Below are 1,153,433 nucleotides of genomic sequence, written 5' to 3' on the forward strand. Positions count from 1 at the left end.
TGTTTTTCTGTCATCTCATTTTGCTTATCTTACTGTGTTTGGGGTCTCCTTTTCACAGGCTGCAGGTTCGTAGTTCCCGTTGTTTTTGGTATCTGTCCCCAGTGGCTAAGGTTGGTTCAGTGGGTTGTGTAGGCTTCCTGGTAGAGGGAACTAGTGCCTGAGTTCTGGTGCATGAGGCTGGATCTTGTCTTTCTGGTGGGCACGTCCACGTCTGGTGGTGTATTTTGGGGTGTCTGTGGCCTTATTATGATTTTAGGCAGCCTCTCTGCTAACGGATGGGGCTGTGTTCCTGTCTTGCTAGTTGTTTGGCATAGGGTGTCCAGCACTGTAGCTTGCTGGTCGTTGCATGAAGCTGGGTCTTGATGTTGAGATGGAGATCTCTGAGAGATTTTTGCCGTTTGGTATTACGTGGAGCTGGAAGGTCTCTTGTGGACCAGTGTCCTGAAGTTGGCTCTCCCACCTCAGAAGCATGGCCCTGATGCCTGGCTGGAGCACCAAGAGCCTGTCTTCTTCCCGACTTCTTAATTAGTCAAGCTGCACACTGAACACCTCTCTTTCATTTTTCTTATTTCATGTCTGACTGCGGGAGCAGTTTGCACTCACTGAGGACTCACTCGGGCCTCCTCCTGCCACTTCTTCCTCAACCCTTGCTGACGGCCTCTGGGGAGTTTCCTCTGAATGGCAGTGTCCGCATACACCAGGTGCTAAGGCCTCCGTGGACCGAGGGACCCGCGGAGACTACCACCCTCAGGTCACAGAGCGGGAGAGGTTCGCGCTGCTTCCAGGCCTGGGTCTGGCCAGCATGCAGCCGCGGCGAGGGCTCTGGGGCTCCGTGGGACACAGCCACCAGCCTGTCCCCGGGCCCCCAGCTCACCAGAGGGCCCAGTAGACTGGAGCAGAAGCCTGCACACGCCTCTCGCCATGTTCTCTGCTTCCTGTGCTTTATAGCATGTTCCCACTAGCCATCTATTTTATGCATGGTAGTGTATATATGTCAATCCTAATCTCCCAGTTTGTGCCACACTCCCCTTCCCCCCCGTGTCCACATGTCCATTCTCTACATATATGTCTCTATTCCTGCCCTGCAAATAGGTTTATCTGTACCATTTTTCTAGATTCCATATATATGCATTAATATATGGTATTTGTTTTTCTTTTTCTGGCTTACTTAACTCTGTATGAGAGGTTGTGGAGAAAAAGGAACCCTCTTGCACTGTTGGTGGGAATGTAAATTGATACAGCCACTGTGGAGAACAGTATGGAGGTTCCTTAAAAAACTAAAAATAGAACTACCATATGACTCAGCAATCCCACTGTTGGACATATACCCTGAGAAAACCATTATTCAAAATGACGCATGTACCCCAATGTTCATTGCAGCACTATTTACAATAACCAGGACATTTCTTATTTTCTATATCTGTGAATCTATTTCTGTTTTGTAAATAAGTTCATTTGTATCTTTTTTTTAGATTCCATATATAAGCAATATCATATAATATTTGTCTTTGTCTGACTTACTTCACTTAGTATGATAATATCCGGCTCCATCCTTGTTGCTGCAAATGGCATTATTTCATTCTTTTTTATCGCTGAGTAATATTCCATTGTATATATATACCACATCTTATTTTTCTGTTCACCTATTGATGGACATTTAGGTTGATTCCCTGTTTTTGCTATTGTAAATAGTGCTGCTATGAACATTGGGGTGTATGTGTCTTTTTGAATTATAGTTTTCTCTGGATATATGCCCAGGAGTGGGATTGCTAGATCACATGGAAACTCTATTTTTAGTCTTTTTAAGGAACCTCCATACTGTTTTCCATAGTGGCTGCACCATTTTACATTCCTGCCAATAGTGTAGGAAGGTTCCCTTTTCTCCACACCCTCTCCAGCACTAATTATTTGTAGATTTTTAAGTGATGGCCATTCTGACCAGTGTGAGGTGATACCTCATTGTAGTTTTGATTTGCATTTCTCTAATAATTAGTGATGTTGAGCATCTTTTCTCATGCCTGTTGGTCATCATGTATATCTCCTTTGGAGAAATGTCTATTTAGGTCTTCTGCCCATTTTTTGATTGGGTTGTTTGTTTTTTTGTTATTGAGTTGTATGAGCTGTTCGTATATTTTGGAAATTAAGCTCTTGGCAGTCATATTGTTCGCAAATATTTTCTCCCATTCTGTAGGTTGTCTTTTTGTTTTGTTCATGGTTTTCTTTTCTGTACAAAAGCTTATAAGTATGATTAGTTCCCATTTGTTCATTTTTGCTTTTATTTCTATTTCCTTGGGAGACTGACCTAAGAAAAGGTTGGTACAATTTATGTCAGATAATGTTTCACTTATGTTCTCTTCTAGGAGTTTTATGGTGTCATGTCTTGTATTTAAGTCTTTAGGCCATTTTGAGTTTATTTTTGTGTATGGTGTGAGGGTGTGTTCTACCTTCATTGGTTTACATGCTGCTGTCCTGCTTTCCCAACACCACTTGCTGAATAGACATTTTCTCCATTGTATATTATTGCCTACTTTGTTGAAGATTAATTGACCATAGGTGGGTTGGCTTATTTCTGGGCTCTCTCTTCTGTTGCATTGATCCACATATCTGTTTTTGTACCAATACCATGCTGTTTTGATTACTGTAGGTTTGTGGAATTGTCTGAAGTCTGGGAGGGTTATGCCTCCAGCTTTGTTCTTTTTCCTCTGGATTGCTTTGTCAATTCTGGTGGCAATTCTGGGTCTTTTATGGTTCCATATAAATTTTAGTATTATTTGTTCTAGTTTTGTGAAAAATGTCATGGGAAATTTGATAGGGATTGCATTAAATCTGTAGATTGCTTTGAGGGTATGGTCATTTTAACAATATTAATTCTTCCAATCCAAGAGCATGGAATATATTTCCATTTCTTTGAATCATCTTCAATTTCCTTTATCAATGTTTTATAGTTCTCAGAGTATAAAACTTTCAACTCCTTGGTCAGGTTTAGTCCCAAGTATTTTTTTTTTTTGATGTGATTTTAAAAGGATTTTTTTTTTTTTACTTTCCCTTTCTGATATTTCATTGTTAGTGTAAAGAAATGCAACATATTTCTGTATGTTAATCTTGTATCTTGCTACCTTCCTGAATTGTTTATCAATTCCAGTAGTTTTTGTGTGGATTCTTTAGGGTTTTCTCTATAGAATATTATGTAATCTGCATATAATGACAACTTTACCTCTTCTCTTCCAATGTGGATAACTTTTATTTCTTTTTCCTGTCTGAATGCTGTGACTAGAACTTCCAATACTATGTTGAATAGAAGTGGTGAGAGTGGGCATCCTTGTCTTGTTCCAAATTTTAGTGGGAAGTCTTTCAGCTTTTCACCATTGAGTATTAAGTTGGCTGTGAGTTTGTCATAAATAGCTTTTATTATGTTGAGATATGTTCCTTCTATACCCACTTTGTTAAGAGTTTTTATCATGAATGGTTGTTGAATTCTATCAAATGTTTTTTTCTGAATCTATTGAGATGAGATGGTCACATGATTTTTATACTTCAGTTTATTAATGTGTGTATCACATTAATTGATTTTCAGATATTGAGCCCTCTTTTTATCCCTGGGATAAATCCCACTTGATCACGGTGTATGATCCTTTAAATGTATTGTTGAATTCAGTTTGCTAGTATTTTGTTGAGGATTTTTGAATCTCTGTTAATCAGTGACATTGGCCTGTAATTTTCTTTTTGGTGATATCTGTAATTTTTTGGAATAGTTTGAGAAGGATAGGTGTTAACTCTTCTCTATATGTTTGGTTGTGCAGTCATCTGGTCCTGGATTTCTGTTTGCGGTGAATTTTTTTTTAAATTACAAAATCAGTTTCACTACTAGTAATTGGTCTGTTTAGATTGTCTGTTTCTTCCTGAGTCAGTCTTGGCAAGTTGTATGTTTCTAGTAATATATCCATTTCTTCTAGTTTGTCCAATTTGTTGGCATATAACTTGGTAGTTTTCTCATTGTGTTCTCTATGAGAGATCACATACTAGGCCACAAAACAAGTCTCAACAAATTTAAGAGTATAAAAATTATATCAAGTATTTTTTTCTGACCATAATGGTCAGAAACTAGAAATCAATTACAGGAAGAAAAATGGAAAAAGCACAAACACATGGAGACTAAGCAATATGCTACTCAAAAACAAATGGGTCAACATAGAAATCAAGAGGAAATCAGAAAATACCTCAAGACAAGTGAAAATGGAAATACAACTTGCCAAATCTGTGCGAGGCAGCAAAAGCAGTTCTAATAGGGAAGTTTATATCTGTACAGGCCTTCCTCAAGAAACAAGAATAATCACAAATAGACAACCTAATCTTTCATTTAAAGGAAGTAGAAAAAGAAGAACAAGCAAAGCCCCAAGTCAGCAGAAGGATGGAAATAAAAAGATCAGAGAGGAAATAAACAAAATAGAGGCAAAAAATAGAAAAGATCATTGAAAACAAGAGCTTGCTTTTTTGAAAATATAAACAAAATTGATAAATTCTTAGCCAGGCTCATCAAGAAGAAAAGAGAGAGGACCCAAGTAAACAAAGTAAGAAGTGAAAGAGGAGAAATATGAACCTATGGCTATGATTGGAGTATTTAGTCCATTTAATTATTGATAAGTATGGACTTATTGCCATTTTGTTAACTGTTTTTTGGTTGTTTTTGTAGTTCTTCTTTTGTTCTATTCCTTGTGATTTGATTATTATCTTTAGTGTTAAGTTTGGATTCCTTTTTCTTTTTTTGTATCTATTATAGATTTTTGGTTTGTGGTTACCATGAGATGTATATACAGCAACCTATATTTATACATGATTACTTTAAGTTGCTGGTCTCTTAATTTTTTACTCCCCAATCTCTACAATTACTGTTTTGACATTGTATTTTACATCTTTTTGTTTTGTATATTCCTCACTTGCTTATTGCAGACATGGATGATTTTTACTACTTTTGTCTTTTAACCTTCCTATTAGTTTAATATATGGTTGATTTACTACCTTTATTGTATATTTGCCTTTACCAATGAGCTTTTTCCTTTCATAATTTTCATGTTTTTAGTTATGTCCTTTTCTTTTTCACTTAGAGAAGTCCCTTTAACATTTCTTGTAAAGCTGGTTTTGTGGTGCTGAACTTTTTGGCTTTTGCCTGTCTGTAAAACTTTTGATCTCTCCATCAAATCTGAATGAAAGCCTTGCTGGGTAGAGTATACTTGGTTATAGGTTTTCCCATTTCATCATGTTAAATATATCATGCCACTCCCTTCTGGCTTGCAAAGTTTCTGCTGAAAAGTCATCTGATAGTCTGATGGGAGTTTCCTTGTACATAACTTGTTGCTTTTCTTTTACTGCCTTTAATATTTTCTCTTTATCTTTAATTTTTGCCATCTTAATTATGTGTCTTGATGTTTTCCTTTTAGTTGATCCTGTTTGATACTCTCTGTGCTTCCTGGATCTGGATGTCTATTTTCTTTCTCAGGTTAGAGAAGTTTTCAGCTATTATGTCTTCAAATATGTTCTCTGCTCCTTTCTCTCTTCTGTTTCTGGGACCAAGAGGTCTCTTAAACTGTCCTCATTTCTTTTTATTCTTTTTTCTGTTCATCTTCAGTGATTTCCACTACTCTCTTTTCCAGCTCCCAGATGTATTCCTCCATATCATCTAATTGATATCTAATTATTTATTCCTTCTAGTGTTTTTTTTAAAATTTTTTTTACTGTGCCATGTAGCTTGTGGGATCTTAGTTCCCCAACCAGATATTGAACCTGGACCCTCGGCAGTGAAAGTGTGGAGTCCTAACCATGGAACCACCAGGGAATTCCTCCTTCTAGTGTATTTTAAATTTCAGTTATTATATTCTTTATCTCTGGTCCTTCTTATATTTTTAACTCTTTGTTACAAATTTTTAACGTCTCACACTATTCATCCAATCTTCCCCTGAGTTCTTTGATTATTCTTACAATCATTACTTTAAGCTCTTTATTGGGTAGATTGCCTATCCCCACTTCACTTAGTTCTTCTTTGGGGTTTTATCTTGCTCCTTCACTTGGAACATGTTCCTTTGTCACTTCATTTTGCCTAGTTTGCTGTTTTTATTTCTATGTCTCTGGTAGGGTGGTTATGTTTCCCACTTGCTTGGAGAAGTGGCCTTTTGTAGGAGACATCCTATGCATCCCAGCAGTGCACTCCCCTCTGGTTATCAGAACTATATGCTCTAGGGGTGCCTCCTTTGTGGTCTGCATGTGTACTTCTGTTGTGGTGGGCTGACTACTGTGGGCCATACTGGTAGGTATGGCTGACTCCTGATCTGGTTGGTTGCCAGGCCCTGCCTTGCGTGGTGTTTGCTGGCTGCTCTTTGGTGGGGCGAGGTCATGTTGGCTGGCTATGGAGCCCTGGGGGATCCTGAGGTTATTGCTTGCCCTCTGGGGGGAAGGCTGCATCCTGGGGTAGGTGGTTGTGGGGACAGAGTTCTTGGATCTAGTGTTGGCTTGCTGGTGGATGGGTCCACTTCCTGACATGGGTGGCTGCAGATTCTGGAGTGCCCCAAGGCTGATGCGGGTCCACTGGTGAGTGGGGCTATATCCTGCCATGGCTGGCTGAGGGATCCAAGGTGTCTTGGAGCTTGTGTTGGCCTGTTGGTGGGTGGGTCCAAGACCTGGGCAGTCCCAGGACTGGTGTTGGCTTGATGGTTGACAGGTTGGGGCCCAAGGGGTCCTAAGGCTAGTGCTGGCTCACATGTGGGTGGAGCTGTGTCAGGATTTCTGGCTGCAGGACCCTGGGGGTCCTGAAGCTGTTGTCAGCCTGCTGGTGGATGGGTCCAGATCCTGGGGCCAATGGCTGAGGGGCCCAAGTTGTCCCAGAGTTGGTTTTTGCCTGCTGGTGGGAAGGACTGTGGGTGGTGCAGACCTGCTGGTGGTCAGGGCCTGGCCCAGGGGAGCCTGCAACTAGTGCCTGTTCACTGGTGGGTGAGGCTGATCCTGAGTTTAGGGCTGGTCCCCTGGTGGTTGAAATAGGGTCCTGGGGACTCTGGCTTCAGGGCCCTTGGGGTCCTGAAGTTGGTCTGTCAGACTACTGGTGAGTGGGGTTGGGTCCTAGAGGGTTCTGGGACTGATGCATACCCACTGGTGGGTGGAGCCAGGTCCTGCAGACACTGGCTGCAGGGCCCTGGGGGTCCTGGGGCTAATGCCAGCCCACTCATAGGTCAAGCCAGGTCCTGTGCCCCTGGTGGATAGGGCTACATCCTGGGGCAGCTGTGAGGTCAGGAGGTCTTAAGGTAGCCTGACTGCTGGTGAGTAGGGCTGTGTCCCTAGCCAGCTAGCTGCTTGGCTTGGGGCATCCTAGGATAGGTGTTGACAGGCTTGTTGGTGGGGCCAGTTCTAGGGTTAATAAGATAGAGGGAGGATTCCAAAATGGCACTTGCCAGCACCAGTGTCCTCATGGTAGAATGAGCTTCCTAAAATGACTGCTACCAATGTCTATGAGCTCCAGTTGCTTCCTACCCCTCTGGAAGGCTCTCTAGGATCAGTGGGTAGGTCTGACCCAGGCTCCTTTCAAATTACTTGCTTCTGCCCTGGGTCCTGGAATGTGTGAGATTTTGTGTGTGCCCTTTAAGAATGGTGTCTCTATTTCCCACAGCTCTCATGGCCTTTAAAACCAAATGTTCTGGGGGCTTGTCCTCCACAAAATTTCAAAAGCACTCCTCAAGTCAATATTTTCTATTATTTTATTTAAGAAGCCCCCATAATACAAAACCTACAGCAAGGAAACACAAAATAACCTGGCAGATATTAAAGGTCGCTACGAGGAGAAAGAGTGGATGTTTTAAGTTCAAACCAAGACCTTTATGATGTGTCGGAAAAGCCCCTGGCCTGGAGTCAAGAGATCTCTGTTCTGGCTCCAGCTGTGTGACTTGGGGCAAGTTGCTTAGCTTCTCTGGGTCTCAGGTTCCCACATTGTAACTAGAAGAGGTGGGGCTGGACAGTTCCTGAGATTCTCCTCAGCTCTTGTCCTCAGTGCTTCTCAGATCCAAGAGGAGGCCTGACTGAAAGCATTTGGTCCTGTACTCATGCCTTAACATGGATATCACCTGGACAGCGGATGCCTCCTTCCTGCTGGATTAATTTTTATTTGTGAAAAGTCTATGAAGCAAGGTAAAGCCTTTGATTCACATGAATTCTTTGCAAGAAAAAGCATTTAGCTTGGAGCTTCAGGAAAGGTAAAAACACTGCTAAGCTGGGCAGAGAGGGATTTTCACTCTACTGTGACATTGGTATGTGAAAGGAATCAGCTAATGATTTGCTAGTTGGAGTCAGAATTGACCATCCACTATGCAATAGTGCTAAGTCTGTATAGAAATGTGTGCCACATCCTAGAAATATAGTCTGCAGAAACCATCATGGTGTCTGGCACATGGTAAGTGCTCAGTAAATATTTGATGTTACTTTGAGGATTCTTCTTCCTCAACCTGGTAGAGAAAAGAGCTGTTTCCTATTCTGTCACCATGCAATTTATGTTTGAGTAGTAGGCTTTACTGCTTGCTGCTTCCTTCTGCTCACCAAGAGAGAAATTGTGGAAATAGGTATGCTTGGGATGGGGTGAGGGTGGGTTCAGGGAATTGGGGGTAGAGAATTCATACACAAGGTTCCTTGGAAAATTCAAATTACCATCAATCTGAGAAAGGGAGGGGCTATTACGAGAACCTCTTTAGGAGGTGTAGCAAAGATACCTAGATCAAGCAGTTCCACTGATTTCTCACTTTTTCTCCCCATTTTTTTGCAGTTAACATGAATATACTAATAAAGTGTAGAATAATATAGATATCACCATCACTAGGTATTTTAATAAAACAAAGTTTTATTAAAACAAATTTCATCAGTGTCCCTTTCCCCAATCACCTGTCAATCATGATTATGTAGGGGGAAAGAACCCAATCGCCCATTTGGAAAAAAATCATTTAAAGCATTAACACCTGAGGAATAAACACACTTGATTAGGAAGTTCCAGATATCCCTTCAACTTTACTTTTTAAAAATTTTGGCAAAAAGCATGTAACATAAAATTTAACATCTTAACCATTTTAAAGTGTACAGTTCAGTTATGTTAAGTATATTCACATTTTTGTGTAACAGATCTCTAGAACTTTTTCATCTTGTAAAACTGAAACTATATGTTCCTTCTTCCTTTGAACTCTGAAAAACGCAAGAAAAACATTTTTTGAAGGGGATGCATTAAGAGCACAAGCTATATGGGTTTGATTTTACCCAAGGGATGGAAAGGGAGGAAATTAACTAAATCAGTATTTATTGAGCACCTGCTAGGTGTCAGTCCCTGTTACGCAGCATATCCATGTACTCTACTGTTCTGAGATTCTACACTTGTCATTTTTGTTGATCTTGTTGACATGAAGATGTTATAGGGGCCTGTAAAAGCCTGACTACCTGTGTGATATATAGAATCTGGGATACTTGTCATCTTTTTTTTTTTTTTTTGGAATGAGGTATTTAATGTAAAGAATAATTATTCTTTGCTTTTCATTTATCAATTACTTAAAAATTATATATATATGTATATGTGTGTGTGTGTGTGTATGTATATATAATCACATACACACATATATATAGAGAGAGACTGGGTACCATAAGTTACATTTTCCATTTGCATTACTCTGTCCAGTTCCTTAATACTTTTTTTGAAAGAGTGCAACCCCCCTCCACAATACCCTTCATATGGGCTTAGTTCTAGTGTTCACAAATAAATGAAGAAAATAAACTATAAAGTATTTTGAAAAAAAGTATTTTACTTGGTTAGAAGTGTTATTCCCAGGCAATCAATCTGTGAGAAAGTCTAAAAGCCAGTTGCTTACACAAAAGTTTAAATATTTATTCAGCTTAAGTGTTTAAAGCATTAGAAGAAACTGAACACAATTCAATAAGTAAGAGGTGATGAAATGGATCTGGGAAAGAAAGCAATGATTGAAATCTTGTCTTTTCTACCTTCTCTTTAAGATATGGTATCTTTAAGACCATGTAGCCTGAAATGGTCCAAAGAGTTCATTTCCAATGTGATAAGATAAAATGGGCTCAGCATATCTTGAGATGCAAATGGCTTTGACTTGGCAGTTGTCTAGCTGAAATCATTAAGGATTAGGTCTGAACAAATTCATAAGCCAAAAGCACAGCAAGGAAAACAACTATTGGCTGAATATCCTTAACTAAAGCAGATGCTCCAACAGCAGCAACATAAAATAACGTTTGCCTAGCACTTGCCAGTTTTCTCTAGGGTTCTGACATCAGTTTTGCCCACCAGCCCTGTTCACCAGACCCACTGACAGGAGTCTGGGGTGGGGGTGGGGGTGATGTTTGGGAGACCAGGCTTACTGTCTTAGTATCTTGTGTTGATATTGGCAGAAGTACTGCATTCAAATTCTGGTTGTCTGGCTTTTAACTTATTTATTCCTTGCTCCATTTCAACAAAGCGTTTAGACATAGCATGAGAAACAAATGGTAATCATCAGTTTAAATAATCAATAGGAAAATTTAGACAAAGGTCAAAAGAAGGCAGGACAATAATAGGAAGAAGCTGTAAGAAATTAAACAGAACCTCAATTGAATAGAGCTGGGAAGCCAGAAGGGGGAGCTCTCATACCCTACGACCATAGCAGAGCCCAACAGGAAGAAAAAAGACCTCCTCTTCTTTCCTGGCAAGAGCTCAGCCAAGGAGAGACTGTCACCACCCAGCCAATGGAAAGCCATGGACTGTTTACTAAAACCCTCCCAACTTCCTTTTCCCCTTTATAAAAGAGTTCTCCTTTCCATTTTTGCTGAGGACTTGCATACGGTTTGCGATGGTTGCAGATTCTGAACTGCAATTCTTTGCTGAGCTGGAATAAACCCATTTTTGCTGGAGAAATAATTGACAATTTATTTGTTTTAGGTCAACATTTAAGTGGCCTGTATGGGAATCCAGAGAAGACCCTGGATGACTCCGAGGCTGGTTACTCACTGCTTTTCTTACTGACCCTGGAGTTTGAGGGTAAGTATTTCTCCTGGAACCAACCTCCTGCCCCTTTTGCATTTTGACACCCTCCACATTTATTTTGGGATCTGTTTTAAGGTTTTTGTCCTTTCTGTTAAGGACTTGTTCTGTATGTGAGTAGCTGTTTAGTTCTTAGGCCTTGTTTTGAAATCAGACTGCTCAACTTGTATGGGCTATCCATCAGCCCATTCCTTTGGGAACAGAGGCTGTTTCACTGCAACTGTGCCAGTTTAGCCTTCAGTCCAATTCCCTCTAGAATAAGGGCTGCTCTATTGGAACTGTGCTGAGCAGCTTTCAGCCTGGCTCCTCCAGGAGAGACTGTTTTTTACGAACTGGCTGATATTAAGCCTGCCAGCTATTTGAGCTATTTGAGCTGTTTAAGCTGTTGGAAAATTATTCTCTTAGGCTAGAGAAAAACCTCTGAGGAATGGGATCCATTTATCTAAATATTTTGAGGGTGTCCCTCCACAGAGACCCTGGCTGATTTTATGTTTGAAAACCACGGTTCTTCTAATCATTTCTAACTAAATAGACAGACCTAATCAAAGGAAATTTAGAATATCAATGACCATTATAGGGAATTTTGAAATCCCAAAACTTACTTTTCTTAAAACCAAATTGGGCAGAGGGCTGGGCAAGATGGCGGAAGAGTAAGATGTGGAGATCACTTTCCTTCCCACAGATACATTAGAAATACATCTACACATAGAACTGCTCCTACAGAACACCTACTGAACGCAGGCAGAAGACGCCAGACCTCCCAAAAGGCAAGAAACTCCCCACGTACTTGGGTAGGGCAAAAGAAAAAAGAAATAACAGAGACAAAAGAATAGGGACAGGACCTGCACCAGTGGGAGGGAGCTGTGAAGGAGGAAAAGTTTCCACATACTAGGAAGCCCCTTCGCGGGTGGAGACTGCGGGTGGCAGAAGGGGGAAGCTTCGGAGCCATGGAGGAGAGCGCAGCCACAGGGGTGCAGAGGGCAAAGCGGAGAGATTCCCGCACAGAGGCTCGACGCCGAGCAGCACTCACCAGCCTGAGAGGCTTGTCTGCTCACCTGCTGGGGTGGGCGGGGGCTGGGAGCTGAGGCTAGGGTTACGGTCAGATCGCAGGGAGAGGACTGGGGTTGGCGGCATGAACACAGTCTGAAGGGGTTAGCGTACCACAGCTAGCTGGGAGGGAGTCAGGAAAAAGTCTGCAGCTGCCGAAGAGGCAAGAGACTTTCTCTTGCCTCTTTGTTTCACGGTGCACAAGAAGAGGGGATTCAGAGCACCGCCTAAATGAACTTCAGAGACGGGCACGAGCCGCGGCTATCAGCACGGACCCCAGAGACGGGCAGGAGATGCTAAGGCTGCTGCTGCCGCCACCAAGAAGCCTGTGTGTGAGCACAGGTCACTATCCACACCGCCCCTCCCGGGAGCCTGTGCAGCCCGCCACTGCCAGGCTCCCGTGATCCAGGGACAACTTCCCTGGGAGAATGCACGGTGTGCCTCAGGATGCTGCAACGTCACGCCGGCCTCTGCCACCACAGGCTTGCCCCGCATCCGTACCCTTCCCTCCCCCCCCCCGCCTGAGTGAGCCAGAGCCCGCGAAGCAGCTGCTCCTTTAACCCCGTCCTGTGTGAGTGAAGAACAGACGCCCTCAGGCGACCTAAACACAGAGGCGGGTCCAAATCTAAAGCTGAACCCCGGGAGCTGTGCGAACAAAGAAGAGAAAGGGAAATCTCTCCCAGCAGCATCAGAAGCAGCGGATTAAAGCTCCACAAACAACTGGATGTGCCTGTATCTGTTGAATACCTGAATAGACAACGAATCATCCCAAATTCAGGAGGTGGACTTTGCAAGAAGGATATATTAATTTTTCCCCTTTTCCTTTTTTTGTGAGTGTATATGTGTATGCTTCTGGGTGAGATTTTGTCTGTATAGCTTTGCTTTCACCTTTTGTCCTAGGATTCGGTCTGTCCGTTTTTTTTTTTTTTAACTTAAAAATTTTTTTTCTTACTAAAATTTTTCTTAATAATTTTTTCCTTATTTTTTATTTTAAAAAATTAAAAAATTTTTTTTCTTAATAACTTTTTCGTATTTTTCATTTTAAAAAATTAAAAAATTTTTTTCTTAATAATTTTTCTTAGTTTTTTGTATAAAATATTAATAAATTTATTTTAAAAAATTAGAAAAAACATTTTTTCGTAATACATTTTTGCTTAACAATTTTTTTCTTATTTTTTATTATAATAGCTTTATTTTACTTTATTTTATTTTATTTTATCCTCTTTCTTTCTTTCTTTATATTTTTTCTCCCTTTTATTCTGAGCCATGTGGATGAAAGGCTCTTGGTGCTCCAGCCAGGCATCAGGGCTGTGCTTCTGAGGTGGGAGAGCCAACTTCAGGACACTGGTCCACAAGAGACCTCCCAGGTCCATGTAATACCAAATGGCAAAAATCTCTCAGAGATCTCCATCTCAACATCAAGACCCAACTTCATTCAACGACCAGCAAGCTACAGTGCTGGACACCCTATGCCAAACAACTATCAAGACAGGAACACAGCCCCATCAATTCGCAGAGAGGCTGCCTAAAATCATAATAAGGCCACAGACACGCCAAAATGCACCACCAGACATGGACATGCCCACCAGAAAGACAAGATCCAGCCTCATCCACCAGAACACAGGCACTAGTCCCCTCCACCAGGAAACCTACACAACCCACTGAATTTAGCCACTGAGGACAGATACCAAAAACAACAGGAACTACGAACCTGCAGCCTGTGAAAAGGAGACCCCAAACACAGAAATATAAGCAAAATGAGAAGACAGAAAAACACACAGCAGATGAAGGAGCAGGCTCAAAACACACCAGACCTAAAAAATGAAGAGGAAATAGGCAGTCTACCTGAAAAAGAATTCAGAATAATGATACTAAAGATGATCCAATATCTTGGAAATAGAATAGACAAAATGCAAGAAACATTTAACAAGGACCTATAAGAACTAAAGAGGAACCAAGCAACGATGAAAAACACAATAAATGAAATTAAAAATACTCTAGACGGGATCAATAGCAGAATAACTGAGGCAGAAGAACGGATAAGTGACCTGGAAGATAAAATAGTGGAAATTACTACTGCAGAGCAGAATAAAGAAAAAGAATGAAAAGAGAGACCTCTGGGATAACATTAAATGCACCAACATTTGAATTATAAGGGTCCCAGAAGAAGAAGAGAAAAAGAAAGGGACTGAGAACATAGTTGAAGAGATTATAGTTGAAAACTTCCCTAATATGGGAAAGGAAATAGTTAATGAAGTCCTGGAAGCACAGAGGGTCCCATACAGGATAAATCCAAGGAGAAACACGCCAAGACACATATTAATCAAACTGTCAAAAATTAAATATAAAGAAAACATATTAAAAGCAGCAAGGGAAAAACAACAAATAACACAAGGGATTCATCATAAGGTTAACAGCTGATCTTTCAGCAGAAACTCTGCAAGCCAGAAGGGAGTGGCAGGATATACTTAAAGTGATGAAGGAGAAAAACCTACAGACAAGATTACTCTACCCAGCAAGGATCTCATTCAGATTTGATGGAGAAATTAAAACCTTTACAGACAAGCAAAAGCTGAGAGAGTTCAGCACCACCAAACCAGCTTTACAACAAATGCTAAAGGAACTTCTCTAGGCAAGAAACACAAGAGAAGGAAAACACCTACAATAACAAACCCAAAACATTTAAGAAAATGGGAATAGGAACATATATATCGATAATTATCTTAAATGTAAATGGATTAAATGCTCCCACCAAAAGACACAGACTGGCTGAATGGATACAAAAACAAGACCCATATATATGCTGTCTACAAGAGACCCACTTGAGACCTAGATACACATACAGACCGAAAGTTAGGGGATAGAAAAAGATATTCCATGCAAATGGAAATCAAAAGAAAGCTGGAATAGCAATTCTCATATCAGACAAAATAGACTTTAAAATAAAGATTATTACAAGAGACAAAGAAGGACACTATATAATGATCAAGGGATCGATCCAAGAGGAAGGTATAACAATTGTAAATATCTATGCACCCAACATAGGAGCACCTCAATACATAAGGCAAATACTAACAGCCATAAAAGGGGAAATCGACAGCAACACAATCATAGTAGGGGACTTTAACACCCCACTTTCACCAATAGACAGACCATCCAAAATGAAAATAAATAAGGAAACACAAGATTTAAATGATACCTTAAACAAGATGGACTTAATTGATATTTATAGGACATTCCATCACAAAACAACAAAATACACATTTTTTTCAAGTGCTCATGGAACATTCTCCAAGATTGATCATATCTTGTGTCACAAATCAAGCCTTGGTAAATTTAAGAAAACTGAAATCGTATCAAGTATCTTTTCCGACCACAACGCTATGAGACTTGTTATCAATTACAGGAAAATTACAGTAAAAAATACAAACACATGGCAGCTAAACAATACAGTACTAAATAACCAAGAGATCACTAAATAAATCAAAGAGGAATCAAAAAGTACCTAGAAACAAATGACAATGGAGACACGACGACCCAAAACCTATAGGATGCAGCAAAAGGAGTTCTAAGAGGGAAGTTTATAGCAATACAAGCCTACCTCAAGAAACAGGAAACATCTCGAATAAACAACGTAAACTTGCACCTAAAGCTATTGGAGAAAGAAGAACAAAAAAACCCCAAAGCTAGCAGAAGGAAAGAAATCATAAAGATCAGATCAGAAATAAATGAAAAAGAAATGAAGGAAACAATAGCAAAGATCAATCAAACTAAAAGCTGGTTCTTCGAGAAGATAAACAAAATTGATAAACCATTAGCCAGACTCATCAAGAGAAAAAGGGAGAAGACTCAAATCAATAGAATTAGAAATGACAAAGGAGAAGTAACCACTGACACTGCAGAAATACAAAAGATCATGAGAGATTACTACAAGCAACTCTATGCAAATAAAATGGACAACCTGGAAGAAATGGACAGATCCTTAGAAATGCACAACCTGCCGAGACTGAACCAGGAAGAAATAGAAAATATGAACAGACCAAACACAAGCACTGAAATTGAAACTGTGATTAAAAATCTTCCAACAAACAAAGCCCAGGACCAGATGGCTTCACAGGCGAATTCTATCAAACATTTAGAGAAGAGCTAACACCTATTCTTCTCAAACTCTTCCACAATATTGCAGAGGGAGGAACACTCCCCAACTCATTCTACGAGGCCACCATCACCCTGATACAAAAACTAGACAAAGATGTCACAAAGAAAGAAAACTACAGGCCAATATCACTGATGAACATAGATGCAAAAATCCTCAACAAAATACTAGCAAACAGAATCCAACAGCACATTAAAAGGATCATACACCATGATCAAGTGGGGTTTATCCCAGGAATGCAAGGATACTTCAATATACGCAAATCAATCAACGTGATACATCATATTAACAAATTGAAGGAGAAAAACCATATGATCATCTCAATAGATGCAGAGAAATCTTTCGACAAAATTCAACACCCATTTATGATAAAAGCCCTGCAGAAAGTAGGCATAGAGGGAACTTTCCTCAACATAATAAAGGCCATATATGACAAACCCACAGCCAACATTGTCCTCAATGGTGAAAAACTGAAACCATTTCCACTAAGATCAGGAACAAGACAAGACTGCCCGCTCTCACCACTATTATTCAACATAGTTTTTGAAGTGGTAGCCACAGCAATCAGAGAAGAAAAAGAAATAAAAGGAATCCAAATCGGAAAAGAAGAAGTAAAGCTGTCACTGTTTGCAGATGACATGATACTATACATAGAGAATCCTAAAGATGCTACCAGAAAACTCCTAGAGCTAATCAATGAATTTGGTAAAGTAGCAGGATACAAAATTAATGCACAGAAATCTCTTGCATTTCTATACACTAATGACGAAAAATCTGAAAGTGAAATTAAGAAAACACTCCTGTTTACCATTGCAACAAAAAGAATAAAATATCTAGGAATAAACCTACCTAAGGAGACAAAAGACCTGTATGCAGAAAATTATAAGACACTGATGAAAGAAATTAAAGATGATAAAAATAGATGGAGAGATATACCATGTTCCTGGATTGGAAGAATCAACGTTGTGAAAATGACTCCAGTACCCAAAGCAAACTACAGATTCAATGCAATCCCTATCAAACTACCACTGGCATTTTTCACAGAACTAGAACAAAAACTTTCACAATTTGTATGGAAACACAAAAGACCCCGAATAGCCAAAGCAATCTTGAGAACGAAAAATGGAGCTGGGGGAATCAGGCTCCCTGACTTCAGACTATATTACAAAGCTACAGTAATCAAGACAGTTTGGTACTGGCACAAAAACAGAAACATAGATCAAAGGAACAGGATAGAAAGCCCAGAGATAAACCCAAGCACATATTGTCACCTTATCTTTGATAAAGGAGGCAAGCATATACAGTGGAGAAAAGACAGCCTCTTCAATAAGTGGTGCTGGGAAAACTGGACAGGTACATGTAAAAGTATGAATTTAGAACAATCCCTAACACCATACAAAAAATAAACTCAAAATGGATTAAAGACCTAAATGTAAGGCCATACACTATCAAACTCTTAGAGGAAAACATAGGCAGAACACTCTATGACATAAATCATTGCAAGATCCTTTTTGACCCAACTCCTAGAGAAATGGAAATAAAAACAAAAATAAACAAATGGGACCTAATGAAACGTCAAAGCTTTTGCACAGCAAAGGAAACCATAAAGAAGACCAAAAGACAACCCTCAGAATGGGAGAAAATATTTACAAATGAAGCAACTGACAAAGGATTAATCTCCAAGATTTACAAGCAGCTCAATAACAAAAAGACAAACAACCCAATCCAATAATGGGCAGAAGACCTAAATAGACATTTCTCCAAAGAAGATATACAGATTGCCAACAGACACATGAAAGAATGATCAACATCATTAATCATTAGAGAATTGCAAATCAAAACTACAATGAGATATCATCTCACATTGGTCAGAATGGCCATCATCAAAAAATGTAGAAACAATAAATGCTGGAGAGGGTGTGGAGAAAAGGGAACACTCTTGCACTGTTGGTGGGAATGTAAATTGATACAGCCACTATGGAGAACAGTATGGAGGTTCCTTAAAACACTACAAATAGAACTACCATATGACCCAGCAATCCCACTACTGGACATATACCCTGAGAAAACCATAATTCAAAAAGAGTCATGTACCAAAATGTTCATTGCAGCTCTATTTACAATAGCCAGGACATGGAAGCAACCTAAGTGTCCATCATCGGATGAATGGATAAAGAAGATGTGGCACATATATACAATGGAATATTAGTCAGCCATAAAAAGAAATGAAATGGAGGTATTTGTAGTGAGGTGGATGGAGTTAGAGTCTGTCATACAGAGTGAAGTAAGTCAGAAAGAGAAAAACAAATACAGTATGCTAACACACATATATGGAATCTAAGGGGAAAAAAAGGTCATTAAGAACCTAGTGGCAAGATGGGAATAAAGACACAGACCTACTAGAGAATGGACTTGAGGATATGGGGAGGGGGAGGGGTAAGATGTGATAGGGTGAGAGAGTGGCATGGACATATATACACTACCAAATGTAAAATAGATAGCTAGTGGGAAGCAGCCGCATAGAACAGGGAGATCAACTCGGTGCTTTGTGATCACCTAGAGGGGTGGGATAGGGAGTGTGGGAGGGAGGGAGACACAAGAAGGAAGAGATATGGGAACATATGTATATGTATAACTGATTCACTTTGTTATAAAGCAGAAACTAACACACCATTGTAAAGCAATTATACTCCAATAAAGATGTTAAAAAAAAAACCAAATTGGGCAACTGTAGCTCTAAAATTTCTAAAACTGAATGGAATCCTTATTTCAATTGCTATTTTGAGACTTCCAAACCTTATCAGAAGCCAAATTGCCTTTCTTCCAAATAATATTTTAAGTTTAACTGAGGCAAACAAACAATTAAAGAAAGATAAAATGGCTTCCAAAGCCTCATGTTCTTCCCTGGCTCCTTTGTCTCAGGCTTCACCTCAAGTGCCATCTTGCCTTTTCCCCAGCTCCTTGTGCTCAGGTCATGCCTCCGCTGCCATCTTTCTCTTTCCCTTCTATACTGCCTACACCTTCTCTATACTCTCTGTTCCCCCATATTAATTCTCTCGCTGAACTTCCCTTTTTCTCTGAAACTCTCCTCACTCACTTTTCCTCTGAACCTATCAGAACCTGTCCCTTTAAAATTAAGACTTCTGAGGATCCAGAGGCTAAACCCTTAATTTCTTATATTCCCTGGACTAAAGCTGAACTGAGAGCCATGGTCAAAGATTTTCCCAAAGTAACTGAAGATCCTTACTGATTTGCTGAGGAATTTAATATAGTAATTCAAACTTATTAACCTGGCTTCTCTGACTTATATCAGATAGTTCATGGGCTTGTCAGTGAATGCCAGAGCAAACACTGGATGGAAACTGCTAATTGGGAAAATCCTGAATGGTTTCTACAATTACAGCTGGGAGACTGGGCTTGGGCAGTCACTAGGTGACTTCATCAGGCAATTCTTAGGGCTTTTCCAAAGTTTGTTGCTTGGAACAAAATTCAGACTTGCTCACAAAAATCTGATGAATCTGTTCATGACTATTACAATTGACTTCAGATTGATTTTTTTTTTTAATTCTTGTCTTACTTCAGATGTTGATTCCACCTGAGTAGCTTTTAACTCTATGTTTATTAATGGGTTGAACCAGGACCTCTCCCTTCTAGAAAAGAGGACCAGGATGGAATGGGAAACTATGTCCACTCCAGATTTAGGTAATCTGGTAAGCCAGCTCTCTCACACTCTAGATGAGTAACCTAAAAGGAAGACCGCTAAAATTCTCAATCTTCAACTCCAGGAAATAAAGGCCCCTAAAAAAAAAAAACAAAACCCCCCTAGCTTCTGCTATTATTGAAAAAAGACAAGACATTGGAAAAGAGATTATTCCAACTTTAAGCATGCCAGGCACCTTCAGCTCTCTAACCAGCCTTTACAACGTTCTTCTAATTCTCAGTGATGGGACTACAAGGAACTACAGGGGCTCTTCTTAATCCTCCCTCCTAATTGGCTTGGAGAATCAGTCTCCAGATTGAGGATGAATCTCTTCCAGTTCTAATTAACACTGGAGCCACACTTTCAGCATTATTATAAAGCAGCCCCTGCCTCGGAGTACTAAAATAGTTCAAATAGTGGGGATCTCTAATAAACCTCAAGAGGTTCCTACCTCTGAACCTTTGTTTAGGTCCTTCGAGAGTTATGCAACCCCCTCCCCCCCCCCTTTTTTTAGTTCCTCCACCCCCATCCATTTTGAGAACTTCTTAGAGAAGACTCATACTGGAATTTCTTTCTTCTAAAAGGGGAAAATAATTCTAGAACTTGACAGCAGTCATCAAAGCAACCAATCAGGTGAATTAAATGACTTTGACATCTTTATTTGCTCCATCTCTGGTGGCACCAGAGATGATTCTGGAAACATTGATCATTTGTACTGAATCAGCTACCACCCTTCTTATGGGCAAAATCTCCAACTGACACTGGCAAAATTTACAGCACACCTGCCATCAAGATTCAGATAGATCCCTCAAAACTTCTCAGAATTAATTGATATCATATATGTAAAGAAGTCCTTCAAGGTATAAAGCCCATAAAATGAGATTACAAGGCTCAAAGCCTCATTATCCCTTGTACTAGTCCCTGTAACACCCATTTTGCTGGTGAGAAAACCTAAGGCCTGAGAGTGGTTGTTTGTCCAGGACCTCCAAGCAATAAACAACACTGTTATACCTTGACGACGTGTTGTTCCTAATCCTCATATGCTACTAACACCCATTCATCATAGGAAGAAATTTTTTTTTTTTAGTACATTTTTTAAAAAATTAATTAATTTATTTATATTTATTTTTGACTGTGTTGGGTCTTCACTTCTGTGTGAGGGCTTTCTCTAGTTGTGGCAAGTGGGGGCCACTCTTCATCGCGGTGCGCGGGCCTCTCACTGTCGCGGTCTCTCTTGTTGCGGAGCACAGGCTCCAGACGTGCAGGCTCAGTAGTTGTGGCTCACGGGCCTTGTTGCTCCACGGCATGTGGGATCTTCCCAGACCAGGGCTCGAACCCGTGTCCCCTGCATTGGCAGGCGGATTCTCAACCACTGCGCCACCAGGGAAGCCCGAAAATTTTTTATTGTAATTGATTTATGTGATGCATTCTTTTATTTTTTTAAAATTAATTTTGTAAGTGAAATAGGGAGCATTTTTTTTCTTTTTTTAAAAATTTTATTTATTTATGGCTGTGTTGGGTCTTTGTTTCTGTGCCAGGGCTTTCTCCAACTGTGGCAAGCGGGGGCCACTCTTCATCGCGGTGCATGGGCCTCTCACTGTCGCGGCCTCTCTTGTTGCGGCCTCTCTTGTTGCGGAGCACAGGCTCCAGACTCGCAGGCTCAGTAATTGTGGTTCACGGGCCCAGTTGCTCCGCGGCATGTGGGATCTTCCCAGACCAGGGCTCGAACCCGTGTCCCCCGCATTGGCAGGCAGATTCTCAACCACTGCGCCACCAGGGAAGCCCCTATGTAATGCATTCTTTAGTATTCCAGTTGATGAAGATAGCCTACCTTTGACCTTCAGTTGGGAAGTAAAACAATTCACTTGGATAGTAATGCCTCAGGGTTTTAGTGAGAGTCCTTGTTTCTCGCAAATCCTGAAGGCTGTTCTAGATGATATAATGCTCCCTAGGGGCTCTACTTTGTCACAATATGTGGATGATTGCTTCTTTGCTCTTCTTTTCAAGCCTCTTCATGGGAAGACAGTGTTAAAGCTTTCAGCTTTAAAGAGACCTAAGGTAACCAAGGAAAAATTGCAAATTGCTCGAGCCCAGACTTAACATTTAGGCCATCTGATATCAGAACAAGGGCTACAAGTAGATCCAGATAGACTCCATGGTGTGCTAAGTTTCCCCAAACCCCAAACTAAGCGCCAGCTGTGAGCTCTTCCCAGGCTAGTTGGTTATTGCCAAAATTGGACTCCAAACTTCTGTCTTATGACCAAAACTGTGTATGTTTTAGTAAAGAATAACAGCCCCAACCCAATTTTATGAGAAAAAGCAGACGACATAAACTTTAATGCCTTAAAGGAGAATTTGATATACCCACTCACCCTTGAGCATCACATCTCAATTATCAGATTCCCTTTTTTCCTTTTTGCATATGAAAAGGAAGGGAATGCTCTTGGGGTACACATCCAAAAACATGAGGACCACCTTATACTCATAGGATATTATAGCCAACAACTGGACCCTCTGGCACAGGGATACCCCTCTTGCTTTAGAGCCATTGTTGCCACTACCCTTTTGGTTAAGGCCACTGAGAAAATTGTTGTGGGATCCCCTTTAACAATTTTTGTACATCATGCAGTAGAAACCTCCTGAATTCTCATTACACTCAACATTTCTCAGCCAGCCACCTCACCTTCTATGAAGTCCTTTAATTAACTGTTCTTCACACAACTTTTTCACTTTGTAATAATCTTAACCCTGCTACTTCTCTCCCCTCCTTCCCACTGACAAAGTCCCTCATGACTGCTTAATGCTGATGGATCACCACCTGACTCCTGGTGGTGATCTGCTGGAAATTACTTTGGGTAATGCTGACTTCTCATCATTCACTGATGGTTCTTATTTAAAAGGTGACAATGGCAAATATTGTGCTGGGTATGCTATTGCAACTCTTTTTGATTTGTTGAGACAGCATCTTTTCCTATGGCTACTTCAGCCCAACAGTCTGAATTATATGCTCTTACATGAGTTTACACTTTAGCCAAGGTCAAAATGGCCAATATATATACCGATAATAGATATGCTTTTAGAGTAGCTCATGATTTTGGAATGTTGTGGAAGCAACATGGCTTCCTTACTTCCAGCAGAAATAAAATTAAAAATGGCCCCTATATTCAGAAATTACTGGATACAATATTTTTCACCTGGCACTTTAGCTATTGTTATAATTCTGGGGCATTCTAAACTTGACTCTCTGGAAGCTAAGGGAAATCACCTTGCTGACATTTCTGCAAGAAATGCTACCCTTAAAGGAACCAGCAGCAGCCAGACCTCTGTCATGGTCCAAAAGGATATTTCCCCAAATGATAACTTCTAAAAACTGGCTAGAGAAGCCCAACATTTGGCCTCAGAAAGGGGAAAAAAAGATTGCAAAGTCAATAATTATTGGTTTTATAAAAAGAGAAGCTCTGGTTTGGACCAAATAACTTTCTAGTTCTACCAGAGACTCTAAAATTCCCACTCCTCACCATAGTACATGCATCAAAATATTGGTCTACTGGCAAAATAATAGTATTCATGAAACAATATTGGGGGGTGAAACATTAGCAAGACGGCAAAAAGTGCCCGCCTCACTTGTTCCACTTGTTTGAAATACAACCCAGGGAAGTCTGTTTGTACTGTTCCCATTTTAAACTGTCTAATGGACTATTCAAGGTATGGCAAATGGATTCCATACAACTTTCTCCACCTTATGGATAGAAATATGTTTTAGTCATGGTCGGTATGCTTTCACATTGGACTGACGTCTTCCCTTGCAGGCAGGCTACTGTCTCTTCTGTGACTAATGTCCTTTTGGAAGAGATTATTCCTACCTGAGAACTCCTGTCTAACTTCCTAGTGATGAAGGAACCCACTTTAGTGGTCAGGTACTTCAACTAGTCTGTGCTGTTTGGCTGGTTTTACAACACTTTCACTCAGTCCTCTCTGGTTTAGTCGAATGCACTAAAGGCATTAAGACTCAATTGGCAAAATTTGTAGAGGCCCTTCAAATACCTTGGCTAAAAGCATTGCTTTTGGTCCTTTTACATCTTAGATCCACCCTTTTTAGAACTCATAAACTTTCACCATTTGAGATAGTCATAGGACACCCAATGTACTTGGCTCCTGTATCTTTTGAACCACAACTGATAAAAGGAGAGATAGTTCAATATTGCAAAGGCTTAACTGCTTCTATTAAAAATAATCACGTTTTGGTAGAGCAATCTTTTCACAGTGTATCCTCAGGAGACAAAGACCCTGAACATCACACCTTGCAACATGGAGATTTCATCTATTAGAAAAGACACCTCCAGAAGGACTCTTTTCAACTGGAAAGACCCCCCATCAGGTACTTGTAACCAACTTTTCTGCTGCCAGACTCCAGGAAATAGACTCCTGGATTCACCTGACACACATAAAATAGCACCAAACGCTGACTGGACCTGCACATCATTTAGCGAGTTGAAAGTAAAGATTTCCCCAAATTAAAGCAGATGACATCTGATGAGACAGCTTTCCCAAGATATCCCGACCAGGCCTGTTGGAAGTTTGTCACCAAACCTTTGATGATGACATAACACTTCAGATGATCTCCAATTTCTATGATCTTGATAACATATGGACTTTAGAGAAAAAGTGCCTGAGTTCTTCCTTCTGCCCTTACTTGTTACTGAAATGTGACCTCAATAGGTTTCCAATCTGTGCACTTTCCCTCCTATGTGGGCCAGTACACCTAGGAAAGTTTCTTCCTGGCATTGAGGGACAAAAAGCCACTGACACCAGGAAACCTGACTCCTGATCAGCAATGCTTTCAGAGAAAAATCTTGATCAAAAAGGGGAAATGTAAAAAATTAGTAAACAGAAATATCAGTTAAATAGTCGTGAGACCAGAAGGGGGAGTTCCATACCCTACAATGGTAGCAGAACCCAACAGGAAGAAGAAATACTTCCTCTTCTTTCAAACAAGAACTCAGCACATGAGAGAATATCACAACTCAGTGAATGAAAAGCCATGGACTCTTAGTTTACTATACCCTCCCAACTCTCCCCCCACATAAAAGGGTTCTCTCCATTTTTGCTGGGGACTTGTGTGGCGCACAATGGTTGAAGACCCTGAATTGCAATTCTCTGCTGATTATGAATACACGTATTTTTGCTGGAGAAATAACTGGCAGTCTATTTGTTTTAGGTCAACATAGCTGAGTAAGGGTTCTTGCTGTACATCCTGTGCAGAGCTTTCTGGTTCTAGGGAGTTCATTTAAATCTTCCGATTTCAGTTCTCTCATTTATAAAATGGGGCCCAAACTACTTACCTCAAAGGTAATGAGAATTATGTTAGAAAACACTATACAAATGAACTATTGTTATCATAACAAATATTCCCTTTTTTGTTTTGCAACCCAGCCCAATCATCTTCCATTAGGAACAAGTTAGCTAGACAAAATTTTTAGGCAAGTGGGGAAATTTGCAGCAATGGGCAACTTCCTGACCCTTTTTGAGTTGTGACTTCCCTTTGGGTTATTAGAGAATGATGAGCAGAGCAGAATTTACACTCTTTTGACATACTATACAGAGAAACTGGGGGAAACTTCTGAATATCCAGCTCTTCTCCAGGTATCACTTTTCCAATATTTCTTGAAATTGCTTTATGGAAGTTCTCTACATGTTTCTGTAAGTAAGAAATTTGTGCTTCAGTGGAAAAGTATGTATTGTTTAGAGCATACCCTTTCAGATTATTTAATTCTGATTTTATGGGAGCTTTGAGCCTCTATGGGTTGAATTGTGTGCTCCCCTCTCTGCCCAATGCATATGTTGCAGTCCTAACTCCCAGTAACTCAGAATGTGACCTTGTTTGGAAATAGAGTCATTGTGATTAGTTAAGAAGAGGTCGTACTGGACCTCATCTTGGGTAGGGCCCTGATGCAATATGACTGTTGTCCTTATCAAATGGGTAAATTTGGACAAAGACACACAGGGAGAATGTCATGTGAACATGAAGGCAGAGATCGGGATGATGCATTTCATCCCAAGGAACATCAAAGATTGACAGAAAACCACCAGAAGCCAGTTGAGAGGCATGGAACAGGTTCTCTCAGAGCCCCCAGAGAGAAACAGCCCTGCTGACATGTTGGTCTCCGACTTTCAGCCTCCAGAACTGTGAGACAGTTCTCACAGTTCTAAATTTCTGTTTTTAGCCACCCAGTTTGTGGTACTTTGTTAAGGCAGCCCTAGAAAACGTATCCATCTTTCATGACTTTGAGCCACTTTAAACTCTGTGAGTTATAGATAAGTGATAGCAATGCAAATAATCCTTGTCTATAGACATGCAAATTTTGTCCTGTCCACCTGGAGGCTTAATTGGCTTTCTTCTACTACTGTGAAAGAAGGCAGTTTTTTCCTATTTGCACATTCATTCCAATATTCTTCATCTTTAAATGTGTTGGTTCTTTGGTTTCTCCTCTGAACTGATTATAACATTTTGCTGGTTCCCTTTTTTGATAATGAGTTAAATAAAATCTTTAACACGTGTCTATTTTACACCTGTAGGAGAGTCAAGCTTTTACATTTTTTGGAGGAAATTTATCTTTTAACAGTTCTTTATTATCAAATAGTTCTTCTATGTGTTTAATTTATATACTACTTTATTTAACAATTTTCTCTTTAGTGCTTTTTTTCTTAACATCTTTATTGGAGTATAATTGCTTTACAATGTTGTTTTCGTTTCTGCTGCATAACGAAGTGAATCAGCAATATGTATACATATATCCTCATATCCCCTCCCTCTTACGTCTCCCTCCCATGCTCCCTATCCCACCCCTCTATGTGGTCACAAAGTACCGAGCTAATCTCCCCGTGTGATGCAGCTGCTTCCCACTAGCTATCTATTTTACATTTGGTAGTGTATATATGTCAATGCTACTCTCTCACTTCGTCCCAGCTTACCCTTCCCCCTCCTCGTTTCCTCAAGTCCATTCTCTATGTCTGTGTCTTTATTCCTGTCCTGCCCCTATGTTCATTGGAATATTTTCTTTGGATTCCATATATATGTGTTAGCATACGGCATTTGTTTTTCCCTTTCTGACTTACTTCACTCTGTATGACAGACTCTAGGTCCATCCAACCCACTACAAATAACTCATTTTCGTTTCTTTTTATGGCTGAGTAATATTCCACTGTATATATGTGCCACATCTTCTTCATCGATTCATCTGTTGATGGACACTTAGGTTGCTTCCATGTTCTGGGTATTGTAAATAGAGCTGTAATGAATGAATTTTTTGAATTATGGTTTTCTCAGGGCATATGCCCAGTAGTGGGGTTGCTAGGTAGTATGGCAGTTTTATTTTTAGTTTTAAAAAAGACCTCCATACTGTTCTCCATAGTGGCTATATCAATTTACATTCCCACGAACTGTGCAAGAGGGTTCGCTTTGCTCCACACCCTCTCCAGCATTTATTCTTTGTAGATGTTTTTGATGATGGCCATTCTGACTGGTGTGAGGTGATACCAAATTGTGGATTTGATTTGCATTTCTCTAATGATTAGTGATGTTGAGCATCCTTTCATGTGTTTGTTGGCAATCTGTATATCTTTGGAGAAATGTCTCTTTAGATATTCTGCCCATTTTTGGATTGGGTTGTTTGTTTTTTGATATTGAGCTGCATGAGCTGTTGTATATTATGGAGATTAATCCGTTGTCAGTTGCTTCATTTGCAAATATTTTCTCCAATTCTGAGGGTTGTCTTTCCGTCTTGTTTATGGTTTCCTTTGCTGTGCAAAAGCTTTTAAGTTTCATTAGGTCTCATTTGTTTATTTTGGTTTTTATTTCCATTTCTCTAGGAGGTGGGTCAAAAAGGATCTTGCTGTGATTTATGTCAAAGAGTGTTCTTCCTATTATTTTCCTCTAAGAGTTTTAGAGTGTCTGGCCTTACATTTAGGTCTTTAATCCATTTTGAGTTTATTTTTGTGTATGGTATTAGGGAGTGTTCTAATTTCATACTTTTACATGTACCTGTCCAGTTTTCCCAGCAGCACTTATTGAAGAGGCTGTCTTTTCTCCACTGTATATTCTTGCCTCCTTTATCAAAAATGAGGTGACCATATATGCGTGAGTTTATCTCTGGGCTTTCTATCCTGTTCCATTGATCTATGTTTCTGTTTTTGTGCCAATACCATACGGTCTTGATTACTGTAGCTTTGTAGTATAGTCTGAAGCCTGGGAACCTGTTTCCTCCAGCTCCGTTTTTCTTTCTCAAGATTACTTTGGCTATTCGGAGTCTTTTGTGTTTCCATACAAATTGTGAAATTTTTTGTTCTAGTTCTGTGAAAAATGCCATTGGTAGTTTCATAGGGATTGCATTGAATCTGTAGATTGTTTTGGGTAGCATAGTTATTTTCACAATGTTGATTCTTCCAATCCAAGAACATGGTATATCTCTCCATCTGTTTGTATCATCATTAATTTTTTTTCATCAGTGTCTTATAGTTTTCTGCATACAGGTCTTTTGTCCCCCTAGGTAGGTTTATTCCTAGGTATTTTATTCTTTTTGTTGCAATGGTAAATGGGAGTGTTTCCTTAATTTCTCTTTGAGATTTTTCATCAGTAGTGAATAGGAATACAAGAGATTTCTGTACGTTAATTTAGTATCCTGTTACTTTACCAAATTCATTGATTAGCTCTAGTAGTTTTCTGGTAGCAACTTAAGGATTCTCTATGTATAGTATCATGTCATCTGCAAACAGTGACAGCATTACTTGTTCTTTTCTGATTTGGATTCCTTTTATTTCTTTTTCTTCACTGATTGCTGTGGCTAAAACTTCCAAACCTATGTTGAATAATAGTGGTGAGAGTGGGAAACCTTGTCTTGTTCCTGATCTTAGAAGAAGTGCTTCATGTTTTTCACCATTGAGAACGAGGTTGGCTGTGGGTTTGTCATATATGGCCTTTATTATGTTGGGGTAAGTTCCCTCTATGCCTACTTTCTGGAGAGTTTTCATCATAAGTGGGTGTTGAATTTTTTCAAAAGCTTTTTCTGCATCTACTGCGATTATCATACGGTTTTTATCCTTCAGTTTGTTAATATGGTGTATCACATTGATTGATTTGCGGATACTGAAGAATCCTTGCATTCCTGGGATAAACCCCACTTGATCATGTTGTATGATCCTTTTAATGTGCTGCTGGGTTCTGTTTGCTAGTATTTTGTTGAGGATTTTTGCGTCTTTGTTCATCAGTGATATTGGTCTGTAGTTTTCTTTTTTTGTGAGAGCTTTGTCTGGTTTTGGTGTCAGGGTGATGGTGGCCTCGTAGAATGAGTTTGGGAGTGTTCCTCCCTCTGCTATATTTTGGAAGAGTTTTAGAAGGATAGGTGTTAGCTCTCCTCTAAATGTTTGATAGAATTTGCCATAGAATAGACAGAATTTGATAGAATTCGTGAAGCCATCTGGCCCTGGACTTTTTTTGTTGGAAGATTTTTAATCACAGTTTCATATGCAGTCCTTGTGATTGGTCTCTTAATATTTTCTATTTCTTCCTGGTTTAGGCTTGGAAGGTTGTGCTCTATAAAAATTTGTCCATTTCTTGCAGGTTGTCCATTTTATTGGCATATAGTTGCTTGTAGTAATCTCTCATGATTCTTTGTATTTCTGCAGTGTCAGTTATTCTGACACTGTTATATTCTGTTGATTTGAGTCTTCTCTCTTTTTTTCTTGATAAGTCTGGCTAGTGGTTTATCAATTTTGTTTATCTTCTCAAAGAACCAGCTTTTAGTTTTATTGATCTTTGCTATCATTTCCTTTATTTATTTTTCCTTTATTTCTGATCCGATCTTTACGATTTCTTTCCCTCTGCTAACTTTGGGAGTTTTTTGTTCTTCTTTCTCTAATTGCCTTAGGTGTAAGTTTAGGTTGTTTATTTGAGATTTTTCTTGTTTCCTGAGGTAGGATTGCATTGCTATAAACTTCCCTTTTTGATATGCTTTTGCTGTGTCCCATAGGTTTTGAGTCGTCGTGTTTTCATTGCCATTTGTTTCTAGATATTTTTTGATTTCCTCTTTGATTTCTTCAGTGATCTCTTGGTTATTTAATAGCGTATTGTTTAGCCTCCATGTGTTTGTAATTTTGACAGGTTTTTTTCCTGTAGTTGATACTTTATCTCATAACATTGTGGTGAGTAAAGATACTTGATACGATTTCCATTTTCTTAAATATACCAAGGCTTGATTTGTGACCCAAGATATGATCTATCCTGGAGGATATTCCATGAGCACTTGAGAAGAAAGTGTATTCTGTTGTTTCGGATGGAATGTCCTATAAATATCAATTAAGTCCATCTTGTTTGATGTGTCATTTAAAGCTTGTGTTTCCTTATTTATTTTCATTTTGGATGATCTGTCCATTGGTGAAAGTGGGGTGTTAAAGTTCCCTACTATTATTGTGTTACTGTCGATTTCCCCTTTTATGGCTGTTAGTATTTGCCTTATATATTGAGGTGCTCCTATGTTGGGTTCATAAATATTTACAATTGTTATATCTTCATAGATTGGTGCCTTGATCATTACCTCAGGTCCTGCTTTGTCTCCTGTAATAGTCTTTATTTTAAAGTCTATTTTGTCTGATATGAGAATTGCTACTCCAGCTTTCTTTTGATTTCCATTTGCATGGAATATCTTTTTCCATCCCCTTACTTTCAGTCTGTATGTGTCCCTAGGTCTGAAGTACGTCTCTTGTAGACAGCATATATATGGGTCTTGTTATTGTATCCATTGAGCCAGCAAACATCTTTTGGTTGGAGCATTTAATCCATTTACATTTGAGGTAATTATTGATATGTATGTTCCTATTACCATTTTCTTAATTGTTTTGGGATTGTTTTCTTAGGTCTTTTCTTTCTCTTGTGTTTCTTGCCTAGAGAAGTTCCTTTAGCATTTATTGTAATGCTGGTTTGGTGGTGCTGAATTCTCTTAACTTTTTCTTGTCTGTAAAGGTTTTAATTTCTCTGTCAAATCTGAATGAGATCCTTGCTTGGTAGAGTTATCTTCGTTGTAGATTTTCCCCTTTCATCACTTTACATATGTCCTGCCACTCCCTTCAGGCTTGCAGAGTTTCTGCTGAAAGATCAGCTGTTAACCCTATCGGGATTCCCTTGTATGTTATTTGTTGCTTTTCCCTTGCTGCTTTTAATATTTCTTCTTTGTATTTACTTTTTGATAGTTTGATTAATATGTGTCTTGGTGTGTTTCTCCTTGGATTTATCCTGTATGGGACTCTCTGAGCTTCCTGAACTTGATTGACTATTTCCTTTCCCATGTTAGGGAAGTTTTCAACTATAATATCTTTAAATATTTTTTCAGACCCTTTCTCTTTCTCTTCTTCTTTTGGAACCCCTATAATTCGAATGTTGGTATGTTTAATGTTGTGCAGGATGTCTCTGAGACTGTCCTCAATTCTTTTCATTCTTTTTTCTTTATTCTGCTCTGCAGTAGTTATTTCCACTATTTTATCTTCCAGGTCACTTATCTGTTCTTCTGCCTCAGTTATTGTGCTATTGATTCCTTCTAGAGAATTTTAAATTTCATTTATTGTGCTGTTCATCACTGTTTGTTTGCTCTTTATTTCTTCTAGGTCCTTGTTAAACGTGTTTTATATTTTCTCCATTCTATTTCCAAGATTTTGGATCATCTTTACAATCATTACTCTCAATTCATTTTCAGGTAGACTGACTATTTCCTCTTCACTTGTTTGGTCTGGTAGGTTTTTACCTTTCTCCTTCATCTGCTACGTATTTCTCTGTCTTCTCATTTTGCTTAACTTACTGTGTTTGGGGGTCTCCCTTTCACAGGCTGCAGGTTCGTAGTTCCCATTGTTTTTGGTGTCTGCCTTCAGTGGGTTAGGTTGGTTCAGTGGGTTGTGCAGGCTTCTTCGTGGAAGGGACTTGCACCTGTGTTCTGGTGAGTGGGGCTTGATCTTGTCTTTCTGGTGGGCAGGGCTGCCTCCAGTGATGTGTTTTGTGGTGTCTGTGAACTTAGTATGATTTTAGGCAGCCTCTCTGCTAATGGGTGGGGTTGTGTTCCTATCTTTCTAGTTGTTGGCATGCTGTATCCAGCACTGGAGCATGCTGGTTGTTGAGTGGAGCTGGGTCTTAGCGTTGAGTCAGAGATATCTGGTAGAGCTCTTGCCAATTGATATTACATGGGGCTGGGAGGTCTCTGGTGGTCCAATGTCCTGAACTTGGCTCTTTCACCTCAGAGGCTCAGGCTTGACACCAGGTCAGAGCACCAAGATCCTGTCAGCCACACAGCTCAGAGGAAAAGGGAGAAAAAAAGAAAAGAGAAAAAAAGAAAATTAGAAAAAAATAATTAAAATTAAAAAATTATTAAAATAAAAAAAGTAATTAAAACAAAAAGAGAACAACCAAACCAAGAAACAAAACCACCAATAATAACAAGGGCTAAAAACTATACTGATATAAACATAATAATCATAAATAAGTCAGTCACAAACAGCAAACCCCAATTCTACAGTTGCTCCCATAGGCCAACCTCTCAATTTTGGGTTGATTCGTTTTCTATTCAGGTATTCCACAGATGCAGGGTGCATCAAGTTGATTGTGGGGATTTAATCCACTGCTCCTGAGGCTGCTGGGAGAAATTTCCCTTTCTCTTCTTTGTTCGCACAGCTCCTGGGGTTCAGCTTTGGTTTTGGCCCCACCTCTGCGTGTAGGTTGCCCTCAGTCTTCTGTTCCTGCCTGGACAGGATGAGGTTAAAGCAGCAGCTGATTAGCGGGCTCTGGCTCACTCATGCCAGGGGGAGGGAGGAATATGGTAGTTACAATTGGAATGCTGGGCGTACCTTCAGCGGCAGAGGGCAACGTGATGTTGCAACAGCCTGAGGTGCACTGTGTGTTCTCCTAGGGAACTTGTCCCTGGATTACAGGACCCTGACAGTGGCGGGCTGCAAGGCTCCCAGGGGGTGTGGTGTGGATAGTGACCTGTGCTTGCACACAGGATTCTTGGTGGCTGCAGCAGAAGTGTTAGCTCTTCATACCCGTCTCTGGTGTCCGAGCTGATAGCCGTGGCTTGTGCCTGTCTCTGGAGCTTGTTTAGGTGGTGCTCTGCCTTCTATGGGCAGATGGGGAAGGAATCCCCTCTCCTCATCACCTGAAACAATGGTCTCTTGCCTCTTAGGCAGGTCCAGACATTTTCCTGGGCTCCCTCCCAGCTAGCTGTCATGCACTAGCCCCTTTCAGGCTGTGTTCACACAGCCAACCCCAGTCCTCTCCCTGGGATCTGACCTCCAAACCCCAAGCCTCAGCTCCCAGCCCCCACCTGCCCCGGTGGGTGAACAGACAAGCCTCTCAGGCTGGTGAGTGCTGGTTGGCACCAATCCTCTGTGTGGGAATCTCTCTGCTTTGCCCTCTGCACCCGTGTTGCTGTGCTCTCCTCTGTGGCTCTGAAGCTTCCCCCCGCCCTACCCCTGTCTCTGACAGTGAAGGGGCTTCCTAGGGTGTGGAAACTTTTCCTCCTTCGAAGCTCCCTCCCAGAGGTGCAGGTCCCATCCCTATTCTTTTGTCTCATTTTTTTCTTTTTTCTTTTGCCCTACCCATGTACGTGGGGATTTTCTTGCATTTAGGGTAGTCTGAGGTCTTCTGCCAGCGTTCAGTAGGTGGTCTGTAGGAGCTGTTCCACATGTAGATACATTTTTGTTGTATTTGTTGGAGGATTGTGATCTCCATGTCTTACTCCTCCACCGTTTTGAAGGTCCACCCTCTCTTTAGTCCTTTTGATGGTGACATCCCAATGGGTTAGAGACACATCTATGCCAAATTGAGGAAGGGTCATCTGTGGGACATAATAACTTTTATAAAATACTTGAAAGGCTGTCACTTGAAGGAGGGGCAGAGTCATTCCTTGTTTCCATAAGCAGCTGTCAGTTATAGGGGAACATGTTTTGGCTCCACAGAAAGATGAGCTTGATTATCATCAGAGTTGTCCAAAGACAAAATGGGCTGCCTTGGGAGGCAGTGAGTTTTTGTGGTTGAAGTTGTGCAGGGAGGTTTAGGATGGCCTTTTGGTGGTATGTCATATCAGAGTTTAAGAATAAAGGGTTGGCTGGACGTTGTAGGTCCTTTCTGGTCATAAGAATCAGTAATTCAAAAATATAAAGACTTACATTAATATCTTCTCCCCCACTTCTTTTCTTGCTCTCATCTCTAAACTTCTTTTGCCTTAGTTAAATTGAAAATCTTTCTTCTCTAGTCTTGTTTCCAGCTTCTCGGTGATTGTCATTTTCCCCTTCAATCTTGAGATGGCTCTTTTGCGTAGAGAGTCTGCTTCCTCTTTATTAGCTTATGTTCATCTGGCTGCCCACCAGATGGAGTCAGGAGGGAACATTTAGAGCCTTCATCCTCTGGGCCTGGGCCTGGGGGCTTCTAGTATGCAAATTATGTTTGACAAAGATTTCAAGATGTCATTGGTAAGTGGCTGAGAAACATCGTGGGTGTGGTGTTATTGCCTGACACACTCTGGGTCTGTAGTCTTGCAAAACTCGGAGGGTATAATTAATGTCATACACATACTGTCTAATGTCATCATATATCTGTCAGTGATGGGTCCTCATGGGCGTTTTCTGACTCTTGGTGCTAAGCTTCATGAGTCCCCATCACTGCTTTCCAGGCATGTCATCATTTTGCAGGTTATAATTTGCAAAACAAGAGAGACACCTATTAACATTGAGCCAGTTAAGATTATTCCAGCGACTTCATTATATGCCATGCATCTTACAAGTTTGTAATTATGCAGTTAAAAAAAATTGCCAAAGGCAACCACTTGACATAGATATATAGTTCTAGTCCACAAAAATTATTGATATAATTTTGTTTTGCCTTCTTTTATTAAAAAAATGTAGGTTAAAAAAATCAGTGAGCTTTATCAGTGTACATAGAAATCCCAATGTAGTTGCAGTGCCTGAAGTTTACTGATGTAACATAGGTCGCACCTTGGATCTTAAAAAAGTGTTGATTTGCTGCTCTTGCTGCAATGGAAGTAGAGACCCCTGTTCATTTATTGTTGGGGATCTTTATTCTTCCAGGATGCTGCAACTATAGATTGTGCTGAAGATTAAAAAGGTAATGGTGAGATAGGGATTTGACCAGTGGCAGGCAGCTGGTTCTGAGTCTTCACTGGGGGCAAGCGTGGAACGCTATTACCTAAATCCTGGCCAAATATTACACTGCTGCAGGGCATCAGATCACTAACATGGCATCAAATCAACCAGAAAGACAGTTAACCAGGAAACACGCAGCTAATTTCTTTCAGGAGGAAGAGCTCCTTTCACTTTATTCCCCCTGAGAACCCTCACTAGCTAGGAATCCAAGCCAGTGCCTGCCCAGCAGAGCTCAGTGACCAGTGGGGAGTCTGTTTTATTGAATCTTCAGGGCCAGAGTTCCCTCCTTGCTTCTTTGCTCTAACTCCTTCCTAGGAAACTCATGTCTATCAAGTTCCAGTCCCTGGATATCCACCTTTAATTTTCTTTTTATTTCATCATGTCTCATTACACCTCAGTTACAATTAGAAAAGTTGCTTTGAGGTTTCTTCTCCCAGGAGATGGATATTAAGTCCTTTCATGTGACTTCTGGCTAATCCATCAACTCAAGCAAAATTGCTGGCTAAAAGGGTATTCAAACTTTAAAACCCTTTCTTTTTTAAAATGAATGTTTAACTTCATAAGTCATGTATACGAAAAGGAATCATTTTCACCCCTTATGAAGATCTAAAAATGAAATATTATGTCTCTCTTTTTTCTTTGCAATTTGAGTATATATTTATCCCCTCAAAAGCTGTGATTCTGAAAAGCTCAGGGTAAATGGAATTCTTTTAAACTATGTCTTATTTCACCACTAGTTTCATATCTGAGCTTAGATTTAAGCTTAATTTCTCTCTGGTGGTCATTTAGTGAGAGTCCTAATGATCTGCTCCCAGGTTTCACTGTCAAGTAGTTAATGATCTGCAAACCAACCCTTTAATTTAACTAACTCTTGATATTTTCCATGTAAAAATATTTCAAGGCAAAGAAATGTTCTGTAATGCAACAGATCACACTCAATTTCTATTTGATAAACTCAGATATATGTTTCTTAGATGTTTTTTAATGGAATGTATGAACAACTCGGTGCTAGGAAACCTGGATTTTAGGCTTCACCTTGTGGATAACTTGAAATAAAATCAATATCTGCAGATATTTGACATACATCCTGTTATTCCCTCTCCTTGTCCATGGCAGACGTTGCTAATAGAGCAAGCTAAGATTTCTAGTCAAGCCCAGAGACAGCTTCAGAATTCTTCTCATGGTGGCTCTCTAGGCAGCCCCTGTTAATTGATTAGGGTTACCAGAGATGAAAATTATTTGCCAGTCTAGAGCAAAGCAGTTCTTCCCTTCCAAAATTCTATTGTTGTGTATGATGTGCTATTAATGTCCTTTTTTTTTTGGAAAAATATAAAGTTTATAGAAAAATACCATTTCCTTCCATCTGAAGAACTCTGAATTTCCAAAAGTCAAAGTTCTGATTGGGTCTTCATGGGATGTGCTAGAATATCAGGGTCCTGGGGAGGTGCTGCAGGAAGTCAGGGCTGAATAAGAAAGAGGTTGACACAGTCTGCCAGCAGTCCTACTGGCTCAGGGATCCAGTGTGAGACGCTGTCACCTGCAACATTGGAGATTCTGAAAGGGCCCCATACTTGGTTCCAACCCCTCCCAGCCATAGTCTGTGAGCAGTCCTGCTGGTGGGAGGTACTCCTGTATGAGCCTCAGGAGATTCTGAAATGGCCCTGTAATCAGCTCGAGCCCTTCCAGCCATGGTCAGGGAGCAGTCCAGCCTACTTGGAACCTTGTGAGGGATATGCCCATCTGTGCCTCCAAAGCCAGGCCTGTACCTCAATCATGGCTGTGAGCCCTGAAACAGCCCTGAGATTTGGTTCCAGCCTCTCTCAGCCATGGACCAAGGATAGTCTTGTCCACCCAGGGACCCACCCAGCGACCTGGCAAGATCCCTCCCAGACACCTGGCAGGAGCCATACCTGTCCGTGCACCTGGTAATAGGTGATCTGTCTGAGGACCTAATTGTGGGCCCTGAAGTGGACGCTTGTCCCAGTGCCACCCTACTGAATAGTGTCCTGGAGGCAGTGCCATCCACCCAGGGAACAGACAGGATCCATGCCTACCTGAGCTTCTGGTAACAAGCCTGCCAACTGCAGAACCCCCTGCAAACCCAGTAACAGCCTCATAACTCAGCCCCAGTGCAACATGACTGTGATTCTAGAGGAAATCCAATCAGCCCGGGGAACTGCCAAAACTAGTCTGCAAAGACTGGAAGAGGTGTTTGCTCCTTCAAATACATAGACATCAATGCAAATCTACATAGATCATGAAGAATCAGATAAATATGACATCATCAAAAGAAACTAATAAAACTCCAGAACTGAGAAATATATCCATGCATATATGGTTAACTAATATTTGGTAAGGGAGCCAAGATAATTCAATGGGAAAGATACTCTCTTCAATAAATGATGTTGGGAAAATGGGATATTGACATGCAAAGAATGAAACTGAACCTCTATCCTATAACACTTAAAAAAATTAACTCGAAATGTATGAAAGGCTTAAACATAAGAACTGAAAGTGTAAAACTGCTAAGAAAACATACAGAAAAGCTCCTTGATGTTGATCTTGGCAACAACTTTTGGGCTATAACACCAAAAGTACAAGAAACAAAAGCAAAAATAAACAAGTGGGGCTATATAAAATTTTAAAAACCTTCTGCACAGCAACAGAAACAATCAACAAAATGAAAAGGCAATCTATAGAATAGGAGAAAATATTTGCAAACAATCTATCTCATAATGGGTTAATATCCAAAATAAAGGTGGAGCTCATACAACTCAATAGCAAAAAATCACATACTATGATTAAAACATGGGTAAAGGACCTGAATAGACATTAAAAAAATTAGACATACGAATAGCCAGTAGGTACATGAAAAGATGCTCAACATCACTAATCATCAAGGAATGCAAATCAAAACTACAATGAGACATCACCTCACACAGGTTAGGATAGCTATTATAAAATGACAAGAGACAACAAGTGTTGGCAAAGATGTGAAGAAAAGGGAACCCTTGTGGACTGCTGGTGGGAATGTAAATTGGTGCAGGCACTATGAATAATAATATGGAGTTTCTGCAGAAAATTAAAACTAGAGTTACCATATGATCTGGCAATCCCACTTCTGGGTATATATCTGAAGGAAATGAAATCACTACCTTGAAGAGATATCTGCACTCCCATGTTCATTGCAGCATTATTTACATAGTCAAGGCATGGAAACAACCTAAGTGTCAGTTGATGGGTAAATGGAAAAAGAAAACATAATATACATATATGTGTGCACACATACACATACATACACACAGAGGAATATTATTCAGCCATAAAAAGGAAGGAAATCTGCCATTTGTGACAACATGGATGGACCTTGAGGACATTATGCTAAGTGAAATAAAAGTCAGACAGAGAAAGACAAACACTGTGTGATTCCAATTATACGTGGAATCTAAAAAGCCTGAACTCATAGAAACAGAGAGTAGATTGGTGGTTGCCAGGGGCTGGGGGTGGAGGGGATGGATGTTGATGGTCAAAGGGTACAAAATTCTAGTTATAAGAGAAATAAGTTCTAAGGATGTAATGTACAGCATGGTGACTGTCATTAACATTACTGCATTGTATATTTGAAAGAACTAAGAGATTAGATCTAAATGTTCTCACCACACACTAAAAAGGAAACTATGTGATGTGATGGATGTGTTAACTAATATTGTAATCATTTTGTAATGTATACATATATCAAATCATCCTGTTGTACACCTTAAACTTATACAATGTTATATGTCAAATATATCTCAATAAAGCTGGAAATAAAAGGTAGGGGGGAGACAGAACCCAAGGACACTGACAAAACTACAGTGAATAGCTTAGAGATCCGATACCCAGTGTTAAAATGGCTGTGAAATATTCAAGTTGTTGGAGCAGGTGTTGGAATTCAGAGAGCCTAGTTCAGGGTTTGATAGTGGACATGTAAACAGAAGAAGGCCAGCAATATTTAGGAGGTTAAGGTGCCCATTTTCACATTCCTTCACAGCAAATTTTCAGTTAGTGAACAGGGGCACAGAGCACAGAGAATAATATTTAGCTTCCAGGGGTTGAGGGCTTGCAAATGAAGGGAGTTGTCAGATCTCCCGAGCCAAAGAGGGTGGGCTTGAGTGAGGGTTATGGTTGAGATGGGGAGCTAAAAAGGAAGAGCTGCAATCCCATGTAGATGCAAGAACTCAGGGCTTATCCCTAGCACATTAAGTACCAGGGCCAGGACAGAGATGCTAAACTTGATGTTAAACACTACAGGGAGGGTCTGCAGAATGCTGGGACTGTCACCAACCTTGGTAAGGATCTTACAGCACTCATGTCCCAGGAGTGTGTGCACATAAAACCAAGGATCCACCTGACTTGCAAACATATCCTGCAGTATAGCTAGCTCTCTCAGGGTTAAACTTGATAGAAGTGTCCAGTGTTTGGGATGCAGGGGTCTTCCCCAAGCTATTTCAGAGATGCTGAAGACTGAGGGCATGTAACTCATAAATCTTGTGGGAAAAGTTCTTTGATTGAATTGGGTGGGAGATTGAGTTCAATAGGAAACCTGGGTAGTGGTATTCTTTTCCTAGTTGTCTCTTGATATTCTCAGGGGACTGAGCACAAGCAAAGGTCTCATAATGGATACAGAACTACCCAGAAAACTTAGGCAGTTTGACATGCTCTTTCATAATCATTGCCACTTAACAGAGGAAAATCCTTTCCCCATAATGGCCTGGGTTGGGAAAAGGACTCTTCTTCCTTTTTTGGACCCAATTTGATGTGGCATATTTTGGGTCTGTTTGTAGTCATATCTGCGTCTACTTGGGGATCAGGTTTCACTATCATTGTTCTTAGTGCAGCAAATCTCAATCCTGGCTGAATATTACAGTCACTGGATGAGTTATTAAAAAACAATCCTGTGGTAAGTAATCTCTTATCATCTCTTAAAATTCTATAATTTGATTAATGAGAAGCCCAGGGATATTTTTTTTAATTGAAGTATACTTCAATTGATAAACAGTTGATTTACAATATTATATTAGTTTCAGGTGTACAGCATAGTGATTCAGTATTTTTAAAGATTATACTCCACTAAAAGTTATTATAAGATAATGGATACAATTCCCTGTGAAATAAAATATATCCTTGTTGCCAAACTATTTTACACATAGTAATTTGTATCTTTTAATCTCATATCCTTATCTTGCCTCTCCACCTTCCCTCTCCCCAAAGGTAATCACTAGTTTTCTATATCTGTGGGTCTGTTTCTGTTTTGCTGTATGTATTTGTTTGCTTTATTTTTTAGATTCCACATATAAGGGATGTCATACTGTATTTGTCTTTGTCTGACTGATTTTACTAAGCATAATGTTCTCTAGGTCCATCCATGTTGCTGCAAATGACAGAATTTCATTCTTTTTCATGGTGGACTAATATTCCATTATATATCATGTATAATGTGATATATATATCACATCTTCTTTATCCATTCATCTGTTGATGGACACTTGGGTTACTTCCATATCTTGGCTACTGTGACTAGCACTGCTATGAACATTAGGGTGCATGTATCTTTTCACATTAGTGTTTTCATTTTTTCTGGATATGTACTCAGGAGTAGAATTGCTGGATCATATGGTAGTTCTGTTTTTAGTTTTTTGAGGAACCTCCATACTGTTTTCAAAAGTGGCTGCACCAATTTACTTTCCCACCAGCCATGTAAAGTTTTCCCTTCATCCTCGCCAACATTTGATATTTGTGGTCTTTCTGATGATAGCCATTCTGAGCGCTATAAGGTGATATCTCATTGTTTTTTTTGATTTGCATGTCTCTAAAGATTAGCTCTAAAGACATTGAGCATCTTTTCATGTGCCTGTTAACCATCTGTATGTCTTCTCTGGAAAATATCTTTTCAGGTCTTCTTCCCATTTTTTGATTGTGTTTTTATTTTTTTGATATCGAGTTGTATGAGCTGTTTATATATTTTGAATATTAACTCCTTGTTGATCATATCATTTACAAATATTTTTCTCCCACTCCATAAGTTGTCTTTTGGTCTGTCAATGGTTTCCTTTTCTGTGCAAAAGATTTTAAGTTTAACTAGGTCCCATTTGTTTATTTTTGCTTTTATTTCTTTTGCCTAGGGGACAGATACAAAAAATTATTGCTATGATTTATGTCAAAGAGTGTTCTGCCTATGTTCTTGTCTAGGAGCTTTATGCATTTAGGTCTTTAAACCATTTTGTGTTTATTTTGTATATGGTGTGGGGAAATGTTCTAATCTCACTGTTTTACATGTGGCTGTCTATTTTTCCCAGCACCACTTATTGAAAAGACAGTCTTTTCTCTACTGGATATTCTTGCCTCCTTTGTTGAAGGTTAATTGAACATAAGTATGTGGGTTTATTTCTGGACTCTCTATTTTGTTCCATTGATTTATGTGTCTGTTTTTGTGATAGTACCATGCTGTTTTGATTGCTGTAATTTTGTAGTATAGTCTGAAGTCAGGGCGCATGATACCTCCAGCTTTATTCTTTTTTTCAAGATTGCTTTGGCAGTTAAGAGTCTTTTGTGGTTCCATGTGAATTTTAGGATTATTTGTTCTAGTTCTGTGAAAAATGTCTTGAGTCTTTTGATAGGGATTGCGTTAAGTCTGTAGATTAAGCAATCTATAGCCATTTTAACAATATTCATTCTTCCAATCCAAGAGCATGGGATATCTTTCCATTTCTTTGTATCATCTTCAATTTCCTTCATTAATGTTTTATAGTTTTCAGAGTATAGGTCTTTCACCTCTTTGGTTAAATTTATTACTAGGTATTTTATTCTTTTTTGATGGAACTTTAATAGGGATTTTTTTTAACTTTCTCTTTCTGACTGCTCATTGTTAGTGTAGAGAAAAGCAACAAATTTCTGTATATTAATCTTGTATCCTGAAACTTTGCTAAATTCATTTATTATTTCTAATAGTTTTTTTGGTGGAGGTTTTAGAATTTTCTATATAAAGTATCATGTTATCTGCAAATAGTGACAGTTTTACTTCTTCCCTTTCAATTTGGATGATTTTTATTTCTTTTTCTTATCTGATTGCTGTGGCTAGGACTTCCAATATTATATTAAATAAAGGTGGCAAGAATGGGCATCCTTGCGTTGTTTCTGACTTTTGAGGAAAAGCTTTCAGCTTTTCACCATTGAGTATGATGTTAGCTGCGGGTTTGTCATAAATGGCTTTTATTATGTTGAGATTTATACCCTCTATAGTCACTTTGATGAGAGTTTTTAATCATAAATGGATGTTGAATTTTGTAAAATGCTATTTCTGTGTGGATAGAGATGATCAGGTGATTTTTATCTTTCCTTTTGTTAATGTGGTGTATTGATTGATTAGTGAATATTGAACTATCCTTTCATCCCTAGAATAAATCCAACTTGATCATGGTGTATGATGCTTTTTATATATTGTTGGATTCAGTTTGTTAATATTTTGTTGAGTGTTTTTTGCATCTATATTCATCAAAGATATTGGCTTGTAATTTTCTTTTTTTGTAGTGTTTTTTTCTGGTTTTGGTATCAGGGTAATTGTAGCCTTGCAGAATGAATTCGTGAGTGTCCCATCCTCCAATTTTTTGGAATAGCTTGAGGATAGGTATTAGCTCTGTTTGATATGTTTGGTTGTATTCCTCTGTGAATCTGTCCAGTCCCAGACTTTTGTTTGTTGGGAGTTTTTTTTTATTAAAAATTGAATTTCGCTCTTAGTGATTAGTTTGTTCAAATTGTCTGTTTTGTTCTTTTTTTAAAAACATCTTTATTAGAGTATAATTGCTTTACAATGGTGTGTTAGCTTCTGCCATACAACAAAGTGAACCAGCTATACATATACACACATCCTCATATCTCCTCCCTCTTGCTTCTCCCTCCCACCCTCCTTATCCCACCCCTCTAGGTGGACACAAAGCACCTAGCTGATCTCCCTGTGCTATGTGGCTGCTTCCTACTAACAAATGTAAAATAGATAGCTAATAGGAAGCAGTCTGTTTTGTTCTTGATTCAGTTTTGGCATGTTGTATGTTTCTAGAAACTTGTCCATTTCTTCTAGGTATTTTTAAAAGCTTCCCAGGTAAGTCTAATATGTACTAGGGTTGAGAATCTTGTTGAGAATCTCTGGGTTAGTTACTAGGTTTTGAAAACAGTGGTTAGTTCTGACAAAGACTGGAGTTAATTATAGGCCAAAAAGAAAATATTAAATGGGGCATTGACCCCTGTAGTCTGAGCATCCTAATATGTTGACGGACCCATCTGAAACACAGCCAAACTTACTAGAATAAACAACTTCATTTTATTCTCCCACCAGTAGGCTGAGTGGTGGCAGAAGAGGTTGTGGTACAACCATCCTAGGCCACAGCACAGCGCTGCAGTCTGTTATAATGCATTTCCTGCTACATTTATTCCCTGTCTCCTTGTTCCAAAACAACGTTTAATCACCACCCTCCCTTTTTGACAGTACCTTACTGAAGAAACATTTCCATACCCCAAGTGCACATATCTTAAGTGTACAGCTAGATGAATTTTTACCATGTGACCACCACCCAAGTCAAGATATGGAACATTACCATCACCCCAGAAAGTTCCCTTGTGCCTCTTTCCAGCTGATATCACATCCATAAGTAACCACTCTTATGATGAAAAGTCCACTGACATTTGAATTGGTTGACTTCTATAGGCAAGGTGTTGTTTTCCCTGGCTGCTTCAAGATTTTTTCTTGTTTTTTATAAATTGAAGTATAGTTAATTTAAAATGATGTGTTAAGTTCAAGTGCACAGAAAAGTGATTCAGTTATATGTATATGTGTGTGTGTGTGTATATATATATTCATTCTTTTAAAGATTTTTCCATTATAGGTTATTATTAAGATACTGAGTATAGTTCTCTGTGCTATACAGTAGGTCCTTGTTGTTTACCTATTTTATATATAGTAGTGTGTATATATTAATCTCAAACTCTTAATTTATCTCTCCTCCCACAACACTACTATCCCCTTTGGTAACCATAAGTTATTTTCTATGTTTGTGAGTCTATTTCTGTTTTGTAAATAAGTTCATTTTTATCATTTAAAAAATATTCCATATATAAGTGATATCACATGATATTGTCTTTCTCTGTCTGACTTCACTTAATATGATAAGTCCATCCATGTTGCTGCAAATGGCATTATTTCAGTCTTTTTTGTTATGGTTGAGTAATGTTCCATTGTATATATATACCACATCTTTATCCATTCATCTGTCAGTGGACATTTAGCTGGAGAAAAATAATTTGAAAAGATACATGCACCCCAAAGTTCATAGAAGCACTATTTACAATGGCCAAGACATGGAAGCAACCTAAAGACTTTTTTCATTGTTTTTAGTTTGCAGAAGTTTAATTATAATGTGTCTCAGAGTGTATTTCTTGGAGTTGAACCTATTTGGGATTCATTTAGCTTCTTAAATCTGTAGGCTTATGTCGCTTGAAAAAGCTGGGAAATTTTCAGCCATTAATTCTTTAAGTATTTTTTCAGCCCTGCCTTCTTTCTCTTCTCTTTTTAGGACTCCAGTGCCATCAGGGTTACATCTTCTGTTATAGTCTTATAGACCCTGAGAGTCTGTTCATTTTTTTTTTCAGTCTATTTTATCTCTGTTATTCAGATTGTGTAATTTCCATTGTTCTCTCTTCTTGTTCACTGTTCTTTTCTCTGTCCTCTCTATTCTGCTGCTGGCCATTGACTGAGTTTATGTTTTCATTGTTGTATTCTTGAATACTATATTTTCCATCTGGTCTTTGTAACTTCTATTTCTTTGCTAAGGCTTTCAACTTTTTTCAAGATGTGCATAATTGCTTTTTGATAATTTTTAAATCATAGTTGCATTAAAATTTTTGTCAGATTATTCTAACATTTCTGCCATCTCTCATTGAAATCTATTGATTGATTTTTATTCAGTCATTTTGAGATGTTTCTGGTTCTTGGCATGGTGTGTGATTTTCTGTTGAAACATGGACATTTTCATATTATGTTCTGAGACTCTAGATTTTATTTAAACACTTTAGCTTGCTTTCTTTGATACTGCTCTGGAAGGGGAAGGGGAGTTACCACCTCATAGTGACGGGTGGAGGTATAATATCAAATTCTCTATTTAACCTCTGTTGACACCCAATGCAGGGGAAGCACCTTGTTACTGTTGAGTAGGGATGGTTCCAACTGACACAGTGGTGGAGGAAGGCTCATTACTAGTTGGTAGGGATGAAAGCTCTGGCTGGAAGTATAGGCTTACTGATGTGGGTGGGGTGGGGCTACAGGTTTTTTCTTTTTCTTTTTTTCTTTCTGTTGAATTTGGTTGAAATAGAATTGTTATTTTCTACAAGTTTTCTGTTTTCTGAACAGGCCCATTTCCTGCTCCTTTTGTTAAAGAGGTCAGGTTATTGCTAGGACTTTGGTTGTTTGTACGTGTTGGCATTTTGAGCTGCCAGTTCTTTGGTTCCAAGTCTGGGATACATGAGGCAAAAAGAGAACCCAGGGAACTCACCACTGTGTCATTCCTTAGTTCCTGAGGTTCCTAGCTAGTCTACTTGTTTTCCTTATCTTTCACAATCTTCTATTTGTTTTACATGTAATGTAGAATATTTTTAGATGTACTTAACAGGAAAGTTATGGAAAGTATATGTACTCCATCTTCTTGGAAGTGGAAATTTTATTTTTCTTTAGTTTTTGAAGCATATTTTTGCTGTATACAGAATTCAAATTCACAACTTTTTTCCTTTTAAGCATTTAAAATATGTAATTTCATTGTCCTCTGGCTTCCACTGTTTCCAAAGAGAAGTTGTTCATTGTTGTTATACCCCTGAATGCAATATGTCTTTTTCCTTCTGGCTGTTTTTAAGATTTTCTCTTTATCTGCTCTTCAGCATTTTGACTATGAGATATTAGTTGTAGAATTCTTAGCACATATTTTGCTTAGGGTTTGTAGAGCTTCTTGAATCTTCAGGTGGACAACTTTAATCAATTTTGGAAAATTATTGCTTACTATCTCTTCAAACATTTTGAACATTCAAATAGTTTCTCTTTTCTATCTTTATGGGACTCCAGTTATGTATGATATTGTCTTAGACATCTCTGATGCTTTTTTCTCCCCACGCTCTCATATTATTTTTGTATTCTCTATGCTTTAGCTTGGATGATTTCTATTTGCCTGTCTTTAAGTTCATTAATCTTGTCTTCTGCTGTGTCCAGTCTGTTATGAAGCCCATTCAATGAGTTCTTCAATTCATTTACTTTATTTTTTTAGTTTAGTTATTTTTTGGTTTCTGTTTATCTACGGAAATTCTCCATATTTTCAACCAATTTGTTGATATTTTCCTCTAATTTATTTACCATATGTATAATAGTTATTTTAAAGATATTTTCTCTTTATTCTAACATCTCAGTCATCTGTGAGTCTGCTTGTGTTGATTGCTTTTTCTCCTAGATTATGGGCACATTTTATAAAAGAAAATAATAGAGTCTGATAATATTTTCCCCCAGAAAGCAATCACCCTTTCTTCCATCAGGCAGCTAGGGGAAGGAATGATCTGTTTTATCTACTTGGGACTTGAGCTAGGTTGGGTCTTATTTGTTGTATAATTAGTTTCAGGTCTCCTCTGTTTTAACATAGGTTGACAGTGGGATCAAGTCTCTCCCTCCATCAGAGCTTTGGGATCTAAATACTGTGAGTTCATAAAAGATCTTTCCTGGCTTTCTAGCCCAGACCTTGCTTCTGCACAACTACTTCCTAAGCAAAACTTCCATGTGGGAAATTGGCTGGCATAGAGAACTATCTTAGCATTTGAAGTTCCTCCATATGCTCTATCAGCTCACATGTGGCCATTTGGCTGGTTTTTCCTTACCCCAGCTAAGTCCCTAAATCTCTTGCAAATCTGATCCTTTCCTGCCTTGCTTGACTTGGGTAGATGCCCCCAGAGACAAAAGTGATTGCCAGTTTTACTCATCTACTAAGGGCTTGTTCTTCTCTGGAATTTAATTCATTCAGACTTCTTTGCATTCATGGCTATTTGATGGTTCTAAAGTGTGTTTTCTCATTGTTATGGTAAAAGCAATGGTCTCTTGTAACTTTCTACATCCTACCCAAATTTTTTTTGGGAAAAAACAAGATCAGTGGACATTCTCTTTTCCTTTACAGGCCTCAAGTTGAGTAATAGATTTTTGAAATAAGGCTGTGAGTGAATGGCTCAGAACTCTAAGATACAGACATTCATCGTAAGTGTTTTGGAACACTTTACTTCCTGCTTAAGATGACATTGAATAATAAAGACAAATATCATATGATATTGCTTATATGTGGAATCTAAAAAAAGGGTACAAATGAACTTATTTACAAAACTCTACAGAAGTAGAGTCACAGAGGAAGAAAGCAAACTTATGGTTACCAGGGGATAAGGGGTGGGGAGTGATAAATTGAGAGTTTGGGATTGACATATACACTCTACTATATATAAAATAGATAACTAATAAGAACATACTGTAAAGCACAGGAAACTCTACTCAATACTCTGTAATGGGCTATATGAGAAAATAATCTTTAAAAAAATTGATATAGGTATAGGTATAATGGATTCACTTTGTTGTACAGCAGAAACTAACACAACATTGTAAATCAACTATACTCCATTAAAAATTCAAAAAAAAAACAATCAGAATTTGGCAACAGTGCATTATCAGCTCTCTGTGGGTGTGATCTCTCTCCTTGAACTGTTTGCAGTATTTGCACAGAGCTAAAGAGTACCCTATCCCAGTCCGTTTTATGAGGGGCACATAGAAGGGCAGTCCACCAATAAGCTCTGCTGACATGACCAAGTCACTCCTGCTGCTTCTTCATGTAATCTGCCTGTTGTATAGTCAGGGTGATTTGCAAAGACATCATCCAATTACAGCTTTTCCTTTCTCCTTTTGGGAACTGAGAGTTGATAATTCTAAATTCTGAATACTCTACTGGAGACTTTACAAATTAACAAGTTCACAAAAGAAAGATTGTGGAGCTCACAGGCATCCACTCACTTCCCTGTGGTAATCTGTATAAATTAACTGCTCTTTTGGTGTTCTAGTGAATATTTACCAAGTTCATAGAAGAAAGTACTGTCTCATGGCAAAGAGCCAAGGCTTCATCAAGGGCATCTATATTGTAATTAACTACTATATGGCTATTTACTAGACTTTAAGTTCCTTGAAGGTAGGGATTATACTTGTTTCACTCTTTAAAAAAATTTTTTTAACATCTTTATTGACATATAATTGCTTTATAATGGTCAGTTAGTTTCTGCTTTATAGCAAAGTGAATCAGCTATACATATACATATATCCCCATATTTCCTCCCTCTTGCATCTCCCTCCCATCCTCCCTATCCCACCCCTCTAGGTGGTCACAAAGCACCAAGCTGATCCCCCTGTGCTATGTGGCTGCTTCCCACTAGCTATCTATTTTACATTTGGTAGTATATGTAAGTCCATGCCACTCTCTCACATCGTCCCATCTTACCCTTCCCCTCCCCATGTCCTCAAGTCCATTCTCTACTTCTGCATCTTTGTTCCTGTCCTGCCCCTAGGTTCTTCAGAACCTTTTTTTTTTTTAATTCCATATATATGTGTTAGCATACGGTATTTGTTTTTCTCCTTCTGACTTACTTCACTCTGAATGACAGTCTCTAGGTCCATCCACCTTGCTACAAATAACTCAATTTCGTTACCTTTTATGGCTGAGTAATATTCCATTGTTTATATGTGCCACATCTTTATCAATTCATATGTTGATGGACACTTAGGTTGCTTCCATGTCCTGGCTATTGTATATAGAGTTGCAATGAACATTGTGGTACATGACTTTTTTTGAATTATGGTTTTCTCAGGGTATATGCCCAGTAATGGGATTGCTGGGACGTATGGTAGTTCTATTTTTAGTTTTTTAAGGAACCTCCATACTGTTCTCCATAGTGGCTGTATCAATTTACATTCCCACCAACAGTGCAAGAGTGTTCCCTTTTCTCCACACTTTCTCCAGCATTTATTGTTTGTAGATTTTTTAATGATGGCCATTCTGACTAGTGTGAGGTGATACCACATTGTAGTTTTGATTTGCATTTCTCTAATGATTAGTGATGTTGAGCATTCTTTCATGTGTTTGTTGGCAATCTGTATATCTTCTTTGGAGAAATGTCGATTTAAGTCTTCTGCCCATTTTTGGATTGGGTTGTTTGTTTTTTAGATATCGAGCTGCATGAGCTGCTTGTAAATTTTGGAGATTAATCTTTTGTCAGTTGCTTCATTTGCAAGTATTTTCTCTTATTCTGAGGGTTGCTTTTTTGTCTAGTTTATGTTTTTCTTTGTTGTGCAAAAGCTTTTAAGTTTCATTAGGTCCCATATTTTTATTTTGATTTTATTTCCATTTCTCTAGGAGGTGGGTCAAAAAGGATCTTGCTGTAATTGATATCATAGAATGTTGTTCTTATGTTTTTCTCTAAGAGTTTTAGAGTGTCTGGTCTTACATTTAGGTCTTCAATCCATTTTGAGTTTATTTTTGTGTATGGTGTTAGGGAGTGTTCTAATTTCATTCTTTTACATGTAGGTGTCCAGTTTTCCCAGCACCACATATTGAAGATGCTGTCTTTCCTCCATTGTATATTCTTGTCTCCTTTATCAAAAATCAGGTGACCATATGTGCCTGGGTTTATCTTTGGGTTTTCTATCTTGTTCCATTGATCTATATTTCTGTTTTTGTGTCAGTACCATGCTGTCTTGATTACTGTAGCTTTGTAGTATAGTTTGAAGTCTGGGAGCCTGATTCCTCCAGCTCCATTTTTTTTTCTCACGATTGCTTTGGCTATTCAGGGTCCTTTGTGTTTCCATACAAATTGTGAATTTTTTTGTTCTAGTTCTGTGAAAAATGCCATTGGTAGTTTGCTAGGGATTGCATTGAATCTGTAGATGGCTTTGTGTGGTATAGTCATTTTCATAATGTTAATTCTTCCAATACAAGAACATGGCATATCTCTCCATCTGTTTGTATCATCTTTGATTTCTTTCATTAGTGTCTTATAGTTTCCTGCATACAGGTCTTTTGTCTCCTTAGGTAGGTTTATTCCTAGGTATTTTATTCTTTTTGTTGCAGTGGTAAATGGGAGTGCTTCCTTAATTTCTCCTTCAGAGTTTTCATCATTAGTATATAGGAATGCAAGAGGTTTCTGTGCATTAATTTTGTATCCTAGTACTTTACCAAATTCATTGATTAGCTCTAGTAGTTTTCTGGTAGCATCTTTAGGATTCTCTATGTATAGTATCATGTCATCTGCCAACAGTGACAGCTTTACTCCTTCTTTTCCAATTTGGATTCCTTTTATTTCTTTTTCTTCTCTGATTGCTGTGGCTACAACTTCCAAAAGTATATTGAATAACAGTGGTGAGAGTGGACAACCTTGTCTTTTTCCTTATGCTAGAGGAAATGGTTTCAGTTTTTCAACATTGTGAACAATGTTGGCTGTGGGTTTGTCATATATTGCCTTTATTATGTTGAGGTAAATTCCCTGTATGCCTAGTTTCTGGAGGGGTTTGATCATAAAAAGATGTTGAATTTTGTCAAAAGATTTTTCTGCATGTATCGAGATGATCATATGGTTTTTCTCCTTCAGTTTGTTAATATGTTTTATCACACTGATTGGGGTATATCAAAGAATCCTTACATTCCTGGGATAAACCCCACTTGATCATGGTGTGTGATTGTTTTGTTGTGCTGTTGGATTCTGTTTGCTGGTATTTTGTTGAGGATTTTTGCCTCTGTTCATCAGTGATATTGGCCTGTAGTTTTCTTTTGGTTTTTAATTAATTAATTAATTAATTTATTTATTTTTGGTTGTGTTGGGTCTTCCTTTCTGTGCGAGGCCCTCTCTAGTTGCAGCGAGCGGAGGCCACTCTTCATCGCGGTGCGTGGGCCTGTCACTATCGTGGCCTCTCTTGTTGCAGAGCACAGGCTCCAGACGCGCAGGCTCAGTAGTTGTGGTTCACGGGCACAGTCGCTCTGTGGCATGTGGGATCCTGCCAGACCAGGGCTCGAACCCGTGTCCCCTGCATTGGCAGGCAGATTCTCAACCACTGCACCACCAGGGAAGCCCAGGCCTGTAGTTTTCTTTGTTTGTGACATCTTTGTCTAGTTTTGGTATCAGGGTGGGGGTGGCCTCCTAGAATGAGTTTGGAAGTGTTCCTCCCTCTGTTATATTTTGGAAGCGTTGAGAAGGATAAGTGTTAGCTCTTCCCTAAATGTTTGATAGAATTCGCCTGTGAAGTCATCTGGTCCTGGGCTTTTGTTTGTTGGAAGATTTTTAACCTCAGTCTCAATTTCAGTGCTTGTGATTGGTCTGTTTATACTTTCTATTTCTTCCTGGTTCAGTCTTGGAAGGTTGTGCTTTTCATAGAATTTGTCCATTTCTTCCAGGTTGTCCATTTTATTGGTATATAGTTGCTTGTAATACTCTCCCATGATCCTCTGTATTTCTGTAGTGTCAGTTTTTACTTCTCCTATTCATTTCTAATTTTATTGATTTGAGTCTGCTCCCTTTTTTTCTTGATGTGTCTGGCTAATGGTTTATCAATTGTGTTTATGTCTCAAAGAACCAGCTTTTAGTTTTATTGATCTTTGCTATTGTTTCCTTCATTTTTTCCCCCCACTTATTTCTGATCTGTTCTTTATGATTTCTTTCCTTCTGCTAACTTTGGGGGGTTTTTTGTTCTTCTTTCTCTAACTTCTTTAGGTGTAAGGTTATTTGAGATGTTTCTTGTTTCTTGAGGTATGATTGTATTGCTCTAAACTTCACTCCTAGAGCTGCATTTGCTGCATCCCATAGGTTTTGGGTCGTCATGTTTTTATTGTCTTTTGTTTCTAGGTTTTTTTGATTTCATGTTTGATTTCTTCATTGATCTCTTGGTTATTAAGTAGTGTATTCTTTTTTTTTTTTTAAAGAGCTCCTGACTTATATATTTATTTATTTATTTAATTTTTTTGGCTGTGTTGGGTCTTCGTTTCTATGCAAGGGCTTTCTCTAGTTGTGGCAAGCGGGGGCCACTCTTCATCGCGGTGCGTGGGCCTTTCACTGTCGCGGCCTCTCTTGTTGTGAAGCACAGGCTCCAGACGCGCAGGCTCAGTAGTTGTGGCTCACAGGCTTAGTTGCTCCGTGGCATGTGGGATCTTCCCAGACCAGGGCTTGAACCCGTGTCCCCTGCATTGGCAGGCAGATTCTCAACCACTGCACCACCAGGGAAACCCTAAGTAGTGTATTCTGGCTTACATGCATTTGTATTTTTTACAGATTTTTCCCTGTAATTGATATCTAGTCTCATAGCGTTGTAGTCAGAAAAGATACTCGATATGATTTCAATTTTATTAAATTTACCAAGGCTTGATTTGTGACACAAGATATGATCTATCCTGGAAAATGTTCCATGAACACTTGAGAAGAATGTGTATTCTGTTGTTTTTGGATGGAATGTCCTATAAATATCAATTAAGTCCATCTTGTTTAAAGTATCATTTAAAGCTTGTGTTTCGTTATTTATTTTCATTTTGGATGATCTGTCCATTGGTGAAAGTGGAGTGTTAAAGTTCCCTCCTATTATTGTGTTACTGTCGATTTCCTCTTTTATGGCTGTTAACATTTGCCGTATGTATTGAGGTGCTCCTATGTTGAGTTCATAAATATTTACAGTTGTTATATCTTCTTTTTGGATTGATCCCTTGATCATTACGTAGGGTCCTTCTTTGTCTCTTGTAATAGTTTTTATTTTAAAGTCTATTTTGTCTGATATGGGAATTGCTACTTCAGCTTTCTTTTGATTTCCATTCGCATGGAATATCTTTTTCCATCCCCTCACTTTCAGTCTGTATGTGTCCCTAGGTCTGAAGTGGGTCTCTTTTAGACAGCATATATGGGTCTTGTTTTTGTATCCATTCAGCCAGTCTATGGTTGAAGCATTTAATCCATTTACATTTAAGGTAGTTATCGATATGTATGTTCCTATGACCATTTTCTTAATTGTTTTGGGGTTTTTTTTTTTGTAGGTCTTTTCCTTCTCTTGTGTTTCCTGCCTAGAGAAGTTCCTTTAGCATTTGTTGTAGAGCTGGTTTGGTGGTGCTGAATTCTCATAGCTTTTGCTTGTCTGTAAAGGTTTTAATTTCTCCATCAAATCTGAATGAGATTGTTGCTGGGTAAAACAATCTTGTTTTTTTCACTTTCATCACTTTAAATTTGTCCTGCCACTCCCTTCTGGCTTGCAGAGTTTCTGTTGAAAGATCAACTGTTAACCTTATGAGGATTCCCTTATATGTTATTTGTTGCTTTTCCCTTGCTGCTTTTAATATTTTTTCTTTGTATTTAATTTTTGATAGTTTGATTAATATGTGTCTTGGCATGTTTCTCCTTGGATTTTTCCTGTAATGGACTCTCTGCTCTTCCTGGACTTGATTGACAATTTCTTTTCCCATATAAAGGACGTTTTCAACTATAAGCTCTTCAAATATTTTCTCAGTCCCTTTCTTTTTCTCTTCTTCTTCTGGGACCCCTATAATTCGAATGTTGGTATGTTTGATGTTGTCCCAGAGGTCTCTGAGACTGTTGTCATTCTTTTCATTGTTTTTTCTTTATTTTGCTCTGTAGTAGTTATTTCCACTATTTTATCTTCCAGGTCACTTATCCGTTCTCTGCCTCAGTTATTCTGGTATTGATGCATTCTAGAGAATTTTTAATTGCATTTATTGTGTTGTTCATCATTGTTTGTTTGCTCTTTAGTTCTTCTAGTTCCTTGTTAAACATTTCTTGCATTTTCTCCTTTCCATTTCCAAGGTTTAGGATCATCTTCACTATCATTACTCTGAATTATTTTTAAGGTAGACTGCCTATTTCCTCTTCATTCGTTTGTTCTGTTGGGTTTTCACCTTGCTCCTTCACCTGCTGTGTGTTTCTTTGTCTTCTCATTTTTCTTAACTTACTCATTTTGTGGTCTCCTTTTTGCAGGCTGCAGGTTCGTAGCTCCCATTGTTTTTGGTGTCTGCTCCCAGTGGGTAAGGTTGGTTCAGTGGTTGTGTAGGCTTCCTGGTGGAGCAGACTGTTTCATGTGTTCTGGTGGATGAGGCTGGTTTTTGTCTTTCTGGTAGGCAGGACCACATCCGGTAGTGTGTTTTGGGGTGTCAGTGACCTTATTATGATTTTAGGCAGCGTCTCTGCTAATTGGTGGGGTTGTGTTCCTGTTTTGCTAGTTGTTTGGCATAGGGTGTCCAGCACTGTAGCTTGCTGCTCTTTGAGTGGCGCTGGGTCTTAGCTTTTAATGGAGATCTCTGGGAGAGCTTTCATCTTTTGGTATTGCGTGGAGTCAGGGGGTCTCTGGTGGACCAATGTCCTGCACTCGGCTCTCCCAACACAGAGGCACAGGCCTGACACCTGGATGGAGTATGTAGACCCTCTTAGCCACATAGCTCAGAAGAAAAGGGAGAAAAAAAGAAAGAAAGAAAGAAAAGACAACAAAGTTATTAAAATAAAAAATTAAAAAATTAATTAAAAATAAAAAAATTAAAAAGTAGTAAAAAAAGAAAGAAAGAAAGATGAGAGCATCCAAACCAAAAAACAAATCCACCAATGATAACAAGAGCTAAAAACTATACTAATACAAATAAAACCAAAATGCAAAAAATAGATAGACAGACAGACCCCTAGGGCAAATGGTAAAAGCAAAGCTATACAGACAAAATCACAGAAGGAAGCATACACATACATACTCACAAATAGAGGAAAAGGGTGGAAAAAATCTATCTATACATATATATATAAAGGAAGAGAGCAACCAAATCAATAAACAAATGTACCAATTATAATGAACTCTAAATATTAAACTAAGATAAACGTAAGACCAGAAAGAAATTAGATGCAGATAGCAAACCCCAAGTCTACAGTTGCTCCCAAAGTCCACTGCCTCAATTTTGGGATGATTCATTGTCTATTCAGGTATTCCACAGATGCAGTGTGCATCAAGTTGATTGTGGAGGTTTAATCCACTGCTCCTGAGGCTGCTGGGAGAAATTTCCCTTTCTCTTCTTTGTTCGCACAGCTCCTGGGGTTCAGTTTTGGATTTGGCCCCGCCTCTGCTTGTAGGTCACCTGAGGGCATCTGTTCATCACTCAGACAGGACAGAGTTAAAGTAGCAGCTGATTTGGGGGCTCTGCCTCACTCAGGCCAGGGGGATGGAGGGGTACGGAATTCGGGGCGAGCCAGCAGTGGCAGAGGCCAGCGTGATGTTGCAACAGCCTGAGGCACGCCGTGTGTTCTCCCAGGGAAGTTGTCCCTGCATCACGGGACCCTGGCAGTGGCGGGCTGCCCAGGCTCCCAGGAGGGGAGGTATGGATAGTGCCCTGTCCTTGCACACAGGCTCCTTTGTGGCTGCAGTAGCAGCCTTAGTGTTTCATGCCTGTCTCTTGTGTCTGCATTGATCACCGCGGCTTGCGCCCATCTCTGGAGCTTGTTTAGGAGGTGCTCTGAATCCCCTCTCCTCGCGCACCCTGAAAGAGTGGTCTCCTGCCTCTTAGGCAGGTCTAGACTTTTTTCCAGGCTCCCTCCCGGCTAGCTGTGGTGCACTAGCCCCCTTCAGGCTGTGTTCACGCAGCCAACCCCAGTCCTCTCCCTGGGGTCTGACCTCCGACGCCCGAGCCTCAGCTCCCAGCCCCCACCCATCCCGCCCTGGCAGGTGAGCAGAGAATCCTCTCAGGCTGGTGAGTGCTGGTTGGCACTGATCCTCTCTGCGGGAATCTCTCTGCTTTGCCCTCTTCACCCCTATTGCTGTGCTCTCCTCCGTGGCTCCGAAGCTTCCCCCCGCCACCTCCGTCTCTGCCCATGAAGTGGTTTCCTTGTGTGTAGAAACTTTACCTCCTTCACAACTCCCTCCCAGAGGGGCAAGTCCTGTCCCTATTCTTTTGTCTCTGTTTTTTCTTTTGTCCTACCCAGGTACGTGGGGAGTTTCTTGCCTTTTGGTAAGTCTGAGGTCTTCTGCCAGCATTCAGTAGGTGTTCTATAGGAGTTGTTCCACATGTAGATGTATTTCTGATGTGTTTGTGGGGAGGAAGTTGATCTCCATGTCTTACTCCTCCACCATCTTGAATGTCTTCTGTTTCACTATTATATTCCCTGTGCTTGGCACGGAGTAGGGAATCAGTAAATATTTACTAAGTATGTGAGTTGGCAAGAGACTAACTTTACTGTCCAAGAATAGCAATGCATATGAAAAAGAGGTGTCAACAGTTGAGTATAAGATGCAAAGTTAAAGGCCTAGAATGAGAGGGTAGCTGAAGGAATGGACCCAGATGTTATGTGCCTCACAAACATTCTTGTGAATGGATTTTCTGAGTTGGGAACTTTGAATTTTATGCACAGCCATATTTTTAAAAAGATAAATTAGCCAAGATAATGACTAGCACGTTACAGGAACAGTTTATGTCATTATATGTTTCTAGGAAATTATCCATAGTAACTAGAGAACCAGACATGAACCTGAACTAATTTGGCCAAAAAGCAGGCAAGCTCTAGAAGGACAATGTTGTCCCAGGATAAATCTTGGACACACATTTAATAAAACAGTCTGGATGAGAGCAAAATGGTTAAGTGGAATAAATATGTAAAAGCTTAAATTCCTTCCTAGCTGAACTAAGAATGATATGGCCAAAGAGAGTCATCTTATGATCTTAAGAGAGCTGCTTGCATCAATATCTGTTTGTGGAATTTCTTTGTGGCCTCTTTGCCCTTTTCTAAGCATTGGGGGCACACACACACAGATTGTGGAGAGGAGTACAAGTGATTGAAAAGCTTTCATCTATTCATTTTTCCTTTTTTGTAGTGAAATATTTAATTTATTGTTATTAATTTTCCTGAATTTTGTATATATATGAATTCAATAGAAGAAACTTATTACTGTCTGCAATTCCCTGGCCATTTTTGTTATTTGTCTTATTTCATGATTATTACTGAAAATAATTTTTTTTTGTATATTGGAATGGGGGTGTTAAATAATCTACCTTAGGTATCAAATATGCTAGGTATGCGCCATATCAGGGACAATGGAACTAGTGAACCTCTGCCCAGTGTGTGTAAAAAAGGAGAAAAGGAGGTAAAATTTCCTCTGAAAAGAGATGAAAATCTAGGCAGTTTGGTGGGTCTCATGGAGTTAAGCTTAGTTCATCAAGCTGCAGATTTTACCTTCCTCAGGCAACAACGCATGTATGTGTATACAAATGGTTGAAGACCAATATTATAAAGAGGTGTGCTTTTCAAGATGATGAAGAGCTATGCTGTTTAGATTTAAGGACTTAACACAAAAAGGAAAAATTGGTAAGTGAATGAATGAAGTGATTGAGTAGTCACTGTTAATTCTGGGGACTCTTCAGTGTCCAGGGAGTATCAGGACATGGATCTTTCTGCTCAAGGAGAGATATTTTCAGAGTTCCCCACCAAGGGAACATCCTCCCTGTTATGGACTAAAGTTTATGTTTCCCCCAAATTCATATGTGATGGTATGTGAAAGTAGGTTCTTTGGGAGTTAATTTGATTATGAGGGTGGAGCCCTCGTGAATGGGATTAGTACATTTATAAGAAGAGACATGAGAGGGATGATCTTCCTATCTCCCATGTGAGGACACATCAAAAAGGCTGCCACCTACAAACCCTAACCCTAAAACCTGACCATGCTGGCACCTTGTTGGCAAGATCATGCTTGGACTTCCAGCCCCCAGAACTGTGAGAAAGAAATTTTTGTTGTTTAAGCCACCCAGTCTATGCTATTTGTTGTAACAGCCTGAGTTGACTATGACACTACCCATCACCTGAGTAAGTGAGGGTGATCAAGGGCAAGACCTACATCAGCACAGAATACTTGGGTTGGAGGGACCAAGACCTGCAACATCAAAGACATGGCTATCGCATGGCAGAGGGAGCTGGGGGAAAGAAAAACCTTTTGCAGCTGCCAGTTAATAAAGACCTAATAGAATTGATGTTTGAGATATGTTTTTGCTACTCAAGACATGTCTAAAGAGCAAAAAGGATCTCCACTATTATAGCATATACTTTCCCCCATAAGTATAACTGAAAAATTTAAACGACTCATGAAAATGATTTATTTCTCACTCAGTGAGCTATTTTTACACATGTCTTGAAGCAGTTTTACAAATGGACTTTATTATTTTTATATAGGAGGCATGATGGAGTCCTTCAGATTTTAGATGCTGCTAACTTGACATTTCACCCTCAATGTATCCAGCGTTTTGATTCTCTGGTAAGGACAATTACTTTCTCAGATGTCTTCATTTTTTCTTCATTTGTATCATCAGCACCAGCAGCTGACTTTCTTATGGGAGCAATTTTTCACGCAGAAACAAAACTTTAGTCACTTCATAAAATTTGTGGCATATAAGACAACAAAGTAGAGAATGACTGAATCGTGTTGAGTTGCAGGTTCAGAGATCTGGCTCAGGTAATTCATTAGCTAAGTTGGAGACTTGGTTCAGACCACTGATCCTGCAGAACATACAATTGAAATTTGTGTCTTAAGATGCTGAAAAATAGTACCTGCCATGGACCTTCAGTGACATTCTAGAATGGTCAAAACTGTGAATGCTAAATACAAAAGGCCTTGTAGAGACAGAAGTTTTCTGTACTTAAAAATTGTATATTGAATGGCTGCAAAGGTAGAGGAGAAGTAAGAAGCAGCATTAGCCAAAGCAATCTGAAATAGAAACAAAAGCATTTGGGGCAGATATGAATGCCCTTGAGCACTACTTGACAGTTACTACCTGCTTTGCAGTGTGTAGGAAATGGGATGTGAACCCATTGTATATCCTCTGTCGTTTGTTGTGTATTGACAAGCAGAGTAACCTGGATGGTGTCATCACTATAGAGAAGGAACATGGGAATTCTCAAGAAATGATTTTGTCACCTTCATGAAGTTTCAGGTTAAAGAATCTCTGCAGGTACTTTATGCAGATAACCAAGCTGAGTGAATAAGAAATGATTGTTATAGTTAAGATTCTGATCCTTATAAGGACCAAATATTCTGCTTCAGTGAAGTTTTTTTTTTTTTTTCTTTCCTGTATGGGAGGCCTAGCTATTGCATATCTCCTCCCAATGGCAGGCAGGGTACAAACACTAGACACAGTACTTTCTATTTGCATACTTGTTTGACTTGTTTCAAGAAATTCAAATATCTTGAGGCCTAAAGTTATACACAGTTCAAAGATGATTTACATTACAAGAAATTCCTTTAAAAGTTATTGCTTAAAAAAACCATTTCTCAATATACTTAAGTTCTGGCTTACCAAAAAGTGATTTTGAACACCTTTTTAGTGGTAAACCTTGCATGTCCGGTCCAGCACAGTTTTAGTCGTTGCCCTTCTCTGGCCCCAGATCACAGGCCGGTGCTCCCTTCTACTACATTGTGGTCCATATGGACCTTGGCACTCAATCAGCTCTTTTTTTTAAAAAATAAATTTATTTATTTATTTTTTGGCTGCATTGGGTCTTCGTTGCTGCACGTGGGCTTTCTCTAGTTGCAGCGAGTGGGGGCTACTCTTCCTTGTGGTGCGTGGGCTTCTCATTGCAGTGGCTTCTCTTGTTGTGGAGCACGGGGTCTAGGCACGTGGGCTTCAGTAGTTGTGGCTCACGGGCTCTAGAGCGCAGGCTCAGTAGTTGTGGCGTACAGGCTTAATTTCTCCGCGGCATGTGGGATCTTCCCGGACCAGGGCTTGAACCCATGTCCCCTGCATTGGCAGGCGGATTCTTAACCGCTGCACCACCAGGGAAGCCACTCAATCAGCTCTTGATGACAATGATGCCAGCTTCCTCTTCAGCAACTCTACCTCTGAGTCCAGGGTGACTCAGCACCTTCAATGACTCTCTTCCTGTTCAAGATTGAGACCGCAGGGGCTCTGTAAAAGTTCTCCTCCTCTGTGCCCTGGTGCCTGGAGGACTCCTCTTGGCACTGACTGAGCCTACCTGCTACATCTGGCCTGCATTTGGGTAGAGACCTCTGGCCTCGATTCTGTTGTCTTCTCTGCCTGCTTCCTTAGAACTGATGATTCAGAGGTTCCCTGATTCCGAGTGTTCTGTGTCCTTGACAAGCTTTCTCATTTCCCTTTGTTCTGAGTCTCACCATGTGGATCAGTCTCATCCTCTCACTCACCAGCTTGCTCCTGCAGTCCCAGCCCAAGTCGGGGACCACTTGTCTGGGAGGGAGCTAGATACCCTAAGTGACCTTGCAGATGCTTGTGGGTTCCAATGATGTTGGCAGAAGACCGCTCGTGAGTATGCATGGAGGGCAGTCGTGGAGCAGCTGCTCACTGGAATCCTCCCCAGGAGCTCCGACAAGGCCCCCTGGCAGCACTCCATTCACTCTTACTTCCCAACACAGGCATTGCTGGAAATGTTAAAGTGAGTAAAATTATGCATCAGGAGGACTCTATTCTCATTTCATACACACGTTTGGATATCAGTGGTAATTAAGGATTGGTATGAAGTCAACTCTTCAAATCTTGGGAGAACTACTGAGATTTCAGATCACTTTCTCCCATACTGAGTCGTCATGGGCCTGTGCTGGCTGCCAAGGAATCCTGAGAAAGCAAAGTTCTGAATTCTCCCTTGGGGAGGCGTTAGTCTTAATGTGGAAAATTTCCTAAACCTAAGAAAGCTATTCAAACTGTACTGGGTGCTAGAAATTATGAAAAATATCCTTGGTACTCACTGTTCACACTGTTGATTCTGTTCTGTGCTTCAACAATGTCTTGGAAATGGAGATAATGCCTTTCACCCCTCATTAGTGCTCTCATCATCTTATGTAGATTCATTATTATAATTACAAAAAATTACTAGAAGAAAAAGAGGCTACAAAGAAGTACTACTTTTTAAAAGAGTATTTTTATTTTTGTTAAAAAAGCACACGCCCATAATTTTTAAAAGTCAAGTACTGCTAGAAGTCTTACTTTAAACATGCCCAGCCGTCCCTTGCTTAACAGCTCCTTCCTCTCCCAGGAAGCAATCTCTTTTAACTTTTAATCTTTTTTTCTTCTGATATTTGCCTCCATATTTCTACATAATGTGGATACACTGCTCTGTCTTGATTAATTACCTTTAGACATTATTTATTGCCTTCCTATTATGGGGAGATGAGAATTTTAAATCTCTACTACTACTTTCTCTTCACACTTCCAATATAATTAGCGCACTGTTCAGTATAATCCATATTTACTGTTTTTAAATAGTACAACTTTAATATTGCCAACTTCTGAATAAAGAGTATACTATTTTATTTCCTACTTGAACAAGTTGTTTTTAATAGGTATCTCATTTATTTTGACTTCTTTTTCTTTTTGGAATCTCTGGCTAAATCTTCCCACATCTTCCCATAGTTCTACAAAATTACACTCAATTCAATTTTTTAATCACACATCTGTCAGATAATCTATCAGTTAACATTTTAAACTTCCTTTAACCTCCTAGCAGACTCCTCCTCTTTTCTCAGTCATTACTATTATTTCCCTGGATGGTTTCACATCCTGAACATTCCTTTTGACTTTCTTCTATGTTGAGTCTCCTATTTCCTGAATCCCATGTACTCTTTTATTCTTAGTTAACTCCATCATCTTGGTGGAGCACATTCTCCTGTAGTATTCTGAGAAAAGTAAGCATGAGAGGTAAATTGTAAGAGACTCTGTCTTATTCTACTTTCAAAATTGGTTGATAGTTAAATGTGTATAAAATTTATGTTTGAAACCATTTTACTCGTTTTAAAGTTATTGTTCTACTTTCTTCTAGCTTCCAGTATTGCTGTTAAAAAATCCATTGCCATTCTCATTCCTGACTTTTTGTGTGACTTTCTTCCCCCCATTCTGGAAGCTTCTAAGATCTTTTGAGATCTTCCTTTATCCACGGTGCTGTGAAATTTCACATAGATATGCTTTTATCTATTGTGTTATATACTTGGTGGGCTCTTTTAATCCAAATAGTTCTTTTCTTCAGTCCTAGGAAATTTACTTGTAGTATTTTTTTTAAAAAATTCAACATTTTAATCATTTTTAAGTACACAATTCAGTGCCATTAAATACATTTACAATGTTGTACGTACATCACCACTATCCATTTACAGAACTTTTCATCATCCCAAACAGAAACTCTTCTTATTAAACATTAATTCCCCATTTCTACCCCAAACCCTCCCCCCCGGGCCTCTTTTCTCCTTTCAACCACTACTCGACTTTCTATCTCTATGAATTTGCCTGTTCTAGGTATGTCATATATGTGAAATCATCTAGTATTTGTCCTTTTGTGCCAGTTCACATAGCCTAATATTTTCAAGGTTCTACTTGTAGTATTTCTTTGAAAATTTCTTCCCCACTATTTTTTCTGTTCTCTCTTTTTGGAATTCCTATTAGTCAGATATTAGGCCTCTTGGACTTTAGTTTGTTTGTTTGTTTGTTTTTCTTTTGTTTGTTTGTTTGTTTATACTGCAGGTTCTTATTAGTCATCAATTTTTTACATATCAGTGTATACATGTCAATCCCAATCGCCCAACTCAGCAGACCACCATCCCCACCCCACCGCAGTTTTCCCCCCTTGGTGTCATACTTTTCTACTCTACATCTGTGTCTCAACTTCTGCCCTGTAAACCGGCTCATCTGTACCATTTCTCTAGGTTCCACATACATGCATTAATATACGATATTTGTTTTTCTCTTTCTGACTTACTTCACTCTGTATGACAGTCTCTAGATCCATCCACGTCTCAACAAATGACTCAATTTCGTTCCTTTTTATGGCTGAGTAATATTCCATTGTATATATGTACCACATCTTCCTTATCCATTCGTCTGTCGATGGGCATTTAGGTTGCTTCCATGACCTGCCTATTGTAAATAGTGCTGCATGAACATTGGGGTGCATGTGTCTGGTTGAATTATGGTTTTCTCTGGGTATATGCCCAGTGGTGGGATTGCTGGATAATATGGTAGCTCTATTTTTAGTTTTTTAAGGAACCTCCATACTGTTCTCCATAGTGGCTGTATCAATTTACATTCCCACCAACAGTGCAAGAGAGTTCACTTTTCTCCACACCCTCTCCAGCATTTGTTGTTTGTAGATTTTCTGATGATGCCCATTCTAACTGGTGTGAGGTGATACCTCATTGTAGTTTTGATTTGCATTTCTCTAATGATTAGTGATGTTGAGCAGCTTTCATGTGCTTCTTGGCAATCTGTATGTCTTCTTTGGAGAAATGTCTATTTAGGTCTTCTACCCAGTTTTGGATTGGGTTGTTTGTTTCTTTAATATTGAGCTGCCTGAGCTGCTTATATATTCTGGAGATTAATCCTTTGTACATTAATTCGTTTGCAAATATTTTCTCCCATTCTGAGGGTTGTCTTTTCATCTTTTTATGGTTTCCTTTGCTGTGCAAAAGCTTTTAAGTTTCATTAGGTCCAATCTGTTTATTTTTGTTTTTATTTCCATTACTCTAGGAGGTGGATCCAAAAAAATCTTGCTGTGATTTATGTCAAAGAGTGTTCTTCCTATGTTTTCCTCTAAGAGTTTTATACTGTCCAGTCTTACATTTAAGTCTCAAATCCATTTTGAGTTTATTTTTGTGTATGGTGTTAGGGAGTGTTCTAATTTCATTCTTTTATGTGTAGCTGTCCAGTTTTCCCAGCACCACTTATTGAAGAGACTGTCTTTTCTCCATTGTATATCTTTGCCTCCTTTGTCATAGATTAGTTGACCGTGGCTGCGTGGGTTTATCTCTGGGCTTTCTATCTTGTTCCATTGATCTATGTTTCTGTTTTTGTGCCAGTACCATATTGTCTTGATTACTGTAGCTTTGTAGTATAGTCTGAGCTCAGGGAGTCCGATTCCTCCAGGTCCGTTTGTTTCCCTCAAGACTGCTTTGGCTATTCGGGGTCTTTTGTGTCTCCATACAAATTTTAAGATGATTTGCTCTAGTTCTGTAAATAATGCCATTGGTAATTTGATAGGGATTGCATTGAATCTGTAGATTACTTTGGGTAGTATAGTCATTTTCACAATATTGATTCTTCCAATCCAAGAACATGGTATATCTCTCCATCTGTTGGTATCATCTTTAATTTCTTTCATCAGTGTCTTATAGTTTTCTGCATACAGGTCTTTGTTTCCCTAGGTAGGTTTATTCCTAGGTATTTTATTCCTTTTGTTGCAATGGTAAATGAGAATGTTTCCATAATTTCTCTTTCAGATTTTTCATCATTAGTGTATAGGAATGCAAGAGATTTCTGTGCATTAATTTTGTATCCTGCAACTTTACCAAATGCACTGATTAGCTCTAGTAGTTTTCTGGTGGCATTTTTAGGATTCTCTATGTATAGTATCATGTCATCTGCAAACAGTGACGGTTTTATTTCTTCTTTTCCAATTTGTATTCCTTTTACTTCTTTTTCTTCTCTGATTGCCATGGCTAGGACTTCCAAAATTATGTTGAATAATAGTGGTGAGAGTGGACATCCTTGTCTCATTCCTGATCTTAGAGGAAATGCTTTCACTTTTTCACCATTGAGAGTGATGTTGGCTGTGGGTTTGTCGTATATGGCCTTTATTATGTTGAGTAAGGTTCCCTCTCTGCCCACTTTCTGGAGAGTTTTTATCATAAATGGGTGTTGAATTTTGTCAAAAGCTTTTTCTGCATCTATTGAGATGATCATATGGTTTTTATTCTTCAATTTGTTAATATGGTGTATCACATTGATTGATTTGTGTATATTGAAGAATCCTTGCATCCCTGGGATAAATCCCACTTGATCATGGTGTATGAGCCTTTTAATGAGTTGTTGGATTCTGTTTGCTAGTATTTTGTTGAGGATTTTTGCATCTATATTCATCAGTGATAATATCACGGTATTTTCTGTAATTTCTGTCTGTAATTTTCTTTTTTTGTAGTATCTTTGTCTGGTTTTGGAATCAGGGTGATGGTAGTCTCATAGAATGAGTTTGGGAGTGTTCCTTCATCTGCAATTTTTTGAAAGAGGTTGAGGAGGATGGGTGTTAGCTCTTCTCTAAATGTTTGATAGAATTCACCTGTGAAGACATCTGGTCCTGGACTTTATTTGTTGGAAGATTTTTAATCACAGTTTCAATTTCATTACTTGTGATTGGTCTGTTCATATTTTGTTTTTCTTCCTGGTTCAGTCTTGGAAGGTTATACCTTTCTAAGAATTTGTCCATTTCTTCCAGGTTGTCCATTTTATTGGCATAGAGTTGCTTGTAGTAGTCTCTTAGGATGCTTTGTATTTCTGTAGTGTCTGTTGTAACTTCTCCTTTTTCATTTCTAATTTTATTGATTTGAGTCCTCTCCCTCTTTTTCTTGATGAATCTGGTTAATGGTTTATCAATTTTGTTTATCTTCTCAAAGAACGAGCTTTTAGTTTTATTGATCTTTGCTATTGTTTTCTTTGTTTCTATTTCATTTATTTCTGCTCTGATCTTTATGATTTCTTTCCTTTTGCTATCTTTGGGTTTTGTTTGTTTTTCTTTCTCTAGTTCCTTTAGGTGTAGGGTTAGACTCTTTACTTGAGATTTTTCTTGTTTCTTGAGGTAGGCTTGTATGTCTATAAACTTCCCTCTTAGAATTGCTTTTGCTGCATCCCATAGGTTTTGGATCATCATGTTTTCATTGTCGTTTGTCTCTAGGTATTTTTTGATTCCCTCTTTGATTTATTCTTTGATCTCTTGGTTGTTTAGTAACGTATTGTTTATTGTCTATGTGTTTGTGTTTTTTACGTTTTTTTCCCTTTAATTCATTTCTAATCTCATAGTGTTGTGCTCAGAAAAGATGCTTGATATGATTTCAGTGTTCTTAAATTTACTGAGGCTTGATTTGTGACCCAAGATGTGATCTATACTGGAGCATTTTCCGTGTGCACTTGAGAAGAAAGCATAATCTGCTGTTTTGGGTTGGAATGTCATATAAATATCAATTAAATCTATTTGGTCTATTGTGTCATTTAAAGCTTCTGTTTCCATATTTAATTTCATTTTGGATGATCTGTCCATTGGTGTAAATGAGTTGTTAAAGTCCCCCACTATTATTGTATTACTGTCCATTTCCTCTTTTATAGCTGTTAGCAGTTGCCTTATGTATTGAGGTGCTCCTATGTTGGGTGCATATATATTTATAATTGTTATATCTTCTTCTTGGATTGATCACTTGATCATTATGTAGTGTCCTTCCTTGTCTCTTGTAACATTCTTTATTTTAAAGTCTATTTTGTCTGATATGATAATTGCTACTCCAGCTTTCTTTTGATTTCCATTTGCATGGAATATCTTTTTCCATCCCCTCACTTTCAGTCTGTATGTGTCCCTAGGTCTGAAGTGGGTCTCTTGTATACAGCATATATATGGGTCTTGTTTTTGTATCCATTCAGCAAGCCTGTGTCTTTTGGTTGGAGCATTTACTCCATTCACGTTTAAGGTAATTATCGATACATATGTTCCTATGCCCATATTCTTAATTGTTTTGTGTTTGTTTTTGTAGATCCTTTTCTTCTCTTGTGTTTCTCACTTAGAGAAGTTCCTTTAGCATTTGTTGTAGAGCTGGTTTGGTGGTGCTGAATTCTCTAAGCTTTTGCTTGTCTGTAAAGCTTTTGATTTCTCCGTCAAATCTTGATGAGATCCTTGCCGGGTAGAGTAATCTTGGTTGTAAGTTCTTCCCTTTCATCACTTTAAGTATATCATGCCACTCCCTTCTGGCTTGTAGAGTTTCTGCTGAGAAATCAGCTCTTATCTTTATGGGAGTTCCCTTGTGTGTTATTTGTCATTTTTCCCTTGCTGCTTTCAATATTTTTTCTTTGTCTTTAATTTTTGCCAATTTGATTACTATGTGTCTCAGCGTGTTTCTCCTTGGGTTTATCCTGTATGGGACTCTCTGTGCTTCCTGGACTTGGGTGGCTATTTCCTTTCCCATGTTAGGGAAGTTTTGACTATAATCTCTTCAAATATTTTCTCGAGTCCTATCTCTCTCTCTTCTCCTTCTGGGACCCCTATGATGCGAATGTTGTTGTGTTTAATGTAGTCCCAGATGTCTCTCAGACTGTCTTCATTTCTTTTCATTCTTTTTTCTTTATTCTCTTCCTCAGCAGTGAATTCCACCATTCTGTATTCCATGTCACTTATCCGTTCTTCTGCCTCAGTTATTCTGCTATTGATTCCCTCTAGTGTGTTTTTCATTCAGTTATTGTATTGTTCATCTTTGTTTTTTTTTGTTCTTTAATTCTTCTAGGTCTTTGTTAAACATTTCTTACATCTTCTCGATCTTTGCCTCCATTCTTTTTCTGAGGTCCTGGATCATCTTCACTATCATTATTCTGAATTCTTTTTCTGGAAGTTTGCCTATCTACACTTCCTTTAGTTGGTTTTCTGGGATTTTCTCTTTTTCCTTCATCTGGTACATAGCCCTCTGCCTTTTCATCTTGTCTATTTTTCTGTGAATGTGGTTTCTGTTCCACAGGCTGCAGGATTGTAGTTCTTCTTGCTTCTGTTGTCTTCCCTCTGGTGGATGAGTCTATCTAAGAGGCTTGTGTAAGTTTCCTGATGGAAGGGACTGGTGGTGGGTAGAGCTGACTGTTGCTCTGGTGGGCAGAGCTCAGTAAAACTTTAATCCACTTGACTGTTGATGGGTGGGGCTGGGTTCCCTCCCTGTTGGTTGTTTGGCCTGAGGCAACTCAACATTGGAACCTACCTGGGCTCTTTGGTGGGGCTAATGACAGACTCTGGGAGAGCTCACGCCAAGGAGTACTTCCCAGAACTTCTGCTGCCAGTGTCCTGTCCCCACGGTGAGCCACATCCCCCCACCCCCATCTCAGCAGGAGACCCTCCAGCACTAGCAGGTAGGTCTGGTTCAGTCTCCCCTGTGGTCACTGCTCCTTCCCTTAGGTCCCGATGTGCACACTACTTTGTGTGTGCCCTCCAAGAGTGGAGTCTCTGTTTCCCCCAATCCTGTCGAAGTCCTGCAATCAATTCCCAGTAGACTTCAAAGTCTGATTCTCTAGGAATTCCTCCTTCCGTTGCCAGACCCCCAGGTTGGGAAGACTGATGTGGGGCTCAGAACCTTCACTCCAGTGGGTGGACTTCTGTGTTATAAGTGTTCTCCAGGTTGTGAGTCACCCACCCAGCAGTTATGGGATTTGATTTTACTGTGATTGCGCCCCTCCTACCGTCTCATTGTGGCTTCTCCTTTGTCTTTGGATGTGGGGTATCTTTTTTGATGAGTTCCAGTGTCTTCCTGTTGATGATTGTCCAGCAGCTAGTTGTGATTCTGGTGTTCTCGCAAGAGGGAGTGAGAGCACGTCCTTCTATTCTGCCATCTTGGTTCCTCCTTGGACTTTACTTTTATTATCTTTCTTTTCCTAGTATCCTAGTATCTCCTAATATTTTGTTGAATAATTTTTGAAAACTGGGTATAACATTTAAATTTTAAGAGCTTATTATTCTTCTCTAATTGTTTTCTTTAAGAAGATAGTGGTCTATCTTACTTCATTCTCTGAAGTAGTTAATTATAATTTTCTTGAAATTTTCTCTTGCCTTTTTTCCTATTTTTTTTTCTTTTTCTGATTCCTTTCTTCCTGTTTGTTTTAGCCTCTTTCAAGTTTCCAGCTGCACCTAAATGCCTGGTGTCCATTCATAGTTAAGAGTGAGGCACTAAAAAGGCAATTATTGTGGGACTGGTCCTGTTGACTTATATGCCTTTTATGTAGGGAAATTTGTTGTCCGGGCAGATTGTCCCCAAGTGTCATTATTTGTAGGTTTTTTTTACCTTGAGGTTGTTTATTTTCTTAAGTCTTCTCAAAGAATATAGGACTAAGTAACAGTGTTCTAAAGCTGGAATAAGGAAGAAGGTTGGGGGTTTCACTTTCACAACACAGTGTTCAGTTAATTCTTCTTGATTTGAGTTTGACACCTTGTGCCCTCCATTCTCTGTCCCTGGTGTCCTTGAGAAGGAGCCTGTCTGTTTCTATTCATCCAGAGAATCTATATCCCATCTTCCAGTGGGCTGGGGGAAGGGAGACTTTGCAGCACACAGTCATAGGTCCACACTTGCCTTCTGAGCACTTGATGACTCTAGATTCTTAGCTTTTCTTGAGCTCTTTGGGGTAAATTAGCTCTCTTCTCACTGGTTTCTCCCTTTGAAGACACTTGGGTTTTAGTTTACTCAACCCTACTAAGTTATTTACCACTTCTCTCTCTGCTTTCTGGATTTATCCATTGTGGTTCTGAGTTACAGATATCTCCTAGTTTCATAAAAATGGACTCTGTGTTCCTTTTTCTTGTTCTCCTTGTTTTACAGTGTTTTTCAATAAGAGACTTCCTTTATGAACACAAGGACATTATACGTTACAAGATGAGTGTGTGAGTTACTTAGATTTACCTCCAAAAGGTCCTTAGAACTAAGGTGACCATATAATTTATTGTCTGAACTGGGACACTTCAAAAGTAAGCTGGAAACTATTTACAATAGCCAGGACATGGAAGCAACCTAAGTGTCCATCATCAGATGAATGGATAAAGAAATGTGGCACATATATACAATCAAATATTACTCAGCCTTAAAAAGAAATGAAATTGAGTTATTTGTAGTGAGGTGGATGGACCTAGAGTCTGTCATACAGAGTGAAGTAAGTCAGAAAGAGAAAAACAAATACCGTATGCTAACACATATATATATGGAATCTTAAAAAAAAAAAAAGGTACGAAAGAACCTAGGGGCAGTTCAGGAATAAAGATGCAGATGTAGAGAATGGACTTAAGGACACAGAGAGGGGGAAGGGTAAGCTGGGATGAAGTGAGAGAGAGCATTGACATATATACACTACCAAATGTAAAATAGATAGCTAGTGGGAGGCAGCTGCATAGCATAGGGAGATCAGCTCGGTGCTTTGTGTCCACTTAGAGGGGTGGGATAAAGAGGGTGTGAGGGAGACACAAGAGGGAGGGGATATTGGGATATATGTATACATATAGTTGATTCACTTTGTTGTACAGCAGAAACTAACACAACATTGTAAATCAATTATAATCCAATAAAGATGTTAAATTAAAAAAAGAGAAATGTAATGAAGATTTTAGATTTTTTAAAAAAATGGCTATAGGAAAGATTGTTTTATAATTGTATTATTTTATTCTTTTCTTAAAAGTAAATAAGTAAAAGTTTTTAAATTAAAAAAAAAAAGTAAGCTGGAAGAGGAAAGAGGGTTATATCCTGAGACAACAGGTATAAATTGGGACTGTCCTGGGACAACTGGGACATATGATCACCCTGTGTAGAAGTCAAACTGAAACTTTCTTTTAATCTCTAGAGTACCAACTTCATATATATATATATATTGCAGTGTGCAGTGTCCTTCATCTTGGCTTCTGGCATGAACCCACAAGGACTGAACTAGACACTGAGGTGAAAGACAGACTTTGTGCTGGGCTCAGAATTGCCCCTGTGTTCCTGACTCATCATTCTCTTTCATCCAGACTTGTAAACTTCCCAGGGGACTCCTTAGTGCTTCATGCAAACTGAACTTTGGAAGTTTTTCCCTATCAACCTTCCTCTCATATCCAGAGGTGTTTGAATCATAATGAATACAGCTTAGGGTTTTAAGTCTGGACCTCTGAAAGTGAATGCAGTCATGCCTATACTGTTGCCTTGGGGTCTGCAGGAGAAAAGAGACAGCAACAATTTGAATTCACAAGTCCTCTTAGGAAGTTTATACCAGACAGCAGATACAGGCTGCTGACCTTATCCTGACACATATCATTATCTTGAGACTCTGAAGCACCTCTTCCATGTCTAGCTCCCAGGTCCTTATCACCATCTCTCAATTCAATGTACTTCAGTTTTTTTTTTTTTTATATACCAAACAAACATCCATCAGTGCCTACTGCATGTCAAACATAAACATTGGGTAGGGACTGAAGACATGATGATGAATTCTTGCTATCAGTGTTCTTATAGTCTAGCTGGATAGAGATGTAAGAGGGTCAGTATTTCTGAGAGACCTTCCTTAGAGGTAGCTCCTTTTATAAAGACAGAGGAGGAATGATAAAATACCTCTGGTATGAGCGGAAAATATTGGGAGTGGAGAGAAGAATCAAGGGATGGTAGAAGAATGCAGACAGGTTTGAGGAAAACCTAGTGAAGGAAACTTCTTCCTTATTCTACGTTTCTCAAACCATTCCCTGAGAAAATTATGAGACCCTTAGAGATGCTCAACCTTCACTATGGTGCCTGATAACAATGCGTGGGTTGGGGAGGGGATGTAGATTAGAAAGAGCTGGGAAAGTGTCCATATAGCTGGGCCTAAGACAGTTTTCCAGCTTCTTAGGGTTCATGCCTAATTTCTAGGAAATCAGAGGTTCCTGAGTGCCTCAGTGTAGGGCATGCAAGTACTAGAGGAAGGATGGGTTGAGGAGGCCTGATTTCGGGACAGGGAGGCCATACCCTCAGCTGTGGATGCCATTGGCATGCCCCAAATGAACAGAATTAGTCACACTGTGATGGATGCCAGCACAATACTCAGTGGCCAGACTAGGTCAACCATTCTTAAGAGTGTCACCTTCATCACATTCATGGCTGGAGCAATGCACAAGCTGGAAATAGGAGACAAACCATGACTAGTAAATAGTATGGTAGGTTTTCATTACATGGTGGCCTGGAGCAAAAGCACAGAGGAATGGGCTGAAGAACACAGGATTCATATGAATTGAGGGACTGGATCGGAGAAGTATATGGGTGCAAAATTGAGTTGTTATGGGAGTGAACGTCAGTCTGCAGGATTGTGAACACAAGTACCTCCTCTACTTGCCTGCATTAGTATCCTTGAGGGAAAGCGTTGCTCTCCCTACAAAAGATGTTCTCCCACAAGGCCACACACGGGAGCTTAAAGTAGCAGGCACCTGGCTGGCTGAAGACTTTAAGAAAGAGGTAACAATTTAACCGTGTTTTGATGGGAGGATAGAGATTAGCAAAGTTGGGAGTAGAGGAGAGTGAATTCCAAGCAAGAGAGAAATGCAAGTAAAGGATCAGAGGTGGGAGTGTGAAGAACAGAATGCAGGATATTTGATGGCAGCAGAGGGTACCTGTTGGGGAAGAGACAGATTAGATGGAAGAGGAAGGTAAGGGACAATTAGCAAGTGACTTAAGTTTAGACTGAAGGCACTGGAGAGACATTGAAAGCTTGTATGCAGTAGGATTAGGGAAAGACCACAAAATAAACATGTAAAGATATATGGTCATTACATCATTTTGTTCCCCTCACTCAGGCAATCTTTTATTGTGTGCCCTTGACTTTTATTGGAATCGTCCAATATGACTTATTCTGCATGATTTACCAAAATATAGTTGAAGAACTCCATTTGGTAGTTTCCAAAAGATGTTGATCCATGTGACAAATGTTCCCTGCATTTGTGCCAAAAATTTCTCTGGACATCTATATGTTTTCTAAATTAGGCATCATATGATGTTTTAAAAAAACGTCTTTATTGGTGTATAATTGCTTTACAATGGTGTGTTAGTTTCTGCTGTATAACAAAGTGAAACAGCTATACATATACATATATCTCCATATCTCCTCCCTCTTGCGTCTCCCTCCCACCGTCCCTATCCCACCCTTTTAGATGGTCACAAAGCACCGAAATGATCACCCTGTGCCATGTGGCTGCTTCCCACTAGCTATCTATTTTACATTTAGTAGTGTATATGTGTCCATACCAATCTCTCACTTCATCCCAGCTTACCCTTCCCCCTCCCCATGTTCTGAAGTCCATTCTCTACATCTGCGTCTTTATTCCTATCCTGGCCCTAGGTTCTTAAAAACCATTTTTTTTGTATTTTGTTTTTAGATTCCATATATATGTGTTAGCATACAGTATTCATTCTGTCTTTCTGACTTACTTCACATTGTATGACAGACTCTAGGTCCATGTACCTCACTACAGATAACTCAGTTTCATTTCTTTTTATGGCTGAGTAATATTCCATTGTATATATGTGCCACATCTACTTTATCCATTCATCTGATGATGGACACTTAGGTTGCTTCCATGTGCTTCCTATTGTAAATAGAGCTGCAATGAACATTGTGGTACATGACTCTTTTTGAATTATGGTTTTCTCAGGGTATATGCCCAGTAGTGGGATTGCTGGGTCGTATGGTAGTTTTTTAAGGAACCGCCATACTGTTCTCTATAGTGGTTATATCAATTTACATTCCCACCAACAGTGCAAGAGGGTTCCCTTTTCTCCACACCCTCTCCAACATTTATTGTTTGTAGATTTTTGATGATGGCCGTTCTGACTGCTGTGAGGTGGTACCACATTGTAGTTTTTATTTACATTTCTCTAATGATTAGTGATGTTGAGCATCCTTTCATGTGTTTGTTGGCAATCTGTATATCGTATTTGGAGAAATGTTTATTTAGGTCTTCTGCCCATTTTTGAATTGGGTTGTTTGTTTTTTTGTTATTGAGCTGCATGAGCTGCTTGTAAATCTTGGAGATTAATCCTTTGTCAGTTGCTCCATTTGCAAATATTTTCTCCCATTCTGAGGGTTGTCTTTTGGCCTTGTTTATGGTTTCCTTTGCTGTGCAAAAGCTTTTAAGTTTCATTAGGTCCCATTTGTTTATTTGTGTTTTTATTTCCATTTCTCTAGGAACTGGGTCAAAAAGGATCTTGCTGTGATGTATGTCATAGAGTGTTCTGCCTATGTTTTCCTCTAAGAGTTTGATAGTGTCTGGCCTTACACTTAGGTCTTTAATCCATTTTGAGTTTATTTTTGTGTATGGTGTTAGGGAGTGTTCTAATTTCATACTTTTACATGTATCTGTCCAATTTTCCCAGCACCACTTATTGAAGAGGCTGTCTTTTCTCCACTGTATATGCTTGCCTCCTTTATCAAAGATAAGGTGACCATATGTGCACGAGTTTATCTCTGGGCTTTCAATCCTGTTCCATTGATCTATATTTCTGTTTTTGTGCCAGTACCAAACTGTCTTGATTACTGTAGCTTCATAATATAGTCTGAAGTCAGGGAGCCTGATTCCTCCAGCTCCATTTTTCGTTCTCAAGATTGCTTTGGCTATTCAGGGTCTTTTGTGTTTCCATACAAATTGTGAAATTTTTTGTTCTAGTTTTGTGAAAAATGCCATTGGTAGTTTTGTAGGGATTGCATTGAATCTGTAGATTGCTTTGGGTAATATAGTCATTTTCCCAAGTTGATTCTTCCAATCCAAGAACATGGTATACCTCTCTATCTGTTTGCATCATCATTAATTTTTTTCATCACTGTCTTATAGTTTTCTGCATACAGGTATTTTGTCTCCTTATGTAGGTTCATTCCTAGGTATTTTATTCTTTTTTTGCAATGGTAAATGGGAGTGTTTTCTTAATTTCACTTTCAGATTTTTCATCATTAGTATATAGGAATGCAAGAGACTTCTGTGCATTAATTTTGTATCCTGGTAGAGGAGAGAAGATGGCGGAAGAGTAAGACACAGAGATCACCTTCCTTCCCACAGATACAGTAGAAATACATCTACACGTGGAACTGCTCCTAAAGAACACCCACTGAATACTGGCAGAAAACGTCAGACCTCCCAAAAGACAAGAAACTCCCCCCGTACTTGGGTAGGGCAAAAGAAAAAAGAAATAACAGAGACAAAGAATAGGGATGGGACCTGCACCAGTGGGAGGGAGCCGTGAAGGAGGAAAGATTTCCACGCACTAGGAAGCCCCTTCGTGGGCAGAGACTGTGGGTGACAGAGGGGGGAAGCTTCAGAGCCATGGAGGAGAGCACAGCCACATGGGTACAGAGGGCAAAGCAGAGAGACTCCCGCACAGAGGCTCAGCGCCAAGCAGCACTCACCAGCCCGAGAGGCTTGTCTGCTCACCCGCCAGGGTGGGAGGGGGCTGGGAGCTGAGGCTCGTGCTTTGGTCGGATCGCAGGGAGAGGACTGGGGTTGGCGGCGTGAACACAGCCTGAAGGGGTTAGTGCACCACAGCTGGCTGGGAGGGAGACTGGGAAAAAGTCTGCAGCTGCTGAAAAGGCAAGAGACTTTTTCTTGCCTCTTTGTTTCACGGCGTGCAAGGAGAGGGGATTCAGAGCGCTGCCTAAACGCACTCCAGAGAAGGGCGTGAGCCGTGGCGATCAGTGCGGGCCCCAGAGACGGGCGTGAGACGCTAAGGCTGCTGCTGCCGCCTCCAAAAAGCCTGTGTGCGAGCACAGGTCACTCTCCACACCGCCCCTCCCGGTAGCCTGTGCAGCCCACCACTGCCAGGGTCCTGTAATCTGGGCACAACTTCCCCAGGAGAACGCACTGTGCGCCTCAGGCTGGTGCAACATCACGCTGGTCTCTGCGGCCGCAGGCTCCCCCCACCTCCTCTGTACCCCTCCCTCCCCGTGCCCTGATTGAGCCAGAGCCCCCAAAGCAGCTGCTCCTTTAACCCCGTCCTGTCAGGGCGGGGAACAGACGCCATCAGGCGACCTACATGCAGAGGCGGGTCCACATCCAAAGCTGAACCCCGGGAGCTGTGCGAACAAAGAAGAGAAAGGGAAATCTCTCCCAGCAGCCTCAGAAGCAGCGGATTAAAACTCCACAAACAACTTGATGTGCCTACATCTGTTGAATACCTGAATAGACAACAAATCATCCCAAATTCAGGAGGTGGACTTTGGGATCAGGATATATTAATTTTTCCCCTTTTCCTTTTTTTGTGAGTGTATATGTATATGCTCTTTGGTGAGATTTTGTCTGTATAGCTTTGCTTTATAATAGCTTTATTTTACTTCACTATCTTATATCCTCTTTCTTTCTTTCTTTCTATTTTTTCTCCCTTTTACTCTGAGCCATGTGGACGAAAGACTCTTGGTGCTCCAGCCAGGCATCAGGGCCGTGCCTCTGAGGTGGGAGAGCCAACTTCAGGACACTGGTCCACAAGAGACCTCCCAGCTCCAAGTAATACCAAATGGCAAAAATCTGTCAGAGGTCTCCATCTCAACATCAAGACCCAGCTTCATGCAACGACCAGCAAGCTACAGTGCTGGACACCCTATGCCAAACAACTAGCAAGACAGGAACACAGCCCCATCCATTAGCAGAGAGGCTGCCTAAAATCATAATAAGGCCACAAACACCCCAAAGTACACCACCAGACGTGGACGTGCCCACCAGAAAGACAAGATCCAGCCTCATCCACCAGAACTCAGGCACTAGTTCCCTCCACCAGGAAGCCTACACAACCCACTGAACCAACCTTAGCCACTGGGGACAGATACCAAAAACAACGGGAACTACGAACCTGCAGCCTGTGAAAGGGAGACCCCAAACACAGTAAGATAAGCAAAATGAGACGACAGAAAAACACACAGCAGATGAAGGAGCAGGGTCAAAACACACCAGACCTAACAAATGAAGAGGAAATAGGTAGTCTACCTGAAAAAGAATTCAGAATAATGATAGTAAGGATGATCCAAAATCTTGGAAATAGAATAGACAAAATGCAAGAAACATTTAACAAGGACATAGAAGAACTAAAGAGGAATCAAGCAACGATGAAAAACACAATAAATGAAATTAAAAATACTCTAGATGGGATCAATAGCAGAATAACTGAGACAGAAGAAAGGATAAGTGACCTCGACGATAAAATGGTGGAAATAACTACTGCAGAGCAGGATAAAGAAAAAAGAATGAAAAGAACTGAGGACAGTCTCAGAGACCTCTGGGACAACAGTAAACGCACCAACATTCGAATTATAGGGGTCCCAGAAGAAGAAGAGAAAAAGAAAGGGACTGAGAAAATATTTGAAGAGACAATAGTTGAAAACTTCCCTAATACGGGAAAGGAAATAGTTAATCATGTCCTGGAAGAACAGAGAGTCCCATACAGGATAAACCCAAGGAGAAACACGTCAAGACACATATTAATCAAACTGTCAAAAATTAAATATAAGGAAAACATATTAAAAGCAACAAGGGAAAAACAACAAATAACACACAAGGGAATCCCAATAAGGTTAAGAGCTGATCTTTCAGCAGAAACTCTGCAAGCCAGAAGGGAGTGGCAGGATATACTTAAAGTGATGAAGGAGAAAAACCTACAACCAAGATTACTCTACCCAGCAAGGATCTCATTCAGATTTGATGGAGAAATTAAAACCTTTACAGACAAGCAAAAGCTGAGAGAGTTCAGCATCACCAAACCAGTTTTACAACAAATGCTAAAGGAACTTCTCTAGGCAAGAAACACAAAAGAAGGAAAACACCTACAATAACAAACCCAAAACATTTAAGAAAATGGGAATAGGAACATACATATCGATAATTACCTTGAATGTAAATGGAATAAATGCTCCCACCAAAAGACACAGGCTGGCTGAATGGATACAAAAACAAGACCCATATATATGATGTCTACAAAAGACCCACTTCAGACCTAGAGACACATACAGACTGAAAGTGAGGGGATGGAAAAAGATATTCCATGCAAATGGAAATCAAAAGAAAGCTGGAGTAGCAATTCTCATATCAGACAAAATAGACTTTAAAATAAAGATTATTACAAGAGACACAGAAGGACACTATATATGATCAAGGGATCGATCCAAGAGGAAGGTATAACAATTGTAAATATTTATGCACCCAACATAGGAGCACCTCAATACATAAGGCAAACACTAACAGCCATAAAAGGGGAAATCGACAGCAACACAATCATAGTAGGGGACTTTAACACCCCACTTTCACCAATGGACAGATCATCCAAAATGAAAATAAATAAGGAAACACAAGCTTTAAATGATACATTAAACAAGATGGACTTAATTGATATTTATAGGACATTCCACCCAAAAACAACAGAATACCCATTTTCCCAAGTGCTCATGGAACATTCTCCAGGATAGATCATAACTTGGGTCACAAATCAAGCCTCGGTAAATTTAAGAAAATTGAAGTCGTATCAAGTATCTTTTCCGACCACAACGCTATGAGACTAGGTATCAAGTACAGGAAAAGATGTGTAAAAAATACAAACACATGGAGGCTACACAATACACTACTTAATAACGAAGTGATCACTGAAGAAATCAAAGGGGAAATCCAAAAATACCTAGAAACAAATGACAATGGAGATACGACGACCCAAAACCTATGGGACACAGCCAAAGCAGTGCTAAGAGAGAAGTTTATAGCAATACAAGCCTACCTCAAGAAACAGGAAACATCTCGAAGAAACAACCTAACCTTGCACCTAAAGCAATTAGAGAAAGAAGAACAAAAAAAACCCAGCCAGCAGAAGGAAAGAAATCATAAAGATCAGGTCAGAAATAAATGAAAAAGTAATGAAGGAAACAATAGCAAACATCAATGAAACTAAAAGCTGGTTCTTTGAGAATATAAACAAAATTGATAAACCATTAGCCAGACTCATCAAGAGAAAAACGGAGAAGACTCAAATCAATAGAATTAGAAATGAAAAAGGAGAAGTAACCACTGACACTGCAGAAATACAAAAGATCATGAGAGATTACTACAAGCAACTCTATGCCAATAAAATGGACAACCTGGAAGAAATGGACAGATTCTTAGAAATGCACAAACTGCCAAGACTAAACCAGGAAGAAATAGAAAATATGAACAGACCAATCACAAGCACTGAAATTGAAACTGTGATTAAAAACCTTCCAACAAACAAAAGCCCAGAACCAGATGGCTTCACAGGTGAATTCTATCAAACATTTAGAGAAGAGCTAACACCTATCCTTCTCAAACTCTTCCAAATATTGCAGAGGGAGGAACACTCCCCAACTCATTCTACGAGGCCACCATCACCCTGATACCAAAACCAGACAAAGATGTCACAAAGAAAGAAAACTACAGGCCAATATCACTGATGAACATAGATGCAAAAATCCTCAACAAAATACTAGCAAACAGAATCCAACAGCACGTTAAAAGGATCATACACCATGATCAACTGGGGTTTATCCCAGGAATGCAAGGATTCTTCAATATATGCAAATCAATCAATGTGATACACCATATTAACAAATTGAAGGAGAAAAACCATATGATCATCTCAATAGATGCAGAGAAAGCTTTCAACACAATTCAACACCTATTTATGATAAAAGCCCTGCAGAAAGTAGGCATAGAGGGAACTTTCCTCAACATAATAAAGGCCATATATGACAAACCCACAGCCAACATTGTCCTCAATGGTGAAAAACTGAAAATTTCCACTAAGATCAGGAACAAGACAAGGTTGCCCACTCTCACCACTATTATTCAACATAGTTTTGGAAGTGTTAGCCACAGCAATCAGAGAAGACAAAGAAATAAAAGGAATCCAAATCGGAAAAGAAGAAGTAAAGCTGTCACTGTTTGCAGATGACATGATACTCTCCATAGAGAATCCTAAAGATGCTATCAGAAAACTCCTAGAGCTAATCAATGAATTTGGTAAAGTAGCAGGATACAAAATTAATGCACAGAAATCTCTTGCATTTCTATACAGTAATGACGAAAAATCTGAAACTAAAATTAAGAAAACATTCCCGTTTACCATTGCAAGGAAAAGAATAAAATATCTAGGAATAAACCTACCTAAAGAGACAAAAGACCTGTATGCAGAAAATTATAAGACACTGATGAAAGAAATTAAAGATGATACAAATAGATGGAGAGATATACCATGTTCCTGGATTGGAAGAATCAACATTGTGAAAATGGCTCTACTACCCAAAGCAATCTACAGATTCAATGCAATCCCTATCAAACTACCACTGGCATTTTTCACAGAACTAGAACAAAAACGTTCACAATTTGTATGGAAACACAAAAGACCCCGAATAGCCAAAGCAATCTTGAGAACGAAAAATGGAGCTGGGGGAATCAGGCTCCCTGACTTCAGACTATATTACAAAGCTACAGTAATCAAGACAGTTTGGTACTGGCACAAAAACAGAAATATAGATCAATGGAACAGGATAGAAAGCCCAGACATAAAGCCACACACATATGGTCACCTTATATTTGATAAAGGAGGCAAGCATATACAGTGGAGAAAAGACAGCCTCTTCAATAAGTGGTGCTGGGAAAATTGGACAGATACATGTAAAAGTATGAAATTAGAACACTCCCTAACACCATACACAAAAATAAACTCAAAATGGATTAAAGACCTAAGTGTAAGGCCAGACACTATCAAACTCTTAGAGGAAAACATAGGCAGAACACTCTATGACATACATCACAGCAAGATCCCAGCGAAAGGGAAATAAGAACACAAATAAACAAATGGGACCTAATGAAACTTAAAAGCTTTTGCACAGCAAAGGAAACCATAGACAAGACCAAAAGACAACCCTCAGAATGGGAGAAAATATTTGCAAATGAAGCAACTGAGAAAGGATTAATCTCCAAGATTTACAAGCAGCTCATGCAGCTCAATAACAACAACAAATAAACAACAAACAACCCAATGCAAAAATGGGCCGAAGACCTAAATAGACACTTCTCCAAAGGAGATATATAGATTGCCAACAGACACATGGAAGAATGCTCAACATCATTAATCATTAGAGAATTGCAAATCAAAACTACAATGAGATATCATCTCACACCGGTCAGAATGGCCATCATTACAAAATCTAGAAACAATAAATGCTGGAGACGGTGTTGAGGAAAGGGAACCCTCTTGCACTGTTGGTGGGAATGTAACTCGATACAGCCACTATGGAGAACAGTATGGAGGTTCCTTAAAAAGCTACAAATAGAACTACCATATGACCCAGCAATCCCACTACTGGGCATATACCCTGAGAAAACCATAGTTCAAAAAGAGTCATGTACCAAAATGTTCATTGCAGCTCTATTTACAATAGCCAGGACATGGAAGCAACCTAAATGTCCATCGACAGATGAATGGATAAAGAAGATGTGGCACATATATACAATGGAATATTACTCAGCCATAAAAAGAAATGAAATGGAGGTATTTGTAATGAGGTGGATGGAGTTAGAGTCTGTCATACAGAGTGAAGTAAGTCAGAAAGAGAAAAACAAATACAGTATGCTAACACATATATACGGAATCTAAGGAAAAAAAAAAAGACCATGAAGAACCTAGTGGCAAGACGGGAAAAAAGACACAGACCTACTAGAGAATGGACTTGAGGATATGGGGAGGGGGTGGGGTGAGATGTGACAGGGTGAGAGAGTGTCATGGACATATATACACTACCAAATGTAAAATAGATAGCTAGTGGGAAGCAGCCGCATAGCACAGGGAGATCAGCTCGGTGCTTTGTGACCACCTAGAGGGGTGGGATGGGGAGGGTGGGAGGGAGGGAGATGCAAGAGGGAAGAGATATGGGAACATATTGTATAGGTATAACTGATTCACTTTTTTATAAAGCAGAATCTAACACACCATTTTAAGGCAATTACACTTCAATAAAGATGTTTAAAAAAAATAAATAAAGTCACTTTTACAATAAAAAAAAAATTTTTGTATCCTGCTACTTTACCAAATTCATTGTTTAACTCTAGTAGTTTTCTGGTAGCATCTTTAGGATTCTCTATGTATAGTATCATGTCATCTGCAAACAGTGACAGCTCTACTTCTTCTTTTCCGATTTGGATTCACTTTATTTTTTTATCTTCCCTGATGCTGTGGCTAAAACTTCCAAAGCTATGTTAAATAATAGTGGTGAGAGTGGACAGCGTGTTTTGTTCCTGATCTTAGAGGAAATGGTTTCATTTTTTCACCATTGAGAATGATGTTGGCTGTGTGTTTGTCATATATGGCCTATATTATGTTGAGGTAAGTTCCCTCTATGCTTAGTTATTGGAGGGTTTTTATCTTAAATGGCTGTTGAATTTTGTCGAAAGATTTTTCTGCATCTATTGAGATGATCATACGATTTTTGTCCTACAATTTCTTAATATGGCTTATCACATTTATTGATTTGCTTATATTGAAGAATCCTTGCATTCCTGGGATAAACACCCCTTGATCATGGTGTATGATCTTTTTAATGTGCTGCTGGGTTCTGTTTGCTAGTATTATGTTGAGGATTTTTGCATCTATGTTCATCAGTGATATTGGTCTGTAGTTTTCTTTTTTTGTGACATCTTTGTCTGGTTTTGGTATCAGTATGATGGGGGTCTTGTAGAATGAGTTTGAGAAGGTCCCTCCCTCTGCTATATGTTGGAAGAGTTTGAGAAGGGTAGGTGTTAGCTGTTCTCTAAATGTTTGATAGAATTCGCCTGTGAGACCATCTGGTCCTGGGCTTTTGTTTCTTGGAAGATTTTTAATCACAGTCTCAATTTCAGTGCTTATGATTAGTCTGTTTATATTTTCTATTTCTTCCTGGCTCAGTCTCGGAAGGTTGTGCTTTTCTCAGACTTTATCCACCTCTTTCAGTTTGTCCATTTTTTTTGGCACATAGTTCCTTGTAGTAATCTCTCATTATCCTTTGTACTTCTGCAGTGTCAGTTGTTACTTCTCCTTTTTCATTTCTAATTCTATTGATTTGCATCTTCTCCCTTTTTTTCTTTATGAGTCTGGCTAATGGTTTATCAATTTTGTTTAACTTCTCAAAGAACCAGCTTTTAGTTTTATTGATCTTTGCTATCATTTCCTTCATTTCTTTTTCATTTATTTCTGATCTGATCTTTATGATTTCTTTCCTTCTGATAACTTTAGGGTGTTTTTGTTCTTCTTTCTCTAATTGTCTTATGTGTAAGGTTAGGTTGTTTATTTGAGATGTTCCTTGTTTCTTGAGGTAGGATTGTATTGCTATAAACTTCCCTCTTAGAACTGCTTTTGCTGCATCCCATAGATTTTGGGTCATCGTGTTTTCATTGTCATTTGTTTCTAGGTATTTTTTGATTTCCTCTCTGATTTCTTCAGTGATCTCTTGGTTATTTAATAGTGTATTGTTTAGTCTCCATGTGTTTGTATTTCTTACAGATTTTTCCCTGTAATTGATATCTAGCCTCATAGCATTGTGGTTGGAAAGACAGTTGATATGATTCTAATTTTCTTAAATTTACTGAGGCTTGATTTGTGACCCAAGGTATGATATATCCTGGAGAATGTTCCCTGAACACTTGAGAAGAAAGTGTAATCTGCTGTTGTTGGATGGAATATCCTATAAATATTAAGTTAAGTTCATCTTGTTTAGTGTATCATTTAAAGCTTGTGTTTCCTTATTTACTTTCATTTTGGATGATCTGTCCATTGGTGAATGTGAGGTGTTAAAGTCCCCTAGTATTGTGTTACTGTTGACTTCCCCTTTTATGGCTGCTAGTATTTGCCTTATGTATTGAGGTTCTCCTATGTTTGGTCCATAAATATTTATAATTGTTATATCTTCTTCTTGGATTGATCCTTTGATCATTATGTAGTGTCCTGCTTTGTCTCTTGTAATAGTCTTTATTTTAAAGTCTATTTTGTCTGATATGAGAATTGCTACTCCAGCTTTCTTTTGATTTTCCTTTGCATGGAATATCTTTTTCCATTCCTACACTTTCAGTCTGTATGTGTCCCTAGGTCTGAAGTGGGTCTCTTTTAGACAGCATATGTATGGGTGTTGTTTTTGTATCCATTCAGCCAGCAAATGTCTTTTGGTTGGAGCATTTAATCCATTTACATTTAAGGTAATTATTGATATGTATGTTCCTATTACCATTTTCTTAATTGTTTTGGGTTTGTTATTGTAAGTCTTTCCCTCCTCTTGTGTTTCCTGCCTAGAGTAGTTCCTTTAGCATTTGCTGTAGAGCTAGTATGGGGGTGCTGAATTCTCTTAGCTTTTGCTTTTCTTTAAAGGTTTTTATTTCTCTGTTGAATCTGAATGAGATCCTTGCCAGGTAGAGTAATCTTTGTTGTAGGTTTTTCCCTTTCATCACTTTAAATATGTCCTGCCACTCCCTTCAGGCTTGAAGAGTTTCTGCTGAAAGATCAGCTGTTAACCTTATTGGGATTCCCTTGTATGTTAATTGTTGCTTTTCCCTTTCTGCTTTTAATATTTTTTGTTTGTATTTAATTTTTGATAGTTTGATTAATATGTGTCTTGTCGTTTTTCTCCTTGGATTTTTCCTGTATTGGACTCTCTGCACTTCCTGGTCTTGATTGACTGTTTTCTTATCCATATTAGGGAAGTTTTCAACTATAATCTCTTCAAATAGTTTCTTAGTCCCTTTCTTTTTCTCTTCTTTTTCTGGGACCCCTATAATTCGAATATCGGTGTATGTAATGTTGTCCCAGAAGTCTCTGAGATTGTCCTCAATTCTTTTCATTCTCTTTTCTTTATTCTGCTCTGTGGTAGTTATTTCCACTATTTTATCTTCCAGGTCACTTATCCGTTCTTCTGCTTCAGTTATTCTGCTATTGATTCCTTCTAGAGAATTTTAAATTTCATTTATTGTGTTGTTCATCATTGTTTGTTTGCTCTTTAGTTCTTCTAAGTCCTTGTTAAACGTTTGTTGTGTTTTCTCCATTCTTTTTCCAAGATTTTGGATCATCTTTACTATCATTAGTCTGAATTCTTTTTCAAGTAGACTGCCTATTTCCTCTTCTTTGTTTGGTCCGGTGGGTTTTTACCTTCCTCCTTCATCTGCTGTGTATTTCTCAGTCTTCTCATTTTGCTTAGTTACTGTGTTTTGGGTCTCCTTTTTTGCAGGCTGCAAGTTCGTAGTTCCCGTTGTTTTTGGTGTCTGCTCCCAGTGGGTAAGGTTGATTCAGTGGCTTGTGTAGGTTTCCTGGTGGAGCATTCTGGTGCCTGTGTTCTGGTGAATGAAGCTGGACCTTGTCTTTCTGGTTGGCAGAACAATGTCTGGTGGTGTGTTTTGGGGTTTCTGTGAACGTATTATGCTTTTAGGCAGCCTCTCTGCTAATGGGTGGGGTTGTGTTCCTGTTTTGCTAGTTGTTTGGCATAGAGTGTCCAGCACTGTAACTTGCTGGTCGTTGAGTGGAACTGGGTCTTAGCATTGAGATAGAGATCTCTGGCAGAGCTTTTGCTGTTTGATATTACATGGGGTCAGGAGGTCCCTGGTGGCCCAATGTCCTGAACTCAGCTCTCTGACCTCAGAGGCTCCGGCCTGATAACTGGCCACAGCAGCAAGACTCTTTCAGCCACTTGGCTCTGAAGAAAAGGGACAAATAAGAAAGAAAGAAAGACAGAAAGAAGAAAGAAAGTAAGAAAGTAAGAAAGAAAGAAAGAAAAAGAGAGAAAGAAAGAAAGTAAAATAATGTTATTAAAATAGAAAAAAATTATTAAAAATAAAATATTAAAAAGTCATAAGAAAAAGAAAGAGAGAAAGAAGAGAACAACGAAACCAAAAAACAAATCTACCAATGATAAGAAGCACTAAGAACTATACAAAAAAAAAGAAAGGACAGTCAGAACTCTAGGACAAATGGCAAAAGCAAAGCTATGCAGACAAAATCATACAAAGAAGCATGCTCATACACAGAAAAAGAGAAAAAGGAAAAATATATATATATAGAAAAAAACGGAAGAGAGCAACCACATCAATAAACAAATCTACCAATGATAATAAGCTCTAAATACTAAACTAAGATAAACATAAAACCAGAAACAAATTAGATGCAGAGAGCAAACCCCAAGTCTACAGTTGCTCCCGAAGTCCACGACCTGAATTTTGGGATGATTCGTTGTCTATTCAGATATTCCACAGTTGCCATGATTCAGATATTCCACAGTTGCATGGTACATCAAGTTGACTGTTAAGATTTTATCCACTCCTCGTGAGGCTGCTAGGAGAAATTTCCCTTTCTCTTCTTTGTTCGCACAGCTTCTGGGGTCAGCTTTGGATTTGGCCTTGCCTCTGTGTGTAGGTCACCTGAGGGTGTCTGTTCCCCGCCCAGACAGGTTGGGGTTAAAGGAGAAGCTGATTAGGTGTTTCTGGCTCACTCAGTCTAGGGGGACGGAGTGGTATGGAATGTGGGACAAACCAGGGGTGGCAGAGGCCAGCGTGATGTTGCAACAGACTGAGGCATGCCATTTGTTCTCCCGGGGAAGTTGTCCCTGGATCATGGGACCCAGGCAGTGGCAGGCTGCACAGCCTCCTGGGAGGGGAGGTGTGGATAGCGCCCTGTGCTTGCACACAGGATTCTTGGTGCCTGCAGCACCAGCCTTAGCCTTTCATACCCATTTCTGGTGTCTGCGCTGATAGCTGCAGCTCACACCCATCTCTGGAGCTTGTTTAGGCATTGTTCTGAATCCCCTCTCCTCACGCACCCCAAAACAATGGTCTCTTGACTCTTAGGCAGGTCCAGACTTTTTCCTGGACTCCCTCCCAGCCAGCTGTGGTGCACTAGCCCCCTTCAAGCTGTGTTCACGCAGCCAACCCCAGTCCTCTCCCTGGGGTCTGACCTCCGAAGCCTGAGCCTCAGCTCCCAACCCCCAATCCCACCCCTTGGAGGGTGAGCAGACAAGCCTCTCAGGCTGGTGAGTGCTGGTTGGCACCGATCCTCTGTACAGGAATCTCTCTGCTTTGCCCTCTGCACCCCTGTTGCTGTGCTCTCCTCCATGGCTCCAGAGCTTCCCCCGCCTATCCCCCATCTCCGCCAGTGAAGAGGTTTCCTAGTTTGTAGAAACTTTTCCTCCATCACAGCTCCCTTCCAGAGGGGCAGGTCCTGTCCCTATTCTTTTGTCTCTGTTTTTTCTTTTTTCTTTTGCCCTACCCAGGTACATGGGGTGTTTCTTTGTCTTTTGGGAAATCTGAGGTCTTCTGTCGGCATTCAGTAGGTGTTCTGTAGGAGCTGTTCCACATGTAGATGTAGTTTTGATGTATTTGTGGAGAAGAAGGTGATCTCCAAGTCTTACTACTCTGCCAACTTCAAAGCACCCCCACCATGTGATTTTTGTTTGTTTGTTTATTTATTTCAGTTTGTCTGTCTTCCATGAAGCTCAGAGCCATATGCAAAATTGCTATAATTCCTACTTCTTTCTCTTGTATATTTATATATTTTCTAATTCCAAGTGGTCTCCAACTTTTCTTTTATGTCTCTATTAATTAAGATTAATGCTAGCTGTTTAAAAATACCCCCTGCACCCAAATAATAAGGGGTTAAACTTAGTGGAAATTTCTGTCTTTCTCCCATAAATTTCACACAGGTATTCCTGGTTCCAAATCCTTTCAAACAGGGATTTAGGAACCTTGGATCGTTCTTTCTTGAGACTCTGTCCTCATGTAAGCCTATGGAGTGATCTGAATTCTAGTGGCAGATGAGGACAAAGATGGAGGATTGTATATGATCTAGACCAGGAAATGGTGCACATAATTTGTGTTCATATTCCATTGGATCAAATTACCTCACCAGTGGTAATGGTCAGAACATTAAAAGCCTTCTGATCACCTAATTCCAGTTTAGATTTTTTCTGCGTTAACTTTCTTCTTTCTTTCCAAATGGTCTCTTTCTTCTGCATTTCCTTCATCACTGACCAATGTCTCATCTAGCTTGGTTGGGATTTAGGGATGAAGCTTTGGTCTATGTAGTTTCATTTTGATTCAGCACTGTTTCTTGTAGACACAACAATATCCATTTAGCACTGTTCCTCTGCTTCTACTCATCTGGGGTAAGAGGTTTTTAAAACTCTGGAGTTCCAAGATGGCCAATCCTGGGAACAGTCTTTGGCAGGCTGTGAACTCTGGAGATCTTGTGGATGGCCAGGTCCCTGTTCTGAGCTCATGCTCCCCACTCTCCCTTGCCCTGTCCCTTGGTCTTGCTGCCCTTGCAGCACTCAGGGTTACCTAACTGCCTCCTGATCGGCCATCTGTAGGCACATTTGTTTTCTGGCAAACTTCTTTGCATAAGCGGCTTTGAAGCATGATTTGTGTGACTCATCCAGCTTTCTGATTTTTGAATCACATCCTGAATACTTACTGTCCCTCTTTGGTTCACTATTTTCTGCAAAATTGGAACCTTTTAGTTCCCCCTGTCAATGTACTCTTCTGAGCCTTTTACATAATAAAAAGCTTGGGTTTCAGCATTAATCATTGTGATTAATGTGATTCCACTAATAACCTTTTTCTACTTGGAAAGGCTCCAGTTATGTCTATATTTTGTATTTGGCCTTGAGCCAATTTCTAACCCAGTGATGCAGGTTTTCATTGGTTTTATGATTCCACAGCATGGACATTAACTTTTCCTGTATCCACTTTCTCCTATGGATTTCAGGCAGAGCCAATCCTCTAGACCTTCTGCTGACCCACCCTTGGATAAAATGAGGCTGGCTGCCTGAGGAGGGAAGGTGTATCTCTCTCATACTCTCAGTATGCTCAGACACAAGCCTGTTCAATCATTATTGATGTTTTCCCCAAAGGTGATGTCAAGCCACATTCAGCCTTCATAATTTTTTAGCTTACCATTCACCCTTATAATTAATAATGGAAACCCACCAGAAACTATTTTTCTGAAAGAATGTTCTTCAAGGAGAATATTTAAAGGAAATCTTCAGTATAAAGTCTTGGCAAGCTCTGGACTCCTTTCAGACACAGAAGAGGAATTAGGCTAGCTCTTCAGAGAGGTAATATGATATACGGGACAGAACATGGTCTTCACGGTCAGGATTAGTTGTGTGATCTTAAGAAAATTATTTAACTTCTTTGAGTCTTAATTTCCTCATTTATGAAATGTAACTATGATTATCTATCTTGCAGGAATGGGATGAGGATTAAATTGAATAATGTATCCAAAGTGGCTGGTGGTCCCATTTCCAGTAGTATTGTAATCTAAATAACCTGAAAACCTTCCCACTAGAAAATACCTAGAAATTCTGGATAGAATATAATGAACATGCTTTTAAATGTGTAGAAGGTCAGGGGAATCCTCAGGAGCTAAAAACAGGAAAATTAAGAAGAGGGCTAATGGTCCAGCAGCCTTGGGTAGGTGGGAGTTTATCCTTATGCTAAACAAAGGGTTTGGATTTTCAAGCTCACACAGAGATGGGAGATGAGATCTTGGGCACTTGTGCAGCAGGCAGTTAGAACTAAGAGCACTGGAGAAATCTGGGGTACTTGAAAGGCTATATACTTGGAGAAATGTTTAGATAGAAAAAATTCCACCCGCTGGTAGAGATCCTGTAGTGAAGTTTATCTGTCTCCTCCTGAGTTCTAAACTCCTTGTACAAGTTTGGGGTTCTAAGTTATACTACCTGTATGGTCTAAGCTGAAAAATGAACATACCCCTGGTTCCAGGCAGGTGATAATTTTGGAATGACTATAGAGGTAAATTCAAAACTGCCTCAGAAAGCTGAATGGACACCTAACTCAGGTCACTTGGTATTTCTACAGAGAAAGCCCCACTAGAATTGAGCTCAAAACCAAATTATAAAATGAACAAGGAAACCATCTTCCATATCTAAGTGTCATCAGACAAAACATACAGCAGGATTTGAACCTCAGGAGTTTCTAATCACAGAGCTATTAGCTGAAGACCATGAAATGAGTATACTCAAAAATCATCAAAATTATAATAGAAAGAAGTGAGAATATGTGAAAAGAATGAAAGAGGATAGCCAAAGAGAATTTGTAGAAATGAAAATGCAGTCATTGAAATTAAAACTCAGTGGGCAGGGTAAAGAGTAGATTGGCCATGAGGGTGAGAACATGAGTGAACTCAAATACTTGCAATTAGTGGATGCTCAGAAATTTCTAGTGACCTCTCTTTCAGAATCACTGACGTGTTTACTTTCTTTTCACAGTATATTTGGGAGGTAAGGAGGCATTAGAAATGTCCATGTCCATTTTAAGATCAGCAAATGAAATTGTAAGTCAAGTTTAATGTGTCTCTAGTATGGCTGACCATTGTTGTAGCACCGTTTTGTCTATGGTGGCACTTTCCCCCTTCATCTCCCTTTACTCCTAGCAACAACAGGACTTTGTGGTCTTAAGCTTTCATTCAAGTCTCGCTGCCAGAATGCCATCTCAGGAAAGGACCTTATAAGGTCCTTGTATGTATCTATGTATGTAGAGCAGAGGGTGCTGGAAAATGTTCAGTATTTTGAATCAGAGAACTTGGACTTGTGTAGTGACTCCATCGCTAAGAAGTTCTCTGAAATTGGATTTATATTCCCTTATCTTACACTACAGAGTTATTGACAGGATCAGATAGATCCTGTTGTGATAGTATATTGTATATGGCATAGCAGAATACAAGGTTATGAACTTGCTATTTTTTTAAACATCTTTATTGGAGTATAATTGCTTTACAATGGCGTGTTACTTTCTGCTTTATAACAAAGTGAATCAGTTATACATATACATATGTCCCCATATCTCTTCCCTCTTGCATCTCCCTCCCTCCCACCCTCCCTATCCCACCCCTCTAGGTGGTCACAAAGAACCAAGCTGATCTCCCTGTGCTATGCGGCTGCTTCCCACTAGCTATGTATTTTACGTTTGGTAGTGTATATATGTACATGCCACTCTCTCACTTTGTCCCAGCTTACCCTTCCCCCTCCCTGTATCCTCAAGTCCATTCCCTAGAAGGTCTACATCTTTATACCTGTCTTGTCCCTAGGTTCTTCTGATAATTTTTTTTTCTTAGAGTCCATATATATGTGTTAGCACACGGTATTTGTTTTTCGTTTTCTGACATACTTCACTCTGTATGACAGTCTCTAGGTCCATCCACCTCACTACAAATAACTCAGTTTTGTTCCTCTTTATGGCTGAGTAATATTCCATTGTATATATGTGCCACATCTTCTTTATCCATTCATCTGTTGCTGGACACTTAGGTTGCTTCCATGTCCTGGCTATTGTAAATAGAGCTGCAATGAATATTTTGGTACATGACTCTTTTTGAATTATGGTTTTCAAAGGGTATATGCCCAGTAGTGGGATTGCTGGGTCATATGGTAGTTTTTTAAGGGACCTCCATACTGTTCTCCATAGTGGCTGTATCAAATTACATTCACACCAACAGTGCAAGAGGGTTCCCTTTTCTCTACAACTTCTCCAACATTTATTCTTTGTACATTTTTTGATGATGGCCGTTCTGACTGGTGTTAGGTGATACCACACTGTAGTTTTTATTTGCATTTCTCTAATGATTAGTGACATTGAACATCCTTTCATGTGTTTGTTGGCAGTCTGTACATCGTCTTTGGAGAAATGTCTATTTAGGTCTTCTGCGCATTTTTGAATTGGGTTGTTTGTTTTTTAGATATTGAGCTGCATGAGCTGCTTGTATGCTTTGGAGATTAATCCTTTGTCAGTTGCTTCATTTGCAAATATTTTCTCCCATTCTGAGGGTTGTCTTTTGGTCTTGTTTATGGTTTCCTTTGCTGTGCAAAAGCTTTGAAGTTTCATTAGGTCCCATTTATTTATTTATTTTTTATTTCCATTTCTCTAGGAAGTTGGTCAAAAAGGATACTGCTGAGATTTATATCATAGAGTGTTCTGCCTATGTTTTTTCCTCTAAGAGTTTGATGGAGTCTGACCTTACATTTAGGTATTTAATCTATTTTGAGTTTATTATTGTGTATGGTGTTAGGGAGTGTTCTAATTTCATTCTTTTACATGAAGCTGTCCAGTTTTCCCAGCATGACTTATTAAGAGGCTGTCTTTTCTCCACTGTATATTCTTGCCTCCTTTATCAAAGTTAAGTTGGCCATATGTGCGTGGGTTTACCTCCGGGCTTTCTATCCTGTTCCATTGATCTATATTTCTGTTTTTGTGCCAGTACCAAACTGTCTTGATTACTGTAGCTTTGTAGTATAGTCTGAAGTCAGGGAGCCTGATTCCTCCAATTCCGTTTTTCTTTCTCAAGATTGCTTTGGGTATTCGGGGTCTTCTGTGTTTCTGTACAAATTGTGAGTTTTTTGTTCTAGTTTTGTGAAAAATGCCACTGGTAGTTTGATAGGGATTGCATTGAATCTGTAGATTGCTTTGGGTAATAGAGTCATTTTCACAATGTTGATTCTTCCAATCCAAGAACTTGGTATATCTCTCCATCTATTTGTATCATCTTTAATTTCTTTCATCAGTGTCTTATAATTTTCTGCATACAGATCTTTTGTCTCCTTAGGTAGGTTTATTCCTAGATATTTTATTCTTTTTGTTGCAAAGGTAAATGAGAGTGTTTTCTTAATTTCACTTTCAGATTTTTCATCATTAGTGTATAGAAATGCAAGAGATTTCTGTGCATTAATTTTGTTTCCTGCTACTTTACCAAATTCATTCATTAGCTCTAGTAGTTTCCAGGTAACATCTTTAGGATTCCTTATGTATAGTATCATGTCATCTACAAATAGTGACAGCTTTACTTCTTCTTTTCCAATTTGCATTCTTTTTATTTCTTTTTCTTCTCTGATTGCTGTGGCTAAAACTTCCACAACTATGTTGAATAATAGTGGTGAGAGTGGGCAACCTTATTTTATTCCTAGTCTTAGTTGAAGTGGTTTCAGTTTTTCACCATTGAGGATGATGTTGGCTGTGGTTTTGTCATATATGGCCTTTATTATGTTGAGGAAAGTTCCCTCTATGCCTACTTTCTAGAGGGTTTTTATCATAAATAGGTGTTGAATTTTGTCAAAAACTTTCTCTGCATCTATTGAGATGATCATATGGTTTTTGTCCTTCAATTTGTTAATATGGTGTATCACGTTGATTGATTTGCATATATAGAAGAATCCTTGCATTCCTGGGATAAACCCCACTTGATCATAGTGTATGATCCTTTTAATGTCCTGCTGGATTCTGTTTGCTAGTATTTTGTTAAGGATATTTGCATCTATATTCATAAGTGATATTTGCCTGTAGTGTTCTTCCTTACTGACATCTTTGTCTGGTTTTGGTATCAGAGTGATGGTGGCCTCTTAGAATGAGCTTGGGAGTGTTCCTCCCTCTGCTGTATTTTTGAAGAGTTTGAGAAGGATAGGTGTTAGCTCTTCTCTAAATGTTTGAAAGAATTCGTCTGTGAAGCCATCTGGTCCTGGGCTTTTGTTTGTTGGAAGAGTTTTAATCACAGTTTCAATTTCAGTGCTTGTGATTGGTCTGATCATATTTTCTATTTCTTCCTGGTTCACTCTCAGCAGGTTGTGCATTTCTAAGCATTTGTCCATTTCTTCCAGGTTGTCCATATTATTGGCATATCGTTGCTTGTAGTAATCACTCATGATCCTGTCTATTTCTGCAGTGTCAGTTGTTACTTCTCCTTTTTCATTTCTAATTGTGTTGATTTGAGTCCTCTCCCTTTTTTCTGGATAAGTTTGGCTAATGGTTTATCAATTTTGTTTATCTTCTCAACGAACCAGCTTCTAGTGTTATTGATCTTTGTTATCATTTCCTTCATTTCTTTTTCATTTATTTCTGATCTGATCTTTATGATTTCTTTCCTTTTCATAACTTTGGGGTATTTTTGTTCTTCATTCTCTAATTGCTTTAGGTGTAAGGTTAGGTTGTTTATTTGAGATGTTTCTTAAAGTAGGATTGTATTGCTATAAACTTCCCTCTTAGGACTGCTTTTGCTGCATCCCATAGGTTTTGGTTCATTCTGTTTTCATTGTCATTTGTTTTGAGGTATTTTTTGATTTCCTCTTTGATTTCTTCAGTGATCTCTTGGTTATTAAGTGGTGTATTGTTTAGCATCCATGTGTTTGTATTTCTTACAGATTTTTTCCTTTAATTGATATCTAGTCTCATAGTGTTGTGGTCAGAAAAGGTACTTGATACAATTTCAATTTTCTTAAATTTATGAAGGCTTGATTTGTGACCCAAGTTATGATCTATCCTGTAGAATGTTCCATGAGCACTTGAGAAGAATGTGTATTCTGTTGTTTTTGGATGGAATGTCCTATAAATATCAATTAGTCCATCTTGTTTAATGTATCATTTAAAGCTTGTGTTTCCTTATTTATTTTCATTTTGGATGATCTGTTCATTGGTGAAAGTGGGGTGTTAAAGTCCCCTACTATGATTTTGTTACTGTTGATTTCCCCTTTTATGACTGTTAGTATTTGCCTTATGTATTGAGGTGCTCCTATGTTGGGTGCATAAATATTTACAATTGTTATACCTTCTTCTTGGAATGATCCCCTGATCATTATGTAGTGTCCTTCTTTGTCTCTTGTAATAGTGTTTGTTTTAAAGTCTATTTTGTCTGATATGAGAATGCTCCTCCAGCTTTCTTTTGATTTCCATTTGCATGGAATATCGTTTTCCATCCCCTCACTTTCAGTGTGAATGTGTTGCTAAGTCTGAAGTGGATCTCTTGTACAAAGCGTAAATACAGGTCTTGTTTTTGAATCCATTCAGCTGGTCTATGTCTTTTGGTTGGAGCAATTAATCCATTTACATTTAATGTAATTATCGATATGTGTGTCCCTACTTCCATTTTTTGAGTTGTTTTGGGTTTATTATTGTAGGTGTTTTCCTTCCCTTGTGTTTCCTGCCTGGAGAAGTTCCTTTAGCATTTTTTGTAAAGCTGGTTTGGTGGTGCTGAATTCTCTTAGCTTTTGCTCATCTGTAAAGCTTTTAATTTCTCCATCAAATCTGAATTAGATCCTTGCTGGGTAGAGTAATCTTGGTTGTAGGTTTCTCTCCTTCGTCACTTTAAATATGTCTTGCCACTCCCTTCTGGCTGCAGAATTTCTGGTGAAAATCAGTTGTTAACCTTATGGGGATTCCCTTATGTGTTGTTTGTTGTTTTCCCCTTGCTGCTTTTAATATTTGTTCTTTGTATTTAATTTTGATAGTTTGATTAATATGTGTATTGGTGTGTTTCTCCTTGGATTTATCCTGTATGGGACTCTCTGTGATTCCTGGACTTGATTAACTATTGCCTTTCCCATATTAGAAAAGTTTTCAACTATAATCTCTTCAAATATTTTCTCATTCCCTTTCTTTTGCTCTTCTTCTTTTGGGACCCCTATATTTCGAATGTTGGTGCATTTAATGTTATCCCATAGGTCTCTGAGACTGTCCTCAACTCTTTTCATTCTTTTTTCTTTATTCTGCTCTGCAGTAGTTATTTCCAATATTTTATCTTCCAGGTCACTTATCCCTTCTTCTGCCTCAATTATTCTGCTAGTGATCCGTTCTGGAGAATTTTAAATTTCATTTATTGTGTTTTTCAACATTGTTTGTTTGTTCTTTAGTTCTTCTAGGTCCTTGTTAAACGTTTCTTGTATTTTCTCCATTTTATTTCCAAGATTTTGGATCATCTTTACTATCATTATTCTGAATTCTTTTTCAGGTAGACTGCCTATTTCCTCTTCATTTGTTTGGTCTGGTGGGTTTTTTCCTTGCTCCTTCATCTGCTGTGTGTTTCTCTGTCTACTCATTTTGCTTCACTTACTGTGTTTGGGGTGTCCTTTTTGCAGGCTGCAGGATCATAGTTTCTGTTGTTTTTGGTGTCTGTCCCCAGTGGATAATGTTGGTTCAGTGAGTTGTGTAGGCTTCCTGGTGGAAGGGGGTAGTGCCTGTGTTCTGGTGGATGAGTCTGGATCTTGTACTTCTGGTGGGCTGGCCCACGGCTGGTGGTGTGTTTTGGGGTGTCTGTGGCCTTATTATGATTTTAGGCAGCCTCTGTGCTGATGGATGGGGTTGTGTTCCTGTCTTGCTAGTTTTTGGCATAGGGTGTCCTGCACTGTTGCTTGCTGTTTGTTCAGTGGAGCTGGGTCTTGGTATTGAGATGGAGATCTCTGGATATTTTTGCCATTTGATATTACTTGGAGCTAGGATTTCTCTTGTGGACCAGTGTCCTGATCTAGGCTCTCCCACCTCAGTGGCACAGCCCTGAGTCCTGGCTAGAGCACCAAGAGCCTGTCCTCCACATGGCTCAGAATAAAAGAGAGAAAAGAAGAAAGAAAGAAAGAAGAAGAGAAAATAAAATAAAGTAAAATAAAATAAAATAAATTTAAAATAAAAAATAATTATTAAGAAAAAAAATTTTTAAGTAATAAAAAAAAGGAAAAAAAAGGACAGAGAGAACCTTAGGAAAAATTGTAAAAGCAAAGCTATACAGACAAAATCACACATAGAAACATACACATATACATTCACAAAAAGGGAAAAAGGGGAAAAAAATATATATCATTGCTCCCAAAGTCCACCTTCTCAATTCTGGATGATTTGTTGTCTATTCAGGCATTCCACAGATGCAGGGTACATCAAGTTGACTGTGGAGAGTTAACCCGCTGCTCCTGAAGGTGTGGGGAGAAATTTTACTTTCTCTTCTTTGTTTGCACAGCTCCTGGGGTCAGCTTTGGCTTTGGACCCGCCTCTGCATGTAGGTCGCCTGAGGGCGTCTGTTCTTTGCTCAGACAGGACGGGGTTAAAGGAGCAGCTGATTCGGGGGCTCTGGCTCACTTAGGCCGGGAGGAGGGAGGGGTACGGATACGGGGTGAGCCTGCGGCCGCAGAGGCCAGCATGACATTGCACCAGCCTGAGGCATGCTGTGTGATCTCCCGGGAGGGTTGTCCCTGGATCACGGGACACTGGCAGTGGCGGGCTGTACAGGCTCCCAGGAGAGATGGTGTGGATAGTGACCTGTGCTTGCACACAGGCTTCTCTGTGGCTGCAGCAGCAGCCTTAGCTTCTCATGCCCGTCCTTGGGATCTGCGCTGATAGCCACGGCTCGCGCCCATCTCTGGAACTCATTTAAGCAACACTCTTAATCCACTCTCCTCCCACACCAGGAAACAAAGAGGCAAAAATAAGTCTCTTGTCTCTTTGGCAGCTCCAGACTTTTCCCGGACTCCCTCCCGGCTAGCTGTGGTGCACTACACCCCTTCAGGCTGTGTGTACGTAGCCAACACCAGTCTTCTCCCTGGGATCCGACCACCGAAGCCGAAGCCTGAGCCTCTCCTCCCAGCCCCCGCCCGCCCCAGTGGGTGAGCAGACAAGCCTCTCGGGCTGGTGAGTGCTACTCGGCACCGATCATCTGTGCAGGAATCTCTCCGCTTTGCCCTCCACACCTCTGTTGCTGCGCTCTCCTCCGTGGCTCCGAAGTTCCCCCCTCCACCACCTGCAGTCTCCACCCGCAAAGGGGCTTCCTAGTGTGTGGAAACCTTTCCTCCTTCACAGCTCGCTCCCACTGTTAAGGTCCCATCCCTATTCTTTTGTCTCTGTTTTTTCCTTTTTTTTTTTTCCCTACCCAGGTACTTGGGGAGTTTCTTGCCTTTTGGGAGGTCTGAGGTCTTCTGTCAGGGTTCAGTAAGTGCTCTGTAGGGGTTGTTCAACATGTAGATGTATTTCTGATGTATTTGTGGGGAGGAAAGTGCTCTCTGTGTCTTACTCTTCCGCCATCTTGAGGCTTCTCTCTTATTTCGCTATTATAGATACTCATACTAAAGAATAGCTAGAAGGTTCAGGGGCTATTTACCTCACCTCTTTTGCTTTCAACAGGGAAATCTATAAGTCACATGAACAGGTTGAAGTTCACACATTGGTGGGCAACATGGGAAACACTTTATTGGGCCTTCTTAATAACTCTGAAATCACACCAAATAGGTAATTATCTTCCTTTTTCAATTTCTAGCTCATGTTTTCAATATGTGATTTTGAAGTGTGGGGTGGTATTTTTCTACAAAATGGCTCTATATATCAAAACAATCCTGAAGGGCAAAGTTAAGCTTAGGGAGGACAAGTGTCTGTGTCTTTGCTCCTCCCAGCACAGCTCGGTCCTCATATTTGAGTGTTTTCATATGTTTGTCATCCACTTGTATTACTTGGTCATTGAAGAGTAATGTTCTTATTTTTTGGTATTTTTTTTCTTAGATTGTTGGTATTTTTCTTATTGATTTTTGCCAGCTCTAGTTACATATTAAAGAAATATGCATTGAGATTGGTTCAAGATGGTTGAGTAGAAGGACATGCTGTCACTCCCTCCTGTGAGAACACTGGAATCACAACTAACTACTGAACAATTATCGACAGGATGACACTGGAACTCCCCAAAATAGATACCCCACATGCAAAGACAAAGGAGAAGACAAAATGAGACCGTAGGAGGCACGCAATCACAATAAAATCAAATCCCATAACTGCTGGGTGGGTGACTCACAAACTGGAGAACCACAGAAGTGGTTCTTATACCACAGAAGTCCACCCACTAGAGTGAAGGTTCTGAGCCCCACATCAGGCTTCCCAACCTGGGAAGTCCGGCAACAGGAGGAGGAATTCCTAGAGACTCAGACATTGAAGGCTAGCAACATTTGATTGCAGGACTCTGACAGGACTGGGGGAAACAGAGACTCCACTCTTGGATGGCACACACAAAGTAGTGTGCGCATCAGGACCCAGGGGAAGGAACAGTGACCCCAGGGGAGAATAACCAGAACTACCTGCTAGTGTTGAAGGGTCTGCTGCAGAGGCAGTGGATGGTGTGGCTCACCATGAGGAGAAGGAAACTGGCAGAAGTTCTGGGAAGTACTCTTTGGTGTGAGCCCCTCCAGAGTCAGCCATTAGCCTTAACAAAGAGCCCTGGTAAGTTCCAGTGTTGGGTCACCTCAGACCAAATAACCAACTGGGAGGGAACCCAGCAACACCCATCAACAGTCAAGTGGATTAAAGTTTTACTGAGCTCTGCTCACCAGAGCAACAGTCAGCTCTACCCACCACCAGTTCCTCTCATCAGGAAACTTGCACAAGCCTCTTAGATAGCCTCATCCACCACAGGGCAGACAGCAGAAGAAAGAAGAACTACAATCCTGCAGCCTGTGGAACAAAAACCGCAATCACAGAAAGATAGACAAGATGAAAAGGCAGAGGGTTATGTACCAGATGAAGGAACAAGAGAAAACCCCAGAAAAACTACTAAATGAAGTGGAGATAGGCAACCTTCCAGAAAAAGAATTCAGAATAATGATAGTGAAGATGATCCAGGACCTCAGAAAAAGAATGGAGGCAAAGATCGCGAAGATGCAAGAAATGTTTAACAAAGACCTAGAAGAATTAAAGAACAAACAAACAGAGATGAACAATACAAAAATTGAAATGAAAACTACACTAGAAGGAATCAATAGCAGAATAACTGAGGCAGAAGAACGGATAAGTGACCTGGAATACAGAATGGTGGAATTCACTGCTGAGGAAGAGAAAAAAGAAAAAGAATGAAAAGAAATAAAGACAGCCTAAGAGACCTCTGGGACAACATTAAATGCAACAACATTTGCATTATAAGGGTCCCAGAAGGAGAAGAGACAGAGAAAGGACCCGAGAAAATATTTGAAGAGATTATAGTCAAAAATTTCCCTAACATGGGAAAGGAAATAGCTACCCAAGTCCAGGATGTGCAGAGAGTCCCATACAGGATAAACTCAAGGAGAAACATGTCGAGACACATAGTAATCAAATTGACAAAAATTAAAGACAAAGAAAAATTATTGAAATCAGCAAGGGAAAAATGACAAATAACATACAAGGGAACTCTCATAAGGTTAACAGCTGATTTCTCAGTAGAAACTCTACAAGCCAGAAGGGAGTGGCATGATATACTTAAAGTGATGAAAGGGAAGAACCTACAACCAAGATTACACTACCGGCAAGGATCTCATTCAGATTCCATGGAGAAATCAAAAGCTTTAGAAACAAGCAAAAAGTTAAGAGAATTCAGCACCACCAAACCAGCTCTACAACAAATGCTAAAGGAACTTCTCTAAGTGGAAAACACAAGAGAAGAAAAGGACCTACAAAACCAAACCCATAACAATTAAGAAAATGGTCATAGGAACATATATATCGATAATTACCTTAAACGTCAATGGAGTAAAAGTTCCAACCAAAAGACACAGGCTTGCTGAATGGATACAAAAACAAGACTCATATATATGCTGTCTACAAAAGACCCACTTCAGACCTAGGGACACATACAGACTGAAAGTGAGGGGATGGAAAAAGATATTCCATGCAAATGGAAAACAAAAGAAAGCTGGAGTAGCAATACTCATATCAGATAAAATAGACTTTAAAATAAAGAACAAGAGACAAGGAAGGACACTACATAATGATCAAGGGATCAATCCAAGAAGACGATATAACAATTATAAATATATATGCAACCAATAAAGGAGCACCTCAATACATAAGGCAACTACTAACAGTAACACAATAATATGGGGGACTTTAACACCTCACTTACACCAATGGACAGATCATCCAAACAGAAAATTAATAAGGAAACACAAGCTTTAAATGACACAACAGCCCAGATAGATTTAATTGATATTTATAGGACATTCTATCCAAAAACAGCAGACTACACTTTCTTCTCAAGTGCACACGGAACATTCTCCAGGATAGATCACATCTTGGGTCACAAATCAAGCTTCAGTAAATTTAAGAATATTGAAACCATACCAAACATCTTTTCTGACCACAATGCTATGAGATTAGAAATGAATAACAGGGAAAAAACCGTAAAAAACACAAACACATGGAGGCTAAACAATACGTTACTAAATAACCAAGAGATCACTGAAGAAATCAAAGAGGAAATCAAAAAATACCTAGAGACAAATGACAATGAAAACACCATGATCCAAAACCTATGGGATGCAGGAAAGCAGTTCAAGAGAGAAGTTTATAGCTATACCAGCCTCCGTCAAGAAACAAGAAAAATCTCAAACAATCTAACCTTACACCTAAAGGAACTAGAGAAAGAAGAACAAACAAAACCCGAAGTTAGCATAAGTAAAGAAATCATAAAGATCAGAGCAGAAATAAATGAAATAGAAACAAAGAAAACAAGAGAAAAGATCAATAAAACTAAAAGCTGGTTCTTTGAGAAGATAAACAAAATTGATAAACCATTAGCCAGACTCATCAAGAAAAGGAAGGAGAGGACTGAAATCCATAAAATTAGAAATGAAAAAGGAGAAGTTACAACAGACACCGCAGAAATACAAAGCATCCTGAGAGTACTACAAGCAATTCTATACCAATAAACTGGATAACCTGGAAGAAATGGACAAATTCTTAGAAAGGTATAACCTTCCAAGACTGAACCAGGAAGAAATAGAAAATATGAACAGACCAATCACAAGTCATGAAATTGAAACTGTGATTAAAAATCTTCCAACAAACAAAAGTCCAGGACCAGATGTCTTCACAGGTGAATTCTATCAAACATTTAGAGAAGAGCTAACACCCTTCCTTCTCAAACTCTTCCAAAAAATTGTGGAGGAAGGAACACTCCCAAACTCATTTTATGAGGCCACCATCACCCTGATACCAAAACCAGACAAAGATACTACAAAAAAAGAAATTTATGGACCAATATCACTGATGAATACAGATGCAAAAATCCTCAACAAAATACTAGCAAACAGAATCCAACAGCATATTAAAAGGATCATACACCATGATCAAGTGGGGTTTATCCCAAGAATGCAAGGATTCTTCAAATATATGCAAATCAATCAATGTGATACACCATCTTTACAAATTGAAGGATAAAAACTATATGATCATCTCAATAGATGCAGAAAAAGCTTTTGACAAAATTCAACACCCATTTATGATAAAAAAAACTCTCCAGAAAATGGGCATAGAGGGAACCTACCTCAACATAATAAAGGCCATATATGACAAACCCACAGCAAACATCATTCTCAATGGTGAAAAACTGAGAGCATTTCCTCTAAGATCAGGAATGAGACAAAGATGCCCACTCTCACCACTATTATTCAACATAGTTTTGGAAGTCCTGGCCATAGCAGTCAGAGAAGAAAAAGAAATAAAAGGAATACAAATTGGAAAAGAAGAAGAAAAACTGTCACTATTTGCAGATGATATGATGCTATACATAGAGAATTCTAAAGATGCCACCAGAAAACTACTAGAGCTAATCAATGAATTTGGTAGAGTTGCAAGATACAAAATTAATGCACAGAAATCTCTTGCATTCCTATATAATAATGAGGAAAAATCTGAAAGAGAAATTAAGGAAACACTCCTATTTACCATTGCAACAAAAAGAATAAAATATCTAGGAATAAACCTACCTAAGGAGACAAAAGACCTGTATGCAGAAAATTATAGGACACTGATGAAAGAAATTAAAGATGATACAAATAGATGGAGAGATATACCATGTTCCTGGATTGGAAGAATCAACATTGTGAAAATGACTCTACTATCCAAAGCAATCTACAGATTCAATGCAATCCCTATCAAACTACCACTGGCATTTTTCACAGAACTAGAACAAAAAATTTCACAATTTGTATGGAAACACAAAAGACCCCGAATAGCCAAAGCAATCTTGAGAGTGAAAAATGGAGCTGGGGGAATCAGGCTCCCTGACTTCAGACTATATTACAAAGCCACAGTAATCAAGACAGTTTGGTACTGGCACAAAAACAGAAATATAGATCAATGGAACAGGATAGAAAGCCCAGACATAAACCCACGCACATATGGTCACCTTGTCTTTGATAAAGGAGGCAAGCATATACAGTGGAGAAAAGACAGCCTCTTCAATAAGTGGTGCTGGGAAAATTGGACAGGTACATGTAAAAGTATGAAATTAGAACACTCCCTGACACCATACACAAAAATAAACTCAAAATGGATTAAAGACCTAAGTGTAAGGCCAGACACTATCAAACTCTTAGAGGAAAACATAGGCAGAACACTCTATGACATACATCACAGCAAGATTCTTTTTGACCCAGCTCCCAGAGAAATGGAAATAAGAACACAAATAAACAAATTGGGACCTAATGAAACTTAAAAGCTTTTGCACAGCAAAGGAAACCATAAACAAGACCAAAAGACAACCCTCAGAATGGGAGAAAATATTTGCAAATGAAGCAACTGACAAAGGATTAATCTCCAAGATTTACAAGCAGCTCATGCAGCTCAATAACATAAAAACAAACAACCCAATCCAAAAATGGGCAGAAGACCTAAATAGACATTTCTCCAAAGAAGATATACAGATTGCCAACAGACACATGAAAGAATGCTCAACATCATTAATCACTAGAGAAATGCAAGTCAAAACTACAATGAGGTATCATCTCACACCGGGCAAAATGGCCATCATCAAAAAATCTAGAAACAATAAATGCTCGAGAGGGTGTGGAGGAAAGGGAACACTCTTGCACTGTTGGTGGGAATGTAACTTGATACAGCCACTATGGAGAACAGTATGGAGGTTCCTTAAAAAGCTACAAATAGAACTACCATACGACCCAGCAATCCCACTACTGGGCATATACCCTGAGAAAACCATAGTTCAAATAGAGTCATGTACCAAAATGTTCATTGCAGCTCTATTTACAATAGCCAGGACATGGAAGCAACCTAAGTGTCCATCATCGGATGAATGGATAAAGAAGGTGTGGCACATATATACAATGGAATATTACTCAGCCCTAAAAAGAAATGGAATGGAGGTATTTGTAATGAGGTGGATGGAGTTAGAGTCTGTCATACAGAGTGAAGTAAGTCAGAAAGAGAAAAACAAATACAGTATGCTAACACATATATATGGAATCTAAGGGGAAAAAAAAAAAAGACCATGAAGAACCTAGTGGCAAGACGGGAATAAAGACACAGACCTACTAGAGAAAGGACTTGAGGATATGGGGAGGGGGAGGGGTGAGATGTGACAGGGTGAGAGAGTGTCATGGACATATATACACTACCAAATGTAAAATAGATAGTTAGTGGGAAGCAGCTGCATAGCACAGGGAGATCAACTCAGTGCTTTGTGACCACATAGAGGGGTGAGATGGGGAGGGTGGGAGGGAGGGAGATGCAAGAGGGAAGAGATATGGGAACATATGTATATGTATAACTGATTCACTTTGCTATAAAGCAGAAACTAACACACCATTCTAAAGCAATTATACTTCAATAACGATGTTTAAAAAAAAAAGCTATACAGACAAAATCACACACAGAAGCATACACATACACACTCACAAAAAGAGAAAAAGGGAATATATATATATATATATCGTTGCTCCCAAAGTCCACCTTCTCAATTTGGGATGATTCGTTGTCTTTTCAGGTATTCCAGAGATGCAGGGTACATCAAGTTGATTGTGGAGATTTAATCCACTGCTGCTTAAGCTGCTGGGAGAAATTTCCCTTTCTCTTCTTTATTGGCACAGCTCCCGGGGTTCAGCTTTGGATTTGGACCCGCCTCTGCATGTAGGTCGCCTGAGGGCATCTGTTCTTCGCTCAGACAGGACGGGGTTAAAGGAGCAGCTGATTCGGGGGCTCTGGCTCACTCAGGCCTGGGGGAAGGGAGGGGTACGGAATGCGGGAGGAGCCTGCCATGGCAGAGGCCAGCGTTAGGTTGCACCAGCCTAAGGCATGCCGAGTGTTCCCCGGGGAAGTTGTCCCTGGATCACGGGACCGTGGCAGTTGCGGGCTGCACGGGCTCCCGTGAGGGGGTGGTGTGGACAGTGACCTGTGCTTGCACACAGGCTTCTTGGTAGTGGCAGCAGCAGCTTTAGCATCCCATGCCTGTCTCTGGGGTCCGCGCTGGTAGCCGCAGCTCGTGCCCATCTCTGGAGCTCCTTTAAGTGGCGCTCTTAATCCCCTCTCCTCACGCACCAGGAAATAAAGAGGCAGGAAAAAGTCTCTTGCCTCTTCGGCAGCTCCAAACTTCTTCCCGGACTCCCTCCCGGTTAGCTGAGGCACACTAGCCCCCTTCAGGCTGTGTTCACGCAGCCAACACCAGTGCTATCCCTGGGATCCGACCTCCAAAGCCCAAGCCTCTGCTCCCAGCTCCTGTCCGTCCCAGCGGGTGAGCAGACAAGCCTCTCGAGATGGTGAGTGCTGGTCGGCACCGATCCTCTGTGCAAGAATCTCTCTGCTTTGCCCTCTGCAACCCTGTTGCTGCGCTCTCCTCCGTGGCTACAAAGCTTCCCCACTCCACCACCCGCAGTCTCCGCCCCTAAAGGGGCTTCTAGTGTGTGGAAACGTTTCCTCCTTCACAGCTCCCTCCCACTGGTGCAGGTCCCATCCCTTTCCTTTGGCTCTGTGTTTTCTTTTATCTTGTACCCTACCCAGGTACGTGGGGAGTTTCTTGCCTTTTGGGAGGTCTGAGGTCTTCTGCCAGCTTTCAGTAGGTGTTCTGTAGGAGTTGTTCCACATGTAGATGTATTTCTGATGTATTTGTGGGGAGGAAGGTGATCTCCGCGTCTTACTCTTCCACCATCTTGAAGCTCCTCTGGAACTTTACTAGAGAGGAAACACAAAAAAAGGAAAAGACCTACAATAACAAACCCAAAACAATTAAGAAAATGGTAATAGAGGGGCTTCCCTGGTGGCGCAGTGGTTGAGAATCTGCCTGCTAATGCAGGGGACACGGGTTCGAGCCCTGGTCTGGGAAGAGCCCACATGCCGTGAAACAACTAGGCCTGTGAGCCACAACTACTGAGCCTGAGCATCTGGAGCCTGTGCTCCGCAACAAGAAAGGCCGTGATAGTGAGAAACCCACGCACTGCGATGAAGAGTGGCCCCCACTTGTCACAACTAGAGAAAGCCCTGGCACAGAAACAAAGACCCAACACAGCCATAAATAAATAAATAAATAAAAGAGTAAAAGTGAAGGCTTTAAAAAAAAAAAAGAAAATGGTAATAGAAACATACATATCAGTAATTACCTTACTGTAAATGGATTAAATGTTCCAACCAAAAGACACTGACTGGCTGAATGGATACAAAAACAAGACCCATATATATGTTGTCTACCACCTAGGGACACATACGGACTGAAAGTGAGAGGATGGAAAAAGATATTCCATGCAAATGGAAATCAAAAGAAAGCTGGAGTAGCAATTCTCATATCAGATAAAATAGACTTTAAAATAAAGATTATTACAAGAGACAAAGAAGGACACTATGTAATGATCAAGGAATCAATCCAAGAAGAAGATATAACAATTGTAAATATTTATGAACTCAACATATGAGCACCTCAATGCATAAGGCAAATACTAACAGCCATAAAAGAGGAAATCGACAGTAACACAATAATAGTAGGGAACTTTAACACCCCACTTTCACCAATAGACAGATCATCCAAAATGAAAATAAATAAGGAAACACAAGCTTTAAATGACACATTAAACAAGATGGACTTGATTGATATTTATAGGACATTCCATCCCAAAACATCAGGTTACACTTTCTTCTCAAGTGCTCATGGAACATCCTGCAGGATATCTTGGGTCACAAATCATGCCTCTGTACATTTAAGAAAATTGAAATCTTATCAAGTATCTTTTCTGACTACAACGCTATGAGACTAGATATCAATTACAGGAAAATTACAGTAAAAAATCCAAACACATGGCAGCTAAACAATACACTACTAAATAACCAAGAGAACACTGAAGAAATCAAAGAGGAATCAAAAAATACCTAGAAAAAAATGACAATGAAAACACTACGATCCAAACCTATGGGCTGCTGCAAAAGCAGTTCTAAGAGGTACGTTTATAGCAATACAATCCTACGTCAAGAAAGAAGAAACATCTCAAATAAACAACCTAACCTTACACGTAAAGCAATAGAGAAAGAAGAAGAAAAATACCTCAAGTTAGCAGAACAAAAGAAATTATAAAGATCAGATCAGAAATAAATGAAAGAAATGAAGGAAACAATAACAAAGATCAATAAAACTAAAAGCTGGTTCTTTAAGAAGATAAACAAAATTGATAATCCATTAGCCAGACTCATCAAGAAAAACAGGGAGAAAACTCAAATCAATAGAATTATAAATGAAAAAGGAGAAGTAACAACTGACACTGCAGAAATAGAAAGGATCATGAGAGATTACTACAACAAACTATATGCCAATAAAATGGACCACTTGGAAGAAATGGATAAATTCTTAGAAAAGCACAGCCTTCCGAGACTGAACCAGGAAGAAATAGAAAATATAAACAGACAAATCACAAGCACTGAAATTGAGACTGTGATTAAAAATCTTCCAACAAACAGAAGCCCAGGACCAGATGGCTTCACAGGCGAATTCTATCAAACATTTAGAGAAGAGCTAACACCTATCCTTCTCAAACTCTTCCAAAATATAGCAGAGGGAGGAGCACTCCCAAACTCATTCTCCGAGGCCACCATCAGTCTGATACCAAAACCAGACAAAGATGTCACACACAAAAAAACTACAGACTAATATCACTGATGAACGTAGATGCAAAAATCCTTAGCAAAATACTAGCTAACAGAATCCAACACCACATTAAAAAGGCCATACACCACGATCAAGTGGAATTTATCCCAGGAATGCAAGGATTCTTCAATATATGCAAATCAATCAATGTGATACACCATATTAATAAATTGAAGGATAAAAACCATATGATCATCTCAATAGATGCAGAAAAAACTTTCGACAAAATTCAACAGCCATTTATGAAAAATACCCTCTTGAAAGTAGGCATAGAAGGAACTTACCTCAACATAATAAAGGCCATATATGACAAACCCATAGCCAACATCGTTGTCAATGGTAAAAAACAGAAACCCTTTCCTCTAGGATAAGGAACAAGGTTGTACACTCTCAAAACTATTATTCAACAAAGTTTTGGAAGTTTTAGCCACAGCAAGCAGAGAAGAAAAAGAAATAAAAGGAATCCAAATTGGAAAAGAAGAAGTAAAGCTGCCACTGTTTGCAGATGACGTAATACTATACATAGAGAATCCTAAAACTGCTACCAGGAATCTACTAGAGCTAATCAATGAATTTGGTAAAGTAACAAGATACAAAATTAATGCACAGAAATCTCTTGCATTCTTATACACTAATGATGAAAAATCTGAAAGGGAAATTAATGAAACACTCCCATTTACCATTGCAACAAAAAGAATAAAATACCTAGGAATAAACCTACCTAAGGAAAGAAAAGACCTGTATGCAGAAAACTATTATAAGGCACTGATGAAAAAAATTAAAGATGATACAAACAGATAGAGAGATATACCATGTTATTGGATTGGAAGAATCAACATTGTGAAATTGACTCTACTACCCAAAGCAGTCTACAGATTCAATGCAATCCCTATCAAACTACCAATGGCATTTTTCACAGAACTAGATCAAAAAATTTCCCAATTTTTATGGAAGCACAAAAGACCCATAATAGCTACAGCAATCTTGAGAAAGAAAAAGGCAGCTGGAGGAATCAGGCTCCCTGACTTCATACTATACTATAAAGCTACAGCCATCAAGACATTATGGTATTGGCACAAAAACAGAAATATAGATCAATTTAAAAGGATAAAAATATAAACCCACGCACATATGGTCACCTTATCTTTGATAAAGGAGGCAAGAATTTACAGCGGAGGAAAGACAGCCTCTTCAATAAGTGGTTCTGGGGAAACTGGACAGCTACAGGTAAAAGAATGAAATTAGGACACTTCCTAACATTATACACAAAAATAAACTCAAAATGGTTTGAAGACCTAAATGTAAGGCCAGACACTATAAAAGTCTTAGAGGAAAACATAGGCAGAACACACGATGACATAAATCACAGCAAGATCCTTTTTGACCCACCTTCTAGAGAAATGGAAATAAAAATAAAGGGATGGGACCCAATGAAACTTAAAGGCTTTTGCACAGCAAAGGAAACCATAAACAAGATGAGAAGACAACCCTCAGAATGGGAGAAAATATTTGCAAATGAAACAACTGATAAAGGATTACTCTCCAAAACTATAGAAGCAGCTCATGCAACTCAATATCAAAAAAAAAAAAAACATAAAAAACACCTAATCCAAAAATGGGCAGAAGACCTAAATAGACATTTCTCCAAAGAAGATATATAGATTGCCAACAAACACATGAAAGGATGCTCAACATCACTAATCATTAGAGTAATGCAATTCAAAAGTACAATGTGTTATCACCTGACACCGGTCAGAATGGCCATCATCAAAATATCTACAAACAATAAATGCTGAAGAGGGTGTGGAGAAAAGGAAACCCTCCTTTACTGTTGATGGGGATGTAACTTGATACAGCCACTATGGAGAACAGTATGGAGGTTCCTTAAAAAACTAAAAATAGAACTACCATATGACCCAGCAATCTCACTACTGGGCATATACCCTGAGAAAACCATAATTCAAAAGGAGTCATGTACCACAATGGTAAATGCAGCGCTATTTACAATAACCAGGACATGGAAGCAACCAAAATGTCCATCAACAGATGAATGGATAAGAAGTTGTGACACAAATATACAATAGAATATTACTCAGCCATATAAAGAAACGATACTGTGTTATTTGTGGTGAGGTGGATGGACCTAGAGACTGTCATACATAGTGTGGTAAGTCAGAAAGAGAAAACAAATACCGTATGCTAACACATATATATGGAATCTAAAAAAAAAAAAGGTTCTGAAGAACCTAGGGGCAGGACAGGATTAAAGGCACAGATGTAGAGAATGGACTTGAGGACACGGGGAGAGGGAAGGGTAAGCTGGGACGAAGTGAGAGAGTGGCATGTTCATATACACACTACCAAATGTAAAATTGATAGCTATTGGGAAGCAGCCTCATAGCACAGGGGGATCAACTTGGTGCTTTGTGTCCACCTAGATGGGTGGGATAGGGAAGGTGAGAGGGAGACACAAGAGGGAGGAAATATGGGGATATATGTATAAGTATAGCTGATTCACTTTGTTATACAGCAGAACATAACACACCATTGTAATTATTCTCATAAAGACTTAAAAAAAAAGAATCCCATGATCCATTTCATTTGCATCTTTTTAAGTGTTTGTTTATAGATAATTTCACACTTAACAGAGGAGAAACTAGAAGCTAAGTTTTTCCATATTATTGCTGATTAAAAATGAATCAGACACCAAGAGAAAACAAATCTGAAAGTATAATGATCAAAAAAGACATTCATATTACCATTTAATTGTTCTCCTTCTTCCTCCCCCGCTCCTCTCTTCTTTCTCTTCCCCTTCTCCTATCCCTCCTTCTTCTTCTCCTTCTTCCTCCACCAGGCAGGAAACTCGAACATTATGTGTCCTGGTTCAATGCCAGGCATCTGGCTATCTTAGCAGAGCAGAATTGAACAATTTCTCCTCATGTGTCATTCTTTCTGTGAAAATTATTCTTCATTTTCTCCCATTTCTGTTAAAAGCTCCTCCATCCTCCTAGACACCCATGCTTGACAGCTCTATAATTTTTCTCCCTCACCCTAATCTTTAATTAGTCATCAAACCTTGTATTTGCAGAGTGGGACATGGAGAAAAAGGATCCCAAAGTGGATTTATCTAGTTGCTCTCTGTAATCTCAGTCTCACACACTCTTTGGTCTGACCCTCATTAGCCACTTGCAAGGGAAATATCAATTTGTGTGATGGTGACATTTGAGGATTACATGATTGCTTTGATGTATTAGTTTTGTAAACCAACATCCCAATTAGAGCCAACAGAACACTTTTAATTGGGACACAGAGGTAAAAGGACTTTCTGTTACCATAGTTTCAGAGGCACATATGTGGTCAGCTGCCTAAAGCTAGATTTATTTTCAGATGTAAGATGTTACTGACAGTGAGCTCTGGTGACTAAGGGACATCTGGTGTTCTGGTAGAAATGGAGTGTGATCTTGAAGCTCAACTAAAACCAAGATCTTAGGCAGAGCACATTCTGTAATGTGTAATGGAGTTGCTTTCAATGTCTTTAATTTCATATCCTTAGATTGTAAGTAAATATCTGAAAAGGCAATATTAACCTCTACCTTAATAAGTACTTCACCAATAGACTATTGTTCTGAGTGTCAGAAAAAAGGAAAAGAAAAAAGGCAAGCAGGACTTTGAGGCAAGTTAGTGATTTCAGCAACTGGTTCTGGTTCTGACCTTTGGAGAATCTCATGGAAATGGCCAAGGATATAAAAGGAAGGAAAAACCTTTATTGAACACTAGGAATGCTTATAGCCATATATGTGTGAGAAAACTGTAAACTTTCTGCTAAAGATGGATCAAAACAAGGACTGATTTGACTCATGACTCCTTTTATGCTTAAAACCAGCTTGCCTGGGAGGTGGGTAGGAAAGACTTTATCAGAATTCAGTGACATCCTTTCATTTTGAGGGATGCCAACTGGAGGCAAGGGTGGGCTGTAGGTCATTAGACAGGCATAGCTTGATCCTGCAAGAAGAAGCCCATTAAGCATCCTGTGCCAGTGTGGTACCTACTTACTGACTGCACTTGGCATAGATGTCTCTGTCAGGCAAAACATGGGGGGCACTCCCCAGCCAACTCCTGGTGGCCACTCCAGTATGGCAAAGAAAATTGTAAAAACAGATAAAACTTCTGCTATGGTACTTACAGTTTTAGCTCCTTCCTTCAGTCTGCTAGATTCTTGAATTCTGCAGTAAATCTAAACTTTTATCTGTTCCTCTCATTAGGTTTGAAAGGTGGGTAAAAACTGGGCTATAAAACTCTCTCAAATTCCAAAATAGGGTAATTGCACAGGTCATATTCAATACTGTCACAAGTACAATACTGTATAAAAGTTGAAATAAAACCCCAACCATTTGAAAATTAAAACCAAAGCATAACAAATGAAAAACATTCATCTAAATAGTTCTTAGGTCAAGAAGGATATAAAAAGTACAGTTAGAATCAAATTAGCCAATAATGACATTGAGGATATGAGATACCAAATTTATAGGATATGATTAAAATTGTGCTCAGAGAAAATGCATAGCCTAAATATCTTGCTTTTAAACAAGGAATAAACTGCAAAGAAGTATTTAATAATTAGGAAAAAGGAATTGAAACAAAAATTATAACAAAGCTTAAAAATTTTGTAATATAATAGACAACTTACTAGCAACTCAAATCAAGAATTAGGTGTGACCACTCTGGCGTAGACTCCAGGCTTGCTTGCTTCTCAACACAGCTCCACACTAGGGTGAGGGCTGCCATGGCTGAGGGCAGTGCTCATTTGTGAGGGGTAGAGTCGGCCTGGATCTAGAACAGTGTCTGAATAGGTCAGGGACAGCCATTACTGACACTTACAAAGGCATTGTGTTGGGAGGAGTCTGGAAGCCTGATGGGCTGGGGCCACCACAGTCTGCACCCAGACCTAGGCTGAATGCCTGCTCTAGTTCCTCTTTCTCCAGCACCACTCTGCTCTGGAGTGAGGGTGTCAGGGCTGAGAGGGTGTGCACACACATGTAGAGGGAATGGAATGAGCTTGGACTTGACCCTCAGTTTTTCTGCTCCAGCAACTTGGGACCATCTCTGCCCCCAATAAGGTGATGTTGGCCACTGAGCAGAGGAGAAGCCCTGGCTAACACCTGACTCTGGCTTTAACCTCTCCATCTCCAACCTCACCACCTACAAAATAGATAGACACCAATACGTGATTGGTGATTGCATAAAGACGTGATTCATGCTCATATCAGATCCAGCTCTCCCATCAAAGCCACTGGGCACACACAGACTGTATAGGGATGCTCCCACAATTGACACCCCTTCAAAACCAGAACAGGTAACTGTTTCACCTAATTTCCTAGACACAGAAAAAGTTAAGCAAAATGAGAAGATAGAGGAACTTGTTTCAATTTTAAGAACAAGAAAATACTCCTGAAAAAACTACTAATGGAACAGAAATAAGTAATTTACCAGATAAAGAGTTCAAAGCATTAGTAATAAGAATGCTAATTGAATTAGGGAAAGTAATAGATGAAGACAGTAAGAATTTTATTAATAACAAGGAACTAGAAAATATAAAAAAGAACCAGTCAGAACTGAAGAATACAATAACAGAAATGAAAAACACACTAGAGGGAATTAGCAAGCAGACTAAGTGATACAGAAGAATGTGTAAATGATATGGAAGATAGAATAATGGAAATCACCCAACAAGAACAGCAAAAAAGAAAAACAAATTAAAAAATGGGAACAGTTTAAGGGACCTTATGACAATATAAAGAGTACCAACATTTGCATTATATAGGCGTTCCAGAAGGAGAAGAGAGAGAAAGGGGTTGGAAATCTATTTGATGAAATTATAGCTGAAAAATTCCCAAACCTGAAGAAGGAAAGAGATACCTAGGTATAGGAAGAACAGTGTGTCCCAAATAAGATGAACACAAATCGACAAACACTGAGATATATCATATTTAAAATGACGAAAGTTAAAGATAGAGGGAGAATTATAAAGGCAGCAAGAGAAAAACCAAGAGTCATATACAATGAAACCCTCATAAGGCTATCAGCTGATTTATCTGCAGAAACTTTGCAGGCCAGAAGGGAATGGTATGATATATTTAAGGTGCTGAAAGGGAAAAACCTACAACTCAGGATACTCTACCCAGCAAGATTATCATTTAGAATTGATAGCAAGATAAAGAATTTCTCATATAAGCAAAAACTAAAAGAGTTCATTGATACTAAACCTATCCTAAAAGAAATGTCAAAAGATCTTCTCTATGTGACAAAGAAAAGGCTGCAATAAGAAGTTAGTATCTATAGGAAAGGAAAAAAATCCCACTTACTAATAAAGGCAGATGTATAGTAAAAGTTGTGGATCAACCACTTAAAAACGCTAGTATAAAGATTAAAAGAAAAAACTGTAAAATCAACTGTAACTACAATAAACAGGGAAGGGATAAACATGAAGATGTAAAATATGACATTAAATACACAAAATGTTGGGGAGGGGAGTAAAACATGTAGATAATTTAGAATGTATTTGAACTTAAGTGACTATCAGTTTAAAACAAGTAGATATAACTATAGGTCAACATATATGAACCTCATGGTAACCACAGATCAAAAACCTACAATAGATACAAAAAAAACTAGAGTGAAGGGAACACGAGCATACCAGTAAATAAAATCACAGGGAAGAAACTAAAAGAAGAAAAGAACAGAGAAGAACTGCAAAAACAACCAACAAAATGGCAATAAGTATTAGGTTGGCCAAAAAGTTTGCTCGTGGTTTTCCATAACATCTTACAGAAAAACCCGAATGAACTGTTTGGCCAACCCAATACATATCTATCAATAATCACTTTATCATCAATGGACTAAATGCTCCAATCAAAAGATGTAGAGGGGCTTATTGGATGAAAAAAACAAGACCCTAGATGCTGCATACAAGAGACTAACTTCAGAGCTAAAAACACACACAGACTGAAAGTGAGAAGATGGAAAAAGATATTTCATGCAATTGGAAATGATAAGAAAGTGGGGATAGCAATACTCACATAAGAAAAAATAGACTTTAAAACAAAGGCTATAATGCAAGACAAAGCAGGGCATTATATATGATAGGGGGAACAATACTAGAAGAGGGTATTACACTCGTTAACATATATGCACCTAATAACAGAGCACCTAAATATATAAAGCAAATATGAACAGACATAAAGGGAGAAACTGACAATATTACAAAAATAGTAGGGGACATAAAACCCCACATACATCTTTTTTAGATTCTACATGTTAGCGATATCATATGATATTTCACTTTCTCTGTCTGACTTACTTTACTCAGTATGACTATGTCTAGTTCCATCCATGTTGCTGCAAATGGCATTATTTTGTTCTTTCTTATGGCTGACTAATATTCCATTGTATATATGTATGACAGTTTTATCCATTGCTTTGTTGATGGACATTTAGGTTGCTTCCATGTCTTGGCTATTGTGAATAGTGTTGCAATGAATATTGGGGTGCATGCATCTTTTCGAATTATGGTTTTCTCCAGATATATGCCCAGGGGTGGGATTGCTGGATCATATGATAGCTCTATTTTTAGTTTTTTAAGGAACCTACAAACTCTTCTCCATAGCGGCTCTACAATTTACATTCCCAGAAACAGTGTAGGAAGGTTCCATTTTTTCCACACCCTCCCTCTCCAGCATTTATTGTTTTTAGATTTTTTGATGATAGCCATTCTGACCAGTGTGAAGTGATACCTCATTGTAGTTTTTATTTGCATTTCTGTAATAATTAGTGATGTTGAACATCCTTTCATGTGCTTTTTAATCATCTGTATGTCTTCTTTGGAGAAATGTCTATTTAGGTCTTCTGCCTATTTTTTGATTGTGTTGTTTGTTTTTTTGATATTGAGCTGCATGAGCTGTTTATATATTTTGGAGGTTAATCCTGTGTTGGTTTCTTCATCTGCAAATATTTTCTCCCATTCTGAGGGTTGTCTTTCTGTTTTGTTGATGGTTTCCTTTGCTGTGCAGAAGCTTTTAAGTTTCATTAGGTCCCATTTGTTTATTTTATTATTTTTTTTTAATGTGTTTTTCAATTTTTTTTTTTTTAAAGTTACATTTAGTTGCCTTGGAAATATATTTATTTATTTTATTTTATTTTTGACTGTGTTGGGTCTTCGGTTCGTGCGAGGGCTTTCTCTAGTTGCGGCAAGCGGGGGCCACTCTTCATCGCGGTGCGGGGACCACTCTTCATCGCGGTGCGCGGGCCTTTCACTATCGCGGCCCCTCCCGTTGCGGGGCACAGGCTCCAAACGCGCAGGCTCAGTAGTTGTGGCTCACGGGCCCAGCTGCTCCGTGGCATGTGGGATCTTCCCAGACCAGGGCTCGAACCCGTGTCCCCTGCATTAGCAGGCAGATTCTCAACCACTGCGCCACCAGGGAAGCCCCCATTTGTTTATTTTTGTTTTTATTTTCATTACTATAGGAGGTGGATTGAAAAAGATCTTGCTGTGATTTATGTAAAAGAGTGTTCTGCCTACATTTTCCTCTAATAGTTTTATAGTATCCAGCCTTATATTTAGGTCTTTAATCCATTTTGAGTTTACTTTTGTGTATCGTGTTAGGTAATGTTCTAATTTCATTTGTTTACATGTAGCTGTTCAGTTTTCCCAGCACCACTTACTGAAGAGACTGTCTTTTCTCCATTGTATATCCTTGCCTCCTTTGTCATAGATTAGGGGACCATAGATGTGTGGATTTATGTCTGGGCTTCCTATCCTGTTCCATTGATCTATATTTCTGTTTTTGGGCCAGTACCATACTGCCTTGATTGCTGCAGCTTTGTAGTATAGTCTGAAGTCAGGGAGCCTGATTCCTCCAGTTCCATTTTTCTTTTTCAAGATTGCTTTTGCTATTCGGGGTCTTTTGTGTTTCCATATAAATTGCAATTTTTTTGTTCTAGTTCTGGGAAAAATGCCATTGGTAATTTGATAGGGATTGCACTGAATCTGTAGATTGCTTTGGGTAGTATAGTCATTTTCACAATGTTGATTCTTCCAATCGAAGGACATGGTATATCTCTCCATCTGTTTGTGTCATCTTTGATTTCTTTCATCAGTATCTTATTGTTTTCTGAGTACGGGTCTTTTGCCTCCTTAGGTAGGTTTATTCCTAGGTATTTTATTCTTTGTGTTGTAATGGTAAATGGGATTGTTTCCTTAATTTCTCTCTCAGATTTTTCCTTGTTAGTGTATAGACATGCAAGAGATTTCTGTGCATTAATTTCGTATCGTGAAACTTTACCAAATTCATTGATGAGCTCTAGTAGTTTTCTGGTAGCATCTTTAGGATTTTCTCTGTATAGTATCATGTCATTGCAAACAGTGACAGTTTTACTTCTTTTCCAATTTAGATTCCTTTTATTTCTTTTTCTTCTCTGATTGCCATGGCTTGGACTTCCAAAACTATGTTGAATAATAGTGGTGAGAGTGGGCATCCTTGTCTTTTTCCTGATCTTAGAGGAAACGCTTTCCGTTTTTCACCACTGAGAATGATGTTTGTTGTGGGTTTGTCATATTTGGCCTTTATTATGTTGAGGTAGGTTCCCTCTATGCCCACTTTCTGGAGAGTTTTTATCATAAAAGGGTGTTGAATTTTGTCAAAAGTTTTTTCTGCATCTATTGAGATGATCATATGGGTTTTATTCTTCAGTTTGTTAATATGGTGTATCACACTGATTGATCTGCATATATTGAAGAATCCTTGCATCTCTGTGATAAATTCCACTTGGTCATAGTGTATGATAAGTTTAATGTGTTGTTGTATTTGGTTTACTAATATTTTGTTGAAGATTTTTGCATCTATGTTCATCCGTGAAATTGGTCTGTAATTTTCGTTTTTTGCATTATCTTTGTCTGGTTTTTCTGTATCAAGGTGACGCTGGCCTTGTAGAACAAGTTTGGGAGTGTTCCTCCCTCCGCAATTTTTGTAAGTGTTTGAGAAGGGTTGGTGTTAACTCTTCTCTAAATGTTTGACAGAATTTGCCTGTGAAGCCATCTGGTCCTGGACTTTTGTTTGTTGGAAGACTCTTAATTACAGTTTCAATTTCATTGCTTGTGATTGGTGTGTTCATATTTCTATATCTTCCTGTTTCAGTCCTTGAAAGTTGAACCTTTCAAACAATTTGTCCATTTTCTAGGTTGTCCATTTTATTGGCATATTGTTGCTTGTAGTAGTCTCTTATGATCTTTGTATTTCTGTGGTGTCAGTTCTAACTTCTCCCTTTTCATTTCTAATTGTATTGATTTGAGTGCTCTCCCTTTTTTTCTTGATAAGTCTGGCTAAATGTTTATCAATTTTGTTTATCTTCTCAAAAAACCAGCTTTTAGTTTCATTGATCTTGCTATCATTTTCTTCATTTATTTCTGCTCTGACCTTATGATCTCTTTCTTACTACTAACTTTGAGTTTTGTTTTTCTTCTTTCTCTATTTTCTTTATGTGTAAGGTTCTGTTGTTTATTTGAGGTTTTCCTTGTTTCCTGAGGTAAAATTATATTGTTATAAACTTCCCTCTTAGAACTGCTTTTGCTGCATCCCATAAGTTTTGGATTGTCGTGTTTTCATTGTCATTTATCTCTAGGTATTTTTTGATTTCCTCTTTGATTTCTTCTGTGATTCATTGGTTATTTAGTAACATTGTTTAGCCTCCTTGTGTTTGTGTTGTTTACAGTTATTCTTTTCCTGTAACTGATTTCTAAACTCATAGTGTTGTGGTCAGAAAAGATTTTTGATATGATTTCAATTTTCTTAAATGTACCAAGGCTTTCTTTATGGTCCAAGATGTGATCTATCCTGGAGAATGTTCTATGTGCACTTGAGAAGAAAGTGTATTCTGCTGCTTTCAGATGGACTGTCCTATAAATATCAATTAAGTCTATCTGATCTAATGTGTCATTTAAAGCTTGTGTTTCCTTATTAATATTCTGTTTGGATGATATGTCCATTGGTGTAAATGGGGTGTTAAAGTCCCTCACAATTACTGTGTTACTGTTGATTTCCCCTTTTATTGCTGTTAGTATTTGCCTTATGTATTGAGGTGCTCCTATGTTGGGTGCATATATATTTACAATTGTTACATTTTCTTCTTGGATTGATCCCTTGATCAATATGTAGTGTTCTTCCTTGTCTCTTGTAATAGTCTTTATTTTAAAGTCTATTTTGTTTGACATGATTGTTGCTAATCCAGCTTTCTTTTGATTTCCAGTTGCATGGAATATGTTTTTTCCGTCCCCTTACTTTCAGTCTGTATGTGTCCCTAGGTCTGAAGTGTTTCTCTTGTAGACAGCCTATATATGGGTCTTGTTGTTGTATCCATCCAACCACTCTATGTCTCTTGGTTGGAGCATTTAATCCGTTTACAGTTAAGGTAATTATCAATATGTATGTTCCTCTTGCCATTTTCTTAATTGTTTTTGGTTTGTTTTTGTAGGTCTTTTTTCTACCCTTTCTCTTTGTTCTCTTCTCTTGAGGTTTGATGACCTTTTTAGTGTTTTGTTTAGGTTGCTTTCTCTTTTTTGTGTGTGTACCTATTGTAGTTTTTTGTTTGCATTTCCCATGAGGTTACAATAAAGCAGTCTATATATATACAAGGTTGTTTTAAGTTGCTGGTCTCTTAATTTCAAATGCAACTCCCATTTCCTGCATTTGTACTCTCCTCTACTCATGGTTGCTGTTTTTGATACCGTATTTGTATATGGATCATTTCTTGCTTTTACTGTATGTTTACCTTTACTAGTGAGCTTTCCCATTTGTGATTTTCTTATGTCTAGTTGTGACCTCTTTGTTTCCCTGCCTAGAGAAGTTCCTTTTGCATTTCTTGTAAAGCTGGTTTGGTGATGCTAAATTCTCTTAGCTTTTGTTTGTCTGTAAAACTTTTGATTTCTCTGTCAAATCTGAATGAGAGCTTTGCTGGGTAGAGTATTCTTGGTGGTAGGTTTTTCCTTTTCTTCACTTTAAATATATCATGCCACTCCCTTCTTGCCTGCAGAGTTTCTGCTGAAAAATCAGCTGATAAACTTATGGGGTTTCCCTTGTATGTTATTTGTTGCTTTTCTCTTGTAGTTTTTAATATTTTTTTCTTTGTATTTAATTTTTGTCAGTTTGATTACTATTTGTTTCAGTGTGTTCCTCCTTGGATTTATCCTGTATGGGACTCTGCATTTTCTGGACTTGGGTGACTATTTTCTTTCCTATGTTAAGGAATTTTTTGACTATAATCTCTTCAAATATTTTCTCAGGCCCTTTCTCTTTCTCTTCTTCTTCTGGAACCAACCCCTATAATTCAAATATTGGTGCATTTAATGCCATCCCAGAGGTCTCTGAGAGGGTGCTCATTTCTTTTCATTCTTTTTTCTTTATTCTGTTCCATGGCAGTAATTTCAACAGTCCTGTCTTCCAGCTCACTTATCCATTTTCTGTGTCAGTTATTCTGCAATTGATTCCTTCTAGTGTATTTTTCCTTTCAGTTATTGTATTATTCATCTCTGTTTGTTCTTAGTTCTTCTAGGTCTTCATTAATTATTTCTTGTATCTTCTTGATCTGTGCCTCCATTCTTTTCTGAGATCTTGGATCATCTTTACTATCATTACTCTGAATTCTTTTTCCGGTAGACTGTCTATCTCCTCTTCAGTTAGTTATTTTTGTAGGCTTTTATCTTGTTCCTTCATCTGCAACATATTCTTCTGTCATCTCATTTTGTCTAATTTACTGTGCTTGTGATCTCCTTTCCACAGGCTGTAGGATCATAGTTCCTCTTGCTTCTGGTGTCTGCTCCCTGGTGGCTGAGGTTGTTCCAGATGCTTGTGCCATTATCCCCTTAATAGGGGGTTTGACTGGTGTTGTGGTGACAAAAGCCTGCCCTGAATATTGAGTGGGGCCTCCCCTTTGGTCTCTGGTTGTCACTTCTATGTCACTGGTGGGGTCTGCTCCCTAGTTTTTGGAGTAGAGGCCCCCAGATCTGTTCTTAGCTGTGTTTCTGATCTGTGGTATGAGGTAAGTGGGATTGGAGTACTCCCACTGGGAGAGAAACCACTGAGTATTTCTCTTCTGGAGGTGTTCACCTGTGAAAGTGCTCTGTTGTGTCCCCTTTCACTTGTTGTGCAGTCTCACAAAGTACACTGTTGTTGGCACTGCTCTCAATCCCACCTGAACTGTGGATATGCTGGCAATTGGCCCTGGTGACTCTCAGGCATTGTTTTCACCAGGCCACCAGCACCGATCCACTGAGGTCAGGTCCCAGGACTGCAATAGTCATGCACCTGGACCCGCTGTGGGAGCTATGGAGGAAGCTTGGACTCTGTTCTGGCCCACCTTCTGCATGTACGTGCCCACAAAGCCCACAGCTGCTAAAGCCAGACCTGTCTCAGATGCAGGTGCACTTGTTGTCTGTTCAGTTGTTCCACAGATGCTGAATTTAGGAAGCCATCACTGGAGGTGTAACTCTGCAGTTCGTGCAGCCATGAGGAGAAGATTGCAGCTCTTCTTCCTTAGTCACATGGCCCCTGGACTTCAGCTATTGTTTCAGCCCCACCTCTGTGTGTTTTCCTCCCACTGGAGTCTGCTCTACAGGTTGCCAGAGCACACAAGCCCATCAGGTGCGAGGGGGCTATGGTGGCAATCAGAGTGAGTGGGTTGCCCAGGCAGTACAGTTCCAGGGTGGTGATTTGGACACACAAGCGCATCAGGCAGGATGAGGCTGAGGTGGCAGTTGAGGTGAGTGAGTCATCTACGTTGGAGGGTGCTGGGGAAGTGATTGGAATGTGCGAGCCTGTCAGGTGGTGATTGGGGTGGGTGGGTTGCCCAGGAGAGGGGGAGAGAGGTCATGGTGGGGGCGCAAGAGCTGGCTCTGACAGGAGCCCTCCCTAGTGCCCGTGGAGGCACAGGCCTGTGCATGAGGAGAGAGGCTGCAATGGCGGCCCTGACCTTTGTGCATCACTCAACAATGGTGCTTTGTGGCTATGGCAGTCTGCACTTCCTCCACAAGCATTCCTGGTTGCAGAGTTCCTCACTCCCAGCCCCCCAGGCTGTCTCCTCACATCCAACTGCAGTCCCCTCGCTGGGTCTGCTTTCCAAATCACACATTCCAGCACCCAGCCGCTGTGCACACCAGTGGACACCCGTCTCAGGCTGGGGAGTGCAGGGCTGTGGCACAGGCCATCTGTGTAAGTCTCACTTTGTCCTGGGGTCACAGTTGCTGGGCTCTCCTCTGAGCCTCTGAAGCTCCCCTTCTGTCCCAGCTGATCTCCCCACTGGTGAGGGGGCTTCCCCAGATGTGGGAAGGTCTCCTCACCTTCAGCTCCCTCTCAGGGCACAAGTCCTGTCCTGCTTCCGTTATTCTTCTTTTTCTCTCTTTTTTCTTTCATCCTACTCAGTTATATGGGGATCCTTCTTGTGCTTTTAGTTGTCTGAGGTCTTCTGCTAGTGTTCAACAGGTGCTCTGTGAGAACTGTTCCATTTGTAGATGTATTCTTGATGCATTTGTAGGGAAAGATGAACTCCACATCCTCCTACTCCTCTGCCGTCTTGAGGATCTGCTGATCTTGGAGAGTTCCCCAGATAGGCAGACGGCATTTGGGACTCACCATGGCAACATAGATGCTGGCAGCAGCCATTTTTTAAAAGCTCATCCTACCATAAGGACACTTGTGCTGGAAAGAGCCTTGTGATGACTTTTTAATAGCTTGGACCAAGATTTATTTTCAACGCCTAATAATACCTTCCCTCTATTGCCTCTGCCTCCTTTTTTTTTTTTTTTTAAAGATTCCACATATAAATGAGGTCATGTGGTCATTTATCTTTCTCTGCCTGAGTTATTTCACTTAGCATAATACCCTCAAGGTCCATCCATGTTGTCACAAATGGCAGGATTTCCTTCTTTTTTATGGCTGAATAATATTCCATTATAAGTATGGAAATGGAAAATGTGATATATATCACATTTTCTTTATCCATTTGTCCATTGATGGACACTTAGTTTACTTCCACATCTTGGCTATTGTAAATAATGCTCCCGTGAACATAGGGGTGCATGTATATTTTTGAATTGGTGTTTTTGTTTTCTTCAGGTAATACCCAGAATTGAAATTCCTGGATCATATAGCAGTTCTAGTTTGAATTTTTTGAGTAACCTCCATACTGTTTTCCATAGTGGCTGCACCAATTTACATTCGCACCAACAGTGCACCAGAGTTCCTTTTATTCCTCATCCTCACCAACACTTGTTATGTGTTATCTTTTTGATAATAGCCATTCCGACAGCTGTGAGTCATGGTTTTGACTTGCATTTCCCTGATGATTCGTGCTGTTGAGCACCTTTTCATTTGTCTGTTTGTCATGTGTATTTTTTCTTTGGAAAAATATCTATTCAGATCCTCTGTTCATTTTTAATGAGTTTTTTGTTTGTTTGTTTGTTTGTTTTGCTATTGAGTTGTATGAATTCTTTATCTGTTTTGGCTATTAACCCCTTATCAGACATATGATTTATAAATATTTACTTTCATTCAGTAGTTTGCCTTTTCATGTTGTTGATGATTTCCTCTCCTCACAGAAACTTTTTAGTTTGATGTAGTCCCACTTGTTTATGTTTGCTTTTGGTGTCAAATCCAAAAAAAATCATTGCCAAGACCAATGTCAAGGAACTTACCACCTGTGTTTTCATCCAGTAGTTTTATGTTTCATGTCTTACAGTCAAGTCTTTAATTCATTTTCAGTTAATTTTTTATGTGATGTATGATAGTGGCTGTTTCATTCTTTTGCATGTGGCTATCCAGTATTCCCAGAATCATTTATTAAAGAGACTGTTCTTTCCCCATTGTATATTCTTGGCTCCTTGTTGTAAATTAATTGACCACATTTGTGTGGGTTTATTTCTGGGCACTCTAGTCTGTTCCATTTATCCATGTGTCTGTTTTTATGCCAATATCATACTGTCTTGATTACTACAACTTTGTAGTATAGTTTGAAATCAGGAAGTGTGATGCCTTCAGCTTTGTTCTTTCTCAAGATTGCTTTGGCTATTCCAGGTCTTTTGTGGTTTCATACAAATTTTAGGATTGTCTGTTCTATTTCTGTGAAAAATACCAACGGAATTTTGATAGGGATTGCATTCAATCTGTGGATTTCTTTGGGTAGTATGGCCATTTTAACAATACTAATTTTTCCAATCCATGAGCATGGAATATCTCTCCATTTATTTGTGTCTTCTTCAATTTCTTTCATCAGTGCCTTATAGTTTTCAGTGTGTAGTTCTTCTACTTCCTTGGTCAAATTTATTCCTAGATATTTTATTTTATTGATGCAATTTTAATTGGGATTGTTTTTCCTAATTTATCTTTGAGTCATCTTTACTAATTGTTTGCTGTGTGATCTTTAGCAGGTTTACTCATATGTTCATAACCTGAATTTCCTCATCTTTCAAATGTGATAACAGTACCTACCTAACAGTATTGTTATGAGGATTCATTAAGGATATATATTCATGCACCTATTTCTGTGCTTGAATACATAGTAGGCATTGAGAAAGGACAACCATGCTTCATGGATGCACCTAGTCAGATCCACAAAATTTTGTCATTGCTTGCATGCGGGAGTGTGATTTCCATGAAGGGAGAGGATATTAATCTGTGCTGTCTACCAGGGGAGTGGGAATAAAACATTTCCACAAAGGTTCTGAAAAGTAGTGGTCCTATGTGGAAAGTCCTATTTGCAAAGTAGTGGAGAGGTTATATCAGCAAGATATAACTAGTAAAATGAATCGCAATTTACGGCTCAATGGTTTTTCCCATGTCAAGAAGGCTTTCATTTTTCTCCCTATTAAGTTCCATAACAGGAGAGACTGTGTCTTATTTTTGATTGCTGTTGTCCCCCTATGTGCTAGTATAGTTCTTGGTACATAGAAGGTGCTCAATCAGTATTTATAGAATGGATGAATGGAATGTGGAGAGGATGGGGCTATGAGAAGGGAGAAGTTGGCCTTGAGGCCTCTTAGGAGAAAGACCATACTGTCCAGCTCATAAAACTAGGGAGAAAATGTCTCTTTTGTTGACCTTTTCCCCATCAATTAGAATTCAGGGTTGGAAGCTCAGGGTTGTTGTTGGTGGTGGTGGCACAAGGGGAAGAGAAAGTACACTGCTAAGAAGCCTTTTTTCACTTCCATCTCCAGAGAGGAACCAGTTATCACTAGCGACATCTAAGGGTTCAAAAGTTTGTGTAGGGGTCTTCACAAACTACAGGTCGCAAAGCAGTGCACCACTAGGCTTCAGATCATCACATGATTTGTGTAATTTCAGTTTCATATGAGTAGCTTTAGGATTTCCAGAGGGTTGAATGAGCTATCCCTCAAAGAAACGAGTATTTTCTATTTTTCATGTTTTTCCTTCCCTGCCTTTAGTTAAGTAAGTTGAGTAAGCATTTTACTTCTTTTCAAGCAGTTACTGTAAAAGGATAGATGCTAGGCTTTAGCTCAGCTATTTCAGAACCATCTGGGTTTCAGAGATCCTTTTTAAAAATGTTGTGTTACTGGAAATTGTTGGGAAAACTACCGTGTGCTTTCACTTGCTGGACATGGACAGCCAAGTGAACAGACAGTGCTTTTCTTTGTGGTAATTGTTCACTTATTCCCTTGTTTTCTGTCTATTCCAAATTGCCAGGGGTTAGAGTGGAACAAGCCATTCAAGACACACAATTCATCAATAGTCTCTTAAAAAACAAGGGAAAATAAATTAATATTTATTAATAGTTTATTATGTCAGGTATTTTACATGTAACTTGAAGTCAGAAGATTCTTCCAGCTCTTTTAAGATCTAGATATGATTGATCCAAAATGCTATGCCAGGAAAAAAACCTGTAAAAACACAAACCCATGGAGGCTAAACAATATGCTACTAAATAACCAAGAGGTTACTGAAGCAATCAAAGAGGAAATAAAAAAATACTTAGAATTGCTACTCCAGCTTTCTTTTGATTTCCAGTTGCATGGAATATGTTTTTCCATCCCCTCACTTTCAGTCTGTATGTGTCCCTAGTTCTGAAGTGGGGCTCTTGTAGACAGTATATATACGGGTCTTGTTTTTCTATCCATTCAGCCAGTCTATGTCTTTTGGTTGGAGCATTTAATCCATTTAAATTTAAGATAATTATCGATATGTATGTTCCTATTACCATTTCTTAATTGTTTTGGGTTTGTTATTGTAGGTCTTTTCCTTGTCTTGTGTTTCCTGCCTAAAGAAGTTCCTTTAGCATTTGTTGTAAAGAGGGTTTGGTGGTGCTGAATTCTCTTAGCTTTTGCTCATCTGTAAAGGTTTTAATTTCTCCATCAAATCTGAATGAGATCCTTGCTGGGTAGAGTAATCTTGGTTGTAGGTTTTTCCTACAACCTTCTTTTTTCCTACAACCTTCATCACTTTAAATATATCCTGCCACTCCCTCTGGTTTGGAGAGTTTCTGCTGAAAAATCAGCTATTAACCTTATAGTGATTCCTTTTTATGTTATTTGTTCTTTTTCCCTTGCTGCTTTTAATATTTTTTCTTTGTATTTAACTTTTGATAGTTTGATTAATATGTGTCTTGACGTGTTTCTCCTTGGATTTATCCTTAATGGGACTCTCTGTGCTTCCTGAACTTGATTAAAATTTGCCTTTCCCATATTAGGGAAGTTTTCAACTATAATCACTTGAAATATTTTCTCAGTCCCTTTCTTTCTCTCTTCTTCTTCTGGGACCCCTGTAATTTGAATGTTGGTGCGTTTAATGTTGTCCCAGAGGTCTCTGATACTGTCCTCAATTCTTTTCATTTTTTTTTCTTTATTCTGCTCTGCTGTAGTTATTTCCACCTTTTTATCTTCCAGGTCACTTATCCGTTCTTCTGCCTCAGCTATGCTGCTAGTGATCCCTTCCAGAGAATTTTTAATTTCATTTATTGTGTTGTTCATCACTCTTTGTTTCCTCTTTAGTTCTTCTAGGTCCTTGTTAAATGTTTCTTCTATTTTCTCGCTTGTATTTCCACAATTTTGGATCATCTTTACTATCATTATTCTGAAGTGTTTTTCAGGTAGACTGCTTATTTCCTCTTCATTTGTTTGTTCTGGTGGGTTTTTACCTTGCTCCTTCATCTGCTGTGTGTTTCTCTGTCTTCTTATTTTGCTTAACTTACTGTATTTGGGGTCTCCTTTTCACAGGCTGCAGGTTCGTAGTTCCTGTTGCTTTTGGTGTCTGCCCCCAGTGGCTAAGGTTGGTTCAGTGGGTTGTGTAGGCTTCCTGGTGGAGGGGACTAGTGCCTGTGTTCTGGTGGATGAGGCTGGATCTTGTCTTTCTGGTGAGCAGCACCACGTCTGATGGTGTGTTTTGTGGTGTCTGTGGCCTTATCATGATTTAGGGCATCCTCTCTGCTAATGGGTGGGGTTGTGTTCCTGTCTTGCTAGTTGTTTGGCATAACCTGTCCAGCACTGTAGTTTGTTGTTCGTTGAGTGCAGCTGGGTCTTGGCATTGAGATGGAGATCTCTGAGAGATTTTCGCCATTTGATATTACGTGGAGCTGGGAGGTCTCTTGTGGACCAATGTCCTGAACTTAGCTCTCCCACCACAGAGGCACAGCCCTGACACCTGGCTGGAGCACCAAGAGCCTGTCATCCACACGGCTCAGAATAAAAGGGAGAAAAAAAAAGAAAGAAATAATTAGATAAGATAAAATAAAATAAAGTAAAATAAAATAAAATAATGTTATTAAAATAAAAAATAATTATGAAAAAAATTTTTTTAAGTAATAAGGAAAAGAAAGAACGAAAAAAAGAAGAGAGCAACCATACCAAAAAATAAATCCACCAATCATAACAAGAGCTAAAAACTATCCAAAAAATAAATAAAAAACAACAACAACAACAGAAAAACGGACAGACAGAACCCAGGACAAATTGTAAAAGAAAGCTATGCAGACAAAATCACACACATAAGCATACACATACACACTCAGAAAAAAAGAAAAAGGGAAAAAAATATATATCTTTGCTCCCAAAGTCCACCTCCTCAATTTGGGATCATTTGTTGTCTGTTCAGGTATTCCACAGATGCAGGGTACATCATGTTGAGTGTGGAGATTTAATCCGCTGCTCCTTAAGCTGCTGGGAGAGATTTCCCTTTCTCTTCTTTGTTCGCACAGCTCCTGGGTTCAGCTTTGGATTTGGCTCTGCCTCTGCGTGTAGGTCGCCTGAGGGCATCTGTTCTTCGCTCAGACAGGTCGAGGTTAAAGGAGCAGCTGATTTGGTGGCTCTGGCTCACTCTGGCCGGGGGGCGGGGGGGCAGAGGGGTATGGAATGCGGGGCAAGCCTGCAGGGGCAGAGGCTGGCGTGATGTTGCACTAGCCTGAGGGGTGCTGTGTGTTCTCCCAGGGAAGTTGTCCCTGGTTCACGGGACCCTGGCGGTGGCAGGCTGCACAGGCTCCCGGGAGTGGAGGTGTGGATAGTGACCTGTGCTTGCACACATGATTCTTGGTGGCTGCAGCAGCAGCCTTAGCATCTCATGTCCGTCTCTGGGGTCCGTGCTGATAGCTGTGGCTCACGCCCTTCTCTGGAGCTCCTTTAAGCATCGCTCTTAATCCCCTCTCCTCACGCACCAGGAAACAAAGAGGCAAGAAGAAGTCTCTTGCCTCTTCGGCAGCTCCAGACATTTTCCCAGACTCCCTCCCAACTAGCTGTAGTGCACTAGCCCCCTTCAGGCTGTGTTCACGCAGCCAACCCCAGTCCTCTCCTTGGGATCTGACCTCCAAAACCTGATCATCATCTCCCAGCCCCCACCCGTCCCAGGGGGTGAGCAGACAAGCCTCTCAGGCTGGTGAGTGCTGGTCGGCACCAATCCTCTGTGCAGGAATCTTTCTGTTTTTCCCTCCGCACCCCTGTTTATGTGCTCTCCTCCGTGGCTCCGAAGTTTCCCCCCTCTGCCACCTGCAGTCTCCGCCAACGAAGGGGCTTCCTAGTGTGTGGAAACCTTTCCTCCTTCACAGCTCCCTCCCACTGTTGCAGGTCCTGTCCCTATTCTTTTGTCTCTGTTTTTTCTTTTTTCTTTTGCCCTACCCAGGTACGTGGTGAGTTTCTTGCCTTTTGGGAAGTCTGAGGTCTTCTGCCAGCGTTCAGTAGGTGTTCTGTAGGGGTTGTTCCTCATGTAGATGTATTTCTGATGTATTTGTGGGGAGAAAGGTGATCTCCACGTCTTACTCTTCTGCCATCTTGAAGCTCCTCCCACAGTAAGCTCTTGATAAATGTTAACAATTATTAGGTTTTATTTTATCAATGGTTCAAAGTTTTTCCCCTTCCAAATGACATGTCCCTTGACACCTAAATACAAAAAAATGATCAGAGTGTAGCATTCTAGCTACACTAGAGCTAGAGGTGGGTGGGAAGCTCTGTCAGCCTTTGCCTCCACCATTCCTCTTCTCCAGCCCTTTGGGCAACTCTGAGGAACCCTATGGATTGGAAAAACATCACGTCGAATCACATAATATATACATTTTGTGTATGTGTGTATTTTTGAATTGTTTATGTTGATGAGTTAAAAAACTTTAAAATTAATATATAGTAAGATTGACTTTCTGAGGGTATACACTTCTATGAGTTTTAATACATGTATAGATTTGTGTAACCACTACTATCATGGAAATAAAGAACACTTTCAGCAGTCACCTCTTTATCATCACACCATGCCCGACTCCTAACCCCTGTTAAGCACTGATACACTCTCATCACCACAGTTTTGTCTTTCTGAGAATGTCAGAGAAGTGGAGTCAAAGAATACTCAATCATTGGGACTGGCTTCTTTCATTCAGCATAATGTCTTTGAGGTCCATCCAAGTTGTTGTGTGTAAAAATAGTTCATTTCTTTTTTTTTTTTTTTTGGCTGAGTAATATGCCAGTCTATGGGTACAGTATAGTTTGTTTATCTATTCTCCTGTTAAAGGAAATTTGTATTGTTTCCAGTTTAGTACAATGTCTGGTATATAGTTGGGGTGATCAATAAATGCTAGCTGATTTTAGCTGAAGGCTAAGAATGGGAGGCCCTGTTTCTCTGTACTCCATGGGATTCCTGTATGTATTCTTAAAAAAAAAAACCCTGCACTTTGGTTTTTCATTATAATTATTTTCCTGCTTATAAGTCACTGAATGCAGTGAGTCAAAATTCATTTCCTTTGGGCCTCAATGGATAACTGGGGCATGCAGCCACCTGGTAGCATCTTTTCTTTGTCAGTTCCCCTCTTTCTGGCTGTCTCTCTCCAATTTCAGATTATCCCCCCCCCCCACCGTTATAATCAATGACTTCAGGACTAAATTGTATCATTGATTATAGCTAAAACACACACCTAAGGACTATAGCTTATAGCACTTAACTTTCTCTCCCAGATGTTTCTACTTTATGTTCCTAAGCCTCTCATCAACAGTGTACCCTTTTCCACCCCAGCTGATGCTTTTCAAGTATTTTAGTGACTCTGACTTTATTAGCAACGTCATCACTTCAGTTTCATGCTGTTAAATATTCACCCACACTAATATCAACATCATTAGGATTTGTTTGAGTAATGAAGTCACAAATGCCATTATGTACCAATAACATGCAAAATACATAGGATGTGGAATGAGGGGTGTTATGGACTGAATTGTGTCCCCTCCTCCCAAATTCACATGTCGAAGTCCTAACCCGTAGTACCTTAAAATGTGACTATATTTGGAGATAGGGCCTTTAAAGAGGGAATTAGGTTAAATGAGGTCATAAGGGTGGGGTCCTAATCCAATAGGACTCTTGTCCTTGTAAAAAGAGGAAGAGAGAGACAGCAGGAATGAGTGTGCACAGAGAAAAAGCCATGTGAGGACAAAGTCAAGGAGAGAAGCCTCAGGAGAAACCAACTGTACTGGCACATTGATCTTGGACATCCAGCTTCCAGAACTGTGAGAGAGAAATTTCTGTTGTTTTAGGAGCCCAGTCTGTGGCATTTTGTTGTGGCAGCCCTAGCAAACTAATACAAGGGGCTAGGAAATCTCACCTAGATCTCCAGAGACAGAGAGATCTCACCTGACATCTGGGATATCTTTGGTAAGAGATAATGTCTCAAGGAGGGGTGGCCAAGATGGTGCAATAGGAAGACCCTGAATTTACCTCCTCCCATGGACACACCAAAATTACAACTACTTACAGGGCAACTACCTATGAGAACTATCTGAAGACTACTAGAAAAGATTTTCCACAACTGAAGACATAAGGAATGGTCACAATGAGATGCGCAGGAGGTGTGGACATATGGTATAATTAGAACTCACCCCCTAGGTTGGCAACCTACAAATGAGAGGGCTATCACAATCATAGAGGTCCTCTCCTAGGAGAGAGTGGTCCAAGTCTCACATCAGACTCCTAGGCCCTGAAGTCCTGTACTGGGAATATGAGCCCCCAGAACAACTGGCTTTGAAAATCAGCAGGGCTGATATTTGGGAGAGCTGAAGGGCTATATGAAAGAGATACTCTGCTGTTAAAGGGCATGTAAAAAATCTCACATGCTGAGTCCCAGTGCAGAGGCAGTAGTTTGAAATTATCCAGGGTCAGACCCTGTTGTTGATTTTGGAAAGCCTTCCAGAGAGGCAGGAGGCAACTTGGACTACCCTGGGGATGAAGATGCTTGTGGCAGCCATTTTGGGGTTTGTTCTGTGAAAACACTGGCACTGGCAAGTGCCATTTAAGAATCCTCCCTCTAGCCTAAAACAATGCTGGTTGCTTACCAGACTACCAGTGGGCTGGCACCAGCCCTGAGCCCCCCTGGCTATGCAGACAGCCACCTGGGAGATGACTTCACCCACCAGCAGGCCAGCAGCAGCCCCACACATCCTCCTGCAGCCAACCACACAGGAAGCCTACCCTGTCCTGCCATGGACCAGCAGCTACTGCACAGCCAGGGCCTAGTAGCCAACAAGGCAGGGGGCTGCCCCAACTACCAGCCAGCACACAATAATCGATGTGGCACAACAGAAGGGCACACACAGCTCGTGTAAGGGGCACCCTTAGAGTGTACAGCTTTGGTGATGAGAGGAGAGTGTGCTTCTGGGTCCCACAGGACATTTTCTACATAAGGTCACTTTTCCAAGAATGCAAAATGTAAAAAACCTACCTAACACATAGAAATAAACACAAGAATTGGGCAAAATGAGAAGACAGGGTAATATATTCCAAATGGAGGAATACAACAAAACCTAAGAAAAGGAACTAAATGAAGTGGAGATAAGCAATCTACCTGATGGAGAATTCAATGTAGTGATCTAACAATGCTCAACAAACTTGGGAGAGAATGGATGAACATAGTGAAAACTGTAACAAGAGTTAGAAAATATAAAGAAGAACTAAACGGAGGTGAATGATACAATAAATGTAATAAAAAATACAGTAGGAGGAATCAACAGTAGATAGATGATACAGAGGAATGGATCAGTGATCTGGAAGACAGACTAGTGGAAATCACCTGAGATGAACAGAAAAAAAGAAAAAGAATTTTAAAAACTGAGGATATTTTAATAGACATCTAGGAGAACATCAAGCATACTAATATTTGGATTATAGGGGTCCCAGAAGAAGAGAGAGAGAAAGGACAGAGGACTTATTTGAAGAAATAATAGCTGAAAACTTTCCTAACTTGGGAAATGAAACAGGCTTCCAGGTCCAGGAAGCTCAGAGAGTCCCAAACAAGAACTCAAAGAGGTCCATGCCAAGACATATTATAATTAAAATGGCAAACGTTAAAGAGAAAGAGAGAATCTTTAAAGCAGTAAGAGAAAAGCAACCTGTTACATTCAAGGAAACTCCCATAAGATAACCAGCTGACTTTTCAGCAGAAACTTAGCAGGCCAGAAAGGAATGGCATGATATATTCAAAATAACGAAAGGAAAAAATCCTACAATGAGGAATACTCTACCTGGCAACGTCATCATTCATACTGAAGGAGAGATAAAGAGATTTACAGACAAGCAAAAGCTAAAAGAGTTCAGCATCACTAAACTGGCTTTATAATAACTATTAAAGGGATTTCTCTAAGTGGAAAAGAAAAGGCCATAACTAGAATTATAAACATTATGAAAGATAAAACTTCACTGGTAAAGGAAAATATATAGTAAATACAGTGATAGTAGATTGACCACTTATAAAGCTAATAGGAAGGCTAAAGGACAAAGGTAATAAAATCATCTGTATACACAATAAATTGTTAAGGGATACACAAAACAAAAAGATATAAAATAAGACTTCAAAAACATTAAGCATTGGGGTGGGGAGTAAAAATGCAGGGTTGTTAAAATGTATTTGAAATTTAAGAAATCAACAACTTAAAACAATCATATATTTATTGCTATCTATATCTATATCATCTATATGTATATGTATATCTATTTCTATATATGAAACTCATGGTAACCACAAACCAAAAATCTATAATAGATTTACACACAAAAAGAGAAAGGAATCCAAACATAACACTAAAGATAGTCATCAAATCACAAGAGAAGAGAACAAAAGAAGGAACAAAAAAGAACTATAAAATAACTCCAAATCAATTAACCACATGACAACAAGTACCTACCTATCAATAATTACTTTAAATGCAAATGGACTAAGTGCTCTAATTAAAAGATATAGAGTGGCTGAATGAATAAAAAAAAAGACCCATATATATGTTGCCTAGAAGAGATTCACTTCAGATCTAAAGACATACACAGCTCTGTTTTCATCTCTCTTGGGTAGATACCTGAGAGTGGAATTGCTGGATCATATGGCAAATTTATGTTTAACTTTTTAAGGAATTGCCAAACTATTTCTAAAGTGGCTGTGCTATTTTATGTACCCACCATTGGTGAATTAGGATTCCTGGTTTCCCACATCCTCACCAACATTTATTATTGCCAGTCTTTTTCATTATAACCATTAGTGGGTATGAAACGCTATCTCATAGTGGTTTCAATTTGCATTTCCCTAATGACTAATGATGTTGAGCATTTTATAGCATTTTAAATTTTTTAAAATTAAAGATATCCATTGCAGAAAATTAAAAATATGCAGGAAAAGTCAGAGAAAAAAATCCTTGCATTTCCATAATCTAGATATAACCACTGTTATCATTTAAAGTTTTTTCAAGCCATGTGTGTGTCTTTTTTACAAATTGGAGTCTTACTATCTATATTGTTTTCAAAATTGTTTTTCCCTCCACATTTCGTCACGTCATTAGCTATTACTCTACAACCCAAGTTTCAACCTCTCCATCCTTAATATAATCATTCTTACAAATGAAATATTTTGTGGGATCCCAGTATATAACATGGGAAGCAGAGCTTCTCTGGGTAAAGTGGGTCCTGCCAGATCATGTGGCCCCTTTACTGCTTCTGAAGGCCAGTTTTCAAGTAGCTCTTATGAATTATTTTCAATGGTTGCATCTCATTTTCTACTGTTGAACACTGAGATTACATAGTGGTTAAGAAGATAGGAGCCAGACGCCTGGGGTTTTAATCTCAGCTCTGCCACTTATTAGCAATGTATTCAGTGGTGCCCTTGGCCTTAGTTTCCCTGTTTAGGAGAATAATAATAGTACCCACTGCCATAGGAGAGCTATATGGCACATATAAATAATTACAGTGATTTTTTCTGACTCAGTTTTGAGTTACTTAATTTCATATTTGTATAACATAAAATTTAAAATTAACAGTTTAAAAGATGTTTTAAGTAAGCAACATGCTGACAATCTGCTTCTCTCTACAGGCCACATGAACTGGTCAACAGGATAGTTCAGAGAAAGGAAATCAGTTTACACTCTAATTCTCAATATACAGATATAATATGAGGTCTTGGAAATTTTATCTTTAGTATCATGATAATTTCTGCATTTTTTTTTGTAGAAAAAGGCATTTTTTAGATGATTTGTGAAATAAGAGAGATTATAAATGAAAAGGCATTATGATTAAATTCAGGAAAGACATTCAAAATGGAACTGTAAGTATAATGAAATATTTTGAGAATAATCTGCCCCAGAACACCATAGTGCCATAGTAATGTTTCTTCAAAAATTTTGTTTAAGAAAAGAGTTTCCTACTGAAGAAGAGTTCTAATGCCAACATGTGTGGCTTGGTTTAGATGGAGATAGCTTTTAGAATGTTTGCTTATCACGTTTTACAATATATATTAATATTTAAACCATATGACCATTGAAATTCCTTCCCCTTTATTTTCTGTTGATAATTTTTCAACCAACGGTCTGTTGACTGAACGAATGAATTGCTGTCCTTTATTCAAATCTGCCTGTATGTCCCATAGTAACAATTTATCTGTTATGTCATATTTTTAATATTTATTTATTTATATTTATTTAGCTACGCCGGGTCTTAGTTGTGGCGCACGGGATCTTCGTTGTTGCATGAGAGATCTTTAGTTGTGGCATGCGGGCTCTTAGTTGTGGTATGCAGGATCTAGTTCCGGGATCGAACTGGGCCCCCTACATTGGGAGCACAAAGTCTTAATCATTGGACCACCAGGGAAGTCCCTCATGTCATATTAATTCTGCATGTTTGCTGTATTCCTGGACATTTAAAAATTTTTGGTTAATATTATAAATGGAATATTTTCCCCCCATTATTCCATTACATTTCTAACTGGTTACTATTGGTACTGTTGATATGCAAATACAGCTGAATCACCACAGGACAGGTCTCAGCAATGCCACATTGAGCAGAACCCAAGGGCGATATTCAGAAACATTGAAAAGCAATTAAAATCTTTCCTGAAGGCTCATAAAGTGGTGCAAGGGGAACATCACATCAGATCTATCTTACCCATCATGCCAGCTGTACTTCACTCCCCATTCTCCTTTTCTATTCTGCCTTTACTAGGGTAGGTACAAGTCCTTTTAATGTCACCCAAACTAGTATTTCTAGATTTATTTTAATTGTTTGTCTATCCATTACTCTGATTAGCACCACCCAAGCTGAGACCCTTGGTTGCTTGAGTGACAAAGAATCCTGTATTAGTTATCTATTGCTGTGTGGTAAATTACCCCAAATGTGGCACCTTAACACATTATTTATCTTACATTTTCTGTGGGCCAGGAATCTGGGAGCAGTTTAGTTGGGTGTTTCTGGTTCAGGCTTTCTCAAGAGGCTGCAGTCTAGCTGTTGAATGGGGTTGTGGTCATTTCATCATTCAACTTGGGGGGGAGCAGCTTCCGAGTTCTCATGTGGCTGCTGGCAGGCGTTAGTTCCTTGCCATGTGGGCAGGTCCATAGGCAGAGAGAGAGAGAGAGAGAGATCCCAAGTTGGAAGACAAAGGGAGTGGAATTAAGCCTCATCTCTTGAGAGAAGAGATATCAAAGAATTATGGAATACCTTTAAAACCATCATGAATATTTTGTTATAGAGGGTTGGTAAAGAATGTAAGTTATTATAGTCTATTTTCTCATACTTATCATGAATAGGAAAGTTATTAATTTCTGGGTTTTCATTTTGTAATTAGCCAGCTTGCTAAACACTTTTAGATCAAAAAGTTTTCAGTTAATTCTTTTGGGGTTTCCAGTAGATAACCATGTTTTCTGTTTCCTCTACTATTCATACAGTTTCTTTTCTTCTTTCCCTATCACTGGCTAGAATTATTTGAATAATAATCATAAATAATAAAGATAAATAATGGTGCTGGTAGTGGACATCGTCATTTCATTCCTCACTTTAATGAGGATGTCTTTAGTGCTTCACTGATAAGAATGACTTAGGCTGCTCTTGGTTTATTATGTTAAGGAAGCACCTTTCTTGTGCTAATTTACTAAAAATTTTTAACTCTTCCTGGTTTTTGGAGCTTGGCTTTATTGCAAAATTTTAGGCATTGCATACTCTTGGATTTCCTGAAACTTTAAGTGAAAAATTCCAGGCTTGCAGAATCCTAGCACCTTGCTAGGCCAGAGCCCACATCTAACAGGTAAGGCAGGGAAATTCAGACATTTTGCTTTGAACTTACTGCTCCCAGCTTCCTTTCTGTCTCTGTTCTGCCACTCTCTCTCTCTCTCTCTCTCTTGTTTTTTTAATTGGAATATAATTGCTTTACAATATTGGGTTAGTTTCTGCTGTACAATGAAGTGAATCAGCTATAGGTATACATATATCCCCTCCATCTTGGACCTCCCCTCAACATCCCACTCATCTAGGTCATCACAGAGCACCAAGCTGAGCTCCCTGTGCTATACAGCATGTTCCCACTAGCTATCTATTTTACACATGGTAGTGTATATATGTCAATCCTAATAGCTCAATTCATCCCACCTCCCTTCCTTCCCTGTGTCCACATGTACATTCTCTACATCTGCATTTCTATTCCTGCCCTACAAATAGGTTCATCTGTATGTTTTTCTAGATTCCACATATATGCATTAATATACAATATTTGTTTTTCTCTTTCTGACTTAATTCACTCTGTATGACAGGCTCTATTTCCATCAACATCTCTACAAATGACCCAATTTTGTTCCTTTTTATGGCTGAGTAATATTCCATTGTATATATGTACCACATCTTCTTTACCCATTCATCTGTCAATGGACATTTAGTTTGCTTCCATGTCCTGGCTATTGTAAATAGTGTTGCAATGAACATTGGGGTACACGTGTCCCTTTGAATTATGGTTTTCTCAGAGTAAATGCCCAGTAGTGGGATTGCTGGGTCATATGGTAGTTCTATTTTTAGTTTTTTAAGGAACCTCCATGTTGTTCTCCATAGTGGCTGTATCAATTTACATTCCCACCATAGTTCTGCTCTGATCTTTATGATTTCTTTCCATCTACTAACTTTGTGGGGTTTTTTGTTTTTTGGTTTTTTGTTCTTCTTTCTCTAGTTGTTTTAGGTATAAGTTTAGATTGTTTATTTGAGATTTTTCTTGTTACTTTCAGTGAGATTGAATTGCTATAAACCTCCCTCTTAGAACTGCTTTTGCTATATCCCATAGGTTTTGGCTCATTGTGTTTTCATTGTCATTTTTTTCTATGTAGTTTTTGGTTTCCTCTTTGATTTCTTTGGTGATTTCTTGGTTACTTAGTAGCAAATTGTTTAGCCTCCATGTGTTTGTGATTTTTACAGTTTTTTCCTGTAATTGATTTCTAATCTCATACCATTGTGGTCAGAAAAGATGCTTGATAAAACTTCAATTTTCTTAAATTTACCGAGGCTTGATTTGTGACCCAAGACATGATCTATCCTGGAGAATGTTTTGTGTGCACTTGAGAAGAAAATGTATTCTGCTGCTTTCAGGTGGAATGTCCTATAAATATCAATTAACTGTATCTGGTCTAATGTGTCATTTAAAGCTTGTGTTTCCCTATTAATTTCCTGTCTGGATGATCTGTCCATTGGTGTAAGTGAGATGTTAAAGTCCCCCATTATTACTGTGTTACTGTTGATTTCCCCTTTTATGGCTGTTAGCATTTCCCTTATGTATTGATGTGCTCCTATGTTGGGTGCATAAATATTTATAATTGTTATATCTTCTTCTTGGATTGATCCCTTAATCATTATGTATTGTCCTTCCTTGTCTCTTGTAATAATCTTTGTTTTAAAGTCTATTTTATCTTATATGAGTATTTCTACTCCAGCTTTCTTTTGATTTCCAGTTGCATGGAATATCTTTTTCCATCCCCTCACTTTCAGTCTGTATGTGTCCCTAAGTCTGAAATGGGTCTCTTGTAGGCAGCATATATACAGACCTTGTTTTTGTACCCATTCAGACAGTCTGTGTCTTTTGGTTGGAGCATTTAATTCATTTATATTCAAGGTAATTATCGATATATATATGTTCCTATTACCATTTTTTAATTGTTTTGGGTTTGTTTTTGTGGGTCTTTTTCTTCTCTTTTGTTTTCCACCTAGAGAAGTTCCTTTAGCATTTGTTGTAAAGCTGGTTTGGTGGTGCTGAATTCTCTTAGCTTTTGCTTGTCTGTAGTAAAGCTTTTGATTTCTCTGTCGAATCTGAATGAGATCTTGCTTGGTAGAGTAATCTTGGTTGTAGGTTTTCCCCTTTCATCACTTTAGTTATGTCCTGCCACTCCCTTTTGGCCTGCAGAGTTTCTGCTAAAAAGTCAGCTGATAAACTTATGGGGATTCCCTTGTATTTTATTTGTTGCTTTTCCCTTGCTGCTTTTAATATTTTTTCTTTGAAGTTAATTTTTGTTAGTTTGATTAATATGTTTCTCAGCATGTTTCTCCTTGGGTTTATTCTGTATGGGGCTCTCTGTGCTTCCTGGATGTAGGTGGCTATTTCCTTTCCCATGTTAAGGAAGTTTTTGACTATAAACTCTTCAAATATTTTCTCAGACCCTTTCTGTTTCTCTTCTTCTTCTGGGACCCCTACAGTTTGAATGTTGGTGCATTTAATATCTCAGAGGTCTCTGAGACTGTCTTTTCTTTTCATTCTTTTTTTTTTTTTTTATTCTGCTCCTTGGCAGTTATTTCCACCATTTTATCTTCCAGCTCACTTATTATTTCTTCTGCTTCTGTTATTCTATTATTGATTCCTTCTAGTGTTTTCTTCATTTCAATTATTGTGTTATTCATCACTGTTTGCTCTTTAGTTCTTCTAGGTCCTTGTTAAACATTTATTTTCTCCATCCATGTCTCCATTCTATTTCTGAGGTTTTGGATCATCTTTCCTATCATTACTCTGAATTCTTTTTCAGGTAGGTTGCCTATTTCCTCTTCATTTATTTGGTCTTTTAGGTTTTTACCTTGCTCCTTCGTGTGTGACATATTTTTTGTCATCTCTTTTGTTTTTGAGGGGTGGGGCTGGGTTCCTGTCTTGCTGGTTGTTTGGCCGGAGGCATCCAGGACTGGAGTTTGCAGGCAGTTGGGTGGAGCTGGATCTTGGTGCTAAGATGAGGACCTCTGGGAGAGCTCACACTGATAAATATTCCTGGGGGTCTGAGGTTTTCTGTTGTTAGTCCAGTGGTTTGGACTCAGCACTCCCAGCACAGGAGCTCAGGCCCAACCCCCAGCCTTGGAATCATGACCCCACAAGCTGTGTGGTGTGGCAAAAAAAAAAAAAAAAAAAAGAAGGCAACAAACGAAAAAGAGCAGAACAATAACAGAGAATAAAAAATAAATTAAAATGAGAAAAATAGAAAATATAATAGAAAAAATAAAAATGAATCAACAACAAAGAAAAACAGAATCACAGCAGCAAAAAAGAAAAAAAAAAAAAAGCCAGAAAAGGCCTTGTTGCTGGGGGACAAGGCTTAGGCTTGAGACCTGTGTGGCTGGAGGGGTTCTGGAAGGCAGAAGTTCAGGCTATAGGGACAGAGAACTGCTTTTGTCTCAGTTTATACATGTAGCATCAGATTCACCTATGGCTGTGCTCACTCCTTCTGTCTTTCCCCTGGAGGGAGTTGGGTGTTTCTTGCCAGTGCTGGAGATACCTCATATGATTGGGTGATTTGTGCACCCCCAGGCTAGAATTGTGGTATTTAGGGGATCCATGCAGGTGGCTTTTCCTAGAAATCATTTTCCAGGAGACAGAATAGTGGGAAATGTATCTTCTACAAACTGAGACTTCCTTTACGTAGCCTTCCTGTATCCTACCCACATGAACCATGTTAGCAAGTTCAACTCTTGCCATATGGTGATCTCTTCTTTGCTGACTTAGGGGAAAACTGATTTGCTATAACAAGAGTTGGATAAAAGGACCCTTATGACTGGCCCAATTAAAGAATGATCTTCAGCTTTCCTTCTCATCAGCAACCCCTGGAGGCTTGTTAGAAATGCAGAGTCTCAGACCCCACCTAGACCCAGAATCAGAATCTGCATTTCCACAAGCTCCTCAGGTGATTCCCTTGCACATGAAGGTTTGAGAAGCTCTAGTCTAAGCACCTTAGCTGCACATGAAATCATCTGGAGAGCTTTAATGAAACTCCACAGTGCTCGGGCCACACCCTAGACCAGTGGGTTTCAACCATGCTGATTTTGCCTCTTCCGTTCCCCACATTGGCCAATGTCTGGGGACAGTTTTGATTGTTACAACTGGGTTGTGGGTGCTATTGGCATCTAGTGGGTAGAAGCCAGGGATGCTAATAAACTTCTTCCAGTGCACAGGATAGCCCCTCAAAAAAAATTATTATCCAGTCCAAAATGCCAATAATACCAAAGTTGAGAAATTCTGCCCTGGAATTTCTGAGGGCAGGGTCTAGGCATTACCAATGTTTTCCAGTTTACCTGATTGTTAAGAATCCCCCGGGGTACTTCTTAATCATATAGCTCCCCAGGCCCTTCCATGGATGATTGTCAGGAAGTGGGTCTGGGATAGAGCTGGGATTCACAGTTTTAACAAGTGTCCCAGGTGATTCTTATCATCAGGAAAGTTCGGAAACACTAGCCCACAGTCAGGGAGGGCAGAGATACCAGATCATAGTTTAATTTAGGAAACCTATCCCTAAATATGTGTTGAAGTTGAGTGCAGGATGGAGATATGACTTGGGACCCAGTTATACATTCTCAAGAACCAGGATGGAGGGGAAACCTACACTGCTTCCTACTCAGCATTTGGCCTGTATCCTGTATCCCTATGTGTATGTGATTACCTTGAAATAGATTCAGAGGCATCAGGTACATGACAGAGACAAAAATAATATAGTGTCTAGTATTCACAGTCTTGATCTAAAGCTTTCCTGGAGGATCCTGCAATCATCTGCCTAACTTCTGGCCTTTGTTGTGCTGATTAGGGTAAAGGATGGGGAGATTAGAAGGAGGCTGAAGAGTCCTGGTATGATTTATGAAGAGAGCATAGTAGTGAGTGATATAGTAATGAGCAAGGTAAAGACTTATGTTATTTTTCACTGTATATACTTTTGTGAATTGCAGATTGGAAGTTTTTTTTAATATAACATTGCAAAATGGCCATGAAATGGTCCTGTTATACTCACAATTGAGATGGTTTTGTGACCCAAATCCCAGTCCTCTCATCCTCTCAGCTCAAACCTGCTCCCATGTAGGTGGATGATAGACTGAGCTTACAGATCCAGGAGGCTTAGTCACTCACATTGTAGCCCTGTTTGATGGATAGTGGTTGGGTTGCTAGGAGAAATGGGACATTACAAAGGGGAGGGGAATCAGAGTGAACAGCTGAGACACCTCTACAGATTGTTTACACTTGAGCAGTTCCTAGTTTGAGACCCATGACCTTTCCATTTCTGAGAAACCCTTTATGCATTTGAAGATTAAGGCTGCCATTGAGGTACAGACCCCACCATAACATACTCCAGCTACCTCTGCATACCAGAATCTGGAATACTGGGAGGTGTTGACTCTTAATTGAAAAGAAATACAGAGGTACTGTCCATGGTAGGATCCTGATACCTTGATTTCGTTGCCATCATAGGGGGTTTTTACTTCAATGATTCCCTAGTGTTCAGGTTGAAGTAGAACTGCTAGGGCTTCTACAGCTTAATCTAGATTAGCGAGGGAGATGAATAAAAGACAGCCTTGAAGATGATAATACCTTCTAATACCCAATGAAGCCATTTGGAACATGCCCTTGGCCTGACAATAACAGATGAACGGGTTCCAACATGACCTTTAGGCCCTGAGGCCCCACTGTTTATCTTCAGAACATCCTCAAACGTGTTTTGGACCTGGACTTGACTGAGCCACTGGTCAGAAATATCATGAACTGTTCATGATAGCATAAATCCTGAGAACCTAATTTTCTGTGGTACAGAAGATGAGGTTGTGGACAGATCTATCTAGTCCAGACATGTGTTCAGTACTGCTCAAGGAATTATTTTTCTCAAGTTGGAAGTCCCCTCTCCCCTAATCTGCTTACCTATATTCTCTGAAGTTCATCTCCCATTTCCCCCTAGTCTCTGACCTTATAATGGTCCTCTAGAAAAGGAAGGGATGTTCCAGGAGTTTAAAGCCCTAAGGGGTTTAAATTCCATATCAAACCCAACCCATTGACTGTTAAAACTCATGTCTGTAATTACACTGTGTGGTACCATGGAGATGTAGCACTCAGATCCCCTTCAAGGAAGGACTTGCCTCAGTCTGTCAGCTCCTTCAGCGGCTGCCACTGCAGACAGCCATCTTCCTGAGGCAGGCTATATTTGGCGACTGTGAGAGGTGATCATATAAAGGGATATTAAGCAATCTTGGCCTGACACGGGCACCCCAACAGGAAGAACTTGATACCCACCTGCATTGCAGTTCGGCTTTTTCCTCTGCCCAATACTGCATCTTCCTCCTTTCCTTTTGTAAGTGTTAAACCCTAATAAACAACTTTTGCCCCAGCATCTGCTTCTGGAGAACCCAACCTGTGACAGACCGTGTGGACCACATTGCTACAGGAGGATGTACACCCTTGTGCTTACTTTTTGAGAAAGCTGGTCATGGTTGATGTCCACTTCCCAGTGTGGAGGTAGTAGCTCCTGGCAATCAAGGCTATTTTGTAAGGGAAGATATTTTCTTGCCATGACAGTGTTCAGTGGGAGTGTTCTCTGATTATTGTAGCTGGGCCAGCTAGGGCAAGCCCAGAGGCCCCCTTGGCAAGGTGGGCTTTCTGGAACATTTTCCTAGTGCAGAGATTTCCCAGAATTGAGCAGAGGGTCATCTCTGACCCCTTTCTTTTTTTGGTTCTCTTTCTGCCCTTTGTAATTTTCTTGACCTGTTTCCTGTTTCTTCTTCCTTCTGTAAGGTGTGTGTCATTTCAATTTGCAATTTCAACATGGGATGAGGAATTTTCAAGTAAATCTGGGTGTAGTGGGACACATTGGAATCCAATTAAAGAAATAGAATAGTGAATGATGAAGTGCCTATGAGAAGTTGTTGGGGGTTGCGGTGGGGATTTGTTTGAACGCACAGAATAGCTGAAAATTACCCATGGGAGATAACTCCACACTGAAGGCTTAGAAGGTAAAGCTGAAAATAAAGGAAATAACAGGCGAAAGTCTGTGACCTGCTCGATAGAGAAGATATGAGGATGCAAGGGAAATGTATTTGATTAAAAAGCAGCTTAACCTCAGAAGAAGCCTGAATTGAAAAAAAGCAAAGCAAAACAAAACTATTAAGCTTCCATGAAACTTACCATGAGGCAAATGAGAGAACGTGCAGGTGAAAGTACTTGTTTGTATATTTTCCCTGACGCTCTTATAGGAATTAAATTGAGCTTGACAACACTTCTCAAGACCCTACCCTGTTCTAAGTGCTGTGCTGGGTGCTAGGGATACAGATGTTAATGAGGAAAGCACAGATCTGTTCCCAAGTGCTTGCATGCTAGTGGGAGAGATGCCCCCACTTCCCTGCCCCCAAAGGGGTGAGCTGGGCTGATTTGGGCTGCAGTCTCTCTGATGAACAGGCAGGCCCCTAAGTATCTGGAAGGAGCTGCTGCAGGTCTGAGAGGAGGTTGTGGGTAAGGCTGCTGAAGGTACAGAAGTTAATGTGAAGAAGCAGGACTAAGGCTAAGGTGAGGCAGTGAGGCACACATCTCGAGCACAAAATTTAAAGAGGTGCCAAAAACTCAGTAATTGAGAAAAATAACATTGTAATGCTGTATTTAAAAACATAAAAATCAATGCAAAGGCATGATGAACAAATTATTAAAATTTTTAAATACAGACAGGATCAATATTCCTGATTTGCTCTTTGACCTCAGGCTTTAAGGTGGCTTAGCATGGCACTATTACTGACCCTGTCTTTGTTTAAAATTTTGATATTTTAGTATTTTTTGCATTAATTTAGATTTCTAAAAATATTGCATTAAATATTATTTACCTCGATTACTGAGTTTTTTGGCACCCCCGTTAAAATTTGCATCCAAGGTTAGTCCCGGTCCTGTGGGCAGATAGAAGGTGTTTGCCCATAGGGTGGCCCCATGGACCCATTCTGAGCCTTCTGGAATGAGAAAAGCTACCAGCTTGAGGTGGAAGGCCTGTTTTTAATGGGATCTTGCAGGATTTGGGAAGCAGAGCATCTTCAGGCCCAGTGATACAGTGCAATAGAGCTTTAGGTGAGGGGAATTTCCCCCTCTCTGGAGGGGGCCAGGGTGACTCTGTTTGGTAGAAACTGAAAGGGGACACAACAGCATGTAGACCCTGAGGGGGACAGCTTTGGGGGGGCAACCTCCTTGAAACACAGCCCTTACATAGAGTGTGCAGTTTATCTTTGTAGTTGTAGTTCTTAAAAACGTAGTAGGCACTCAGTGTCCACTGAGTGAAGGACTGAATGCAATTTGTGATATGGACTGAGGTATGGCAGACCTCCTGTTACCCCAGGAGGAGAATTTGAAAAGATATGGCTAGCTACAAAAGCATGATACCCCCAGTCCCTGAAGTACAAAACATACTCTCCCACTTTTTTTGTTTGTTCTGGTAAAATATACATAATATAACATTCATATTTTAACAATTTTTAAGTGTACAGTTCCAGTGACATTAAGTACATTCACATTATTGTGCAACTATCACAACCATCCATCTCCAGAACTTTTTCACCTTGCACAACTAAAACTCTGTACTCCTTAAACAATAGGTCCCCATTCTACTTCCTGTCTCTATGAAATTGACTACTCTAGGCTTCTCCTAATAAGTGGAATTATATGGTGTTTGCCCTTTTGTGCCTGGCTCACTTTACTTAGCACAGTGTCTTCAAAGTTCATCCATGTTGTAGCACATGTCAGAATCTCCTTCCTTTATAAGGCTGAATAATATTCTATTGTATGTACACACCACATTTTGTTTATCCACTCATTCCCTGATGAACATTTTGGTTGCTTCCACCTTTTGGCTATTGTGAATAATGCTGCTTTGAACAAACTCTCCTACTTCAGACTCTTGGAGAAATAAAAAGGAAAGAGGCCCTGTAGGGCTATACCTCTGCTGATTCTTCATTGCAGGCTTGGCCTCCTGGACAGAGTCAGCAACTTCACTTTGTGCCCTTTGAGGACCCATTGTGTTCTAGGTACTTCATTTGGTGTTGCAGACACAAAATCAACCAAGACATGTCCTTCCCCTCCAAGAACTCAGTTTAGTGTGGGGACAGATTCAAGAGCAAATGATTCTGTTTGCATCTAGGTTTGGTAAGAAAAGCAATTGCTTCTGTTAATTATTTTGGTCCTTGAATGAGTGGGTAGCTCCTGTGAGGAGAGACGTTTTCGCTAGAACGGGTATTATAAGAAATGTGGACTGAAAGGAGATTTTGGAGTCTCAATCAATATCCACTTTTGAATTTACAGACCATTCAAGTTAGGTGGGTGCCTCTAGTAATGTGAATAGATAGTTCTACTGTTGTGAGAACTGAGTTTGGCACATCCTACCTGGTTGTTCCTGAGTCAGGGAGACAGGGGCTTGCCTTGGAGGGGACTCTGCCCATTCATCATGCCCCTGTTCTCACTCATAAACAGATACACCTGTATCCTGAAGGGAGACAAGCTTCAGAAAGTCCTTGAAAACAGGAGTTTGCTGGCTGATTTCATGGGACTGCTTCATGGCTGAGGGAAAACCATCTAGCTTATTAAAAGTCATATACCCTCTTTAATGTGGATGATAAAACTATAATTAAAGTGGTGATTAGAAACAGAGTAATAATGACCACTAATAAAGTAGTTTATAGGGATCAATAGCTTTACAAAGAGCAGCCCATCCAGTTGTTGGCAGGCCACTGCAGGCAGCCCCAGAGCATGAGCTCTGGGCAGGGTGAAAGGACTAGGGGAAGAGATTACTGGAATAGACAGATAACATAAAAGGCAATTTATAATGTGTGACTCTGAACAATGAGCTGGGGAAAATGGAAAGCTGTGATGTGATTGGAATTTGTTGTACCTTTGCATTATGAATCAGCTTTACAAGATTACAGGCTATAGGAAAGAATTCGGTTACTTGTGTATAAATGAGTGTTATCTGCATTGTTTTTCTTTTTGTTGTGGTCCATGTGTCTTAGGGTGAAGAGAGACAGGACAAATAAAACCATGTCTGAGAAAGTCTTTGGCAATTGATGCTGTACTAATAATGGTAATAGTGAGAATGGCTAGAGTAATGATAATAACAACAACAACAACAGCAATAATATTATAAGTAATAATGAGCATCTAAGTGCCATCCACTTTTGTATTTCATTTTTAATGCCAATGGCTCACCTGCCAGGTAAATAGTATCAACCTCCCCTTCCTTTACCAAATAAGGTAGATGATGTATACTGAGAAACTGGATTGGAAAGAAAATCCAGGGAAGATTTTCTGGAGGGTGAATTTTTAATTTGGGATCTGAAAGGCTGTGAGAGACTTGGTTAAAATGTGTCCATGTGCTTGAGCACACACACACACACACACACACACAAACACACACACACACACACACACACACACCACTTCAAATTCTGTTCCACAACCTACAAGGCCCTAAAGGATCTGGCCCCTGCCTACTTCACTAGTCTTAATTGTCTCTATTTTGTCCTTATTTTTTTAAATTAATTAATTAATTAATTAATTTATGGCTGTGTTGGGTCTTCGTTTCTGTGCGAGGGCTTTCTCTAGTTGTGGCAAGCGGGGGCCACTCTTCATCGCGGTGCACGGGCTTCTCACTATCGCAGCCTCTCTTGTTGCGGAGCACAGGCTCCAGACGCGCAGGCTCAGTAATTGTGGCTCACGGGCCCAGTTGCTATGCGGCATGTGGGATCTTCCCAGACCAGGGCTTGAACCTGTGTCCCCTGCATTGGCAGGCAGATTCTCAACCGCTGCGCCACCGGGGAAGCCCTATTTTGTCCTTATTTATCCACGGTGACCTTCTCTCTGACCCTCAAATGTGCCAAGTTCTCTCCCACCTTAGTTTATTCATATTGCAATGCCTCCTCTGATATACTCTTTTCTCAAATCTTTTCACAGATCCCTTTCCCATCCTTCAGCTCTTAATCCAAATGTCACCTCTTTGAGGGGACTTTTTCATCAACCCTGGCTAACTCCCTTTTCTAATCAACTATTTACCTTATTACTCTGTGTTCTTTTCTTGATTGCACTTAGCACCTGAGAGTATTTCGTTTATTCATTTTTACTTGTTTGATATTTCCCTTCCTCCACTAAAATATGTACTTTTAAGAGGCTATATTCTAGGTTCTGGAATAATTAACACCTTGCACATAGTAGGGGCTCAGCAAATGTTTGTGGAATGAATGAACAAAGGCTATTTGAAGAGCCTGTTTACCCTATGATGCAATGCAAGATTCCTGTTCACCTCTAACTATTCCCCTTGACTGTCCATGCTTTTCCTGTCCCCACTTTACTCATTGAATATAAATTTCATAAAGAATTGGACCACAACACAGAAAGGCTTGGGAGGAAACACTGCATAACCCGGTGATTTTAAGAGCCCCCAAGTTTTAATTAGCATGGTGCATGGCAATGATGCTAAATGAACTGTAATAGTCTTATCAGGTCAAAATCCAGCTTTGTAGGACAGCCCAAAATAGACGTTGTGCTCTTTTTGTCCTTAGCATGCAATCCACGGAGTCTCCAAAGGTGTATCAAGGTTTAATAGACAAATAGTGTACTTGGTGGAATTGTGCAATGAGAGAGATGCTTGCAAACTCTCTGGGGTGTGGCTTCCAGATATTGAAGTTTCTTTCAGGTTCACTTGGGGCCTGGATAGATGGTTTCAATTAGAATTCAGTTAGCATCAATCAAGGTGAACTCCAGGGGCAGCCAATTCATAAGAAGTGCCCCTGCCCCAGCCTCCTCTCAGCCCCTCTCTCTTTCAGGGTGGTTCTGAAACAAAGCTTTGTGTAGGCACAGTCAGGCGCAGGAAGTGACTCTGTTTTTTTTGGTGGGGGGGGGGGATAGTTTATGTGTTTTAATGAACAAGTCTCATCAGTTAATACACATATATAAGAGAACACAAGCCATGTATGTACATCTTGATGTGTTATTATAAAATGAACATATTCGTGTACCCAGATAAAAGGAAGAGAATATCACAGGACACCTTGTACCCCATATCAGTGCCCCTCGCTCTCCACCACAGGTAGGCATTATTCCTGTCAGCTTGTCTGATATATTATTGAACCTATATGATGAGCACTTAATTTCAGTTATTAAAATTTCAGGTTCACAATTTCCTTTTGACTTTTAAATATAGTCTTCTAGTCCTCTACTGAAATTCTCTATCATATAATGTAAATATTACTATTATTTTTTAACATCTTTATTGGAGTATAATTGCTTTACAATGGTGTGTTAGTTTCTGCTGTATAACAAACTGAATCAGGTATATATATACATATATTCCCGTTTCTCCTCCCTCTTGTGAATCCCTCCCACCCTCCCTATCTCACCCCTCCAGGTGGACACAAAGCAACGAGCTGATCTCCCTGAGCCATGTGGCTGCTTCCCACTATTTTACATTTGGTAGTGTATATATGTCCATGCCACTCTCTCACTTCATCCCAGCTTACCCTTCCTCCTCCCCGTGTCCTCAAGTCCATTCTCTACATCTGCATCTTTATTCCTGTCATACCCCTATGTTCTTCAGAACCATTTTTTTCCCCCTTAGATTCCATATATATGTGTTAGCATATGGTATTTGTTTTTCTTTTTCTGGCTTACTTCACTCCGTATGACAATCTCTAGGTCCATCCATCTGACTGCAAATAACTCAATATTGTTTCTTTTTATGGCTGAGTAATATTCCATTTTATATATGTGCCACGTCTTCTTTATCCATTCATCTGTTGATGGACACTTAGGTTGCTTCCATGGCCTGGCTATTATAAATAGTGCTGCAATGAACAATGTGGTACATGCCTCTTTTTGAATTATGGTTTTCTCAGGGTATATGCCCAGAAGTGGGAGTGCTGAGTCATATGGTAGTTCTATTTTTAGTTTTTTAAGGAACCTCCATACTGTTCTCCATAGTGGCTGTATCAATTTATATTCCCACCAACAGTGCAAGAGGTTCCCTTTTCTCCACATACTCTCCAGCATTTTTAGTTTGTAGATTTTTTAATGATGGCCATTCTGACTGGTATAAGGTGATACCTCATTGTGGTTTTGATTTGCATTTCTCTAATAATTAATGATGTTGAGCATCCTCTCATATGTTTGTTCACAATCTGTACATCTTCTTTGGAGAAATGTCTATTTAGGTCTTCTGCCCAGTTTTGGATTGGGTTGTTTGTTTTTTTGATATTGAGCTGCAAGAGCTGCTTTTATATTTTGGAGATTAATTCTTTGTCAATTGCTTCTTTAGCAAATATTTTCTCCATTCTGGGGGTTGTCTTTTCATATTGTTTATGGTTTCCTTTGTTGTGCAAAAGCTTTTAAGTTTCATGAGGTCCCATTTGTTTATTTTTGTTTTTATTTCCATTTCTCTAGGATGTGGGTCAAAAAGGATCATGCTGTGATCTATATCATAGAGTATTCTGTCTATGTTTTCCTCTAAGAGTTTTATAGTGTCTGACCTTATATTTAGGCCTTTAATAAATTTTGAGTTTATTTTTGTGTATGGTGTTAGGTAGTGTTCTAATTACATTCTTTTACATGAAGCTGTCCAGTTTTCCCAGCACCACTTATTAAAGAGTCTGTCTTTTCTCCATTGTATATTCTTGCCTCCTTTATCAAAGGTATGGTGACCATATGTGTGTGGGTTTATCTCTGGGCTTTCTAGTCTGTTCCACTGATGTATATTTTTGTTTTTGTGCCAGTACTATACTGTCTTGATTACTGTAGCTTAGTAGTATAGTCTGACATCAGGGAGCCTGATTCCTCCAGCTCCATTTTTCTTTCTCAAGATTGCTTTGGCTATTAGGGTTCTTTTGTGTTTCCATACAAATTGTGAAATTTTTTTTCTAGTTCTGTGAAAAATGCCATTGGTAGTTTGATAGGGATTGCATTGAATCTGTAGATTGCTTCAGGTGGTATAGTCATTTTCACAATGTTGATTCTTCTAATCAAAGAACATCTTCATCTGTTTGTATCATCTTTAATTTCTTTCATCAGTGTCTTATAGTTTTCTGCATATAGGTCTTTTGTCCCCCTAGGTAGGTTTATTCCTAGGTATTTTATTCTTTTTGTTGCACTGGTAAATGGAAGTGTTTCTTTAATTTCTCTTCCAGATTTTTCATCATTAGTGTATAGGAATACAAGGGATTTCTGTGCATTAATTTTGTATCATGTTACTTTACCAAATTCATTGATTAGCTCTAGTAGTTTTCTGGTAGCATCTTTAGGATTCTCTATGTATAGTATCATGTCATCTGCAAACAGTGACATATTTGCTTCTTCTTTTCCGATTTGGATTATTTCCTTTTTCTTCTCTGATTGCTGTGGCTAAAACTTCCAAAACTATGTTGAATAATAGTGGTGAGAGTGGGCATCCTTGTCTTGTTCTTGATCTTAGAGGAAGTGGTTTCCATTTTTCACCATTGAGAATGATGTTGGCTATAAGTTTGTCATATATGGCCTTTATTATGTTGAGGTAAGTTCCTTCTATGCCTACTTTCTGGAGGGTTTTTATCATAAATGGGTGTTGAAATATTTTTCTGCATCTATTGAGATGATCATATGGTTTTTATCCTTCATTTTGTTAATATGGTATATCACAGTTATTGATTTGTGTATACTGAAGAATCCTTGCATTCCTGGAATAAACCCCACTTGATCATGGTGTATGATCCTTTTCATGTGCTGTTGGATTCTGTTTCCTAGTATTTTGTTGAGGTTTTTTGCATCTCTGTTCATCAGTGATATTGTTCTGTAGTTTTCTTTTTTTGTGAATCTTTTTCTGGTTTTGTTATCAGGGTGTTGATTGCCTCGTAGAATGAGTTTGGGTGTGTTCTTCCCTCTGCTATATTTTGGAAGAGTTTGAGAAGGATAGGTGTTAGCTCTTCTCTAAATGTTGGATAGAATTCGCCTGTGAAGCCATCTGGTCCTGGACTTTTGTTTGTTGGAAGATTTTTTAATCACAGTCTCAATTTCAGTGCTTGTGATTGATCTGTTTATATTTTGTATTTCTTCCTGGTTCAGTCTCGGAAGGTTTTGCTTTTCTAAGAATTTGTCTGTTACTTCCAGGTTGTCCATTTTATTGGCATATAGTTGCTTGTAGTAATCTCTCATGATCCTTTGTATTGCTGTAGTATCAGTTGTTACTTCTCCTTTTTCATTTCTAATTCTATTGATTTGAGTCTTCTCCCTTTTTTGTTGATGAGTCTGGCTAATATTTTATCAATTTTGTATATCTTCTCAAAGAACCAGCTTTTAGGTTTATTGATCTTTGATATCATTTCCTTCATTTCTTTTTCATTTATTTCTGATCTGATCTTTATGATTTTTTCCTTCTCCTAACTTTGGTTTTTTTTGTTCTTCTTTCTCTAATTGCTTTAGTTGTAAAGTTACGTTTTTTTTTTAGATGTTTCTTGTTTCTTGAGGAAGGATTATATTGCTATAAACTTCCCTCTTAGAACTGTTTTTGCTGCATCCCATAGGTTTTAGGTCATCGTGTTTTCATTGTCACTTGTTTCTAGGTATTTTTTGATTTCCCTTTGATTTCTTCAGTGATCTCTTGGTTATTAAGTAGTGTAGTGTTTAGCCTCCATGTGTTTGTATTTTTACAGATTTTTTCCTGTAATTGATATCTAGTCTCATAGTGTTGTGGTCGGAAAAGATCCTTGATATGAGTTCCATTTGCTTAAATTTACCAATGCTTGATTTGTGACCTAAGATATGATCTATCCTGAAGAATGTTCCATGAGCACTTGAGAAGAAAGTGTATTCTGTTGTGTTTTTTTTAAATCAGTCATCAATTTTATACACATCATTGTATACATGTCAATCACAATTGCCCAATTCAGCACACCACCATCCCCACCCCACCGCAGTTTTCCCCCCTGGTGAATATTCTGTTGTTTTAAGATGGAACGTCCTACAAATATCAATTAACTCCATTTTATTTAATGTATCATTTAATACTTGTGTTTCTTATTTATTTTCATTTTGGATGATCTGTCCTTTGGCGAAAGTGGGTTGTTAAAGTCGCCTACTATGATTGTGTTGCTGTCGATTTCCCCCTTTATGGCTGTTAGTATTTGCCTTATGTATTGAGGTGCTCCTATGATGGGTGCATAAATATTTACAATTGTTATATCTTCTTCTTGGATTGATCCCTTGATCATTATGTAGTGTCCTTCTTTGTCTCTTGTAATAGTCTTTGTTTTAAAGTTTATTTTGTCTGATATGAGAATTGCTACTCCAGCTTTCTTTTGATTTCCATTTGCATGGAATATCCTTTTCCATCCCCTCACTTTCAGTCTGTATGTGTCCCTAGGTCTGAAGTGGGTCTCTTGTAGACAGCGTATATATGGGTCTTGTTTTTGTATCCATTCAGCCAGTCAGTGTCTTTTGGTTGGAGCATTTAATCCATTTACAATAAGGTAATTATTGATATGTATATTCCTATTACCATTTTCTTAATTGTTTTGTGTTTGTTACTGTAGGTCTTTTCCTTTTTTTGTGTTTCCTCCGTAGTAAAGTTCTGGAGGAGCTTCAAGATGGTGGAAGAGTAAGATGTGGAGATCACCTTCCTCCCCACAAATACTTCAGAAATACATCTACATGTGGAGCATATATATGGGTCTTGATTTTGTATCCATTCAGCCAGTGTATGTCTTTTGGTTGGAGCATTTAATCCATTTACATTTAAGGTAGTTATTGATATGTATGTTCCTATTACCATTTTCTTAATTGTTCTGAGTTTCTTATTGTAGGTGTTTTCCTTCTCTTGTGTTTCCTGCCTAGAGAAATTCCTGTAGCCTTTGTTATAAAGCTGGTTTGGTGGTTCTGAATTCTCTTAGCTTTTGCTTGTCTGTAAATATTTTAATTTCTCCATCGAATCTTAATGAGATCCTGCTGAATAAAATAATCTTGGTTGTAGGTTTTTCCCTTTCATCACTTTAAATATGTCCTGCTACTCCCTTATGGCTTGGAGAGTTTCTGCTGAAAGTTCAGCTGTTAACCTTATGGGGAGTCCCTTTTATGTTATTTGTTGCTTTTCCCTTGCTGCTTTTAATATTTTTTCTCTATATTAATTTTTGATAGTTTGATTAATATGTGTCTTGGCGTGTTTCTCCTTGGATTTATCCTGTATGGGACTTTCTGTGCTTCCTGGAGTTGATTATTTCCTTTCCTATATTAGGGAAGTTTCCAACTCTAATCTCTTCATGTGTCATTCATCATTGTTTGTTTGCTCTTTAGTTCTTCTAGGTCCTTGTTAAAAGTTTCTTGTATTTTCTCCATTCTGTTTCCATGATTTTGGATCATCTTTACTATCATTACTCTGAATTCTTTTTCAGGTAGACTGCCTATTTCCTCTTCATTTGTTTGGTCTGGTAGGTTTTTACCTTGCTCCTTCATCTGCTGTGTATTTCTCTGTCTTCTCATTTTGCTTAACTTACTGTGTTTGGGGTCTCCTTTTCACAGGCTGCAGGTTCATAGTTCCCATTGTTTTTGATGTCTGCCCCCAGTAAGTCAGGTTGGTTCAGTGGGCTGTGTAGGCTTCCTGGTGGAGGGGACCAGTGTCTGTGTTCTGGTGGATGAGGCTGGATCTTGTATTTCTGGTGGGCAGAACTGCATCCGGTGGTATGTTTTGGGGTGTCTGTGAAATTATTATGATTTTAGGCAGCTTCTCTGCTAATGGGTGAGGTTGTGCTTCTGTCTTGCTAGTTGTTTGGCATAGCGTGTCCAGAACTATAGCTTGCTAGTTGTTGAGTGGAGCTGAGTCTTAGTGTTGAGATGGAGATCTTTGGGAGAGCTTTCACTGTTTGATATTACATGGGTACAGGAAGTCTCTGGTGGACCAATGTCCTGAACTTGGCTCTCCCACCTCAGAGGCTCAGGCATGACACCCGGCCAGAGCACCAAGACCCTGTCAGCCACTAGGCTGAGAAGAATAAGGAGAAAAAAAAAGAAGGAAAAAAATAAAATAAAGTTATTAAAATGAAAAAGAAAAAATAAATTATTAAAAATAAAAAATTAAAATAGTAATAAAAAAGAAGAAGAAAGAAGAGAGCAACCAAACCAAAAGAACAAATCTACCAATGATAACATGAGCTAAAACCTAAAAAAAAAAAAAAAAAAAGACAGACAGAACTCAAGGACAAATGGAAAAACAAAGCTATACAGACAAAATCACACAAAGAAGTACACACATATACACTCACAAAAAGAGAAAAAGCGGGAAAAATATATATATAGAAAAGGAAGAAAGCAGCCAAATCAATAAACAAATCTACCAATTATAATAAGCTCTAAATACTAAACTAAAATAAACATAAAACTAGAAACAAATTAGATGCAGAAAGCAAACCCCAAGTCTACAGTTGCTCCCGAAGTCCACCACCTCAATTTTGGGATGATTCATTGTCCATTCAGTTATTCCACACATGCAGGGTACATCAAGTTGATCGTGGGTATTTAATCCGTTGTTCCTGAGGCTGCTGGGAGAAATTTCCCTTTCTCTTCTTTGTTTCCATAGCTCCTGGTGTTCAGCTTTGGATTTGGCCCGGCCTCTGCATGTAGGTCACCTGAGGGCATGTTTTGGGAAGTCTAAGGTCTTCTTCCTGCATTTTGTAGGTGTTCTGTAGGAGTTGTTCCACATATAGATGTATTTTTGATATATTTGTGGGGAGGAAGATGATCTCCATGTCTTACTTCTCTGCCATTTTGAAGGTACCCCCAGGAAGTGGCTCTTAATTCAGTTCAATGTGGGGCTAGGAACCCTTAACCATCACATCAATGGCCACTTGTTACCCCTGTGTCTCCTTGGCCACAGCTGTCTGACTCTGCACTGACCCTTTAGGTGGTGGGGCCTGGCCCTGTTCACCCAGTCAGCAGCATGTAAAAGTGCATTTCTAGCACCTTCTCAGCACTCACAGCCAGACTTCTGAGCCACTTGTGGCAACACATCTCATAACAACTTGCTGCCAGTCTTCCTGACTTCTGGCTTGAATATTATCTCATTTCTAGGCTTAATGCGGAAATTGCCTCTCACTCTTTTTGAGAGGCTTCTAGGTTTTTCTTTACTTGATCCTTAATAAGGAACTATAAACGTATTTATGTGTGTGCATCAGTACAGTGTGGTTTTGAGGGGGAAGGCTGATCCGTTTGCTCCAGTGGGGATTTGGGCTCCAGTGGATCATGTTGCCAGGAGGACTATTTACCTGGGGATTTCTTGGACCTCTGGAATGTGAATTTGATGGTTGAATCTTGGGAAACCAAAATGAAGTCTCACCAGAGAGGGGGAAAACTATATTACCCACCCCTGGGGAAGTTCTTGGCATAGGTTAGAATTTCCCCTTGAAGGTGAGTCCCTTCCTGTCTTGAGACATAAATTGATTATTAACAAGGAGAGAGACTTTGGGATGGTGACATTCAAATGTCTTCCAACCCAGCTGAAGATGGAAACTTGTATTGGATTCCTTAGTGAAGAGTGAGGCCACAATGAGGCCCCCTTCTTGGGAATAAAGTCATCTTAATCTTGGTGGAGAGAAGGCTCCCCCTCCTGCATCTCTTTGGGAACATAAGAGTGTTGCGTCAACAAGTTGGGTAGTCAGAGGATTTCCTGGTGTGAGTATCAGCATCAGCAGAACAGAGAGGGGGACCTATAGCACAGGCAGAAGATTTCAGTGGCCAGGAAAGGATGCTATCTGCCCAGAACCTGTTGGACGAAAGGATCTCAGAGATTGTATAGAATGAAGGTTTAAGACCCTACTGGATTGCTTTTTCATTTTTTTTTTTTAATTTACCATGGCTTCTAGAGATTTCTTAAGCAAGTTTGACATCATAATTAATGATGTATGTTTTTACCTTTGCTTTGGATGGGGAATTCTGGGTTGCTACAATACCTGCACAGTTACTTGTGCAAGAAAGACATCAAAAAATAAATACATGTGAAGTGCATCTGATTTAGGTCTGAGCCTTTCCCAATTATTCCCTACTTGAGAAAAGTCTCAACATACCTGGAAGTCCAGAGCTCCCCAAAATGCCATCTATATAACTTGAAAAGATGAATCAGCCCTGTAAAGAGAGGTAGAGAGCAAGGTTTGGCAGTTGAAGAGGAAATGTCAAGCTAGGCAGACTCGAGGGATCCTGTGCACCTAGCAGAGTAATTGTCCAAATTGGAGTCATTGGCTGCCAACTAGGCAGGCCATCAGGTGAGGAGGAACAGCACTTTTGACCTTTGGGGTCTGCAGCCAAGCCCTTTGCCTGAGGCATTGGCAAGCCTAATCTGCTCCACGAACTGAAGCAGGGGAGGGCGCCTGTAGGGACTGTAATTTCTCTATTCAGGATGTGAGTACAGCCTCCAGGGAATCACATGCATGTCCCCCTGCACTACCCTCCCCCGGGAAAATGTGTTTTCCTCTTGAAGTCCTGGAGCAGAAGAGGGCTGACTTACCCCTAGCCCAGTGCCGAGTGCAGTCTTTAGTGAGCACCAATAGTTTCATTTATTTTTCATCACCTCTTATTTAATGAAAGCTTCGTGTGTGGTAAGAGCACCAGCTCAAGTATCAAAGGGACCTGGATTTGAATGCTGGCTCTGCCACATGATAATGGGATGACTTGGGTACAGAGCTCTCTAAGTTTTAGTTTCCTCATCTGTAAATTGTGGAGAAAAAGATGTGAAGGGAAAGTGCGTTGGTTGTAATGGGCAGGGAGGAAGTGGTGTTCCCTTTCTCATCTTAGATATTTTCCTTGTTACCAGAGTTGACTCACACAGTGTGGTGCCGTTTGGCAGGCCTCTGCCTTCTGCTGATAGGTGTTCTGTGCTCCATGTTGTTTTCTGCCTATTCAGGTACCTTCTCTGGCTCCTGGACTCTTCTCTGGAGGTTTCCTGCCCACTGCCCCCCATCAAAGCTGACATATCATATCTTGCATTCTCTCAGGACCTTGGTCAAAACAGGAAATCATCATCCCATGTCTCTTCTTGTTACATTTTCCTATGAGGAGTGAAGACTTAAATCTTTAGGTTAGGTGATCTCCATCTAAGACTCCATTGGCTTGTTGGTGGCTCTGAGCCCACTGATAGTTAGGCAGGATTTGCTGTGAGTCTGGGGCCTATGGCATTCAGAGGCACAGCCTTCCCCTGTGCTCTGCACCATTGCTCACTCTTCATAGCTGTTTCTGTGTTGGTTCCTTGTTCATCTCTAGTGTTACACCCTGGGGCTGCTTTCTGGTTCTGGGTTCCATTCCTCTAAACAGGGGTTCTCATCCCCTTCTGGATCTTGTCAACCTTTCCCATGGAAGTTGTGTTCTATTCCTAACAATTCCTCACCATCAAATGCTTGGTATTCCTAAGGGATTCATTGCCAGGCTCTTGGGTATTGCTGCTGTCTGGTTCCCGCTGCCATGTCCCACACTCTGGGTTGGTCCCTTGCATTGCAGCTCCAGCTCAATCAAGCCTGAGGCCACCACATCCTGCTGAATTGTGGTTTTGCACTGATGGTTTCTCCTTCAGGGGCCAGCTCTAATGCTGAGTCACTTCTTTTAGTTCCAGGCCTTTTCATCTTGCCTCCTCCTCTTGCCCACACATCTGTGGGGCTATGAGCCCAGAATGCTTCATGTTCATGCCTCATGATTAAGTTCACAAACAAATCCTACTAAAGTGTTGACTTAGGATCTACACATACTTTCAAAAGTATATTCCCTTTTACACACACTTTCAAAAGTATTTCAGGCAGCTTTCAATAAACAATACTTAAAATCAGTCTAAAAATTTTTGTAACAAAAACAAAAGCCTGAATCACTAAAGGGGGAGAGTAGTCGTGGGGACTCTAGAATCCTAGGTTAAGTATATTTTCATCCTTGAGCATCAATTTTTCAACTGAGTTTTCTAGCAACCAAAGCAAAAAAGAAAACACAATGAACTGTATGGTTCTCTTTTCTGGTTAATGGTGGCACATTAAGATCCACCTGAATATTACTTAATTTTATATATTTAGATTAATATAGTGAATTGTTTCAGTTAAAATTTCCCATACATTTTAAAGAAACAAATTGGAGGCAAAATTTTTAAACATCAGTATAGATCAATTCAATTCAACCAACATTGATTTATTTTTTAATTAAACAATTACTTTTTAATTAAACAAGCTTACAGAGTACCTAATCTGTTAGTGTGAAACATTATGGCATGTTCTATGGGAGACAGAAAGATACAGAACCTTTCCTTGTAGCTCACAGTGTAGAAGGAGAGATGAGAGACACACCAAAACAAAGTAGAAAGTAATAAGAACTATAAAAGTGGCATGAACCTATGGTGCTGGGAGAGTCCAGAAGAGGGATCAGGGAACCAAAGACTCATGGAGGGATGTGATTGAGAGAGTTAGGGTCTGTGCAAGTAGAGGTAATGGAAAGGACTAGTAGGAGGTCATATGAAGTTGAAGAACAGTGTGACTCAGGGCACTGATGTGAAAATCACAGGTTGTGTTCAGGGAAAACTCAGGGAGTCCATGACTGTTTGACTGGATGCTACCACATCTGCTCTCTCTATATATAATGGGAGAGATCAAGGACCATGAAGGCAGCGTGGTAGGATGGAATATTGAGGGTCTGGAATGCTATGCTTAGAAGTCAGTGAGAGCTAATTATTTTTTTTTTAAGGATTTTTTTTTTTTTTTTTTTTTTTTTTTTTTTTTTGCCTGCGTTTGGTCTTCACTGCTGTGCATGGGCTTTCTCTAGTTGTGGCGAGCAGGGGCTACACTTCTTTGCAGTGCGTATGCTTCTCATTGTTGTGGCTTGTTGCAGAGCACGGGTTCTAGGTGTGCAGGCTTCAATAGTTGTGACATGAAGGCTCAGTAGTTGTGGCTAATGGGCTCTAGACTGCAGACTCAGTAGTTGTGGTGCACGGGCTTAGTTGCTCTGTGACATGTGAGATCTTCCAGGGCCAGGGATTGAACCCATGTCCCCTGCATTAGCAGGTGGATTCTTAACCACCGCACCACCAGGGAAGTCTTGTGAGAGCTAACTAAAATAAGGTAGGTAGCCTAGGACCCATTCTTCCTGAACTTGAGGTTTTACTCTGTAGGCAAGTGGAGCCAATGGAGGTTTTTGAGCCAGAAAGGGATATGTCCAGAATTGGGGTTTAAGCAAATTATTTTGCTATTTGAATGCTAGAAAAATTGGAGCCAAGGAGACTGGGGGCAGGGAGACCAGGTTTGATGCTGTTGCACTAGTTCAGGTAAGAGGTGAAGAGAGAATGAACTGGAGTTGGAGCAGTGAGACACAAGTTCAAATCCTACCTCTACTACTCACCAGCTGGAGGATTTTGAGCAAATCTCTTCTGAGTCTCACTCCTAATGCAAGGGTAAAATTACTGGCCTCACAAGGCTGTTGTGAAGATTAAATGAGAGAATGAATGTGAATTAGTGTGAAGTGCTTCCTGTGGTGCCTGTCCCAGAAGGTCCTAAATAAATTGTCGTACTAAAGCTTATCTCTGCTGCCCAGATGTTCTCCCGAATCCTGGATCATGGTTTGCTGTGGTACTTGCCCAGATGCCCACAACTTACTTACCTCCTTGACCTTTGACTTTCTCTTTTCCCTGTGATGTATTCTGCCTCTTCCTGGTCTACCTGGATCTGCTCTATTGCCTGACTCTATCCTTTGATACATGGATTCATCTTTGCCCTAGATCTGTGCTGTCTTACATGTAGCCACTAGCTACAGGTGGTTACTGAGCACTTGAAATGTGATGTAAATATAAAATACATACTGAATTTCAAAGATTTAGTATTAAAAAAGAGTGTAAAAGATCTCAATAATTTTCTTACATTGATTACATACTGAAATGATAATACTTATTGAGTTAAAATATATTATTAAAACTAATCTTTCTGTTTCTTTTTTTGAAATAGTAGCAATGAAACTAAGTTTACTGATGACTTACTGTGTGCTAGGCACTGTTCTAAGCACGTACTGTGGTTTGAGTTTAATCTTCACAACCATCCCATGAGTTATTATCATTAGCTTTATTTTACAGTTAAGGAAGCTGAGACCAAAGAGTTCAGGATAATCTCTTAATCACTTGTTTTTTTTTACTTCTTAAAATGTAGCTACTAGAAAATTTAAAATTACATGTATGCTTTGTGTTTGTGGCTTACATTATATTTCTATTGGATGGTGCTGCTCTAGACTAGAGTTTGGCAAACTGCTCATTAGCCAAATCTGGTCCTCTGCCTGATTTTGTATAGCCCATGAGCTAAGAATGGGTTTTGAATTTTTAAATCATCGAAAAAAATCAAAAGAAGACTATTTTATGAAAAGTATATGAAATTAAAATTTCAGTGTCCCTAAATAGAGATTTACTGGGATGTAGTCCCATTTATTCTTTTATGTATGGTATATGGCTGCTTTCATGCTACAATGGCAGAGTTGAGTAGTGGCAACAAAAACCCACAAAGCCTAAAATATTTACTATTTGGCCTCTTGCAGAAAAAGCTTGCCAGTCCCTGCTCTAGATTATTCTTATTTTGGACCCTTCCTCTGTCCTGACCACCAGCTCCTGGATCCTATCCAGAATCAGTCTCACTCCTCTCTCTACCTTATCCTGGATTCTAGACTTACCCAAGTGTCTGTCATACTGTGTCTTAGCTCAGTACCTGCAACCTGCTGCCACATATAACCCCAGCCTGAACAGGATGTCATTCCCTCTCAGTCACTTGTAACTGCTACACTAGGCTCACATTGAAGTGATTTGTATGCAATTATTAAGTGAGCCATTCTGCTTTGGGCTTGTGTCTTTGATGTTGCCATGTTGGTGTTTTGCTTCATGCGGGTTGTGATTTGCCATAAAACAAGCACAAAAGGACTGAAAACACCAGCTTCTGAGTCTCACAAATTGCTGCAGAAGACAGACAGACGGCAGTGTTGCCATTGTGATGGGAGCTACCATTTGCTCTCACCAGCTTGGAGGACATCGTTCAGGGAGCAGAACGTGGAGAGTGGAATGAAAACATCTGTTTCCAAGCTTGAATGTGGTGCCTTCAAAAAGAGCACTAGACAGTAACAGCCAACAAGAGGACACAGTCCCAGGAAAAACTTTGCAAACGGTCCCTCCCTCACCAATGTAGACCATCACTACCATAAACCCTAGTTCTTTTTTAAAAAAAAAAAAAATCTATTTATTTATTTATTTTTGGCTGCATTGGGTTTTCGTTGCTGCGTGTGGGATTTCTCTAGTTGTGGGGAGCAGGGGCTACTGTTCGTTGCGGTGCACGGGCTTCTCATTATGGTGGCTTCTCTTGTTGCGGAGCACAGGCTCTTGGCATGTGGGCTTCAGTAGTTGTGGTGCACAGGCTCAGTAGTTGTGGTGCATGGGCTTAGTTGCTCCGCTGCACGTGGGATCTTCCAGGACCAGGGACCTAACCCGTGCCCCCTCCACTGGCAGGAGGATTCTTAACCACTGCGCCACCAGGGAAGTCCCTAAACCCTAATTCTTTAAGAAAACTTTATTATTAATTTTTGCTATAAAATTACGTGGTCATTGCCAAAAAAGAAACCAAGTGAATTGTTAAAAAAAACCCAAAACATAGAACAAGTGAATCCCCCCATAAGACCTATATATGATTTGAACAGGAACGGTGCTAAGACTTGAGTGGCATTTGCAAACAGATCACAATGACTCTCAAATCGTCTCTCTCTCTCTTTTTCAATAACCTAAGGATTCGTTACTTAGTCCTGGCTTTTTTTCCTGGCTTTATTTTTATAGGATAAATTCTTTCTCAGGAGAAAATTTCAGATCCCAATTTAACAAGCCTTCAGGTGGGTCTTTCCCATTAGTACACTTAATTTGCCTGGGATAGTCTGAATCCCAGTGGTAAGCACAAATGAGGTTCAAGATTCTGACAAGCTTGGCTGTGAGCTCTTTGAGGTCAGAAACTGTGCTGTTTTAAATTGGTACACTGATGCCTAGCACAGTGTTGGTTCATATGGAAAGACTCATATATATGTGGATCTCTTTCCCCTTCTTGACCTGGTGACCAAGCCAACAGCCTGAGGTTATCCGCATCCAGCTTTTTTGTACCTTCCTTGTATTCCACCTTCTTTCTCCCTTTGTGTACTTTTTCTTTTTTTTTATTGCATAAGTTTCAGGTGTACAGCATTATAACAACATCTGTATACACTACAAAGCATCACCAGCACAAGTCTAGTGGCCACTCATCACCATACAGTTGACTCCCCTCACCCACTTTGCCCACCCCCACAATCCCCTTCCCATCTGGTAAGTACTTATATGTTCTCTGTATCTATGAGTTTGTTTTTGTTTTATTTTGTTTATTTGGTTTTTTTTTAGATTCCGCATATGAGTGAAAACATACAGTATTTGTCTTTCTCCATCTGACTTATTACACTTAGTATAATACCTTCAAGGTCTTTTCATGTTGTCAGAAATGGCAACATTTCATTATTTTTTTAATGGCTAAGTAGTATTCCAGTGTGTATGTGTGTGTGTGTGTGTGTGTGTGTGTGTGTATCACATCTTCTTTATCCATTCATCCATCGATGGACACCTTTCCATATCTTGGCTATTGTAAATAATGCTGTAATGAACATAGGGGTATATATATATTTTTAAATTAGTCTTTTAATGTTCTCTGGATAAATACACAGAAGTGGAATAGCTGGGTCATATGTTAGTTCTATTTTTAATTCTTTGAGGAATCTCTGTACTGTTTTCCATAGTGGCTGCATCAATGTGCAGCTCCACCATCAGTGTCCGATGGTTCCCTTTTCCCCACATCCTATCCAACATTTGCTTTTTCTTGTCTTTTCAGTAATAGCCATTCTAACAGGTGTGAGGTGACATTCATTGTGGATTTGTTTTGCATTTCCCTAATAATTAGTGATGTTGAACATCTTTTAATGTGCCTGTTGGCCATCTGCATATCTTTGGCAAAATGTCTATTCAGATCCTCTGCCTACTTTTTGTTTTTGTTGTTGTTGTTGAGATGTATGGATTACACATATATTTTGGATATTAACCCCTTATGGATAAATGATTTGCAAATATCTTCTCCCATTCAGTAGGTTGCCTTTTGGTTTTGATGATAGTTTCTTTTGCTGTGCAGACTCTATTTAGTTTGATGTAGTCCCATTTGTTTATTTTTGCTTTTGTTTCCCTTGTCTTTGGAGTCAGATTCACAAAGAAAAAAAGAATCATTAGTCTTATTTCAATGAAGTTACCACCTATGTTTTCTTCTGGGAATTTTATGATTTCAGGTCTTACATTCAAGTTTTTAATCCATTTTGAGTTAATTTTTGTGTAAGGTGTAAAATGTAGTTGTCTAATTTAATTCTTTTGCATGTTGCTGTCAATTAATTTTTCAATTAAATGCTTTTTAGTAAATCTGCAAAAATATGCAACCATCACCACAATCCAGTTTTAGAAGATTTTCATTATCCCCAAAAGATCTCTCCTGCTCCTTCATATGCACTCAACATTTCCACCTCCAGTTCTTGACAACTGTTTATCTACTTTCTGTTCCTATAGATTTGCCTTTATGGGATCTTCTATGTAAAAGGACTCATATAACATGTAATATTTTGCATTAGTTTCTTTCATGAGTTTTTTAGGTTCATTCATGTTGTAACCTGTATTAATGCTTTTTTTTTTCTGAGTGGTAGTTTTTGGTATTGATAGCCCAAGTTTTTTTCTCTATTCACCAGTTGATGCACATTAGGGTTGTTTCTAGTTCTTGGTTATTATAAATAATAACAATAGCAAATAACCCTGGAAAGTTTTAAGCAGGGAAATGAGCAACATAACCTGATTTACATGGAAGAAGATGACCATGGCTATTGTGTCAAGGGTGGAATGATGAGAAGCAGCAGGGGAAGTAGGAGGAACAGTTAAGAAATTGTTTCATTTGCCTAGACAAACATGATAGTGCTCATAACAGAGATAAAGTAGGAGAGGTGGAGAAAAGTGTATGAACTTACGGTACATTTTGGAAGAGAATGAGAAGGAAGTGTTGATGGATTGGATGTAGTGTGAGGAAAGCTTGGTGGGCAAAGAACAAAGATTTTGTTTCCATGTGCTCTTTTTTCTATTTGTTGTTTTTTTAACTTACAAAAAATAAGGGTAAAATTTGTGTTAGAGACGATGAAGTAAAGTCATTTTTAAAATCCCAATTCCTTTCCCCCATGCTTGAGAAAACAACAAAAAGCAAACAAAAGTTGTAAAATGCCTTTTTGATGTAACAAAACAATGGCCGCAACCCTAAACTATGAACTGTCAAGCATGCATGCCTTAAACTGGGCAATCTGGACCAGTATGAGAGGGGATGCTGTGATCCAACACTTTTCCCTCAGATCTGGAGTACTAAACAAATTTCCTTAAAAGTAAGAATCACAGTTTTGACAGACACTTCTTTAATAATTTGATTGGAACCTTGTGGTTTAAGTTTCTTCACATCACACTTAATGTCAGAAGACAGTGGACAAATGTTTACAGAGATCTGAGGGAAAGCATGGATGAGCCCAGAATTTTATACTCAGTGAAGATTTCTTTCAGTTATATATATAATAGAAAAAAGGTCACATACAAACATGGTAAAGCCTGTAAGAACTCAGATCATATAGTCTCCCTCTATTCCTTTTTTAAAAAGTTTAATTATTTTAACTAAAAATAGCATGTGTAACATAACCTCATTCTTATTTATCTATTTACCTATCTATATTCTGTCTTTCTATCTGCCTATCTATCCACCCCTATACCTGTATATATGCATGGTCATTGTTAGAAATGATAGTTACCAAATAACAGTAGTGATTGGATTTGGAGTCATTTTTAAGCTTCTTTCTTTATGCTCCTCTGTACTATTTACCTTTTAAAAATAACTACATTGTTTGCTATTTTTTAAATTAAATAAAATGTAAAATAAGTGTAGCTAAATTGAAACCACAAGAAGGAAAGCCACATGTCGAGTGCAATGACACTGGATGCTGGAAGGAGCCTATGTCCTTGTTGACTTTCTTCAGTACCTGCTCCAGCCCTAGACCATCCTCCCATGGACTTGTTGTTACATGAAAACAATCAGCTCTTTTGGTTTAAACCACTAATATCAGTCTCTTAAATGCAGCATGTTAGGCAACTGCCCAACCCTGAATCTTACATCTTAATTGGCATGCCTAGGCTAACAGGAGGAACCGTTTTAGACAAATATGAGATCACTTAGATCTGCTCCCTTAAACCATATAACTCATGCCCAGCTCCTGGGTAGGATGAACGTGGGGCATCCTTCTAATGGTGGTAAAAATTCTTACTCTTACTTGACCCAACTTTGTAACTTGCTTTATTCTCTGTTCCTAATCTACCTGACCCAAATCTTATGACTTAGTCTCTCTCTCTTTTCCACCCTGTGCTCACAGCTTGGGCTAGACGTTCTCAATAGGAATGATTTTGCCTCTCTCCACCATGGACATTTAGCAATGCCTGGAGACATTTTTGGTTGTCACAACCTGGAGGGACGTTACTGGCTGGCATCTGGAGCAGAGGACAGAGTTGCTGATGAATACCTTCCAGTGCATAGAGCTTCCCCACAATAATAATTATCCAACCCAATACGTCACCAGGGCTGGATTGAGAAGCTCTGCCTTAGACCTAGCAACAATTTTGGTTTAAATCGTTGGCTAGCTCTTAGCTAAAACTCAACTTCTCTCCCCAATAACTCCTCGCCCTGAGGGATCCTATTAAATGTAGCCCTGACCACAGAACTCTACACTGTGTGGTCATTGTTCCTTCTAACCTCAATCTTGGAAAAGGGACTTAAGTAAGAAGGGGTTGTGCCAGAGTGATGTTGTTTTGTTTTCCAAGCAAGCCCAGGGAGAAAGAGGCCAAAACAGAAGCCATTAGGATAAAGCGTAGTGTAGTCCTGTCTAAGTAGTAGAGGTGAAATGGGATCTTGTCTGTGTCAGGTAAAACTAGAGAAAGCCTGTTTCATGGAAGAATTGGAGGTGGGTGAATGTCTGCCAAAGCTGAACAATAAAGAGTAATTGATATAAAGTAGCATGCAAAGAAACCAGTTAGGGTGACTTTATAGGAGGCTAAATTAAACTTCCACATTGCTCAGGCTAAAACATTGCACAGAAAGTAGAAGGTGGGGTGGGGAGGAGAGCCAAGGACACCAAGAGAGCAGAGGTGGCAGATGAGCCAACAGAGGCAAGGGGGCTTTGAAAGCCTTCTCTAGACAGCCTCTAACACTTTTCTAGAGTAACAGAGAATAATCATTGGCTGTCTAGGGCCTAGTTAGCCCATGGTCCAGAGGTAAAGAATCCTGTAGGGTAGCACCTATCTGCCCCTAGACCAGCAGTTCCTAACAAGGCCAAAAGAAATTTCATCTCATCCATCCAGATCTGCTTAGGTAAACTCTCTGATATACTGCAGACTGAGGAATCATTTTTTTGTTAATTGGGCATTTTGGTTAATAAAGAACTTAACATGAGACTATGGAATTGTGGCAAGACTCCTGGGCTTAGAGTCAAAATATGTAGTAGCTCTATTGCTTTCTAGTGAGTCACATCAATTATCCAAGCTTCAGATTTTGAAACTGCTAAATTGGTATCTTACACCTGTCCTGTCCTGTCTGTCAGTGAGGATACAGGGATCAAATGAGGTGACATCTGTAGGAGTGCTTTGAAAATTATATATTGAAATATATGTATTGAAGATGTGATAATATTATCACATACACCAGCCATGAATTGCTAGTTTGAAAGAATTAGAACAAAGTTCACATAAATTTCAAACTACACACAATAAATTTTATTCTCCCTCATAATACAGAGCATTTTTCAGTATCATGGAGAGAAGGTAGTGGCAGAGAGAGTAAATGCAGGAATTCAAAGCCACTGTCCAGCGTTCTGGCCTTTAAAGTGAAAAATCTGGAACTGACCTCCTATTTAGCGAAATACATTAAGATATCTTAGATCATGCAGAATAAGTAAAGGTTCCAGAGGTGAACTTTTTGCACAATAAAAGTGAGAACAGTTGAGTGTTAGAAGGAGGCAAAGAGGGAAGGAAACCCAGATATGAAGAAGCAGTGGGTCTTTGCGGAGATGGGGGCTGGACAACCTGGTGATATGCAACTCCTCACTGCCTCAAATCCTCAAACACCTTTATTACCACCTCCAGTGACTTGAGAGAGCAATTTTCACATTGGGACAGATGGCGGTTGTCACCCGCAGAAAAGAGGTTGAGTTCCAAATCTACATCAGTAAATGGTAAGGAAAAAGAGATGATATAAGCTATGGGAGTGAAATGAGATTTCTCTCTGGAGCCAGAACTCAGAACCCAAAAAAGTGGGGTGACTATAGAGACCATCTTGGGTTTAGCACTGAAAGTCCATATCCCAGAAAACCCTTGGTTCCAGACAAATTGGGTTGATTGGTCACCCTCTAAGTGATACTGGAATGAGGAAATTCAGGGTTTTCTGATATCTTCAGAAGGTCATTGGACTCTCACCAGGCTTGGATAGAGGAATGAACCAATAGAAAAATCTCTAAGGACAGGATCTTGTTCCATATGTGTACTTGAATGTTTAGGTTAATAAAGGCTAATTGACAAAGGAAGTAGAAGAGAGCGCATGTTCTGCTGTTTTCTATGATGTTTATTAATTTTCATTAATGCCAGAATTTCCTGGGCTACTTTTGCTTTGGTTCCTCTTAAAAGAAGAACAGCTCTAATGCTCTTGCATGTAAAATTCAGGGTAAATGAAACAATACAGCTCTGTAAGCACTCATGAAAAAAGTAAAAACAAAACGAAAAGCTGCAAAAAATAGAATAGTACAAAGACCACCAATATACCCTTTTCGAGATTACCTATTATTAACATTTCACCCCATTTGCTTTATAATTCCTATATTCTCTCTCTGTCTCTCTTTCACACACACACACACACACACACACACACATACACACAAAGTTTTTTTCTGAACCACTTGATGCTAGGTTGCATACATCATATCTTTTTACCCCTAAATTCTTTAATGTGTATCTCCTAAGAATATTCTCTTACATATAATTTAACATCAATACAATACTTTTATCTAATCTACAATGCATATTCCAATTTTCTCAATGGACTCAATAATGTCCTTTATAGCAGGGGTTCCCAACCCCCAGTCCATGGACAGGTACCTGTCCATGGCCTGTTAGGAACCAGGCCGCACAGTAGGAGGTGAGTGGCGGATGAGAGAGTGAAGCTTCATCTGCCACTCCCCACCACTCCCCATCACTCACATTACCGCCTGAACCATCCCCCCCCCCGCATTACTCGCATTATTGCCTGAACCATCCCCCCCACCCCATCTGTGGAAAAATTTTCCTCCACGAAACCGGTCCCTGGTGCCAAAAATGTTGGGGACTGCTGCTTTATAGCATTTCCTTTTTCCTTCAGTACAGGAACAAATGTAGGATCAAATATTTCATTTAGTTGTCATGTCTCTTTAGTCTTCTTTAATCTGGAACATTTTGCAGGTTTTCTTTGTCATTTATGACATTTTTGAAGGTACAGTCATGTTTTTGTGTTTAATAGAAAGTTCCTCATTTGGAGGTTTGTCTGATATTTCTTCATGGTTAGATTATGCATCCTGGCTTGAATACTATTTAAGTGATTCTGTGTCCCTCTCAAGGTATCACATCTAGAGGCACCCAATATCCATCTGTCCCTCATTAATGATACTAATTATGACTATCTAGCCAAGGAGTCATCTAGTTTCTATACGATAGAATTCTATTTTTTTCCCCATACACATACATTCTTAATCAATTCTAAATACAGATATTAGCCTCTTAGATGATTTCAGACCTGCACTTCTTTGGACAGGTAGAAGGTGTTGAGACATCTATTTTCACTAAAGGAGAAAGTTTTTATATTTTTATTTTTATGTTCTACTTCATTTCTGGAACCAAACCCCCCTCTGAAGATTGCTTCTTACTTGAGTAAAGAAGTGAGAAATAAAATCAAACCAAAACAGAAACTAAGAATAAAACAACCCACTCTCGTTGATCTGTTTCTTCCACTAGAGGAGATGATTGAGTTTCATGGAGCCAACCATCCTGAGAGCAGAATTCAGTTTGCTGCCTCTTGATGAGAATTTGACTAGAAGATTCTTGGAAAAATGAGAGGAAACTGGGCCAGAATCCCAGTGTTAAAACTACAGAGAAAAAATTAAATTTCTCCTAGTTATGAGTTCATATTACTTGTATCCTGCTGACTCTGATAGGCAGAGTAGCTTTAGAAAAGGTGAATGCAGAGAGCCGGTTTGTTAGTGATGAGTCCAAGCAAGGACAGTGTAGGTCTGATGTGTTTCAAGGGGTAACCTGGACCTCAAAAATGCCTGTCATTGTTCAATATCATGGAATAAGATATAAAACTGTTTTACATGCATCTTTCTCCAATTTGTGACCTTCCTGGTATCTGTTTTTCTGTTGTCAAGTTTCTTCTCTACCTAAAACCTTCACTGTGTAGTGCCTTGTGTCCATCCCTGGCTTTGTTCCCTGGTGTCCTTCAATATTTCTTCCCCTTGGTTTACAGTTTTCATGTGAACTTATCACTGGTAACAAGCCTCCTGTTTGGCATATGCCTAGGTTATTTGATACTTGCTGATTACCCTTATGGAAAGCTCAGTCCAACCCCGTGGAAGGACACCAGATGGAGAGGGGCATGAGCTGACCATGCCAGGAGAACTGCATTAGGTTCTAACCCCTGACCAGTTGCCCATATATAATTCTTCTCTCCCAAGTTGGAGGTGGAAAGGAAGCAGGCCCACTACTTGGTCTCTGCGTGGGATTAGGTAACAAAGAACAAAATTTGTGCCCCTAAAGAGTGAGGAGATCCAGCAGGTCTTAAGTGGGTAGTTAACAAAAGGTCAGTAATCTTGGGCCCAAGGTTCAGAATCAAATGAGGGTCAGAAAATAACAGTAGATGAAAATGCAGAATAACAGGTTGAAATTAGTGAGAAAGATGTTGCTTGGATTAATTCTGGAGTGGGGAATCTTAGACTGAATTTCATTTTTACAAAGTCAAAGTACGTGTTGGCAAGATTGGGCTGGAACAGTGTGCAATATACAACCTATTTGATCCTGCACTGATGGTCTGGTGATCGTCCAGTGAATTTGAGCAGAGAAGTTCTACATCAAAGGAACATGTAAAGTCAGACTCAGTGATGAGATTTAAGAGTTCTGTGACTGTTAAGTATCTTGCCGATTTTAAGATTCCTCACTTAAAAATCTGAAAAGTTGGAAAATTGAGTAAAGCAAATTCTTGAGAGGAGGCAATATTTGTGTGGTTTTCTCAATATGCTGTTGGAGAAAGGACAGTTTGAGATATTGGAGCAGTAACGTGTAACTAAAAACCCACAGGAATTTCCACAATATTCCTTGATCAGAGCTGGGAATTTGATGACCTCAAGTGTTTCGTGGAGCCCAGGTTACTATCAGCTACACTTGTATTATCCCGGTGCCAGGTTGTGCTATATTCATTAGCTTAATTCTCACAATAATCCTATGAAGTAGGTATTATTGTTTCCTTCTTTTTGAAGATAAGGACATAAGAGACACAAAGAAGTTACAAAATTTGCTCAAAGTTATACAACAAATGATCAAGTTGAGAATTAAGCCTAGGGCTCTAAGTCCTATGCTCTGCTGCAGTGCTTTTTAACCTATTTGAGGTAACTGATCCTTTGAGCATCTTATGTAAGATGTGAACGTTCTTTGCAGAAAGTTGTACACCCAAAGTTGTATACCTAAAGCTTCAGGGAGGCTTATGAACATCTGGGAGCCAACTGATGGACCTAAAGTTAAGAATGTCTCCTGAATATATTGAATATATATATTTTAAAAATTTATTTTTAATTTTAAAATTTTTAAAGGAAAATATATTTTAAGTTACCAAAACCTTACTGTGCATAAAAACTGTTTTTTTTTTTCAGTATGTGATCCTGAACTGGATCCTTTATTGTAAAAATATGGTTAAGATGGATATTATTGGAGCAACTGATGTACTTGGAATATGATCTATAGAATAAGCAGTAGTATTATTTGATGTTAAATTCCCTGAATTTGATAACTCTACTGTGGTTATGCAAGTAAATATCTTTGCATACAACCTACTTTCAAATAATTCAAGAAGTATAATGTACATTGAAGTAAAAGAGCAGAAGATATCAGAAATGGCTAATAAATTTAAATGTTCCCAAGGGAGAATAGATTTGAATGAAAATTTAATAAAAGGCATTAAAGAAAGTCAGAAAAACAAACAAAATATTTAAAATTAGATGAAAGAAGTATCCTGGATCCATATAAACTTTTGAGACTCAACAACTTCCTGAGTTCAGTCTGTTGGTATAGAAGTTTTGGAGCAAATTCTGTTCATGCCTTGCTCATATCACTTTGGCACTCATGGTTCCAGTGTGTTCTTTTTAAAAAAAAATATATTTATTTATTTGGCTGTGCTGGGTCTTAGTTGTGGCACGCAGGATCTTCACTGTGGCACGTGTGATCTTTAGTTGTGGCATGTGAACTCTTCGTTGCAGCATGTGGGATCTAGTTCCCTGACTAGGGGTCGAACCCGGGCCCCCTACATTGGGAGTGTGGAGTCTTAGCCACCGGACCACCAAGGAAGTTGCTTCCATTGTGTTCTGATGCAGCCAATACAAGCTCTTAAAACTCTCCACTTGAGGGTTTTCTCAGCCTGCAATTGGAGCAGGTCAGAAGTGCTGAGTGTTTAATGGCCCTGAGAGTACCTATTGGCTAATGAAAGATGAGAATTGGAGGATAAACAGCCCTGCTGTCTCACTCCTTGAGGGGAACACCTCTGAGGTAGATTCTATATCTCCCCTCAGGCTTCCCCAGATGGACGGAACTTTAGATATCCACAGTGGGAGCCTGTTTGATAACACCGCCTTTATTGACTTTTATCACTTCTCTGTCTCATTTTTCCACTTTCCTAACTAGTGCTCTCTAGAACCACATTCCAAGCAGATTACTTGCATTCAAATTCTTGTATCAGTGTCTGTTTCTAGGGCAATCTGGCATCAGACAGATCTATACAAGTATGCTACTGTGATAGTTTTTACACAATAATGGTACACAACAATGGTAGTTTAAGATATTCATCAAATGACAAAATCCAGCTTTGAATGCTTTTGTCATCATATAAAGAAGGCTGGTCTAGCCACTGGAGGATGAGAAACCCTATAAAACAGAATGTAGGCAACTTAGTCAACAGTTGCAATCAACTACCGGCCATGTCAATTGCTATCTGCAACCATCTGGTCCCCAGTCAACCCACCACTTGACCACAAAATCATGAGTGAAAGCAGCTGACATCATAGGGAGTGGAGAGGAGACATCCCAGCTGAGCCCTGCTCAAATTTCCAATCAGCAGAATTCTCTCTGAATCAAGAGGAACTGTACCCAGCATCTTGACCATGTCAGACCTGATACAGATCATGGACTTTAAGCCTGATCTGTGATTAAATAAGACCTTGGGAATCTTGGGAAGGGGTGAGTATATTTCATGTATTTCACATGAATCACTGGGGCCAAAGGGAGGGCCATGGTAGTTTATTAGAATAATGGCCCCCAATGAATCATATCTTCTTGTCTCCTCCCTTTGCAATGTGACCTTTTCCCCCTCTCATCCAGAGATGGAGGCTATTTCCCCATCTCCTGAGTCTGTGCTGGCCTTGTGACTCACTTTTACCAAAAGAATGCTGCAGAAATTACATTTTGGGACTTCTGAGGCCTATCCTTAAGTGATCTTGCAGCTGCCACTGTCATCCTTATGAAATGCATCAGCCATCATGTAAAAGGCCTGATCTAACTACTGGAGAAAGAGAGGCTGTGCAAAGAAGCTGACAGCCCCAGAAGACTTCCAGACATGTGAGCAAGGCTATCTGAACCAGCTAGCCACCAGCCGACCTGCCAATTGACCACAAACACAAGAGTGAGCCTAGCTGACACCACATGCAGCAGAGACAAGCCATTCCAGCTGAGCCCCAACAAACTGCCAGCTCAGAGAATCGCGAGAGGGAAACATAACATTATCCATGCATAGTTCTTAGTCTTGCTGAGTTTCTTTCTCCATTACCTCTTGAGACCAAGCAAGGAAAACAAAAATAGAGTCAACATGATGGTTGTAGACCCTGCCTCAGCCACTGCCAAGATTACATTCTGATCTAGGTCCAAATTCAGCCCTTTCTTTTCCCATAGACCCATGAGGCAGGAACTGGGGGACCTTTGGACTTAGTTACAGCAGAGGGCTACCAGGTCTGTCCAATTTCACCCAGGGGTTAAACCAACTACCAAACTGAAAGACAGATTACACAAATCATCTGCTGCTGTTAAAGAAAAACCCTGAGCAAGACTTAGGATTTTGCATAGATTTGTAAACCTTGGCATTTCCTTGTAAAACGCAAGAGTATAGGTAAGTTAGTCATGGCACTGTTGCTGTTCTTTTTGCTTCTCACATTAACATTCATGTAAAAATTTATCTTAATTGAGAAAATAATACTAATAAAAGAAGTAGGAGGGGGCATACCACAAATAGGCAGAAATGCACCAGTCTTCAAGTAACAGTAATAATTTCAATTTGAGCTATTTTTGCTTTGGGGAAGTTTAAAGAAACATTTTCTCTCTCCTTTTTTTCCCCTCTGTGTTCATCATTAGATGCTTATATTGAAACCTTAGGTTGAAGAGCATGTTTTAGGACAGCTTCCCTTACTTTTCTGAACATTTATCTTCCTTTTGTGGAGTAGCATTATATAACACTGTGAGTAATTAATTTCAGATTTCTTGCCCTTCCCACTCTGTTTTCTTCAATTGTATCTTTCAGATTAGAAAATGCTTGAGAAAAATGTTGATTTCTGATGAGAATAATGTAATTTTTTTTGGTGAAAATCTTTCTTCCATAGAGCAGTCAGTTTGAAGTTTCTTTGGAAACCATCCAACTATTGATCAATCTATGTACATCGTGTAGCTCCTCTAAACTTGGCAGAGTTCCCTAGACCTCAAATATACAAGTTCATCATCTGCTGTTACTAAACTTAAATCAGAGGGAACTTTGCATTGCTAAAAGTCCTCTTGCAAAATGTGTGAACATTTGGATACTCCCAGATGGCTCTCCTGTTTGGTCCAGTCCTTCTGGCTACTTGGTCCCAAGTAAACCTATGGTTAAAGGGGCAGTTTTCTATCCAGGGACTATAATGTACATATAAGGTCACAGGAAATATAAGTGAGCCCCGTATTAGTCTTCCCATACTCTATACCAAACCAATATAGTGGTTAACTGGGAATTTTTTTGCTAATACATCTAACTTCTGTTTCTTTCTTCTTTACTTTCATATATAGTAGGCAAAGGATTATGCATCTATTAGTATTTGCAGAGTCTTTCCGACTCCAAGCTTCTGCTGGTAAACTTTTGTGTTGTCTTTTTGACCCTTTCCCCTTCTTTTACTGCCATTTTCCCCTAATCCAGCTCCTAGCCAACATTTACTTGAGAGAAAAAATAGCAATGGCAGAAGGAGAGGAGCGGGGGGAAGGGAAGAATGCAGGTGTGTTGAGGTGGACAGGGCTTCTCTTACCCCAATTGATTGTTAGAACCTTCTTGGGAACTTTCAAAAAATGTCAGTACATGGGCCTGTGGAACAGTCTGGGAATTGGCATTTATATAAACCTGCCTTGGTGATTCAACTAAACAACCTCCGTTAAGAACTATTACGGTTGAGTTTTTATGAGCAAGAGGCTGGCAAGGAGGAAGGTTCCAGGCTAGCTGTGACTTGTGAGAGAACTGGAAAACAAGATGATTAGGAGAAAGTGAATTTTAAGAAATGTTAGGAAGTAGTACTGTAGATTATAAATTGGATTTTTTTTTTTTTTTTACCCAAAAGGTATATATAGAGATTAGAATTGATTTTGGTTACTGATACATATTTCCTTGAAGACAGCATCATATCATGGTAAGACTTACCCTCTTCTGGTTTCAGCAACCCTCTTTACAGGATTTAAGATATGGGGAACCACAGAGCTCTCCGTGGACAGTTCAGACCATACCCACTCACCCTCCAACACCTCCATAAAGGAGCTCCCTGCCTCATCTCTCGAAACTACCCAATTGACCATATCCCAGAAGAAGGATATAACCAGATATGATTATCCACCTCCCTGTAAGCTGGTGATTTTCAAATTACAGAGTCATAAAATAAATTTAATGGCTTGTGACCAGCATATTGTGTTTTTAATGAAAAATAATAGACAAGAAAATAGAGTGTATGGAAACATATCATTTGTTAAAGTCTTTTTGTTTTACTATATGTATATGAGTGTAGTATTTCTTATATTCTTATGTTTCTTGCATTAGTATTTCTTACAGGAGGTTTTACTTATTGTGAGTTTGGCAAAAATTATTGAGAGCCACTGCTCTAAGTGACCACAGAACACATTGTATCATACCTTTATCTGTGTTTGATCCAGTTACCACAGGACTTTTATGCCTCTCAGGTGATCCTTTATCATCTGGACTCTCATTGCCATATATTCCCCAGTCTGACCCAATATACCACCCCTCCTGACGGCTCAGACCCTTTCACTTTGCCCTTGGGAATTCGTGGGTTGGCCACTAGCAGAATTTCCAGTATTCTCAAACTGTCTTTGGAACAGTTATTCTTCTTGATCTATCTGAAAACTTATCTCCCTTGAGGTCTCTCTCCTACAGCCCCTTATGTGGTGGCTGTTTCTTTTCCTCACTTCCCACCATTGGGTGTGGAGTTGGGGTTGTCCTTTCTGCTCCTCATTATCACTTCCGGATCATTGTTCCTTCCTCATACCTAAAGAAACCAGTTCTTTCCGACCATATCACCCATTACCTTTCCCTGTCACAGCCAACTTCAGTCCTTATGGTTAAACTCATTCATTGATAATTAAAGAACCTGATTTTACATCTTTCCTTCAATCCCTAGTCCTGCCTTCATTCTTGTTTTTGTTTTCTTAACGTCTTTATTGGAGTATAATTGCTTTACAATGTTGTGACAGTTTCTGCTGTATAACAAAATGAATCAGCTATACGTATACATATATCTCCATATCCCCTCCCTCTTGCATCTCCCTGCCACCCTCCCTATCCCACCCCTTTAGGTGATCATAAAGCACCAAGCTGATCTCCCTGTGTTATGCGGCTGCTTCCCACTAGCTATCTATTTTACATTTGGTAATGTATACATGTCAATACCGCTCTCTCACTTCGTCACACCTTACCCTTCCCCCTCCCTGTGTCTTCAAGTCCATTCTCTACATCTGCGTCTTTATTCCTGTCCTGCCCCTAGGTTCATCAGAACCTTTTTTTTTTTTTTTTGATTCTATATATATGTGTTAGCATATGGTATGTGTTTTTCTCTTTCTGACTTACTTCACTCTGTATGACAGACTCTAGGTCCATCCACCTCACTACAAATACCTCAATTTCGTTTCTTTTAATGGCTGAGTAATATTCCATTGTATATGTGTGCCACATCTTCTTTATCCATTCATTTGTCGATGGACACTTAGGTTGCTTCCATTACCTGGCTACTGTAAATAGTGTTGCAATGAACATTGTGGTTCATGACTCTATTTGATTTATGGTTTTCTCAGGGTATATGCCCAATAGTGGGATTACTGGGTTGTATCATAGTTCTATTTTTAGTATTTTTTTAAACATCTTTATTGGAGTATAATTGCTTTACAAAGGTGTGTTAATTTCTGCTGTATAACAAAGTGAATCAGCTACACATACACATACATCCCCATATCTCCTCCCTCTTGCGTCTCCCTCCCACCCTCCTTATCTCACCCCTCTAGGTGGACACAAAGCACTGAGCTAATCTCCCTGTACTATGTGGTTGCTTCCTCCTAGCTATCTATTTTACATTTGGTAGTGTATATATGTCCATGCCACTCTCTCCTTTCATCCCAGCTTACCCTTCCCCCTCCCTGTGTCCTCAAGTCCAGTCTCTATATCTGCGTCTTTATTCCTTTCCTGCCCCTAGTTGCTTCAAAACCATTTCTTTTTTTTTTTTAGATTTTGTTTTAACATTTTTATTAGAGTATAATTGCTTTACAATGGTGTGTCAGTTTCTGCTTTATAACAAAGTGAATCAGTTATACATATACATATGTCCCCATATCTCTTCCCTCTTGCATCTCCATCCCTCCGACCCTCCATATCCCACCCCTCTAGGTCGTCACAAAGCACCGAGCTGATCTCCCTGTGCTATGCGGCTGCTTCCCACTAGCTACCTATTTTACGTTTTGTAGTGTATATATGTCCATGCCACTCTCTCACTTTGTCCCAGCTTACCCTTCCTCCTCCCCGTATCCTAAAGTCCATTCTCCAGTAGGTCTGCATCTTTATTCCTGTCTTGCCCCTGGATTCTTCTGCTCATTTTCTTTTTTTTTTTTTAGATTCCATATATATGTGTTAGCATATGGTATTTCTTTTTCTCTTTCTCTTTCTGACTTACTTCACTCTGTTTGACAGTCTCTAGGCCCATCCACCTCACTACAAATAACTCAGTTTCATTCCTTTTTATGGCTGAGAAATAATCCATTGTATATATGTGCCACATATTCTTTATCCATTCATCTGTTGATGGACACTTAGGTTACTTCCATGTCCTGGTTATTGTAAATAGAACTGCAATGAACATTTTGGTACATGACTCTTTTTGAATTATGGTTTTCTCAGGGTATATGCCCAGTAGTGGGATTGCTGGGTTGTATGGTAGTTTTATTTTTAGTTTTTTAAGGAACCTCCATACTGTCTCCATAGTGGCTGTATCAATTTACATTCCCACCAACAGTGCAAGAGTGTTCCCTTTTCTCCACATCCTCTCCAGCATTTATTGTTTGTAGATTTTTTGATGATGGCCATTCTGACTGGTGTGAGATGATATCTCATTGTAGTTTTGATTTGCATTACTCTAATGATTAATGATGCTGAGCATTCTTCCATGTGTTTGTTGGCTATCTGTATATCTTCTTTAGAGAAATGTCTATTTAGGTCTTCTGCCCATTTTTGGATTGGGCTGTTTTCTTTTTTTTTGATATTGAGCTGCATGAGCTGCTTGTATATTTTGGAGATATACCCTTTATCAGTTGCTTCATTTGCAAATATTTTCTCCCATTCTGATGGTAGTCTTTTCTTCTTGTTTATGGTCTCCTTTGTTGTGCAACAGCTTTTAAATATCATTAGGTCCCATTTGTTTATTTTTGTTTTTATTTCCATTTCTCTAGGAGGTGGGTCAAAAAGGATCTTGCTGTGATTTATGTCATAGAGTGTTTTGCGCATATTTTCCTCTAAGAGTTTGATGGTGTCTGCTCTTACATTTAGGTCTTTATCCAGTTTGAGTTTATTTTTGTGTATGGTGTTAGGAAGTGTTCTAACTTCATTCTTTTACATGTAGCTGTCCAGTTTTCCCAGCACCACTTATTGAAGAGGCTGTCTTTTCTCCACTGTATATTCCTGCCCCCTTTATCAAAGATAAGGTGACCATATGTGTGTGGGCTTATCTCTGGGTTTTCTATCCTGTTCCATTGATCTATATTTCTATTTTTGTGTCAGTACCATACTGTCTTGATTACTGTAGCTTTGTAGTATAGTCTGAAGTCTGGGAGCCTGATTCCTCCAGCTCCGTTTTTCTCTCTAAAGATTGCTTTGGCTATTCGGGGTCTTTTGTGTTTCTGTTCAAATTGTGAAATTTTTTGTTCTAGTTATGTGAAAAATGCCAGTGGTAGTTTGACAGCGATTGCATTGAATCTGTAGATTGCTTTTGGTAGTAGAGTCATTTTCACAATGTTGATTCTTCCAATCCAAGAATATGGTATATATCTCCATCTATTTGTATCACCTTTAATTTCTTTCATCAGTGTCTTATAATTTTCTGCATACAGGTCTTTTGTCCCCTTAGGTAGGTTTATTCCTAGATATTTTATTGTTTTTGTGACAATGGTAAATGGGAGTGTTTCCTTAATTGCACTTTCAGATTTTTCATCATTAGTGTATAAGAATGCAAGAGATTTCTGTGCATTAATTTTGTATCCTGTTACTTTACCAAGTTCACTGATTAGTTCTAGTAATTTTCTGGTAGCATCTTTAGGATTCTCTATGTATAGTATCATGTCAACTGCAAACAGTGACATCTTTACTTCTTCCTTTCAGATTTGGATTCTTTTTATTTCTTTTTCTTCTTTGATTGCTGTGGCTAAAACTTCCAAAACTATGTTGAATAATAGTGGTGAGAGTGGGCAACCTTGTCTTGTTCCTGATCTTAGTGGAAATGGTTTCAGTTTTTCACCATTGATGATGATGTTGACTGTGGGTTTGTCATATATGGCCTTTATTATGTTGAGGAAAGTTCCCTGTATGCCTACTTTTGGGAAGGCTTTTAATCATAAATCGGTGTTGAATTTTGTCGAAAGCTTTCTCTGGATCTATTGAGACGATCATATGGTTTTTCTCCTTCAATTTGTTAATATGTTGTATCACGTTGATTGATTTGGATATATTAAAGAATCCTTGCATTCCTGGAAGAAACCCCACTTGATCATAATGTGTGATCCTTTTAATGTGCTGTTGGCTTCTGTTTGCTAGTATTTTGTTGAGGATTATTGCATCTATGTTCATCAGTGATATTGGCCTGTAGTTTCCTTTCCTTGTGACATCTTTGTCTGGTTTTGGTATCAGAGTGATGGTGGCCTCATAGAATGAGCTTGGGAGAGTTCCTCCCTCTGCTATATTTTGGAAGAATTTGAGAAGCATGGGTGTTATCTCTTCTCTAAATGTTTGATAGAATTTGTCTGTGAAGCCATCTGATCCTGGGCTTTTGTTTGTTGGAAGATTTTTAATCACAGTTTCAATTTCAGTGCTTGTGATTGGTCTGTTCATATTTTCTATTTCTTCCTGGTTCAGTCTCAGAAGGTTGTGCATTTCTAAGAATTTGTCTGTTTCTTTCAGGTTGTCCAATTTATTGGCATATAGTTGCTTGTAGTAATCTCTCATTATCCTTTGTATTTCTGCAGTGTCAGTTGTTACTTCTACTTTTTCATTTCTAATTCTATTGATTTGAGTCATCTCCCTTTTTTTCTTGTTAAGTCTAGCTAATGGTTTATCAATTTTGTTTATCTTTTCAATGAGCCAACTTCTAGTGTTATTGATCTTTGCTCTCATTTCCTTCATTTCTTTTTCATTTATTTCTGATCTGAACTTTATGGTTTCTTTCTTCTACTAACTTTGGGTTTTTTTGTTCTTCATTCTCTAATTGCTTTAGGTGTAAGGTTAGGTTGTTTATTTGAGATGTTTCTTGTTTCTTAAGGTAGGCTTGTATAGCTATAAACTTCACTCTTAGAACTGCTTTTGCTGCATCTCATAGATTTTGGGTTTTTGTGTTTTCATTGTCATTTGTTTCTAGTTATTTTTTGATTTTCTCTTTGATTTCTTCAGTGATGTCTTGGTTATTAAGTAATGTATTGTTTAGCCTCAATGTGTTTGTATTTCTTACAGATTTTTTCCTGTAATTGATATCTAGCCTCATAGAGTTGTGATTGGAAAAGATACTTGATATGATTTCAATTTTCTTAAATTTACGAAGGCTTGATTTGTGACCCAAGAAATGATCTATCCTGGAGAATGTTCCATGAGCACTTGAAAAGAATGCGTATTCTGTTGTTTTGGATGGAGTGTCCTGTAAATATCAATTAAATCCATCTGGTTTAATGTATCATTTAAAGCTTGTGTTTCCTTATTTATTTTCATTTTGGATGATCTGTCCATTGGTGAAAGTGGGGTGTTAAAGTCCCCTACTATGATTGTGTTACTGTCAATTTCCCCTGTTATGGCTGTTAGTATTTGCCTTATGTATTGAGGTGCTCCTATTATGGGTGCATAAATATTTACAATTGTTATGTCTTCTTCTTGGATTGATCTCTTGATCATTATGTAGTGTCCTTCTTTGTCTCTTGTAATAGTCTTTGTTTTAAAGTCTATTTTGTCTGATCTGAGAATTGCTACTCCAGCTTTCTTTTGATTTCCAGTTGCATGGAATATCTTTTTCCATCCCCTCACTTTCAGTCTGTATGTGTCTCTAGGTCTGAAGTGGGTTTCTTGTAGACAGCATATATATGGATTTTGTTTTTGTATCCATTCAGCCAGTCTATGTCTTTTGGTTGGAACATTTAATCCATTTACATTTAAGGTAATTATTGATATGTATGTTCCTATTTCCATTTTCTTAATTGTTTTGGCTTTTTTATTGTAAGCCTTTTCCTTCTCTTGTGTTTCCTGACTAGAGAAGTTCCTTTAGCATTTTTTGTAAAGCTGGTTTGGTGTTGCTGAATTCTCTTAGCTTTTGCTTGTCTGTAAAGCTTTTCACTTCTCTTTCAAATCTGAATGAGATGCTTGCTGGGTAGAGTAATCTTGGTTGTAGGTTTTCTCTTTCATAACTTTAAGTATGTCCTGCCACTCCCTTCTGGCTTGCAGAGTTTCTGCTGAAAGATCAGCTGTTAACCTTATGGGGATTCCCTTATGTGTGATTTGTTGTTTTTCCCTTGCTGCTTTTAATATTTGTTCTTCGTATTTAATTTTTGATAGTTTGATTAATATGTGTCTTGGTGTGTTTCTCCTTGGATTTATCCTGTATGGGACTCTCTGTACTTCCTGGAATTGATTAACTATTTCCTTTCCCATGTTAGGGAAGTTTTCCACTATAAGCTCTACAAATATTTTCTCAGTCCCTTTCTTTTTCTCTTCTTCTTCTGGGACCCCTATAATTCAAATGTTGGTGCATTTAATGTTGTCCCAGAGGTCTCTGAGACTGTCCTCAGTTCTTTTCATTCTTTTTTCTTTATTCTGCTCTGCAGTAGTAATTTCCACTATTTTATCTTCCAGGTCACGTATCCGTTCTTCTGCCTCAGTTATTTTGCTATTGATCCCTTCTAGAGAATTTTTAATTTCATTTATTGAGTTGTTAATCTCTGTTTGCTCTTTAGTTCTTCCAGGTCCTTGTTAAATGTTTCTTGTATTTTCTCCATTCTATTTCCAAGATTTTGGATCATCTTTACTATCATTATTCTGAATTCTTTTTCAGGTAGACTGCCTATTTCCTCTTCATTTGTTAGATCTGGTGGGTTTTTACCTTTTAGTTTTTTAAGGAACCTCCATACTGTTCTCCATAGTGGCTGTATCAATTTATATTCATAACAACAGTGCAAGAGGATTCCCTTTTCTCCACATCCTCTCCAGCATTTATTGTTTGTAGATTTTTTGATGATGGCCATTCTGACCATTGTGAGGTGATACCTCATTGTAGTTTTCATTTGCCTTTATCTAATGATTAGTGATGTTGAGCATCCTTTCATGTGTTTGTTGGCAATCTGTATATCTTCTTTGGAGAAATGTCTGTTTGGGTCTTCTGCCCAATTTTGGATTGGGTTGTTTGTTTTTTTGATATTGAGCTGCATGCGCTGCTTGTATATTTTGGAGATTAATCCTTTGTCAGTTGCTTCATTTGCAAATATTTTCTCCCATTTTGAGGGTTGTCTTTTCGTCTTGTTTGTGGTTTCCTTTGGTGTGCAAAAGCTTTTAAATTTCATTAGTTCCCATTTGTTTTTTTGTTTGTTTGTTTTTATTTCCATTTCTCTAAGAGTTGGGTCAAAAAGGATCTTGCTGTGATTTATGCCATAGAGTGTTCTGCCTATGTTTTCCTCTGAGCTTTATAATGTCTGGCCTTACACTTAGGTCTTTAAACTATTTTGAGTTTATTTCTGTATACTGTGTTAAGGAGTGTTCTAATTTCATTGTTTTACATGTAGCTGTCCAGTTTTCCCAGCACCACTTATTAAAGAGGCTGTCTTTTCTCCATTGTATATTCTTGCCTCCTTTATCAAAGATATGGTGACCATATGTGTGTGGGTTTATCTCTGGGCTTTCTAGTCTGTTCCACTGATGTATATTTTTGTTTTTGTGCCAGTACTATACTGTCTTGATTACTGTAGCTTTGTAGTATAGTCTGAAGTCTGGGAGCCTGATTCCTCCAGCTCTGTTTTTCTCTCTAAAGATTGCTTTGGTTATTCGAGGTCTTTTGTGTTTCTGTTCAAATTGTGAAAGTTTTTGTTCTAGTTATGTGAAAAATGCCAGTGGTAGTTTGATAGGGATTGCATTGAATCAGTAGATTGCCTTGAATAGTATAGTCATTTTTACAATGTTGATTCTTCCAATCTAAGAACATGGTATAACTCTCCTTCTGTTTGTACCATCTTTAATTTCTTTCATCCGTGTCTTATTGTTTTATGCATACAGGTCTTTTTTCTCCCTAAGTTGGTTTATTCCTAGGTATTTCATTCTTTTTGTTGCAGTGGTAAATGGGAGTGTTTCCTTAATTTCTCTTTCAGATTTTTCATCATTAGTGTATAGGAATGCAAGAGATTTCTGTGCATTAATTTTGTATCCTGCTATTTTACCAAATTCATTGATGAGCTTCAGTAGTTTTCTGGTAGCATCTTTAGGATTCTTTATGGAGAGTGTCATGTCATCTACAGACAGTGATAGCTTCAATTCCTCTTTTGTGATTTGGATTTCTTTTACTTCTTTTTCTTCTCTGATTGCTGTGGTTAAAACTTCCAAAACTATGTTGAATAATAGTGGTGATAGTGGGCAACCTTGTCTTGTTTCTCATCTTAGCAGAAATGGTTTCAGTATTTCACCATTAAGGACAATGTTGACTGTGGGTGTTTCATATATGGCCTGTATTATGCTGAGGTTATGTCCTTCTATGCCTACTTTCTGGAGAGTTTTTTTTTTTTATCATAAATGGTGTTGAATTTTGTCAAAAGCTTTTTCTGCATCTATTGAGATGATCATATGGGTTTTATCCTTTAATTTGTTAATATGGTGTATCACATTGATTGGTTTGCTTATATTGAAGAACCTTTGCATTCCTGGGATAAACCTCACTTGATCATGGTGTATGATCCTTTTAATGTGCTGTTGGATTCTGTTTGCTAGTATTTTGTTGATGATTTTTGCATCTATGTTCATCAGTGATATTTTCCTATAGTTTTCTTTTTTTATGACATGTTTGTCTGGTTTTGGTATCAGGGTGATGGTGGGCTCGTAGAATGAGTTTGGGTGTGTTCCTCCCTCTGTTATATTTTGGAAGAGTTTGAGAAAGATAAGTGTTAGCTCTTCTTGAAATGTTTGATAGAATTTGCCTGTGAGGCCATCTGGTCCTGGGCTTTTGTTTGTTGGAAGATTTTAATCACAGTTTCATTATCAGTGTTTGTGGTTGGTCTGTTTATAGTTTCTATTTCTTCCTGGTTCTGTCTTGGAAGGTTGTGCTTTTCTAAGAATTTGTCCATTTCTTCCAGGGTTTCCATTTTATTTGCATATAATTGCTTGTAGTAATCTCTCATTATCCTTTTCATTTCTGCAGTGTCAGTTGTTCCTTCTCCTTTTTCATTTTTAATTATATTGATTTGAGTCTTCTCCCTTTTTTTCTTCATGAGTCTGGCTAATGGTTTTTCAATTTTGTTTATCTGTCAAAGAACCAGCTTTTAGTTTTGTTGATCTTTGCTATTGTTACCTTCATTTCTTCTACATTTATTTCTTGTTTGTTCTTTATGATTTTTTTCCTTCTGCTGACTTTGGGTTTTTTTGGTTCTTCTTTCTCTAATTCTTTTAGTTGCAGAGTTAGTTAGGTTGTTTATCTTAGATGTTTCTCTTTTCTTGAGGTAGGATTGTATTGTTATAAACTTCCATCTTAGAAATGCTTTTGCTGCATCCCATTGGTTTTTGGGTCATCATGTTTTCATTGTCATTTGTTTCTAAGTTTTTTTGATATCCTCTTTGATTTCTTCAGTGATCTCTTGTTTATTTAGTAGTGTATTGTTTAGCTTTCATGTGTTTGTATTCTTTGCAGTTTTTTTTCCTGTAATTGTTATCTAGTCTCATAGTGTTGTGGTCGGAAAAGATACTTGATATGATTTTAATTTTCTTAAATATACTGAGGCTTGATTTGTGACCCAAGATATGATCTTCTTTATTCCTTCATCTGTCGATGGACACTTAGATTGCCTCCTTGTCCTAGCTATTGTAAATAGAGCTGCAATGACCATTGTGGTACATGAGTCTTTTTGAATTATGGTTTTCCCCGTGTATATGCCCAGAGAAATAGTGGGATTTCTGGGTCATATGGTAGTTCCATTTTTATTTTTTTAAGGAACTTCCATACTGTTCTCCATAGTGGGTGTATCAATGTACATTCCCAGCAAGAATGCAAGAGCATTCCCTTTGAGGACACCCCCAAACACACCGCTTTACATGGCCCTGCCCACCAGAAGGACAAGACCCAGCTCCACCCACCAGAATGCAGGCACCAGTCCCTCCCACCAGGAAGCATGCACAAGGCCCTGGACCAACTTCACCCACCAGGGGACAGACACCAGAAACAAAGGAACTACAATTTTGCAGGCTGCGGAAAGGCAACCACAAACATTGTAAGTTAGAGAAAATGAGAGGACAGAGAAATTTGCTCCATGCAGACGAAGGAGAAAGTTAAAAACCTAGAAGAACAACAAAATGAAGTGGAGACAGGCAATGTACCTGACAAATAATTCAGAATGAAGTTAGTAAAGATGATCCAAAATCTTTAAAATGAATGGAGGCACAGGAAGAGAGAAGAAATGTTTAACAAAGAGCTAGAAGATTTAAAGAACAAACAGAGATGAACAACACAATAACTGAAATGAAAAATACACTAGAAGGAATCAGTAGCAGAATAACTGAGACAGAAAAATGAATGAGTGAATTGGATGACAGAGTGGTGGAAAGCACTGCTGCAGAACCGAATGAAGAAAAAAGAATGAAAAGAAATTAGCACAGTCTCATAGACCTCTGGGACAGCATTAAATGCTCCAACATTTGCATTTTAGGGGTCCCAGAAGAAGCAAAAGAGAAAGGGCCTGAGAAAATATTTGAAGAAATTATAGTTGAAAACATTCCTAACATGGGAAAAGAAATAGTCACCCATGTCCAGGAAGCACAGAGAGTCCCACAGAGGATAAACACAAAGAAGAACATGCTGAGACATATGTTAATCAAGCTAACAAAAATTAAATACAAAGAAAAAAATATTAAAAGCAAGAAGGAAAAAGCAACAAATAACATACAAGAGAATCCCCATAAGGTTATCAGCTGATTTTTCAGCAGAAGCTCTGCAGGCCAGAAGGGAGTGACAAGATATATTTAAGGTGATGAAAAGGAAAAAAACTACAACAAAGAATACTCTATCCAGCAAGGCTCTCATTCAGATTTCATGGAGAAATGGAAGGCTTTTTACAAAAAAGCAAAGTCTAAGAGAATTCAGTAACAACAAACCAACTTTGAATCAAATGCTGAAGAAACTTCTCTAGGCTGGAAAAAAGAAAAAAAAAAAGAAAAAAAAGAGGCCACAACTAGAAACAAGAAAGTCACAAATGGGAAAAATCACTGGTAAAGGCAAACATGGAGCAAAAGTAGGAAATCATCCACACACAAATATGATATCAAACCCAGCAAACATTGGAAGAGAGTACAAATGCAGGAAATGGGAACTGCATCTGAGATTAAGAGACCAGCAACTTAAAACAACCTTGTTTTATATATATAGACTGCTATATCAAAACCTCATGGGAAATGCAAATCAAAAAACTACAAAAGATACACACACAAAAAAAGAGAAAGCAACCCAAACACAACACTAAAGATGGGCATCAAACCACAAAAGAGAAAGGGAAGAAAAGACCTACAAAAACAAACCAAAAACGATTAAGAAAATGGCAATAGGAACATACATATTGATAATTACCTTAACTGTAAAAGGATTAAATGCTTCAACCAAAACACATAGACTGGCTGAAGGGATACAAAAACAATACCCATATATGTGCTATGCACACGAGACCCACTTCAGACCTAGGGACACATACAGACTGAAAGTTGGGGCTAGAAAAAGATATTCCATGCAATGGCAAATCAAAAGAAAGCTGGAGTAGCAATACTCATATCAGACAAAACAGACTTTAAAATAAAGACTGTTACAAGAGACCAGAAGGACACTACATAATGATCAAGGGATCAATCCAAGAAGAATATATAAAAATTGTAAATAAATATGCACCCAACATAGGAGCACCTCAATATATAAGGGAAATGCTAACAGCCATAAAAGGGGAAATTGACAGTAACACAATAATAGTGGGAGATTTTAACACCCTACTTACACCAATGGAGAGATCATCCAGACATAAAATTAATAAGGAAATACAAGTCTTAAATGACATATTAGACCAGATAGACTTAATTGATATTCATAGGTCATTCCATCTGAAAGCAGCAGAATATACTTTCTTCTCAAGTGCACATGGAACATTCTCCAGGATAGATCACATCTTGGGCCACAAATCAAGCCTCAGTAAATTTAAGAAAATTGAAATCATCTTTTCTAATCACAAGGCTATGAGATTAGAAATCAATTACAGGAAAAAAAAAACTGTAAAAAACACAAACACATGGAGCCTAAACAATATGTTACTACACAAGCAATGGATCACAGAAGAAACCAAACAGTGAAGCAAAAACTATGTAAAGGCAAATGACAACAAAAACACAATAATGCAAATTCTATGGAACACGGCAAAAGCAGTTCTAAGAGGGAAGTTTATAGGAATACAATCTTACCTCAGGAAACAAGAAAAATATCAAGTAAACAACCTAACCTTACACCTAAAGAAACTAGTGAAAGAAGAACAAAGAAAACCCAAAGTTAGTAGAAATAAAAAAAATCATAAAGATCAGAGCAGAAATAAAATAAATAAATATGAAGAAAAGAATAGCAAAGATCAGGGAAACTAAAAGCTGGTTCTTTGAGAAGATAAACAAAATTGATAAACCCTTAGCCAGACTCATCAAGAAAAAGAGAGAGAGGACTCAAATCAATAAAATCATAGAGGGAACATATGTCAACCTCATAAAGGTCATATATGACGACAGCAACAGTCAGCTTTACCCACCACCAGAACCTCCCATCAAGCCTCTTAGATAGCCTCAACCACCAGAGGGCAGACAGCAGAAGCAAGAAAAACTACAATCCTGCAGCCTGTGGACCAAAAACCACAGTTACAGAAAGATAGAGAAGATGAAAAGGCAGAGGGCTATGTACCAGATGAAGGAACAAGAAAAAACCCCAGAAAAACAACTAAATGAAGTGGAGATAGGCAACCTTCCAGAAAAAGAATTCAGAATAATGATAGTGAAGATGATCCAGGACCTCAGAATAAGAATGGAGGCAAAGATCGAGAAGATGCAAGAAATGATTAACAAAGACCTAGAAGAATTAAAGAACAAACAAACAGAGATGACCAATACAATAACTGAAATGAAAACTACACTAGAAAGAATCAATAGCAGAATAACTGAGGCAGAAGAACGGATAAGTGACCTGGAAGACAGAATGGTGGAATTCACTGCTGCGGAACAGACTAAAGAAAAAAGAATGAAAAGAAATGAAGACAGCCTAAGAGACCTCTGGGACAACATTAAACGCAACAACATTCGCATTATAGGGGTCCCAGAAGTAGAAGAGAGAGAGAAAGGACCCGAGAAAATATTTGAAGAGATTATAGTCGAAAACTTCCCTAACATGGGAAAGGAAATAGCCACCCAAGTCCAGGAAGCGCAGCGAGTCCCATACAGGATAAACCCAAGGAGAAACACGCCGAGACACATAGTAATCAAAGTGGCAAAAAGTAAAGACAAAGAAAAATTATTGAAAGCAGCAAGGGAAAAACGACAAATAACATACAAGGGAACTCCCATAAGGTTAACAGCTGATTTCTCAGCAGACATTCTGCAAGCCAGAAGGGAGTGGCATGATATACTTAAAGTGATGAAAGGGAAGAACCTATAACCAAGATTACTGTACCCGGCAAGGATCTCATTTAGATTTGATGGAGAAATCAAAAGCTTTACAGACAAGCAAAAGCTAAGAGAATTCAAACCAGCACCACCAAACCAGCTCTACAACAAATGCTAAAGGAACTTCTCTAAGTGGGAAACACAAGAGAAGAAAAGAACCTACAAAAACAAACCCAAAACAATTAAGAAAATGGTCATAGGAACATACATATCGATAATTACCTTAAACGTGAATGGATTAAATGCCCCAACCAAAAGACATAGACTGGCTGAATGGATACAAAAACAAGACCCATATATATGCTGTCTACAAGAGACCCACTTTAGACCTAGGGACATATACAGACTGAAAGTGAGGGGATGGAAAAAGATATTCCATGCAAATGGAAATCAAAAGAAAGCTGGAGTAGCTATACTCATATCAGATAAAATAGACTTTAAAATAAAGAATGTTACAAGAGACAAAGAAGGACATTACATAATGATCAAGGGATCAATCCAAGAAGAAGATATAACAATTATAAATATATATGCACCCAACATAGGAGTACCTCAATACATAAGGCAACTGCTAACAGCTATAAAAGAGGAAATCAACAGTAACACAATCATAGTGGGAGACTTTAACACCTCACTTACACCAATGGACAGATCATCCAAAATGAAAATGAATAAGGAAACAGAAGCTTTAAATGACACAATAGACCAGTTAGATTTAATTGATATATATAGGACATTCAATCCAAAAACAGCAGATTACACTTTCTTCTCAAGTGAGCACGGAACATTCTCCAGGATAGATCACATCTTGGGTCACAAATCAAGCCTCAGGAAATTTAAGAAAATTGAAATCATATCAAGCATCTTTTCGGACCACAATGCTATGAGATTAGAAATGAATTACAGGGAAAAAAACGTAAAACAGACAAACACATGGAGGCTAAACAATACGTTACTAAATAACCAAGAGATCACTGAAGAAATCAGAGAGGAAATCAAAAAATACCTAGAGACAAATGACAATGAAAACACGATGACCCAAAACCTATGGGATGCAGCAAAAGCAGTTCTAAGAGGGAAGTTTATAGCTATACAAGCCTATCTCAAGAAACAAGAAAAATCTCAAGTAAACAATCTAATCTTATACCTAAAGAAACTAGAGAAAGAAGAACAAACAAAACCCAAAGTTAGCAGAAGGAAAGAAATCATAAAGATCAGAGCAGAAATAAATGAAATAGAAACAAAGAAAACAATAGCAAAGATCAATAAAACTAAAAGTTGGTTCTTTGAGAAGATAAACAAAATTGATAAGCCATTAGCCAGACTCATCAAGAAAAAGAGGGAGAGGACTCAAATCAATAAAATCAGAAACGAAAAAGGAGAAGTTACAACAGACACTGCAGAAATACAAAGAATCCTAAGAGACTACTACAAGCAACTTTATGCCAATAAAATGGACAACCTGGAAGAAATGGACACATTTTTAGAAAGGTATAACCTTCCAAGACTGAACCAGGAAGAAACAGAAAATATGAACAGACCAATCACAAGTAATGAAATTGAAACTGTGATTAAAAATCTTCCAACAAACAAAAGTCCAGGACCAGATGGCTTCACAGGTGAATTCTATCAAACATTTAGAGAAGAGCTAACACCTATCCTTCTCAAACTCTTCCAAAAAATTGCAGAGGAAGGAACACCCCCAAACTCATTCTATGAGGCCACCATCACCCTGATACCAAAACCAGACAAAGACACTACAAAAAAAGAAAATTATAGACCAATATCACTGATGAATATAGATGCAAAAATCCTCAACAAAATACTAGCAAACAGAATCCAACAACACATTAAAGGATCATACAGCACGATCAAGTGGGATTTATCCCAGTGATGCAAGGATTCTTCAATATACGCAAATCAATCAATGTGATACACCATATTAACAAATTGAAGAAGAAAAACCATATGATCATCTCAATAGATGCAGAAAAAGCTTTTGACAAAATTCAACACCCATTTCTGATAAAAACTCTCCAGAAAGTGGGCATAGAGGGAACCTACCTCAACATAATAAAGGCCATATATGACAAACCCACAGCAAACATCATTCTCAATGGTGAAAAACTGAATGCATTTCCTCTAAGATCAAGAACGAGACAAGGATGTCCACTCTCACCACTATAATTCAACATGATTCTGGAAGTCCTAGCCACGGCAATCAGAGAAGAAAAAGAAATAAAAGGAATACAAATTGGAGAAGAAGAAGTAAAACTGTCACTGTTTGCGGATGACATGATACTATGCATAGAGAATCCTAAAACTGCCACCAGAAAACTGCTAGAGCTAATGAATGAATATGGTAAAGTTGCAGGATACAAAATGAATGCACAGAAATCTCTTGCATTCCTATACACTAATGTTGAAAAATCTGAAAGAGAAATTATGGAAACACTCCCATTTACCATTGCAACAAAAAGAATAAAATACCTAGGAATAAACCTACCTAGGGAGACAAAGACCTGTATGCAGAAAACTATAAGACACTGATGAAAGAAATTAAAGATGATACCAACAGATGGAGAGATATACCATGTTCTTGGATTGGAAGAATCAACATTGTGAAAATGAGTATACTACCCAAAGCAATCTACAGATTCAATGCAATCCCTATCAAATTACCAATGGCATTTTTTACGGAACTAGAAGAAATCATCTTAAAATTTGTATGGAGTCACAAAAGACCACGAATAGCCAAAGCAGTCTTGAGGGAAAAAAATGGAGCTGGAGGAATCAGAGTCCCTGACTTCAGACTATACTACAAAGCTACAGTAATCAAGACAATATGGTACTGGCACAAAAACAGAAACATAGATCAATGGAACAAGATAGAAAGCCCAGAGATTAACCCACACACCTATGGTCAACTAATCTATGACAAAGGAGGCAAAGATATACAATGGAGAAAAGACAGTCTCTTCAATAAGTGGTGCTGGGAAAACTGGACAGCTACATGCAAAAGAATGAAATTAGAATACTCCCTAACACCATACACAAAAATAAACTCAAAATGGATTAGAGACCTAAATATAAGACTGGACAGTATAAAACTCTTAGAGGAAAACATAGGAAGAACACCCTCTGACATAAATCACAGCAAGATCTTTTTTGATCCACCTCCTAGAGTAATGGAAATAAAAACAAAAATAAACAAATGGGACCTAATGAAACTTCAAAGCTTTTGCACAGCAAAGGAAACCATAAACAAGACGAAAAGACAACCCTCAGAATGGGAGAAAATATTTGCAAACGAATCAACGGACAAAGGATTAATCTCCAAAATATATAAACAGCTCATTCAGCTCAATATTAAAGAAACAAACACCCCAATCCAAAAATGGGCAGAAGACCTAAATAGACATTTCTTCAAAGAAGACATACAGACGGCCACGAAGCACATGAAAAGATGCTCAACATCGCTAATTATTAGAGAAATGCAAATCAAAACTACAATGAGGTATCACCTCACTCCTGTTAGAATGGGCATCATCAGAAAATCTACAAACAACAAATGCTGGAGAGGGTGTGGAGAAAAGGGAACCCTCTTGCACTGTTGGTGGGAATGTAAATTGATACAGCCACTATGGAGAACAATATGGAGGTTCCTTAAAAAACTAAAAATAGAATTACCATATGACCGAGCAATCCCACTACTGAGCATATACCCAGAGAAAACCATAATTCAAAAAGACACATGCACCCGAATGTTCATTGCAGCACTATTTACAATAGCCAGGTTAAAAAAAAAAAAAAAAGTCATATATGACAAAACTATAGGAAATATCATTCTCAATGGTGAAAACCTGAAAGCATTTCTTCTAAGATCACAAACAAGACAAGGAAGTGCACTCTCATCACTTTTATTCAACATAGTTTTGGAAGTCCTAGCCATGGCAATCAGAGAAGAAAAAGAAATCAAATGAATCCAAATTGGAAAAGGAGAAGTAAAACTGTCACTGTTTGCAGTTGACTTGATACTATACATAGAAAATCCTAAAGATGCTACCAGAAAACTACTAGAGCTCATCAATGAATTTAGTAATGTCTCAGGATACAAAATTAATACACAGAAATCTCTTACATTCCTATACACTAACAACAAAAGATCAGAAAGAAGTTAAGGAAACAACCCCTTTCACCATCAAACAAATAGAATAAAATACCAAGGAATAAACCTATCTAAAGAGACAAAGTACCTGTACTCAGAAAACTATAAAATACTGATGAAGGAAATCAAAGAGGAATCAAACAGATGGAGAGATACACCATGTTCTTGGATTGGAAGAATCAATATTGTGAAAATGACTATAATACTCAAAGCAATTTACAGATTCAATGCAATCCCTATCAAATTACCAATGGCATTTTTCACAGAATTAGAGCAAAAAAATCTTACAATTTGTATGGACACACAAAAGACCCCAAATAGCCAAAGAAACCTTTGGAAAGAGAACCAGAGCTGGAGGAATCAGGTTTCCTGACTTCAGACTATACTACAAAGCTACAATAATCAAGACAGTATTGCACTGGCACAAAAACAGAAATATAGATCAATGCCACAGGTTAGAAAGCCCAGAGATCACCCCACACACCTCTGGTCACCTAATCTACGACAAAGGGCACAAGAGTATACAATGGAGGAAAGACAGCCTCTTCAAGAAGTGGTGCTGGGAAAACTGGACAGCTACATGTAAAAGAATGAAATTAGAACACTCCCTAACACCATACACAAAAATAAACTCCAAATGGATTAAAGAGCTAAATATATGGCTAGACACTATAAAACTCCTAGAGGAAAACAGACAGAACACCCTTTGACATAAGTTGCAGCAAGATCTTTTTTGACCTACCTCCTAGAGTAATGAAAATAAAAACAAAAATAAAGAAGTCAGACATAATTAAACTTAAAAGCTTCTGTACAGTAAAGAAAACCATAAAGAAAATGAAAGGCAACCCTCAGAATAGCAGAAAGTGTCTGCCAATGAAACGACCAACAAGGGATTAATCTCCAAAATATACAAGCAGCTCAATATCAAAAAAACAAACAGCCCAACCTAAAAATGGGCAGAAGATCTAAATAGACATTTCTTCAAAGAAGACATACAGATGGCCAAAACACACACGAAGAGATGCACAACATCACTTATTATTAGAGAAATTCAAATAAAAATTACAATGAAGTATCACCTCACACCAGTCAGAATGGACATCATCAAAAAATCTACAAACAATAAATGCTGGAGAGGGTGTGGAAAAAAGGGAACCCTCCTACACTGTTGTTGGGAATGTACATTGGTAGAGGCAATATGGAGAGCACTATGGAGGTTCCTTAATAAACTAAAAATAGAGCTACCATATGATCCAGCAATCCCACTCCTGGGCATATATCTGGAGAAAATCATAATTCGAAATGACACATGCACCCCAATATTCATAGCAGCACTATTTACAATAGCCAAGACATGGAAGCAACCAAAATGTCCATTGACAGTGGAATGGATAAAGATGTGGTATATATACAATTGAATATTACTCAGCCATAAAAAAGAACAAAATAATGCCATTTGCAGCAACATGGATGGACCTAGAGATTGTCATATTGATGAAGTAAGTCAGTCAGAGAAAGAGAAATATCATATGATATCGCTTATATGTGGAATCAAATAAAGGCTACAAATGAACTTATTTACAAAACATAGAGTCACAGATGTAGAAAACAAAGTTATGGTTACCAGGGTGTAAGGTGGGGGGGTGAGTGATAAACTGGGAGATTGGGATTGACATATATACACTACTATATCTAAAATAGATTACTAATAAAGACCTACTGTATAGCACAGGGAACTCGTCTCAATACTCTCTAATGGCCTATATGGAAAAGAATCTAAAAAAGAGTGGATATATGTATATGTATAACTGACTCACTTTGCTGTACCCTTAAAACTATCACAACATTGTAAATCAACTATACTCCAATTTAAAAAAAGTTGATTGTATGAGCAAGCAGGAAGAAGCATATAAAAAGTGTTTCAATATGCATCTAAAAACTTATGACATATGTAGGATTAACCAATAAATTTTCAATAGAAAAAAAAAAAGACCTCATCATGGTAACTCAGTTTCAAGCAGTATGCTTCCATACTACTGTCTTATGTAGTTGCAGCTCACTTCCTTGAGTACCTGACTCTAATAATTCTTTCACTCTATCAGGCCCTTCAATTCACTGACCTCAGGAATTTTCACTGTCCACTATTCTTCTTATATCTTCACTTCCCCCCTTACCCAACTTAAATTTCATGGTCCATCATCTCAACCCCTGGAATAAATCCTCACTTTTCTTGCTCCCATTTCCCTTTGTCCTACTCAACCAGAAAAATACCATCCCAGGTTAAATGTCTTCTACACTGTATCTACACCCATGGAGCTGAATACAGCATAAAAAAAAATTATAACTGTATTGGCAGTCCTACTTGAATTTTATGACCATAAATCTCAAGCGGGCCCTCAGTAAACCCTACTGCATTTCACAAGTGAATTCACAGGTTCTAGGGTAACTAGAGCCTTGGTGAGAGAGCCCTCTTTCCAAGTTTGTTCCAGGTTTGGCTACTGCCTCAGCTTAGGGGCTGTAGCTACTCCTTATTTTACCAAGCTCAGGTTCAGCTGCTAGCCACTCGAGAGCCAATAATTGAGAGACAAGTATTGGTAGGAAAGGAAAAGTTGGTTTATTCAGGAGCCCAGCAACCTGGAGAGGTGGCAGACTTATGTCTAATAGCAAATTCCCAACTGTTGATCATGGCGCAAGAGCTTTGAAAGGGGAGTTTCAGGGGTGTATAGGTGGAGGGAGGGTTCTTCGTGCAGAACAGCATGGTGAGCTCCGAAAATCATCTTGAAATTGGTCATGCTGTGGTCTGATCAATGTCATCTTGATTGTTTTAACTACAGTTAATCTTCAGTTCCAGAGTCCATTTGTTCCCATTTCCTTGAGACCAGTTTTTGGAATTGTGCAAGATGGAGAAGTTTATGTCATAGCTACAGTCTTGTCATCATAGAGTTAATTTTTTCCACCTGATGGGAGTTTCAGTATCTGCAAAACAGCTGAAAAGATATGGCTTAGAATATTATCTATAGCCCTTGAGAAGGAACTAAAAGTTCTTGACTTTGCTTAATGGCTGAACTATTATGATTTTTGTCTTGCTTGATTATTTTCTTTTGTTTCTGTATTTTCTCATTTCTCTGATTAAATTTACTCTTTGACTACAGTTTTTCTACTGTAAAGAGGGAGGTGGAAAAAAATATGATCATCTCAATAGATGCAGAAAAACTTTTGACACAGTTCAACACCTATTTATGATAAAAACTCTCCAGAAAGTGGGCAAGGAGGGAACATACCTCAACATAATAAAGGGCATATATGACAAACCTATAGCTAACATCATACTCAACAGTGACAAGCTGAAATCATTTCCTCTAAGATCAAGAACAAGACAAGGATGTCCACTCTCACCACTTTTATTCAACATAATTTTGGAAGTCCTAGCTACGGCAATCAGAGAAAAAAAAAAGAAATAAAAGGAATCCAAATTGGAAAAGAAAAGCTAAAACTGTCACTGTTTGCAGATGACATGATGCTATACATAGAAAACCCTAAAGATGCTATCAGAAAACTCTAGAGCTAATCAATGAATTTGGTAAAGTTGCAGGTTACAACATTAATACACAGAAATCTCTTGCATTTCTATATACTAACAACAAAAAATCAGAAAGAGAAATTCAACAAACAATCCCATTTACCATCGCATCAAAAAGAATAAAATACCTAGTAATAAACCTACTTAAGGAGGCAAAAGATCTGTACTCTGAAAACTATAAGACGCTGACGAAAGAAATCAAAGATGACACAAACAGATGGAAAGATATACCATGTTCTTGGATTGGAAGAATCAATATTGTGAAAATGACTATACTACTCAAAGCAATTTACAGATTCAGTGCAATCCCTATCAAATTGTCAATGGCATTTTTCACAGACCTACAACAAAAAAATCTTACAATTTGTATGGAAACACAAATAGCCAAATAACCAAAGCAATCTTGAGAAAGAAAAACAGAGCTGGAGGAATCATGCCCCCTGACTTCAGACTATACTACAAAGCTATAGTAATCAAGACAGTATGGTACTGGCACAAAAATAGAAATATAGATCAATGGACCAGGATAGAATTAATTAATCTACAACAAAGGAGGCAAGACTATGCAATGGAGGAAAGACAGTCTCTTCAATAAATGGTCCTGGGAAAACTATACAGCTACATGAAAAAAATGAAATTAGAACATTCTTTAACAACATACACAAAATAACCTCAAAATGGATTAAAGACCTAAATGTGAGACTGGATACTATAAAACTCTTAGAGGAAGACATAGGTAGAACAGTCTCTGACATAAATCACAGGAAGATCTTTTTCCATCCATCTCCCAGAATAATGGGTTTAAAAACAAAAATAAACAAATGGGACCTAATTAAACTTAAAAGCCTTTGCACAGCAAAGGAAACCATAAACAAAACGAAAAGAAAATCCATAGAATGGGAGAAAATATTTGCAAATGATGTGACCGACAAGGGATTAGTCTCCAAAATTTACAAACAGCTTATGTGGCTTAATATCATGAAAACAAACAACCCCGTCAAAAAATGGGCAGAAGACCTAAATAGACATTTCTCCAACGAAGACATACAGATGGCCAAGAGGCACATGAAAAGATGTTCAACATCGCTAATTATTAGAGAAATGTAAATCAAAACTACAATGAGCTATCACCTCAAACCAGTCAGAATGGTTATCATCAAAAAATCCACAAACAATAAATGCTAGAGAGGGTGTGGAGAGAAGGGAACCCTCCTACATTGTTGGTGGGAATGTTAATAATTTTTAATATTAAATGTTCCCTATCCTAATTACTGTTATGATTTCCATCTCCTGATTATAACTCAATTGGTTCAGTGGTATTAGCACAAGGTCAGATAAGTAGACCAATAGAATAGAATAAAGGGCCCCCAAATTGACCCATGTCATTTGTGAACACTTGGTTTATGACAATACTGACCTTGCAGAACAGTGGTGAGGAAAATTTATTTTCAATAAAGGGAGCTGCTCTCTGATGACATCTCCTACTACCGTATCTCATTGTACTGTGTTTCAGCATTGCTGGCTTCTCTGGCTTGTTGGAGACAGCAAGCATGCTGGAGCCTCAGAGCTCTGTCTTCCTATCCCTTGCTTGTAGTGTTCTTCTCCTGGATACCTGTATAGTTTCACTTGACTCTATGCTCAAATCTCAATTCCTCAGGGAGACTTTCCCTCTGAAATGTGGGAAATCCAAAATATAATTCCCAGGTATTCTTTAGTCCCTCCCTTCAGTTTATATTTCTATATAGTACTTCATAAGACTAACTTTAAATATTTATTTTTGTTTATAGGTTGTCTCCCTCTTAAAATATAAATCTTTCAGTAGATGCATTTTTTTTTCGTGAACATGAAATGTCTGTTTTTTTTTTTTTTAAATTTCCCTCAGTAATTTCCTTCTTCCTTCCTCACTCCCTCCCTTCCTTCCTTCCTCCCTCCCTTCCTTCCTTTTTCTTTCTCTCTTTCTTCCTTTCTTTCTTTCTTTTTCTCTCTCTTTCTTTTCTTTCTTTCTTTCTTTCTTTCGTTCTTCCTTCCTTCCTTTTTCTTTCTTCCTTCTTTCCTTTCTTTCTTTTTCTTCCTTTCCTTCTTTCTTCCTTCCTTCCTTTCTTTCTTTATTCCTTCCTTTCCTTCTTTCTTTCTTTCTTCCTTTCTTTCTTCCTTCCTTTCTTCCTTCCTTCCTTCCTTCCTTTTTCTTTCTTCCTTCTTTCCTTTCTTTCTTTTTCTTCCTTTCCTTCTTTCTTCCTTCCTTCCTTTCTTTCTTTATTCCTTCCTTTCCTTCTTTCTTTCTTCCTTCCTTCCTTTTTTTCTTTTTCTTCCTTTCTTCCTTCCTTCCTTCCTTCCTTCCTTTCTTTCTTTCTTTCTTTCTTTCTTTCTTCCTTTTCTTTCTTTCTTTCTTATGGAAATATTATTGATTTACAATATTGTGTTAGTTTCAGGTATACAGCAAAGTGATTCAAGTATAGATATCTTTTTCAGATTCTTTTCCATTATATGTCATTACAAGATACTGAATATAGTTCCCTGTGATATGTAGTAAATCTTTATTGTTTATTTATATATGGTAGTGTGTATCTGTTAATCCCATACTCCTAATTTATTCCTCCCTTGCTCCCCCCATCCCCTACTTCCCCTTTGGTAGCCATAAGTTCGTTTTCCATGTCTGCCAGTCTGTTTCTGTTTTGTAAATAAGCTCATTTGTATTATTTTTTAGATTCCACATGTAAGTGATACCATATGGTATTTGTCTTTCTCTGACTTATTTCACTTAGTGTGATAATCTCTAGGTCTATCATCTTGCTGCAAATGGCAATATTTCATTCTTTTTTTATGGCTGAGTAATATTTCATTTATATCCACATCTTCTTTATCCATTCATCTGTTGATGGACACTTAGGTTGCTTTCACATCTTTTCTATTGTAAATAGTGTTGCAGTGAACATTGTGGTACATGACTCTTTTTGAATTATGGTTTTCTCAGGGTATATGCCCAGTAGTGGGATTGCTGGGTCATATAGTAGTTCTATTTTTAGTTTTTTAAGGAACCTCCATACTGTTTTCCAGAGTGGATGCCTCAATTTACATTCCCACCAACAGTGTAGGAGTATTCCCATTTCTCCACACCCTCTCCAGCAGTTATTATTTGTAGACATTTTGATGATGGCCATTCTGACTGATGTGAGGTGATACCTCATTGCATTTTTGATGTGCATTTCTCTAATAATTAGTGATATTGAGCATTGTTTCATGTGCCTATCAGCCATCTGTATGTCTTCTTTGGAGAAATGTCTATTTAGGTCTTCTGCCCATTTTTTGGATTGAGTTGTTTTTTTGTTTTGGAGTTGTATGAGCTCTTTGTATATTTTGGAAATTAAGCCCTTCTCAGTTGCATTGTTTGCAAATATTTTCTCCCATTCTGTAGGTTGTCTTTTCGTTTTGTTGATGATGTCCTTTGTTGTGCAAAATCTTGTAAGTTTGATTAGGTCCCATTTGTTTATTTTTGATTTTATTTCTTTTGCCTTTGGAGACCAATGGAAGAAAATATTACTATGATTTATGTCAGAGAATGCTTTGCCTATATATCTTCTATGAGTTTCATGGTGTCATGGCTTATATTTAAGTCTTTAAGCCATTTTGAGTTTATTTTTTTGTATGGTATAAGGGAGTGTTCTAACTTCATTGATTTACATGCAGCGGCATCAGGAGATACACTTTTTGTTTTGTTTTTTTTAAGATGCTGTATGTCCAGCATTTAGAACAGAGTTTCCAATAAATATTTGTTGAATGAGCAAACAAACAGATGAATAAATGAATGAATGAATGCATATTGACACTGGCCATGTGACCCCTGGGACTTATTTGGATTACATGATTTATTTGGGTTATATGCACATGTTCTGTAAACTGCTGTTTAGCCCACTTTGGGAAGAGTTCTGCTACTTACTGGCATCCTGTCTTAGAGGTTGACTGCCATTCTACTGAAGATTTTAAAATTTGGTGTTGAAAATATAAGTCAGATTATTTCACTTCCATGCTTAAACCTCAAATGACTTCTCATTGAATGTGGAATAAAATTCAAGCTCCTTTTTTTGGCCTACTGAACCTGACACCATCTGTCTGCTTTCTACTTTTCTGATCTCTTCTCTTTGTGCTCTCTTTTTCACTCTTTCACTTGCAGCCACACTTGATTTCATTCTGTTCTTTGAATAATACCCCAGCCCATTCCTTAGAAACTTAAACTTGTTTCCCTCTGCTTAGAAAATTGTCCTCAGATTATCACTTGTTTAATCCTTTGTCATTCAGTACAAATGTGACCTTGCCAGAGAGGTATTTATTTATCTCCTCCTCATCACCATGTTTTATTTTCTGTGTAGTATTTGTCACACCCTAAAAATTATCTTGCTTATTCTTTGTTTACTCTCTGTTTCCCTTCTTCATCAGAACCTTGTTTTATTTTATTTGCTAGTATATTCTTAGTGTCTAGACAAACAGTAGCTGACACTTAATAAGTGCTCAATAAATATTTGCTGAATAAATGAATGTTTCATCAGGAATATCATCTAAGGGGTAAAATGCTAGCCTTAGGTGGGAACACACATCCACTTAGAAATAATGTAAGCACTTTGGGGAACTTTCTGTTTGCAGTAACTTATGATAACTTGACTTTCTTCATGCTCACACATGCTTTTCTACAAAAGCCCTTCTGTATTGAGACACTTTAATTTCTATTTCTGCTTATAAATAAGGTACATTTTGTCAGTTACACTCTTTCTTTGAAGACTGTTTTACTATGAACCATCCTTCTTATGTGAACATTGCTCCACTTTTATGATTGAAGGGAGGCTAATATCTGTCTCTTATCTCCAGAGTCTTTTCACTCTGCTCCTGGTTTATCAGCTTCAGGCAGTCTCTGCTGATGTTAAGAAGAAAAGCATTAATCTTCTTTATTTATTTTATGTATTATTTATGCCTCACCTGCTTCCAAAACCAATTTGAGGCAGCTAACTTCACTTAATTACTTTCTACCCGTGCCCTTTGTAGCTTCCAGACCCTGTAAGTTTTCTCAACAGTGCCACTGGGTCTTTGATTCCTTTTTGAAAAGTATGATGTTGGATGGTTGGATTGGATGATCTCTGGACTCTTTTATAGTTATGACATTTTAAACCATGCTTCACAAAGTAGAGGCAGTTAATGACCATTCATCGAAGAGCACTCCATACTCACTCACTCACTTCTTCCTGGGTAAATATCTTCACTACTTTCAGCTGCACTTCTTAAGGAGACTAAGTTCGAAACATGCTATATATAGATTCTCTATTTCTTTAAAATGTGAATATTTAAGTTGATATATATGGAGCTTATGATACCATTTGTTGAGCACTTACTATGTTCCAGGTACTGCTAGGTATTTTATATAAGTAATTTCAATTAATTTCTGTAAAATTTCTATAAGGTAAATATTAATACCCCTATTTCACAAAAGAGAAGAACTAAGGATCAAAATAGTTAAGTAACTTATGCAAGGTGAGTAACTAATAAAGGGCAATACCAGGATTTGAACCCTGGTTTATCTGGTCCCTCAGTCTGATATTCTGAATCTGGCCTCTGTAGATGTATATTCTCCTATGGGTATAAATCATAGATGGAGAGAAATTCAACCCTGGTATTGGGTTAGGGATGACTAAGGGAAACTGAAACAGCTGTGGACAAAAGCAATGCCTTCTCTTTGCCTTCTCTGCTTCTGGGTTACACATGTTTCTGTGAACGTGTATATATGACATAACTGTTATGGCAGTGATAGGCAAATGAATGGACAGATGGATGGATGGACCAGGGTCTGAAAGGCTGCATGAAGCTTAGGTCAGTCAACAGAGTAGAGGTTGAGGTGAGGAGTTTGATTTCCAGGCAGAAGAAATAGCATGTGTGAATCCCTTAAGACATGGTAAGTAGTTTGGTGAGATCAGAGCGTAGGATCTGTCTGCAGGTTGGATAAGGCCTGAAAATGAGGCTGGAAAGGTCAGCAGAGGCCAGGTTACAAAGAGCCTTTTGTGCTTTGCTAAATAGTTTGGAATGAATCCCATAGGTGATGGAGTATCACTGAAGAACTGAAGAAGACTGATATGATCCGACTTCATTCAGAAAGCCTGTTCATTGCATATTGTCTCTAACTCCTATGAACTGAACAGCTATTGATGGCCAGGTATATCGGAAATGCCCTTTGGGAGAACACCTTGTTTTCTTGGCTGGCAAGGATTCTCACCCTGCTTAACCAGTGCCTGGGTATGGGAGGTGATACATCAAGGACAGAAAATGTCAGAGCCTGAATGGGGGCTTTGTGGGTGGAGCATCTCATAACTCAGCCTTGAAAGGTAGTTTTCTATTGCTCTTGAGATTAGAGGGAAGGCTGCTTTTGCCTCAAAAGTCAAGGCATTCTGTGGGTGAATTTTCTGCTGGAGGTAAATTGGTGCCAATTTGAATTAACCCAATAAACTCTGGAAAACAAAATTAAATTATTGGCTCCCTTTCCCCTAGCAGCTAAAGGGTAGAATACTTTGCCTCATGTTCGGACGCCTGGAGGGAAGAATGGACAGCTTCTGGGGTGAAAGAGAAGTGAACAGAAAGAAGAGATGAGAACCTGGAGGTGGAAGTTTTGTCTGGATTTGCGGTGCTCAGACAGGATTCTAATGCCAAGAACAACACTCGCAGGGCTGTGCTATTAAAATGGAAGTGTAGCTAACATTTGTAAACCGCTTGTCAGTTGAGTAAACATTGTCCAAACACATAGCCTAAGGTAACTTGCACAGTACTCTTCAATTATTGGATACTAGAAAGTGTGGTTAAAAACCCTTAAATTTTTAATTTTATGAGTTGAAAATGTTTAAAAATTATTTAAATTTTATTTTGATTCCACAAACTCAGATTAGAAATTTGAAGATACTGAGTAGCAAAATTGTTGTAAGACTCTTTCCTCAATCTGGCAAAACATGTCAATTCTGTTGTAAAAGCATATGTGGCCAGGAGACTATCAGAACTCTAGTGCACTTTGGAGTCAGACAAACCCAGTCTGACTTCCAGTCCCCAAACTTGAGTGTCCGTGGGTAAGTCACTTCCTTTCTCTAAGCTTTAGTTCCCCATCTTTGAAATGGGGTCAGCACTACTTATCTCATAGGGTTGTTATAAGCATTGAATCAGGGATTATAAAGTGCTCAGTATTTTATATTTGGTACACAGTAAGGACTCAAAGTCAGTCATGGTGATCATTTTGGTGTTTTTGAAACTCAGGCTTCCCAGCACCAGTCCTGCATCATCCTGATTTGCTACCCACACCTCTTTTGAATGCGGCCATCTTTTTACTGCTAACCTTAGTCCATATCTCCATCCTCACCTCTGATAAATATTTCCAGATCTGACACCAACTTGCTTGGCCAGAGTGCTCAACTTTTCCCTTGGTCTCCTGATACTTTAGTTTCAGTTCATCCTTCTACTCTGACATTAGTGCTTGCAGATGTCCTGGTAAGATGCTCCCCGCTTCCATCATTTCCCACCCACCCCCTGCTCTGGCTGGTCCTCAGATCTCGTTCTTTGTAAACTGCCCATGGTAGGCAGAATAATGGTCCCTCCTTCCCCCCAAAAATGTTCATGTTCTGATTTCTGGAAACTGAATAAGTTATGTTACATGGCAAGGGAGAATTAAGGTTGCAAATGGAATTAAGGTTGCTAATCAGCTGACTTTGGATGAAGAGATCATCCTGGAGTATCCCACTAGTGTGGTCAATGTAATCACAACTGTCCATGTAAGGGAAAGAGGAGAGTCAGGCCAGAACGTGTGAGAGAGTTTCAAGAGGCCACTATTTACTTTGAAGATGGAAGGGGCTATAAGCCAGGAAATGCAGGTGGCCTCTAGAAGCTGGAAAAGGCAAGAGAATAGATTCTCCCCTAGGACCCCCAGAAAAAACACAGCTCTGCCAACACCTTGAATTTAGCCATGAGACCACCACTTCTCTAAGATAATAATTTTGTGTTGTTTTGAATACCACCACTGAATTGGTGGTAATTTGTTACAACAGCAGTAGGAAACAAATACTTTGCTTTTCCAGGCAAGTTATGTGCTTTCTGATGGATTGGCCCAGACTTAAAGACAGGAAGACAAGGTAACATGGATTTCAGAATAAGTGTTTCCAAAAAGACTTGGTACATGGCAATTTATGATAAATATCAGTCCAATGATCACCCCAAGTATCCACTCTCATTTTGAAGTGGAGAGAAAAAACTCTTATTACTTTTCATTACTCTCCAACAAATACCTTGGTTAATCTTCTGTATTTTCCTTGCTGCCTTCGTTTGATTTTAACAAGTACTACCTTTTTATCTGACAAAATATTTTTAAATTATTAAAATACTCTCAAGTTATGGAAGCATAGAATGTTAATGGGGGGGTTTAAAACCTTTTATCTCCTTAAATAATGGGCTCCTTTTATCAAATGAAATGTTACGTGACCAGATACTATATAAAACAGATGATGGCAAATTGTTCAGTTAAAATGGATTGCTGATGGGGAGAGGGGAGGATACCCAATGTTCAGCCTTAGTCTCTGTGTCCCCTGAGGCATCTCATGGGAGCCGCAGAGGAACCATTGTTCTAGATTTGAATTTTCCATTTGCAGATGGGAAAACTGTGGCCCAGAGGGGAAGCATAGTCATCTCAAGGGCACATGGTCAGTTAGTACTGAAATGGAAACTAGAACCTGGGCCTCTGGGCCTGGCTCTCAGATTGTGTTCTTTTTACTCTAGTACATTGGTCTAAACCAAATACTTGTTTTGTTTGATTTTTATTTCCTCATTGATAAGCTAAGAGGCACAGGCATTTGTTGGTGAGTGGGTGGAAGAATATTTTTCATCCAGGAATTTCAGGCTCAAACATGTATCAGCTGCCAAAATAATTTCTTCCTTCTGCTTCAACCATTCTACAGGTTAGGACACTGAGGCCCAGAAAGGTTAAGTGATGTACCTCCTATCCATTTTCAGCTCAGCTTTCACTCAGCAAGTATCTTTTTCCATTAGAGGCAATGAGAACTCTCTTCCTTTGTCACAGTAGAGGGACTGCTGCCACCAACCTGAGCATTCTGGTGAAAAAGAGTCAGAGAAATAGGAGGATTTCTCATTGATAGGAACACAAACAGCCAACATTTTGTGCTTGTTGGATTACATTAGAAGAAAGGGTTGCCTTCCATAGAAATTGATCTAAAATAACGAAATCCTTAAGGATTAGTTATTAGGGCCAGTAGTAAGAAGCCAACTTAGAAAACAGTGGAGAAGAGCTCCAAAACCTGAAAGAAGAATCCATCTCAGGCCAGGACTGAGGGTTATCACCAGCCCTTCCTGAGAAGGAAGCTTAGACTCGTATCAAATTAATATCTTCTTCTAGTTCTCTTAATACACATGTACATAGTAAGTAGCTCTTATTCCCAAATGAAATGCCAATCATTCTCACAAATCTGCCCTAGACATTGCTGTGTGTTTTGGGGTTAATGCTCAGCTGGGATACACTCGTATGGCCCACCAACAGGCATCTGTTCTGACTGACCATTGTCAATGTCATAGTTGTCATCAGGTATTTTGAATATTACCCCTGATATAAATGCCAGGTTGAGCCGAGCTAGGTAAGCAGAATCACTTACAGAATTCCTGAGTAAAGTTATTTTGATGTGGGTTTCTGGTAAGTGATGGAGCCAGTGCTCAAAGCCCTTCTTACTGGATTCCATTCCATACACTCTTCAGCATGTTGTGTTTCATTTCAAGTGATGAAAAGCATTTTTCAATGTGATGGATTTCATCTACATTTTATTAGTCTGTTTCTGGAAAAAATATCATTTGTACATCATCCTGCTTGCAGACTTGTCTTTATTATTCCTTTCCCCACCTCACGTGGTGGATCCAGGATTTGATTTTCTCTCGGCTCCTGGCACATTTCTCATCCTCTCTCAGAGCAATTTACCCTCCGTAACAGTCCATCTGTCTCTCCTGCCCCACTTATGAATACTCTGCCTTCTCCAATTTTCCTTATTTCTTTTTTAGTATCATCCACCTCGCCTTCCCTGATCTTTTCCAGCTCCTCAAATGTCCCATTGCTCCTTATCCAGGCTGTTTGATTGGCTAGGATCCTGCAGATTGCCATGACAACATTTCTTTTGTAACTTGCCCTGCCACTCTCTCTTAACTGTCTCATTGACCTTCACTTGTATTTCAGCGGTTTGTGTTTTTCTCTTATTAAAAAGAAAACTACAAACATGAAGCCTGTGGCCATTATTTGAATGTTAGCATTTGAGGTAGGATGTCCCCTGCCATGCCTGTTGGGGTTAGAGGGAGGGAGCATGTGGAGCTTCATTCCACCTCTGAAGCTGGTGGGGGCGCTTCGATGGGTTCATGGTCATTGTTGCTGAATGTCACCAAGGGGAGATGTGTACTTTCTTACATCAGGGTCAGCAAATGTTTTCGGTAAAGAATCAGATAGTACAATTTTAAGTATAGTCTCTGTTGCCACTCCTCAACCTTGCTGGTATAGTGCAAAAGCTGCTAAAGAGAAAACAGAAAGGAACAGGCAGGGCTTTGTTCCAATACAACTTTACAAAAACAGGCAGAGGGCCAGATTTGGTCTAGGGGACCCTAGTTTGTTGACCTTTGTTTTAGAGTAATTTTACCTTCTAGCTTCTGACCTTTCCTTGGGTATTTGTGCATTTGTTGTTTACTGAAAAGAGACTTTTCATACTTATGTTAGCATCCTATCTTGGGACACTCTCAGAGGTCACTTTGCGAGGGAGAAAGTGGCAGGGAAAAGGGAGCTTGGTGCAAGGAGATATCATGTGCCGTTTCTGGCGTTGACAGAGGGATCCTCATTCAGGCTTGCTGGAGGAACTTGGCTTCATTACAGATTGGAGGTAACCTGAGGTGTGTCATTGAAGATTTACCTCTGACTCTCAATATTTTGCTCAGGAGCTGGATGAACTTAGGTAAGTCATTTCATGTCTTTGGATTTCAATGTTCTTATCTGCAAAATGGGGTCGTTGTTGTTACTGTTATTATTATTATTAAATTTAATGTTCTATACTATTTTATTTCACATCTCTGATTACCATTTGACAGCTGGCCCAAGGATTTGTATCTTAAGAGAGTTGTTGTCTTCTCAAATTGCCAGGATAATGTGGTTTATGGATTATAATGAAACAGAAAATTCAAATATAGGGATTATGCTATGTGTTTATTTTTCTCCCAGTCAGTCGTCCAGGCTGATATGATAGTTCATGATGTCAACATGGACTTACAATTCTGCTATCTTTCTGTCTCACTTGTCTCACTTGGCTTTTATCCCCAAAGTCCCTTTATGGTGTCAGTGAAGCCACTGTACCTCCAGCCATCACATTCACATTCCAAGCACCGGATCAGAGGAAAGGGAAATCTGTTCAATAAATTTCCTGGAAACTTCACCAAATAACTTCCATTTATGTGCCATTAGCTACCCCTATCTTCCAGGAAATGCAATGTTTTAGCATGGCATGCTACTGTTCTCAATAATATTAGGATAAAAGGGAAGAATGGATATTAGGAAGGCAAATAGCAGTTTCTGGAACATACAGATTTATATAAAGGTGACAAGTGGATAGCTGCCCCAAACCATACCTGTGGCACAGCATTTCTAGCTCAATTTTGACAGTTTTTCCAACAATGAAACAGATGAGTGTATATAATGGGTAGTGCAATCATATTATGATTCATTTCATTAAGAAGGAATCCTATAAGTGATCTTGTTTTCCTTAGTTTCTCACTATAGACATGAGAATCTTAACTGATCCTGTATTCACATCAGGGGTAATATTAAAAAACAAAAACAAAAACAAAAAATCTAACAGTGGGTCTGTCATCAGTCCTGACCAATTAGAACAGATGCCAGCTGGTAAGACATATAGGCATGTATCAGTTGCTCTAAAGTAATACATGGGAAGCCTTGAGACACAGTAATGCATGAGAAGGATTTGTGAAGAATGATTGGAGTCTCATTCTGGAATAAGAATCATTTACCGTACACACTTGTCCGAAATGAACCAGAAGGATACATAAATGCTCATACTAGTCTATAGCTCCTCCTAAGGAGTGGGCTGGTAATAACTGTCAGTGCTGGCTTAGGATGGATCCTTCTCTCTTAGGTTTTAGGGATCAACTATGTTTCCCAAGTTGGCTTCTAATTACATGCTCTAGTAACTGATCTCCTCTGCTAAAAGAGATATACTTAAGGACTTAGTCATTTTTCATTGATTTCCATGAAAGGTAACCCTTTCCTCTAATGTAATTTAACAAGCACATAATGTTGGTTGTCTGTGTGCCTATCAATGGGAAATCTTCATATTTCTATAATTCTGACCCTTTTTTAACCAGAATGTTCAGATTGGTGGCAATAGTCACCATACTCTTCCAAAGTTTGAAGGTTTTCATAACCTTGAATGGGAAGAAACACTTGCTGGTTGAGATCTGAGCTAAAAGTAGATTAGCCCATTGTGCTGCACTTGTATCATGAGAATTATATGATGTTCTACTTTCTGTGCGATTCCATTAAACAACCCACTCTGCACTTACTCCCAGCAGCGGCAGCTCTGATATTGCTGTCTACTTATGCACAATATCGTGTGGGTGATTTTTCTGAGTTGGACAGGACAGTTATCCAAATAATTATATATATATATTTATTGATATAGTTATTTTATATGTTTATATAATTATACAACTAATATATATATATATATATTCAGCCTTTCCCAGACCACCAAAATAAAAATCTTGTACTTTACTTCTCAATTCTTACTTTTTTTTTTTTTTTTCTGATTGGAGAGTCAGGAAAGCAGAATTTGGCTGGGGAGAGAAAGAGATAATCAGTGTTGGGTCAGGTGTTGGTGGGCCAGGTGTGGCTAGGAGGGAAAAGAATAATAAAAAAAAGTCATTCTGGACTATATATTTGGATTCCATTTACCCTTTTTGAGAAATGTAGGTAATGGTTTTTTATCACTTTCAGTTTTCAGATTGTCTTTTTTGACCATGATCCTCCCTATGAATAAACTGTAAGTAACCTATACAATAAAGATTATATTTTAATAAAAAGTAAACCTTTTTTTTTCTACTAAAGAAGCAATTCATGTTCTTTGAAGAAAAATCACTGAAATGGAGGGCTTGTTTATCAGATATTTAAGAAGTTTCTAATTACAAGTTGCAACTTCCTTGTTTGGGTGGACTAGCAAGCAGAACTTGGAGCAGATTTTTTTTAGGAAACAGTGGCCTTTAAGCTTATACAAGGGGAGATTTAGTGGTTACTTTCCATCCTGGGAAAGAGTGTAAGAGGGCCATTTGCCACCTGAAGAATCTGCTCCTTGGGAATATCTTTTCATATGCTGGGCTGGTGCTTTGGAGAAGGTGGGTCCATTTGCATATCATCCAAGGAGCCATTGGGAGGAAAGAGATCAAGACCCTAGGTGCTTCATTTTGAGGTTCAAAGCTAGTGGACATCCCAGATGTGTTGCAATGGCCCCCAGGGAGATGCACTGATCAGAAAGATGAAGCAGGCCTCCAAAACGTACTCATGACAGACGGGGGTCTAGATAGTGACTGAGCTTAGAACAAAGGCTCTGCTTGGGGATGTGAGTTAAGACCTGGAATTCTGGGTGCCCACCTGTGGAGGTAGTATGGAGAAATGAGATTGTCCTTCCTCAAAGGATGTTCTTGGCTTGGACAAGGATTTGGGCCAGCAAGAGGATCAACAGGAAACTTCAAGCTGAGCCAGCCAAATTTTTAACAGCAGCAGGGGCAGTGAAAACACAGCAGTGCTAGTCAAGTATGTGTCTCCTCTTTTTGACTCGCAGCTGGAAACAGAACTACATAAGCCTAATGATTCCTGGACCATTCAGGAAGGGAGTCAAGCCCAAGAATGAGAAAATGGGAATCCTGCTAATATGGGAAGGCTTACATGATTAACTGAGTATAAAAAAGTACAAATAGACCTTGTTTGTACCCTAAACTGGAAGGGTAGTACATACTCAGTTACATAGAAAATATAAGGCCTAGGTATAAGACGTGACATCATAAAACTCCTAGAAGAGAACCTAGGGAAAACATTTTTAGACATAAATCGTAGCAATATTTTATTAGGTCAGTCTCCCAAGGCAAAAGAAATAAAAGCAAAAATAAACAAATGGGACCTATTCAAACCTACAAGTTTTTGCACAGAAAAGGAAACCATCAACAAAATGAAAAGACAACATACAGAATGAGAGAAAATGTTTGCAGACTGTGCAAACAACAAGGGCTTAATTTCCAAAACATACAAACAGTTCATACAACTCAATATTAAAAAAAATCGGGCTTCCCTGGTGCTGCAGTGGTTAAGAATCCTCCTGCCAATGCAGGGGACACGGGTTTGAGTCCTGGTCTGGGAAGATTCCACATGCCATGGAGCAACTGGGTCCTCACGCCACAACTACTGAGCCCACGCACCACAACTACTGAAACCTGTGTGCCTAGAGCCTGTGCTCTGCAACAAGAGAAGCTACTGCAATGAGAAGCCCGCATACTGCAACGAAGAGCAACCCCTGCTTGCCGCAACTAGAAGACAGCCTGTGCACAGCAATGAAGACCCAACACAGCCAAAAATAAATAAATTAAATAAAATAAATAAAACATTTTAAAAAACCAAAAAATAGAAGACCTAAATAGACATTTCTCCAAAGAAGACATATAGATGGCCAATAGGCACATGAAAAGATGCTCAACATCACTAATTATTAGAGAAATGCACATCAAAACCAGTCAGAATGGCTATCATCAAAGTATCTACAAATAATAAATGTTGGAGAGGGTGTGGAGAAATGGGAACCCTCCTACACTGTTGGTGGGAATATACATTGGTGCTGCCACTATGGAAAACAGTATAAAGATTCCTTAAAAAACTAAAAATAAAGTTGCCATATGATCCAGCAATCCCACTGCTGGGCATATATCTGGAGAAAACTATAATTCAAAAAGATACATGCACCCCAATACATGCTGAATAGCAGCACTATTCACAATAGCCAAGAAACAGAAGCAACCTAAATGTCTATTGACAGATGAATGGATAAAGAATATGTGGTGTATATACACAATGGAATATTACTCGGCCATAAAAAATGAATGAAATAATGCCATTTGCAGTAACATGGATAGGCCTAGAGATTATTTTTTTCGTTTTTTTCTCCATTGCCTGTTCTTGCCTCCTTTGTTGTAGATTAATTGACCATAAGTGTGTGGGTTTATTTCTGGGCTCTCTATTCTGTTTCATTGATAAGTGTGTCTGTTTTTGTGCCACTACTATACTGTTTTGTTTACTGCAGCTTTGTAGTATAGTCTGAAGTCAAAGAGTGTGATTCCTCCAGCTCTGTTCTTTCTCAAGATTGTTTTGGCTATTTGGGGTCTTTTGTGTTTCCATACAATTTTAAAATTATTTGTTTTAGTTCAGTGAAGAATGACATTGGTATTTTGATAGGGATTGCCTTGAATCTATAGATTACCTTGGGTAGTATAGTCATTTTAACAATATTCTCCTAACCCATGAACCCAGTATATCTTTCCATCTGTTTGTGTCATCTTCAATTTCTTTAATCAGTGTCTTACAGTTTTCCGAGTAGAGGTCTTTTACCTCCTTAGGTAGGTTTATTCCTAGATATTTTACTTTTTTTTGATGTGATTATAAATGTGATTGTTTCCTTAATTTATCTTTCTGATAGTTCATTGTTAGTGTATAGATTTCTGTAGATTAATTTTGTATCTTGTAACTCTACCAAATTCAATGACAAACTCTAGTAGTTTTCTGGTGGCATTTTTAGAATTTTCCATGTATAGTATCCTGTCATCTGCAAAGAGTGACAGTTTTACTTCTTCCTTTCCAATTTGGATTCTTTTTATTTCTTTTTCTTGTCTGATTGCTGTGGCTAGGACTTCCAATACTATGTTGAATAAAACCGGCAAGAGTGGGCATCCTTGTTTTGTTCCTGATTTTACAAAAAACACTTTCAGCTTTTCATCATTGAGTATGGTGTTAGCTGGTGGCTTATATATGGCCTTTATTAGGTTGAGGTATGTTCCCTCTATACCCACTTTCTGGAGAGTTTTTGTCATAAAGGGATGTAGAACTTTGTCAAAAGTTTTCTCTGCATCTATTGAGATGATCATACAGTTTTTATTCTTCAATTTGTTAATGTGGTGTATCACATTGATTAATTTGCAGATATTGACCCATTCTTGCATCCCTGGGATAAATCCCACTTGATCATGGTGTATGATCTTTTTAATGTATTGTTGAATTCAGTTTGCTAATATTTTGTTGAGAATTTTTGCATCTATATTCATCAGATATTGACCTGTCATTTTCTTTTATTTTGATATATTTTTCTGGTTTTGGTATCAGGATGACACTGGCTTCATAGAATGAGTTCAGAAGCCTTCCTACCTCTGCAATTTTGGGGAGTATTTTGAGAAGGATAGGTGTTAAACTTTCTCTAAAAATTAGGTAGAATTCACTTGTGAAGCCATCTGGTCCTGGACTTTTGTTTGTTCGGAGTTTTAAAAATTACTGATTAAATTTCATTACTGGTGATTTGTCTGTTCATATTTTCTATTTCTTCCTGGTTCAGTCTTGGGAAATTGTACTTTTCTAGGAATTTGTCCATTTCTTCTAGGTTGTTATAGTTGTTCTTAGTAATCTCTTATGATTCTTTGTATTTCTTTGATGTTGGTTGTAACTTCTCTTTCATTTGTGATTTTATTTATTTGCGCCCTGTCCCTTTTTTCTTGTTAAGTCAGGCTAAATGTTTATCAACTTTGTTTAACTTTTCAGAGAATTAGCTCTTATTTTTATTGATCTTTTCTATTTTGTAGTCTCTATTTCATTTACTTATGCTCTGATCTTTATTACTCCTTTCTTTCTACTAACTTTGGGTTTTGTTTGTTTTTTTCCAGTTTCTTTAGGAGTAAGTTTAGGTGTTTATTTGAATTTTTTGTTTTATGAGGTAAGCTTGTATCACTGTAAACTTCCCTCTTAGAACAGCTTTTGCTGCATCCCATAGATTTTGGATCATTGTACTTTTGTTTTCATTTGTCTTCAGGTATTGTATTTTGATTTCTTTTTTGATTTTTTTTCAGTGATGAATTGCTTGTTTAATAGCATATTGTTTAGCCGCCACATGTTTCTGTTTTTTGCAGTTTTTTCTTGTAGTTCGTATGTACTCTTATAGTGTTGTGTTTGGAAAAGATGCTTGATATGATTTCTATTTTCTTAAATTTACTGAGACTTGTTTTGTGGCCTACCATGTGATCTAAACTGGAAAATGTTCCATGTGCAGTTGAAAAGAGTGTGTTTTCAGTCACTTTTGGATGGAATGCTCTCTATATATCTATTAAGTTTAACTGGTCTAATGTGGTGTTTAAGGCCAGTCTTTCCTTATTGATTTTCTGTCTGGATGATCTATCTATTGAAGTAAATGGGGTGTTAAATTTTCCTGTTATTATTGTGTTACTGTCAATTTCTCCCTTTATGTCTGTTAATATTGGCTTTATATTTAGGTGCTCCTATGTTGGGTGCATATAAATTTACAGTTGTTATAACTTCTTCTTGGATTGATTCCTTGATCATTGTGTAATATCCTTCTTTGTCTCTGTTTTATTTTTTATTTTTTTGTCTCTGTTTTAAAGTCTATTTTGTCTAAGTATTGCTACCCTGGTTTCCTTTTTATTTCCATTTGAATAGAATACCTTTTTCTATTCCTTCACTTTCAGTTTGTGTGTGTCTTTAGATCTAAATTGAGTCTGTTGTAGACAGCATATGTATGGGTCTTGTTTTTGTATCCATTCAGCTATTCTATGTCTTTTGATTGGAGCAGTTAGTCCATTTATATTTAAAATAATTATGGATAGGTATGTTCTTATTGCAATTTTCTTAATTGTTTTTGGTTGTTTTTGTAGTTCTTTTTTTGTTCTTTTCTTCTTTTGTTCTCTTCCCTTGTGATTTGATAACTTTTTTGTGTATCTATTATAGATTTTTGGTTTGTGGTTACCATAACTTTTATATATGGCAATGTCTCTCTATATATCTATGTGATTGTTTTAAATTGCTGATCTCTTAATTTCAAATGCATTTTAACAACCCTGCATTTGTACTCTCCTCCCCTCATGATTACTGTTTCGACATGATATTTTTGCTTTGTGTATCCCTTAACTACTTATTGTGGATATGGATTTACTAGTTTTGTATTTAACCTTCCTACTAGCTTTGTGTGTGGATGATTTACTACCTTCACTGTACATTTGCCTTTACTGATGAGTATTTTCCTTTCATAATTTTCATGTTTCTAGTTGTGACCTTTTCTTTTTCACTTAGAAAAGTCCCTTTAACATTTCTTATATAGCTGGTTTGGTGGTACTGAACTTTTAGTTTTTGCTTGTTTGTAAAACTTTTGATCTCTCAATCAAATCTGAATGAGAGCCTTGCCAGGTAGAGTATTCTTGGTTGTATGGTTTTCCCTTTCATCACATTAAATATATTGTACCACTCCCTTTTGACCTGTAGAGCTTCTGCTGGAAAGTCAGCTGATAGCCTTATGGAAGTTCCCTATATGTAGCTTGTTGCTGTTCCCTTGCTGCTTTTAATGTTCTCTCTGTACCTTTAATTTTTGCCATTTTAATTATTGTGTATCTTCATGTGTTCCTCTTTTGGTTAATCCTATTTGAGACTCTCTGTGCTTCCTAGACTTGGATGTCTATTTGCTTTCCCAAGTTAGAGAAGTTTTCAGTTATTATGTCTTCAAATATGTTCTTTGCCCTTTTCTCTCTCTCTTCTCCTCTGGGACCCCTATAATGTTACTGTGCTTGATGCTGTCCCAGAGATCTCTTAAACTGTCTTTATTTCTTTTTATTCTTTTTTCTTTTTTTCTGTTCAGCATCAGTGATATACACTACTCTGTCTTCCTGCTTGCTGATCTGTTTCTCTGTATCATTTAGTCTACTGTTGATTCCTTCTAGTGTATTTTTCATTTCAGTTATTGTATTCTTCATCCCTATTTAGTTGTTCTTTATATTTTCTAACTTTTAAAATAAACTTCTAACTTCTGGCTCTGTGAATTCAATCTTTTCCTGAGTTCTTTGATCATCTTTATAATTATTACCTTAAACTCATTCTTTGATAGATTGTCTATATCTCCACTTCATTTAGTTCTTCTTCTGGGGTCTTATCTTGTTCCTTCATTTGGAACATGTTCCTCTGTCACTTCCTTTTGCTTCATTTGCTGTTTCTATTTCCATGTGTGGTAGGTTGGTTATGTTTCTTGACCTTGAAGAAGTGGATTTTTGTAGAAGATATCCTATGTGTCCCAACAGTGTGCTTCCCCTCTCATCACCAGAGCTATATGCTTTAGGGCTGCCCCTATGTGGACTCTGTGATCCTTCTGTTGTGGCCGGCTGACTACTGGTTGGCTTGGTTGGCTCCTGGTTTGGTTGGTTGTCAAGCCCTGCTTTGTGTGGAGGCTGCCAGCCACTTTTTGGTGGGGCCAGCTCACAAGGGTACTGGCTGTGGAATCCTGGGGTGCCCCAAGGCTAGTACTGGCTCACTTGTGGGAAGAATCATGTTCCAGGAGACCCTGGGGCTGGTCCCCTCCCACTGGTGGGTGAATCCAGGTTCTAGGGCTTGTTCTGTCCCACTGGCAAGTAGAACAGGGTCTTGGGGTCTGGCTGAAGGGCTCAAGGGTCCCAAAGCTGATGTCAGATGACTTGTGAGTGGGGCAGGTTCCTGACACAGCTGGCTGTGGGGTCTGGCATGTCCTGAAGCTTGTGAGAGTCTGTGTGTGCTCTTAAAGAGTGGAGTTTCTATTTTCCTGAGTCCTCTGGGACTCCTGAAATTGAACCCTGCTGGAATTCAAAGCCAAAAATTCTGGGGATTCATCTTCCCATTGTTGGACCCCTGGGCTGGGGAGCCCGATATGAGGCTCAGATTCCTCATTCCTTGGGGAAAACCTCTTCAGTTGTAATTATTATCCCATTCGTGAGTTGCCCACATGAGGGTATGGGACTTGACTATATCATGACTCTGCTCATCCTGCCTGTCTCATTGTGGTTCCTTCTTTATATCTTTAGTTGTAGAAGATATTTTCTGATCTTTTTCATTGATGGTTGTTCTATAACTACTTGTAATTTTGGTGTACCTGTGAAAGGAGGTGAGCTCAGGGTATTTCTACTCTGCCATCTTGGCCGATATCCAGGAATGAAATTCTTGGAAATAACCACTGACCTTGATGGTGACTACCAAGCTATTCACATTGTCAGTGGTTTCCTGGTAAATAAAAATTCTGAAGAAAACTACAAGAACATCATCAACAAAAACAACAAAACAAATTGTGATACTGTAATTTATAAGAAGAAATATTTCATCTTCATCCTGTTCCTGGTACAGAGCTCTAAAATTTTTGGAATTTCCTTAGTGATAGAGCAGTAATGGTGAATGGAGACCCTTTGTTCATAACAAGCCCCTTTCAGCCACATCCATGATTATGTTAATGAGGTGATTTTTAAAAAGCACCTAAAAATGGGATGTTGATTGCCAGGACAACCAACTACATGATTAGAGGGCTGGAACTTTCAATCCCACACCCTCTAGGGAAGGGAGAAGGGCTGGAGGTTGGGTTAATCACCAATGGCGGGGTCTGGGCAAGATGGGGGGTCTGGGCAAGATGGCGGAAGAGTAAGACGCGGAGATCACCTTTCTTCCCACAGATACATTAGAAATACATCTACATGTGGAACTGCTCCTACAGAACACCCACTGAACGCTGGCAGAAGATGTCAGACCTCCCAAAAGGCAAGAAAATCCCCACGTACTTGGGTAGGGCAAAAGAAAAAAGAAATAACAGAGACAAAAGAATAGGGATGGGACCTGCACCAGTGGGAGGGAGCTGTGAAGGAGGAAAGATTTCCACACACTAGGAAGCCCCTTCACAGGCGGAGACTGTGGGTGGCAGAGGGGGGAAGCTCGGACCCACAGAGGAGAGCACAGCCACAGGGGTGCGGAGGGCAGAGCGGAGAGATTCCCGCACAGAGGAGCACTGCCGACCAGCACTCACCAGCCCGAGAGGCTTGTCTGCTCACCTGCCAGGGCGGGCGGGGGCCGGGAGCTGAGGCTCGGGCTTCGGTCAGATCGCAGGGCGAGGACTGGATTTGGCGGCGTGAACACAGCCTGAAGGGGTTAGCGCACCACAGCTAGCCAGGAGGGAGTCCGGGAAAAAGTCTGCAGCTGCAGAAGAGGCAAGAGACTTTTTCTTGCCTCTTTGTTTTGCGGTGCGCATGGAGAGGGGATTCAGAGTGCCGCCTAAATGAGCTCCAGAGACGGGCGCGAGCCGCGGCTATCAGTGCAGACCCCAGAGACGGGCATGAGATGCTAAGGCTGCTGCTGCCGCCACCAAGAAGCCTGTGTGCGAGCACAGGTCACTATCCACACCGTCCCTCCCGGGAGCCTATGCAGCCCGCCACTGCCAGGCTCCCGTGATCCAGGGACAACTTCCCTGGGAGAACACACGGTGCGCCTCAGGCTGCTGCAATTTCATGCCAGCCTCTGCCGCCACAGGCTTGCCCCTCATCCGTACCCTTCCCTCCCCCATGCCTGAGTGAGCCAGAGCCCCCGAAGCAGCTGCTCCTTTAACCCCGTTCTGTGTGAACAAAGAACAAACGCCCTCAGGCGACCTACATGCAGAGGCCAGTCCAAATCCAAAGCTGAACCCCGAGAGCTGTATGAACAAGAAGAGAAAGGTAAATCTCTCCCAGCAGCCTCAGAAGCAGCGGATTAAAGCTCCACAAACAACTTGATGTACCTGCATCTGTGGAATACCTGAATAGACAATGAATCATCCCAAATTCAAGAGGTGGACTTTGGGAGCAGGATGTATTAATTTTTCCCCTTTTCCTTTTTTTGTGAGTGTATATGTGTATGCTTCAGGGTGAGATTTTGTCTGTATAGCTTTGCTTTCACCATGTGTCCTAGGGTTCGGTCTGTCTGTTATTTTTATTGTGTGTACTTGAAAAATTTTTTTCGTAATAAATGTTTTCTTAATAATTTTTTCCTCATTTTCTATTTTTAAAAATTAAAAATAAAATTTTCATAATAAGTTTTTTCATATCTTTTATTTTAAAAAATTTAAAAAATTCTTAATAAATTGCTTACTTAATATTTTTTTCTTACTTTTTATTATAAAAAAATATAAATTTATTTTAAAAAATAAAAAAAATTTTTTTCTTAATAAATTTTTTCTTAATACTTTTTTTCTTATTTTTTATTATAATAGCTTTATTTTATTTTATCCTTTTTCTTTCTTTCTTTCTATTTTTTCTCCCTTTTATTCTGAGTCGTGTGGATGCAAGGCTCTTGGTGCTCCAGCCAGGCATCAGGGCTGTGCCTCTGAGGTGGGAGAGCCAACTTCAGGATCACTGGTCAACAAGAGACCTCCCAGCTCCATGTAATACCAAATGGTGAAAATCTCTCAGAGATCTCCATCTCAACATCAAGACCCAGCTTCATTCAACGACCAGCAAGCTACAGTGCTGGACACCCTATGCCAAACAATTAGCAAGACAGGAACACAGCCCCATCCATTAGCAGAGAGACTGCCTAAAATCATAATAAGGCCACAGACACCCCAAAACACACCACCAGACATGGACGTACCCACCGGAAAGACAAGATCCAGCCTCATCCACCAGAACACAGGCACTAGTCCCTTCCACCAGAAAGCCTACACAACCCACTGAACCAACTTTAGCCACTGGGGACAGATACCAAAAACAAAGGGAACTACGAAACTGCAGCCTGTGAAAATATAACCCCAAACACAGTAAGAGAAGCAAAATGACAAGAAAGAAAAACACACAGCAGATGAAGGAGCAGGGTCAAAACACACCAGACCTAACAAATAAAGAGGAAATAGGCAGTCTACCTGAAAAAGAATTCAGAATAATGATAGTAAAGATGATCCAAAATCTTGGAAATAGAGTGGACAAAATGCAAGAAACATTTAACAAGGATGTAGAAGAACTAAAGAGGAACCAAGCAACGATGAAAAACACAATAAATGAAATTAAAAATACTCTGGACAGGATCAATAGCAGAATAACTGAAGCAGAAGAACGGATAAGTGACCTAGAAGATAAAATAGTGGAAATTACTACTGCAGAGCAGAATAAAGAAAAAAGAATGAAAAGAGAGACCTCTGGGACAACATTAAATGCACCAACATTTGAATTATAGGGGTCCCAGAAGAAGAAGAGAAAAAGAAAGGGACTGAGAACATAGGTGAAGAGATTATAGTTGAAAAATCCCTAATATGGGAAAGGAAATAGTTAATTAAGTCCTGGAAGCACAGAGAGTCCCATACAGGATAAATCCAAGGAGAAACACACCAAGACACATATTAATCAAACTATCAAAAATTAAATATAAAGAAAACATATTAAAAGCAGCAAGGCAAAAACAACAAATAACACACAAGGGATTCATCATAAGGTTAACAGCTGATCTTTCAGCAGAAACTCTGCAAGCCAGAAGGGAGTGGCAGGATATACTTAAAGTGATGAAGGAGAAAAACCTACAGCCAAGATTACTCTACCCAGCAAGGATCTCATTCAGATTTGATGGAGAAATTAAAATCTTTACAGACAAGCAAAAGCTGAGAGGGTTCAGCACCACCAAACCAGCTTTACAACAAATGCTAAAGGAACTCCTCTAGGCAAGAAACACACGGGAAGGAAAACACCTACAATGACAAACCCAAAACATTTAAGAAAATGGGAATAGGAACATATATATCGATAATTATCTTAAATGTAAATGGATTAAATGCTCCCACAAAAAGACACAGACTGGCTGAATAGATACAAAAACAAGACCCATATATATGCTGTCTACAAGAGACCCACTTCAGACCTAGATACACATACAGACTGAAAGTGAGGGGATAGAAAAAGATATTCCATGCAAATGGAAATCAAAAGAAAGCTGGAATAGCAATTCTCATATCAGACAAAATAGACTTTAAAATAAAGACTATTACAAGAGACAAAGAAGGACACTATATAATGATCAAAGGATCGATCCAAGAAGAAGGTATAACAATTGTAAATATTTATGCATCCAACATAGGAGCACCTCAATACATAAGACAAATACTAACAGCCATAAAAGGGGAAATCGACAGTAACAAAATCATAGTAGGGGACTTTAACACCCCACTTTCACCAATGGACAGATCATCCAAAATGAAAATAAATAAGGAAACACAAGCTTTAAATGATACATTAAACAAGATGGACTTAATTGATATTTATAGGACATTCCACCCAAAAACAACAGAATACACACTTTTCTCAAGTGCTCATGGGACATTCTCCAGGATAGATCATATCTTGGGTCACAAATCAAGCCTTGGTAAATTTAAGAAAATTGAAATCATATCAAGTATGTTTTCCGACCACAACACTATGAGATTAGATATCAATTACAGGAAAAGATCTGTAAAAAATACAAACACATGGAGGCTACACAATACACTACTTAATAACTAAGTGATCACTGAAGAAATCAAAGGGGAAATCAAAAAATACCTAGAAACAAATGACAATGGAGACACGATGACCCAAAACATATGGGATGCAGCAAAAGCAGTTCTAAGAGGGAAGTTGATAGCAATACAAGCCTACATCAAGAAACAGGAAATATCTGAAATAAACAACCTAACCTTGCACCTGAAGCAATTAGAGAAAGAAGAACAAAAAAACCCCAAAGCTAGCAGAAGGAAAGAAATCATAAAAATCAGACCAGAAATAAATGAAAAAGAAATGAAGAAAACAAAAGCAAAGGTCAACAGAATTAAAAGCTGGTTCTTTGAGAAGATAAACAAAATTGATAAACCATTAGCCAGACTCATCAAGAGAAAAAGGGAGAAGACTCAAATCAATAGAATTAGAAATGAAAAAGGAGAAGTAACCACTGACACTGCAGAAATTCAAACGATCATGAGAGATTACTACAAGCAACTCTATGCCAATAAAATGGACAACCTGGAAGAAATGGACAGATTCTTAGAAATGCACAACCTGCCGAGACTGAACCAGGAAGAAATAGAAAATATGAACAGACCAATCACAAGCACTGAAATTGAAACTGTGATTAAAAATCTTCCAACAAACAAAAGCCCAGGACCAGATGGCTTCACAGGCGAATTCTACCAAACATTTAGAGAAGAGCTAACACCTATCCTTCTCAAACTCTTCCACAATATTGCAGAGGGAGGAACACTGCCCAACTCATTCTACGAGGCCACCATCACCCTGATACCAAAACCAGACAAAGATGTCACAAAGAAAGAAAACTACAGGCCAATATCACTGATGAACATAGATGCAAAAATCCTCAACAAAATACTAGCAAACAGAATCCAACAGCATATTAAAAGGATCATTCACCATGATCAAGTAGGGTTTATCCCAGGAATGCAAGAATTCTTCAATATATGCAAATCAATCAACTTGATACATCATATTAACAAACTGAAGGAGAAAAACCATATGATCATCTCAATAGATGCAGAGAAAGCTTTTGACAAAATTCAACACCCATTTATGATAAAAGCCCTACAGAAAGTAGGCATAGAGGGAACTTTCCTCAACATAATAAAGGCCATATATGACAAACCCTCAGCCAACATTGTCCTCAATGGTGAAAAACTGAAACCATTTCCATTAAGATCAGGAAAAAGACAAGGTTGCCCACTCTTACCACTATTATTCAACATAGTTTTGGAAGTTTTAGCCATAGCAATCAGAGAAGAAAAAGAAATAAAAGGAATCCAAATTGGAAAAGAAGAAGTAAAGCAGTCACTGTTTGCAGATGACATGATACTATACATAGAGAATCCTAAAGATGCTACCAGAAATTTGCTGGAGCTAATCAATGAATTTGGTAAAGTAGCAGGATACAAAATTAATGCACAGAAATCTCTTGCATTCCTATACACTAATGATGAAAAATCTGAAAGTGAAATTAAGAAAACACTCCCATTTACCATTGAAACAAAAAGAATAAAATATCTAGGAATAAACCTAATGAGACAAAAGACCTGTATGCAGAAAATTATAAGACACTGATGAAAGAAATCAAAGATGATACAAATAGATGGAGAGATATACCCTGTTCTTGGATTGGAAGAATCAACATTGTGAAAATGACTCTACTACCCAAAGCAATCTACAGATTCAATGCAATCCCTATCAAACTACCACTGGCATTTTTCACAGAACTAGAGAAAAAATTTCACAATTTGTATGGAAACACAAAAGACCTCGAATAGCTAAAGCATTCTTGAGAACGAAAAATGGAGCTGGAGCAATCAGGCTCCTTGACTTCAGACTATATTACAAAGCTACAGTAATCAAGACAGTTTGGTACTGGCACAAAAACAGAAATATAGATCAATGGAACAGGATAGAAAGCCCAGAGATAAACCCACGCACATATGGTCAACTTATCTTTGATAAAGGAGGCAAGTATATACAGTGGAGAAAAGACAGCCTCTTCAATAAGTGGTGCTGGGAAAATTGGACAGCTACATGTAAAAGTATGAAATTAGAACACTCCCTGACACCATACACAAAAATAAACTCAAAATGGATTAAAGACCTAAGTGTAAGGCCAGACACTATCAAACTCTTAGAGGAAAACATAGGCAGAACACTCTATGTCATAAATCACAGCAAGATCCTTTTTGACCCAGCTCCTAGAGAAATGGAAATAAAAACACAAATAAACAAATGGGACCTAATGAAACTTAAAAGCTTTTGCACAGTAAAGGAAACCATAAACAAGACCAAAAGACAACCCTCAGAATGGGAGAAAATATTTGCAAATGAAGCAACTGACAAAGGATTAATCTCCAAGATTTACAAGCAGCTCATGCAGCTCAATAACAAAAAAACAAACAACCCAATCCAAAAATGGGCAGAAGACCTAAACAGACATTTCTCCAAAGAAGATATACAGATAGCCAACAGACACATGAAAGAATGCTCAACATCATTAATCATTAGAGAAATGCAAATCAAAACTACAATGAGATATCATCTCACACTGGTCAGAATGGCCATCATCAAAAAATCTAGAAACAATAAATGCTGGAGAGGGTGTGGAGAAAAGGGAACACTCTTGCACTGTTGGTGGGAATATAAATTGATACAGCCACTATGGAGAACAGTATGGAGGTTCCTTAAAAAACTACAAATAGAACTACCATATGACCCAGCAATCCCACTACTGGGCATATACCCTGAGAAAACCATAATTCAAAAAGTCATGTACCAAAATGTTCATTGCAGCTCTATTTAGAAAAGCCAGGACATGGAAGCAACCTAAGTGTCCATCATCGGATGAAGGGATAAAGAAGATGTGGCACATATATACAATGGAATATTACTCAGCCATAAAAAGAAATGAAATGGAGGTATTTGTAATGAGGTGGATGGAGTTAGAGTCTGTCATACAGAGTGAAGTAAGTTAGAAAGAGAAAAACAAATACAGTATGCTAACACATATATTTGGAATCTAAGGGGAAAAAAATGTTATGAAGAACCTAGTGGCAAGATGGGAATAAAGACACAGACCTACTAAAGAATAGACTTGAGGATATGGGGAGTGGGAGGGGTAAGATGTGACAGGGTGAGAGAGCGGCATGAACATATATACACTACGAAATGTAAAATAGATAGCTAGTGGGAAGCAGCCGCATAGCAGAGGGAGATCAGCTCAGTGCTTTGTGACCACCTAGAGGGGTGGGATAGGGAGTGCGGGAGGGAGGGAGACGCAAGAGGGAAGAGGTATGGGAACATATGTATATGTATAACTGATTCACTTTGTAATAAAGCAGAAACTAACACACCGTTGTAAAGCAATTATACTCCAATAAAGATGTTTAAAAAAAATATATCACCAATGGCCAATGGTTTAATTAATCATGCCTATGTAATGAAGCCTCCATAAAGACCACAGCTGAAGGGTTAGGAGAGTTCCCAAATTGGTGAACACGTGGAGGTGTGGGGAATGTAGTACAACCAGAGAGGGCATGGAAGCTGCCTGCTCCTTCCCACCCTTGCCCTATGCATCTCTTGCATTCGTCTGTTCCTGAGTCATAGCCTTTTGTAATAAACTAGAAATCCAGTAAGTGAACTGCTTTCCTGAGTTCTGTGAGCCCCTCTAAAAAGTTGAACCTGAGGAAAGGTTTGTGGGAACCTCTGATATATAGCTGGTCAGTCAGAAGAATAGCTAACAATCTGGACTTGGGATTAGCCTCTAAAGGGGGGACAGTCTTGTGTGACTGAGCTTTTAACCAGTGGGATCTGATGCTAACTCCAGGTAGATAGTGTCAGAATTGAGTTAAATTGTAGGACACTCAGCTGTTTTCTGAGAACTGCTTGGTATGGGAAAATTCCCCATACATATTGTGACCAGAAGTAAAATATTCTGTGAGTAGAGTGTTGTAGCAGAGTATAGAAAAAGGGTCAAGAGGAGAAACAGTGAGTTTCTTCTTTTCACAAATGAAACATGACTTGTAGTACTTGCCAATATCCATGGTCTAAATATTTTCACCATGGTCAATTTAAAGCACCAACAGTTTAACAACTGACCTGTAAAATCCTTGAATGTTTAAAAATCAGCTCTCTGTGAGCTTGTATGGTTGTCCCAGTACACCACTGGTTCTTGACCTGGAACTTCATCATAGGTGAAAACAAACATTATGAATTCTGATCTAACTTAGGAAATGGCTTGCCTTTGGTTGAGAGCTATTATTAGCCCATTTCTCTCCTATATATCTCCTGTACTTGGATTCAGGAATTCCTTCTTGATAGCACAATAACCTAAGTGGTAATAACCCCATTTCATGGATGAGAAAACTGAAATTCAAAAAGAAGTAACTGTCCAAGATCCTATATAAGACAGTATATATGGTTTCAGTTTCCTTCTAGAAGAAGAGGTCTCCCCCAAAAGGCCAAATGATTCAATGCCTGGGCATCAGACCCCTAGGATCAAATAGGGGAGCTCATGGGAAGATACTGTTGTATAGTAGCTCTCTAGTTAAAAGGAAAAGAGTATGAGGTAGCTGTTTCCACAAAGATTTAATTCTCACAATACTTTTATTGTTTATTAAAACACTAAGTGTAAAGTGGTTTGTTCATTGTAAAGCGGTAAACAAATGCTAGTTACTAACTGTTAATACTGACAGTAATCTCATAATTCGCAGTCTGCAGTCACAGGTAAGATTATCACCAGGTTGGAAATAAGATGCTGAGTGTCTGAGAGGTTCATTCAATCACAGTTGACACTTGAACAACAAGGGTTTGATCTGCATGTGTCCACTTACATGTGTTTTTTTAAAAATAGGAGATGCTACAGTTCTATATCACCTGTGGTTGAACTCGGGGTTGCAGAAGCACAGAAATGGCAGAACCCAACCATGTGTTTGGAGGACTGACTATAAATTACATGTGGATTTTCCACTGCAAGGAGGGTCGTCCCACCCCGCCCCAGTTGTTCTAGGGTCAACTGTACTTTGGGCCTCATAGCCTTTGAAGGGTGATCTGAAGAGACAGGTCTGCAACCAGTGGCTCCTAAAGCCCAGCATATTCTATCACGTTGCTTCTTTGCATGTGTCCTGTCTTCCCTACTGGATTACAATGCCTCTGAGGGGGAGATCCTCCTCTGTCTCTGATGTTTTTGTATCTCACCTTGTCAAAATGAGTTTTGATATCCAGGAGGTAGTTTTTGTCCTACCAAGGTTAGGTAACAGGGTTAGCTAATGCAGTCAACCAACTGATTCTTATGTAAATTCCTTAGTTTTCTACTGGGAGAAATCCAGACACATCTTTTACATCAGAAAAGGCACTTGGAAATGGCTACAAGTAAAAGAATGCTGTGACTTAGTTCTCCACATCCGTGTTACTGAAAAGCAGTCTACGTTCCCATGGAAAGTGGAGCGGAAGCATCATTTTTATTAAGAGGGTGGCACATCCATCAAACCCCTGAGTTGGGAGGTCTGCTTCAGTTCTGTGCTTCGAAGTTATCTGTCTCCCCTCACAGGGTTCATAATCTCCATCCAGAATCACTTGCCTGACCTGCTCACGCTTTGCTTTCCTACCTGGGTCCAGTTGTCTTGATTTCCTGGCTTCCAATGCCAAGGCTTATTTTCTGGCTCATGGTCAATCTTTAACAGCCTGATGAGGAACAGAAGGAAGGCCAGAGTGTAGTGAGAGATGGGGAAGGGTGGTAGGAGGTGAACCTGGAGAGATTCATGGGGGGAGTGTGGTGTATGCAGACTTGCATTTAAAAGATTCCAATGCCAAGGCTTATTTTCTGGCTCATGGTCAATCTTTAACAGCCTGATGGGGAACAGAAGGAAGGCCAGAGTGTAGTGAGAGATGGGGAAGGGTGGTAGGAGGTGAGCCTGGAGAGATTCATGGGGGGAGTGTGGTGTATGCAGACTTGCATTTAAAAGATTTTTCTTGTATGTACATCTGTTTTTGCAACTCTAATTTTAGTTGCTCAGGGATGGAACCAATTCCTGTTCCTTAGAGTGAGCAGCACAGTGAAGACTGAATGTGCATGACTGCGTTCCAATAAAACTTTATTTACAAAAAGAGGCAGCAGGCTGACCTTGGTATGTAAGGGGGGGGGGGTGTCTTGAGTATTAGGCTTAGATCCCCTTGGATTTGACCCCCAGCTCAGACACCAATTGTTTGGCTTTAGACAAGTTAATTAATCCTACCTATCCTGAAGTTGTTCAGCCATAATTAGGATGTCACTTTATTGGAATGATCGTGTGAAAATTAGATGACTGTATATCAAGTGCTCATCCCATATGTGGTAACGACAGCTTCTGTTTTTATTTTAATTACTCTATCTCTAATATGCAAGGAGTCTATGAGTCTAAGAATTCTTCTGGTATTTTTAGTTTAGGTTTTTCAGAGCCATAAGCTGATAGCTCCTAAGATATATTTTCTCTGAGAAACAATAAACACTTTGAGTGGATTCCTTATCTGAACTTATATCATGTGGACAGATAAAGAGTAGCTTTAGGGACAGTGTTCTAAGTGGTTTGGAGAACTTTACTTTCTAAAATGCCCAGCCTGGGCCCCACCCTTTGGCACGTTTTCCCAGGCAGCCTGCACTTCTGTATGCCCTTCCCTCTTGGGCCCTGCCCTGCCCTCAGTAGGCCCACTTAGTCCCTTCCATGCATCACCCTGGCTGGGGATCTTGTCTTAGGTGTTCTTTGCAGAGGCCTCTATCAGAGGACCTCTAGTCTGGCTTTTTGGGCCACAGGAAACACAAACTGTGCAGGCCAGGTGCAGGGCACGTCTATAAGAGTTCAGGTAGCATCATGTTATTCAAGGCAAGGATAGGAACCTGAACCAGGTCTTTTGGGACCTGGGGAATGATGAGGAACTGGTGGCCAAGTTGGGAGGCTATTGTGTAGGGGTTGAGCACATGGCTCTGATGTCAAGCTGCCTGGGTGTGAATCCTGGCTCACCACTTATTAGCTATGAGAGCCTGGAAAAGCAAGTGTTGGTTGCCTAATGTGTTAAATGGAGATTGTAATTGTACCTATGACACAGGACTGCTGTGAGGACTAATTATAGCTATTTCCTTCATCGAAGGTGAAGCTTGATTTCCAGCAACTGCTGCTCCATTCCTTTTCTCTCCAGACTGGCATCCCTTTCATACCCATATGCTTGCACATGATTCCAAATTCTCATCTCAGCCCTGGAGTGTACATGATCGTTTTTCTGAATGAATGTATCTGGTTGGATTTCTGAATTGCTTCTCTTCACTCGGTTGTTATTTCATTCATCCACTGGGTTGTTATTTCATTCATTCCACATTAATTGGACATCTACTCTGTGCCAGGCATTCTGTTTGCTGCCCAGATTACAAATAAGACATGATACTTGCCTCCAAGGAGTTGCTCATCTAGTGGATGATAGACAAGCAAACAATTCCAATGCAGTGCAAAATGTCTGTCATACACATGGAGAAGGGCAGGGGGCTCAGATGAGAAAATCAGGAGGGCTTCTGGGAGGAAGTGATACTTAAAAAATAGTTTTTAATAAGTAGATGAGAGATGGACAAATTGGGGAGGGATATTGGGAGGGGAAAGCATATACCATAGCTTGAAATACACTTGACCCTTGACCAATGCCACACTCTTTTTTTTTTTCTAATTTTTATACATTTATTTATATTTTGGCTGAATTGGGTCTTCGTTGCTGCGTGTGGGCTTTCTCTAGTTGCAGAGAGCGGGGGTTACTCTTCGTTGCAGTGCACAGGCTTCTCATTGTGGTGGCTTCTCTTGATGCAGAGCATGGGCTCTAGGCACACAGGCTTCAGTAGTTGTGGCTCGTGGGCTCAGTAGTTGTGGAACACGAGCTTAGTTGCTCCACAGCATATGGAATCTTCTCGGACCAGGGCTTGAACCCGTGTCCCCTACATTGGCAGGCATATTCTTAACCACTGTGCCACCATGGAAGTCCCAATGCCGCACTCTTGTGCAGTCGAAAATTCACCTATTACTTTACAGTCGGCCCTCCCTAACCGCTGTTCTGAATCCAGGGTTTCTCATCCGTGGATTCAACCAACTGCAGATCATGTAGTAATGCAGTATTTACTAATGAAAAGACTCCGCGTATAAGTGGACCCGCTGCCGTTCAAACCCATGCGTCAACTGTACGGTGATTTGTTCAAAGCCTTACAAGTAATTGTGTAACAGGAGCAGAGGGTGAAGGGGAGAGGATCTGGCATCCTGGGATGGAGAGGGAGGTGGGTCAGATAATGAAAGGCCTCATGGACCAGCTCAGTGGCTTGAACTTCATCTTTATTCCAGGGGCAGTAGGCGACCTTGAAGCGTGTAAGCCGGGAGTGGTGAGTCAGATATGTGTAAGGGATGTGAGGGGCGAGGTGGGTGACATTGTCCCGGGCTGCAGGGAAACCTCTAGTGACTTCCTCAACAAACCAGTTCTGTTACTCTGCAGTCAGAAGCCCAGAGTGTAAAGTGTTGTTGTTTTCCTTTCCTTCCCTTTTTTTGATTCTTTTTTATATTTTGGACAAAACAGTAAGAAGATGTCATTTACACTCTGAAGAGTGTTTTGCCCGGGGCAGAATTGGACGTCAGACCCTACCTGCTGTACAGTGACAGGTTGCTGTATGAAATGCATACTTGGTGTGAATAAGGAATTAACAGTCCCAGCCGTTTCATCGAAAACTCAGAACTTCAGGACTGTGCTCCTTCAGGACGTGTTTTTCCATTTCCCAAGTCCCATTAATTGCTCCCTGCACTGTGCTCTCTCAGCGTTGTGTTCAGTCCTCTGGTTACCACCGCCTGCTTCTGTTGCAAGAGCTGGGAATCTATTTGTCTCACATGTCAGAATCTTAAACCCTCCAGTAGCAGACAGGGGGTCTCATGTAGCCTTGTGATCTCCACTGCACGCTTTAGAGTTGCATGCACAGTAGATGCTTAATTAAGGTTACTGTTTCAAATCTGATTTTTAAAAAAATTCTCCTTTATTTTATAGGTGAGGAATTTGGGAGGAAGGTAGCAAGAGAGGGAGAGAGAGAGGAAGGGAGGTGACATATATCAAGGCTCCTCTGTGGCTGTCACTGGATTCCATCTACTTTGCTCACTGAATCCTCATGACAGGGATAATATCACCCTATTTTTCAGATAAGGAAAATGAGTCTCAGAGAGGCCAAGGAACCCGCCTACATTTGGGAAACAAATTATTGATCCAAATGGGTCTAGAACTCAGGGCTCTTTCTAGAGTACCCCACCACCTCCTGGGCATGACTGCCGTAAAGGTCTGTGTTGCATTGGGTCATTCATTCTAGGGCTCCAGATGTAATTACTTCAGCCTCTGGGGCTTTGATGGAACATAGCTGCTCTCCTCGGTGAGGCCACAGGGTACCTAGACGAGATGGACTCAGCATACACAGTGCAAGTGCTTTTGCCAAAGGAGCATGATGGAGACTTGCATCATGGATGAGTGACCATGGGGCAAAGAGAGGGGGCACCTGCCCTTGGAGACCCATAGCTACAGGAGGAGGCTGACAACTGCAGCTGTGGTCTTCAACTGAGAATCCAGACACTGTAGGCTGGCTGCCCAGGAGAAAGTGCTGTGGGAATAAATACTTCCACCTCACTGTTTTTCCTATCCTCCAGTCTCTTACATGTGACAAGGACACATTGCTGGACCCAAATGGAACTGAGAGAGCCAGTGAGCCTGCTAAGGTGTCCACAAGGTCAGCCTCTTGGGGCACAGAGCAGTGTGGAGAAGGGTGGAGAATGGATTTGAAAGGGGAGAAGGAGACTTGATAGCATCTTGGGGAGTGAGGAACGTCTCTCTTGGGACTTATGTATGCAGAGGGTCTAGGACACTGGTGTCTGAAGTCCTGTCCTTCCACTTTCACTCTTGCACCCCCATCGGGAGGGAAATCTTTGTCATTGTTTTTGTTGGACAGTATCTTTCCCTATGTACTATCTTTCACATTCCTGAATTGGTTTTAGCCTCCCCTTTCCCAAGGGCCATATGGCAGAAAGAAGATGGGTTGCCAAAATAAGAAACAGTTCTGGAATAGTTTTATATACAGATGGTTCCCAACTTACGATGGTTTGACTTAGAATTTTTCAACTTTATGATGGCGCAAAAGCAATGTGCATTCAGGAGAAAGCATACTTGGAATTTTGAATTTTGCTCTTTTCCAGGCTAGTGATATGGGGGCCGATACCCTCTTGTGATGCTGGGCAGGGCAGCAGCCGCAGCTCTCAGTCAGCCACGTGGCCACCAGGGCAAACAACTGATACACTGACAACCATTGTGTACACAGACAACCATTCTGTTTCTCACTTTCAGTACAGTATTCAACAAATTACATGAGATATTCAACACTTTATTATAAAATAGGCTTTGTCTTAGATGATTTTGCCCAACTGTATGCTAACAAGTGTTCTGACCATGGTTAAGGTTGGCTGGGCTAAGCTATGATGTTTGGTAGATTAGGTGTATTAGATGCATTTTCAACTTATGATATTTTCAACCTACAATGGGTTTATTAGGATGTAACCCCATCATAAGCCGAGAAAGAGCTGTATACACTCTCTGTAATGGTATCCCTGTTAAGTGTTTGTGTTCCTGCAGAGACATTGGCTCTCACTGGTACCCCTCCCCTTGTGAGGTGAGTCAAGACTCACTCCCAGGACTTGCACAGGTAGAAGGCTAGGTCAACCTGCTACGGAGTGGGATTCTCACATCCTGCTCAGGAGGCTTAGATTTCTCCCAGGACATGCCCCACTTGGACTAAGAACAGACAAATTTCTCAGGAGCAGGGTGGTCCCTGGCCAGGCTCATGTCACAGGATACTGAGCTGCTGATGTTTCTTAAGGCAACAGGTAGAGTGGGTTAGTACTCCTCTTCTGGTGCCTTCCAGACTGTGTCGGGGGAAGCCACATGTGAATCAAACTGTTTCTATGCTCCTCTGGTCACACAGGAAGACTGTTTCCATTTCCCTTGCAGTTAGAGTGGGGCCGTGTGACTGGGTTCTGGCCAATAGGATGTGGGGAGAAATGAAGTATGGCACTTCCAGACTGGTCTCAGTAAGACGAACCTGGATCCCTGAATTACTCAGTGCTTGAAGGAGAGCTACCAAGGAACGTTGACGTTGGCATTGAACTGTGATGCAAAATCTTTATTAAGTTAAACTCCTGAAATTTGGGGGTTGATTATTATAGCAGCTGGCTTTAATTAACCTCACTAATATGCCTCCCTCCTCTTAGTAATTGGCTAGACACCCCTTCATGTATACCTAGTGATGATGTCCCAAATGTGTGCTTAATATGACCTGAAATGGAGATATTCAGAGAGAAAATATTTACTAGTGTGTGTGTGGAGAGATACCACCTCTCTTTTGGGGTTCCTCTCTTAGGAAAAGATGAAAATGACATCTTTATAGGCATGTTTTTTATATGCTAGGCATTTTCACACATGTTAATTCACTCTATCCTCTCAAAATCATGAGAGTTAGATATTACTTAATATTCACTACCCCTGTTTTGCATAGGAAAACACTGTGGCTCAAAGAAATTAAACAACTCTTATCATTGTGCAACTGGGGAGCCATAATCAGGAAAGAGAGAAGTGACCCTCAGGTAAAACAGCAAAAGGCTTTCAAAATAGCTTATGAAGAAGAACAAGGTGATGTGAAGAAAGGCATCGTCTGCTAATTCAGAGGGGACCAGAGTCAGTGAGCCGTGAGAGTTCAGAAGCTTCACCAACCATCGTGTAGAACATGTGTGTTCTCAGTGAAAAGGAATTTTAAAAAATTAGAAGATGATAGTCTACTGTCTTAGATGAGAAAACTGAAGGCCATAGAGGGGAAGTGCCATACCCAGGTCATCTGGCCAGTAAGATGAGGCACTGGCATCTGAACCCATGCTCAAGGCCCATACTCTTTTTCTCCTACTGATAACCAAGTTGCCTCAGAAAGTGGCCAGTCTCTAATCAGCACTTTCAGAATTGTTCCTGTTCAATTTTCTAAATAGCCCACCATAAGGCCACACTTCAACAATAAGGGAACCAAGTTTGGGGGTTGGGTCTGTACCTCTGGCAGGTGGAGGAGCTGGCACGTGGAGTTCCTAGTTTTGACAAATTTCTTCACCCAAATCAGGACTTACCTTCACATTTCTTCTGCTAATATTTTTCATCATAGATTTAAGAATTATCAATAACAAGCAATGACCTTGAATTTTTTTCAAAAAGAAAAATTGGAGCTTTTTTCAAAAGTTATCTATTTTATAAATTGTGCCCAAGGAGAGCTCAACTAGCTACGTATCTTTCTTAGATCTTAAACACGGGCTGAAGTGTGGGGGTTCTTTTTTGAGGGGGGGTGAAGGGGGGTGAGTAGGGAGTAGTACTAGTTATTTCTTGAGGTTTCTAATGCCCAGGGTCACCAGATTTCTCCTCTTTTCCATCAGATTCTACTATCTTACTCTACTTTCCTCAGTGTCATCAATTTTCCTCAATTCTGGCTTGTCTGGGAGGCTTGGGTTGTTTGCCACTTGAGTGAGGGCTAAGCAGTCTGAATTCCTGGAATAGGACCCGTTCTACTGCTTTCTCCTTGCCAGTGACAAGCTTCCTCTTGAAAAGATTTGTTATCTATTTTTCATCCTCTGCTTCACCTTGGGTATTTGACATATCCTTCATTATTTCCATACATTTGGACACTTCAGGAAGGAGTCTGGGCTCTCTCTGATGCTGGGCCTCTCAATATTATCGGTTTGGATCTTTATCATGCAAACTTCTCTTCTGAATAATTCTGCAGCAAGAGTGCAGAAGATGCCTTCAGTGGCTTAAAAGTTGTTTTAATTCATTAGAGACAAAGCAATTTCTCTGATCTCCAATGACTTCTGTCCATCCCAGGCTGGGAAAGGAAATTGGAAATGGCATGGCTGAGTTGCCCATTCTTGGTTCAAACCGCTGTCAGGCGGGGAGTTCTAGGACACACTTACGGTGGGAGAATAAGCTCGCTTCTGTTTGCCTGAAGGATGGTAACAAGCTGGAGAAAGTGTTGCTGGATGTCTGCAGTACTCTCCCCAGTTCCAGAGTAACCCTGTGTGTGGAGGGATTCTGAAGTTTCAGTGTTAGAGGGAGGAGTATGAAAGAATGTAGTGTTCAGCAGTCTAAGGGATGAGGGTTTGAATCCTGGGTCTGCCACTTACTAAGAGTAGGCTATTGGGCAAGTCTGAGCCTCTGTTTGGCTCACTGTGCTTGGCGACAATATGTATTTTTTATCACAGATGACTGTTGGAGGATTGGATAAGATGATGCTAGAAAAGTGCTTAGTACAATGCCTGGAACATGGGAATTATTTGATGACTAGCAGACATTACTATTCATTATATTTTCCCACCAAACAAGTCATGCCACAAAGTTGGGTTTAAATAAGCCTGTGGTGCACAAGTCAGAGGCTGAATATGTATTCTACACCTCTGTATAATTCGAACTCCTCCATCCAAGCAGGTGCTTCCCTCCCTAGACTTGCCCATCCTGAGATTTGGTTACTTGTTTTTTTTCCAAATTGAACTGAAATTCACATTACATAAAATTAACCATTTAAAACTGTACAATTCAGTGGCATTTAGTATCTTCACAATGTTGTACAACCACCACCTCTATCTACTTCCAAGGACTTTTGATCACCCCCAAGGAATACCATGTACCTGTTAAGCAGTTGCTCCCTATTTCCCCAATCCCCTGCTCACCTCCAATCTGGGTTCTGTCTATGGATTTACTTAATCTGGACATTTCATATAGATGAAATCATATAATATGTAACTTTTTTGTCTAGCTTCTTTCACTTAGCATAATGTATTTGAGGTTCATTCACATTAGCATACAGCAGTACTTCATTCCTTTTTATGAATAATATTCCAATATTCCATTGTATGGATATACCACATTTTCTTTATCCATTCATCCATTGGAGGACAATTTGTCTATATCCACCTTTTGTCTATTGTGAATGGTGCTGCTATGAACATGCACGTATATGTTTGAATTTCTATTTTCAATCCTTTGGGGTATATACTGGTTACTTGTTTTAATTCATCTCTGCTGTGCGTTTCTCACTAGCAGGTTTTCTGTGAGGCACCATGACAGAGAGGTAAGGCATGAGTGCTCTGGTGCCAGGCTTTCCCCTCTGTTACCTACTAGTTGAGCAATATTGTGCAAGGGGATTGACCTCTCTGTATCTGTTTTCCCCTCTGTAAAATGGAATCCATAACAACAGTTTCTACTTTATAGGAGGATTGTGATGATTAAATGGATTGATACACACAGTCTGTGATTTAATGAACATTAACAATCACTGTCACCCTCTCCTTCTAGTACTTCCTTCCTGGAATTTCCTTCTTAATCCCCATTTTAGGGTCTCTCATCTATTTCCCGGAGAGCCAGTGGCTGAAGTTTCTTCTTGGCCAGAGTGGCTGAGCTACTGGGCTCTCCCTTTAACACAGGGAACCTTGGGACTTTGGAGGACCAGGATCTCTGAAACCAGAAGAAGCTTTAGAGGAACTGGGCTCTGAGCCTACTCCTGCCTGACCAATAGAAATCTAAATCTGATGCTGCCTTCTTCCTCCCCTCCATAGAACCACCCCCCCGGATCTGCGCCTCAGAGCCCATGTGACTATCTACTTTCTAGGGGAGGTGCCCTCGCTCAAAGCTGCCGGTCGACTCATGTTTCCCCTTCTTGTCATATTCCTGCTCAAGACTTACAGCAAATCCTTATTGCCTATTACTCTAAGACAATCTGATCTTGGAGAGGCAGCAGTGATTGCTGGTGTGAAGTGAGATCTTAATTACCTGCCCAGGAATTGAACCTGGGTAGCCCAGATGAAAATCAGGAATCCTACCCACCAGACCCCCTGGCTCTTGCCCACAGTGAAATATGCAAAAGGCAAAAACTGTAAAAACAGGTACAAATTTTATTACTAGAGACATAGCACAACAACAAGTGGGAGAGCACACAGAGAAACAGTTTGCTTAGTTAAGATAGAAGCAAGCAGAGATGCACACCCAGAGAGAAAGGGTGTGGGCGTCCTCCCTAATGAGGAGGAGTGTAGTAAAGAGGAGGTTAAATCATTTATATAGGGCAGGTCTTCCGGGTCTTTGTTTACCTTTGGCCAATTATCTGGTTTCTTTTTCCACACCTGACCTGCCCTTGGACACTCCCCAACAGGCGTGCACAACTTTTTTCCAAGATGGATTCCAGCCCAGAGGCCTATGGGATGGCCTTAGCATCACATATTGTGGGGTGGTGCCCCCTCCTTTTTGACCCCCAATGAGCCATTCTGCGCATGTGCAGTGTCTCCCTTGCCCCAAGGATGGGAAATATGTGACCTCTTGATCCTTTACTCAGAGTTTAGTCTCTCTCTGTTCCTGCCATGACTGTTATCTTAAAATGCCCTCAGGAGACAAAGCCTGGGTATTTACCCTGTTTCTGTTGTTACTGCCATTTCAGAGAGCAAACAGAAGGCTAGGTGTAAGTGCCTAACCTGGAGCCCACCTATCTCCTGTCTCAGGAAATGCAAACAGGAGGCTAGTTTTAAGTGCCAGCCTGAAGCCACTGTTTTCTTTCCTTAAACCCATCTATAACCCTATGAAGTAAGAAGCTCTTCTCTATTTTATTTCTGTGTATTTGCTTGCAAAGGAAGTTTCTTTCTTTCCTTTTTTTTAAAATAAACAAGGAATCTTAGACTCAGAGGCATAAGATAATTGCCAGTGTCACCAGTGAGTAAATTGTAGGGCTCAGATTTGAACATGCTAGCCAGGCCCAGGAGTACCTGTTCCTTCTGGTTTGCACACTGCCACCCACTCTGACCTCCTGATCCCAAACCCAGCTGACTTTTCCTTGGTCCATTTTCATCTGATCTGTACTAAGCCAGTGAAGTCTCATTATGCCTTGAGCACCTGCCAGGCTTGTTCTAGCCCCAGATCTTAGCCCCAGCTGTTCTGCTTATCTGGAACACCATCCTGCCTTCCACCTATTCCAATCCTGCCATCTGGCAGGCCCAATTCAAATCCATCTTCTTTCACTAAAAGTCCCCACTGAGCTTTTCAATCAAGCTGTTGTTCTTCATTTTTGAATCTCTTATCGTTCTTAAAGTTGCTGCTGTCAGGGCCTCAGCTAGCATAAGCATTGTCTTTGTGTGAATTACATTAACCCCAAGCTGATGAAGTACAAAAAGATGCCCTCAGTCACTCTCTCAACTGGGCACTTTTCTGCAGTGTGCAAACTGTACAACCACATTCAGCCAACTTACCTATCTGACACCTTCGAAAATAATTGTCTTCTGAGTGTAAAACATTCCTAAGTCACGTAGATAGCAAGAGCTCCATGCTCATTCATTGTCTCCCCCAACTAGATCTGAAGCCTCTTGGGGGCAGGAACCACATCTTATCCTTCAGTTTCCCCCACCATGCTGGGCCCAAGAACCAGCTGTGTAGTTGGTGTCAAGACCTTAGTTCCCAGTCAGTCTAGGGACTTAGAGCAAGTGTTGTCAGCCCTTGACTCTGAAGGGAACCAGCACAACTCTTGTAGGTAAGATCTGACTGACATCCACAGGTGACCTCAAGGCCTCTGTCCCATTCCAGCCACGCTGACCACTTCACCACTTTGGAACACAGCCGGCTTGTTCCTTCAGGCTGCTTCCTCTCTGGAATGCCGATTCCTTCCCTATTCGCCCAGGCACACTTTGTGTTTTGTCAGCTCAAATGCCACTTCCCCAGGGAAGCTTTCTTGCCCAGAAATCTCTATTGGAATCAATTCCTTCCTCCTACAATTCCCTAGGTGGTCTTTTCCTTCTAACCCATCATTCCTGACTCTCGAAAAAGTGTTTTGTAAGAGGCAGCTCAAGTTTTCATCTCTAAAATCTGTTTGCATCAGGGAGGTGTATCCCCCCCAAACACTGGGGCCTCATCTCCTCTTCTAGGTTCTTCGAGGGCAGGGTGGGTACCTGGCACACAGTAGGCCCTCACTCAATGGCTGTTGGATCAACGTCCACCAGCGCCCCTCACTGAGCTCATTTCCCGGCAGTGTATCTTCACCCAGTGCACCAGGAGCATTTGCATCTTTCCTTACCTGACACTTGTGTGACACTTTTCCCAAGTTTTTTCTCAACTCTTCTGTGGTTTTGTTTTCACAACTTTATGATATGAGAAAAGAAATGATTATATTCATTTCACTCATGAGGCACCTTAGTTCAGGAGGCAGACACCTTATCTCATTGTCTGGTGACAGGGGCATGGCTGCCACTCACTAGGGTGTCCTGAGCTCCAGGGACCACTGGGGCACAGTGACAGTTTGGCTGTAGTTTCATCCTCTTAACTCTTGCTTGAAGGTAACCACTCATTATCCTTGGAATTCCCACAGAATGTGAGCCCTGAGGTCAAGAAACCAACTTGCCTATGAGGGTTAAGTATCCTTTTCAACTCTAAATTCTAAGAGCACAGATCACTGGATTTCTCTCATCGACTCTCCACTCTAACATTCTATTTGAGTATCTCTTCCAGTGGCAGGTAGCCTAGAATGTAGACTCTTCATATTTGGAGACGTTTCGCAAATATCTTTGCCAAATATCTGCCCTGTCTGACATTAGATTCACCTGGGAAACTTTTAGAACTGCCAATGCTCGGTAACTTTATAAGTTCCCTCAGGTGACTCTGGTGGGCAGCCAACATTGAGACTGGTTCTCAATGCTGATGGCAGAGTAGAATCACCTGTGGCTTTAAAAAATCTACTGATGGCTTGGACTCATAGTCAAAGACTCTGATTTAATTGGTCTGGGGCTAGGAACCATTTGCAGACCTCCTATACCTTGGATCCACCATAAGGAATAGGACTAAATGACCGAAGTCTCAATGGGTAAGCCCTTCCTTTTTGACACCAGTTAAGAGCTAATGTTGCTCTAGTATCAACTTCTGGCCCTGATACTCACCAACTGTGTGATCTTGGGTAAATATCTTTACATCTCTGATTAACTTCTTTATCTATTGTTAACCAAAATTTAAGAAATGGAGACCTGATTGAAATAAAAAAGGTGTTTATTTGGGTTTTGTTAGGACTACGGACCAGAGACACAGTTTCAAGAAGCACTTGAATTGTGTTCTGACAGACTATAAAATAGGGGAGGCTTATAAAGGCAAAACCCACAAGTTTACAGTTATTTACATGAGTTGTTTTTTAAGAATTATAATTGGACCTGGTGTTTGTTAGGTAAGGATTGGTTGGGGCCTGAAAGAGTTGTATAGTTATAAGGGGAGACCTTGAGACCATAAGGTTGCAGCTGGCTGATGTTCTGAATATGGGGGCGGTGGTGTCCTTGGGTCTGGTACAGTTCAAAGGAAGTTCAAGTTCTCAGTGCTGCAGGGATGTGTCTGAGATGAGACCCTCAGGGGCTGCCTGACTCCATCTTTTTATACCTGAACTGTGACTACTCAATTATAATTTCAATTTGTCATCACTATAAAATAAAGCCAAGAACTACTTGGCAGAACTGCTATAAGCACCAAATAAAATAACGTCTATACAATATACGTAAAAGAACCCAGCATTGTGCCTGGTATATACCTGGTACAAAGAAGGACCTCATAAGTTGAAAAGAATCAAATATTATCCTCTTTCCCATAGGAAAATTCAACAAACTTTTTTGAGTACCTACTATTTGCAAAGCATTGTAATATGATGTCTTTCTCTTTTTTTTCCTGTGCATATGAGGAAGAGCTACAGAGATGAAGGAAGAGATAATCTCTGTGTTCAGGAGATTTCAAATTGGTACGTACAGGCAGGAAAACAAAGAACCGAATGAAGTCTATATATAACATGCATATATTTTTATATTTATCTATATTTCTAATATAGACCCAAATGAAGTAAGTGTTAATTGGAGATAAAATCAATATGCTGTTCAAGCTCAAAGCAAGGAAGAAGTAATTTTCCTTGGGGATATCAGGGGAGCCTGGGGTGGCATTTGAGCTGTGTTTCTTTAAAATTGTGTTGTGTTTCCACAGGTGAGGAAGAACAAGAAAGAGCACTCCAAGCTGAGGGATGACATGACTGATGCTGTGAGGCTGAGACGTGAGTTTGCAGATTCCTGTTGAGAATCCATCAAGGGAGGCTTTGCCTCCTTTGCCAAGGGATTTGAACACCTTTAATCTGAAAAAAGCTGGCGATCATTGGAAGTTTGAGTCTTGGGAGATGTGCTCCATTTGAAGATTTTTGTTCACAGATTCTAGTGATGGGATGGGAATGGGTTGGAAATGTTTGGTCAGGACATGACTCTCCATCTCTTCCTCCCCACCCTGGCCCATGGCCAAGGCCTCAGACACCTTATGAAGAGCAGTTCAGGAAATACCCCTGAGTTCTGCTTCCCAGTCTCCATTCCAGGTATGGCATATAGGTTCTGTCCTCTAGTGATGCGTCTGGAATATGTTTCTCTACAAATTGACTTGGAGCACTGTCGTTTGGATGATTTGCTTAGTTTTGCATTTTGGTCTCTCCCCTGGAAAGTATCTCAGGTCATCCTCCACCCTCTCACCAGTCCAGCCTAAACTTCCTACAACCTCTGTTCAGGGTGGACTCAAATTCCCCTTATCTGAGAGCAAAGTCTGGGTAGTTTTTTCTCTTGGCCCAGGGTCTTTCACTTATCTGGAGATTGGAGGCAGGAGGACCTGCTGGATGGATATTACTATAGTCTGGCCTGAGATGATGAGGGTGGGTCTAGGGCTTGTCATAGGGCTGCTGGGCTGGGGGAGGGAGCACTGCATGGAAGAGACACCATGACGGTAGAACGGACAGGGCTGTAATTTGCCTATGACTTTTAATTATGGACCCAGCTTATCTTTTCAAACTTCTGGTATTCTGACTCACAGCTTATTTTCATTTGTTTATAATAGTCTGAAGTCTTGGAAATGTTACAGTCTGAGTAATCAGGAGGGGTGACCTGGGGTGGGTTTTGGAAGGTTGGCACCAAGCCATTATTTCAAATATTACTGCTTCTTTTATTTTAAAAAGGGAGATTTGTTATTCAGACTCTGGACTTGTTAATCGAAGATTGGGGAAGGATAAGGGGGCTGGGGAGCATTCTAAGACCATCCAAAAAAGTTATTATGCACAGGGGTTGGGATGTGATTCTGAAAAGTGAAGACTTGCTAGCTAACACTTCCTCTAGGTTCCCATGGACCCACCTTACAGGAGAGCCCTCCTCTGAGTAGGTCCTTCAGACAAGGATGTGGTTCCCAACTTTGCTGCATGTTGGAATCATCTGGGGATTTTTATAAAACCCTGACACCATCAGATATTCTGACTTCAGCAGTGTGCAGTACAGCCTGGGCACTGGAATTTTAAAAACATCCCAGAGAGTCTAATGTGTAGCAAAGTTTGGGGGGAGCTAGTGGGAATGAACATTTGATTTACAGTGGTTCTCACATTTGAGTGTGCATCAGAATCACTTGGAGAGCTTGTTCAAACACAGATGGCTGGCCCCAGTCCCAGAGTGACAGTAGGTCTGCGGGGCCATCTAAGAATTTGCATTTGTCTCCAGCTTCCCAGTGATGCCAATAGTCAGGGCCACACTTTGAGAACAATTGGCTTAGAAGAGCTGGGTCTGGCTTTACCGCTTAGAGCTATGTGACCCTGAGCAGTTTCCCCAATCTTTAAGAAGTAGTTTCTGCATTTATAACATAGCAATGGTGATTACCTTATGGGTTGTTGCGTGGGTGAAATAAGATGATATTTGTAAGTTGCTTAGCAACTTGGGCTTGGCCCACAGGAAATGTGTAACCCATGGTGGATTTTATTAATACGTTTTTTTATTAAAATGTATGTAATAAATTAATACATATTTATTAAATACGTATTAATACGTTTCTTTGGCTGGGGTCTTGACAGATCTTTCCTTGTGGTCAATTGTGCTAATTGGTGAATGATGTTAAAGTGAGTTTCTGCTCTTAGAGATCCCGCTTTTAGGCTTTCTGGAACAGAAAAACTAGGATACTCTTGTCAACTATAAGTGCTCTGGGGTCCAGTAGGGTAAGGGCTCCCCCAGAGGTGTTGGCATGCTAATTGATAGTCCTCAAACAGACCCTTCAGCCTGGTGTGGGTGGCTATGGGCCGTGCCTTAGGACTGTGCTCCTGCCCAAACGCCAAGTGACTCTCACATTCCAGACACAAGTGGTGCAGTGAGTTGTTGTTTTTCTGACATCACCATGGAAACCCAACTTCTACTGAGGGAAGTGGGAACAAGGCCCTAAATTGTCTCGGAAACCATGAAATACATCCTTGAGAGGGGAGTTGTGGATCTCCACACTATGACTTCTCTTTTTCTCATACAATTTGCCCAGAACTCTCTTCTGTGTGTATTTACCTCCCTCCCCTATTCTGCTAAGGAGGGAACTGAGTCTCAGCATATATTTTCTTGCAATGTCTAGTTATCCTCCTCAGGGGTAAGGGATGTCCATGTAAGCCTGTGGTTCTAATGGGCAAAACCAGCTGGTGTTCACACACAGCAGAACACAGCAGCACTGCTGCCTGCCCTTCCTGAGCACCATGGACCCAAATTGCAAGAATGTATTTTTGTTCCTTGATGACTTCACCAGGCCAACTGTCAGGGGACTTTTGGTGCTTTTTAAAACTTCTTTATTTTTTAGAGTGGTTATAAATCCAGCTAATCTTTATTACTTCTGTGTGGTTAGAAGACAAAGTGCTCCAATTTCCATTTTATAGTTTAGGAAACCCAGTGAGTGGGAGAAAGGACATTTCAGATGGGCCCAGGAGGTGGGAGGCAGGCTAGTTCACTCTATTTCGAGTTCTCTTTGGCCAGAGTGAAATTCTGCCTGTGGCCAGGGACCCCAAAGGGTGAGAACCTGGTTTCCCTTTGTCTTCCCTGGGCTGAGAACTGAATGAGAGACAGAGTGAGGGAATGATAGAGAGTCTGTGAGAGGTCATTTTATCCAGGTCACTTATGGATAAGGACACTGTTCCAGGGAGGGCAGTTGACTTGCCCAAAGTCACAGAAGATGCTAGTAACAGAACAAAGCCTAGAAACCCAGCCCCTTGTCTTCCTTTCTCATTGGTGCTCTTTCCTTTTTGCCCTGACATACTTTAGGTACTTACCTATGTGCTGCCTGTTGGGCATCTATTGCTATCATTTGGTAAAGGAGGCAAGCATATACAGTGGAGAAAAGACAGCCTCTTCAATAAGTGGTGCTGGGAAAATTGGACAGGTACATGTAAAAGTATGAAATTAGAACACTCCCTGACACCATGCACAAAAATAAACTCCAAATGGATTAAAGACCTAAGTGTAAGGCCAGACACTATCAAACTCTTAGAGGAAAACATAGGCAGAACACTCTATGATTTTTATTTTTTATTGGAGTAAAATTGCTTTACAACATTGTGTTAGTTTCTGCTGTACAATGAAGTGAATCAGCTATATGTATACCTATATTTCCTCCCTTTTTGACCTCCCTCCCACTCCCACCATCCCATCCATCTAGGTCATTGCAGAGCACCGAGCTGAGCTCCTGTTCTATAAGCAGGTTCCCACTAGCTATCTATTTTACACATGGTAGTGTATTTATGTCAAACCTATTCTCCCAATTTGTCCCACCCTCCCCTTCCCTACCATGTCCACATGTTTGTTCTCTATGTCTACGTCTCTATTCCTGCCCTACAAATAGGTTCATCTGTACCATTTTTCTAGATTTCACATATATGCGTTAATATACAATATATTTTTTTCTCTTTCTGACTTACTTCACTCTGTATGACAGACTCTAGGTCCATCCACATCTCTACAAATGACCCAATTGTCTTCCTTTATATGGCTGAGTAATATTCCATTGTATATATGTATCACATCTTCTTTATCCATTCATCTATCATTGGACATTTAGGTTGTTTCCATGTCCTGGCTATTGTAAATAGTGCTGCAAAGAACATTGGGGTACACGTGTCCCTTTGAATTATGGTTTTCACAGGGTATATGCCCAGTAGTGGGATTGCTGGGTCATATGATAGTTCTATTTTTAGTTTTTTAAGGAACCTCCCTACTGTTCTCCATAGTGGCTGTATCAATTTACATTCCCACCAACAGTGCAAGAGGGCTCCCTTTTCTCCACACTCTCTCCGGCATTTATTGTTTGTAGATTTTTTGATGATGGCCATTCCGACTGGTGTGAGGTGATACCTCATTGTAGTTTTGATTTGTATTTCTCTAATAACTAGTGATGTTAAGCATCTTTTCATGTGCCTCTTGGCCATCTGTATGTCTTCTTTGGTGAAATGTCTATTTAGGTCTTCAGCTCATTTTTAAATTGGGTTGTTTCTTTTTTTGATATTCAGCTCCATGAGCTGTTTGTAAATTTTGGAGATTAATCCTTTGTCCGTTGCTTCATTTGCAAATATTTTCTCCCCTTCTGAGGGTTGTCTTTTCATCTTGTTTATGGTTTCCTTTGTTGTACAAAAGCTTTTAAGTTTCACTAGGTCCCATTTGTTTATTTTTATTTTTATTTTTGTTACTCTAGGAGGTGGGTTAAAAAAGATCTTGCTGTGGTTTATGTTGAAGAGTGTTCTTCCTATGTTTTCCTCTAAGGGTTTTATAATGTCCAGTCTTACATTTAGGACTTTAATCCATTTGGAGTTTATTTCTGTGTATGGTGTTAAGTAGTATTCTAATTTCATTCTTTTACATGTAGCTGTCCAGTCTTCCCAGCACCATTTATTGAAGAGGCTGTCTTTTCTGCATTGTATGTTCTTGCCTCCTTTGTTATAAATTAGGTGACCGTATGTGCATGGGTATATCTCTGGACTTTCTAGCTTGTACCATTGATCTATATTTCTGTTTTTGTGCCAGTAGCATACTGTTTTGATTACTGTAGCTTTGTAGCATAGTCTGAAGCCGGGGAGCCTGATTCCTCCAGTTCTGTTTTTCTTTCTCAAGACTGCTTTGGCTATTCAGGGTCTTTTGTGTTTCCATACAAATTGTAAATTTTTTTATTCTGATTCTGTGAAGAATGTAATTGGTAGTTTAATAGGGATTGCATTGAATCTGTAGATTGCTTTGCAGAGTATAATCATTTTCACAATATTGACTCTTCCAATCCAAGAACATGGTATATTTCTCCATCTGTTTATGTCATCTTTGATTTCTTTCATCAGTGTTTTGTAGTTTTCTGACTACAATCTTTTGCCTCCTTAGGCAGGTTTATTTCTAGGTATTTTATTCTTTTTGTTGTGATGGTAAATAAGATTGTTTCCTTAATTTCTTTTTCTGATTTTTTGTTGTTAGTGCATAGGCATGCCAGAGATTTCTGTGTATTAATTTTGTATCCTGCAATCTTACCAAAATCATTGATTAATTCTAGGAGCTTTGTAGTGGCATTTTTAGGATTTTCCATATACAGTATCATGTCACCTGCAAACAGTGACAGTTTTAGTTCTTCTTTTCCAATTTGTATACATTTTATTTCTTTTTCTTCTCTGATTGCTGTGGCTAGGACTTCCAAAACTATGTTGAATAAGAGTGGCGAGAGTGGACATCCTTGTCTTGTTCCTGATCTTAGTCGAAATCTTTTCAGTTTTTCACCATTGAGTATGATGTTTGCTGTGGGTTTGTTGTATATGGCCTTTATTAAGTTGAGGTAGTTTCCCTCTATGCCCACATTCTGGAGAGTTTTTATCATAAATGGGTGTTGAATTTTGTCAAAAGCTTTTTCTGCATCTATTGAGGGGATCATATAGTTTTTATTCCTTAATTTGTTAATATGGTGTATCACACTGATTGATTTTCATATACTGAAGAATCCTTGCATTCCTGGGATAAATCCCAGTTGATTATGGTGTATGATCCTTTTAATGTGCTGTTGGATTCTGTTTGCTAGTATTTTGCTCAGGATTTTTGCATCTATGTTCATCAGTGATATTGGTCTGTAATTTTCTTTTTTGTGATATCTTTGCCTAGTTTTTGTATCAGGGTGATGGTGGCTTATTAGAACGAATTTGGGAGTGTTCCTCTGCAAATTTTGGAAGAGTTTGAGGAGGATAGGTGTTACCTCTTCTCTAAATGTTTGATAGAATTTGCCTGTGAAGCCATCTGGTCCTGGACTTCTGTTTGTTGGAAGATTTTTAATTACAGTTTCTATGTCATTGCTTGTGATAGGTCTGTTTATATTTTCTAATTCTCTCTTGTTCAGTATTGGAAAATTGTGCCTTTCCAAGAATTTGTCCATTTCTTCATGGTTGTCTGTTTTATTGGCATATAGTTGTTTGTAGTAGTCTCTTTTAATCCTTTGTATTTCTGCGGTGTCAGTTGTAACTTCTCCTTTTTCATTTCTAATTTTATTGTTTTGCATCCTCTCCTTTTTTTTCTTGATGAGTCTGGCTAAAGGTTTATCAATTTTGTTTATCTTCTCAAAGAACCAACTTTTAGTTTTATTGATCTTTGCTATTGTTTTCTTCATTTCTATTTCATTTATTTCTGCTCTGATCTTTATGATTTCTTTCCTTCTACTGACCTTGGGTTTTCTTTGTTTGTCTTTCTCTAGTTGCTTTAGGTGTAAGGTTAGATTGTTTATTTGAGATTTTTCTTGTTTCTTGAGGTGAGATTGAATTGCTGTAAACTTCCCTCTTAGAACTGCCTTTGCTGCATCCCATAGGTTTTAGGTTGCTGTGTTTTCATTGTCATTTGTTTCTTTGTATATTTTTATTCCTTCTTTTATTTCTTCAGAGATCTCTTGGCTATTTAGTAGTGCACTGTTTAGCCTCCATGTGTTTGTGTTTTTTACAGTTGTTTCCCTGTAATTGATTTCCAATCTCATAGCATTGTGGTCAAAAAAGATCCTTGTTATGATTTCAATTTTCTTAAATTTTCCTGGACTTGATTTGTGACCCAAGATGTGATCTATCCTGGAGAATGTTCTGTGTGAACTTGAGAAGTGTATTCTGCCACTTTTGGGAGGAATGTCCTATAAATATCAATTAAATCTATCTGGTCTATTGTGTCATTTAAAGCTTGTGTTTCCTTATTTATTTTCTGTCTGGATGATCTGTCCATTGGTGTAAGACAGGTGTTAAAATCCCTCACTATTATTGTGTTACTGTCGATTTCCCCTTTTATGGCAGTTAGCATTTGCCTTATGTATTGAGGCACTCCTCTGTTCAGTGCATAAATATTTATAATTGTTATATCTTCTTCTTGGATTGATCCCTTGATCATTATGTAGTGTCTTTCCTTATCTGTTGTAAAAGGCTTTATTTTAAAGTCTATTTTATCTGATATGAGTATTGCTACTCCAGCTTTCTTTTGGTTTCCATTTGCATGGAAAGCTTTTTCTATCCCTTCACTTTCAGTCTGTATGTGTCTCTAGGTCTGAAGTGGGTCTCTTGTAGACAGCACATATATAGGTCCTGTTTTTGTATCCATTCAGCCAGCCTGTGTCTTTTGTTTAGATCATTTAATCCATTTATATTCAAGGTTATTATTGATATGTATGTTCCTATTACCATTTTCTTAATTGTTTTGGGTTTGTGGGTCTTTTTCTTCTTTGTTTTCCACCTAGAGAAGTTCCTTTAGCATTTGTTGTAAAGGTGGTTTGGTGGTGCTGAATTCTCTTAGTTTATGCTTGTCTGAAAAGCTTTTGATTTCTCTGTTGAATCTGAATGATATCCTTGCTGGGTAGAGTAATCTGGGTTGTAGGTTTTTCCCTTTTATCACTTTAGATATGTCCTGACACTCCATTCTAGTCTGCAGAGTTTCTGCTAAAAAATCAGCTGATAACCTTATGGGGATTCTTTTGTATGTTAATTTTTGCTTTTCCCTTGATATATATTTTTTTAAATATTTTATTTATTTATTTATTTATTTATTTATTTATTTATTTATTTATTTATTTATGGCTGTGTTGGGTCTTCATTTTTGTGCGAGGGCTTCCTCTAGTTGTGGCAAGCGGGGGCCACTCTTCATCACGGTGTGCAGGCCTCTCACTATCATGGCCTCTCTTGTTGCAGAGCACAGGCTCCAGACACACAGGCTCAGTAGTTGTGGCTCACAGTCCTAGTTGCTCCGTGGCATGTGGGATCTTCCCAGACCAGGGTTCAAACCCATGTCCCCTGCATTAGCAGGCAGATTCTCAAACACTGCACCACCAGGGAAGCCTCCCTTGATACTTTTAATATTTTTTCTTTGAATTTAATTTTTGTTAGTTTGATTAGTATGTCTCTTGGTGTGTTTCTCCTAGGGTTTATCCTGTATGGGACTCTCTGCACTTCTTGGACTTGGGTGACTATTTCCTTTCCCATATTAGGGAAGTTTTCCACTATAATCTCTTCAAATATTTCCTCAGACTCTCTCTTTTTCTCTTCTTCTTCTGGGACCCCTATAATTCAAATTTGGTGTGTTTAGTGTTGTCCCAGAGCTTTCTAAGATTGTCTTCAATTCTTTTCATTCTTTTTCCTTTATTATTCTCCTTGGCAGTTATTTCTACCATTTTGTCTTCCAGCTTACTTATTCGTTCTTCTGTCTCATTTATTCTGTTATTGATTCCTTCTAGTGTATTTTTCATTTTAGTTATTGTGTTGTTCATCTCTGTTTGTTCTTTAGTTCTTCTAGATATTTGTTAAACATTTCATTTATTTTCTCAACCCATACCTCCATTCTGTTTCCAAGATTCTGGTTCATCTTTACTATCATTACTCTGAATTCTTTTTCAGGTAGGTTGCCTATTTCCTGTTCCTTTATTTGGTCTTATAGGTTTTTACCTTGCTCCTTCATCTGTGACATATTTTTTGTTGTCTCTTTTTTTTTTTTTTTTGATGCATGGGATTGTATTCCTGTCTTACTGGTTGTTTGGCCTGAGGCTTCCAGCACTGGAGTTTGTAGGCTGTTGGGTAGAGGTGGGTCTTGGTGCTGAGATGAGGACCTCTGAGAGACCTCACTCTGATGAATATTCCCTGAAGTCTGAGGGTCTCTGGTAGCCCAGTGGTTCAGACTCGGAATTCCCACTGCAGGAGCTCTGGCCTGACCCCTGGCTCATGAACCAAGATCTCTCAAGCAGCATGGGGTGGCAGGAAAAAAAGAAAAGAAAAAGAAAAAGAAGGAGCAGAACAATAACAAAGAGTAAAAAACAAAATAAGATTAGAAAACTAGCAGAGATGTTAGAAAGAATAAAAAATAAAAATATAGATGAAACAACAACTGGCAAGTAAAAGAGAACCACAATTGTAAAAAAGAGGGCCTTTTTCAGAGAACTAGAACAAAAAATTTCACAATTTGTGTGGGAACACAAAAGACCCTGAAGAGACAAAGCAATCTTGAGAAAGAAAAACGGAGCTGGAGGAGTGAGGCTTCTGACTTCAGACTATACTACAAAGCTACAGTAATCAAGACAGCATGGTACTGGCACAAAAACAGAAATATAGATCAATGGAACAGGATAGGAAGCTCAGAGATAAACCCACACACATATGGTCCCCTTATCTTTGATAAAGGAGGCAAGAATATACAATGGAGAAAAGACAACCTCTTCAATAAGTGGTGCTGGGAATACTGGACAGCTACATGTAAAAGAATGAAACTAGAACACTCCCTAACACAGTATACAAAAATAAACTCAAAATAGTTTAAAGACCTAAGTGTAAGGCCAGACATTATAAAACTCTTAGAGGAAAACATGGGAAGAACACACTTAGACATAAATCACAGCAAGATCTTTTTTGATCCACCTCCTAGAGTAATGGAAATAAAAACAAAAATAAACAAATGGGACCTAATGAAACTTAAAAGCATTTGCAGAGCAAAGGAAACCATAAACAAGACAAAAAGACAACCCTCAAAATGGGAGAAAATATTTGCAAATGAATCAACGGACAAAGGATTTATCTCCAAAATATATAAATAGCACATGCAGCTCAATATTAAAAAAACAAACAACCCAATCCAAAAATGGGCAGAAGACCTAAATAGACATTTCTCCAAAGAAGACATACCAATGGCCAAGAAGCACATGAAAAGCTGCTCAACATCACTAATTATTAGAGAAATGCAAATCAAAACTACAATGAGGTATCACCTCACACCAGTTAGAATGGGCATCATCAGAAAATCTACAAACAACAAATGCTGGAGAGGGTGTGGAGAAAAGGGAACCCTCTTGCACTGTTGGTGGGAATGTAAATTAATACAACCACTATGGAGAACAGTATGGAGGTTCCTTAAAAAACTAAGACTAGAATTACCATATGACCCAGCAATCCCACTACTGGGCATATACCCAGAGAAAACCATAATTCAAAAAGACACATGCACCCCAATGTTCATTTCAGCACTAATTACAATAGCCAGGTCATGGAGGCAACCTAAATGCCCATCAACAGATGAATGGGTAAAGAAGATGTGGTACATATATACAATGGAATATTACTTAGCCATAAAAAGGAACAAAATTGAGTCATTTGTTGAGACATGGACGGATCTAGAGACTGTCATACAGAGTGAAGTAAGTCAGAAAGAGAAAAACAAATATCGTATATTAACGCATATATGTGGAACCTAGAAAAATGGTACAGATGAACTGGTTTGCAGCGCAGACATTGAGACATAGATGTAGAGAACAAACGTATGGATACCAAGGGGGGAAAGCGGTAGGGGTTGGGGTGGTGGTGTGATGAATTGGGAGATTGGGATTGACATGTATACACTGAAGTGTATAAAATGGATGACTAATAAGAACCTGCTGTATAAAAAATAAATTAAATAACATTCAAAAAAATAAAAAGCTGGAAAAAAAAAAAAGCTGGAAAAAGCCTTGGCTGTGAGGGGCGGGGCTTAGGCAGGGGCGGGGTTTAGGCGGTGGGAGGGAAATATGCATAGGCCCCACAGGGCCAGAAAGGCTCTGGGTGGGGTGTGGGTGTTGGGCTTAGGCTCAGTGCAGCAAGAGTGTCCCAGGAGTGCCTCTGTGCTTGGAGGTCAGAGGACCAGGTCCAGGACTGCAGCAGGCTCACTGGGCCTCAGTGGGCAGGGGAAATTCCCTGCATGTCTCCCCTGATCCTCCGATCCTGGAGGGACCCCCCCCCATCCACCTCTCCTCTACTGCCCCTGCCTCCCTCCTACACCCCTAGGACCAACACTGCGTCGAGTGGGCCTTGGAGGACAGGAGCCCAGCAGGCTTCCTGAGGCCAGGTGGGTGGGGGAAACACCCGCTGTGCCTCTCCTGATTCTCCGGTCCTGGAGGGTCCCCTCCCCCTCTGTCTGCCTCTTCTCTTCCTCCATCCTCCCTCCCTCCCACGCCTCTAGGACCCACGAGGTTGTAGGGGGTCCCAGAGAATGGAGGACCAGGCCCAGGGGCCCAGCAGGCCTCCCGGAACCTGAGTGGGTGGGGGAAACACTAGGTGCGCTCCTCTGATCTTCCAAGCAACCGAGGGTCCCTCCAGACGTGGGAACATTTCCCCACTCTCAGCCACCCTTCAGGGACACTGGTCCTATCTGGCCTCCACTTGTCCTCCCCCCTCACTCCCCCCACGTCCTACCCAGTCACTCGGGGGTTCCTCCTGTCTCCTCCATTTGGTATTAATTTGATGCCCATTTTGTGATTGATGCTAACCCCTCCCTGGAGGGGAAGGTATGGTCTGGTCTAGGAAAACCTCTAATACGTAGGCAATGCACGTGCTCTATAGTCAGTCTTTATAGAACAATCATTGCAGGTATTGTGCTAGCTACTTTAAGTAGCTATATAGCATTTAAGGCTCATAGTTCATGGAAGCAGTTATTAGCATCCCCAATTTACAGATCAGAGAAGTAAAGCAACTTGCCTAGGATCACACAGCAAGCAGGTAAGTTGTACGGTGATGATTTGAAGCCAGGCCTAGTTGACACACTACATCACTGCCTGCCCTTGCAGGCTGAAGAAGATTCTGACCTAGAGAGGAGGCAGCAAGCCATACAAAGAAAGACTGCCACCTGCCCACCCTAAATCTTTGCAGACAGATCTGGTTTTCCGGAAAAATATGATTGCTCAGAAACAGGGTCATATGTCACCATGGTTAAGGTCATCATCTAACTAATTTTGGTGCAAAAAGTGGAAAAAATCCAATTAAGTGTATTGTTTCAAATATGAAATATCTGGCTGTTTGATTTTTTTTTTTTTTTCATCATCAATAAACCTAGCCACTTGCTGAAGTTTTTGACATATTTGTGGATGTTCCTGTTCGCACAGACCCTATATGCCTGTGCTTTCCCACTTTCTGGAGGTGTAACAGAAAGGAAAAATGAAAGTTATTTTTAATTTGGCCACTGAATGAACATCCAAGTCTTCCCTTCCAGCAGCTAAGCCTATATGTTTTCTCAACAGGGTATTAATTACCTGGCTCTGGGAATGACCAGACAGGCTGTTCTGGAGGCTCTGGCTGCCCTGCTGGCCATAATGCAATGGCTTGTGGACACAGCAGGACTCAGAAGCTTCAGCAGGGAGTGCCCTCCTCCTCAATAAACTCAGACACGGTACTGGATAACTTGTTAAACACATTTATTGATTTCTTGACAGTAACCAAATACAGTGAGTGACCATCATAAACAAGAAAAGAAAGGCATTCATTTGTACTTTGTGAGATCTAGCTGCACCTGGAGAGAAAAGACACCCCTTTCCCAAGAATTTACAAGGCAAAGTGCATTCCTTCAAGGGAGCATCACGGGGGTGGGGTGGGGTAGGTGGTGGCAGTTTTGAAATGCAAGAAATCTGTCGCCTACTATCTCAGGCTGAACCTCACCTCATATGAATGATCGAGGCATGGAGTGGAGTTAAAGTTATACTTGCTTAGCAAATGCATTCCCATTGCCACAAACTCAGTAAAAACTGGCTGCAAATGAGCAAAACATGTAGATGAAGGAACAAATGAAAGCAAAGAATGCAGTTGCATGGAGCCAGGGCCTAGCCTGTAAGGAAGGAGAATAGACCAAAGCCAGAAAAATGAAATTAACTTGTTAAACACATTTATTGAGCTGTTAACAATAACCAAACACAATGTATGACCTTTGGAAAATAAGAAACAGCAAATGGATCAATCTGATCTTGGCAAATCCTACTACACATATATGACAAAGAGGGGTAATAATTCCATTTTTTAATAGTCTGTGGTGATATATATATACAATGTGTATCTCTTCAATGTCTGTCCTTTTTACTTTTTAAATTGTTGAGTAAACAGAAGAATCACAATCTAGAAATGTGTCCTTGGCCAACTTTGTCTTGGCTCACCTGTCACCAGCACCCTTAAAGGATCCTAGGACACTATTTGAGATTACTTGATGCAAAGAACAAAGTCCACTTGATGCTGTCAGAGCTGTGTTTTCTCCTCTGTCTCTTTTGGAAGAATTTTGTAATATACAAGGCTGAAAATTCTCATTGGGTAGATTTATTTGTTTCGGAAAACAGTATCAAAATTGTAATCAGGTTAATTGGTTATTTTCTTCTAAGACCTCTTATGAATGAGCCTTTTGTTTCTAAAATTTAACTTCCCATCTTGGGGGTTGTGTGAGTGTGTATGTGTGTAGATATATTTGCATGTGTGCGTATGTGTGTGTGAGTGCTTGTGTGTGTATTTGTGAGTGTGTGTAAGAGATGTATTCCTCTGCCAAGGTTTTGCAGACAATTTTCATGAAGAAAGGGCCAATCCAAAGAGTGAATGAGGCTTGAGGGAGGGAAGGAAAGAGAAGAAAGAAGGGGGACAGTTTAGGTTACATCAATTCATAGTTGTAGCATTTCACTGAGGTGGGATTCTTCTTGGCTTACTTTCCTATTTGAGGAGCCATTCATTTACTAGAAAGAGAGAGAGAAAAAACAAAACAAAACACACAAACAACACAAAACAAGGCATAATTGGATTAATTTACACACAGTTGGGGGGGGCTTATTCCAAAGGGGAAGGGACAGTTTTCTAAATGTCTGCTTACTTGTATGTATCCCAACTACCCTCTCCACTTTCTTATGAACCTCTAAGGCCTGAGTTATCCAATAGAGTTGTCACTAGCTACATGTGGCTAATATAAATCTAAATTAATTAAAACTAAATACAATTAAAAACTTAGTTGCGTTGTCACACTAACCGCACTTCAGATATTCAATAGCCACATGTGGCTAGTAGCTACCCTATTGGACAATGCAGACACAGAACATTTCCATCGTCTCAGAAAGCCGTAGTGGATGGTGCTGCTTTAGACCAGGGGTGGTCAAATGACAGCCTGCAGGTCAAATCCAGCTGTGAACTGCTTTTGTAAATAAAGTTTTATTGGAACACAGCTACAACCATTTATTTACATATTGTCTATGGCTGCTTTCACCCTAAAACATCAGAGTGTGGCAGAGACCCTATGACTCACAAAGCCTATATTTACCATCTGGCCCTTTGCAGAAAAAGTTGGCACTCCAGGTGTGTCCCTATTCCATCTACTTCATGATTGTTGTGAGGAGCACATGAGAGCCTGGATAGGGAAGCTCTTTTGAAACAATAATGTGCTGCCTAAATGTGGGGACTATGGATGTTACCAGGCAGCTTTAGAAGCAGCTACCACCTCTACCCTCCACTTTATCTCTCCAACTTCCTCCACATTTCTTTCTTTAATTTTCTCTCTCAGACACACCCAGAGCCCAGGGGTTAAATGATTTGGCTGGGTTTGTATGGCTTGTTAGTGTCAGAACCATGGCAGCAACTTGGGTGTCCTAACTCCTGGTTGGGGGCATCTCCACGACACTGTTCTTCCTCCACCTTCCTTTCCATGTTGAGAGTTTATGATAATGATCAATAGGTACTTAGTGTGTAGAAGGGAAGAGGGAGGGCTGGGTGTGGACCAGAGGGTTATGGGAGGCAGGAGGCATCTTGAATGTCCCCTCTAGTAGGAATTATAGTCACTTCTAGGGACATAGCACTAGAAAAAGATGCATTCAGACACACACCTCATTGGGTCCCAATGGCCTGGCATCCAGAATTATTTGCTCACCTTCTAGGGGAAAAGGGAGTCTATTGTGTATATAACTAAAAGTGCTAATGCTTCTAGTTGTCCTGTTTTAACACGTAACTTTGGGAAAATCAGCCTCTCTGGGCTCCTCTGTAAAAAGGCAATGAAAATGCTGTCTTGCCTGAGCCAGACGAGATTTAAAGATTTGATCTCTGTCTCTGTTTATGAAATACAGACTTTTACAATAGAAAAGCACCATGTAAATATCACTTATAATTGTGACTCCTCTAATGGGAGATAGTGCCTGGCCTTTCAGAGTAGGTGTGAGCAGGAAGACTGGGCTTGGCCTGTCTCCACTGCCCTCTGAGCCACTGAACCCACCTCTATACTGAAGCTTCTGGGCCCGGTTGTTTGGACAGTCCTTCCCCTGTAAACTGAAGTTGATGTTGGTGCGGATGCAGCGGTTGTTGAGTGGCTGGACGGGCCTGAAGTTGTCACTCATGCTCAGAAAGATCTGAGATGGTTGATTCTGGCTGAGCAAGCGTAAGGAATGCATCTGAGGAGAGAGAAACAGCTGTGAGATCCACCCGTACTCTTAAATGTACCAGGAAAGAAGTAAGACCACGTAGACTGTGGCCAACCCGGGCAGTGCCAGCTGTGTTGGAAAGGGCACCTGAGGCCTCCACAGACCCTGATTCATGGGTTCAGTGAGTATAACCCACTGATGCCTCCATGCTTGGAGGGAGCCTTGCTTCAAGCTCCCTGGCTCCTGTGTGCCTCTGAACAAGTCAGTGATTCCCTTCTGTCCTATGACACACTGTCTGTCAAAGGAGGAAACCCAGCTGGATGTTCTCCAGGGTCTCTTCTTTCTATCACACCTTGGGGTTCAGTAATTCAGGGAATTATTCTCCCACATAGGTATTATTCAAACTACAGTGATTGGTCCAGGAGTCAGAGCTAAACTAAGCTGGATTAATTCAGTTCCTTTTCTGGAATATCAGGATCAGGAGCTGGACTAAAATGTTTGTAGCCATGTTCCACCCAGGACTGTGAAGCTAAAGAAGACTCTCTAGCAGTAGAGGAGAACGAAGCTAGGGTGCAGGAGGGAGCAGGAGAGAACAGAGAGAAAGGGCTTCTGGGGTTCTGATACCAGTGACTTCCTGACATCAATTTCTGATCTTAAATTCCATAAGATGCCCCAGTATCTCATGGATAAATCCTTTTTCTAAGCTGAAGTTAGCTGGAGGGGGTTGCTTGTCACTAAGAGTCCCAGTACATACAGATAGCATCAGGTACTTCAAATTGTTCAAATCGTTGTTGGGTTGTAAATACATATCCTGTAAAGGAGATTGGATTTGCTTTCTTTGCTTATCTTTCCTCTGAGTTTTCATAGACCCTCGCAATCATAGAATAGACTCATGTAATTTACCCTCCTCATTATAAAGAAGAGAATTCACTTCACAGAAGTGGGGCAACAGGCTTAGGAGCTCATAAGGAGCCATTAACAAAGCTGGCCTCAGAGGCCAGATCTCCTGGTTCCCAACCAGTTCTGAGAAATACTAGCCAGCCTAACTAGGAATACTGTGAGATGCTCTAAAAAATCCCACATTCAAATATGTTTATGAAATGCTACATATCATATTGCCTCTTCTTGGAGACTGACATGTATATCATTCTAAAGACCCTGAGAAACCTCCCGGCAATGAAATCGATTTAGCTCTTTTTATTTTATTTTGTCTCTTTTATTTCTACTTTATTTTTTTTTTATTTTTTTTATTTTTTTAACATCTTTATTGGAGTATAATTGCTTTAAAATGTTATGTTAGTTTCTGCTGTATAGTGAATCAGCTATACATATACATATATCCCTATATCTCCTCCCTCTTGCATCTCCCTCCCACTCTCCGTATCCCACTCCTCTAGGTGGTCACAAAGCACCAAGCTGATCTCCCTGTGCTATGCAGCTGCTTCTCACTAGCTATCTATTTTACATTTGGTAGTGTCTATATGTCAATGCTTCGTCCCAGCTTACCCTTCCCCCTCCCCGTGTCCTCAAGTCCATTCTCTACGTCTGAGTCTTTATTCCTGTCCTGCCCCTAGGTTCATCAGAACCATTTTTTTAACATTTAGATTCCATATATATGTGTTAGCATATAATATTTGTTATTCTCTTTCTGACTTACTTCACTCTGTATGACAGTCTCTAGGTCCATCCACCTCATTACAAATAACTCAATTTCATTTCTTTTTACGGCTGAGTAATATTCCATTGTATATATGTGCCACATCTTCTTTATCCATTCATCCGATGATGGACACTTAGGTTGCTTCCATGTCCTGGCTATTGTAAATAGTGCTGCAGTGAATATTGTGGTACATGACTCTTTTTGAATTATGGTTTTCTCAGGGTATATGCCCAGTAGTAGGATTGCTGGGTCATATGGTAGTTCTATTTTTAGTTTTTTAAGGAAGCTCCATAGTGTTCTCCATAGTGACTGTATCAATTTACATTCCCACTAACAGTGCAAGAGGGTTCCCTGATAAAGCTTTTTCAAACATATTTGACCAAACCATCTATTTTGTTCTGCCTTTTGAACACTAGAGTTGTAGAGCACACTTTGGGAACTAACCCTGCTGTCTTTTCTCACTCAGACAGGTAGGGTGCATCTATAATTAGTTCATGCTAAGCCTTTCCAGATGCTGATTCTTTAAACATAAGTGTGATGAGCTGAATTGTGTACCCCCAGATTAAAAAGTTAAAGTCCTAACCCTCAGTACCTCAGAATGTTACCTAATTAGGAAATAGGGTAATTACAGATATAATTAGCTAAGATGAGCTTATTGAGTTGGGCTCTAATCTAATATGACTGATTGGAGTAGGTCGTAACCCCATTTGACTGATGTCCTTATTGTGGGGGGGGGGGGTTGGACAAAGAGACACAGACATTAAGAGAATGCCATATAAAGATGAAGGCAGACTGAGGTGATGCTCCTACAAGCCAAGGAACACCAAAGGTTTGCCAGAAAACCACCAGAAACCAGGGAAGAAGCATGGAACATATTCTTCCTCACTTCCTCAGAAGGAAACACCTCTGCAGACACCTTGATCTTGGACATAGAGCCTCCAGAACTGTGAAGCAATATGTTTCTGTTGTTTAAGTCACCAAATTTGTGGTACTTTGTTAAAGCAGTCCTAGCAAACTAATACAATAGGCACTCCACAAACCCAGCCAGTCTTCACATCATCTTCCCCATTAGCTAAAAGACCACAGAGAAGCTCACCTGCATCCTGGTTATATAGACAGGTTTGTTCATTATTATCCAGCTTGCCGTCTCATAGCAGGGTGGAATAGTCATTGACCCATCATAAGTAATGAAACTAGAGGTCTCTGGATATAGTTCCTCTATATTAAGTCCCTGTAGTAAATATGCATCATCTAGAGAAAAAAAAAAAAGACTTAAGAATTAGGTTTCTTGAGAAAGTGCTGGTGTTGCTGATAAATTTTTTCTTTTCAGATTCCAGAAGATTGTAACTCTCAGGATGGGCTACAGTAACAAACAGTTCCCCAAATCACAATCACCTTAAACAAAGAAGGTCTGTTTCTTGCTCGGATACAAGTCCATTCTAGGTTGGCTGAGAGCTTCCTGCATGTCATTGTTGCCCATACTCTGGGACCCAGACTATCAGAGCAGCTGCTGTCTAGACCCTTGTGAGTCACAATGATAGGAGGAAAAGTAAGCATGGTGGAACATATGTTGGCTCTTAAAACACTGGCACATGTTGGCACATGTCACTTCTGCTCACATTTTGTTAGCCAAAGAAATCATATGGCCAAGGCTGATGTTAGGGATTTAAGGAAGCACATTCCTTCCATAGGATGAGACAATGAATATTGGTGAACAGTAATGTGGTCTACCACAAGGACAATAGGAAGAGCCAAGTCCTTGGTTATGGTCCCTGATACCTGGACCCATAACATTATAGTCACAATGAAGTACACAGTTAAAGCCTTTAGGACCCGTTAAAACATTGCCTGGTCACCATTTTTATTTATTAACATTGCTTAATTAAGAGAACATTAAGAAAATATTTTTAGAAAAGTAAGTCAGACCAAATCCTACCATGAGATTCAACTGTTAAGTTCAACAACTGATTTCATTTTTGTGGCTCTCCTCTCCATAAGGCCCATACAGATAACCCTTTGTCTTACACCTATTCGAGGTATTCATACTCATATATCTTTTATTATTAAATATACTTTTTCAGTTATAAAAGTAACATAAGTACATATAAGACTATATGGAAAAAAGAAAGAGGAAAATAATAACTCTGATCATATAAAGCAATTGCCATTAACATGTTGGTATATTTCATTCTGATTTTTAAATTCAATGCATTGGTTGTATTTTTATAAAATTATAATGTACTGGAGTTTTCAAATATCAATAAATTTCAATGAACTTCTGTCCTCCTCTTCTCATGATCCTTCCTCCTTTCTTTCTGCAGACTCTTTCTCTCTTCTCTTGGCTTCTAAAACACCATACTTGGGATTCCTATTTTTCTGGCCATTCCTTCCAGGATTCTGTTTCTGGATTCTGATTTTCTACCTGCTTCTCTCAGTGTTGGCATTTCCCGAGGATCAGTCCAAGGCTCTTTCTTCCCTCAGTCTATATTCTCATCATAGCCCATCTACATTCATGGCTTCCATTGCTCTCTGTATCCCAGTGATCTCTAATCTATGTCTTCAGGAGTCTTGCACCCACTGGTTTGCCATGAGTGTCCACCACTGTGGCCGGCCCAGGGAGCCTGGAGAACACATGGCAGGGACCCAAAGCCTGGCTGGCAGAGGGATAAGACCCGCTCCTCCAGTCCTCCTAGGTTCACAAACATTTTCCCATCCATGTGTTCAACTCCCAGTGGGAAAGGACTGACTCTTTGGTGGTTGATATAATCTCTCAAATTCAGTATTGTGCATGTATAATGGTAAAAAAGGACTTTCACGTACAGCTGGAACCTCATACTGTCCTAGTAAGATTGGTCAGGCATATAATAACATCTTCATTGACAAGAAACTGAAGATCAGAGAGGCAGAGTGACCTGCCCAAGGTCAGAGTGCTAGATGGTAACTGCAGAGTGGAAAGTGGAATCCAGCTCATCTGACTTCCAAGCCAAAGTCATTCATTCATTCAAAAAATGTTCACTAGGCACCTCTTAGCGCTGGACACTGGGTTAGGCTCTGGGGGTAGAGCAGTGAACAAGAATAGATGCCTGCCCTCGTTCTAGTTGAAGAGACAGATAACAAATTGCAAAAAAATATATAATATGTTGACCCTAATATCAGGGTGGTGATGATAAGTGCATCTTGGCCCAGGCTGTACCTACTTATCCTGAGCATTAACACTGCTAATCCACTTTCCTGGGCAAAAATCCCTTACCTTCCCCATCTCTTCCTCCAGAAATTGCTCACTCAAGTTTCTCTGATAGGAAAGAGCCATCTTTGCCAAGGAAATTTGGATTTCAGAGCTCCTTTTCTTGCCAACTGAGTTAAGGACAAGTCAACTGATCCAGTGATTTAGAACAATGTAAATAAAACCACTGTTAGCCTGCTTCATCCTAAACTGCCCCTCCTGGCCTCTGCCTACCCTTATAGGGTAACTGAACTTCTCCAGGGCTCTGTCCACAAAATGCCCAGGAGAGAGATTGGTCAAGCTGGATTAGGATACCAACACTAGGAGAAAGGGCTTTCTTTCTCTTTCCATTTAAATATTTCTACTTTTCTATCAAAATACCAATGAATCAAGACAGGCCCAAGGAGACATAGTGATTGGAATATGGCTGGGCTGGATCTGTACTCTGACTTGTTCAGTCAGATGGTTCCATGACAGAACTGTGGTGCCCAGAGTATACACAGATGTGATGGTCCTTGGAAGTTAGATCAGGTGTCCACACAACAAGCTTATGTTGAGTAGCCACTGTTTGGCTCTAACTATTTCTTAAGCCCCTAGTATGTGTCAGGCACTAAGCTAGGTATAGGCAAGCAGGACGTAATGTAAGTGAATACAGCAAGAAGCCACAGAGATAGTGATATATATCTGCACTGGGTACATTGAGAGGCTGTCAGTTATGCCTGGGGGTGGGACCGCAGAGGATTAATTGAGGAGCTGACCTGAATTGCATCTTGAACAACAGGAGGTAATCAGTGTGTGGCTGGTAAGGGTGGCTGTCAAGGGCACTGTAGATGGTCACGGTAAAGAAAGCTAAAGACACAGAGCAGCGCATACTCGGGACGGCTAGTGCATAGGTAAGATGCAGGGGAAGGGGTGTTGTGAGGAATAAGGCTGAGGGGGTGGACAGTACAGGCCACACCCAGAAGGTCCTTCTCTGTGCTGTTGGGAGTTAGGGCTTCATCCTGTAGGCAATATGGAGCCACGGAAAGGTTTTAAGCAGAGGAGTAGCATGATCAAATTTGCACTTAATGATCTTTCCTCTGATGGTGGCTTGGCCTGAAGATTAACATACTGAATGAAAAAAGGAAGTATTTGGCACATCTTTATTAAAGGTCAATGTGATTTGTTTAACCAAGCTTGCACTTGGAGCATATTGGGTAATCTAGCATGCTGCTATTATTGTATTCTTTTAAAAACATCTTTATTGGAGTATAATTGTTTTACAATGGTGTGTTAGTTTCTGCTTTATAACAAAGTGAATCAGTTACCCTTCCCCCTTCCCGTATCTTCAAGTCCATTCTCTAGTAGGTCTGTGTCTGCTATTATTATATTTTATTTTATTAGGGGTGGTGGGGAGGAGAGATGGAAGGAGACCGTAGAATGAGGGGCATTCCAGGCATGACTAGAGTAAAGAAAAAGAACATTTATGTTTTTCTGAAACTATAATTAGCCTCTGTGTTTCACCTGTATTTGAGGACAGGGTTGGGGTGTGTGTGTGTGTGTGTGTGTGTGTGTGTGTGTGTGTGTGTGTGTGTGTTCGGGTCAGGGGGAAGGCCAGGAGCAAGAGGGCAAGAGGTTACGTTCATGGATTTAACCCACATAGCAGGGTAAAAACCTGCTTCCAAAACACTCTTGTGCTGATATCCCAGACTCTGCTGCTGTGGTCCTGCCAGGAGATTCCTCTTCACCCATGTCGCCTGTGAGATGTGCAATGGTTGCCACAGAACGTGGCAGCTTCTACCATCCAACAGTCCTCATTCACCACTTTGTTCTTCCCATGAATCTGCTAATATGCATACTTCATCTTTGCCCTTTTAATTTCCTCACACTACGGAACTTGGAAAAATCCCCATGTGAAGAATGTGAACTTTGGTCTCAGACTGGAGTTTCAGTGCTGGCTTTGCTGTTCACCATTTGCATGACCTTGGACATGCAGGTAACAATCTGAGCCTCAGTTTCTCAGTATGCAGATGGTTGGAGTGGACAGTGGACTGAATGGTTGTGTCTCCCTCAAATTCATAGATTGAAATCCTAATCCCCAATGTGATGATATTATGAGGCAGAGTCTTTGGGAGGTGATTAGGTCATGAGGGTGGAGCCCTCATGAATGGGATTAGTGTCTTTTTAAAAACAACCCCAGAGGACTCTCTCACCCTCTTTCTGCTATGTGAAAATCCAACAAGGATTCTGCAACACAGAAGAGGGATTTCACCAGAACCCAATCATGCTGGCACCGTCATCTCAGATTTTCATCCTTCCACAACTATGAGAGGTAAATTCTGTTGTTTATAAGCCACCCAGTATATGCTGCTTTATTATAGCAGGCCGAACTGCCTAAGACAGAGTACTCGCCTCACAGAGTTGTTTGAGGAACAAATGAGATCACACTTTTCAAGTACTTGGCACAGGGCCTGGCCCATGGCAAGTACTCACTAATACTAATGTCCTTGCCCAGCTTCCCTGGGATAACCATTGCTTGGCCTCCCCGAGCCTTCCTGGCTCTCCCCCACTGGGTTAGTGCCTTCCTTTTACACCATATTTACTGAATAAGCTTGCCAATAATTAACTTATCTATTTGAATGCCCCAGTAAACTGTGAGATCCTTTGGGAGAAGGGCTTCCATCTTTTATCTCTGATTCCCTAAGCCCTACCATGGGGTCCATTATATGGTGGTTGCTCATTAAACATTGGTTGCATGAGTGAATGAAATGGTTTCTGCCCAGCAGCTTCACCTGCTGCTGGTTCTGGACAGAAAATAAAGGCGGAAGAGGCAACATCATCTGTCAGATTATGGGAGAAAACCTCTGAGGCTTCAGTCTATACCATTAGCTTAAATACATGCTGCTCACCACTACTCCCAAATATGTCATACCCCAGATCTCAGAATGAGATGGAGACTGTTGCCTGTCTCCATGCAGCGTTACTGTTTCTGCACCAAACACACCTGTGCGTTTACATTGCTGAAACTGTAATGTGTGCATTTAACAAATAACACTTGTCCTCATGACTCACCATTCTGCCTCAAAGGCTACCATTAAATCACTGTTTTATCTTTTAGGGATTGGAATTTGAGAACCACTGACTACCTTTTTATATCCTCTTTTCTCCCCACAGAGACTTGCTTGATGTATTTGGCAGGAAAGAGGCAGTGGGACCCAAGAAAGTTTTCAGCCCTAGTGTCAAGGAACACTGGGGTGTCTTCCATGGCTTACCAGGTCAGGAAGTAATTATTACCCACAGACTACCTTGCCCATGCAGCAGCCAGCAGAAAACCAACAGTTTGTGCATGTCAGTGTTATCCTCTGCTCATGGTAGACAGAAAGGAGCCCAAGAACTAATGTCCTGAAAGATGGATTCTGCTCTCCAAATTCTCAAGGCTCTATTCATTAGTAAGGATGCCAAAGATCTAGAGGTCAGAGTTGTTTATAAACAGAGAGATAAAAATTTGGGGTGAAGCTCAGAGGCCAATAGGCTGATCATGCATGCCTCTGCTTGTTTTAAGGATATTTACTGAAAGGAAGTGATGGCATGAAATAAATTTTCATGGGTAGTTTTATAGAGAGGTTTCCTATCATCTATCTATTTATCTATCTATCTATCTATCTGTCTAACTATCTATCACCTATTTATCTTCTATCTATCATCATCATCATATAGAGGGCAAAGCCCTGGACTTCAAGCAGGAGTCTTAATTCAAGTCTAAGTTCCAACTGTGGCTTTGCCAGTAACTTACTCTTTCTTCATGGATAAGCCATGTACCCTCTTACTTGTGGGCACCAGAATATTCTGGATAATTGCTAAAGTCATCTTTAGGTTAAAAAATAATCTATAGACCCCCAAATATCCTTCAATATAACAAGATTACGTAGATAAATTTTTCTTCTGTAGGTCAAATTTTTGGTATGACAGTGTTGTATTTTTTTCAATGTGTTGGATATACCTCTACATCACAGGAAGACCCCTTGGATAACCAGTAGGTAGAGAATATTTATGCACAGATAATAGCCCTATGTTATTCTTTCAAATGATTGGAGAAGTTAACAGCTGTGCTTTTGATTTTATGACATGCTCTTGCTGAATCTATGCCTTATCTTATACTGAGTTCTTTGTTTTAGACACAACTCCCAAGCTGACTTTTTCTTTCCTTCCTTTCTTTCTTCCTTCCTTCCCTCTTCCCTGCTTCCCTCCCTCCCTGCCTCCCTCCTTCTCTCTCTCTCTCTCTTTCTTTCTTTGAAACACACTGTGATGAAATGCCTAGGATCACATAGCGGGGGAATCTTTCCCTTAATCTGAACTTCGATGGCAGCCTCTGGTAAATGCATCGTGTTAACTTATGTGACATTGATGAGATTTAACATCACCCGGCTTCCTGCTTATGAAGTTCCCATTCAAAGAGAATGATGCCAGTGAGAAAAAGGCACAGCAGTTCCAGAAATCAATACTGGACTAACTTCTGATTAATATGGAGCTCTTTGGCAATTTTCTCATATGGAATGACATTTCCTCTTGTAATCTGAGGCAAATTCAACTGAAATGAAAAAAGCCAATTGCTAAAGAATAAAGTAATATGATTTTTCATTTTATACAAATGAAAAAGAGGGCCTCCGAGAACTGGATTCAACGGAGGTAAGATGTTCCTTTTCCTTGCTGACTATAGTTACTACTTGGATTGCAACATGGGGAGTGGAATGCTGCATTTTGCATTCTGTGAAAACATTTCCAAAGCCATTCATTTGAAATGAAAGCACAAGTTCAATTAAGCATAGAGAAAGTCACCGGGAGTAACATGCTTAAGCTCCCTGGTGATATGTCATCACATTTAACACTGTGTTCCTCTGAGGAGTGAGTGCACAGAACACTTCCCAAGGAACTGAGAAGTATAAGGCAGTTACAAGTTGGTCTATCCTTGCCTACACATTCATGTTTTAGTCAGGGTTGGGGTAGTGGGGGCTAAAGCAAAGTTATAAACAGGCAAGTCTGAAAAAAAATTTTTAAAGGGCTCAAAACATGATGTTTAAAAGCTTTCCTCCAAACACCTTGAGTTGTGTGCCTGTATTTCCTTGTTGGAAATACATATTAAGACAATAACCAGACCCTTTAAAATTTGGAATCTATAATCTTTTGGATTCTTATTGGACTGAAGTTCACCTTTGCATTTATTGTCTATGAAATGAATGGAGGATATGAAACTCAAAGAGAATGAAGCTACTAAAATACTCCACTGTCCTAGGACCCTGGAAGAAAGTATTCATTTATGTGTACTGTTCTAATAACAACTCCCTCTTACCCATTTAAGAAGGTTCTTTGCTCCACTTGAAAATATAAATATTCTTTAAAAAAAAATAATGCTGGCCCCATGAAATCAGGTGGATAATCAAATGATAAGAATGTCACCTTTTATGTAATTGGGGCTCTGTGCCTACTTATTATTTACCACAAGGAAAATGGAGGGATATTGGCATTTTTCCAATACACTACACTAAACAATTAAAATACTTCAAGTAAATTTCGAATATCTCCTCCAGAAAATCCATTTTTCAATGCCATGATTTCAGTCTTGACCCTTAATCTGTTGAAGGCGAATTTAACTTTAATAAAATGGATTTTCTTTAGAAGACTTTCTAAATTCAGCCTGAAATTAATTCAGGCTGGTCTTTTCCATCGTCAGTCTGGGTTAGTGAGAGTGTTTTATAAGATTTGCTCAGACATATGAAATCCAAGCTTTCAAAGAGAGTGGAAGCTCACTAGGCTATTGCCATCCACTGCACGGGTCCCACGCGGGAGCTGGGTTTCATTAGAGTAAACAAGCTCTGTTGTTTGTGTGCCCTGTATTGCATTCACCTTGACTATAACTTTTATTTAGTTTTATAGTGACCTGCCTCCCACCCTCCAGGAAGCTGGATTTGACCACAACATACCTTAGGATAATTTAGAAACACATGTTATTATGCACCTGGTTTATACCAGTCAATATCCAGGTAACTGACCTGTTGCCTTGTTTAATCCTCATCCCAACCCTCTCAATGTCAGTATTAGTATCCTCATTTTATTGATGAGGAAATTATCTCAGAGAGGTTAAGAAACTTGCCAGAATTCACACAGCAAAGAAGTGGTAGAGCAAGGAGCCCAGGTCTGCTTAGTTCTATATCTCTTCACTAGAACACATTGCGTCCCATAAGTATAGTGGCTTTTACCAGAATGTTGGCTTCCAAAATTCCCAGTCCTTTTGGCAAGATTCTCCTTCTTTCCTTCTTTTATGGATTACCTGGCATTGATTTTCTCAACTGGCTCAATAGAATGATTTTGCACAATTCCTTTTTTTCTCCCTAGTCATCTAATGTATGTTCAAATCAAGCAAATGGATTGTGTGCCTACTGGCTGCCATTTTGTAGCGATTTCACCCCATGCTTCCATGCTTACTCCTGCTTCTTTGTACCTCCTGAGCCAGTTGATGAGACAGACATACCAGAGCCTCTTCCAGGGTAGGATTTAAAAGATATCTTTAGAAATGATTTACAATCTTAAGTCATGGGGATCTTTCAAAAGTGAGGATATGTCCGCCTCTCTTCTCTATTTATTCTCTCCCATGATCTCACCCGGTTTAAATGCCATCTGGATCCCAATGACTTCCACATTTATATCTGTAGTTCTGTATCCTGAAATCCAGACTCATATATCCAACTGCCTACTCCACACCTCTTCTTTGACGCCCATCTTGAGTTTAACATATTTGAAATTCTGATTCCCTTCTTACCCATGAATATGCTTCATCCATAATCTTCCCCATCTCAGATGATGGAAAAGTCTTCCTTCCCTTTGCTCAGGCTAAAAACCTTAGTAATACTTGACTCCTCTCTCTCATGTCACACACCCAATCTGTCAGTAAATCTCTTGGCTCTACCTTCAAATTATACCCAATCATTTCTCATCACTTCCCCCAAGTTGGCCTGATCACGATCAACATTGCTGCAATCATCTCCCAACTTTTGTTCATGCCCCTATAGTCTATCCAAGCAAACAGAGCGATCCTTTTGTCAGGAGATCATGTCACTCTCTGCTCAGAGTCTTAGATTGACTTTTCATTACAAATGGCCTCAAAGGGAAAGACTGATGGGGAAGATTGACCCATCTAGTACCAATCTCTATACCTTCTCTGGTTTCTGTATGTGTCCAATAATGGCAGTGCCACTGTGTTCCTTTGAATGACAGTGGTTTCCACTGGTAGTCGCATGCCAAGGGACAGACAGGAGCTGCAGGGGGCTTAGGATGGTGTGAGCCTGAACTTTTAAAGTGCCCACAAGTTCTGTGCATAGTTTATTCCCTTCCAGAGTGGAAACAATTGCAAAAAGCAAAGAGATGGCTCTTCAAACTGAACTAAAGTTGGAATTAAGAGAAGAACATGCCAATAAGCTTCATGTAATGTGAAAGTATCAGCATTACAACTAGTTTTAACAGCTCAGAGCTTAGTTTTCCTTGCTCCTTAGGGAGGAAGACAGTAGGAAAGTAAGAGCATAGAAAAGTCCCCGGGAGGACCTATGATGGAATGCTTGCTCTCCCACTATGGGTGAGTAAATTATTGTTCAGGAAATGTTCACTCCCTCCCAGACCCAACTCCATGGGAGTATTTTGATGAAGGGCTTGGCCATGTGACTTGCTTTGACCAGTGGAAATTGGATAGAAGTGACAGTGTGTGAGTTTCAAGCCTAAGTCTTAAGGAACATCACACATTTCTGACCCCCAGCATAAGAAGTACTTGATCCCAGAAAAATGAGAGGTATGTGGAGCCGAGTTATCCTAACTGACCTGCAGACCTACAGAGCCACTCCAACCAACCCACAGATGCAGTAGTGAGAAATCAATGCCTATCTCTGAATGCTTGTTTACTATGCAGAAGTTGCTGACTAATAGAGCCGCTCACTAGATGTGTGTCCTTGACAAATGGCTTCACTTCTTAGAGCCTTGCTTTCCTCATCTATAAACTGGGATAACAATTGTACCTATTTTGAGGATGGAATTTTGTGAGCACAAGGTAAGGTGCTGCACATGAAGCTCTAGCACAGAGCCTAGAGTGCAGAAAGTGCTTGGTTAGCATCTCTTCCTTGTTCCTGATGCTGAGCACTTTGCAGAGTGGGTACCACATCTGCGTGAGTGTGGCAGACTGAAGCTATGCTAGGGTGTAGTTCTGGGTAGCAGCAGAAGAACGGGCTGGTTGGGAGAGTGGGTAGGGTCCAAGGTCAGTTGTCCCTAGGTAGTGTGTTTGGGTGGCAGCTGTGGGGACCCATTTCTTTCTTGCTTGCTTAAAAGTATAAAAGCAGGGTACTCTGATAGTTTCCCCTGAGCAGGTGGTGTTGTCTTTGTCTCTACCAGAATTCATGGGCCAATGAATAACCTGCTCTTCCTGTAGAGCCTCCGGGGGGACTTCCATGCTTGTGTTTCCTACACACTGGCTGTGTCCTCGTGCATGACTCCTGTTTCAGAAACTCCCCTTCTTGCTGCCTGCTGGTCAACCTTCCAAGGGCTGGCTGCCCTGGGGCGTTCAGCTGGAGGGAAGAGTGCTAGTGCTTTCCTTCTGAGAAAATCAATCCCTTTCAACCACAGTGTCCTGGGCATCACAGTGTCTAGGCCATTCCCACATGTCGGGCCAATAATTATCCCTGCAGTGTTACTTCCTTCAGGTATGTGATAAGTGCTCCTGGGAATACCTCCATTATTCCCCAACAGTGTAAAAGCACAAAATACCTGTGATTAGGGATGTAAAGCGGTTACCTTTCCCCATACTGGGTCTCTTTATCTTGCTTTAGTTCCCTTTGGCCCTGACAGATAGATGAGGGGACAAGAGAAGGGGGCGCTCCTGCTCTCTCTTAGTCCCACTTCTAGGAGCCTATATCTAGGGCATTTCTTCAAATATGCTTCTGCATAAACTCCTTAGCCTGTTCTCAAGATCCTTCAAGATCTGACACCAGACCATCTTTCCTGCCATTCCCTCTGCCCCTGTCAATGCTACCGTAGGGAACCATTCATTTCTCCATTTATTCAGGCCATCATGAATGTTTATTGGATGTGCTGTGGGCACCAGAGGAAGAGCTGATGAAGGCAAAGTTCCTTCTTTTGAACTACTGAGTCCTTTAAATGCTCTCCTTGCTTTTGTATATGCTGCTTGGAATCTCCCTCCCTCCCTCCCTCCCTCCCTCCCTCCCTCCCTCTTTTCTTGCTTTCTTTTCTTACCAAATGTTTACTCGTCTATTCAGTGCTTATTGAATAGCAATTGTTATGTATAACCTTGCCATGAATTTTAGGCAGATTTTCTATGATCCCAAAGAGTTTTGTTCCTATTTTAATACATTGTAATTGTTACACAAATTAAAAAAAAAATTTTTTTTAACATGTATTTATTTATTTGGCTGTGTCGGATCTTAGTTGCGGCATGCAGGATCTTTCATTGTGGTGCTTGGGCTCTTCCTTGTGGCGCTTGGGCTTCTCTCTTGTTGTGGCACGTGGGCTCCAGAGTGCATGGGCTCAGTAGTTGTGGTGCACGGACTCTTTAGTTGTGGCGCACAGGCTCTAGAGTGGCAGGTTCAGTAGTTGTGGTGTGTGGGCTCTCTAGCTGTGGTGCACGGGCCCCAGAGCTCGCAGGCTCAGTAGTTGTGGCACGTGGGCTCTCTAGTTGTGGCACACGGGCCCTAGAGTGTGCGGGCTCAGTAGTTGTGGCGCATGAACTTAGTTGCCCCACAGCATGTGGGGTCTTAGTTCCCACAACCAGGGATTGAACCCACGTCCCCTGCTTTGGAAGGCGAATTCTTAACCACTGGATCACCTGGGAAATCCCCTGCTATACAAATCTTTATGAAACACTATGATATGTCTGTCTCTCTGACTAGAGAGTGAGGGACTCATGGACGGGAAACATGTTCTATTGATCTCTCTATTCCCTGGCACTCAGGACCACTTAATAAATACTTGTAGCAAATATTTAGTGAACAAATGAATGAAGGTCTTTGGTCTTAACTTTGCTGTCCTCTTCAGCTATTGCCAAAGTCTGTCCTTCTCAGTTCCTACAGACCCAATGGGGATGAGTCAGCAGGAACACCTCACTAGAAGTAGATGAAGTTGAAGCTCCCCTCAGCCACAGAACTGCTATTCATCATTGTTTCCAACAAGATCTGTCACCCTGGTTCTCTAGCCCCTATTTGCATCAGAATTGATACCCGTTCATGAGAAAGGCCATCTTCCCATAGCACAAACCCATATGGATGCTTTCATCTTTGCAGCAGCCACATCACTTAATATTAATCAGACCAGAGCTAGGGGGTGGGGCAGGGAGGGAAGTCCCACTAATGATTGACTCTGTAGCTGGCAATCTCTTAGATTGTGTGTTGAGGCTTAATGTGTGATTTCATGGCTTTTCATGGTCTCTAAACTGCAAATTCAAGATTATTTGAAAACATTTTATTTAATTTTTATGCTCTTTTAATCAAAAAAGTTAAAAAACTAATAATCCTTTATGGGAAGTTATAAAAACCATTTGCACACAAGACAGAAATGTCTCCCTTTGCTGAGCAATCTAAGTTTGAACTTAGAGAGGACTCCATAGGGGTACTGATGAGGAAGGGTGGGATGGTTTTGGAGATAATTCTTCCAGGTGATTCTCCAGGTTCATTCATCACCGCCAGCGTCCCCAACTCCAACCTCTTCATATGGAAGTGACTTCATATGGGAACGAGTGCCTGTGGGGAGGGCTGGTGTCTGGCCCATCTTTTTATTCCAGGAGCCTCACTTGGTGCCTGTCATGAGGCAGGTATGCAGGAAATGCTTGCTGAATGGATGAATAATTGAACAAGAGAAGGTTTCTCCATACTCTCCTTCCAGCAGTCTGAGGTGAGATCTGTAAGCATTCACTCTGTCTTTCCACGTCACCATTGGAGGTAGAAGCACCAGTGGCCTCCACCAAGTGAGGACATGCAAAGGGGATGTGGGGTGTTAGAATGTTTGTGTGTTGCTTTTTACATTTGCAAAAATCAGATTCAGAATCCTAGATTTAGAAGGACCTTAGAAATCTGAAGTTCAACTTCTTCACTTAACAAATGAGGAAACAGAGTCAAAGTGAGGAAGTTCCTTGCTTAAGAACAAAATTGGCACATGAATTCCACTTTTCTGGTCACTCCTAATTAGTTAAAATTTTTTTTCCTTGTACTGTTTTCTTTCATTCCCTTGGTGTGTGCTATTTCCCATAACTATCCCCAAATCTTGCAACCTCTGGGATTGCTGTGGAAGACAGTAGCATCCTTTCCCTTCTACTCCCTTCAACTTTGCACTGTTCTCTCTTTTTTGCTTAAGGATTCTGGGGATAAAACACTCTAGAAACCCAAGGAAACTGGACAGAGTTCTCAAGGTCATCGTATCAAACATGGAAATGAAGCAAAATGCCACCCTCCTCCACCTGAAAGGGAGACCCAACGACACAGAGAGGGAGATGTGGTCTCGCTGAGGGCTTCTGGATGTTTTGAAGTTGGATGCAAACCACCTGGTGAATGCTTTTTCAATCACATAATTGGCAAAGCCCCAAATGTGGCCAGCTGACATGGTAGAGTCTGTCAGCTGGCAGAGTCCCCCAGCTCTTTACCAATCCATGGGATAATGATGACCATCATCATAATAATCATTATTGCCTTAGACAGGCGTGGATGACAAAGGCACTCTGGGGGCTTCTGTTTGAAATGAGCTGCTTCTTAGCCAACCTTCACTCTCCAGAGTGACTTTCTACAGAATTAAAGGATCATGAAGCTGAAAGAGGCCCTTGGAGATCATCAGTTCTGCCTTTCCGCCTTCAGACAGGACTAACCTTTATAGAATATTTGCTATATAGGAAATTGAACCAAACTTACTTTTATATGTTATTCTTGTGATAGTATCTCTGTTGAGCATCCGATTAAGAAATGGGTTTGATGAATCAGAAACCTAGGGGAGAAAAGAAAATATTAATAACTGGGCAGTACTATTTCAAGATAAACATTGCCTCCATGCATTTACTTATTCACTCATATTTATTGAGTGCATAGCATGCTATAAACACTATGATGGCTGGAAATTCAGAGATCAAATATATAGAATCTACTTTCCAGAAACCACAGTCTAGAGAAAGAAGACAGGTAAGTAACCTAATGCTTATAATTTAGTGTGAAGAGTGCTATGATAGAGTTACAGGTATGATGATATTAGAGGAAGACCATCCACCTGGGGAATCATAGGCACTAAGGCCTGAGCTAAGTCTTGAAAGATCGGGGGAAGTTAGCAAAGTTCTTTGGTGGTATAGTGTGGAAAAGGAGGAAAGGTGAAGAAAAACATGACATACAGAGGATTGTGCACACACGGACATGGGAGAACTAGTCATGTCCAGTGAAGTATTTCAGTGTAGGTGAAGGTGAGAGTATGGGGGAAGGATGCGAGGTAAGGATAGAGAGGTAGGCAGGCGCTAGGTCATGTCAGGCTTTGAGTGTCATGTTAGGGCATTTAAACTTTATTCTGTAGGGATGGGGAAATATCAGAGGGTTTTAAGTAAGGAGTAGGGAGTGACATATTAGGAAGGGGATAGTTATCCAAGTAGAGAGTGAGAGAAAGAGTACCCAGAGTGGGGCTTCCCTGGTGGCGCAGTGGTTGAGAATCTGCCTGCCAATGCAGGGGACACGGGTTCAAGCCCTGGTCTGGGAAGATCCCACATGCCACGGAGCAACTGGGGCCGTGAGCCACAACTACTGAGCCTGTGCGTCTGGAGCCTGTGCTCCGCAACAAGAGAGGCTGTGATAGTGAGAGGCCCACGCACCGCGATGAAGAGTGGCCCCCGCTCGCCACAACTAGAGAAAGCCCTCGCACAGAAACGAAGACCCAACACAGCCAAAAATAAATAAATAAATTTATAAAAAAAAAAAAAAAAAAAAAAAAGAGTACGCAGAGCAGTGATATCAGGAGATGAAAAAGATCTCTAGGATATAATATGGAATCTTATACCACTGCTCAGTATTACATGAATCAAATATATCATAAGCCATGTCATTCATTCAATCAATCAATCATCCATCAATCTGTCCTTCCATCCATCCAAAAAATATTTACCAAATTCCTATTATGGGTGACACATTTTATTAGATGTTCAGGGATCAGTTCCCATTTTATGCCCATGCTGTTAGGTCTCCAAATTCCTTGTTTGGAGAACAAGCCAAGTTTCCAGGGGCTTAAGCCAGGGAACCACAATTTGGAGACCGTGATGGACCCCCACAAGACTGTGTATACTGTTCTGTTAACAACTCCCTTTTTACTCAGCCTTTTTCTAGGGACCATTGTTCATCCTAGTTATTTTTCTCCTACCTTGCTCAGCTGTGCTCTGTAATTTACACCTCAGCTGCTAATCGGATGTTGTGACACATCAACATTTTAAATCTGATTTATTCTGAGGGTTGGAAAAATTGCAGCAGATGATTATTATTATTAGATAAGCAACAGGTAATTTTTAGTTTGCAGAAAGCACAGACTGTTTATTTTCCCTCCATCTGCCTTTCCTATCCCACGCAGTTTCCTGGGTGTGTTGTTGTGGTGAGACATACACCAAGGGGAGCTTGGTGAGTGACAATGTTCAATGGAGGTAAAATCCCACCCCAAATGGAGAAAAGTCCCAAATTAAACACTACTGATCCCTGGAAGCTTTAGTGCTGAATCCAATTTCTACTTTGACATCCTCTTCAGCTATTTAAAAGATAGCCTGAAGCTGCCTGTTTGTGCTGATGCAGCCCATGAAAGGAGAGACAAATATAGATTGTCATGGCAGGTGAGGAATCTGCCATGTCCCTTAATCGGGTACCTTGGTTTCCTGGTACCCGGTGAGTCTGGGCAGAGCTAACATTGGGATTAGACATTTTTGTGCTGATTAAAAATAATTGAAAAATTTCCAAAGTGCACACAGATGATTTGTGGGCTCTAGCGTGTTGGCCGTGTGGGTGAGAGGATAAAATATGTACTTGGAATAAGTGAGCTTAAGTGGGAAGTTAATGGTGTGTGATTGAGCAGCAATTATAGCCAAATCTCAGTTCCCTGTGGTCATAGGAAGGGTGGGGGATTAGGAGGGGACAGAGATAGGTAAAACCCACAGGTAAACAAATCTCTTGTTTTAACAAACAATTCCAATGCTTTTATGGCTCAGCTTTTGGGCCAGGGTGACATCTTGAGGGCTCAGCTGACCTAGATACGGGGCCTCTCATTTTCTGTTCCTGCCTACCTTGAGGCAGGAACTGGGGAGGGGAGGCAGAAAGATCAGCAGGAGGGGAGGGGTACCAGAGATTTTGTTCACGTCATTTCTAGGTACCAGTGTCCAGCACAAGCCTGGCTCATGCTCAGTCGGTGTTTGGGGATGAGTGAATGACAAGTCACAGCTTGGATAACTCACTGTGGAGCATCTGGGAGTTGATTATGTTGGACAAAGATAGAAGTGCTGTGGCTTATTTTGAGATCTAGCCAGAAAGCCTCAGGTTTGCTCAGGGAAAGAACAGAAGCATCCCTAAGAGCCAAACTGGCCTGAGAAGATGCAGGAGCTAGTCACCATCCTTTCACTGACCTCAGGGTCTGGGGCATAAGTTCCACTCAACAACCCGCAGGGAAGCAGCAGGACCTGCATCAGTAATCTCGGTGGAACGAGTGTTTCTGCAGGAGCTTGTGAAACACACCAGTAGTTTGCAGTTAGGAGGCTGACTTCCTGGTGAATCAATCGCACTGTCAGCTGTAATGTGCCTGCACTTCCAGGATGATATACACTGACTTAGGAGCTTTGAGCAAAGTGAGACAATGTCAGTGGCAGAGGCTGAGGCACTCACCAAAGGTCAGGAGCTGTTGGGCAGCCCATGTTGGCCGTGAGAGTTACTCATGGAAGGCCTGGCATTGGGAAAGCCACAGGGGATGTGAGCCCCTGGACACGCATGGCGCAGTTTTGTGAAATATCTTTAGGCTTCATAACAATAAGCCTGACCCAGGTTGAATGCATCAGTGGCTATCAATATCATAATTGGGGGTGGTTGAGGGATATAGGTATTTACCCCATGTTTGTGGGCATCATGGGGATGTGGGGGAAAAGTTTTTAAATGTTGTTTTCTCTTTTCTCCCTCCCAGCTCTGTGAATAAGGTCATTAGTAAGGTCATTGACTTGCTTTAAAGTCAAGCAAGACTTGGGTTCCATTCCTGTATGGGCTGTTATGAACTACATGAATTAAGATGGAATGCCAAAGATTCTCTGAACCATTTTCCTCATCTGCAAGATAGGGACATGATGCCCATGCCACAGGTTTATTATTAGGGTTAAATGATAAAATATATGTAAAGTACATATCTCAGTGCCTGGCATTCAGGAATCCATTGTTTATTATAACAGGGTCTGTGATGATGCCAAGAGGTATAGAGCAAGGACTGGCAGGATCAGTCTGTACCAGGACCAATTTCCTTTGGGAAGTCACATCAGGTGTTAAGAAGGCACTACAGCCTAAAAATGTACTTCCTGGGACTTCCCTGGTGGTGCAGTGGTTGAGAATCTGCCTGCCAATGCAAGGGACATGGGTTCGAGCCCTGGTCTGGGAAGATCCCACATGCCGCGGAGCAACTAAGCCCGTGTGCCACAACTACTGAGCCTGCGCGTCTGGAGCCTGTGCTCCGCAACAAGATAGGCTACGATAGTGAGAGGCCTGCACACGGTGATGAAGAGTGGCCCGCTCTCGCCGCAACTAGAGAAAGCCCTCACACAGAAATGAAGACCCAACATAGCTATAAATAGATAAATAAATACATAAATTAAATAAATTTATAAAAATGTACTTCCTATCTTTTCCATCAAAAATCCCTGTACTTTTCCATCAAAAACCCCTTCCTATTTTTGCCAATGACAAGCTAGACGAGGTGGGGTTGGTGGCCAGTGGCAGCAATATGTCACTAATGCCTCTGTCCAATGTTCAGCTTTACTGGGGCCACAAAAAGGCCTGACCTAACCCAGGTGAGGGAGAGTAAGTTAGGAGGTGGTGTGGCCAGGCAGGGCAAAGTGCTTGTTGCAAAGCGTGATGCTCTCGAGGAGGGAGGGGAAGTAGTGACTGGGGTTGTCCCTGCACTCATTCTTCTGAGTGATGCCTGGGGTTGGTTGCCCCTGCGCCCATTCTTCTGAGTGATGATGATGCCACCACAAAAGCTCTGTTAAAACTCACTAGTGCCAAATGCTGAATTTCTATTGACCATCATCAGATTCCAAGTTCTGATTGGAGCACTTCCTCTAATGGTCTGGTTAAAACTTCCCAAGGGCCTAGCACAGTAACTGCCAACTTTTAGAACTGCCACCCTTTGCTTTTGTTTTTTTTCCCTTTTGGAAAGACAGTTTCTTTTGTTTTTGTTTTTGTTTTTTTTTTAATTTGCAAACTTGTTTCACTCAACAGCTGTCAAAATGTTAAAGGTAATTATTTTTTAACAAATTAGAATTTGCTTGGTTGAAGGTTTGTTGTTGATGATGACTGTAAGAAGATGTGGAACCTCCCTAGAATGTCATAAAGTCAGCATTGGTGACCTTTGCTTAATTATTCACAAGGATGTTTACAAAGGAGAGGGACAATGGAAGGGAAAGATGATAGAGCAATTGCGGGAAGCTGGAGGGAGCTGTTTAGTGCAGTGCCTGGAGGGAAGAGATATCTCACATTTTCCTTTCATCTCTTTTTTCCAAGGGTTATCTGATGGACAGGTCATTAATCCTGTGGGGTGTCAGTGAGAAACCATCTCCCCTTCTATTGCTTCCTTCATATACTTCCGCATGAGTGGGACCTAAAGCCTGCACCTGGATCCAGCACCCTTTTTCTCTCTAGGACAAAAGCTACCTGAATTCTCAGGCCCCAGTGCTCTGAAATGGAACTCCTTGTTTTCACATCTCACTGAAAAGGGCTTTATTTTTCATGAATCTCATGGAAATAAAAGTCACCCCCTGCAGCTTTTCTTGGGCATAAATATTACCTCTGTTGCTATTTCTAAGATCCAACAGGACCGTAAACTGATATTCTGATTGGGGTGGGAATGGCAAGAAGAGAAGAATGAAGGAATGCAATACACTTACTTTTATAAATATAGAAACTACCACCAATCCGTTTGGACTCTTTGCAGCTTCTGTGACATTGGTATATAACTCATGGTTATAGTGGATGAGCTGCACCTGGCAGGAGGGAAAAACAATAATAAGACCAACAATCTAACATTAAAAGATGTGAGGTATGGCATATCCACCCTACATAAGGGTAAACTGTAAAGTACATTATAGAACAATTGGAAAGTTAATCCTATAATTGAAGAGATTTCAGGGATACGATCTGTGTGTGTGTGTGTGTGCATGTATGAAATACATGCACACACACACACACACACACACACATACAAAAATACCCATACATATTTGCAAATGTTTTCTGGTAACAATCATGCATTTAATAAGCTTGGTGCCCATCTGGCTCTGGCTTCATCCCAGCACATTTTCCCTAAAGTGTGTGTAAAGTGAATTTCCCTTATTAGGAGCAGAACTGCCCTACAGGGTTGGACATGTTTCCAGGCTGCACCAACAGCTGCCATTGACAGCAAATAAATCTTCCTCATGGCCATGGACAAGCAGGGAATTGCTAGGTCCTGAGTCAGCTCAGTGACACTGAGAGGATACTGGCCAGCCTGCAAGATGCAGTTCTCCTGATGGAGAGAGAGCTGATGGCTTAGGCTCCTGATGCACCAGCCTGCCCATGTCACCTGATTGTGCAGGACTTAACTTGCTCTTCATTGAATGAAGATCAGCAATCTGCCTGTTGAGCCCTTGTGCATTCATTTCAGGCTGTGGTTTTAAAATAGTTTTTCTTTTTTTTTTTTTTTTTAACAGTATGGAAGTATAATTTTGTAACAAACTAAAAGAAATTAAAAAAACAAAAGTTCCCCTTCCCCACCTCTTTCTAATCCCAGTCCAAGCAATATGATTATTAAGAGTTTAGTACTTATTCCAGATTTTTTTTTGTGCTTATTAATCACACACACATATACCTGTAGAGTTTAAAAAACACTAAATGGATAAATTCCTAGAAACATACAACCTACCAAGACTGAATCAAGAAGAAATAGACACCTGAACAGACGAGTACAAATAAGGTGATTGAAGTAGTAATCAAAAATCTCTCAACAAAGAAAATCCCTGGACCAGATGGCTTTGTGGATGAATTCCACCAAACATTCAAGGAAGAATTCATACCAATCCTTCTTAAACTCTTCCAAAAAATAGAAAAAGAGAGAACGCTTCTGAACTCATTTTATGAGGCCAGCATCATCCTGATACTAAAGCCAGACAAAGACACTGCAAGAACAGAGAACAAAAAGCCAATTTCCCTAATGTACATAGATGCAAAAATCTTTAATAAAATAATAGCAAACCAAACTCAACAACACGTTAAAAGGATTATACACCATGACCAAGCAGGATTTATTCCTGGGATGCAAGGATTGTTCAACACATACAGATCAATCAGTGTGATATACCACATTAATGTAATAAAAGATAAAAACCACATGACCATCTCAATAGATTCAGAAAAAGCATTTGACAAAATTCACCATCCATTCATGATAAAAAATCTCAAAAAAACAGAAGGAACTTACCTCAATACAATAAAGGCCATATATGAAAAGCCCATAGCTAACATCATAATTAATGGAGAAACACTGAAAATTTCTCCTCTAAGATCCAGTACAAGGCAAGGATGCCCACTCTTGCCACTTCTATTCAACATAGTCTAGGCAAAGCAATTAGACAAGAAGAAATAAAAGACATCCAAATCAGAAAGGAAGAAATAAAATTGCCTCTTTTTGAAGATGAAATGATCATATATGTAGAACACAATAAAGACTCAACCACACAAAAAACTCTTGGCACTGATAAATGAATTCAGTAAAATTGTCGGATACAAATTCAGTATACAAAAATTGGTGGCATTTCTTTACACTAACAATGGACTATCCAAAAAGGAAATTAAAAAAACAATCTCATTTACAGTAGCAACAACAAAAATAAGATACTTAGGAATAAGCTCAACTAAAGAAGTGAACAACTTGCACATTGAAAACTATAAAACACTGATGAAGGAAATTAAAGAAAATAAATGGAAAGACAGACCCATGTTTGTGGGCTGGAATAATTAATATTGTTAAAATGTTCATGCTACTATAAGTGATCTACAGATTTAATCCAATCTCTATCAAAATTCCAAAGGCATCGTTTACATAAATAGGAAAAAACCCCTAAAATTCATGTGGAACCACAAAAGACCCTGAGTAGTCAAAGTAATCTTGAGCAAGAAGAATGAAGCTAGAACAAAGCTAGAGGAATTACATTTCTTGGTTCCAAAATGTATTTCAAAGCTATAGTAATTAAAACAGTATAAATACATATGCATAGACCAATGGAACAGAACAGAGGGCCTTGAAATAAATCCAAACACTTATAGTCAACTGATTTTCGACAAGGGTGCCAAGAACACATAATGGGGAAAGGACAGACTCTTCAATAAATGATGTTGGGAAAATTGGATATCCCATGAAAAAGGATGAAATTGGACCCTTATCTCATACCACATACAGAAGTCAACAAAAATGGATTAAAGACTTATATGTTAGACTTGAAACTATAAAACTACTAGAGGAAAACATAGGAAAAAATTTCTCGACGTTGGTCTTGACAGTGGTTTATTGGTTATGACAGCAAAAAGCACAGGCAAGAAAAGCAAAAACAGACAAGTGGGATTGTACCAAACTAGAAAGCTTCTGCACAGCAAAGGAAACAATCAAAATAGTAAAATGGCAACCTAGAGAATGGGAGAAAATATTCGCAAACAGTGTATCTGATAAGGGTTAATATCCCAAATATCCAAGTAACTCATAACAATTCAATAGCAAAAAAACCCACAAATAACCTGATTAAAAAATGGGCAAGTAATTTGAATTGACATTTCTCAAAAGAAAACATACAAATGACCAATAGGTACTTGAAATAGTGCATAACATCACCAATAATTGGGGAAATGCAAATCAAAACCACAATGAGATATAACCTCACACTTGTTAGAATGGCTATTACAAAAAAGACAAACAATAACAAGTGTTGGTGAAGATGTGGACAAAAGGGAACACTTGTGCACTGTTGGTGGGAATGTAAATTGGTGCAGCCACTATGGAAAACTGGATGGAGGTTTCTCAAAAAATGAAAAATAGAACTATCATAAGATCCAGCAACCCCATTCTGTGTATATGTCCAAAAGAAATGAAATCTGGCTCTTGAAGAGATATCTGCACTCCCATGTTCGCTGTAGCGTTATTCACAATAACTAAGATATGGAAACAACCTGAGTGTCCACTGAGGGATGAATGGATAAGGAAAATGTGATACATACCCCTCCCCACACACTGGAATATTATTCAGCGATAAAAATAACTGAAATCCTGTCATTTGTGACAACATAGATGAACCAGATGAGCCAGAAGGACCTTATGCCAAGTGAAATATGCCAGACACAGAAAGTCAAATACTGTATGAACTCACTTACATGTAGAATCTAAAATAGTCAACTCATAGAAGGAGAGAATAGAATGGTGGTTGTCAGGGGTTGAGCAGGGAGGGAAATGAGATGTTCGTCAAAGGGTACAAAGTTTCACTTATGAAGGTGAATGAGTTCTGGAGCTCTAATGTACAGCATGGTGGTGATAGTTAACAATATTGTATCACACGCTTGAAATTTGCTAAAAGTATAGATCCTAAATGAAATCATTTTTATTTTTTTAACATCTTTATTGGCATATAATTGCTTTACAATGGTGTGCTAGTTTCTGCCCTACAACAAAGTGAATCAGTTATACACACACATACATCCCCACATCTCCTCCCTCCCGTGTCTCCCTCCCACTCTCCCCATCCTACCCCTCTAGGTGGTCACAAAGCACTGAGCTCTTCTCCCTGTGCTATGCGGCTGCTTCCCACTAGCTATCTATTTTACATATGGTAGTATATATAAGTCCATGCCACTCTCTCACTTCGTCCCAGCTTACCCTTCCCCCTCCCATATCCTCAAGTCCATTCTCTACATCTGCATCTTTATTCCTGTCCTGCCCCTAGGTTCTTCATAACCACTTTTTTTTTAGATTCCATATATACATATATATATATGTGTGTGTGTGTGTTAGCATACGGTATTTGTTTTTCTCTTTCTGACTTACTTCACTCTGTATGACAGACTCTAAGTCCATCCACCTCACTACAAATAACTCAATTTAGTTTCTTTTTATGGCTGAGTAATATTCCATTGTATATATGTGTCACATCTTCTTTATGACCCAGCAATCCCACTACTGGGCATATACCCTAAGAAAACCATAATTCGAAAAGAGTCATGTACCACGATGTTCATTGCAGCTCTATTTACAATAGCCAGGACATGGATGCAACCTAGGTGTCCATTGACAGATGAATGGATAAAGAAGATGTGGCACTAAATTAAATCTTATCACACACACCACACACACACACGCACGTATCTATGAAAGGGTGATGGATATGTTATTTAGTTTGATTGTGGTGATCTTTTCACAATGTATACATATATTAAAATATCAAGTTGTATACTTTAAATGTATACAATTTTCATATGTCAAAGATATCGCAATAAAAATAAAAAATGAAAAGTGAAAAAACAATGGAAATGGAATCATTTTATAAGTAACTGTGAACTTGATTTTTAAAAATTTTTTAAAGAAATTAAAAGTAGTCTGTGGCTATCTTTCTAAGTCAATGTGTATGGATCTACCTAAATCTTTCTAATAGCCATAGAATTCTCCATCACATAAATGCCTCATAACATATTTAACCATCCTCTCACTAGTTTTTAGGTTGTTTCCATTTTTTTTTTTTTGTCTCTCGGAAACAATGTCACAGCAAGCCTTGCATTATCTTTCTATAATGGTATTAGCATTTTCCACAAGCTGATTTGAGAATCTAATAAGATGGTGCATGTAAAAGTGATTTATGACTCTGAAAGTATAAAGAGTATTCATTATTCCCAACATCCTATGTTGAAATTAAAAAAGAGGTGTAGTTTTAGAAGCTGAGAAAGTCAATGATCTAAAAAGGGTACTTTTCCTTGATCTTTGAATAAAACATCTCTAACAGAGTGAATTGCAACCTTCACTGTGCATCCAGTTCACCTGGGTGCTTTTAAAATCCATCTATACCTGCCCCCCAAATTCTGATTTGATTCATTTAGGGTGGGAACAAGGCACTGGTGTTTGTTAAAAGCTCTTCAGCTAGAGGGCAGCTGGAGTGGAGAACGAGTGCAACATAATCAATGAGCATCAATATCCCATCACTGTCCACTCAGATGGATGGTCCGTTGAATCTGATAATATCCTGAACATCTTGAATCAGTAGAGCTTCTCATGGAGGGAGCACATGTTATTGCTGCTCTTGAAATATCCTATTTGTTTATTGCTTTTTCACTTCTTGTGAGTTTTGCCAATGGTGGCAGATGGTTATACAGCAGCTACTCTGCCATCAAAAAGGCAACTGCAGGCAGGGGTTAGTGAATCTGCTCTGCCTGTGCAGGACTCAGGCCAGGCAGGCTTACAGGCCTGTGCTCATCAGTCTCCCTCCCTACCTCCCACCCACACAGTCAGGACTTTCTGTAGGTGGAGAACCAGTAGCTATAGGGGGATCTGCCACACCTCCTTTCAGTGTTGAGTAAGCTTCTTAATGAGAATCAAAACACATCCTGCCATCTGCTAAGATCTTCCCACCAGGTGACCTAGAAAACCACCTGGGGATGTGCCAGTTCTTCAAGGCATGCCTTGAAATTTCAGTATATTCTGAGAACTAGGCTTTGGAGAGCAGAGAAGTGGAAGGCAATCAAGTGGAGTGATTCTTCTCTCCAACTTATAAGACTGAAAAAGGTAGGAAGATGTCTCTTGGATGCCCCATAGGGTAGGATTCCGTAGGGGCCAGGGTTGTGGCAAGTATAGGGGTGAGGCTGTGCTCTGCTCTAAGCTCAAGTTAGCACATTTGGAATTTTGATCTGAAGTCTTGCCTCCTCTATGTTCCAAGGTAAGTTGGCTAGGATTCTGAGATCAGGGTGAACCACATGAAATTGACTTTTTGATTTGCAAAAATGGTGATTTTATAGAGTTAACATAATCTTAAAATAAAGCTATTTTGAATACAGCATACCCCCACATGCCCACACATGAATTACACGTTAAAAAGATGACATAGTACTTTCCTACTCAATGTGCAGTGCAGGGACCAGCAACAGCCTCAGGATCTGGGAACTTGTTAGAAAAATGCAGACTCTTGAGCCCTACTCTAGACCTCCTGAATCACAATCTGCATTTTAACAAATTCCCAGTGATTTGAATGAATGTATGTTATTAGTAGTTGAGAAGTACTGGTTTAGCAGATAGTGCTGGCTGGTTAGCAGGGCCCTATTTTGTCTGGCTGTTCACCCTCCCTCTGGTTCACTTCAGCTGAATTTAAGGGTACATACGTTATGTATGTTGGAAGATAGGCTGAGTTCAGATCATAGGAGGCTTACACTAGGAGCCAGGGAGGGGATTAGAACAGGAGATAATAACAGGGAGAGACCAGAGGTAAGGAGGATATAGTTTCAGGTGGTGGTCCTTAAGGTGGAGAATGTTCCATAGGACTTTGTAGTTTATAGGATGTGCATGTGTGTGGTGAGTGGGCACCAAGTGATCCCCCAGGTCTCAGACCAGTCAGGACCACCAGAAGACCCCAGGAGGCAGCTTGGCAATGGCCAGGCTGCTTGTTTCCACCTGTCAGAACACAATTTTGGCATCAAAGGCAAGAGAGACATTCATGCATCAACAACAGGGCTTAATTGTGAAAAAGCACTGCTTCCCTTTCACCTACTTCCCAAGGTCCTTGTCAGTAGCAATTATAATTCCTGAAGCTGTTGATTTTGTTTTTCCTCAGGCAGGCACAGTGGGGCCAATCAAATACACACTAACCACACACACGGTGAATAGGTGTGGGTGGGTCTGGGGGAAGGGGATCTGCTGCTTGTCCTGCTATTAATTTGGGATTGGGGAGCAGCTATGTGCAAATCATATCCTGCTAGGAAGAGAGTATAAGATTGGCAAGTGGGTTCTGAAAGTGATGCCTGTGGATTGCCTTTTGCCATTTATGGGTAATATTTTAAAATCCAAACCCTACAAAGTCAGAATTTTGAATAATTTGGATGAGCACTTCAGCTGTAGTTTGAACACCAACTTTGGAGCTTACTCAAGGTAATCAAAGTGTCTGATGTGACATAGGAGATTTATAACTGAATGCTTGACCTTCTGAGCAAGTGTGTGAGGCAACTAGAACTGCAGGGACAATGTTGAAACTGCTTACAAGAACAAACTCTTTTGGGGCTAATGATGACATTCTAATTAAACACCACTTTTAGCTATTCATTAAAGAGACAACCCAAGGGCTTCTGCTAGCCTAGTTGGAATTACCATGTGAAAGAGCTAAGCCTGGATTATTGGAAATTATTTTATAATCTTGACTTTTTAATTAGTTTAGACAGGTGTCTGAACTTTAGAGAAGCTTTCTGGAAATGCAAGACTGAGAAATGGCTGTCTTAGAGGAAGAAATAAGATATTGTTGGACTTTTCATGATGCTCAGACATGGTACACGCTGTGATCCAGAGCATTTTCTAAATTCTCTGAGATCTGATGTGATTCTTCATTGTGTGGCACTAGCTTTAATCTTGTGTTCTCATCCCAGAACATGCTGTCTCACCTCAGTCCTTTACAAGGACCTGAAATTTGTTCATTCAAACTATTTTTGAGGGTCAACCATGTGCTGAGGCCAGCGGGAGCGAGACTGATAAAATCCTTGTCCTCCTAGAGATAATTTCAGATGGTGGTAAGAGCTTTGAAGGAAACAAAACAAGGTTTTGGCTTGCAAAATGAATGACAGTAGTGGAAATATTGGGGGGTGGCATGCAGGAGTGGGGACAATGTCAGGTAGTGTAGCTAGTGAAGGTCTCTCTACAGAGGTGACATTGGAGCTGAGTTCTGCTGATGAAGAGGAGCCAGGCATGGAAAGACTGGAGGGAGGTGCATTGTTGGCAGAGAGTGCAGCCAATGCAAAGAGTCTGAGGTAGGGATAAATAGCTGACTATGGTTGGGAAGGGTGAAGGTGGCTCAAGATGGGACTAGCTCATACAGGGCTTTGTAAACCATGGTGAGGAGCTTTGATTTTATTCCAATTGCAGCAGGTAGCCATTGGTTTTAAGGAAGAAGTCAATTGATCTCTTGTGCATTGTTTTGTTGGTTTGTTTGTTTTTCTGATGTGCACTTTTGGAAGATTCCTCTGGCCACTGTTGGAGGGCATAGTTGACAGAGGAGGCTTTGTCTACCCTTCTTTACCTTACAGCTCAGCTTTGGCCTCATCTTCTCTAGGACACCTTCCATGAACCACTGACACTGAGCATCAACTGCAGCTCCTCTCTGCTACCATGTGCTTTCATTCAGTGGGCAAGTTCAAAATATTACAACCAGGATGGCATTGGCAGTAGGTAATCAGAACAGATGTAAGCCACTGACAACTGGCATAGTCACATGGGTGCCGAATATCCTGTTGATGTTAGTCATCATCATCATTTATTGATGATCATCACCAACATTTTTTGAGCACTGCTTTGTTCCAGAGACAATGCCAGCAATAACATCATCTCACTTAAATCTCACAAAATTCCATGAGTTAGTGACATTATCTCCATTTAAGTCATGGACCACTGGGCACTGGGCCACTGAGAGATTATTTGCTCAAGAAAGTGGTAGAGTTAGGATTGTACCTAGTTCCTATGACTATAGAGTTCACATTCATGCCCCATGTGATTTTGAAACTGTTTTCTTTATTTTTGTATCTATTTTTGAATAAACATCTCAAGGGCAGGGGTATCCCTGGTGCCTGTCATGGGACATGGCTTAGAGGATATGTTGGCAAGTGTTTGCTGAAAGACTCCCAATTCTGCATCTCATAGAGATGGGACCTTAAAAAAAACCCAGGCTAGCCCACTTTTAAAAATGAAGAAACTAAGATCAGAGAGGAGCTATGTCTTGTCCAAGATTATATAGTCATTTGTTCAACACGGATTTTTTGAACAACTAATAAGTGAGGGAGAGTGATATGAGAGGACGAAGAGGGAAGCAGGACGAGACTGTGGAGAGCCTGGCAGACCAAGCTAGGGTGTCTGGATTCCATTCTAAGGGTGATAGAAAATTATGTTTATGTCCTAGAATTCTCTTAGGACCAAAAGCAAAGCTTTTTCTCTGCCCCATAACTGAAGTGAGGAGCCAGGCAAACATTGGCCTTTGGTGACAAGTAACCCAGCTTTCAAGCTAATCGACAAGTACTTATTTTTACTAAATGAAAAGACCTGCTGCAAGCAGGCTTCCAAGTTGACAGCAAGCTATCCTTGTCATTGGTTAGGCTGGGTGCAGCCTCTGGTGTAAAAGTCTCAGATCGAGTCTGCACTTCTCAGCAGTGAGTTGACTCACCATTGCACGCAGGGCTGTGGCTCACTCATCCCTCAGGCCATGGCAGATCGACCAGCTGTGTTTTCAGACCATGCTGTATACACCTTAGTTCGTCTCAGTGTGATGCTGCATTAGCAGAAGTCCCTTATGAACTCAGGAAAGAGCAGCCTTGTAACGGAGGATCACACACAGCATTTGGAGTGATAACACCACCACTCTGATTACCCATGCTCAAACACCTCAGTGGCTTGCCATTGTTTTTAAGACAAAGACCCAAATCTGAGCACAGGTCTTGTGTGGCTCCTGACTTTTCCATCCATGTCCCTTTGTTGGATGTGCTCTGGCCACAGAGACATTCTTTTTGTCTCCCTTACACACCATGCTTCCTCCTTCCCTAGAGCCTGTGCACATACCATCCCTCTGCTTAGAACACACTTCCCTCCCCTCTGTGCCTGACTCCTGTTTATGAACAAATTTAGTTCTCTACTCAAGGGTCATCTCTTGAGAGAGGTTCCTATAACCCACTCTCTTGGCATCCTGTGCCTTTCCCCTTTGAAACACATATGATAGTTTTATTTAAATATTTATTGTGTGATTGATTAATGTCCATCATTTTCACTGGAACTTAAGCTTCATCCAGGTGAGGACTGTATCTGACTGGTTCTTGTGATGTCCCCATTACCCAGCACACTACCTGGCACATATGAGTAGTAGTAAGTTAGAAATAATTGTTAAATGAATAAAGAAAGCCATGCAGGCTGGCAATAATGCAACCAAATGTAATGTCCCAAGAGACAGGGAAAGCAAGGTGCTTGGCTGAGATGGTAAAGGAACAACCCAGAATCCTAAAGGATATCTCTAATGGGAACCCAGAAACTAAATATCACATTGGGTTATGTGGATTTCAAAGCCTGGCTTTGCCACTGGGTACCCTTGGGCAAGGCAGGCCTCTCATCTAAAACCTGGGATAATGCAGATGGCCAACAAGCACATGAAAAGATGCTCAACATCACTAATCACCAGGGAAATGCAAATCAAAACCACAATGAGATATCACCTCACACCTGTCAGAATGGCTATCATCAAAAAGAACACAAATAACAAATGTTGGCGAGGATGTGAAGAAAAGGGAACCCTCCTACACTCTTGGTGGAAATGTAAATTGGTACAGCCACTGTGGAAAACAGTATGGAGGTTTCTGAAAAAACTAAAAATGGAGTTATCATATGATCCAGCAATTCCACTCCCTGGTATATATCCAAAAAAAAAAAACCAAAGACACTAATTCAAAAAGATACATGCACCCCAATGTTCATAGCAACATTATTTACAATGGCCAAGATATGGAAACAACCTAAGTGTCAATCAACAGATGAATGGATAAAGAAGATATGGTATATATACACAATGGAACACTACTCAGCCATTAAAAATGAATGAAATTCTGCCATTTGCATCAACATGGATGGACTTGGAGAACATTATGCTAAGTGAAATTCATCAGACGGAGAAAGACAAATACTGTATGATATCACTTATATGTGGAGTCTAAAAAGTACAACAAACTAATGAATACAACAAAAAAGAAACAGAGTCACAGATGTAGAGAACAAACTAGTGGCTAGCTACCAGTGGAGAGAGGGAAGGTGGGAGGGGCAACATAAGGAGGGGAAGGGGTGTAAGTGGTACAAACTATTAGGTATAAAATAAACTACAAGCAAGAGGGAAGAGATATGGGAACATATGTATATGTATAACTGATTCACTTTGTTATAAAGCAGAAACTAACACACCATTGTAAAGCAATTATACTCCAATAAAGATGTTTAAAAAAAAAGTTACAAGGATATATTGTACAGCACAGGGAATATAGTCAATATTTTATAATAACTATAAATGGAATATAACCTTTAAAAATTGTGACACTATATTGCACACCTGTAACATATATAATACTATACAGCAACTATACTTCAATAAAAAAAATAAAAAATAAAAACAGGGATAATACTACTAACTACTTCATAGAACTGTGGTGATGATTTTATGACACAGAGTATATAAACCTAGTAAGCACTCAATAATTAGCTACTGTTGTTGTTGTTATACTATAATTATTATATAAGCTATAGATAATAGAGCCTTCAGCTCCTGAAGAAACAGGGTATGTACAGCCCCCTCTTCTGGATTCTCACTTTGAGGTGTTACCTATTCATGACCTGGATCATTTTCCAACATATCTTGTCCCATTTAGACATATATGGAGCAGCTACTATGAGGTGAGAGCTTTTAAAGAGAAATGTATTCCCAGTGACTCATACTATAATTCAAGTAGTGGGAGACTTTTTCTGTAAAGAGTCAGTAAATATGGTCATATTAACTATATGGTCTCCATCACAACCATGAAATCCTGCTTTTATATGAAAGCAGCTGTAGGCAAAATATAAAAGAATGGGCATGACTGGGTTCCAATAAACCTTTATTTACAAAAACAGATGGTAGGCTATAGTTTGCTAACCCTGCTAGTTTAAATTTCAGAGATGAATAAAAAACTTTAGGAGCATACATTTTCCAGAAAGTATTCTTAGAGATAGGAAGAAAATACATATTTAAAGAATCTAAATATTAACCTCTCCCTTCCCTTTAAATGATAATGATTACCATTTCATATTTCTATAGCCCTTTAAACCTTTCAAGGCATATTCAACTCAAGTGAGTTTAATTCTAGTCAGTGAACAAGTCCCAAGCACCCATCCTATGTCAGACCCCAGAAGTCAGAGGTAAATGCTATATATTCCATATCCTTGAGGAGCTCGCCCACGTTATCCCACTTGTTCCTAAAATAGGCAAAGGATATAACGAAGTCACAGAGAGGATAAGCATCTCTTCCGAGGTCACACAAACAGTGATCCTGGTCGACTTTGCTTTCGAGTGTATAACATTTTCTTTCCACAAGAAAGGAAAAGTATTTAGTATTTGAGGGGAGATTACATTTTAGCAGCTGTTGCTGGAACAAAAATTATAAGCTAGAATTTATTTATAAAAAGTCATTAGCAAGTTTTTCTTTCTGTATAAGAGTACACACAGTCTGCAGAGAAGAACACAGTTTGAGATTTACCAACTGCCACATTCTCACCCTTGGTTTGGCAATTACCACTGGTCTGCCTGGTGACCGACGGTTTCCTGTGTTTTAAGACATGGAATGCAATTCTGGCTAAAAATAAAAAAAAAGTGCCTATAGTTTCTTTGACTGAAGACCTCCAAATGTGGTCCAGCTATCACAGCAACCTATAAAACCAGAGTGAAATATGGGGTTTTTTTCCCCCCAGAAGATAGCAAAACTTGGATTTTAAAGCATGATGTTTTTCACAGAGTTGCACAGTTTGCACAAGTGCAGAGTGATATATTTGAGAGCAGGATGATGCTGGAAAAGGCAATGCTTTGGGCCTCCTCAGATACCTCTTCTGTCTAATAACCTCAGGCTAGTGGCTTAGCTCCTCTGTGCCTTAGTTACTTCATCTGTAATATGGGGATGCATCTAAGGATTGTCGTGAGAATGAAACAAGATAATCTACTACACAGCCTTTCAGGAATTAGGCAGAGTATAATCAAACAAGCAAAATAAATGAGGTGACACATACAAAGGACCACACATATAAAAGGCAGTTATCAAGGGACCTCCCTGGTGGTGGTGGTTAAGAATCTGCCTGCCAATTCAGGGGACATGGGTTCGAGCCCTGGTCCGGGAAAACCCCATGTGCCGTGGAGCAACTAAGCCTGTGCACCACAACTACTGAGCCTGCGCTCTAGAGCCCGTGAGCCACAACTACTGAGCCCACGTGCCACAACTACTGAAGCACAAGTGCCTAGAGCCCCTGCTCCACAACGAGAAGCCACCACAATGAGAAGCCTGCTCACTGCAATGAAGAGTAGCCCCCACTCGCCACAACTAGAGAAAGCTCATGTGCAACAACGAAGACCCAAAGCAGCCATAAATAAATAAATTTATATATATATAAAAAGGCAGTTATCAAATGCTCCTTCTTTTTCTTTCCACGATGCAAAGATTAGACATACTTTCCTTCTTATTGGTTTCTGGACTTCAAATTTGTTGTCACAATACAATTTGCACACCAAGGATCTTCTAGAGAGTTTTCACACCCTTCTCACAACCTTCTCAAGAAACATTCAATTAGGATGTTTCCTGATGCTTTTTTCCCCCCAAAATATTCTGAAATAGCTGTTTCTAGAAACCAATCTTTCCTTCTACGATCCTTTTTCTGAAGCAGCCATATCCCTTCCACTTCTCGTAAAAGAAACTGCTGAAAGCCAGAGCAGGATGGACCTCCTGTAATGAGGTCCAGATCATCCCAGAAGAGACCTACAGGGAGTGGTTGTTACCTGCCAGGATCTAAAGGTGGGGTCTGCAGATACTTTTGGAACCTCAGCTGATTTTAATTAAGGCTCTGCCTCAACTGCTTCCTGCAACCCAGACTTCATTGCTCCCATCCTCTTTCTCTGCAGTTGCCTACTTCCCATCTACACTCTCATTACCTTAAACACATCCCAGCAAAGAGCATGAATGAAGATCATTTATTGGCTCTGGAGTCAAACATCCTAGGTTCAAGTTCTGGGTTAGTCTTTTTGAGCCTCAATTTCTTCACATGTAAAAATGTGATTACAATATAACCACTCAAAGACTTGCTGGGATGATTAAATGAGTCAAACATGTAAATGAGCTGACGTGCGTAAATGAGATAAATTAGGCTTTACATGCAATGCCTGGCATATTCTAAGTACTTAATTACTTCAATGAACAAATGCATGTAGGGAAATCCATCATGCTTGATCATTATAATGCAACGTATGTCTAATTAAATACATATATTTTCCTTTTTTTTTCTGAAAATTGATGTACTCAATACTCAATCTTTTCAGGACATCAATAAATAATTCCTACAGGTATCCTGATCGGAGTAACTGGGGTTGAGTTTGAGAGGATACTTGGATGACCTCTTCAGAAGAAAAGGAAAACAAGTCATCTGAGGAATACTGAGACTCCTCTGGGGGCAAAAACAGAGGTTAAATTGGGCAAATTACAGGGGCAGAACCTGTCATTCCAGGGTCTCAGACCAGAGACAAATTTTTCTTAGATTCCAACTCTTTAAGCAAGTAACTCTATCAAGACTTTTATGACATATTGTTCAGTCACATCTGCTTTCTACAGAGGCCATAAACACCTATCATGGAGGAAGAAAAAATTAAATTCTCACAAACCACTCGCCAAATCCGCTATATTCAGTTGGTGTTAATTCAGAAGAGTCACTTTTGATGAGTATTCTCCTAACTGTTGTTATTAATGGAAATAGAAATACAACATCTATTAGATAAAGAGAGGAGGGTTTTCTTTCCTTTTGTAAATCAAGCTTCAGAGCAATTTGGATAAGAAGTTCATAAAACTAGGCTTGATTTTGAACACATTAATTGCATAAAGTGTGATACTTAATAACTAGAAGTACATACTTTCAAAGCCATTAAATATACGTAAACACCATCCAGGATGGATTTATTCTGGGGATGAGGAGCGGAAAGAGCCCTGAACCAGCCATCAAGGGAACTTTGTTTTAAAGGACAGTTAGCCACTCAGTAGCTGGGTGAGTCCCTGCTTCCTTTTAGACCTTGGATCTTTATCTGGAAAACACGGAGTTTTCAAGGATAGGGTTTTGTGATTTTTCTAAAAAAATGAATGCACATTGGTGGGAGGTATAGGCTGTTGCCTTCTGAGTTTCCATCAAAGTCAATTAAATGACATGATTCAGAAACCAAATATTTAAATGAAAGTTTCAGTAGACAGCAGGTTTAAGCCTAGGGTTGCAAATGGAGTGACTACAGGGGCCAGGAAGGTTGCATAGATAAGAGAAGGGGGCTGGGTAGGACTGCGGCCAAGAACATGTGTGCAGGTCAGGAACAGTCCCTGGGCCTCCTAGCTGCCAGTTTGTGACCTCTGGCTTCTCCATTTGATAGTATTTAGGCCAAATCAAGTCAACCCAAAGAAAAGAAAATATCCCAAACCTGAGAATTGACTCTCAAGTCTTCGTTCATTTATTCTTTCAATAAACACTTATTTGTGTCTCGTATACACTTGGCACTATGCTGGGCATGAGATGATAAAAAAAAGGGGAGATCTTAGAGGCAGAAGGAAGCACATGTGCATAGACCCTGTGGCATGTGTAAAAGGTACAGGCTGGAACCCAGAAGTTAAGGGGGGATGATGAAGGTAAGATGACCTAAAAGTAAAAAGTAGGGACCAGACCATACCTAGTCTTGGAGACCCTGGTAAGAATTTTACCTTTATCTTAAAACAATGGAAAGTCATCAAAATTCTAAGATGAAAGGAAACATGTGTGTAGAGGGGTAGGAAATGTGATAAGGTCAGATTTAATTTTGGTGCGAATCACTCAACCAAAGACTATAGAGGGAAGTCTGTAACTATAGAGACTCTTCACTGTAGCACATTTTATCACTGCGGTGTCTGACTCTACCAGGAATCACACTGCCAACTGCCTGCCAGCTTTCCCCTATTCTTGCCCTTCCAGAATCTACCCAGCTTCTCAGTGAGCCGTGCATTCCAAATCCTGGAATCAGATCATCTAAATTCAATAACATACCTCATAAGAAAACAACATATCAATCCAGATTACAGGAAATGGAATACTCTCAAACAGGTTTTGAAAAATCAGGAAAAATATTCAGGAAGATTATGAAAGATGAGTAGTGAGTACAAAACAACTTTTGGCAAATACAGAAAAGTATTAGTTTATCGCAAAAAATAAGATACAGGTTATCCAATTATTACAAAGAAAATGGCAAAAAATACCAAGAAAGCCTCAATACTTGTGTGGAAAAGTACAAAAGCAATAATTCAGGAACTAATTTGAACGATCCAGGGAAGGCCACATTGGTTCTGGCCTATTATTGCAATTTAAAATGAAGCCAAATGCCAGAGGATAATGGGAACCATTTTTTGCATACTTAAATGACATATAGGAGAGAGGGAGCCACAAAGACAGACCACATTGTAGAAGAAGGAGGGGACTCTGATAAATGCTGTTGAATGGGCTTACTGCCAACTTAATATAGTCTTAGAATCCAGCCCTCCTTCTGCTATCCAGGCAGTGTTTTATAATCAGGGAGCAGTGGACAGTTGTGTCTAGACAAGTCTTTACTGTATGTGACTGCCCCATGCATTGCAGGGTCTTTAGAACCTTTGTTACCCCTCCCACTAATTGCTTCTTGTATCCCTCTCCCACAATCATGGTGAAAATCCTAAAATCCTAAAAGTCTCCCATACATTTTCAAACAAACTCTCCAGTACAAACAGCTAGAGTGTGGGGGGGATGGTGGTGGTGGTGGTATGGATTGTTGGTACTGCACAGACTGAGGGTTGTGACTGGGAAAATCAGTTTCCCTATCAAAGTGGAGGTAATGGTGAGGTTCTCATGTTACACATCTGTGCTGTACATCTTCATGAAGGTTGCAGTGTCTCAGGAGTCAAGTGGAAATGACCTTCGGTTGTAATGCCTTTCCTGCTGTATCCATGTGTGGTCTGATTGTCATTCAGATCTTTGCAGGATGCAGCTAGTTCCTTTCTCTCCCAGGGGATTTTGTTTTGTAGAAAGGTCCTTTGATTTTGTTACTGAGGGGTGGGTCTGGGCCAGTTGTGGGTAAAAGGAGACAAAAGAGGGGAAAGCTGAATTACGCTCACTGTATGACAGGGGAGTCCAGATGGTTCCCTTGTCCCAGACTCCCAAAATATACTCTGGGAGGGAAACAGAGACAGCGTTTTGCTGACAGCATTTGGGAACACGCATGAGGGCAGTCTATATTAAGACTTCAACATCCATTCTGAGCATATCTTAGTGTATGTGAGAGCACCAGGGCTTTACTTGGAAACCACTGGGCCTAATCGCTCTGGTGCAGATGGCATTTTTATTCTTTCCCACCTATCCAACATAAGCCAGGCCCAACCGTATTGCCCTTATGATACTGGGTGTAGCTCAATATCATGGTTCCATCTGGGACCTTTGTCATTTGCCAGAGCAAAGGTTCTTTCCAATAAAATTCGGTTAGCCAGAGGGGAAGTTCTTAGTGTCTTGTACAGCCAGAGTCTGAGGTATTCCCAAGAGTGCATGGGGACAGTGAGGTTCACATCCACAGAGAGGTAGCACCCACTCTGCCTGGAGCTGTGCTGGGGCAGGGGGAACAATTCTAAGATGGAGACCTGGTCTTGGATTTGAGCAGCTCTCAGTACAGGGAGGGAGAAAGCCAACTCATATGGAAAGCTTAATAATTTACATCTTCACATCCATTTCCTCAATGGACGAAAACAACAGCCCTGATGTGAATTAGGCCAGGAAGTCTTGAAACCCACTTTGGGACAGGAGAAACTGAGGAACCAAAGTCACTCAGCTGGTAAATGGTAGAGTCTAGCCTTGAATCCAGGTCTCTTATTTTTCCAAACACAAGTCTATTTCCCATCTCTAGGCATTTGTTCAAGCTGCTACTTTTGCCTGGTGTACTTTTCTACTTTTATCCACCCATCCTATCTTGCCTGATCTTCAATTAAAAAAATATTAAAGGAACTACTATATACTGAGAGTTTTCCAAAAGCCAGCAGGGTCCTGAATGCCCTAGCACCATGCTCTCTTTCAATTCTTGTAACAGATAGACCAGCAGGAATTGTCCCCACTTAACAGATGTGGAAACTGAGGTCAGAGAGGTGGAATGACTTGCCTGAAGTCCCCCACCTAGTATAAGGTGGAGCCATGAATCAAACTTGCTCTGTGGCCTTAGGCACAGCCTCTGCTTCCACAGGGTTAGCATGATTGCCCCACCTGCTTAGAGCCTCCCTGATCATGCTGGTCTGCATTCTTTTTTCTTCCCCAAACCTCTGGGACACCAACTCATGCGTGAACCTGGGGAAGTCACCTTCCCTTGTTGAGCCCTGGCTGAGAGACTGAATGATCTCTGAACCTCATTCCACCTCTGCCTTTCTCGGGCTGTATCTGGACTGTTCATTCTACTCTGAAGTTTCCATATGTTTATCTTGTATCCACAATGAGTAATGACAACAACACTTGTGAATATTATTTATTGAGCCTGTAGTTGATCCAGGACTGTGTTAGCTAGTTCACATTCTTTATCTCATTTAATCCTCATAAAAACTTTATGCATGAGAAACTTATCATTGCCTTCAATTTATAGATAAGGAAACCGAGGCATAGGGATGTTAAGTAATGTGTCCAAGTCACACAGCTATTAATGGATAGAACAAGATGCCAAAGACAACATGTTAACTGTCAAGCTATGTGGCCCCCAAATGGATGTAAATGCTTTGGGACTAGGGATGGTCACTCAGACTTGAGGGACTGGCTAAAGAAATGACTCTTATGGAACGAAGGCCTCTGGTACTGGAGTGTTACTTAGTGTCAGCTGTGGAGAAAAAGGCCCAGAGGTCCATTGTTCCAGTGTGCTCCTTCCTCATCCCCCAGCCTCAGCTCCAGCTGCCGGGATCCTGTCTCTAAGGTTGGAGGGAGCAGCTCAGTGTGATCAGCTGTGAGTCTCAGGCTCTGTCTCTCCTGGGTAGAAGCTACTCCAGACACACTGCCAGCCCTTCCTCTGCAAGTTCTGTCTGGGGGCCAGCCTCTTGGCTTTTCCCAACTGCTAATGCTGTCTCCTTCTTCCCACCTCCAAGCCTCCCTGCCCTTGGTTGGCCCTCAAGGTCTCCACAGCCCTATCCCAACTTCTCTAGCCTTCTCTCACCCTCTTCTCTATACCCCCCACCAGCCACATAAGGGGCTGCTGGCTGCTCCCTCCACCTGCCTCATAGTTTCACACAGCTTGGCCTTTGCCCATGCTATTTGTCTCCACCTGGAAAGGTCATTTTCTTAAGCCATCTTTTCTGCCAATTGAAAGCCCCTCTTGCCATCTTCTCCATGCTAGTTTTCTGGATTTCCCTGTCTGAATTTGTACTCTTTCTCTTTTTGAATTCTCACAGTACTAAAATGTAGCTTTTACTCTGCTTTAAATGATAACTTTTGTATGTTTGTAGCAATTCCCTCATAGCCTCTAAGTAATAGAAAGCATTGGAAATCTTATCCTGGCTCTGGCACTAACTCTGTGACTTAGGGCCAGCAAGTTAACCTCTCTGAACTTGAGTTTCTTCATCTTTAAGGTAAGGATGATACTACTTATTTCTTTAGTTGTTCAATTTATTAGCAAAGGATTATATAAACTAATGCACGTAAAACACCCAGCACATGCCAGACATATACCAGGTATTCAAGAATCTTAATTTACCCTTCCCCCAAATACACATATATCTACATACACACACACTACCTCCACCACCACCACCACCACCACAGCCACCATGAAGATGGTTCTAGTGTACAGGGATCATAGCATGTCCAAGCTGTAAGGTTCATTAGCAGTCCATTGTATTAGTCATTGTTTTATATATAAGTAACCAGCACCTGGGTTAAGGGGGTCAGTTGCCCTCAGTTGCCCTAAGTTAGCGCAGTAACATAACTAACATTTATTGGTTTCCTACTATATGCTGGACATTGTACTTGGTGGTTCACAAGCATTATCTTGTTCGATCCTCCCAACGAATCCCCTATGAGGTCAGGTAATAAGATTTCATCATTCCCATTTTATAGAGTTGTGGGAGGAACTAAGGCTTAAAGAAGTTAAGTAGCTTGTCCAATATCTCACTTGGCTAATACACTGAAGAGCTAGAATTTGAACCCCAGAGCCTAATTCCAGAGCCCAGCTCTTAACCAGAAGCCAAAGTAAAACTGGACCCCAGATATCCTGCAGAGATCCTACATTCTTTCCAGAATCCTCTCCAGTGCCTCAGGAAGGGCTGCAGGATTTCAGACGAAGCTCATGTCCCAATTCCTCTGCCAGAGCTATTTGCCCAGCTCTATCCAGTAGACCTGAATTGAACAGAAATTAATTCCACCTGTTTGGATCCCTTGCCCTTCCGTCTCCTCCTTCAATAGCTAAAATAAGTTCCCCCAAGAGTTGGTTGCTTGCTGTGGGGAGTTCCAATAATCTCTGCAGGAGAAGAAGCCTGGAAGGAGAACTCCAACAACTTAGGTTGTTCTGAGGCATGCCCTTAGGCCGGCCTAAGAGACAAGACTCTTAACTCTACCTTGGGCTGACACAAAGCACACACCTCTCTTGCTGGTCATTTTGTGTTGAACATGCTTGGGGTCTTAAGGCCTGTTGCATTGGATGGGTACCAGAAAGGGCCATTCTTTGCTTTCTAGGTCAGCCGATGTAGATTAGGGTAGAGCAGAGATGAGTAAACACAGCCTCCCAGTCCCAGCCCTGGAGCCTCTTATGCCCATTCTCATTTTTTTGGCATATGGAAAGCAGGACCCCTAAAGCCCCAGATGGCAAAGATGCAGGGCTAACCTAAGGCAATCCCACACAGCTGCCCCAACTGGCTGTGGCAAATTGTTGCATCTAGGCAAGGGAGACTTCTGAGCACTCACGGGGAATTTATGCTCCAGGTCTCAGCTTATACTAAACCACGCTCATGGTCCCACCACCTGGACTTCTCTCAGATCTGATCCTCTTGCATCCCCTCTAACAAGGCCATTGTCTACCCAGCACTGCACTGATAAACTTGAGTGCTTAGGGAGACTTGTTTTCCTTATTCCTGGGAGTCCATTAGTCACTAAGTCCTATAGATTTCAGGAATATTTCTAATAGTTCTTTCAACTATCCCCATCCTCTTTATTCCCAGTGCCACTATTTCAGGTCCTTGCCTAATCTTACCCAGATTATTTCATAACTTCCTAACTAGCCTTGTTGCTTCCAACCTTATGTCCCTCCAATCCATTCTCTGCACCTTGGGCATTGTGATGCTCTAAGTCTAAACATTTTACTCCCCTGCTTAGGGAACTCGTCTAGGCTCTTTTGTATCATCTGAAAAGCCCTTCACAACCTCCAACCTTTCACTCTCCCTCTAAACCACATATGCCAGTCATACTAAGCCTATGCAGCTTCCTGGGCAGACCCAAGTGTACATCTGTACCTTTGAAGATGCCTTTCCCTCCACCGGATATGTCCTTCACTCCTGTGTTCATCTGACAAACTCTTACTCATCCTTCAAAACCCTGCCTAGGCTTCATCTTCCAGGTGGGAATGCTCACATGTGCCTCTGTGCCAACTTTATTCCTACAGCATACCTCTACTAAGGCATTTACCGCTCCAAGTTACAATTATTGTTTATAGGAGAAGAATGAGTGTTGCCGGAAAGCAGGACCGTGACTTATAGAAACTTTTCCCCCAGGTTCTAGCACAGCTCCTGTTGCATCACAGGCACTAAATACACTTTGTTGATATTGATGATTTTCTTGAGTTGATCAAGCTGATTCCTCTCACAAAGCACAACCACCACAGGGAAGAAAAATTGTCCTCTTACTTAAGAAAAAAATTACTTGACATGTCTTAGAACTGTGAAACCTTTGAACAAGTATTTTATTCTTTTTTTGCAGTTACTTTTTCTTTTTTATTGTGTGACTATGGTCGGGATTAGTTGCTTGAGTTTTATTCATTTCTAAACTCTGATCATTATCTTGGGGGTTGGGGTGAGATGAAACAACAAACAATACATTGTAGCTTTTTTTATTTCCAGAGACATATAGAGCAGCTTCTGAAGAAGTCTTAATATTGGGAAAGATGCTATTATCTGCATTTTATTAATTAATCCATACATCTACCATTCATTCTTTCTTTTCTATGGCCTTCCTCACAGCAGTGGCACACACTTCTGCTGTTGGTAAATTGGCACAATGAATCTGGTGAGCCCACCTCTATTTCCAGCAGTTAACATTTTATCACACGGCTATGATCTCAGGATTGAAGTCAGTTAAAAAGATTAATACCATTTAATACCACCCAGAAGGAACATGCCAGAAATCTGTTTAAGGTCTTGTTATTAATGCCTTCATATCCTTGTGCATGTATTGTGATAAGCATAACCATCCTTTTTAGCCTACTGCTAATAACTACTTAAAATGATTAAGTTAACTAGTTATTTCCTGTAAGAAAATTTCTCTGTTGTCATTAACATGAAATTAACATGGCTCCCGTTTCATCTTCAGCTTAGCACACAGCCTTTTGCCTCCCAGTTGCCTTAAATAAACAGAGAACCATCTCAAGGAGGTTGCTCCTTCATAAAAGATGAGCTCTGAAGAGGTAAGGAGGTAAGAAATTGTAGCTTTGCAGAGGACACTGCAATGGAGGCAGCTGCTGGGAGGGAATACCTGGCTTCTGCCTGGTAAGCACATCCCCCTGAGCTGCCATGGGGTTTGCAGGAGTATAACTGACATATTTAGCATAATTTTATTATTCTTGTATGGCCTGAGCAATGTGAATGAGATCTATGACTCTTTAAATCTCCCAGTTCTCTGCACCAGTGGTTCTAAAATTTTCTCTCACCTGAACACACGCATGACATTCATGTGATACACACTCCCATGGGAATATGCTGCTTTTGAGAAAGACCCACAGATATCTTGTAGAGACATAAAGCACTATCAGTAATGACTGGTTATTGGGGGTTTCAGCACAATTAAGATTGGTCAGTGCTACTTGAAGTGGAGTCTATGAACATGTGTATACAAGTTTTTGTTTAAGTACCTGTTTTCAATTCTTTTGGATATATACCTAGGAGTAGAATTGCTGAGTCATATGGTAATTTTATGTTTAACCTTTTGAGGAACTGCCAAACTGTTTTCTTACATTTCAAAATTGAGCATTACCTGTCCCAGGCACTGAGTTAAAGAGTTCGCAAGATAGAGCACTTGGACAGTGAACACGTAGAGACCAGAGGGGACCAGAGGTAGTGCAGGCAGATCTCTAGGGTCTTTTCACATGGTGCTTCTCACTTACTCACTCTGAACTGTCTTGTGTGTGGCGCATCCAGCATGGGCATCACCTAGGAGCTTGTTAGAAATGTAGAACTGAGTGCCCCACCCAGACCTACTGCATAAGCATCTCTGGGGGTGAGGCCCAGGAATATGTTTTCAAGAAGCAGTTCAGGTGATTCTGATGATTTCTCAAATTCAAGAAGCTCTGAGATAGACTTCAGGGTAGCTGTACAACCACCTTCTTTCCTCTCACATCAGAATACCTATATACAGCAAAGTGAGTGAGAGAGACACTGCTTTAGGGGTAGATTTGAGTTTGCTCTACTTTATATAAAATACATCATTTGCAAAACTCCTCACTTTGAGCAAATTGTGTGCACCTTGCTTCACTTCAATGACAGTACCAGACCATTCTGGGCAGTTATGCATGGAGAGTCACCTCAGCCCCATGTCATGTCAGTAAGCTCTCAAATGGTCCCTGCAGAAATGATCTAGGATCTTTTTTTTTTTTTTCAGATTTCATTTTATTGAAATATAATTGACATACAATATGCTATTACTTTCAGGTGTACATCATAGTGATTCAGTGTTAATATGTATTAGGAAATAATCACCATGATAAGTCTAATTACCATCTGTCACCATACAAAGTTATTACAGTATTATTGACTATATTCCCTAGGCTATATATTATATCCCAAAAACTTCTTTATTTTATATCTGAAAGTTTGTACTTCTTAATCCCCTTCATCTATTTCACCTGCCCCTTATCCTAACCTCTCCCCACTCTGGTGACCACCAATTTGTGTCCTGTATCTATGAGTCTGTTTCTGTTTTGTTTTGTTTATTCATTTGTTTTGTTTTTTAGATTCCACATGTAAGTAAAAACATACAATATTTGTCTTTCTCTGTCTGACATTTAATTTAACATAATGATTTCTAGGTCCACCCATGTTGTTACAAATGGCACAGTTTCATTCGTTTTTATGATGGAGTGATATTCCATCATATATGTAATACCACATCTTCTTTATCCATTCATTCATTGACGGACACTTAGATTGCTTCCATATCTTGTCTATTGTAAATAATGCCACAATGAACATGGGAGTGCAGATATCTCTTTGAATTAGTGTTTTTGTTTCTTTCAGATAAATACCCAGAAGTGGAATTGCTGGATTGTATGGTAATTATATTCTAAGATCTTCTTAATAATTACTGAGACTGTGCTCTTCCTCAGCACCCAGGCCAAACTGCAAGTATGATGATTAGTCTATGGTGGAGTCCACTGCTTTGGATTAACACTCTGTGACTCCCTGACAGCCAAGGGCAGTCTTGACATGTGATATTTGGTGTTTGTGTTGAGCCTTTCAGGTTTCTGCTGGTCAAGAAATGGCAATGTGGTAGTGTGTTGAAAGACTATGGATTTTGTTGTCAGAAAGACCAGGGTTCAGATCCTGGTTCTGACACTCAAATCTGAATATGTTTCTTAATTCTCTAAGTCTTCAATCCCTTGCCTGAAAAATGGGTTAATAATACCTACTACATGGCATAATATTTGTCCAATAAATATTGGTTATTATTGTTATTAATCCTTGCTGATGGTGCATGTGGGAACTCTCCATGGTGCTTCTGCCCTCCTCTCCTTCTTGTCCCTTTTTAATAATAATAATAAAGAGAAATACATGGAAAGAGGAAGATGATCAAGGTGGGGTAGAGAGAGACACAACTGTCATGGATTCCTAAAGACTGCTTGGACTACTTCAGCCCTCTGGTCTCCTCCTGTTTCTAGATGTTTTGTATCTAAGTGCGCTGTTTTGTGAACTCTTTAACTCAATGCCTGGCACAGGATAAGTGCTCCATAAAAAAATATAAGAAAACAGCTTTGCAGTTCCTCAAAAATGTTAAACATACAATTACCATATAACCCAGCAATTCCACTCTTAGGTATACATCCAAAATAATTAAAGGTGGGTACTCAAACAGAAATCAGTACCTGCATATTTATAGCCACACTGTTCATAATAGACAAAAGTTGTAAACAACCCAATGTCTGTTAACAGAAGAATGCATAAACAAACTGTGGTCTATCCATATCATGGAATATCATTCAGTCATAAAGAGAAATAAAATACTGATACATGCTACAACAGGGATGAACATTGAAAACATTATGTTAAGTGAAAGAAGCTGGCTGTCTGGACACAAAAGGTCATATGGTGTATGATTCCATTTATATGAAATATTCAGAATAGGTAAGTCCACATCAGAAAGCAGATTGGTGGTAGCCAGGAGTTGGGGGGAAGGGAGAATAAGGAGTAAATATTTAGTAAGTACAGGCTTTCCTTTTGGGGTGATGGAAGTGTTTCAAAACTAAATAAATGTGGTGTTTGCACAGCATTGTCAATGTACTAAGAACCATGGAATTGTTCATTTTAATATGGTTATTTTAATATTACTAGAATTGAAAAATATATGTAAAATATATATGTATGTATATTTAAAGAATAAAAAAAGATGACAGGTTGAGACTGCATGATTTATTTAGTTATTACTGAAAAACAACCATTTAAAAAGATCTTGCTTCTGTTGCTTCCTATAACTAAAAATTCCTTGGTTCATGTGGGGAAGTTGGTGAAGGATGAGAGGCTCTCCAGCATGTGCTCATGGCCACAAATTTGACCTTGCTGGTCCAGGATTTCAGGTAAAATCAGGAAGTATGAAAGTTGTTAACAACTCAGCTGCTTCTAAAAGAGGTGAACATCTAAAACAGGGTCAGAGGAATGGTTTAATGCAATGGTTTAATGCAGCCAAGAGAAAAATGTGAAGGAAATCATGTAGGTAAGCCCTTCTGAGAGACAGATCAGGAGCATAAAATTGGCAGTTCTTCTCCATGACACAATTTGGGATGACCTGAAGTCTCCTCCAAATTTCTGCCTCTCTCTTTATCTTAATTAGCAAAGCAAATTCTTAGTCTCCTTCCCTAATGGATTATCCAGAAAATAGAAAACTAAGCTTTTGGGAGAGACTGAAAGTAAAAGAGTGAAGGAAAAGAGAGAAAAGGATGGCTTGAAGACCAAGAGGTATGTGAATCAAGCTTTCCCAATCCATTAATTCATTTACTCTCAAAAACAATTATATTCCTTTCTTCATGTACTGTAAGGAATCAAAGATATATATGACAGACATTTTCTGCCCTCAAAGAGTTTACCATCTGCCGTGGGGAGGTAGTGGGGGGAATGTGGACACAAACAATTATTAAACAAACCATGGCAGTGCATGTAGACTGTATTGTGTACATGAATCACTTGGGAATCTCATTAAAATGCAGATTCTGATTCATTATGTCTGGGGCGGGGTCTGAGATTCTGAATTTCTCAAAGGACTGAGGTGAAATCCATGCTGCTGGTGAGGACACCACTTGGCATGGAGCTAGAATGTCATAAACACAAAAACAAAATGATGATATAAAGCAGGTTTCAGCAAATGATGGCCTGTGAGCCACACATGGCTTGCTGCCTGTTTTTGTATGGCTTATGAACGAAGGATGGTTATACATATTTAAATGGTTGGGAAAAAAAGAAGCATGCTATCTCATGACAACTAAAAATATATATAAAACTCAAATTTTAATGTCATAAGTAATACTTCAGCGGAACATGGACACAACCATTCCTTTACATATTGGCCGTGATTGCTTTCTTACTACAAAGGCAACATTGAGTACTGAATGAATGAAACCATATGGTCTGCAAAACCTAAAATATTTACTCTTTGACCCTTTACACGAAGACTTTGTTTACCCCTGGTATAATATAATAAGGGATTTCAAGAGAGAAGAAGAGACCAGTTCCTGCTGGATTAATCAGGGGAGACCTCAAGAAGGAAGTGCATCTGAGTGGGTAGGATAGTGCATCTGAGTGAGAAGAAGTGCATCTGAGTGGGTAGGGTAGATAGACTAGTAGGTAAGGACCTGAACAGCAGTATTTAGGGAATAAAGAATTCCAGTAGGTACAAAGTCTCGGGAATAGGAAAAGCAGGGGATGTGATTGCAGATCTCAGTGTCAAAAACATGAACAAACCAGACCACTGTCAATGTGAAAGCATCCTTAAAACTTCCCTTTGAATGAGAAAGAGAAATGATCTGACACAATGAAACCCCATTCCCAACTCTGGGAAGATGAAGCCAGCTGGGCAAGTGTATAATGAACTACGTGTGTATCTGTGAGCAACAATGAAGCCCAGGCATAACACTGGAGTGAGAACTTGGGAACCAGTGTTCCTCAAAGTTGGGTAGTGACACTGCCCCCAAGGGAGTGTTTGGGCATGTGTCATCATGTTTTGGGTTGTCACAATAAGTCGGGAATATCTATTGACATTTGCTGTCCAGGGGCTAAAAGGAACTGCAGTGAGACACAGAGGACTGCAATTCTGGGCAACATCAAATGGTTTCTTCTAAATGCCAGTAGCACTCCCATGAACAATTTCAGGCTGGGACTCTGCTGTGGTGTGGAATGGCCATGGATTGAGGAATGAAAAACTGGATGAAGGGAATGCCACCCACTTGGATATTGATGATTATGCTTGGCAGTTAGACTGAAAGTCTTCTGTTTTTTCCCTCAGATTCCAAGGAGAGCCAGAATGCCAGGTAATGCACAAATCCAAAGGCAACTTATGTTTTAGGGGATATTTATAGTGTCCATGAAAGATACGATTTCGGTGGGGATGAAGTTCTATCACTGTCATTTACTGACAATCACTCTTTCAGCCTCAATCTGCACAGTGGCTAGATTGTTGCCTTTAAAATCAGAAAGAGCTGGGTATGATTTCAGCTTTGTCTTCTCCTAGCTGGGTGACCCTTGGCAAGTTATTTAAGTTTTCTTAACCTTAGTTTCCTGACCTGTAAAATGGGTATGGTGAAGGATTGATGTAAAGATTGATTGAGATCTTTGAGGCAGGCTTAGCACAACATTGGGGCCCATAGTGGTGCCCAGCAAATATGTTTCCCTCTCTCTTTGCTTTGATGACCACAAATGGATTGCTTCTGCCAACAGTGTTGCTCTTATAGGCTGGTTGGCAAAATTAGGGGGGAACCAATTTTAGCATGGCAATGATTGTTGTAAGGCAGGGTTTCTTTACCTCAGCACTATTGACAATTTGGGCTGAAAAATTCTTTGTTGTGGGGCTGTACTCTGCATTGGAGGATGTTTAGCAGCATCCTTGGCATCTACCTAGTAGTTGCTAGTAGCATCCCCCAGTCATGACAAGCAAAAGTATCTCTAGACATTGCTAAATGTCCTCTGGGGGACCAAAATTGTGCACGGTTGAGAACCAATGGTTAAGGTGAGTGAAAAATAAGTTATAGCTGTTTTGGATAAAAGGAAAAACATGGATTGCTTTGTTTCTTTGTCGAAGCCAAAATTCTGACCATAATCTCAAAACTCTGTGGCCTGTAAATACCACAACATATCCCATTTTCACTCATTGCCAGCCACTGTCCTTGGTCCTGGGGACAGATAGAAACAAGACATGGCCACTGTACTCTAGGCAAAGACAACCTGCTTTGCAGAGTCCCATCTTGAAAAGAAAGTTCTTGAAACCCTTACCACCAAGCAGCCATTCATTTTCCAGTTAAGGCCTGTCATTAGGTCTCTGGAAAACATTTGGATGGGCAGCTGAACTGATAAGATGGGAGCCTGAGTGGATTTATGCTCCTGTTTAATCTGAAAGCTGGGCCCAGGCCCAGGCTAAATCCTCTGGCAAAATGAAAGTTCCCCTTGCCACTGTGAGTCTGGATTTATCTCAGAGGACATGGTTTGGTGGACAAGACAGATTATGTGGGGTGTATTTATGCAAGTGTAATGTACTCAGAGCTCAAGGCAGAAGGTGGGTTTTATAAATCAGCAGATAAGTAAAATAAATGCATTAGGCTAGATATTCCTGTTCCTTGTATAAGGGTGAAAGGGAATGGTGAAATACAGGTATTCAAGGGAATTATATAAACAGTGGATTCTCCCTAAAACCACCCAACTTCCACCCCCACCCACCCAACCATATTTTCTATGAGAAAGTTCCAGAACTTTGGCACTGGAAGCAGGAGCTTGTCTTCTTAACACCAATAATCAAAAGTAAAGAAATGGAAAAACAGAACAACCCCTTGATGAAGGCATGGAGAAGAAATCCAATGTTTAGAAAGGGCTTCTCTGTGCCAAGTGTTTGATGCATACATCATCTTATTTAATTCACACAAAAATCCTGTGGGCCAATTATTTCCAAACTTCTCTGCTTACAAGAACCATCAATTATGCTTATTACAAATCCAGATTTGAGTCCTGCCCTCAGACCTTCTGAATCTGACTTTCTGGGGAAAAAGGAAAATCTGCATTTTTAACTACCACCTCAGGGGTTTCTAATGATCAAGGGTTTCCAGTGATCAGGCTAGTTTGGAAAGCACTGCAGTAAGCCATAATTTATTATCCCTAGTTATAGACATGGAAACTGGGCTTTGCCTGACCTCTAATTCTAAATCATTTTCATGGATTCATGCTGCTTCCTTAGAAATGACAGGTCCAATTAAGACTCAAAGAAGATGGCCTTAAAATTTGTCACTGTTTTGCATATCAGCTCCTTAGAGCTTTGAGAGCCAGTGTGGTGGAGAGGACAGAACCTGTGACTGGAGTCCAAGGACTTAAGCTCCAGTCCTGCAGTTTATTAGCTCTGTGACCTTGGGTGAGTTACTAAAGTTCTCCTGGTCACAGTTTTTTCATCTGTAAAATGGTGATAAAAAATAATACTTGCTCCAACTGCCTCCAGATTCATTGTGTGGATTGAATGAGATAATGGATGTGAAAGAGTTTTGCAAATGGCAGAGCGGTCTGTAAGGTCTTAACATTACAGAATCCTGATTAGATCAATGCCCAATTATCCACATAACCAGTTCCTGTTTTGTGCAAAGCTTTTGTAAAGATCTGAACTTTCCTTCTTGCCTTTGGATCACTTCCCATTGTGTGGTCAGTGTGAGAAAAAGGAACTCATACTTATTGACAGATTATATGAAGCATGGTTGGTGCTTCCCATCAAAGGCTGTTACTCAACATAGGAAACCCCAGGGTAGCCATTTGCAGCAACATGGATAGGTCTAGAGATTGTCATACTGAGTGAAGTAAGTCAGACAGAGAAAGACAATTATCATATGATATTGCTTGCATGTGGAATCTAAAAACATTGTATAAATGAATTTATCTACAAAACAGAAATAGAGTCACAGATGTAGAAAACAAACCTACGGTTACCAGGGGGTGGGGGGGAGGGATAAACTGGGAGATTGGGACTGACATATACACCCTACTATATATAAAATAGATAATTAATAAGGACCTTCTGTATAGCACAGGGAACTCTACTCAATACTCTGTAATAGCCTATATGGGAAAAGAATCTAAAAAAGAGTGGATATATGTATACGTGCAGCTGATTCACTTTGCTGTACACCTGAAACTAACAGAGCATTGTAAATCAACTATACGCCAATAAAAATTAAAAAAAAAAAAAGAAACCCCAGTGTAAGCCACCCTCCAAAGCCATCTGTGCCTGCTTCTGAAACTCCTGACATTTGAGAGCAAAAGCTCCACTGGATTAATCTGGATAGCTGAATATTAACGAGGCCTCTGCTTTAGTAAGGATAATTGAGTGTTGCCCGCATTCTCTAGTGGCTGAGGCTGTCAGCGCTGAGGCTGTCAGTGAACCTTCAGACACTTAGACTTTTGTCCCCCCTGTTGCAGGAAGAACAATGGCCCCCCAGAGATGTCCATGTCTGATCTCTGGAGTCTGATGTTACCTTACATGGAAAAAGGAACTTTGCAGATGTGATTAAGTTAAATATCTTGAGATGGAGAGATTATCCTGGATTATCTTAGCCAACTCAATTAAATCACAAAGGTCCTTGTAAGTGAAAGAGGGAAGGAGGGAGGGAAATAGAGAAGGAGATGTGATGTTGGGGGCACAAATTGTAGTCATCCAGTGTGAGAAACACTCACCAGGCCACTGCTGGCTTTGAAGACAGATCCTCCCCTAGAGCCTCCAGAGGGAACACAGCCCTATCAATATCTGAATTTTAGCCCAGGGAATCCGTTTGGGACGTCTGACTTCCAGAATGGTAGATAATAAATGCACGTTGTTTAAAGCCACTAAGTTTGTGGTCACGTGTTAGAGTAGCCATAGGAAACAAATGCATGCTCATTCTCAGTGGTTATCAGTGGAGTGCTGTTGGCAAGTTAGTGAAGGCTGGTCCTGAGCCTTGCAGGGCACCTAGCGTACTGCAGGCAGTTAATGCCAGCTTCCCTCCCAAGTCATTGTGACCACCCAAAACATACCCATGCATTCCCAAATGCTCCATGGCAGGGGCTGGCATTGCCTGGGTTGAAAATGACAATGTATATAGCTGAGGCATCTGGGGGAGGAAAGGTGCATGTGGGAGCGGTCTTCAGAAAAGCAGAATTAAAAAAAAAAATACATTTAAAGCTCAACCATCCTCATTAACACTGTTGGTTCACCACTCTGCTGGAGACTCTACTTCATGCCTACGTGCCCCCTGCACATCAGGGCCCACCACCTGGCTGAGAGTAGGTGCTCTATAAGTGTTTGTGAAGAAAATAAATGGGTTATTTGATTATTTCTCAGGCCTCCAAGAAGGATTTACTGTGCCTTAAAATACTAAAAAGTGTAAGCCAAAAATAATGAAATAAAATCTCATTAAAAGGAGCAGAGAAAGAGATGTCCGGGCACCTGGGGTGGGAGGTAGAAAGGATGGGGGGTTGAGGTCCTGCTCCTGAGCACCGTCTTTGGCCCTGAATTCCTGACTGCAAAAGTTAGACAGGCAACAACCACTTAAACTTCCTTTTAGGTCTCACGTGCAGGTCAAAGGCGAATCACAGGGGGTGTCAGGAGTGACACATTGTTTACCAGCTATGGCACCAAATGCTAGAAATGCAAATATATGTTTGATTTCCAGAAACTTTCCTTACAATTAGGAGAGAGATGGTTGGAAAATGCATCCAGCTTGATAAGAGATAGCCAGAGGCGTGCTGATATGAGTGGTTTATTAAATTATTAAGATTTCTGGAGGCTATGGATGCCAGGGAGGATGGCACGAAGAGTCGGAGTTGCAGTCTGTGAATCATTGGGGACACTCTGAGTGTCGGTGCAGGACAGGAGGACAGCCCTGGATGGGGCGGGGTGGGGGATGGCTGGGGTGTCACTGCGTTTTCCAGGCAAAGAGAACGAACCAACCCATGTCCAATGTGTTGCTTCCTGCCTCTGCAAAGCTGCCAGGTACAGCCTCTCTGTGTTATTGATGCTAATGACCCACCTAATGGCCCTGCAAGAAGGATTTTAAATCTGCAAATGACAGCTTTTGCAGGCATCACAAATCACCAAGCCTTGTAATCAAACACAGAGGGGCCCAGATCATTGAAGGATTTGGGATAATGGGTGATAAAATGCAGTTTAATGTGGACAAATGTGGAATAATATGTCTTGGAACAAACAATCAGAAGGAGGAACGGCTGCTAAATGAATTGGTTTGCATTACACTGACCAGGGAATAGAAATGGCCCTGAGCAGCATCCAAAGAGATGACAGAGGGGAAGGCTGGAGAGGCCAATCTCCTTTGCTGGAAAAGAACCTCAGAAAAGTCAAAGGGAGGAGAATGACCAGGTTAATGCCTGCCTTACAGGCACCTGATGCTCCACAAAGACAAATGACAATGGCCTGCCGACTGTTCTATGAGTTAGGTCCTGGCTGCAGCTTCTCAGGCTCCTTTGCCAGCTCCTCTGGTCAACCTACAAACATTGAGGTGCCCCATGCTTTGGGGTACCCCAGGGCTTGGACCTTGGCCTTCTCTTCTCCTGTCTCACTGTCTCTCCAGAGAATCTCAATCAGTTATTTGGCTTTAAGTATCATCTATAATCTGTTGACACTAAGTTAAATCTTCAATTAACCTTGCTCTCAAACTCTAGGTCAGTGGGTCTCAAAGTTTCCTACACAATGGAATCACCTGGGGGATATTTTCAAAAATCCCAACATGCAGACCATACTCTAGACCAATTAGTCAGAATCTCTAAGGGTGGGATTCAGGCATCACTTAACTCTACAGGTGATTCCAATGTACAGGCAAGTTTGAGAACCACTGCTCTTGACTTCTTTACTCAATTGCTTAATTCACTTCTCCACTGGGATATATAATTGGTGTCTTACAGCCTCTTCAATAAGTGGTGCTGGGAAAACTGGACAGCTACATGTAAAAGAATGAAATTAAAACACTCCCTAACACCATACACAAAAATAAACTCAAAATGGATTAAAGACCTAAATGTAAGGCCAGACACTATAAAACTCTTAGAGGAAAACATAGGCAGAACACTCTATGACATAAATCACAGCAAGATCCTTTTTGACCCACCTCCTAGAGAAATGAAAATAAAAACAAAAATAAACAAATGGGACCTAATGAAACTTAAAAGCTTTTGCATAGCAAAGGAAACCTTAAACAAGACAAAAAGACAGCCCTCAGAATGGGAGAAAATATTTGCAAACGAAGCAACTGACAAAGGATTAATCTCCAAAATATATAAGCAGCTCATGCAGCTCAATATCAAAAAAACACAAACAACCCAATCCAAAAATCGGCAGAAGACCTAAATAGACATTTCTCCAAAGAAGACACACGGATTGCCAACAAACACATGAAAGAATGTTCAACATCACTAATCATTAGAGAAATGCAAATCAAAACTACAATGAGGTATCACCTCACACAAGTCAGAATGGCCATCAAAAAATCTACAAACAATAAATGCTGGAGAGGGTGTGGAGAAAAGGGAACACTCTTGCACTGTTGGTGGGAATGTAAATTGATACAGCCACTATGGAGAACAGTATGGAAGTTCCTTAAAAAATTAAAAATAGAACTACCATATGACCCAGCAATCCCACTACTGGGCATATACCCTGAGAAAACCGTAATTCAAAAAGACACATGCATAATAAGAACCTGCTGTATAAAAAAATAAATAAAATAAAATTCAAAAATTCAAAAAAAAAAAAAAAAAAAAAAGACACATGCACCCTAATGTTCATTGCAGCTCTATTTACAATAGCCAGGACATGGAAGCAACCTAAGTGTCCATCGAGAGCTGAATGGATAAGGAAGATTGGCACATATATACAATGGAATATTTCTCAGCCATAAAAGAAACAAAACTGAGTTATTTGTAGTGAGGTGGATGGACCTCGAATCTGTCATACAGAGAGAAGTAAGTCAGAAAGAGAATAACAAATACCGTATGCTAACACATATATATGGAATCTAAAAAAAAAAAAAGGTCATGAAGAACCTAGGGGCAGGATGGGAATAAAGACAGAGACCTACTAGAGAATGGACTGGAGAACATGGGGATGGGGAAGGGTAAACTGGGACAAAGTGAGACAGTGACATGTACATATATACACTACCAAATGTAAAATAGCTAGTGGGAAGCAGCCACATAGCACAGGGAGATCAGCTCGGTGCTTTGTGACCACCTAGAGGGGTGGGATAGGGAGAGTGGGAGGGAGATGCAAGAGGGAGGGTATATGGGGATATATGTATACATATAGCTGATACACTTTGTTATACAGCAGAAACTAACACAACAATGTAAAGCAATTATATCTCAATAAAGATGTTAAAAAAAATTGGTGTCTCAAACTTAACATGACCGAACACAATTATTACCCCCACTCCACACCTGGTCCTCTCCAGTCCTCCCCATCCACTGATTGCTCAAGCCCCAAATCTAAACTTTATTCTTGTTTTTGCTCTTTCTCTGAGTACCTATATCTAAGCCACCAGCAAATTCTTCAACACTAACTCGAAAACAACATCCTCCCACCATCTAGTCTAACCTGGACCATTGCATGTCTGCTTATGTTTGGCTTCTCTCTATTTTCCCTCTGATATCCAAAGTGATCTTAAAATTAAAACCAGACCATGTCATACTCTGCTTAGGAAACTCTGATGGCTTCCATTCCATGTAGAATAAAATCCAAGCTAATTATCCTGACTTTTGAAGCCCTCCATGACCTTTTCTATCCTATCTTTATAACTTCATTTTGTATCCTTCCTCCCTTATCCATCAGGCCTAGACACTCGGACCTCAAACATCAAGCTCATTCCCATCTTTGGAATCTTGCACCAACTGTTTCATCCACATAGAATGTACTTTTCTTGATCTTCACATGGCTCACTTGGTCTCATGGTTTATAGACACTTAGCTCTGTGGCTTATACCAGTGGTTTTCAGACCCTTGTCCAAGGTCTATTTCAATTTTATTGTGAGGATTAAATGTGTAAAAAGTCCTACCTGACCTGGACCTTCCATTCCTCTCTGAGCTTATATTCTATGATATCCTTCCATTGCATACTCCTCTCCAGCTGCATTGACTTCCTGGCTATTCCTCAAATTCATCAGACAGGTGCCCACCTCAGGAACTTTGCACCAGCTCTTCCTTTTGCTCCAACATGTCTCCTTCAGATACCCAGTGTCTCACCACTTCAAGTGTTGGCTTGCATGTTTCCTCCTCCATGAGGTCTGTCTTGACTACACTAATTAGTTCTGTGCTCGCCTCCAGCCACTCCTGAGACAACTTGCTTTTCTTTTTCTCACTGATGTGTCCCTGGCAACTATAAGACAGCCTGGCACATAGTAGTCACACCATAAATATCTACTGAATGAATGAATGAATAAATGAATGAATATATACAGGAATGAAATCATTCATTGACTGCAATAAAGTTAGCTATTATTGTTGTAAACTGGATACCCTCGGTTTTCTTCATCCTGGGATTATGAACAATTTTAATGCCCCAATTTTACTACTTACACCCCTGCACAGTGGCAGGACCTCAACCCCCTCCCCTGCCACTCCGATGTCTTCTGCAGTCATTTATAAGACCGTAAAGGGACCCAGGTGATCAGCCTTCTCCAGCTCCAGGCTTGCGGTGGTATCAGATACTTGAAGTCATGAGGAGCCCTCCATGGGATGCTGCTTCCCTGCCTCCCACCTGACCCAGCAGGCGGCCCTGCCGCTGCTTTCTCATTTCCCTACCAGCACAACAGATGCTGCTACTGCTGGTCCATATTTGTCTCTGACTACTGTTGCTGTGTTCTCCCCAGAATGGGAAAAAACATTCCCCTCCTCTACCCTCTGCTGCCAAGGCTCACCTGGACCCTGAAGTAAAACAGCTTGTGCTCCAAGCCTTTCAAAGTTGCATGACAAAATGGTCCCTTTCAGTTTTTACTTAGGACTTAGGACGAACACCTGACAGACACGAACCTGCTCTCCATTGTCACCTTTCCTTTGGTCTTTGCTCCAAGCTTCCTTGGAACCTTCCTCTTTCTTCAATCAGAGACAGGTGCAGCTGCCAGGGCTCCCAATTCATGTGAGTACCTATCTGCCAGCAGGTGTCTGCTGACCTCTCACCCAACCTTCACTTAGTTTCAGCCAAGACATCTCTCCAGAGCATCAAGAACAAAACTAGTCATCATTAAAAATAAAATTTAAAATAGCCTTATAGAAGAACCCAATGCCTTAATTACTATATGTTGGTAAACCGCTGTCCCCTCTGAAGGTCCAGTTCTGCATGAAAAGGATACTTTCTCATCCCAACAGTTTGCCCATGGTAACAGGATATCACTGATCTTTTTAAAATTTATTTATTTATTTATTTATTTTTGCTGTGTTGGGTCTTCGTTTCTGTGCAAGGGCTTTCTCTAGTTGCGGCGAGCGGGGGCCACTCTTCATCGCGGTGCGCGGGCCTCTCACTATCGCGGCCTCTCTTGTTGCGGAGCACAGGCTCCAGACGCGCAGGCTCAGTAGTTGTGGCTCACGGGCCCAGTTGCTCCGCGGCATGTGGGATCTTCCCAGACCAGGGCTCGAACCCGTGTCCCCTGCATTGACAGGCAGATTCTCAACCACTGCGCCACCAGGGAAGCCCTGATCTTTTTAAAATGACTTCTATTAAATGAAAAATCATCCCCAGCAGATGCGTATACCAGTTTCATCTGCACATGGGAATCAATCTCTTCATTTAGACGTTATTTTGGTGGTATTTATAGGCTGGTGGTTGCAGGGTAAAGAGGGGTGACTATTATCAGTATTAATTACAATCACTTGCGTTTATCTAGTGCTTTATGCTATTTAATGCTTCCACAGCTGTTTCCTCATTTGATTCTTGCAACATCCCTATGAGGCAGCCATTGGAGTTGAGGGCAATGAAACCCAGGAAGGCATGCAATGTACCTCCCTTCCTTCTTTGTCAGGTCTCAGAGCCAGTTTGCATCAAGGCTGTGGCTAGAAACCTGACCTTTGGGTGGTAGGCCTGCAGGCTCCTCCCGCCTAACCAGCAGGGTGTCATTGGGGAAACTGGCAAAGACCCCTGTTCAGGGAGTGCTCTTAGCTGGGTCGCTGTGGTGGTCTCCTAACAGGTCCCCTGCTTCTGTCCTTCCCCTGCTTCCATCTGTTCTCAATGCAGCAGCTAAAGTGAGCATTTTCAGTCCTATTTCAGAATATGTGACTGTAACACTCAAAACCATCCCACAGCTCCCTACTCCACTCTGCGAGAGAGCAGAACTCCTGGCAATGGCCAACAAGGCTCCGCCATGGTCTCGTTTCATGGTCACCTCTGCTTGCTCACACTCCTGCTACGTTGGCCTCTTTGATGTTCTTCAAATGTGGCACACTCCACCTCAAAGCCTCCACTGCATCTGCTTCCTCCGCCTGGCACGCTCGTCCCCCATCTCTGCTTTGCTCACCTCGTGGCTCCAAACTTTGCTCACATCTCCCCTTCTCCATGCTGCCTGCCCCAATTTCTCTAGACCTCCTTTGCCTGCCCACCCACCTCCTTCCTTCCTCATCCTTCTCGGCCTGCTCTATGTATTACTTTCTCTATAGCACTTACCATCTTCCAATATACTACATGTGTTAGTTTTCCCAGGCTGCCATAACAAATTACCACAAACTGGTAGCTTAAAACAACAAAAATTTATCGCAGCAATATATTTTTTTGGATCTGTCTCTTAAAGTAAAGGAAATAAAAGCAAAAATAAACAAATGGGACCTAATTACACTTAAAGCTTTTGCACAGCAAAGGAAACCGTTGACAAAACAAAAAGACAACCTACTGAAAGGGAGAATGTATTTGCAAATGATATGGCCAATAAGGGATTATATCTAACATGTATAAACAGCTTGTACAACTCAACATCAAAAAAACAAACAACTTAATTAAAAAATGGCAGAAGAACTGAGTAGACATTTTTCCAAAGAGGAAATGCATATGGCCAACAGGCACATGAAAAGATGTTCAACATCGTTAATCACCAGGGAAATGCAAATCAAACCACAATGAGATACCACCTCACATGTGTCAGAATGGCTATCATCAGAAAGAGCACAAATAGCAAATGTTGATGAGGATGTGGAGAAAAGGGAACCCTCATACACTGTTGGTGGGAATGTAAATTGGTGCAGCCACTGTGGAAAGCAGTATGGAGGTTTCTCAAAAAACTAAAAATAAAACTACCATATGGCCCAGCAATTCCACTCCTGGGTGTATATCCAAAAAAAAAAAAAAAAAATCCACTAATGGGAAAGGATACACATATCCCAATGTTCATAGCAGCATTATTTACAATTGCCAAGATATGGGAGCAAGCTAAGTGTCCATCAAGAGATGAATGGATAAAGAAAATGTGGTATATATATATACAGTGGAACACTACTCAGCCATGAAAAAGAATGAAATTTTGCCATCTGCAGCGGCATGGATGGACTTGGAGGACATTATACTAAGTGAAATAAGTCAAAGACAAACACTGTATGATATCACTTATATGAGGAGTCTAAAACATACGACAGACTATTGAATATAACAAAAAAGAAGCGGACTCACAGATATAGAGAAAGACTAGTGGTTACCGGTGGGGAGAGGGGAGGGGGAGGGGCAATATAAGGATAGGAGGTTAAGGGGTACAAACTATTAGGTATAAAATAAGCTACCAGAATATATTGTACAACATGGGGAATATAGCCAATTTTTTGTAATAACTATAAATGGAGTATAACCTTTAAAATTTTTGAATCACTATATTGTACACCCATAACCTATATAATATTGTACAGCAACTGTACTTCAATTAAAAAAACACCAAAATTTATTTCTTCACAGATCTGGAGGCTAGAAGTCCAAAATCCAGGTGTTGGCAGGCTGATTCCTTCTGGCGGCTTTGAGGAAGAATCTGTCCCACGCCTCTCTCCTAGCTTCTGGTGGCTGCCAGCAATCTTCGGCATTCCTTGGCTTGTGGCAGCATAATTCCAGTCTCTGCCTCTGTCTTCATGTGGCTGCCTTCTGTTTGTGTGTGTTCAAATTTCCCTCTTCTTATAAGGACACCAGTCATTGGATGAAGGTTCACCCTAATGATATCATCTTAACTTGATTGATTAAATCTGCAAAGATCTTGTTTCTAAATAAGGTCATATTCATAGGTACTGGGGGTTAGAACTTGAACATAACTTTTTGGAATTCAACCTATAATAATAATAATTTAATTTTTTTTTTATGTTTCTTGTTTATTGTCTGTTTCCGTAAGCTCTGTGAAGACTGGGACCTTCATTATGTGCACTGGTTGAATCCTAAGATACTTAACAAATGTCAGCTTCCTTCCCTCAAGTTCTTCATCTTTTAAATATTATTTATATCCCCAAAAGAAATTTTCATAATAACTAATTCTCAGTTATCCACCCATATTTGGGAACTGGCCAAGAAAGGTAATTTCACAGTTATTTTTCTGATGTATTGCCAGAAGAATCCTACTTTGACAAATTGGGCATTCTATCAAAGTTTCTAGCTTATATTCAAATTTCACTTACATAGAGGCGGCCACAGCCTGCTGAAGGCTATATGACAAGAGATAGAGTTTTTAGATGTGTTGTCTCCGTTCAGAACCCCTTCTTTCTGCAGAGCTTGCAGTCACTGTGCTCATCCCCACCTTGCTCACCCCTACCGTGCTCACCACCTGTCCTGCCATAGTTTTGCCCTCAGCTTAGTTCCTCGCTCAGATGACCTTTCTCAGAATTTGCCAACCAGTCTGGTGAATCAGACTCCTATCATCTAAGAGCCCGAAGGGATCCTGGAAATCATTCATTTATTCACTCACCTAGTAATATATTTCTTGAGCACCTACTATGTGCCAGGCGTTATGAGTTTCCCTTTCTATCCCCTTAAAATCTCACAGCACCCTGCAAGGTGGGCATTATGTTCCTTGGCATCATAGAGGGCACAGAGGCAGAGAGAGATTAAGGGAATCACTGTGATGACTCATCTGGTAATTGGTAGATCCAGGTTCAAACCAGGATGCTCAGGTTCTAAACCCTTCGAATGACACTGGCTTGAAACCCAGCTCCTTATCATTCAGCTTGAAGAGAAGAAAAGCAGAAATTACTCAGCCTCTTCTTTTAGATCACTCTCACCCCCTTCTTGGGGGCACACTAAATAGCCTATAAAGAGCTGGTGACACTTAGTTCTAATTCCCAAGTTAGTAAATAATTTTGTTACCAGTTTGGTTTTCTTTACAGGGCACCCTTCCCTCCATGGACACATTTCATTTCCATACAGGTAGAGCAGGTGCCATGTGCCATTGGCTTCACTTGTGCCCGCAGAGTCCCTCTCCATCCTTCTCCACTCTGCCTGGGAAGCCCAATTTGTGTGCTGCACTAATTTGTGCCTCACATGCCCTCTGGCTGTCCTGTGGTTCTGCCAATGGCTTTCCTGGGAGGAAATCAGGTCCTCATGCCCCTGGTTCCTGCCCTGTGAAGTTGTCTTGTCTGGAGGTGTCCCAAAGGTCACTGCCTGTCTCAGAGCTGCCAACCTTACAAGAATCTCTCTCCTTCCAGCTTCTGGTAACTTCTCCCTCCCTTTGTCCCTTTGTGCCTCAGGGTAGTAACAAACAGGGTGTTTTATCCCTAGGTTAGTGTATTATTCCACGAGGCTCCCTCACATTCACGCCTTTATGAATGGCCCTTTTATAATACACTTTCCTAAAATAATCCAATTTTGAGTGTGCCATATGTATCCTATTGGGAATTTATTGTATACAAATTACTGTGTCCATTTGGTAGAAGAGAAGACAGAGGCTTATGTGGAGAAAGTAGCTGACTAGGGGCTGGAATGAAATCTCCAGTTTAGTGCTCTGAGGGCAAAGAAGAATGTCCAATTGGCCTGAGAAAAACCTCTGGTAGGATACCCTGTTTATAGTAGGTGATCAATTAATGTTGGCTGATGACAAATAAGTTTTCTTTATATATTAGTTATAATGATTATGTTCTAAATAACTAAACATAGGAAGTCAGCCTATTTGGAATGTCATTATCATGGAAAGAAAACTGGGAACGTCCCTAGTAGAGCTGAGTTTAAATATTAGCCTATGGTGAGCAAGCCCCTTAGACCCTACAGTCTCACCCTCCTCATCCGTAAAACTGAGACAAGGCTTCATTCTCCAGTACTGTTGCCAGGATTAAATGAAAGGATAATTTTAGCAATAGCCCCTGAGCCATTTTCTGAGCACCCCATGCTTATTGTCGTTCACGATACCATTTCTTCAGCATTCCCTTCACAGTCCTCCCTTAGTGTGGTGTGGGTTGAACGGGAGTAGTGGGGTGGCAAAGAATGAGCTCCTGAGTTAGCACGTAGGAAACTGGGCTTTCTGCCACTGAAAGAGGCAAATCTTCATGGAGACCTAATTAAAGTTTTAAACATTCAATTTGGACAGTTAGCAAGCTAGGCTCCTTTCCAGGAGGAATAAGAAGTCAGTGTAATGACCTAACTGATCCTGGACAGCTTTCTATCTCAAAGAGCTGGAGTGAGTTTATCACTTCTTTCAGGGATCCAGGCTTCCTGGGCACAGTCTTGGGTAAAGAAGGGTGTCCTGAGGGGTCACACTGATGTCATGGTCCAACAGTGGTTGCCATGACTAGAGGACATGCTTTTTGAGAAGGAAAGTCATGAAGTATGGTTCTCACTAAGGGAAAAATGACTTCTCTTTCAACTGTTGCTATGGAAGTTTTTGGAGTGTAGAATAAAGAACATCCTTCTAAAACCATCCATGTATCCTTCCATCCTTCCATTCATCCATCCATCCATCCATTCACCCATCCATCCACCCATCCATCTATGCATCCATTTACCTCTCTGTTAATCCATCCGACATATACTGAGTACTTACTCCTGTCAAACATGGGAGATACAACACTAAATATGGCACGATTAATATTCAGTCAACTAAAACAATGGTTACAAACTCAAGGCTCAAAGTCAGAAGACCTGTGTTTGAGTGTTTATTCTGTGATTTAAGTGGCCATGTGATCTTGGGCAAGTCACTTCTCTGTAGACCAATTTTATCATCCATAAACTAATGTAGCTGGACTAGAGGAATGCTCTCTGAGGTCTCTTCCAGGTCAGACATGGTAAGATTCTATGTTCAGGCAAATTCAGTGTAAAATAAGCTCATCACACAAGTGCAGATACTGCAATAATGTAGTAAGTGGTCTCCTCTGTATACTTAGCCCCTCTAATCTACCTCCAATAATGTAGGCAGAGTGGGCCTTTCCAAAGAAAATCTATCTTGTTTCTCTTTTCATTTGTCCTCTAAGGGTGGATTCTTATTCCTCTTAGGCTAAAGATCAACATACTTAAGGAGGCCTTTGTGGCCTTTTCTAACTCTTCACTTCATTTTACATCAAGCCTTGACTTGCTTTCTTTGCCCCTTAAACTCTTGTTCCTTTTATTACAAGGTCTCTCTCTGAACCACTTGTCTTTTCCCCATCCTTTGCCCAGGGAGAATCACTCATCTTTCAGAGAGCAGCTTACCCACCATTTCTTCAGGGATACTTTCTCTCACCTCCTAGACAAGACCTGGCTCCTTTGTTGTATATACACATAGAACCATGTTTCTTCCCTTTAGAGCACAAACCCTACCCTTATCCTAAGCCTTAACAAAAGGGTCTTTGGTTTAATCTTTGGCTCCCCTACCAGCCTCTCAGTCTCATGAGAGCAGGAACAGTGGTTGGGAGCATGAGTCTGGAAGTCAGACAGGGGTGATTAGAGTCATGGTTCCAGCTTTGGGCAAGTCGCTTTGCTATAAGCCTCAACCTCCTCATCTATGACGACAATGGTATGTTTATCACTGTGTTGTTGGGAAGAGGAAAATGGAGTTATGAAGGCCAAGAACTTAATACAAGGCCTGGCATGTATTCGGTGCTCCATACATGGAAGTTGTTACCAATGAGATCAATTCTCCCTTTGTTGTGATTTTTGCTCACTTACGGGTCCATCTGGTCTGCATTTGATTACATTTGTCAGAAGTGAGTTCCTGTGGGAATTGTACCCCTTCACAGTCACAAAACTTGACTCGTCTCCTCTCTCCATAGCACACCAAGTCCATCAGCTACCAGGGTTGGCTTTCCTTTCAAAATGTACCCAGAATCCAACTGCTTCTCTACCCTTCTGCTGCTAACACTCTCGTCTAAGGTGCTAGTAGCTCTCACCCAGATGATTGCATTGGTCTCCTAACTGGTCTCCCTGCCTCTGCCTTTATCCTCTAGTCTTTTCCTGGTACAATAGTCAGAACAAGCATGCTAAAATCTAAATTGGATCATGCCACTCCTCTGCTGAAAGACTTCTGATGGTCCCCATCACACTTAGAATGAAAGCCAAATCCTGCCCTTCAAAACCTTCCTGATCAGCCTCAGCCAACTTTTCTGATCCTATCCACTCCTCTGACACATAGGTTCCTGCTACAGTGGCCTCTGTGTCACATGCTGGAAGCATTTCCATCTGGAAATCTGCAATCTGGCCTCCCCATCTCCTTTAGGTCTTTGTTCACAGGTCACATTCTCAATAAGGGCTTCCCTGACCACCTTGTTTAATACTGTGATCCCCACCCCACAATGGGCACTTTTCCCTATTATCCATCTCCTATTTTATTTTCCCCACAGCACTTGACATCATTTGATGTACTATACATTTTACATATTTGTCTATTGTTTGTTTTTTCCATTGTGAGTTCCATTATGAAGGAGTTTTTATTCTTTTCCTCCCCCCTGTTGTAGCCACAGTGCATAGATCTTTATAGAAGCAACATGCTAGGTGCTTAATAAATATTTATTGGATGAATGTATGAATGACTGAGTTGTCACCTCAGTTCTTGGGGTATAGATGCCTTTCTGTGCAAACTCAGAAACTGTCCTGGATTTTATGCTTGATGTGAATCAGGCTCCCTGAACCACTTCTTTATAGGGAGACTCTACTACAATTAAGTTACCAAATTCCCTGAGCTTCAGAGTCAATCCCAGATGTTAGATGTCCCTGACACCCAGGTCTAACTTCGGCACTGTGACACATTTTCACAAGAGTGAAGGATGAGTCAGATTTTGATATGGTATAAATATTTGGCTACTTACCTCTTCCTGAAGGTGAATTAGTTCTCTCAGGTCACCAGAAATATCTCTCAGTTCCCTGAAGCAGAAACACACTTACTGATGTACATAAATAGCCAAGACAGAAAGAAGAAGCAGTCTTATGCTCACCGTCTTGGTCACCAGGCATTATGCTTACTGGGCAGAGAAAGAAAATTGATGAACATACGTATTTGTTTCTCATGTTCCTAGCCTTAAATAGAAAAATGGAATCCCTTTTGGAAGACTGGCTGGCCAAATTTGGGGCTGTACCTTCTTTCTGTTTTGGAAAATAGTGGTTTAGTTTTTAAAGGCAAAGTTGAGGCAGCTCTGAGGAAGAAAGTGGTCAATGGTCGTGGTGCTCAGAAGAACTCATCAGGCTTGTTCATGTTGGGACACGTGTTTGTCAAAGGATGAGCACTGGGGAGATTCATGACAAAGGCATTTGCTGGGGTAAGACATTTATAGATATATGGACATCAACCCAGGAAAGATCTGGGAGTGGAGATGAGCAGAAGATGGCACTAAAAGTAGTGAAGGATCCCTGAAGACATGATCACTCCTTGCTGTTTCAGTGATCATAATTGGTCTCCAGTAATTATTTCGATCAGATTCTACTGAAGACAAGTATATTATCTGAGTGGTCCTCTGTGGGGCCTAGATGGGAGGGAGGGGGAACAGGGAGGGAAAGAGAATTCTGATGCCTCCATTGTGGCATGGCACTGGAGTGGGGAGGGCACAGGTGCAGAATGGTAGAGTATTGACTTGTTGGTATGATGGCCATCTGTGACATATGGAAGGAGAGGGCGTTAAAAACATGGAATTTCACAGAACTTCCAATACTGATATGAAACTTGTGATATGTTGTGGTTATATAAATTTGTTGTTGTTAGGAAGACCAAAAAACAGAAAATGATGACTGTCTGTAGAGAAATATTTTCCCCAGGGGTACTGAAAATAGGGGCTCTTATCAGATGAAGTATCAATATGCCATCAAAAACAGTAACTTGGATTCTAAGGACTGAAGCCCATTCATTCACTCACTCATCTACTCATTTATTTATTTATTCATATATCCATTCATTCACTTATTCACTCACCCAACAAATATGTTTTGAGTACCTACTATGTATTAGGCATATGTCTTAATGATATAGAAGTCAACAAGATGAACAAGATCCCTGTTATCTTAGAGTTTGAACTATAGTGGAGAAGACAGATAATAAACTAATACACAAAAAATAGAAGAGAGAACTTTAGACAGTGATGAGTATTATAAAGGTAATAAAGTCAGTGAATGATGCAGAGTTCTGTGGATGAGTGTTCAGGCTACGTTAGATGGGATGGTTAGGGAATGCTTCTTTGGGAAAGGATGTTAGAACTGAGACCTCCCAGGACTGGGTCCTGGGAGGACCCAGTCACATGCAGATCTAAGGGAGCTTTTAAACAATACTGATGATGGACTCCCATCTTCAGAGGTTCTTATTTAATTGAGAAGAAAAACACACTAGACAGAGTAGCATGTGCAAAGGTCCTGAGGTAGAGAAAAGCTCACAGTGTTCCCAAAGCAGAAAGAAGGTGGGTGTGTCTGGAAGGGCGTGACTGAAACTGAGGGAGGAAACAGACAGTTGGAGAAGGAAGCAGGCCAAGGTGAGCCGCTGAGCTTGGCATAGCTCTAGAACTGCACCCCTGGAGTATGCAGGAAAGAAGGGTTCCTGGCTACACATAGAGAAGGGTATTGTCTTAGAGGCAGTCAGGGAGGCAGGGTGAATGGTAGGGAGAAAACCCCACACATTTCACTTCTTCAGTGTCATCACAGAGCAAACTAATCTTAACTGAAGAATTTCTCTGGTGATCAGCTGCCTGTTTTCCTGGGGTGATCAATCTATGAAAAGTTTCCAAATTGTGTTAAAACTGCTGGTTTCTTGCAAATAGTACAGAGAGTACTTTCCAGAGAGAGAAGTTCAGTAATTAAAATGAGTCAGCTCTGAAGAACTGGAGGGCAGTTTGATCTAGTTTAGCAGTCGACATTTTCTTAGCAGAGAAATGCAATATCCATAATACATTATTTTGTGCTGAACAGAAGTCAACCAAAACAGAATTGTCTCAGGAGAGACCAAGGGCAATTTGCCAAAAAATCTTTTGGAAGGCAACAGAAAACCTGGTTTTCAAAAGCTGAAGTTGAGGAGTGGTCTTGGGGCAACATCTCAGGTGCCTGCAGTTTGGAGGCACTCCCCAGAGCTGTTCTGACACACCTCTCCCCTCTGCTTCCTCTGGTGGAACTCTAAAGGGCAGATAAACACAACTCCTGGACTGTCTGAACACCTGGAGTTTAGAAATCTGGCTTCCATCCTCACCACCAACTGAAAGACCCCATCAATGTTGGGCAGCTCTTATCCTAGGGGTTAGGTTTACATTTGTCTAGTGTGTTACTATAGGAGGTGGGAGGTTGGGATGACTTTTTATTTATTTTTCTGAGAAAAGAAGAGGTGTTAAAAGAGAAAATCGCTTTTTCTGGATGCCAAGTGTCCCTGCAAAACATCCCCCACTGAGTTTGCATGAGGAGTGAAATCTGCCAAACCTGAAAATGGCTTGGCTTCAAGTCTAAGTCCCGGGGAGAGGTTGTAAGAATTTCCTCCCCGTGCCTTCTACACAGTCTCTCTTCCTGGGGCTGGCTCTCCAACTTCAAAGGAAGCAGAAATTGGCTCTATTCTGTCCTCCCAAGTTTGTGCTATCATGGGCCAAACAAAATTCTTGTTAGATTATGCCAAAGACTAAACAACATTTTGCTTTTTATCTATTTTTTGCTTCACCGACAATAGTCCAAGAGAGGAAGCCTTCAATTAGAGTAGCAGAAAATACTGATTAGAATCAATCAACACCTCTAGAAGTTTAAACACTTAAGTTAATTAAATGGCTCTGTAAACTTGAAGCTAAACTTGCAAACAGAAATTGCAGTGTATAGAAGGATGCTTAGATTTTTAAAAAACAGATAATTATCCAACAAGCTCAACATCAACCTCACCAAGGCTCTGTGGAAATGATCAGGCAGTGCATCAATTTTCTTCTCTCTTTTTTTTTTTTTAATAAATTTATTTATTTATTCATTTATTTATTTATTTTTGGCTGCATTGTGTATTCGTTGCTGCGCGCAGGATTTCTCTAGTTGTGGCGAGCGGGGGCTACTCTTCGTTGCGGTGCATGGGCTTCTCACTGTGGTGGCTTCTCATTGCAGAGCACGGGCTCTAGGTGCATGGGCTTCAGTAGTTGTGGCGTGTGGGCTCTAGAGTGCAGGCTCAGTAGTTGTGGCGCACAGGCTTAGTTGCTCTGCGGCATGTGGGATCTTCCCGGACCAGGGCTCGAACCCTTGTCCCCTGCACCGGCAGGCGGATTCTTACCACTGCACCACCAGGGAAGCCCAGTGCATCAATTTTCAATGCAGCTCACACTAACATCATTCAAAAGCCAAAACTTGTGACCCCTATCAGTAGATGAGATATTCTCAAAAAGAACTGGTTTAGAGATAGACTTTTGGGAAATTGGCAATGATCATGTGGTTTTTAAATAGTCCTGAACATTATAAGAGACCGTTTCCTTACCCTCAATACAAATGAAACCATGCAAATGCAAATAGATCTTGCTGATTTTGTTTAATTTTAGGAGAAGGCCCAGTCTGAATGAGTGAAAATATCGTATATGGATTCTTTTCAAAGACCCATATTTTCTAACTCTTCAGCTACAAAATGAAGTCAAACTAGTTGCCTTTGGTTGGGTTCCCTTAGAAAAAATCTGAGATGAGGAATCCAGTTCAAGTGCTTTACTGAGGATGTGCTCCCTAGACAAGGGGAGGAAGGAAAGCAGGACAGAGCAGGAGCAAATATCTAAGCGAGGATGGTGACTCAGCTGGAGATTTCTTCACTCTGAGCCTTAGAGAAGTGCTGGAGTGTGGATTACACAACAGAATTGGTCCCACCTGAGGCAGGGAGGTCAGCCTATTATGCCCCTGCCCTGCATACATCAGTCACTGGCTGGGGGCTTCTGCTGGGGATGGGTGGGAGTGTTGGGCATGGTCTCCTGGGCAATAGTAGGTGGCAATTTTCCAGAATAAGGAATAAGGCCAGCTGTCAGGTGTGATCAGACCGTCACAACCACTGGGGGATAGGCTCACAGGCTACCAGATGGGATTTGGGCAGGGGGTCTGCTCTGCTGGACCAAGGGCCTTCCGTCTCACAGAGGTCATTGTGTGATCTTAGGTAAGGGCAGGGCTGAAAGTTAACTTTGATGACAAGCTCATTCTAAAGTGTGAGCTACTCCAGGCTCCAGACACTGTCTTGTTCACCTCTGAACATATGTCACTTAACAAGTGTGTGTTAAGTGAATGGTGAACAGATCACTTATAGTGTCAACTGGAGATGGAGCAGTTTCCATGCCCTTTCCAAACATTTCACAAATACCCATGGGACATAAAATAATAAAACAATAATATACTACTTGAAGTTCAGTCTCATCAGAAGACATGCGTTGCAGCTCTAGTGTAGCTTCTCATTAGTTATGTGGCTTTGGACCTCAGTTGTCCAATCTTTAAAATAGGGAAAATACAACTTCACAGGCCTCTTGTGAGGATTAAGAGAAATGGCACATGGAAATGCTTAGTAATTTGGCTTTTTCTCATAAAACACTTTCCTTTGACAGATTAGCTAGAGTGATGGAGTAGAGACACATAAAGCTAAAGGATTAGAATGCTTTAATAATAAAAAATTACTGTGTAAAGGTAAAGCAATGCTGGAACTGTGCTATAAGTTGATAGGCACCGTGGATTGATATTAATCTATAGAACACTTTTAGGAATGAAGCTACTACATAAAGCTAGGTAGAGACCTAGAGTAAGTGTCTCATTGTTTTATTTCCCAACATAGTTTGCAGCTAAGGCCCTGGACTTCTCTTAACTAGAGAAATGGTGAGTAGCAAGCTGAACATGAGTTTCCCATGTGTTGACACTTGTGGGGTCTCTATGCACAACACTTACTACTCCCTCTCAGACTATCTGGTGTGACATTTTTGGGGTTGCCAAAAACAAACACTCCCTTCCATCGACCAGGAAAGCAAAAGGAAAGCAAGTGGGTTTGTCAGGTTAGGATGTAGTACTGCAGGCACTCTGTGCCCTGGTGCTCCAGCTGTCTCTCTGACCTCTGCAGATTCTCCTTTTCTGCCCTTGCTGGACAGCTGTTCATCGGTCTAGAACAGAAGGCCTTTACAGAGACTCAGCCACACTCTAAGTCAGAGGTTGGATTTTTAATTATTTGGGAACATGAAGGTGTCAGTTGCCCAACTGGCTGACTACAGAGAGTGTTTTCCTAGTTTAGAGTTCCTGAAGAATTGGGAGCTGCTACTCAGAATAACCTCTCTCACATTCATTGAATGGTCTTAACATTATTCTTCTTGTCATTGACTAAGGGACAGGACTAATGGCTGGACTTCAGGTATGGCCAGCAGGAGGAAGGAAACTATAACTAGCCATTTCTTGACTTGGTCATGACCACAGTGAGGAAATAGAGGCCTAACAGGCAATTGAAAAAGGACAATGAGAATCCTGCACTGACTGAACCCATCAAAGATGGGGACAAGGGGGAGCACCTGAAGACAATGGTGATGGTAAGTCATATGAAAAAGTCTGAAAGAATATAGAGTTGCTGAATATGGCTCCTTAGCTATCACTCAAACCTAGAGCCTAGGGCTAGATTCCCTGACCACTAGGCATACTTAGACCAGAGCAAAGAACAGAGTATGGGTAATGAATATTTGTTGTTATCCTGCCCAGAATCTATCTATTCCCCCCTTCTCTTGATAATAGCATCCTCCCTTTCCTTTGGAGAACTGCCCCTATCTCATTCCATATGGCAACTGGGAAAATACCAATCCTGGTCCATGACCTCACAAGTTAGGCCAGATTCAATCTCCTAGGAATTTGAATTATAAGTGGAGTGAAAGATGGATGGGGCATGACTGAAAACAAGAAAATCTGATGGCAGTACTCAAAAAGAGTAAGTCAGATCTGTGGTGCTGACCTTACATTCCTGACATTCTTGTGGCCCTTGATTATCATTTTAGAAAGTTAATTTAATCCTTAAATTAGCTAGAGTGGCTTTCTGATTATTATAACCAAGGAACAACGAGTGTTCCAGTATAGAGGGCGGTGGTGTGCCTAAGGAGAGAAATGCCAGTCTCTCTCTCCCTCTCTCTTCACTCTTTCTGCATATGCATGTAGTTGTGCTGGTGTAAGCACTGATAAATTTCTTACACCTCCACAAAGTTTACTTCAGACTTCTTGTCAGTTTGAAAGGTAAAGTGCTTACGTGCTGCCATCCATTTCTGTCTCAAAGATGTATAGTCCCACAGTGGAATGAGAACATATTTTGCAATCAAAGAAAACTGGGTTTGACTGCCAGTTCCATCATCTGCAATTTGTGTAACCCTCGGCAAGTTACATAACTTATATCCTTTTAATTTCCTCACCTGTGAAATGGGAACAATAACAGCTATCTTCTCACTGAGTGGTGTGAGAGTTAATAAGGCAACGCATATAAAGCACCAAGTATTTTGACTTTCACTAAAACAAATAATTCCCGCTTCCCTCTGGAGCTCTCTGGGAGGTGGGTTGGGATCTTCACCATCATAGTCATAGTTATTTTGCAGTGTTGAATCTTGTCAGGATACTAGATGAGGCCACACTCAGGTGGATGAGCAGTGACTCTCTGTGGTTTCAAACATAGGAGATACGATCGGAAAGGTGATACGTACTCTCACTAAGATAATGCACTTAAATGGTGATGGGAGAAGCTTAGTTAGATGTAAGCAAGAGTGTGCTCAGATGGAGAGAGAAAAGGGAGTCTATAGACAAAAGACATCTGCAGAAAGTAGATTTTTATCTATATCTATGTGGGACAGTTTCAGTTAGTAGCCTGAGAAGAGAGTGGGCAGGGAGGAATGAGAATTCATGGATCCCTTTCTGCTTTGTGATCCTGGTTAAACAGGTGCTCATTATCCAGAGAATGGAAAAGTGACATAGTCTGTCAGCACAAGAGCCGTTCTCTCAAATTTTCACATTTTATAAGAGTTCTAGCTTCTCAGCAATCATAGTTCTTATAGCTTTACATTCTCACATTGTAAGTTTATTGTAGGGAAAAGAACAAAGTAATGGGGTGGGGAAAATTATTTAGGGGGGCAGTTTCCAAGTAATTTCATTCAGAGTTTTGTGTTTTCCTGAATCAATAAATACTATACACAGCAATGTAAAAACAGCCCTGTTTCCTTTCTCCTGCTCCTTACCTGAGGACAGTCCCCTGGGCCACCTCACTCAGGGGTTTTCCCTCTAGATTTGATCCAGCAAATGAGTTTGAGTACCACATGATAGCTCCTTGAATCATTTTCAGAGGAATTTGGTTGGGGTGGGGAGTCCTGGGCCTGGAGGTGACTGGATTAACAAAATATATTAGTGTATTTTGGGAAGAAGAAATGCACCTGGGGTAAGAAACTGCCCCCAAAGAAAGGGTGTCTAAAATGTTCACAGTTCCCTCTTTTGCATCAAAAAAAAGTGACACATATTCAGAGAAAAAAAAAAAACAAAAAGAAAAAAATGCCAAGATGTTATTCCCTTGGGTCCTTTCCCTGTCCCCTCCTCCTTCCCCTCAGCCCTCCAGGATTGAACCCTGGCTGGTGAACATAACAGGGCTGGCCCCTCAGGAGATGTCAGTACCATGGTTTAAGTAATGCCTCACCACTTACTAAATGTATAAAGTTGGGAACTTCATTTTGCCACACTCAGCTGCAATTCCCTCCATATTATTTGTAGAGGAGTTATTTAAGGATATGCTATCTCCCCCACTGAATTTTAGGCCTCAACACATGTTGAACTTAGTATAAAATCCTTTCCCCTATACACCCTTCAACCTTAAGGCTTGCTGCTGAAAAATTGGGTTTGCATTTGACAGAAAGCCCAAGGTTCACCAGGTTCATGGTGGGCCTAGCACTTGACTATCAAGTTTGTGGTCTTTCAAGCTTTGACTATGTAGGCACGGGGATCTTAAGTAGGAGGCAGACATGGAGAAATGAATTATAGTGTTATGAGAGTAATCTATGAAATCTAAGCTGCCATCTTTGGAAATTTACTCAGTGAGGAAGACTTCTGTATCTCCTTTTTTAGCACAGCATTGTAAACTGGAAGCCATGAGCAGTTCCCAGAAAGGTCACACCTTTTCCTCTGATCTCACTCCAGTCCCTTTTTTCCTTCTGAGAGCTCATCTTAGCATACCACACATCAGCATGTATGCAAAACTACATTATGGAGAAGAGGGATTTGATGAATCATAAAATCTCACACGGCACTGGAGAAAGTCCAGGATAAACGGGCTTTGAATAAAGTAAATGCCACCAAAACCCCCATATAAATGATGCATGACATCGCCTGCAAATTGAGGCACAAAGCCGTGAAATTTTAAACTCCCAGATGGCTCCCCCTCTGTTTCTTTTCAGCTTGTCCTCACAAAACTTGTGCAATAGCTGCATCACTCACCACTGAACTTAGATAACACCTATTGCTGAAAACCAGACTGGGGGTTTAAAGGCAAGATCTATGTTGTATTTCTCTCTGTAGTCCCAGAAACTAATAAAGGATTGGAACACAGTAGGTCGCAGTAATTGTTTCTTGCATGTTTCTAAATGGGAAGGAGAGCTGTCTCTGTGTAAGATAGGTTAAGACCCATCAGCAGACATCTATACTTCATGATTTAAGGAGTTAAGTATGTGCAGATAGAGATGAACCTGGATTTTTCCAGCCTTTTAAGGAGGAAATGAGGTGGGTGTTGAGACCAGGTAGACTGGAGTTTGGTTCTCAGCTTTGGAATAGACTAAGTATGTGATCTCTGAGCTCTGGTTTTCCACCACTGAGATGAATGTAATAGTATTAATAGTAACAGTAATAAACAATTACACCTTCACAGCATTACTTCAAAGACTGAGCTAATAATAATGCACCCAGAGTGACCAGAACACAACAGACACTATCTATGCAAATGCTTGTTCGTGCTCCTGCTGCCCCAACTCTTTCAGTGATTTGGCTGGATTCCACTAGTCCAGCTTTTTTCTCCAACATCAAGGCCAATTCCAACCTTGTGGATATGCGACATTTTTTCCTTTACAAGTACCTTTTCAACAGGGCAGATGTGGGTATCCTTTTAATCACGGTCTATTTTGTATGATTTGAAAGTTTAATCGAAAAAATGAGGAAGAGGGATGCATACTCACCATCACAGTTCATGTAAGTAACTCTGCTAAATCTTAGGCTGTGGGATGGCATCAGGCTTTCTGTCTCTCTGCTCACTTACCAAAATTTACAGTGTATATTGATCTTTCATCCATTTTCTTATTTGACACTCACAATAGCCCTGGGAGGAAGTTTGGACTAGGCATTATCACTATTTTCCAGATGAGAAAATGGAATCTCAGAAAGACAGACTTGTAATAAAAGAATCAAAGCATATTAAATCTGGAGGGTGTCTTGGAAGTCATGTGGCACAACCCCTTCAGCTTATGATTGGAAAACAAAGCCTGGATCAGGAAGTGAGTGACTTGCCCTATGCCACACGGTCATTGGTAGATTGAAACCCATCTGTCTTGATCCTTACTTTGGTACATCTCTCTGTTGGTTACAACACTTATGTATCTTTCTTTGTAACAAAGGGCTTATCCCTAACACCACCCGTTTATACCACCGTCTATGAAATATAGGCTCCTCATAAAGTTAGTTTCCCACCTGCTGATACAAAGAGTGAATAGTTGATTGAAAAAATAAAATTAGACCAACAACAGTAACTCAGCTTTATCAATGAACCTTGAAAGATGGTTCCTGGTTCCTACTTAGAAGACTGGGCCAAATGGGAAAGTTGCCCATTGGATAGGTTCATGGAAGAAGAATGCCAGGATGAGTCAAACTTGGGCATGTATTTATTCAGGCTATCCTAGAACATGCCATTGGTTGGAGAATTTGAATTGTGATAAGCAAGATCAGGGTTGTAGCTAAAAATTAGTACCAGATGTCAAGTTCAAAGAGTGAAGCTAGGGATGAAATTGGAGGATGAACCATGAAGGTGATGCCAAGAGGTTCAAGAGCAGGATGGATTTAGGATGAAGAACAATGTTCAGAACCAAGGATGTGAATGGCCACTAAGTGCCATAGGTGCCTAGGATGTGGTGTGGGGACAAGCAGGCTGCCTGGAGTTACCACGCAGGACTGGACATGATGTCCACTGAGAGATCCTTTGGGTGTCGTCTACAGGAAAGACATCATTTTAGGGAAGTAACTAGTCATAATCTCAAAGAATTGCATTTTTTTAAGTCTCTGGGGAAGTTTCTGAAACTCAGTCAGTTCATCTCCCTTTGATGTGAGAAAAGCAGAATCAGACTGAAATCTTTTTCTAACCTACTTGCCATTCATATGGGGTGCTTGCTGACCCTTTTATCTTTGCTGAAATCAAAATCCTTTATGTCTGATGAGTGTGCTAGTATGATGCTATTTGGGCTTCTGTGTAAGGCTGTTGTTCCCCTCTGCTCCCTTCCCCCATCTGTCTTCACATTTCCGAGTACAGATAAAAAGCTTTGTACTCATTAGCTGGGCACCGTTGCAGCCAGCCAGCCATCGTCCTGAGCACCTGCATGAAGAGCCAACAGCCCTGACCTGCTCTGCCCTGATTCCTGGCTCCCAACAGCACCACAGGGCTATGTGGGTCTAGGGCACAGCAGCAGCAGACCCACAGGCCTAGGCGAAAAGTAATCTGGAGTATGAGGCGGCCTGGGAGTTTGGAATTTTGAGGGGGCAGGAGAGGAATGAGGTTTTGGTGGGTAGAATTCAAAAGTGTGAGAGATTTTATAAACAGCCACTTGAAAGGAGAGAAAGAGCTTCCAGTAATGCAGTGTACATTGTCCGTGCAGGGTGGCAGGCATACCCACTCCCACGCATTCTGTAATGATACAATATGAAAACATGTTGTTGTAATCAAGGACATCCCAAGTTAAGAGTTGTGTTCAGATTGTTTGGGCCTGCCCACTTTTTTCTACTTAAGGAAACTGTTTTCCCTATACACATTTAGGAGGGTCTAGTCAGGGGATGCACTTTTAAATGATGTGAACATCCAGAATGAGTTTTTCTTAGTAAACATTGGCCATTGCCAAAAAAAAGTGTAGGATGGGCTAACTTCCCCAGTTTTTTGGATGAAGCAGAAGAGGCCCAACGACCTCTGAATAAAATGACTTTCCCCACTTCTGTATTTGCCTAATGAAATTTCACTCACCCTGAACTTGGGAAACAAAAAACAGTGTGATTTGTTGGGGTGGAGGATTATGGGTAAAATTTTCCTTTTATTTTGTTTTCTCAGAATATTATTATGACATTTGTGCAATGAAGAAAAACAATTACCTGCTCTCTCAATGAACAAAGGTTTGCAATTGAAAATACAATGAGAGAGAGACTATTTCCTTTCCTGATTTGAGAATGAAAGTAAACTGTGCCTATCCCAGATGACCCAGGGAAAATTCCATCTCCTCCATGAAGTTCCTCTCTTAAACATCTCTGTGCCTCTGCAGGACCTGGCACACTGTTGTTAGCCTACTGGTCACTCAGGAAATATCATTGGAGATGAAGGGCATGGTAATAGCTAGTAATAATGACAGCAGTTTCCACTGTGGAGTGTCTACCAGGAGCCTGCACTGACGGAAGCAGCTCTATAGTCATCATCTCTAGTCCCCATGACAAACCAGCAAGGAGGGAGCTATATTCCATTTTACAAATGGTAAGGCTAGACTCGAAGAGTGGAGTCCTTGTCTAAGGCCACAGAGTTCAGCCCTGCTTTGTGTAGACGCCTTGGTAGCTTCTGTGTGGGGCAGGACACATGTTAGGAGCTGGCCGGCATGCTCCTCTCTATTTCCATCTGGACAGGCCAAACATTCATAAGTATGCCAGAGCCCCTTTGAAAATAGCTTTTGAATAACCCACATGAGAAGGGCAGAGTAAATCAGCCTACTTTCTTGGATTTCCCAATGTTCTAGCTTGAACTTTAATAGAATGCATATCTTCCCTCTTTCTAGTTTCACTGTCAGATTTTCCTCTGCATGAGCCACTTCGGAGGGGGAAGTGTGCACTGCTGCCCAGCACATCAACAAGGTGAGGGAGCTTTCCTAGTAACCCTCTCCATGGCAAGGCCAGTAGTAAGCCCTCCTGGGTGTCCCCATGCATCTGTAGCAAGTGGGAGTGGGCATATGGGACATACCCTATAGCCACTTGCTGGCTGATAAGTGAAGGATAATTTTTAGTTTCTCTCTCCTTCCCCAGAATCAAAGAAGCTATGTTTGCTCATTGAGAGGGATCTTTTTTTCTCTTGCAATTTCTCTGTGTTTTCTCTCTATTCATTCTGATGCCTGTCCTCAGGTTTGAGTAGAAGGCAGATGCAGATGGTCAGCTGTATCTGGTTCAGAGCTTGTTCCTGCAGTCTTTGTTCATGTATTTGTTCATTCATTCATTCATTCATTCACTTATTACCTATACAGTGTCCACCTTCTGCTGGGCATCCCGTCTTTTGCTGGAGATAGAGAGATAAAAAAGACAGGGACCTTGGAGGTGGAAAGACCCTCTGGGTGTAAAAAACTGTGATGTGCAATAAGGACATGTTTACAGATCCTGTGGGACCCCGAGGAGATTAAGCCTGTCTGGGAGTGGAAGTGGTGATGCTGACAGGGCAGGGGCACCGAGAGGTCTTCAGAGATGAGGTGGACATCTGAACTGAATCTTGAAGGAGAAGTGAGATTTGACAGGCAGACAAGCAGGGCAAGAGAGTTGAGTGTCCTGGGCAGAGGAACTGTCTATGCAAAAGCCTGGAGATGCAAAGGAACATGTTGCTGGAGAAGTGACCGAAACATTACTCTTTTGTTCTCTGTTTATATAAGTGTGATGCATCCTTTCAGGTCCCACTTTATGTAAGAAGCTGACCTAGACCACCTTAAGGAACACCCGGCCTCCTTTTAAAATAATTCTACAGAATTATTTTTTGAAAATTATTCATCTAATGCCTTGTATTTTTACTTAACTTTTCAACGTATATCTATTTTTTTTTTTTTCCTGACTATACTGGTAGATTTTGGAAAGCACAGAGAATATCCTGTACATATTCTATTGCCCTACTATGACAAGCATAACACAGAGTCCTTAGAATAATATATAATGTGAACTTTGAACAAGCTAGCAAAGGACTTATGAGATTTTCCAGAGATCTGCCCTCATTTGACAGATGAGAGGCACAGAAAGATGAAATGAATTGCCCACATTTATGAAACCATTTGGTGGGATTAGAACCCAGGTCTTCTGGTTCTCAGGCAGTGGTCTGTCTTTTCTGTCAGCTGCTTCCCTAGTTATTGAAGAGCTGGGTGGATGTATGAATGGATGGATGGGTGGATGGATGGATGGATATCATGGTGTGTGATGAGTGTCAACTGCACCCTTGTCTTAATGTTGCCCACCCTTCAGACATTTGCTGAGCCCCTTCACCTTTCCTCCTGGTGCTCCCACATTATTATGGGGGAGGGGAGCTTGCACTTCCAGAGCTGAGATTCCTCATCAATGGACTGTCTTCCACCAGAGCCTTCCAAGGATACCTTTCACAGAGCGGCTGGCTTTTAGAGGTTGAAAGAGGAGGGATGAGGACATAATCTCCTGCTTTCACTTATAGTTCTTCAGAAAGAAAAGTCTTTCCCTTGTGTTTGGCAAGTGTTTTCAGAGTAATAATCGGCTGTGGAGTAGGAGGGATATCCCACACATTCTTAATAAACCCAGATTAATAAGATGTCACCAAGATGATGATTTTTTAAAAAAAATTTTAAATGAAGTTCTCTTGTAGCAGAGTCTCTGAGTTGGAGAATCTTTATGAACAGAGTTGGCTACAGGTCAGTGATGCCCAGTAACGGCTTGATTACATATAGTGGCTTCTAGTGGTCCCAGACTCAGCTGTCACTTTTAGCAGCTATGCCCCAGGAGATGGGCAGTCTGTCCCCCATTTTTAACATAAAATGGAATAATAATGATATCCCCTTACATTTGTAAAGAGCTGTCTGCAAAATACTTCATATTTGGCAAATCACTTTAATTTCTTCATTTATTTTTTTATACTATGATTACTGCGTTGACTGAGGGTCCACCTTAATTACTTATTGAATATTTATCGAGCTCCTAGTACCATTCTAAACATTAGGGGCAAGGAAGTGAAAAAGAAGACAGTGTCCCTGATATTGCAGAACTTGCTTTTTTAAAAAAACTTTTTATTTGGAAATAATTTTGTTCTTTCAGAAGAGTTGTAAAGATATACAGGGAGTTTGCATATACCTTTCATCTGTCTTCCTTTAGTGTTACTTTTATTAAAACTAAGTAATTAACATTGGCACAAAACTATTAACAAAACTAGAGACTGTATTCAGATTCTACCAGTTTTTCTGTTCCTCACCTTTTTCTGTTCCAGGACCAATGCAGTATCCCACATTCATTTAGTTGTCATCTCTCCTCTGTCTCCTCTAATCTGTCATAGTTCTTTAGTCTTTCCTTGTTTTTCATGGTATTTTGTACACTGTTTCTCAGTTTGGGTTTCTCTGATGTTCTATCATGGTTATACTGGGATTATGGATTTTTGGTTGCATATCATAAAGGTAAAGTGCCCTCCTTGTCATGTCTCAGGGGTACCTGATACCCACATGACTTCCCTGCTGATGTTACTCTGGTCACTTGGTTTGGGTTTCTCCTCTGTGAAGTTACTATTTTCCCCTTTCCATTCTCTATTATTTGCAAGCAAGTCACTAAATCCTGCCTCCACTCAAGAGGTGGGGAATTTTAGTGGAGCTTGCTTTTTAATGAAAGGAGATAGGAAACATTCAAACAAATGGGTAAACAAGAAAAACTACTGGTGAGCCATAAACGACGATCTGAGAATTAAACGATGATCTGATGTGACTGTGTGTGACTGGGAAACTGCAGCTGAGATCTGAATAACAGGGAGTCAGACATAAAGAGGACGAGGGAAGGGCATCTGAGGAGAGGGAAGCTTCTAACGCAGTGACAAGGCCGGCATCATCTCCCATATCACTCCTCTCCAATGACTCCGTTTCCATCCAGAGGGAATGCCAAAGCCCTCACACTGGCCCACAAAACCTCCACTATCTGCTCTCATCACCCCCGTTTCTCTGACCTCATGTCTCTTCTACTCTACCCCACTGACCACCTTGATGTTCTTCAAATGCACCAAGCACACTCCATATCCAGGCCTTGGCACTGGCTATTACCTCCAAGGAAATTCTCTTCTCCCCCTTACACTCATGGTCAGCCCCCTCACTTCCTTCAAGGTTTGGCTGAAATGTCACCTTTTTAGTGATGCCTACCTTGACTTTCTTATCAAAAATAGCAGCATGCCCTCACTGCTGGTAACTCCAAGCTGCCGCATTTGTTCTTTTTTTCTGTACTACCTTTAACTTGCAACACACACACGCACACACACACACACCCAAGACACAGTGAGTGAGTAGATGTCCCTGTCACTTGGGACATCAGCACTGGGTTAGAGGGAAGTCTCTTGCATATCATCATGTCTTGGGCACTTTCTTTAGTTAACTGGGCCTGCGTGACAAGCAAATAGACAACTGTGACTGTTTAATTTCCACCTCCTTATTGCTGCTTTTTTGGACAGTTATTACTGCTAGATTTACAAGGTTTACTACAGGTTTACTCTTTCCTTGCTTTAGACACTGCCTACAGTTCAGGCAACAGTGAATTCTGTTGTTCTCGCTTCATTTGCTGGTGACTGAAGAGGCATCTGCATCATGTTCCCCAACAGCCTATGCATGAAAAAGATATTTTGAGGAGAAACTGACACTTTGAGTGGAAGTTTCCAGTATTTCTAAAGGAGATAGAATCCAGGATTTCTAAACTTTCCTTTAGAGTCATCTTTTTGGTCCACTTTTTGCCAACCCAATAAATACCCAACCCCTGCAGCCCTCACTGGAGGCATTCCAGCAGGATAGACAAAGCTGACATGTTAGTAGCTATGCCATGATGGTAGAGAAACGATAACTGGAAAGACCATGAAAGCAGCCTGAAGACTTCAGCTGGCATGTGTTGTACGGTATCATTTCATTTCTGCTAAAAGTCTCACAAATATGTTTTCTCTAATGATGTGGACATTGAGGTAACATTTATTTTCAGAAAACACAAAAGTCAAGTTAACCCACATGGTCAGATAAGGGGAAATAAGTCCTGAATAGACATCTCTCTCAAATGGTCAATGAATCAGGACAGAAGAAGAATCAGTAAGGTATAAGTTGGTACCATTATCATTCCCATTTTACAGGTGAGGAAACTAAGGCAGAGATTGATAAATAACTCCCCCAAGGCTAGTACCAGCAGTAGAGCCAAGAGTCAAGTTCAAGCAATCTAGATGTGCTCATAACCCCATGCCAGTGACTTTAGTGCAGAGAAAAGCAAGCTTTCCTCTGTTTTCCCACTACAGGCAGTGCCTTTTCTTAGCACAGAACTAACTCACCAAGAAGGACTGTAAATGTCTCCTTACTAAAATGGAATCTCCCTGAGGACATGGATTGTGCATTATTCATATTTGAACATAGATGTTGGCAAAATAATTCACACAGTAGAAACTCAAATATGTGTCTATGAGGAATAAATATAATTTATTATACAGAGTTTTTGGATTATTCATTATTTTGGATTAGTCATTCTTCTGTTTCCTTGATGAAGAAGTTATTAGACACACCAGTCAGATTTTGTCAAGTCCTGTGATGCAAGAATATTCTCCTGAGTCAGATTCTCTTTCTGAACTTTTTGGCCATTTATTTCCTAGTATAAATATTTTGTAAATCTGGGCATAAAATCAACAGGGACTTAAGCAAGGTAAAAGGGATTAATGTGTATTTGCAGTGAAGCTAAGGAAGTAGCTAGTTTTTCAAATTTAACCCGATTCCCCAGCTCTTAACACGAGCAAGCTTTCTTTTTCCTTTTGAAAAAGAAATTGAATACATGCCAGTATGGAAAAAAATGCATCTTCAATATTAAAGGTCCACTGTAACTGAACTTTTCATAAAATACTGAATCACTATGCTGCGTACCTGTAACTAACACAACATTGTAAATCAAAATACTTCAATACATTTTTTAAGAGCTACAACTAATTTAAGATCATATGTAAAGAACAATAATGTTACACATTATACTAAGCCAAAAAGAAAATGCGATTAAAAATAAATTCATTGATTTACCAACACAAAAGTGAGCACCAAAATTAAATAAGATAACCTGCAATGTTGATCAAACTCAGCCTCTGCCCAAGAAAGCTGTGTGTTTCTAAACTGTTGGCATTTTTCAGAACATTAATAATGAGAAAACTCCCAATGGGGATATCCTGGACTTCGATGTTCAAACAATTTTTTGAGAACATCCTACATCTGAGACTCAAAAAGTTAAGTCAATGCCAGAGACATAATAAGTTCTTGGGTTGTTGCAGTGCCTTGGAAGGGACAGATACTAGATAATAGTGAAGCAAGAGGTAAGGTTATGTCTCAAAGGCCATTGATTATGTTAGTAATCTTCCTTTTTTTGGGGAGTGAGTCTTATTTTAACTATTCTGTTCCAATTTAGCCCACATGTCTGTCCCCAACTCTGCATTTTTAAAATTCAAGACACTCATCAGCCCACTACAGGAGAAGAAAACAGAGGGAAGGGGCTGAAAACAAACATTCTTGACGTCTACTCTGTGCCAGACACAGTGCTAAGGTTCTTTACCTTGCACTTTCTTGTTCTATCCAAACAACAGCCCTCTGAGGTTGACAGTGTTATTACCATTTTTTCTCATTTAGGAGGAGCCTACATAACTTGTTAAAGGGCACACAATTAGGAGGCAGGGCTGGCATTCCAACGTGTTTGCTTGATGCTAACCCCTAGGCAACTTATTTGAGCCCACTCTGTGGTTTGTGCATTGGCAGAAAGGAAGGAGAGGAAGAGCCACGTTAGCAGTCAGGCAGGCGAGTGACACGGTTGTGATGTGCTCCTGAGGTCCCTGTGATGAATAAGGTTGTTGTGACTCTAAATCTCAAGATGAAAAATTCTTTGAGTGTACATTATGGATTGACTACAGTTATTCTTTCTATTTATAAGTAGTATTCCTATTTGTCTGGGATGCTTGCATCCTATTTCTGCCACACTCGTACTATTCCTTCAAGATCCTGCTCATGTCAGAAAGCTTTGTCCAACCCTCAGATTTGAGTCAAGTGTGTCAACAGCACTTTAGCATGTAGATTTTCTTGGGCTGAACAGAAAAGAACTGTTTGTGTTTCCCACCACAGTAGACATTTTGGGGGATATCTACGTAGCATACAATGCCTACCTTCTCCATATAATTGCTCTCCCCCACCACAGGGGCAGGTCTCCCAAGACCTGTTTATCTACATGACCTCACTCCCATACACATAGCTGATTGGGTCAGAGAGAACTTCAGGTCTAAGTTGGGAAAATCAAATCTCTTCTTCATAGAACTTGAAATTGGGATAAAGAGCCAGCCAGTCCAGGAAAGTCTTGATCCAATGGGACATAAACTTGGGAGCTTAAGGGGGGGCCATTTATGACCTCCATGTGCACAGCGAATCAGAAAAAGGGCAGCTTATGGAGAGAATAAGAATAAAGAAGCCATGCAAAGATAAGAAATTGAGTAGGAGTAGTTCCTGGGTCATGGCCTTGTTTCAGTACTGGATTCCAGTCTCTTCACTGGGTCAGTGACCCTTGGGTCCTATGACATATCCTAGAAGCCTTCCAGTAAATTCTCCTCGTACCTTAACCTAGCTTAAGTGAGTTTCTGTTATTTGTACACCAAAGCACCATACCTAAGATGACCTCCGGAATTTCAACTCTATGTGGACAGCGTCCAGGTTTGTTTATCTGTGCAGCCTTAGGCTAACACTGTTCTTGGCTCAACTCCACAAATCTTTGTCGAATTGTACTTACTGAATACAGCTTTTTTATCTAAGAGATAGAGATAACCCTACCTGATCCTCCCCCAGATTGTCTTATGCTCCAGGAAATTAAATGAATTGAAACCAGGGGATAGTCAATTCCACTAAAAGGACTTGCTGTCGCTTCACCTCATTTCCAGCTGGAGGCAGGTGCAGTGAAAACTGACAAGCACTTGGAAGAGAGAGAACAGCAGGAGAGAGTGACGAGTGAGGCAGGGTATGAAAGGGCCTTGTTTTGTTCTATGTGCTTTGGAATTAAATTATCCTTTAATTACAGGGAAAAAATTACCCTCCAGCTAGTAAAGACAGCCCTAAGAAAATTTAAAAAATGTAAATCAAGCTAAATGAATACTGCAGAAGCAGCTCTAGAGCTTGGTGGGATGGAGTATTTGGATGCCTCTGAGGTTTTAAAAGCAAAGCCTGAAACTAATTTTTGGAGCAGAGCCACTCTCCCTTTTGTTTGATGGCAAAGGAGGCTAAATGCTGACACCAACAGGGATTTACCGAGGAGTTTAGGGTGACAGAATCTTCTTGCTGTTCTGGCTCTCTAAAGACCAGAATTCAAACAAAGCCTAAGTGGATGATGATGACAATTCCTGGGGTTTCTTCTCAGGAGTGCTCAATGTAGAGAAATCACTTAAATTGTAATTAAAATATACAAAACAAATGGTTCAAGGGGAAACACTAGTTTCTAGTAAAATACCTTATTAACCTCAGGAGCATTTAAGCTGGGAAGCAGTTGAATGAGTGATGTGTGACAGAGTGCGTGTCTCTGTGTGTCTGTGTGTCTGTGTGTGTGCTGGTAGCCTTGTGATGGCAGGGGCATGAGTAAGAAGTTCAATTTTTTTTTTTTAAATTTATTTTATTGAAGTATAGTTGGTTTACAATGTTGTTTCCAATGTTTCTTCTGTACAGAAGCGGTTCCGTTATACATACATATACATTCTGTTTCATATTCTCTTCCATTATGATTTATCACAGGATATTGAATATAGTTCCCTGTGCTATACAGTAGGACTTTCTTTTTTTAATTTTTGAATTTTATTTCATTTATTTTATCATACAGCAGGTTCTTATTAGTCATCAATTTTATACACATCAGTGTATACATGTCAGTCCCAATCCCCAATTCATCCCACCATCAACCCACCCCTCCGCCACTTTCCCCCTTTGGTGTCCATACGTTTGTTTTCTACATCTGTGTCTCAATTTCTGCTCTGCAAACCGGTTCATCTGTACCATTTTTCTAGTTTCCACATATATGCGTTAATACACGATCTTTGTTTTTCTCTTGCTGACTTACTTCACTCTGTATGACAGTCTCTACATCCATCAACATCTCAACAAATGATCCAATTTCGTTCTTTTATGGCTGAATAATATTCCATTGTATATACGTACCACATCGTCTTTATCCATTCGTCTGTTGATGGGCATTTAGCTTGCTTCCATGACCTGGCTATTGTAAATAGTGCTGCAGTGAACACTGGGGTGCATGTGTCTTTTTGAATTATGGTTTTCTCTGAGTATATGCCCAGTAGTGGGATTGCTGGGTCACATGGTAATTCTATTTTTAGTTTTTTAAGGAACCTCCATACTGTTCTCCATAGTTGCTGTATCAATTTACATTCCCACCAACAGGGCAAGAGGGTTCCCTTTTCTCCACACTTTCTCCAGCATTTGTCGTTTGTAGATTTTCTGAGGATGCCCATTCTAACCGGTGTGAGGTGATACCTCATTGTAGTTTTGATTTGCATTTCTCTAATAATTAGTGATGTTGAGCAGCTTTTCATGTGCTTCTTGGCCATCTGTACGTCTTCTTTGGAGAAATGTCTATTTAGCTCTTCAGCCCATTTTTGTATTGGGTTGTTTGTTTTTTAATACTGAGCTGCATAAGCTGTTTATATATTTTGGAGATTAATCCTCTGTCCGTTAATTCATTTGCAAATATTGTCTCCCATTCTGAGGGTGGTCTTTTCGTCTTGTTTATGGTTTCCTTTGCTGTGCAAGAGCTTTGAAGTTCCATTAGGTCTCACATGTTTATTTTTGTTTTTATTTTCATTACTCTAGGAGGTGGATCAAAAAAGATCTTGCTGTGATTTATGTCAAAGAGTGTTCTTCCTATGTTTTCCTCTAAGAGTTTTAGAGTGTCGGGCCTTACATTCAGGTCTCTAATCCATTTTGAGTTTATTTTTGTGTATGGTGTTAGGGAGTGTTCTAATTTCATTCTTTAATGTGTAGCTGTCCAGTTTTCCCAGCACCACTTATTGAAGAGACTGTCTTTTCTCCACTGTATATCCTTGCCATCTTTGTCATAGATTAGCTGACGATAGGTGCATGGGTTTATCCCTGGGCTTTCTATCTTGTTTCATAGATCTGTATTTCTGTTTTTGTGCCAGTACCATATTGTCTTGATGACTGTAGCTTTGTAGTATAGTCTGAAGTCAGGGAATCTGATTCCTCCAGCTCTGCTTTTTTCTCTCAAGACTGCTTTGGCTTTTTGGAGTCTTTTGTGTCTCCATACAAATTTTAAGATTTTTGTTCTAGTTCTGTGAAAAATGCCAGTAGTCGTTTGATAGGGATTGCATTGAATCTGTAGATTGCTTTGGGTAGTAGAGTCATTTTCACAATGTTGATGTTTCCAATCCAAGAACATGGTATATCTCTCCATCTATTTGTATCATCTTTAATTTCTTTCATCAGTGTCTTATAATTTTCTGCATACAGGTCTTTGGTCTCCTTAGGTAGGTTTATTCCTAGATATTTTATTCTTTTTGTTGCATTGGTTAATGGGAGTGTTTTCTTAATTTCACTTTCAGATTTTTCATCATTAGTGTATAGGAATGCAAGAGATTTCTGTGCATTAATTTTGTATCCTGCTACTTTACCAAATTCATTGATTAGCTCTAGTAGTTTTCTGGTAGCATCTTTAGGACTCTCTATGTATAGTATCATGTCATCTACAAACAGTGACAGCTTTACTTCTTCTTTTCCGATTTGGATTCCTTTTATTTCTTTTTCTTCTCTGATCACTGTGGCTAAAACTTACAAATCTATGTTGAATAATAGTGGTGAGAGTGGGCAACCTTGTCTTGTTCCTGATCTTAGTGGAAATGGTTTCAGTTTTTCACTTTTGAGGACTATGTTGGTTGTGGGCTTGTCATATATGGCCTTTATTATGTTGCGGAAAGTTCCCTCTATGCCTACTTTCTGGAGGGTTTTTATCATAAATGGGTGTTGAATTTTGTCAAAAGCTTTTTCTGCATCTATTGAGATGATCATATGGTTTTTCTCCTTCAATTTGTTACTATGGTGTATAACACTGATTGATTTGCATATATTGAAGAATGCTTGCATTCCTGGGATAAACCCCACTTGATCATGGTGTATGGTCCTTTTAATGTGCTGTTGGATTCTGTTTGCTAGTATTTTGTTGAGGATTTTTGCATCTATGTTCATCAGTGATATTGGCCTGTAGTTTTCTTTCTTTGTGACATCTTTGTCTGGTTTTGGTATCAGGGTGATGGTGGCCTCGTAGAATGAGTTTCTGAGTGTTCCTCCCCCTGCTATGTTTTGGAAGAGTTTGAGAAGGATAGGGTTAGCTCTTCTCTAAATGTTTGATAGAATTCGCCTGTGAACGGCAGGCGGATTATTAACCACTGCGCCACCAGGGAAGTGCTTGGCAAAGTGATTTAAAACCTCCTGACTAAGCTCATTTTGTCAAATAAGTCCTGTACGATTCATTTTCAAGGCTCAATCCAGAAATTCCTAGTTCAGCAAATAGATCCAAAGCAAGAAAATGTATTCACTCAAGCTACCTCTGAGACTAAGGACTATGGTTCCTCATAGTTTGCAGAGGGAAACAGATGTGTTTATGTACAAACAAATCCACAGATATACAATCTCTTGCTTATCATATTTCAAAGAAGTGAGAGAAAAAATGTATCTGTGCATATGTATGAAACTTCCTGGTTGTTGTCCATCTGAGAGGGGAAGGTGAATAAAGCTACAGTTCTCAGCAGGCCACGGCATGATGCTGTGTCATATTTTACATAGAAATTGTGCCACTTGGAGAAATAGGGTCCTGTCTCACTTTACAGTCAGAAAAAGTTCAGGCTATTCTTAAGGCTGATGCAGAACTGGGAGGGGCTAAAAGATCATTTCAGGTAACAGAGAGGGCACTTATGATGAGAGAGAACAGCATGATCAAGAAGCTACTTAGGGGCATAACTAGAGAAGTGACCTGACTTGTCTAAGATCATTCAGTGCATAGCTGGAGTAAGAGACCTGGGTTCAAATCCTAGCTCTTCCCCATATCAACCAAGTGACTGAAGGCAGGCTCTTTGACCTTTCCAACTTCCTTTCCTCTTTGTAAAATGGTGCTAATGAGTGCTACCTCACAAGAAACTTGTGAGGATTGGGTGCAAAAGGCACTGAGCACAATGCCTAGAACACAGTACATGCTCAGTAAATGAAAGCTGATGGTAGTAATAACATTAGTACATTGTATCTTTATGTTTTATCTGCAAGGATTTTGGACTAGATGAGCTCTAAGGGTTAAGCTGGCTAATAACTGACATGTACAGCACAACTGCTGTACAAGTCAGTTTTATACTATAAGAGCACTATCTCAGAATTGCCTTTTTTTTTTTTTTTTTGCACTGCACATCACTCTATAGTGTGTATAGAACTGGCCTTATTACCCCATATCACAGCTTAAAAGGTTAAGGAAGGCTATGTGACTTGCCTATTTCTGCCCTTACTGAGATCACACAGCTAGTAATTGACAGAGCAGGGTCTTGAAGTCAGATCTGCTAAGTCAAAATGTTGCCCTCTGTCTGGTGGCCCTAGTGTCCGTCTCCTAGGCCAATGTCCTTTCCCATGATGTGTTTGTCTCTGTTTCCCTGCAGCCCTCTTACAGACCAAGGCAATGACTGCTCTTGGAGACTGCTTCTAATAAGCTGGTCCAATGAATAATCATGAGAGCAATCCTAGTCTTGCCCTTTTACTGCTGATATGAAGATAGATTTATAGAGGCTGACTCTGGCTGGTATTTGGGAATGGATAATTACCTTCACTTACTATATCCTAGGCTGCTTTGGCTAAATATTAACTGCCCAGAATTCTGCCCTTTCCAACCAATTCTGAGCATGAGCATGCCACAGGCAACTAAGTGGCATAATTCATTTGAGGTGACCATAAATCTAAGATTTCTGCTAGAAATGATGCAAGGAATTAATGGAACATGAAATCAAGTAAATGGAATTGAGTACAGTAATTAGTTCATATTTTAATTCTCAGGCCTGTTTATTATCCATTAACTGGTAAGCAATTAAGTTGGCACCATTGAAATGATTAGCTTTGTTTCAGCAAAAGTTTATCGATATGTCAGCGCAAATGAATCTGGTGGTTTTAAACGGCTTTATTTTGAATTGCATAGCAGCATATCCATGGAGCGGCTAGACATCTAATGATTTGATTTTGCAATATATTGTTATCTAGATTACTTATATTTAATATTGCTGAGCTGTTCTGGATGGTTATTGGGAAGAGTGTGTGAGAGGACGGATTCAAACTGTAGAAAAGTATGGCTTATATCCTTGGGTTCTTAATGCTATAGTATGATTGCATTTTCCTATTGAGACCAAATGAAGGATCTTTAAGGCATTTCACTTTCTATTTTGGTCTTCCAAACTTTAATTTCCAAACTTCTTGGAATTAGACACTATAAAGGTTCTCACTCAGTGGTGTTTTTGTTGGACACTCAAGATTACTCATGTTTGTGAAATAATCTGCCAATGTCTTTGCCTTTTTGAGGCTGATTGTATAAATGCCCTTGTGATGGGGTTCTGCTCATTAAGGCAGGAAACCTGAATATCAGATTACACCTGCTCTACTGGGCAAGAAAAAACAGATGACCTAAAATTGTCTTTTGAATGTTGGGATTTGATATAATTACAATTTTTATTTAGAAAATATTAAATCCCAAAGTAAGAGTCAGGAAACTTGGGTTCTGGTCCTAATTCTGCCACTGAATCTTGGTGACTCGGGCAGGTCTCTTGCCCTTCCTGGCTCTAATTTTCTCTTTGTATGTAAGTGGGTGGGAAGAAATGACCTCAGTGGGGCCTCTAACACTGATACTTTAGATGGAGGGTTTGTGCAGACTTCTTTCTAATAGCAGGTCTGTATCTTGAAGTGGAGATGTGATCTTTGGAGGAAACTCTACAAAATTTTTTTAATTAAGTTTTTCTTAAAGATCTTACTTTATTATTTATTTCTTTATTATATTTATTTTTGGCTGTGTCTGGTCTTAGTTGCAGCACACGTGATCTTCACTGAGGCATGCAGGATCTTTCGATGCGGCGCGGGCTCTTTGTTGCAGTGTGCGGGCTTCTCTCTAGTTGTGGCCTGCGGGCTCCAGGGTGCGTGGGTTCTGTAGTTGTATCACGTGGGTTTCAGAGCATGTGGGCTCTGTAGTTTGCAGCACGCAGGCTCTCTAGTTGAGGATCGCGAGCCAGTAGTTGTGGTGAGCAAGCTTATTTGCCCGGCGGCATGTGGGATCTTAGTTCCCTGACCAGGGATCGAACCCGCATCCCCTGCATAGTAAAGGGGATTCTTTACCACTGGGCCACCAGGGAAGTCCCGGAAACTCCAGAAATTTTAATGAACATTGACGTGGTCAGATTAGTAGTGAACAAGTCATTTTTTACTTTACATTTTCTTTTCCAATTGACTTTATTACTGTAGCTTTGGAAATGGATAAAAAATGTACCGCTAATCATTTCAATGGTACCAGCTTAACTGTTCACCAGTTGCTGGTTCACAGAAGTGTTAGAAGCAGTACCTATCCTCTAACTGCAGTGTCACTGGTTACTAAATAAAAGAAGATCCCATTCAACACTTGTAGAGTCATAACAGTGATGATTTCTATGATGACAGTTAGGTTCTACTGACCCCTGATCAAGTCCCAGTTAATGACTGTCTTTAATATTGTCTTTGTAAAATCTAGAAACAATAAATGCTGGAGAGAGTGTGGAGAAAAGGGAACACTCTTGCACTGTTGGTGGGAATGTAAATTGATACAGCCACTATGGAGAACAGTATGGAGGTTCCTTAAAAAACTAAAAATAGAACTACCATACGACCCAGCAATCTTACTACTGGGCATATACCCTGAGAAAACCATAATTCAAAAAGAGTCATGTACCAAAATGTCCATTGCAGCTCTATTTACAATAGCCAGGACATGGAAGCAACCTAAGTGTCCATCATCGGATGAAGGGATAAAGAAGATGTGGCACATATATATGATGGAATATTACTCAGCCATAAAAAGAAATGAAATTGATTTATTTGTCATGAGGTGGATGGAGTTAGAGTCTGTCATACAGAATGAAGTAAGTCAGAAAGAGAAAAACAAATACAGTATGCTAACACATATATATGGAATCTAAGGGAAAAAAAAAAAAGGTCATGAAGAACCTAGTGGTAAGACGGGAATAAAGACACAGACCTACTAGATAATGGACTTGAGGATATGGGGAGGGAGAAGGGTAAGCTGTGACAAAGTGAGAGAGTGGCATGGACATATATACACTACCAAACATAAAATAGATAGCTAGTGGGAAGCAGCCGCATAGCACAAGGAGGTCAGCTCGATGCTTTGTGATCACCTAGAGGAGTGGGATAGGGAGGGTGGGAGGGAGGGAGATGCAAGAGGGAAGAGATATGGGAACATATGTATATGTATTACTGATTCACTTTGTTATAAAGCAGAAACTAATACACCATTGTAAAGCAATTATACTCCAATAAAGATGTTAAAAAAAAATATTGTCATTGTAATATAACACCTCCCTCCCTGCTTTAGATGGACACCAAGGGGGGAGATAAAAATCAAGTAAAGGAAGATGGTGGTTGTCATAATGCCACCCTGGCAGGACCAGATCAGAGTTATGATACAGGTTGGGATGGAATCAATGGGATAATGAACTGATCTCAACAATTTGTCTTCAAATGCAATGACTGCTCTCTTAGGCAGCCCCAAAGTGTTCATCTAAAATGGCAATCCAGGAAGCTGCTGACTGGACTGGGCTGTCCTTTCCCAGAAGTAATTATAAAAATGTTCAAAGGGAAAAGTGCCTATCCTTAGATCAGAGTCATCATCTCCTTGATAGTATCATCATAATCTGCTCTACCACTGGGTTTCTGACCTCTGTTTGCTTTACTTCTTAAAGGTCAGTTTGTTCACTCTGGGTGGGACTGGTTCCTGGAATCCAGAGCTTTGGCTTCTAGCATTGGCAAAGACAAGTTCCCTGGTCTGATCCTGGGAGTAATTCCAGGGCTGAAATGAGGAATCTAAATGAATTTTTCTAGCACACCAGTTATCAATTGTTCCATTACTCCTCCCAGGTACACTGAAAATTCACTTACCTTATATTTGTAAATAATTTGACATTAACACTTAGATCTTCTGTTAATAATGCCATTGACTTTATTAGGTTTGTCATTATGACAACAGAATTTAATTTATGATATATTGGGCATAATTTAGACTCTCTGAAAGCTACAGTCTTTTAAATGATATTCATTTACTCATTCAATCTACCAAGTGCCTATCACATGTATGTGATATTAAAAGACACAACCTACTCTGTGGCTGCAGGGAGTTAACAGTCTGTTTGGGAATATGGTGTCTTCCACTAGATTGAAGGCTCCTGAAAGGCAGGCCCTGCAGCCTACAGATCTTTGAATTTCCCCACTGGACTAGGGCCCAGAGTAGGTGAACATTGATTATTTGGGGGTTTATGTATAAACCTTAGCCTATGGTAAGCAATGTTATGTATCAGAAGACCTGAATTAAATCCAGCCTCAATCACTTATTGTCAGGATGGTCTTGGGCCTTAGTTTCCCCAGGTATAAAGGGGACAATATTAAGGGTAACCTCACTGAGCTAGTGTTTAGTGATTAAATCAGAGAATTTATGTCAATGTGCTTTGGAATTCATTCAAAGTAAAAGCCAAAGTCCATACAAAATCCACGCAGAGGTGATGATCTGCAGCAGCTCCCGGCCCTGCTCTTCTCTCTCTGACCTCTCACACTTGATCACTTACACGTGAGCTCCTGGTCTTCCTAGAACACTCAAGCTTTCTCCCACTTCAAAGCTATGGAATTGGTTGTTGCCTCTGCCTAGAATGTCCTTTCCCTAGACATCCCCATGGCAACCTCACAAATGTCATGTTCTCAACAAGGTCTACACTGACCACCATATTTACACTTGTAACTCACTACCTCCACTCCTCATCCTCTGATCCCCCCTACTCTGATCTATTTCTTTTCCTATAGCATTTATCATACTTACCATAGAAATTTACTCATTTATTATGTCTATTATTTATTATTTGTCTATCCCCACTAGACTTAATTACCTTACAGGCAGGATTTTTACCAGTTTAATTCACAGTAGCACATGGTAGGCTCTCAATTAATATTTGTTAACTAAATGAAAGAATGAAAGTAAATCACAAAGCATGTAAACAGTCACTGGGTATTAGCAGTGAGATTCTGTAGCCACCTATGGGTGTGACTGAATAAGTTCTGGATTGCACTGCACAGTAATTGATTCAAGTCTGTGCCTTGTCCCTCCAATGGATATAAAATTCCTCCAAGGTGACACTTAATTGTTCAATCCCTTTCTGTTCTTTACCACATTTAGAATAGGGCTAGGTTAGTACCTCGTCTCAAAGCATACCTCTTTCTCAGAGAAAGCCTAGAACTTCTCTTAGTGGTTACTGTGAAGTAAGTCACTCTTCCTTTCTTCCAGTTTCTAATGGAATTTGATGCTTTGGACAGCCTTTATTAAAACACTTGAATTTAAATGAGGCTATATATAACAATCCCTATATAGTCAATGAATGCAACACACCCAAAATTCCAGGGAAAAAAAGCCTATAAAGTTCCAATTCCTAAAACACCAATAGTAGATTAAGTTATTTATTCAGTGATTGAATGATTAATTCCACAAACATCAATTAAGAAACACCTAATGTATGTTAGGCACTGTGCTAGATGCATGATGTACAAAGATGAATAGCAAAAAATCTCTGTCCTTGAGGGGATTACCAAGATTATTTATTCCTTAATTCAGCAAACATTTATTGACTCTGTTGTCATGTGCCAATGTACTAGGTTCTGAAATACATTAATGATCAAGATAAAATTCCTATCAACAAGAAATGTGGTTCCAGAAGTGAGAGTAAACAGTTATAAAATCTATAGTGATGGGTAATTTAATCGATTGGGGTCAGCAAAATTTTTCTCTAAAAGGCCAGGTAGTAAATATTTTGGCTTTTGCAAGCCACATATGGTCTCTGTTGCATATTCTGCTCTTTAAAAAACAATCCTTTAAAAATGTAAACCATCCTTAGCTCCTTGGCTGAATTTGGCCTACAGTCTACAGTTTGTGGACTTCTGTAGTAAACGAATATACAGGATTCTCTGGAAGTCAAAAGGAGGCAGCAACACTTTACTGGCTGGGAGGAGGGAAGGGGACTTGGAAAGCAAAACAAGGTTGGCTGTGCTGGATATAGGGGGAGGAAAATGGAGCTAGAAATCAGGGTAGAGGGAACAGCTTTCCCATGGCACTTAAGTAACTCTTCTATGTGTATTACTCGTGTATCTGTTATTTTTGAATATCCCAATTCTCATTCCCCCTCAAATCCCCAGTTGTGCCAATGGAGCATCTCTACCAGGAGGTCCCAGCCTCCTGCAAGGTGCTAATTAGATTTCTGGAGTACCTCCTCCCCAAACCATTCAGTGCCTCATGGGGCCCTGGTTCTCAGTCATGTGTTCCTCAGCACTTTCATACCTTTGCACACTTCAGGACGATTTGGTGTTAGTTGCTTATTCCTACAAATTTGTGTTACTTTGGTGAAACTGGTCTCTCAGAGATGCAAATAACTGATTCCTTGAAGAGGACAAGGCCTGCAGTTTCTGTTGTTTAGTCTCAGTTGTTTGCACTGAGATAATTGTTTTCTCTATTCTGATTCAGAGCCACTAAAAATACATATATTCTACATGGGACTTTTATTTCCCCTTTTAATTAAACAAATCTTATCTACATAGCAACAGCTATGGACTTTTTCCTCCCTCAGATGTGTTTGAACAGAATCAAGATTCAAGAGGCTGAGACTTGAAAGGTTCATGTATTTCTACCCAGCCTTCATAGGGAGCAGCAACTGTGTCAGGTCACACAGCTGTTCATCCATCCTCTCCTTAATACAATCCAGAGAGAGTTATTTCATAGTTCCCTTTCCAGAACAATCCTCAAGTATAACCCATATTATGTTGTATTATAAACGTATGTAAGCCTCAGTAGACTGTATGCTTCTCTGGGCAGGACCTGGGTTTTGAGCTCAGCACACAGCAGGAGCACACTAGCTATGTGAAGAGTGGACAAAATAAACAGGAGGATCTGGCCACAGGTATTCCATGAAGTGGCTGGTGCAATTCTCAGTGTACCTCCTTAACCCTTTGAAGTGAAGAACTTAAGGAAGGTTTTCAAAATGAATACTTCCAATTTCCCCAAATAAGAAAGATTCTTCTTATCTAAACTCACTACTGCAACTTAATCCACGGACATGATTCTTTTCAAATATTATCTTTTTCCTGGTTAATGTATTTTTTCTTTTCATTAATACCCGACTTTGTATTGGACATTAATCTAACCACTCAGACACGATTAGCAAGCTAAATGTCTTACTTATTAAAAATGGTTAATTTTCCCATCTTAAAAAAATGGAGACGTTTGAATCTCTGAATATGCTCATTTATCACCAATCCCCGACAATGCATCCAGGAGTTCTTGTGTAGGACATGAATAATTTTTATAAAAACACAGCTGCTGACAGTGTTGTACATCCACACAGCTTTATAAAACAAAGCAAATGATGACCATCAATTACAATAACCTCACTAGACAAGACTGCAATTAATCTACAGCTCTTCAGATAACGACTGCTGCACTGCGCCAAGGAAAATGCTCGGCATTAACTGGCTTATCGTGATCAGCAATAATAGATGGGGCAGATGGCAATGCGATTATTCATTGTCAACACAATAAACAAATGCTTTGCTGCCGAAGTGTTTACCTAGGTCCTCTCAGAGGATAGCTCAAAATAGAGAACAAAGGCAGCTCTGAAAATAGCTCAAACTAAAAATAAACAGTTAATCTATGGATGAAATATACTTACTTAACTGGGGCTAACCCTCAGTAGAAAGCAACTGGAAAGTATTTTCCCTAAGGAAATCATGGGTTGGGTGGAGTTTGGGCATTATAAGGTACAGTAAAGCCCATAGCTCACTTGCTTCTTAGGATGAGTCACTTTTATGAAGTCCTCAAATTCCATTCCATGATAATAATTCCAGTGATGAGAATTCATTGTTTTCAGAGGCAGACTCATTCCATAGATAGATAGCTCTCATTGTTAGAACATATATTTAGCTGACTGCCATCTCTCTGGAATTTTGGACAATTGACCCTATGTTTTCCCCTCATCCCACATAGAAGATGTTAAACTCTTCTTGCTCACTAAAGCCTTTTATTTATTTTTATTAATTAATTAATGAATTAATTTTTATTATTTTTTAAACATCTTTATTGGAGTATAATTGCTTTACAATGTTGTGTTAGTTTCTGCTGTATAACAAAGTGAATCAGTTATATGTATACATATATCCCCATATCCTCTCCCTCCCACCCTCCCTATCCCACTCCTCTGGGTGGTCACAGACCACCACAGAGCTGATCTCGCAGGGCTAAATGCAAGCATACCTTGTTTTGTTGCACTTTCTTGTACTGTGCAGATACTGTGTTCTTTACAAATTAAAGGTTTGCAGCCACCCTGCATTGAGCAAGTCTATTAGTGCCATTTTTCCAATAGCATTTACTCGCTTGTGTCTCTGTGTCATATTTTGGTAATTCTCGCAATATTTCAAACTTTTTCATTATTATTATATTTGTTAAGGTGATCTGTGATCAGTTCTTTGATGTTACTACTGTGACTCACTGAAGACTCAGATGATGGTTAGCATTTTTTAGCAATAAAGTATTTTTAAATTAAGGTATGCACAATGTTTTTTTAGGCATAGTGCTATTGCACACTTACTGTAGTATAGTGTAAACATAACTTTTATATGCACTGGGAAATAAAATTCACGTGACTTGCTTTATTGTGATCTTCGCTTTATTGCAGTGGTCTGGAACCTGCAATATCTTTGAGGTATCTCAAAAATCAATGCCTATCCAACTCTTTCCACATGACATGTTTTGGTGCTTTCAACATTCTGGTTTTTTGCACCTAAACCCACACCAGTTTTTAGACCACTCATACTCAGGGGCTCAGAAAGAAATGTGATATATCTGATGTGGTGTACTCAGGGCAAAGTGTAACTATTTGTGCTGAAGCTGAATGTCAATCTTGCCTTGGAGCAGGGGATGTGTGTGTGGCTGCTCTGCTTGGGAAGCTGTTCTCCAAACACCATTAGTCTAGATAGCACCCCAGCTTTGCCATGTCCAGGGGGCAATTACTTCGGGTACGCCTTTTAAAATTTTTGTGCAGGATGGCTTTGTTGATTAAGTCCTCCTTCTCTAGAAAACTGAGATAATTCAGGCAGAACCTGAGCTGAAATTGACACAGTGGTAACTAACCAAATTCTCTCGCAAAAATTTTTACAAATGCACATTCCTGGACCCCTTCTCTGGAGACTAATTCAGCTTCTTCCGGAGAAGGATTCAAATGTAAATATTTTGGCAATTTTCCTCAGTTAATTCTAATTCGCAACTCTGTTTAAATGCTTTTTTCATTGAGAACACTTAATAATGTACTACTGATGGAGTGCTTCACAAACCTAATATTCATACTCTCCTGGGAGCTTTAAAAATGCAGGTTCTTTGGAGCAGCTGATACTTGTGGTCCGGAGTAGGTCTAGGAAAATTAATACATCAAGATCAAATTGTTATATGTTTCCCTTAAGGGTTTTGGAAGCCCTCATTTACTCCAAAATTGTAGTTTATATACAAGTTACAAAGCACCCTTATTACATATTGAAGAAACAAGCAACTTTAAGAAATTCTACAATGTAAAGATTTTAGCCTGGTAACCATCTATATTTTTTCACTCATTCATTTAATAAATTCATTCACAAATTCATTTTTATTCTGAGACAATATTGTGATAGGCACTGGAATTTAAATTTCAGTAGGGGAGGAAAACAAAGAAATAACAGCAAATAAATGTCAGTCAACAAAGAAAATGAATACAAATCTTAAAATAACGTATTTAAAAAGGAAGAGTTTATCTAATTTTAAATAGTCTCTAATTCAGACTGGCAGTCCCCAGTCATTCTCAGTTCATGAGTTTTTGCCCTGCTTTCATCATATTCCCTGCTATATGTTAGTTCAGGATCTCTAACTCTTCAGAATTTCCCATTACATTCTCATGTCCCTTTGGCAGACATCCCTAATCATTCCTAGCTTTTTTTTCCCCGACAGATTCAGGAAGGAGACTCATATTCCTGCTCAACCCGGTCCTCTATGCAGCCATTATTAATAGACCACAGATGAAATCCACTTGCAGCTTCCCCCATGCACAGTGCCTTGACACACCTTGGTGACTTTGCTGTTCCTTGTTTCCTGCTTTATCTTTGTTGTCTATCAACTATTGAGTACTTCTAGTGATCCTTACATCTTTAATCCCACTTAATTTTCAAAACAACCTGGAGAGGTATATAAACTCAGCCTTAGAAGGATCAAGTAACCATCTCAAGGTCACACAATTACTGTGTATCACAGCAGGGGGTACAAACTCAGATTCTTTGATGCCAAAGCTGATGCTCTTAAACTTGTTCTGCATTGCTTCTCTTCTCAGCCCAGTTCAAAGGGCACCTCCTCTGTGAAACTTCTCCTGCACACTTCAAGGAAAATTTGTCACTTCTTCCTTAGAGATGGCCAAGGTCTTTGTACTTCTCCATTACAGCATGGCATTATACTTTAATGATTTGAATATAGTATTCTTTGAGCTCCTCTGTGGTAGGAACTATATCTTTACATATATATATCTCCGTACCCCTGGTAACTAGCACAGTGCCTAGGTAGGTTCTCAGTTGATGCATTTTGAATGATCATTAAAATCTGGCCACTGGACTCATTCAGCTGTGGATCTCTTTCTCAGTGTGTGGCCTTATTATATTAAAAACAATGCCAGGTTTAATCATGATCTTGATTAAAAATATTAAAAAGACCAAGCCAATAGTGAGATGCATACTTCTGTTATTTGAAAGCCTTCTTGACATCAGTTATTGAGGACTCTTAAACAGAAACCTAGCTACAAGATATTTAGCATATAAGGACACCTGACCTCTAGTTGATAACCACCCTCATGTGTAAGGGAGGTAAAAGAGGTCTAATTAACTACACCCTGCTTATCAAGTGTCATATGTCATAGCACACATGATATTTGTTTAAATTGTAGCTCTTGTCCTATAACTGAAGGTGTGGTTTGGCTCACTGATGTGGCCTGAATTCTGTCTGGGTTGATGGTAGACACAGTGATACTCACCATTAATGGTGGCACATTCTGCAGAAACTCAGACTATGTAGTTCCCTGACATTTATTTCGCTATACGTAGTAGTTTTGTGCAAATAAGACCCATTCTGCCAGAAAGGAGAATTATGGAATCTATGCAAACATATGTGACATATAGGGGGCTGATTGCACAGATAGGTGTAAATGAAGATGTACATGTAAGGTGAGGGTTTAGGGTTGAAGTAATGATCTGGCGATATCTTAGGGCATTAGTCACAAGAGAGCTGCACCAATGTCTCAGGAGGAAATATCAAGTTTCACTGTGGTCTTCCCTGGAAAACACTGGAAGCTCATTATAAACTTCTATGTCAACTTGCAAAAGACAGATGGAGAAAGGAGGCACAGACCTTCTTATTTCATAGATACAAGAGCAGTCTTTCCATCTGTCATCACACCTTGGATATAAATAAGCACCAAAATCTTATTAATTGGCACTTACCCATAGTACTTCAATAACCTCACATACCTCCCCAGAGAAGGCTTGTCCGTTGAGGAGGTGCTCTGACCCTTGGCTATCTTCACTCCCAAAGTGTAGCCGGACCTCCTCCAGCCGGTGACTGTATGTCATGGGCCCTCCTGATACGTTGACCAAGTGCTCCTTGTCCAGGCGCAGGGACACATGTCTTCCAGTGTTGTACATGGTCCCACTGACCTGCAAGGCAATGAGCAACAGGTCAAACAAGGCTCTCCTCCTTCCATTTCTCACAATTTCTCACTCAACCCAGCATGGTGCTTAGAGCAATGCCTTTTGCTTCCTTTTGATAGGAAGACACTAGGCTAATTCCACATGTGGAGTAGGGAGTGACAGCCTCCCCAGAGAGCATTTCTGCCCTACCTGGCATCTATGGTACTTTCTGTGAGTCATAAGCCACATTATCATTTAGGAATCTGAGGTAGGAACTCAAAGGAAACCTCATCAACTGTGACTAATATTTTGCACGTTGCACTTATAAAGAATTAACTTGTCTTCTTACCATAAATATTTGGAATGTAAAGATGCTGTAAAAGTTAAAATCTCAGGTGTGAGAAATTGGAGAAAGCAGTTAGTAAGGATGAGATGCTACAAAGGCCAAAAGAGAGACAAGTAAGCTAAAATGAGTGAATAAGAGCAAACCTTAGGGGGAGACTGAGGCTTATGTTTGTAGTCTCAAGCATTCAGTCTGGTGTGTCTTGGTTTAGGTCCTTCTCTCACCCCTGCAACTAGACACTGCAAAGAGTCAGAGCTCTGATACTTTCTTGCAGTTTGTGGCCTCAATGTTAAGCTAAAGAGATTCATATAAGCTTTCCATTTTACAGACTTCCTATTCCATCTTGCTTCAGCCCCTGCAAGCTGAACCTTACTGCTTGGGGTTTCTTTCCCTTCTTTTCTCTTGAACTTGATGCTCAACTTCATTTTGTTGACTATGACCTTAGCACCTCTCAACACTTGATTCTAGAACACTGATTCCTACCTGTGAGTCTACTGCCTTAGTCTTCTGGGTTGACTTAGCTCTAGGGGCAGATTGAAAACTTAAGGGAGACTTTGAGTGGGTCTGGATGGAATGCTTCTGGGCTATGGATTGCTGAGCTACTTGGATTTTCTACCTGCTTACTCTGACTCCTTTGGGCCTAGCCCTAGGGATTCTTTAAGCTAACGGTCCCCAAAATTTTGGCACCAGGGACCGGTTTCGTGGAAGACAATTTTTCCCACGGACTGGGAGGGTGGAGGTTTCAGGATGATTCAAGTGCATTACATTTATCGTGCAGTTTATTTTTATTATTATTACATTGTAATATATAATGAAATAATTATACAACTCACCATAATGCAGAATCAGTGGGAGTCCTGAGCTTGTTTTCACTTGCCACTCACAGATAGGATTTTGATATGAGTCTGCAAGCAATTGTCTCTGTGCAGTCAAACCTCTCTACTAATGATAATCTCTATTTGCAACCACTCCCCAGAGCTAGCATCACTGTCTCAGTTCCACCTCAGATCATCAGGCGTTAGATTCTCATAAGGAGTGCACAACAAATATCCTTCACATGTGCAGTTCACAGTAGGGTTTGCACTCCTATGAGAATCTAATGCAGTGCTGATCTGACAGGAGGCAGAACTCAGGCGGTAATGTGAGTGATGGGGAGCAGCTGTAAATACAGATGAAGCTTTGTTTGCTCGCCTGCTGCTCCCCTCCTGCTCTGCAGCCTGGTTCCTAACAGGACACAGACCGGTACAGCTCCATGGCCCGGGGGTTGGAGACCCTTGCTTTAAGGGATTCATGTAACTTCTGACAACTTCATTAGATATGGTTTTCATATATTTGCTCTATAACATTAACCTTACCTGCCCCTCCACCTTTCTGGCACTAGACTTGTGAATGATCAGTTAGTTTAGTTCTGTAGATTTCTCACTGTGGCAGAGACAGCAGTGTTTACCAAAATACTCCACTGACTCACTATAGCACCATCTTGCTATAAGATGGAGCCCATGTGCTGATGTTGGCCATGGTCTGTGAGGGGACATGACAAATGTCGTTTACAGGCTGAAACAGTGAAAAGCTTAAGTAAGATTCTCCAGTCTCTTTCTTCCCCTGCTTCATCAATCAAGGGGCAATATGGGAATTTGTAAATGTGATACAGCTACAAGATGGAGCCTGTGTCAGCCTGAGTCGCTGGCAGATTATGTGCAGGTTGCAAAAATGGCTAGAATTCTTCCACTCCTTGTAACTACACTACTTACAATGTGACCTTGTAGCCGGTCCCATCAAGATAGGGCCGTCTGTTTCTCCACCTCTTGAATCTGGACTGGCCTTGTCACTTGCTTTGGCCAATAGCATGTAGTGGATACAACATGCTTATTCTGAGAGTTGGCGTCTAGAGGCCTTGCACGTGTCCTTACTCCTTTTTGGAAACTCGAAACCACCATGCAAACAAGCCTGGGCTAGCCTGCTGGAGGATGACCCAGAGTGAGGAGAACCATCCCAGGAGAAGCCATCCTAGGCTGGCCATTCCATGACTGATCCACCAGTTGACTGTCTTAGTCTGGCCTGCACCAGAAGGATTTCCCACAGACCATAGCTTCCCATATACTGCGGAGCTAAAAATTTGGTTGTTTTCAGTCCCTAAGCTTTGAGATAGTTTGTTATAGAGCAAAAGCTAACTGATATACTCTAAGTCAATCATCTTCTCTGTCATGTGACTCTGGAACTATCAACAGAAACTCTGGACAGTCTTTGTTGAGTAGCTGAACTAGAAAGTCACTTGGGGCTCAGACAGTCAGTCTGCTAATCAGCTGGAAAGTCATACCAGAACGAGAGAAGAAAGCAGCAGATATGCCAAGAGTGACAGAGGAAACCATGCAGAGAGAGAATTGGAGAGAATATCTACTTCACCTTCAGAAACCCTTTGCACCTCTTTGTTCCACTTCCTTCGTGAGGCCTGGGCTGTGCTTTCTCTGATACTTTACATCTTACAAAGGGATTTATTTTTTCTTAAGTTATCTATTTCTTGCAACCAAATGATCCCTATCAAAGACTCTATGCCTGTTCTCCAGTCTCAAATAAATGTATATTTAGTCAGTATGATATAATGAGAGCTTGTCTTCTTTTCTTGTCCCAATTTATGACTTTCTTTGCAGTAAAATGGTAGAGATAGATTTGTGTTTGACACTGCATTCATCTTTAAGCAAAATTTATTATTTCTACTTATTAAGATAATATACAGGTATTATACATGGGCAGGAAGACCCAGAACAGCTCAATGAAATAAAAATCAGCCACAATTCTACAGTAAACCAATAATCACCACTAATATTTTGGTATATAACTCTTCACACTCATAACCGTATATATCTATATTTTAATGAGATCATTTTATATGTGTGATAATAAATGCTTTTCACATACAAGGGTATATGATTTTATATATATATAAATATATTATATATAAAAATTTAATATATCTATATAAATTTATATATTTAATATATTATATGCAACATATGTATAATATATTTAATATATTTGTTACATATTTGTACATTAATATATAAATATATATAGTAAAGATATATTATTTTTAGTCACATGAATATTTCTAGGTTATTAACTGTTCTTTTGCAATATCACTTTGAAATAGTTTCATAATATTCCACTGTAAACATATATGACTTATTATTGAATCTTTACAGCCCTTTCACTTTTTCACTATTGTTAAAAAATATTGCAATGAGATATAGAGAACAAACTAGTGGTTACCAGTGGGGAGAAGGAAGGAGGGAGGAGCAATTTAGGAGTAGTAGAAAAAAAGGGTTAACATGGGATTATATGAAATCATCTTTGTGAAACTTTTGAAAATTGTAAAGCACTACACAATTTAAAGAATCTTTCACTCAATAAAAAAAAAATACTGCAATGAACATCCTTATGGATAAACCTTTTTACTAGTGCAGACATTTCATTAGGCAAACTCTGGGTCAGATGGTGTACACATTATTACAGTGCTTATTATCTATTGTCAAATCCATTTGCTGTGGAGCGTAGATCCCACAGAGCAGGGCTGGATCTCAAATTCTCTTCAAATTGCATTAATTCAACAAGCAACATCCATGGACCCCTATAGTATGCAAGGCTGCATAACAGGAGCTGCTTCAAATTCTTATAGGATATGTGCTCTGTTCCAATGAGCAAGTATATCAGGCTTCCCCGCACTTATAAAATCCTCTCAATGTGTCTGTCTAATGTTCCTAAGAAAATTTTTGCCCATTGAAGCAAGGCAGGGACCATGTCCTATGCTCATCTGCATTTTCCCAGTAATTAACACAATGGCACACAGTAGAGAGAAGAATAAAGGACTCTTGAGTCAAAAGATTCCCAATCTGCCTCTTGGTGACCTTGAGAAGTTCAGTTAATTACTTGAAGCCTCAGTTTTCTTAACTGTAAAATAGAGATAAGACAATTTCCCCTATGAAAATGAGGGATAAAAAACTATAAGGTTTATAGAGAATGAATACGAGAATGATAGAAATAAATCCCTCCTTATCAGTAATTACTTATTGATTCCACTTACATGAAGTCCTAGAGTAGTCAAAATCATAAAGATAGAAAGTAGAATGGTAGTTGCCAGGGGTGGGGTGCAGAGAGGAATGGGAGTTATTGTTTAATGGGCATAGAGTTACAGTTTTGCAGGATGAAAAAAAGTTCTGGAGATGGACGGTGGTTGTACTTAATACTGCTGAAATGTATAAGTAAAAATGGTTAAGATGTGTATTTTACACACATAAAAATTGGAAAAAAAATCCCTCATGAGTTTGTTGTGAGAATTAATACATTTAATGGTCAAACATTTTCATTCTTTTCCTTCATTTACTTTTGACAATGGGTGCCTAGCTGACCTTGTGGGACCTGTGTTGATCTTACCCACTTCCCATAGCCCAGTGGAATATAGTGTTGCTTTCTAAAAGTCACAATGAAGAACTTTTACAGACTTCTGCATTGTGATGATTCACTTATCTCTCATTTTGGATTTTAAAGCTCCAGTTGTGGGAAGCATCCAAGATCATTTTGAAGGCCATGAAGCAAACATGAAACCAGGGTAATCAGGAATAAACCAGTGTGCCTTCTAGTTCTTCCACTCCATACTTCCATACTCCTTCTACTTCTATGGCTCTATCTTCATTCATTCATCTGACTGTGTGCTAGGAGCTGAGGATAGTGTGGTGAGTAAAACCAGGCATGGTCCCTGCCCTCATGGAGCTTACAATCTCCATTATGTAGAAAACAGAGTGGGAGAAGGAAGTTATGGGGAATCCATCTGAAATTCTACCATTTGCGTATGTGTTCTCACAATTAGAGGCAACACACCTATTCCCCCACCCTTCCTCCAGACATTGAAATAACATTAATTTATATTAATCAAAAAAAGCTGTGTAACAAGGGTATGGTTTGTTGCACTTTAATTTAAAAAAAAGGCTTGACAATATTATGTATGATATCTAACAGTACATCTGCACTGAAGTAATTAACACTGCAGCAGTGTCATTTTACCTGTAATGCTAATTATAGTGATTCCAATGAACTACTTTGGTGCACAGCATGTTGGAAAAAGTTGTATTATGTAGACCAGGAAACAGAACTGAATGGAGACGTTGAAGCTGCAGGGGATATCCAGGTTGCCTCTGGCTGCCTCACAGTTCTCCTTTTTGTTTTATTTTAATTCACTACAAAATGAGATGAGAGATACGATGCCCATGTAAGTGAGAAAAGTAAGAGTGGTTTGTGAATGCTCAGTGACTTGTCTAGAATCATACAGCTAGCAAACCCAGGTCTCCTGATTCCAAGTCTAATGATCTTTATTTTTTTTTTCCCACGGAAAACAATTTTGTTCATTGGTTTTTATTTATTTATTATTTTTTTAACATCTTTATTGGAGTATAATTGTTTTACAATGGTGTGTTAGTTTCTGTTTCATAACAAAGTGAATCAGCTATACATATACATATATCCCCATATCTCCTCCCTCTTGCGTCTCCCTCCCACCCTCCCTATCCCACCCCTCTGGGTGGTCACAAAGCACCACCGAGCTGATCTCCCTGTGCGATGTAGCTGTTTCCCACTAGCTATGTATTTTACATTTGGTAGGATATATAAGTCCATGCCACTCTCTCACTTCGTCCCAGCTTACACTTCCCCCTCCCCGTGTCCTCAAGTCCATGCTCTACATCTGCATCTTTATTCCTGTCCTGCACCCCTAGGTTCTTTATAAACATTTTTTTTTTTTTTTTTAGATTCCATATATATTGTTAGCAGATGGTATTTGTTTTTCTCTTTCAGACTTATTTCACTCTGTATGACAGATTCTAGGTCCATCCACCTCACTACAAATAACTCAATTTCATTTCATTTTAATAATATTCCATTATTATTATAATGGAGTAATATTCCATTGTGTATATGTGTCACATCTTCTTTATCCATTCATCTGTCGATGGACACTTAGGTTGTTTCCATGTCTTGGCTATTGTAAATAGAGCTGCAAAGAATATTGTGGTACATGACTCTTTTTGAATTATGGTTTTCTCAGGGTATATGCCCAGTAGTGGGATTGCTGGGTCATATGGTAGTTTTATTTTTAGTTTTTTAAGGAACCTCCATACTGTTCTCCATAGTGGCTCATCAATTTACATTCCCACTAACAGTGCAAGAAGCTTCCCTTTTCTCCACACCTTCTGAAGCAATTATTGTTTGTAGATTTTCTGATGATGGCCATTCTGACAAGTGAGAGGTGATACCTCATTGTAGTTTTGATTTGCATTTCTCAAATGATTAGTGATGTTGAGCATTCTTTCACGTGTTTGTTGGAAATCTGTATATCTTCTTTAAAGAAATGTCTGTCTAGGTCTGCTGCCCATTGTTGGATTGGGTTGTTTGTTTTTTTGATATTGAGTTGTATAAACTGCTTGTAAATTTTGGAGATTAATCCTTTGTCTGTTGCTTCGTTTGCAAATACTTTCTCCCATTCTGAGGGTTGTCTTTCCATCTTGTTTATGGTTTCCTTTGTTGTGCAAAAGCTTTTAATTTTCATTAGGTCCCATTTGTTTATTTTTGTTTTTATTTCCATTTCTCTAGGAGGTGGGTCAAAAAGGATCTTGCTGTGATTTATGTCATAGAGTGTTCTGCCTATGTTTTCCTTTAAGAGTTTTATAGTGTCTGGCTGGCCTTACATTCAGGTCTTTAATCCATTTTCAGTTTATTTTTGTGTATGGTGTTAGGGAGTATTCTAATTTCATTCTTTTACATGTAGCTGTCCAGTTTTCCTAGCACCACTTATTGAAGAGGCTGTCTTTTCTCCAATGTATATGCTTGCCTCCTTTATCAAAGATAAGGTGACCATATGTGCGTGGGTTTATCTCTGGGCTTTCTATCCTGTTCCATTGATCTATATTTTTTTATTTGTGCCAGTACCATACTGTCTTGATTACTGTAGCTTTGTAATATAGTCTGAAGTCAGGGAGCCTGATTCCCTCAGCTCTGTTTTTCTTTCTCAAGATTGCTTTGGCTATTCGGGGTCTTTTGTGTTTCCATACAAATTGTGAGATTTTTGTTCTAGTTCTGTGAAAAATGCCAGTGGTAGTTAGATAGGGATTGCATTGAATCTGTAAATATCTTTGGGTAATAGAGTCATTTTCACAATGTTGATTCTTCCAGTCCAAGAATACAGTATATCTCTCCATCTGTTTGTATCATCTTTAATTTCTTTCATCAGTGTCTTATAGTTTTCTGCATACAGGTCTTTTGTCTCCTTAGGTAGGTTTATTCCTAGGTATTTTATTATTTCTGTTGCAGTGGTAAATGGGAGTGTTTCCTTAATTTCTCCTTCAGATTTTTCATCATTAGCGTATACGAATGCAACAGATTTCTGTGCACTAATTTTGTATCTTGCTACTTTACCAAATTCATTGATTAGCTCTAGTAGTTTTCTGGTAGTATCTTTAGGATTCTCTGTGTGGAGTATCATGTCATCTGCAAACAGTGACAGTTTTAATTCTTCTTCTCCGATTTAAGTTGTTTTATTTCTAATTCTTCTCTGCTTGCTGTGACTAAAACTTCCAAAACTATGTTGAATAATAGTGGTGAGAGTGGGCAACCTTGTCTTGTTCCTGATCTTAGTGGAAATGGTTTCAGTTTTTCACCATTGAGGACGATGTTGGCTGTGGGTTTGTCATATATGGCCTTTATTATGTTGAGGAAAGTTCCCTCTATGCCTACTTTCTGGAGGGTTTTTATCATAAATCGGTGTTGAATTTTGTCAAAAGCTTTTTCTGCATCTATTGACATGATCATATGGTTTTTATCCTTCATTTTGTTAATATGGTTTGTCACGTTGATTGATTTGCATACATTGAAGTATTCTTGCATTCCTGGCATAAACCCTACTTGATCATGGAGTATGATCCTTTTAATGTGCTGTTGGATTCTGTTTGCTAGTATTTTGTTGAGGATTTTTGCATCTATGTTCATCAGTAATATTGGCCTGTAGTTTTCTTTCTTTGTGACATCTTTGTCTGCTTTTGGTATCAGGGTGATGGTGGCCTCGTAGAATGAGTTTTGGAGTGTTCCTCCCTCTGCTATATTTTGGAAGAGTTTGAAAAGGATAGGTGTTAGCTCTTCTCTAAATGTTTGATAGAATTCGCCTGTGAAGCCATCTGGTCCTGGGCTTTTGTTTGTTGGAAGATTTTTAATCACAGTTGCAATTTCAGTACTTGTGATTGGTCTCTTTATATTTTCTATTTCTTCCTGGTTCAGTCTCAGAAGGCTGTGCTTTTCTAAGAAGTTGTCCATTGTATTGGCATATAGCTGCTTGCAGTAATCTCTCATCATCCTTTCTATTTCTGCAGTGTCAGTTGTTCCTTCTCCTTTTTCATTTCTAATTCTATTGATTTGCATCTTCTCCATTTTTTTCTTGATGAGTCTGGCTAATGGTTTATCAGTTTTGTTTATCTTTTCAAAGAACCTGTTTTTAGTTTTATTGATATTTGTTATTGTTTTCTTCATTTCTTTTTCATTTATTTTTGATCTGATCTTTATGATTTCTTTCCTTCTGCTAACTTTGGGTTTTTTTTTGTTCTTCTTTCTCTAATTGCTTTAGGTGTAAGGTTAGGTGTTTTATTTTAGATGTTTCTTGTTTCTTGAGGAAGGATTGTATTGCTATAAACTGCCCTCTTGGAACTGCTATTGCTGCATCTCATAAGTTTTGGGTCGTGTTTTCACTGTCATTTGTTTCTAGGTATTTTCTGATTTCCTGTTTGATTTCTTCACTGATCTCTTGGTTATTAAGTAGTATATTTTTTATGCTCCATGTACTTGGATTTTTTACAGATTTTTTTCCTGTAATTAATATCTAGTCTCATAACGTTGTGGTCAGAAAAGATACTTGATACGATTTCAATTTTCTTAATTTTACCAAGACTTGATTTGTGACCCAAGATATGATCTGTCCTGCAGGATGTTCCATGAGCACCTGAGAAGAAAGTGTATTCTGTTGTTTTTGGATGGAATGTCCTATAAATATCAATTAAGTCCATCTTGTTTAATGTATCATTTAAAGCTTGTGTTTCCTTATTTATTTTTATTTTGGATGATCTGTCCACTGGTGAACGTGGGGTGTTAATGTCCTCTACTATGATTTTGTTACTGTCAATTTCCCCTTTTATGGTTGTTAACATTTGCCTTATGTATTGAGGTGCTCCTATGTTGGGTGCATAAATGTTTACAATTGTTATATGTTCTTCTTGGATTGATCCCTTGATCATTATGTACTATCCTTCTTTGTCTCTTGTAATAGTCTTTATTTTAATGTCTATTTTGTCTGATATGAGAATTGCTACTCCAGCTTTCTTTTGATTTCCATTTGCATGGAATATCTTTTTCCATCCCCTCATTTTCAGTCTGTATGTGTCCCTAGGTCTGAAGTGGGTCTCTTGTAGACAGCATATATATGGGTCTTGTTTTTGTATCCATTCAGCCAGTCTATGTCTTTTGGTTGGAGCATTTAATCCATTTACATTTAAGGTAATTATCAATATATGTGTTCCTCTTACCATTTTCTTGTTTTGGGTTTGTTACTGTAGGTCTTTTCCTTGTCTTGTGTGTCCTGCCTAGAGAAGTTCCTTTAGCATTTGTTGTAAAGCTGGTTTGGTGATGCTGAATTCTCCTAGCTTTTGTTTGTCTGTAAAGGTTTTAACTTCTCCCTCGAATCTGAATGAGATCCTTGCTGGTTAAAATAATCTTGGTTGTAGGTTTTTCCCTTTCATCACTTTAAATATGCCCTGCCACTCCCTTCTGACTAGTCTAACTTTCTTGATGTGAGCAAATGCAAGTATCTTAGCTCATTTCAGATGGAAAATATGTTGGGGATTTTCATTTCTTCTCCAGGCTGTAGGTACAGGGCTTAGACAGTTCCAGAGGCAGCAGGATTCTTTTTCAGGAAAATAGAAAACTGGAAAGGACACTAGGCTGCTGAAGTTCATCCCAGGAGGAGGCCTGGAGAAACCCAAAAGTCAGGAAGTCCCTTGGCTGCCTCATCTGCAGACATTTACACTGGTTTGAGACTGGGTGGAGCTTAATGCATTGAGGGAAGTGGTAACAGATGCTCCAGACAGAAATGCCTGTCAAGATTGTGTGTCAATCAGTATCATCTTGATTACTTGAAACAGTCTAAAAGTAATGTGTTCTTTTGCAAAGCAAAAATTTACCCCCAGTTAATTCATTTTGTAAAATTGGTTGTTCTTATATAGCAGATACAGTGCTTTGTGGCAGCTCATGATTAGCCAGGGCCACTTATTAAGGGACTCATCTCCTCTTTCAGTCTGCTGACACTGCAGCATTAGAGGGAAATAAATTCAGCCAGTGTGCTTTTAAGGAGAATTTTCATTCTTTGAAAATAAGCAACAATCCTGTTTATAACAGTTGGCATCTTGGTTTGAATCCTTAAATGGTGTCAGATATGGTGCTAAATACTGAACATGAACTTAATTAATCTTTACAATTTCTCTGTCACTAAACCTAGTGTGGTACTTAGCCCTGTGCTGTTTGCTTTTTCTTGGATGGGGAGATATGGGGCCAACCCTGCATGGAGTGGAGGCCTCCCACAAGCATACCTGTTCTCCTTGGTCTCTGTGGCTCTTTTGCGTCTTGAGGCAAACATCCCATGAACGAGGGAGCCAGGGCTTGATCCCACATGTCTCTGACTCTAAAGTCTGTACTTTTAACCACTGGGAATTATTAGATTGCACAACCGATTACCTAAAAATGCTTTCTTCAAATATGGGTTGATAGCCTAGTAACCCCCGGTGTGTTTGGAATTACTTATATTAGTCAGGGTTCTCCAGAGAAACAGAATTAATACAATGAGTATATATATGTAGAAAGAGATTTATTTAAGGAATTGGCTCATGTGATTATGGAGGTTGCAAGTCCAAAATCTGTAGGGAGTGCTGGCAAGCTGGAGATCCAGGAAAGAGTTGATACTGTAGTTCAGGTCCTAAGGCCAAATATTGCAGAATTACTTCTTGCTCTGGGGAGGCCATTCTTTTTGTTCTATTCAGACTTTCAACTGACTGAATGAGGCCAACCCATATTATGAAGGGAACTTTGCTTTATTCAAAGCCCACTGACTTAAATGTTTATCTCATACAAAACTACCCTCACAGAAACATCCAAAATAATTTTTGGTCAAATATCCAGGCACCATGGCCCAGACAAGTTAACACATAAAATTAACAATCAAATTTACCTTCAAATCCCATTTGCTTTCTTTACTACATCTTGTTCAAACAGCTCTTAACCAGTTGTGTTGACACCACACTAACAGGTTGGTATATGTAGTTATATAGTATATAGATATATTTTTTTCTATATTATATAATTTAAAAAGTCAGTTATACTAAAATTGTTCTCCAAATATCAATCATATGGAAGGAGAGCCAGTTTGTAATAATGTGTGTCTGATACAAGATAAATACAAGGAGAAACATGCCAAGATACATATTAATCAAACTATCGAAAATTAAACACACACAAAAAATATTAAAAGCAACAAGGGAAAAACAATAAATAACACACAGAAGAATCCCCATAAGGTTAACAGCTAATCTTTCAGCAGAAACTCTGCAAGCCAGAAGGGAGTGGCAGGATATATTTGAAGTGATGAAGGAGAAAAACCTCCAACCAAGATTACTCTACCCAGCAAGGATCTCCTTCAGATTTGATGGAGAAATTAAAACCTTTACAGACAAGCAAAAGCTAAGAGAATTCAGCATCACCAATCCAGCTTTACAACAAATGCTAAAGGAACGTCTCTAGGCAGGACACACAAGAGAAGGAAATGACCCACAGTAAAAAACCAAAAACAATTAAGAAAATGGTAATAGGAACATACATATCGATAATTACCTTAAATGTAATGGATTAAATGCTCCAACCAAAAGACATAGACTGGCTGAGTGGATATAAAAACAAGACCCATATATATGCTGTCTACAAGAGACCCACTTCAGACCTAGGGGCACACACAGACTGAAAGTGAGGGGATGGAAAAAGATATTCCATGCACATGGAAATCAAGAGAAAGCTGGAGTAGCAATTCTCATATCAGACAAAATAGACTTTAAAACAAGGATTTTTACAAGAGACAAAGAAGGACACTACATAATGATCAAGGGATCAATCCAAGAAGAACATATAACAATTGTAGATATTTATGCACCCAACGTAGGAGCACCTCAATCCATAAGGCAAATACTAACAGACATAAAAGGGGAAATCGACAGTAACACAATCTCAGTAGGGGACTTTAACACCCCACGTTCACCAGTGGACAGATAATCCAAAATGAAAACAAATAAGGAAAAACAAACTTTAAATTATATATTAAACAAGATGAACTTAATTGATATTTATAGGACATTCCATCCAAAAACAACAGAATATACTTTCTTCTCAAGTGCTCATGGAACATCCTGCAGGATAGATCATATCTTGGGTCACAAATCAAGCCTTGGTAAAATTAAGAAAATTGAAATTGTATCAAGCGTCTTTTCTGACCACAATGCTTTGAGACTAGATATCAATTACAGGAAAAAATCTGTAAAAAATACAAACACATGGAGGCTACACAATACACTACTTAATAACGAAGTGATCACTGAAGAAATCAAAGGGGAAATCAAAAATAACCTAGAAACAAATGACAATGGAGACACGACAACCCAAAACCTATGGGACGCAGCAAAAGCAGTTCTAAGAGGGAAGTTTATAGCAATAAAATCTTTCCTCAAGAAACAAGAAACATCTAAAATAAAAAACCTAACCTTACAGCTAAAGCAATTAGAGAAAAAAGAACAGAAAAAAACCCAAAGTTAGCAGAAGGAAAGAAATCATAAAGATCAGAGCAGAAATAAATGAAAAAGAAATGAAGGAAACAATAGCAAAGATCAGTAAAACTAACAACTTGTTCTTTGAGACAATAAACAAAATTGATGAACCATTAGCCAGATTCATCAAGAAAAAAAGGGAGAAGACTCAAATCAATAGGCTTAGAAATGAAAACGGAGAAGGAACAACTGACACTGCAGAAATACAAAGAATGATGAGAGATTACTGCAAGCAACTATATGCCAGTACAATGGACAACCTGGAAGAAATGGACAACTTCTTAGAAAAGCACAACCTTCCGAGACTGAACCAGGAAGAAATAGAAAATATACAGAGACCAATCACAAGTACTGAAATTGGAACTGTGATTAAAAATCTTCCAACAAACAAAAGCCCAGGACCAGATGGCTTCACAGGCGAATTCTATTAAACATTTAGAGAAGAGCTAACTCCTATCATTCTCAACCTCTTCCAAAATATAGCAGAGGGAGGAACACACCCAAACTCATTCTACGAGACCACCATCACCCTGATACCAAAACCAGACAAAGATGTCACAAAGAAAGAAAACTACGGGCCAATATCACTGATGAACATAGATGCAAAAATTGTCAACAAAATACTAGCAAACAGAATCCAACAGCACATTAAAACCATCATACACATGATCAAGTGGGGTTTATCCCAAGAATCCAAGCACTCTTCAATATACGCAAATCAGTCAATGTGATACACCATATTAACAAATTGAAGGAGAAAAGCCATATGATCATCTCAATAGAGGCAGAAAAAGCTTTTGACAAAATTCAACACCCATTTATGATAAAAACCCTCCAGAAAGTAGGCCTAGAGGGAAGTTTCCTCAACATAATAAAGGTCATATATGACAAACCCACAGCCAACATCGTCCTCAATGGTGAAAAACTGAAACCATTTCCACTAAGATCAGAAACAAGACAAGGTTGCCCACTCTCACCACTATTATTCAACATAGTTTTGGAAGTTTTAGCCACAGCAATCAGAGAAGAAAAAGAAAAAAAAGGAATCCAAATCGGAAAAGAAGTAAAGCTATCACTGTTTGCAGATGACATGATACTCTCCATAGAGAATCCTAAAGATGCTACCAGAAAACTATTAGAGCTAATCAATGAATTTGGTAAAGTAGCAGGATACTAAATTAATGCACATAAATTTCTTGCATTCCTATACACTAATGATGAAAAATCTGAAAGAGAAAGTAAGAAAGCACTCCCATTTACCATTGCAACAAAAAGAATAAAATATCTAGGAATAAACCTACCTAAGGAGACAAAAGACCTGTATGCAGAAAATTATAAGACACTGAAAAAAGAAATTAAAGATGATACAAATAGATGGAGAGATAAACCATGTTCTTGGATTGGAAGAATCAACATTGTGAAAATGATTCTACTACCCAAAGAAATATACAGATTCAATGCAATCCCTATCTAACTACCACTGGCATTTTTCACAGAACTAGAACAAAAAATCTCACAATTTGTATGGAAACACAAAAGACCCTGAATAGCCAAAGCAATCTTGAGAAAGAAAAATGGAGCTGGAGGAATCAGGCTCTGTGATGTCAGACTATACTACAAAGCTACAGTAATCAAGACAGTATGGTACTGGCACAAAAACAGAAATATAGATCAGTGGAACAGGATAGAAAGCCCAGACATAAACCCAGGCACTTATGGTCACCTTATCTTTGATAAAGGAGGTAAGCATATACAGTGGAGAAAAGACAGCCTCTTCAAGAAGTGGTGCTGGGAAAACTGGACAGCTACATGTAAAAGAATGAAATTAGAACACTCCCTAACACCATACACAAAAATAAACTGAAAATGGATTAAAGACGTGAATGTAAGGCCAGACACTATAAAACTCTTAAAGGAAAACATAGGCAGAACACTCTATGACATAAATCACAGCAAGATCCTTTTTGACCCACCTCCTAGAGAAATGGCCATAAAAACAAAAATAAACAAATGAGACCGAATGAAACTTAAAAGCTTTTGAACAACAAAGGAAACTCTAAACAAGACGAAAAGACAACCCTCAGAATGGGAGAAAATATTTGCAAATGAAACAACGGACAAAGGATTAATCTCCAAAATTTACAAGCAGCTCATGCAGCTCAATGTCAAAAAACAAATAACCCAATCCAAAAATGGGCAGAAGACCTAAATAGACATTTCTCCAAAGACGATATATGGATTGCCAACAAACACATGAAAGAATGCTTAACATCATTAATCATTAGAGAAATGCAAATCAAAAGTACAATGAGGTATCACCTCACACCGGTCAGAATGACCATCATCAAAAAATCTACAAACAATAAATGCGGGAGAGAGTGTGGAGAAAACGGGACCCTCTTGTACTGTTGGTGGGAATGTAAATTGATACTGCTACTATGGAGAACCCTATGGAGGTTCCTTAAAAAACTAAAAGTAGAACTACCATACGACCCAGTAATCCCACTACTGGGCATATACCCTGAGAAAACCATAATTCAAAAAGAGTCATGTACCAAAATGTTCATTGCAGCTCTATTTACAATAGCCAGGACATGGAAGCAACCTAAGTGCCCGTCAACAGATGAAAGGATAAAGAAGATGTGGCATATATATACAATGGAAATTACTCAGCCATAAAAAGAAACGAAATTGAGTTATTTATAGTGAGGTGGATGGACCTAGCGTCTGTCATACAGAGTGAAGTAAGTCAGAAAGAGAAAAACAAATACCGTATGCTAACACGTATATATGGAATTTAAAAAATGGTCATGAAGAACCTAGGGGCAAGATGGGAATAAAGACGCTGACCTACTAGAGAATGGACTTGCAGATACAGGGAGGGAGAAGGGTAAGCTGGGACAAAATGAGAGAGTGGCATGGACATATATACACTTCCAAACATAAAATAGATTGCTAGTGGGAAGCAGCCACATATCATAGGGAGATCAGCTCGGTGCTTTGTGACCACCTAGACGGGTGAGATAGGGATGGTGGGAGGGAGGAAGACGCAAGAGGGAAGAGATATGGGGACTTATGTATATGTATAACTGATTCACTTTGTATAAAGCAGAAACTAACACACCATTGTAAAGCAATTATACTCCAATAAAGTTGTCAAAAAAATAATGTATGTCTGAGCTATAGAACAATTGTAAAGAAACAATTTAACTTTTTTTTTTCCATCAAAAGATATATGCACAACAAGGTAGATTTATCCTTGAGTTTGCACGGGGCATCAGAGGTGATTCTGGCACAAGTCCCTCAGGTTGTCAAACTTCCTGTTACCAGATTGGAAAAAAAAAAAAGAGGAGGGGTAGCTTTTTAAAAAAACTTAACTTTTTAAAAAGACTCAATTCACAAAATAAGCACATTGACAATCTTTTGTTTTAAAGGAGATAGCACTTGTAGGGTTGATGTTTGCTGTGGACAGCTAAGCTTGAGTAAACCTTACCTTCAGAAATTACAAAAGATTCAATAAGTAGTTACTCGTTTGGTGTATTACAAAGCTTATGTGACATTTCCATTTCATTCTCTCTCAAGGCAGTCTGACTGAAATCTCTAAATACTCAGAAATAATTCCCCACAGCTTATACAGAAATGTAACACTACAAATGGAGTATCAGACAGGAAACAGAATTTCAACTGTGTAAAAGAGAGAGACAGCCATCTGACGTGCACAGGGCTACTTGCATTTAGTTGGTTGGGAGATACAGGTTGGAGGGCACCCACAAATTTTGAGGACTTACTATGTGTCAGATGCTGCGTCAATTTATGGATCAGAAAACTAGGTACAGATAGGCTAAAGACTCTACTCAAGGTTATATGAAGAGCAAGCGAGGGCACTAGCACTCAAAAGAAGACTTTATGACCCAAAACTCGTGGTCTTCCCACTGTCTCAGACAACACCTTCAAAGCTACCATAGAGATGCTGCACTCCATTTTTCACTGACTCTGTAAACTTTAGAAATTTGATAATGGTCCCAATTTATTTTTCTATATAGAGCTGGCAGAGGCCCTGCTCACTCCTAACAGAGGAGTGCTGGCACTCTTGCCTTTAGGGTACAGTCTTCTCTAGCAGATTGTCTTTTACTGTAATTTGGGTGAACACATTGGGCTGGTGGCTGTAACCCTAACATCGATGACAGCAACAGGGATTGTGGTGTGTGCTAGGCCTTGCACTTAGTGTCTCCACTTAATCCCTACACTGCCCATGTGAGGAAGGCATTATTATCCATGTTCTACAGAGGAGGAGATGGAGGCTCAAAGGGGTAACATGACTCTAGCTAAAGCCGCGGAGTTAGAAATTGGCAGAGCCAGAATCCAGCCGTGGCCTGTTTGATTCCAAATTCTACAGGTCTTAAAAAAGAATAGGTCAGAAGTTGGCAGAAAGAGTGTTTGGGAAATCATTTAGATTATAAGTAGCTTCTGGGATTGGGGATAAACTCTTAAAGCCCAACTATGGTTCCCCACAGATATGCCAAACTGGGTTTAATTTGTTTCACCAGGCCTGGCCTGAATATCCTTGGAGATTTCTAAGCCCCCAGGTGGCAGGGCAAATCCCAATCCACAACTTGCTGGTTGCTGAGAAATGGATCATACCTGACTATCCTAGTGTTGGGTTAGCAACTGGGTGACCAAGCTCATAATGTTGGCTTAGTGCCTAACGGAATTAGTGAAGAAGGTCCGACAATCATGTCATATAAATTAGGTGTCCTTTCTTGGCAACAGAGGTTTCCTATCATGTGTCTCTAACCGCTCTGCTGAGGTGTGTAATAGGTCTTCTCTGAATGTAATTAATGAGCCTAAGAGATTTAAGAACAACACTTAGTCTGGTTTCCTGCTGAGTAGCTCAAGATGCCAAAGGGCTGATTTGTAAAGGCTGAATTCAAGAAGCCAGTAGGCTGCTTGTTCATATAGGCACTCTGGAGGCATCACTGCAAGGATAAACAATGTGGCAGAAACAACTGGAGTCAAATTATTGGCCTCACTACAGTGTAGCATATACATAAATTGGCAAAATTAGGGTAGAGTGGATTTTAGAGTTAAAAGGACTTTAGAGATAATCAAGCCCAACATTTTACTCAATAAACCTGGAAACTGGGACACAGGGAGTTTGAGAGACTTATCTAAGATTGTACAAGTGGCAGACCCGAGACTAGAAATCAACCAATTAACTCTGTCTCTTGCTCAGTACAGCACATCTCCCCTTCCTCTTATTCTTTTGTTTATCCTTTAAATTACTTAACACGGAGGGTACGCTAACATACTGACTCAGTTAGAAATGCTGGAGCACTAAGGCTGTGGATACACAAATAGAAAAATAGAAAATAGAAAAAAATCAGCCTGACATCTGGACATACCATTTACATGATATCATTCATCTGGATATGGAGCTCCTCTCAGTGCTTGCCCAGATGTTTTGTGCCATGTAGATTTTAGAGCACTGAGTAGAAATGGAGAGGATTAGATGCTAAGAAGGGAGATGGAGACAAAGGATGTGGAGTGTTAGGAGCAGGTATTTTTGCAACGTAGCTTTGAAAGAAAGAGAAGATAAATATTTGGAGCTCGTGGGTTGGAGCAGTTAGACAGGAACTGACTGAGATGTGGGTAAAAAAGAAAATGGAACTGGACCAGAATGATCGGCTTTGAGTTGCCATAGATGAAGTTGCACAAGAGGGTTGAAATACTTTCAAGATCTCACCCACCACTCTTAACCCTTCAGGGAGGATAGATTCTTCCTTAGGAATGCTAAGTTTACTCGTCTCTCTAGCCCATCCATCTGAGTCACTGCTCTTCCTATGTGAAGAGACTAGGATTTTGGAGTCAGTATTGAAAAACCAGATGAAATGATCAAATGTGCTGCTTGTTATTATACTAATCCTATTATTGTTATTAAGATAAAAAATGAACCTATGTGTGGCAATATTGACTCTTCAAATAACAGATGGTATCTTTCAATTCTAACTCTTCAGGGATGCTACGCAGTGCCACTGCAGCAAAGCATCCCTTGAACATGATTGGTGCTGGTGGTAATGACAGGAGGAATTGAGACCGGTGTGAAAGATGTTGCCTGATCTGCAAAGGTGTAGGCTACATAAAGAGAATGTTCTTTATCCTCCATCTCTCTCAAGGGGACCATGGGCAGGTGGCTGGCATTAGGCTGGGCATGTTCTTGCCTCACATAGTTGTTGGCACTGAAGCCCTTCACCGATACCCCAGCATTGCCCACTATCTGACCAGGGAGTGGATGGCAGAGAGAGGTGTCTGGAATGAGTTTTTCCACTATAGCTCTGGTGTGTAGGTTTCCAGGTGTGAGTCCTATATATTAATTGTTTATTGAGCCACTGCTGCCAACCAATGATTTCATTAATTTAATATTATTTTAATAATTTAGTCTTATGAATAAAATTTAAATTTAATAAGTTGCCTTCTGTGTCTTCTTAGGTGCTTTATGAACATTTTAAATTCTTACACGAAATCTGCAAGGTAGGTGTGATCTTCCCATTTTCTGGATGAGGTAACTAACACACAGAGGGTTATGCAACTTGCTCAGTGTCACATAGCTAGTGAGCTAAAGAGTCAGAGTTTGGATGCAGACTGTCTGATTTCAAATCTGGTCTCTTTCTGCTTCACTGTGCTTCTCCTAACCCTCAGCAAGCAGGCCTCCTCTGTATCACTGTGGTTCAGTTTTGGTTTCAGGGTTAGTTCTCCAATTCCCTTAGCTGGACTAGAACTCTGGTTTAAATCTTAGCCTGCTAGATTTGAGTGCTCCAGAGTTCTTGCCAAGCCTTTGAGTGCTCCAGAGTTCTTGCCAAGCCTCTCATTGTTGGTTGTCTGTATCCAACATTTTGGACTCTCTAATGAGTGACCAATTGGATAGAGTAAAGAAAATCAAGGTGGTATTAGCTGATTGACCAGCATTACTGCCCCCATGGAAATATCTGCTTCTCTGTTCCTTTTGTGGGCTGGGAAAACACCTTAGTTACCTGTGCTAGCTCAAATCAAGTATAGGTTGAGTACACTCCTATAAATTTAAATATATTTTTTGGAGGGGTGGGAAATAATATAGGCATGTTCGAATTTACCTTTCCTATTTCCTGCTGTATCCCCGGTACCTGAACAATGCTTGGTTTCTATTTATTGCAAAGAAGTGGACAAGATGATGTTCTGAGCACCATATTTGGATACAGCCCCAGCTCCACCCCCAGACTGACCAGATAGGTCTGAGGTGGGACTCAGGAAATTGCCATCTTCTTCAACCAAGTCTGACATATGCAATGCTGGGGGTGGGTGGGGCACAGTAATACAAAATAATTTTCTTTACCCTTTCCCCATCCTCCATGCTGTAAGTAGTTGCTTCAATAATTATAAAGATGATAGCATAAAAGCTCTTTCTAAACATATATTGACTCACATTCAGGCCACCTTTTATCCTTAAACTGTGAAAATTCAAGGTTAGTCCACCTTAATTAACATACTAAAACTTGTCTTAGAAAAGTTATTTCTAGCTTAATGTCATTTAATTCAATCCCTGATTCACAAGGCTTTAAGCAAATAATTCTCCATCTCCAGTTATTTGGTCTCCAAAGAGGAAATGCCTCCCAAGGGGAGCTTGGTGGACACAATTGCACATAGGCACTAGCAGAGCACACAGATCACCTTCTTAACATTCCCCCATGTGGGTGTCCCGGGTCCCACTGGTCAGGTTAGAATCCTTGGTGCCAGTTTTTCAAAGAAATTAGAAATAGCAAATGTTTGAGAATAAGTCCCGTTGCTCATTCCTCACGTCACTGTATGCAAGTTAATTATTTAACATTTATCTCTCACCGTGTTCTTGTCCCTATGGACTCTTGTTTATCACAAGCTGCTGCCCTCTAGGATATACTCAAATGCTCACAGTGGTCAGCAGGCAACATAAATGAGATAGGCGAGGCATGAGATAACAGGGAGTGATGGAGGCAGTGGGGGCACTGGGGAGCAATGTGTCCTGGTACCTCTGGTAGAGTGTACAAGAAACTGGGGTGATGCTTACCTCTTGGGGAGAAACCAAGAGGAATCAGGAAAAGGAGGGGCGGGGTGGGGGTACAAGACTCATTTTTCATCTTGTGCCATTTGGTATTGTTTGAATTTTAAAAGTAAACAAAATGATTTTTTAAAGTGAAATAAGATACTCTGTGGACAGTCACATCTGATGCTAAACCTTGGCTGTGGTACAATGGTTATGATGTGGGCCCAAGAGCTAGTCTAGAGCAGCTGCCCATAGAAATAGAAAGCAAAGCTACATTTGCAATTTTAAACTTTATAATAGTTAGATGTAAAAAAGTAGGACAGTAAAATTAACATTAAGAACATATTTCATTTAACCCAATACATCCAAAAGGTTACTTCAACATGCAACCTATACAAAAAGTATGAGATGTTTTACATTACTTTTTCATAATAAGTCTTTGAAATTCAGTATGTATTTTGCACTCAAAGCACATACCAATTCAGACTCGACACATTTCAACTACTCAATAGCCACATGTGGTTAGCAGCTACCACATTGGACAATGTAGCCTAATCAGTCTTCTTTCCCAATCTGTTCTCTCTCATACTCCTGTATTAGGGACTGAGCCAACTGGGCAGTTGCTGGAGATGCTAGACTCTGAGGAGCACTAAACACCCAGGAATAAATTAGGAGTATAGTGTCAGTAACTTGTATCTCTTTCCCATCCATGCACACAGCTCCCTACCTGTTCAGGTTTTTCTTTTCTCTTTTCCTCTCCTCTTTTTTTTTTTTTTTTTTTTGTGATTCATATAGTAAATTTTATGGGGCAACCATGCATGAGAGCCTACAAATGACAGTTGCCTAGGTTGGTGTTTAGAATCTACTGACCTTGAAACCCAGTAATGCATGGCCTAGTGCTATTTACTAAGAATGTATAATGTCCTATTATCTAAATTATAAATCTTTTAATATTCTTCCTAAGAAGTTGGTTGAATCTGAAAATCATGAAGTAAGCTGAGAAGATAAATTACATAAAAGTGGGAATGCTTTTGCTCACAGGTGTATTTGTTGAGAGATCATGGAAGAGTTCCCAAGTGCTGCCATTCCACTGCTTCTTCTCCTCCCAGGATTAGACAGCCTCTGTTCCCAACATGAAGGTCATTTATTCTATATTCATCAAAGCTCTTTGTCTTGTCAGTTAACAACTGTGCATTTGAGATTTCATATCATTGCCCAGTTTTCATGTGCTTTGCATTTTTCAGTGACTCTGCAAGTATAATGAGCATTTCCTGTGCCATGGAAGGAAGACTTAGGGTCTTTGGCTGATGAGTAAATATAATTCACAACCGAAATTCAAAGAGGACTCCACCCCTGATGCACTTATTTTATTGGTTTCATCATTGACTACTGTAGCCCCTAACAAGTGAAGGGTGACTGTGAAAAAAGACACCAATTTCAAGAAACAAAATGTGTCCTTTCTAGAAGCATGCAGCCAAGGAAATTACACTTTCTGACTAGAGGTCACATCTAGATCTACTATGACGACGACATCAGCATCACTACCATCTGTCGAGCCTGTGTGTCTGCCACTGTGCTTGCATTAGCAACTTGATCCTGGCTGCTGCCGCAGGAGGCAGATATTTTTATTATCACAATTTTGATGAAGAAACTGAAACTCAGCGAGGGCAAATAGGTTACAGAGCTATGAGTGTCAGAGGTGGTAAATGTGAAAGAGCCCATGTGGACTGCATACTGAGCTGTTACATTGGCTTTGAGGAGGGACAGATGACTTTTGTTCAGGAGTGCCAGAGACGTTTCCTAGAGGAGTTGGCATCTGAAATGGGCTTTGGAGATGAGTAGGATGTGGATGTCCAGAGATACTTAGGATAACGAAGAGCTGAGGATAGGAAAATATAAGAGGTGCAAAGGGGAATGGAAAAAGTGACTAGTCAGTGTTCCTGGAGTGATTGAGACAGGAACAAGGGTGGGGGTGACACAGAGTATCTGTGACCAGGTGTGACAGACTCCCTGCTAGTGCTTTACACAGCTCATCTCCTTTACTTGTTAGCAAAATCTGTGAGGTTCTCTGTGCTACAGATAAGGAAAACTGGGCTCTGAGAGGTTCAGGGATTTGTCGAGGTTGCACAGCCAGCAAGCAAAGGAGGGAGGATTTGAATGCATGTCTGTCCCACTCTTTTCACTATAATGCAAAATTATGTTAGAAAAGCACACTTTTCTTAAAAAATAATTACCTGCTGGCATGCTCTGTCCTACTATGCTGATTCTGTTGATTTGCCACATTTCTGTATCACAGAGAGCCTGGCTCTCGCTCTCCTCTGTAATGCCTATTACCTCTACCACCACCATCACCACCCCTGTCAACCCTCTTCTCCCTCTTCCCCAGTCTTTGACTAATAGGAATAAAATCTAAAAACCAACAACCAATAAAAGCCCAAAAGAAATGGCTAAGTAGCTGACAGCACAAGCTCAAATCTCACTTTAGGGATGAGAAGATAAATACTGCAATAACCAATATCTCAGAAATACATGACTCAATTTTATGCAACTGTTATTCTATTTCATGGCTCTGAAGTGACAGTTACATGAGCCAATTTGGGTCCTTACTGTAGTAAAATGCCTACTGAAGGAAGGCAGTGTGGTGTGTGTGCTGTGGGGGTGGAGATTCTTTGCTACAGATCCTGAAATCAGCTCTCTGGGTATTCAGGATGGGGGAAGCAAATGGTACTTTTCAATTTCATCCGTGACAAAAATAGTGAATGGCTCAAAAGTTATTTGTACACTTGATATCAGGAAAGCATATTCACCAGATGAATTAGAGCACATTAAAGGCAATGCTGTGCTCCTGTTTCCTATAGGCAGAAGACCATCTCAAACCCAGAGAGCCAAAAAGAAATATCATCCAGTTCTTTCCCACATGCCCTCCCTGTCCTGCTTCCATCATCCTACTCCGTTGAAAACCCGTGCATATTTCTATGTAATGAAGTGATCTCAGAACACCTTTCTGTTATGCAACTCCCTACCTCCTTTATAATCAAAGAACCTGAAATATTCATAGTAAAACCTGTTTTTACTAGTTTCTTCCAATTGTTGCCACACACACCCCTCCCCCCCCACACACTCCACAGAAGAACTCTCCTCGTCTTTGTCTCTGACATACAATCATTCAACAATTAAAAAAAAAAAATCCCACCTCCCCAAAGCCTCTATAATCTGTCCCCTTCTCTCTGTCTGCACACTACCTCTTGTTCTGTCCCTTTACTTTATGCTGTCCTCTTCTTTCCACCCCTAGCCACTGCCTAATTTAAGCCCTTATTTTACTGTGTTTCCTCAAATTTCAGATGTCATAGATTTGTAAAATGCACCATGATTTTATGTCCCATCGTGAAAAGAGAAAATACTACATATAAAATGATAAACACCATCATTATAGAAGGCATCCCAAAGAGATGTTAAAACATGAAAAGAAAATGTGCATCTTTAAAATTGATGATACACTCTCAACTAAACTCTTACAATTGTCTCCTAATTGCTCATACAAATTTGTAGTGGCACAGCAGCCCCTACACAGGCCCTGAGCTATGTCTCCTTTTTGTCTGCTTAGAAAGACACTTCTCATCTTTCCAGATCACCTCCTCAAAGTCTTTTGAGACTTTACGTGCATGGTGATGATGCTGTCCTGTCCAGAATTCCTTTGGCATTCTGAACTTTCTCTTGTGTAATAATGCATACACTTTACTTTGTAATTATCTGCCTATGTATTTTCCCCTCCAAGAACTATGAGGAATTTTAGGACAGGCTGCATGTCTTATTCACCTCAATATCCCTCATCCTTGGCACAGGGCAGGTCCTGGGTTAGATACTGCTGAATGCAGCTGAGGACTGCATGATGCTCATAGCTTCTGGGAGCAGTCACTAGAGGGCAGTGTGGAACCATTACGAACCTCTGTTCTACAGGAATCTAGGTTGCAGAGGTTGAAGTAAGCAGGCCTCCTGTGGGCAAACTGGCTGAGAGCCTAGCAGGCTGTAGAGTTCCAAGGGTGCCGCACCATTCTGCAGAATCTACTTTGAGGATGCTTCTTGCATCTCCATATCCCTTGTCAGTCTGCCCACTAGGTGTTTTCGGGAGGCTGCCTCAGCACTTTTCTTTAATAAGAGCCAAACGCTCTTCCCAGCTTTCCATCCAGGGCGGATGGGGGAGGCCATGAAGAGGGAAAGAAATGAATGCCTCCTTAACATCTCCATTCTCATTTCTAATAAAGACAGGCTTGCCGTGAAGGGCCTGCAGTATAATTGCTCCACTTTGAAGAACAACAGGTAGCAGCATCAATATTTGATTTTTAAAAGGCTGTGTGAACACAGTTTTAAATATTAAAGATAAAGGCAAAGACTCAAATCGCCTTTTCATCTCAGTAGTTGAAGGATTTTAAACGAAAAATGGTGCTAATGAGCAGAATAAGACTGTGCCCATCAAATGGTTTCGGGTTGCAATAAAGCAAAATCATTTTGAGGTGGGAGGGGGGAGCAAGGGGTAGGAAGCAATATCTGCACCAGTAAAGTTTTCTGTTCATTATCTCTGTAATGAGAGATATATAATACAACTCTGCCAGAATAACTTTCTTCCAGTTCATCGTGGGCTGTTTAGCTCCCTCAATGAGTGGTCTGGGACAGGATCTGAGGAAACCTCATAAATTAACTACCCAACTTCCTGGCTAATGAGCCCATATGTCAATTTCCAGTGATCAAAATGATGCAATTCAATAAAGCACAGTTCATTTTGTAAAGAGATATACTTTTAATAGGGAGAACTGCAGGGTCATGGTACTCCTGAGATAATTATGGGCCAGAGGAATTAGAGGCGTGGAGCTGTACTTACTGTCTGGAGATACCCCATGGGGTTTGTGTGGCAGACAGTGTCTTTCAGGGACAATAAATTCCTTCATTACATTTCCATTACTGCATTAACGCAGCGATCTCTGATTTACTTGTAACAAGAAGGCTGGTTATTCCCGAAACTTGGCATTTAATGCTAATGAGTGCTTGCAATTCAGGCAGCTGTGTGTGTGTATGTTTTGAGCTCAGGCAATCCAGCAGGAAAGTCAGGAACCTGGGAGGGGTCTGGGAAAGGCTTTGGAGGGCTGAGGTGACTCAGGCCAGGCAGACAAATGGATACCTGGGAAAGTCAGGAGTATATAGTCTGAGAGCCCTGAGATCACACCTGAAAGAAGAAGCTGAGGTTAATACTAGGTAGGTAGTACCAAGTGTGAAATCCAGAATGAAAAGGCAGGGGATCCTTTAGGTAAGGTAAACAGGATTCCGTCAAAAAACAGGAGTGCTGGGCAGCAAAAGGGTACAGGACCAAGGCTTGGAAGCAAAAAATGGTGCTGGGAACTCATGCTGATTTGGGGTTGTCCATGTAGTGTAGGAAGAACTAGGCACTTTGTGGTGATGGGGGTAAGGGCAATCCAGCCCAATGGGTGTCTCATTAAGAGGCTCCACCTTGAGTAGCTCCTTTAAGAGCAAGGACTCCATAGTCAGGCTTGCTTGATTCTATAATCTGCATCCAAGAGCAAAAAGGTACCTATTTGGTTTTAAATATAGAAATAGATGGAATGAATTCCACAAGTCTCTATGCAGGACAGGCATGCAGGATCCTATGCAGGATCCTCTGACATGCTACCCAACCATGCTGGGAAGCCCTGCTTTGGATGGAAAAACCAGGCAGGAAAGATCAGTTCCACTAATATTCTTCAGCTTGACTGCAGTGGAGTGGTTGGGTGACATAGAGGAGAGAGAACAGCTCTTAGAGTCAGGTTCAAGTTCTGACTCCTCTGCTCTTAGCTGGGTGGTGTTGGGCAGGTTGCTCAGCTTCTCTGAGCTGTACTTTCCTTAACTGATATTTAATTTGCTTGGAAATCTATTTCAAAGGAGATGGGAAGATAAATAAATGTCAGTTTGCTTATTTCTGCTTATTTTCTATTTATTTCTCCAAAACCAGAGATAAGAAAAAATAAGTTACAAATAGAATCAGGATTCTTTCCCTTGAAGCAATTCTTATCTATAGAGGAACTTACCTAGGAAAGTAAGGTTGCTGTTACTTCAAATAACTTGGAAGTAAATTGGAGAAAAAAGGATTTTTCCATGAGTCAGAGGACTGAAATATGAATACATTAATCGGGGTGTTTACTTAAGGTGAGAAATGGATTGTGCCAAATTCAACCTTATGCAGACTCTTGCCAGAGGTCCCTGATGGGCAACACTGGCAAAGCCTGTCAACTTTTCCTGTCCTTGAAATGAGGCTTTCCTGGTTGTCCAGAAGTTGCAGGAGGTGCCTTTGACAAAGATTTCCCACTATTAAAAAAAAAAATCTCTTCTTTGGTTTTTGACACTTACCTTGTCTTGGTCTTTGACTAAATTAAACTGATGTGCACTGAACATTTACTATCTACAAGTTCGTTTTGTATGTTCTGTCATTTAATCATTATAATAATTACATGAAGAGGATTTAATTATGCCTGTTTTTAGAGATGAGGAAACTGAGGCTCAGGCAGGTTAAGAACTTAACCACAGGGACAGCTAATAACCAGAGAGGGGAGTTCCATATTCATGCCTTTGGATGGATTCCAAGTCTCACATTCTTTTTCGTATTTCATGTCTCTTCCTCAGTGATTTGTCACAACTAAGAAATTAACATTGATACATCACTACTAACTAAACTATAGATTTTATTTGGATTCCATCAGATTTTCCACTTGTGTCATTTTTCTGTTCCAGGATCCAATCCAGGATACCACACTGCATTTAGTGATTGTCAGTTTTCACCTATTTGTTTCAATTTCATTTGGGAGAAGGTTGGCATAGGGATAAAATTTAAAGGCTAATTTTTTGTATGTTGTACCCACTTGTAAAGATATGCTAGTTTTGTGTTTGTTTGTTTTTGCTTTTGCTTTTGGTAAAAGCAGTTCTTAAAACTTGTTGCAAATGACACTTTCATTTTGGCTCAGAATCTTGGCTCACTTGTAACATGGCTATGAGGTTTTGGGATTGAGATTCAGCTTTCAAAAGCAACTCTCCATCATTGTCTTCTTTCAAGGACAGGAAATTTCAAATCAACTTTGGGCTTTAGTATTCACTGCACCAAACATTCCCGAAGTTTCCATGATTGCCAATAAATAAGACATTCCATCACCTCTAAAGCGTCAAATCTTCTGATGAATTGAATTTCATAAAATATTGCTCTATTGATCTTAGTGCTTAGCTTTCTATTCAAAATTGCTGGCTGGGACTTTTCTGTAAGGAGGATGTTGTGTACTTACACGGGTAGGGACATTTATGAGGTCAGGGTCCCTGATTCTAAATTTCAGTTCCTGGCACTATATCAAATCCAAACTGATCATAGTGACCTTCTCTTCATTGCTGCTGCCTTAACTTTATAGTAAAATTTCATTAATGCTTATAGAAGAATGTGGAGAGGAGCCCTGTGAATCTACATTGTAGCTAGTACATGGCACATAGCGGGTGTGTAATCTGTGCTTCTTTTGTCCCAGAGAAAAATAAAATCAAACTTGTCTCAGAACTCAATTTTGAGAGTTCATCACATTTACAGAAAGGAAATGGCCATTGAGGAAAACTGATGACAGGGCAAGACTGAACAGGAAAAAGCCAAATCACGGTGTTTCTCCCCATACCAGTTTTCCCATGGCTGCTCTCGAAATAGTCTGCAGTTATGTGCAGGTTCTTTTAAATTTTTTTTAAAAAACAAATAAGATGTTCATACTTTTATAATGATAACATGTCTTGAATGCCATCTGTTCTTGCCACTTGTTAAGGCAACTCAATGAGAAAATAATATTTGGATGACTAATATTTAGCTTGTTCATAGTCTTTTTAAATGTGTGGATGGCTTTCTTTGAGATAATATCCCAGGCTCCATGGCAGGCTAGTGGGATGAGAGAGCTGAAGGTAGAGCTTTGCCACCATTAATCAAAGTGCATCCTTCATCCAACATTTCTTAAGGAACTATAATATGTGAGGCAGTGTGCTAGGACTGGAAATGTGAAGTCGAAAGCGAGAGTCTCTGTAGGCTGGTGGGGACTGAGCAGCAAATCTATAATTACTGTACGTACAGGTTGTTAAGCTCCATGACAGAGGTTTGCAAAGGATGCTATTGGAATACAGATCTTCCTCGACTTACAGTGGGGTTACATTCCAATAAACCCCTCATAAGTTGAAAATATTGTTAAGTTGAAATCCATCTAATATACCTTAACCTACTGCACATCATAGCTTAGCCCAGCCTACCTTAAACATGCTCTGAACACTTAAATTAGCCTACAGTTGGGCAAAATCATCTAAGAAAAAGCCTGTTTTATAATAAAGTGTTGAATATCTCATGTAATTTATTGACTACTGTACTGAAAGTGAGAAACAGGATGGTTGTCTGGGTACACAATGGTTGTCAGTGGATAGGGTGTTTACCCTGGTGACCTTGTGGCTGGCCGGGAGCTGTGGCTGCTGGCCCGCCCATCATCACGAGAGGGTGTCGTCCCCCATATCACTAGCCTGGAAAAAAAGCAAAACTCAAAATTCCATGTTTGGTTTCTTCTGAATGCACATCTCTTTTGCACCATCGTAAAGTTGAAAAATCATAAGTTGAACCATCGTAAGTCGGGGACCTTCTGTATATGAAAGAGTGCCTGTGACCCAGTCTGTGTGTGTGTGTCCAAAAGTTTCCCTGAAGGAGATAAAGTCTGATCTGGATCTAGCAGAATTGGTGGATAACAGCTACATGTGAAAGAGGGATGGGTGCAGGCTCAAATGAATCCTGAGTCATCAAGGATGCACATTTAGTCTTTCATCTGTTTTAATCAGACCAGAGAGCAAGAGTATTCGACTTACAGCTAATAAGTTAAACTCTATTTCCTGGGCACTCACTAGTGCATCCTAAGATAGTTGACCAAAAAGAACTGATTGCTCCTCCCCAGACCAGGCGAAGTGGAGATACAAGAGAAGACAACATGGTCCAGTTGTGGCAGCCACAATTTCCCCTCAGGCAACAATCAAGTAATAATGTGAAGCAATGAGTAAAACATGAGGGTCCATTTGTGCTTAAGGAGCAGATCTATTCTATGTTAGTCTGATGTCATGAATTGCTACTTTGTGATATTTTTAAGGTCAATTAATGAAGGATCTTGTACAGGAGGGCTAGACAGGGGATCTTGGAGACTTCCTCCCAAATCTAAAGCTCTATCGCCACTGTTCTCTTAAAGGATTGAGGTTAAACCCTTTTAAAATAGCTCTTGTAGTGTTTTTTTTTTTTTTTTTTTTCCCTAGAGCTATTTGGGAGAACCTGTCTATTTTTAATGCATAGTAATGTGCAGTAGTTGCACATTGTAAAACTGCATTTTTCTCCCCATGAATAAAAAGCTTTGAAGGCATGACTTCCATGTTTTTTCAATCATAGTTACCTGTGGTGAGTAGCCAGTTACCAAGTGTGGCTATAACATCCCAAGTTCTTTCCTATACTATGGAGGGACAAAGAATCCTAAAACAATGAAACAGATAAGATACAAAGCCCCCTAAGAGCTTGGAGGGTCATAAAACCTATGAACATTAATACTAATACTTATGCTAATCTAATACAAATACTAATACAAACGTTAATACTAATACTTGTTAAACTGTATTGAATGCTTCCTGTGTGCCAGGCCTTGCACTGAACACAATATCCTGCTGACTCATCACAGCAATCCTATGAGCTTGTACTAATGTTATCATTACTTTATAGATATGAAAACTGAGTCTTGGAGAGGATCATTGACCTCTCCAAGATCACACAGCTAGAAGGTAACAAAACTAAGTCACCAACCCAGCCTTGTCCAGATGCAAAGCCTTTCCCCTATCATATCATTTCCCAGAAGTAAGTCAACGGTGCTTCCCCAGGCCTTATTTGGCAGTGCCTATTTTCTATAATGGCTGCAGTGAATTTGGGGACCCTCTGACTTTTCATGAAACTCAATAGTCATACCCTTGGAATTCTTTGAAGTTCCAACTCTTCCGCTTTTGTCATGGGCAGCTGTCTCACCATGTCTCAGCCTTGTCACTTACTTTTCCTACATTCAAGAAAGTATCAGCTGGCTCTGGCCCTTTACTGGTTCATTCAGTTAGCCCTGACTGAGCATGCACTGTGTCCAATGTTCTCCTATTTCCTGGGGTGGTGGAGGGAGAAACGGGAGAGGAAACCAGTAAGGTGAGACTTGACCAATACCAGCTGGCTAACATCACTAAGCCTCCTTATCATTTACAGAGCACCCTAGGGTTCCCAGACAGAAAGCTCTGAAGTGGGATCAGGCAGCCCATCTCACAAATGAGGACCAAGCCTCTCACAGAGTTTAAGCAGCTCATTTATGGTCACGCTGCTTGCAGAATCAGGGTTTGGTACCATTTCTTGTGATGCAACACAGAGTGCTCTGCATTGCTGCTACAGTTCTATCACTCCTCTTACTTTTTTTCCTCTTTTTCATTCTCATACACTACTTAACCTCTCTGTGCCTCACTTTGTTCACCTGTAAAATGGGGAGAACAGCAGTAGCTGTTGGTTTGTCATGAAGATTAAGTAAGGTAATACATGTAAAAAATACTTAGAAGAGAGCCTGATATAGTAATTACTTAACAATCATTAGGTACTAGTATTAGTTACTGCTAATGGTTAGTTACTAGTATTACTCTTACTTCTACTACTATGATTCCCACATGAAAAATAGAAAACAATTATAAATAAATCTGCAAATACATGCAAATGAGCATAAGCATTTGCTTATTAAATGAAAGTGTTAAGTGATATGGGGTAAAAAAAGTGATATAAAATAAGGTTTCCCAAACTTTATTGTTTTTGATACACAGCTCTAACAGTTTATGTTTCAGTAATTAAAGCCACAAGGGGTACTAAAATATGGACTAAACCTTTGAGAAATTCACAAATGGGAAAGATGAAGAGGCAGATACATACACAGGTAAGCAGGTTAGAATGAAGCAAGGGCTATAATTGTCATGGGATCAGGGAGGAGGAGGTGAGGGGAAAACAGACAAGAGAAGTAATTTCTTCTTACTGAACCTGCTAACACAATCATGCAATTTAGTTCTAATAACTGTCATGTGAGATAAATGGTATTATCCCTATTTCACAAATGAGGACATTGGGACTCAAAGAAGTTAAACAACTTGGCACAGAATGGAAGGGAATTTTAACACAGAGGTTTTACTCCAAAGCCCATGCTTTTTCTATCTCCCCAACAATAGCATCATAATCTGGGGAGCATCATGGGAGAGCAGCTTGTGATTTCTCCCCTCTCTGAACTCTTAGAGCATGTAGCACACACACATTGCACACACCACACTCACACACAGCATCATTGTGTTATCGGTACACCCGAGTGATCCCTGCAATCAGGCTGTAAGTTCCTTGAAGGCAGGGTCATTGCTATAGTTGCACAGTGCTTAACATACGGCCTTGTACATAGTAAGTACCGGCTGAATAACCTGGGGGAAGGGAGAGATTCCGCGATGTGCAAGACTGGGGAGGCGGCAGTAAAGCCAGAACCCCTTAGAAAGTCCTCAGTGTGTAGAGACCTCTGGAAGCCACATTTAAGCTTCAAGTTGCCACCCTTCAGCATAGGTGATTTGATTAAATCTGGATCTCTTACTGAAGCTGGACTTTTGGATTCTTTTCTCAATAATTTGGGACAAGGACCAGGAGATTTAGTCAGGGCTGGTCTCTTAGATAAAGGGGATGTAAACTCACGAACCGTAGGCTGGTCATTTTCTGCCTGAGAAGCAGAGAGAAGGATGAAGCAGACATTCAGAGAGATGACATCCTCATGCATGGCCTGCTGGAGAAGTCACTAGATTTCTGCAGAGTGATGCATAAGGAAGGAACTCGCTGCGTCTTTGGAGCCAGATTGCTAGGGTACAAAACAGTTTCTGTCTCCTACAATCAGTGTGACTGTGGGAACATTGTGCAACCTTCCCAGGCCTCTGTTTCTGCCTCTACAAAACGAGGATGGTCATACCTCCCTTAGGATACCATGTCACCTGCTTCGGCACAGTGTTGAACACATAATACACCCTCTTTGAATTGCAGCTATCATTTTAAAGTTTTACCTCCATTTTCTGCTACTGGATTTCCCATCTGTATGTTTCTAGCATGTTGGATACCTTTTCTTCCTCATTTAAGAACTCTCAGAGGCCCAATTGCTACTTGCACCATAAAGCAAATCAAAGTCCTCTCAGTTGCCGGTGGAGAGATGGGTCTCTCAGCAGCTTCTGCCTGAGCATATTGATCAGCTACAAGCCAGAGAAAACAAACCTGTCTTTAACAGGTGAAACCCCAGGCCCCAGCACATTTCAAAGCACAGACCTTTTCTTCTATGGAGAAGGGGCTCTGCTTGTTTGTTCTCTCTGATTCTTGGGGCTTCTTATTAATTTGGTACAGGGCTAGGGATATTAATGTCTTCTTGTTGCCAAGAACACTCTCCAGAGACATGAATAATCATGTTGTCATGCCTGTGTGACTTAAAATATAAAAGGTGCAATTTGTGCAAGTTTCAAAGTTACTTTTTTTTAAAGCATCTTTATTGGAGTATAATTGCTTTACAATGGTGTGTTAATTTCTGCTTTATAACAAAGTGAATCAGCTATACATATACATATATCCCCATATCTCCTCCCTCTTGCATCTCCCTCCCACCCTCCTTATCCCAGCCCTGTAGGTGGTCACAAAGCGCCAAGCTGGTCTCCCTGTGCTATGCGGCTGCTTCCAAGTGAAGATATCAGACTGTCAGAATATAAGCAGTAAACTAGATCCTTAGCTGTTACGTCTGAATTTTCAAAGGACTTTAGCACATTTTTAATTGGAGTTTTTCCCCCAGCCTTCAAATCAATCTGTTGGCTATTACTTCATTATGTGGGGTGGCGATATAATGCTGGGTTGGTAGGAGGGGTGGGTGGAAAGCTTGCTTCATTCAAGGCCACCTTCTAGGCTCAAGGCCATGGGCCAGAGTCCTGGTTTCTCAGACAATAAAAAATTTTATTTATTTAATTTTTTAAAGAAAGGTGAGGAAAGGAAGCAGGATGCCAGCTAGCCTAGGTGTGTGTAGTTTCTTAATAACAGCTTATATTTTCTTAGCACTCTCAGAGCACTTACACATACCTCGATTCACTTGACCTTCCCAACAGTGGTGTTTATTCTCATTCTCTTACAGATGTGTAAGCAGATCCCCAGGTCTCAGGGGACCCTTGTTCCCCATGTCTCTCAATTCATGAGGAGGGACTCTTCCCAGAATAACACTTCTGTTCCCTCTGTCATCATCTCACTCTTCCCCAAGAAAGAGAGGGCTGACTTCTCTGATTGGTGAGTTTGAGAGAGAAAAGTGAGCCTGTGAAGCTCAGTGCCTTATACTCTGCTCAGAGCAGCCCACCCACAGAGAGGGTACACTAGCTGGTTCTCTTGGTCATGCTGGGACTTCTGTCATATAGACTTGTCCCTGCTGAGGTCAGACCTATGGGCAATGGGGTGGGCAGTGTTCTCAAATTCACTTTGTAGCACACTTTAGCCGCATCCTCCAACATGTTTTTCATCATTAATAAAGCTGATATTTTAGTCTCCAGTTATCTGACTCCTGAGTTTATCTCTTAATTTAAACCAAGCTGGATGCAAGGGGAGAGTGTATTGGAAATGTTATTTTTTAGTCCACTCCAACACAGATAAGAAAAATCAAATCGAGGACACTGCAATAGTCTAAATATGAGACTAGAAATAGGGATGAATTTCTTGTTGCAATGGAGATGGTTTAGTTATATTAGTTTGGGCTGCTCCCAAAGCAAACTCTGAGATTCCAGTACAGTAATTTGATTGGCAAATATTTGTTTGGAAACACCAGTATAGGAAACAGATATGAGACAGGGAAGGGAAGGAGGTTACCAAATGTGAGTAATCGAGCTACTATTGGTACCTGGAACTTCATCTTGCCAGGATACATGCCTTAAAGCAGCACCGTCTGTTAGAAATTAAATGAGGGCCAAATATGTAATATAAGATTTTATAGTAGTTGCATTAAGAAAAGCAAAATAAAACAAGTAAAATTAGTTTTAAGAATATATATTGTCAAAGATGGTGGAGGAGTACGAGGATGTGGAGTTCATCTCTCCCCACAGACGCATCAAGAATACATCTACAAATGGAACAATTCTCACAGAGCACTGGCTGAACACTAACAGAGGACCTTGGACACCTAAAAGGACAAGAAAGATCCCTGCTTAACTGGGTAGGATGAGGGAAAAAAGAAGGGAAGAAGAAGCGGAGAGGAAGTGGGATGGGAACGGCACCATTTGGCAGTGGGGAGCTGAAAGAGAGGAGAGGTTCCTGCATTTGGGGAAGACCCCTCACCAGCAGAGAGATCAGTTGGGACAAAAAGGGAGCTTCGGGGGCTATCAGAAGAGAGTGCAGCAACCCATCTGTGGCAGGCAGGACAGAGTGAGACCTACACAGATAGATGGTCCATGCCACAGCCCTGCATGCCCCAGCATGAGACGTGTGTCCGCTGGTGCAGATGGGGGCTGGGGGGCTGGAATGTTGGGGGTTTGGAGAGCAAACCTGGGGAGAGGACTGCTCTTGGCTGTGAGGAGACAGCTGAGGGGATGGGAGTGAGGAAATCCGCAACTGAGAATGCCTGTGGAGGAAACCCGGCCTGCCATAGAAGCAAAGTGTTGTTGTTAAGTGATGCGTGGGGGGTGGAGCTGCTATTGCACCCTCTCTCCCCATGTGCCAGCCGCTGCCTCCCGGGGCACTAGGAAGGGCCCCCATCAGGGCCGGCTCTTTTGCACCGCAGCTGCCACCTTCCCCACGCACCTTGTCACTGCTGGGGCTGGCTGTCTCACTCCCATGACCATTGGCTCTCCCGTGAGCCTGTCGCTGTTTGGGCTTTTGCAACCTCAGCCACTGTGCTGCCTCCACGCCCCTTCCTTGCTGGGGTGGACTCATGTGCTCCAGGGCAACCTCAGAAGCAGATCCCTGTGGGTGGCCCACACACAGGGGTGGGGATGAAACCACAGCTGATCCCCAGTGAACATGCAACTAAGGAAGAAAAGCTGAAATCACTCCTTGCAGCTGTGCAAGTCATGAATTGACACCCCTGTGACCGACTTTGTTAACTCCATGCCTACAGAAGATCTGAACAGAAAATGAATGCTCCTGCAACCAAGATGGGTCTAGCTTTAGCAGCTGTAGACTCTGTGGGCACATACACGTGGGAGTTAGGCCAGGCTAGAGTTGAAGTGCCCCCATAACACCAACAGCAGGTCCAGATTCATGATTACTACAATCTTGGGACCTGACTTCAGTGGATATACACTGGTAGCCTCATAAAAACAATGCCTGAGAGTCACCAGGGCCAAATGCTGGCATACCCACAGTTAAGGTGGGGTTGAGAGCAGTGCCAACAACAGTATAATCTGAGAGCCTGCACAAGGGGTGAAAGGTGACACAACACAACACACCCACAGGTGAACATCTCCAGAGGAGGAATATTCAGTGGTTTCCCTCCCAGTGGGAGTGCTCCAATGCCACCTACTTCACACCACAGATCAGAAACACAGCTAAGAAACAGATCTGGGGGCCTCTACTCCAACAACTAGGAAGCAGACCCCACCCCTGACAGGACAGTGACAACCGCTGACAGATGGGGAGGCCCTGCTCAATATCCAGTGAAGGCTCTTGTCCCCACAACATCAGTCACACCTCCTATTAAGGGGATAACGGACAGCATGAACTGAAGAAAGAGGTGGCAGACATCTATACTAAAACAGCCCTCCCCCCCAAAAATATTAAACCCACGCAGTCTACACAGGGATGTTCCCACATAAAAATAGCCCTCCAAGACAGTCTGAGGGTCTGGCATCGGGGGGAATAACCCCCAGAGCATTTAGCCTTGAAGGCCAGCAAGGCTTGAGTGCAGGAGCTCCACAGGGCTGGAGGAAACAGAGACTCCACTCTTGGAGGGTACACACAAGTTCTCACATGCACTGGGACCCAACACAAAGCAGTACCTCCATAGGAACCAGGACTACACTTACCTAGGGGTCTTAGGGGTTCTCCTGGGGAGGTGAAGGTTGACTGTCACTCACTGTGGGGGCAAGGACACTGATAGCAGAAGCCCCAGGGAATATTGATTAGAGTGAACTTTCCCAGAGGTCCACATTTAGGCACCAAGACCCAGCCCCACCTAATAACCTACAGGCTCCAGAGCTGGAAAGCCTCAGGCCAAACAACTACCAAGATAGGAACACAGCCTCACCCATCAGAAGACATGCTGCCTAAAGTTGTACTGAGCTCACAGCCACCTCAAAACACACCCATTGATATGGCCCTGCCCATCAGAGGGACAAGAACCAGCTCCACCCATGAGAGGGCAGATACCAGGCCTTCCCACCGGGAAGCCTACACAAGCCCCTGGACCAACCTCACCCACCAGGAAATACACACTAGAAGCAAGAGGAACTATGACCCTGCAGCCTGTGGAAAGGAGACCACAAACACAGAAAGTTAGACAAAAATGAGTCGACAGAGAAATATATTGCAAATGAGGGAAAAAGATAAAAACCCCACATGAATAACTAAATGAAGAGGAGATAGGCAATCTACCTGAAAAAGAATTCAGAGTAATGATAGTAAAGATGATCCACAATCTCAGAAAAAGAGTGGAGGCACAGATCGTGAAGAAAAAAGAAATGTTTAACAAGGAGCTAGAAGACTTAAAGAACAAACAAATGGAGATGAACAATACAATAACTGAAATGAAAAATACACTAGAGGGAATCAATAGCAGAAAACTGAGACAGAAGAACGAATAAGTGAGTTGGATGACAGAGTGGTGGAAATCACTGCCACAGAAAAGAATAAAGAAAAAACAATGAAAAGAAATGAGGACAGACACAGAGACTTATGGGACAATATTAAACGCACTAACATTCGCATTATATGGGCCCCAGAAGGAGAAGAGAAGGAGAAAGTGCCTGAGAAAATATTTAAAGAGATTATAGCTGAAAAAATTCCCTAACATTCACTCAAGTCCAGGAAGCACAGAGAATCCCATACAGGATGAACACAAGGAGGAACACACTGAGACACATATTGATCAAACTGACAAAAATTAACGGCAAATAAAAAATATTAAAACCAACAAGGGAAAAGCAACAAATAACATACAAGTGAATCCTCATAAAAAAAGACTGCAGGCCAGAAGGGAGTGGCACGATACATTTAAAGTGAAGAACTTACAACCAAGAATAGTCTAAAAGCAAGGCTGTCATTCAGATTTGAAAGAGAACTCAAAAGCTTTACCATCAAGCAAAAGCTAAGAGAATTCAGTACCACCAAACCAGCTTTACAACAAATGCTAAAGGAACTTCTCTAGGCAGAAAAGAGACCAGCAACTTAAAACACCTTGTATATATATAGACAGATAAGTGAAAACCGCATGGGAACAGCAAACCCCAAAATTACAACAGATACACACACACAAAAGAAGCAACCCAAACATAACACTAAAGATGATCATCAAACCACAAGAGAAGAAAACAAAAGAGGAAGGAAAGGAAAAAGACCTACAAAAACAAACTGAAAACAATTAAGAAAATGGTAATAGGAAAATACATATTGATAATTTTCTTAAATGTAAATGGATTAAGTGCTCCAACCAAAAGACATAGACTGACTGAATGGATACAAACAAGACCGATATATATGCTGTCTAGAAGAGATCAACTTCAGACCTAGGGACACATACAGACTGAAAGAGAGGGGATGGAAAAAGATATTCCATGCAAATGGAAATCAAAAGAAATCTGGAGTAGCAATACTCACCTCAGACAAAATAGACTTTAAAATAAAGGCAGTTACAAGAAACAAGGAAGGACACCACATAATGATCAAGGGATCAATCAAAGAAGTAGATATAACAATTGTAAATATATATATACACAACATAAGAGCACCCCAAAATATATGGTAAATCGTAATGGCTGTAAAAGGGGAAATCAACAGCAACACAATAATAATGGGTGACTTTAACACCCCAATTACACCAATGGAGAGATCATCCAGACAGAAAATTAATAAACAGAAGCCTTAAATGACACATTATACTAGATAGACTTAATTGATATTTATAGGACATTCCATCTGAAAGCAGCAGAATACACTTTCTTCTCAAGTGCACATGGAAAATTCTCCAGGATAGGTCACATCTTGGGCCACAAATCGAGCCTTACTAAGTTTAAGAAAATTGAAATCATATCAAGCATCTTTTCTGACCACAGTGCTATGAGATTAGAAACCAGTTAGAGAAAAATAACTGTAAAAAACACAAACGTATGGAGTCTAAACAATATGTTACTGAACAACCATTGCATCACTGAAGGAATTAAAGAGGAAATCAAAAAATACCTAGAGGCAAATGACAATGAAAACACGATGATCCAAAGCCTATGGGACACAGCAAAAGCAGTTCTAAGAGGGAAGTTCACAGCAATGTGATCTTATCTCAGGAAACAAGACAAATCTCAAATAAACAACCTAACCTTACACCAAAAGGAACTAGAGAAAGAAGAACAAATAAAACCTAAAGTTAGTAGAAGGAAAGAAATCATAAAGTTCAGAGGAGAAATAAATGAAATGGAGATGAAGAAAATGATAGCAAAGATCAATGAAACTAAAAGCTGTTTCTTTGAGAAGATAAACAAAGTTGATAAACTTTTAGCCAGACTCATCAAGAAAAAAAGGGAGAGGACTCAAATCAATAAAACTAGAAATGAAAAAGGAGAAATTACAATGGACACCACAGAAATACAAGGGATCATAAGAGACTACTACAAGCAACTACAACACCAATAAAATGGAAAAACTATAAGAAATGGACAAATTATTAGAATGGTACAACCTTCCAAGACTGAACCAGGAAGAAAGAGAAAATGTAAACAGGCCAATCACAAGTACTGAAATTGAAACTGTGATTTAAAACCTTCCAACAAACAAAAGTCCAGGACCAGATGGCTTCACAGGTGAATTCTATCAAACATTTAGAGAAGAGTTAACACCTATCTTTCACAAACTATCCCAAAAATTGCAGAGGAAGGAAACACACCCAAGTTCATTCAATGAGGCCACCATAGCCCTGATACCAAAACCAGACAAAGATATCACAAAAAAAGAAAATTACAAGTCAGTATCACTGATGAACAAAGACACAAAAATCCTCAACAAAATACTAGCAAACCGAATCCAACAATATATTAAAATTATCATACACCATGATCAAGTAGGATTTATCCCAGGGATACAGTATTCTTCAACATACGTAAATCAATCAGTGTGATACACCACATTAACAAACTGAAGAATAAAAACCGTATGACCACCTCAATAGATGCAGAAAAAGATTTTGACAAAATTCAACACTCATTTATGATAAAAACTCTCCAGAAAGTGGGCATAGAGGGAACCTACCTCAACATATTAAAGGCTATATATGACAAACCCACAGCAAACATCATTAACAATGGTGAAAAACTGAAAGCATTTCCTCCAAGATCAGGAACAAGACAAGGATGTCCACTCTCATCACTTTTATTCAACATAGTTTTGGAAGTCCTAGCCACGGCAATCAGAGAGAAAAAGAAATAAAAGGAATCCAAATTGGAAAAGAAGAAGTAAAACTGTCACTGTTTGCAGATGACATGATACTCTACATAGAAAATCCTAAAGATGCCACCAGAAAACTACTAGAGCTCATCAATGAATTTGATAAAGTTGCAGGATACAAAATTAATACACAAAAATCTCTTGCACGTCTATGCACTAACAATGAAAAATCAGAAAGAGAAATCAAGGAAACAATCCTATTTACCATCACATCAAAAAGAATAAAATACCTAGGAATAAACCTATCTAAGGAGGTAAAAGACCTGTACTCAGAAAACTATAAGATACTGATAAAAGAAATCAAGATGATGCAAACAGATGGAGAGATATACCATGTTCCTGGATTGGAAGAATCAACATTGTCAGAATGACTATACTATCCAAAGCAATCTACAGATTCAATGTAATCCCTATCAAATTACCAATGGCATTTTTCACAAAATTAGAACAAAAAATTTTACAATTTATATGGAAACACAAAAGACCCTGAATAGCAAAGGCAATCTTGAGAAACAAAAGCGGAGCTGGAGGAATCAGGCTCCCTGACTTCAGAATATACTACAAAGCTACAGTAATCAAAACAGTATGCTACTGGCACAAAAACAGAAATATAGCTCAATGGAATAGGATAGAAAGTCCAGAGACAAACCCACGCACCTATGGTCACCTAACCTATGACAAAGAGGCCAGAATATACAATGGAGAAAAGAAAGTCTCTTCAATAAGTGGTGCTAGGAAAACTGGACAGCTACATGTAAAAGAATGAAATTAGAACATTCTCTAGCACCATTCAAAAAACTAAACTCCAAATGATTTAAAGGTCTAAATGTAAGACCAGATATTATAAAACTCTTAGAGGAAAACAGGCAGAACACTCTGACATAAATTGCAGCAAGATCTCTTTTGATCCACCTCCTAGGGTTATGAAAATAAAAACAAAAATAAACAAATGGGACCTAATTAAATTTAAAAGCTTATGCACAGCAAAGGAAACCATGAACAAAACGAAAAGAAAACCCTCAAAATGGGAGAAAATATTTACAATTGAAGAAACCGAAAAGGGATTAATCTACAAAATACACAAACAACTCATGCAGCTGTATATCAAAAAAAAAAAAAAACAACCCAATCAAAAAATGAGCAGAAGATCTCAATAGACATTTCTCCAAAGAAGACATACAGATTGCCAAGAGGCATATGAAAAGATGCTCAACATCATTAATTATTAGAGAAATGTAAATCTAAACTACAATGAGGTATATCACCTCACACCAGTCAGAATGGCCATCATCAAAAAATCTACAAACAATAAATGCTGGTGAGGTTGTGGAGAAAAGGGAACCCTCCTACTCTGTTGGTGAGAATGTAAATTGGTACAGCCACTATGGAGAACAGTATGGACGTTACTTAAAAAACAAAAATAGAGCTACCATATGATCCATCAATCCCATTCCTCGGCATATATCCAGAGAAAACCACAATTTGAAAGGATACATGTACCCCACTGTCCATTGCAGCACTATTTACAATAGCCAGGACATGGAAGCAACCTAAGTGTCCATTAATGGAGGAATGGATAAAGAAGATATGGTACATATATACAATGGAATATTACTCAGCCATATAAAATAACAAAATAATGCCATTTGCAGCAACATGGGTAGACCTAGAGATTTTAATACGGAGTGAAGTAAGTCAGAAAAAGACAAATATTATATGATATCACTTATATGTAGAATATAAAGAAATGTTACAAATGAACCTAGTTATAAAATGGAAGTTGAGTCACAGTTGTAGAAAACAAACTTGTGGTTACCAGGGTGGAAATATGTGGGGAGGGTAAATTGAGAGATTGGCACTGACATATACACACTACTATACATAGAATAGATAACTAATAAGAACCTAGTGAATAGCACAGGGAACTCTATTCAATACTTTGTAATGACCTATATGGGAATAGAATCTAAAAAATAGTGGATATATGTGTATGTATAACTCACTTTGCTATACAGCAAAAACTAACACAACATTGCAAATCAACTATACTCTAATAAAGGATTAATTTTAAAATGTATATATATTGTCTAGCCAAATTTATCTCAAGGATTATCATTTAACATGTCAAAATAAAAATTATTAATTAGATATCTTATGTGCCCTTTTAATACTAAGTCTCTGCAATCCAGTGTGCATTTTACACTTACAGCACGTCTCACTTCGAATAAATACTAAATTGTCTGGAAATACTTGATATGTGTTTATATTTCATAAAAGTTATAGTTGAAAAAGTAGATTCATTCTCCTAAATTGTAAACATACTTAGAAGTTTCCCAGTAACTGATTTGAGTGTCAGATTTTACCTGGGTCTCCCTGGGATACATCAACTCTGTGTGTCCTGGACGGTGGCATAAGCCCAGTACAAGACTCACAGGCATCTCTCCCCATACTCCACAGACATCAGAGGAGGACCAGTGGCACAGCCTACAAGTCCTTCAGACCCATTGTTTTCTGGAAGTCAGGCGTGGTTGTCTGGCTTGTGTGCTTGTAGGCAGGTTCAAGGGTATGAATATTGCTTGGGTACCTTGCAGACAGCTTTTTAGGATGGGGCCACTCTAGGTGATACAGACAGTGAGGTCTTACATGATTTCACACTTTGTTAGAAGGTTTTGTTCCATCAGTTTAGATGAGATTGCAGAAAACACACCTTGACCACATAATAATGTCCCTGATAGCTGTAAAATCACATCTAACACTTTTACACAGAGGAAATAATCCAGTACTTAATCATCTGTTCAACTTGAAGTTGTAAAGTGTTGGCATTTTCCCAAGGTCTTGTGCTAAGGAATGGGAGCCCAAGAGTGAGCTCTGTCTGCTTCTGCTCAGGAGGGAGAATCGATAAGCAGACAATCAGGGTAGAATGTGCTAGAAGGTATGATGGAGAGGATCACAGAAATGAGGCTTCTAGCTCCAGCTGTACAGGGAGGAAAATACAGGGAAATTTTCCTGAAGAAAGTGACCTCTGATGAAACTGTTGAGGGAACAAGAGCTCTGAAGCCTCATGTTCTTGGGTCAAAGAGTTGAGGGGGGTCCCTGGGAGTCATGAAATCCCCATTTCCCACCTCCTGCAAGCTGCAGTCATACATCAGTTGGTTGAACTGGGCACCTTTTGATTCACAGCAACATCCAGAGAGAGAGAGAGTTTGTGGCAGGATCTGGAGTTGCAAGGAAACTGAAAACCAATAAGTGGTCAGAGCCAGGGAGGGGCAACGAACAGCAAGGGGTCCAGAAGCAGGTAGGTCACAGACACTGTTTTCCCTTTTCCAAAAATGGGCAAAAGATTAGTGGGCAGTAGTGGTTAGAGTGAGAGCCCTGCTGAGGGTTTGGCATCTCAGGGCTCCTGTCTATATAGCAGCCCCCTTCTCCCCTCTACCCTCCCAGATGGGGTTCTGCCCTGCAGATGAACACTGAAAGCTTTTATTATTTAATCATTCCCCTGGCCCCAGAATGATTCATTACAAATTCTGTGTCCATGAGCTGCATTAATATTGATTAAGAAACAGGTGCTCTCAGATTCAATTAGCAAAACTGCAATTATTCACAGAAGATTACACTGGAAAATAGAGAAAAATATGCAGGTGTGCAAATGAGACCTACCTGAAGGTGCTGCAGAATGGCTTGAAAAATGCCTCCCTGCCCTCAAGCACTTTCATCGCATTACACTTTTCTTTTTGAGTGACAAATGGAGCTGATGATGAGGCCAGCAGAAGTTCAGGTTTGGATTCAGACTCCTAAGTCAGGATTCCCAGACTTGCCTGTTGGCAAGTGAATTTATAGATTCCCCACTCCTGGTGATTCAAGTTCAAGGAGTTCAAGTGTGGGGCTTAGAAATCTGTAGCTTAAAAATAACTCATATGACTTGTCACTAGACAAGTTTGGGGAATGTGCTCCAAGTAAAGGCTGGAGCTGATCATGGCTGTGAAATGTCGTCTGTGGGGATGGATGATGATGGGACATGGGAATGACATTTACCATCCTTTCTGGTTTGGTTTTGCCATAGGTCTATCGAAGGCTGTATCTCTCTGTGGATTCTGAGTGAGCAGTGGTTTAATCCAATAAGCATGAAAACAAGAAGAAGGTATTATGACTTGCCAATTAATTCTCTTTTTTTTTATAAATAAGAGAAAGTAAATAGCTTTGGGAATGTAATCATGGAAACCCAACCTGGATATCTGGTACATTCTTGGCATTCTTGCAAATAAAACCTCCCTTGACAATAACAGACAAGAGTTTGTAATTTAGATGCCCCCCTGGCTCATAGAATTTTTAGGACAAGAAGGACATTGGAGAGAATGGAGTCCAACCCCTTTATAGTTCAGGTGAAGGCATGCTGGCTCAGAGAGATAAGGCAACTGCCCAAGGCCACTCAGGTGATGAAACAAGCGATCCAAAGACAGGAGGAGAGACACCATGTTTCTTGAACCTTGGTTTCTGGCTGCCAGTGAACCCTTCTGGCACAACTACTGCTTCTGAGATACTCTCATGATACGCCTACAGTATGCTAGGGAGCAGGGAAGGAAGGAAGAACTTCAATTCGTTTCAATAAGTATTAAATAAGAACCTAATATATTCAAGGAAATGGGTGGTATGATAGATATAACGATGCATAAAATAAGACTGCTGTCCTTTAGGTCACACTGGCATGTAAATGAACAGCTGAAACATAATGGGACAGTTACAAAGTAGAAGTATATGTAGAACAGTGGTAACTCCAGAGAGGAAGCAACTAACTTCTTGAGAAATCAGAAAGTCTCAGAGGGTTTTGAGTCAGAAGTCAAAGCTCATCATCCTGATGAAAGAAGCAGCACACCTGGCAGAGAAAACATGTGCAAGAGTCTGGAGGAGTGAAAACTCTAGAGCAGGTGTCAGCAAACATTTTCTGTAAAGAGCAAGGAAGTAAAGATGTTAGGCTTTGTGGGTCATAGGTTTTCTGTTGCAACTGTTCTACTCTGTCATAGCATGAGAGCAGCCACAGACAATGTGTAAGAAAATGTGCATGACTGTGATCTAATAAAATTAGGCAGTGAGCCAGATTTGGCCAGTGTGATATAGTTTGCTGAACCCCTGCTCTAAAGTATATAAGTAGTTCAGAATGGTTGGAACATAGATCTGGAGGAGGAAAATATGACAAAAGATGAATCTGGTCAGCTTGGTAAAGACCAGATCAGACAGAGACTTACATGCTTGCATGAGTCACTTATCTTCTCTGAGCCTCAGCTTCCTCATCTGTGAAATGGGAATAAAAGTAACTCCCCAAGAAGGACTGTTGTGGATATTAACTGAGATAAATCTAGCACAATTCCTGGCATTTGGTAGGTACTATAAGATGTTAGCTGCTATTGCTCCACAAATAGGCTACATTTAGAGATGGGAATGAGGAGTTGCCATGGTTTCAGAATTGACTCAATGAGCAAAGTGCCTTGTTTCCACCAGCAGGTTAATAAGGAGAGATGCTGTTTGGCTGTAAGTTGAGAGGGGAAGTCTTCAATGGGATATCTCCCTGGAGGCTCCAGGTCAAATGGCCTCTTATTATCTGACCTTACTTACATTAAACCTAATGAAAGCCACTAATATCCCTTCAACAAATCTACTTTTTGCTTTGTTCATTTCTTCACTGGATGTGAGTGCCTTGAAAGTGGACCATTCATCTCTGTATCCACAGCACGCGGCACCCAGTAGAAATCAATGAATGTTTGATGGAGATGCCCTTGTGTCTGTCATTCCATCTGTGTGCCTTCTTTCTCTTCTCCCCGTTAAGTCCCACTTTTATTCCTATGCCGTGTAGACGTTTGATCTTATAACAATAATGATATGTAACATTTTTTGACTTCTTACTATATGCCAGGCATTATCCTCAACAATTTATGTACATCAATTCTGTATCTTGTGTAATATGAGGTAGATATTATATAACAATATGGTTATATATCAGTGAGGTAGGTATTATTATTACTCTTATTTTGTAGATGAGGAAACTGGGGCTTAGAATACATGCTCCAAATTTTACAGCTACTAAGTGGCAGGACGGGCATTTGAACTAGGCTTGTCTGATTTCAAAGCCTGACATTGTGCACTGGAAAGACACATGGTGTTTGTACACTATCTTCTGATGTTCCAAGTTATTCCTTGTTAAGTCAGTCTCTTTCCCCTACCAGATTGTGCTTCTGAATATTTTTTTCTCTCAATACCCAGTCTAAGGTGGAAAAGTTGACATTTATTAAATGCCTGGAGACTTAACTTGAAAAGCCCTTTGTCCCATGGTCCCTTGGATTGTTCCAAAGGATGCATTACTAACTCATTCTTGGCCTTTGGGAATTACCACTCTTTTGACATATGGCAAGAGTGGAAATATTTTTCTGTTTATATGCTAAGCAGCATTATAACAGCTGCCTGAAAATATAGGTCTGCCCTGCCATCTATCACACAAGCACCCGGATGTCATAATCACAGATGACAAACCAGCTCAGAAGTGCATTCTCTCTGTGGAGCAGGGTTGATACTAAGCATCTTCTTGGAGAAAACACTTTCTCAGTTAAATTGAAATCAAGGCCCATTGGACTGGAATTCTCTTTCTAATAGTGTTGGCTGGTGTCAAATATTGGCCCATTCTTTTCTGATAAGAAAAGACCATGGTTACTTTCTTCATCTCTCCATTCTCCATGGAAACAGGATGCACAATGGACATGGGATGGTTTTCTGACTATCTAAAACCCAAGCCCCCTAAGAGGGAATCTCTCTCTTCTCCAGTGTATATGGTTTGGCAGGAGAGCAATTCTCAGTGCCTGTCTCCCACTCCAGAAGTCTAGGGCTCCTCCGATCCTTGAGATACTCCCTGGTACAGCCAGGAGGTAGGACACTGCATTTCACAATAGTAAATGGTGATTTGGTGGAGGTCAGCTTGTCCTAGCGATGGTAGAATGGTGATGGCAACAGTGATATCTCAGAGTCTTTGATGGCCTCCTGACCAGAGGTGGTTGTTCCAATGTTTGGCATCCCTTGTTCCAAGTCTGCTCCTCTAGCCTCCCCCTAATATCTTTCCAACAAATCTCCTTTTTGCTTAAGACAACCAGAGTTATTTCTATTGCTTGCAACCAAGAATCCTGGGTGACATAGTTCAGAACACACAATTTTATTGACAGTCTCCCAGTCAATAGTTGTCTATAATATTAACCTCTTTTTCCCAGAGCTGCTTCATTAGCTGGTGGGAAACTTTTATTTCCTTCCTTCCCATATTTCAGGGGTGCTGATGAGTAGGAAGATGCTCCCAGAGTAGGAACTTATATGGAAATTCATAGTTATTCAACTGGCCCATTAGAGAAGTATGAAAGCTAGTGTTTTTTGTGCTCACTGCTATATCCCCGAAATGTAGAATAGTATCTTGAACACACTGGGTACTCAATCAATACATATTTGATTGCTTAATGAATTAATTAATTGGTCCCTATTAACAGCTAGATAAAAACTCAGGTATTTTCACATTTAGTCTTTTTTTATTACTGTATGATTCTATTTACATGAAGTTTCAGGACAGGCAACACTAATTTAGATGGTGGTTCTCAACCAGGGGTGAATCCCCACCCCCCACTGAGGAACATTTGGCACTGTCTGAAGACATCTTTGGTTGTCACAACTGGTGGGGTGGTGGTTTGCTACTGGCATCTAGTGGGTAGAGCCCAGGGACACTGCTGAACACCCTATAGTGCACCGGACAGCCCCTGCGACAAAGAATTATCTGGTCCAAAAGGTAATCGTGCCAAGGTGAAGAACCCCTGGTCTACGATAAGAGAAGTCAGAAAAGTGGTTACCTATTGGAGAATACTGACTGCAAGGAGCACAAGGGAACTTTCCAGGATGATGGAAATGTTCTATACCTGTGTTGTCTCAAATAGTAGCTACCAGGCACATGACATTTACTCTTCATAAGCAATACACAAACAAGCTATTATTATCTACATTATACAGATAGAGAGACTGAAACTCAGCAAGGGTAAGTCATTGTCTCAAGATCTCATAGATGATTAACAGAGAAGTTGAAATTCACAGTAAGGGTTACTGAAGTCCATCCAATTCATGCTGTTCCCCTCCTTATCCTGAAGCAGGTAAGGAGAAGATGAGAGGAAAATGAAGTGAAGGACTAAAAAGAAGAGAGAAGAAAAGAGAAGACGATGAAGTGAAGAAAAGACCTGGTAGGTCTCAGAATGAGTCCCCTTACTGGGACAACTGAGAATCTCCTGAGGTATCCTTTCCTGCATGCAAACAGAGGGTGAGGGCAGCTTGTGCTGTGTGCTGATGTTCTCAGTGGGGTTTGCCCCTCCCTGCTAGGAGGGAGTCAGCTTGTGTGGAGGCCCTCAGCCGATGGCACAGTGTTTCTCTGAGCTGTGCCCGAGCAAGACTGAGGAGTTCGCCTGGATCCCTGTCTTCAGAGCCTGTCTCTCAGTTCCTTGAGAGGCTGCTGACTAGAGAGCAGGGGAAGGATCTACAGGACAGGCCTGCCTGGGAGGCTGGTTGCAAGGTGTGATGGCGCAAGGAGAGACTAGCTCTGCCAGGCTGGCAGCACTGTGTCAACAATTACTTGGAGTCCCTTATGTTCCCTTGTCCCTGGCCTTGCCCAGTGGGTTAAGTATCATAATTCGCATTTTTCAGTCTGGGAAGCCAACTGGACAGCTTTCATTGCTCAGGGCCAGATGCCAAGTGCAAACTCTGGAATAACTTTTCTGAGGAGTTGGCCAGACCCCTGGGAGCTGGCAAACCCAGACTGTGTGAATGCTGGGGTGGGTGGCAATGTTACCTTCTCAGCCAGGAAGGAGCACCCCAATCCATCCACCATCCCAGAGCCTGAGACCCCAAGAGAAAGGACTCCATGGTGCCAGAGGCTTGGAAGGTGTAAGAGGAATACGGGAGGCAGTTACGTCTGGTTTTGGGAATTAGAGAGGTTTTCATTTAAAATGTTTGTTTAAAAAGACTCTCATCAATATCTACTATGGAGAATTTCCAGGGAACCCCATTTCTCCTCCTGGAAGCTTTTCCCTGACCACTGTAGTGGGGCTTGATAAAAAATGAGTAGACCCAGGGAGTAGGGGCAAGATGGCGGAAGAGTAAGACGCGGAGATCACCTTCCTTCCCACAGATACAGTAGAAATACATCTACACGTGGAACTGCTCCTACAGAACACCCACTGAACGCTGGCAGAAAAGGTCAGACCTCCCAAAAGGCAAGAAACTCCCCCCGTACTTGGGTAGGGCAAAAGAAAAAAGAAATAACAGAGACAAAAGAATAGGGACGGCACCTGCACCAGTGGGAGGGAGCTGTGAAGGAGGAAAGATTTCCACGCACTAGGAAGCCCCTTCGCGGGCAGAGACTGCGGGTGGCAGAGGGGGGAAGCTTTGGAGCCGCGGAGGAGAGCGCAGCCACATGGGTGCGGAGGGCAAAGCGGAGAGACTCCCGCACAGAGGCTCGGCGCCAACCAGCACTCACTAGCCCAAGAGGCTTGTCTGCTCACCCGCCAGGGCGGGCGGGGGCTGGGAGCTGAGGCTCGGGCTTTGGTGCTAGCCAGGAGGGAGTCCGGGAAAAAAGTCTGCAGCTGCCGAAGAGGCAAGAGACTTTTTCTTGCCTCTTTGTTTCGTGGTGCGCAAGGAGAGGGGATTCAGAGCGCTGCCTAAACGAAATACAGAGACGGGTGCGAGCCGCGGCTATCAGCGCGGATCCCACAGCAACAGGGGCACAGAGGGAAAAATGGAGAGATTCCCGCACAGAGGCTCAGCGCCGAGCAGCGCTCACCAGCCCGAGAGGCTTGTCTGCTCACCCTCTGGGGCGGGCGGGGCTGGGAGCTGAGGCACGGGCTTCGGATCGCAGGGAGAGGACTGGGGTTGGCGGCGTGAACACAGCCTGAAGGGGTTGGCGTGCCGCGGCGAGCCGGGAGGGAGCCGGAGAGGAGGTCTGCAGCCACCAAGGAGGCAAGAGACTTTTTCTTGCCTCTTTGTTTTGCAGCGCGGAAGGAGAGGGGATTCAGAGTGCCGCCTAGACAAACTCCAGAGGCGGGTGCGAGCCATGGCTAACAGCGCGGACCCCAGAGACGGGCGCGAGCCGTGGCCATCAGCGCGGACCCCAGAGACTGGTAGGAAACGCTAAGGCAGCTGCTGCCGCCACCAAGAAGCCTGTGTGTGAGCACAGGTCACTCTCCACACTGCCCCTCCCGGGAGCCGGTGCAGCTCGCCACTGCCAGGCTCCCGTGATCCGGGGACAACTTCCCCGGGAGAACACACACGGCGCGCCTCGGGCTGCTGCAACGTCACAACGCCTCTGACGCCGCAGGCTCGCCCCGCCTCCTCCGTACCGCTCCCTCCCCCGGCCTGAGTGAGCCAGAGCCCCCGAAGCAGCTGCTACTTTAACCCCGTTCTGTCTGGGTGGGGAACGGATGCCCTCAGGCGACGTACATGCAGAGGCGGGTCCAAATCCAAAGCTGAACGCTGGGAGCTGTATGAACAAAGAAGAGAAAGGGAAGTCTCTCCCAGCAGCCTCAGAAGCAGCGGATTAAAGCTCCACAAACAACTTGATGTGCCTACATCTGTTGAATACCTGAATAGAGAACGAATCATCCCAAATTCAAAAGGTGGACTTTAGGAGCAGGATATATTAATTTCCCCTTTTCCTTTTTTTGTGAGTGTATATGTGTATGCTTCTGGGTGAGATTTTGTCTGTATAGCTTTGCTTTCACCATCAGTCCTAGGGTTAGGTCCGTCCATTTTTTTTTTTTTTTTTTACTTAAAAAATTTTTTTTTCCTAATATATGTTTTCTTAATAATTTTTCCCATATTTTCTATTTTTAGAAATTAAAAAAAATTTTAATAAGTTTTTTCATATTTTTTATTTTAAAAAATTTAAATTTTTTTTAATAAATTTTTTTTCTTAATAATTTTTTTCTTATTTTCTACTATAAAAAATTAATAAATCTATTTTTAAAAAATTAAAAAAAATTTTTTCTGAATACATTTACTCTTAATTTTTTTCTTATTATTTATTATAATAGCTTTATTTTATTTTATTTTATCCTCTTTTTTTCTTTCTATTTTTTTCTCCCTTATATTCTGAGCTGTGTGGATGAAAGGCTCTTGGTGCTCCAGCCAGGCATCAGGGCTGTGCCTCTGAGGTGGGAGAGCCAACTTCAGGACACTGGTCCACAAGAGACCTACCAGCTCCACGTAATACCAAACGGCAAAAATCTCTCAGAGATCTCCATCTCAACATCAAGACCCAGCTTCACTCAACGACCAGCAAGCTACAGTGCTGGACACCCTATGCCAAACAACTAGCAAGACAGGAACACAGCCCCATCCATTAGCAGGGAGGCTGTCTAAAATCATAAGGCCACAGACACCCCAAAACACACCACCAGACGTGGATGTGCCCACCAGAAAGACAAGATTCAACCTCATCCACCAGAACACAGGCAATAGTCCTCTCCACCAGGAAGCCTACACAACCCACTGAACCAACCTTACCCACTGGGGACAGATACCAAAAACAACGGGAACTACGAACCTGCAGCCTGTGAAAAGGAGACCCCAAACACAGTAAGATAAGCAAAATGAGACGACAGAAAAACACACAGCAGATGAAGGAGCAGGGTCAAAACACACCAGACCTAACAAATGAAGAGGAAATAGGTAGTCTACCTGAAAAAGAATTCAGAATAATGATAGTAAGGATGATCCAAAATCTTGGAAATAGAATAGACAAAATGCAAGAAACATTTAACAAGGATGTAGAAGAACTAAAGAGGAACCAAGCAACGATGAAAAACACAATAAATGAAATTAAAAATACTCTAGATGGGATCAATAGCAGAATAACTGAGGCAGAAGAAAGGATAAGTGAGCTGGAAGATAAAATGGTGGAAATAACTACTGCAGAGCAGGATAAAGAAAAAAGAATGAAAAGAACTGAGGACAGTCTCAGAGACCTCTGGGACAACATTAAACGCACCAACATTCGAATTATAGGGGTCCCAGAAGAAGAAGAGAAAAAGAAAGGGACTGAGAAAATATTTGAAGAGATTATAGTTGAAAACTTCCCTAATATGGGAAAGGAAATAGTTAATCAAGTCCAGGAAGCACAGAGAGTCCCATACAGGATAAACCCAAGGAGAAACACGCCAAGACACATATTAATCAAACTGTCAAAAATTGAATATAAAGAAAACACATTAAAAGCAGCAAGGGAAAAACAACAAATAACACACAAGGGAATCCCCATAAGGTTAACATCTGATCTTTCAGCAGAAACTCTGCAAGCCAGAAGGGAGTGGCAGGATATACTTAAAGTGATGAAGGAGAAAAACCTACAACCAAGATTACTCTACCCAGCAAGGATCTCATTCAGATGTGATGGAGAAATTAAAACCTTTACAGACAAGCAAAAGCTGAGAGAGTTCAGCACCACCAAACCAGCTTTACAACAAATGCTAAAGGAACTTCTCTAGGCAAGAAACACAAGAGAAGGAAAACACCTACAATAACAAACCCAAAACATTTAAGAAAATGGGAATAGGAACATACATATTGATAATTACCTTGAATGTAAATGGATTAAATGCTCCCACCAAAAGACACAGACTGGCTGAATGGATATAAAAACAAGACCCATATATATGCTGTCTACAAGAGACCCACTTCAGACCTAGAGACACATACAGACTGAAAGTGAGGGGATGGAAAAAGATATTCCATGCAAATGGAAATCAAAAGAAAGCTGGAGTAGCAATTCTCATATCAGACAAAATAGACTTTAAAATAAAGAATATTATAAGAGACAAAGAAGGACACTATATAATGATCAAGGGATCAATCCAAGAGGACGGTATAACAATTGTAAATATTTATGCACCCAACATAGGAGCACCTCAATACATAAGGCAAATACTAACAGCCATAAAAGGGGAAATCGACAGTAACACAATCATAGTAGGGGACTTTAACACCCCACTTTCACCAATGGACAGATCATCCAAAATGAAAATAAATAAGGAAACACAAGCTTTAAATGATACATTAAACAAGATGGACTTAATTGATATTTATAGGACATTCCACCCAAAAACAACAGAATACACATTTTTCTCAAGTGCGCATGGAACATTCTCCAGGAAAGATCATATCTTGGGTCACAAATCAAGCCTTGGTAAATTTAAGAAAATTGAAATCGTATCAAGTATCTTTTCCGACCACAACGCTATGAGACTAGATATCAATTACAGGAAAAGATGTGTAAAAGCTACAAACACATGGAGGCTACACAATACACTACTTAATAACGAAGTGATCATTGAAGAAATCAAAGGGGAAATCAAAAAATACCTAGAAACAAATGACAATGGAGATACGACGACCCAAAACCTATGGGACGCAGCAAAAGCAGTGCTAAGAGGGAAGTTTATAGCAATACAAGCCTACATCAAGAAACAGGAAACATCTCGAATAAACAACCTAACCTTGCACCTAAAGCAATTAGAGAAAGAAGAACAAAAAAACCCCAAAGCTAGCAGAAGGAAAGAAATCATAAAGATCGGGTCAGAAATAAATGAAAAAGAAATGAAGGAAACAATAGCAAAAATCAATAAAACTAAAAGCTGGTTCTTTGAGAAGATAAACCAAATTGATAAACCATTAGCCAGACTCATCAAGAGAAAAACGGAGAAGACTCAAATCAATAGAATTAGAAATGAAAAAGGAGAAGTAACCACTGACAGTGCAGAAATACAAAAGATCATGAGAGATTACTACAAGCAACTCTATGCCAATAAAATGGACAACCTGGAAGAAATGGACAGATTCTTAGAAATGCACAAACTGCCGAGACTGAACCAGGAAGAAATAGAAAATATGAACAGACCAATCACAAGCACTGAAATTGAAACTGTGATTAAAAACCTTCCAACAAACAAAAGCCCAGGACCAGATGGCTTCACAGGTGAATTCTATCAAACATTTAGAGAAGAGCTAACACCTATCCTTCTCAAACTCTTCCAAAATATTGCAGAGGGAGGAACACTCCCAAACTCATTCTACGAGGCCACCATCACCGTGATACCAAAACCAGACAAAGATGTCACAAAGAAAGAAAACTACAGGCCAATATCACTGATGAACATAGATGCAAAAATCCTCAACAAAATACTCGCAAACAGAATCCAACAGCACATTAAAAGGATCATACACCATGATCAAGTGGGGTTTATCCCAGGAATGCAAGGATTCTTCAATATACGCAAATCAATCAATGTGATGCACCATATTAACAAATTGAAGGAGAAAAACCATATGATCATCTCAATAGATGCAGAGAAAGCTTTCGACAAAATTCAACACCCATTTATGATAAAAGCCCTGCAGAAAGTAAGCATAGAGGGAACTTTCCTCAACATAATAAAGGCCATATATGACAAACGCACAGCCAACATTGTCCTCACTGGTGAAAAACTGAAACCATTTCCACTAAGATCAGGAACAAGACAAGGATGCCCAGTCTCACCACTATTATTCAACATAGTTTTGGAAGTGTTAGCCACAGCAATCAGAGAAGACAAAGAAATAAAAGGAATCCAAATCCAAAAAGAAGACGTAAAGCTGTCACTGTTTGCAGATGACATGATACTATACATAGAGAATCCTAAAGATGCTACCAGAAAACTCCTAGAGCTAATCAATGAATTTGGTAAAGTAGCAGGATACAAAATTAATGCACTGAAATCTCTTGCATTTCTATACACTAATGACGAAAAATCTGAAAGTGAAATTAAGAAAACACTCCCGTTTACCATTGCAACAAAAAGAATAAAATATCTAGGAATAAACCTACCTAAGGAGAAAAAAGACATGTATGCAGAAAATTATAAGACACTGATGAAAGAAATTAAAGATGATACAAATAGATGGAAAGATATACCATGTTCCTGGATTGGAAGAATCAACATTGTGAAAATGACTCTACTACCCAAAGCAATCTACAGATTCAATGCAATCCCTATCAAACTACCACTGGCATTTTTCACAGAACTAGAACAAAAAATTTCACAATTTGTATGGAAACACAAAAGACCCCGAATAGCCAAAGCAATCTTGAGAACGAAAAATGGAGCTGGGGGAATCAGGCTCCCTGACTTCAGACTATATTACAAAGCTACAGTAATCAAGACAGTTTGGTACTGGCACAAAAACAGAAATATAGATCAATGGAACAGGATAGAAAGCCCAGAGATAAACCCACGCACATATGGTCACCTTATCTTTGATAAAGGAGGTAAGCATATACATTGGAGAAAAGACAGCCTCTTCAATAAGTGGTGCTGGGAAAATTGGGCAGATACATGTAAAAGTATGAAATTAGAACACTCCCTGACACCATGCACAAAAATAAACTCAAAATGGATTAAAGACCTAAGTGTAAGACCAGACACTATCAAACTCTTAGAGGAAAACATAGGCAGAACACTCTATGACATACATCACAGCAAGATTCTTTTTGACCCAGCTCCCAGAGAAATGGAAATAAGAACACAAATAAACAAATGGGACCTAATGAAACTTAAAAGCTTTTGCACAGCAAAGGAAACCATAAACACGACCAAAAGACAACCATCAGAATGGGAGAAAATATTTGCAAATGAAGCAACTGACAAAGGATTAATCTCCAAGATTTACAAGCAGCTCATGCAGCTCAATAACAAAAAAACGAACAACCCAATCCAAAAATGGGCAGAAGACCTAAATAGACATTTCTCCAAAGAAGATATACAGATGGCCTACAGACACATGAAAGAATGCTCAACATCATTAATCATTAGAGAAATGCAAATCAAAACTACAATGAGATATCATCTCACACCGGTCAGAATGGCCATCATCAAAAAATCTACAAACAATAAATGCTGGAGAGGGTGTGGAGGAAAGGGAACTCTCTTGCACTTTTGGTGGGAATGTAAATTGATGCAGCCACTATGGAGAACAGTATGGAGGTTCCTTAAAAAACTACAAATAGAACTACCATACGATCCAGCAATCCCACTACTGGGCATATACCCTGAGAAAACCATAGTTCAAAAAGAGTCATGTACCAAAATGTTCATTGCAGCTCTATTTACAATAGCCAGGACATGGAAGCAACCTAAATGTCCATCGACAGATGAATGGATAAAGAAGATGTGGCACATATATACAATGGAATATTACTCAGCCATAAAAAGAAATGAAATGGAGGTATTTGTAATGAGGTGGATGGAGTTAGAGTCTGTCATACAGAGTGAAGTAAGTCAGAAAGAGAAAAACAAATACAGTATACTAACACCTATATACGGAATCTAAGGAAAAAAAAAAAAAAAAAAAGGCCATGAAGAACCTAGTGGCAAGACGGGAATAAAGACACAGACCTACTAGAGAATGGACTTGAGGATATGGGGAGGGGGTGGGGTGAGATGTGACAGGGTGAGAGAGTGTCATGGACATATATACACTACCAAATGTAAAATAGATAGCTAGTGGGAAGCAGCCGCATAGCACAGGGAGATCAGCTCGGTGCTTTGTGACCACCTAGAGGGGTGGGATGGGGAGGGTGGGAGGGAGGGAGATGCAAGAGGGAAGAGATATGGGAACATATTGTATATGTATAACTGATTAACTTTGTTATAAAGCAGAAGCTAACACACCATTGTAAGGCAATTATACTTCAATAAAGGCGTTTAAAAAAAAATAATGGGAAATTTATCAAATTAACTTTAATTGCAAAAATACAGAAAAGTTTTAAAAAATGAAAAAAAAAAAAAAAATGAGTAGACCCAGGTTAAAGTCCTGGCTCTGTTGCCGATTATCTGTGTGATTCTGGGCAAGTTACTTTACCTGCTTAAGCCTTAGTATCCTCCTCTGAAAAACTGGGATGAAAAAACCTACCTGGATAGAATATACAACTAAAGAATAACTAAATAAATCTAGTTTCCCCCCCTTTTTTCCCCTTTCCTCTGACATTCAATGAGACTTATAGTATTTGTCAGATAATTTAGTTCTCAATTAGACAGTTTTCTAATAGAAGACATTTACCTTATGGTGCCATTATAATGCTGTATTTATTTGTGATTCACTTTTTTTCTATCAGATTACAGCACACGGCTTAAAGGAACAGGTTCACCATTAGCTTCTTCAATGTGCCACAGACAAACCTTGCATGTATTGATAACTTCTTCTCTGATTCTGCCCTTGCATGAAACACTCCAGTACACATTGCATGGTTTATGGCTCCCTGAGCTTGTAACCCTCTGCCTCTGAGTGTGTGCACACGGTATTGCCCCCTGCTGGGAAACCAGCTGCTCTGCCCTCTCTTGCCTCCCCACCCGCTTCCACCTGGCTAACATTTCCTTGGGGAAGCCTTCCCTGAGCCCAGCTTGTAATGGTGCCCTAAGCCTGTTTCACATGCCGGGCACTCGTACACAGGTAGTATTTACACCCCCCTCCACAGTCTCATTTGTCATTTTCCATTTTAAATGCCCAGAATAGTAGGTGCACCTCACCTTCTACATGTGAATCCTAGCAAATGTCTCTGGTTCTTAGCCTTAGGTGATACTGGAGAGATGGCTCTCCAAAGGATGAAGATTGGTGATTCCTCTAGACATAACTCTTCTCAGTACGAGGCATGAATCTCACCTCCCCATTATCTTCCAGGCCCTTTGGTGGGTCGATAGTTTGCACCAGCATCAGCCAGCCCCATCCTTGCCCTGTTAGGTAAAGCCTGGTCAGTGGCTGACTTCTTAGCTGCCTCCTTTCCTGCTGGCCGTGGGAGGAGACATTGTGCATCACATGCTTGTACAGACCAATTAGTGCGGAACGAGAGCTCATTCTAGGAGGGTGCCTGGGACCCCGGCTCAACGTGCTGCTCCACTGGAGCCCTGGCATCTGAATTCCCTTGTGTGGCTGGGCCCCTGATGACTGTGCCACAGTGACAAAATAAAAGGGAGCTCAGGAAGAACATGACAGTCTAGTGTGTCTGCAGCTGGGCCTAACTCCTGTCTCCGATAGGATGGTGTTCCTGTTGTAACAACTGTCCTCTGAGTTGCAAGTAATAAATCTCTGCCTTAAGTTACAGGTAACTGAGATTGTACCACTTGCATTTGGCAAACCGATAATGATTTGCCCTCTTCCCCTCTCATTTTCCTAGCTCAAGTGAGCATTCTCTCCCCTCTGACTACTTCTCTGCCTTAAACACAATTCCCTTCCTGAATTTACCAAAAATGATTGTAATTTATTTGCTTGCCAGTGTGTCTTCCCTACTAGGCTGTGAAAACCTTTAGAGCAGGGACTCTGTCTATTTGTACTCTGGGAACATAGTGGGCTTAACAAATATGTGTTACCTTAATTGTTTGTCCAGATAAACTTGATCTCAAATTCATCTGTTACTATGAAAAGTTTAGATGAATAGGTGGATCAATTTTAGAGGTTCTACTACTTTTGCATCTTGGTCATATTAACATTTGTTAACAATGCGCTAAATGTCACTTGTAATAATAACCATGGGTATACTGTTTTCCAACACATCACCACTTTCATATATGTTATCTCCACTTTTGGGGCAAAGGACATTATCCAACTCACATGGAAGCAGCATAACATATTGGTCACGAGGACAAGCTATGGCTTGAGGTTTAAGTCCAGGCTCTCTCAGCTATGTAACATGTGTCTTTGGGCAAGTTACTTGACTTCTTATAGCTTTAGTTTCTAAACCTGGAAAATGGAAACCCAGATACATACCTCAAAGAGCTTTAGGAAGAATAAGTGAGATTATGTAAGTACTCAGAATATAGTTTCTCTCTGTACACTGTAATAGTAGGAATATAGTCATCACATACCTAGTAAATAGTAGAGGTAGACTAAGACCTATGTACTCCATTTATGATTTGTCTACTGTATTAGTCTAATGTTGCTAATCGAAGAGTCTGCCATTTTGAATTTCTATTCAAAACCAGTTCATGTGATCAAATGACAATATTACAGTGAATTCTCATATATGTATCTTCATATACAAAGGTGCAACTAATATCTCATCTATATATTTATTTGATTGAAATGTACAGTGCCTGGTACACAGTAGATATTCAACTAATGTTTGTTAAATACAACAACCTGTGGATTCTTAGCTCCTTGTCTTGTATGCTCTAGACTTTCTCACTGACTACACCAGGAGTATATTGACATGACTTGTTGGGCTGCCTGATCCAATCCCACTCTCTCTGGCTCATATTAGGGGAACTGTCCATGATCAAGAACCTAAAGAAATTCTTCCATGGCCCATAAGGAGATGGAGGCCTGTGCCTGGGAATTATCAGCATTGTGGTGTCACCAAATCAGATGACCAGACACAAATGAATTCTTCATGGTTCTATGGTGGAATCAACTCTTCTGGGTTAACTACCTAAGTAAATATTCTCTCTTTACCACTTATTAGGATCCTGCTAGCCTTTGAAGGCATTTTAGTCTTTCCATTTGAGGTATTAATGTACTTCATCTGTGATGCTATGGAACTTTGTTTGAACATCTATTTTATAACCTATTTAATTCTGCTTTGCATGAATATTACTTGAGTATATTTCTCTCTTTTCTACTAGATGGTAAATTCTTGAAAATAAACACTATTCCTCTCTAAACAGAGAAACATCATGCATGATGTGTAAGAGAGAGAAATTAAAGATAAATAAGTAGAACAATACTACATTGTACCTACTCCTATTTTAGGTATTATGCCAGGTACTTAACAGATATTATTAGTAGTTCTCACCTGAGAGACAGATATTACTCCTCCGATTTTACCAAAGAGAAAAGAGGCACAAAGAGGTTAAGCAACTTGCTCTAAGTATTGAGGATGGCAAAGGGTGGAGCTAGAAATAGAGCCCAATTTTTTTATTTCAAAGCCTGGTCTTCCATTTTACCAGCTCCCTTCTAATGCTTTGCACATAATAGAGGCTTAGTAATTGTTGAACCGTGATCTGATAAACCCAATAACAGATAGAGGGTATGCGATCATAGCTAAACATAATCAAATCCCATTTAACGGCTTCGAAGTACTTGAGCAAGGGAGGATGGGTGACAACATATGTTTGTCAGAGTAACTACATTATGAGAAGCCAATTCATTTAAATAGGAAGCAAAGATTGAATTAATGAATGAAGCTTAGTGTAGAAGCTCAGCCTCAGTTGCTGGGTATATGCAAAGCATAGCATTTTGTTAATTATGTTTAAATCAATAGCAAATTGACTGGTAGCTGTTAATTATGTTTTTATGCATCTGGAAAAGAAAAAAAAATAGGAAAATGAGTACCAGGATGAACAGATCCAATGGAGAAGCTGGCCTATATTATGTAGATAAGAGCCATAAATCATGTGTGAGTGAACTTTAGGGATGATCAATGTCTTGCCCAATGCTACTTTTACAATTATAACAATATCTTATGTTTATGCAGCTGTTTGTAGCTTAAACATAATCTCAAACCCCTCATCAATTTTAATCCTCAAAGAACACTATAAGGTATGTGTTATCACCCCCATTTCACAGGTGAGGAAGCAGAGGTTCAGAGGTTCAGGCATCTTGCCCAAGGCTGTCCATAGTTAATGGAAAAGCAACAAAGAGAATGCAGACTTTCAAGGAACTGCTTTTCTTCCAAAAGTTTTGTTGTTCCTAGTGATGTTCATGGAGAGAACTGATTATCCAGTCACTTTATTTCTATCTTATGCTATTCCATCTTCCATCCTTTTTGCATGGCTCATTGCTACCAAGTACCCAGCATGCCTTACATCTGAGTCCACCTGAATTGAAGGAACAGGAAATGATGCTTCATGGTTTAAAATAAATGGGGTAGAGGGGAGAGCAGAGAGAATTCTGGGCCATGAACATCTTACAGAGTCTAGAATTCATGACAAATTCCTATGGATCAGTGATCTTTTGGGGAAAAAAATTCAGAGAAACAAAAACCAAGATGCCTCTTCTGAAAACTATCTGATTGTGGTTTTATGTGATGAGATGGGTCTAAGATTACTTGCCTGCTCCCATTGGTTAGCCACATAACAAATGTATGTTAAAGTCCAGAAGTCATTGCTGGTTGAAAAATGAGGAAAGAATATAGATTGCATCAAAACTGAGTAATGGGCCACGATTGGAACCATATTCTTGATAATCTTTAATTTGGTGCAGATTTATTACAATATTGCCTGGGAGGCCAGGTACCCCACAGAAACCAAGTTTTGCCATGTTGAAACTATTGGCTAAGACAGAAAGGTAAAACAATAGTTTTTGACTAGAGGTTGGATTTAGAGAAATTTACTGTAACTTGGTAATAAACTTGTCTCTTGTACAATGGACAGTGGAAACTGTCCTTTTCTCCTTGCATCTTTTAGACAGATGTTTGGTGTTCCTTGTGTTTTCTTTCCTTACCACCTCATTTATGACCTTTCTTTGTCAACTGTTCATTCAGGGGAGGGCTATCATTTATCTACCTGCTGTGCCTCCATCTGCCCTAGAATGCCTCAGCATGCCCAGATTCTGGACATCCGATGTAATCCGATGGGGATTTGCTTTAAGAGTCCTTTTCTCTTTGTACACAATAAATCAAACAGCAAACGGTGACTGTGGGACCCACCTCTGCAAAATCAACAGATGCTGGTGGTTGGAAGAAAGCTGAGTTGAACTAGGCAGTACAGATTTGCAAATTAAAACACTGCTTTTCTGCCAGGGTTTTTGCTGGGTTTCACAAGGACCAAGGAGAGAAGTTAATTACAGCAGTCACTTTGAATTTCTTGAGTATCACAAGAGGGAAAGGTGTATTTTTAGTTTGTTTCTGCTTCCACTGTTAGCCAAAATGAGTGTGTAAAGAGGGCATTATGCTGCCTGGGCACCTACAAGTATAGACATGATATAGAGCTGGAAGACAAGCTGCTGGATGGACCTTCTCCATTTTACCAATAGAAAACTGAGGTCAGAAAGGTTACATGCTTGGCTCAAGTTCATATAGCTAATTGGTGGCAGAGGTAGAAGTGGAGACTAGGTCTTTTTACCCCTGGGTCAGCAAGTGTCATCCCATTATATTGTATTAATTTTAATTTCTATGAATTGGGCTCTAAGACACCTTCTCTTACTAAGGCAGAGTTCTTTTTTATATACAATTTAAATTCAACTGTATGATATTTAAACATTGATATCAACAAATAAAACCAAATAAGCATTATGTATAATATATATGTTAAATATACATTGTCACAAATTTCTTCATTGTTTCAATCAATATTAATTTAGGACCTTTCTACAAACTCTGGAATAGAGATAGTCAGAGTTTCAATATAAGAAATTTATAATATAACTATTATAAGAATAGAGAGAAAAAGTAGAGAAGGAAGTAGGGAAAGAAAAAAGTAGAGAGTGCAACCCAGGAAATGTATTGATTATAGCAAAATCAAGGATATTTCCACAAATATAAGGCAAGATACTTGAGACTTTTAAAAAATATCCAAAAAATGCTCATTTTAAGTAGGGTTTATGGTGAATCTCAGTTAGCTAGAAGAGAATTATCCAGGACTGTCAATTAATCAGAACTGTGTTGCTAGCTCTGCTTTGGAAGAGAGAGACAAACCACAAAGAATATAGAACATATCAGGCAGAATGGCATCTGGAAAGGACCTGGATTCAGATCCAGATTTTCCAGAAGCCTCAACTTTTCTGCTGTTCAGTTACATCGCTTGTAAAAGGCCAATGCAAGGCTTAACTGTGTGAGTGGGATGATACAATATATGCAGGATACCCAGCCTAGAGGCTGGCACACAGCATCTGCTCAGTAAGTGTTCATGTTCTTCCTCACTTCTAAAACTGAACTTCCAGAGGACTTTCCTGGGTTTGATTCATATTCAGAGTTGTATCTGGCATCAACGTCCTCATGAGACGAAATAGTGAGAACCAACATTCGGAATTATGTGACAAGGCCCCAGGGGAGCTACAACCATCTAATAAAGATTCCATTCTCACTAATGTTTTCCACTTAACAAAAGAGAATATGGAATTACACATTTTAGAAAAACTTTTAGCCATTGAAAAGTCAATCAGAAGATTCAAATAACACAGTGCTACAAGAATTGTGGGTGGCTGAGGTTTTGTTTTATACTAACCTAATAAAGGTGCCTTTGGAAGAAGGACTGTTTCTTGGCATCGGCTTCCTCCAGGAGGTAAAGGACCCGAGTGCCCTTACTAAAAATAGTTCCTCCGGGATTGGACCAGTGCTGACAGAGCTCAGGGCTGATCCTGGGAAGGCACAAAGTGTCCTCTTCAAGGTCTTTACCCACACTCATGGTGGTCAGAGGGCAGCGTTGTGCTGGGCAGTTGTAAGGAAGAACTGGTGAGCATATATGTTAATGCTTCTGAATGTGTCAAATAACCCCTACTTTTCAAAAGCTGGATTTGGAGGGTAGGTGGTGGGGGATCTAAAACACAAGAAAATCATGGGATAAAAAAGTTATAGAAAGAAAACAATCTGAAAAGGCTACAATCTGTATGATTACAAATATATGGTATTCTGAAAATGGCAAAATTTGGAAACAGTAAAAAGATCATGGTTGCCAGGCGTGAAGTAGAGAGAGATGAATAGGCAGAGCACAGAGAATTTTTAGTGTAGTGAAAAAACTTTATGATATTACAATGATAGATACATGTCATTATACATATGTCCAAACTCATAGAATGTACATAAAGAGTAAACCCTAATGAATGTAAACTATGGACTTTGGGTAATAATGATGTGTCAATATTGGTTCACTAACTGTAACAAATATACCACTTTAGTAGGGAATGTTGATAAAGCTATATATATGTAGGGGCAGAGGGTATATGGGAAATCTTGTACCATCCTCTCAATTTTGTTGTGAACCTAAAACTGCTCTAAAAAATAAACTCTTTTGTTTTTGGTAAAGTCCTAGAAGTCAGAGCAATTTATCTAGATACTTTATTTTATAGGATGAGAAACTGCAGTCTGGAAAGGGACAGAGGTAATGGCAGCAGTGGGATCAGAACCTAAGGATGATATTTTTCATCCAGGTTTTTACTGCCATCTCAGAAAACCTGGTTCGTGACCGTCTTTCCTAGAGTAATTCCTAGACAACTAATATGAAGTTGAATGTTACAGAGGGAAGGTATCTCACAGACTTCTTGTTCCAGTTCTATTCTTTTTCAGAGGAGGGCACTGAGGCCCCGGAAGAAAATGGGACTTTCCCAGGATCTCATGGAAATTAGTGAAAGAGCCTGACCAGAGCTTACCTCTCCTATCATGGGCCCAGTGCCATTTTTACTTCAGTATTCAGAGTCTGTGGATAGCCAGTCTTTAAAGAGGACCAACATGCTCCTATGACTCCCAGAAACTGCAAGTTCAAGGGCCATGTCTGAGGACATGCTGGGGCACCATGCAGAGAAACCTATATCCTTTGTGGTAAAGGAGATAAGAAGGAGATTAAGTCAACAAACAAGACAAGGAGAGCTACATCCCCTGGTTTAAATCTTTTTGGGTAATTCAAGTAAAATTCATGAAGCCCAGACCACTTTAGCTTGGGATTAAAGCTAAATTCACAATAGTCATAAAACTGTATTGCTCTGGGCTTTTTCTCTACCTGGAATTGGGTTGCCTCGAGCACTTCAAATCAGGGAAGCCGTCTCCTAATTACAGGGTAACATCTGTTCTTCTGTCCCCTTCTTTTCCAACTCCCCAAAGTTCTGTTTGTTGCCAAGTCCTCTAGCATACGTGCCAAGAGCACTGCTGCTTTCCCTAGTGCCACCAAAGCCTGGGAAGGTCACTGCAAAGCTAACTCCCATAGCTGTCAGAGACATTGGCACTTTTTTCTATAAAACATAGAATAAGGGTCTTTAAAGATGAGGATGGTGACCTTGCTAACAATTATTCAGTCATTACCCTCACCTTTAAAGATATCTTTTTTATTCTTTGCCCCAGAAGCATCCCAGGTATGCTGTTTCCTACCCACAGACCATCTGCCAGCTGTGTCTGCCAGAACAGCTGCCCATCAGCTGGAAGAAGAACCCAGAGAGCTTTTGCAAAGCTCTGGCATCTGGGAGGCAGGCAGACCTGTCACAGACAGTCCCAGCTGTTGGTGGCTGACACAGCAAATTTGGGCATGGAATAGGTACTGAGGGCAGACAGCATGCCTTTGTCTACGCTATGTGAAGTGATGATGTTTATGTGGACTTTCTAGGTGCATGTGCACGCACACACACACACACACACACACAATTATTGACTTGTGGAGTGGTGGTGCTAGAAGTGACCCAAGGATCATTTAATCCAATGATACCTACACTTGACCATGGCTACTGACCATACTAACTACCTGGGGAGCTTTTAGAAATTACAGATTTCTGGACCCCACCGTCTGACCTACTGAATCAGAATATCTAGAGGTAAAGGAAAAAAAAATCTATATTTGAACAAGCTTTCCAAATGATTTGGCCATAGCCAGCTCAGCATGTATCCATGCGTTAGCATTTTGGAGTCATTGATTGTAGTTCAAATACCCTCTCTCCACCACTATAATTTTTATTGAAAAGGATGCAATGGTCTTGGGAAGTGACTTGCGTTGGACCCAGGGCAAAGCCCTGATGGAGATGGGTCAGTGACTTCTTATGTTCTGCTCCTTTCTACAATGTATACTGCCCTGTCCCTTATTTATTTTTAATTAATTAATTAATTTATTTATGGCTGTGTTGGGTCTTTGTTTCTGTGTGAGGGCTCTCTCCAGTTGCAGCAAGTGGGGGCCACTCCTCATCGCGGTGCGCGGCCTCTCTTGTTGCGGAGCACAGGCCCCAGACGCGCAGGCTCAGCAACTGTGGCTCACGGGCCCAGCTGCTCTGCGGCATGTGGGATCTTCCCAGACCAGGGCTCGAACCCTCATCCGCTGCATTGGCAGGCAGACTCTCAACCACCGCGCCACCAGGGAATCCCTGCCCTGTCCCTTATTAATGGCCAAACCTTTCTTCCTATTTTTATCACTTTCACAACACAACATATGTGCACTTAGCTAGGCAACCACATTAATTGATAAAAAAAATATTTAATCTAACCTGACCTCCTTTTGGAAGCTCATCTCTCTACAACATGAGTCCTGTAGGCCAGGGACTGAAAGGCTTTACAGAGACCCTAAGGCTTTAGAGATTAGCCTCTGAAAAATGTATAAATACTGTTGTATACACACATCTGTGCTTGTTTTTTATAAGAGGGTTCATAGCTTTCATCAGATGTTCAAAGGCATCTACCTTATACCTAATGTGGCTAAAACCTTTAGTTTATAATATCCATGATAAGAATTTGTTTGCCTAATGTTTTGAAGGAGATGGCTTAGAACTTAAAAAAAAAAAGAAAAAGGAAAGAAAAGAGAAAAGAAAGTCTACTATAGAAAGCTAGCTTAACCTACTGGTTTTTGCCACATATAGCTGTGCTAAGCATAGTGAAAGTGTTTGATAAAGTGTCAACGTAGAAGACATGATCATAAAAGCTAATGCAACTTAAGAAAAAAAATGCACTTAAGCTGCACTAAGAAAAAAAATTTTAAGTTGGCTTAAAGCTGCACTGTCACTAATGTGAAGCAAAAGTATGGCCAAACCAAAATACCTCAAGGAAAAGGCAGGTGAAGCCAGAGAAGGCTTAAGACATGGACATGAAAGGATAATAAACCTTTTATCAGGGCAGAACTTGGGAGGAATACGAAGCAGTTACTTTTAATTAAAGTTATGCTAAGGAGCTTCAAGATGGCAGAAGAATAAGAAGTGGAGATCACCTTCCTCCCCACAATTATATCAGAAATACATCTACATGTGGAACAACTCCTACAGAACACCTACTGAATGCTGGCAGAAGAACTCAGAGACTGCGGGTGGCAGAGGGGGGAAGCTTCAGAGCCACGGAGAATAACGCAGAAACAGGGGTGCAGAGGGTAAGGTGGAGAGATTCCCGCACAGAGGATTGGTGCCAACCAGCACTCACCAGCCCGAGAGGCTTGTCTGCTCACCCGCCAGAGTGGGCGGGGGCTGGGTGCTGAGGCTCGGACTTCGGAGGTCAGATCCCAGGGAGAGGACTGGGGTTGGCTGCGTGAACACAGCCTGAAGGGGGCTAGTGTGCCACAGCTAGCCGGGATGGAGTCTGGGGAAAAGTCTGGACCCGCCTAAAAGGCAAGGGAACATTGTTTCAGGGTGTATGAGAAGAGGCAATTCAGAGCAATGCCTAAATGAGCTTCAGAGACAGGCGTAACCTGCGGCTATCAGCACGGACCCCAGAGACGGCATGAAACGCTAACGCTGCTGCTGCTGCAGCCACCAAGAATCCTGTGTGCAAGCACAGGTCACTATCCACACCTCCCCTCCTGGGAGCCTTTGCATACCGCTGCTGCCAGGATCCCGTGATCCACGGACAACTTCCGGGGAGAACACACGGCATGCCTCAGGCTGTTGCAACGTCACACCAGCCTCTGCCATGGCAGGCTCGCCCTCATTCTGTACCCCATCCTCGAATCAGCCTGAGTGAGCCAGAGCCCTCTAATCAGCTGCTCCTTTAACCCCGTCCTGTCTGAGCAGGAACAGACACCCTCAGGCGACCTACACGCAGAGGCAGGGCCAAATCCAAAGCTGAACCCCAGGAGCTGTGCGAACAAAGAAGAGAAAGGGAAATATCTCCCAGCAGCCTCAGGAGCAGCGGATTAAATTTCCACAATCAACTTGATGTACCCTGCCTCTGTGGAATACTTGAATAGACAATGGATCATCCCAAATTGAGGAGGTGTACTTTGGGAACAATGATGTATATATTTTTTTCCTTTTTCTCTTTTTGTGAGAGTGTATGTGTATGCTTCAGTGTGTGATTTTGTCTGTATAGCTCTGCTTTTACCATTTGTCTTCGGGTTCTGTCTGTCCATTTTTTTGGGTTTTTTTTAGTATAGTTTTTAGTGCATGTTATCATTGCTGGATTTGTTTTTTGGTTTGGTTGCTCTCTTCTTTCTTTCTTTTTTTTAATTACTTAAATTTTTTTTTATTTTTAATAATTATTTTTTATTTTAATAACTTTAATTTATTTTATTTTATTATTTTCTTTCCTTCTTTCTTTCTTTCTCCCTTTTATTCTGAGCTGTGTGGATGACAGGGTCTTGGTGCTCCGGCCAGGCATCAGGCCTGAGCCTCTAAGGTGGGAGAACCGAGTTCAGGACATTGGTCCACCAGAGACCTCCCAGCTCCATGTGATGGTGAAAATCTCCCAGAGATCTCCATCTCAATGCCAAGACCCAGCTCCACTCAATGACCAGCAAGTTACAGTGCTGGACACCCTACGCCAAACAACTAGCAAGACAGGAACACAACCCCACCCAGTAGCAGAGAGGCTGCCTAAAATCATAAGAAGGTCACAGACACCCCAAAACACACCACCAGATGAGGACCTGCCCATGAGAAATACAATCCAGTGACATCCACCAGAACACAGGCACTAGTCCCCTGCACCAGGAAGCCCACACAACACACTGAACCACCCTTAGCCATGGGGGGCAGACACTAAAGACAATGGGAACTACGAACCTGCAGCCTGCAAAAAGGAGACCACAAACACAAAAGCAAAATGAGAAGACAGAGGAACACACAGCAGATGAAGGAGCAAGGTAAAAACCCACCAAACCAAACAAATGAAGAGGAAATAGGCAGTCTACCTGAAAAAGAATTCAGAATAATGATAGTAACGATGACCCCAAATCTTGGAAATAGAATGGAGAAAATACAAGAAACGTTTAACAAGGACCTAGAAGAACTAAAGAGCAAGCAAACAGTGATGAACAACATAATAAATGAAATTAAAAATTATCTAGAAGTAATCAACAGCAGAATAACTGAGGCAGAAGAACGGATAAGTAAACAGGAAGATAAAATAGTGGAAATAACTATCGCAGAACAGAATAAAGAGAAAAGAATGAAAAGAATTGAGGACAGCCTCAGCGACCTCTGGGACAACATTAAACTTGCCAACATTCAAATTATAGGGATCCCAGAAGAAGAAGAGAAAAAGAAAGGGTCTGAGAAAATATTTGAGGAGATTATATTTGAAAACGTCTCTAATATAGGAAAGAAAATAGTTAATCAAGTCCAGGGAATGCAGACAGTCCCATACAGGATAAATCCAAGGAGAAACATGCCAAATCACATATTAATCAAACTATCAAAAATTAAATGTAAAGAAAAAATACTAAAAGCAGCAAGGGAAAACCAACAATAACATACAAGGGAATCCCCATAAGCTTAACAGCTGATGTTTCAGCAGAAATTCTGCAAGCCAGAAGGGGGAGGCAAGACATATTTAAAGTTATGAAAGCAGAAAACCTACAACCAAGATTACTCTACCCAGCAAGGATCTCATTCAGATTCGAGGGAGAAGTTAAAAACTTTACAGACAAGTAAAAGCTAAGAGAATTCAGCATCACCAAACCAGCTTTACAACAAATGCTAAAGGAACTTCTCTAGGCAGGAAACACAAGACAAGGAAAAGTCCTACAATAACAAACCCAAAACAATTAAGAAACTGGTAATAGGAACATACATATTGATAATTACCTTTGATGTAAATGGATAAAATGCTCCAACCAAAAGACATAGACTGGCTGAATGGATACAAAAACAAGACCTGTATATATGCTGTCTACAAGACACCCACTTCAGACCTAGGGACACATACAGACTGAAAGTGAGGGGATGGAAAAAGATATTCCATGCACATGGAAATCAAAAGAAAGCTGGAGCAACAACTCTCATACCAGACAAAATAGACTTTAAAATAAAGACTGTTACAAGAGACAAAGAAGGACACTACATAATCATCAAGGGATCAATCCAAGAAGAAGATATAACAATTGTAAATATTTATGCACCCAACATAGGAGCAACTCAATACATAAGGCAAATGCTAGTATACATAAAAGGGGAAATCGACAGTAACAAAATCATAGTAGGGGACTTTAACACCCCACTTTCACCAATGAACAGATCATCCAAAATGAAAATCAATAAGGAAACACAAGCTTTAGATAATACATTAAACAAGATGAATGTAATTGAAATTTATAGGAGATTCCATCCAAAAAGAACAGAATACACTTTCTTCTCAAGTGCTCATGGAACGTTCTCCAGGAGAGACCATATCTAGGGTCACAAATCAAGCCTTGGTAAATTTAATAAAATTGAATACATATCAACTATCTTTTCTGACCGCAAAGCTATGAGACTACATATTAATTACCAGAAAAAAAACGTAAAAAATACAAACACATGGAGGCTAAAGAATAGAATAATTAATAACCAAGAGATCACTGAAGAAATCAAAGAGGAAATCAAAAAATACCTAGAAACAAATGACAATGAAAACACGATGACCCAAAACCTATGGGATGCAGCAAAAGCATTTCTAAGAGGGAAGTTTATAGCAATACAATCCTACCTTAAGAAACAAGAAACATCTCAAATAAACAACGTAAACTTAAACCTAAAGCAATTAGAGAAAGAAGAACAAAAAAACCCAAAGAGCAGAAGGAAAGAAATCAAAAAGATCAGAAAAGATATAAATGAAAAATAAATGAAGGAAACAATAGCAAAGATCAATAAAACTAAAAGCTAGTTCTTCGAGAAGATAAACAAAATTGATAAACCATTAGCCAGACTCATCAAGAAAAAAAGGGAGAAGACAAAAATCAATAGAATTAGAAATGAAAAAGGAGAAGTAACAACTGACACTGCAGAAATACCAAGGATGATGAGAGATTATTACAAGCAACTATACACCAATAAAATGGACAACCTGGAAGAAATGGACACATTCTTAGGAAAGCACAGCCTTCTTAGACTGAATCAGGAAGAAACAGAAAGTATAAACAGACCAATCACAAGCACTGAAGTTGAAACTGTGATTAAAAATATTTCAACAAACAAACGCCCAGGACCAGATGGCTTCACAGGCGAATTCTATCAAACATTTGCAGGAGAGCTAACACCTAGCCTCTCAACTCTTCCAAAATATAGCAGTGGGAGGAACACTCCCAAATTCATTCTACGAGGCCACCATCACCCTGATACCAAAACCAGACAAAGATGTCACAAAAAAAAGAAAACTACAGGCCAATATCACTGATGAACATAGATGAAAAAATCCTCAACAAAATACTAGCAAACAGAATCCAACAGAACATTAAAAGGATCATACACCATGATCAAGTGGGGTTTATCCCAGGAATGCAAGGATTCTTCAGTGTACGCAAATCAATCAATGTGATACACCATATTAACAAATTGAAGGAGAAAAGCCATATGATCATCTCAATAGAGGCAGAAAAAGCTTTTGACAAGATTCAACACCGATTCATGATAAAAACCCTCCAGAAAGTAGGCATAGAGGGAAGTTTCCTCAACATAATAAAGGTCATATATGACAAACCCACAGCCAACATTGTCCTCAATGGTGAAAAACTGAAATCATTTCCACTAAGATCAGGAACAAGACAAGGTTGCCCACTCTCACCACTGTTATTCAACATAGTTTTGGAAGTGTTAGCCACAGCAATCAGAGAAGACAAACAAATAAAAGGAATCCAAATTGGGAAAGAAGAAGTAAAACTGTCACTGTTTGCAGATGATATGACACTATACATACAGAATTCTAAAGATGCTACCAGAAAACTACTAGAGCTAATCAATGAATTTGGTAAAGTAGCAGGATAAAAAATTAATGCAAAGAAATCTCCTGCATTCCTATACATTAATGATGAAAAACCTGAAAGAGAAATTAAGGAAACACTCCCATTTACCATTGCAACAGAAAGAATAAAATGCCTAGGAATAAACCTACCTAAGGAGTCAAAAGACCTGTATGCAGAAAAGTATAAGACACTGATGAATGCAATTAAAGATGATACAAACAGATGAAGAGATATACCATGTTCTTGGATTGGAAGAATCAACATTGTGAAAATGACTATACTACCCAATGCAATCTACAGATTCAATGCAATCCCTATCAAACTACCACTGGCATTTTTCACAGAACTAGAACAAGAAATTTAACAATTTGTATGGAGACACAAAAGATCCCAAATAGCCAAAGCAATCTTGAGAAAGAAAAACGGAACTAGAGGAATCAGGCTCCCTGACTTCAGACTATACTACAAAGCTACAGTAATGAAGACAGTATGGTACTGGCACAAAAACAGAAATATTGATCAGTGGTACAGGATAGAAAGCCCAGAGATAAGCTCACACACATATGGTCACCTTATCTTTGATAAAAGAGGCAAGAATATACAATGGACAAAAGACAGCCTCTTCAGTAGTGGTTCTGGGAAAACTGGACAGCTACATATAAAAGAATGAAATGAGAACACTCCCTAACAGCATGCACGAAAAGAAACTCAAAATGGATTAAAGACCTAAATGTAAGGCCAGACACTATCAAATTGTTAGAGCAAAACATAGGCAGAACACTCTATGACATAAATCACAGCAAGATCCTTTTTGACCCACCTCCTAGAGAAATGGAAATAAAAACAAAAATAAACAAATGGGACCTAATGAAACTTAAAAGCTTTTGCACAGCAAAGGAAACCATAAACAAGATGAAAAGACAACCCTCTGAATGGGAGAAAATATTTGCAAAGGAAGCAACTGACAAGGGATTAATCTCCAAAATTTTGAAGCAACTCATGCAGCTCAATATCAGAAAAACAAACAGTCCATTACAAAAATGGTCAGAAGACCTAAATAGACATTTCTCCAATGAAGATATACAGATTGCCAACAAACAGATGAAAGACTGCTCAACATCATTAATCATTAGAGAAATGCAAATCAAAACTACAATGAGATATCACCACACAGCAGTCAGAATGGCCATCATCAAAAAAATCTACGAACAATAAATGCTGGAGAGGGTGTGGAGAAAAGGGAACCCTCTTGCACTGTTGGTGGGAATGTAAATTGATATAGCCACTATGGAGAACAGTATGGAAGTTCCTTAAAAAACTAAAAATAGAACTACCATACGACCCAGCAATCCCAGTACTGGACATATACCTTGAGAAAACCATAATTCAAAAAGAGTTATGCACCACAATGTTCATTGCAGTTCTATTTACAATAGCCAAGACATGGAGGCAACCTAAGTGTCCATCGACAGATGAATGGATAAAGAAGATGTGGCACATATATACAATGGAACATTACTCAGCCATAAAAAGACATGAAATTGAGTTATTTGTAGTGAGGTGGATGGATTAGAGTCTCTCATACAGAGTGAAGTGAAGTAAGTCAGAAAGAGCAAAACAAGTACCATATACTAACACATATATATGGAATCTAAAAAAAGAAAAAGAAAATGGGCATGAAGAACCTAGGGGCAGGACGGGAATAAAGACGCAGACCTACTAGAGAATGGACTTGAGGACACGGGGAGGGGGAAGCGTAAGCTGGGACAAAGTGAAAGAGTGGCATGTACATATATACACTGCCAAATGGAAAACAAATAACTAGTGGGAAACAGCCACATAGCACAGGGAGATCAGCTCGGTGCTCTTTGACCACCTAGAGGGGTGGGATAGGGAGGGTGGGAGGGAGGGAGATGCAAGCAGGAAGAGATATGAGGATATGTGTATATGTATAGCTGATTCACTTTGTTATAAAGCAGAAACCAACACATCATTGTAAAGCAATTATACGCCAATAAAGATGTTTTTTAAAAAAGTTATGCTAGTACACTAATTTGAGTAACCAAGATTCATATTTCCAATTTTATGCCAACTCTGCCCATTGCCAAACATTCTTAATGGCTCCAGGAAGAACATGATGTAGTTACAGGATATGTTTCTCTGAACATCAAGGGAGAGAGTCAAATGCACAAGGTGGAGAAATTGGTGGGAAAAGCAGGAAGCTTTGTCACTCAAGCTCCTAAAGCCTCTTCTGCAAAATGGGCAGTGATGGTTATTTGGCCAAAGGATGTCCACGTGTCTTTCACAGCACAGATTGAACTATATTATTACTCTATGGCATTTTTTCTGCCTTCTCTAATTCAGTATGGTCCCCTGAGGGCAGGAACTGTGTCTTTCATTTTTCTATCCTCAGTACTTAAGATACTGTCTTGTATTAATCATCTGGTCCCATAATAATGCCACCAAACAATCACAAACCCTCAGTGACAGGTAACATTAAACATTTATTTAGCTCATGAGCCTTAGGGGTTCAGACCATCTGAGCTGAATTTGTTCATGTGTCTGTGGTTAGCTACAGCTCTGCCAAATATTCTGGGTTCACTCACATGTCTGGGAGTTACCTGGCTATCGGCTGATCTAGGATAGTCTTGGTTGGGACGATGGGGCAACTCAGCCCTTCACCACATATCTCATCCTTCAGCAGGCTAGCTTGGGTATGATCTCCTAACATCTTATTGGACAAAGCAAGACATATGGCTAAGTTTTGAGTCCAAATGAGAGGGTACTACTAAACTGGTACTACCAAGTACCAAATTAGTTGGCAAAGGGTATGAATACAGAGAGCAGTGAAGAATTGGGGCCACTAATGCAATCAGTCTCCCACATGAGTAGAACATGGTAAAGGCTCAATAAATATTTGTCACAACAAATGAATTGAACGTTCTCCAAAGAAGGTATACAAATGGCCAATAAGCATGGTGAAAAGTTGCTTAACATCATTAGTCATCAGGGAAATGCAAATCAAAACCACAAAGAGATGTTACTTAACACCTACTGTGGCGACTAGTACCAAAAAGTCAGATAATTACAAGTGTTGGCAAGGATATGGAGAAAGTGGAACCCTCATATGTTGTTTGTAGGAATGTAAACTGGCACAGTCACTTTGGAAAACAATCTGGTATTTCCTCGAAAAGTTAAACATCGAGTTGCCTTTTGATCTAGCAATTCCACTTTTAGGTATATACCCAAGAGAAATAAAAACATATGCCCACACAAAAACTCATACACGAATGTTCATAGCATCATTATTGATAAGAGCCAAAGGGTGGAAACAATTCAAATGTCCATCAATTGATGAATAGATAAATAAAATGTAGTATAACCATACAATAGAATAACTTGTCCATAAAAAGGAATTAATCAGTATACATGCTACAACATGGGTGAGCCTTGAAAATATCATGTTTAATGAAAGAAGCCAAACACAAAGGGCCACATAAGATATGATTCCATTTATATGAAATGCCCAGAAGAGGCAAATCTATAGGGCTAAAAAGAAGATTTGTTGTTGTCTAGAGCTGGGTGAAATGGAAGTGATTTCTAATGGGTAAAGGGCTTCTTTATGGGATAATAAAAATGTTCTAAAATTGTGGTGATGTAACACAGCTCTGTGAATATACAAAAAACATTGAATTGTGAACTTTAATTGGGTGAATTGTATGGTATCTCAATAAAGCTTCTACCAGAAAAAATAAATTAAATGAGATAATTCCTATGAAGGTACCGGCATAGTACTTGGCCATGTTAACCATAATTCATGAAATCTGTGATGCTGCAGATTGTAATATGCACCATTATTTTATGTATCACCTAGAAAGAAAAAATACTGCCAAGTTAACTATGACAGATAATCAGTTATAAGGTGTATTCTGATTTCAGAGATGTTCAGTTGTAGAAAAATATGTGTCTTAGAACCAATGAAATATGGTGCACATTGAAGAAATATTTGTAGCATCTGAAATTAAATCTATTCAACAAAAAGACAGATATTTCTTTCTTCCAGATTCAAATTTTATGCTCACACACCTTACCTAGATTAATGTTTTTTGTATATCCAATCTTGACTCCCAGTCTCCATCAGCTTCAAGTGTGACTGGGTGAAGTACCTACCCTCGCTGGTCTAACCTGCCCTGCCATTCCCATTGTAACCCTGTCCTAGGTGTCCCTGGACTGCCTGAGTATCTCTTGTCTCTTTGTAGGGAGGGAGGCCTTATTCAAGCCTGCCTTTGCCTCAGGGACTGGAGGACATTTCTGCCTCCAAAGCCCTTCAGACATCTTTTCTCTCCCCCATGATGGGATGTGACTGGGATAAACAAGGAGAGAACTTTGTTGTGGTGAGAGACACCTGGCTCCCGGTGGCAGCTTCCACTGAGGAGAGAGTGAAAAACTGCAAACTTTTTCACTTTTGGTGGAGTAATGAGCAGTCAGAGCTGTTGACTGACAGACAATGGAATGAATAAAAGTACTACCCATCCATCTTTTGGTTGTCGGTAAATCTGCAGTCCCCCTTGGGAAGTGGGAAGAATTCTTTTCTCCCTTTTGAAATTTACCAGCCTCACTTAGGACAGATAGGAGAATAACTTCATCATAGGCAGGCTCTCCTGCACTTTCTTAACAGCATGAATGTACTTTCTAATTTTCACACAAGAGGAAAAAAACCCCAAGTTCTTCAGTTCTATCTTCCTTATATACAAACCTTGTGTGAACTATAGAATGTTCTTGTGAGGAAAAGAAATTAATAAAAAATAGTGAAGAGAAGCAATCTTTCTCAGAAACAAAATCTTGAGAGAGCAGTGAGTAGCGTTGTGGATGCCATGTCTACTTTATGATAGTTCTCCTGGGGCTGGCATTTTGTTCTGAATGATTCCAGATTTAGGGTATAACTTCACAAAAATCACACTGAGATAAGAAGAAGGCATTGTAGTGCAAGACAATCCATGTTTTATGAAATGTATCTAGCCCAGTGACATCAGGAAACTTTGATCATGGTCTTTGAGATGTATAATTCTCATAACAGTACTTTTACTTGAAATGTGTGAGACTGTCATTCTGAAGTCTGAATTTCAGCCCTACTGAAGACACAGCTCAGAGAACAAGCCCAAAGGACCACAACTGATTAAGCTTCGGGGAAGGATTACAAGGCGTGGTCCACAGAGGATGGATGCCTAATAGTTGGTTATCACAACTCAGAGGTGGCAAATAGCTTTGTTTTTCATCAGGATTCTAAATGATGGGAAGTGGCTGCTTGGCATGCCATGTTGAGAAGGGTTCAGAAGCTGCTTCAGAACTTCAGCTGGAAAACGTGCAGTATTATTGATCACGCCTACCTATGCTTTTAGCGGGGTTGGTCTTATGGTAGGGCCAGTAGGCCTGCTATTTATGCTTCTCATTAGTTTCCCTCAGGGAGGCAGCATCCTAGAAGGGAAACATTTGGAATCAGTCACACATGGGCTCAATCCTGGTTTTGCTTTTTGTCACATGTCAGTGAGGCAAATTATTTAATTTCCCTGAGGCTTCATTTTCTCATTTACAAATGAAGTAATAACAATTGTGATCTCTTATACATTGCTCACTTAGTGCCATGTACTGTTCAAAAGTGCTTTGCATATTTCAACTTATGTGGTCCTCACAAGTGCTTAGCACAATCCACCCCTGGCATTGCAGAAGAAAGATGCTTTCCACTTGGGAAAACACTTCCTCCTCAGTCCAGTGCCTTTGAACTCAGCCTAATGTACTCTGCAGGCTCTGCTTAGAGGGAGGACTTGTACCTGAAACCTTGAAAACCCAGAAGTGCTCCCTACATGCACCAAAGGACATCTGAAGATTAAGTCTAAGTTGAGAGGGGGTTGCTGAGTCTGGATTCAGTCTGAGGGGCAGATGGCTGGGGTATCCATAGAGTGTCCCCACCACCAGTTAATGTGCAGATGATACTGGAAGCTGTGGTGAGGAAACACCCAGCCACCTCCATTCCATGCCCATTAGGACAGGATACCTAGCTGCCTACGCACAATTCTTCAATCTTTGCCTGCTTTCAAGTAACCAAGTTATATCTGCTTCCAGGTTCTGCTGAATCTTCCCATATTTAAGTGCCCTATCCCTTCACCAATAACAATGAAACAGCCATCTTACTGACATTAAATGCAGAGTAGCAGACAGTAAGACTCATAGCCTAACATCTCAGGACCCTGCCAGTCATGCACAGACACCCTTCTGGCTAAAGGATTAACGTGCTACTCCTGGTTTAAATGGGGAATAGGCCTGTCGCAGTACAAGCCAGTTTTTCCCTTACTTTCCCTGACATCTCTTGAAATGGTACCAGAAAATGAACAGTGCTCAAACCTCTGAACTGGTAGGAAACCAAGACAGTCTAGCTGAAAGGGCTGTTCAGGAAGGTGAGTTTGAGGTTTGGCTCTGAGAAGCTGATGAGGTTGGAGAACTCTGTCCAAGGTTTCCTGAAGCAGAAGTAGCCCTGCTCTCCATCCTCCTGAGACTGAGTCTCCCCTCCCTGAGCCTTCACTGTCCCTAAATGGCAGGTGGAACTTGGCAGCTTCCCCTACTACTTCATCCTTCTCTGCCTTCCTGTATTCCAGGGCTTGGCTAGAGACCTCATTTCCTTTTTACTGCCTGTTTCCTCTAAATCCTGATTTCTGTATCTCTCTCTCTCCCAGCTATACGATCTAATCTAACAAAGAAAAATGTATGGAGATTTCAAGTCATGGAAATTTTTTGGTTTATTTCTACTTTTTCTACCTTATCTCTATTTATTTATTGGTGTTGGGGGGAAAATGGTGTGGAGGAATAAGCAAAGAAATACAACATTTTAAGAAAAGCAGAAATCTTTAAGCACCAGATTTACTCAATTTAGGAGCATAAGGCTACCCTACAACTCGGTTTGCTTATTAAGTGGTGATTGGTATATTAAATTTTAAAGTATAATTTAGTCAGACAATAATTACCAGTGAACTAATTAAATTTACTTTTCAATGTTTTTAACTTTCACCAGAAATGGAGTTGTAAGTTACTAAGCTACAACGATTCTAGCATCTTTCCTTTTGTCAGTGAATAAAAAGCAGGCAAAACAACAATAATAAAAGAGATTTTCTTCCCACATTGTATTTTATATGAAACATGCAGTAGTTAAGTGTATAGACCTAGGAGCTAGGCTGTCTGGTTCAAAGCTTGACTTAGACACTGACTGGTTGTGTGATCTTGACCAAGTTACTAAACCTCTATGTGTCTCAGTTTCTTCATACTAATCAGTACCTATCTATCTCATAGAGTTATCATGAGGAACAAATAAATTAATTCTTATAGAAAAATTTAAATGATGCCTGGCATATACTAAGTGCTAAGTCAGTGTTATCTATAATGATTTTTAAACATTCTTACTCTTTCTGAACTTATCTCTTCCAATATCAAGCCTATTCAAAAATACAAATTTATAGAAATGGATCTGCAGAAAAAAGATAATAAGAACCCAAACTCATTGATGATAGCATCTGCCACATAGGATTAGCCAATCATTCTTAATTTGTGACCTATTGCTGTCCATATTTCTGCTTCCAATGTTCTTCTCTTGTCACCTTCATAGATTCTGACAACTGAAATTTTGCAAGTGACTAGCGTTGTTGGTTCATTTCTTAATTTGGATCAGGTAAAGATCTTCTTGTGAACAGTTATAGAAGTCTTGAGAAGACAGAAGCATTAAAATCTAAAATGCTTGAGTTACTTCCACAATAGGCCAGTTTCTTTCATAAGCCTTCAAAATATGGAGGAATGTGAAGTTGGCAGGTGGTGGAAGAAAAAAGAAAGAAAAGACCTTGGCCACCTTGCTCTAGGAGGAACCTTAGGCAGAGTCACAGATTGCATTCCTGGCTGCATTCTTAGTCATGTACTGGGAGGTATCTTTTCAGCATTAGGTGTAAATATGCTGCTTGCTTGGTAATCCACATACCACAATCTGATTGATAAACTGTTAGCATAATCTAATTAACAGATAAAGATGCCCTGGCCCCAGGAAGAGTTCAAGTCCTTTCTGAGTGGCAGACTTGACCCTTGCCAACCTGTTTACCCTCACAAATATCATGGCATTATCGTACCTGAATGGATTTGGTGTATAATTTACCCATCTTCATAGAGGGTAAGATTTAACTCCCTATAAAAAATTGGTTGGATATCACATATCCATAAAGCTTGGATCTACAAAACATAAAAACAGTTTCTTTCTTAACAATGGGTCAGGGTTTCTTACGCTAATATTTTTCTTGAGTAGCAAATGGGCTTTTTTTAGGCAAAATTAATCTGCTTTCGACAGCTGTTATACTTGTTATCATTCGTGAAAAAATTTTCAAGAATAATACAAAATCTTTGCCGCTTTCATTGACCTCTTCTTGGCCTTTAACTTGACCTGGTATGAATTTAAGATGCAGATTCTTAGTTACTGACATAGACAAAATCTGCATCGCAATTCCATTAGGAGACCTAAGGTCAGTGTGCATCCTCTTTTAAGAAATCAGATAATTATATTTAGTAACAAAGGGCTATACTGGGAAACCTCTTCTTCTTAGCTTACATATTTATGACCTTAAATAGCTTTACAATCACCTGCATTCAAACTCCTCAGGCATAGAAATTAGTAGGATTGTCTTCTATGATGTCATACACTAGGAGTTGCTAAAACTGACCTATGGTTTTGCTAAATAACTCTTCACACAGTTGTTTGCTTGACTATCAACTGTTACTAAAAGTTAAAAGCACTATTCGTCACAGACATCCTCCAAAATATAACTGGATTGTTTTCATTAACTTGGTTCAATAGGTCAGTTTGTTGTTAGCTATCCTTCTTGTGTTCCTGCTTCTTAATTTTCAGCCCAAGCGGTCTGTAGTAACATGAACTAACACAAAAGTCTTTTTTTAAGGCAGGGAATTGGGATAAGGAGTACCAAATGGGAATCACATATGCAGGAAAGAAAGGCAGCTACTCTCTTGCTTAGCTCTGGGCGAGTTCTATCCCATCTTGCTTACCCTATGCTCTTTATCTCCCCAGTCCTAGACTCCCGTTTCTGTCTATGGGCCCTCTCCTTTGAAACCTGCCCCTGCAGCCTGTTCAGAGTCAACTTTTGACCTCAGTTTGGACATTTTAGTTTTTTCCTTTTGAAATAAGCCTTTGTTTCTATCTGTACTATCAGTCCTCACCAAGACTTGGCCGAAGTTTCATCTGCACCCTTCTATCTTGGATGGAGCACCAAAGAGAAAAAATAAATTTGCTTTCCTAGGAGAGAATTATCTGCAACAATGCAAAATGAAGTCACACACATCTAATTGAAAATGGAGGGAGAAGAGCCTGAAAACTTTCTAGACCATTTTTACTAATTAAAAATGTATGTTTTTACCTTTCTCCTTCATCTGTGACATATGCTAACACATATATATGGAATCTAAAAAAAAAAAAAAAAAAATAGGACTGATGAACCTAGCTGTAGGGCAAGAATAAAGAGGTAGACATAGAAAATGGACTTGAGGACATGGGGTGGGAGGGCGAAGCTGGGGCGAAGTGAGAGTAGCATTGACATGTATACAGTACCGAATGTAAAATAGTTGGCTGGCGGGAAGCAGCAGCATAGCACAGGGAAATCAGCTCGGTGCTTTGCGATGACTTAGAGGGACGGGATAGAGAAGATGGGAGGGAGGCTCAAGAGGGAGGGCATATGGGGACATGTGTATGCATATGGCTGATTTGCTTTGTTGTGCAACAGAAGCTAACACAGTATTGTGAAGCAATTATGTTCCAATAAAGATCTATTTTAAAAAAATGTATGCACCGTCATTCATGTTTTATATTTTATTATTTAGTCATCTGTCTGATGCTCTATCTCAGTGAATGCAAAACACCCATAGGGTTTCCATAGGTTTACAGATAAGAGCACTTTCTTTAACCTTCTTTTTGCCATAATGTCTTTTTTCCCCTGCTTTATTGAGATATAATTGACATATAACATTGTGCACGTTTAAGGTGTACAACAGAATGATTTTATATATATGTATATTGCAAAATGATCACAATAAGGTTAGTTAACACATCCATCACCTCACATAGTTACAGTTTTGTGTGTGTGGTGGGAACTTTTAAAGTCTACTACTTAACAATTTACAAATGTACAATGTGGTATTGTTAACTATAGTCATTGTGCTGTATATTACATCCCCAGAACTTTTTTGTCTTTTAACTGGAAGTTTGTACCCTCTGACCACCTTCACCCATTTTCCTCACCCCTCACCCCCTGCCCCTGCCAACCACCAATTTGTTCTCTGTTTCTATGAGTTTGGTTTTTTTAGATTCCACATTTAAGTGAGCTTGTACAATATCTGTCTTTCTGCATCTGATTAATTTCACATAGCATAATACGCTCAAGGTTCATGCATTTTGTCATAAACAGCAGTGTTTCCATTTTTTATGGCTGAATAATATTCCACTGTATCTTTATTTCACATTTTCTTTACCCATTCATCTGTTGGTGGACACTTAGGTTGTTTCCATGTCTCGACTGTTGTAAATAATGCTGCACTGAACATAGGAGTGCAGATAACTCTTGAGATAGTGACATAAGGTCTTTAAATCCTCAAATGTAAATTTTCCTACACTGAGGGTGTCAGGAAGGGGAGAGACAGTACATTCCCAGACTTTCCATTCCATATTTCTGGGCTCCTTTACTGAACACCTCTATTTCCTGTGTCTGGGGTCTTTCCACATTGCTTCACAGGATTATGTGACCATCTCACTGGACCTGTGGTCTCAGCAGTCCCTTTCAGCAATGACTGAATGATTCTTACAGACATATATTTCCAGTTCTATATTTGCCATTCTGGGCATAACGTGCCATGTTAGCATACCATGTTCTTTGTGTTTCTGTGCCTTAGCAAGGACTTTCCCTCTATCCTCCACTTTTCCATTCATTTACTTAATAAACATATATTAAGAAGCTACTATGTGCTTAGATGCTGGAGATTCAAAGGTGATCCAGTAAAAGACTTTCTATTAGGGAACTTTTACTATGTGGTGCCAGGACAACAACCAAGTAAGCAATTGAATAAATATGATAATTAGTGTTATGAAAGCAATAAACAGGTTGATAAGACAGAGTAGCAGTTCTCAGTTATGGCTGTACATCAGAATCACCTGGAGAGCTTTAAAAACTTATAGGTGCTTAGGCCTCATCCCCAGAATTTCTAAGAGTGAGGTACCAGTATTTTTTTAAAAGCTCCTCAGGTAATTTTAAAAAACAGTTCTATTGAGGTATAATTTATATCACCCATTGTGAGCATATGGTTTGATGATTTTTAGTAAACTACAAAGTTGTGCAACTATTCCTACAGGTCAGTTTTAGAACATTTCCATCACCTAAAAAATCCCTCCTGCCAGTTTGTAGTAACTCCCCATTCTCACCTGCAGCCTTAGGCAACCCCTGATCTGCTCTCTACAGATTTGCCTTTTCTAGATGTTTCATTTGCCAGATAGTTTTAATGTGCATGTTGGACTGAGAAACACTAAGGCTGAGTAAATGAGAGGAAGGAGCAGCTAAGCTAGATTGGAAGGATGAAAATAAACCATTTATGCAAGGAGTGTGGAGAATAGCTCTCTTGGCAGAGGGAACAGCAGAGGCAAGGCTTATAGGAGTGAAAGAGCTTGTTGTGTCCCAGGAGCAGAAAGGAGGCCGCCTGTGCATAATGAGCAAGGTTGAGAGCAGAGCAGGAGGCAGGATCCAGAACATTCCAGGCTTTGTGGCTTGTTGAGGAGCTTGGGTTTTCCTCTGAGAGCAATGGGACGTCACTGAGGGTTTTATGTAGGAGTGCGACATGTGATTCTCCTTTAAAAGTTTCCTAGCAGCTTTGCAGAGCTGAGATCAGAGAGGGGCCAAAGAGAGAAGCAGAGAGACAGGAGGCTGCATCGACATGGCTGGCTGGCTTCTACTCATCCTTTAAGGTTTGATTAAATGTGACCTACTTTGGGTGGCTTTCTCTTTGGGTGTCCCCACTTTTGTTCCCATAGAGCTCCATTCACATGTCCATTAAAAACCAACTGTAAGGGATTGTTAATAATCTATTTACTTGTATGTCTTCCCTATAGATTATGCATGCCTTTGGTGGATCGTTTGGGGGGAAAACTCACCAAATAAGTAAATTAATGGAAACTATAACAAACAATGATGAGAAAAGCAAAAAGAATTATGTGTTATTTATACTTTTATTTCTAGCACCTGGCACTATGCCTGGTGCAGTAACAGGTGTTCAGGAAATAAATATTTGTTGAATTGAATAGTGCATCTCTTCAAGGGCTGAGACCATGCCTTATGTTTTGAACCCTCTCAGCAAGTAGCATGATTTAGTGCACAAGAGAGGCAATGTATAATTTCAATTGCATAAATGAATCTACCTTGATATTTGACTCCATCAGCACATGGAATATAACATGAGGTAATAATGAAAGTTAGCATTTGTATAACAATGTATAGTTTTCAAAGCACTTTCATTCATTCAGGAAATAGTTGCTCAGTACCGACCAGACCACATACCAGGAACTGTGTTGAGTGTTAGTGGGTGGTACAGGGTTTGACAAGATAGTAAGTGTCTCCCTGCATGGGGCTGTGGTCTTGTTGGAGGAAGCTGAGGATCACAATATCATACAACAGGCTTGAAAGGGGGTGAGTCAAACCTCATTATCCCCATTTTACAGATGAGAAAAACCAAGGCGGATTGAGGTGCATATCTAGGATATGAGCTGAGACTCAAATCTGTGACTTCTGCCTCCAAATTCCTTTGCCGAATAGTGGCTCTTGGAAAGAACTGCTATATTCATGACACTTGGGTGTTTCCCTGTTGAAAGCAATGATTATATCTGTGATGCGGACAATATTGGACTCTCTTGAAACATGAAATTTACAGCTGGAAGGGACCTTGGGGAGCAATTGGTTCAACTACTTTATTTTACAGATAAGGAAACCAAGACCCAGAGAAATGAAATGACTTTCCTTCATGTTACACAGATATTTAGTTAGAAAAGCCATGAAGTCTCAGAGTGAAAAGTCCTAATTCATTTCACTGTTGAGGAAATTTGGATCCAGACATGTGAAGAGATTTGCATAAAATTATAATGAGGAAATAGCAGAGATCCTAAAGGAACCCAGGTCCCTTAACTCTTGGTCTACTGTTCTCACCACTAACTTGCAAAACACCTAAAAGCTTATACCTGTTGTTCACCAAAAGGCACATGAAAATGTCCATAGTGCCTTTAATCATAATGGCCAAAAAGTAGATATAACAAAAATGTCCATCATGGTAGAATGGATATAGTCACATAATGGAATACTATAAAGCAGTGAAAAAGAGTGAGTTACTGCTTCACAAAACAACATCAGAATATCTTAACAGATATAATAACCAGTAAAAGAAGTCAGACCAAAAAAAGAGTCCATACTGGATGATTTTGCTTATGTGAAGTCCAAGCAAAATAGTGATAGAGGTAAAGTTATAATACGGAGCAGCTGGTTGAGATGGGGCATGAAGGAGTCTTCCAGGGTGCTGGACATGTTCTTTGTTTTCATCTGAATGGAGGTAACACAGGTGTAAACATGTATAAAACGTCCTCAAATTGTCCTCTTAAGATCTGTGCATGTTTTTGAATGCAAGTTATATCTCAATAGATTTGATGAATGAAAAAAAAATGAAAGGTTCCAGTTATCATCTCCTGTTCCTCTCACAACAGCTCTGAGATGAAGACCAGGCTTGGGAGTATTAGGCTCAGGGAATTTGGTGACCAGCTCCACAGTCCATGGAACATGCTGCCCAGCCACAGCTCTGCTTAAAAGGCTGTTGGCTTTAAGACTTCAGTCAACAGAGAGAAGTCTTTAAGCTTCCTATAGACTATAAATGTGTTAATTACAATCATCAAGATTTTGTACTGTAATAAATGCTTATCTAATGAGTTTAGATAAGGCAATTTACTCAACTTGCTTGTTATTTCCCAATTAACTCCCGAAATCTTCTTTTTCTGACTTTTCAACCTATAGCAATGGAGCCAATAGACTTTGGATCTAAGGGATTATTTAAAAAAGTATTTCATACAGTTGGATTTACAGCAAAGTGTTCTGGAGGCAATTTCAGATTTACATCTGCATCAGTTTCTTGAACTTATGTTCTTGGTTTGTTTTGTTTTTGACGAAGAATATCCACACAAACACCCACTGCAGCATTATTTATAATGGAAACTAATAGGAAGCAAATAAATGTCCATCAGAATGTGAAATCCAAGAGAACAGGGACCATGTCTATCTTATTCCTAGCTGAATTCTTAGAGCCTAGAACAAATCCTGGAAAATAAAACATTCATGAAATATTTGTTGAATGAATTAATTGACTTTGTGGGAGCACCAAGGAGGGTTCCCAGCCTGGATGGAAATGGGGGTGGATGTCAGGAAGGCTTTCTGTGAGAGGTGGCAGTTGAGATGGGCCTTAAAGGATGGGTAGGTGGTCTGCAGAGTCTGAGTAGGAGTAGGAGGGCTGAGGGAAGCGGAGGAAGACATTACTGAGCATGGGAACAGCACAGGCAAAAGGCATGGTGGAGAAAAACAATGGGAGAGGAGCTGGAAAGTGTGAAGCAGGGTGTGCCTAAAGACGATGCTCAAAATGAGGCAGGGACCAGATTCGAGCAGGACTTGGAAGCCTCCATTTTATTAGGATTCCATTTAAAGGAAATCAGTTTGAGTGTTTTAAGTGGGGATGGGACATGACTGGATCTGTGTTTTAGAAAGTTTGGCAGTATGGAAAGACACATTTGGGTGACACAAGACTGGGGTAAGGATTTCAGCTGGGAAAGGGAAAAGTGGCCCATGACCCCTGGGGGCTGGCCTGAAACTGTCAGCCAGGACTTGGTGTTGAAGATAAACATAAACCCCTTCACAGACCACAGCAGACAAGGCCACTCTGCCTGTGATGGGTCAAGTCAAAACCAAGGTCACTTCATAATCCTATCTGAACACAGACATAAAGCACAAACATTGTCCAAACTCCAAAAATGACCAAACATCCCCCTTCCTTGGTTAGCGTCAGTGGCTGATGCTGCTTTACCAATTACAGTTTTAACCTTGCTTCATTCTTCCAGTATTATAGATAAGATTTACTAAGATATTCAGTTTCAGAATTACCCCCATTTCTTGACAACACACAGTTCAGAGCCATGTCCTATTTCCTTGAACCTTCCTCCAAACACCTAACACAAGCTTCGATCCTATAATAAGTCCTTCCTAGCCCCTCATACTGAGATGCCTCATGATATCCAATGTTATCCGTCCTGCCTCATTGGAAGGAGCAATAAACTAGATTTATTCAGCTGCAGATGTGTTCCTGGTGGCCTTTGGCTGGAAGGCAATGACATAGCTAAAAGTCTGCTACAATTTAGGTGCTAGAGTCCACCTGTACTAGCTTGTGAGAGCCTATTGTTAAATTTTTAGGAATTTTGCAAGCTAGTTGTCAAACACATCATTATTAATAATTAAATTATATAAACTTTGAATTTAATTTAATTATATTGAAACAACAACAATGCATCTTCAAAATTCATTACTTTCTTATTCTTTTATTACATTTTATGATTATCTCTGCTCTGGAGATTATTAGCATCTATTTTATCTGTATGGTGAAAATGGTATAAAATGGCATCTCTTCCTTACTCATTGTTTAATGATATCATATTGTTAGCTCAAGATTTTCCATAGTGGAAGTAGTTACACCATGGAAAATTGACAAACACTAGAAATCAAGGCTTCTCTCCATCTCCAGCTGTTTGGTAGACCAGCACCCCACTGTTAGGCTAATCCACAAATGTTGATGCCTTGCACTGAGGCACTAAGAGCAGGGCAGGGGATCATTGGGTAGATTCAAGAACTATACAGGTGACAAGAGAGCTGAGAGAGAAGGGAATTAATTATCCGAATTTTTCTCCCACCCTCTGGTATGAAAAGTATGACACTTTGAGTTTCCTTTGCTTAAGGCGTCCTATCTTTAGGTATCCAGATATCCTTTCCTGATTCTCTTTATACTGTCCTGGGCCCTGCCTGCTCACAAGCTGATTTCTGGCCTTTGGTTTGAAAGGCAGGGAAAAGCTCAGGCAGTTCTGCTGGCCTCAGAGCACTGGTAGGAGCCATCAGGTTGAGGGGATCCTGCTTAGCCATCTTCCAAGTAACTCATCATAACCTGAGAGAACAAGCACAACTTTGTGTCTTAAATTATTTACTTCAGGGGTGGTTTAGAAATAAGGATGCATAAAATTTATTTACTTTTTAAAATTTTCAATCAGCATTAAAATTTCACTTAGACTAAGTGAGATAATAGAAAAGCACAGAGCAGATAGAAAAGATTAAAAAGAGAGTCATATATAACAGATGAAAAATTATGCCACTGGGGGAGGAACAAGAATGTTGTGCTCTGAAGGAAGGGGCTTCCTCTAATGATAGTCTCTGATAGCAACAGTCAGGAAATTAATGGTTATAAAATACTTTAAAAGCCTAAAGCACTGCATCAGTGCTGAGACGTAATTGTGCCATTGCATCAGGACATGGAGCTTCATTACCCTTGCTCACTGTGGGATTCTCAAATGGGAGGGAGGTTTCAGCTCTGCAGTCTTGGCGTCAATCCACTGGCTTCATCAGGCACTGGCCTGTTCCACACCCAGATCACTCACCTGGACAGCCATGGTGAGGGCCAGAGGTGTGAGGAATACTAGGCTTACACTTACATGTGAAGAGGGAGGGGTCAGTGTGAGTACCACCTCCGGCAGGGAGCCCTTCTAGATAGATCACTAGGCTCTCCTCAGAACCCCAGCAACTCTCTCTCTACCCCTTGAGTCACCCTTGGGCCAATGTTGTTTTGCATTGTCATTTGCATGTTTCACCTTGAGTTCTGGAATCATGCCCTTTGCCTCTGTTGCATCCTCTGCATAGGGTCTATCCACCACAAAGTTGTAGCTTTTAGAGGATTCTCCAAAAAGCTGTGTGCAATTGCATGATGAGTGACAGTTTCTCCTCCAAATAGTGTGTCTCCACTCCCACACTATATCTTGCTGCACCAATCCTGATACCCCATGGATATTCCAATTCTTCCAAGCACTCTGGAAGGCAGGTGTTATTAAAAACTCCCACTTTGTAGATTGGAGAACAAAGGCTCATAAAAGGCCAAGCAAGTAGCTTGCAGAAGAGCTCAAGCCAAGTTCCAACTCAGTTTAGTGCCCTTTCCTCATTATTTCCAAACTGCTGGGTGGCTTTTGCCACTATTTTGACTTCCTACTGCCTTGTTTCCCACTACAGTCAAAATAATAACCATCCAGACAACAAAAGCAACTGACATTGCAGAGTGCTTTCCTCTGCTCAGAGTGTGTCTGTATTGTCATCTTAATTTGTGCTGTGACTCCATTTCTAGCTACACAACCCTGGGCAAGACCTTAACCTCTTAGGGCCTCTGTTACTTCAATTATCACATTCATCAACTCAATGTCTAAGTGAGGCAGGGAAGATTTTATTAGTAGTAAATTATTAATAAGTAAGCATTAATAATGACCCCTTAAACTTTTATAACTCTTCAGAGTTTACAAAGCACTTTCTCAAGTGTTTTCTCATTTTTTCTGCCAATAGCTCTGTATAGTCGGTGAGGTAGACAGTCCTGTCCCATTGTGAAGGTGAAGAAACTGAGGCCTAGAGAGACGCCAGCAGCATTTTATAAAGTATATTTTGGGAGCATATGAATATCTGGAGATATGCTATGGAAAAAGGGCTGAGTGGGTAATACTGTATGCTGTGTCCCTGCTTAGAAAGTTAAAAGTGAAAGGCACATTAAAGGCCCTGGTAAGTCCTGCAGTAAGGAAACTGGGTTGATTTTACTTAAATAGTTTCTAAAACATATATATATATAAGCACAAAAGATAGCTCCATCTCTGAAAACCTATTAATATTTCATGAAACTAGGTTTCTTTGCAGCTCATGATCTGTGGAATTGACCTTTAAGATTATCTGGACTAAACTATTTAATCAAGGTAATGTGACTGGGAGAGCTGATCTTCTATCTGTGAGTCAATACGCAGTGGTGTGGTCATTAGCAGAAACATATTTCAGCCCTCTGTTCATAATAAATTTAACTACCCGTATTGGTCAGTTTCCTGTCTGCTTTGGCCCAGTAGGGTTGGGCAGCCACTCCAGTCACTACTGAGTTTCGCTTGTTGCCAATGAAATGCTGAGTTGCTGGTACCAAGCTAACTTCACATCACTGCATGGCTGGTCCAGACTTAAATATCCAGCAAAAGTACAGGAGTGGGAGTTTGGGAAAAAGTATATTGAGGCTTCTGTGCCCTAGTCTTTCAAGTGTAAAAGGATCACGCATTGTAAACATGACTTCTGGGGTCTCACTGGTTTTTCTTTCCAAGCAGTTCTGAACATTCCAGAGATATACTCCAGATACCAAAGACCAAGGATTAGGTAAGGGGACTAAAACAGTGGTTCTCAACCAGGAGCAATCCACCCCCAGCGCCTCCTGCCAGGGGGTATTTGGAGGTGTTTGGAGACATTTTTAGCTGTCCCCACTAGGGGGTGCTACTGGCATCTAGTGGATAAAGGCCAGAATTGCTGCTAAATATTCTATGATGCACAGGACAGTCCCCACAAGTAATTCAAAATGTCAATAGTGCTGAGCTGGTGAAACCCTGGACTACAGGAAGTGAGATGGTTTGGGCATGTGCCACATTATTGAGGCAGCATAGAGTAGTGGAAAGAGATCTGACCATTTGCCTGAACGCCAGAGTTCAAATCCTGGCTCTGCTAGTGTGAAAGAGCCTTCTAGGGCTCACTGCCATGTAGTTCTCCTCTCCTTCCTGGTATGCAGAGAAAGTTCATACAGCAAGCCCCTCCCTGCCCCTTACCACAGATTGGTAAAGCCTATGCCTTAGTACCTGGTGGTGGATAGAGGTAAAGTGATGTGACCCCTTCTGAGCCTGGCCCCTAGGCCACCCATGACACCTTCCCTTCTGCCACCTGCCAGCAGAGAATCCAGTGGACGATTCTGAGGCCTGATCTAGATATTGGATCAGGGATTCTAAAACTTAGATCCTTGGGTGCCCAAGAGGTCCGAGGATGCTGGAACTTGGGAAAGGAAACACTACCTCTTTTTTTTGCTAACCTCTAATCGAAAGTTAGCATTTTTTCAAGTATGAGTGCAAGCACCAAGCCATTGCAGAGTTAGCAGCACTTGTGACTTCTTCTCTAATAGAAATCAGAGATGTTTTCATATCACATTGCAGTTATTACATCCACATCTCAAAATATCATTTTTGCTCATCACTACTTTTTAATTATAGTAGTTATCAGGGTGGCTGCTGGATCTGTTTAATAATGCACTAATAAAGAAGCACACATATTATTACTATATTACAATTTTTTCTTTTAATTTTAATATTTTGATAACTATTTCAAATTTGATTTTCTATGTAATCCTATGTATTTTGTTATTCATTTACAAACATTACTCAGAGAATGGTCCATAGGCTGTACCAGACTGCTAAAGGGGTTCGTGGCACAAAAAGTTTCAGAGCCCCTGCTCTCTGAATGACTGCATGGATCAGAGTCCTTCTTCCCACCATGGCCCCACCCCACCCTTGGCGGGGGGCCCGCCAACCCACATTGGGCCATACTATGTGCAAGGGAGAAAACTCCCCGGTGTCGAACCACTGAGATTTGAGGGGTGTTTGCGACAGCCACAATGATTAATCCTGCCGAGCCTCTCAAATGCTCTAAGCCTGGCTTCCACACTTGGAAATAATCGCATCTATTCACAGGGTGGCTGGGAGGAGTAAAGGGGAGAACATTTATGCCATGTGCCAAAGATGAAGGGATTATTATGAATTACTAAGTGGAGCTGCTTTTCCCTAAGCCGGGAAAAAGCAAACAATGACCCACCTGTTTTTGTAAATGACATTTTATTGGAATACAGGCCCTTCGCTTGTTTATATATTGTCTGAGGCTGCTTTCATGGCAGAGGTGAGGTTTACAGTTAAGGAAACCGAGTCATAAGAGGTTATGGGAGTGTGAGAAGGGAACTACCATATAATGGACAAGTGCCTTCAATCATCATGTAAGTTCCTTAAAACCCTACTATGAGGAACTCAGGAATTGGATAGTGGGGGGATGGGGGAAATCGCAAGATTTGCCCAAGTTAGTGTGATTAGCAAGTGGCAGAGCTGGGCTTTTAACCCCAAGTGGTTCCATGTCCATACAGTGTATACTGCCCAATACTGCTCTCTGCCATCATTTTCACTACCAGCAACGTCATTATCAAAGACTTTTGTGTGATGTATGTGGTTACTGAGTGACAAAGTCTCTGCCATATGCCAGTCTACAGTGGTCTTTCAAATGATACATGGTGAATTCTCGTTTGTCCTCTGCTGTTGAATTGTGATCAACAATCCTAAGTGATCCTAAGTAAGTTACTTAACATCTCTGTGCCTCAGTTCATTCAACTCTAAAAACAGAAGTATAATTTTTATCCTACCTGATTGGGTAATTTAGAACTCATTGAAAGAAGAAAGGAAGTAAATTAGTTGAGTAGATTTTTCTTTTTTTAGTCTCAGCACTGGAAAAAAGTATTTTTCTTTGAAACTCACAAAACTGACAGCTGCCAAAATTCGCATCTTACTCTTTTCCTTTTTATAAAAATGTATCTTATTAGATTCCATTACTTTGTACATCACAGAATGGTATAATGCCAGAGCTAGAGGGGAGTTTAAGAGATCTTTCTAAGCCAACCCTTCTTTTAGCAGTTGAGGAATCATGGGTCACAGGAGGCAAAGTGATTTGCTTTGGGTGTCCCAGGAACTATGGGCTGAGACTGGAATTCCAGTCTTTGATTCCCAGGGACTGTGTTCTCTGCATTACTGCATTGCCTCCTGAAGGAGGTACATGCTGAGAGTACCCAATTTTGGGGATGACTGTTCAAGCTTAAAAGTCATAATCATCAATTTGTCCCTTTCCTTTGCGGGTAGGTACACAATGCTAAATCTTCCAGCTTTGGCTTGAAGAAGGTCTGGCTTTGAATGTGCCTCTGCCATTGATAAATGAGACCTTGGGCTCACTGCTTCCCTCTTCTGTAGAGTTTTTCTTTCTTTGCCTGTAAAATAGGGATAATAATACAGACAGTACTCGACTTACGATTTTTTGACTTTATGATGTCACAAAAGTGGTATGCATTCAGGAGAAAGCATACTTGGAATTTTGAATTTTGCTCTTTTCCAGGCTAGTGATATGGGGGACAACACTCTCTTGTGATGCTGGGCGGGGCAGCAGCTGCAGCTCCTGGTCAGCCACGCGGTCGTCAGGGCAAACACCTGATATACTGACAACTATTGTGTACCCAGCAACCATCCTATTTCTCACTTTCAGTATAGTATTCAATAAATTACATTAGATATTCAACACTTTATTATAAAATAGGCTGTTTCTTAGATGATTTTGCCCAACTGTAGGCTAATTTAAGTGTTCTGAGCATGTTTAAGGTAGGCTGGGCTAAGCTATGATGTTTGGTAGGTTAGATGTATTAAATGCGTTTTCAACTTATGATACTTTCAACCTACCATGTATTTATCAGGATGTAGCCCCCTTATAAGTTGAAGAAGATCTGTAGTATCTACCTCATAAGGTATTGAGAGATTAAATAAGCTGATATAGATAAAGCATGTATAATAAAGTTCCTGGCATATAGTAAGACTTGATAAATGCTAGCTATATTACAGCTATTGTTTAGCAACCTAAGGTAAGGTTCTCCAAGTGCAATCCACTCATGGGGCAGAAAACAGGCTGTGATGTGTCATCTGGAGATCTATAGAAAGGATGCTAAGAAACAAGGTAAATATTAGTAGCCATGGCTATCTGCCCACTTTTATGATTGAGAAAAGCTGCATTCAAGAAAATCACTGCAAATTTAGGTCTCTTACTTGGTATTACAAAATGGGAGCTTAAATATGTATTTATTTCATGTTTTGATGTCAGCAAGTATGCATACTGAAGTAATCACCCATAAACAACTTAAACTTCCTGAGATAAATCTTTGGTGAGTGTTTTCTCTCCAGCCAAGATTTGGCCCTTGGCATTTGATTTAATCTGCACACAGGTCCCCACAGAGGCAGCCTCGTTCTGGCCACAGAACTGGTCTTCAGCACTTGGTGGCTTCCTTGGATCCAGGGCTACCGCAAATCCTTACTAACTATGAAATGTCTTTAAGCTTACAGCTCTGATAAGATTGATGCCCAGAAACCAGGCTTCTTAGCCATGGACTGAGGTCCCAGGCTCACTAGTTTACACACAACCAAGCTCTCAGTGGAGCACTGGGGGACGGAGAGGGGAGCTGTTTGGGACTAATTAGCCTCATTAAGAAACTCTTGATGAGCAGATGAAACTGAAACGTAGACACCTTCTGAAATCACTTATCAGATTTGCAACCTGAAAATAAAGTAACTTTCCAGTAGTTTCCCAAGGCCTCAAAGTCCCATGTTCATGTTTCCTCCAGGAAGAAGTGGTACAGTGTGGTCTTCCTTCTCAGCTGAGCCTGAGCCTGTAGACTGTAGGGGCTCCTGGTGCCCCTTTGTACTTTCTTTAGATTGAGAACTCTGTCCAATGGAGTTCCCTCCTCTCTCTTCTTTTTTACATTTAGATCCAACCTCCAGAGCTCTGCTCAAATCCTACCCCTTGCCAGAAGTGTGCACTCTTTCTCTTTCTGTCCTTGTTTGACAATTTACCCTGTGCTGAGTTCTCATATGCATCTTCTCATTTAATCGTTATGAGGTCCTTATAAAGTGGTCACTGCCATTATTCCTGTTTTATAGATGAGGCTCAGAGATGTTAAATGACTTTTCCCAAGTCTCACAGCTAGTAAGTGGTACAGCCAGAATTTGAACCCCAAAAGTCTGACGCCAGAACCTGAGACACCCCATGTAACAGTCTTCAACTGTGAATGCTTAAGAATGTCCTCAGTCTGCGTCCACCCCATCCCCACTTCAGTGTGTCCTTGTCTTATGTGTGTGTAATGGACGTCCCCAACTGGCACACAGTAGGCATTCAATAAATATTTGTTTCATGACTCCATGGGTTATAAATTCCTTGAAGATAATCGTCTTGTTTTATACATCTAGGGATCCCACCTCCCCAGCTGGAGTTCCCTGTACAATGTTGAGCTCAAAGTTTGAAGCTATTCCATTCTTCCTGAATACCAGACAAATTCTTTCTCGTATCTAGATGAAATCTCTGACACAGCAATCTAAACTCACTTCCTTTAGTCTGAGCCATATTTGAAAATTTCTACCTATACCCAAATTAATACCAATCCATCTCAACAGAGGAGAAAATCCTGGAGTTGAGAGTCAGAAGACCAAAGTTGGAGTCCCATTCTGTCACCTATTAGGTGTGACCATTGGCAATTGGCTCAAGATTCTTGAGCCTCAATTTTTTTCATCTGTAAAATGTGGATAGTAGCATCTGCCCACCCAGACCACCTCACAGAACTGGTATGAGCATTGGATTAGATGATATACATTGTATCAACTTGTACATCATCTATATTATTCTTACTGACCACCAGCTGGTGGCAGAAGTGTTTCTTTTGGTAGAGTAACTGAATTGTGGTTCATTTTGGATAGCAAAATCAGCAGAAATCTTGAGGATACCTTTCCCAGATCAAACTACTAAGTAGAGGGGCTGTGGTTAATTCCTTCTAAAATTCTTCACTTCTTCAAATATTTATTGTGTGCTTAATGCATGCACGAAGTAGATGCTAAATGCTGGATATTCAGCTGCTAGATACTGGACGTGCAAAACCATATAAGACAGAGCTCCTACCTCTCATGGATCCCACAGTCTAGAAGGAAATAGAGACAGGTGAATCCCCAACCACCATGCAGTAGGTCAAGTGCTATGAAATAAATGGAGAGAAGGAGGGCTCGTGTATCATGACTATCTACTATATCTTGGAATCATCCTTAACTTCTCCACTTCTCATCACCCTCTCTCCTTCCAGCTAGAACTTGTGAAAGTGAAAGTCAGAACATGTCACTTTTCTGCTCAGAATCTTTTGGTGCCTTCTTACCTCACTTGAGTAAAACCTGAAGTTCCAACAACAGGTTCAAGGCTTTGTACAATCTGACTCTGGCTACTCTCTGCTCACTGCTACCCCTCTCTTCCTAGCTCAGCCCACACGTCGGCCTCCTTGCTTTGCCCTAACTCCTCCAAACACATGCCCATCTTAGAGTTTTTACAGATACTTTGACACAAATCTTGGCTTAGAATGTCTTTTTTGCAGATACTCATGTGGCTTGCTCCTCCACTTTCTTCAGCCCTCTGCTCACATCTTGTATTAAAAACTCCATTCTTGACCACCAAATGTAAAAGAGCACCCATACTCTCCCGTTATTGATACCCTCTTACTTAATTTTTCTTTTAAGGACTTAACACCACTGGATATATATCTAATTGTTTAGGTGTTCACTGTCCTCCATTTCATAAAATGGAAGCTCCATGATGGTTGGTTTGGTTCACTGATGTTTTCCTAATATATAAAAGTGTGCCTGGCACATAGTAGGTATTCAATAAATATAAATAGATAGAATGTAAAGGGTGGTGCACAGAGAAGGGGCATCTCACAGGACTTGGTGGGGCAGAGGGAGGAGTCATGAGTCCCTTTTGGAAAAGGTACCACCTGCTCTGAGTTTTGAAGAATTGAAAGGTATTAGCTAGACAGAAAAGGGGGGAAGAGTGTATTCAATGGAGGATCCAAATATTATGCGTAAAGACCCCAAAGAATGAAAAACCATGATGCATTTGGGGAACTTCAAGTGGTTCTAGATGGAAAGAAGGTCAAAATCCTTCTACCACAGTCTAAGGAGGAGATGTAGCCTTACTCCCATCGTCCTCATCTTCTTTTGATCCCTAATAATTCATTAGAGGTTTTATCAACTGAGAGATTCTTAAAATATTCTTTCTGAGACCTGCTCTTTCTAATCTAGGTAGCACTTTATTTTCTTTACTTTTGTTTTGTTTTCCTTGGTTTTTAACAGGCATAAAAAGCCCAGATGAAGAAAACTTTCATTTCTTTCTTTACATGCTGCTTTGCCAGAACCCAAACACCAAAAAATAAATTGGTGAAATGCCAGATAGCCACATCCAGAGTATTGGCAAAGGGCCACTGGGCCAGGCCAGACCAGATCAGCCAACCTGCAGGAAGTCAGGGGGTGGGGCAGGGGGCTCTGGCTCCAACTAAGGGAAATGGCTTTGTTAATGTTTTCTGCCATGGTTGGATGCTGCTCTGGAGAGGAATCATGTTCCCTCTGGTACACCAAGTTACCAAGGAGCTGATTTCCATTTCTGCTCAAGTTTTTACTTCTTCAGCATATCTGGTCTTTCTCCTCTGTTCTCTCTGTAAGGAATAAGGATGAAGCCCAAGTGTGTTTATTATGGAGGGAGAGGAGTGTGAAACTTTTTTCAGATAATTGCATTTTCTGGGCCTCAGTGCCAGAGACCCCCATGCTTCTGGGGCTGAACCAAGTGATGAAGATAGCTGTTAATACTTTAATGCTGTATCTGTACATTTTGTGGTAGAACTGTCTAGAATCCTGGAGTTTCAGCTTCAAAGATGGCAGTATAGGCATGTCCATTGGTCTACCTGCCTTTCCAAACTTATCTTTCCCTACTTGAGTAAGATAAATAATAATCATTTGTTAAGGCATTAAGATGTATTAGACATTACGATGCACATAGAAATAATTACCTCCTTTGCTCTTCTTAGTAAACTTTCTCTAAACTAGTCCCATCTCCTTCTTCTCCCTCTCTGTTGCCATCACTCTTGGTCACCTTACCTTGCTTTGTTTTTCTTCTACGTACTTACCATAACTATGCTACATAATGTTATGTATTTATTTTTATTGACCATTACTCTCCCAACCTAAAATAAAAATGCCATAAGAGCAAACACTTGGTTTTGTTTTTGATAACTGCTGTATCCCCTACCCCTCAAGCACATAATAGGTGCTCAATAAACATTTACTAATAGATAAAGTAACAAATCCATGAGTTAGGTTTTATTACTCTTTTGTTGAGGACGAAACCAACGAAAGGGGGAGTAAACTACCCAAGATAACATACTCACGATAAGGCTGAGAGTAGAGCTGAGCCAGGATTTGATCTCAGGCCAGCTGACTTCAAAGACATCTTTCTTAATACATCTTATCACGCACCCTACATTCTAGCGTGGTTGGTGTTAGGCTGAGGCAAGTGAGGCACTCATCTCTGTACAAAATTTAAGGGGGGACCAAAAAATCCAGTAATCAAAATAAATGTTTTAATGTACTATTTTAAAAAATCAAAACTCTTAATGCCAAAAAATTCATAATGAACAAAACTTCAAAATTATAAACAAAGGAAGAGTATTACTGATTTTTCATTTTGCCTCCGGCTCCAGTGTGGTTCAGTCCAGCACTGATCCATCTTTATGTAAAATGTTGATATTACTCCGACTCCTGCCCTGTCCTCTAGTCATAGTTGTATGTTAAATCTTTTATTCTTCAGGTACTTCTTCCCTCCAGGTCTTTGCTCAAATGCTCTTGGACCTTGGGATATGTGTCTCTTGAACCATTGGCACTTTTGTGTGTTTGACAGATCTCTCTAAACCACAGTGGAATGGTCACATAGCACTGTGTGACATCTCTCTTGCACTGTTGCTTTTTTTGTTTTGACTCCACAAATTCTGGTTCCCTCACCTTGCTAACCAATGGCCACCAGGGAGGGCGGCGTTGGCTTCACTTACCAGCTACTAGTTCAGCTTATCAGAACTACTGCCTATACTGTCATGTTGTTTAATTACTGTATTATTTCGCTGCATTTCCCTTATTATTTTGTGAACATGAGTGGAAAACAGAAAAATGAAAGAGCTGAATCTAGTGAGAGGAAGTGTAAATCTTATAATCTAACCTAATTGAAACAAAAATTGGAGGTCGGTAGGCATGTCAAAAGCAGTGCTTCCTGAGCTTCAATCAGAGGCTTACTGCACTTGCCTGTTGACTTTGTTTCCACATGTAGAAGGAAAGAACAGTATTAAAGGATACATAAAATGTTAAAGATATATTATCAAAGATTGTCTCAAAAGATGAGTTTTAATCAGATTTGATGCTTTTTTTTTTAGTTTTTCTGGGAACATCCTTAAATATCATTATAATTATTAAATTTGTACTCTATGCCAGACACTTTATTTTACATGTATTATCTCATGAAATCCTCCTAGCAACCCTAGGGAGTAAGTGTTAATATTATCGATTTTATCTTTTTTTTTTTTTTTAATCATTATTACAGATGAGGAAGCTGAAGCTCAGAGAAGCTAAGCAATTTGCCCAAGGTCACACAGCTAATGAGTGTCAGAGTCAGGATTTAAACCCAGGTGGTCTGACTCCACAATCCCAGCCTAAAGGACACCAAACCTCTTAAGTAACATGTAGATCTATTGGACTTCATGTATTTTGCACATATTTATTTTGTTCTTAATTCTGTAAGCATTACATATAGAAGCAGTGCCCTGCCCATGGCTTCTCTCACTTTTGCTGGTCCTAATCCTAGCCTTTTCCAAGGCTCAGAAAAAAAGCTACCTTTCCATGTTGCCTTCCCTGACAAACTAGAAGTAGTCTATCCCTCCTAGAACAATCTACAGCACTTTATTTCTCTCAAACTTTATTGTTCTTTTACTCGACACACGTGTGATCTCTCTTAATTTATTGGATTAAGTGAATTTTATCTTTGCATTGTGCGAAACAGCATAGTAATAAGTGCTTGTAGCAGAGGGAACAGAGGAATGGGTATGCCCAGTAGAAATGGCCTCTAGCTCCTGGAAGGTCAGAGGATTCTGCAGATTTTCCATGACATTTCTATACAGTAGTTATAAAGTATAAACTGCCATATAAATATGGAGGAAGTGAAGGGTACTAACTACTGAAAAGTATAGCATTAAGTGATTAATAACATCCTTTCATGGAGATGACCCTTCTGTGAGACCGTCAGCAAGGTGTGTCATGTACATGGTAAAATTTGTATGGGGTTGGTTCCAGGAAATACTACCTTCAATTCCCAACCAGACCTTTGAAGCTCAGATGTGGGGAAGGCGGCTCCATCACATGTAAATTATGGATAATTACTCCTGCTCTTTGTACCTCATGGGGTTGTTGTGACAGCAAATGAAAAATGTAAAAGGGCTTTATAAGCTGTGAAGCAATGAAGAGTCTAGGAGGTGATTATATTTTCCCTGGGTGGATTTAATCTTGCCCAATCCATATTCACACATACTCCAAAGCACTGCTTGTGCTGGATACTCTGCATTATCCCTAGGTCCTGCCTTCACCCTTTTCTACCTATCTCTGTCCTAGGAGGCTGACCCTTATGGTCATTACTGGCTTCCTTTGCTCTCTGGCTTCTGCTTAGATTTGGCCAATGAGGGGCCCTGGCAGGATACTGGGGCAAAGAAGGAGCAAGAGGCCAGGTATTTATTCCATTGTCTATCCCTCACCCCCAGGGTCCCAATAGGGCTGGCTGTGCCCCCTCAACTGAGATCACTGTCTCTCTTAAGGCACCCTTCCCTACCCGGCCCTCTCCTTCATTTGTCACATCCAGTCAAAGGGCAGTGACAGCCAGTGCTGGGCACTGCATTCTCCCTGTAGTGTCTCTACACCCTGCATACACCAAACCCTGCTCAAGTTTTCCTGATTTGTGTTATAGTTTCCTACTGGGGCCCTCATTAATTCACCTGCTCAAGGTCTTACCTTCTTCATGAGACTCTTCTAGCAAAACCAAATCCAGCAGGCAGCTAATCCATCTTGCTCTGAACTCAAAAACTCCCTCTGTTTATATTTTTGCCAAAGTGAACACCGTGGAATGAATATTCGATCTAGTGGATATTAGTAAGTGACATTAAAAATTTTTTTCATGTTCTGGTACCTTTGCGACTCACTGGTTGAACAAACTACATTACCATCAACCCCCTTTTTTTATCTGCAAGACTTTCAACAGCATTTACTTTGCTATTATGCATATTACAGGCCACTAGTAGAGAACACACAAACGCACACACACACACACCAGCTATGTAATTGTAAGAAGCCATCTACTGTGAAATGTATTACTATTTCAGGGATATTAAAATGTGAAAAAGTGTTCTTAGAACAGATGGAATATAAAAGTATGCACACGTTCAATTTTTCTTATTTGAGGATCCCTTTCTGGGTAGAAAAATCTCATCAGAATAGAGTGCTAAGGGACATATTTTGGCAAACCCTGGCCCACGCTTTTTACCAGCCAACAACATATATAACACCTGTGCATTTCATTTATTATTAAATTGTTGTTTCGCCATGAATTGTTAGTCTCCTGCTTGGCAGGTAATCACTGTTAGTCCCATCTCTAGACATAGAGTTAACATCTTAAGAGTGGTTGAGTGGGTTCTGTGGTAGAGGCTGGCTCATTGTTGACCAAGCCCAGTTCTATTTCCTCCTGTGCAGGAAACTAACTGTATTTCTCAGCCTTCCTCACAGTCAGGTGTGGCCTTGTGTGTTCTGCCTAATAGAATGTGATCAGAAATAATACGTGCTGCTTTCAAGCTTGGCCCATAAAACTCTCCCCTTCATGCTCTCTTCTCCCAACTGCTGGTGGGATGTTGACACCCAAGACAAACTTGGAGGTCATGTGTTGAAGATGCAGGCATATCATTAGCCTACATTTCTCAACACATGAATTCCCTCTATGCCCAACCTTCCATTAATGCTGTTTGAATTTTGAGCAAGCAAGAAATACATTTCCTTTGAACAAAGTCACTGAGACTGTGGGCTTTATCTGCTTCATACTGTGGCTAGTGTTGAATAAACTAAAACAACCTCCTTGTGACTAGGGGGTGGCTGGGGTTAGGAGTGTGGCCTGTGGCTAGACATTGCACACAACCTTGGCCTCTGTAAACTCAGGCCATCCCTCCACACCCAGCCATCTCTTCTCTGATGGTCTTCCCCATGTTCCAGCAAGTGCTGGTTGTTCCCTTGCCTACTTTTCCTGATCCTTTGGGCATAATTTTACTAAAACACTTGCAAAGTTGGATTTCATCTCTCTGTGTCCGTGTTTATCTCCCTCATTTGCCACAAGTTCCATGAGATCAGGGACCTCAATGGATTCATGTCCCTGTTCCTAATGCCCCACATAGGGGCTGGCATTGGGTGCATATTTAAAAAGTATTTTACTGAATTAATGAATTACTAAGTCTTTGTATAGTCAAATAACAAATCTTGGGACCTTTCCCATATATTTAGAGTAACTCCAAGTAAATCCCACCATTTGAATAAATATAAATAAAACTGGAGGACCTTCAAGATGGCGGAGGAATAAGACATGGAGATCACCTTACCCCCACAAATACATCAAAAATACATCTACATGTGGAACAACTCCTACAGAACACCTACTGAACGCTGGCAGAAGACCTCAGACTTTCCAAAAGGCAACAAAATCCCCACGTACCTGAGTAGGACAAAAGAAAAAAGAAAAAACAGAGACAAAAGAATAAGGACAGGACCTGCACCTCTGGGAGGGAGCTGTGAAGGAGGAAATGTTTCCATGCACTAGGGAACCCCTTCACTGGTGGAGATGGGGTGTGGGCAGGGGGAAGCTTCAGAGCCACGGAGGAGAGCGCAGCAAAAGGGGTGCAGAGGGCAAAGCAGAGAGATTTCCGCACAGAGGATCGGTGCCAACCAGCACTCACCAGCCCGAGAGGCTTGTCTGCTCACCCGCCGGGGCGGGCGGGGGCTGGGAGCTGAGGCTCGGACTTCGGAGGTCAGACCCCAGGGAAAGCACTGGTGTTGGCTGCGTGAACACAGCCTGAAGGGGGCTAGTGCACCACAGCTAACTGGGATGGAGTCTGGGAAAAAGTCTGGACCCACCTAAGAGGCAAGATATCATTGTTTTGGGGTGTGTGAGAAGAGGAGATTCAGAGCAATGCCTAAACGAGCTTCAGAGACAGGAGTGAGCCATGGCTATCAGCACGGACCCCAGAAACGGCATGAAACGCTAACGCTGCTGCTGCTGCAGCCACCAAGAATCCTGTGTGCAAGTACAGGTCACTATCCACACCACCTCTCCCGGGACCCTGTGCATCCCGCCACTGCCAGGGTCTCATGACCCACGGACAACTTCCCAGGGAGAACACACGGCACACCTCAGGTTGTTGCAACATCACGCTGGCCTCTGCCATCGCAGGCTCGCCCTCATTCTCTACCCCTCCCTCCCCCCGGCCTGAGTGAGCCGGAGCCCCCTTATAAGCAGCTCCATTAACCTCCCCCTATCTGGGCGAAGAACAGACGCCAGAGGGTGACCTATACACAGAGGTAGGGCCAAATCTAAAGCTGAACTCAGGAGCTGTGCAAACAAAGAAGAGAAGGGGAAATTTCTCCATGCAGCCTCAGGAGCAGCGGATTAAATCCCCACAATCAACTTGAGCCGTGTGGCTGACAGGGTCTTGGTGCTCAGCCGGGTGTCAGACCTGAGCCTCTGAGGTGGGAGAGCCAAGTTCAGGACATTGGACCACCAGAGACCTCCTGGCCCCATGTAATATCAATCAGCGAGAGCTCTCCCAGAGATCTCCATCTCAATGCTAAGACCCAGCTCCACCCAATAGCCAGCAAGTTCCAGTGCCTGATGCCCCATGCCAAACAACTACCAATACAGGAACACAAACCCACCCATTAGCAGAGAGGCTGCCTAAAATCATAATAAGTTCAGAGACACCCCAAAACAGACCACCAGGCGCAGTCCTGCCCACCAGAAAGGCAATATACAGCCTCATCCACCAGAACACAGGCACCCGTCCCCTCCACAAGGAAGCCTCCACAACCCACTGAACCAACCCTTCCCATTGGGGGCAGACACCAAAAACAATGGTAACTATGAACCTGCCACCTGGGAAAAGGAGACCTCAAACACAGTAAGTTAAGCAAAATGAGAAGACAGAGAAATACGTAGCAGATGAAGGAGCAAGGTGAAAACCCACCAGACCAAACAAATGAAGAGGAAATATGCAGTCTACCTGAAAAAGAACCCAGAGTAATGATATGAAAGATGATCCAAAATCTTGGAAATAGAATGGAGAAAATACAAGAAACATTTAATAAGGACCTAGAAGAACTAAAGAGCAAACAAATAATGATGAACAACACAATAAGTGAAATTTAAATTCCCTAGAAGGAATCAACAGCAGAATAACTAGGCAGAAGAATGAATAAGTGACCTGGAAGATAAATAGTGGAAATAACTACTGCAGAGCAGAATAAAGAAAAAAGAATGAAAAGGATTGAGGACAGTCTCAGAGACCTCTGGGACAACATTAAACACACCAACTTTTGAATTATCAGGGTCTCGTAAGAAGAAGACAAAAAGAAAGGGACTGAGAAAACATTTGAAGAAATTATAGTTGAAAACTTCCCTAATAGGGGAAAGAAAATAGTCAATCAAGTCCAGGAAGCACAGAGATTCCCATACGGGATAAATCCAAGGAGAAACACACCAAGACACATATTAATTAAACTATCAAAAATTATAAACAAAGGAAAAATATTAAAAGCAGCAAAGGAAAAGCAACAAATAACATGCAAGGGAAAAGGCATAAGGTTAACAGCTGATCTTTCAGCAGAAACTCAGCAAGACAGAAAGGAGTGGCAGAACATATTTAAAGTGATGAAAGGGAAAAACCTACACACAAGATTACTCTACCCAGCAAGGATCTCATTCAGATTTGATGGAGAAATTAAAATCTTTAGGGACAAGCAAAAACTAAGAGAATTAAGCACCACCAAACCAGCTTTATAACAAATGCTAAAGGAACTTCTCTAGGCATGAAACACAAGAGAAGGAAAAGACATACAATAACAAACCCAAAACAATTAAGAAACTGGTAATAGGAACATACATATTGCTAATAACCTTAAATATGAATGGATTAAATGCTCCAACCAAAAGACATAGACTGGCTGAATGAATACAAAAACAAGACCCATATATATGCTGTCTACAAGAGACCCATTTCAGACCTAGGGACACATAGAGACTGAAAGTGAGGGGATGGAAAGAGATATCCCATGCAAATGGAAATCAAAAGAAAGCTGGAGGAGCAATTCTTATATCAGACAAAATAGACTTTAAAATAAAGATTATTACAAGAGACAAAGAAGGACTCTACATAATGATTAAGGGATCAATCCAAGATGAAGATATAACAATTGTAAATATTTATTCACCCAACATAGGAGCACCTCAATACATAAGGCAAATGCTAACATCCATAAAAGGGGAAATTGACAGTAACAACATAATAGTAAAGGACTTTAACACCTTAATTTCACCAATGGACAGATCATCCAAAATGAAAATAAATAAAGACACACAAGCTTTAAATGACACATTAAAGAAGATGGACTTAATTGATATTTATAGGACATTACCTCCAAAAACAACAGAATACACTTTCTTCTCAAGTGCTCATGGAATATTCTCCAGGATAGATCATATCTTGGGTCAGAAATCAAGCCTTGGTAAATTTAAGAAAATTGAAATCATATCAAATATCTTTTCTGACCACAATGCTTTGAGATTAGATATCAATTACAGGAAAAAAAAACTGTAAAAAATACAAATACATAGAGGCTAAACAGTACACTACTAAATAAACAAGAGATAACTGAAGAAACCAAAGATGAAATCAAAAAATACCTAGAAAGAAATGACAATGCAAACACGAAAACCCAAAACCTATGGGATGCAGCAAAAGCAGTTCTAAGAGGGAAGTTTATAGCAATACAATCCTACCTCAAGAAACAAGAAAAATCTCAAATAAACGACCTAACCTTACACCTAAAGCAATTAGAGAAAGAACAAAAAACCCTGCAAAATTAGCAGGAGGAAATAAATCATAAAGATCAGATCAGAAATAAATGAAAAGGAAATGAAGGAAACAATTGCAAAGATCAATAAAACTGAAAACTGGTTCTTTGAGAAGATAAACAAAATTGATAAACCATTAGCCAGACTCATGAAGAAAAACAGGGAAAAGACTCAAATCAACAGAATTAGATATGAAAAAGGAGAACTTACAACTGACACTGCAGAAATACAGAGGATCATGAGAGATTATTACAAGGAACTTTACGCCAATAAAATGTACAACCTGGAAGAAATGGACAAATTCTTAGAAAAGCACACCTTGCAAGACTGAACCAGGAAGAAATAGAAATTATAAACAGACCAATCATAAGCACTGAAATTGAAACTGTAATTAAAAATCTTCGAAAAAACAAAAGCCTAGGACCAGATGGCTTCACAGGAGAATTCTATCAAACATTGAGAGAACAGCTAACACGTATCCTTCTCAAACTCTTCCAAAATATAGCAGAGGGAGGAACACTCCCAAGCTCATTCTACGAGGCCACAATCACCCTGATACCAAAACCAGAAAAAGATGTCACAAAAAAAGAAAACTACAGGCCAATATCACTGAGGAACGTAGATGCAAAAATCCTCAACAAAATACTAGCAAAGAGAATCCAATAGCACATTAAAGGAATCATACACCATGATCAAGTGGGGTTTATCAAGGTATGCAAGGATTCTTCAATATACGCAAATCAATCAATGTGATACACCATATTAACAAATTGAAGGATAAAAGCCATATGATCATCTCAATAGAGGCAGAAAAAGCTTTTGACAAAATTCAACACCGATTTATGATAAAAACCCTCCAGAAAGTAGGCATAGAGAGTACTTACCTCAACATAATAAAGGCCATATATGACAAACCCACAGCCAGCATCATTCTCAATGGTGAAAAACTGAAACCATTTCTACTAAGATCAGGAACAAGACAAGGTTGCCCACTCTCACCACTATTATTCAACATAGTTTTGGAAGTTTTAGCCACAGCAATCAGAGAAGAAAAAGATATAAAATTAATCTAAATTGGAAAAGAAGAAGTTAAAGTGTCACTGTTTGCAGATGACATGATACTCTCCATAGAGAATCCTAAAGATGCTACCAGAAAACTACCATAGCTAATCAATGAATTTGGTAAAGTAGCAGGATACAAAATTAATGCACAGAAATCTCTTGCATTCCTATACACTAATAATGAAAAATCTGAAAGAGAAATTAAGAAAACACTCCCATTTACCATTGCAACAAAAAGAATAAAATAACTAGGAGTAAACCTAAGGAGACAAAAGACCTGTATGCAGAAAACTATAAGACCCTGATGAATGAAATTAAAGATGATACAAACAGATGGAGTGATATACCATATTCTTGGATTGGAAGACTCAACATTGTGAAAATGATTATACTACCCAAAGCAATCTGCAGATTCAATGCAATCCCTATCAAACTACCAATGGCATTTTTCACAGAACTAGAACAAGAAATTTCGCAATTTTTATGGAAACACAAAGGACTCTGAATAGCCAAAGCAATCTTGAGAAAGAAAAACGGAGCTGCAGGAATCAGGTTCCCTAACTTCAGACGATAGTAGAAAGCTACAGCAATCAAGATAGTATGGTACTGGCACAAAAACGGAAATATAGATCAATGGAACAGGATAGAAAACCCAGAGATCAACCCATGCACATATGGTCACCTTATCTTTGATAAAAGAGGCCAGAATATACAATGGAGAAAAGACAGCCTCTTCAATAAGTGGTTCTGGGAAAACTGGACAGCTACATGTAAAAGAATGTAATTGGAACACTCCCTAACATTATACACAAAAATACACTCAAAATGGATTAAAGACCTAAATGTAAGGCCAGACACTATAAAACTCTTAGAGGAAAACTTAGGCAGAACACTCCATGGCATAAATCACAGCAAGATCTTTTTTGACCCAGCTCCCAGAGAAGTGGAAATAAAAACAAAAATAAACAAATGGGACCTAATGAAACTTAAAAGCTTTTGCACAACAAAGGAAACCATAAACAAGACAAAAAGACAACCCTCAGAATGAGACAAAATATTTGCAAACGAAGCAACTGACAAAGAATTAATCTCCAAAATTTACAAGCAGCTCATGCAACTCAATATCAAAAATTCCCAAAAATCTTTTATCTACAGACTTTCCAAAGGGCTCTTTTGTAGGCAAAGATATCTTGGTCATGAAATAAAACAAGATTTTACTGTTAAAATAAGATTTCAAAGACTGTTGGTCATGGTTTAAAGCTGTGGTTTTGGAAATCATCCCCGTGTATGATATTAAATTACTTAATCCTTTTTTTCATTTGTAGTATGTGAGTAGTAATAGTAATACATAGTTGTTACACAGTGTTAATTCTCGTAAAGTACTGAAAATAGTGCATAGCACACAGTAAGTACTCACAAAATGTTAGCTATTTTTATTATTTCTTAAGCCAGGAGTTTTATTTACTAGATTAAATAAGATGTCTAGGTCTCACCTGGATCAGCAAACTATGCTCCATTAGACAGGTCCAGCTCACTGCCTGTGTTTCATAGCCCTAAAAGCTAAGAATAGTTTTTTTTTTACTTTTAAGGTATAAAAAAAAAACCATAGATAAACAAAACAATATATGCATTGGGCCATACGTTTCTGGAAAAGCCTAAAATATTTACTCTCTGGTCCTTCATAGAAAATGTTTGCCAATCCCTGCTTTAGAGTAACAGCTATTTACTTCTGGAAATGACAGTGTTATCTCTTCTTTAAAAGTGTTATGATAGAGTGAAAAGCTCTATGAATATTGGATTCAAACTCCTGACCCTAGGTATATAAGCTTGGACAAATGTTGTAACTTTTCTGAGGCACAGTTTCCTCACTATAATATGCAAAATATAATTTTATCCTTATAATTAGGGGTGGTTGCATGGTCACGCCTAATTCAGGGGACTATTTTAAGAATTAAACATGATAATGTGTGTCTACAAGCCTAGAGCAGGGCCTCACTCAGACTAGGAGTTCAGTGGCTACTATTTTCTTTACTCCTCATATCAGCACTGTTCTATTTGGCCAGGAATCCAGAAATTCTTTTTTTTTTTTTTTTTAAATAACTGACATATGTTACATGGAGCTTTTATTTATTTATTTACTTGTTTATGGCTGTGTTGGGTCTTAGTTTCTGTGTGAGGGCTTTCTCTAGTAGCGGCGAGCGGGGGCCACTCTTCATCGCGGTGCGCGGGCCTCTCACTATCACGGCCTCTCTTGTTGCGGAGCACAGTCTCCAGACACGCAGGCTCAGCAAGTGTGGCTCAGGGGCCCAGCCGCTCCGCGGCATGTGGAATCCTCCCAGACCAGGGCTCGAACCCGTGTCCCCTGCATTGGCAGGCAGATTCTCAACCACTGCGCCACCAGGGAAGCCCCAGAAATTCTTTTTAAACAGCAAAATTGCAGATTCAGAGCACAGTACAGGCCCTGTGCAAATATCAGCCACTGGGGGTGAAAGTGGGGCTGTAAGCAACTGTAGAAGCTCCATGTTAGAGACCCCTGATGTTACAGGACCTAGGAGGGCAACAGGAGTCCCAATTTCATGGCCCAACAAACCCCCTTTTAAGAACTGCTTTGCAGCTCTTCTTGGTTCTTCCTCATTTTCCTGACACACATAATCCTGCTTGAGAGTCTAAGCGATTTTACAGGAATGAAGGTTGTAGGCAGCAGAGATTCGTGTTATTCAAAGACTACATCCCTGTGAATGTCTTCTGAATCCTCTGAAGAGCCCATTACTGCCTTCCTGCAGTTGCCTCCTTTAATTTTTAAAGTGTTTTAAATCTTTACCAAGTTAATAGCTTCAGTGACTGTAAACATGTGTTATATACACGGATTGCTGAACCTCAATTCCTGTTCCCATGAAACTCAAGCACTGTATGCCTGGAGCTGACTGTGAGGGGCTGGGCTGAGACAGGAAAGGAGAGCAGTGAGGTGCCGAGGCCATGTTCAGTGGGAGATCAAAGTGTTCCCCCTGTGACGTATTGCAAAGACAGCTCCACACAAATAAAGACAGCAGCAAGGAGTGACATTTAAATGCTTCATGCTAATACTTAGGACAAGGAGTCACAAGGGACATATATGCAGTTGCAAAGTAGTACAATGTCAGAAGAACTGCAAAGGGAGAGGAAAGGAGAATAGGAACTAGCATTTGTTTAGGTACCTACTATGTGCCAGGCAAGGTGCTAGAGGCCTTCATTACCAGGTTGACATTTCAACTCTCATAGTGGCCCAGTGAGGCAGTTTTAATCATCACTACAGGTTTACTAACCAGGAAGCAGATTTAGAGACAAGTGGCTTGTTCAAGGCCTCATTCAGATAGAACTGGCATCCAGGCTAAGTTGATTTCCAAGCCTTTGTTTATTCCTAGATCAGAAGGTGATTGAGACTCCATTATGAAGTTCAGGAATGAACCCCATAAAAGGGAGAAAGGGTCAGTGTAGACATAAAGAAGTCAAGAGGATACACATAGGCAACTGAAGATGAAGAAAAGGAAGTCCATTAATTCCAGAATGCATGTGATAAATTTCATGCATAATAGAATGGGGATGACTTTATCTCTCTCTCTCTCCACAGTAATCTCTTGCATTCCTATACACTAACAATGAAAGAGCAGAAAGAGAAAACAAGGAAAAAATCCATCCCATTTACCATCACATCAAAAAGAATAATATACATAGGAATAAACCTACCTAAGGAGGTAAAAGACCTGTACTCAGAAAATTATAAGATACTGATAAAAGAAATTAAAGATGACACAAACAGATGGAGAGATGTACCATGTTCTTGGATTGGAAGAATCAACATTGTGAAAATGACTATACTACCCAAAGCAATCTACAGATTCAATCCCTATCAAACTGCCAATGACTTTTTTCACAGATTTAGAACAAAAAAATTTACAATTTGTACAGAAACACAAAAGACCCCAAATAGCCAAAACAATTTTGAGAAAGAAAAATGGAGATGGAGGAATCAGGCTCCCTGACTTCAGACTATACAACAAAGCTACAGTAATCAAAACAGTATGGTACTGGCACAAAAACAGAAACATAGATCACTGGCACAGGTCAGTCCAGAGATAAACCCACACACCTATGGTCACCTAATCTATGACAAAGGAGGCAAGAATACACAATGGAGAGGAGCTTCAAGATGGCAGAAGAGTAAGATGTGGAGATTACCTTCCCTCCACAAATACATCAGAAATACATCTACATGTGGAACAACTCCTACAGAACACCTACTGAACGCTGCCAGATGAACTCAGACCTCCCAAAAGGCAAGAAACTCCCCCACGTACCTGGGTAGGGCAAAAGAAAAAAGATAAAACAGAGACAAAAGAATAGGGATGGGACCTGCACCAGTGGGAGGGAGCTGTGAAGGAGGAAAAAGTTTCCACAAACTAGGAAGCCCCTTCGTGGGTGGAGACTGTGGGTGGCAGAAGGGGGAAGATTGGGAGCCATGGAGGAAAGCTCGGCAACAAGGGTGCGGAGGGCAAAGCAGAGAGATTCCTGCACAGAAGATTGGTGCCAGTCAGCACTCACCAGCCCGAGAGGCTTGTCTGCTCACCCGCCAGGATGGGTGGGGGCTGGGAGCTGAGGCTCGGGCTTTGGAGGTCAGATCTCAAGGAGAAGACTGGGGTTGGCTGCGTGAACACAGCCTGAAGGGGGCTAGTGTGTCACAGCTAGCTGGGAGGGAGTCCGGGAAAAAGTTTGGAGCTGCCGAAGAGGCAAGAGACTTTTTCTAGCCTCTTTGTTTCCTGGTGCGTGAGGAGAGGGGATTAAGAGTGCGGCTTAAAGGAGCTCGTGAGGTGGGTGTGAGCTGCGGCTATTAGCCCGGACCCCAGAGACGGGCATGAGACGCTAAGGCTGCTGCTGCAGCCACCAAGAAGCCTGTGGTGTGCAAACACAGGTCACTATCCACACCTCCCCTCCCAGGAGCCTGTGCAGCCCACCAGTGCCAGGGTCCTGTGATCCGGGGACAACTTCCCCAGGAGAACACACGGTGCACCTCAGGCTGGTGCAACGTTATGCTGGCTTCTGCTGCCACAGGCTCACCCCAAACTCCATACCCCTCCCTCCCGCAGGCTTCAGTGAGCCAGAGCTCCCGAATCAGCTGCTCCTTTAACCCCGTCCTGTCTGAGTGCAGAACAGACGCCCTCAGGCGACCTACACACAGAGGTGGGGCCAAGTCCAAAGCTGAATCCCAGGAGCTGTGTGAACAAAGAAGAGAAAGGGAATTCTCTCCCAGCAGCCTCAGGAGCAGCGGATTAAATCCCCACAATCAACGTGATGTACCCTGCATCTGTGGAATACCTGAATAGAAAACGAATCATCCCAAAATGAGGAGGTGGACTTTGGGAGGAACGATATATTTTTTTCCCCTTTTTCTTTTCTTATGAGTGTGTAGGTGTATGCTTCTGTGTGTGATTATGTCTGTATAGCTTGCTTTTGCCATTTGTCCTAGGGTTCTGTCTGTCCATTTCTTTTTTTGTTTCTTTTTTAAGTATAGCTTTTAGAGCTTGTTATCATTGGTGGATTGGGTTTTTGGTTTGGCTGCTCTCTTCTTTCTTTCTTTCTTTTTTATTTTATTTTATTACTTAAAATTTTTTTTAATAATTATTTTTTATTTTAATAAATTTATTTTATTTTATTTTATCTTCTTCTTTCTTTCTTTCTTTTTTTTTTTTTCTCCCTTTTATTCTGAGCCATGTGAATGACAGGCTCTTGGTGCTCCAGCCAGGCATCAGGGCTGTGCTTCTGAGGTGGGAGAGCCAAGTTCAGGATATTGGTCCACAAGAGACCTCTCAGTTCCACATAATATCAAATGGCAAAAATCTCCCAGAGATCTCCATCTCAACGCCAAGACCCAGCTCCACTGAACAACCAGCAAGCTCCAGTGCTGGACACCCTATGCCAAACAACAAGCAGGACAGGAACACAACCCCACCCATTAGCAGAGAGGCTGCCTAAAAGCATAATAGGGCCACAGACACCCCACTACACACCACCAGACGTGGACCTGCCCACCAGAAAGACAAGATCCAGCCTCATCCACCAGAACACAAGCACTAGTCTCCTGCACCAGGAAGCCTACACAACCCACTGAACCAACCTTAGCCACTGGGGGCAGACACCAAAAACAATGTGAACTATGAACCTGTATCCTGAGAAAAGGAGACCCCAAAGACAGTAACTTAAGGAAAATGAGAAGACAGAGAAACACAGCAGATGAAGGAGCAAGGTAAAAACCCACCAGATCTAACAAATGAAGAGGAAATAGGCAGTCTATCTGAAAAAGAATTCAGAATAATGATAGTAACAATGATCCAAAATCTTGGAAATAGAATGGAGAAAATACAAGAAATGTTTAACAAGGACCTAGAAGAACTAAAGAGCAAACAAACAGTGATGAACAGCACAATAAGTGAAATTAAAAATTATCTAGAAGGAATCAAGAGCAGAATAACTGAGGCAGAAGAACAGATAAGTGACCTAGAAAATAAAATAGTGGAAATAACTACTGCAGAGCAGAATAAAGAAAAAAAAAAATGAAAAGAAATGAGGACAGACTCAGAGACCTCTGGGACAACATTAAACCCACCAGCATTCAAATTATAGGGGTCCCAGAAGAAGAGAAAAAGAAAGGGACTGAGAAAATATTGAAAAGATTATAGTTGAAAATTTCCCTAATATGGGAAAGGAAATAGTTAATCAAGTACAGGAAGCACAGAGAGTCCCATACAGGATAAATCCAAGGAGAAACATGCCAAGACACAGCTAATCAAAATATCAAAAATTAAATATAAAGAAAAAATATTAAAAGCAGCAAGAGAAAAATGACAAATAACATACAAGGGAATCCCCATAAGGTTAACAGCTGGTCTTTCAGCAGAAACTCTCTAAGCCAGAAGGGAGTGGCAGGACATATTTAAAGTGATGAGGGGGAAAAACCTAAACCAAGATTGCTTTACCAAACAAGGATCTCATTCAGATTTGACAGAGAAATTAAAACCTTTACAGACAAGTAAAAGCTAACAGAATTCAGCGCCACCAAACAAGCTTCACAACAAATGCTAAAGGAACTTCTCTAGGCAGGAAACACAAGAGAAGGAAGAGACATACAATAACAAACCCAAGACAATTAAGAAAATGGTAATAGGAACATACATATGGATAACTGCCTTAAATGTAAATGGATTAAATGCTCCAACCAGAAGATATAGACTGGCTGAATGGATACAAAAACAAGACCCATATATATGCTGTCTACAAGAGACCCACTTCAGACCTAGGGACACATACAGACTGAAAGATAGGGGATAGAAAAATATATTCCATGCAAATGGAAATCAAAAGAAAGCTGGAGTAGCAATTCTCATATCAGACTTAATAGACTTTAAAACAAAGATTATTACAAGAGACAAAGAAGGACACTACGTAATGATCAAGGGATCAATCCAAGATGAAGATATAACAATTGTAAATATTTATGCAACCAACATAGGAGCACATCAATACATAAGGCAAATACTAACAGCCATAAAAGGGGAAATCGACATTAACACAATAATAGTAGGGGACTTTAACACCCCACTTCCACCAATGGACAGATCATCCAAAATGAAAATAAATAAGGAAACACAAGCTTTAAATGATACATTAAACAAGATGGACTTAATTGATATTTATAGGACACTCCATCCAAAAACAACAGAATACACTTTCTTCTCAAGTGTTCATGGAACATTCTGCAGGATAGAGCATATTTTGTGTCACAAATCAAGCCTTGGTAAATTTAAGGAAATTGAAATCTTATCAAGTGTCTTTTCTGACCACAACGCTATAAGACTAGATATCAATTGCAGGAAAAAAATCTGTAAAAAATACAAACACATGGAGCCAAACAATACACTACATAATAACCAAGAGATCACTGAAGAAATCAAAGAGGATATCAAAAAATACCTAGAAAGAAATGACAATGAAAACATGACGACCCACAACCTATGGGATGCAGCAAAAGCAGTTGTAAAAGGGAAGTTTATAGCAATACAGTCCTACCTTAAGAAACAAGAAAAATCTCAAATAAACAACCTAACCTTACACTTAAAGCAATTAGAGAAAGAAGAACAAAAAACCCCAAAGTTAGCAGAAGGAAAGAAATCATAAAGGTCAGATCAGAAATAAATGAAAAAAAATGAAGAAAACTATAGCAAAGATCAATAAAACTAAAAGTTGGTTCTTTGAGAAGATAAACAAAATTGATAAAGCATTAGCCAGACTCATGAAGAAAAAAAGGGAGAAGACTCAAATCAATAGAATCAGAAAGGAAAAAGGAGAAGTAACAACTGACACTGCAGAAATACAGAGGATCATGAGAGATAACAACAAGCAACTATATGCCAATAAAATGTGCAACCTAGAAGAAATGGACAAATTCTTAGAAATTTCTGAGACTGAACCAGGAAGAAATAGAAAATATGAACAGACCAATCAAAAGCACTGAAATTGAAACTGCGATTAAAAATCTTCCAAAAAACAAAAGCTCAGGACCAGATGGCTTCATAGACGAATTCTATCAAACATTTAGAGAAGAGCTAACACCTATCCTTCTCAACCTCTTCCAAAATATAGCAGAGGGAGGAACACACCCAAACTCATTCTACAAGGCCACCATCACCCTGATACCAAAACCAGACAAAGATGTCACAAAGAAAGAAAACTCTAGACCAATATCACTGATGAACATAGATGCAAAAATTCTCAACAAAATACTGGCAAACAGAATCGAACAGCACATTAAAAGGATCCTACACCATTCAAGTGGGGTTTATCACAGGAATGCAAGGCTTATCCAATATATGCAAATCAATCAATGTGATACACCATATTAACAAATTGAAGAATAAAAACCATATGATCATCTCAATAGATGCAGACAAAGCTTTTGGCAAAATCAACACCCATTTATGATAAAAACCCTCCAGAAAGTAGGCATAGAGGGAACTTAACTCAACATAATAAAGGCCATATATGACAAACCCACAGCCAACATCATCCTCAATGGTGAAAAAGTGAAACCATTTCCACTAAGATCAGGAGCAAGGCAAGGTTGCTCACTCTCACCACTATTATTCAACATAGTTTTAGAAGTTTTAGCCACAGCAATCAAAGAAGAAAAAGAAATAAAAAGAATCCAAATCTGAAAGGAAGAAGTAAAGATGTCACTGTTTGCAGATGATATGATACTATGCATAGAGAATCCTAAAGATACTACCAGAAAACTACCATAGCTAATCAATGAATTTGGTAAAGTAGCAGGATACAAAATTAATGTACAGAAATCTCTTGCATTCCTATACAGTAATGATGAAAAATCTGAAAGTGAAATTAAGAAAAAACTCCCATTTACCATTGCAACAAAAAGAATGAAATATCTAGGAATAAACCTACCTAAGGAGACAAAAGACCTGTATGTAGAAAATTATAAGACACTGATGAAAGAAATTAAAGATGATACAAATAGATAGAGAGATATACAATGTTCTTGGACTGGAAGAATCAACATTGTGAAAATAACTCTACTACCCAAAGCATTCTACAGATTCAATGCAGGCCCTATCAAACTACCACTGGCATTTTTCACAGAGCTAGAACAAAAAATCTCCCAATTTGTATGGAAAAACCAAAGACCCCAAATAGCCAAAGCAATCTTGAGAAAGAAAAATGGAGTTGGAGGAATCAGGCTCCCTGACTTCAGACTATACTACAAAGCTACTGTAATCAAGACAATATGGTACTGACACAAAAACAGAAATATAGATCAATGGAACAGGATAGAAAGCCCAGAGATAAACCCACGCACATATGGTCACCTTATCTTTGATAAAGGAGGCAAGAATATACAGTGGAGAAAAGACAGCCTCTTCAAGAAGTGGTGCTGGGAAAACTGGACAGCTACATGTAAAAGAATGAAATGATAACACTCCCTAACACCATACACAAAAATAAACTCAAAATGGATTAAAGAGTTAAATGTGAGCCCAGACACTACTAAACTCTTAGAGGAAAAATATGCAGAACACTCTTTGACATAAATCACAACAAGATCCTTTTTGACCCACCTCCTAGGGAAATGGAAATAAAAACAAAAATTAAAAAATGGAACCTAATGAAACTTAAAAGCTTTTGCACAGCAAAGGAAAGCATAAACAAGATGAAAAGACAACCTTCAGAATGGGAGAAAATATTTGCAAAGGAAACAACTGACAAAGGATTAATCTCCAAAATTTACAAGTAGCTCATGCAGCTCAATATCAAAAACACAAACAACCCAGTCCAAAAATGGGCAGAAGACCTAAATAGACATTTCTCCAAAGAAGATATACAGATTGCCAACAAACACATGAAAGAATGCTCAACATCATTAATCATTAGAGAAATGCAAATCAAAACTACAATGTGATATCATCTCACACTGCTCAGAACGGCCATCATCAAAAAAATCTAGAAACAATAAATGCTGGAGAGGGTGTGGAGAAAAGGGAACTCTCTTGCAATGTTGGTGGTAATGTAAATTGATACAGCCACTATGGAGAACAATATGGACATTCTTTAGAAAACTAAAAATAGAACTACCATATGATGCAGCAATCCCACTATTGGGCATATACCCTGAGAATACCATAATTCAAAAAGAGTCAGGTAGCACAATGTTCATTTCAGCTCTCTTTACAATAACCAGGCCATGGAAGTAACCTAAGTGTCCATCAACAGATGAATGGATAAAGAAGATGGGGCACATATATACAATGGAATACTACTCAACCATAAAAAGAAATGAAATTCAGTTATTTGTAGTGAGGTGGATGGACCTAGAGTCTGTCATACAGAGTGAAGCAAGTCAGAAATAGGAAAACAAATACTGTATGCTAACACACATATATGGAATTTAAGAAAAAACATGCTCATGAAGAACCTAGGGGCAAGATGGAATAAAGATGCAGACCTACTAAAGAATGGACTTGAGGATATGGGGTGTGGGAAGAGTAAGCTGGGACAAAGTGAGAGGGTGGCATGGACATATATAAACTGCCAAATGTAAAATAGATAGCTAGTGGGAAGCAGCCGCATAGCACAGGGAGATCAGCTCGGTGCTTTGTGACCACCTAGAGGGGTGGTATAGGGAGGGTGGGAGGGAGGGAGACGCAAGAGAGAAGAGATATGGGCATATATGTATACGTATAACTGATTCACTTTGTTATAAAGCAGAAACTAACACACCATTGTAAAGCAATTATACTCCAATAAAGATGTTAAAAAAAAAAAGAATATACAATGGAGAAGACAGCCTCTTCAATAAGTGGTGCTGGGATAACTGGACAGCTACATGTAAAAGAATGAAATTAGAACACTTCCTAACACCATACACAAAAATAAACTCAAAATGGATTAAAGACCTAAATGTAAGGCTGGACACTATAAAACAGAGGAAAACTTAGGCAGACCACTCTTTGACATAAATCGTAGCAAGATCTTTTTTGATCCATTTCCTAGAGTTATGAAAATAAAAACAAACGGGGCCTAATTAAACTTAAAAGCTTTTGCACAGCGAATGAAACCATCAACAAAACGAAAAGAAAGCCCTCAGAATGGGAGAAAATATTTGCTAATGAAGCAACCAACAAAGGATTAATCTCCAAAATATACAGGCAGCTCATGCAGCTCAATATGAAAAAACAAACAACCCAATCAAAAAATGAGCAGAAGATCTAGATAGACATTTCTCCAAAGAAGACATACAGATTACCAACAAACAGATGAAAGGATGCTCAACATCGCTAATTATTAGAGAAATGCAAATCAAAACTACAGTGAGGTATCTCCTTACACCGGTCAGAATGGCCATCATCAAAAATCTACAAACAATAAATTCTGGAGAGGGTGTGGAGAAAAGGGAACCCTCCTACACTGTTAGTGGGAATGTAAACTGGTACAGCCACTATGGAGAACTGTATGGAGGTTCCTTAAAAAATAAAAATAGAGCTACCATATAATCCAGCAATCCCACTCCTGGGCATGTATCTGGAGAAAACCATAATTTGAAAAGATGCATGCACCCCAGTGTTCATTGTAGCACTATTTACAATAGCCAGGACATGGAAGCAACCTAAGTTTCCATCAACAGAGGAGTGGATAAAGATGTGGTGCAATGGAATATTCATCAGCCATAAAAAAATGTGAAATAATGCAAACTGGATGGACCTAGAGATTGTCGTACTGAGTGGAGTAAGTCAGACAGAGAAAGACAAATATATCGCTTATATGTGGAATCTAAAGAAGGGTACAAATGAACTTATTTACAAAACAGAAATTGAGTCAGAGATGTAGAAAACAAAGTTATGGTTACCAGGGCAGAAAGGGAGAGGAGGGATACATTGGGAGATTGGGATTGACATATACACACTATTATATATGAAATAGCTAGCTAATAAAGACCTACTGTATAGCACAGGGAACTCTACTCAATACTCTGTAATGGCCTATATGGAAAAAGAATCTTAAAAAGAGTGGATATAAGTATATGTATAACTGATTCACTTCGCTGTGCACCTGAAACTAACACAACATTGTAAATCAACTATACTCCAATAAAAATTTAAAAAAATAAAGTGCACCTGATTTACAGAATATTATGCTTTTTATGAAACCATTCCTGAGGTCCATTCCAACCTTACAATTCTATGCTTCTATGCTTTGTAGCTTCTGTTATCCTTATTCATGAAAGGTTTATGATCTGCTGATGCAAATCAGTTGCAACTGTTGAAAACTTTAGGACTTCACCTCATTAAACAGCTTTTGACAGGCTTGAGCAGTCAGGGTTGGGCCCCAGTTATTCCAGGGATAGAAAGCTGACACTTTGCTTCAGTGAGGAGGCCAGGATGCAACCTCTCTGCTTACTTTACACCTGATGGAAAGAAGGAAGGCAAGCAACAGAATATTTGACTGATGCTGGCTTAAGAGATCATGGCATGTGACTGTCTCATTCTAGGGGATATTTGTCTCTTGTGGCTGCCCCATATCCTCTCTATATTTTGGTTGTGTTTTTTATTACAAGTCCTCCCTTGTCAAGGATAGGGACCATAAAACTTGTATTCCCAGACTCCCTTGCAGCTAAAGTACAGGTCTGAGACTTGGCTTCTGCCAATTGACTGTACCCATGTAATACTTGGATTCAAAAGTGGGCAATGTGAGGAGGTAGTCAGGTGTGGGCTATCACTATTTTGGTGATCACTGTGGTGTAGGCTTCTACTTCTTCAGAGCTTCTAGCATTCAGGCATGAGCAGCATTGGGGATGAGGGGCAATGACTATGACAGTGATGTTTTCACTAAAGCTGTTCCCCTGACATGTTTAGACATTATTTTTATCTCTTTAATTTCAAAGCCCAGCTCTCTGGTCCTCCTGCAGAGTCTGTGAGTCAGCTAACATCTTTTAAAAATTATTGTTTTTTAATCGAAGTAGCCACAGTGGATGCTATGATTTTGCAACTTAGAACCCTGACCAGTGCTGTCAAGTGACAAGGAATAGGTGATTCCAGGGTCAGAACAGCAGCTTAAAGTATCATTAAGGATTCAGCCTCTATCCTCCCAAGTTTTGTGTGTTTACTTTTTATCTTAAGATTGGTTCAATGGCTTTCAACATCACATCTTCACACTTTGTTGTTCTTAGTCGAAAATAAATGAATGGGCAGAAAAGAAACTTTCTTTTGTTTCTCAAAAAAAATTTTTTTAAATTAAAGAGGAAATATTTTCTAGAAGCTCTTCCGTGTTTCCTTTTTTTTTTTCATTGACCAGAACTGGGTCATAAGAGCACCACTAATTGCAAAGGGAGCATCTGACCAAAAGAAATGTGATAGCCATTATAAGCTGAGACCAACCATGATTTAGTACCAGGGGCTGGAAAATCCAAATTCTATTATCAAGAAAGAAGGAAGGGAGTGGCTGCTGGATAGGCCACTGATGTCTAACACAATTACATTCCAAGCTTGCTCTCTCCTTGATGAGAACTGGCAAAGGGAATCTGCTCCTTTAAGAGGAAGCTTTACTATCAGATTCTGGTTTCCATTTTCCCCAGGACAACTTGTAGATGCTTCAGAACCTTCTGATGGACCCATTGTCAGAGAGATTTGGGTTTGAGTCATGGCTCTGTCATTTGCCCAGTATGACCTGGGCAGGGACTTTCTCACTTCTCTTTGTTCATCTATAAAATGGAGGCAGAAATAGTGCCGCCTCATCGGTTCTTGTGAAGCTATAGTAACACAAAATTACTTGCACATGATTAACAATAATTTAGAAGGAGGAGGAATACAAATGTGGAATGTTCTGACACATAACCCTACTAGGGAGGGTGGCTTGACAATGCATAACCTGGTGATTTTAGAACAGATAGTTTCATACCAACTACAAGGTGAGATGCTTGCCAAATGTGTGTTTACAAGTGTGTTGTAAGAAAATGTTGCACAGTTATCTCCTTTAATCTTCATACAACCCCTTTTAACAGTCGAGGAATCAGAGGCTTAAAGATGCTCATGATAGACCTGAGGGTACATTTGGTAAGCAGCAGGGACAGAATTAATCACCAGGTCTACCTGGCCTCTTTTCATTTTACCTTGGTACCTGGAAGCTGAGCAGTACGGTCAATAGCAGATTGCTTGATAATCACTGAGGATCAATCTGAAGAACTCAGGAGCATTATGCTGGCTGTAGAATCGTGGCTTGTAGAATAGTGATATCGCTTATATTTTTAAGCTCCAGAGATTGAAGTCAAGGATCAGATTACTAGAGAGAAATTATGAACAACATAAGGAAAAATATGCAGTATGAGCTAAGAAACAGTGGAATGAGTGGTGTTAATGAGAAGTGAGTTTCCTGTCACTAGAGATAATCAAACAGCACTGGTCTCCTGTAGAGATAATCTGCACTTTGGATGGAAGCAAGGAAGTATGAATGAATGATTCTGAGGACCTTTTTAGTTCTGAGATTCAAGATTTTGTGAGAGAAAGGTGCAGGGCAACACCAGTCTCATGAGAGGTTCTGGAATGGGTAGAATTTAACCTTTCAGTAGGATCAAAGTTCAGAGTTGATTAACTTACACAGGAATCCTGGAGTCAAACAGATTTGATTTCTCTGCCCTTTCCTTCACTTCTCTGAGCCTCTGCTGTGAGGTGACGGTAAAGTCCTTTGGGTATCCAGGCTTTTCCCTTGGGCATTAGTAAGAGAGGCTTGTTCTGAAAGGAAAGCAGGCTGACTGTTCTCACTGGCGGATCTCAGTAATGCCTCCACCTGAGATGCCAAGACAAGCCAATGCACCCTATCCTTCTCCTGTCAGCACTCTTTCCTCCAACATGACACAGATTAAGAATTTACTTTTCAATAGTCTTTGATGAGTTTTTAAACATTTACCCTCAAGATTGTGTCTTTCTATCTCTTTTTTGTTCTCTCAACTTCCAGCCAGCTGATCAAAATTCTAGCTAAATTGAAAGACTTTCAAATTGGGCCATTCAGAATTAAGCGAAAAGCACTGAATTTACTAAAGGTCTAGCACTTTTGATTAATCTTGAATTAATACTTTACTAATTTTCAATGCTACCTTTGAAACACAGAGCTGTGTTCTAATCTCAAACCCATTATCTTATTATTTTGAAAGGCAGGACTATCTGCCAGAGAATTAAAAAAAATGCTGAGTAGTAGTCTCTTCTTGGAAGTTAGCCTTGTAAAATCTGCATTGATAGATAGTAGTCCTGAAATATATATATTAGAAGACAACTGTTTTCTAAAAATATCTAATAAGAATCAGCTAGGAGAATTATTATTATACAGAGTAAAATAATATTTTGCCATGTTGACACTAATTTATCTTTGTTATTTATACTAATGATTTTATGGTTTTATTGGTGTGCTACATTGCCGAAACTGTGATTTATAATTTAACTTCCACTGCTAGGTACAGAGAAGCCACTGGAGGCACCCTAATGATGAAAGAATAGCCATGGTAAGACCATGGAAAAGGATACAAAGATGATTTATGTAATTTCTTTTCCTATTTGCAGTTCATTAAATCACTGTCTTCTCACAATGACCAAGTGAAAATTAAAACACTTCAGGGAAGAGCTTGGGGTTCAGCATCATTAGAGGAAGAGAAATGGGTGCCTTGATGAACTTGACTGCAGAAATCTATAAAGCAGAACTTAATCAGCCTCTACATTGATCTTGGATGCTCAGAGGCAGGTTTAAGATTGAGCAAATCTTTTTAATGCATATTCTTTCCCTTTGAAAAGCAGCATGTGATACATGAGAATGATTTAGATTATCTCAGACTTCAGTTTCATAAAGTGAAATGGCACATAGCACTTTCCAGGTTTCATGGAAAAATGGGAAAAGAATAGATACCCTTCATGAAGCTGCCTCCTTCCTTGGATTCTCTGTCCATGTTCCCCAAAAGCATTATACATACAATGGCAATTACTTAGAAGAAAGAGAAATTGTTTGCTGTCCAAATGATCATAATAAAGTTGGGCCACCAGTGTTTCACTTCCTTTTTAACTGCAGGCTCAGAGGGACCAGCAGAATATATGGATCTGGGCTGGCAATAGGATCCTTTTCTCCCATAGTACATGATTTTCCATCCTCGTGGAGACGGACACCTGCTATATAAGGCAGGTGGCAAAGGCACTAAGGCTTTGGTGTCTGACAAGCTTGGACTTGAATCCTTGCTTCTGCAGCTATTATGAGTCCTTGAGAAAGTTACTTAAATTAGTTGAGCTACAGTCAGCTCCTCAACTGCTAAAAGGGGCTGATGAAACTCATCTCTCATATGGTTACAAAGGAATTAAAGGTAGTCATTGATGAGGACTGGAGGTAATGGAAACCATCCCAGTGTGATGCAAAAGCAGATTTTATTGGGGAAATTTACAAGCAGAGGGTCAGCAAGATTAGTTTCCCTTTGTTTCCTCTATGTAGAGAGCCGTCCAGGGGTCCAGCTGGCTGGACACAGTGTGAGGTTGTGCTATGAGAGTGGAACCTACCACCCTACTACTCTATCCTTTTATAGGTAGAGTGTGAGAGGGTTCTCAAAAGAGTGGCAAAAACAATTTGATCTTGCATCCCAGTTGTCCAAGAGGGTTGTAGACAAACATTTTACCACTGGACACCAGCTCCTCAGGAGAGTTGTTTATTCCTGGCATGATATCACCTTCAACTTGTGGGAAGTCTAAACCCCTCCCACTTGAAGAGATGACAGTCAACCACCAAGGGTGACATGTGCTGGAGACAGGAGTGGGGGGAATCTTTGAGGAGAAGGTGGCAAGTTTTGGACTGGAGTTGAAGCTGTGCCTTGGACTATATATTTGAGAAGAGAGGCCACTTTGCCTAGATCCATGTATTTTGCAAGTCAAGATTTACTTTGGGGCTCCTCAAAAGTGGAACCGTGGTCTGCTGACAATACTCTGTATTTCTTAAATATTCTATCTTTCTATGAACTGTTATTCACAATATGCTCTCTGGATTTCCTCCTGGGCCTCACTATGAGCCAGCAGAGACACTAAGAGCAAACTAACATAAGGTAAGATGTAATTAGGTTTATAAGAAAGGCATTTTTATTTTTCAATTCAACAAAATAAACATTTCACATTCTACCTTCTAGGCACGAGGGAATATAGCAATGGGAGGGGGTTAACACCACCAACAATAACTCCAAACAGTTATTGAGTTTTACTGCCTGCAGACAATACTCTAAGTACTTTATGTGTTTTATAAAAAGATATCTAACATATAACACCTGCCTTTGAGTTAGCTGGAGAGTCAGCCACTTAACCAACAGAATGGTCAATGCTAGCACTAAGTTCTATAAGAGTGTAACAGAAAAATGCTATTGGAGCACAAAGAAGGGTGTGAGGAAGGTAAGAGAAGGGACATTTGAAGTAGAAGGGTGAGAAAGAATTAGCCAGATAGGGATGGAAGGAAGAGCATGAACAAAGTCACGATGGTGGTATTGATGATGGTGGTGATCCAAAGCCAAGGAAGAAGAGGGAAAAGAAGAGGATGAGTAGAATGGCAAAAAACAATTAAGTAAGATTTAAGAGACATAAACTCCCAGCCACCATAAACACGTCTCTCAGTGCAGGCTTTCAACCCACATTTTCCACTCATCGACTTGGAAGGGACCGTGAGAAGCAAACATAAATAGGACTACTACAGCCTTTGTTGTCTTCACCAAAAAGAAAAGCATCCTTTCCATAGACTGAAGGTTGGCTCTCTACCTCTCATCTGTTATTCTTGCTGTCCAAGTTAAACACACTGTAAAGGGAAAATGTCGTTACTTCTCCTTGGATCTTTTTTTACTAAGATCCTATAACTCCTTTGTAAATCCAGTGAGATGCTCTATGTAAAAGCACTTTGAAAACAGGCACCAGCAGGCAGCATACAGGCAAAGTCAGTGCTGTAAAGAAGTCAGGGTCCTCCTTTGCAGTCAGCGCTCCCACGGTGGAGGCAGCCATGGCCAAGTAGTCTAAGAGCAGAGGTGAAGTAGCAAAAGGACAGGGCATGTGGCACCTGGGTAACCCAGGTCTTCACACTAGCCTGCAGGGAACCCCCTTAGTATCTTGCCCACATCCATTCCCACTAGCTAGTAAAACGGAGTGGAGAAAAATACATAGGTTCACTCATTCACTTGCAGCATAACATTTGCGGAGTGCCTGTGCCGAGTTCTGTGGACCCCATGGTCAAGGATCTCTCAGTGTATGAGGAAAATGGACATGTGAAAACTAATTGTATTTTATCTGTGCCAAATGTTAATAAACTGTGGTGGTACAGAGAACTGAGATAATTGGTGGGGTGGGGTTTGTCAGAGAGGGATAAGGGTGAGAAAACTCCTCCCCAAAAGTGAACATATGTGAGTATGAAAGAGGGAGGAGCTTGTCTTTTGTTTTAATTCTTATTGGATATACTTAGTTACTTTCACTGCAAGGTTTTACCCAGGAAGTAAAACAGTTAGCAGAGAGTAAAGGGATAATGAAGGAGGGAAGGGGAATATGAGTCTGGGAACTAGGAAGTGAAGTATTGTGTGAACATTTATACTGTCATAAGAAATGGTACATATATACTGGTTTGAGGTCAGATCACACACACACACACACACACACACACACACACACAAATAACTTTGGCAGAAAGGCAGTGAAAGGAGTCAGATTAGTGCTGTGTAAGGTCCAACACTTCAGGAAAATTCTTCAAAGAAGCAGCACTGAAAGAATAGGATTAGCAGGTCTTTGTACAGCTTTCCTTTGCAAACTGAGTTTCTAGAAATTATGTCTCCTCTTTTGGCATTATCATGGCAATTGATAATGGAAGTAGGATTCTCCTCTACCAGTTACAGTAGGGTTGAGGAAGTAGATCTTACATTTCTGATGGTCCACCCCACCCTTTGACAGATGCTATATAAAATTTTATTTAATTCTTATGACACCATATAATGTTGGGTATGAAAAGTTAGAACCATTTCATCAATGGCAGGAAATTGTGGCTTGAAGTTTACAAATTCTTTTTCTAAGGTCATGCAGCTGATATAAGTCAGGCCTCTTTTATCCCAAAGCATATACATATACAATGCTGCCCTGAAAACAGTGAACACCATTCTTCAAAGAAATAGTGTCTTTTATGTGCACATGATCGAATGTGAGAATGTAAGATATTTTTTATATGTCAAGTATATCTATATGAGGATTATTATCATTATTTGTCATTACTTCATTGTCATTGAAAATTTTCCATTGTTTACATCTTCTAAATTTTTTTTTTGAATCTGGTTCATTGGGAGGCTAGATTGTTAGAGTTTCCAACCAGCTAATTATCTAATGCATTATAGAAATGCAATATAACACCTGTGCTTCAGGTTAACATTTCTTCTCTCCTGGTCAAGCACAAAAGAATCAGCATATTTTCAGACTCTGAAATCCTTAAAGTGATATTTATCACCACTGATTTAAAAATTGGAGTGCAAATGTCTTGAAGCATTTTATCTTCTCAATGTATAATTAATTACCTTGTTTAGAACTCTTATGAAGTAGGAGATGCAAGTATTATGATCCTCATCTTACATTCATCCATTAATTCATTCACTTTATAAATATTTATTACCATATTTAAAAAATCTAAGCCCCAAAGAGATAATTGATATACCTCCAAGTCAACAGAAGAAGCTAATGACAGGCTGGAATCAGGGATCCTGGATCTGGGTTCCGAATCTGGGACATTTCTCACTAAACTGTCTTGTCTGAGTATTGGTTCTAGTCTAGGTCTTTTAGATATATATTCATGCTGTCTTAGCTAAGTTATTGTAGGAAAGATCCTGATGGAACTAGTACCTTCTAAATCAACTCCCATTTGCTTCCAAACCCCCAGGGAAGTACAGCTCTTGGAACTGCTGTAGGCTTCAGAAGTCCTGAGAAATACATGCAGTGGCTTGTGTACTAACTCAATTATAGGGGATGGGACTGCTTAATTGCTGTGAGGAGCTGAATACAGTTATTACTCAGAGCGAAAGAGCCTTATTTCTTATTTTATTTGAAGGCTGACAATTATTTTCTGGAATGACTTGATGCATTATCAAAACTTCCATAGGAATTCAATGAGACATTCCACGACAGAGCAAGTGCCCCCACCAGTTACATAGCAAACATCTCTATATACATATGCTGTACTTCCCAACAGTAGATGATTGGAAAATACACAATTCTCCTCAAGGGAGTCTCTCGATTAGCTCTCTAGCACCTTCTGTGACCCTGCTCCTGCCTGTCCCTTCTCCAATTCCCCCATCAAAGACGGAATCACTACTTCCCATCTACCACCATTGTGTCCTTATAGAATTCTATGAATAGTAAAGTTATTTTAATTTAATTTCTTATTTTTTCCCCTATGAAATTGTGTACATACCTCCTAAAGGCAGAGATCTTGTTTTATTAACATTTGTAGCCTTGATGCCTAACACAGTATCCGATACAAAGCAAGTCCTTAAAAATGTTACAGGGAGACACAAGTGTATGAAATCAGGGATTCATAGTCTTTGGTTAATTACATATTCCTTGTTGAGTAAAAGAAGCAAGAAGCAACAGGCTTTGAATATATCCTGTGCTTTCCTATCATGTACAGACTGATGCAAGTAAAAAGGCTCTATCTTTTAGAATAAGTAAGTTAATATGCAAATGACAAAAATCATTAATTTGTTCATTAGATATTAGGTAATTGCTACTTTGGTCCAGGCATGAGCTAATGACTAGGTATAAAAAGTAATAATAGGGGTTCTGGAGGGGCTTATAGGCTCGACTATAATCACGTAATTAAAATAAAGTAAACCAAGAGCATAAATGTAAAGGAAGATTGAAACAGAAAGAAAATTGGAAAACTTCAAAAGAGATACAAAATAGAGCTCTAGCAGAGGAATTCACATGAAAATCCACTCTGGGAATTGGCAACATGGGGCCAGGCAATGAGCAATGGGTTTCTACCATTTAGATGAAGTGTTCCTCAGTGTCAGACACTGTGGTACCTTCCTTGTACAGTATAGCTTATTCCTTACACTAACCCTGGAAAATAAGCACTTGGACTTCTTTTACAGATAAAAACTTGGGATCACGAAGATAAAATAAATAAGGTATAGTGGTTAAGAAGCCATCTTTGGTGTCTGGCAGAACTGGGTTTGAATACTGGATCTAAAACTTAACTGTGTGGCCTTGGAAAAGTCATGTTAATCCTCAGGATTTTTACCTGCAATATAGGGGTCAATGATAGTACCCATCTCACTGATGAGACAGGTAAGGTACTTATTATCACAGTGCTCAATACACAATACATCACCTATTGACTATTCTTTAGTTCAAGACGGTAAGCTAGCAAGGCAGGGTTACATCCAGCCTTCTTTATTCCAAAGCTGATGCTCTTTCATGCTTGCTGTCTGTCTGGGTGACTTGACACACATTCATTAGATGTCTGACATGGGTCAAAAGGCAGAATGCAGTTCTTCTGATCATTTTATTAGGACATTCTGTCCAACTTGAGCTTTGAACCCAATCCCAATCTCTTATTGGGTTTAGAGTTCAAGTTGGGACAAAAATGCCCTTAAAAAATTCCTTGTGGCTATAATGATACAGAGCTTGGAAGGGAGTACAGCTCTTTCTTATGTTGTTGACTTTGGAGAGTAAGTCTAAGCCTGAGGATGAGAAGGATGATTTTAGTTTTCAATATATTGGGTCTGAGATTCCCATGGATTATACAAGTACATAGGAAAGCACAAATGGGAAACACATCATAAAGGCATTGTCAAGAGGAACTGACTACATGAGGGAGAAGGCTAGGAGGTTTTGAGTATGGAGGCAAAATACCAGAACCACAGTCCAAAAATGTGCCCTATTACTACAGATATCTTAAATGAAAGAGATCAACGTTGAAATCAAAGCAGCAGAGGCAGATCTTGTGAGAATAAGCTCACAGTTTATCAGTTGAGAAACAGAAAGCAAAACAGAGCTGAGTCCACTTCACGAGACCCATGTGGTTGCTCAGAAGTAGAGGTGAATTAATATTCTGAAGGGCTATGTGATAGCAGTAGAGACAGAAGGTAATGGCTTTCATTTCCATCAGCCAAATAGTCAGGTTCCTGATTTCCTAGAGAGGACCAGATTCTTGTATGATATGGAACCACTTTTGACCCCCATCAAGAAGGATGTGCTCTCTTGGTTCCTTCCCCTTCTTTTCTTGTAGCAGCGAAAAGTCAAGGCTTCACCCTCCTACCCAAAAGTTGAATCTTCAGTCCATGTGTCACTTATATTTGCCATCATATGTGACTTTAACTGTGTGTATACACTGATAGTTGGATTTTATAGTCCCCTTTGCTGGTCTCATGGCCTCCACACATATCCATGCTATTGTATTACCTCTAACAGCATATTCTCCAATAAACCAATGTTCACAAGAATGCATCTTCTTTGCTGGTAAATATTTTATTGAGTGGTGTCCTTGGTACTATTTCTGATGCAGATCTGACTCTTCTGTAAGGAATTTTCAATGTGAATGTAAGCAGACAAACTCACAAAAGAGACTCAGTAAATAGGATAAATAGCAGGATATATGCACAAGGTTTCATGAGAAAGTGGATGAGGTAATTGTTCATTCCACTCTGAAGTCTGGGCACCTTGGCTAGTTTTTAAAATCTCCATGTAAACATGGACAGAAGTTCCCTCCAAGAGAAGGACACAACATGGGTTGATTTATTATTTTGGCTACATTGGCAGAAAACCTGCACCTGACCAACGTAAATTTAAGGAGATTTATTATCTCACAGTGCAAGACATCTATAGGTGGGGAAGGCTCTAGGCAGGGTACATCAGGGCTCTGATCCTACCTCTCTGTGGTCCTGTCTTCCTTTGTGGATTTTGCTTCATCAGCAGTTCCAGGCATCATATCCAGGCATGCCAATGACTAGAGGAAGAGACAGTACTCTCTCCCCCTTGTGTTTCTTTTTAAGAGCAAGAGAACATTTCCCATGAGTGCCTTCCATGAGTTTCTCATCTAACTAGCCTGAACAAGTTCATGCAGCTGCCTCTAAGCCAGTCACTTGTAAGGGGTATGAGATTACCATGATGGTCTTAGACTATTTGGGTTTTGTCCCCTGAGCAGTCATGTTTTCTGAAAGAGGCCACCTAAACAAAATCAGTATTCCATCAGTGAAGAGGAAGAGGAGGACAGATTTGAAGTGGGCAGCTATTAGAATAGGACAAGGGTAAAGAAGATTGACTGATTCTGGGCAAGGGATTCTGGTTTTGGACAGCTTGACACAATTAGAAAGAAAATCTGGAGATTTAAAGAGCTGGATGTTGTGATCAGCAGCTGCAGAAATATCAAAATATCTCATGTATCCATTAGACACAACTATGATTGAGCACTGTAATGTCAGATAACTCTGCACTTACTCTCAGAATGCATGCAGTGTTAGAGTTGAAATTTACTATGAGCTGTACTATGTGTAACTTTAAAAGGTTGGTAGTTATTAGATTTACCTGTTGGAAACATATCCCTGTAAAAATAAGGCACCGTTGGCACGAAACTCTCTCTAACATATGAACTTACACAAAGAAATATATATATATATATATATATATATATATATATATATATATATATATATATACATATATATGTAATCACTTATTTTTCATGCATATTAAGTAATTTTTGCTTTTAGTAAAAGTCACATCAATACATCAATAAGCAATTAAAGTTTAAGCATTCAGTCTGAGAAGAATAGCAGTACATGGAACTAGCCTGACTCCCTATCTTCAGCTGGCTTTCAGTTTTTACAAACAAGCCTATGAACGAGAAGCAAAAATTTGTTTCTTTTGCAGAAAAATGAGCAGAGTGGAGGTTGCAAATGGGTTATTTCCAGAGGTTGAGCAAGGCTTACACACAGCCTTGTTAAGTTACCTGCGAATGGTTAGTACTGTGATTACATTAATTGCTGAAAATCCATTGTGTATGAACTAAAGTTGGGATTGATGGAGATACTAAAGGGTGCAGCCAAATTCATCCAGAGTTAAGCTAGAGTGAAGGTATAAAAACAGTTACAAGATAAATTAACCATGAGACATCTGCAACAGCCGAGGCAGTCTGTTTCTTGAAGCCAACAAGGGAACTCCAAGCACCTAGCACATTCCAAGTGGGTAGGTGGAGACTGGAGTGGGTTGCTGTGGGAAGGAGCCACTCTCTTAAGGAGAGGTGGCAACTTATGATGGCTGGGCCCCTAACATTTGGCTCAGAAATCTCAAATTGACAGCCCTCTAAACACATAGCCTTTGAATAAACCATTGTACCTAAATGTAAGGCCAGACACCATCAAACTCTTAGAGGAAAACATAGACAGAACACTCTATGACATAAATAACAGCAAGATCCTTTTTGACACACCTCCTAGAGAAATGGAAATAAAAACAAAAATAAACAAATGGGACCTAATGAAACTTAAAAGCTTTTTACAACAAAGGAAACCATAAACAAGATGAAAAGACAACCCTCAGAATGGGAGAAAATATTTGCAAAGGAAGCAACTGACAAAGGATTAATCTCCAAAATTTACAAGCAGCTCATGCAGCTCAATATTAAAAACACAAACAATCTAATCCAAAAATGGGCAGAAGACCTAAATAGACATTTCTCCAAAGAAGATATACAGATTACCAACAGACACATGAAAAAATGTTCAACATCATTAATCATTAGAGAAATGCAAATCAAAACTACAATGAGATATCATCTCACACCAGTCAGAATGGCCATCATCAAAAAATCTATAAACAATAAATGCTAGAGAGAGTATGGAGAAAAGGGAACCCTCTTGCACTGTTGGTGGGAATGTAAATTGATACAGCCACTATGGAGAACAGTATGGAAGTTCCTTAAAAAACTAGAAATAGAACTACCATACGACACAGCAATCCCACTACTGGGCATATACCCTGAGAAAACCATAATTCAAAAAGAGGCATGTACCAAAATATTCGTTGCAGCTCTATTTACAATAGCCAGGACATGAAAGCAAACTAAGTGTCCATCAACAGATGAATGGATAAGGAAGATGTGGCACATATATACAATGGAATATTACTCAGCCATAAAAAGGAATGAAACTGAGGTATTTGTAGTGAGGTGGATGGACCTAGAGACTATCATACAGAGTGAAGTACGTCAGAAAGAGAAAAACAAATACCGTATGCTAGCACATATACATGGAATCTAAAAAAAAAAAAAAAAACAAATGGTCATGAAGAATCTAGGGGCAAGAAGGGATTAAAGATGCAGACCTACTAGAGAATGGACTTGAGGATACGGGGACGGGAAAGGGTAAGCTGGGACAAAGTGAGAGAGTGGCATGGACATATATACACTACTAAATGTAAAATAGATAGCTAGTGGGAAGCAGCCGCATAGCACAGGGAGATCAGCTCGGTGCTTTGTGACCACCTAGAGGGGTGGGATAGGGAGGGTGGAAGGGAGGGAGATGCAAGAGAGAAGAGATATGGGGACATATGTATATGTATAACTGATTCACTTTGTTATAAAGCAGAAAGTAACACACCATTGTAAAGCAATTATACTCCAATAAAGATGTTAAAAAAAAAAACATTATGTGGAAAAAGAAAGGTGCATAGCAGTGTGTACAGTATGGTACACTTTGTGTGTGGGGGAAAAAGAATACAATTTTGTGTGTGTGTGTGTATATATGCATAGACTATTTCTGGAAGAATATTCAAGAAACTGGCATGGTTGTCTTTAGGAGGGGAAACTAGGTAGATGAGAGACTTGTTTGTTCACTAAATACCCTTTTATACCTCTTGAATTCGTACAATGTATCTGTATTATATCTGGAAAAATAAATTTTAAAAAGATTAAAATTTTCAAAAAAATATAAAAATAAACCATTGTATCTGTAAGACAAGACAGACTTTTATTTATTTTGTCACTTTAATTGCCTTTGAACATTGGTTCAAGACTTTGTCTGGAAGGAACTTTCAAAAAACAAATTCCAGACCTCTGCTACAGGGAAGGTTAAACTAGAATCATCTGATGCTGGTTGATTTTTCCTCCCACATGAAGACTCTCTTAGAGCCAAGGCATCATACCATCTTCTGGTTATCTGAAATGATGTAGGCCCATCTTCAGTAAAGAAATTCCTGATGCAATTCAGTCCTACTAACAGTCTCCGGTTATACACACTATCCTTTTCCTACAACAGTATACCAAAGTAATTCCATCTAATGCTATTTATTTTTTACAGTATTGCTTTAAATAAGACTGAAATATCTTAATGATATATTTAGTGGGATAAGGGGTAGACCTGTAGAAAGAAGGAAAAAATGTCAGAGAGTCCTTGTTATCTGGGTTTTCATGATTGGAGCCTTCACTTACAAGGTTTTAGAGAGAAGTATAGTCACAATTGCATGAACATATCCATTACTGAATTGACCACTTATAAAAATCAGTCCCGATTCAAACTCAGTCCCCACTTAAAAGTAGAGCTTTAGTCAATGTCAATATAAGTCTCTCATTGACTCATATACAGTCTTATAAATATGCTTTGTAAATTGATTATAAAGTAAATTAAAAATTTTTCTCCCAAGTGGAAGATTTCATGAAGTTAAAAAAAGTGCTATTTACAATAGCCAGGACATGGAAGCAACCTAAATGTCCATCAACAGATGAATGGATAAAGAAAATGTGGCACATATATACAATGGACTATTAGCCATAAAAAGGAACAAAATTGAGTTATTTGTAATGAGGTGGATGGACCTAGAGTCTGTCATACAGAACGAAGTGAGTCAGAAAGAGAAAAACAAATACCGTATGCTAACGCACATATATGGAATCTAATAAAACGGTACTGATGAACCTAGTGTTAGGGCAGGAATAAAGATGTAGATGTAGAGAATGGACTTGAGGACACGGGGGGGGAAGGGGAAGCTGGGAAAAAGTGAAAGAGTAGCATTGACATATATACACTACCAAATGTAAAATGGATGGGTAGTGGGAAGCTGCTGCATAGCACATGGAGATCAGCTCGATGCTTTGTGATGACCTAGAAGGGTGGGATAGCGAGGGTGGGAGGGAGGCTCAAGAGGGAGGGCATATGGAGATATATGTATACATATAGCTGATTCACTTTGTTGTACAGCAGAAACTAACACAATATTGTAAAGCAATTATACTCCAATAAAGATATATATATATATGTATATATATATATAAAAGTGCTGTTGAAGAATGGCTGGAAACACATGCAGAATGGTGATGTGGCAGAAACATAAGTAAGCATTATTTGAAGAAGAAATCCTCAAACGCAATGATAGCCTATGCATATAGAAGAGAATGTCATGAATAACAAAAGAATTAGAAAATAATGATAAAATCCTTGAATTTTGCAAAAATAACCCTTTTTATGATTATGCTGGGAAAGTCAATCTTAAAGTGAAGGATATGTTGTGAAATCATATGATTTTTTTGGAAAAATTAAACCAAGGGGGAAACAAAAAAGACCATTATTTGTTTTAAGAATTAGTGCAGCTATATTTATAAACTCTTATTTTCAAGTTTAAGTAAAATACATTTATTTTAATAATTTTTCAATATAAAATCCAAAAGATCTTTTTATTCATTTTTTAAAAGAAAATTTGATCCATTTGAATGACCTTTTTCATTCACTTTGAGAATTCACTTTGAATGACCTTTTTAAGAGAATTCACTTTGAATGACCTTTTTCAGGTATGCATTACTGTTAAATAAGATGGTAAATATTCTGTTTTTACTGGGCCACATTACTGCATATGAGACAAGAAAAGCCCAGCATAAAGGGCATCTAGTATAGAAGCATGACTTTGTCCTTGTACTAGTTTTAAAATATGTCCACTATTTTTGGGATACTTCTTTCATTTCAAAAGGCAGAGTCTAATTTCTTTGTTTTTGAGTGTGAGCTGGTTAATGACTTGCTTCTAACAAATAGAATAAAACAGAAGTGATGATGGGTGCACTGGGTTTAATATGTACCCCTCCTCACAAAAGAAAATTCATGTCCACCCAGAACCTCAGAATGTGACTTTATTTGGACATAAAGTCTTTGCAGATATAATCAGTTAAGATGAGGTCATAGTGGATTAGAATAGGCCCTCATTGAATGTCTAGTGTCTTTATAAGAAAACAGACACACAGAGGGAAGATAGCCATGTTAAGATGGAGGAAGACACTGGAATGGTTCATCTCTAAGCCAAGAAATGCCAAGGGTTGCTGGCAGCTAACAGACGCTAAGAAAGGAGAGGCAAGTGAGGATTCCTTCCTAGATCCTTCAGAGATAGCATGATCCTGCTGACACCTTGATTTTGGAATTCTCACCTTCAGAAGTGTGAGAAAATAAGTTTCTATAGCTTTTTTTTTTTTAAGTTTGATCTTATTTATTTATTTATTTTTAAACATCTTTATTGCAGTATAATTGCTTTACAATGCTGTGTTAGTTTCTGCTGTATAACAAAGTGAATCAGCTATATGTATACAAATATCCCCACATCCCCTCCCTCTTGTGTCTCCCTCCCACCCTCCCTATCCCACGCCTCTAGGTGGTCACGAAGCACCGAGCTGATCTCCCTGTGCTATGCAGCTCCTTCCCACTAGCTATCTATTTTACATTGGTAGTGTATATATGTCAATGCTACTCTCTCACGTTGTCCCAGCAGCCACCCAGTTTGTGGCACTTTTCTACAGCAGGTCTAGCATAGGATGGCTTTGGTGACTGCATCATATGTGGCACCGAAGCTTTCTCTTTGTTCACTCTCTTTCTTGGATATCTCACTCCAGGGAAAGTTATCTGCCATGTCATGAAGATACTCAAGCAACCTACAGAGGACCCCCTGTGGTATGGAGCCGAGATCCCCTGCAAATGGCCATATGAGTGAGTTATCTTAACAGTGGGCCTTCCTGCCCCAGGCAATCCTTCACATGACTGCAGCCTCTGCCAGAATCCTGAATGCCCCTCCCTGAGAAAGCTTCAGCCAGAACCCCAGCTAAGAAAATTCCAAATTTCTGACCCACAGAAACTGTGTGATAATAAGTACTCATTGTTTCAAGCCACTGAGCCTTGGCGTAATATTTTATGTAGCAACAAGCAACTAATACCTTTGTTCCCTCAGATCTAATTTTCCCACATCCAAAGTTCCTGAAGGTGCAACTACAATCACAATGCATTTAGAATTGAACAGAGATTTCTCCTCCCAAGGCTATTATAATTTTCCATAACTTCATTTCCACTACTTATTCACCTCCTATTTTCTGACAGATTAGAAAGTGGGCTTCTTTCTACCATAGAACTCTCTCATAAAGCTCTATCATCTCTGAGATGTAAAGATTCTAAATATGGGGACCTTCAAGACGGCAGAGGAGTAAGACATAGAGATCACCTTCCTCCCCAAAAATACATCAAAAATACATCTACATGTGGAACAACTCCTACAGAACATCTACTGAACGCTGGAAGAAGACCTCAGACTTCCCAAAAGGCAAGAAAATCCCTACGCACCTGGGTAGGGCAAAAGAAAAAAGAAAAAACAGAGACAAAAGAATAGGGACAGGACCTGCACCTCTGGGAGGGAGCAGTGAAGGAGGAAAGTTTCCACACACTAGGAAACCCCTTCACTGGAGGAGACAGGGGATGGGCAGGGGTAAGCTACTGAGCCACAGAGGAGAGCACAGCAACAGGGGTGCAGAGGGCAAGGCGGAGAGATTCCCGCACAGAGGATCGGTGCCGACCAGCACTCTCCAGTCCAAGAGGCTGGTCTGTTCACCCTCCAGGGTGGGTGGGCACTGAGAGCTGAGGCTCAAGCTTTGGAAGTGTGATCCCAGGGAGAGGACTGGGGTTGGTTGCGTGAACACAGCCTGAAGGGGGTTAGTGCACCACAGCTAGCCAGGAGGGAGTCCAGGAAAAATTCTGGACCTGCCTGAGAGACAAGAAGGGGTGCGTGAGGAGAGGGGATTCCTTCCCCGTCTGCCCACAGAAGGCAGATCACCGCCTAAACGAGCTCCAGAGATGAGCGTGAGCCGTGGCTATCAGCTCGGACTCCAGAGATGGGCATGAAACGCTAAGAATCCTGTGTGCAAGCACCGGTCACTATCCACACCCACCCGCCCTGGGAGCCTGTGCAGCCCGCCACTGCCAGGGTCCCGTGATGCAGGGACAACTTCCCAGGGAGAACACATGGAATGCCTCAGGCTGTTGCAACGTCACACTGGCCTCTGCTGCTGCAGGCTTGCCCCGCATTCCAATTATAACTACAGTACCCTTCCCTCCACCTTGCATGAGTGAGCAAGAGCCCCCTAATCAAGCTAAACATAAGACCCATATACATGCTGTCTACAAGAGACCCATTTCAGACCTAGGGACACATACAGACTGAAAGTGAGGGGATGGAAAAAGATATTCCATGCAAATGGAAATCAGAAGAAAGCTGGAGTAACAATTCTCATATCAGACAAAATAGACTTTAAAATAAAGACTATTACAAGAGACAAAGAAGGACACTACATAATGATCAAGGGATCAATCCAAGAAGAAGATACAACAATTGTAAATATTTATGCACCCAAAATAGGAGCACCTCAATACATAAGGCAAATGCTAACAGCCATAAAAGGGGAAATTGACAGTAACACAACAATAGTAGGGAACTTTAACACCCCACTTTCACCAGTGGACAGATCATCCAAAATGAAAATAAATAAGGAAACAAAAGCTTTAAGTGACACATTAGACAATATGGACTTAGTTGATATTATAGGACATTCCATCCAAAAACAACAGAATACACTTTCTTCTCGAGTGTTCATGGAACATTCTCCAGAATAGATCATATTTTGGGTCACAAATCAAGCCTTGGTAAATTTAAGAAAAATGAAATCATATCAAGTATCTTTTCCAACCACAATGCTATGAGATTAGATATCAATTACAGGAAAAATAAACAGTAAAAAATACAAACACATGGAGGCTAAACAATACACTACTAAATAACCAAGAGATCACTGAAGAAATCAAAGAGGATATCAAAAAATACCGAGAAACAAATGACAATGAAAACACAATGACCCAAAACTGATGGGATGTAGCAAAAGCAGTTCTAAGAGGGAAGTTTATAGCAATACAATTCTACCTGAAGAAACAAGAAAACTCTCAAATAAACAACCTAACCTTACACCTAAAGCAATTAGAGAAAGAAGAACAAAAAAAACACCCCAAAGTTATCAGAAGGAAAGAAATCATAAAGATCAGATCAGAAATAAATGAAAAAGAAATGACAGAAATGATAGCAAAGATCAATAAAACTAAAAGCTGGTTCTTTGAGAAGATAAACAAAATTGATAAACCATTAGCCAGACTCATCAAGAAGAAAAGGGAGAAGACTCAAATCAACAGAATTAGAAATGAAAAAGGAGAAGTAACAATTGAAACTGCAGAAATACAAAGGCTCATGAGAGATTACTACAAGCAACTATATGCCAATAAAATGGACAACCTGGAAAAAATGGACAAATTCTTAGAAAATGACAACCTCCCGAGACTAAACCAGGAAGATATAGAAAATAAAAACAGACCAATCACAAGCACTGAAACTGAAACTGTGATTAAAAATCATCCAGAAAACAAAAGCCAGGACGAGATGGCTTCATAGGCAAATTCTATCAAACATTTAGAGAAGAGATTACACCTATGCTTCTCAAACTCTTCCAAGATATAGCAGAGGGAGGAACACTCTCAAACTCATTCTGCGAGGCCACCATCACCCTGATACCAAAACCATACAAAGATGTCACAAAAAAAGAAAACTACAGGCAAATATCACGGAGCAACATAGATGCAAAAATCCTCAACAAAATACTAGCAAACAGAATCCAACAGCACATTAAAAGGATCATACACCATGATCAAGTGGGGTTTATCCTAGGAATGCAAGCATTCTTCAATATATGCAAATCAATCAATGTGATACACCATATTAACAAATTGAAGGAGAAAAACCATATGATCATCTCAATAGATGCAGAGAAAGCTTTCAACAAAATTCAACACCCATTTACGATAAAAGCCCTGCAGAAAGTAGGCATAGAGGGAACTTTCCTCAACATAATAAAGGCCATATATGACAAACGCACAGCCAACATTGTCCTCAATGGTGAAAAACTGAAACCATTTCCACTAAGATCAGGAACAAGACAAGGTTGCCCACTCTCACCACTATTATTCAACATAGTTTTGGAAGTGTTAGCCACAGCAATCAGAGAAGAAAAAGAAATAAAAGGAATTCAAATCGGAAAAGAAGAAGTAAAGCTGTGACTGTCTGCAGATGACATGATACTATACATAGAGAATCCTAAAGATGCTACCAGAAAACTCCTAGAGCTAATCAATGAATTTGGTAAAGTAGCAGGATACAAAATTAATGCACAGAAATCTCTTGCATTTCTATACACTAATGATGAAAAATCTGAAAGTGAAATTAAGAAAACACTCCCGTTTACCATTGCAACAAAAAGAATAAAATATCTAGGAATAAATCTACCTAAGGAGACAAAAGACCTGTATGCAGAAAATTATAAGACACTGATGAAAGAAATTAAAGATGATACAAATAGATGGAGAGATATACCATGTTCTTGGATTGGAAGAATCAACATTGTGAAAATGACTCTACTACCCAAAGCAATCTACAGATTCAATGCAATCCCTATCAAACTACCACTGGCATTTTTCACAGAACTAGAACAAAAAATTTCACAATTTGTATGGAAACACAAAAGACCCCGAATAGCCAAAGCAATCTTAAGAACGAAAATTGGAGCTGGGGGAATCACGCTCCCTGACTTCAGACTATATTACAAAGCTATAGTAATCAAGACAGTTTGGTACTGGCACAAAAACAGAAATTTAGATCAATGGAACAGGCTAGAAAGCCCAGAGATAAACCCATGCACATATGGTCACCTTATCTTTGATAAAGGAGGCAAGCATATACAGTGGAGAAAAGACAGCCTCTTCAATAAGTGGTGCTGGGAAAATTGGACAGATACATGTAAAAGTATGAAATTAGAACACTCCCTGACACCATGCACAAAAATAAACTCAAAATGGATTAAAAACCTCAGTGTAAGGCCAGAGACTATCAAACTCTTAGAGGAAAACATAGGCAGAACACTCTATGACATACATCACAGCAAGATTCTTTTTGACCCACCTCCTAGAGAAAGGAAATAAGAACACAAATAAACAAATGGTACCTAATTAAACTTAAAAGCTTTTGTACAGCAAAGGAAACCATAAACAAGACCAAAAGACAACCATCAGAATGGGAGAAAATATTTGCAAATGAAGCAACTGACAAAGGATTAATCTACAAGATTTACAAGCAGCTCATGCAGCTCAATAACAAAAAAAAACAAACAACCCAATCCAAAAATGGGCAGAAGTCCTAAATAGACATTTCTCCAAAGAAGATATACAGATTGCCAACAGACACATGAAAGAATGCTCAACATCATTAATCATTAGAGAAATGCAAATCAGAACTACAATGAGATATCATCTCACACCGGCCAGAATGGCCATCATCAAAATATCTACAAACAATAAATGCTGGAGAGGGTGTGGAGGAAAGGGAACACTCTTGCACTGTTGGTGGGGATGTAAATTGATACAGCCACTATGGAGAACAGTATGGAGGTTCCTTAAAAAACTACAAATAGAACTACCATACGACCCAGCAATCCCACTGCTGGGCATATACCCTGAGAAAACCATAGTTCAAAAAGAGTCATGTATCAAAATGTTCATTGCAGCTCTATTTACAATAGCCAGGACATGGAAGCAACCTAAATGTCCATCGACAGATGTATGGATAAAGAAGATGTGGCCCATATATACAATGGAATATTACTCAGCCATAAAAAGAAATGAAATGGAGGTATTTGTAATGAGGTGGATGGAGTTAGAGTCTGTCATACAGAGTGAAGTAAGTCAGAAAGAGAAAAACAAATACAGTATGCTAACACATATATATGGAATCTAAGGAAAAAAAAAAAAAAGCTCATGAAGAACCTAGTGGCAAAACGGGAATAAAGACACAGACCTACTAGAGAATGGACTTGAGGATATGGGGAGGGGGAGGGGTGAGATGTGACAGGGTGAGAGAGTGTCATGGACATATATACACTACCAAATGTAAAATAGATAGCTAGTGGGAAGCAGCCGCATAGCACAGGGAGATCAGCTCGGTGCTTTGTGACCACCTAGATGGGTGGGATGGGGAGGGTGGGAGGGAGGGAGATGCAAGAGGGAAGAGATATGGGAACATATGTATATGTATAACTGATTCACTTTGTTATAAAGCAGAAACTAACACACCATTGTAAAGCAATTATACTTCAATAAAGATATTTTAAAAAAATAGTATAATAATACCCATCTTATTATCTTTATATGGCTTCATAGGCTATATATTGCACAACTCCACACTCTGTAAACTGCCATGTGAATGGTATCCTCTGGAGCTGTACTACAGAGCAACCCTGCTCCTGGATGGAGGAGGAAGTTGTGAACAGGAGAAAGAAGCCACAAATGGAGCCACACATACCTGAATTCAGATCAGCACTGCCACTCTCAAGCCGTGCAGGCTTGTCTAATTTTCCTCACCTGTAAATAGTAACAGTAGGAGTATGTACCTCATAGGGCTGTTCTGAGGAAGAAATGAATTAATACATGTAAAGCACTTGGAAGGCATGTGGTTACTGCTTGAGAGGTAGTTAATTATTATTTTTTATTATGTTATTTTACCATTTTTTATTCTGTATTAGGCCTATTTTAGGGTCTGTTTTCCTGATGAGACTGGAATCTTATAGAAGGTAAGGCCTGTGTCCACTTATCCTTCTATCATCATTCTCCCAGTGCTGGGCAAGAACAGGGCCCTTGATAAATATTTGTTGCACTACTCTGAACCAGCTGTTGACAGATAGTAAAAGTGAGTCTTTTTCACCATGTCTCATTATGGATTTTCCTCTTCTGCTTCACAGACTGGGAAAATTGAGCCAAATACCTCTTATGTTAGTTAAAAGGTTTAGATTTCCCTAAACATTTTTTCCCCCACCCTTAGTTCTAACTCAAATCCTTTTATTTTGAGAGAAATTAAAAGAGCTTTCTAGCTGGCTGCCAGCCAGAAATCCACACTCAACAAAGGAATTTTTTATGTGTTCTTCTTCTCTGGATCATACGATTAAGTAGAAGAAATGTATAGGCAACCTAGGCTCCCCAGGACCCAGCATAACACAGTCTTTAAATTTTCTGGGGCCAGAGTTAGAGTCAGGGTCAGGCAGCAGTGAGCTTGTCCATGTTTGTAGACAACATAGGGATGGACGGACCCTCAGCCATGACCACAGCCCAGTTCCATTTGAGCAGATTCCAGCTGTGCTGAATTGGAGGGGAGGATATCAGGTTTGTCCATGGTCTGCACACTATTTTGATGAGTGGAGGTGACTGGCTGCCAAAGAAACTTCAGACAAAAAAAAGCACCCTATTGATTTTCTGAATTATAGTTGACCCTTGAACAATTTGGGGGTTAAGGGTGCCAACCCTCTGTGCAGTCGAAAATCCATGGATAACTTATAGTCTGCCCTCCGTATTTGAGAGTCCTCTCTATCCGAGGTTCCACTGTATCTGTAATTCCGCATCCACGGATAGTATTTACTATTGAAAAATCCCCACCTATAAGTGGACCTGTGTAGTTCAAACCTACGTTGTTCAAGGGTCAACTGTATTTAGGAATGTGGGTAACATTTTTTTTAAAGTCTTAAATATGTGCCAATTATAGTATTATTATAGTACTGGCACTTGCTTATATATTATTTAATTTAGTCACCACAGAAACTGGAGTAGTGATAATGAACCTCCAGATTACAGACCCAGAGAGGTTAAGTAACTTGCCCAAAGTCACACAGCTGAAATTCAAATACTGGTTTGAATCTAATTACCATGTGCAGGGGTAAGCATTTGGGCTCTGGAGTCAGAAGGATCTATATTTAAACTCTAGGCCCACTTCTCAAGATGTATGTTGTATTATGGAACCTATTAAAACTTTCTAAGACTCAGTTCCACCACATGTAAAATGAGAATAACAGCTGTATTCATCTTACAGAGATGTACTGAAGGTTAAATGAGATAAGGCATCTGATTTATTTAGATTCATCTGATTCATGTCTGCCACAAAGTAGGTGTTCCATCAAGTTTATTTATTTAGTACTACTTTTTAAAATTTACTACTACTGCATCATGCTCTTTATGTAATTCAGATGTTCCCCATTCCCCTCATTCTTAAGAGAGCAATGCCTTTATGAATTTTTAATTTAGAAAGCCTAATTTACCTCACCTGTTTTATTTAAATTAGAAAGTATCCTATTTAGAAATATGGGGCTTTATCACTTGTCTTTCGAAAAACTGAAAGGAGGTAAGTGGATACTCAATAGAGCTTGAGTCTACTTTACTGCAGGACGTTAGCTTGAATACTAATATATTTTTGTTTAATAAAAAAGATAATATTAAAAAGGTCCTGTTGATCTTTAACTGTATGATAAAACTCATAGAAACAGCTGGCTAGAGCATGGGGCAATGAAATACTGCTGCAACCTCATACTGTAATGCTGGAGGCCACGGTGTTGCTGCCCAGACCCAGGCTTGGCAGGCCTTTCTGCAGGAATCGGGAGGAGCGTTGGGCAGTCAGGGGAGTGGCCGGGAGCCCAGCTGTTGTACGGGAGCCCCACTCCGTGTGCCCGAGTGCTGCTTCTTGGAGTGTCTGTTGCACCAAGTCCTTTCAACAGAGACCCTTTCCCAGGACTCTATCCAGCCCGGGTCACCTCCCGGTGCATTTCCTCCAGCCTGTGCTCCTCTCCACTCTCTGCTCCCAGGCTCCTCCCTCCCATCAGCTCCTTCTGTCCACTTCAGGCCTCCCCAGCTTTGGTGATCTGTTACACAAACATGTTTTCTGACTCAGTCCCTGCACCTACCCTCAGACACACTTCAGATATTTACCCTCCAGTCCTGTGAACTTGACTGTGGAGGAGAGACACTCATCCTGCAGTCTGCTTGCTCAGTGGGACCTTTCTTTCTTTGTCTCTCTAAGGAGGGCACTCTGGCAAACCAACCATCCAGAATGAGAAACCGAGGCCCAGGTTAAATGATTCACAGTGCAGGTGGCAGCAGCTTCACCTCTGCTGTGCATTGATTTTCAGTGAGGTCAGACTGTCTCTGGCCACTCAGGAGACAGGATTAGGACTGGACAGTGGGCAACAATATGAGTTGTGGCTGGAAAACATTCCTGTGAGAGAGAATTAAATGCATTTCCATGCAGTTTTTAAATGGCAGCAGGTAACCTCTTGGCAACCAGTGCCATAGCACTGGTATGTGTGGTTTCTAGGGGCTAGTCTTGTGGGAAGCTCCTGCTTTGCTAGGGAACTTGAATTAACAGAGGGGCAGGCTGAGCACTCACTTCCTAGTGACAGTGGCATCTGAGGAAGGCAAGCTCTGCTCAGGCCATCTTCCCAGGACTGTTGAGAGAGGTTCCCCTCCTGCTCTCTTAGAAGGGGGTACACAGTATAGGGCATCTCAGAGGTTTCTGGGCATATGGCTGAGCTGAAGGCCATTTCTAAGCTTAAGATGATGCCCACAGGGGATATAGCAAACCAGGGAGCGATGTTATCACTGATGACATATTTCAGATCATTTAAAAATCAAAATGGAGAAACTATGATTCGGACATCCAAAATGGAGCCAGGTGGCCATTGTGGATGTGGTTTCAGACACATTCCTGAATCACGGAGAACTTGAATTTTCTGAGCTATAGCAAACTCAAGGACACCACCAGCCATTTTCAAAACAATATCTGCTAGCAGCTGCCAGCTGCAACCTTGTAGTTTCAAAGATCCCTCCCACTTCACAGCTATGTAATCATTTTGAACCCCAACCAATCTTTGCTTAAAAAGCACCCTTATGTCTTGCCAGCTCCAATCCTAATTCTTGACAATTTATGTAACCTTGCAGTTCTTTGCCTTTATAACCCTCTCCCATTTTGTAGTCCGGTGGAACACAGTTCAAGTGTTTCTTGAATCTGTGTCTTCCAGGCTACAGTCCTAACAAACCCCAAATAGATGTCCCTTTATTTCAATCAGGTCTCCATTTCTGAAATTTTAGTTAATATCACTCACATTTACTTACCCCTGGTGTGTGCTGGGGTCAGTGTTCCGAGTGCTTTATACAGCTCATTTCACTTAACCCTCACAACTGCCGATGGGAAGGTGCTATTTTCATCCCCATTTTACAGATGAGGCACAGAAAGATTGAGTAATTTGCACAAGGTCACTTGAGAGTTTGTGTTCCTATGCTGCCCATCTTGCCACCCATTTGGCTATGGGGGAGACTGAGAGCAAAACTCAATAGGAGGAGAAGAGGAAAGAATTTCAGCTTTGTATTAAAACTGCCTTGGGGTGAATATGGCTCTGCATCCTACTGCTTTGTGACTTTGACAAAATTACTTAATATTAGTTTCCTCTTCTAGGAAATAGGGGATAATGCCAGCTTGAAGTCATTATGAGGAGTGGGTAAATTAATTAATGTGACACACAAAGCCCACAGTGCCTGACACACCTGAGCATTCTATATATGTTAGCTCTTATTATTATATGGGAAAGCACTTTATAAAATTTGAACTGTCATATACCTTTAACTCCACAATGGTAAGATTGTAATATGCACCATCGTTTAAGAAAAGATATTGACAATTAAACTATCACACACCATTGACTATAAGAAACATCTCAATTTTAGTGATGCTAAAATGCTAAATATAGTGTAGTATACCTATGTACAAGCAACTTAAAAAGAATCTAGGATCCCTTGCCCCTGCCCATCACTCACAGCAAGGGAGGAAAGCATTGCAAACAAACAAAGACGGAGCAACAGTTTTATGAGTGCAGGGCCCAGACCACAAGGGGACCGACGAGCTGCACACAGGTGCTCATCGGCCAACCCTCTGCTGGTAGGAGGTGCATGAAGACAATTAGGCCAGGCTAGTCTCTTCATTGGTGGAGCCACAGCGTTCAGTAATGGCGAAGTCTGGCTCTACCTCAAAGTAAAAAAAGGTAATGACAAAAAGGGTGATTAATTCCTTAAGTGGATCCTGAAAATAACACAATTTGGATTATGTGAGTAATCCATGAATGGGAAGAGGCCACAGGGTGTAAGAGAGGAAAGAGCAGTGGACTTAGCGCCTGAAGACTCTTGTCCTGGCCTCCGTTTTCCTCCCTAATTTCCTATGGGACTCGGGCTGGTGAGTTTCGCTTTGGACCTCAATTACCTGGCTACCAATGAGGGGCTGAAGAATGAAACAATGAGGTTTTTCAGGCTCTGAACAAGTATGTGTCCTCACCCAATGCAAATGTGAAAGAGTTAGAGTGAAGATGATACTAGGAAACTGGACTTTCCGATGCTTCAAGCATTTCTGACCTGTCCCCTGGACAATCTGGCCCTTTGCTGTCTGAGCTTTCTACCTGAAAAGAAACGAACAAGCCAGAGTAAAAAGTCTTCCTAAAGCAGAGTCAATCCTAATGTATTTGAGATCCGTCTTTCATCCATGAAGTAGCAACGGAAGAGACACTGCATTCCAAACTCCTGTTTTAGTTTGTTTCCCATTGTTAATTCTGGTTATTTAAAGGGCCACCCACAAGAAAACAGATGAGAAAGACATTTCAGCAAAACAACAACAATGACAACTTCTAAATCCCCGAGTGCTGACTATGAGACCACAAGTTGTCCAGAAATGACTAATATAAAAGGACTGATAGTTGTAAAGTAAGTGGCTGCCAAGGAGCATGAAATAATGACAACACACAAATCACAAATAAACTACTGGAAAATTCAGAACAGAGATAGGAGCTACATAAACACTAAACTACAACTCAAATCGATATCTATTTACTTCGTCCACAATTGCGAGGAATGCAAAGGTGAATATGCCACAATTCTTGTGCTGGTGGGTTTCTCACATTCTTGTAGGACAAAGAGAAAGCACCAAGATCCCTTTACTACAAGGCTGTCTGTGCAGAGTGCTGGGGTAGAGGTACAACAAAATGTTACTTGGAGAAATGGAGAACCCTAACTTGAGCTGGAGGCCTTGTGAAAAGATCTGTGGAGGAGTGTAGACAGAGTGGAACAGGTTGATAACATAGTTCAACAGGTGGAGAAAGGGGGAATTGACATTCTAGGTGACTGGGACAGCAGGAGCAAAATCCCTGATTCAGGACAATAATCCAGAGGATGGTGACTCAGTCATGGATTTCATGTTTGTATGTGTGTTGTGAGAGACAGAGAGACAGAGACAAGAGAGAAAGAGAGAGACAGACAGACAGAGAGAGACAGATGGACACACAGAGAAAATGATTGTGTCATATATGCAGTGCAAAGCAATGCATTTGTTTTGAGGAGGGAAGTAACATGACAAAATTAAAAACTATTGTCTTCCAAATGAATCAAAACCACTGCTTTTCTCCACAAAACCATATGCTCCATGATAATAATAATAAGCACTATTTACTGAGCATCTACCATTGTTACTATTTTACAATTGTGATCTCATTTATTCACCACCACAACCATCTTACATATGTATTATTATGCCCATTTTACAGATGAGACCACTGAGGTTCTTAGAAAGGACATAATCTGTCTATCATGGCAGAGCAAGGACTAAAGAAAAGGCTACCAGAGTCTAAAGACTGCTTTTTCCCACCTGCAATATATACCTTTCACCATGTGCTACTGATTTTATCAGACAAAATATGACCTTGTATTTTAACAAAGAGCCTCGGATGAGAAGCACCATCATTAGCATAGCTTTTCAAGGTTCACTCTTAGGAATCCCGAGCACAATACCACAAGGCTCTGGATGGTAAATCGGTCCAGGTAAGGATACTCGCCTAATTTACCCGCCATGATGTGACTGGGTCACACATGACTTCATTTTTTTTTTTTTTTTTCCTATTCCAGCAGCAAACTATTGTTGGGTTTGGGGGAAGTACAACAATCTCACATTCTGTTACCACAGCCATTCTCATGTGAAAGGGCTAAAAATAGAGTCGCCTGTCTTTGTGATCTGAATGTTATTAAAGACAGAGGACAAGACTGGCACACTATTCCGTTTCCATAATATTATGATTTCTGGTCTAGTCTGCAAGAATAAGTATAATAACAATCCTTTTAATTCTGTAATAGTGCCTCCCCTTAGAAAACACTCATTTTTAGCACAGTTAGGTTAAGATTGGATGGGAAACTCAGGACTTTAGCTGGCATCACTCAGTCAGCTGTGAGGCCCACCTTCTGGAATTCAGGGGAAAAGGGCTCAGTAACATCATATTATCCTTTTCTGAATAATCATAACTGTGACCTGCAATTATAGATATATTATTATGTAAATTACAAAACAGAGGAGGAAAGAAACTACTTATCAAAGATCTCTCTGGGAATCTCCTTCACAAATGAAGTCATATAAGTTTCTGGATTATAGGTGGACACCTGGAATCTCAGCTTGTAGTTTTCTTTGGAGGAAGATTAAAAATAAAGAAAACTATATACTCCACTTCAGTGAGCAAGAGAGAAGGGACAAAGACATTAAAAGCAGAAGTGAAATGTGCAGATAAGAGCTTCATTTTATACTGAGAATGCAAGGTGTGATTTACCTGGTACTCTTACTTTGTTTTGCTTTATGCAGGCCATTCCCACTGGGAGGAGACAGAAAATGTGCCCATGCAGCATCAAGGGATCCCCACAGCTCACCCTTTCCACCAATTTTCAGGTTTCCAGCTATAAAACACTCAACTGCTGTGTAATAGCTCCAGTTACAGCTGAAAATGTTAGTCATTTCATCATACACCGTCCAAAAGTGGTATATAAAAGTTGTTTACAAGGGCAAAGCTGTAGTTCTGAAAGCTGACCTTGAGACCTCCTTCTATCTTGCCATATTTTAATTCTTTGAACCTGCAGCAACAGTTATGTTTTTATAACTACTATCACAGGACGCTATTAAAACACTTGGCTCCAATGTGTCTTGGTCCCCACCTCAGCTGTAATGTTGTAAATGTTATGGCCAGCACATTTGTGCAAGCCCAAAGACAGAAACATCATATTGAAATAATTTCTGTGGCTAGTAAGGGGAAGGTGAGGACAGACGTCCAATCTAGACCATGTGATGTAATGATGGGGAGGATGAGTGCTGGAGTCGGAGCAAACTTGAATCTTAGAGCTGCCTTTTAATTCCTGTGTGAATGGGTCCTTTAGCCTCTCAAAGTCTCAGAGTTCCCTTGTGCAAAATGGGAACAGCAGTGGTACCTGACAGGATGTGTTGGGAATTAAATGAGACATGTAAAGCACATAGTAAGTGCCCAGTAAAAGTTAGGTATTAATATTGTTGTTGAACTAATATCATTACCTCTTCGGCATCAGAGCTGGATTTTGGAATCTGTAGCAGATTGAAATTTTATGACCATATCCCCCTGTTATAATCAATTACTTCTTAAAACAACTTTATTGAGACATAAAAATTATATATCTTTAAGGTGAACAACGTGATGTTTTGATATATGTATATGGTGAAAAGATCACCATAATCAAGCTAAATAATTTATCCATCATCTCTACATAGTCATCATTTTGTGTGTATATGTGTGTGTGTTGAGAAAATTCAATTTAAGGCCTCTTAGCAAAGTATACAATATGATACTGTTAGTTAACTATGGTCACCATGCTAGACATTAGTTCCCCTAAATTAATTCATCTGCATAACTGAAACTTTGTACCCTTTGACCAACATCTCCTCATTTCCCCCTCCTCTCTTCCCTCCCTGGACCCTGGCAACAACCATTCTACTCTCTGCTTCTATTGGTTTGACTATCTTAGATTCCACATATAAGTGAGATGATGCAGTACTTGTCTTTCTGTGTCTGGCTTATTTCACTTAGCATAATGCCCTCCAGGTTCATCCTTGTTATCGCAAATGAGAGAATGTCCTTCTTCTTTAAGGTTGAATAATATTCCTCTGTGTGTGTGTGTGTGTGTGTGTGTGTGTGTGACATTTTCTTTATACATTCATCCATCAACACTTAACGTTGTTTCTATGTCTTGGCTATTGCAAATAGTGCTGCAATGAACATGGTAGTGCAGGTATCTCTTCGAGATCCTGTTTTTACTTCCTTGGGATATATACCCAGAAGTGGGATTGCTGGATCAAATGGTAGCTTTATTTTTAATATTTTGAGGGACATCCACTTTCTTAAGAGAACTCAGAGTTAATAACGATGAATTCTAGCTTTCTCTTCCTTCATCGAAGGATCCCAGCCTATGGCAAGATTACATTCCTTCCTGGTCTTGTCTGTGAGTGAGTGAAAGGAGGACCTGGCACATTGTCAGCATCCTGTGCTAGTATGCTAGGACCTCCCCAGTCTTCATATTTGTTATCCTTTTCCCTCATACTGGAATTATTTGGCTTAGAAGGGTGTCTGGTATTATACTCTTGGCTGGGTCTGGAAATAACCTTGGAGGACCCGCCCAACAAGTGAGGCACATGATTCCTTGTGCCACATTTCACAAAGGCCACTGAGAAGCTGAAAATACTAGGCAGGAAAGCTGGGTTCAATTCTTGGCTCTGCTCCCTATTGACATAATCTTGGACAAATTATACAACCTCTCTGAGCTTCGATTTTCTCATCCAAAAAAGGAAATAATGTTATTATGTATTACACAGAGTTTTTTTTTTTTTTTTTTGAAGACTAAAGGACATAACACAAAAGAACATTATAAACTGTAAAGAACTACCTAAATGTTACTTATTACTTTTGTAAGCAGGACCATCATTGTCTGATCAGTTACCTATAATAAGAATTCTCAGGGTTTCTGTGGCTGAAGATTGACTACATAAAAATAAATGTTGTATTTCTTATCAGAAGTCAGAGTAGTAGGGTTGGATGAGGAAAGGGTACAATGGTGAGAGGCAGGAGATTGCTGTACTGGGTCAAGCCAGGCTACACTGCTGTGGAAAGAGAATTGTTCCAGAGAGAGAACAAGGTTCACTTACTTCTGATTTATTAGAATTGGACTTCTTTACATTTTTTTCTTCTTTATACAGACTTATCCCACTTCATCCTTATGCTCTTTCCAAATCCCATTCCTGGAAACCCTTTCTCTTCTGGTCTATTGAGACACTTTGGACTTAGCACTCATCAAACATTAATTTTTAAATAGTATATGTTTTTACGGGATCCAGCACTGACCCCATGAAATTAGTCCTTCCTATTTGAAACCATCCAATTATGGAGGAGAGGTTCAGGCACAGCCAGATTTCCAATTCCACTTCTAGAGGACTCAACAGTCCTAGAGGCCTCATTTGCAGCATTCTCTTTTTTTCTTTCCTTGAAACACCAGTTAAGTTGAGTGGCTGGAAGTGTGACTACAAGCCACGCTTAGGAGAGTGGGCCAAATGTGCAGTATATATTTTGATGCCATGGAGGAGCTGGGCCTGCCATTTCCTGCAGCAGGTCTGCAAGGGTAACCATCTGAGGAAAAGAACGGACTGGTTCAGGAAGGTTGGCTACTGTCCACACTTACTGCTCTGAGAAATAGTCTGGAGGATGGATGCTGTCCCCAATGTTAGCAGTCCCAAATAGTTCTCAGTAACTCTGAACTTGGAGGGCCAGCATGAAGTGGATTTTCTCTACCTCCTAGACTTTTATCCACGTAGCAGAAACACACTATAGACTACTAATGATATATATGCCAATGTCAGCATAGCAGCTATTGATTTCTCTCCTTCATTAAAATATCATTGGAGGGTATTCAGAATATAAACCTCAGCAACAGCCAACCTAATAGCTTGAAATTAGGGGGGGAAAAAGAGACTAATAATGGTATCAAGAGATATTGCACTAAGTACTTGATTTATTCCTCCTCCCCACTACTTGTGAGTTATATTGTGCTGATCTTTTATTAAATCAAGGATAGACACTGTACTTTTTTGAAATTTTAACATAAAACACCTCCCATGCCACATATGTGTGTGTGTAAATACCTTTTAAAGTAGGACAAGTGATTGTGCTGTTTCCTGCAAAGTTGTTATAGAAACCAACACCATTAAATTTGGACATTCAGGAAAACAAAATTGGCAGCTATATCTCTTTCCTGTTTTGCCATATAAAATCAGCAGGAATAAAAGGGAGACTACTGACATTCCTTTTAGCCTGGAGAAGAACGGGCTTGAAAAGAGCAAAGGAGACTTAAGTCTTAAGTCTCTTTATCTTCAGAGCTCTGAAGTAGATGAGGAATAAGGCATGTTTTTAGTGAGGAGAAAAAGAGTCATTTTGCTTAAGATAAACAGGAGTTTTATAAAAGTGAGAATTATACAAAGCCTTAATGCTTGGGGAAAACATGAGTTCCCTGTTAGGTTGGAAGGAGGGAGGTGGGAGGTGATCAGTCAGAGGCAGGCATCTGTTGTGCTAAAGTAGAGAGACTTTGAGCAGCAATGGTACTGATCATTAAGTTCCCTTCAAATCCAATGCTGTTTAATCCACTGACTTTAGAAGTTTACTAAATTCACAGGTTAAAATTGCAAAGGTGGAAAAATAATGAGGATGTGAGAGAGAGAAAAAAAGTTGGGCAGAGGCAAAGCATAAGGTTAGAAAGGCATTATAAAAAGTTACACCTGTGGAAAAATTTCCCCTTTTTCTCCTTGTTATATTTTAAACTTGTTGAATTGGAAAAATGGGAAATAGGTCACAATGTGTGGTTTTCTTTTTTTTTTTTTGAGATCATTTGGGTCAACTTTCTATATACCAAATTTACATGCTGTTGTTTCAAAAGCGACTCTGCATAGCAAAGAGAGAACATAATTAAAAATTCATGGGGAAAAAAGCTGTAATCAATGTAGAGTAAGCCTTTGAAAATTAGCCAATTAATCTGGATTTGCTTTGTTTCTTCATATCGAGGGACTTGATTTACATAAAAGAAGTCTAATGTGAACAACGAACACATACACAGAAAATAAGAGTTGAATAAAAGATTATTTATGTATATTACTAGACACTTCAAAGGCTCATATTGAAAGAGGAATTACTAAAAGCTACATCTGAAAAGAACTCCAGAACGATGGCCTTCTTATAACAAGCAGTAATGGATTCTGCAAGGCCAAAAAGGTTTCAAAACAGAACTGCAAGACTTCTTGCATGGTCCACCATATACAGCAGCTACCCTTTTGCTATTGACACTATTTCTTCTTTAATTTACTCTCACACACAGAGCCAGGATCAATGAGTGGAAAACACACAGAGTTAAATTTAAACTCCTTGAAGAAATTTTCAGATGATCTGATCTGTATAAAGAAAGCATCACCTACCAAGAAAGGCAGTCAAAATTAAGTTGGAGGACTATCTGAATCCAGAATCAAATGGGGAGATCCCTTCTTGCTGAGATTCATAGGATTCTTTGGCAACAATTTCAGTGATCAAGAAAATGTTACAATAGATATTTATGACTTTATTCATTCAAATAAGAGGGATTCTACACAGAACCAGCATTCAACAGGATTCCTTTTTTTTTTTTTTTTTTTTTGCCTCAACCTTAGCACCTTCCCCCACCTCCAAGTGTGCCATTACACTCTAGAGGAGACAGGATACCTTACACTGATTACATTTTTTCAGAGGCTAAGGTGCCCTTTCCAAAGGAAATATAGTGCAGTAATTATATACAAGACTTCTGGATTCAGAAACTGCCTTAGTCGGCTTGGGTTGTCATAACAAAATACCATAGAGTGGGTGGCTTAAGCAATAGAAATTTATTTTCTCACAGTTTTGGAGGCTGGAAGTCCAAGATCAGGGTGGCCATCATGGTTGGGTTCTGATGAGGGCACTTTTCCTATACTCACATGGGCTTTCCTTAACACATGTTCATGGGGAGGGAGAGAGAGGGAGAGAGGGAGAGAGAGGGAGAGAGAAGGAGAGAGGGAGAGAGGAGAGAGAGAGCAAGCTCTCTGGTGTTTCTTCTAATAAGGGCACTAATCCCAACTTGAAGGCTCCACCCTCATGTACTCATCTAACCCTAATTACTTCCCAAATGTCCCATCTCCAAATACTATCATATTGGAGGTTAAGGCTTCAACATAGGGAATTTAGGAGGAACACAAACATTGAGTTTTTAACAGAAACTAAAGTGTGATGCAAAGATATGCCAACTTACTAGTTGTGTGAGTTTGGCCAAATTATATACCTAAGTCTCAGATATTTCACTGGAAAACAGAAACCCCAACAAAATCTTCCTGACAAGGTTGCTGTGGGGATTAAATGAGTAAATATACATAAAGCACTTTCACATAAAAATAGTCCAAGGGATTTTAGTTGCTACTAGTGTTGCTGTTATTATTAGTATTATTATCAGATGATACAGGATGATTGAAAGTTGTCCATTATGTTTCTCTTTTTTTGCCTTGCTTTGTTAATTACTATTTGTGTTTGAATTCAGCTCAAATTTCACTTTGTCCAGAAGGCCACCTCTGATTATCCTCAATAAGTTGGATGGCACCTACCTTGCTCTCCATGACTAAGCTTACATTTGTGAGCAAAGAGTTTTTTCACTGCATTGTGAATATGATTTTTCTTTTCATTACTCTAGCTAGACTCTGAGCTACTTGAGAGACTACCTGGAGTTAAGCCAAACTTCACAGTTAAGGGCACTGTCCTTCACCAGATCATCCTCACTACTTCAGATACCAGTCACAAGTTCAGGGTCCCCTGGGCCACCCTCACTTCTGACTAGCTGACTAGAAACTCAGGGGTCCCTATGGACTCCCTCAGGCTTGATAATTCACTAGAACAAGCCACAGAGTTCAGAAAAGTTCTACACTTATTACTAGAATATAAATCAGAACCAACCAAAGAAGGGACACATAGAGTAAAGTCTGGGAGGGTTCCAAACAAGAAGCTTCCATCATCCTCAGGGATGAATTACCCTCGTGGCACATCACTCTGTGTCGACACACAGAGTGAGCCAACCAGGAAAACTTGCCCCAGCTTTGGTGTCCAGAGTTTTTATTGAAACGTCATTATGCTTCCATTATTGAATAATTGGCTGCATGGTTGAACTCAATTTCCAGCCCTTCTTCCCTCCACAGGTGGAAAGGCGATATGAGGTGTCTCAAACCTTCTAATCACATGGTTGGTTTTTCTGGCCTGGGCCAGCTCCTGTCCTGAGTCACCTTGTTAGCATAAACTATCAGGTATGTGGTCTAAAAGGCCCACTATGAATAACAAAGACACTCTTATCACTCAGGAAATTCCAAGGGATTAGTGGTTATCTCCCCAAAACCAGGGACAAAGGGCAACCAAATTCTTTATTTCACAGGGACAGAGATTATGCACTCTGAGTGCTTAGTAGAGTATATGGTAGGGGATCAGTAAATGTTTGCTGAATAAGTGATAATAAATGATTTACTGAATGAATAAGAGAAGTCAAAACAAGGCCATCATCTTAACAACATAGAAAGAGAGATTTGGCCAATTATCTTTATTTTGGGGTAGATTTATTTCTGGCATATGGAACCCTCACACCCCTTATTCTATTCTCTCCTCTACTTTCTCCTATTTTTACTGAGTTCTTCCCACTAGCATCTAATTTCTTACTACTGTGAAAGAGACTCTAAGTTCCTCTTTAAAACTCTGCTTTTGCCTTTCACACCTTATCAATGGGATTTTACAGTGCTGATTGCTGAGGAAGTGAGATAGAAAACACTGCAAGAAAATCAAATTCCTCTCTCAGCAGCAGAAGCTCCCTGATGCATGAGAGCATTTCAATCCTGGTGTTCATTCCCCTCCACGTTATATTAATGTCACTTCTGTTGCCACTCCATTATTATTATTAGCCAAATCAATAAACAACCTGCAGGCTTGGTGCTTACTGCCTGTCAAATTGAAGCATACAGGTGGAGTTGTTAACACAAACTGATAATTCAGGTGCCAAGGGGCACACTGGCTCCTGAGAGAGGTCTGAGGAGCAGTTTGATTCCACAAACCATTATTGAATGCCTAGTATGTGTCAAATATTGTGCTGTGGGCTGGGGATACCAGTAATAAGAAGGCACAGTTTCTTGCCTTGAGGAACCTAGTGTCTAGGGGACCATGGAGATTAGGAAAGGGCAGAATGTATTTTCCCTCATAGGGCCTTTCTTCCCAATAGAAATTCCTCAGGGTCCCCTATGTCATCTTCTGAGATGTGACTGGCGTATTTAAGATCTCAATTATTCCATTGTACCCCTGCACTTCTCATCTCACCTCCCTGCTTTATTTTTCTCTTTTGCATTCATCACTACCCAATACACTATACAATTTGCCTGTTTGTTTGCTTGCCTCCTCCCACTAGAATGTAAGCTCCATGAAGGTGAGGAGTTTTGTCTTTTTTTACTCAAGGCTGTATCTCCAGTTACTAAATCTATGCCTAGGATGTATTAGGTGTTCAAGAACAAGAATGAATGAATGAATGAATCTACTAAACAATGACTGTTTTTCCAACTGGCAAAGCCTCTTCTTTGCTAATGAAAAATTTTAAAAGGTGTGTTTATGACGAGATCATCCCTTTAAAGTGGGCTGGAGATGTTCCCTAAGCTGCTGGGTATGGAGAGGTGTCCGGGTCACAGAGAGGAGGAAAAGGGAGACCATAAGCACTCAGAGTCAGACACTTTAGCACGTACTTTGTATGTGTTGTATCATTTAACCCTGTGAGATAAGATTCATTCCCCTTATTTCATAGATGAGGAAATGGAGGGTGGTCACAACCTTGCTTGTGGTTCCACACCTTATCAGTGCCAGAACTGAGCTTTAAACACAAGCCTGTATCATAACCTATAAGGAAAAGACTCTGAAAAAGATTATGTGTGTAAATGAATCACTTTGCTGTACACCTGAAACTAATACACATTGTAAATCAACTATACTTCAATTTAAAAATACCATCTTAAAAACAAACAAAAAAACACAAGCCTGTAGACTTCATGTTCCATGTTCTTCCTATCTATGACATTAGGCTATCTACACCAAGTCTTGGTGGACACAAAAAATGAGCAAGATGCAAGGTACTGACAGACTGAGACGGACAAATCTGTGCTTAAAAAACCATGTTGGTCTGTAAGGTTGGGACTGTGCACCCCTTTACACCATTCACAGAAGGCTGGACAGGGCAGATATAAAAACACTGCAGTGAATCAGCTATTGGCTTACCTCAACCCCATGTGGACTGTGCCCCTGGCCAATTACTGCCATGAGAGATCAAAGGAACAAAAGTAGGGAGGAAAAAAAAAAGGCTATTACCAAATAAACAAAAAGCAATGTTTTAAGAATCTCTGTCATGTCCTGCTAGTTACTGACTGCTCCAGTAAGCCCATCTCAACTGTCCTTAATCCAAACTTGACTCCTCTTGGTTAAAGACATCCCGTCTCCAGATCTGAGCCAAGAAAGCCCCAGTGAGGCACTAAGTTAGGCCCCAGTGAGGCACTCCGCTAGCAGGGACAGGGCTCTGAAATTAGTATGCTCTCTCCATGCCTTGCTTATAAAGGTGAACTGCAGTTCATGTAACAGCCTCTCCATGTATCCATCCTCCTTCTCCCTCCTGGAAGCTAGTTTTTACTCCAGTTCTCTCCTGTGTCCTCTTCATCTGGCTTTTCCCCAAGATTGGACCATGTTTCCAGCATATCCCCAGCTACTAGGTTTCTCTGGACCTAGAGCAGAAGCAGAGTCCTTGCTCCTTCTGCACCCTGAACATCATTTGACTGACGCTCAGAATACCCCCTGGACTTTATGATTATCAGCTTCTCCTTTAGAGGAAATGGGAGGACACCCTTTTTGGCTCATTTATTTCTCAACCCCTATCAAACTACCTTCCGAATGGCCAGCCAGAGATCCATGGAACTGATCCCAGGATGTCTTCTAACATAGTCATATGACTTATGATGTCTACTTTTTAAAGCTTAGTAGAAATGTAGCCTCATTTAATCGTTTTTAAATCCCATGAAGAAACACTGAAAATATTTTTAATGCAAGTTAGACAACTATTAGTAGAAAAATTAAAGGGAAAATTTGAAAATAATGGTAAGAAGCATAGTTCCTCAATAGTCCCCTTGATTAAAAAGTTAAAACTCAGAAATACTTGGAATGCACTCGGCTGATGAATCCCCAGCATGAAAAATGACACAATGGTTTATTTCTGTTTGGTTGGCATTAAGAGTGACATATTTCCTGGCTTCCCTGTGCTATTAGAAAAACGGTCTCTAAAATTGAGACTACTGACAATTTTGGTAAGAAACGAGACTACATGTCAGTAGAATATAGGTAACTAGACATTTATAAGGCTGGGCACTGATGCAGAATTGATTAGCAAGTGTAATTGCAGTAAAATGCTCTCTGCTGTTGGGAATGATGACTTGTGGCATACTGAGAGGGGTAAGTATGATTTGCAAGGAAATGAGATTCCCAATATTAAGACTGGGTCTACAAGCACCCAAATTGAATAGAAAATAACCTAACTATTGAATGAGACTATAGAGTGTGATGGTTAAGAGCACGGGCTTTAGAAGGAGACAGATCTGACTTCAAAGATCAGTTTTAACATGTATTCATTTGTTGACATGCAGCAAGTTCCTTAAACTAACTCTCTGTCTCTGTCTCTTCTACAATAAAATGGGAATGCTAATAGTGTTTACTTCTCTAGATGATTGTGAAGATTAAGAGACAATGCAAGTAAAGCAAAGTCTGTGTCTCTCATACTGCAGATGCTCAAAAACCAACCAACCAAACAAACAAACTACCTGTATAGTTCTACTAGTTCACCAGAAACTCCAGTTACTGGAAGACAGTCATCCAGTGGTCCACTGAAGCTAAGTCAGCCTATGGATGAGATGCACTTTTTTGACTGATCAAGTTCAGATTTAGAGGCAACTGGCAAACTGTGGTCCCCCAGGGCAGAATCTGAGATTCTGCCTTGTGAATTCAAGCTGCATGTAGCAGGAAAAATCTTCCCAGAATGGGAAATGTAAAAGTGAAGTGCCAAACGTGCCTAATTATTTCCAACAAATTCTTAAAGTCTTCAGTGCAAATGTTGCGTAAATGTAAATCTAAACAGTTTGATGATGGTTCACAGTTTCTACATTATTCAGTCTTTTAAAAACAGGTAAATCTGAGTTTTCCTTAAACAATTCTATCAAGATTCAAATAAAACAGGTGTAAGATGTGAAAAAAAAGTTATGGAAAGATATTCTACTTTGGATTTCTGTTGTATCTGGGGAAGCATTCATCTTATCCACTGCTCTCTCCCTCTCTCTCTTTTTTAGTAAACATTAATCCACACAGATGGTGAATCATGGTACTCTTGCCTACCAGCTGCAGAGAGGAATTTTTAGTGAAATGGGAATTTAAAGGTTTTTACATAAAGCACTAGGATCTCTTCTACTTTTTCTCATAATGTTCAAATTATTTTTACTGCTGTGGGTTATAGATGCATGATTGTGGCACTGCTCCTGGAAGAAACTGACCTACAACTATTCAGAAAGTTCTTATGGTCTAAAGCAGCTCTCTCCTGCCTCACCCAGTATGAGTGTGCCAAGTCCCCAGGAAAAGCAACTCAGTGGCTAAGATTACAAGATTTAGCCGTGAACTGACCTTATTCCACACTATGAACCATACCCAATCTTTGTTTGGCTTTTGTTGATATGCCTCCTGATCTGCTGACCTGCCTTTTAATAAATCCATCAAGTTTGTGGCCTTGATTTAGCTGCTTCTCTAATTTCCAACTAACAGATTTCTTTTCTTTTTTTTTTCCTGGCCCAACACTGCTCAGCTTAACCACCTGGTACTTTGACATCTCCTGTTTGACCTTAAGACCCTCCCTCACAAACAACTCCCATGAGCAGCTCTGTTGGACACGGCTCAGTGTTTATGTAGTCACTCAACCTCCTCAGTTCTTGCCCAAGAGGGTTAATGCTGGATATTTATGATCATTCTCAAAGAAGTCTTATAGGAAGGAATGCCAAGTTAGCTATGAAGCCTAAGACATTTTATAAAATGCTATATACACATAAATACACAAATACAATATTGAAAGTCAAGATAATGCCTAATCTAAGTTGTGCTAATCACTTTTAATAGGAACACATTACTTTAAAAAAAGACATACACCTCTAAAGATATTCAACATATAGTGACACAGAATGATGTTGATGCTTATAGCAGTTTTTAAACCTAAAATACAAAGGTGAAAAAGTCAAAAAGAAACTCTAATACAAAAGGAAAACTATTGTCTGCTAATTAAGGCTAGAGACAAAAGAATAATGCAATCTTAACCTAAAGAAGTTCATCTCTATTGAAGTTAAATTGTGAAAATTTCAGTCTTGAACATTGAATTCTCATGTGTACCACTTTGATGACCACAAACCATTTCAAATGCACAGGGAGAATCTTTGAGAGCAAAGAGAGGAGATCAGAGGGAACCCACTGTCATGAGAAGACTAATTGCTTCAAGATCAGGAAGCCTGGAATCTGCTCTTGGTCCTGCCGTGAACTCACTTTGTGAAAATTTTGGGCCTCGGTTTCCTGCTGTGTAAGTTTACTTGTGTGGCATTCAGGTCTGATTAATATAAGAGATCATCAGGAAACAATGCAAAACTCACCTGGAACTTAAACAGGAGTCTCTCTTCCAGATCCTTGGTATTATTTCATGTGATGATCATGTAGAAGGCAGGTTTCAGGATCCTGGACAGAGCTATTTTGACTCAGGATGTAGGAAGGAGAAAGGAGCTTATCTGATAGAGTAGAAAAAATCAGGGGATGAGAAAGAGTCTGGATGTCAAATATTTGGGAAACTGGCCTCAACTACCCCAGATGGAGTTTGTCACTGCACTCTTTGGGCTCCCATAGCACTTTAGAGCGATGTCTATGAGAAACCATGTTAACATCCCTGGAAAGATCATAAGCTTCTTAACGCAGAGCTCCTCGAGGTTTAATTCTCACCTGAGCCCTCTCTCTAGAGGTTCCCATATCTAGTAATGTGTAACCACCCACTGGTGATTCTGACATACACTGGTGTTAAGGAGATTTTAAAAATAGAGTACATGTCTTATCAAGTGCCTGGCACCTAGTAGACTGCCAAGAAAGTGTGCTAAAAGAATACATGTGCTGAATAAATTAATGTGTTTCAGAAACTGCAATCCAGCACAAAAACTGGCCTTAATAGGGTAAGTTACACTGGGAATCAGGAAAATTTCCATAGACTGTCACTACACCAAAGATGTTTTTAAATGAAGCCATGTAAGATCATCTGAGGTGACACCATGGTGAGAAGGTTGGAAGGTTACACTACTACAAATAAATATTCTTTGTCCTAGGGTGCAAGATCATTCTCCTTAACCAGATAAAAACTAGGGCACCGAACAGTCAGCTCTACCCACCACCAGAGCCTCCCATCAAGCCTCTTAGATAGCCTCAACCACCAGAGGGCAGACAGCAGAAGCAAGAAAAACTACAATCCTGCAGCCTGTGGAACAAAAACCACATTCACAGAAAGATAGACAAGATGAAAAGGCAGAGGGCTATATACCAGATGAAGGAACAAGAAAAAAACCCAGAAAAACAACTAAATGAAGTGGAGATAGGCAACCTTCCAGAAAAAGAATTCAGAATAATGATAGTGAAGATGATCCAGGACTTCAGAATAAGAATGGAGGCAAAGATCGAGAAGATGCAAGAAATGATTAACAAAGACCTAGAAGAATTAAAGAACAAACAAACAGAGATGACCAATACAATAACTGAAAAGAAAACTACACTAGAAGGAATCAAGAGCAGAATAACTGAGGCAGAAGAACGGATAAGTGACCTGGAAGACAGAATGGTGGAATTCACTGCTGTGGAACAGACTAAAGAAAAAAGAATGAAAAGAAATGAAGACAGCCTAAGAGACCTCTGGGACAACATTAAATGCAACAACATTCGCATTATAGGGGTCCCAGAAGGAGAAGAGAGAGAAAGGACCAGAGAAAGTATGTGAAGAGATTATAGTCGAAAACTTCCCTAACATGGGAAAGGAAATAGCCACCCAAGTCCAGGAAGCACAGAGAGTCCCATACAGGATAAACCCAAGGAGAAACACGCCGAGTCACATAGTAATCAAATTGGCAAAAATTAAAGACAAAGAAAAATTATTGAAAGCAGCAAGGGAAAAATGATAAATAACATACAAGGGAACTCCCATAAGGTTAACAGCTGATTTCTCAGCAGAAACCCTACAAGCCAGAAAGGAGTGGCATGATATACTTAAAGTTATGAAAGGGAAGAACCTACAACCAAGATTACTCTACCCAGCAAGGATCTCATCCAGGTTTGATGGAGAAATCAAAAGCTTTACAGACAAGCAAAAGCTAAGAGAATTCAGCATGACCAAACCAGTTCTACAACAAATGCTAAAGGAACTTCTCTAAGTGGGAAACACAAGAGAAGAAAAGGACCTACAAAAACAAACCCAAAACAATTAAGAAAATGGTCATAGGAACATACATATTGATAATTACCTTAAACGTGAATGGATTAAATGCTCCAACCAAAAGACACAGGCTTGCTGAATGGATACAAAAACAAGACCCATATATATGCTGTCTACAAGAGACCCACTTTAGACCTAGGGACACATACAGACTGAAAGTGAGGGGATGGAAAAATATGTTCCATGCAAATGGAAATCAAAAGAAAACTGGAGTAGCTATACTCATATCAGATAAAATAGACTTTAAAATAAAGAATGTTACAAGAGACAAGGAAGGACACTACATAATGATCAAGGGATCAATCCAAGAAGAAGATATAACAATTATATATGCACCCAACACAGGAGCACATCAATACATAAGGCAACTGTTAACAGCTAAAAAAGAGGAAATCGACAGTAACACAATAATAGTGGGGGACTTTAACACCTCACTTACACCAATGGACAGATCATCCAAAATGAAAATAAATAAGGAAACACAAGCTTTAAATGACACAATAGACCAGATAGATTTAATTGATATTTATAGCACATTCCATCCAAAAACAGTAGATTACACTTTCTTCTCAAGTGCACACGGAACATTCTCCAGGATAGATGACATCTTGGGTCACAAATCAAGCCTCAGTAAATTTAAGAAAATCGAAATCATATCAAGCATCTTTTCTGACCACAACGCTATGAGATTAGAAATGACTTACAGGGAAAAAAACGTAAAAAACACAAACACATGGAGCCTAAACAATACGTTAGTAAATAACCAAGAGATCACTGAAGAAATCAAAGAGGAAATAAAAAAATACCTAGAGACAAATGACAATGAAAACACGACGACCCAAAACCTATGGGATGCAGCAAAAGCAGTTCTAAGAGGGAAGTTTATAGCTATACAAGCCTACCTAAAGAAACAAGAAAAATCTCAAGTAAACAATCTAACCTTACAACTAAAGGAATTAGAGAAAGAAGAACAAACAAAACACAAAGTTAGCAGAAGGAAAGAAATCATAAAGATCAGAGCGGAAATAAATGAAATAGAAACAAAGAAAACAATAGCAAAGAGCAATAAAACTAAAAGCTGGTTCTTTGAGAAGATAAACAAAATTGATAAGCCATTAGCCAGACTCATCAAGAAAAAGATGGAGAGGACTCAAATCAATAAAATCAGAAATGAAAAAGGAGAAGTTACAACAGACACCGCAGAAATACAAAACATCCTAAGAGACTACTACAGGCAACTCTATGCCAATAAAATGGACAAACTGGAAGAAATGGACAAATTCTTACAAAGGTATAACCTGCTAAGACTGAACCAGGAAGAAACATTAAATATGAACAGACCAATCACAAGCACTGAAATTGAAACTGTGATTAAAAATCTTCCAACAAACAAAAGTCCAGGACCAGATGGCTTCACAGGTGAATTCTATCAAACATTTAGAGAAGAGCTAACACCCATCCTTCTCAAACTCTTCCAAAAAATTGCAGAGGAAGGAATACTCCCAAACTCATTCTATGAGGCCACCATCACCCTGATACCAAAACCAGACAAAGATACTACAAAAAAAGAAAATTACAGACCAATATCACTGATGAATATAGATGCTAAAATCCTCAACAAAATACTAGTAAACAGAATCCTACAACACATTAAAAGGATCATACACCACGATCAAGTGGGATTTATCCCAGGGATGCAAGGATTCTTCAATATACGTAAATCAAACAATGTGATACACCATATTAACAAATTGAAGAATAAAAACCATATGATCATCTCAATAGATACAGAAAAAGCTGTTGACAAAATTCAACACCCATTTATGATAAAAACTCTCCAGAAAGTGGGCATAGAGGGAACCTACCTCAACATAAGAAAGGCCATATACAACAAACCCACAGCAAACATCATTCTCAATGGTGAAAAACTGAAAGCATTTCCTCTAAGATCAGGAATGAGACAAGGATGTCCACTCTCCCCACTATTATTCAACATAGTTTTGGAAGTCCTAGTCATGACAATCAGAGAAGAAAAAGAAATAAAAGGAATACAAATTGGAAAACAAGAAGTAAAACTGTCACTGTTTGCAGGTGACATGAGAATCCTAAAACTGCCACCCGAAAACGAGTAGAGCTAATTAATGAATTTGGTAAAGTTGCAGGATACAAAATTAATGCACAGAAAACTCTTGCATTCCTATACACTAATGATGAAAAATCTGAAAGAGAAATTATGGAAACACTCCCATTTACCATTGCAACAAAAAGAATAAAATACCTAGGAATAAACATACCTAGGGAGACAAAAGACCTGTATGCAGAAAACTTTAAGACACTGATGAAAGAAATTAAAGATGATACCAACAGATGGAGAGATATACCATGTTCTTAGATTGGAAGAATCAATATTGTGAAAATGACTATACTTCCCAAAGCAATCTACAGATTCAATGCAATCCCTATCAAATTACCAATGGCATTTTTTACGGAACTAGAACAAATCATCTTAAAATTTGTATGGAGACACAAAAGACCCCGAATAGCCAAAGCAGTCTTGAGGGGAAAAAACGGAGCTGGAGGAATCAGACTCCCTGACTTCAGACTATACTACAAAGCTACAGTAATCAAGACAATATGGTACTGGTACAAAAACAGAAACATAGATCAATGGAACAAGATAGAAAGTCCAGAGATAAACCCACGCACCTATGGTCAAGTAATCTATGACAAAGGAGGCAAAGATATACAATGGAGAAAAGACAGTCTCTTCAATAAGTGGTGCTGGGAAAACTGGACAGCTGCATGTAAAAGAATGAAATTAGAATACTCCCTAACACCATACACAAAAATAAACTCAAAATGGATTAGAGACCTAAATGTAAGACTGGACACTATAAAACTCTTAGAGGAAAACATAGGAAGAACACTCTTTGACATAAATCACAGCAAGATCTTTTTTAATCCACCTCCTAGAGTAATGGAAATAAAAACAAAAATAAACAAGTGGGACCTAATGAAACTTAAAAGCTTTTGCACAGCAAAGGAAACCATAAACAAGACGAAAAGACCATCCTCAGAATGGGAGAAAATATTTGCAAATGAATCAACGGACAAAGGATTAACCTCCAAAATATATAAACAGCTCATTCAGCTCAATATTAAAGAAACAAACAACCCAATCCAAAAATGGGCAGAAGACCTAAATAGACATTTCTCCAAAGAAGACATACAGACAGCCACGAAGCACATGAAAAGATTCTTAACATCACTAATTATTAGAGAAATGAAAATCAAAACTACAATGAGGTATCACCTCACACCAGTTAGAATGGGCATCATCAGAAAATCTACAAACAACAAATGCTGGAGAGGGTGTGGAGAAAAGGGAACCCTCCTGCACTGTTGGTGGGAATGTAAATTGATACAGCCACTATGGAGAACAATATGGAGGTTCCTTAAAAAATGAAAATAGAATTACCATATGACCCAGCAATCCCACTACTGGGCATATACCCAGAGAAAACCATAATTCAAAAAGACACATGCACCCCAATGTTCATTGCAGCACTATTTACAATAGCCAGGTCATGGAAGCAACCTAAATGCCCATCGACAGAAGAATGGAGAAAGAAGTTGTGGTACATATATACAGTGGATTATTACTCAGCCATAAAAAGGAACGAAATTGAGTCATTTGTTGAGAAGTGGATGGATCTAGAGACTGTCATACAGAGTGAAGTAAGTCGGAAAGAGAAAAACAAATATTGTATATTAACGCATGTATGTGGAACCTAGAAAAATGGTACAGATGAACTGGGTTGCAGGGCAGAAGTTGAGACACAGATGTAGAGAACAAACGTATGGACACCAAGGGGGGAAAACTGCGGTGGCGTAGGGATGGGATGTCCTGAATTGCGCGATTGGGATTGACATGTATAGAGTGATGTGTATAAAATTGATGACTGACTAAAAAAAAACAAAAACAAAAACAAAAAAAACTAGGACACCAAAAAGAGAAGGATATAAACCTTGGAGTTTACAAGCGGTTTCCCCACAACTAAGATGGAAGAAGAGGTCAGGTGTTATCCAAAATGAAGCCTCAGACCTTCCTGCCCATATCATTCTTTAATTAGTATTTATTTAGACCATTCCACTGCTGCATGATCTTTTAGGATTCTTTTAAGAATCTGACCTACCGTCACCAAGCTCTGTCTTACACTCTCCCTATAAGGAAGTTGAGAATCAGAAGAAAAGAATCACATCAAATTGAACCCAATGATACAGTTATGGCTAAGTATATTTATACAATTAACAGCCTCTTCAAGGAGATTGTCCTGCTGATCCAGGAATCACCACTAGTTTTTCTTGGGCCATGGCTTTACAGTGCATGCTATGCTATTTTACCTATCATGAAGGGGCTGGCAGTCCACAAATCACCTGAGGGCAGGATCACACTGTGAAGTGACTGAGTAGATGATTTCTGTAAGTTAATGTGCCTTCCTATGGCTGTGCTGTCATTAAAACACTGGGTCAAATCAAGTAAGTCCATCAAGGTGCTATAAAACATGCATGCAAAAAGAATGGATTGTTAAGAATAATAAAACCATCCATAAAAGCTACGAAATAAATCAGTTGTTCTTTCAGGCATGGAAAACCAAACACCACGTACATCCAATGTATTATATATGCTGTAAGCACACATATATTATAGATGAGCACTTATTGATGTACTCGGAGAAGCACAAGGTGATGAAGGTGTTTGCATCATAGAAGAATTTTCTATCAAGGAGACATTGGCACATTGACTGAAACAATGTTTTAGCCTCTGATCAATGGCTTTGCCAAGGACAATCCCTCTGGTGAATACTTCTCATGGAGAATATGCATATCCCTAAAAAGATGATTCACAATATGAAATACAGAAAAACTTACACTTACATCATGAAAAATGTTCTCAAGTAGGTAGCTCTAAGATGTTCTAAAGGGATTCTTTGCTTTCCTCTAAAACCATGTTTTTAATCTCAGATCATGGGGAAAAAAATGTACCCCCAATCTTCGGGCCAAATAACGAACGAGTTAGGAGGTAAACATCTTTCCCTCCTTTCCTCCCATCTTCTTGCCCTCTCTCCCTTCCTTCTACCCTTCCTCCTTCCCTTCCTCCCCACATTAATTTCTTCCCCTCCAGCTCCCTCCCAAATTTTTTTTGGAAGTGCATTTTCATATCAGATGCTCCTCTGCACACTGTATTAGCAATGCCAGCATTCTTAGTGAGCATTTGCTTATGTAAGAAGAGTTGCAGATACAAATGAGCTACCACTCCTACCCTCAGAGAGTTCACCATCTTCTGTCAAAAAATCATGTGTAGGCAGTTAATGATAACGCCAGTAAGAATGAAACGGGTAATTTAAAAGAGAATATAAGCAAAGGAAAGAATGACTAATTCCAACTCTTAAGACTTTTGGAAAGTATGTTGTACAAGATGGCATTTGAATTTTGACTGAGGAATAGAATCTTCATCAGTAGGGGAGTAGGAAAAACATCTCCAGCTAGGAAATAGCGTGTGAAAGACCTGGAGAAGAGAAAGGCAGTGGTTACACTCAGTCTTCTCTATGGAGCACCATGGCATTGCTGGTGTTCACATGAGTCTCTGGAATGGAAATGCTTCCTCCTCCTTCTAGCAAAAAGAATAGGAGCTAGTCCAAAGAGTGACTTGGAACCTTAGTCATAGAGTTTTGTCAGCTTCATTACTTCATTACTTCATTACCTACGTGTGGGGAGGGGACTCCCCCACAAACTGTCTTGAATTCCTAACAATTAAATTTTCTCTCCTTTCTAGTGCTTGTTGTTAACCCAGGGGCCTAAAACCAGGGGAATTCAAGAACAGCACCCCAAATCATTGTTCCCTCAGACACTATCAAGCCCATCCTGCTAGGCTCATGCTAAATTTACTGTGTTTTATTCCTCAGAGGCTTCTTTGCCTCTCCTTTCTATCTGCCTTCTATCAGGACATCTCCAGCATTTAGGTATCTCAGTACATGTCAGAAATCCAAATGTAGAAAAGGGTTTAAGTTTTCTTGCAAGGGTATCTTGAGTCCTGAACAACAAATATTATTTGTGGTGTTATCTGGATCTGGCTCATTCTGGATTTGCAAGAGTCAATTGTTAAATATTCAGGAGTTTTATGAGCTGGTTGATATCATATTGGTACCTTGAAATTGATCAGAATGGGAGTATTGATACCGTGGAAATTGGCAAAGGCCCCAAGATCACGGATCTTATTTTCAGAGAACCAGTTGTTAGATTTTTACCAGTACCATACTGAATATTTGGCTCTTAAGAGTCCCCAGATATTCCACACCAGTTAGCTAAGACCACAAAAATGGCTTTCAGAGGATTATCACCTTATTCCATAAACCAATGGAATGTTAGTGTCCAGGGAAGTTTGTTGGGAGATGGCTATCAACAATCATTCTGATCATAAACCCACTGTCAAGACTGCACATGCTGCAGAGGAAAGAGGAGAAGCATTGAAGAACAGCATCTAAGAATGCTAGCTCTATTCCTTATTGACTATTTGATTTATAGAAGTTTATGTCTCTGTATTTTGTTTCTCTTATCTGAAAAATAAGGGATTTAATACTTATGTAACAGAGTTAAAGATTAAATAAGATGATATTTGAAGGCACTTAGAATAATGTATAGAACAGAGTAAGCACCCAATAAATAACTTTGGTGACAGACTAATGTAAGTTTAAATTCTAGTACTACTACTTCCTGGCTTGTATAATCTTGTTAACGTTATCTAACTTCTCTGGTCTTCTGTTTCTTCATATAAAGAGTAGCATTAAATACTTCACAGGGTGTAGTGAATTGGGTAGTCGGCATTCAGCATCCTTCTGGGCTCCTCAGTATTGCAGAGGCTGGAAAGGTAAAAACTACACTTCCCAGATGCCCTTTCAGCTAGTATTCAGAAGTGAATTACGTTCTACCAATAAGATGCACCTGTGTAGGATTTGGAATGCAGATGCAAGGCAGAAACCAAATGTTCATTTCTGGCTTGTGTTGTTGTTAAGTATGGTTGTGGAGACACTGGGCTTTTCTTCAACAGAGTTCCATTGTTCATGACTGGCTGTGGGGGTTTTGAGAGGCAATTGTGCTGGCTGGAGTGGTCCTCTGGTTCCACTCCTTCTGACTGTGGCAGCAGGAGCAGCTCCCCTCATTTCCACAATGTTGTTCTCGGGATCATTCCTGAAAACCCAGCCTACAGTCCTCCAGTGATGTTTCAAGCTGTGTTAAATAACTTTAAGTGACCAAACAGGTGTTTGTGCTCTGCAACTGAACCTTGACTGATAAACAGAGTTTGGGAAGGATTTTATAGGCACGTAGGACAATGAGTCTAAAAATGTCTGACATGAAACAGGTTCCTAATTAATGTGTGTCCCCTTTTCTTTTCATATTCATCAACACTCCTTTTCCTGTGGAAGAAAAAGACCCAGCTCACCATGGCTTGTAATCAGCATAATTTGTTTTATGACCTTTCTGTGCATACTGTGGGAGAAATGTGTATTCATTCCCTGGAAAGCCAGACCACTGTTCTAAGTCTGTTTTTATATATGTAAATCCTCAAAGGATGCTAAGCAATGTTAAAAGACTGTGGCTTTCATGGACAGAACTATACAGTAGCTGCTGAACTTGGGAGATAAGCCCATTCCTTCTGGAAATTGACAGAAGATGGCATTGCTTGGAAAAGTTTCCCATGGACTCCAAGAGTCAGTTTTGTGTTCATTTATGACCCTAGTCCTAGTGGAGGTAGTGTCCAACCCCAACACTTATTTGTTAATTCCATTTTTAAAATTACCATCGTAGCATCTACTCTGGGAGTAATTATTTTTAAAAAATCCAAAACTCATTTTTCCTTTCTCCGTTCTGTTATTCAAGTCCTTTTCAAGTTATTTCTTAAGCAATAATAATTGTTTCAGCAATTAAAATATCAGGAGGTGAGCAGAGCTGATTAGAATAGCCTCTGACCACAAGCGCCAAAAATATCAAATGAGAGAGAGCTGGATTCTTAAATATGACCTCATTATTAACATGGTGTATTATATTAACCTAGTTCCAAATGTAAAATATGCTGAAAACGCTGATATTAAGCTCTTCCTTGTTTTGTTTATGGCACCTCTGGCAACTGCTCACTATTAGAGCTAAAAGTTGTTAAAAGTATTACAAAACAAAAGCCTGAAAAAATAAAATGTAGATGTGAGTTGAAATAGCACTATAACATGAAACTCAGTGTCTGCTTCTATCATTCCTATAGCTTGTCTACTATACCTAAGGATGTTACATCATGCCCTTGTTGGCACGTCTCCACAGTTCCCCTTGAGCATCCTGTATTAGTGGGGTGAGGGGTACTCAGAGTGAGGAGGGTGGTTTTAATCTGTGTCTGGATTTTAGACAGAGCCATGGTATCATTACACGGGTATACAAGTTACCATGAATGAACTTAACACTTACAACAGTCAACGCAATTGATCAACAAATACTTTTGATCCTAAAAGTCGTTTATGCTCTGCTCATAGCTCACTGTCCTTCCTTGTGTAGACAGCTTTATGTAATAGGGAAGAGTGCTGTACAGATCTGTTTTCTATTCCATACTCCACCACTTCTAGCTTTGTGTCACAGACAAGTCTCTCAGGCCCTCTTCATTGGTCTTTTTCACTTTTTAAAATTTTTTCAACTTAAAAAAATGATTTACATACAATAAAACTCCACTTTTTTGGGGGGGTGTATAGTACAATGAGTTTTAGCACATGTGTGGATTTGTGTAACCACCATTAAAATCAGGATACATAACAATTCCATCATCTCCGATACCTCCCTCATGTAGCCCCTTTGTACTCAAATGCTCCTGCTCTACTCTCTGCCACTTTTTACCCCTGGAAACCATTGTTCTCCATCTCTATAGTCTTGTCTTTTCCATAACATCATATAAATGAAGTACAGTAAGTAACTTTCTGACACTGGTTTCCTTTGCTTAGTGTAATATATTTGAGATTCATCCATGTTGTTGCATGCATCAGCAGTTCATTTCTTTTTATTGCTGAGTAGTATTCCATTGTATGGGTGTAGCACAGTTTGTTCATCCATTTATCCATTGAAGGACATTAGGTTGTTTTCAGTTATTATGGAAAATGCTCTTATAAACACTCATGTACAGCTTTTTGTATGAACATAATTTTTCATTTCTCTAGTGCAGAATTTTTCAACCACCATACTATTAATTATTAAATGGACTTTTAAGTGGGGTAATTATTTGATGTAGGAGGCTGTCCTGTCCATTGCAGATGTTTAGCAGCATTGCTGGATTTACCCATTAGATACCAGTAGTGTCCATTGACCCAGTGTGACAACCAAAACCAAAAACATCTCCTTACATTGTCAAATGCCTCTTGGGGGGCAAAATCACCTCCATTTGAGAAAAAATGCTCTAGGGTAAAAACTCATAAGAGGGATTGCTGTTCAATATAGTAAGTATATGTTTAAAAGAAACTGTTTTTCAAGGTGTCTGTACCATTTTGCATTCCTACCAGGAATGCATAAAAGTTCTAATTGCTCCACATCTTTGTCAGCACTTGGTATTATCAGGTTTCTGAAATTTTAGCCATTCTAATAGTTGGGTTCTTCCTTCATTTTAAAATAAGAGATAACAATGCAATACTGTGGCAGATATTAGTACAGCTCACCAGTTCTGTGACTCTTGTCACTTGAGAAATTTCATTTCCTGTTCCCATTAAGGTGCATTTGACTATGTGAATTGCTTTGGCCAAAAACTGGAAGTGAGGAGGGTCACTTCAGGGTAGCCACACAGAAGAGTTGATGCATTCTTTTCTTTCTTCCCTTTTCTCAGCTTTGGCAACCGGTTACATTCCAAATGGTGAGGACGTCATCAGCCAATGTCTTTGAGTGAGAATGACATGGAAGTGTTCCCTGCCAAACCTCAAGTGGACATGAGGTATTAGCAAGAAACAAACCTTTGTCATTTAAAGCCACTGCTATTTTGAGATTGTTTGCTACCTCATCATATGCAGCCTAGCTTGACTAAAACCAATTCCTATGTGCTTATTATAAGCATTTATGAAATAAATGTGGTTAATGCATTTAAGTACAGTTCTTGCCTCAAAATAAGTGCTCAGTAAATGATTGCTATTATTATAACCATTTACTCTTCCCTGACCATACTACTGCATGGTGATCCTTCTATTTATAAACTCACAGTTTTTATTCTCTGTAGTGTATTAACAGAACTACTTCAGCTCCTTCAAGGTACCCTGAGAATAGGTTGGTGTCAAAGAGTCAGACTGAAGCAAGCATACATCTCATTGGCCACCTGTCCCTCAGGTGTGCTGGTACACCATCCAGGGTTCAGGACACAGCATTACTGTGACACTGAAAATATATTGTTTTAGTATCGAATCATTTTAAAACCCGTCTCCTACATATCATTGTCTGTTGTGAAAGTCTTTAATTAGTCAGTTAAACTTTTCACATTTTCTGTCTACTTGTCCATTTCCCAAGAATGTAGAGAGGTAACAAGGTATAAAAACACAGTGGTTCCCAAAGTTGGTGGTACATGAGAATTGCTTGCAGAAATCTGAAAATTCTGAATCCAAGACTTAATCGCACGGGGATTTCAAAGCCATAGATCCAGGGTAAGGCCTAGGACTTAGTGTAGGTTGAGCTTCTACTTACAATAGCCTTTGATCTGATATCTTCTATAACCCAAACATTTCTTTGATTACCCAACAAGATTGTTGCAAGATTTGAGGACCCTCTGGTTTTACCAGGATTTTAATGCATGATACGGGCCCAATAAATGTTTTTCAAATTTATAAATGTTCATTCACTGACAAACAGGGTGCTCTGCCTGAGTGAGAGTCTCATTAATTCAGGTTTGAACTTCATGCTATGAGGAATATTCTTTTTACAAATATTCTTATGTATAGCTCTGCTTATTTTATCAGGATAAACCACTAGAATTGGAATCATTAGGGATTCCAGTTTTACAAATAGTTGCACAAGCCTTCTAAGTGGTCTCCCTATCTCCATTCTATCCCTCCTCTACTCATCTTCCTTACTGCTGCCAGGACTATCTTTCTAACACATAGATTTTTTCCTCTCCCTCTCCCATTTGACTAAACCTATGAGGGGATCCCTGTTCAAGATGGTGGTACTGAGCACACCTTTACCTCTCCTCAACTTCCTAATATTATTAAAATGAGCAAAGAGATATAAAGCAAAGAATGAAATCAATTAAAGCTCTGGAATATAGGAATGAACAGAAATTTTGAGGAGTTTCTGAATAATAAAGAACAAATAAGACAGGTTTGGCAGGAAATGAAGACTAGAGAACAGAGAGACCTAAAGGAGACCAAAGAAAATCTCTCTGCAGAGAGGAGAGCCAATTGCTCCCAGCAGAATCCTGGAGGCATTCCACATGGACATCAACAAGTATGAGGAGCAGGAATGGAATGCAAAGAATCTCCCGAAATCCATGTTAGAGAGAGGAATTTTTTTTTTTTTGAAGGCAGTAACATAAGTAGAGGAGTGAAATTCACTCCAGCTGGTACTCCTTGAGTGATGGTGTATTGACTATGTCATTTATATTCTGTATTCTGATGCTTTGACATCTGGGTCCTTGTTGATCTGGGGACTCTCTCTCCCAAGGTTAGCCAATTCTTAGATAGTAAACAACTTGCCTGTGAGTATGCTTTTCATATGCAAACCAACTAATCCATAGTCTATACCTCTACCACCTCCTTTATTGGACTCTCACACTCAGGGTCACTATCAATCTGCTCTAATCACACCATGGCCAGGTACCAGACAACTAGGAATAACCCTTATGCTCAAGAACCTGCTGAATTTATTCAAACTACTCAATCTTCAGTCTTACCCTGACTCCTTGGTTCCTTCCCATGGAAACCATAATAAGGGCTCTTGCCCACAGTTCTCTCCTTCCTATCTCCTTCCTGGCAGACCTTGGTGTTCCCCCATATAGCTCCCCATCATGTGGCATGCCCCCTCCCCTTGGGAACTGTGAATAACAAACTATCTTTTCAATGGCATTTATCTCCTTACTGTAGTTTTCTATTAATACACTATATTTTAGACAGAAGACTTTCTTACTGTGGTACTCCTGGTGTTCTGAAATTGACTGCCAACTCCCTACTCAATCTCTGATAGAAAACTCTGCTTAGGGCTTCCCTGGTGGCACAGTGGTTGAGAATCTGCCTGCTAATGCAGGGGACATGGGTTCGAGCCCTGGTCTGGGAAGATCCCACATGCCATGGAGCAACTAGGCCCGTGAGCCACAGCTACTGAGCCTGCGTGTCTGGAGCTTATGCTCTGCAACAAAAGAGGCCGCGATAGTGAGAGGCCTGCACACTGTGATGAAGAGTGGCCCCCGCTTGCCGCAACTAGAGAAAGCCCTTGCACAGAAACGAAGACCCAACACAACCAAAAATAAATAAATAAACAAATAAATAAATAAATAATAAAAATAAAGGAATTCCTTAAAAAAAAAAAAAACCCTGCTTATTGGCATATCCAGTAGGTTTAAGAAATAAAAAATAAATAAGTAGATAAAAGACCTATGTAGAAGCATGATTTTTAAAAAGTTAGATGTGTGCTTCCCTGGTGGTCCAGTTGGTAAGACTCTGTGCTCCCAGTGCAGGGGGCCAGGGTTTGATCCCTGGTCGGGGAGCTAGATCCCGCATGCATGCTGCAACTAAGAGTCCACATGTCACAATTAACAAGCCCACATGCCGCAACTAAGAGCCCGCATGCCACAACTAAAAATCCCGCATGCCGCAACGAAGATCCTGTGTGCCATAGCTATGACCCAGCTCAGCCACAATAAATAAATAAATAAATATTTTTAAAAAAATAAAAAAGTTAGATGTGAAAACATATAGAATGATAAAATAGCAACAATTAATCCTGTGGTATTGGTGCATGAATAGATGAAGAGAGAAACTGAAAGAGAAAGCACAGTACAGACCCATACACATGGAAGAACTTAGTTGCATTTCAAATTAGTGGTGATGCATGATTTATTCAATAAATTGAGTAACTGGAAAATGTTAGATCACTTCATCACAAAACAGACTAAGAATAATTCTGAGATGGGTTATAGGCATAAATGCTAAAAAAAAACTCACAATGATTAAATTAATAGAATTATGTTTTTATAATCTTATGCTAAAGAAGGATTTCCCAAGCAAGGACAAAACCCAGAAACGACAAAGGAAAAGATTTACAGATTCTTAAAAATAGAAGTTTCTGTATGCCAGCTAAAGTCACTAATAACACATTTAAAAAACAAATGATAAAATAGAAAAAATATTTGCAACATGTAAAAAAGAAAAATAGTTAACATTCATAATGTATAACAAACTCATAAAAATCAATATGAGTCTTATCTAATAGAATAAAAGAGCAAAGGATAAGAATAGGCAAGTCACATGAAAATACAAAAGGCAAATAAACATATGAAAAAGTGATGAACCTCACTAGCAATCAGGAAAATGCAAACTCAGTCACAATGAGATAGTATTTTTTACATACCAGAGTGGCAAAAATTTTAAAGACTGATAATATCTGGGTTGGCAAAGCTAAGGGGGAAAAGGAACATTTTATAGTGTTGTGATAGAGAGACAGCTCGGGGAAGAACAATTTGGCAGAATCCATCAAAATTACAAGTCTGTGACTTTTTGGCTCTGTAGTTCCGCTTCTAGAAACATATCCTATTGGGATGCTTGCTCAAGTGCAAAATGTTAGAAGCAATATTGTTTGTAATAGTAAAGAAACAGAAGTATTCTAAAGGCTCATTAATAGGGCCATGGTTGGATACTGTGGAATACTTTCACAGTGGCTGAAGAGAAAGAAAAGACATATATGGTCTGACTTTAAATAGGTACCTATCTTGTATTTTTGGCTAAAAAGAAAAAAAGAAAACCAAAAACAGAATGAAAGAAACTTGCAAAATAATATAACACATACAGTATTATCTATGTTATATATGTGCATATATATTTATATATACAAAGATATCTGTATTTAGACATGTACAATATATATAAGTATAAATAAATTAATTAAAAACTGTTTCATAAGTCATAGTATTGATTAGGAACCAAGATGGCAGAGTAGAAGGACGTGCTCTCACTCCCTCTTGTGAGAACACCAGAATCACAGCTAGCTGCTGGACAATCACCAACAGGAAGACACTGGAACTCACCAAAAAAGATACCCCACATCCAAAGAAAAAGGAAAAGCCACAATGAGACGGTAGGAGGGGCACAATCACAGTAAAATCAAATCCCATATTTGCTGGGTGGGTGACTCACAGACTGGAGAACACTTATACCACAGAAGTCCACCCACTGGAGTGAAGGTTCTGAGCCCCACGTCAGAGTTCCCAACCTGGGAGTCTGGCAATGGGAGGAAGAATTCCTAGAGAATCAGACTTTGAAGGCTAGTGGGATTTGATTGCAGGACTTCGACAAGACTGGAGAAACAGAGACCCCACTCTTGGAGGGCACACACAAAGTGGTGTGTGCATCAGGACCCAAGGGAAGAAGCAGTGACCCCAGGTGAGACTGAACCAGACCTACCTGCTAGTGTTGGAGGGTCTCCTGCAGAGGCGGGTGGTGGCTGTGGCTCACCACGGGGACATGGACACTGGCAGCAGAAGTTCTGGGAAGTACTCTATGGCTTGAGCCCTCCCAGAGTCCACCATTAGCCCCACCAAAGAACCCAGGTAGGCTCCAGTGCTGGGTTGCCTCAGGCCAAACAACCAACAGGGAGGGAACCCAGCCCCACCCATCATCAGTCAAGCAGATTAAAGGTTTACTGAGCTCTGCCCACCAGAGCAACAGTCAGCTCTACCCACCACCAGTACCTCCCATCAGGGAACTTGTACAAGCCTCTTAGATAGCCTCATCCACCAGAGGGCAGACAGCAGAAGCAAGAAGAACTACAATCCTGCAGCATGTGGAACAACAACCACATTCACAGAAAGATAGACAAGATGAAAAAGCAGAGGGCTATGTACCAGATAAAGGAACAAGATAAAATCCCAGAAAAACAACTAAATGAAGTGGAGATAGGCAACCTTCCAGAAAACGAATTCAAGATAATGATAGTGAAGATGATCCAGGACTTCGGAAAAAGAAGGAAGGCAAAGATGGAGAAGATGCAAGAAATATTTAACAAAGACCTAGAAGAATTAAAGAACAAACAAACAGAGACGAACAATACAATAACTGAAATGAAAACTACACTAGAAGGAATCAAAAGCAGAATAACTGAGGCAGAAGAACGGATAAGTGACCTGGAAGACAGAATGGTGGAATTCACTGCTGTGGAACAGAATAAAGAAAAAAGAATGAAAAGAAATGAAGACAGCCTAAGAGACCTCTGGGACAACATTAAATGCAACAACATTCCCATTATAGGGGTCCCAGAAGGAGAAGAGAGAGAGAAAGGGCCCGAGAAAATATTTGAAGAGATTATAGTTGAAAACTTCCCTAACATGGGAAAGGAAATAGCCACCCAAGTCCAGGAAGCACAGAGAGTCCCATACAGTATAAACCCAAGGAGAAACACACCAAGACACATAGTAATCAAAATGGCAAAAACATCATTCTCAGTGGTGAAAAACTGAAAGCATTTCCTCTAAGATCAGGAACAAGACAAGGCTGTCCACTCTCACCACTATTATTCCACATAGTTTTGGAAGTCCTAGCCACGGCAATTAGAGAAGAAAACAAAATAAAAGGAATATAAGTTGGAACAGAAGAAGTAAACTGTCACTATTTGCAGATGACATGATACTATACATAGAGAATCCTAAAGATGACACCAGAAAACTACTAGAGGTAATCAATGAATTTGGTCAAGTTGCAGGATAAAAAATTAATGCACAGAAATCTCTTGCATTCCTATACACTAATGATGAAAAATCTGAAACAGAAATTAAGGAAAAACTCCCATTTACCATTGTAACAAAAGGAATAAAATACCTAGGAATAAACCTACCTAGGGAGACAAAAGACCTGTATGCAGAAAACTATAAGACACTGATGAAAGAAGTTAAAGATGATACCAACAGATGGAGAGATATACCATGTTCCTGGATTGGAAGAATCAACATTGTGAAAATGACTATACTACCCAAAGCAATCTACAGATTCAATGCAATCCCTATCAAACTATCACTGACATTTTTCACAGAACTAGAACAAAAAATCTCCCAATTTGTATGGAAAAACAAAAGACCCTGAATAGCCAAAGCAATCTTGAGAAAGAAAAAAGGAGCTGGAGGAATCAGGCTCCCTGACTTCAGACTATACTACAAAGCTACAGTAATCAAGACAATATGGTACTGGCACAAAAACAGAAATATAGATCAATGGAACAGGATAGAAAGCCCAGAGATAAACCAACACTCATATGGTCATCTTATCTTTGATAAAGGAGGCAAGAATATACAGTGGAGAAAATACAGTCTTTTCAATATGTGGTGCTGGGAAACCTGGACAGCTACATGTAAAAGAATGAAATGAGAACACTCCTTAACACCATACACAAAAATAAACTCAAAGTGGATTAAAGACCTAAATGAAAGACCAGACACTATCAAACTCTTAGAGGAAAACATAGGAAGAACACTCTTTGACATAAATCACAGCAAGATCTTTTTTGATCCACCTCCTAGAGTAATGGAAATAAAAACAAAAATAAACAAATGGGACCTAATGAAACTTCAAAGCTTTTGCACAGCAAAGGAAACCATAAACAAGACGAAAAGACCATCCTCAGAATGGGAGAAAATATTTGCAAATGAATCAACAGACAAAGGATTAATCTCCAAAATATATAAACAGCTCATGTAGCTCGATATTAAAAAAACAAACAACCCAATCCAAAAATGTGCAGACAACCTAAATAGACATTTCTCCAAAGAAGACATACAGATAGCCAAGAAGCACATGAAAAGCTGCTCAACATCACTAATTATTAGAGAAATGAAAATCAAAACTACAATGAGGTATCACCTCACACCAGTTAGAATGGGCATCATCAGAAAATCTACAAACAACAAATGGTGGAGAGGGTGTGGAGAAAAGGGAACCCTCCTGCACTGTTGGTGGGAATGTAAATTGATACAGCCACTATGGAGAACAGTATGGAGGTTCCTTAAAAAACTAAAAATTGAATTACCATATGATTCAGCAATCCCACTACTGGGTATATACCCAGAGAAAACCATAATTCAAAAAGACACATGCACCCCAATGTTCATTGCAGCACTATTTACAATAGCCAGGTCATGGAAGCAACCTAAATGCCCATTGACAGATGAATGGATATAGACGATGTGGTACATATATACCATGGAATATTACTCAGCCATAAAAAGGAACGAAATTGAGTCATTTGTAGAGACGTGGATGGATCTAGAGACTGTCATACAGAGTGAAGTAAGTCAGAAAGAGAAAAACAAATATCGTATGTTAGTGCATATATGTGGAACCTAGAAAAATTGTACAGATGAACCGGTTTGCAGGTCAGAAATTGAGACACAGATGTAGAGAACAAACATATGGACACCAAGGGGGGAAAGCAGTCAGGGGCTGAGGGTGGGGTTGTGATGATTTGGGCGATTGGGATTGACATGTATACACTGATGTGTATAAAATTGATGACTAATAAGGACCTGTTGTATAAAAAAATAAATAAAATTCCAAAATTAAAATAAATAAATAAAAATAAAATAAAATTACACAGAGACAGTGTAACAGAGAGAGAGAATATCTCTATATCCATCTGTATCCATCTCTATAGAGATATAGGTATATAGATATCTATATATCCATTATATATATAGAGAGAGAAGGATATAGATAATACTGAGGTATTTTAAACTTAGTGATTTTTAAAAGGACTTTGAGATCTTTTAGAGATGAGATTATTGGGTTAATATTGATAATAATACCAATAAAAATAGCATTAGCATTTGTACGGGACATTGTTGCTGGATGTTCTGAAGTCATTAGGTCTCATCTCCATTTTAAAGGTAAGAAGCAAATCAGAGAGATTAAGTACCTTGCCCAAAGCACTCACTATGAATGGCAAGGACATTAATAGTGAACTATTAATCTGAACTAAGACTGGCTTTAGTCCACAGCCTGTGGGTCTTCATTACACCACATTCCCTACACCTACTGAGCTTTGGTGCCTCTTGAGTAGACTGGGAGAGAGGAGAGATTACATATACAATTGAACTAAAGTATGGTCAAAGAGCATTGAGGAAAAAAAATGGAAATTTAAATAGATAAAGAATATATTAACTAGGACTATCTACAAAGAAATATTTTAGAGAAGGAAGAATTTAAATTTGTTGGCGGGGTCCCTATGATTACAAATAATTGGTTATGTGATTTTTCTCCATGGCATTACAAGCAATTTGACAGAACACTGTGGCTATGGACATGGCATCATTATTCTCAACCCAAGATAGAAAAGCATCTGTAAAAACTCCTTTGCCACCTTCTGCAGCTTGAAGATGGGAAAGGGGGAAAGGAGCAGAGTATGTTAGCATTTTCTCACAATTGTTTGTAGTCCAAATGAATATATTTAACTGATGTATTAGAAAACTTTGGAACTATTTTATAGGAAGTATTATCTAGAATTATTGCTCTTATCATTCAAAACTCAAATGTTATATTACAGAATTCAATTAAAGCCTGCATTTCTTGGAAAAAATAAAAAATAATAAATTCATAGTATTATATCATCATACCCCTCTTTATTTTTCCCAGCGGATCATTTGAGCCTTAGTACAAGAAAATCCAAGATCTCTCACTTTTGGTTGCCCATCCCCCAAATTGTCCTAAAACCTTAGAGCCTCGTGAATGCCAATTGTGAATAGTGCATGTTTGTGTTGTGTGGTTTTTTTTGTGTCTGTATGTGTGTGTTGGGGGAGGATGCCAATCTAACTTCCAGCCTCAAATGATGCAGCTGAATGTGGCTGACTTTCACAAGATGTGACTGTGAAGACTTGCTTCCCACAGTGGGGTTTACGATGATGGTACTTGGCTATAATGATGTCCCTGACCTAGACATCTATACTTGGTAATCAATGGAGGATGCTCTTCATGTCTTTTGAGCTAACATCAGCTAAGAGTGTGGCTTTCCATGCTCAGCTCTCTAAGCAACTTCCAGGCCCCTGCCAGGAAGAGAGCAGAGTCAAGACTGGAATCTACCAGCTCAGAGACCCAATGTTGCCACCTTTCTTCCATCTCTAGGGAATCCACGAAGGGGTCCAGGCAAGTTTTCCTTTAAAAAACCTCAGAATTCATTATTTATTCTCCTTTCCTGGAATAAAGTGTTAGTTTGGCACTTCTCTTATTAGAAAAGAGAGGTTGTGCTTCCAACAAATGTAATTATGCTGGGGCCCATCTTAGTTAAGGTACTGGTGGAACACTTCATCAGTGGGATAGATTTTATGTGTGTAGTACAGGTCCAGAAGGAATAACATCAAACTATTAACAGTGAGTCATCACCTTGTCATATTTATTCCATAGTTATCTGAATGAACTAAACTTTGGTTTGCTTTTATTTGGGGAAGATCAATGAGCTTGTGTGTATATATATGTGTACACACACATACACATATATATTGCATATATGCAAACTAACTAAAAATAATAAACAAGTTTCTTTCCCTCACCTGGATCATTTCTATCATCTTAAACACATGCTGTTATTCTTCCCAACTTAAAACAAAATCCTCTCTTGATCACTCTTCCCCCTTGAGATATAAGCCTATTTCTCTGCTGTTCTCTACAGCAAAATCAAGACTTGTCAGTATCATTTGCAACTCACATGCCATTTTCTCACAGACACATGCTAGTCATGTTTTTCTTCTTCTACTCATTACTATTGCTCTTGTCAACGTCACTAATGGCCCTTGACCAACCTCAGTATTGTTGATCCAATGGTCAGTTTTAGTATTCATCATACATGACACACATGCAGCTCCTTCCACCTGAGAACACTTTCTTCTCCTGGCTCCCACGATATCATGCTCTTCTACTTTTCATCTCCTTCACAGCAGCTTCAGTTTAGTCTCCTTTGCTGATTTTACCTCAACTCCTCCTCATCTTTTCTTTTTTTTAATATTATTTTTAATTGAGGTATAGTTGATTTACACTGTTTTGTTAATTTCTGCTGTACAGCAATATGATTCAGTTATACATATATTGATATATACATTTTTTTTTTTAAATTTTATTTAGTTATTTATTTATTTTTGACTGTGTTGGGTCTTCGTTTCTGTGCGAGGGCTTTCTCCAGTTGTGGCAAGCGGGGGCCACTCTTCATCGCGGTGCGCGGGCCTCTCACTATCGCGGCCTCTCTTTATACATTCTTTTTTTAAAATAACTCCTCCTCATCTTAATGATGGGTGCCCCAGGGCTTAGTTTGTGAGCTTTATCTCTAGTTTGATTTAATCAGTCATGGCTTTTAATGCCATCTATGTTAAACATACTTCATATTTTACTTTTAGCCTAGCACTCTCCTGAATTCTAGATTCATATACCCTACTGCTTATTCAATATGTCTACTTAGATGTTTGATCAGTATGTCAAACCCAGTATACCCCAAACTGAACTCATATTCTCTCACAAACCTCATCTTGCACTTTTCTGCAAAATGATAAATAACTCCATCTTTTAGACTATTCAAACAGATATCTTGAAGTCATCCTTGACCCCTCTCTTTCACTTACATTCAATATTTAACCCATCTTGTTGACCAACTTTCAAATTATATTCAGAATTTGAGTACTTTTGACCAACTCTTCTGCTACCACCTTGGGTCAAGACACAATAACCCTCCCCTGGATTGTTGCAATAACCTTTTCACTGGCTGCCCTGACTTGGCTTTTGAATCCATTCAGCAATTCTCAATAAAGAGTGATTCTTTTAAACCATAAAATAGATTGTCAGTTTACTTACAATCCTACAGAAGTCCCTCATCTTTCTCAGAGTAAAAGCAAAGTCCTTATAATAGCCTATTAGACCTTACATGACATGGCCTCTGGAATCCCCCTGACATCATTGCCCTTTACTTCTCCTAGTCCCCACTTCTGCCTCTTAGCTTCCTCTAGAACAGGCTGGGCATTTGCTCTTCTCTTAGGACCTCTGCATTTGCTGTTCTCTTTCCCCTGCTTGGAACATTCTCCTTGCAATATCCAAAGGCTTGCAAATTTAACCCACCCAGGTCTTTGACTTGATGTCTTATTCTCAGTAAAGCTTTCTATTACTACACTATTTAAAATAGCACTCCTCCCACCCTCTCAGCATTTCCTATTCCCCTTTCCAGCATTTTCTTCTTTTAGCAATTATTAACATCTATATTAGATTCCTAAGGCTGCTGTAACAAATCACCACAAACTGGGTGACTTAAAACAATAAAAATCTATTGTCTCACAGTTCTTGAGGCCAGAAATCTGAAGTCAAAGTGCTGGCAAGCCTGATTCCTTCCTGTGGCTCTAAGGGAGAATCTGTTCCATGCCTCTTCCTAGCTTGTGGTGGTTGACATGAATACTTGGTGTTCCTTGGCTTACTGATACATCACTTTAATCTCTTCCTTCATCATCACATGACCTTCTTACAAGAACAACAGCCATTGAATTTAGGGCTCACCATAATCTAGTATGACATCATCTTAAGTTGATGACATCTGCAAAGATTATTTCCAAATAAGTTCGCATACACAGGTACCAGGGGTTAAGACTTCAACATATCCTTTTTTGGGAAACAACTTAGCCATGGCACCACCTGACATACAACATATTTTGCTTATTTTGTTTGTTGTCTTTGTCTTCATAAAAGAATGCAAGCTCTAAGACAGCAGAACTTTTTCATCTAATTTTTTTTTTTCCAAGTGTTATCCTCTCAGGGACAAAAATGAGGCCTGACTTGTTGAATGATTGAAATCTCCTTGCTAGCTCCCCATGATGAAGAGGATAAAGGTCCAACCACTGGATATGGCATTCACACTCTTGTACAATCCACCACTCAAATTTTCACTCTTAGCTCTTGTCACCTCTCTCAGTGTCCTTCATTTTTACCAAAGTGAACTCTTGGCTTTGCCTCAAACATATACTTTTTACAGCTCCCCATATTTGCTCTTTCTTTCCCCTCTCTTAAAATACACTTCTTCTCTCCTTTACAACATATATTATTCTGTTAAAATCTTATATACCTTCCTAAGATGACCTCCTTGATACCTGCCCTGAGCCCATATACGGCTAATAGCCTCCTTTCTCTTGGTCCCTCCCAGCTTTTCTAGTTTCCCCATAGAAATCTTATCATCTTATCACATGGATGTATTGGTTTGTTGTCATGACAATCCCAAACATGTTATTAAACTGGGAGACCCTTCAGGAAGGAACCAATGCCTTCCTTTTCTTTCCATCTTTCCTTCACTTCAACCTTCAAAATCCACCCAGTGCTTTGGAGTAATAGTCATGTGCTAAATACCTGTTGACAGAATAAAGAGAGCAAAGCAGATTTGCCATCTTAGGCTTTGAACAGATATAATTTTGGCCACTGGGCCCCAGAACATATGCACTAGAGAGTCAGGCAATGAGTAGGGTGGGAAAGATGAAGTTTCTAAGACTTTGTTAAAAGTCATGATGTGTCCTCCAGGAATGTCCTTAGTCATCAGCAGAGAGTGCAGAGATTAACACAGGAACACTAGAAATAGTGCAGGAGGCCAAAAAAGAGATTATGTCTCTCCAAGCTATCTTACAGCTATGGCCAATCCAGTAGTGAGGGTGGGTAGGAGGATGAATCTTCTCCCAGCCACATGTAACATTTCTAAAGACCCATTCTTTAAAGCCATTTCCAGAGGTGTTTTAAGCATTTTGGGTGAATTTAGCAGTGTGGTCTTAGACAAAGATGGACTGAGTGACTATAAAAGCTACAGCTGCCAACTATAAAAATTTCCTGGAGTAACAATCTCCTCCTACAAATCAACTCAAAAGTGTGATTGGTCTGTCTCATCTTTACACAATGTTCCACAAAGTCAGAACTACTCTGATAGAATCACTTAAGTGCTTTAAAAAAATCTAATTCCTAGATCCCATCTGAGATCCCTTTGAATCAGATCTTTGGGGTAGGGCCCTAGAACCCACATTGTAAATGAGCCCCTGGGAAAATCTGACACATATTAAGGTTTAAGGATTCCTACCTTAAATGAACCTATCTCTAAATCCATTCATATAATCTTTCATGGTCAGCCCTATTATTGACCTTATTCTTGATAGAGAAGAGTGAAAAAAATAGCAAGTCTTTAGATAAAGTTAGGGTTTCTCTAAATACTCCCCTGCTTAGAGGATGGGCATCCAGAAAGAAGCTTGTTATATATTGCTATATAACAAACCATCTCAAAACTCAGCAGCTCAAAATAATGATTTATTATTATCACTCATGGTTCTGTAGATTGCCTGGCCTCAGATGGGAGGCCCTTCCTTGGTCTTTTTCATGTGGTTGTAACCTGGGACTAGAGTCATCCGAAGACTCTCTGGGCTGGATGTTAAGAAGAGTCACTCCCAAGACTAGCAGCTAATATTAGAAGTTGGCTCGGAACTCCGCTGGGCCTGTCAACCAGAACACCTACACATGGCTTCTCCAGGTGGCTTCAGCTTCTTGGACAAAGTAGTTGGGTTCTGAGATGGAAATCCCCAGGAGTGAGCATCAAGAGACCCACGGTGGAAAAGAAAAGAGACCCAGGGGGAGACTGCAAGGATTCTTAGGACTTAGCCTTGAAAGTAATGCAGTACCACTTCTACCGCATTCTGTTGGTCACACTGGGCCAGTCAAGAATCAAATGCACCATCACCTGAGTACAAAAGAGAATGGTTCCTGGGAAGCATGGTGAATTGGGGGGCCAACTTTGGAGACTAGCCGCCACACTTACTTACCTTCTAATTAAACGTCCCTGCTCATAAGAGCATTTTTACCTTTACAAAATTAGTAATGGGTTCACTTACCATTTAACCACAAATTCCAAATGGAAGGTTCACCTACATGTATGAAAATAAAGTTACCATCAAAGATAACAAAACAGATGACCAAACATTGCTTGCTAAGGCTTCTGTGAAAGCTCTTTTAATAGATGGGGGCCTACTAGATACATCCATCCTTTGAGATGGCTTTGATTATAATCCCAATCCCTAGACAGAAAGGCAGTTGGAGTCTCCCAGCTATTAAACAATTCTTGGAGGAGTAAGCTGGCATAGATGAAGCATTTATATTGAGTATTGTGGGCAACTTACTTTCCCTAGTTTCTTCATTTGGAAAAAGGGAGAGAGCAAAACTACATGATTTTTAGTGTCTCTTCACTCCTGACATTCCATTATTGTGCCAGTGGCATAGGGATTTACAGGAAACATCACAGAACTAAAAATTTTAGTTAATTTATGGTTGTTGTAATGTATTTTTCTAAATCATCCATCTCTTTTTTGTCTTTTAGTTCATTCTCGAGAACAGAGCAGGCAGGGTGAGTGGAATTCTAGTTCTCTTGCAATGTGAGGCAGAGTAAAGTGTAGACCATGGAGCCAGCAGATACTGGGTCTGACTCTGGGCTCTGAAATTCATGAGAATAAGGCCTGTTCCTATTTGCTCAACCTCTCTGATCCTTGGCTTTCTCATTTGTAAAAAACACTAAGTCCATAATTTTGTTGGGAGGAATAAATGAGTTGAACTATAAGATTCTACCCCACTTGGCCATTATTGTTTGGATTTTGTCTTTTTAACTTCACTTGAATGGCTTAATGGTTATAGCGTACCTGTAGCTTTCAGTTACCACAAATCTGTTTGGGAAGTAGTCAAAGTATGAATACTACACATAAGTAATAAGTGAGTGAACAGTAATTAAAGGCAAAAAAACCCTATTGGAAAATTTGGACTCAAAACACAATTTCAAATCAATCAAAAATATTTATTGGGTCACTAGCATTTGTAAGGCACTGTGCTAAGCTTCACAGAAAACAAGAATCATATTTGGTCCTTGTATTCAAAGCTTCTTTCAGTCTACTTATCCCAAGATTGTTGAATTTGGAGCTGGGTGACAGTAATGACAGCAGCACAGATCAATCTGCCTGCCAAGGAGAGAAGTGAAAGCTTGTTTCTGCTCAGTGCATAGCAAACAGCTTGGAAAGAGTCCTGTAAACCAAGAACCACAAACAAGGCCATTTCTCCTCTTTCCCAGGTTTTCATAAGTAGGTCAAAAGAGTTTGGAAAGTATGTACATCTGAATAAGAAAACTGTTTCGACTGACAAAGATTCAAACAGTAGGGACAAATAAGAGATACCAATGATTATGTTTGGTATGTAGCACAAAGAGAAATAACCCAAAACAATCACATGTACTACCACCCATCCATTACCACAGAGGACCCACCTGGGCAAGATGCTGTGTGGAGATTGAGGTGGTGTTTGTGTATGTGTGTGCACTAGGCTTTTAGGAGTTCACAAACGGGGAAATGAGACAGATACCTAAATAACTATAATTCAGAGAGAAAGTGATAAGGGTTATAAAAGCTCAAAGTTCTAAGGAATGAGAAATGACACCAATCAGGTACTATGAAAAAAACTTGTTGGAGGAAGAGGTCATCCTTCAGCCTAGCCTTGAAGTGGAGGTGGGAACAGTAAGCAATTTGGTTTAGATGAATAATAGAATTTGGGAACGGAAGAAGTAGAAGAAAGGTTTGTAAAGAAGGTTGAAGCCAGACTCTAGAGAATTTTTAATACTGACTTAAAGAGGTTATATTTTACCCAGTAGGAAATTATATCAGATAAGAACTTTTTTATCTGCAAAAGACAGAGGAACATAACAGACAGTGGTTTGAACGAGAAGGGAGTTTGTTTATCCCATGCAATGAGAAATCAGGGGTCAGGCAGTCCAGAGTCTGTATGGTGGCTCAGTGACGCCATGGGAGACCCAGGCTCTTCCCATTTGCCCCACCCTGTCATTCTCCACACATGGCTTCTGTCCTCATATTTGCCACCTCATGGTCATAATATGGCTGCTCCACCTCTAGCCTCATGTCTGTGCTACAGGCAGGAAGAAGGGTTAAGGATAAAGGGACATGCTGGTCAATCCCCTCCTAAAACTTTCACTTACATCTCACTAGAAATATGTTATGCCATCCATAGCTGTAGGGGAGGCTGAAAATTTTTGAGTATTTTACATTTCCTGCCACTGTGGTAAAGAAAGCTAAGGGAAAAGATACTTATTAGTCCCTTTTGAGTAGCCAGTTCACAGTGACTAACGTACTGATGATTTTTGAGCAGAGGAATAATAGAGTTGAAACTGTACTTCTTGACAATTAATTGGGCTGCAATACATAACTGCACTTGGAGAGAATGGTGGCAAAGAGAAAGAAGAGAACCCTAGGGTGCAGAGAGATTAAGTGATGGATTCATAATAATATATTAGTAAGTGGTGAAGTTGGGACTTGAACCCAGGCTGGTGAATTCTAAGCTCTTCCCACCCATCTCTCAAAGCTGACTCAAAGGATTTGAGCCTCATGATTGGGAGCCTTTAAGGCCCTTAACAGAACTATCTCTCATATAGAGTCAGGTACATAAGCACCCAAGCTAGGAAGTCAATCACTCATTTATTCCTTCAACACTGCTTGAATTATGCCTATTGGTGTTTTATAAACAATCTTGAGATAGAGTGTAATAAAGTATAAAGAATGGGAGTTCAGAGAAAGATGGAGATGGGCTCAAATCCCAGTTATTCCTCTTCCCCGTGGTATGATTTTAGGTTAGTCACATCAATTCTTTGACCTTCTATATCCTTAAATATAAAATGGGAAGGGGAATAACAGTGACACAGATTTGTAAAATAAGATAATGTGGGTATGGAAAACATATAGACAACATGGGTTAGTTGGCTGAACCTGCATTCTCAAATTTCTTCTCCCAGACAATTCCAGCCAGGGTGGTTGTATGTTGTCATTCTGGCCAATCAGACACAAGTGAAGTTGGCTATATCTTTGGGAAGGCTTTTATTTTTCTGATACAGATTCTTTCCTTTCCTCCTTCCTTCTTCCTGATAGTGGGTATGACAGCTGGAGCTGATATAGTCATCCTACCACAATGAGGAAAAGGCCATGAGAATACTAGAGGCTTCATCATGGGTAACAATGAACAAATGGACCAGCACTAGCAGCTGTCAACTCCAAACCTCTCACTACTTGACAAAAATAAACTACTTTTTTGTTCTTTTAGTTTTTTAAGGAACCGCCATACTGTTCTCCATAGTGGCTGTATCAATTTACATTCCCACCAACAGTGCAGGAGGGTTCCCTTTTCTCCACACCCTCTCCAGCATTTATTGTTTCTAGATATTTTGATGATGGCCATTCTGAGCTGTATGAGATGATATCGCATTGTACTTTTGATTTACATTTCTCTAATGATTAATGATGTTGAGCATCCTTACATGTGTTTGTTGGCAATCTGTATATCTTCTTTGGAGAAATGTCTATTTAGGTCTTCTGCCCATTTTTGGATTGGGTCATTTGTTTTTTTGATATTGAGCTGCATGAGCTGCTTGTAAATGTTGGAGATTAATCCTGTGTCAGTTACTTCATTTGCAAATATTTTCTCCCATTCAGAGGGTTGTCTTTTCATCTTGTTTATGGTTTCCTTTGCTGTGCAAAAGCTTTTAAGTTTCATTAGGTCCCATTTGTTTATTTTTGTTTTTATTTCCATTTCTCTAGGAGGTGTGCCAAAAAGGATCTTGCTGTGATTTATGTCATGGAGTGGTCTGCCTATGTATTTCTCTAACAGTTTAGTAGTGTCTGGCCTTACATTTAGGTCTTTAATCCATTTTGAGTTTATTTTTGTGTATGGTGTTAGGGAGTGTTATCATTTCATTCTTTTACATGTAGCTGTCCAGTTTTCCCAGCACCACTTATTGAAGAGGCTCTCTTTTCTCCACTGTATATTCTTGCCTCCTTTATCAAAGATAAGGTGACCATATGTGCGTGGGTTTATCTCTGGGCTTTCTATCCTGTTCCATTAATCTATATTTCTGTTTTTGTGCCAGTACCATACTGTCTTGATTGCTGTAGCTTTGTAGTATAGTCTGACATCAGGGAGCCTGATTCCTCCAGTTCCATTTTTCGTTCTCAAGATTGCTTTGGCTATTTGGAGTCTTTTGTGTTTCCATACAAATTGTGAATTTTTTTTGTTCTAGTTCTGTGAAAAATGCCAGTGGTAGTTTGATAGGGATTGCATTGAATCTGTAGATTGCTTTGGGTAGTATAGTCATTTTCACAATGTTGATTCTTCCAATCCAAGAACATGGTATATCTCTCCATATATTTGTATCACCTTTAATTTCTTTCATCAGTGTCTTATAACTACCATATGACCCAACAATCCCACTACTGGGCATATACCCTGAGAAAACCATAATTCAAAAAGAGTCACGTACCACAATGTCATTGCAGCTCTATTTACAATAGCCAGGACATGGAAGCAACCTAAGTGTCCATCAACAGATGAATGGATAAATATGTGGTACATATATACAATGGAATATTACTCAGCCATAAAAAGAAACGAAATTGAGTTATTTGTAGTGAGGTGGTGGACCTAGAGTCTGTCATACAGAGTGTAGTAAATCAGAAAGAGAAAAAATAAATACTGTATGCTAACACATATATATGGAATCAAAAAAAAAATGGTCATGAAGAACCTAGGGGCAAGATAAGAGTAAAGATGCAGACCTACTAGAGAATGGACTTGAGGACACAGGGAGGGGGAAGGGTAAGCTGGGACAAAATGACAGAGGGTAGTATATATATGGACATATATACACTACCAAACGTAAAATAGATTGTTAGTGAGAAGCAGTCGCATAACACAGGGAGATCAGCTCGGTGCTCTGTGACCAGTTAGAAGGGTGGGATAGGGAGGGTGGGAGGGAGGGAGATGCAAGAGGGAAGAGATATGGGGATATATGTATATGTATAACTGATCCACTTTGTTATAAAGCAGAAAGTAACACACCATTGTAAAGCAATTATACTCCAATAAAAATGGTAAAAAAATGAATAATGCTATTGCATTATTCCAGAAATCATGATGATAAATAAATAAATACATAAGTATAATTTTAAAAAAAGACAAAACTTTTAGTTGGTCAAGTTTTTAAATGATAGATTAAATTTAAATGATCTTTCTCAAAAAAAAAAACAAAGAACAAAAACAAAACAAAAATAAACTACTTTTTTATGATACCATGGTTTCATTTTCTATTACTTTCAGTTAAAAGCCCTTAAATTTGATATAGTATGTAAAAGCACTTTGTGCCTAGTTGACACTTAATAAATTATTATTATTATTGTCACTATTGATATTATTGCTATTGTAAGAGGTAGATAACATCAAGCTACACACTAACTTGCAGATGAAAAGACTATAATAATCAAAATACAGGAGCAAATATGTGAAAAAATGGAAACAAAGTCACCACAAAGGATCAAGAATAACATAAAGCCATTTGATTCTGTAGGGGTGTAAAATGCCTATGCAGATGTCAGGAAAACCTATGCTATAAACCCTAGGCTATAAACCCTAGTTTAGGATTATAGTAAAGTACTCTCTCTGTCAGATGCAGAAATAGAGCACACATGGAGGGTTTGAGGGAGGGAAGTATTTCTACTGGAGAATTCTGAGCAATGGCTAAAAAATTAGTGTTCTGACTCTAGAAGATGGATTCTGTGGCTCTGATTTAAATTTAGTCTTCATGAGCATAGAGAAAAATCAAACTGGCCAAGAGAAACTATGGTTTCCAATAAGGAACTTAGAAATCAGAGAACTCAAGGTCCATGGAAATTAATTCTCTGACCTTCAGAATTCTCTAACCAATTACTGAATGAAATAAATTACTGATCTATAATGAATGTTAAATGCTCAGGTTTGCATGAACCTAAAGTGCAAAATTGAATCCTATGAACAATAGATATCAAGAAGAACAGAAAGTCTATTTAAAAGACAACAACAACAAAAGCTCCAGTGCATAACATAGCCTTATGCATATATATGTTTGTTAAATAAGTTAATGATCAAATAACACAGGGTCATTCAGACAAAATCAGATATTCTATATTTGTGAGGTCAATAGATCAAAATTTCTATCAATCTATTTACCATATTTCAATATCATTTTTATGTATTTGTACATTTTCACAAAGGTTTGTTATAATTTATAAAAACACATACACAGCAATACAATAAACAATTTATAAAAGAATTTTGCAGTTCAAGATAGGTGACCATGTATGTCTCCTGAATCACATCCCGTTAAATGACTCAAATAAAATATGCAAATAAGAACAAAATAATAACATCACTGGAAAAGTATAAGGAGCTTGCCATTGGCAGATCAGACTACTCAGAAATTTCTGAGAGGTATAAGGCAGATGGCAACAGATCACTTACTAAGAATCTTAACAAGCTAAATAATCCACAATAGTCAATGGGGAAAAGAAGGTACCAAGAAAATATGAGTTTTCCCAGCAAAATTCTGGAGGGACCCCAAGATCAGGGAGCAGGAGAAATTTGAGAGATAACTGAATAAAGAGCCCTGAAAGAACTGGACCATTCAAAATGCTAATGCAGCATTTGTTCCCCTGAGTAAAGCTGAAAGAATGGCTCCCTGAATAGGGTAGGGTGAATGAGGGGCTCCCAGAGAGGGCACTAGGGTCCAAAAAGATATAGTGCTGGGCTCCCAAGTAACTTTGGTTACCATGGTGGGTCACTAAAGGGTAAATCCCCACACCTCCTAAAAAAAAAAACTTCCCAGTCACTAGTCCACACCCTTCTGAAAGGAGCCAGGGCTTCTGTCACCAAAATACTTTCCCTGTTGGAGAGACAATGATTTTTCCATGTGATGAGAATGGCAAACTCAAGGCGTCAGCCTGTTCATTTAGATCCAGATTTGTAAGTATGAACAAGTAGCCTAATCACTAATGTTGAATGAAAATTAACAGTCTGAAAGTGATTCATAGGATAAATAAAGACAAATCTGCGAGGAAAAAGAGCTAATGTATAAAACAGAAAAAAACAAACTGTAAAACAAGTAAAATTAGAATCTTTCATAGATAATTGTGTGTCCTCCCAGTTAAAAAAAGATGAATCAGAATTCTTGAAAATTAAAAATATTGCAGAAATAAAATGTATGCCTATCTCTGAGATCTGGAAAAGTAAGGCAAAGAACTCGCTCAGAAAACAAAGTAAAAATCCAAACAGGTGGTCTTTATAAAGAAAGCAAAGAGGGGTTTGTTAGGCAGAATAATGACCCTTAAAAAGATGCCCATATCTAACCCCTAAAAATGGCGAATAAGTTACCTTCCATGACAAATAAACTTTGCAGATGTGATTAAGTTAAGGATCTTGAGATGGGGACACTACCTTGGATTATTCAGGTGGGTTCAATGTAATCACATGGGCCCTTATAAGTGAAAGAGCAAGGAAGGAATATCAAAGCCAGAGAGAGATTTAAAGATGCTGTGCTGCTAACTTTGAGGATAAAGGGAGGGACCACGAACCAAGGAATGCAGGTAGCCTCTAGAAGATGGAGAAGGCAAATGAGTGGCTTCTCCCCTAGAGCCTACAGAATAAATATCATTCTGCTGACACCTTGATCTTTGCCCAGTGAAGCCAATTTCAGACTTCAGACCTCCAGAATAAAATAAGACATTTGTTTTGTTGTAGTTTGTTATAGCAGCAATAGAGAATTAATATACATGGAGAACAGATTCAGCAGACACAATAGCTGTATAGGAAGAATAAAAGAAACACATATGTTTAGTGGGTAGGATGTGACCAAATAAATAATAGAAGAAATGTCTCTGAGCTGAAAAGAGTTTCAGAGAAAAAAGCCAATTGAGTCCTCTATGGCAAAATTATAAAAAATTGGGATCCTCAAGTATAAAGAAAAATCCTATAAGCTTCCAGAGGGAAAAAATATATAAGGTTGGTATAAAGGAACTGTTATCATTCTCATCACTTGGTCCATTATTTATTTGTGCTAAGGATTTTACTTTAACTTTCACCATGCAAGGACCATGTGCCATATGCTTATTATATATATATATGCACGAGGAAGCAGAGCCACACTGAAGTTAAGCAGTCATACAGACAGTAAGTAATAGATATGGAATTAAAACTTAGGTTGCCTATTTCTGAAATCCATGACTTTAATTCCTAGCCTCGAACTTCTCATCTATAATCCAGAAAGCAGGAGAACAATGACCAATGCCTAAAAAGAGCTAAGGGGCCTCCCTGGTGGTGCAGTGGTTGAGAATCCACCTGCCAGTGCAGGGAACACAGGTTCGATCCCTGGTCTGGGAGGATCCCACATGCCACGGAGCAACTAAGCTCGTGCGCCACAACTACTGAACCTGTGCTCTAGAGCCCGTGAGCCACAACTACTGAGCCCACATGCTACAACTACTGAAGCCCACGCACCTAGAGCCCATGCTCTGCAGCAAGAGAAGCCACCGCAATGAGAAGCCCACACACCAATGAAGAGTAGCTCCCGCTTGCTGCAATTAGAGAAGCCCGTGCGCAGCAACGAAGACCCAACACAGCCAAAATAAATAAATTAAATAAATAAATAAATTTTAACAAACAAACAAACAAAAAAGAGCTAAGGAAATACATTTTGAAATTTGAGTCCTATCATTAAAGTATGAAGCAGGGGTGAAATTACATTCTTAGATATATAAAAACTCAGAGATTTTACCATCCACATAGGTTTTCTGAAAACAAAACTTCAAAAAAGATAAAATTTCTGGTTGTACTTCAGCAAAATAAAGCCGAGAAACAGAAATACATAGCATACCAATAAAAAGAGCAATGATATCAGTAAAACTGAGTTAATACTAAGTAATTGTTGAAAATATGACAGTGAAATTTAATAGAATTGTTAAGTAGGTATTCATAAAACAGAAGAGGCACAAAGTGAAAAATTAATGACCTGGAACCAAAATTCAAGATAATGTTAACAGTACATAGGAAGTAGTAAGGAAGAAATAAAGGAATGATGTAAAATACCTGGTTACACAGCTCTTATTTTAAGTAAGGTGGCTGTAGGTACTGCTCCATTTTTATGGAGAAAGGAAAATAATTTCTGTTTGTGAAGAGTTTAAGGATAACCACTAGAAGAACAAAAATATAAGGTGGAACCTTTAAACTACTAAAATGTAAAATGAAAAAATAAGCAAGAAAATACGATAAAGTATGAAAAACATGAAATAACAAACATATCAGACATTATAATGACTGAATATCAGTTGAATTTTTTTACTTAAAGGACTCAGTTGGAGTGGGGGAAACAAATAAACAAAACAATATAATCATATTTGTTTAAAGAGAAAATAAAGCCACAAAAAGTTAAAAATAAAGGAATGGACTAAGATTTATGAGGCCAATGCCAGTACAACAAACACTTGGGAGTTACAGACAAAGTAGAATTCAAGACAAAAAGCATTATATACAAAAAAGAGTATAATTTATATTGATAAAAACATGTGTTCTAATAATATAACACTTGTGAATGTTAATACCCATAACAGTACATTTAAAAATTAAGGACAACAAAAGGAGAATTTTATTTAAAAAACTGGAAGATTTTTTAAATTGAATTCTGTAGTCACAAAAGTAAGGATATAGAGGATTTGAATAACATAGTTAACAGTCTAGAAAGAATGAGAAGGAGAGGAGAGGCAGAGACAAAAAGAAGGAACAGAGGGAAGAGGGAAAAGGGGTGAAAGAAAGAAAGGAAGGGGAAAAAAACCTGGACTGTGTTCCAGACATCCTGAGACTATACACTCTTTTTAGCTGACTATGAAATATTTACAAAAAGTGATCACATACTAGGCCATAAAGAAGCTCTCAATAAATACACAAAATCTCAAGTCCTACAAATTACATTCTCTGACGATGGTGCAAGTGTAACAACGACAACAACAAAAAGAAAGTAAGGGAAAATAAAAATCATTGGACATTTTTTAAGGACTCATATACATAAAATTTTATGTAAAGAGGAAATAAAAATTGACCTTGCAGATTTCTTGGAAATGAGGAAAAATGAGAACTCTTTATATAATGTGAAACATTAAAATCATAAAGACTCTCAATTTTGGTAACAAAAAATTAAACCTTTTATGTAGAAAAACCCATTGATTGCTTAAAAGAAGGAGGAGAAAAACATTTGCAGTCTAGTTAATAAAGGTTTAGCATTCATAACATACAAAGAGAACCTATAAGTTAAGAAGGAAAAAAGCCAATAAACAAATGGCAACTTACCCAGGAAGAAATAGAATTGGCCAGTAAACGTTGCAACAGATGTTCATGCTGGTGATGGGAGAAATGCATGTTGAAACAAGAGATGTTTTTTTGTTTGTTTGTTTTGTTTTCTGGAACATTTTTATTTTCTGGAAGTGAGGGAAAGTCTGTGGCAAGTAGACTTCTGTCCCTTTTGCTATCTTCTTTATCCACTCCTGCACTTAGGGGCTACTGTGACCTTGGCCTTGAGACCTCCTGGGCTTCAGTTCCCTGATGGGAATGCCTACTATAGCCAGCTTTGAACACACAGTAGCCCAGGATCTGGGTGCCGGGGAGAAAGAGTGTCGGCTCCCAGGAGGACTTGGTCCTTGTACTCAGAGATATTTTCATTTGTTCCAAATCCAACAAGAGACAGTTTTTATCCATTAGATTGAAAAAAAAATTATGTCTGCCAATAATCATTTTGGTTAGGATGTGGGGAAACAAACATTCATATATTATTTAGCTGATATTTAGACCGGTTCTTTTTTTTTTGGAGAGAAATTTAGAAGGACTTACCAAAAATTTTAAAACATAGATCTTTTGAAATAGCAAGATTACCTCTAGGAAACTATCATGCAAGGATACTCAATGTATGATTATCTGAAGAGAGAATAATTGAAGATAACTTCAATTCTGACAATAGAATGGCCAGATAAAGTACAGTCCAGCTATACCACTCAATACTAAGCAACTTTTAAAAATAATGCAGATCTTTGTAAAATGCCATGGAAGAACATACTTCTGAGTTAAGAAAAGAGTGCATGTGTATGTGTGCACATACACACATATACACACACATATGTGTGTATGTATATATGTACATATATTATTTACGTATAACTATGTGTTATACATAAATAATATATTTATTATATTACATCTGAAAGGATATACACTGCCAAACTATCAAAAATGACTTTCCCTAGAGAGTGACACCTGGGACTTATTACAACTATTTGTTGTTTTTGTTGTTTTATCTAAATATGTAACATTACTTTTGAAATTCAAAAAAACTAACAAAAATCATTTAATTAAGGTGGAAGCAAGACAAGGTTATAGTAGTAAGAGGACACAATAGCTAGATGAGTTCACATCAGTCCTGGGCTAAGTGGGCTATAAATCCAACGCTGAGCCTCCTAGTGCTCAAAGCAAGAAGGAAAACATAACGAATATAATGGTCACAGAAACCATAACAACCATGCAAAACAGCTGCTATACTCTCGAGAGGTACCATTTCTCCAGGCACTTTGGTCTAACAGAAATTTCTCCTGGGGCTTTATATGAAGCATTGGTGCAAATGACGTCAAAATTCTACCCACGATAAACGCCATGATTAATGTGTAAGGCTGCTTCTGAAACTGACCACAGTCATTCATTAGTTTAGTCCCAAGGAGGAGCAAAGTCTTCCTTCTTTGAGAAAACATTAGTGAGTCCAAGTAAAGTTCTTCAGACAGAAGCATCCATAGAAGTAACATCATTGAAAAAGAAATCACTACCCACATGTACAAAGTGAAGAATAAAGGAATTAATGGTCAGGGGGCAAATCTGTTCCCTTACCAACTCCTTCTTCAAGGATTGAAGCTCTTAAATCAAAGCCATGATCAAAGCTGGATAGAGTATGATGACAACATGGAGATGCAGAGAATGTTTCTAGCTTATTCATACCTACATATAAGTAAATATGAGCAATTCATTTGTTTATGTTAGCATGTGACAAATTTCTTATTTAGCAGAACAAACAGAATGCAATAATTTATTACTTAGAAAAAAATCAGGCCAAAAAATTCCAACAAAAGGACTTCTGTTATCTTAGGATGTCCTGTCCTTAGTCTATTAAAAAGTGGTAAGGGAAAGCATGCTTCATGCCAAAGTGATGTGAAATGTTTACCTTGCCTTGTTTTAGGGTGGGATGTAATTATTACTGTTAATGTCACATTTGTTCCCTTGCTTTCCCAGCATACAAATCAAATTTGCCACTTCATGAAGCATGAAATTGCCTTTTCAATACTAATTCAATAGTAATGTTGAATAAACTGCGAGCAATTACCAACCTAATCAGGAAGTACTGTCTTCCCACCTCCATCACCTTCTAGTCACTAAAAATAGTCCTCTCTGCCCACACCACAGAAGGGGATGACATTGATGTGATGATTACTTCCAAATCCCTGTAGCATTCCAAATGCTATTGGTTGGAAAACCAGTGAAATCCTAATCTCCCCTAGACATTTCCTGCATCCTTGAATGGTTACAGTGTTGTCATCTTTATTATGTAGAACACACATTTACTAAGTCATCCACAGGTAGTAGACATTCTAAAGGAATGTAAAAGAGAGCTTTGTAGCTACTCTCTAGTAAGAGCTTATACTTTTAGCTGTCATAAGATCTTTGGAGAGATCAGAGAACCAAATCACAGAATTATAAAGAATAATAATAACAATAATGAAAATAATAGATGTAATAGTGATAGTAATTTGATATAATTATGGGAATACTAATAGTAAAAATCATAACTACCCTCTAATGAGTGCTTATTACTTTCCATACATTTTGCTAAGTTCTTTATGATTATTATTTATTTTATACTCACAGCCATCCCATGAGGTACAGATGACAAAACTGAGGTTTATAGAAGTTCAGAAATTTCCCCAAGGTCACAAAGCTATTAAGCAGCAAAGTTGATATTTAAACCAAGGTCTGTCTGAGTGTATAGTCCATTCTCTTCCACTCTTCCACACAAGCAAAAAAAGTCACAGAAAACACCAAGCTCATGATATGTAATTTTGTAATAAGTGAAAAATCAGGAGCTAAAATATTGGAAACTCAGGTCCCTGATTACAAATATTTACTTCGACTGCCCTTGCCTACAACCAATGGCAAGTGAGAATGAAAAGAACCCCTACAAATGAATCTAGTTAAAATCAAGCAGCAAAAACTATTCTTTACAAATTGGTTTCCTTTATGGTTAAGAGAGGTATGGGCTTTATGGGTCTCTGATATACAGAAAGAAACTCAACCCATAGTTTCTGCTCCTCATCCAGAATCAAAAAAAAAAAAAACAGAGAGAGAGACACTACTGATTGTTTTTCCTTCAGTGTTTCTGGCTCATGGGGTGGTGTATGTACTCTTCTCTTTCTCAGTCAATCTGGAGTAAAGCTCCTCATATCAGATGTCTCCCCTAGACAGCTCACATATATCTTATACCACCCATGTATATGCTGTATATGCCATATCTGGCTAGATATGTTAAAGAACAATAGAATTATTATTTATACCATACTACAAATCTAAGACAAAGTGAGCGCTAACCTATATGTATCATATAAAGGTATCACTTCCTAGTTATGCTTACGTGAAATAGTTTGTGTTTTGTCAATTCTGAGTCTTATCTATCATCTATCTATGTATCTATCCCTATCTCTCTTAACTCTATTCCTCTCTCTCTCTCTATTTTTTTTAAAGCCACAAATGGATAGTATCAAGTGAAGAGAGGACCTTTTGGCTAATAGATTCACCCTTTGTCTAGGGCCAAATAAAACCAGATAAAAATAGACCTTTGATGTAAAGTTCTCACACTTTTCATAAACTTGGTCTTAAACATCTTTCTACAACCTGGGCTACTCTATCCATCTATCCTAGGACAGATGCCTTCACTCACGTTCTTATGATCAGCCTTATCTCAAGTTTAAGATTTCATACTTGCTACCACTTTCTAGGCTACCATCTCAGTTCCTCTCCTTGATCATAAGTGATGTTCTGTCCCATAAATGTTGCCTCAGGCCACCTAGAGCAAGAGACAGAAAAGGAGAAGGAGAGGGAATGATACTGATGATGATAACAACAGGGGCTAATATTTGTTGAGCATGTTCATGTACCAGACATTGCACTGAGCACTTCACATTGAATATGGTTACAAATCCTCACAATCCTATGAGGGAAGTACTGATATTACCCCTATCATAGACATCAGCAAAAGAAGCTTAGAAAGGTTAAGTAACTTACTCAAGGCCATACAGCTAAAAAGTAGCAAAACTGGGGTCCCATGTGAATCCAGAGTCCATGTGCTTAACTACTTGTATACTACCTCTATGAATACCCTTTCTGCTTTAGTCTGGCCCCCAAAACACCTTATAGGACCCAGGCAGACAGGAACTATCTAGCAGCTCCACATGTACAACGAGGTCCCAGCATAGAGCCAGCTTCTATTTAGTGTTGCTTGGGAATTACGATGACGAGAAGGTAAAGGTCTACTAAAAGGATAAATGCACTAAGCTGCTGACAAATGTCAGCAGACACACTTATGAACATGAGCACCAAGAATTTGGTAGATTCTCATAGGCTTTCTGATATCCCAACTATAATACCCATGTACATTGCTTGCGAGTCCAGTGCAGAAAGGCTAAAGGAGAAAAAGAATTATTAGCACGTTATTTTAAAAAATCTTATGTTCCTTGCATTTGGGGAGGTTTTAACTAATCATGACAAAACAACAGTTAAATGACAACTTAGTATTTTGGACTACTCTATTAGGGAAGGAGTTAGCATCAAGGAACTTATTCCTAACATCCAAAATTCAGAAATATGTTACATGTTCAAGATAAGAGAACATTAAGTAAACTACAGATATCTTAATAATTATGATGATGATGTCATCTTTGATGATAGAAGGAGCCCACATTAATCCTTAGGAATAGATTCACTCTCTCGTTTCATATTCACAATAATCTGAGTTAATCTGAAGCTGAATTATCCAGTCAGTATAAGAAGACATTATTGAGAGTTTATAATAAAGTGAAGAAATGAAAAAAGTAAGATATAAATTTTATCTTTTGCAAGAGAAAAACTACTTATTGAAAAATATTGGAGAGAAATACAGTATAATATTAAAGGTGGTTGATTCTCAAAGATGGGACTGTGTGTGCTTTTTTCTTATTTCTTTTCTTTACTTTTTGATTGTCTCTTATAAGCCCTTGTTACTTTTGCTGTGGAAAAACACAAAACTTTATTTAAAATAAACAAGCAATGTGGACTTTCTTTTCTGGAGATGACTAACTAGGCAATATTTGTTCTCAAAAGGTCTTTTGGGGTCTCCAGGAAACCTAGGTTAGATTTTGGTCTTCATCAGGTAGAAAGGCATTTCCTACTGTTCTTCCTTGGAGGCCCTATTTTATAGTTCACCAAAAGAAGAACATATTTATAGAGTGCTCAGAAATGGAAAGATGCCTCTGGTAAATCATAAAGTGAGGAAATAAGTCACCTCAGGTGTCCATGGTGATTTATTCTTTCATCTTTTTTCACTTGTTCCTCACAAGAGCCTTAAGAGATTAGGACACCAGGCAATATTAATGTCCATGTTACAGAAAATCAGGGACAATGAGAATAGTTACCTGCCAAGACCACACAATGAGCTTGCAAATATGTGACAATGGAATCTGATCTCAACTCTTAATTCAGTGCTCTCTTTAATGACAATAGCTATCTACACAGAGTTCTGATTACTCCTGGCAGGGAAGAAAAGCTTATCAGGCTATGGCTATCTAAAATATTGATGGATGAAGGTTCTGTGTAATGCCCACTCTAAATTCGGCATATTACAACTCTCGGCAAAATCAAAGGAATACCAGTTGTATCATACTCTTTTATTCAGGCATTCATGCAAAACTCATTTATTGCATGCCACGTACTATGAAAGTCCTGGGGATTCAGTGATGGTGGCTTTCAGGCAGCCTATAGTGGGGAAGAAGACAATTAAATCTAAAAGTATAATACAGTGGGAAGAGTGATGTGAAAGAGACATAATGAGGTGTCATAGCCTCTCAGAAGAGGGACATGTTGCTCCTCACTCATCCACTTGTTCATTCAACAAATATTCATCAAGTGCCTTCTTGTTGCCATTCTTTGTGTTGGGCTCTGGGGATATATAATAAAGAACACTTGATCTTTATCTTCAAGGATTATCATCTAATGGAGAAGAGAGAATGAATAAAACAGACATATTAAAACAGATACATTAAAAGAGAAATGTGATAAATGTGGCAAAGGGTAATTAGTGTTGTAAAAGCATATGATCTATACTTTTGGTTCAAAGGAGAGTTTCCTTGCAACCCTCTACTAGAAACTGAGAAATGTTCTATTTCCTCAAAGGCTTGGGCATTCAGAGGATAGTTTTCAGGGGCTGATTGGAAGTAGGCTACTTGATAATGCTTATACCTTTATTATAATAATTTGATAGATTCACTATTAATTATCATACTGCAGGTTTATTCACTCCCTCCCCACCACTGCATATAGTAGATGCTTATCCTCTTGTCCTCAGTGCATGGATGAAGTTTAAAGTTGGACTGTTCCTCTCTTCCAACAAGCCCCAAACACATTCTTAAAGAGAAAATTGCAATTATATCCATATTATTCATAGTAAAGCATTACCTCCTAACATGAAGCATCCTCCACTGGAGGTAACAGATGGCATTAGGATACTTATGTTAGAAGTAATGAAAACCTGATTATACTCCTTCTAATTTTTTACCCTCTTACATGAAGCATGCTATAGTCACCTCATAGAGTATGGTGATGTGTCAAAACTTAATTAGCCAGCAGTTGTACTCCATCTACATTATGTTGGAAAATACGTTTTCAAGAGCAAGAGAAAAGAGTTCAAAATACTCTGGCAGGAAGGGATTTCTTAGAACACAAAGGAGAGAGAATAATGTAATAAGCTATTTTATATTATCAAGGCCTTAATTCTTTCTTGGATAAATAGAAGCAGGAGAAAATTTTTTGGTTCCCTGGATGCAGCAGGGTTGGCATATCTTCTACACAAAAGTGGGAACTCAATGGCCTGACATATATATGTGTACTTATAGGGGAATCAGGAGTTACCATATTTGAAAGAAGTACAGTTCCTGTGTATCTGGAATGCATCATAGGGTAACCAACCATCCTGGTTTGCCTGGGACAGAGAGGGCTTCTGAGAGCAGGAATTTCAGTCCCAGACAAACTGAGATGTTTTCTTCACCTTAAATACATGTAAACTATGGTTATAGAAAAACTTTTAGTGTTTCAAACTTAGAAGTTCAAGTTGGCCAAGTCAGTACTGTTTCCTCTGCTCTCTTCTTTGACCATTGTGGAAGAAGAGGCTAACTATTCATAGAAACATCAAAGATCGTTCTTATTCCTAAAGTGGCTCATTAGTCCAAATCCCCTACTCCTCTCTCACCATCTTTCTTCTCCTCTGGCCCTGCTCCTTGCATCTTAGCTACCATCTTCCCTGCTTCTGGGCTGAGTACAGTCAATTGTTGACTGCAGCGGAGAAGAGTCTCTCAGGCTCATCTATCCTCTGTTCATGAAGCAGGCCCAGAGCTCTTTTTATATTTTCTAGGGATTTTTAACCAGCGGACAGAAAAAAAAATGATATACACTTTCTTTTTTTACCAAAGTATAGTTGATTTACAATATTATATTAGTTTCAGGTTACAACACAGTGATTCAATATTTTTTATAGATTACAAACTGTCAAAGTAATAAAAAAAACCTCAAAAATCTCACAATAAGAATGTACTTTTGGAGTAATGATGGGAGCAGTCAAGATGGCGGAGGAGTGGGAGGACGTGGAATTCATTTCTCCCCACAAACGCATCAAGAATGCATCTACAAATGGAACAATTCTCACAGAGGACCTGCTAAACTCTAACAGAGGACCTCAGACACCTAAAAGGACAAGAAAGATCCCCGCATAAATGGGTAGGATGAAAGAAAGAAGAAGGGAAAAGGAAGAAGAGAGGAAGTGGATGGGACCTGTGCCCCTGGGGGGGAGCTGAAAGAAAGGAGAGGGTCTCACATTCGGGGAAACCCCCTCACCAGTGGCGAGATCAGCTGGGACAGAAGCGGAGCTTCAGGGGCTTGGAGGAGAGCTCAGCAACTGGTCTGTGGCAGGCAGGACAGAGTGAGACTTACACAGCTGGTCTGTGCCACAGCCTTGCACACCCCAGCCTGAGATGGGTGTCCACAAGTGTGCATGGGGACTGGGCGCTGTAACGTGGAGTTTGGATAGCAGACCTGGGGGGGAACTGATGTTGGCTGTGAGGAGACAGCCTGAAGGGACAGGAATGAGGAAATCTGCAACCAGGAATGCTCGTGGAGGAAGTGTGGGCCACCATAGAAGTAAAGCGCCATTGTTGAGTGATGCACAAAGGGCAGGGCCACCACTGCAGCCTCTCTCCTCACGTGCAGGACCCAGGGAGGGCTCACACTGAAGTAGCTTGGGCGTCCCTGGTCATCACCTCCTCTGCTCCCTCCCCACCTGGGCGACCCACTCACCCTGATCACTGTCGTGGCCCCTTCCTGCCTCACAGCCCACTTGCCCTGATCACCACCTTGGCTTCCTCTTGCATGATGGGCTCGCACATACCGATAGCCACCCAGGTATCCTCCCGCCTGTGCAGCCCGCATGCTCTGATTGCTTCCTTTACCTCCTCCCACCTGACGGGCTCATGTGCTCTGGCAGCCTTGGGAGCAGATGGTGGTGGGTGGCCCACATGCAGAGATGGGGCTGAAAAAACAGCTGAGGCTCAGGAGCCACGTGGCTAAGGAAGAAGAGTTGAAGTCTCTCCTCACAGCTGCATGAACCACAGAGTTACACCTCCACTGATGGCTTCCTAAATTCAGCACCTGTGGAACATCTGAAAGGACAGCAAGTACTCCTGCAGCTGAGACAGGTCTGGCTTTAGCAACTGTGGGCTTTGTGAGCATGTACACATGGAAGTTGGGCGAGGTCAGAGTCTGAGCTGCCTCCATAGCTCCCACAATGGGTCCAGGTGCATGACTATTGCAGTCCTGGGACCTGACTTCAGTGGATCTTGCCTGGTGACCTGGTGAAAACAATGCCTGAGAGTCACTAGGGCCAATTGCCAGCATAACCCACAGTTAAGGTGGGGCCGAGAGGAGTACCAACAACAGTGTACTTTGTGAGCCTGCACAACGGACAAAAGGGGACACAACAAGCACATCCACAGGTGAACAACTCCAGAGGAGGAATACTCAGTTGCTTCTCTCCCTGTGGGAGTGCTCCAGTCCCACCTACCTCACATGGCAGATCAGAAGCACAGCTAAGAAACAGATCTGGGGTCCTCTACTGTAACACAAGGTTGCAGACCATGCCCTGACAGGGCAGTGACACCCACAAAGCAAAGGGGAGGCCCTGCTCAATATCCAAGTTAGGCTCTTGTCACCACAACACCAGTCAAACCCCCAATCAAAGGGATAATGGCCAGCATACACTGAGGAAAGAGGTGGCAATCATCCATAATAAAAACAGCCCTCACACCAAAAAATAAATAAATAAACCCATCCAGGCTACACACAGATGTTCCCACATAAAAATAGACCTCCAAGACAGTCTGAGGGTCTGGAATCAGGAGGGAGACCCTCCAGAGCATTTAGCCTTCAAGGCCAGTGGAGCTTGAGTGCAGGAGCTCCACAGAGCTGGGGGAAACAGAGACACCACCTTGGAGGGCTCACACAAGGTCTCACATGCACTGGGATCCAGCACAAAGCAGTAGCTCCATAGGAACCTGGGCTAGACATACCTAGGGGTCTTAGAGGTCCTCCTGGGGAGGCAGGGGTTGGCTGTAGCTCACTGTGGGTTCAAAGGGACAGGTGGCAGAGGTCCCAGGGAATATTAATCAGTTTGAGCTCTCCTGGAGGTCCCCATTTAGCACCAAGACCCGACCCCACCCAACAGCCTGCAGGCTCCATTGCTAGAAAGCCTCAGGCCAAACAACCAGCAGGACAGGAACACAGCCCCACCCATCAGCAGACAAGCTGCCCAAAGTCAGAATAACCTCACAGACAGCCCCAAAACACCACTTGACATGGCCCTGCCCACCAGAGGAACAAGACCAGCTTCACTCACCAGAGGGTAGGCACCAGTCCCTCCCACCAAGAAGATTGCACAAGTCCCTGGACCAACCTCACCCACCAGGGAGTAGACACCTGAAGCAGGAGGAACTATGATCCTGCAGCCTGCAGAAAGGAGACCACAAACACAGTAAGTTAGACAAAATGAGATGACAGAGAAGTATGTTGACATGAAGGAGCAAGATAAAAACCCACAAGAACAACTAAATGAAGAGGAGATAGGCAATCTGCCTGAAAAAGAATTCAGAGTAATGACAGTAAAGATGATTCAAAATCTCAGAAAAAGAATGAAGGCTCAGATTGAGAAGATACAAGAAATGCTTAACAAAGACCTAGAGGAACTAAGGAACAAACAGAGATGAACAATAAAATAACTGAAATGAAAAATACACTAGAAGGAATCAATTGCAGAATAACTGAGGCAGAAGAATGGATAAGTGATCTGGAAGATAGAATGGTGGAAATCATTTCTGGGGAACAGAATAAAGAAAAAAGAAGGAAAAGAAATGAGGACAGTCTCAGAGACCTTAGGGACAACATTAAGTGCAACAACATTTGCATTAAAGGGGTCTCAGAAGAGGAAGAGAAAGAGAAAGGCCCTGAGAAATTATTTGAAGAGATTAGAGTTGAAAACTTACCTAACATGAGATAGGAAATATTCACCCAAGTCCAGGAAGCACAGAGTTCCATACAGGATAAACCGAAGGAGGAATATGCCAAGACATATATTAATCAAACTAACAAAAATTAAATACAAAGAAAAAATATTAAAAGCAAATTGGGAAAAGCAATAAATAACATATAAGGGAATAGCCATAAGGTTATCAGCTGATTTTTTAGCTGAAACTTTGAAGGCCAGAAGGGAGTGGCATAATATATTTCAAGTAATGAAAGGGAAAAACCTACAACCAAGAATACTCTACCCAGCAAAGCTCTCATTCAGATTTCATGGAGAAATCAAAAGATTTACAGACAAGCTAAAGCTAAAAGAATTCAGTACCACCAAATGAGCTTTGAATCAAATGCTAAAGGAACTTCTCTAGGTGGGGAAAAAAGAGGTCACAACTAGAAACAATAAAATCACAAATTGGAAAAACACTGGTAAAAGCAAATATACAGTTTAAGCAGGAAATCATCCATACATGAATATGTTATCAAACCCAGCAACCATGAGGAGAGTAGAGTAGAAATGCAGGAAACGGGAATTGCATTTGAAATTGAGACCAGCAACTTAAAACAACCTTGTATATATTATATATATACATGGCTATATCAAAACATCATGGGAAATGCAAACAACAAACTACAATAGATACTACAAACTACAATAGATACAAAACTACAATAGATACAATAGATACACACACAAAAAAGAAAAAACAACCCAAACACAACACTAAAGATGGTCATCAAATAACAAGAGAAGAGAACAAAAAAGGAAGGGAGGAAACAAGACCTACAAAAACAAACCCAAAACAATTAAGAAAATGACAATAAGAACATACATATCAATAACGACCTTAAATGTAAATGGATTAAATGCTCCAACCAAAAGACATAGACTGTCTGAATGGATACAAAAACAAGACCCACATATATGCTGTCTACAAGAGATCATCTTCAGACTGAGGGACACATACAGACTGAAAGTGAGTGGATGGAGAAAGATATTCCATGAAAAGGGAAATGAAAAGAAAGCTGGAGTAACAACACTCATATCAGACAAAACAGACTTTAAAAGAAAGACTGGTATAAGAGACAAGGAAGGACACTACATAATGATCAAGTGATCAATCCAAGAAGAAGATATAACAATTTTAAACATATATACACCCAACATAGGAGCACCTCAATATATAAGGCAAATGGTAAAAGCCATAAAATGCAAATCAACACTCAAACAATAATAGTGGGGAACTTTAACACTCCATTTACACCAATGGATAGATCATCCAGACAGAAAATTAATAGGGAAACACAAACCTCAAATGACACATTAGACCAGATAACCTAATTGATATTTATAGGACATTCCATCCAAAAACAGCAGAATAAACTTTCTTCTCAAGTGCAAATGTGATATTCTCCAGGAGAGATCACATCTTGCATCACAAATCAAGCCTCAGTAAATTCAGGAAAATTGAAATCCTATCAAGCATCTTTTCTGACCACAATGTTATGAGATTAAAAATAAATTAAGGGAAGAAAAACTGTAAAAAACACAAACACATGGAGTCTAAACAATATGTTACTATACAACCAATGGATCACTGAAGAAACCAAAGAGGAAATCAAAAAATACCTAGAGACAAATGAAAAGAAAACACAATGATCCAAATCCTATGTGACACAGAAAAAGCAGTTCTAAGAGGGAAGTTTATAGCAATACGGTCTTACCTCAGGAAACAAGAAAAATATCAAGTAAATAACCTAACCTTACACCTAAAGAAACTAGCGAAAGAAGAACAAAGAAAACCCAAAGTTAGTAGAAAGAACAAAATCATAAATATAGAGCAGAAATAAATGAAATACAGATAAAAAAAACAATAGCAAAGATTAATTAAAAGAAATTAAAAGCTGGTTCTTTGAGAAGATAAACAAAATTGATAAACCTTTAGCCAGATTCATCACAAAAAAAGGGAGAGGACTGAAATCAATAAAATTAGAAACAAAAAAGGAGAAGTTACAACTGACACTACAGAAATACAAAAGATCCATCAGAAAATCTACAAACAACAAATGCTGGAGAGAGTGTGGAGAAAAGGGAAACCTCTTGCATTGTTGGTGGGAATGTAAATTGATACAGCCACTATGGAGAACAGTATGGAGGTTCCTTAAAAAACTAAAAATAGAATTACCATGTGACCCTGCAATCTCACTACTGGGCATATACCCAAAGAAAACCATAATTCAAAAAGACATATGCAACCCAATGTTCATTGCAGCACTATTTACAATGGTCAGGTCATAGAAGCAACCTAAATGCCCATTGACAGATGAATGGATAAGAAGATGTGGTACATATATACAATGGAATATTACTCAGCTATAAAAAGGAACGAAATTGGGTCATTTTTAGAGACGTGGATGGATCTAGAGACTCATACAGAGTGAAGTCAGAAAGAGAAAAACAAATATCATATATTCACGTATATATGTGGAACCTAGAAAAATGGTACAGATGAACTAGTTTGCAGGACAGAAATAGAGACACAGATATAGAGAACAAACATATGGACACCAAGGGGGAAAATGGTGGGGAGAGTGGTGTGATGGGATGAATTCGGAGATTGGGATTGACATATATGCACTAATATGTATAAAATAGATAACTAATAAGAATGTGCTGTAAAAAAATAAAATAAAATAAAATTTCAAAAATAAGAAAGAAATACAAAGGATAATAAGAGACTACAACAAGCAACTATACAGCAAAAAAATGGACAACCTAGAAGAAATGGACAAATTCTTAGAAAGGTACAACCCTACAAGACCAAACCAGGAAGAAACAGAAAATATGAACAGACCAATCACAAGTACTGAAATTGAAACTGTGATTTAAAAACTTCCAACAAACAAAAGTCCCAGACCAGATGGCTTCACAGGCAAATTCTCTTAAACATTTAGAGAAGAGTTAACACCTAGACTTCTGAAACTCCTCCAAAACATTACAGAGGAAGGAACACCCTCAAGCTCATTCTATGAGGCCACCATCACCCTGATACCAAAACCAGACAAAGATATCACAAAACAGGCCTGTATCACTGATGAACATATATGCAAAAATCCTCAACAAAATGCTAGCAAACCAAATTCAACAACACTTTAAAAGGATCATACACTGTGATCAAAGGGGGAGGGATTCAAGGATTCTTCAATTATGTGCAAATCAATCAATGTGATAGACCATATTAACAAACTGAAGCATAAAAATCACATGATCGTCTCAATAGATGCAGACAGAGATTTTGACAAAATTCAACACCCATTTATGATAAAAAAAAAAAAACACTGCAGTAAGTGGGCATAGAGGGAATCTACCTCAACATAATAAAGGCCATATATTACAAACCCATGGCAAACATCATTCTCAATGGTGAAAAATTGAAAGCATTTCCTCCAAGATCAGGAACAAAACAAGGATGTCCATGATCACCACTTTTATTCAACATAGTTTTGGAAGTCCTATCCACACCAATCAGAGAAGAAAAAGAAATAAAAGAATCCAAATTGGAAAGAAGAAGTAAAACTGTCATTGTTTCCAGATGACATGATACTATACATAGGAAATCTTAAAGATACCACCAGAAAACTACTAGAGCTCATTTACACAGAAAATCTCTTGCATTCCTATACACTAACAATGAAAGATCAGAAAGAGAAATTAAAGAAACAGTCCCATTTACTATTGCATGAAAAAGAATAAAATACCTAGGAATAAATCTACCTAAGGAGACAAAAGACCTGTACTCAGAAAACTACAAGATGCTGATGAAAGAAATCAAAGATGACACAAGCAGATGGAGAGATATGCCATGTTCTTGGATTGGAAGAATCAATATTGTCAAAATGACTATACTACCCAAAGCAATCTACAGATTCAATGCAATCCCTATCAAATTACCACTGGCATTTTTCACAGAATTAGGACAAAAATTTTTACAATTTGTATGGAAACACAAAAGACCCCGAATAGCCAAAGCAATCTTGAGAAAGAAAAATGGAGCTGGAGGAATCATGCTCCCTGACTTCAGACTATACTATAAAGCTACAGTAATCAAAACAGTTTGATATTGGCACAAAAACAGAAATATAGCTCAATGGAACAGGATAGAAAGTCCAGAGGTAAACCCATGAAACTATGGTCACCTAATCTAAGACAAAGTACGCAAGAATATACAATGGAGAAAAGATAGTCTTTTCTGTAAGTGGTTCTGGGAAAACTGTACAGCTACATGTAAAAGAATTAAATTAGAACACTCCTTAACACCATACACAAAAATAAACTTAACATGGATTTAAGACCTAAATGTAAGGCTAGATACCCAGATACTATAAAACTCTTAGAGGAAAACATAGGCAGAACACTCTCTGACATAAATTGCAGCAAGATCTTTTTTGATCCACCTCCTAGAGTAATGAAAATAAAAACAAAAATAAACAAATGGGACCTAATTAAGCTTAAAAGCTTTTGCACAACAAAGGAAACCATCAACAAAACGAAAACACAACCCTCAGAATGGCAGAAAATATTTGCAAATAAAGAAACCAACAAGGGATTAATCTCCAAAATGCACAAACAATTCATGCAGCTCAATATGAAAAAAACAATCAAACAAACAAACCGAATCCAAAAATGGGCAGGATACCTAAATAGACATTTCTCCAAAGAAAACATACGGATAGCCAACAGGCACATGAAAAGATGCTCACCATCACTAATTATTAGAGAAATGCAAATACAATGAGGTAGCATCTCACACCAGTCAGAATGGCCATCATAAAAAAGTGTGCAAATAATAAATGCTGTAGAGGGTGTGGAGAAAAGATAACCCTACTACACTGTTTGTGGGAATGTAAATTGGTACAGTCACTATGGAGAACATTATGGAGGTTCCTTAAAAAACTAAGAATAGAGCTACCACATGATCCAGCAATCCCACTCTTGGGCATATATCCAGAGAAAACTGTAATTTGAAAAGATACATGCACCCCAATGTTCATTGCAACACTATTTACAATAGCCAAGACATGAAAGCAACCTAAATGTTAATCAACAGAAGAATGGATAAAGAAGATGTGGTATGTATATACAATGGAATATTGCTCAGTCCTAAAAAGGAATAAAATAATGCCACTTGCAGCAACATGGATGGGCCTAGAGATTGTCATACTGAATGTAGTAAGTCAGGCTGAGATAGACAAATATCGTGTTATATCACTTATATGTGGAATCTATGAAATGGTGCAAATGAACTTATTTACAAACAGAAATAGAGTCACAGATGTAGAAAAAAGCCATGGTTATCAGGAGGAAAGGGGGGGATAAATTGGGAGATTAAGATTGACACATGCACACTACTATATATAAAATAGATAACTAATAAAGACCTACTGTATAGCACAGGGAACTCTATTCAAAACTCTATAATAACCTATAAGTGAAAAGAATCTAAGAAAGTCTGGAGATATATATACATATATATATATATATAAATGATTCACTTTGCTGTTCATCTGAAACTAACATAACATTGTAAATCAACTATACTCTAATAAAAATTAAAATAAAATAGTAATGAATGTAAAAATAAAATGTACTTTTGGAGCTCTCTAGTATATACCTGAAGCAAGTTCTATCTCAGTTTCCTTATTTACTAAGTGCTTGCCTGACAGTTAATGTCTTCTCTAAGTAACCCCCAACCCCTCTTTGCTTCTACTATTGGCAGGCTTAATGACCAGGTCTCTATCCTAGGCTCCTTCCACTTCTCATGGCTATAGGAGGCAGTGAATGTAATATAAAACACATGGATTTGGAGTTCCCTGCCTGTTCAGAGCTGGTTTCAGATCCTGGTTCTTCCACCTTCTAGTTGAATATGCTTGGATGAATTACTTAATTCTCCTAAACTTCACATTACTCATAGAGATTTAAAAACATTAAAAAGTAATATTTACATATTCCCAATCTTCTAAGAAGACTGTTTTGTTTGCTCCTATGTTCAGCGTGATAGATAATTATGAGAAACAGAAGAATCTCAGCAATCAAAGATGCAAGTTAAGTTCTCTATATTCTCTTCATTAAGGTAAGTAAGGGTTAAAGATTTGCTCTAAGGTTGGAAATAAGAAATTATTCATCAGTCCCCCAGCGATTGCAGTTGACTCTCCCCTGTGGCATTGAGACAACTACAGAATTAGAAAATGGAGCTTAGATATGGAGTTAGAAATATTTGGGTAAACAGTTCACACCAGGTCTCAAGGGGGGATAATTCCTCTCAACCTCTCAGGCTTTTTGTGAGAATTAATTAAGAATGGATTTAAAATCATGGGGCACAGAGTAAGGTCTCAATGACCCTTGGTTTAGTTGGGCAGACTTCATTTTCCTTTTTGGCAAAGGGAATCAAAGGCTTACACAGCTAGAAAGTAGCATTTCTAGCACTCCTTGGCTTCTCTTCTTACTTACCTAGAATCTATGGTCCATCACCACAATCAGTGCATTTCCCATAACTTAATTCCTTTGCTCCTCTTTCCTTTTATCACACTCACGTGGCACACCCTATAGTTAGTTGGAACTAGATCTCTGCCTACCTCGTTCCTGCCCCCAACTCGAATGAATCTGGATAAAAACATACAGCTATATTTTCATTTGTAACCATAACTCTCAGTGTGCCCTCAGCACTCTGTGGAAACCTTGTCATATGCTTTGGTCAATTCACAAATCGCATATTCAGGGGTACCTATTTTATATCTTCTCCTCACCCTCCTCAAATTTCCCATTCCCATTTTCACTTTCAGTTTATACCCTTGATTATTTGACTGATAACATAAAGCAATTAGATATAGAGCTACTTCTTCTTCCCATAACCCTGCATTCTCCCCCAGCTCCATCCACACCCAGACCCTTCTCATCCCTCCAGCTATGGGAGTGAGTTAGCCCTTTACATACTGATGGACAGCACCTCATTTTTCACACTGGATCTCCCCTTCTCTTGCTTAAAGGAGGACTTGAAACCTACAGGTAACTTATCTTTCCTTAACATTACAAGTGAATTGGATTATTCCCATCAACATAAAAATATGTCCTAATTTCTCCTGTCTGAAAAACAAACAAAGCTTCTTTTGATCCTCATTCCTCTCTAGCTGCCCTGCCTTCATATGTATACTTTTTGTACACCCCCAACTGCTGTGAGTACAGCTACTGGGAATCCTCAACTGCCAGAATTGCTTTTAGCTGGTAAGAGCCTCCTGTCCAAGGTCATGCTCCCTTCCCAGGTAGCCCTCAGTCATCCACTGGTTATGTACTGGACTAAAGGTGAGAGCCCCCTCACTTTAGTGGGGGGCCATTCTGAAGGGCCATCCCAGCTTCAGAGCTCACCATGTGGTCACCTTCAGCCTTTGTTGAGACTGCATCACAGGCCACCTTCTCCCCTCTACTCATTCTTTATTCCTTCCTTTCCCACATAAGAGTTAAGCTTGCAATCCCTCTCAAATAAACTTCTTGCACACCAATGTCCATCTCAGAGTCCTTTCTTGGGGAACCTGACCTGCAATACCTCTATTAAAAAGTAAACTCCACCAGTGCTGGAACCTTATCTGTCTGGTTTTCAACTATATGTACAGAGCCTAGAACAGTACCTGGAACAGAGTAGGTGTTCAATAGATAGTTGCCAAATTAATTATAGAGTGGCAGAACTGGTATCAGATCCAGTTCTACAAGATTTTAAAGCCAGTGCTGTCTGCCTCACAGACACTACCTTGAAGGCATTTCCAACTAATAATCTTGAGATCCAGTTCAATTTGAAACACTGCCCTTGCTTCTGCATGCACCTGGTACCAGATGAGACTTACAGGCAGCTAAGCACAGGGATTAATCGGAAGAACTCATCCTCACAAATGTCGAACCTAGAAGAGCTCATGTGTGGCAGTGTAATTACTTAGATGGCATCGACACATCAGAAGGATCCTGGAGAGTCCAGACCCAAGTTCAGCTTGAGAGGTTTCTATCTTAACTTTGAATTTCCCTGGCCTCTGTCACTTAAAGTCAAACAACATCATTTAAACAAATTTTGAGTGTGTAAATAATTTCTCCTTTTCTACTGGTCTGCTAAGTAAACCAATATTAAAGACTAGAATATTTATCATGTTGACAGCTCCTGCCTGCTAGATTAGATTTTGTCAGGAAACTGAATTTTCCTCTGAGAGCATTCAACTCCGCAGCTTCCTATTCTTGACTTCCACTTTAGACAATTTTGGTATTATCTAGCTCTACACCAAAATAAAATGGGAAGTAGCCAATAGAAGTAGTTGAGTATATTGGAAATCTTCATTCCAGACTATTTGAGAAATACAAATTCAGTTACTAAATAAAAAGCCAATTTGGTTAAAGAATGATGCTGTATCTTCCAAACGACTCCTGTCGCATCCACTGGATTAAAACTCACAGAATCACAGCTCATGTTCCAGTGATGTGTTTAGTACCCTTCTTTACCAAATCACTAGGAAAGCTATGTCTTGTGACATCTGTCCAAATGCAGAGAGAATCAAATTCTGATTATGCTAATCTGATATTGATGCAAGGACATTAGTGAAATAGACTAATCTCACTGAATAAAATGCCCTTGGCTTTCATAACCAATTTCTTGACTTGACTTCATCTGGTTCTCTGAAAAAGCCAGAGATACAGCTTCCATTATATTGCAGGGAAGACCATAACTCAAGTGAATGCATGCACAAGCACACACATTTTTTCAGAGCAGCCATGCTGTCTTTTCTACTGTCAGTATAGATGTGTAGCCATTTCCTAGTAACAGGTGAGACAGAAGGTAAAAGATGTACTGAGATAGCTCTTTCCTGGCCTCTGTAAAACAAAACAAGACAAAACTCATTTTCCAGTTAAAGCGACACTGAATAAGACAGGATGCCATCTCTGTTTTGCAAAATTATAGTGAAGGTAGTTCGAGCTTCTCTGGAACTAGAGGTCAGGCCTTCAGAATTAGTTATTATTTATCTCCAGACTGAGTATAGAGCTTCCTATCATGATTTCTGGGATTGAAAACCACACAAAGCAGGTGAAATTTAGAGGTAAACACTACCAGTTTGAAAAGAGGGAAACATTGTGTCCTCTATTCTTTCTATTGAGTTATTTTGAGACATTGGAAGACACTTCAGAAGCATGCAAAATACTAGAAATGAAAAGCAACACCTTTTATTAAGAGCAAATGACAGTGTTGAGATGAGACTGAACATGTCAATTTCCAGTCATCCATTCAAAGGACAAAGAGCCCATTTCAGGGAACCTTCTACAGATGTTCTTTTGATAGTTTTTTATTTAATAGTCAACTGGAGGCTCAGATTTTTATAATTTGATTTCCCAGAAAAAGCATCCTCTTCTCTGAGGAGACTATTCAGTACCTCTGAGATTTACAGAAATCAGTCTTGTGCAATGTGCTCATCTCATTGATGTTAACTGCAGAAGGTAACAAGAGTGGTAAGAAAGATCCCTCTCCTCAACAGCCTGCAGGCCAACTCATAGTCCCCTCCTCTATTTTAACTGCACTGGGTCTTTGAAGCTACTGCACCTTCTTCCACTCTGTATGCAACTGAGAATATTTTCCACTTTAATTTTTGAAATTGTAGACACGTAATAAAATGTTGCACTGTTTTGCTTAATCCATCTGCTCCTGCTTATATCTGTTATGCTTTCTTTTCAATTCCTAGTGACTGAAGCTATTTAAACCAGACCCACCAGTCAGAAGCAGGGTGACAAGAATTAACAGGAGAAAGAAAAGCTCACATCCTTTTGTGGGTTCAGGCTGGAGGGTGGAAAGAAGAGAGGCTTAGGGAGGGGATAGTGTCAGAGGGGAGCCTTAGAGACAATGCACTGAATCCCCTTTGATGTTACCCTTAAGCTCTTTTAGAAAACTTAATCTCCAAAGATTTAGTTTAATTTTGATTATAAACAAAATATCTTTCTACCAATGGTAATTAATAAAATTAGAAAGCAGAAAAACGGACCAGCTGATTTCCCTCTTCTTATAGGTACACTTGCCAGTGCAAAGCTTTATTTTATTATCTGTTTTATTCTTCCTTCTATCTTGCCTCATTCCACAAAAGACTTAACATGGCTTACAGAAATAAATGTATATAACATTACATATAACCAAAGAGTCAAAGCAAGTAAAAAAATTGGAATAGAACAGCAGGATCCAGAAAGGAATTCAGTGGGTTATAAAGTCCCACTAATTTTATTACAGGTGAAAACTTGGCTCTGAAAATCTTGACACTCAAAGGGAAATGAACCATACAGTCACACAATTCTCATGCAGGAAAAAAGCACATCAATTGTACAGAGGAAGCAAGGTTTTTCCTAGCATTTAGTATTAAAGAAATTTCTTACCTAGGGCTTCCTTTAGGAAGACCCAGTGGCACAATGTCCTTTTCAAAATACCAGCAGCAATTTAAGGGTAGATATTTCTGCCGAATTGCTCATAAATTTGAGTTTTGGAAAGCCAAATGGATCTTAAAGACATTTGTGATTAGAACAAGGGGACAAATTTTGGTCTGTAAGTTGTGGTCTTTCAATTTATCACTTTGTTAACTTTGGATTGTTTTATGTGAAATTTTCTCAAATAAAGGCAACCTAGGTAGTGGAGAAAATTTGTTGGAAGCTACAGATGGACATGCAAACACGGCCAATGGAATATGGGTGGAAGTGACTGTGGGCTAGTTTTGCCCCTAAGGCTTATGTGGCATTATATGCTTTACTTGCCCTCCTGAAAACTTTTGATCTCAACCAGAAGGACAGTTTCTAGGTAGTTCCTCCCCCTTCAGCTTGGGCCATAGAACATATCTGACCTTAACTTGAAGCTTCAATGAGGCCTCCTCCAGCAGACCTGAAGACCAATGAGCAAGAAATACATGCTTATGTTTTATATCACCAAGATTTTGTAGTTACTTGTTAAATAGCACTATTGTGGCAATAGCCTGCCAATACCCTGTCTTGACTACTTCACAAAGTTGTTCTGAAGATTAAGTGAGAGAAATGATCAGGGATATTATTTGCATATTCAAATATAATGGGTAAATTATAGGAGCTCTGATGTTTATTCCAATATATGGCATATAGAGTTTTCAGTAGATTTACCTGCTGCTTGGTGGACAATGAAAAGATCCTGGGATAGTTAGGGACCCAGGAAAGTATTGTGAAAAAATTGAAGCAAGTGAATAATAGAGGATGTGATTCATTATGCCTAGCATTACCAGATACATTAGTTGACATCTTATGTGGACCCTGTGTATTGCAACAAGCACTATGTATATCATGCATGAATGGGGGACTGAATTGAGACTGCTGGTTAGAATGATGCAAACCAACAATCCAGAAGGAGCTCAAAAGAATGGGATGAAATAGTAATGAGGTACCAAAAGGAGTTTGGAAACTCAAGTGGAAGTCTGGCTGGTCTACTGCTAAGCACTAATCATTTGATATGATCGATATTACTTTGTTCAATCAGTAAAATTCTGAATTATCTACTTGTCTTTTCCTGGAGGTAACCATAGGAGTTATGATAACAACCACATTTCTGGATATTCTTATTTAGCCTACTTTGGTCATCCTAGACCAAATTAAATACAATAAACATTAATCAAGCACCAACCAAAATTTTCAGTGTGTACTTACTGGGCACCTTCTATGAACCAAATAATATGTGGCCTCAGGGGTAAGCAGGCAGACCACCAGACATGGTTAAATTATATGCCAGATTGTACAATAAATGAGGACTCTACTTCATTAAGACTAAGAAGTATAGATATCACTGATGGGGACTGGGTCATGCCAACTCAAAATATGCCACTTTGACATAAGAATTATTTTAAGCTGAATGCATTTGAGTTCCTGAAATCTCTTATCTGCCAAAAAGCAGAGTCTCCCCAAAGAACTCAATTGTTGTAACTCCGTAGAATCCTAATCTTCTCTTTGTGGCAGCACCACACTCATACAGACCACTGTCACAAACTACCATATCTCCCATCTATTATCCTAAGGGCCCATTTATCCTTCCCAAGGCATTTGCTTTTCCATTAGTGCCCTTTCTCTCCCTCTCTTTCCCCTACTAGGTAAGTTATATAGACTCCAAATTCTAACCACCCCTTTGAGTTACTCAATTCTGGGTACTCCCAAGTGTTAAAAGGCTCCATGCACATGTTAATAAACTTCTGTGTGTTTTTGTCTTGTTAATCTGTCTTCTGTCAATCTAACTTATAAGGCCCTTGCTGGAGAACCTAGGAGGACAGAAGAAAAAAGATATACATTTGTTTCCTCCCTTACATCACAAAGCTTGTAATCTACCATATATTTCACCATGTTATAGGTAGCATCTTTTATCTCTTTGGTGGACTAAAACGTACAGTAACACTGATGGCATAAATAACATTCCCTTTAAATCACGAGCATATTATTACACTGGTAGCCTCTACTGAAATAATTTCCAGGGTCAGCTATTTCTCTGTTAAATTAAAATTAAATTATGGAAACACTATGTAAATACTAGGCACAATAATGGGATGATTCCAATAAACTATGACCCTCACCAAAATTCTTTTTTTTAAAAAATTGAAATACAGTTGATTTATAAAGTTACATTAGATTCATGTTTACAACATATTCCCCGTGCTGTACATTATATCTTTTAATCTTATTTAGTAAAATAAGTAGTTGTTTGGACCTCTTAATCTCCTTCCCCTATCTTTCCCCTCCCCTCTCTCTCTCCCTTCTGGTAACCACAACTTTGTTCTCTATATCTATGAGTCTGTTTCTGTTTTGTTATATTCATTCATTTGTTTTATTTGTTCAGATTCCATATATAAGTGAAAACATATAGTATTTGTCTTTCTCTGTCTGACTTACTTCACTAAGCATAATACACTCCAAGTTCATCCATGTTGTTGCAAATGGCAAAATTTCATTCTTTTTAAGACTGAGATATATATATAAACACCACATCTTCTTTATCTATTCATCTGTTAATGGACACTTAGGCTGCTATTTTGGCTATTGTAAATAATGCTGCTCTGAACATTGGACTGCATATATATCTTTTGAATTAGTGTTTTCATTTATTCAGACATTATACCCAGGAGTGGAATTGTTAAATCACATGGTAGTTCTAGTTTTAATTTTTTGAGGAATCCCATACTGTTTTCCATAGTGACTGTACCAAAACATATTCCTACAACAGTGGATTAGAGTTCCCTTTTCTCCACATCCTAACCAACATTTATTATTTGTATTCTTTTTGTCAATAGCCATTCTGACAGGTGTGAGGTGATATCTCATTGTGGTTTTTATTTGCATTTCCATGATGATTAGTGATGCTGAGCATATTTTCATGTGCCTGTTAGCCATCTGTATGTCTTCTTTGAAAAAAAATTCTATTCAGGTCTTCTGCCTACTTTTTAATTGGGTTGTTTGTTTTCTTTGATATTGAGTTACATGAGATCTTTATTTGGATAAAGACATATCCCTTATCAGACATATCATTTGCAAATATCATCTCCTATTCAGTAGGTTGTCTTTCATTTTGTTGATGGTTTCCTTTACTCTGCAAAGCTTTTAATTACATCCCAATTGTTTATCTTTGCTTTTGCTTCCCTTGCCTGAGGAGACAGATCTAAAAAAAATATTGCTAAGACCTATGTTAAAGAATGTACTGTCTATGTTTTCTTCTAGGAGTTTTATGTTTTCTGGTCGCACATTTAGGTCTTTAATCCATTTTGAGATAATTTTTCTATATGATGTGAGAAAATGTTCTAATTTCATCCTTTTAGCTGTCCTGTTTTCCCAACACCACTTATTGAAAAGACTGTCTTCCCTATTGTATATTTTTGCCTCCTTTGTTGTAGATTAATTGACCATATGTGTGTGGGTTTATTTCTGTGCTCTCTATGTGTCTGTTCCATTGATCTATGTGTCTGTTTTTGTACCAATAACATACTGTTTTAATTATTATAGTTTTGTAGTATGGTCTGAAGGCAGGGAGCATGATACCTCCACTATGTTCTTTTTTTTTTTTAACATCTTTATTGGAGTATAATTGCTTTACAATGGTGTATTAGTTTCTGCTTTATAACAAAGTGAATCAGTTATACATATACATATGTTTCCATATCTCTTCCCTCTTCTGTCTCCCCCCCCTCCCCCCCTCCCTATTCCACCCCTCTAGGTGGTCACAAAGCACCAAGCTGATCTCCCTGTGCTATGTGGCTGCTTCCCACTAGCTATCTATTTTACATTTGGCAGTGTATATATGTCCATGCCACTCTCTCACTTTGTCCCAGCTTAAACTTCCCCCTCCCCATGTCCTCAAGTCCATTCTCTAGTAGGTCTGCGTCTTTACTCGTGTGTTGCCCCTAGGTTCTTCATGACCTTTTTTTTTTTTTTTTTTTTTTAGATTCCATATATATGTGTTAGCATACGGTATTTGTTTTTCTCTTTCTGACTTCATTCTGAATGACAGACTCTAGGTCCATCCACCTCACTACAAATAACTCAATTTCGTTTCTTTTCATGGCTGAGTAATATTCCATTGTATATATGTGCCACATCTTCTTTATCCATTCATCTGTTGATGGACACTTAGGTTGCTTCCATGTCTGGGCTACTGTAAATAGAACTGCAATGAACATTGTGGTACATGACTCTTCTTGAATTATGGTTTTCTCAGGGTATATGCCCAGTAGTGGGATTGCTGAGTCATATGGTAGTTCTATTTCTAGTTTTTTAAGGAACCTCCATACTGTTCTCCATAGTGACTGTATCAATTTACATTCCCACCAACAGTGCAAAAGGGTTCCCTTTTCTCCACACCCTCTCCAGCATTTACTGTTTCTAGATTTTTTGATGATGGCCATTCTGACTGGTGTGAGGTGATACGTCACTTGCGTTTCTCTAATGATTAGTGATGTTGAGCATCCTTCATGTGTTTGTTGGCAATTTGTATATCTTTTTGGAGAAATATCTATTTAGATCTTCTGCCCATTTTTGGATTGGGTTGTTTGTTATTTTGATATTGAGCTGCATCAAATACCATATGCTAACATATATATATATATATATATATATATATGAATCTAAAAAAAAAAGGTTCTGAAGAACCTAAGGGCAGGACAAGAATAAAGATGCAGATGTAGAGAATGGACTTGAGGACACAGGGAGGGGAAAGGGTAAGCTGGGACAAAGTGAGAGAGTGGCATGGACATATATACACTACCAAATGTAAAATAGATAGCTAGTGGGAAGCAGCTGCATAGCACAGGGAGATCAGCTTTGTGACCAACTAGAGGGGTCACAAGGGGTGGGATAGGGAGGGTGGGAGGGAGACCCAAGAGGGAGTAGATATGGGGATATATGTATATGTATAGCTGATTCACTTTGTTATAAAGCAGAAGCTAACACACCATTGTAAAGCAAATAAAGATGTTAAAAAAAAAAAGTGCAATGAGAAGCAAAAAACAAAAAAAGCAAATGTCTTGGGTGAGGCATCCTTTTGTTGGTGACTGAGAAGAGTGCTTCTGATTCCCACCAGTCATTGTCACTCAAATAGCTTGCAGGCAAGTCCCCAGGCTCTTGTTTTAAACTTTTTGTCAGAGGCTCCTATGAAATTGTAAAAATGATGCCATCTTCTGAGAAACTCAAAAAAGGCTGAAGTCGCTTCAAGGTCAGACCATTCAAGCTTGGGGAAAAGTCTTCTATTTGCTTTGGAGAAATACCACTACCAGGATAAGAGTAATAGTACCACGGTTCAGCAGCATTTGTGAGAGCAGTGTAGAGGACTGGTGGGTGACAAGAAGTGACCCCACCTCCACACACATTGCACTCCCAGGCAGCTCATGTCACCCCAGAACATTCAGAAAGGGGGCCTAGGAGGCTGGGGTAAGCTCCCAGCAATGCTTTTGAGTGGGGAAGCTGGGCTAAATAACATTGGAATTGCAAGCCTTTGACTTGATTGTCCTATTCCTGGTGTGATTTGAGAACTGAGGGTCACCTTTGAATTCCTTTCAGTCTTAACACTGTATGTGAAGAAGAATAACCTAAAATTTCCATCCATTATCATCATTATGTCTCTCACCACAGAGAACTTAGGGCAGTCTGAAGAATGAATGGCAGGGATATGTCAGCTTGCTTGTTAAATTATGCATATCATATGAAATGACTGAAAGGACAACTGCCTAGGAGAAACAGAGACAGCATTTACTACGGCCAGTCCTTTGAGGCTCATGACTTTAAAAGTTTTTCTTGATGTGCTCTGAGCCCTGCAGAAGTTGGAAATAAGCCTACCAGGATTTCCACAGTAAAATTCACGTTCTTTAGGGGAATAGTCCAGATGCAGAAACACCAAAGTGTATGCTCAGCAGAAAGTAAGAGACCGCAGAAGAGAGAGAAGACACAGAAAACACTGCCACCTTCTACAGAGAGAAAATATCCATGTTTGTGTCCTAGAAATGAAAACCGTTGATCTTTCCCCTTACTCTATAGCTGCCAAATCTGGTGCAGTGATGACAATAACTATCTTGGGCATTTTATGTGGCACTTTTTGGATAAAGGATGTAGGAAAATTACCCATTCAGAAACAACATTCAATACATGGTTTGCCACCTTGCCAGGGAAGAGAGTGGCAGCCAGATAACAAAGCAGACCTATAGCACCACCTCTAAGGATAAAATATGTATGATGGTAGAAGCAAAACAAATAGGCTGAAGAGATGAATTAACAGGCTGAAAATGGCGAAAACCTGGTGCAGGCTACCACTTTCCCTCATTCTTTCAAATTATGAAAAAGAGAAGGAAACTGGCTGAAGGTCAGTGTTCTTCTGATTCCATGCCCTCTTCTTCCTAAACCCTTGATACAGATGGAAAATATTTCTCCCCTGACTTTATCTTTACTGCAACATTCTGAAAAGGAACACAGTGTTGGAGTCAGACAGCCTAAGGTTGAAACTCAGCTTTTTCTTGTCGTCCCTGTGACTCTAGGTAAATTATTAAACAACTGTACATTTCAGTTTCCTAGTCTGTAAAACTGACCATCTCAAGTTGTTTGGGGAATTAAATAACATAAAATACGTATGTATAAATGGATGTGGTAAGTACTTAATATATTTATTTCCTTTCTCTTTTTCCATCTATTTGTAATTCCAGGATCTGGGGCATGTTTTTTTCACTCATCTTTTTATCATTTCATTCAATAAACATTTATAAAGTGCTTTCTTTGTGCTATATACTTTGCTGCTAACCAGAAGCTGTCAGCCACAGCCATAAAAATTAGTGGGCCAAAGGAACCCAGACTGTAGGTCGAAGGGGGTCACTCTTATTCAAGATCCTGTGCCTCATATCTGTTGATGCTTTAAGCACAAAATCCATGGGGGAAATAAATGCCAGACCACATAGTAATTGGCAAGGACAATATGTTCTTCCAAATAGATTTTGTTGCTCCCACTTGAATCTGGATCAAGGGACTCTGACTGTTGTTAATTCACCCCTGAAAGGTGATTAACACATACACTTTCCCTTTCAGCTATATAGGTCCCAGTCTATGAAAAGGCAAATTAAAGGCCTTACCAAAAGTGTAATTATGAGAATTTGTGTAACATTTGACCTTTTATTCTTCATAATCCTTTTAATTTTATACTTCTAATCACAGACAGTAACAATATGGAACACACAGAATGGTCTGACTATATTAGTGAAGTCACCTATTTATATATTATCTGTGATCACTTACTTTCACCCATTACAGTCTTCTAAGTGAGTAGCTTACAGTTATTAACTTTCAGGAAGCCCCTATATATCATAGCATCATACCATTAAACTTTTTGGAAATTCATCACAAATCAGTATACAGATGACATTGATGTCTTATTGCTATTCATTCCTCCTGGGCCATTTTTAGCAGTTCATTTTTTATATCCCTGCAGTGCTGAAATATGGCTCACTCTAGTATCTGTCCTTTTGGTAATCGCAAAAGGAAAACTTGGCAGTTGTCATATATTACACTCTTGAGAAAAATGCTAGTAATACTTCGAAATGATTGAACAGTGTGGACTCAAAACTGCCTGTCAGGGCTATTTTCTCACTCCTATTTAGATTTTTTTTTTTTTAATCTTACCTTTTGGATTCAGAAACTGTGAAATAACCATTAAAAGGCAATGTACTGAATAAGAATCACTTACTTGGAAAAGCCTACAAGCGTTTCCCTCTTTCTTCCTGTTGAACTTTCCAGCATGCTTCTAACATGGGTTTAAAGTGTTGCATGTAATGCCTGCAATGCTGCTAGAGATATGGTATCACTGACAAGAAGCTGGTGGGGGACTGGGTTTGTGAAATAGCCTAGGACATCCCTCGTTCTGGAATAGTGGTGGCTAAAGCTGGAAAATAAGTTGAGGGCATTGCTTTGTGACTACCAAGGCATAAGCTACACACATATGCCAACCTTACCTCTGCAACGATGTGATTAGGAGGAATATAGCCTTGTAGAAGGCAAGCAAGTAAAGAAGATGTATTAAGAGAGGAATTAGGATGAAGGTAAGGAAAGTCAGAGTCCCACATAATCACTTCTACGCTTCCTCCCCAGTTAGTGGCAATTGTGTTTGTGGAGAGTAGAGTACAGGGCACAGGCAGCTCAGTTTGAATGATGCTTCAGGAGGCCAGAATATGGTCACTGGAATCATTACCAATATGAATATTTGTAACAAATCTGAAACTTTATTTTCAACACTAGTTATAATAGATGCTGTTGTTGATCCACTCCAACTCCCTTTTCTAGGTCAGTGGACAGGTTTTCCAGCTTCTTTGAGTGTTGGTTGCAATCAACTCACCCTCCTCCTAGGAACTGTCCCTGGCCTGTAAGAATAGTGATGTGCTAATAAGTGTTTATCAACCAGCTCTCCAGGAAAAAAGATCCTGGTGTGTAGCATTTCCAGATTTCTGTGGTGTAAACATTCCTACCACAGGGGATTTCAATTACCAACTTGATGTCACTGAGTGCAAATGTGGGAAAAGATGTACAAGACAGGCTCTTGAAAGCCAGCGTGAGTCAGTTCCTCTAGTCCACCACTGTGAAAAGCTGTTTTGCCTGGGGATTCCAGGGAGATTAAACTCAGTTTAGGCTGCCTCCCTAGACCCAGGGATAGGTGGGGGACTGATAGCACTCTGGTGCCATTCATGCTCAAGAGCTCCCTGTGGGATCAGGCTCCAGTTGGATTCTGATTAGATCCATATCTTTGCTGAATTTCTCCCCCTGCCTTGCTTCTCCCATTCCTTTGTAGCTTTCACTTGAGAATACTTCCTCATCAAATCATTTGCACAAGATTCTACCTCAGGCTCTAAACCTGAGCTTGGAGAGCATCAGACTCCAAAAAGGTGATGCAACACTTATTTTGGACTGATAATTTTGCCAAAATCTTATTCTATCAAAGTTTCTCCAGCTCAGAATAAATAATTTAGAAGTCATCAAACACTGAGTTGATTTCTATATTCAAGGCTACTTAACAAATGAGCACTAAGCAGCAACATGCTGTACATAATGTGTATCCCCTTTCTTCATCACAGCACATGGAATGCCTTTTTCTCATATTGAAAAGTTAGTGAAAATAGCTACTTGTCTAAAAATTGAAACAAGAGTAGCTTTCTCTCAATTAAAAATGAATATTTTCTGAATATTTTAGAGAAAAATACAAATTATGAAAAATCTCTGTTTTTTGTGATGTGGTGTGAAGCATATTTGTGTATTAAAGATGGGAGAAAACACTTTCGGGTAGGTGCGATGCTGTTAGTTTGATAGGATTGTATTGAATATGACACACCAAACTGTGTGAGTGTGTATGTGTACACTTATGGGTAAAAATGAGATCATATGTAAATATGGTTTGTGTATAGTCAGAGCATGTGCGTTTCAGGGCTAAGGTCCAGAACTGATTAAATGTCATATTAAATATCACAGCTGATGAAGATCTGAGTAAAAACAGGAAAAGAATCTGTTCAGCACATTAAGTGGGCAATGTTAACGTTAACAAAATGAAACACATTACTAAATAGACACTGGGTTTAGTGTATGACTAAAACAGAAATTAGGCTGAACTAGCTAATCTTTAAAAAAATTTTGTATTTATCTTATTAATAAAAATTGCATATATTTAAGGTGTACACCATGATGATTTGATCTACATATACATAGTGAGATGAATACTATAGTCAACCTAATTAATGTATCCATCTCCTCATATAGTTACCTTTTTTGGTGGTGAGATCACCTGAAATCTACTTCTTTCTTAACAAATTCCCAGTAGCCAATACAGTATTATTAACTTTAGTCATCATGCTTTATTTTAGATCTCTAGATCTTATCCTATACAACTGCAACTTTGGGGCAGGAAGGTGGGGGAAATGGGAAGATGAACTGGCTAATCTTAATATTACCTACAGTTTGGATCTTGCCTTAGTATACTGCATAACAAAGGATCAGAACACCTACAGTCTAAAATGATAAAGATATGAGATACTGGAAAGAAATGGATTGGTGATTTAGTTATTCTTAATCCTTCATACAACATTAATAAGGTTGTAGCTATATGACATTAACTTTTCATAAGAAAAATTAAAAGTCTGATAATTGCTCAGATGTTCAACTGCTTATGGTGTTTAGACTCCCCAAATCATATTTTTGATTCTAGTTTTCCAGTTTTAATCTAATTCTTTTGTTTTAGAAAGACAGGACTTAGAAGAAAATTAGAATTTTCTTAAGTCCTTCAAACAGAATCTACTTCATTTTTTTCCTGAAGTGATAAGGAAATTTATTTTACTTTTATTTTCATACTGAAGGTTTCTAGGCAATGATAACCCTTAAACAGGATTCAAAGTCTCTAAAGTTCATGTAGGGAGAGCTTTGTTGGTTTATCCAGCCAAATGATCAGGCTTACAAGGAGTAGGTTGCCCAATTTTAGAACCTTGTTGGAGAAAACGCACAACTGATACCAGATTTTTAATCTCAAAATTCAGAACTTCTTTGGGTATGTGATTGTTTCTATGTCACCCAGATGCTCTGGCAGTTTTATCTTCTTGATTGTGATGGAGACACTTGTTCTGGAATGCTTGAGAGATAAGGTTAGCTGGGAAGAAGTCTGTAAAAATTAGGTCATTTATTTCCCTTTCTCCTCCTCCCCCATATTTAGATGGATGGCAAGAAAGCTGAGCTGCAAGTAGTGTATGTGAATAAGACGTGTTATTGTCTATTTTTTTTTAAATTTTGTCATTTCTATTTTTTTTAATTTTTATTTATTTATTTATTTATTTATTTATTTATTTATTTATTTATTTATGGCTGTGTTGGGTCTTCATCTCTGTGCGAGGGCCTTCTCCAGCTGTGGCAAGCGGGGGCCACTCCTCATCGCGGTGCGCGGGCCTCTCACTATCGAGTCCTCTCTTGTTGCGGAGCACAGGCTCCAGATGCGCAAGCTCAGTAACTGTGGCTCACCGGCCCAGTTGCTCCGCGGCACGTGGGATCCTCCCAGACCAGGCCTCGAACCCGTGTCTCCTGCATTGGCAGGCAGACTCTCAACCACTGCGCCACCAGGGAAGCCCTACTGTCTATTTTTAAAAGAACAGCTAATTTGTAAAATGCCTGTTAGTTTTATCTGTGGAATCAAATAACCAGAAAACTAGGTGATACCATGTGACAGACACTTAACTCGTGAGATTACTGGAGGAAAATCTTCCTTCTAGAAAATCATCTGCCTATAAATTCATTAAACACCTTCAGTTAATTCTCTCTGTATTCTTTTATAAAAATTGTGTTTGGTTCTCAGATAACTTGATTTTTCTCTCATTTAAGTATTGTCACCAAACTCATACAATTTTCAATCCCTCTAAAATGTATGAAAGGGGAAAGCCTATTCCACTTTGATGCAGAAGACAGAGGGCACATGTTTCTCAGTCATATATACTCAGGACCAGGAGAAAAGAGGGAAGAAAGGAAGGGGAGAACAGAAGTATAGGAAAAAATAAAGGGGAGAAAGGAAATTGGAGAGGATTGGAGAGGGGAGGAAAAGATAAGAGAGTAAGTCAGAGAGATGGAAAAGAGGAGGGAAATGAGAAAGAGAGAGAGAGAGTAAAAGAACAAGAAGCAGGAAAGGAAAGCAGTCTTTTAAAAGAAAATACTCACCAGAGGAGTAAACAATGCGATCTAGATACATTTATAAAAAACTAAAGCCAACATCCAGATGTTTCCTTGGGAGATTTGCCTAATGACTCTGCATTGATTTACTAGGTGATGTCAAGAAGTACACATTACATGAAACTGCCAAGACAGTGAGCAGTAATCTTCAGCCCAGATCTAAGCGAGGCAACAATGCATGAGAATCTGATAAGAACCTGATACCAGCAGCAGAACACCTTTACTCTGAATCTATTTCCCAACTTAGAATATAGCATCGTAGTATTTCTCATTTGGCTTAACTTTCATCACTTTTCAATGTTACGCTCTGAAACCTTCCACTGTCTGCCAAAAGCTCTGCTCTGAGCGTAAACACAATTACCTTGGCCTCATTTTTAAATCGTTAATCAAAGTCCTTTCTTATAGCATTCGTTTTACCCTGAATCCTCCATTCTAGCTACTCAGAGAAAAATATCCTAAAGGAGAAAGAGTGTATTCAAAACTTTGAGGAATAATTTTGAAAGAGGATGAGAAGAGGAGAATGCAAGTTTCCCAAATAAATGCTAGGGCTCTGAAGGGCGTTTTCATTTAAACTAGAGGGTTTACATCTTAGTTAAATCCTCATTTAGGAGTCAGCCTCAAACAAATATATTCCTTGTGTCCCATCTAACCACTATTCATATAGAATCAGAGTTTCTAGATTGGAAGGGGATTCCCTTGTCAAGTCAAAAATCTTATTTTATGCTTGAGCTTGCTCTACAGTCTCAAGTGGCTTCAGTGCCTGCCAGAATGCTTTCTGTGATGGGATTCTCAATGAAACATATGGAGGTCTTTCATTTTTCACACGGCTTGAATTCTTATTTTGAATTGAAGTCTAGTCTAAGTCACTTCCAAACACCTGGGCTAGTTCTCTGTGTCTGAGGCTGCACAGGACAGTTATAATTAGAAGGCACCTGTATTACACTTTAAAATATTTTTCTTTCAGATAGATAAAATTGAACATAGAACATTTGATTTTTCTCATCACCACTTTATTCCTCTTCTTTTGTACTTCACTTTGTATATGTCTTTTCCATTAATTAATCTAACCATCAGTTCTGAAAGATCTGACTGATCCCAGATATTGTCTTCTTAGTGATGGTTATTGCAGGACAATAACCTCACTTATCATGGGCATAGTACCTTATATACTATATAATTAGATTGAACTGCTCTCTTAGCATCTTTCCTGTGCTATTTATTCATACTGAAAACATTATCTATTAACTTCCTCTACTTTTTTCACATGCAGTAATTTTACAACAAAAAATCTAGCTCAGCCTGAATCTGTACAGCTTTTTATAAATATATACCTGGTAGGAAAGCTTTACCTTTATGCTTACTAAATTTCAACCTTTTGGGTTGGGGATACTGGCAAGGTGGTTCTGAATTCTAATTCTGTCATTCAAAGAATTGCAATCACTTCACCTCTCAGCATTTGTTACTGATTCAAATGTGAATATTAATCTCTTTTACCGAGAAACTCAAGTGGGAGTTAAGTGTTTTTTCACTAAGAGCAGCAACATTCCTGATGGTAGCTACTCTGGTCTGAATGTTTGTGTTCCCCCAAATTCGTATGTTGAAATCCTAATCCCCAAATTGTTGTTATTAGAAGGTGGGGCTTTGAGAAGGTGATAAAGGTAGAAGGGTAGAGAACCTCTTGATTGGGACTAGTACCCTTATAAAAGAGGTCCCACAGAGCTTCTTAGCCTCTTCTATCATATGAGTATAAAACAAAAAAGCACCAGCTATGAACCAGGAAGAGAGCCCTCATCAGAATGTGACCATGCTACTGCCTACACCTTGGACTTCCAGCCTCCCAAACTGTGAGAAATAATTTTCCATTCTTTATAAGCTATCCAGTCTGTGGGAGGTTGTTATAGTAGCCCGAATGGACCACGACAGTAGCTAACAATTGTTGAGCATTTTCTTCTTTGCCAGCCACTAGCTTAACTGCATTATAACCTGACTAATAAGTGCATTATTTCATATAATTACTTCTACCACAACCCTATGTAATGAGTACTATTATGATTTCCCTTTTAAAAATGAGGAAACTGAAGTTTAGAGAGGTTAGACCTTTTGTATCTAGGTGGTCAGTGGCAAACCTAAAATTCAAACCAAAGCAGAACATCTGTGGACATCTATGTTCCTTAAATGGAAATTTACTCTATGTTAATACTGCAACTTCCTCTAACTATAACTTTAAAAGATCTTCTCATTCTGGAAGTCTCAATTCTTGTTGGACCTTATTCTCTCTGAAACTGTTTTTCAAGATTATTTTCCCTTTTGTCTTTCTCCTTGGCTATAAGCCCTTTCTCTCACATCTCTTATATGTGATTTAAAAATATTTCTTGCAAAGCCCCCTGTGTAGCCATATCTGCGGTATCTTTAGCTCCTGCCAGTTCCTTTTTTCTTACCATCTTTTGTAATTGTATTATCATAATTTAACTTTTAAGAGCTTCCCAATCCTTAAGAGTTATCTTCCATGAGGCAATGAGATCATATGTATTTCAGCTATGATATTTCAAAATTATGCTTTGTTAGAGCTTAGGATCCAAGTTTGACAGCACTTAGTTTTGTTTTTTTTTTTTAACCTTGGCTACTATATTTTCTAAGATAACACATCCACTTTCTCCCAGAGTTTTACCTTGTTGGTTAGAATTAGATGCAAATAGAGAAACCTTGTATTGCTTCCTTCTGAGAAAAGATATTATCAAATGGAAAGTCGAGAAATTCATCAAACTACAAAATACAGATGCATAAGAATTGCATTCACTTCTTCATTAGCTTTTAAAGATCTGCTCTATACCACAAATATACATAAAGCTGTACATACAATTTCCATACCAGAGCTTCAGTGTAAAAAGACCTATGGTATTTAAAGACAGCTAATGAGTTCCAAATGAGTAGGTATACTTATCTATGAAAGTTTACTATCAGTTATCCGATAAAAATAAGCACCACACCAACATATCTAGATGACAAAATGGATCTATCTTTACATTTTATTCAATCTTCCTCATATGGAGCCAGAATATCTAATATTTAAAAGACCCTCCTACAGATAATATTTTATTCTACCTAATTTTTCATGTTAGTTTATATTCTAGCATCCCCATAAAGCCTGGTTCAAAAAATTCAAGTTCTTAACCCTATTAAAAATTAATGCTCTCCCATTGCCTCTTCCACCCTCTTCTTTCTGGATTCTTGCTGGCATTATTGTTAATTAGGCTGCTTTTTTTTTTTTTATTTTTTTTTTTTAAGTTTTTTTTTTTTTTTTTAATTAGGCTGCTTTTTCAAACAAGATGAGCAGTCTCTTTTGCCAGGAATTGTCCTTTTATGAAGAAGACTTCAAGGAGAAGTAGAGACAATATGGTGGAGTAGAAGAAGTGATCTCACATCCTCTCATGAAAACACCAAAATCAAAACTAACTGCTGAACAACCATCAACAAAAAAGACTGGAACGTACCAAAAAAGATATGCTACATCAAAAGACAAAGAAGCCACAGTGAGAAGGTAAGCCACAGTGAGACGGTAAGAGGGGAGTTTTTGCAACATAATCATGAACTGGAAAATAATTATATCACAGAGGTTCTCCCACAGGAGTGAGAGTTCTGAGCCCCATGTCAGTCTACCCATCCTGAGGGTCTGACATCAGGAGGAGGAGGCTCTAGATCATTTGGCTTTGAAGGCAAGCAGGACTTGAGTGCAGGAGCTGCACAGAACTGAGGGAAAAGAGATTCCACTTTTGGAGGGCACACAGAAGTTTTCACATGCACTGGGACCTAGGGCAAAGCAGTGCTCCATAGGAGCCTGGGCCAGAAATACGTGTGGGTCTTGGAGGTTCTCCTGGTTGGGGGGAGGGGTGGCAGGAGGTGGATGTGGCTCACTGTGGGGGAAGACACTGGTGGCAGACGCCCTAGGAAATATTCATCAGTGTGAGCCTTCCCAGAGTTTGACATTTTGGCACCAAGGCCTAGCCCCAGAAAACAGCCTGCAGGTTCCAGTGGTGAGACACCTCAGGCCAAACAACCAACAGGGAGAAAAGCCAGCCACATCCATCAGGAGAAAGACTGCCTGAAGTCTTCCTGAGTGACCAGATGTCTCTAAACACACCCTTTGACACAGCCCTGCCCACAAGAGTTATCCCTGGTGGATAACTTGGAGTTAGACCCAGCTCCACTCCAACCTCACCCACCTGGGGGCAGATACCAGAAACAGGAAGTACTACAAACCTGCAGCCTGACAAACAGAGACAGAAAGTCAGACAAAATGAGATGGCAGAGAAATATGTTCCACATGAAGGAACAAGATAAAACCCCAGAAGAACAACTAAGTGAAGTAAAGATAGGCAATCTGCCTGGAAAAGAATTCAGAGTAATGATAGTAAAGATGATCCAAGATCTTGGGGAAAAAATGGAGGCCAGCCTGAGAAGATACAAGAAGTATTTAACAAAGAGCTAGAAAATTTAAAGAACAAACAAACAGATGAAAAACACAATAACTGAAATGAAAAATACAGTAGAAGGAATCCATAGCAGACTAAAACATGCAGAAGAATGAATAAGTGAGCTGAAAGACAGATTGGTGGAAATCACTGCTGAGGAACAGAATAAAGAAAAGAATGAAAAGAAATGAGGACAATTTAAGAGACCTCTGGGACAACATTAAATGCATCAACATGTGCATTATAGGGGTTCCAGAAGGAGAATACAGAGAGAAAGAAGCAGAGAAAATATTTGAAGAGATAATAGCCATAAACCTCCCTAACATGGGAAAGGAAACACTCACTCAAGTTCAGGAAGTGCAGAAAGTCCTTTACAGGATAAACCCAAGCAGGAATATGCCAAGACACATATTAATCAAACTGACAAAAATTAAAGACAAAGAGAAAATATTAAAAGCAACAAGGGGAAATCAGCAAGTAACATACAAGGGAATCCCCATATGGTTAACAGCTGATTTTTCAGCAGAAACTCTGCAGGCCAGAAGGGAGGGGAACAATATGTTTAAAGTGATGAAAGGGAAAAACCTACAACCAAGAATACTCTACTCAGCAAGGCTTTCATTCAGATTTGATGGAGAAATCAAAAGCTTTACAGACAAGCAAAAGCTAAGAGAATTCAGCACCACCAAACCAGCTTTACAACAAATGCTAAAGGAGCTTCTCTAGGCGAAAAAAGAAAGACCACAACTAGAAACAAACAAAGAAAAATATGAATGGGAAAGCTCACCAGTAAAGGCAAACATACAGTAAGGGTAGGAAATCATCCACATACAAATATGGTATCAAAACCAGCAATCATGAGAAGAGGAGAGTACAAGTGCAGGATACTGGAAGTGCATTTGAAATTAAGAGACCAGCAACTTAAAACTATATATATATATATAAAATATATATATATATATATATATATATATATATATATAATGTATGTGTGTATATATATATATACGTATATACATATATATACACACACACACACACACATATATATATATATATACAGACTGCTATATCAAAGTGTCATGGGAACTACAAATCAAAAATCTACAATAGATACACACACACACACACACACACACACACACACACACACAAGAAATCCAAACACAACACTAAAGATAGTCACCAAATCACAAGAGAAGAGAACAAAGGAGAAAGGGGGAAAAAAAGACCTACAAAACAAACCCAAAACAATTAACAAAATGGCAATAAGAACATACATATCAATAATTATGTTAAATGTAAATGAATTAAGTGCTCCAACCAAAAGACATAGAACTGGCTGAATGGATACAAAAACAAAACCCGTATATATGCTGTCTACAAGAGACCCACTTCAGATCTAGGGATACATACACACTGAAAGTGAGGTGATGGAAAAAGGCATTTCATGCAAATGGAAATCAAAAGAAAGCTGAAGTAGCAATACTCATATCAGACAAAATTGACTTTAAAATACAGACTGTTACAAGAGACAAAGCTGGACACTACATAATGATCAAGAAATCAATCCAAGAAGAAGATATAACAATCATAAATATATATGTACACAACATAGAAGCACCTCAATATATAAGACAAATGCTAATAGCCATAGAAGGAGAAATTGGCAATGACACAATAATAGTGGGGAACTTTAACCTCCACTTACATCAATGGAAAGATCATCCAGACAAAAAATCAATAAGGAAACACAGGTCTTAAATGGCACAGCAGACCAGATGGACTTAATTGATATTTATAGAGCATTCCATCCAAAAGCAACAGAATACACATTCTTTTTAAATATTTATTTATTTATATATTTATTTGGCTACACAAGGTCTTAGTTGCAGCACACAGCATCTTAATTGCAATACACTGGATTTTTAGTTACAGCATGTGAGCTCTTAACTGTAGCAAGTGAACTCTTAGTTGTGGCATGTGGGATCTACTTCCCTGACCAGGTATTGAACCTGGGCCGCCTGCATTGGGAGCACAGTGTCTTAGCCACTGGACCACCAGAGAAGTCCCAGAATACACATTCTTTTCAAGTGCACATGGAACATTCTCTAGAACAGATCACATGCTGGGCCACTAAGCAAACCTTGATAAATTTAAGAAAATTGAAATAATATCAAGTATCTACTTCAACAACATCACTATGAGATTAGAAATAAACTACAAGAAAAAAACTGTAAAAAACACAAACATGTGGAGAAGAAACAATATGTTACTAAACGACCAATGTATCACTGAAGAAATCTAAGAAGAAATTTTAAAACACCTGGAAAAAAATAAAAATGAATACATGAAGATTCAAAACCTACAGTACTCAGCAAAATCAGTTCTAAGAGGGAAGTTTATAGCAATACAAACTTATCTCAGGAAACAAGAAAAATCTCAAATAGACAACCTAAATGTACACCTAAAGCAACTAGAGAAAGAAGAACAAACAAACCCAAAGTTGGTAGAAGGAAAGAAATCATAAATATCAGAGCAGAAACAAATGAAATAAAGATGAGGAAAACAATAGCAAAGATCAAGGAAACTAAAAGCTGGTTCTTTGAGAAGATAAACAAAGTTGATAAACCTTTAGCCAGACTCATCAAAAAAAAAAAAAAAAAAAGAGAGAGGACTCAAATCAAATCAATAAAATTAGAAATGAAAAAGGAGAAGTTACAACTGATACCACAGAAATACAAAGGATCATAAGAGACTACTACCAGCAATTATATGCCAATATAATGGACAACCTAGAAGAAATGGACAAATTCTTAGAAAGGCATAACCTTCCAAGACTGAACCAGGAAGAAATAGAAAATATGAACAGACCAATCACAAGTACTGAAATTGATACCGTGATTTAAAAATTTCTAACAAAGAAAAGTCCAGGACCAGATGGCTTCGCAGGCAAATTCTATCAACCATTTAGAGAAGAGTCAACACCTATCCTTCTAAAACTCTTCCAAAAAATTGCAGAGGATTAAATGCCCTCAAACCCATTCTGTGAAGCCACCATCACCCTGATACCAAAACCTGACAAAGATACCCACAGAAAAGAAAATTACAGGCCAATATAACTGATGAACATAGACACCACAATTCTCAACAAAATACTAGCAATACGAATTCAACAATACATTAACAGGATCATACACCAAGATCAATTGGGATTTATCCCAGGGATGCAAGAATTTTTCAATATCCTCTAATCAATTAGTGTGATACACCCCATCAACAAATTGAAGAATAAAAAAGATATGGTCAGCTCAATAGATGAGGAAAAGCTTTTGACAAAATTCAACACCCATTTATGATTAAAAGAAAAAACACTCTCCAGAAAGTGGTCATAGAGGGAAGCTACCTCAACGTAATAAATGCCATATATGACAAACCTACAGCTAACATCATACTTAATGGTGAAAAGCTGAAAGCATTTCCTGTAATATCAGGAACAAACAAGGATGTCCACTTTTGCCACTTTTATTCAAGAAATTATTGAAAGTCCTAGCCATGGAAATCAGAGAAGAGAAAGAAATAAAAGGAATCCAAACTGGAAAAGAAGAAGTAAAACTGTCATTGTTTGCAGATGAAATGATACTATACATAGAAAATCCTAAAGATGTTACCAGAAAACTACTGGAGCTCATCAATGAATTTGGTAAATTTGCAGGATACAAACTTAATACACAGAAATCTCTTGCATTCCTATACACTAACAATGAAAGATCAGGAAGAGAAATTAGGGAAACAATCCCATTTACTATCATATCAAAAAGAATAAAAAACCTAGGAATAAACCTACCTAAGGAATCAAAAGACCTGTACTCAGAAAACTTTAAGATGCTGATAAAAAATATCAAAGAAGACACAAACAGATGGAGAAATATACTATGTGCTTGGATTGGAAGAATCAATATTGCCAAAATGATTATACTTTGTGAAGAAATCTACAGATTCAATGCAATCCCTATCAAATTAACAATGGCATTTTTCACAGAAGTAGACAAAAATCTTTAAATTTGTATGGAAACACAGAAGACTTCGAATAGCCAAAGCATACTGAGAAAGAAAAATGGAGCTGGAGGAATCAGGCTCCCTAACTTCAGACTATACTATAAAGCTACAGTAATCAAAACAGTTTGGTACATGTCCTGTGGTGCAGACAAAAAATAAATTTTGATACTCGCACAAAAAATGGCATATACCTCAATGGAACAGGATAGAAAGTCCAGAGATAAAGTCATGCACTCATGGTCACCTAATCTATGACAAAGGAGGCAAGAATATACCATGGAGAAAAGACAGTCTCTTGAATAAGTGGTGCTGGTAAAACTGGATGGCTACATGTAAAAGAATGAAATTTGAGCATCCTCTAACAACATACATGAAAATAAACTCAAAATGGATTAAAGATCTAAATGTAAGATGGTGTTCTATAAAGCTCTTAGGGAAAAAAACAGGCAGAACCTTCTTTGACATAAATGGCAGCAATTTCTTTTGGGATCCAACCTTAAGAGTAATGAAAATTTTTAAAATAAACAAAGTGGATCTAATTAAACTTAAAAGCTTTTGCACAGGAAAGGAAACCATAAACAAAACAAAAAGACAACCCACAGAATGGGAGAAGATATTTACAAACATAGAGACCAACAAGGGATTAATCTTCAAAATATACAAGCAGCTCATGCAGCTCAATATAAAAAAAAAACAACCCAATCCAAAAATGGGCAGATCTAAATAAACACTTCTCCAAAGAAGACATTCAGATAGCCAAGAAGCACATGAAAGGATGCTCAACATCACTAATTATTAGAGAAATGCAAATCAAAACTAAAATGAGGTATCACCTCACACTGGGCAGAACGGCCATTATGAAAAAATCTATAAATAATAAATGCTGGAGAGGGTGTGAAGAAAAGGGAATGCTCCTGTACTTTTGATGGGAATGTAAATTGGTACAGTCACTATGGAGAACAGCATAGAAGTTCTGTAAGAAACTAAGGACAGAGCTACCATATTCTTCAGCAATTCCACTCCTGGACATCAATCCAGAGAAAACCATAATTTGAAAATATACATGCACCCCAATGTTCATTGCAGAACTATTTACAATAGCCAAGATATGGAAGCAACTTAAATGTCCATTGACAGACAACTGGATAAAGAAGATGTTGTATAAATATATACAATGGAATATTGCTCAGCCCTAAAAAGGAACAAAATAATGCCATATGCAGCAACATGGTTGGAACTAGAGATTATTATATTAAGTGAAGTAAGTCAGACAGAGGAAGACAAATATCATGTCACTTATATGTGGAATCTAAAAAAAAAATGGTACAAATGAACTTATTTACAAAACAGAACCAAACTAACAGACTTCAAATACAAACTTATGGTTACCAAAGTGGAAATGTGTGGGGAGGAATAAATTAAGAGTTTGGGATTAACATATACACACTACTATATTATAAAATAGATAACCAACAAGGACCTACTGTGAAGCACAGTGAACTCTACTCAATAATCTCTAATAACCTATATAGGAAAAGAATCTGAGAAAGAATGGGTATATGTATATGTATAACTTAATCACTTTGCTGTACATCTGAAATTAACACAACATTTTAAATCAACTATACCCCAGTACAAAATAAAAATTAGTTTGGGAAAAAATAGTGCCAATATGACTGATTTGACGGTTAATGATTTCACTGCTTCCATATTCCACAATTATGGCTAAATAGTTATTTAATTCAGTAACTCCCATTTAACTTCTTTATATCTATGTTTGCTTTTAAAATTTTTAATAACATTTATTGTTTTCTTTCTAATTTTACAAACAATACATTTTCATTGAAGACAACAAGCGTACACAGAAGCAAAAGGCAAAAACAAATTATCACCTACAATCCCCATGCCCCCCAAAGACAAACATCATTAGCATTTTGATGCATTTCCTCCCAGTGTCTACATACTTTTTTTTTTTTGAATTGAGGTATAATAGACTTACATTATGTTAGTTTCAGGTGTACAACATATTGATTTGATGTTTCAATACAATAAAAAAAGATCACCTTGATATGTCTAGTTACCATCAGTCACCATACAAAGGTATTAAAATATAATTGAATATATTTCCCATGCTATACATTTCATTCTATGATTCATTTATTTAGTAATTGGAATTTTGTACCTTGAATTTCCCTCACCTATTTCACTCATCCCTCCACCAGCTTGTGCTCTGGTCACCAGCAATTTGTTCTCTGTATCTATATTTCTGCTCTGTTTTTTCTAGTTTTTTTTTTTTTGGTTTGGTTGTTCATTTCTTTTGTTTTTAGATTCACATATAAGTGAAATCATCTGGTATATGTCTTTCTCTGTTTGACTTACTTAGCATAATATCCTCTAGGTGCATCAATGTTGTTGCAAATGGCAAGATTTCATTCGTTTTTATGGTTTTCCATTGTACATATAAACTTTTATCTTCCTTATCTGTATATCTATAGATGAACACTTAGGTTGCTTCAATATCATGATTATTGTAAATAATGCTCCAATAAAAAAAAAAAGGTGCTTATATCTTTTCAAATTAGTATTTTTTTTCCTTTGGAAAAATACCCAGAAGTGGAATTGTGGTTTTAATTTGCTTTTCCCTGATGATTAGTGATGTTGAGTATCTTTTCATGTGTCCGTTGGCCACCTGTATGTCTTCTTGGGAAAAATGTCTATTCAGGTCCTCTGACCATTTTTTTAAAAATGGGATTGCTGGTTTTTTTGATGTTGAGTTCTATAAGTTCTTTGTATATTGTGAATATTAACCCTTATCAGATATATCATATGAAAATATCTTCTCCCATTCAGTAGGTGGTCTTTTCATTTTGTTAATAGTTTTCTTCTCTATGCAAAATCTTTTTGGTTTCACATAGTCCCATTTGTTTATTTTTGCTTTTGTTTCCCTTGCCTAAGGAGATATATACAAAAAATATATATATTGCTAAGGCTAATGTCAAAGAGTATATTGCCTACAAACTCTTCTAGGAGTTTTATGCTTTCTGATCTTACACTTAGGTCTTTAATCCATTTTGAGTTTATTTTGTATTTGGTGAGAGAAAGTAGTTTACTTTGATTCTTTTGTATGGAGCTGTCCAGTTTTCCCAATGTCATTTATTGAAGAGGCTGTCTTTATTCCATAGTGTATTCTTGTCTCCTTTGCCATAGATTAATTGACCTTAGGTGCATGGGTTTATTTCTGGGCTATCGATTCTGTCCCATTGATTAATGTGTCTGTTTTTGTGCCAGTACCATACTGTTCTAAATACCATAGCTTTGTAGAATGAGTGGAAATCAGGGAGTGTGAAACCTCCTGCTTTGTTTTTCTTTCTCAAGATTGTTTTGGCTATTTGAGGTCCTTTGTGTTTCCATACAAATTTTAGAATAAATTATTTGTTCTGGTTCTGTGAAAAAAATGTCATTAGTATTTTGATAGAGATTACATTGAATCTGTAGGTTGATTAGGTAAAATAGTCATTATAACAATATTAATTCTTCCAGTCCTTGAATATATCTTTCCATTTGTTCGTATCATCTTCAATTAATGTCTTATAGTGTTCCGAGTGCAGGTCTTTTACCTTCTTGGTTAGATTTATTCTTAGGCATTTTATTTTTTCATGCAATTTTAAATGGGGTTGTTTTCTTAATTTCTCTTTCTGATGCTTTGTTGTTAGTGTATAGAAATGTGACAGATTTTAGTATATTGATCTTATATCTTAGATCTTTACTGAATTCATTTAGTAGTTTTCACATTCTTTGTTGGTGTCTTTAGGGTTGTCTCTATATACTATCATGTCATCTGCAAAGAGTGATGGTTTTACTTCTTCCTTTCCAATTTGGATTCCTTATTTATTTTTCTTCTCTGATTGCTGTGGCTAGAACTTCCAATACTGTGGTGAGAGAAGGCATCCTTGTCTATTTCCTAATCTTACAGAAAATGCTTTCAGCTTTTCACCATTCACTGTGATGTTTAGCTGTGGTCTTGTCATATATGCCCCTTATTATGTTGAGGTATATTCCCTCTATATTCACTTTGTTGAGAGTTTTTGTCATAAACTGTTGTTGAATTTTGTCAAAATCTATTCTTGCATCAATTAAGATGATCATATGACTTTTTATTCTTCATTTTGTTAGTGTAGTGTATCTTGTTGATTAATTTACAGATATTGAAGCATTCTTGCATCCCTGGGATAGAGCCCACTTGATCATGGTGTATGATCCTTTCAATATACTGTTGAATTGGTTTGCTAATAGTTTTTTGAGGAATTTTCCATCAATTTTCAGCAGTGATATTTGATTCTAATTTTCTTTTTTGTGGTGTCTTTGTCTGCTTTTTGTATCAGGGTGATGTTGGCCTCATAGAGTGATTTCAAAGGCCTTCCTTTCTCTTCAATTATTTTCTAATAGTTTGAAAAAGATAGTTGTTAACTCTTCTTTAAATGTTTGAGAGAATTCACCTGTGAAGCCATCCAGTCCTAGACTTTTTTTGTTGGAAGTTGTTTGATTACTGATTCAATTTTATTACTGGTATTTGGTCTGTTCTTATTTTCTATTTCTTCCTAATTCGTCTGGGAGATTGTACATTTCTAGGAATTTATCCATTTTTTTTTCTAGGTTGTCTATTTTATTGGCATATAATTGTTCATAATGTTTTCTTATGAGTCTTTGTATCTCTGTGGTGTCAGTTGTAACTTCTCCCTTTTCCCTTCTGATTTTATTGATTTGGCTCCTCTCTCTTGCTTTCTTGATGAGTCTCGCTAACGTTTATCAGTTTTGTTTATCTTTTCAAAGAACCAGTTCTTAATTTCGTTGCTCTTTTCTATTGTTTTGTTTGTTTGTTTGTTTCTTATAAATTTATTTCTGCTCTGATTTTTATTATTTCTTTCCTTCTACTAACTTTGGGGTTTTTCGTTTTTTTCTAATTCCTTTAGTGTACAGGTGGATTGTTTATTTGAAATTTTTCTTGAGGTAGGCCTGTATCACTACAAACTTCCCTCTTAGACCTGTTTTTGTTGCATCTCATAGATTTTGGACTATGTGCTTCCATTTTCATGTGTCTTCAGGTATTTTTAAAATTTCCTCTGATTTCTTCAGTAACCCATCAGTTATTTAATACCACATTATTTAAACTCCTCATGTTTGTGGTTTTTGCAGTTTTTTCCCTTTTAGTTGATCTGTAGTCTCAAACTCTTTTGGTCAGAAATGATGCTTGATGTGATTTCAAACTTTAATTTTTTGAGATTTGTTTTGTGGCCTAGCATTTGATCTATCCTGGATAATGTTCCATATGCATTTGAAGAGAATGTGTATTATGCTACTTTTAGATGAAATGTTCTGTATATATCTTTTAATACTATTTTGTGTAATGTGTTGTTTAAGGCCAGTGTTACTGATTTTCCATCTGGATGATCTGTCCATTGATGTAAGCAGGGTGTTATAGTCCCCTACTATTATTGAGTTACTGTCAATTTCTCCATTTATGTCTGTTTATATTTGTTTTATGTATTGAGGTGCTCTTATCTATGTTAGGAGCATATATATTTAAAACTGTTATATTTCCTTCATTGATTTATTTTTGATCATTATATAATGTCCTTCTTTGTCTCTTGTTACAGTCTCTGTTATAAACTCTATTCTGTCTGATATAAGTGTCTCCATCCCTGCTTTCTTTTCATTTCCATTTGCATGGAATATCTTTTTCCATCCCTCATTTTCGATCTGTGTGTTTTTAAATCTGAGGTAGGCCTCTTGTAGGCAGCATATATATAGGCCTTGTTTTTTATCCATTTACCCACTATATGTCTTCTGATTGGAACACTTAGTGCATTTACCTTTAAAGTAATTATTGTTAAGTATGCACGCATCACCATTTTGTTAATTGTTCTGGGGTTTTCTTTTGTAGTTCTTTTTTGTTCCTTTCTTCTTTTGATCTCTTCCCTTGTGATTTGATGACTATCTTTAGTACTATGTTTGGATTCCTTTCTCTTTTAGTGTGCATCTGCTATCAATGTATGGAAAAACCTGAATGAATTTTTTGGCCAACCAAATATATAGCAATACATGATTATTTTATGTTCAAGTGTATTTTAACAACCTTGAATTTTTACTCCCCCCCTCCATGTTTAATTTTTTACCTCCTATTTCATACCTTTCTAGTTTGTGTATTCCTTAACTATTTATTGTGGATATAGATAATTTTACTTTTGTCTTTTAACCTTCCTTCTAGCTTTATAAGTGGTTGATCTATTACCTTTACAGTATATTTGCTTTTACCAATGAGATTTTTCCTTTTACAATTTTCATATTTTTAATTGTGACCTTTTCTTTTCCACTTAGATAAGTCCCTTTAACATTTCTTATAAATCCAGTTAGTCATGCTGAACTCTTTTAGTTGTTCTTGTTTCTAAAACTCTTTATGCCTCCTTCAAATCTAAATGATAGCCTTTCTGGGTAGAGTACTCTTGGTTGTAGGTTTTTTTCCTTTCATCACTTTGAATATATTATGCCACTCCCTTCTGGTCTGCAAAGTTTCTGCTGAAAAGTCAGCTGATAGACTTATGGGAGGTCCCTTGTATGTAATTGGTTGCTTTTATCTTGTTGCTTTTAATACTCTATCTTTAATTCTTGCTATTTTAATTACAATGTCTTGGTGTGGCCCTCTTTGGCTTTATCTTCTTTGGGACTCTGTGGTTCTTGGACCTGGATGTTAGTTTCCTTTCCCAGGTTAGGGAAGTTTTTGATTATTGTGTCTTCAAATAATTTATCTGCCCCTTTCTTTCTCTATTCTCTTATGGGACCCTTACATTGTAAATATTAGTGTGCTTGATGTTGTCTCAGAGGTCTCAAACTATCTTCATTTTATAAAATTCTTTTTTTTTCTCTTTTCCGTTATGTTAGGGTGATTCCTACTGCTCTTTTCCAGTTTGCTGATCCATTCCTCTGTATCATTTAATCGACTGTGATTCCTTCTAGTGTATTTTTAAATTTAAATTACTGATTCTTCAGCTCTGTTTGGTACTTTATATTTTCTAATTCTATTTCACTTCTCACTGTGTTCATCCATTCTTCTCCTGGGTTCACTGAGCATCTTGATGATTATTACCTTGAACTCTTTATTGGGCAGATTGCTTATCTTCATTTTGTTAAAAATTTTTTCCTGAGGTTTTGTCTTGTTCCTTCTTTGGTACATATTTCTCTGTCTCCTCATTTTGCCTATTCTCTGTATTTATATCCAGTGTTAGGCAATTTGGTTATATTTCCTGATTTTGGAGAAGTGACCTCACGTAGGAGAGGTCCTATGGAGCCTACCAGCACACTCTCTTCTGGTTACCACAGCTATATGCTCTAGGAGTGCCCCCTATGTTGGCTGCATGGGCCTTTCTGTTGTGGCAGGACCAACTACTGTGGGAATGCTGGTAGGTGAGGCTGCATTCTGCCTGGTTGGCCACCAGGCTCTGCTTCACATGGTGGCTGCTGGCTCACTGGTGGGTTAGGCCAGTTCCCAGTACAGCTGGTTGCATGGATCAGGGTGGGGGGGGTCCCTGGGCTGGTGCTGTCCTTCTGGTGGTCTAAGCCAGGTCCTAGGGCAGCTGGCTGTGGGGTCTGGGATGGTCTTGGCGTGGTGCTGGTCCGCTGGTTGGTGTGTAAGTCCCAGGCACTAATAGGATAGAAAGAAGACTCTAAAATGGTGCTTGCCAGCACCAGTGTCCTTGAGGTAGAACAAGTTCCCAGGCACTGCCACCAGTGTCTGTGTCTCCAAGGTGGGTCCCAATTTCCTTCTGCCTCTCTGAGAAGCTCTCCAAAATCTGCAGGTGGGTCTGATCTGGGATACTTTCAAATTACTGATTCTGCCCTAGGTCCTTTAGCATGTGAGATTTTGTGTGCACCCTTTAAGAGCAGAGTCTCTATTTCCTAAAGCCTTCCAACTCTCTCAATATGTCAGCCTTGCTGACCATCAAAGCCACACATTTTGGGGGCTCATCTTTCTGCTGCAGGACCCCTTAGCTAGGGAGCCTAATGTGGGGCTTGGTCCCCTTCCTCCTTGGGGAGGAACTCTGCATTTGTTATTGTCTTCCCATTTATGGGTTGCCTACACAGGGGTGTGGGTCTTGACTATATTATGTCTCCACCCCTCCTACCCAACTCATTGCAGTTCCTTCTTTATATCTTTAGTTGCGGAAAATATTTCAGCTAGTCTTGAGGTTGTTCTTGTAGATAGTTGCTCTGTAAATGATTGTAATTTTGGTGTGCCCATGGCAAGACGTAAGCTCAGGGTCTTCCTACTCCTCTATCTTGGCCACATTTCTCCCAAAGTAGGATTCTTATATCCATATGCAGTGCAACAATATATGAGTGTTGTTTGAAAGTACACTTATTTTGGATTTTGTCCTATGTGTCAGATATTAACAACTGGATAAAAAGTACTCTTCTTCAAGAAAAAAAAAAAATTGCTTAAAAATTATCATTGTAAATAAGCATCTTAAAAGGTAAAAGAAACCACATTGTTTGTAAAATAAATATCCTTTTTTATATCCAAGACATCATATGTTTTGATTCTCATCTATTATTACCCTTTGTAGTCTTGTGTTCACATTGAATTTCAGCTCTACCTCATGCTAAAACAAATAAACAAACAAACAAACAAAACCTGTAATTCATCATCTGAGCTCTATGCCAAATCAAATATGTTCAAACAAACACAGTAACACAGTGAGGTACTGCAGCAGAGCTGCTTCGTGGGTTTGTAAATAAGGTACATTTAACAATGAGCAGGAATAATGTTCATGGATACAAATGTGACATAAAACACATAATGACTGGGATACATTTAACATGTTGATACCCAGCTGATCTCAGACTTCAAAATGTGGCAGCTTTCCCAAATTCTACAAAACCTCCTAATCTTGCAGAGAGGTTTTTAAACCTTTTAAGTTGGATACACATTTCTTCAAGGAAAAACTAAATTCAGAGCCAGTGATTTGAATCCTTACTTCCAAAATAAATCTCCAATTCATTAAACACCATCTTTTAATAGATTGCAAACATGATTTAGCTATTGTCTATCAAGTTTAGGCATTACATTATCAGTTAGTTTATCCAACTACCATCTATATTTTATATTTTCCACCTTTAACAAATGCAAAGGAAATCATCAAACGGTCCTCAGCTCTTCAAACAGCTGACAACGCAAAGCATGCCAGATATAAATATTTATACCATCAAAAGTAAATGTTTCCAAAATTCCAAACTCCAAAGCATTTGAAAATTGATTTGGATCAGGTACACTTTACTAAATTAAAAATATATTTTTTAAATCACATAACAACAAAAAAACACCAAAAGATAACATAACTTATGAATGATTTTTAACACCAGCTATCTCTCATTCTCTTCTTTCCCAATAAATTTTAGAGAGCTTTCCTGAATTAGTTTTTTTATTTCTTTCACATCAAGATTTTCCTCTAAGATGGTCTGATGGAAAATGAAACTTGTATATTCACTGTTTGTGTTAGCTTGCTACATTTTCCATCCCACTCCCTATGTACTTTTTACCTAATAATGCTTTAAATCCTTGTCATACTCTTAAGAAAAAATTCAGTTCCTTAACATGGCCTCAGGATCTCGCCTCTGCCTTCTTCTTCCATCCTTATCTCCTCACCAACTCCTCTTAGGTCTCTGTGCTTCAGCCTTGCTGGCCATCTTTCAGGTAATTTCTGGAATTCAGGTACCAGCCTTCCTTCTGCTTTGTGTGTGTTTACTTTTTTCATTTCTCAGTTTGCCTAGGATACAGTTATATCCTCCATCACCCTCTCCAAGAGAGAAAGAGTGATTGCATATTCAAAATTGCAATTTGCCCTTTTTATATACTGGTCAGTGAACCTATACATGCTCATGACTTGATTTGAATGATTCAACTTTTTAGAGAGAGGTATATGTAGAACCCAAGTCAAGTTCCTTTTAGGGTTTGTAAAATAAAACTGCAATTGGAACAATAATTAAGGTAGGTTAGTTTTCTATACAATCAGAACAATAAACATCATGAACTTATATAGGACCTTTTTACAAAAGTGCTTCCCAAGTCATATTTAAAACAGCACACAAACACTACTTAGCTAAATAGTCTCAATCACATGCAAGATCCTTTAAAACTTGCCTTGTGACCTGAGTCAAAGTCACTAACAAAATTTTGATGGGTCATTCGATTTTTCAATGTGTGTGTGAAAATTATGTGATAAGAAAAAAATACAATATATCAGAAGGTGAAAAGATTACTTACAAACTTGTGGTAATTAAGGTGAACAGACTGCATAAGGGGAGTAGAAAGCAGAGCCCAAGGAGCCCAACCCCTGGAGAATCAGGCATCAGCAATAGTGAAATTTATCCAAATTTTAACCCCAGTTTCTTGCACACAAATGATTTTCCGTTCCTCTTGAGTTCACAACAGCTAAATCACGTTCAAACACAGTTTTCTGTGTGTGTTTTTTCCACCTTCAACAATCTACTCAACAGTAAGGGTAGCTAAATAGAGATAAACCAGAAAAAAAAAAAACAAAAAAACACAAACACTAGATTCCAGTGATGAGGAAACCCCATGGACATTATGCTCTTCCACAAATTAAGGAGGAGCTCATTATGGGGGAAGGATAGGGAAGAAGGGATGTTGATGTGAGAATCGGGAAGCATAGTTCAGCGTTTCTGTGCAGGAGCTATGATTCTTAGCCAGCAAGCCATAGTAAAATTAATTATTGATTTTCCTATAAATCATCTAAGGTGATTTTTGTTTGTTTTTCCTTCCAGGATGATAAATGTCTGATTTTACTTTTGTTAAAATTTTTTTTTCACTTTGTTGAGGTTAAAAGAAGCCCCAGTAAAGAGGTTTCTGAGAGGAAGAATTTTCCCAGCATGATATGCAGAGGAGGCAATGCTGTTTTCTAACTTTCTTTCATGAGCTACCAAGGGATAGGACTTCAGGCAACATCCAGGGAATACAAAGAAGTAATTAGAAGCATGAGGGTTTGACTAGGGAGAGAGAAAAAGCATGATTTACACATAATTATATTTGCTGGCAATAGGCCTGAGGTCTGTGATATTACTCCTGGGTGGAAAGACAAACTCATCACAGAGATCAAGGTCTGGAAGGCTGGCTTTCAGAATCAGCATCTCTCCCTGTCCTCAACTTCACGATGGAAGCAACATGGCTGCTTACCTTCCTGCCCCCAGTGTTGATGCGAAGGGGCGTCAGAAAGGGGTCGAAGATCATGTGACTAGTCTCTATATTGACTGGCGACTGTCGTTTCCCCACAGAGCAAAGATTCCAAGCTGAGTTCACCAATCCCCAGAAAGAAGGAACTAGAAACAGAAAGAAATTTTAGAATCAGGCTGGGGAAACAATGGAAAAAGAGCTATGGCACACAAGTCATAAAATCAAAGAGAGCCATCCAATGTTTCCCACACATAGAGATCCTTGAGTGTCGTTATGGCAGTTTCCTGGCCTGAATCTTGGTCAATTTCTCTAACTCTTACCTTCATGATGTCTTAAGATCAGATTTTATTTATTTTTGACCCATTGACTCTGTGGTCTCTTTGATGGGTATAGCTAGCATTAATGACTTAATAAGAAGATGGCATAGTCCAGCCACATCATCTTTTCATATTGAGGTACACTAAATATATAACAACTCCTGAGCTGATGCTCTGCTTTTCTGTTTGGCAGGAATGATATGGGAATCAACCTTGTTCTCGATAGAAAGTTTTATAAGCTTTTCAAAGAAGTAGCATTCAACATATATAAGGTATTTATTCTGCTGGTTGCCAAGACCAGACTGAGGTAGTGAATTATTTTATGACCCCCAATCAATGCCAGACAGGAGCTTGGAAAGTTGATTTAATGTACCATCAGCTGAAGAATGCGTTCATTGATAAGCAGAAAAAGATGGCATTGAGTGCTGAGTGCAAATATCCAAAGGGAAATCATCCACTCATTTTCAGTGTCACATTAAATAATCTATTAAAATAAATTTCTGACAATTTCCAGTCCTATTTTCTTCTGTTTAAAAAAGTTAGCAGAGCAGTGGGGTAACGAACCTACTAATTTTACATCAGTGAAGATCAGCGACTGTATCTTCAACATTTTCCTGCCCCCTCAGTATCTTTACTGAGGCTTTAGATCCATGTGTCCTTTATATGCCTCTGAGATTGTATGATCATCATTCAATCATCCATCCACAGCATCCATCAGCAGTCCAATGAGCTCCTATTGCATGTCCAGCATTGGGTTAAGTTGAATTTTGAAGAAGGCAGATGCATGTAAGAACAATTACCACACTGGGGGTGGGGTACATATGAGGTTAAGTCAAGTGTATATGAAACTCTAGATGAGGGGCACCAAAGCCTGCAGCAGTGGAAGTGGAAACAGGGAGTGATTCCTACAGAAGATGAGCCTAACAATAAAGTCACAACACTCTCAAATGTACGTTTCCTCTCAGGAACTCAAATTTAATGCAACCTTTAATTTACAGCAGCCATTATTCCTTCCCATGTCATGGATGGAGAAAACTGAAGCAAGAGAGGAGTATGGCAAATACCTGCCAAAGATACTATGAAAGAGAGAAGTTTTGGGCTGGATGGTATGTCTAGTCCCATCTAAATTCAAAATTCTATAACCCTTTTAATTGTTACAGGCAATTATTGGGCAGAAGTGATAAAAAACAAGTTCCTTAGAGTCTTAGAAGAATGTTTCAACACCAAAATAAAGTGAGCTTCATTGTGAAATATGGCAAATAACCTAATTTGGTTTAACCCCTTGGCAATAAGCCTCTGGTAGATCCACCCCCTTTAATTAAAAAGTTTGAATTGACTTTCCAGCTATAACAGATTTTCAAAATGGCAACAATGGCCAGGGTTACAGAGAGAGAAAGCAAAGGAGGAAGAGGGGAAGGGGAAGTAGATAGAAGAATATGTACATGTGCTTCCTTGGCAATTTCATTTCCCATCATTATTTAAGCTATTTTATCTCTGCAAGTCACTTTATCTTTAGAAGGTACCATGACCTAGCAAAATTATAATATTTAAGGAAGCTCTTGCATTAAAAATGTATTTTAAAAAACATAAACTTCTATCATCTCTAAAACGCTCTTTTAAAATCACTGACTTAATTTTATACTTATTCTTCAATCATTTCAAGTTTATTATAAAAATAAAGCCTCCATCAGTGCATGTTCTTACCTGTGATTTTCAGTGATGCACATAAACATGGCAGATGTGAGGATGCCAGGGATACAGTCATGGCACTGCCACAAATTAGTTGTGTGCCCTTAGATAGTAATTTATTTTTTGGGCCTTGGTTGGTCTCTATGGCCTCTGTTGTAGGCTGAATAATGGCCCCCTCCAAAGATGTCCACATCCTAACCCCAGAACCTGTGCATGTGTTACCTTACATTGTAAAAGTTACTGGACAGAAATTACTAAATTAAGGATCTTGAGATGAGTAGATTATCCTGGATTATCTGGGCCCAACATAATTACAAGTGTCTTTTTAATGAGAGAGGTGTAGAAGGATCACAGACATAGAGAAAAGATTTAAGGATGGAAAGAGAGGTCAGAGAAGACAGAAGATACTGGTTTTGAAGATGGAGGAAGGGGACATGAGCTAAGGAACGCAGGTGGCCTCTACAACCTGGAGTAGGCAAAGCAACAGATTCTTCCCCTAGAGCCTCCAAAAGGAACACCAGCCTGCTGACACTGATTTTAACCCCATGAGACTCATTTCAGACTTCTCACCTCCAGAACTCTAAGATAATAAATTTGTGTTGTTTTAAGTCACTAAGTTGTTATTATTTGTCACAGCCACAATAGGAAACTAATACAGCCCCCTTTATCTTTAAAATCCTGTGAGACAAGAACCTCTTTGACAATCAGGCCATCTGTGATCTCCTGGGGGGCCTTCCCTGGAAGGCAGATTCATAATAAACATAGTAAGAGATGATACATATTGCATTTCATATACTCCCATGAAAATTATTAACAAAAATAATCAAATCCTATAAATGGATTGCCAGACTGCTATTATATGGCAACATGGGTGGGCAGATGCTTCTGTGCTTTACAAATAAACTTCACACCCCAAAAGTACCCCCATAAAAACACAAACAGCAAAAATATTATGTGAACATCTGATTTGCTTTTATTGGGCATGGCATTCTTTATGACAAATAGTTTCAGGGTTTTATATACCCACTTCACTATCGAGGCCTGTGTGTCTGGTTCTAACCACCTGCTTAGACAATTGAGGAATAACTGAGAAACACTCTTCCTTGCTAAGCTGTGACCCTCATTAGCTCCATTCCTGAAGAGGTATCAAAGTTTATTCATCACTGGATTGCTCATTTTAAATCAGCTGTAAGTTAATAGTCTTTCAGAAATAGAAGCCACCTTAGTGGTCATCTAATCTAAATTAATAAACAAAATTAAGGCCATAAAGGCAGATAAAGTCCTCAACCCAAGGCCACACAACCAGGGAGAGGCAGAGAAGGACAGAGTAAGGACTTGTACCCAGGTCTCAAGACTCACAGTGCTCTAAATCCCTTCCACCCCAGCAGGCTTCATACATGAGCAGGTTATTAGAGTCAGAGTTTCAGAGTTAAATTGTTGTTATGGCCATTGTAAGACTTTTGCTACCATTTCTCTTTTGGTAGATCAAGAGTAACATTAATGCTTAGTCTCCAGTTAAAATAAATTTCAAGTGCAAAGGTTTAAATCAAACTGCTTTAAATATCAATCATCCCAAATAAAGTTAGGATTTTTAAAAAGCCATTCAACTATAGCTGGGTAAAAAAAAAGCCTTCAATTCAGGCAAGATAAGATGTGTTTGTGTCTCATCTGCAGGACCTCAAGGAGAGCTAATGGGGATGACTGCCCATGAAGAGCTGGACTAGGCAAGGTTCTAGTCCAGATGAAAGAAGTCAATGCTCTTAGAATCATTGTTATGTGTTGGGACAATAATTAAGGTGCAAATCTAGTCCAGGGACCTTAGGTGCCAAAAGGGACCAGGAATAGGTCTACAAATGTCATGTAATCTAGGTTCTAGGGAAATGCTATAGGAGGAAGGCTGTGGAAACAGAAGCATGGGGTGCCCATACTTATTAGAGCATGGGAGTGAGCCAGTAGACTTTACCTTCAGAGCAAGGCTGGACAAATGAACTAAGGCTTCAAGATTTAGAGTAGGAAACTCTCCCTCTGCATTTGTGCGGAACTCTGTTATCTCCACGATCCTAATACGTAACTATGCTCCATATTTTTGATCCTTCAGGTTTATAAACTCCCCATGTCACCCCTGGGAATGAAATGACTTTGTAGAATGCTATGGCACTGCTTTTATTTCCAAATTTAGAGAATCATTGCTGAATTGTTTTTCTCTTAATTCCTATGGTTGTCCCAATAAATCAAATTTTTAAATTTTCTGTCATTTTTTAAAAAGCATCAGTTATTATGGTTTACTAGCTAATGCGGTGTCTTTTTCTAGCTTGACTGATACAACTTATTGTTGAGAAAAAATGTGAATGTAAATAAAGTAAAATTGAGTGAGAATTACCCTAATTAGTAAACAACTGGTCTGAAATGTTTGAATGGCACCATCTCTAGAATCCTTTTCACACAATCTTTTAATTTACATATAACCTAAAACAGACACCAGACTTGGATATTTTTGCAAATTAATTTTCACAGAGCCTAAACAATGGAACTTAACTGCTGCATCACAGCTATGTGTTATCTTGCCAAAACATTTCCCTGTGGCAATGCTGTCATTGTGACCATAAACCACAAAACCCAATGGTCTCTTGGCTCTGGGTCCAGTGAGCTATGAAAATGCTCAGTGACTGATTTAAGCTACTTAAAACATGAGCCTTGGAAAACGCAAAACCTATCAGTTGCTTATTCAAAAACCAGTGGAACAAAAAGCTCAAGTTTAGTTTATTAACACATGGTAACCCTCAGACAAAACCAAAAAAGCTCCTACTAAAATAAGAAATAGTTTGAGAGAGCAATGAACTAGAGGGATCAAGTTTGATACTGAGTTAAAATTTGTCTCAGTGACATTTGTATCCTATAGAAAATGCTCCAAAATCAGTCTGAGCTTTTAGGCATCCTCCTTGTTCATTTGTCCTGAATTGTCATTTGTCATCTCAGCAGAATTTGCACAGACCATGCTGTTATGGCAAGGAGTTTGACACTTGGAATTAATTTATGCAATTTATGTGACTTGCTAAATCCTATGGAAACAAGACAAACTCAATTAAAAAGTGTTTATTGACAGCCTATTATGTGCCAGACATTAGGCTTGACACTGAGAATTCATGCAGCAAATATTTACTGAGGACCTACTCTATGTGCCAGGCACTGCCATCAGTTCTGGACAATCAGTAATGAATAAAACAGATATGGTTCCTGCTCTCATGGATCTTGCAGTCTAGTAGGGAATATGAGGGATAGTGTTTATCTCCAAGTTTATATACGCATATCTATGTAATTAGAACTATTTGCAAGTATGCTGTAGAAACAATTAAAACAGTAATGAACTATAGAATATAGTATGGATTGGGGAGATAACCTAGGTAGAATGGCCAGGAATAATTCCTCTGTAGATGACATCTAACAAACCCTGGAAGGACCGAGAGGAGTTGCTTCTGAAGAGTGGCAGGGCAGAGGGCATCCAAAGCAGAGGAGAGGAGCAGGTCTTGGCAGAGAAGAGCCTGATGTGTTCAAAGAGTGGAGAGGAAGAAAGTTAACCTGAACTAGATGAGCCAGATGAGAAGAAAAGTGAGATGAGATGAGGTTGGCCAGGAAGACCAGGGACAGGAACTTGCATTTTACTCTAATGTATTAGAAAGCAACTGAGAATTTGGGGCAAGGGAGTACCATGGTCTGATTTATGAATTAAAAGCCTTGGTTGGAATACAGCCAAGAGTGAGCTTGATTACCCTTGGAGTAGTTTGAGTAGGAAAAGAATTGGTTTCTAAGCAACAGTTGGGTTTTTATGAGAATTTAATCCTATTGCTTTGGGTTTGTTTAAATTCTATCTCAAAGGCACAACTAATTGAATGTTTTAAAAACTATTCTCTTCAATATATGTTCCAATAAAATAGCATTTTCCTATGATGCAACTAGTGCATTACAAGTAATCATTTGAAGCAAGGAATATTTTCATGAAGAGATTCAGCTAAGGCAATCTTTTCTAGCTTTCAAGCAATAAACTAAGTCCCCAACTTTTCGGCCAAAGGAAAGCAATTGCAAGTTGGGAAAATGAATACTGGCATAAAACATATTTTCAGTGAATTCAGTCCTTACAAATAAAGGCTTCTGCTTCAATATAGCCATCTCTACTATAGGGTTATAAAGCATATGAATACATTTAAAAGAAGAACTCATATCTTTTCCTTGCTCTTTTCCTCACCAGAGCTGATTTACTGTCCATTTCCCTATTCTCAACTCTAATAAATCTCCACTTTGAGCCATTATTAATTAGCATGTTTGAAATACTCACTGTTGCAGAATTTTTGGCCCCTTTCTGATTTCAAATTTATATCATAGGGGGAACTGGCTTTGAATAACTCTTTTGCTGCAATTCCTCTTCCACTGTTGGAACTCTGATTCATATTACATGGAGGGCTTCTAACTAGGGCTTCCCATTCTCTCACTTGGGAATCTCTAAAGGGTTGGAAATATATTACTTAATACATAATCATTAATTTGTGCATTCACCTAAAAAATTAATGGAATATCTCCTATGAGACAGATTTTTTTTAATGCACAAATTTTTAAAAATGTTCCCACTCTAATGAAGACCTCTAATTGTGGGAAGACAGGCAAGCTAACAAATCATGTTATAATAAAACATGTGTTATAATTAAGGTGTGTGAATATTAAAGTCTAAGTGGAGACAGAGGAGTAAATTGATCCTGACCCTTTCCTCAAGTGATGGCATCAGCCTTCCTAGCAGAGGAGACGTTTGAATTAATCCTGAAAGTACGAATAGAAACTGCAAGCCATACAAGTCTTATAACTAGTTAAAAGACTAAAGTTTTTCTAGAAACTGAGACAAATTATTGCTGGAATTAGAATAACTTTTATGCAGGGAGATTTTAAGCCACTGGGTCTTCTGACTTCCCCAACTTGGAGAGTTTTTATTACATAGGAGGAAGACCATGAGCTACCATATCCTTACCATGCAACCTTGAGCAGGGGGTTAAACTTCTATAGCCTTAGTTTCTGCATCTGTAAAGTGAAGATGATACTTCACAGAGTTGTTGGGAAGGTAAGTGAGAATATGCTTATAAAAGGTCTAGCATAATGTCATTTCTATAACAAGTATTCAATGAATGTTGGAGAAGGAGTCCCGTGAGGGAATGTTGGGGAATGGTGTGGCCACCAGGTCTGTGATCCCACCACCATAACATTCCAGAGATGAAAAGGGTAAAGGCTCCAGGCAGGATGCGGAAGAGAGGAAGGTTTCAGATGCCCACACAACCCAACCTGAATTCAAAGCAGGGAGCAGCCTAGGTCATAGGATTGGTCTCTCAATTTCATACTTTTAATGAACCATGTGAAATTATTTCTTGGATCTATAACTCTCAACGTCTGGATGAATGGAGGGAGTTAGCAGTGATATGGGTCATCCAGGATGGTTTTATCTACAAAGAAAATAATTTTAATTTAGCTTTTGGAAGTTGGTGGATTATTTGTTTATACAGCAGCTTCAGCCTCCTGTTTAGGATTGGTTCTAATATGCTAACTGGCTTGCATCCCTGCAAGCACATCAACAGAAGGTGAAGTGAAAGGAAGGAAGGGGGAGTTTTCATTTGCTGATCAGTCACCATAATCTCTGTGCTAGGAACTTGACATATCTTATCTTGCTTAATCCTCCCCACAATTCTGTGACATAATATTACTGTTACTTTGTAGATGAGAAAAATAAGACTTAAAGAGATTATATGACTTTCCAAGGTCACTTGGCCAGTAAGTAGAGGGACTAGAATTTGAAATCAGTTCTTTTCTCTAAAACAAAGAAATAACAAGACAGACAAAGGAAGTAAAGTAATGCATGTGTGGTAACATGTGAAACAATACACAGGCATATAAAGCAAGAGGTAATCATCTCACCCTCCTTCCTTCCAATGACATCCCTGAGGTAATTGGTGTGAACACTTTATTAGGCATCATTCAACACCTTTCACTATGTGCATACAAACACATTCAAGTACCTATACACATAAGGAAGTTCTATTTATAAAAATAGTTTTTGTTTCAAGTAACAATATACCATGAATGTCCTCTATGTCAATCCTTCATAGAGCTACTCATTCATGTGTAAGGCTACAGAGTTTCCATAGTTTGAATGCACCTTACTTTTCTAAACCATTTCCTAAATGAAAGACATTAAGATTGTTTCCATCTTATTTTACCATGAAAATCAATGCTGCAATAAATAACCTCAAACATATACTTTTTGTACTAGTAGTATTGTTTAGTCAAGGTACGTACATGCTTTATTTTAATAGATGCTGCCAGGTTACTTTAAAAGATACTGGCAGTGTCTATAAATATATTTTTTTAATATATATTTTTTATATATATATATTTTTTCTTAACCATATTTGCTTATTTATTTATTTATTTATTTTTATATTATTGCTGTGTTGGGTCTTCGTTCCTGTGCGAGGGCCTTCTCCAGCTGTGGCAAGCAGGGGCCACTCTTCATCATGGTGCGCGGGCCTCCCACTATCGCGGCCTCTCCCGTTGCGGGGCACAGGCTCCAGACGCGCAGGCTCATTAATTGTGGCTCACGGGCCTAGTTGCTCCGCGGCATGCGGGATCCTCCCAGACCAGGGCTCGAACCCGTGTCCCCTGCATTGGCAGGCAGATTCTCAACCACTGCGCCACCAGGGAAACCCTATAAATATTTATGTTCCTATCAGCTATGTGTGGTATGTCCACTTCCCCATAATCTCCATAGCACTGAATGTTATTTATTTATTTGTTTGTTTATTTACTTATGACAATCTAATAGGAAAGATAGGATTTCACTGATTTAATTTGCATTTCTTAACTACTGCCACAGTTGAGTATCTTCTCATATGCTCATTAGCTATTTGCATTTCTCTTCTGATCCTATTCTTCATGTATTTTTCTCTGGGTTATTTGTGTTTTTCATATGAGTTTTATGTATCATTTGAATTCTAGAAATATTAGCCCTCTGTCACATGCTATAAACATTTTCTCCTAGCCTATTAACTACCTTTTAAGCTCATTTTTGGTATTTGGTTATCTAGGGATTTTTAAATTTTACATGGTTGGATTTATCGATCTTTTTGTGCATAAGGTTTCTCTGTTTTCTCTATTATTTAATATTGCATATCCAACTAGAGTGTATGTATTTTCCTAAATATTAAAAAAATATTTTTACTGTTATAGTTTTTACAATTTTATTTTTAAAATCTATCAGAGATTAATTTGTATATACTTAGACCACAATCTGAGGTCTAAGATTTTCCCAGATATAAACTGAATAATGCCATTATTATTTATTAAATAAACCATCTTTTGTGACCAATTGAGTGTTACTTTTATCACATATTAAGTTTCTATATACATTAGATTTGCTTCCAGTCTTTCTGGATTATTCAACCTATATTTATATTCCTGTGTCAGTGCCATATTGTTTTGAGTATAGTTACCATTTAAGGTCATTTATAAGATCAGGCTTCCTGATCAAAAAGCCTGCTCTCTTTCCCTGCTACCTCTAAAGGACCATACATGCTCCAGGGAAACTTGCTAGGATTAGTGACTCTAGGAACTTAACTGTGTTAAATTCTGAAAAATTCACCAACACGCTATTAGACAACAATTCCCTACAAATTCAAACATCTGGTGAAACACTTAAAATCCTGCAAAACATGTGGATATCTTGAAATACAGTGTCCTTTATCCATATCTGTTTGAGTATGTAAACATCTCCCTCTGTTTGTCACCCTCTAATTCTCACTCTCTCTATATGTGTGCACAAAATTACCATTATACAAATTGCAAAAGTATGCAAATGATGAAAGCCCTGCTGCTCAGATGTATGTGGAGATCAGTCGCCTTTTACAACTTCTCAGTGTTCACATTTGGGTAATCCTAGAGAAATCTCCAGCCGTTCCAGTCTGTCTTGATTTTGGCATGTATTTAAGGCATTTTCTTTACCATTTGCAAAAATAAGGGTTCAGTTATCTTCATACTACATCAGGAAAAATAATCTTTGTGCTATCCCTGAGTCTTGGGGCCCAAACACAATAAAATTGGTCACTAAACAGGGAACAAAAACACACAAATGATCTGTTGGTCTTTTCCCAATTTTGTACTGGGATGGATTGTCCAATAAGCTTGCATTTATTTTCTGTTGAGATGCTAGATTTAGCTTCTTTGACATAGTGACTTCTACCAACACATTTAACTTCTCTTCTTAATTTTCCTATTTGACTTTTGCATCAACATGCTTCCTATTAGCAGGCAATAAAACATGCAGGCATCTCACTAACTGTAGATCTCTATCATCCCCAAAATCTTATCAAAGATCAAATCTGGGTGAATTCTTTGCTTTCAAATGATTCTTGTCCAACCGAGGTACCGCTAGCCTAATCCAGGTTCCCAATGCCATGTACTTTAGTTTTTGCAGCAGTTCCTTAAATTCCCCAACTCCAGGGTAAGTTCCACATTACAAATGATATGAGAGCTGAGCAGACACAGAAGAACCATGACTGGAAAATAGGCTACATCTCTGGTTCACAACAGAATTTAGTGCACAGCAATGGTCAGGATTAGATTACTCAAGATCTGTGTTGTCTTGTAGCCCTAGAGCTCTGATTCAATGCCATCATTACACCCTCAGTTCCCATTCCAATCCTTGGCACACTCAACAACTCAACAACTACTAATCAAATGTATAGATAGATAAATGGATGGATGGATGAGAAGAAACAGGACCATGCTGTCTGCTTTGCGTCTTATTTTCTACCCGGTGCTTGTCATATTAGAGTCCTTCAATACAGTTTGTGGAATGAATGGATGAACATCATGCTGTTTCATTTCCATACCCTCAAAAACACAGTGTGCTCATTCCTACTTCTGGGCTTCTTTTCCCCTGTGCTTCACTGAGGTATAATTGACAAATAAAAATTGTATACATTTAGATTGTACAACATGATTTTTTTAAGGTGTATAATGTGATGATTTGATATACATATACATTGTAAAATGATTACCACAACCAAGTTAATTAACACATCCACATAGTTACCTTTTCTTTTTGAGGTAAGAACCCTTAAGATCTACTTTCTTAGCAAATTTAAAGTATACAATACAGAATTGTTAACTATAATCACCATGCTGTCCATTAGATCCCCAGAATCTATTCATCTTATAAGTGTATGTGTGTGCTCTTTGACTTACATGTTCCCACTCTTCAGATCCTGGCAACCACTCTTCTACTCCCTAGTTCTATGAGTTTGAATTTTTAGATTCCACATTTATCTTCTTTTCTCTCTTGACCTTCCCCTATCAAATCCTATACATCCTACAATTCCTAATTTAAATCCCAATCCCTCCATAAATCATCCTTTACTGGTTAAGTCATCCCTCTGGATTTCTAGAGAAGCTGGTTAGATGCCACATAATTTCATATTTAATTACACATGGTTATATTTTTCAATGTTTTGCAAATTCATTAATATCAAATTCTAAGTAGAAGCAAGCACCTCAAGAGCAGAAACTTGAACATAGCACAACACCTGATTACAGGGCCTAGGCCTATAAAAGATAATTCATGAAGTGATTGTTCAAGATGAAATCTCTCTAAGGAACTTTTAAAAATAATTTTTATTAGAGTATAGTTGATTTACAATGTTGTTTTAGTTCAGGTGTACAGGAAAGTGAATCAGTTATACATATACATATATCCACTCTTTTAGATTCTTTTCTCATATATGTCATTACAGAGTATTGACTAAAGGTCCTTATTAGTTATCTATTTTATATATAGTAGTGTGTATATATCAATACCAATCTCCCAGTTTATCTCTCCCCCACTTGCCCTCCTGGTAACCATAAGTTTGTTTTCTACATCTGTGACTCTATTTCTCTTTCATAAATAAGTTAACTTGCACCATTTTTTTTTTTTAGATTCCACATATAAGTGGTATCATATGATGTTTGTCTTTCTATGTCTGACTTACTTCACTCAGTATGACAATCTCTACGTCTATCCATGTTGCTGTAAATGACATTATTTCATTCTTTTTTATGGCTGAATAATATTCCACTGTATATATGTACCACACATTCTTTATCCATTCCTCTGGCAATGGACATTAAGGTTGCTTCCATGTTTTGGCTATTTTAAATAGTGCTGCAATGAACATTGAGGTGCATTTATCTTTCCAATTATGGTTTTCTCTGGATATATACCCAGGAGTGGGATTGCTGGATCATACGGTAGTTCTATATTTAGTTTTTTAAGGAACCTCCATACTGCTCTCCATAATGGTTGTACCAACTTACATTCCCACCAATGGTATAGGAGGGTTCCCTTTTCTCTGCACCCTCTCCAGCATTGTTTGTAGATTTTTTGATAGTGGCCATTCTGACTAGTGTGAGGTGATACCTAATTGTAGTTTTGATTTGCATTTCTCTAATAATTAGTGATATTGAGCATCTTTTCATGTGCCTCTTGGCTATCTCAATATCTTCTTTGGAGAAATGTCTATTTAGATCATCTGCCCATTTTTTGATTGGGTTTGTGTTTTGATATAGAGCTGCATGAGCTGTTTGTATATTTTGGATATTAATCCCTTCTTGGTCGCTTCATTAGCAAATATTTTCCCCATTCTGTGGGTTGTCTTTTCGTTTTGTCTAAGTTTTCCTTTGTTGTGCATAGCTTTTTTTTTAAATTTTTTTTTAAATTAATTTACTTATTTTTGGCTGTGTTGGGTCTTCGTTTCTATGCGAGGGCTTTCTTTAGTTGCGGCGAGTGGGAGCCACTCTTCATCGCGGTGCACGGGCCTCTCACTATCGCAGCCTCTCTTGTTGTGGAGCACCACTCCAGAGGTGCAGGCTCAGTAGCTGTGGCTCACGGGCCCAGTTGTTCCGCGGCATGTGGGATCCTCCCAGACCAGGGCTCGAACCTGTGTCCCCTGCATTGGCAGGCAGACTCTCAACCACTGCACCACCAGGGAATCCCCTGTTGTGCATAGCTTTTAAGTTTAATTAGGTCCCATTTGTTTATTTTTGTTTTTATTTCCATTACTCAAGTAGGTGGATCAAAAAAGATATTGCTGCAATTTATGTCAGAGAGTGTTCTACCTATGTTTCTCTCTAAGAGTTTTATAGTATCTGGCCTTATATTTAGGTCTTTAATCCATTTTGAGTTTATTTTTGTGTATGGTGTTAGGGAATGTTCTAATTTCACTCTTTTAGATGTAGCTGTCCAGTTTTCCCAGTACCATTTGTTGAGGAGACTATCTTTTCTCCATTGTATAGTCTTGCCTCCTTTGTCATAGATTAATTGACCATAGTGCATGGGTTTACCTCTGGACTTCCTATCCTGTTCCATTGATCTATATTTCTGGTTTTGTGACAGTGCCAAACTGTTTTGATGACTCTAGCTTTGTAGTATAGTCTGAAGTCAGGGAGCCTGATTCCTCTAAGTTTGTTTTTCTTTCTCAGGATGCTTTGGCTATTCAGGGTCTTTTCTGTTTCCATACAAATTTTAAGATTTTTTTTTTGTCTATTTCAGTGATAAATGCCACTGGTAATTTGATAGGTATTGTGTTGAATCTGTAAATTGCTTTGGGTAGTATATTCATTTTGACAATGTTGATTCTTCCAATCCAAGAACACGGTATATTTATCCATCTGTTTGTATCGTCTTTGATGTCTTTCATCAGTATCTTATAGTTTTCTGCATACAGGTCTTTTGCCTCCTTAGGTAGGTTTATACCTAGGTATTTTATTATTTTTGATGCAATGGTAAAATGGATTGTTTATAATTTCTCTTTCTGCTCTTTTGTTTTTAGTGTATAGGAATACAAGAGATCTGTGTGTATTAATTTTGTATCCTGCAACTTTACCAAATTCATTGATGAGCTCTAGTAGTTTTCTGAGAGCATCTTTAGGATTTTCTATGTATAGTATCATGTCATCTGCAAACAGTGAAAGTTTTACTTCTTCTTTTCCAATTTGGATTCCTTTTATTTCTTTTTCTTCTCTGATGGCTGCGGCTAGAACTTCCAAAACATTGTTGAATAAAAGTGGCAAGAGTGGACATCCTTTTCTTATTCCTGATCTTAGAGGAAATGCTTTCAGTTTTTCACCATTGAGAATGATTTTTGCTGTGGGTTTGTGGTGTATGGCCTTTATTATGTTGAGGTAGGTTCCCTCTGTGCCCAATTTCTTGAGAGTTTTTATCATATATGGGTGTTAAATTTTGTCAAAACCTTTTTCTGCATCTATTGATGATCATATGGTTTTTATTCTTCAGTTTGTTAATGTGGTGTATCCCATAGATTGATTTACATATACTGAAGAATCCTTGCATCCCTGGGTTAAATCCCACTGGATCATGGTGTATGATCCATTTAATGTGTTGTTGGATTTGGTTTGCTAGTATTTTGTTGTGTCTACGTTCATCAGTGATATTGACCTGTAATTTTCTTGTTTTGTGGTATCTTTGTCTGGTTTTGGTATCAGGGTGATGGTGGCCTCATAGAATGAGTTTGGGAGTGTTCCTTCCTCTGCAGTTTTTTGGAAGAGTTTCAGAAGGAAAGGTGTTAACTCTTCTCTAAATGTTTAATAGAATTCACCCATGAAGCCATCTGGTCCTGGACTTCTGTTTGTTGGAATTTTTTAAATCACACTTTCAATTTCAGTACTTGTGATTGGCCTGTTTATATTTTATATTTCTTCCTGGTTCAGTCTTGAAAGGTTGTACCTTTCTAAGAATTTGTCCATTTCTTCTTTGTTGTTCATTTTATTGGCATAGAGTTGCTTGTAGTAGTCTTTTATGATCCTCTGTATTTCTGTAGTGTCAGTTGTAACTTCTCCTTTTTCATTTCTAATAATAAAATTAGAAATCAATAAATATTTGAGCCTTTTCCCATTTTTTCCTGATGAGTCTAGCTAAATGTTTATCCATTTTGTTTATCTTCTCCAAGAACCACCTTTTAGTTTCCTTGATCTTTGCTATTGTTTTCTTCATCCCTATTTTATTTATTTCTGCTCTGATCTTTATAATTTCTTTCCTCTTACTAACTTTGGGTTTTGTTTGTTCTTCTTTCTCTAGTTGCATTAGATGTAAGATTAGGTTGTTTATTTGAGATTTTTCTACTAAGGGAATTTTAAAGAAAAGCATTTGTGTTTGAAAAGACACCAGCAATGAAATGGATTTACTGATATTTTGATTCTTCTCACCAGCTGGTTCCCTAACATGCCCAGCCTTATGAAGCCCTTTGCAGTTCCACTAACATGTCTTGCCTACAGTGGTTCCACTGCCTAGAATGCCCTTCCCAATAGCCCATGCAGACAACACTTTCTCATCTTTCAAGATGAAGGTCAAAGAGGCCTCTCTAGGAAGCTTTCCCTATCTGTTACTCCCTCCACTCTCCAGTGTTTTCATGGATCTCACACCCATCTTTGTGCAACTAGGGAATTCTTTTACTCTAATACATCTTGTTGCAATTTTGTACATGTCTGTCTTCCTAATAAATGGAAATTTTTTGAAAACAGACTTCTGTCTCTAAATCACCATTGTTATGCACAGTGCCCAGTATATAATAAATTCATAGGTAATGTTGTTTGAATTTTAAAAAAAGAATAAAAAGTAGTCAAGACTTGATATACACTGGTGGAAGAAGAGACAAAAGGTGAGGGGTAGGAGGACTGCATTTTACTGTACATCTACTTTGTGACAGTCCCAGTATCAGGCATTTACTCAGGATGTGTATTTAATGTCTGATCACTCTCCCCAAATGAAGTGGGAAGATAAGTCCAAACCTATGGATACAGTCTTAACTATCTAGGTTGTTGAGTATGAATACCAGACACGATTAGGGATTGATGATGGCATTCTTATCAATGCAAAAATCCAAATTTGGGTTACCAAAAGGAATAAAGAAAAACGAATGGTTCGAGATGAAAAATCAAAGGAAGAAAGCAGATAAGTGAGGAGACTTGCAGTAGGCAGTAAGAAGAGGAATAAATGAATTTCATGAGTCAGTCAGTGAGGAGACAGAGAAGCATTTTATTCATTTCTATGTCCATGGACATGGTATGCTCTGAACTTTCAAAAGTATAGCCTGGGACAGAAATTTGATCCATTTCTTGTACCAATCATGGAAGGTAGATTGAAGGCTGCATCAAATGATCATATTGGAAAAAGAAGTAAAGTGGTACCACCACAGGAGACCATGACATTGGTCAATATGGCTTTAGAACATAAAATAATGCCTATCCATGCTGGTACTTATGTTTCCATCTTTAAAGACATTTCTCATTTTCACAGAGCATTGTACAAAGATTCAGTTATAATGAATGTAAAAGTGCTTTGTAAACTGTTACACATTCCTAATTTCTTAACTATTCATGTTTAAATTGCAACATGCTTACAATGACCAGCATTTTCTTGGTCAGTAGGGTCTCTGCATTTCAGTACAATTTTGCTCTCCTGGCAGTACAACTCAGGTTCACGTACTAAGTACAAGGAGTAGATCTTTGTTGTAATGCTTGCTCAAACAGATAGCATGAAGGCTGGCCTTTTCCTTTATCATCATTTAAGGCAAAGTGCAGTCCTTAATAAACCATGCTCCAACTTATGGCTTCTCCAGGAGATCCATGGCAACACAGCAAAAGAAATTCATGCTGATCTGAGTGAAGAATTCTTTGAGACTGATCCAGCTTAGAAGGTTCTCTCAAATCAATGGCTTGAGGCATTAAAGTCCAAAATCTTTTGGGAATAATGAGAATATGAATTTTCCTCATTATTGTTGGCAGCTCCCTGGTCTTAGTGGAGAAGAACTCAAAGTGCCCAGAGGAAACACCAGTTCATAGTGACAGGAGATTAAAAGAGCATTTAAGTTTTAAAGGCTCAGATGCCTAGGAAAGTTAGCAAGGACTTTCAGAAATATAATCAGAAATATACAGTCAGAAATATAATCGGCAGTGAATAGATCTTTAAAAGTTTCCTCTGTAAGCAGCCTGAGTCTCAACTCCAGTTCTGGCCATCATTTCCTGCTTTTGTCTATGCATTGGGAAATCAATAAAAATCAGCAAAGCCCTCACTTTTGCAACACTTTAAGGCTTATAAAGCATTTTCTCAGAACACTCAGTTCCACTACTTTTGATATAGCGGTACAGAAGTTCATTAACAATCTGGCAGTTCAACAAAAAAGACCCTGTGCCAAGTCTGGATCACCAAACAGAAGAATGTACACCCCCTTCTCTCAGAAGGAGGCAACTCTACATTTCTTTGATCTCCTGGAAAGCAGGAAGCAAAACCCAAGTCCAGAATTAATCAGAGGTGATGGATTACTGATAGCTATGGACATATACCAATGGAGCCTTAGTGTAATGATGAAGTGTTAATTTCAGGGAATAGCAAGAAGCTATGAGCATAGGAGGCACTCAGTTAATATTGGTTCAGTGAGGAAATAAGGGACTAGCTTAATGTTTGAAAAGAAAAGAATCAGGGAAAGATGGTTAAAGGGTCAAAGGTCTTTATAGGATGCTATAAATGAAGAGTCGGCCTAATGGTTTATTATTAAGTGCTACCTCAATTCTAGGCCCTGTTCCAGTTTAATCCTCACAACAGACTCATAATGTGAATTATCCCAATTTAACAGGTGAGGAAACTGAGGTTCAGGGAGGTTAAGTTTAACAGCCAGTAATAAGTCAGGCCTGGATTCAAAGCCAAGCAACCTGCAACCCTTAAATTCCATGTGATCTCACTCACCTTGATTCTTGATCTTTAAGTAAACACACCAATCAAATGCTGTCAAAAGAGCTGATTAGGGACCTCATACTAAATAAATCTGTGTGGGATTCAGGGATCTGCATTATTAACAAGCAACCCAGGTGCTTCCAATGCAGGTTGCTCATAGACCATAAAAATTGGAAAAAGAAAAAACAGCTGATAAAATTAACATATATTGGGAGAAAGTAGGTCTCACAAATTTACAGCAAGGTGACCTGAATAATGATAGATCAAAGGAGAAAAGCATATCAACCAAAGGGTTGATAAGAAAGAATAAAACAGAGAAAAAAACATCCACATTTTTCTTCCTGCCCTGTCACATGAGAGAGGCACAGAAAGGCGTTTCTTGGTGGGAGTAGCAATATTTCACCAGAACTCACTATAGCCCTCAATGTTATCCACCTTCTTTTGTTCTAATTCCTTGTTCACCAAGCAAACCTCAGATAAACATTCCTAAATGTTCTAATCTCAAAAAAGAAAAATATTGTTTTAGATGGTAAACAGAAAGAGTTCAGCTATCGGGGGCAGTGGTTGGCAGTGGGTTTCCCAATTTCCTCATTATAAAGTAGATTACCATGATGACTTATTCATCATCCTGTGCTATGTTCATGAGAATCAGCAAGTCCCAAGGACTAGATGATCTGTGGACATACCAAGAATATTCTGTTTCTTGATTTGAGAATCTGTGTATCAGACCCTAGGCCATGAAGGTTTGACCAACATGTGGCCTCTGACAGGCACTGCCAGCAACCAGGCCACACCTCCCACTTTACCAGAAGAGAGTCCACACTTATCATTACTTTAGAAACCATAAACTGTATTTAAAAACCAAGAATATTTTGTGAATAAAGATATTCACCTGAACATAACTTATAATAATGAAGCACTGAAAACAATCTAAATATGCAACAATAGTAAGGAAAAGTTTTAATAAATAAGGTGCATCCGCATAAAGAATATTTATGCAGTCATTAACATAAATTTTTATATAGAATATTGTTTCAAATATATAAAGCAATGTGCAATGGTGGGGAAATATAACCAAAATGTGGATAGAAGTTATCTCTGGATAGTGCAATTATAGGCAAATATTAATGTATATGCAACTATGTTCATATGCTCCAAGCTTTCCACAATGAGCAGGTAGTACTTGCAAAATTAAAAAAAAAAAAATTAAAGACTGCTTATTTGGGCCAAATTTTAATCCTCCCAAGAATTTTATTCTGATGAACTGAGATTAATTGTCTTATAACATCTGTTTTCAGTGTGGGAATGATAAAGAAAGACTATCTGCCTCCTTGCACCCACTTTCCAAATTTCTTGGCTGATGATCTGGGCATACCCAGGAATAAAATGCAGGTGATAAGCCTTCCCCTTGTAAGAAAGGAGAGAAACAGTCATACTTAGCAATTGCCAAACAGGAGACATGAGAAGCCTTAATATATGGAGCAAGAATCCTTTCCTTTCATCCCTGCCCTTAGACATGAGAAGTTAATAGGGATTTAGTTAATTGGCTGATTTTTATCCTAATTGGCTAACAAATCTATTCCAATTTCAAGGAAAACCGAAGAGGAGAAAGTAACAACAGGAGGCTTCAGCTGCTAATGGATGTTTAAAAGAGACTGCATTTTATGTTTCAGAAGGTCTGAGGTCCTTAGACTCAGAGCATTAGCTCCCTAGAAAGTGGGCACTCCATCAAGGAAGGGGCAAGTGTCCCTGATGGACACCCCAGGCCTTCCTGCCTCCTTGAAGAAAAACTGAAACTTATGGCACACATTCAATTTTGTTCTAGTACTGATTTCAGCTTAAGCAAATGCAGACTCAATTCTTGACTGGGAATAGAAGATTCAGCAAAGCTGAGGCTCTTGTACTATGTGAGTACCAGGGCCTTCTGAAAGATGCAAGTTAAGCTCATCGCAACTGAATTTGCTCTTTCTTCCCCCACACCAATTAGGTCTACCATTTAACGTAGCATCTCATTTCCTGGACTGTCATCCAAGTCTCAGAATTAAATCACTTTGTGGCGCTAGCCTTCTGCAAAATTTTGAGGTATGCTAAACTGGTTTTCCATATCTTTTCACCTGTCTTTTAAGCCTCATTCTGCCCTGTTCCCTTACCAGGTAGTCTGTTTCCCTTCCTAACTTCCTTTCAGACTACCTCTCCTGCTCCCAGTAACAAGTGTTACATATAGCCTGAACTATAACTCAGCATTTATGATCAGAAACATGCAAACACACTCTTAGGAGGGGTGGCAGAATGCTTGAAAATGGTGCTATATCAGAAATTCAGGTCAGATAAGAACTGTATCCAAACTATCCTAAAATTATGGCAGGAAAAGTAAAAATAATAAAAACAGACAAAGAAGAAAAGAATAAGGAAAGAAAGGCATATGGTAAGAAGAGGTAACATACCATCAACACTGACCTCAAAACCAGCTGACAAAGGCTTCAAGGCTCAGGCCATCCACCACTACAGCAAATGAAAGGACTCCAAGGACAGCAGGCTGAAGAATCCAGAATTTATAAAAAATGAAGAATGAAGTATCTTCTATGTTTTTCCCTTTCCATTGCTTCTGTACATCTTTTTAACCTCCTAAAAATCTAAAATAACCATCCACTGAGAAGTCTCACAATATTCAGTTTCTCCCTGATTCCCTTTGCCTGCATTCATCTAACTGCTTTATTGCCTCTGGTACACTGGGGCCTTGTTAATGTAGCTTTAAAGACACTCCACTCTCGGGAAGTAGCCTCTCTTTGGGGCTTATCTCTCACTGCTCTTCTTCATGCATCTTGGCCTCCATCTGAACAAGAACTCTGTCATTACTTGTGTGTCCTGGGGCTTTCCTCTCTTCATCATACCGTGCTCTTTACCTACTCATTAAAATCATACTCATTCTCTAAGGCTGGACTCAAGTATCTCTTCCTTTGGGAATTTCCCTCAATGCCTCTTTCTGCCTCAGGAAGTGGTACTGTCTTCTTTCTCTGCAATTCTGTTGTATCCAATGTCTCTCCTATACCACTTCTTATAATATCTCATAATAGTGGCAGAAAGTATGGTTTTATGTCCTAATGTTCCTCGTAGCTTATAATATGATAATGGAATATCAATTGATTGATGAATGAATGAGGAATTCTGACCATAAATACTGAGTAAATGCTACCACACCACACTGATGGATCTTTCTCTTATTCTTGCTTACTCCCTTTTGCTCTCATATGCACACATATATATACTCATGCATCTCTGCCAGTGAGAATAGTTCAGATATCTTAATCGAGAAGTAAAAGATTGATAAGCAGAAGGTAAAACAATAAAAAAACCCTTAATGATTAATGCTTCAGTTCTCTCAAATAGAACAGATCTTTATCTACTTAGCCTTTAGAATATAATTATTTATGAATTTCTTTATATTGAATCCACCTTGTTCCACAGAGGGCTTTGGGCACTTTTTACAATGCAAAATCTTGATTTTAGGGTGCATCTTCACATGTCAAAAAATAAGTCAAAGACTTTGTCTAGACTTTCTAAGCCACCTTTTTCTGTGAGGCAGTGAATGACTGGAAGAAGCAGCCCAGATTTCTGCAGAGTGGTAACTGGGAGAACCTCATTAAACCCGATGGAGGTTCACCTGCCTACGGTTTGTAAACAGAGCAAATGTTATCGTCGGTGTAGACATGACCTTGTGGGTTTCTTTGCAAACTATATTAGTGCTGTGCAAATATTCCCACTCAGTTGTAAAGGCACATTATATGCAGGGAAATTATTCTCCCAGAAAAGAGACAGATGTTTAATTCACTTAATATGACACCATAGTCTGAATCCTTAACGTTAGACAGGGGTCCTTTTTCGAGCTAGGGTAAAATTGTATGTGCATATTTTAACAATACAGTACTCTGTAGCATAAAGTAATTACCTCTTTCTAACTAAAAACCTTCTGCACTTTCTTTCAAGCCCCTGTTGGCAATGTCACTTGCAGAGGCCATGGTGCACCTAGCAGAAATTTTAATCAAGAGATGATGCAGAAAGTGTCTGTGATGACATTTTTCAGCCTCTCTGAGAACTTTTAAACATTTTGGTTGCAAATTCCTGCAAAATAACATAGGATGACTTACTTTTAATTGTATAAGAGTCTGTCCCCAGAAGAATATGAAACATGTCTTTTCAAAAGATCCTAGGAAGGCTTAAGAAATTCAAAGAAAATGGTAGGTGGGGTTGAGAGCAAACACACACATCTAGAATTATTCTTGGGGGCTTTGGCACACAAGAAACATATCCATCAGTCTGCTAGTGGTGATCAGGGATAACTGTCCTTCAGAACTTCAAACAGAAGGGGCCCAGGAAACTTAGCTAGACCTGAATTTAGGCACAATGGAATTTTTTTTTTTTTAATTTTATTTATTTATTTTTGGCTGTGTTGGGTCTTCGTTGCTGCGCGCAGGCTTTCTTTAGTTGCAGCGAGCAAGGGCTACTCTTCGTTGCGGTGCGCGGGCTTCTCATTGCAGTGGCTTCTCTCATTGTGGAGCACGGGCTCTAGGTGCGTGGGCTTCAGTAGTTGCGGCACGCGGGCTCAGTAGTTGTGGCTCACGGGCTCTAGAGCACAGGCTCAGTAGTTGTGGCACACGAGCTTAGTTGCTCCGCGGCATGTGGGATCTTCCCGGACCAGGGATCGAACCCGTGTCCCCTGCATTGGCAGGCGGATTCTCAACCACTGCGCCACCGGGGAAGCCCCTGGAATTTCTTTTAATGTAGGGATGGAGCAACAATCCCAATAATGCTGGAACTTAACATGAGACACCCACCCTTGTGAGGTTCTTGCAGTTTCCAGCCTACCCTGCTATACTCTGCCTGTGGTGCTCCTGCTGGGCTTCAATAGCCTCATTTGTGATTTACCAGCTCACTTCTGTAGATACTGCTTATAGGGGGATTTAAAGGGAAACGTGAAGGACCCACTCCTTCTGGTTTGCATCCTGTTCCTTTCAGCATTACCTCAGGGATGGGGCGCCACTCTGGCAGCAGCAGTTGGTTCCACTTTGCAGGTCTCCCTCCCACATTTCTAGAGCCAGCTTCATCACACCCACTTTGAGATACCAACCAGCTGGCAGCACTCCCCAGAGGTCTGGGGTCCCAGTTTGCAGGAATCTCTTATGAGCTCCAAAGCCCTCAACAGCAAGCCCTACTCTGAGACCCCAGTTCGGTGGCCTCCTCCGCTAGGCTTCTAAATTCTCATCCCATCTTTCTCTCTGTTCTCCCAGTCCTGGGCCACTAGCTTATTTCTGTTATTATGACTCCTGTGAAACATCAGGGTTCCTTTTTCCCTTTCCAACTCTCTGATTAAACAATTATTTTATATTAAATTATCTCTGTTGAAATGATTATGTGGTTTGTACTTTCTTAACTGGACCCTAATTGATATTTATTACTTATAATGGAGTTACACAGACTTTTACTATATTGTTGATATTATATTTACATTCTGGAAGGTGTATTCATGTGTTAAAACCATATGGGTAATCTGCATTTGTTAAAAAGAACATTTTTGATCAATATAACCATCCTGAAAGATGTCCATGATACATTGAAGTGATAAAAGAAAATGCTTTTATAATTGGCAGGCATTTGCTCTATAATGAGAGAAAAACAAAGGAAATAATTTAAAAGGATACTGTCATCTCTAAGAGAATACTTTATTATTCCTGTTAAAATGACTCAAAATAACTTTAACATATGTAAGCAGGACAGTATGACATATATTTTTTTGCCCATATTTAGCTGAAATTGCAATAACTATAAAACAACTAAGGTGCAATTTTTGGATGTTTTTGCCACAATTTGAAACCCTAAACGTTTATACAATATGTGTGATTTAAAGGCATACATGCTTCTAAAATTTAACTTTTTGGCTAAATATAGCTAAAACCAACCCACATTAAAGTCCATAGCTGAGAAGAAGAATTAGCAAAAATCTTAATTATAGTCTCATTTACACTTCTATTTACAAGCCCATTCATGAATTAATTTTAACTCTGTGCCTCTGCCTTCAATCAAGCTGTGAGTACCCGTCAGAAAATGACAGTGTTTGAATATTTGCACTTATGTTTAAAATTTCTACATCTTGATTTCTTTGTCAAAATTTCAACTTAGAGCTCTGTGGGTGAGGCTGTAAGGCAGAGGCAATAAGGTTGTCTCTGAATGTGGCCAAGATTCCACATCCAGAGAATGTTCATTTAGTGTGTAAGCCAAAATAGAGCTCGTTATTAAGGTAGTTGACCTTCAACACATGACAAAGCAGGAGGAGAGCATGACGTAGGGAAGCCAAGTGCTGAACAGGAACTTTAGGAGACCTGAGTTCAAGGCCATGTCCTTTAGTGTAACATTGGGCTAATCTTAATCCGTGAAAATGGGCATCGGACTACTAGAACATTGTTGCCCCTTGAAGCTTTTATATAAGCTATTATAATAATAAGTTTATTTACCTGCAACATCTTAAAGCAACTCAGTCTAAGGCAGTGGTTGCCAAAATTTTGGGTAGTGTGGCCCTATCAGTGAAAAAATAAAGTTCAGTATGCAATCCCATTATAAATATTTATTCATAAATTAGATCAATATGCTATTATATTAATTATTACATGTATTGGGTACCTCCTAAGACAGTGGATACTAGCCAACATCTTCTCCCATTCATCTGCAGCCACACCAACCTCCTAAGTGATGCCTGACACTGCCAAACATGTTCTTACCTCATGGTCTCTACACTTGATCCCTCTCCTTCAACTAGCCACTCCATTCACACCTTCCTCTACTTCAGATCTTTGCTCAAATGTCACTTTCTCAGAAGGCCTTTCCTGACCACCCTATTTAAATTTAAAATCCTTCCCTATGCTCTCCTTGCCCTTCTTCTCCCCCTTCTTCTTGCCTTATTACTCTCCAGAACACTTTGCTGTGGGTGCTCTCCATTTACTCTGGGGGTACCTCTTCCCCCTTTTGTACCCTTTTCTGTGCCCTGGGAAGCTGTACTGCATGGACTACATCCACTGGGCTCCTTGCACTCTGGATTCCATTTGAATTTTGCCAGTGGGGGGCACCAGCAGGGACAGGAAGGTGAGGGGAGAGAAGCCTTGGCATTTATCCCCTCAGCATCTATCCCTGCAGGGCCACGGATTGGAAAATGGCTGCTTTCCACTAGCAAGGCCACACCTCCTGTTGGGCGTCCTTCTACATCCACAGCTGTTGGAATAATCTGGGACACTGCCCGCTCCCCTGGGGGAGGTAGCTTCCTACTCTTGGTAGCCCTTGGGGAGTTTCTTCTTAGTTTCTCTTAAATCCTGCCTAGCTTTCTATAAATAGCTCTTGATTAAATGCTCCTCAATTACTTACTTTTGAGTGTGCCAGCTGTTTCTTTCCAGGACCCTGACAACCAATATTTATATTGATAATCTGTTTTCTCTCATTAGAATGCAAAATTCCTGAGGGAAGAGATTTTTTCATCTATTTTTATTGTTGCTGTTCACTGCTACATCCTTGGTCCCCAGATCATAATAGGCATTTAAGTAGTTGCCAAATAAATAGATGAATAATATTTTCCTCCTGGATTCCTATGGTTTGTCTTGCACATTCCATTTTGGAAATCACCAGCTTAAGATTCAAATATATATTCTTCTTTGCCTGATTTGACTAACTATTGGATTAATTTAGCCTAATTCCCATCTAATACAAAGCTCTATTTTTAAATCATAAAAAAAAAATGTAATTTAGTATCAAATCCCCCTGGAAGATCATAATTGCCTCCCACAAGATTCCTGTAATAATGGCCCCAACAGATATTGAGCCAGTCATGGGAAAGACTTTATTAGTTCACCTTTCTGTGGTGTCTCTGAGTTAACAGATTTGTCTTTCTCCCTCCTGATTTCTGCTTTAAGATCTTATCTTTCTTTCTTGCAATAAGGAAGATAAAAACTGCCTAAGGAAGTAAAGACTTGGCTGACCCACTTTATCCCTATTCACAACAGGAGAAAGTCACTCATAATCTTGTCCCCCACTAAACTATTTAATTTGCATAAAATGCTCAATTATTTAATTAACTTACAATGTCTAGGGCTTAGTTGCCTGGATCAGACTTAACAATTGTCTTTAGTAGCAACATCCCTTAGAGCAGGATAGCTAATTAAGCAGAATGAATTTTTTTTTAATCAGAAACTCATATAAATCCCTTTTTGTCCTTTAATGTGAACATTTGGGTGATTACTTCTCACTGAATGGCCTTATGCCTATTAAGGATACCCAGTACATTTGGATAAATCTGATTATTTTCTATATGCTCGAATTTCCTTCTCTGCATTAGTCGATAAATGTATCTGGGTTCCAAGAGTTACTACTGTACTGAACAGAACCCGCAGAGGTTGCTTTGGGAAGGAGAGCATAAATGGCAAGAAACTGCTGAATCCTGCATCTAGGAGGGAACATTTTGTAAACACAATAACTTCCATGTTCATGTGGCTCCAGCTTTAAATGCTGTGCTCATCTCTGACTATATATAGTGGCCTGAGTAAGAGTTTTCTCATGTGGTTGTAAATTTCTCAAGCTGCGGGTCAAAACATTGTGATGTTCAAACAGTCTTGAACTGTTTGAAGAAGAAGAAATTAACTGCCAGTGTTATTAAAATGGAACTCTGCTTTCTATTCCAACCAAAATATATTAGCTTGAACAAACAGTTGCTCACAAAGTAAGATACAATTGTCTTTCACTTGAACTTCAACAACATTTCTCACTGTTAGCAGTGGTCCACCCTAACGGTGTTATTTTAGTTTTCTAGGTTGGCTGTAACAAGTACCACAAAGCACAAACTGGGTAGCTTAAACAACAGAAATTTATTGTCTCACAACTCTGGAGGCTGGAAGTCAAGGTGTCAGCAGGGTTGGATCCTTCTGAGGTGTGAAGGACTATGAACGAGAATCTGTTCCATGTGTCTCTCTCTTAGATTCTACTGGTTTGCTGGAAATCTTTGATGTTCCTTGGATTCCATGCAGCATCCCTATCTCTGCCTTCATCTTCATGCAGCATTCTCCTGGTGTGCATATCTGTGTCCACATTTCTCCCTTTTAGAAGGATGCTAATCATATTGGATTAGAGGAGAGGCGTACCTACTCCAGTATGACCTCATCCTAGCTTAACTAATTATATCTACAATGACCTTATTTCCAAATAAGGTCACAATCTGAGGTACTGGTGTTAAGATTTGAACATGAGGGTTTTTTCTGGGGGTGGTGGGACACAATTCAACCCATAAGAAATGGCAAAAATGTTTAAAAAAATACATTTCAAGAAGATGCTAAGAGACCACTGTATTCAACCCCTTTATTTTTTAGTGAAAAATAGAAAGATAAAGTGATTTGTCCAGGGCTTCCTTGCAGAGTTGGAAACATATACCAAGAACACAGGGCTCTGGCTCTGGTTCTGGTGCTTTCCTAAGCACAAGACACTGCATTCAGTTTTATTCTTCCTGAAACTGAGACTCATCTGCATTTACAGAGGCGGAAGCAGCAGCAGTGACCTATCCAATTTGGAAGACCTGCCCCAAAACTGATCTAGCCCCTCTACATCAGGTTGTGGGTGAGAGTCAGCCACAATGGGCAAATTAAGAAATGGAAAGCGAGGTGTGAGTACTGAAAAATAAACCTGAGTGCCAGACACAGTACCTGACATTTCCTCTACACTCTAAGAAAGTTTGAATTAATAAGCTAAACTAATTCTTTAGTAAAAAGAATTGTTCACATGCATTTAGAGCGTCTATCATGTCAAGTATTTTCAAATCCATTACCTAATTTGTTACCTGCAAACTCTGAGAGACAAGCATTATTTCTATTTGACAGAAAGAGAAAATGTGGTTCAATGGTAACTCATTTTTAAAAAGAAAATAATTATTGGAGTATAGTTGATTTACAATGTTGTGTTAGTTTCAGGTGAACAGCAAAATGAATCAGTTATACATATCCACTCTTTTTAGATTCTTTTCTTATATAGGTCATTACAGAGTAGTGAGTAGAGTTCCCTGTGCTATATAGTAGATCTTTATTAGTTACCCATTTCATGTATAGTAGTGTGTATATGTCAATCCCAGTCTCCCAATCTATCCCCCCACTTTCCCACCTGGTAACCATAAGTTAACTTTTTTACATATGTGACTCTATTTCTGTTTTGTAAATAAGTTAATTTATACCATTTTTTTTAAGATTCCGCATATAATCTGTATCATATATTTGTCTTTCCCTGACTTACTTCACTCAATATAACAAACTCTAGGTCTATCCATGTTGCTGCAAATGGCATTATTTCATTCTTTTTTATGGCTGAGCAATATTCTGTTGTATATATGTACCACATCTTCTTTATCCATTCCTCTGACTATGGACATGTCGATGGATATGTTGCTTCCATGTCCTGACTATTGTAAATATTGCTGCAATGAACATTGGGGTGTATTTATCTTTTTGAATAATAGTTTTCTCTGGATATATGCCCAAGAGTGGGATTGCTGGATCATATGGAAACTAGTTTTAGTTTTTAAAGGAACCTTCATAATATTCTCCATAATAGTTGTACCAATTTACTTTCCCACCAGCAGTGTAGGAGGGTTCCCTTTTCTCCACACCCTCTCCAGCATTTATTGTTTGTAGATTTTTAGATGATGGCAATTCTGACCGGTGTGAGATGATACCTCATTGCAGTTTTGATTTGAATTTCTCTAATAATTAGTGATGTTAAGCATCTTTTAACGTGCCTCTTGGCCACCTGTATGTCTTCTTTGGAGAAATGTCTATTTAGATCTTCAGCCCAATTTTTTGATTGGGTTGTTTGTTTTTTTGAAATTGAGCTGCATGAGCTGTTTGTGTATTTTGGAGATTAATCCATTGTGGGTCGATTTGCTTGCAAATATTTCTCCCATTCTGTGGCTTGTCTTTTTGTTTGTTTATGGTTTCCTTTGCTGTGTAAAAGATTTTAAGTTTAATTAGGTCTCATTTGTTTATGGGACCTAATTTATGGGTCTTTGTTTTCATTACTCTAGGAGATGTGTCAAAAAAATCTTGCTGCAATTTATGTCAGAGAGTATTCTATGCTTTCCTCTAAGAGTTTTATACTGTCTGGCCTTTCATTTAGGTCTTTAATCCATTTTGAGTTTATTTTTGTGAATGGTCTTTGGGAGTGTTCTAATTTTATTCTCTTACATGTAGCTGTCCAGTTTTCCCAACACCACTTGTTGAAGAGACTGTCTTTTCTCCATTGTATATTCTTGCCTTATTTGTCATAGATTGGGTGACCACAGGTGCATGGGTTTATCTCTGGACTTTCTATCCTGTTCCATTGATCTACATATCTGTTTTTGTGCCAGTACCAAACTGTTTTGATGGTTGTAGCTTTGTAGTGTAGTCTGAAGTCAGGGAGCCTGATTTCTTCAGCTTCATTTTTTCATTCTGAAGATTGCTTTGGCTATTCGGGGTCTTTTTGTGTTTCCATACAAATTGTAAATTGTCTTTTTCTAATTCTGTGGAAAATGCCATTGATAATTTGATAGGAATTGCATAGAATCTGTAGATTGCTTTGGGTAGTAGAGTCATTTTGACAATATTGATTCTTCCAATCCAAGAACATAATATATCTCTCCATTTGTCTGTGTCATCTTTGATTTCTTTCATCAGTATCTTATAGTTTTCTGAGTACAGGCCTTTTTTCTCTTTAGGTAAGTTTATTCCTAGGTATTCTATTCTTTTTAATGCAATGGTAAATGGGATTGTCCCTTTAATTTCTCCTTCTGCTCTTTTGTTTTTAGTGTATAGGAATACAAGAGATCTGTGTGTATTAATTTTGTATCCTGCAACTTTAGCAAATTCATTGATGAGCTCTAGTAGTTTTCTGATAGCATCTCTAGAATTTTCTATGTATAGTATCATGTCATCTGCAAAGAGCGATAGTTTTATTTCTTTTCCAATTTGGATTCCTTCTATTTCTTTTTCCTCTCTGATTGCCGTGACTCATGCTTCCAAACTATGATGAATAAAAGTGGCAAGAGTGAACATTCTTGTTCCTGATCTTAGAGGAAATGCTTTCAGTTTTTCACCATTGAGAATGATGTTTGCTTTGGGTTTGTCATATAGGGCCTTTATTATGTTGAGGTAGGTTCCCTCTATGCCCAGTTTCTCAAGAGTTTTTATCATATATGGGTGTTGAATTTTGTCAAAAGCTTTTTCAGTATCTATTGATGATCATATGGTTTTTATTCTTCAATTTTTTTTTTAAATTTTTTTTAACTTATTTATTATTTATTTATTATTTATTTTTGGCTGTGTTGGGTCTTCGTTTCTGTGCGAGGGCTTTCTCTAGTTGTGGCAAGCGGGGGCCACTCTTCATCACGGTGCGCGGGCCTCTCACTATCGCGACCTCTCCTGTTGTGGAGCACAGGCTCCAGACGCGCAGGCTCAGTAGTTGTGGCTCACGGGCCTAGTTGCTCCGCGGCATGTGGGATCTTCCCAGACCAGGGCTCGAACCCGTGTCCCCTGCATTGGCAGGCAGATTCTCAACCACTGCGCCACCAGGGAAGCCCTTATTCTTCAATTTTTAAATCAATCACATAGATTGACTTACATATAATGAAGGATCCTTGCATTCCTGAGCTAAATCCCACTTGATCATGGTGTATGATCCTTTTAATGTGCTGGTGGATTTGGTTTACTAGTACTTTGTTGTGGATTTTTATGTCTATGTTCATCAGTGATATTGACCTGTAATTTTCTTTTTTTCATGGTATCTTTGTCTGGTTTGGGTATCTGAGTGATGGTGGCCTTATAGAATGAGCTTTGGTGTGTTCCTTACTCTGCAATTTTTTGGAAGAGTTTCAGAAGGATAGGCATGAACTCTTCTCTGTATGATTAATGGAATTCACCTGTGAACCCATATGGTCCTGGACTTTTGTTTGTTGGAAGTTTTTAAATCACAGTTTCAATTTCAGTACTTGTGATTGGTCTGTTCATATTTTCTATTTCTTCCTGATTCAGACTTGGAAGGTTGTACTTTTCTAAGAATCTGTCCATTTCTTCTAGGTTGTCCATTTTTTTGGTATATAGTGGATTGTAGTAGTCTCTTATGATCCTTTGTATTTCTGTTGTGTCAGTTGTAACTTCTCCCTTTTCATTTCTAATTTTATTTACTTGAGTCCTCTCCCTTTTTTTCTTGATGATTCTGCCTAAAGGTTTATCAATTTTGTTTATCTTCTCAAAGAACCACCTTTTAGTTTCCTTGATCTTTGCTATTGTTTTCTTCATCTCTTTTTCATTTGTTTCTGCTCAGATCTTTATGATTTATTTCCTTCTACTAACTATGGGTTTTGTTTGTTCTTCTTTCGCTAGTTGCTTTAGTTGTAAGGTTAGGTTGTTTATTTGAGATTTTGTTTCCTGAGGTAAGATTGTATTGCCGTAAACTTCCCTCTTAGAACTGATTTTGCTGCGTCCCATAGGTTTCAAATCATCATGTTTTTATTTTCATTTGTCTCTAAGTATTTTTTTATTTCCTCTTGACTTCTTCAGTGATTCATTGGTTGTTTAGTAACATATTGTTTAGCATCCATGTGTTTGTGTCTTTTACAGTTTTATCCTGTAATTGATTTTTAATCTCATAGCATTGTGGTTGGAAAAATGCTTGATATGATTTCAATTTTCTTAAATTTACCAAGGCTTGATTTGTGGCCCAAGATGTGATCTATCCTGGAGAATATTCCGTGTGCACTTTAGAAGAGAGTGTATTCTGCTGCTTTGAAATGGAATGTTCTATAGATATTAATTAGTCTATAGGGTCTAATGTGTCATTTAGGTCTTGTGATTCCTTATTAATTTTCTGTCTGGATGATCTGTCCATTGGTGTAAGCGGGGTGTTAAAGTCCCCCACTATTATTGTGTTACTGTTGATTTCCCCTTTTATGGCTGCTAGTGTTTGCTTGTATATTGAGGTGTTCCTATGTAGGGTGCATATATATTTACAATTGTTATATCTTCTTGGATTGATCCCTTGATCATTATGTTGTGTCCTTCCTTGTCTCTTATAACAGTTTTTATTTTAAAGTATATTTTTTCTGATATGAATTTTGCTACTCCAGCTTTCTTTTGATTTCCATTTTCATGGAATATCTTTTTCCATCCCCTCACTTTCAGTCTGTATGTATCCCTGGGTCTGAAGTGGGTCTCTTGTAGGCAGCATATATATGGGTCTTGTTTTTGTATCCATTCAGTCAGTCTATGTCTTTTGGTCAGAGAATTTAATCCATTTATGTTTAAGATGATTATTGATATGTATGTTCCTATTGCCATTATCTTAATTACTTAGAGGTTTTTTTCTCTTTTTTTGTAGGTCTTTTTTCTTCCCTTCCTGTTTTCTTCTCTTCTCCTGTGGCTTGATGACCATCTTTAGTGTTGTGTTTGGGTTGCTTTTTCTTTTTTTGTGTGTATATCTACTGCAGCTTTTTGGTTTGCATTTCTCCTGATATTTTGATATAACAGTATATATATAAGGTTATTTTAACTTTCTGGTCTCTTAATTTCAAATGCAATTCCCATTTCCTGCATTTGTACTCTCATCTTCTCATGGTTGCTTGTTTTGATATCATACTTGTGTGTGGATGATTTCCTACTATTACTTTATGCTTATCTTTATCAGAGAACTTCCCATTTGTGGTTTTCTTGTTTCTAGTTGTGGCCTCCCCCCCTCCCCCACACCTAGAGAAGTTCCTTTAGCATTTGTTGTAAGGCTGGTTTGGTGGTGCTGAATTCTCTTAGCTTCTGCTTGTCTGTAAAGCTTTTGATTTCTCTGTCGAATCTGAATGAGAACCTTGCTGGTTAGGGTATTCTTGGTTGTAGGTTTTTCACTTTCATCACTTGAAATATATCGTGCCACCCCCTTCTGGCCTGCAGAGTTTCTACTGAAAAATCAGCTGATAATCTTATGGGGAGTGTGTTATTTGTAACTTTTTCCTTTTTGCTTTTATTATTTGTTCTTTGTATTTAATTTTTGTTAGTTTGATTACTGTGTGTCTCAGTGTGTTCCACCTTGGGTTTATCCTGTATGGGACTCTCTGTGCTTCCTGGAATTGGGTGACTATTTCCTTTTCCGTGTTAGGAAAGTTTATGACTATAATCTCTGCACGTATTTTCTCAGGCTCTTTCTCTTTCTCTTCTTTTTCTGGGACCCTATAATGCGAACGTTGATACCTTTAATGTTGTCTGAAAGGTCTCTGAGACTATCTTCATTTCTTTTCATTCTTTTTTTTTAATTCTTTTCCTTGGAAGTGATTTCTAACATTCTATCTTCCAGGTCACTTATCCGTTCCTCCGCCTCAGTTACAGTAAGTTCCCTACATACGAACGACTTCCATTCCAAGAGTGTGTCCATATGTCCAATTTGTTCATTGGACAAAGTGAATTGAAAAAGTGAATTGGACAAGTCCAGCAACGTTAGCCTAGGTACCTAGCTAATACAATCAACTATATAGTACTGTACTGTAATAGGTTTATAATACTTTTCAAAAAATAATACAGAAAAAAACATGTACAAAAAAATAAAGATTTTTAATCTTATCATACAGTACCTTGAAAAGTACAGTAGTACATTACAACAGCTGGCACACAGGGGTTGGCATCAAGTGAACAGGCAAGAAAAGTCATTGACTAGAGGAGGGAGAGGAGGTGGGAGATGGCAGTGCTGAAGGATCGTCAGCAATAGGAGATGGAGGGCAAGCTGCAATTTCACTCACACCTGACATTGTTGGAATGCATGTTTGCATCTTTGAAAGTTTGAAGCTTGAAGGCTCGTATGTAGGGGACTTACCATATTAGGCTATTGATTCCTCCTTGTGTATTTTTCATTTCAGTTATTGTATTTTTCATCTCTGTTTGTTTGTTCTTTAAATTCTTCTAGGTCCTTGTTTAAAATTTCTTGTATTTCCTCAATCTGAGCCTTCATTCTTTTTCCGAGATTTTGAGTCATCTTTACTAACATTTCTCTGAATTATTTTTCAGGTAGATTGCCTATCTCCTCTTCATTTAGTTGTTCTTGTAGGTTTTTATGTTGCTCCTTCATCTTCAACATATTTCTCGGTTGTCTCATTTTGTCTGAATTTCTGTGTTTGTGGTCTCCTTTCAGCAGGCTGCAGGATCATAATTCCTCTTGCTTAGGGTGTATGTCCTCTGATGGCTGAGGTTGGTCCTGGGGCTTACGTAGGCTTCCTAGTGGAAGGGACTGGTGCCTGCCCTCTGGTGGGTGGAACTTACTCTTCCTTCTGGTGGGAATGCCTGTGTCAAGGGGTGTGTTTTGAGATGGCTGTGAACTCAGGAAGACTTTAAGTACCCTCACTGATGGGTAAGGCTGTGTTATAGTCTTGCTGTTGTTTGGCCTGAGGCTTTCCAGCACGGGATCTTGCAGGTTGTTGGGTGGGGCCAGGTCTTGGTGCCAACATGGGGACCTCTGGGAGAGCTCACTCCGATCAATATTCCCTAGAGCCTCGGCTACCAGTGTCCTTGTCCCCACAATGAGCTACAGTTAACCTGCACCTCCCCAGGAGACCCTCCAAGACCCCTAGGTATGTCTAGCCCAGGTTCCTATGGAGCTACTGCTTTGTGCTGGGTCCCAGTGCATGTGAGACCTTGTGTGCACCCTCCAAGAGTGGAATCTCCATTTCCCCAAGCCCTGTTGAGCTCCTGCACTCAAGCTCCACAGGCCTTCAAGACTAAATGCTCTGGGGGTTCTTCCTCCCATTGCCAGACCCTCAGACTGTCTTGGAAGGTTTTATGTGGGAACACCCCTGTGTAGCCTGAGTGGGTTTAGTATTTTTGATGTGAGGTCTGTTTTTAGTATAGATGTCTGCCATGTCTTTCCTTAGTGTATGCAGCTGTTATCCCCTTTATATGAGGTGTGACTGATATTGTATGACCAGAGCCTGCACTGGATATTTAGCAGGGCCTCCCCTTTGCTCTGTGAGTGTCACTGCCCTGTCAGGGGTGGGGTCTGCTCCCTAGTTGTTGGAGTATAGGTCCCCACATCTGTTTCCTAGCTGTGTTTCTGATCTGTGGTGCAAGGTATGTGGGATTGGAATACTCCTACTAGGAGAGAAGCCACTGAGTATTCCTCCTCTGGAGTTGTTCACCTGTGGGTGTGCCCGTTGTGTAAGCTCTCAGATTACACTGTTGTTAGCATTGCTCTTGACCCCACCTTAACCATGGATATGCCAGCAATTGGACCTGGTGTTTCTCAGGTGTTGTTTTTACCAGGTCACCAGCATAGATCCACTGAAGTCAGGTCATGGGATTGCAGTGATCATGGATCTGGACCTGCTGTGGGCACCATGGGGGCAGCTCAGACTCTGGCCTGACCCTACCCCCACATGTACATTCCCACAAAATCTACAGCTGTTAAAGCTAGGCCCATCTTGGCTGTGAGAGCACTCATTGTCTGTTCAGATGCTCTGTAGGCTCTGAGTTTACAAAGCCAGCATGGGGGTATCAATCCTCAGTGTGCACAGCTGTGAGGAGAGATTTCAACTTTTCTCCCTTAGTTACACAGCCCCTGGGGCTCAGCTGTGGTTTCAGCCCCATCTCTGTGTGTGGGCCACACACAGGGGTCTGCTCCTGAGGCTGCCCTGGAGCACAGAAGTCTGCCCTGGCAAGAAGGGGGCATGGTGGAGGTGACAGCCAGAGGCACGAGAGAGCTGCCCCAGTGGGCACAGGGTGCAGAGGGGGAGGCAGCAGCTGCTGGGGTCGTGGGAATGCCCACCTCAGCAGAGATGGGGTGTGGAGGACGAGGAAGCTGCCACTGAGCTCACAAGAGTGCCTGCCACAGCTGGGATGGGGTGTGGAGGAGGAAGCGGTAGCTTCCAGGGTTGTAAGAGTGCCCACCCCTGTGGGACTCCTTCCTAGTGCCCGGGGAGGCAGGGGACGGCAAGTGGGAAAAGAGGCTGCAGTGGTGGCCCTGTCCTTTGCACATCACTCAACAATGGTGATTCACTTTTATGGCAGTCCAGGTTTCCTCCACGAGCATTCCCAGTTGCAGATTTACTCACTCCTCTTCCTTCAGGTTGTCTCCTCACAGCCCACAGCAGTCCTCTCCCTGGGTCTGCCTTCCAAACACCACATTCCAGCACCCAGCCCCTATGCACACTGGCGGACAGCTGTCTCAGGCTGGGGCATGCAGGGCTGTGGTAAGGACCATCTGTGTAGGTCTCACTCTGTCCTACCTGCCACAGACCGATTGCTGCACTCTCCTATGATAGCCTCTGAAACTTCCCTTCTAACCCAACTGATCTCCCGACTGGTGAGCGGGCTTTCCCTGATACAAGAACCTCTCATCTCCTTCAGCTCCGCCCAGGGGCACAGGTCCCATCACGCTTCCTCTTCTCTTCCTTTTCCATTCTTCTTTCCTTCATCCTACCTGGTTATGCAGGGATCTTTCTTGTCCTTTTAGGTGCCTGAGGCCCTCTGTTAGTGTTCAGAAGGTGTTCTGTGAGAATGGTTCCATTTGTAGATGTATTATTGATGCATTTGTAGGGAGAGATGAACTCCACATCCTACTCCTCCACCATCTTGACTCCGGTAAGTGATTTTTTTTAACTAAAGTATTACAGCCTGACATAAAATTTGTATGTTATTTCACGTTTGAATTCAAATTTGTGTTGTTTTTACTAAATTTTTATTGTTCTGAGCAAAACTAAATTAAAAAATTTTTAAGTTCATAAACTTCTTACCATTTCCCTTCATTTTTTTTTTCTACTTCATTTTTTAAAAAAAACATCTTTATTGGAGTATAATTGCTTTACAATCGTGTGTTAGTTTCTGCTTTATAACAAAGTGAATCAGCTATACATATACATATATCTCCATATCTCCTCCCCCTTGCATCTTCCTCCCATCCTTCCTATCCCACCCCTCTAGGTGGTCACAAAGCACGGGGCTGATCTCCCTGTTCTACTTCTCCCCTGAAATGTAAATTTGGGAAATTTCTCACAGGCCAACCATCTCTCTCTAATAGTTCCTTCAAGTACTTGAGGCAACCACAGCTTTGCACTCAGAAGATGGTCATAAAATATGAGTAAATGATGACAGTCCCTCTTCAGAACTGAGGGAGTCACAGTCACATAAGCTTAGGATCTGAATGAACTTAGAGGCTTTCTAAACAATGCTCTCTGTTTTACAGATAAGGAAGCTAAGACCCTAGGTCCTAGAGCAAGTTAAAAACTCGATACCCTCTCAGTCCAGTGTTCTGATGATTGTACATCTGTCACCATTTCAATAAAAGAATGACTAGCTGGAAGAAAGTCCTATCAGATGGCTTGTTCCCCACTTTCTCTGAAAGTAAGAATGGTCATTAAAGACACACGGGAGAGACTGCAAAAGAGTACAGTATTATGCAACAGTGATATTCAGAATTATTAAATTGGTGGCCCCAGTGCCCTTCACAGGCACAAAGCAGCTCCTCTGTAAGGGAATGAAAAGAGGTCACATGTCACGGGAGAGACTTCTTTCTATAGCGACCATGTCACAGCTCTAGAGGAAAGAACATCAATTCATTCCAGGGAATTTGTGTACAAGACAATGTATGCTTTTTCTCACATTGTCAAGATTCACAAAAGTGATAAGAAGTTTGAGCTCTGTTACTGATGACCTCCCATAGAATATGCTACCTCTCATTTTTAAAAATAGTCTCACTCCTGGGTGGAGTATTTGATGGCCTTCAAAAAGAAATTAACTGCTTTGGCAGAACTCTTGAAAGGAATAAAGAGTGGAAAAGAGAGAGGACAGGAAAAGGCAAAGAAGCTAGTCTCACTGCTCCTGGATCTTTCTGGACCTCAAAGCAGTCATCTCTTTGACCTCAGGGCCTCACCACATCTGAATAGTTTTCTTAATGTCCTCAACTCTTTTCAGCCACTGTCCACACTGCCAAACAGTTTGAGATTTGTCATCACCCATGGAAATCTTTGCTATGTCCACATTGTAAAGTCTACATTCCTCAGCATGGCATACCAGGTCCTTGGAAACCCAGCTTCTGTTAAACCTCATTTCCTGCTTCACTGCTCCAGGTAGCTCATAACTCAACCACACTTGGCCACTAGTCACTCATCATACATGTCACTTGTAGCCACTGCCTTGGGCATACCTTTTCTTCTTTCTTTCATCAATCAAAATTCTCCCCGAGGCTCCAGGCTCAGCTCAGAAGCTCCCTTCTGTGAAAAATCTTCTGATCGGAATGAGCCACTTCTTCACCTGAGCTCTTTCTCTAGGGCTCAGCTCAGAACCTCCTATTTTAAGCTCTGGTTCTTTTGATTAGACTTAAGGACAAGCCATTTGTAAACCAATGCCAGATCTAGTAACTTTTCAAAACTTTTAATTTTGGACTAATTTTAGATTTACAGAAAAGTTGCAGTGATAGTATGGAGAGCTCCCACTTAATACTTTGCAAAATTATGAAATATTTTATAGAACATATAAAGCATGATATTACAAACACCTATCTCACCTCCTGTCTTTACCAAATCTCAGCACTTTGCCATATTGCTTCAGATTTTTCTTAAAAGACATAAAACATTATGGTTATTTTTAAAGTCCTCTGAGTACTTCTCCCTGATCACAATCTCTCTTCTGCCTCAAAATTAATCGCTCTCCTTATTTGGCATTTATGACTGTTTGGCATGCTTTTATATGTTCACTACATATGTATGTATCCCAGAAGTTATATATGATCTCTTTGTATGTTGTTAAACTTTATATATACAGCATCATTCTGTATACATCAATCAATTGTATATGTTTTGCTTTTCACTTAACATGTATTTGTGATTTTGTAGACCTAGTTCATTCATTTAATTTTCTGTATAATATTTTATTATATAAATATGCAACCATTTGTTCTACTCATTGCTAGACATTTCAGTTTCCCTTTTTTTTTCTTTAGTATGGACAAGGAGAAAAGCACACAACAATGTACATCGAGGCACTTATTTTATTAACAAAACCAGGAAATGGACTTTGATTAATCGATAACTGTTAACTTTCCCCCTCTAGAGTGCCATTCAATCCCTGACAGAAGAAAAAAAATTAGAGACATCAAAATAATACTTTTGGCAGTTGTGAGAGGTTTCTTGTTCTTTTTGGTTCAGCAAAAATCCTTTTTTATAAAAAATCAGGAAGGAACCCACCAGTATTTTTTAGGGAAATACATGTATAAATGAGGTCCCTTTAAGCTCTCCCAAGCTCTTCAGAATCTTAAAAATGGAAGTAGGAGATGTTGTTCATATTATTATACAAAATGGTTGAGTTAAGTCCAAAGGGTACCTGGAGTCTTATCTCACTAAATTTGAATTTCCAGTACCCACCATTGGCCCAGATTTAATCTTCCCTTGAAATAATAAACTATTAAAAAAAAAAAAAAACCCAAGGCACACGGTTGTTTTTCCCCAAACAGTTTTAAATATGCCTATATGTAATTCTACAGAAAAGACGGGAGTAGACCAGCTCAAATCTTTTGTTTGCTAATTAAAGCAGAATTCAGATTATATTTCTTAGTAATTTTATACAAATTGGAAAGAAGGTGCGAAATGTTATTACACAGTGCTCAGGCAGGGAAATAGATGCCTTGTATCAACTCAGATTTCTCCCTTGTTCCACTAGGACATTTGCCTTTATCACCTTTTTCTTTCTGCTTATTACAAAAGTATCTAGTCTTATATGCATGGTGGTAGGATTGGAGACATTGGGGTGAAAAAGATAGTGTCTACTCTTAAGAAGATACTAACCACTCCCTGAATATGTGAAAACATAATTTAGAAAGAAAGAGAGAGAGGTGGCATGGTTCTCTGGGGGAGGCAAGAGATTGAAGGAGAGTGCTAAAAAATAGGATAGGAAGTACATTCCGTATAGAGGGAGCATGCAAACGAAGGAATAGTAACAATTGCTGCCTCTAAGGAACTCCTGCAATAGCACATCTACTTGGAATCTAAATCCTGGTTTCCATAGTTTTGTCAATTCCACTACTATACAAACTGTGTTATAGGAGAAATAACACAACTTGGTTCACAAGAAAAAAGACAATATGGAATGTGCCACATATCAGCTATGGTGAACTAGTTTATATTCCCTAAGAATACCATGAATTTTCAAGTCTCTAAGTCTTTGCTTATACCCCTACTTTGGATGACATTCTCTGAGTGCTCCACTTCTCTATGGCCTCATACATCCTTAAAGCTCATTTAAAGCATAACCTCTCTAGGAAACCTCCCTTACTCCCCTCCGGAGGCGTGAATCATCCCTGTGTGTTCTCCCAGAGAAGGCTGCTTCTGCCTCTGTAAGTAAAGCACTCAGCACAGTCTGACAAACAGCCTCATAAATTGTGTGTGCCTCTGTGTCCTCTGCTCTTAAAAGACAGGAATTCGTCTAATTCATCTTTCTAATCCCCTCAGTATATGGGATAGTGCCAACATGTAGTAAGTGTTAAACATGCAGTTCATTAAATGATTTGCATAGCCAAAAAGGAAACTGGTATTGGGAATTAGAGTAATCAACAGATCCCAGTAGTGCCACTGCCTTAAACTTCATGTGGATACAATTCCTTTGAAAATAACTGTGGGGTTGTTATTGTTGTTGTTGTTGATAATTGCCACTAAGTCCCTCAGCTCTACCTAGAAGTCCTAGGTTCAATTCCCTGGGCCAGAAGCCAAGCTGTGTATATCTGAGTGGGTGTATGAGGGTATTCCCCATGGATCTCTTTTACAAATTGTGTTCAAAGTGGGCCATTTCCTGCTAGATTCCTCACCTTTCCTAAGTAGCATATGGTGAAATGTTTATTTTTATTAAAGTAAGTAAATAGTACAAAAGTATATCAAAGAAAGAAAATTTAAAAGGCAAGAAGAAAAACACTAGACATAGAGTTTAAAAGTCTATTATTTGCCCATCAACTTTATGATTTATTATATTTTTTGAAACAACTGTGAATGGTTTTTTCTTAAGTAATGTTTGGGTTTTTGTTTTTTTTTTTTCTATTTTCTCTATAAACTTTATAGGAAAAGAGAAACATACCTTAGCAAGGAAGGCTGAAAATTATTTTAAAACTCAAACATATCAGGCTAATATATTCATAATAAAAAAAAAAAGCAAAACAAATAAACACATGAGCAAAAATAAAACATGAAGAAATAAATGAGAGTACCAATAGAAGGAAAAGTAACATTACTATAGCTTTGTAGTATTGTCTGAAGTCTGGGAGGATTATGCCTCCTGCTTTATTCCTTCTCCTCCGGTTTGCTTCGGCAATTCTGGGTCTTTTATGATTCCATATAAAATTTAGGATTATTTGTTCTAGTTCTGTGAAAAATGTCTTGGGTAATTTGATATGTGTCATATTAAATCTGTAGATTGCTTTGGGTAGTATGGCCATTTTAACAATATTAATTCTTCCAATCCAAGAGCATAGGATATCTTTCCATTTCTTTATCTTTAATTATCTTTAATTTCCTTTATTAACGTTTTATACTTCTCAGAATACAAGTCTTTCATCTCCTTGATTAGGTTTATTCCTAAGTATTTTATATTTTTTGGTGCGATTTTTAAAGTTTTTTTTTTTTTTTTTTTTTTACATTCCCTTTCTGCTAATTCATTGTTAGTGTGAAGAAATGCAACCAAGTTCTGTGTATTAATTTGGTATCCTGCTACCTTGATGAATTCATTTATCAGTTCTAGTAGATTTTTTGTGGAGTCTTTAGGGTTCTCTATATGTAGTGTCATGCCATCTGCATATAATGACAATTTTACCTCTTCCCTTCCAATTTGGATATCTTTTATTTCTTTTTCTTCTCTGATTGCTGTGACTGGGACTTCCAATACTATGTTGAATAGAAGTGGTAAGAGTGGGCATCCTTGTCTTGTTCCAGATTTTCAAGGCTTTCACCTGTTCACCATTTAGTATTATATTGGCTGTGGGTTTGTTGTAAATAGCTTTTATTATGTTGAGCTATGTTCCCTCTATACTCACTTAGGTAAGAGGTTTTCTTTTTATCATGAATGAGTGTTGAATTCTGTCAAATGTTTTTTCTGCATCTATTGAGATGATCATGTGGTTTTGGTCTTTTCTTTTGTTGTTGTGGTGTATCACACTGACTGATTTGGGTATGTTGAACAATCCTTGTGCACAGGAGACTATGTTCAACATCCTGAGATAAACCATAATGGAAAAGAATATTAAAAAGAATGTATATATGTGTATAACTGAGTCACTTTGTTGTATAGCAAAAATTAACAACATTGTAAATCAACTATACTTCAGTAAAAGAAGAAATTAAAAAAGAAGGAAAACTAACATGTAATTTTGTTTGGTACCAGTTCCAGTGACCATAGAGTAAGCATATACTACTCTACATCTCCCACTGATTACTAGTAATAATATAAAAACATGTATCTGAGGACTCAGAAAAGTAAATAATAGCAGATGAATTGGAGAAAGAAATCAAAATTGAAAGTATGGCCAACATGACAATGAGTTTATTGATATTTTCTTTTTCTTTTCTTATCTCTCAGCTTGGATTCTAGGGCACACAAACCCCAGAACTGCACACTAGGTATGGGGAGGAAAAACTCCAAAAGAAACTTATTCTCTATTTTTCTGTCCAGAGGACTGAGAAGGAAGAGTAGGTGGGATGGAGACTGTGGAGGGAAATCCCTTCTTATGTTTTCTTTTTTTTTTCTCATCTGGCTTACTCAGGTGAAGACAAGCCTGGGTCACAGAACAATACATTAGTAAATACAGAAGCTATGTATATACCTAAAACTGAGAGGAATTCTTTCTCTTTGAGGAGAAGAACTAGAAAACTTGGTCCCTGAGGTCCAAAGTGTGTGTGTGTGTTGTGTGTGAAATCATCATTAATTTTCTTCCTCCCTTCTCTTTCATTGATTTGTCCCCAAGGTGAACCAAGTCATAGAAAGTGTGAAATGACATAGGAAACTTAAATCCTGACTTTTAAGTCAGAAGATCTGAGAGAGAAACCCCTGGAGAACTGAGAGAGAAGAGGAGTTATGGAGAAGAAGCTGATAGAGAAAATGAACCGCTAAATCTGTGTACTAAGTCTCAGGCTCACCACTGAATTGCACAGGCATTGAACCTAACCAAAGTAGTAGAGCAAATGTTTCAAGAGTTGAAATATGATGTAAAACAAAGCCCTGGCTGACCACTGGGTGGTGTACTAGTGGAGTAGACAGAAAAGTTCTACAAATGCTTTTAAAATTAAACTGACATATATCTTTCTTAATTAGTGTTTTTACTTCCTTTGGATAAATAACCAAGAGTGCAACTGCTGGATCATACAGTAGTTGTATTTTTAATATTTTGTGGAACCTCCACACTGTTCTCCATAGTGGCTGCAATTTACATTGCCACCAACAGTGCGCAAGTGTTCCTTTTCCTCCACATCCTCTCCAACACTTGTTATTTGCCATCCTTTTTAGCCATTCTGACAAATGTGAGGTGTTATCTCATTGTGGTTTTGATTTGCATTTCCCTGATGATTAGTGATGTTAAGCATCTTTTCATGTGCCTGTTGGCCATTTGTATGTCTTCTTGGGAAAAATTCTATTCAAATCCTCTGCCCATTTTTTTAATTCAGTTTTTTGTTTTTTGAAGTTGAATTGTATGAATTTTTGAGTATCTTGGATATTGGCCCCTTATCAGATATATCATTTACAAATATCTTCTCTCATTCAATAGGCAGGCTTTTCTTTTTTTTTTTTTTTATACTTTCCCTCACTGTGCAAAAGCTTTTTAGTTTGATGTAGTCCCATTAGTTTATTTTTGCTTTTGTTTCCCTTGCCTGAGAAGACATATCCAAAAAATATTAATAAGAACAACGTCAAAGAGCACATTGTCTCTATTTTCTTCTAAAGGTTTTATGGGTTCAGGTCTTATATTCAAGTCTTTAATCCATTTTGAATTTATTTTTGTGTATGGTGTGAGAAATTAGTCCAGCTTGATTCTTGTGTATGTAGCTATCCAGTTTTCCCAACACCATTTATTGAAGAGACTGTCTTTCCCCATTGCTTATTCTTGCCTCCTTTGCCATAGATTAACTCCCCGTATAAGTATGGGTTCATTCTGTTCTGCTCCAGTGATCTATGTCTGTTTTTATGCCAGTACCATACCATTTTGATTTCTGTAGTTTTGCAGTATAGTTTAAAATCAGGGGGTGTACTATTTTCAGCTTTGAGTTTTTTCCTCAAGATTGTTTTGGCTATTTGGAATCTTTTGTGTTTCCATACAAATTTTAAAATTATTTGTTCTAGCTCTGAAAAATGCCATTGGAATTTTGATAGGGATTGCATTGAATCTGTAGTGTGCCTTTGGCAATATGATCATTTTAACCATATCATTTTTTCCGAACCATGACTATGACTTATCTTTTCCATCTGCTTGTGTCATTGCAGCATTATTTACAATAGTCAAGATATGGAAACAACTTAAGTGCCCATCAGTTAATGAATGGATAAAGAAGATCTGGTGTACATATACAGTGGAATCCATAAAAAAATAATGAAATCTTGCCATTTGTGACAACATGGATGGACCTAGAGGGTATTATGCTAAGGGAAAGAAGTCAGACAAAGACAAATACTTTATGATTTCATTTATATGTGGTATCTTAAAAATAAAAACAAATGAACAAATATAACAAAACAGAAACACAGTTATAGATACAGAGAACAAACAGGTGGTTGCTAGAGGGGATGGGTTGGGAAGGGGAAAGAAATAGGTGACGGAGATTAAGAGTTACAAACTTCCAGTTGCAAAATAACTGAGTCATGGGCATGAAATGTACAGTGTGAGGAATGTAGTCAATAAATATCTTTGGTGACATATCATAACTAGACTTATCAAGGTGATCATTTTGAAATGTATAGAAATATCAAATCACTATGTTGTATTACAGGCACTAACAGAGTGTTGTAGGCCAATTATACTTCAAAAACAAACAAAAAAACTCAGAAAAAGAGATCAGATTTGTGGTTAACAGAGGTGAAGTGTGGGTGGAGGTGGAACTGGATAAAGGTAGTCAAAAGATACAAACTTCTAGTTATAAAATAAGTAAGTACTAGGCATGTAATGTACAACATGATAAATATAATTAACACTGCTGTATGTTACCATGAAAGTTGTTAATGGAGTAAATTCTAAGAGTTTTCACCACAAGGAAAAATTTTTTTCTATTTCTTTAATTTTGTAACTATATGAGATGATGGAAGTTCACTAAACATATTGTGATAATCATTTCACAATGTATGTAAGTCAAATCATTATACTGTAGAGAGGGGAGATCAAGAAGGTGGAATAAAATATGTGGAGCTTATCTCCCCTCATGAACACATCAAAAATACATATACATGGGGAACAATCCTCACTGAAAACTAACTGGAAACTGGCAGAAGGACTCCTGAACAACCAAACCTGTAAGAAAGATACACATGTAAATGGGTATGAGGGGAAGAAAAGTGATTGGGTCAGCATCTGTACCTTTGGGAGGTGACTCAGAGAAAAATGGAGATTACACAAGCATCCCCCTCCTCTGAGGTAAAGGTCCTCATGCAGGAAGATGCAGAACAACACACATTTAAAGGGAACAGTGTAAGCTTGACCTTGATTGTCAGTGCTTCTGCTCCAGTAATTTGAAATAAGATTGTACCCATGGCAGTGTGGTAATAGCCAATGAGCGAAGAGAAAGTTCTGCCTCACATTGTGCACCAGCTCTTGTCCCTCCATCCCCAGCCCCATCTCCTTTCAAGGTGACACCTGCCAGCACACCCTGAGAAAAGACGTGACTGGCATCCATATTGAAACCAGCTCTCCCACCAAAGACATCAGACACGTGCAATCTGCATAGGGGCACTTCCACATAAGAACACCCCTTCAAGATCACAACAGGTAAAAGTTTCACCTAAATTCGTAGAGGCAGAGAAAGTTAAGCAAAATGAAACCTGAGAGGAACTACCTTCAATTGAAAGAGGAAGAGAACACACTTGGAAAAAATTGAAACAAAATTAACAATTTACCAGATAAGGAATTCAAAAATTCAGTAATAAAAATGTTAACTGAATTAGGGAAAAATAATTTATCTAATCAGTGAACATTATAAGAAGGAGATAGAAAATATAAAAAATGACCCAATCAGACATGAAGAATTCAATATCTTAAAAAACAAAACAAAACAAAACTCTAGAAGGAATGAATAGTAGACTAAGTGATACATAAGAACACATGTGATCTGGAAGATAGAATAATGGAAATTACCAAATCAGAGCAGCAGAATAAAAAAACCAAAAAAAAAACCCCAACATTTTAAAAAATGAAAGCATTTTAAGGGACCTCTGGGATAATATTAAGTATTCCAACATTTGCATCATAGGGGTTCCAGAAGGAAAAGAGAGAAGGGGACTGAAAATGTATTTGAGGAAATTATGGCTGAAAACTTCCCAAACCTGAAGAAGGAAACAGATATCCAAGTACAGGAAGCACAGAGGGTCCCAAACAAGATGAACCAAAACAGACAAACACCAAGACATATCAAAATTAAAATGGCAAAAGTTAAAGATAAAAAGAGAATTCTAAAGGCTGCAAAAGAAAAACAAAGAGTCATATACAAAGGAATTTCCATAAGCTATCAACTGATTTATCTGCAGAAACTTTGCAGGCCAGAAAGGATGGTCATGATATGTTCAAAGTGCTGAAAGGGGAAAACCTGCAACCTAGGATACTCTACCCAGCAAAAATATCATTTTGAATAGAAGGAGAGATAAAGACCTTTTCAGACAGCAAAGACTAAAAGAATTCATCAACACTAAATCTACCCTAAAAGGAATGTTGAAGGGTCTTTTCTAAATTAAAATGAAGTAAGAGTCTATAAGAAAGGAAAAATCCCTCTAAGAAAGGCAAATATGTAGGACTGAGGATCAACCTACTGTAAGAATTGAGAATGAAACACTTAAATAAGCCAGGATGTAGATGAAAAGACAATACATTGTAAAGCAACTATAACTACAATAAACAATTAAGGGATAAGTATAAAGATGCAAAATATGACATGAAAAACACAAAATGTGGGGGAGGGGAATACAAATGTTGATCTCTTAGAATATGTTTGAACTTAAATGACCATCAGTTTAAAACAAGTAGATAAAGTTATAAGTCAATATATATGAACTCCTTTTTAACCAAAAATCAAAAACCTACAATAGATATACAAATACCAAAAAGAAACTACTAAAGAAAATCATCAAACCACAGGGGAAGAAACCAAAAGGATATTTGAACAGAGAACTACCAAAACAACCAGAAAACAAGAAATAAAATGGCAATAAGTACATATCTAAATGTCAATAAGTTAAATGCTCTCATCAAAACACAGGGTGGCTGATTGCATTTAAAAAAAAAAAAGAAGAACATTTCAATATGCTGCCACAAGAGATCACTTCAGGGCAAAAGACAAACACAGACTGAAAATGAAGAAATGGAAAAAGATATTTCATGCAAATGGAAATGGTAAGAAAGCAGGAGTGGCAATACTCATATCAGACAAAATAGACTTTAAAACAAAGACTATAGCAAAAGACAAAGAGGGCATTATATAATGATAAAGGGACCAATACGTAAGTGGACATTACACTCATTACATATATGCACCCAATGCATAAACACCTAAGTATATGAAACAAATACTAATAGACATAAAGGGATAAACTGACAAACATACAATAATAGTAGAGGAATTTAACACCCTACTTACATCAATGGACAGATCATCTGGACAGAAAATCAATAAAGCAATAGTGGTCTTAAATGATACAATTGACCAGTTGAAGTTAATAGATCTCTACAAAATACTACACCCCTAAACAGCAGAATAAATATTCTTTTCAGGTGCACATGCAACGTTCTATAGTATAGATCACACAGTAGGCCAAAAAATGAGTCACAAGAAAATTAAGAAGATAGAAATTATATCAAGCACTTATACCAACCATAACAGCATGAAACCAAAAATCAACTACAGAAAAAAAATTGTAAAAGAACAAACATGTGGACATTAAACAACATGCTACTAAAAACAAACAATGTCAATGAGGAAATCAAAGAGGAAATCAGAAGACACCTAGAGACAAATTAAAATGGAAACACAACTCTCCATAATCTATGGGATGCAGCAAAAACAATTCTAAGATGGAATTTTGTATTGATACAGGCCTTCCTCAAGAAACAAACAAACAAACAAACAAACTCAAATAAACCTAACCTACCACCTAAACAAATTAGAAAAAGAAGAACAAACAAAGCCCAAAGTTAGCAGAGGGAAGAATATAATTAAGATCATAGAGGAAATAAATAAAATAGAGACCAATAAAACAATAGAAAGGATCAATGAACACAAGAGCTGTTTTTTGAAAAGACAAACAAAACTGACAAACTTTTAGCCAAGCTCACAAAGAAGAAAAAAATTTGAAAATGCAAATAAACAAGATAAGAAATGAAAGAGGAGAAATAACAACCAATGCCACAGAGACAGAAAATATCATAGGACAATACTACAAACAGTCATATGCCAACAAGTTGGAACACCTAGAGGAAATGGACAAATTTCTAGAAAGATACAACCTACAAAGACTGAATCAAGAAGAAAAAGACAATTTGAACAGACCAATCACTAGTAGTGAAATTGAATTTGTAATAAAATAAACTCCTTGCAAACAAACGTCCAGGACCAAATGTCTTCTAGGGAGAATTCTACCAAACATATAAAGAAGAACTGATACCTATCCTTCTCATATTATCCCCCCAAATTGGAGAGGCTAGAACACTCCCAAATTCATTCACAAGTCAACCATTACCCTGATACAAAAATAAGACAAAGACACTACAAAAAGACAAAATTATAGGCCAATATCTTTGATGAGTATAGATACAAAAATCCTCAACAAAATATTAGCATACTGAATCCAACAATATATAAAAAGGATTATACACCATGATCAAGTTGGATTTATTTCAGGGACACAAGAATGGTTCAACATTGACAAATCAATCAATATGATACAGCACATTAACAAAACAAAGAATAAAAATGATATATTCATTTCAATAGACACAGAAAAAGCATTTGACAAAATTCAGCAACCATTCATGACAAAAAATCTCATCAAAGTGTGTATGAAGGGAACATATCTCAACATAATAAAGGCCATTTGTGGTAAACCCATAACTAACATCATACTCAATGGTGACAAGCTGAAATCCTTTCCTCTAAATTGAGGAAAAAGACAAGGATGCCCACTCTCACCACTTCTATTTAACATGTTATTGGAAAACCTAATCACAGCAAACAGACAAGAAAAAGAAATAAAAGGCATCTAAATTGGAAGAGAAGAAGCAAAACTGTTACTATTTGCAGATGACAGATATATATAGAACCCTAAATTCTCCACCCTAAAACTATTAGAACTACTAAATGAATTCAGTAAAGTTGCAGAATACAACATTAATATACAAAAATTTGTTGCTGTTCTATACACTAATAATATCCGAAAGAGAAAGTAAGAAAAGAAAAAAAAAAAAGCTCTTTCAAAATCTCATCAAAAAGAACAAAATACCTAGGAATAAACTTAACCAAGGAGGTGAAAGACCTATACTCTGAAAACTATAAAAGACTGATGAAGGAAGTTGAAGATGATACCAAAAAATGGAAAAATATATTGTGCTCTTGGACTGGAAGAATTAATATTGTTAAAATGCCCATACTACCCAAAGTGATCTTAATATTCATTGCAATCCCTACTAAAACACCCATTACACTTTTCACAGAACTGAAAAAAAAATCCTAAAATTCATATGGAATGACAAAAGATCCTGATTTACCAAAACAATCTTGAGAAAGAAGAACAAAGCTGGAAGTATCATGCTCCCTGTCTTCAGACTATACTACAAATCCATAGTAATCAAAACAGCATGGTACTGGCAGAAAAACAGACCCATAGATCAATGGAACAGAATAAAAAGCCCAGAAATAAACCCACATACATATGGTCAATTAATCTATGGCAAAGGAAGCAAGAATATACAATGGAGAAAAGACAGTCTCTTCAGCAAGTGGTGCTGGGGAAAATGAACAATCACATGTAAAACAATGAGATTATAACATTTCCTCACACCATATATGAAAATAAACTCAAAATTGATTAAAGACCTAAATGTAACACCTGAAACCATAAAGCTCCTAGAAGAGAATATAGGTAGAATACTCTTTGTCACAAATATTGGCAATATTTCTTTGAATCTGTCTCCCAAGGCAAAAAATAAACAAATGGGACCTAATTAAACTTAAAAGCTTTGGCACTGCAAAGGAAACCACTGACAAAATGAGAAGACACCTACAAAGTGGGAGAAAATATTTGAAAATGATATGACTGACAATGGGATTAATATCCAAAATATATAAACAGCTAATACAACTCAGTATCAAAAAACCCAATCAAAAAATGGGCAGAAGTCCTGAATAGATATTTTTCCAAAGAAAACATACAGATGGCTAACAGGCACATGAAAATATGCTCAAAATCACTAACTTTTAGAGAGATGCAAATCAAAACCACGAGATATCACCTCACACCTGTCAGAATGGCTATCATCAAAAAGTCTACAAGTAACAAATGTTGGAGAGAATATGGAGAAAATGTAACTCTTGTACACTGTTGGTGGGAATGTAAGTTGGTGCAGCCACTGTGGAAAACAGTATGGATATTCCTCAAAAAGCTAAAAACATAACTACCATATGATCCAGCAATTCCACTCCTGGGTATATATCTGGAAAAAAAAACCAAAAACACTAAATCAAAAAGATATATACACTTCAATGTTCATAGGAGCACTGTTTACAACAGCCAAGATATTAAAGCAAGCCAGGGACCCATCAGCAGATGAATGGAAAAATAAGATGTGATGTGTGTATATATACAATGGAAAATTACATTAAAAGAATGAAATTATGCCATTTTCAGCAATGTGGATGGCCCTAGAAAATATTATGCTCAGTTAAACAAGTGAGACAAAGATAAATGCTGTATGATATCATTTATACATGGAATCTAAAAAAGAATACAAATGATCATATGTGCAAAACAGAAGCAGACTCACAGATACAGAAAACAAAGGGCAGAGGGATGGGGGAGATTCAAATTAGGAGTATGGTACTAAGAGATACAAACAATTATGTATAAAATAGATAAGCAGCAAGGTTACATTGTATAGCACAAGGAATTATAGCCATTATCTTGTAGTAAATTTTAATGAAATATAACCTTTAAAAATACTGAATAATTATGCTGTACACCTGAAACAAATATAATATTGTAAATAAACATTTCAATAAAAATAAATAATTTAAAAATCATTATACTGTACACCTTAAACTTTAGATTGCTGTTTGTCAATTTTGTCTCAATAAAACTTGAAGAAAAAAAAACCAAACTGAGATAGGAAGCACAGCCTACAGATGGCAGGTTGGGACTTGTGGCAAGAACCATACCAGGTTGACTCCCTGATAAAACAAACAAAAAACAAACACAAACAAAAGGAAAACACTCTCTAGAAGATTTTAACAGGAGTAGATTCATAAACAAAATTCTCAAAATTTTCTAATACAATCCAAAATTACTAGTTGTAAGAAAACCAGGAAAATCTCAATAACTCTCCAGAGAAAATATAATCAATTGATACCAATACATAAGTTGACCCATATGTTGAAATTATTGGACAAAGCTTTGAAAGTAGTTTTTTAACTATGCTCCACTAAGTAAGAGAAAACAAATCTTTTGAAATAAATGGAAAGGAATTGGAAGATACAAAGAAGAATCAAATGGAAATTTTAGAGACAAAAAATGTGAAAACTGAAAAAAACTTTACTGGATAGCAGAGTGGAAGTGGCAGAAAAAAATCACCAAACTTGAAAATAGATCAATAGCAATAATCCTTTCTAAATAAGAAGAGACAAAACTTAGAGAAAAATAAAATACATAAGCAGAGCCTTAGGGCCATGTGGGACAGGTTTTGCATTTGCGTCACTAGACTCCCAGAAGGAGAGAAAAAAGAGATTTGTGAAGAAAATTTATAGCTGAAATCTTCTCAAATTTGGTGAAAGCTATAAATGTGCAGGTTTAAGAGGTTGACAGAACCCCCAAAAGGAAGAAAATAACATAGAGAGATATCAAAATCAAACTGCTGGAATTGCAAGATAAAGAAAAAATCTTAAAAGCAGCAAGCAAAGACCCCAACACCTTATATATAGGAGAACAATTCAAATGACAGCCTATCTCAATGTAAATCATGGAAGTCAGAAGACAGTGTAATAACCTATTTAAAGTGCTGAAAGCAAAGAATTCTTAATTCCGAATTCTATAACCACTGAAAATATCCTTCAGGAAATAAGGTGAAATTAAGACATCCAAATAGCCAAAGCAATATTGAGAACGAAAAATGGAGCTTGAGGAATCAGGCTCCCTGACTTCAGACTATACTACAAAGCTACAGTAATCAAGACAGTTTGGTACTGGCACAAAAACAGAGACATAGATCAATGGAACAGGATAGAAAGCCAAGAGATAAACCCACGCACATATGGTCACCTTATCTTTGATAAAGGAGGCAAGCATATACAGTGGAGAAAAGACAGCCTCTTCAATAAGTGGTGCTGGGAAAACTGGACAGGTACATATAAAAGTATGAAATTAGAACACTCCCTAATACCATACACAAAAATAAACTCAAAATGGATTAAAGATCTAAATGTAAGGCCAGACAGTATCAAACTCTTAGAGGAAAACATAGGCAGAACACTCTATGACATAAATCACAGCAAGATCTTTTTCAACACACCTCCTAGAGAAATGGAAATAAAAACACAAATAAACATATGGGACCTAATGAAACTTAAAAGCTTTTGTACAGCAAAGGAAACCATAAACAAGACCAAAAGACAACCCTCAGAATGGGAGAAATATTTGCAAATGAAGCAACTGACAAAGGATTAATCTCCAAGATTTACAAGCAGCTCATGCAGCTCAATAACAACAACAACAAAAAAAACCCAATCCAAAAATGGGCAGAAGACCTAAATAGACATTTCTCCAAAGAAGATAAACAGATTGCCAACAGACACATGAAAGAATGATCAACATCATTAATCATTAGAGAAATGCAAATCAAAACTACAACGAGGTATCATCTCACACCGGTCAGAATGGCCATCATCAAAAAATCTAGAAACAATAAATGCTGGAGAGGGTGTGGAGAAAAGGGAACACTCTTGCACTGTTGGTGGGAATGTAAATTGATACAGCCACTATGGAGAACAGTATGGAGGTTCCTTAAAAAACTAAAAATAGGACTACCATACGACCCAGCAATCCCACTACTGGGCATATACCGTGAGAAAACCATAATTCAAAAAGAGTCATGTACCAAAATGTTCATTGCAGCTCTATTTACAATAACCAGGACATGGAAGCAACCTAAGTGTCCATCATCGGATGAATGGATAAAGAAGATGTGGCACATATATACAATGGAATATTACTCAGCCATAAAAAGAAATGAAATTGAGTTATTTGTAGTGAGATGGATGGAGTTAGAGTCTGTCATACAGAGTGAAGTAACTCAGAAAGAGAAAAACAAATACAGTATGCTAACACATATATATGGAATCTAAGGGAAAAAAAAAAATGTCATGAGGAACCTAGTGGCAAGACGGGAATAAAGACACAGACCTACTAGAGAATGGACTTGAGGATATGGGGAGGGGGAAGGGTAAGATGTGACAAAAAGAGAGAGTGGAATGGACATATATACACTACCAAACATAAAATAGATAGCTAGTGGGAAGCAACCGCATAGCACAGGGAGATCAGCTCTGTGCTTTGTGACCACCTAAAGGTGTGGGGTGGGGAGGACGGTAGGGAGGGAGATGCAAGAGGGAAGAGATATGGGAACATATGTATATGTAAAACTGATTCACTTTGTTATAAAGCAGAAACTAACACACCAGTGTAAAGCAATTATACTCCAATAAAGATGTTAAAAAAAAAAAAAAAAGACATCCTTGGGTGCAAAAAAAAAAAAAGCTAAAACAAATGGTAAAAATAGTTCTTTAGGCAGAAGAGAAATGATACCAAAGGAATCCTGGAATCCCAGAAGTGAAAGAAGACAACAGAAATGGTAACTATCTGGGTAAATAAAAATAACCTTTTTTTCTCCTCAAGTTCTTTGAAATATGTATGACGGTTGAAGGTAAAAGTCATAACATTGTCTGATGAGGTTTTCAATTTTTTATAGCTGAAACTACAGCAAAAAAGAGGGAGCATAAATGAACACATATGGTTATAATGTTGGCACATTTTTCCTTGTGTATGTAAACTTTGAAAAGATAGGTTATGTATATTTTAATAATTTGGGCAACCACTAAAAAAAGAACTATAAAGAGAGACACAGTCAAAAAATAAATTGATAAATTAAAATTGAATACTAAAAAAATTCAAATAATAAAAAGAAGGTAGAAAAGTGAAAACAAAAGAAAAAAATCAGAGAAAACAAATAGAAATATAATAAAATTATAGGCCTAACCTAAATCTATCCATATCAATAATTATATTAAAGTAAATGTTCTAAGCAAAATGAAAAGACAGAGGATCAGATTTGAAAAAAAAGGTAAGACTCAACTACATGCCATCTACAAAAAAGCCACCTTAAATGTAATTACATAGGTAGATTAGAAGTAGAAAGAAGGAAAAAAGATATACCATGCAAACACTAGTTAAAAGAAAACTGGAGTGGCTATATTAGTATCAGATAAAGTAGACATCAGAACAAGAAGAATTACTGGTGATAAAGAACATAATATAATGATGAAAGGGTCAATTCACCAAGAAGACCCAACAAACTTATATGTGTATGCACCAAACAGACCTTTAAAATGCACAAAGCAAAAACTGAAGCTGGAAGAAACAGACAAATTAAAAATTATAGTTAGATTGCAAAAACTTCTCACAGTAATTAACAGAACAACAAGTAAACACAAAATCAGCAAGGATATAGAAGTTCTGAACAAAACTCAGCTGATTTGACATGTATAAAACATTCAACACAACAGCAGAATATACATTATTTTCAAGTGCACATGGAACATTCTTCAAGATAGACAAATATCTTGGGTCATAAAACAGACCCTAACAAATATTAAGTGATTGAAATAATACACAGTACGTTCTCTGACCATAATGAAATTAAACTAGAAACAAATAACAGAAAAATGTTGGGAAAAAAGCACAAATATTTGAATATTAAACAACACTTCTAGATGATACATTGGTCAAAGAGGGTATCAAGAAACATTTAGAAATATTCTGAACTAAATGAAAATGAAAATACTACATGTGATGGTCAGTTTTACATAGTCAACTTAGCTCGGCTATTGTCCTTATTATTTAATCAAACATGAATCTCAATGTTGCTGTGAGGTAGAAATGATAAAGTCTATAGTCATTTTATTTTAAGCAAGAAAGATAATTAGTTGAAAGGTTAAAATAAAGATATATTAGAACAGTGTCCTTCTAAAGCAGCTTTCCTGAAATGCTGTGAGCATATTGAATGAAAGAATAGATTTGAACCATAAGAAACAGCCCAGTTCTTGTTTGAACTCAACTATATATTTATTCTTCCAACCAAGTGGATATTTATCGAATACCCCCTATCTGCCAGGGGAAAACCCAGTTCTTCCCTACCATGTCTTTATTCCCTGTGTGTCTCCTTTTAGTACTCACATAGACCAGCTAAGCATCCTACAATTTTACTCCAGTATGACATTATCTGTCCTGCCATTCAGTCAGATCTCAGTTAAAGGCTCAGTCCCATAAGACTGCTCCCACCCTACTTCAGATGCCAATTACAGATAGTAGGTCCCCCAGGTTACCTACAACTTCTGTCCAATTTGGCTATAAATTGGAGGTTCTCAAGATTTTCTCTTCAAGTTGATCAATTTTAGAGCAGCACACAGAACTCAGGGAAATACTACCAGCTTATTAGGGGATAAAGTATACAGATGAACAGTCAGACGAAGAGATACATAGGGAAAGGTCTGGGAAGGTCCCAAGCACAGGAACTTCTGTCCTTGTAGATAGGTTCAAAGACAAATATTATAACAAGAGATGCTCCTACTGCCTTTATCAGTTAAGAATTCATATATATATATATATATATATATATATATATATATATATATATATATATATATATGAGCCAGGTACTGTGTTAAGCAATGAATATTAGACCAAAAATTAAAATGAACGAATGAATGAACGAATCCTTAAGGAATTTTTGTGTGGATATTAGACAATGAGTAGGAAATAAGAAGAAAAGTCCATTCCAGGCAGAGGGAAACAATGTAAACATAGAAATGGAAGTAGAACAAGAAAAATTTGCTCTGAGAAACTACACTTTCTGCCCCTTAAATTCTCTGTGCTTCCTTTCCCAGGTCTCTAGCAGTGGGGATTGGATGTACTAACTGCAGTGCGACAGCCAAAACATGGAGTTACACAGTGGGCTGTTGGTAAAGTAATAGACGTACATGGAATAGTTAGCTAGCCCAAGGAGTGGGAAGGGAAGAGATAGAACACACATTTCAGGCCAATGCAGATTTTGTACTCCAAATGAAATTTCTCCAGCATCTTTAATTTAAAAAATACTATGTAAGGCTGGGCAAAAGTTGTCCAATCTCAAGCTACACTGACTGTCTTTACTTCATTTGAATCCCATTAAAGCATGATCTTCTCAAATATCCTTTTATGATATCTAGATAGTCTAATGCTTCAATTTAATTCTATGAGAGTGTGGATTAACAATGAATATGAAAAACTGAGGGGATTTCCCAAAGAAAGTCATTTCCTTGAGGGGGAAAGGAAAAGCCCTCCACAAAGTACAAAAATATTATGGTTTTATTATTTTTGTTATTTGTCCCTCATATGATGAATCAAGAATGGGAGTCTAAAATCTGAATTAAAGGTTACTACAACAGCATTTTTTTAATTAATTAATTAATTTATTTTATTTATTTTTTATTTTTGGCTGTGTTGGGTCTTCATTTCTGTGCGAGGGCTTTCTCTAATTGTGGCGAGCGGGGGTCACTCTTCATCGCAGTGCATGGGCCTCTCACTGTGGTGGCCTCTCTTGTTGCAGAGCACAGGCTCCAGACATGCAGGCTCAGTAGTTGTGCCTCACGGGCCTAGTTGCTCCACGGCATGTGGGATCTTCCTAGACCAGGGCTCGAACCTGTGTCCCCTGCATTGGCAGGCAGATTCTGAACCACTGCGCCACCAGGGAAGCCCAGCAACATTTTTTTTTAATTTTATGCTACATGGCTTTAACAGAGGAAAAGTGATTCTATTTTTTGTAGAGAAAGCACAGATGTATTGCACAGCTCAAATGCTGAATCCTCTTTGGTTTATTCAGAATTATTTGAATTATTAGGTCACATAGGATAAGCATGATAAGCATTAGTCTTTTTGTGATCTAATTCATCAATCTTTCCAAAGTTACTAAGGCAAATTCTATTCTAAATTTTATTCTAAAAGCCTCCATAATTTTGTTTATTTCTGTTTATCAAAAGTCACAAATAAGTTTCATTTTCTCTGCTACTAGATACTTTTAAAAATAAAGTAATACTTGTATTGGAAGGTAAAATATCTACATTCCAGGAATGAAATAAAAGTAGAGAGGAGTCAAGAAGCAACCAGCAATAATAGGTGGATTTGAGGCTGGGAGGAGAAGCTGTAGAGAAAACGGAGAAGAAGTGATGAAAATTTACTTGTCTTCATCATGAACCTGCATGGGAAATATTGCTCTAAACATTCCATATTTGAATAGATGTTATATGGTAATTGGAGTTAATTTGTTAATGGGTGTTATCTGAATATGGATTTCAAAACACACTATAAAATAAGTTCTAGATAAGATTTTTGACTTGTTTGGAAAATTGTCATAAATGATTTACTAAGAACCTAAGAACCTAGAGCTGTTTATCTGCTTAATTTTGGAGAGTCTCAGACCAATAATGACGATATTCTAAAAATGAACCTAGACTATAACACATATATTTACAGGCAACCATGAGCTCACAGTTTCCTATCCACAAATGGCAACATCATGCTTATTATCTACACAAGCTTAGGAATAGAATAAAACATACCATAATTCTACCTACTGAACAATTTCTTCTCTAAGAAGCACAAATACTTATTGAGGTTATGTTTAAATCTGTCCTTGGGCATGACAAATAAAAAATGTAACTGTGTGTGATATGGATCCCTTATTATAGAAGGACCCTTTAGAAAATCTATCATTTTTCTGTCTTTGCTGTAGGAAAAAGCTTAGTCAACATTATTTGGGGATGATCAATCTTGACAGCAACCACAATAGAAAATTAACATTTGCTTATCAGAACTTATGATATTTCAGTTAACATTGGTGTAAGAGTGAAAGTTACCCTTATCTAGCTAACTTTCAGTAGTAGCAGAAACAGAGGATTTTCACAAGATATAAGAACTATTTAAAATATTTATTGGTGTATTTTTGAACTTTCCATTTCTACCACTTGAAACATAATTCACATTTTACATAGTGTCTCATGTTAATTAAAAGTTATCATTTCATATTTATTACAGAATAAATCTACTATAGATCTATTTCATTATCCTAAACTAGTATACTACATATTAAAAATAATTTTAAATGTTTTTCTTAAAAATTGTAAAAAAATATTTTAAATTGAAAATTTTCATTAATTAAAACTTTCAGTTCATATGAATTATTCCCTATTCTACCAAGTAACAGTAACTTTCTACTGATTTCCAGACTATACCTTTGATCAAAGTAGAGAGGTATTAAAAAAAAAGTCTAAGCACATAATCTGTATCAAATACCTTATGGTCTTGGAGGAAGAAAAATAGATTAGCATATGCAATTTTAAAACCAAGTAGAATCAGGAATTATAGAAAATGTGATATGAGAGTTATATAAGAGAAGGATGCTACTTGGGGAACTAGAAAAAGAGAAACGTTTCAGAAGAGATGTGAGATCTACTCTGGGCCCTCTCCCTTTTTTTCTGGTCCTTGAAAAGTTCATATTGAAGACTATACAATTTTTTGGAGACTAACAGAAAAACAATGCTGTGATCATAAATTGTCTTATTCTCTTTATGTTGACTGATATTCATGAATCCTCAATCTTTAACATTAGATTCTATATCTATACTTCTGAATACTCATGATTATAAACGGTGTTCTGAATTAATTTTTATAATAGACTTTGTTGAATATCTAAAATATCTGAAGGACAACAGTAGTGCTATTAATTTAGAGATTAATAAGACAAGGCTCTTGCCTGAGAGGTGGTTAGCATATATTAAAGGAAACAATTTCATGAACAGATATAAATTTAACATGCTGCGATAAGAGAACAAGGTGCTAGGAGAGCAAAAGGAGGATGTTGTTTGAAACTACCATGCATTCCTGAAAACTGTATCTTAAAGCAGGTGATCAAAAAGTAAAGTGTTATTTAGCATGAGGTTTACTCTTTTCACCTCTGAAGGCAACGGAAAAAAAATTAAATGAGGAGCTAAAGGTAAAAAATGATTTGAAAAAAAAAAGAACAACAAGAAAACCCTCACAAAAACAAAACTATATTAAGCAATATTGAAAGAATCAAAACATGATGACAAGTTTAATCTCTTTCACGTGACATCATCTATGGCATGTGATTGTTTAAATCAAGGGACCATCCAAAATGCCATCTAACCAAAAAGTAGGAAAACTGCAAACAAAGTTATGAAGAATCACAGGGAAAGATTCACCTAACCTTTCATTCACCTAACTTCAGGCTGATGTGGCTCAGCACTGCCTGATCAAAAAGTTAGAAAATGCTGCAAAATTGACCTATTGATGAGATAGTATTCTACAGTGTCTAAGTCTAATAAAACATCAGGACTTTCAATTCCTGACATAACAGAGTAATAAATATCAGACTAACTTTCCTGCCATGAACTGGAAACAACTATTTTCAGGCATTAACAATACAGAACACAAGTCTGGGATCCTTGAGAGAAAAAATACACACAAAGTAAGCTCCATATTCACCCTGAATTTCTGTCAGAAGGCACATTCCAAGTCTTGACATATGGAAGTGGAGCCCAAGCAAAGAACAGCACTCTCAACTGGATGAAAGAAAGAGAGATTAGGCTACAGGAGTGATAAAGATGGACTCTTTAGATTAAGGTGGAGGAGAAGAAAGCTCTGTAGATAAATAGTTCCAGAACCTGTCTTGGAGTTGCCTAGACATGCAAAGGGCTAGATTTCATGAAGTCTGGCAGAGAATAACTTCTGAGAAATTGGAGCTCAATAAAGTTTCTGAAGGCTGCGTTATGTGAGGAAACATTGGAGTTCTGGTCATTCAGAGTGGGAAGGTTTCACTAACTTCCCCAAGCATACAGTTAAAATCTTATACAAATCACAAATAAGAATAGGGATACACTAGCCCTAAATTATCCTTTCAATCCATCCTAACAAAGCCCAAAGAGTCTTGACAGCATAAAGCTGATTCTCCAGTAAATTAACTACATTCCAGAAAAAAGTCAATGCACTTTAAAGAAAGACAATAAAATTTATATTCTAAACATGAGGCAACCAACAATGTACAACATACAATAATAATTTACTAGAATATGCAGCTGGGAAATATGACACATAACTAAGAACAAAAATGTCAATAGGAATAGACTCAGACATGAAAATAAGGTTGTAATTAGCTGATAAGGGCTTTAAATATACCTATTATAAATATGTTAATTTTTTTTTAAAGTTTGAGTAAACAGACAAAAAATCTCAACAAAGAATTAGAAACTACAAAGAAGAACTGAATAGAAATTCTAACTACAAATTACAATAGCTGAAACAAAAAAATATTAAAGAGTAGCCTTGGCAGTTATGGAAACTAAAAAAGAAAAGACTATAGGATGAAAGAATCTATATAAACTAAATCTCAAAAAGAAAAATAAGCTTGAAAAAAGGAACAGAGCCTCATTGACCTGTTGAACAATATGAAATGTCTAAATGTATAACTGAAGTGCCACAAGGAGCAGAGGGAGAGACTGGGCAAAAATTATGTTTGGAGAATTAATGGTTAAAATTTTTCATATTGATGAAAAATTTCATATCACAAATGCAATGAGCTGAACAAACCCCCAGTTCAAAAACCACGAATAAAATCAGACATAGGCACCTTATAGTCAAGATAATGAAAATCTACTTTACGATTGTATTGAAGATAAAAAGAAAATCTTAAGAGCAATCAGAAAAGACACAGTACATACAAGGGAAAATGATAAAAAACTATAGCCTACTTCTTATCAGAAATAATGCAAGCAAGAAGACAATGGGACACATTGAAAGTGTTGAAAAAATTCCTGTTAACCTAGATTTCTATATCTAACCAAGTATCTTTAAAATATGAGGGTAAAATAAAGACATTTCCAAAAACCTAAAGTCAAGAGAAATTGAAACAAAAGAGATGTTAAAGATTTTTATATTAAAAAATAATGGAACACAGATCTAGTTGAAAGAATGAAGAGCACAAGAAATGGCAAAATATGTAAGTAAACAGAACTATTTTGGGTTTTTTATTTTTTGATAACTGATATTTTTGAAGATAGACTGCAATAAGTTAAGCATATGTTTTATAATGTCTAGATCAACTAAACAATAACACAAAGAGGCATGGCAAAAAGTCAGTATAGGAGATGAAATAGAATATTGAAAATTATTCAGTTCACCAAAAAGAAGGTAGGAAAGTTGCAACTGAAATAAAAGAGCAGATAGGACAAATAGAAAACAAAACACAATAAAACAAACAAAAAAGAAAACAAATATGAAATAACAAATACAAGAAAATAAACATGGTGTATTTAATCTAAACTTATAATTACACTGAGTGTAAATGGACTAAATTTTACAGTTAGAAGGCAAAGATTGTCTGACTGGATAAAAAAGCAAGAGGAAACTGTTTGCTATTTATAAGAAAACACTTTAAACATAAAAACAAAGATGGTTGAGAGTTAAAAGATGGAGAAAAACATATTGTGCAAACATTAATCATAAAGAAGTAAATGTACTTATATCGATATCTGAAAAGTTAGACTTCAACAAGTAATGTAGTATCAGGGAAAACGAGAAATATTATAATGGTAAAAGTTACAATTCATCAAGAAGACATAAATCTTAAATATTAATCATTTAATGAGAAACCTCTCAAATGTATGAAGCAAAAATTAATTCTCTAAAGGGAGAATTAGACTAGTCCACAGTCATAGTTGGAAACATTAACCAGTCTCTCAATAATTGTTAGAACAAAATTCAGTAAGATATAGAAGATTTTTAAAACACTATAAATATTAAATATGACTTAACTTTTATAAAACTTTACATTCTAAAATATCAAGATACATATTCTTTTCAAGATGGACTATATATTAATTTATAAAACAAGTGTCAATACATTTCAAAAACAAATGGGTGGGGACACAGCCCTACCCTCAGCAAACAGGCTGTCTAAAGACTTCTTGAGCCCATAGTCGCCTCTAGATGTGCCCCTAAATGTGGCCCTGCCCACCAGAGGACCAAGACACAGCTATACCCACCAGGGGGCAGGCACTGGCCTCTTCTGCTAGGATGTCTACACAAACCTCTAGACCAGCCTCACCTACCAGGGGACAGACACCAGAAGCAAGAAAACTACAGTCCCACAGCCTGCAGACCAAGTCAACAAACTCAGGCCATACATTACCCAACATCTAGTTGGTCCCTGGCCCTTGGGTGATGAAAGGAGAGTGCGCTGCTGGGAGGCATAGGACTTCTCCTACAGAGGGTCACTTCTCCAAGGTTGAGAAACATAACCAACCTGCCACATACATAAAAATACAAAGAGCAATTTAGATAAAATACGTTGACTGAGGAATATGTTTCAGATGAAGAAACAAGATAAAACCCCAGAAGAAGAACTAAGTGACATGGAGATAGGCAATCTACCCAAGAAAGTGTTCAGAGTAAAGGTTGTAAAGACGATCAAAGAACTCGGGAGGAGAATGGATGAACAGAGTGAGAAGTTAGACGTTTTTAACAAATAATTAGAAAATATAAGAACAACCAAACAGAATTAAAGAATACAATAACTGAAATGAAAAATACAATAGAAGGAATCAAGAGTAGACTAAGTTAGGCAGAACTGATCAATGAGCTGGAATATAGAGTAGTGGAAATGACTGCTGCTGAACAGAAAAAAGAAAAAAAGAACAAAAAGAAAAGAGGACAGTTTAAGAGAACTCTGGGACAAATTGAGCTCACTATATTCACATTTTAGGGGTCCCAGAAGGAGAAGAGGAAGAGAAAGGGCCTGAGAAAATATTTGAAGAGATAATAGCTGAAAACTTCCCTAACCTGGAGAAGAAAACAGTCACCCAAATTCAGGATACTCAGAGAGTTCCATATAGGATTAACCCACAGAGGAATACACCATGACACATTGTAATCAAAATGACAAAAATTAAAGATAAAGAGAGACTATTAAAAACAACAAATCACATACACAGAAACTCCCATAAGGCTATCAGCTGATTTTTCAGCAGAAACATTGGAGGCCAAAAGGGAGTGGCATGATATACTTAAAGTGATGAAAGAGAAAAATCTACAACCAAAAATATTCTACCCAGCAAGGCTCTCTTTCATATTTGGTGAAGAAATAAAAAGCTTTACAGACAAGCAAAAGCTAAAAGAAATCAGCACGACAAAACCAGCTTTACAACAAATGCTAAAGGAACTTCTCTAGGCAGAAAAAGAAAAGGTCATAATTTAGAAACAAGAAAATTACAAAATGGAAAACTTCACTGGTAAAAGCAAACATGTTGTAAAGGTAGGAAATCATCCACACACAAAGCTAATAGGGAGGTTCAAAGACAAAAGCAGTAAAAATCGTTTATATCCACAATAGGCAGTCAAGGGATATGCAAAACAATTAGATGTAAAATATAAAATCCTAAACAGTAACTGTGAGGGGAGGAGAGTACAAACACAGGGTATCTAAAATGCATTTGAAATAAAGAGACTTAAAAAAAAAAACTAGAAAAGATCAATGAAATGAAAAGTTGGTTCTTTGAAAAGATAAACAAAATTGATAAACATCAAGAAAAAAAAAGAGGGAGAGGGCCGAAATCAATAAAATCATAAATGAAAAGAAAAAGTTACAACCAGCACCACAGAGCTACAAAGGATCATTAGACTACTATGAACAACTATATGCCAATAAAACGGACACCCTAGAAGAAACGGACAAGTTGTACAATTTCCCAAGACTGAACCAGGAAGAAACAGAAAATGTGAACAGACCAATTACCAGTGCTGAAATTGAATCAGTAATTTTAAAACTCCCAACAAGCAAAAGTCCAGGACAAGATGACTCCACATGTGAATTCTATAAACATTTGGAGAAGATTTAACACCTATCCTTCTGAAACTATTCCAAACAATTGCAGAGGAAGGAACATTCCCAAACTCACTCTATGAGGCCACCATCAACCTGATACCAAAACCAGACAAAAATACTACAGAAAAAGAAAATTACAGGCTAATATCACTGATGAACTAGATGCAAAAACCCTCAACAAAAAACTAGCAAACTGACTCCAACAATACATTAAAGAGATTATACATCATGATGAAGGGGGCTCTATCCCAGGGATGCAAGCATTTTCAGTATCAGCAAATCAATCAGTATGACACACCACATTAACAAATTGAAGAATAAAAACCATATGATCATGTCAATAGATGCAGAAAACGCTTTTGATAAAAATCAACATCCATTTATGAAAAAAAAAAAAACCTCTTAAGAAAGAGGGCATACAGGTAAGCTACATCAACATAATAAAGGCCATATATGACAAACCCATATAAAACGTCATACTCAACAGTGAAAAGCTGAAAGCATTTCCTCTAAGATCAGGAACAAGACAAGGATGCCTACTCTCACCACTTTTAGTCAACATCGTTGTGGAAGTCCTAGCCACAGCAATCAGAGAAGAAAAAGAAATAAAAGGAATCCAATTGGAAAAGAAGTAAAACTGTCACTCTTTCCAGGTGACAAGATGCTATAAACAAAAAATCCTAAAGAGACTACCAGAAAAGTACTAGAACTTACCACTGAATTTGGTAAAGTTACTGGATACAAAATTACTATACAGAAATCTGTTCCATTTCTGTACATCAACAATGAAATATCAGAAAGAGAAATTAAGGAAACAATCCCATTTACCATTGCATTAAAAAGTATAAAATACCTAGAAATAAACCTATCTAAGGAGGCAAACGTCCTGTACTCTGAAAACTATAAGATGCTGATGAAACAAATCGAAGTTGACACAGATGAAAAGAGATACTGTGCTCTTGGATTTGAAGATCAATATTGTTAAAATTACTACCCAAGGCAATCTACAGATTCAATACAATCCCTATCAAATTACCAATGGCATTTTTCACAGAACTGGAACAAAACATTTTAAAATTTGTATGGAAACACAAAAGACCCTGAATAGCCAAAACTATCTTGAGAAAGAAAAACGGAGCTGGAGGCATCATGCTCCCTGACTTCAGAATATATTCCAAAGCTAGTCATCAAAACAGTATGGTACTGGCACAAAAGCAGACATATAGATCAATGGAACAGGATAGAAAGCCGAGAAATAAACCCATGCACTTATGATCAATTGATCTATGACAAAGGAGACAAGAATATACAATGGAGAAAAGACAGTCTCTTCAACAAGTGATGCTGGAAAAACTGGACAACTACATGTAAAAGAATGAAATTAAAACATTCTTTAACACCATATACAAAATAAACTCAAAATGGATTAAAGTCTTAAATGTAAGAATGGATACTATAAAACTCCTAGAGGAAAACATAGGCAGAACACTCTTTGCCGTAAATCACAGCAAGATCTTTTTTGACCCACCTCGTAGAGTAATGAAAATGAAAACCAAAATAAAGAAATGAGACCTAATTAAATTTAAAAACTTCTGCACAGTAAAGGAAACCATAAACAAAATGAAAAGACAACCCTCAGAGAAGCAGAAAATATTTGCAAATGAAGTGACCAACAAGGGATTAATCTCCAAAATACACAAGCAGCTCATGCAGCTCAATATCAAAAAATAAAAAACCCAATCAAAAAATGGGCAGAAGATCTAAATAGACGTTTCTCAAAAGAAGACATACAGATGGCCACAGGCACATGAAAAGATGCTCAATATTGCTAATTATTAGAGAAATGCAAATCAAAACTACAATGAGATATCACCTCGCACTAGTCAGAATGGACATCATTAAAAAGTCTACAAATAATAAATGCTGGAGAGGGTGTGGAGAAAAAGGAACCCTCCTACACCGTTGGTGGGAATGTAAATTGCAGCCACTATGGAGAACAGTATGGAGGTTCCTTAAAAAACTAAAAATAGAGCTACCATATGATCCAGTAATCCCACTCCTGGGCATATGTCTAGAGAAAACTCTAATTCGAAAAGAAAATGCACCCCAGTGTTCATAGCAGCACTATTTACAATAGCCAAGACATGGAAGCAACTTAAATGTCCACCAACAGATGAATGGATAAAGGAGATGTGATTGATGTGTGTGTGTGTGCGTGTGTGTGTGTGTGTGCGTGTGTGTATGTGTGTGCGTGTGTATGTGTGTATGTGTATATATATATATATATATAATGGAATATTACTCAAACTTAAAAAAGAATGAAATAATGCCATTTGCAGTAACATGGGTGGGCCTAGAGATTATCATATTACCTGAAGTAAGTCAAACAGATAAAGACAAATATTATATGATATCACTTATATGTGGAATCTAAATTACAATACAAATGAATTTATTTACAAAACAGAAATAGATTCACAAACATAGAAAATAAACATATGGTTACCAAAGAGGAGCGGGGGAGGCGGAAGAGATAAATTAGGAATTTGGGATTAACAAATACACACTACTATATATAAAATAGGTAAACGGCAATGATCTACTGTTTAGTACAGAGAATTATACTCAATATCTTTTAATAATGGAAAAGAATCCGAGAAGTGTATATATATATATATATATATATATATATATTCACTTTTCTGTACACTTGAAACTAACAGAACTTTGTAAATTAACTATACTTCAATGAAAAACAAAAAAGAAAAAAATTTCCCACTCAGGCACAAATGAATACTATCAAATATGTAAGAAATGTATGATATCAATTTTACATTAACTTTTTCAGAAAAATACAAGATATGTGACAATTTTCCAATTTATTTTATTAAGTTAGCATATCTTTGATACCAAATCCAGACAAGGACTTTATAAGGAAAAAATGCAGAACAATACCTCTCATGAATCCATAAACAAAATTACTTAACAAAATATTAGTAAACAAAACACAGTAACACATTTTTTGAAAAGGTTATATGTAATAACCAAGAAATATTTAGTGCAGGAATTCAAGGTTGGTTAAATATACAAAATTCAATTAATGTAATCATCACATTAAAAGTAGAAGAGAAGAAACATATGATCATTTCAATTGCCACAAAAAACTAATTTTACAAAATTCAACGCAATAGTGAAAAACTTCTCAGAAAACTAGGAATAGAAGGGTATGCCTTCAACCAAATAAAATACATCTGCTCAACACTTACAACTAATATCATACTTAATTATGAAATATTAAAACCTTTCCCCATAAGATCTAGAAAGAGACACAGATGTCCATTGGCAGTACTTCTATTTAACGTGTTATTAGAGATCTTAGACAGTGCAATAAAGACAAAGAAATTACAATAAGGATTGTAAAGGAAGAAGTAAAGCCAGCCTTATTTGCAGATGTCATAATTGTGTATATATAAAATCCTAAGAAATCTACAAAGGAAAATCCCTGACAAAATAAAAAGTGAATTTATCAATACCATGGATACAAACCAATATAGAAAAATTAATTGGGTTCCCATATGCCAGCAATAAACATTTAGAAAAAAAGTTTTAATGTCATTTACAGTATTATTAAAAGCATAAAATATTTAGGGTTAAATTTAATGAAAGCTATACAAGAGCTCTATGCTGACCCTTACAACATTGCTAAGAGAAATTGAAGAAGGCCTAAATAAATGGAGAGATATACCATGCTCTGGGGAGAGAAGGCTCAATATTATTAGAAAGTCTTTTCTTCTCAAATAGATCTAAAGATTCAACAATGCATTTCTAACCATATATATGTATTTGTAATAGAAACAAACAAGTTGATTCTAAAATTTATATAGAAATGCAAAGAATCTAGAAAAGAACAATCTTAAGAAAGAACAAATTTAGAGAAATTCAAAACTTAGTATGAAGCCACAGTAATAATGAGGTTTTGACAAAAATATCAACAAATAGATCAATAAAACAGAACTGAGATTCCAAAAATAGACCATACTGTTATGTTCAGTTGATGTTTTGTGCAAAGGTACTAAAGCAGTATAATGGGAAGATAAACTATTTTCAACAAGTAGTACTGATACTACTAGATATCAATGTGGGAAAAAGCAAGTAAACCTCAACTTCTACTTCATACCATAAACAAAAATTAATTTTAGTTGAATCATAAACTAGCTAAAGCTATAAAAATTAAAGAAGAAAATGTGGGAGAATATCTTTCTGAACTTAAAATAGTACACAATAAGCATTAATCATTAAAGAAAAAATAAATTATATTTCATCTAAATAAAAAATTTCTTCTGATCAAAAGGCAGAAAATGAATAGGCAATTAACAGACTGGAAAAATATATTTGCAAAATGTATATTTTGATAAAGAATTTTTGTTCTGACAAACTAAAAAATGAGTTTATCAATATCACAGATAAAACCAATATAGAAAGATCAATTGGGTTCCTATTTAACGGCAATAAGCATTTGAAAAAATAAAAGCAGTTTTGCTGTTTAGAATATCACTGAACATATAAATTATTTAGGGTTAAAGTCAATGAAATATTTAGGAATTCAACCAGAAATTCCATGTCAGTTAAATATACAAAATTCTATTGATGTAATTAAATTAATGTATCCAGGTGGGTACATAACTCATTAGTACAAAACAAACAACCCAATTTTAAAACTTGTGCAAAAGACCTGCAGTCACTTCACAAAAGGTGATATACAAATAGACAATAAGCATATGAAAGTGTTCAACATCACTATGGTGCTATCATAGTGACAAATATCATTAGTCATCAGGGAAAGACAAACAAAAAACACAGTGGGTTACGACTATACATCTGATAGAATAGATAAAATTTTAAACCCTGACAACACCAAATGCCAGTGAGGAGGTAGAATAACTCTAATAACCGTACATTGCTGGTGTAAGAATAAATGTTACAATCACACTGGAAGAAGTTCTGGCAGTTTCCTAAAAAGTTAAATATATACCCACTATTTGATCCAGACTTTTCACTCTTAGGTATTTACCCAAGGAAAATGATAATATATGTTGACATAAAGATTTGTACACAAATGTTGGGAGAACCTATAAACTGTGACATAGTCATACAATGGGATATTGCTCAGGTGTAAAAAGCAAAGAACTATTGATACATGCGACAACATAGATGGATCTCAAAAACATTATAGTCAAACAGAAAAGAGTACCTACTAAATGACTCCATTGCATGAAGTTCTAGAAAACTAGTATATGATGAATCAAATGAATGAATATAACAAAATAGAAATAGGCTCACAGATATAGACAACAAACTAGTGGTTACCAGTGGGGAGAGGGGCAGGGGGAGGAGCAAGATAGAGGTAAGGGATTAACAGGTACAAACTACTATGTATAAAATAAATGATACAAGAATATACTGCACAGCACAGGGCATATAGCCAATATTTTATAACTTCAAATGGTGTATAATGTATAAAAATATTAAACAGTATGTTGTACACCTGCAACTAATATAATATTTTAAATCAACTATATTTTAATTTAAAAATAGCAAAAATAATGGTATCAGAACATCAGTTCTTTCTTGAGGCAGTAATTTATTGGGAAGGTACACAAAGAAACTTTCTGGAGTGATGAAAATGTTCTATACCTTGATGGGGATGTGTTACATATAGGTGTTTACACTCATCACAACTCAATGAACTTTATAGTTGAGGTATATGCATTTTACATTAAGTAGATTGTATCTCAATTGTTTAAAAGGCTACACCTGTGATTAGTAATAGACGCTAGTATTTGCTTCTGCCTGCTCTAGGACAGAATTTAGCTTCTTTCTCTTTTTTTCTGTTGCTGAGATATACATCAAGTGATAATAAAAATAGCAGATTGTGACAATACTGAAATTGGTCTGACCAATTAGGGATATATCTAAGACAAAATAACTCACTTGAATGTTAAGAAGGAATGGGCTGAATTCAGAAAATCAACTGAATTTATCTATCATATCTTTTCCCTAACATATTCCACAGGTAAGCAGAGTATAACATCTAAGATATTAAGAACTTAGTGCATGCTTGGAAAATTGCCATTCAGCTTTACAACCAATTAAACAAATACCAGATGTAGAGCTAGATTCCCAATCATGAAATTTAACTTATAATTCACTGACAGGCTATAAAAATTCCTTTGAGTTTTTCCTCTCTCTTACTTCCAACACTGAACTCTGGTGACTTAGGTGATCATCAAGGAAAAAAATCATGCATAAAGATTACAGGCATTGTGTCTTTCAGTGATTGTTTTTCCTGGTATTTAACCAGTGCATCCATTATGTACTAACCTCACCTGGGTGACATTGAAGGCAGGTAAGTAGGAGATTCTAATCACTGTTATTAACAACATATAGAAGCTGTCCATATATTCAGCTATAGGCTATCAAATGTTATGGAACATTTTGCATCTATGAATTATAGGTGTTCAGGGAAAGAAATTTAATGCACTAATTCATTCCAACTTTCAAGGAAAAAGCATTAAGAAGAGAAAATACTAAAGGAGATTCCAGTTTCATATGTTCAAACTTTGCTTGGACTAATTTGTAACTGCAAAGGCCATTCTAAGCTATGCATACTACTCAAGACTCATTGTGCTCTTTTATCTCTTTTTCCCTACTTGGAATGTTCCCCGTTTCTCTCTTGGTGAAAGTCTTACTCTTCACTCAGGACGGTGCAAATACCACAGCCTCTCCCCAGCAAACTGTCTCACCAACCCTAGGTATTTTAAATCTATTTGCTCACTTCTCTGTCTTTTCTAGAGGATGGGGGAGCTCATTGAGGGAATGTACTTTGAAATATTAATCTTTGTGTCCTTGTGGTCTAGCTTACAGTAGGTGCTAAGTAACTGTTCAATAAAGGACAAAATGAATTTATACAAAGCAGAGATTTTGGAACACCATCACCCCTATAGTTTGATTAGGTGTCAACTTCATGAAAATATTTTCAGGTGCAGATATCCAGCTGTTTTGGATTTTTTTTTTAACCTTGAGTCTTCCTCCAATAATAGTGCTTTTTATTTCAGTCTAATCTAGTTTCACATTTTTGAGTCGATTTTCACTTTCACTATAGGAAATGATATTTATTTTATTCTATTATCTTGATTCCAAACTCTTCTGTGTTTTATATCTGGTCACACTTAATAGAGTATGTCATTTATCCACCACAAAAATAACTCTGTCCAGATTACTCATTGTTTAATATTCCCTGTCAGCTTTCTGGGCATCAGGAAACCTGAGCACTTTTCAAGCTGTATTCGTATACAGGACATTCATAAGAGAGAGTGCTTTCTACCATCATGAATAACTTTTCTTTCTCTCCTAAAAACAAATTGGGGATTAGTGTACACAATCTTTCTCACACCAGGCTTTTTAATCTGTTTGATTGATTTCTTCCACTATGCTGTGCAATATCAAAAATACCATGGAAATCTCAATAAATTATTTGCACTTAGAGTGCCTCTTTGCCTCTCAAATGCAATAATATACTCTATTTAACTTTAAAAATGGATGGCAGGCATTATTTGTCTTCATGGATCCCAGCTCTTCTAGTTTATTGCCAGATGACTGCAGGTGTATTTCACCTTTTATTTGTTTACTTTTTATTGATTTAAAATCTTATGCAAAAGCAAAACAAAACAAGATACTGCCTGTGGCTGTACACCAAACATGAAAAAATACTATAGTCAGATAAAATTTCAGCAAACAAAACTCCAGCAACAAGACGGTCTGGTTACTCAACAATGGAAACAGAAGTCAATGACTATTTGTTATTCACTCGCACCTTCATAATTGAAGATATCTATATCTATTATAAATATCAATTTTTTTAAAAGCTATGCCAACAAATAAAGAACATTTAACAGTAGGGTGCCTTGTCCTTCTGTGAGGTCAAAAGAATGTTTTGGGGGGCAATTTTCAGGGGAGCCTGTGCTGCCATGTTCCCCTGGATTATTGAGCATGTTTGTCACATGGTCCTCTAATCACTGTGATTATATGAGCTTTGTGGTTGGACTATAGTGAAGTATGATTAAGAAAAAGAGAGTACCTGTAGGTGAAGCAAAATATCACCTATGGCCAAAAGAAACTGGACTGATGGGAAAGGCAAAGATGAAATCAATTACACCAAAAGTAGAAACAGCCCATTCTTTATGCCTAGGGCTCAGAAAAGGAAGGGAAGTTTGCCACATGTCAGGGTGAAGAATTTCCTCAGCTGCTTTCGTAGGAGTGCTTTAACTTCTGTTCTCCTTGGCAAATATTCCCAACCTAAAGTTTCTATGTGAGAGTTGACTGTAAATAGTATGACTATCATAGTTCTTGCCTTTCAATTAGTTTTCCCCAAATTATTCCTATTCTGTCACTTCTCAACCTTTAATAGATTCTAGATTCATTAGATGGCTAATTTAATTAAAGCACTGCACTTTTTCACCAAAAAATGAACATCTACCCATCTATAATTCTGTATACAATTTCAGAGAGTAACATGATGGAAAAAAATACACAGGAAAAAAGCAAACAAAAGGAAAGTCAATGTCACAATATGAAAAGCAAACCAAGCTGAATTCAAGGAAAGAAAGCATTCAGCTGAAAAGAGAAGATAATTTCATGGGTAAAATATAAATTGGAACTATGACTGTTCTGAACTTTTATGTACCAAATAATATTGCATTGAAACACCTAAGATAAAATGACAGAATATAGGGAAATTTTAGGGAGAAAGTTGAGGAAATAATTTGGTGAAGGAGAGTTTTATATTTCTTTCTCTGTTTCTGACTGATTAAAAAGGCAAAGCAAAGGAAGGAAATGAAATATCAAAATAACATAATTTTAAAAGATGATCTGTATTTGTATTTGTGTGTGTGTGTATGTAATTCTGTACCCTACAAATACATTCTGTGTACCCATGGAAAATTTGCAAAAGTTTACCATATATTTTTAGACCAAAAACACCTTCAATAAATTATTTTAAATGTAAAAAAAAATAGTTAAAATAGAAACAACAAGCTATTTAGAATTAAATCTCTCTACTAGTTCTTGTGTCAAAAAGAAAATTAAACTTATTAAAGTTTACCTGTAAAATGGCTGAAATATTACATGTTTGACCTATGAAATATACCTTGGGATCCACTTAAAGCTTAGAAAATTAAATTAACAAATCATAACCTAAGAAGATAGGTTATGATTAACTTAAGAATTAAGTTAATTAACTTAAGATTAACTTAAGAATCCATTAAATAAATGTTTATTAAAATCTATGTACCAGACAAAAGCATAAAATAAGAAAATACAAGACAGAAAAACTGCATATTTGAGGACTAAATCTGAGACTATTGTTCAAAGGGAAAAAAATGTAACAGCAACAGTAAAAACACAAAAATGGATGAACTATTCACCAAGCTATTTAAGAAAGGAAAGAAGTAAAGCACAAATACATAAAAATTGAAATTCAAAAGGAAAACAAAAGTCGAGAGGATTTGTAATCAACAGATCTGCCTTACAAGAAATGTTAAAGGAAGTTCTTAGAAGAAGGAAAATGATATAGGTAGAAACTCAGATCTACCTATATAGAGAAAGGAAGAGAATTAGAGAGAAATAAATGAAGGCAAAATAAAATCTTTTATTTTTCTTTATATTAATTACTCTAACAGATAAGAATTTGGTCAAAATAATAATAACAATTAATGTATTCAATGATTACAACTTATGGATAATGAAATGACTGACAGCAGTGTTGTTAATGGACAGAAGGGAGGAATGGGGAATACTCTAAGGTAATTGCACTACCCATGAAGTGGCATAAGTGTTTGTTATTTGAAAGTGGACTTGGATTAGTTATAAATGTGTTTTGCAAAGTCTAGGGCAACCACTAAAAGAGTTTTCAAAAATTAAAAAGCCTGGGTAAAAGACAGAAATCAAGAATTAAGAGTTGTGTTTTAGATGCATTAACTTTGAGAAAGTTTTAAACATGCAAGCCCAGTAAATGGGGAAGATGAAGAGAAATTAGGAAAGAAAATGAAAAGTAGGAATCAGTGTGGTAGAAAAACAAAGAGAAGATGGTTTACAAAATGCCAGTGAAGAAATATTCTCATAAAATGGTAAAAGATATTTTAAAATGCATACAAAATATTAAATATGTATAAAACAGAATGTTAACAGTAGTTGTTTCAATGCAGTGGTTTTGTGGGTGATTTAATTTTGATTTTTTTTTTCTATCTTCCAAAACTGTTCTGCAATAAATATGCAACACCATTGTAATAAGAAATGAGATGATGAAAATTATTTTTGAAATATCAGACCCCTTACTCTTACTCAAGAATATACATATTTAGGTCTAGCTTTGTAGTAGTGTCAGCTACACATATTATAGGGAAACCTGTTGGTAAAAATGTTCTGGAGTAGCACCACCCAATAGAAATACAACGGAAGCTACATATATAATTTTAAGTTTCTAGGTAGGCACATTGAAAAACATTAAAAGGGACAGATGAAATTAGTTTTAATAACATATTTTATTTAACCCATATATCAAAGTATTATTTAAATACATCACCAATATAAAATATAAATGAGCTAGTTTATCTTTTTTCCTTTAGTCTTTGAATCTGGTGTGTATTTCACAATTATACCATATCTCAACTCATTTCAAATGTTCAATAGCCATATGTGAACAGTGGCTACCATATTGGACAGTGTTATTCTAGATCCTTGCTACTCAAAGTATGGTCTACAGAGCAGCAGCATTGACATCACTGAGGAACTTGCAGGAAATGCACAACCTCAGTTCCCACCCTGGACCTACTGAATTAGAATCTACATTTCTAACAAGTTGTCAAATAATGCTGGTCCACAGACCACACACTGAGTAGCAAGACTATATATGTCCAACTCAAACTTCCTCTAGAGTTTCTGCAGTGGTTCCCAAACCTGTTTCTTAACACTATTCTCTTCGTCTTTATCTCTATCGTTTCTCTAAATAGCACTGACTATGTGCTGGTTACTGTGTGCTATACAAGTCCTATCATGCCCATTTTACAGAGGAGAAAACAGAGACACTGAAAATTTATGTAATGTACCCAAGATCACCCAGCCCAAGACACACATTTGTCTGGGTGTCCAAGACTACCTAGTAATTACTGGAGCTGGGATTTGAAACCAAGCAATTTGCCTCCAGAGTCCTGTGCCTTAATCGACAGATTTCTATTTGCATATCTTTCTTTCCCATTTGAGATACTTCAAGGACATACACTATATCCTACCCACCTTTGCTCCATAACACCTATATAATACACTAAATGTTTTGGGAAGGAACAAAGGGAGGACTCATCTGTTCTCCTACTAGGACTGTCCTTCAGGACCAAATGCCTTGGAGTATAATGCCTGACCCGCATTCTATGGATGCTAGTAGACTTATTATTACTGTGTGTCAGGCTCTGGTCAAAACACCTCCTAGGTACCAGTTTTGTCTCTATTGTTTTGCACTAATATTATGCAGATATTTATGAAAGTTATGGATAATATCCAAACCCATTCTTTCTTCTAAAAAAAGTTTCTTCCTGGGAATTACCTCGTGGCCCAGTGGTTAGGACTCTGCGCTTTCATTGCTGAGGGCCCAGGTTCAATCTCTGATTGGGGAACTAAGATCCCTCAAGCTTCATGGCACAGCCAAAAAAAAAAAAAGTTTTCTTCCTAAACATTTAAAAGATAAATTTTATCTAAATGAAAATCTAACAGGTCGGATTTCTGTAAGAGGAAGTTTTGAAAACTAATGAAATGACCATAAAGTAAGGAGATTTAAGGAAGAAAGTGAGACGCTTGGATAGTTCCAAATCCAAACAATCACCTTTTTAATATCTAGGTAATAACTTTTCTTGCACATCCGTTAGTGATCTTTTCAGATTCTCTTGCCTTTTGTTCTAACCTAATCAATCTAATTTCATTTATTTTCTCCTCAGTTAACATCCCTAACCTTTGGAGTGTCCAATTCTTATTCCTTCTTCCTTTGGCACTTTCAACTTTCTGTTTCTCACCTGATCACACTGAAGTAGCTGAAAGGTTCTCAAGGACTTGGAGTCGTGTGTAGGGAAGCATCTTGTGCCTTTTGCTAGATTCTCAAGCTGTCTGCTAACATCTGACTGCTTTTCCAAGGAGGTGTTGTCAAGTCAGAAAAACCACCTGCCTCATAGATGGCCTTAGTTTCTGCCCCTACAAAAGCAGACTCCACAAAGATAGAGAAGAATCTATTTTTATGATAAGATATAGAGATGACTATGGTGTGAATACACTTTCCACCACTTTAAAGCTGTGTTTCCACAGTTACTTTTCTTAACTGTCTAAACTTGGATGAGATATTTAACCACTATGAACCTCAGGTTTCATCTACAATAATGTGGCATTTTTACCTACCTCCTAGGGTGTCTGATATCATTAACTGAGAATAAAATATATGAAAAAATATAGTGTAAATAATACACTGATAAATAATATCACATAATCATTCTCCTGCAATCCTTTTCTTATTTAATGACAGGAGTTCTGAGGCCCCACATTTTTAGACCTTCCAATTGCCAACACAAACATTTCCATGTCATCCTCCTCCAAGATGCATTTGTCCTTCAGATGCAATTCATGTTACATAATATTTGTATGCAATGCTCTACTTTATTTACTTACTAAAACTGTATTGTAAAATCTCTAGGATGGAGTCTGGGTCAGTTTTGTCTTCCTTCTTAGGCATCTATTACAATGCCAGGAATAAATAGGCACTTAATAAAACCCTGTTGTTGATGACAAGTATCACCAATATCTTTGGAAAACTTTCCATGAACCCCTCAGTTTGGTCACTACTCCAGCTCTACCCTCTCATCCTCAGGGTCCTCAATCACAGACCTCCCCTCACTTCCTGTAAATCAAGTATTATTATAAAACACTTCAAACATACAGAGAAGTAAAAGATCTATGTCTCTACCACCCAGATTTCATAAATGTTTACCTTTTGTCATATATTATTCAAGTTCTGTTTTTTTAAGATCCATAAATGTTTCAGATACAGTTGTGAACTTTTCAATCTTATTTCTCTTCCTCCTCTAAGGCAACCACTGTCCTGTTATGTCTATAAGTTTCACTTTAACTTTCTGTAAAAATGGACTTACAATATTTGTCTCACAGGGTTATGAGAATAAAATAAAATAAAATACATAATGTGGTTGACAGTGAGCAAAATGTGCAGTAGTTTGATATATCATCCTCATAATCACCATCATCGTTGTCATCATTATTGTCATTATTACTTTTCTCTGCACATTTATCTGTCTCCTCCAGTAGAGTTATGCTTTTGTGAGATCTGGAACTGTCTTTCAAAACCTTCTATATACCCACATCTTATGCAAGTTCCTGATACATAGTTAGTATACAATATTTGTAAATTAAATAAAATTAAATGAATGCTACAAAAACTGGAATGATGGCCATCCATTCTTTGATTTCAGGCATAGTCTTAAAACACATTAGACTTTGACTTTACCAATTCTCTAAAATAGGAACTTAACTGTAATATGCAGGCTACTATTCATTCATCTTGAAAAATCCATAATAATGATAATCTCTTAATTCTTTCAAGTGGCCCTGATTGTTTGTATCACTTATTCATCTCCAATATCTGGCTCCAGATAATGAGACAAATTTAAGGTTCTTGAGTTCAGAAGCTGAACTAAAAAATGAGCAGGTATTGGATAGATGTGTGCCCAGTATTCTCAATATCTTCTCAAGATAAAAGTAGCTTTTTAGTTTATTATAACCCAACTTTCTGTTTTCTATTCATTTATTGAGATTTACAAACATCAAAAAGCAGAAATTGCCATTTAATATTATTTGCAATAAAATTCTCCTTTGTTTACTTGACACTGAATTCCAACAGTCAAGGAAGTGGCAGCTCTTACTCATTTCCCCCATACACTAATTAAATGGTTTAGTGCAAAGGTCAGCATAATTAAAGAATTAGAAAACAATGAGAAGTGCTCAGGATAATTTGTAATATCAGTGCATTGATGGATTGGGTCCAGATTCCAGAATTTGATTGGCAGGACTTTATTAAGTTTTTGCAGCACTTAGGTAGGCTGGGAGCTCCTTTGTGAGGCTCTTGCACATTAATCCAGGCTCCCTTTCTCATTAATACTGATGAGTGAAGAGAGTTAATTGAATTATGTATGAAACACTGCTGATTAAATAATATTTCACTCCCCACTATAAAATTAGCTCTGCTGGATTAACATCCACAGCTGTCTCTGACACAATGTCATAAGAACCTCTTCTCAAGCATACACTTTGATTCTTTTCCATCTGTTCAACTTATGCAGCACCTCAGTTACCACTGGAACCAACTACTCTTCAACTCTGATATGAGGTCATTTTGGAGAACTGAGAGTTGTTTATTAACATCTGTGTAACTATGAGCAAAAATTCTCCCCAGTGCTCCCAGTATTCTGAGGACATTATTATTTAAATCCACTGTGGAACGTGAAGAAAAATTCTAATAATTTATAATTGTATTCTGCATAAGGTAATAGGAAGAAAATAACTCAGGGTCTTCCAAATCAGCCTGGAAAATTACTTTTTGAGCTGCATTTGTGGTTCTGCCTACATTTTCTACACCTTCCTCTTCTCACAGAATCCCAAAATCTGTTGAGAAAACAAAGTCTCTCCCTGTCAACAAGGTACTCAAGTTTCTTTCCTCTCTCCTGCCTTCACTCTCTTTCTTCTTTAGATTCATCTCTTTTTATTGTGAAATTTACTAGATGCAAGACACTGTAACGGGTGCTGGTATGGAGAGATAGAAAAGCTGCGGTTACTCTTTTAGAGGAGCTCACATTTTAAAAGGCAATAAAATAGATATATAGATATTTAATATCATGTGATCAGTACATAGTAGAGATATGAACAGTGCAGAAAAGGGAGTGACCAATTCTACTTGGAGAAGATGAAAAGGCTTTGAAATTGGAAGTGACAAATGAGGTGAGTCTTGAAAGAAGAGTTGGAATTTTCCAGGTCCTGACTCCATTAGAAAGAAGAAAAAAAGTACAGGGTGAAATGGCATGTAGACCCATCATCCATTGAGGTACTGGAGTAGGGATTAGACTAATAATCCTGGAGTTTTGTTTCTCCCTATGATTTAGATAAGATTTGTTGAATATGATCAGTTCTCCCAGGATGATGGTATATTACTAGGCAACATGGTGTAATGGAAGGAAGAAGGCAAGAGGCCAAATTTGTATGTGACCTTAGTCAAGTTAATTCCATAGTCTGGGCTTTAATTTCTTCAACTCTAATGTAAGGAGTTTGGTCATGACATATCCTACTGAAAGTTTGCAGACATTCTGACTGATAGTGGGGAATGAGGTTGGTCTGTCTCCAGGAGAGGTAGGCTAGAAGGCTAGCTTGGTGAATTTACTAGAGATTCGGGTCTGGCTTCTCACTTTGAAAGTCCACAAACTTCTTTTTATCAGGGCTACAGAGATCTGGACTTGAGTACCTGATTTATATAGACTAAATTTATGAGATTAAAGTCTATAAATCAAGTTCTTAATTTATAATACACGTTCTTGTCAGCCTACCTTGAAATTGATATTTTCTTCTTATAGGGAAAGCCATATTTTAATCAAAGGTTACTTAAGCATGGACTCAAAGCAAAGGGAATTGAATGATTTAAATGTTTATGACACCATGTCCTGAAAGCACATACCTCAATGCATCATGGGCAACTGATTTTTAGTAGCGGACCAGGAACCCCTTTCTAAGGACAGTGTTAAAGTGTCACTGTGAACTTCCAACTCCCAGACTTTCTTTTCCTCTAAACTTTCTTTACTCACCAATTTTTCTTTCCTATAGATGTCAGTAAACATGTACTGTCTACATATATTGATCCCTCGATAAATTTGCCACAATTTTATGGGCCATTCCTTCTCTTAAGATGACTGTCTATTTCTAACGGTCCTTGGCCTGATTTGATAATTCAAGTTGGAGAGGACAATCTTACTTTTCATATAGCTAAGTTCTTAGAAGCTCCTTTTTTCTACTTACCAACCTACATCTTCTAACTCTAGGATTCTAAGACATATAATACATTATCTTCTCATGGTTTGCAAAATATTAGACCTACAGAAGATGCTTGAATGATACTGAATGTGACAACAACCTAGCAATCAACAAATAGGCATAGTTATATAAAAAGAAAAGAAAAAAGCTGATAAGATGTCAAGCTCATGACTGATACACAAAGCTATCTTTCAGGAATAAAACCATGTAATGCATTTTATCGTTCATATCTCAAGTTCATAAAATATTTAATACAAACAAAACAACCAAGAGAAGAGAATAAAATCTAACACTTAGCATTTGGATTATTAGAAAAATGTCATTCTTTAATTAAAATTAATTGCTTTTATGCTGTGCTTTGCTTATTGTAAATAAGTAAAAATATTCAGGAAATAAAATGCCCAAAACACAATTGCTGAATTTTCAGCTACGAATTCTGTTTATGTTTTAGGATTGCTTCAAAAACAAACAGGCAAATAATGCTTTAATCAAATAATTGAAGTTTGATCATTAGGAGATGACACTGTTCAACCATTCAAAAAAAAATTAAACCCTCAGCAGACCAAATAAACATTTTCATTAAAGTTATATTCGATCATTACATTCAGTGACATTCTCTAACTGAAGGAATTGGGTCTAACAAAAAGAGGATGTAAATGGAAAAAAGCAGAGCTGAGGTTAATTCCAAATTTTCTATAGTATCTGAGAAAGTTGTGTGTTCTTTGTGCAAAAGTTCTCTGTCTATCCAGGGATAAGGATGACCCGACTGAGATGGTTGGATTTTCAGAACTAATTTCCTGTATTATTTTTACTTTAAAACCTTTCCCAAGGCTTCCTTTTAGCAATGGAACCGAACTAGGTCAGCTAATATGTTCCCTTACATATTACATTTCTTCTTCCCTTAGGAGTCATCACTTTTCTTCTTGAAATAAATTCACCTAAAGAATCAAAGCCATTTCTCTCAATCAACTTCCCATCATTCTCTATGGAGCCTTCAGAATACACAATTATACTGTCAGAAGTGTGTCACCCATTCACTAAAACACAATTGAAAGCCTAATAATAATAGCAGTTATTATTTATTGAATTCCTCAAATATGTCTTGCCAGCTGTGCTAGGGATTCAGTGATAAATAAAGCATTTTTGCTCTTGAGGAGTTCCCAGTCAACCAAGAGAAGCAAACATGTAAGCAGTTGTTCACTGCAGAGGAAGATATGTGTTATAAGAGCACAGATGAGTAAGAAGCTTTTTCCAACAGGAGTGAGATAAATAACTCTCCCAACTCTTATTCATGGTATCATCATCCACCCTATCTCCAACACGCTGAAGTTATACCCCTCTTCTCTTCCATCCTTTCATATCAAATGGTGATTTCTACTTTGGAAATATCTCTGCAATCTTTTCTCAGTGCTAATGAACTGGGACCTCAGCATCTCTTGCCTGGACAACTACAGTAACATCTTTGCCAATACTGTCTTCCTTCCAAAAATTATTACTATTAATTTTGAACAGCACTGATTCAAAAATTGCCATTGGCTCTGACTTTTCCACAAGATCAAGTTCAATCACTTCAACATGGCCCATGTAACTTTTCACAAGCTGTCCCTCACATACTTCTCCAGCCTCATATCCCACATCATTCTCCAGGCTATACCAAACTTCTCTTGATTCTCTCAGCTTGCCATGTTCTTTCTATTATCTGTAGCTTTGAGCATTCCCTCTTCTCTGCTTGGCATACCTTTCTTCCTGACTCCATCTTCCTGGGAAAACTCTTATCCATAGACCAAAAAAATCATTCCCACTTGGCTTTTCATCACCCAACTTGCAAAAGGATACCAGATAGGCCATTCACCCAACAAATGCAGGCCATGAGGGCACAAACTTGACTTTTAAATAACCACGGAGGACCACACTACAGCCAAGTGCAAAACATTCACATGTGGTAAAAATGTCATCAAGACAGCTGCTATAATGTGCTCAACTATTTTCTGTGGATTTAATACATTTCTCAAAATATCGAACTTACTCACAGCCAACAGGTGCATCCTGGGGTTTCAGAGACTGAATTTTACTCTAAACTCCCTGACTTCCAATCCCTCCATATGGTTAGTTCCTGCTTACCCTTCAAATTCTGGCTCTTATTCAAACTCTTCAAGAAATCTTTCTAGATATCCTTCTCAGGTTGGTCCCTGCTCTCACCTTTCTCATAGAATCTGATTTCTTTCCTTTATAGGGCTTACCCCAATTTATCATTATATATTTATTGTTTATTTACTGTCTTTTTCTGTACAAGTTTGTAAAGTCCATAATGATAGAGAACACCTTTGTTTTATTCATCTATACCCACCCAGCACTAGCCTGGAACAGAATGAGTCTCAACAAGTATGTGTTGAAGGACTACAATTCCATGTTGTATCATGCCAGATGACATAATAGCATAAAAATGTAGATTATATGTCCATCATAGTTATAGTCTGTTTGCTGGAGAAATCAATAAATGATGAAGATCTACACACATCAGGATAGCTAAGTTGTTATCAAGAGTTTTGTCTGTATGAAGGCCCCATGAAAGTCCTCAGAGAAAGAGGGACAAAAGAAATTTGAAATTTGCAATCAAGCTCAGCAAAATTGTTCCTAAACTCCCTCAGAGACAGAAATTCATCCTTTGGTAGAAGAGAGTCAAGCTGCTTAGGCTTTTTCCATAAAAGATGTTTATTTTAGGTGAAGAAAAAATATCTTTAGATGTATCGATACAGGAACAATTAAACAGTATTTGACTCAACCTGGGAGAAACTCTATCATATTTAAAATAGCATTCTCCAAGAAACTCAAAGCACAGGGCAATACTTTCGGGATCCCCGAACAAAATTGACACCACTAAGGAAATATCTCACCTCATTCTTTATGAGAGAAGCACTCAGAGTAACAGAAGGGAGTCAAAATAATCTTTTGTAACAATGTCAACCTCCTATGGCAAACCCAAGGTCACCTTACCAGTGGGAACCACAGGGACAGAAGAACCTGGGGATTATGGTCACCAAATGGGAAACTGGAGAGCGGCATGTTAACTGTACTATCTGCCAAGGTAAAAGATAGGTTACACTGGTCACCCAGCCTGCTGAAGAAAGACAAAGGAGGTATTTGGGAACTCAGTTGTTCCTCTTGATGGGGACCCAGGTCAAAGCCTATATTCTTTACAGAGGCTATGGCTGCCCATGTTTCTTTGTTCATCCACCCAAATGGCTGTATCCTGGAGAACAAGAATTTAAAAAAACATACCATTAGAGAAAATGAAGGAAAAAGAAAAGTAGTAAAATAATTTTGTGCTCAATTACATGGACAGACTGCAGGTGCTATAGAGATGGGAGAAAGAGTATCCAGAAAAGGATGGGATATAAATATTTGTTCTCCTGCATTTCTTCATGGAGCTAGTCAGACAAGGATAAATTTAACTTTACTTTCTTTTAATGACTGTCCCTGGGAATTCCTTACCCCATAACACACCAACCTCATAGAATTACAGAAACTACCCCTTCTTTCTCTGATATATTTCTCTTACTCCCATTTCCCCTTTATCAATTAAAAGAACTGCTCTCAACTCTGAAAATACCACCTTTCACTGTGGGCTCCCCTGGAGCCTGCTTTCTGCACAGTGCATCAATTTATTTATATTTATATGTCCTAATATGTATTTTTCAATTGGCTTCTATTATGCAACACACGATAAGGAAAGAGCCTGGTATTAAAGTCACACTGTGTGGCTTAATTTCACTTCAGGGGCAGGACTCTGGCTTTAATCAGCTTATTTTGGTCACAGAATAGTTCTCGGTAATCATCCAGTAACCAAATGACTCTCTCTTCCCCTTTCCTCTCCTTTCCATATGGAATAGCACATTTCTTCCACTCCACATAAACAGGAGTGAAAGCCAGCTTTTAAACTGGTGTAGTGAAATTGCCACTTGACTCTCCATTATCCCTACTAGTAATGGGAATCAATGGAGTGAATAATCTAAAATAATGGCTGGTTCCAAATCAAACATATTTTTCTTGAGGAATACAATATATAACTTTTTCCCCTAAAAAGAATTATCTTTCTTACTAATTATGTTTTATTGGTCCCCAAGTAGGCATCAAGAAAAAAAGAGATAGCCCTTTTTAGTCTGCCAAGCATTGTTCGGGGTACTTTATAAACATTATCTTGTGCAATCATTCTATGAGGATGGCATTATGACTTCCAGTTTATATAGAAGGAAATTAAGAGTCAGCAGAGCTTTGTGGTAATTCCATCATCAAAGTTGAAAGCTTTGTGGTGGTGAGAGACTAATATGAGTTCAGGTTATCCTCATGAGTTCCAGCCCACCCATTTTGTCCTTGCTTCCCCCTCTTCATAGTCATTTTTCCTTCCTCACTGTTTTAAATATGGACTTCAGGCTCCAGTACCAGATACAGAAGCAGTAGCCTCACATAGACCGTTTAACCAGCCCCCACAATTTCATAAGGTCCAATCCCTATAATAATCCCTTATTCTCTATAGCTCCTACTAGGTCTGCTTCTTTGATTAAATTCTGACTCATACACTGAACAATCCTAGGCAATCATTTCCTCTCTTCAGATCAGTATTACTTAATCAGTAAATAGTCCTTTCTGGCTCTATGGTGAAAGTGAAGGGTGACTCAGAATTGTGCTAAGGGGTTTTCTTTTTGTTCACAGATATCACAAAATAGGTAATTTATATATGAATAATCACAAACTAAATTTAAAAATGATGTGAAGATGAGTCATCATTAGGAATTAGGTCTTGAACTTCATGATGTGGACGATATTTCAAGGGAGTCCTCAAGCTCTGAGCCACCTGTGTGAAGAAGTGTGTGATGACAATGAAGTTTAAGAGCAAGATTTGTGGTTGTTGAGTGTCCTCGTTTTGTGTAGGTTCAGTGAAATAAATCCACACATGTGCCTAACACTTCACTTCTTTCAAGTATTTTTACAGCTAGTATTCACATTTGTCAAAATGCCTATTATAGAGTTGCTATAAGAAACATATTGACAATAGAAATGTAGACCTTGGATGAAGCTAGGCACATAAGAGTGAATAAATGGTAATTATTATTTCTTAAATTTGTATGTTTATTTGACTTTTGCTAGCTCTCTTCACGGATCCTCAGGGTAGTCCTGAAATGCTACTATCACCCACTTTATTTAAGAGGAAATAAGCACAAAGTATATAAATGACTTAATTGAGGTCATATGGCTCCCAAGTGCTCACAAAGACAGTAGCAAGTGATAGAACAAGGACCAATAACCTGATCCACTGAAGTAATGATGATAAAGCTGATATGTATGGAGCATATACGTTGTGTCAGACATTGCCTACACATATTAGCTTATTTAATCCTCATCAAGAAACAAACAAGAAAACCTATAAAGGCACTAATTTTTATTCCTTGTTTACAGATCAGGAAACTGAAACTTAAAGATTAAGAGATGATAAATTACCTACTTTATGTTATACAGCAGGTAAATAGTAAATGGGGACTAAATCTGAACAGTGGGGTGGGGATGGTTTTCCCAGCTTCAGCTTCTTAATAGTGTATCTATATAGTACCTGTCACATAATGATGCTCTAAGGACTGAACAAGATAAGTAAGATGCTTATACCATACCTGACGTGTACTGAGAACTCCTTTTTCATTAGTGATCTCATCCAATAGTCCATACTCAGTCTAAGTGCTGCTGGTTCTTTTATTGCTTATACCAGGGATTAGGAAGCTATGTCCTTTCAACCAAACCCAGTCTGAGGTCTGTTTCTGTATGGCTCATAAGATAAGAATGGTTTTTACAGTTTTAAAGGGTTGCCAAAAAAAAAAAAAAAAAAACACACACAAATAATATGCAACAAGACCTATAAGGCTCACAAACCCTAAAATACTTACTATCCAGTCCTGTACAGAAAAGTTTCCCAAACCATGGTCTTATATCATGCTGCTTCATTGACCTTGATATAAAGAACTAAAAGAGCCAGAAAGGCTACATTGATTTACTCTAAGCAAGGCAGAACTTTGGCCTAAAGACTGAATAGATCTTGGAAGATAGAAGGAAAGTTTGAAAGAGGCAGAAGAAAGCTCTGTTTGGTGTTTTTCAGTGAAGTGAGTAAAAATGAATGAGAAACCAGATGTTCTCTCTGCCACAGCAACATTACTGCTGTCCCACCTTGCTGTAAGCAGTCAGAGAATAAACAACTGTAGAGGAGTGGGTTTTTATAGGGATATTCTACCTGTCATGCTCTAAATTTATTCCCCCACACATAAATAAATAATGAACACGCAATACATCTAAGTTCATTTATTGGTTATTTTCCATGCATAATTTTATTTGATCCTCAAGATCCAGTTATGGGGGAAAGAATCAAGTCCTCCATTTTAGAAATAGGAAACAAAAATAAAAGGAAACTAATATGCATTACGAAACTTTGATGTGTCATGCACTCTCTAGACACTTCCACATTCTCTCATGTGAGCATCACAACTCCACATGTCCTATTGTCATGTATTTAGTTATTGTTATTGTTGTTTTCTAACATATGAGAAAGTTGAGGCTGAGAAGTTTAGGTAACACCTCACAAGTAGCAGGCTCTAAAGGCGGAATTTGAACTCCAAGTCTGGCTACAACCTTAGCCTCTTCCCTATGTAGGAAACAAGCAGGAGATGTAGGATAACCCTGCTTTCAAAAATAAGGAAAGAGAGGTTAGAAAAGGAAGCTTAGGATACCAGATGCTTCCACTTTTCTCTTTAGGTTACATTCTGGAACATTCAACAAACTGACCTCCTCTTCATTCCTGAATATACTCCCTTTAATCTATGGATCGTGGCATAGGCCACTCCCCTTGCAGGGATAGCCTTAACTGCTGTTTACATCTTTCAAGATTCAACTTGAGCATCATCTCCCCCTGGAAGTCTTTTATAAAAACCTGTTTTTTTTTTTTTTTTTTTTTTTTTACTGTGGCAACAATCCTAATCCTTCAAGGATGCTCTCCAGTTTACATGTCAGTCCCATGGTACCTTGTCCTCTCTCTATCAAGCACATACCACACTACATTGAAATAGCCAGTTTAGATATTTCTTTCTCTCACTCTACTGTCACTTCCTTGAAGGCAGGGGCTATATTTTGTTCATTCTGTTTCTCCAAGCTTTAGCATAGTCCCTGACCTACAAGCAATCAGTTGGTACCTATTAAAGGAATGAGTAGATGAAAGCTTTTGTTTTCCTGTTTAGTAATTTTTAGGTTACAGTTTTGGATACCAATTGATGGAAACACACACATGAATGCTCATTAATCTTCCAATGATATTGAAGTAGAAGCTTAAGACATGGATATGGAACCTTGCAACTCAGGTAGAAAATAAAACACCCAGAGTTTACTTATAAGGAAAATGGGTGCATTTAGATGCAATGACTTCCTTTAAGTAAAAGGCAGAGAAAGAGACCTCCTAACTGCCCTGTTGAATTTTATCAACTTTGAACTCTGTGTGTTGGTACTGAGCTAATCAAATTAGCATGCATTCCCACTTCCACGTGCAAGGAATCTTATTTCTAAAGGAATAAACTCTTCCCTCAAAATATTCAGAGTAGTTACTTATAGAAAAAAAAAACACAACACATTAATAAGTTAGCTATCTCTTACCAGGACAACCACTGAAAATAATATGCACATCCCAAGGAGCCACTTCCTAGTTATATTAATAAATCAAAATATCTACTTATGATGACTTATTTGTAGATCTTGATGCTGAAAACTCATTTATCATTTGCAATGCAATTTGCCCGTCTCTACAGATCATAAAAATTCACTGAATTATGCTTCTTCTTATGGTATAATTTAACATCTTGTTTTTCAGCACTAGAATAAATCACCATGATTAATATATAATTTCCATGTGTTATCCCTTAGCCGTCAATTGTAAACAATGAATTTTATATATTCACATGTATTTCAAGAGTTGATGAAACAAATTTTCTCACCTCATAGTTTCTTAAACCAAAAGGTACAAAGAGACACATCTAACCTATTTCAGAGTCAGAACAACAAAACTGCCCAGTTAATAAGAACACCAGCTGTACGTTTCTGGAATAAGTTCAATATCTTGCTGATTCTACCAAAATTGTGATTTATATTCAATACTATGGAAGAGACACATATATGTGTTTTGTTAGAAGTTGACAGTAGAGATTTTTAGTACAACCATTCTGTGCCTTAGACATTAACAAGAGAGTTAAGGCTACTGAAATGAAGTGATTAAAGATCTAGAATAAAGATATGAATTTTGCATTAATCAATATACTCCTACCTTACATTATTTTAACACTATTTCTACAAAGATACCGTGTTTCAATAATTAATAAATATTTTTCCTTAGAGAAAATGAGGCATGGAGAGATTAAGAGAATATCTTAAGAAACAAGAATGAGGTAATGATAAACAGCATTTATTGTCAACCAGTCTAGTTCTTGTTTTACAAAATAACAGATAAATAACATACTTTAATAATGAAAAAATTCCATTTTTAGTATAAAATTATTAAAATACTAACTTATTTTTAATACTGAAGAAATTTGCTAATCGTTCCCAGACATCTCAAAGCCAAGCCAAAAACAAGGCTCTTGTTTTCCTTATTCAAATCTTAAACTAGTCTAAAAAACAAAACAAAACAAAAAAATCCTTAAGATTCTCAAATACTTAAATGCTTTGAACTTCACTGGTATATTAGCAAGTTACTCTAATGTATATAACTAAGAAATTAGGCATTCATAAATATGAATTATGAATATCTCTATAGTATATCTTTTCCCCCATAAAATATAGTAAAGTATAACGTAATAATTTAGTTAACCCTTCAGAACCTTAATGATTCTATAACATATCAATAAAATCACTTATAAAGCCATAAAAATAAATTCTGCTTCAAAAATTAACTCTATACTTCATTATGCTTCTACGTTACAGTCCTAACATTAACTATGAATTTACTGGAATCTTAAAAGAAATTTTTATCTCCATTAGGTATCTACCTCTTGAGAGTTATTCTCTAAGCAGTGAGTAATAGAAAACTTCCAAGGCTCATTGAAATGAAAAGAGTGGGCAATCTACCAAGGCCACTCCTTAGCCAAGTGATTGGTTCCACCACCAGATATACACTGTGTGTTTTCTACCCCATGCCTATTTGGCATTATATTCATCAAACATTATGGCTCTTTAGGGTACTTTGCTAATAGTAAACATGATGAGTGTTCTATCTGGCCTGGGAGAGCTCTATTTCCCTAGTTTGGAGCAACCATCTAAGCCATTTCATGGATGGTCTATTCTTTACCAGACTGTCATGGTCCAGAGTAGCTATACTGGGGGCTAGTGTGGATTTGATCTGCAATGTTAATGTAATGATAAGTTCTTCGAGAATATCCTTTTATAAACTCACAAATTAGTGGTTTCAGAAAACTTTCTCTAAAAATATATTGGTCTCTTGGCTGTATTGACCCATACTAACAAGTCACATGAGAAACAAACAGGGTCTGGAAAATGGTGGTCCATAAAACATGGACATGGAAGGAGAAGAGTGACAAATGAAAAGATAGGAAAGATGAGGGGAAACTGACTTAAGTGTTCAAGGAGAGAAGAGGATGAAAAACAGCCCTTAAGTATAACTTTTTTTAATCTCACTAAGAGCTTCCATGGGTCTTAGAGGTAAAGTCAGATTGCAACTTTCATTATCTGATGTAGACTGAAGTAATGAGATCCAGAGAGAAAAAAGATGCAGAAGGCACATACTCCCAAATCCCTGATGACAGCAAAATGATCAGAGATCCTTTTCTTTATCTCTAGAAGGAAGTAGCACCTGATGTGACTTCTGCCTCCCCCTAAACCTGGAATCCCATATTGATAGAGCTTAAGTGCTACAGCAATAAACCATTAGGTCCCTATGGGAGAAGGGATGAAGTCATGATGTACAACTTTATTTTCTGCCCCCTAGTTCCCAACCAGGTAAACTCAAAAAGGGTATGTGGCACACTTGTACCTAAAATTATGAAATATTGCAATAAAAATATTACAGAAATACAGAGAATAACATAACAATGCCACATCACCCCACACCCAGATTTAATAAATGTTAACATTTGTCATTCTTTCAACAGATCTCTCTTTGTGAAAAAAAAAAAAAACCAAGTTCAGTGGAAGACCCATTTTCATAATTTTTAAGCACACTTTTCCCCTCTCTCACTGGAGAGCTGCTTTATGTCCTTCATGATGACTGTTTTTATATTTTTACTACATATATGCTTATCCATACAACAGAACTTTTTATAGAGTTTTTTGAAGTTTTACATAAGTGTAATCATATAGTGTTTATTCTGCTGTTTGCTTTTTCACATAAGATTTGTTGAGATTTATGTGTTGATATGGGTATATCTAGTTCATTTGTTTTAAGTGTAGTAAAGTACTCCTGCATAAATATATCTTTTCTAAAAATGTCATGGCAATTCTTGGACCCTCTTAGAAATTTGATTAAAATATTATTGAATTAATTCATCTGGGGAGAATTAGCCTCTTTTTTTTTTTTTTTAAACATCTTTATTGAAGTATAATTGCTTCAAAGTGGTGTGTTAGTTTCTGCTTTATAACAAAGTGAATCAGCTACACATATACACACCTTCCCATATCTCCTCCCTCCCGTATCTCCCTCCCTCCCACCCTCCCCATCCCACCCCCCCAGGCAGTCACAAAGCACCGAGCTGATCTCCCTGTGCTATGCGGCTGCTTCCCACTAGCTATCTATTTTACATTTGGTAGTGTATATATGTCCATGACACTCTCTCACCCTGTCACATCTCACCCCTCCCCCTCCCCATATCCTCAAGTCCATTCTTTAGTATGTCTGTGTCTTTATTCCCATCTTGCCACTAGGTTCTTCATGACATTTTTTTTTCCCTTAGATTCCATATATATGTGTTAGCATACTGTATTTGTTTTTCTCTCTCTGACTTACTTCACTCTGTATGACAGACTCTAACTCCATCCACCTCATTACAAATACCTCCAATTCATTTCTTTTTATGGCTGAGTAATATTCCATTGTATATATGTGCCACATCTTCTTTATCCATTCATCCGATGATGGACACTTAGGTTGCTTCCATGTCCTGGCTATTGTAAATAGAGCTGCAATGAACATTTTGGTACATGACTCTTTTTGAATTATGGTTTTCTCAGGGTATATGCCCAGTAGTGGGATTGCTGGGTCGTATGGTAGTCCTATTTTTAGTTTTTTAAGGAACCTCCATACTGTTCTCCATAGTGGCTGTATCAATTTACATTCCCACCAACAGTGCAAGAGTGTTCCCTTTTCTCCACACCCTCTCCAGCATTTATTGTTTCTAGATTTTTTGATGATGGCCATTCTGACCGGTGTGAGATGATACCGCATTGTAGTTTTGATTTGCCTTTCTCTAATGATTAATGATGTTGAGCATTCTTTCATGTGTCTGTTGGCAATCTGTATATCTTCTTTGGAGAAATGTCTATTTAGGTCTTCTGCCCATTTTTGGATTGGGTTGTTCGTTTTTTTGTTATTGAGCTGCATGAGCTGCTTGTAAATCTTGGAGATTAATCCTTTGTCAGCTGCTTCATTTGCCAATATTTTCTCCCATTCTGAGGGTTGTCTTTTGGTCTTGTTTATGGTTTCCTTTGCTGTGCAAAAGCTTTTAAGTTTCATTAGGTCCCATTTGTTTATTTGTGTTTTTATTTCCATTTCTCTAGGAGGTGTGTTGAAAAAGATCTTGCTGTGATTTATGTCATAGAGTGTTCTGCCTATGTTTTTCTCTAAGAGTTTGATAGTGTCTGGCCTTACATTTAGGTCTTTAATCCATTTTGAGTTTATTTTTGTGTATGGTTTTAGGGAGTGTTATCATTTCATTCTTTTACATGTAGCTGTCCAGTTTTCCCAGCACCACTTATTGAAGAGGCTGTCTTTTCTCCACTGTATATTCCTGCCTCCTTTATCAAAGATAACGTGACCATATATGTGGGGGTTTATCGCTGGGCTTTCTATCCTGTTCCATTGATCTATATTTCTGTTTTTGTGCCAGTCCCATACTGTCTTGATTATTGTAGCTTTGTAGTATAGTCTGAAGTCAGGGAGCCTGATTCCTCCAGCTCTGTTTTTCTTTCTCAAGATTGCTTTGGCTATTCAGGGTTTTTTTGTGTTTCCATACAAATTGTGAAATTTCTTGTTCCAGTTCTGTGAAAACTGCCAGTGGTAGTTTGATAGGAATTGCATTGAATCTGTAGATTGCTTTGGGTAGTATAGTCATTTTTCACAATGTTGATCCTTCCAATCCAAGAACATGTTATATCTCTCCATCTATTTGTATCATCTTTAATTTCTTTCATCAGTGTCTTATAATTTTCTGTATGCAGGTCTTTGGTCTCCTTAGGTAGGTTTATTTCTAGATATTTTATTCTTTTTGTTGCAGTGGTAAATGGGAGTGTTTTCTTAATTTCACTTTCAGATGTTTCATTGTTAGTATATAGGAATGCAAGAGATTTCTGTGCATTAATTTTGTATCCTGCTACTTTACCAAATTCATTGATTAGCTCTAGTTGTTTTCTGGTAGCATCTTTAGGATTCTCTATGTATAGTATCATGTCATCTGCAAACAGTGACAGTTTTACTTCTTCTTTTCCAATTTGGATTCCTTTATTTCTCTTTCTTCTCTGATTGCTGGGGCTAAAACTTCCAAAACTATGCTGAATAATAGTGGTGAGAGTGGGCAACCTTGTCTTGTTCCTGATCTTAGAGGAAATGGTTTCAGTTTTTCACCATTGAGGACGATGTTGGCTGTGGGTTTGTCATATATGCCTTTATTATGTTGAGGAAAGTTCCCTCTATGCCTACTTTCTGCAGGGCTTTTATCATAAATGGGTGTTGAATTTTGTCGAAAGCTTTCTCTGCATCTACTGAGATGATCATACGGTTTTTCTCCTTCAATTTGTTAATATGGTGTATCACGTTGATTGATTTGCGTATATTGAAGAAACCTTGCATTCCTGGAATAAACCCCACTTGATCATGGTGTATTATCTTTTTAATGTGCTGTTGGATTCTGTTTGCTGGTATTTTGTTGAGGATTTTTGCATCTATGTTCATCAGTGATATTGGCCTGTAGTTGTCTTTCTTTGTGACATCTTTGGTTTTGGTATCAGGGTGAAAATCAATGTAGGGAATTACAATGAGGGATTTTTATAATGTTGGCCTATTGTCACTTTTCTGGACAAAAATGACTTTAAAAAAACAATACAGTTTATTTTGAATATTATATTAGATTTAATTTGCTAATGTTTAAGATTTTGCACAGTGATTTTACCTGGGAATAGGTTATACTGTCTTTTTTGTTTTTTTCTGATTTTGGTGTCAATATTTATTAACCTCACATAATGAGTTAGGCAGCTTTCCTCATTTTTCTATACTCTGGCACAGTTTGTATTATATGTGCACTATTTATACTCATACATCCATTTATCTCTATATTTCTATGAAAAACAGTTCTATAATGGTTACTGGTGCATTTTTTTCAAGCATGTTTAATTCCTATTTTTATAGAAAATTATCCAGCTCCTAAAATTTTAAGTAACTGATTGAAATAGTATCAAACTTTCTCTTATCTCTCCACTGTACCTATGGTTACATTACTTTTTCATTATTCATACTATTTATTTGTGCAGTCTCTCTTATTTTTTAATCTATCTTGCTTACTTGTGTTGTAGTACAATCTGTCTTATTTATTTTTCAAAGAGCCAGTTCTAGTTCTGTTGATCACCTCATGTTTTTTTCCTATTTCATTGCTGCTTCTTTCCAGAGGATTCCTTTGCAAAATTCTAAAACACTTGAGGAAAGGTAATGCAATGGAAGTCAATAAAATCAATAAAGATGTGAATACACTCACTCCATGTAGAATAAAAATAATAGAGGAAACTAAAAATAAGTTTTAAATGAGAATGTTCTGAATTCTTGACTAACGAAAAATATAAGAAGAACAATTTTTATTTAAAAGATTAAGCCTTAAACAAAAATTACTAGGAAGTTGGAAGTGCAAAAACTGTGTAATGCATGACTGTTTTTTGGAGGTAACAGGGTAGAGAAACTTAATAATTTACATTTTGTGTTTTACATTTTACGTATGTTAAAAATTTACAGCATAACTTTGTCTAAGCCTTTCTAATTTCTCTTTTTATATTTTTTCTGTTTCTGCCATGTGTTTGAAGCAGAAGAGGGGCTCAAAAATATTAACTTACAATGTCATCTCGACTAGAAATCAAGTAGCAGACATTATTTGAAGTTTCACATCTTCCATATCTCCTTCCCACTTAAAGAAATTTTGAAAGACACTCTCAGTCGCAAGAGTCATTAGAATTTGTAATTTGTAACTTACTAAATTAAAAACAAATTAAACTTAAACACAAATGTAGTGGCCTTTGTGAGTATTTTTCTTACTCCTGCTTTTGCATAGCCTTCCCTTCTCTAAACAGAATAGTTGATGCCCCTTTCTGCCTTTGTCCACATGCTTTCACTCATTCCCCCATTTCCCACGTGAACATTAAACATTAAACTGTGGGCTCCTGGAAGACAGGAAGTGCTTCTTATATTTTTTACTGTAGCACCTAGTACAGTTCCTAGGACAGAGTACTCAATGAATGTTTCTTGGATGGATAAGAGTGCTTCCTTTTGCCACTAATATTAGTCTACCTCATCTCTAAAAGTATGAATACTAGACCATAAAGATGCTCCAAGTCTAAATCTTACTCCTTCAAGGATCAGCCACCCTCTATTACAAAGCCTTCCTCTATACTTCCAATTGGAAATAATTTTTTTCCTCTTTTTATTTGTAATGTAGTTTAATATCTCTCTTTTATGGCACATTATTTTCTATGTTATAGGACAGTGATTTATGGAAATAGACTCCTTTTTTTAAAATTAATTAATTAATTTATTTATTTTTGGCTGTGTTGGGTCTTCGTTTCTGTGCCAGGGCTTTCTCTAGTTGCGGCGAGCGGGGGCCACTCTTCATCGCGGTGCGTGGACCTCTCACTATCGCGGCCTCTCCTGTTGTGGAGCACAGGCTCCAGACGCGCAGGCTCAGTAATTGTGGCTCACGGGCCCAGTTGCTCTGCGGCATGCGGGATCTTCCCAGACCAGGGCTCGAACCCGTGTCCCCTGCATTGGCAGGCGGATTCTCAACCACTGCACCACCAGGGAAGCCCTAGACTCCTTTTTATAGGACTGTAAAACTCTCTTATACCAGGATCTAATTTGTGTTTTATACATAGCAAAGCAAATTGTAAATATTTACTGAATAAACAGTTTAAAATATACATTTTAGGACTTCCCTGGTGGTGCAGTCATTAAGAATCTGCCAACCAATGCAGGGGACACAGGTTCAATCCCTGGTCCAGGAAGATCACACATCCTGCGGAGCAACCAAGCCCTTGCATCACAACTACTGAGCCTGCGCTCTGGATCCCGTGTACCACAACTACTGAAGCCCACTTTTAGAGCCCGTGCTCCACAACAAGAGAAGTCACCACAATGGGAAGCCTACGTACCTCATCGAAGAGCAGCCCCCATTCGCCACAGCTAGAGAAAGCACGCACACATCAAGGAAGATCTAACACAACCAAAAATAAATTTATTAAAAAATATATATATAAATTTTAAACATTGAATTTTCCACTTCATTATTTAATCACTATTTTTACCAGGCCTTCATGAAGTTTCCTGAACTATGGTTTTGACATATTATTTGGAGATAAGATATCCTGTGGGTGTTAAATGTTGTTTTCCTTCTCTAATCAACTTCTCAACAGTGGCTTTGTAGCAGGGATGCAAGCAACTTCCTAGCTTTTAGAGGATCTCTAAAACAATGGCCAAATGTAATCTATAAGAACATTTCTCTTCTGAATTTATAATTTTAAGATGTTTAACATTTTGGTTTGAAATATAAGCTTTGAATCATAAACTTTCTTGTCCCTCTAAAATTAAACAAATCATGATAGATTAGTTCGTCATAACAAAAAGCTAAAAATTTCTTAATCAGTTATCTAATCAATATATAAAATATGAGATAGTTTATTAAAGCAAATGAGAAAAAATGTCTACTTTGCAGAAGTACATTTAGATTTTTCCCCTCTTCTTCCCCTTCCCCCTCCTCATCTTCCTTTCTCTTCCCCCTCCTCCCCCTCCTTCCTCTTCTTTTCTTCTTCTCCACCTCCTCTTCTCCTTCCCCCACCCCTCCCCCTCCTCCTACCCATTTCCTCTTCCCCTTCTCTACATATCAAGGGTCTGTAACATGGGATAGCTGGTTTCACACTTTATAATGGAAATGTAGGGAAATACACATGAAACACTACAAGAACTACATATATAGTGACATGACCTAGGAAAAGCTACAGGGGATCAGGATATAGAAAAGGGACTATGGATTTGTGGGGAAGACAGTCTTCAAGGGAACAGAGACCAGAAGTACATGCTGATGGAGAAATGACTTTATAATCACAGAAGAGCAAAGTGGAAATTCAAAAAGTAGTGAGCATTGTTTTCCCAGGTAACTAGCTCCAAGGGTATAGCTGTGAACACAGTTTGTTTCAGTATCATCCATGGCCAAGAAGGCAGAACTGCCTAGGAGGACAGAAGGATTGAAGGCAAGTTCACGTCCAGGGTGAGCCAGGGGGCTGCATCAGGGAGCCTGTACCTGGGGTGAGGAAGAAGCTTGGCCAGGAAGACCTTCCATCTTTCTGCTCCAATATGCCATGAGCTAAGTAACAGTAGCTTGTCATTTATTAAACACAATGCTAAGCAATTTCTCTTATAATTCTTATAAATTCTTACAATTCTGTGGTGATTATTATTTCAATTTTACAGATGAGAAAACTGAGGACAGAGAGGAACTTGCCCTGATTCTCTCAAAATCCTAAATTCTCATAATAACCCTACAAGTTAAGCATTATTAATCTTATTTACAGATGAGACTACTGATATTTGGAGAGACTGAGGAACTTAACAGTGACCACTTAGATAATAAATAAGAGCCAAAATTTAAATATAAGTCCATGAACCCAAAAAGAAAGCACAGAATCATATACATGTGTGTATGACAACTTTGGATACCATATTGCTTCCTATGATACCAGAAGCTCCTAAATGGTAGTGGCTATGGCAGCTGAAATGCTTATTGAGTTCTACTTTGTGCAAAGTCCCAAGTTTTATAGAATTTTAGACATGAAAAAGACTTCAGGTACCTTTTATTCCAAGGTACTTACTTTACACTTATTTTTATTTATTTAATAAGAAAATACTCCAAAAGAAGTGAATTGTTCAAAATTAAACTGTGTTCGATATGTTTAATAATTATTTGTTAAAGGAACAGATGGGAGTCACACACAAAGAAATCTATTCTGTCCTACCAACATGTGTAGTTTCATGATAGCAAGTTTAATGTTTTCTGATTAACAGTCTAATGATTTTTTAATATCAAATGAATTTTCTTTGTAAAACTGGAAGATTGAACAAGGGTAAGCTTGAATATAAAAGAGGAAATGGGAATATGTTAATTACCAAAATAAACTGTTTTAAAGTTAAGTAGCTGTTAGTGCTTTTTCTGCTCTGGATTGATGCTAAAAGGAATTCCTCTGCTGTAGACAGGGAATTAGGGAACCTGGAAAAATCTCAGTGTAATTTGTTTACTGGCTAGGAATGTATATAGACATCAGTGTCATGTGAGAAATTTTAAATTAAATCTTTCACTAAGCATGGTAAGAAGCTGCTAAGCTGAGAAAATGAAAAACTGGGAAAAGCAAATATCTAACAATTCTGTTGAAACACTTATAATCATCCGTACAAAAAACTTCCACAGAAAAGAGAGCACTCACTGAACAAAAAATTATTAAACAAAATGAAATAGTATGAGGAAATGAAACAACATGGGGGAGAGTCAAAAGTCAAAAGCTAAAATAAAAGTGAGATTTTGTGCTGCAAGAACTAGAAATAATATATAATCCTGAGAGAGATAACATATTTACAAAAAAAAAGTGAAGTGAAAGAAGAGATAGAAATCATGTGGGGAAACCATGTGGGGAAAAGAAAACTAGATTTAAAAATAATTGACAATAGACTGAATATATAAGAACAAAATTAAAACTCAGTGGATACACTAAACAGCAAGTATAATTCAGTTGAAGACAGAAGTAGAGAATTAGAAAATAGATTGAAGAAGCCACATAAAATGCAGCACACAGAGAAAATTATAAAAAAATTAAAAAGAGAGATTCAGAGACCTAGAGGATAGAAAGAGATCACCTTCCAAGAAACAATAATTTATTTGGATATATACTAATAGTTTGTTAGTTTTCTCATGCCTTTAATGATAGTATTTTACTAACATTCACTTTTACATTTGCAATGTTGGAGGTACTATACTGATTAAATTTAGATTTTGTTAATTCATGTATGCATGGTATACATTTGACGATAACTCTTAAATGAAATTTAGAATTCTCAAAAACTAGAGGAAGCAAAGATAAATCATGACCAACAAAAATACAATAGAAGGCTGTAGAAGTGTGACCATATATATCAGTAAACATAATAAAAGAAAATAGAATTAAACTGCCATGTTAAAAAAAGAATATAAGATCCCATTTTTTTTATAAAACCAAAGTTATATACTTTAAATTAATGAAATAACAACTCAAATTCATATGAAAGAGTAAAGGACTAAGACAAGTCAAGAAGTATAAGGAATGATGACTCATTATGCCAGATATTGGGACTTATATAAATATAACCTGTAGACAACTAGACCGAGGTGACAGGAAGAAAAGCCCACAATCACATGTTTGTGTATATTGCAAGTTGGAATATGATGGAAATGGCATTAAAGATCAGTATACAGTAAAGGATAGACAACTTAATACATTGTAGGGAATCAACTGGTTGTGGGGAAAATTTGGATTCCTATCTCATACCATATATATAAAATACAAAAATGTGAAAAGCAAAATATAAAACTTAGAGAGAAATATAGAAGAATACTTGTACAGAATAGGGGAAATTAATGAACTAATACAAATTCCACAAGCTATAAAGATGTTTTATGAATGAATAAATGTGACATATTGACCCTTTAAAATCTCTATAAACAAAATGAAGTCTTAGACTGAGAAAAGATATTTGCTGGGCACATAACTGACATGATGTAATATTAGTAACCAGAACCCTTACAAATTCATAAAAAAACACACAAATGATTTGAACTAAAATTCATAGTATACCCAATCATGTGAAAAGATGCTCATTTTCACTAGTAAACCATAGAAATGCATATTTAAACAACAATGACATATCAATTCATATCCATCAGCAAAATTTTTCCATCAATTGGGCAAAAATTTCAAAGAAGAAAGTGGGTGAATAATTGCAGTACATTCATACAATAGAATATTAAAGATCAGATAAAATTAATGAACTACACCTACATCTATAAACATGTATATATTTCAAAAACATAATATGAATTAAAAAGGCAAGTTGCAAAAGGACATGATGCAACGTTTATGAACAGATACATATAACAAGAATAAAAATGATTCATCAACTCTAGTGGAGTGCTTTCCTCTGGTTACAGAGAGAGAGAAAATGGAATTGAGAAATTTTTAGCTGTATAAAGGCATTTTCTGTTTTAAAAAATGTCGCTAAAGACAAATAAGAAAAATGCTTGTTTACTTTTTGCTGCTGACATTGTTTTCTTCGGTAGGTGGCATCATGCTGAGGTTGGGTCATGAAGCCGGTAACTTTATGTATCAATAGGTTATAACTGCAAAAGAGGGATAACCATTTTGAAGAAGGACCATTCCCACCATTTTATTACTCTATATTTCCAGTGCAAAGCAGAGTGCATTGTATTTCAATCACCACCCATTTAATGTCACACTGACTGGAAAGAGCTAATTCTAGTTTTCTTTTTTTAATAGATTCCAACATTTGTGCATTTTAGTTGTTTAAAAATGAGGTCATTTTCTTATTGCCTTTATTCTCTTTAATAAAGAAGGTAATCTTAGTTGTAAAATTATAAATTTTTTTCATGAAATTCAGTATGGCTTTTTGTTTTAATTTTGTATTAGCTCTAAAATTAAAAAAAAAAAAAAATTTCTTAATTGACTCTCATGCCAAAAGATTACCTGTTACTGCTTCAGTCATTCTGAATACTTGAAGAGAAGGGTTAGTTTATTTTGTTTAATTTAACTAATCACACTAACAGCTTTCAGCAGGTGAAATTTATTTGAGGATTTTTTTTTTTTTTTACAAGGAACAATCTAAACATATACCTTATATTTTTATATAACTTTAACTTTCTTTTTTAAACTGTTACCTGTCATACATGCAGAAAAGTGCACAGACCATAAGTGTATATAGCCTGATGAATTTTCACAAAGTGAACAGCTCTGTGTATTTACTACCTAAAATTCCTCAAAAGGAGGGAGGAGAGAAGATGGCGGAAGAGTAAGACGCGGAGATCACCTTCCTTCCCACAGATACAGTAGAAACACATCTACACGTGGAACTGCTCCTACAGAACACCCACTGAACGCTGGCAGAAAACGTCAGACCTCCCAAAAGGCAAGAAACTCCCCCCATACTTGGGTAGGGCAAAAGAAAAAAGAAATAACAGAGACAAAAGAACAGGGACGGCACCTGCACCAGTGGGAGCTGTGAAGGAGGAAAGATTTCCACGCACTAGGAAGCCCCTTCGCAGGCAGAGACTGCGGGTGGCAGAGGGGGGAAGCTTCGGAGCCACGGAGGAGAGCGCAGCCACAGGGGTGCGGAGGGCAAAGCGGAGAGATTCCCGCACTTCCCGCACGGAGGCTCGGCGCTGACCAGCACTCACCAGCCCGAGAGGCTTGTCTGCTCAGCCGCCGGGGCCGGGGTGGGGGGCTGGGAGCTGAGGCTTGGGCTTCGGGCGGATCGCAGGGAGAGGACTGGGGTTGGCGGCGTGAACACAGCCTGAAAGGGTTAGCGCACCACAGCTGGCTGGGAGGGAGACTGGGAAAAAGTCTGCAGCTGCCGAAGAGGCAAGAGACTTTTTCTTGCCTCTTTGTTTCGCGGCGCGCAAGGAGAAGGGATTCAGAGCGCCGCCTAAACGAACTCCAGAGACTGGCGCGAGCCGCGGCTATCAGCGCGGACCCCAGAGACGGGCGTGAGACGCTGGGGCTGCTGCTGCCGCCTCCAAAAAGCCTGTGTGCGAGCACAGGTCACTCGCCACACCGCCCCTCCCGGGAGCCCGTGCAGCCCGCCACCGCCAGGCTCCCGTGATCCAGGGACAACTTACCCGGGGAGAACGCACTGCGCACCTCAGGCTGGTGCAACGTCACGCCGGCCTCTGACGCCGCAGGCTCGCCCCGCCTCCTCCGTACCCCTCCCTCCCTGCGGCCTGGGTGAGCCAGAGCCCCCGAAGCAGCTGCTCCTTTAACCCCATCCTGTCTGGACGGGGAACAGACGCCCTCAGGCGACCTACACGCAGAGGCGAGTCCAAATCCAAAGCTGATCCCCAGGAGCTGTGCGAACAGAGACGAGGAGGGGAAATCTCTCCCAGCAGCTTCAGAAGCAGCGGATTAAAACTCCACAAACAACTTGATGTGCCAGCATCTGTTGAATACCTGAATAGACAACGAATCATCCCAAATTCAGGAGGTGGACTTTGGGAGCAGGATATATTAATTTTGCCCCTTTTCCTTTTTTTTTTGTGAGTGTATATGTATATGCTTCTGGGGGAGATTTTGTCTGTATAGCTTTGCTTTATAATAGCTTTATTTTACTTCACTATATTATAGCCTCTTTCTTTCTTTCTTTCTTTCTTTCTATTTTTTCTCCCTTTTACTCTGAGCCGTGTGGACGAAAGGCTCTTGGTGCTTCAGCCAGGCATCAGGACCGTACCTCGGAGGTGGGAGAGCCAACTTCAGGACACTGGTCCACAAGAGACCTCCCAGCTCCACGTAATACCAAACAGCAAAAATCTCTCAGAGATCTCCATCTCAACATCAAGACCCAGCATCACTCAATGACCAGCAAGCTACAGTGCTGAACACCCTATGCCAAACAACTAGCAAGACAGGAACACAGCCCCATCCATTAGCAGAGAGGCTGCCTAAAGTCATAATAAGGCCACAGACACCCCAAAATACACCACCAGACGTGGACGTGCCCACCAGAAAGACAAGATCCAGCCTCATCCACCAGAGCTCAGGCACTAGTTCCCTCCACCAGGAAGCCTACACAACCCACTGAACCAACCTTAGCCACTGGGGACAGATACCAAAAACAATGGGAACTACGAACCTGCAACCTGTGATAAGGAGACCCCAAACACAGTAAGATAAGCAAAATGAGACGACAGAAAAACACACAGCAGATGAAGGAGCAGGGTCAAAACACACTAGACTTAACAAATGAAGAGGATATAGGTAGTCTACCTGAAAAAGAATTCAGAATAATGATAGTAAGGATGACCCAAAATCTTGGAAATAGAATAGACAAAATGCAAGAAACATTTAACAAGGACATAGAAGAACTAAAGAGGAACCAAGCATTGATGAAAAGCACAATAAATGAAATTAAAAATACTCTAGATGGGATCAATAGCAGAATAACTGAGGCAGAAGAAAGGATAAGTGACTTGGAAGATAAAATGGTGGAAATAACTACTGCAGAGCAGGATAAAGAAAAAATAATGAAAAGAACTGAGGACAGTCTCAGAGACCTCTGGGACAACATTAAACGCACCAATATTCGAATTATAGGGGTCCCAGAAGAAGAGAAAAAGAAAGGGCCTGAGAAAATATTTGAAGAGATTCTAGTTGAAAACTTCCCTAATATGGGAAAGGAAATAGTTAATCAAGTCCTGGAAGCACAGAGAGTCCCATACAGGATAAACCCAAGGAGAAACACGCCAAGACATATATTAATCAAACTGTCAAAAATTAAATATAAGGAAAACATATTAAAGGCAGCAAGGGAAAAAAAACAAATAACACACAAGGGAATCCCCATAAGGTTAACATCTGATCTTTCAGCAGAAACTCTGCAAGCCAGAAGGGAGTGGCAGGATATACTTAAAGTGATGAAGGAGAAAAACCTACAACCAAGATTACTCTACCCAGCAAGGATCTCATTCAGATGTGATGGAGAAATTAAAACCTTTACAGACAAGCAAAAGCTGAGAGAGTTCAGCACCACCAAACCAGCTTCACAACAAATGCTAAAGGAACTTCTCTAGGCAAGAAACACAAGAGAAGGAAAACACCTACAATAACAAACCCAAAACATTTAAGAAAATGGGAATAGGAACATCCATAGCGATAATTACCTTGAATGTAAATGGATTAAATGCTCCCACCAAAAGACACAGGCTGGCTGAAAGGATACAAAAACAAGACCCATATATATGCTGTCTACAAGAGACCCACTTCAGACCTAGAGACACATACAGACTGAAAGTGAGGGGATGGAAAAAGATATTCCATGCAAATGGAAATCAGAAGAAAGCTGGAGTAGCAATTCTCATATCAGACAAAATAGACTTTAAAATAAAGACTATTACAAGAGACAAAGAAGGACACTATATAATGATCAAGGGATCGATCCAAGAGGAAGGTATAACAATTGTAAATATTTATGCACCCAACATAGGAGCACCTCAATACATAAGGCAAACACTAACAGCCATAAAAGGGGAAATCGACAGCAACACAATCATAGTAGGGGACTTTAACACCCCACTTTCACCAACGGACAGATCATCCAAAATGAAAATAAATAAGGAAACACAAGCTTTAAATGATACATTAAACAAGATGGACATAATTGTTATTTATAGGACATTCCACCCAAAAACAACAGAATACACATTTTTCTCAAGTGCTCATGGAACATTCTCCAGGATAGATCATATCTTGGGTCACAAATCAAGCCTTGGTAAATTTAAGAAAGTTGAAATAGTATCAAGTATCTTTTCTGACCACAACGCTATGAGACTAGATATCAATTACAGGAAAAAAATCTGTAAAAAATACAAACACATGGAGGCTACACAATACACTACTTAATAACGAAGTGATCACTGAAGAAATCAAAGGGGAAATCAAAAAATACCTAGAAACAAATGACAATGGAGATACGACGACCCAAAACCTATGGGACGCAGCAAAAGCAGTGCTAAGAGGGAAGTTTATAGCAATACAAGCCTACCTCAAGAAACAGGAAACATCTCGAATAAACAACCTAACCTGGCACCTAAAGCAATTAGAGAAAGAAGAACAAAAAAACCCCAAAGCTAGCAGAAGGAAAGAAATTACAAAGATCAGGTCAGAAATAAATGAAAAAGAAATGAAGGAAACAATAGCAAAAATCAATGAAACTAAAAGCTGGTTCTTTGAGAACATAAACCAAATTGATAAACCATTAGCCAGACTCATCAAGAGAAAAAGGGAGAAGACTCAAATCAATAGAATTAGAAATGAAAAAGGAGAAGTAACCACTGACACTGCAGAAATACAAAAGATCATGAGAGATTACTACAAGCAACTCTATGCCAATAAAATGGACAACCTGGAAGAAATGGACAGATTCTTAGAAATGCACAAACTGCCGAGACTGAACCAGGAAGAAATAGAAAATATGAACAGACCAATCACAAGCACTGAAATTGAAACTGTGATTAAAAACTTTCCAACAAACAAAAGCCCAGGACCAGATGGCTTCACAGGTGAATTCTATCAAACATTTAGAGAAGAGCTAACACCTATCCTTCTCAAACTCTTCCAAAATATTGCAGAGGGAGGAACACTCCCAAACTCATTCTACGAGGCCACCATCACCCTGATACCAAAACCAGACAAAGATGTCACAAAGAAAGAAAACTACAGGCCAATATCACTGATGAACATAGATGAAAAAATCCTCAACAAAATACTAGCAAACAGAATCCAACAGCACATTAAAAGGATCATACACCATGATCAAGTGGGGTTTATCCCAGGAATGCAAGGATTCTTCAATATACGCAAATCAATCAATGTGATGCACCATATTAACAAATTGAAGGAGAAAAACCATATGATCATCTCAATAGATGCAGAGAAAGCTTTCGACAAAATTCAACACCCATTTATGATAAAAGCCCTGCAGAAAGTAGGCATAGAGGGAACTTTCCTCAACATAATAAAGGCCATATATGACAAACCCACAGCCAACATTGTCCTCAGTGGTGAAAAACTGAAACCATTTCCACTAAGATCAGGAACAAGACAAGGTTGCCCACTCTCACCACTATTATTCAACATAGTTTTGGAAGTGTTAGCCACAGCAATCAGAGAAGACAAAGAAATAAAAGGAATCCAAATCGGAAAAGAAGAAGTAAAGCTGTCACTATTTGCAGATGACATGATACTATACATAGAGAATCCTAAAGATGCTACCAGAAAACTCGTAGAGCTAATCAATGAATTTGGTAAAGTAGCAGGATACAAAATTAATGCACAGAAATCTCTTGCATTTCTATACACTAATGACGAAAAATCTGAAAGTGAAATTAAGAAAACACTCCCGTTTACCATTGCAACAAAAATAATAAAATATCTAGGAATAAACCTACCTAAGGAGACAAAAGACCTGTATGCAGAAAATTATAAGACACTGATGAAAGAAATTAAAGATGATACAAATAGATGGAGAGATATACCATGTTCCTGGATTGGAAGAATCAACATTGTGAAAATGACTCTACTACCCAAAGCAATCAACAGATTCAATGCAATCCCTATCAAACTACCACTGGCATTTTTCACAGAACTAGAACAAAAAATTTCAATTTGTATGGAAACACAAAAGACCCCGAATAGCCAAAGCAATCTTGAGAATGAAAAATGGAGCTGGGGGAATCAGGCTCCCTGACTTCAGACTATATTACAAAGCTTCAATAATCAAGACAGTTTGGTACTGGCACAAAAACAGAAATATAGATCAATGGAACAGGATAGAAAGCCCAGAGATAAACCCACACACATATGGTCACCTTATCTTTGATAAAGGAGGCAAGCATATACAGTGGAGAAAAGACAGCCTCTTCAATAAGTGGTGCTGGGAAAATTGGACAGGTACATGTAAAAGTATGAAATTAGAACACTCCCTGACACCATGCACAAAAATAAACTCAAAATGGATTAAAGACCTAAGTGTAAGGCCAGACACTATCAAACTCTTAGAGGAAAACATAGGCAGAACACTCTATGACATACATCACAGCAAGATTCTTTTTGACCCAGCTCCCAGAGAAATGGAAATAAGAACACAAATAAACAAATGGGACCTAATGAAACTTAAAAGCTTTTGCACAGCAAAGGAAACCATAAACAAGACCAAAAGACAACCCTCAGAATGGGAGAAAATATTGGCAAATGAAGCAACTGACAAAGGATTAATCTCCAAGATTTACAAGCAGCTCATGCAGCTCAATAACAAAAAAACGAACAACCCAATCCAAAAATGGGCAGAAGACCTAAATAGACATTTCTCCAAAGGAGATACACAGATTGCCAACAGACACATGAAAGAATGCTCAACATCATTAATCATTAGAGAAATGCAAATCAAAACTACAATGAGGTATCATCTCACACCGGTCAGAATGGCCATCATCAAAAAATCTAGAAACAATAAATGCTGGAGAGGGTGTGGAGGAAAGGGAACACTCTTGCACTGTTGGTGGGAATGTAAATTGATACAGCCACTATGGAGAACAGTATGGAGGTTCCTTAAAAAACTACAAATAGAACTACCATACGATCCAGCAATCCCACTACTGGGCATATACCCTGAGAAAACCATAGGTCAAAAAGAGTCATGTACCAAAATGTTCATTGCAGCTCTATTTACAATAGCCAGGACATGGAAGCAACCTAAGTGTCCATCATCGGATGAATGGATAAAGAAGATGTGGCACATATATACAATGGAATATTACTCAGCCATAAAAAGAAATGAAATGGAGGTATTTGTAATGAGGTGGATGGAGTTAGAGTCTGTCATACAGAGTGAAGTAAGTCAGAAAGAGAAAAACAAATACAGTATGCTAACACATATATATGGAATCTAAGGAAAAAAAAAAAAAAGGCCATGAAGAACCTAGTGGCAAGACGGGAATAAAGACACAGACCTACTAGAGAATGGACTTGAGGATATGGGGAGGGGGTGGGGTGAGATGTGACAGGGTAAGAGAGTGTCATGGACATATATCCACTACCAAATGTAAAATACATAGCTAGTGGGAAGCAGCCGCATAGCACAGGGATATCAGCTCGGTGCTTTGTGACCACCTAGAGGGGTGGGATGGGGAGGGTGGGAGGGAGGGAGATGCAAGAGGGAAGAGAAATGGGAACATATTGTATATGTATAACTGATTCACTTTGTTATAAAGCAGAAACTAACACACCATTGTAAGGCAATTATACTTCAATAAAGATGTTTAAAAAAAAAAATGTTAAAAAAAAAAAAAAATTCCTCAAAAGGAAATGTTCTCCTCCTGGCTGTTAAGGCTCTTGGCCTCTTAGGTCTTGGCAGTCTAAGGTCCTAACAAACTAAGGTCACTCTATAATCCCTTCTGAGATATTTTAAAAATATTTTTTGCATGTTATCTAGTTCTCAGCAAGAGAATCAATCTGATATAAGTTAATCTTCAATAGCCAGGAGAACAGTCCATTTTGAGGTGATACTTCTTATATTGTACTAATCCCAATCATAGACTAAACACACAATCTGCTTATTCTTACTTAGACATACACACATATGAGAAATAGCAGCCAAAGGCAAGGTATTAAGGAAGTAATAATGTAAAGACTATTAAATAAAATTTACATCTTCTGCTGTCCTAGTCACCTGTTTCCCTAAAGCTCATTCATATGGGACTAGGGCATTATGACACTCACTATAAACCCATGGGCACTGCAGGGACTGACAAATCACAAGCTGGGTTCAAGTGTGACAAAGCCATTTCCAGAAATCCCAGACCAAAGAGAAGCAGAGGAAGTGACCAGGTCAAAGAAAATGCAGAGGGATGTGTCAGAAGATATCCCAAAGCACTCTGGGACCCGTACTAGCTAAGGTGATGCTCAGCCACAGGTGATGCTCAGGTGTCCCTATAAAAGCAGATAGCTTCCTATCTCTAAGCTTCAGGTTTCTTAAAATGACAATAATCATGAAAAATTACATTACAGGCTTGTAGTGATTGGAAATAATCAATATGCAGCGTACTTAGAATAGCGTCTCCTTCATAGTATTGCTTAATAACACAGGGCTATGATAATGATCATGGTGATAGTGATGATGATTGTGTTGAAGATATTGATGATCGTGAAATGAAAATCATTATCATTATTATCAGAAAGAAGTCAGAGGATAGCAGCGTACATGGTCCTGACATTTTATAGCTGAATTTCTGTTTTTTTTTTTTTTTTTTTAAGCTAAAAGGGGAAGTCTAGTACTTACTGCTTTCAAAATACTTGTTATATCTTAAAGTAATCATGCTCCCAGTACCCCAAATAGTCTCTACTGGACATATGAAATGTTACAAACATGCTCCCGCCCCATTGGCCCTCATAACGAATAGTAACAGGGAGGGAATAAAGCTAACTCATTCATTGTCATAGAGTTCAGAGAAGGACTCAGCGTTAGTTATATGGCTCAGAATTTCACAATGATTAATAAGTAAGGTCTCACAGGAGGAACAGCACATACTTCAGAATGGACACATTCCTCATTGTAGCTCTTGCTGAAAAATATCGATAATAGCAAACAATTTCCCTAAGGCTTATTCACATAGGACTAGATGGTCCTTTGCTTTGAATACACTGCATTTTTAAAAGGGGATAATGTAAAAAAAAATCTAACTGCCACTTAAACCAAATGGATAAGGCACCAAGATGGGAACAGATAAAATCAGAACACTGACATTTCCTACTCATGAACACCTTTCCTGTCCATTTTTGATTGTAGAGAAGTGAAACATGCATAATATAACAATCTTTTCAGAATGTGTTAGGCAACTTTGTTGAGACAAATGGATTGTTTTTCAAACTGTGGGTAAAGAGGGGGATGATAATAACAGGGAAGTGGTGAGACACACACAGGTGGCTGTGGAAACAAATAAAAGGAGAAACCAAAACTTCAACAAAGTGTACTTTTTTTTTTACTTTTTATTTTATATTGGAGTGTAGTTGATTAACAATGTTGTGATAGTTTCAGGTGTACAGCAAAGTGATTCAGTTATACACATACATGTATCTATTATGCTCTTTTTCAACAATCATGTAGAAGGCAAGAACCATTAATATAACATAATAAATAAATATTTAAAATATTATCTACTAAGTGTATATATAAGGTGTATGTGTATATATATATATATGTATATATATATATATATATATATATATATATATACATATATATAGTAAATATCTTTTAAGGTGATACTTCTTATATTGTACTAATCCCAATCATAGATTGAACATAACCTGCTTATTCTGACTTAGACATACACACATATGTGAAATAAGAGCCAAATGTAAATATATTTATTATAAAGATATTATATAAATATATTAAAAGTGAAGGAAAATATCTTTTAAATTGAGGGGAAAATGACAGTTTTTTTTCCAATTTGACCAAGGTTAAGATTCTGGCAGATATGGGCTCCCATTCATGGGTGAACTTATCTCAATGAAGACTGAGGAAATAGCCTAGGAAATCTAAAGGATCTCCCACTGAAGTAGATCAGAGTGATGCACGTGGAGTGTATAATAAATGTGCACTTAAGTAAAATTAAATCTTCTCTGAGTCTCCTCCAAACCACTGCTGTCTTTCCAGACTTGGGGAATCTTACCTTCCTCTTTCACACGACTCCCATGGTCCTCTACTCAATGGGCACCCACTGCTGTCTCTCTTTTTCTAGTTTAATCATTCCAATGACCTCAATTTTTCATAAATAAATGCAGGTGACAGGAGAAAAACTCATTGAAGAAAGGACATGCAACTATCTGGTTTCTCCTTGGAATCTCCTCACTGGATCTCAGTTTTTCCCATCTGTAAAGGGAGGAGTTTGGACTAAATTCTCTGAAGTGTATCGTAGCTGGGAACTCTGAGAGTCTAGGATCCCATGTTTCCTCTGACTCTTCTTGTTAAATATAAAGACTGAAAATCATTCCAACCTTCTCAAACCATCATACGTTTTCAGAGCTCTGTTGCTATAGGTTCTAGAATGGGACACCAAGAAAGATGAAACTCACAAAAAAATTGGGGAGAGAAGACACTGACTTTAAAAAAAAAATCTATGTAGGCAAGAAGGAACCCCTAAGGTAGCAAAGGAGTGACCTTGTCATGGTGTGCAGAAAGAGCAAGGCACAGGCCCCCACCCTTATTTTTCCCTGGCTCCTACTCAGAGTCAATGCTAATCTTCCTTAGAAAAGAATCTCTTCCTGGAACTGAGACAGATATTCTATGCACTTTTCCTATGACATAGCTGTGAGTCACAGAAGTTGAGTAATCTGTCTCAGGTCACGGTGTCTCTAATAAGTGGCAGAGCAGAACAAGCATAATACAAGGGCAATCTCTTGATAGAACCTCATTTTCCTTGGATCCCTATGCCAAGGACCTCTGGGATTAGACTTCCAACAAACATTGGTGGCCTGGACTGATTTTGGCCCACCTGCATTCTCCCTGGAGCTCTCTTGCTGACCATCACTTGATGTTGGCTAACCTTTCAGATTTCCCCTCTATAAATGCGAGTAATAACATCTGACTCCATGCCTCCCAGGGATGGGAATATAAATGAAGTAATAAAGGTGAGAACCAGAAGAGCTCCTCTTAACGATGGTGCTAAAAATCCCAAGGGGTATTATGGTGTTATTAACAAAATGCAGAGGCTGCAGAGTTATATTTGGCCAAAATCTTACAATCCCATTTTTTTAGGAAGGAAACATAGATGTGGAGTCAGTATTTACTAACAGTGAAACTGACAACCAGTGTGTTCTTGCTTTTAAGCAAACCTATTATATGCAAACGCTACTAACAGAAAAAAAGTATAGCAATAGGTGATTTTATCTTTCACAGAACTATTCCTGATTGCATTAAAAAGACGCTTCTTCAATATGTTTCATGCTTTGTAGCATTTCAGTAAAATTGAAATTGAAAAAACGATGATTTACACAAAACCTTTTAAGGGCACATCTTTGATATTTTATAAGGTACAACTGAAGTTACCATTTGAGATTTCAGCGGTGCGTCTCTCCTGGAATAAGATTCTATCAACCAATTATATCACTAGTAAATGTTGGCAGCCATTGCCTTGGGCTGGCTATAGAACTCATAAAAGCAACTAAGGTTAATACTTGGGTATTAGAAGGGAACCACTGCATTGCAAAGGGGCAGTGCTAGTCAAGACAAGACTGTGGACATAACCTTGAATGAGATAGACTGTCCACTTCTTTAATGTACGTCCACAAAATTCCAGCTCTTTGGGTGCCCATGAATCTTCTGCTTTGATGACATGACCTTTAGGGCCATGAAGAGGCTAAGGCTAACTTTTACATTTTGTTATCATTTTTCCCACATAGCTGCTCACTAAAACTCTTTCCAGCTGGTGGCCTGGAGAACATATTTTCTTCAGTTTTACACACACACACCCGACCCTGTTCATTTATAGTCTTTAGAACTACTAGATAATTTCTCTTGAGGGTGCTGTAATAGCCCACACACGTCAGGGTATAAGGTTTTTCACTGGTAAACAAACATCTTCAGTAACTTAATTGAGTCCTTTTCTGTTTATTCATTGCTGAGGATTGCTCTCCCAAGTCTTTCTTTCTCTCATGTCTCCTCTATCCCAAGAAACAGAAGGGACCCAGTTAGGCTTCCTGGACCTCTGTCTTGCCAAATTTAGGTATGACCATAATAGAAAATGGATAATTATCATTTAAGTTTAAGTATTCAAGAGATGATCCTCAAAATATCCTTTGGTCAACAAATCCAACCATATTCAAACAAGTTTTGAGTGCTCTTTCTGATTCTAGAATGAGCAACACTGATTTAGAATATCATGTTGCCTTACCTTGACAATAATCCTGTTAAGATTGAAGTAGTGGTACAATAACAGAGCACAGGACTTGGGAGTTGAAAGGCCTAAATCACCATAAACAAGTTCTCAACCTGTCAAGGCCTCTTCTGTTTCTCATCTAAGAAATACCATATATTCCTACCCTATCCTATAAATAATATTCATGTCATTATTGTGGGAGAGTGAGATACAAAGTACCTGGCATTGTGTCTGGCCAACAGTGGGCACTTCAGTCACCTTGACTCTGAATCTCTGAAGGGAAGCAAAAACATTGAGAAGAATGAGCCATTGAAACCTGATCACAAATGTTTCTAAGAAACTTACAACTCCTTACCCATAGGTTTGATTTTATGTCCAAGTATGAAAAAGCCATGTGGCTGAACTAAAAAGTGGATTTATTCTATAATTTACTGTATCACAATACTACATGTGTATTTATCTTACACATTTTTTATGTATACTCTAAGAGAGAAAGACTTTTTGTAAAGTCAAAAATTATTATGTCAAGCAAAGGCATCTGTTCACTTTCGTAGGGAATGTACCATTTTGTTGCAGAGTATAGAGCCATGACTTACCCTTCACACCCTAAAATTGAGTTCACCAAGGATGAACAATAGGCTTTTGGTGGCAGAGGTTTTTGTCCAACTGAGCAATAAATCCTAGCTGGCACCCATGATTACAGGGATTGGCTCCTGGTAATAATTTTGATGTCATTATCCTCTCCCAGAGATGCATGCATGATTCTGGCCTTTAAAAACAGATTTAAGAGAAAGCATTTATCTTGACATTATCAGCCTTTAAAGATCATGCAGTAGGGTCTGTTGACCTTTCTGCCTTAATGATGAGTTTCAAAACTGTTGAATAACATTAATGGAATGAACTGAAAAAGAGTGTGTACTATGGGGCAGTCCCTGTGGAAGGGAAGAAGTGAGAAAGGGATATTCAGAATGACAAAGGAAACTTGCCTTAGTCCTATGGGAACTGAGAAGTCACATGGAAGCAAAGGGATACAAACGGGATTCCATTTCTGTCTCTACTCCACATATACAGTCCTCAGATATACACCAAGGCATGAGCAAAGAAAAATAAAATATTTCGCTTGTAATTAGGTGTCTGACAATGACTCCAACTCCGGAAAACGCAAAGCATAAACAAATTTGCTTAACTGTACCCAATAATATAAATTTCTATATTTTTTTAAAAATACATATTTTTTTTTACCAGTTACCACCATATGTTGGGAATGGCACTGGATTTTGTCACTAATCATATGAAGGAGTATATGAAAATCACCTCCCTTCTCTAATACTGGGTTTTACAAAATATTTTTTTTAAAAATCAAGTGTTTCTAATGTCTTAAGGATTGAAGATAAAAATAATTGTAAAGTTCTTCACACAGTTCCTTGGTCATATCATGGGTTCAATAAATACTAGTGTCTTTCCTCCCAACCCCCAAATCCCCCTTTGCACTAACTTGCTCAATCCACTAATTGAATGGTAGAACAAACTGATAAAGTTGAAAAATATTAGAAACTGAGAATGTGTGACTCCCTTACAATCTTTGTGATATAACTGTTGTGAACACATTTTCAGTGCAATACAAAGTTTTAACAGAAGGGCAGGAATTTAAAATTGTAAGCACTCTGAAAAATACAGGAGCCATCATGGTCACAGCAAACATCTCGAATCTCATACATGCAAATAAAATGGATTAAGTTTATAGCACTGACATTCTGCCTTCTGAACCCAACAGGGAGGTCATGTCAATGCACAAAATGAAATGCATATTTCTATGCTTACCACTACAGCCCATGAAAAATTTAAAGTGGATATGTGATTTTCTACTACACCTAATATAGTGAAATGAACCACAATACCTAACAGGAGCGGGTGAACTAGCATTTCCATGGCAAACAAAGGCTATGATTACCATTTTATTATTATTATTTTCACTTTGCACTTTCTTTGAAGAGAAATTCCCTTTTTTCATAAGTCTACTTGATAGCTTCCTAAATAATTCTAATCCATAAGGCACTGTATCTTTTTTAACATACTAGAAACACAATGGCTTATTCTAATTATCTTGTGAAACTAAACTCTCAAGTAAAAGTTGAAGTAAAAACATAAAGCAGTCTCCTTCTTTTACTTTAGTTATTGACTTCATGATGTCTTACTCTTGGCAGAGTGCTAATAAGAAAATGGAATAAACCTGCTACAGGGAGTTCTTCACATTTTTCCCTTGCAAGAAGAAGGTGGGTTTGAGCCAAGTCAGGTTCCATTAAAAGAGAATAAATCATGAGTGGCTAAAAACTTTTCTTCTAGATGACAAAGGAGTGATCGAGGAGACCTCAGGTTTTCAAGGGGGAAAAATGGGCAAATATGTGATGTCAAAAAACTACGATATAAGCCATAATGGAGTTAATATCAAGGAGGTCACTATTGATTCATTGTCCAAACTGGGTCACTTTCGAGAACACAAGGGCACTATTAATAATTATGCAAGGACAACTGACATAAACATTATCATTCTGTAATGTCAAAGTGCTGTGGAACAAAAAATAGAAAGCAGCAAAATGTGTTTGGAAGACCGTGGATCACTAGAGGCTAAGAGGAATGTTTGAGTTAGGGTAATGAAAGAAAAATAGATATTTCAAAGTGAAGAAACAGGAAAACATTCCAGGCAAAATGAAATAGTAAGCACAGAGATGTGAAACAGTAAAATTGCATAGTGTGGCTCGTACTTGTTTGAACTCAAAGAAAGCGACCAGGAGATGCCACTTCAGCCCCCATCACGCTGAGAAAATGCAAAAGCCTGATAAAGATATGTACTAACTCCTCATATGAGGGCAACAAATTTGGAGAACACTATGGAAGTACCTCGTAAAACTGAAAATGTGTATACCCTATAATCCAGACATAATACAAATCGACATGTGTGCCCAAGAAGAAATAGAGAAGGTTTACTGTAGATTGTTTGTAACAGTGAAAAATTAGAAATAACTTAAATGTTTATCAACAGCAGAATGGAAAATAAATTGTAATAAATCCATATAATGGACTACTATTCAGCAGTTAAATGAACTAAAACCCAGGGCATCTACCAACATAAATAAATCTCAGAAACATGTTGAATGGAAAAAAAGAAAAAAAATCTGTAGAAGGATATGTATTATAGGACATCATACCAATAAGGATTAACACCTTGGAAATAATGCTTTAAATTGTTTAATGGATACATATATAAAATTATAGTAAAAGTATATGATAAAACGTTTGCATGAGAATACAAAATTTTGGATAGTGGTTTGCTCTAGGTAGGAAAGAAATAAAAAATGATTAAAGAGAGGTACACAGATGGCTCTAATTATAATTGCAGCTTTACTTCTTAGAAGAGAGAGAGACATGAAACAAATATGGCAGCATTTTCAGATATGGCAGAGCTGGGTGACAGTTACATGATAGTACAACATATTTTAGTATTGTGATCAGATGGGTCTGAAACCAGACTGTCTGAGTCAAAATCCTGGCTCTCCCATTTCATCAGTGTGTGACCTTCGGAAAATAACTTGGCTTTTTCAAGTCTCAACTCCTCACCTGTAAAATACATCTAATAACAACACCCACATCATGGGGTTGCTATGAGGACTGAATGAATTAGTGTTTGAAAAGCTCTTAGAACACAAAGTAAGAGCTATGCTTTGTTAAATAAAAACAATTAGTCTAGTGTACAGCTCAAGTAGGTAGTGAACAGGATAGCCTGGATGGGTGTTGATGGAAGATGGGATTAGGGAGGTAGCCTAGAGGAAAAGCAACTTTTATTAATAATATTTCCTAGGGGAAAAGGCTTTTATTAAAGGACATTCTTGAAAGGACTAAAATTCAATCTATTAGTTATCTTTGTATTGGGAAACAATGTCTGGGACATAACTGTTACTCAAAAAAAAAGTGCATTCTTTTTATTCTTCTTTCAATCTAAAACATTCCAGGAGTAAAACAGGCCCTTTCAGAGCCATGATATTAGGGGTCATGATAAATATCATTCTTAAAGGATGGTCATGTCCCATAACACCTGAAGTGGGTGAAAAAGTCATGTGTGGATTCATGGCATATCTATGTAACCAATATGCTTATATAATGCAATTCCTCAAGTACAGAGGGACCTGGAAGATCATCAGACTGACCGTGCTAGTTATTTGCCTGTCTCTCAACTCCAAATTCCTCCTTTCCCCTTTCTATTCTCTGTTCTGTGATGCTGGGGCTGGAACTCTATATGCTGCATTTCCTATCGCCTTTCTGGCTGTCTTCAAGTCAGGTTCTGCCAGTGAAAGACATTGGTGGGAATCTGGAAGTTGGGAGGAAGGGAGAAGGGGCCCCTTTTCAGCTTCAGTACTTGTCAGCTTTACTGTACCAGCAGGAAAAAGTAATTATGACTCTAGTTTTCAGCTTTTCCCACCAATCCCAGGTTTGGCCTGCAAGGAATCACCCCCCTCACTGGAATACCACCCCATTGCAGTCTCCAGCTACGGAGCTGCACACCCCCCACCCTGCCATGCTATCTTAGTATCTAGTGGGCCACAGCTTCCTTGATATTTGAAGCATTTACTGGGCCACACACTTTTATAACTCCAAGAAACCATAAAGCTGTTTATTCTCAAGTACCAGCCACAGGAAATCACTTCTTAGGAGTATGAGCAGCAGCTTGTAATGCTGTCACCTTAGAGGTTTAAGATATAGTCCTTCAGGGCCCACCTTCCAATTCCCAAATTCTTTGTGGCCTCTTCCTTTCTGCTCCCCAAGTTCTAAGGGTGAGAGCTGCTCTGGTTTTATTCCTGCCAAGTTGCCTTGGCTCTCCCTTTTTCTGCTTTCAGCTTTCAAACATCTGTGTACCCCAATTCCCCATGTTAAATTCCTATTGTTTGAGATAGCTGGCATGGTTTCTCTTTTCCTAACTGGACTCTGACTGACTCAGCAACCTTACCCTAATGTCATTTTTCAGGATGAGAAAACTGAGCTTCGGAGAGGAGAAATAACTTATTGTACATTACAACAAGGTAGAAACAGATGGTCTAGAACCCAGGTCTCCTGACTGGCAGTCCCCTGTCAATCAGAGATAAGACACTGTACTCATAACCAAGGAATCAGAACTGGAAGGCACCTCAATGATCATATCATTTAATATAGAGATTGGCAGAACTTTTCTGTACAAAAACAAGCCTTGAGTGGGACTTGGCCTGTGGATCTTCAGGCCACAGTTTTACAACCACAGTCTAGCAGTTTTTAAATGATACCATGCATCAGAATCACCTAGAGGACTTACTATAAACACAGGTTTCAGGGCCCCACTCCCAGAGATTGTGATTCAGCAGGTCTGGGAGCCTGAGAATTTGCATTTCCAACAACTGGCCAGGTGGTGCTGATGCTGCTGGTCCAGGGACTACACTTGGGGAACCACCACTATGATTCAACTTCTTTATTTTATACATGAGGAGAATAATGCCAGATATATTGATTCAATGACCTACATGAGGTTATAAAGCAAGTAAGCGAGGAGACCGGTGCTTCAATCAAAATCTTTTTTGTTCTGAAAGTGTGTATGAAGTTCTAACCATATCTTAGGTGCTGTGTTAGGTTCTGGGTATTAAAAACATGAAAATGACATGAACTAGAAATGAGATAATAGCTGATATAGTGTCTATGACTGCTGGGAAGCATAAGAAGCATTGGGGGACACCTTCAAGATGGTGGAGGAGTAAGACTTGGAGATCACCTTCCTCCCCACAAATACTTCAAAACTACATCTACATGTGGAACAACTCTTACAGAACACCTACTGAATGCTGGCAGAAGACCTCAGACTTCCCCAAAACAAGAAACTCCACACGTACCTAAGTAGGGCAAAAGGAAGAACAGAGACAAAAGAATAGGGATGGGACCTGCATCTCGGGGAGGGAGCTGTGAAGGAGGGAAAGTTTCCACACACTAGGAAGCCCCCTCACTGGTGGAGATGGGGGAAGGGTGGGGGGGGAATCTTCAGAGCCACGGAGGAGAGTGCAGCAACAGGGGTGCAGAGGGCAAAGTGGAGAGATTCCTGCACAGAGGATCAGTGCCGACCAGCAATCACCAGCCTGAGAGGCTTGTCTGCTCACCAGCCAGGACAGGTAGGGGCTGGGAACTGATGCTCGGGCTTCAGAGGTCAGATCCCAGGGAGAGGACTGGGGTTGGCTGTGTGAACACAGCCTGAAGGGAGCTAGTGCACCACAGCTAGCCAGGAGGGAGTCAGGGATAAACTCTGGAACTGCCTAAGAGGCAAGAGACAATTGTTTCAGGGTGCACAAAGAGAGGGGATACAGAGCACTGCCTAAACGAGATCCAGAGATGGAAGCGAGCCATGGCTATCAGTGCGGACCCCAGAGATGGGCATGAAACGCTAAGGCTGCTGCTACAGCCAACAAGAAGCTTGTGTGCAAGCACAGGTCAAAATCCACACCACCCTTCTGGGAGAATGTGCAGCCCACCACTACCAGGATCCCATGATCCAGGGACAATTTCCCCGGGAGAATACAAGGCCCGCCTCAGGCTGTTGCAACGTCATATCAGCCTCAGCCGACGCAGGCTCACTCTGCATTGCGTACCCCTCCCTCCCCCCCATCCTGAGTAAGCCAGAGCCCCATAATCAACCACTCCTTTAACCCCGTCCTGTCTGGGTGGGGAACAAACACCCTCAGATGACCTACGTGCAGAGGCAGAGCTACATCCAAAGCTGAACCACAGGAACTGTGTGAACAAAGAAGAGAAAGGGAAATTTCCCCAGCAGCCTCAGGAGCAGCAGATTAAATATCCACAATCAACTTGATGTACACTGCATCACTGGAATACCTGAATACACAATGAATCATCCCAAAATTGAGGAAGTGGACTCTGGAAGAAACTGTAGACTTGGGGTCTGCTTTCTGCATCTAATTTGTCTCTGCTTTTATGTTTATCTTAGTTTAGTATTTAGAGCTTATTATCATTGGTAGATTTGTTTATTGATTCGGTTGCTCTCTTCCTTTTTTTATTTTATATATATATATATATATTTTTTTTTTTTTCCTTTTTCTCTTTTTGTGAGTGTGTATGTGTAGGCTTCTTTGTGTGATTTTGTCTGTATAGCTTCACTTTTGCCATTTGCCCTAGGGTTCTGACTGTCCATTCTGATTTTTTTTTTTTGCAATAGTTTTTACCACTTGCTTCCATTGGAGGATTTGTTTTTTAGTATCGTTGCTCTCTTCTTTCTTTCTCTCTTTCTTATTTTTATTACTTATCATTTTTTTATTTTGAATAATATTTTTCTATTTTAATAACTTTATTTTATTTATTTTTTCTTTCTTCCTTTCTTTTTTTTTTTTTTTTCTCCCTTTTCTTCTGAGCTGTGTGGTTAACAGGGTCTTGATGCTCTGGCCGGGTGTCAGGCCTGAGGCTCTGAGGTGGGAGAGCCGAGTTCAGGACATTGGTCCACCAGAGACCTCCCAGCTCTACGTGATGGTGAAAATCTCCCAGAGATCTCCATCTCAATGCTAAGACCCAGCTCCACTCAACAACCAGCAAGCTACAGTGCTGGACACCCTAGGTCAAACAATTAGCAAGACAGGGGCACAACCCCATCCATTAGCAGAGAGGCTGCCTAAAATCATAATAAGGCCATAGACACCCCAAAACACACAACAGGACATGGTCCTGCCCACCAGAAAGACAAGATCCAGCTTCATCCACCAGAATACAGGCACCAGTCCCCTCCACCAGGAAGCCTCCATAACCCACTGAATGAACCTTAGCCACTGGTAGCAGACACCAAAAACAATGGGAACTACGAACCTGCAGCCTGCAAAATGGAGACACCAAACACAGTAAGTTAAGCAAAATGAGAAGACAGAGAAATACACAGGAGATGAAGGAGCAAGGTAAAAACCCACCAGACCAAACAAATGAAGAGGAAAAAGGCAATCTACCTGAAAAAGAATTCAGAGTAATGATAATAAAGATAATCCAAATCTTGGAAATGGAGTGGAGAACATACAAGAAACATTGAACAAGGACCTAGAAGAACTAAACAGCAAACAAACAATGATGAATAACACAATAAATGAAATTAAAAATTCTCTAGAAGGAATCAATAGCAGCATAACTGAGGCAGAAGAACGGATAAGTGACCTGGAATATAAAATAGTGGAAAAAGCTACCACAGAACAGAATAAAGAAAAAAGAATGAAACAAAATAAGGACAACCTCAGAGACGTCTGGACCAACATCAAACACACCAACATTCGAATTATAGGGGTCCCAGAAGAAGAAGAAAAAAAAAAAAAAGGGACTGAGAAAATATTTGAACACATTATAGTTGAAAACTTCCCTAATATGCATAAGGAAATAATCAAGTCCAGGAAGCACAGAGAGTCCCATACAGGATAAATCCAAGGAGAAACACACCAAGACACATATTAATCAAACTATCAAAAATTAAATACAAAGAACAAATATTAAAAGCAGCAAAGGAAAAGCAGCAATTAACATACAAGGGAATCCCCATAAGGTTAACAGTTGATCTTTCAGCAGAAAATCTGCAAGCCAGAAGGGAGTGGCAAGACATATTTAAAGTGATGAAAGGGGAAAACCTACAAGCAAAATTACTCTACCCAGCAAGGATCTCATTCAGATTCGAGGGAGAAATTCAAACCTTTACAGGCAAGCAAAAGCTAAGAGAATTCAGCACCACCAAACCAGCTTTACACCAAATGCTAAAGGAACTTCTCTAGGCAGGAAACACAAGAAAAGGAAAAGACCTACAAAAACAAACCCAAAACAATTAAGAAAATGTTAATAGGAACATACATATTGATAATTACCTTAAATGTAAATGGATTAAATGCTCCAACCAAAAGACACAGACTGGCTGAATGGATACAAAAACAAGACCCGTATATATGCTGTCTACAAGAGACCCACTTCAGACCTAGGGACACATACAGCCTGAAAGTGAGGGGATGGAAAAAGTTATTCAATGAAAATGGAATCAAAAGAAAGCTGGAGTAGCAATTCTCATATCAGACAAAATAGACTTTAAAATAAAGACTATTACAAGAGACAAAGAAGTACACTACATAATGATCAAAGGATAAATACAAGATGAATATATAACAATTTTAAATATTTATGAACCCAACTTAGGAACACCTCAATACATAAGGGAAATGCTAACAGCCATAAAAGGGGAAAACAACAGTAACAAAATAATAGTAGGGGACTTTAACACCCCACTTTCACCAAAGAACAGATCATCCAAAATGAAAATAATTAAGGAACACAAGCTTTAAATGATACATTAAACAAGACGGACTTAACTGATATTTATAGGACATTCCATCAAAAACAGCAGATTACACTTTTATCTCAAGTGCCCATGTAACATTCTCCAGGATAGATCATATCTGGGGTCACAAATCAAGCCTTGGAAAATTTAAGAAAACTGAAATCATATCAAGTGACTTTTCTGACCACAACACTGAGACTAGATATCAATTACAGGAAAAAATCTGTAAAAAATACAAACACAGGGAAGTTAAACAATACACTACTAAATAACCAAGAGATCACTTGTGAAATCAAAGAGGAAATCAAAAAATACATAGAAACAAATGACAATGAAAACACGATGACCCAAAGCCTATGGGATGCAGCAAAAGCAGTTCTAAGAGGAAAGTTTACAGCAATACAATCCTACCTCAGAAAACAAGAAACATCTAAAATAAACAACCTAACCTTACATCTAAAGCAATTAGAGAAAGAAGAACAAAAACACCCCAAAGTTAGCAGAAGGAAAGAAATCATAAATATCAGATCAGAAAAAAATGAAAAAGAAATGAAGGAAACAATAACAAAGATCAATAAAACTAAAGGCTGAGTCTTTGAGAAGATAAACAAAATTGATAAACCATTAGCCAGACTCATCAAGAAAAAAAAGGAGAAGACTCAAATCAATAGAATTAAAAGTGGAAAAGGAGAAGTAACAACTGACACTGCAGAAATACAAAGGAACATGAGAGATTACTACAAGCAACTATATGCCAATAAAATGGACAACCTGGAAGAAATGGACAAATTCTTAGAAATGCACAACCTTCTGAGACTGAACCAGGAAGAAATAGAAAATAAAAACAGACCAATCACAAGCACTGAAATTGAAACTGTGATTAAAAATCTTCCAGCAAACAAAAGCCCAGGTCTGGATGGCTTCACAGGAGAATTCTATCAAACATTTAGAGAAGAGCTAACACCTATCCTTCTCAAACTCTTCCAAAATATAGCAGAGGGAGGAACACTCACAAACTCATTCTACGAGGCCACCATCACCCTGATACCAAAACCACATAAAGATGTCACAAAAAAAGAAAACTACAGGCCAATATCACTGATATTGCAAATGTCACTGATAGATGCCAAAATCATCAACAAAATACTAGCAAATAAAATCCACCAGCACATTAAAAGGATCATACACCATGATCAAGTGGGGTTTATGCCAGAAATGCAAGGATTCTTCAATATACACAAATAAATCAATGTGATAAACCATATTAACAAATAGAAGGAGAAAAACCATATGATAATCTCAATAAATGCAGAAAAAGCTTTTGACAAAATTCAACACTCATTTATGTTAAAAACCCTCCAGAAAGTAGGCATAGAGGGAACATACCTCAACATAATAAAGGCCATATATGACAAACCCACAGCCAACATCTTCCTCAATGGTGAAAAACTGAAACCATTTCCACTAGGATCAGGAACAAGACAAGACTGCCCACTCTCACCACTATTATTCAACGTGGTTTTGGAAGTTTTAGCCACAGCAATCAGAGAAGAAAAAGAAATAAAAGGAATCCAAATCAGAAAAGGATATGTAAAACTGTCACTGTTTGCAGATGACATGATAGTATTCATAGAGAATCCTAAACATGCTACCAGAAAACTACTAGAGCTAATCAATGAATTTGGTAAAGCAACAGGATACAAAATTAATGCACAGAAATCTCTTGTATTCCTATACTATAATGAAGAAAAATCTGAAAAAGAAATTAAGGAAACACTTCCATTTAACACTACAACAGAAAGAATAAAATACCTAGGAATAAACCTACCTAAGGAGGCAAAAGACCTGTATGCAGAAAACTATAAGACACTGATCAAAGAAATTAAAGATGATACAAACAGATGGAGAGTTATACCATGTTCTTGGATTGGAATAATCAACATTGTGAAAATGACTATAATACCCAAAGCAATCTACAGATTCAATGCAATCCCTATCAAACTACCAATCGCATTTTTCACAGAAGTAAAACAAAAACTTTCACAATTTGTATGGAAACACAAAAGACCCTTAAGATCCAAAGCAATCTTGAGAAAGAAAAACGGGGCTGGAGGAATCAGGCTCCCTGACTTCAGACTATACTACAAAGCTACAGTAATCAAAACAGTATGGTAGGAAGGAGCTTCAAGATAGTGGAAGAGTAAGACATTGAGATCACCTTCCTCCCCACAAATACATCAGAAATACATCTACATGTGGAACAACTCCTACAGAACACCTACTGAATGCTGGCAGAAGACCTCAGACCCCCCAAAAGGCAAGAAATTCCCCCACGTACCTGGGTAGGGTAAAAGAAGAAAGAAAAAACAGAGACAAAAGAATAGGGACGGGACCTGCACCAGTGGAATGGAGCTGTGAAGGAAGAAAGGATTCCAAACACTAGGAAGCCACTTCACTGGCAGAGACTGCCGGTGGCGGAGGGGTGGAGCTTCAGAGCCATGGAGGAGAACGCAGCAACGGTGGTGCAGAGGGCAAAGTGGAGAGATTGCCACACAGAGGATCGGTGCCGACCAGCACTCACCAGACTGAGAGGCTTGTCTGCTCACCAGCCAGGGCAGGTGGGGGCTGGGAACTGAGCCTCAGGCTTCGCAGGTCAGATCCCAGGGAGAGGACTGGGGTTAGCTGCGTGAACACAACCTGAAGGGGGCTGGTGCACCACAACTAGCCAGGAGGGAGTCTGGGGAAAAGTCTGGAGCTACCGAAGATAAAAGAGACTTGTTCTTGCCTCTTTGTTTCCTGGTGTGCGAGGAGAGCACCACTTAAAGGAGCTCCAGAGATGGGCGTGAGCAGCGGCTATCAGCACAGACCCCAGAGATGGGCATAAGACGCTAAGGCTGCTGCTGTAGCCACCAAGAAGCCTGTGAGAAAGCACAGGTCACTATCCACACCTCCCCTCCTGGGAGCCTGTGCAGCCTGCCACTGCCAGGGTCCCGTGATCCACGGACAACTTCCCCGGGAGAACACACGGCACACCTCAGGCTGGTGCAACGTTATGCCAGCCTCTGCCACTGAAGGTTCACCCCGCATCTGTACCCCTCCCTCCCCCCGGCCTGAGTAAGCCAGAGCCCCCGAATCAGCTCATCCTTTAACCCCATCCTGTATGAGCAAGGAACAGATGCCCTCAGGCGACCTACATGCAGAGGAGGGTCCAAATCCAAAGCTGAACCCTGGGAGCTGTGCGAACAAACAAGAGAAAGGGAAATTTCTCCCAGCAGCCTCAGGAGCAGAGGACTAAATCTCCACAATCAACTTGATGTACCCTGCATCTGTGGAATACCTGAATAGACAATGAATCATCCCAAATTGAGGAGGTGGACTTTGGGAGCAACAATATATATATTTTTTCCCCTTTTTCTCTTTTTGTGAGTGTGTATGTGTGTGGTTTTGTCTGTATAGCTTAGCTTTTACCATTTGTCCTAGGGTTCTATCTCTTCGGGGTTTTTTTTTGTTTTTTGTTTTTTATTACTTAAAAAGAATTTTTTTTTCTTAATAATTATTTTTTATTTTAAAAACTATTTTATTGGGGCTTCCCTGGTGGCGCACTGGTTGAGAGTCTGCCTGCCAATGCAGGGGACACAGGTTTGAGCCCTGGTCTGGGAAGATCCCACATGCTGCAGAGCAACTAGGCCCGTGAGCCACAATTACTGAGCCTGCACATCTGGAGCCTGTGCTCCGCAACAAGAGAGGCTGTGATAGTGAGAGGCCCGCCCACCGCGATGATGGGTGGCCTCCACTTGCTGCAACTAGAGAAAGCCCTCGCACAGAAATGAAGACCCAACACAGCCATAAATTAATTAATTAATTAATTAATTATTTTAAAAACTATTTTATTTTATTTTACTTTATTTTATTTTATCTTCTTCTTTCTTTCTTTCTTTCTTTTCTCCTTTTCATTCTGAACTGTGTGGAGGACAGGCTCTTGGTGCTCCAGCCAGGCATCAGGGTTGTGCCACTGAGGTGGAAGAGCCAAGTTCAGGACAATGGTCCACAAGAGACCTCCCAGCTCCACGTAATACCAATGGTGAAAATCTCCCAGAGATCTCCATCTCAACGCCAAGACCCAGCTCCACTCAACGCCCAGCAAGCTACAGTGCAGGATACCCTATGCCAAACAACTAGCAAGACAGGAACACAACCCCATCCATTAGCAGAGAGGCTGCCTAAAATCATAGTAAGAGCACAGACACCCCAAAACACACCACCAGACGTGGACCTGCCCACCAGAAAGACAAGATCCAGCCTCATCCACCAGAACACAGGCACTAGTCCCCTCCACCAGGAAGCCTACACAACCCACAGAACCAACCTTAGCCACTGGGGACAGACACCAAAAACAATGGAAACTACGAACCTACAGCCTGCAAAAAGGAGACCCCAAACACAGAAAGTTAATTAAAAGGAGAAGACAGAGAAACACACAGCAGATGAAGGAGCAAGGCAAAATCCCACCAGACCTAGTAAAGTTCCTTTAGAATTTGTTGTAGAGCTGGTTTGGTGGTGCTGAATTCTCTTAGCTTTTGCTTCTCTGTAAAGGTTTTAATTTCTCTGTTAAATCTGAATGTGATCCTTTTGGGTAGAGTAAACTTGGTTGTAGGCTTTTCCCTTTCATCACTTTAAATATGTCCTGCCACTCCCTTCTGGCTTTCAGAGTTTCTGCTGAATGGTCAGCTGTTAACCTTATGGGGATTCCCTTGTATGATATTTGTTGCTTTTCCCTTGCAGTTGATTTCTAGTCTCACATTATTGTGATTCAAAAAAATGTTGGACATGATTTCAATTTTCTTGAATTTACTTAAACTTATTTTGTCACCCAGCATGTGATCTATCCTGGAGACTGTTCCATGTGCACTTGAAAAGAATGTGTATTCTGCTGCTTTGGATGGAATGTTCTATACACATCTACTAAGTTCATTTGGTCTAATGTGTCATTTAAGGTCAGTGTTTCCCTAATGATTTTCTATCTCGATGGTCTGTCCATTGATGTAAGTCAAGTGTTAAAGTCCCCAATATTATTGTATTACTGCCAATTTCTCACTTTATATCTGTTAATATTTGCTTTATGTATTTAGACGCTTCTATGTTGGAACCATATATATTTCTAATTGTTTCATCTTCTTGGAGTGATCCCTTGATCATTATGCCTATATAATGTAGAAAATCATTATTTACTACATTTACCATATATTTGCCTTTACCAATGAGAGTATTAGTAGACATTTCAGATGCAAGACTTTGCACCAGGCAGAAGTCTGCGGTTGGCTACTTTGTTCTTGGTTTACCCTGTAAACAGCACAGCTAACAGTAACCTCACACTAAGTATATGTTTAAAACAACTCATTCCAATGCCTCCAGAATTTAACTCACAGAGTGCTTTACATACCGCAGAAGCTTCCATCCACTGCTTTTCCTTCAGACATATATGTGCTCATCCATCTGCCCCACCCCTGCTCCACCATCCTGGTTGTAGGTTTCCTTTCATCACTTTAAATATATTGTGCCGCTCCCTTCTGACCTGCAGAAAAGTCAGCTGATAGCCTTATGGGTGGTCCCTTGTATATAACTTGTTGCTTTTCCCTTGCCACTTTTATTATTCTCTCTTTATCTTTAATTTTTGCCATTTTAATTACAATGTGTCTTGATGTAGTCCCCTTTGAGTTGATCTTGTTTGGGACTCTCTGTGCTTCCTGGACCTTGATGTCTGTTTCCTTTCCCAGGTTAGGGAAATTTTCAGCTCTTATGTCTTCAAATATGTTTTCTGTCCCTTTCTCTCTCTCTTTTCCTTCTGAGATTCCTATAATGTGAATGTCAGTACACTTGATGTTGTTTCCAAGGTCTTTTAAATTGACCTCATTTCTTTTTATTCTTTTTTCTCTTTTTGTTCAGCTTCAGTGATTTCCACTTCTCTGTCTTCCAATGCACTGAATTTTTCCTCTGTATCATCTAATCTACTGTTGGTTCCTTCTAGTGTACTTTTTACTTCAGATATTGTATGTTTCAGCTCTGTCTGGTTCTTCTTTACACTTTTTAACTCTTTGTTAAAATGTTTAACTTCTCACTCTGTTTATCCAATCTTCTCTCAAGTTCTTTGAACATCTTCTTGATCATTACTTTGAACTCTTTATTAGGTAGCTTGTTTATCTCCACTTCACTTAGTTTTTCTGTGGTTTTATATTGTTCTTCCATTTGGAACATATTCCTCTGTTGCCTAATTTTTCTTAATTTGCTCTTTTTATTTCTATGCATTTGGAAGGTTATTTACATTTCTCAATTGTGGAGAAGTGGCTTTTTTGTGGGACATGTCCTAGGTATCCCAGCAGCACACTCACCTCTGGTCAACAGAGCTATATACTCTAGTGTGCCCCTATATGGCCTAAGTGTGTTGGTTGCCAGCCCTGCCTTGTGACGAGGCTACCAGTCACTGGTGGGCAGGGCTGGGTCACAAAGTGGCTGGTTTCAAAGCTCCAGCAGTTCCTGGGGCTAGTGGGTGGATCCAGGTCCCAGGGTCTCTGGCTGCAGGGCCCAGGGGGTCTCAGAGTTGTTGCCTGTCCACTGGTTGGTGAGGCTGGTCCCGGAGCTAATTATGCTGGGTCCTGGGCCCTCTGGTGTAAAGGCTGGGTTCTGGAATGGCTGTGGGCTCAGGGGATTTTAAGGCAGCCATGCTGTTGGTGGGTGAGGCCAGTGCCAGCACTAATAAGCTACAGAGAGGACTCCAAAATAGTGCTTGCCAGAATCAGTGTAACTGTGGTAGAACGAGATCCCCAAAATGACTGCCACCAGTGTCTATATTCCCAGGGTGAGCTCCAGTTACCCTCTGTCTCTCCAGGAGACTCTCCAAGATCAGCAAGTGGGTCTGACCCAGAATCCTTTCAAATTACTGCTTCTTTCCTGGGTCCTGGAGTGTGTGAGATTTTGTGTGGGCCTTTTAAGAGTGGAGTCTCTATTTCCCACAGCCCTCTGACTCTCCCAAAAGTAAGCCCTGATGGCTTTCAAAGCCAAACATTCTGGGGGCTCATCTTCATGGTGCAGAACCCCCAGGCTGGGGAGCCCAGTGTGAGGCTTGGATCCCATGCTCCTTGCAACTATAATTATCCTCCCATTTGTGGATGGCCCACCTGGGTGTATGGGTCTCGACTATACTGCTTCTCTGCCCCTTCTACCTGTCTTGTTGTGGTTCCTTCTTTACACCTTTAGTTGTATATCTTTTATGCTAGTCTTCTGGTCTTTTTCATCAACAGCTGCACTGTAAATATGTGTAATTTTGTCATGCCCATGGCCATTTGACTCATAGCTGGCTTTTAAAAATTTACATTTGATTGTGTCACTCCAGGCTTAAAATGTCTTATAATCCCTCTATTTAAAAAAGAAAACAAAATGAAACAAAAACTATGTCTAAGCTCTTGAACATGGAACACAAAGAATTTAACAGCATGGCCCCTGATGACCTTGCTGGTCTCCTCATTCATCACATCTTATTGTGTACCCGGCCGTTTAGAGACTCAGAGGTACCCAGCACTCCCCAAACCCACAGTGAATTTTCACTCCTCTTTGCCAGTGTTGTTTATCCTGATAACCCTCACATTCTTCTCCTTATCCACTTTGGATAATCCTGAAGATTGTCAAGACCCAAGACTTCCTTCCTTCCTTCTCCTCTGTACTGAGAAATATGACTCTTGAAGAATTATTTGGGCTGCAAGTAACAGAAAGCCTGACTCAAAGTGGCTCCAACAACAAGATGTTTTTTTATCTCAAGAAAAAAAATGCTGAGGCAGTTCCATGGTTAATTCAATACTCAAGTGGCCCATAAAAGATCTTGGTTCTTTCCAACTTTCTGCTCTGCCATCTTTAGTGTGGCTTTTGTTCCCAAGTTTTTTCAGTGGACTCCCCTCACAAACGATGGAGAGAACTATTCATCATATTTTCATATCTGTGTTAGTGTATTAGTCAGGGTGTTCCAGAGAAACAGAACCAATAGAATGTGTGTGTGTGTGTGTGTGTGTGTGTGTGTGTGTGTGTGTGTGTGTGTTGGTCTACAGAGAGAGAAATTTATTTTAAGGAATTGGCTCACATGATTATGGAGACTGACAAATCTGAAATTTTCAAGGTAGGCCAGCAGCCTGGAGGCCCAGTTGATGTTGTAGCTGAAGGCTGAAAACTTCTGGACACACAAGTTCCCTCAGCCTTTTTCTCTTAAGGCCCACAACTGATTGGATGAGGCCCACCGACATTATGGAGAATAATCTGCTTTACTCAGAGTCTACCAGTATAAATGCTAATCTCATTTTAAAAATATCTTCACAGAAACATCTAGAGTAATGTTTGATCAAATATCTGGGTACTGTGGGTCAGCCAAGTTGACACATAAAAGTAGCCATCATGACGTCTAAATCAATCACTGTCAAAAAAAGAGGCTGAAATCACCATGGTGTAGATATTAGCCAAGAGTAACCGTCTGGGGCTGGGACAGTCTCCTTCCCTGAGCACATGACTATGTGGAGGTAAACACCCAAATACAATTGGTGCTCTGTCTGTAAGGCAGATGGTGGTTATGGGTGATGCTGGATGAAGATACAGATTTAAGCAAGTAAACAACAAAATCTGTTAAACACCAGGCAGGCTGAATCCCAACGCTTTATGGCCTCCTTTATATGTCTTATAAACCCTATTAGAGCCCTTATACTAAGTCAGGGGTTTATGGCTTTATTTCCTCTTTAAACTGTGAGTTTATCCTTGTATAAGAACTATGTATCAGTTAGCTCTTTATCAACAGTCCCACATATGTGCTCAGTATCAGGTGGCTACTCCTTAAGTACAATTGAACTGACCAAAGTGGGCTATTCTGATGCTAAATCAACCTTGTGTTTGCCATTGCTGTAGAAATCATGTATTCTTTATCTACTACAAGCTTTGTTAAGGTAACAGATTCACAACTATTACGTCAACTGATAATTATTTCTGGACACTCTAGTAAAAACTCATGGGACAATAAAACTTGTCCAAATAATCTAGTCATAAGAGATTCTCTTCTCCTTTACACATCAATAATCTGAAAAAAATCCCAGGGCAAAGTAAAGAACATTCTTAACCTTATATTTAGTAATGATAATGAGAGAAAAATGGACCATTGGCCTAAGCACCAATTCAGATAAAGTGGGTCATCTGGAGTCTGTCAGATGTTAGAGCCTAAGGTCCAATTACTTAATTCACAAATTCTCATGACTCTTATCTTTTTAAAGAGATTTGAAATTCCCAAAAGTTTAGGAAGTGAGATCATCAGATACCAGTCTTCTTTACCAAGAAGCCAAAGAATTTTGGGACTGTTAAATCTAGAGAATGATGAAGTTTCCTCTCCAGTGGTTACTGTATGGAGACACTTTGAGCTTACAAATTCAAGGAACATTTACTAAGCACCTTCCATGTTCTGGCATCATGAGAGACCCTCACTTGCACGATTACATTTTTCAATTTACAGTTCTCTTCCTTTCTCAAACAGAGAAGTATCAAATATCCAGTTATGTTGTTATGATAAAATAATGATAGTAATGCCAACAACATTACAGGTACTGACTCACACGATGCACCAGACACTTTACCTACATTATGTAATTTAATCCTCACAAAACTTTGTGAGTATCATTTGGTCCTTATCTTCATTGTAACAGATGAAGAACCTGGGGGAATGAGAGTTGGTAGGCGACTTGCTGACAGTTCTACCAGAAGGAAACCATAGAGTCCAGACTCAGCTCCAGGTCTGTCCAACTCCAGAGTTCATGCTCATAACTCCACACCTTACTGGTTCCCATATAGATGGTTTTATACATATTACCTCATTTAAAACTTGAAATGAGGGAAACTTAAATTCTTTTAAATCAACACATAAAGGAAAGATAAAACTTCTTTCCTGTGGTTGTCTTAGAAGCAACAACAAACTCAAAATAGGTACTTAAGTACATGTAAAGGAAGAATGTGTCAACAGAGAGGAAAAAGTCAAAAAACTGTGGGGCAGAAAAGCAAAATTTTCCAGAATGTATCCAGTATTATCCATGAGCATTTCAGTCACTATGGAGAATATTACTAGTTTAGCAAGATTTATAATCTGGCAGAATGCCCTTTGTTGCTCTAATTTAATAATCACAAAGCATAAAAATATTATTATAAATGTAATTTCTGGGATATCTTGAATATGAGAAGAAGATTCCTCAGAAAAAAATACACAAGCCTTCTATCAATTGGAAAGGGATGCCCCCAACTGTAAGTATAAAATGTCATATGTCTATATCATGCCATATGAACACATCTGTGTCAATTAAATTATTATAAGAATATTATTAGAAACTTGATCCTTTCTGGGTGAATTAATCAAGCCCAGTTTCTATGCCCACTGGGCCAAGAAATAAATGTACCATAGTAAATTTATCAAGTTAATAATACCAATTTATGAAACTATTCGGCAGTCAACTGGCTTTTCCCTGGGTCATTCATTCTCCCTCACCATGCCTGCTTTCCTCTTATTGCAAAGCTTCAAAGGTACATATTTATGTCCCACAATACAAATGAGAAAAGTGATGCTCAGAGTTTAGCAACTTGCTTAGCTCTGCACAGCTGATATAATGAACTATACAGAAGAACAGGAAAAGAAGACATAGCATCCAAGAATGAACCAGGTGACCTGAGGTCACCGCTCTTCCCACCTGCCACTACTACAAAGACCTCAACTGACACTTGACCTCTGTTTTCAGTGCCTAATTTTGACTCCTTTTGAGAGCTTTATCTCTTACCCTCTCACATATAAGCAGTTAAAAAGACTTTGAAATATCTCACCTGCCTTCCCTTCCATCCTTCTCTTTAACATTCATGCTCTTTCTCTTGCCTCTTTCCCTACAGTCTTGAAGCAGCGGAAGACTGAGGACTATAATTAGGATAAGAGTAGTGGGGGAAGACAACGACACTCCACCTTGCCTCAAAACTAAAGTTATGGTATGTTTCTGGTTTTAACATGTCTTCAGTTCTCTCCTCCCATGCTGAAATCATCCACTTTACCTATGATTTTTTACCTGGTATTTGGCCCAATCTGCTAAGTCCTGACCGTGAATGCTACTGAAGTGACATCAGAGACAGCGTGCATCCCAGCAAGCCTCATTGCTAGTTTCCAGACTTCCTGTTTCATTAACATTAAAAAATCGTTCTTTCTCAACCAAATTTTAGCATACAGAACCTCAAACCCGACTCTTGCATTGCCCTCTCCCTGACACAGCCACCTGTAGATGGAAGGACCTTAAGATGTAAGCTCAGATGGAAAAACGTAGTGTTGGTTAAATTACCACTCATTTAATAAACTTTCTCTTGATGGAGGATTCATCTAACACATTAGTCAGACTATGATGCTTTTTGCAATACATTCCATGCCATGTAGCAAATGCAAAATTCTGGAAATAATACTACATTTCACTCAAATTATTTTCTTAAAAATAAAGTAATAAATATGCATTTACCTGGGACAAAGCTTCCCTGGACCACCTCCTTGTATGCCCACCAGCCTTCATGGATTTTTGGTGAATTCTGTTGAGCTAAAGCAAAAACAAAAGAGAAAACAGACTAAGATGAAAGCAGAGAAGTACTGTGTCCATGTTGTCCAAGAAAGAAGACTGACTATACATAAAATAATTCTTTTCTACCCATAAGTCATACTACAAAATGTAACAGCAGCCTACCACCTCGTTATTTTCAAATTGATTATTAACCTGTAAATATACTGTCATAAAGTTTTATAAAAACCACTCAGGATATTTCTACTGATGAGAAATAGTAAGTATGTATTTAAGCCTATTTGAATTGCCCTGTCACTTGTCTCTAGCTCTGCCTCACCTCTTTTCTTTACCTCTCCCTACACACACATACACACACACATCCATATAAGGAAGACGTATCAGTCTGACTGAAGCATCAATTCAAGAAACATCATTTAAAAGGAAGAAGGAAAAAGAAGCCCCTGGATAGTTGAGTACCGCAACTGACAAAAGTATCACTGAAAGCCTCTGTTCCATCAAGAGAGTTGCAAAACTTTTTGCTCTCTCTTCATCTCCAATCACTGTTTCTTCAGCTACCCCATCCATTCAGATGTGGAATTATTTAAGATTTTAGCAGGCAGCAAGACAATTAGACCATCTGAATCAAGTCTATTATAATGATGGAACTGTAGAGTTTTCATTAGCTTTCTTTAACATGCATTGTGAATGATCCAGATTCACCCTGCAAAAATCAGACAGCCTAAGCAGGGCCCACTTGATGCCCATCAATTACAAAATATAGGCTAGAACTGAATATAGGCTAGAATTGAAGAAAATAAAGGCATTTTACATAATATGTTTTCAAATTCCCAGTCTGCCTACCTACTGCTTGGCAATTTGGAAAGACAGGGCAGCACATTTAAAAGGCACCTCATTTAAAGTTCTGCTGTACTATTACGGTAGTTTATCTGAGCTAGAGCACCAAGAGAAGTACTGCATTTCCATTTTAACGTCTCCCAGCCAGATCCTCAATAATCATCTTGTTGTTGTTTACATCTGATTTCCAGTGGGTGGAGAGCTGACTGAGAATTTCTCAGAGCAAACGCGTGAACAGAAAGCAGCCTTAGTTTCCACTGTGTTCTCGGCTTCTCTTTGCCTATGGATTTGGATTTCCTTACTTGATGTGCAACCAGCCCCTGGGAAAAATCCAGCTGTCTAGTCAAAAAAATTTTGTTGACAATAAATGCTGTCATCACTGTCAGATGAGGAAATACACATAGCAAAGGCCTTTCTTTTGATAGTAAGGAAAACCTATTTCAATTTTATACTCCTTTTTGTTGTTGTGGCAGTTCCAACCACAGAAGACAGATATAACCTAGAATCACCTTACACACTGGGCCAGACCCAAGCAAGCTGACATCAAAATTTGCATTGGGAAATAAAGAAAGAAAAAAATGGTGGTGGAGCAGCCTATATTACTTTCACTCAAAAGACTCAGAATGAGATCATGGTTAAAAGGCTCAAAGGTAGCTGAAGTTGAAAATCAACAGAAGAAAAGTCACTAACATGGCTGATTCCAAGCCTGGTATTCAAGAATCTCTGCAATTTGTATTTGCCATGAATTCTGATCTTATAATCTTCACAAAATTTCTGTTCACCTGCTTTTCCCAAGAAGACCATGTTTACTGCTCTCTCCACACCTTTGTTCTACTCATTTTTTTTCTTTTTCTGGAATTCCATCTTTATCTACTTATTGACTAGTCTTACTCAATTCTCAAATCCTTACCACTTCTCACTCCTTTCAGTAAATTTCTCCTATCATTCTACCTCCACTGTAACCCCTCGTCTCCCTAAATTTCAGGACTTTAGTGTCCATTAATTATTTGTCACTTGAAACATTTATTGAGGTCCTGTGATTGTCAGGTAGTGTTCTAAGAATCAAGAATACAAAGTTGCTATTTTCCAAGAACTTACATTCTACTGGAAGGAGACACAAAAAAGCAAAAAAACTGAATTAAACTATAAGAAGAATGAACACTGAGAAAATAATAATTCAAAAGAGTCATGTATCACAATGTTCATTGCAGCACTATTTACAATAGCCAGGACATGGAAGCAAACTAAGTGTCCATTGACAAATGAATGGATAAAGAATATGAGGCGCATATATACAATGGACTATTACTCACCATAAAAAGAAATGAAATTGAGTTACTTGTAGTGAGGTGGATGGACCTAGAGTCTGTCATGCCACTTACTTTCTGAAGTAAGTCAGAAAGAGAAAAACAAATACTGTATGCTAACACATATATATGGAATCTTAAAAAAAAAAAAAAAAAAAAGGTTCTGAAGAACCTAGGGGTAAGACAGGGATAAAGACACAGACATGGAGAATGGACTTGAGGACACGGGGACGGGGAAGGGTAAGCTGGGACAAAGTGAGAGAGTGGCATTGACATATATGCACTACCAAATGTAAAATAGCTAGTGGGAAGCAGCCGCATAGCACAGGGGGTTAAGCTCGGTACTTTGTGACCACCTAGAGGGGTGAGATAGGGAGGGTGAGAGAGAGATACAACAGGGAGGGGATATGGGGATATATGTATACATATAGCTGATTCACTTTGTTATACAGCAGAAACTAACACAACATTGTAAAGCAATTATACTCCAATAAAGATGTTAAAAAAATTAATAAGTAATAGGAGATGCTGTACAGCAGAAATTAACACAACATTGTAAATCAGCTATATTTTAATAAAAATATATTAAAAATAAAAAAAAAATTTAAAGGAGAATATTAGATAGAGAGGGGATGGAAAAAGATATTCCATGCAAATGGAAATCAAAAGGAAGCTGGAGTAGCAATACTCATATCAGATAAAAAAGACTTTAAAAGAAAGAATGTTACAAGAGACAAGGAAGGACACTACATAATGATCAAGGGGTAGATTCAAGAAGAAGATATAACAATTATAAATATATATGCACCCAACATAGGAGCACCTCAATACACAAGGCAAATGCTAACAGCTGTAAAAGGGGAAATCAACAGCAACACAGTAATAGCGGGGGACTTTAACATCTCACTTACACCAATGGACAGATCATCCAGACAGAAAATTAATAAGGAAACACAAGCTTTAAATGACACAATAGACCTAATAGATTTAATTGATATTTATAAGACATTCCATCCGAAAATAGCAGATTACACTTTCTACTCAAATGCACATGGAACATTTTCCAGGAAAGAACACATCTTTGGTCACAAATCAAGCCTCGTTGAATTTAAGAAAATTGAAATCATATCAAGCATTTTTTCTGACCACAATGTTATGAGATTAGAAATAAGTTACAGGGAAAATAACGTAAAATACACAAACACATGGAGGCTAAACATTATATTACTAAATAACAAAGAGATCACTGAAGAAATCAAAGAGGAAATCAAAAAACACCTAGAGACAAATGAAAACAAAAACACGATGATCCAAAACCTAGGGGATGCACCAAAAGCAGTTCTAAGAGGGAAATTTATAGCAATACAATACTACTACAAGAAACAAGAAATATCTGAAATAAACAAACTAACCTTACACCTAGAGCAACTAGAGAAAGAAGAACAAACAAAACCCAAAGGTAGTAGAAGAAAAGAAATCATTAGGATCAGAGGAAAAATAAATGAAATAGAAACAAAGAAAACAATAGCAAAGAGCAATAAAACTACCTGGTTCTTTGAGAAGATAACAAAATTCATAAACCTATAGCCAGACTCACCAAGAAAAAGAGGAAGAGGACTCAAATCAATAAAATTAAAAGTGAAAAGGGAGAAGGCACAATGGACACCACAGAAATACAAAGCATCATAAGCAACTCTATGCCAATAAAATGGACAACCTGGAAGAAGTGGATAAATTCTTAGAAAGGTATAACATTTCAAGACCGAACCAGGAAGAAATAGAAAATATGAAGAAACCAAACACAAGTAATGAAATTGAAACTGTGATTAAAAGTCTTCCAACAAACAAAAGTCCAGGACCAGATGGCTTCACAGAAGAACTCTATCAAATATTTAGAGAAGAGCTGACACCCATCTTTCTCAAACTCTTCCAAAAAACTGCAGAAAAGACCATTCCCAAACTCATTCTATGAGGCCACCATCAGCCTGATACCAAAACCAGACAAAGATACTACAAAAAAAAGAAAATTACAGACCAATATCAAGGGTGGATATAGATGTAAAAATCCTCAACAAAATACTAGCAAACAGAATCCAACAACACACTAAAGGACCATACACCATGATCAAGTGGGATTTATCCCAGGGATGCAAGGATTCTTCAATATACACAAATCAATCAATGAGGTACACCAGAATAACAAATTGATGAATAAAAATCACATGATCATCTGAATAGATGCAGAAAAGGCTTTGACAAAATTCAACACCCTTTTATGATAAAAACTCTCCAGAAAGTGGGCATAGAGGGAACCTACCTCAACATAAGAAAGGCCATATATGACAAACCCACAGCAAACATCATTCTCAATGGTGAAAACTGAAAGCATTTCCTCTGAGATCAGGAACAAGACAAGGATATCCACTCTCACCACTATTATTCAACATAGTTTAGGAAGTCCTGGCCATGGCAATCAGAGAAGAAAAAGAAATAAAAGGAATCCAAATTGGAAAAGAAGAAGTAAAACTGTCACTGCAGATGACATGATACTACACATAGATGATCCTAAAGATGCCACCAGAAAACTACTAAAGCTAATCAATGAATTTAGTAAATTTGCAGGATACAAAATTGATGAAGAGAAATCTCTTGCATGCCTGTACACTAACAAAAGATTAGAAAGAGAAATTAAGGGGAAAATCCCATTTACCATTGCAACAAAGAGAATAAAATACCTAGGAATAAACCTACCCAAGGAGGTAAAAAAGAAAAACTGTACTCAGAAAACTATAAGACACTGATGAAAGAAATTAAAGATGATACAAACAGATGGAGAGATATACCATGTTCTTGGATTTGAAGAATCAAAACTGTGAAAATGACTATACTACCCAAAGCAATTTACAGATTCAATGCAATCCCTATCAAACTACCAATGGCTATTTTCAGAGAACTAGAAAAAAAACTTTCACAATTTGTATGGAAACACAAAAGACCCTGAATAGCCAAAGCAATCTTGAGAAAGAAAAACGGAGCTGGAGGAATCAGGCTCCCTAGCTTTAGACTACACTACAAAGCTACAGTAATCAAAACAGTATGGTACTGGTACAAAAACAGAAATACAGATCAATGGAACAGGATAGAAAACCCAGAGAAAAACTGACACAATATGGTCATCTTATTTTGATAAAGGAGGCAAGAAGATACAGTGAAGAAAAGACAGTCTCTTCAATAAGTGGTGCTGGGAAAACTGGACAGTTACATGTAAAAGAATGAAATTAGAACACTCCCTAACACCATACACAAAAATAAACTCAAAATGGATTAAAGACCTAAATGTAAGGCCGGACACTATAAAACTCTTAGAGGAAAACTTAGGCAGAACACTCTATGACATAAATCACAGCAAGATCCTTTTTGACACACCTCCTAGAGAAATGGAAATAAAAACGAAAATAAACAAATGAGACCTAATGAAATTTAAAAGCATTTGCACAACAAAGGAAACCATAAACAAGATGAAAAGACAAGCCTCAGAATGGGAGAAAATATTTGCAAATGAAGCAACTGACAAAGGATTAATCTCCAAAATATACAAGCAGCTCATGCAGCTCTATATTAAAAAAACAAACAACCCAATCCAAAAATGGGCAGAAGACCTAAATAGACATTTGTCCAAAGAAGATATACAGATTGCCAACAAACACATGAAATGATGTTCAACATCACTAATCATTAGAGAAATGCAAATCAAAACTACGATGAGGTATCACGTCACAGCAGTCAGAACAGCCATCATCAAAAATTCTACAAACAATAAATGCTGGAGAGGGTGTGGAGAAAAGGGAACCCTCTTGCACTGTTGGTGGGAATGTAAATTGATACAGCCACTATGGAGAACAGTATGGAGCTTCCTTAAAAAACTAAGAACTACCATATGACCCAGCAATCCCACTACTGGGCATATACCCTGAGAAATCCATAATTCAAAAAGAGTCATGTACCACAATGTCCATTGCAGCACTATTTACAATAGCCAGGACATGGAAGCAACTTAAGTGTCTATCGACAGATGAATGGATAAAGAAGATGTGGCACAAATATACAATGGAATATTACTCACCATAAAAGGAAACAAAATTGAGTTATTTGTAGTGAGGTGCATGGACCTAGAGTCTGTCATACAGAGTGAAGTAAGTCAGAAAGAAAAAAACAAATACCGTATGCTAACACATATATATGTAATCTAAAAAAAATTTGGTTCAAAAGAACCTAGGGGCAAGACAGGAATAAAGACTCAGACATAGAGAATGGACTTGAGGACACGGGGATGGGGAATAGTAAGCTGGGATGAAGTGAGAGAGTGACATTTACATATATACATCATCAAATGTAAAATAGATAGCTAGTGGGAAGCAGTTGCATAGCACAAGGAGACCAGCTCAGTGCTTTGTGACCACCTAGAGTGGTGGGATATGGAGGGTGAGAGGGAGATGCAAGAGGGAGATGATATGGGGATATACGTACACTATAGCTGATCCACTTTGTTATACAGCAGAAACTAACACAACAATGTAAAACAATTATATTCCAATAAAGATGTTTTTTAAAAAATGGATTAAAGACCTATTAAAGACCTAAATGTAAGACCGGACATTGTAAAACTCTTAGAGGAAAACATAGGAAGAACACCCTTTGACATAAATCACCGCAAGATCTTTTTTGACCCACCTCCTAGAGTAATGGAAGTAAAAACAAAAATAAACAAATGGGACCTAATGAAAATTAAAAGCTTTTGCACAGCAAAGGAAACTATAAACAAAATGAAAATACAACATTCAGATGAGAAAAAATATTTGCAAATGAATCAATGGACAAAGGATTAATCTCCAAAATGTATAAACAGCCCATGCAGCTCAATATTAATAAAACAAACAACCCAATCCAAAAATGGGGAGAAGACCTAAATAGACATTTCTCCAAAGAAGACATACAGATGGCCAAGAGACACATGAAAAGCTGCTCAACATCACTAATTATTAGAGAACGGCAATTCAAAACTACAATGAGGTATCACCTCACACCAGTTAGAATGGGCATCATCAGAAAACCTACAAACAACAAATCCTGGCGAGGGTGTGGAGAAAAGGGGACCCTCTTACACAGTTGGAGGGAATGTAAATTGATACAGCCACTATGGAGAACAGTATGGATGTTCTTTACAAAACTAAAAATAGAATTACCATATGACCCAGCAATCTCACTACTGGGCATATACCCAAGAAAACCATAATTCAAAAAGACACATGCACCCCAATGTTTACTGCAGCACTATTTACAATAGGAAGATCATGGAAGCGACCTAAATGCCCATCGACACATGAATGGATAAAGAAGATGTGGTACATATATAGATTGGAATATTACTCAGACATAAAAAGGAATGAAATTGGGTCATTTGTAGAGATGTGGATGGACCTAGAGACTGTCACACAGAGTGAAGTAAGTCAGAAAGAGAAAAACAAATATTGTATATGAACGATTTGCAAGGCAGAAGTAGAAACACAGATGTAGAGAACAAACGTATGGACACCAAGGGGGGAAAACGGTGGTGGTGGTGGTGGTGGTGGTGGTGGGATGAATTGGGAGATTGGGATTGACATATACATACTAATATGTATAAAATAGATAACTAATAAGAACCTGCTGTAGAAAATAAATAAATTAAATTAAATTAAAAAACAAAACAAAACACGAAGTAGTAGGTTGTTTAGGCTTTGTATTCCTGGAATTGATCTAATCATTTAGATCATAGCAATGACTAAATCATAATAATAACAATAATAAAAAAAAATTAGATAAACATACTTTGCAGTATAATTAAATAAGTTGAGGTAATAGAGAATGACTTGAAAGACACATTGGGTTGTATAACAGTGATGGCTTTTCAGATTTTTGTCTCTCAATCTGAGATTTAAATGACAAAGAAGATCTGACCTCAAGAAAATCAGCAGCTGTAGTATTTCAGGTGGATTAAAATATCCTAAGAAGGCAAGCAGGAGTGGCTTTTCCCAGAAACATAAATGTGGCCATTATGGGTGAACCATAGTGGATGTATGTGGAGAAAGGGTCAAGATGAGGCCTGATGATTTAGGTAGTAGTCCAGGAGAATGATGATGGTGGCTTCAACTAGCATAGTGTTGGTGAAAATAGAAGTAGATGGACCCTATATATATATTTATATATATTGTATAGAATATACACATATTTTATCTCTCTGTATATTTCAGGAGAAGAGTGAATAGGACTAGCTGATGAGTTGAATGAGGGAAGTTAAAGAACATAAATCAAGGATAACTTCCACCTTTTTTGGCCTGAGTGACTAGATGTTGACAGATATTGAGATAACAAGAGATACTAGGGGAAGAGTAGCTTTGAAATGTGGAGTAAAGATCTCCATTTGAGAAGGCTAGTGAGCAATTATGGGGAGTTGTTAAGTAGGCAGTTGGATATAAAAGGAGTTCTGAGGAGAGGTCTCGAGGAGATATACATTTATGACTCTGACATTTAAGTTATATTTAAAACCATGAGTTTAGAAGAGGTCACCAAGAAGAAAGTGAAAATATGTAGAGGGACAAAAGGGACACAGAATTGAGCTCTGGAATGTTCAATATTTAGAGGTTAAACAAAGGAGGGAAATCCAAAATGAGATTAAGAGGGAGAGGCCACTAAAGTAGGACAAAACAAAGAAACAGGAGAGAAAATAGTGGTCTTGTGCCATTCCTTTATTTTATTTTCTCTCTCTCTCTCTCTCTCTCTCTCTCTCCTTATTTTAGAAGTTTTAGATTTACAGAAACGTTACAAAGACAGTACAGAGTTCCCATATATATCCCATACCCACCTCCTTTATTACTAACATGCTTCATTATTAAATTTGCCAAAATTAATGATCCAGTGTTGACACATTATTATTAGCTAAAGTCCACGCTTTTTTCAGATTTCCTATGTTTTAAACCTACTGTCCTTTTTCTGTTCCAGGATGTCATCAAGGATCCCACATTACATTTTGTTATGATGTCTCAGTCTTCTCATGGCTACAACAATTTCTTCATATATTTTAAATTTGTAATTTCCCTATAGCCCTGTCTCACTAACTAAACTAAAACTATCTCAAGGGTAAATGTTGTGCCTTGTCTACTATAATGCAGCTCATATAATAGGTGCATTGGGCACAGTATTTAATGAATATTTGCTTAATAAATCTAGGAAGGGAGAAAGACATGTAAAGCACCATTTAGAAATGCTATTCACAAGTTTTATAGGAATACCCATCTTAAGACTCCTCTCCACTTTTTCCCTAAAATAAGTTTAATGATAAGTAGTTCTTAGACTTTAAGAACCATGTAACTAAAATAATAACAATAGTAGAACACGAAAGAAAGGGAATAAAAAGATCAGCTCTAATCTCTGTAACTGTAATAGTGTAGCTATAATTTTGTTTTCTGCTTCTTTCACCAAATATTATGTCATGGGTGGTTTTCTCCATTCTTATATTTAATGTGCATATAATGGTCCTTTTAGTAAATATGCCATAATTTCCCCATTATTCCCTGCCTATTGGCCATTTGGTTGTTTGAATACTGCAATTAACTTTTTCAATTCTAGAGCATACCCTGCTCTCCCTCTTTCAGAATCTTTCTTTAGCACGTATACCAGAATCAGGGTCAAAGAACAAGGCATAAGTGTATTTAAGTTACTTCATAAAAAATGTATAGCAGTTTGCATTGCCATAGTAATGTAAGTGATTATTTTTTAAAGGAAAATATTGGAGCAACCTCAGACAAATAATGATAAAATAATGCTAATCCATTTAAAAATAATTTTGACTTCTGACAAATAGGCAATTAATCGAGAAGCATTGTAGTTCTCTCTAATGAATGATTCTCTTCTGTCACAAATTCATGAGATGAATGTTTCAACAAACTGAGGACACATTTTGTATTTCACTTTTTTACTATTATTTATCATCTTGGAATCAGTTATAGATGCATTTTCCATAAATATTATAGATTGATTTGGTAGTAAAGTCTATTCATGTTTTAAAAGATGCATGAAATTTAAGACCCCAAAAGTTCAAGTCCATGCCCAGATTCACCTGGCCTCCCATAAGTCATAGCAATAATGAAAATGTATGTGTTATATTCAGAATACTAAAATGGTATTAACATAATAAATCAATTTTTAAACCACAGTTGATAAACAATTGATAATTTCTAAAATCAATGAGTTAGTCAATTGTGGGATTAATCTCACTTCACACATAACTTGCAATCACAACTAATAGCTTTGAATGAGACTAAAATCTCCTCATATCTCTCTTAAGCTTGAACTCAGCAAGGCTAAGTCAAATGAAATGAAGGGAAACAAGCAGAATTATTGGTGTCTTTTGAGAGGCAGTGTGAAATAATGGAAAATACACAGCAACCTGTAATTAAATCCTAAATTTATTACTGAATTTTGTGTCACTTTGAGCAAATAATTTCATCTTTCAAATGCTCAACCCACCCCCCTCCCAGAAAAAAAACACCTCAGTGTCCTTACCTGAAAATTGGTAATAATTACCTTGAAGGGCTGTCAGAAGGACAGTCAATATAAGACAATACTTTGTGCTCAATATATAACATCTACTACTTTTATTATTTATGTTAGTGGTGGTGGTATGGGGCAGTGCAACCAAATGACAGAAAGGGAATCTGGCAAAAGACAAAAAGTAGAAAATTGCTCAGAAAAAGAAACCGGGAAGTTATGGTACAATTTTACTTGAATCTGGTTGAAATTTTTAAAAAATTGATGGCCTGAATAAACATGATCTGCACACTCCATTCTCCAGATCCTGCACCAACTCATGGAAGGAAAAAGATAGCCCTGCCTGACCGAGGGAGAATTCAAAAGCCCCTGATGACACTCATGACATTTTCAAGTCAAAGTATAGTCACCAAGGAACCTGTGAAAACAGAACATAAGACTTGAAGCAGGAAAACAACTGATTCAGGGAACTCATGCAGGTAACCTGTGCTATTTGCTGGGACAAAGCCCAATGCCCAATGGGGCTGCAGGGAAAGCAGACAAAATGACCCATTGGAATCAGCATGGTGGGAAATAAGACCATATGCAACTCTTAGGAAAAGGCCAGGTGGTTTTATTAATTTATTTTTTTCGTATACCATCACCTCAACATCTTTTTGTCCTTTCAAATTCTGATCTACTCAGTATTTGTTTATCATGCACTATATGACAGGTGCTGTCACATACTTTATAAGTGGTAGAGCCAGTGAATTACGAGGATATCTGAGTTGTGCAGATGACCCAAACTAGAGTTCCATTATTTAAATAACAAAGACAAAAGAAAAGTTTGAAACTTGAATTATCTGGAGAGTTGTAGCTGGAAAGATTTGCTCATTCTACTTATCTCAGCTACTATTTCAGTAAAGATAATTCAAAAATTTATATTCCTCACCTGCATATTTCATTCTAGTTCTATCCAACCTTTCTAGCAGCCCACTAGATAAGGTATCGCTTCATGATCACAACAATTGTCTTTTGCCCCTGTGACAAAGACAGTGTTAATAATTCATTTTCCTCTTCTTCCTTAACAAGAGAAGCCTTGGTTTTTAGTAAGGCACATTGACTTCTCAGAATAAAGACTACATTTTCCTACCTCTCTTGTAGCTAGGTGTGGACATGTGATTAAGTTCTGGCCAATGAGATGTTAGCATGTAGGACATCCAAGAAATGTTACAGGGAAATGCTATGCCTCTTCTCATCTCTTCCAGGATGCTAGAATGTGGACATGATAGCAAGAGCTCAAGTAGTCATCCTGAGCTATGAAGCAAAAGCCTCATTTCTAATAACAAGATAGATGGAGCTGGAATGCCTACATTTAGAGAAGAGAAATAAACCTTCTTTGGTATTTTCTGTTACTCACTGCTGACACTAATCCATATACTGATACACACTCACCTCCAATACCCAAGGAATTAAGACATTGATCTTACTTCTGCTGTAGCTCTAATCTATTTTTTCCTATACATTTATATACTACCTAGACAGAGGTCCTCAATAATTACTTAAATGGATAATTACAGCTGCCTAATAACAGTACTTCTTATCTCCATGCTCCCTGATGCTGTCCCCACACCTACCCCACTATTAAGACCCCTTTCCCTAAAGCAGTGCTTTTCTCATGTCTTTCATTGCTCCTTTAAAATTCTTTGATGATTTCCAACTAGTTACAAAACAATATCCACACTCATTGATCATAATTCAAGGATCACAATGATAACCCTGCAATGACTCCCTTTTGGTTACACAGTGATGGGCAAGTGATGTTTTCAATGCTCTGTAGGGTGTGGCTAATTTATGTGTTTTCAAAACTCACTCTAGTCTCCTTTGAGGTTCATTTCTCTGTGCTCTCAAAGAATGTATTATATACTTCTGCCTTGTTGTATTGGGTTGGCCAAAAATTTCGTTCGGGTTTTTCTGTAATCTTACACATTTTACAGAAAACCCCGAACGAACTTTATGGCCAGCTCAATATACACTATTTTCTTAAATTATCTCTTCATGGCTTTGTCATCCTGACAGAACAGGTGTCCAGTAAATATTTCTAAACTGAAGTAAATTTAAATACTTTTTTTCACTGATTGACCCTACATCCTATTTGGACTAAACTGTCTTGTCTTGTTTATGTGTCATTTGCTCATGCTACTTATTTTTCCTATAACATCATTTTCATCACTGCATATCCAAAGTAATTCAATTCTTCAAGTATCAGCTCAAAGGCCACTTTCTCCTTGAAAACTTCCATGTTCCTTCCAGCTGGAAGAAAGCCTTGTCATCTCTGAAGTTTCTTACCGTTTTATGTATAATTTATTTCCTTTCAATCCAATTCAACATGATTCAATTCAATCCAATCCAATCCAAAAATAATATTTAGCGTATACTCACAGTATTTTACTGGCTATTCTAGGTTTCTATTTTGGAAAGGCTCACAGTTCAATGAGAAAGAAAGAGGGTATATTTCACATATTTGAGGTTAATGTTTATGCAATATATTAGTTAAGATAATGCAAGTGATGATAATGCTAGTTTACCTGCTGCAAAAAGTAAATTCTAATATCTCAATGGTGTACTACAAGTTTATTTCTCACATATGTAAAATCCCAAACTGGTTTTCCTGATTGTTGCACAGCTCTCCAATACAGGGTCCAGGCTTTCTGCCTTGTGGCTCTGCTTTCTGCAACATATGAATTCAAACCACCATGATGCATACTTCAGGCCAGAAGGGAAAAGTTGTTTTCATGACATAAACCTAGAAAGGATACTCATTACTTCTTCCCATATTTCATTGACTAGAATTTAGTTTCCTGAATATACTTAAATGTAAAGGAAACTAGGGAAATGCTATCCAGCTGTGAACTACACAGTAGTGTTTGACTGGATAGAATGAAGGTAAGTCTTATAGAAGCCTCCATATCCCACAGTGATGAAACAGAGCAGGACCCTGTGGGATCCTCACAGGTACAAATCCTTTTTGTGTTCCCCACTTCTTATTTGTTGGAAATAGACTTCACTCAGCCTCCTTGACCTTCTCTGATTTCCAAAGGGCAGATTCAACAGTTGCTTAACAGGGAAGGGAGGGAATGCAGAAACAAAGGTGCAGTCAAGAAACAATAGTGCAGCTCTGGGACAGGGTCCTGGTTCCTCCTTAAGGAATATACATAACAATACCTTTGAGTTCTTCTGTAGGAAATAAGGCCCCCACCGAGGTGGAGGAGGATAACTTCAGGCTGAGCACAAGATTGCTAGAGCACTGCCCTCCTACCTCACCATAAGCCAATCAGAAGAAAGTCTGCACACAGTGAAAGATAACAAAGACTCTGATCCCCTCCCCAAATGATTCTCCCTTTAAAAACTTTCATCATCGAGCAGAATTTTTGGAATTGGTTTTGGGATATGAGTCTGCCTTCCCAGGTTGCCAGTCTCCTGAATAAAGCACGTTTTCCTTTCTAACCAACACGTGTCTCTTGAGTATTGGCTTTCCAGTGGTGAACACCCAAACTTGAGTTCAGTAACAGTGATACTGAAGAAAGTCTGAAAGGTTCCCATTCCTCTAAGATGGACCAAATATGTCTTGGATAATATGTAGCTAGGGTGACTATAACTTCTGACTCGCCTAGGATATTCCTAGTTTACCCTTGTCTCAATATAAATATAAGTAGTGCTCTCTTTGGCTCTCAAAAATGTCCTAGTTTAGATGATAAATTATATGGTCATTTTTACACATAGCAGTCTTTGCCACATACTGCTTTAGCCATTTTGAAGACTCTGACTGTAAGACACTTATATTCATATCAGATCAGCCACATACTGATGAAAATTTCATCATGTATGTGTGTTGTCTAACCTAAATCAAGAATTTCACCCCTTCCCTCCACTTCTATTCTCTCTTTCTCTCTTTCTCCTGCTGTGGACAAAGAACATCACATGCTATTTCAGTAAACAAAAGATATTTCTGCCATAAAACCAGCAGCCACCGCAGCTGACCCTATGGTGCACCCTGAGGGGGATTCAGAATGGAGGAAAAACAGGATAGTGGCCCTAGATAGGTAAGATGCATATTAAAGGAATGATTTCAATAAACTCAGACTCTTGCATCTTCCCATACAAAACAAAGCACTAAAGTCATTAACTTGAGATGTCTGTTTTTGTGATTATTTTGATGTTTGACTACATGGGGTTTTTTTCTTCTTTTTTTTTCCAACAAAACTTCTATATATCCTGACTCCTCCCTTACTTCTTTGGAAGAATTCCTCAGAGCTATCTGAGAGGCTGCCTTCCTGGGCAATAGTCCAAATAAAACATAATTCTCAACTTTTAGGTTGTGCATTTTTTTCAGTCAATACTACTATCCTCCTAACGATTTGCCAGCCAATAAATCAGTAAAACCAACTCATTTGAGCCCGGACCAAATTACTAAAAACCTGATGACCCAGGTACTTTTCCTTTTATTTAAATGTTAGATGAAAAGAGGCAAATTTTAAGGAAATAAGTTTACTGAAAGTCTTGAAGGTATTAAAGACTCGGTGGTGATGGAGTTGAGTGGAGGGAGGGTTTCCCCTTCTCTGAGCAACCTTTCTCTATTAGTAAATATTCAACATAACTCCCAATGATTTCTTGAACTCCTATACAGTGAGAATCACTGCTGGAATGAGTTGTAATATAAGAGATTGAATATAATGAATTATAATTATCTTATAAAGAAATTATTTAATTGAATTTCATTTTCTTCTAAATGTGGGTTAACCTGTTCAGAAAAATGAAATATAACATCAAATTATAGATGTAGAAGGGAACTTTGAAATCCCGTGTTCTGCACCCCTCATTTGTCAGAGGGAGAAACTGAGAACCAGAAGAGTAAAAGCCTTCAGAAGAATTATGACAGGGAGCCAATATTGTGATTTAAGGTCTCTGGTGATCATATTGTTGCTCTTCCAACTACATATACAAGGATTTTAAATGAGTTGTAAAAGAAAAGATTAGTCATCAGTTAAACAGAACATCCAACTTCAGTTATTCAGGATTATCAAGTCAGTATTCAGAAAATTCCAAGATATTATGATAGTATATGGACTAATTCCACAATAAATCTGTGATGATGAGATTTAGTCTTGTTGCCATGCCATGGGGTCCTGGAACAGAATGTACACTCTCTGCCTAGGAAAACCAAATGGAAGTAGAGTTTGAAAATTTCGAGTTATAAGTTACAGAAAGCTCCTTCTGTTCTTTACTCATCCACTTTCAGAACTGTGTGTAATGTCCCCTTAAGGTCTACTCACTTGTAAATCAAAGACAGATTATTAGGAATGAAAAGAGAGAACTTATAGGAGGCTGCTTTCTCTGAGACCCTCTCCAAAAGTTAATCTCTAAAGGAACACAGGAAAATGTACTTCAAAATGACTATTTTTTTCCTCAAACAATATGTTTTCCCAAATTTCTGAGAATACCGAGAACAAACTTTCTCTGTTATAAATGCTGCATGCAGTCATGACAAAACCAAGAAACATAAAGAAAGGAATGCCTCAACAAACAAATAGCCTTTTATCACACAGGCAAGGTAGATGCCATTCCTGAGAGCCACACCACCCTTGGCTTTCAGAAAAAAATCACCATGCAAAAAAGTGGAAAATATACTGAGAATTATTTAGAGCTCAGTCAATAAAATGTTTTCATCATCTTGGTCTGATTTCCCCAGTTAATACTTTATTTATAAAGTAAGCAAATGCTCTCTCATCATTAGGTTAATTAAGTCTTATTTGTTTATTTTTGTTTTTATTTCCATTACTCTAAGAGACAGATCCAAAAAGATATTGTTGTGATTTATGTCAAAGAGTGTTCTGCCTATGATTTCCTCTAAGAGTTTTATAGTGTCAGTCTTACATTTTGGTCTTTAATCAACTTTGAGTTTATTTTTCTGTATGGTGTTAAGGGGTGTTCTAATTTCATTCTTTTACATGTAGCTGCCCAGTTTTCCAGCACCACTTATTGAAGAGACTGTCTTTCCTCCATTGTATACTCTTGTGCCTCCTTTGTCATAGATTAATTGACCATAGGTGTGTGGGTTTATTTCTGGGCTTTCTATCTTGTTCCACTGATTTACATGTCTGTTATGTGCCAGTACCATACTGTTTTCATTACTGTACCTTTGTAGTATAGTCTGAAGTCAGGGAACCTGATTCCTCCAGCTCCATTTTTCTTTCTCAAGATTCCTTTGGCTATTCAGGGTCATTTATGTTTCCATACAAATTTTTAAAATTTTGTTCTACTTCTGTGAAAAATACCATTGGTAATTTGATAAGGATTGCATTGAATATGAAGATTGCCTTGGGTTGTATAGTCATTTTGACAATATTGTTTCTTCCAAACCAAGAATATGGTATATCTTTCTGTCTGTTTCTGTCATCTTTGATTTCTTTCATCAGCACCTTATAGTTTTCATAGTATGGGTCTTTTTCCCCCTTAGATAGGTTTATTCTTTTTGGATGCAATGGTAAATGGAATTGTTTCCTTAATTTCTCTTTGTGATGTTTCATTGTTAGTGTATAGGAATGCAAGAGATTTCTGTGTGTTAATTTTGTATCCTGCAACTTTACCAAATACATGGAGGGTAAACAATATGTTATTAAATGACAAATAGATCACTGAAGAAATCAAAGAGGAAATCAAAAAATATCTACGGACAAATGACAATGAATACAATGATCCAAAACCTATGGGACATAGCAAAAGTAGTTCTAAGAGGGAAGTTTATAACAATGCAATCTTATCTCAGGAAACAAGAAAAATCTCAAATAAACCACCTAACCTTACACCTAAAGCAACTAGAGAAAGAAGCAAAAACAAAACCCAAAGTTACTAGAAGAAAAGAAATCATAAACATCAGAGCAGAAATAAATGAAATAGGGACTAAAATACAATAGAAAAGATAAATGAAACTAAGAGCTGGTTCTTTGAAAAGATAAACAAACTTGATAAACCTTTAGCCAGACTCATCAAGAAAAAAAGGGAGAGGACTCAAATCAATCAAATTAGAAATGAAAAAGGAGAGGACACAATTGACATCACAGAAATACAAAGGATCATAAAAGATTACTATAAACAACTATATGCCAATAAAATGGATAACCTAAAAGAAATGAACAAATTCTTAGAAAGGTACAACTTTCCAAGACTGAACCAGGAAGAAATAGAAAATAGGAACAGACAAGTCACAAGTACTGACATTGACACGGTGACTTAAAAACTTCCAACAAACAAAAGTCCAGGACCAGATGGCTTCACGGGTGAATTCTTAAACATTTAGAGAAGAGTTAACACCTATCTTTCTGAAACACTTGCAAAAAACTGCAGAGGAAGGAAAACTCCCATTCTCATTCGATGAGACCACAATCACCCTGATTACCATCATTAGGTTAATATTCTGCAATTCTACAAATCTATTCCTTTGGGTCATGCATTTTTAAAATATATATAGATTTATATATATATATACCCTCCCTCTTGGACCTCCCTACCACCCCCCCTATCCCATCCAGTTAGGTCACCACAGAGCACTGAGCTGAGCTCCCTGCACTATACAGCAGGTTCCCACTAGCTACCTGTTTTTATGCATGCCAGTACACATATATCAATCCCAATCCTCCAATTCATCCCACCCCCAATTCCCCCTCCATGTTCACACGTCTGTTCCCTATGTCTGCATCTATATGTGTGCCCTGCAAATAGGATCATCTGTATTATTTTTCTAGATTCCACATATATTCATTCAAATATGATATTTGTTTTTCTCTCTCTGACTTACTTTACTCAGTATGACAGACTCTAAGTCCAACCACTTCTCTACAAATGACCCAGTTTCATTCTTTTTTATGGCTATTGTATATATGTACCACATCTCTGTTATCCATTCATCTGTCGATGGACATTTAGGTTGCTTTCATGTCCTGGCTATTGTAAATAGTGCTGCAATGAACATTGCGGTGCACGTGTCTTTTCGAATTATGATTTTCTCAGGGTATGTGTCCAGTAGTGAGATTGTTGGGTCATGTGATAGTTCTATTTTTAGTTTTTTAAGGAACCTCCATACTGTTCTCCACAGTGGCTGTATCAGTTTACATTCCCACCAACAGGGCAAAAGTGTTCCCTTTTCTCCACATCCTTTTCAGCATTTATTGTTTGTGGATATTTTCATAATGGCCATTCTGACCAGTGTGTGGTGGGTAACTCACTGTAGTTTTGATCTGCATTTCTCTAATAATTAGTGATGTTGAGGATCTTTTCATGTGCCTCTTGGCCATCTGCATGTCTTCGTTGGAGAAACGTCTATCTAAGTTTTCTGCCCAATTTTTGATTGGGTTGTTTGTTTTTTTTTGATATGGAGCTGCATGAGCTGCTTGTATATTTTGGAGATTAATACCTTGTCAGCTGCTTCATTTGCAAATATTTACACCCATTATTTTCATATCATTTATGCTTTTCTTTGCTGTGCCAAAGTTTTAAGTTTCATTAGGTCCCATTTCTTTATTTTTGTTTTCCTTTTCATTACTCTAGGAAGTGGGTCAAAAAAAGATTTTGCTGTGATTTATGTCAAAGAGTGTTCTGCCTATGTTTTCCTCTAAGAGTTTTATAGTGTCCGGTCTTACATTTTGGTCTTAATCTATTTTGAGTTTATTTTTGTGTATGTTGTTAGGTAGTGTTCTAATTTCATTCTTTTACATATAGCTGTCCAGTTTTCCCAGCACCACTTTTCTCCATTGTATATTCTTGCCTACTTTGTCATAGATTAGGTGACCATAGGTGTGTGGGTTTATATCTGAGTTTTCTATCCTGTTCCATTGATCTACCTGTCTGTTATGTGCCAGTACCATATAGTCTTGATTACTGTAGCTTTGTAGTACAGTCTGAAGTCAGGGAGCCTGATTCCTCCAGCTCTGTTTCTCTTTCTCAAGATTTCTTTGGTTATTCGAAGTCTTTTGTGTCTCCATACAAATTGTAAAATTGTTTACCCAAATTCTGTGAAAAATGCCGTTGGTAATTTGATAAGGATTGCATTGAATCTGTAGACTGCTTTGGTTAGTATAGTTATTTTCACAATATTGATTTTTACACTCCAAGAACATGGTATATCTCTCCGTCTGTTTGTGTCATCTTTGATTTCTTTCATCAGTGTCTTATAGTTTTCTGAGTAGAGTTTTTTTTTTTTTTTTTTTTACCTCCTTAGGTAGGTTTATTCTTAGGTATTTTATTGCTTTTGTTGCAATGGTAAATGTGATTGTTTCCTTAATTTCTCTTTCTGATCTTTTGTTGTTAATGTATAGGAATGCAAGAGATTTCTGTTCATTAATCTTGTATCCTGCAACTTTACCAAATTCATTGATTAGCTCTAGTAGTTTTCTGGTGGCATCTTTTGGATTTTCTACCTATAGTATCATGTCATCTGCAAACAGTGAAAGTTTTACTTCTTTTCCAAGTTGGATTCCTTTTATTTCTTTTTCTTCTCTGATTCCCATGGCTAGGATTTCCAAAACTATGTTGAATAACAGTGGCTACCGTGGACATCCTTGTCTTGTTCCTGATCTTAAAGGAAATGCTTTCAGTTTTTGACCATTGAGAATGATGTTTGCTGTGGGTTTGTCATATATGGCCTTTCTTATGTTGAGGTAGGTTCCCTCTATGCTCACTTTCTGGAGATTTTTTATCATAAATGGGTGTTGAATTTTGTCAAAAGCTTTTTGTGTGTTTACTGAGATGATCCTATGACTTTTATTCTTCAATTTGTTAATATGGTGTATCACATTGATTGATTTGCATATATTGAAGAATCCTTGCTTATCTGGCATAAATCCCACTTGATCATGTTGTATCATCCTTTTAAAGTGTTGTTTGATTCAGTTTGCTAGTATTTTGTTGAGGTTTTTTGTGTCTATGTTCATCAGTGATATTGGTCTGTAATTTTCTTTTTTTGTGATATCATTGTCTTATTTTGGTATCAGGATGATGGCAGCCTCATAGAATGAGCTTGGGAGTGTTCCTTCCTTTGCAATTTTTTGGAAGAGTGTGAGACACATGGGTGTTAGCTCTTCTTTAATATTTGATAGAATTCATCTGTGAAGCCATCTGCTCTTGGACTTTTGTTTCTTGGAAAGTTTTTAATTGTAGTTTCAATTTCATTACTTGTGATTGGTCTATTTATATTTTCTATTTCTTCCTAGTTCACACTTGGAAGTTTGTACCTTTCTAAGAATTTGTCCATTTCTTCCAGGTTGTCCTTTTTCTTGGCATAAAATTTCTTGTCTCTTATAATCCTTTGTATTTCAGCGGTGTCAGTTGTAATTTTTCGTTTTTCATTTCTAATTTTGATTGGAATCCTCTCCCTTTTTTTCTTGGAGTCTGCTAAGTGTCTATCAATTTCATTTATCTTCTTAAAGAACCAGCTTTTAGTTTCATTGATTTTTGCTATTGTTTTTCTTCATTTATATTTATTTCTGGTTTGTTTTTTATGATTTCTTTCCTTCTACTAACTTTGGGTTGTATTTGTTCTTGTCTAGTTCCTTTAGGTGTATGGTTAGTTTGTTGATTTGAGACTTCTTCTTGTTTCCTGATGTAAGATTGAATTGCTGTAAAAATCCCTCTTATGACTGCTTCTGCTGCATCCCACAGGTTTTGGGTTGTCATGTTTTCATTATCAATTGTTTCTATGTATTTTTTTATTTCCTCTTTGATTTCTTCAGTGATCTCTTGGTTATTTAGTAGCATATTGTTTAGCCTCCATGTGTTTGTGTTTTTTTATAGTTTTATTTCCTGTAAATGATTTCTAATCTTATAATGTTTGGGTCAGAAAAGATGCTTGATACGATTTCAATTTTCTTAACTTTACCAAGGCTTGATTTGTGACCAAACATATGATCTATCCTGGAGAATGGTTCATGTGCACTTGAGAAGAAAGTGTATTCTGCTGCTTTTGGATGGAATGTCCTATAAATATCAATTAAGTTTTTTGGTCCATTGTGTCATTTAAAGCTTTTGTTTCTTTATTGATTTTCTGTCTGAATGATCTGTCCATTGGTGTAAGTGGGGTATTAAAGACCCCACTATTATTGTGTTACTGTCAATTTCCCCGCTTATGGAAGTTGGCATTTTCCTTATGTATTGAGGTGCTCCTATGTTGCGTGCGTAAATATTTATCATTGTCATGTCTTCTTGGATTGATCCCTTGATCATTATATAGTGTCCTTCCTTATCTCTTGTAACAGTCTTTATTTTAAAGTCTAGTTTATCTGATATGAGTATTTTACTCCAGCTTTCTTTTGATTTCCATTTGCATGGAGTATCTTTTTCCATCCCTTCACTATCAGTCTATATGTGTCCCTGGGTCTGAAGTGGGTCTCTTATAGATAGCATATATACACGTCTTGTCTTTGTATCCCTTCAGCCAGTCTGTATCTTTTGGTTGGAGCATTTAATCCATTTATGTTTAAGGTAATTATAAATATGTATATTCCTATTACCATTTTCTTAATTGTTTTGGGTTTGTTTTTGTAGGTCTTTTCTTCTTCTTCTCTTGTGTTTCCCACCTAGAGAAGTTCCTTTATTATTTGTCGTAAAGCTGGTTTGGTGGTGCTGAATTCTCTTAGCTTTTTCTTGTCTGTAAAGCTTTTGATTTCTCCATCAAATCTGAATGAGAGCTTTCCTGGGTTAAGTAATCTTGGTTGTAGGGTTTTCTGTTTCATTACTTTAAATATGCCCTGCCACTGTCTTTTGCTCTGCAGAGTTCCTGCTAAAAAATCATCTGATATCTTTATGGGGATTCCCTTGTGTGTTATTTGTTGCTTTCCCCTTGCTGCTTTAATATTTTTTCATTGAATTTATTTTTGTTTGTTTGATTAATATGTGCCTTGGTGTGATTCTCCTTGGGTTTATCCTGTATGGGAGTCTCATAGCTTCCTGGACGTGAGTGGCTACTTCGTTTCCCATGTTAGGGACGTTTTTGACTATAATCTCTTCAAATATTTTCTCAGATCCTTTCTCTTTCCCTTCTTCTTCTGCGACCCCTATGATTTTAATATTGGTGTGTTAAATGTTATCCCAGAGGTCTCTGAGACTGTCCTCAATTCTGTTCATTCTTTTTTCTTTATTCTGCTTCTCAGCAGTTATTTCAACCCTTCTATCTTCCAGCTCACTTATTTGTTCTTCTGTCTCAGTTATTCTGTTATTGATTCCTTCCTATGTATTTTTCATTTCAGTTATTGTGTTGTTCTTCACTGTTTGTTTTTAGTTCTTCTCAGTCCTTGTTCAACGTTTCTTGTATTGACACAATCTGTGCCTCCATTCTATTTCAGAGATTTTGGGTCGTCTTTACTATCATTACTCTGAATTCTTTTTCAGGTAGCTTGCCTATTCCTTCTGCATTTATTTGGTCATGTAGGTTTTTACCTTGCTCCCTCATCTGTATCATATTATTTTGTCATATCATTTTTTTTTGATGGGTGGGGCTGTGTTCCTGTCTTGCAGGTTGTTTGGCCTGAGCTGTCCAGCAATGGAGTTTGCTGCCAGTTGGGTTGAGCCAGGTCTTGCTGCCGAGCTGAGGACCTCCAGAGACCACACACTAATAAATATTCCCTGGGATCTGAAATTCTCTATTAGTCCAGTTGTTTGGACTTGGCACGCAAACCACAGGAGCTCAGGCCTGACCCACAGCCTCGGAACCAAGACCCCACAAGTTGTGCAGCATGGCAAAAAAAGGAAACAAAAAGCAACAGAAAGGAGCAGAACAATATAAAAGACTAAAAAATAAAATGAAATTTTAAAAAATTAAAAAGTATTAGAAAAAATAACAATAAAAATGAATCAACAACAACAAAAGAGAACCACAACAGCAAAAAAATAAATAAATTAAATTAAATTAAAAACAAAAAAGAAAACAAAGCTAATTTACAAAATAATAAAATTTTTAAAATAAAAATAAAAAATTCCCTGGTGGAGGAATCAGGCTCCCCGATTTCAGACTATACTACAAAGCTACAGTAATCAAGACAGTATGGTACTGGTACAAATAAAAAAATATAGATCAATGGAACAGGAAAGAAAGCCCAGAGATAAACCCATGCACATATGGTCACCTTATCTTTGATAAAGGAGGAAAGAATACACAGTGGAGAAAAGACAGCCTCTTCAGTAAGTGGTGCTGGGAAAACTGGACAGCCATATGCAAAAGAATGAAATTAGAACACTCCCTAACACCATACACAAAAATAAACTCAAAGTGGATTAAAGACCTAAATGTAAGTCCAGACACTATAAAACTCTTTGTGTTATACACAAAAATAACAGCATACACAGAAATGAAAGCAAAGTGGATTAAAGACCTATATGTAAGGCCAGACACTATCAAACTCTTAGAGGAAAACATAGGTAGAACAGTCCATGATATAAATCACAGCAAGATCCTTTTTGACTCACCTCATAGAGAAATGGAAATAAAAACAAGAATAAACAAACGGGACCTAATGAAACTTAAAAGCTTTTGCACAGCAAAGGAAACCATAAACAAGACGAAAAGACAACTCTCAGAATGGTAGAAAATATTTGCAAACAAAGCAACTGACAGAGGATTAATCTCCAAAATACACAAGCAGCTCATGCATCTCAGTATCAAAAAAACAAACCAATCCAAAAATGACCAGAAGACCTAAACAGACATTTCTCCAGAGAAGATATACAGATTGCCAACAAACTTATGAAAGGATGCTCAACATCACTAATCATTAGAGAAATGAAAATCAAAACTACAAAGGAGGCATCATCTCACATCATTCAGAATGGCCATCATCAAAAAATCTACAAAGAATAAATGCTGGAGAGGGTGTGGAGAATAGGGAAACCTCTTGCACTGTGGGTGGGAATGTAAATTAAACAGCCACTATGGAGAACAGTATGGAGGTGCCTTAAAAAAAAAAAAAAGAACAACCAGAGACCTTCAAGACGGCGGAAGAGTAAGAAGTGGAGATCACCTTCCTCCCCACAAATACATCAGAAATACATCTACACCTACAGAACACCTACTGAATGTCAGCAGAAAAACTCAGACCTCCCAAAAGGCAAGAAACTCCCCATGTATCTGGGTAGGGCAAAGGAATAAAAAAACCCACAGAGACAAAAGAATAGGGATGGGACCTGCACCAGTGGGAGAGAGCTGTGAAGGAGGTAAGGTTTCCACACACTAGGAAGCACCTTCACATGTGGAGACTGCAGGTGGCGGTGGGGGGAGAAGCTTTGGAACCACAGAGGAGAGCACAGCAACAGGGGTGCAGAGGGCAAAGCAGAGAGATTACCGCATGGAGGATCAGTGCCAGCCAGCATTCACCAGCCCAAGAGGCTTGTCTGTTCACCCGCTGGGACGGGTGGATGCTGGGAGCTGAGTCTCGGGTTTCAGAGGTCAGATCCCACGGAGAGAACTGGGGTTAGCTGCATGAACACAGCCTGAAGGGGGTTAGTGCACCACAGCTAGCCAGGAGTGTGTCCGGGAAAAGGTGTGGAACTCCTGAAGAAGCAAGAGACTTTTTCATGCCTCTTTGTTTTCAGGTGCATGAGGACAGGGCATTAAGAGTGCTGCCAAAACGAGCTCCAGAGACGGGCACGAGACGCAGCTATCAGTGCAGACCCCAGAGACGGGCATGAGACACTAAGGCTGCTGCTGCAGCCACCAAGAAACCTGTGTGCAAGCATGGGTCACTATCCACACCTCCCCTCCCAGAAGCCTGTGCAGCCTGCCACTACCAGGTTCCCAGGATCCAGGGACAACTTCCCCGGGTGAACACATGGTACACCTCAGGCTGCTGCAACATCACGCCAGCCACTGCCACCACAGGCTCACCCCACATTCGGTATGCATCCCAACCTCTGGCCTGGGTGAGCCAGAGCTGCCTAATCAGCTGCTACTTTAACCCGTTCCTGTCTGAGCAAAGAACAGATGCCCTAAGGCAACCTACATGCAGAGGTGAAACCAAATCCAAAGCTGAACCCCAGGAGCTGTGCGAACAAACAAGAGAAAGGGAAATTTCTACCAGCAGTCTCAGGAGCAGCGGATTAAATCTCCACAGTCAACTTGATGTACCCTGCATCTGTGGAATACCTGAATAGACAATGAATTATCCCAAATAGATGCAGTGGACATTGGGAGCAATGATATATATACATTTTTTCCTTTTTCTCTTTTTCTGAGTGTGTTTGTTTATGCTTGTGTGTGTGATATTGTATGTATAGCCTTCCTTTTACCATTTGTCTGAGGGTTCTGTCTGACCTTTTTCTTTTTTTTTCTTATTTTTAGTATAGCTTTTAGCACTTATTGTCATTGGTGGATTTGTTTATTTGGTTTGGTTGCTCCCTTCTTTCTTTCTTTTTAATTTTTGTTACTCTTTTGATCATTTTAATTTTTAATAATTATTTTTTATTTTTTATTTTAATAACTTTTATTTGTTTTATTTTATTATTTTCTTTCTTTCTTTCTTTCTTTCTTTCTTTCTTTCTTTCTTTTTTCTTTCTTTTTTTCTCCCTTTTCTTCTGAGCCATGTGGCTGACAGGGTCTTGGTGCTCTGGCCAGGTTTCAGGCCTGTGACTCTGAGGTGGGAGAGCCGAGTTCAGGACATTGATCCACCCAAGGCCCCACAGCTACACATAATATCAAATGGAGAAAATCTCCCAGAGATCTCCATATCAATACCAAGACCTAGCGACACTCAACGACCAGTAAGCTACAGTGGTGGACACCCATTGCCAAACAACTAGCAATACAAGAACACAACCCCATGCCCATTAGCAGAGAGGCAGCCTAAAATCATATTAAGGTCACAGACACCCCAAAACACACTATCGGATGTGGATCTGCCCACCAGAAACACAAAATCCAGCCTCATCCACCAGAAGACAGGCACCAGTCCCCTCCACCAGGAAGCCTACACAACCCACTGAACCAACCTTAGCCACTGGGGGTGGACACCAAAAGCAGTGGGAACTAGAACTACAAATCTGCAGCCTGCAAAAAGGAGACCCCAAAGACAGTAAATTAAGCAAAATGAGAAGACAGAGAAAGACACAGCAGATGAAGCAGCAAGGAAAAAACTCACCAGACCAAACAAATGAAGAGGAAATCGGCAGTCTACCTGAAAAAGAATTCAGAATAATAATAGTAAAGATTCAAAATCTTGGAAATAGAATACAGTAAATACAAGAAATGTTGCAAAAGGACCTAGAAAAACAAAAGAGCAAACAAGCAATGATGAACAACACAATAAACGAAATTTAAAATATTCTAGAAGGAATCATAGCAGAATAACTGAGGCAGAAAAATGAATAAGTGACCTGGAAGATAAAATAGTGGAAAAAACTACTGCAGAATAGAATAAAGAAAAATGAATTAAAAGAATTGAGGGCAGTCTCAGAGACTTCTGGACAACATTAAATGCACCAACATTCGAATTATAGGGGTCCCAGAAGAAGAAGAGAAAAAGAAAGGGACTGAGAAAATATTTGAAGAGATTATAGTTGAAAATTTCCCTAATATGGGAAAGGAAATAGTCAATCAAGTCCAGGAAGCACAGAGAGTCACATACAGGATAAATCCAAGGAGAAACATGCCAAGACACAAATTAATAAAACTATCAAAATTTAAATACAAAGAAAAAAATATTCAAAGAAGCAAGGGAAAAGCAACAGATAACATACAAGAGAATCCCCATAGGGTTAACATCTGATCTTGCAGCAGAAACTCGGCAAGCCAGAAGGGAGTGGCAGGACATATTTAAAGTGATGAAGGAGAAAAACCTACAAGCAAAATTACCCAGTGAGAATCTCATTCAGATTTGACAGAGAAATGAAAAGCTTCACAAACAAGCAAAAGCTAACAAAATTCAGCACCACCAAACCAGCTGTACAACAAATGATAAAGGAACTTCTCTAGGCTGGAAACACAAGAGAAGGGAAAGACCTACAATAAAAAACCCAAAACAATTAAGAAAACGGTAATAGGAACATACATACTGATAATTACCTTAAATGTAAATGGATTAAATGCTCCAACCAGAAGACATAGACTGGCTGAATAGATACGAAAACAAGACCCATACATATGCTGTATAAAACAGACCCACTTCAGACCTATGGACACATACAGACTGAAAGTGAGGGGATGGAAAAAGATATTCCATGCAAATGGAAATCAAAAGAAAGCTGGAGTAGCAATTCTCATATCAGACAAAATACACTTTAAAATAAAGACTATTGCAAGAGACAAAGAAGGACACTACATAATGATCAAAGGATAATCCAAAAAGAATATATAAAAATTGTAAATATTTATGCAACCAATATAGGAGCACCTCAATACATAAAACAAATGCTAACAGCCATAAAAGGGGAAATCGACAGTAACACAATCATACTACGGGACTTTAACACCCCACTTTCACCAATGGACAGATCATCCAAAATGAAAATAAATGAGAAAACACAAGTGTTAAAGAATACATTAAACAAGATGGACTTAATTGATATTTATAGGATATTCCATCCAAAGACAACATAATACAGTTTCTTCTCAAGTGCTCATGGAACTTTCTCCAGGATAGATCATATCTTGGGTCACAAATCAAGCCTTGGTAAATTAAAGAAAACTGAAATTGTATCAAGTATAGTTTCTGAACAAAACACTTTGAGACTATATATCAATTACAGGGAAAAAATCAAAAAACAATACAAACACATGGAGACTAAACAATACACTACTAAATAACCAAGAGATCACTGAAGAAATCAAAGAGGAATTCAAAAAATACCTAGAAACAAATGACAATGAAAACACAATGACCCAAAATCTATGGGATGCAGCAAAAGCAGGTCTAAGAGGGAAGTTTATAGCAATCCTACCTTAAGACACAAGAAACATCTCAAATAAACAACCTAACCTTACACCTAAAGCAATTAGAGACAGAAGAAAAAAAAAAAAAAACCCAAAGTTATCAGAAGGAAAGAAATAATAAAGATCAGATAAGAAATAAAAGAAAAAGAAATGAAGGAAACAAGAACGAAGATCAATAAAATTAAAAGCTGGTTCTTCGAGAAGATAAACAAAATTGATAAACCATTAGCCAGACTCATCAAGAAAAAAACGGAGAAGACTTAAATCAGTAGAATTAGAAATGGAAAAGCAGAACTAACAACTGACACGGAAGAAATACAAATGATCATGAGAGATAATTACAAGCAACTCTATGCCAATAAAATGGACAACCTGGAAGAAATGGACAAATTCTTAGAAATGCACAACCTTCCGAGACTGAAACAGGAAGAAATATGAACAGACTAATCACAAGCACTGAAACTGAAACTGTGGTTTAAAATCTTCCAAAAAACAAAAGTCCAGGACCAGATGGCTTCACAGGTGAATTCTATCAAACATTTAGAGAACAGTTAACACGTATCCTTCTCAAACTCTTCCAAAATATAGCAGAGTGTGGAACACTCACAAACTCATTCTATGAGGCCACCATCACCCTGATACCAAAACCAGACAAAGATGTCACAATAAAAGAAAACTACAGACCAATATCACTGATGAACATAGATGCAAAAATCCTCAACAAAATACAAGCAAACAGAATCCAACAGCACATTAAGAGGATCATACACCATGATCAAGTGGGGTTTAACCCAGGAATGCAAGAATTCTTCAATATACGCAAATCAATCAATGTGATACACCATATTAACAAATTGAAGGAGAAAAACCATATGATCATCTCAATAGATGCAGAGAAAGCTTTCAACAAAATTCAACACCCATTTATGATAAAAGCCCTGCAGAAAGTAGGCATAGAGGGAACTTTCCTCAACATAATAAAGGCCATATATGACAAACCCACAGCCAACATTGTCCTCAATGGTGAAAAACTGAAACCATTTCCACTAAGATAAGGAACAAGACAAGGTTGCCCACTCTCACCACTATTATTCAACATAGTTTTGGAAGTGTTAGCCACAGCAATCAGAGAAGACAAAGAAATAAAAGGAATCCAATTCGGAAAAGAAGAAGTAAAGCTGTCACTGTTTGCAGATGACATGATACTCTACATAGAGAATCCTGAAGATGTTACCAGAAAACTAATAGAGCTAATCAATGAATCTGGTAAAGTATCAGGACACAAACTTAATGCACAGAAACCTCTTTCATTCCTATACTCTAATGAAGAAAAATTTGAAAGAGAAATTAAGGAAACACACCCTTTTAACATTGCAACAAAAAGAATAAAATATCTAGGAATAAATCTAACTAAGGAGACAAAAGACCTGTATGCAGAAAACTATAAGACACCAATGAAAGAAATTAAAGATGATACAAATAGATGGAGAGATATACCATGTTCTTGGATTGGAAGAATCAACATTGTGAAACTGACTATACTACCCAAAGCAATCTAAAGATTCAGTGAAATACCTATCAAACTACCACTGGCATTTTTCACAGACCCTGAATAGCCAAAGCAATCTTGAGAAAGAAAAACGGAGCTGGAGGAATCAGGCTCCCTGACTTCAGATTATACTACAAAGCTACAGTAATCAAGAGAGTATGGTACTGGCACAAAAACAAAAATATAGATCAGTGGAACAGGATAGAAAACCCAGAGATAACCCCACACACCTATGGTCACCTTATTTTTGATAAAGGAGGCAAGAATATACAATGGAGAAAACACTGCCTCTTCAATAAGTGGTGCTGGGAAAACTGGACAGATATATGTAAAAGAATGAAATTAGAACACTCCTTAACACTATACACAAAAATAAACTCAGAATAGATTAAAGACCTAAATTAAGGGTAGACACTATAAAACTCTTAGAGGAAAACATAGGCAGAATACTCTATGACATAAATAACAGCAAGATCCTTTTTGACCCACCTCCTAGAGAGATGGAAATAAAAACAAAAATTAAGAAATGGGACCTAATGAAACTTAAAAGCTTTTTCACAGCAAAGGAAACCATAAATAAGAAGAAAAGACAGCCCTCAGAATGGGAGAAAATATTCGCAAATGAAGCAACTGACAAAGGATTAATCTCCAAGACGTACAAGCAGCTCATGCAGCTCCATATCAATAAAACAAAGAACCCAATCCATAAGTGGGCAGAAGACCTAAATAGACATTTCTCCAAAGAAGATATACAAATTGTTAACAAATACATGAAAGAATGCTCAACATCACTAATCATTAGAGAAATGCAAATCAAAACTACATTGAGGTATCACCTCACACTGGTCAGAATGGCCATCGTAAAATCTCCAAACAAAAAATGCCTGAGAGGGTGTGGAGAAAAGGGAACCCTTCTCCCTTGGTGGGAATGTAAAGTAATACAGCCACTATGGAGAAGAGTGTGGAAGTTCCTTAAAAATGTAAAAATAGAACTACCATATGACCCAGCAATCCCACTACTGGGCATATACCCTGAGAAAACCATAATTCAAAAAGAGTCACTTACCACAATGTTCATTGCAGCTCTACTTACAATAGCCAGGACATGGAAGCAACCTAAGTGTCCATCGAGAGATCAATGGATAAAGAAGATGTGGCACATATACACAATGGAATATTACTCAGCCATAAAAAGAAACGAAATTGAGGTATTTGTAGTGAGGTGGATGGACTTAGAGTCTGTCATACAGAGTGAAGTAAGTCAGAAAGAGAAAAACAAATACTATATGCTAACACATATATATGGAATCTAAAAAAAAAAAAAAAAAAGGTCATTAAGATCCTAGGAGCAGGACGGGAATAAAGATGCAGACCTACTAGAGAATGGACTTGAGGACACGCGGAGGGGGAAGGGTAAGCTGGGACAAAGTGAGAGAGTGGCATGGACATATATACACCACCAAATGTAAAACCGATAGCTAGTGGGAAGCAGCCAAGTAGCACAGGGAGATCAGTTCGCTGCTTTGTGACCACCTAGAGGGTTGGGATAGGGAGGATGGGAGGGAGGGAGATGCAAGAGGTAAGAGATATGGAGATATATGTATATGTATAGCTGATTCACTTTGTTATAAAGCAGAAACTAACACACCATTTTAAAGCAATTATAATCCAATAAAGATGTTAAAAAAAAAAACCCCATAAAACCATATATCTCACTTTTGCCAGGAAGCACACACTAATTCAGTACTAAATTTATTACTCTCCTGGCCTGAGTTTTGGTATATTTACTTCCATTCCCTCTTTTTCTCTCCAGTCCCCAAACTCTGACCCTGTTTCTGTTTGACAAATATCTTTTATGTATGCCTCTTGCTACATCAAGACCATGTTGGATGCAGGTAAGGGAACAACACAAAATAGCTGGAAAGTGTTAGAAACAGAATAATCAGAGTCAGGAAACTTTGGTACAATCTCCACGTCCTTTTGATATTTGCCTGATCTTGAGCAAACCATTTAATTTATTGAACCTTTGCCTCCTCACCTGTAAAACCAAGATGCCATGACTTATCTCACAAGCATTGTGAATATCTGACAGGATAATGCTTGTGAAAAATACAAGGAAGCATGGTGATAAGGTTCACCTGTCTGCCAATATAGGGGCACAGGAGCTGAGGTCAATGAAGAAGCAGGTCTGAGGGTCCCCACTCTCAGATTTGAGGACCTCATTGATCTTTATCCATCACATTTTCTCTGACCTGCATTTCCTTTTTGAACTTGGTGGGTATTCCCCCTAATGAAAGCAGAGCTCCTGCTGTCAGGAATCAAGGGCTCAGCAAGAAGCCTGTGAAAGTGTCTTATAAGGCTTAGCTGTGTATTGACTAGGAGTCTCAGAACCCTAGGTCTACCTTTTTTTGTCCACCCTTAGAGAAAAAGTTCCAGGCCACCCCAGTGAACAAGCTTCCAATAGAATCTAACTGATGCTCCTATTCTCCACCTCCTTAACTTCCATGACAATTTGTTCCCCTTAATTTTTAAAATTTATTATATGTTGTAAAATACCAAAAAAATCAGGCAATAATATACACCAATGTCTCCCTCACACTTTTGGAAGAGAAGTTGACATGCTAAATGTGCCAGGATCTCCTTCTTTAAAAAATATAAATAAGTATTACAGGTAGAACTGAAGTTCTACTCCCCATCCTTCTCCTTATCAACCCCTCCCTTGAGGTACCTCACTTCTAGAGTTGGTATAAATCATTGGCGTGCATCATTTTGGTTTTGTACCCATAATCCCCATAAATTATTGTTTAGGGTGTGGTTAAAGTTATGTAAAATGTATTTAGTCATATCCATACTTTTCAGCTTGCTTTTCTCCTTTATCATATTGCAGACTCAATTCATTTTAACTGCTATGTAGTATACCCTTATAAATTATCATTGATTCATCCATTCCTCTACTAATAAATAGTTGGAGTCCACCACTTTTTTTTAGCCATTTCAAATTGTGCTGCAATGAAGATTCTTGTGTAGATCTCATTGTTTATGCACTAGGATATCTAATTTTTTAAAAAAATCTAGAATAGATGCCTAAAAGTAGAATTGCTTAATTATAGAATATGCCTATCTTGAAATAAATTAGATCTTTCTAAAGTGGTTATAACAGTTTGAACCACCATACCCTATGCCCACAGCTGGTGCAATCAGATTTTAAAATATGTGCATATGATGTGTTTGAAATGGTATGCTTCTGCAATTTTAATTTCCCCTGAATCCCAGTGAGGCTGAGCAAATTTTTCAGATATTTATGGCTATTTGAGTTTCACCATCTATAAACAGGCTTGTTTACACAGTTTGTACAGCAAATGGTTTATTAGATTATTTGAATATTTTTGGTACCAGGAAATTTGACTCCTGCCAGAGAAGCTCAATCCATTTTCTTATACTTTCTTAAGAGAAGTTTCGTCTTTAAGGTTAAATCCAAATCTTCACTGTTATTTCCACCCAGTACATTGGTTTTGCATTCTAAGATGACAAAGAATAAGTCTGACCTTATGACTGCCTTACATATTCATTTGTTTATTTGTTTGTTCATTCATTCACTTTAGCAAAAGCTAATTGAGTACTCACTGACGTCAGGAATAAAACATAGGTTATACCATCAAGGAGATATGGTTTAATAGGGGAGACAGACATTGAATCAACTAATAACACAATAACATGATAAGCCAAATAATAGTGGTATGTACAGGAAACAAATGACAGAAAGAGGATGATTTCAAAACATATTTACTATTTTGCCACACCATTTATTAAAATATTGATGTTTATATAAAAATTATTTGTGATAAACAGCCATTGCCACAAGCCCCTTCTTTATCTCCTCTCCCCCAATCACCTGGCTACCCTGACCCCTTCCAGGGATAGTTCCCCAATATCTCTATACTAATTGAAGGAGTGACACTAGTGAAGTATGCTCTAGGACCCTGCTCCTGTGCTAGAGTCGACCTCTGTTTTGAATGGTTGGTGCCCAGGCCTACTCTAACATATTTTGACTGTCTCATCTGGAAGGGGGCTACCTTCACTTGCGATCTGGTTTCAGGTATTTTCACCACCCCAGTTACTCTCTTTCAGGTTTGTCTTTTCTTTTTTTTAATTGAAGTATGGTTTATTTAAAACACTGTATTAGTTTCAGGTGTACAGCATGGTGATTCTATTTATTTGCAGATTATATTCCATTATAGGTTATTACAAGATAGTGGATATATTTCCCTGTGTTATACAGTAAATCCTTGTTGCTTATCTATTTTATGTACAGTAGTTTGTATCTGTCAGCCCCATTTGTCCTTCCCCCCCCCTTCCCTCTGGTAACCATGTTTGTTTTCTATGTCTGTGAACCTGTTTCTGTTTTGTATATAGATTCATATGTATTAATTTTTAGATTCCAAGTATAAGTGGTATCATATAGTATTTGTCTTTCTCTATCTGACTTATTTCACTAAACACAATATTCTCTAGGTCCATCCACATTGCTGAAAATGGCAATATTTCATTCTTTTTTTTATAGCTGAGTAATATTCCATTATATATATATACATATATACATATACATATATACATACATACATATATATGTATATATATACACTCACATGTTCTTATGCTAATCATTCGTTGATAGGTATCAGGCTTGTCTTTATCCCTCATAAATTATAGCACCCAAAACAATACTTAGGTTTATGAGGAAATGGTCTAAGCACAATGCTTGTCATATTTTACTGTGTGTATGAAACATCTAAGGATCTTGTTAAAATGTAGATTATGATTCAGGAGGTCTGGGATGGGGCCTGAGATTCCGTATTTCAAACAACTTGCCAGATCATGCCAGTGCTGCTGGTCTGAGGACAACATTTTGAGTAGCGAGGGTCTCACCAACTTGGAATATAATAGTACTAGCACTATCCTAAGTCTTAAACAACAGTGCTAACAACCCAGGCCAATGTCACATCAACTTTTTGGCAAGTGTCATACTAAGGACAGATATTGACCTAAGTCTTCTAAGTCTTTTTAGGAAGAGTTGAGGTTAAAGTCAACTCTTTCTCATCTTTCGTGTGTGTTAGTATGTTTTTGTACAAACATATAACTCTGCATCCACACTAATTTGGAGGCTAGTGATTTTGCATCCTGATTCTTACTCAACCAGGTCAGTTTATAGAGAAGATATATCCAAAGTTGCTTCCAACAATGCACTTGAGCTTCTGCTACTCTGTCTAAAGGTCCATTGCTAAATTAAAGCAATCCTCCAGTGAGCTAAAGTTCTAAGACAAACTATTACAATGTTTCATTCATTATTTTAACAAAGATTTTTTGAGCACTCATATCTGGCAGTCACTGTTTTAGGTACAAAGACAAGTGCCTTCTCTCATGGAGCTTACATCTTTCTGGGACCAGATATATATATATATATCTGAATAAATAAACAAGAAGAACTTCATATGCCAAGAATAATAACAAGACGTGAAAGAGTGGCAAGGTGGCTACCATGGATTGGGTGGTGAGAAAAGGCCTCTTAGAGATGATATCATTTAGTCTGAGATCCGGATTAGAAGGAAGAAATCATATATAGATGACAAGGGAAAAAATACAAGTAGAGAAAATAGATGGTACTGGACCCTGAAGCAGGAAAGTGCTTAACATGTTCACAGATCAAAATGGCTAGTAAGCTGCCCTAGAGCATAATGAGTGGGGGTAGGGGGTGGTACACACTGACATTGAGGAAGTAGGAAGGGGCCAGATCCTGTTGGCTACATACGTCAGGGTAAGGAGAGTAAATTTTATTCTAAGTGTGATATGCAGCCATTAGAGATCCTTGACATCTTTGGATTTGTTTTAGAGGTAGAGTCCGGAAAGCTTGCCTTCATACTGAATTACTAGGTATCTAGAATTACTTTGATTTTGGGGGCTTTAGTAATCAGTTGGGTGTTCAGGCTATTTACCTGGTTGGGGAAAGTTGTAGTGTGGAGGACGTTTGAGGGTAAAAGGCAAGAGTTTCATTTAACCATGGTAAATTTGAGATGCTGGCTAGACATCCACGTGTAAATGCCAAGTCAGCTGTGGGAAACAGAGTCCTGGAGAACTGGCTAGCTATTGGAGCTGGGGTGAAAGAACCTAGGTGGTTACTAGGGCAGACCCACACCAGATGCCACACTTACAGATTGATTAGAGAAGGCCAGCCAAGGAATTTGAAGAGTTGCCAATTAAAGACGAGGAAGAATAAAGTGTGGAGTCTTGTGAGCTCTAAGAAGTGGTTCAAGGAGGCAGTAGCGAACAATATCTGATGCCACTGTAAGGTCATGGTAGATAAGAACAGAGCATCCATCACCTACCAAATTTGGCAACACAGAGATTACTGGTGACCCTGACAACAGTGGCTGTAGAGGAGTGATGGGGAAGGAAATCTATCAGGTGAGTTGGGAAGAGAATGCTAATGAGGAAGTGGAATAGTGCTTTTAGACAAATATCTCAAGATTTTATGTGAAGCGAGCAAAGAGTAAGAGCTGGAGGGAAAAAAGAGATCAATTTTTTTTCACAGGAGATCCCAGAGCATATTTGTATGATAATGGGAATGAAGAGGGATAATATGATGATTCAGGAGTGAAGGAAGATATTGCAGGAACAAAAACATTGAGACGGTAAAAGAGATTGGGATCTAGATCGAAAGCATTCGGATTGGTTTTTAATAGTTAGATAGACACTGTCTTCATAGAAATAGGAGGGAAAGAAAAGAGACAGTATATCAACACAGGTGGTTTTGGCATTGAAAAGATGAAGGGTTCCTATCTTCCTCCATTTTCTCTATGTTTGAGATCAAAAAGGTACAACGTATTCTTAAGTGCAACAGCACTCTCAAGAAGAACAGACAAGCCAACATCTGGCATGACCCTACCATAACTACAAAAGAAAACAAACAAGCAATTCTTTGTGAAACTGGGCAAGAGAGAGGCAAGCAGCTTCTAAACAGAGTAATCAGGGAGAGGAAATGAAATGTAATATCCCCTACAGCATTTAAACCTTTCAAAATTCTTGAAATATGTCTTGTCATATCCCACTTCCCCCATTACCATTCCTGACTCTTGAAATACCCGCTTCCTGACAGCCTTCTCCCTATACCCTGCCTCTCATTTGGTATGTTGATAATCTCTTTCATTCTCAAACATATCTCACCCATCAAGCCTTTTCTGATATCCACCCAATGCCCCCGCCCCCCATCATTGGTACCTGTCTTGCCCTCCTTTGATTTCTCAGTCTTACTATATCGCTTATCAAAGTCTTTCCTATATTATAGTTTTGTACCCTTTGAAGGAAATAATTGTCCTGATTGCCAACTATGCCTTCTAAATATTTTTTTTTGCTACTCTGACTAATGGTCTCAATATCAACTGTTCCCTTTTCCACACAGTTGTCAACTCAGATCTTTAATAGATTCCCATAAGAAGTCTAGTCTCAGCAAGCCTGAGTATGGTTTAAGCCAGTGCTGTCATTCAGTTGGGAGGATTTTAGGGTGCATGTCAATGTCCTCCAGTAATGAGATACTGGTGAGGGCTAGGTCCCTTCCCCCATAATTGGTCACTATATGGGATGCTTCAATATATACATGTCTCCAACTGATTTCTACAACACATACAGACCTGTATTCACGAGCATATACACAAAAGTTTTTACTTTCTTTGTGAGGTGGTAAAGCACCATCTCTCTGTTCTTTGAGGCACTTTCAGAAGGATCCTTGTGTGAAAGGGTTACTTGAGCCAAATACTATGTGTCACTTGAGCTGACACTATGTCAGCAGCAAAATCCAGCCAATCTTCTAGTTGGAATCAGGCAACCAAACCTTCTATTAAGAAGCTGGATATAGGACCAAGCTAAGGGCACCACTAGAAAGGAGTACAAGGGTTTGGGGCTTGCTAGATCCTCATACCTCATTCACTCAAGGGCAGTTGTGGCCATATGGTACTTCTAGTCAATCCACATGTTTTGAATAACATTCATTTCACCAATAAAAAAAAAAAGTATTTCTAACATTTCTTGTGCTAATCCACAAAGTCTCTAGGTGTAGATTTAGATATGGAGTGTTGACTGCTTATCACGGCTGCCTTTGAACTGTTGACTCCTAGTCATTGTCTCTCAAATGCTACCCTCTGGAGTATGTATTCTTTTCCAAGGCACTTCAAATGTTAGCTGTTCCCAGGGTATGGATAAAATTAAGCTAAACTCATATAGCACAAGACTTAAATAGGAATGTTCTAAAGTAATTTGTAGGTACACTAGTTAATGAATTCCTTCCTTCCTCCTTCTCTCCCTCTCTCTCTTTCTCTTCTGCTCTTTTTTTCTTGGTAGTCTGCACTGAAGAGTGATGAAGTCATGAAGAATGATCATATTTTGGAGTTCATGGCATTTCAATAAAAATTAAAATCCACAGACAATTCTTTTCTCCAAAATCCCTCCTTAGCCACCCTGCCACATATGACTCTCTTTTCCTGGATCCTGTTCCTTCCCTTGTGGAATTTTAAATTACTTTCTCTCATATTCCGCACTCCCTCAGTTCTTAACAGGCGAACCCAAACACCAAGATTTTCAGGAAAACAAAGGCACTTAAAACATGTCCCCACCCCTTACTAAGCAATTTTTCTGAGCATTTCTCCAAAACAAATACAGTGTTCTCCTCAAGAAGAATGTTGGTAAATAAAATTTTCTCAACTGCATTACAGATTTAAGAATGAGAAATGATTCTTAATTTTAAGAATTAAAATTAAGCAAAATCCAAAATGCATCTTATCCCAGATATACACTCACTTACCCCACCCTATATGGAAGACAGTTAATCTTGACATGAATATAAATTCATGGATTCAGGGATTGCATTTATTAGATTTTTTACCTGCTATCCACATGCCCTCATCACTTCTTTTTTTAAAATTATTTCAGCTTTATTGAGATATAATTGACAAAATTGTAAGATATTTAAAGTGTACATCATGACGATTTGATATGCGTATACATTGTGAAAGGATCCTCCCCATCTAGTTAATTAACATATGCATCACCCCACATGTTTATCTCTTTTTTTTCTTCTGTTTTTGGTGAGAACATTTAAGTTCTACTCTCTTAGCAAAATGCAGTGTTATCAACTATAGTCATGGTTTACATTAGATCCTCAGATCTTATTGATCTTAACCTTTCCCTATTTCCCCCAACCCCCAGCCCTTGGCAACTACTTTTCTACTCTCTGTTTCTATGAGTCTGACTTTTTAAAAATTCCACATATAAGGGATATCATGCAATATTTGTCTTTCTCTGGCTTATTTCACTTAGCATAAACCCTCAAGGTCCATCCATGTTGTCAAAAATGGCAGGATTTCCTTCTTTCTCATCCCTGAAGGATATTCCATTTTATATATATACCACGTCAGCTTTATTCACTCATCTGTTAATGGATGCTTAGGTTGTTTCCACACCTTGGCTATTGTGAATAATGCCTCAGTGAACATGGGGATGCAAATACCTCTTTGATTATACTGTTTTCATCTCCTTTGGATATATACCCAGAAGATGGATTGATGGATCAACCTCTTCACTTCTTTTTTTTATCTTTGACTTTAAGTTTTTAGAATTGTAGGGCTCAGTCTAAGGTGATAAGAATAACTTGGAGAGATTTTGAAACTACCCAAAAACCTCCCCTGATCTTCTAATCAGCATCTGAGAGGTGACACCAAAAATCTGTGTTTTATAAACAATTTCCCGAGGTAGTTTTAGCACCTGGCCCTGATTAAGCTATTTAGCACCAGAGGAAAGCTCTATGGTTTTCTTCCTTTGGGTGCCAGTATACTGCCTCCTGTGATCAGGTAGAGACTTAAGGCTTTGAGGTGACTATAAGAGTAACTCTATTACTTGCTCCTTTAGCAGCTTCCTTCTAATCACTCTCCCAGGTGTCCACAGCACAATCCACAGTGACAGCCAGGTTTGTGCTCATCTGCACATTTGTCACTTTATTAGGTGTCACCCTGATCTCGTTATTGTCCGCACTCAGGAGGCTGGTCAGCCGTGCTCAAGAATAGGTCAGCCCCTTCCTACTCAGAGGGTCTCAGTTAACCTGCCTGTGTCTGAGACTCTGACCCTTAATAGGGAAAATCGAACTTTGCTAACTACCCAACTGCATAAACAAGTGGAATGATGCACCATGACTGTTTGGGCAGCTAGGTGCTGCTTGCCAAGACTGTGGTGATTTCATCTTTGAAGTTTTCCTTCAGCCACAGACCTGGGGACTACTGCTTGGTGAGTGATTCACACACACAAAATGAGGAATGCAGCTCAGTACATTTCTTCATCCATGGCTGTCTCATTTGTTTCAGTACCATGGTCTAAGTTTCTCCTTACCACACAAGATGGTCCCCTCACTTGATCAGTTAGTTTAATATGACTTCACACTGGTGTGGGTGCTGTGTCACATGTTAAATGTCGCCACATGTGCAGGGAGCCAGCCTGAGGCAGTGGCACTATCTCAGACTTTGGAGCCAGCTTGATCTGGGTTCAAATCCCAGCTTTGCCACTTAAAGTGCTGTGGCCTTGGGCCAATGACCACCCTTGACTGAGATTCCACTTGGTATCTACAAAATGGAGATAATAATAAAATGATAACTGCCAAAGGAATCTAATGGAATTAAATAAGATGATGTTAGGCACGTATGTTAGACACGATACAGGCTTATTACTCTTTTGGCTCCCCTTACAAAGGAGAGCAGAGTCCACATCACACTCCCCACCTTCTTTTTATCTTTCTTCCTCAAAGGAGAACACAAATAACAGTAATTACTGGGAGAACTTCATCGAAATATCAATTTCTCCACCCCTAGATCAACCCTTTTTTAAAATCTCCAACTTTATCTCCCCTCTCTTCCTCTCTCAGTGACTTCCCTGAGTGTCTCTAAGATGGTGGACTCAGGTGAGGCAAGTAAGGTGTCTAGGGTGCACAGTTTAAGGAGGTGCTCAATCTCTCACCCAATCCTGGGAGCACGTGCTCCCTCTAGTATTGACCTGCTGGGGATTTCACTTCCTTCAATTCATCGTGTGCTGCACTGAGGACAACCATTTCCTTTCTCCCAGTAGTTTAGATGTAGTTTAGATTAATCAACAGTAGAGCTCAGGCAAGTTTTCTCACTGGGGTGAATATAAAAATACAGGTTCCTGAGCCCCATCCCAGACCTTTAAAGGTAAAACTGACACTTGAACCACATAGCTGGAACTGCGCAGGTCCACTTTTAAGCAGATTTTTTTCAATAAATAGGTATTACAGATATTACATGATCCATGGTTTGTTGAATCTGCCGATGCAGAATCATGGCTATTGAGGGTCAACTGTAAGTTATACACAGATTTTCAACTTTGTGGGGGTCAGTTTCCCTAACCCCCATGTTGTCCAAGAGTCAACTGATCACTACCCTGTCTGCACATTAGACTCACAGGAGGCCTAGACTCCACATCCAGGGATTTTGGTTCAATTGATCTGGGGTGGGGCCAAATAGGTAAGTTTAAAAAGCTTTCTAGGTGATTTTTATAGATGATTAGGGTCAAGTCACTAAAATATGGTCAACGAATCTGCTCCCAGGTGATTCTTACACACACTACTTAAAAATCCACTGTCTTCTTGTTACACTCTCCAGCTCTGGAATAAGACTCAGGTTCAAATCCTTACTTACATGTGCAATGCTTACATATGTAATAATTTACATATATAGTTTATATATATGATATAGTCTCTGATTTCCAGTTGCATGACCTTGGGCTAGTTACTTAAAATCCCTGTGTATCAGGAGACTATAAACAGCATCTATAGACTAAGTATATTATGAGGATTCAATGGAATATTGCATGTAAAGTGTTTAGCAGAGTTCTGGTATATAGTAAATGTTTAATAAATGTCAGCTGTTGTAACTACACATAGTAGTAGAACTTTAATAAAGGTTTAATTTCCTGTAGTATTCTTTTCCTTTAGAATTTTTAATATACTTATTATTTTTAAAAAATAGTCCAACTTGGCTCCTTAAATGAAGCAAAATGTCTTACTGGTGTTTGTTCCTCCAGCTTTTAGCACAGTGGCTGGCACACATGAGGGGTTCAATGCATGTTTCCCAAATGTATAAATGAATAAATTACCAGGGAATCTGTATTTGCCTTCACTCTCAAGGTAATCACGTCCATGTCTCAAGATTGTAAAAACCTCACTGACCATGGGGCCATTCATTCTGTCTCCAAATGTGGCCAACCTGCCCATGGCTCTAATAAAGAGCAGACCTGATTTATGCGGCCTGTGGAATGAGCCAGGGAGGTGGAATCCTCCACCAGTGTTTTGTTTATCACTGAGTCCCTGAAAATCGAATAGGAAGGGAGAGGGAGGTATGAAGAATGACTTAAGAACTACTCCCCATCACATTTGTTATGAGGTCCTTTCACTCTGGCAGTGTATGGCTGTCTGTTGCTGCTAATATGAAAATTATAAAATTGTTACAAAAACACATGGCAAGTCCCATGCCTGTGTCTTCTACCTGACTGCCACCAGACCTTGACAGTGATGGAGGAATAAGCAACCTGGATTTCAGGGGCTTAATTAATAAACTCTTATGGGCTGTGCTATAACTGTAATACTCCTTGGTGAATGACTGTAGTATATAAAGCAAAATGTGTTTCCTCCATTTGGTGGATATTTATTAAACGGTTTGTTTTAAAATATTTAGACTAATTTGGTTCTTTGTCTTATTTATTCATATCTATGCATTAATTGAAAGCCCAACAGCTCAAAAGGATTGTATTAATTTGATTGCCCTCTACTGGCCATAAGGTGAAGTACTGCCTGTTTTTGACCAGGTTCTAGAAAAGCTACAGCTATTTTTAGAAAGTACTGGGGTTTTAAACTCCAAACTACTTTCTATTATAAGTATAGTAGAGAGACCAATCTAAACTAAACTCCAGACCATCTGTCTTATTTTTGAATATTCTAGCTACTGAAAGGAGATCATCTGATTTAATATAGTTGGTGATTTATGAAGAAACATGGCCAGGAACCAGAAAACCTGAGTGCATATGGGCCTGTCTTCTCATCTGTGCAAGGAAGGTTGGGGTAAGACAGGTCCAAGGCTCCTTTTCATTCTTTCCAACTTCTGTGGTATAGAGACTACACCCCAGGTTAGGAGCCCAGTGCCCTGAGGTCTAGACTTGATTCTAACTTTTATTCTTGCTGGAAAGTAAACAAAAGATGGGATGGAACCTCTAGAGCTCCTTTGAATTCTGATGTTATTTATGACCTAAGTCATACTTAAGCCTCAGCGTATATAAATGACAGGAGAAATTCTCAGAAGGATAATTCCAATTAAAATCCATTAAAGTTTTTTTTTTTCCTATGAAAATTCTCCAAAAAACACAGGGTTTATCCCTTATATAGCCACTTATACTTGTAACTAAAACTATTGTATCCACATGAACAGTTTGAATGAACCCTAACATTTGTATTATCCAGAATATAGGGGAGGAAAAAAATGCAACACCAGACTCTAGATGCGGGTTCTTATATTTTGAAAAAATGAAGTAAAGAGGCCTTCCAAGTTTGAGGAAGAACAGCTTCCTCTGAGTACTACATAGAAACATTTAGAAAAAAGCCAAACTACTTCCCTCTACAAAATAGACCTACAATATAATCAGCAACCTTTTGCTTCAATCAGTTTGTGCTGGACTCCCCAGTCCCTGGTCATGGTGAAAAGGACACATTAGCTTAGACAAGGTGAGCACAGTTTAATCCCCAGGCTTGAAACAAATGCTAAGAGTATTTAAGAAAGTCAGAGCAAGGCAATGCTGAAGAATGTCTTTTTCTACCACAAAGGAAACAGGAAATGCCACATAAATCAACATAAATCATTCATTGACTTAGCAATGATCTGGCCTAGTGAAAATTCACCAAGTTACAAGAATTAAAAACAAAAATCATGAAAAGGAGAGGAACAAAGATGGTGGAGTAGAAGGACGTGCTCTCACTCCCTCTTGCGAGAACACCAGAATCACAGCTAGCTGCTGGACAATCATTGACAGGAAGACACTGGAACGCACCAAAAAAGATACCCCACATCCAAAGACAAAGGAGAAGCCACAATGATACGGTAGGAGGGGCACAATCAGAGTAAAATCAATCCCATAACTGGTGGGTGGGTGACTTACAGACTGGCAAACACTTATACCACAGAAGTCCACCCACTGGAGTGAAGGTTCTGAGCCCCACGTCAGGCTTCCCAACCCGGGGGTCCGGCAACGGGAGGAGGAATTCCTAGAGAATCAGACTTTGAAGCCTAGTGGGAATTGATTGCAGGACTTTGACAGGACTGGGGGAAACAGAGACCCCACTCTGGGAAGGCGCACAAAAAATAGTGTGCACATTGGGACCCAGGGGAAGGAGCAGTGACCCCGGGGGAGACTGAACCAGACCTACCTGCTAGTGTTGGAAGGTCTCCTGCAGAGGCAGGGGGTGGCTCTGTTTCACCATGGGGACAAGGACACTGGCAACAGAAGTTCTGGGAAGTACTCCTTGGTGTGAGCCATCCCAGAGACTGTTATTAGCCCCACCAAAGAGCCCAGGTAGGGTGCCGTGCTGGGTTGCCTCAAGCAAAACAACCAACAGGGAGGGAACCCAGCCGCACCCATCAACAGTCAAGTGGATTCAAGTTTTACTGAGCTCTGACCACCACAGCAACAGTCAGCTCTACCCACCACCAGAGCCTCCCATCAAGCCTCTAGATAGCCTCAACCACCAGAGGGCAGACAGCAGAAGTAAGAAAAATCATAATCCTGCAGCCTGTGGAACAAAAACCACATTCACAGAAAGACAGACAAGATGAAAAGGCAGAGGGCTATATACCAGATGAAGGAACAAGATAAAACCCCAGAAAAACAACTAAATGAAGTGGAGATAAGCAACCTTCCAGAAAAAGAATTCAGAATAATGATGATGAAGATGATACAGGACCTCGGAATAAGAATGGAGGCAAAGATCGAGAAGATGCAAGAAATGTTTAACAAAGACCTAGAAGAATTAAAGAACAAACAAACAGAGATGAACAATACAATCACTGAAATGAAAACTACACTAGAAGAAATCAATAGCAGAATAACTGAGGCAGAAGAACGGATAAGTGACCTGGAAGACAAAATGGTGGAATTCACGGCTGCAAAACAGACTAAAGAAAAAAGAATGAAAAGAAATGAAGACAGCCTAAGAGACCTCTGGGACAACATTAAACGCAACAACATTCGCATTATAGGGGTCCCAGAAGGAGAAGAGAGAAGGAAAGGACCAGAGAAAATATGTGAAGAGATTATAGTTGAAAACTTCCCTAACATGGGAAAGGAAATAGCCACCCAAGTCCAGGAAGCACAGCAAGTCCCATACAGGATAAACCCAAGGAGAAACACGCCGAGACACATAGTAATCAAATTGGCAAAAATTAAAGACAAAGAAAAATTATTGAAAGCAGCAAGGGAAAAATGACAAATAACATACAAGGGAACTCCCATAAGGTTAACAGCTGATTTCTCAGCAGAAACTCTACAAGCCAGAAGGGAGTGGCATGATATACTTAAAGTGATGAAAGGGAAGAACCTACAACCAAGATTACTCAACCTAGCAAGGATCTCATTCTGATTTGATGGAGAAATCAAAAACTTTACAGACAAGCAAAAGCTAAGAGAATTCAGCACCACCAAACCAGCTCTACAAAAAATGCTAAAGGAACTTCTATAAGTGGGAAACATGAGAGAAGAAAAGGACCTACAAAAACAAACCCAAAACAATTAAGAAAATGGTCATAGGAAAATACATATCGATAATTACCTTAAACGTGAAAGGATTAAATGCTCCAACCAAAAGACACAGGCTTGCTGAATGGATACAAAAACAAGACCCATATATATGCTGTCTACAAGAGACCCACTTCAGACCTAGGGACACATACAGACTGAAAGTGAGGGGATGGAAAAAGATATTCCATGCAAATGGAAATCAAAAGAAAGCTGGAGTAGCTATACTCATATCAGATAAAATAGACTTTAAAATAAAGAATGTTACAAGAGACAAGGAAGGACACTACATAATGATCCAGGGATCAATCCAAGAAGAAGATATAACAATTATAAATATATATGCAGACAACATAGGAGCACCTCAATACATAAGGCAACTGCTAACAGCTATAAAAGAGGAAATCGACCGTAACACAATAATAGTGGGGGACTTTAACACCTCACTTACAGCAATGGACAGATCATCCAAACAGAAAATTAATAAGGAAACACAAGCTTTAAATGACACAATAGACCAGATAGATTTAATTGATATTTATAGGACATTCTATCCAAAAACAGCAGATTACACTTTCTCCTCAAGTGCGCATGGAACATTCTCAAGGATAGATCACATCTTGAGTCACAAATCAAGCCTCAGTAAATTTAAGAAAATTGAAATCATATCAGGCATCTTTTCTGACCACAATGCTATGAGACTAGAAATGAATTACAGGGAAAAAAACGTAAAAAACGCAAACACATGGAGGCTAAACAATACATTACTAAATAACCAAGAGATCACTGAAGAAATCAAAGAGGAAATCAAAAAATACCTAGAGACAAATGACAATGAAAACACGATGATTCAAAACCTATGGGATGCAGCAAAAGCAGTTCTAAGAGGGAAGTTTATAGCTATACAAGCCTACCTCAAGAAACAAGAAAAATCTCAAGTAAACAATCTAACCTTACACCTAAAGGAACAAGAGAAAGAAGAACAAACAAAACCCAAAGTTAGCAGAAGGAAAGAAATCATAAATATCACAGTGGAAATAAATGAAATAGAAACAAAGAAGACAATAGCAAAGATCAATAAAACTAAAAGCTGGTTCTTTGAGAAGATAAACAAAATTGATAAGCCATTAGCCAGACTCATTAAGAAAAAGAGGGAGAGGACTCAAATCAATAAAATTAGAAATGAAAAAGGAGAAGTTACAACAGACACCACAGAAATACAAAGCATCCTAAGAGACTACTACAAGCAACTCTATGCCAATAAAATGGACAACCTGGAAGAAATGGACAAATTCTTACAAAGGTAAAACATTCCAAGACTGAACCAGGAAGAAACAGAAAATATGAACAGACCAATCACAAGTAATGAAATTGAAACTGTGATTAAAAATCTTCCAACAAACAAAAGTCCAGGACCAGATGGCTTCACAGGTGAATTCTATCAAACATTTAGAGAAGAGCTAACACCCATCCTTCTCAAACTCTTCCAAAAAATTGCAGAGGAAGGAACACTCCCAAACTCATACTATGAGGTCACCATTACCCTGATACCAAAACCAGACAAAGATACTACAAAAAAAGAAAATTACAGACCAATATCACTGATGAATATAGATGCAAAAATCCTCAACAAAATACTAGCAAACAGAATCCAACAACACATTAAAAGGATCATACACCACGATCAAGTGGGATTTATCCCAGGGATGCAAGGATTCTTCAATATATGCAAATCAATCAATGTGATACACCATATTAACAAATTGAAGAATAAAAACCATATGATCATCTCAATAGATGCAGAAAAAGCTTTTGACAAAATTCAACACCCATTTATGATAAAAACTCTCCAGAAAGTGGGCAGAGAGGGAACCTACCTCAACATAATAAAGGCCATATATGACAAACCCATGGCAAACATCATTCTCAATGGTGAAAAACTGGAAGCATTTCCTCTAAGATCAGGAACGAGACAAGGGTGTCCACTCTCACCACTATTATTCAACATAGTTTTGGAAGTCCTAGCCACGGCAATCAGAGAAGAAAAAGAAATAAAAGGAATACAAGTTGGAGAAGAAGAAGTAAAACTGTCACTGTTTGCAGATGACATGATATTATACATAGGGAATCCTAAAGATGCCACCAGAAAACTACTAGAGCTAATCAATGAATTTGGTAAAGTTGCAGGATACAAAATTAATGCACAGAAATCTCTTGCATTCCTATACACTAATGATGAAAAATCGGAAAGAGAAATTATGGAAACACTCCCATTTACCATTGCAACAAAGAGAATAAAATACCTAGGAATAAACCTACCTAGGGAGACAAAAGACCTTTATGCAGAAAACTATAAGACACTGATGAAAGAAATTAAAGATGATACCAACAGGTGGAGACATATACCATATTCTTGGATTGGAAGAATCAATATTGTGAAAATGACTATACTACCCAAAGCAATCTACAGATTCAATGCAAGCCCTATCAAATTACCAATGGCATTTTTTGCGGAACTAGAACAAATCATCTTAAAATTTGTATGGAGACACAAAAGAGCCCGAATAGCCAAAGCACTCTTGAGGGAAAAAAACGGAGCTGGAGGAATCAGACTCCCTGACTTCAGACTATACTACAAAGCTACAGTAATCAAGACAATATGGTACTGGCACAAAAACAGAAACATAGATCAATGGAACAAGATAGAAAGCCCAGAGATAAACCAACAAGATAGTAAGCCCAGAGATAAACCCACGCACCTATGGTCAACTAATCTATGACAAAGGAGGCAAAGATATACAATGGAGAAAAGACAGTCTCTTCAATAAGTGGTGCTGGGAAAACTGGACAGCTACATGTAAAAGAATGAAATTAGAACACTCCCTAACAACATACACAAAAATAAACTCAAAATGGATTTGAGACCTAAATGTAAGACCGGACACTATAAAACTCTTAGAGGAAAACATAGGAAGAACGCTCTTTGACATAAATCACAGCAAGATCTTTTTTGATCCACATCCTAGAGTAATGGAAATAAAAACGAAAATAAACAAATGGGACCTAATGAAACTTCAAAGCTTTTGCACAGCAAAGGAAACCATAAACAAGACGAAAAGACAACCCTCAGAATGGGAGAAAATATTTGCAAACGAATCAATGGACAAAGGATTAATCTCCTAAATATATAAACAGCTTATTCAGGTCAATATTAAAGAAACAAGCAACCCAATCCAAAAATGGGCAGAAGACCTGAATAGACATTTCTCCAAAGAAGACATACAGACGGCCATGAAGCACATGAAAAGATGCTCAACATCACTAATTATTAGAGAAATGCAAATCAAAACTACAATGAGGTATCACCTCACACCAGTTAGAATGGGCATCATCAGAAAATCTACAAACAGCAAATGCTGGAGAGGGTGTGGAGAAAAGGGAACCCTCTTGCACTGTTGGTGGGAATGTAAATTGATACAGCCACTATGGAGAGCAGTATGAAGGTTCCTTAAAAATAGATTTACCATATGATCCAGCAATCCCACTACTGGGCATATACCTAGAGAAAACCATAATTCAAAGAGACACATGCACCCCAATGTGCACTGCAGCACTATTTACAATAGCCAGGACATGGAAGCAACCTAAATGCCCATCGACAGACGAATGGATAAAGAAGTCGTGGTACATATATACAATGGAATATTACTCAGCCATAAAAAGGAACGAAATTGAGTCATTTGTTGAGATGTGGATGGATCTAGAGACTCTCATACAGAATGAAGTAAGTCAAAAAGAGAAAAACAAATATCATATATTAACGCATGTATGTGGAAATAGAAAAATGGTACAGATGAGCCAGTTTGTAGGGCAGAAGTTGAGACACAGATGTAGAGAACAGACATATGGACACTAAGGGGGGGAAACTGCGGTGGGGTGGGGATGGTGGTGTGCTGAATTGGGCGATTGGGATTAACATGTATAAACTGATGTGTATAAAATTGATGACTAATAAGAACCTGCAGTATAAAACAAACAAACAAACAAAACAACTAATAGTAAACTTTCATTGGGTTATTTGTATGGAAATATGTTAATATAAATGTTTCAGACATTATGTGAAATTTCTAAAAATCTTATATGTTCTGGTATAATGTTATAAGTCATAATTCTAGTTATTACTTTAAAATGTATATCTCAGAAAAAAACTAAATTTCCTTGTCAATTGCACTATTATGAACTTTCATCAAATCTTTAACTGTGGTCATTTTTAAGTCTTTTGTCATTTACAGACAGTTCTGGGTGTACTCTGATGCTTTTGCAAATATGTTCCTATCAAAGGGGTTCATCTTCAAGGAATTCATAGAAAAGACTCTAACAAGTACAGGTTTCTGATAACTGTACTGTTGAACTGAATGAATAAGCATTTTCAGAACTCTAATGAAAAACTGATGAACTCATAAAAGTGCTAACAAAAGATCAAGATAAAAAATTAATTACATGGTACTGAGTGAACTGATGAGGATGATTATAATTTTTGTGACTTTCTGTTTGAATTAAAAAAAAAAAAATCCCACAAGGACTCAGAGGCAAAGAATATAGAAATCAATTTTCACTGCAAAGTAAAGGAGCTGTTACAGTGGAGGATTACTGGACTGAATGTCAATATTATGACATAGTATGAGTGTGTTTCGTTTTTGGTAATTGCAATCATTGTTGCTTTTGTTGTGGTCATCCATTTACAATGCTTGGTGTCAGTCTATTTATCTCTTGTAAAAATAAAATACATTGTGTGTGTGTGAAAAAAAATAAAAAATAAAAAGAGTCAAAAAAAAAAACAGGGCTTCCCTGGTGGCGCAGTGGTTGAGAATCTGCCTGCCAATGCAGGTGACACGGGTTCGAGCCCTGGTCTGGGAAGATCCCACAGGCCGCGGAGCAACTGGGCCCGTGAGCCACAACTACTGAGCCTGCGCGTCTGGAGCCTGTGCTCCGCAACAAGAGAGGCCGCGACAGTGAGAGGCCCACGCACCGCGATGAAGAGTGGCCCCCACTTGCCGCAACTAGAGAAAGCCCTCGCACAGAAACGAAGACCCAACACAGCTAAAAATAAAAAAAAAAAAAATTAATTAAAAAAGCAAAAACAAAAACAAAAACAAAAATCATAATTTCCTTACACTTAATTAGCCATTTATTCTACCAGGCATTTTCATTGCATACTTGTTAAAACACTGGAAAGGGGTTGATAGGAGCATCATTAGCCCACTTTGTAGATGAAATGGAAGAGATTATGTACCTTGCTTACAAAGACCAAATCACACAGATAATAAATACTATTTAAAATCATTATGTAATGGATTTTCCAAGAAAAACATGCAAATCATTATAAAGTTGTTAGGGTTGTATGTATGTGTGTGTGTGTATGTGTGAAGACATACATACTACTATTAATACTAGTATTATAGTACTATACTACTACTATATACTAGTCTCTACTATTTCCAAGGAGAGAAGAAGAGAAATAAATCATGGATTACTAGGGGAAAACCAGAGCAATAGGTTTGGGAGAATAAATCTTTGAGTTTGATTCTTCACTGACTTCTCAAAAACAAGAACTCTATTCAATGTGAAGATCACCTAGAATGTTGACTGAGTGTTCCCCACCTAAAAGGCACAGACCCTGTGTGGAGAACATCACAGGAAGCCATAATCCCTCCCCAGGTCATTGCCTAGTTGGGGAACAAACTATGAGGATTAATGCAGATTAAATTCTGTTCTCTATGAGGCCTGGGGACAAATTGCCAGTTTTTAGTTCCTAGGGGTGGAAAGTAATAGAGTAGAAACTTCATGTAGGTCACATCCAATCTCATTAGCATGTTCATAAAATTCTATCAGCTCTAGTTCAACATATGCTCCAAATCTTGTCATTCTCTTCATCTCTATTACTACCATTCTAGACTAGTGGTCTAAAAGATGGGAATAGGACCACTGATGTTTCATGATTTTCAGGTGGCCAATTTCAGAGAAGGGAATATCAAAGAGGTATCCTCTTCCTGACTATTAAAAAATTTGGGACCCTGTTCTGTGGTCCCATGCCTCCCTTGGTATCACAAAAGTTTTATCTACAACAGGCTCATGAAGGAGTTCATACAATACAACTATAATTCAATCTTGTCCACATGACTATTCTTCAAGTACAAAGCTTAAAATATACCAGGTTAGACACCAGCATGAGTCCAGATGGAAAAATTGAGAGATCAGCATGGTCTCTGTGTAAGCATGTGATAAAATCTCTACAAAGAGTCATGCTTTTCAACTGGATGTGAGCTCTCTCCTCTGAATCCCCATAACCTTTCCTGTATCTCTCTGATAATATTTTTGCATTTGCTTTCCCTGCCTAATGAGCTGTAAGCTCCTGTGGGTGTATGGAGCATGCACGATCATGTGTCTTTCTCAACTCAGGCACCTGGAAAGAATGAGGCCTATGGAGTCTGACAGACCTGTCCCAGAAAGCTGGTTCTATTAACTGTGGGACTTTGAGCCATTAATTAACCTCTCTGAGCCTCAATTCCAACAGCATTACAGTTATTGTAAAGATCAAATGAGATAATACATGTAAATTGCTCAGCCAATGTCTTGCCCCTAGTAATTTATGCAATAAGTGATAGCACTGTGTCTTAGGTTGGGCTCTCTAGAGGTAAAATCTGAGATGAGGATTTAGGTGCCTATGATTTAATTGAAGGAGAAGTCTCAGGAATAAAAGAATGAGGGAAGCAAGATAGGGCAGCAGGAAGAGTTAAGTTGAAATATAACTTCTGCAAGGTCCCATGGGGTGCTCTGGAGCATAAACTGCACCAGAGTTGGATCCACATTGGAATGGATCCAGCCCTTTGTACCCTCCCCCCATCGAAGCCCTCCATGTCAGTCAATCATTGGCTATAGGCTGCCCTCCGGGGGGTGGGGAGGAAGACATACCCTCCATGTCCAGGCAGCTCCCATTTGGCTGAGGACAATTCTCTGGAGAAAAGGGCAGCCATGAGCTAATTAACAGCCAATATTCACAGCAACCATGTAAGGGAGATTTGGGCAGGGCACCAACAGCACCCACTACTACATTATTATTATTGTATTTGTATCATCTCATGTCTAGATCTGAGCTTTTGATATGACAATGATTCAATAAATAGTTATCACATTAAACCAACATTGAATTAAAGGATCCAAATTATAGTTAGTATGCAAAACCAGCATGAGTAGCTCAAGTCTCATCCACAGGTCTAAGAGCTTTGGAGGCAGCTCTCCCATTTCTTCCCTTCATTGACCCTCTTAATTAATTACCAAGGCTACACAAGGTTATAGCATGTCCCAAAATCCCTTGCCACACTGATGTCTGAAGCTGACTTAACTGTGAATTTCCTTGCTTCCCTTGTTTCAGAGATTTTTCTGACGTTAATTAAATCTACACTTACATCCAAATATTTCACTGTGATGCAGATTATACTTGTAAGTGCATGAATTATTCTGAGGGCAAAAGAAATTAATAATATTTCACCACTCACTGTGACATGTTTCCAAGCACGTAAGTGACTGATGCACTTCTAAATGATGTACTTTTCTTCTCCTTGACATGCAGGACCCAGATTTAAAAAGATAGAAGATGTAAAGGCATCTCCTTCTGGATCTACTGATGTCAAGTTTGGACTTCCATCTCTATCAGCAAATGCATGAATAAGTAATGTGCTCAGGTCCCAGTATCTGCTCAGATTAGATGGTATCAGCAGCCTTACACTCTGAAACACCATTAAAACAAATCCCCAACCACCCAAGGAGGGGAGGGGAGGAAAGAGCTGCGCTGGTCATCAGTAGGAGTGGGAGGAAAGTATTTTGTAAACTGTAAGATGCTTCATAAAAGTTAATTATTAGTATTAATATTAATTCTTCTACCTTCAACCTTATGTTCAATGCTATCCAAATCCCCTGACCCCACATTCCCTTCTGAATTAATCAGCCCCTTCCAGAGATTTTGCTTCTGTTCTAGTAACTGGGGTCATACAAAAAGGAGCCCAAACAGACTGAGTGACCAGCTCTTTTCTTGTAGTTTCATCTAATACTCAATCTATTAGTAGGGACAACTTGAATTCAGAAAACAAGTCCAAGCAGGTGTTAGGAGAGCCTTAATAGTAGACTCATCACATGGAAAGGAAACAGAGATTATGGACACCATCATCACCATCATGCCGTCAAGGAAGTGAATGCCTGACAACCAGTTGCTGAGGTTGGAAAGATTCATGTTGTGAAACAAGAGGATCTGTTGCCGTAATTCACCAGATTTCATTTTAGTTCTACCAGAACCATGAAGTTTTTGAAAAAGGAGGAAAAAGAAAAAAACAATACCCACTATTTGGTATGGGTAATCCACAAAATAATTAATCCCTCACATGTAAATTTACAGTAAAGAAAAAAAATGGCACTTTAATTTTAGAAGGGCAAATAGTTGAGCTCTAGAGTAGAGGCTGGCAAACCATGGACCAAATTTGGCCCTTTGTTTTTATAGATAAAGTTTTATTGGAACACAGCCATGCCTATACATTTACATATTCCCTAGGACAGCTTTTAAACTACAGTGGCATAGTTGATAGATGAGAGAGACTATCTTGGCCCACAAGTTTCTACAGTCAAACTGCTTAGGATTAAATACTGGCTCTATCACTTATTAGTTGTTACTTGAGAAAGTTCTTCACTATCATTATCATAAGGAAATTAACACTACTTACCTCATAGGGTTGATGTGAAGATTGAATGAGTTAAAATATTGAAAGCACATAGAACAATCTCTAGAAAATATCAATGAATCAAAAACTGTTAGCTATTATTATTACAAACACCAAGATCAAACCTCCTCCCTCTCCTCTTATATGTCATTGGCTCTTCTGCCAACAGGACCACCTAGACATGTTTCTGCGCTTTGCCACACATAAATAGGAATACCTTTCAGACATAACTTACTGTGAATGCAGACAGATCACTTTCTAGGTATTCCCAGCAGCCATGCAGAGGGGAAACCGTTTTTCTTTTTCCTTTTTTTCACTTTATTCCTAGAAGAAGACTTCAGTTACATGCTCATGTAGAGAGATTAAACCTCCTTCCTCTGTATCCTACTAAAATATTCAATGGCCAGCCTAAAAACTTCGATAAAATAACAGGTTTGTCTTCCCAACTAATAGTGTTTTCTCACCTTTAAAATCAATTAAGGACTCTGAAGACACTGTATGATTCAGGGACTGTGGTTTAAAACACCAACCCTGAATTCCTAAGAGGGCTTATTAGAGCATACAGATTAGCTGCTCAAGATGCACAGAGAGCCCAGGCTCTGTAAGATAGGAATGAATGGTAGGAGGTAAAATTAGTACAAGTTATGAATAACCCACTTCCTTGAAAAACACAGATGGACGAATGTTTTCTCTCTTTCTCCCTCCCTGATTCTCTCTCTCCCTGTCTCACTTTCTTTCCCCCTCTCTTTCTGTCAGTGTTCAATAATAAAAGGTCAGTGTTGTGAGTGAAAAAATATATATTCATACCATTATGTGTAAGGCACTGCCCTGGGGGCCATGGAAAAAACCCATGAGGTATAATTCCTGTCCCGAGGAGTTAATAATCCACTTGGGAAGACAAGCCCATGAAAAGTTAAATAATAATTAATGAGCTCAACGACAGTACAAGACAACAATGGTAAATATACAACTATGTAGTAAGTAATTGCTAAATGCTTTCTTCAGATAGTTAGCATTATGGAAATTTTATAGGAGAATAAGATCCACATGACATGTAAATTTGTTAACCAAAACAGGAGAAAATGGCCTTCCTACTTCCTCTTACTGAATATAAAATGCCAAAGTTAAATACATATTTATATTTCAAATAAGTAATTTAAGGTGTTTTAATTTAAAACAAACATTAATTAACTATCTTCCCAAGCTAACAATATTTGTTAACCAGCCACTGAACATTGTTTTCTAACTTCAGTTGAAATGTGGAGGAAATGTGTAGGTTGAACCAAGAGAGTCAGATGGAAATTAGGACATGTGGTATGGTGAATCTTTGAGAAGAGGACAGCTCCCACAGTGAGAATATGAAAATGGAATGGGGTCCTGAACAGAGTCAAAGAACTCAAAAGCTAATGTATATGAATATAGCAGAACTCAGAGAACAGCCCCCCAGAGTCAGCACAAATGAGAAGAAGTGGCTGAATTCTAGAAAGTTCTAGAAAGACCAATCTGAAACACCTTCAAGTGAGTCTCCTGAATGAAGCTTCTGTATCATATTCACCAATTCACTGGAGACATCCTATTTCTTAGGTACTTAGGGAAAGGGTTTATTCCCAGATATGCCACCAAATTCAAGTTTAACCATACACCCAGATTTCTGTTCCTTTGAACTACTGAAGCTCTAATTTTGGTGAGTCAATGATCTGCTTGTCTAAATAACATAACATAATGGTGAAGAATGTTGCTCCAAAACCAAACTGCCTGAGTCCAAATCCTAGTTCTGCCACTATGATCTTGAGCAAGTTACTTATAGCAATGGAAAGGATAATACTACTTAATTCATAGTGTTTTCATTAGGGCCAAATGAGTTAATACCTCTGAAGCTTTTAAAACCATCTGTAGTACATAGTTAGCACCTAGTAAGAATAAGCTGCCATACCCTGTTATTTAAATCCTTTATTACTTAACCTTCCAGCTATGAGAACAGCCCATGCATCCTTCTCTGGGACCAATACTAGCCCTATAAAGGGGACTGTAACAAGTTAAAGTTTATCTGCATATCTTACTCCAACCCTGGTTCCACCAAGAGGACCTAATTTTAGTAACTTGATCCTAACGTTATCCTTCTACTTAACAGGTCTTAGTTTCAAAGCACGCTGATTTTTCTCTGTTGAGCATGCTGACTCATGTCAGTCATTCTAAGGACTAGACACAGTCTTTACATCTCAGTCCCCTCCTGCTGCTTGGTTCCTCTAATGTTATGCTCTGCCTCCTCCTGGGATCTTGTCTATAACAGGACTGCCCAGGTAATGACTACATGGCCACCTGGGTATCTCCCACTGTCCTGTTGAAACTTCCCACCATTACCTTCTAGGACTCCAAGAATCTGACTGGTTTCTACATCTTCAATTTGTGGTTTGATGTCTAATCCATCCAAGTGCTGTCAGAGTTTCCCTTGTGGCAGGTAGACTCAAAAGACTGGACCACCAACTGTTCTGCAAATATTATGGTAAGTGCCTGAGAGTTTCTTCCAAGCATTCTCAAAGAATTTACTTTATCTGCATCACCTTTGGTCAGTTGGTTTGAGAAAATGAGAAAACAAAGGTTCTGCTATTTATTGGCAAAACTGTGCAAAAGCATTAAAATAGGGAGAAGACAAAAGTGATATGGAATGTTGCTTCAAAAAATAGGTCTGCTGCTTAGCACACAAACTAAACTAATAGTGTATATACAGAACAAAGTTGCTAAACAGCTCTTCCATAAATCACTCTACGAAGCTTAGGTATCTGGAGCTATAAACTCATTTCACGATTTTCACTAGAAAGAGATCTTCATTGAAAAAAAGAATTGCTGCCTCTTCCTGGACATCCTCCAGCAATCACATAAAAGATGAAAATATTGAGGGCATTCCTGGCTCTCTTACACACACACACACACACACACACACCCCCCACATATACAACAGAAAAAATAAAATGCTGGATATTAACTTCCAATCACTGTTTAGAAGACACCAGGTCTATCACACTTGCAACTCAGAACACACAGCATGAGTTGTCTTGCAAAAAGAAAACCTGTATCCCAAACAACACTCCTGGCCTTGCTACACATTTGTGCTCCCCTCCCACCCAACAGCCTTTAGGAACCTATAGGCAAGAAGCTAGTCATTAAGAGCCTTGACCTACTCACTCTTCCCCCTCCTCTGGTGCATCTTCCAGAACATAACCCTAATTATCCCAGCACTGGGATCAGCAAACCAAAATCTCTGCCACAAATACACTTCTTACTGGCTTTTATTCTGTAGCAAATATCTGTTTATGCACCCCTTAATCAGGTTCAACCAAAACAGTTAACAACCCAAAAGTAGCTAACACTTGGAGAGGGAAAATACAAAGAAAAAGTTAAAAAAAAAAAAAAAAAAAAAAAAAAAGAGCTGCAGAGTCAAATTTGTATAAAGAACCACAGGTGCTGGTGACTAAGGTGATGAAAATAAAGCAGATGAGGCAAAATTTAATTTGTGTCAAAACAGCAACCAAGGAAAACAATATTCTAATGCAATATTTTGAAAAAGCAAAGTTAATGCAAAAAAAAAAAAACATTGTGAAAAAATATCCCAATTTTAAATAGGAAAGAAATTCAAAACAATTAACAACATGGCAATAAGTACATACCTATCAATAATTACTTTAAATAGTAATGGACTAAATGATCCAACCAAAAGACCTAGGGTAGCTGAATGGGTACAAAAACTAGACCCAAGTATATGCTGCCTAAAATAAAATCACTTCAGACCCAAAGACACACAGATGGAAGGTGAGGGGATGAAAAAAGTATTTCATGCAAATGAAAATAAAAAGAAGGCCAGGTAGCAATACTTATATAAGAAAAAATAGACTTTAAAACAAAGACTGTAACAAGAGACAGAGAAGGATATTATATAATGATGAAGAGATCAAACCACCTAGAAGATATAGTGATTATAAATATATATGCTCCCAACTTAGGAGTACCTAAATACATAAAGCAAATATTTACAAACATTAAGGGAGAAATTAATGGTAACACAATAATAGTAGGGGAATTTAGCACCCCACTTACATCAATGAACAGATCATCCAGACAAAAACTCAGTAAGGAAACACTGGCATTAAACAACACATTAAGCCAGATGAACTTAATATATAGAGAGATAACATTGCACCCAAAAGCAGCAGAATACACATTTCTTTCATGTGCACATGGAACATTCTCCAGGAAATATAACATGCCAGGCCACAAAACAAGTCTCAGTAAATTTAAGAAGACTGATATCATATCAATCATCTTTTCCAACCACAACTCTATGAGACTAGAAATCAACTACAAGGAAAAAAACTTCAAAAAACACAAACACATGGAAGCTAAACAATACACTACTAAACAAACAATGAGTCACTGAAGAAATCAAAGAGGAAACAAAAAAGTACCTGAAGACAAATAAAAACAATGATCCAAAAACTATGGGACAGAGCAAAAGCTGTGTTCTGAGTTGTAAGAGGGAAGTTTATGGCAATACAAGCCTCCCTCAGGAAACAAGAAAAATCTCAAATAAACAACCAAAATTACATCCATAGAAACTAGAAAAAGAAGAAAAAAACAAAATCCAAACATAGTAGAAGGAAAGAAATGATCAGAGGAGAAATAAATGAATTACAGATTTTTAAAAAGAATAGAAAAAAAAAAAACAATGAAACTAAGAGCTCCTTCAAAAAAATAAAATAAAATTGATAAACTTTTAGTCAGACTTATCAAGAAAAAAAGAGAGCAGGCCCAAATCAATAAAATCAGAAATGAGAAAAAGAAGTTACAACTGACACACAAAAATGCAAAGGATTGTAAGAGATTACTATGAATGCCAGTTAAATGGACTACTTAGAAGAAATGGATAAATTCCTAGAAATGTACAGTCTCCTAAGACTGAATCAGGAGGATATAGAAAATATGAACAGACCAATTACCAGTAATGAAATTGAATCAGTAATCAAAAAACTCCCAACAAACTAAAGTCCAGGACGAAATGGCTTCACAGGTCAATTCTATCAACTACTTAAAGACAAGTTAACACCTATCCTTCTCAAACTACTCCAAAAAACTGAAGAGAAAGGAACACTTCCAACTCATTCTACAAGACCAGCATCACTCTGATACCAAAACCAAAGATACCATACACACAAAAAAATTTTACAGGCCAATATCACTGATAAACATACATCTAAAACTCCTCAGCAAAATATTAGCAAAACAAATTCAATAAATTAAAAGGAACCTACACCATGATCAAATGAGATTTACTCCAAGGATTCAAGGATATTTTAATATCCACAAATCAATCAGTGTGATACAGATTAACAAAATAAAGAATAAAAATCATACGATCATCTCAATAGATGCCAGAAAAGATTCTGACAAAATCAATTTATGATAAAAATAATTTCAACAAAGTGGTTATAGAGGGAACATACCTCAACATAATAAAGGCCATATAGAACAAGCCCACAGATAACATCATACTCAATAGTGAAAAGCTGAAAGCATTTCCTTTAAGATCAGGAATAAGACAAAGATGTCCTCCCTCACCACTTTTTTTTTTTAAACATCTTTATTGGAGTATAATTGCTTTACAATGGTGTGTTAGCCTCTGCTTTATAACAAAGTGATTCAGCTATACATATACATATATCCCCATATCTCCTCCCTCTTACGTCTCCCTCCCACCCTCCACATCCCACCCCTCTAAATGGTCACAAAGAACCAAGCTGATCTCCTTGTGCTATGAGGCTGCTTCCCCCTAGCTATCTATCTTACATTTGGTAGTATATATAAGTCCATGTCATTCTCTCACTTTGTCCCAGCTTACCCTTCCCTCTCCCCATGTCCACAAGTCCATTCTCTATCTCTGTGCCATTATTCCTGTCCTGGCCCTAGGTTCTTCATAAACTTTTTTTCTTTTTTAGACTCTATATACATGTCTTAGCATATGATATTTGTTTTTCTCTTTCTGACTTATGTCACACTGTATGACAGACTCTATGTCCATCCACCTCACTATAAAAAACTCAATTTCATTTCTTTTTATGGCTGAGTAACATTCCATCATATATATGTACCACATCTTCTTTATCCATTCATCTGTCAACGGACACCTAGGTTGCTTCCATGTCCTGGCTATTGTAAATAAAGCTGCAATGAACATTGTGGTATACGACTCTTTTTGAAGTACGGTTTTCTCAGGGTATATGCCAAATAGTGGGATTCCTGGATCGAATGATAGTTCTATTCTTAGTTTTCTAAGGAACCTCCATATGGTTCTCCATAGGGCTGTATCAATTTACCTTCCCACCAACAGTGCAAGAGGGTTCCCTTCTCTCCACACCCTCTCCAACATTACTTGTTTGTAGAATTTTTGATGATGGCTCTTCTGACTGCTGTGACGTGATACCTCATTTTAGCTTTGATTTGCATTTCTCTAATGATAAGTGATGTTGAGCATCCTTTCATGTGTTTGTTGGCAATCTGTATATCTTCTTTGGAGAAATGTCTATTTAGGTCTTCTGCCCATTTTTCGATTGGTTGTTTGTTTGTTTTTTTTTTTTTTGATATTGAGCTGCATGAACTGCTTATAAATTTTGGAGATTAATCCTTGTCAGTTGCTTCATTTGCAAATATTTTCTCCCATTCTGAGGGTTACCTTTCCATCTTGTTTTTGGTTTCCTTTGCTGTGCAAATGCATTTAAGTTTCATTAGGTCCCATTTCTTTATGTTTGTTTTTATTTCCATTTCTCTAGGAGGTGGGTCAAAAAGGATCTTGCTGTGATTTATGCCATAGAGTGTTCTGCGTATGTTTTCCTCTAAGAGTTTTATAGTGTCTGGCCTTATATTTAGGTCTTTAATCCATTTTGAGTTTATTTTTCTGTATGGTGTTAGGGAGTGTTCTAATATCATTCTTTTACATGTACCTGTCCAGTTTTCCCAGCACTGCTTATTGAAGAGGCTGTCTTTTCTCCATTGTATCTTCTTGACTCCTTTATCAAAAATAAGGTGACCATATGTGTGTGGGTTTATCTGTGGGTTTTCTATCCTGTTCCATTGATCTATATTTCTGTTTTTGTGCCAGTACCATACTGTCTTGATTATTGTAGCTTTGTCGTATAGTCTGAACTCAGGGAGCCTGATTAATCCAACTCGGTTTTTCTTTCTCAAAATTGTTTTGACTATTTGGGGTCTTCTGTGTTTCCACACAAATTGTGAAATTTTTTCTTCTAGTTCTTTGAAAAATGCCATTGGTACCTTTATAGGGATTGCAATGAATCTGTAGATTGCTTTGGGTAGTATAGCCATTTTTACAATGTTGATTCTTCCAATCCAAGAACATGGTATATATCTCCATCTGTTTATATCATCTTTAATTTCTTTCATCAGTGTCTTATAATTTTCTGCATACAGGTCTTTTGTCTCCTTAGGTAGGTTTATTCCTAGGTATTTTATTCTTTTTGTTGTATTGATAAGTGGGAGTGTTTCTTTAATTTCTCTTTCAGATTTTTCATCATTAATATATAGGAATGCAAGAGATTTCTGTGCATTAATTTTGTATCTTGGTACTTTACCAAGTTCATTGATTAGCTCTAGTAGTTTTCTGGTAGCATCTTTAGGATTCTTTATGTATAGTATCATGTCACCTGCAAACAGTGACAGCTTTACTACTTCTTTTCCAATTTGGATTCCTTTTATTTCTTTTTCTCCTCTGATTGATTGCTCTGGCTAAAACTTCCAAAACTATGTTGAATAAAAGTGGTGAGGGCTTCCCTGGTGGTGCAGTGGTTGAGAATCTGCCTGCCAATGCAGGGGACACGGGTTCGAGCCCTGGTCTGGGAAGATCCCGCATGCCACAGAGCAACTGGGCCCGTGAGCCACAATTACTGAGCCTGCGTTTCTGGAGCCTGTGCTCCGCAGCAGGAGAGGCCGCGATGGTGAGAGGCCCGCGCACCGCGATGAAGAGTGGTCCCCGCTTGCCACAACTAGAGAAAGCCCTCGCACAGAAACGAAGACTCAACACAGTCATAAATAAATAAATAAATAAATAAATAAATAAAAGAACGTGAATTTCTTAAAAAAAAAAAAAAAAAAAAAGAGTGGTGAGAGTGGGCAACCTTGTATTGACCCTGATGTTAGAGGAAATGGTTTCAGTTTTTCACCATTGAGAACGATGTTGGCTGTGGGTTTGTCATATATGACCTTTATTATGTTGAGGTAAGTTCCCTCTATGCCTATATTCTGGAGGGTTTTTATCATAAATGGGTGTTGAATTTTGTTAAAAGCTTTTTCTGCATCTATTGACATGATCATATGGCTTTTCTCCTTCAATTTTTTAATATGGTTTATCACGTTCATTGATTTGCGTATATTGAGGAATCCTTGCATTCCTGGGATAAACCCCACTTGATCATGGTCTATGACCCTTTTAATGTGTTGTTGGATTCTGTTTGCTAGTATTTTGTTGAGGAAATTTGCATCTATATTCATCAGTGATATTGGCCTGTAATTTTCTTTCTTTGTGACATCCTTGTCTGGTTTTGGTATCAGGGTGATGGTGGATTCGTAGAATGAATTTGGGAGTGTTCCTCCCTCTGCTATATTTTGGAAGATTTTGAAAAGGATAGGTGTTAGCTCTGCTCTAAATGTTTGATAGAATTCTCCTGTGAAGCCATCTGGTCCTGGGCTTTTGTTTGCTGGAAGCTTTTTAATCACAGTCTCAATTTCAGTGCTTGTGATTGGTCTGTTTATATTTCTTCCTGGTTCAGTCTTGGAAGGTTTCGCTTTTCTAAGAATTTTTTCCATTTCTTCCAAGTTATCCATTGTACTGGCACATAGTTTCTTGTAGCCAATCTCTCATGATCCTTTGTATTTCTGCAGTGTCAGTTGTTACTTCTCCTTTTTCATTTCTAATTCTATTGATTTGAGTCTTCTCCCTTTTTCTCTTGATGAGTCTGGCTAATGGTTTATCAATTTTGTTTATCTTCTCAAAGAACCAGCTTTTGTTTTATTGATCTTTGCTATTGTTCCCTTCATTTATTTTTCATTTATTTCTGATCTGATCTTTATGATTTATTTCCTTTTGCTAACTTTGGCGATTTTTGTTCATCTTTCTCTAATTGCTTTAAGTGTAAGATTAAGTTGTTTATTTGAGATGTTTCTTGGCTCTTGTGGTAGGATTCTATTGCTAAAAACGTCTCTCTTAGAATTGCCTTTGCTGCATCCCATAGGTTTTGGGTCATTGTGTTTTCATTGTCATTTGTTTCTACGTATTTTTTTAATTTCCTCATTGATTTCTTCAGTGATCACTTTGTTATTAAGTAGTGTATTGTTTAGCCTCCATGTGTTTGTATTTTTTACAGATTTTTTCCTGTTATTGATATCTAGTGTCATAGCATTGCGGTTGGAAAATATATTTGATACAATTTCAACTTTCTTAAATTTACCAAGGTTTTATTTGTGACCCAAGATATGATTGATCCTGGAGAATGTTCCATGAGCACTTGAGAAGAACGTGTATTCTGTTGATTTTGGATGTAATGTCCTATAAATATCAATTACATCCACTTTGTTTAATGTATCATTTAAAGCTTGTGTTTCTTTATTTATTTTCATTTTGGATGATCTGTCCACTGGAGAAAGTGGGGTGTTAAAGTCCCCTACTATGATTGTATTACTGTCGATTTCCCCTTTAATGGCTGTTAGCATATGCCTTATATATTGAGGTGCTCCTATGTTGGGTGCATAAATATTTACACTTCTTATATCTTCCTCTTGGATTGATCCCTTGATCATTATGTAGTGTCCTTCTTTGTCTCTTGTAATAGTCTTTATTTTAAAGTCTATTTTGTCTGATATGAGAATTGCTACTCCAGTTTTCTTTTGATTTCCATTTGCATGGAATATCTTTTTCCATCCCCTCACTTTCAGGCTGTATGTGTCCCTAGGTCTGAAGTGAGTCTCTTGTAGACAGCGTATATACAAGTCTTGTTTTCAGTCAGTCTATGTCTTTTGGTTGGAGCATTTAATCCATTTAAACTTAAGGTAATTATCAATATATACGTTCCTATTACCATTTTCTTAATTCTTTTGTGTTTGTTATTGTAGGTCTTTTCCTTCTCTTGTGTTTCCTGCCTAGAGAAGTTCCTTTATCGTTTGTTGTAAAGCTAGTTTGGTGGTGCTGAATTCTCTTAGCTTTTGCTTGTATGTAAAGGTTTTATTTTCTCCTTCGAATCTGAATGAGATCCTTGCTGCGTAGTGTAATCTTGTTTGTAGGTTTTTCCCTTTCATCACTTTAAATATGTCCTGCCACTCCCTTCTGGCTTGCAGAGTTTCTGCTAAAAGATCAGCTGTTAACCTTATGGGGATTCCCTTGTATGTTATTTGTTGTTTTTCTCTTGCTGCTTTTAATATTTTTTCTTTGTATTTAATATCTGATGGTTGATTAATATGTGTATTGACATGTTTCTCCTTGGATTTATCCTGTATGGGACTCTATGCACTTCCTGAACTTGATTAACTATTTCCTTTCCCATATTAGGGAGGTTTTCAACTATAATCTCTTCAAATATTTTCTAAGTACCTTTCTTTTTCTCTTCTTCTTCTGGGACCGCTATAATTGGAATGTGGGTGCGTTTAATGTTGTCTCAGGGGAGAGGAGAAGATGGTGGAAGAATAAGATGCAGAGATCACCTTCCTCCCCACAGATACATCAGAAATACATCTACACGTGGAATGGCTCCTATAGAACACCCACTGAACACTGGCAGAAGACGTCAGACCTCCCGAAACGCAAAAAACTCCCCACGTACCTGGGTAGGGCAAAAGAAAAAAGAAACAACAGAGACAAAAGAATAGGGATGGGACCTGCACCAGTGGGAGGGAGCTGTGAAGGAGGAAAGGTTTCCACACACTAGGAAGCCCCTTCGTGGGCAGAGACTGTGGGTGGCAGAGGGGGGAACCTTTGGAGCCACGGTGGAGAGAGCAGCAACAGGGGTGTGGAGGGCAAAGCGGAGAGATTCCTGCACAGAGGATCGATGCCAACCAGCACTCACCAGCCCAAGAGGCTTGTCTACTCACACGCCGGGGCGGGTGGGGGCTGGGAGCTGAGGCTTGGACTTCCGTAGGATCGCAGGGAGAGGACTGGGCTTGGCGGCGTGAACACAGACTGAAGAGTTTAGCGCACCACAGCTAGCCTGGAGGGAGTCCGGGAAAAGGTCTGGAGCTGCCGAACAGGCAAGAGACGTTTTTGTGCCTCTTTGTTTCCTGGTGCACGAGGCGAGGGGATTCAGAGCACCACCTAAACAAGCTCCAGAGACGGGCGTGAACCCCGGCTATCAGCATGGATCCCAGAGACAGGCATGAAACGCTAAGGCTGCTGCTGCCGCCACCAAGAAACCTGTGTGCAAGCACAGGTCACTATCCACACCACCCTTCCCAGGACCCTGTGCAGCCAGCCACTGCCAGGGTCTCGTGATCCAGGGACAACTTCCCCGGGAGAACGCACAGCATGCCTCAGGCTGCTGCAACGTCATGCAGGCCTCTGCCACTGCAGGCTCGTGCTGCATCTGTACGCTTCCCTCCCCCCTGCCTGAGTGAGCCAGAGACCCCAAAGCAGCTGCTCCTTTAACCCTGTCCTGTGTAAGCGAAGAACAGACGACCTCAGGTGACCTACATGCAGAGGCGGGTCCAAATCCAAATCTGAAACCCGGGAGCTGTTCGAACAAAAAAGAGAAAAGGAAATTTCTCCCAGCAGCCTCAGAAGCAGCGGATTAAAGTTCCACAAACAACTTGAGGTACCTGCATCTGTGGAATACCTGAATAGACAACGAGTCAACCCAAATTGAGGAGGTGTACTTTGGGAGCAAGTTATATTATTTTTTCCCCTTTTCCTCTTTTTGTGAGTGTGTATGTGTATGCTTCTGTGTGAGATTTTGTCTGTATAGCTTTGCTTTCACCATTTGTCCTACGGTTCTGTCCATCTGTTTTTTTGGTTTGTTTTTTTTTTTTTTTTTTTACTTTAAAATTTTTTTGTCTCTTTTTTTCTTAATAATTATTTTTTATTTTAATAACTTTATTTTATTTTATCTTATTTTATTTTATCCTCTTTCTTTTTTTTATTTCTATTTTTTCTTCCTTTTATTCGGAGCCGTGTGGATGAAAGACTCTTGGTGATCAGGCCAGGCATCAGGGCTGTGCCTCTGAGGTGGGACATCCAACTTCAGGACACTGGTCCACAAGAGACCTCTCAGCTCCACATAATACCAAACGATGAAAACCTCCCCAAGATCTCCATCTCAACACCAAGACCCAGCTTCACTCAATGAACAGCAAGCTATAGTGCTGAACAACCTATGCCAAACAACTAGCAAGACAGGAACACAGCCCCATCCATTAGCAGAGAGGCTGCTTAAAAACATAATAAGGTCACAGACACCCCAAAACATACTACCAGACGTGGACCTGCCCACCAGAAAGACAAGATCCAGCCTCATCCACCAGAACACAAGCACTTGTCCCCTCCACCAGGAAGCCTACACAACCCACTGAACCAACCTTAGCCACTGGGGACAGATAGCAAAAACAACAGGAATTACGAACCTGCAGGCTGCGAAAAGGAGATCCCAAACACCATAAGATAAGCAAAATGAGAAGACAGAAAAACACACAGCAGATGAAGGAGCAAGGTAAAAACACACCAGACCTAACAAATGAAGAGGAAATAGGCAGTCTACCTGGAAAAGAGTTCAGAATAATGATAGTAAAGATGATCCAAAATCTTGGAAATAGAATAGACAATATGCAACAAACATTTACAAGGACCCAGAAGAACTAAAGAGGAACCAAGCAATGATGAAAAACACAATAAATGAAATTAAAAATACTCTAGATGGGATCAATAGCAGAATAACTGAGGCAGAAGAACGAATAGGTGACCTGTAAGATAAAATAGTGGAAATAATTATGGCAGAGCAGAATAAAGAAAAAAGAATGAAAAGAACTGAGGACAGTCTCAAAGACGTCTGGGACAACATTAAATTCACTAACATTTGAATTATAGGGGTCCCAGAAGAAGAAGAGAAAAAGAAAGGGACTGAGAAAATATGTGAAGAGATTATAGTTGAAAACTTCCCTAATATGGGAAAGGAAATAGTTAATCAAGTCCTGGAAACACAGAGAGTCCCATACAGGATAAGTCCAAGGAGAAACACACCAAGATACATATTAATCAAACTATCAAAAATTAAATATAAAGAAAACATATTAAAAGCAACAAGGGAAAAACAACAAATAACACACAAGGAAATCACCATAAGGTTAACAGCTGATCTTTCAGCAGAAACTCTGCAAGCCAGATGGGAGTGGCAGGACATATTTAAAGTGATGAAGGAGAAAAACCTACAACTAAGATTACTCTACCCAGCAGGATCTCATTCAGATGTGATGGAGAAATTAAAACCTTTACGACAAGCAAAAGCTGAGAGAGTTCAGCACCACCAAACCAGCTTTACAACAAATGCTAAATGAACTTCTCTAGGCAAGAAACACAAGAGAAGGAAAACACCTACAATAACAAACCCAAAGTATTTAGGAAAATGGGAATAGGAACATACATATCGATAATTACCTTAAATGTAAATGGATTAAGTGTTCCCACCAAAAGACACAGACTGGCTGAATGGATACAAAAACAAGACCCGTATATATGCTGTCTACAAGAGACTCATTTCAGACCTAGGGACACATACAGACTGAAAGTGAGGGGATGGAAAAAGATATTCTATGCAAATGGAAATCAAAAGAAAGCTGGAGTAGCAATTCTCATATCAGACAAAATAGACTTTAAAATAAAGACTATTACAAGAGACAAAGAAGGACACTATATAATGATCAAGGGGTCGATTCAAGAAGAAGATAAAACAATTGTAAATATCTATGCACCCAACATAGGAGCACCTCAATACATAAGGCAAATACTAACAGCCATAAAAGGGGAAATCGACAGTAACACAATCATAGTAGGGGACTTTAACACCCCACTTTCACCAATGGACAGATCATCCAAAATGAAAATAAATAAGGAAACACAAGCTTTAAATGATACATTAAACAAGATGGACATAATTGATATTTATAGGACATTCCACCCAAATACAACAGAATACACAGTTTTCTCAAGGGCTCATGGAACATTCTCCAGGATAGATCATGTCTTGGGTCACAAATCAAGCCTTGGTAAACTTACGAAAATTGAAATCGTATCAAGTATCTTTTCCAACCACAACGCTATGAGACTACATATCAATTACAGGAAAAAATCTGTAAAAAATACAAACACATGGAGGCTACACAATACACTACTTAATAACGAAGTGATCACTGAAGAAATCAAAGGGGAAATTAAAAATACCTAGAAACAAATGACAATGGAGACACGATGACTCAAAACCTATGGGATGCAGCAAAAGCAGGTCTAAGAGGGAAGTTTATAGCAATACAAGCCTACCTCAAGAAACAGGAAACACGTGGAAACAACAGGAAACAGGAAAAATCTCGAATAAACAACCTAACCTTGCACCTAAAGTAATTAGAGAAAGAAGAACAAAAAAGCCCCAGAGTTAGCAGAAGGAAAGAAATCATAAAGATCAGATCAGAAATAAATGAAAAAGAAATGAAGGAAACAATAGCAAAGATCAACAAAACTAAAAGCTGGTTCTTTGAGAAGATAAACAAAATTGATAAACCATTAGCCAGACTCATCAAGAAAATGAGGGAGAGGACTCAAATCAATAGAATGAGAAATGAAAAAGGAGAAGTAACAATTGACACTGCAGAAATACAAACGATCATGAGAGATTATTACAAGCAACTTTATGCCAATAAAATGGACAGCCTGGAAGAAATGGACAAATTCTTAGAAATGCACAACCTGCCGAGACTGAACCAGGAAGAAATAGAAAATATGAACACACCAGACAGTTACAGAAAGATAGAGAAGATGAAAAGGCAGAGGGCTATGTACCAGATGAAGGAACAAGAAAAAACCCCAGAAAAACAACTAAATGAAGTGGAGATAGGCAACCTTCCAGAAAAAGAATTCAGAATAATGATAGTGAAGATGATCCAGGACCTTGGAATAAGAATGGAGGCAAAGATTGAGAAGATGCAAGAAATGATTAACAAAGACCTAGAAGAATTAAAGAACAAACAAACAGAGATGACCAATACAATAACTGAAATGAAAACTACACTAGAAGGAATCAATAGCAGAATAACTGAGGCAGAAGAACGGATAAGTGACCTGGAAGACAGAATGATGGAATTCACTGCTGCGGAACAGACTAAAGAAAAAAGAATGAAAAGAAATGAAGACAGCCTAAGAGACCTCTGGGACAACATTAAACGCAACAACATTCGCATTATAGGGGTCCCAGAAGGAGAAGAGAGAGAGAAAGGACCAGAGAAAATATTTGAAGAGATTATAGTCGAAAACTTCCCTAACATGGGAAAGGAAATAGCCACCCAAGTCCAGGAAGCGCAGAGAGTCCCATACAGGATAAACCCAAGGAGAAACACGCCGAGACACATAGTAATCAAAGGGGCAAAAATTAAAGACAAAGAAAAATTATTGAAAGCAGCAAGGGAAAAACGACAAATAACATACAAGGGAACTCCCATAAGGTTAACAGCTGATTTCTCAGCAGAAACTCTGCAAGCCAGAAGGGAGTGGCATGATATACTTAAAGTGATGAAAGGGAAGAACCTACAACCAAGATTACTCTACCCGGCAAGGATCTCATTTAGATTTGATGGAGAAATCAAAAGCTTTACAGACAAGCAAAAGCTAAGAGAATTCAGCACCACCAAACCAGCTCTACAACAAATGCTAAAGGAACTTCTCTAAGTGGGAAACACAAGAGAAGAAAAGGACCTACAAAAACAAACCCAAAACAATTAAGAAAATGGTCATAGGAACATACATATCGATAATTACCTTAAACGTGAATGGATTAAATGCCCCAACCAAAAGACATAGACTGGCTGAATGGATACAAAAACAAGACCCATATATATGCTGTCTACAAGAGACCCACTTTAGACCTAGGGACACATACAGACTGAAAGTGATGGGATGGAAAAAGATATTCCATGCAAATGGAAATCAAAAGAAAGCTGGAGTAGCTATACTCATATCAGATAAAATAGACTTTAAATTAAAAAATGTTACAAGAGACAAGGAAGGACACTACATAATGATCCAGGGATCAATCCAAGAAGAAGATATAACAATTATAAATATATATGCACCCAACATAGGAGCACCTCAATACATAAGGCAACTGCTAACAGCTATAAAAGAGGAAATCGACAGTAACACAATAATAGTGGGGGACTTTAACACCTCACTTACACCAATGGACAGATCATCCAAAATGAAAATAAATAAGGAAACAGAAGCTTTAAATGACACAATAGACCAGATAGATTTAATTGATATATATCGGACATTCCATCCAAAAACAGCAGATTACACGTTCTTCTCAAATGCGCACGGAACATTCTCCAAGATAGATCACATCTTGGGTCACAAATCAAGCCTCAGTAAATTTAAGAAAATTGAAATCATATCAAGCATCTTTTCTGACCACAATGCTATGAGATTGGAAATGAATTACAGGGAAAAAAACGTAAAAAGGACAAACACATGGAGGCTAAACAATACGTTACTAAATAACCAAGAGATCACTGAAGAAATCAAAGAGGAAATCAAAAAATACCTAGAGACAAATGACAATGAAAACACGACGACCCAAAACCTATGGGATGCAGCAAAAGCAGTTCTAAGAGGGAAGTTTATAGCTATACAAGCCTACCTAAAGAAACAAGAAAAAGCTCAAGTAAACAATCTAACCTTACACTTAAAGAAACTAGAGAAAGAAGAACAAACAAAACCCAAAGTTAGCAGAAGGAAAGAAATCATAAAGATCAGAGCAGAAATAAATGAAATAGAAACAAAGAAAACAATAGCAAAGATCAATAAAACTAAAAGTTGGTTCTTTGAGAAGATAAACAAAATTGATAAGCCATTAGCCAGACTCATCAAGAAAAAGAGGGAGAGGACTCAAATCAATAAAATCAGAAATGAAAAAGGAGAAGTTACAACAGACACTGCAGAAATACAAAGCATCCTAAGAGACTACTACAAGCAACTTTATGCCAATAAAATGGACAACCTGGAAGAAATGGACAAATTCTTAGAAAGGTATAACCTTCCAAGACTGAACCAGGAAGAAATAGAAAATATGAACAGACCAATCACAAGTAATGAAATTGAAACTGTGATTAAAAATCTTCCAACAAACAAAAGTCCAGGACCAGATGGCTTCACAGGTGAATTCTATCAAACATTTAGAGAAGAGCTAACACCCATCCTTCTCAAACTCTTCCAAAAAATTGCAGAGGAAGGAACACTCCCAAACTCATTCTATGAGGCCACCATCACCCTGATACCAAAACCAGACAAAGACACTACAAAAAAAGAAAATTACAGACCAATATCACTGATGAATATAGATGCAAAAATCCTCAACAAAATACTAGCAAACAGAATCCAACAACACATTAAAAGGATCATACACCACGATCAAGTGGGATTTATCCCAGGGATGCAAGGATTCTTCAATATACGCAAATCAATCAATGTGATACACCATATTAACAAACTGAAGAATAAAAACCATATGATCATCTCAATAGATGCAGAAAAAGCTTTTGACAAAATTCAACACCCATTTCTGATAAAAACTCTCCAGAAAGTGGGCATAGAGGGAACCTACCTCAACATAATAAAGGCCATATATGACAAACCCACAGCAAACATCATTCTCAATGGTGAAAAACTGAAAGCATTTCCTCTAAGATCAGGAACGAGACAAGGATGTCCACTCTCACCACTATTATTCAACATAGTTTTGGAAGTCCTAGCCACGGCAATCAGAGAAGAAAAAGAAATAAAAGGAATACAAATTGGAAAAGAAGAAGTAAAACTGTCACTGTTTGCGGATGACATGATACTATACATAGAGAATCCTAAAACTGCCACCAGAAAACTGCTAGAGCTAATTAATGAATATGGTAAAGTTGCAGGATACAAAATTAATGCACAGAAATCTCTTGCATTCCTATACACTAATGATGAAAAATCTGAAAGAGAAATTATGGAAACACTCCCATTTACCATTGCAACAAAAAGAATAAAATACCTAGGAATAAACCTACCTAGGGAGACAAAAGACCTGTATGCAGAAAACTATAAGACACTGATGAAAGAAATTAAAGATGATACCAACAGATGGAGAGATATACCATGTTCTTGGATTGGAAGAATCAACATTGTGAAAATGAGTATACTACCCAAAGCAATCTACAGATTCAATGCAATCCCTATCAAATTACCAATGGCATTTTTTACAGAGCTAGAACAAATCATCTTAAAATTTGTATGGAGACACAAAAGACCCCGAATAGGCAAAGCAGTCTTGAGGCAAAAAAATGGAGCTGGAGGAATCAGACTCCCTGACTTCAGACTATACTACAAAGCTACAGTAATCAAGACAATATGGTACTGGCACAAAAACAGAAACATAGATCAATGGAACAAGATAGAAAGCCCAGACATTATCCCACGCACCTATGGTCAACTAATCTATGACAAAGGAGGCAAAGATATACAATGGAGAAAAGACAGTCTCTTCAATAAGTGGTGCTGGGAAAACTGGACAGCTACATGTAAAAGAATGAAATTAGAATACTCCCTAACACCATACACAAAAATAAATTCAAAATGGATTAGAGACCTAAATATAAGACTGGACACTATAAAACTCTTAGAGGAAAACATAGGAAGAACACTCTTTGACATAAATCACAGCAAGATCTTTTTTGATCCACCTCCTAGAGTAATGGAAATAAAAACAAAAATAAACAAGTGGGACCTAATGAAACTTCAAAGCTTTTGCACAGCAAAGGAAACCATAAACAAGACGAAAAGACAACCCTCAGAATGGGAGAAAATATTTGCAAATGAATCAACGGACAAAGGATTAATCTCCAAAATATATAAACAGCTCATTCAGCTCAATATCAAAGAAACAAACACCCCAATCCAAAAATGGGCAGAAGACCTAAATAGACATTTCTCCAAAGAAGACATACAGATGGCCACGAAGCACATGAAAAGATGCTCAACATCACTAATTATTAGAGAAATGCAAATCAAAACTACAATGAGGTATCACCTCACTCCTGTTAGAATGGGCATCATCAGAAAATCTACAAACAACAAATGCTGGAGAGGGTGTGGTGAAAAGGGAACCCTCTTGCACTGTTGGTGGGAATGTAAATTGATACAGCCACTATGGAGAACAATATGGAGGTTCCTTAAAAAACTAAAAATAGAATTACCATATGACCCAGCAATCCCACTACTGGGCATATACCCAGAGAAAACCGTAATTCAAAAAGACACATGCACCCGAATGTTCATTGCAGCACTATTTACAATAGCCAGGTCATGGAAGCAACCTAAATGCCCATCAACAGACGAATGGATAAAGAAGTTGTGGTACATATATACAATGGAATATTACTCAGCCATAAAAAGGAACGAAATTGAGTCATTTGTTGAGACGTGGATGGATCTAGAGACTGTCATACAGAGTGAAGTAAGTCAGAAAGAGAAAAACAAATATCGTATATTAATGCATGTATGCGGAACCTAGAAAAATGGTACAGAAGAGCCAGTTTGCAGGGCAGAAGTTGAGACACAGATGTAGAGAATGGACATATGGACACCAAGGGGGGAAAACTGCGGTGGGGTGGGGATGGTGGTGTGCTGAATTGGGCGATTGGGATTGACATGTATACACTGATGTGTATAAAACTGATGCCTAATAAGAACCTGCAGTATAAAAAAACAAACAAAACAACTAATACTAAACTTTCATTGGGTTATTTGTATGGAAACATGTTAATATAAATGTTTCAGACATTACATGAAATTTCTAAAAATCTTATATTTGTATTTGTATGGAAATATGTATGGAAATATGTTAATATAAATGTTTCAGACATTACATGAAATTTCTAAAAATCATATTTGTATTTGTATGGAAATATGTATGGAAATATGTTAATATAAATGTTTCAGACATTACATGAAATTTCTAAAAATCTTATATTTGTACTTGTATGGAAATATGTATGGAAATATGTTAATATAAATGTTTCAGACATTAAAAAAAAAAAAAGAAAAAAAAAAAAAGAAAAAAAAATAAAATTTAATTTTTTGGTAAAAAAAAAAAAAAAAAAAAAATATGAACACACCAATCACAAGCACTGAAAATTAAACTGTGATTAAAAAGTTTCCAACAAACAAAAGCCCAGGACCAGATGGCTTCACAGGCGAATTCTGTCAAACATTTAGAGAAGAGCTAACACCTATCCTTCTCAAACTCTTCCAAAATATTGCAGAGGGAGTAACACTGCCCAACTCATTGTACAAGGCCACCATCACCCTGATACCAAAGCCAGACAAAGATGTCACAAAGAAAGAAAACTACAGGCCAATATCACTGATGAACATAGATGAAAAAATCCTCAACAAAATACTAGCAAACAGAATCCAACAGCACATTAAAAGGATCATACACCATGATCAAGTTGGGTCTATTCCAGGAATGCAAGGATTCTTCAATATACGCAAATCAGTCAACGTGATACACCATATTAACAAATTGAAGGAGGAAAAACCATATGATCATCTCAATAGATGCAGAGAAAGTTTTTGACAAAATTCAACACCCATTTATGATAAAAGCCCTGCAGATAGTAGGCACAGAGGGAACTTTCCTCAATATAATAAAGGCCATATATGACAAACCCACAGCCAACATCATTCTCAATGGTGAAAAACTGAAACCATTTCCACTAAGATCAGGAACAAGACAAGGTTGCCCACTCTCACCACTACTTTCAACATAGTTTTTGAAGTTTTAGCCACAGCAATCAGAGAAGAAAAAGAAATAAAAGGAATCCAAATCGGAAAAGAAGAAGTAAAGCTGTCACTGTTTGCAGATGACAGGATAATCTCCATAGAGAATCCTAAAGATGCTACCAGAAAACTACTAGAGCTAATCAATGAATTTGGTAAAGTAGCAGGATACAAAATTAATGCACAGAAATCTCTTGCATTCCTATACACTAATGATGAAAAATCTGAAAGTGAAATTAGGAAAACACTCCCATTTACCACTGCAACAAAAAGAATAAAATATCTAGGAATAAACCTACCTAAGGAGACAAAAGACCTGTATGCAGAAAATTATAAGACACTGATGAAAGAAATTAAAGATGATACAAATAGATGGAGAGATATACCATGTTCCTGGATTGGAAGAATCAACATTGTGAAAATGACTCTACTACCCAAAGCAATCAACAGATTCAATGCAATCCCTATCAAACTACCACTGGCATTTTTCACAGAACTAGAACAAAAAAATTCACAATTTGTATGGAAAAACAAAAGACCCCGAATAGCCAAAGCAATCTTGAGAAAGAAAAATGGAGCTGGATGAATCAGGCTCCCTGACTTCAGACTATGCTACAAAGCTACACTAATCAAGACAGTATGGTACTGGCACAAAAAAGGAAACATAGATCAGTGGAACAGGATAGAAAACCCAGAGATAAACCCACACACATATGGTCACCTTATCTTTGATAAAGGAGGCAAGCATATACAGTGGAGAAAAGACAGCCTCTTCAATAAGTGGTGCTGGGAAAATTGGACAGGTACATGTAAGAGTATGAAATTAGAACACTCCCTAACACCATACAGGAAAAATAAACTCAAAATGGATTAAAGACCTAAATGTAAGGCCAGACACTATCAAACTGTTAGAGGAAAACATAGGCAGAACACTCTATGACATAAATCACAGCAAGATACTTTTTGACCCACCTCCTAGAGAAATGGAAATAAAAACAAAAATAAACAAATGGGACCTAATGAAACTTAAAAGCTTTTGCACGGCAAAGGAAACCATAAACAAGACCAAAAGACAACCCTCAGAATGGGAGAAAATATTTGCAAATGAAGCAACTGACAAAGGATTAATCTACAAAATTTACAAGCAGCTCATGCAGCTCAATAACAAAAAAAAAACAAACAACCTAATCCAAAAATGGGCAGTAGACATTTCTCCCAAGAAGATATACAGATTGCCAACAGACACATGAAAGAATGCTCAACATCACTAATCATTAGAGAAATGCAAATCAAAAGTACAATGAGATATCATCTCACACCGGTCAGAATGGCCATCAACAAAAAAATCTAGAAACAATAAATGCTGGAGAGGGTGTGGAGAAAAGAGAACCCTCTTGCACTGTTGGTGGGAATGTAAATTGATACAACCACTATGGAGAACAGTATGGAGGTTCCTTAAAAACTAAAAATAGAACTACCATACGACCCAGCAATCCCACTACTGGGCATATACCCTGAGAAAACCATAATTCAAAAAGAATCATGTACCAAAATGTTCATTTCAGCTCTATTTACAATAGCCAGGACATGGAAGCAACCTAAGTGTCCATCATTGGATGAATGGATAAAGAAGATGTGGGACTTCCTTGGTGGTGCAATGGTTAAGAATCCGCCTGTCAGTTCAAGACACACAGGTTCAAGCCCTGGTCTGGGAAGATCCCACATGCCATGGAGCAACTAAGCCCGTATGCCACAACTACTGAGTCTGTGCTCTAGAGCCCACGAGCCACAGCTACTGAGGCCCACGCACCTAGAGCCTGTGCTCTGCAACAAAAGAAGCCACCACAATGAGAAGCCCACGCACTGCAACGAAGAGTAGCCCCCGCTCACTGCAACTAGAGAAAGCCCACATGCAGCAACGAAGACCCAGCACAGCCAAAAATAAATAAATAAAATAAATAAAAGATTTTAAAAAAAAAAGAAGATGTGGCACATATATACAATGGAATATTACTCAGCCATAAAGAGAAACGAAATGGAGTTATTTGTAGTGGGGTGGATGGAGTTAGAGTCTGTCATACAGAGTGAAGTATGTCAGAAAGAGAAAAACAAATACAGTATGCTAACACATATATATGGAATCTAAGGGAAAAAAAGTCATAAAGAACCTAGCGGCAAGATGAGAATAAAGACACAGACCTACTAGAGAATGGACTTGAGGATATGGGGAGGGGGAAGGGCAAGATGTGACAAAGTGAGAGAGTGGCATGGACATATATACATTACCAAATGTAAAATAGATAGCTAGTGGGAAGCAACCACATAGCACAGGGAGATCAGCTCTGTGCTTTGTGACCACCTAGAGGGGTGGGATAGGGAGGGTGGGAGGGAGGGAGATGCAAGAGGGAAGAGATATGGGAACATATGTATATGTATAACTGATTCACTTTGTTATAAAGCAGAAACTAACACACCATTGTAAAGCAATTATACTCCAATAAAGATGTTAAAAAAATAAACAAATAAACAAATGGAACTATATCAAACTATAAAACTTTTGCTCAGTGAAGGAAACTATTAAGAAAAAGAAAAGGCAGCCTACTGAATGGGAGAAGATATTTGTAAACATATATCTGATAAGGGGTTACCATCCAAAATATACAAATATCTCATACAACTCAACATCAAAAACAATCTGAAAAAAAAAGAGCATAGGACTTGAATAAAGATTTTTCCAAAGAAGACATACAGAAGGCCATCAGACACATGAAAAGTTGCTCAACATCACTGCTCATAAGGGAAACACAAATCAAAAGCACAATGAGATATCACCTCACACCTATCAGAATGATTCTTATAAAAAGACAACAAATAATAAGTGTTGGTGAGGATGTGGATAAAAGGGAACCCTCATACCTGTTGGTGGGAATGTAAATTGGTGCAGCCACTATGGAAAACAGTATGGATATTCCTCAAATAATCAAAAATAGAACTACCATACAATCCAGCAATTCCATTTCTGGGTATTGTTCTGTAGAAAACCAAAAACACTGATTCAAAAAGATATATTCAGTAGTGTATATATGTCTATGCCACTCTCTCACTTCATCCCAGCTTACCCTTCCCCCTCCCCGTGTCCTCAAGTCTGTTCTCTACATCTGCATCTTTATTTCTGTCCTGCCCCTACGTTCTTCAGAGCCCCCTTTTTTTTTTTTTAAGATTCCATATATGTGTGTTAGCATACGGTATTTGTTTTTCTTTCTGACATACTTCATTCTGTATAACAGACTCTAGGTCCATCCACCTCACTACAAATAACTCCATTTCGTTTCTTTTTATGGCTTAGTAATATTCCATTGTATATACGTGCTATATCTTCTTTATCCATTCGTCTGTTGATGGACACTTAGGTTGCTTCCATGTCCTGGCTATTGCAAATAGTGCTGCAATGAACATTGTGGTACATGACTCTCTTTGAATTATGGTTTTCTCAGGGTATATGCCCAGTAGTGGGATTGCTGGGTCATATGGTAGTTCTATTTTTAGTTTTTTAAGGAACCTCCATACTGTTCTCCATAGTGACTGTATCAATTTACATTCCCACCAACAGTGCAAGAGGGTTCCCTTTTCTCCACACCCTCTCCAGCATTTATTGTTTCTAGATTTTTTGATGATGGCCATTCTGACCAGTGTGAGGTGATACTTCATTGTAGTTTTGATTTGCATTTCTCCAATGATTAGTGATGTTGAGCATCCTTTCATGTGTTTGTTGGCAATCTGTATATCTTCTTTGGAGAAATGTCTATTTAGGTCTTCTGCCCATTTTTGGATTGGGTTGTTTTTTTTTTTAAAGCCTTCTTAAGTAAGACTTATGAAACTTTCTGAGTGAGACTTGTTCTCCTCTGTGCCCACAATGCTATTACTTAGGTAGCTTCTCATACCTCTCAGGATAAAGATCATTCTACATGATTTGTCAAGGTCCTTCCTGATCTGGCTCTTACTTACATCTTTCAGCCTTGTCTCTTCCTGCATTTATGAAGCCCTCTCACATTATTCTCTATCCACACTGAACAACCTTCAGTTTTCACATACACATCACTGGCTGTTTCTTCTCTAAGCCTTTTCACACGTAGTGCCCTCTGCCTCCTCATTCAACTCAAGTCTTCCAGAAGGTGTCAGCTGAGACATCACTTTCCCTAGGAAGCCCCATTGAGTCAGTGTTGATGGTACTTTTCCTTGGATCATGGTGCCAGATCATGGTACCAGTACCTCATGACTGACTCTCCCAACGTCACCCCTGATTTTTTTCTTCTTTGATACATTCCTTGTCTGTCTCAGAAGAGAGTCCATGATCAGGTTCTCCTTGATTTTTCTTGTTGGAAATCCCTCCCCATCTTTGCAATCACCATTCTATAAGGTTTGGGGGTGACTGATGTGGTGGAAAGGATGCTGAACTAGGTGCTAGCTCAGGCTCAGATCCTATTCACTCATTCATTCATTCAACAGCTATTTATGGAGTACTTCCTATCCATGTGCTAAGTATTATTCTAGGCAATGAAGGGAACAGGCAAAGGCCCTGCTCTCATAAAATTTTCATTCTAGTGAGAGATCAGAATAATAAATATAAACATACAATGTATGTTAGTGTTAAGTGCTGTGAGGTAAAACGTGCCTATAATATTGTCTATGCTATCCTGGGCAAACCTATTAAATCTCTCTGAAACTAAATGTTATAGTTTGTAAAATGATGCTAATAATATCTTCTCTAAATAACTAGTGAGGTTCAGGTATGCAGGAAAATGAATACACTTTTGAAAACATACCAAGTATATGCTATCACTATTATTATTGTTTTATTTTAGTTTTGATGTCATCTCTATTTAGCCACTCCAATTCAATACGTGAATTTTTTATAAAGCCATTAGTCATTTAGATATCTGAAAATGAACAAATGGCTGGCTGACAGCTTTAGTCCTCATCTAAATGTTTGGTTATTGTGTCTGTATGTTTGGAAAAGTCATGAGTTTACTGCTGTGCACTTGAAAGCACTTGAAAACATCAACACCTAGGATTATTACTGTTCCTTATACTATTGAAATAATGGTAATTTTCCTCTCTAAATGTAAATTTAAAATGAACATTTTCACATCTGTCTGGGAGAACAAGCTAAACAGGACTGTCCATCTCACAAAAATGTTTATATTTCTATGTATCTCATTTTTATTTAGGACATATGTGCACGCCAGAAGTGTATGGGAGAACATGAAACATTCCCCATGAAACTTAGGAACCAAATTTAATTTTTCAACTGTTTGCAAAAAGCATTTTTTAATGGCAACATACATTTTTTTTTAACTAGCTCTAAAGGAGTTTGTACGTGAAAATAAACTAAGACACTTTTTCCTATATTGCAGTTGCTAAATACTTTGCTCTGTTATTCCATCTTCAGCTGCTGAGATATCTGATATCAGAAGCCTCTGGATCTATACTTCCCTTGGATGTGACCCTAATGAAATAGTCCATTGGAATTAATAACAACTATCATTTATTAAATGACACTTTGCATGTACCATCTCACTATCTGCACTATCTTAATCCTCAAAATAGCTCTGTTAGATAGGAAACACTTTGATCCATATTTTACAGATGAAGATATAGTCAAAGAGGTTGCATGTACCTACTCAGGGTCACAACATCTATTAAGTGGTGTAGCAGAAATCTAGATCCAGGCTTCATGATTCCAGTGCTGGCTCTGGGGCTATGATACACCAGCCTCCACTGCAAGCAATCATTCCATCCTCTGCCTTCCTAAGGGTCTCAATTTCTGCCTTCTTTATATCAGGCACTGCTTTCTACCTTGTATTAGTTATTTGTGAATAAGATCTGTCTTATCTTTTAAACTGTAAGCTTCTCAGTGAAAAGCTGCATGGCTAAGTTAGCTCTGTCTCTACCACTGGTTCAAAAAATACAGTACCTTAAACAGAGTATTCAATCTCATAAAATTTCTTCCCCTACAATCCAAGATCATTGAGTGTCCCCCAATCTGAATCTGACAATGGCTTTCCTGGGTCACCTACTGTGACATCTGTCCTGGGGCTTGTTCCCACATCAGAATCTCTAGACATTTTTCTCTATCATTTATCTCATCTCTATCATTAGGAACAATTTGCTTCATGGCCCATTCCCCTAGGACTTCATTGATACAGGATCTGATGCTCTAATTTGAGTTAATTCTTCTATGCCTTAATTAGAATCTGTTTCCCTTAATTTATCAATTGAAGCCCATTGCAGCTTGCTGCTTCCCATCTCTATGCTCTGTTTTCTATCTTTCATACCAAGTCGTCAGTTTACAGTACTTTGGGTCATGCCTTTAGTTTGCCTTCCAACTCAACCGCTGAGTGGAAGCTTAATTTGATTGTCCAGCTTCCAGGCCACCTCTAACCCTGGACACTATCTCTTGAATCACCTTTCAATCTATGCTCTTCTACCCAAGGAAGAATCACACTCTACACCCATGATTAAAGCAAGTCCCCAAGATTACAGATTAGACTCAGAATCTTGGGCTCTTGTTTATTTGGATGGAAATTTGGCTAACAGGTAATAACAAACACTGTAACAAGGATCATCAATGCTCCATTGAAGGAAGCAGTCCTCGTGTCAAGAAGACTAAACCACCATTTTCCTCTCTGCCTTTCTCCAACCAACTAATCCCCAATGCCATGGTCAAGTCTCTCATCCATGTTGCCTTTCCCAATACCCAGCCCCCCAACTATTAGGAACATTATTAAACTTCTCATATTCGTCACCCAAACTAATATTTAATTAAATATGGTCTCATTTTATTTTATGTGACTTTTAGTCTGCCTTATTAAACTAAAAGCTTCTTGAAACAGGAACCATACTGCCATATTCTCCTTAATCATTGTCATCAACATCATTATAGCAAATACTTATTTAACACTTAGTGTGTGTAAAATGCTTTACACAAATCAACTCATTTAATCTTCACAAGAACCTTATGAGGTAGGTACTATTATTTCCCCATTTTTCAGGTGAGAATACTGAGGCATAGAGACAAGTCACTTGCTCAAGGTCACATGGATACTATGTGGTGAAATAAGTATTCATGTCTGGGCAGTCTGGTTGTAGAGTCCATGAGCTTAACCACTGGAACCCTTTATTCCATGGGATCCCTTTATAGTACTGAAAACAGTTGAGCACACAAACAATACACAATAAGAATTCATTGGATGCTTGGTATACAGTTTGACACTAGTGGTCCTTTCAGTGTCCTTAATGGCACATCATCCAATTACTTAAGTGGTCATTGTCCAATTATGGAGGAAGGAATCAGCCTGGAACAAGATTTGCCCACAAGACCTATGGACGCATTGGAAAGACAGACTCAGAGGAAGATGCTATCAGAAAATTGGTATGGCTGGAAAAGCACTGAGCCTGACAACAAAAAGATATACTATGGTTGAGGCAGACAATAAAGCACATTCCATTTAAGAAAATGGGCTTTGGAGCAAGGCTGCCTGAGCTGGACTCCTAGTGCCATGAAGTGCCTTTCTCATGCAGCTATTGTGAAGACATGTAAGCTAATTCTTCTCAAGTGTCTAGCCCAGTAATGGGCAGGGCAGGTGCACTTCGTATGTTAACTGCTATATTATACATAATAATTAGAATGAAGAACAATTCCTGATAAATGGGGTCCTGACTTGTATATGGGGCACAGCAATAGGAAATGAAGGCATGGTGGATATTCAGAATTTAACATCTTTTCCTGGGTCTCTGGTAACCTGAGTCCAGTGGGTTTTAGTGAGGTTAGCCCATGGGTAACGGAACCAAATTTAGGGAGGGCACTGGGCCCTAAACCTAGAGATTAAGGTCCCTGTGTAATGCCTACAGAAATGAAGGCACTAGGTACAGGGAGAGTGAAATCTAGCCCCATTAAAACCAAGTTCCCTTACCTAGCTTATGATTAATCTCTCTATCCAAAACTTTATATGCTTGCTTGTCTCCTCTGACCTCAGTCCTGTGCTAACTGAACACTAATCAACCAGAGTCAGATGACTAAGATTGCTGTCGTCAGTAACACTGTTAATGTACTAAAATTGCTGTTGTAAATATTATCATTCATGCACAAACTCAGGTTATTTCACCAGGGCAAGATAAGCTAACAGGCCCCTGGGCCATGGACCACCTGGCCAGAGAGTCAAAAACCAGAGACATCCTGACTCCCTGAAACTAAGATTAAGAAATGTTACAGAAATGTCACAAGATGATTAATCCCAGCTTCTTTGTTCTTCCCCTTTAAAAACACCCCCAACTCAAAGACCAAGAGGGAGTGGATCTGAGATTTGTCTCCCACTCCCTTGCTTGGCGCTCTGCAATAAACCCTTACTTTGCTGCAAAAATCTCCTGTCAGGGTTTGGCTTTCTGTGCCTCAGGCAGGCACACAAGCCCTTACTTGGTTAAAAGAGGAGCCCCTCATCAGAACCAAGCCACAGACTGAGGATTCAGTCCAGACACAGGTGAAATTTCATGGCTCAGCTGAGGCAAAGGCCAGAGTGAAACAAGGCTGCCTTAGAACACAGCCCAATATATGCGGTGAGGCAGATTAAATCAGCCCTATCTCCACTCAGGAGCAGCCCAGAGAACCCCAGGCAGGCTGAGCATGTAGGTGAGGATCATGTGGCACTGAAGGTAAAGAAAAGCTGGGAGTTCGACTGGACATGATCAGTGTTGAATTAGGCTGCCTCACTGCCCTATCCAGGTCTCACTCTGTTGGTGAGCAAGCAGTCTGGTGCTGTGCCTTTTGGTGAAGGCAGGCACATGGCAGGTGACTGACTCTGGGGAGCCGAAGCCAAGCTGTCAGTCGGCACAGCCCATGGTGCAAACCTTGATGGCAAGTTCGCAGCCCTCAGAGCCTCAGTGGTGGGGCACAGGTCCTCTGGGCAGGGAGCACCAATTCACACAGTGCAAGAGCCATAACATAGCAGGAGACCCACAGAGGCTTTTAAATGTTTATTTTTTAAACTGGTTAGCAAAGCAGATGAGAAACTGTCAGAGATCTTCAATGAAGAGTTTAATCCAGAGAGCCAGCAAAGAGGTGAAAGGAAGCAGAAAAGAGAAGAGAGTGGAAGAAGAAGCCTCAGGATTTTGAAACAGAAATGCAAAGGGTGGTAACAAGTGGGAAAAAAATAACTGTCACATCTCAAAAAACATTCAAATCTACATTTGTAGAATACTGTTTTCCATTCTCCAAGTCCTTGCTGCTTTTTTAAAAAGGCACATGTTATTTTCTCTGCCAGAAAAGCTCAACTCCTCTACATATTTGACAAATTTCTACGTGTTCCTACGTCAAAGTTCACCTCCTTTAAAGAAGGCCACACCCTCATCTGAACTGTTTTCATATGACCCAATGTGTGTAATAGTGTATTTCAAAGTACAATACCATGATTATGAACTCCGTGTTTTATAGATGCCCATGACCTCCTTGAGGATATCCCCAAGACCGAGTACAGTTCCTGGCACTGTACACCACGGGTGCTCAATGTATGATCACTGAATAAGTGAAAAAAAAGAATGAATAAGGGAAAGAGTGAAGGAAGGAAACATAGAAAGAAGGAAAGAGGAAAGAAAGGAAAGGAGGGAGGAAGGGAGAAAAGGAGGAAGGGGAAATCATTTAAGGTTGAAACACAGGGTGCACAGAGGGGAGGCAGAAAGTGGGTCTATAAAGCATCGTAGAGTGTCATGAGAGTCATGTGGATCAAGCTAAATATTTGAGCTTAATCACACTGGCAAAGTAGCATAATCAAAGGGTACAAAGCAGAATGATGTTTCAAAAACATCCTTCTCCAATGCCCCCTTCACCGTACGTGTTATTAATCTCATTTATTTGCTCCCTGCTTCAAACTAATGTACTTGCACTCAGAGATTTGGCCTATATATTACAAACCAGCAGACCTCAACATCTCCAAGAAATATTCATAAAATGATCTCCTATCAGACTCTTTGTTATTTCAGTACTTTATTCTAAACATCATTCTAAGCCTGAACATGTTTATTTGTCCCTTGGGGTATCAGTTTTCCCTAAAAGGTTATGAAAACCTTTGGTTCTGAAGAATACAAAAGATTGTATTCTTCAGAACCATACAAACTTGGATTCAAATCATAGCTTGGCTATTTGCTAGCTTTCTAACTCCAGCTAAATTATTTAACATTTCGGAGCCTCAGTCTGTTCGGCCATATAGGGGTGATGAATGATATCTATTCAACATGTTTTTTGTAAAAATTGAAAGCTATTTAAGGTTTAGACATATACTAAGAAATCAATAGCAGCTAGTAATAGTGGTGTTGCCAATACAAGTGAAAAACTGTAGTAATAGTAGGTTTGTGTGTTCTTATGCCCTGGTATAATCTCTGGTAGAGGACACTGTCTTTTCTTTCTCTCATTATTATTTCCTTTTCTCCCTCTCCCCTTCTCCCCAAACTCTACAGCTCTCTCTCCCCTTCAAGTTGTCTTTCAGTTCTCTGTGACTCAATGCAGAGGCATGCTATGCATGATGGTGCCCCTCTTCCACTGCGACTTTGATACATGAATCTACCATCCACCCAGTTCATGAGCCAGAAACCTGGGTCTCATTCTAACCCACCATTCTCCCTCTCCCCCACCACATGCAATTCATTGAGCTCCATTGATCCACGTCCTAAACAACTCCTGATTCTCTCCGTTGCTCTCCATATCCACCACCATCTTCATCAGATTACCTGTCTCTAACTCAGACTGCCACTAGAGTCTCCTGACTGCCCCTCTCAAGGTTACCTGTCTCCCTCACTTTCACTTCATTCCCAGTCAATTCTCCTCTCTGTAGCTGGAGAAATCTTCTTAAAACTCAAATGTGATCATGTGAACCACATCCCTCACCCAGCTTAAGGCCCTCTCATGGTTTCCCATTGATCTTAGGATAAATACACAGCTTGTTAATGTTGTTCTCTAACCTCACTTATTATCTGTGTTGAAGCCACACTGATTTATATTAGGGCCCCTTCTTTGCCTAGGCTGTTGTCTTTTCCTCTAACAATCTCTGAAGAAATAGGTCTTGCACAATACTGTCTCAAAAACAAAGTTAAGCTCTGAACTCTGGACTACAAAGTTCTCTTTTTGGTTCAAGATACTGTATGTAACTGATATAAAACACTATGTGAAGACAAGTCTCAGAAAAGGGCCATAACCACTGACACTGCAGAAATACAAAAGATCATGAGAGATTACTACAAGAAACTCTATGCCAATAAAATGGACAACCTGGAAGAAATGGACAGATTCTTAGAAATGCACAACCTGCCGAGACTGAACCAGGAAGAAATAGAAAATATGAACAGACCAATCACAAGCACTGAAATTGAAACTGTGATTAAAAACCTTCCAACAAACAAAAGCCCAGGACCAGATGGCTTCACAGGCGAATTCTATCAAACATTTAGAGAAGAGCTAACACCTATCCTTCTCAAACTCTTCCAAAATATTGCAGAGGGAGTAACACTGCCCAACTCATTCTACAATGCCACTATCACCTTGATACCAAAACCAGACAAAGATGTCACAAAGAAAGAAAACTACAGGCCAATATCACTGATGAACATAGATGCAAAAATCCTCAACAAAATACTAGCAAACAGAATCCAACAACACATTAAAAGGGTCATACACCATGATCAAGTGGGGTTTATCCCAGGAATGCAAGGATTCTTCAATATACGCAAATCAATCAATGTGATACACCATATTAACAAATTGAAGGAGAAAAACCATATGACCATCTCAATAGATGCAGAGAAAGCTTTCAACAAAATTCAACACCCATTTATGATAAAAGCCCTGCAGAAAGTAGGCATAGAGGGAACTTTCCTCAACATAATAAAGGTCATATATGACAAACCCACAGCCAACATTGTCCTCAAAGGTGAAAAACTGAAACCATTTCCACGAAGATCAGGAACAAGACAAGGTTGCCCACTCTCACCACTATTATTCAACATAGTTTTGGAAGTGTTAGCCACAGCAATCAGAGAAGAAAAAGAAATAAAAGGAATCCAAATTGGAAAAGAAGAAGTAAAGCTGTCACTGTTTGCAGATGACATGATATTATACATAGAGAATCTTAAAGATGCTACCAGAAAACTCCTAGAGCTAATCAATGAATTTGGTAAAGTAGCAGGATACAAAATTAATGCACAGAAATCTCTTGCATTTCTATACACTAATGACGAAAAATCTGAAAGTGAAATTAAGAAAACACTCCCGTTTACCATTGCAACAAAAAGAATAAAATATCTAGGAATAAACCTACCTAAGGAGACAAAAGACCTGTATGCAGAAAATTATAAGACACTGATGAAAGAAATTAAAGATGATACAGATAGATGGAGAGATATACCATGTTCCTGGATTGGAAGAATCAACATTGTGAAAATGACTCTACTACCCAAAGCAATCAACAGATTCAATGCAATCCCTATCAAACTACCACTGGCATTTTTCACAGAACTAGAACAAAAAGTTTCACAATTTGTATGGAAACACAAAAGACCCCGAATAGCCAAAGCAATCTTGAGAATGAAAAATGGAGCCGGGGGAATCAGGCTCCCTGACTTCAGACTACATTACAAAGCTACAGTAATCAAGACAGTTTAATACTGGCACAAAAACAGAAATATAGATCAATGGAACAGGATAGAAAGCCCAGAGATAAACCCACGCACATATGGTCACCTTATCTTTGATAAAGGAGGCAAGCATATACAGTGGAGAAAAGACAGCCTCTTCAATAAGTGGTGCTGGGAAAATTGGACAGATACATGTAAAAGTATGAAATTAGAACACTCCCTGACACCATGCACAAAAATAAACTCAAAATGGATTAAAGACCTAAGTGTAAGGCCAGACACTATCAAACTCTTAGAGGAAAACATAGGCAGAACACTCTATGACATACATCACAGCAAGATTCTTTTTGACCCAGCTCCCAGAGAAATGGAAATAAGAACACAAATAAACAAATGGGACCTAATGAAACTTAAAAGCTTTTGCACAGCAAAGGAAACCATAAACAAGACCAAAAGACAACCATCAGAATGGGAGAAAATATTTGCAAATGAAGCAACTGACAAAGGATTAATCTCCTAAATATATAAACAGCTCATTCAGCTCAATATTAAAGAAATGAACAACCCAATCCAAAAATGGGCAGAAGACCTAAATAGACATTTCTCCAAAGAAGATATACAGATTGCCAACAGACACATGAAAGAATGCTCAACATCATTAATCATTAGAGAAATGCAAATCAAAACTACAATGAGATATCATCTCACACCAGTCAGAATGGCCATCATCAAAAAATCTAGAAACAATAAATGCTGGAGAGGGTGTGGAGGAAAGGGAACCCTCTTGCACTGTTGGTGGGAATGTAAATTGATACAGCCACTATGGAGAACAGTATGGAGGTTCCTTAAAAACTACAAATAGAACTACCATACGACCCAGCAATCCCACTACTGGGCATATACCCTGAGAAAACCATAGTTCAAAAAGAGTCATGTACCAAAATGTTCATTGCAGCTCTATTTACAATAGCCAGGACATGGAAGCAACCTAAATGTCCATCGACAGATGAATGGATAAAGAAGATGTGGCACATATATACAATGGAATATTACTCAGCCATAAAAAGAAATGAAATGGAGGTATTTGTAATGAGGTGGATGGAGTTAGAGTCTGTCATACAGAGTGAAGTAAGTCAGAAAGAGAAAAACAAATACAGTATGCTAACACATATATATGGAATCTAAGGAAAAAAAACAGAAAAAGGTCATGAAGAACCTAGTGGCAAGATGGGAATAAAGACACAGACCTACTAGAGAATGGACTTGAGGATATGGGGAGGGGGTGGGGTGAGATGTGACAGGGTGAGAGAGTGCCATGGACATATATACACTACCAAATGTAAAATAGATAGCTAGTGGGAAGCAGCCGCATAGCACAGGGAGATCAGCTCGGTGCTTTGTGACCACCTAGAGGGGTGGGATGGGGAGGGTGGGAGGGAGGGAGATGCAAGAGGGAAGAGATATGGGAACATATTGTATATGTATAACTGATTCACTTTGTTATAAAGCAGAAGCTAACACACCATTGTAAGGCAATTATACTTCAATAAAGATGTTTAAAAAAAAAAAAAAAAGAAAAGGGCCAAGCTGACATAGTACAAAAGAAAGTGATGGATGGAGGAGCTGAGTGCCTGAAAGCACTTCATTTCACTTTTCTAAATGTTTTCTGTCAAAGTGAAGGGAATAGACTCAGAAAAGCTTAAGTTAGTGGATACACAAGGAAGTGGAATATTTATCTTCATGCTCTTGAACTGCAGACCATTCAGCATTAGAAAACACCACCAAGTTTGTCTGCCAACATGCCTCGGGCCCTCAAAGTGGGGAGGATTCCAATTTGATGAGCAAGGCACACCATCTGTCAACAGGATTGCTAAGTGGTAACCTAGCAAACATTAGCTCCCAGAACCCAAGGAGCAGAATACTCTGGTGCCATTTGGGTAAGACGTAACCCTTGGCTCAGTGGTCAAGAGATCTTACACACTCTACTCAACCTGGGAGAAATAAGTGATATCTGTTGGCAAAAAAAAAATTATTGCCTGCCATTCCAGTAAACAACAAATGTGGCCCGCCATCAAGCCATCAACCCCAGCAGCGGCCCTGGGCAGTGTACCCTGAGGGGAATTCAAGATGGAGAAAACCAGGATACTGGCCCTTGATAGTGAAGATGCATATCCAAGGAATAATTTCAATGACCCCAGACTCTTACATCTTCCTATACATAGAGAAGCACTAAAATCACTAAATTGAGATGTTTGCTTTTTGTGATTAGCAGTAATCTTTTGATGTTCAACTACATGTTCATGTTTTTTTTTTGTTTTGTTTTTTCAACAAAAACTCCTATATATCCTGGTTCCTCCCTTACCTCTTCAGAACAGTTCCTCAGACACATCTGAGAGGCTGTCTTCCAGGCTATTGTCCTCAGTAAAGTCCCCAAATAAAACATAACTCACAAATTTTAGGTTGTGTAGTTTTCTTCAGTTTACAGATCTGTGTATCCTTGCTCCCAGTCCAACTCAGCCTCAACATTTCCTGTATGGGTGTTTGATGAGCCATTGCAGAAGGGAGGCACCTGGCTTAGAACAGGGTGCTGGAGGGCTGCATCCCCAACCTTTACACTTTCTGGCAAGAGGATTCAAGGGGCATTAATCTAAACAATACCACTGACCAAAGCATTGACCTTAGCTTACAGCTAAGGGTAGAAAAGAAGGAGAAAGGGGAAAGAATGATTCATATATATTCCTTATGGAATATGATTTTAAAATTGAAAATATCTAGAATATATTTTGTACCTAAATTAGTGAAAGCAACAGAGGGGTTGCTCTTACCTCAGTTGCAATATCATCTTTAACCAAATGGATCAGAAATTATATATTCAAATGAAGATATGTAAATCAGTTACCTTGGAAAGCTATGTAATTCTTTGCATTTCATAGCTTATTTTACCTACAAAATTTTGTGGTTCACTTATCTGGAGATTTTTTTCTCTTACACATGTGAATCTTTAGTCTCTAACCCAGTGCTTAGTACACAAGTAGACAGGGTGGCAAAACATATGCACTCAGGAGTCAGATGTTCAAATTTGATCTAAAGTTCAAATCCCAGCTTTGTTACCTAGCAAAGTGAATTTGGTCGTATTTCCTACAGTTTATTCATCTGTAAAATGGGGATAATAATTGTCCATACCTCATGTAGTTGATATAATTATATAAAAATAAAGCATACAAAATACTTAGCATTACCTTTAACACAGAGAACACTCAGTAAGTATTGAGTGCTGCTATAATAGGGATTCAACTTATAATGCTTTTATTGGGGCATTACTGGGGCTCCTCCTGCAATCATCTGGATATCCTAACTCCCATTCTTCCAAATCACCTAAATGTGGATTTTTGGTGGGATTTGATATATAGAGAAAACTGAAAATCAGTGAAATCTAAACACAGTGTCTATGAACTCCTTGACTCTTAACTCTAAGTCTTATTGTCTTATTTTTCTTTGTAACCATAATATCTTTCACAGTGCTTGGCACTTAACTCCAGCAAATATTTAATTAATGAGTAGAATATTTGTTGAATAAATCATGGAATGTGAATAAAGTAGGTGAACACACAATTTATTCAGCTTGTTCACCCAACCTAGCTTCAGGACTCTATTAGAATGCTCTCAAAGGATGAAGAGATGTAACCCTATAAATTGGATGTGTAAACAATTTCTCAAGCTTTCATTCATTGCTGCTATGCTGGACATTTTTCATGCTTTCTGGTTTCCCATCACACTTTGGGTGCTTTTCCTATGGGTATTGGTTTCCCATTGCTGCTATAACAAATTACTACAACCTTGGTGGCTTTAAACAACACAAATATTATCTTGGTAGTTCTGGAGCTCAGAAGTCTGAAATGAGTTTTAGGAGGCTAAGATCAAGGTGTCAGCAGACTGATATCCCTTCTTCAGGCTCCAGGAGTAAATCTGTTTCCTTGCCTTTTCCAGCTACTTAGAGACCTTTCACATTGATTAGCTCATAATCCCCTTCTTCCATCTTCAAAGTGCATCATTCCAACCTCTGCTTCTGTCATCACATCTCCTTTTTCTGATTCTGACCTTCCTGACTCCTTCTTTTAAGGACCCTTATGATTACATTGGGCCCACCTGGATAATCCAGGATAATCTTCCCATCTCGAGATCCGTAACTTATCACATCTGTAAAGTCCCTTTTACCATGTAAGGTAACATATTCACAGGTTCGCAAGATTAGGATGTAGACACCTTTGAGGGGGGCCATTATTCAGCCAACCCACTATGTTTGGAGTATTTCTCACTTTTTAGGTTCAATCCCATCCAGGTAGAATCCTGAACTTTACTTTTGATAGGACACAGGCATGTGACAGAATCTGGCAATCTCAGTTGTCTGAGATTTCAGTTCTGAAGTGAACAACAATGAGAAAGTAGGTCTTGTGTGGAATACATTTTCTGGTGAGATTGGTGGCAGAATTGTTCAGCTTTCTGGACACCAGTGGGTCTAGTGACTAGTCCACATCAGTAATGAGATCTGGCTGTCTCTGCCAAGCAGTTGCAGGAGCACGGGTCTTTTCTAGAACAATTCCATAGCAGTCTTATAAGTATAGCCTGCAATTCCGATTATTTGACCCACCCAAAGATTCAGTGAGTACCTGCTTTAATGAATCTCTTTTCTGTTTATACTAATTTTGAAGGGGTTCTTTTATTTACAACTAAGGATCCCAGTGGACACAACCTCCTATCCTAGGGTTGTAAGAAGAGCCTGCAGAGAGGCTGATGGAGTGTTCCTAGAAAACTGTAACAACAAACAATATTTTGGGGTGCCTCTTCGATGCCAAGCACTTGGTAAAAAGGCTCTGAAGAAATGCAGTGCAATCATTCAAACTAAGGGCCGGTAAACTGCACCATCCTTTGTAATAGTAGGTGTGAGGAGGAGGATGGAAAGACAACACTCCATGTGGCCCTACTCTGAGACTTTTTCAATCTGAACAGATGAATGCTGTTTGTGAAGGGATGGGAAGAGAGATTTTGATTATTGATGCTGGTCAGCATGGATGCATCCCTCAGTTTTTCAAAGCACTTTACCTCATTAGTTGTTTATATTAAATTAAATAGTCTTGGAATATCCATTAGTTCAGAAAGCAAAAGTATATCTGACTTAAGACTGCTTTTCACCTAGTGCCATTCTCACCCCTGCATTATCTACAGCTCACTCACCCAGGCCCTTAGTTCACCTCTTTGTAGGACAAGGTGATTTTTATTTTTCAAAATAATGTTTTTTCATTTGCTCTGTGTCTGTGCCTTCTGCTTACAATTAGGAGTTCACATCTGACTCTGGCAGTTAGTAGCTGGGTGACTTGAACCAGTCACTTAATCTCTCTGAGCTTCCTTCTTCTATAAAATGTTGATATTACACCCCCAAGCAGGCTTGTAGAGAAGAATGAAAAAGTGTGTGGTATGGTGGCTGAGCTCAAGCTCTGGATTCAGACATATCAGAGTTCAAATGGTAGGTTACATCTTATCAGCTGTGTGCCCTTCAGTAAGTCAACCTGGGTGTCTCTGTCTCCTCTCAATAAAATGAGAGATAGATAAGACATCCCTTATAAGGTTAAACGATTAAATGAGATAACAGATGGAGAGGTCTCTGCACAGTGCCTGTTAGCTACTAATACTATTAACAGTTAAGTGGCTGTTTGGAGTGGGTGCTTGGAGTGAATTAAGGAGTTATCAAATGAGAGAAGAAAATCAACTTCATGTTTTCACACACCCTCCTCCACCACTCTCCTTTAACACAGTCTTAGTGATCTGAAATGCTCAGGAAACAAACATTTAAAAGCTGCTACTATTGACAGAGGTCGGACGCATGGTTGCCTGAGTTCAAGAATAGGAGAGAGACTGACTACTTAGGAGTGGAGCACAGGGAAATTTGGGGGATAATGGAAATGTTCTATCTTGATTGTGGCAGTTGTTATATGACTGCATTCTTTTTCCAAATTCATCAAACGGTAGATTTAAAATGAGTGCATTTTCTATATTACACTCCAATAAAGTTGATTTTAATTATTATACTAACAGGCCCTCTAGAGTAGAGGTTGGGAAAGTTTTTTTCTGTGAAGGGACAGATAGTAAATATTTTAGGCTTTGCCAGCCATAGGCTCTGTTAAAACTACTCCACTCTGTTGTCATAATTCAAAAGCAGCCATAGACAAAAGACAATAAATAAATGAATGTGTGGCTGTATTTCAATAAAATTTTATTTATGGACTGAAACTTGGTTTCTTATATTTTTCATGTGTTACAAAATATTACTCTTCTTTTGATTTTTTTCCCAACCATTTAAAAATGTAAAAATCATTCTTAGCTCTTGGCCTTATAAAAAAAGGCAGCAGGCTGGATTTGGTCCGTGGGCCATTGTTTGCCAAGCCCTGCTCTACAGTTCAAAAGAGTCTGTGTGAAGCAGCATTCTGAAATCTGCTTTAGGGGCTTCCCAGTGCAAATGCTATGTCTAAGAGGGCTGGGAATCTAGCTCCTGTGAGTCCTGTGGGGTCCTTGCCAGAACCTACTCCCTCTGTGGCTAGACTAAGCTGCTGCTTCCTGACTTCAATTTCCCCATCTGTACAGGGAGGACAACAATTGTCTCCCAGAGACCCACAAAGCTCATTCAGCTTGTTACTTGGGAGAAAATGCTCTATCCAAGTGCAGCAACTGATCATGGCTCAGGTTATGTGTCTGGCCTGTCTCAATCATCAAGGGGAAAGGTTTGATTTTTTCAGATTGTCATTCCTAAAATTGCTTATCTTTCCAGGTGATAATCTTATTTCTGAATGTGGTCTGACATTCACATTCCCAAAAGAGGAGGATTATTTTTTCAAAGAACTAGCAGCAGAACAGTACTCTCAAAGCTTGCTCCTTCTCTGCCAAGATGCCATCCCCAGCATAATCATCCCTTAGGGGAGGCTTGCCCTGAGAATATTTGCCTGGGCAGGGCCAGAACTGCTCCAAGCTCCTGTGACAGCAAAGGGAGCTTTAAAATCCAAACCAGCACAAACTGAGATTTCTTTTTTGGTTTCTGACACTGGTAGAAGTTTAAGGAACCTCTTTGGGGTTGTAAAAACTGCCAAGACATCCACAAAAGTCAAGATAATTCTGGAGTTTCTAAAGCCTCAAGGTTTTTGTTTTTTTGTTTTTGTTTTTTAAATGTGATGATCCATTTATTTATTTATTTATTTATTTATGGCTGTGTTGGGTCTTCGTTTCTATGCAAGGGCTTTCTCTAGTTACGGCAAGTGGGGGCCACTCTTCATCGCAGTGTGCCGGCCTCTCACTATCATGGCCTCTCTTGTTGCAGAGCACAAGCTCCAGACGCGCAGGCTCAGTAATTGTGGCTCATGGGCCTAGTTGCTCCGTGGCATGTGGGATCTTCCCAGACCAGGGCTCGAAACCGTGTCCCCTGCATTGGCAGGCAGACTCTCAACCACTGCGCCACCAGGGAAGCCCAAGCCTCAAGGTTTTAAAAAATTTTTTTTGAATATTTAATCTAAAATTTAGAGATAATAGGGCAAGATGGCAGAGTAGAAGCATGTGAGCTCACCCCAGTTACAAAGACACCAAAATCACAACTAACTGCTGAACAACCATTGACAAAAAACAAAACAAAACAAAACACTGGAACCTACCAAAAAAGAGACACTACATCCAAAGACAAAGAAGAAGCCACAACAACACAGTAAGAGGGGCACAATCACAATAAAATCAAATCCTATACCCACTGAGTGGGTGACCCACAAACTGGAAAATAATTATACCACAGAAATTCTCCCACATCAGGCTTCCCAGACTGGGAGATCTGGCAATGGTAGGAGGAGACCCCAGAGAATCTGGCTTTGAAGGCCAGCAGGGTTTGATCACAGGAATTCCACAGGACTGGGGGAAAGAGAAACTCCACTCTTGGAGGTTGCACACAAGGTCTAGTGTTCACCAGGATCCAGGAAAAAAAGCAGTGACCTCATTAGAGACTGGGGCCAGACCTATCTGCTAGGAGTGGAGGGCCTCCTGCAGAGGCAGGAGGCAGCTCTGGCTCACTGCAGGGACAAAGACACTGGCAACAGCACTTCTGGTGAGTACTCAATGGTGTGAGCCCTCCTGGAGGCCACCATTTCCTCCCCAAGACCTGACCCCACCAAACAGCCTGTAGGCTCCAGTCCTGGGATGCCTCAAGCCAAACTACAAACAGGGTGGGAACACAGCCCCACCCATCAGCAGACAGGCTGCTTAAAGTCTTCCTGAACACAGCTCTGCCCACCAGAGGGACAAGACCCAGCTCCACCCACCAGTGGGCAGGAACCAGTCCCTCCTGAAGCCTGCACTAGCCACGTAGACAGCTTCAACCACCAGAGGGCAGACAGCAGAAGCAAGAAGAACTACAATCCTATGGCCTGCAGGATAGAAACTGCAATCACACAAAGTCAGACAAAATGAGATGCCAGAGGAATATGTCCCACATGAAGGAACAAGAAAAAACCCCGGAAGAACAACCAAGTGAAGTGGACATAGGCAATCTACCCGAAAAAGAATTCAGAGTAATGATAGTGAAGATGATCCAAGATCTCGGAAGAAGAATAGAGGCACAGATTGAGAAGATACAAGAAATGTTTAACAAAGACCTAGAGAACTAAAGAACAAACACTGAGATGAACAGCACAATAACTGAAATGAAAAATACACTAGAAGGAATCAATAGCAGAGTAACTAAGGCAGAAGAACAAATAAGTGAGCTGGAAGACAGAATGGTGGAAATCACTGCTGTGGAACAGAATAAAGAAAAAAGAATGAAAAGAAACAAAGACAGTCTAAGAGACCTCTGGGACAACATTTTAAATGTACCAACATTCGGATTGTATGGGTCCCAGAAGGAGAAGAGAGAGAGAAAGGACCTGAGAAAATACTTGGAAGAGATAGCTGAAAACTTCCCTAACATGGGAAAGGAAACAGTTACCCAAGTCCAGGAAGAACAGAGTCCCAGGCAGGATAAACCCAAGGAGGAACACACCAAGACACATAGTAATCAAATTGACAAAAATTAAAGAGAAAGAAAAAATATTAAAAGCAACAAGGGAAAAGCAACAAATAACATAAAAGGGAACTCCCATAAGGTTAACCAGCTGATATCTCAGCAGAAATTCTGCAGGCCAGAAGGGAGGGGCACAATATATTTAAAGTGATGAAAGGGAAGAACCTACAACCAAAAATACTCTACCCAGCAAGGCTCTCACTCAGATTCTACAGAGAAATCAAAAGCTTTACAGATAAGCAAAAGCTAAGACAATTCAGCACCACCAGACCAGCTTTGCAACAAATGCTAAAGGAACTTCTCTAAGCAGAAAATAAAAGGCTACTACTAGAATCAAGAAAATTAGGAATGGAAAAGCTCACTGGCAAAGGGAAACGTACAGTAAAGGCAGTAAAGGTAGGAAGTCATCTGCACACAAATATGATATCAAAACCAGTGATTGTGAGGAGAGCACAAATGCAGGATATTGGAAATGCATTGGAAATTAAAAGACTAGCAATTTGAAACAATTTTGTTTATAAATAGACTGCTATATCAAAACCTCATGGTAACCACAAACTGAAAATCTACAATTAATACACACACAAAAAAGAAAACAGAATCTAAACATGACACTAAAGTTAGTCATCAAATCACAAGAGAAGAGAACAAAAGAGGAAGGGAAGAAAAAAGACCTACAAAAACAAATCCAAAACAATTAAGAAAATGGCAAAAGGATATGGCAATAATTACCTTAAATGCAAATGTATTAAATGCTCCAACCAAAAGACATATACTCGCTGAATGGATACAAAAACAAGACCCGTATATATGCTGTCTACAAGAAATTCACTTCAGATCTAGGGACATATACAGACTGAAAGTGAAGTAAGTCAGACAGAGAAAGACAAATATCATATGATATCGCTTATATGTGGAATCTAAAAAAATAATGTGATACAAATGAACTTACTTACAAAAAGGAACAGACTCACAGACTTAGAGAATGAACTTATGGTTACTGGGGGGGTGGGGGGGAAGTGTGGGGAGGGATAGATTGGGAGTTTGGGGTTGACATGTACACACTACTATATTTAAAATAGATAACCAACAAGGACCTACTGTATAGCACAGGGAACTCTGCTCAATATTCTGTAATAACCTAAATGGAAAAAGAATTTGAAAAAGAATAGATACATGTATATGTATAACTAAATCACTTTGTTGTACACCTCAAACTAACACAACACTGTAAATCAACTATGCTCCAATATAAAATTAAAATTAAAAAAAATAAAATTTAGCCAATCTTTCATTGAGGGAAATGGTTTCATTGAAGAAAAGTCAATCGTTTACATTAGGGGTTGCAAACTTTTTCTGTAAAGGGCCACATAGTAAATATTTTAGGCATTTCAGGCAATACAGTCTCTGTTGCAACTACTCAACTCTGTTGGCTGTGGTATAAAGGTAGCCATAGATAATAAATGAACATGCATGGCTGTGCTCCAAGAAAACTTTGTTTACAAAACTAGGTGGTGGGCCAGATTTGGCCTACAGTCTATTACTTGCTGAGCCTTGTCCTGAACTGTAGTATCTCTAAGTGGGACTAGGTAGGTTGGGGAAGAAAAATAAAACTTAGATCAACAGATATTACTTAGAATATCTGCAGATAATCTGGTAACCATCACTAAAGATTAGGGAGTAAAACCCAACCAATCGGCATATTGTGCTAGGAGTGGGAACAGGATATACAAGAAGACTAGATGAAACTAGATTACGAGTTTTCCATCTGATGAAGAAGAAAGGTCAGTGACAAGCAGCACTAGAGTCAATAAAAGCCAGTGGGGTGTAGAGAACAAAGAGACTACTACTAACTGGACTGATCACAACAGCATTCACAGAGAAGGAGACCTCTGGCTGAACTTGTGAGACGGGTATGATTCAGGTGGGTGAAAACCAGGTGAAGAAACACAACATGAACAAAGGCATAGGCAAGTATGTGTAAGGTGTGTTCACAGAATAGTGAGTTGGCAGATTGGAGCAAAGTTGGAAAGGTGTTTATGGAGTATCACAGAAGATTTTACACATCAGTTTTAACAGTGTGAATACTTTTTGTAGACTTAGTGGGAGGTATTGAGAATTTCTGAGCTTCTAGTACAATGTTCTCTACAAAGCAGGCAACTCAAAAGTATCCTCCTCCTTTAGAAAGACAGTGAGGCTGGCTGCATCTTACATATTCTGAATGTGATGTTACTAACAGATCGCATTTATTAAGCCATTATTATCTGCCTGATAATAACATACTAAGTGCTTTACTATCATATGTCATTTAATATTTATAAGAAAATCACTGAGGTGGTTATTTTTATCCCTATTTTACGGATTAGAAAACTGAGATGCAGAAGTTAACTTACCCAAATCCATCCAGCTTGGAAGAGGCAGAGTGTGGGTTTAAACCTAGGTCTGTCTATAAGCTTTTAATCATTCCCTTAAATGGCTTCTCAGTGCATTTAAACATATCTTTGTGTTTTAAATAAAACATTTTTTAAAACCTCATTTCTAAATTGTCTCTTTGTTTCTCCTACTCATAAATCCCCAATACTATGATTACCTTTCTCATCTTCAGTCGTCCTACTAAATATTTTTTCCAAAAGCAACAGATTCATAATTAAAGATTTAGAAATTTAAATTCTGTTCAAATTTCATGCAATCTGAGTTCACTAATTTAACATAAAATTGTGATTTTTTAAATCAATGCCATATCTATCCATCTCTCTATATAATTATTTTTACATTATTTTTGTCTACATTTTAGGTGGGCCTTGCTTTATGGCACACAAACCATATATTTATTTCACATGACTTTTTGCTCAAGCATAACAGTGGAATACAATTTCAAATAAGTAAAAATGCTTATATATAAAACCTAGAGGGGAATAACGTGTTAACAACAGTTGCATTAAAGTTATGTGATTACAGGTGATCTGTTTCTTTTTCTCTTATCTAAATTAATTAAAATTGAATATATTTGTGTTATAATTCTAATTGTAATCATGTGAAAATGTTCTCTTAAAAAAAAAAGATTATGAAACAACACATTGGGATCTACTCTACTAAGCAACAAATAAAAGAATTTCTTAATGCAAAAAGTGACTACATTCCATAAAGGTGCCATGATTCTTGGTTACATGTACTTAGAGCTATTAAGACTCATTAATTCACTGGGATCTAATATCAGGGTAGCTGGTATGGGCCTATCTTTGGTTTCTCTAAATTCAATCAATTTAAGAGAAATAAGAGTAGGGGCTTAGTGGATTAGTCACAACAGGCCATTAATCTCTGCACTCTCAATTGTAATCCAGCCTCTACTAAAGTGATTGGGGAAAAAAATCCCACAAAATACCCAAACACTCAAAAAAGCTCCAAAGCCAGCTCCCTAGAGACCGGCTCATGTAGGTCACAGTTTGCTTGTTTTTACTTAACATCAATACAGCACTTGTCATCTGTCCTATTTCTTTTCACCTTTTGCTGAAATTCTCAGAACAGATATATTTAAAAAGGAACCACGTTGCAATCCCACAAATGGCCTAGCATTTAATTATCATTTTAAAAATCATTCTCTTAAGTGAATATGAAACATAAATCAAAAGTATCTTCTCATGTTGAAAACTTATTGAAAAAACATGTTTAAGGTTACCATGTGTGTAAATTAGTGCTTGAGGAAGCTGGCAAAACTAAATAATGAAAAGAGAGCAACCAGATTCTAGTAAAAATGAACAAGTGACAGTTTTAGAACATGTAAATATTATATATTTTCTCATAAATGGACTGGATCATAATACCTCATATCTTTATTGCTCTGGCCAATAAGCCAATATTTACTAATGTATCAAGCAAGAAAAACTATGAGCACATTCCTGAATCAGGATTTTGTTTATGCCATCATTGTGAAGGTTGAGTATTTACTGGGTCACATGAGACCATATACTGTATTAGAGGCCTTGGTAAGTCTAAACCTTAGTTATAAAATTAAAATATGTCATTAGTTTTTTTTTAATATTAAAGAAAACTCTGGGCCAGACTCAGTAAATTATCTCTGAAGATCATTTTTATGACAAAGACATGATGGTCTTCTTTCTTATAATCTCTAAAATATTCCCCAAACATCCCAGCTTCCCCTAGTGAATCAGATTCAACCAACCTTAACTGATTATGTGTTATGTGCAGGCATTGTGCTAAACACATTCATATGAACTGGCTCATTTAATTCTCATGTTTTAAATGATATTGCCAAATTCCTTCCTAATATTTCCCAACATGTCTTTTGTTCTTTTAGCTTCAGCTATAACAATACAAAACCCACCATTTATCAAGTGCATATGCCAAGCACTATGCTGCATTTTTAAATTTCAGTCTCCCTTAACTCCAAAGATAGATGTTATTCCTCCAGTTTTCAAAAGAGGACACTAAGGATTAGTTAGAGATTTTAAGTAACTTCTTAATGTCACACAACAAGTAACAGCAGAGTTGAGATAAAATTCTAAGACTTTAATATAAAGACCCGCCCGGCAAGGTTTTCAGTAAATGCTTTTATGGAGTAGTCAGTGATGGCCCCTGCACTCTTTCTCGGGGTCTTACTAGAGAGCTACAAGGTCAGCATTCCACAAATATAGTTTGGGTTAGTCTTTCATTATGCCTTATCCTTACACTTGCCCATCTCAAGAGTCACTTCCCACTTTTCTGCTCACTCACAATATCCAAAGTTCTTCCTGTAATTTAATCTTGCTGCCTTGACATTTCAAAAACTGGAAAAGTTTAGCATCAACAGTAAACTTTGATAATTTTCTTAAAAGTTTCATAACACTGTAAAATTTCCAAGTTGGAAAGGGACCTAGAAATTAACCAGTCCAATATCCCTGTTTAAAAGGAGAAAACTGGGATTCAGACCAGTAAAACTACATCCTGCACAACACAATACAGTGGCAAAACAAGTACTAACCACAACATGTTCTAACTTCCATACCAGTAATCTTTTCTTCAAACCACCTGAGCCATTCTTCCCTATAATTTATGAAAATATGCTCTAGGAAGAATACTTAAGTAGGCTCAAATTTCTGAACTTAGAAAAGCTATTTGCTTGTCCTTAACCATGGTTTCCTGTCTCTGATCTGACTTATTAAGCAAAAATAACATCTTGAATGCCATGGCTATTTGGTTTTTGCTTAATGCTTTCTGGGAGTGGACCACTATTGAAAGGATCTGTCAAAAAAAGAGACAACAGGCCCAAAATGGAGTCATCTGTGCTAAGGCCCATGTCACCAAACCAAGACTTAATACCTAACCTAACTGCAGTTTCAGCCTTTTTCAGGAATATAATCTTAACCAGTCACTCTGGAATTTCCTGGCCAGCACCAATGAGGTAATCTGCCAGGTAGATTCCTACTGTCCCCCAAAGGAAGGTGACCTTGTCTGAAACAATCAAGTCTTTGCTAGTAACTTTCCTGTCCCACCCTCTTCTGCCTATAAAATCTTCCAATTTGTACAGCTCTCTGGAGCTCCTTTCTATCTGCTAGATGGGATGCTGCTCAATGTATGAATTGTTGAATAAATACCAAGAGTATCTTTAAAATGTACTCAGTTGAATTTGGGTATTTTTAAACAGATGTTTGAAAACTTAATAACTGTTCTACATACTTGTTTACTTCCTCCAGGAATTCAAGTGTATTGCTGGCGACTTATACACAGCTTATATATTACTTATGGATATAATATGGTAAAAACATAAAGAACTTCACACTGTTTTACCCAGTAATCACAATACTGAGATGATTGTAAAGAAATAATTCAATAGAAATAAATATCTATAGACAAAAACATATGCCCAAAATGGCAAATCTAGAAATAACATAGCTGCTCAAAAATAGGGAAAAAGAGAAATATAAATAATGCTATTTTAGATGAATAAAATATTATGAAACTATTACAAAGAAAATCATAAATGTTAAAGTGGCAAACACTAGACAATTGTTCACTAGACCATTTTCCCTTTGTTCCTGGGCTTGGGCTAGTCTTGTGACTAGCCTGCAATTCTCAACCTCTTTTGCAATACGATGTTGCCATGTGATTGACCAGAAGTGAGGTACACAGTTTTCCTGTTAGGCCCATAAACACCTCTCCCATGATCATCCTCCTCACTCTTTTTCCAGCTGTTAATGTTGATGCACAGAACAACATTGGAAGCCATGTCTTGAAGATAGCAGAGACTATCACCCTTGAGACTCCCAAGTCACTACACAGACAGGATTCCTTCTCTTTTATCCCTTCCCCCTCACCAAGCCCCTATTCTCACACACACATACACACACACAAATTGACACCAATTAGACAATTAATGTGAACAGGAAGTAAGCTTCTACTATGTTATGTTACTGAGACTGTGGGGTTTACCAGTCACAAAGTCCTGGATTTCCTAAACTAATACAACTAGGAAGCAACATGGGGGAATACTTAAGATATAATGTAAAAGTTTTTTTTAAGTACAAAGCTTTAAGGGAAAAAAATTTATAATTGCAAACTTTGGGAAATAAAAATTTAGTCTATGAAGAATCAGTTTGTTTTCCTAAATTTTCTTTGATACTATTCTTCTATTACATTTAGCATTAAAATTAACTCAATGACTTCTAGTATCACTCATGTTTGTAACACTAAAACACTTGCATGTACAGTCCCTTGCTTGTAAGGACTATTGATCAAAGAGGAGCATTTCAATTGAACACACAATTAAACTAAACAGCAAAGGCACAAATAAAACTGTCATTTTTAATTTGTTTGACACATTTTACCTTTAGATATGGAACATTATAAAACTTTACCTGGCTCAGTCAGGCTCTAATTTCAGCAGTTCTAAAAGCAAGAGGAACCAAAAAAAAAAGAAAAAAGAAAGAAAAAAAAAAAAAAAAGGCTGCACCAACTCACGCACTATTTTAATTGCATAGGACTCTCATTTAGCCACTACAACACAGAACTTCAAAGACACAAACTAAAAGGCCACAAAGAACATCTTCATAACAGTGGAAAAACAGGGATGGAACCTGTTAGAGATAACAAAAAATGATGACTTCACTACGTTATATTTCATTCTATAAGATGTGAGTGACTTAGAGCTGGTATCATTACTGTGTACTGCAAGACAGCTAGCCAGTGACATACTTCTATTTACACCCAGGCCATACAACAAACATTTATTATTCATAGATGCCTCACTTTCTAACTATCAGTATAATTTCCATATATCTACTGGAAGATTAACAGTAGGAGCCTTTTTTTCTATAACTTCTTCTTATTTTTTTCTAAAATTAACAAGCAAACAAACAACAAACCACCTAACTGACCATTTCCTCACAGTTTTAAAGATCAACTAGGAGATTATAGGCAGAATGTACAGCCAAGAACAGCAAATACACTATGTTCTTTCAATTTCTAGGCTCTTGGAAATACCCGCCTCTGCCCCCCATGGTAAAAACTGTTGGGTGCCACAGTTCTGTTTCTAAAGGCTGGGCAAGGGTGGGGGGGTAAAGTTTTCTGACAGAAGACTGAAAACACCTTAGAAAACAGTTTCCTGTATTGCTCTGCCTCAAGACTAAAGGGTGGGTAGCCTTTTCCCCTAAAGCACTCTAGTTCATTGCTAACTAAAGAACAGTGAGCTTTCTCAAGTGCTGGCTTCTCCCAAGCTGGAACCCAGTGAGAAAACAACCATATCCTTAGCAATTTCCTTTAATAGGAACAGAGATGGCATGAAAAAAGAACAACAATGCATCCATGGATCCTTAATCGCCCTAATTCAAGTCTCACAGGATGGTATCTCAGAACACAAAGGAGCAGAAATACATTTTAAACAATGGCGAAGTGCCCTGACTAACGCTGGTTTGTCAAATGCAGATAAGAGTTGAGTCTGAGAAGGAAATACAAAGCTATCCAATAAGTTGCTCCCTGGGAAAGTTCCAGTTCTGACTGCATGCAGTAGAAGCAAGAGGGCAGCTAACAGAGAAGTCTTCTTCATTTTCCCTCCCTCTTAACCTCCATACAAGATCTGAATCTTGTTTCCCAGTCTCCTGTGAAGGAAGGAAAGCCATTCTAAATCAATCCTTGTTATTCATTTATGTATCAACTCACTCATTCATTGTTGAGTATCTACTAAAATGCCAGGCTCTAGTTTGAGCAATGGGAAAAAATTGTGTATCACTAAATATACATTCTACAAGGGCAAGGCTGTTTAGCTTACTATATTTTAACTTCTGTCTGGCCCAGTGCCTCACTGATAGGAGGCATTTATTAGCATTTGTGAAATTAATGAACCAACCCATTAAACCCCTTCAGAGTGGGAGAGAATCCTTCCATAAACATGTACCCATATCTGTCCTTTTCAAGAATCCTGTGAGGTATTTATATTATTCCAAAATCATGGAGGAGGAATGGTCCCTACTCACTCAATAAGTGCTGCCATCAAAATTGTTTTCCTTAAAGGTGAAAGGTAACTTGTGTGTATGGCAGGAAGAGGGAGCAGCAGAAGAGGAATATGTTGACTCATATCCTTCAGTAAATATGTTTATTCCAACTGTGGCATTGTTGCCAAATGTGTTGTGAAGCCAGCAGGACTTGGCTCTGGTAAATTCACCTGAAAGTCACAGGCTTCATTTCCTACTGCCAGCCCCTTTGGCCTATGGGCATTAAGTATGGGACAAAGTTAAAGATTAATTCTCCATGTACTGTGACAAAGGTCCCACCTCTTCCGGATCAGGAGGGAAAGGCATTTGTAGACTGTCTCCTTCACAACCACTGAAGATCTTTCCACTTCCATCTTGATGGCACCTTAATGCAAATGAACTCAAACCCAAACACTGGCTACCCCATTACCAGTCCAATCTTGCTAATAAAAGCACTTACGGCTGTGTTATAAAGGCAATCCCAGACCATTCATTAGCATTCACAGCACCCACCCCACCCTTACATGCTATAAATCCTTTAAAGTTTTGTTTAAGATTACACAAGATGAAAACGGCAGAAAGTTGCAGAAAAGATTCAATTACCAAAGGGAATAAAATGATAGTGGCCATATTTCAAAATCTAGGATCAACCAATAGCATCCTGGCTCTTTTTCCTAGGGTAGAAATACAAACTAAGTAAGGAGGTAAATTCTGTAGTCTAAATCTGAGTTATCACAAAAGCTTCTGGGAAGCTACATGGAACTAGAGATGATACTGGAAAATAACTAGTGATCTGGGCCAAACGGAGCATAGCTGTACTAAAGCCAAAAGCTTTAACCCTGACTGGTCTGCTCCTAAAGAAGATAAAGGTATAAACTAGACCTATCCCCCTGAGCCTTAAAAGATGCCCTCCTTGCACAGAGAGGCACAAGGGTAATTTTTACTACTATCATATGTAAGGTATTACTGCTATTAGCATCATATTTCCTATATGCTATTCTATCTCGGCCTCATCCATTACACTCCACTCTCTAGTTGTTGCCATACTTACCTCTTCACAGTCCCCTGAATTCATCATGTCCTATCTGATTTCCCTGTCTTTACAAATGTTGTTTCCTATGATCATCCCTCCCCTATCACACTCCTAGTCAATCAGCAAAAATCTTCCAAGCCAACTCTTTAGCTTTCTTTAAGACTCACCCCAAACACTGACTGCTTTAACCATTGGTTTCATGTCAAATAGCACATCTATTACTTGGCACACAATCTTCACAACACAAAAGAATGTATGGATGATTCATTTCTCTTAGACTTTATCTAATGCTAAAGACATTATTATTATTATTCAAGTACAAAAATGCAGACATTTGCATTTGCTTATTATGAAAATACTAAATCTCAAAGATTAGGGTACAGGAGGTGCATAGGAGATAGGACAACTCTTTGATTTTTTCTTTTAAGTCTGTCCCTCAGAATGTCCTATAATGGCCTAATTAATCTATTAGGCCAGTATTTTTTCAAACAGGTTTTGTGAGCAAGAATAAAGATTGACAAGAAGTAGTTGGGTTTCTAAGTTATTGCTTATTGCAATAAAAGTATAAAAGTATCATTAAATTGCACACAAGCCTGATTATGTCATTTTCTTTATCTCTACCTTTGCTCCTCATAACTAAAAGATACCGTCTAAAATTCTTACCTTAGCTTGCAAACCCCTTTAAATTGGCCCCAAGTTATTCTTCTAGCCTATATCCAGTCACTTAATCTAAGTCATCTATTTTATATGCTCATTTTACCATACTTCTGATACTTTTGTGGGGTTTTTTCATCACTTCTTGTATAAGAACATACTATTCTTGCCTCATGGTATGTCTTTTTCTTTTTTCCTCTTCTTTTGAAATCTCATGTATCCTTCCAACCCTATTTCAACTGTTTTCTCTTCCATAAACCCTACCCCTTCCCCAGTTGCATCTTCCAACTTCTAACAACAGAATTAACTGCTTTCTCTTTATAATTAAATAAATTTAAAATATAAAATAATTAAATATATAAATAATTTAAAATAATAATTAAAAATATAAAAAGCACTCTGAACACAACTCTATCACATAACATGTATACCATCTTATAAATACTAAGGACCAAGTGTTGTTTGTTAATTTTTGTAATTCCTATGCTTGGCACGCAGTTAGCTGGCAATACTGTTTTGTTGAACACAAAGAAATGACTGAAAAATTAATTGTAATTTACAAAAACAGGTCCAAAGTGTCAAAATAAGTATTGTTTTTGATGATAATGATTTTATGGGAACAGCTCCAATTCACTGAGAGACTACCACATGTCAAGCACTTTGACAGGATCTTACGTACATTTTCTCCAATCCTCATTTTACAGATTTTACAGAGACTCAGAGAATGTAAAGAACTTACCTAAGATCACACGGAGAGTGAATGCTAAAGGTAGTATTCACATTTAGACCTATTTTGGTTCCAAAGCCCACGCTTACTCTTATATGATATGTGTAATTTGGTCCGTGATTACTGTATTCCAGATACGATGCTAGGCATTTACAAATAGTGTTTTGCTCCTTACAATTATCCTGTAGGATCAACAATCTTGGGAAATAAGTACCATCTCCATTTTACAGTTGAGAAAGCTGAAGTCTCCCCAAAACTCAACTGCAATCTCAAACAGATTTGAGAGATTTGAGAGCAGTAGTTGGAGACATGCAATACAAATTTAAAATCTAAAGAAATGTTAGAATTTCAAACAAATTTTAACCAAGTTCAATCCATTGAATCCATGTAAAGATCCATAATAAGAAAAAATAAAAATCACCAAGAAATTAAATATATTAGGACACTCCATATTCTCTCAATTCAACAGCTCTCTAAGTGGGCTCCTCCCAACTTTCCAGTATCTCCTAAAGTGAATCTTTTTTTCCAATTGGGACAGTCTTCACTGTACATCTTACTCATTCCTATCCCTCTCCTTTTGATGATGTGGTCCCCTCCAACTCTTCTATCCAAACCTCTAACATCTACCTAATATCTTCCTTTTCCTTCATGTCTGGACTTCTCTCTTACATAGCATTTATGTACTCTATCAAACAATTAGGCATTATTTGTACTGTTTTATATCATGATAAATTTTGTGCATTACAACTTTGCTTTCACAACTATATCTAAACCATTAAGTATTATTCGTATTATTTAATATCACTCTACATTATGTGTATGTATCTCAACTTTTATTTTAAAGCTATATCTTATGCATGGATCATTCCATAATATAGTAAAGACACAGATACTTTACATTTGTATAACACAAAGAACATTCAGGATCACTCTCTGATGTTTCCCTCAACAATTCTTTGAAATAGGCAAAGAAGGTATAACTTTTCATTTCACAGATGAGGAAACTGAGAGTCTAAGAGGCTAAGAGAATTGTCCAAAGTCACATAGGTAATTAAGGCAGAGTTTGATTGCAGGGTGGGTCTTCAAACTCCCATATTCTTTACACAATGGCCTGCTACTGTACACATTTATGGTACCTGGATGTGTTCCTGGCCTAAACCTCAGGCCCAAATATGTAATGCTTAATTAAGGTGAAAAGGTGGGATGTTAAGTATGACTGCCTAGGGTGGCAATCAAACCCCCCCCCTCCCCACCCAAGAAAATGTTTCTCAACATTGACAATTCTTCCCCCCTCCTCCCATAGTGTATTACTCAGGAAGCCTCTCGTCTCACTGCCAGGAGAGTCCCATCTATGATATCTGTCATCTACAGCATCTGTCAGTGAAGAGTCTATGTGACATCACATGGGAAACTGGACTTAAAGAAACCGTATTGCCAATGAGATCATCAGATTCTTTATTGGGGTGGAGCTCTTTTTTATATTTAATGGAACTTTCTATTTCAAATCATATTGACAGCATATGCAGTTTGCCATTTTGGAAGCACCTGAAAGTTGAGTCTATATTGAGTTATAATTTACAAGAAGAAAGAAGAAAATTCTGTTGTTCCCCTGGGAATAAGCACTACTTTGTTCCCAGTGATTTATTTAACTTTCCAAGCCTCACCTCCATATTGGGCTCACAGGAATAAAGTGGGTTACACTCATGACTATGCCCCAAAGCCTAATGTTACCAGTCTCATTTATAAGAGAAAGAAAATTAAGAGACATTTCAAAGTTGTTAAGCCAAGACCTCACTGAAAGTAGGATTTGTACTCAATGTTATAAAATGCACTAGTTAATGATTTTTTTTTTTTTTTTTGCTTTTAAACAAGTTGTAAGGGAGGAAGGTAAAGGTTCTATTCTATTCCTCACAAACCCTGCAATGCCAGGTTTGTAGGAAAAATATATATTATTGCACACTTTCTCTGTCTGAGACACTGTGCTAAGTAAAAATCATTGACCATATTATCTAATTTAATCTATATAACAAAAGTGAGGTATGTACTATCATCCCATTTCTAAATGTAAACCATTAATGTGAAACCATTTTAATTTTCAGATTGGGAGAGAATGTATGAAACACTCATTTCTTACAGGTATTGCTGATCATAAGGCACTGGGGGCAAATGAGTAACAGTGTTAACTGTTTGAATGACAGTCATGTACAACTCAAACACCATCTTAATTCTAGCTCTAGGCTGCAATCACCCTAAACTTCCACTTCTAAACTCTCTAAGATTTACATCCATTTAACACAATTTACTCTTTCAATTGGAAACATCAAAATAAAAGAATACTTAATAAAAACATTTAAAAGAAATCTTGTACCATAGCATAAATGATACACTGAATTTTGACTTAGAACTGGGTGTGAATCCTCCAAGCTGAACCTCTGTGGCCTTTGGTTGCCTCATTTATAAAATCACCCTACAAATTCTGAGACTAGATGAGTTAAAATATGTGCAATATTGTGTAATACATGTGAAAGTACCACATAATTCTAATTATTATTGCTGTTATTATTATAAATAAACTAACAAGGAAGTAAAGGGAAGTAAAGTATAGGGAAGTAGGATGTGCAGTGTAAATTAAATCAGACAGCTCTCTTTGGACCAAGAAATTCTCTTCTGGTGCTGCTAAGTATTCATTCTCACTGACATGTGCTGCTTTTGTAAGAAGGGAATGTGCTCTTGCTAGCACAGGGAAATATCATCCTGGTTTTCTCTCTCTCTCTCTCTCTCTCTCTCTCTCTCCCTCCCTCCCTCCCTCCCTCCCTCCCTCCCTGACTGTCATCTCCACAGATCTTGGCTGCCTTACATTTTCAGTAAAATTAAATATGAGTCGAACGTAGAGCCCCAAGAACTCCCAGATCATGGCATTCCCTCTTCAGACTAGCTGTGTTGTCCTTAAGCAGGCCAAATTCTCTCAAATGGAAGGCACACATGCTACTTCCCCAGCAGCTAGCCAGGCCTGGCCAAGCTAGCTAGCAGACCCCTAGTCCCATTTACTCAGCTTCATCGCAATCAAATGATTAATGCAGAGCCATCAAACATACAAGCCCAGGTGTCTGTATTTTAAGCAATATAGCCACACAGACCCAGGGAGAAAACTCCTTGGGTGTACTTTCAATTTGGGGGGTGGGGTAGGATGAGGGTAGGAGCCTTTGGTTAACAAAACACTGTTACAAAGTTCCAGAGTGTTCCTGAAAGCCAACTGATATTCAGTCAATATACCTTCTATAGGCCAAATTTACTTCCAAAATTTTCCTTCTGCAGAATGTTTACACTGCAGACTTTTGCTGGCCTTTTCTAGTCTGGTATTCCTCAGTAATGAAACCAACCCTACAAATACATCAATCATAGATGCCTGGTAACTCACTAACAATTAGTACCCGTTTACTAGGCAGGGCAATTGATCCCAAGATGGTAGAGAGGTGCTTTTCTTTTTAAGATTTAGCTTCTATGAATACAGGCTTACATTCCTTTTGGTAAAGCTCATTCATGATTAAATTAAAACTGCAAATCATGCAAACAGAAATGATAGGCCCACTAACCACTCCCTGAGCCACAATTATTTAACCTTAGTGTATTGCATTCCTATACCTCTTAAGGCTGCCAGATGGGAAAACAAAGTCCCCCAAACTGTGGCAAATGTGAGTCATAACTATATTACTAATCAGAATTGTGACATACATGGACATCACTGAATGAGCAGTTCTTCTTATAGAGGGAGGAAGCCACCTTGGCTTTGGAGAAAGAATGGCCTTTTAAAGTTAAGTTTATGAATGTGTAAATATACAGTCCATAATGTTGCATCTCTGCCTAAATGTCTTCATAAAGTGTAAATTAATGCTGATCCTAACTAGGCATTTGGAACGCTAACCTAGTTTTCCATATTTAGCTAATAGCTAGCAATTTTGCTTATACTTTTATCTTCTCATTACATAGCAATGATGATTATTTAGTAAATACATGTGAAAGGCCACATAACAACTCTCCTGGGTTGGAAATAACTCTCTCCTAATGCTTCTATTTATACAATTTAGTTGCTGATACACCAAATCAAGTATAGCTGTGACAAGTATCCCACTAATGCCTCTTTTGGAGGCTAAGAACAGGCCCATGCTCAACTGGTTCCCCTTTGTGCTGGCCTGACCAAATGAAGAGTGGGGTTGGGGACAAAGGATGGGGAGGTCCAGAGCTTTAGTTAATGCTCACCTTTTGTAAATCTTAAAGGGACTCAGCTGGTTTGTCTGATTTGAAATTATTTATGATGCTGGAAAGAGGTAGGAAAAGACTATTTTATAACCAGTGAAATAACATGGAGAAAAGAGAGAGAGTTTGAAAGAGGCATGTAGAAGAGAAAGATGTAAAATGTGGCCTTGTGAGATGCCACCCAGTCTATCCCTGGACATATGACTGATATAAACCTTTACAAGTCACCTGGGAATTTTTCCTCCTAGATGTAGGATGGGTAAAGAGTAGAGGATTTGGAGTGACCCCAGGGCACTTTTTATTGGCTTCTAGGTACACAACATATCTCTAAAGTATTATAGAGGCAAATTTATTACTAGGGTGGCCAAGCCCCAAACAGAATGATTTCAAATAAAAGACCCCCCATTCCCACCCTGAATAATGGTATTTGGAACTGGGTCCAGGATAAGGGCAGACAAGGGTTTTTAATATCCAGAATCTGGTCTGGCTTATAGGGTGGGGATTAGCGGAGCTGAAGGGAGATGCAGGAAACATGTCCCTCCACCCCAGTGCTGCTCAAATATGCCTGCTCACAGGGGCAAGGTTCCTGATCTCCTCTTCTGCTGACTTCATGGGAAGTTGGCTGAGTCCCCAATTCTGCAGAGGGAATGCAGGCAGAGGGGAGTACTGCAAATGGGCCTTACCCTGGGTGCTTAAATGACAAGTGTGGAGGGAAATGGTGTGGACACTGTCAATGGGAGGAAGCACTGAATTGAACTGGGGAATGCTGCTTATCCTGGGGCATTTTCTTACATCTCCACTCCACACCCCCAACTCCCTGCACCAACAAGAACACTGCTTAGAAATTAAAATCCTTCCCAACACACACACACACACACACACACACACACACACACACGTAGGCACAAGCTCTACTTCATTCATCTCAATGCCCTTGCTTCCCACTAGCTCCTAAAACTACAGACTGGCACAAGCAGCCTGAGGTCGGTAAGTCTGAGCCAGTAAGTACATCCTTGCCACTGGGTATTAGGAAAGCTCATCATCTAAACTGGTATTTATGATATTATGTTGTTTTGGATAAGCTTTGCTTTTATTTGGGGTGGTCCTAATGTGTCTGGGGACGGCATGGAGTACCTCTACATCCCTCTGATCCCTGCTAGTACTCTCCAGTCCCCGCAACATCCTGCAGTCTCCTGAAAGTGCCTAGATACCAGGGCAGGGCTCTGCGTCCATTTTTTCAACCAGGAACCACCAGAGTTTGGAAACTTTGAAAGCCAGGGATGGTGGTGGGGTTTGCCAAGGCTCAGATTTCCTCGCCAGAGTTCTCAACCAGGAAAGCAGTTGAAAATCAACACCCATCTGCCTCTTCTTTCTCATCCCTCCACCCCTATTATGTTCCAGGACTCCATGCAGATGCTACCTCCAACACACACACACACACACAGGCACACACACACACGCATGCAGACACACACACACCCCCTTGGGTTTAGAAGGTCTTCAATTCTGAAGGCAGCAAATCCGCAGAGCTGAAAGGGTCTCTGCCACCACCCCTCTCCCGTCCCACCCCGCGAGGCTACTTGATTGTCTACATACAATAAAATCTCATACATTCCAAAGACCACAACATAACCCGAACCCGCCTGTGACTCCAGCGCGTCCCATACCTGATATGCAGACGATGAAATTGGCTTGAAGAAGAAAAAGCACCTCCCAGACTATTTCCATCCTCTGATTCTCATTCCAAGTGCATCACTCGACGGGAAAACAGGGGGGAAGGGGGGAATCCCCACAGGGCACACACACACACACACACACACACACACATGCACACACGCACACACTTCCTAGCGAGCGCACACTCACACTCCCACCCGACTGCCAGCCAGGGACCCCCAAGATCAATATCGCAGTTTGAACTGTTCCAGCAAATCTCCCCTCGGGCTTGACGGATGTGTGCCCCAGATGTGCTGACACATGTCCGATGCCTCGCTGCCCGGGAAGTCTCCCTGCTCGTCGGTCTCTACTCCTTGCACAAGCGGCGGAAACAGCACTAGCAGCGGCGGCGGCAGCCACCTGAAGCCACCAGCGCTAGGCTCTTCCTGCAAAAACGAGACCCCGATCCTCCTGGCGCCCCAAGAAGTCATAGACGATAGCCCCCCGCCGGGCCTTGCCGCGCAGTTCCGGGCCCCTGGCAGCTCGCAGCTTGCTGGCTAAGCCCAGGCAGTCCGCGACGTGTTGCCCTCGAAGTCCGCCCGCCTCACCGGGGCATGGTCAGAGGGTGGCTGCTCCGCTCCGGGGCCGTTCTCCTCCTGCTTCCGGGGGCCGGGGGGAGGAGCAGACACAGCATACAGAGAGACAGAAAGAGAGGCAGGGATTATTGCCCGAAACTGCTGGCCGCCAGCTGCCTCCGCCGACCCTCCCGGCTGCCCAAGTCCGCGCGCAGCCTGCAGCCTCGGAGCCCGGGTCGGGAGGCACGTCCAAGGCCCGGAACGGGAACCGTGGGGAGCCAGGTACCCGGGAGCATCGGGAGCCTATGGGCTCCCCGCGTCGCGTGCGCGCTTTCTGTTCCTCTGCTATTTTCCTGGGCTCCCCGGAACCTCCAGTTGCCTCGCTTCCATCGTCCGCGACTACCGCCGCGGCCGCCGCCGCCGCGATTTTCCGCAATGCAACTGCAGGGGTCGTTATTTCCTCGCCTACCGATCCGGACGCCTCCCGATTCTGAGGGGAGGTGGAGGGCAGGTGGGGGAGGGTGGAGGAGGAGGGAGCGGGGCTTGGCCAGGTGAGCGTCCTTGCTGCCGCCGGGAGTCCAAATGTCAACCCGGCCGCCAGGTGCCCGGGGTGGGGGGAGGCAGGGTGGGGAGGTGAGGCTTAACGCGGCCAAAAGGAGAAGGAGAGAGCTGGGCGTCGGAGCTTCGGGCCCCCGCGGTAGCCGCCTCGGCCCCAGCGCCGGGCTCCAGCTCCTCACTCCGCCCCGCCGGGCTTCTTTTGTCACCACCTAGGATTTGCGGAGTTTTTCTTCTCCTTAAAGAGAACTTTGCGCCAGTCAGTTAGGCGCGGGAGACCCGGGCTGACTCATCTTGGGAGTGCTGTGCTGCGCTCTCCCTCTGCTGTGGAATACTGGGGGATTTTTTTTCTTTGCATAATTCATTCCCTTCTCTTTCTCTCGTCCCTCTCCTGCCCCCTCCTCCTTCCCCCTTTCCGCTCCGGTGCCAGTGCCAGAACACTACTTACCCCAGAGTTCTCTTTGCAGGTTCCTAGACCAGGTCCTGCAAGGCCCTCACCTCCCTCCTCCTGAAACTGGGGGAAAACCGTCTTTCCAAGTCAGGGTGCGGGCAGTGGTCACTGCTAACTACGCCTCTGCTTAGCTCCGGAAAGATCCAGGACTATTGGAAACCCGGGCTTTAGGGGAACGGGCTTCCCTTCTTTTCTTTCGTTTATTCTGTTTTTCTTTCGGGAAGCTCAAGTGCTTGGAGGCTTTTGCTGGGCTCCAGAACACTCTGCCAGCAACATTCAGCAGCTTGCATAGATTTTCCCTCATTAAAGGCGCGCGCGCGCCAGCGCGCGCGCACACACACGCCCAGAGCTCGGCTCCTCAAGGCCCCAGGGGAAGGTGGGGGCGGCAGGAGCACCTGCCGCCACCCAGGCCGAGGTCGACGCCGGAGCCTCTCGCTGTTCCGCAGAAGGGGTCGCCGCAACCTGGAAAGGACTTGCTTCCGGTCAACACCTTGTAACGTAGGTGCAAGGGAATCGGAAGGAGACCCTGTGCTCAGGACTGTTCGCCTGAGAAGGGTGGCAGCAAGAGAAGAAAACTAAACATCGCAGATTTGTACTGTCTCTATGGCTGCAGTATTGGTCTTAGAAAGCCCAGACTTACCTCTTTGGGAGTGCTAAAGAAGAGGCGGACAGGGTGGGGGAAATCCCTGAAAAGATCTCGGATTTCTCGGCGCGCTTGTTCGGATTGCAAACTATGACGTTTGGAGATTTTGCACAAGCGCGGATGAACACACAACAGACGCAAACACACATAACCCGCAGGGCTTTTTTTTTTTTTTGCACTTTTTACCTTTTGGTGTTTAGAAAACATTTCGGTGTGAGGCGCGGTCTAATAACCGCATAAAGGGTGGATAAATGGAGAAAGAGAAGGGAAATGGGTACAGCAAAGTTAGTGATTCTTCCAGGCTGTGTGGCATCTGAGAGTGCGGGGTTGGAGCCAAAGTATTGCAGCGTTCCCAGGATTTTTTTTTTTTTTTAAATAGATCTTTATTGGAGTATAACTGCTTCACAGTACTGTGTTAGTTTCTGTCCGACTGCTCAGGAAGGAGTCTGGCGGGTCTTTTTGCAGAGTGGCTGTTGGGTGCGGGGTTGGGGGTCGAGGGCATGAGCTTCCTGGGCTGGGCAGACTTTGGGAGCCACAGCTGCGTAGTTCTGCTGCCTTCAGGGATTCGAAAAAAGAAACACAGGCAGTCTTGCTTACTTTTTAAGACGGAGGTGTGACTGAGCGATCTGTTCTCTGAGATGAAGGCCAAGGAATCCAGGTGGTCAGCACATTAAAAATCGAGGCCTAAATGAAGGAAGTCCAGGTTTCTTATGCAGGGAGCTTCGAGGCTTAGCAAGAAATACTCTGAGACATCAGAATATTAAAAGAATCTGAGATAGTGAGAATTAACCATTTGGGGAAACATACTGGGGAGGGGGAGGGTGTCTCCGCGTCTTGAAAGTCCACTGCCCAAAAGGCATTTTTGAAGGGAGAGAGAAGAAAGCAGTTTGCTAAAGATGAACAGATTCCACCCTAGGGAGCTTTTGAAACCATGGACAGTGACCTACCTTCTGCACTTGGGAGTGGAATTTGCTTGCCAGCAGGAGAGCTGTCTTTGGAAACAGAAGCACAGTGCCTGGATTTTTATACCAGGACTCATTTATTTACTAATGAATTATGTACATTTTTTTTTAAATTTTTATTTATTATTTATTTATTATGTTTATTTTTGGCTGTGTTGGGTCTTCGTTTCTGTGTGAGGGCTTTCTCCAGTTGCGGCGAGTGGGGGCCACTCTTCATCGCGGTGCGCGGGCCTCTCACTATCGTGGCCTCTCTTGTTGCGGAGCAGAGGCTCCAGACGCTCAGGCTCAGTAGTTGTGGCTCACGGGCCCAGTTGCTCAGCGGCATGTGGGATCTTCCCAGACCAGGGCTCGAACCCGTGTCCCCTGCATTGGCAGGCAGATTCTCAACCACTGCGCCACCAGGGAAGCCCGAATTATGTAAATATTAACTGAGTGCCGGATATGTGTCAAGCACTGTGGCAAGACGCTGGAGTTTTATCACTAAAAATCCATAATCCTTGTTTCAAGAAGCTTATAGACCATGTTTCCTTCTACATTTTTGCCTTACAAGCCAATGCCAATAAAATAATAATTAATTTTCTTATTTTCAGCCTGTACATTCACCTTCAGCCCTCTCAAAGAATATTTAATCTGTTCTCTGCCACTAAGTCTTTTCAATTAAAAAACAAACAGGGCTTCCCCGGTGGTGCAGTGGTTAAGAATCCGCCTGCCAATGCAGGGGACACAGGTTCAGAGCCCTGGTCCGGGAAGATACCACGTGCCGTGGAGCAACTAAGCCCATGCACCACAACTACTGAGCCTGAGCTCTAGAGCCCGCAAGCCACAACTACTGAGCCCATGTGCCACAACTACTGAAGCCTGCATGCCTGGAGCCCGTGCTCCGCAACAAAAGAAGCCACCACAATGAGAAGCCTGTGCACCCCAATGAAGAGCAGTCCCCACTCGCTGCAACTGGAGAAAAGCTTGTTGGGCAGCAACAAAGGCCCAACGCAGCCAAAAATAAAATTAAAAAATTTATTAAAAAAAAAAAAGAAAGAAACGGAAACATCAATTCATAAGACAGTATTTAAGAAAAAATATAACATGCATGTATCAATTGTTTGCTATGTGCCAGGTATTGCCAACGCCCTTCCATGAATAATCTTATTGAATCATCCATATGAGAGAAGTATCATTATTACTTACATTTTACAGATGATAATACAGAGGCCCAGAGTAGTTATTTGTTCACGGTCTCACAGCTACTAATTGGTAGTGTAGAGATCAGGACCAAGCATTCCAAACTCAGAGGCCATGACACACTATCTTCCTTCACACTCTATAAAATGAAATGTATCATCTCAAGGAAGTAGAGCAGAGTCTATGACTAGAAATTAATCAAAGGCAGGATGAAATGCAATGGTAGATTATGCAGTTTAGAACTTAATTACTGTGGAACTGGGAGAAAAGATCACTGGAATTAAGAGTAATCAAAGGCATTTCTTTTCTTTTTTTATGGGGGGGGCACATCACGTGGTTTGTGGGATCCTAGTTCCTAGTTCCCTGACCAGGGATTGAACCTGGGCTCTGGGCAATGAAAGTGCAGAGTCCCAACCACAGGACCACGAAGGAATTCCCTCAAAGGCATTTCTAATGAAAGCATGTGAGTGCCTGCTAAGTGCCATTTCTGTTCTTGGCACTTGGGAGACAACCCTGAACTCAACAGTCCCTCAAAATTTAGTTTCCATGTTAACATTTTCTAGAAGAAAAAACCCAATATTTTCTTGAGTTATTTCTAGGCTTAACCCATGTTTTCTAAGAAATTTTTCATCTTAGTCCATAAAATAACTCAGGAAAAGCATATATTAAGTTGGAACCTTCTGTCCTCACTCTTTACTGAAGTGTTTATTTTTTTAGCTCATAAAACTAGCAAAAGAAATTTAAAGAAGACAATGAAGCTAGAAAATATTTATTCTTATCAATTTTTTTCCTATTTTAATGAGCTTGTGCCCATATCTTGATAACTACAAAGAATCTCTCTCCACTATATCTGTCTTCATCTTTTGTCTCTTTCCTACTCTACATTTCTCTACTACAAATTCAGTGCAAGTATCTTATACATACAATAGAAAGTCTTGGCTGAGCCCAAGTGTGAGAGCCAATTCCAGTTTTCCCAAAGAAAGCAAGGAATTGAAGTTCCACTCCCTAGAAAAGAGCAATATTGAAATCCTTTTGATTCTTTCTCCACCTTCTCTTTTTCTCAACCCCATAGAAAAAGGAGTGATTCATCTGACTGGTAAAATTTTTGAGAATTTGATATCCATTAGGGCACATTTCTCTGAGGCAGAGCTTCTATATTAGAAGACAAAGCAGACCCATCTCTCTTCCCCACTCCTCCCTTGGTCAACCTATATTCAGGCAAAATGGGTTCACTATTTCAGTATGTGTTTCTAGTCTCCATGCCATATATAACTCAAGAAGAATAGTGGTTGTCTGGGGACGTAGGCACGGGAGTGTAGAGGGACAGGAGAAAGAGGTTACAAAGGAGCAAAGGAAACTTTTTAAGAGTACTAGATATTATCTTAATTGTGTTGCTGGCTTATGGATATGTACATATGTCAAAAGTTGTCAAATTGTGCACTTTACACATGGGAAGTTTATTTTATGTCAGTTATATCTCAAAATTATCTATCAAAATGGATCATTAGCTTTTGCAAATAGAAGCAGAGACTATAATCAGAAATAATCAGAAATATTTAATAAACTGTGGCTGGACTAGGCTTAGAGAAGCTCACTTTAATGCACTGTTGCTGTTCTATGTGAAATGTTACTGTAAAATTACTCAGACTTTGAGAAATATTAAAAATTATAGGAGTTCTTTAATTTGGAAGTTGTCATTCAAAGAAGTAGCTCTAATGTTGTACCTGTATCTTTACATGTTTTATAGGTATTGGACTATTATGTTAAAATATAACTATCCTGTTTGGAACATGTGATAAGCTCCCCTAGTATTAGGTGGGGAGATTTTCCTTGAAGTTAGTGAAAATTATCCAGTCAGTCATTCCTGGAGAGAAGCAAATCTTGGGACAAAAATGAAAACTTGGAAGATGAGCTTTAGAGTGGAGCTGAGCAAGAATACTTAACTTTTCACTGAGGATGAGAGGCAAAGGAGTCTGTGCATTCAGGAGCATGTTTAATGGTGATGGCTGGATTCTGCCACTGGGATGTGGGCTATGAGATAGGCAGGGAAGAAGCCTTATAGTAAAGCAGGAACATACCCTGAGGGAAACCAGTAAGACTGGCATGGCATGTGATTCTGTAATCTGAGAGAAATCATATGTAGTAACCAGTTAAAAATTAATCTCTAAAAAAAAAAATTAATCTCTGAATGTTCTTCCTTTCTGTTGTCTCTTCAGATGACTATTGATAAACACTGTAACATATTGTGGGAAAATTTGTGTGCCAACACTTCGGCTACAACGATAAGGGGGATTGCAGCAGACCCAAAACTAATGTGGAGGTGGTAGCAGAAGCAAACACATGGTGATACACCAAACTGCAGAGTGCGATGGAAGTGACACAAAGGGCATACCATTGGCAGAGCAGAGAGCTACGTGGAAGAAAGAGACAGGTGAAGACTCTGGTGATGACATGGATTGTGAGCACAGATAGGTTATCCCCGCAGGGACTCTTCAGGAGTTAGTAGGTGGGAGGGAGGAACTTCAAAAGGGGGTCTACGATTCTACTATTCAGCATGAAGACTGAGGCCACCATTCAGTGTCTTAGTTTCCTGTTGCTGCTGTGATAAATTATTATAAATTTAGTGGCTTAAAACAACATAAACCTTTTGTTTTACTGGGGTATAGTTGTTTTACAGTGCTTGTTAGCTGCTGTACAATGAAGTGAATCAGCTATACGTATATATATATCCCCTCCCTCTTGGACCTCCCTCCCACCCCCCACATCTCACTGATCTAGGTCACCACAGAGCACCGAGCTGAGCTCCCTGCACTATACAACAGGTTGCCACTAGCTATCTGTTTTACACATGGTGCTGTATATATGTCAATCCCAATCTCCCAATTCATCCCATTCCCCTTCCACCCACCACGTCCACACGTCCATTCTGTATGTCTGCATCTCTATTCCTGCCCTGCAAATAGGTTCATGTGTACCATTTTTCTAGATTCCACATATATGCATTCATATACGATATTTGTTTTTCTCTTTCTGACTTACTTCACTCTGTATTACAGTCTCTAGGTCCATCCACATCTCTACAAATGACACAATTTCATTCCTTTTTATGGCTGAGTAATATTCCATTGTATATATGTACCACATCTTTTTTAGCCATTTATCTGTCAATAGACATTTAGGTTGCTTCCATGTCCTGGCTATTTAAATAGTGCTGCAATGAACATTGGGGTGCATTGTGTCTTTTTGAATTATGGTTTTCTCAGGGTATATGCCCAGTAGTGGGATTGCTGGATCAGATGGTAATTCTAGTTTTTTAAGGAACCTCCGTAATGTTCTCCATAGTGGCTGTATCAATTTACATTCCCACCAACAGTGTAGGAGGGTTCCCTTTTCTCCTCACCCTCTCCAGCATTTCTTGTTTGTAGATTTTTTGATGATGGACATTCTGACCAGTGTGCAGTGATACCTCATTATAGTTTTGATTTGCATTTCTCGAATAATTAGTGATGTTGAGCATCTTTTCATATGCCTCTTGGCCATCTGTATGTCTTCTTTGGAGAAATGTCTATTTAGGTCTTCTGCCTATTTTTTGATTAGATTGTTTAAAACAACACAGACTTTTAATCTTTCAGTTCTGGAGGTCAGAATTCTGAAATAAGTCTGAAGTGCTGCATTGTTTCTGGAGCCTCAAGGGGAGAATTCGTTCCTTGCCTTTTCCAGCTTCTAGAAGTTGTCCTCATTCTTTTGCTCATGGCTCACTTTCGGCAGTTGCTTTACTCCAACCTCTTCTTCCATCATTATATCTCCTTTTACTCCCTAATTCCCCTTTTTCCTTATAAGGATCCTTGTGATTACATTGGGTTCCCTGTATAATCCAGGATAATCTCTCCATCTCAAAATCCTTAAATTAATCACACCTGCAGAATTCCTTTTGCCATGTAAGTTAAGATATTCACAAATTCTAGGGATTAGGGTGTGGACATCTTTCTGAAATAGGATTTCTTCTCATCCATACTGAAATTTGTAACCAACATAAGGAATTTTATTTTTTAGAGGAGATAGTGGATAATTTATTCCTATAAAATGCTATTCCTTATTTGTTATTTAAATTTTGACAGATGAATAATGACAAGGAAATGATACACACTAACTTTATGGTGTTTTGGTCAATAATTTGGGCATCAGTTTGGAAATTAGGGACACCCATACTGCACTTTTCTTCTTTTCATTACAATTAATCACTCTCTCAAGTATGCAGCCTTCTGAACTCAAGATTTTACAAGTGGAAGACTTATTTACAATGAATAAATAGCAGGCATTCTGCAAACTATTTCTGAAAATTGAATAGGTTTATTTGTTTATCTGAATAACTTCAGTCTTTCTTACATTTGTGCCATGGATTTGATGGTAGATTTGATGGTACATTTCAAGTGCACATTAATGCATTTCAGACCGGCTCTAATGCAACTCCCTTAACTTTCAGGTGAGAAGATGGAGGCTTAAGGCTTAAATGATGTGTCCAAGTTCAAATATAGACAGAAGCAGAAGCAGAGTCAGAGTCTGACTCTTGTGTTCCTAATTATTTACTTTTAAACCTGTGTTGGTTCACAAACTGGCTCCAGAGGCCAAAGAAAGAGGCGGAGCACTCCAGATTAGGAGGTGGCAATTTTAATCAGCAAGAAAATTTACAAATGAGGCTTGTATTGGGCAGTTGGCTGCAAAATGAGTAGATCTCCGTACCTGCCCACCAGAATCTTAGATGTTTATATAGAGGCTTTAACTGGGTTCAGTCACATATTCAGCCCAGGTGATCTCACAAAACCTTACTCTCTCAAATCTGCATCTTTTAAAGGGCTCCCACTTTGGGAATGGTGAGCGAAACATATATTCCAAGGACAAGGAGGAGCCTTGATTGCCAGGGTCCAGCTCTCAGGTCAACTGTTGGTCACATCCTCTCAATTACCTCCTCCAAGGACCTTCCATTGCTATCATTCCTTCTACTGTTACCAAGTAACACATTGCGGCAGCTGAAATACAGAAAGTAAATATATCATCCAAATGTATGCAACTTTGTGAAAGATGTTTTTCCCAGATTTTCTGCTTTTGGTCCAAAACACTTTCAATTCTACCTCACTGTGTGCGTGTGTGTGTGTGTGTGTGTGTGTGTGTTTGGTTTTGTGGTTTTACGTTAAACAGTTTCCAGTGAAGTTTTATACCAACAAGAATCTTCTCCTTTTCTCCTTAAGCCAGCTGCTGTTGCTGCTTCAAGTAGCAATTATAGATCAATATAGAGGATTTTAGTTCCATAATGATTCTCAGGTTTAAAGAAAGGCTTTAATTAGTACAACAGTCTGTTACCATCTCAGCTTATATAATTTTGGAGGTAACATTAGGTGTTAAAATAACTGGCCAAAATTTTTTTCACATTGCCTTCCTAATGATTACCATTAAAATTATAAGTATTTACCTTTTTATTTTGCTTTTGAACAACATACTCTGGTTTACTACTCAGCATTTTCTACATGCTGGATTATAGAGTCATATATCCCATTTATTTATTAAGGAAACCTACAAATAATTAATGTGGCAGACAGACCTACCCCAAATATTTGGAGGCCCAGGATAAGAGTAAATTTGATGGATCTTTCCTCCCCAAGCCCATGGCCCTCTCTTCCCACTCTTGGCACTGTCTAAATTTGCCAGGGGCCTCATGGTGGGTCTTTCAGGCTTACATGAGATGCCTCAAGCTCAAGTGCCTCAAGCCTATGTTTTTTACGCATACATATAAATCCTTGGTCACACTCTTGATCCTAGGTATGCACTTACCAGAATTGCAGTCTACCCTCAAGGAAATAGAGCTGCCCCCTCCCTCCACCCAATAGTATTAAACATCAAATGTGTGTGTGAAATAACATTGAATAAATTAAAAACATTGAAGATGTTCAAGAGTGAGGAAGGTGTTACTGGAAGTCTCTAAAAGGAATCCCACTTCCAAATCAACACAGGGGTCTCCACATCTAGTTTATTTTCTTCTCCTGCAATTGGGATTTTCAGGTTTTTATCCAACTTTAATAAGAATTTTTATCCCTGATACTGCTGTGTGGCTTTAATAAAGCAGGAGTTGATTTACCGTAGTAGGAAACCTACAAAGTTCTGGATCTACTCTCTGATTTCTGCTAAACAGAGCAACAGAGAAAACTCATTAAAACAAAATGAACTTCCTGCCAAGCAGAACAGGAGAGGTATAATATAAGTAGTCATACTCTATGACAGAGTTAACAAAAGTTGAGATCAAAAGGGGTTGTAAGACTAAAGTTTTGGGCTTCCCTGGTGGCGCAGTGGTTGAGAGTCTGCCTGCTAATGCAGGGCACACGGGTTCGAGCCCTGGTCTGGGAAGATCCCACATGCCACGGAGCAGCTAGGCCCGTGAGCCACAATTATTGAGCCTGCGCGTCTGGAGCCTGTGCTCCGCAACAAGAGAGGCCGCGATAGTGAGAGGCCCGTGCACCGCGATGAAGAGTGGCCCCCGCTTGCCACAACTAGAGAAAGCCCTCGTACAGAGACGAAGACCCAACACAGCCAAAAATAAATAAATAAATAAACAAAGTAAACAATGCGTTTAAAAAAATACATTAAAAAAAAAAGACTAAAGTTTTGTTACAAAAATATAAACATGCTATTGTCAGGTACTGTAATATATTGAGGATGTGGTAAATGTCACATAAACTTATAATCAAGTGATGGTTTTCAACTCACTAGTTCAAACACTCTCTTAATGAAACTTTGAATCTTAATGAATCTTTGAAGACCTTTCTTTATGAGCTAATATTACTTTATGCTGAATTTCCCCTTGGGAGGGAGAAGGACATAAACATTATTTGTGAAAATATATTTCACTTAAATCTCTAAGTTATTATTTCTATAGGAAGAGGAATTAAATGGATATGAATCAAATCTTTAAATGGTCAACTATTTTAAAATTCTCTTCAAGTCACTAACTTCTCTCATAATAAAATAGTAATTTCTGGTGGCTGTTTCTCACTATTCTTCCCATAAAATGTGAAATAGATTGGCATCCTGCCCTCTTCACTTCAGGTTTTTTGTTACAAAATAAATGAACGAGATCTATTTTTTCCTCTTGTAAAAGTGAATTTCAGAAGGAGGTGGTAATTTTGAAGGTGTTGCCATAATAATTTTTGGATTCAGTTCAATCAATAACTACTTGAGCTAGTTTTTCATTAACTGAAGGAGTATGCTCCTTATAAGGCAGGATGTGAGTGCCACGCCCAAAGAGTTCCCTTCAGGAGTTTCCTAAAATTTTTAAGAAAATTGACCTTAATATATTTGAACTCTTAAAGAGGTGCAGGGTGACAGTGTCACAAAATCAAATGATGGAAAGCTTGGATAAGGTCCATTGGCATAAAAATGTTGGGTCTATAATGGTTCAGAGAGTGACTTTTATCTAAACTGTTTTGCCACTGAATGCTATCAAGAAGAGCATCTTCTATTACTTTCACTTGCTACCAGCTATCTACTTTTAACCAGAAGGGCGCAACCTTGAGTCAGCCTGGATATACTTTATCCCTATGGAGAAGCAATGACCAAACTTTAAATGAAGGTAACTAGAGGTAAGGGAACTTAAGAACCTCAGTCTGTTTCCCACTCTGGGGAAGACATTTCTGGCTACTCTAGTGGAAACCCAAACTAGAAAATGCAGACCCAATGAACCAAGTAGGGTCCTGTCAAGAACACAAAAACCAAGTTATTTTTCTGAGATAATTTAATGTAGAGAATTGGTTGAACAGGCATTGGAGGACTAAAAAGCGAACAGAAAAGCCTATAACCCAGAGAGAGTAACTGTAGGAAGTAGATACCACCATTATGACTGGGGAGACAAAGCAAAGATGTCAGGGTTATCAGAACCTAGAAGCCTGGAGGAGGGGTTCTTGATGATCTGGCATCTGTACCTCTCAAGAGAAAGTGCTTTGCATTGATGCTGTTACCTTAGAAGCTCAGAGGAGGGGATGTAACTCAGACCTCTGAGGAGGGCATGTTGCTCAGCTGGTACTTATATCTCTGATGCAGCACAATGAAGGCTGGTTTTAGACTGTTGGAAGAAACTGGAAAGTGGACCAACTGCTGCTTGCTGAAGCAAGAGTTTTTGCTGGGGAGACACTTGCAAAAACTGAAAGAATCAAGTCCTTTCTCCTACCTCAGGTCTTCTAATCTCCCTCTAGCACCCTCTGTTGGCAAAACCTAACAGAGACCAAAAAAAAAAAATGTGTTTGATAAAGACCTAGCCACAGTATCACAGAATTTGGAACTAAAAATATGATAGTTTAATAATTGACACATCCACTATTCCAATAATGACAGGACTTTGATGGAGGAAAAATTATCATCTAATGTGGTAGAGCTACATCAGTTGTTATAGTCCAGGATTTTGAAATGAAGTGTTACTTTACAGCTGCTTTTCACAGTGCTTGATGATGTTGAAGCAGTACTTTTCTCTCTGATTCACCAGCAGTTCTCTTGTTTAACCCACAGCTTCATAAATATTTGACTTTCCCAAATCTGATTTTGTGTTAATCTTTCACTGCCCTATGAAACTAAGCAGGCTACCCTACAGTCTCTTCTCCTACCATTGAATTTGGCATCTCTTAGCCTTCGTTTGTCCCACCATAGTGAAAAGCTGAGCCCTCCTCATAATCATGATTGATTAATCAGTTTCCAAAATAGCCAGCAGCATCCTTGGTGCCTCTTCCATGTCCCTAGAACCTGCAAAATAACGATGTAGATGAAAAAATAAAAGATATGTCTTCTAGTCTGGAGACTTGACCCTGAGGTCATCTGAGTTAAAGAAGTAATACAGCTGACCTACAGACTTCAAGACATTTGTAGGAACTCAGAGAGAGAATGTCCAGTATAAACCATAATATTTGAACAAAGCTTGATAGCAGAAGTTGTCATCCTAAATTCAAAACTGTGCTAACCTTAGGCTCTGTGGAGAACACAGTGGATAAAGAGTCACTGAGCCATGAATCAGAAGACTGGCATTTGAATCTGAAATATACTTTTCACCAGCTATGGAATTTCAAAAGGTGTTTAAACGCTTAAAGCCACAATTTCTTTTGCAAAAACAGGATAAAAACATTTTTCATATAGAATTATTGAGATAAGTACATGGAATAGTATAAATAAAAACATTTAATATTGTACATGATTGGTATTTAATAATTATTAATCTAAATCTATATAGAATTATAATTGGAAAATGCAATACATGGTTCGTGAAACATGCATACCAGGAATTTTAAAATATCAAATACCAGACATTTAGGATATATCGAGTTATGGTTCTCATGTATCCCATCCTTATATCCCTTCCCACCCACCCCCAGGCAATATAATCGTCTTTGTTTAGCTGGTGGTGTTTGTTTGGAGTTTAAGGAAGGTGAAGTAAAGGGGAGTAGACAATTATACAACCAGATATCTCTATTTTAAGCAAATATTTACTTGACATTAACTAACTAAATCTTTTTTCTTATTCTTATCAAGGAGTAAAAACATCAGGAAGATAAGATTTGAAGGAGAAATGAAATAGGAGTCAGAAGACATAGGTTAAAATGTCATTTTAATGTCACTGTCATTTAGAAGTTGTGTGGGCAAGTTACTTCCCAGTCTGAGTTGTTTAGTTGTTGTTTTCATTTCATTTTTTTTCTTCTTTTTTTTTTTTTTGACTCTGTAATAGTTTTGTTTTTTACTATAATAGGTGGATTAGTATCTACCACATTGGACTGTTTTGAGGAATAAATGAGATAATACACACAAAGTGCCTGGTATAACAGTAAGCCTTAAATACATGGGACCATCATTGTCAGCTCCTGAGCACTCAGTTTTTGTGGACAGATCAGTGAGATATGAATTTGAGTCCTGGCTTTGCTGCTTCCCATCTCTATAATCTTGGGATCTTGGTTAAGTCACTTAAAATCTCTAGACCTTTGTTTCTTTAGCTTTAAAAATTAAAAGATTAATACTGAATCTCCTTACTTCACAGGGTTACTGGGTAGTGGAACTGATGAAAAAATCAGTGCAAAACACTTTATATATGTGTGTGTATACATATGCATGTATGTGTGTATATGTGTATATGTATGCATATTTTTGTATGCATGGCTATATATATGTAGGCATATACATATATACATACACCCACACATACACACATAGACCTTGATTTTGAAGGTCTCTTAATATTATGTAATCTATGGTAGTCCTGGGATTGGAATTTACTGATTAATGAAAGGAAAGGGCAGCAAATTTCAGACTCTGCTGTAACAGTTGAGGGAAGCAAATGTAGCCTCTCATTTGCTACAGATAAATATTAATATCTTTATTCCATTCATTAATAATTAATTGCCCCAGGCTCTGACTCAAATATAATTGTACCTTATGAAAGCTCACAGCAGAGAAATATTGTGCAAAATGCAAAACATCAATTTTATAAGTAACAAAAATTCAATTAAGTTTAGAATAAATGTGTGAGTTCGCAACCCAAGCTTAACATACAGCCATGTAATGTAAATAGATTTGGAAAACAAAATAACAAGGGTGTGACAATTTATAAAGTGTGTGGAAAATCCAGCATTGCTTCCACACACTGACAAAAAAGGTACACATTACAGGAGAAGAAAATAATTTTTGACATTTTTATTGTGCTTTATAGCCACAGCAGTCCAATAAGTAGCCTGAATAGGAGGCTTCTCATACAGCGAGGCTTGAGGAGAAATGACAAGGTAAACCTCCCAGAATTATGTCTTCCATGTGCCTTTGGTGGGGTCTGGAATTCTTCAGTGTTGGTGAAATTCTTGACTTTAGATGTGCATGAGTGAAAAATATGACCATGAACTTGGCATCAGAAAGTTTGGGACCTGGTCTGCACATTACCTTTTATTTGCTATGTAACTATGAATAATGCTTCCTAACATATCTGATCTTCAATGTATACATATGAAAATTAGGCACTAATATTATTAAGTAGGCATTAAAATAAGATCTTTTGTTAAAGCGCTTTGTATGTATGATGGAGGTTAATGAATGTTACATAAGAGGTGAAATATAATGTTAATTTGTTGATTTTTAGTATTTTTCATTGTGTGTTTTTTTAATTCACATAAAGCAAAATTTGCATGTTCAAATAACTTTGTTCTTCAAAGGAAAAACTTCTGAAAAGGACTTTTTCAACAATTCCATCATTTTGCAAAATAGTATGACAATCCTTATTTGAAAATGATTTTAAAAACAGTCATGCCAAAACTAAAACAACTATATTACAGTTGCAACCATTTTTTTACTGCTTTTTTATTTTATTCCCTATTCAGGAATTTAGCCCAAATTAAAAATGAATTCTAGCTGTTGGAAAATTGTCATTGCAAGTGTCTCAACTTTTGACAAAATATTCCATCAAACTGTATTAGCCTATTTATAAAATGTTGTACCCACATTGGCCCATCAAAAACACATCATTAAAACATAGCCTGAATGATGCTCTTGTTAGGTCAAAAAACACAGACATTATAAAACACTAATCTGATTAATTTCAATTCATTCAGCAAGCATTAAAACTTTTTGTATGCCAATCAAGCACAATGAAGGATGACACAACATATATGCACACACATATAGACACAGACAATTGCAATAAAGTACAAATGTTGTCACTGAGGTACAAACAGCGTGGGGTGGGGTCATTTAAGCTGGGTCTTGAAGAATGAGTAAGAGTTCACCAGGTGGAAGAGATAAAGAATAGTTTTTCAGGAGGAGTGTGCAGAGGTTCAGAGATAAGACACAGATGTCATATTTAAGAAACTCTAAGTAGTTAGTGTATTGTAGTTTGGTGTGGCTGAAACATTGACTGTGGGAGGGATATGGAGGGAGATGACGCCAAAGAAGTGGCAGGAAGCCTTGTACGTCAAGCTGAAGAGTTTGCCCTGCAACCATTTTTTTTAAAATAGGAAATGTATCAACAGATTTTATCACTCACTTTCTTCAGTGAACTTGAACTTGCCATTAATGAATGAATCACAGGCTTTGGAAGCAATTTCTAAGACAGATATCAGAAATGTTCTGAATAGTGATAATATGAGTGGAATCCCTGTATTAGAGCACAGTAGGACTGGAAGGGACCACTCAGACCACCTCCTGCAGCTATCTATTTAATGCTAAATCTCTCTCTATAGTTGTGCCTATCAATGGTTGTCCAGGCTGTGCTTGCACATCTTGAATGATGGAGGGGTAAACAGAAAGTTCCAACTCACCAACTAATCCCTAGACAACCAGCCCCCAAATGAGGTTACCTAAGTGTTTTCCAAAAGTCACTTCATTAACATAACAAAAGCCACTTTAATTGCTCTTATCACTCAGGATAATTCAAAGGGTTTTAGGAGCTCTGTGACAGAAATGAGAGGGATACCAAAGATATATTTCCTATTATACATCACAATATCAGAGCAAGAGATGTTGGGGCCTTGAACCAGGGCAAGTGTTTAGATTTAAGGTCTGTTTCAAAGGTAGTATCTACAGGACTTGGTGATGGTTATAGAGATGGAAGAAATAGAGGAGCTAAGAAATTCATTACGGAACACATGCATATCAATTTTTGTAAGCAGCTGAAAGAATCAGTAGGTCCAGAAAGTTTTATTCACATGTGAACAATAATATCCTGACACATCCCATTGACAACATGGCATAACCAATGCAACACTGGACTAAGAACTCACACTTTTCTGAACTTTGTCACTTATAATTTGACCTTGAGCATGAAATTTCTCAGTTTCCTTATATGTAAAAATTAAAGTATATGCGAGATGCTCTCTAAAAGTCCATTTACTTCACTTGTGCAGTCTTGAAGGATTAAACATAACCTTTGTTTGCTAATAGATATTATGAACCCTTTAGTGACATTGGGAAACTTTGCTTCATATGGGAAGTATATCCTAACTGAAAAGCATATAGAATTCCCCATTAGGAATGTACCCAGTGAATTGAGATATCATTTAAAGCTTGCATAGAGTTCCATTTTAATGATCTGACCTAATAAAACAAAGTGAATAAATAGAAATTTGCCTTACTAATGCCTGGTTCAGAGGAATGAGGATCAATCTAGTTATTATACACCACTATATGTTTGACAGTGTTTCGAGTTTCTTCAGTCAAAAGATTAATCTAAAAAGTCAGTAAATGTTCAGTGGGGGAAGAAATACACAATGATTGAATTACATATTATAGCTTCACTGACTGACAGAGAAAGTACTGAGATATTTGGCCTGGTAAATTGAAACTCTTTTGCATGGGAATAAAAAAAGTGGAAACCTTGATGGTGTAATCAGAGCATGTTAACACACTGTTATCATTTCCAATATGTTTCCTCCTTTTTGCAAAAACAAACACCAAAAACTGACAGAATCTGGTTTGTTTACACAAAAGATCCTCCAGTCCAAGATCATGGCATATAAACATAAGAGCAGCAATAGCTAAAGATGGAGGGGAGGTAGAAATGGGAAACATTTGGACAAAGAGGGAGAAGAATTTAGAACAGGAGAGAGGGCAAATTTGAGCATTATACCTTCCTCTTCCAATATTGAGGGGGAAAAATTCTTCCATGAACCTTGTCAAATTCCTCTTATTAACTCTTGTACTCTTCCTGCACAGAAAAACAAAAAAATGTTTCCTTCTAAAATCAACCAAATAAATAAGAAGTGAATTTCTTTTGTGATACCTTTTTGTTATCATTTTGGTTAACGGTTCTCAAGCTGTAATGACCATAGGAATCACCTGTGGAACTTGCCGAAAATGCAGACTTCAAGACTCCAACCCTCAAAGATTCAAACTTGATATCTAAGGTGGAGCGCCCAGCTTACCTTTTTACCAAGCATCCCAGGTGATTCTGATGCAGATGGTCACAGATGGCATTTGAATATCCATCTCTTAAGAGGCAACAGCATATGTAGTCAGGTTCTTCCCCTTCATTGTATCATAGTTGCGCTGATAATATTAATTTTTCTTGTTTGGGGCATTTATCCTTGCTGAAATTAAGCACACCAGGAAAATGAAGGCATAGGTAAAAATTTTTATTCCAGCTCAGTAGCATTCAAGGTAAGAAAAATTAAATGGCAAAAGCTGATTATTTTATACTACTACAGGTACAATCTCCAATAAAGAGATAATAATCATGAACATTTATGCACCAATTAATAAAACAGCAAATATATTTTTTAAATGTAACTTTTAAAAACAGAAAAAATTCTATAGAGTTTTAATGCAACTATAAATTGTGTAATTGAAATAGTCTAGTAGCTAATTTTATTCAGTTTCCTCTACATTTAAAGGCAACACAAACCTTTATTGATTTTAGTCAAAGCATAACAATTACTCGATTGCTTAATTAGAAGTTAATTCAGTAGTGAAAAGCAGAGCATAGGATGTGAACAAAACAAAAACAAGCTGAAAATACTACTTGAAACCAAAGCTAAAATGAAAAGCCAGTGAATGGCTAAGACTTAAAGTTAATCAATAGCATATAACAGTGATTTTAAGTGACAGTAGATTTCAGCAGACCCTATTTAGATGTATAGGGTAGTTTTTATTTATCTAAATGAACTTTTACTAGGTTTACTCTTTTCCATCAACTGTAATCATGTATATGTTTATCTATCATAAATTCATGAAGCGTTTGTGTGTGATACACTAATGGGTGGAAAGACTAGTATAACCACAAAACAGTGATTAATGAAAAATTATTTCTCTTTGCTTCCAGAGTGAGTAAGTAAGTAAAAAAGCACTATAGTCTTTGGTAACTTCCTTGCTTTCTGGTATGATGAGATATTGATGCCAAATCTGGACTCTGTACCCTGACATGGAATTAAATCTCAGAGACAGTTTTGGGTGAAGTAGAAAGGAATATCTTTATTGCTTTGCCAGGCAAAGGGAGCCACAGCAGACTAATGCCCTCAAAGATGTGTGTCCTGACCTGGAGGGGGATAGTGAGGAGTTTTATAGTAATGGTTCAAAGAGGGTGTGATCAGCTCATGGACATTCTTCTGATTGGTTGGTGGTGAGGTAAGTGGGAGTCGGCATCATCAACCTTCTGGTTCCACCTGGTCTGGGGTCTACGTGCTTGTGGGCAGCACACAGTTAACTTCTCCCACCTGGTAGGGGTTTCAGTACCTGCAAAACAGCTCAAAGATATTGTTACTTGTATCCCTTGAGGGGGAACCAGGACCCTGCCCCCAAGGCTGCACTACTGTTTCTTGACTGTTCCTCAGTTGTCTGCACATCCCTTCCTTTCCCTAATTAGCAAATGTTTGAACCTGCCCATTGGAACTCAGGGAAGATCATGGAGGCTGGATGAAGCCTATTTCCTGTAACCAAGAAATGGGGGACACAGAAAAAATTTTGTGCCCAGGAGGCCCACATGGTCCTGCTTGGTTTCAATATTACATGCTCATCTTATAAAACTCCTGTCCAAGAGCTAGAATCAACAATTTCTCAAATAACCTTGGTATTAAAACTATAATCTGTGTGGAAGTGTTGTTCATTGCTCATGGATTGGCCATTGTTTCTAGACCTTTTCAGTGGATTGAATTATGGGGGAAATATATGAGTATATATTTCATATGTACATTGATATATGTGTATATATGTACATATATGTCTTTGCACACATTTACATGCATACTAATTTTTATATATTTATATTTAAAGATAAAGCACATTATAAGTTTATACTTCCAATTGAAATGTAAGCTATTAAGTTTTAACTTAATCTCATCAATCTTACATCTATACATGTATCATTCTCTCATGTCAGAAGTCTTTGTTCCCAGTATCACTAACATAATTTCTAATTTTTTAAATTCCAAAATTCATAATAGTCTCAGAATAACAACTCCAATGCTACCTCAAAGGCATGAACTAAGACTTTTTGTTTAATTATTAATCTTACTGTCCTTGGATGCATCTTATTAGAGATATTCGGCATAATAAATGTTTTAAATTGCTCAAAATAATTATTCTATGTATGGCTATGCTACCAACTCAATATACAGCCAGGTTCCTCTGTTTCATTATGATTTCCATTTTTAGGAACTGCTTTTTAAATTTTATTTTTATTTTCTAGTTATGTTAAATATTTGATCCCAAGATTAAGCATATAAACAAGATATATTTAGCAATTTCTAGCTTTAATTTCTGTCCCCTACAACCTTTTCCTTTCCCTTAGGTTACCATTTTAATTTTTAAATATATCAATTATTTTTTTTAAATAAGCAAACCCAGCACACTTATTTGTATACTCTCTTTTTAAACACTTTCCCCATCCACCTTGCATTTTCACTTATTATCATAAAGATTCCTTTATAACAGTAAATAGATGATATACTGTATTTCTTGTACTAAGTATTATAAAGTAATTTTACACCTGTAACACAAATCAACCTAAAAATCAATAGATTAAGATAGGGACTCCGACCAAATTCTGTGCCTTCAGCACTCTGTAATTAGCAAGTGAAACTACATTTGAATGGCTACTGAAATTTTCACCAAGCAATCCAGTTCTGTCAGCTCTTTTCTGCTCGATATAAGCACATTTTCTTTTGAATAAACAAATGTTTAAAGAGCTTCATGCCAGTGTTTTGTATCTAAGATACACAAGATGTCTATTTGAGGCAGGAGATAAATGGGCCCCAGGTGAGCAGCTGGAGTTCATTCCCTGTGGACCAATACTCCAAGATGATGATAACTGGAGAATGATAGCAGAGGCTGAGCCCTACCCAGATAAAAGATAAGAGACCACATATTTCTCATTCTCAAAGTCAAGGAGACCTTCCTGACAAAACACCTCCTTGGAGGTCAAAAGGCAGGTGATGTCAAACTACCCATAGGCCTCTTCACTGGAATCCATCTTGGCTAAGAGATGTGTGTGCGCACATGGGAGGATCCTGAGATGTACCAAATACAGACTCTGAACCAGGCAAATCAAAATGATTGGCCAAAGGAAACCCAGAAGAAATGTCCCATATAAGTGATTTAAACTACCATGAAGGTGCGACTCTCTCTCACAGTCCACCTGTATGTCTGTCCACACATACTGTACTCTTTTTCTTCTAATAAATACTTTACTTGTTTCACTACTTTCCATCTTTGTGGGAATTCTTTTCCACAAAACTGAATGGCCAGGGCCTTGTCACTGACCACTGCTCTAGTGGCTAGGATTCAGCGCTCTCACTGCTGTGGTCCGACCTCAATCTCTGGCCAGGAACCGAAACCCTGCTTCAAGCCACTGCAGGCTGAGGCCACCCGAGATCATGTTTGGTTCCAAAACCCGGGAATTCAAGGTATACTACAGGCTTCACCCAGTTGCGGCTTGAGGCCCCTGACTTTTGCTCCTGCTTTTTTTCTCTTGCTCTCCACTTCTTTTTCTTTTCAAGACTCACATGGCATAACCTCTGTTCACCCACTGCGTTATGGCTCCCCCCAAAATTGGGAGTGGCAGGGGTATTCTCCAGGCCATGCAGATTCAAATGACGCTTGGGTGATAGCTGACACTGTCCTTTGGGACATGGTGGAAACGTGATTTCCAACCGTGAAGGAGTCCAAGGGGTCCCTCTCTCTCTCTCTGTCCTGTATGGAACCCTCCACTACGCCTTTCCTTCCCACCTTACTCTCACAGCACTTCATATCTCTGTGCCCTTTTAGGGAGGGATTTTCTGGGCATCATTCCTCAACTGCATCCCAGCCACTGCCAAACTTGGTGTTGCCTGTGTCAGACAAAATCGTCAGGTGATTCCCAATTCTGTCTTAGCTGCCAGACAGATAGGGCAAAGGATTTTGAGTTCTTTTCTTGTCTAGTTTCTCACCTCACTCAATGCCCAAAATTTACTATGAGAATTTCTCCACCTCCCAGCCCTTGAGCCTTGAACCCTGTGCTGTTTTCCATAGCGCCCAACTCCAATTTCTCCAAGGATTCCTCTTTGCATCTATCAGACCCCCTTCACTCCAGGCCTTGGCAGCCTACACACTACTACAGACAGCCTATCATACTGACCACTACCCAGCAGCCTGAATTATAAACTTTGTAGATGTTCAGTCATGAGGAATACACCCCAGCGTAGAAAGACTTATCATAGACATAAACTCTATAGACAACGGATCCTTCCTAAGGAAAGTCCTGGCAACCAGTCTGCACTGGTTCAAATGTCCTCCCCGGCCACATGGGGGGACACCTTGCACAAGGTACCAAGGAAGACCAGAGATGTCTGGTCAGGAGTTGATGGGAGAGTAGAGGATGCTTGAAACCACATCAGGTTCAAAGGGAGGATACCCTGAATCCCTTAGGTTAAAGCCTCCCGGTAAATGTTTCTGGGATTCTAGATTCCATTTCTAGGAGCGCTCTCTCGTTCTTGGTTGCAGGTTACCGAACATAGGAGGGTCCCCCTCCAAGCCAGAAGAAACACCTCTGGAGTGTATCCTTAAGAACTAGAAATTTTTTTTTAAATAGAGGGCTAAAAAAGGAAAAACGTAATTTCTACTGTAGCAGTGCCTGGCCTTTGCATAAGTTGGGGAATGGAGAAAAATGGTCTTAAAATGGATCTCTCAATTATAATACGATTCTACAATTGGATCTTTATTGCCACAGGATGGGAAAGTGGACTGAGGTTCCCTATATTCAGACTTTCATAGTCTTTTACCAAAATCCCGCCCTATATGGCTCTTGTATTTCAAAATCTGGGGAACCAGAAAACTCTCCCGACGTTTTAGATTATCCCCTTCTAAGCCCTTCTGTTTCTCGGGGGGAAACTAAGCTCTCCCTACTCCTGACAGTAACCCTACTTCTCCGGAGCCACCTAATTCTCCAGAGTCACCTACTTTTCCCAGTCTCTCTGACTGATCCCAAACTCCACCTCCCTATGTGCCTCCATACCCTCCGTTACCCCAAGGAAGAGAGACTAGGCCCTCTGTGTTAACTCACAGTGGAGCTTCCTATTACCCAGGATCAGGGAAATTATGCCCTCTTAGGGAAGTGGCAAATGGCGAAGGGACAGTCATAGTACATGTACCCTTCTCTTTAACCAACTTAGCCCAATGCAAACAGAGACTGGGCCAATTTTCTGAAGACCCTAGTAAGTTTGTTGAAGGGTTTCATGCCCTAACTCTGGTCTATGATTTAGCTTAGAAGGATATTCAAGCAGTGCTATCTACTTGCTGTACTTCTGAAGAAAAACAGAGAATCTGGACAGCAGCCCAGGGGCACGCTGAGCAGTTTGCCAAAGACCAACCCAAAATTATGCTATGGGTGGAGACACAGTCCCAAATCAGGAACTCCCTTGGAATTATAATTCCTGGGTGGGAATAGAAGCCAGGAAGCACATGATTCAATGTGTATTAGAAGGGATGAGAAAGTGTATCAAAAAGTCAGTTAACTATGAAAAGTTTAAAGGAGCGACCCAAGAATAAAAAGAAAATGCAGCTCTCTTTTCACGGGCAGCTTGTGGAGACTTTTAGAAAGTATACCAACATAGATCCCTCCAATTCCGAATGTTAGCCCCTTTTGGGACAGCACTTTATCAGCCAGTCTGCCCCTGATATTAGGTGGGAACTCCAAAAGTTACAATTAGGCCCACAAAACCCCATGCCCCAACTCCTAGATGTGGCTTTTGGGGTATTTAATAATGGAGATCAAGCTCAGGAGGAAGAGAGAAACCAACGTGAGAAAAGGCAGACCAGGTTTCATGCAAAACTGATAGCCATTGTTGTCAGCCGTGCTTTGTAACCTCAGGACAACCCAAGGGAGCCAAGAAAGTTCAACTATCCATCTGGAGGTAAGACCAACAAGTGGGAAATCTACAAATAGATGTCAACTGGTCCCTGTGGCCGAGATTGCCAGAAAGAGTCCCCTGGGCCATGCCCAGCCTACAAGCAAACAGGTCATTGGAAGAGGTACTGCCCTCAGTCCTGAAGGGGAAGGGGGGCTCCCGCTCCTGAGATGACCATGTTGGACACCTGAGGCAGCCCAGGGATTCTGTCGGCTCTCCCCCATGAGATGTCTATCTCATCAAGGAGCCCAGGGTGGTCTTTGACATGGCAGATAAGAAGATTAATCTTTTAGTTGATACGGGAGCCACTTACTCTGTCTTAATTTCTCATCCTGGACCTCTTTCCTCCAAAAGCTGTACTGTGACTTGTGTCCACAGAAAGCCTCACACACATTACTTTACTGGGCCTCTCACTTGCCAATTTGAGCAGCAGTTTATTTTGCATGCCTTTTTAGTTGTGCCTGAGTATCCTACCCTACTTATGGGGAAGGACCTTCTGAGATCCCTTGGAGCCATACTCCAGTTAGGAGGCCCCGAGCAGCCCCTTATCTTGATTCTGACTAAGACAGACCAGCCGGAAGAGCAAGGTTCTTTTCCCAGCCATATTCTACAAGCAGTGGACCCTTCAGTATGGGACAAAGGAATCCCTAGAAGGGCCATAAACGCCCAACCTGTAAGAATTAGCCTTATCTCAGAAGCTGCCTATCCTAACAAGAGACAATACCTTATAAAGTTGGAAGCGAAGAAGGGTTTACAACCCCTCTAGATAAATTCTTAAGGCATAGCATCTTGGTGCCCTGCCAGTCTCCATGGGGTGCTCCTATTTTGCCAATTGTTAAGACAAATGAGGAGTATAGGATGGTACAAGACCTTAGAGCAGTAAACAACACAGTGGTCCCTATACATCCCCTAGTGGCCAATCCTTATATATTAGTCCAAATCCCTGAAGACGCTAAATGGTTTACTGCAAGGATGCCTTTTTTTGCATCCCAATTCATCCCTCATCACAATATCTGTTTGCCTTTGAGTGGACTAACCCCGACTCAGGCCAAATGTAACGATATACCTGGACAGTATTGCCTCAGGGGATTCGGGACAGCCCACACTTGTTTGCTGAGGCCCTAGGAAAGGAACTAAGGGAAATACACCTAAAAGAAGGTGCTATTCTACAGTATGTAGATGATATATTAATCTGTAGTCCCTCCATGGAGGCCTTAGATAAAAATACCATTGAAGTCCTTAATTTCCTTGGGGCGCAGGGTTACAGAGTCTCTCAGACAAATGCACAAATCTCAAAGCAACAAGTTAAATATCTGGGACATATTATAAACTCCAGAAGTAGACAGTTATCTCCAGATAGAAAACAAGCTATATTAGGCCTAAGCACTCCAAAGATGAAGAAACATCTCCTTACCTTTTTGGGCATGGCAGGATTTTGTAGAATTTGGAGTTTCATTAAAAATGGAGTCAGGAGGGCAGGGTATGTTATCATGAGTGCTCATAGAGTCATAGAAGCAAAACATTTGCCAACTAACACCTCGGCCCAAAAGGCTGAACTGATAGCTCTAACCCGAGCCTTAACCCTAGGAGAAGGAAAGATTGTAAATATATACACAGACTCAAAATATGCCTTCTTAGTTTTACATGCCCACTCAGCTATCTGGAAAGAGACATGACTTCTAAATGCAAGAAATTCCCCTATAAAATATGGGGCTGATATTTTAAATCTCATATATGTGGCTCAAAAACCAAAACAGAGAGCAGTCATCCACTGCCACGGACACCTAAAGGGATCTTATCAAATTTCCCAAGGAAACAACAGGGCAGATCAGGAAGCAATGGAAGCAGCCTTGATGCTCATAACCAAAACGGCATTAATCTCATCCCTTACCCCTTCTAACATTTTACCCAGGGACTCATCTTCTGGAAAGACCTGGGCACGAGACATAGGGAGAACTAAGGGAACAGATGCCTGGTGGCACATAGATCTGAAATTGCTCATAACTCTTTCTGACCAATAGAAAATTATTAAGGACTACAGGATTCTCTCCATCTGGGGAGAGATGTAATGTCTACAATTGTTTTCCAAACTTTTACCAGGAAAGGGCTCCCAGAGACAATCAAAAGCTTACTCAAGCCTGTGCCCTTTGTGCCACCCATAATCCAGGAGGCAACCTCAAGCCTCCCCTCTTGTTAACCCAGTCCAGTGACATGGAACTTAGTCAGGAGAGGACTGGCAAATAGATTTCACTCAGATGCCCTCTTTCCAAGGCTTCAAATACTTACTAGTGTTTATATATACTTTTACTGGGTGGTAGAGGCCTTCCCCACTGGAACAGAGAAGGCAACTGAAGTGACTAAGGCACACCCAAAGGAATTATTGCTGGATCTGGGTTGCCCCGTCACGTCCAGAGTGACAATGGACCTTTTTTTTTTTTTTTTTTTAACATCTTTATTGGAGTATAATGGATTTACAATGGTGTGTTAGTTTCTGCTTTATAACAAAGTGAATCAGTTATACATACACTTATGTTCCCATATCTCTTCCCTCTTGCACCTCTCTCCTTCCCACCCTCCCTATCCCACCCCTCTAGGTGGTCAGAAAGCACAGAGCTGATCTCCCTGTGCTATGCAGTTGCTTCCCACTAGCTATCTATTTTATGTTTGGTAGTGTATATATGTCCATGCCACTCTCTCACTTTGTCACATCTTACCCTTCCCCCTCCCCATATCCTCAAGTTCATTATCTAGTAGGTCTGTCTCTTTATTCCCGTCTTGCCACTAGGTTCTTCATGACCTTTTTTTTCCCCCCTTAGATTCCATATATATGGGTTAGCATACTGTATTTGTTTTTCTCTTTCTGACTTACTTCACTCTGTATGACAGACACTAACTCCATCCACTTCACTACAAATAACTCCATTTCATTTCTTTTTATGGCTGAGTAACATTCCATTTTATATATATGTGCCACATCTACTTTATCCATTCATCCGATGATGGACATTTAGGTTGCATCTATGTCCTGGCTATTGTAAATAGAGCTGAAATGAACATTTTGGTACATGACTCTTTTTGAATTATGGTTTTCTCAGGGTATATGCCCAGTAGTGGGATTGCTGGGTCATATGGTAGTTCTATTTCTAGTTTTTTAAGGAAGCTCCATACTGTTCTCCATAGTAGCTGTATCAATTTACATTCCCACCAACAGTGCAAGAGGGTTCCCTTTTCTCCACACCCTCTCCAGCATTTATTGTTTCTAGATTTTTTGATGATGGCCATTCTGACCGGTGTGAGATGACATCTAATTGTAGTTTTGATTTGCATTTCTCTAATGATTAATGATGTTGAGCATTCTTTCATGTGTTTGTTGGCAATCTGTATATCTTCTTTGGAGAAATGTCTATTTATGTCTTCTGCACATTTTTGGATTGGTTTGTTTGTTTTTTTATTATTGAGCTGCTTGTAAATCTTGGAGATTAATCCTTTGTCAGTTGCTTCATTTGCAAATATTTTCTCCCATTCTGAGGGTTGTCTTTTGGTCTTGTTTATGGTTTCCTTTGCTGTGCAAAAGCTTTTAAGTTTCACTAGGTCCCATTTGTTTATTTTTGTTTTTATTTCCATTTCTCTAGGAGCTGGGTCAAAAAGGATCTTGCTGTGATTTATGTCATAGAGTGTTCTGCCTATGTTTTCCTCTAAGAGTTTGATAGTGTCTGGCCTTACATTTAGGTCGTTATTCCATTTTGAGTTTATTTTTGTGTATGGTGTTAGGGAGTGTTCTAATTTCATACTTCTACATGTACCTGTCCAGTTTTCCCAGCACCACTTATTGAAGAGGCTGTCTTTTCTCCACTGTATATGCTTGCCTCCTTTATCAAAGATAAGGTGACCATATGTGCATGGGTTTATCTCTGGGCTTTCTATCCTGTTCCATTGATCTATGTTTCTGTTTTTGTGCCAGTACCAAACTGTCTTGATTATTGTAGCTTTGTAATATAGTCTGAAGTCAGGGAGCCTGATTCCTCCAGCTCCATTTTTCTTTCTCAAGATTGCTTTGGCTATTTGGGGTCTTTTGTGTTTCCATACAAATTGTGAAATTTTTTGTTCTAGTTCTGTGAAAAATGCCAGTGGTAGTTTGATAGGGATTGCATGGAATCTGTAGATTGCTTTGGGTAGAAGAGCCGTTTTCACAATGTTGATTCTTCCAATCCAGGAACATGGTATATCTCTCGATCTATTTGTATCATCTTTAATTTCTTTCATCAGTGTCTTATAATATTCGGCATACAGGTGTTTTGTCGCCTTAGGTAGGTTTATTCCTAGATATTTTATTCTTTTTGTTGCAATGGTAAATGGGAGTGTTTTCTTAATTTCACTTTCAGATTTTTCATCATTAGTGTATAGGAATGCAAGAGATTTCTGTGCATTAATTTTGTATCACGCTACTTTACCAAATTCATTGATTAGCTCTAGTAGTTTTCTGGTAGCATCTTTAGGATTCTCTATGTATAGTATCATGTCATCTGCAAACAGTGACAGCTTTACTTCTTCTTTTCCGATTTGGATTCCTTTTTTTTTTTTTTTTTTAAACATCTTTATTGAAGTATAATTGCCTTACAATAGTGTGTTAGCTTCTGTTTTATAACAAAGTGAATCAGTTATACATATACAATATGTTCCCATTTCTCTTCCCTCTTGCATCTCCCTCCCTCCCATCCTCCCCATCCCACCCCTCTAGATGGTCACAAAGCACCGAGCTGATCTCCCTGTGCTATGCGGCTGCTTCCCACTAACTATCTATTTTACATTTGGTAGTGTATATATGTCCATGACACTCTCTTACCCTGTCACATCTCACCCCACCCCCTCCCCATATCCTCAAGTCCATTCTCTAGTAGGTCTGTGTCTTTATTCCCGTCTTGCCACTAGGTTCTTCATGGCGTTTTTTTTTTTTTTTTTTTCCTTAGATTCCGTATATATGTGTTAGCATACTGTATTTGTTTTTCTCTTTCTGACTTACTTCACTCTGTATGACAGACTCTAACTCCATCCACCTCATTACAAATACCTCCATTTCATTTCTTTTTATGGCTGAGTAATATTCCATTGTATATATGTGCCACATCTTCTTTATCCATTCGTCTGTCGATGGACATTTAGGTTGCTTCCAGGTCCTGGCTATTGTAAATAGAGCTGCAATGAACATTGTGGTACATGACTCTTTTTGAACTATGGTTTTCTCAGGGTATATGCCCAGTAGTGGGATTGCTGGGTCGTATGGTAGTTCTATTTGTAGTTTTTTAAGGAACCTCCATACTGTTCTCCATAGTGGCTGTATCAATTTACATTCCCACCAACAGTGCAAGAGTGTTCCCTTTCCTCCACACCCTCTCCAGCATTTATTGTTTCTAGATTTTTTGATGATGGCCATTCTGACCGGTGTGAGATGATATCTCATTGTAGTTTTGATTTCCATTTCTCTAATGATTAATGATGTTGAGCATTCTTTCATGTGTCTGTAGGCCATCTATATATCTTCTTTGGAGAAATGTCTATTTAGGTCTTCTGCCCATTTTTGGATTGGGTTGTTCGTTTTTTTGTTATTGAGCTGCATGAGCTGCTTGTAAATCTTGGAGATTAATCCTTTGTCAGTTGCTTCATTTGCAAATATTTTCTCCCATTCTGATGGTTGTCTTTTGGTCTTGTTTATGGTTTCCTTTGCTGTGCAAAAGCTTTTAAGTTTCATTAGGTCCCATTTGTTTACTTGTGTTCTTATTTCCATTTTTCTGGGAGCTGGGTCAAAAAGAATCTTGCTGTGATGTATGTCATAGAGTGTTCTGCCTATGTTTTCCTCTAAGAGTTTGATAGTGTCTGGCCTTACACTGAGGTTTTTAATCCATTTTGAGTTTATTTTTGTGCATGGTGTCAGGGAGTGTTCTAATTTCATACTTTTACATGTACCTGTCCAATTTTCCCAGCACCACTTATTGAAGAGGCTGTCTTTTCTCCACTGTATATGCTTGCCTCCTTTATCAAAGATAAGGTGACCATATGTGCGTGGGTTTATCTCTGGGCTTTCTATCCTGTTCCATTGATCTATATTTCTGTTTTTGTGCCAGTACCAAACTGTCTTGATTACTGAAGCTTTGTAGTATAGTCTGAAGTCAGGGAGCCTGATTCCCCCAGCTCCATTTTTCGTTCTCAAGATTGCTTTGGCTATTCGGGGTCTTTTGTGTTTCCATACAAATTGTGAAACTTTTTGTTCTAGTTCTGTGAAAAATGCCAGTGGTAGTTTGATAGGGATTGCATTGAATCTGTAGATTGCTTTGGGTAGTAGAGTCATTTTCACAATGTTGATTCTTCCAATCCAGGAACATGGTATATCTCTCGATCTATTTGTATCATCTTTAATTTCTTTCATCAGTGTCTTATAATATTCGGCATACAGGTGTTTTGTCGCCTTAGGTAGGTTTATTCCTAGATATTTTATTCTTTTTGTTGCAATGGTAAATGGGAGTGTTTTCTTAATTTCACTTTCAGATTTTTCATCATTAGTGTATAGGAATGCAAGAGATTTCTGTGCATTAATTTTGTATCATGCTACTTTACCAAATTCATTGATTAGCTCTAGTAGTTTTCTGGTAGCATCTTTAGGATTCTCTATGTATAGTATCATGTCATCTGCAAACAGTGACAGCTTTACTTCTTCTTTTCCGATTTGGATTCCTTTTATTTCTCTTTCTTCTCTGATTGCTGTGGCTAAAACTTCCAAAACTATGTTGAATAATAGTGGTGAGAGTGGGCAACCTTGTCTTGTTCCTGATCTTAGTGGAAATGGTTTCAGTTTTTCACCATTGAGGACAATGTTGGCTGTGGGTTTATCATATATAGCCTTTATTATGTTGAGGAAAGTTCCCTCTATGCCTACTTTCTGCAGGGCTTTTATCATAAATGGGTGTTGATTTTATAAAAAGCTTTCTCTGCATCTATTGAGAAGATCATACTGTTTTTCTCCTTCAATTTGTTAATATGGTGTATCACGTTGGTTGATTTGCGTATATTGAAGAATCCTTGCATTCCTGGAATAAACCCCACTTGATCATGGTGTATGATCCTTTTAATGTGCTGTTGGATTCTGTTTGCTAGTATTTTGTTGAGGATTTTTGCATCTATGTTCATCAGTGAAGTGGCCTCTAGTTTTCTTCCTTTGTGACATCTTTGTCTGGTTTTGGTATCAGGGTGATGGTGGCCTCGTAGAATGAGTTGGGCAGTGTTACTCCCTCTGCAATATTTTGGAAGAGTTTGAGAAGGATAGGTGTTAACTCTTCTCTAAATGTTTGATAGAATTCGCCTGTGAAGCCATCTGGGCCTGGGATTTTGTTTGTTGGAAAGTTTTTAATCACAGTTTCAATTTCAGTGCTTGTGATTGGACGGTTCATATTTTCTATTTCTTCCTGGTTCAATCTCGGCAGGTTGTGCATTTCTAAGAATTTGTCCATTTCTTCCAGGTTGTCCATTTTATTGGCATAGAATTGCTTGTAGTAATCTCTCATGATCGTTTGTATTTCTGCAGTGTCAATTGTTACTTCTCCTTTTTCATTTCTCATTCTATTGATTTGAGTCTTCTCCCTTTTTCTCTTGATGAGTCTGGCTAATGGTTTATCAATTTTGTTTATCTTCTCAAAGAACCAACTTTTAGTTCTGTTGAACTTTGCTACTGTTTCCTTCATTTCTTTTTCATTTATTTCTGATCTGATCATTATGATTTCTTTCCTTCTGCTAACTTTGAGGCTTTTTTGTTCTTCTTTCTCTAATTGCTTTAGGTTCAAGGTTAGGTTGTTTATTCGAGATGTTTCCTGTTTCTTGAGGTAGGCTTGTATTGCTATAACTTTCCCTCTTAGAACTGCTTTTGCTGCATCCCATAGGTTTTGGGTCATCGTGTCTCCATTGTCATTTGTTTCTAGGTTATTTTTGATTTCCCCTTTGATTTCTTCAGTGATCACTTCGTTATTAAATAGTGTATTGTGTAGCCTCCATGTGTTTGTATGTTTTACAGATCTTTTCCTGTAATTGATATCTAGTCTCATAGCGTTGTGGTCAGAAAAGATACTTGTTACAATTTCAATTTTCTTAAATTTACCAAGGCTTGATTTGTGACCCAAGATATGATCTATCCTGGAGAATGTTTCATGAGCACTTGAGAAAAATGTGTATTCTGTTGTTTTTGGGTGGAATGTCCTATAAATATCAATTAAGTCCATCTTGTTTAATGTATCATTTAAAGCTTGTGTTTCCTTATTTATTTTCATTTTAGATGATCTGTCCATTGGTGAAAGTGGGGTGTTAAAGTCCCCTACTATGGTTGTGTTACTGTTGATTTCCCCTTTTATGGCTGTTAGTATTTGCCTTATGTATTGTGGTGCTCCTATGTTGGGTGCATAAATATTTACAATTGTTATATCTTCTTGAATCGACCCCTTGATCATTATATAGTGTCCTTCTTTGTCTCTTGTAATAGTCTTTATTTTAAAGTCTATTTTGTCTGATATGAGAATTGCTACTCCAGCTTTCTTTTGATTTACATTTGCATGGAGTATCTTTTTCCATCCCCTCACTTTCAGTCTGTATGTGTCTCTAGGTCTGAAGTGGGTCTCTTGTAGACAGCATATATATGGGTCTTGTTTTTGTATCCATTCAGCCAGTCCGTGTCTTTTGGTGGGAGCATTTAATCCATTTACATTTAAGGTAATTATCGATATGTATGTTCCTATTCACATTTTCTTAAATGTTTTGGGTTTATTATTTTAGGTGTTTTCCTTCTCTTGTGTTTCTTGCCTAGAGAAGTTCCTTTAGCATTTGTTGTAAAGCTGGTTTGGTGTTGCTGAACTCTCTCAGCTTTTGCTTGTCTGTAAATGTTTTAATTTCTCCATCAAATCTGAATGAGATCTTTGCTGGGTAGAGTAATCTTGGTTGTAGGTTTTTCTCCTTCCTCACTTTAAATATGTTCTGCCACTCCCTTCTGGCTTGCAGAGTTTCTGCTGAAAGATCAGCTGTTAACCTTATGGGGATTCCCTTGTGTGTTATTTGTTGTTTTTCCCTTGCTGCTTTTAATATGTCTTCTTTATATTTAATTTTTGATAGTTTGATTAATATGTGTCTTGGCGTGTTTCTCCTTGGATTTATCCTGTATAGGACTCTCTGTGCTTCCTGGACTTGATTAACTATTGCCTTTCCCATATTAGGGAAGTTTTCAACTATAATCTCTTCCAATATTTTCTCAGTCCCTTTCTTTTGCTCTTCTTCTTCTGGGACCCCTATAATTTGAATGTTAGTGTGTTTAATGTTGTCCCAGAGGTCTCTGAGGCTGTCCTAAGTTCTTTTCATTCTTTTTTCTTTATTCCGCTCTGCAATAGTTATTTCCACTATTTTATCTTCCAGGTCACTTATTCGTTCTTCTTTCTCGGTTATTCTGCTATTGATCCCTTCTAGAGTATTTTAATTTCATTTATTATGTTTTTCACCATTGCTTGATTCCTCTTTAGTGCTTCTATGTCCTTGTTAAATGTTTCTTGCATTTTGTCTATTCTATTTTCAAGATTTTGGATCATCTTTACTATTATTATTCTGAATTCTTTTTCTGGTAGACTGCCTATTTCCTCTTCATTTGTTAGGTCTGGTGTGTTTTTTCCTTGCTCCTTCATCTTCTGTGTGTTTTTCTGTCTTCTCATTTTGCTTATCTTACTGTGTTTGGGGTCTCCTTTTCACAGGCTGCAGGTTCGTACTTCCTGTTGTTTTTGGTATCTGCCCCCAGTGGCTAAGGTTGTTTCAGTGGGTTGTGTAGGCTTCCTGGTGGAGGGAACTAGTGCCTGTGTTCTGGTGGATGAGGCTGGATCTTGTCTTTCTGGTGGGCAGGTCCACATCTGGTGGTGTGTTTGGGGTGTCTGTGGCCTTACTATGATTTTAGGCAGCCTCTCTGCTAATGGATGGGGCTGTGTTCCTGTCTTGCTAGTTGTTTGGCATAGGGTGTCCCAACACTATAGCTTGCTGGTCGTTGAGTGAAGCTGGGTCTTGGTGTTGAGATGGAGATCTCTGGGAGATTTTCGTCATTTGCTATTACATGGAGCTGGGAGGTCTCTTGTGGACCAGTGTCCTGAAGTTGGGTCTCCCACGTCAGAGGCACAGCCCTGATGCCTGGCTGGAGCACCAAGAGCCTTTCATCCACACGGCTCAGAATTAAAGGGAGAAAACAGAAAGAAAAAAAAGAAAGTGGATAAAATAAAATAAAGTAAGATAAAATAAAATAAATTATTAAAATAAAAACAGTAAAAAATAATTATTAAGAAAAAATGAGAAAAAAATTTTTTAAGTAAAAAAAAAAAAGGACGGAGAGCACCCTAGGACAAATGGTGAAAGCAAAGCTATACAGACAAAATCTCACACAGAAGCATACACATACACACTCACAAAAAGAGGAAAAGGGGAAAAAATAATATGTCTTGCTCCCAAAGTCCACCTGCTCAATTTGGGATGATTCGTTGTCTATTCATGTATTCCACAGATGCAGGTACATCAAGTTGTTTGTGGAGCTTTAATCCGCTGCCTCTGAGGCTGCTGGGAGAAATTTCCCTTTCTCTTCTTTGTTTGCACAGCTCCCGGGTTTCAGCTTTCGATTGGGACTCGTCTCTGCATGTAGGTCGACTGAGGGCATCTGTTCTTCGCTCACACAGGACGGGGTTACAGGAGCAGCTGCTTCGGGGGCTCTGGCTCACTCAGGCCGGGGGGAGGGAGGGGTATGGATGCAGGGCGAGCCTGCAGCGGCAGAGGCCAGTGTGACGTTGCAGCAGCCTGAGGCGTGCCGTGCATTCTCCCGGGGAAGTTGTCACTGGATCATGGGACCCTGGCCGCGGCGGGCTGCACAGGCTCCCGGGAGGGGCGGTGTGGATAGTGACCTGTGCTCGCACACAGGCTTTTTGGTGGCAGCAGCAGCAGCCTTAACGTTTCATGCCCATCTCTGAGGTCTGCGCTGATAGCCGCGGCTCACGCCCGTCTCTGGAGCTTGTTTAGGCAGCGCTCTGAATCCCCTCGCCTCATGCACCAGGAAACAAAGAGGCATGAAAAACTCTCTTGCCTGTTCGGCACCTCCAGACCTTTTCCCGGACTCCCTCCTGGCTAGCTGTGGTGCGCTAACCCCTTCAGGCTGTCTTCACGCCGCCAAGCCCAGTCCTCTCCCTGCAATCCAACCGAAGCCCGAGCCTCAGTTCCCAGCCCCCGCCTGCCCCAGCGGGTGAGCAGACAAGCCTCTCGGGCTGGTGAGTGCTGGTTGGCATCGCTTCTCTGTGCGGGAATCTCTCCGCTTTACCCTCCGCACCCCTGTTGCTGCGCTCTCCTCCGTGGCTCCGAAGCTTCCCCCCTCTGCCACTCGCAGTCTCCGCCCGTGAAGGGGCTTCCTAGTGTGTGGAAACATTTCCTCCTTAACAGCTCCCTCCCACTGGTTCAGGTCCCATCCTTATTCTTTTGTCTCTTGTTTCTTTTTTCTTTTACCCTACCCAGGTACGTGGGGAGTTTCTTGCCTTTTGGGAGGTCTGACGTCTTCTGCCAGCATTCAGTGGGTGTTCTATAGGAGCAGTTCCAGATGTATTTCTGATGTATCTATGGGGAGGAAGGTGATCTCCACGTCTTACTCTTCCACCATCTTCTCCTCTTCCCCCCAAAATTGGCAGAAGATCTAAATGGACATTTCTCCAAAGAAGACATACAGATTGCGAACAAACACATGAAAGGATGTTCAACATCACTAATCATTAGAGAAATGCAAATCAAAACTACAATGAGGTATGACCTCACAGCAATCAGAATGGTTATCATCAAACAAATCTACAAACAATAAATGCTGGAGAATGTATGGAGTAAATGGAACCCTCTTGCACTGTTGGTTGGAGTGTAGATTGATAGAGCCACTATGGAGAACAGTATGGAGGTTACTTAAAAAACTGAAAATAAAACTACCATATGACCCAGCAATCCCACTTCTGGGCATATAGCCCGAGAAGACCATAATTCAAAAAGAATCATGTACCACAATGTTCATTGCAGCACTATTTACAATAGTCAGAACATGGAGGCAACCTAAGTGTCCATCAACAGATGAATGGATAAAGAAGATATGGCACATATATATAATGGAATGTTACTCAACCATAAAAAGAAATGAAATTGAGTTATTTGCAGTGAGGCAGATGGACCTAGAGTCTGTCATACAGAGTGAAATAAGTCAGAAAGAGAAAAACAATACCATATGCTAACATGTATATATGGAATCTAAAAAAAATAAAATTTGTTCTGATGAACCCAGGGGCAGGACAGGAATAAAGACGCAGACATAGAGAATGGACTTGAGGACACGGGGAAGGGGAAGGGTAAGCTGGGACGAAGTGTGAGAGTAGCATTTACATATATACACCACCAAATGTAAAGTAGATAGCTAGTGGGAAGAAGCTGCATTGCACGGGGAGATCAGTTTGGTGTTTTGTGACCACCTAGAAGGGTGGGATAGGGAGGGTGAGAGGGAGATGCAAGAGGGAAAGGATATGGGGATATACGTATACATATAGCTGATTCACTTTGTTATACAGCAGAAACTAACACAACATTGTATGGCTATTACACGCCAATAAAGATGTTAAAAAAAAAAGACAGAAAGAAAGCAGATAAGGGAGGAAGCATTAGCCTCATTTGTTCTTTTCATTAGGAAAGCACAAGTTTTTCCAGAAGCCCCCAACAGAAGCTTCTGCTAGAAGCTTCTGCTTCCTTTTTTTCTCCAGGAGCTTCTGCTCCCGTCTCTGCTCAGAAATCACGTGGTCACTTCAAGTTGCATGAAAGACTAGAGTATTTCATTTTCTCAGCCTTTATAATAGAGGTAGGCAAGGACGGAGCTTGAGAGGGGACGTTGAGCTTGCCAGCCAATGGTATTTGTCAAATATTTTCTTGGACATCTCTGTTTTCAATTAGTTGTGCAATCAAGCATAGCATTGTCTTCTCAAAGATATATTCCAGTGGGAAAGAATTCCTCATTAATGATTATTAAGGGTCAGCATGTCTTTTCAGCTTTCTGGTCTTTCATTCACATATCAATAAACTTAAATTAAGATCATAGAGTTCTGCCTTTGGTGGGATAAAAAGTTATCCTAACTCCACACTTTGCCTTCAGAATATGCATTTATTAAAAGGTGACCAGGAATGTTAGGGAAGAAGGGGTTCCCTGAGAATTAACTTTCCAATGAAGATTCCACTACAAGTACAGAGTAGAAAGATAAACACAAAAGGAATGTAGACAGAAGAAGATTTAGAGACAAGAAAGAGGTTTTGGAAGAAAGCAAAACCCTCAAAGACAAAACAAAACAAAATGAACAAAGTTAAAATAGTTTAAATTCTCTTTCTGCTTAAGTCCCAACATACCATTTACTTTATAAAGAGCAAAACAATCTCTTTCCCACCTGGTTTCTGTCCAGCTAGTTTTTAAATTTACTAGTGAATTTGCTGGAGGTATTTACTTCTTTCAGGTAAGGAAAAATTAAGAATAGCCTCTTATTTTCATTAGTTCTGCCAAATAGAGATGAAGTGCATCTTAAATAAGCATTGTAAGTATATTGCTTGAAAGCATAAAGGGCCATGACTTTGTCCAAATATCAACTTAGTCAAGGAGTATACCTTGGGCTGTGTCTACTCTATTGGACCACACAGCATTTTATTTTTTTTATTTAAAATATAGTTGATTTACAATAGTGTGTTTGTTTCAGGTGTACAGCAAAATCATTCACTTATACATATATATATGTATATATTTATATTCTTTTTCCAATTCTTTTCCATTTTAGTTTATTACAAGATACTGAATATAGTTCCCTTGCTCTACAGTAAATTCTTGTTGTTTACAGAGCATTTTAGAGTAGAGTAACTGCAGCAGATGGCTAGTTTATGTTTTTAGAAGAGTGGACTTGGGATGTTTTATGCTTTTAATCATATTAAAAGGTGTTCTAAAAATTCAGAACCTATCTATTCCTCTTTATGTTTCTCATTTAAGCTAGAGAAAAAATGCATTAAAATTAATTTATTATTTAAAATAGAGAAACTGAATGTATAATGCCTTTCACAGAAATGAAGGCATTAATTCCAGTGATAAATCTGAGACCATACAACAAAATCACAGTGAACTACTCTAACCATCTGCTCCCACTATCATGTGAAAAAATTACTTAGTAGAAACTGTCTATTATGTATTTATTTCCAGCTTTTCCCATCTCCACCTTCTCTTTTTTCTTATATTCTATGTATTCCTTAACTTAAGCCACAAAGGTAGTGAAATACGTGATTTTGTAACAGCTGTCTGCCAGAAACTATCCATGGCCTGCTTATTTTAAGGTCTACAGTTGCTTTTATTTGCATTGCCTTTTACTAATGTTGCAGCTGCCAAGGATTTTGTGATAGACATGACTACATCCAGTCTCTATTTTCTCATTCAAATCATCTAATGACATTTTCGAGGTTAAAACTAAGATACCAGTTCCTTAAATTGAATTATATTGAAAATCCATTTCTAGTTTGCCATGTATATTTGTTTATATTTTCATCGATCAACAAGACTTCAAAAAATTCAGTTGTCAACTTCAAATGTTGTTAATCTCTTAAATTGCATAGAAGTGAAGGAAGTTGACTAATTTGTTGGTATATGCAGAAAGTCAAATTTTTTTTCTTTAAAAAATAAATTTGGGAGGCGGGATCAAGACGCCAGAGGAGTAGAAAGCAGAGTTCACCTTCCTCCACAGAAACATTGAAAATATATCTACAAGTGGAATGATTCACACAGAACAGCTACTGAACATCGACAGAAGACCTCAGCTGTCCGAAAAGACAAGAAAACCTCCTCGCAACTGGGTAGGACAAAAGGAAAAAGAAAAAGAAGGAATCAGGGCACGGCTTGCACCTCAGGGAGGGAGCTGTGGGAGGAAAGGCTCACCCACGTTGGGAAGTTTCCTCACCAATGGACAGATTAGACTGGACAGAGGGGGAATTTCAGAGCCTAAGAGGGGAGAACAGCAACAGGTTTGTGGAAGCCAAAATGGAAAGTAACCTGCACAGAGGGTTGGCACTGCCACCCTGTGTTCCCCAACCTGAGATATCCCTCTGATGGTGAGGGTGGGGATCAGGTGCTGAAGCTCAGACTCCGAAGCTCAGCCCCAGGGAGAGGACCATGCTTAGGTGTAGAAAAGCCTGAAGAGGTCAAGATGTGGCAACTGAGAGTGTACTAGGAAGAAACCTGGGCCCACCAGAGAGGCAAGGCACCATTACTGGGAAGCACATGAAGAGAGGTGCAGGACCACCATAAGAACATCTTGCCCTGTGAGTGCTCCCAAACAACAAGATACCACCTACAGGAGCTCTGGGTGTGGGTGCAAGTCACTGCCATCATCTTGGGCTCCAGAGGCGGGCACTGACCACCTCTTTCAGACCCATGGGCGGATGCCATGCCCTGCCCCTGCTGACCCAGAAGGACACAACATCCCCCACACTAGGAATTCTGCCAGCAGACCACAGGACCCGCCCCCACTGACCCAGAATTATGCATATAGCTTTTGCACTAGGAAATCCGCCAGTGGGTGCTGGGACCACCTCACAGTCCCAGGACCACATGGATAGCTCTCGCTACTAAGAAATCCATCAGTGGGTGCCAGGACCCACCTCTCTGTCACAGGAAGGCATGGATAGCTCCTGCATTAGAAAATCTGTCAGTAGGTGATGGAAAGTGTCCCACTGTCTTGGGAGGGTGTGGACAACTCCTCCCACTAGGAAATCCATCAGCAGGTGCCAAGACTTACCCTACTGTCCCAGAAACATGTGGAAACTTCTTGCTAATAGGAAATCCGCCAGTGGGTGCCAGGACCCACCCCACTATCCCAGGAGGGAACAGATAGCTCCCGCCACTAGGAAATCCAACCAGAGGAGGGGCTGAAACCACAGTTGAGCCTCAGGGGCTGTGTGACTAAGGAAAAAGAGCTGAAATCTCTCCTCATGTCTGCTCAAACTGCAGTTACACCTCCATTGACAGCTTCCTAAATTCAGCACCTGTGAAACAGCTAAAAGAACAACACATGCTGTTGCAGTTTGGATGGGTCTGGCTTTAGCAGCTGTGGGCTCTGTGATTATGTAAATGCAGATATTGTGCCAGACCAGAGTTCAAGCTACCTCCATAGCTTAGACATCAGGTCCAGATGCACAGCTACTACAGTCCTGGGACCTGATCTCTGTGAATCTGTGCCAGTGACCAGGTGAAAACAACACCTGAGAGTCACCAGGGCAAATTGCCAGCATACCCACACGTAAGGCAGGACCGAGAGCAGTGCCAACAATAGTATACTTTGTGAACCTGCACGATGGGCAAAGGGGGATACAACAGAGCACATTCACAGGTGAACAGCTCCAGAGGAAGAATACTCATGGCTTCTCTCCCAGTGTAGTGCTCCAATCCTGCCTACCTCGCACCACAGATCAGAATCACATTTTAAAAACAGATCTGGGGGCCTCTACTCCAACAACTAAGGAGCAGACCCCACCCCTGACTGGGCAGTGAAAACCACAGAGCAAAAAGGAGGACCCGCTCAATATCTAGGGCATGCACTGATCATCAAAACACCAATCAATTCCCCTAACAAGGGGATAATGACACAAGCCTCTAGACCAACCTCACCCACCAGGGGGAAGACAGCAGAAACAAGAGGAACTATGAGCCTGCAGCCTGCAGAAAGGATACCACAAACACAGTAAGTCTGACCAAATGAGAAGACAAAGAAATATGTTGCAGATGAAGGAGCAAGATAAAAACCTACAAGAACAACTAAGTGAAGAGGAGATAAGCAATCTATCTGAAAAAGAATTCAGAGTAATGATAATAAAGATGATCCTAGAATTCAGAAAAAGAATGGAGGCACAGATCAAGAAGATACAAGAAATGTTTAACAAAGACCTAGAAGAACTAAAGAACAAACAAACAGATATGAACAAGACAATACTGAAATGAAAAATACACTAGAAGGAATCAATAGCAGAATAACTGAGGCAGAAGAATGGGTAAGTGACCTGAAAGACAGAATGGTGGAAATCACTGTCACAGAACAGAATAAAGAAAAAAGAATGAAAAGAAATGAGGAGAGTCTCAGAGTCCTCTGGGACAACATTATATGCACCAACGTTCTAATTATAAGGGTCCCAGAAGAAGAAGAGAAAGAGAAAAGGCCTGAGAAAATATTTGAAGAGATTATAGTCGAAAACTTCCCTAACAAGGGAAAGGAAATAATCACCCAAGGCCAGGAAGCACAGAGAGTCCCATATAGGATAAACCCAAGGAGGAACATGCCAAGACACATATTAATCAAACTGACAAAAACTAAATACAAAGAAAAAATATTAAAAGTAACAGGGAAAAAGCAAAAAATAACCTAAAAGGGAATTCCCGTAAGGTTATCAGCAGATTTTTCAGCAAAAACTATGAAGGTCAGAAGGGAGAGGAAGGATATATTTTAAACAATAAAACGGAAAAACCTACAACCAAGAATACTCTACCCATCAAAGCTCTCATTCAGATTCGAAGGAGAAATCAAAAGCTTTACAGAGAAATGAAAGCTAAGAGAATTTAGCACCAACAAACCAGCTTTACAACAAATACTAAAGGAACTTCTGTAGGCAAGACACACAAGAGAAAACAAAAGAGAAAGGGAAGAAAAATGACCTATGAAAACAAATCCAAAACAATTAAGAAAATAGCAATAGGCACATACATATCAAGAATTACCTTAAATGTAAATGTTTTAATTACTCCAACCAAAAGATACAGACTGACTGACTGAATACAAAAACAAGACCCATATATATGCTGTCTACAAGAGACCCACCTTAGACCTAAGGACACATACAGACTGAAAGTGAGAGGATGGAAAAAGATATTCCATACAAATGGAAATCAAAAGATAGCTGAAGTAGCAATACTCATACTAGACAAAATAGGCTTTAACATAAAGACTATTACACAAGACATAATGATCAAGGGAGCAATCCAAAAAGAATATATAACAACTGTAAATATTTATGCACCCAACATAGGAACACCTCAATATATAAGGCAAATGCTAACAACCATAAACAGGGAACTTGACAGTGACACAATAATACTGGGGACTTTAACACCTAATTTACACCAATGGACCGATCATTCAGACAGAAAGTTCATAAGGAAACACAAGCCTTAAATGACACACTAGAGCTGATAGACTTAATTAATACTTATAGGACATTAAATCCGAATGCAGCAGAATACACTTTCTTCTCAAGTGCACATGGAATATTCTCCAGTGTCAATCCCATCATGGGTCACAAATCAAGCCTTGGTAATTTAAGAAAACTGAAATCATAACAAGCATCTTTTCTGACCACAATGTTATGAGATTAGAAATCAATTACAGGAAAAAGAACAGTAAAAAACACAAACACGTGAAGGCAAAACAATATACTATTAAACAACCAATGGATCACTGAAGAAATCAAAGAGGAAATCAAAAAACACCTCGAAACCAATGACAATGAAAACATGACACCCCCAAAACTATGGGATGCAGTAAAACCAGTTCTAAGAGGGAAGTTTATAACAGTACAATCTTACCTCAAAAAACAAGAAAAATCTCAAATAAACAACCTAACCTTACACCTAAAGCAACTAGAGAAAGAAGAACAAACAAAACCCAAAATTAGTAAAAGGAAAGAAATCATGAAGACCAGAGCAAAAATAAATGGCATAAGATGAAGAAAACAATAGCAAAGATCAATGACACTAAAAGCTTGTTATTTGAGAGGATAAACAAATTGATAAAACTTTAGCCAGACACATCAAGAAAAAAAGGGAGAGGACTCAAATCGATAAAATTAAAAATGAAAAAGGAGAAGTTATGACTGACACCATGAAAATACAAAGGTTATAAAAGACTACTACAAGCAACTATATGACAATAAAATGGACAACCTGGAAGAAATGCACAAATTCTTAAAAAGGTACAATATCCCAAGATTGAACCGGGAAGAAATAGAAAATATAAACAGACCAATCACAAGTAATGAAATTGAAACTGTGATTTAAAATCTTTCAACAAACAAAAGTCCAGGATGAAGTGGCTTCACAGGTGAATTCTATCAAACATTTAGAGAAGAGCTAAATACCTATCCTTCTGAAACTCTTGCAAAAATTGCAGAGGAAAGAATACTCCCAAGCTCACTCTACAAGGCCAGCATCACCCTGATACCAAACCCAGACAATGATATCACTTAAAAAGAAAATTACAGACCAAAATTCTGATGACCATAAATGCAGATATCCTCAACAAAATACTAGCAAACAGCATCTAACAACTCAAGAAAAGGATCATACACCATGATCAAGTGGGATTTATCTCAGGGATGCAAGCATTGTTCAATAAACACAAATCAGTCAATGTGATATACTGTTCTAACAAATTGAAGAATAAAAACCATATGATCATCACAATAGATGCAGGAAAATATTTTTGCAAAATTTAACACTTATTTATGATAAAAAACTCTCCAGAAGGTGGGCATAGGGGGAACCTACCTCAATATAATAAAGGCCATATATGAAAAACCCACAGCCAACATCATTCTCAGTGTGAAAAACTGAAATATCAGGAACAAGACAAGGGTGTCCACTCTCACCACTATTATTCAACATAATTTTGGAAGTCCTAGCCATGGCAATCAGGGAAGAAAAAGAAATAAAAAGAATCCAAATTGGCAAAGAAGAAGTAAAACTGTCACTGTTTGCAGATGACATGATACTATACATAGAAAATCCAAAAGATGCCACCAGAAAACTACTAGAGCTCATCAATGAATTTGGTAAAGTTGCAGGATACAAAATTAAGGCCCAGAAATCACTTTCATACCTACACACTAACAATGAAAGATCAGAAAGAGAAATTAAGGAAACAATCCCATTTACCATTGCAAAAACAACAAAAATATACCTAGGAATAAACCTACCTAAGGAGGTAAAAACCTGTGCTCAGAAAACTATAGGATACTGATGAAAGAAATCAAAGATAACACAAACAGATGGAGAGATATACCATGTTCTTGGATTGGAAGAATAAATATTGTGAAAATGACTATACTACCCAAAGCAATCTACAGATTCAATGCAATCCCTATCAAATTACCAGTGCATTTTTTGCAGAATTAGAACAAAACATTTGTATGGTAACCCAAAAGACCCCAAATAGCCAAAGCAATCTTGAGAAAGAAAAATGGAGCTGGAAGAATCAGGCTCCCGAACTTCAGATTATACTACAAAGCTACAGTAATCAAGACAGTATGGTACTGGTACAAAAACAGAAATATAGATCAATGGTACAGGATAGAAAGCCCAGAGATAAGCCCATGTACCTATGGTCACCTAACTTATGACAAAGGAGGCAAGAATATACAATGGAGAAAAGACAGTCTCTTCAATAAGTGGTACTGGGAAAACTACATGTAAAAAGTGAAATTAGAACACTCCCTAACACCATACCCAAAAATAAACTCAAAATTGATTAAAGTCCTAAACGTAAGGTCAGAGACTATAAAACTCTTAGGGGAAAATATAGGCAGAACACGCTGACATAAATTACAGCAAGATCTTTTTTGATCAACTCCCTAGAGTAATGAAAATAAAAACAAAAATGAACAAATGGGATCTGATTAAACTGAAAAACTTTTACACACCACAGGAAACCATAAACAAAACAAAAAGACAGCCCTCAGAATGGGAGAAAATATTTGCAAAAGAAGCAACCAACAAGGGATTAACCTCCAAAATATACAAACAGCTCATGCAGCTCAGTATCAAAAAAAACAAATAACCCAGTCAAAAAATGGGTGAACGATCTAGACATTTCTCTAAAGAAGACATACAGATAGCTAAAAAGCACATGAAAACATGCTCAACATCACTAGTTATTATAGACATGCAGTTCAAAACTACAATGAGGTCAGAATGGCCATCATCAAAAAATCTACAAATAAATGCTGTTTTGAGGAATGTAAATTGGTACAGCCACTATAGAGAACAGTATGGAGTTTCCTTTAAAAACTAAGAATAGAACTACCATATGACCCAACAATCTCACTCCTGGGCATGTACTCAGAGGAAACCGTAACTTGAAAAGCTACATACATCCCAATGTTCATTGCAACACTATTTGCAATGGCCAGGATATGGAAGCAACTTAAATGACCATTAACAGAGGAATGGATAAAGAAGAAGTGGTACATATATATGCAATTGAATACTACTCAGCCATAAAAAAGAATGAAACAATGCCATTTGCAGCAACATGGATGGACCTAGAGATTGTCATACTTAGGGAAGTATGTCAGACAGAGAAAGACAAATATATGATATTATTTATATGCAGAACCTAAAAAAAAAAGTGTACAAATGAACTTATTTACAAAACAGAAGTAGAGTCACAGATGTAGAAAACAAATTTATGGTTACACGTGGATAAGGGAGGGATAAATTGTGAGATTGGGATTGACATATACACACTACTATATACAAAATAAAAAACTAATAAGAACCTGCTGTATAGTACAGGGAACTCTCACTACTCTGTAATGGGCTATATGGGAAAAGAATCTAAAAAAAAAATAAAGGGTGAATGTATGTGTATGTATAACTGATTCACTTTTCTGTACACCTGAATCTAACACAACATTGTAAATCAACTATACTCCAATAAAAATTAAAATAAATAATTTTGAAATTATATTCCTTTTTATATACAATCGGCAAAAAGTAGTGTTGAAAATATATACAGAAAATGTGCTCTAAAGGATTGGATAGACTCTTAGAGCTGGGAGAGTTAGAAGAGTCTTTAACATTTTAGTTTCAACCCTCCCCACCTCCACTTAGATTTTACTCCTTTTTTACAAGTGAGGAAATTTTACTTAGAAAATGAAAGACTTCCCAATATGCCATGAATGATTGGCATGAAATCTCAAATCTCATTTCTGATCTGTGTTCATTCTACTTTTCAATATGAAAAGTATTTTTTAAAATATTGAATGTTCATTCAAACCCAACTCAAGTTGACTAAAAGAACTAATGTTTAATTGGTTGTATTTAAACTTCTCAAATTGAAAGTATATCAAAATGAATCATCCTTTTCAAACATATCTCAGCAGAATGTAGTGCAAGATATGTGTCCTTATATGAATGCTGGTTCCTCTAGTAGAGACCCTGACATCCTGCCTAATCCTGACACCCACCTCTCTCAGAGATAAGCACTGTCACTTGGAGACATCATGCTGACTGCAGTCTTGCTTCATCTGGAGGTTTCATTTGTAATCAGACTGCTTCCACTAAGTATACATAGTTATTTGTTACAGATGGAGAGTACAGGCTCAGAATAAACTCGAGCTCACCACATAATTTTTAATATTGTGCTTGGACTGTGAGTCATCACCATCAGGTGCTTATCCTCCATTTTAGTTAATTCATTCACCTAGGTTCTATACCAACCCAACTCCTTTCTTTTCTCCTGATAATGAGTTTCCATAGTTCCTTACACCAAAGTCTCCTGAGCTAAAATGTCATTAGGAGATCTGCAGATAAAAGAGGTTCCTTACACCAAAGTCTCCTAGCTAAAATGTCATTAGGAGATCTGCAGATAAAGAAAAGTTTAATGTAGATGCCATCGATGAAGGTGATCTGTGCAGGGCACAGAGTATTGTGGCGTTTCAGAGATACAACTCTTTCTCTCCCAGAAGATCACATTGAGCAGGGAGTTATTTGGGTAAAATGGAATTATGGCTAGGAATCAGCCCTTCCTTTTGATGTTGAGCCATGTTTCTTGAACAAGGTTTATGCACCTCAAGCTTTCTCCTTTGTTATTCTTTCTATCATCCAAGGAGCCTTACAGATGTGCTTGAAAATATCTGACACAGCAGTAAATAAACTGATTAAGAACTGCTTTAGAGACTTGATATAATTAAAAATAAAACCAGTTCTGATTTTAACCTTTAATTGAACAGATGATACCAGTACCATAAAGAGGTCTAGTTGCAATCTTTGGGCATTGAGGGGGACTTGAATGAGAATGAATGGAACACAGGAATTAGGTTGCTCTGTGCTACGCCCACATTTAATATTCTTTCTCACAAACAACAGCAAATGATCTTGACTCTGTGGATGGTTAGAAGTAGAAACTGTATTGGAGATCCCTGAATGGCAATCATGGACTGTAAATGTAACTTATAGGCATATATATATTTGAAACTTTTCTCATTAAAGGATGATTACCTTAACCGTCAGATTTTTATTTTGGATATTTGCAACTACTTTATTTTTATCTTTTATTCTTTATATATACATTTTTATTCCCTGCATTTTTACACTCCTCCCCACATTTATTGTTTTCTAACATCATATTTTACATTTTTTTTTGGTTTTGTGTATCTCTTAACTACTAATTGTGGATATAAATGATGTTACTACTTATCTCTTTTAATCTTTCTAGTAGCTGTATAAGCGTCTATGTTTGCCTTTGCCAAGGAGATCTTTGCTTTCATAATTCTTTTATTTCTAGCTGTGGCCTTATCTTTTCCATTTACAGAGTCCCTTTAACATTTCTTGTTAAGCCAGTTTAGTGGGGCTGAACTCTTTTAGCTTTTGCTTCTCTGTAAAAGTCTTTATCTCTCCTTTAAATCTGAATGTTAACCTTTCTGGTTAGAGTAGCTTGGTTATAGGTTTTAGCCTTTCATCACATTGAATATATGGTGTTACTCCTTTCTGGCCTGCAGAGTTTCTGGTGAAAAGTCAGCTGATAACCCTATGGAAGTTCATTTGTACATAGTTTCTCCACCCTTGCTGCTTTTGAGACCCTCTCTTTGTCTTTATTCTTTGCCATTTAAAAAACAAGGTGTGGGGGAGACCTTCAAGATGGTGGAGGAGTAAGACATGGAGATCACCTTCTTCCCCACAAATACATCAGAAATACATCTACATGTGAAACAACACCTACTGAACGCTGACGGAAGACAGACTTCCCAAAAGGCAAGAAACTCTCCACATACCTGGGTAGGGCAAAAGAAAAAAAAGAGACAAAAGAATAGGGATGGGACCTGCACATCTGGAAGGGAGCTGTGAAGGAGGAAAAGTTTCCACACAATAGGAAGCCCCTTCACTGGCAGAGACAGGGGGTGGCAGGGGGGAAGCTTCGGAGCCACAGAGGAGAGTGCAGCAATTGGGGTGCAGAGGACAAAGTGGAGAGATTCCCACAGAGAGGATCAGTGCCAACCAGCACTCACCAGCCTGAGAGGCTTGTCTGCTCACTTGTTGGGGCTAGTGGGGCCTGGGAGCCGAGGCTCAGGTTTCGGAGTTCAGATCCCAGGGAGAGGACTGGGGTTGGCTGCATGAACACAGCCTGAAGGGGGTTAGTGCACCACAGCTAGCCAGGAGGGAGTCCGGGAAAAAGTCTGGAACTGCCTAAGAGGCAAGATACCATTGTTTTGGGGTGCACAAAGAGAGGGGATTCAGAGCACCGCCTAAACAAGCTCCAGAGATGGGCGCTAGCTGAAATTATCAGAGCAGACAACAGAGACAGGCATGAAATGCTAAGGCTGCTGCTGCAGCCACCAAGAAGTCTGTGTGCAAGCACAGGTCACTATCCACACCTCCCCTCCCAGGAGCCTGTGTAGCCCACCACTGCCAGGGTCCCGTGAACCAGGGATAACTTCGCCGGGAAAACACACAGCCTGCCTCAGGCTGTTGCAACAGCACGCCAGTCTCTGCACCTGCAGACTCACCCTGCATTCCATACCCCTCCCTCCCCCTGGCCTGAGTGAGCCAGAGCCCCCTAATCAGCTGCTCCTTTAACCCTGTCCAGTCTGAGCGAAGAACAGATGCCTTCAGGTGACCTACATGCAGAGGCAGGGCCAAATGCAAAGTTGAACCCCAGGAGCTGAGCAAACAAAGAAGAGAAAGGGAAATTTCTCCCAGCAGCCTCGCGAGCAGTGGATTAAATCTCCACAATCAACTTGATGGACCCAGCATCCCTGGAAGAGACAACGAATCATCCTAAAATTCAGGTGGTGGACTTTGGGAGCAACTGTAGACTTGGGGTTTGCTTTCTGCATCTAATTTGGTTCTGGTTTTATGTTTATCTTAGTTTAGTATTTAGAGTTTATTATCATTAGTAGATTTGTTTATTGATTTGGTTGCTCTCTTCCTTTTTTTAAATATATAGACATATATTTTTTCCTTTTTCTCTTTTTGTGAGTGTGTATGTGTATGCTTCTTTGTGTGATTTTGTCTGTATAGCTTTGCTTTTACCATTTGTCCTAGGGTTCTGTCTGTCTGTTTTTTGTTGCTGTTGTTGTTTTTTAGTATAGTTTTTAATGCTTGTTATCATTGGTGGATCTGTTTATTAGTTTGGTTGCTCTCTTCTTTCTTTTTTAATTTTTAATTTTTAATAATATTTTTTATTTAAATTATTTATTTTATTATTCTTTTCTTTCTTTCTTTTATTTTTTCCCCCCTTTTCTTCTGAACCATGTGGCTGAGAGAGTCCTGGGGTTCCAGCCGGGTGCCAGGCCTGTGCCTCTGAAGTGTCAGAGCTGAGTTCAGGGCATTGGTCCAACAGAGACCTCCCAGCTCCATGTAATATCAAACGACAAAAGCTCTCCCAGAGATCTCCACCTTAACGCTAAGACCCAGCTCCACTCAATGACCAGCAAGCTACAGTGCTGGACACCCCATGCCAAACAACTAGCAAGACAGGAACACAACTGCACCCATTAGCAGAGAGACTACATAAATTCATAATAAGGTCAGAGAACCCCAAAACACACCACCAGACATGGTACTGAACACCAGAAAGACAAGATCCAGGATCATCCACCAGAACACAGGAACCAGTCCCCTCCACCAGGAAGCCTACACAACCCACGAAACCAACCTAAGTCACTAGGGGCAGATACCAAAACCAATGGGAACTAAGAACACTGCAGCCTGTGAAATGGAGACCCCAAACACAGTAAGTTAAGCAAAATGAGAAGACAGAGAAATAAAAGGCAGATGAAGGACGAAGGTAAAAACCCACCAGACCAAACAAATGAAGAGGAAATAGGCAGTCTACCTGAAAAAGAATTCAGAGTAATGATAGTAAAGATGATCCAAAATCTTGGAAATAGAATGGAGAAAATACAAGAAATGTTTAGCAAGGACCTAGAAGAACTAAAGAACAAAAAAACAATGATGAACAACACAATAAATGAAATTAAAAATTCTCTAGAAGGAATCAGTAGCAGAATAAATGAGGCAGAAGAATGGGTAAGTGACTTGGAAGATAAAATAGTGGAAATAACTACCACAGAGCAGAATAAAGAAGAAAGAATGAAAAGAATTGAGGACAGCCTCAGAGAACTCTGGGACAACATTAAACACACAACATTCGAATTATAGGGGTCCCAGAAGAAGAAGAGAAAAAGAAAGGGACTGAGAAAATATTTGAAGAGATTATAGTTGAAAACTTCCTTAATATGGGAAAGGAAATAGTCAGTCAAGTCCAGGAAGCACAGAGAGTCCCATACAGGATAAATCCAAGGAGAAACATGCCAAGACACATATTAATCACACTATCAAAAACTAAATACAAAGAAAAAATATTAAAAGCAACAAATAATATACAATGGAATCTCCATAAGGTTAACAGCTGATCTTTCAGAAGAAGCTCTGCAATCCAGAAGGGAGTAGCAGGACATATTTAAGGTAATGAAAGGGAAAAAAAAATAACTGTGATTACTCTACCCAGCAAGGATCTCATTCAGATTTGACGGAGAAATTAAAACCTTCACAGAGAAACAAAAGCTAAGAGAATTCAGCACCACAAAACCAGCATTACAACAAATGCTAAAGGAACTTCTCTAGTCAGGAAACACAAGAGAAGGAAAAGGCCTACAATAACAAGCACAAAACAATTAAGAAAATGGTAATAGGAATGTACATATTGATTACTACCTTAAACGTAAATGGATTAAATGCTCCAACCAAAAGATATAGACTGGCTGAATGGATACAAAAAGAAGACCCTTATATATGCTCTCTACAAGAGACCCACTTCAGACCTAGGGACACATAGAGACTGAAAGTGAGGGGATGAAAAAAAGATATCTCGTGCAAATTGAAATCAAAAGAAAGCTGGAGCAGCAATTCTCATATCAGACAAAATAGACTTTAAAATAAAGACTATTACAAGAGACAAATAAAGACACTACATAATGATCAAGGGATCAAACCAAGAAGATAAAACAATTGTTAATCTTTATGCAACCAACATAGGAGCACCTCAATACATAAGGCAAATGCTAAGAGCCATAAAAGGGGAAATCAACAGTAACACAATCATAGTAGGGGACTTTAACACCCCACTTTCACCAATGGACAGATCATCCAAAATGAAAATAAATAAGGAAATAAAAGCTTTACATGATACATTAAACAAGATGGACTTAATTGATATTTATAGGACATTCCACCCAAAAACAACAGAATATATTTTCTTCTCAAGTGCTCATGGAACATTCTGCAGGATAGACCATATCTTGGGTCACAAATCAAGCCTTGGTAAATTTAAGAAAATTGAAATCATATCAAGTATCTTTTCTGACCATGATGCTATGAGACTAGATATCATTTACTGGACAAAATCTGTAAACAAAACAAACACATGGAGGCTAAACATTACACTACTAAATAACCAAGAGATCATTGAAGAAATCAAAGAGGAAATCAAAAAATACGTACAAACAAATGAAAATGAAAACACGATGACCCAAAACCTATGTGGGTTGAAGCAAAAGCGGTTCCAAGAGGGAAGTTTATAGCAATACAATCCTACCTCAAGAAACAGGAAATATCTCAAACAAACAACCTAACCTTACACCAAAAACAATTAGAGAAAGAAGAACCAAAAAAACCAAAGTTAGCAGAAGGAAAGAAATCATAAAGTTCAGATCAGAAATAAAGGAAAAAGAAATGAAGGAAACTATAGCAAAGATCAATAAAGCTAAAAGATGGTTCTTTGAGAAGATAAACAAAATTGATAAACCATTAGCCAGACTCATTAAGAAAAAAAAGGAGAAGACTCAAATCAGTAGAATGAGAAATGAAAAAGGAGAAGTAGCAAATGACACTGCAGAAATACAAACGATCATGAGAGATTATTACAAGCAACTCTATGCCAATAAAATGGACAACCTGGAAGAAATGGACAAATTCTTAGAAAAGCATAACCTTCTGAGACTGAACCATGAAGAAATAGAAAATATAAACAGACCCATCACAAGCACTGAAATTGAAACTGTGACTAAAAATCTTCCAACAAACAAAAGCCCAGGACCAGATGGCTTTACAGGGGAATTCTATCAAACATTTAGAGAAGAGCTAACCCCCATCCTTCTCAAACTCTTACAAAATATATCTAAGGGAAGAACACTCCCAAACTCATTCTATTAGGCCACCACCACCCTGATACCAAAACCAGATACAGATGCCACAAAAAAAGAAAATTACAGGCCAATATCACTGATGAACATAGATGCAAAAATCCTCAACAAAATACTAGCAAACAGAATCCAACAGCACATTAAAATGATCATACACTGAGAACAAATGTGGTTTATCCCAGGAATGCAAGGATTCTTCAATATGTGCAAATCAATCAATGTGATACACCATATTAACAAATTGAAGGATTAAAACAATATGATAACCTCAATAGATGCAGAAAAAGCTTTTGACAAAATTCAACACCCATTTATGATAAAAATTCTACAGAAAGTAGGCGTAGAGGGAACCTACCTCACCATAATAAAGGCCATATATGACAAACCCACAGCCAACATCGTTCTCAGTGGTAAAAAACTGAAACCATTTCCTCTAAGATCAGGAAAAAGTCAAGGTTGAGCACTCTCACCAATATTATCCAACATAGTTATGGAAGTCCTAGCCATGGCAATCAGAGAAGAAAAAGCAGTAAGAGGAATCCAAACCTAAAAAGAAGAAGTAACTGTTTGCAGATGACACGATACTATACATAGAGAATCCTAAAGATGCTACCAGGAAACTACTAGAGCTAATCAATGAATCTGGTAAAGTAGCAGATACAAAATTAATGCACAGAAATCCCTTGGATTCCTATACACTAATGATGAAAAATCTGAAAGAGAATTTAAGGAAACACTCCCATTTACCATTGCAACAAAAAGAAAAAAATACCTAAGAATAAACCTATCTAAAGAGACAAAAGACCTGTATGTAGAAAACTATAAGACACTGATGAAACAAATTCAATATGATACAAACAGATGGAGAGATATACCATGTTCTTGGATTGGAAAAATCAATATTGTGAAAATGAATATACTACCCAAATCAATGTACAGATTCAATGCAATCCCTATGAAACTACCAATGGCATTTTTCACAGAAATAGAACAAAAAGTTTACAATTTTTATGGAAACACAAAAGATCCCGAATAGTCAAAGCAACCTTGAGAATGAAAACTGGAGATGAAGGAATCAGGCTCACTTTTTTCAGACTATACTACAAAGCTACAGTAATCAAAACAGTATGGTACTGGCACAAAAACAGAAATATAGATCAATGGAACAGGATAGAAAGCCCAGAGATAAACTCATGCATATATGGTCACCTTACCTTTGATAAAGTAGGCAAGAATATACAATGGAGAAAAGACAGCTTCTTCAATAAGTGGTTCTGGGGAAACTGGACAGCTACATGTAAAACAATGAAATTAGAACACTTCCTAACACCATACACAAAAATAAACTCAAAATGGATTAAAGACCTAAATGTAAGGCCAGACACTATAAAACTCTTAAAGGAAAACATAGGCAGGACACTCTATGACATAAATCACAGCAAGATTCTCTTAATCCCACCTCCTAGAAAAATGGAAATAAAAACAAAAATAAACAAATGGGACCTAATGAAACTTAAAAGCTTTTGCACAGCAAAGGAAACCATAAACCAGATTAAAAGACAACCTTCAGAATGGGATAAAACATTTGCAAATGAAGCAGCTGACAAAGGATTATTCTCCAAAATATACAATCAGCTCATGCACCTCAATATCCAAAAAACAAAAAACCCAATCCGGAAATGGGCAGAAGACCTAAATAAACATTTCTCCAAAGAAGACATACAAATTGCCAACAAACACATGAAAGGATGCTCAACATCACTAATCATTAGAGAAATGCAAATCAAAACTATAATGAGGTATCACCTCACACCGGTCAGAATGGCCATCATCAAACTAATCTACAAACAATAAATGCTGGAGAGGGTGTGGCGAAAAGGGAACCCTCTTGCACTGTTGGTGGGAATATAATTGATACAGCCACTATGGAGAACAGTATGGAAGTTCCTTAGAAAATTTAAAAAAAAACTACCATATGACCCAGCAATCCCACTACTGGGCATATACCCTGAGAAACTCACAATTCAAAAAGAGTCATGTTCCACAATGTTTATTGCAGTACTATTTACAATAACCAAGATATGGAAGCAACCTAAATGTCCATCAACAGAAGAATGGATAAAGAAGATGTGGCACATACATATAATGTGATATTAGCCATAAAAAGAAACGAAATTGAGTTATTTGTAGCAAGGTGGATGGACCTAGAGACTGTCATACACAGTGAAGTAAGTCAGAAAGAGAAAAACAAAAACCGTATGCTAATACATATATATGGAATCTAAAAAAAAAAGGTTTCTGATGAACCTAGGGGCAGGACAGGAATGAAGATGCAGATGTAGAGAATGGACTTGGCTATATGGGGAGGGGGAAGGGTAAGCTTGGACGAAGTGAGAGAGTAGCATTGATATATATACAGTACCAAATGTAAAATAGATAGCTAGTGGGAAACAGCTGCATAGCACAGGGAGATCAGCTCGGTGCTTTGTTACCACCTAGGGGAGTGGGATAGGGAGGGTGCGAGGGAGACACAAGAGGTAGGGGATGTGGAGATAATTGTATATATATAGCGATTCAGTTTGTTATACAGCAGAAACTAACACAACATTGTAAAGCAATTATACTCGAAGAAAGATGTTAAAAATATATAAAATAAAAAATAAAAATAAATAAAAAGCAAGGTGTTTTGGTGTGGACCTCTTTGAGTTTATCTTATTTGGGACTCTCAGTGCTTCCTGGTGTGGATGTCTTTTTCCTCACCCAGATTATGGAATTTTCAACTATTTTGCCTTCAAATCTTTTCTCTTCCCTCTTCCCTTTTTCTTCTTATTCTGAGATCCTTATGATGCAAGTGTTAGTACACTTGATGTTGTCCCATAGATCTCCTAAACTGTCCTCATTTTTTAAATTCTTTTTTCTCTTTTCTGTTCAGCTTTGGTTATTTCCGCTACTCTGTCTTCCACTTCACTGATTTTTCCCTCCTGTATCATGTAACTACTGTTGATTACTTCTAGTGTATTTTTAAAATTTCAGTTATTGTATTTTTCAGCTCTGTTTGGTTCTTCTTTACATTTTCTAATGCTTTGTTAAACTTCTCACTGTGTTCATTCATTCTCCTGAGGTCACTGAGCACTCTTATAGTCAATACCTTGAACTCTTTATCAGGTAGATTGCTTATCTCCACTTCACTCAGTTCTTCTTCTGGGGTTTATCTTGTTCCTTCATTTGGAACATATTCCTCTGCTTCCTCATTTGGCCTAATTTTCTTTTTTTACTTCTATATATTAGGGAGGTTGCTTACAATATCCATCTTGGATAAGTGACCTTACGTAAGAGACATTTCATGGGTCCCAGTGTATAGCTCTTGTGACTAGACACTCTCTTTTACTCACAAGAGTTATATGCTCTAGGGGTGTCCCCTATGTGGTCTTCATGGGCCCTTCTGTTGTGGCATGGTGACTACTGTGGGTGCCCTGGAAGTTGGGGGCTGGCTCCTGACCAGGTTGGCTGCCAGGTCTTGTCTCATGTGGAGGCTGATGGCTGTTGGTGGCCAGGTCCATGTCTTGGCATGGCTAGTTGTGTGTATTCCAAAGCTTGTACTGACACACTGGTGAGTGGGCCAGGGATCATGGCAGCTGCTGCTGGGTTCATGAATTCCAGGGTTTGTTGTGGGTCCTAAGGGTCCCAGGGCTTGCCTTTGACCTCTGGTGGTGGGGCAAGATCTAGGGGCAACTGGCTGTGGGTCTGGGAGGTTCCAGGTCTGGTGCTGGCCCACTGGTAGGTGGAGACAGGTCTGGTGTGGTTGGCTGTGGAACGAAAGCAGGCCTTTAGAAAGTGCCAGCCCTTTGGTGGGCAAGGATGTGTCCCCACGTGGCTGGCTATTTGGCTTGTGGTTTCCTGGGACTGGTTAATAGCATACAGAGAAGATTCCAAATGGTGTTTGTCAGTACCAGTGTCCTTATGGTAGAATGAGCTCCCAAAAATGTCTGCCTCCAGTGTATGTGTCTCCAGGAGGAATATTAGTTACCCCCTGCCTTTCCAGGAGGCTCCCTATTATCAGCAAATGTGTCTGACTCAGGCTATTTCAAATTACTGCCTCTATGTTCGGTATTGGAGTGTGTGTGATTTTGTGTGTGTGCTTTAAGAGTGGTGTCTTTGTTTTCTAGAGCCCTCTAGCTCTCCTGAAAGTAAGACCCACTGGCCTTCAAAGCCAAATGTTCTGTGGGCTCACCTTCTCAGTATAGGGTCTCCAGGCTGGGCACCTCCATGTGAGGTGCAGATCTTTCACTACTTGAGGAGAACCTCTACATTTGTGATTATCTTCCCCTTTGTGGGTCACATACCAAAGGGTGTGGGTCTTGACTATCCTGCATCTCCTCCCTTCTAACCAATGTTTTTATGCTTCCTTCTTTATATCTTTAGTTGTGGAAAAATTTTTTCTGCTACTCTTTAGGTTATTCTCATCAGTAGTTGCTTTTTAAATATCAGTAGTTGTAATTATGGTGTGCCCATAGGAGGAGGTGAGCTCAGTGTTTTCATACTCTTCCATCTTGGCAACTCTTTGCTACTACTTTAATTTTACATTAGATGTACAATGGTCATATTGTAGACCCAACATAGATGAAATGCATGTTTTTATTGTTATTCCAGAAGTAATGGTAAAATCTATAGAAAGGGGAAATGGGAGACAAATGACAAACACAGCACACAGGGAGAATGCCATGTCAAGATGAAGGGCAAACCACCAGAAGTTAGGCAAAAAGCATGGAACAGGTTATTCTTCACAGTTCTTAGAAAGAACCAATCCTACTGACACCTTGACCTTGGATTTCTAGCCTTCAGCTGTGAGACAGACAATACATTTTTTATATTTAAGTAACCTAGTTTGTGGTACTGTGTTACAATGACTCTAGCAAACTAATACAATTTTAACAGAATGTGAAAAGATGATGGTTATACACTTTAAATAGACTCTGTTTCAATTTAAGTTGGAGGCAAGTCAAGATGGTGGAGTAGGAAGACTCCAAACTCATCTCCCCTCATGAACACATCAAAACTACAATTACAGAGAACAAATCTTGCTAAGGATGACCTGCAGAGTAGCAGAACAGTTCTATTATACAAATAAGGATGTAAAGAAAGAACCACACCGAGTCTGATAGGAGGCAAGAAGAAGTAATCTAGTTGGGAGTCACATCCCTAGGGGGTGACCTAGAAAAGGATATCACAGAGTTAGGGACCCTCTCTGGGGAGCGAGGGCTATTTAATAGGCACCCCAGACCTTGGCTCTGATATCAGAAGAGGAGCCCTTTAAATGGTTTGGAAACCAGTGGGAAATAACAGAGGGCTGTAAGAAACTGAGACTACACTCCTAAAGAGCATGTACATAGACTTGCTTGCTTCCCATCCTAGTGTGAAGGCAGCAGATTAAAAACTGGCAGCTGCTCTGGCTGGCCTTCTAGGACTACCCCAGCATGTCCCACAACCTGCACCAACTGTTGCTCCAGCACATCCTACCCTGGCACTGCTACTCACTAAGGTGGAGGCTGCCATTGCCAATGTATGTGATCTCACCTGGGGAAGGAGCAGAGACAGCTCAGTAGTGTGGTTCCAAACCCTCCAGCTCCAACCCCACCTCAAACCAAGCCATGCACACTGAGAAAAAAGAACTAGCTAAGAAGTGCAGTTCCAAGCCCTCAGGCCCTGGCCATGCCCCTAACCAAGGTGGAGACTTGTTGGGGGCATGGGAGAAGTCCAACTCCCTAAAGGTTCCTGCTCCAGGTGTTCTGGCCCTAGCCCCACCCTGACAGATTGATAACAAACAATGAGCTTAGGAGGAACCCTAGCTTGCACGTGGCTCTGGCTTTAGCTTCTCTGACTTCAGCCCTACTTCTCACCATAGCAGTGGCTGCCAGTGCTCTGCAGGAGAAGATGCAGATCATGCTCAGTTAAGATTTAGCTCTTCCACCAAAGCCACTGGCCTCATGCAGACTGCATAGGGATGCTACCACACAAGGACATGAGTTCAAGACTGGGAGAGGTAATTGTTTAATTTCATAAAGACAAGCAGAGAAAGTTAACAAAATGAGAAAACAAAGGAATATATTTCCAAAAAAAAAAGAGAAAAACCCTAGAAAATACCCTAATACCCTATTGAAACAAAGAAAAAGAATTTATCTGATAAAAAAGTTCAAAGCAATAGCAATAAAAATGCGAATTGAACTTAGAAAAAGATTAGATGAACATAGAACTAAAACAAAGAACTAGAAATATAGAAAAGAACCAGTCAGACCTGAAGAATACAATAACTGAAATGAAAAATACACTAGAAGGAATTAACAGCAGATTAGGTTATATGAAAGAACACATAAGTGACCTGGAAGATAGAATAGTGGATCACCCAAACAGAAGAGTAAAAAGAAAAACAAATTTTAAAAAATTAGGATAGTTTAATGGAACTCTGAAACAACATCAAGTGTACTAAAATTCACACTATAGGGCTCCCAGAAGGAGAAGAGACAGAGAAAGGGGTAGAAAATGTGTTTGATGCAATTATGGCTGAAAACTTTCCTAATCTGAAGAAGGAAACAGATATCCAGGTACAGGAAGCAGAGAGTCCCAAACAAGATGAACCCAGAGATCCACATCAAAACATATCATAATTAAAATGGTAAAAGTTTAAAATAAAGAGAGAATTTTAAAGGCAGCAAGAGAAAAAAAGTATCACATACAAGGCAACCCCCCCATAAACCTATCAGCTGGTTTTTCAGCAGAAATTTTTCAGGCCCAAAAGAAGTGGCATGACATTTTTAAAGTGCTGAAAGGAAAAATCTACAACCTAGGATACTCTATCCAGCAAGGATATCATTCACAATGGAAGGAGAAATAAAGAGTTTTCCTAGCAAGCAAAAACTAAGAGTTCACCACTACTAAACTGACCTTATAAGAAATGTTAAAGGGTCTTCTGTAAGTGAAAAAGAAAAGGGTATAACAAGAAATAAGAAAATATAGGAAGGAAAAAAATCCCACAACAAAGGCAAATATATAATAAAAGCAGTGGATGAACCACTTAAATAAGCTAGTAGGAGGTTAAAAGACAAAAATTGTAAAATCAACTATAAGTACATTAAACAGTTAAAGGATAGACATAAAAATGTAAAATATGATATAAAATCCAAAATATGGGGTATGGGAGTAAAAGTCATAGATCCTTTAGACTGTGCTTGAACTGAAATGACTATTAGTTTAAAATAAGTAGATAAAGTTATAGGTCAACATACATAAACTTCATGGTAACCACAAATCAAAGACCTACAACAGATACCCAAAACTAGAAGGAAAGGTACACAAAAATAACACTAAACAAAGTTATTAACCACAAGGAAAGAAATCTAAAATAAGAAAAGAACAAAGAAGAACTACAAAAGCAACCAGAAAACAAGTAACAAAATGGAAATAATTGCATGCCTATCAATAATGACTTTAAATGTCAATGGACTAAATGCTCCAATCAAAAGACATAGAGTGGCTGATTGGATAAAAAAAAAAAAAAAAAAGACACATCTATAAACTGCCTAGAAGAGATTCACTTCAGAGCTAAATACACACACAGACAAAAGTGAGGGGATGGAAAAAGATATTCTATGTAAATGTAAATTTTTTAAATGTTTGGGTAACAATATTCATATCAGACAAATTAGACCTAGAGGGGTGGGATAGGGAGGATAAGAGGGAGACTCAAGAGGGATGGGATATGGGGACATGTGTATGCATATGGCTGATTCGCTTTGTTGTGCAACAGAAACTAACATGGTATTGTGAAGCAATTATACTCTAATAAAGATCTATTAAAATTTTTAAAAGTCTATAATAAAAGACAAATAAATGCATTATATAATGATAAAGGGGTCAATTTAAAAGAGGATATAACATTCATAGACACAAATGCACCAAATATAAGAGCATCTAAATATATAAAGCAAATATTAACAATATAAAGGAAGAAATTGAAAGTAATACCATAATAGTAGGGGACTTTAATACCCACTTACATCAATGGACAGATAATCCTGACAGTAAATCAATAAGGAAACAGTGGTCTTAAATGACATATTAGACCAGCTCGACTTAACAGACATCAACAGGACATCCCTAAAACAGCAAAATACACATTCTTTTCAAGTGCACATGGAATGTTCTCCAGGTTAGATCATGTGCTAGGGCACAAAATAAGTCTCAAGTAATTTAAGAGGATAGAAGTTATATCAGGCATTTTTCCAACCACAACAGTATGAAACCACGTATCAATTACAGAAGAAAACTGAAAAAAAAACTGTGGAGACTAAACAACATATTACTAAAATACTAATTGGTCAAAGAAGAAATCAGAAAATGTCTTGAGACAGATGAAAATAGAAACAACTTTCCAAAATCTATGGGATGCAGCAAAAGCAGTTCTAAGACGAAATATTTTTAGTAATACGGGTCTACCTAAAGAAATAAGAAAAATCTCCAATAAACAACCTAATGTACTATCTAAAGGAATTAGAAAAAGAATAAAAAAAGGCCAAAGTCAGCAGAAGGAAGGAAATAATAAAAATTAGAGGTGAAATAAATAAAATAGAGACCAAAAAAAAAAATAGAAAACACCAATGAAACAAAGAGCTGGTCTTTTGAGGGGATAAACAGAAATTGATAAGAGTTTAGCAATGCTTATTAAGAAAATAAAAGAGAGAGGACCCAAATAAACAAAATAAGGAATGAAAGAGAAGTTTTCACAAATATACAATCATAAGAGAATACTATGAACATTTATATGCCCCCCAAAATAGGACAACCTAAAAGAAGTGGATGAATTCCTAGAAATACACAATCTTCTAAGACTATATCAGGAATAAATAGGTAATCTGAACAGATCAATTATTAGTATTGAAATTGAGTCAGAAACCAAAACTCTCCCAACAAACAAAGTCCAGGACTGGATGGCTTCACATGAGAATTTGACAAAACCTATAATAAAAGAATACTTAATATCTATCTTTCTCAAACTGTTCTCAAAAATTGAAGATGAAAGAACACCCCGAAACTCATTCTAAGAAGTCACCATTACCCTGGTACCAAAACCATAAAACACACAAAAAGAAAATTACACATCAATGTCTCTGATGAATAAATGAAAAATTCTCAACAAAATATCATAAACCAATATCAACAATATTTAAAAAGGATCATACACCATGATCAAGTGAGATTTATTCCAAGGATGCAATTCAATATCCACAAATAAATCAATATGATACACTACATTATCAAAATGGAAGATAAACTTCACACAATTATTTCAATAGATGCAGAAAAAGCTTTTGAGAAAATTCAACTCCCATTCATGATAGAAACTCTGAACAAAATTGGTATATAGGGAACATGTCTCAACAAAATAAAGCCTATTTATGACAAACACATATGTAACATCATACTCAATGGTGAAGAGCTGAAAGCCTTTCATCCAACATCAGGAACAAGACAAGTATGCCCACTCTCACTGTTTCTATTTAACACAGTATTGGAATTCCTAGACATAGCAGACAAGAAAAGGAAATAAAGACATCCAAATTGGAAGATAAGAAAGAAAACTGTCACTATTTGCAGATGACATATACTCTACACAGAAAACACTAGTCTCCACCAAAAGACTCTGAGAACTAATAAATAAATTCAGTAAAGTTGCAAGATACAAGATTAATGTACAAAAATCACTACACTGTTAGTGAGAATATATCAATAAATTGGTAAAGCTACTATGGAAAAAGTTTGGAGGTTTCTCAAAAAATTAAAAATAGAACTACCATATGATACAGCAATTCCACTCCTGGGTATACATCAAAAGAAAATGATAACACTAATTCAAAAAGATATATGAATCTCAATTTTCATTACAACATTATTTACCATAAAGAAGATGTGGTGTATGTATACAATGGAATATTACTCAGCCATAAAAATGAATAAAACTTTGCCATTTGCAACAATATGAATGGACCTGGAGGATACTATGCTTAGTCAAACAATTCAGACAGAGAAAACAAATATTGTATGATTTCACTTATATGTGGAATCTGAAAAATAAAAACAACAAGTGAGTATAACAAATAGAAACAGACTCACAGATACAGAGAACAAACTAGTGATTATCACTGGGGAGAGAGGTGGAAGAGGGTCAAGAAAGGGAAGGTGATTAAGATGTATATAGAGAAGTGGCCTGGTATTTCTTATGGAAATTTTCTGAAGTTAGCTATTCTTTTTCCCAATTTTGTAATAATTAGGACTTTAAGCTAAATAGTCATGAGAATGTTATAAAGAAATAATTCTGTTGCATTTTCAGAAAAACGGTGGAGTTTTTTTCTTTGTAGTTACTAACATTAGCTCAGCCATCTGTATTTTTTACTAGTAAACCTATACATTTCAAATACTCCTGCCTAGAAAAGCTTGACTATTTCTCTGCTCTAGCAAAATATAAAAATTTCCAGTAATTTATCAATGTTTAAAGTAGCAAAAAAATCTTGCAGATACTGCAATGGTTTATGATGAGGTTACCTAACTCCAAATTCACTGGCAAATGCCATGGCTCACAAAAGGAATGTAATTCTGCTATTTTTTTGAAAAGGCAACTTCCACAGACATTTTGTGTGGATAATGAATGTAAGCTCAATCTGAAACCTTTGAAAGGGTATCAGTGAGTGCTGAGGCTATTTAGTGTTATTGTAGTAACATTTATCACAATCCGTAATAATCTTTTTTATATGTTTAATGTTTATCTCCCCAATAGACTGTAAACTCACGAGAACCAGGACTATATTTGTCTTGGTCAACATTGTGCCCCACAAATCTAGCACAAAGAAATTTTAATAAATATTTGTTGAATGAAAGCATGTCTAAGTATGAAGAATCAGTGATTATTGCATGGTCAAGGCAAAATATTATCAGTTTGATACAAAATGTAGATAACTGTACTTCAGGAGATGTGTTTCTAACCTCTCCTTTCCAGCTATTTAACCAAACTAATTTTTAAAAACTTTCTCCAATTTGGATATGTTATATATTTTCTTTAAAAATATTTGTAGCTCTCTATTTCTTAGAAAGTTTAAAATCTGCAGCAGAACAATTATTTGTATAATCTGACTTCAATCAACACATACAGCTTTACCTCTTTCCATTTTCCCAGTCTTTCTCTTTCCTTTCCCTCCAAATATATTCATTATGAGATAGTCAGACAGACCTTTTCTCAACCCCATTTGTTTCATGTACTTTCAGAACTATATGATGGCGTTCTTGCCTAGGATAACTGTCACTTTCACTTCTATCTGTTGAAATTCTATTAATCTTGCAAGACTCTCCTCCCATAGAAACTCCCATAATTCACTGAAGACATCACACCGAGGATGTACAAGAATGGGAAAAAGTTTCTAATAATCATCGTACCAAGCTCCAAAAGAAAGATATGGCAACTAACATCTCAATCAGAGTAAAGGTACATGTCCTTACAATGGCCCCCTGGCCTACAGAGTTGATCCCTCTCACCTCAGTTCCAACATCACAGTCCTCTTAATTGTTCTTTGAATATCCCATTGGCAGTGGGTGTCTCTTCTGGCCAGAACGCTCTTCTAGAGATCTGCTTGACTAAATTTTGTAACAATCATTATCCTCTTTAATACTCCAACTTACACCTCTCTCGTCCTCTCCTGCACTCCCAATCCTATTTATACTTCACTTTCTCTTTGTTTTAATCCATAACACTTATTATTCTATAATACAGTGTATAGTTTACTAATTTGTCTGTTGTTTATTATCTGATTCAACATTCTAGAATAAAGCTCCAGAACTTTACTAATTCACCAATATATTCAAACACCTGGAAATGAGAGCACTCTCAATACTTCTTGAATGAATACAATTCACAGAACACTAGATTTGTGTCAAAAGCCTTCTCACATATATTATTTTAATTAATCTTACTGACTTTTGGGCTATAGCTTTTTACTCTTTCCATTTCACAGATGTAGAAACTGAAAGCCAAAGAACCTAAATATGCTAAGGTTATACAAACAATCTGCTGCAGATTCTTTCCAAAAAAAACCATGCAGCTTCAGTCTGCAAGGAGAAAGATTTAGATGATTGCTGCACAATTGCTATATCTTAGTAAAATGAATAGATAACTCAGGGTGGAGAATGCTCACTTATGGGTATGACTAGTTGTCAGAGACAGGTTAGCAAGGAGTAGGGGAATATTTGAGTCTAGGGGAAACAAGTGAGGTAAGAGAAAAGGAATCAGAAACATCCAAGAGCAGAGTTGTACCATTAAAACATTGTAAAGATCTTTCTATGTAAGAATCATGTGAAACAGGGTTGGAGGCAGGTCTCATAGGAAGTTAGAATAGAGTGGAAACACTGAAGCTGGTTTCAAACTGAAAAGTGAGGTCCTTAAGGCTTTCAATAGACTGAGCTCCCTAATGGTTTCTCCTATAAATCTCATCCTGGTGTGCATGCTAGACCTTAAATAAAAAATGCTGGTCATAGATATTGTTAATACTTTATATTATTTTCCCTTCGTATTAAAACTCACTTCTCCATGTCTGTCTGTCCATTTAATCACAATCTTTCTTCCTGATTTCAATTCTTCAGAAAATTTCCAACTGTGTGTCCTGGAAGAGAATATTGAGATTTGTGTTTGGAGAGCAGTAATGTGGTAAAGAAATCATACAGAATCAGGCCCATCTATTCTGAATTCTACCTTCACCACTTGTTAGCTATATAACCTAGGCCAAATTGTTTATATATCTTAGTCTCAGTTTCCTGAACTGAGAAATAGGCTTGATCATATGAAATTGTACAGCTGTGAGAATTGAATATATATATCACAAATTTGCTCCAAGGATCCAGTATGGTGACCAGCAAATAACATGGTGGTAGTTTGACTTTTTTTTTTTTTTTTGCTCTCTTGAAAACACATTGCCAGGATTTAGCCATGCTGTTCATTTCTAAAAATGAACTTCTTGGGTAATCCAGGAAATTTAGCCACCTTGCTGGCGGCACAAAGAATAACCATAATTGGGAGCAAGTGTAGGTAATACACATTAAGGAAAAACTGTCCCTTACTTTTACCATTTACATACTCCAGATGTTTGGAATTTTAATAATTAGAATTTAAATCAGAAAGACATTTAAGATTTGACAGCAGATGTTAAAACTGTAATTTAAAAGATTTAGAATCCTGTCCAATGAGAAAAGATGCACCATTAAAATTAAGACTTGTCATAACTTGAAATGAATCAGGTACAACTCAGATTTTTATGAGTCCAAAGTGGGACACTGTTTTCCTAGTTTCCCCCTTATCCTAAACCATACACATTAAATGAATCCCAAACCATATCTGAACAGATGGCTATTTACATAATTTTTTTAAAATAACATAGTACACGTCACAGTTAACCTAGTGTTTCTCCAAGGATCCTATGGTCCTTTGGATAAAATGTCCAAAAGTTAAGCTGTTCATTGATAGTTTTTTAGGAAGGAAAATAATGCTTTAAGTTGTTCATTTGTTTAACATTTACTGAGCACTTATTATATTGCAGGCTCTGTGTTAGACTTTGGAGAGTCAGAAATAAACAGGGCAGACATGTTCTTGCCCTTAGAAAACATACAGTTTCCTTGGAAAGAGAAGAGGCTCTTTGTTGTAAGTCCAAGAAATGTTGTTCATATTCCGATAGATGTCTATGTAAGATAAATCTATTATTTAAAAAGAGTTTTCAATTTTCCTTCAAGACAGTGGTCAAGAACTGGCTTTATAACATGAGTTGAGTTTTTAAAAATAAAGAGATATCCAGGGGTGGGATAATTCAAGAAAAGCTATTCTGGGCAGAGGGATATATTTGAGCAAGATGCATTCAGTGACCTGCAGGGTGTGAATGGAGCATAGGCTTCAAGTTGGAGGTAGGGGAAGGAGCTGGGAGGGAAGAGGTGGGACTGGAGAACTAGGAATGTCCAGATCATGCCATGTTAAAGGCCAAGACATTATCCTGGAGGTTTGGCGGGGAGAGGTGTGGAAAAATGTAAATAGCTATATACCAATTTGTATTGACATTTAGAGAGATGACTCTGGTTAGGACTGTGATGAAGATAAGGAAGGTGTAAGCCTAGAGGCAGGGGGATCTTTTAGGACATTTTTGGAGGAATCCAGGGTCTGTGCTAAAGCTCTCTTTTATAAATTTTTTCTAAAACTTCTTCCAGGTTTCTCCCTTTTTATTCATTCCGTGAGATGCTCCCCATTCCCTATCTCTTATTTTTCCTGAGCAAGCTGCTCTTGCAGGTGAGTGAAAAACAGGAGATATGTTTTGTCTAAGCCACCAGAACTGAACAGGTACACAGAGGCCCACTTTCAGCTCTTCTGACTCTCAGAACCAAAGATCTGAGAAAGTATTGCAATGAGGTTTTTCATTAGTGGGAGTTCAGAGAAACAGCTGAGACTACAGCTAATGTTCTGTTGGTGAAGTAAATGAGAAACAGAGAACAATAGACAAAAGGAATATAAGAAAATGTTGAGGAATAAAGACACATGACCCTTATAAACCTTGGCATGTGAGTGAGGGTGAGATAAAAGAAGAGAGAGGAATGGGGTTTAGAATCCACACTTTTATTTCTGGAAATCTAAAAGAGTACAGCGAGAGACACAAAAAATATTTTAAGTCCAGTTGTTCCACTAAGAAAAACAGGAACACTTAAGTAAAACAAATTCACCCTGTGTCCCACTTCTTTCTTTCTTCGGAAAAAAAAAAAAGATTGCAGAGAGGGCATTTACTTTGATTATGCTGGGTGTCTGTGAAAATAAGGGGGGAAAAGGACAAGAAAAAGAAAGAAAGCAACTATATTTGAAACAATAAGTCTTTGGAGCTGTGTTTAAGGCATTGTCACCTTGGAGGAGCATGAGGAGATCTGATGATAAGTAAATATTTTGGAACAGACCCATTTTGAGTACAGAGCCAGAGAGACATCTGCAAAGATGAAAAGTTTTTGTTTAAAACATGTAAGGCCAGATTTCCCTGTGGCTCACACAGTGTGAGACTAGAATTTCCCATTTCTTTCCTGAGCAAACTGCTCTTGCAGGTGAGTGAAAAACAGGAGATTTGCCATTTCCTCTGCAAATTTACATACTTTATAAAAAATGGTTTTATGACATGCACTCTGGGTAACATCTAGACCAAAAGATATACTTACTGTACAAAGAAAGCACTTGAGAGCAGAAAGCCCCCACAGATCTTGTAGATAAAATGCAGCCAAGTTCAATTAACTGTATTAAAAATAAACAAAAATGAAGAAGTGGATTTGACAACTCATTCAGTTGTTAAAAGGCAGTATATTTCAAGTAGGAATTGGAAAAATAAGCTAAGATCTAGGGCATTTTAAAGAGTTCTGTGTTAAAGTTTTGTACCTTACCAATGAAGAAATGAATGAGAAAACACTTGGTATTTAAAAGTCAACAACACTTGGTTTGATTCTTCTTTATTTCTACAAATCATTAGGGGTATTGTCACTTAATTATCTCTAGTGCAATGCTAGTTGTATCTTTTCTTGTAAATCCTGAAATGTTAGAACTGGAAAGGCCCTTAGGGACATTCTGGGAAATCTCTATAAATGAACTGAAGGCCCAGAGAGACAAAGCTTATTTTCAGAGTTTAAAGACTGTCCTGGTAAGAGAATATTTACTGGATCTACAGTCGAAATTATCTCAGAGCTGGAAATTTGGAGGCAAGAAGCTAATATGTTTTTTTTCCCTGGTGCCTCTTCTTAATTTAGTGAAGTGATAGCTCATGAATCCCTCTGAAGCAGGAAGTTAGAGGAAAATGTTGGGTTTTATAAATTTCCCTGATTATTAGAATAAGAGATGGAGCCATATAGCAAAACACTGCATGAGGTTGCAGTTTGAATCCCTGGAACAGTTATTTTCCAAGTTTAAAGGGAATGTTTTCTTGCTCCCTTTCTGGCATCCATGAAAAATATATAGGCAGATGAAAATAATTCAGACAAAGAGGCCAGAATGGTGCTTAGATGATAAAACTCCATCCCTTATGATTATAGAAATGAAGCAATGCAAAAAAATTCTAAACAAGAAATTGAAAGACAGGGAGGAAAATTAAATCTCCTTTCAAGATCTTCTTTTGCTTTAGTTTTTGTAATAAAATATGAACAAAGGTAAATTATGCATTACTTTGTGCTTTCTGATTATCTCCCTTCTAACTCCTAGTGTTTGCTATTTCTGAAATTTTTTCTAATTATCTCAACATGTGATTTTTTGAATTGTAAAACCATTGACATTCTAAGTTAATATGTTCATGCTTACTGTCATGAAACTTAATGAAATTCCATCTCTAGTCATTGATGAAATCCATTACCACCTTGATCAATATTGCCCTTGGTTTACTTGCCATGTAGCAATTTAGCTCTTACCTGAAAAGTTGAGAATCTTGGCTCATTTATGCAGAGACTGTTATTGGCAATCAGTTGATTCTACATGGACAAGGTAAGATAAAGTAAAGGCACTTTTTAAAGTATAGTTCACTTAAAATATTAAATTAGTTTTAGGAGTACAACATAGTGATTCAATAATTTTATAGATTATACTTCATATAAAAATATTATAAATTATTGGTTATAGCCCTGTAGTGCACATTACATCTCTGTATCTGATTTATTTATACCTGGTAGTGTGTATCTCTTAATCCCCTTCACCTATATTGCCCCTCCCCACACCACTCTCTGTATTGGTAACCATTAGTTTATTCTCTGTATCTACAAGTCTGTTTCAGCTTTGTTATACCAGTTAATTTGTTTCATTTTTTAGATTCCACATATAAGTGAAAACATGCAGTATTTGTCTTCTTTTGTCTGACTTACTTCACTGAAGATAATATCCTCCAGGTCCATTCATGTTATTGCAAATGGCAAAGTTTTGTTCATTTTTATGACTAATACTCCATTGTATATATACACCACATCTTCTTTATCCATTCATCCATTGATGGACACTTAGGTTGCTTCCATATCTTGGCTACCTAAAATAATGCTGCTATGAAAATTGGAGTGTATGTATCTTTTCTAATGATTAATTTTGGGGTTTTTTTGGAAATACACTCAGGAGTGGAATTGCTGGATCATATGGTAGTTCTATTTTTAGTTTTTTTGAGGAACTTCCATACTTTTTCCATAGTAGCTGTACCAATTCAAAGTCCCACCAACAGTGTACTAAGGTTCCCTTTCTCCCCTTTCTTGGCAACACTTGTTATTTGTTTTTATTTTGATGATAGCCTCTCGGCAGGTGTGAGGTGATATCTCACTGTGGTTTTGATTTGCATTTCCCTGAAGATTACTGATGTTGAGCAACTTTTCATGTGCCTGTTGGTCAAGTGTATGACTTCAGAAATTCCTATCCAGGTCTTCTGCCCATTTTTAAATTGGGTACTTTGTTGTTGTTGTTGCTGTTTTATATTGAGTTGTATGAGGTCTTTATATATTTAGTATATTAACTTCTTAACAGACATATCATTTGCAAATATCTTCTCTCATTCAGCAGGTTGCCTTTTCTTTGTTGATTGTTTCCTATACTGTGCAAAAACTTTTAAGTTTGATTAGGTTGCATTAGTTTATTTCTGCTTTTGTTTCTCCTGTCTGAGGAGACAGATCCATATAAATATTGCTAAGATTTATGTCAAAGAGTGTACTGCCTATGTTTTCTTCTAGGAGTTTTATGGTTTCTGGTCTTACATTTAGGTCTTTAATCTATTTTGAGTTTATTTTTGTATATCGTATAAGAAAATGTTCTACTTTCATTTTTTTGCATGTATCTGTCCAGTTCCCCAACAGCACTTATTGAGGAGACTATCTTTTTCCCATTATATATTCTTGCATCCTTTGACATAGATGGATTGAAGGTATGTGTGTGGGTTTATTTCTGGGCTTTCTATTTTGTTCCATGGATCCGTGTGTCTTTCTTGTGCTAGTACCATACTGTTTTGATTATTTAGCTTTGTAGTATAGTCTGAAGTCAGGGAACATGATACCTCCAAGTTTATTCTTATTTCTCAAGATTGCTTTAGCTATTCGAGGTCTTTTGTGATTCCACACATTCTTTAGGATTATTTTTTTCTAGTTCTATGAAAAATGTCATGGGTATTTTGATGGGGCTTGCATTAAATCTGTAGATTGCTATGGGTAATTTGAACATTTAAAAATATTAATTCTTCTAATCCATAAAAGCGATATATCTTTCCATTTAAATGTATAGTCTACAATTTTCATCATCAAAGTCTTATAGTTTTCAGAGTACAGGTCTTTCACCTCCTTGGTTAATTTTATTCCTAAGAATTTTATTCTTTTTGATGTGATTATAAGTTCGATTGCTTTCTTGACTTCTGTTTCTGATAGAAATTATTAGTGTAACCAAATGTAAAATAGATAGCTAGTGAGAAGCAGCCGCATAGCACAGGGAGATCAGCTTGGTGCTTTGTGTCCACCTAGAGGGGTGGGATAGGGAGGGTGGGAGGGAGACGCAAGAGGGAGGAGATATGGGGATGTATGTATATGTATAGCTGATTCAATTTGTTATACAGCAGAAACTAACACACCGTTGTAAAGCAACTATACTCCAAAAAAGATGTTTAAAAAAAAGAGAGAAATTATTAGTGTATAGAAAAGCAACAGAGTTCTGTATGTTAATCTTTTATCCTGCAACTTTACTGAATTCATGTATTAGTTCTCCTAGTTTGTTGGTGGATACTTTAGGGTTTACCATATATAGTATTATGCCATTTGCAAATAGCAACAGTTTTACTTTTCCCTTCCAAATTGTATGCCTTTTATTTCTTTTTCTTTTCTGATTGCTGTGTCTAGGACTTCCAATACTATGTTAAGTAGAAATAGTGAGAGTGTGCATCCTTGTTTCTGATCTTGAAGGAAAAGCTTTGAGCTTTTCACCATTGAGTGTGTTGTTAACTGTGGGTTTGTTATAAATGGCCTTTAGTATGTTGAGGTATTTTCCCTCTATATCAACTTTGTTGAAGTTTTTATCACAAATGGATGTTGAATTTTTTTAAATATTTTTCTACACCTGTTAAGATAATCATGTGAATTCTATCCTCTATTTTGTTTATGTGGTGTATCCCATTGATTGTAGATATTGAACCATCCCTGTATCCCTGGAATAAATTCCTCTTCTTCAAGGTGTATCATTTTATTTATCTATTGCTGAATTTGGTTTGCTAATGTTTTAATGAGCATTTTTGCATCTAGGTTCAGCAGGGGTATTGGACTGTAATTTTCTTTTTTGTAGTATTTTTCTCTATTTTTGTAATGGACATGGTAATGCTGGCTACATAGAACAAGTTTGTAAGTGCTTCTTTTCTTCAATTTTTGAGAATAGTTTGAGAAAGTTAGGTATTAACTATTCTCTATATGTGTGGTAGAATTCTCCTGTGAAGCTGTCCTGTCCTGAGCTTTTGTTTGTTGTGAGTTTTTTGTTACTAATTACATTTTAATAGTGGTCTGCTCAGATATTCTATTTCTTCCTGATTTAGTTGTGGAAGATTGTATGTTTCTAAAAATTTATCCATTTATTCTAGGTTGTTCAATTTCTTGGTGTATAGCAGTTCACAGTATTCTCTTAAGATTATTTGCATTATGTGATATCACTTGTACTTTTTTTTTTAGTTCTACTTTTGTTTATGTGGGCCCTCTATTTTTTTCATAATGAGTCTGGCTAAAGTTTTAAAAATATTGTTTACTTTAAAGGTAGTTTCATTGATTTTCTCTAATTTTTTGGTCTTTATTTTATTTATTTCTGCTCTGATCTTTAATATTTCCTTTCTACTGCTGAATTTGGGTTTTGTTTTTTCTTCTTTTCTTATTCTTTTAGATGAGAAGTTATGCTGCTTATCTGAGATTTTTCTTCTTCCTCGAGATAGCCCCATATTGTTAAAAACTTCCCTCTTACATCTGTTTTTGCTATGTCCCAAATATTTTGGAAAATTGTGTTTTTTGTTTTTTTTTTTTTTCACACACACACACTGTATTTTATTTTTACAAGAGATGAATAGACTGACACCAAGCATTGTACATGGATGACCACAACAAAAGCAACAATGATTGCAATTACCAAACATGAAACACACTCATACTATGTCATAATATTGACATTCAGTCCAGTAATCCTCCACTGTAACAGCTCCTTTACTTTGCAGTGAAAATTGATTTGTATATTCTTTGCCTCTGAGTCCTTGTGGGCTTTTTTTTTTTTAATTCAGACAGAAAGTCACAAAAATTATACTCATCCTCATCAGTTCACTCAGTGCCATGTAATTAATTTTTTTTTCATCTTGATCTTTTGTTAGCACTTTTATGAGTTCATCAGTTTTTCATTAGAGTTCTGAAAATGCTTATTCATTCAGTTCAGCAGTACAGTCAGTTACCAGAAACCTGTACTTGTCAGAGTCTTTTCCATGAATTTCTTGAAGATGAAACCCTTTTATAGGAACATATTTGCAAAAGCATCAGAGTACACCCAGAACTGTCTGTAAATGACAAAAGACTTAAGAATGACCACAGTTAAAGATTTGATGAAAGTTCATAATAATGCAGTTGACAAGAAAACTAGTTATTTCTGAGATATACATTTTAAAGTAGTAACTAGGATTATGACTTATAACATTATACCAGAACATATAAGATTTTTAGAAATTTCATGTAATGTCTAAAACATTTATATTAACATATTTCCATACAAATAACCTAATGAAAGTTTAGTATTAGTTGTTTTGTTTGTTTGTTTTTTCATACTGCAGTTTCTTATTAGGCATCAATTTTACACACATCAGTGTATACATGTCAATCCCAATCGCCCAATTCAGCACACCACCATCCCCATCCCACCGCAGTTTTCCCCCCTTGGTGTCCATATGTCCGTTCTCTACATCTGTGTCTCAACTTCTGCCCTGCAAACCGGCTCATCTGTACCATTTTTCTAGGTTCCACATACATGCGTTAATATATGATATTTGTTTTTCTCTTTCTGACTTACTTCACTCTGTATGACAGTCTCTAGATCCATCCACGTCTCAACAAATGACTCAATTTCGTTCCTTTTTATGGCTGAGTAATATTCCATTGTATATATGTACCACAACTTCTTTATCCATTCGTCTGTTGATGGGCATTTAGGTTGCTTCCATGACCTGGCTATTGTAAATAGTGCTGCAATGAACATTCGGTGCATGTGTCTTTTTGAATTACGGTTTTCTCTGGGTATATGCCCAGTAGTGGGATTGCTAGGTCATATGGTAAGTCTATTTTTAGTTTTTTAAGGAACCTCCATATTGTTCTCCATAGTGGCTGTATCAAGTTACATTCCCACCAACAGTGCAAGAGGGTTCCCTTTTCTCCACACCCTCTCCAGCATTTGTTGTTTGTAGATTTTCTGATGATGCCCATTCTAACTGGTGTGAGGTGATACCTCATTGTAGTTTTGATTTGCATTTCTCTAATAATTAGTGATGTTGAGCACCTTTTCATGCGCTTCGTGGCCGTCTGTACGTCTTCTTTGGAGAAATGTCTATTTAGGTCTTCTGCCCATTTTTGGATTGGGGTGTTTGTTTTTTTAATATTGAGCTGAATGAGCTGTTTATATATTTTGGAGATTAATCCTTTGTCTGTTGATTCGTTTGCTAATATTTTCTCCCATTCTGAGGGTTGTCTTTTTGTCTTATTTATGGATTCCTTTGCTGTGCAAAAGCTTTGAAGTTTCATTAGGTCCCATTTGTTTATTTTTGTTTTTATTTCCATTACTCTAGGAGGTGGATCAAAAAAGATCTTGCTGTGATTTATGTCAAAGAGTGTTCTTCCTATGTTTTCCTCTAAGAGTTTGATAGTGTCCGGTCTTACATTTAGGTCTCTAATCCATTTTGAGTTTATTTTTGTGTATGGTGTTAGGTAGTATTCTAATTTCATTCTGTTACATGTAGCGGTCCAGTTTTCCCAGCACCACTTATTGAAGAGACTGTCTTTTCTCCATTGTATATCTTTGCCTCCTTTGTCATAGATTAGTTGGCCATAGGTGCGTGGGTTTATCTCTGGGCTTTCTATCCTGTTCCATTGATCTATATTTCTGTTTTTGTGCCAGTACCATATTGTCTTGATTACTGTAGCTTTGTAGTATAGTCTGAAGTCAGGGAGTCTGATTCCTCCAGCTCCGTTTTTTTCCCTCAAGACTGCTTTGGCTATTCGGGGTCTATTGTGTCTCCATACAAATTTTAAGATGATTTGTTCTAGCTCTGTAAAAAATGCCATTGGTAATTTGATAGGGATTGCATTGAATCTGTAGATTGCTTTGGGTAGTATACTCATTTTCACAATGTTGATTCTTCCAATCCAAGAACATGGTATATCTCTCCATCTGTTGGTATCATCTTTAATTTCTTTCATCAGTGTCTTATAATTTTCTGCATACAGGTCTTTTGTCTCCCTAGGTAGGTTTATTCCTAGGTATTTTATTCTTTTTGTTGCAATGGTAAATGGGAGTGTTTCCATAATTTCTCTTTAGATTTTTCATCATTAGTGTATAGGAATGCAAGAGATTTCTGTGCATTAATTTTGTATCCTGCAACTTTACCATATTCATTAATTAGCTCTAGCAGTTTTCTGGTGGCAGTTTTAGGATTCTCTATGTATAGTATCATGTCATCCGCAAACAGTGACAGTTTTACTTCTTCTTTTCCAATTTGTATTCCTTTTATTTCTTTTTCTTCTCTGATTGCCATGGCTAGGACTTCCAGAACCATGTTGAATAATAGTGGTGAGAGTGGACATCCTTGTCTTGTTCCTGATCTTAGAGGAAATGCTTTCAGTTTTTCACCATTGAGAATGATGTTTGCTGTGGGTTTGTTATATATGGCCTTTATTATGTTGAGGTAGGTTCCCTCTATGCCCACTTTCTGGAGAGTTTTTATCAGAAATAGGTGTTGAATTTTGTCAAAAGCTTTTTCTGCATCTACTGAGATAATCATACGCTTTTTATTCTTCAATTTGTTAATATGGTATATGACATTGATTGATTTGCGTATATTGAAGAATCCTTGCATCCCTGGGATAAATCCCACTTGATCGTGGTGTATGATCCTTTTAATGTGTCGTTGCATTCTGTTTGCTAGTATTTTGTTGAGGATTTTTGAATCTATATTCATTAGTGATATTGTCTGTAATTTTCTTTTTTTGTAGTGTCTTTGTCTGGTTTTGGTATCAGGGTGATGGTGGCCTCATAGAATGAGTTTGGGAGTCTTCCTTCCTCTGCAATTTTTTGGAAGAGTTTGAGAAGGATAGGTGTTAGCTCTTCTCTAAATGTTTGATAGAGTTCACCTGTGAAGCCATCTGGTCCTGGACTTTTGTTTGTTGGAAGATTTTTAATCACAGTTTCAATTTCATTACTTGTTATTGGTCTGTTCATATTTTCTGTTTCTTCCTGGTTCAGTCTTGGAAGGTTATAGCTTTCTAAGAATTTGTCCATTTCTTCCAGGTTGTCCATTTTATTGGCATAAAGTTGCTTGTAGTAGTCTCTTAGGATGCTTTGTATTTCTGTGGTGTCTGTTGTAACTTCTCCTTTTTCATTTCTGATTTTATTGATTTGAGTCCTCTCCCTCTTTTTCTTAGTGAGTCTGGCTAATGGCTTATCAATTTTGTTTATCTTCTCAAAGAACCAGCTTTTAGTTTTATTGATCTTTGCTATTGTTTTCTTTGTTTCTATTTCATTTATTTCTGCTCTGATCTTTATGATTTCTTTCCTTCTGCTAACTTTGGGTTTTGTTTGTTCTTCTTTCTTTAGTTTCTTTAGGTGTAAGGTTAGATTGTTTACTTGAGATTTTTCTTGTTTCTTGAGGTAGGCTTGTATAGCTATAAACTTCCCTCTTAGAACTTCTTTTGCTGCATCCCATAGGTTTTGGGTCGTCGTGTTTTCATTGTCATTTGTCTCTAGGTATTTTTTGATTTCCTCTTTGATTTCTTCAGTGATCTCTTGGTTATTTAGTAATGTATTGTTTAACCTCCATGTGTTTGTCTTTTTTACGTTTTTTTCCCTGTAATTCATTTCTAATCTCATAGCGTTATGGTCAGAAAAGATGCTTGATATGATTTCAATTTTCTTAAATTTACTGAGGCTTGATTTGTGACCCAAGATGCCATCTATCCTGGAGAATGTTCCGTGCGCACTTGAGAAGAATGTGTAATCTGCTGTTTTTGGATGGAATGTCCTATAAATATCAATTAAATCTATCTGGTCTATTGTGTCATTTAAAGCTTCTGTTTCCTTATTTATTTTCATTTTGGATGATCTGTCCATTGGTGTAAGTGAGGTGTTAAAGTCTCCCACTATTATTGTCTTACTGTCAATTTCCTCCTTTATAGCTGTTAGCAGTTGCCTTATGTATTGAGGTGCTCCTATGTTGGGTGCATATATATTTATAATTGTTATATCTTCTTCTTGGATTGATCCCTTGATCATTATGTAGTGTCCTTCCTTGTCTCTTGTAACATTCTTTATTTTAAAGTCTATTTTATCTGATATGAGTATAGCTACTCCAGCTTTCTTTTGATTTCCATTTGCATGGAATATCTTTTTCTATCCCCTCACTTTCAGTCTGTATGTGTCCCTAGGTCTAAAGTGGGTCTCTTGTAGACAGCATATATATGGGTCTTGTTTTTGTATCCATTCAGCAAGCCTGTGTCTTTTGGTTGGAGCATTTAATCCATTCACGTTTAAGGTAATTATTGATATGTATGTTCCTATGACAATTTTCTTAATTGTTTTGGGTGTGTTTTTGTAGGTCCTTTTCTTCTCTTGTGTTTCCCAGTTAGAGAAGTTCCTTTAGCATTTGTTGTAGAGCTGGTTTGGTGGTGCTGAATTCTCTTAGCTTTTGCTTGTCTGTAAAGCTTTTGATTTCTCCATCAAATCTAAATGAGATCCTTGCCAGGTAGAGTAATCTTGGTTGTAGGTTCTTCCCTTTCATCACGTTAAGTATATCATGCCACTCCTTTCTGGCTTGTAGAGTTTCTGCTGAGAAATCAGCTGTTAACCTTATCGGAGTTCCCTTGTATGTTATTTGTCATTTTTCCCTTGCTTCTTTCAATAATTTTTCTTTGTCTTTAATTTTTGCCACTTTGATTACTATGTGTCTCGACGTGTTTCTCCTTGGGTTTATCCTGTATGGGACTCTCTGCGCTTCCTGGACTTGGGTGGCTATTTCCTTTCCCATGTTAGGGAAGTTTTCAACTATAATCTCTTCAAATATTTTCTCTGGTCCTTTCTCTCTCTCTTCTCCTTCTGGGACCCCTATAATGCGAATGTTGTTGCATTTAATGTTGTCCCAGAGGTCTCTTAGGCTGTCTTCATTTCTTTTCATTCTTTTTTCTTTATTCTGTTCCACAGCAGTGAATTCCACCATTCTGTCTTCCAGGTCACTTATCCGTTCTTCTGCCTCAGTTATTCTGCTATTGATTCCTTCTAGTGTAGTTTTCATTTCAGTTATTGTATTGGTCATCTCTGTTTGTTTGTTCTTTAATTCTTCTAGGTCTTTGTTAATCATTTCTTGCATCTTCTCAGTCTTTGCCTCCATTCTTATTCTGAGGTCCTGGATCATCTTCACTATCATTATTCTGAATTCTTTTTCTGGAAGGTTGCCTATCTCCACTTCATTTATTTGTTTTTCTGGGTTTTTTTCTTGTTCCTTCATCTGGTATATAGCCCTCTGCCTTTTCATCTTGTCTATCTTTCTGTAACTGCGGTTTTTGGTCCACAGGCTGCAGGATTGTAGTTTTTCTTGCTTCTGCTGTCTGCCCTCTGGTGGTTGAGGCTATCTAAGAGGCTTAATGGGAGGCTCTGTTGGTGGGTAGAGCTGACTGTTGCTGTGGTGGTCAGAGCTCCGTAAAACTTTAATCCACTTGACTGTTGATGGGTGGGGCTGGGTTCCCTCCCTGTTGGTTGTTTTGCCTGAGGCAACCCAACACTGGAGCCTACCTGGGCTCTTTGGTGTGGTTAATGACAGACTCTGGGAGGGCTCACGGCAAGGAGAACTTCCCAGAACCTCCGCTGCCAGTGTCCTTGTCCCCATGGTGAAACAGAGCCACCCCCCACCTCTGCAGGAGACCCCCCAACACCAGCAGGTAGGTCTGGTTCAGTCTCCCCCAGGGTCACTGCTCCTTCCCCTGGGTCCCAATGCACACACTACTTTGTATGTGCTCTCCAAGAGTGGGGTCTCTGTTTCCCCCAGTCCTGTCGAAGTCCTGCAATCAATTCCCACTAGGCTTCAAAGTCTGATTCTCTAGGAATTCCTCCTCCCGTTGCCGGACCCCCGGGTTGGGAAGCCTGACGTGGGGCTCAGAACCTTCACTCCAGTGGGTGGACTTCTGTGGTATAAGTGTCTGCCAGTCTGTGAGTCTCCCACCCAGCAGTTATGGGATTTGATTTTACTCTGATTGCGCCCCTCCTACTGTCTCACTGTGGCTTCTCCTCTGTCCTTGGACGTGGGGTATCCTCCTTGGTGAAGTCCAGTGTCTTCCTGTCGATGATTGTCCAGCAGCCAGTTGTGATTCTGGTGCTCTCGCAAGAGGGAGTGAGAGCGCTTCCTTCCACTCCACCATCTTGGTTAATCCGCCTGAAAATTGTGTTTTAATTTTCATTTGTCTTGGGATACTTTCTGATTTCCTCTTTGATTTTTTCATTGGTCCATTGTTTTCTTAGTAGCAATTATCCACGTATTTGGGTTTTTTTTTCCATTTTTCTTCCTGTAATTGGTTTTTAATATCATAGCATTGTAGATGGAAGGAATGCTTGATATAATTTCTTCTTAAATTAATTGAGATTTGTTTTGCCACATAGTACATGATCTATCCTGGAGAACATTCCATGTCCACTTGAAAAGAATGTGTATTTAGCTGTTTTTGGATGCAATGTCCTGTAGATATCTATTAAATCCATCAGGTCCTATGTGTCATTTAAGGTCACAGTTTCTTTATTGATTTTCTGTCTAGATGATCTATCTATTGATGTAAGTGTGGTGTAAAGTCCTTACTGCTGTTGAATTACTGACAATTTCTCCCTTTAAGTCTGTTAATATTTGCTTTATAAATTTAAGTGCTCCTATAATAAGTGCATATATATTTACAATGTTATGTCCTCTCCTTGGGTAGACTTTTTGTAATTATATAATGTTCCCAGGACACAGGTGTCCAGAATCAAACCTCAGTCTTATTTCCAGGGCAGAGGGTTCCATAATCAAACCTCAGTCATGTTGCCAGTCCACAGGTTTCTGCCACCAAATCTCAGTCAAGTTCCCAGGACACAGGGTTCCACCATCAAGCCTCAGTCATATTTCCAAGCCTGAGGGTTCCACAAGCAAACCTCAGTACATTTGCCAGGCCACGGTTCCACCATCAAGTCTCAGTCAAGTTCCCAGGCCAGAGTGTCCCACAAGCAAACCTAAGTCATCTTGACAGGCCACAGGATTCCACCATCAAACCTCAGTCCTGTTGCCAGGCCACAGGGTACCACCATCAAACCTCAGTCATATTCCCAGGCCACAGGGTTCCTCCATCAAACCTCAGTCATGTTCCCAGGCCACAGGATTCCACAATCTAACGTCAGTCATGTTCCCACACCAATGGTTTCCAGAATCAAACCTCAATCATGTTCCCAGGACACGGGGTTCCAGAATCAAACCAATGTCAAGCTCCCAGGCCATGGGTTTCCAGTACCAGGCCACAGTCATGTTTCCAGGGCACAGGGTTCCACAATCCAACCTCAGTCATGTTGCCAGTCCACAGGTTTCTGCCATCAAACCTCAGTCTAGTTCCCAGGCCACAGGGTTCCAGAATCAAGCCTCAGTCATTCTGCCAGGCCAGAGTGTTCCACCATCAAACGTCACTCATGATCCCAGGCCACATATTTCCACAATGAAACCTAGGTCATTTTCCCAGACAACAGGTATCCAGAATCAAAACTCAGTCATCTTCCCAGGACACATGGTTCCAGAATCAAACCACAGTCATGTTCCCAGGCCAGAGGGTTCCACAATCAAACCTCAGTCATGTTCCCAATCCACAGGGTTCCAGAACCAAGCCTCAGTCAGGTTCCCAGGGCAGAGTATTCCACAATCTAAACAGATGTCATGTTCCCAGCGCACAGGTTTCCAGAATCACGCCTCAGTCATGTTCCCAGGCCACAGGGTTACAGAATCAAGCCTCACTCATACTCCCAGAACACAGGGTTCCACAATTAAACCTCAGTCATATTCCCAGGCCAGAGGGTTCCACAATCAAACCTCAGTCCTGTTGCCAGGCCACGGTTCCTCCATCAAGCCTCAGTCATGTTCCCAGGCCACAGGGTTCCAGAATCAAGCCTCAGTCATTTTGCCAGGCCAGAGTGTTCCACCATCAAAGCTCTCTCATGATCCCAGGCCACATATTTCCACAATGAAACCTCAGTCATTTTCCCAGGCCACAGGTATCCAGAATCAAACCTCAGTCATATTCCCAGGACTCATGTTTCACGAATCAAACCTCAGTCATGTTCCCAGGCCACAGGGTTCCGCATTCAAACCTCAGTCATGGTCCCAAGACACAGGTGTCCAGAATCAAACCTCAGTCATGTTCCCAGGGAACAGGGTTCCAGAACCAAACCTCAGTCATCTTCCCAGGACACAGCGTTTCAGAATCGAACCACAGTCATGTTCCCAGGCCAGAGGATTCCACAATCAAACCTCATTCATGTTCCCAGTCCAAAGGGATCTAGAACCAAGCCTCAGGCAGGTTCCCAGGGCACAGTATTCCACAATCTAAAGAGATGTCATGTTCCCAGGCCACAGGTTTCCAGAATCACGCCTCAGTCATGTTCCCAGGCCACAGGGTTCCAGAACCAAACCTCAGTCATGTTCCCAGGCCACAAGGTTTCAGAATCACACCACAGTCATATTCCCAGGCCAGAGGGTTCCACAATCAAACCTCAGTCATGTTCCCATGCCACAGGGTTCCAGAATCCAACTGATGTCATATTCCCAGGCCACAGGTTTCAAGAATCAATCCTTAGTTATGTTCCCAGGCTACTGGTTTCCAGAATAAAACCTCAGTCATGTTCCCAGGACAAAGGTGTCCATAATCAAACCTCAGTCATGTTGCCAGTCCACAGGTTTCTGCCATCAAACCTCAGTCAAGTTCCCAGGCCACAGTTCTCCAGAATCAAACCTCAGTCATATTCCCAGGCCACATGGTTCCAGAATCAAACCTCAGTCATGTTCGCAGGCCACAGGGTTCAACAATCAAACCTCAGTCATTTTCCCAGGACAAAGCTGTCCAGAATCAAACCTCAGTCATGTTCCCAGGGAACAGAGTTCCAGAAACAAACCTCAGTCATGTTGCCAGGCCACAGATTTCCACCATCAAACCTCAGACATGTACCCAGGCCAACGGTTTCCAGAATCAAAGCGTTCTCAGGTTCCCAAGCCTGAGGTTTCCACAATCAAACCTCTGTCATCTTGCCAGGCCACAGGGTTCAACCATCAAACCTCAGTCATGTTCCCAGGAAACAGGGTTCCAGAATCAAACCAATGTCTTGTTCCCAGGCCACAGGATTCAACAATCTAACATCAGTCATGTTCCCAGGCCAATGGTTTCCAGAATCAAAGCTCAGTCATATTCCCAGGCCATATGGTTCCAGAATCAAACCGATGACATGTTCCCAGGACACAGGGTTAACAGAATAAAACCTCAGTCATGTTCCATGACACAGGTTTCAAAAATAAAACCCCAGTCATGTTCCCAAGCCACAGGATTCCAGAATCAAGCCTCACTCATATTCCCAGGCCACAGGGTTCCACAATTAAACCTCAGTCATATTCCCAGGCCAGAGTGTTCCAGAATCAAACCTCAGTCCTGTTGCCAGGCCACGGTTCCACCATCAAGCCTCAGTCATGTGCCCAGGCCAGAGTGTTCCACAATCAAACCTAAGTCATCTTGCCAGGCCACAGGATTCCACCATCAAACCTCAGTCCTGTTGCCAGGCCACAGGGTTCCACCATCAAGCCTCAGTCATGTTCCAAGCCTGAGGGTTCCACAATCATACCTCAGGCATGTTGCCAGGACACAGGGTTCAACCATCAAACCAATGTCATGTTCCCAGGCCACAGGGTTCCAGTATCAGGCCTCAGTCATGTTCCCAGTTCACAGGGTTCCACCATCAAACCTGTCATGTTGCCAGTCCACAGGTTTCTGCGATCAAATCTGAGTCAAATTCCCAGGCCACAGGGTTCCAGAATCAAGCCTCAGTCATGTTGCCAGGCCACAGGGTACCACCATCAAACCTCAGTCATATTCCCAGGCCACAGGGTTCCTCCATCAAACCTCAGTCATGTTCCCAGGCCACAGGATTCCACAATCTAACATCAGTCATGTTCCCACACCAATGGTTTCCAGAATCAAACCTCAATCATGTTCCCAGGAAAAAGGGTTCCAGAATCAAACCAATGTCAAGCTCCCGGCCATGGGTTTCCAGTACCAGGCCACAGTCATGTTTCCAGGGCACAGGGTTCCACAATCCAACCTCAGTCATGTTGCCAGTCCACAGGTCTCTGCCATCAAACCTCAGTCATTTTCCCAGGCCACAGGTATCCAGAATCAAACCTCAGTCATATTCCCAGGCCACATGGTTCCAGAATCAAACCTTAGTCATGTTCCCAGGCCACAGGGTTCCACATTCAAACCTCAGTCATGTTCCAAAGACACAGGTGTCCAGAACCAAACCTCAGTCATGTTCCCAGGCCACAGGGTTCCACATTCAAACCTCAGTCATGTTCCAAAGACACAGGTGTCCAGAACCAAACCTCAGTCATGTTCCCAGGGAACAGGGTTCCAGAACCAAACCTCAGTCATCTTCCCAGGACACAGGTTTTCAGAATCAAACCACAGTCATGTTCCAAGGACACAGGTTTCCAGAATAAAACCTCAGTCATGTTCCCTGGACAGAGGTTTCAAAAATAAAACCCCAGTCATGTTCGCAGGCCACAGGGTTCCAGAATCAAGCCTCACTCATATTCCCAGGACACAGGGTTCCACAATTAAACCTCAGTCATATTCCCAGGCGAGAGGGTTCCACAATCAAACCTCAGTCCTGTTGCCAGGCCACAGGATTCCACCATCAAGCCTCAGTCATGTTCCCAAGCCTGAGGGTTCCACAATCACACCTCTGTCATGTTGCCAGGCCAGAGGATTCAACCATTAAACCTCAGTCATGTTCCCAGTATACACGGTTCCAGAATCAAAACAATGTTATGTTCCCAGGCCAAAGGGTTCCAGAATCAATCCTCAGTTTTGCTCCCAGGCTACAGGTTTCCAGAATAAAACCTCAGTCATGTTCCTAGTCCACAGGGTACCAGAACCAAGCCTCAGTCAGGTTCCCCCTGCACAGTATTCCACAATGTAAACAGATGTTATGTTCCCAGGCCACAGGTTTCCAGAATCACGCCGCAGTCATGTTCCCAGGTCACAGGGATCCAGAATCAAACCTCAGTCATGTTGCCAGGCCAAAGGGTACCACCATCAAATCTCAGTCATATTCCCAGACCACAGGTTTCCAGAATCAAACCGATTTCATGTTCCCAGGCAACAGGGCACCAGAATCCAAACCGATGTCATGTTCCCAGGCCACAGGATTCCACAATCTAACATCAGTCATGTTCCCAGGCCAATGGTTTCCAGAATCAAACGTCAGTCATATTCCCAGGCCACATGGTTCCAGAATCAAACCTCAGTCATGTTCCCAGGACACAGGTTTCCAGAATAAAACCTCAGTCATGTTCCCTGGACAGAGGTTTCAAAAATAAAACCCCAGTCATGTTCCCAGGCCACAGGTTTCCAGAATCAAGCCTCAGTCATGTTGCCAGGCCACAGGGTACCACCATCAAACCTCAGTCATGTTCCCAGACCACAGGGTTCCTCCATCAAACTCAGTCATGTTTCCAGGCCACAGGATTCCACAATCTAACATCAGTCATGGTCCCAGACCAATGGTTTCCAGAATCAAACCTCAATCATGTTCCCAGGCCACAGGGTTCCAGAATCAAACCTCAGTCATGTTCCCAGGAAACAGGGTTCCAGAATCAAACCAATGTCAATTCCCAGGCCATGGGTTTCCAGTACCAGGCCACAGTCATGTTTCCCGGGCACAGGTTTCCACAATCAAACCTCAGTCATGTTTTCAGTCCACAGGTTTCTGCCATCGAACCTCAGTCTAGTTCCCAGGCCACAGGGTTCCAGAATCAAGCCTCAGTCATTCTGCCAGGCCGGAGTGTTCCACCATCAAACCTCAATCATGATCCCAGGCCTAATATTTCCACAATAAAACCTCAGTCATTTTCCCAGGCCACAGGTATCCAGAATCAAACCTCAGTCATATTCCCAGGACACATGGTTCCAGAATCAAACCTCAGTCATGTTCTCAGGCCACAGGGTTCCACATTAAAACCCCATTCATGTTCCCAGGACACTGGTGTCCAGAATCAAACTTCAGTCATGTTCCCTGGGAACAGGGTTCCAGAATAAAACCTCAGTGATTTTTCCAGTCCACAGGGTTCCAGAACAAAGCCTCAGTCAGGCTCCAAGGGCACAGTATTCCACAATCTAAAGAGATGTCATGTTCCCAGGCCACAGGGTTCCAGAATCAAGCCTCAGTCATGTTACCAGGCCACAGGGTACCACCATCAAACCTCAGTCATGTTCCCAGGCCACAGGGTTCCTCCATCAAACCTCAGTCATGTTCCCAGGCCACAGGATTCCACAATCTAACATCAGTCATGTTCCCAGACCAATGGTTTCTAGAATCAAACCTCAATCATGTTCCCAGGACACAGGGTTCCAGAATCAAACCAATGTCAATTCTCAGGCCATGGGTTTCCAGTACCAGGCCACAGTCATGTTTCCAGGGCACAGGGTTCCACAATCAAACCTCAGTCATGTTGCCAGTCCACAGGTTTCTGCCATCAAACCTCAGTCTAGTTCCCAGGCCACAGGGTTCCAGAATCAAGCCTCAGTCATTCTGCCAGGCCAGAGTGTTCCACCATCAAACCTCACTCATGATCCCAGGCCCCATATTTCCACAAGGAAAGCTCAGTCATTTTCCCAGGCGACAGGTATCCAGAATCAAACCTCAGTCATGTTCCCAGGGAACAGGGTTCCAGAACCAAACCTCAGTCATGTTCCCAGGCCACAAGGTTTCAGAATCACACCACAGTCATATTCCCAGGCCAGAGGGTTCCACAATCAAACCTCAGTCATGTTCCCATGCCACAGGGTTCCAGAATCCAACTGATGTCATATTCCCAGGCCACAGGTTTCAAGAATCAATCCTTAGTTATGTTCCCAGGCTACTGGTTTCCAGAATAAAACCTCAGTCATGTTCCCAGGACAAAGGTGTCCATAATCAAACCTCAGTCATGTTGCCAGTCCACAGGTTTCTGCCATCAAACCTCAGTCAAGTTCCCAGGCCACAGTTCTCCAGAATCAAACCTCAGTCATATTCCCAGGCCACATGGTTCCAGAATCAAACCTCAGTCATGTTCGCAGGCCACAGGGTTCAACAATCAAACCTCAGTCATTTTCCCAGGACAAAGCTGTCCAGAATCAAACCTCAGTCATGTTCCCAGGGAACAGAGTTCCAGAAACAAACCTCAGTCATGTTGCCAGGCCACAGATTTCCACCATCAAACCTCAGACATGTACCCAGGCCAACGGTTTCCAGAATCAAAGCGTTCTCAGGTTCCCAAGCCTGAGGTTTCCACAATCAAACCTCTGTCATCTTGCCAGGCCACAGGGTTCAACCATCAAACCTCAGTCATGTTCCCAGGAAACAGGGTTCCAGAATCAAACCAATGTCTTGTTCCCAGGCCACAGGATTCAACAATCTAACATCAGTCATGTTCCCAGGCCAATGGTTTCCAGAATCAAAGCTCAGTCATATTCCCAGGCCATATGGTTCCAGAATCAAACCGATGACATGTTCCCAGGACACAGGGTTAACAGAATAAAACCTCAGTCATGTTCCATGACACAGGTTTCAAAAATACAACCCCAGTCATGTTCCCAAGCCACAGGATTCCAGAATCAAGCCTCACTCATATTCCCAGGCCACAGGGTTCCACAATTAAACCTCAGTCATATTCCCAGGCCAGAGTGTTCCAGAATCAAACCTCAGTCCTGTTGCCAGGCCACGGTTCCACCATCAAGCCTCAGTCATGTGCCCAGGCCAGAGTGTTCCACAATCAAACCTAAGTCATCTTGCCAGGCCACAGGATTCCACCATCAAACCTCAGTCCTGTTGCCAGGCCACAGGGTTCCACCATCAAGCCTCAGTCATGTTCCAAGCCTGAGGGTTCCACAATCATACCACAGGCATGTTGCCAGGACACAGGGTTCAACCATCAAACCAATGTCATGTTCCCAGGCCACAGGGTTCCAGTATCAGGCCTCAGTCATGTTCCCAGTTCACAGGGTTCCACCATCAAACCTGTCATGTTGCCAGTCCACAGGTTTCTGCGATCAAATCTGAGTCAAATTCCCAGGCCACAGGGTTCCAGAATCAAGCCTCAGTCATGTTGCCAGGCCACAGGGTACCACCATCAAACCTCAGTCATATTCCCAGGCCACAGGGTTCCTCCATCAAACCTCAGTCATGTTCCCAGGCCACAGGATTCCACAATCTAACATCAGTCATGTTCCCACACCAATGGTTTCCAGAATCAAACCTCAATCATGTTCCCAGGAAAAAGGGTTCCAGAATCAAACCAATGTCAAGCTCCCGGCCATGGGTTTCCAGTACCAGGCCACAGTCATGTTTCCAGGGCACAGGGTTCCACAATCCAACCTCAGTCATGTTGCCAGTCCACAGGTCTCTGCCATCAAACCTCAGTCATTTTCCCAGGCCACAGGTATCCAGAATCAAACCTCAGTCATATTCCCAGGCCACATGGTTCCAGAATCAAACCTCAGTCATGTTCCCAGGCCACAGGGTTCCACATTCAAACCTCAGTCATGTTCCAAAGACACAGGTGTCCAGAACCAAACCTCAGTCATGTTCCCAGGGAACAGGGTTCCAGAACCAAACCTCAGTCATCTTCCCAGGACACAGGTTTTCAGAATCAAACCACAGTCATGTTCCAAGGACACAGGTTTCCAGAATAAAACCTCAGTCATGTTCCCTGGACAGAGGTTTCAAAAATAAAACCCCAGTCATGTTCGCAGGCCACAGGGTTCCAGAATCAAGCCTCACTCATATTCCCAGGACACAGGGTTCCACAATTAAACCTCAGTCATATTCCCAGGCGAGAGGGTTCCACAATCAAACCTCAGTCCTGTTGCCAGGCCACAGGATTCCACCATCAAGCCTCAGTCATGTTCCCAAGCCTGAGGGTTCCACAATCACACCTCTGTCATGTTGCCAGGCCACAGGATTCAACCATTAAACCTCAGTCATGTTCCCAGTATACACGGTTCCAGAATCAAAACAATGTTATGTTCCCAGGCCAAAGGGTTCCAGAATCAATCCCCAGTTTTGCTCCCAGGCTACAGGTTTCCAGAATAAAACCTCAGTCATGTTCCTAGTCCACAGGGTACCAGAACCAAGCCTCAGTCAGGTTCCCCCTGCACAGTATTCCACAATGTAAACAGATGTTATGTTCCCAGGCCACAGGTTTCCAGAATCACGCCGCAGTCATGTTCCCAGGTCACAGGGATCCAGAATCAAACCTCAGTCATGTTGCCAGGCCATAGGGTACCACCATCAAATCTCAGTCATATTCCCAGACCACAGGTTTCCAGAATCAAACCGATTTCATGTTCCCAGGCAACAGGGCACCAGAATCCAAACCGATGTCATGTTCCCAGGCCACAGGATTCCACAATCTAACATCAGTCATGTTCCCAGGCCAATGGTTTCCAGAATCAAACGTCAGTCATATTCCCAGGCCACATGGTTCCAGAATCAAACCTCAGTCATGTTCCCAGGACACAGGTTTCCAGAATAAAACCTCAGTCATGTTCCCAGGACACAGGTTTCAAAAATAAAACCCCAGTCATGTTCCCAGGCCACAGGTTTCCAGAATCAAGCCTCAGTCATGTTGCCAGGCCACAGGGTACCACCATCAAACCTCAGTCATGTTCCCAGACCACAGGGTTCCTCCATCAAACTCAGTCATGTTTCCAGGCCACAGGATTCCACAATCTAACATCAGTCATGGTCCCAGACCAATGGTTTCCAGAATCAAACCTCAATCATGTTCCCAGGCCACAGGGTTCCAGAATCAAACCTCAGTCATGTTCCCAGGAAACAGGGTTCCAGAATCAAACCAATGTCAATTCCCAGGCCATGGGTTTCCAGTACCAGGCCACAGTCATGTTTCCCGGGCACAGGTTTCCACAATCAAACCTCAGTCATGTTTTCAGTCCACAGGTTTCTGCCATCGAACCTCAGTCTAGTTCCCAGGCCACAGGGTTCCAGAATCAAGCCTCAGTCATTCTGCCAGGCCGGAGTGTTCCACCATCAAACCTCAATCATGATCCCAGGCCTAATATTTCCACAATAAAACCTCAGTCATTTTCCCAGGCCACAGGTATCCAGAATCAAACCTCAGTCATATTCCCAGGACACATGGTTCCAGAATCAAACCTCAGTCATGTTCTCAGGCCACGGGGTTCCACATTAAAACCCCATTCATGTTCCCAGGACACTGGTGTCCAGAATCAAACTTCAGTCATGTTCCCTGGGAACAGGGTTAAAGAATAAAACCTCAGTCATTTTTCCAGTCCACAGGGTTCCAGAACAAAGCCTCAGTCAGGCTCCAAGGGCACAGTATTCCACAATCTAAAGAGATGTCATGTTCCCAGGCCACAGGGTTCCAGAATCAAGCCTCAGTCATGTTACCAGGCCACAGGGTACCACCATCAAACCTCAGTCATGTTCCCAGGCCACAAGTTTTCAGAATCACACCACAGTCATATTCCCAGGCCAGAGGGTTCCACAATCAAACCTCAGTCATGTTCCCATGCCACAGGGTTCCAGAATCCAACTGATGTCATATTCCCAGGCCACAGGTTTCAAGAATCAATCCTTAGTTATGTTCCCAGGCTACTGGTTTCCAGAATAAAACCTCAGTCATGTTCCCAGGACAAAGGTGTCCATAATCAAACCTCAGTCATGTTGCCAGTCCACAGGTTTCTGCCATCAAACCTCAGTCAAGTTCCCAGGCCACAGTTCTCCAGAATCAAACCTCAGTCATATTCCCAGGCCACATGGTTCCAGAATCAAACCTCAGTCATGTTCGCAGGCCACAGGGTTCAACAATCAAACCTCAGTCATTTTCCCAGGACAAAGCTGTCCAGAATCAAACCTCAGTCATGTTCCCAGGGAACAGAGTTCCAGAAACAAACCTCAGTCATGTTGCCAGGCCACAGATTTCCACCATCAAACCTCAGACATGTACCCAGGCCAACGGTTTCCAGAATCAAAGCGTTCTCAGGTTCCCAAGCCTGAGGTTTCCACAATCAAACCTCTGTCATCTTGCCAGGCCACAGGGTTCAACCATCAAACCTCAGTCATGTTCCCAGGAAACAGGGTTCCAGAATCAAACCAATGTCTTGTTCCCAGGCCACAGGATTCAACAATCTAACATCAGTCATGTTCCCAGGCCAATGGTTTCCAGAATCAAAGCTCAGTCATATTCCCAGGCCATATGGTTCCAGAATCAAACCGATGACATGTTCCCAGGACACAGGGTTAACAGAATAAAACCTCAGTCATGTTCCATGACACAGGTTTCAAAAATAAAACCCCAGTCATGTTCCCAAGCCACAGGATTCCAGAATCAAGCCTCACTCATATTCCCAGGCCACAGGGTTCCACAATTAAACCTCAGTCATATTCCCAGGCCAGAGTGTTCCAGAATCAAACCTCAGTCCTGTTGCCAGGCCACGGTTCCACCATCAAGCCTCAGTCATGTGCCCAGGCCAGAGTGTTCCACAATCAAACCTAAGTCATCTTGCCAGGCCACAGGATTCCACCATCAAACCTCAGTCCTGTTGCCAGGCCACAGGGTTCCACCATCAAGCCTCAGTCATGTTCCAAGCCTGAGGGTTCCACAATCATACCTCAGGCATGTTGCCAGGACACAGGGTTCAACCATCAAACCAATGTCATGTTCCCAGGCCACAGGGTTCCAGTATCAGGCCTCAGTCATGTTCCCAGTTCACAGGGTTCCACCATCAAACCTGTCATGTTGCCAGTCCACAGGTTTCTGCGATCAAATCTGAGTCAAATTCCCAGGCCACAGGGTTCCAGAATCAAGCCTCAGTCATGTTGCCAGGCCACAGGGTACCACCATCAAACCTCAGTCATATTCCCAGGCCACAGGGTTCCACAATCTAACATCAGTCATGTTCCCACACCAATGGTTTCCAGAATCAAACCTCAATCATGTTCCCAGGAAAAAGGGTTCCAGAATCAAACCAATGTCAAGCTCCCGGCCATGGGTTTCCAGTACCAGGCCACAGTCATGTTTCCAGGGCACAGGGTTCCACAATCCAACCTCAGTCATGTTGCCAGTCCACAGGTCTCTGCCATCAAACCTCAGTCATTTTCCCAGGCCACAGGTATCCAGAATCAAACCTCAGTCATATTCCCAGGCCACATGGTTCCAGAATCAAACCTCAGTCATGTTCCCAGGCCACAGGGTTCCACATTCAAACCTCAGTCATGTTCCAAAGACACAGGTGTCCAGAACCAAACCTCAGTCATGTTCCCAGGGAACAGGGTTCCAGAACCAAACCTCAGTCATCTTCCCAGGACACAGGTTTTCAGAATCAAACCACAGTCATGTTCCAAGGACACAGGTTTCCAGAATAAAACCTCAGTCATGTTCCCTGGACAGAGGTTTCAAAAATAAAACCCCAGTCATGTTCGCAGGCCACAGGGTTCCAGAATCAAGCCTCACTCATATTCCCAGGACACAGGGTTCCACAATTAAACCTCAGTCATATTCCCAGGCGAGAGGGTTCCACAATCAAACCTCAGTCCTGTTGCCAGGCCACAGGATTCCACCATCAAGCCTCAGTCATGTTCCCAAGCCTGAGGGTTCCACAATCACACCTCTGTCATGTTGCCAGGCCACAGGATTCAACCATTAAACCTCAGTCATGTTCCCAGTATACACGGTTCCAGAATCAAAACAATGTTATGTTCCCAGGCCAAAGGGTTCCAGAATCAATCCTCAGTTTTGCTCCCAGGCTACAGGTTTCCAGAATAAAACCTCAGTCATGTTCCTAGTCCACAGGGTACCAGAACCAAGCCTCAGTCAGGTTCCCCCTGCACAGTATTCCACAATGTAAACAGATGTTATGTTCCCAGGCCACAGGTTTCCAGAATCACGCCGCAGTCATGTTCCCAGGTCACAGGGATCCAGAATCAAACCTCAGTCATGTTGCCAGGCCATAGGGTACCACCATCAAATCTCAGTCATATTCCCAGACCACAGGTTTCCAGAATCAAACCGATTTCATGTTCCCAGGCAACAGGGCACCAGAATCCAAACCGATGTCATGTTCCCAGGCCACAGGATTCCACAATCTAACATCAGTCATGTTCCCAGGCCAATGGTTTCCAGAATCAAACGTCAGTCATATTCCCAGGCCACATGGTTCCAGAATCAAACCTCAGTCATGTTCCCAGGACACAGGTTTCCAGAATAAAACCTCAGTCATGTTCCCAGGACACAGGTTTCAAAAATAAAACCCCAGTCATGTTCCCAGGCCACAGGTTTCCAGAATCAAGCCTCAGTCATGTTGCCAGGCCACAGGGTACCACCATCAAACCTCAGTCATGTTCCCAGACCACAGGGTTCCTCCATCAAACTCAGTCATGTTTCCAGGCCACAGGATTCCACAATCTAACATCAGTCATGGTCCCAGACCAATGGTTTCCAGAATCAAACCTCAATCATGTTCCCAGGCCACAGGGTTCCAGAATCAAACCTCAGTCATGTTCCCAGGAAACAGGGTTCCAGAATCAAACCAATGTCAATTCCCAGGCCATGGGTTTCCAGTACCAGGCCACAGTCATGTTTCCCGGGCACAGGTTTCCACAATCAAACCTCAGTCATGTTTTCAGTCCACAGGTTTCTGCCATCGAACCTCAGTCTAGTTCCCAGGCCACAGGGTTCCAGAATCAAGCCTCAGTCATTCTGCCAGGCCGGAGTGTTCCACCATCAAACCTCAATCATGATCCCAGGCCTAATATTTCCACAATAAAACCTCAGTCATTTTCCCAGGCCACAGGTATCCAGAATCAAACCTCAGTCATATTCCCAGGACACATGGTTCCAGAATCAAACCTCAGTCATGTTCTCAGGCCACAGGGTTCCACATTAAAACCCCATTCATGTTCCCAGGACACTGGTGTCCAGAATCAAACTTCAGTCATGTTCCCTGGGAACAGGGTTCCAGAATAAAACCTCAGTGATTTTTCCAGTCCACAGGGTTCCAGAACAAAGCCTCAGTCAGGCTCCAAGGGCACAGTATTCCACAATCTAAAGAGATGTCATGTTCCCAGGCCACAGGGTTCCAGAATCAAGCCTCAGTCATGTTACCAGGCCACAGGGTACCACCATCAAACCTCAGTCATGTTCCCAGGCCACAGGGTTCCTCCATCAAACCTCAGTCATGTTCCCAGGCCACAGGATTCCACAATCTAACATCAGTCATGTTCCCAGACCAATGGTTTCTAGAATCAAACCTCAATCATGTTCCCAGGACACAGGGTTCCAGAATCAAACCAATGTCAATTCTCAGGCCATGGGTTTCCAGTACCAGGCCACAGTCATGTTTCCAGGGCACAGGGTTCCACAATCAAACCTCAGTCATGTTGCCAGTCCACAGGTTTCTGCCATCAAACCTCAGTCTAGTTCCCAGGCCACAGGGTTCCAGAATCAAGCCTCAGTCATTCTGCCAGGCCAGAGTGTTCCACCATCAAACCTCACTCATGATCCCAGGCCCCATATTTCCACAAGGAAAGCTCAGTCATTTTCCCAGGCGACAGGTATCCAGAATCAAACCTCAGTCATGTTCCCAGGGAACAGGGTTCCAGAACCAAACCTCAGTCATGTTCCCAGGCCACAAGGTTTCAGAATCACACCACAGTCATATTCCCAGGCCAGAGGGTTCCACAATCAAACCTCAGTCATGTTCCCATGCCACAGGGTTCCAGAATCCAACTGATGTCATATTCCCAGGCCACAGGTTTCAAGAATCAATCCTTAGTTATGTTCCCAGGCTACTGGTTTCCAGAATAAAACCTCAGTCATGTTCCCAGGACAAAGGTGTCCATAATCAAACCTCAGTCATGTTGCCAGTCCACAGGTTTCTGCCATCAAACCTCAGTCAAGTTCCCAGGCCACATGGTTCCAGAATCAAACCTCAGTCATGTTCGCAGGCCACAGGGTTCAACAATCAAACCTCAGTCATTTTCCCAGGACAAAGCTGTCCAGAATCAAACCTCAGTCATGTTCCCAGGGAACAGAGTTCCAGAAACAAACCTCAGTCATGTTGCCAGGCCACAGATTTCCACCATCAAACCTCAGACATGTACCCAGGCCAACGGTTTCCAGAATCAAAGCGTTCTCAGGTTCCCAAGCCTGAGGTTTCCACAATCAAACCTCTGTCATCTTGCCAGGCCACAGGGTTCAACCATCAAACCTCAGTCATGTTCCCAGGAAACAGGGTTCCAGAATCAAACCAATGTCTTGTTCCCAGGCCACAGGATTCAACAATCTAACATCAGTCATGTTCCCAGGCCAATGGTTTCCAGAATCAAAGCTCAGTCATATTCCCAGGCCATATGGTTCCAGAATCAAACCGATGACATGTTCCCAGGACACAGGGTTAACAGAATAAAACCTCAGTCATGTTCCATGACACAGGTTTCAAAAATACAACCCCAGTCATGTTCCCAAGCCACAGGATTCCAGAATCAAGCCTCACTCATATTCCCAGGCCACAGGGTTCCACAATTAAACCTCAGTCATATTCCCAGGCCAGAGTGTTCCAGAATCAAACCTCAGTCCTGCTGCCAGGCCACGGTTCCACCATCAAGCCTCAGTCATGTGCCCAGGCCAGAGTGTTCCACAATCAAACCTAAGTCATCTTGCCAGGCCACAGGATTCCACCATCAAACCTCAGTCCTGTTGCCAGGCCACAGGGTTCCACCATCAAGCCTCAGTCATGTTCCAAGCCTGAGGGTTCCACAATCATACCACAGGCATGTTGCCAGGACACAGGGTTCAACCATCAAACCAATGTCATGTTCCCAGGCCACAGGGTTCCAGTATCAGGCCTCAGTCATGTTCCCAGTTCACAGGGTTCCACCATCAAACCTGTCATGTTGCCAGTCCACAGGTTTCTGCGATCAAATCTGAGTCAAATTCCCAGGCCACAGGGTTCCAGAATCAAGCCTCAGTCATGTTGCCAGGCCACAGGGTACCACCATCAAACCTCAGTCATATTCCCAGGCCACAGGGTTCCTCCATCAAACCTCAGTCATGTTCCCAGGCCACAGGATTCCACAATCTAACATCAGTCATGTTCCCACACCAATGGTTTCCAGAATCAAACCTCAATCATGTTCCCAGGAAAAAGGGTTCCAGAATCAAACCAATGTCAAGCTCCCGGCCATGGGTTTCCAGTACCAGGCCACAGTCATGTTTCCAGGGCACAGGGTTCCACAATCCAACCTCAGTCATGTTGCCAGTCCACAGGTCTCTGCCATCAAACCTCAGTCATTTTCCCAGGCCACAGGTATCCAGAATCAAACCTCAGTCATATTCCCAGGCCACATGGTTCCAGAATCAAACCTCAGTCATGTTCCCAGGCCACAGGGTTCCACATTCAAACCTCAGTCATGTTCCAAAGACACAGGTGTCCAGAACCAAACCTCAGTCATGTTCCCAGGGAACAGGGTTCCAGAACCAAACCTCAGTCATCTTCCCAGGACACAGGTTTTCAGAATCAAACCACAGTCATGTTCCAAGGACACAGGTTTCCAGAATAAAACCTCAGTCATGTTCCCTGGACAGAGGTTTCAAAAATAAAACCCCAGTCATGTTCGCAGGCCACAGGGTTCCAGAATCAAGCCTCACTCATATTCCCAGGACACAGGGTTCCACAATTAAACCTCAGTCATATTCCCAGGCGAGAGGGTTCCACAATCAAACCTCAGTCCTGTTGCCAGGCCACAGGATTCCACCATCAAGCCTCAGTCATGTTCCCAAGCCTGAGGGTTCCACAATCACACCTCTGTCATGTTGCCAGGCCACAGGATTCAACCATTAAACCTCAGTCATGTTCCCAGTATACACGGTTCCAGAATCAAAACAATGTTATGTTCCCAGGCCAAAGGGTTCCAGAATCAATCCTCAGTTTTGCTCCCAGGCTACAGGTTTCCAGAATAAAACCTCAGTCATGTTCCTAGTCCACAGGGTACCAGAACCAAGCCTCAGTCAGGTTCCCCCTGCACAGTATTCCACAATGTAAACAGATGTTATGTTCCCAGGCCACAGGTTTCCAGAATCACGCCGCAGTCATGTTCCCAGGTCACAGGGATCCAGAATCAAACCTCAGTCATGTTGCCAGGCCATAGGGTACCACCATCAAATCTCAGTCATATTCCCAGACCACAGGTTTCCAGAATCAAACCGATTTCATGTTCCCAGGCAACAGGGCACCAGAATCCAAACCGATGTCATGTTCCCAGGCCACAGGATTCCACAATCTAACATCAGTCATGTTCCCAGGCCAATGGTTTCCAGAATCAAACGTCAGTCATATTCCCAGGCCACATGGTTCCAGAATCAAACCTCAGTCATGTTCCCAGGACACAGGTTTCCAGAATAAAACCTCAGTCATGTTCCCAGGACACAGGTTTCAAAAATAAAACCCCAGTCATGTTCCCAGGCCACAGGTTTCCAGAATCAAGCCTCAGTCATGTTGCCAGGCCACAGGGTACCACCATCAAACCTCAGTCATGTTCCCAGACCACAGGGTTCCTCCATCAAACTCAGTCATGTTTCCAGGCCACAGGATTCCACAATCTAACATCAGTCATGGTCCCAGACCAATGGTTTCCAGAATCAAACCTCAATCATGTTCCCAGGCCACAGGGTTCCAGAATCAAACCTCAGTCATGTTCCCAGGAAACAGGGTTCCAGAATCAAACCAATGTCAATTCCCAGGCCATGGGTTTCCAGTACCAGGCCACAGTCATGTTTCCCGGGCACAGGTTTCCACAATCAAACCTCAGTCATGTTTTCAGTCCACAGGTTTCTGCCATCGAACCTCAGTCTAGTTCCCAGGCCACAGGGTTCCAGAATCAAGCCTCAGTCATTCTGCCAGGCCGGAGTGTTCCACCATCAAACCTCAATCATGATCCCAGGCCTAATATTTCCACAATAAAACCTCAGTCATTTTCCCAGGCCACAGGTATCCAGAATCAAACCTCAGTCATATTCCCAGGACACATGGTTCCAGAATCAAACCTCAGTCATGTTCTCAGGCCACGGGGTTCCACATTAAAACCCCATTCATGTTCCCAGGACACTGGTGTCCAGAATCAAACTTCAGTCATGTTCCCTGGGAACAGGGTTAAAGAATAAAACCTCAGTCATTTTTCCAGTCCACAGGGTTCCAGAACAAAGCCTCAGTCAGGCTCCAAGGGCACAGTATTCCACAATCTAAAGAGATGTCATGTTCCCAGGCCACAGGGTTCCAGAATCAAGCCTCAGTCATGTTACCAGGCCACAGGGTACCACCATCAAACCTCAGTCATGTTCCCAGGCCACAAGTTTTCAGAATCACACCACAGTCATATTCCCAGGCCAGAGGGTTCCACAATCAAACCTCAGTCATGTTCCCATGCCACAGGGTTCCAGAATCCAACTGATGTCATATTCCCAGGCCACAGGTTTCAAGAATCAATCCTTAGTTATGTTCCCAGGCTACTGGTTTCCAGAATAAAACCTCAGTCATGTTCCCAGGACAAAGGTGTCCATAATCAAACCTCAGTCATGTTGCCAGTCCACAGGTTTCTGCCATCAAACCTCAGTCAAGTTCCCAGGCCACAGTTCTCCAGAATCAAACCTCAGTCATATTCCCAGGCCACATGGTTCCAGAATCAAACCTCAGTCATGTTCGCAGGCCACAGGGTTCAACAATCAAACCTCAGTCATTTTCCCAGGACAAAGCTGTCCAGAATCAAACCTCAGTCATGTTCCCAGGGAACAGAGTTCCAGAAACAAACCTCAGTCATGTTGCCAGGCCACAGATTTCCACCATCAAACCTCAGACATGTACCCAGGCCAACGGTTTCCAGAATCAAAGCGTTCTCAGGTTCCCAAGCCTGAGGTTTCCACAATCAAACCTCTGTCATCTTGCCAGGCCACAGGGTTCAACCATCAAACCTCAGTCATGTTCCCAGGAAACAGGGTTCCAGAATCAAACCAATGTCTTGTTCCCAGGCCACAGGATTCAACAATCTAACATCAGTCATGTTCCCAGGCCAATGGTTTCCAGAATCAAAGCTCAGTCATATTCCCAGGCCATATGGTTCCAGAATCAAACCGATGACATGTTCCCAGGACACAGGGTTAACAGAATAAAACCTCAGTCATGTTCCATGACACAGGTTTCAAAAATACAACCCCAGTCATGTTCCCAAGCCACAGGATTCCAGAATCAAGCCTCACTCATATTCCCAGGCCACAGGGTTCCACAATTAAACCTCAGTCATATTCCCAGGCCAGAGTGTTCCAGAATCAAACCTCAGTCCTGTTGCCAGGCCACGGTTCCACCATCAAGCCTCAGTCATGTGCCCAGGCCAGAGTGTTCCACAATCAAACCTAAGTCATCTTGCCAGGCCACAGGATTCCACCATCAAACCTCAGTCCTGTTGCCAGGCCACAGGGTTCCACCATCAAGCCTCAGTCATGTTCCAAGCCTGAGGGTTCCACAATCATACCACAGGCATGTTGCCAGGACACAGGGTTCAACCATCAAACCAATGTCATGTTCCCAGGCCACAGGGTTCCAGTATCAGGCCTCAGTCATGTTCCCAGTTCACAGGGTTCCACCATCAAACCTGTCATGTTGCCAGGCCACAGGGTTCCTCCATCAAACCTCAGTCATGTTCCCAGGCCACAGGATTCCACAATCTAACATCAGTCATGTTCCCAGACCAATGGTTTCTAGAATCAAACCTCAATCATGTTCCCAGGACACAGGGTTCCAGAATCAAACCAATGTCAATTCTCAGGCCATGGGTTTCCAGTACCAGGCCACAGTCATGTTTCCAGGGCACAGGGTTCCACAATCAAACCTCAGTCATGTTGCCAGTCCACAGGTTTCTGCCATCAAACCTCAGTCTAGTTCCCAGGCCACAGGGTTCCAGAATCAAGCCTCAGTCATTCTGCCAGGCCAGAGTGTTCCACCATCAAACCTCACTCATGATCCCAGGCCCCATATTTTCACAATGAAAGCTCAGTCATTTTCCCAGGCGACAGGTATCCAGAATCAAACCTCAGTCATGTTCCCAGGGAACAGGGTTCCAGAACCAAACCTCAGTCATGTTCCCAGGCCACAAGTTTTCAGAATCACACCACAGTCATATTCCCAGGCCAGAGGGTTCCACAATCAAACCTCAGTCATGTTCCCATGCCACAGGGTTCCAGAATCCAACTGATGTCATATTCCCAGGCCACAGGTTTCAAGAATCAATCCTTAGTTATGTTCCCAGGCTACTGGTTTCCAGAATAAAACCTCAGTCATGTTCCCAGGACAAAGGTGTCCATAATCAAACCTCAGTCATGTTGCCAGTCCACAGGTTTCTGCCATCAAACCTCAGTCAAGTTCCCAGGCCACAGTTCTCCAGAATCAAACCTCAGTCATATTCCCAGGCCACATGGTTCCAGAATCAAACCTCAGTCATGTTCGCAGGCCACAGGGTTCAACAATCAAACCTCAGTCATTTTCCCAGGACAAAGCTGTCCAGAATCAAACCTCAGTCATGTTCCCAGGGAACAGAGTTCCAGAAACAAACCTCAGTCATGTTGCCAGGCCACAGATTTCCACCATCAAACCTCAGACATGTACCCAGGCCAACGGTTTCCAGAATCAAAGCGTTCTCAGGTTCCCAAGCCTGAGGTTTCCACAATCAAACCTCTGTCATCTTGCCAGGCCACAGGGTTCAACCATCAAACCTCAGTCATGTTCCCAGGAAACAGGGTTCCAGAATCAAACCAATGTCTTGTTCCCAGGCCACAGGATTCAACAATCTAACATCAGTCATGTTCCCAGGCCAATGGTTTCCAGAATCAAAGCTCAGTCATATTCCCAGGCCATATGGTTCCAGAATCAAACCGATGACATGTTCCCAGGACACAGGGTTAACAGAATAAAACCTCAGTCATGTTCCATGACACAGGTTTCAAAAATACAACCCCAGTCATGTTCCCAAGCCACAGGATTCCAGAATCAAGCCTCACTCATATTCCCAGGCCACAGGGTTCCACAATTAAACCTCAGTCATATTCCCAGGCCAGAGTGTTCCAGAATCAAACCTCAGTCCTGTTGCCAGGCCACGGTTCCACCATCAAGCCTCAGTCATGTGCCCAGGCCAGAGTGTTCCACAATCAAACCTAAGTCATCTTGCCAGGCCACAGGATTCCACCATCAAACCTCAGTCCTGTTGCCAGGCCACAGGGTTCCACCATCAAGCCTCAGTCATGTTCCAAGCCTGAGGGTTCCACAATCATACCTCAGGCATGTTGCCAGGCCACAGGATTCCACCATCAAACCTCAGTCCTGTTGCCAGGCCACAGGGTTCCACCATCAAGCCTCAGTCATGTTCCAAGCCTGAGGGTTCCACAATCATACCTCAGGCATGTTGCCAGGACACAGGGTTCAACCATCAAACCAATGTCATGTTCCCAGGCCACAGGGTTCCAGTATCAGGCCTCAGTCATGTTCCCAGTTCACAGGGTTCCACCACCAAACCTGTCATGTTGCCAGTCCACAGGTTTCTGCGATCAAATCTGAGTCAAATTCCCAGGCCACAGGGTTCCAGAATCAAGCCTCAGTCATGTTGCCAGGCCACAGGGTACCACCATCAAACCTCAGTCATATTCCCAGGCCACAGGGTTCCTCCATCAAACCTCAGTCATGTTCCCAGGCCACAGGATTCCACAATCTAACATCAGTCATGTTCCCACACCAATGGTTTCCAGAATCAAACCTCAATCATGTTCCCAGGAAAAAGGGTTCCAGAATCAAACCAATGTCAAGCTCCCGGCCATGGGTTTCCAGTACCAGGCCACAGTCATGTTTCCAGGGCACAGGGTTCCACAATCCAACCTCAGTCATGTTGCCAGTCCACAGGTCTCTGCCATCAAACCTCAGTCATTTTCCCAGGCCACAGGTATCCAGAATCAAACCTCAGTCATATTCCCAGGCCACATGGTTCCAGAATCAAACCTCAGTCATGTTCCCAGGCCACAGGGTTCCACATTCAAACCTCAGTCATGTTCCAAAGACACAGGTGTCCAGAACCAAACCTCAGTCATGTTCCCAGGGAACAGGGTTCCAGAACCAAACCTCAGTCATCTTCCCAGGACACAGGTTTTCAGAATCAAACCACAGTCATGTTCCAAGGACACAGGTTTCCAGAATAAAACCTCAGTCATGTTGCCAGTCCACAGGTTTCTGCCATCAAACCTCAGTCTAGTTCCCAGGCCACAGGGTTCCAGAATCAAGCCTCAGTCATTCTGCCAGGCCAGAGTGTTCCACCATCAAACCTCACTCATGATCCCAGGCCCCATATTTCCACAAGGAAAGCTCAGTCATTTTCCCAGGCGACAGGTATCCAGAATCAAACCTCAGTCATGTTCCCAGGGAACAGGGTTCCAGAACCAAACCTCAGTCATGTTCCCAGGCCACAAGGTTTCAGAATCACACCACAGTCATATTCCCAGGCCAGAGGGTTCCACAATCAAACCTCAGTCATGTTCCCATGCCACAGGGTTCCAGAATCCAACTGATGTCATATTCCCAGGCCACAGGTTTCAAGAATCAATCCTTAGTTATGTTCCCAGGCTACTGGTTTCCAGAATAAAACCTCAGTCATGTTCCCAGGACAAAGGTGTCCATAATCAAACCTCAGTCATGTTGCCAGTCCACAGGTTTCTGCCATCAAACCTCAGTCAAGTTCCCAGGCCACATGGTTCCAGAATCAAACCTCAGTCATGTTCGCAGGCCACAGGGTTCAACAATCAAACCTCAGTCATTTTCCCAGGACAAAGCTGTCCAGAATCAAACCTCAGTCATGTTCCCAGGGAACAGAGTTCCAGAAACAAACCTCAGTCATGTTGCCAGGCCACAGATTTCCACCATCAAACCTCAGACATGTACCCAGGCCAACGGTTTCCAGAATCAAAGCGTTCTCAGGTTCCCAAGCCTGAGGTTTCCACAATCAAACCTCTGTCATCTTGCCAGGCCACAGGGTTCAACCATCAAACCTCAGTCATGTTCCCAGGAAACAGGGTTCCAGAATCAAACCAATGTCTTGTTCCCAGGCCACAGGATTCAACAATCTAACATCAGTCATGTTCCCAGGCCAATGGTTTCCAGAATCAAAGCTCAGTCATATTCCCAGGCCATATGGTTCCAGAATCAAACCGATGACATGTTCCCAGGACACAGGGTTAACAGAATAAAACCTCAGTCATGTTCCATGACACAGGTTTCAAAAATACAACCCCAGTCATGTTCCCAAGCCACAGGATTCCAGAATCAAGCCTCACTCATATTCCCAGGCCACAGGGTTCCACAATTAAACCTCAGTCATATTCCCAGGCCAGAGTGTTCCAGAATCAAACCTCAGTCCTGCTGCCAGGCCACGGTTCCACCATCAAGCCTCAGTCATGTGCCCAGGCCAGAGTGTTCCACAATCAAACCTAAGTCATCTTGCCAGGCCACAGGATTCCACCATCAAACCTCAGTCCTGTTGCCAGGCCACAGGGTTCCACCATCAAGCCTCAGTCATGTTCCAAGCCTGAGGGTTCCACAATCATACCACAGGCATGTTGCCAGGACACAGGGTTCAACCATCAAACCAATGTCATGTTCCCAGGCCACAGGGTTCCAGTATCAGGCCTCAGTCATGTTCCCAGTTCACAGGGTTCCACCATCAAACCTGTCATGTTGCCAGTCCACAGGTTTCTGCGATCAAATCTGAGTCAAATTCCCAGGCCACAGGGTTCCAGAATCAAGCCTCAGTCATGTTGCCAGGCCACAGGGTACCACCATCAAACCTCAGTCATATTCCCAGGCCACAGGGTTCCTCCATCAAACCTCAGTCATGTTCCCAGGCCACAGGATTCCACAATCTAACATCAGTCATGTTCCCACACCAATGGTTTCCAGAATCAAACCTCAATCATGTTCCCAGGAAAAAGGGTTCCAGAATCAAACCAATGTCAAGCTCCCGGCCATGGGTTTCCAGTACCAGGCCACAGTCATGTTTCCAGGGCACAGGGTTCCACAATCCAACCTCAGTCATGTTGCCAGTCCACAGGTCTCTGCCATCAAACCTCAGTCATTTTCCCAGGCCACAGGTATCCAGAATCAAACCTCAGTCATATTCCCAGGCCACATGGTTCCAGAATCAAACCTCAGTCATGTTCCCAGGCCACAGGGTTCCACATTCAAACCTCAGTCATGTTCCAAAGACACAGGTGTCCAGAACCAAACCTCAGTCATGTTCCCAGGGAACAGGGTTCCAGAACCAAACCTCAGTCATCTTCCCAGGACACAGGTTTTCAGAATCAAACCACAGTCATGTTCCAAGGACACAGGTTTCCAGAATAAAACCTCAGTCATGTTCCCTGGACAGAGGTTTCAAAAATAAAACCCCAGTCATGTTCGCAGGCCACAGGGTTCCAGAATCAAGCCTCACTCATATTCCCAGGACACAGGGTTCCACAATTAAACCTCAGTCATATTCCCAGGCGAGAGGGTTCCACAATCAAACCTCAGTCCTGTTGCCAGGCCACAGGATTCCACCATCAAGCCTCAGTCATGTTCCCAAGCCTGAGGGTTCCACAATCACACCTCTGTCATGTTGCCAGGCCACAGGATTCAACCATTAAACCTCAGTCATGTTCCCAGTATACACGGTTCCAGAATCAAAACAATGTTATGTTCCCAGGCCAAAGGGTTCCAGAATCAATCCTCAGTTTTGCTCCCAGGCTACAGGTTTCCAGAATAAAACCTCAGTCATGTTCCTAGTCCACAGGGTACCAGAACCAAGCCTCAGTCAGGTTCCCCCTGCACAGTATTCCACAATGTAAACAGATGTTATGTTCCCAGGCCACAGGTTTCCAGAATCACGCCGCAGTCATGTTCCCAGGTCACAGGGATCCAGAATCAAACCTCAGTCATGTTGCCAGGCCATAGGGTACCACCATCAAATCTCAGTCATATTCCCAGACCACAGGTTTCCAGAATCAAACCGATTTCATGTTCCCAGGCAACAGGGCACCAGAATCCAAACCGATGTCATGTTCCCAGGCCACAGGATTCCACAATCTAACATCAGTCATGTTCCCAGGCCAATGGTTTCCAGAATCAAACGTCAGTCATATTCCCAGGCCACATGGTTCCAGAATCAAACCTCAGTCATGTTCCCAGGACACAGGTTTCCAGAATAAAACCTCAGTCATGTTCCCAGGACACAGGTTTCAAAAATAAAACCCCAGTCATGTTCCCAGGCCACAGGTTTCCAGAATCAAGCCTCAGTCATGTTGCCAGGCCACAGGGTACCACCATCAAACCTCAGTCATGTTCCCAGACCACAGGGTTCCTCCATCAAACTCAGTCATGTTTCCAGGCCACAGGATTCCACAATCTAACATCAGTCATGGTCCCAGACCAATGGTTTCCAGAATCAAACCTCAATCATGTTCCCAGGCCACAGGGTTCCAGAATCAAACCTCAGTCATGTTCCCAGGAAACAGGGTTCCAGAATCAAACCAATGTCAATTCCCAGGCCATGGGTTTCCAGTACCAGGCCACAGTCATGTTTCCCGGGCACAGGTTTCCACAATCAAACCTCAGTCATGTTTTCAGTCCACAGGTTTCTGCCATCGAACCTCAGTCTAGTTCCCAGGCCACAGGGTTCCAGAATCAAGCCTCAGTCATTCTGCCAGGCCGGAGTGTTCCACCATCAAACCTCAATCATGATCCCAGGCCTAATATTTCCACAATAAAACCTCAGTCATTTTCCCAGGCCACAGGTATCCAGAATCAAACCTCAGTCATATTCCCAGGACACATGGTTCCAGAATCAAACCTCAGTCATGTTCTCAGGCCACGGGGTTCCACATTAAAACCCCATTCATGTTCCCAGGACACTGGTGTCCAGAATCAAACTTCAGTCATGTTCCCTGGGAACAGGGTTAAAGAATAAAACCTCAGTCATTTTTCCAGTCCACAGGGTTCCAGAACAAAGCCTCAGTCAGGCTCCAAGGGCACAGTATTCCACAATCTAAAGAGATGTCATGTTCCCAGGCCACAGGGTTCCAGAATCAAGCCTCAGTCATGTTACCAGGCCACAGGGTACCACCATCAAACCTCAGTCATGTTCCCAGGCCACAAGTTTTCAGAATCACACCACAGTCATATTCCCAGGCCAGAGGGTTCCACAATCAAACCTCAGTCATGTTCCCATGCCACAGGGTTCCAGAATCCAACTGATGTCATATTCCCAGGCCACAGGTTTCAAGAATCAATCCTTAGTTATGTTCCCAGGCTACTGGTTTCCAGAATAAAACCTCAGTCATGTTCCCAGGACAAAGGTGTCCATAATCAAACCTCAGTCATGTTGCCAGTCCACAGGTTTCTGCCATCAAACCTCAGTCAAGTTCCCAGGCCACAGTTCTCCAGAATCAAACCTCAGTCATATTCCCAGGCCACATGGTTCCAGAATCAAACCTCAGTCATGTTCGCAGGCCACAGGGTTCAACAATCAAACCTCAGTCATTTTCCCAGGACAAAGCTGTCCAGAATCAAACCTCAGTCATGTTCCCAGGGAACAGAGTTCCAGAAACAAACCTCAGTCATGTTGCCAGGCCACAGATTTCCACCATCAAACCTCAGACATGTACCCAGGCCAACGGTTTCCAGAATCAAAGCGTTCTCAGGTTCCCAAGCCTGAGGTTTCCACAATCAAACCTCTGTCATCTTGCCAGGCCACAGGGTTCAACCATCAAACCTCAGTCATGTTCCCAGGAAACAGGGTTCCAGAATCAAACCAATGTCTTGTTCCCAGGCCACAGGATTCAACAATCTAACATCAGTCATGTTCCCAGGCCAATGGTTTCCAGAATCAAAGCTCAGTCATATTCCCAGGCCATATGGTTCCAGAATCAAACCGATGACATGTTCCCAGGACACAGGGTTAACAGAATAAAACCTCAGTCATGTTCCATGACACAGGTTTCAAAAATACAACCCCAGTCATGTTCCCAAGCCACAGGATTCCAGAATCAAGCCTCACTCATATTCCCAGGCCACAGGGTTCCACAATTAAACCTCAGTCATATTCCCAGGCCAGAGTGTTCCAGAATCAAACCTCAGTCCTGTTGCCAGGCCACGGTTCCACCATCAAGCCTCAGTCATGTGCCCAGGCCAGAGTGTTCCACAATCAAACCTAAGTCATCTTGCCAGGCCACAGGATTCCACCATCAAACCTCAGTCCTGTTGCCAGGCCACAGGGTTCCACCATCAAGCCTCAGTCATGTTCCAAGCCTGAGGGTTCCACAATCATACCACAGGCATGTTGCCAGGACACAGGGTTCAACCATCAAACCAATGTCATGTTCCCAGGCCACAGGGTTCCAGTATCAGGCCTCAGTCATGTTCCCAGTTCACAGGGTTCCACCATCAAACCTGTCATGTTGCCAGGCCACAGGGTTCCTCCATCAAACCTCAGTCATGTTCCCAGGCCACAGGATTCCACAATCTAACATCAGTCATGTTCCCAGACCAATGGTTTCTAGAATCAAACCTCAATCATGTTCCCAGGACACAGGGTTCCAGAATCAAACCAATGTCAATTCTCAGGCCATGGGTTTCCAGTACCAGGCCACAGTCATGTTTCCAGGGCACAGGGTTCCACAATCAAACCTCAGTCATGTTGCCAGTCCACAGGTTTCTGCCATCAAACCTCAGTCTAGTTCCCAGGCCACAGGGTTCCAGAATCAAGCCTCAGTCATTCTGCCAGGCCAGAGTGTTCCACCATCAAACCTCACTCATGATCCCAGGCCCCATATTTTCACAATGAAAGCTCAGTCATTTTCCCAGGCGACAGGTATCCAGAATCAAACCTCAGTCATGTTCCCAGGGAACAGGGTTCCAGAACCAAACCTCAGTCATGTTCCCAGGCCACAAGTTTTCAGAATCACACCACAGTCATATTCCCAGGCCAGAGGGTTCCACAATCAAACCTCAGTCATGTTCCCATGCCACAGGGTTCCAGAATCCAACTGATGTCATATTCCCAGGCCACAGGTTTCAAGAATCAATCCTTAGTTATGTTCCCAGGCTACTGGTTTCCAGAATAAAACCTCAGTCATGTTCCCAGGACAAAGGTGTCCATAATCAAACCTCAGTCATGTTGCCAGTCCACAGGTTTCTGCCATCAAACCTCAGTCAAGTTCCCAGGCCACAGTTCTCCAGAATCAAACCTCAGTCATATTCCCAGGCCACATGGTTCCAGAATCAAACCTCAGTCATGTTCGCAGGCCACAGGGTTCAACAATCAAACCTCAGTCATTTTCCCAGGACAAAGCTGTCCAGAATCAAACCTCAGTCATGTTCCCAGGGAACAGAGTTCCAGAAACAAACCTCAGTCATGTTGCCAGGCCACAGATTTCCACCATCAAACCTCAGACATGTACCCAGGCCAACGGTTTCCAGAATCAAAGCGTTCTCAGGTTCCCAAGCCTGAGGTTTCCACAATCAAACCTCTGTCATCTTGCCAGGCCACAGGGTTCAACCATCAAACCTCAGTCATGTTCCCAGGAAACAGGGTTCCAGAATCAAACCAATGTCTTGTTCCCAGGCCACAGGATTCAACAATCTAACATCAGTCATGTTCCCAGGCCAATGGTTTCCAGAATCAAAGCTCAGTCATATTCCCAGGCCATATGGTTCCAGAATCAAACCGATGACATGTTCCCAGGACACAGGGTTAACAGAATAAAACCTCAGTCATGTTCCATGACACAGGTTTCAAAAATACAACCCCAGTCATGTTCCCAAGCCACAGGATTCCAGAATCAAGCCTCACTCATATTCCCAGGCCACAGGGTTCCACAATTAAACCTCAGTCATATTCCCAGGCCAGAGTGTTCCAGAATCAAACCTCAGTCCTGTTGCCAGGCCACGGTTCCACCATCAAGCCTCAGTCATGTGCCCAGGCCAGAGTGTTCCACAATCAAACCTAAGTCATCTTGCCAGGCCACAGGATTCCACCATCAAACCTCAGTCCTGTTGCCAGGCCACAGGGTTCCACCATCAAGCCTCAGTCATGTTCCAAGCCTGAGGGTTCCACAATCATACCTCAGGCATGTTGCCAGGCCACAGGATTCCACCATCAAACCTCAGTCCTGTTGCCAGGCCACAGGGTTCCACCATCAAGCCTCAGTCATGTTCCAAGCCTGAGGGTTCCACAATCATACCTCAGGCATGTTGCCAGGACACAGGGTTCAACCATCAAACCAATGTCATGTTCCCAGGCCACAGGGTTCCAGTATCAGGCCTCAGTCATGTTCCCAGTTCACAGGGTTCCACCACCAAACCTGTCATGTTGCCAGTCCACAGGTTTCTGCGATCAAATCTGAGTCAAATTCCCAGGCCACAGGGTTCCAGAATCAAGCCTCAGTCATGTTGCCAGGCCACAGGGTACCACCATCAAACCTCAGTCATATTCCCAGGCCACAGGGTTCCTCCATCAAACCTCAGTCATGTTCCCAGGCCACAGGATTCCACAATCTAACATCAGTCATGTTCCCACACCAATGGTTTCCAGAATCAAACCTCAATCATGTTCCCAGGAAAAAGGGTTCCAGAATCAAACCAATGTCAAGCTCCCGGCCATGGGTTTCCAGTACCAGGCCACAGTCATGTTTCCAGGGCACAGGGTTCCACAATCCAACCTCAGTCATGTTGCCAGTCCACAGGTCTCTGCCATCAAACCTCAGTCATTTTCCCAGGCCACAGGTATCCAGAATCAAACCTCAGTCATATTCCCAGGCCACATGGTTCCAGAATCAAACCTCAGTCATGTTCCCAGGCCACAGGGTTCCACATTCAAACCTCAGTCATGTTCCAAAGACACAGGTGTCCAGAACCAAACCTCAGTCATGTTCCCAGGGAACAGGGTTCCAGAACCAAACCTCAGTCATCTTCCCAGGACACAGGTTTTCAGAATCAAACCACAGTCATGTTCCAAGGACACAGGTTTCCAGAATAAAACCTCAGTCATGTTCCCTGGACAGAGGTTTCAAAAATAAAACCCCAGTCATGTTCGCAGGCCACAGGGTTCCAGAATCAAGCCTCACTCATATTCCCAGGACACAGGGTTCCACAATTAAACCTCAGTCATATTCCCAGGCGAGAGGGTTCCACAATCAAACCTCAGTCCTGTTGCCAGGCCACAGGATTCCACCATCAAGCCTCAGTCATGTTCCCAAGCCTGAGGGTTCCACAATCACACCTCTGTCATGTTGCCAGGCCACAGGATTCAACCATTAAACCTCAGTCATGTTCCCAGTATACACGGTTCCAGAATCAAAACAATGTTATGTTCCCAGGCCAAAGGGTTCCAGAATCAATCCCCAGTTTTGCTCCCAGGCTACAGGTTTCCAGAATAAAACCTCAGTCATGTTCCTAGTCCACAGGGTACCAGAACCAAGCCTCAGTCAGGTTCCCCCTGCACAGTATTCCACAATGTAAACAGATGTTATGTTCCCAGGCCACAGGTTTCCAGAATCACGCCGCAGTCATGTTCCCAGGTCACAGGGATCCAGAATCAAACCTCAGTCATGTTGCCAGGCCATAGGGTACCACCATCAAATCTCAGTCATATTCCCAGACCACAGGTTTCCAGAATCAAACCGATTTCATGTTCCCAGGCAACAGGGCACCAGAATCCAAACCGATGTCATGTTCCCAGGCCACAGGATTCCACAATCTAACATCAGTCATGTTCCCAGGCCAATGGTTTCCAGAATCAAACGTCAGTCATATTCCCAGGCCACATGGTTCCAGAATCAAACCTCAGTCATGTTCCCAGGACACAGGTTTCCAGAATAAAACCTCAGTCATGTTCCCAGGACACAGGTTTCAAAAATAAAACCCCAGTCATGTTCCCAGGCCACAGGTTTCCAGAATCAAGCCTCAGTCATGTTGCCAGGCCACAGGGTACCACCATCAAACCTCAGTCATGTTCCCAGACCACAGGGTTCCTCCATCAAACTCAGTCATGTTTCCAGGCCACAGGATTCCACAATCTAACATCAGTCATGGTCCCAGACCAATGGTTTCCAGAATCAAACCTCAATCATGTTCCCAGGCCACAGGGTTCCAGAATCAAACCTCAGTCATGTTCCCAGGAAACAGGGTTCCAGAATCAAACCAATGTCAATTCCCAGGCCATGGGTTTCCAGTACCAGGCCACAGTCATGTTTCCCGGGCACAGGTTTCCACAATCAAAACTCAGTCATGTTTTCAGTCCACAGGTTTCTGCCATCGAACCTCAGTCTAGTTCCCAGGCCACAGGGTTCCAGAATCAAGCCTCAGTCATTCTGCCAGGCCGGAGTGTTCCACCATCAAACCTCAATCATGATCCCAGGCCTAATATTTCCACAATAAAACCTCAGTCATTTTCCCAGGCCACAGGTATCCAGAATCAAACCTCAGTCATATTCCCAGGACACATGGTTCCAGAATCAAACCTCAGTCATGTTCTCAGGCCACAGGGTTCCACATTAAAACCCCATTCATGTTCCCAGGACACTGGTGTCCAGAATCAAACTTCAGTCATGTTCCCTGGGAACAGGGTTCCAGAATAAAACCTCAGTGATTTTTCCAGTCCACAGGGTTCCAGAACAAAGCCTCAGTCAGGCTCCAAGGGCACAGTATTCCACAATCTAAAGAGATGTCATGTTCCCAGGCCACAGGGTTCCAGAATCAAGCCTCAGTCATGTTACCAGGCCACAGGGTACCACCATCAAACCTCAGTCATGTTCCCAGGCCACAGGGTTCCTCCATCAAACCTCAGTCATGTTCCCAGGCCACAGGATTCCACAATCTAACATCAGTCATGTTCCCAGACCAATGGTTTCTAGAATCAAACCTCAATCATGTTCCCAGGACACAGGGTTCCAGAATCAAACCAATGTCAATTCTCAGGCCATGGGTTTCCAGTACCAGGCCACAGTCATGTTTCCAGGGCACAGGGTTCCACAATCAAACCTCAGTCATGTTGCCAGTCCACAGGTTTCTGCCATCAAACCTCAGTCTAGTTCCCAGGCCACAGGGTTCCAGAATCAAGCCTCAGTCATTCTGCCAGGCCAGAGTGTTCCACCATCAAACCTCACTCATGATCCCAGGCCCCATATTTCCACAAGGAAAGCTCAGTCATTTTCCCAGGCGACAGGTATCCAGAATCAAACCTCAGTCATGTTCCCAGGGAACAGGGTTCCAGAACCAAACCTCAGTCATGTTCCCAGGCCACAAGGTTTCAGAATCACACCACAGTCATATTCCCAGGCCAGAGGGTTCCACAATCAAACCTCAGTCATGTTCCCATGCCACAGGGTTCCAGAATCCAACTGAGGTCACATTCCCAGGCAACAGGTTTCAAGAATCAATCCTTAGTTATGTTCCCAGGCTACTGGTTTCCAGAATAAAACCTCAGTCATGTTCCCAGGACAAAGGTGTCCATAATCAAACCTCAGTCATGTTGCCAGTCCACAGGTTTCTGCCATGAAACCTCAGTCACGTTCCCAGGCCACATGTTTCCAGAATCAAGCCTCAGTCATTTTGCCAGGCCAGAGTGTTCCACCATCAAACCTCACTCATGATCCCAGGCCACATATTTCCACAATGAAACCTCAGTCATTTTCCCAGGCCAGAGGTATCCAGAATCAAACATCAGTCATGTTCCCAGGCCATAGGCTTCCACATTCAAACCATAGTCATGGTCCCAAGACACAGGTGTCCAGAATGAAACCTCAGTCATGTTCCCAGGGAACAGGGTTCCAGTACCAAACCTCAGTCATCTTCCCAGGCCACAGGGTTTCAGAATCAAACCACAGTCATGTTCCCAGGCCAGAGGGTTCCACAATCAAACCTCAGTCATGTTCCCATGCAACAGCGTTCCAGAATCGAACCTCAGTCAAGTTCCCAGGCCACAGGTTTCCAAAATCAAGCCTCAGTCATTTTGCCAGGCCAGAGTGTTCCACCATCAAACCTCACTCATGATCCCAGGCCACATATTTCCACAATGAAACCTCAGTCATTTTCCCAGGCCACAGGTATCCAGAATCAAACATCAGTCATGTTCCTAGGCCATAGGCTTCCGCATTCAAACCTTAGTCATGGTCCCAAGACACAGGTGTCCAAATGAAACCTCAGTCATGTTCCCAGGGAACAGGGTTCCAGTACCAAACCTCAGTCATCTTCCCAGGCCACAGGGTTCCAGAAGCAAACCGATTTCACGCTCCCAGGCAACAGGGTACCAGAATCCAAACCGATGTCATGTTCCCAGGCCACAGTATCCCACAATCTAACATCAGTTATGTTCCCAGGCCAATGGTTTCCAGAATCAAACGTCAGTCATATTCCCAGGCCACATGGTTCCAGAATCAAACCTCAGTCATGTTCCCAGGACACAGGTTTCCAGAATAAAACCTCTGTCATGTTCCCTGGACAGAGGTTTCAAAAATAAAACCCCAGTCATGTTCCCAGGCCACAGCGTTCCAGAATCAAGCCTCACTCATATTCCCAGGACACAGGGTTCCACAATTAAACCTCAATCATGTTCCCAGGCCGCAGGGTTCCAGAATTAAGCCTCAGTCTTGTTACCAGGCCACAGGGTACCAGCATCAAACCTCAGTCATGTTCCCAGGCCACAGGTTTCCAGAAGTAAACCGATTTCATGTTCCCAGGCAACACAGTACCAGAATCCAAACCGATGTCACATTCCCAGGCCACAGGTTTCAACCATCAAACCTCAGTCATGTTCCCAGGAAACAGGTTTCCAGAATCAAACTAATGTCATGTTCCCAGGACACGGGGTTCCAGTATCAGGCCGCAGTCAAGTTCCCAGTGCACAGGGTTCCACCATCAAACCTCAGTCATGTTGCCAGTCCACAGGTTTCTGCGATCAAATCAGAGTCAAGTTCCCAGGCCACAGGGTTTCAGAATCAAGCCTCAGTTATGTTCCCAGGCCACAGGGTTCCTCCATCAAACCTCAGTCATGTTCCCAGGCCACAGGATTCCACAATCTAACATCAGTCATGTTCCCAGACCAATGGTTTCCAGAATCAAACCTCAATCATGTTCCCAGGCCACAGGGTTCCAGAATCAAGCGTCAGTCACGTTGCCAGGCCACAGGGTTCAACCGTCAAACCTCAGTCATGTTCCCAGGAAACACGGTTCCAGAATCAAACCAATGTCATGTTCCCAGGCCACGGGTTTCCAGTATCAGGCCTCAGTCATGTTCCCAGGGCACAGGGTTCCACCATCAAACCTCAGTCATGTTGCCAGTCCACAGGTTTCTGTGATCAAATCAGAGTCAAGTTCCCAGGCCACAGGTTTCCAGAATCAAGCCTCAGTCATATTCCCAGGCCACAGGGTTCCTCCATCAAACCTCAGTCATGGTCCCAGGCCACAGGAATCCACAATCTAACGTCAGTCATGTTCCCACACCAATGGTTTCCAGAATCAAACCTCAATCATGTTCCCCGGACACAGGGTTCCAGTATCAAACCAACGTCAAGCTCCCAGGTCATGGGTTTCCAGTACCAAGCCACAGTCATGTTTCCAGGGCACAGGGTTCCACAATCCAACCTCAGTCATGTTGCCAGTCCACAGGTTTCTGCCATCAAACCTCAGTCAAGTTCCCAGGCCACAGGGTTCCAGAATCAAGCCTCAGTCATTCTGCCAGGCCAGAGTGTTCCACCATCAAACCTCACTCATGATCCCAGGCCACATATTTCCACAGTGAAAGCTCAGTCATTTTCCCAGGCGACAGGTATCCAGAATCAAACCTCAGTCATGTTCCCAGGGAACAGGGTTCCAGAACCAAACCTCAGTCATGTTCCCAGGCCACAAGGTTTCAGAGTCAAACCACAGTCATATTCCCAGGCCAGAGGGTTCCACAATCAAACCTCAGTCATGTTCCCATGCCACAGGGTTCCAGAATCCAACTGATGTCATATTCTCAGGCCACAGGTTTCAAGAATCAATCCTTAGTTATGTTCCCAGGCTACTGCGTTCCAGAATAAAACCTCAGTCATGTTCCCAGGACACAGGTGTCCAGAATCAAACCTCAGTCTTGTTTCCAGGGCACAGGGTTCCATAATCAAACCTCAGTCATGTTGCCAGTCCACAGGTTTCTGCCATCAAACCTCAGTCAAGTTCCCAGGACAGAGGGTTCCACCATCAAGTCTCAGTCATATTCCCAAGCCTGAGGGTTCCACAATCAAACCTCTGTCATGTTGCTAGGAAACAGGGTTCAACTATCAAACCTCAGTCCTGTTCCCAGTAAACTGGGTTCCAGAATCAATCCAATGTCATGTTTCCAGGCGACGGGGTTCCAGTATCAGGCCTCAGTCATGTTCCCAGTGCTCAGGGTTTTACCATCAAACCTCAGTCATGTTGCCAGTCCACAGGTTTCTGCGATCAAATCAGAGTCAGGTTCCCAGGCCACAGGGTTCCAGAATCAAGCTTCAGTCATGTTGCCAGGCCACAGGGTACCACCATCAAACCTCAGTCATACTCCCAGGCCACAGGGTTCCTTCATCAAACCTCAGTCATGTTCCCAGGCCACAAGATTCCACAATCTAACGTCAGTCATGTTCCCAGGCCAATGATTTCCAGAATCAAACCTCAGTCATGTTCCCAGGACACAGGGTTCCAGAATCAAAGCAATGTCAAGTTCCCAGGCCATGGGTTTCCAGTAGCAGGCCACAGTCATGTTTCCAGGGCACAGGGTTCCACAATCAAACCTCAGTCATGTTGCCAGTCCACAGGTTTCTGCCATCAAACCTCAGTCAAGTTCCCAGGCTACAGGGTTCCAGAATCAAGCTTCAGTCATTTTGCCAGGCCAGAGTGTTCCACCATCAAACCTCACTCATGATCCCAGGCCTCATATTTCCACAATGAAACCTCAGTTATTTTCCCAGGCCACAGTTATCCAGAAGCAAACCTCAGTCATATTCCCAGGACACATGGTTCCAGAATCAAACCTCAGTCATGTTCCCAGGCCACAGGGTTCCACATTCAAACCTCATTCTTGTTCCCAGGACACAGGAGCCCAGAATCAAACCTCAGTCATGTTCCCAGGGAACAGGGTTCCAGAACCAAACCTCAGTCATGTTCCCAGGCCACAGGGTTTCAGAATCAAACCACGGTCATGTTCCCAGGCCAGTGGGTTCCACAATCAAACCGCAGTCATGTTCCCATGCCACAGGGTTCCAGAATCCAACCGATGTCATGTTCCCAGGCCACAGGGTTCCAGAATCAATCCTCAGTTATGTTCCCAGTCTACAGGGTTCCAGAATAAAACCTCAGTCATATTCCCAGTCCACAGGGTTCCAGAACCAAGCCTCAGTCGGGTTCCCAGGGCACAGTATTCCACAATCTAAACAGATGTCATGTTCCCAGGCCACAGGTTTCCAGAATCACGCCTCAGTCATGTTCCCAGGCCACAGGGATCCAGAATCAAACCTCAGTCATGTTGCCAGGCCATAGGGTACCACCATCAAACCTCAGTCATATTCCCAGGCCACAGGTTTCCAGAATCAAAACGATTTCATGTTCCCAGGCAACACGGTACCAGAATCCAAAACGATGTCATGTTCCCAGGCCACAGGTTTCCAGAATCAAAACGATTTCATGTTCCCAGGCAACACGGTACCAGAATCCAAAACGATGTCATGTTCCCAGGCCACAGGGTTCCAGAATCAAGCTTCAGTCATTTTGCCAGGCCAGAGTGTTCCACCATCAAACCTCACTCAAGATCCCAGGCCACATATTTCCACAATGAAACCTCAGTCATTTTCCCAGGCCACAGGTATCCAGAATCAAACCTCCGTCATATTCCCAGGACACATGGTACCAGAATCAAACCTCAGTCATGTTCCCAGGACACAGGGTTCCACAATCAAACCTCAGTCATGTTCCCAGGACACAGGGTTCCACAATCAAACCTCAGTCATGTTCCCAGGGAACAGGGTTCCAGAAACAAACCTCAGTCATGTTGCCAGGCCACAGGTTTCCACCATCAAACCTCAGACATGTTCTCAGGCCACAGGGTTCCAGAATCAACCCGTTCTCATGTTCCCAGGCCACAGGGTTCCAGAATCAATCCTCAGTTATGTTCCCATGCTACAGGGTTCCAGAATAAAACCTCAGTCATGTTGCCAGTCCACAGTGTTCAAGTATCAAGCCTCAGTCAGGTTCCTAGGGCACAGTATTCCACAATCTAAACAGATGTCATGTTCCCAGGCCTCAGGTTTCCAGAATCACGCCTCAGTCATGTTCCCAGGCCACAGGGATCCAGAATCAAAGCTAAGTCATGCTCCCAGGCCATAGGGTACCACCATCAAACCTCAGTCATATTCCCAGACCACAGGTTTTCAGAATCCAAACCGATGTCATGTTCCCAGGCCACAGGATTCCACAGTCTAACATCAGTCATGTTCCCAGGCCAATGGTTTCCAGAATCAAACCTCAGTCATATTCCCAGGCCACATGGTTCCAGAATCAAACCTCAGTCATGTTCCCAGGACACAGGGTTCCAGAATCAAACCTCAGTCATGTTGCCTGGACACAGGTTTCAAAAGTAAAACCCCATTCATGTTCCAAGGCCACAGGGTTCCAGAATCAAGCCTCACTCATATTCCCAGGCCACAAGGTTCCAGAATTAAACGTCAGTCATATTCCCAGGCCAGAGTGTTCCACAATCAAACCAAAGTCATCTTGCCAGGCCACAGGATTCCACCATCAAACCTCAGTCCTGTTGCCAGGCCACAGGGTTCCACCATCAAGCCTCAGTCATGTTCTCAAGCCTGAGGGTTCCACAATCAAACCTCTGTCATCTTGCCAGGCCACAGGGTTCCACCATCAAACTTCAGTCATGTTCCCAGGAAACAGGGTTCCTTAATTAAACCAATATCATGTTCCCAGGCCACGGGGTTGCAGTATCAGGCCTCAGTCAAGTTCCCAGTGCACAGGGTTCCACCATCAAACCTCAATCATGTTGCCAGTCCACAGGTTTCTGCGATCAAATCAGAGTCAATTTCCCAGGCCACAGGGTTCCAGAAACAAGCCTCAGTCATGTTGCCACGCCACAGGGTACCCCCATCAAACCTCAGTCATGTTCCCAGGCCACAGGTTTCCAGAATCATAACGATTTCATGTTCCCAGGCAACACGGTACCAGAATCCAAAACGATGTCATGTTCCCAGGCCACAGGGTTCCACCATCAAACCTCAGTCCTGGTGCCAAGCCACAGGGTTCCACAATTAAGCCTCAGTAATGTTCCCAAGCCTGAGGGTGCCACAATCAAACCTCAGTCATGCTGCCAGTCCACAGGATTCAAACATCAAACCTCAGTCATGTTCCCAGGAAACAGCTTTCCAGAATCAAAACAATGTCATGTTCTCAGGACACGGGGTTACAGTGTCAGGCATCTCGTCATGTTCCCAGTGCCCAGGGTTCCACCATCAATCCTCAGTCATGTTGCCAGTCCACAGGTTTCTGCGATCAAATCAGAGTCAATTTCCCAGGCCACAGGGTCCCAGAAAAAAGCCTCAGTCATGTTGCCAGTCCACAGGATACCACCATCAAACCTCAGTCATGTTCCCAGGCCACAGGGTTCCTCCATCAAACCTCAGTCATGTTGCCAGTCCACAGGTTTCTGCGATCAAATCAGAGTCAATTTCCCAGGCCACAGGGTTCCAGAATCAAGCCTCAGTCATGTTGCCATGCCACAGGGTACCCCCATCAAACCTCAGTCATGTTCCCAGGCCACAGGGTTCCTCCATCAAACCTCAGTCATGTTCCCAAGCCACAAGATTCCACAATCTAACATCAGTCATGTTCCCAGGCCAATGATTTCCAGAATCAAACCTCAGTCATGTTCCCAGGACACAGGGTTCCAGAATCAAAGCAATGTCAAGTTCCCAGGCCATGGGTTTCCAGTAGCAGGCCACAGTCATGTTTCCAGGGCACAGGGTTCCACAATCAAACCTCAGTCATGTTGCCAGTCCACAGGTTTCTGCCATCAAACCTCAGTCAAGTTCCCAGGCTACAGGGTTCCAGAATCAAGCTTCAGTCATTTTGCCAGGCCAGAGTGTTCCACCATCAAACCTCACTCATGATCCCAGGCCTCATATTTCCACAATGAAACCTCAGTTATTTTCCCAGGCCACAGTTATCCAGAAGCAAACCTCAGTCATATTCCCAGGACACATGGTTCCAGAATCAAACCTCAGTCATGTTCCCAGGCCACAGGGTTCCACATTCAAACCTCATTCTTGTTCCCAGGACACAGGAGCCCAGAATCAAACCTCAGTCATGTTCCCAGGGAACAGGGTTCCAGAACCAAACCTCAGTCATGTTCCCAGGCCACAGGGTTTCAGAATCAAACCACGGTCATGTTCCCAGGCCAGTGGGTTCCACAATCAAACCTCAGTCATGTTCCCATGCCACAGGGTTCCAGAATCCAACCGATGTCATGTTCCCAGGCCACAGGGTTACAGAATCAATCCTCAGTTATGTTCCCAGTCTACAGGGTTCCAGAATAAAACCCCAGTCATATTCCCAGTCCACAGGGTTCCAGAACCAAGCCTCAGTCGGGTTCCCAGGGCACTGTATTCCACAATCTAAACAGATGTCATGTTCCCAGGCCACAGGTTTCCAGAATCACGCCTCAGTCATGTTCCCAGGCCACAGGGATCCAGAATCAAACCTCAGTCATGTTGCCAGTCCACAGGTTTCTGCCATCAAACCTCAGTCTAGTTCCCAGGCCACAGGGTTCCAGAATCAAGCCTCAGTCATTCTGCCAGGCCAGAGTGTTCCACCATCAAACCTCACTCATGATCCCAGGCCCCATATTTCCACAATGAAACCTCAGTCATTTTCCCAGGCCAGAGGTATCCAGAATCAAACATCAGTCATGTTCCCAGGCCATAGGCTTCCACATTCAAACCATAGTCATGGTCCCAAGACACAGGTGTCCAGAATGAAACCTCAGTCATGTTCCCAGGGAACAGGGTTCCAGTACCAAACCTCAGTCATCTTCCCAGGCCACAGGGTTTCAGAATCAAACCACAGTCATGTTCCCAGGCCAGAGGGTTCCACAATCAAACCTCAGTCATGTTCCCATGCAACAGCGTTCCAGAATCGAACCTCAGTCAAGTTCCCAGGCCACAGGTTTCCAAAATCAAGCCTCAGTCATTTTGCCAGGCCAGAGTGTTCCACCATCAAACCTCACTCATGATCCCAGGCCACATATTTCCACAATGAAACCTCAGTCATTTTCCCAGGCCACAGGTATCCAGAATCAAACATCAGTCATGTTCCTAGGCCATAGGCTTCCGCATTCAAACCTTAGTCATGGTCCCAAGACACAGGTGTCCAAATGAAACCTCAGTCATGTTCCCAGGGAACAGGGTTCCAGTACCAAACCTCAGTCATCTTCCCAGGCCACAGGGTTCCAGAAGCAAACCGATTTCACGCTCCCAGGCAACAGGGTACCAGAATCCAAACCGATGTCATGTTCCCAGGCCACAGTATCCCACAATCTAACATCAGTCATGTTCCCAGGCCAATGGTTTCCAGAATCAAACGTCAGTCATATTCCCAGGCCACATGGTTCCAGAATCAAACCTCAGTCATGTTCCCAGGACACAGGTTTCCAGAATAAAACCTCTGTCATGTTCCCTGGACAGAGGTTTCAAAAATAAAACCCCAGTCATGTTCCCAGGCCACAGCGTTCCAGAATCAAGCCTCACTCATATTCCCAGGACACAGGGTTCCACAATTAAACCTCAATCATGTTCCCAGGCCACAGGGTTCCAGAATTAAGCCTCAGTCTTGTTACCAGGCCACAGGGTACCAGCATCAAACCTCAGTCATGTTCCCAGGCCACAGGTTTCCAGAAGTAAACCGATTTCATGTTCCCAGGCAACACAGTACCAGAATCCAAACCGATGTCACATTCCCAGGCCACAGGTTTCAACCATCAAACCTCAGTCATGTTCCCAGGAAACAGGTTTCCAGAATCAAACTAATGTCATGTTCCCAGGACACGGGGTTCCAGTATCAGGCCGCAGTCAAGTTCCCAGTGCACAGGGTTCCACCATCAAACCTCAGTCATGTTGCCAGTCCACAGGTTTCTGCGATCAAATCAGAGTCAAGTTCCCAGGCCACAGGGTTTCAGAATCAAGCCTCAGTTATGTTCCCAGGCCACAGGGTTCCTCCATCAAACCTCAGTCATGTTCCCAGGCCACAGGATTCCACAATCTAACATCAGTCATGTTCCCAGACCAATGGTTTCCAGAATCAAACCTCAATCATGTTCCCAGGCCACAGGGTTCCAGAATCAAGCGTCAGTCACGTTGCCAGGCCACAGGGTTCAACCGTCAAACCTCAGTCATGTTCCCAGGAAACACGGTTCCAGAATCAAACCAATGTCATGTTCCCAGGCCACGGGTTTCCAGTATCAGGCCTCAGTCATGTTCCCAGGGCACAGGGTTCCACCATCAAACCTCAGTCATGTTGCCAGTCCACAGGTTTCTGTGATCAAATCAGAGTCAAGTTCCCAGGCCACAGGTTTCCAGAATCAAGCCTCAGTCATATTCCCAGGCCACAGGGTTCCTCCATCAAACCTCAGTCATGGTCCCAGGCCACAGGAATCCACAATCTAACGTCAGTCATGTTCCCACACCAATGGTTTCCAGAATCAAACCTCAATCATGTTCCCCGGACACAGGGTTCCAGTATCAAACCAACGTCAAGCTCCCAGGTCATGGGTTTCCAGTACCAAGCCACAGTCATGTTTCCAGGGCACAGGGTTCCACAATCCAACCTCAGTCATGTTGCCAGTCCACAGGTTTCTGCCATCAAACCTCAGTCAAGTTCCCAGGCCACAGGGTTCCAGAATCAAGCCTCAGTCATTCTGCCAGGCCAGAGTGTTCCACCATCAAACCTCACTCATGATCCCAGGCCACATATTTCCACAGTGAAAGCTCAGTCATTTTCCCAGGCGACAGGTATCCAGAATCAAACCTCAGTCATGTTCCCAGGGAACAGGGTTCCAGAACCAAACCTCAGTCATGTTCCCAGGCCACAAGGTTTCAGAGTCAAACCACAGTCATATTCCCAGGCCAGAGGGTTCCACAATCAAACCTCAGTCATGTTCCCATGCCACAGGGTTCCAGAATCCAACTGATGTCATATTCTCAGGCCACAGGTTTCAAGAATCAATCCTTAGTTATGTTCCCAGGCTACTGCGTTCCAGAATAAAACCTCAGTCATGTTCCCAGGACACAGGTGTCCAGAATCAAACCTCAGTCTTGTTTCCAGGGCACAGGGTTCCATAATCAAACCTCAGTCATGTTGCCAGTCCACAGGTTTCTGCCATCAAACCTCAGTCAAGTTCCCAGGACAGAGGGTTCCACCATCAAGTCTCAGTCATATTCCCAAGCCTGAGGGTTCCACAATCAAACCTCTGTCATGTTGCTAGGAAACAGGGTTCAACTATCAAACCTCAGTCCTGTTCCCAGTAAACTGGGTTCCAGAATCAATCCAATGTCATGTTTCCAGGCGACGGGGTTCCAGTATCAGGCCTCAGTCATGTTCCCAGTGCTCAGGGTTTCACCATCAAACCTCAGTCATGTTGCCAGTCCACAGGTTTCTGCGATCAAATCAGAGTCAGGTTCCCAGGCCACAGGGTTCCAGAATCAAGCTTCAGTCATGTTGCCAGGCCACAGGGTACCACCATCAAACCTCAGTCATACTCCCAGGCCACAGGGTTCCTTCATCAAACCTCAGTCATGTTCCCAGGCCACAGGATTCCACAGTCTAACATCAGTCATGTTCCCACCCGAATGGTTTCCAGAATCAAACCTCAATCATGTTCCTAGGACACAGGGTTCCAGAATCAAACCAATGTCAAGCTCCCAGGCCATGGGTTTCCAGTACCAGGCCACAGTCATGTTTCCAGGGCACAGGGTTCCAGAATCCAACCTCAGTCATGTTGCCAGGCCAGAGGGTTCTACAATCAAACCTCAGTCATGTTCCCATGCAACAGGGTTCCAGAATCGAAACGATGTCAAGTTCCTAGGCCACAGGGTTCCAGAAGCACACCGATTTCATATTCCCAGGCAACAGGGTACCAGAATCCAAACCGATGTCATGTTCTCAGACCACAGGATCCCACAGTCTAACATCAGTCATATTCTCAGGCCAATGGTTTCCAGAATCAAACTTCAGTCATATTCCCAGGCCACATGGTTCCAGAATCAAACCTCAGTCATGTTCCCAGGACACAAGTTTCCAGAATAAAACCTCAGTCATGTTCCCTGGATAGAGGTTTCCTAAATAAAACCCCAGTCATGTTCCCAGGCCACAGGGTTCCAGAATCAAGCCTCACTCATATTCCTAGGACATAGGGTTCCACAATTAAACCTCAGTCATATTCCCAGGCCAGAGGGTTCCACAATCAAACCTAAGTCATCTTGCCAGGCCACAGAATTCCACCATTAAACTTAAATCCTTTTCCCAGGACACAGGTTTCCACATTCAAACCTCAGTCAAGTTCCCAGGACAAAGGTGTCCAGAATCAAACCTCAGTCATGTTCCCAGGGAACAGGGTTCCAGAACCAAACCTCAGTCATGTTCCCAGGCCACAGGGTTTCAGAATCAAACCACGGTCATGTTCCCAGGCCAGTGGGTTCCACAATCAAACCGCAGTCATGTTCCCATGCCACAGGGTTCCAGAATCCAACCGATGTCATGTTCCCAGGCCACAGGGTTCCAGAATCAATCCTCAGTTATGTTCCCAGTCTACAGGGTTCCAGAATAAAACCTCAGTCATATTCCCAGTCCACAGGGTTCCAGAACCAAGCCTCAGTCGGGTTCCCAGGGCACAGTATTCCACAATCTAAACAGATGTCATGTTCCCAGGCCTCAGGTTTCCAGAATCACGCCTCAGTCATGTTCCCAGGCCACAGGGATCCAGAATCAAACCTCAGTCATGTTGCCAGGCCATAGGGTACCACCATCAAACCTCAGTCATATTCCCAGGCCACAGGTTTCCAGAATCAAAACGATTTCATGTTCCCAGGCAACACGGTACCAGAATCCAAAACGATGTCATGTTCCCAGGCCACAGGTTTCCAGAATCAAAACGATTTCATGTTCCCAGGCAACACGGTACCAGAATCCAAAACGATGTCATGTTCCCAGGCCACAGGGTTCCAGAATCAAGCTTCAGTCATTTTGCCAGGCCAGAGTGTTCCACCATCAAACCTCACTCAAGATCCCAGGCCACATATTTCCACAAAGAAACCTCAGTCATTTTCCCAGGCCACAGGTATCCAGAATCAAACCTCCGTCATATTCCCAGGACACATGGTATCAGAATCAAACCTCAGTCAAGTTCCCAGGACACAGGGTTCCACAATCAAACCTCAGTCATGTTCCCAGGACAAAGGTTTCCAGAATCAAACCTCAGTCATGTTCCCAGGGAACAGGGTTCCAGAAACAAACCTCAGTCATGTTGCCAGGCCACAGGTTTCCACCATCAAACCTCAGACATGTTCTCAGGCCACAGGGTTCCAGAATCAACCCGTTCTCATGTTCCCAGGCCACAGGGTTCCAGAATCAATCCTCAGTTATGTTCCCATGCTACAGGGTTCCAGAATAAAACCTCAGTCATGTTGCCAGTCCACAGTGTTCAAGTATCAAGCCTCAGTCAGGTTCCTAGGGCACAGTATTCCACAATCTAAACAGATGTCATGTTCCAAGGCCTCAGGTTTCCAGAATCACGCCTCAGTCATGTTCCCAGGCCACAGGGATCCAGAATCAAAGCTAAGTCATGCTCCCAGGCCATAGGGTACCACCATCAAACCTCAGTCATATTCCCAGACCACAGGTTTTCAGAATCCAAACCAATGTCATGTTCCCAGGCCACAGGATTCCACAGTCTAACATCAGTCATGTTCCCAGGCCAATGGTTTCCAGAATCAAACCTCAGTCATGTTCCCAGGACACAGGGTTCCAGAATCAAACCTCAGTCATGTTGCCTGGACACAGGTTTCAAAAGTAAAACCCCATTCATGTTCCAAGGCCACAGGGTTCCAGAATCAAGCCTCACTCATATTCCCAGGCCACAAGGTTCCAGAATTAAACGTCAGTCATATTCCCAGGCCAGAGTGTTCCACAATCAAACCAAAGTCATCTTGCCAGGCCACAGGATTCCACCATCAAACCTCAGTCCTGTTGCCAGGCCACAGGGTTCCACCATCAAGCCTCAGTCATGTTCTCAAGCCTGAGGGTTCCACAATCAAACCTCTGTCATCTTGCCAGGCCACAGGGTTCCACCATCAAACTTCAGTCATGTTCCCAGGAAACAGGGTTCCTTAATTAAACCAATATCATGTTCCCAGGCCACGGGGTTGCAGTATCAGGCCTCAGTCAAGTTCCCAGTGCACAGGGTTCCACCATCAAACCTCAGTCATGTTGCCAGTCCACAGGTTTCTGCGATCAAATCAGAGTCAATTTCCCAGGCCGCAGGGTTCCAGAAACAAGCCTCAGTCATGTTGCCACGCCACAGGGTACCCCCATCAAACCTCAGTCATGTTCCCAGGCCACAGGTTTCCAGAATCATAACGATTTCATGTTCCCAGGCAACACGGTACCAGAATCCAAAACGATGTCATGTTCCCAGGCCACAGGGTTCCACCATCAAACCTCAGTCCTGGTGCCAAGCCACAGGGTTCCACAATTAAGCCTCAGTAATGTTCCCAAGCCTGAGGGTGCCACAATCAAACCTCAGTCATGCTGCCAGTCCACAGGATTCAAACATCAAACCTCAGTCATGTTCCCAGGAAACAGCTTTCCAGAATCAAAACAATGTCATGTTCTCAGGACACGGGGTTACAGTGTCAGGCATCTCGTCATGTTCCCAGTGCCCAGGGTTCCACCATCAATCCTCAGTCATGTTGCCAGTCCACAGGTTTCTGCGATCAAATCAGAGTCAATTTCCCAGGCCACAGGGTCCCAGAAAAAAGCCTCAGTCATGTTGCCAGTCCACAGGATACCACCATCAAACCTCAGTCATGTTCCCAGGCCACAGGGTTCCTCCATCAAACCTCAGTCATGTTGCCAGTCCACAGGTTTCTGCGATCAAATCAGAGTCAATTTCCCAGGCCACAGGGTTCCAGAATCAAGCCTCAGTCATGTTGCCATGCCACAGGGTACCCCCATCAAACCTCAGTCATGTTCCCAGGCCACAGGGTTCCTCCATCAAACCTCAGTCATGTTCCCAAGCCACAAGATTCCACAATCTAACATCAGTCATGTTCCCAGGCCAATGATTTCCAGAATCAAACCTCAGTCATGTTCCCAGGACACAGGGTTCCAGAATCAAAGCAATGTCAAGTTCCCAGGCCATGGGTTTCCAGTAGCAGGCCACAGTCATGTTTCCAGGGCACAGGGTTCCACAATCAAACCTCAGTCATGTTGCCAGTCCACAGGTTTCTGCCATCAAACCTCAGTCAAGTTCCCAGGCTACAGGGTTCCAGAATCAAGCTTCAGTCATTTTGCCAGGCCAGAGTGTTCCACCATCAAACCTCACTCATGATCCCAGGCCTCATATTTCCACAATGAAACCTCAGTTATTTTCCCAGGCCACAGTTATCCAGAAGCAAACCTCAGTCATATTCCCAGGACACATGGTTCCAGAATCAAACCTCAGTCATGTTCCCAGGCCACAGGGTTCCACATTCAAACCTCATTCTTGTTCCCAGGACACAGGAGCCCAGAATCAAACCTCAGTCATGTTCCCAGGGAACAGGGTTCCAGAACCAAACCTCAGTCATGTTCCCAGGCCACAGGGTTTCAGAATCAAACCACGGTCATGTTCCCAGGCCAGTGGGTTCCACAATCAAACCGCAGTCATGTTCCCAGGCCACAGGGTTCCAGAATCAATCCTCAGTTATGTTCCCAGTCTACAGGGTTCCAGAATAAAACCTCAGTCATATTCCCAGTCCACAGGGTTCCAGAACCAAGCCTCAGTCGGGTTCCCAGGGCACAGTATTCCACAATCTAAACAGATGTCATGTTCCCAGGCCACAGGTTTCCAGAATCACGCCTCAGTCATGTTCCCAGGCCACAGGGATCCAGAATCAAACCTCAGTCATGTGGCCAGGCCATAGGGTACCACCATCAAACCTCAGTCATATTCCCAGGCCACAGGTTTCCAGAATCAAAACGATTTCATGTTCCCAGGCCACAGGATTCCACAATCTAACATCAGTCATGTTCCCAGGCCAATGGTTTCCAGAATCAAACCTCAGTCATGTTCCCAGGCCACAGGGTTCCTCCATCAAACCTCAGTCATGTTCCCAGGCCACAGGATTCCACAATCTAACATCAGTCATGTTCCCAGACCAATGGTTTCCAGAATCAAACCTCAATCATGTTCCCAGGACACAGGGTTCCAGAATCAAACCAACGTCAAGTTCCCCGGCCATGGGTTTCCAGTACCAGGCCACAGTCATGTTTCCAGGGCACAGGGTTCCACAATCAAACCTCAGTCATGTTGCCAGTCCACAGGTTTCTGCCATCAAACCTCAGTCAAGTTCCCAGGCTACAGGGTTCCAGAATCAAGCTTCAGTCATTTTGCCAGGCCAGAGTGTTCCACCATCAAACCTCACTCAAGATCCCAGGCCACATATTTCCACAATGAAACCTCAGTCATTTTCTCAGGCCACAGGTATCCAGAAGCAAACCTCAGTCATATTCCCAGGACACATGGTTCCAGAATCAAAACTCAGTCATGTTCCCAGGACACAGGGTTCTACAATCAAACCTCAGTCAAGTTCCCAGGACAAAGGTGTCCAGAATCAAACCTCAGTCATGTTCCCAGGGAACAGGGTTCCAGAACCAAACCTCAGTCATGTTCCCAGGCCACAGGGTTTCAGAATCAAACCACGGTCATGTTCCCAGGCCAGTGGGTTCCACAATCAAACCGCAGTCATGTTCCCATGCCACAGGGTTCCAGAATCCAACCGATGTCATGTTCCCAGGCCACAGGGTTCCAGAATCAATCCTCAGTTATGTTCCCAGTCTACAGGGTTCCAGAATAAAACCTCAGTCATATTCCCAGTCCACAGGGTTCCAGAACCAAGCCTCAGTCGGGTTCCCAGGGCACAGTATTCCACAATCTAAACAGATGTCATGTTCCCAGGCCTCAGGTTTCCAGAATCACGCCTCAGTCATGTTCCCAGGCCACAGGGATCCAGAATCAAACCTCAGTCATGTTGCCAGGCCATAGGGTACCACCATCAAACCTCAGTCATATTCCCAGGCCACAGGTTTCAAGAATCAAAACGATTTCATGTTCCCAGGCCACAGGATTCCACAATCTAACATCAGTCATGTTCCCAGGCCAATAGTTTCCAGAATCAAACCTCAGTCATATTCCCAGGCCACATGGTTCCAGAATCAAACCTCAGTCATGTTCCCAGGACACAGGGTTCCAGAATCAAAACTCAGTCATGTTCCCAGGGAACAGGGTTCCAGAAACAAACCTCAGTCATGTTGCCAGGCCACAGGTTTCCACCATCAAACCTGAGACATGTTCTCAGGCCACAGGGTTCCAGAATCACACCGTTCTCATGTTCCCAGGCCACAGGGTTCCAGATTCCACCGATGTCATGTTCCCAGGCCACAGGATTCCAGAATCAATCCTCAGTTATGTTCCCATGCTACAGGGTTCCAGAATAAAACCTCAGTCATGTTGCCAGTCCACAGGGTTCAAGTACCAAGCCTCAGTCAGGTTCCCAGGGCACAGTATTCCACAATCTAAACAGATGTCATGTTCCCAGGCCTCAGGTTTCCAGAATCACGCCTCAGTCATGTTCCCAGGCCACAGGGATCCAGAATCAAAGCTAAGTCATGCTCCCAGGCCATAGGGTACGACCATCAAACCTCAGTCATATTCCCAGACCACAGGTTTTCAGAATCCAAACCGATGTCATGTTCCCAGGCCACAGGATTCCACAGTCTAACATCAGTCATGTTCCCAGGCCAATGGTTTCCAGAATCAAACCTCAGTCATATTCCCAGGCCACATGGTTCCAGAATCAAACCTCAGTCATGTTCCCAGGACACAGGGTTCCAGAATCAAACCTCAGTCATGTTCCCTGGACACAGGATTCAAAAGTAAAACCCCATTCATGTTCCAAGGCCACAGGGTTCCAGAATCAAGCCTCACTCATATTCCCAGGCCACAGGGTTCCAGAATTAAACGTCAGTCATATTCCCAGGCCAGAGTGTTCCACAATCAAACCAAAGTCATCTTGCCAGGCCACAGGATTCCACCATCAAACCTCAGTCCTGTTGCCAGGCCACAGGGTTCCACCATCAAACCGCAGTCATGTTGCCAGTCCACAGGTTTCTGCGATCAAATCAGAGTCAATTTCCCAGGCCACAGGGTTCCAGAATCAAGCCTCAGTCATGTTGCCACGCCACAGGGTACCCCCATCAAACCTCAGTCATGTTCCCAGGCCACAGGGTTCCTCCATCAAACCTCAGTCATGTTCCCAGGCCACAAGATTCCACAATCTAACGTCAGTCATGTTCCCAGGCCAATGATTTCCAGAATCAAACCTCAGTCATGTTCCCAGGACACAGGGTTCCAGAATCAAAGCAATGTCAAGTTCCCAGGCCATGGGTTTCCAGTAGCAGGCCACAGTCATGTTTCCAGGGCACAGGGTTCCACAATCAAACCTCAGTCATGTTGCCAGTCCACAGGTTTCTGCCATCAAACCTCAGTCAAGTTCCCAGGCTACAGGGTTCCAGAATCAAGCTTCAGTCATTTTGCCAGGCCAGAGTGTTCCACCATCAAACCTCACTCATGATCCCAGGCCTCATATTTCCACAATGAAACCTCAGTTATTTTCCCAGGCCACAGTTATCCAGAAGCAAACCTCAGTCATATTCCCAGGACACATGGTTCCAGAATCAAACCTCAGTCATGTTCCCAGGCCACAGGGTTCCACATTCAAACCTCATTCTTGTTCCCAGGACACAGGAGCCCAGAATCAAACCTCAGTCATGTTCCCAGGGAACAGGGTTCCAGAACCAAACCTCAGTTATGTTCCCAGGCCACAGGGTTTCAGAATCAAACCACGGTCATGTTCCCAGGCCAGTGGTTTCCACAATCAAACCGCAGTCATGTTCCCATGCCACAGGGTTCCAGAATCCAACCGATGTCATGTTCCCAGGCCACAGGGTTCCAGAATCAATCCTCAGTTATGTTCCCCGTCTACAGGGTTCCAGAATAAAACCTCAGTCATATTCCCAGTCCACAGGGTTCCAGAACCAAGCCTCAGTCGGGTTCCCAGGGCACAGTATTCCACAATCTAAACAGATGTCATGTTCCCAGGCCACAGGTTTCCAGAATCACGCCTCAGTCATGTTCCCAGGCCACAGAGATCCAGAATCAAACCTCAGTCATGTTGCCAGGCCATAGGGTACCACCATCAAACCTCAGTCATATTCCCAGGCCACAGGTTTCCAGAATCAAAACGATTTCATGTTCCCAGGCCACAGGATTCCACAATCTAACATCAGTCATGTTCCCAGGCCAATGGTTTCCAGAATCAAACCTCAGTCATATTCCCAGGCCACATGGTTCCAGAATCAAACCTCAGTCATGTTCCCTGGACACAGGATTCAAAAGTAAAACCCCATTCATGTTCCAAGGCCACAGGGTTCCAGAATCAAGCCTCACTCATATTCCCAGGCCACAGGTTTCCAGAATTAAACGTCAGTCATATTCCCAGGCCAGAGTGTTCCACAATCAAACCAAAGTCATCTTGCCAGGACACAGGATTCCACCATCAAACCTCAGTCCTGTTGCCAGGCCACAGGGTTCCACCATCAAGCCTCAGTCATGTTCTCAAGCCTGAGGGTGCCACAATCAAACCTCTGTCATCTTGCCAGGCCACAGGGTTCAACCATCAAAGCTCAGTCATGTTCCCAGGAAACAGGGTTCCTTAATTAAACCAATGTCATGTTCCCAGGCTACGGGGTTGCAGTATCAGGCCTCAGTCAAGTTCCCAGTGCACAGGGTTCCACCATCAAACCTCAGTCATGTTGCCAGTCCACAGGTTTCTGCGATCAAATCAGAGTCAATTTCCCAGGCCACAGGGTTCCAGAATCAAGCCTCAGTCATGTTGCCACGCCACAGGGTACCCCCATCAAACCTCAGTCATGTTCCCAGGCCACAGGGTTCCTCCATCAAACCTCAGTCATGTTCCCAGGCCACAAGATTCCACAATCTAACGTCAGTCATGTTCCCAGGCCAATGATTTCCAGAATCAAACCTCAGTCATGTTCCCAGGACACAGGGTTCCGGAATCAAAGCAATGTCAAGTTCCCAGGCCATGGGTTTCCAGTACCAGGCCACAGTCATGTTTCCAGGGCACAGGGTTCCACAATCAAACCTCAGTCATGTTGCCAGTCCACAGGTTTCTGCCATCAAACCTCAGTCAAGTTCCCAGGCTACAGGGTTCCAGAATCAAGCTTCAGTCATTTTGCCAGGCCAGAGTGTTCCACCATCAAACCTCACTCATGATCCCAGGCCTCATATTTCCACAATGAAACCTCAGTTATTTTCCCAGGCCACAGTTATCCAGAAGCAAACCTCAGTCATATTCCCAGGACACATGGTTCCAGAATCAAACCTCAGTCATGTTCCCAGGCCACAGGGTTCCACATTCAAACCTCATTCTTGTTCCCAGGACACAGGAGCCCAGAATCAAACCTCAGTCATGTTCCCAGGGAACAGGGTTCCAGAACCAAACCTCAGTCATGTTCCCAGGCCACAGGGTTTCAGAATCAAACCACGGTCATGTTCCCAGGCCAGTGGGTTCCACAATCAAACCGCAGTCATGTTCCCATGCCACAGGGTTCCAGAATCCAACCGATGTCATGTTCCCAGGCCACAGGGTTCCAGAATCAATCCTCAGTTATGTTCCCAGTCTACAGGGTTCCAGAATAAAACCTCAGTCATATTCCCAGTCCACAGGGTTCCAGAACCAAGCCTCAGTCGGGTTCCCAGGGCACAGTATTCCACAATCTAAACAGATGTCATGTTCCCAGGCCACAGGTTTCCAGAATCACGCCTCAGTCATGTTCCCAGGCCACAGGGATCCAGAATCAAACCTCAGTCATGTTGCCAGGCCATAGGGTACCACCATCAAACCTCAGTCATATTCCCAGGCCACAGGTTTCCAGAATCAAAACGATTTCATGTTCCCAGGCCACAGGATTCCACAATCTAACATCAGTCATGTTCCCAGGCCAATGGTTTCCAGAATCAAACCTCAGTCATATTCCCAGGCCACATGGTTCCAGAATCAAACCTCAGTCATGTTCCCAGGACACAGGGTTCCAGAATCAAACCTCAGTCATGTTTCCTGGACACAGGATTCAAAAGTAAAACCCCATTCATGTTCCAAGGCCACAGGGTTCCAGAATCAAGCCTCACTCATATTCCCAGGCCACAGGGTTCCAGAATTAAACGTCAGTCATATTCCCAGGCCAGAGTGTTCCACAATCAAACCAAAGTCATCTTGCCAGGCCACAGGATTCCACCATCAAACCTCAGTCCTGTTGCCAGGCCACAGGGTTCCACCATCAAGCCTCAGTCATGTTCTCAAGCCTGAGGGTTCCACAATCAAACCTCTGTCATCTTGCCAGGCCACAGGGTTCCACCATCAAACCTCAGTCATGTTGCCAGTCCACAGGTTTCTGCGATCAAATCAGAGTCAATTTCCCAGGCCACAGGGTTCCAGAATCAAGCCTCAGTCATGTTGCCACGCCACAGGGTACCCCCATCAAACCTCAGTCATGTTCCCAGGCCACAGGGTTCCTCCATCAAACCTCAGTCATGTTCCCAGGCCACAAGATTCCACAATCTAACGTCAGTCATGTTCCCAGGCCAATGATTTCCAGAATCAAACCTCAGTCATGTTCCCAGGACACAGGGTTCCGGAATCAAAGCAATGTCAAGTTCCCAGGCCATGGGTTTCCAGTACCAGGCCACAGTCATGTTTCCAGGGCACAGGGTTCCACAATCAAACCTCAGTCATGTTGCCAGTCCACAGGTTTCTGCCATCAAACCTCAGTCAAGTTCCCAGGCTACAGGGTTCCAGAATCAAGCTTCAGTCATTTTGCCAGGCCAGAGTGTTCCACCATCAAACCTCACTCATGATCCCAGGCCTCATATTTCCACAATGAAACCTCAGTTATTTTCCCAGGCCACAGTTATCCAGAAGCAAACCTCAGTCATATTCCCAGGACACATGGTTCCAGAATCAAACCTCAGTCATGTTCCCAGGCCACAGGGTTCCACATTCAAACCTCATTCTTGTTCCCAGGACACAGGAGCCCAGAATCAAACCTCAGTCATGTTCCCAGGGAACAGGGTTCCAGAACCAAACCTCAGTCATGTTCCCAGGCCACAGGGTTTCAGAATCAAACCACGGTCATGTTCCCAGGCCAGTGGGTTCCACAATCAAACCGCAGTCATGTTCCCATGCCACAGGGTTCCAGAATCCAACCGATGTCATGTTCCCAGGCCACAGGGTTCCAGAATCAATCCTCAGTTATGTTCCCAGTCTACAGGGTTCCAGAATAAAACCTCAGTCATATTCCCAGTCCACAGGGTTCCAGAACCAAGCCTCAGTCGGGTTCCCAGGGCACAGTATTCCACAATCTAAACAGATGTCATGTTCCCAGGCCTCAGGTTTCCAGAATCACGCCTCAGTCATGTTCCCAGGCCACAGGGATCCAGAATCAAACCTCAGTCATGTTGCCAGGCCATAGGGTACCACCATCAAACCTCAGTCATATTCCCAGGCCACAGGTTTCAAGAATCAAAACGATTTCATGTTCCCAGGCCACAGGATTCCACAATCTAACATCAGTCATGTTCCCAGGCCAATAGTTTCCAGAATCAAACCTCAGTCATATTCCCAGGCCACATGGTTCCAGAATCAAACCTCAGTCATGTTCCCAGGACACAGGGTTCCAGAATCAAAACTCAGTCATGTTCCCAGGGAACAGGGTTCCAGAAACAAACCTCAGTCATGTTGCCAGGCCACAGGTTTCCACCATCAAACCTGAGACATGTTCTCAGGCCACAGGGTTCCAGAATCACACCGTTCTCATGTTCCCAGGCCACAGGGTTCCAGATTCCACCGATGTCATGTTCCCAGGCCACAGGATTCCAGAATCAATCCTCAGTTATGTTCCCATGCTACAGGGTTCCAGAATAAAACCTCAGTCATGTTGCCAGTCCACAGGGTTCAAGTACCAAGCCTCAGTCAGGTTCCCAGGGCACAGTATTCCACAATCTAAACAGATGTCATGTTCCCAGGCCTCAGGTTTCCAGAATCACGCCTCAGTCATGTTCCCAGGCCACAGGGATCCAGAATCAAAGCTAAGTCATGCTCCCAGGCCATAGGGTACGACCATCAAACCTCAGTCATATTCCCAGACCACAGGTTTTCAGAATCCAAACCGATGTCATGTTCCCAGGCCACAGGATTCCACAGTCTAACATCAGTCATGTTCCCAGGCCAATGGTTTCCAGAATCAAACCTCAGTCATATTCCCAGGCCACATGGTTCCAGAATCAAACCTCAGTCATGTTCCCAGGACACAGGGTTCCAGAATCAAACCTCAGTCATGTTCCCTGGACACAGGATTCAAAAGTAAAACCCCATTCATGTTCCAAGGCCACAGGGTTCCAGAATCAAGCCTCACTCATATTCCCAGGCCACAGGGTTCCAGAATTAAACGTCAGTCATATTCCCAGGCCAGAGTGTTCCACAATCAAACCAAAGTCATCTTGCCAGGCCACAGGATTCCACCATCAAACCTCAGTCCTGTTGCCAGGCCACAGGGTTCCACCATCAAACCGCAGTCATGTTGCCAGTCCACAGGTTTCTGCGATCAAATCAGAGTCAATTTCCCAGGCCACAGGGTTCCAGAATCAAGCCTCAGTCATGTTGCCACGCCACAGGGTACCCCCATCAAACCTCAGTCATGTTCCCAGGCCACAGGGTTCCTCCATCAAACCTCAGTCATGTTCCCAGGCCACAAGATTCCACAATCTAACGTCAGTCATGTTCCCAGGCCAATGATTTCCAGAATCAAACCTCAGTCATGTTCCCAGGACACAGGGTTCCAGAATCAAAGCAATGTCAAGTTCCCAGGCCATGGGTTTCCAGTAGCAGGCCACAGTCATGTTTCCAGGGCACAGGGTTCCACAATCAAACCTCAGTCATGTTGCCAGTCCACAGGTTTCTGCCATCAAACCTCAGTCAAGTTCCCAGGCTACAGGGTTCCAGAATCAAGCTTCAGTCATTTTGCCAGGCCAGAGTGTTCCACCATCAAACCTCACTCATGATCCCAGGCCTCATATTTCCACAATGAAACCTCAGTTATTTTCCCAGGCCACAGTTATCCAGAAGCAAACCTCAGTCATATTCCCAGGACACATGGTTCCAGAATCAAACCTCAGTCATGTTCCCAGGCCACAGGGTTCCACATTCAAACCTCATTCTTGTTCCCAGGACACAGGAGCCCAGAATCAAACCTCAGTCATGTTCCCAGGGAACAGGGTTCCAGAACCAAACCTCAGTTATGTTCCCAGGCCACAGGGTTTCAGAATCAAACCACGGTCATGTTCCCAGGCCAGTGGTTTCCACAATCAAACCGCAGTCATGTTCCCATGCCACAGGGTTCCAGAATCCAACCGATGTCATGTTCCCAGGCCACAGGGTTCCAGAATCAATCCTCAGTTATGTTCCCCGTCTACAGGGTTCCAGAATAAAACCTCAGTCATATTCCCAGTCCACAGGGTTCCAGAACCAAGCCTCAGTCGGGTTCCCAGGGCACAGTATTCCACAATCTAAACAGATGTCATGTTCCCAGGCCACAGGTTTCCAGAATCACGCCTCAGTCATGTTCCCAGGCCACAGAGATCCAGAATCAAACCTCAGTCATGTTGCCAGGCCATAGGGTACCACCATCAAACCTCAGTCATATTCCCAGGCCACAGGTTTCCAGAATCAAAACGATTTCATGTTCCCAGGCCACAGGATTCCACAATCTAACATCAGTCATGTTCCCAGGCCAATGGTTTCCAGAATCAAACCTCAGTCATATTCCCAGGCCACATGGTTCCAGAATCAAACCTCAGTCATGTTCCCTGGACACAGGATTCAAAAGTAAAACCCCATTCATGTTCCAAGGCCACAGGGTTCCAGAATCAAGCCTCACTCATATTCCCAGGCCACAGGTTTCCAGAATTAAACGTCAGTCATATTCCCAGGCCAGAGTGTTCCACAATCAAACCAAAGTCATCTTGCCAGGACACAGGATTCCACCATCAAACCTCAGTCCTGTTGCCAGGCCACAGGGTTCCACCATCAAGCCTCAGTCATGTTCTCAAGCCTGAGGGTGCCACAATCAAACCTCTGTCATCTTGCCAGGCCACAGGGTTCAACCATCAAAGCTCAGTCATGTTCCCAGGAAACAGGGTTCCTTAATTAAACCAATGTCATGTTCCCAGGCTACGGGGTTGCAGTATCAGGCCTCAGTCAAGTTCCCAGTGCACAGGGTTCCACCATCAAACCTCAGTCATGTTGCCAGTCCACAGGTTTCTGCGATCAAATCAGAGTCAATTTCCCAGGCCACAGGGTTCCAGAATCAAGCCTCAGTCATGTTGCCACGCCACAGGGTACCCCCATCAAACCTCAGTCATGTTCCCAGGCCACAGGGTTCCTCCATCAAACCTCAGTCATGTTCCCAGGCCACAAGATTCCACAATCTAACGTCAGTCATGTTCCCAGGCCAATGATTTCCAGAATCAAACCTCAGTCATGTTCCCAGGACACAGGGTTCCGGAATCAAAGCAATGTCAAGTTCCCAGGCCATGGGTTTCCAGTACCAGGCCACAGTCATGTTTCCAGGGCACAGGGTTCCACAATCAAACCTCAGTCATGTTGCCAGTCCACAGGTTTCTGCCATCAAACCTCAGTCAAGTTCCCAGGCTACAGGGTTCCAGAATCAAGCTTCAGTCATTTTGCCAGGCCAGAGTGTTCCACCATCAAACCTCACTCATGATCCCAGGCCTCATATTTCCACAATGAAACCTCAGTTATTTTCCCAGGCCACAGTTATCCAGAAGCAAACCTCAGTCATATTCCCAGGACACATGGTTCCAGAATCAAACCTCAGTCATGTTCCCAGGCCACAGGGTTCCACATTCAAACCTCATTCTTGTTCCCAGGACACAGGAGCCCAGAATCAAACCTCAGTCATGTTCCCAGGGAACAGGGTTCCAGAACCAAACCTCAGTCATGTTCCCAGGCCACAGGGTTTCAGAATCAAACCACGGTCATGTTCCCAGGCCAGTGGGTTCCACAATCAAACCGCAGTCATGTTCCCATGCCACAGGGTTCCAGAATCCAACCGATGTCATGTTCCCAGGCCACAGGGTTCCAGAATCAATCCTCAGTTATGTTCCCAGTCTACAGGGTTCCAGAATAAAACCTCAGTCATATTCCCAGTCCACAGGGTTCCAGAACCAAGCCTCAGTCGGGTTCCCAGGGCACAGTATTCCACAATCTAAACAGATGTCATGTTCCCAGGCCACAGGTTTCCAGAATCACGCCTCAGTCATGTTCCCAGGCCACAGGGATCCAGAATCAAACCTCAGTCATGTTGCCAGGCCATAGGGTACCACCATCAAACCTCAGTCATATTCCCAGGCCACAGGTTTCCAGAATCAAAACGATTTCATGTTCCCAGGCCACAGGATTCCACAATCTAACATCAGTCATGTTCCCAGGCCAATGGTTTCCAGAATCAAACCTCAGTCATATTCCCAGGCCACATGGTTCCAGAATCAAACCTCAGTCATGTTCCCAGGACACAGGGTTCCAGAATCAAACCTCAGTCATGTTTCCTGGACACAGGATTCAAAAGTAAAACCCCATTCATGTTCCAAGGCCACAGGGTTCCAGAATCAAGCCTCACTCATATTCCCAGGCCACAGGGTTCCAGAATTAAACGTCAGTCATATTCCCAGGCCAGAGTGTTCCACAATCAAACCAAAGTCATCTTGCCAGGCCACAGGATTCCACCATCAAACCTCAGTCCTGTTGCCAGGCCACAGGGTTCCACCATCAAGCCTCAGTCATGTTCTCAAGCCTGAGGGTTCCACAATCAAACCTCTGTCATCTTGCCAGGCCACAGGGTTCCACCATCAAACCTCAGTCATGTTGCCAGTCCACAGGTTTCTGCGATCAAATCAGAGTCAATTTCCCAGGCCACAGGGTTCCAGAATCAAGCCTCAGTCATGTTGCCACGCCACAGGGTACCCCCATCAAACCTCAGTCATGTTCCCAGGCCACAGGGTTCCTCCATCAAACCTCAGTCATGTTCCCAGGCCACAAGATTCCACAATCTAACGTCAGTCATGTTCCCAGGCCAATGATTTCCAGAATCAAACCTCAGTCATGTTCCCAGGACACAGGGTTCCGGAATCAAAGCAATGTCAAGTTCCCAGGCCATGGGTTTCCAGTACCAGGCCACAGTCATGTTTCCAGGGCACAGGGTTCCACAATCAAACCTCAGTCATGTTGCCAGTCCACAGGTTTCTGCCATCAAACCTCAGTCAAGTTCCCAGGCTACAGGGTTCCAGAATCAAGCTTCAGTCATTTTGCCAGGCCAGAGTGTTCCACCATCAAACCTCACTCATGATCCCAGGCCTCATATTTCCACAATGAAACCTCAGTTATTTTCCCAGGCCACAGTTATCCAGAAGCAAACCTCAGTCATATTCCCAGGACACATGGTTCCAGAATCAAACCTCAGTCATGTTCCCAGGCCACAGGGTTCCACATTCAAACCTCATTCTTGTTCCCAGGACACAGGAGCCCAGAATCAAACCTCAGTCATGTTCCCAGGGAACAGGGTTCCAGAACCAAACCTCAGTCATGTTCCCAGGCCACAGGGTTTCAGAATCAAACCACGGTCATGTTCCCAGGCCAGTGGGTTCCACAATCAAACCGCAGTCATGTTCCCATGCCACAGGGTTCCAGAATCCAACCGATGTCATGTTCCCAGGCCACAGGGTTCCAGAATCAATCCTCAGTTATGTTCCCAGTCTACAGGGTTCCAGAATAAAACCTCAGTCATATTCCCAGTCCACAGGGTTCCAGAACCAAGCCTCAGTCGGGTTCCCAGGGCACAGTATTCCACAATCTAAACAGATGTCATGTTCCCAGGCCACAGGTTTCCAGAATCACGCCTCAGTCATGTTCCCAGGCCACAGGGATCCAGAATCAAACCTCAGTCATGTTGCCAGGCCATAGGGTACCACCATCAAACCTCAGTCATATTCCCAGGCCACAGATTTCCAGAATCAAAACGATTTCATGTTCCCAGGCAACACGGTACCAGAATCCAAAACGATGTCATGTTCCCAGGGCACAGGGTTCCACCATCAAACCTCAGTCCTGGTACCAGGACACAGGGTTCCACCATCAAGCCTCAGTAATGTTCCCAAGCCTGAGGGTGCCACAATCAAACCTCAGTCATGTTGCCAGTCCACAGGGTTCAACCATCAAACCTCAGTCATGTTCCCAGGAAACAGCTTTCCAGAATCAAAACAATGTCATGTTCTCAGGACACGGGGTTACAGTGTCAGGCATCTCGTCATGTTCCCAGTGCCCAGGGTTCCACCATCAATCCTCAGTCATGCTGCCAGTCCACAGGTTTCTGCGATCAAATCAGAGTCAATTTCCCAGGCCACAGGGTCCCAGAATCAAGCCTCAGTCATGTTGCCAGTCCACAGGGTACCACCATCAAACCTCAGTCATGTTCCCAGGCCACAGGGTTCCTCCATCAAACCTCAGTCATGTTCCCAGGCCACAGGATTCCACAATCTAACATCAGTCATGTTCCCAGACCAATGGTTTCCAGAATCAAACCTCAATCATGTTCCCAGGACACAGGGTTCCAGAATCAAACCAACGTCAAGTTCCCAGGCCATGGGTTTCCAGTACCAGGCCACAGTCATGTTTCCAGGGCACAGGGTTCCACAATCAAACCTCAGTCATGTTGCCAGTCCACAGGTTTCTGCCTTCAAACCTCAGTCAAGTTCCCAGGCCACAGGGTTCCAGAATCAAGCTTCAGTCATTTTGCCAGGCCAGAGTGTTCCACCATCAAACCTCACTCAAGATCCCAGGCCACATATTTCCACAGTGAAACCTCAGTCATTTTCCCAGGCCACAGGTATCCAGAATCAAACCTCAGTCATATTCCCAGGACACATGGTTCCAGAATCAAAACTCAGTCATGTTCCCAGGACACAGGGTTCCACAATCAAACCTCAGTCATGTTCCCAGGACAAAGGTGTCCAGAATCAAACCTCAGTCATGTTCCCAGGGAACAGGGTTCCAGAACCAAACCTCAGTCATGTTGCCAGGCCACAGGTTTCCACCATCAAACCTCAGACATGTTCTCAGGCCACAGGGTTCCAGAATCACACCGTTCTCATGTTCCCAGGCCACAGGTTTCCAGATTCCACCGATGTCATGTTCCCAGGCCACAGGTTTCCAGAATCAATCCTCAGTTATGTTCCCATGCTACAGGGTTCCAGAATAAAACCTCAGTCATGTTGCCAGTCCACAGGGTTCAAGTACCAAGCCTCAGTCAGGTTCCCAGGGCACAGTATTCCACAATCTAAACAGATGTCATGTTCCCAGGCCTCAGGTTTCCAGAATCACGCCTCAGTCATGTTCCCAGGCCACAGGGATCCAGAATCAAAGCTAAGTCATGCTCCCAGGCCATAGGGTACCACCATCAAACCTCAGTCATATTCCCAGACCACAGGTTTTCAGAATCCAAACCGATGTCATGTTCCCAGGCCACAGGATTCCACAATCTAACATCAGTCATGTTCCCAGGCCAATGGTTTCCAGAATCAAACCTCAGTCATATTCCCAGGCCACATGGTTCCAGAATCAAACCTCAGTCATGTTCCCAGGACACAGGGTTCCAGAATCAAACCTCAGTCATGTTCCCTGGACACAGGATTCAAAAGTAAAACCCCATTCATGTTCCAAGGCCACAGGGTTCCAGAATCAAGCCTCACTCATATTCCCAGGCCACAGGGTTCCAGAATTAAACGTCAGTCATATTCCCAGGCCAGAGTGTTCCACAATCAAACCAAAGTCATCTTGCCAGGCCACAGGATTCCACCATCAAACCTCAGTCCTGTTGCCAGGCCACAGGGTTCCACCATCAAGCCTCAGTCATGTTCTCAAGCCTGAGGGTTCCACAATCAAACCTCTGTCATCTTGCCAGGCCACAGGGTTCAACCATCAAAGCTCAGTCATGTTCCCAGGAAACAGGGTTCCTTAATTAAACCAATGTCATGTTCCCAGGCTACGGGGTTGCAGTATCAGGCCTCAGTCAAGTTCCCAGTGCACAGGGTTCCACCATCAAACCTCAGTCATGTTGCCAGTCCACAGGTTTCTGCGATCAAATCAGAGTCAATTTCCCAGGCCACAGGGTTCCAGAATCAAGCCTCAGTCATGTTGCCACGCCACAGGGTACCCCCATCAAACCTCAGTCATGTTCCCAGGCCACAGGGTTCCTCCATCAAACCTCAGTCATGTTCCCAGGCCACAAGATTCCACAATCTAACGTCAGTCATGTTCCCAGGCCAATGATTTCCAGAATCAAACCTCAGTCATGTTCCCAGGACACAGGGTTCCAGAATCAAAGCAATGTCAAGTTCCCAGGCCATGGGTTTCCAGTAGCAGGCCACAGTCATGTTTCCAGGGCACAGGGTTCCACAATCAAACCTCAGTCATGTTGCCAGTCCACAGGTTTCTGCCATCAAACCTCAGTCAAGTTCCCAGGCTACAGGGTTCCAGAATCAAGCTTGAGTCATTTTGCCAGGCCAGAGTGTTCCACCATCAAACCTCACTCATGATCCCAGGCCTCATATTTCCACAATGAAACCTCAGTTATTTTCCCAGGCCACAGTTATCCAGAAGCAAACCTCAGTCATATTCCCAGGACACATGGTTCCAGAATCAAACCTCAGTCATGTTCCCAGGCCACAGGGTTCCACATTCAAACCTCATTCTTGTTCCCAGGACACAGGAGCCCAGAATCAAACCTCAGTCATGTTCCCAGGGAACAGGGTTCCAGAACCAAACCTCAGTCATGTTCCCAGGCCACAGGGTTTCAGAATCAAACCACGGTCATGTTCCCAGGCCAGTGGGTTCCACAATCAAACCGCAGTCATGTTCCCATGCCACAGGGTTCCAGAATCCAACCGATGTCATGTTCCCAGGCCACAGGGTTCCAGAATCAATCCTCAGTTATGTTCCCAGTCTACAGGGTTCCAGAATAAAACCTCAGTCATATTCCCAGTCCACAGGGTTCCAGAACCAAGCCTCAGTCGGGTTCCCAGGGCACAGTATTCCACAATCTAAACAGATGTCATGTTCCCAGGCCACAGGTTTCCAGAATCACGCCTCAGTCATGTTCCCAGGCCACAGGGATCCAGAATCAAACCTCAGTCATGTTGCCAGGCCATAGGGTACCACCATCAAACCTCAGTCATATTCCCAGGCCACAGGTTTCCAGAATCAAAACGATTTCATGTTCCCAGGCAACACGGTACCAGAATCCAAAACGATGTCATGTTCCCAGGCCACAGGGTTCCACCATCAAACCTCAGTCCTGGTGCCAGGACACAGGGTTCCACCATCAAGCCTCAGTAATGTTCCCAAGCCTGAGGGTGCCACAATCAAACCTCAGTCATGTTGCCAGTCCACAGGGTTCAACCATCAAACCTCAGTCATGTTCCCAGGAAACAGCTTTCCAGAATCAAAACAATGTCATGTTCTCAGGACACGGGGTTACAGTGTCAGGCATCTCGTCATGTTCCCAGTGCCCAGGGTTCCACCATCAATCCTCAGTCATGCTGCCAGTCCACAGGTTTCTGCGATCAAATCAGAGTCAATTTCCCAGGCCACAGGGTCCCAGAATCAAGCCTCAGTCATGTTGCCAGTCCACAGGGTACCACCATCAAACCTCAGTCATGTTCCCAGGCCACAGGGTTCCTCCATCAAACCTCAGTCATGTTCCCAGGCCACAGGATTCCACAATCTAACATCAGTCATGTTCCCAGACCAATGGTTTCCAGAATCAAACCTCAATCATGTTCCCAGGACACAGGGTTCCAGAATCAAACCAACGTCAAGTTCCCAGGCCATGGGTTTCCAGTACCAGGCCACAGTCATGTTTCCAGGGCACAGGGTTCCACAATCAAACCTCAGTCATGTTGCCAGTCCACAGGTTTCTGCCATCAAACCTCAGTCAAGTTCCCAGGCCACAGGGTTCCAGAATCAAGCTTCAGTCATTTTGCCAGGCCAGAGTGTTCCACCATCAAACCTCACTCAAGATCCCAGGCCACATATTTCCACAATGAAACCTCAGTCATTTTCCCAGGCCACAGGTATCCAGAATCAAACCTCAGTCATATTCCCAGGACACATGGTTCCAGAATCAAAACTCAGTCATGTTCCCAGGACACAGGGTTCCACAATCAAACCTCAGTCATGTTCCCAGGACAAAGGTGTCCAGAATCAAACCTCAGTCATGTTCCCAGGGAACAGGGTTCCAGAACCAAACCTCAGTCATGTTGCCAGGCCACAGGTTTCCACCATCAAACCTCAGACATGTTCTCAGGCCACAGGGTTCCAGAATCACACCGTTCTCATGTTCCCAGGCCACAGGGTTCCAGATTCCACCGATGTCATGTTCCCAGGCCACAGGTTTCCAGAATCAATCCTCAGTTATGTTCCCATGCTACAGGGTTCCAGAATAAAACCTCAGTCATGTTGCCAGTCCACAGGGTTCAAGTACCAAGCCTCAGTCAGGTTCCCAGGGCACAGTATTCCACAATCTAAACAGATGTCATGTTCCCAGGCCACAGGATTCCACAGTCTAACATCAGTCATGTTCCCAGGCCAATGGTTTCCAGAATCAAACCTCAGTCATATTCCCAGGCCACATGGTTCCAGAATCAAACCTCAGTCATGTTCCCAGGACACAGGGTTCCAGAATCAAACCTCAGTCATGTTCCCTGGACACAGGATTCAAAAGTAAAACCCCATTCATGTTCCAAGGCCACAGGGTTCCAGAATCAAGCCTCACTCATATTCCCAGGCCACAGGGTTCCAGAATTAAACGTCAGTCATATTCCCAGGCCAGAGTGTTCCACAATCAAACCAAAGTCATCTTGCCAGGCCACAGGATTCCACCATCAAACCTCAGTCCTGTTGCCAGGCCACAGGGTTCCACCATCAAGCCTCAGTCATGTTCTCAAGCCTGAGGGTTCCACAATCAAACCTCTGTCATCTTGCCAGGCCACAGGGTTCAACCATCAAAGCTCAGTCATGTTCCCAGGAAACAGGGTTCCTTAATTAAACCAATGTCATGTTCCCAGGCCATGGGGTTGCAGTATCAGGCCTCAGTCAAGTTCCCAGTGCACAGGGTTCCACCATCAAACCTCAGTCATGTTGCCAGTCCACAGGTTTCTGCGATCAAATCAGAGTCAATTTCCCAGGCCACAGGGTTCCAGAATCAAGCCTCAGTCATGTTGCCACGCCACAGGGTACCCCCATCAAACCTCAGTCATGTTCCCAGGCCACACGGTTCCTCCATCAAACCTCAGTCATGTTCCCAGGCCACAAGATTCCACAATCTAACGTCAGTCATGTTCCCAGGCCAATGATTTCCAGAATCAAACCTCAGTCATGTTCCCAGGACACAGGGTTCCAGAATCAAAGCAATGTCAAGTTCCCAGGCCATGGGTTTCCAGTAGCAGGCCACAGTCATGTTTCCAGGGCACAGGGTTCCACAATCAAACCTCAGTCATGTTGCCAGTCCACAGGTTTCTGCCATCAAACCTCAGTCAAGTTCCCAGGCTACAGGGTTCCAGAATCAAGCTTGAGTCATTTTGCCAGGCCAGAGTGTTCCACCATCAAACCTCACTCATGATCCCAGGCCTCATATTTCCACAATGAAACCTCAGTTATTTTCCCAGGCCACAGTTATCCAGAAGCAAACCTCAGTCATATTCCCAGGACACATGGTTCCAGAATCAAACCTCAGTCATGTTCCCAGGCCACAGGGTTCCACATTCAAACCTCATTCTTGTTCCCAGGACACAGGAGCCCAGAATCAAACCTCAGTCATGTTCCCAGGGAACAGGGTTCCAGAACCAAACCTCAGTCATGTTCCCAGGCCACAGGGTTTCAGAATCAAACCACGGTCATGTTCCCAGGCCAGTGGGTTCCACAATCAAACCGCAGTCATGTTCCCATGCCACAGGGTTCCAGAATCCAACCGATGTCATGTTCCCAGGCCACAGGGTTCCAGAATCAATCCTCAGTTATGTTCCCAGTCTACAGGGTTCCAGAATAAAACCTCAGTCATATTCCCAGTCCACAGGGTTCCAGAACCAAGCCTCAGTCGGGTTCCCAGGGCACAGTATTCCACAATCTAAACAGATGTCATGTTCCCAGGCCACAGGTTTCCAGAATCACGCCTCAGTCATGTTCCCAGGCCACAGGGATCCAGAATCAAACCTCAGTCATGTTGCCAGGCCATAGGGTACCACCATCAAACCTCAGTCATATTCCCAGGCCACAGGTTTCCAGAATCAAAACGATTTCATGTTCCCAGGCAACACGGTACCAGAATCCAAAACGATGTCATGTTCCCAGGCCACAGGGTTCCACCATCAAACCTCAGTCCTGGTGCCAGGACACAGGATTCCACCATCAAGCCTCAGTAATGTTCCCAAGCCTGAGGGTGCCACAATCAAACCTCAGTCATGTTGCCAGTCCACAGGGTTCAACCATCAAACCTCAGTCATGTTCCCAGGAAACAGCTTTCCAGAATCAAAACAATGTCATGTTCTCAGGACACGGGGTTACAGTGTCAGGCATCTCGTCATGTTCCCAGTGCCCAGGGTTCCACCATCAATCCTCAGTCATGCTGCCAGTCCACAGGTTTCTGCGATCAAATCAGAGTCAATTTCCCAGGCCACAGGGTCCCAGAATCAAGCCTCAGTCATGTTGCCAGTCCACAGGGTACCACCATCAAACCTCAGTCATGTTCCCAGGCCACAGGGTTCCTCCATCAAACCTCAGTCATGTTCCCAGGCCACAGGATTCCACAATCTAACATCAGTCATGTTCCCAGACCAATGGTTTCCAGAATCAAACCTCAATCATGTTCCCAGGACACAGGGTTCCAGAATCAAACCAACGTCAAGTTCCCAGGCCATGGGTTTCCAGTACCAGGCCACAGTCATGTTTCCAAGGCACAGGGTTCCACAATCAAACCTCAGTCATGTTGCCAGTCCACAGGTTTCTGCCTTCAAACCTCAGTCAAGTTCCCAGGCCACAGGGTTCCAGAATCAAGCTTCAGTCATTTTGCCAGGCCAGAGTGTTCCACCATCAAACCTCACTCAAGATCCCAGGCCACATATTTCCACAATGAAACCTCAGTCATTTTCCCAGGCCACAGGTATCCAGAATCAAACCTCAGTCATATTCCCAGGACACATGGTTCCGGAATCAAAACTCAGTCATGTTCCCAGGACACAGGGTTCCACAATCAAACCTCAGTCATGTTCCCAGGACAAAGGTGTCCAGAATCAAACCTCAGTCATGTTCCCAGGGAACAGGGTTCCAGAACCAAACCTCAGTCATGTTGCCAGGCCACAGGTTTCCACCATCAAACCTCAGACATGTTCTCAGGCCACAGGGTTCCAGAATCACACCGTTCTCATGTTCCCAGGCCACAGGGTTCCAGATTCCACCGATGTCATGTTCCCAGGCCACAGGTTTCCAGAATCAATCCTCAGTTATGTTCCCATGCTACAGGCTTCCAGAATAAAACCTCAGTCATGTTGCCAGTCCACAGGGTTCAAGTACCAAGCCTCAGTCAGGTTCCCAGGGCACAGTATTCCACAATCTAAACAGATGTCATGTTCCCAGGCCTCAGGTTTCCAGAATCACGCCTCAGTCATGTTCCCAGGCCACAGGGATCCAGAATCAAAGCTAAGTCATGCTCCCAGGCCATAGGGTACGACCATCAAACCTCAGTCATATTCCCAGACCACAGGTTTTCAGAATCCAAACCGATGTCATGTTCCCAGGCCACAGGATTCCACAATCTAACATCAGTCATGTTCCCAGGCCAATGGTTTCCAGAATCAAACCTCAGTCATATTCCCAGGCCACATGGTTCCAGAATCAAACCTCAGTCATGTTCCCAGGACACAGGGTTCCAGAATCAAACCTCAGTCATGTTCCCTGGACACAGGATTCAAAAGTAAAACCCCATTCATGTTCCAAGGCCACAGGGTTCCAGAATCAAGCCTCACTCATATTCCCAGGCCACAGGGTTCCAGAATTAAACGTCAGTCATATTCCCAGGCCAGAGTGTTCCACAATCAAACCAAAGTCATCTTGCCAGGCCACAGGATTCCACCATCAAACCTCAGTCCTGTTGCCAGGCCACAGGGTTCCACCATCAAGCCTCAGTCATGTTCTCAAGCCTGAGGGTTCCACAATCAAACCTCTGTCATCTTGCCAGGCCACAGGGTTCAACCATCAAAGCTCAGTCATGTTCCCAGGAAACAGGGTTCCTTAATTAAACCAATGTCATGTTCCCAGGCCATGGGGTTGCAGTATCAGGCCTCAGTCAAGTTCCCAGTGCACAGGGTTCCACCATCAAACCTCAGTCATGTTGCCAGTCCACAGGTTTCTGCGATCAAATCAGAGTCAATTTCCCAGGCCACAGGGTTCCAGAATCAAGCCTCAGTCATGTTGCCACGCCACAGGGTACCCCCATCAAACCTCAGTCATGTTCCCAGGCCACAGGGTTCCTCCATCAAACCTCAGTCATGTTCCCAGGCCACAAGATTCCACAATCTAACGTCAGTCATGTTCCCAGGCCAATGATTTCCAGAATCAAACCTCAGTCATGTTCCCAGGACACAGGGTTCCAGAATCAAAGCAATGTCAAGTTCCCAGGCCATGGGTTTCCAGTAGCAGGCCACAGTCATGTTTCCAGGGCACAGGGTTCCACAATCAAACCTCAGTCATGTTGCCAGTCCACAGGTTTCTGCCATCAAACCTCAGTCAAGTTCCCAGGCTACAGGGTTCCAGAATCAAGCTTGAGTCATTTTGCCAGGCCAGAGTGTTCCACCATCAAACCTCACTCATGATCCCAGGCCTCATATTTCCACAATGAAACCTCAGTTATTTTCCCAGGCCACAGTTATCCAGAAGCAAACCTCAGTCATATTCCCAGGACACATGGTTCCAGAATCAAACCTCAGTCATGTTCCCAGGCCACAGGGTTCCACATTCAAACCTCATTCTTGTTCCCAGGACACAGGAGCCCAGAATCAAACCTCAGTCATGTTCCCAGGGAACAGGGTTCCAGAACCAAACCTCAGTCATGTTCCCAGGCCACAGGGTTTCAGAATCAAACCACGGTCATGTTCCCAGGCCAGTGGGTTCCACAATCAAACCGCAGTCATGTTCCCATGCCACAGGGTTCCAGAATCCAACCGATGTCATGTTCCCAGGCCACAGGGTTCCAGAATCAATCCTCAGTTATGTTCCCAGTCTACAGGGTTCCAGAATAAAACCTCAGTCATATTCCCAGTCCACAGGGTTCCAGAACCAAGCCTCAGTCGGGTTCCCAGGGCACAGTATTCCACAATCTAAACAGATGTCATGTTCCCAGGCCACAGGTTTCCAGAATCACGCCTCAGTCATGTTCCCAGGCCACAGGGATCCAGAATCAAACCTCAGTCATGCTGCCAGGCCATAGGGTACCACCATCAAACCTCAGTCATATTCCCAGGCCACAGGTTTCCAGAATCAAAACGATTTCATGTTCCCAGGCAACACGGTACCAGAATCCAAAACGATGTCATGTTCCCAGGCCACAGGGTTCCACCATCAAACCTCAGTCCTGGTGCCAGGACACAGGATTCCACCATCAAGCCTCAGTAATGTTCCCAAGCCTGAGGGTGCCACAATCAAACCTCAGTCATGTTGCCAGTCCACAGGGTTCAACCATCAAACCTCAGTCATGTTCCCAGGAAACAGCTTTCCAGAATCAAAACAATGTCATGTTCTCAGGACACGGGGTTACAGTGTCAGGCATCTCGTCATGTTCCCAGTGCCCAGGGTTCCACCATCAATCCTCAGTCATGCTGCCAGTCCACAGGTTTCTGCGATCAAATCAGAGTCAATTTCCCAGGCCACAGGGTCCCAGAATCAAGCCTCAGTCATGTTGCCAGTCCACAGGGTACCACCATCAAACCTCAGTCATGTTCCCAGGCCACAGGGTTCCTCCATCAAACCTCAGTCATGTTCCCAGGCCACAGGATTCCACAATCTAACATCAGTCATGTTCCCAGACCAATGGTTTCCAGAATCAAACCTCAATCATGTTCCCAGGACACAGGGTTCCAGAATCAAACCAACGTCAAGTTCCCAGGCCATGGGTTTCCAGTACCAGGCCACAGTCATGTTTCCAAGGCACAGGGTTCCACAATCAAACCTCAGTCATGTTGCCAGTCCACAGGTTTCTGCCTTCAAACCTCAGTCAAGTTCCCAGGCCACAGGGTTCCAGAATCAAGCTTCAGTCATTTTGCCAGGCCAGAGTGTTCCACCATCAAACCTCACTCAAGATCCCAGGCCACATATTTCCACAATGAAACCTCAGTCATTTTCCCAGGCCACAGGTATCCAGAATCAAACCTCAGTCATATTCCCAGGACACATGGTTCCAGAATCAAAACTCAGTCATGTTCCCAGGACACAGGGTTCCACAATCAAACCTCAGTCATGTTCCCAGGACAAAGGTGTCCAGAATCAAACCTCAGTCATGTTCCCAGGGAACAGGGTTCCAGAACCAAACCTCAGTCATGTTGCCAGGCCACAGGTTTCCACCATCAAACCTCAGACATGTTCTCAGGCCACAGGGTTCCAGAATCACACCGTTCTCATGTTCCCAGGCCACAGGGTTCCAGATTCCACCGATGTCATGTTCCCAGGCCACAGGTTTCCAGAATCAATCCTCAGTTATGTTCCCATGCTACAGGCTTCCAGAATAAAACCTCAGTCATGTTGCCAGTCCACAGGGTTCAAGTACCAAGCCTCAGTCAGGTTCCCAGGGCACAGTATTCCACAATCTAAACAGATGTCATGTTCCCAGGCCTCAGGTTTCCAGAATCACGCCTCAGTCATGTTCCCAGGCCACAGGGATCCAGAATCAAAGCTAAGTCATGCTCCCAGGCCATAGGGTACGACCATCAAACCTCAGTCATATTCCCAGACCACAGGTTTTCAGAATCCAAACCGATGTCATGTTCCCAGGCCACAGGATTCCACAATCTAACATCAGTCATGTTCCCAGGCCAATGGTTTCCAGAATCAAACCTCAGTCATATTCCCAGGCCACATGGTTCCAGAATCAAACCTCAGTCATGTTCCCAGGACACAGGGTTCCAGAATCAAACCTCAGTCATGTTCCCTGGACACAGGATTCAAAAGTAAAACCCCATTCATGTTCCAAGGCCACAGGGTTCCAGAATCAAGCCTCACTCATATTCCCAGGCCACAGGGTTCCAGAATTTAACGTCAGTCATATTCCCAGGCCAGAGTGTTCCACAATCAAACCAAAGTCATCTTGCCAGGCCACAGGATTCCACCATCAAACCTCAGTCCTGTTGCCAGGCCACAGGGTTCCACCATCAAGCCTCAGTCATGTTCTCAAGCCTGAGGGTTCCACAATCAAACCTCTGTCATCTTGCCAGGCCACAGGGTTCAACCATCAAAGCTCAGTCATGTTCCCAGGAAACAGGGTTCCTTAATTAAACCAATGTCATGTTCCCAGGCCATGGGGTTGCAGTATCAGGCCTCAGTCAAGTTCCCAGTGCACAGGGTTCCACCATCAAACCTCAGTCATGTTGCCAGTCCACAGGTTTCTGCGATCAAATCAGAGTCAATTTCCCAGGCCACAGGGTTCCAGAATCAAGCCTCAGTCATGTTGCCACGCCACAGGGTACCCCCATCAAACCTCAGTCATGTTCCCAGGCCACAGGGTTCCTCCATCAAACCTCAGTCATGTTCCCAGGCCACAAGATTCCACAATCTAACGTCAGTCATGTTCCCAGGCCAATGATTTCCAGAATCAAACCTCAGTCATGTTCCCAGGACACAGGGTTCCAGAATCAAAGCAATGTCAAGTTCCCAGGCCATGGGTTTCCAGTAGCAGGCCACAGTCATGTTTCCAGGGCACAGGGTTCCACAATCAAACCTCAGTCATGTTGCCAGTCCACAGGTTTCTGCCATCAAACCTCAGTCAAGTTCCCAGGCTACAGGGTTCCAGAATCAAGCTTCAGTCATTTTGCCAGGCCAGAGTGTTCCACCATCAAACCTCACTCATGATCCCAGGCCTCATATTTCCACAATGAAACCTCAGTTATTTTCCCAGGCCACAGTTATCCAGAAGCAAACCTCAGTCATATTCCCAGGACACATGGTTCCAGAATCAAACCTCAGTCATGTTCCCAGGCCACAGGGTTCCACATTCAAACCTCATTCTTGTTCCCAGGACACAGGAGCCCAGAATCAAACCTCAGTCATGTTCCCAGGGAACAGGGTTCCAGAACCAAACCTCAGTCATGTTCCCAGGCCACAGGGTTTCAGAATCAAACCACGGTCATGTTCCCAGGCCAGTGGGTTCCACAATCAAACCGCAGTCATGTTCCCATGCCACAGGGTTCCAGAATCCAACCGATGTCATGTTCCCAGGCCACAGGGTTCCAGAATCAATCCTCAGTTATGTTCCCAGTCTACAGGGTTCCAGAATAAAACCTCAGTCATATTCCCAGTCCACAGGGTTCCAGAACCAAGCCTCAGTCGGGTTCCCAGGGCACAGTATTCCACAATCTAAACAGATGTCATGTTCCCAGGCCACAGGTTTCCAGAATCACGCCTCAGTCATGTTCCCAGGCCACAGGGATCCAGAATCAAACCTCAGTCATGTTGCCAGGCCATAGGGTACCACCATCAAACCTCAGTCATATTCCCAGGCCACAGGTTTCCAGAATCAAAACGATTTCATGTTCCCAGGCAACACGGTACCAGAATCCAAAACGATGTCATGTTCCCAGGCCACAGGGTTCCACCATCAAACCTCAGTCCTGGTGCCAGGACACAGGGTTCCACCATCAAGCCTCAGTAATGTTCCCAAGCCTGAGGGTGCCACAATCAAACCTCAGTCATGTTGCCAGTCCACAGGGTTCAACCATCAAACCTCAGTCATGTTCCCAGGAAACAGCTTTCCAGAATCAAAACAATGTCATGTTCTCAGGACACGGGGTTACAGTGTCAGGCATCTCGTCATGTTCCCAGTGCCCAGGGTTCCACCATCAATCCTCAGTCATGCTGCCAGTCCACAGGTTTCTGCGATCAAATCAGAGTCAATTTCCCAGGCCACAGGGTCCCAGAATCAAGCCTCAGTCATGTTGCCAGTCCACAGGGTACCACCATCAAACCTCAGTCATGTTCCCAGGCCACAGGGTTCCTCCATCAAACCTCAGTCATGTTCCCAGGCCACAGGATTCCACAATCTAACATCAGTCATGTTCCCAGACCAATGGTTTCCAGAATCAAACCTCAATCATGTTCCCAGGACACAGGGTTCCAGAATCAAACCAACGTCAAGTTCCCAGGCCATGGGTTTCCAGTACCAGGCCACAGTCATGTTTCCAGGGCACAGGGTTCCACAATCAAACCTCAGTCATGTTGCCAGTCCACAGGTTTCTGCCTTCAAACCTCAGTCAAGTTCCCAGGCCACAGGGTTCCAGAATCAAGCTTCAGTCATTTTGCCAGGCCAGAGTGTTCCACCATCAAACCTCACTCAAGATCCCAGGCCACATATTTCCACAATGAAACCTCAGTCATTTTCCCAGGCCACAGGTATCCAGAATCAAACCTCAGTCATATTCCCAGGACACATGGTTCCAGAATCAAAACTCAGTCATGTTCCCAGGACACAGGGTTCCACAATCAAACCTCAGTCATGTTCCCAGGACAAAGGTGTCCAGAATCAAACCTCAGTCATGTTCCCAGGGAACAGGGTTCCAGAACCAAACCTCAGTCATGTTGCCAGGCCACAGGTTTCCACCATCAAACCTCAGACATGTTCTCAGGCCACAGGGTTCCAGAATCACACCGTTCTCATGTTCCCAGGCCACAGGGTTCCAGATTCCACCGATGTCATGTTCCCAGGCCACAGGTTTCCAGAATCAATCCTCAGTTATGTTCCCATGCTACAGGCTTCCAGAATAAAACCTCAGTCATGTTGCCAGTCCACAGGGTTCAAGTACCAAGCCTCAGTCAGGTTCCCAGGGCACAGTATTCCACAATCTAAACAGATGTCATGTTCCCAGGCCTCAGGTTTCCAGAATCACGCCTCAGTCATGTTCCCAGGCCACAGGGATCCAGAATCAAAGCTAAGTCATGCTCCCAGGCCATAGGGTACCACCATCAAACCTCAGTCATATTCCCAGACCACAGGTTTTCAGAATCCAAACCGATGTCATGTTCCCAGGCCACAGGATTCCACAATCTAACATCAGTCATGTTCCCAGGCCAATGGTTTCCAGAATCAAACCTCAGTCATATTCCCAGGCCACATGGTTCCAGAATCAAACCTCAGTCATGTTCCCAGGACACAGGGTTCCAGAATCAAACCTCAGTCATGTTCCCTGGACACAGGATTCAAAAGTAAAACCCCATTCATGTTCCAAGGCCACAGGGTTCCAGAATCAAGCCTCACTCATATTCCCAGGCCACAGGGTTCCAGAATTTAACGTCAGTCATATTCCCAGGCCAGAGTGTTCCACAATCAAACCAAAGTCATCTTGCCAGGCCACAGGATTCCACCATCAAACCTCAGTCCTGTTGCCAGGCCACAGGGTTCCACCATCAAGCCTCAGTCATGTTCTCAAGCCTGAGGGTTCCACAATCAAACCTCTGTCATCTTGCCAGGCCACAGGGTTCAACCATCAAAGCTCAGTCATGTTCCCAGGAAACAGGGTTCCTTAATTAAACCAATGTCATGTTCCCAGGCTACGGGGTTGCAGTATCAGGCCTCAGTCAAGTTCCCAGTGCACAGGGTTCCACCATCAAACCTCAGTCATGTTGCCAGTCCACAGGTTTCTGCGATCAAATCAGAGTCAATTTCCCAGGCCACAGGGTTCCAGAATCAAGCCTCAGTCATGTTGCCACGCCACAGGGTACCCCCATCAAACCTCAGTCATGTTCCCAGGCCACAGGGTTCCTCCATCAAACCTCAGTCATGTTCCCAGGCCACAAGATTCCACAATCTAACGTCAGTCATGTTCCCAGGCCAATGATTTCCAGAATCAAACCTCAGTCATGTTCCCAGGACACAGGGTTCCAGAATCAAAGCAATGTCAAGTTCCCAGGCCATGGGTTTCCAGTAGCAGGCCACAGTCATGTTTCCAGGGCACAGGGTTCCACAATCAAACCTCAGTCATGTTGCCAGTCCACAGGTTTCTGCCATCAAACCTCAGTCAAGTTCCCAGGCTACAGGGTTCCAGAATCAAGCTTCAGTCATTTTGCCAGGCCAGAGTGTTCCACCATCAAACCTCACTCATGATCCCAGGCCTCATATTTCCACAATGAAACCTCAGTTATTTTCCCAGGCCACAGTTATCCAGAAGCAAACCTCAGTCATATTCCCAGGACACATGGTTCCAGAATCAAACCTCAGTCATGTTCCCAGGCCACAGGGTTCCACATTCAAACCTCATTCTTGTTCCCAGGACACAGGAGCCCAGAATCAAACCTCAGTCATGTTCCCAGGGAACAGGGTTCCAGAACCAAACCTCAGTCATGTTCCCAGGCCACAGGGTTTCAGAATCAAACCACGGTCATGTTCCCAGGCCAGTGGGTTCCACAATCAAACCGCAGTCATGTTCCCATGCCACAGGGTTCCAGAATCCAACCGATGTCATGTTCCCAGGCCACAGGGTTCCAGAATCAATCCTCAGTTATGTTCCCAGTCTACAGGGTTCCAGAATAAAACCTCAGTCATATTCCCAGTCCACAGGGTTCCAGAACCAAGCCTCAGTCGGGTTCCCAGGGCACAGTATTCCACAATCTAAACAGATGTCATGTTCCCAGGCCACAGGTTTCCAGAATCACGCCTCAGTCATGTTCCCAGGCCACAGGGATCCAGAATCAAACCTCAGTCATGTTGCCAGGCCATAGGGTACCACCATCAAACCTCAGTCATATTCCCAGGCCACAGGTTTCCAGAATCAAAACGATTTCATGTTCCCAGGCAACACGGTACCAGAATCCAAAACGATGTCATGTTCCCAGGCCACAGGGTTCCACCATCAAACCTCAGTCCTGGTGCCAGGACACAGGGTTCCACCATCAAGCCTCAGTAATGTTCCCAAGCCTGAGGGTGCCACAATCAAACCTCAGTCATGTTGCCAGTCCACAGGGTTCAACCATCAAACCTCAGTCATGTTCCCAGGAAACAGCTTTCCAGAATCAAAACAATGTCATGTTCTCAGGACACGGGGTTACAGTGTCAGGCATCTCGTCATGTTCCCAGTGCCCAGGGTTCCACCATCAATCCTCAGTCATGCTGCCAGTCCACAGGTTTCTGCGATCAAATCAGAGTCAATTTCCCAGGCCACAGGGTCCCAGAATCAAGCCTCAGTCATGTTGCCAGTCCACAGGGTACCACCATCAAACCTCAGTCATGTTCCCAGGCCACAGGGTTCCTCCATCAGACCTCAGTCATGTTCCCAGGCCACAGGATTCCACAATCTAACATCAGTCATGTTCCCAGACCAATGGTTTCCAGAATCAAACCTCAATCATGTTCCCAGGACACAGGGTTCCAGAATCAAACCAACGTCAAGTTCCCAGGCCATGGGTTTCCAGTAGCAGGCCACAGTCATGTTTCCAGGGCACAGGGTTCCACAATCAAACCTCAGTCATGTTGCCAGTCCACAGGTTTCTGCCTTCAAACCTCAGTCAAGTTCCCAGGCCACAGGGTTCCAGAATCAAGCTTCAGTCATTTTGCCAGGCCAGAGTGTTCCACCATCAAACCTCACTCAAGATCCCAGGCCACATATTTCCACAATGAAACCTCAGTCATTTTCCCAGGCCACAGGTATCCAGAATCAAACCTCAGTCATATTCCCAGGACACATGGTTCCAGAATCAAAACTCAGTCATGTTCCCAGGACACAGGGTTCCACAATCAAACCTCAGTCATGTTCCCAGGACAAAGGTGTCCAGAATCAAACCTCAGTCATGTTCCCAGGGAACAGGGTTCCAGAACCAAACCTCAGTCATGTTGCCAGGCCACAGGTTTCCACCATCAAACCTCAGACATGTTCTCAGGCCACAGGGTTCCAGAATCACACCGTTCTCATGTTCCCAGGCCACAGGGTTCCAGATTCCACCGATGTCATGTTCCCAGGCCACAGGTTTCCAGAATCAATCCTCAGTTATGTTCCCATGCTACAGGGTTCCAGAATAAAACCTCAGTCATGTTGCCAGTCCACAGGGTTCAAGTACCAAGCCTCAGTCAGGTTCCCAGGGCACAGTATTCCACAATCTAAACAGATGTCATGTTCCCAGGCCTCAGGTTTCCAGAATCACGCCTCAGTCATGTTCCCAGGCCACAGGGATCCAGAATCAAAGCTAAGTCATGCTCCCAGGCCATAGGGTACCACCATCAAACCTCAGTCATATTCCCAGACCACAGGTTTTCAGAATCCAAACCGATGTCATGTTCCCAGGCCACAGGATTCCACAATCTAACATCAGTCATGTTCCCAGGCCAATGGTTTCCAGAATCAAACCTCAGTCATATTCCCAGGCCACATGGTTCCAGAATCAAACCTCAGTCATGTTCCCAGGACACAGGGTTCCAGAATCAAACCTCAGTCATGTTCCCTGGACACAGGATTCAAAAGTAAAACCCCATTCATGTTCCAAGGCCACAGGGTTCCAGAATCAAGCCTCACTCATATTCCCAGGCCACAGGGTTCCAGAATTAAACGTCAGTCATATTCCCAGGCCAGAGTGTTCCACAATCAAACCAAAGTCATCTTGCCAGGCCACAGGATTCCACCATCAAACCTCAGTCCAGTTGCCAGGCCACAGGGTTCCACCATCAAGCCTCAGTCATGTTCTCAAGCCTGAGGGTTCCACAATCAAACCTCTGTCATCTTGCCAGGCCACAGGGTTCAACCATCAAAGCTCAGTCATGTTCCCAGGAAACAGGGTTCCTTAATTAAACCAATGTCATGTTCCCAGGCCATGGGGTTGCAGTATCAGGCCTCAGTCAAGTTCCCAGTGCACAGGGTTCCACCATCAAACCTCAGTCATGTTGCCAGTCCACAGGTTTCTGCGATCAAATCAGAGTCAATTTCCCAGGCCACAGGGTTCCAGAATCAAGCCTCAGTCATGTTGCCACGCCACAGAGTACCCCCATCAAACCTCAGTCATGTTCCCAGGCCACAGGGTTCCTCCATCAAACCTCAGTCATGTTCCCAGGCCACAAGATTCCACAATCTAACGTCAGTCATGTTCCCAGGCCAATGATTTCCAGAATCAAACCTCAGTCATGTTCCCAGGACACAGGGTTCCAGAATCAAAGCAATGTCAAGTTCCCAGGCCATGGGTTTCCAGTAGCAGGCCACAGTCATGTTTCCAGGGCACAGGGTTCCACAATCAAACCTCAGTCATGTTGCCAGTCCACAGGTTTCTGCCATCAAACCTCAGTCAAGTTCCCAGGCTACAGGGTTCCAGAATCAAGCTTCAGTCATTTTGCCAGGCCAGAGTGTTCCACCATCAAACCTCACTCATGATCCCAGGCCTCATATTTCCACAATGAAACCTCAGTTATTTTCCCAGGCCACAGTTATCCAGAAGCAAACCTCAGTCATATTCCCAGGACACATGGTTCCAGAATCAAACCTCAGTCATGTTCCCAGGCCACAGGGTTCCACATTCAAACCTCATTCTTGTTCCCAGGACACAGGAGCCCAGAATCAAACCTCAGTCATGTTCCCAGGGAACAGGGTTCCAGAACCAAACCTCAGTCATGTTCCCAGGCCACAGGGTTTCAGAATCAAACCACGGTCATGTTCCCAGGCCAGTGGGTTCCACAATCAAACCGCAGTCATGTTCCCATGCCACAGGGTTCCAGAATCCAACCGATGTCATGTTCCCAGGCCACAGGGTTCCAGAATCAATCCTCAGTTATGTTCCCAGTCTACAGGGTTCCAGAATAAAACCTCAGTCATATTCCCAGTCCACAGGGTTCCAGAACCAAGCCTCAGTCGGGTTCCCAGGGCACAGTATTCCACAATCTAAACAGATGTCATGTTCCCAGGCCACAGGTTTCCAGAATCACGCCTCAGTCATGTTCCCAGGCCACAGGGATCCAGAATCAAACCTCAGTCATGTTGCCAGGCCATAGGGTACCACCATCAAACCTCAGTCATATTCCCAGGCCACAGGTTTCCAGAATCAAAACGATTTCATGTTCCCAGGCAACACGGTACCAGAATCCAAAACGATGTCATGTTCCCAGGCCACAGGGTTCCACCATCAAACCTCAGTCCTGGTGCCAGGACACAGGGTTCCACCATCAAGCCTCAGTAATGTTCCCAAGCCTGAGGGTGCCACAATCAAACGTCAGTCATGTTGCCAGTCCACAGGGTTCAACCATCAAACCTCAGTCATGTTCCCAGGAAACAGCTTTCCAGAATCAAAACAATGTCATGTTCTCAGGACACGGGGTTACAGTGTCAGGCATCTCGTCATGTTCCCAGTGCCCAGGGTTCCACCATCAATCCTCAGTCATGCTGCCAGTCCACAGGTTTCTGCGATCAAATCAGAGTCAATTTCCCAGGCCACAGGGTCCCAGAATCAAGCCTCAGTCATGTTGCCAGTCCACAGGGTACCACCATCAAACCTCAGTCATGTTCCCAGGCCACAGGGTTCCTCCATCAGACCTCAGTCATGTTCCCAGGCCACAGGATTCCACAATCTAACATCAGTCATGTTCCCAGACCAATGGTTTCCAGAATCAAACCTCAATCATGTTCCCAGGACACAGGGTTCCAGAATCAAACCAACGTCAAGTTCCCAGGCCATGGGTTTCCAGTACCAGGCCACAGTCATGTTTCCAGGGCACAGGGTTCCACAATCAAACCTCAGTCATGTTGCCAGTCCACAGGTTTCTGCCATCAAACCTCAGTCAAGTTCCCAGGCTACAGGGTTCCAGAATCAAGCTTCAGTCATTTTGCCAGGCCAGAGTGTTCCACCATCAAACCTCACTCATGATCCCAGGCCTCATATTTCCACAATGAAACCTCAGTTATTTTCCCAGGCCACAGTTATCCAGAAGCAAACCTCAGTCATATTCCCAGGACACATGGTTCCAGAATCAAACCTCAGTCATGTTCCCAGGCCACAGGGTTCCACATTCAAACCTCATTCTTGTTCCCAGGACACAGGAGCCCAGAATCAAACCTCAGTCATGTTCCCAGGGAACAGGGTTCCAGAACCAAACCTCAGTCATGTTCCCAGGCCACAGGGTTTCAGAATCAAACCACGGTCATGTTCCCAGGCCAGTGGGTTCCACAATCAAACCGCAGTCATGTTCCCATGCCACAGGGTTCCAGAATCCAACCGATGTCATGTTCCCAGGCCACAGGGTTCCAGAATCAATCCTCAGTTATGTTCCCAGTCTACAGGGTTCCAGAATAAAACCTCAGTCATGTTGCCAGTCCACAGGGTTCCAGAACCAAGCCTCAGTCGGGTTCCCAGGGCACAGTATTCCACAATCTAAACAGATGTCATGTTCCCAGGCCACAGGTTTCCAGAATCACGCCTCAGTCATGTTCCCAGGCCACAGGGATCCAGAATCAAACCTCAGTCATGTTGCCAGGCCAATGGTTTCCAGAATCAAACCTCAGTCATATTCCCAGGCCACATGGTTCCAGAATCAAACCTCAGTCATGTTCCCAGGACACAGGGTTCCAGAATCAAACCTCAGTCATGTTGCCAGGCCATAGGGTACCACCATCAAACCTCAGTCATATTCCCAGGCCACAGGTTTCCAGAATCAAAACGATTTCATGTTCCCAGGCAACACGGTAGCAGAATCCAAAACGATGTCATGTTCCCAGGCCACAGGGTTCCACCATCAAACCTCAGTCCTGGTGCCAGGACACAGGGTTCCACCATCAAGCCTCAGTAATGTTCCCAAGCCTGAGGGTGCCACAATCAAACGTCAGTCATGTTGCCAGTCCACAGGGTTCAACCATCAAACCTCAGTCATGTTCCCAGGAAACAGCTTTCCAGAATCAAAACAATGTCATGTTCTCAGGACACGGGGTTACAGTGTCAGGCATCTCGTCATGTTCCCAGTGCCCAGGGTTCCACCATCAATCCTCAGTCATGCTGCCAGTCCACAGGTTTCTGCGATCAAATCAGAGTCAATTTCCCAGGCCACAGGGTCCCAGAATCAAGCCTCAGTCATGTTGCCAGTCCACAGGGTACCACCATCAAACCTCAGTCATGTTCCCAGGCCACAGGGTTCCTCCATCAAACCTCAGTCATGTTCCCAGGCCACAGGATTCCACAATCTAACATCAGTCATGTTCCCAGACCAATGGTTTCCAGAATCAAACCTCAATCATGTTCCCAGGACACAGGGTTCCAGAATCAAACCAACGTCAAGTTCCCAGGCCATGGGTTTCCAGTAGCAGGCCACAGTCATGTTTCCAGGGCACAGGGTTCCACAATCAAACCTCAGTCATGTTGCCAGTCCACAGGTTTCTGCCTTCAAACCTCAGTCAAGTTCCCAGGCCACAGGGTTCCAGAATCAAGCTTCAGTCATTTTGCCAGGCCAGAGTGTTCCACCATCAAACCTCACTCAAGATCCCAGGCCACATATTTCCACAATGAAACCTCAGTCATTTTCCCAGGCCACAGGTATCCAGAATCAAACCTCAGTCATATTCCCAGGACACATGGTTCCAGAATCAAACCTCAGTCATGTTCCCAGGACACAGGGTTCCACAATCAAACCTCAGTCATGTTCCCAGGACAAAGGTGTCCAGAATCAAACCTCAGTCATGTTCCCAGGGAACAGGGTTCCAGAACCAAACCTCAGTCATGTTGCCAGGCCACAGGTTTCCACCATCAAACCTCAGACATGTTCTCAGGCCACAGGGTTCCAGAATCACACCGTTCTCATGTTCCCAGGCCACAGGTTTCCAGATTCCACCGATGTCATGTTCCCAGGCCACAGGTTTCCAGAATCAATCCTCAGTTATGTTCCCATGCTACAGGGTTCCAGAATAAAACCTCAGTCATGTTGCCAGTCCACAGGGTTCAAGTACCAAGCCTCAGTCAGGTTCCCAGGGCACAGTATTCCACAATCTAAACAGATGTCATGTTCCCAGGCCTCAGGTTTCCAGAATCACGCCTCAGTCATGTTCCCAGGCCACAGGGATCCAGAATCAAAGCTAAGTCATGCTCCCAGGCCATAGGGTACCACCATCAAACCTCAGTCATATTCCCAGACCACAGGTTTTCAGAATCCAAACCGATGTCATGTTCCCAGGCCACAGGATTCCACAATCTAACAGCAGTCATGTTCCCAGGCCAATGGTTTCCAGAATCAAACCTCAGTCATATTCCCAGGCCACATGGTTCCAGAATCAAACCTCAGTCATGTTCCCAGGACACAGGGTTCCAGAATCAAACCTCAGTCATGTTCCCTGGACACAGGATTCAAAAGTAAAACCCCATTCATGTTCCAAGGCCACAGGGTTCCAGAATCAAGCCTCACTCATATTCCCAGGCCACAGGGTTCCAGAATTAAACGTCAGTCATATTCCCAGGCCAGAGTGTTCCACAATCAAACCAAAGTCATCTTGCCAGGCCACAGGATTCCACCATCAAACCTCAGTCCTGTTGCCAGGCCACAGGGTTCCACCATCAAGCCTCAGTCATGTTCTCAAGCCTGAGGGTTCCACAATCAAACCTCTGTCATCTTGCCAGGCCACAGGGTTCAACCATCAAAGCTCAGTCATGTTCCCAGGAAACAGGGTTCCTTAATTAAACCAATGTCATGTTCCCAGGCCACGGGGTTGCAGTATCAGGCCTCAGTCAAGTTCCCAGTGCACAGGGTTCCACCATCAAACCTCAGTCATGTTGCCAGTCCACAGGTTTCTGCGATCAAATCAGAGTCAATTTCCCAGGCCACAGGGTTCCAGAATCAAGCCTCAGTCATGTTGCCACGCCACAGGGTACCCCCATCAAACCTCAGTCATGTTCCCAGGCCACAGGGTTCCTCCATCAAACCTCAGTCATGTTCCCAGGCCACAAGATTCCACAATCTAACGTCAGTCATGTTCCCAGGCCAATGATTTCCAGAATCAAACCTCAGTCATGTTCCCAGGACACAGGGTTCCAGAATCAAAGCAATGTCAAGTTCCCAGGCCATGGGTTTCCAGTAGCAGGCCACAGTCATGTTTCCAGGGCACAGGGTTCCACAATCAAACCTCAGTCATGTTGCCAGTCCACAGGTTTCTGCCATCAAACCTCAGTCAAGTTCCCAGGCTACAGGGTTCCAGAATCAAGCTTCAGTCATTTTGCCAGGCCAGAGTGTTCCACCATCAAACCTCACTCATGATCCCAGGCCTCATATTTCCACAATGAAACCTCAGTTATTTTCCCAGGCCACAGTTATCCAGAAGCAAACCTCAGTCATATTCCCAGGACACATGGTTCCAGAATCAAACCTCAGTCATGTTCCCAGGCCACAGGGTTCCACATTCAAACCTCATTCTTGTTCCCAGGACACAGGAGCCCAGAATCAAACCTCAGTCATGTTCCCAGGGAACAGGGTTCCAGAACCAAACCTCAGTCATGTTCCCAGGCCACAGGGTTTCAGAATCAAACCATGGTCATGTTCCCAGGCCAGTGGGTTCCACAATCAAACCGCAGTCATGTTCCCATGCCACAGGGTTCCAGAATCCAACCGATGTCATGTTCCCAGGCCACAGGGTTCCAGAATCAATCCTCAGTTATGTTCCCAGTCTAAAGGGTTCCAGAATAAAACCTCAGTCATATTCCCAGTCCACAGGGTTCCAGAACCAAGCCTCAGTCGGGTTCCCAGGGCACAGTATTCCACAATCTAAACAGATGTCATGTTCCCAGGCCACAGGTTTCCAGAATCACGCCTCAGTCATGTTCCCAGGCCACAGGGATCCAGAATCAAACCTCAGTCATGTTGCCAGGCCATAGGGTACCACCATCAAACCTCAGTCATATTCCCAGGCCACAGGTTTCCAGAATCAAAACGATTTCATGTTCCCAGGCAACACGGTACCAGAATCCAAAACGATGTCATGTTCCCAGTGCCCAGGGTTCCACCATCAAACCTCAGTCCTGGTGCCAGGACACAGGGTTCCACCATCAAGCCTCAGTAATGTTCCCAAGCCTGAGGGTGCCACAATCAAACCTCAGTCATGTTGCCAGTCCACAGGGTTCAACCATCAAACCTCAGTCATGTTCCCAGGAAACAGCTTTCCAGAATCAAAACAATGTCATGTTCTCAGGACACGGGGTTACAGTGTCAGGCATCTCGTCATGTTCCCAGTGCCCAGGGTTCCACCATCAATCCTCAGTCATGCTGCCAGTCCACAGGTTTCTGCGATCAAATCAGAGTCAATTTCCCAGGCCACAGGGTCCCAGAATCAAGCCTCAGTCATGTTGCCAGTCCACAGGGTACCACCATCAAACCTCAGTCATGTTCCCAGGCCACAGGGTTCCTCCATCAAACCTCAGTCATGTTCCCAGGCCACAGGATTCCACAATCTAACATCAGTCATGTTCCCAGACCAATGGTTTCCAGAATCAAACCTCAATCATGTTCCCAGGACACAGGGTTCCAGAATCAAACCAACGTCAAGTTCCCAGGCCATGGGTTTCCAGTACCAGGCCACAGTCATGTTTCCAGGGCACAGGGTTCCACAATCAAACCTGAGTCATGTTGCCAGTCCACAGGTTTCTGCCTTCAAACCTCAGTCAAGTTCCCAGGCCACAGGGTTCCAGAATCAAGCTTCAGTCATTTTGCCAGGCCAGAGTGTTCCACCATCAAACCTCACTCAAGATCCCAGGCCACATATTTCCACAATGAAACCTCAGTCATTTTCCCAGGCCACAGGTATCCAGAATCAAACCTCAGTCATATTCCCAGGACACATGGTTCCAGAATCAAACCTCAGTCATGTTCCCAGGACACAGGGTTCCACAATCAAACCTCAGTCATGTTCCCAGGACAAAGGTGTCCAGAATCAAACCTCAGTCATGTTCCCAGGGAACAGGGTTCCAGAACCAAACCTCAGTCATGTTGCCAGGCCACAGGTTTCCACCATCAAACCTCAGACATGTTCTCAGGCCACAGGGTTCCAGAATCACACCGTTCTCATGTTCCCAGGCCACAGGTTTCCAGATTCCACCGATGTCATGTTCCCAGGCCACAGGTTTCCAGAATCAATCCTCAGTTATGTTCCCATGCTACAGGGTTCCAGAATAAAACCTCAGTCATGTTGCCAGTCCACAGGGTTCAAGTACCAAGCCTCAGTCAGGTTCCCAGGGCACAGTATTCCACAATCTAAACAGATGTCATGTTCCCAGGCCTCAGGTTTCCAGAATCACGCCTCAGTCATGTTCCCAGGCCACAGGGATCCAGAATCAAAGCTAAGTCATGCTCCCAGGCCATAGGGTACCACCATCAAACCTCAGTCATATTCCCAGACCACAGGTTTTCAGAATCCAAACCGATGTCATGTTCCCAGGCCACAGGATTCCACAATCTAACAGCAGTCATGTTCCCAGGCCAATGGTTTCCAGAATCAAACCTCAGTCATATTCCCAGGCCACATGGTTCCAGAATCAAACCTCAGTCATGTTCCCAGGACACAGGGTTCCAGAATCAAACCTCAGTCATGTTCCCTGGACACAGGATTCAAAAGTAAAACCCCATTCATGTTCCAAGGCCACAGGGTTCCAGAATCAAGCCTCACTCATATTCCCAGGCCACAGGGTTCCAGAATTAAACGTCAGTCATATTCCCAGGCCAGAGTGTTCCACAATCAAACCAAAGTCATCTTGCCAGGCCACAGGATTCCACCATCAAACCTCAGTCCTGTTGCCAGGCCACAGGGTTCCACCATCAAGCCTCAGTCATGTTCTCAAGCCTGAGGGTTCCACATTCAAACCTCTGTCATCTTGCCAGGCCACAGGGTTCAACCATCAAAGCTCAGTCATGTTCCCAGGAAACAGGGTTCCTTAATTAAACCAATGTCATGTTCCCAGGCCACGGGGTTGCAGTATCAGGCCTCAGTCAAGTTCCCAGTGCACAGGGTTCCACCATCAAACCTCAGTCATGTTGCCAGTCCACATGTTTCTGCGATCAAATCAGAGTCAATTTCCCAGGCCACAGGGTTCCAGAATCAAGCCTCAGTCATGTTGCCACGCCACAGGGTACCCCCATCAAACCTCAGTCATGTTCCCAGGCCACAGGGTTCCTCCATCAAACCTCAGTCATGTTCCCAGGCCACAAGATTCCACAATCTAACGTCAGTCATGTTCCCAGGCCAATGATTTCCAGAATCAAACCTCAGTCATGTTCCCAGGACACAGGGTTCCAGAATCAAAGCAATGTCAAGTTCCCAGGCCATGGGTTTCCAGTAGCAGGCCACAGTCATGTTTCCAGGGCACAGGGTTCCACAATCAAACCTCAGTCATGTTGCCAGTCCACAGGTTTCTGCCATCAAACCTCAGTCAAGTTCCCAGGCTACAGGGTTCCAGAATCAAGCTTCAGTCATTTTGCCAGGCCAGAGTGTTCCACCATCAAACCTCACTCATGATCCCAGGCCTCATATTTCCACAATGAAACCTCAGTTATTTTCCCAGGCCACAGTTATCCAGAAGCAAACCTCAGTCATATTCCCAGGACACATGGTTCCAGAATCAAACCTCAGTCATGTTCCCAGGCCACAGGGTTCCACATTCAAACCTCATTCTTGTTCCCAGGACACAGGAGCCCAGAATCAAACCTCAGTCATGTTCCCAGGGAACAGGGTTCCAGAACCAAACCTCAGTCATGTTCCCAGGCCACAGGGTTTCAGAATCAAACCACGGTCATGTTCCCAGGCCAGTGGGTTCCACAATCAAACCGCAGTCATGTTCCCATGCCACAGGGTTCCAGAATCCAACCGATGTCATGTTCCCAGGCCACAGGGTTCCAGAATCAATCCTCAGTTATGTTCCCAGTCTACAGGGTTCCAGAATAAAACCTCAGTCATATTCCCAGTCCACAGGGTTCCAGAACCAAGCCTCAGTCGGGTTCCCAGGGCACAGTATTCCACAATCTAAACAGATGTCATGTTCCCAGGCCACAGGTTTCCAGAATCACGCCTCAGTCATGTTCCCAGGCCACAGGGATCCAGAATCAAACCTCAGTCATGTTGCCAGGCCATAGGGTACCACCATCAAACCTCAGTCATATTCCCAGGCCACAGGTTTCCAGAATCAAAACGATTTCATGTTCCCAGGCAACACGGTACCAGAATCCAAAACGATGTCATGTTCCCAGGCCACAGGGTTCCACCATCAAACCTCAGTCCTGGTGCCAGGACACAGGGTTCCACCATCAAGCCTCAGTAATGTTCCCAAGCCTGAGGGTGCCACAATCAAACGTCAGTCATGTTGCCAGTCCACAGGGTTCAACCATCAAACCTCAGTCATGTTCCCAGGAAACAGCTTTCCAGAATCAAAACAATGTCATGTTCTCAGGACACGGGGTTACAGTGTCAGGCATCTCGTCATGTTCCCAGTGCCCAGGGTTCCACCATCAATCCTCAGTCATGCTGCCAGTCCACAGGTTTCTGCGATCAAATCAGAGTCAATTTCCCAGGCCACAGGGTCCCAGAATCAAGCCTCAGTCATGTTGCCAGTCCACAGGGTACCACCATCAAACCTCAGTCATGTTCCCAGGCCACAGGGTTCCTCCATCAAACCTCAGTCATGTTCCCAGGCCACAGGATTCCACAATCTAACATCAGTCATGTTCCCAGACCAATGGTTTCCAGAATCAAACCTCAATCATGTTCCCAGGACACAGGGTTCCAGAATCAAACCAACATCAAGTTCCCAGGCCATGGGTTTCCAGTACCAGGCCACAGTCATGTTTCCAGGGCACAGGGTTCCACAATCAAACCTCAGTCATGTTGCCAGTCCACAGGTTTCTGCCTTCAAACCTCAGTCAAGTTCCCAGGCCACAGGGTTCCAGAATCAAGCTTCAGTCATTTTGCCAGGCCAGAGTGTTCCACCATCAAACCTCACTCAAGATCCCAGGCCACATATTTCCACAATGAAACCTCAGTCATTTTCCCAGGCCACAGGTATCCAGAATCAAACCTCAGTCATATTCCCAGGACACATGGTTCCAGAATCAAAACTCAGTCATGTTCCCAGGACACAGGGTTCCACAATCAAACCTCAGTCATGTTCCCAGGACAAAGGTGTCCAGAATCAAACCTCAGTCATGTTCCCAGGGAACAGGGTTCCAGAACCAAACCTCAGTCATGTTGCCAGGCCACAGGTTTCCACCATCAAACCTCAGACATGTTCTCAGGCCACAGGGTTCCAGAATCACACCGTTCTCATGTTCCCAGGCCACAGGGTTCCAGATTCCACCGATGTCATGTTCCCAGGCCACAGGTTTCCAGAATCAATCCTCAGTTATGTTCCCATGCTACAGGGTTCCAGAATAAAACCTCAGTCATGTTGCCAGTCCACAGGGTTCAAGTACCAAGCCTCAGTCAGGTTCCCAGGGCACAGTATTCCACAATCTAAACAGATGTCATGTTCCCAGGCCTCAGGTTTCCAGAATCACGCCTCAGTCATGTTCCCAGGCCACAGGGATCCAGAATCAAAGCTAAGTCATGCTCCCAGGCCATAGGGTACCACCATCAAACCTCAGTCATATTCCCAGACCACAGGTTTTCAGAATCCAAACCGATGTCATGTTCCCAGGCCACAGGATTCCACAATCTAACATCAGTCATGTTCCCAGGCCAATGGTTTCCAGAATCAAACCTCAGTCATATTCCCAGGCCACATGGTTCCAGAATCAAACCTCAGTCATGTTCCCAGGACACAGGGTTCCAGAATCAAACCTCAGTCATGTTCCCTGGACACAGGATTCAAAAGTAAAACCCCATTCATGTTCCAAGGCCACAGGGTTCCAGAATCAAGCCTCACTCATATTCCCAGGCCACAGGGTTCCAGAATTAAACGTCAGTCATATTCCCAGGCCAGAGTGTTCCACAATCAAACCAAAGTCATCTTGCCAGGCCACAGGTTTCCACCATCAAACCTCAGTCCTGTTGCCAGGCCACAGGGTTCCACCATCAAGCCTCAGTCATGTTCTCAAGCCTGAGGGTTCCACAATCAAACCTCTGTCATCTTGCCAGGCCACAGGGTTCAACCATCAAAGCTCAGTCATGTTCCCTGGAAACAGGGTTCCTTAATTAAACCAATGTCATGTTCCCAGGCCACGGGGTTGCAGTATCAGGCCTCAGTCAAGTTCCCAGTGCACAGGGTTCCACCATCAAACCTCAGTCATGTTGCCAGTCCACAGGTTTCTGCGATCAAATCAGAGTCAATTTCCCAGGCCACAGGGTTCCAGAATCAAGCCTCAGTCATGTTGCCACGCCACAGGGTACCCCCATCAAACCTCAGTCATGTTCCCAGGCCACAGGGTTCCTCCATCAAACCTCAGTCATGTTCCCAGGCCACAAGATTCCACAATCTAAAGTCAGTCATGTTCCCAGGCCAATGATTTCCAGAATCAAACCTCAGTCATGTTCCCAGGACACAGGGTTCCAGAATCAAAGCAATGTCAAGTTCCCAGGCCATGGGTTTCCAGTAGCAGGCCACAGTCATGTTTCCAGGGCACAGGGTTCCACAATCAAACCTCAGTCATGTTGCCAGTCCACAGGTTTCTGCCATCAAACCTCAGTCAAGTTCCCAGGCTACAGGGTTCCAGAATCAAGCTTCAGTCATTTTGCCAGGCCAGAGTGTTCCACCATCAAACCTCACTCATGATCCCAGGCCTCATATTTCCACAATGAATCCTCAGTTATTTTCCCAGGCCACAGTTATCCAGAAGCAAACCTCAGTCATATTCCCAGGACACATGGTTCCAGAATCAAACCTCAGTCATTTTCCCAGGCCACAGGGTTCCACATTCAAACCTCATTCTTGTTCCCAGGACACAGGAGCCCAGAATCAAACCTCAGTCATGTTCCCAGGGAACAGGGTTCCAGAACCAAACCTCAGTCATGTTCCCAGGCCACAGGGTTTCAGAATCAAACCACGGTCATGTTCCCAGGCCAGTGGGTTCCACAATCAAACCGCAGTCATGTTCCCATGCCACAGGGTTCCAGAATCCAACCGATGTCATGTTCCCAGGCCACAGGGTTCCAGAATCAATCCTCAGTTATGTTCCCAGTCTACAGGGTTCCAGAATAAAACCTCAGTCATATTCCCAGTCCACAGGGTTCCAGAACCAAGCCTCAGTCGGGTTCCCAGGGCACAGTATTCCACAATCTAAACAGATGTCATGTTCCCAGGCCACAGGTTTCCAGAATCACGCCTCAGTCATGTTCCCAGGCCACAGGGATCCAGAATCAAACCTCAGTCATGTTGCCAGGCCATAGGGTACCACCATCAAACCTCAGTCATATTCCCAGGCCACAGGTTTCCAGAATCAAAACGATTTCATGTTCCCAGGCAACACGGTACCAGAATCCAAAACGATGTCATGTTCCCAGGCCACAGGGTTCCACCATCAAACCTCAGTCCTGGTGCCAGGACACAGGGTTCCACCATCAAGCCTCAGTAATGTTCCCAAGCCTGAGGGTGCCACAATCAAACCTCAGTCATGTTGCCAGTCCACAGGGTTCAACCATCAAACCTCAGTCATGTTCCCAGGAAACAGCTTTCCAGAATCAAAACAATGTCATGTTCTCAGGACACGGGGTTACAGTGTCAGGCATCTCGTCATGTTCCCAGTGCCCAGGGTTCCACCATCAATCCTCAGTCATGCTGCCAGTCCACAGGTTTCTGCGATCAAATCAGAGTCAATTTCCCAGGCCACAGGGTCCCAGAATCAAGCCTCAGTCATGTTGCCAGTCCACAGGGTACCACCATCAAACCTCAGTCATGTTCCCAGGCCACAGGGTTCCTCCATCAAACCTCAGTCATGTTCCCAGGCCACAGGATTCCACAATCTAACATCAGTCATGTTCCCAGACCAATGGTTTCCAGAATCAAACCTCAATCATGTTCCCAGGACACAGGGTTCCAGAATCAAACCAACGTCAAGTTCCCAGGCCATGGGTTTCCAGTACCAGGCCACAGTCATGTTTCCAGGGCACAGGGTTCCACAATCAAACCTGAGTCATGTTGCCAGTCCACAGGTTTCTGCCTTCAAACCTCAGTCAAGTTCCCAGGCCACAGGGTTCCAGAATCAAGCTTCAGTCATTTTGCCAGGCCAGAGTGTTCCACCATCAAACCTCACTCAAGATCCCAGGCCACATATTTCCACAATGAAACCTCAGTCATTTTCCCAGGCCACAGGTATCCAGAATCAAACCTCAGTCATATTCCCAGGACACATGGTTCCAGAATCAAACCTCAGTCATGTTCCCAGTACACAGGGTTCCACAATCAAACCTCAGTCATGTTCCCAGGACAAAGGTGTCCAGAATCAAACCTCAGTCATGTTCCCAGGGAACAGGGTTCCAGAACCAAACCTCAGTCATGTTGCCAGGCCACAGGTTTCCACCATCAAACCTCAGACATGTTCTCAGGCCACAGGGTTCCAGAATCACACCGTTCTCATGTTCCCAGGCCACAGGTTTCCAGATTCCACCGATGTCATGTTCCCAGGCCACAGGTTTCCAGAATCAATCCTCAGTTATGTTCCCATGCTACAGGGTTCCAGAATAAAACCTCAGTCATGTTGCCAGTCCACAGGGTTCAAGTACCAAGCCTCAGTCAGGTTCCCAGGGCACAGTATTCCACAATCTAAACAGATGTCATGTTCCCAGGCCTCAGGTTTCCAGAATCACGCCTCAGTCATGTTCCCAGGCCACAGGGATCCAGAATCAAAGCTAAGTCATGCTCCCAGGCCATAGGGTACCACCATCAAACCTCAGTCATATTCCCAGACCACAGGTTTTCAGAATCCAAACCGATGTCATGTTCCCAGGCCACAGGATTCCACAATCTAACATCAGTCATGTTCCCAGGCCAATGGTTTCCAGAATCAAACCTCAGTCATATTCCCAGGCCACATGGTTCCAGAATCAAACCTCAGTCATGTTCCCAGGACACAGGGTTCCAGAATCAAACCTCAGTCATGTTCCCTGGACACAGGATTCAAAAGTAAAACCCCATTCATGTTCCAAGGCCACAGGGTTCCAGAATCAAGCCTCACTCATATTCCCAGGCCACAGGGTTCCAGAATTAAACGTCAGTCATATTCCCAGGCCAGAGTGTTCCACAATCAAACCAAAGTCATCTTGCCAGGCCACAGGATTCCACCATCAAACCTCAGTCCTGTTGCCAGGCCACAGGGTTCCACCATCAAGCCTCAGTCATGTTCTCAAGCCTGAGGGTTCCACATTCAAACCTCTGTCATCTTGCCAGGCCACAGGGTTCAACCATCAAAGCTCAGTCATGTTCCCAGGAAACAGGGTTCCTTAATTAAACCAATGTCATGTTCCCAGGCCACGGGGTTGCAGTATCAGGCCTCAGTCAAGTTCCCAGTGCACAGGGTTCCACCATCAAACCTCAGTCATGTTGCCAGTCCACAGGTTTCTGCGATCAAATCAGAGTCAATTTCCCAGGCCACAGGGTTCCAGAATCAAGCCTCAGTCATGTTGCCACGCCACAGGGTACCCCCATCAAACCTCAGTCATGTTCCCAGGCCACAGGGTTCCTCCATCAAACCTCAGTCATGTTCCCAGGCCACAAGATTCCACAATCTAACGTCAGTCATGTTCCCAGGCCAATGATTTCCAGAATCAAACCTCAGTCATGTTCCCAGGACACAGGGTTCCAGAATCAAAGCAATGTCAAGTTCCCAGGCCATGGGTTTCCAGTAGCAGGCCACAGTCATGTTTCCAGGGCACAGGGTTCCACAATCAAACCTCAGTCATGTTGCCAGTCCACAGGTTTCTGCCATCAAACCTCAGTCAAGTTCCCAGGCTACAGGGTTCCAGAATCAAGCTTCAGTCATTTTGCCAGGCCAGAGTGTTCCACCATCAAACCTCACTCATGATCCCAGGCCTCATATTTCCACAATGAAACCTCAGTTATTTTCCCAGGCCACAGTTATCCAGAAGCAAACCTCAGTCATATTCCCAGGACACATGGTTCCAGAATCAAACCTCAGTCATGTTCCCAGGCCACAGGGTTCCACATTCAAACCTCATTCTTGTTCCCAGGACACAGGAGCCCAGAATCAAACCTCAGTCATGTTCCCAGGGAACAGGGTTCCAGAACCAAACCTCAGTCATGTTCCCAGGCCACAGGGTTTCAGAATCAAACCACGGTCATGTTCCCAGGCCAGTGGGTTCCACAATCAAACCGCAGTCATGTTCCCATGCCACAGGGTTCCAGAATCCAACCGATGTCATGTTCCCAGGCCACAGGGTTCCAGAATCAATCCTCAGTTATGTTCCCAGTCTACAGGGTTCCAGAATAAAACCTCAGTCATATTCCCAGTCCACAGGGTTCCAGAACCAAGCCTCAGTCGGGTTCCCAGGGCACAGTATTCCACAATCTAAACAGATGTCATGTTCCCAGGCCACAGGTTTCCAGAATCACGCCTCAGTCATGTTCCCAGGCCACAGGGATCCAGAATCAAACCTCAGTCATGTTGCCAGGCCATAGGGTACCACCATCAAACCTCAGTCATATTCCCAGGCCACAGGTTTCCAGAATCAAAACGATTTCATGTTCCCAGGCAACACGGTACCAGAATCCAAAACGATGTCATGTTCCCAGGCCACAGGGTTCCACCATCAAACCTCAGTCCTGGTGCCAGGACACAGGGTTCCACCATCAAGCCTCAGTAATGTTCCCAAGCCTGAGGGTGCCACAATCAAACGTCAGTCATGTTGCCAGTCCACAGGGTTCAACCATCAAACCTCAGTCATGTTCCCAGGAAACAGCTTTCCAGAATCAAAACAATGTCATGTTCTCAGGACACGGGGTTACAGTGTCAGGCATCTCGTCATGTTCCCAGTGCCCAGGGTTCCACCATCAATCCTCAGTCATGCTGCCAGTCCACAGGTTTCTGCGATCAAATCAGAGTCAATTTCCCAGGCCACAGGGTCCCAGAATCAAGCCTCAGTCATGTTGCCAGTCCACAGGGTACCACCATCAAACCTCAGTCATGTTCCCAGGCCACAGGGTTCCTCCATCAAACCTCAGTCATGTTCCCAGGCCACAGGATTCCACAATCTAACATCAGTCATGTTCCCAGACCAATGGTTTCCAGAATCAAACCTCAATCATGTTCCCAGGACACAGGGTTCCAGAATCAAACCAACATCAAGTTCCCAGGCCATGGGTTTCCAGTACCAGGCCACAGTCATGTTTCCAGGGCACAGGGTTCCACAATCAAACCTCAGTCATGTTGCCAGTCCACAGGTTTCTGCCTTCAAACCTCAGTCAAGTTCCCAGGCCACAGGGTTCCAGAATCAAGCTTCAGTCATTTTGCCAGGCCAGAGTGTTCCACCATCAAACCTCACTCAAGATCCCAGGCCACATATTTCCACAATGAAACCTCAGTCATTTTCCCAGGCCACAGGTATCCAGAATCAAACCTCAGTCATATTCCCAGGACACATGGTTCCAGAATCAAAACTCAGTCATGTTCCCAGGACACAGGGTTCCACAATCAAACCTCAGTCATGTTCCCAGGACAAAGGTGTCCAGAATCAAACCTCAGTCATGTTCCCAGGGAACAGGGTTCCAGAACCAAACCTCAGTCATGTTGCCAGGCCACAGGTTTCCACCATCAAACCTCAGACATGTTCTCAGGCCACAGGGTTCCAGAATCACACCGTTCTCATGTTCCCAGGCCACAGGGTTCCAGATTCCACCGATGTCATGTTCCCAGGCCACAGGTTTCCAGAATCAATCCTCAGTTATGTTCCCATGCTACAGGGTTCCAGAATAAAACCTCAGTCATGTTGCCAGTCCACAGGGTTCAAGTACCAAGCCTCAGTCAGGTTCCCAGGGCACAGTATTCCACAATCTAAACAGATGTCATGTTCCCAGGCCTCAGGTTTCCAGAATCACGCCTCAGTCATGTTCCCAGGCCACAGGGATCCAGAATCAAAGCTAAGTCATGCTCCCAGGCCATAGGGTACCACCATCAAACCTCAGTCATATTCCCAGACCACAGGTTTTCAGAATCCAAACCGATGTCATGTTCCCAGGCCACAGGATTCCACAATCTAACATCAGTCATGTTCCCAGGCCAATGGTTTCCAGAATCAAACCTCAGTCATATTCCCAGGCCACATGGTTCCAGAATCAAACCTCAGTCATGTTCCCAGGACACAGGGTTCCAGAATCAAACCTCAGTCATGTTCCCTGGACACAGGATTCAAAAGTAAAACCCCATTCATGTTCCAAGGCCACAGGGTTCCAGAATCAAGCCTCACTCATATTCCCAGGCCACAGGGTTCCAGAATTAAACGTCAGTCATATTCCCAGGCCAGAGTGTTCCACAATCAAACCAAAGTCATCTTGCCAGGCCACAGGTTTCCACCATCAAACCTCAGTCCTGTTGCCAGGCCACAGGGTTCCACCATCAAGCCTCAGTCATGTTCTCAAGCCTGAGGGTTCCACAATCAAACCTCTGTCATCTTGCCAGGCCACAGGGTTCAACCATCAAAGCTCAGTCATGTTCCCTGGAAACAGGGTTCCTTAATTAAACCAATGTCATGTTCCCAGGCCACGGGGTTGCAGTATCAGGCCTCAGTCAAGTTCCCAGTGCACAGGGTTCCACCATCAAACCTCAGTCATGTTGCCAGTCCACAGGTTTCTGCGATCAAATCAGAGTCAATTTCCCAGGCCACAGGGTTCCAGAATCAAGCCTCAGTCATGTTGCCACGCCACAGGGTACCCCCATCAAACCTCAGTCATGTTCCCAGGCCACAGGGTTCCTCCATCAAACCTCAGTCATGTTCCCAGGCCACAAGATTCCACAATCTAAAGTCAGTCATGTTCCCAGGCCAATGATTTCCAGAATCAAACCTCAGTCATGTTCCCAGGACACAGGGTTCCAGAATCAAAGCAATGTCAAGTTCCCAGGCCATGGGTTTCCAGTAGCAGGCCACAGTCATGTTTCCAGGGCACAGGGTTCCACAATCAAACCTCAGTCATGTTGCCAGTCCACAGGTTTCTGCCATCAAACCTCAGTCAAGTTCCCAGGCTACAGGGTTCCAGAATCAAGCTTCAGTCATTTTGCCAGGCCAGAGTGTTCCACCATCAAACCTCACTCATGATCCCAGGCCTCATATTTCCACAATGAATCCTCAGTTATTTTCCCAGGCCACAGTTATCCAGAAGCAAACCTCAGTCATATTCCCAGGACACATGGTTCCAGAATCAAACCTCAGTCATTTTCCCAGGCCACAGGGTTCCACATTCAAACCTCATTCTTGTTCCCAGGACACAGGAGCCCAGAATCAAACCTCAGTCATGTTCCCAGGGAACAGGGTTCCAGAACCAAACCTCAGTCATGTTCCCAGGCCACAGGGTTTCAGAATCAAACCACGGTCATGTTCCCAGGCCAGTGGGTTCCACAATCAAACCGCAGTCATGTTCCCATGCCACAGGGTTCCAGAATCCAACCGATGTCATGTTCCCAGGCCACAGGGTTCCAGAATCAATCCTCAGTTATGTTCCCAGTCTACAGGGTTCCAGAATAAAACCTCAGTCATATTCCCAGTCCACAGGGTTCCAGAACCAAGCCTCAGTCGGGTTCCCAGGGCACAGTATTCCACAATCTAAACAGATGTCATGTTCCCAGGCCACAGGTTTCCAGAATCACGCCTCAGTCATGTTCCCAGGCCACAGGGATCCAGAATCAAACCTCAGTCATGTTGCCAGGCCATAGGGTACCACCATCAAACCTCAGTCATATTCCCAGGCCACAGGTTTCCAGAATCAAAACGATTTCATGTTCCCAGGCAACACGGTACCAGAATCCAAAACGATGTCATGTTCCCAGGCCACAGGGTTCCACCATCAAACCTCAGTCCTGGTGCCAGGACACAGGGTTCCACCATCAAGCCTCAGTAATGTTCCCAAGCCTGAGGGTGCCACAATCAAACCTCAGTCATGTTGCCAGTCCACAGGGTTCAACCATCAAACCTCAGTCATGTTCCCAGGAAACAGCTTTCCAGAATCAAAACAATGTCATGTTCTCAGGACACGGGGTTACAGTGTCAGGCATCTCGTCATGTTCCCAGTGCCCAGGGTTCCACCATCAATCCTCAGTCATGCTGCCAGTCCACAGGTTTCTGCGATCAAATCAGAGTCAATTTCCCAGGCCACAGGGTCCCAGAATCAAGCCTCAGTCATGTTGCCAGTCCACAGGGTACCACCATCAAACCTCAGTCATGTTCCCAGGCCACAGGGTTCCTCCATCAAACCTCAGTCATGTTCCCAGGCCACAGGATTCCACAATCTAACATCAGTCATGTTCCCAGACCAATGGTTTCCAGAATCAAACCTCAATCATGTTCCCAGGACACAGGGTTCCAGAATCAAACCAACGTCAAGTTCCCAGGCCATGGGTTTCCAGTACCAGGCCACAGTCATGTTTCCAGGGCACAGGGTTCCACAATCAAACCTGAGTCATGTTGCCAGTCCACAGGTTTCTGCCTTCAAACCTCAGTCAAGTTCCCAGGCCACAGGGTTCCAGAATCAAGCTTCAGTCATTTTGCCAGGCCAGAGTGTTCCACCATCAAACCTCACTCAAGATCCCAGGCCACATATTTCCACAATGAAACCTCAGTCATTTTCCCAGGCCACAGGTATCCAGAATCAAACCTCAGTCATATTCCCAGGACACATGGTTCCAGAATCAAACCTCAGTCATGTTCCCAGTACACAGGGTTCCACAATCAAACCTCAGTCATGTTCCCAGGACAAAGGTGTCCAGAATCAAACCTCAGTCATGTTCCCAGGGAACAGGGTTCCAGAACCAAACCTCAGTCATGTTGCCAGGCCACAGGTTTCCACCATCAAACCTCAGACATGTTCTCAGGCCACAGGGTTCCAGAATCACACCGTTCTCATGTTCCCAGGCCACAGGTTTCCAGATTCCACCGATGTCATGTTCCCAGGCCACAGGTTTCCAGAATCAATCCTCAGTTATGTTCCCATGCTACAGGGTTCCAGAATAAAACCTCAGTCATGTTGCCAGTCCACAGGGTTCAAGTACCAAGCCTCAGTCAGGTTCCCAGGGCACAGTATTCCACAATCTAAACAGATGTCATGTTCCCAGGCCTCAGGTTTCCAGAATCACGCCTCAGTCATGTTCCCAGGCCACAGGGATCCAGAATCAAAGCTAAGTCATGCTCCCAGGCCATAGGGTACCACCATCAAACCTCAGTCATATTCCCAGACCACAGGTTTTCAGAATCCAAACCGATGTCATGTTCCCAGGCCACAGGATTCCACAATCTAACATCAGTCATGTTCCCAGGCCAATGGTTTCCAGAATCAAACCTCAGTCATATTCCCAGGCCACATGGTTCCAGAATCAAACCTCAGTCATGTTCCCAGGACACAGGGTTCCAGAATCAAACCTCAGTCATGTTCCCTGGACACAGGATTCAAAAGTAAAACCCCATTCATGTTCCAAGGCCACAGGGTTCCAGAATCAAGCCTCACTCATATTCCCAGGCCACAGGGTTCCAGAATTAAACGTCAGTCATATTCCCAGGCCAGAGTGTTCCACAATCAAACCAAAGTCATCTTGCCAGGCCACAGGATTCCACCATCAAACCTCAGTCCTGTTGCCAGGCCACAGGGTTCCACCATCAAGCCTCAGTCATGTTCTCAAGCCTGAGGGTTCCACATTCAAACCTCTGTCATCTTGCCAGGCCACAGGGTTCAACCATCAAAGCTCAGTCATGTTCCCAGGAAACAGGGTTCCTTAATTAAACCAATGTCATGTTCCCAGGCCACGGGGTTGCAGTATCAGGCCTCAGTCAAGTTCCCAGTGCACAGGGTTCCACCATCAAACCTCAGTCATGTTGCCAGTCCACAGGTTTCTGCGATCAAATCAGAGTCAATTTCCCAGGCCACAGGGTTCCAGAATCAAGCCTCAGTCATGTTGCCACGCCACAGGGTACCCCCATCAAACCTCAGTCATGTTCCCAGGCCACAGGGTTCCTCCATCAAACCTCAGTCATGTTCCCAGGCCACAAGATTCCACAATCTAACGTCAGTCATGTTCCCAGGCCAATGATTTCCAGAATCAAACCTCAGTCATGTTCCCAGGACACAGGGTTCCAGAATCAAAGCAATGTCAAGTTCCCAGGCCATGGGTTTCCAGTAGCAGGCCACAGTCATGTTTCCAGGGCACAGGGTTCCACAATCAAACCTCAGTCATGTTGCCAGTCCACAGGTTTCTGCCATCAAACCTCAGTCAAGTTCCCAGGCTACAGGGTTCCAGAATCAAGCTTCAGTCATTTTGCCAGGCCAGAGTGTTCCACCATCAAACCTCACTCATGATCCCAGGCCTCATATTTCCACAATGAAACCTCAGTTATTTTCCCAGGCCACAGTTATCCAGAAGCAAACCTCAGTCATATTCCCAGGACACATGGTTCCAGAATCAAACCTCAGTCATGTTCCCAGGCCACAGGGTTCCACATTCAAACCTCATTCTTGTTCCCAGGACACAGGAGCCCAGAATCAAACCTCAGTCATGTTCCCAGGGAACAGGGTTCCAGAACCAAACCTCAGTCATGTTCCCAGGCCACAGGGTTTCAGAATCAAACCACGGTCATGTTCCCAGGCCAGTGGGTTCCACAATCAAACCGCAGTCATGTTCCCATGCCACAGGGTTCCAGAATCCAACCGATGTCATGTTCCCAGGCCACAGGGTTCCAGAATCAATCCTCAGTTATGTTCCCAGTCTACAGGGTTCCAGAATAAAACCTCAGTCATATTCCCAGTCCACAGGGTTCCAGAACCAAGCCTCAGTCGGGTTCCCAGGGCACAGTATTCCACAATCTAAACAGATGTCATGTTCCCAGGCCACAGGTTTCCAGAATCACGCCTCAGTCATGTTCCCAGGCCACAGGGATCCAGAATCAAACCTCAGTCATGTTGCCAGGCCATAGGGTACCACCATCAAACCTCAGTCATATTCCCAGGCCACAGGTTTCCAGAATCAAAACGATTTCATGTTCCCAGGCAACACGGTACCAGAATCCAAAACGATGTCATGTTCCCAGGCCACAGGGTTCCACCATCAAACCTCAGTCCTGGTGCCAGGACACAGGGTTCCACCATCAAGCCTCAGTAATGTTCCCAAGCCTGAGGGTGCCACAATCAAACCTCAGTCATGTTGCCAGTCCACAGGGTTCAACCATCAAACCTCAGTCATGTTCCCAGGAAACAGCTTTCCAGAATCAAAACAATGTCATGTTCTCAGGACACGGGGTTACAGTGTCAGGCATCTCGTCATGTTCCCAGTGCCCAGGGTTCCACCATCAATCCTCAGTCATGCTGCCAGTCCACAGGTTTCTGCGATCAAATCAGAGTCAATTTCCCAGGCCACAGGGTCCCAGAATCAAGCCTCAGTCATGTTGCCAGTCCACAGGGTACCACCATCAAACCTCAGTCATGTTCCCAGGCCACAGGGTTCCTCCATCAGACCTCAGTCATGTTCCCAGGCCACAGGATTCCACAATCTAACATCAGTCATGTTCCCAGACCAATGGTTTCCAGAATCAAACCTCAATCATGTTCCCAGGACACAGGGTTCCAGAATCAAACCAACGTCAAGTTCCCAGGCCATGGGTTTCCAGTAGCAGGCCACAGTCATGTTTCCAGGGCACAGGGTTCCACAATCAAACCTCAGTCATGTTGCCAGTCCACAGGTTTCTGCCTTCAAACCTCAGTCAAGTTCCCAGGCCACAGGGTTCCAGAATCAAGCTTCAGTCATTTTGCCAGGCCAGAGTGTCCCACCATCAAACCTCACTCAAGATCCCAGGCCACATATTTCCACAATGAAACCTCAGTCATTTTCACAGGCCACAGGAATCCAGAATCAAACCTCAGTCATATTCCCAGGACACATGGTTCCAGAATCAAAACTCAGTCATGTTCCCAGGACACAGGGTTCCTCCATCAAACCTCAGTCATGTTCCCAGGCCACAAGATTCCACAATCTAACGTCAGTCATGTTCCCAGGCCAATGATTTCCAGAATCAAACCTCAGTCATGTTCCCAGGACACAGGGTTCCAGAATCAAACCAATGTCAAGTTCCCAGGCCATGGGTTTCCAGTAGCAGGCCACAGTCATGTTTCCAGGGCACAGGGTTCCACAATCAAACCTCAGTCATGTTGCCAGTCCACAGGTTTCTGCCTTCAAACCTCAGTCAAGTTCCCAGGCCACAGGGTTCCAGAATCAAGCTTCAGTCATTTTGCCAGGCCAGAGTGTTCCACCATCAAACCTCACTCAAGATCCCAGGCCACATATTTCCACAATGAAACCTCAGTCATTTTCCCAGGCCACAGGTATCCAGAATCAAACCTCAGTCATATTCCCAGGACACATGGTTCCAGAATCAAAACTCAGTCATGTTCCCAGGACACAGGGTTCCACAATCAAACCTCAGTCATGTTCCCAGGACAAAGGTGTCCAGAATCAAACCTCAGTCATGTTCCCAGGGAACAGGGTTCCAGAACCAAACCTCAGTCATGTTGCCAGGCCACAGGTTTCCACCATCAAACCTCAGACATGTTCTCAGGCCACAGGGTTCCAGAATCACACCGTTCTCATGTTCCCAGGCCACAGGGTTCCAGATTCCACCGATGTCATGTTCCCAGGCCACAGGTTTCCAGAATCAATCCTCAGTTATGTTCCCTGGACACAGGATTCAAAAGTAAAACCCCATTCATGTTCCAAGGCCACAGGGTTCCAGAATCAAACCTCAGTCATGTTCCCTGGACACAGGATTCAAAAGTAAAACCCCATTCATGTTCCAAGGCCACAGGGTTCCAGAATCAAGCCTCACTCATATTCCCAGGCCACAGGGTTCCAGAATTAAACGTCAGTCATATTCCCAGGCCAGAGTGTTCCACAATCAAACCAAAGTCATCTTGCCAGGCCACAGGATTCCACCATCAAACCTCAGTCCTGTTGCCAGGCCACAGGGTTCCACCATCAAGCCTCAGTCATGTTCTCAAGCCTGAGGGTTCCACAATCAAACCTCTGTCATCTTGCCAGGCCACAGGGTTCAACCATCAAAGCTCAGTCATGTTCCCAGGAAACAGGGTTCCTTAATTAAACCAATGTCATGTTCCCAGGCCATGGGGTTGCAGTATCAGGCCTCAGTCAAGTTCCCAGTGCACAGGGTTCCACCATCAAACCTCAGTCATGTTGCCAGTCCACAGGTTTCTGCGATCAAATCAGAGTCAATTTCCCAGGCCACAGGGTTCCAGAATCAAGCCTCAGTCATGTTGCCACGCCACAGAGTACCCCCATCAAACCTCAGTCATGTTCCCAGGCCACAGGGTTCCTCCATCAAACCTCAGTCATGTTCCCAGGCCACAAGATTCCACAATCTAACGTCAGTCATGTTCCCAGGCCAATGATTTCCAGAATCAAACCTCAGTCATGTTCCCAGGACACAGGGTTCCAGAATCAAAGCAATGTCAAGTTCCCAGGCCATGGGTTTCCAGTAGCAGGCCACAGTCATGTTTCCAGGGCACAGGGTTCCACAATCAAACCTCAGTCATGTTGCCAGTCCACAGGTTTCTGCCATCAAACCTCAGTCAAGTTCCCAGGCTACAGGGTTCCAGAATCAAGCTTCAGTCATTTTGCCAGGCCAGAGTGTTCCACCATCAAACCTCACTCATGATCCCAGGCCTCATATTTCCACAATGAAACCTCAGTTATTTTCCCAGGCCACAGTTATCCAGAAGCAAACCTCAGTCATATTCCCAGGACACATGGTTCCAGAATCAAACCTCAGTCATGTTCCCAGGCCACAGGGTTCCACATTCAAACCTCATTCTTGTTCCCAGGACACAGGAGCCCAGAATCAAACCTCAGTCATGTTCCCAGGGAACAGGGTTCCAGAACCAAACCTCAGTCATGTTCCCAGGCCACAGGGTTTCAGAATCAAACCACGGTCATGTTCCCAGGCCAGTGGGTTCCACAATCAAACCGCAGTCATGTTCCCATGCCACAGGGTTCCAGAATCCAACCGATGTCATGTTCCCAGGCCACAGGGTTCCAGAATCAATCCTCAGTTATGTTCCCAGTCTACAGGGTTCCAGAATAAAACCTCAGTCATATTCCCAGTCCACAGGGTTCCAGAACCAAGCCTCAGTCGGGTTCCCAGGGCACAGTATTCCACAATCTAAACAGATGTCATGTTCCCAGGCCACAGGTTTCCAGAATCACGCCTCAGTCATGTTCCCAGGCCACAGGGATCCAGAATCAAACCTCAGTCATGTTGCCAGGCCATAGGGTACCACCATCAAACCTCAGTCATATTCCCAGGCCACAGGTTTCCAGAATCAAAACGATTTCATGTTCCCAGGCAACACGGTACCAGAATCCAAAACGATGTCATGTTCCCAGGCCACAGGGTTCCACCATCAAACCTCAGTCCTGGTGCCAGGACACAGGGTTCCACCATCAAGCCTCAGTAATGTTCCCAAGCCTGAGGGTGCCACAATCAAACCTCAGTCATGTTGCCAGTCCACAGGGTTCAACCATCAAACCTCAGTCATGTTCCCAGGAAACAGCTTTCCAGAATCAAAACAATGTCATGTTCTCAGGACACGGGGTTACAGTGTCAGGCATCTCGTCATGTTCCCAGTGCCCAGGGTTCCACCATCAATCCTCAGTCATGCTGCCAGTCCACAGGTTTCTGCGATCAAATCAGAGTCAATTTCCCAGGCCACAGGGTCCCAGAATCAAGCCTCAGTCATGTTGCCAGTCCACAGGGTACCACCATCAAACCTCAGTCATGTTCCCAGGCCACAGGGTTCCTCCATCAGACCTCAGTCATGTTCCCAGGCCACAGGATTCCACAATCTAACATCAGTCATGTTCCCAGACCAATGGTTTCCAGAATCAAACCTCAATCATGTTCCCAGGACACAGGGTTCCAGAATCAAACCAACGTCAAGTTCCCAGGCCATGGGTTTCCAGTAGCAGGCCACAGTCATGTTTCCAGGGCACAGGGTTCCACAATCAAACCTCAGTCATGTTGCCAGTCCACAGGTTTCTGCCTTCAAACCTCAGTCAAGTTCCCAGGCCACAGGGTTCCAGAATCAAGCTTCAGTCATTTTGCCAGGCCAGAGTGTCCCACCATCAAACCTCACTCAAGATCCCAGGCCACATATTTCCACAATGAAACCTCAGTCATTTTCACAGGCCACAGGAATCCAGAATCAAACCTCAGTCATATTCCCAGGACACATGGTTCCAGAATCAAAACTCAGTCATGTTCCCAGGACACAGGGTTCCTCCATCAAACCTCAGTCATGTTCCCAGGCCACAAGATTCCACAATCTAACGTCAGTCATGTTCCCAGGCCAATGATTTCCAGAATCAAACCTCAGTCATGTTCCCAGGACACAGGGTTCCAGAATCAAACCAATGTCAAGTTCCCAGGCCATGGGTTTCCAGTAGCAGGCCACAGTCATGTTTCCAGGGCACAGGGTTCCACAATCAAACCTCAGTCATGTTGCCAGTCCACAGGTTTCTGCCTTCAAACCTCAGTCAAGTTCCCAGGCCACAGGGTTCCAGAATCAAGCTTCAGTCATTTTGCCAGGCCAGAGTGTTCCACCATCAAACCTCACTCAAGATCCCAGGCCACATATTTCCACAATGAAACCTCAGTCATTTTCCCAGGCCACAGGTATCCAGAATCAAACCTCAGTCATATTCCCAGGACACATGGTTCCAGAATCAAAACTCAGTCATGTTCCCAGGACACAGGGTTCCACAATCAAACCTCAGTCATGTTCCCAGGACAAAGGTGTCCAGAATCAAACCTCAGTCATGTTCCCAGGGAACAGGGTTCCAGAACCAAACCTCAGTCATGTTGCCAGGCCACAGGTTTCCACCATCAAACCTCAGACATGTTCTCAGGCCACAGGGTTCCAGAATCACACCGTTCTCATGTTCCCAGGCCACAGGGTTCCAGATTCCACCGATGTCATGTTCCCAGGCCACAGGTTTCCAGAATCAATCCTCAGTTATGTTCCCTGGACACAGGATTCAAAAGTAAAACCCCATTCATGTTCCAAGGCCACAGGGTTCCAGAATCAAACCTCAGTCATGTTCCCTGGACACAGGATTCAAAAGTAAAACCCCATTCATGTTCCAAGGCCACAGGGTTCCAGAATCAAGCCTCACTCATATTCCCAGGCCACAGGGTTCCAGAATTAAACGTCAGTCATATTCCCAGGCCAGAGTGTTCCACAATCAAACCAAAGTCATCTTGCCAGGCCACAGGATTCCACCATCAAACCTCAGTCCTGTTGCCAGGCCACAGGGTTCCACCATCAAGCCTCAGTCATGTTCTCAAGCCTGAGGGTTCCACAATCAAACCTCTGTCATCTTGCCAGGCCACAGGGTTCAACCATCAAAGCTCAGTCATGTTCCCAGGAAACAGGGTTCCTTAATTAAACCAATGTCATGTTCCCAGGCCATGGGGTTGCAGTATCAGGCCTCAGTCAAGTTCCCAGTGCACAGGGTTCCACCATCAAACCTCAGTCATGTTGCCAGTCCACAGGTTTCTGCGATCAAATCAGAGTCAATTTCCCAGGCCACAGGGTTCCAGAATCAAGCCTCAGTCATGTTGCCACGCCACAGAGTACCCCCATCAAACCTCAGTCATGTTCCCAGGCCACAGGGTTCCTCCATCAAACCTCAGTCATGTTCCCAGGCCACAAGATTCCACAATCTAACGTCAGTCATGTTCCCAGGCCAATGATTTCCAGAATCAAACCTCAGTCATGTTCCCAGGACACAGGGTTCCAGAATCAAAGCAATGTCAAGTTCCCAGGCCATGGGTTTCCAGTAGCAGGCCACAGTCATGTTTCCAGGGCACAGGGTTCCACAATCAAACCTCAGTCATGTTGCCAGTCCACAGGTTTCTGCCATCAAACCTCAGTCAAGTTCCCAGGCTACAGGGTTCCAGAATCAAGCTTCAGTCATTTTGCCAGGCCAGAGTGTTCCACCATCAAACCTCACTCATGATCCCAGGCCTCATATTTCCACAATGAAACCTCAGTTATTTTCCCAGGCCACAGTTATCCAGAAGCAAACCTCAGTCATATTCCCAGGACACATGGTTCCAGAATCAAACCTCAGTCATGTTCCCAGGCCACAGGGTTCCACATTCAAACCTCATTCTTGTTCCCAGGACACAGGAGCCCAGAATCAAACCTCAGTCATGTTCCCAGGGAACAGGGTTCCAGAACCAAACCTCAGTCATGTTCCCAGGCCACAGGGTTTCAGAATCAAACCACGGTCATGTTCCCAGGCCAGTGGGTTCCACAATCAAACCGCAGTCATGTTCCCATGCCACAGGGTTCCAGAATCCAACCGATGTCATGTTCCCAGGCCACAGGGTTCCAGAATCAATCCTCAGTTATGTTCCCAGTCTACAGGGTTCCAGAATAAAACCTCAGTCATATTCCCAGTCCACAGGGTTCCAGAACCAAGCCTCAGTCGGGTTCCCAGGGCACAGTATTCCACAATCTAAACAGATGTCATGTTCCCAGGCCACAGGTTTCCAGAATCACGCCTCAGTCATGTTCCCAGGCCACAGGGATCCAGAATCAAACCTCAGTCATGTTGCCAGGCCATAGGGTACCACCATCAAACCTCAGTCATATTCCCAGGCCACAGGTTTCCAGAATCAAAACGATTTCATGTTCCCAGGCAACACGGTACCAGAATCCAAAACGATGTCATGTTCCCAGGCCACAGGGTTCCACCATCAAACCTCAGTCCTGGTGCCAGGACACAGGGTTCCACCATCAAGCCTCAGTAATGTTCCCAAGCCTGAGGGTGCCACAATCAAACCTCAGTCATGTTGCCAGTCCACAGGGTTCAACCATCAAACCTCAGTCATGTTCCCAGGAAACAGCTTTCCAGAATCAAAACAATGTCATGTTCTCAGGACACGGGGTTACAGTGTCAGGCATCTCGTCATGTTCCCAGTGCCCAGGGTTCCACCATCAATCCTCAGTCATGCTGCCAGTCCACAGGTTTCTGCGATCAAATCAGAGTCAATTTCCCAGGCCACAGGGTCCCAGAATCAAGCCTCAGTCATGTTGCCAGTCCACAGGGTACCACCATCAAACCTCAGTCATGTTCCCAGGCCACAGGGTTCCTCCATCAAACCTCAGTCATGTTCCCAGGCCACAGGATTCCACAATCTAACATCAGTCATGTTCCCAGACCAATGGTTTCCAGAATCAAACCTCAATCATGTTCCCAGGACACAGGGTTCCAGAATCAAACCAACGTCAAGTTCCCAGGCCATGGGTTTCCAGTACCAGGCCACAGTCATGTTTCCAGGGCACAGGGTTCCACAATCAAACCTCAGTCATGTTGCCAGTCCACAGGTTTCTGCCTTCAAACCTCAGTCAAGTTCCCAGGCCACAGGGTTCCAGAATCAAGCTTCAGTCATTTTGCCAGGCCAGAGTGTTCCACCATCAAACCTCACTCAAGATCCCAGGCCACATATTTCCACAATGAAACCTCAGTCATTTTCCCAGGCCACAGGTATCCAGAATCAAACCTCAGTCATATTCCCAGGACACATGGTTCCAGAATCAAAACTCAGTCATGTTCCCAGGACACAGGGTTCCACAATCAAACCTCAGTCATGTTCCCAGGACAAAGGTGTCCAGAATCAAACCTCAGTCATGTTCCCAGGGAACAGGGTTCCAGAACCAAACCTCAGTCATGTTGCCAGGCCACAGGTTTCCACCATCAAACCTCAGACATGTTCTCAGGCCACAGGGTTCCAGAATCACACCGTTCTCATGTTCCCAGGCCACAGGGTTCCAGATTCCACCGATGTCATGTTCCCAGGCCACAGGTTTCCAGAATCAATCCTCAGTTATGTTCCCATGCTACAGGCTTCCAGAATAAAACCTCAGTCATGTTGCCAGTCCACAGGGTTCAAGTACCAAGCCTCAGTCAGGTTCCCAGGGCACAGTATTCCACAATCTAAACAGATGTCATGTTCCCAGGCCTCAGGTTTCCAGAATCACGCCTCAGTCATGTTCCCAGGCCACAGGGATCCAGAATCAAAGCTAAGTCATGCTCCCAGGCCATAGGGTACCACCATCAAACCTCAGTCATATTCCCAGACCACAGGTTTTCAGAATCCAAACCGATGTCATGTTCCCAGGCCACAGGATTCCACAATCTAACATCAGTCATGTTCCCAGGCCAATGGTTTCCAGAATCAAACCTCAGTCATATTCCCAGGCCACATGGTTCCAGAATCAAACCTCAGTCATGTTCCCAGGACACAGGGTTCCAGAATCAAACCTCAGTCATGTTCCCTGGACACAGGATTCAAAAGTAAAACCCCATTCATGTTCCAAGGCCACAGGGTTCCAGAATCAAGCCTCACTCATATTCCCAGGCCACAGGGTTCCAGAATTTAACGTCAGTCATATTCCCAGGCCAGAGTGTTCCACAATCAAACCAAAGTCATCTTGCCAGGCCACAGGATTCCACCATCAAACCTCAGTCCTGTTGCCAGGCCACAGGGTTCCACCATCAAGCCTCAGTCATGTTCTCAAGCCTGAGGGTTCCACAATCAAACCTCTGTCATCTTGCCAGGCCACAGGGTTCAACCATCAAAGCTCAGTCATGTTCCCAGGAAACAGGGTTCCTTAATTAAACCAATGTCATGTTCCCAGGCTACGGGGTTGCAGTATCAGGCCTCAGTCAAGTTCCCAGTGCACAGGGTTCCACCATCAAACCTCAGTCATGTTGCCAGTCCACAGGTTTCTGCGATCAAATCAGAGTCAATTTCCCAGGCCACAGGGTTCCAGAATCAAGCCTCAGTCATGTTGCCACGCCACAGGGTACCCCCATCAAACCTCAGTCATGTTCCCAGGCCACAGGGTTCCTCCATCAAACCTCAGTCATGTTCCCAGGCCACAAGATTCCACAATCTAACGTCAGTCATGTTCCCAGGCCAATGATTTCCAGAATCAAACCTCAGTCATGTTCCCAGGACACAGGGTTCCAGAATCAAAGCAATGTCAAGTTCCCAGGCCATGGGTTTCCAGTAGCAGGCCACAGTCATGTTTCCAGGGCACAGGGTTCCACAATCAAACCTCAGTCATGTTGCCAGTCCACAGGTTTCTGCCATCAAACCTCAGTCAAGTTCCCAGGCTACAGGGTTCCAGAATCAAGCTTCAGTCATTTTGCCAGGCCAGAGTGTTCCACCATCAAACCTCACTCATGATCCCAGGCCTCATATTTCCACAATGAAACCTCAGTTATTTTCCCAGGCCACAGTTATCCAGAAGCAAACCTCAGTCATATTCCCAGGACACATGGTTCCAGAATCAAACCTCAGTCATGTTCCCAGGCCACAGGGTTCCACATTCAAACCTCATTCTTGTTCCCAGGACACAGGAGCCCAGAATCAAACCTCAGTCATGTTCCCAGGGAACAGGGTTCCAGAACCAAACCTCAGTCATGTTCCCAGGCCACAGGGTTTCAGAATCAAACCACGGTCATGTTCCCAGGCCAGTGGGTTCCACAATCAAACCGCAGTCATGTTCCCATGCCACAGGGTTCCAGAATCCAACCGATGTCATGTTCCCAGGCCACAGGGTTCCAGAATCAATCCTCAGTTATGTTCCCAGTCTACAGGGTTCCAGAATAAAACCTCAGTCATATTCCCAGTCCACAGGGTTCCAGAACCAAGCCTCAGTCGGGTTCCCAGGGCACAGTATTCCACAATCTAAACAGATGTCATGTTCCCAGGCCACAGGTTTCCAGAATCACGCCTCAGTCATGTTCCCAGGCCACAGGGATCCAGAATCAAACCTCAGTCATGTTGCCAGGCCATAGGGTACCACCATCAAACCTCAGTCATATTCCCAGGCCACAGGTTTCCAGAATCAAAACGATTTCATGTTCCCAGGCAACACGGTACCAGAATCCAAAACGATGTCATGTTCCCAGGCCACAGGGTTCCACCATCAAACCTCAGTCCTGGTGCCAGGACACAGGGTTCCACCATCAAGCCTCAGTAATGTTCCCAAGCCTGAGGGTGCCACAATCAAACCTCAGTCATGTTGCCAGTCCACAGGGTTCAACCATCAAACCTCAGTCATGTTCCCAGGAAACAGCTTTCCAGAATCAAAACAATGTCATGTTCTCAGGACACGGGGTTACAGTGTCAGGCATCTCGTCATGTTCCCAGTGCCCAGGGTTCCACCATCAATCCTCAGTCATGCTGCCAGTCCACAGGTTTCTGCGATCAAATCAGAGTCAATTTCCCAGGCCACAGGGTCCCAGAATCAAGCCTCAGTCATGTTGCCAGTCCACAGGGTACCACCATCAAACCTCAGTCATGTTCCCAGGCCACAGGGTTCCTCCATCAGACCTCAGTCATGTTCCCAGGCCACAGGATTCCACAATCTAACATCAGTCATGTTCCCAGACCAATGGTTTCCAGAATCAAACCTCAATCATGTTCCCAGGACACAGGGTTCCAGAATCAAACCAACGTCAAGTTCCCAGGCCATGGGTTTCCAGTAGCAGGCCACAGTCATGTTTCCAGGGCACAGGGTTCCACAATCAAACCTCAGTCATGTTGCCAGTCCACAGGTTTCTGCCTTCAAACCTCAGTCAAGTTCCCAGGCCACAGGGTTCCAGAATCAAGCTTCAGTCATTTTGCCAGGCCAGAGTGTTCCACCATCAAACCTCACTCAAGATCCCAGGCCACATATTTCCACAATGAAACCTCAGTCATTTTCCCAGGCCACAGGTATCCAGAATCAAACCTCAGTCATATTCCCAGGACACATGGTTCCAGAATCAAAACTCAGTCATGTTCCCAGGACACAGGGTTCCACAATCAAACCTCAGTCATGTTCCCAGGACAAAGGTGTCCAGAATCAAACCTCAGTCATGTTCCCAGGGAACAGGGTTCCAGAACCAAACCTCAGTCATGTTGCCAGGCCACAGGTTTCCACCATCAAACCTCAGACATGTTCTCAGGCCACAGGGTTCCAGAATCACACCGTTCTCATGTTCCCAGGCCACAGGGTTCCAGATTCCACCGATGTCATGTTCCCAGGCCACAGGTTTCCAGAATCAATCCTCAGTTATGTTCCCATGCTACAGGGTTCCAGAATAAAACCTCAGTCATGTTGCCAGTCCACAGGGTTCAAGTACCAAGCCTCAGTCAGGTTCCCAGGGCACAGTATTCCACAATCTAAACAGATGTCATGTTCCCAGGCCTCAGGTTTCCAGAATCACGCCTCAGTCATGTTCCCAGGCCACAGGGATCCAGAATCAAAGCTAAGTCATGCTCCCAGGCCATAGGGTACCACCATCAAACCTCAGTCATATTCCCAGACCACAGGTTTTCAGAATCCAAACCGATGTCATGTTCCCAGGCCACAGGATTCCACAATCTAACATCAGTCATGTTCCCAGGCCAATGGTTTCCAGAATCAAACCTCAGTCATATTCCCAGGCCACATGGTTCCAGAATCAAACCTCAGTCATGTTCCCAGGACACAGGGTTCCAGAATCAAACCTCAGTCATGTTCCCTGGACACAGGATTCAAAAGTAAAACCCCATTCATGTTCCAAGGCCACAGGGTTCCAGAATCAAGCCTCACTCATATTCCCAGGCCACAGGGTTCCAGAATTAAACGTCAGTCATATTCCCAGGCCAGAGTGTTCCACAATCAAACCAAAGTCATCTTGCCAGGCCACAGGATTCCACCATCAAACCTCAGTCCAGTTGCCAGGCCACAGGGTTCCACCATCAAGCCTCAGTCATGTTCTCAAGCCTGAGGGTTCCACAATCAAACCTCTGTCATCTTGCCAGGCCACAGGGTTCAACCATCAAAGCTCAGTCATGTTCCCAGGAAACAGGGTTCCTTAATTAAACCAATGTCATGTTCCCAGGCCATGGGGTTGCAGTATCAGGCCTCAGTCAAGTTCCCAGTGCACAGGGTTCCACCATCAAACCTCAGTCATGTTGCCAGTCCACAGGTTTCTGCGATCAAATCAGAGTCAATTTCCCAGGCCACAGGGTTCCAGAATCAAGCCTCAGTCATGTTGCCACGCCACAGAGTACCCCCATCAAACCTCAGTCATGTTCCCAGGCCACAGGGTTCCTCCATCAAACCTCAGTCATGTTCCCAGGCCACAAGATTCCACAATCTAACGTCAGTCATGTTCCCAGGCCAATGATTTCCAGAATCAAACCTCAGTCATGTTCCCAGGACACAGGGTTCCAGAATCAAAGCAATGTCAAGTTCCCAGGCCATGGGTTTCCAGTAGCAGGCCACAGTCATGTTTCCAGGGCACAGGGTTCCACAATCAAACCTCAGTCATGTTGCCAGTCCACAGGTTTCTGCCATCAAACCTCAGTCAAGTTCCCAGGCTACAGGGTTCCAGAATCAAGCTTCAGTCATTTTGCCAGGCCAGAGTGTTCCACCATCAAACCTCACTCATGATCCCAGGCCTCATATTTCCACAATGAAACCTCAGTTATTTTCCCAGGCCACAGTTATCCAGAAGCAAACCTCAGTCATATTCCCAGGACACATGGTTCCAGAATCAAACCTCAGTCATGTTCCCAGGCCACAGGGTTCCACATTCAAACCTCATTCTTGTTCCCAGGACACAGGAGCCCAGAATCAAACCTCAGTCATGTTCCCAGGGAACAGGGTTCCAGAACCAAACCTCAGTCATGTTCCCAGGCCACAGGGTTTCAGAATCAAACCACGGTCATGTTCCCAGGCCAGTGGGTTCCACAATCAAACCGCAGTCATGTTCCCATGCCACAGGGTTCCAGAATCCAACCGATGTCATGTTCCCAGGCCACAGGGTTCCAGAATCAATCCTCAGTTATGTTCCCAGTCTACAGGGTTCCAGAATAAAACCTCAGTCATATTCCCAGTCCACAGGGTTCCAGAACCAAGCCTCAGTCGGGTTCCCAGGGCACAGTATTCCACAATCTAAACAGATGTCATGTTCCCAGGCCACAGGTTTCCATAATCACGCCTCAGTCATGTTCCCAGGCCACAGGGATCCAGAATCAAACCTCAGTCATGTTGCCAGGCCATAGGGTACCACCATCAAACCTCAGTCATATTCCCAGGCCACAGGTTTCCAGAATCAAAACGATTTCATGTTCCCAGGCAACACGGTACCAGAATCCAAAACGATGTCATGTTCCCAGGCCACAGGGTTCCACCATCAAACCTCAGTCCTGGTGCCAGGACACAGGGTTCCACCATCAAGCCTCAGTAATGTTCCCAAGCCTGAGGGTGCCACAATCAAACCTCAGTCATGTTGCCAGTCCACAGGGTTCAACCATCAAACCTCAGTCATGTTCCCAGGAAACAGCTTTCCAGAATCAAAACAATGTCATGTTCTCAGGACACGGGGTTACAGTGTCAGGCATCTCGTCATGTTCCCAGTGCCCAGGGTTCCACCATCAATCCTCAGTCATGCTGCCAGTCCACAGGTTTCTGCGATCAAATCAGAGTCAATTTCCCAGGCCACAGGGTCCCAGAATCAAGCCTCAGTCATGTTGCCAGTCCACAGGGTACCACCATCAAACCTCAGTCATGTTCCCAGGCCACAGGGTTCCTCCATCAGACCTCAGTCATGTTCCCAGGCCACAGGATTCCACAATCTAACATCAGTCATGTTCCCAGACCAATGGTTTCCAGAATCAAACCTCAATCATGTTCCCAGGACACAGGGTTCCAGAATCAAACCAACGTCAAGTTCCCAGGCCATGGGTTTCCAGTAGCAGGCCACAGTCATGTTTCCAGGGCACAGGGTTCCACAATCAAACCTCAGTCATGTTGCCAGTCCACAGGTTTCTGCCTTCAAACCTCAGTCAAGTTCCCAGGCCACAGGGTTCCAGAATCAAGCTTCAGTCATTTTGCCAGGCCAGAGTGTCCCACCATCAAACCTCACTCAAGATCCCAGGCCACATATTTCCACAATGAAACCTCAGTCATTTTCACAGGCCACAGGAATCCAGAATCAAACCTCAGTCATATTCCCAGGACACATGGTTCCAGAATCAAAACTCAGTCATGTTCCCAGGACACAGGGTTCCTCCATCAAACCTCAGTCATGTTCCCAGGCCACAAGATTCCACAATCTAACGTCAGTCATGTTCCCAGGCCAATGATTTCCAGAATCAAACCTCAGTCATGTTCCCAGGACACAGGGTTCCAGAATCAAACCAATGTCAAGTTCTCAGGCCATGGGTTTCCAGTAGCAGGCCACAGTCATGTTTCCAGGGCACAGGGTTCCACAATCAAACCTCAGTCATGTTGCCAGTCCACAGGTTTCTGCCTTCAAACCTCAGTCAAGTTCCCAGGCCACAGGGTTCCAGAATCAAGCTTCAGTCATTTTGCCAGGCCAGAGTGTTCCACCATCAAACCTCACTCAAGATCCCAGGCCACATATTTCCACAATGAAACCTCAGTCATTTTCCCAGGCCACAGGTATCCAGAATCAAACCTCAGTCATATTCCCAGGACACATGGTTCCAGAATCAAAACTCAGTCATGTTCCCAGGACACAGGGTTCCACAATCAAACCTCAGTCATGTTCCCAGGACAAAGGTGTCCAGAATCAAACCTCAGTCATGTTCCCAGGGAACAGGGTTCCAGAACCAAACCTCAGTCATGTTGCCAGGCCACAGGTTTCCATCATCAAACCTCAGACATGTTCTCAGGCCACAGGGTTCCAGAATCACACCGTTCTCATGTTCCCAGGCCACAGGGTTCCAGATTCCACCGATGTCATGTTCCCAGGCCACAGGTTTCCAGAATCAATCCTCAGTTATGTTCCCATGCTACAGGCTTCCAGAATAAAACCTCAGTCATGTTGCCAGTCCACAGGGTTCAAGTACCAAGCCTCAGTCAGGTTCCCAGGGCACAGTATTCCACAATCTAAACAGATGTCATGTTCCCAGGCCTCAGGTTTCCAGAATCACGCCTCAGTCATGTTCCCAGGCCACAGGGATCCAGAATCAAAGCTAAGTCATGCTCCCAGGCCATAGGGTACCACCATCAAACCTCAGTCATATTCCCAGACCACAGGTTTTCAGAATCCAAACCGATGTCATGTTCCCAGGCCACAGGATTCCACAATCTAACATCAGTCATGTTCCCAGGCCAATGGTTTCCAGAATCAAACCTCAGTCATATTCCCAGGCCACATGGTTCCAGAATCAAACCTCAGTCATGTTCCCAGGACACAGGGTTCCAGAATCAAACCTCAGTCATGTTCCCTGGACACAGGATTCAAAAGTAAAACCCCATTCATGTTCCAAGGCCACAGGGTTCCAGAATCAAGCCTCACTCATATTCCCAGGCCACAGGGTTCCAGAATTAAACGTCAGTCATATTCCCAGGCCAGAGTGTTCCACAATCAAACCAAAGTCATCTTGCCAGGCCACAGGATTCCACCATCAAACCTCAGTCCTGTTGCCAGGCCACAGGGTTCCACCATCAAGCCTCAGTCATGTTCTCAAGCCTGAGGGTTCCACAATCAAACCTCTGTCATCTTGCCAGGCCACAGGGTTCAACCATCAAAGCTCAGTCATGTTCCCAGGAAACAGGGTTCCTTAATTAAACCAATGTCATGTTCCCAGGCCATGGGGTTGCAGTATCAGGCCTCAGTCAAGTTCCCAGTGCACAGGGTTCCACCATCAAACCTCAGTCATGTTGCTAGTCCACAGGTTTCTGCGATCAAATCAGAGTCAATTTCCCAGGCCACAGGGTTCCAGAATCAAGCCTCAGTCATGTTGCCACGCCACAGAGTACCCCCATCAAACCTCAGTCATGTTCCCAGGCCACAGGGTTCCTCCATCAAACCTCAGTCATGTTCCCAGGCCACAAGATTCCACAATCTAACGTCAGTCATGTTCCCAGGCCAATGATTTCCAGAATCAAACCTCAGTCATGTTCCCAGGACACAGGGTTCCAGAATCAAAGCAATGTCAAGTTCCCAGGCCATGGGTTTCCAGTAGCAGGCCACAGTCATGTTTCCAGGGCACAGGGTTCCACAATCAAACCTCAGTCATGTTGCCAGTCCACAGGTTTCTGCCATCAAACCTCAGTCAAGTTCCCAGGCTACAGGGTTCCAGAATCAAGCTTCAGTCATTTTGCCAGGCCAGAGTGTTCCACCATCAAACCTCACTCATGATCCCAGGCCTCATATTTCCACAATGAAACCTCAGTTATTTTCCCAGGCCACAGTTATCCAGAAGCAAACCTCAGTCATATTCCCAGGACACATGGTTCCAGAATCAAACCTCAGTCATGTTCCCAGGCCACAGGGTTCCACATTCAAACCTCATTCTTGTTCCCAGGACACAGGAGCCCAGAATCAAACCTCAGTCATGTTCCCAGGGAACAGGGTTCCAGAACCAAACCTCAGTCATGTTCCCAGGCCACAGGGTTTCAGAATCAAACCACGGTCATGTTCCCAGGCCAGTGGGTTCCACAATCAAACCGCAGTCATGTTCCCATGCCACAGGGTTCCAGAATCCAACCGATGTCATGTTCCCAGGCCACAGGGTTCCAGAATCAATCCTCAGTTATGTTCCCAGTCTACAGGGTTCCAGAATAAAACCTCAGTCATATTCCCAGTCCACAGGGTTCCAGAACCAAGCCTCAGTCGGGTTCCCAGGGCACAGTATTCCACAATCTAAACAGATGTCATGTTCCCAGGCCACAGGTTTCCAGAATCACGCCTCAGTCATGTTCCCAGGCCACAGGGATCCAGAATCAAACCTCAGTCATGTTGCCAGGCCATAGGGTACCACCATCAAACCTCAGTCATATTCCCAGGCCACAGGTTTCCAGAATCAAAACGATTTCATGTTCCCAGGCAACACGGTACCAGAATCCAAAACGATGTCATGTTCCCAGGCCACAGGGTTCCACCATCAAACCTCAGTCCTGGTGCCAGGACACAGGGTTCCACCATCAAGCCTCAGTAATGTTCCCAAGCCTGAGGGTGCCACAATCAAACGTCAGTCATGTTGCCAGTCCACAGGGTTCAACCATCAAACCTCAGTCATGTTCCCAGGAAACAGCTTTCCAGAATCAAAACAATGTCATGTTCTCAGGACACGGGGTTACAGTGTCAGGCATCTCGTCATGTTCCCAGTGCCCAGGGTTCCACCATCAATCCTCAGTCATGCTGCCAGTCCACAGGTTTCTGCGATCAAATCAGAGTCAATTTCCCAGGCCACAGGGTCCCAGAATCAAGCCTCAGTCATGTTGCCAGTCCACAGGGTACCACCATCAAACCTCAGTCATGTTCCCAGGCCACAGGGTTCCTCCATCAGACCTCAGTCATGTTCCCAGGCCACAGGATTCCACAATCTAACATCAGTCATGTTCCCAGACCAATGGTTTCCAGAATCAAACCTCAATCATGTTCCCAGGACACAGGGTTCCAGAATCAAACCAACGTCAAGTTCCCAGGCCATGGGTTTCCAGTACCAGGCCACAGTCATGTTTCCAGGGCACAGGGTTCCACAATCAAACCTCAGTCATGTTGCCAGTCCACAGGTTTCTGCCATCAAACCTCAGTCAAGTTCCCAGGCTACAGGGTTCCAGAATCAAGCTTCAGTCATTTTGCCAGGCCAGAGTGTTCCACCATCAAACCTCACTCATGATCCCAGGCCTCATATTTCCACAATGAAACCTCAGTTATTTTCCCAGGCCACAGTTATCCAGAAGCAAACCTCAGTCATATTCCCAGGACACATGGTTCCAGAATCAAACCTCAGTCATGTTCCCAGGCCACAGGGTTCCACATTCAAACCTCATTCTTGTTCCCAGGACACAGGAGCCCAGAATCAAACCTCAGTCATGTTCCCAGGGAACAGGGTTCCAGAACCAAACCTCAGTCATGTTCCCAGGCCACAGGGTTTCAGAATCAAACCACGGTCATGTTCCCAGGCCAGTGGGTTCCACAATCAAACCGCAGTCATGTTCCCATGCCACAGGGTTCCAGAATCCAACCGATGTCATGTTCCCAGGCCACAGGGTTCCAGAATCAATCCTCAGTTATGTTCCCAGTCTACAGGGTTCCAGAATAAAACCTCAGTCATGTTGCCAGTCCACAGGGTTCCAGAACCAAGCCTCAGTCGGGTTCCCAGGGCACAGTATTCCACAATCTAAACAGATGTCATGTTCCCAGGCCACAGGTTTCCAGAATCACGCCTCAGTCATGTTCCCAGGCCACAGGGATCCAGAATCAAACCTCAGTCATGTTGCCAGGCCAATGGTTTCCAGAATCAAACCTCAGTCATATTCCCAGGCCACATGGTTCCAGAATCAAACCTCAGTCATGTTCCCAGGACACAGGGTTCCAGAATCAAACCTCAGTCATGTTGCCAGGCCATAGGGTACCACCATCAAACCTCAGTCATATTCCCAGGCCACAGGTTTCCAGAATCAAAACGATTTCATGTTCCCAGGCAACACGGTAGCAGAATCCAAAACGATGTCATGTTCCCAGGCCACAGGGTTCCACCATCAAACCTCAGTCCTGGTGCCAGGACACAGGGTTCCACCATCAAGCCTCAGTAATGTTCCCAAGCCTGAGGGTGCCACAATCAAACGTCAGTCATGTTGCCAGTCCACAGGGTTCAACCATCAAACCTCAGTCATGTTCCCAGGAAACAGCTTTCCAGAATCAAAACAATGTCATGTTCTCAGGACACGGGGTTACAGTGTCAGGCATCTCGTCATGTTCCCAGTGCCCAGGGTTCCACCATCAATCCTCAGTCATGCTGCCAGTCCACAGGTTTCTGCGATCAAATCAGAGTCAATTTCCCAGGCCACAGGGTCCCAGAATCAAGCCTCAGTCATGTTGCCAGTCCACAGGGTACCACCATCAAACCTCAGTCATGTTCCCAGGCCACAGGGTTCCTCCATCAAACCTCAGTCATGTTCCCAGGCCACAGGATTCCACAATCTAACATCAGTCATGTTCCCAGACCAATGGTTTCCAGAATCAAACCTCAATCATGTTCCCAGGACACAGGGTTCCAGAATCAAACCAACGTCAAGTTCCCAGGCCATGGGTTTCCAGTAGCAGGCCACAGTCATGTTTCCAGGGCACAGGGTTCCACAATCAAACCTCAGTCATGTTGCCAGTCCACAGGTTTCTGCCTTCAAACCTCAGTCAAGTTCCCAGGCCACAGGGTTCCAGAATCAAGCTTCAGTCATTTTGCCAGGCCAGAGTGTTCCACCATCAAACCTCACTCAAGATCCCAGGCCACATATTTCCACAATGAAACCTCAGTCATTTTCCCAGGCCACAGGTATCCAGAATCAAACCTCAGTCATATTCCCAGGACACATGGTTCCAGAATCAAACCTCAGTCATGTTCCCAGGACACAGGGTTCCACAATCAAACCTCAGTCATGTTCCCAGGACAAAGGTGTCCAGAATCAAACCTCAGTCATGTTCCCAGGGAACAGGGTTCCAGAACCAAACCTCAGTCATGTTGCCAGGCCACAGGTTTCCACCATCAAACCTCAGACATGTTCTCAGGCCACAGGGTTCCAGAATCACACCGTTCTCATGTTCCCAGGCCACAGGTTTCCAGATTCCACCGATGTCATGTTCCCAGGCCACAGGTTTCCAGAATCAATCCTCAGTTATGTTCCCATGCTACAGGGTTCCAGAATAAAACCTCAGTCATGTTGCCAGTCCACAGGGTTCAAGTACCAAGCCTCAGTCAGGTTCCCAGGGCACAGTATTCCACAATCTAAACAGATGTCATGTTCCCAGGCCTCAGGTTTCCAGAATCACGCCTCAGTCATGTTCCCAGGCCACAGGGATCCAGAATCAAAGCTAAGTCATGCTCCCAGGCCATAGGGTACCACCATCAAACCTCAGTCATATTCCCAGACCACAGGTTTTCAGAATCCAAACCGATGTCATGTTCCCAGGCCACAGGATTCCACAATCTAACAGCAGTCATGTTCCCAGGCCAATGGTTTCCAGAATCAAACCTCAGTCATATTCCCAGGCCACATGGTTCCAGAATCAAACCTCAGTCATGTTCCCAGGACACAGGGTTCCAGAATCAAACCTCAGTCATGTTCCCTGGACACAGGATTCAAAAGTAAAACCCCATTCATGTTCCAAGGCCACAGGGTTCCAGAATCAAGCCTCACTCATATTCCCAGGCCACAGGGTTCCAGAATTAAACGTCAGTCATATTCCCAGGCCAGAGTGTTCCACAATCAAACCAAAGTCATCTTGCCAGGCCACAGGATTCCACCATCAAACCTCAGTCCTGTTGCCAGGCCACAGGGTTCCACCATCAAGCCTCAGTCATGTTCTCAAGCCTGAGGGTTCCACAATCAAACCTCTGTCATCTTGCCAGGCCACAGGGTTCAACCATCAAAGCTCAGTCATGTTCCCAGGAAACAGGGTTCCTTAATTAAACCAATGTCATGTTCCCAGGCCACGGGGTTGCAGTATCAGGCCTCAGTCAAGTTCCCAGTGCACAGGGTTCCACCATCAAACCTCAGTCATGTTGCCAGTCCACAGGTTTCTGCGATCAAATCAGAGTCAATTTCCCAGGCCACAGGGTTCCAGAATCAAGCCTCAGTCATGTTGCCACGCCACAGGGTACCCCCATCAAACCTCAGTCATGTTCCCAGGCCACAGGGTTCCTCCATCAAACCTCAGTCATGTTCCCAGGCCACAAGATTCCACAATCTAACGTCAGTCATGTTCCCAGGCCAATGATTTCCAGAATCAAACCTCAGTCATGTTCCCAGGACACAGGGTTCCAGAATCAAAGCAATGTCAAGTTCCCAGGCCATGGGTTTCCAGTAGCAGGCCACAGTCATGTTTCCAGGGCACAGGGTTCCACAATCAAACCTCAGTCATGTTGCCAGTCCACAGGTTTCTGCCATCAAACCTCAGTCAAGTTCCCAGGCTACAGGGTTCCAGAATCAAGCTTCAGTCATTTTGCCAGGCCAGAGTGTTCCACCATCAAACCTCACTCATGATCCCAGGCCTCATATTTCCACAATGAAACCTCAGTTATTTTCCCAGGCCACAGTTATCCAGAAGCAAACCTCAGTCATATTCCCAGGACACATGGTTCCAGAATCAAACCTCAGTCATGTTCCCAGGCCACAGGGTTCCACATTCAAACCTCATTCTTGTTCCCAGGACACAGGAGCCCAGAATCAAACCTCAGTCATGTTCCCAGGGAACAGGGTTCCAGAACCAAACCTCAGTCATGTTCCCAGGCCACAGGGTTTCAGAATCAAACCATGGTCATGTTCCCAGGCCAGTGGGTTCCACAATCAAACCGCAGTCATGTTCCCATGCCACAGGGTTCCAGAATCCAACCGATGTCATGTTCCCAGGCCACAGGGTTCCAGAATCAATCCTCAGTTATGTTCCCAGTCTAAAGGGTTCCAGAATAAAACCTCAGTCATATTCCCAGTCCACAGGGTTCCAGAACCAAGCCTCAGTCGGGTTCCCAGGGCACAGTATTCCACAATCTAAACAGATGTCATGTTCCCAGGCCACAGGTTTCCAGAATCACGCCTCAGTCATGTTCCCAGGCCACAGGGATCCAGAATCAAACCTCAGTCATGTTGCCAGGCCATAGGGTACCACCATCAAACCTCAGTCATATTCCCAGGCCACAGGTTTCCAGAATCAAAACGATTTCATGTTCCCAGGCAACACGGTACCAGAATCCAAAACGATGTCATGTTCCCAGTGCCCAGGGTTCCACCATCAAACCTCAGTCCTGGTGCCAGGACACAGGGTTCCACCATCAAGCCTCAGTAATGTTCCCAAGCCTGAGGGTGCCACAATCAAACCTCAGTCATGTTGCCAGTCCACAGGGTTCAACCATCAAACCTCAGTCATGTTCCCAGGAAACAGCTTTCCAGAATCAAAACAATGTCATGTTCTCAGGACACGGGGTTACAGTGTCAGGCATCTCGTCATGTTCCCAGTGCCCAGGGTTCCACCATCAATCCTCAGTCATGCTGCCAGTCCACAGGTTTCTGCGATCAAATCAGAGTCAATTTCCCAGGCCACAGGGTCCCAGAATCAAGCCTCAGTCATGTTGCCAGTCCACAGGGTACCACCATCAAACCTCAGTCATGTTCCCAGGCCACAGGGTTCCTCCATCAAACCTCAGTCATGTTCCCAGGCCACAGGATTCCACAATCTAACATCAGTCATGTTCCCAGACCAATGGTTTCCAGAATCAAACCTCAATCATGTTCCCAGGACACAGGGTTCCAGAATCAAACCAACGTCAAGTTCCCAGGCCATGGGTTTCCAGTACCAGGCCACAGTCATGTTTCCAGGGCACAGGGTTCCACAATCAAACCTGAGTCATGTTGCCAGTCCACAGGTTTCTGCCTTCAAACCTCAGTCAAGTTCCCAGGCCACAGGGTTCCAGAATCAAGCTTCAGTCATTTTGCCAGGCCAGAGTGTTCCACCATCAAACCTCACTCAAGATCCCAGGCCACATATTTCCACAATGAAACCTCAGTCATTTTCCCAGGCCACAGGTATCCAGAATCAAACCTCAGTCATATTCCCAGGACACATGGTTCCAGAATCAAACCTCAGTCATGTTCCCAGGACACAGGGTTCCACAATCAAACCTCAGTCATGTTCCCAGGACAAAGGTGTCCAGAATCAAACCTCAGTCATGTTCCCAGGGAACAGGGTTCCAGAACCAAACCTCAGTCATGTTGCCAGGCCACAGGTTTCCACCATCAAACCTCAGACATGTTCTCAGGCCACAGGGTTCCAGAATCACACCGTTCTCATGTTCCCAGGCCACAGGTTTCCAGATTCCACCGATGTCATGTTCCCAGGCCACAGGTTTCCAGAATCAATCCTCAGTTATGTTCCCATGCTACAGGGTTCCAGAATAAAACCTCAGTCATGTTGCCAGTCCACAGGGTTCAAGTACCAAGCCTCAGTCAGGTTCCCAGGGCACAGTATTCCACAATCTAAACAGATGTCATGTTCCCAGGCCTCAGGTTTCCAGAATCACGCCTCAGTCATGTTCCCAGGCCACAGGGATCCAGAATCAAAGCTAAGTCATGCTCCCAGGCCATAGGGTACCACCATCAAACCTCAGTCATATTCCCAGACCACAGGTTTTCAGAATCCAAACCGATGTCATGTTCCCAGGCCACAGGATTCCACAATCTAACAGCAGTCATGTTCCCAGGCCAATGGTTTCCAGAATCAAACCTCAGTCATATTCCCAGGCCACATGGTTCCAGAATCAAACCTCAGTCATGTTCCCAGGACACAGGGTTCCAGAATCAAACCTCAGTCATGTTCCCTGGACACAGGATTCAAAAGTAAAACCCCATTCATGTTCCAAGGCCACAGGGTTCCAGAATCAAGCCTCACTCATATTCCCAGGCCACAGGGTTCCAGAATTAAACGTCAGTCATATTCCCAGGCCAGAGTGTTCCACAATCAAACCAAAGTCATCTTGCCAGGCCACAGGATTCCACCATCAAACCTCAGTCCTGTTGCCAGGCCACAGGGTTCCACCATCAAGCCTCAGTCATGTTCTCAAGCCTGAGGGTTCCACATTCAAACCTCTGTCATCTTGCCAGGCCACAGGGTTCAACCATCAAAGCTCAGTCATGTTCCCAGGAAACAGGGTTCCTTAATTAAACCAATGTCATGTTCCCAGGCCACGGGGTTGCAGTATCAGGCCTCAGTCAAGTTCCCAGTGCACAGGGTTCCACCATCAAACCTCAGTCATGTTGCCAGTCCACATGTTTCTGCGATCAAATCAGAGTCAATTTCCCAGGCCACAGGGTTCCAGAATCAAGCCTCAGTCATGTTGCCACGCCACAGGGTACCCCCATCAAACCTCAGTCATGTTCCCAGGCCACAGGGTTCCTCCATCAAACCTCAGTCATGTTCCCAGGCCACAAGATTCCACAATCTAACGTCAGTCATGTTCCCAGGCCAATGATTTCCAGAATCAAACCTCAGTCATGTTCCCAGGACACAGGGTTCCAGAATCAAAGCAATGTCAAGTTCCCAGGCCATGGGTTTCCAGTAGCAGGCCACAGTCATGTTTCCAGGGCACAGGGTTCCACAATCAAACCTCAGTCATGTTGCCAGTCCACAGGTTTCTGCCATCAAACCTCAGTCAAGTTCCCAGGCTACAGGGTTCCAGAATCAAGCTTCAGTCATTTTGCCAGGCCAGAGTGTTCCACCATCAAACCTCACTCATGATCCCAGGCCTCATATTTCCACAATGAAACCTCAGTTATTTTCCCAGGCCACAGTTATCCAGAAGCAAACCTCAGTCATATTCCCAGGACACATGGTTCCAGAATCAAACCTCAGTCATGTTCCCAGGCCACAGGGTTCCACATTCAAACCTCATTCTTGTTCCCAGGACACAGGAGCCCAGAATCAAACCTCAGTCATGTTCCCAGGGAACAGGGTTCCAGAACCAAACCTCAGTCATGTTCCCAGGCCACAGGGTTTCAGAATCAAACCACGGTCATGTTCCCAGGCCAGTGGGTTCCACAATCAAACCGCAGTCATGTTCCCATGCCACAGGGTTCCAGAATCCAACCGATGTCATGTTCCCAGGCCACAGGGTTCCAGAATCAATCCTCAGTTATGTTCCCAGTCTACAGGGTTCCAGAATAAAACCTCAGTCATATTCCCAGTCCACAGGGTTCCAGAACCAAGCCTCAGTCGGGTTCCCAGGGCACAGTATTCCACAATCTAAACAGATGTCATGTTCCCAGGCCACAGGTTTCCAGAATCACGCCTCAGTCATGTTCCCAGGCCACAGGGATCCAGAATCAAACCTCAGTCATGTTGCCAGGCCATAGGGTACCACCATCAAACCTCAGTCATATTCCCAGGCCACAGGTTTCCAGAATCAAAACGATTTCATGTTCCCAGGCAACACGGTACCAGAATCCAAAACGATGTCATGTTCCCAGGCCACAGGGTTCCACCATCAAACCTCAGTCCTGGTGCCAGGACACAGGGTTCCACCATCAAGCCTCAGTAATGTTCCCAAGCCTGAGGGTGCCACAATCAAACGTCAGTCATGTTGCCAGTCCACAGGGTTCAACCATCAAACCTCAGTCATGTTCCCAGGAAACAGCTTTCCAGAATCAAAACAATGTCATGTTCTCAGGACACGGGGTTACAGTGTCAGGCATCTCGTCATGTTCCCAGTGCCCAGGGTTCCACCATCAATCCTCAGTCATGCTGCCAGTCCACAGGTTTCTGCGATCAAATCAGAGTCAATTTCCCAGGCCACAGGGTCCCAGAATCAAGCCTCAGTCATGTTGCCAGTCCACAGGGTACCACCATCAAACCTCAGTCATGTTCCCAGGCCACAGGGTTCCTCCATCAAACCTCAGTCATGTTCCCAGGCCACAGGATTCCACAATCTAACATCAGTCATGTTCCCAGACCAATGGTTTCCAGAATCAAACCTCAATCATGTTCCCAGGACACAGGGTTCCAGAATCAAACCAACATCAAGTTCCCAGGCCATGGGTTTCCAGTACCAGGCCACAGTCATGTTTCCAGGGCACAGGGTTCCACAATCAAACCTCAGTCATGTTGCCAGTCCACAGGTTTCTGCCTTCAAACCTCAGTCAAGTTCCCAGGCCACAGGGTTCCAGAATCAAGCTTCAGTCATTTTGCCAGGCCAGAGTGTTCCACCATCAAACCTCACTCAAGATCCCAGGCCACATATTTCCACAATGAAACCTCAGTCATTTTCCCAGGCCACAGGTATCCAGAATCAAACCTCAGTCATATTCCCAGGACACATGGTTCCAGAATCAAAACTCAGTCATGTTCCCAGGACACAGGGTTCCACAATCAAACCTCAGTCATGTTCCCAGGACAAAGGTGTCCAGAATCAAACCTCAGTCATGTTCCCAGGGAACAGGGTTCCAGAACCAAACCTCAGTCATGTTGCCAGGCCACAGGTTTCCACCATCAAACCTCAGACATGTTCTCAGGCCACAGGGTTCCAGAATCACACCGTTCTCATGTTCCCAGGCCACAGGGTTCCAGATTCCACCGATGTCATGTTCCCAGGCCACAGGTTTCCAGAATCAATCCTCAGTTATGTTCCCATGCTACAGGGTTCCAGAATAAAACCTCAGTCATGTTGCCAGTCCACAGGGTTCAAGTACCAAGCCTCAGTCAGGTTCCCAGGGCACAGTATTCCACAATCTAAACAGATGTCATGTTCCCAGGCCTCAGGTTTCCAGAATCACGCCTCAGTCATGTTCCCAGGCCACAGGGATCCAGAATCAAAGCTAAGTCATGCTCCCAGGCCATAGGGTACCACCATCAAACCTCAGTCATATTCCCAGACCACAGGTTTTCAGAATCCAAACCGATGTCATGTTCCCAGGCCACAGGATTCCACAATCTAACATCAGTCATGTTCCCAGGCCAATGGTTTCCAGAATCAAACCTCAGTCATATTCCCAGGCCACATGGTTCCAGAATCAAACCTCAGTCATGTTCCCAGGACACAGGGTTCCAGAATCAAACCTCAGTCATGTTCCCTGGACACAGGATTCAAAAGTAAAACCCCATTCATGTTCCAAGGCCACAGGGTTCCAGAATCAAGCCTCACTCATATTCCCAGGCCACAGGGTTCCAGAATTAAACGTCAGTCATATTCCCAGGCCAGAGTGTTCCACAATCAAACCAAAGTCATCTTGCCAGGCCACAGGTTTCCACCATCAAACCTCAGTCCTGTTGCCAGGCCACAGGGTTCCACCATCAAGCCTCAGTCATGTTCTCAAGCCTGAGGGTTCCACAATCAAACCTCTGTCATCTTGCCAGGCCACAGGGTTCAACCATCAAAGCTCAGTCATGTTCCCTGGAAACAGGGTTCCTTAATTAAACCAATGTCATGTTCCCAGGCCACGGGGTTGCAGTATCAGGCCTCAGTCAAGTTCCCAGTGCACAGGGTTCCACCATCAAACCTCAGTCATGTTGCCAGTCCACAGGTTTCTGCGATCAAATCAGAGTCAATTTCCCAGGCCACAGGGTTCCAGAATCAAGCCTCAGTCATGTTGCCACGCCACAGGGTACCCCCATCAAACCTCAGTCATGTTCCCAGGCCACAGGGTTCCTCCATCAAACCTCAGTCATGTTCCCAGGCCACAAGATTCCACAATCTAAAGTCAGTCATGTTCCCAGGCCAATGATTTCCAGAATCAAACCTCAGTCATGTTCCCAGGACACAGGGTTCCAGAATCAAAGCAATGTCAAGTTCCCAGGCCATGGGTTTCCAGTAGCAGGCCACAGTCATGTTTCCAGGGCACAGGGTTCCACAATCAAACCTCAGTCATGTTGCCAGTCCACAGGTTTCTGCCATCAAACCTCAGTCAAGTTCCCAGGCTACAGGGTTCCAGAATCAAGCTTCAGTCATTTTGCCAGGCCAGAGTGTTCCACCATCAAACCTCACTCATGATCCCAGGCCTCATATTTCCACAATGAATCCTCAGTTATTTTCCCAGGCCACAGTTATCCAGAAGCAAACCTCAGTCATATTCCCAGGACACATGGTTCCAGAATCAAACCTCAGTCATTTTCCCAGGCCACAGGGTTCCACATTCAAACCTCATTCTTGTTCCCAGGACACAGGAGCCCAGAATCAAACCTCAGTCATGTTCCCAGGGAACAGGGTTCCAGAACCAAACCTCAGTCATGTTCCCAGGCCACAGGGTTTCAGAATCAAACCACGGTCATGTTCCCAGGCCAGTGGGTTCCACAATCAAACCGCAGTCATGTTCCCATGCCACAGGGTTCCAGAATCCAACCGATGTCATGTTCCCAGGCCACAGGGTTCCAGAATCAATCCTCAGTTATGTTCCCAGTCTACAGGGTTCCAGAATAAAACCTCAGTCATATTCCCAGTCCACAGGGTTCCAGAACCAAGCCTCAGTCGGGTTCCCAGGGCACAGTATTCCACAATCTAAACAGATGTCATGTTCCCAGGCCACAGGTTTCCAGAATCACGCCTCAGTCATGTTCCCAGGCCACAGGGATCCAGAATCAAACCTCAGTCATGTTGCCAGGCCATAGGGTACCACCATCAAACCTCAGTCATATTCCCAGGCCACAGGTTTCCAGAATCAAAACGATTTCATGTTCCCAGGCAACACGGTACCAGAATCCAAAACGATGTCATGTTCCCAGGCCACAGGGTTCCACCATCAAACCTCAGTCCTGGTGCCAGGACACAGGGTTCCACCATCAAGCCTCAGTAATGTTCCCAAGCCTGAGGGTGCCACAATCAAACCTCAGTCATGTTGCCAGTCCACAGGGTTCAACCATCAAACCTCAGTCATGTTCCCAGGAAACAGCTTTCCAGAATCAAAACAATGTCATGTTCTCAGGACACGGGGTTACAGTGTCAGGCATCTCGTCATGTTCCCAGTGCCCAGGGTTCCACCATCAATCCTCAGTCATGCTGCCAGTCCACAGGTTTCTGCGATCAAATCAGAGTCAATTTCCCAGGCCACAGGGTCCCAGAATCAAGCCTCAGTCATGTTGCCAGTCCACAGGGTACCACCATCAAACCTCAGTCATGTTCCCAGGCCACAGGGTTCCTCCATCAAACCTCAGTCATGTTCCCAGGCCACAGGATTCCACAATCTAACATCAGTCATGTTCCCAGACCAATGGTTTCCAGAATCAAACCTCAATCATGTTCCCAGGACACAGGGTTCCAGAATCAAACCAACGTCAAGTTCCCAGGCCATGGGTTTCCAGTACCAGGCCACAGTCATGTTTCCAGGGCACAGGGTTCCACAATCAAACCTGAGTCATGTTGCCAGTCCACAGGTTTCTGCCTTCAAACCTCAGTCAAGTTCCCAGGCCACAGGGTTCCAGAATCAAGCTTCAGTCATTTTGCCAGGCCAGAGTGTTCCACCATCAAACCTCACTCAAGATCCCAGGCCACATATTTCCACAATGAAACCTCAGTCATTTTCCCAGGCCACAGGTATCCAGAATCAAACCTCAGTCATATTCCCAGGACACATGGTTCCAGAATCAAACCTCAGTCATGTTCCCAGTACACAGGGTTCCACAATCAAACCTCAGTCATGTTCCCAGGACAAAGGTGTCCAGAATCAAACCTCAGTCATGTTCCCAGGGAACAGGGTTCCAGAACCAAACCTCAGTCATGTTGCCAGGCCACAGGTTTCCACCATCAAACCTCAGACATGTTCTCAGGCCACAGGGTTCCAGAATCACACCGTTCTCATGTTCCCAGGCCACAGGTTTCCAGATTCCACCGATGTCATGTTCCCAGGCCACAGGTTTCCAGAATCAATCCTCAGTTATGTTCCCATGCTACAGGGTTCCAGAATAAAACCTCAGTCATGTTGCCAGTCCACAGGGTTCAAGTACCAAGCCTCAGTCAGGTTCCCAGGGCACAGTATTCCACAATCTAAACAGATGTCATGTTCCCAGGCCTCAGGTTTCCAGAATCACGCCTCAGTCATGTTCCCAGGCCACAGGGATCCAGAATCAAAGCTAAGTCATGCTCCCAGGCCATAGGGTACCACCATCAAACCTCAGTCATATTCCCAGACCACAGGTTTTCAGAATCCAAACCGATGTCATGTTCCCAGGCCACAGGATTCCACAATCTAACATCAGTCATGTTCCCAGGCCAATGGTTTCCAGAATCAAACCTCAGTCATATTCCCAGGCCACATGGTTCCAGAATCAAACCTCAGTCATGTTCCCAGGACACAGGGTTCCAGAATCAAACCTCAGTCATGTTCCCTGGACACAGGATTCAAAAGTAAAACCCCATTCATGTTCCAAGGCCACAGGGTTCCAGAATCAAGCCTCACTCATATTCCCAGGCCACAGGGTTCCAGAATTAAACGTCAGTCATATTCCCAGGCCAGAGTGTTCCACAATCAAACCAAAGTCATCTTGCCAGGCCACAGGATTCCACCATCAAACCTCAGTCCTGTTGCCAGGCCACAGGGTTCCACCATCAAGCCTCAGTCATGTTCTCAAGCCTGAGGGTTCCACATTCAAACCTCTGTCATCTTGCCAGGCCACAGGGTTCAACCATCAAAGCTCAGTCATGTTCCCAGGAAACAGGGTTCCTTAATTAAACCAATGTCATGTTCCCAGGCCACGGGGTTGCAGTATCAGGCCTCAGTCAAGTTCCCAGTGCACAGGGTTCCACCATCAAACCTCAGTCATGTTGCCAGTCCACAGGTTTCTGCGATCAAATCAGAGTCAATTTCCCAGGCCACAGGGTTCCAGAATCAAGCCTCAGTCATGTTGCCACGCCACAGGGTACCCCCATCAAACCTCAGTCATGTTCCCAGGCCACAGGGTTCCTCCATCAAACCTCAGTCATGTTCCCAGGCCACAAGATTCCACAATCTAACGTCAGTCATGTTCCCAGGCCAATGATTTCCAGAATCAAACCTCAGTCATGTTCCCAGGACACAGGGTTCCAGAATCAAAGCAATGTCAAGTTCCCAGGCCATGGGTTTCCAGTAGCAGGCCACAGTCATGTTTCCAGGGCACAGGGTTCCACAATCAAACCTCAGTCATGTTGCCAGTCCACAGGTTTCTGCCATCAAACCTCAGTCAAGTTCCCAGGCTACAGGGTTCCAGAATCAAGCTTCAGTCATTTTGCCAGGCCAGAGTGTTCCACCATCAAACCTCACTCATGATCCCAGGCCTCATATTTCCACAATGAAACCTCAGTTATTTTCCCAGGCCACAGTTATCCAGAAGCAAACCTCAGTCATATTCCCAGGACACATGGTTCCAGAATCAAACCTCAGTCATGTTCCCAGGCCACAGGGTTCCACATTCAAACCTCATTCTTGTTCCCAGGACACAGGAGCCCAGAATCAAACCTCAGTCATGTTCCCAGGGAACAGGGTTCCAGAACCAAACCTCAGTCATGTTCCCAGGCCACAGGGTTTCAGAATCAAACCACGGTCATGTTCCCAGGCCAGTGGGTTCCACAATCAAACCGCAGTCATGTTCCCATGCCACAGGGTTCCAGAATCCAACCGATGTCATGTTCCCAGGCCACAGGGTTCCAGAATCAATCCTCAGTTATGTTCCCAGTCTACAGGGTTCCAGAATAAAACCTCAGTCATATTCCCAGTCCACAGGGTTCCAGAACCAAGCCTCAGTCGGGTTCCCAGGGCACAGTATTCCACAATCTAAACAGATGTCATGTTCCCAGGCCACAGGTTTCCAGAATCACGCCTCAGTCATGTTCCCAGGCCACAGGGATCCAGAATCAAACCTCAGTCATGTTGCCAGGCCATAGGGTACCACCATCAAACCTCAGTCATATTCCCAGGCCACAGGTTTCCAGAATCAAAACGATTTCATGTTCCCAGGCAACACGGTACCAGAATCCAAAACGATGTCATGTTCCCAGGCCACAGGGTTCCACCATCAAACCTCAGTCCTGGTGCCAGGACACAGGGTTCCACCATCAAGCCTCAGTAATGTTCCCAAGCCTGAGGGTGCCACAATCAAACGTCAGTCATGTTGCCAGTCCACAGGGTTCAACCATCAAACCTCAGTCATGTTCCCAGGAAACAGCTTTCCAGAATCAAAACAATGTCATGTTCTCAGGACACGGGGTTACAGTGTCAGGCATCTCGTCATGTTCCCAGTGCCCAGGGTTCCACCATCAATCCTCAGTCATGCTGCCAGTCCACAGGTTTCTGCGATCAAATCAGAGTCAATTTCCCAGGCCACAGGGTCCCAGAATCAAGCCTCAGTCATGTTGCCAGTCCACAGGGTACCACCATCAAACCTCAGTCATGTTCCCAGGCCACAGGGTTCCTCCATCAAACCTCAGTCATGTTCCCAGGCCACAGGATTCCACAATCTAACATCAGTCATGTTCCCAGACCAATGGTTTCCAGAATCAAACCTCAATCATGTTCCCAGGACACAGGGTTCCAGAATCAAACCAACATCAAGTTCCCAGGCCATGGGTTTCCAGTACCAGGCCACAGTCATGTTTCCAGGGCACAGGGTTCCACAATCAAACCTCAGTCATGTTGCCAGTCCACAGGTTTCTGCCTTCAAACCTCAGTCAAGTTCCCAGGCCACAGGGTTCCAGAATCAAGCTTCAGTCATTTTGCCAGGCCAGAGTGTTCCACCATCAAACCTCACTCAAGATCCCAGGCCACATATTTCCACAATGAAACCTCAGTCATTTTCCCAGGCCACAGGTATCCAGAATCAAACCTCAGTCATATTCCCAGGACACATGGTTCCAGAATCAAAACTCAGTCATGTTCCCAGGACACAGGGTTCCACAATCAAACCTCAGTCATGTTCCCAGGACAAAGGTGTCCAGAATCAAACCTCAGTCATGTTCCCAGGGAACAGGGTTCCAGAACCAAACCTCAGTCATGTTGCCAGGCCACAGGTTTCCACCATCAAACCTCAGACATGTTCTCAGGCCACAGGGTTCCAGAATCACACCGTTCTCATGTTCCCAGGCCACAGGGTTCCAGATTCCACCGATGTCATGTTCCCAGGCCACAGGTTTCCAGAATCAATCCTCAGTTATGTTCCCATGCTACAGGGTTCCAGAATAAAACCTCAGTCATGTTGCCAGTCCACAGGGTTCAAGTACCAAGCCTCAGTCAGGTTCCCAGGGCACAGTATTCCACAATCTAAACAGATGTCATGTTCCCAGGCCTCAGGTTTCCAGAATCACGCCTCAGTCATGTTCCCAGGCCACAGGGATCCAGAATCAAAGCTAAGTCATGCTCCCAGGCCATAGGGTACCACCATCAAACCTCAGTCATATTCCCAGACCACAGGTTTTCAGAATCCAAACCGATGTCATGTTCCCAGGCCACAGGATTCCACAATCTAACATCAGTCATGTTCCCAGGCCAATGGTTTCCAGAATCAAACCTCAGTCATATTCCCAGGCCACATGGTTCCAGAATCAAACCTCAGTCATGTTCCCAGGACACAGGGTTCCAGAATCAAACCTCAGTCATGTTCCCTGGACACAGGATTCAAAAGTAAAACCCCATTCATGTTCCAAGGCCACAGGGTTCCAGAATCAAGCCTCACTCATATTCCCAGGCCACAGGGTTCCAGAATTAAACGTCAGTCATATTCCCAGGCCAGAGTGTTCCACAATCAAACCAAAGTCATCTTGCCAGGCCACAGGTTTCCACCATCAAACCTCAGTCCTGTTGCCAGGCCACAGGGTTCCACCATCAAGCCTCAGTCATGTTCTCAAGCCTGAGGGTTCCACAATCAAACCTCTGTCATCTTGCCAGGCCACAGGGTTCAACCATCAAAGCTCAGTCATGTTCCCTGGAAACAGGGTTCCTTAATTAAACCAATGTCATGTTCCCAGGCCACGGGGTTGCAGTATCAGGCCTCAGTCAAGTTCCCAGTGCACAGGGTTCCACCATCAAACCTCAGTCATGTTGCCAGTCCACAGGTTTCTGCGATCAAATCAGAGTCAATTTCCCAGGCCACAGGGTTCCAGAATCAAGCCTCAGTCATGTTGCCACGCCACAGGGTACCCCCATCAAACCTCAGTCATGTTCCCAGGCCACAGGGTTCCTCCATCAAACCTCAGTCATGTTCCCAGGCCACAAGATTCCACAATCTAAAGTCAGTCATGTTCCCAGGCCAATGATTTCCAGAATCAAACCTCAGTCATGTTCCCAGGACACAGGGTTCCAGAATCAAAGCAATGTCAAGTTCCCAGGCCATGGGTTTCCAGTAGCAGGCCACAGTCATGTTTCCAGGGCACAGGGTTCCACAATCAAACCTCAGTCATGTTGCCAGTCCACAGGTTTCTGCCATCAAACCTCAGTCAAGTTCCCAGGCTACAGGGTTCCAGAATCAAGCTTCAGTCATTTTGCCAGGCCAGAGTGTTCCACCATCAAACCTCACTCATGATCCCAGGCCTCATATTTCCACAATGAATCCTCAGTTATTTTCCCAGGCCACAGTTATCCAGAAGCAAACCTCAGTCATATTCCCAGGACACATGGTTCCAGAATCAAACCTCAGTCATTTTCCCAGGCCACAGGGTTCCACATTCAAACCTCATTCTTGTTCCCAGGACACAGGAGCCCAGAATCAAACCTCAGTCATGTTCCCAGGGAACAGGGTTCCAGAACCAAACCTCAGTCATGTTCCCAGGCCACAGGGTTTCAGAATCAAACCACGGTCATGTTCCCAGGCCAGTGGGTTCCACAATCAAACCGCAGTCATGTTCCCATGCCACAGGGTTCCAGAATCCAACCGATGTCATGTTCCCAGGCCACAGGGTTCCAGAATCAATCCTCAGTTATGTTCCCAGTCTACAGGGTTCCAGAATAAAACCTCAGTCATATTCCCAGTCCACAGGGTTCCAGAACCAAGCCTCAGTCGGGTTCCCAGGGCACAGTATTCCACAATCTAAACAGATGTCATGTTCCCAGGCCACAGGTTTCCAGAATCACGCCTCAGTCATGTTCCCAGGCCACAGGGATCCAGAATCAAACCTCAGTCATGTTGCCAGGCCATAGGGTACCACCATCAAACCTCAGTCATATTCCCAGGCCACAGGTTTCCAGAATCAAAACGATTTCATGTTCCCAGGCAACACGGTACCAGAATCCAAAACGATGTCATGTTCCCAGGCCACAGGGTTCCACCATCAAACCTCAGTCCTGGTGCCAGGACACAGGGTTCCACCATCAAGCCTCAGTAATGTTCCCAAGCCTGAGGGTGCCACAATCAAACCTCAGTCATGTTGCCAGTCCACAGGGTTCAACCATCAAACCTCAGTCATGTTCCCAGGAAACAGCTTTCCAGAATCAAAACAATGTCATGTTCTCAGGACACGGGGTTACAGTGTCAGGCATCTCGTCATGTTCCCAGTGCCCAGGGTTCCACCATCAATCCTCAGTCATGCTGCCAGTCCACAGGTTTCTGCGATCAAATCAGAGTCAATTTCCCAGGCCACAGGGTCCCAGAATCAAGCCTCAGTCATGTTGCCAGTCCACAGGGTACCACCATCAAACCTCAGTCATGTTCCCAGGCCACAGGGTTCCTCCATCAAACCTCAGTCATGTTCCCAGGCCACAGGATTCCACAATCTAACATCAGTCATGTTCCCAGACCAATGGTTTCCAGAATCAAACCTCAATCATGTTCCCAGGACACAGGGTTCCAGAATCAAACCAACGTCAAGTTCCCAGGCCATGGGTTTCCAGTACCAGGCCACAGTCATGTTTCCAGGGCACAGGGTTCCACAATCAAACCTGAGTCATGTTGCCAGTCCACAGGTTTCTGCCTTCAAACCTCAGTCAAGTTCCCAGGCCACAGGGTTCCAGAATCAAGCTTCAGTCATTTTGCCAGGCCAGAGTGTTCCACCATCAAACCTCACTCAAGATCCCAGGCCACATATTTCCACAATGAAACCTCAGTCATTTTCCCAGGCCACAGGTATCCAGAATCAAACCTCAGTCATATTCCCAGGACACATGGTTCCAGAATCAAACCTCAGTCATGTTCCCAGTACACAGGGTTCCACAATCAAACCTCAGTCATGTTCCCAGGACAAAGGTGTCCAGAATCAAACCTCAGTCATGTTCCCAGGGAACAGGGTTCCAGAACCAAACCTCAGTCATGTTGCCAGGCCACAGGTTTCCACCATCAAACCTCAGACATGTTCTCAGGCCACAGGGTTCCAGAATCACACCGTTCTCATGTTCCCAGGCCACAGGTTTCCAGATTCCACCGATGTCATGTTCCCAGGCCACAGGTTTCCAGAATCAATCCTCAGTTATGTTCCCATGCTACAGGGTTCCAGAATAAAACCTCAGTCATGTTGCCAGTCCACAGGGTTCAAGTACCAAGCCTCAGTCAGGTTCCCAGGGCACAGTATTCCACAATCTAAACAGATGTCATGTTCCCAGGCCTCAGGTTTCCAGAATCACGCCTCAGTCATGTTCCCAGGCCACAGGGATCCAGAATCAAAGCTAAGTCATGCTCCCAGGCCATAGGGTACCACCATCAAACCTCAGTCATATTCCCAGACCACAGGTTTTCAGAATCCAAACCGATGTCATGTTCCCAGGCCACAGGATTCCACAATCTAACATCAGTCATGTTCCCAGGCCAATGGTTTCCAGAATCAAACCTCAGTCATATTCCCAGGCCACATGGTTCCAGAATCAAACCTCAGTCATGTTCCCAGGACACAGGGTTCCAGAATCAAACCTCAGTCATGTTCCCTGGACACAGGATTCAAAAGTAAAACCCCATTCATGTTCCAAGGCCACAGGGTTCCAGAATCAAGCCTCACTCATATTCCCAGGCCACAGGGTTCCAGAATTAAACGTCAGTCATATTCCCAGGCCAGAGTGTTCCACAATCAAACCAAAGTCATCTTGCCAGGCCACAGGATTCCACCATCAAACCTCAGTCCTGTTGCCAGGCCACAGGGTTCCACCATCAAGCCTCAGTCATGTTCTCAAGCCTGAGGGTTCCACATTCAAACCTCTGTCATCTTGCCAGGCCACAGGGTTCAACCATCAAAGCTCAGTCATGTTCCCAGGAAACAGGGTTCCTTAATTAAACCAATGTCATGTTCCCAGGCCACGGGGTTGCAGTATCAGGCCTCAGTCAAGTTCCCAGTGCACAGGGTTCCACCATCAAACCTCAGTCATGTTGCCAGTCCACAGGTTTCTGCGATCAAATCAGAGTCAATTTCCCAGGCCACAGGGTTCCAGAATCAAGCCTCAGTCATGTTGCCACGCCACAGGGTACCCCCATCAAACCTCAGTCATGTTCCCAGGCCACAGGGTTCCTCCATCAAACCTCAGTCATGTTCCCAGGCCACAAGATTCCACAATCTAACGTCAGTCATGTTCCCAGGCCAATGATTTCCAGAATCAAACCTCAGTCATGTTCCCAGGACACAGGGTTCCAGAATCAAAGCAATGTCAAGTTCCCAGGCCATGGGTTTCCAGTAGCAGGCCACAGTCATGTTTCCAGGGCACAGGGTTCCACAATCAAACCTCAGTCATGTTGCCAGTCCACAGGTTTCTGCCATCAAACCTCAGTCAAGTTCCCAGGCTACAGGGTTCCAGAATCAAGCTTCAGTCATTTTGCCAGGCCAGAGTGTTCCACCATCAAACCTCACTCATGATCCCAGGCCTCATATTTCCACAATGAAACCTCAGTTATTTTCCCAGGCCACAGTTATCCAGAAGCAAACCTCAGTCATATTCCCAGGACACATGGTTCCAGAATCAAACCTCAGTCATGTTCCCAGGCCACAGGGTTCCACATTCAAACCTCATTCTTGTTCCCAGGACACAGGAGCCCAGAATCAAACCTCAGTCATGTTCCCAGGGAACAGGGTTCCAGAACCAAACCTCAGTCATGTTCCCAGGCCACAGGGTTTCAGAATCAAACCACGGTCATGTTCCCAGGCCAGTGGGTTCCACAATCAAACCGCAGTCATGTTCCCATGCCACAGGGTTCCAGAATCCAACCGATGTCATGTTCCCAGGCCACAGGGTTCCAGAATCAATCCTCAGTTATGTTCCCAGTCTACAGGGTTCCAGAATAAAACCTCAGTCATATTCCCAGTCCACAGGGTTCCAGAACCAAGCCTCAGTCGGGTTCCCAGGGCACAGTATTCCACAATCTAAACAGATGTCATGTTCCCAGGCCACAGGTTTCCAGAATCACGCCTCAGTCATGTTCCCAGGCCACAGGGATCCAGAATCAAACCTCAGTCATGTTGCCAGGCCATAGGGTACCACCATCAAACCTCAGTCATATTCCCAGGCCACAGGTTTCCAGAATCAAAACGATTTCATGTTCCCAGGCAACACGGTACCAGAATCCAAAACGATGTCATGTTCCCAGGCCACAGGGTTCCACCATCAAACCTCAGTCCTGGTGCCAGGACACAGGGTTCCACCATCAAGCCTCAGTAATGTTCCCAAGCCTGAGGGTGCCACAATCAAACCTCAGTCATGTTGCCAGTCCACAGGGTTCAACCATCAAACCTCAGTCATGTTCCCAGGAAACAGCTTTCCAGAATCAAAACAATGTCATGTTCTCAGGACACGGGGTTACAGTGTCAGGCATCTCGTCATGTTCCCAGTGCCCAGGGTTCCACCATCAATCCTCAGTCATGCTGCCAGTCCACAGGTTTCTGCGATCAAATCAGAGTCAATTTCCCAGGCCACAGGGTCCCAGAATCAAGCCTCAGTCATGTTGCCAGTCCACAGGGTACCACCATCAAACCTCAGTCATGTTCCCAGGCCACAGGGTTCCTCCATCAGACCTCAGTCATGTTCCCAGGCCACAGGATTCCACAATCTAACATCAGTCATGTTCCCAGACCAATGGTTTCCAGAATCAAACCTCAATCATGTTCCCAGGACACAGGGTTCCAGAATCAAACCAACGTCAAGTTCCCAGGCCATGGGTTTCCAGTAGCAGGCCACAGTCATGTTTCCAGGGCACAGGGTTCCACAATCAAACCTCAGTCATGTTGCCAGTCCACAGGTTTCTGCCTTCAAACCTCAGTCAAGTTCCCAGGCCACAGGGTTCCAGAATCAAGCTTCAGTCATTTTGCCAGGCCAGAGTGTCCCACCATCAAACCTCACTCAAGATCCCAGGCCACATATTTCCACAATGAAACCTCAGTCATTTTCACAGGCCACAGGAATCCAGAATCAAACCTCAGTCATATTCCCAGGACACATGGTTCCAGAATCAAAACTCAGTCATGTTCCCAGGACACAGGGTTCCTCCATCAAACCTCAGTCATGTTCCCAGGCCACAAGATTCCACAATCTAACGTCAGTCATGTTCCCAGGCCAATGATTTCCAGAATCAAACCTCAGTCATGTTCCCAGGACACAGGGTTCCAGAATCAAACCAATGTCAAGTTCCCAGGCCATGGGTTTCCAGTAGCAGGCCACAGTCATGTTTCCAGGGCACAGGGTTCCACAATCAAACCTCAGTCATGTTGCCAGTCCACAGGTTTCTGCCTTCAAACCTCAGTCAAGTTCCCAGGCCACAGGGTTCCAGAATCAAGCTTCAGTCATTTTGCCAGGCCAGAGTGTTCCACCATCAAACCTCACTCAAGATCCCAGGCCACATATTTCCACAATGAAACCTCAGTCATTTTCCCAGGCCACAGGTATCCAGAATCAAACCTCAGTCATATTCCCAGGACACATGGTTCCAGAATCAAAACTCAGTCATGTTCCCAGGACACAGGGTTCCACAATCAAACCTCAGTCATGTTCCCAGGACAAAGGTGTCCAGAATCAAACCTCAGTCATGTTCCCAGGGAACAGGGTTCCAGAACCAAACCTCAGTCATGTTGCCAGGCCACAGGTTTCCACCATCAAACCTCAGACATGTTCTCAGGCCACAGGGTTCCAGAATCACACCGTTCTCATGTTCCCAGGCCACAGGGTTCCAGATTCCACCGATGTCATGTTCCCAGGCCACAGGTTTCCAGAATCAATCCTCAGTTATGTTCCCTGGACACAGGATTCAAAAGTAAAACCCCATTCATGTTCCAAGGCCACAGGGTTCCAGAATCAAACCTCAGTCATGTTCCCTGGACACAGGATTCAAAAGTAAAACCCCATTCATGTTCCAAGGCCACAGGGTTCCAGAATCAAGCCTCACTCATATTCCCAGGCCACAGGGTTCCAGAATTAAACGTCAGTCATATTCCCAGGCCAGAGTGTTCCACAATCAAACCAAAGTCATCTTGCCAGGCCACAGGATTCCACCATCAAACCTCAGTCCTGTTGCCAGGCCACAGGGTTCCACCATCAAGCCTCAGTCATGTTCTCAAGCCTGAGGGTTCCACAATCAAACCTCTGTCATCTTGCCAGGCCACAGGGTTCAACCATCAAAGCTCAGTCATGTTCCCAGGAAACAGGGTTCCTTAATTAAACCAATGTCATGTTCCCAGGCCATGGGGTTGCAGTATCAGGCCTCAGTCAAGTTCCCAGTGCACAGGGTTCCACCATCAAACCTCAGTCATGTTGCCAGTCCACAGGTTTCTGCGATCAAATCAGAGTCAATTTCCCAGGCCACAGGGTTCCAGAATCAAGCCTCAGTCATGTTGCCACGCCACAGAGTACCCCCATCAAACCTCAGTCATGTTCCCAGGCCACAGGGTTCCTCCATCAAACCTCAGTCATGTTCCCAGGCCACAAGATTCCACAATCTAACGTCAGTCATGTTCCCAGGCCAATGATTTCCAGAATCAAACCTCAGTCATGTTCCCAGGACACAGGGTTCCAGAATCAAAGCAATGTCAAGTTCCCAGGCCATGGGTTTCCAGTAGCAGGCCACAGTCATGTTTCCAGGGCACAGGGTTCCACAATCAAACCTCAGTCATGTTGCCAGTCCACAGGTTTCTGCCATCAAACCTCAGTCAAGTTCCCAGGCTACAGGGTTCCAGAATCAAGCTTCAGTCATTTTGCCAGGCCAGAGTGTTCCACCATCAAACCTCACTCATGATCCCAGGCCTCATATTTCCACAATGAAACCTCAGTTATTTTCCCAGGCCACAGTTATCCAGAAGCAAACCTCAGTCATATTCCCAGGACACATGGTTCCAGAATCAAACCTCAGTCATGTTCCCAGGCCACAGGGTTCCACATTCAAACCTCATTCTTGTTCCCAGGACACAGGAGCCCAGAATCAAACCTCAGTCATGTTCCCAGGGAACAGGGTTCCAGAACCAAACCTCAGTCATGTTCCCAGGCCACAGGGTTTCAGAATCAAACCACGGTCATGTTCCCAGGCCAGTGGGTTCCACAATCAAACCGCAGTCATGTTCCCATGCCACAGGGTTCCAGAATCCAACCGATGTCATGTTCCCAGGCCACAGGGTTCCAGAATCAATCCTCAGTTATGTTCCCAGTCTACAGGGTTCCAGAATAAAACCTCAGTCATATTCCCAGTCCACAGGGTTCCAGAACCAAGCCTCAGTCGGGTTCCCAGGGCACAGTATTCCACAATCTAAACAGATGTCATGTTCCCAGGCCACAGGTTTCCAGAATCACGCCTCAGTCATGTTCCCAGGCCACAGGGATCCAGAATCAAACCTCAGTCATGTTGCCAGGCCATAGGGTACCACCATCAAACCTCAGTCATATTCCCAGGCCACAGGTTTCCAGAATCAAAACGATTTCATGTTCCCAGGCAACACGGTACCAGAATCCAAAACGATGTCATGTTCCCAGGCCACAGGGTTCCACCATCAAACCTCAGTCCTGGTGCCAGGACACAGGGTTCCACCATCAAGCCTCAGTAATGTTCCCAAGCCTGAGGGTGCCACAATCAAACCTCAGTCATGTTGCCAGTCCACAGGGTTCAACCATCAAACCTCAGTCATGTTCCCAGGAAACAGCTTTCCAGAATCAAAACAATGTCATGTTCTCAGGACACGGGGTTACAGTGTCAGGCATCTCGTCATGTTCCCAGTGCCCAGGGTTCCACCATCAATCCTCAGTCATGCTGCCAGTCCACAGGTTTCTGCGATCAAATCAGAGTCAATTTCCCAGGCCACAGGGTCCCAGAATCAAGCCTCAGTCATGTTGCCAGTCCACAGGGTACCACCATCAAACCTCAGTCATGTTCCCAGGCCACAGGGTTCCTCCATCAGACCTCAGTCATGTTCCCAGGCCACAGGATTCCACAATCTAACATCAGTCATGTTCCCAGACCAATGGTTTCCAGAATCAAACCTCAATCATGTTCCCAGGACACAGGGTTCCAGAATCAAACCAACGTCAAGTTCCCAGGCCATGGGTTTCCAGTAGCAGGCCACAGTCATGTTTCCAGGGCACAGGGTTCCACAATCAAACCTCAGTCATGTTGCCAGTCCACAGGTTTCTGCCTTCAAACCTCAGTCAAGTTCCCAGGCCACAGGGTTCCAGAATCAAGCTTCAGTCATTTTGCCAGGCCAGAGTGTCCCACCATCAAACCTCACTCAAGATCCCAGGCCACATATTTCCACAATGAAACCTCAGTCATTTTCACAGGCCACAGGAATCCAGAATCAAACCTCAGTCATATTCCCAGGACACATGGTTCCAGAATCAAAACTCAGTCATGTTCCCAGGACACAGGGTTCCTCCATCAAACCTCAGTCATGTTCCCAGGCCACAAGATTCCACAATCTAACGTCAGTCATGTTCCCAGGCCAATGATTTCCAGAATCAAACCTCAGTCATGTTCCCAGGACACAGGGTTCCAGAATCAAACCAATGTCAAGTTCCCAGGCCATGGGTTTCCAGTAGCAGGCCACAGTCATGTTTCCAGGGCACAGGGTTCCACAATCAAACCTCAGTCATGTTGCCAGTCCACAGGTTTCTGCCTTCAAACCTCAGTCAAGTTCCCAGGCCACAGGGTTCCAGAATCAAGCTTCAGTCATTTTGCCAGGCCAGAGTGTTCCACCATCAAACCTCACTCAAGATCCCAGGCCACATATTTCCACAATGAAACCTCAGTCATTTTCCCAGGCCACAGGTATCCAGAATCAAACCTCAGTCATATTCCCAGGACACATGGTTCCAGAATCAAAACTCAGTCATGTTCCCAGGACACAGGGTTCCACAATCAAACCTCAGTCATGTTCCCAGGACAAAGGTGTCCAGAATCAAACCTCAGTCATGTTCCCAGGGAACAGGGTTCCAGAACCAAACCTCAGTCATGTTGCCAGGCCACAGGTTTCCACCATCAAACCTCAGACATGTTCTCAGGCCACAGGGTTCCAGAATCACACCGTTCTCATGTTCCCAGGCCACAGGGTTCCAGATTCCACCGATGTCATGTTCCCAGGCCACAGGTTTCCAGAATCAATCCTCAGTTATGTTCCCTGGACACAGGATTCAAAAGTAAAACCCCATTCATGTTCCAAGGCCACAGGGTTCCAGAATCAAACCTCAGTCATGTTCCCTGGACACAGGATTCAAAAGTAAAACCCCATTCATGTTCCAAGGCCACAGGGTTCCAGAATCAAGCCTCACTCATATTCCCAGGCCACAGGGTTCCAGAATTAAACGTCAGTCATATTCCCAGGCCAGAGTGTTCCACAATCAAACCAAAGTCATCTTGCCAGGCCACAGGATTCCACCATCAAACCTCAGTCCTGTTGCCAGGCCACAGGGTTCCACCATCAAGCCTCAGTCATGTTCTCAAGCCTGAGGGTTCCACAATCAAACCTCTGTCATCTTGCCAGGCCACAGGGTTCAACCATCAAAGCTCAGTCATGTTCCCAGGAAACAGGGTTCCTTAATTAAACCAATGTCATGTTCCCAGGCCATGGGGTTGCAGTATCAGGCCTCAGTCAAGTTCCCAGTGCACAGGGTTCCACCATCAAACCTCAGTCATGTTGCCAGTCCACAGGTTTCTGCGATCAAATCAGAGTCAATTTCCCAGGCCACAGGGTTCCAGAATCAAGCCTCAGTCATGTTGCCACGCCACAGAGTACCCCCATCAAACCTCAGTCATGTTCCCAGGCCACAGGGTTCCTCCATCAAACCTCAGTCATGTTCCCAGGCCACAAGATTCCACAATCTAACGTCAGTCATGTTCCCAGGCCAATGATTTCCAGAATCAAACCTCAGTCATGTTCCCAGGACACAGGGTTCCAGAATCAAAGCAATGTCAAGTTCCCAGGCCATGGGTTTCCAGTAGCAGGCCACAGTCATGTTTCCAGGGCACAGGGTTCCACAATCAAACCTCAGTCATGTTGCCAGTCCACAGGTTTCTGCCATCAAACCTCAGTCAAGTTCCCAGGCTACAGGGTTCCAGAATCAAGCTTCAGTCATTTTGCCAGGCCAGAGTGTTCCACCATCAAACCTCACTCATGATCCCAGGCCTCATATTTCCACAATGAAACCTCAGTTATTTTCCCAGGCCACAGTTATCCAGAAGCAAACCTCAGTCATATTCCCAGGACACATGGTTCCAGAATCAAACCTCAGTCATGTTCCCAGGCCACAGGGTTCCACATTCAAACCTCATTCTTGTTCCCAGGACACAGGAGCCCAGAATCAAACCTCAGTCATGTTCCCAGGGAACAGGGTTCCAGAACCAAACCTCAGTCATGTTCCCAGGCCACAGGGTTTCAGAATCAAACCACGGTCATGTTCCCAGGCCAGTGGGTTCCACAATCAAACCGCAGTCATGTTCCCATGCCACAGGGTTCCAGAATCCAACCGATGTCATGTTCCCAGGCCACAGGGTTCCAGAATCAATCCTCAGTTATGTTCCCAGTCTACAGGGTTCCAGAATAAAACCTCAGTCATATTCCCAGTCCACAGGGTTCCAGAACCAAGCCTCAGTCGGGTTCCCAGGGCACAGTATTCCACAATCTAAACAGATGTCATGTTCCCAGGCCACAGGTTTCCAGAATCACGCCTCAGTCATGTTCCCAGGCCACAGGGATCCAGAATCAAACCTCAGTCATGTTGCCAGGCCATAGGGTACCACCATCAAACCTCAGTCATATTCCCAGGCCACAGGTTTCCAGAATCAAAACGATTTCATGTTCCCAGGCAACACGGTACCAGAATCCAAAACGATGTCATGTTCCCAGGCCACAGGGTTCCACCATCAAACCTCAGTCCTGGTGCCAGGACACAGGGTTCCACCATCAAGCCTCAGTAATGTTCCCAAGCCTGAGGGTGCCACAATCAAACCTCAGTCATGTTGCCAGTCCACAGGGTTCAACCATCAAACCTCAGTCATGTTCCCAGGAAACAGCTTTCCAGAATCAAAACAATGTCATGTTCTCAGGACACGGGGTTACAGTGTCAGGCATCTCGTCATGTTCCCAGTGCCCAGGGTTCCACCATCAATCCTCAGTCATGCTGCCAGTACACAGGTTTCTGCGATCAAATCAGAGTCAATTTCCCAGGCCACAGGGTCCCAGAATCAAGCCTCAGTCATGTTGCCAGTCCACAGGGTACCACCATCAAACCTCAGTCATGTTCCCAGGCCACAGGGTTCCTCCATCAGACCTCAGTCATGTTCCCAGGCCACAGGATTCCACAATCTAACATCAGTCATGTTCCCAGACCAATGGTTTCCAGAATCAAACCTCAATCATGTTCCCAGGACACAGGGTTCCAGAATCAAACCAACGTCAAGTTCCCAGGCCATGGGTTTCCAGTACCAGGCCACAGTCATGTTTCCAGGGCACAGGGTTCCACAATCAAACCTCAGTCATGTTGCCAGTCCACAGGTTTCTGCCTTCAAACCTCAGTCAAGTTCCCAGGCCACAGGGTTCCAGAATCAAGCTTCAGTCATTTTGCCAGGCCAGAGTGTTCCACCATCAAACCTCACTCAAGATCCCAGGCCACATATTTCCACAATGAAACCTCAGTCATTTTCCCAGGCCACAGGAATCCAGAATCAAACCTCAGTCATATTCCCAGGACACATGGTTCCAGAATCAAAACTCAGTCATGTTCCCAGGACACAGGGTTCCTCCATCAAACCTCAGTCATGTTCCCAGGCCACAAGATTCCACAATCTAACGTCAGTCATGTTCCCAGGCCAATGATTTCCAGAATCAAACCTCAGTCATGTTCCCAGGACACAGGGTTCCAGAATCAAAGCAATGTCAAGTTCCCAGGCCATGGGTTTCCAGTAGCAGGCCACAGTCATGTTTCCAGGGCACAGGGTTCCACAATCAAACCTCAGTCATGTTGCCAGTCCACAGGTTTCTGCCATCAAACCTCAGTCAAGTTCCCAGGCTACAGGGTTCCAGAATCAAGCTTCAGTCATTTTGCCAGGCCAGAGTGTTCCACCATCAAACCTCACTCATGATCCCAGGCCTCATATTTCCACAATGAAACCTCAGTTATTTTCCCAGGCCACAGTTATCCAGAAGCAAACCTCAGTCATATTCCCAGGACACATGGTTCCAGAATCAAACCTCAGTCATGTTCCCAGGCCACAGGGTTCCACATTCAAACCTCATTCTTGTTCCCAGGACACAGGAGCCCAGAATCAAACCTCAGTCATGTTCCCAGGGAACAGGGTTCCAGAACCAAACCTCAGTCATGTTCCCAGGCCACAGGGTTTCAGAATCAAACCACGGTCATGTTCCCAGGCCAGTGGGTTCCACAATCAAACCGCAGTCATGTTCCCATGCCACAGGGTTCCAGAATCCAACCGATGTCATGTTCCCAGGCCACAGGGTTCCAGAATCAATCCTCAGTTATGTTCCCAGTCTACAGGGTTCCAGAATAAAACCTCAGTCATGTTGCCAGTCCACAGGGTTCCAGAACCAAGCCTCAGTCGGGTTCCCAGGGCACAGTATTCCACAATCTAAACAGATGTCATGTTCCCAGGCCACAGGTTTCCAGAATCACGCCTCAGTCATGTTCCCAGGCCACAGGGATCCAGAATCAAACCTCAGTCATGTTGCCAGGCCAATGGTTTCCAGAATCAAACCTCAGTCATATTCCCAGGCCACATGGTTCCAGAATCAAACCTCAGTCATGTTCCCAGGACACAGGGTTCCAGAATCAAACCTCAGTCATGTTGCCAGGCCATAGGGTACCACCATCAAACCTCAGTCATATTCCCAGGCCACAGGTTTCCAGAATCAAAACGATTTCATGTTCCCAGGCAACACGGTACCAGAATCCAAAACGATGTCATGTTCCCAGGCCACAGGGTTCCACCATCAAACCTCAGTCCTGGTGCCAGGACACAGGGTTCCACCATCAAGCCTCAGTAATGTTCCCAAGCCTGAGGGTGCCACAATCAAACGTCAGTCATGTTGCCAGTCCACAGGGTTCAACCATCAAACCTCAGTCATGTTCCCAGGAAACAGCTTTCCAGAATCAAAACAATGTCATGTTCTCAGGACACGGGGTTACAGTGTCAGGCATCTCGTCATGTTCCCAGTGCCCAGGGTTCCACCATCAATCCTCAGTCATGCTGCCAGTCCACAGGTTTCTGCGATCAAATCAGAGTCAATTTCCCAGGCCACAGGGTCCCAGAATCAAGCCTCAGTCATGTTGCCAGTCCACAGGGTACCACCATCAAACCTCAGTCATGTTCCCAGGCCACAGGGTTCCTCCATCAAACCTCAGTCATGTTCCCAGGCCACAGGATTCCACAATCTAACATCAGTCATGTTCCCAGACCAATGGTTTCCAGAATCAAACCTCAATCATGTTCCCAGGACACAGGGTTCCAGAATCAAACCAACGTCAAGTTCCCAGGCCATGGGTTTCCAGTAGCAGGCCACAGTCATGTTTCCAGGGCACAGGGTTCCACAATCAAACCTCAGTCATGTTGCCAGTCCACAGGTTTCTGCCTTCAAACCTCAGTCAAGTTCCCAGGCCACAGGGTTCCAGAATCAAGCTTCAGTCATTTTGCCAGGCCAGAGTGTTCCACCATCAAACCTCACTCAAGATCCCAGGCCACATATTTCCACAATGAAACCTCAGTCATTTTCCCAGGCCACAGGTATCCAGAATCAAACCTCAGTCATATTCCCAGGACACATGGTTCCAGAATCAAACCTCAGTCATGTTCCCAGGACACAGGGTTCCACAATCAAACCTCAGTCATGTTCCCAGGACAAAGGTGTCCAGAATCAAACCTCAGTCATGTTCCCAGGGAACAGGGTTCCAGAACCAAACCTCAGTCATGTTGCCAGGCCACAGGTTTCCACCATCAAACCTCAGACATGTTCTCAGGCCACAGGGTTCCAGAATCACACCGTTCTCATGTTCCCAGGCCACAGGGTTCCAGATTCCACCGATGTCATGTTCCCAGGCCACAGGTTTCCAGAATCAATCCTCAGTTATGTTCCCATGCTACAGGGTTCCAGAATAAAACCTCAGTCATGTTGCCAGTCCACAGGGTTCAAGTACCAAGCCTCAGTCAGGTTCCCAGGGCACAGTATTCCACAATCTAAACAGATGTCATGTTCCCAGGCCTCAGGTTTCCAGAATCACGCCTCAGTCATGTTCCCAGGCCACAGGGATCCAGAATCAAAGCTAAGTCATGCTCCCAGGCCATAGGGTACCACCATCAAACCTCAGTCATATTCCCAGACCACAGGTTTTCAGAATCCAAACCGATGTCATGTTCCCAGGCCACAGGATTCCACAATCTAACAGCAGTCATGTTCCCAGGCCAATGGTTTCCAGAATCAAACCTCAGTCATATTCCCAGGCCACATGGTTCCAGAATCAAACCTCAGTCATGTTCCCAGGACACAGGGTTCCAGAATCAAACCTCAGTCATGTTCCCTGGACACAGGATTCAAAAGTAAAACCCCATTCATGTTCCAAGGCCACAGGGTTCCAGAATCAAGCCTCACTCATATTCCCAGGCCACAGGGTTCCAGAATTAAACGTCAGTCATATTCCCAGGCCAGAGTGTTCCACAATCAAACCAAAGTCATCTTGCCAGGCCACAGGATTCCACCATCAAACCTCAGTCCTGTTGCCAGGCCACAGGGTTCCACCATCAAGCCTCAGTCATGTTCTCAAGCCTGAGGGTTCCACAATCAAACCTCTGTCATCTTGCCAGGCCACAGGGTTCAACCATCAAAGCTCAGTCATGTTCCCAGGAAACAGGGTTCCTTAATTAAACCAATGTCATGTTCCCAGGCCACGGGGTTGCAGTATCAGGCCTCAGTCAAGTTCCCAGTGCACAGGGTTCCACCATCAAACCTCAGTCATGTTGCCAGTCCACAGGTTTCTGCGATCAAATCAGAGTCAATTTCCCAGGCCACAGGGTTCCAGAATCAAGCCTCAGTCATGTTGCCACGCCACAGGGTACCCCCATCAAACCTCAGTCATGTTCCCAGGCCACAGGGTTCCTCCATCAAACCTCAGTCATGTTCCCAGGCCACAAGATTCCACAATCTAACGTCAGTCATGTTCCCAGGCCAATGATTTCCAGAATCAAACCTCAGTCATGTTCCCAGGACACAGGGTTCCAGAATCAAAGCAATGTCAAGTTCCCAGGCCATGGGTTTCCAGTAGCAGGCCACAGTCATGTTTCCAGGGCACAGGGTTCCACAATCAAACCTCAGTCATGTTGCCAGTCCACAGGTTTCTGCCATCAAACCTCAGTCAAGTTCCCAGGCTACAGGGTTCCAGAATCAAGCTTCAGTCATTTTGCCAGGCCAGAGTGTTCCACCATCAAACCTCACTCATGATCCCAGGCCTCATATTTCCACAATGAAACCTCAGTTATTTTCCCAGGCCACAGTTATCCAGAAGCAAACCTCAGTCATATTCCCAGGACACATGGTTCCAGAATCAAACCTCAGTCATGTTCCCAGGCCACAGGGTTCCACATTCAAACCTCATTCTTGTTCCCAGGACACAGGAGCCCAGAATCAAACCTCAGTCATGTTCCCAGGGAACAGGGTTCCAGAACCAAACCTCAGTCATGTTCCCAGGCCACAGGGTTTCAGAATCAAACCATGGTCATGTTCCCAGGCCAGTGGGTTCCACAATCAAACCGCAGTCATGTTCCCATGCCACAGGGTTCCAGAATCCAACCGATGTCATGTTCCCAGGCCACAGGGTTCCAGAATCAATCCTCAGTTATGTTCCCAGTCTACAGGGTTCCAGAATAAAACCTCAGTCATATTCCCAGTCCACAGGGTTCCAGAACCAAGCCTCAGTCGGGTTCCCAGGGCACAGTATTCCACAATCTAAACAGATGTCATGTTCCCAGGCCACAGGTTTCCAGAATCACGCCTCAGTCATGTTCCCAGGCCACAGGGATCCAGAATCAAACCTCAGTCATGTTGCCAGGCCATAGGGTACCACCATCAAACCTCAGTCATATTCCCAGGCCACAGGTTTCCAGAATCAAAACGATTTCATGTTCCCAGGCAACACGGTACCAGAATCCAAAACGATGTCATGTTCCCAGTGCCCAGGGTTCCACCATCAAACCTCAGTCCTGGTGCCAGGACACAGGGTTCCACCATCAAGCCTCAGTAATGTTCCCAAGCCTGAGGGTGCCACAATCAAACCTCAGTCATGTTGCCAGTCCACAGGGTTCAACCATCAAACCTCAGTCATGTTCCCAGGAAACAGCTTTCCAGAATCAAAACAATGTCATGTTCTCAGGACACGGGGTTACAGTGTCAGGCATCTCGTCATGTTCCCAGTGCCCAGGGTTCCACCATCAATCCTCAGTCATGCTGCCAGTCCACAGGTTTCTGCGATCAAATCAGAGTCAATTTCCCAGGCCACAGGGTCCCAGAATCAAGCCTCAGTCATGTTGCCAGTCCACAGGGTACCACCATCAAACCTCAGTCATGTTCCCAGGCCACAGGGTTCCTCCATCAAACCTCAGTCATGTTCCCAGGCCACAGGATTCCACAATCTAACATCAGTCATGTTCCCAGACCAATGGTTTCCAGAATCAAACCTCAATCATGTTCCCAGGACACAGGGTTCCAGAATCAAACCAACGTCAAGTTCCCAGGCCATGGGTTTCCAGTACCAGGCCACAGTCATGTTTCCAGGGCACAGGGTTCCACAATCAAACCTGAGTCATGTTGCCAGTCCACAGGTTTCTGCCTTCAAACCTCAGTCAAGTTCCCAGGCCACAGGGTTCCAGAATCAAGCTTCAGTCATTTTGCCAGGCCAGAGTGTTCCACCATCAAACCTCACTCAAGATCCCAGGCCACATATTTCCACAATGAAACCTCAGTCATTTTCCCAGGCCACAGGTATCCAGAATCAAACCTCAGTCATATTCCCAGGACACATGGTTCCAGAATCAAAACTCAGTCATGTTCCCAGGACACAGGGTTCCACAATCAAACCTCAGTCATGTTCCCAGGACAAAGGTGTCCAGAATCAAACCTCAGTCATGTTCCCAGGGAACAGGGTTCCAGAACCAAACCTCAGTCATGTTGCCAGGCCACAGGTTTCCACCATCAAACCTCAGACATGTTCTCAGGCCACAGGGTTCCAGAATCACACCGTTCTCATGTTCCCAGGCCACAGGGTTCCAGATTCCACCGATGTCATGTTCCCAGGCCACAGGTTTCCAGAATCAATCCTCAGTTATGTTCCCATGCTACAGGGTTCCAGAATAAAACCTCAGTCATGTTGCCAGTCCACAGGGTTCAAGTACCAAGCCTCAGTCAGGTTCCCAGGGCACAGTATTCCACAATCTAAACAGATGTCATGTTCCCAGGCCTCAGGTTTCCAGAATCACGCCTCAGTCATGTTCCCAGGCCACAGGGATCCAGAATCAAAGCTAAGTCATGCTCCCAGGCCATAGGGTACCACCATCAAACCTCAGTCATATTCCCAGACCACAGGTTTTCAGAATCCAAACCGATGTCATGTTCCCAGGCCACAGGATTCCACAATCTAACATCAGTCATGTTCCCAGGCCAATGGTTTCCAGAATCAAACCTCAGTCATATTCCCAGGCCACATGGTTCCAGAATCAAACCTCAGTCATGTTCCCAGGACACAGGGTTCCAGAATCAAACCTCAGTCATGTTCCCTGGACACAGGATTCAAAAGTAAAACCCCATTCATGTTCCAAGGCCACAGGGTTCCAGAATCAAGCCTCACTCATATTCCCAGGCCACAGGGTTCCAGAATTAAACGTCAGTCATATTCCCAGGCCAGAGTGTTCCACAATCAAACCAAAGTCATCTTGCCAGGCCACAGGTTTCCACCATCAAACCTCAGTCCTGTTGCCAGGCCACAGGGTTCCACCATCAAGCCTCAGTCATGTTCTCAAGCCTGAGGGTTCCACAATCAAACCTCTGTCATCTTGCCAGGCCACAGGGTTCAACCATCAAAGCTCAGTCATGTTCCCTGGAAACAGGGTTCCTTAATTAAACCAATGTCATGTTCCCAGGCCACGGGGTTGCAGTATCAGGCCTCAGTCAAGTTCCCAGTGCACAGGGTTCCACCATCAAACCTCAGTCATGTTGCCAGTCCACAGGTTTCTGCGATCAAATCAGAGTCAATTTCCCAGGCCACAGGGTTCCAGAATCAAGCCTCAGTCATGTTGCCACGCCACAGGGTACCCCCATCAAACCTCAGTCATGTTCCCAGGCCACAGGGTTCCTCCATCAAACCTCAGTCATGTTCCCAGGCCACAAGATTCCACAATCTAACGTCAGTCATGTTCCCAGGCCAATGATTTCCAGAATCAAACCTCAGTCATGTTCCCAGGACACAGGGTTCCAGAATCAAAGCAATGTCAAGTTCCCAGGCCATGGGTTTCCAGTAGCAGGCCACAGTCATGTTTCCAGGGCACAGGGTTCCACAATCAAACCTCAGTCATGTTGCCAGTCCACAGGTTTCTGCCATCAAACCTCAGTCAAGTTCCCAGGCTACAGGGTTCCAGAATCAAGCTTCAGTCATTTTGCCAGGCCAGAGTGTTCCACCATCAAACCTCACTCATGATCCCAGGCCTCATATTTCCACAATGAATCCTCAGTTATTTTCCCAGGCCACAGTTATCCAGAAGCAAACCTCAGTCATATTCCCAGGACACATGGTTCCAGAATCAAACCTCAGTCATTTTCCCAGGCCACAGGGTTCCACATTCAAACCTCATTCTTGTTCCCAGGACACAGGAGCCCAGAATCAAACCTCAGTCATGTTCCCAGGGAACAGGGTTCCAGAACCAAACCTCAGTCATGTTCCCAGGCCACAGGGTTTCAGAATCAAACCACGGTCATGTTCCCAGGCCAGTGGGTTCCACAATCAAACCGCAGTCATGTTCCCATGCCACAGGGTTCCAGAATCCAACCGATGTCATGTTCCCAGGCCACAGGGTTCCAGAATCAATCCTCAGTTATGTTCCCAGTCTACAGGGTTCCAGAATAAAACCTCAGTCATATTCCCAGTCCACAGGGTTCCAGAACCAAGCCTCAGTCGGGTTCCCAGGGCACAGTATTCCACAATCTAAACAGATGTCATGTTCCCAGGCCACAGGTTTCCAGAATCACGCCTCAGTCATGTTCCCAGGCCACAGGGATCCAGAATCAAACCTCAGTCATGTTGCCAGGCCATAGGGTACCACCATCAAACCTCAGTCATATTCCCAGGCCACAGGTTTCCAGAATCAAAACGATTTCATGTTCCCAGGCAACACGGTACCAGAATCCAAAACGATGTCATGTTCCCAGGCCACAGGGTTCCACCATCAAACCTCAGTCCTGGTGCCAGGACACAGGGTTCCACCATCAAGCCTCAGTAATGTTCCCAAGCCTGAGGGTGCCACAATCAAACGTCAGTCATGTTGCCAGTCCACAGGGTTCAACCATCAAACCTCAGTCATGTTCCCAGGAAACAGCTTTCCAGAATCAAAACAATGTCATGTTCTCAGGACACGGGGTTACAGTGTCAGGCATCTCGTCATGTTCCCAGTGCCCAGGGTTCCACCATCAATCCTCAGTCATGCTGCCAGTCCACAGGTTTCTGCGATCAAATCAGAGTCAATTTCCCAGGCCACAGGGTCCCAGAATCAAGCCTCAGTCATGTTGCCAGTCCACAGGGTACCACCATCAAACCTCAGTCATGTTCCCAGGCCACAGGGTTCCTCCATCAAACCTCAGTCATGTTCCCAGGCCACAGGATTCCACAATCTAACATCAGTCATGTTCCCAGACCAATGGTTTCCAGAATCAAACCTCAATCATGTTCCCAGGACACAGGGTTCCAGAATCAAACCAACGTCAAGTTCCCAGGCCATGGGTTTCCAGTAGCAGGCCACAGTCATGTTTCCAGGGCACAGGGTTCCACAATCAAACCTCAGTCATGTTGCCAGTCCACAGGTTTCTGCCTTCAAACCTCAGTCAAGTTCCCAGGCCACAGGGTTCCAGAATCAAGCTTCAGTCATTTTGCCAGGCCAGAGTGTTCCACCATCAAACCTCACTCAAGATCCCAGGCCACATATTTCCACAATGAAACCTCAGTCATTTTCCCAGGCCACAGGTATCCAGAATCAAACCTCAGTCATATTCCCAGGACACATGGTTCCAGAATCAAAACTCAGTCATGTTCCCAGGACACAGGGTTCCACAATCAAACCTCAGTCATGTTCCCAGGACAAAGGTGTCCAGAATCAAACCTCAGTCATGTTCCCAGGGAACAGGGTTCCAGAACCAAACCTCAGTCATGTTGCCAGGCCACAGGTTTCCACCATCAAACCTCAGACATGTTCTCAGGCCACAGGGTTCCAGAATCACACCGTTCTCATGTTCCCAGGCCACAGGGTTCCAGATTCCACCGATGTCATGTTCCCAGGCCACAGGTTTCCAGAATCAATCCTCAGTTATGTTCCCATGCTACAGGGTTCCAGAATAAAACCTCAGTCATGTTGCCAGTCCACAGGGTTCAAGTACCAAGCCTCAGTCAGGTTCCCAGGGCACAGTATTCCACAATCTAAACAGATGTCATGTTCCCAGGCCTCAGGTTTCCAGAATCACGCCTCAGTCATGTTCCCAGGCCACAGGGATCCAGAATCAAAGCTAAGTCATGCTCCCAGGCCATAGGGTACCACCATCAAACCTCAGTCATATTCCCAGACCACAGGTTTTCAGAATCCAAACCGATGTCATGTTCCCAGGCCACAGGATTCCACAATCTAACAGCAGTCATGTTCCCAGGCCAATGGTTTCCAGAATCAAACCTCAGTCATATTCCCAGGCCACATGGTTCCAGAATCAAACCTCAGTCATGTTCCCAGGACACAGGGTTCCAGAATCAAACCTCAGTCATGTTCCCTGGACACAGGATTCAAAAGTAAAACCCCATTCATGTTCCAAGGCCACAGGGTTCCAGAATCAAGCCTCACTCATATTCCCAGGCCACAGGGTTCCAGAATTAAACGTCAGTCATATTCCCAGGCCAGAGTGTTCCACAATCAAACCAAAGTCATCTTGCCAGGCCACAGGATTCCACCATCAAACCTCAGTCCTGTTGCCAGGCCACAGGGTTCCACCATCAAACCTCAGTCATGTTGCCAGTCCACAGGTTTCTGCGATCAAATCAGAGTCAATTTCCCAGGCCACAGGGTTCCAGAATCAAGCCTCAGTCATGTTGCCACGCCACAGGGTACCCCCATCAAACCTCAGTCATGTTCCCAGGCCACAGGGTTCCTCCATCAAACCTCAGTCATGTTCCCAGGCCACAAGATTCCACAATCTAACGTCAGTCATGTTCCCAGGCCAATGATTTCCAGAATCAAACCTCAGTCATGTTCCCAGGACACAGGGTTCCAGAATCAAAGCAATGTCAAGTTCCCAGGCCATGGGTTTCCAGTAGCAGGCCACAGTCATGTTTCCAGGGCACAGGGTTCCACAATCAAACCTCAGTCATGTTGCCAGTCCACAGGTTTCTGCCATCAAACCTCAGTCAAGTTCCCAGGCTACAGGGTTCCAGAATCAAGCTTCAGTCATTTTGCCAGGCCAGAGTGTTCCACCATCAAACCTCACTCATGATCCCAGGCCTCATATTTCCACAATGAAACCTCAGTTATTTTCCCAGGCCACAGTTATCCAGAAGCAAACCTCAGTCATATTCCCAGGACACATGGTTCCAGAATCAAACCTCAGTCATGTTCCCAGGCCACAGGGTTCCACATTCAAACCTCATTCTTGTTCCCAGGACACAGGAGCCCAGAATCAAACCTCAGTCATGTTCCCAGGGAACAGGGTTCCAGAACCAAACCTCAGTCATGTTCCCAGGCCACAGGGTTTCAGAATCAAACCACGGTCATGTTCCCAGGCCAGTGGGTTCCACAATCAAACCGCAGTCATGTTCCCATGCCACAGGGTTCCAGAATCCAACCGATGTCATGTTCCCAGGCCACAGGGTTCCAGAATCAATCCTCAGTTATGTTCCCAGTCTACAGGGTTCCAGAATAAAACCTCAGTCATATTCCCAGTCCACAGGGTTCCAGAACCAAGCCTCAGTCGGGTTCCCAGGGCACAGTATTCCACAATCTAAACAGATGTCATGTTCCCAGGCCACAGGTTTCCAGAATCACGCCTCAGTCATGTTCCCAGGCCACAGGGATCCAGAATCAAACCTCAGTCATGTTGCCAGGCCATAGGGTACCACCATCAAACCTCAGTCATATTCCCAGGCCACAGGTTTCCAGAATCAAAACGATTTCATGTTCCCAGGCAACACGGTACCAGAATCCAAAACGATGTCATGTTCCCAGGCCACAGGGTTCCACCATCAAACCTCAGTCCTGGTGCCAGGACACAGGGTTCCACCATCAAGCCTCAGTAATGTTCCCAAGCCTGAGGGTGCCACAATCAAACCTCAGTCATGTTGCCAGTCCACAGGGTTCAACCATCAAACCTCAGTCATGTTCCCAGGAAACAGCTTTCCAGAATCAAAACAATGTCATGTTCTCAGGACACGGGGTTACAGTGTCAGGCATCTCGTCATGTTCCCAGTGCCCAGGGTTCCACCATCAATCCTCAGTCATGCTGCCAGTCCACAGGTTTCTGCGATCAAATCAGAGTCAATTTCCCAGGCCACAGGGTCCCAGAATCAAGCCTCAGTCATGTTGCCAGTCCACAGGGTACCACCATCAAACGTCAGTCATGTTCCCAGGCCACAGGGTTCCTCCATCAGACCTCAGTCATGTTCCCAGGCCACAGGATTCCACAATCTAACATCAGTCATGTTCCCAGACCAATGGTTTCCAGAATCAAACCTCAATCATGTTCCCAGGACACAGGGTTCCAGAATCAAACCAACGTCAAGTACCCAGGCCATGGGTTTCCAGTAGCAGGCCACAGTCATGTTTCCAGGGCACAGGGTTCCACAATCAAACCTCAGTCATGTTGCCAGTCCACAGGTTTCTGCCTTCAAACCTCAGTCAAGTTCCCAGGCTACAGGGTTCCAGAATCAAGCTTCAGTCATTTTGCCAGGCCAGAGTGTTCCACCATCAAACCTCACTCAAGATCCCAGGCCACATATTTCCACAATGAAACCTCAGTCATTTTCCCAGGCCACAGGTATCCAGAATCAAACCTCAGTCATATTCCCAGGACACATGGTTCCAGAATCAAAACTCAGTCATGTTCCCAGGACACAGGGTTCCACAATCAAACCTCAGTCATGTTCCCAGGACAAAGGTGTCCAGAATCAAACCTCAGTCATGTTCCCAGGGAACAGGGTTCCAGAACCAAACCTCAGTCATGTTGCCAGGCCACAGGTTTCCACCATCAAACCTCAGACATGTTCTCAGGCCACAGGGTTCCCGAATCACACCGTTCTCATGTTCCCAGGCCACAGGGTTCCAGATTCCACCGATGTCATGTTCCCAGGCCACAGGTTTCCAGAATCAATCCTCAGTTATGTTCCCATGCTACAGGGTTCCAGAATAAAACCTCAGTCATGTTGCCAGTCCACAGGGTTCAAGTACCAAGCCTCAGTCAGGTTCCCAGGGCACAGTATTCCACAATCTAAACAGATGTCATGTTCCCAGGCCTCAGGTTTCCAGAATCACGCCTCAGTCATGTTCCCAGGCCACAGGGATCCAGAATCAAAGCTAAGTCATGCTCCCAGGCCATAGGGTACCACCATCAAACCTCAGTCATATTCCCAGACCACAGGTTTTCAGAATCCAAACCGATGTCATGTTCCCAGGCCACAGGATTCCACAATCTAACATCAGTCATGTTCCCAGGCCAATGGTTTCCAGAATCAAACCTCAGTCATATTCCCAGGCCACATGGTTCCAGAATCAAACCTCAGTCATGTTCCCAGGACACAGGGTTCCAGAATCAAACCTCAGTCATGTTCCCTGGACACAGGATTCAAAAGTAAAACCCCATTCATGTTCCAAGGCCACAGGGTTCCAGAATCAAGCCTCACTCATATTCCCAGGCCACAGGGTTCCAGAATTAAACGTCAGTCATATTCCCAGGCCAGAGTGTTCCACAATCAAACCAAAGTCATCTTGCCAGGCCACAGGATTCCACCATCAAACCTCACTCCTGTTTCCAGGCCACAGGGTTCCACCATCAAGCCTCAGTCATGTTCTCAAGCCTGAGGGTTCCACAATCAAACCTCCGTCATCTTGCCAGGCCACAGGGTTCAACCATCAAAGCTCAGTCATGTTCCCAGGAAACAGGGTTCCTTAATTAAACCAATGTCATGTTCCCAGGCCACGGGGTTGCAGTATCAGGCCTCAGTCAAGTTCCCAGTGCACAGGGTTCCACCATCAAACCTCAGTCATGTTGCCAGTCCACAGGTTTCTGCGATCAAATCAGAGTCAATTTCCCAGGCCACAGGGTTCCAGAATCAAGCCTCAGTCATGTTGCCACGCCACAGGGTACCCCCATCAAACCTCAGTCATGTTCCCAGGCCACAGGGTTCCTCCATCAAACCTCAGTCATGTTCCCAGGCCACAAGATTCCACAATCTAACGTCAGTCATGTTCCCAGGCCAATGATTTCCAGAATCAAACCTCAGTCATGTTCCCAGGACACAGGGTTCCAGAATCAAAGCAATGTCAAGTTCCCAGGCCATGGGTTTCCAGTAGCAGGCCACAGTCATGTTTCCAGGGCACAGGGTTCCACAATCAAACCTCAGTCATGTTGCCAGTCCACAGGTTTCTGCCATCAAACCTCAGTCAAGTTCCCAGGCTACAGGGTTCCAGAATCAAGCTTCAGTCATTTTGCCAGGCCAGAGTGTTCCACCATCAAACCTCACTCATGATCCCAGGCCTCATATTTCCACAATGAAACCTCAGTTATTTTCCCAGGCCACAGTTATCCAGAAGCAAACCTCAGTCATATTCCCAGGACACATGGTTCCAGAATCAAACCTCAGTCATGTTCCCAGGCCACAGGGTTCCACATTCAAACCTCATTCTTGTTCCCAGGACACAGGAGCCCAGAATCAAACCTCAGTCATGTTCCCAGGGAACAGGGTTCCAGAACCAAACCTCAGTCATGTTCCCAGGCCACAGGGTTTCAGAATCAAACCACGGTCATGTTCCCAGGCCAGTGGGTTCCACAATCAAACCGCAGTCATGTTCCCATGCCACAGGGTTCCAGAATCCAACCGATGTCATGTTCCCAGGCCACAGGGTTCCAGAATCAATCCTCAGTTATGTTCCCAGTCTACAGGGTTCCAGAATAAAACCTCAGTCATATTCCCAGTCCACAGGGTTCCAGAACCAAGCCTCAGTCGGGTTCCCAGGGCACAGTATTCCACAATCTAAACAGATGTCATGTTCCCAGGCCACAGGTTTCCAGAATCACGCCTCAGTCATGTTCCCAGGCCACAGGGATCCAGAATCAAACCTCAGTCATGTTGCCAGGCCATAGGGTACCACCATCAAACCTCAGTCATATTCCCAGGCCACAGGTTTCCAGAATCAAAACGATTTCATGTTCCCAGGCAACACGGTACCAGAATCCAAAACGATGTCATGTTCCCAGGCCACAGGGTTCCACCATCAAACCTCAGTCCTGGTGCCAGGACACAGGGTTCCACCATCAAGCCTCAGTAATGTTCCCAAGCCTGAGGGTGCCACAATCAAACCTCAGTCATGTTGCCAGTCCACAGGGTTCAACCATCAAACCTCAGTCATGTTCCCAGGAAACAGCTTTCCAGAATCAAAACAATGTCATGTTCTCAGGACACGGGGTTACAGTGTCAGGCATCTCGTCATGTTCCCAGTGCCCAGGGTTCCACCATCAATCCTCAGTCATGCTGCCAGTCCACAGGTTTCTGCGATCAAATCAGAGTCAAGTTCCCAGGCCACAGGGTCCCAGAATCAAGCCTCAGTCATGTTGCCAGTCCACAGGGTACCACCATCAAACGTCAGTCATGTTCCCAGGCCACAGGGTTCCTCCATCCGACCTCAGTCATGTTCCCAGGCCACAGGATTCCACAATCTAACATCAGTCATGTTCCCAGACCAATGGTTTCCAGAATCAAACCTCAATCATGTTCCCAGGACACAGGGTTCCAGAATCAAACCAACGTCAAGTACCCAGGCCATGGGTTTCCAGTAGCAGGCCACAGTCATGTTTCCAGGGCACAGGGTTCCACAATCAAACCTCAGTCATGTTGCCAGTCCACAGGTTTCTGCCTTCAAACCTCAGTCAAGTTCCCAGGCTACAGGGTTCCAGAATCAAGCTTCAGTCATTTTGCCAGGCCAGAGTGTTCCACCATCAAACCTCACTCAAGATCCCAGGCCACATATTTCCACAATGAAACCTCAGTCATTTTCCCAGGCCACAGGTATCCAGAATCAAACCTCAGTCATATTCCCAGGACACATGGTTCCAGAATCAAAACTCAGTCATGTTCCCAGGACACAGGGTTCCACAATCAAACCTCAGTCATGTTCCCAGGACAAAGGTGTCCAGAATCAAACCTCAGTCATGTTCCCAGGGAACAGGGTTCCAGAACCAAACCTCAGTCATGTTGCCAGGCCACAGGTTTCCACCATCAAACCTCAGACATGTTCTCAGGCCACAGGGTTCCCGAATCACACCGTTCTCATGTTCCCAGGCCACAGGTTTCCAGATTCCACCGATGTCATGTTCCCAGGCCACAGGTTTCCAGAATCAATCCTCAGTTATGTTCCCATGCTACAGGGTTCCAGAATAAAACCTCAGTCATGTTGCCAGTCCACAGGGTTCAAGTACCAAGCCTCAGTCAGGTTCCCAGGGCACAGTATTCCACAATCTAAACAGATGTCATGTTCCCAGGCCTCAGGTTTCCAGAATCACGCCTCAGTCATGTTCCCAGGCCACAGGGATCCAGAATCAAAGCTAAGTCATGCTCCCAGGCCATAGGGTACCACCATCAAACCTCAGTCATATTCCCAGACCACAGGTTTTCAGAATCCAAACCGATGTCATGTTCCCAGGCCACAGGATTCCACAATCTAACAGCAGTCATGTTCCCAGGCCAATGGTTTCCAGAATCAAACCTCAGTCATATTCCCAGGCCACATGGTTCCAGAATCAAACCTCAGTCATGTTCCCAGGACACAGGGTTCCAGAATCAAACCTCAGTCATGTTCCCTGGACACAGGATTCAAAAGTAAAACCCCATTCATGTTCCAAGGCCACAGGGTTCCAGAATCAAGCCTCACTCATATTCCCAGGCCACAGGGTTCCAGAATTAAACGTCAGTCATATTCCCAGGCCAGAGTGTTCCACAATCAAACCAAAGTCATCTTGCCAGGCCACAGGATTCCACCATCAAACCTCACTCCTGTTTCCAGGCCACAGGGTTCCACCATCAAGCCTCAGTCATGTTCTCAAGCCTGAGGGTTCCACAATCAAACCTCCGTCATCTTGCCAGGCCACAGGGTTCAACCATCAAAGCTCAGTCATGTTCCCAGGAAACAGGGTTCCTTAATTAAACCAATGTCATGTTCCCAGGCCACGGGGTTGCAGTATCAGGCCTCAGTCAAGTTCCCAGTGCACAGGGTTCCACCATCAAACCTCAGTCATGTTGCCAGTCCACAGGTTTCTGCGATCAAATCAGAGTCAATTTCCCAGGCCACAGGGTTCCAGAATCAAGCCTCAGTCATGTTGCCACGCCACAGGGTACCCCCATCAAACCTCAGTCATGTTCCCAGGCCACAGGGTTCCTCCATCAAACCTCAGTCATGTTCCCAGGCCACAAGATTCCACAATCTAACGTCAGTCATGTTCCCAGGCCAATGATTTCCAGAATCAAACCTCAGTCATGTTCCCAGGACACAGGGTTCCAGAATCAAAGCAATGTCAAGTTCCCAGGCCATGGGTTTCCAGTAGCAGGCCACAGTCATGTTTCCAGGGCACAGGGTTCCACAATCAAACCTCAGTCATGTTGCCAGTCCACAGGTTTCTGCCATCAAACCTCAGTCAAGTTCCCAGGCTACAGGGTTCCAGAATCAAGCTTCAGTCATTTTGCCAGGCCAGAGTGTTCCACCATCAAACCTCACTCATGATCCCAGGCCTCATATTTCCACAATGAAACCTCAGTTATTTTCCCAGGCCACAGTTATCCAGAAGCAAACCTCAGTCATATTCCCAGGACACATGGTTCCAGAATCAAACCTCAGTCATGTTCCCAGGCCACAGGGTTCCACATTCAAACCTCATTCTTGTTCCCAGGACACAGGAGCCCAGAATCAAACCTCAGTCATGTTCCCAGGGAACAGGGTTCCAGAACCAAACCTCAGTCATGTTCCCAGGCCACAGGGTTTCAGAATCAAACCACGGTCATGTTCCCAGGCCAGTGGGTTCCACAATCAAACCGCAGTCATGTTCCCATGCCACAGGGTTCCAGAATCCAACCGATGTCATGTTCCCAGGCCACAGGGTTCCAGAATCAATCCTCAGTTATGTTCCCAGTCTACAGGGTTCCAGAATAAAACCTCAGTCATATTCCCAGTCCACAGGGTTCCAGAACCAAGCCTCAGTCGGGTTACCAGGGCACAGTATTCCACAATCTAAACAGATGTCATGTTCCCAGGCCACAGGTTTCCAGAATCACGCCTCAGTCATGTTCCCAGGCCACAGGGATCCAGAATCAAACCTCAGTCATGTTGCCAGGCCATAGGGTACCACCATCAAACCTCAGTCATATTCCCAGGCCACAGGTTTCCAGAATCAAAACGATTTCATGTTCCCAGGCAACACGGTACCAGAATCCAAAACGATGTCATGTTCCCAGGCCACAGGGTTCCACCATCAAACCTCAGTCCTGGTGCCAGGACACAGGGTTCCACCATCAAGCCTCAGTAATGTTCCCAAGCCTGAGGGTGCCACAATCAAACCTCAGTCATGTTGCCAGTCCACAGGGTTCAACCATCAAACCTCAGTCATGTTCCCAGGAAACAGCTTTCCAGAATCAAAACAATGTCATGTTCTCAGGACACGGGGTTACAGTGTCAGGCATCTCGTCATGTTCCCAGTGCCCAGGGTTCCACCATCAATCCTCAGTCATGTTGCCAGTCCACAGGTTTCTGCGATCAAATCAGAGTCAATTTCCCAGGCCACAGGGTCCCAGAATCAAGCCTCAGTCATGTTGCCAGTCCACAGGGTACCACCATCAAACCTCAGTCATGTTCCCAGGCCACAGGGTTCCTCCATCAAACCTCAGTCATGTTCCCAGGCCACAGGATTCCACAATCTAACATCAGTCATGTTCCCAGACCAATGGTTTCCAGAATCAAACCTCAATCATGTTCCCAGGACACAAGGTTCCAGAATCAAACCAACGTCAAGTTCCCAGGCCATGGGTTTCCAGTACCAGGCCACAGTCATGTTTCCAGGGCACAGGGTTCCACAATCAAACCTCAGTCATGTTGCCAGTCCACAGGTTTCTGCCTTCAAACCTCAGTCAAGTTCCCAGGCCACAGGGTTCCAGAATCAAGCTTCAGTCATTTTGCCAGGCCAGAGTGTTCCACCATCAAACCTCACTCAAGATCCCAGGCCACATATTTCCACAATGAAACCTCAGTCATTTTCCCAGGCCACAGGTATCCAGAATCAAACCTCAGTCATATTCCCAGGACACATGGTTCCAGAATCAAAACTCAGTCATGTTCCCAGGACACAGGGTTCCACAATCAAACCTCAGTCATGTTCCCAGGACAAAGGTGTCCAGAATCAAACCTCAGTCATGTTCCCAGGGAACAGGGTTCCAGAACCAAACCTCAGTCATGTTGCCAAGCCACAGGTTTCCACCATCAAACCTCAGACATGTTCTCAGGCCACAGGGTTCCAGAATCACACCGTTCTCATGTTCCCAGGCCACAGGGTTCCAGATTCCACCGATGTCATGTTCCCAGGCCACAGGTTTCCAGAATCAATCCTCAGTTATGTTCCCATGCTACAGGGTTCCAGAATAAAACCTCAGTCATGTTGCCAGTCCACAGGGTTCAAGTACCAAGCCTCAGTCAGGTTCCCAGGGCACAGTATTCCACAATCTAAACAGATGTCATGTTCCCAGGCCTCAGGTTTCCAGAATCACGCCTCAGTCATGTTCCCAGGCCACAGGGATCCAGAATCAAAGCTAAGTCATGCTCCCAGGCCATAGGGTACCACCATCAAACCTCAGTCATATTCCCAGACCACAGGTTTTCAGAATCCAAACCGATGTCATGTTCCCAGGCCACAGGATTCCACAATCTAACATCAGTCATGTTCCCAGGCCAATGGTTTCCAGAATCAAACCTCAGTCATATTCCCAGGCCACATGGTTCCAGAATCAAACCTCAGTCATGTTCCCAGGACACAGGGTTCCAGAATCAAACCTCAGTCATGTTCCCTGGACACAGGATTCAAAAGTAAAACCCCATTCATGTTCCAAGGCCACAGGGTTCCAGAATCAAGCCTCACTCATATTCCCAGGCCACAGGGTTCCAGAATTTAACGTCAGTCATATTCCCAGGCCAGAGTGTTCCACAATCAAACCAAAGTCATCTTGCCAGGCCACTGGATTCCACCATCAAACCTCAGTCCTGTTGCCAGGCCACAGGGTTCCACCATCAAGCCTCAGTCATGTTCTCAAGCCTGAGGGTTCCACAATCAAACCTCTGTCATCTTGCCAGGCCACAGGGTTCAACCATCAAAGCTCAGTCATGTTCCCAGGAAACAGGGTTCCTTAATTAAACCAATGTCATGTTCCCAGGCCACGGGGTTGCAGTATCAGGCCTCAGTCAAGTTCCCAGTGCACAGGGTTCCACCATCAAACCTCAGTCATGTTGCCAGTCCACAGGTTTCTGCGATCAAATCAGAGTCAATTTCCCAGGCCACAGGGTTCCAGAATCAAGCCTCAGTCATGTTGCCACGCCACAGGGTACCCCCATCAAACCTCAGTCATGTTCCCAGGCCACAGGGTTCCTCCATCAAACCTCAGTCATGTTCCCAGGCCACAAGATTCCACAATCTAACGTCAGTCATGTTCCCAGGCCAATGATTTCCAGAATCAAACCTCAGTCATGTTCCCAGGACACAGGGTTCCAGAATCAAAGCAATGTCAAGTTCCCAGGCCATGGGTTTCCAGTAGCAGGCCACAGTCATGTTTCCAGGGCACAGGGTTCCACAATCAAACCTCAGTCATGTTGCCAGTCCACAGGTTTCTGCCATCAAACCTCAGTCAAGTTCCCAGGCTACAGGGTTCCAGAATCAAGCTTCAGTCATTTTGCCAGGCCAGAGTGTTCCACCATCAAACCTCACTCATGATCCCAGGCCTCATATTTCCACAATGAAACCTCAGTTATTTTCCCAGGCCACAGTTATCCAGAAGCAAACCTCAGTCATATTCCCAGGACACATGGTTCCAGAATCAAACCTCAGTCATGTTCCCAGGCCACAGGGTTCCACATTCAAACCTCATTCTTGTTCCCAGGACACAGGAGCCCAGAATCAAACCTCAGTCATGTTCCCAGGGAACAGGGTTCCAGAACCAAACCTCAGTCATGTTCCCAGGCCACAGGGTTTCAGAATCAAACCACGGTCATGTTCCCAGGCCAGTGGGTTCCACAATCAAACCGCAGTCATGTTCCCATGCCACAGGGTTCCAGAATCCAACCGATGTCATGTTCCCAGGCCACAGGGTTCCAGAATCAATCCTCAGTTATGTTCCCAGTCTACAGGGTTCCAGAATAAAACCTCAGTCATATTCCCAGTCCACAGGGTTCCAGAACCAAGCCTCAGTCGGGTTCCCAGGGCACAGTATTCCACAATCTAAACAGATGTCATGTTCCCAGGCCACAGGTTTCCAGAATCACGCCTCAGTCATGTTCCCAAGCCACAGGGATCCAGAATCAAACCTCAGTCATGTTGCCAGGCCATAGGGTACCACCATCAAACCTCAGTCATATTCCCAGGCCACAGGTTTCCAGAATCAAAACGATTTCATGTTCCCAGGCAACACGGTACCAGAATCCAAAACGATGTCATGTTCCCAGGCCACAGGGTTCCACCATCAAACCTCAGTCCTGGTGCCAGGACACAGGGTTCCACCATCAAACCTCAGTCCTGGTGCCAGGATACAGGGTTCCACCATCAAGCCTCAGTAATGTTCCCAAGCCTGAGGGTGCCACAATCAAACCTCAGTCATGTTGCCAGTCCACAGGGTTCAACCATCAAACCTCAGTCATGTTCCCAGGAAACAGCTTTCCAGAATCAAAACAATGTCATGTTCTCAGGACACGGGGTTACAGTGTCAGGCATCTCGTCATGTTCCCAGTGCCCAGGGTTCCACCATCAATCCTCAGTCATGCTGCCAGTCCACAGGTTTCTGCGATCAAATCAGAGTCAAGTTCCCAGGCCACAGGGTCCCAGAATCAAGCCTCAGTCATGTTGCCAGTCCACAGGGTACCACCATCAAACGTCAGTCATGTTCCCAGGCCACAGGGTTCCTCCATCAGACCTCAGTCATGTTCCCAGGCCACAGGATTCCACAATCTAACATCAGTCATGTTCCCAGACCAATGGTTTCCAGAATCAAACCTCAATCATGTTCCCAGGACACAGGGTTCCAGAATCAAACCAACGTCAAGTACCCAGGCCATGGGTTTCCAGTAGCAGGCCACAGTCATGTTTCCAGGGCACAGGGTTCCACAATCCAACCTCAGTCATGTTGCCAGTCCACAGGTTTCTGCCTTCAAACCTCAGTCAAGTTCCCAGGCTACAGGGTTCCAGAATCAAGCTTCAGTCATTTTGCCAGGCCAGAGTGTTCCACCATCAAACCTCACTCAAGATCCCAGGCCACATATTTCCACAATGAAACCTCAGTCATTTTCCCAGGCCACAGGTATCCAGAATCAAACCTCAGTCATATTCCCAGGACACATGGTTCCAGAATCAAAACTCAGTCATGTTCCCAGGACACAGGGTTCCACAATCAAACCTCAGTCATATTCCCAGGACAAAGGTGTCCAGAATCAAACCTCAGTCATGTTCCCAGGGAACAGGGTTCCAGAACCAAACCTCAGTCATGTTGCCAGGCCACAGGTTTCCACCATCAAACCTCAGACATGTTCTCAGGCCACAGGGTTCCCGAATCACACCGTTCTCATGTTCCCAGGCCACAGGGTTCCAGATTCCACCGATGTCATGTTCCCAGGCCACAGGTTTCCAGAATCAATCCTCAGTTATGTTCCCATGCTACAGGGTTCCAGAATAAAACCTCAGTCATGTTGCCAGTCCACAGGGTTCAAGTACCAAGCCTCAGTCAGGTTCCCAGGGCACAGTATTCCACAATCTAAACAGATGTCATGTTCCCAGGCCTCAGGTTTCCAGAATCACGCCTCAGTCATGTTCCCAGGCCACAGGGATCCAGAATCAAAGCTAAGTCATGCTCCCAGGCCATAGGGTACCACCATCAAACCTCAGTCATATTCCCAGACCACAGGTTTTCAGAATCCAAACCGATGTCATGTTCCCAGGCCACAGGATTCCACAATCTAACATCAGTCATGTTCCCAGGCCAATGGTTTCCAGAATCAAACCTCAGTCATATTCCCAGGCCACATGGTTCCAGAATCAAACCTCAGTCATGTTCCCAGGACACAGGGTTCCAGAATCAAACCTCAGTCATGTTCCCTGGACACAGGATTCAAAAGTAAAACCCCATTCATGTTCCAAGGCCACAGGGTTCCAGAATCAAGCCTCACTCATATTCCCAGGCCACAGGGTTCCAGAATTAAACGTCAGTCATATTCCCAGGCCAGAGTGTTCCACAATCAAACCAAAGTCATCTTGCCAGGCCACAGGATTCCACCATCAAACCTCACTCCTGTTTCCAGGCCACAGGGTTCCACCATCAAGCCTCAGTCATGTTCTCAAGCCTGAGGGTTCCACAATCAAACCTCCGTCATCTTGCCAGGCCACAGGGTTCAACCATCAAAGCTCAGTCATGTTCCCAGGAAACAGGGTTCCTTAATTAAACCAATGTCATGTTCCCAGGCCACGGGGTTGCAGTATCAGGCCTCAGTCAAGTTCCCAGTGCACAGGGTTCCACCATCAAACCTCAGTCATGTTGCCAGTCCACAGGTTTCTGCGATCAAATCAGAGTCAATTTCCCAGGCCACAGGGTTCCAGAATCAAGCCTCAGTCATGTTGCCACGCCACAGGGTACCCCCATCAAACCTCAGTCATGTTCCCAGGCCACAGGGTTCCTCCATCAAACCTCAGTCATGTTCCCAGGCCACAGGATTCCACAATCTAACGTCAGTCATGTTCCCAGGCCAATGGTTTCCAGAATCAAACCTCAGTCATGTTCCCAGGACACAGGGTTCCAGAATCAAAGCAATGTCAAGTTCCCAGGCCATGGGTTTCCAGTAGCAGGCCACAGTCATGTTTCCAGGGCACAGGGTTCCACAATCAAACCTCAGTCATGTTGCCAGTCCACAGGTTTCTGCCATCAAACCTCAGTCAAGTTCCCAGGCTACAGGGTTCCAGAATCAAGCTTGAGTCATTTTGCCAGGCCAGAGTGTTCCACCATCAAACCTCACTCATGATCCCAGGCCTCATATTTCCACAATGAAACCTCAGTTATTTTCCCAGGCCACAGTTATCCAGAAGCAAACCTCAGTCATATTCCCAGGACACATGGTTCCAGAATCAAACCTCAGTCATGTTCCCAGGCCACAGGGTTCCACATTCAAACCTCATTCTTGTTCCCAGGACATAGGAGCCCAGAATCAAACCTCAGTCATGTTCCCAGGGAACAGGGTTCCAGAACCAAACCTCAGTCATGTTCCCAGGCCACAGGGTTTCAGAATCAAACCACGGTCATGTTCCCAGGCCAGTGGGTTCCACAATCAAACCGCAGTCATGTTCCCATGCCACAGGGTTCCAGAATCCAACCGATGTCATGTTCCCAGGCCACAGGGTTCCAGAATCAATCCTCAGTTATGTTCCCAGTCTACAGGGTTCCAGAATAAAACCTCAGTCATATTCCCAGTCCACAGGGTTCCAGAACCAAGCCTCAGTCGGGTTCCCAGGGCACAGTATTCCACAATCTAAACAGATGTCATGTTCCCAGGCCACAGGTTTCCAGAATCACGCCTCAGTCATGTTCCCAGGCCACAGGGATCCAGAATCAAACCTCAGTCATGTTGCCAGGCCATAGGGTACCACCATCAAACCTCAGTCATATTCCCAGGCCACAGGTTTCCAGAATCAAAACGATTTCATGTTCCCAGGCAACACGGTACCAGAATCCAAAACGATGTCATGTTCCCAGGCCACAGGGTTCCACCATCAAACCTCAGTCCTGGTGCCAGGACACAGGGTTCCACCATCAAGCCTCAGTAATGTTCCCAAGCCTGAGGGTGCCACAATCAAACGTCAGTCATGTTGCCAGTCCACAGGGTTCAACCATCAAACCTCAGTCATGTTCCCAGGAAACAGCTTTCCAGAATCAAAACAATGTCATGTTCTCAGGACACGGGGTTACAGTGTCAGGCATCTCGTCATGTTCCCAGTGCCCAGGGTTCCACCATCAATCCTCAGTCATGTTGCCAGTCCACAGGTTTCTGCGATCAAATCAGAGTCAATTTCCCAGGCCACAGGGTCCCAGAATCAAGCCTCAGTCATGTTGCCAGTCCACAGGGTACCACCATCAAACCTCAGTCATGTTCCCAGGCCACAGGGTTCCTCCATCAAACCTCAGTCATGTTCCCAGGCCACAGGATTCCACAATCTAACATCAGTCATGTTCCCAGACCAATGGTTTCCAGAATCAAACCTCAATCATGTTCCCAGGACACAAGGTTCCAGAATCAAACCAACGTCAAGTTCCCAGGCCATGGGTTTCCAGTACCAGGCCACAGTCATCTTTCCAGGGCACAGGGTTCCACAATCAAACCTCAGTCATGTTGCCAGTCCACAGGTTTCTGCCTTCAAACCTCAGTCAAGTTCCCAGGCCACAGGGTTCCAGAATCAAGCTTCAGTCATTTTGCCAGGCCAGAGTGTTCCACCATCAAACCTCACTCAAGATCCCAGGCCACATATTTCCACAATGAAACCTCAGTCATTTTCCCAGGCCACAGGTATCCAGAATCAAACCTCAGTCATATTCCCAGGACACATGGTTCCAGAATCAAAACTCAGTCATGTTCCCAGGACACAGGGTTCCACAATCAAACCTCAGTCATGTTCCCAGGACAAAGGTGTCCAGAATCAAACCTCAGTCATGTTCCCAGGGAACAGGGTTCCAGAACCAAACCTCAGTCATGTTGCCAAGCCACAGGTTTCCACCATCAAACCTCAGACATGTTCTCAGGCCACAGGGTTCCAGAATCACACCGTTCTCATGTTCCCAGGCCACAGGGTTCCAGATTCCACCGATGTCATGTTCCCAGGCCACAGGTTTCCAGAATCAATCCTCAGTTATGTTCCCATGCTACAGGGTTCCAGAATAAAACCTCAGTCATGTTGCCAGTCCACAGGGTTCAAGTACCAAGCCTCAGTCAGGTTCCCAGGGCACAGTATTCCACAATCTAAACAGATGTCATGTTCCCAGGCCTCAGGTTTCCAGAATCACGCCTCAGTCATGTTCCCAGGCCACAGGGATCCAGAATCAAAGCTAAGTCATGCTCCCAGGCCATAGGGTACCACCATCAAACCTCAGTCATATTCCCAGACCACAGGTTTTCAGAATCCAAACCGATGTCATGTTCCCAGGCCACAGGATTCCACAATCTAACATCAGTCATGTTCCCAGGCCAATGGTTTCCAGAATCAAACCTCAGTCATATTCCCAGGCCACATGGTTCCAGAATCAAACCTCAGTCATGTTCCCAGGACACAGGGTTCCAGAATCAAACCTCAGTCATGTTCCCTGGACACAGGATTCAAAAGTAAAACCGCATTCATGTTCCAAGGCCACAGGGTTCCAGAATCAAGCCTCACTCATATTCCCAGGCCACAGGGTTCCAGAATTAAACGTCAGTCATATTCCCAGGCCAGAGTGTTCCACAATCAAACCAAAGTCATCTTGCCAGGCCACAGGATTCCACCATCAAACCTCAGTCCTGTTGCCAGGCCACAGGGTTCCACCATCAAGCCTCAGTCATGTTCTCAAGCCTGAGGGTTCCACAATCAAACCTCTGTCATCTTGCCAGGCCACAGGGTTCAACCATCAAAGCTCAGTCATGTTCCCAGGAAACAGGGTTCCTTAATTAAACCAATGTCATGTTCCCAGGCCACGGGGTTGCAGTATCAGGCCTCAGTCAAGTTCCCAGTGCACAGGGTTCCACCATCAAACCTCAGTCATGTTGCCAGTCCACAGGTTTCTGCGATCAAATCAGAGTCAATTTCCCAGGCCACAGGGTTCCAGAATCAAGCCTCAGTCATGTTGCCACGCCACAGGGTACCCCCATCAAACCTCAGTCATGTTCCCAGGCCACAGGGTTCCTCCATCAAACCTCAGTCATGTTCCCAGGCCACAAGATTCCACAATCTAACGTCAGTCATGTTCCCAGGCCAATGATTTCCAGAATCAAACCTCAGTCATGTTCCCAGGACACAGGGTTCCAGAATCAAAGCAATGTCAAGTTCCCAGGCCATGGGTTTCCAGTAGCAGGCCACAGTCATGTTTCCAGGGCACAGGGTTCCACAATCAAACCTCAGTCATGTTGCCAGTCCACAGGTTTCTGCCATCAAACCTCAGTCAAGTTCCCAGGCTACAGGGTTCCAGAATCAAGCTTCAGTCATTTTGCCAGGCCAGAGTGTTCCACCATCAAACCTCACTCATGATCCCAGGCCTCATATTTCCACAATGAAACCTCAGTTATTTTCCCAGGCCACAGTTATCCAGAAGCAAACCTCAGTCATATTCCCAGGACACATGGTTCCAGAATCAAACCTCAGTCATGTTCCCAGGCCACAGGGTTCCACATTCAAACCTCATTCTTGTTCCCAGGACATAGGAGCCCAGAATCAAACCTCAGTCATGTTCCCAGGGAACAGGGTTCCAGAACCAAACCTCAGTCATGTTCCCAGGCCACAGGGTTTCAGAATCAAACCACGGTCATGTTCCCAGGCCAGTGGGTTCCACAATCAAACCGCAGTCATGTTCCCATGCCACAGGGTTCCAGAATCCAACCGATGTCATGTTCCCAGGCCACAGGGTTCCAGAATCAATCCTCAGTTATGTTCCCAGTCTACAGGGTTCCAGAATAAAACCTCAGTCATATTCCCAGTCCACAGGGTTCCAGAACCAAGCCTCAGTCGGGTTCCCAGGGCACAGTATTCCACAATCTAAACAGATGTCATGTTCCCAGGCCACAGGTTTCCAGAATCACGCCTCAGTCATGTTCCCAGGCCACAGGGATCCAGAATCAAACCTCAGTCATGTTGCCAGGCCATAGGGTACCACCATCAAACCTCAGTCATATTCCCAGGCCACAGGTTTCCAGAATCAAAACGATTTCATGTTCCCAGGCAACACGGTACCAGAATCCAAAACGATGTCATGTTCCCAGGCCACAGGGTTCCACCATCAAACCTCAGTCCTGGTGCCAGGACACAGGGTTCCACCATCAAGCCTCAGTAATGTTCCCAAGCCTGAGGGTGCCACAATCAAACGTCAGTCATGTTGCCAGTCCACAGGGTTCAACCATCAAACCTCAGTCATGTTCCCAGGAAACAGCTTTCCAGAATCAAAACAATGTCATGTTTTCAGGACACGGGGTTACAGTGTCAGGCATCTGGTCATGTTCCCAGTGCCCAGGGTTCCACCATCAATCCTCAGTCATGTTGCCAGTCCACAGGTTTCTGCGATCAAATCAGAGTCAATTTCCCAGGCCACAGGGTCCCAGAATCAAGCCTCAGTCATGTTGCCAGTCCACAGGGCACCACCATCAAACCTCAGTCATGTTCCCAGGCCACAGGGTTCCTCCATCAAACCTCAGTCATGTTCCCAGGCCACAGGATTCCACAATCTAACATCAGTCAGGTTCCCAGACCAATGGTTTCCAGAATCAAACCTCAATCATGTTCCCAGGACACAGGGTTCCAGAATCAAACCAACGTCAAGTTCCCAGGCCATGGGTTTCCAGTACCAGGCCACAGTCATCTTTCCAGGGCACAGGGTTCCACAATCAAACCTCAGTCATGTTGCCAGTCCACAGGTTTCTGCCATCAAACCTCAGTCAAGTTCCCAGGCCACAGGGTTCCAGAATCAAGCTTCAGTCATTTTGCCAGGCCAGAGTGTTCCACCATCAAACCTCACTCAAGATCCCAGGCCACATATTTCCACAATGAAACCTCAGTCATTTTCCCAGGCCACAGGTATCCAGAATCAAACCTCAGTCATATTCCCAGGACACATGGTTCCAGAATCAAAACTCAGTCATGTTCCCAGGACACAGGGTTCCACAATCAAACCTCAGTCATGTTCCCAGGACAAAGGTGTCCAGAATCAAACCTCAGTCATGTTCCCAGGGAACAGGGTTCCAGAACCAAACCTCAGTCATGTTGCCAGGCCACAGGTTTCCACCATCAAACCTCAGACATGTTCTCAGGCCACAGGGTTCCCGAATCACACCGTTCTCATGTTCCCAGGCCACAGGGTTCCAGATTCCACCGATGTCATGTTCCCAGGCCACAGGTTTCCAGAATCAATCCTCAGTTATGTTCCCATGCTACAGGGTTCCAGAATAAAACCTCAGTCATGTTGCCAGTCCACAGGGTTCAAGTACCAAGCCTCAGTCAGGTTCCCAGGGCACAGTATTCCACAATCTAAACAGATGTCATGTTCCCAGGCCTCAGGTTTCCAGAATCACGCCTCAGTCATGTTCCCAGGCCACAGGGATCCAGAATCAAAGCTAAGTCATGCTCCCAGGCCATAGGGTACCACCATCAAACCTCAATCATATTCCCAGACCACAGGTTTTCAGAATCCAAACCGATGTCATGTTCCCAGGCCACAGGATTCCACAATCTAACATCAGTCATGTTCCCAGGCCAATGGTTTCCAGAATCAAACCTCAGTCATATTCCCAGGCCACATGGTTCCAGAATCAAACCTCAGTCATGTTCCTAGGACACAGGGTTCCAGAATCAAACCTCAGTCATGTTCCCTGGACACAGGATTCAAAAGTAAAACCCCATTCATGTTCCAAGGCCACAGGGTTCCAGAATCAAGCCTCACTCATATTCCCAGGCCACAGGGTTCCAGAATTAAACGTCAGTCATATTCCCAGGCCAGAGTGTTCCACAATCAAACCAAAGTCATCTTGCCAGGCCACAGGATTCCACCATCAAACCTCAGTCCTGTTGCCAGGCCACAGGGTTCCACCATCAAGCCTCAGTCATGTTCTCAAGCCTGAGGGTTCCACAATCAAACCTCTGTCATCTTGCCAGGCCACAGGGTTCCACCATCAAACCTCAGTCATGTTGCCAGTCCACAGGTTTCTGCGATCAAATCAGAGTCAATTTCCCAGGCCACAGGGTTCCAGAATCAAGCCTCAGTCATGTTGCCACGCCACAGGGTACCCCCAGCAAACCTCAGTCATGTTCCCAGGCCACAGGGTTCCTCCATCAAACCTCAGTCATGTTCCCAGGCCACAAGATTCCACAATCTAACGTCAGTCATGTTCCCAGGCCAATGATTTCCAGAATCAAACCTCAGTCATGTTCCCAGGACACAGGGTTCCAGAATCAAAGCAATGTCAAGTTCCCAGGCCATGGGTTTCCAGTAGCAGGCCACAGTCATGTTTCCAGGGCACAGGGTTCCACAATCAAAACTCAGTCATGTTGCCAGTCCACAGGTTTCTGCCATCAAACCTCAGTCAAGTTCCCAGGCTACAGGGTTCCAGAATCAAGCTTCAGTCATTTTGCCAGGCCAGAGTGTTCCACCATCAAACCTCACTCATGATCCCAGGCCTCATATTTCCACAATGAAACCTCAGTTATTTTCCCAGGCCACAGTTATCCAGAAGCAAACCTCAGTCATATTCCCAGGACACATGGTTCCAGAATCAAACCTCAGTCATGTTCCCAGGCCACAGGGTTCCACATTCAAACCTCATTCTTGTTCCCAGGACACAGGAGCCCAGAATCAAACCTCAGTCATGTTCCCAGGGAACAGGGTTCCAGAACCAAACCTCAGTCATGTTTCCATGCCACAGGGTTCCAGAATCCAACCGATGTCATGTTCCCAGGCCACAGGGTTCCAGAATCAATCCTCAGTTATGTTCCCAGTCTACAGGGTTCCAGAATAAAACCGCAGTCATATTCCCAGTCCACAGGGTTCCAGAACCAAGCCTCAGTCGGGTTCCCAGGGCACAGTATTCCACAATCTAAACAGATGTCATGTTCCCAGGCCACAGGTTTCCAGAATCACGCCTCAGTCATGTTCCCAGGCCACAGGGATCCAGAATCAAACCTCAGTCATGTTGCCAGGCCATAGGGTACCACCATCAAACCTCAGTCATATTCCCAGGCCACAGGTTTCCAGAATCAAAACGATTTCATGTTCCCAGGCAACACGGTACCAGAATCCAAAACGATGTCATGTTCCCAGGCCACAGGGTTCCACCATCAAACCTCAGTCCTGGTGCCAGGACACAGGGTTCCACCATCAAGCCTCAGTAATGTTCCCAAGCCTGAGGGTGCCACAATCAAACGTCAGTCATGTTGCCAGTCCACAGGGTTCAACCATCAAACCTCAGTCATGTTCCCAGGAAACAGCTTTCCAGAATCAAAACAATGTCATGTTCTCAGGACACGGGGTTACAGTGTCAGGCATCTCGTCATGTTCCCAGTGCCCAGGGTTCCACCATCAATCCTCAGTCATGTTGCCAGTCCACAGGTTTCTGCGATCAAATCAGAGTCAATTTCCCAGGCCACAGGGTCCCAGAATCAAGCCTCAGTCATGTTGCCAGTCCACAGGGTACCACCATCAAACCTCAGTCATGTTCCCAGGCCACAGGGTTCCTCCATCAAACCTCAGTCATGTTCCCAGGCCACAGGATTCCACAATCTAACATCAGTCATGTTCCCAGACCAATGGTTTCCAGAATCAAACCTCAATCATGTTCCCAGGACACAGGGTTCCAGAATCAAACCAACATCAAGTTCCCAGGCCATGGGTTTCCAGTACCAGGCCACAGTCATGTTTCCAGGGCACAGGGTTCCACAATCAAACCTCAGTCATGTTGCCAGTCCACAGGTTTCTGCCTTCAAACCTCAGTCAAGTTCCCAGGCCACAGGGTTCCAGAATCAAGCTTCAGTCATTTTGCCAGGCCAGAGTGTTCCACCATCAAACCTCACTCAAGATCCCAGGCCACATATTTCCACAATGAAACCTCAGTCATTTTCCCAGGCCACAGGTATCCAGAATCAAACCTCAGTCATATTCCCAGGACACATGGTTCCAGAATCAAACCTCAGTCATGTTCCCAGGACAAAGGTGTCCAGAATCAAACCTCAGTCATGTTCCCAGGGAACAGGGTTCCAGAACCAAACCTCAGTCATGTTGCCAGGCCACAGGTTTCCACCATCAAACCTCAGACATGTTCTCAGGCCACAGGGTTCCAGAATCACACCGTTCTCATGTTCCCAGGCCACAGGGTTCCAGATTCCACCGATGTCATGTTCCCAGGCCACAGGTTTCCAGAATCAATCCTCAGTTATGTTCCCATGCTACAGGGTTCCAGAATAAAACCTCAGTCATGTTGCCAGTCCACAGGGTTCAAGTACCAAGCCTCAGTCAGGTTCCCAGGGCACAGTATTCCACAATCTAAACAGATGTCATGTTCCCAGGCCTCAGGTTTCCAGAATCACGCCTCAGTCATGTTCCCAGGCCACAGGGATCCAGAATCAAAGCTAAGTCATGCTCCCAGGCCATAGGGTACCACCATCAAACCTCAGTCATATTCCCAGACCACAGGTTTTCAGAATCCAAACCGATGTCATGTTCCCAGGCCACAGGATTCCACAATCTAACATCAGTCATGTTCCCAGGCCAATGGTTTCCAGAATCAAACCTCAGTCATATTCCCAGGCCACATGGTTCCAGAATCAAACCTCAGTCATGTTCCCAGGACACAGGGTTCCAGAATCAAACCTCAGTCATGTTCCCTGGACACAGGATTCAAAAGTAAAACCCCATTCATGTTCCAAGGCCACAGGGTTCCAGAATCAAGCCTCACTCATATTCCCAGGCCACAGGGTTCCAGAATTAAACGTCAGTCATATTCCCAGGCCAGAGTGTTCCACAATCAAACCAAAGTCATCTTGCCAGGCCACAGGATTCCACCATCAAACCTCAGTCCTGTTGCCAGGCCACAGGGTTCCACCATCAAGCCTCAGTCATGTTCTCAAGCCTGAGGGTTCCACAATCAAACCTCTGTCATCTTGCCAGGCCACAGGGTTCAACCATCAAAGCTCAGTCATATTCCCAGGAAACAGGGTTCCTTGATTAAACCAATGTCAAGTTCCCAGTGCACAGGGTTCCACCATCAAACCTCAGTCATGTTGCCAGTCCACAGGTTTCTGCGATCAAATCAGAGTCAATTTCCCAGGCCACAGGGTTCCAGAATCAAGCCTCAGTCATGTTGCCACGCCACAGGGTACCCCCATCAAACCTCAGTCATGTTCCCAGGCCACAGGGTTCCTCCATCAAACCTCAGTCATGTTCCCAGGCCACAAGATTCCACAATCTAACGTCAGTCATGTTCCCAGGCCAATGATTTCCAGAATCAAACCTCAGTCATGTTCCCAGGACACAGGGTTCCAGAATCAAAGCAATGTCAAGTTCCCAGGCCATGGGTTTCCAGTAGCAGGCCACAGTCATGTTTCCAGGGCACAGGGTTCCACAATCAAACCTCAGTCATGTTGCCAGTCCACAGGTTTCTGCCATCAAACCTCAGTCAAGTTCCCAGGCTACAGGGTTCCAGAATCAAGCTTCAGTCATTTTGCCAGGCCAGAGTGTTCCACCATCAAACCTCACTCATGATCCCAGGCCTCATATTTCCACAATGAAACCTCAGTTATTTTCCCAGGCCACAGTTATCCAGAAGCAAACCTCAGTCATATTCCCAGGACACATGGTTCCAGAATCAAACCTCAGTCATGTTCCCAGGCCACAGGGTTCCACATTCAAACCTCATTCTTGTTCCCAGGACACAGGAGCCCAGAATCAAACCTCAGTCATGTTCCCAGGGAACAGGGTTCCAGAACCAAACCTCAGTCATGTTCCCAGGCCACAGGGTTTCAGAATCAAACCACGGTCATGTTCCCAGGCCAGTGGGTTCCACAATCAAACCGCAGTCATGTTCCCATGCCACAGGGTTCCAGAATCCAACCGATGTCATGTTCCCAGGCCACAGGGTTCCAGAATCAATCCTCAGTTATGTTCCCAGTCTACAGGGTTCCAGAATAAAACCTCAGTCATATTCCCAGTCCACAGGGTTCCAGAACCAAGCCTCAGTCGGGTTCCCAGGGCACAGTATTCCACAATCTAAACAGATGTCATGTTCCCAGGCCACAGGTTTCCAGAATCACGCCTCAGTCATGTTCCCAGGCCACAGGGATCCAGAATCAAACCTCAGTCATGTTGCCAGGCCATAGGGTACCACCATCAAACCTCAGTCATATTCCCAGGCCACAGGTTTCCAGAATCAAAACGATTTCATGTTCCCAGGCAACACGGTACCAGAATCCAAAACGATGTCATGTTCCCAGGCCACAGGGTTCCACCATCAAACCTCAGTCCTGGTGCCAGGACACAGGGTTCCACCATCAAGCCTCAGTAATGTTCCCAAGCCTGAGGGTGCCACAATCAAACGTCAGTCATGTTGCCAGTCCACAGGGTTCAACCATCAAACCTCAGTCATGTTCCCAGGAAACAGCTTTCCAGAATCAAAACAATGTCATGTTCTCAGGACACGGGGTTACAGTGTCAGGCATCTCGTCATGTTCCCAGTGCCCAGGGTTCCACCATCAATCCTCAGTCATGCTGCCAGTCCACAGGTTTCTGCGATCAAATCAGAGTCAATTTCCCAGGCCACAGGGTCCCAGAATCAAGCCTCAGTCATGTTGCCAGTCCACAGGGTACCACCATCAAACCTCAGTCATGTTCCCAGGCCACAGGGTTCCTCCATCAAACCTCAGTCATGTTCCCAGGCCACAGGATTCCACAATCTAACATCAGTCATGTTCCCAGACCAATGGTTTCCAGAATCAAACCTCAATCATGTTCCCAGGACACAGGGTTCCAGAATCAAACCAACGTCAAGTTCCCAGGCCATGGGTTTCCAGTAGCAGGCCACAGTCATGTTTCCAGGGCACAGGGTTCCACAATCAAACCTCAGTCATGTTGCCAGTCCACAGGTTTCTGCCTTCAAACCTCAGTCAAGTTCCCAGGCCACAGGGTTCCAGAATCAAGCTTCAGTCATTTTGCCAGGCCAGAGTGTTCCACCATCAAACCTCACTCAAGATCCCAGGCCACATATTTCCACAATGAAACCTCAGTCATTTTCCCAGGCCACAGGTATCCAGAATCAAACCTCAGTCATATTCCCAGGACACATGGTTCCAGAATCAAACCTCAGTCATGTTCCCAGGACACAGGGTTCCACAATCAAACCTCAGTCATGTTCCCAGGACAAAGGTGTCCAGAATCAAACCTCAGTCATGTTCCCAGGGAACAGGGTTCCAGAACCAAACCTCAGTCATGTTGCCAGGCCACAGGTTTCCACCATCAAACCTCAGACATGTTCTCAGGCCACAGGGTTCCAGAATCACACCGTTCTCATGTTCCCAGGCCACAGGGTTCCAGATTCCACCGATGTCATGTTCCCAGGCCACAGGTTTCCAGAATCAATCCTCAGTTATGTTCCCATGCTACAGGGTTCCAGAATAAAACCTCAGTCATGTTGCCAGTCCACAGGGTTCAAGTACCAAGCCTCAGTCAGGTTCCCAGGGCACAGTATTCCACAATCTAAACAGATGTCATGTTCCCAGGCCTCAGGTTTCCAGAATCACGCCTCAGTCATGTTCCCAGGCCACAGGGATCCAGAATCAAACCTAAGTCATGCTCCCAGGCCATAGGGTACCACCATCAAACCTCAGTCATATTCCCAGACCACAGGTTTTCAGAATCCAAACCGATGTCATGTTCCCAGGCCACAGGATTCCACAATCTAACATCAGTCATGTTCCCAGGCCAATGGTTTCCAGAATCAAACCTCAGTCATATTCCCAGGCCACATGGTTCCAGAATCAAACCTCAGTCATGTTCCCAGGACACAGGGTTCCAGAATCAAACCTCAGTCATGTTCCCTGGACACAGGATTCAAAAGTAAAACCCCATTCATGTTCCAAGGCCACAAGGTTCCAGAATCAAGCCTCACTCATATTCCCAGGCCACAGGGTTCCAGAATTAAACGTCAGTCATATTCCCAGGCCAGAGTGTTCCACAATCAAACCAAAGTCATCTTGCCAGGCCACAGGATTCCACCATCAAACCTCAGTCCTGTTGCCAGGCCACAGGGTTCCACCATCAAGCCTCAGTCATGTTCTCAAGCCTGAGGGTTCCACATTCAAACCTCTGTCATATTGCCAGGCCACAGGGTTCAACCATCAAACCTCAGTCATGTTCCCAGGAAACAGGGTTCCATAATTAAACCAATGTCATGTTCCCAGGCCACGGGGTTGCAGTATCAGGCCTCAGTCAAGTTCCCAGTGCACAGGGTTCCACCATCAAACCTCAGTCATGTTGCCAGTCCACAGGTTTCTGCGATCAAATCAGAGTCAATTTCCCAGGCCACAGGGTTCCAGAATCAAGCCTCAGTCATGTTTCCACGCCACAGGGTACCCCCATCAAACCTCAGTCATGTTCCCAGGCCACAGGGTTCCTCCATCAAACCTCAGTCATGTTCCCAGGCCACAAGATTCCACAATCTAACGTCAGTCATGTTCCCAGGCCAATGATTTCCAGAATCAAACCTCAGTCATGTTCCCAGGACACAGGGTTCCAGAATCAAAGCAATGTCAAGTTCCCAGGCCATGGGTTTCCAGTAGCAGGCCACAGTCATGTTTCCAGGGCACAGGGCTCCACAATCAAACCTCAGTCATGTTGCCATTCCACAGGTTTCTGCCATCAAACCTCAGTCAAGTTCCCAGGCTACAGGGTTCCAGAATCAAGCTTCAGTCATTTTGCCAGGCCAGAGTGTTCCACCATCAAACCTCACTCATGATCCCAGGCCTCATATTTCCACAATGAAACCTCAGTTATTTTCCCAGGCCACAGTTATCCAGAAGCAAACCTCAGTCATATTCCCAGGACACATGGTTCCAGAATCAAACCTCAGTCATGTTCCCAGGCCACAGGGTTCCACATTCAAACCTCATTCTTGTTCCCAGGACACAGGAGCCCAGAATCAAACCTCAGTCATGTTCCCAGGGAACAGGGTTCCAGAACCAAACCTCAGTCATGTTCCCAGGCCACAGGGTTTCAGAATCAAACCACGGTCATGTTCCCAGGCCAGTGGGTTCCACAATCAAACCGCAGTCATGTTCCCATGCCACAGGGTTCCAGAATCCAACCGATGTCATGTTCCCAGGCCACAGGGTTCCAGAATCAATCCTCAGTTATGTTCCCAGTCTACAGGGTTCCAGAATAAAACCTCAGTCATATTCCCAGTCCACAGGGTTCCAGAACCAAGCCTCAGTCGGGTTCCCAGGGCACAGTATTCCACAATCTAAACAGATGTCATGTTCCCAGGCCACAGGTTTCCAGAATCACGCCTCAGTCATGTTCCCAGGCCACAGGGATCCAGAATCAAACCTCAGTCATGTTGCCAGGCCATAGGGTACCACCATCAAACCTCAGTCATATTCCCAGGCCACAGGTTTCCAGAATCAAAACGATTTCATGTTCCCAGGCAACACGGTACCAGAATCCAAAACGATGTCATGTTCCCAGGCCACAGGGTTCCACCATCAAACCTCAGTCCTGGTGCCAGGACACAGGGTTCCACCATCAAGCCTCAGTAATGTTCCCAAGCCTGAGGGTGCCACAATCAAACGTCAGTCATGTTGCCAGTCCACAGGGTTCAACCATCAAACCTCAGTCATGTTCCCAGGAAACAGCTTTCCAGAATCAAAACAATGTCATGTTCTCAGGACACGGGGTTACAGTGTCAGGCATCTCGTCATGTTCCCAGTGCCCAGGGTTCCACCATCAATCCTCAGTCATGCTGCCAGTCCACAGGTTTCTGCGATCAAATCAGAGTCAATTTCCCAGGCCACAGGGTCCCAGAATCAAGCCTCAGTCATGTTGCCAGTCCACAGGGTACCACCATCAAACCTCAGTCATGTTCCCAGGCCACAGGGTTCCTCCATCAAACCTCAGTCATGTTCCCAGGCCACAGGATTCCACAATCTAACATCAGTCATGTTCCCAGACCAATGGTTTCCAGAATCAAACCTCAATCATGTTCCCAGGACACAGGGTTCCAGAATCAAACCAACGTCAAGTTCCCAGGCCATGGGTTTCCAGTAGCAGGCCACAGTCATGTTTCCAGGGCACAGGGTTCCACAATCAAACCTGAGTCATGTTGCCAGTCCACAGGTTTCTGCCTTCAAACCTCAGTCAAGTTCCCAGGCCACAGGGTTCCAGAATCAAGCTTCAGTCATTTTGCCAGGCCAGAGTGTTCCACCATCAAACCTCACTCAAGATCCCAGGCCACATATTTCCACAATGAAACCTCAGTCATTTTCCCAGGCCACAGGTATCCAGAATCAAACCTCAGTCATATTCCCAGGACACATGGTTCCAGAATCAAACCTCAGTCATGTTCCCAGGACACAGGGTTCCACAATCAAACCTCAGTCATGTTCCCAGGACAAAGGTGTCCAGAATCAAACCTCAGTCATGTTCCCAGGGAACAGGGTTCCAGAACCAAACCTCAGTCATGTTGCCAGGCCACAGGTTTCCACCATCAAACCTCAGACATGTTCTCAGGCCACAGGGTTCCAGAATCACACCGTTCTCATGTTCCCAGGCCACAGGGTTCCAGATTCCACCGATGTCATGTTCCCAGGCCACAGGTTTCCAGAATCAATCCTCAGTTATGTTCCCATGCTACAGGGTTCCAGAATAAAACCTCAGTCATGTTGCCAGTCCACAGGGTTCAAGTACCAAGCCTCAGTCAGGTTCCCAGGGCACAGTATTCCACAATCTAAACAGATGTCATGTTCCCAGGCCTCAGGTTTCCAGAATCACGCCTCAGTCATGTTCCCAGGCCACAGGGATCCAGAATCAAAGCTAAGTCATGCTCCCAGGCCATAGGGTACCACCATCAAACCTCAGTCATATTCCCAGACCACAGGTTTTCAGAATCCAAACCGATGTCATGTTCCCAGGCCACAGGATTCCACAATCTAACATCAGTCATGTTCCCAGGCCAATGGTTTCCAGAATCAAACCTCAGTCATATTCCCAGGCCACATGGTTCCAGAATCAAACCTCAGTCATGTTCCCAGGACACAGGGTTCCAGAATCAAACCTCAGTCATGTTCCCTGGACACAGGATTCAAAAGTAAAACCCCATTCATGTTCCAAGGCCACAAGGTTCCAGAATCAAGCCTCACTCATATTCCCAGGCCACAGGGTTCCAGAATTAAACGTCAGTCATATTCCCAGGCCAGAGTGTTCCACAATCAAACCAAAGTCATCTTGCCAGGCCACTGGATTCCACCATCAAACCTCAGTCCTGTTGCCAGGCCACAGAGTTCCACCATCAAGCCTCAGTCATGTTCTCAAGCCTGAGGGTTCCACATTCAAACCTCTGTCATCTTGCCAGGCCACAGGGTTCAACCATCAAACCTCAGTCATGTTCCCAGGAAACAGGGTTCCATAATTAAACCAATGTCATGTTCCCAGGCCACGGGGTTGCAGTATCAGGCCTCAGTCAAGTTCCCAGTGCACAGGGTTCCACCATCAAACCTCAGTCATGTTGCCAGTCCACAGGTTTCTGCGATCAAATCAGAGTCAATTTCCCAGGCCACAGGGTTCCAGAATCAAGCCTCAGTCATGTTGCCACGCCACAGGGTACCCCCATCAAACCTCAGTCATGTTCCCAGGCCACAGGGTTCCTCCATCAAACCTCAGTCATGTTCCCAGGCCACAAGATTCCACAATCTAACGTCAGTCATGTTCCCAGGCCAATGATTTCCAGAATCAAACCTCAGTCATGTTCCCAGGACACAGGGTTCCAGAATCAAAGCAATGTCAAGTTCCCAGGCCATGGGTTTCCAGTAGCAGGCCACAGTCATGTTTCCAGGGCACAGGGTTCCACAATCAAACCTCAGTCATGTTGCCAGTCCACAGGTTTCTGCCATCAAACCTCAGTCAAGTTCCCAGGCTACAGGGTTCCAGAATCAAGCTTCAGTCATTTTGCCAGGCCAGAGTGTTCCACCATCAAACCTCACTCATGATCCCAGGCCTCATATTTCCACAATGAAACCTCAGTTATTTTCCCAGGCCACAGTTATCCAGAAGCAAACCTCAGTCATATTCCCAGGACACATGGTTCCAGAATCAAACCTCAGTCATGTTCCCAGGCCACAGGGTTCCACATTCAAACCTCATTCTTGTTCCCAGGACACAGGAGCCCAGAATCAAACCTCAGTCATGTTCCCAGGGAACAGGGTTCCAGAACCAAACCTCAGTCATGTTCCCAGGCCACAGGGTTTCAGAATCAAACCACGGTCATGTTCCCAGGCCAGTGGGTTCCACAATCAAACCGCAGTCATGTTCCCATGCCACAGGGTTCCAGAATCCAACCGATGTCATGTTCCCAGGCCACAGGGTTCCAGAATCAATCCTCAGTTATGTTCCCAGTCTACAGGGTTCCAGAATAAAACCTCAGTCATATTCCCAGTCCACAGGGTTCCAGAACCAAGCCTCAGTCGGGTTCCCAGGGCACAGTATTCCACAATCTAAACAGATGTCATGTTCCCAGGCCACAGGTTTCCAGAATCACGCCTCAGTCATGTTCCCAGGCCACAGGGATCCAGAATCAAACCTCAGTCATGTTGCCAGGCCATAGGGTACCACCATCAAACCTCAGTCATATTCCCAGGCCACAGGTTTCCAGAATCAAAACGATTTCATGTTCCCAGGCAACACGGTACCAGAATCCAAAACGATGTCATGTTCCCAGGCCACAGGGTTCCACCATCAAACCTCAGTCCTGGTGCCAGGACACAGGGTTCCACCATCAAGCCTCAGTAATGTTCCCAAGCCTGAGGGTGCCACAATCAAACGTCAGTCATGTTGCCAGTCCACAGGGTTCAACCATCAAACCTCAGTCATGTTCCCAGGAAACAGCTTTCCAGAATCAAAACAATGTCATGTTTTCAGGACACGGGGTTACAGTGTCAGGCATCTCGTCATGTTCCCAGTGCCCAGGGTTCCACCATCAATCTTCAGTCATGTTGCCAGTCCACAGGTTTCTGCGATCAAATCAGAGTCAATTTCCCAGGCCACAGGGTCCGAGAATCAAGCCTCAGTCATGTTGCCAGTCCACAGGGCACCACCATCAAACCTCAGTCATGTTCCCAGGCCACAGGGTTCCTCCATCAAACCTCAGTCATGTTCCCAGGCCACAGGATTCCACAATCTAACATCAGTCAGGTTCCCAGACCAATGGTTTCCAGAATCAAACCTCAATCATGTTCCCAGGACACAGGGTTCCAGAATCAAACCAACGTCAAGTTCCCAGGCCATGGGTTTCCAGTACCAGGCCACAGTCATCTTTCCAGGGCACAGGGTTCCACAATCAAACCTCAGTCATGTTGCCAGTCCACAGGTTTCTGCCATCAAACCTCAGTCAAGTTCCCAGGCCACAGGGTTCCAGAATCAAGCTTCAGTCATTTTGCCAGGCCAGAGTGTTCCACCATCAAACCTCACTCAAGATCCCAGGCCACATATTTCCACAATGAAACCTCAGTCATTTTCCCAGGCCACAGGTATCCAGAATCAAACCTCAGTCATATTCCCAGGACACATGGTTCCAGAATCAAAACTCAGTCATGTTCCCAGGACACAGGGTTCCACAATCAAACCTCAGTCATGTTCCCAGGACAAAGGTGTCCAGAATCAAACCTCAGTCATGTTCCCAGGGAACAGGGTTCCAGAACCAAACCTCAGTCATGTTGCCAGGCCACAGGTTTCCACCATCAAACCTCAGACATGTTCTCAGGCCACAGGGTTCCAGAATCACACCGTTCTCATGTTCCCAGGCCACAGGGTTCCAGATTCCACCGATGTCATGTTCCCAGGCCACAGGTTTCCAGAATCAATCCTCAGTTATGTTCCCATGCTACAGGGTTCCAGAATAAAACCTCAGTCATGTTGCCAGTCCACAGGGTTCAAGTACCAAGCCTCAGTCAGGTTCCCAGGGCACAGTATTCCACAATCTAAACAGATGTCATGTTCCCAGGCCTCAGGTTTCCAGAATCACGCCTCAGTCATGTTCCCAGGCCACAGGGATCCAGAATCAAAGCTAAGTCATGCTCCCAGGCCATAGGGTACCACCATCAAACCTCAGTCATATTCCCAGACCACAGGTTTTCAGAATCCAAACCGATGTCATGTTCCCAGGCCACAGGATTCCACAATCTAACATCAGTCATGTTCCCAGGCCAATGGTTTCCAGAATCAAACCTCAGTCATATTCCCAGGCCACATGGTTCCAGAATCAAACCTCAGTCATGTTCCCAGGACACAGGGTTCCAGAATCAAACCTCAGTCATGTTCCCTGGACACAGGATTCAAAAGTAAAACCCCATTCATGTTCCAAGGCCACAGGGTTCCAGAATCAAGCCTCACTCATATTCCCAGGCCACAGGGTTCCAGAATTAAACGTCAGTCATATTCCCAGGCCAGAGTGTTCCACAATCAAACCAAAGTCATCTTGCCAGGCCACAGGATTCCACCATCAAACCTCAGTCCTGTTGCCAGGCCACAGAGTTCCACCATCAAGCCTCAGTCATGTTCTCAAGCCTGAGGGTTCCACATTCAAACCTCTGGCATCTTGCCAGGCCACAGGGTTCAACCATCAAACCTCAGTCATGTTCCCAGGAAACAGGGTTCCATAATTAAACCAATGTCATGTTCCCAGGCCACGGGGTTGCAGTATCAGGCCTCAGTCAAGTTCCCAGTGCACAGGGTTCCACCATCAAACCTCAGTCATGTTGCCAGTCCACAGGTTTCTGCGATCAAATCAGAGTCAATTTCCCAGGCCACAGGGTTCCAGAATCAAGCCTCAGTCATGTTGCCACGCCACAGGGTACCCCCATCAAACCTCAGTCATGTTCCCAGGCCACAGGGTTCCTCCATCAAACCTCAGTCATGTTCCCAGGCCACAAGATTCCACAATCTAACGTCAGTCATGTTCCCAGGCCAATGATTTCCAGAATCAAACCTCAGTCATGTTCCCAGGACACAGGGTTCCAGAATCAAAGCAATGTCAAGTTCCCAGGCCATGGGTTTCCAGTAGCAGGCCACAGTCATGTTTCCAGGGCACAGGGTTCCACAATCAAACCTCAGTCATGTTGCCAGTCCACAGGTTTCTGCCATCAAACCTCAGTCAAGTTCCCAGGCTACAGGGTTCCAGAATCAAGCTTCAGTCATTTTGCCAGGCCAGAGTGTTCCACCATCAAACCTCACTCATGATCCCAGGCCTCATATTTCCACAATGAAACCTCAGTTATTTTCCCAGGCCACAGTTATCCAGAAGCAAACCTCAGTCATATTCCCAGGACACATGGTTCCAGAATCAAACCTCAGTCATGTTCCCAGGCCACAGGGTTCCACATTCAAACCTCATTCTTGTTCCCAGGACACAGGAGCCCAGAATCAAACCTCAGTCATGTTCCCAGGGAACAGGGTTCCAGAACCAAACCTCAGTCATGTTCCCAGGCCACAGGGTTTCAGAATCAAACCACGGTCATGTTCCCAGGCCAGTGGGTTCCACAATCAAACCGCAGTCATGTTCCCATGCCACAGGGTTCCAGAATCCAACCGATGTCATGTTCCCAGGCCACAGGGTTCCAGAATCAATCCTCAGTTATGTTCCCAGTCTACAGGGTTCCAGAATAAAACCTCAGTCATATTTCCAGTCCACAGGGTTCCAGAACCAAGCCTCAGTCGGGTTCCCAGGGCACAGTATTCCACAATCTAAACAGATGTCATGTTCCCAGGCCACAGGTTTCCAGAATCACGCCTCAGTCATGTTCCCAGGCCACAGGGATCCAGAATCAAACCTCAGTCATGTTGCCAGGCCATAGGGTACCACCATCAAACCTCAGTCATATTCCCAGGCCACAGGTTTCCAGAATCAAAACGATTTCATGTTCCCAGGCAACACGGTACCAGAATCCAAAACGATGTCATGTTCCCAGGCCACAGGGTTCCACCATCAAACCTCAGTCCTGGTGCCAGGACACAGGGTTCCACCATCAAGCCTCAGTAATGTTCCCAAGCCTGAGGGTGCCACAATCAAACGTCAGTCATGTTGCCAGTCCACAGGGTTCAACCATCAAACCTCAGTCATGTTCCCAGGAAACAGCTTTCCAGAATCAAAACAATGTCATGTTTTCAGGACACGGGGTTACAGTGTCAGGCATCTCGTCATGTTCCCAGTGCCCAGGGTTCCACCATCAATCTTCAGTCATGTTGCCAGTCCACAGGTTTCTGCGATCAAATCAGAGTCAATTTCCCAGGCCACAGGGTCCCAGAATCAAGCCTCAGTCATGTTGCCAGTCCACAGGGCACCACCATCAAACCTCAGTCATGTTCCCAGGCCACAGGGTTCCTCCATCAAACCTCAGTCATGTTCCCAGGCCACAGGATTCCACAATCTAACATCAGTCAGGTTCCCAGACCAATGGTTTCCAGAATCAAACCTCAATCATGTTCCCAGGACACAGGGTTCCAGAATCAAACCAACGTCAAGTTCCCAGGCCATGGGTTTCCAGTACCAGGCCACAGTCATCTTTCCAGGGCACAGGGTTCCACAATCAAACCTCAGTCATGTTGCCAGTCCACAGGTTTCTGCCATCAAACCTCAGTCAAGTTCCCAGGCCACAGGGTTCCAGAATCAAGCTTCAGTCATTTTGCCAGGCCAGAGTGTTCCACCATCAAACCTCACTCAAGATCCCAGGCCACATATTTCCACAATGAAACCTCAGTCATTTTCCCAGGCCACAGGTATCCAGAATCAAACCTCAGTCATATTCCCAGGACACATGGTTCCAGAATCAAAACTCAGTCATGTTCCCAGGACACAGGGTTCCACAATCAAACCTCAGTCATGTTCCCAGGACAAAGGTGTCCAGAATCAAACCTCAGTCATGTTCCCAGGGAACAGGGTTCCAGAACCAAACCTCAGTCATGTTGCCAGGCCACAGGTTTCCACCATCAAACCTCAGACATGTTCTCAGGCCACAGGGTTCCAGAATCACACCGTTCTCATGTTCCCAGGCCACAGGGTTCCAGATTCCACCGATGTCATGTTCCCAGGCCACAGGTTTCCAGAATCAATCCTCAGTTATGTTCCCATGCTACAGGGTTCCAGAATAAAACCTCAGTCATGTTGCCAGTCCACAGGGTTCAAGTACCAAGCCTCAGTCAGGTTCCCAGGGCACAGTATTCCACAATCTAAACAGATGTCATGTTCCCAGGCCTCAGGTTTCCAGAATCACGCCTCAGTCATGTTCCCAGGCCACAGGGATCCAGAATCAAAGCTAAGTCATGCTCCCAGGCCATAGGGTACCACCATCAAACCTCAGTCATATTCCCAGACCACAGGTTTTCAGAATCCAAACCGATGTCATGTTCCCAGGCCACAGGATTCCACAATCTAACATCAGTCATGTTCCCAGGCCAATGGTTTCCAGAATCAAACCTCAGTCATATTCCCAGGCCACATGGTTCCAGAATCAAACCTCAGTCATGTTCCCAGGACACAGGGTTCCAGAATCAAACCTCAGTCATGTTCCCTGGACACAGGATTCAAAAGTAAAACCCCATTCATGTTCCAAGGCCACAGGGTTCCAGAATCAAGCCTCACTCATATTCCCAGGCCACAGGGTTCCAGAATTAAACGTCAGTCATATTCCCAGGCCAGAGTGTTCCACAATCAAACCAAAGTCATCTTGCCAGGCCACAGGATTCCACCATCAAACCTCAGTCCTGTTGCCAGGCCACAGGGTTCCACCATCAAGCCTCAGTCATGTTCTCAAGCCTGAGGGTTCCACAATCAAACCTCTGTCATCTTGCCAGGCCACAGGGTTCCACCATCAAACCTCAGTCATGTTGCCAGTCCACAGGTTTCTGCGATCAAATCAGAGTCAATTTCCCAGGCCACAGGGTTCCAGAATCAAGCCTCAGTCATGTTGCCACGCCACAGGGTACCCCCATCAAACCTCAGTCATGTTCCCAGGGCACAGGGTTCCTCCATCAAACCTCAGTCATGTTCCCAGGCCACAAGATTCCACAATCTAACGTCAGTCATGTTCCCAGGCCAATGATTTCCAGAATCAAACCTCAGTCATGTTCCCAGGACACAGGGTTCCAGAATCAAAGCAATGTCAAGTTCCCAGGCCATGGGTTTCCAGTAGCAGGCCACAGTCATGTTTCCAGGGCACAGGGTTCCACAATCAAACCTCAGTCATGTTGCCAGTCCACAGGTTTCTGCCATCAAACCTCAGTCAAGTTCCCAGGCTACAGGGTTCCAGAATCAAGCTTCAGTCATTTTGCCAGGCCAGAGTGTTCCACCATCAAACCTCACTCATGATCCCAGGCCTCATATTTCCACAATGAAACCTCAGTTATTTTCCCAGGCCACAGTTATCCAGAAGCAAACCTCAGTCATATTCCCAGGACACATGGTTCCAGAATCAAACCTCAGTCATGTTCCCAGGCCACAGGGTTCCACATTCAAACCTCATTCTTGTTCCCAGGACACAGGAGCCCAGAATCAAACCTCAGTCATGTTCCCAGGGAACAGGGTTCCAGAACTAAACCTCAGTCATGTTCCCAGGCCACAGGGTTTCAGAATCAAACCACGGTCATGTTCCCAGGCCAGTGGGTTCCACAATCAAACCGCAGTCATGTTCCCATGCCACAGGGTTCCAGAATCAAAACGATTTCATGTTCCCAGGCAACACGGTACCAGAATCCAAAACGATGTCATGTTCCCAGGCCACAGGGTTCCACCATCAAACCTCAGTCCTGGTGCCAGGACACAGGGTTCCACCATCAAGCCTCAGTAATGTTCCCAAGCCTGAGGGTGCCACAATCAAACGTCAGTCATGTTGCCAGTCCACAGGGTTCAACCATCAAACCTCAGTCATGTTCCCAGGAAACAGCTTTCCAGAATCAAAACAATGTCATGTTCTCAGGACACGGGGTTACAGTGTCAGGCATCTCGTCATGTTCCCAGTGCCCAGGGTTCCACCATCAATCCTCAGTCATGCTGCCAGTCCACAGGTTTCTGCGATCAAATCAGAGTCAATTTCCCAGGCCACAGGGTCCCAGAATCAAGCCTCAGTCATGTTGCCAGTCCACAGGGTACCACCATCAAACCTCAGTCATGTTCCCAGGCCACAGGGTTCCTCCATCAAACCTCAGTCATGTTCCCAGGCCACAGGATTCCACAATCTAACATCAGTCATGTTCCCAGACCAATGGTTTCCAGAATCAAACCTCAATCATGTTCCCAGGACACAGGGTTCCAGAATCAAACCAACGTCAAGTTCCCAGGCCATGGGTTTCCAGTACCAGGCCACAGTCATGTTTCCAGGGCACAGGGTTCCACAATCAAACCTCAGTCATGTTGCCAGTCCACAGGTTTCTGCCATCAAACCTCAGTCAAGTTCCCAGGCCACAGGGTTCCAGAATCAAGCTTCAGTCATTTTGCCAGGCCAGAGTGTTCCACCATCAAACCTCACTCAAGATCCCAGGCCACATATTTCCACAATGAAACCTCAGTCATTTTCCCAGGCCACAGGTATCCAGAATCAAACCTCAGTCATATTCCCAGGACACATGGTTCCAGAATCAAAACTCAGTCATGTTCCCAGGACACAGGGTTCCACAATCAAACCTCAGTCATGTTCCCAGGACAAAGGTGTCCAGAATCAAACCTCAGTCATGTTCCCAGGGAACAGGGTTCCAGAACCAAACCTCAGTCATGTTGCCAGGCCACAGGTTTCCACCATCAAACCTCAGACATGTTCTCAGGCCACAGGGTTCCAGAATCACACCGTTCTCATGTTCCCAGGCCACAGGGTTCCAGATTCCACCGATGTCATGTTCCCAGGCCACAGGTTTCCAGAATCAATCCTCAGTTATGTTCCCATGCTACAGGGTTCCAGAATAAAACCTCAGTCATGTTGCCAGTCCACAGGGTTCAAGTACCAAGCCTCAGTCAGGTTCCCAGGGCACAGTATTCCACAATCTAAACAGATGTCATGTTCCCAGGCCTCAGGTTTCCAGAATCACGCCTCAGTCATGTTCCCAGGCCACAGGGATCCAGAATCAAAGCTAAGTCATGCTCCCAGGCCATAGGGTACCACCATCAAACCTCAGTCATATTCCCAGACCACAGGTTTTCAGAATCCAAACCGATGTCATGTTCCCAGGCCACAGGATTCCACAATCTAACATCAGTCATGTTCCCAGGCCAATGGTTTCCAGAATCAAACCTCAGTCATATTCCCAGGCCACATGGTTCCAGAATCAAACCTCAGTCATGTTCCCAGGACACAGGGTTCCAGAATCAAACCTCAGTCATGTTCCCTGGACACAGGATTCAAAAGTAAAACCCCATTCATGTTCCAAGGCCACAGGGTTCCAGAATCAAGCCTCACTCATATTCCCAGGCCACAGGGTTCCAGAATTAAACGTCAGTCATATTCCCAGGCCAGAGTGTTCCACAATCAAACCAAAGTCATCTTGCCAGGCCACAGGATTCCACCATCAAACCTCAGTCCTGTTGCCAGGCCACAGGGTTCCACCATCAAGCCTCAGTCATGTTCTCAAGCCTGAGGGTTCCACAATCAAACCTCTGTCATCTTGCCAGGCCACAGGGTTCAACCATCAAAGCTCAGTCATATTCCCAGGAAACAGGGTTCCTTAATTAAACCAATGTCATGTTCCCAGGCCACGGGGTTGCAGTATCAGGCCTCAGTCAAGTTCCCAGTGCACAGGGTTCCACCATCAAACCTCAGTCATGTTGCCAGTCCACAGGTTTCTGCGATCAAATCAGAGTCAATTTCCCAGGCCACAGGGTTCCAGAATCAAGCCTCAGTCATGTTGCCACGCCACAGGGTACCCCCATCAAACCTCAGTCATGTTCCCAGGCCACAGGGTTCCTCCATCAAACCTCAGTCATGTTCCCAGGCCACAAGATTCCACAATCTAACGTCAGTCATGTTCCCAGGCCAATGATTTCCAGAATCAAACCTCAGTCATGTTCCCAGGACACAGGGTTCCAGAATCAAAGCAATGTCAAGTTCCCAGGCCATGGGTTTCCAGTAGCAGGCCACAGTCATGTTTCCAGGGCACAGGGTTCCACAATCAAACCTCAGTCATGTTGCCAGTCCACAGGTTTCTGCCATCAAACCTCAGTCAAGTTCCCAGGCTACAGGGTTCCAGAATCAAGCTTCAGTCATTTTGCCAGGCCAGAGTGTTCCACCATCAAACCTCACTCATGATCCCAGGCCTCATATTTCCACAATGAAACCTCAGTTATTTTCCCAGGCCACAGTTATCCAGAAGCAAACCTCAGTCATATTCCCAGGACACATGGTTCCAGAATCAAACCTCAGTCATGTTCCCAGGCCACAGGGTTCCACATTCAAACCTCATTCTTGTTCCCAGGACACAGGAGCCCAGAATCAAACCTCAGTCATGTTCCCAGGGAACAGGGTTCCAGAACCAAACCTCAGTCATGTTCCCAGGCCACAGGATTTCAGAATCAAACCACGGTCATGTTCCCAGGCCAGTGGGTTCCACAATCAAACCGCAGTCATGTTCCCATGCCACAGGGTTCCAGAATCCAACCGATGTCATGTTCCCAGGCCACAGGGTTCCAGAATCAATCCTCAGTTATGTTCCCAGTCTACAGGGTTCCAGAATAAAACCTCAGTCATATTCCCAGTCCACAGGGTTCCAGAACCAAGCCTCAGTCGGGTTCCCAGGGCACAGTATTCCACAATCTAAACAGATGTCATGTTCCCAGGCCACAGGTTTCCAGAATCACGCCTCAGTCATGTTCCCAGGCCACAGGGATCCAGAATCAAACCTCAGTCATGTTGCCAGGCCATAGGGTACCACCATCAAACCTCAGTCATATTCCCAGGCCACAGGTTTCCAGAATCAAAACGATTTCATGTTCCCAGGCAACACGGTACCAGAATCCAAAACGATGTCATGTTCCCAGGCCACAGGGTTCCACCATCAAACCTCAGTCCTGGTGCCAGGACACAGGGTTCCACCATCAAGCCTCAGTAATGTTCCCAAGCCTGAGGGTGCCACAATCAAACGTCAGTCATGTTGCCAGTCCACAGGGTTCAACCATCAAACCTCAGTCATGTTCCCAGGAAACAGCTTTCCAGAATCAAAACAATGTCATGTTCTCAGGACACGGGGTTACAGTGTCAGGCATCTCGTCATGTTCCCAGTGCCCAGGGTTCCACCATCAATCCTCAGTCATGCTGCCAGTCCACAGGTTTCTGCGATCAAATCAGAGTCAATTTCCCAGGCCACAGGGTCCCAGAATCAAGCCTCAGTCATGTTGCCAGTCCACAGGGTACCACCATCAAACCTCAGTCATGTTCCCAGGCCACAGGGTTCCTCCATCAAACCTCAGTCATGTTCCCAGGCCACAGGATTCCACAATCTAACATCAGTCATGTTCCCAGACCAATGGTTTCCAGAATCAAACCTCAATCATGTTCCCAGGACACAGGGTTCCAGAATCAAACCAACGTCAAGTTCCCAGGCCATGGGTTTCCAGTACCAGGCCACAGTCATGTTTCCAGGGCACAGGGTTCCACAATCAAACCTCAGTCATGTTGCCAGTCCACAGGTTTCTGCCATCAAACCTCAGTCAAGTTCCCAGGCCACAGGGTTCCAGAATCAAGCTTCAGTCATTTTGCCAGGCCAGAGTGTTCCACCATCAAACCTCACTCAAGATCCCAGGCCACATATTTCCACAATGAAACCTCAGTCATTTTCCCAGGCCACAGGTATCCAGAATCAAACCTCAGTCATATTCCCAGGACACATGGTTCCAGAATCAAAACTCAGTCATGTTCCCAGGACACAGGGTTCCACAATCAAACCTCAGTCATGTTCCCAGGACAAAGGTGTCCAGAATCAAACCTCAGTCATGTTCCCAGGGAACAGGGTTCCAGAACCAAACCTCAGTCATGTTGCCAGGCCACAGGTTTCCACCATCAAACCTCAGACATGTTCTCAGGCCACAGGGTTCCAGAATCACACCGTTCTCATGTTCCCAGGCCACAGGGTTCCAGATTCCACCGATGTCATGTTCCCAGGCCACAGGTTTCCAGAATCAATCCTCAGTTATGTTCCCATGCTACAGGGTTCCAGAATAAAACCTCAGTCATGTTGCCAGTCCACAGGGTTCAAGTACCAAGCCTCAGTCAGGTTCCCAGGGCACAGTATTCCACAATCTAAACAGATGTCATGTTCCCAGGCCTCAGGTTTCCAGAATCACGCCTCAGTCATGTTCCCAGGCCACAGGGATCCAGAATCAAAGCTAAGTCATGCTCCCAGGCCATAGGGTACCACCATCAAACCTCAGTCATATTCCCAGACCACAGGTTTTCAGAATCCAAACCGATGTCATGTTCCCAGGCCACAGGATTCCACAATCTAACATCAGTCATGTTCCCAGGCCAATGGTTTCCAGAATCAAACCTCAGTCATATTCCCAGGCCACATGGTTCCAGAATCAAACCTCAGTCATGTTCCCAGGACACAGGGTTCCAGAATCAAACCTCAGTCATGTTCCCTGGACACAGGATTCAAAAGTAAAACCCCATTCATGTTCCAAGGCCACAGGGTTCCAGAATCAAGCCTCACTCATATTCCCAGGCCACAGGGTTCCAGAATTAAACGTCAGTCATATTCCCAGGCCAGAGTGTTCCACAATCAAACCAAAGTCATCTTGCCAGGCCACAGGATTCCACCATCAAACCTCAGTCCTGTTGCCAGGCCACAGGGTTCCACCATCAAGCCTCAGTCATGTTCTCAAGCCTGAGGGTTCCACAATCAAACCTCTGTCATCTTGCCAGGCCACAGGGTTCCACCATCAAACCTCAGTCATGTTGCCAGTCCACAGGTTTCTGCGATCAAATCAGAGTCAATTTCCCAGGCCACAGGGTTCCAGAATCAAGCCTCAGTCATGTTGCCACGCCACAGGGTACCCCCATCAAACCTCAGTCATGTTCCCAGGCCACAGGGTTCCTCCATCAAACCTCAGTCATGTTCCCAGGCCACAAGATTCCACAATCTAACGTCAGTCATGTTCCCAGGCCAATGATTTCCAGAATCAAACCTCAGTCATGTTCCCAGGACACAGGGTTCCAGAATCAAAGCAATGTCAAGTTCCCAGGCCATGGGTTTCCAGTAGCAGGCCACAGTCATGTTTCCAGGGCACAGGGTTCCACAATCAAACCTCAGTCATGTTGCCAGTCCACAGGTTTCTGCCATCAAACCTCAGTCAAGTTCCCAGGCTACAGGGTTCCAGAATCAAGCTTCAGTCATTTTGCCAGGCCAGAGTGTTCCACCATCAAACCTCACTCAAGATCCCAGGCCACATATTTCCACAATGAAACCTCAGTCATTTTCCCAGGCCACAGGTATCCAGAATCAAACCTCAGTCATATTCCCAGGACACATGGTTCCAGAATCAAACCTCAGTCATGTTCCCAGGCCACAGGGTTCCACATTCAAACCTCATTCTTGTTCCCAGGACACAGGAGCCCAGAATCAAACCTCAGTCATGTTCCCAGGGAACAGGGTTCCAGAACCAAACCTCAGTCATGTTCCCAGGCCACAGGGTTTCAGAATCAAACCACGGTCATGTTCCCAGGCCAGTGGGTTCCACAATCAAACCGCAGTCATGTTCCCATGCCACAGGGTTCCAGAATCCAACCGATGTCATGTTCCCAGGCCACAGGGTTCCAGAATCAATCCTCAGTTATGTTCCCAGTCTACAGGGTTCCAGAATAAAACCTCAGTCATATTCCCAGTCCACAGGGTTCCAGAACCAAGCCTCAGTCGGGTTCCCAGGGCACAGTATTCCACAATCTAAACAGATGTCATGTTCCCAGGCCACAGGTTTCCAGAATCACGCCTCAGTCATGTTCCCAGGCCACAGGGATCCAGAATCAAACCTCAGTCATGTTGCCAGGCCATAGGGTACCACCATCAAACCTCAGTCATATTCCCAGGCCACAGGTTTCCAGAATCAAAACGATTTCATGTTCCCAGGCAACACGGTACCAGAATCCAAAACGATGTCATGTTCCCAGGCCACAGGGTTCCACCATCAAACCTCAGTCCTGGTGCCAGGACACAGGGTTCCACCATCAAGCCTCAGTAATGTTCCCAAGCCTGAGGGTGCCACAATCAAACGTCAGTCATGTTGCCAGTCCACAGGGTTCAACCATCAAACCTCAGTCATGTTCCCAGGAAACAGCTTTCCAGAATCAAAACAATGTCATGTTTTCAGGACACGGGGTTACAGTGTCAGGCATCTCGTCATGTTCCCAGTGCCCAGGGTTCCACCATCAATCTTCAGTCATGTTGCCAGTCCACAGGTTTCTGCGATCAAATCAGAGTCAATTTCCCAGGCCACAGGGTCCCAGAATCAAGCCTCAGTCATGTTGCCAGTCCACAGGGCACCACCATCAAACCTCAGTCATGTTCCCAGGCCACAGGGTTCCTCCATCAAACCTCAGTCATGTTCCCAGGCCACAGGATTCCACAATCTAACATCAGTCAGGTTCCCAGACCAATGGTTTCCAGAATCAAACCTCAATCATGTTCCCAGGACACAGGGTTCCAGAATCAAACCAACGTCAAGTTCCCAGGCCATGGGTTTCCAGTAGCAGGCCACAGTCATGTTTCCAGGGCACAGGGTTCCACAATCAAACCTCAGTCATGTTGCCAGTCCACAGGTTTCTGCCATCAAACCTCAGTCAAGTTCCCAGGCCACAGGGTTCCAGAATCAAGCTTCAGTCATTTTGCCAGGCCAGAGTGTTCCACCATCAAACCTCACTCAAGATCCCAGGCCACATATTTCCACAATGAAACCTCAGTCATTTTCCCAGGCCACAGGTATCCAGAATCAAACCTCAGTCATATTCCCAGGACACATGGTTCCAGAATCAAAACTCAGTCATGTTCCCAGGACACAGGGTTCCACAATCAAACCTCAGTCATGTTCCCAGGACAAAGGTGTCCAGAATCAAACCTCAGTCATGTTCCCAGGGAACAGGGTTCCAGAACCAAACCTCAGTCATGTTGCCAGGCCACAGGTTTCCACCATCAAACCTCAGACATGTTCTCAGGCCACAGGGTTCCAGAATCACACCGTTCTCATGTTCCCAGGCCACAGGGTTCCAGATTCCACCGATGTCATGTTCCCAGGCCACAGGTTTCCAGAATCAATCCTCAGTTATGTTCCCATGCTACAGGGTTCCAGAATAAAACCTCAGTCATGTTGCCAGTCCACAGGGTTCAAGTACCAAGCCTCAGTCAGGTTCCCAGGGCACAGTATTCCACAATCTAAACAGATGTCATGTTCCCAGGCCTCAGGTTTCCAGAATCACGCCTCAGTCATGTTCCCAGGCCACAGGGATCCAGAATCAAAGCTAAGTCATGCTCCCAGGCCATAGGGTACCACCATCAAACCTCAGTCATATTCCCAGACCACAGGTTTTCAGAATCCAAACCGATGTCATGTTCCCAGGCCACAGGATTCCACAATCTAACATCAGTCATGTTCCCAGGCCAATGGTTTCCAGAATCAAACCTCAGTCATATTCCCAGGCCACATGGTTCCAGAATCAAACCTCAGTCATGTTCCCAGGACACAGGGTTCCAGAATCAAACCTCAGTCATGTTCCCTGGACACAGGATTCAAAAGTAAAACCCCATTCATGTTCCAAGGCCACAGGGTTCCAGAATCAAGCCTCACTCATATTCCCAGGCCACAGGGTTCCAGAATTAAACGTCAGTCATATTCCCAGGCCAGAGTGTTCCACAATCAAACCAAAGTCATCTTGCCAGGCCACAGGATTCCACCATCAAACCTCAGTCCTGTTGCCAGGCCACAGGGTTCCACCATCAAGCCTCAGTCATGTTCTCAAGCCTGAGGGTTCCACAATCAAACCTCTGTCATCTTGCCAGGCCACAGGGTTCCACCATCAAACCTCAGTCATGTTGCCAGTCCACAGGTTTCTGCGATCAAATCAGAGTCAATTTCCCAGGCCACAGGGTTCCAGAATCAAGCCTCAGTCATGTTGCCACGCCACAGGGTACCCCCATCAAACCTCAGTCATGTTCCCAGGCCACAGGGTTCCTCCATCAAACCTCAGTCATGTTCCCAGGCCACAAGATTCCACAATCTAACGTCAGTCATGTTCCCAGGCCAATGATTTCCAGAATCAAACCTCAGTCATGTTCCCAGGACACAGGGTTCCAGAATCAAAGCAATGTCAAGTTCCCAGGCCATGGGTTTCCAGTAGCAGGCCACAGTCATGTTTCCAGGGCACAGGGTTCCACAATCAAACCTCAGTCATGTTGCCAGTCCACAGGTTTCTGCCATCAAACCTCAGTCAAGTTCCCAGGCTACAGGGTTCCAGAATCAAGCTTCAGTCATTTTGCCAGGCCAGAGTGTTCCACCATCAAACCGCACTCATGATCCCAGGCCTCATATTTCCACAATGAAACCTCAGTTATTTTCCCAGGCCACAGTTATCCAGAAGCAAACCTCAGTCATATTCCCAGGACACATGGTTCCAGAATCAAACCTCAGTCATGTTCCCAGGCCACAGGGTTCCACATTCAAACCTCATTCTTGTTCCCAGGACACAGGAGCCCAGAATCAAACCTCAGTCATGTTCCCAGGGAACAGGGTTCCAGAACTAAACCTCAGTCATGTTCCCAGGCCACAGGGTTTCAGAATCAAACCACGGTCATGTTCCCAGGCCAGTGGGTTCCACAATCAAACCGCAGTCATGTTCCCATGCCACAGGGTTCCAGAATCAAAACGATTTCATGTTCCCAGGCAACACGGTACCAGAATCCAAAACGATGTCATGTTCCCAGGCCACAGGGTTCCACCATCAAACCTCAGTCCTGGTGCCAGGACACAGGGTTCCACCATCAAGCCTCAGTAATGTTCCCAAGCCTGAGGGTGCCACAATCAAACGTCAGTCATGTTGCCAGTCCACAGGGTTCAACCATCAAACCTCAGTCATGTTCCCAGGAAACAGCTTTCCAGAATCAAAACAATGTCATGTTCTCAGGACACGGGGTTACAGTGTCAGGCATCTCGTCATGTTCCCAGTGCCCAGGGTTCCACCATCAATCCTCAGTCATGCTGCCAGTCCACAGGTTTCTGCGATCAAATCAGAGTCAATTTCCCAGGCCACAGGGTCCCAGAATCAAGCCTCAGTCATGTTGCCAGTCCACAGGGTACCACCATCAAACCTCAGTCATGTTCCCAGGCCACAGGGTTCCTCCATCAAACCTCAGTCATGTTCCCAGGCCACAGGATTCCACAATCTAACATCAGTCATGTTCCCAGACCAATGGTTTCCAGAATCAAACCTCAATCATGTTCCCAGGACACAGGGTTCCAGAATCAAACCAACGTCAAGTTCCCAGGCCATGGGTTTCCAGTACCAGGCCACAGTCATGTTTCCAGGGCACAGGGTTCCACAATCAAACCTCAGTCATGTTGCCAGTCCACAGGTTTCTGCCATCAAACCTCAGTCAAGTTCCCAGGCCACAGGGTTCCAGAATCAAGCTTCAGTCATTTTGCCAGGCCAGAGTGTTCCACCATCAAACCTCACTCAAGATCCCAGGCCACATATTTCCACAATGAAACCTCAGTCATTTTCCCAGGCCACAGGTATCCAGAATCAAACCTCAGTCATATTCCCAGGACACATGGTTCCAGAATCAAAACTCAGTCATGTTCCCAGGACACAGGGTTCCACAATCAAACCTCAGTCATGTTCCCAGGACAAAGGTGTCCAGAATCAAACCTCAGTCATGTTCCCAGGGAACAGGGTTCCAGAACCAAACCTCAGTCATGTTGCCAGGCCACAGGTTTCCACCATCAAACCTCAGACATGTTCTCAGGCCACAGGGTTCCAGAATCACACCGTTCTCATGTTCCCAGGCCACAGGGTTCCAGATTCCACCGATGTCATGTTCCCAGGCCACAGGTTTCCAGAATCAATCCTCAGTTATGTTCCCATGCTACAGGGTTCCAGAATAAAACCTCAGTCATGTTGCCAGTCCACAGGGTTCAAGTACCAAGCCTCAGTCAGGTTCCCAGGGCACAGTATTCCACAATCTAAACAGATGTCATGTTCCCAGGCCTCAGGTTTCCAGAATAACGCCTCAGTCATGTTCCCAGGCCACAGGGATCCAGAATCAAAGCTAAGTCATGCTCCCAGGCCATAGGGTACCACCATCAAACCTCAGTCATATTCCCAGACCACAGGTTTTCAGAATCCAAACCGATGTCATGTTCCCAGGCCACAGGATTCCACAATCTAACATCAGTCATGTTCCCAGGCCAATGGTTTCCAGAATCAAACCTCAGTCATATTCCCAGGCCACATGGTTCCAGAATCAAACCTCAGTCATGTTCCCAGGACACAGGGTTCCAGAATCAAACCTCAGTCATGTTCCCTGGACACAGGATTCAAAAGTAAAACCCCATTCATGTTCCAAGGCCACAGGGTTCCAGAATCAAGCCTCACTCATATTCCCAGGCCACAGGGTTCCAGAATTAAACGTCAGTCATATTCCCAGGCCAGAGTGTTCCACAATCAAACCAAAGTCATCTTGCCAGGCCACAGGATTCCACCATCAAACCTCAGTCCTGTTGCCAGGCCACAGGGTTCCACCATCAAGCCTCAGTCATGTTCTCAAGCCTGAGGGTTCCACAATCAAACCTCTGTCATCTTGCCAGGCCACAGGGTTCAACCATCAAAGCTCAGTCATATTCCCAGGAAACAGGGTTCCTTAATTAAACCAATGTCATGTTCCCAGGCCACGGGGTTGCAGTATCAGGCCTCAGTCAAGTTCCCAGTGCACAGGGTTCCACCATCAAACCTCAGTCATGTTGCCAGTCCACAGGTTTCTGCGATCAAATCAGAGTCAATTTCCCAGGCCACAGGGTTCCAGAATCAAGCCTCAGTCATGTTGCCACGCCACAGGGTACCCCCATCAAACCTCAGTCATGTTCCCAGGCCACAGGGTTCCTCCATCAAACCTCAGTCATGTTCCCAGGCCACAAGATTCCACAATCTAACGTCAGTCATGTTCCCAGGCCAATGATTTCCAGAATCAAACCTCAGTCATGTTCCCAGGACACAGGGTTCCAGAATCAAAGCAATGTCAAGTTCCCAGGCCATGGGTTTCCAGTAGCAGGCCACAGTCATGTTTCCAGGGCACAGGGTTCCACAATCAAACCTCAGTCATGTTGCCAGTCCACAGGTTTCTGCCATCAAACCTCAGTCAAGTTCCCAGGCTACAGGGTTCCAGAATCAAGCTTCAGTCATTTTGCCAGGCCAGAGTGTTCCACCATCAAACCTCACTCATGATCCCAGGCCTCATATTTCCACAATGAAACCTCAGTTATTTTCCCAGGCCACAGTTATCCAGAAGCAAACCTCAGTCATATTCCCAGGACACATGGTTCCAGAATCAAACCTCAGTCATGTTCCCAGGCCACAGGGTTCCACATTCAAACCTCATTCTTGTTCCCAGGACACAGGAGCCCAGAATCAAACCTCAGTCATGTTCCCAGGGAACAGGGTTCCAGAACCAAACCTCAGTCATGTTCCCAGGCCACAGGATTTCAGAATCAAACCACGGTCATGTTCCCAGGCCAGTGGGTTCCACAATCAAACCGCAGTCATGTTCCCATGCCACAGGGTTCCAGAATCCAACCGATGTCATGTTCCCAGGCCACAGGGTTCCAGAATCAATCCTCAGTTATGTTCCCAGTCTACAGGGTTCCAGAATAAAACCTCAGTCATATTCCCAGTCCACAGGGTTCCAGAACCAAGCCTCAGTCGGGTTCCCAGGGCACAGTATTCCACAATCTAAACAGATGTCATGTTCCCAGGCCACAGGTTTCCAGAATCACGCCTCAGTCATGTTCCCAGGCCACAGGGATCCAGAATCAAACCTCAGTCATGTTGCCAGGCCATAGGGTACCACCATCAAACCTCAGTCATATTCCCAGGCCACAGGTTTCCAGAATCAAAACGATTTCATGTTCCCAGGCAACACGGTACCAGAATCCAAAACGATGTCATGTTCCCAGGCCACAGGGTTCCACCATCAAACCTCAGTCCTGGTGCCAGGACACAGGGTTCCACCATCAAGCCTCAGTAATGTTCCCAAGCCTGAGGGTGCCACAATCAAACGTCAGTCATGTTGCCAGTCCACAGGGTTCAACCATCAAACCTCAGTCATGTTCCCAGGAAACAGCTTTCCAGAATCAAAACAATGTCATGTTCTCAGGACACGGGGTTACAGTGTCAGGCATCTCGTCATGTTCCCAGTGCCCAGGGTTCCACCATCAATCCTCAGTCATGCTGCCAGTCCACAGGTTTCTGCGATCAAATCAGAGTCAATTTCCCAGGCCACAGGGTCCCAGAATCAAGCCTCAGTCATGTTGCCAGTCCACAGGGTACCACCATCAAACCTCAGTCATGTTCCCAGGCCACAGGGTTCCTCCATCAAACCTCAGTCATGTTCCCAGGCCACAGGATTCCACAATCTAACATCAGTCATGTTCCCAGACCAATGGTTTCCAGAATCAAACCTCAATCATGTTCCCAGGACACAGGGTTCCAGAATCAAACCAACGTCAAGTTCCCAGGCCATGGGTTTCCAGTACCAGGCCACAGTCATGTTTCCAGGGCACAGGGTTCCACAATCAAACCTCAGTCATGTTGCCAGTCCACAGGTTTCTGCCATCAAACCTCAGTCAAGTTCCCAGGCCACAGGGTTCCAGAATCAAGCTTCAGTCATTTTGCCAGGCCAGAGTGTTCCACCATCAAACCTCACTCAAGATCCCAGGCCACATATTTCCACAATGAAACCTCAGTCATTTTCCCAGGCCACAGGTATCCAGAATCAAACCTCAGTCATATTCCCAGGACACATGGTTCCAGAATCAAAACTCAGTCATGTTCCCAGGACACAGGGTTCCACAATCAAACCTCAGTCATGTTCCCAGGACAAAGGTGTCCAGAATCAAACCTCAGTCATGTTCCCAGGGAACAGGGTTCCAGAACCAAACCTCAGTCATGTTGCCAGGCCACAGGTTTCCACCATCAAACCTCAGACATGTTCTCAGGCCACAGGGTTCCAGAATCACACCGTTCTCATGTTCCCAGGCCACAGGGTTCCAGATTCCACCGATGTCATGTTCCCAGGCCACAGGTTTCCAGAATCAATCCTCAGTTATGTTCCCATGCTACAGGGTTCCAGAATAAAACCTCAGTCATGTTGCCAGTCCACAGGGTTCAAGTACCAAGCCTCAGTCAGGTTCCCAGGGCACAGTATTCCACAATCTAAACAGATGTCATGTTCCCAGGCCTCAGGTTTCCAGAATCACGCCTCAGTCATGTTCCCAGGCCACAGGGATCCAGAATCAAAGCTAAGTCATGCTCCCAGGCCATAGGGTACCACCATCAAACCTCAGTCATATTCCCAGACCACAGGTTTTCAGAATCCAAACCGATGTCATGTTCCCAGGCCACAGGATTCCACAATCTAACATCAGTCATGTTCCCAGGCCAATGGTTTCCAGAATCAAACCTCAGTCATATTCCCAGGCCACATGGTTCCAGAATCAAACCTCAGTCATGTTCCCAGGACACAGGGTTCCAGAATCAAACCTCAGTCATGTTCCCTGGACACAGGATTCAAAAGTAAAACCCCATTCATGTTCCAAGGCCACAGGGTTCCAGAATCAAGCCTCACTCATATTCCCAGGCCACAGGGTTCCAGAATTAAACGTCAGTCATATTCCCAGGCCAGAGTGTTCCACAATCAAACCAAAGTCATCTTGCCAGGCCACAGGATTCCACCATCAAACCTCAGTCCTGTTGCCAGGCCACAGGGTTCCACCATCAAGCCTCAGTCATGTTCTCAAGCCTGAGGGTTCCACAATCAAACCTCTGTCATCTTGCCAGGCCACAGGGTTCAACCATCAAAGCTCAGTCATATTCCCAGGAAACAGGGTTCCTTAATTAAACCAATGTCATGTTCCCAGGCCACGGGGTTGCAGTATCAGGCCTCAGTCAAGTTCCCAGTGCACAGGGTTCCACCATCAAACCTCAGTCATGTTGCCAGTCCACAGGTTTCTGCGATCAAATCAGAGTCAATTTCCCAGGCCACAGGGTTCCAGAATCAAGCCTCAGTCATGTTGCCACGCCACAGGGTACCCCCATCAAACCTCAGTCATGTTCCCAGGCCACAGGGTTCCTCCATCAAACCTCAGTCATGTTCCCAGGCCACAAGATTCCACAATCTAACGTCAGTCATGTTCCCAGGCCAATGATTTCCAGAATCAAACCTCAGTCATGTTCCCAGGACACAGGGTTCCAGAATCAAAGCAATGTCAAGTTCCCAGGCCATGGGTTTCCAGTAGCAGGCCACAGTCATGTTTCCAGGGCACAGGGTTCCACAATCAAACCTCAGTCATGTTGCCAGTCCACAGGTTTCTGCCATCAAACCTCAGTCAAGTTCCCAGGCTACAGGGTTCCAGAATCAAGCTTCAGTCATTTTGCCAGGCCAGAGTGTTCCACCATCAAACCTCACTCATGATCCCAGGCCTCATATTTCCACAATGAAACCTCAGTTATTTTCCCAGGCCACAGTTATCCAGAAGCAAACCTCAGTCATATTCCCAGGACACATGGTTCCAGAATCAAACCTCAGTCATGTTCCCAGGCCACAGGGTTCCACATTCAAACCTCATTCTTGTTCCCAGGACACAGGAGCCCAGAATCAAACCTCAGTCATGTTCCCAGGGAACAGGGTTCCAGAACCAAACCTCAGTCATGTTCCCAGGCCACAGGATTTCAGAATCAAACCACGGTCATGTTCCCAGGCCAGTGGGTTCCACAATCAAACCGCAGTCATGTTCCCATGCCACAGGGTTCCAGAATCCAACCGATGTCATGTTCCCAGGCCACAGGGTTCCAGAATCAATCCTCAGTTATGTTCCCAGTCTACAGGGTTCCAGAATAAAACCTCAGTCATATTCCCAGTCCACAGGGTTCCAGAACCAAGCCTCAGTCGGGTTCCCAGGGCACAGTATTCCACAATCTAAACAGATGTCATGTTCCCAGGCCACAGGTTTCCAGAATCACGCCTCAGTCATGTTCCCAGGCCACAGGGATCCAGAATCAAACCTCAGTCATGTTGCCAGGCCATAGGGTACCACCATCAAACCTCAGTCATATTCCCAGGCCACAGGTTTCCAGAATCAAAACGATTTCATGTTCCCAGGCAACACGGTACCAGAATCCAAAACGATGTCATGTTCCCAGGCCACAGGGTTCCACCATCAAACCTCAGTCCTGGTGCCAGGACACAGGGTTCCACCATCAAGCCTCAGTAATGTTCCCAAGCCTGAGGGTGCCACAATCAAACGTCAGTCATGTTGCCAGTCCACAGGGTTCAACCATCAAACCTCAGTCATGTTCCCAGGAAACAGCTTTCCAGAATCAAAACAATGTCATGTTCTCAGGACACGGGGTTACAGTGTCAGGCATCTCGTCATGTTCCCAGTGCCCAGGGTTCCACCATCAATCCTCAGTCATGCTGCCAGTCCACAGGTTTCTGCGATCAAATCAGAGTCAATTTCCCAGGCCACAGGGTCCCAGAATCAAGCCTCAGTCATGTTGCCAGTCCACAGGGTACCACCATCAAACCTCAGTCATGTTCCCAGGCCACAGGGTTCCTCCATCAAACCTCAGTCATGTTCCCAGGCCACAGGATTCCACAATCTAACATCAGTCATGTTCCCAGACCAATGGTTTCCAGAATCAAACCTCAATCATGTTCCCAGGACACAGGGTTCCAGAATCAAACCAACGTCAAGTTCCCAGGCCATGGGTTTCCAGTACCAGGCCACAGTCATGTTTCCAGGGCACAGGGTTCCACAATCAAACCTCAGTCATGTTGCCAGTCCACAGGTTTCTGCCATCAAACCTCAGTCAAGTTCCCAGGCCACAGGGTTCCAGAATCAAGCTTCAGTCATTTTGCCAGGCCAGAGTGTTCCACCATCAAACCTCACTCAAGATCCCAGGCCACATATTTCCACAATGAAACCTCAGTCATTTTCCCAGGCCACAGGTATCCAGAATCAAACCTCAGTCATATTCCCAGGACACATGGTTCCAGAATCAAAACTCAGTCATGTTCCCAGGACACAGGGTTCCACAATCAAACCTCAGTCATGTTCCCAGGACAAAGGTGTCCAGAATCAAACCTCAGTCATGTTCCCAGGGAACAGGGTTCCAGAACCAAACCTCAGTCATGTTGCCAGGCCACAGGTTTCCACCATCAAACCTCAGACATGTTCTCAGGCCACAGGGTTCCAGAATCACACCGTTCTCATGTTCCCAGGCCACAGGGTTCCAGATTCCACCGATGTCATGTTCCCAGGCCACAGGTTTCCAGAATCAATCCTCAGTTATGTTCCCATGCTACAGGGTTCCAGAATAAAACCTCAGTCATGTTGCCAGTCCACAGGGTTCAAGTACCAAGCCTCAGTCAGGTTCCCAGGGCACAGTATTCCACAATCTAAACAGATGTCATGTTCCCAGGCCTCAGGTTTCCAGAATCACGCCTCAGTCATGTTCCCAGGCCACAGGGATCCAGAATCAAAGCTAAGTCATGCTCCCAGGCCATAGGGTACCACCATCAAACCTCAGTCATATTCCCAGACCACAGGTTTTCAGAATCCAAACCGATGTCATGTTCCCAGGCCACAGGATTCCACAATCTAACATCAGTCATGTTCCCAGGCCAATGGTTTCCAGAATCAAACCTCAGTCATATTCCCAGGCCACATGGTTCCAGAATCAAACCTCAGTCATGTTCCCAGGACACAGGGTTCCAGAATCAAACCTCAGTCATGTTCCCTGGACACAGGATTCAAAAGTAAAACCCCATTCATGTTCCAAGGCCACAGGGTTCCAGAATCAAGCCTCACTCATATTCCCAGGCCACAGGGTTCCAGAATTAAACGTCAGTCATATTCCCAGGCCAGAGTGTTCCACAATCAAACCAAAGTCATCTTGCCAGGCCACAGGATTCCACCATCAAACCTCAGTCCTGTTGCCAGGCCACAGGGTTCCACCATCAAGCCTCAGTCATGTTCTCAAGCCTGAGGGTTCCACAATCAAACCTCTGTCATCTTGCCAGGCCACAGGGTTCCACCATCAAACCTCAGTCATGTTGCCAGTCCACAGGTTTCTGCGATCAAATCAGAGTCAATTTCCCAGGCCACAGGGTTCCAGAATCAAGCCTCAGTCATGTTGCCACGCCACAGGGTACCCCCATCAAACCTCAGTCATGTTCCCAGGCCACAGGGTTCCTCCATCAAACCTCAGTCATGTTCCCAGGCCACAAGATTCCACAATCTAACGTCAGTCATGTTCCCAGGCCAATGATTTCCAGAATCAAACCTCAGTCATGTTCCCAGGACACAGGGTTCCAGAATCAAAGCAATGTCAAGTTCCCAGGCCATGGGTTTCCAGTAGCAGGCCACAGTCATGTTTCCAGGGCACAGGGTTCCACAATCAAACCTCAGTCATGTTGCCAGTCCACAGGTTTCTGCCATCAAACCTCAGTCAAGTTCCCAGGCTACAGGGTTCCAGAATCAAGCTTCAGTCATTTTGCCAGGCCAGAGTGTTCCACCATCAAACCGCACTCATGATCCCAGGCCTCATATTTCCACAATGAAACCTCAGTTATTTTCCCAGGCCACAGTTATCCAGAAGCAAACCTCAGTCATATTCCCAGGACACATGGTTCCAGAATCAAACCTCAGTCATGTTCCCAGGCCACAGGGTTCCACATTCAAACCTCATTCTTGTTCCCAGGACACAGGAGCCCAGAATCAAACCTCAGTCATGTTCCCAGGGAACAGGGTTCCAGAACCAAACCTCAGTCATGTTCCCAGGCCACAGGGTTTCAGAATCAAACCACGGTCATGTTCCCAGGCCAGTGGGTTCCACAATCAAACCGCAGTCATGTTCCCATGCCACAGGGTTCCAGAATCCAACCGATGTCATGTTCCCAGGCCACAGGGTTCCAGAATCAATCCTCAGTTATGTTCCCAGTCTACAGGGTTCCAGAATAAAACCGCAGTCATATTCCCAGTCCACAGGGTTCCAGAACCAAGCCTCAGTCGGGTTCCCAGGGCACAGTATTCCACAATCTAAACAGATGTCATGTTCCCAGGCCACAGGTTTCCAGAATCACGCCTCAGTCATGTTCCCAGGCCACAGGGATCCAGAATCAAACCTCAGTCAAGTTGCCAGGCCATAGGGTACCACCATGAAACCTCAGTCATATTCCCAGGCCACATGGTTCCAGAATCAAACCTCAGTCATGTTCCCAGGACACAGGGTTCCAGAATCAAACCTCAGTCATGTTCCCTGGACACAGGATTCAAAAGTAAAACCCCATTCATGTTCCAAGGCCACAGGGTTCCAGAATCAAGCCTCACTCATATTCCCAGGCCACAGGGTTCCAGAATTAAACGTCAGTCATATTCCCAGGCCAGAGTGTTCCACAATCAAACCTCAGTCCTGTTGCCAGGCCACAGGGTTCCACCATCAAGCCTCAGTCATGTTCTCAAGCCTGAGGGTTCCACAATCAAACCTCTGTCATCTTGCCAGGCCACATGGTTCCACCATCAAACCTCAGTCATGTTGCCAGTCCACAGGTTTCTGCGATCAAATCAGAGTCAATTTCCCAGGCCAAAGGGTTCCAGAATCAAGCCTCAGTCATGTTGCCACGCCACAGGGTACCCCCATCAAACCTCACTAATGATCCCAGGCCTCATATTTCCACAATGAAACCTCAGTTATTTTTCCAGGCCACAGTTATCCAGAAGCAAACCTCAGTCATATTCCCAGGACACATGGTTCCAGAATCAAACCTCAGTCATGTTCCCAGGCCACAGGGTTCCACATTCAAACCTCATTCTTGTTCCCAGGACACAGGAGCCCAGAATCAAACCTCAGTCATGTTCCCAGGGAACAGGGTTCCAGAACCAAACCTCAGTCATGTTCCCAGGCCACAGGGTTTCAGAATCAAACCACGGTCATGTTCCCAGGCCAGTGGGTTCCACAATCAAACCGCAGTCATGTTCCCATGCCACAGGGTTCCAGAATCCAACCGATGTCATGTTCCCAGGCCACAGGGTTCCAGAATCAATCCTCAGTTATGTTCCCAGTCTACAGGGTTCCAGAATAAAACCTCAGTCTTATTCCCAGTCCACAGGGTTCCAGAACCAAGCCTCAGTCGGGTTCCCAGGGCACAGTATTCCACAATCTAAACAGATGTCATGTTCCCAGGCCACAGGTTTCCAGAATCACGCCTCAGTCATGTTCCCAGGCCACAGGGATCCAGAATCAAACCTCAGTCATGTTGCCAGGCCATAGGGTACCACCATCAAACCTCAGTCATATTCCCAGGCCACAGGTTTCCAGAATCAAAACGATTTCATGTTCCCAGGCAACACGGTACCAGAATCCAAAACGATGTCATGTTCCCAGGCCACAGGGTTCCACCATCAAACCTCAGTCCTGGTGCCAGGACACAGGGTTCCACCATCAAGCCTCAGTAATGTTCCCAAGCCTGAGGGTGCCACAATCAAACGTCAGTCATGTTGCCAGTCCACAGGGTTCAACCATCAAACCTCAGTCATGTTCCCAGGAAACAGCTTTCCAGAATCAAAACAATGTCATGTTTTCAGGACACGGGGTTACAGTGTCAGGCATCTCGTCATGTTCCCAGTGCCCAGGGTTCCACCATCAATCTTCAGTCATGTTGCCAGTCCACAGGTTTCGGCGATCAAATCAGAGTCAATTTCCCAGGCCACAGGGTCCCAGAATCAAGCCTCAGTCATGTTGCCAGTCCACAGGGCACCACCATCAAACCTCAGTCATGTTCCCAGGCCACAGGGTTCCTCCATCAAACCTCAGTCATGTTCCCAGGCCACAAGATTCCACAATCTAACGTCAGTCATGTTCCCAGGCCAATGATTTCCAGAATCAAACCTCAGTCATGTTCCCAGGACACAGGGTTCCAGAATCAAAGCAATGTCAAGTTCCCAGGCCATGGGTTTCCAGTAGCAGGCCACAGTCATGTTTCCAGGGCACAGGGTTCCACAATCAAACCTCAGTCATGTTGCCAGTCCACAGGTTTCTGCCATCAAACCTCAGTCAAGTTCCCAGGCTACAGGGTTCCAGAATCAAGCTTCAGTCATTTTGCCAGGCCAGAGTGTTCCACCATCAAACCTCACTCATGATCCCAGGCCTCATATTTCCACAATGAAACCTCAGTTATTTTCCCAGGCCACAGTTATCCAGAAGCAAACCTCAGTCATATTCCCAGGACACATGGTTCCAGAATCAAACCTCAGTCATGTTCCCAGGCCACAGGGTTCCACATTCAAACCTCATTCTTGTTCCCAGGACACAGGAGCCCAGAATCAAACCTCAGTCATGTTCCCAGGGAACAGGGTTCCAGAACCAAACCTCAGTCATGTTCCCAGGCCACAGGATTTCAGAATCAAACCACGGTCATGTTCCCAGGCCAGTGGGTTCCACAATCAAACCGCAGTCATGTTCCCATGCCACAGGGTTCCAGAATCCAACCGATGTCATGTTCCCAGGCCACAGGGTTCCAGAATCAATCCTCAGTTATGTTCCCAGTCTACAGGGTTCCAGAATAAAACCTCAGTCATATTCCCAGTCCACAGGGTTCCAGAACCAAGCCTCAGTCGGGTTCCCAGGGCACAGTATTCCACAATCTAAACAGATGTCATGTTCCCAGGCCACAGGTTTCCAGAATCACGCCTCAGTCATGTTCCCAGGCCACAGGGATCCAGAATCAAACCTCAGTCATGTTGCCAGGCCATAGGGTACCACCATCAAACCTCAGTCATATTCCCAGGCCACAGGTTTCCAGAATCAAAACGATTTCATGTTCCCAGGCAACACGGTACCAGAATCCAAAACGATGTCATGTTCCCAGGCCACAGGGTTCCACCATCAAACCTCAGTCCTGGTGCCAGGACACAGGGTTCCACCATCAAGCCTCAGTAATGTTCCCAAGCCTGAGGGTGCCACAATCAAACGTCAGTCATGTTGCCAGTCCACAGGGTTCAACCATCAAACCTCAGTCATGTTCCCAGGAAACAGCTTTCCAGAATCAAAACAATGTCATGTTCTCAGGACACGGGGTTACAGTGTCAGGCATCTCGTCATGTTCCCAGTGCCCAGGGTTCCACCATCAATCCTCAGTCATGCTGCCAGTCCACAGGTTTCTGCGATCAAATCAGAGTCAATTTCCCAGGCCACAGGGTCCCAGAATCAAGCCTCAGTCATGTTGCCAGTCCACAGGGTACCACCATCAAACCTCAGTCATGTTCCCAGGCCACAGGGTTCCTCCATCAAACCTCAGTCATGTTCCCAGGCCACAGGATTCCACAATCTAACATCAGTCATGTTCCCAGACCAATGGTTTCCAGAATCAAACCTCAATCATGTTCCCAGGACACAGGGTTCCAGAATCAAACCAACGTCAAGTTCCCAGGCCATGGGTTTCCAGTACCAGGCCACAGTCATGTTTCCAGGGCACAGGGTTCCACAATCAAACCTCAGTCATGTTGCCAGTCCACAGGTTTCTGCCATCAAACCTCAGTCAAGTTCCCAGGCCACAGGGTTCCAGAATCAAGCTTCAGTCATTTTGCCAGGCCAGAGTGTTCCACCATCAAACCTCACTCAAGATCCCAGGCCACATATTTCCACAATGAAACCTCAGTCATTTTCCCAGGCCACAGGTATCCAGAATCAAACCTCAGTCATATTCCCAGGACACATGGTTCCAGAATCAAAACTCAGTCATGTTCCCAGGACACAGGGTTCCACAATCAAACCTCAGTCATGTTCCCAGGACAAAGGTGTCCAGAATCAAACCTCAGTCATGTTCCCAGGGAACAGGGTTCCAGAACCAAACCTCAGTCATGTTGCCAGGCCACAGGTTTCCACCATCAAACCTCAGACATGTTCTCAGGCCACAGGGTTCCAGAATCACACCGTTCTCATGTTCCCAGGCCACAGGGTTCCAGATTCCACCGATGTCATGTTCCCAGGCCACAGGTTTCCAGAATCAATCCTCAGTTATGTTCCCATGCTACAGGGTTCCAGAATAAAACCTCAGTCATGTTGCCAGTCCACAGGGTTCAAGTACCAAGCCTCAGTCAGGTTCCCAGGGCACAGTATTCCACAATCTAAACAGATGTCATGTTCCCAGGCCTCAGGTTTCCAGAATCACGCCTCAGTCATGTTCCCAGGCCACAGGGATCCAGAATCAAAGCTAAGTCATGCTCCCAGGCCATAGGGTACCACCATCAAACCTCAGTCATATTCCCAGACCACAGGTTTTCAGAATCCAAACCGATGTCATGTTCCCAGGCCACAGGATTCCACAATCTAACATCAGTCATGTTCCCAGGCCAATGGTTTCCAGAATCAAACCTCAGTCATATTCCCAGGCCACATGGTTCCAGAATCAAACCTCAGTCATGTTCCCAGGACACAGGGTTCCAGAATCAAACCTCAGTCATGTTCCCTGGACACAGGATTCAAAAGTAAAACCCCATTCATGTTCCAAGGCCACAGGGTTCCAGAATCAAGCCTCACTCATATTCCCAGGCCACAGGGTTCCAGAATTAAACGTCAGTCATATTCCCAGGCCAGAGTGTTCCACAATCAAACCAAAGTCATCTTGCCAGGCCACAGGATTCCACCATCAAACCTCAGTCCTGTTGCCAGGCCACAGGGTTCCACCATCAAGCCTCAGTCATGTTCTCAAGCCTGAGGGTTCCACAATCAAACCTCTGTCATCTTGCCAGGCCACAGGGTTCCACCATCAAACCTCAGTCATGTTGCCAGTCCACAGGTTTCTGCGATCAAATCAGAGTCAATTTCCCAGGCCACAGGGTTCCAGAATCAAGCCTCAGTCATGTTGCCACGCCACAGGGTACCCCCATCAAACCTCAGTCATGTTCCCAGGCCACAGGGTTCCTCCATCAAACCTCAGTCATGTTCCCAGGCCACAAGATTCCACAATCTAACGTCAGTCATGTTCCCAGGCCAATGATTTCCAGAATCAAACCTCAGTCATGTTCCCAGGACACAGGGTTCCAGAATCAAAGCAATGTCAAGTTCCCAGGCCATGGGTTTCCAGTAGCAGGCCACAGTCATGTTTCCAGGGCACAGGGTTCCACAATCAAACCTCAGTCATGTTGCCAGTCCACAGGTTTCTGCCATCAAACCTCAGTCAAGTTCCCAGGCTACAGGGTTCCAGAATCAAG

At 40.9% G+C, this 1,153,433-nt stretch overlaps 1 protein-coding gene across 1 annotated transcript; it reads right to left on the reverse strand.

Moving 5' to 3' along the window:
• Positions 1 to 254,109: 254,109 nt before the first annotated feature.
• Positions 254,110 to 858,909, reverse strand: CA10 (carbonic anhydrase 10). Its single transcript, XM_059907353.1, has 9 exons — positions 858,849 to 858,909; positions 744,250 to 744,324; positions 610,412 to 610,554; positions 358,750 to 358,935; positions 278,547 to 278,642; positions 273,316 to 273,388; positions 259,268 to 259,422; positions 256,367 to 256,541; positions 254,110 to 254,849 (listed from the first exon to the last, which is right to left on the reverse strand). The coding sequence occupies exons 1-9, from the start codon at positions 858,907 to 858,909 to the stop codon at positions 254,827 to 254,829; spliced, it is 987 nt and encodes a 328-aa protein (XP_059763336.1). The 3' UTR covers positions 254,110 to 254,826.
• Positions 858,910 to 1,153,433: the final 294,524 nt, after the last annotated feature.

The sequence above is a fragment of the Balaenoptera ricei genome, chromosome 20 (genome assembly GCF_028023285.1).
Source record: "Balaenoptera ricei isolate mBalRic1 chromosome 20, mBalRic1.hap2, whole genome shotgun sequence".
In the NCBI taxonomy this organism is placed as follows: Eukaryota; Metazoa; Chordata; class Mammalia; order Artiodactyla; family Balaenopteridae; genus Balaenoptera; species Balaenoptera ricei.

Coding starts and splice junctions, on each gene's coding strand:
- CA10 (XM_059907353.1), bottom strand. CDS start 858,909: ATGGAAATAGTCTGGGAGGTGCTTTTTCTTCTTCAAGCCAATTTCATC. Junction 256,542..259,267: donor TCTATATAACCAGGATGCAG/GTGAGCTTCTCT, acceptor CTCTCTCCTCAG/ATGCATTCCTTACGCTTGCT. Junction 254,850..256,366: donor CCAGAAGCTTCAGTATAGAG/GTGGGTTCAGTG, acceptor CTCTCTTTCTAG/TAAATGAATGGCTCCTCAAA.